General features: G+C 32.7%; 49 protein-coding genes, 6 long non-coding RNA genes and 1 other non-coding gene across 82 annotated transcripts; 33 read left to right on the top strand and 23 right to left on the bottom strand.

Annotated features, from left to right (window-relative positions):
- Positions 1–8,889: 8,889 nt before the first annotated feature.
- LOC135129702 (uncharacterized) lies at positions 8,890–10,479 on the bottom strand. The gene is made up of 2 exons (XR_010280626.1): positions 9,213–10,479; positions 8,890–9,162 (listed from the first exon to the last, which is right to left on the bottom strand). It is a non-coding gene; the product is annotated as an uncharacterized LOC135129702 (long non-coding RNA).
- Positions 10,480–10,729: 250 nt separating this feature from the next.
- On the top strand, positions 10,730–15,769 carry LOC135129701 (uncharacterized). The gene is made up of 3 exons (XR_010280625.1): positions 10,730–10,811; positions 10,864–10,933; positions 15,683–15,769. It is a non-coding gene; the product is annotated as an uncharacterized LOC135129701 (long non-coding RNA).
- Positions 15,770–25,808: 10,039 nt separating this feature from the next.
- On the bottom strand, positions 25,809–28,761 carry LOC135129540 (uncharacterized). The gene is made up of 4 exons (XR_010280597.1): positions 28,694–28,761; positions 27,142–27,201; positions 27,034–27,066; positions 25,809–25,837 (listed from the first exon to the last, which is right to left on the bottom strand). It is a non-coding gene; the product is annotated as an uncharacterized LOC135129540 (long non-coding RNA).
- A 6,297-nt stretch (positions 28,762–35,058) lies between these two features.
- Positions 35,059–39,382, bottom strand: LOC135129419 (carbonic anhydrase 2-like). Its single transcript, XM_064056569.1, has 6 exons — positions 39,352–39,382; positions 38,283–38,348; positions 38,179–38,211; positions 37,233–37,480; positions 36,941–37,171; positions 35,059–35,127 (listed from the first exon to the last, which is right to left on the bottom strand). Exons 1-6 carry the CDS (start codon positions 39,380–39,382, stop codon positions 35,059–35,061), a joined length of 678 nt encoding a protein of 225 aa, XP_063912639.1.
- A 16,498-nt stretch (positions 39,383–55,880) lies between these two features.
- Positions 55,881–58,075, bottom strand: LOC135129418 (carbonic anhydrase 2-like). Its single transcript, XM_064056568.1, has 7 exons — positions 58,036–58,075; positions 57,919–57,951; positions 56,669–56,824; positions 56,492–56,615; positions 56,332–56,437; positions 56,038–56,271; positions 55,881–55,985 (listed from the first exon to the last, which is right to left on the bottom strand). The coding sequence occupies exons 1-7, from the start codon at positions 58,073–58,075 to the stop codon at positions 55,881–55,883; spliced, it is 798 nt and encodes a 265-aa protein (XP_063912638.1).
- Positions 58,076–100,854: 42,779 nt separating this feature from the next.
- On the bottom strand, positions 100,855–101,537 carry LOC135129723 (uncharacterized). The gene is made up of 4 exons (XR_010280637.1): positions 101,464–101,537; positions 101,315–101,405; positions 101,081–101,262; positions 100,855–101,024 (listed from the first exon to the last, which is right to left on the bottom strand). It is a non-coding gene; the product is annotated as an uncharacterized LOC135129723 (long non-coding RNA).
- Positions 101,538–119,727: 18,190 nt separating this feature from the next.
- On the top strand, positions 119,728–122,232 carry LOC135129481 (uncharacterized). The gene is made up of 2 exons (XR_010280589.1): positions 119,728–121,723; positions 121,782–122,232. It is a non-coding gene; the product is annotated as an uncharacterized LOC135129481 (long non-coding RNA).
- A 2,647-nt stretch (positions 122,233–124,879) lies between these two features.
- LOC135129472 (uncharacterized) lies at positions 124,880–126,650 on the bottom strand. The gene is made up of 2 exons (XM_064056622.1): positions 126,259–126,650; positions 124,880–126,207 (listed from the first exon to the last, which is right to left on the bottom strand). The coding sequence occupies exon 2, from the start codon at positions 126,179–126,181 to the stop codon at positions 124,928–124,930; it is 1,254 nt and encodes a 417-aa protein (XP_063912692.1). The 5' UTR covers positions 126,182–126,207; positions 126,259–126,650; the 3' UTR covers positions 124,880–124,927.
- An 11,153-nt stretch (positions 126,651–137,803) lies between these two features.
- LOC135129483 (uncharacterized) lies at positions 137,804–139,205 on the top strand. The gene is made up of 2 exons (XM_064056634.1): positions 137,804–138,323; positions 138,380–139,205. The coding sequence occupies exons 1-2, from the start codon at positions 138,071–138,073 to the stop codon at positions 138,772–138,774; spliced, it is 648 nt and encodes a 215-aa protein (XP_063912704.1). The 5' UTR covers positions 137,804–138,070; the 3' UTR covers positions 138,775–139,205.
- Positions 139,206–200,353: 61,148 nt separating this feature from the next.
- LOC135129417 (uncharacterized protein K02A2.6-like) lies at positions 200,354–204,413 on the bottom strand. The gene is made up of 6 exons (XM_064056566.1): positions 203,577–204,413; positions 203,300–203,513; positions 203,112–203,251; positions 201,754–203,070; positions 200,891–201,687; positions 200,354–200,612 (listed from the first exon to the last, which is right to left on the bottom strand). Exons 1-6 carry the CDS (start codon positions 204,411–204,413, stop codon positions 200,354–200,356), a joined length of 3,564 nt encoding a protein of 1,187 aa, XP_063912636.1.
- A 32,660-nt stretch (positions 204,414–237,073) lies between these two features.
- Positions 237,074–247,044, top strand: LOC135129380 (uncharacterized). 2 transcript variants are annotated; one of them, XM_064056531.1, is made up of 5 exons: positions 237,074–237,251; positions 237,302–237,339; positions 245,186–245,513; positions 245,569–245,634; positions 245,694–247,044. In XM_064056531.1, the coding sequence occupies exons 2-5, from the start codon at positions 237,302–237,304 to the stop codon at positions 246,444–246,446; spliced, it is 1,185 nt and encodes a 394-aa protein (XP_063912601.1). In that variant the 5' UTR covers positions 237,074–237,251; the 3' UTR covers positions 246,447–247,044. The 2 variants fall into 2 exon arrangements, with proteins under 2 accessions (XP_063912601.1, XP_063912602.1); XM_064056532.1 differs by having other exon boundaries at positions 237,074–237,339; positions 245,242–245,513.
- A 9,670-nt stretch (positions 247,045–256,714) lies between these two features.
- LOC135129374 (peptide deformylase, mitochondrial-like) lies at positions 256,715–257,612 on the bottom strand. Its single transcript, XM_064056525.1, has 2 exons — positions 257,137–257,612; positions 256,715–257,087 (listed from the first exon to the last, which is right to left on the bottom strand). The coding sequence occupies exons 1-2, from the start codon at positions 257,509–257,511 to the stop codon at positions 256,773–256,775; spliced, it is 690 nt and encodes a 229-aa protein (XP_063912595.1). The 5' UTR covers positions 257,512–257,612; the 3' UTR covers positions 256,715–256,772.
- Positions 257,613–268,297: 10,685 nt separating this feature from the next.
- LOC135129695 (protein prenyltransferase alpha subunit repeat-containing protein 1) lies at positions 268,298–269,886 on the top strand. Its single transcript, XM_064056945.1, has 2 exons — positions 268,298–268,484; positions 268,533–269,886. Exons 1-2 carry the CDS (start codon positions 268,411–268,413, stop codon positions 269,743–269,745), a joined length of 1,287 nt encoding a protein of 428 aa, XP_063913015.1. The 5' UTR covers positions 268,298–268,410; the 3' UTR covers positions 269,746–269,886.
- A 2,916-nt stretch (positions 269,887–272,802) lies between these two features.
- Positions 272,803–274,205, bottom strand: LOC135129372 (INO80 complex subunit B). The gene is made up of 3 exons (XM_064056521.1): positions 274,107–274,205; positions 273,678–274,060; positions 272,803–273,620 (listed from the first exon to the last, which is right to left on the bottom strand). The coding sequence occupies exons 1-3, from the start codon at positions 274,108–274,110 to the stop codon at positions 273,225–273,227; spliced, it is 783 nt and encodes a 260-aa protein (XP_063912591.1). The 5' UTR covers positions 274,111–274,205; the 3' UTR covers positions 272,803–273,224.
- Positions 274,206–283,461: 9,256 nt separating this feature from the next.
- Positions 283,462–284,819, top strand: LOC135129693 (mortality factor 4-like protein 1). The gene is made up of 3 exons (XM_064056943.1): positions 283,462–283,673; positions 283,722–283,839; positions 283,944–284,819. Exons 1-3 carry the CDS (start codon positions 283,646–283,648, stop codon positions 284,764–284,766), a joined length of 969 nt encoding a protein of 322 aa, XP_063913013.1. The 5' UTR covers positions 283,462–283,645; the 3' UTR covers positions 284,767–284,819.
- On the bottom strand, positions 284,764–286,016 carry LOC135129692 (programmed cell death protein 7-like). Its single transcript, XM_064056942.1, has 2 exons — positions 285,263–286,016; positions 284,764–285,198 (listed from the first exon to the last, which is right to left on the bottom strand). The coding sequence occupies exons 1-2, from the start codon at positions 286,014–286,016 to the stop codon at positions 284,831–284,833; spliced, it is 1,122 nt and encodes a 373-aa protein (XP_063913012.1). The 3' UTR covers positions 284,764–284,830.
- Positions 286,017–286,040: 24 nt separating this feature from the next.
- On the bottom strand, positions 286,041–286,568 carry LOC135129694 (tubulin-specific chaperone A). Its single transcript, XM_064056944.1, has one exon. The coding sequence runs from the start codon at positions 286,380–286,382 to the stop codon at positions 286,041–286,043; it is 342 nt and encodes a 113-aa protein (XP_063913014.1). The 5' UTR covers positions 286,383–286,568.
- Positions 286,569–296,277: 9,709 nt separating this feature from the next.
- Positions 296,278–298,078, top strand: LOC135129370 (zinc finger protein 626-like). The gene is made up of 2 exons (XM_064056520.1): positions 296,278–296,465; positions 296,516–298,078. The coding sequence occupies exon 2, from the start codon at positions 296,534–296,536 to the stop codon at positions 297,968–297,970; it is 1,437 nt and encodes a 478-aa protein (XP_063912590.1). The 5' UTR covers positions 296,278–296,465; positions 296,516–296,533; the 3' UTR covers positions 297,971–298,078.
- A 4,647-nt stretch (positions 298,079–302,725) lies between these two features.
- On the top strand, positions 302,726–303,418 carry LOC135129415 (putative zinc finger protein 66). The gene is made up of 2 exons (XM_064056565.1): positions 302,726–302,736; positions 302,782–303,418. The coding sequence occupies exons 1-2, from the start codon at positions 302,726–302,728 to the stop codon at positions 303,416–303,418; spliced, it is 648 nt and encodes a 215-aa protein (XP_063912635.1).
- Positions 303,419–309,292: 5,874 nt separating this feature from the next.
- LOC135129690 (rho GTPase-activating protein 19) lies at positions 309,293–316,925 on the top strand. 3 transcript variants are annotated; one of them, XM_064056937.1, is made up of 6 exons: positions 309,293–309,779; positions 309,833–309,990; positions 310,038–310,247; positions 310,302–311,011; positions 315,979–316,248; positions 316,410–316,925. In XM_064056937.1, exons 1-6 carry the CDS (start codon positions 309,658–309,660, stop codon positions 316,815–316,817), a joined length of 1,878 nt encoding a protein of 625 aa, XP_063913007.1. In that variant the 5' UTR covers positions 309,293–309,657; the 3' UTR covers positions 316,818–316,925. The 3 variants fall into 3 exon arrangements, with proteins under 3 accessions (XP_063913007.1, XP_063913010.1, XP_063913008.1); XM_064056940.1 differs by lacking the exon at positions 315,979–316,248 and having other exon boundaries at positions 310,302–310,984; XM_064056938.1 differs by lacking the exon at positions 315,979–316,248.
- Positions 316,818–317,496, bottom strand: Lsm1 (Like Sm 1). The gene is made up of 3 exons (XM_064056941.1): positions 317,367–317,496; positions 317,135–317,319; positions 316,818–317,087 (listed from the first exon to the last, which is right to left on the bottom strand). Exons 1-3 carry the CDS (start codon positions 317,422–317,424, stop codon positions 316,914–316,916), a joined length of 417 nt encoding a protein of 138 aa, XP_063913011.1. The 5' UTR covers positions 317,425–317,496; the 3' UTR covers positions 316,818–316,913.
- A 7,097-nt stretch (positions 317,497–324,593) lies between these two features.
- On the top strand, positions 324,594–325,348 carry LOC135129689 (prefoldin subunit 5). The gene is made up of 4 exons (XM_064056936.1): positions 324,594–324,766; positions 324,821–324,955; positions 325,001–325,075; positions 325,128–325,348. The coding sequence occupies exons 1-4, from the start codon at positions 324,665–324,667 to the stop codon at positions 325,275–325,277; spliced, it is 462 nt and encodes a 153-aa protein (XP_063913006.1). The 5' UTR covers positions 324,594–324,664; the 3' UTR covers positions 325,278–325,348.
- Positions 325,349–325,481: 133 nt separating this feature from the next.
- Positions 325,482–598,405, bottom strand: Sol1. Of its 2 annotated transcripts, XM_064056934.1 has the most exons (14): positions 598,297–598,405; positions 578,223–578,315; positions 550,532–550,595; positions 550,295–550,475; positions 526,917–527,131; positions 462,179–462,335; positions 461,692–461,751; positions 430,511–430,719; positions 429,821–429,892; positions 340,113–340,299; positions 327,655–327,845; positions 327,217–327,424; positions 326,917–327,167; positions 325,482–326,423 (listed from the first exon to the last, which is right to left on the bottom strand). In XM_064056934.1, exons 2-14 carry the CDS (start codon positions 578,244–578,246, stop codon positions 326,359–326,361), a joined length of 1,884 nt encoding a protein of 627 aa, XP_063913004.1. In that variant the 5' UTR covers positions 578,247–578,315; positions 598,297–598,405; the 3' UTR covers positions 325,482–326,358. The 2 variants fall into 2 exon arrangements, with proteins under 2 accessions (XP_063913004.1, XP_063913005.1); XM_064056935.1 differs by lacking the exon at positions 429,821–429,892.
- Positions 557,162–558,639, bottom strand: LOC135129541 (uncharacterized). Of its 3 annotated transcripts, none has more exons than XM_064056706.1 (2): positions 558,515–558,639; positions 557,162–557,723 (listed from the first exon to the last, which is right to left on the bottom strand). In XM_064056706.1, exon 2 carries the CDS (start codon positions 557,716–557,718, stop codon positions 557,341–557,343), a length of 378 nt encoding a protein of 125 aa, XP_063912776.1. In that variant the 5' UTR covers positions 557,719–557,723; positions 558,515–558,639; the 3' UTR covers positions 557,162–557,340. The 3 variants fall into 3 exon arrangements, with proteins under 3 accessions (XP_063912776.1, XP_063912778.1, XP_063912777.1); XM_064056708.1 differs by lacking the exon at positions 558,515–558,639 and adding an exon at positions 558,058–558,268; XM_064056707.1 differs by lacking the exon at positions 558,515–558,639 and adding an exon at positions 558,051–558,082.
- A 1,495-nt stretch (positions 598,406–599,900) lies between the features above and the next one.
- On the top strand, positions 599,901–884,214 carry LOC135129687 (uncharacterized). 2 transcript variants are annotated; one of them, XM_064056933.1, is made up of 9 exons: positions 599,901–600,084; positions 600,142–600,359; positions 600,407–600,723; positions 600,770–600,916; positions 600,974–601,100; positions 601,148–601,299; positions 601,347–601,402; positions 601,451–601,641; positions 884,201–884,214. In XM_064056933.1, the coding sequence occupies exons 2-8, from the start codon at positions 600,162–600,164 to the stop codon at positions 601,639–601,641; spliced, it is 1,188 nt and encodes a 395-aa protein (XP_063913003.1). In that variant the 5' UTR covers positions 599,901–600,084; positions 600,142–600,161; the 3' UTR covers positions 884,201–884,214. The 2 variants fall into 2 exon arrangements, with proteins under 2 accessions (XP_063913003.1, XP_063913002.1); XM_064056932.1 differs by lacking the exon at positions 884,201–884,214 and having other exon boundaries at positions 601,451–601,695.
- On the top strand, positions 605,777–623,623 carry LOC135129685 (acyl-CoA Delta-9 desaturase-like). The gene is made up of 5 exons (XM_064056927.1): positions 605,777–606,122; positions 622,689–622,819; positions 622,870–623,075; positions 623,124–623,306; positions 623,380–623,623. Exons 1-5 carry the CDS (start codon positions 605,936–605,938, stop codon positions 623,621–623,623), a joined length of 951 nt encoding a protein of 316 aa, XP_063912997.1. The 5' UTR covers positions 605,777–605,935.
- On the bottom strand, positions 630,796–632,272 carry LOC135129414 (uncharacterized). The gene is made up of 4 exons (XM_064056564.1): positions 632,227–632,272; positions 631,110–631,486; positions 630,888–631,061; positions 630,796–630,843 (listed from the first exon to the last, which is right to left on the bottom strand). Exons 1-4 carry the CDS (start codon positions 632,270–632,272, stop codon positions 630,796–630,798), a joined length of 645 nt encoding a protein of 214 aa, XP_063912634.1.
- Positions 673,268–676,042, top strand: LOC135129683 (acyl-CoA Delta-9 desaturase-like). Of its 2 annotated transcripts, none has more exons than XM_064056925.1 (3): positions 673,268–673,553; positions 674,588–674,812; positions 674,871–676,042. In XM_064056925.1, exons 2-3 carry the CDS (start codon positions 674,599–674,601, stop codon positions 675,707–675,709), a joined length of 1,053 nt encoding a protein of 350 aa, XP_063912995.1. In that variant the 5' UTR covers positions 673,268–673,553; positions 674,588–674,598; the 3' UTR covers positions 675,710–676,042. The 2 variants fall into 2 exon arrangements, with proteins under 2 accessions (XP_063912995.1, XP_063912996.1); XM_064056926.1 differs by lacking the exon at positions 673,268–673,553 and adding an exon at positions 674,046–674,186.
- Positions 686,492–689,233, top strand: LOC135129682 (acyl-CoA Delta-9 desaturase-like). Of its 2 annotated transcripts, none has more exons than XM_064056923.1 (3): positions 686,492–686,755; positions 687,791–688,015; positions 688,074–689,233. In XM_064056923.1, the coding sequence occupies exons 2-3, from the start codon at positions 687,802–687,804 to the stop codon at positions 688,910–688,912; spliced, it is 1,053 nt and encodes a 350-aa protein (XP_063912993.1). In that variant the 5' UTR covers positions 686,492–686,755; positions 687,791–687,801; the 3' UTR covers positions 688,913–689,233. The 2 variants fall into 2 exon arrangements, with proteins under 2 accessions (XP_063912993.1, XP_063912994.1); XM_064056924.1 differs by lacking the exon at positions 686,492–686,755 and adding an exon at positions 687,267–687,389.
- LOC135129413 (acyl-CoA Delta-9 desaturase-like) lies at positions 695,608–696,725 on the top strand. The gene is given in 2 exon segments (XM_064056563.1): positions 695,608–695,821; positions 695,872–696,725. Coding segments are annotated over 2 exon segments (1,068 nt in total).
- On the bottom strand, positions 696,741–698,177 carry LOC135129473 (acyl-CoA Delta-9 desaturase). Its single transcript, XM_064056623.1, has 4 exons — positions 697,754–698,177; positions 697,574–697,704; positions 697,134–697,525; positions 696,741–697,082 (listed from the first exon to the last, which is right to left on the bottom strand). The coding sequence occupies exons 1-4, from the start codon at positions 697,896–697,898 to the stop codon at positions 696,767–696,769; spliced, it is 984 nt and encodes a 327-aa protein (XP_063912693.1). The 5' UTR covers positions 697,899–698,177; the 3' UTR covers positions 696,741–696,766.
- Positions 710,202–761,815, bottom strand: LOC135129681 (acyl-CoA Delta-9 desaturase-like). 4 transcript variants are annotated; one of them, XM_064056922.1, is made up of 6 exons: positions 761,721–761,815; positions 723,117–723,353; positions 722,937–723,067; positions 711,003–711,208; positions 710,767–710,952; positions 710,202–710,720 (listed from the first exon to the last, which is right to left on the bottom strand). In XM_064056922.1, the coding sequence occupies exons 2-6, from the start codon at positions 723,349–723,351 to the stop codon at positions 710,402–710,404; spliced, it is 1,077 nt and encodes a 358-aa protein (XP_063912992.1). In that variant the 5' UTR covers positions 723,352–723,353; positions 761,721–761,815; the 3' UTR covers positions 710,202–710,401. The 4 variants fall into 4 exon arrangements, with proteins under 4 accessions (XP_063912992.1, XP_063912990.1, XP_063912991.1 ...); XM_064056920.1 differs by lacking the exon at positions 761,721–761,815 and adding an exon at positions 744,915–745,290; XM_064056921.1 differs by lacking the exon at positions 761,721–761,815 and adding an exon at positions 745,017–745,290.
- Positions 778,434–779,905, top strand: LOC135129373 (uncharacterized). 2 transcript variants are annotated; one of them, XM_064056523.1, is made up of 9 exons: positions 778,434–778,709; positions 778,758–778,905; positions 778,958–779,052; positions 779,119–779,163; positions 779,219–779,258; positions 779,363–779,405; positions 779,458–779,542; positions 779,602–779,714; positions 779,797–779,905. In XM_064056523.1, the coding sequence occupies exons 1-9, from the start codon at positions 778,587–778,589 to the stop codon at positions 779,843–779,845; spliced, it is 741 nt and encodes a 246-aa protein (XP_063912593.1). In that variant the 5' UTR covers positions 778,434–778,586; the 3' UTR covers positions 779,846–779,905. The 2 variants fall into 2 exon arrangements, with proteins under 2 accessions (XP_063912593.1, XP_063912592.1); XM_064056522.1 differs by having other exon boundaries at positions 778,436–778,709; positions 778,958–779,163.
- Positions 779,898–785,425, bottom strand: LOC135129412 (centrosomal protein of 290 kDa-like). The gene is made up of 5 exons (XM_064056562.1): positions 784,903–785,425; positions 784,317–784,441; positions 782,802–782,955; positions 782,278–782,504; positions 779,898–779,927 (listed from the first exon to the last, which is right to left on the bottom strand). Exons 1-5 carry the CDS (start codon positions 785,423–785,425, stop codon positions 779,898–779,900), a joined length of 1,059 nt encoding a protein of 352 aa, XP_063912632.1.
- Positions 814,192–818,928, top strand: LOC135129680 (acyl-CoA Delta-9 desaturase-like). Its single transcript, XM_064056918.1, has 5 exons — positions 814,192–814,313; positions 816,786–817,035; positions 817,089–817,425; positions 818,130–818,312; positions 818,361–818,928. Exons 2-5 carry the CDS (start codon positions 816,789–816,791, stop codon positions 818,725–818,727), a joined length of 1,134 nt encoding a protein of 377 aa, XP_063912988.1. The 5' UTR covers positions 814,192–814,313; positions 816,786–816,788; the 3' UTR covers positions 818,728–818,928.
- Positions 830,639–831,188, top strand: LOC135129411 (uncharacterized). Its single transcript, XM_064056561.1, has 2 exons — positions 830,639–830,760; positions 830,812–831,188. Exons 1-2 carry the CDS (start codon positions 830,643–830,645, stop codon positions 831,186–831,188), a joined length of 495 nt encoding a protein of 164 aa, XP_063912631.1. The 5' UTR covers positions 830,639–830,642.
- Positions 836,972–837,643, top strand: LOC135129696 (uncharacterized). The gene is made up of 2 exons (XM_064056946.1): positions 836,972–837,168; positions 837,222–837,643. Exons 1-2 carry the CDS (start codon positions 837,027–837,029, stop codon positions 837,533–837,535), a joined length of 456 nt encoding a protein of 151 aa, XP_063913016.1. The 5' UTR covers positions 836,972–837,026; the 3' UTR covers positions 837,536–837,643.
- Positions 847,297–848,057, top strand: LOC135129631 (uncharacterized). Of its 2 annotated transcripts, none has more exons than XM_064056843.1 (2): positions 847,297–847,548; positions 847,642–848,057. In XM_064056843.1, exons 1-2 carry the CDS (start codon positions 847,416–847,418, stop codon positions 847,941–847,943), a joined length of 435 nt encoding a protein of 144 aa, XP_063912913.1. In that variant the 5' UTR covers positions 847,297–847,415; the 3' UTR covers positions 847,944–848,057. The 2 variants fall into 2 exon arrangements, with proteins under 2 accessions (XP_063912913.1, XP_063912912.1); XM_064056842.1 differs by having other exon boundaries at positions 847,639–848,057.
- Positions 856,844–858,085, top strand: LOC135129721 (protein Wnt-8a-like). Its single transcript, XM_064056968.1, has 4 exons — positions 856,844–856,960; positions 857,018–857,470; positions 857,523–857,811; positions 857,865–858,085. Exons 1-4 carry the CDS (start codon positions 856,844–856,846, stop codon positions 858,083–858,085), a joined length of 1,080 nt encoding a protein of 359 aa, XP_063913038.1.
- Positions 873,221–929,291, top strand: LOC135129686 (aminopeptidase A-like). Of its 3 annotated transcripts, none has more exons than XM_064056931.1 (15): positions 873,221–873,403; positions 873,584–873,652; positions 874,590–875,040; positions 902,307–902,454; positions 902,507–902,765; positions 902,918–903,321; positions 911,700–911,998; positions 912,050–912,132; positions 912,182–912,501; positions 912,552–912,634; positions 912,684–912,829; positions 928,623–928,752; positions 928,806–928,919; positions 928,967–929,075; positions 929,121–929,291. In XM_064056931.1, exons 1-15 carry the CDS (start codon positions 873,358–873,360, stop codon positions 929,259–929,261), a joined length of 2,802 nt encoding a protein of 933 aa, XP_063913001.1. In that variant the 5' UTR covers positions 873,221–873,357; the 3' UTR covers positions 929,262–929,291. The 3 variants fall into 3 exon arrangements, with proteins under 3 accessions (XP_063913001.1, XP_063912999.1, XP_063912998.1); XM_064056929.1 differs by having other exon boundaries at positions 874,584–875,040; XM_064056928.1 differs by lacking the exons at positions 873,221–873,403; positions 873,584–873,652; positions 874,590–875,040 and adding an exon at positions 884,622–885,233.
- Positions 929,292–929,534: 243 nt separating this feature from the next.
- LOC135129678 (uncharacterized) lies at positions 929,535–1,001,342 on the top strand. Of its 5 annotated transcripts, XM_064056915.1 has the most exons (12): positions 929,535–929,697; positions 930,043–930,098; positions 930,152–930,190; positions 990,826–990,997; positions 994,996–995,203; positions 995,287–995,596; positions 995,654–995,976; positions 996,035–997,882; positions 997,932–998,663; positions 998,709–999,454; positions 999,502–999,684; positions 999,741–1,001,342. In XM_064056915.1, exons 3-12 carry the CDS (start codon positions 930,157–930,159, stop codon positions 999,919–999,921), a joined length of 4,737 nt encoding a protein of 1,578 aa, XP_063912985.1. In that variant the 5' UTR covers positions 929,535–929,697; positions 930,043–930,098; positions 930,152–930,156; the 3' UTR covers positions 999,922–1,001,342. The 5 variants fall into 5 exon arrangements, with proteins under 5 accessions (XP_063912985.1, XP_063912982.1, XP_063912983.1 ...); XM_064056912.1 differs by lacking the exons at positions 929,535–929,697; positions 930,043–930,098; positions 930,152–930,190 and adding exons at positions 940,841–941,004; positions 941,603–941,838; XM_064056914.1 differs by lacking the exons at positions 929,535–929,697; positions 930,043–930,098; positions 930,152–930,190 and adding exons at positions 949,304–949,511; positions 982,822–983,021.
- Positions 1,001,343–1,047,295: 45,953 nt separating this feature from the next.
- On the bottom strand, positions 1,047,296–1,063,292 carry LOC135129671 (carboxypeptidase E-like). Its single transcript, XM_064056903.1, has 9 exons — positions 1,063,031–1,063,292; positions 1,048,979–1,049,175; positions 1,048,767–1,048,922; positions 1,048,554–1,048,720; positions 1,048,352–1,048,491; positions 1,048,158–1,048,297; positions 1,047,979–1,048,105; positions 1,047,778–1,047,932; positions 1,047,296–1,047,627 (listed from the first exon to the last, which is right to left on the bottom strand). Exons 1-9 carry the CDS (start codon positions 1,063,248–1,063,250, stop codon positions 1,047,499–1,047,501), a joined length of 1,431 nt encoding a protein of 476 aa, XP_063912973.1. The 5' UTR covers positions 1,063,251–1,063,292; the 3' UTR covers positions 1,047,296–1,047,498.
- A 9,998-nt stretch (positions 1,063,293–1,073,290) lies between these two features.
- Rtp (retinophilin) lies at positions 1,073,291–1,074,255 on the top strand. The gene is made up of 4 exons (XM_064056911.1): positions 1,073,291–1,073,314; positions 1,073,373–1,073,550; positions 1,073,861–1,073,970; positions 1,074,020–1,074,255. Exons 1-4 carry the CDS (start codon positions 1,073,296–1,073,298, stop codon positions 1,074,166–1,074,168), a joined length of 456 nt encoding a protein of 151 aa, XP_063912981.1. The 5' UTR covers positions 1,073,291–1,073,295; the 3' UTR covers positions 1,074,169–1,074,255.
- Positions 1,074,256–1,074,363: 108 nt separating this feature from the next.
- Positions 1,074,364–1,077,285, top strand: LOC135129672 (ornithine aminotransferase, mitochondrial-like). Of its 4 annotated transcripts, XM_064056907.1 has the most exons (8): positions 1,074,378–1,074,455; positions 1,074,503–1,074,539; positions 1,075,430–1,075,613; positions 1,075,708–1,075,932; positions 1,075,983–1,076,206; positions 1,076,257–1,076,557; positions 1,076,606–1,076,812; positions 1,077,007–1,077,285. In XM_064056907.1, exons 3-8 carry the CDS (start codon positions 1,075,445–1,075,447, stop codon positions 1,077,177–1,077,179), a joined length of 1,299 nt encoding a protein of 432 aa, XP_063912977.1. In that variant the 5' UTR covers positions 1,074,378–1,074,455; positions 1,074,503–1,074,539; positions 1,075,430–1,075,444; the 3' UTR covers positions 1,077,180–1,077,285. The 4 variants fall into 4 exon arrangements, with proteins under 4 accessions (XP_063912975.1, XP_063912977.1, XP_063912976.1 ...); XM_064056905.1 differs by lacking the exon at positions 1,074,503–1,074,539 and having other exon boundaries at positions 1,074,364–1,074,455; XM_064056906.1 differs by having other exon boundaries at positions 1,074,448–1,074,539.
- A 5,150-nt stretch (positions 1,077,286–1,082,435) lies between these two features.
- On the top strand, positions 1,082,436–1,098,090 carry LOC135129674 (ornithine aminotransferase, mitochondrial-like). Its single transcript, XM_064056908.1, has 6 exons — positions 1,082,436–1,082,523; positions 1,094,869–1,095,093; positions 1,095,144–1,095,367; positions 1,095,419–1,095,719; positions 1,097,409–1,097,615; positions 1,097,812–1,098,090. Exons 2-6 carry the CDS (start codon positions 1,095,078–1,095,080, stop codon positions 1,097,982–1,097,984), a joined length of 921 nt encoding a protein of 306 aa, XP_063912978.1. The 5' UTR covers positions 1,082,436–1,082,523; positions 1,094,869–1,095,077; the 3' UTR covers positions 1,097,985–1,098,090.
- Positions 1,082,661–1,084,150, top strand: LOC135129675 (ornithine aminotransferase, mitochondrial-like). The gene is made up of 5 exons (XM_064056910.1): positions 1,082,661–1,082,797; positions 1,082,848–1,083,071; positions 1,083,121–1,083,421; positions 1,083,470–1,083,676; positions 1,083,872–1,084,150. Exons 1-5 carry the CDS (start codon positions 1,082,782–1,082,784, stop codon positions 1,084,042–1,084,044), a joined length of 921 nt encoding a protein of 306 aa, XP_063912980.1. The 5' UTR covers positions 1,082,661–1,082,781; the 3' UTR covers positions 1,084,045–1,084,150.
- On the bottom strand, positions 1,093,008–1,095,079 carry LOC135129410 (uncharacterized). The gene is made up of 3 exons (XM_064056560.1): positions 1,095,069–1,095,079; positions 1,094,913–1,095,009; positions 1,093,008–1,094,758 (listed from the first exon to the last, which is right to left on the bottom strand). Exons 1-3 carry the CDS (start codon positions 1,095,077–1,095,079, stop codon positions 1,094,108–1,094,110), a joined length of 759 nt encoding a protein of 252 aa, XP_063912630.1. The 3' UTR covers positions 1,093,008–1,094,107.
- Positions 1,098,091–1,102,440: 4,350 nt separating the features above from the next.
- Positions 1,102,441–1,128,357, bottom strand: LOC135129670 (adhesion G protein-coupled receptor A3). Of its 2 annotated transcripts, none has more exons than XM_064056901.1 (7): positions 1,128,213–1,128,357; positions 1,127,864–1,128,153; positions 1,127,749–1,127,814; positions 1,127,482–1,127,697; positions 1,123,056–1,124,100; positions 1,105,908–1,106,244; positions 1,102,441–1,105,856 (listed from the first exon to the last, which is right to left on the bottom strand). In XM_064056901.1, the coding sequence occupies exons 2-7, from the start codon at positions 1,128,067–1,128,069 to the stop codon at positions 1,103,533–1,103,535; spliced, it is 4,194 nt and encodes a 1,397-aa protein (XP_063912971.1). In that variant the 5' UTR covers positions 1,128,070–1,128,153; positions 1,128,213–1,128,357; the 3' UTR covers positions 1,102,441–1,103,532. The 2 variants fall into 2 exon arrangements, with proteins under 2 accessions (XP_063912971.1, XP_063912972.1); XM_064056902.1 differs by having other exon boundaries at positions 1,102,441–1,105,853.
- On the bottom strand, positions 1,127,294–1,127,374 carry Trnaf-gaa (transfer RNA phenylalanine (anticodon GAA)). Its single transcript is given in 2 exon segments — positions 1,127,294–1,127,329; positions 1,127,337–1,127,374. It is a non-coding gene; the product is annotated as a tRNA-Phe (tRNA).
- Positions 1,128,358–1,128,478: 121 nt separating the features above from the next.
- LOC135129677 (uncharacterized) lies at positions 1,128,479–1,129,120 on the top strand. Its single transcript, XR_010280622.1, has 2 exons — positions 1,128,479–1,128,645; positions 1,128,703–1,129,120. It is a non-coding gene; the product is annotated as an uncharacterized LOC135129677 (long non-coding RNA).
- Positions 1,129,121–1,129,571: 451 nt separating this feature from the next.
- On the top strand, positions 1,129,572–1,131,916 carry LOC135129668 (tolloid-like protein 1). The gene is made up of 4 exons (XM_064056899.1): positions 1,129,572–1,129,683; positions 1,129,738–1,130,883; positions 1,130,929–1,131,638; positions 1,131,688–1,131,916. The coding sequence occupies exons 1-4, from the start codon at positions 1,129,599–1,129,601 to the stop codon at positions 1,131,820–1,131,822; spliced, it is 2,076 nt and encodes a 691-aa protein (XP_063912969.1). The 5' UTR covers positions 1,129,572–1,129,598; the 3' UTR covers positions 1,131,823–1,131,916.
- Positions 1,131,917–1,137,156: 5,240 nt separating this feature from the next.
- On the top strand, positions 1,137,157–1,139,453 carry LOC135129409 (protein tolkin-like). Its single transcript, XM_064056558.1, has 4 exons — positions 1,137,157–1,137,238; positions 1,137,289–1,138,434; positions 1,138,478–1,139,187; positions 1,139,237–1,139,453. Exons 1-4 carry the CDS (start codon positions 1,137,157–1,137,159, stop codon positions 1,139,369–1,139,371), a joined length of 2,073 nt encoding a protein of 690 aa, XP_063912628.1. The 3' UTR covers positions 1,139,372–1,139,453.
- Positions 1,139,454–1,143,367: 3,914 nt separating this feature from the next.
- On the top strand, positions 1,143,368–1,144,751 carry LOC135129408 (odorant receptor Or1-like). The gene is made up of 6 exons (XM_064056557.1): positions 1,143,368–1,143,899; positions 1,143,944–1,144,142; positions 1,144,194–1,144,293; positions 1,144,337–1,144,441; positions 1,144,490–1,144,645; positions 1,144,701–1,144,751. Exons 1-6 carry the CDS (start codon positions 1,143,368–1,143,370, stop codon positions 1,144,749–1,144,751), a joined length of 1,143 nt encoding a protein of 380 aa, XP_063912627.1.
- Positions 1,144,752–1,144,932: 181 nt separating this feature from the next.
- Positions 1,144,933–1,146,039, top strand: LOC135129667 (large ribosomal subunit protein uL24). 2 transcript variants are annotated; one of them, XM_064056897.1, is made up of 3 exons: positions 1,144,933–1,144,999; positions 1,145,291–1,145,620; positions 1,145,857–1,146,039. In XM_064056897.1, exons 2-3 carry the CDS (start codon positions 1,145,312–1,145,314, stop codon positions 1,145,998–1,146,000), a joined length of 453 nt encoding a protein of 150 aa, XP_063912967.1. In that variant the 5' UTR covers positions 1,144,933–1,144,999; positions 1,145,291–1,145,311; the 3' UTR covers positions 1,146,001–1,146,039. The 2 variants fall into 2 exon arrangements, with proteins under 2 accessions (XP_063912967.1, XP_063912968.1); XM_064056898.1 differs by lacking the exon at positions 1,144,933–1,144,999 and adding an exon at positions 1,145,029–1,145,208.
- Positions 1,146,040–1,146,043: 4 nt separating this feature from the next.
- On the bottom strand, positions 1,146,044–1,146,849 carry LOC135129666 (protein PBDC1). The gene is made up of 3 exons (XM_064056895.1): positions 1,146,719–1,146,849; positions 1,146,570–1,146,668; positions 1,146,044–1,146,521 (listed from the first exon to the last, which is right to left on the bottom strand). The coding sequence occupies exons 1-3, from the start codon at positions 1,146,719–1,146,721 to the stop codon at positions 1,146,153–1,146,155; spliced, it is 471 nt and encodes a 156-aa protein (XP_063912965.1). The 5' UTR covers positions 1,146,722–1,146,849; the 3' UTR covers positions 1,146,044–1,146,152.
- Positions 1,146,850–1,146,884: 35 nt separating this feature from the next.
- On the top strand, positions 1,146,885–1,148,310 carry LOC135129664 (uncharacterized). Of its 2 annotated transcripts, XM_064056893.1 has the most exons (8): positions 1,146,885–1,147,086; positions 1,147,135–1,147,282; positions 1,147,336–1,147,430; positions 1,147,497–1,147,541; positions 1,147,597–1,147,636; positions 1,147,728–1,147,770; positions 1,147,823–1,147,907; positions 1,147,963–1,148,310. In XM_064056893.1, the coding sequence occupies exons 1-8, from the start codon at positions 1,146,964–1,146,966 to the stop codon at positions 1,148,062–1,148,064; spliced, it is 681 nt and encodes a 226-aa protein (XP_063912963.1). In that variant the 5' UTR covers positions 1,146,885–1,146,963; the 3' UTR covers positions 1,148,065–1,148,310. The 2 variants fall into 2 exon arrangements, with proteins under 2 accessions (XP_063912963.1, XP_063912962.1); XM_064056892.1 differs by having other exon boundaries at positions 1,147,336–1,147,541.
- The last annotated feature ends 5,123 nt before the right edge of the window (positions 1,148,311–1,153,433 follow it).

Genomic DNA, 1,153,433 nt, shown 5'->3' with positions numbered 1-1,153,433 from the left:
TCGAAAAACTGTGGCTCAAAGACCAAGATAGCAGAACAGATCGGTTGGGAAAGCACGGGAATCGAGACGATAATTAATTTTTGACGTTTCAAGTTGTCAAAGTAACCGAAGCGCTTTTATTTATTATTTTCATAGATATTGTTTTAAATTTAAAAACATGCCGCCAGCGCCTCTCGTGGACTGTTCCCCGTACTAAAACGCATGCCCATTTCAATCCTTTGAAGTTCCCGCCCCATGGTTTAAACCAAATTAACGAAGTCATCCGAAAATTTAAACGGATCCGATAAAAATATGTCAATTTTAACATGGTGTTAATTTATCGGGATCCGGAATACCAATTAATATACACATCCGACAAAAAACTTGATTTTTAACAACCTTTAAATTTTAACAGGTTTCATTCAGAATTGCCCCTAATTTTGCAGTACCTATCCAGATTTTACTAAAGATTTTATTTTGACTACAGACGCTTCCGGTACAGCGATTGGCTCTATTTTATCACAAAAAACTGCTAATGGTGACCAACCTGTAGCATATGCTTCACGTACTCTTAATAAGGCTGAATTAAATTATAGTACCACGGAAAAAGAACTTCTTGCAATTGTGTGGTCAGTTAATCACTTCCGACCCTATTTATTTGGTAGAAAATTTAAAATTGTAACAGATCATAAACCGTTAGTTTGGCTTTTTAATCTTAAAGATCCTGGGTCAAGATTAATGAGATGGCGTTTAAAATTAGAAGAATATCAGTATGAAATAGTTCATAAAGCAGGTAAATTGAACAATAATGCAGACGCTTTGAGTAGAATGTATCCCGTAACGAGTAACGGTAATAATTCAATTTTTAATTTGAGTCCTGATATTGCTATAGTTGATTTCATTATTTGTGTAAATAATGTTAAAACACCATTATCAAAACAAATATTTGAAAGATATCCGGAAGTTAAATTTCTTTTACATGAATCCTTATCTGTTAACAACAACGACATAATTCACTTATTTGTCGTTTTCAGTTATTCAAAAACATTTGCAAATTACTGTGTTTAAATGAGACCAATAATGTTAGCAATAGTACAGACTTTTCCCTGTATGTACCTAGATTGTATAATATTCACAATTACCATCAGTTAAATTTAGCTAGCAAAAGTTTACAAGAAGTTTCCAGTTTAATTAAACAAACTGAACGAGACTCCAATTATGTAAATACATTGTCTCATTACTCATTGTTATTTTATATATTTATACTCATTATAATTGTTTACATATCTTATAGATTTATTTATTGTTACTACAAGAATTGTAAAGACGATAGGATCTCTAATCGAAATTCCGTTATAAATAATATTGTATCACACTGTTGTAGACGAAAGAGACCAAGCAAAATTCCAACCCAATTCCAGATGACAGGGTTGATGCACCATCAGTCTGGAGAATTGACAACTGATGACGATGACAATGAAAATGACTGTCAGTCGCATTATCAGCCACCCTCTACTCCAACTGGACACAGTGGACGGAAACAGCAAGAATCCACCCCGCAATATAAATAGGATGAATTCTTTTCTAAGGGGGGAGGTGTTCTTCTGATGTATGTTTTTTTTTCTCTTTTTTTTCGTTTTTATTAATGAAGTTACATTTATTCCTTGTATGGGTGTGGCCGAAGGTGTTTTTTGTCTTTTTATTTTAGGTATAATGCTAGTCTGATTTTTTCGTTTGCTTCCACTAATTTATTTAAGGGAGCTGTAATTGGTTGAAAGAGTTGTTCAAAATGAGATGCGTTTTCCTGTCTACCCGATTTTAGCGTTTCATATTTTTTACGAATTATATTTCTTGTCTTTATAATATCTTTAATCACTTTTTCGTTCATTTGGAACAGCTTCTGAACAGCTTATGAACAGCTTAGAACAGCTTATGAACAGTAACAAACAGCTGCAGATCACATAAGAACAGTTTAATGATCAGAAATACAATGAAGCTAGAAATAATTGTTAGATCTATTTATAATAAAATAGAGACATCAAATCCTTTTCGATAACGCCCATCTTCCATCGAACAATCTTTGTTAATGACTAAAAACTGATATTTGTCTTTCCAACATTCTGAACATATTTTATGAAACTGTTCAAATTTCATGTCTGTATTAACATGATCATCATATATATGTTTTAAATTCAAGGTGTCTTGTTTAAAAAGAATTAATAAATTTGTATTATCACGTATCAATTGTTTTGGTATGTGACTATATGTTTGTCCTAAATAAAAACTATCAATCTCTTTGTGACGACCTCTACAAAAGTATGATCTTATATGGTTTTGTTTCTCGCAAGCAACATCATCAAATATAAATAATGAATTTTGTTTAGCTTCGTTGGGTGGTATTACTGTATTGTTTTCTGAATGATCAATGATAAATATGTTAGATAAATTACCAACAACACCTCGTCAAATAGAATGTGGAATTGTAAATTTAGATAGATCAGATGGATTAGGTACTCACTGGGTAGCATATTATAAAAAGGGTAAACAAATTGAATATTTCGATAGCTACGGTAACCTACGACCACCTCAAGAAATTATAAATTATTTAGGAAAAAATATCAAATACAATTATACTAGACACCAAACATATGATTCTGTAATTTGTGGACACCTATGTTTAAAGTTTTTATTTGATAAGTGTATATAAATAAAGAGTTCAATATTAATCCTTTAGTTTTCATACAACCATTAACATGTCTAGAATCCTCAATTTTTCTGGAAATGAATCTACTTTATACGGAAATTATTTTCCACCTATAGAATTATCTTCTGCTTATGAACGTGGTTTAGTTAGTTTCTTTACATATAATTTAATTTTATAGATAAAAGATTTGATGCATACAAACATCACGCGTTCTTATTTTAATTTTTTGGAATATTACTTTATTTTTGTTCTAAAAAAAAATAAAAAAAAGGAGGGAGCGGGTGCTCTCGTTTCTTGGAAGGAGGATCTTATTGAGATCGTTAAAAACAAAGAAATGAGAACATAAATTTCGTATAAATTGTGATCGTTGTCTACACTTTACCAGTTTGCTTACTAGTTTTGTTACAAAACGTAGTGTTGTGTGAATTTATTCAACATGAAGCAAGCGATTATCGACATGCAGGGGTTTAAAAGAGATTCACAGTTTATCCCTAAAGAAGTAGTAGTGAATTTTGTGAATTAACCAGAAAACAACAAAATAATGTGAAGTGGTTAACAGAAAATTTCCACGATCTTGAGTGGATGGATGGTACAGTGACTTATAAAACTGTGCAGAGTTTTATATTAGCAAATGTGAGTAAAAATACAATTGTATACGTAAAAGGACTTGAAAAGAGTCGATGGGTTGAAGAATTCTTAAAGTACAAAGTGTCTGTTGAAACCATAGACGATAACATAACACTTAAAAAACTAAAAGAGAAATTTCCAAATGTAAAGCGTTGTGCAGGACACTTACTGACGTGTGCTCTCGAAAACGTATTTTTAATAAGAAATTGTTTAAAATATGATCGTGAGTAACCGTTTTTTTTTTTGTCTTCTTCTTTTTTTTTATATATCAAGACTGAAGAAAGTCTAATATATGATTAGTTGTTTAACTGAATAGTGATAACACAACATATTTATCATAATGCATCTGTGTGAAACTTGTGGAAAAACTTTCGCTCGCACAAGTGAACTAAATAGACATAGACTAACGATTCATTCAAAATCTAAACAAAGCTCATGTGGTCTGTGCGGTAAGACAATGCGTAAAGACAATCTCAACCAACATATGAAAACCCATCGTTCGCAATCCAGGAAAGAAAAAAGACACCTTTGTGACTTTTGTGGAACTGGGTTTTCGCTTAAGACAGAATTAGTGTGTGATTTTTTTATCAAACATGGAATCTTCCAACCGCCAACAACAACAAGAACAAAATAAGAAAAGGGTATCTTCAATTACGAAAAAAACAAAAAGGAAGTCGAAAACGTCTAACATTCTCGAAAAATTTAATCTGCTGGGTGCGTTCGCATGGTTAAATTTATCTACTATGGAGAAAGACAAACCATATTTAATGACTGATATGAAACGACACACGACAAAGTTTGGTGATAGGTTGATGGTGGAATTAGACAACAGCAACAAACTCTACCTTTCGGAACGTTATAATTCACTAACAGACAGACAAGTTGCAGAACTAGGCAGCGGAAAATATCTGTTATTAAATAGAGGAACAAAAGGACAAAGTTATATGCTGGAAGTCATCTTGAAAGCAGAATTCGATAAAATATCGCTTATCGAACAATTAACAACAACAGTTCCACCACCACAACCACAACAACAACAACAACAACATCAACCCTCATCATCATCTGTACAAAAATCAACGGTAGTTTTACCAACAGTAAACACTATTGAAATGTTAGCACCGTCACCATCAAGTCAAGTGACCACAATTGATGATGAAGATGATGATGATGTTGATCCCAATTCAGCAGTATTAAATTTCTATTCACAAAAACCTTTTCTAGGTTTTTAGAGGAAAAAAGCAATGTAAGTAATATACTATTATTTATTAATTTCTGTGTCTACTTAACTATAAAATTATTATATTTTCTTAAATATTCTTAAATATAAACATATTAATTTTTTCATTTTCCTTTCAATTATAGTTCTATTAACACAACCACATGTATCCGGTCCGTCTGTGACTTCATTACTCGACCAAGGACAATGGCTATCGTGCCATCCATACTTGGACAACTTCATTTCTTGAAAACGAAGAAATTCTTCTTTGTGTTCGTGTAAGATTTGATCATAAGAAAATTTTCAACATTCATCATGAATACTATTTCACGAAGAAACATCGACATGTGGTGTAATTACTAGTATTTAAATATTATTACAAAGACTTCTCATTTAAATAAAAGTTATAAGTATCTCTATCTTTTTTCTTTTTGTCTTAATTTTTGTTTCGTTTTACAGTAATCAAAGTTAAATAAATGCTATATCACTCTTATTTTCTATCTCTTTTTTCTTCCTCCGTGCCTTAATCGAGCGTGCCTTAATGCGCGACGACCCCCCACCACCGCAGAGGAGGCGTGCCTTAAAGAAGAAACAGACGAACCAGAAACTAGAACACATAGAAAACGCCCACGAAACCCCACCAAAACACAAAAATACACCCACTTTACCAATTAAACACGATTATTCCCCACCAAAAATTATAAACTACACCCACTTTACCTCCCACTTACGACAAATCCCCACTTTTTTAGACCACCACCAACAAAAAACACGCCCCCGACCGGAGCCACGCCCCGTGCCTGACACGCCTTGCGTGCCTAAAGTGGTCCAGAACATACATATCTATACTACTTCTATTTTTTAAGTGCTATTCAAAAACAATTTTCCACTGACTGTTAATTTTTTTGCTAACGTTGCTAAAGGCATGTTGGACCGCCAATGGTGGGAGAGAAAAATACGTTTCTCTTCAGTATAAATAAGTGTTCGAGTTCATCACAGCCATCATCTTTAGCACCCACATGGTACCAAAAACCTTCGCAGCAGCAGCACCGGTCACAGTGTATGTACCGACAACTATTACTATCTATTTATTTTTTATATTATTATTATAGTACTACAATGAGTCAGAGCCTGAAAAATATCGATGCCTTTACCAGCGAGAGCATTGGCAAAATTGAATTGGTGAGTAGATTAGTTAAAACAAAAGAAGAAGGTAAAAAAATATTCAGTATTTGAAAAGAACTATTTCAGTGGTAAAGAATTGTATTAAAATCAAATCTAGTTATGTAAATAGGTTTTCAAAAGTCCAATCAAATTTAACCATATTAAAAAAATATGATGGAAATTGCAAACTCAAATTAAACACGGCAAAGAATGGAAAGCCAAAAAATGTACTTTGGCAAGACATTGATTATTGTTTTAGTGGTAGAATTAAACCTGGAATTATAACAAATTTAAAAATTAAAGATCCAAAAGAATTTGTAACAAAATCATTTAGAAGCTTTTTAATAAAAATTAGAAGAGAACTAAACAACTCTTCATTGAAAGCGAATGTAGTTTTTGCTGGATTATTTATAAAACCCCAAACGGCTGAAACTTTTTAAAATTTGTTTCAACAAAAACCGACTAATAGATCATGATATCAATCTAAAGGATTGGCATAAAACATATGTTATTCACAAAATGCTAACAAAATTGAAGGTATCAATATTTTGTAAAAAACGAAATTTTACCATTATCACTTAGTAAAAGAGATTTTTCACCTCGAATTAACTTATTGATATGAGGAACGTATCAGTGGTGGAGTAGTAGTAGTTTGTAGTAGTGATAACGAAATAGATTGAGGTGGTTATGATGAAAATCATATTAGTAAGTACAATTCAAATAAAACTTTATCATTATGCCTAGGTATAAAATTGTACTGTGAAATTTGTTTAAATCATTTTAATTCTCCATCTATCTTAGACAAGCATTTAGTTAACTGTAAACGCTTAAATAAATACAAAATTATTCTTCCAAAAGAAAATTAAAACATTATACATTTTAATAAATTTAAACCAGTTTGTCCTGAACATTTACACCTATTTCAGAATCTGAAAATTCAAAATTATTGACCACTTTATATGACAAAAAATATGTGATTGATTACAGACATTTTGAGCAAGCCATTAGTTAGGTTTTAAGGCTTGTAAAAATTCGTAGGTGTCTGGAGTTTAAGCAACAAAGTGGTAAAAGAATATATAGATTTAAATACTAATTTACGGAAAGAAAGTCGAAACGATTTCGAAAAAAATTTTTATAAATTAATGAACAATGTAAAAAAATATCATGAAGTCAAATTAGTAACTAACTGGTTAGGAAGGTTTGGAGCAAATTACTACGTCTCACAACCTAATTTCCACAGTTCTATTATAATTGACAATAATATAGTGTTAATAGAAATGAAAAAAGACATTTCAAAATATTTTTGTATGATTTCCATTATATAACCACTTTTTAATCCGTTCACCGTGTCAATGTTCCGCGTTGACAAAAAAACATCAAGATTCCATGATCTGGACTGGGATCTGGGTACGATTAGTTATACAAGCGTACGGAATTTTATATTATCTAACATTAATCGAAATACAACAGTATACACCAAAGGACTAGAAAAAAGTGCATGGATAGAGAATATGTTGATGAATAAAGTCTGTGTTAACCTCATCGGTCAAACGTTAACATTTAGAAAGCTGGAAGAGCATTTTCCAGGTACAGGACGTTGCGAAAAACATTTCATGACGTGTACACTGCACAACGTTTTTTCAATTTATAAATACTTGCGATTCGGAATACAACAAATCGAATAAAAATATAAACGAAAGAATAGGTAAAAAGAAAAAAAATAATTCAATACATACAAAAATATTTTTGTATGATTTCCATTATACAAAAATTTGGACAAAATGGAAAATTATTGTACACTGATACTGATAGTCCAATTTATCTTTTTTTTTGTTGATGATACATACAAATACATCAAGGAAAATATTAAGAAGTTTGATACTTCCGAGTATCCTTCTAATAATACTTACCAAATTCCATTAGCGAACAAAAAAGTTTTATGGATAATGAAAGATGAAAATAATGGTGCTATAATGACCGAATTTGTCAAATTACATTAAAAAATGCACCTTCAGAGATTATTAACTGCTCCTCAGGAAAAGGATGTACAAATTCAAAAGATGTATGATAAACAATTCACACAAATAGAAATTGAAAATGTCCTCTCAAATTTTGGAGTGACCAAAAAGGCTAAAGGAGTTCAGACGTCGGAAATTACATTTGATTCAATAATCTCAAATTCTATAAGAATTGAAAATGATGATGTTTACATAGCCGAGCAAAATAAACTTGCACTGAATCCTCATGATAACAAACGCATGGTGAATTAGTTAAATACAGACACATTGTCATGGGGCTGTCATGATAAAGTTGGTTTCTTTCGATAAAGTTAAAGATAAAACTTTTTTTGTCTAAACATAATCTACTTCATGCAATCTCAATTTTGTTGCTTGAAAAACAAAACATTGATTGGTAAAGAAACTGATTTTTTTTTAATATTTCAACTGAGTAGGTATATTTATATATTTTCAGTCTAAAACTGTCACGTTTGTAAGCAAACCTTTGCATCAATGTAACTTCTTACAAACGCCTGTAAACGACGAGGTTGTGTTCCAAGAAATTGAGGCAAAACTTCAAGCGTTCCAAAATCAGGGTAGAAGATGTTTTGTGGATATTTTTAGGTAAAATGAGAGAATGTGTCGTGTGGCATTGTTTTTATGCTCCACCACAAATCAATTTGAAGTAATTATGGACGAGATGGCAGATCTTACTGTTTCAATCAATGCCAATGCTAGCATGTTACGTGTTATAAAGCATATAACTAGATCTAATTTTAGTTAATGGGGTAGGTATGTTAAAGTTTATTTAAGTGTTTAAATTAATGGGGGGAGGTCTTTTTTTCAGTAGCGGGATTCATGTATAATCCGCACCAAAGGACCTCAAAGCAATTTCGATTTGTGAATTTTTGTTTTGTGATGAAAGTTTAAAAACTAGTGACGATGATGACAAATATTACAGAAAAAGCTTCAAAAATTAAATTAATTAGAGAAAAACTTAAGCGTAGCTATATTTTCACAAGTGAAATGCGTAACATTAATAGTGTACTGTTTAGTGCAAAGTTAAGTGCTTGTGATATAAGTAGGCTAATAGAAAAAACAGTGCTACCTAATAGGGTTAAGAAAGTTTTAAGAAAGGAATATAATCTTCCGGATCACACTGAAAGTGATTATGATTCAGAAGAAACAGTAGCTAATGATTAATTTTTAAGTTTGTTTATTTGTTAATTAATATAAGATCATTTATGTACTTGTTTTTAACTATAAAGAATAATCCCCTCAAAGAGATTATGTTGCTTTCTGGTGTGGCATCCGCCCGGTTTCTACACTTCACAATTTTACGAGCATTAATCACATTCGCTAGGTAATCAAAATCACATGTGTTGAATTGACGAATCGACGACTCGGCGTAGCCGGTTCGAATCACTACGAAAGCAGTCTGAATTTTTTTCACGCCAAAGAAAATAATTTACCTACGATTGGATAAAAAAAATGTCACAATATTAAAATTAGGGTTTTTTACCTTTTTTCAAAACACCTCAAAAACACCTGTGATTACATCTGCGACTACTTCCTTTACCTGGAGGGGCCACGCTCTAACTTCAGAACCCTCTGGTCGTTGCTGGTCACGACTTGTAGAAGTGGCCTTGAAAGACCATCGGCGATCGGCACTTCTTCAGGACAAGAATGACCTTCCAAGGTCATGGACAGAGGACATGCTATCGAGGTGTCATGGAAACTCCAAACCAACAACAACAAAAGAAACGGCTGTCATCAATTAGAAAAAAGTCGAAGACTAAATCCAAAACGTCGAGCATGTTAGAGAAGTTTAATCTACTGGAGCCTTCGCATGGTTAAATTTATCGACGATGAAAAAGAACAATCTCTATTTGATTACGGACATGAGACGGCATACAACAAAGTACGGCGAAAGATTAATGGTGAAACTGGATAACATAAACAAGGTGTATCTCCCGCAACATTTTCATTCTTTGACAGATCGACAAATTACCGTGTTGGGTGTTGAAAAATATGTGTTGTTAAACAGGGGCGCAAAAGGTCAAAGTTTTATACTAGAAGTAATATTAAAAACAGAATAAATCTCATCGAAGAATTATCGGCACCAACACAACAACAACCATGATCATGAACTAGAGAAAAATCATGAACGATAGTTCTACCAAAATCTGTGGAAATTATACTACCGTCACCATCAACAGGTCAGGTGACGGTAATTGATAATGAAGATGAAGAAACCGTTGATCCAAACTCAGCGGTATTAAACTTTTACTCGTAAAAACCTTGCCTGTGTTTGTAGAAGAACGAAAACCAATGCAAGTAATTTTATATATTATTATATTCTTAAATATGTTTATAGTAATATTTTTTTAATTTTCTTTTCAGTTATAATTCTATTAAGTCAACCACATGTATCCGATCGGTCGGTGACTTCATCAAACGACCAAGGACACTTGCTATCGTGCCATCGATACTTGGACAACTTCATTTGTTGAAAACGAAGAAATTCTTCTTTGTGTTCGTGCAGGATTTGATCTCCGTACATCATTAGAAAATTTTCAGCGTTCATCATCGCATAATTTCACGAAGATTTATATCGACGACTAATAAATACATGTGGTGAACTTAAAGTATTTAAATATTATTATAAAGATTTCTCATTTGTATAAAAATTATCAGCGTCTCTATCTTTTTTATTTCTCTTTTTTTTTCGTCTTACACTAATCAAATTTAAATAAATGCTATCTCACTGTCAGCAGCACTTATAGAATCATGGTGTTATAGCCGTTCTTGTTTTTGACGTTTTGAAGCAAATTGTTGCAGTGTAACCCTCCCCTACAGATAAATTTCTGCTGATCACGTAATTTTAATAATAATCTTGTGCTGACAGCGTGATCTATTTTTTAAATGCTATTCAAAAACAAATTTCCACTGACTGTTAATTTTTTTGCTAACGTTGCTAAAGGCATGTTGGACCGCCAATGGTGGGAGAGAAAAATACGTTTCTCTTCAGTATAAATTAGTGTTCCGAGTTCATCACAGCCATCATCTTTAGCACCCACACGGTACCAAAAACCTTCGCAGCAGCAGTACCGGTCACAGTGTATGTACCAACAACTATTATTATCTATTTATTTTTTATATTATTATTATAGTAATACAATGAGTCAGAGCCTGAAGAATATTGATGTCCTTACCAGCGAGATCATTGACAAAATTGAATTGGTGAGTAGATTAGTTAAAACAAAAGAAGAAGATAAAAAAATATTCAGTATTTGAAAAGAACTATTTCAGTGGTAAAGAATTGTATTAAAATTAAATGCAAATAGGTTTTCAAAAGTCCAATCAAATTTAACCATATTAAAAAATTATGATGGAAATTGCAAACTCAAATTAAATACGGCAAAGAATGGAAAGCCAAAAAATGTACTTTGGCAAGACATTGATTATTGTTTTAGTGGTAGAATTAAACCTGGAATTATAAGAAATTTAAAAATTAAAGATCCAAAAGAATTTGTAACAAAATCATTTAGAAGCTTTTCGATAAAAATTAGAAGAGAACTAAACAACTCTTCGTTGAAAGCGAATGTAGTTTTTGCTGAGTTATTTATAAACCCCAAACGGCTGAAACTTTTTAAAATTTTTTTCAACAAAAACCGACTAATAGATCATGATATCAATCTAAAAGATTGGCATAAAACATATGTTATTTACAAAATGCTAACAAAATTGAAGGTATCAATATTTTGTAAAAAACGAAATTTTACCATTATCATTTAGTAAAAGAGATTTTTCACCTCAAATTAACTTATTGATATGAGGAACGTATCAGTGGTGGATTAGTAGTAGTTGTAGTAGTGATAACGAAATAGATTGAGGTGGTTATGATGAAAATCATATTAGTAAGTACAATTCAAATAAAACTTTATCATTATGCCTAGGTATAAAATTGTACTGTGAAATATGTTTAAATCATTTTAATACTCAATCTATCTTAGGCAAGCATTTAGTTAACTGTAAACCCTTAAATAAATAAAAAATTATTCTTCCAAAAGAAAATTAAAACATTATACATTTTAATAAATTTAAACCAGTTTGTCCTGAACATTTACACCTATTTCAGAATCTGAAAATTCAAAATTATTGACTACTTTATATGACAAAAAATATGTGATTGATTACAGACATTTTGAGCAAGCCATTAGCTGGGTTTTAAGACTTGTAAAAATTCATAGGTGTCTGAAGTTTAAGCAATCAAAGTGGGTAAAAGAATATATAGATTTAAATACTAATTTACGGAAAGAAAGTCGAAACGATTTCGAAAAGAATTTTTATAAATTAATAAACAATGTAAAAAAAATATCATGAAGGCAAATTAGTAACTAACTGGTTAGGAAGGTTTGGAGCAAATTACTACGTCTCACAACCTAATTTCCACACTTGTATTATAATTGACAAAAATATAGTGTTAATAGAAATGAAAAAATGAAAAGTTAACTTTAACAAACCCATTTAAAAGGGTATGTGTATTAGACATTTCAAAATATTTTTGTATGATTTCCATTATATAACCATTTTTTAATCCGTTCACCTTGTCAATTTTCCGCGTTGACAAAAAAACATCAAGAAACCGTCGAGTATTGTACTAGAAATTTCCATGATCTGGACTGGGATCTGGGTACGATTAGTTATACAAGCGTACGGAATTTTATATTATCTAACATTAATCGAAATACAACAGTATACACCAAAGGACTAGAAAAAAGTGCGTGGATATAGAACATGTTGATGAATAAAGTGTGTGTTACCCTCATCGGTCAAACGTTAACATTTAGAAAGCTGGAAGAGCATTTTCCAGGTACAGGACGTTGCGAAAAACATTTCATGACGTGTACACTGCACAACGTTTTTTCAATTTATAAATACTTGGATTCGGAATACAACAAATCGAGTAAAAATATAAACGAAATAATAGGTAAAAAGAAAAAAATAATTCAATACATACAAAAATATTTTTGTATGATTTCCATTATACAAAAATTTGGACAAAATGGAAAATTATTGTACACTGATACTGATAGTCCAATTTATCTTTTTTTTTTGTTGATGATACATACAAATACATCAAGGAAAATATTAAGAAGTTTGATACTTCCGAGTATTCTTCTAATAATACTTACCAAATTCCATTAGCGAACAAAAAAGTTTTATGGTTAATGAAAGATGAAAATAATGGTGATATAATGACCGAACTTGTCGGATTACCTTAAAAAATGCACCTTCAGAGATTATTAACTACACCTCAGGAAAAGGATTTACAAAGTCAAAAGATGTATGATAAACAATTCACACAAATAGAAATTGAAAATGTCCTCTCAAATTTTGGAGTGACCAAAAAGGCTAAAGGAGTTCAGACGTCGGAAATTACATTTGATTCAATAATCTCAAATTCTATAAGAATTGAAAATCATGATGTTTACATAGCCGAGCAAAATAAACTTGTACTGAATCCTCATGATAACAAACGCATGGTGAATTAGTTAAATACAGACACATTGTCATGGGTCTGTCATGATGAAGTTCGTTTCTTTCAATAAAGTTAAAGATAAAACTTTATTTGTCGGAACATAATCTACTTCATGCAATCTCAATTTTGTTGCTTGAAAAACAAAACATTGATTGGTAAAGAAACTGATTTTTTTAAATATTTTAACTGAGTATATTTATATATTTTCAGTCTAAAACTGTCACGTTTGTAAGCAAACCTTTGCATCAATGTAACTTCTTACAACCGCCTGTAAACGACGAGGTTGTGCTCCAAGAAATTGAGGCAAAACTTCAAGCCTTCCAAAATAAGGGTAGAAGATGTTTTGTGGATGGAGGCTACACAGCATTTTTGTTAAAACCTACATCGCCTTATGACCATGTAGACCTAGTTGTTGAAGGCTACAAATAGACGAACAACTTAAAGAAGATTATAACATGTTTAAATATGAAAGTTTTTACCACTGTCGTGATAATATAAGATTCAACATCATATTTTTGGGTAAAATGACAGAATGTGACTGGAAAACTTTTATATCAGAATGTATCACTGAATTTGGTCTGCCGATGTCGTGTGGCATTGTTTTTATGCTCCACCACAAATCAATTTGAAGTAATTATGGACGAGATGGCAGATCTTACTGTTTCAATCAATGCCAATGCTAGCATGTTACGTGTTATAAAGCATATAACTAGATCTAATTTTAATTAATGGGGTAGGTATGTTAAAGTTTATTTAAGTGTTTAAATTAATGGGGGAGGACTTTTTTTCAGTAGCGGGATTCATGTATAATCCGCACCAAAGGACCTCAAAGCAATTTCCATTTGTAAAGTTTTGTTTTGTGATGAAAGTTTAAAAACTAGTGACGATGATGACAAATATTACAGAAAAAGCTTCAAAAATTAAATTAATTAAAGAAAAACTTAAGCGTAGCTATATTTTCACAAGTAAATTGCGTAACAACAATAGTGTACTGTTTAGTGCAAAGTTAAGTGCTTGTGATATAAGTAGGCTAATAGAAAAAACAGTGCTACCTAATAGGGTTAAGAAAGTTTTAAGAAAGGAATATAATCTTCCGGATCACACTGAAGAGAGTGATTATGATTCAGAAGAAACAGTAGCTAATGATTAATTTTTAAGTTTGTTTATTTGTTAATTAATATAAGATCATTTATGTACTTGTTTTTAACTACATATAAAGAATAATCCCCTCAAAGAGATTATGTTGCTTTCTGGTGTGGCATCCGCCCGGTTTCTACACTTCACAATTTTACGAGCATTAATCACATTCGCTAGGTAATCAAAATCACATGTGTTGAATTGACGAATCGACGACTCGGCGTAGTCGGCTCGAATCACTACGAAAGCAATCTGAATTTTTTTCACGCCAAAGAAAATAATTTACCTACGATTGGATAAAAAAAATGTCACAAAATTAAAATTAGGGTTTTTTACCTTTTTTCAAAACACCTCAAAAACACCTGTGATTACACCTGCGATTCCTTACTTTACCTGAACGGGCCACGGTCTAACTTCAGAACCCTCTGGTCATTGCTGATCACCACTTGTAGAAGTGGCCTTGAAAGACTCTCGGGGATCGGCACTTCTTCAGCACAAGAATGACCTTGCAAGGTCATAGACAGAGGACATGCTATCGAGGTGTCATGGAAACCCCAAACCAACAACAACAAAAGAAACGGCTGTCATCAATTAGAAAAAAGTCGAAGACCAAATCCAAAACGTCGAGCATGTTAGAGAAGTTTAATCTACTGGAGCCTTCGCATGGTTAAATTTATCGACGATGAAAAAGAACAATCTCTATTTGATTACGGACATGAGACGGCATACAACAAAGTACGGCGAAAGATTAATGGTGAAACTGGATAACATAAACAAGGTGTATCTTCCGCAACATTTTCATTCTTTGACAGATCGACAAGTTACCGTGTTGGGTGTTGGAAAATATGTGTTGTTAAACAGGGGCGCAAAAGGTCAAAATTTTATACTAGAAGCAATATTAAAAATGGAATTCGACAGAATAAGTCTCATCGAAGAATTATCGGAACCACCATAACAACAACCATGATCATGAACTACAGAAAAATCATGAACGATAGTTCTACCAAAATCTGTGGAAATTATACTATCATCACCATCAACAGGTCAGGTGACGGTAATTGATAATGAAGATGAAGAAACCGTTGATCCAAACTCAGCGGTATTAAACTTTTACTCGCAAAAACCTTGCCTGGGTACTAATACATGTGGTGACCTTAAAGTATTTAAATATTATTATAAAGATTTCTCATTTGTATAAAAATTATGAGCGTCTCTATCTTTTTTATTTCTCTTTTTTTTTCGTCTTACACTAATCAAATTTAAATAAATGCTATCTCACTGTCATTTGCTATATCTTTTTTCCTTTTCAGTGCCTTAATCCTGCGACAGCACCCCCACCACTGCTGAGGGGGCATGTCTTAGAGGCAAAGCAATACCCCACCACCACGAAACACGCCTCCTGACTGGAGAGACGCCCCGTGCCTGACACGCCCAGCGTGCCCAAATTGAGCCAGAACATACATAAACATACTATAATACTCACATGTATTCGATTCGTCTGTGACTTCATCAAACGACCAAGGACAGTAGTAGATACGTGCAGTGCATACTTAGACAAATTCATTTCTTGGAAACGAAGAAATTCTTCTGTGTTCGTGCGAGATTTTATCTCTGTACATTATTTGAAAATTTTCAACGTTGATCATTACTATTTCACGAAGATTTATATCAACGACTAATACATGTGGTGTAATTACAAGTATTTAAACATTCGTTTAAATAAAAGTTAAATTACATCTATTTTTTATGTTTTTTTTCATCTTAATTAATCAAATGTAAATAAATACTATCATTTTTATTTTTTATCCCTCTTTTCTTTTTCCTCCAGCATTAAGCGGGCATGCCTTAATGCAGTAACAACACCCCGTCGCAGCTGAGGGGGCGTGCCTTAGTGACGAAACAACATCCCACCAGAGATATCAAGATAAGAGATTACTAATCAAATCAAACAACAAAACATCACACACATACACCAAATCTATACAAACCAAACCCACCGTACCTTCAACTTACGACAATAATATTTACATTTTTTTTAATGTAATGGAGTCTACAAAAAAGTGCGGATTCTCTACATCCACATCCTCATTCTAGGAGTTGTAATCAGAGAGGTGAAACCACGGCAGTATACATAACTTTTTCCATAGGCCCATCATTGTCGTTGAACTGATTAATGAACCGCTGACACATCTCTTGTCTTTGAAGCAGGTCTGTAGGAAGCATTCATTGATTACCTATAAGCGGTAAGGATATAACTGCAAGTCGTTTTAAGAATTCGGGTACAGGTACCGTAAGATAGTTCTAATTCTTGGTGTAGGTATCGTACCGAAGTCTGTGGACGTTCTTCCATTACTTGTCGCAGCTTTTCAATAGTTTCTTCATTTCTTAATTTTGGCCTACCGCTGCCTTTTCTACGACTCACACCTCCTGTTTCCCTAAATTAGTCTATCAAACGACGTACAAATCCGCCGAAAACATCACAAAACAGCTTATTTGTACGCATCTCTTAAAGAACAAATCGATTCACCATTGAGTTTTCTGGCATTTCTTAATTAAATTTCAACATTGTCTCATATTGTTTTCCTACTAGTTCGGCAAATACGAAAGCCATTATTTATTGATGACTGAGCAAAAATGACAGTTTGATTCAACTCCTGAATTATGCTGCCTATATTTCCTTTGTCCATCGCCTAATCGGAAGACAAATTTTGCGGCTCACGGGTTATAATAATGAAAACGAAAGATGGAAATTATCAACATGCGATAGTAAAATGCCCATGGACTTGAAGCAGTTGGATTTTAAAATAGGGAATCATTTCAAGTGGTTAGGGGTCATGAAACGTCGAGAAAACATGAAAGTGGCAAGACGCCCGATGGACTCAATTACTATACAGGACGATTATTTTAAAATGTGTGTCTATTCCCCTGTACTTCCTAAGCGTCAGTTAAGTAAAAAATTGGTCTAAATTTATTTCGACAGAACTTCCCTCGCTTCTTTGAAAAATGATAAAATTAGGTTTTGCTATGTTTGTTTTAAGATAACCTCTATGAAGTAAAAACCGGTGGCATAAACAACATTCTCGCAGCCCCTGCACCATCGCAAATTGTAAGGGACTATGCAAATTGCTTGTTTATGCATCGGAAGAATGACACGTAGAAATTTGTTTTGATTTTAATTATTGGTGGGGATGATTAGCAAAATTTTGGATAGCATTTAACCATCTACATGATATTTCTAATATACATACAAAATTCGGCAACCTTCGGTCTAGCAGTTTCGGAGATTACGTGTCTAATAAAAAAGGATACAGACACCAGACAACAGACAGACGGAAACGGAAGTACTGTAGGAATCATGAAACGTCGAGAAAATATAAAAGTGACCATTCGTCCAATGGACTCGATTACTATATTTCCTTTGCTTACACACGGGCAGTAAAAAGTAACAATAAAAAGAAGATGGAAAATAGCGACGCTTTTCGTTAATTTAGGTAATTTTTGTATCTAATTAATGCTGTGTTAATATAACATATGTAAATTAGGTGGCGATATTACGGGATTAAAGAGCCATGAAGGGTGGGGCTATATGAAAGTAGCTGAAGCCTACCTACATAGAAAAATCTTTTGAGGAAAAGATAAAAATTGCCAAAAGAGTTTTTGGCAGTGAAGTTAGGCAGTTAAGCAAGGATTCAAGGATACCTTAACCCAGCACGTCTGCTGCTAGCGATAAGTCAATTATAATAATTGTACCTTTAGTTTTTATAATTAATAAATAAAAATTTCACTTGGTGTTCGATGTTTTATGAACTCATAAGGTACGTTGCTAGGGGCAGCATGCTTTAAGTCGAATGGCGTGCGTGAAACAGTTTAAAAATCACTCCTGCAGAAAAACATGTAAAAAAAAGATGTTAAAAAATGTTTGATTTAGAACAGGAAGTGTTATAAATTTAAATATAAGGACCTCATACGAATTCGGACAATTGGATTATTGAAAGAGATTGTTCTATAGATATTAAGAATACAGTTCAACAATTGCATTTCTTCAGCATCAGGAACTGTTATTAATTAATTAAGATAGTTTAAACATGTTTTCTTTTCTGTACAAAACGTAATCAAAATATAAAAACTTCGATTAAGCATTATGCATTTCATTTAAATATATCACTATCTTTAATGAGATAATTTTAAATAAAAATGTAGTTTAGTTCATTTCGGTCACGACCCATATGAAATAATTTAAAATGAAAGTTCATTTAGCTGATACCCTTTATCTTATCAACTTACTTAATATAGAAACATAAATAGGAAAATTTTGCAATTATCATGAAAAATATTTACGTTATGAGTACAATATTAACAGAATAAATAATCGGACAACAACACAATTACAATTTAATTTTAAATATTATATGTCTATATTTTTTTATGAAATTTTGTTAGTCAGTAGGGGCAAAAATTTTTACTCAACCTTTAGTTATCAATGATTAGCAGAGAAACATTGGTCACTGTTCAAGCAGCTAAAATACTACTACTTGTCCCCTATAGGAGAAGACCGATGTTCTCTCTGAATTTTCCCAACACTTGATTCAAACGTATTCTGGTTAACCATTAAGAGTTGATTGCTACAGCAAAATCTTGAAAAACGTCGCTCTGACTCAACGAGTTTTTGGATAAATCGTTAAAACCCACCGTTTCTTAGTTTTGAAACGTCAAGGAGAATTATGTGCCATTCTTTTCAGTTATTTGAGGATAGAATTATTAAAAGAAATGTTATTGGCGAATTTTATATTGCTAATACAAGTAAGGGCAAAACTTACGTCGTAAATCTTTTTTTTTTTGTGAAAATATCAACCAGGGTTTGGTCGAAAAACTCGAAAAATACGAACATTTAAAAAAGGTTATAAAAAAACATCAAATTAGCAAAGAAACATTGGTCACGGTACAAGTAGCTAAACAACTACTACTTGTCCCCTATAGGAGAAGACCGATGTTCTATGCAGTCTGCTATCACTTATTTTTTTCTAATTTTTTTTTTTATTTATCAGTTTACCTCATCATGTTTGTAAACAAGTAAGTCGTTTACTGTGTAGTGTTTTTTTTTTTATTGTATTAAATAAAATAACAAAATGGCAATGAGCGGATGCAGGGGTTCAAACTCGATTCAGAAACTGTACTTACTAACTATTCTACAAGGAAAACGAGTACTATCGATTTTTTAACAAATCTGGGCATTGGTTGACGAATAACTTTCACGAATTGTCGTGGACGGTCGCTTAAAAGTGTGTAAACTTTCATATTAACAAACTTAGACGGAAAGTCCACAGTTTTAGTGAAAAGACACGAAAAGGCACGATGGCTGGAAGAATTTTTGTTAGGCACGTGTTTGTAGACGCGATTGGTGGTACAGTGAAGTTTAATCAACTGAAAAATTGGGTTTTGAATCTTAAACGTTGTTCAGAACACTCTTAAAGCGTGTTGTGTCGAAAAACGCACTGGCGATATTTCAGGTACAAGTGAAGAAGTGTTAGATAAATCAAGTACTGACCCAAGAAGACAATATATAATATTTTGAAATATATCTAAAATCTATTTACCTAAAATTGTTTTAGAATTTGTGTTATTTTTGTTAATTTTGTATTTATTAATGTCAGCGTACCAAATAAAGGTCAGATGGCTGTTAAAGTCTGATAAGATAATAAGCGATGACCGAAGAATCACATTCCATATTAGTGGCTGGTAAATTCCGGAGCTTGTAGATAATTAATTAATTTACCAATAACTTCCTTCTTTTAATTTAACATCCCATCTTGTTGATAAAGAAAATAAACTTTGCATCAAAAAGAAACTTACCAGCATGATAACAAAGAACCCAATGAGCAATGATGAAACCGAAGAAGCGATACAAAAAAAAATCTTAACGCAAACTACCGACTTGAGTTCATTTTAGTATAAAACACATCTAAACCCAGCTTCATGTTTTCACCATGCTGGAAACCGTGAAACACTTCGCAGTGGTACACTTTCACACTCTGGTGTTCTGGTGTGTTCTAAACACTAGCGCTCCGTATTTAAAGACTGTTAGGAACTGCGCAGAAATGTGGATTCATTTTTAATAAATTCGACTATCTATTCGGGGTTATCAGGTTATCACAGAGTGCTAGAAACCATTAATAGACTAATAAAACGAACCACGGAAAATTTCAACTCAGGTCATAACACGAGATCCGTATTTCAGTTTCCCGTGTAATTATTATGGGCGAAATCGAGGCATTTTAGGGCCTAAATTCTACAAGATGATTTTTATAAATTTTCAAATAAGTATCTCGAAAAATAAGCGTTCTAAAAAAAAATTTAATTATTCTATGGGGGAACTGCTTTAGTGCAAAAAACTAGTCCCACTCTCCCCTCCTTGTAGGGGGAGGGGGGGTTTGAAGTCTTAAATAAGAACTTCGAATTTTTATTACAAATTTATATTTCAACAAAATTTTCGAAATTTCACTAAATACATTTTCTTGTAGACTTCGGGCCCCAGAAGTCATATCCGCTTTCATTTCTTCGATATCTCCAATGGTTCTTCCAAAATCGCACTTTGAAATGTACAAAAATGTGCAAAATACCACCAATTTTTGGGCCAATTTTCAACAAAATTTTCGAAATTTTACTAAATACATTTTCTTGTAGATCTGGGGCCCCAGAAGTCATATCCGCTTTCATTTCTTCGATATCTCCAATGGTTCTTCCAAAATCGCCCTTTGAAATGTACAAAAATGTGCAAAATACCACCAATTTTTGGGCCAATTTTCAACAAAATTTTCGAAATTTCTCTAAATACATTTTCTTGTAGATTTCGGGCCCCAGAAGTCATATCCGCTTTCATTTCTTCGATATCTCCAATGGTTCTTCCAAAATCGCCCTTTGAAATGTACAAACATGTGCAAAATATCGCCAATTTTTGGGCCAATTTTCAACAAAATTTTCGAAATTTTACTAAATACATTTTCTTGTAGATTTCGGGCCCCATAAATCATATCCGCTTTCATTTCTTTGATATCTCCATTGGTTCTTCCAAAATCGCCCTTTGAAATGTACAAAAATGTGCAAAATACCACCAATTTTTGGGCCAATTTTCAACGAAATTTTCGAAATTTCACTAAATACATTTTCTTGTAGATTTGGGGCCCCAGAAGTCATATCCGCTTTCATTTCATCGATATCTCCAATGGTTCTTCCAAAGTCGCCCTTTGAAATGTTCAAAAATGTGCAAAATACCACCAATTTTTGGGCCAATTTTCAACAAAATTTTCGAAATTTCACTAAATACATTTTCTTGTAGATTTAGGGCCCCAGAAGTCATATCCGCTTTCATTTCTTCGATATCTCCAATGGTTCTTCCAAAATCGCCCTTTGAAATGTACAAAAATGTGCAAAATACCACCAATTTTTGGGCCAATTTTCAACAAAATTTTCGAAAATTCACTAAATACATTTTCTTGTAGATTTGGGGCCCCAGAAGTCATATCCGCTTTCATTTCTTCGATATCTCCAATGGTTCCTCCTAAATCGCCTTTTGAAATGTACAAAAATGTGCAAAATACCACCAATTCTTGGACCAATTTTCAACAAAATTCTCGAAATTTCACTAAATACATTTTCTTTTAGATTTCGGGCCCCAGAAATCATATCCGCTTTCATTTCTTCGATATCTCCAATGGTTTTTCCAAAATCGCCTTTTGAAATGTACAAAAATGTGCAAAATACCACCAATTCTTGGACCAATTTTCAACAAAATTTTCGAAATTTCACTAAATACATTTTCTTGTAGATTTCGAGCCCCAGAAGTCATATCCGCTTTCATTTCTTCGATATCTCCAATGGTTCTTCCAAAATCGTCGTTTGAAATGTACAAAAATGTGCAAAATACCACCAATTTTTGGGTCAATTTTCAACAAAATTTTCGAAATTTCACTAAATACATTTTCTTGTAGATTTGGGGCCCCAGAAGTCATATCCGCTTTCATTTCTTCGATATCTCCAATGGTTCTTCCAAAGTCGCCCTTTGAAATGTTCAAAAATGTGCAAAATACCACCAATTTTTGGGCCAATTTTCAACAAAATTTTCGAAATTTCACTAAATACATTTTCTTGTAGATTTAGGGCCCCAGAAGTCATATCCGCTTTCATTTCTTCGATATCTCCAATGGTTCTTCCAAAATCGCCCTTTGAAATGTACAAAAATGTGCAAAATACCACCAATTTTTGGGCCAATTTTCAACAAAATTTTCGAAAATTCACTAAATACATTTTCTTGTAGATTTGGGGCCCCAGAAGTCATATCCGCTTTCATTTCTTCGATATCTCCAATGGTTCCTCCTAAATCGCCTTTTGAAATGTACAAAAATGTGCAAAATACCACCAATTCTTGGACCAATTTTCAACAAAATTCTCGAAATTTCACTAAATACATTTTCTTTTAGATTTCGGGCCCCAGAAATCATATCCGCTTTCATTTCTTCGATATCTCCAATGGTTTTTCCAAAATCGCCTTTTGAAATGTACAAAAATGTGCAAAATACCACCAATTCTTGGACCAATTTTCAACAAAATTTTCGAAATTTCACTAAATACATTTTCTTGTAGATTTCGAGCCCCAGAAGTCATATCCGCTTTCATTTCTTCGATATCTCCAATGGTTCTTCCAAAATCGCCCTTTGAAATGTACAAAAATGTGCAAAATACCACCAAGTCTTGGACCAATTTTCAACAAAATTTTCGAAATTTCTCTAAATACATTTTCTTGTAGATTTCGGGCCCCAGAAGTCATATCCGCTTTCATTTCTTCGATATCTCCAATGGTTCTTCCAAAATCGCGTTTTGAAATGTACAAAAATGTGCAAAATACCACCAATTCTTGGACCAATTTTCAACAAAATTTTCGAAATTTCACTAAATACATTTTCTTGTAAATTTCGGGCCCCAGAAGTCATATCCGCTTTCATTTCTTAGATATCTCCAATGGTTCTTCCAAAATCGCCCTTTGAAATGTACAAAAATGTGCAAAATACCACCAATTTTTGGGCCAATTTTCAACATTTGAGGTACGAAAATTCACTTTTCTTACTTAGGGGCGAAAGTGAATAGGGTGATTTTTATTATACAACTGTACCAAACTGTCAATGTCAAGAATGTAAGGCAAGTGCAACCATATTGTGATATACAGGGTGTTATTGAAAGGTACGTACAACAAAATTGACAGTTCTTCGTGAAGTCTAAGAAGTCTGAAAAACTTATTTTGTGTTATCAAAATTATAAGGGGAAAATTAACCCTTATCCAAGCTTTTTAGACGCTACTGAAGGATAAATAGGTAAAATTAATTTATTTTAGTAAATCCTAGCAACTGTAACAATAAAACTTTTGTCAAGACTAAATGTTGCTATAGAAACGAGATATGATCTTTTTATCAGAGGTGTACAACGAATTTGGACCTAAATTTTAATAATTTTTATCTCTGAAAGGAGAACACTTTTACCTGAACTTTCTTTAACTTTTAGCACCCATACTTCGAGACCAATTGCCAATTTTATTTGGTATGTACCTTTCAATAACACGCTGTATAAATACCTTTTGAGAAATGAAATTTACCCAACTCACTCGCTACGCTGTCAAAAATGACAAGTCAAAATGATACGTCAAAACCTTCTATGATGTACCAAAACTTTTTAACCAAAATAATGTTCACAATTTAGAAATGACTGCACAGTGGTATTGGATATTAAAGTAGAACCCTAAGAGTACTTCCACCGTAAAAAATCATCTCTGGGTTTTTACTCTTACAAAAGTTAACGTGGGGTCTAAAATTTAACTTGGGAATCCCTATAGCCACTTTTAAAAAATATACACTGTATACATGTTATGTTAGCTGTTTTTTGGGAACCGACACGTGAGCTAAACTAGAGTTGAGCTTGAGTTGTTCGCTTTAACATTTTTTTTAACCCCGACTAAAAAATTAATCCCGATCGCCATTATAATTGTGGTTCTTAGCTATGTTTGACGATAACCACTTCAGTCATTTCAAGATCATCAATTGATGTCTGTTTGTCTCTCTGATGCACCGTAGCTTCCAAACGGATGAACCGATTTCACTGATTTTTCTTTTGATTGAAAGCCGGATTAATCGGGAAGATTCTTACAAGGATGGTCTGATGAATTACTCGGCTCAAAGAAGTCCAAGGATTTTTCCTACATTGAGCGATTCCTATTCTTCTTATGAGGCTATTTGCCTTTTAGTTCATGAGTTTAAGCACGGGAGAACATCTCTTAAAGACGCATCACGTTCTAGAGGTTCAAAAACTGCCGTCATACCAGAAATCATTGACATAATAGGGTTTTGACCCAGAGATGAACTGTCAATATTCTACCACCAAAAAAGTAAGATAAGGAAGAAAAATGACTACCTCCTGTGAAAAATTTTATTTGAATTCGTGTATATGTGAGTTAAGTTATATTTAACACAGTGCTACCATTCACCCCGTTGCAAATGTAGGTAGTTGCTGACTGTTCTGTAGAAGACTACATTAATTTTTAGTTTTTTTTATAAATGGGTCTATCGTGTGGATTTTGTAATTCTCTGTTATTAAAAGAAACGGTTTTATTTTGTTGATCCATAATATTTTTCAAAGCACCGTACTGAGAAAAACTCAAATTACGTAGATAATCTAGTTTTTTCATTCTGTACCCACCTGTGTGTCTGATATGCACGAAGTCTCCGGAAATACTATAAATGTTATAATTTCGTCACAATATGGTTTTGTAACAGATCCATGATAGCGATAGAATTTTTCTTTATTTTTAGGTAGAAAATCAGCTAGGGTTATTTCGTCTTTTAGCGATACGGGCGTGCGTAATTTATTTTTAACTTGCGGAACACTGTTAATCAGATTATCGAAAATGGGATTGTTATCATATGAAGACGTCTAAAAGTTCTGAAAAATGTAACTAGCAACTTTTGTTTTTAAAATCACGTACGTTGTAAAATGAAACAACATTAAGGAAACCATCTTCATGGGGAACTGCGTCCATGAGACTTCCATATTTTGAGTTATAGAAGATCATAACAAGCTCCAAAGGGTACCTTTAACAAAACTGGTTTTTCTTTTATCACTTCAAGCATGTATTATATGTATTTACCTGATCGCATTTATAACATGCTCAGAAGGCCAACGAAATTGAAACACAATAAACGTGTAACTGTCTTCTAATCCTCCTCCAGAAATTTGTGGCTCCAAGGACTTATCGTCCAATATTACTGCAACTGTATAGTCTTCATTCAGAATGCTTGCTTTATAACTTTTACTAAATTCGTCACTAAACTGTAAATCTTCATAGTTTCCCGGTGTGGTGTTACTGTCTATTATCTGTATTGGAGCTTGTCTTCGTCCATTTATGCAATGAGTTTCAGGCCAATCAGCTAAAAATTGTTCAAATCATAACACTATTGATAAAAACAGGAATATTTCTTTTTCAAACTTCACATTACTTTCGATTTATATGTAGACATTTAAACTATCCTTAAATTTAACAACAAAATAATTCTTTGATCCCACGCGGTGTTTTATCGAAGCGCTCGAGTTCTTTATAAAAAGGAATTAGAGAAACCTGCTTTGTTTTTGCACTATAGGTACAAATTATACTGGTGTCGATACAGTATATAGGCGATTTGACATAAAACATTAAATTGGTTCATTATTATCTTCTGAGCGTAAGTTAAAGAAGTACAGTAATCGAGTCCATCGGATTAGTAGCCACTTTTATGTTTCCTCGACGTTTCATGACCCCTAGAATACGAAAAGGTAGTCTTCCGTTTCCGTGTGTCTGTCTGTCTGGTGTCGGTGTCGATTTTTATTAGACACGTAATTTCCGAAACTAGTGGACTGTTGTCAAATTTTGTATGTGCATTAGAAATAGATGGTAAAACGCTAACAAAAATCATCCCCACCAACAATTTGATGACGTCATTTCAAAAAATTTCTATTTTAAAATGTTATATGTTCCTATACGTGTGATGTAAGAAACATCCAGATTTTTGAAAAAAAAATGAAATTCTATAACGTTATTTTAAATTACAGAGGTTATCACAAAAAATTAAATTTTGCAATTCTTCGAAGAAGCTGTGTTTGTTTAGCTGTATTTCCGGGGTGAGGAAAGTTTGATTCAAATAACCGTAAACCATGGAGGTAGAATAGGAGCGCGGAAAAGACATTTATGGCCCTAGCGGAGGATCAGAGGCGGCCCAATTTGGTTTAAAATAGGTTCATAGGTAGTAAAAATGTCTTATTATTTGCTTAATTTTGGAATAAACACAAACTAAATTTTCCTGCTACTGCTTTTATATTAAATTATTTTTGTATCTTATGCCTAGTACTCAGCAAACGACTTCGAGCACGCGTCTGGAACAACCAGTTACTTGGAGGAGCTGAAAGGGCCATTTATGACTCGTCGAAAGCTCGGTAACATGCACGTTTTCAAACTATCTTCCCTCCTCTCATTCTACCTCCAATTCTTAAACCAATTTTTAGAGCATATACCTATATTTTACCAATATTTTATATTTTCTTTCAGAAAAAAATCAGTGTGCAAAAATGTTCTTATTAAATAGTACTTTACCTTGATTGTGGTAATTCCAATTTACGGGGTTTTCTGACAACAAAAACAATTATTAAGCGGTATATAATAGTTACTGCATAAATATAACATTATTGCCACTACTCTTACCTGTCAAGGGAGTCTCTATTGGCGATTCAGCCGTCGTTAGCTTATTTAGAAGAGAAATATCTATAAATAATAAAAATATATACTTATTCTTGATAGTAAAATAATAGTTCTGAAAGTTTAATAGAGATTTATTTTATCAGAAGTTCAAGTATCTAATAGTTTATATGACCTACGCGTCACATAAAGTCACTTAAATTCCGAATGAAATATAACATTTTATTTTCAAACGATTAATATTAGCGATTATTTTCTGTCTCCATAGGTACTTCATTAAAACCTTAATCTGAAATTATTACTGATGTTACAACATAACCTCAAATTCAGAAATTATTTGTTACTAAATAAATTTTTGTTGTAACTAGCTCGTAGATAAAATATTGTATGACACACGTGTGTGAAAGGCTTTTATGCACTCCATGCGATTAAAACACTCGCCTTTAAACTTCGCAATTCTTGCATAAAAGAAAGGAAAGATAATTAAATGACGTTTCAAACCAAAAAAAAGCGCGCGTTCCTCCATATCTCATTAATTATGAGAAACAGAAAAAATGTCAAAGACCAAAGTTGTACGGTTTTAGCTATACAGACCGTTCTAGATTAAGATACGATTTAATATTTTGGAAGAAACAGCCTACATATTTTTAGATATTTTGATTGACCTCTTCTTAGGCTTGACAACACAGTTTATTTTAGAAATTCTAATGCGTTGTTGCCACGTTATTCCAATTTTCTTGAATTTTTTAACAATGCAAGAGTTCACAAAAAAATCGCAATAGGGTTATTTTTAAAATTGGGTGGAGATAAACAAAGGTACATGCTTTGTTGTGGTGTAAATGATATTCAATTTTCATGTACAGTGAATAAATAAATAATATTAGAATTTTCAAATACATATTGATATTTCAGTTTTTTGTAATTACCGCAATATTTTACTTTTTAAGACACATTGACATATTAGAAGAATGAGAACAAAAATAGAGTAAGAGACAGCAATAAAATATCGGTATATGAAATTTGAAAGTTTTCGATGTTTTATGAACACTCTGTATACTAAAATTTCATTTAATAAATGCAACAATAAAGACTATTTCTTCATTTATCCTTCCATAAGATATGGTAATTCAAATTTTAAAAATAACGTCATTGCGAATTTTTTATATACCCATCAAGAAATTTCAAGAAAATTTTAATAATGTCGCTTCGGTATTTTAATACTGAACTGTAATTATAAAGCCTAGGAAAGGGCTAATAAAAGACTAATTCGTATGTTACGCCTTAAAACCAGAACACTCTGTATAGTTAAAAATAATTTTATAGTGGAGTCCCCAAAGACCCATACAACTTTTGTCTTTAACTTTTTTTCAATTTCCAATAATGAATTATAGTACATGTATAGAAGACCGCGCGCTTACAGACGGACTGTGTATAAATAAATAAATACAAGCTTCAGCCTCAATATACACTTGGCAATTACACTTTAATTTATTCTCATTTTCAGCAAATGTAATTTTTGTGAAAAATATCGCGTAAAACAAAAATTAATTTCACTTACATGTTAAAACCCAGAAGCCAAAACTGCTCATTTTTAAGCAAATATTATACACAAGAAGCAAGAAGTTGTAACAAAATAAGTGCTATGGTTCTATGAGTGCAATATTTATAAGGTCGAAGCTTTTGCGTATAATGGCATGTAAAAAAGTGCAAATGCAACTACTATCAGCAGTATTAAAATAATGAAAAATGATAAATGTGAAACTACAAAGTTATTTATTTTCTGCAACCTTCAAACCAAAAAATGTTAAATGTTTGTAGTTTGCAGATAAGGTAAATGGACTTTTATCTCAGATGTATAAATATTGCTCAAGTATTACTTTGCAATATTCTAATTTATAACGAAATAGTAGAAACAGTATTGTAATTATAATTAACTGTTGTTTGGCATTGATGCCCTTGAATCGAAATGCGTTTCAACTTAAAATAGTAATATGTATATCCATTTCAGATCGCTTGGAATGACTAAATCTAGTATCTTTATTTTTTTAGCTAGGTAATTATGGACATCATTTTTCCAATTTAAAATCGGCTTAGAAGGTCAAGCCGAATGATTAATTCTTGATTTCATTAAATTTTTAACAACTGGTGGAAAATTGTCCACAGGTGAAGTTCCCATTAACTTCTCAAAGTCCTGGTGAATTAGCTTTTTACAGTGCAAAACATTTTTTCTCCAAATGCTTTCAGCTATAAATTGTGAACTATGTTGTGATACTATGTGCTTATTGTAAAAGTCTTTGCCTGTACCCATACCAACCCCGTAGGATTGTACTGTGCGGTGGAAGGCCAATCGGTTCATATCCCCTAAACCCTAAATAATGTGACTAATATTTTTGACATTTTAAAATTTCACGCCACCTCTTAAAAGGCCGCCAACCGTTAAGTTCTAGTGACTACAAGAATGCATCTGAATAACAAAAAATTACTGTTGGTCATTTCTATCGATGTAGAATGCCTAATACGTCATAAGTCCGGTAACTAATATTTTATAAACACGGGTGCGCTAGGTTCCTGTGAGTCAGTATATTAATTACCAATCCTATTCCATTGCCCCGATAAAGTCTTCGGTATAGGTATGCTATTACAACTTGACTTTAGGGTTTATAGAGGTTGTCTCCTCGTGGTTCAGACGATGAAGCCAAGATCCCTGCAGTTTTTCATACGATATACAGAGTGATTAGTTTATCTCTTCACGCCTGAATATTTTCGTGTAGGCAACACATTATACATATCATAAGCAACTTTGATCAATCTATTAATCTTTTTAAATTAGCAAGCATAATTAATAAGTGCAACAACATAAAAATTACACTGTGTCGTAATGACAACAAAGACGTCAAACAACTAATAGTAGCAAAATTTAAAGAAACTAGCATCCAATTTATTCGGTTCTTAAACGAATATAAATAAAATAAAATAAATAAATAGGTATCCTATAATAAGTAATCAAACTGCCCGCATTGTCCTTCTTCGCACAGCGCTAACTGTGTTCAAAATTTCGCCTGGCATGTAGACGAACGGCAGCATCGATATTTCCAACACACTTTCCGAATGTTAAAAGCATATCGGTTTTTCGGAATTCAAAAGCACTGTTAGCAAAAGTTGAAAATAATTTGACTGTTATTTTTGTTATTTTGTCATAATTTTGACACAGTCTTTGCCACCTACACGATATTTATTATTTATAAAAAAAATGTAAGACGAAGTCGTTTATGGAAAGTAAAATGTGTTGCCTATTCCGACCTGTCCAGGCGTGAACAGATAAAATAATCACCCTGTACCCTCGCCACGCCCCGCGAAGGTAGTTGAAGCATGAAATCCAGCTTACGGCATTAGCGGACATCTGGCGTGTAGATAACCTTATACAGGCCCTACATACGTAGTTTTACCTTGAAGCCCGAACTGTACAGTTCTCAGTTCAATCCATTCGTCTTCCCCTAGGTAATCTATAATTAAAAATTCTTTTTTCTATAGTTAAATTTTTTTTGGGGAACGATTTCATACTATGTTCACTACCGGTAAATGCATCATCTGCTACGAAAATAAAATCCAAGTTATTTTCATTCTTATCGTTTGTTGGCAGATTTAATTTATTTTTTGCCATTCATTTTTTAAACACTCCTCCGTCTGACACTCTTCCATTAGTACCAATATCCACGTAGATAAATTCATAGTTCGAATTTATTATAGACATAAACACGATACTACAGAACCCTGTTTTAATTAATTGTAATAAAATGAGCTACGTTTCTTTGATTTACCAATTCGAATATGCTTGCCGTCTATGGCACCACCACAGTTTGGTACATTCCATAAATTATTATTAAACTGTTTAGCACTTTCAAGCCAAGCTTTTTCGGTACTTGGTAACTAAATAAAAAAATATATATCATTTACATCATGCTAAGAAGCTTTCATAAACTGAGTAGGTTTAAGTTGTACAGTTAATTGTGATAATATTATCAGGTAATTGTTTATCTTTTAGATCTACGCTGAAAGAGAGTAAACAACTTCTGTTAAAGTTAGCAACCCTCGCAAAAGACAAAAAACAAGGAGGGAAACAGTATTGGAAACAGCGGAGAAAATATTCCAAGTACCGGCTGGTGACGAATATGATGCGGATGGGGTAACTGTAGCATCAAAGTTACGACGAATGAAAGTTTCCCAACGCATTTATTGCGTAAATTTAATAAACAGGGTCATGTATGTGGGTACTTTAAATAAACTTACGGAAACTTTAGACATTGTAGCACCATCTTCTACGATTGCTACCTTCCCTCCCCCTTTTTCTCAACCTGTATACACCCCATCAGCTATTTCTTACATGCCTAATTCTTTCAATTCTCATATTTCTACCTCCGCTACCCCTGTAAATACCCCAGAAGCTTCTAATTCTTTTATTCCCCTTCCGCACTCTCTTGCAGGTACCACTATTAACATTAATAATGTTAGCGGTAAGCCTCATTGCCAACACTAATTCCCCTGCTACGCCACTGTCTTTATTTAACTGAGGTCGCAGAAGGTCAGAAAGGGCTGGTACGACGGGGGCGGTGCGAGAGGGTTGTTAAGTGGCGCTAGCGAAGATATGTTGGAGGGCATTACGTTGTGAACTATCACTAAATAGAGTTGTGTTTTCGTGAAGTCGCTGTTTTTGTTAAAATAAGTCCCCCGCGCTATTATCAGCTATTAATAGTTTACTCTCTCTTTCAGCTGAGTCTTCAAGAAGTAGTTTTTATAGTGAATTGTAAATCCCTGTATGTGTTTTGTTATCTACGTAGTTTATATATTAACTGATATTTGAAACAGTATTATTTTTTAACTTTTTGTTTTGTTTTGTGAACTTGAATATCTTTTTATTTGTGGCTTAATGTTTTTTATACGTATTATATGTTTTCTTTTTTTTTATATTTACACATGTTTCAGTTACTTTTTGCTAAATTTATAAATCAAAAATTATTAATTTAACTAGTGATCGTTATTTTATTAAAGCACCATTCACTATTGACACATGTTGTACCAATTAGCAAAAAAATTAGACATATAAATGCAGAATTAAACTAAATTTAACAAAATAACAAAAACAGACCATGTACGATATTTTCTTAAATAAAACAATAAAGGAGGCTGTTATTGTAAACAGTGTTTTTCATCATTTGATTATAAGTTTGGCAGTTGATAAACGTTTTCACGTGAAAATAATGCCGTTAACTCTTACAAACGTCTCTCAAATTGTCGCTGTGTTTCTGTTATTTGGTTAAATTTAATTTAATTCTGCGTTTATTTGTCTTCTTTTTTTTTGCTAATTTATACATTGAACAATTCTGGGGTAGAATTGTGGGAGTGAGTAAAAGCCAATAAAGCTTAATACTAATTTTATTCAAAACAACCTAACTTATTTATACAAAACTAACTATTTACAGCGTATGAGTGATTCTAAACTAAAGGTAATCAGACATATGAATTTATATTGCGTCCCAGTTTCTTGTATTTTCTTTTGTTCCATTACCGCTGTCTTCGTAATGCTGACGATGGTGCTCTTGCGGTGGTCAGCGTTTCGTAGTTCTGGTGCTTGCAATTCCATGTTTCAGCGTTCTACATTCGCGTCGTTGGTCTTGACCTTCTTATTGGTGACGTAAAGAGGAAATTTAAATTTTAGAAATTATTGTTTAAATTTAGGATTTAAACATACATCATTTGTTGTTTTAATAAAATAACGATCACTAGTTAAATCAATAATTTTTTAAGTTTGGTTTTGCGAAATTTTTCAGGGTGGTCGGTTTTTTTGCCGGCCAGTGTACATAGTAAGATGATTCACGTCCCATTACCCGGAAAATTTAAAAATAATTCATCCCCGCAGCACAGTACAACATATCCAACTTTTTCGGAAAATTCAAAGACTTGATTTTGCAACTATTATTACTTTTTTACGATAACCCCTGTAAGTTGAATACTACAATAAAATAATAATAAACAATCGGAGATTATCCATTTAATAAAAAACAACACAGACGGCGGACAGATAGACAGATATACGTAAACGGGAAACCTATTTCTTCGTACTCTAGGAATCATAAAACGTCAAGAAAACATGAAAGTAGCCATTTGTCCCATGGACCTTATTACAATATTTCCTTGGCTTATGCTTGGGAAGAAAAAATGTGAGATAATAATCTGGCACCAACAAAAACAATCAAAAGAATAATCCGGCTAGTGTTGGAGATACAGCCGTCTCACTCATTCCGTATTCTATGGACACAAAAAGAAAGGCAGCCTGCTTCGACAATGTGAACTAGTGAATAATTTTTGTTGATCGTTCTTTCTTTATTCTCGTAGGGGTAAAATCTATTAAGTTCAAGTAATATATATTGTATAATTCACATAACAATTCCTCAGTTTTGGGTCCATTTTTGTCTTTTAAATTATTTTCAGTATAAATATCCTCGGGAGTCGAAACGGCAAAAATACAATAGCTTTTTTTGTTACTGCTAACTGTCCTTGTACTTGATAATAATAAGAATGATCTCTCGAAGAAATAGGTGCCCGTTTCCGGCTGTCTGTCTGTCCGTCTATCTGCAGTCCTGAAAGTACTGGGCCGATTATTGTCAAATTTTGTATTTATGTTAGAAATATCATGGAGATGGTAAAATGCTAACCAAAATTTGTCTAATCATCCCCAGCAATAATATAATTACATCACTTCAAAATTGTACATAGTAAATGGGTTTTAAATTGTATAAAATAACATATTCTTTCACATGTAGTTAAGACTCAGTGTTGAGTTTTTACCCGAAATGTCCAGATTTTTTGAAAAAAAAAAAAAATCAAAATTATAAAACAATATTTTGCAATTTAATTTTAAATCTGCAAAACCGAATGCTTTGAAATCTTGCAAATGTTTTAAAGTTATGATAAGCATGATAAGTTTTTAATCAAATTATATTTGCTTGTCTCTAAAAAATTGATGACGTCAGCTCAATCTAAAATGTCCAAAATATGATGAGCTTATTCTTGTGACTTTTATCACTACCGTATTTTTTAGATATGCTTATATAGGGTTTCGCAAAAAGTTAATAACTGAAATCAGGAACTGCAAAACCGAATGCTTCGAAATCTTGGAGATGTTTTAAAATTATCATAGGCATGGTAAATTTTTGATCAAAATGTATTTGCTCATCCCCCCCTAAAAATTTGCCCAAAATTTTTCTGAAGAAATGCTGTCTTAAATGTGCAAAGTATGATGAGTCTCTACTTGTGATTTATCTATCACTGCATTCATATTTTATAGATTTGCTTATACGGGGTGTCTGAAAAAAAAATGACTGAGTCAATTTATTTTATTGATTAAATCAAGAATTGCAAAACTGAATACGTTGAAATATTGACGTTTTGAAGTTACTGTAAGCGTGGTAACTTTTAAATCAAAATTATCTGTTTATCAACTCCAAAAAATTTATTACGCCATCTCACAATTTTGCCGATTAAATTCTTTCGAAAATGTGCAAAGTATGATCAGACTATACTTGTAACTTATCATTGCATTCATATTTTTTAGATTTGCTTATACAGGTGACTCAAAAAAAATAATGAATCGGTCAATTTATTATTGATTAAATTAAGAACGAGCCACCCCATTTTCTCGAAAATGTAAGAATACGCTCGTCTTTATAACAATAAAATAATGATAAGGTAGGAATTATAATAATAACATTTAGAATACGTATTTTGTTCAATTCAGTTTTATGAATAATTTTATTCGTATGTTTTGAGGCGATAAACTCATTCAAACCAAACAAACGTCTACGTGACATTCTTCCGATGTATAAACATTAAAATTTTTATTACTACGCATATATAGCTTTATTCCCGTTAATAACCAGGATGCAGAAGGTCGAACTTCCGGCACACGTGCTTTTTGCTTTCCGTTGCAATAGTAACCTTAAAATAACCCGGAAACGTTAAATTGCCAAGTGTTTACGGCGCCGTCAACATCGCTGTTTATAAATAACTCACAGTTAATCTTTTCGGTTTAAAAGTTTATTAATCGCGCCTACAAATATTTTGTGTGTTTTCGGTGTTGTGGAAATACACGTTCTATAAAATTCAAAATGTTCGAAAAATGATAAAATGTAATTTTGTGAATTTTATTTCTACTTCCTGAGTGCAAACAAAGAAAGTATTGTAATCGAGTCTATCGTCTGTTCAAATTTTTATTAGGCAGATAATATTCAAAACTACCGGACCGATTGTATTTTATACATATGTATGTCAAGAACATCGTGTAGATGGTAAACCGCTAACCAAAATTTGCCCAATCATGTCATGACATCTCAAAAATGTTTATAATAAATTTTATAAAATAGCATACTCTTGTATTTGTTTTATCAAATACAAATTCGCAAAATCATTTTTTTTAATTTTTCAAAGAAGCGGGATATGTGGCACTGCATGAATCTAACAGAATTATGAATTTTGGGTTGATTCGGTGTTTATTAAGTTGTAGATGAGTCTATCAGATCTTGTAGAAGGCACGCTTGATGTCTAAAAAGCCACACTTTAAAGTAAGAAGAGAGGTGGACATCATGAAGCTCTAAAATGGTATTCATTGTGAAGCGTTGGAAGGCAAGCCAAATAGCGGCTGGGGAATTATATTATTGGTTTCCAAGAAGTTTTTTTAGACGATTTGTGAGAATGATTTAGGTGATGATATTAATGGGGTGATAAGATAATGGGTGTGGGGATCTTTACCTTGTTTAAAAGCCTGTCAAGGCTACGTTGAATCTTCAACCGCAGATTTTCGTAGGCAAATTGTGGAAGATAAAATTTTCTCCATGTTGTTCCTTTTGTTCCTGGAACTGGGATATCCTGTGGGATATTTCTTAGATACCTCACTTTCAAATTTGGTTTTTGGAAAAAAGGACAAATAGATGTCTAAGGAATTATTTCTTACAGTTCTGAGTCATACTAATTGTTCACATGTAAATATATTTTTAATTATTATTGAAAATCGTGATTCTCGTACTCCTTTTTTTTCCTGTCGTCTGATGCCACGACATAGGAATCTTATTTTTTAATAAATTGGCCAGAGTCGTTAGACATTCAAACACGGAATGATGGTTATCTTCATAAAGAATTATTTCCCATGCTTTCACTTTGTGACATTTCTTGGTAGAAAAAAAGTTCATTGAAAACATTTTTATAATGGATTAAATTTAAAAGGTAGCTGTCAGAACTAGAAGGGTCTGTAAATTATTGAGTTTGGTTGTAACCATCTAAAAAAAGTGCGTCAAAATTACCGAGTAATCTAATGGAAAAGTTATATGATTCCGTAACAGGCAAAAATATATATTTCAAAGAACCACTCATAATACAGCCATCATCATAAACGAACTTTTTCTTCAGTTTCTTTTCTGAAACCTTTTAACCAGTTGTTACTCGTTGTCTCCGCAGGTAGGGGATAAATAAACCTATTTTTGTAAATGCAAACTCTTTATTTTAACGTGGAGAAAACAAGACCTTTACCATAGTGCTACCATTTACCCTAACGCAAGTGCAGCAATTGCAAATTAAAATTTCCAATGTAGACGGAACTTTTAGCATTTTTGCTTGAAAACGGTTCTACCGTTTAGGGGTTGCACGTTTCGATGATTAAATTTGACAGTTTGATTTTTGGAATCTTTGATGTCTATCAGTTTCTTATACTACAATAAAGTAAAATTTGAACGTTTTTTTTTTCTACTTTACTTATTACCTGTGTCTCGGATATATAAGAGGGCTGTGGAAATACTAGGAAAGTTACAATTTCTTCGCAATATGGTTTTGTTATAGATCCGTGATAGCGGTAGAATGTTGTTGTATTTTTTGGTAGGAAATCAGCAACGCGTATTTTTTTGTCCAGTGCAACTGGTTTGTTAATTTTATTTTTAATAGCAGGGATTTTCTTAACGATTTCTTTAAAAGCGGGATTGTCCTTTGAAGATAACTGAAAAATAAAAATAAACATTCATCAATCAGTTCCTCCAATTAAATTTCAAACCACATACCTGATAAAAGGAAACGACACTGAGAAACCCGTCTTCTTTGGGTGACTCGTCTTTTTTGGGAATAGCCCCAGAGTAATTTCCATATTTTGAGTTATAGAAGATCGCAACAATTTCCAAAGCATACCGCGTACAATTTACGATATGCTCAGCACGCCAACGAAACTGCATCTGAAGAAATGTGTAAGTATCGTTCAAACCTCCGCCGTTAATGTTTATCTTCAACGACAAATCATTGAATAAAAATCCCACTGAAAATCAAAGACACGCTAACAGTTGCCCGTTTTTAACTTAATCAAAGTAAACCTGTATAATCAAAATTAATAATATATCCTGGATAACTTTTATAAACGTTTTCATTAAACTGTAAATTCTTATAGTTTGTACACGTAACGTTGTCATCTTTAATTGAAATAGGTGACTGGTTTTTCCCAATTTGGCAATATTTTGCAGGCCATTTACCTAAAAATACGTTCAAATTATAACATAGGAAACGAAGAACGAGGCTGTATAGTTTAAAATTAAGCTCATTATAACTTTTTGTAAGAAAATATTATCGTGTTAGTTATAGATTTTACAATGAATTGCTAAATATATTACAGTAGAAAATTCAAATGGACTGTATAAATCAAGTTTATGAAAACAAATTGCAGAGCAACACGATTAAATCTTAACAGTTCATGCAAAAAAACAATTACGAGTGTGAATATGTGAATAATATTGAAGAAAAAAATCACACTAATTTTATAGAATTCCAAATGGGCATCAAAATAAAGAAAGATACAAATTTTAAGTAAATCGTCAAACTACAGAATCCATTCTGGCGTGATCGGTAGCTAAACTACAATTTCGGAGACGATAGCGCTGTCAAAATTTTTGGTCGGGTTTGTCAAGAAACAACCCATCTCTTAAACTGATAAAAGGGACCTTATATCAAATGTTGTCTTACACTGGTTTCCGTAATTGAAATCTATCGGGAATTCTGAAAATATAACAATAATTAATAATATTTAATCATATGCCCAATTACAAAGTGTTTGTTGTTATTCTTACCTGTCAGAGGGGTTACAATGGGATATTGAGCCAGCGTTAATTCGTTTAACAACAAAATATCTAAAACTGTAAAAGAGTAAATAGTTTTCTTTAAATACTGAAAAAAATAATAAATAATAGTAGTTATTTATTATAAAGGACGATAAAGAAAATCTTTATGTACGGGTGAAAAGTGTTAGTTCATAGGTGACGGCAGTCATGAATGGACCATTTTTCAGGAGTATATAAAGATTCTCTATCGGCTGCATAATATTTTATGTTATTTTGTACCAGATTTTAAAAATATGCGAGTGTGACCATACGAATATTTTCAATACACCGCGCCGCCCGTTGTCAAAGCAAACGCGTGGTCATAGATCAATCAATTGTATTGTGTTGTCTTGGCTTCACTTTGTTTATTTAGTTTCATTTTGTAAAATTAGCAAACAATAAACTATTTCATTGCGAAAAACAGAAAAAAAATGGGTTCTGAAGATAGTAGTAATATTTCGGACTACATTACGGTTGCTGCTAATGCAGAAATAGCAAAATTGTTATTGCTTCCGACGATTGTCAGCAGCAATTTTGGCCAACAATGGAGGTGACTTTTTGATCGTGAAAAGTCTTGGTGGCTGGAATCGTATATTAAACAATGTGAAGCCAAAAAAATATCTGTTTAAAAAAAAATTTGGTTGCTGTGCAAGGAAGTTCTATCTAAGTAGCGGAATCATGTTCAAAACGTTTAGAAAGGGGTTTAGTATGTTCATCACTTCATCAGTATTCAACGTTGGACATATTGAACAGTGCACCATAAATAATGTGTACTAACACAAAGCTGGTTCGTCCGGTTTTTTATAATAATTGTTTTGTATTATTATGTATAATGAATTTTGAAAAATAAAAATACATAAAATAAAGAGTACATAAATAGCTTTTTTATCGTCTAGTGAATATAAAATTAGCTTATTTACTAAAAGTAAAGCCATACACCCTACTTTTAACAGCCGGTACAAAATAAATATATTTACATTATAGTAAAAAAAAAGATAATTAAAACATGAAACAACTTGGTTAAGGTAATGTCACTTACATGTTACAAGCACGATGTGGAAACTGCTCATTTTTAAGCATATGTTGTGTATGCCAGGGTGAAACGAAACTGCAATCGTCGTGTTTTGTTGTCGTATTTATAGGTCCCAGAGACTGCATAATTATACTCTCGATGTCGTAAAGTTCAGAAAAAAAAAAGAAAATGCAGCTATTTTATCTGTAGATAAAATAAATGGATCTGTAACGACCACGTTAGTACAGATTAGGTATTACTAAGTGTTACTTAGACGTTATATTTTATGTTAAAAAGAAATATTACACAGCCATACAAAAAATACACTGATAAAAAATAACCCATAACATACAATGTATCTACAAAAATTCTTGGAATGAAATGTGACAAAATTAGGCAGATTCAATTTTTAATAGACCATAATTTACCCTAACTTTATAATTTTTTTTTAATGATAAAAATTGGTCGAAAGAACCCCCGTCGCTCTAGCTTACTAGAAAAAGTTTGAGGGGATGTTATCCATTGGTGATAGGGATGATTGTAGTGATAAAACACAGAAGTATTATGGGTTGCAGAAGCAAGGAAGAAGTTAACATGGCGTACTGAATGTAATCAAGTTGTTTCAATAAATCACTAATCATCTAAAAGTGTATTTAATTAAAAAAGACAAGACATGACGCAGTCGAAACAGTGAACCTAAAGTAATGTGTGAAAAGTTAAATTTTGAAGATTAATGAAGAAAATCAACGACCTCGTGGAAAAGAAGAAAATCTAACCTCAAAATTGAAGATGTCGAACTTCGTAGTCCCAGCACCGCTGAATCTCAATGGAAATTTGTATGAAAACTGGAAAAAGTTTAAGAAGAGCTTCAACATATATATGACAGCATCGTCGTACGACAAGGAACCAGAAGAAAGGCAAGTGGCAATTCTTCTTAATCTAATTGGACCAGAGGCAGTCCAGCTACACGAAACATTCAAGTATGGAAAAGGTGATGAGAAGAAAATAGAGAAAGTATTGCAGGCATTTGAAGAGTACTGTAACCCAAAGAAGAACATACTTCATGCAAGATTTCTCTTCTACAATCGCAAACAGCGAGAAGGCGAGCCCTTTGATACCTTTTTAACTGATTGCAAAACTTTGGTGCAAGCATGTGACTTCAAGAATGCCGATGAACTCTTGAGGGACAAAATAGTACTGGATGCTGCTGACACGGACACCATCGACACGATTATAAAGTTGGGAGATATCAAGTTAAAAGACGCCATTGAAAAATTTCGAATTGCTGAACTGGTAAGAAGACAAACCCAAGAAATACATGGGAAAGAAGTCAACCTGGTAGCTGGAAAGAAACAGGAGAACCAACAGAAAAATTGAAGGTTTGTTCAACAAAAATGGAGAGAAACCCCTTCTTCCTCCTCCTATGAGAGACCGAAAAATACAGATGGAAAGTTCCACGACAAGAAGAAGGAGAAATACGAAAGAAACAATGGAAACAGTCCAGGAAATTGTCAACGCTGTGGGAGAAGACACGAAAGACAACAATGTCCAGCAAAAGGCAAGCAGTGTCAGAAATGTCTCAAATTTAATCATTTTCCAAAAATGTGTAAAACGCCAGCACATAATATTTCAAATTCAATTGAAGTTTTCAACATTGATGACGACGATAACACGTATTATTATAATAATGTTAGGAAATTCAGGGTAAATTCAATCTCATGCAGCAAATTTCTGAAAGTTGAAAATGTAAATGTAAATTTTAAATTAGACGCTGGTTCAGATGTTAATTTAAAACCATACAATGTCTTTGAAAATATACAAAAAACCACGTACAAAAAAAAAATAAAATTAACGAGTAGTAATCTCAAATTAGAAGCGTATGGAGGTTCAACAATAAAACATTTTGGACATGTTGATCTAAATGTTAAGACTTATACAATGAATTCCGTTGAAAAATTTATTGTCACCAAAGCTAATTTTACACCGATCTTGGGACTAAGTTCATGTTTAAAATTAAACTTAATCAATATGAAAGTTGATAAAATAGAAAAGGACAATGGTAAAGAAAATTTAATTGAAAAATACAGTGAAAATTTCAAAGGAGTAGGTTGTTTTCCAAATAAATATAAAATCGAACGAAAATAAAAACGACGCAAATCCTGTATATTTGGCACCTTACAGAATTCCTATAAAATTGCAGGATAAAGTTAAAAATGAATTAGACAGATTGTGTAAATTGGATATTATTACAAAATATGAGCAACCGACAGCATGGGCTAGTAGACTCATCACTGTTGTAGAAAAACCAGATAAAACGTTGAGACTGTGTTTAGATCCCAAATATATAAATGAAAGTATTAAAGACGAACATTTTGAAATACCTACATTGTCTGATCTAAAATCTAAACTTGGTAAAGCCAAATTTTTTAGTTGTTTGGATCTAAAGGAGGAATTTTGGCAGATTAGGCTTGATGAAAGTTGTATTCAACACTGTGTTTTTTCAACAATGTTTGGTAGTTATGCGTTTAAAAGACTACCATTTGGTTTGAAAATATCTGCCCAAGTCTTTCAGAAATTCAATTCTCAAACTTTCGGAGATATTGATAACATCTTTATTTATATTGATGATATATTGATTTTTGCAGAAACTGAAGAACAGCATGATCAAACGCTAATTAAAGTTCTAGAAAGGGCAAAAGCAATGAATATTAAATTCAATTTAAAGAAATTCCAATATAAACAAAAATCAATTAAATATTTAGGGCACATTTTTCATAATGGTACTGTCGAAATTGATCCAGAACGAATCAAAGCAATAATGCAATATGATACACCACGTGATAAAAAAGACTTACAACGACTGTTGGGTTTAATTAACTATTTGCGCGATTTTATCCCAAATTTGGCTGAGCAATCCAATTAAGACAGTTACTCAAAAAAGATTCACAATTTGTATGGTTAAATGGTCATACTCAATGCTTAAATAACATTAAAACATTGATAAGTGATGCGCCGTCACTAAATAATTTTGATCGAAATAAAGAAATTGTAATACAAACTGACAGTAGCAAAAATGGCATTGGTTGTGTACTCTTGCAGGGTAAAAAACCTATTAGCTTTGCATCAAAAAGTTTGTCAGACAATGAAATCAAATATGTACAAATAGAAAAAGAATTTTTAGCGATATTATTTGCATGTCAACGTTTTCATTATTTCATTTATGGCCAAAAAATTAAAATTCAAACGGATCATAAACCTTTAATTGGTATAACGAATAAAGAAATAAATCAAATTCCATCTAGTCAACTTCAAAGAATTCGTTTCAAGTTATCAATGTATGATTTCGAATTAGTGTACACTCCGGGTAAAAACATGTTAATTGCAGACGCGATAAGTCGAGCATGTTCAACAGCTGAAAATATTGAAACTGACATAGAATTGAATCAAGTAATTCATACAGTTAATGTGAGCGACAAAATAATCGAAAAAATAAAATACGAAACGAATAAAGATGAAATCTTACAAGAATTAATATCATTATGTATCAATGGTTGGCCACAAGATAAATCAAAAATTAATGAACATATAAAATTTTATTATAAAATGCGGCATGACATTTTTGTAAATGACGGAATAGTCTACATACAAAATAAAATAATGATTCCAAAAAACCTAGAAACTTTTATTCTTAACAAAGTCCATGAATAACACTTAGGTATTTACAAAACCAAGTGGAGAGCAAAATCATTATTTTATTTCATTAATATGGATTCAAAGATTGAAGAACTAATTGCGAAATGCCAAACTAGTCAAAAATATAGACCTAAAAATGCCCATGAACCAATGATAATTCACGAAATTCCTTCACTTCCGTTTGAAATAGTAGGTTGTGATATTCTGGAATATGCTGGAAAAAATTATTTAGTTTTAGCGGACTATTATTCACATTGGGTAAAATTGAAAATACTACCAAACAAAAATTCAGACTCTGTTATTAAAGCACTCAATGAAATTTTTGCGACACATGGAATACCTGATAAATTAATTGCTGATAATATGCCATTCACTTCGTTCGAAATGCACAATTTTGCTACCAATTGAAATTTTTCAATAACTACAATCAGCCCGAGATATCCTCGTAGTAATGGTTTGAGTGAACAATATGTTGGTATTTGTAAAAAAATTTTAACGAAATCTAACGAAACAGGGACAGATATTAAAAGTATCTTACTCGATTACAGAAATTCACCCTTTTTCAATACAGGAATCACACCAGCAATGTTATTGTACAGCAGAAAAATGAAAACTAAATTACCCATGTTGAAAACAATGTTACAACCACAAATTGTCGAAAACTTTCATAACATGCTTGAAAATCACAAACTTAAAACAAAAATAAATCATGACAAAAATACCAAAGAAAGAAATTATGTATAGGGATAATGATAAAAAAATATGGAAACCAGCAAAAATCGTAAAACCATGGCATACACCGCGTTCAGTAATAATCAAAGATTTAAATACTAATAAGACTTTAAGACGCAACACTTTGAACTTTAACAATCATTATAATTTTAAAAATGCCAAAAATTGTAAGGAGGATGAGGAGCAAGTGAAACAAACGAAAAGTTATTGCAAATCAACCTCTGATAATAATAAAAGTGTAAACAGACCAAATTGTGACGTAAATCAACCGAGAATAACACGCTATGGACGTATTGTAAAGCCTGTTGTTAAGTTGAATTTGTAAATATTAAGAAGTAGGATAAGTAGTTTTTGTAATGTTAAGAATCTATGTTTTTATTGAAAAAAGGGAGATGTAGTGATAAAACATAGAAGTATTACGGGTTGCAGAAGCAAGGAAGAAGTTAACATGGCGTACTGAATGTAATCAAGTTGTTTCAATAAATCACTAATCATCTAAAAGTGTATTTAATTAAAAACGACAAGACAATGATTAAGCATATTTTTTATTTTTTTCCTATCATACTGATAAAATTTAACAACAATCGGTACGGAGACCCATTTTTTCTAACTCTTCTGGTTTCGACACATCGGGCAAATATGAAAGTCGCCAGTCGCCCGATAGAGTCGATAACAATACTTCCTTAGCGTGCACTCGGGAAGTAAAATGGTAATTTTTCTGGTCGACCACATTGTCCATCTCAGCTACTACTATGTTAAATTCATTTTGTAGCAATCAGCTTACAGATTTTAAATGTCTAATTGTGGATTCAAACTATTCAAAAGCTGAAAAGAATTTCAAATTTTTATATTTCAAAAACGTTACAACTTCTGAGCTTCTGACATTGTACGTAGAATTCTACATTGTGGAATGTCTAAACATCATCTCTAATTCGTAAACCCACGATTTTAATTCTTAAAATGTGGAAAGCAGTTTTTAACCAAGTATCTCAACGTGTAACAATAATTGGTTGTTTCTCTATACAAAGAAATTGTGGGCAAAGATTTTCATATAATAGTACCAATTAATGTATTTCTAGCCAGTTTTTGTGCTTTTAGCTTAGTGTATATATTTTTTTGTTATTATTTTAGTGATGCCATGTCATTCTGATACTTGGTGAACAAGGATGATTTTTCCTGAAGATGACGAAAGTTCGCCATCCGCCACTGTTTGGTAAAACCTTATGAACAAGTACCTGGAATTGGAAACTCTAATAAGTAAATTGTTAAAAAAAGTTATCATAAAATATGTCTACAACTTTTCCTACACTGATATTATAAAGCCTAAGACTAGTTATTAGTGGAATGTTGAAATGATGAACTCTATGGAGGAGACGTTGAGGAGCAGCACCGATCGTAATTGGACGCCAGTTGTTCGCATCTTTACGATTTTTCCCGGGTTTCGGAATAAGAATGGTACGCATCTCCCTCCATTCTATAGGCTGATAACCGGTGGCCAAAAGGATATTAAATAAAACAGCCAAAATGTTGTCGCTACATCGCACCACCGAGCTCACGCCCAAGATGGTGTTACATCTTTTCCAGGCGCTGATCTCGGCCATCTCTTCTTCGCTTCCTTCAGTTCGGCTGGAAGAACTGAAGTGAACTCTCCCACATCTAGATAATACGGTCCCGAAATATCGTCAAATGGTGGTGACGCTGACTTAAAGACCTCCCCGTGAACATACATAACGGATTGCACTGAAGGCCACTCTGCTGGAACATCTATAGGCTCACCGGACACGATTTTGTTGACAAGAAGGCGTTTATTTTTAAGGTAAAGATCTTGAAATTTTTTATATTCACCCGTCTTCCTCTGACTACGATTAAGATGTTTATTCGAGTCTGTTGATATGTTTTTTGTAGATGGTCTCTTCGTAGCTCGCTCTTCAAGTGGAAAAATGATAGATATCATCTCCTCGGCCACCTCACTCCAATCCTCCATTGGTGATTTTAAAAGGCGAGAAATCCATCCCGATAAAGATGAATTCCGCGGCTGTTTGGATGCAATCTCCCGGAATAAAGAGGACCCCTGCCGCGTGGTATTGGTATGAGCATACGTAGTGGGTCTTGTAGGCATGCTAACGGGCGGTGAATTTGCAGGTGGAAGTCGTCGATCTACTTCTGGAGATTCAGGCATGGTGGGCGACTGAGATGCAGTACCATCGGGCACCGTCGAATCTCTATCCCACATCAATAGGTTGTTATCTGCATATGCCTGAGTAAACTCTGGAGAAACCATTGCCAGGACTTTGTCGACAATTGTCTTGTCCGACTCCTCCTGCACGTACCGTACCACTGGCGAAACTTCTAAATGGGATGGGCCCGCAACCTGAGAATCATGAAAACCGGGACTGCAAGATCTCTGACCCAATTGTTTTCCTGCAATGTAAGTAATTGGTGAATTGTGATACGCATTATGAATAAGGTGTTCCTTTGTGTTAACAGGTTGTTGAACCTCGGCAGTAATAGGGTTCTTGTTAGGTATTTTTACAACATCCTACCCATCGAGGAGGTTGGTCTGTGGAGGAGGTGATGCTACGCCCTTCTCATAAATAGGTAAGATAGCGGAAATTTGCGACATATCTAGCGTAGCGGAGAAGGCACTATTTACGCTTGGAACCGTAGGGGGGTATGAAGTGTTTGCATTAGGATCATCGGAAGGCAGGACCTCTACTTCCCCGATGTTATGATGCGGGGATGATGCACACAGGGAGACCTCGGTAGCAATATGGGAACTGTCGCCAGGGGAGTTGATGGAAACCTGGACGTCGGGAGTGATGTCTTTTTGGGGGGGCGCGGGTTGAGGTGTTTGTCGGAACTCTTTCGTTAGACGCGAGATGAATTTGTACGCCGGGAGCCTTCTGCGGGACCTTACCTTACTCTCAGTCCATCCCAGGTCTCTCGCCATGAGCTTGTTGTTGGCTCCGTGGCGTATATCATACTCCGCCATCTCCTCTACCTGGTGTTCGAGGGTAACCGACACTGGATGGTGCTCCACCCCATAGGAGAACCTTTCCGGGTGTTGCACCCGTTCGTGTTCCCTCAGGGCGGAGAACGTATAAAATCTTGCATCGCACCTAACGCACACCTGTCCGCGTCCCACCGAAAAATTGTTGTTCCCATCTCGGATCCCATCCCCAACGACAAGAGAAGTATCACCCAATGCCTGAACACATGGGGAAACCATGGTCTTAGGGAGGGTGTCCACGTTACCGGTCGTCACATTTTCGTCGACTTGTAGTTGGCTAAGAATAGCCTCGTCAACGATTACCTCCCTAATAGGTTGTGATATTACCACCTCATCGGTAATAGGGATGGGATGGAAGTAACAGCCTCGGCAGTAATAGGGACGGGAGGGGGGGGGGTTGATTCATCTCGGTCTGGATCGATGGATGAGAAGTATTGTTCAGGGTGGGCCTTTCTCATATAACGAAGAAAACGATCGCCCACATGAACACTCATTGGCAGCCGGCTCTGATGGTGCTACTACAGCGCTCGAGCATAGCGACTTCTTATGTCTGCACAGCCCTTGGTAAGACAGATAAATCTTACCGCAGAACGGACAAGGGAATCTAAGATGTTGTGCAGCGCTTGTAGAAGCCGTGCTGGAAGCACTGAAGCATCCGGATTGCTTGTGCCTCTTCAAGCTGGCGGCGTGCTTGTATTTGTTGCCGCAACCATCGCACTGAAAAGAGTGAACACCGCTATCTGGGTTAAGTGCACCCTGCGCCATATCAATATGGCCAGGCGGGATGACCCCTGATGGCATGGGAACCTTGCACACCCGGCGGTGATTATTAAATGCGATGATACTCGTATTCTGAAATTCACGCTTGCAAGGACACAAGACCTTGGACGCCATCGCTGACAGACTGAGGGATATAAAAAAATGAGTTTAAAAGATGAAAAAAAAAGATACCAACCCCAGTGTATAACTTTTATAAAAAGGCGAGGATATCTTATATCCTAATAGGGGATAAGTGTAAATAGACCGAAAAAAAAAACAATAAGTAAAATGTGTATAAATAAAAAGACAAAGGGACAAAAATAACACGTTAAAAAAAATCAAAAAGAGAAAGAAACAAATTAAAATTCCGTAAAAACGGAAAGTCATACGTTAAAATACGCGGGTAAACGGAGAAGTTCAGATCGTGAGGCTAAGTGTTTGCAAATAAGGAAAAATTTAAAAAGTATACTAATTTTCAAAATTTAAAAAAAAAAAATTGAAAAATTAAAAAATTAGAAAAATTAAAGAATCTGAAAAGATGTGGAAAAATTGCAAAATTTTGAGAGGGGAGAAAAAAAAATAAAATAAGGGAGTCATAGTCACTCCAGCCAGACACTATTTAGTTGATATTGAGAGGGTGATATTTAAATGTTCTTTCCTTGTTCCAGGACGAATGAACAACCCAAAATCCAGAAGGACAAGATAGTCAAAAGGGGCGTAGACAACAGCAAAGGATTCTGCACGTCACCAAACTAAACATATATGGTGGACTTGTCGTCAGCAGTAATCCCTTACCATTTATTTCAAATGGGGATGGTTCGACTTTACACGCTGTTGATTTCAAATGTCGCTGGTAAGATTATACACATAAAATCGAAATAATTAAAATATTTGAAATAAACATTTTTTTCAGAAAGAACATGCATTCGATGCAGGAATTTAGTGGGATCCTTATTCAGGAACAATCCGAACCAGGAACACGAAGAAAAGGGCAAAATTCGCATATTAATAGATGTTAAATATATCAAATAAATGATAAAAGTGAACAAACTTGTTCTTACTGACGCCTTATCTTGTGATAATACGGAAAAAGATGATTAATTTTTCACGTACGATAAACCTTATCAGTTAAAATTTTCTTAAAAATTGAAAATCGCGAGTACCGTTGGGCCGTTCGTAAGACCAAAAATTCGAGCGTAACGGCCTTTCAAAGACGCACCTTTCGATACTAGACTTACCCGGCTTGGACGCGAAATACGAACCTAGAATTCGCACTTCGACACACTATCACCACTAAAATTCCAAAAACTCCGCATTCTTTGGGCAGATTTCGATTTTGAAAATACACCCGTAATCCCCGTCACTTATTACACGATTTAGAAACACTTTGAGGAGCAATGTGAAACACGTCCACTCACTCCCGCCGTTCAACCGCGCTTCCAGCTTTTTGGCCTTATTCGCAACGCAAACGTAGGTATAATGGCTTTATTGCAGGTAATAAAGTGTTCTTCTTCTGTGATTTTCATGAGGGATTTATATTTGTCATGATGAATGCAGAAACTGCTTTTCGTAGACCAACTGTCGATTTTCCAGTGGTCAAAATCAATTTTGTTGATCCCACTGTACAACTGTGTGAGATCTAGCTGTATGTAGTAAGTAGTTGAATGTCATCTCATACACATGAATTTTGTTGCTGTTTGCGATATTTGAAGTATACATATATCATTAATAGCAAAGGGCCTAATATAGAGCGTTGTGAAATCCGTTTCTTGACAATTTTCGAAGTGGATGCACGGAGCAATAATAACGTCAGCTCCGGTGCAATAGCATATTAATAATTAATAATTAATACAGCATGGTATGAAAATTATGAATAGCTGACCGGGAGCAAGTCAAAAAACAAACTATTTTGTTGGTATTGTTTAATTTTTGGATATGATGTAGACAATAAATTCAAAAAAACTTCAGAAAAAGAGTTTTGCCTCTGGTCCTCTGGTACGATTGACATATTGAGTTACCGTGCTCTTTTGCCATCTTCCTAATTTCTCAACCCTGTTCCTGATGATGCTACTTGCTACTTACGAAAATGTGGAAGCCTCCGAAATTATTTCTGTCTTTAATTTTAATCATATACCATCCACATCAGCATATGTTGAACGCAGTTTTTCAGCTTTAAAGCGAATTACAAATTTTACTAGAAACTCCATTAGTCAAAATCGATTATCCAAATTATTCGTTTTAGCAATAGAAAAAGAAGTGCTTACAAACTTAACGGAAGATCAAAAGTTCTATAATCAAGTAATTGACCACTTTGCCAATACAAAACAAAGACGCATTGAATTGGTTTACAAAAATTTCTAATTTACTTTTTTAATTTTGTTTTTTACTATTAAATGGCGCCTTTGACAGAGGCAGAATTGTGGGTATGCGAGAGACTGGTTTGTCGTACCGTAAATTGCAAGAAGAATTGGTCGAAATGCTGCGACAATTTTACGAATATGAAGGGCGTGGTAAATGAGGGGTTGAGAGCACGTCGTAGGGGCAGTGGGTGCCGAAGAGTACCTGGTGAACATATTTTCACAGTCTACTCTTTCTTGCAATTTTTTTGAAAGGCAGTGTATGTATCAAATATATATAATTATATAATAAAATATATAATAAAATATATTAAGGGCACACCTAAAATAGTGAAATCGTCTCATCTAGAAAAAACACTAACAAATTCAAACAATATAATTAATGTCTACTTTCAAAATGTTGGCGGTTTACGAACTAAATTATTCGAGTTATATTTAAATATTTTATCTTGTAATTACGACATAATTATTTTAGTTGAAACGTGGTTGAATGATGATTTCAAAGATTCAGAACTATGCCTAGATAATTATTCAATCTTCAGAGCAGACAAAAATTGTCATCTTTTAAATAAGTTTAGAGGCGGTGGAGTTATGATACTAGTTCATAAAAGGATTAAATCTTTTCAAGTGATATCTGTAAGTAGTGTGTTTGATACAGTATTTGTTGCAACCTCTTTAAACGGGTCAAAGAACATTATTTTTGGGGCCGTATACATTCCTCCGTGATCTGAACAGTTGTATGAACAATTTTGTGATTTAATCATTGATAAATATCAAAAATACAAAGATTCCTCTGCCTATATCTGTGGCGATTTCAACCTTCCAGATGCACGGTGGAATATTGTTGAAGATACATTAATTGCGGAACCGTGAAACAGCTGTCCTAAAGTTCTGGCCATTGCTAACTGCTTTTCTTATTTAAATATGTACCAGATTAACAAAATATCCAATAGCAGAAATGCATTTTTGGACCTCGTTTTCTCGAATAATTTAGAAACACACATATAATATGCAAGTGAAACTTTAATCAGTGATTCAATTCATCACCCTATATTCGATTTTCAAGTATTATTATGCAATGCACCTTATTCGGACATGAAAGTAAATGAAGCGTATTACGATTTCTCTAACGGTGACTACGATGTCATAAACTGTTTTCTTTTACAAATTAATTGGCAAGAACTGTTTTCGGACTCTGATCTAAATGTATGTCTTAACAAATTCTATGGGATTATAAATGAATCTATGCACAAGTGGATCCCTGTCAAATACTTTAAGACATCGTGTTTTCCCAAATGGTTTTCTAATGAACTGAAAAACCTTATTTATTCTAAAAACAGACTGCATAAACTTTATAAGATAAGTGGCGATCTAAATATATATGACGAATTTTCTAGACTCAGGAGGTTATGTAAATTAAAAATAACAGAATGTTACAATTTATATATATCAAAAATGGAAACTGAAATCAATTCTAACTGTAACTCTTTTTGGAAATTCTGGAAAGAGAAAAATAACATGAACGGTCTTCCAAATACTATGAAATATAACAATGAAACATCAGTTGATTCAATGAGTGCATCGAATTTATTTAAAATAGTTTATAGGAATTCGCAAATCAGTGTTGATTATTCGAATATACAAGTTAACTGCTTAACAGACTTTAACTTAAGAATGTTTTCGTTAAATGAAATATTCGATGCTATTCTTAGTTTAAAGCCTACCAATAATGTAGGACCTGATGAAATTTCAACAAGATTTCTGGTTTCTTGTATATTTAGTATTTCTATACCAATACATCTTTTGTACAATTTATTCCTTTCTTCTGGGGTGGTTCCGAACATCTGGAAAGAAAGTTTATTGGTTCCTATTTTTAAATCTGGAAACAGAGAACTGATCACAAACTATAGAGGGGTATGTATTCAGTCGGTTATTCCCAAGCTTTTAGACAAACTAATATCTAACCAGCTAAAATTATCATGCAAGCATATTATTCATACTCGGCAACCGGATTTTGTCAAGGAAGATCCACTACAACCAATTTAATATTATATCAAGATTACATTGTCAATGCTTTTGAAAAAGGATTTCAGGTTGACTCCATCTATGAAGATTTATCCAAGGCATTTGATAGAGTGAATCACAATATTTTGTTATATAAATTAAAGCTAATGAATTTTGGGTCCAGATTCCTTAAATGGATTGAAAGTTTTATTAACAATAGGAAACAGTTCGTTAAAATAGGAAATTCTGACTCTGATCCGGTTGTAGTTTGTTCAGGTGTGCCACAAGGCTCGCATTGTGGTCCACTTTTATTCTTATTGTTTATAAATGATATTTTATGCTGTTAAATTTTCAGAAATACTTCTTTTCGCGGATGATTTAAAGGTATAGAAAGTAATTAAGAATTTAGATGACTGCTTGTTGTTACAAAGGGATTTGGATAATATTTTTCAGTGGTGTTGTTCTTATGATATGGGTATTAATTTTGATAAATGTTACAAAATTTCTTTCGGTAAACTGAATTTATTTCTTGACTTTACTTATAACATAGATAATGTAAATATGGCACCAGTCTCGGAAATAAAAAGGAGATGACAAGAATAATAGATAAAGAAAAGGGAGAGAAAAGAGGATCAAAAGATAAAGCAAATAACAAAGAAGGGAAAATATTGTGGGAGATAGTAGCAGAAATGGAATGGGAAATTTTGAATGGAAACAAGGAAGGAGATGAAGAAGGAGAATGAACGTACGTAGGGGCGAGAGGAGAATCAATTATAGATTATGGGATTGTCAACGAAGAGGCGTGGGAAGAAATAGAGAGTTTCAAAGTGGGGGAAAGGGTAGAATCAGACCACATGCCTCTAGAAATAAAAATCAAAGAGAGAAGACACGAAAGAAAAGAATTAGAAAAAAGAATATGGGATGAAGAGGGAATTCAAAGATACAGAAGTAGACTAGAAAAAAAGAAATTCGAAGTAAAAGAAGATATAGAAGCTATGATGGTGGAACTGAGCAACCTAATTGTAGAAGCTACGGAAAAAAGAAAGATATACATATGGCAAGGGAGGGATAATGGATGGAACGGAGAATGTAGTGAGTTGAAGAGAAAAGCAAGGGAAAAATTAAGAAAATGGAAGAAAAACAAGGGAAGGAAAGAAGAGTACCTAAAAGCAAGAGAGAATTATAGGAGAAAATGGGAAGAAAGAAAAAGAGAAAAACGAGAAGAAAAAGAGAAGACAATAAAGTCCCTGAAAACAGAAGAGCAAGTATGGAGATATATAAACAAGGAACGGAGAAGGAAGACTGAAATCAGCGGGAAAATCAAAATACATGAATGGAAAACACATTTCATGGAATTATTGGGAGGTTGTGAGGAAAAATGCTGCAAAATAACTAAAGGAATCACAACGACGGAAGAAATGTGGAGAGGTTCGGAAATAACAAAAGATGAAATAGAAAGACAGATTGGAAGACTGAAAAGAGGAAAGGCACCAGGAGGGGATGGAATCCAGAACGAAGCGTGGATGTTCGGGACAGAAGAAGTGAAAGAAAAGATATGGGAAGTGGTAAATGGAGTTTGGAAGGGAAAAGGGTTTCCTCGGCAGTGGAGAGAAGGTATAATAATCCCATTATTTAAAAAGGGACAAAAAAGTGATGTGAAGAACTACCGAGGGATTACCTTGCTCAATACGGCGTACAAGATATATGCAATGATACTCGATGAGAGGTTACGAAAGGAGATGGAAGCAAGGGGTATGTTACCAGACGGTCAGGCAGGGTTTAGGAAAGGAAGAGGTACTATGGACAATGTGTACATCCTACGGCATTTAGTGGAAAGAGAAATAAGGATAGAGGGTGGACGAATGTACGCATTGTTCATAGATTTCAAAGCAGCGTTTGATAGCGTGAATAGAGAGAAAATGTGGGAGTATTTGAGGAAAAAGGGAGTAGATGCATACTTGGTAACGAAAATGGAAGAAATATATGAAGAAACAGTAAATACGGTGAGAGTGAATGGAATAGAGAGTGAGAGTTTTTATACAAATAAAGGAGTAAGACAAGGATGCCCACTCAGCCCCGCATTGTTTGCAGCTTATCTAGGAGATATAGATGAAATGTTCAGAAAAGCACAGACAGGAGGGCAAAGAAAAGAGAAGAAATGAAAGCAATGATTAAAAGTTTGGAGAAGTATGTAAAAAAAAAGGAATTGGAAGTGAATGTGGAAAAAAACAAAAATGGTGGTGTTTGGGAAGAAAGTAAGAAAGGAGAAGGAAGAGTGGGCATGGAGAGGGAAGAAGATTGAACAGGTGAAAGAACTCCAGTACTTAGGATATACATTAAAGAGCAATAACTCAGATAGAGCGCATATTCAAGAAATGATCCAAAAAGGGAATAGTATGGGGAATAGGAGAGAGAAAGTTTGGACATGATTATAAGAGAAGAATAATGATGTTTGATAGTTTGGTCAAAAGTGTATTCATGTACGGAGCTGAGATTTGGGGATGGAGGGAATATGAAGAAATAGAGAGAGTGCAAGAAAAATACTTGAAATGGACATTGGGATTGGAAAAGTATACTCCGGGGTATATAGTGAGAGACGAAACAAAAAGGGAGAAAATGAGAGTGGAAGCGGGTAAAAGGGCGGTTGGATTTGAAGAGAAGTTCAATGAGAGAGGTGATTGCAAGATATTGCAAGAATGTTGGAAAGAAATAAGAAAGGAAGGGGGAAAACATGTTTGGAACGAAAGGGACAAGTATTATGAAGGAAAGGGATATGCATGTGAAGAAATAGAGAGAATGAGAGAAATGGGAAGGAGTATGAAAGAAGAGCTGAGTGTAAGAGGATGTAGATAAGCAAGAACGTAGATCGAGAATATCGGAGTCTAGATATAATGCAGACTATAGAAAAATAGTAAAGGATGAAGTACCAAAGTACACAGGGAGAGAGTATAAAGGAGAAAAGAATGATGGCGAGATTTAGGTGTGGAAATGAAGAGAAAGAGAATAATTTCTGGATGGATGAAACTGACAGAAGGTGTAGGATATGTTGGAGAGAGGGAGAAACAATAGAGCATATGCTGGAAGGATGTGAAGGATTGAGAGAATCGGAGGAAAGTAGGGAAGAAGTGCTAAATGAGGATGGAAGAGGACTGGACTGGATGAAAGAAGTATGGAAGATAAGGGAACTATGGCAAGGGGTGGACAAGCAGAAAGAATAGAATATTTATTATATAACACTCGAATTTTTATTTTATTGTTACTGATTTATCTGAGGTAGAGTAAGTTAATTTGTACCCCTACTGGGAATATTATTAAGCCTGTAAGGCAAATAATAAATTAATATTACTACTTCGTACTGCATCTTTGTTATTAATATTTCTCAAGTAGTTTTTTGTTCAACAAAGTAAAGGATATATTACTGGATAAACAGAAAGTATAAAAAAAATAAAAAATATCATCGGTAAATTCTTTTATTCAAATTATGCTTGAAAAATGGAAAGAAAACCGTTTCTAACAACCAAGAAATTTTTCTGCACTCCGTATATTACAGTTTCAAACATTTGCTTGTTATAGTATTAATTATTGAATATTATTATTTTGTGGTCATTAATTTACCAGTTGTCTTTGTTGAAGGATGTTGAAAAAGTCCAAATGGAGAAAACAAATTGGGTATAATTTGCTTAGTAATGTGTCGTATTTCTGGTGCAGAAAACATATGCCGAACATTATCTTAACCGTTAGTTCCTCAATAAATAATTTTAATCTCGGTGTTGGCGAATAGAAAACTTAGACAAGAATTTCGGGTAGCAGAAAATAATAACATTGTGTTTCCTAAGCCATGAACAAAACGGGGAAGGGACTGAAAAACTCATTCTTTGTGAATGCAAAAACTTTATTTTAACTGTGTGACCGTGCAAAAACAATCAACTTAATACTGTGCTACCATTTGCCTTGTTGCAGATGAGGTTGCAAAATAAAACTTTTCTAATTTGTGCAAACTTTTAGGTTTTCTTGTAAACTTCTCTGCCGTATCGGGGTTGTAGCTCTCTGTTGTTAAAATAAACTCGACGATTTTGTTGGTCCATAATGTTTATCAGTGAAAAGTACTACGAAAAACTAAATTTACTACTGATTCTTATTCATACCGTTACCTATTACCTGGTAAATTGAAATGAATGAAGGCCGTGGAAACACCAAGAAAGTTACAATTTCGTCGCAGTATGGTTTTGTGACAGATCCATGATAGCGGTAGAATCTTTTTGTATGTCTAGGTAGATAATGTGCAAGAGTTATTTTCTTTTCCAAAGAAACGGGCTGCTGTCTTTTATTTTTAATTTGGGGGATACTTCTAATCAAATTATTAAAAATGGGATTATGCTTATGCAATGATAACTAAAAAAATTTAAATAAACCAATTATTACCAATTGTTAGGTTTGGAACTATGTACAAACCCCGTAAAATGAAACAAGAATAATAAACCCATCTTCATGAGGAATTGCATCTCCGACGCTTCCGTATTTTGAATTATAAAAGATCATAGCAAGTTCCAGAGGATATCTTTAAGAAAATTTGTTTCGTTCGTTTCTCAGTACAACTGAAATTTAAACTAACCTTCTAAAATTTACAACGTGTTCAGAAGGCCAACGAAACTGAAACTGAAGAAATGTGTAGTTGTCTTTTAATCCCCCTTGAGATATCTGTGGCTTCACCGACATATCGTCCAATAGAATTCCAACTTCAAATCAAACACGTTAATAGTTTGTCATTTTTAACATAGGTATAATACACCTGTATAATCGTCATTCACAATTTTTGCTGGATAACTAGCATAAAATTTATCATCAAACTGTAGATCGTTGTAGCTTACAGGCGTAGTCTTCTTGTCCGTGATCCATATAGGCGCTTGTCTTTTCCCATTTTTGCAATAAGTTTCAGGCCAGTTAGCTAAAAATACAACTATATTTCTTTATCGAGCAGATAACGTGTGCGCAAGAATTATATGAAGTCGACTTTCCGGCAAGGGTTGACTATTCTCAGTGGTTTTTGGTCACATTTGATGACCATGCCTATTGGAGAAGACTTTTTTTACAGACGAAACCTGATTTTGTTTGTGTGGCTAGATTAATTCTCAAAAAATAACTATTCAACGAAAGATAGTGGGGCCTTTATTATTGGAAGATAATCGCGACACATTTTTTTCATTAAAAATATCTTATTTAAAAGTGTCCCACATTTTTGCTTTTATACCGGGTGTCCCGGCGTACCCGTTCCACTCAAATATCTCAATTATTTTAGAATATAAAAAATTGAATTTGGTATGTACAAAATCTTTCTTAGCACAATGTTCTGGATTGTCTTCTATCTCCCCTACACTCTCCGTAAATAACTATCATATCTAACTTTTTGGCATTGATGAATCTTTCGTTTTCCATTTTTTGACAAAACAATGTTTATTTATTTTAATCCAGAAGGAACAAGCCAGAACACGAAAACAAGAGGAAACGTTGCATTTTTTTTTTTAATTCACAAGCGTTTTAAAGCTTCTCGATAAATTCTGTTATACCGAGTCATATATCACTGAAAAGAGAAAAAATTCTTTCGTTTATAACACTACAGATTATATTCTTTTAGATTCAGAAAAAAAAGTCGATTAAACTGAAGCTAATACGATGCCATTTAATAGATTGCATTGCATATCTTGAACATGCCTATGTTAAAATTTTTATGTTTTAAAATAATTGAAATATTTGAGGGGAACAGCAACGCTGAAACACCTGGTATATGTCATTTTTGGACATTTATCAGTGTGGTTTAAATACTGACATGTTAAATCCTTTCCAAAGATTACTTGATTACAAGCAATGTTGATCGCCCGATATAACAGTGGATAAACACTACACTGATTAGGATTACACAAAATTTGAAACCAGCATCAAATTAAAATAAGACAAAAATTATGAATAGGTCGTGAACTTTACAAGCCATTTTGTAAATTATGAGATGAATGTACAATGGTCCTGTATTAATTGTTAACTTACATTGGTTCCAATAATTCCAATCTATTGGGTTTTCTGAAAAACAATAAAAACTAGTAACTTACATATTCGTTTTTAATCAGATGTCAAATACAAAGTTGTTCTTACTATTATTCTTACCTGTCAGAGGGGTTTTTACTACTGGTTCGGCCATCGTCATTTTGTTTAACAAAAAAATACCTAAGAGTGAGAAATAATTAGTTTTTTTCTTTAATAATAATATTAATAATAACAATATATTTAGACTAAACATCCCAAACGCTTAAGTTTAAAATGCAATATAAATCTCCAGAATTGAAACTTATAAATTCACAGTAAATAAAATGCTTACGTTTCTTGTGTTTGTGTATTATTATTACTATATTGTTAATGATGACTCACGAAAATTTAAAACTGTAGTTATTCTTATGGCTCTTCCTTGTTTATATTTTAAATAATCTACGACTTATGACGAAATGACCTCAAGCTAGTAAATCGTAGGGCGTATACAACAAAGTACTTCAATTTATTAAATCTTGGTGGTAATATGTTTTTACAATGCATACTCAAACGCCGCCCCGGTGTAACGTCGATAGCTTTTCTAGTATGTGCGGAGATGACAGGCGACTCATTCATCATCGGTGACGGCGGCGTTCGAATAAAGAAAACCCTAGAAGCGTTTTGCAGGAAGTCTCGATGGCAGACGCCGTTTTAATTACCGATCATCGTAACAATATCATACTCCGTCCAGGAACTATCTCAGTTTTGAAGCAATATCACATAAATTGGAAAGAAGCAAATTTTCGCGGGCCGGATAGACTCATCATATTTTGCACATTTAAGATATGATTTATTCAGCAATATTTTATTAGCTTTTTTCCCCTAAATTTAGAAAAACACAGCGTCCGACGGCGTTTATTCAAGTAAAGTAGAAACATTAAATTTATTGTTTACAAGAGACTGTAGAAAAATATCGAACTTACCACTTTTCGCCACTATCTCTAAAGGAACTATTATTTTCTGAGCTGGTAGTTGACAAATTAAACTCGAATTTTGTTCAATTCTTAACATTTCTAATTCTTGATTTTATAGTCAGATTTTTAAACTGTATCTGCATTCCTTTTGAGTATGTGTTTTTTTTTTTTGTATTTATGGTCCTCATTAAAATTACTATTATTACTTATGATTTGTTCTTAGAGAGTGAAACTAGAAAAACTGGAGAACTGGAGACCTTAAAATTTATACTAAAATCATAAAAAAGTACTTTAAATAAGAAAGACGCTGCAAACATGCCTAGATAGAACTCTGTTTCGCCTAAAATACACAAAAATTAATGTTACTTACATGTTAAAAACACAAGGTAAAAACTACTCATATCTCAAAAAATGTTATGTACACAGGTGAGTAACAAAAATGCTATAGTTGTACTGTGTTACCTACCGTATTTATAAGATCGAAAATATTGGGTCATTTTAGTACCATATAATTAAAAAAAGTATTCCCTTATCTGTAGATAAAGTAAACGCACCTTTATCTACCATAGACATAAATACTGTCCATTACCTAAAATTTATACCTTATGTTAAAAAAAATGTGAAGAAATACAATGGGCAAAAAATGCTGATAAGCTTCTAGTGTAAAATGAAAAAAAAGAGCATATATTTCATTTAGTATTTTTGTATTTGAAAGTAAACCCAATTTTTTATTACCTATAAATTCTAAAAGAGGATAAAAATACTTCCATCGCCCTTATAGAGTACACTCAGATAGATTCAGCTTTTTTAGACAAATTATGAAATCTGATTGTGCGAATTTTCTTTATTTTTTATGATAACCCTTATAAATCAAGCTAAAGATAGTTATGAATTGTTAAGCTAAGGCTTACTGGATACGTTCGCAGTCTTTATTCAAAAATCTTGGAATTTGATCAGCCCCGGAAAGTAATAATTTTTTAATTTCTTAATAACCACAAATATTTCATTCTCGGATATTAATGAAATATCAATATTACAATTATTTTGATTTACACCGATATTTTGATACCTTTGTTCACCATCCGCAAAGTTCCCAGAAAAATATTGAGCAAAAATATTCACTATTAGCTGAGAATCATTTAATTCAGACCCTTTAAATTTCATATTAGCTGGAAGTCTTGTAGTATTCTTCTCTTTCCGAATATACGACCATAATTCCTTTGAATTGTTTATTATTGACACCTGGATCTTTATCAAGTAAGTAATGAAGTCTAAAATCTTCTGATGTTTTATCATGGCGGATGATGTTCATCCGAAGTTACAGGGGAAGAATCCACGGGCGTAACAGCCACATTTGTTACGTTGGATAATTCAAAATACTTCATTAAATTGAGTGAGATTTGTTTGTTTTCCACAAATCTAGTCATCCTAAGCACGTTAATGCACCATAAGTATCGAAGTTACTTTATAAAATTTACGTAGGATGTTGGGAAATTTTATTTAGTAAAAATGTTTGCCACTGCACTTTCAAGCCAAAATTCAAGGGCATGTCCTTACCCAACGGTTGGTTACTGTTGTTCTTGTCCGTTATGTGCATTTCTTACGGACGTTTCAAAAGCTGTCCTTACTATATGGTATACTGTGGCTTAATAATCCATTCATAATATTCTATTATTATTTTTACATAATATGATACATCAACCAACACCAACGCATTGGATGAACTAAAGTATGATACATACATGAATGTAGAAAAGGGGTTCTACAGGAATCTGAAATAAAATTCCATCGTGTTCATTTGCTTATCGGCGAAATAACCGTCCCGCAAAGAATTCGGCCATTAAGCACGTACAGATATATGTTGCTTGGCCGGAATAAGCGGCGGTGGCAGACAAAAAGTACATACGCATCTGTTTAAAAAGAAAATTTACTGTGACTGATTTTTTAAATTTGCATATACGGGGAGCCACAAAAAAATTAATGACTGACTCAATTGATTTTATTTATTAAATCAAGATTTGCAAAATTGAATATTTTTAAATCTTGTACACGTTTTGAAGTTATTGTAAGCATGCAAACATTTTAATCAAAATGGATCTGTTTATCAACCCCAAAAAATTGATTACGTCATCTCAAAATTTTGTCGCATAAATCCTTTCGAAAATGTGCAAAATATGATCAGACTATACTTGTAATATATCATTGCATTCATATTTTTTAGATCTGCTTATACAGGCCGACTCAAAAAAATTAATTAATCAATCAAGTTATTATTGATCAAATTACGAACGAGCCGTGACTTCCAGAGTGAAAGCGAATTTATTTATTTAATATCCCGTCACAGAACTCGAATGAGAAGAATCTATGATATAGTGGTTCCGGTGAGAGATTGGGATTTCTTGACAGTTGACATGTAAGTTGGCAGCAACCTAACACCATAAAATATACTGAAATTCCTACGCTGTTACTTACAGCTGGCTGTTACTGTCTATGTTACAAATGTAAAACTACTGAAAGTTCCATTACTAAGGTAAGCATATTGCTTACCCAGCGTTTTTACTTGGTTTCTCCGAGTTTTTGAGCGACTCTCACAATACGAACGCCTTTAGTAGTGCGACAATGATCTCCGATAAGTCTGTTTTACGTAAATTTTTTTGGTAATAACTCAATTAATTGCAATAATAGACCTCTGAAATTTGAAATGACAACTTAAAGACCAAAGATGGTATAAAATCAAAACCAGAACTCTCGTGAGAATTGCTCTCCAGTGGACACGTACCCTACAGATGAATGTTGAAACAATTTTCAGGAGAAGACAGAGGTATAACGATAATAGTCATCGTTCTTTGTTATTAACAGACACCACAAAAATTCTCGAGTAATGGAAAACTTATGTTTTGTAGCACTTAAGATTACAATGATTTTGAAATTTCAAATTTTCGCGCGGATGGTACACTTTTCTTCGCGTAGATTTAGTGACTTCTCTGTCACTCAATCTCTTACCGTACGCAGTATAGACATAAAGACACGGTTCTGAAAGCGAGGAAAGTACTGTCTAAACTGTTTAGACCAATTTTTTATTTAATTTTATTTAAAAGGTCTTCAACCTTGAAAGCAAAATTAAATTTACCGAATTTTTACGACGTATACCGAGAGGGGACGACGAAATTTTAATGAAAGCATCTGGCAACATTGTGCGTGAGCATGCGCATCATAACTAAATAGAATTTGTTGTGGCGTTCTGGCCGACGGCTGTTGGGATTAGGGATGGGCAGATTCGGTCATCACCACGAACGGATCGTTCATCGTTCGGTCCCTACGAAGACCCGGTCGTCAAATGTCGTTCATTTCGTTCATTTCGTTCACTTCGTTCACCGTTCACATCGTTCACCGTTCACTTCGTTCTTAATCATTCAAGGCTCAGGGATCTATTGATGAATCACTCGGTCTTTCGGCTCTTCGGTCAATGGTCTTAGTTTCCCTTTTGCTTGAATCCGATCACTTTATAGGGAAAGTCATGCTCAGAACTATAGCATAGGTATTCGAAAAAAAAATCCCGGCCCATTGCTGTCTTTTTTTCGAATACTGCATTGTGTGATACGTCAAATTAAATCGTTTGAAATATACTATGATCTGATTCGAAAAATTAATGATTTAACGTTTATTTGGTTTTGTCTACATTTAATTTTTTTTAATGCCTCCCATTTTTTTAGAGATTCATGTAACGATTTTTTTCTGAATTCTGTGATGTAAAAATAATAATTTAATTTTTAAAAAAAGTAACTTGAATTTGTGGACGCAAATAATTGTGTTAATAAATACATCAATAGCACTTTTGACACAAAAATTAAATTCGTTTTTATCACAGCTTCCAAGCAACTTTTGAGTAAAAAAAAATAATTTATTGGATCTTTCGAATCATTCGGTCGTCGCCCTTACGATTAACAATGTAGGAGCAGATTTGTTTTGTTTCCTTTTATACATTTTCCTTACGTTTTAATGTGATGAAGCCGTGAATAGTCACGTTCATTGACTATATTATACATTACCTTTTTTACGTGGCCATAGGGATTTTTTTTATTAATAATCATTACAATAGTAATAAAAATTGGTCTAAAGAGTTTAGACAGTACTTCCCTCGCTGTCGGAAACTTGACGACTGCATGCCTATTGTGTTTTTTTTTCTCATTACATTTTTGTAGTGGGAATTTAAAAAAAAATTGCGATGACGTCATCAACATTTTTGCAAGGACACGTATATTAGTTGGGATAGATGTAGTGTAATACTAAGAATAAAATTATTATATTCTCAAATTTTCGGGAAAATGAATTGGGTCGTTTTGAATATTGATTTGTAATAATCAATAAAATAACGAAACAATTTACTCACGTATACGTATCAGAGGCAACTGAAAATCGTGTATGTATAAACATTCTTAATTTAAGATGATAGGCGTAACAGCATACGTGAGAGTCAAACAGAGAAACTGTAAACAAAACGACCATCGGTTTTATTGCTTCGACTTCCGCTTATTATATAAAACATTGGGTTTTATTTTAATTCTTGACGGTGAAATTCACAATTGGTTGATTATAATCATGTCTATTTCACATTCGCGGAACCAAGTGAACGCATAAAACAAATGCAAGTCTGTAATGTTAAAGTCGATGTAAATAAGCGTGCTACCCTTATGTTTCAACCGAGTTTTTCCTTTAACAAATTTTGTGTCTACCAAATTGGGTTGGTTGGGGTGTAATACTAATAATAAGTGTTGCCTTTAATTTAATCAATAAAATAAATGGACTTCATTAATTTTCTTGAACCACCTCTTAAGAAAATCTAAAAAATATGAATGGAATGATAAATCACAAGTACAAACTCATCATACTTTTTGCATTTTAGATAGGATTTATTCAGCAAAATTTAAGGGTTTATAACCTTAAAACATCTGCAAGATTTCAAAGCATTCGGTTTTGTAGTTCCTGATTAAATCAATAAAATAAATTTACGCATTCATTAATTTTTTTGAGTCACCCTGTATATGCAAATCGAAAAAATTTGAATGGAATGATAAATCACAAGAAGAGACTCACCATATTTTGTACATTTTAGATAGGATTTATTCAGCAAAATTTTGTGATGACGTCATACATTTTTTAGGGGGGACGACCAAATACGTTTTGATCAAAAATTTACCATGCTTATGATAATCTTAAAATATCTTCAAGATTTCGAAGCATTCGGTTTTGTAGTTCCTGAGTAAATCAGCAAAATAAATTTACGCTTTCATTTATTTTCTTGAATCACCCTGTATATGCAAATCCAAAAAATATGAATGGAGTGATAGATCACAAGTACAGACTGATCATGTTTTGTACATTTTAGATATGATTTATTCGGCAAATTTTCGAGCTGACGTCATCAAGTTTTTGGAGGGGATAAGCAAATATATTTTGACTAAACATTTATTATGCTCTTTATAACCTTAAAACATGTGCAAGATGTCAGAGCATTCCGTTTTGTAGTTCCTGATTAAATCAATAAAATATATTTACGCATTCATTAATTTTTTTGAGTCACTCTGTATATGCAAATCCAAAAAATATGAATGGAGTGATAGATCACAAGTACAGACTCATCATATTTTGTACATTTTAGATATGATTTATTCCACAAACTTTTGAGCTGACGCCATCAAGTTTTTGGAGGGGATAAGCAAATATTTTTTGACTAAAGATTTATGATGCTCTTTATAGCCTTAAAACATCTGCAACATTTCAAAGCATTCTGGTTAGCAGATTAAAAATTAAATTTCAAAATGTTGTTTTATAATTTTGATTTTTTTTCCAAAAATCTGGACGTTTCGGGTGAAAAGTCGATTCAGAGTTGTAAACTACATGTGTAGGACTATGTTATTTTATACAATTGAAAACCCATTTACTATGTACAATTTTGAAGTGACGTCATCGCATTAGTGGTGGGGATGATTAGACAAATTTTGGTTAGCGTTTTACCATCTACATGATATTCTTAATATAAGTACAAAATTTCACAACAATCGGTCGAGTACTTTCGGAGATTATCTGTCTAATAAAAATCCGGGACGGCAGACGGACAGACAGACGGACGGACAGACGGACAGACGGACAGACGGACAGACGGACAGACGGACAGACGGACAGACAGACGGAAATGGGAGACCTATTTCTTCGTCTTCTGGGGTCATGAAAGATCGAGAAAACGTAAAAGTAGAGAGTCGGCCGACGGACTCGATTACAATACTTCCTTTGCTTACGCTCGGGAAGTAATAATTATTTATTTACATTTATTTTTTTAGTTTCTAATGTTCAGACGTTTATGAACATTGTATATTAGTTATAGTCATAAATTGCCATTTTCGTTCCCGGTTCCTTATTTAAATTCATACTACTGGAATTAATCTGTCGGGAAAACTTATGTTCTTAGTTAATTCCATAAATAGTATAGCATGTACTCCTAGTATTTGATACAGAACATAGAACTGTGCTGGAACCATGATTCAAAGATCCAACGGAATTAAGATCCAGTCGAGACAATGTGAACGGTGAACGAGTGAACGAGTGAACGAAATGAACGAAAGAACGACCAGTTTGCGTTGGGAACGATTTCGGTCACTCGTTCATTCGAACGACCCGTTCAATTTGATTCGTTCGTTCGCGAACGACACATCTCTAGTTGGGATTGTTGGCTGTGATGGCGTCGTGGTGTGTGTTGAAAACGGGTGTTTGAAATGGAAAACGTGGATTGATTTAATTTTTGTTAAGTGTTTTCGGGACTCTTCTTGTTTGGTTCTCATTATGTGTGTAACTAAAACCCTTTAAAGTCGGGGTTTTAATACAGCTGGTGCAGTTTACCTTGGAAAATTCTGATCACGTGTTCTTTGTTTTTTTTGTCCTCCAGTTTGGTAAGTTTTTAAGTTTAAGATGATAATTTTGACAAATCTTAAAATTTCACCAGAACGAGATAAGTTATTGACACCGTAATAATCTAAATACTCGCAAGGTCATATAACCCACGTTTCGCCGTACATAATTTGTGTTCAGTAAATAATACGTTTACGGGAAACTATAATATTTGTACTTTACTCAGAATCCAGAATTTAATCCATATGATTACTAGGAATTCATTGTAGGTAATATCGTTATTGTATATTTCGCTTTGTTAATTAATAAAACTAATACAAATATTTACAGCAATAAATTATGCAGGCTTGGTATAAAGTCCCGGAACGGTCGAGTAACTTTGTTATTTGAAAAGTTTTTTTTTTCTGAAACTTGCTTTGGAAAAACATGGGGAATTGATTACAACGTTTTTCCTTTTTTTTATCGTTCTTGGTTTGACAGACGGCGGCCTACTTTTTTTTTAATGCAACACCCAGATTTTTTTGACATTTCTGAAACAGTTTCAGTGGCGGTTCGTGACATTTTTTTTTTTTTTTTAAATAAATAAATAAATTTTATTGACTAACAGAACAAAGTTCCAAAATAGACAATAGTTTTAAAAAACAGAATATGAAATAAGATGTCCTTATAACTACAAACGTCTTAAATAATTGTTAAACATATGTTGCGAGCAACTGAAGATATCTATATCTACTAAGTTATTAACCGCCAATCCTATTCTCTTTACTACAGAAGTGTTGTAACCGAGATTTGTTCTTTTAATCGAACATAAGATTGTGTCCTGGTTCCTAGTATGTACCAAAGGTACTCTAAAATTAAATAAGGATAAGAATTCGGCACTATCAATTTGATTATTGAACAGTTTATATGCAAACTTAAGCTCATATTTTAACTTACGTTGTGTAAGAGTCTCTAGTTCTGTTATAGCAAGTCTTTGATTATAATTATAATTTGATTTATTGAGACCCATTTTAAACATTAAATAATTACAGAACTTTCTTTGCACCCTTTCGAGGCGAGTTTCGTGAATTGCATATGAAGGAAACCATATAAGAATGCCATATTCTAAAATTGGTCTAACCATGGTAATATAGAGCTTACGAATTGCTATGATGCTATGGAAATCTGCAGTCATTCTTCTTATGAAACCACTAACTCGAAAAGACTTATCGATTACATAATCTATATGCTTAACAAAACTTAAAGTCGAATTAAAAATGATCCCTAAGTCCCTAATTTCACTAACAGCCTCCAGGATTTGGTTCTCAATGCTATATGAAAATTTTATAGTGGATTTTTTCCTGGAGAATGTTATTTGTTTACACTTTTTGTTATTTAATTGCATGCTATTTTCACTACACCAGTTGGTTATTTTTATAAGAGTATATTGAATAGCTTGACAATCTGCAAGATCGTTAACTTTAATGAATATTGTAAGATCGTCCGCAAAGAATAAAAATCTAACAAAATTTAGTGATAGTGCAAGATCATTTATGAATATTAAAAATAAAATAGAACCGATGTGACTGCCTTGTGGGACTCCCGAGGGAATAGAAATAGCATCTGATAAAAAGCCTTTAACTGAGATTTTTTGGGTACGATTTAATAGGTAAGAAGCTAACCATCGGTGAAGAGAACCTCGTATGCCATAAATCTTTAATTTCTTTAAAAGAAGGGCATGGTTGACTCTGTCGAAAGCTTTACAGAAATCTAGATATACAGTGTCGACTTGAGCTGCCTCCTCTAAAGCATCAATGATATATTCATTGTAGATGGCGAGATTTGTTACTGTGCTTTTTCCTGGCAGAAATCCATGCTGATGAGGTGTCAAAACCTTTGCATAAGATCTAGTTAATGTATCACTGATGATTGCTTCGAGTCCCTTGCATAAAGCTGCTATAATCGAAATAGGACGATAGTTTGTAACATCTTTTTTGTCACCTGATTTGTACAAAGGTATGACATAAGATTGTTTCCAGATGTCTGGGCATATACCAGATGTCAAAGACTTACTATATAAAATCCAGATTGGCCAGGCAAGACTGGAAGCACACTGCGTTAAGAAGAATGAAGGAATACCATCTGGTCCAGGATTAAAACTAGATTTAAGGGACAGTAATTTATTTTTTACTTCATCGATGCTCATATCTATGTTGTGTAAATCGATATTGTTGTTGACGCTTGAAAGGCCTAGTGTCATATTAGGGTCGATAACATCCTGATTATAAACAGACTTGAAAAAATTGGCAAACAAATTGGCAATATCTTTAGGTTTTGAAGAGCAGGTGTCACCAAAATTCATACATTTGGGAAAATAAGATTTGGAGTTTTGACTTTTGGAGTTGATAAAACTGTAGAAGATCTTCGTATTATGATTTAAATTGGTTTGTATATACGTTAAGTATTTTTTGTAATCTTTTTTGATACCCGTTTTAGAAAGGCTACGAAGATGTCTATAAGAATTGTAATGACTTTCATTTGAAGTTTTTCTATAGAGGGCTTAAAGTTTTACGTTTTTTATTAATAAGTTGGATAGTGTCAGGCTTGTACCATGCTGGAAAATGACAATTATGTAGTCTAGATTTAGGAATACATATATCGATAGCAGAAAATATAATAGAATAAAAAGAGTCAGTTGCTGAGTTTATATCGTTATAATCTAGTAGGGAATTCCAATTAAGTGAAGAAAAGTAGTCGTTTAATTCGCTATAGTTGGCATTTTTAAAATTATAACGCCAACTTGCCAATGGAGCAATAGAGGGTGTAGAATATGGTAAATTAATAAGCGTCAAAAGCGGCGGATGGTGGGAATCGATTGGAACTAAACCTTGAGATAACTTTTTTACAAAGGTATTTGGTATTGAACTAAGTATTAAATCGAGGATAACGTCGTTGTTATTAGCTACGCGATTGTATTGAATTAAATCTAGTGAAGAAAAGCTGTCACAAATAATTTTATCTTTAACACTAGTTCCTGTTATAAGGTTTTCTATAGTAGATGAATAAACAAGGTTTGGTAAGTTATAGTCTGCAGCTATGCAAAGTAAAGCATCAGGAAAAGATGTTTGAATACAATCAATGGAGGCAATGTTTTGAAGATAAGTATCGATACTAGAATTTGGAGGAATGTAAACTGCGCCACATATTAATAAATAGTTTTCGCACCTGATGGAAACATATAATTCTTCACATATAGTAGAAGGAACGCGTACTATGTCGGTTAGAAGGTATGAACGCACAGCTATCAAAACACCACCGCCACGAGCTTTTACCGAGGATCTAAGATCACGGTCTAAGCGAAATACTGTGTAGTCACTACTAAAAATTTCACCATCTGTTATCTCACTACAAAGCCAAGTTTCTGTTAATATAATAATATCGTAGTCCATATTCAAGGAAGTTAGAAAAGCAGTTGTCGTTTTTGTTCGTAAACCACGCACATTTTGGTAGAAAAGACTTAATCCTGTTTTACGATCGGAGTGAGGTTTTTGTATCCTTGATAATTGTAGGCATACCATTTTTGTAGCGTATACGGAGATCCTTTTCGCCATTCTCGCGTCTTGTGCGAAGTTCTTTGCGTATATTATAGGCTTGTTGTTGTTGCATGGGTGTTAAATCATTGTTAAAATAAACAGAGTCGATTTTAGGTTTAGCTCGAACTAAAACATTAACTGTGGCGGAATTATCGAAAACTATTTTAATGGAGCGGGGTTTGGTAGAGCTGGATTTTCCGAGACGCATGGCAGACATTATTTTGTAATCATTTTCGGGAATAGCGGTAGATATAATTTGCGTTATTTTTTCCATGTCTTTCCTTTTACGATCTTCAGGTGATCCATTTGTTTCCGGGAGACCTGTGATTATTATGTTTTTTTCACGATGAATACGATCCCTGGTTTCTGAAATAACTTCCTCTATATTTGGAGCAGATTGTTTATCAACATTGTTAGTAATTCCCTTTGTTTTTATATCTTCCAACTCTTTTCGGAGTTTTTTATTTTCTGATAGTATATCATTGATGGACTTTTTCATATATGAGATAGAAGAGGTCAAAGAATTTATGGCAGTTACCAAGTATTTAATCGCATTCGGATCATCTGGATCAGGCAATTGAACAGGAGTTGTAGGCATGCAACATGGTTTTCTTTCAGCACATCCAATGTGTGACCAGACTTGACAATCTGCACAAAAGATGCGTTTTTTAACAGCTACTCTACTGCACACAAAGCACACAACACGTTGCGAACCACCGTCCTGGTCGGACATCTTAACTCAACACACAATTTTGTTTATGGGAGGCTAGTTAGAAAAAAAATCGGATTTAAAATACAATGCAACTGCTTCAAAAGGTAGAAAAAAACGCAAAACTTCCGTCCAGCATGCATTTAAAAATCCACGAATCTAACCAAAGTCGTATTTACTCATATATTAACTCTACTTTGCCAGTAAAATATATGATTACGCTGAAGAATAAAAAGCAAATAATAATGTAATTTACTGTCCAGCAAGAACCATCGAGGAGGTGTAGAGTGTAGAGTTATCTCTTGGCAAAAATTATGTCGCCCCAAACCACTGAACAACAATAAAGTAAAAATCAAATTTCTTCATAACGAAAACTAAACATAAGTAAATTGTAACTAATAGCATAAAAATATTATCTACAAATAAACAAAAAAAAAAAAAAAACGTAAATTCGAAGATAAGTTTCTTTGCTTATATTTGTGAGAGCCACAATTTATATGTAAAAGGGGGGAAGGAAGATAAACAATTATACATAATTAATTTATTTATTATCATAACTAGGTAGTTTATTCATCATAACTAGGTAGTTGAGGTTTTGTGAATTTGTACATTAGCAACTAATTCTTTGTAGTTTGGTTGGTAATAGGTGATTGCACTTCTGATTAACTCTTTTAGATGCTGATTCGTTAATCTTGACCGATATTTTGACTTAATAAATTTCATAGTTGAGTGTAACGCTTCAATATCATAAGTAGATCCAAAAATCGATAATATTCGGCAAGCTTAAATGGCCGTATTTCATTGCGGGTACATGTTTCCAAAATTCATTGGTCGGTTTCGTGGTTTTATGAAATATTTTAAGGCCTTCATCTTCTTGCAGATCTATTAACTCCAGCTCTCTAGCAGCTGTTTCCTTTAATATGTTTTTCGAAAGTTGAAAACCCTATAACGTCAACTGCAAAAGGATTCAGCAGAAAAGCAATGGTTGGTTTCATTTTTTCCAAATCCGAAAATCTTTCTTTAAAATCAGATTACTTAGTTTCATTCCATAATTCTGTGTTACTTCGAGGCGAATAGCTGATTTAGAAACAGCTTCTTTGAAGCGGGGGAAATGGTTGAAAGTTTTACTTGTTACATCTTTTTGGAAAAGTTGTAACTTTTTTTGAAAAGCAAAAATATTTTGAACGATTTCAGAAATGTTTTTGTTTTTTCCTTGTAATGAAATGTTCAAGCTTTGTAAATAATCCATTGTGTCGGTGAAAAACATCAAATCTTTAACCCATTCGTCATTTTCTAATTGTGTATATGATTGGTTTTTAGTTTTCAAAAATTCAGAAATCGGTTCCAACAATGCCACAAATTTATTTAAAACACTGTATGTTGATAACCATCGAACAATACAGTACAAAGATAAATCACTTGGTTGTTCTTCCACATCAATTTCGTTAATGAAATTTACAAATTGGCGGTGATTTTTTGCATTAGTTCGAATAAAATTTACAATTTTTAGTACGGTTTTAAAAATATGTTTAAAATTGAAATATTTTGCAACAAGATGTTCTCTATGGACAATACAATGGACCGGAATAAAAGGGGGTATTACTTCATCTTTTGTTAGAAGACCAATTAATCCGACATTTTTACCGGTCATTGCGGGTGCTCCATCAGTAGCCACACTTACTAATTTATTTATCGGGACATTCCGAACTTTCAGTGCATCATCAATAGCTTCTTCAATGTCGACGCCACGAGTTGTATCCTTTAAGGCTCCTCCTTACAGTCATTAAAATCTGCCGAAATACGGCAAAAGGCCACTTCCAATATCATCGTTACTATAGCACTTGAAGACTTGTGCGACATATCTACTTGTTCATAATACGAAAATCTTCATGGAAATAGTTTTTATGTTGCATTAAAGGCTTTCGTTTTTTTAACAAAAAATAAAAACAGAAAAACGTATTTTTCTTTTTGAGCCAAAGCTATAACGTATTTTGGCTTAAAAAAATCTGACCTCCAATGAATAAATGACCGACGTCTTTCAGAGTATTATATCCAGGATTTTTTTCTAAGCTTTTAAGAAGTTTTTTGTGAGCCTGTGTGGCTACAATTCCTTTTGACTTTCTTAATTGATTTTTAACATTTTCCAAAATTTCCATGGATTTGGTTAATGGAAGACCACATGTTTCAAGTTGTGTAATGCTATTCACTAAAATTTTGAAGTTGGATTTAATATAAAGTAAGTCTTGCTTAATTGTGGAATCTTTAAAATAATGTTTGGCATTTTCCACACATGCCGATTTATCTTCAAATGTAATCAGATCTAGCATCCGAGCTTTTCTCACAAAGAAATCTCGATAATATTCAGCTGTGTTTGATGATGTTTATTATTTTTATAAATATCTATTAACTACGAAGTAGAAATATGTGTACACTGGATGATACATTGGATTTTTTTATTTAAAAAATAAAAGTCGGAGATTTCAATTCGAGATCAAACTGGAACCCAAACATAAAAAATAAATGCAGTGTAACCAGTAGCGATCTTTTCATGTTTTATCCTGATGGATATTTTTTACTTGGAATTGTAGTTTTAAAATTAAAATATAATATGGGTAGGGTAGGAGAATCCTATACTTTATACCTACCATATTATTTACGTCTTAGTTTCTCGTAGTTTACATTATCAGTATCAGTTAGCAGTAATTAACTGAGTATTTTAATATATTTTTAAGTATGGTAATCATGACAAAGTAATTTATTTTTTGCAATCTTTGACACAGTATTTCCACATTAATTACTTCTGTAATCGTCAGTCCTTGCGTTTATTAGAATTCTTTAAAGTTCTCAATGATGGCATAACAATTATTACTGTTTTAGAAAATCTAAGGTTCCATTTCTGTTCTGTGATGTAACAATTTTGCGTACATTTTTTTAATTAATAAGCTTTTTTATTGCTAGTCTGCATTGCATTAATCCAAAATAAAAAGATAAAGACAAAAATAAGCCTTATTAATTTAAAACCACATGTAATTTAACTTCCAACGAGGTTAAAAAGAGATATGGTTTAACACTTACGGGAGAAAAACCATCTTATTCTTTTAATTAACAATAGGTAAAATAATTGTTTGTTCTTTAATTATGACTATAAAAAATCTATTTAATTTAAACATATTTATTAATTCAAAATAGCAAAACAAACAAAACACAAAAGTAAAATATAAAAAAACACAAACAAATTAAAAGCCTTCAATAATGATTGTGCACGGTAACGTTAACTTTGTTACCATACACTCTCATTTCGTTTCTACTCTGCCCCTATAGCCACTTCTGTCTCTATTTCTCCCTCTGTAACCTTCGCTATTCCCATATATGTCTCTACATCCTTCACTCCTGCTATTTCCTCGTCCTCTCCGCCATCCTCGTCCTCTGTATCCTCTTCCACGATTGCTCCCCCTCCCTCTAGAGCCTTCAACATCACGTTGCTCCATAGTCACTGGTCCTGCCTTCTCGCCGCCGTCTTTATTCCGTTCCGCATTCTTTCTTTGTTCAATCATTTTTCTGAAGAATAAGGTATGATTAATTATGTCGAACAAATGTACATTTTAGTCAAACTATTATTTTTGCGTCCATTTTCATAATTAAATTGTAAAATAAGTGACACATATTTTATTGTTACGAAAATACGTCAAGCAGAATAGTTCTATCTGATGGTTATCTTTCCTTAGCCCTTTCAGTCATGCATTTTTATTAGTTGATATAAAATTTTTTTTTTTTGCACAGACGATGTATTATTTTTTTAAAGATTTTTCATGTAAATATCAAGTGACTTTTTGTCATACTTTTTGAAAAAAATCATGTCCACTGTAGTGGACATTGTGACTCAATTGTAGTAACACATCAGTCAAACATTGGTGTTTTATTTAAACTCAAACATTACTTTTCATGATACAATTTAAAACAATTCTGATTTTTTTGCATACATAAATGTACCGTACATTTAACACAAAATACATACGTTTTCCGTTTGCAATTAGGATATTTACACCGAGAAGCAAAACTCTTTTGATCCATATCTGGCAAATGGCCAATATTATCCTGGCGTACTTCAATCACATTTTTACGCCATTTAATGTCTTTCTTTGATGTTAAATCATGTGTTTGCATAAAGTTTGCTATTCTTTGTTTTTTCGATAATTCTTGTAAAATGGTAGGTTGAGGCTGTACTGTTCGATGTTCAAAAAAAGGAGTTTCATTATTGTCTTCTTCCGAGCTTCCTGATGATTGAAAAACAACCAAATTTTCTACATCTAATATTTAAGTTATGAGAAAGATTTTTGATAAAAAAAACAAAGTTCATATACCATCTGGGGGCTCAGGGCCCTCACTTTCCCAACCATCTGACTGGTCATCACTTAGGCATTCAAGGTCCGACAAGTCACCTTCAATCAACTCTACAAGTTCTGCATGACTTAGTGCTTTTTTACCAGCCATTCTAAATATTTTTAAGCAAAAAATAACGTTGTAATTAATAAATTTTAATAAAAGTTGGGTTATGTTTTTACCTTTATTTGTAGAAGCACAGTCACAATGTCCACTATAGTGCACAAAGTTCAAATGCACATTGCAAATGTACAAATAAAAAAAGTTGCTTCAAATAAAATTTATACACTAATACTATCCTTAGTTTACACACACAAAAATTAGTTGTCAAATTGGGTAAACAATAATATGGAAAAAAAAATTAAAACTGTAGAGCAGCTAAGTAAACGAAGAAGTCAGCTGTTATACCGACAAGTTTTATTTATAATTTTAAGCAACTTGCTACTAGATGGTGCTAAAAATTTACTAAGGTTGGTAAAGCAGTGGGTTACATGCTGGAATGCCAAAAACAGCATACAGTTATCTTCAAGTTATAATAAAAAAAAATAAAAACTGCGTCCACTACAGTGGGCACAGTGACCGAAAGGGTTAAGGTGTTGTTACTAACACTATTTTGCTGTATAAGTTTCAGTGCCGTGAATTCCTGCAATGATTGATGGGTCAGAATTGAAATAGATACGATTTATTTTTATTAGGTACCGTTTTTGTGATTGTCACTGTTATTCCGTCCTCATCGTTCTTTGGGCTGGACGCCTGGACGGTACGGCACGGACTCGCTGGTTGACTCATTTCTGGTGTACGTTAATGTATAATTTATAAAAGATTCAAAAAATATCTGAAAGTACTTACGAGTTAATTTACTTTTCTAAAATAATTGTCACTTATTTATAAACACTGCCATAGCAACAATTTTCGGGTGGTATGTCCCATATTAGGCCCAGCAATTTTATTTCATTGCGCTCCAAAATTCCTTTATTAAATATAAACTCCTCTGCCGATTTAAAAACTGGGTGAGCTGATCGATTTAGTTTGTCAAACAACCCTGGCAAAGTTGTTAGAAATGTATCAATGGTTAACCCCCATTCCTTTATTTTATCCTCTTTATTTCTGAAGAAGCTTACAAAACGTGCTTTCCTTGGTCTAATGCTGCCGTCTAGATTATTTTTATCAAAGTAGTCGATGTAGTTTCTCATTTCGACAAGGTCAGCTCGTTCGAGTTTTTACCAATATAATTTTCCCTAAGAGAATTTATTTTAAATTAATTACCAAAAATCAAATATAACATAACGGTGTTCCAGATGTTATCTGACTTGCCTGAAAACACATTATTTATTTTTCATAAAATCAATTAAGGTAGACTCAGGTAAGTGTGAACGCTTTTTTGAAGAGATGAATTAAAAAATTCATAATATGAAAAGTATTAGTAATATTAAAATACTACTCGGTATGTAACTTATTCTTGATATATTTATCTAGAATTGTCCTATTGTTTGTCGTTATATCACAAAAAAAAAATTTTTCGTGTCAACATTTACTCTTGGCCCGCATGTAAGGCAAGTGTAAATCCGTATGTGAAATACTCATACGTGCCTAAAGTGTGGATTTGAAGGTTAAGTGTAAATTCTGAGGTTTTTAACATTTAGTAAACCAATTGTTTGAAAAATATCTTTAATGAGTAAAAAGTTATAAACTTTATCCGAAAATCTTACAAAAACTTTATTCTACATTATACATCAAACGTGATATCAAAGGATAATTGACCCCAGTGATCAATTTTTGGTTCTGGCAATAACAATTCTATGTCTTGGTCTTCAATAACGGATATATCTTCAATCTTAGGCCAAATAAATTTGTCATTCCTGGTTTTCCTTAAGAAAGAAACTTTCCATTCTTCTTCTTCCTGACCAATCAGTTTTTCAGCATAAAATTTAGTAGTCCTTTTTCCTCTGAATTTTACCAACACATATTTGTCCACACTCAAAATTTTTGGCATATCAAAATGTGCCTCATATTCAATTTCACTTCGCAGATTTTCATAATAGTTACCTCTTAACCGTGGACATGTGTATATAATGTACCTTTGGGGTTATTATAAAAACGATGTGCCCTAGGTAAACTCATGTTATTATTCTGTACCTCAAGTAAGGCATTAGCCAAGTCTTCTTTAGTGTACTGAGTACCTCGCTGAGTTTTTCGCACGTATGTTCGGACCATTTTCGACAAGTAAATTTTATTTATAGGTTTACACTTTTTCAGTTAATTTTGTTCGCACTTGCCCCTCACCTCTGATAGATGGCACCACAAACTTCAGTATAGTTACCATTGTAGCAAGTGTAGTTGCAACTAAACATTTTAATATCGACTAGACAGTGGACGTAGAAACTTTTCATGGACAGTTTTGGAAGTAATGGCTTCAAAATGTGCAAGAAGGCCAGAGAATATTTCCTCAACCTGAGAGACATTGCCATACTAGATATGAGGATGTCGATGGACACGATATGCGCGACTTTTTACGAGTGTATTTAGCGGAGAATTTCCCGTTACGACAGACACACCACTCTTGTTCCCGTCTATGAAAAGTGTAGATCTCTGCTAAGAACATATTACTTATAACTGTAACATTTAGACAACTTTTATTCAAATAAAATTTTACATAATACTGCAATGCTACAAACAGTTAATTATTCCTGATTACTAATGGCTATTTAAGTACAAACGGTAAAAAGTATATATTATATGGTAACGATTACCTATACTTCATAAAAACTATAGATTGAAAACTAACTTAATTATACTAATGAAAAAAAAACAACATTCAGAGTATTACACTTATAACAGGTACACAAATAAAACTGTAACAAAATACTGACCAAACACAAATTTACTCTTCACAAAACTATAAAACGATTACATCTGATAACAATTACTTCTACTTAGCAACTACAGATTGTAAAAAAGTAAAGCAAATAACAGTCAATTGCACACAAAAAAACAACTAAAATTATCACAATTATAATAATACTATCTGAATGTAAGAAAAAAGTTGTAGCAAATATATCAGTCTTCATCACTGCTACTATTTCTTCGGCGTTTTGTTAATTCTCTAATTGCTGAAGTTATGCTTTCTGAAAACATTGTCAGCATTTGTTGTTGTGTATCTAAAAATTTTTTAAACTGTGCTCTCTCTTCCATTAGTTTCTCATTTTTTATTGTTGCTTCCCGAATTTCGGTTAAAACTTCCTCAATTTTTGATTTTTTCTTTTTTTGCTTCTCGCTTCGTGATTCCATCTCCTGTGGTCTCATAGGTGTATTTGGAAGCGGAGTGTAACAATGATGTTCTTCAGAAGAACTGTTGCCTGGTATGGCTCCATCAAAATCAGGCACATTGTCGTAATCATAACATTCAATGACCACATCAGCTGGTATCATTGATTCAGATGATGAGGGTTCTGCTTCAGCTTGGGACGACTCATACCCATTCAACAGGACACTTGGCCGATGCCCTAACAGTTCCTCCATGGCATCATAATATACATAATCAGCAGGGTCGTTGCCACTTGTGTCGTTATGCCTTTTGCATTTGTAGTAGAGAGCTAACAAATTGCTTATTTATACTATTGTTTATAATTTTTATAGAATACAAGATCTCCTACCTTTTAAATTCTTAAATTTGGTCATCATGGCCTGCACATCTCTTTGGTATCCCGCTTGAGACATTAGTGGTACTAATGCAGTGAAAATCTGGCTCGTCCTCAGGCGCTTTCCATCCATTAAACGTAGGATGTTCTTCTCTTTTATTAAGTTTATGAAATACTTTGTTTCTTCTTCGGTCCAAATATTTCGTTTTCGATTACTCGCCAACCTGCGTTCAATAATTTCTTTCTGTATCACGTAATACAATACATCATAATGTATCACAATACGACGACATAACACAATATATAATATTGCAATTAATATTATAAATATTAAAAAGCTTCATTACTACTCACCAGCTGTATGAATCTCTACCCTTTTCTAACCTCACTTAACCTCGTACACACAGAACTTGTACAATTCTCCGCTATTTTCGCGCGCGCTTAGCAGTGGTGCAAACTGCTGTGAAGTTGCCAACATAAATAATAAACCTATAAAAGTTCAAGCCCGTTTACATCGCTTCTTCAAGCATTTGAATCCGTTTTAGATCCGATCGGTTCGATTCGATCCGACTAGTTTGTGGGATCGAATTTTGATAGTCAATCCGCTTCAACATTCGAGCTGTAACGTTTATACCATTGGTTTCAATCGGATCGGACTGAGTCGATCGGCTCAAAATCCACGATATAAACTAAGTAAATGACGATATTTTCCACAGTATCGTCATGGTGATCATCACACGCATCTTTTCTAAGTTGGCTCATTGACTCTATTATAATATGATATTCATGATGATTTTATATTATATCTGACAACCATTACTTACCATTTTCTTTTTCTTCATTATTATTGTCATCGGTGGAATCAAATCCAATCATCAATGAACAAGGTCTTGCGGCCAGTAATTCATCCAGCTGCTCAAAATATTCAAAAGACGCTGGATCATTTCCGGAGACACCATTGTGTCTTTTGCATTTGTAGTAATCTCCTGAAAAATATTTCTTGCTAATATAGACAATATGGACAATCGATAATACTAAACCTTTTAAATTCTTCCATTTTATAAACAGCGTCTTTTGTTTTGTTTTTCGGGATTCATTGTTTTTTGTGATACAATGGGGATTAGTCGTGTTTTTCATTTTATAAACGTTCACCACAAACAATCGTTACAATGATATCTAAATATGATATTAAATTTGAATTGATGCAAGAATGGGGGATAAGCATTTTGTACTCTCGTAATCTTCTGATGACCCGTTCTACGTAAATTCGCAGGCTAGCAATTCTTTTCGTTTCTGTGACTTCCTCTTTGGTGCTTTTCGCTCCTGTTGCCACAGATGGAGGTCGAACAAGAACACAACGTCTTTGAATGAGCAAATACTCAATATTTGTGAAGCCCCAGTGTGCCATTACTGCTGTGTTTGGTATTAATTTTTCCAAAAAACCAGAATGCTCCACAATAAAAGCATCCGTGCTTCTACCACCATAACCCTCTGAGATAAAATTTACAACACTATTGGGTGTTAAAGCAATCAGATACTTAATAGTACTGCACTTTCAATTTCCAGATAATCCACAATAAAGTGCACTTTGGAATACCGAGAGCGAAATGGAATAGGTAAAAGCAATTTTACCTTCTGCCGTTCATGGGTACTGTTATGTGCTTATTTTCTGTAGAAGCACAGGGTCGGCGGCAAGGTGGCATTGGCAGAGAAACAACCCCAGATACTAACTAAGTCTATTGCTAACACACTAAGAAGTTCGTTACAAACAAAAAAAAACAACAAATATTAATAACAATACATTAATACTGACCCCCAATCCCTATCCTTAACCTATACCTCCCTTCACAGTCCACGGCGCCGGACCCTCTGGTGTATTGGGAGAAGCGAGGAGAGGCAGACTCTTTGATTCTTAGCCGTCTGGCGACTTCGCTCTTCGATTCCAGTACTCACAGCAAACGGGGCAATAGAGAGCCTCGACCCCCCTTCACAGTCCACGACGACGGACCCTCTGGTGCATTGGGAGAAGCGAGGAGAGGCAGACTCTTTGATTCTTAGCCGTCTGGGGACTTTGCTCTTCGATTCCAGTACTAACAGCAACCGGGGCAATAGAAAGCCTCGACCCCCCTTCACAGTCCACGGCGACGGACCCTCTGGTGCATTGGCGTATTGGGAAAAGCGAGGAGAGGCAGACCTTCTGATTCTTAGCCGTCTGGCGACTTGGCAACAGCTCTGCGGCTATAATTTCAACGTGATGATAACCTCCAACTTTAGTAACTGTAGTGTGGCGGTAACTCCAATGTGGCCAGTTCACGTTCTTCCCCTCTTCACCCACACCCACATCTCAGCCGATGGCAACGGAATTCCTTTATTTCACCGCAGTTACGTTTTGGCACGACCTTTCTTTTTTTTTTTTGATTCAACGCCTCTCCCAAAAATGGCCGAATCCCGCCATCCCCGTGTCAACTGTCAATCCCCACTCCCAAACCGTGACCTCCCTGCGCGTCGTGCGTACCAGCGGCGTCCCACAATTCAGTGGCGTAACATTCGATTTTTAAAACATAACAGTACTTATTAGCGTCTTCATAAGTGTGTACACAAGCGGCAAACGACGAGAAAAAATTCTACTGAGGTGGCTTTCTGACATTCCAAAATCATCACTCAGCTCTGCAAAAGTCCTGTGTGTCCTTATTTTTTTTAATACGATATAAATATGATATACAGGGCAATTAATCAATTGCTGCATAATATTTATCACAAAATAGCAGTCTGTGCCCAAACCTAACTATAAAACTGGTTTTATACTAAGTAAATGCGTGCTCACTTGAAGCTTCAGTGCCTGCATATGGTGTACTAAAGCATCATGCACTTCATAGTCATCGGTGTCTGATGGGGTCACAGATGATGGTGGCACATAATCTTCAGAAGTGGAGCTATTTAGTGCCGTTGATACTAGAGACATTGTTTCTGAATCATTTTTTATGGAAGTTTGTACTGTAATTTTATCTCTGACTTTTTCTTTAAATGCAGGCGAACAGCTTCAAGTGCAAAATTCTCTAAGAAGTGTACTGGTACCACAATTTTTTTTATTTACTGAATGACACTGAATCGCTTTGTGGCTGCTTTTACATTGATGCTCATATCACTGTAATATTTTTTTGGGTATAATCAATACTATTTGTATTTCTAAGTTGAGAGAGGGGCTCATCAGGAAGGTTTTCTTGATTACTCTACTCAATTTACTTCTTTTGTTTAACGTTGGTACAGCATCTGTCTTCATTCGTTTGCGACTTCCTTGAGTTTTCCACCGCCAATATCAGCCTCCAACTGAAAAACTCGTTTCACATTCAATATGTAAATTAGGGTAAGCGGTACAGTTATTGGCCCTTTAAGGATTTGTGGGTGAATTATTAGCCATACTTTTTTATACGAACAAATTTCTTAGAACTTATAGGTATTAACAAGTAGCTGAAACTTGCTTCTTTCAAACGCATATAGCCGTTTTGTCATACTTTGAGCAATTAACACTATTTTTATTTGTGAACATAAATCTTTACTACAGTTATTGGCACACTTTTTTACAGTTATTGGCACCGTATTTTTGAAAACATATCAGAAATAATGACACTGTAGGCACACATAAAATCACTAATTACGTAATTTGGAAAAATAATAATACGAATAATTTATTGCTTTTTATTTAAACAAGTGTTACACAAATAGTCCAGCATTAAATCTAGACCTGGATCTTTTTTCTTTAAGCAGTTTACATGAAACGTTCTCGTACAAGTTTTACATTTGACACCATCTCTATAAACGCTAATTTTAATAGCACATACGAAACACATCCCAGAATTTAATCGTTTCAAAATTGAGGTTTTTGACTCTAAAAACAGGTGCTTTTTGCATCGCTCAACTGGAGATATTTCGACAAGATTAATTTGCTGAGGAATTGAAACGCATGATATGATATTAACTTTAGGTTTTTCAAACTTCTTCTCTTCGTTGCTTGTTTTTGTTTCTACGATGATTTTTTCTTGTCTGTCAGAAATATTTGTTTCAATGTTCTGGTTTTTTCGCGGTTGTTTAGTTTTTGCACTTGTTTTTTTTACTTTTCAGCCATTCCATGATAACGGACAGGACATGTGGATGCAAAATTATTTGTTAATTTTGCATTTCTTACAGTATTATTGTTATAATAAATAAAACAAAATATAGAAATATTAGCAAATTTAATAGAGCCTTTTGATATTTTCTTATGGATGACACGTGCTGCTGTTGTGACCAATGAAAAAATTTTGAAAAGTGATAACGGATGGGACACGATATTACCCACCGTGAAAACTTTAGTAAATTTAATCGGAATTTTCTGCGAATTACTGTAAGTATTAACTATGAAATTGACAAATATGAAATAAACTAAGATTGAACAATTGCTTGGCACAATATTTTTTTTTGATAGCTCGTAGTATGTTATTGTATCGAAGTTTCATAACAACTAGTGTTGATAACGGACAAGACATAACGGATGGTACAAACAAAATCAATTTTTTTTATTCAAACGTAAACTATTTAAAAACACGACAAGTATCAAAATTAGGTACATACATACTTCATTTTGAGTATTCCAACAGATATGCTCTAAAAGTTCTTTCCCAGTTGCGGGAAAAATTGGTATCAGTTCATGAAGTGTTTCAACAATAAAATTAAAATTTGCGTGATATTTGTATACGCACACATTATGAGGCGTTTCAGAAGACAATAACACATGTTGAGGTCTCATGCTGTAGAACTTACTTATATGTATCTTGCAATCTGGATATTCGTCTTTATATAAAACAAATGCTTCTTTTACTGCCATTACCATATGACGTTTTTGAAAGACTTCTCTTTTGCCGGAAGATACGTTTTTAACACTTTTCGTCTCTTTTTCCGGGCGCCTGTCTGCTGATATCATCACGAAGATAAAAGTCGACGATTTTTTTTTGTTCTTCTTTCGTAAGGGCCCGCGCTGAATTAGTTGTAAATGTAGATGCTTTTGAGGTTGCAGGTTGTATTTGAAAAAGCAGTTGTTTAACTACTGCCTCTCGTTTACGAGGACTCGCGGGCAGCACGCTTTTTACTTTCTTCACAGCTTTTCCCAATGATTGAGGACACTTATATGGAAATACTGCTTCTTTTTTTTGTTTTGCTGTTTCTTTTAGTTTTAATCTGTAGATTCTTTTACGTTCTGCTGCTTTTTGTTTTTTAATTTTATGTAGAGTAGGATTTTTCACAAGAAAACTTCTTTCAACAACCCTTTCTGCGCGTTTTCTTTGGGCATCTTTTTCGCGATACCACTTTGCTATTACAGGATCCGCGTTAATACTCTGCCGGTAGCGACGCATTGCTTGCCGTACTTTTTCTTTACGTACTACCTCGACACTCATACCTAGAATAACATTAAATGAAGAAGCGTCATAATAAAATAATAGTTAAGGAAAAATGTTTTTAAAGATCAGAATTATGATAATGGACGGGACAGATTTAAAAAAATCAAATTATTTACTTGTTGTTATTTAATTTTTAAGTGATTAAAACTTTGAGAAGAACTTGTACTTAAATAGAGAAAAGCATTAACAAATTGATTTAAAAGTCGGAGTTTTACTCAAGTTCTCAACTTATCCGCGTTTTTGATAACGGATGGGACATCTATGCATTGAAAGTCTAAAATTAACGTATTTCACCCCAATACTTACCGTTTGTGATAACTATTAACACAAAACTGATTAAACTGAGACACTTTTCAATAACTTATTATAAGGTTATGCAAGTGTCAACATCAAATCAAATCACAGCACATTTAGTTCGGATAAATTATTTAAGATTTAACATTGATACAATGTTTGTCATATTTAAGATATTTTAACGTAATTATTTTTAAAATATTTCATATTGAATACACGTACAGTAAAATATAAACCTTTAAGCACAATATCCATTACAGATATTCGAATAATCGCCAAGTCAAAATGTAGCCCCAAAATAGTTTCCGTTATGGAATGGCTGTTTTGTTTCTAGTTTGTTTTTCTTCTTGCTTTGAACATCATCTTTAAGCGCTTTTTTAAGTTCTCTAGCACGTTTCCTGTTGTTTTTTTCTTCTATTTTAGATTGCTTTTCTTGTTCCTTCTTATCTTTTAAGTTTTTCCAACCAGTTGAAGTTAAAACGTAAGGAATTCGTTCCACATTTCTTTTGTTTTTCCTTTCTGGAGTTTTCGGCCAGAATAAGTTTTCTTCGAATGACTGTGTTAGAATACTCTCCATTTTATTATGCTGAACTGTATCTTGCACTTTGCTGGTACAATTTATTTCTTCTTTGTTTTTAGTGTCGGTCGCAGAAACATTTTTGTGACGCTTGTTGTCATTTATTTCAGTTGAGCATATCGCCGGTGGTTCTGGTGCCGTAATGTTCACATTTTCCAAATTTTGATCTAAACCTCGAAGTTGTACAGATTGAAGGTAGCTCCAGTTTTCATCAGCAGTAGATAAAATGCTTGGGCATACGCTAGTTGAACTGAATTCATTTGAGGTAACTTGTTCTTCGGGTTTATTTGCATAGACCTCTAAATCCACGTTAAGAGCTTCTTCATTTGCAGTTAGATTGAAATCAATTGGTAAATTTAGTAAGTCAAACAAAATTGCGTTGTCTGCTTCCTTTTCACTAACCAATTCTGATTCTACTTCTGATGGTTTAGGTAAGGTAGTATTTTCTTCCTCGTTCGCTTGAGTCCTTTGATTCGTCGTTTGATATTCTTTCCACAGTTGATAAATGACAATAAAGTCATCGTTGTAGTGACCTGTCAGATTAGAATTTGCTTTCTCAAAAATTGCAATTCTTTCCTGTCCAACGATGTGCTTAAACTTTTTGTAATCTAATAAAACTGGACTTTCAACATCTTCGGTTTCTTCTTTGTCGCTATGATTATCTACATTAGTCGTCTTTTTTTTCCCAAGGCACTTGGTATAATCAACGGCATTCGGATTAAACGGATAAAGGCCACAACTTCTAAAGCCGTTGATTACAATCTCTGGTCGAACAGAAGCATCGATGACACTTTTTAATAAAGAAGCAAAATGAATTTTTGTTAATTCTTCTGTTGGATGATCTCTTCTCCAATTTAATAGTCCTCTTTTCCATCCATCTTTTAAAGGCCTAAATGCCGAAACGTTAGCAGGTTGAAGCAGTCGTGTCGCATTGGGGTATAGGGAAATTAATATTATTTCTAATCTGGTACACAACTCACTTAACTTTCTGTCAAGATGCGTTGTGTGGCCGTCTACGTATAAAATCACAGGAAACTGAATATTGTTTTGTTTTAATATGGATAAAAAATGTTTCCTATGTATTCATAAAAGATTTCTTTTTTTTCAGCCGACCACAAAAAGTCCCTATATTAATAGGGAAACATCATCGACTTGGCAACGATGTATGTCTTATGACGTCACACGCCCAAACGTGCGCGTGATTTCAATATTAATTTTTAATAATTTATTGCTATACTATGAATAATCACATGCACTTTTTACAACAATACCCTTGTTTTATGAGTTTTGCTGAATTATTTTCGGGCTTTACTCAAAAACGTGCAAGATGCCTATTATAGCTGCTTTTCTAAGGGAAATTGGTACAGTTGGAATATCAATAATATGCAGAAAATCCAAATTTAAACAGGGCTCAAATTGAGATCGCACATATAATTGTTGTAATATTCCATCCTTTGTTCCAAGTGTGTAATTGCCATTCTCTTCATCTGCTTCTATCACCACAGCAATTACATTGTGGAAGGATCAACAGAACAGAAACACTTCTTTTTCTTTCTCGAATAAATCTATATCCATGTCCGGTTGTTGGCAGAATACGCCAGTCAGGATCTTTCATAATTTTTTTTTATTTGTGGTATAGAAGTAATTTTTTTTATACTCTAACTGCCGGTTGGGTTTTGTTAATCTTTTTAATTCAAATGTACTTTCGATTTTTGTCGGACTTTTATCTACGAGATTTTTATGAATAAGATGGTGATGTCTTTTCGTATTATGACTAATTGCAGCAAAATAGCATCGTGATTGATAGGATCTTCCTTTCGCATAATTTATTCTTTTACCTCTTATAAATTTTGTAATTTTCGAATTAAATTGCCCTACTATATTACCACAGTATATCTATTTATACAATAAGGAAACTCTCTTTCTCTATCTCGCTGGTGATTGCAGAGGTAACATTCTTCTGTCTCTGTTATTCTAATTCAATTTTTTTTTAAATTGAACGTCTGATTCTATTTTGAAATGAGCTCTTTTTGGCTGTGGCGGGAAAATATAAAGTTACCGTGACAACATTTTGTCATAATATAGTGATGCCATATAAAATATACAGTCGAATGTGATTTGAGTTATTATATAAAATTTATGTACTATTGTAAATTAGCGTAAACGATAGATTTGCAATAGTTTAATTGATAATTGAATTTTAATCGCACCTGAATTTTAATTTGTTTTTCTATAAAATGAAACTAAATTGAATAACAGTAGTTACATTTTCAGACCATGTATTATTGCAAGTGATACTGACATCCCTTAACAGGAGGTAGGGGTAAAATATAGCTGATGTATAAATGCAATAGGAACTTTATTTACATAAAAAAATTTCAAACAGATATTAAATTAACAATAAACTAAACTTTACTAACAAACTTGTGCCCTAATATAATACTAATACAGATACATGTACCTAAAAGTATTTTTCCTTCTTTTTTTTCTTTTCTCGATCGGTAACCTGAGTTCAATACCTGAAAGTATACAAAATCTACATATGCATCCAATTCAGTATGTTTACTATCAAGTTCTTGACATGTTGTCTCGGAGAATTTTGGTTTAAGTAGTCCACAGACTTCTGCAGCTGTGGTTCCAGGGGCTAATCTCGAGAAATATAAGAAGGCTTTCTTTGGGACTACCTCTATCGAGGGGAACTGGGTGTTCGTTCCAACAACTTGAGGTACCTTCTGTGATGATTTTGTTTGTGTTTTCGCATTTCGTTCTACTTTCGTTCTGAGAATCATCCGTTTTTGCTTTCTTAATTTGGGGTGTCTCTATTTGTTGACTTTGCTTCTGTTTAGTCGTGTGATTTTCCTTTGCCATTTTTGGTTTCGGATCAGCTGTTCGTTGTTTATTGGGATTTTTGGTATATAGGTGGTTTAAGGTATTGGAATTTGACACAGTATGAAATAATAGTAAAGCGCTTATTTTTGCGCTGTTTCTAACTGCGTTTGTGACATATCAGGTATTTCATTTGCTTCGTTAGATACATGTCCATAATCAGAAATGCATTTTGTGTGCGCTGTTTTCCTTTTAAAGTATGTACGTTTCTTTTTGATGCATCTCATACATTTTTTCATCAATTCTAAAACATATGTCCTGTTTGTATTGCCACTATAATTGCAGCTGCATAACATTTTCCCCGATATTAATCTTTTAGTGAAAAGGTGATTCTCTTACCACTAATAAATTTATTAATTATGGCATTATAAGCCTCTGCGGCATTGTTGTCCATATCAAGAAAGAAACTAAGGGCCGGTTGCATAAACGCAAATCAAATTTAATCTCTGATTAAGAACAATTGTAACTATGATTATAACAATCGTTACTATGGAGTTAATCAACGATTAAATTTGATTTGCGTTTATGCAACCGGCCCTAAGTGACAAATTTGTGACTGTTCAAAGCGGCATAAAATTTTTCATACAACGTAGAATTTGAAAATACATTAGACAAAACTGACGAACTTCCTCGTCCACTTTGTTTACAAAAATAATTTCCACATTTAGAATGATCCTCTAATATAAATTTCAAAATATTTTGTTCAAGAAGTTACATATAATATGTATATCTGTACTAGGCAATTTTGAAACCTCTCTTATTATTACAAAAATTTTGTAATACGTGGTTACGGCATTCTATCTTGTGAATAAAACAGTTGGGGCCGTATCTCTTACTTTCTTATAAACACTGCTATCACCGTCTCCAATAATTTTAACGTATTTCAGATTGTATGTCTTTACAATATTTTTGAATAGGTTAAAATTATGTTAGCTTCCATGGCTGTCGATGTACCCTCCGAATTTTTAAAACATTTATGAAGTGGTTTATTACTTTATTTTAAATTTGTTACAAACTGAACAAAACTTGTTTCTCACTCCAATGTATGTATAAAATTTTTCTTGTTCTAGCCCCAGTAATGCAACCAGGACCCGATAATGCATTATAATTTGTACTATTTTTTACTCCAAGCCCCACCAACAATTACGGTTATTAATGGAATTCCATCACAATTGAAGATTATTTTTTACTATTGTGAAAACTTCGGAATTTTTTGGTACAATGACTAAATTAGTGTGAGAAGGATGCATTTCCCATTCTAATTGGTCAATTGATAAGATGTTTGTTTGAGATAAAGTTAATCAATGTTTTATTTACTTAATAAAATCATTGTCCAAAATACCGTCATTTTTAATTGAAAAAGTATCAGGAATGATATGAAACTCATGATTTTCAGAGTATTGTTTTTTTCTATAGAGAAAATGCATGTTCCCATAGTAAAAACTGAGTTGTTGCTGATACCCCTAAGTTCTTTGATGTTATAACCCTCTATTTAACAACTAGATCGAATTTTACTACGTTTTATTAGTGAAATTTCTGCACCTGTATCTACAATAAGGTTCGCAAAAACACTAATTTTGTTTTGAGTATTGGATGGAAAATTAAACTGAAACGTAACTACATTTAGATTACTTTCCAGTCCTTAAAAGTACAAGATTGTTTTCAAGATTGTTATTAATTAAATAATTATTTTTCGAATGATGTTCTTTATAGGGCGACAGATTACCAAATGTTTTTCACTGACGCATCGTTATCAGATACACTTGTGCTACCAAAAAACCGACAATCACCATTTTTTACAGGCAGCTTTTAAATGGTTCCTTACTAATAGCTTTTATAGATAGTTTTGGATTGGTAGGGGATGAATTATTGTTGTGACTACGTCGTTGCCTAATTGTTGCAAAAATACTTCTAAGTGATCCTGACATAATTTGTGAGGAGCTTGTTCGATCTTGAGAGAGTCGGACGGTCGCTGACTTGTGGAAACGAGTTCTTAATATGTGTATAGTATTTTGCTGCAATTCATTCTCTATGCAAATTTATTAAGCTGTTGAAACTATGAATAAAGCCTCAAAAACCGACTTTTCTGTTGGATTCTATCAGAAGTTTTCCAAAGCTATCTGTTAACTTATTTACGTTCTATATGCAGGTTATTTCCTCCGCATAAAATCACATATCTTCTTATCAGTCTTATCACAAATTTTCAACTGGCTTTGAATCTAAAAAATATAGTTTGTAATACTACACTAACTAAAAAGTGATTGAAGATTTTACAGCTTATTATCATATAGTTTCTATATTTTTTAGGATGATTTCATTTAAGCTGTATATGCTTATTCTTGTCATGGCAAAGATTGGCAATTGTATTGATTCCACCTTTCGTTTCCAGTTGGTCATCTATTTCATCATCGTGATGGACAATGTGTGCAAAAAGAAGAAAAAATGTGGGAAATAATTATTAATTTTGCCGGCTTGTTGGAATACTCCTTTATGGGAGCAGTAGTAACAATAGCTGCTGTATTATATTCTGATGAGCATTACAATTATTGTTTGCCTGGACTCTGTTAATATGTACTCCATGATTAAAAAAAAATTATCAAAGGAAATCCTGATGGCTCATTTGGAGCATAACTCAATCTGCAATTTGCTCAATACTGGGAAAAATGGTAGAATGCGTAATTGTCTGTATGAAGGTCTGCGTATAGCCGCCGAATCGACATTTTCTCTGCGAAATTTTGAATCAAGAATTAAAAGAGGACTTATTGCCATTTGCATTTCTTCTGCACACTTTCAGAACTGTTCAATAATAATATGCCCATATGAATTCTGTAATTCTCAAGTTGACTGATTTGTTGTGCATAATGTTCGTGATAAAGGCTGAACCTGTTGAAGATCGAAACAGAAAGTACGAGATAACGGCAGGGTTTCATTTACTAATTCGGTAAAATGCGGCTGCCCTTTTCCTATGATTTCTAAGCTCACATCTTTGATTTTTTTTTGTTTGTTTCTTCACATCTAGTTGCCAAGACTTGGATATTTCAGTAACACAATCTAGCAAGTTCAATTTTGGTATTTGTTTATCTCTTTCCATGACGTTTATAATTTCCATTAAAATTCTTCGTCGATAATGACTTTACATTTTTTATAATTCCCTAGTCAAGTAGTTGTAGTTTTGATCTTATATTTGGAGGGAAAAATTTAAGTTCAATTGATGTTAAATCGGTTTTCAAATCTGGAGGATGTGATGGAAAATTGTCAATAAATATTAGCACCTTTCTTTTTGCTGCTCTAATAAATTTTCTATCCAATGTTATAAACCATTCCTCAAACATTGCACTGGTCATCCAGGCTTTTGAATTTGATTTATAATCCACAGGAAGCCAGTCGATCCCTCGAAAACAACGAGGTTTTGCACTCTTTCCAATTAGTAATGGCTTAATGTTCTCACTACCATACATATTGGCCACTAATAACGAAGTTGTGTATCCCCCCGATGACATTTTTCATGAGGCGGGTTTCGTTGAACAGCACATCTCCACATTTTCCCCCTCTTCGGTTGAATTACTAAACCACTGACGCTATCAAAAAAGCGGTCCACAAACAGTAAAAAATTGGCAATTCCTACAGCCTCCATTGGAAGCGAACCATTACCTATTAATATACAAAAGGAAAATTCGTATTAAATGTTATTTACTGAGAAGTTGCTGTATTCATGCTTACCATGATACCATGTGTTGAAAACATTCGAACTGTTGCCAAGACTTTTTGCGAAAGTACTTGCAGCATTTGCCACCTTCATTTTTTTTATTTTCTCTGGATATATGTGACGATCCGTCAAACGATTCAGTATCCGGTAGTCACTCTTGTTTCGGTCACTTAGGCCATTGCACTCTTTTATATCTACATCGAGTTCATAGAGTTGCATCAAGTGTTCCGACTTGGCAACTTCATAACCACCTTGCCATTTAAAATGTACATTTCCTTTTAACATATTATCCCAGTAGTATAGCAAGCGGGGTTCTGGCTCACACCATCCCCATAGAGCAAACTTTTCTCCTTCAAAATAAAACGCTGGGTATTCATGTAAAACCACTCTGCTTTTATAGACTTCATACAATAGAAATTTGGCTTCAGCAATTGGAAAAGTGTAATTTAAAACTTGCACTTTAGTTTGTGTGACAACTGCATTTTCGCTTCTGCTTATTTTCAAAGTAGTTAGGAGAATAACTAGTGTAATTAGAAATTTGTTACACATATTTAAGTGCTCTTCCACTCTCAACGAAATAACAATTACAACTAAAGATTTATTTTGAATGAAGTGAAAATATATACTAAATAATGTGTTGAGTCATCATTTGCTTACGCAATTTTTTTTTTATCAATCCAGCTGTTGTGGGTCTTATCAAATCCTAACCATCTAACAAAAACTTTATTTTTCTTTCGTTTTAAAACGAAAGTTTTCACTCCGCATATCGTGCCTAACACGATGATCAAATATATCTTCCGTATCCGTTAGCATCTGTTGAATATACTTCCTAGGTAAAGGTTTGTATTGTTCTAAATATTCATCCGATGCTTTCACTAATTCTGAAACTGAAGCAAGATTTTTCTCATAATTATTTTCACTTTCATTTGTAAATATCTTATCATCTTTTAGAAAGTTCGTTGACCCTTCTTTGGAAGTGGAAGGCTTTGGTAAATTATCTAAAGGTTCTTCCACTTTTTCTTCTTTTCCTTGTAAAATGCATCTACACAATCATTTGAATTGTTCATTAGAAAACATATTTAATTTGTATAACTGGATTAGGTATTGTGCTAAATAAATGAAACACTATATGTTTTCTTTTTTATCACATGTTTTCTGTGGATGAACCTGCTACATCATTATCCACATCTTCAGCTTTTTTCTGTTCCACCCCACTTTCATCTTCATCATCCTCTTGAGGTGAATACTCAAGCATAAGATTGTTTAGTTTATTTTTTATCAATTTAATATTGCCTTCTTCATCAATTTCCTCATCAAGAAGATTAAACTGATATTTAAGTACAACTTTTTCAAGTTCTTTGAAGTCTTCCTTATATATGAGTTGGGTAAATTCATCTTCATCACTTGTACAAACGGAAACTCATGGACGAATAGCGTAAGGTTAGTGTCTACGAACACGAGGGACGTGAGTGTTCGATTCTCTATTACCATCTAACTGTAATATACATCAGGCAAAAAGTGTTTTTTCTCCGTTTCTAAGCACACCTATAAAACACCTGTAATACCTAACCACGCCATTACCTGAGGGTACACCTTCTGGTGGTCTTTCAGGGTCAGAGGTGAAGAATGACCTCTAAAACGTCTTACTGATCAACATGCTGATGGTATAAAAAGGTGCGGATGGTGCGAGCCAGAACCCCGCTTGCTAAACTACTTATTCCTTATCCTTTTAAGTAAATGTGGCTTCAGACGTTGATGGAATCGTTGGGTTGGAGGACACGGATGTAGATTGTCGGCCTCGTCTCCGTCTTGCTTCCTTAGGCTCTTGTCCCCGATCTCACACACCAGTGGTTGACGGTCGCCTTCATCATAGCACCTCCTGTATTGTTCGAGACCTCGCAGGGCTTGGTGATGTCGTTCTTCGGGCTCGCTGGGGGAGTGACCGGTGGCGGCATTTCGTCGTTTTCGTAGGCTGACGAGGCCCTTAGGGATCGCCTCGTCCCACGGTTTCTGTGGTGATTCGCTAACACCGACCCGCATCAGCTCCTTCAATTCCTGGTCCCGGGGATGGAAAAAGACCGCAGGCCAATGGTGTGCCTTGCATCGTCTGCACGCCCGTTGGAACGACCCTGCTGTAAATTGGGTGCCGTTGTCAGAGATGATAGACCTCGGGTAGTCCCTCCCACAGAAGGCTTCGTTTTCCAAGAAGTGGGTGGTGATCTTGGCTGTGGCTCGGGGAATCGGGAATGCCTCGACTCATTTCGAGAAAATGTCGTCACAACTAGGAGGTGTTGGTTGCCAGAAGCTGTCTCCTCGTATAGACCCATAAATTCGATGGCGCCTTGGGTTGATGGGCGCCCCGCTTCGTAGTAGCGCATACCAGGCACGTCTTGACGTGTACTTGTACATCGGTGGTCATAGAGGGTCATGTGTATTGTTGCTTGATGACTCGTATGGTTTCTTCCTGTCTTGGGTGGAACTCGTCTATCTACATCGTTGCGAATTCTGGGTCGGCGTGCTGGGCTGCCTCGACTTCGTTCGCAATGGCCTCTTGGATGGCAGGTCGGCTGGTCGGCTCTGGAAAGGAGTGATCCTTTGGTTTAACAAGGGACGTGAATTGGTTGTTTTTTTTTTTTGGACTTGATACGGCAAATTAGGTTAAAGGGAAGGTTGGGGCGGTCTAGTTCGGTCCTTATGTCGTGCTCATTATTGCCTATATGGACAGATTTGATCACGATAGAGAAGACAAGTGTTTTTTTCTCGGAGGGGTTCGGGTCATTTTGGGGTGGTTTAGAGGGATTAGTTCAATGTTGCTATCGGTGGCTGACTTCAATTTTTGATGGGGCTGAAGAGGAGAAGGTCGCTCTTGTTGGGGTTTATTATGAGGGTGTGAATTCCTCGGATGTTGAGCTGAGTGATGAGCAGTGCATAAAGGTTTTTTTTCTGGGCGAATTTTGGGGGATATTTTTGAGTTTCACCGCTAGAGTGGAAGCTGACGAGGAGGAGGAGGATGTCGAGGTCATGGTGGCTTCGGTGGTTACTGTGGGAGCAGGGGAGGCGTGTTCTGGGGCTTTGGGCGGCGACTTCGACTCAATGGTCACTGTACGGCGGCGCGACTTGGATCGGGTGCTGACAGACATCCTGTCGGGTCGATGCGGATATCGAGAATGTGCCGACTGGCTCAACACCGGGGTATCTAATAGATTTGAGTTTGGGCATGGGTTGATTATGAAGCGTGAGATTATGAAGATCGCGAACAGGAGTGGCGAAAGCAGCGAACCTTGGGGTACGTCCGCGGTTATTCTGTGTATTCTTGTCCCGAAAACTGCTACTCCGTTTTAGTGGAGTGGTTCGCAGTTTTTCTTCCGTTTTCGCGTTCGGCCGCGCTTCCTCTCCGCTGACGTCGTCGTGTGTCATCGACTCCGAATCAGACGTCGCGGGCTTCGGCCGTTTGCAAGACTTGCGTCTCGCGACCTTGATGAAGGGACGTCGTTAGCCCTCGACGATTTCAATCTCCATTTCTGCAGTTTTCATTGCCTCGCTCTCCGCCTCCTCTGCCGATGAGGTCACTGGGATCTCGATGGCTTCGGCGACAGGTGACTCGGTGCCTTTTTAGGCGCCTTGCCACCAGCCGTTTGCGTTTTTTCCCCTTCTTTGCTTTTTCACGAGGTTTCACCGCCGTGGCGTTCTGCTGCGCCGGCAGGACGATGGTCGAAAGCATCGACCTCACCGAGCACACTAAACGCTCCTCTAATTCTTTCACTGACCCCTGAAAGAATTCAACGGTTCTGCTTGCTTGTCTCGCCATGGTGGTTGTGAAAGCTGTTGAACCCTACCTTACGGATGTGGCTCGGCAGCGTGACCGATTGGTGATCTAGATTGATTGTGATACTGCGCTGAAAACCAAGAGTATCACAACGACGCTTGACTCAAACTCTTGATACAGAACGAGAAACTTGTCTGGCTTAAATAGAACGCTCTGCCAGCCAGTAAAGAAAACAATGATTTATTCTACTTAAAAAGAACATATGAATCCTTAACTGGTGTTTCCTACCCTAATACATATATTAATTGACATAATCCTAAACCTAATTAACCAACTTTCCGCGAGCTGACGGCACATTAATTCATTATATTAAATATAACCACTATCGGCGAGGCGGCCAGACTGGAAACAGCGTTATAATTGTAATAGATTATTTGGTCACCATGTGATTTTTTTTTGCTTCTGGTACAGTAGTGACAAAAGCGCGGGGTTTAGAAGTGGCTTGACAAACGTGGCTAATACGTATAACACTTTTTTTAATAGTAGGCATGAAGCATGATTTTTTACTAGTAGAAAAGACAATAAATTGAAAAAATGAACCTTCAATTTTTGACGCAAAATGTTAAGTTCACAAAAATTTACATCATTCGCTGGTAAAGTGACGCTACTGTTGTTTCACATTTAAAAAATTTAATGACAGTAGTATTTCACAAATTTTCTTAATAATGCAGAGAAAACGTGATTGCGATTAAACGCCTCCAGAACTAAGGGAGGAGGCGCAAAATTTGTAAGAAAAGTTATTGCCGGAAAAGCCAAAAGTGTTTAGATGAAGAGTACAAAGACTGGTGTTCAAAGAAGCAGGTCGCTGGGATCTCAGAAAATGTGCTGTTAGTCTAGTTTCAGGATCAATCAAAAACAAAGAAGCCTTACTCTTTATGGTCAGTTTTATTCGATGTTGCGCTCTATAATTTCATTAATGGAAAACATTAATGAAATTATTACAAAATATTTCAAATTGATTTCTTTCTTAAAGCGTCAAAATGCAGCATACAAACTGAAAAAATCGTGTGTATTTTCCAAAGAAGAAATTATGATTGATGCATTTTTTGATTTTTTATCAACAAATATACCACATACCAAGAATGCTACGTCAACACGATTTGCATCATTGAGCCTTTGTGGATAAAAATTGTTAAAACATATCCTACCAACAGAGCGAGTCCAGATGTGCCGAAAGGTTTCATTGGTTTCCAAGGTGGTAAACATAAAATAAAACATAGGACATACAATTAGTAACGCTTTGTAACGATTTCGAATGCGCTTTTCGCGTCTTTGATCTTGAATGCGAGCATCTTCAAGTAAATCCTGTGAGCTGTGTAGTCGGCTTCCCTACCTGTTCGCCTGAAGTTTTTCCACAGTACTCTCTTTTTGTGAATCATCTGGATTAGCCGATGATTGATCCAGGGCTTTTTCTTGGATCTCATAAATTCTTTCGTGGTGGAATGCAAGGAATGAAGCTCAACCAAACGCGACTTGAATATCTATTTCTAGATTATTGTAATCGGTGTTAATATGCACAATTGTGGTAGTTTTACTACTACTCGGAAGGCTGAGCTGCAAACTTGCCATAATTGTTTCGTGATCCGACTTACCAATCGGATTGATATGCTCCAGGTTCGTGAGCAAGTCGGGTTATAAGACAAAGCAAGATCAAGAAGTGAGGGACGCTGGTTGATTTTGAATGTGGTGGGTTTTAGTATCAATTGCGATAGATGGAAATCATTTAACATATCCACTAATTATTGGGCAGACCGGTTCGGAGTTACAGATAAACATAAGGGCCACTTTATGTCCAGCATATTGAAGTTACCAAAAATGACAAGTTCATGATGGCTAGTTAAATAGCCAAATGTATAGATGACAACCCGAACAGGTACATTGTGAAACTGGTTGCCGAAGCTGGAAAGTGATAACACTGATAGTAATCTTTTCAGCAAAAACTCAGTGTTTTTCTTTTTCCATACAATTTAATGGTTGGATATCTGCGGTACCGCCCCCAGTTTTTTTTTTGTTTCTTTTAAATTTCTTGCAGCTTTTTGTTTCGTCCGCATGCGCAGATCCTGAGACGTCTAAAATAGAAATAAAATATTTCAATATTTTGTTTAATTGTTATTCATAGCTTTCGCCAAGATTTCCAGTTACGTCCTGGACCCGGCAAGATGTTTAATTCCTCTGCCAATTTCATCCATAAATTCCGTGCGTCCACTTTTGTGAATCCAGAGAGGAAAATTTTCCCGAAAGCAATTTTGCATTACGCTGCATAAACTCTATTAAACAGCTTTTTAAGTCTTCACTCACTTTCATTTTTGATTTTATACTTGGGTATTTAAACTTCATAAATGAGAACTTGTCAAACTAATTTGACAGTTGTTGCGCAGTTGCCATATCGTTTCGGTGAGAAAAAGCGTCAGTGCATTTTGTCATCTCACTGGTTGTTGAGAGTACAATTAAGAAAATGAGTGACTTTGGAAATGATGAGTTTTCTCATCAGTGACAAATGTCACGCAAGTCGAGAGTAGACCCCCTGGTCGCCCCCCAGTTTTATAAACTGCTATATTACGTACTTCATAGCGGAATAAAATATTATAGATAGTTCATTTAGCAACTCCTTCTTGTGCAAAGTGCCTGACGACGGCTTTTTTAATTTTTTTTGCACTGTAATAAATTGTGGGTCGCCATGTAATAGATGTTGTTTTAATTTGATGGGACCATTTGAAGAATACACACTCAACCCTTCTTAACCCATTTATTCACTACCGATGTACATTGGAGACCCCTCATAAATTATCACTTCCTATCCTATGTTAGTTGCTGACTTATGCTATATTAGTATTTCGTAACTTAACGCTTACTCTACAATAAATAAAATGAATGCTTACTGTGCAGCACAATTTTCGAAGCAGTGGCCCATTCTTTTGGCTAATTCTTGATTCTTCGGAGTTCTCATTTTGAAATGACAAATAGTAAGTTTCTGGGAATTTATGTTACTTATTCACTACGAAATGTTCTTGATAACTACATGCGCACTTGACGTTTACTTTGACAGCTCGTATTTAAAATACTTAAACCAAATTGTGCCAGGAGTTACAGAACATACTCTAATAGCGAAAGAATGGGAGAAATTACCAGTACAACATGGATGCTTGTATGTTATAAAATATAAAGACGTTTTTTAAGGAGTATTTTGTTTCTGAAGGAGCTATACCATGGCAATGGAAGAGAAATTAATGATAGTTATGCTTGTTGTGTATTGCATGTATTTATAATAAAAAATTGAAAACAAAAATTCTAATCGTGCAATCCACATTCCTCCTCTTTTTCATATAACAATTGGAGAATCTGAATCTCCAATTGTGATCTTGCCTTTGATGGCAACCCTTGCAGCTCTGCTGTCAAACGTGTGCAGAAGGCATCACTTGCATCCGGTATATGGCTGGTTTCGTTCAGTGCCTCAACTATTAAGGCCGCCGAACTAGCTTGAGTCTGTCTTTCAAGACGCTTCCTTTTTGTGTTTGTTGCACCACTGGAACTAGTACTGGTTATCGTGCTGATTGAAGCACTGGTACTTGGGCTGGTAGAAGCACGGGAACTTGTGCTGGTTGAAGGACTGGGCTCAGGTTGATTCGAGGGAACATTTGTTATTGTTTTTCTGGGTTTTATAACATCCCTCAAAAATAACAACAATGTGTAATACCGCCACTTAGGGGGTGGTGTTCCACCCTCATCCCCAGAACGCTTGGCCATTGAGGATTGGAATTCCTTTACAAAGCGATCCCACAAACTACGCCAGCGCAGTTGAATTTCTTGGAGGTCCCTAAAATGCCCATCAACCTCCATGACCACTTCTTCAGACTCAACTGCCAGTTCCTCACCGTATGTATTAAGTAATTCCGTTTAATAATTTAATATATTTTCTTTGAATGTGCAGTAGAAAGCTCGAAAGTTAAAGTACCCAAAAAACACGTGATTTTGGGCATGCAAGTATAATAATACCATTTACTGTACATTCAGGCCACTTTATTTGGCTACACAGTTACGTATTATACCATGTTTATGTTTTAAAACTTAACCTCAATATTATAGATAGATAGAATGTTACCGTACCGCCCTCGGCTCAATGAATCTCGATTTCTGATTGGCCAAGGGGTGAACGGAAACGTACGACCGGAGAGCAATGAACCATCGAGTAGTAGTAAACAAGAGGGGACAGTCCCATATAAAATTTTGAGGACAGACGCTACCTACCGTTATGAATTCGTACTAACTTTCAGCCGCGCGAACTATAAAATACTTTCAGTTGTGTCTAAATATTCTAAGTATTTTATACCCGACCCATTCTGAAGAGAGAACATTTTATAGTGTAAAATTGTTCCCATTACAACGCAATGGTACTTAATGTACACTATAAAATGTGGTCTCTTCAAAATGTGAGTTATATGTAAGTGACGAGCAAAGTACTATACGAAACGGTTTGACTGAAACGCCAATAATTGTTAATATAACAAAAATAATTAGCTTTATTTCACTTATTAATGAGTAACACAAATTTGAACAAAATACTATAACAACTCTGCATATTAAAAAACAAATCATACATACAACATTACATAAACCTGTATACATGTAAAATAAATAATGTAGTTCGAATGTAACATCTAAAATGTTATAAAAAAATGCAAAATAAAGAAGTCACAGATGTGCATTTGCAGGTGCATATTGTTTCAAATACTCATCAATAATTTGATTTTGTCGGAAATCTTTTTTATGCATTTTTTTATTCACAAGTCCTACGAAATGTTTCACCATTATGGCAATTAAAGTGTACCTTGTAAAATGAAGAAGTTGTTCATGATGCACTTCACAATGTACAAATTCTAAATTAATGTCAACGTCCATTAGTAAAAAGTTTTTGTTATTAAATTGCGGAATTTTCTGGAAGATGATTTTTTTTTTATACACAATTTCTGCAATAAATGCTTTTGAAGGGTACATTAATTTATTCCCAAAGTCTCTTAGGACAATATATGCGTGTGAATCTGTAATTTCATCGCTCAGTAATGCTGCTCTGCATGATACACAGTTTTGAGGGAGAATTTTTCGACAAATATAGCCAGCTATATATGCGGCTGTATTTTGACGAACTTTGGCGAGTTCTCTAATTTGCAGCCGCGTAAGTTGCGAATGTATGTTAAAACCACCTTCTGTCTGATGAGAACCAGGCAATAGAGAAGGTTTAGGTATTAACGAGACAGATGCGGAAAGATTTTCAGTTTGTGGGATAAAAAGATCTATCAAAACTTGAATAAATGATGAAATCGCAACCGAGTAAATTTAAAATTGCCAAGGACAATTGTATTTGGTCCATATACCCATGCCGTCTCTTCAATTTCCAACCTACCCCCTCTGAAAATTCCATGTACTCCAATGATAGAAGACATTCAGTAATGGTTTTTTTGTACCTATAAAAACAAGTTTTCATAAAAAGTTTTCAGTTACAAGTTCGCTTGGTTCACCTAAAACAGGACATTTAATTTCCAATGAACGAATTGGTCGTTTATCCCGAAACACAATGCCATCAGGAGAACAGGCCAACCATGGATTCTTTTGGTACCCAATCAGCCCACACTGGATTACAGTTTCGGCACTTGGGAGATTGGTCATATATGCTTGCCGGGCAAAATCTTCTTGGTTGTTGCCATATCTTGTGGCATAGGTTCCCTTAAATGATTTGGGATAGAAATATTTCACGGCTTTGGTATGCCAGTCATCCTGACTGTATGTAAATAAGGTGTAACATCTTGAACCTGTAACATCATGTTAAATAAGGTCACAAAAATTATGATTACAAACCGGTTATTCTATACCGTCGTTCTTGCATCCATGTGGCTTTGCTTTTAAATGTGTCTTTACAAATTCCAAATCCGTCGCATGGATACAATTTGTTGTAGGTGGCTACGCAACACCTCCGTAAGGGAGTATCTATATTAACCGGGTATATTACCTCAGTCAATTCGCTCCGATAAGCATTGTCGCAAATTGCACTGAAGAGATCATCCCTGCAAAAGAGAAAAAAACAGCAGCTGCAAAAACTTTTAAATAAAGATGTGTTTATATCATTAACAATTGCTAAGGCTTGATGATGCCATTTATAACAATTATTTGATACAACCTAGACCTATCTTCAGGATTAATAGTCTCCTTGAACAGCATGGCAGCTCCAGAATTCGGGAGAACTATTAAAAAAAAATAAATGATAATATGAAATCAATTTATATAATTTGATGTCTACCTTCAAAGCACTTTTGTACGAAATCTTCTGGAATAATTCCTGCCATATCACATTTGGAATGCTCCGATGACTTAACATGGCAAAATTGTTCCACAGGAACAACTTCTACTAGTTCTTCCCGCTTCCGTTTGCCCCATGTCTGGGGAACATCGGTGCAACTAAGAAGGCCTATATTCTGAGCACTAAAATTATAATGAAATGTTTATGATTTCAACAAGAAACAATGCAGCTGACTTGTAAACATACAGTAGGGTGGCAACTATGTGCTTACATTTCCCTCCTGCTCCTGCTTTGCAGCTACAGACACAGTTCCACTGTCTGTAATCTGATAAGACAAACCATTATTAGGTCTATATTAACATATTTTCAGAATGTCACATCACCTGAATAATCTGCAAATTGAATTTAAATTTCGTGAGGTGCTGCACTAATTTTTGAGGCTATGCACCGTGCTTCGATGTTTTGTCAGGCGCCTTTCTTGTACGTTTAGATTTTCTAGGTAACTTTAGGGTGACCATTTTCTTCTGAGTCCAACGCGGGACAAAATAATAATAATAGTAACAATAATAAAACAAAAATATCTTGAACACAATTTTTAATAAGAATAAAATATATATTATAAAAAAATGAGAAATAAAAACAATAAAAAATTTATTTGTATTTTTCAACAGAGTGAACTTGTTTTAAAAGTTCACAATACTTATTTTTATTACTCCTATCCCTCTTTTATATCAAAAATTGCACTACAAAAGTTTAACACGTTGTCCGTTGTCACTGACTTATAGGTTATGTGCCGTCATTACTCAATACTCACAGTCACAGTCACAGAATACTTAAGAAATGAAACCTAAACAAATTTGTGCCCTCTGAACTCGAAGTATGGTACTAAAGCAGCAAATGAATGTTTTATTATTATTATACTGGGTGTTAACCTCTAGTTGGAGAAAATTCCGAAAATCAGAGAATGCGGGACAAATGCGGGACACTTCACTCCGTAGGACAGTTTGTTAAAATGCGGGACTGCCCCACCAAATGCGGAACGAATGGTTACCCTAGGTAACTTACGTGGTAAAACTATCTCTAGATTGTCCCCGCCTCATGGCCTCTTAAAAGCTATATTAATTTTTGTCGGTATTATATTGTATTTATTTTAGTATATTGTGCTGTGTTTACTAGGATAACGTAACTGATTTACATGTCCTGTTCTAACTACTAATTATATATACAACTGGGCTCCTTTGGCCAACCATAACAGCTGGTAACCACTTAATATAACTTTTAAAGTGATTCCTATACAACACTTCTTCCGCTTTAAAATATTTAGGAACCTTTTTTTACGGGCGAATGACTCTTATTACCCACGTTTTACATGTTGTTGTTTTTTAAGCCTATTGTTTATAATACCACATCTAGGATTTAATGAATTCGCGACAGTTCTCACTTTGTAAGAAAAAATCCTGTCGGAGGGTGAATCCGATACTATTATATGCAGACGTAAACCTTAGTATTTTCTCATCAATCGTATGAGAGGCGTTCAATGTATTCTCGGTATCTGGTATTTCTGATAAAGATTTTGGTAATTTGATCACTGAATAAGAAAGATGCGTTCATTAGAGGCAACCATGCAAAATTTCATCTCATTTGGATCTTTTGTTTTCCGGCAATTAATTGTCAAAGTCTACGAAAATGGCTGTTCCGAACAAAATGCAAAAAATCGAACACCGTGCTGTGATAAAATTCCTTACAAAACAAGGAAAGAACCAAAAAATCATCTTCAACGAGATGAAGGCGGCTTACGAAAAGTCTGCGCCTTCATTCTCCAGAGTTCAGAAGTGGTCAAATGAATTTAAAAGGGGCAGAGAGACCAGTGAAAACGACCCCCGCGCCGGTGGGCTGGTCACTGCCACTACTGACGGAAATATTAAAGAAGTGGAGGAACTTATATTGGAAAATGTCCGAATCAAGATAAAACTTTGGCAGAAATGACTATTCTATCATTCGTACCGTTCACATGATTCTCCATGACCATCTATACCTCTCCAAGGTCTGTGTAAGATGGGTTCCACGAATGCTCACAGGACCTCAAAAACATGTTCGAGTTGAGTGCTGCAGGGAATTTTTAGAGCTCTGTGGTGAAGACCCATCGAATATTTTGGATCGGATTTTCACTGGTGATGAATCGTGGGTTCATCCCTACGACCCTGAAAGCAAACAAGAATCCATGCAGTGGCATAAAAACACATAGGTGATTTACGATGCTTGACTTCCAAGCGGCAAGAAGAGGTACCTTCTTTTATATCGTTTTGATTTTTTTCGCCAAATTCTTTGTCATATGCCATACGTCAAACTGATGATTGAGTTCCGAATACTTATTAGTGCATAATAAGTGTCGGATGCCTCGATGTCTGTGGCACAAAAATACGCCAATTTTTAAATCTTCATGAATTAATTTATTGAGAATTTTGTCACATGGCGCATTTTTTAAATCGCCTTGGCAAAATTTGTAAAATTTTCGAAACTCAGACCTGTAGAATAAATAGCAGCGCAGTTTTATTGTTCCTACAGAAAGTTTATTCACTATAGGCTGAGAGCGCCAGATAAAAATATGTTCAGCTACGCAAACGGTTTTTATTATTACCATTGATCCCCGTTTTGAATGGGTCACTGCGCTTACGCGTTTCCCACAAATATGACAGATTTTAAATAATTGCAAAATATGCTGTCCAAAAGTTAAAACTATGCAATCGTTCAAAGAAAACATATTATCGTTTGCAGTACCATCCAGTTCTTTTTTGTCCATATCCAAATCGGTTCCTTCAGAACTTTCACGATTGTTGTAACAAATGTTTATTATTATTAATATATATACAGGTGGTGGTATAATAAGCATACTAGTACAAGAATATATATATATAGTCCAGACAGAGAAACTTAATTTAACCGCCCAGGTAGAGTCCGTCGCGCACAGTTAACAGTCCGTCACGCACAGGTATGAGTCCGTCGCGAAACTATACTACGGGTAATGTTCGTACTTACACACGTAAATTCCATACTCGTACACGTAGACTCCGTACTCGTAGCAGTCCAGCCACTTACCCCTCTTTTTAGGAGAAGTGAGTCCGCGGATCAACCCGGCGGGAAGTAAATGGGCTAAGACTTCGAGTATCAATGCAGAAAAAAAACGCAAGACCTAGGACTGGGTATCCAGCTCGCTGCAAGGGCTTAGTGTTTTTCTAGACGCGCAATCTTCCACGATGAGTATCCATTTCTCTTCCTGGGGGCCACGGGGAAGGGGTCTAAACAAACTTCAAAACGTTGTCGCATTATCGGAATTTGAAGTAAGCCAGCGGGTCGTTGATTACTGGCTTTATAGCGTTGACAGGCACCATAGTGTTGGATGTACTCCCGAATATCTCGTTTTAATCCGGGCCAATAAAATTTCCGGGAAATCTTATGATGGGTGTGGTCTACCCCATAATCACCTGCCGTGCGTGAATCGTGATATTCTTGCAAAATTTTCTTGCGCTCATTAGCGGGTACTACGAGCTGTGCTTCTTCGTTATCGTCATCGGACGTGTAGCGATACAGAATTCTTTGGGTCAGCAAATATCCGCGAGCCAACCATCGTTCGGTTTCTTCTGGGGTCCCGTGTTCGTAGGCATCAATAATTTTCTTTACCTCCGGGTCTTCGAGTTGTTTCTGTCGGAGAATTTCGGGTTTTTCTCGCGGCATTTCGATCGAAATCAGCCCGACGTGGCACTCTTCGGTCGACTGAACTCCTGGTGGCCGTGACAGGGTGTCGGCGACTACGTTGGCTTTCCCTGGTGAGTAATCAAGTACTTATTGTTCAATAAACTCAATCAAAAGGATAACCTCCTTATCTGATTTTCTGATTAACAGGTTTTTTTCATGTAGGGGAACAGCAGACCAGAGAAAACCGATTAATTGTAATTCACCTTTGTTTAAGCCATCTGAGTTTTCGCTCAGAATAAAAGCTTGTTCAGTGTCGAAAAACGGAGTATTCGATCCTTAAGTTGTACGGCTGGACTTGGAGGGACTATCGAGCTAGTCGTCCACTCGGAGACTTTAGGCTCATTAGCCAACGCAATGGCTGATGATCGGTAACAACTATGACGGGCGCTTCTTCCAGATATCCGCGAAACTTATTTACTGCCCAGACAAGGGTCAGGGCTTCTCTTTCGGTGGTTGAGTAATTCCTTTCAGGGGCCGATGAAACTAGTGAGTTATTAGCTTGGAGTACTAAGCTAATAACTCACTAGTTTCATCATCCACCTCTAATTGATTGTAAGCATTTAAAAAATCTAACTTAGTAAACTTCTCACCACCTTGTAAGGCTGCAAATATTTCATCTATACGAGGTAAAGGGTGATGCACATCTTTTAAATATTTATTAATAGTGATTTTATAATTAGCACAAAGTCTGATATCTGTCCCATTTGGTTTCATTACAGGAACTAATGGAGTTCCCCATTTAGCTGTTGGTACTTTTTCAATTACACCTAATCGCTCTAACCTATTCAGCTTTTTTTGTATTTTACCCTTGAACGCAAGTGGTTCTGGCCTTGGTTTATGAAAAATTGGAGTCGCATTTTCGATCATTTCAAGCCTGATTTTTTCCTCGTTATAGCACCCTAACTCATCAGTAAAAAGTTGCTTAAATTCATTAAGCAGTGGAGTCAAAATCTGAGGATTGCTTGCCATACTAAGCGCGTTAACATCATTCCTTATAGTTTGAATACCTATGCTAAATTTAGTTAACAAATCTCGCCCCATTAAAGTTCTACATGCTTCTCTAACTACAATTAGCTTGCCTTCTACTTCTACCTGCTTATATTTAATTTTGACAACAATTTCTCCTACAGGATAAATAATTTGCCCATTATATGTCCTCAGTTTAACTCTAGTTGCCTGTAATTTTACTTTTGAAAAATTATGTTCATAAATATTGAGTGGAATACACGATAGTGCTGCCCCTGTATCTACTTCAAATTTTACAGCACAATTATTAATTTTGGCATATACATAATATGGCTCTATATAGTTATTTGAGTATACCTCAGTTATTTGAAAAATTTCAGAATTGGAACATTCACCATTAACTATCTCTTCAACACTCTAACTAACACAATGATTTCTAACAATCTTGCTTTTACAAGCCGCCGCGATGTGCCCTCTTGTTTTACATTTAGCGTATACATAAGATTTGAACTTACAATTTTTAAAATTATGGTTACCCTTATTACAGTGATAACAGCGCTTCTCTCCTTCAGGCCGTGCTTTTCCCTCATTCTTCTCCTGAAACTTCACCACTCGATGTATTCCGATTTCGTGTCGTGTTTGCCGTAGAGCCACTTCTTTTGTTACTGCCAGTTCGTAAAGATCCTGTAAGCTCTTGTCGAGAGACTCTTCGCACAGTCTATCTAAGATCAACCCTGGCTTCAACCCAACTACAAACTTGTCGTTGACCCGGTCGTCCAGATTTCTACCAAAGGAGCATGCTGCTGCGGCGTTTTTAACCTCCACAAACCATTCCGCTATAGTTTCGTTTGTCTGCCTCAACAAATCAAATTCTATCCGCTTACGATAAACTGACACCTTTGCCTTAAACTGGACATCCAACAACTGAAGTAATTCAGCAAACGACTTCTCCTTCGGGTTGACTGGATCACAAACATCTCTCAAAATCTTGCAGACTTCCTCTCCAATGGACGTTAATAAAATAGCTACTTTCCTTTCCTCTTCTACCATATTTGCCACCAATGACTGCTCCAGTCGCTCAGGAAAAATCTCCCAATCGTCTCCTAGATTAAATTGTTTTACATGCGACAAATTTCCGGTATTAATAACTGTTACTTTTGTGGTGCCGCCGCTGCCGCCACTCGTTGGATCTGCTTTGGGACCCATCTCGATTCCTTGGCATCCTCGTCGCCAATTTGTGATGTCGTGGCCTCAAATGGGAAAGGTTTTGTCAAGAATGTAGAAATGCAATGTAACTAAATTCTACTATATTCGACGCCATTTTACAATTGCTTTTTTACAACGCTACTCTGCGACTTAACCTTACTTATCTACCAACCTAAGAAAACCTAATTAACAATTCTAAACTAAATTCCTTATAAAACAGCAACGTGCAGGTTTTTATGCGGCTAATTTTGCTATTCCCGTCCGCTTGCGTCAACCGGACCGTACCGTCTTCGAAGTTGTGGCCCTTTTTCTTAAGAAGAGCGTACAATTGAGAGCTGGCAAGGCTGGTCCTTGCTCCGTTGTCCAGGAATGCCGTTCCCGACATCCCGTCAATGTTCATCTGTACGGCGGGTCGTTCGAATTTGCGGGCGTCCAGAGCGCAGAACTGGACATTGAGTATGGAAGCGTTGGTGTTTTCTTTGTTGCATTCCGGGCAATTTCTACGAAAAACGCCCGGTTTGCCACACCCATAACACGTTACCGGGTTATTTTGGGATGGTGCCTTTGCAGAAAGATGCCTGTCTTTTCCTGCAAGCGGAAGTTTCGTGGCCGACGTGTCTGCAGAATTCACAACGAGCACGCTTATCGTTGTGAGGTGGTGCCGGCGCTGTAGTTGGGACGGCACCTCGTTCAATGTTCCGGCTTTGCGCCTGCATCTCGATTTCGTTAGCTGTGGCGAGGAGCTGTGCGAAGTTGTGCAGCATTTTCCGTGGGACCCTGCTCCGTATGTCCCACTTTAGGGGTCCATACACCATGTCGAGTTGGCGGCTCTCGGTGTCAGTGGGCTCCACTTGTGCGAGCAGGGCCCGTTTCTGGCTAACAAACAGTCCCGTGGAAGTTCTCTGGTCTTGCTTTCTAGCGAAGACATCCAAATAAATTTGATACGCCGGCGGGGTGGGCGCGAATTCTTGACGCAGCGCCCCTACCGCATCATCCAACGTATTTATGCCGGTTTTTACTCCTGTCCACCAGGTATACGCCGTACCTTGGAGGAGTAATGGAATTCCAAGGAGTGCATTTTCGTCCGTTATCTTTTCAGTAACTTTGTAGAAATTGGCGGTTGCCAAAAAATCCTCCACCGCTTCCTTAGTGCGTGTGCCATCGAAACGTGCCGGACAGTGAGTAAAATGCTTAATTGTCTCTGCTGGCTTCAGTCTCTGTTGTAGCCGGTCTGCTGTAATGGCCATACTTCTTGTTTGCATGGAGCTGGTCACTACTGGCTTTTTTAATACTATATGCCGGGTTCACTTCGCGGATCGCGGTCGTAGTTTCGAGCTGAACGTTGGGCGACACTTGTAACGGTTGTAACAAATGTTTATTATTATTAATATATATATGTATACAGGTGGTGGTATAATAAGCCTACTAGTACAAGAATATATATATATAGTCCAGTCATACACAGGTAAAAGTCTGTCGCGCACAGGTAACAGTCCGTCGCGCACGGGTATGAGTCCGTCAGGCACAGGTAAAAGTCCGTCGCGCACAGTTAACAGTCCGTCACGCACAGGTATGAGTCCGTCGCGAAACTATACTACGGGTAATGTTCGTACTTGCACACGTAAACTCTGTACTCGTACACGTAGACTCCGTACTCGTAACAGTCCAGCCACTTACCCCTCTCTTTAGGAGAAGTGAGTCCGCGGATCAACCCGGCGGGAAGTAAATGGGCTAAGACTTCGAGTATCAATTGCAGAAAAAAACACAAGACCTAGGAGTGGGTATCCAGCTCGCTGCAAGGGCTTAGTGTTTTTTAGCTGAGAGTGGGAATCCAACTCTGGGGAAAAACTCTGATGCACCTCCCTTTATTGGGGTGGGTTTGCACTGAGCATTCCTGTGCGCCGGTAAAGCTTAGGGGGGATATGATAAGGCTTGCGTCTGTACGGGGGTGGCGATCGGAGCACTATTCTGGTAGGCGCCCGGGGCATTTATTGGGACCGTTACAATTCTCCCCCTTCAGAACCTCTTCGGCGCCTCGACGTAGGTTCTGATGTTGGAGCGGCAGGTTTCTTACGTGGACGTCCTCGTCGGCCGATCGGCACTACGGGGTCGGTGTCTTCCATAGGCTTTGCGGGGCGGAGCGCTGAAACGTGGTAGACACCCAGGGGTTGGTTGGGTTTATTGCTGGCAGCGACTTCATAGCTGCAGGGACCTCTTGCCGTGAGGATGACGTAGGGTCCATCTCGTTTGGGGGCAAATTTTGCGGTCCATCTTTTTGATCCCTTGCTTATGGGATGGGTATCGATGAGTACTAGATCACCTGGTTGATACACGGGGGTAGGTCTCGTACTTCGTGGAGGGTGTCGGCGAGTTGAAGTAGGCGGGGTGTTGCCTCTGCCACGAAGTGACTGGTAGTTTGGCATCGGGTGGTGTTTAATGCGAATCGAATTGCGGGCAATTTTACGGGCCATTGGTCGTGGTGATTTCCCACGAGGATTGCTAGTTGGGTTTTTAAATCCCGATTCTTTCTCTCAACCATATTAGCAGCTGGGTGATATACGGGCGTCAGGCTTTGTGCGATGTTAAAACAGTGGCATATTTTCTGCATCACGGTACTCACAAACTGGGTACCATTATCAGAAATGATTCTCCGCGGAAGCCCATAGCGTAAGCACACTTCATTCACTAAAGTCCAGGCTCAAGCTTCCGAAGTGGCGTGTTGTAGTGGAAATAATTCAACCCATCTAGACGCGCAATCTTCCACGATGAGTATCCATTTCTCTTCCTGTGGGCCTCGGGGAAGGGGTCCAAACAAATCCGTGGAGATAACTTCAAAACGTTGTCGCATGTACTCCCGAATATCTCGTTTTAATCCGGGCCAATAAAATTTCCGGGAAATCTTATGATGGGTGTGGTCTACCCCATAATCACCTGCCGTTGGTGAATCGTGATATTCTTGCAAAATTTTCTTGCGCTCATTAGCGGGTACTACGAGCTGTGCTTCTTCGTTATCGTCGTCGGACGTGTAGCGATACAGAATTCCTTGGGTCAGCAAATATCCGCGAGCCGACCATCGTTCGGTTTCTTCTGGGGTCCCGTGTTCGTATGCATCAATAATTTTCTTTACCCCCGGGTCTTCGAGTTGTTTCTGTCGGAGAATTTCAGGTTTTTCTCGCGGCATTTCGATCTAAATCAGCCCGACGTGGCACTCTTCGGTCGACTGAACTCCTGGTGGCCGTGACAGGGTGTAGGCGACTACGTTGGCTTTCCCTGGTGAGTATTCGATCGTTAAGTTGTACGGCTGGAGTTGGAGGGACCATCGAGCCAGTCGTCCAGATATCCGCGAAACTTATTTACTGCCCAGACAAGGGCCAGGGCTTCTCTTTCGGTGGTTGAATAATTCCTTTCAGAAGCCGTGAGGAGGCGGCTTGCGTATTCTATAGGCTGCTCGTTTATTCCCTCCCCCTGCATTAAAGCAGCCCTCGAAGGCGGCGGTTTGCGCCGGTCCCCATTCTCAGGCGGCGTCTTTCTTTGTTAAACACGTCAGCGGCCGCGCTTTTCCAGCAAAATTTGGGATGAACCGTCGGTACCAATTACACGTTTGCAAAAAGGTCAGAAGTTGTTTCACGTTAATCGGTGGTTCAATGAGACTGATAGCGGCTACTTTGTCGGGATTTGTTTCAATCCCTTCGGGAGAGATAACGTGCCCCAGGTATCTGACACGCTGACACCCGAAGGAGCACTTTGGTCGGTTCATCCTTAACTTAAAAATTCGCAGTTGGTTGAAGCAAGCCTGCAGTTCGTTGAGGTGTGCTTCGTAAGTTTCGGACAGTAGAATTAAATCGTCCAGGTACACTAGCAATTTCAACCCACTTAATCGGACCTTAAAACGATCCATTAAGCGTTGAAACGTGGCTGGAGCGTTCCGCAGACCGAACGGCATCCTCTTGAATCGGTATACCCCGAACGGGGTGATGACAGCCGTTTTATCACAATCATCCGGGAATATCGTGATCTGATAATATCCAGACCTTAGATCCATCGTCGAGATGTAGTGGGCATTTCCGGTGGAGTGCAGGAGTTCGTCCAGTCTCGCCAGCGGGTAGACATCTGGTTTTGTTATCGCGTTTAGGCGGCGATAATCTACGCACAATTGCACCTTTCCATCAGGCTTCGGAACTAACACCACCGGTGACGCCCATGCACTTTCACATTCATCGATGATGTCCTGTTCTAGAAGTGCGTCCGCTTCGTCTCTCAGGAGCTGGAGACGAGCTGGACCCAGGGCGATAAGGAGGTAGTGCGATGCGGACGTGGTTGTTCGTGTCTATGTGGTGTTGAGTCTGCTCTGTGGGCGGCCCGTGCGGCTCGAACAAATCTTTATTTTGCACGAGAAGGGCGTTTAGTTCATCCTTTTGTCGGGTGTCCAATGTCACGGCTTCGTCTTCAGTCCGTAAGATAACGTCGTGCACGGCAAGGGTGGCCATCCGTATTTCGGCAAAGAGTTGGAGGCCATTTGGGGTTAAAGCGTTACTCCATTCTCGCTCGACGGCGAAGGCGGCGTCGCTCATCATATAAGCCGATCGCTAAGGCTCGACACCGAAATGATAATGCGGCGGCGTCCGTGGTCTGGGGGTAACAGGCGTGGCTGGTAGCGGTGTTAAAATGGGCCCATATCCCCCGGTCAAGTCGGAGATGATGTCGCTGATTTCCACGGTTTCGGACGTATCCATGGGACTGGCGACTTCTTGAGGGCGGTTCCCTATGAACTTCTCCTATAATATGTTGGCGTTGGGTGGGGGTGTTCTTAACTCGTGGAAAGCGATCTCGACAGGACCTGGTGATTCCTCCTTCGAGATAAACCCGTAACACTCGTGACGATTTCCTGCATAATGCCACCTTTGGCTCCCATAATCGATGACCATCCTTGATTTCTGTAGGAAATCGGCCCCAAGGAGGGTTTTTGAATTTACTGCTTGCGGGATAGCAATAAACTGAGTCGTGTCGTGGGTCCTTTAAGTGTGATCGGCAACGTGCAGGTTTTTATGCGGCTGATTTTGCTGTTCACGTCCGCTTGCGTCAACCGGGCCGTAGCGTCTTCGAAGTTGTGGCCCTTTTTCTTAAGGATACCGTACAATTGAGAGCTGGCAAGGCTGGTCCTTGCTCCGCTGTCCAGGAATGCCGTTCCCGACATCCCATCAATGTTTATCTGTACGGCGGGTCGTTTGAATTTGCGGGCGTCCAGAGCGCAGAACTGGACGTTGAGTGTGGAAGCGTTGGTGTTTTCTTTGTTGCATTCCGGGCAATTTCAACGAAAAACGCCCGGTTTGCCACACCCATAACATGTTACCGGGTTATTTTGGGATGGTGCCTTTGCAGAAAGATGCCTGTCTTTTCCTGCAAGCGGAAGTTTCGTGGCCGAGGTGTCTGCAGAATTCACAACGAGCACGGTTATCGTTGCGAGGTGGTGCCGGCGCTGTAGTTGGGACGGCACCTCGTTCAATGTTCCAGCTTTGCGCCTGCATTTCGATTTCGTTAGCTGTGGCGAGGAGCTGTGCGAAGTTGTGCAGCATTTTCCGTGGGACCCTGCTCCGTATGTCCCACTTTAGGAGTCCATACACCATGTCGAGTTGGCGGCTCTCGGTGTCAGTGGACTCCACTTGTGCGAGCAGGGCCCGTTTCTGGCTAACAAACAGTCCCGTGGAAGTTCTCTGGTCTTGCTTTCTAGCGAAGACATCCAAATAAATTTGATACGCCGGCGGGGTGGGCGCGAATTCTTGACGCAGCGCCCCTACCGCAGCATCCAACGTATTTATGCCGGTTTTTACTCCTGTCCACCAGGTATACGCCGTACCTTGGAGGAGTAATGGAATTCCAAGGAGTGCATTTTCGTCCGTTATCTTTTCAGTAACTTTGTAGAAATCGGCGGTTGCCAAAAAATCCTTTACGGCCTCCTTAATGCGTGTGCCATCGAAACGTGCCGGACAGTGAGTAAAATGCTTAATTGTCTCTGCTGGCTTCAGTCTCTCAATCAGCTGTTGTAGCTGGTCTGCTGTAATGGCCATACTTCTTGTTTGTATGGAGCTGGTCACTAGTGGCTTTTTTAATACTGTGGCGGCACAATAACACGTCGGTAAGCAGAGAATAAATAAGTCGTCTCCTGGTGTAGCGGTTAGCATACTTGCCCGGAAAGCAAAGAGACGTCGGTTCGAATCCCACCGAGGCACAACATTTTTCTCTGCTTACCTACAATACTATATACCGGGTTCACTTTGCGGATCGCGGTCGTAGTTTCGAGCTGAACGTTGGGCGACACTTGTAACGGTTGTAACAAATGTTTATTATTATTAATATATATACAGGTGGTGGTATAATAAGCCTACTAGTACAAGAATATATATATATATATATATTAGGGTGATTCAAAAATAAAAAATAATTTTTTTTTTTCGTGCAAAGAGGTTCAAAAGTTTCTTTTCAACGTAAAAAAATACCAGTTAAAATTTGAGCTCTTAATATTAATATTAAGACCGTCCGCATCGCGTTTTTCTATTTCCCATAAGAATAACATGGGAAAATTTTTGTTTGCACCTTCTGATTTTTATTGCTAGCCCGTCGTGTGTCGTGAAAAAAATTCAATCACATATTTTTATAGAGAATTGAACGCTCTACAAAAAGTGTCTCCTATGATTTTGCGAGAAACCTGATAGTTGAAGAGTTATTTTAGGCTAAAGTTAAATTTATCGCAAATTTTGACGTTTTTGATGCATTACAATAAATTTGATGGTCTTATTGGAATAAATCACCACAAAAATTTATACACATTTTAAATTTAGTTTTTTGAACAGTAATTGTTTATAATTTTATGCTATAATAAGGCCAGTAAAACTCTTTCCGAACATTTTCAGCATCAGTGGGTTAAAAAATCATAGTTTATTTAACCTAAAGACAAATATTTTTCTTCAGTAATTTAAAATACTTACGAAGGAATAAATCAAATGACGATTGGTATTGTATGAATAAAAAATTTATTTACTTTACTTTTAAATCAGGCTTAGCAATCCAATGTAATTTAAATTTTTGTTATTATTGAAGATTTTTTTTTAAACAATCTGGATAACGTTGCCGATGTTCTCGAACTACTTGTAATAAATACTGTAGTTGGTCTTCATCCTTAGTGAGATAATTGTTATATTCTCCAATTAACGCAATTCCTCTTTCAGCTACGTCATTCGTTACTTTTAACGTTTTAAAAAATTCAGTACATTCGATATAACTATCGTCATCAGACCAAGTCGAAATATCCTTTGCTAAAAAATCGCTAGGTAAATCGAATTTTTTAAACAGTTCTAATGATTTTTTTGACACAAAATCACTTAAATCTTTTTGTAAAATTAATTCAAGCTCATTTTCGAGCACTTGATAACGCTGAATTGTCGTTGTAAAAGCTGGGCGAGAATGAATCGCCTCAATCATCTTTTTTTTTATATCTACGGAAACGTTGGTATCAAATAAAGAAATAACAGCTAATTCTTCATTTAAGTACCACAAGTGGTCACACATTTTGTCACAAGCTTTTCGTGAAACAGCCGCATCAACGCTATCATAGGAAATCAATTTTTTTATAAATTCAAAATCATTATTTGGTGCCAAAATTGCAGATGTCGCTGTATACCACGCTTTGATGTAGAATATAATTACAAAAAGACAAACTTGTCGTAAACTATTTGTTTCGCGGAGCGAAAGGTAGAATTGATCTCGAAACATGAATATTTTCAAGCTGTAGATCGCTTTGGACATCCATCGTGCATGATGCATGGCCCCAGGACGCTTAAAAATGAAAGTTTCTGCTGACCAGCTATCAAGAAAAGCTAGTGATAATAGTAACAATTCTTGATAATCGTCTCGGGGTTGAGATATCTAGAGAAAAAACGTTAACAAATTATCTAATACTGAATAGTTATGACCATCGTAGAAAAGTATAGTAAACCATTTTTACCTTTAAGCAATTGTTAATAAATTCGACGGTTTCAGCGCGTTCATTCATTAAAATATTTGCGACAATTTCGTCCTCTATTCCACTTTTATACTTTGACTGATCAAGTTTGTCCCACGAATTTTTGAAACGGCCAAATATCGGTACATTAGGACCCGACGTCGTATTCCAATATACGTCAAAAACTCCCCGCAAAATAATTTCCATTACGTGATGGCGGCATGGGAGCCATACTAACTTCCGGTTTAATTCTTTTTCAATCAAAACACATGTTCCTTTGTGAATACCTACAAGTAAAAAAAAATTGTAAATCAACAAATAAGATTAAATATAAAAAATTTAAATTAATTTATTCATTGTATTAACTTTACCGGTATTGACAGGTGGCGTGTCAAAACACATCGCTTTCACGTATGAAGCTACATTCCATTGATTTAAAGTTGAAATCACAGCTGAAGCCTGTTGATGTGCTGTCCCACTGTCAGCTTTTGGAACTCCAAGAAGTTGATCAATTCCATTAACGGATAGAAGAATCGCAATACGATCTACAGATTTTTTTTCAGAAATGTCGCTCAGAACTTTACCGTCCCAATGCACAACATAACGGTCTTCTGTGCGGAATTCTTTTTTTAAATCTTCGGCGATGTTTGTTCGAAACTTAATACGGCCACGATGAAGTGTACTATAACTAAGAGTGAGGGTGGAAATATCAATCCCTACGCTCTTATAAGCAGCAGCTAATATGAAAAGAGCGTTTCTATTACTAATTTTTCCTCGATCAAGTGCCCCAGCCAGTTCAGGTGTCATTATGTCAATTTTCTTCGGTTGGCTCATCGGAAGTTCAAAGTCAGATACTAGGGTAGACGTTTGACTAGACGTGGTCGGTGATAAGTCGGATTGAACTATCCCAGATTTTTGAGCGGTTAATAACATATTAGTTTCAACTTCACTTACATCTAAAAATAAAAATATTGATTCATATCTAACTAGTAATCATTTCGAATGGAAACAGTTTTTAAAAATGTCATGAACCTACCAGCACAATTACCAATTATAACATCATCAACAATCATATGATTATCCACCTCTTCCGGTTTTGAAGTAGTATCAATTAGTCCAAATCGACTTTTTGATCTTTGTCCGGCCAGAAATAATTTTTGATCATCATTGATAAATCTTTCAACGTTGAATTGAGCAACGTCAAATAAAAGTTTTAATTTGTGATTAAAATTTGACTCGTTTTGCTTGTGTGTCTTTGACCGTCTGCGCTTGGAACTTTTTTGTAAATTTTTCACTTGATCTAAGAGGCCAGAAAGTTTATTCATTGCATGAGCTTTTCCACACGTTGGAATTCCTACTTGTGACCACTTTTCTCGCACTTTATCAATAGTGACCGAAAGACATTCTCTTCGTTGTAATTTTAAATGTGTTTTATGATAAAGAAATACTGACATAACCTCTTGTACGGAAGGAAGCTTACGTCCAACAAAATCTTCAATTAGATTGTCACCAACAACGCGACTTAAATAATCCATAATTAATAAATAACTCTTATCGAAAAAAAAATAAGATTACAACGCAAAAATATTAAATAATTATCAGTATTCGATTAATCTAACATTTCAATAAAAGAATACACTGACAAATACAAACATCAATTTTTATACATGTCAACAAACTAAACGTTCTTTATCTACAACTCTACTTATAGTAAGAATAAGTAGCTATAATACCGACAAAATCTAAAAGCATTTCTTCTTTATCGGCCAATCAATAATAAGACAATTTCGCACCTGTAATTTTGAAAATTTAAATAAGTAATGATTACTTTTAAAATATTGACAGACTATTGGATAAATAGAAAAGCAATTAACGGCGGCACTTTACTTAAAGGGCCGGTTGCATAAACGCAAATCAAATTTAATCTCTGACTAACTCCATAGTAACGATTGTTATTATCATAGTTACAAGTGTTCTTAATCAGAGATTAAATTTGATTTGCGTTTATGCAACCGGCCCAAAGTGTTTTTTTTTTTTCATAAAATAAATGTAGAAATTTATAACAATAAATTGTTTGAAATTGGTTGATTTGTTTGGATAAATGCAAAAAATGACCAACAATTATAGTTTGAAAACCAAAATTTAGGTTAAACAAAAACGAAATAAACTATGAGTTTTTAACCCACTGATACTAAAAATGTTCGGAAAGAGTTTCACTGACCTTATTATAGCATAAAATTATAAACAATTACTATTTATAAAACTAAAGTTAAAATGGGCATGAATTTTTGTGGTGATTTATTCCAATAAGACCATCAAATTTATTGTAATGCATCAAAAACGTCAAAATTTGCGATAAATTTAACTTTAGCCTAAAATAACTCTTCAACTATCAGGTTTCTCGCAAAATCATAGGAGACACTTTTTGTAGAGCGTTCAATTCTCTATAAAAATATGTGATTGAATTTTTTTCACGACACACGACGGGCTAGCAATAAAAATCAGAAGGTGCAAACAAAAATTTTCCCATGTTATTCTTATGGGAAATAGAAAAACGCGATGCGGACGGTCTTAATATTAATATTAAGAGCTCAAATTTTAACTGGTATTTTTTTACGTTGAAAAGAAACTTTTGAACCTCTTTGCACGAAAAAAAAAAATTATTTTTTTTTTTTGAATCACCCTAATATATATATATATATATAGTCCAGACAGAGACACTTAATTTAACCGCCCAGGTAGAGTCCGTCGCGCGCAGATAAGAGTCCGTCACGCACAGGTAAAAGTCTGTCGCGCACAGGTAACAGTCCGTCGCGCACGGGTATGAGTCCGTCACGCACAGGTAAAAGGCCGTCGCGCACAGTTAACAGCCCGTCACGCACAGGTAAAAGTCTGTCGCGCACAGGTAACAGTCCGTCGCGCACGGGTAAAAGTCCGTCGCGCACAGTTAACAGTCCGTCACGCACAGGTATGAGTCCGTCGCGAAACTATACTACGGGTAATGCTCGTACTTGCACACGTAAACTCCGTACTCGTACACGTAGACTCCGTACTCGTAACAGTCTAGCCACTTACCCCTCTCTTTAGGAGAGGTGAGTCCGCGGATCAACCCGGCGGGAAGTAAATGGGCTTAGACTTCGAGTATCAATTGCAAGGGCTTAGTGTTTTTTAGCTGAGAGTGGGAATCCAACTCTGGGGAAAAACTTTGATGCAGCTCCCTTTATTGGGGTGGGTTTGCACTGAGCATTCCTGTGCGCCGGTAAAGCTTAGGGGGGATATGATAAGGCTTGAGTCTGTACGGGGGTGGCGATCGGAGCGCTATTCTGGTGGGCGCCCGGGGCATTTATTGGGACCGTTACAAATGTGATTTGAATGAAAACACAGTTTTTACTTGTTCCTCACTTGTAAACATCAATTTACCAAGTCACTGTGTTCACCATGAAAATGTCACTTAACTGGCTATAGCCTGTGAAAAATGTTACTGGCTGCCAGTAAAATATTTACAGCCCTGGTCGTGTTCATAGCGTCATGTATTATTGTAATATTAAGTTGAAATGACAGCCAAAATTGATTCAGGTAAATTTTCACTTACAATTGCTGCTTCCTCAGTAATATAGCTTGCGCCACACTTATTTCAATACATCGAAAACGATAAATCGAAAAATCTAAATGACAGGATTAGACAACACAGTAAATGCTGTGACAAGTCCCATGCTGACGTGCGTTTCCAAGGCAATACGTCTAAAGCTCCTACGATGTTTCTTCAAATATTGGACCTTCTAGAGGTTTTAATAATTTATAATAGTTATTTACAAGTGAGAAACAAATAAAATATTGAACAATACACCCAAGGTAACGGGTTTTTACTGGCGGACAGTAAACGCTTTTACCATGCTAGTAATGTTACATACTATAACTTATTTACTAGAATCTGACGTTGCTGTACAGGTAGTTTGAAAAACTCCTTGCACTGATAGATGAAATGAATACCTTTACACTGCGGACAAGTAATTTCTGACTTATTTGCCATATGAACAGATTTTTGGTTAATAAATTTAGGTTCTGAATTGTTTTGAGCCATTTTATTAACTGGTTTGTGTGTATTGGCTTCCACTGATTCTAATAATTGAAATCTTTTATTTAATGTCTTGCATTGTAGCGAAATCAAACTTGGTTGTTATTAAATAAATCAAGATTGGGTCCCATCCTTTGATATCTAATTTTAACGATGATTCGAGCGCTTTCAGATTAGCATTTAACTTATCCGTAGATTACTAGAAGCATTTTTCGTTACTGTTGCCAAATTAAATTGACAATTAAGTTTTTATTTTCATATGGCTTTTTCAACAGATCTAATACAACACTCAGTGGCAGTGTCTACATAAAAATTGGAAATTTGGAAATGTTTGTTCCAGGCGAATGAGAACATCTTTTTGTATCTCTGACATTCTAGCAGCCTTTTGGCGTAATGACCTGGGAATATGTTTGTTGACTGCTCTTTTTTGCATTTGAGGTTTAACTAATGATTGTGCAAGTTCACGAAGGAACAATCTTCGTACTAGTCTTTCTAGACGATTATTTGATGCATAAATAATCTGAGAATACCATATAATTACAATATTTATTTAGAAATTCTTCTAAGGTCCTTTATTCAGCCTTACAGCTGATTGGGATATTAGGTAGGTCCAATGGACGATTAGGTTGTGTCATGTTTGATGACTGGATGCTACTTAATATATTATTAAGTAAAATAGTGTTTTGGTCTTGTACAGTGTCTAAACGTTCTACTTTGCGAAGAAGATGCCACGGGTGAAGGAGGAGTTGGAGCTCTCTTCGATCATTTTTTGGAGTATGTTATTCACATCATCGTAATCAGCTAGATAAGACTAAAGTTGAATATATAATTTAGTAATAACCAAATTATGAAATATACCTTTTATATCAGTAACGTTAATCACTGTATACTTGGACCATGAACGTTGTGGTTTTTTGCATGTTGATATTATTTTCTAAAACTCATGTGGGGTGGCAGCTCTTGGCTAATAGCACTTTTTCTGCTCTTCTAGGAGTCAATTTAATGGCACCACCGCACATTTTATATCATCCTCAAATTGAACCACTGCATACATGATATGAACACGTACCTTTTTCTTATAAGAAGGAATGATTAAAGGGACTACACCTATGCAAATGAAAAACATAGGAAAGAAGAGGCAACTGTATCTAAGTTTTAATGTTTTTATCGAAATTTAAAATGTAAACTTGGTGAAAATTATCGCATCTCGCTTAGGTAACAATACCTATCTGTAATAACTACAACAAATATTAGTTTTCTTTTGATGATTAATTGGACTAACACAACAACAATTTAAGAGGCATGACCTTTTCTTCTGTCCAGCTCATGTATAAAATTCTTGCTACGGCTTTCCACTCCTCTACTCCAAAGTCACGCGTAAGGTAAGGTATTTTTGATTGTATACCTGTTGTACACATTTAATAAAAGTCCTCGCAGAATTCAGACAAGATCACGCAACATGCCACCAGTATCTTCGGCAAATTAAGTTTCCTCATTTGGAAGGATGACGGTTATTTTTGGTCTTCTTCCATATTTGCCTAGTTTTCAATGAGCTTTCATTAATTCTTTAAAAACATGCTGTCCATGAAGAGTGATGTTTATGTTGGAAATGAATCTGTAAGCAAGTCATCGTTATTTTGTAAAGTGATTGTTGGTCTTTCTAAAAAAAGAATGAATTGTAAAGCATTTTGAAGATTATACTGACAACATACCATTGTAAAACAAAGTATCGTCTTCTAAATGCAGCATATTCGGTTCTTGTGACGTAGGTGATAATGAAAATATTGTTTCAGTTGACGCTGTAGTAAATACGTATTTCAGGTATATTTATCAACTTGCGTTGGAGACGTCTATGTCTCCACCAGAAAAATGATGTTATGGTAGCCTTAACCCTAGGAGGACCAAGCTTTTTTTGGGTATTCTGTTGGACCAGTAATTTCTGGGGATAGTTCCTCACCACTCAACATTTTTCTTCTTTGTAGTATAAATACTTCAAAAATTGTCGTTGTATGTTCTCAAATGATAGAATTTGGATGTTGTAATACGGAAACCACGCCAGGGTGCAAGATTCCAATTTTGATCGAACCCAAGCAAAAAATATTACTTTCAATGTTGCCGGATTAGTAAAATCCTTACAATTGCGTACAATAAATCTCAACATTTTTTTGAACTTGATAGCTCCAGTTCATTAATTAGCTTTTTAATCTGTCTCCTGTGAATCCGTAAATTCTGCGATGATCTTGTTTTTGATCGTTTCGTACTTGTGTTCCGCAGGAGGATTGACCAGGATGTCCGAAACGGTCTGTAGTATGATGCCGTCCAAGGCGCTAACAACCATGTAGTACTTTCACTACTAGTCAGAACCTAGTAGGCTAATACGTGAAACCAAACGTCAGTATTGACATTTTGCCAACTTCAATGTCATGGCTCAAAATTTTCGCGATGTTTCTTGACTTTCGGCAGTTAACCAAAATTTTGTGTAACGCTGTACAGGTTCACATCTATTCTTCGCCAAATTTTTTAATGGAATCCTTCATAAACGTGTTAATGTTCGTTTTTCACTGCTTGTTAATAATTGAAGTCAACTCTTTAATAAGAAAAATGAGCGTTCGTCCAATTAAAATAGCAATAGATCAGTCTTCAGTAGGTATGTGTTGGACCTAAATATGTTTTAGTTTTCAGCCCAGTAATTTTGTATTTCACAGATGTTAAGCGTAGGGAGTCGGAATTTCAAGGTGTAGTGCGGAAACATCCTGAGCTAGGAGTGGACGTTGTTTTTACAGAAAGCAGTTTACTGAGAGATGATTGGGACACGACTGCTAAAATCAACAAAATATTGTCAACAAGTTTAAGTGAATATATCAGAAAAGATTTACAGAAACTTCAGCCGAAGTTACTTACTGATTCGAACCACAGTCAGCAAACGCAAGAAAACAATTTTACGTCAAGTGTAGAAAAATTGTATGAGTTTTCGATTAAAGAGCCTCATTTCAAAAATAAAAGTGTTCTGGAGGATTCACCGAAGGTTGAAGCAAAGAAAATAATGTTCTTACAGTAAACTAAAATGAAGGAAAGAAAAAGCAATGTTCATTTAAAATGCAGTACGTATCTAAAGAGATTTGTAAATGAATTTTATAAATAAAATTGTTTTGTGGCGTTGCGTATATTTTAGTAGAACATACGCCAGTGTGATATATTCGAATGATTTGGTTAAAGTGATTGAAATTGAATCTCCTATCCTGATGACATGAAACGAACGATCGGACAAAGTGACGTTATCGCCCTCAATACACTTAATTGAAGACGAAAATAAGGAGGCCTGGTTGTGTATAAATTTTAACCACAGTTCTGATGATGGAGTCTCAAAAAAGGTTTTTAAAACTTGAGGACATTTCTCCAATGATAAAAAAAAAGATTTTAAAGGTTCAAATATCTTTAAAACTTTTTCTATCGCTGGCAAAAGAGCTAACCATCTTGTTTTACTATAACCCAACAGTTTTTGATATTCAGTTTCTGCTTCTTCACAAAACTCTTTTAATGACTCAACCCTCAAAGTAAATATACTAAAATGCTTATACAAATTCACAATAATATTTTCAATATCTACAGGCAATAGGTCACAGGCTGTTTGAATTGCATTATGAATAATGTGAGCTGCGCATCCAACTCCAATTATTTTCCGTTTGAATTTTTTTTCTAGTTTCGCAAAAATGTTATTAGTGCCTTTCCTTTTTAAACCACCAAAATTAGTGTTTGCATTATCGGCACAAAATCCTACAAGTTTACTTGCTAAATTATCCTTCTCAAGAGTTTCTAATAGCGATGTAAAAATTAGCTCTGAGGTCTCTTCTGGCAAAGACACGAAGTCTAATAACTTAGTTTGCATACCATCATTTATATCAAAAAATCTTACTAAAGTAGGAAAACTAGGAAAACATTTTATGGCTTGATGGTTAGATGCATCTGAGTAAACTGAAATAGAGTGTACCTGTGACAATTTATTGTTTAACGCATTTCTGCACAATGGAGCCAAAACTTTTTTTATTATTGCTTCACACTTTGTTCTTTTACATGTAAACTTTTTTTCATATATTTTTTGTACAAGTTTTGTCGTACAATCCATGGATCGAAAGCTTTGATTGTGTTTTACTGTGTGAAACGAAAAAATTGCTTCTGCTGCAGCCAATTCTTGTTCTTTTAAACCAAATTCAGTTTTTCTAAAAAAATTGTCGATGGTTGATGAAGAAGCAACAGCTTCCAACATATTTTTATGTTTTGTCGTCTCGAAATGGCGAGTGATGTCATTCCTGCCCCCAGAGACTATTGAAAATTCACTTAAACATTTCGTACAATATACGTTGGTATCCAATGCACATTTCTTTAAGAACGGATACTCTTTTCAAATCTTCCGTGAATTTACATTTTCGTTTTGGAGCGAGTTTTGGAGCCATATCGATGCTTATTAAAGTCAATCTAAGTACAAGTATATATTGTGACGGTTTTTGAAAATCAAAGAACTTTTACTCACCTCTGAAGAACCAAAAAATATGAATTGGAAAAGCAAGATACGATTAATTATAATTCAAAAAATGCGGGACATTTTCCGGGACGCTAATAATCCGGGATTGCATGTCTAAAAACGGGACAGTCCCGGGCAATCCGGGACGAATGGTCACTTTACCATTGAGAATAATGTAAAAAGTAACAAGATAGCCTATCTACCAAATATTCTTGTTTATCCTGTAGGCACCCAGTTAAACACCGGTGATAAAATCGAGAAAATATTTCATTTTGATTTATAATTTACTTGTGTTAACAAACAGGTATAAACATAAGCAAAAATGTTCTGTACGTTAGTGTTAGAACTAAAATATTCTAATTACTGCAATAACAGAATAAGTTATATTTGGATATTAATTAAGAGTAATGCGCATGAGTGGACTAGATTATGTTGTGGCGATTTTGTGTTCCATGAAGCACCGCAATTGCGCTGTCACTAGTCACTATTTTTAACGTATTGTTGGTCAGTGGCGTCTGCATTTTCATTTTGAACTTAAATATGTGATTCTTGTTCGTAATGTACTGATTATGTGTGTGTATTTGCTTGAAGAACTAGTTAATTTTCTCCACAACGTTCCAATGTTCGTCTTACTAGGATTGTGCAGTTTTCATGAAATTGAACCTGCAACTGTCGATTGTTTTACCCGTTATTGGTAAGTGACTGAATTTCAGTTAACAAACAAATAATTTCTGTTAAAAAACGAACATTTAAGAAAAATGCATTGATGTCTTAACGAACAAATCTTGAAATGCAATGACCTACTAAAGAAAAAGACGGCTGGATCCCAGTAGACATTTCATGTGTCTGAAATATTTCTGATATTTCTAATAAGACATGAAACATTTGTGTTAATCGTTCTTTAAATTTGTTACCATTTTGTTTCGAAATGGTTTAACATAACCTCTTTAAAAAATAAACAGAGCGTCTGTTTGTCCGCTCTGGAAACCTGTTGCATTAAACAAGCGCCCAGTCGGAGCAGTGTTGCCAACCTTTGTAATGTCGAATTCCCTACATGGACGATAAAAATTCCCTTTTCAGCCTCAAAATTCTCTTTTGCATATAACTAGGTATCTAATCTACTACCATTACAAATTGATAAAATTTCTCACGGATCAAGAAAACACTTAATCTACTAATTTCCTCCCCAAAAACAACGCTCCTTTCTTTTTAACTTCTTTTAATAATAATAATATAATAAACAAACAGTATAATTTCAAAATTGACAACACAAAGTAACAAAAATATAGTTGTATAATTACAATACAAATAAAAGACAAAAATCTAGCCTCTTTATGAGTGTTTAAATGAATACATTGCAACATTATGTAACTGCAGATGGTCTTGTGTTATTGGATACTTGACAACATCTAGTTCTGTTGCTTGTAAAAAGCTCCTAAAAACAGCAACAGCGTTTAAAGAACTCTCCCCAATCCTGTTTCTTTTTTTGGTCTTTGTATCAGTGACAATGCTGAAAATTCTGTCTGTTTCTGCGTTAGAGTGAGGGAGAATTAATATTGACTTGACTAACTTTCCTAAATTTGGAAAAGCTAAATCTTCACTAAATTTTTTTGTTGAGCAAATATTTAACCACATTTCATGCAATTGCAAGGATGTAAATTTTTTAATTTCAGTCTCACTAAAAGAAATTGGCAAGTTCCGCCATTCAATCGCGATTTCAGTCTTATCTGCGTTAATATGTTTTAGTTTATCACATAATATATTGAAATCTATATTTCTCTCATCATCACTTTTAGCAAATGCAACATTGGGATTCAGAAACCTCATATCCCTAAATATTTCTTCAGGTAAACGTCTCTGTAAATCAACAGCTGCAGTTACGTAAAATTTAAGGCAATTTTTTAAAAATAAATCTCTTCCATCAGGGGGCATTGTCTTTACAAGTGCAGAACACTCTGGGCCGACATATAGTTTTTCTAAAGGCGAAAAATGACGCGGGTTGTTCAAGTTTAGTGTAAGTAGATTTTGTTCGAGCACTATCGCTCCATCCAGATAATTTTTACATAACTGTTTCATCAAGTTTGTACACTCTGAGTACAAGACATGGATTAGAGGCTTTCTGCCTTGGAAAAGAGCATTAAAGCTATTAAACAAATTTAGGACATATATTAAAAAAAATAGGTATCCTTTTGTGTATATATTCTTCAATTCACTTAGAATCAACTCGGCGCTTTTTAATTTGTCTTCTAGCACCGCAATTGCAAAGTAATGTTCCAATACATTCCAGTTCTCCAAAATCCTAACTACGCACTCAAAATGACTTAACCATCTGGTTGCTGACAGTTTAAGTATTTTATGCTTCCTTTCCTGAAAATATTCTTGCATTTCTTGTAGTTGTGCAGATCTTTTAGAACTTCCAGAAACGTAGGTGTAAATACCCCTCAAAAGTTCTTCAGAACTTCGAGGTAAGACAGTGCATGCATTAGATGCAACTAGTGAGGCAGAATGGCATATACAACGTAGCAATATTACATGTGGTACATCATTTTGCAGCAGTTGAAAAAATGAATGATTTTTTCCAATCATGACACTAGCGCCATCCGAAGCAACACCTGGAATTATAAATAATAGCTATTTTATAAACTGATGTTATCTTAACAAACCTATTATGTTTTGCAAGGGTATTTTGTGTCTTTCTAAACATGCTTTAAATGTGTTATATAAAGCTGTAGCACCTAAATCTCTTGCATCTAGTTGTATTAATTCCAGTAAACGAGTTTCGATCTTATTATCATGGTTTAAGAATCTTGCCAACACAGCTACGCTTTTATAATCACCAATATCAGTTGATTCATCCAAGAGCACAGAAAATGTATTGTTTCTCAGATGTGTCACTAAGTCATTTGTCTCCTTTTTGCACAAAACATTTTTCACAATTTCAGTGCATTTGGTTCTCTTTATGTTGATGTCTTGGCATATCTTACTGTCCGGAAATATTTCCTTTAAAACAGGTTCTAATTGATCAATAACTCGAAATTCAATATTGTTAGCTGCAAATACTGCTGCTAGTTTAATTTCAGCTTTTTTGACGTTATCCTTATGCACCGTATCTTCGTTGATTTTAAACAATATATCAACATTTTTATTGTGATTAATTAGCTTCAGTTTTTCCAAGTGTTTTTTCGTACCTGCATGTTTTTGTAACTCACTTTTCCCTGATTTGATGGTTACATTGCAAATTTTACATCTGAAAAAGTATTAAAAGAGTATGTATCTACATACATAATGTAACTTTATACCTTGCCATATACTTTGACTGAGTATCTGGTAATAGCCATGGTTTAAAAAGTGGATCATCTAGCCAATAACTTTTAAATGTTTTGTCTGCTTGGATTTTTCTTTTTTTTATCTTCTCATTGTCCATCTCGATTGAAGTTACAGATTTTTTGTAAATTACCACACCACAGAACACTTGCTTTATGTCGATTTGTCGCCATTTTAATTTTTAACATCTCATCCCTGCTCCAGTTCTCTGATCTCATCTCAACATCCTCAAAGTGCCCACAATTTAAGCTACCCACCATCTACCTACTCTTGACCAATGACAAGTTGACCTACGTTTTACATTTAGTACATTTTGTCTACTCATGACTCAACACACAACCAAGACCTACCAAACTATGTTGCTCTTTTCTAAGCTGAAAAAATTATGATTTATCAATTTTCACATTTTCTTTGCTGCGTTGTCAGCCTACTTAAGAATGCTTCTAAAAATTCCCTAAAATTGCCAACTTTTGTTAAAAAATTCCCTTTTTCCCTTTCTTATCCTAAAATTCCCTTAAAAGGGAAAATTCCTTGCAGTTGGCAACACTGTACAGAAAGGAAACGTCAATGTTAAAAAGAGAAATAGAGTTCGTCGCGCCCCCTGACGGTTGACCGCATAACTATCGCAATAAAAGTGTGCCAAAATAATATTATAAATTTTACAAATTCTAATTCATTAGAAAGTTAAGTGTATGCAAAATTGCTGTACACTTAAATTTCTATTCTGGCTCATAATAGGGTTGGGAAAAATAGTAAACAGTTGCGCTAAAAACAAAAAATTCCAATGAATCTAAAACCCCAGCTGAAAAATCTTTTTGACAATTCGATCCCGGGGAGTGTACTGACAAGAAATTCGTTATTATTAATGATTTAAATGAATGAACGAAATGGTTAACGTCGGGGGAAACATTTCGAACACCATAGCTACGTATAGCCCCAAAAAAATTTTCTAATGCGTCCTGATTAAACGCTCTTGGCAAAAAATATTCAAAATTTTCATGTTCGCGGAGTTTGTGCTTTAACTCTATAAAGCCTCGCAATGTTACCACTAAGTTTTTTATTGATGGGACACGAACGAATTTCTTTTTTTTTCGGACAGTAAAATTTCATTTTTTCCAAAACCTGAATTGCATGTCTCCACCAGCTCTCATGATTGGAAGAATCGGTAACGCCACCTTTAAGTGGTTTGCTGTTTGAAGCTTTTTTTTTATTTCCATTTAACTTATCGAACAATTTATCCAAAAACAGCAGTAGCTTAGCTGTACCTCCAGCTTCTTCACGTAGTCCGCTATCTGTGAAAAGAGAATATGAAAATGCAATGCTTCAGTTAAAAGCTTAAACAATAATACCGTTCCATTTAGATAACCTCCACATTAATGACCCAACACTATTACTAAAAACTTGGGTACATAGCGAAACTTTCATTTTATTTATTTTTTCAGGATATACATGGGCATCGGTTAATTTTGTGGGCATTCGAGTGTCGTCCGCTATATCGAGCTCATAAAACTCTTGCACATGTTGCCATTTTGCCACATATTTTCGGCCTTTTAATTCGAAATGAAGGTTTTTGTTTAATAAATTGTTGCGCAAACCTTTAAATAAATGTGGCACATCAAATAATGGAACAATGCTTTTCTCGCCCACTGTAAAGCTCTTGCCATTATCTTGTTCACCGCCTCTCTGACTCTTGTGAACAACATTTTCTTTGAGTAGAAGAATGGCCTTCTGATTTGCCGAGCCTTGATCGCAAACTGTAGCCACAATATTAAGCCCGACACCCTGACATTTTTCAATGGCTGTTTTAATTAAAATTTTCAACGCCAGACCATTTATAGGACCACTATTAAAGGTGAACATTAGAGGCTGCTTCCACTGTTTACACGCCCCTTGCAACATAAAAATGTTGACGTAGTTTGCAAATGCGGCCTTTCTTCTACACCCGTGGTCCTCAAAACCATCAATGCAATTTTCCTTTTCGTTGTACTGAAGATGAGCTTCTATGCTCATTTCATCAAAAAGTAAGACGCAGCTTCGCTCCTGAGTATTCATCTTCTGTACGGCTAATCTGAGCGACGATAAAATTTTATTATTAATAATACCCGCTCTAAACGGCAATTTACTCAGAAGGTGTGTTAATGTTTTACGGCTAGGTAAAGCAAAAAGTTTGGAAAGCAGCCGATAGCCCTTGCCACTGATTTTCATTACAGCTAAGGCCATTACTTTCTACCCCAACGTAAACCTTCTAGCCTGGGGTTTTAATCTTTGATTTCGTACTTGTGACATCACAAAATTATAAGTACTATCGGATACATGATTTAATAAGTTTGGAAAATCGGTCGCCTTTGCCATATCTTCTGCCCTTTTTAGACGTTCCTGGTAAGATGCCATTTTGTTCTTCAGTTGTTGAATCTGCTGACCTTCTTCTGTAAGCTGCGACTGTCTAGTTACTCCAACAGACTTCAAAATGGGTTTTCTCGGAGTCTTCTTTTTACCTAAGACATATTTTTTGTGAGACCCTGTATTATACTCAAAATAGCGGAATAAATTCTTTTGTTTACTACTAATGATATTATTAATACCCTCATACTTAAAATATGTAAAACTATTTAAAACGTGTAATCCAAGATCCCGAATAAGAACTATATTCACTCATGTGTTTTCCTAACAACAAATATTTTTCGTCAAACACTATATACATATACAAACAAATAAATCGGGGTTTTTGTGAATGATCCGCCAGTCTTTTCATTCCCCGTTCAAGGACATACTGAGATCGAGTGTTTTTCTCAATCATTTCCTTCCACTGAGTAAATTCTGCAAAAGAACACATTATGGAAATTTATTAAAATCTGCGTCCGTGAATGAGCTTTCAAAGTATGAATTTGTCAGCATGACTTACCGTTCATTTCACTGAAATTTTTCTTTTCAAAATTGATTGTAACAGTATGAACCGTGGTTAAATGTGCATACAGTTGTTGGCGATTATTTTCTGTTTTATCACAAACTAAGCACGTTATTAACTTCTTAGACACCAACAGATTTGAATTTTTCTGATGAATATTCCTCATGTGTTCATATAAATTTTTTCTTTGACTAAACTGTTTTCCACAAAGTGTACATAACGGTCTTTCAGCTTCAGTTTTAGAAACCTCCATGTTTTCCAGCAAATATACAATACAATAGCAAACAGAAGCAATAGAAACGTGATCAAAACATTGGCATCATCAGATTACATTCGGACAACAATCCAAGTCCAAGTGATCCAATCGTTTGTAAAATAGAATAACACGCATACATAACCTATTTAAAACTTGCCAAACGTCAAAAATGAGAGCCAATAATATAAAGATATTCTGCAGACAATCACATAATCGGGCCGTGCTCCGACTAGGCGCTTGTTGCATTAATATACGTTTTAGAAACGTTCATGTTCAACATTTGTGATGTTTTTTTTACGTTATCAAACCAACATACAATATAAAAAACAATGAGCCAAAAACGTATGCGACTATTTGTAAAATAATTAACTTTTACAAGTCGAGTTAAAATGCTAGACACATCATTACTAGTATCTGCTTGCTTGCTTTTGGCGTTTTGTCTTGGCGTTGCCATTACCATGGCCTTAGAAACTGGTGAAATGTTTACGTCCGGCACATTTGAACAACCTGCTGCTGGAAGCAGCAATAAATCTTCGTATTGGTTATCCAGTGCTTGATCTTCGTCGAAGTCGACAGTATCTAGTACTGACTGTGTTTGAAACACTGTCATCATCTCCTCTATTTCATTTACATGAATATTTGATGCAATCTTTCTTGGCCTTATTTGCCTTTCCAAGAATTTCATTGGCTCATATAGAGGCCATTCGTCTCTACCAGAAGGGCTAGTCCCACTTTTATATTCTCTACTGAGAATCAAAGTTTCTCTCCTAAATTTCTCTCGAAGAGATTTATATCGGAATGTAGCACGTTCCTCTACAAAAAAAAAATGTGAAATTTGTTCAAAGTTCTGTGTGAAATATACCTGTGCAGCTAAGAGTTTTGCTTATCTCCTGCCAACAGTTACCTTTTGTTTGTTTATTTCTAACAACTTTGAACTTTTATCTCAAATCGCAGGATATTGGGGTAACATGGAGATTAGTTGCTCATCAAAGCTTTGATCCATATCAAAACTATAGTTTACCAAAAAAGTACTCGTATATAGTATTAAAGTCCACTTCATATTTGAATTATACTAAAATATAAAGTGTAAAAACACTTAATTTGAAACAAAATAAACACAAACAATTTGTAAAATATAGGTATTTGTAAAAAAGCTATCAAAAAAGAGTAATAGTCTACTTACCAAATAATATACGATGGATATTGTTATTAGAATAGTAAATTTTAGATCAGAGACCACACAAATACGTTGACACCGATGTCGTTTTACTCTCCAAATCTAGACAAATATTAGGTTGAGGTTATACTTTCGTAGTAGTAGACGCGTAACTATGCATGCTCACGATGTTTTTTTCTGATTGGTGCACTTAGTACTTATACGTAGAAAGCTTGGAGTATGTGATTAATTAATCCCGTTGTATCAATTAATACATTTTGAATGTATGGTAATTTTTACTATAAACTAAGAAAGATTTTTCAATAACGACATCTCAAAAATAGATCTATGGAGTAAATTACGACATGACATTACCCAGAGTCAATTGAGAATAGAAATTTACTGATTCGCGCACGCAAAATAGTTCAATATTTAAATCTCATGAAGTCTACTCTTTTTCAGCTATTTTGGCTTCCTCATATGATGCTAAAATATGAAAAATTACGGTAATTTACATAATTATACTATTATACACACCAAATTCTTAAAGTATTATTATCTCTAATAATTGCTATTCTGTACCAGGAGTATGTATTTTTTTTTAATTTTTTGAGTGAGTAGAGATGTAACCTTAGGATCCATCAATTTTTGTACAGCACGGTAATTCATTTTGTCTTTTGGATTTAAGAAGCTACTAGTAAGCTCATGGTGATCCTTACTTATAGTGCTTATCAACTCTGCCAAATGGCCACGAGAAGCAACATGGTATTTTCCAAATGGAAGCACACCAGATGGTCTAAGTAAACGTGTTTTTAGTTTTGCTCCTATGTGAATATGATCTTGAACGAAAATCATTTCTGGGTCCATTAAAGATTGGAACCAATCCCAAGAATAAGTAGTTGCTATGGTTTTATAAATCATACACTTCAACAAACGAGTGTCACCGTCAGAGGATATTCCAACAATGTCAATTCCAACATCCTTTGCCATCTGGACCATCCATCTCCACCTCTTTAAAACTTGTAATGCATTAAATTTGTTGTTGGAGCCAAATAGGGCCAAACAAAAAGTTGGAGCTTTTTCACATAAGGGTTGAGCAATTATGCAGTAAGCATAATTACTTGTTTCAGCACTTTCAAAATATTCTGTGATTTTCTTGCAAGAAGTGGCTGGAAAACTACCGACGATTGGTAAACCGTCATCATTTAAAGGCAGTACAAATCCTACAATTTGATTAGTTGACGAGTGATACTGTATTCTGCCTGCGATCCTAGTTTGATCTTCATTCAACCATACTTTAGGAGGTAAACGGCGGCTGTCCAAAAATTGCCGAAGTTCTGTAAATCTGAATTTACCTTCTGTTATGAGTTCACTATTCATTAAATTGCGGCGTACTACCGAGACAGATGGTAATGATAAATTGCTCGACAACAGCTGGTAAAGCGAAGGTCCTCCAAAAGTAAATATATATGTTGCCATTTCTTTAAGTACTGCATCGTACCTGTAACCTCCCGGTTTTTTTCCAGCATTCAATACAGCACTATCGAGTAGTGCTTTTAGCAGATTGCTGACATCCGGAGTTTTCTCGGATTTTGTGTACATTTTCATTGACACAACCAGTTGATGTTTTAGTCTTTGGTTTTCATTTAGAAGGTGTTCTGTAGCATTCAATAGTGGAAAAAACTCTGTAAGTTTGTGGCATGTAGCTGATGCTTCCAGGAGCTTCTTTTTAATTCTTTCTGAACGAGAATGGAGTGTTCGAGAATCTGACAAATTCTTCTTTTTACTGCAGGGGTAGCTGGTCACTCCATCAACTCCCCTGCTAATTGAAAATTTTCTTCTTGATTTTCTGTAATATCGGCGTTATTATTTTCTTCTATTTCTACATTAGAAGATAAACAATTTAAAGAACGTCTCCGCTTCTTTGGACTTGTACTGTCGTCTGAATCACTGATACTATTTTCTACAGGTGCCTTAAGAAACATTGTTTTTAAGGTATTCTGTCTTTTTGCACTTGGTTTTGGCTTGTGTCTTTTTATATGTCTGTAGAAATTGGACGGGCTCCATCGGTTTCTAATCTTTTTTATTTCGAATGTGACTTTACAATTTCCGATAGGGCAAGTCACAGCAGCAACATAAGCTCCGGCAGCGAAAGAAACTATCGCTTGAAGGCGATCAGAATCGTAAGTTTCAGTCTCGCTTTCATTATTGGCATCTAACCAGCTTTTAAGATTGTTTTCTAGCATTGTCTTTTCCGCTAAAATAGTATCATCAGAAGGTACATCAGTTTTGTGGCTGCTGCTTGTTGTTAAAAGTCCTGGAGATATAGTAGATACGCTTGAAGACGACTTTCCACGGTTATTTCTTGATTTAGACATTGTTTCTTGCATTGTTCCATGGGAGCAAACAATTTTATGTGCTACATCCACAATTAACTGAATATTGTGAGCATGGCCCCCAAGAATTTCATACTCCTCAGGTGCATACATGTAAAATTCACCATACACCAATTTTAAACTCTTCATGTATTCGTCTTCGTCACCTCTAGCTTTCTTAAGTAAAATTTTGTGTAACGTTTTTGTCATGAAGTTTGTTACCTTGGCTAGATCATCATTTGTAAATTTAGCAAGTGTATTTAGTTTGTCATACCCCATGATTTTAAAAACCTCTTTTAAAGATTTATCAAGAGTCAAGTGATAAGGGGCTGCTGCTAAATACTGCCATAACTCTTCTCCAGTCTTCTGAAAATACAGAAAAATTGTGGCTAAAATCTTCTTTCAGGAACATGCTATCACTATCATGCTATGTACCGTACAAATAGCAACAGTGCCTACAGTGGTTGGTTGCCATATCTGTCTGAGCTACGGTTAGACGTTTTATGTAAACACCTAAACAATAGTAAACAACGTAAAAAACGAAAGAAAAAAAGAAACCAACGTAAATGAATCCCAAAATGTTGACAATTTGAGGTTATGTTTACAAACTTAACTACAGAATTCTATGAACTTAACACCGTGACAACCTAAGTTACTACAATATCCCCAACGAGAAGCTTGGATTTTTTCAGAAAGCCCGAAATTTTTTAGTTTCGCCCTCATTGATTCCACTTTCCAAACTTTTTATGGGTTGGAATACCCGGTGATTTCTTTAATTTCTGATCTAGTTTTCGCTGCCCACTACGTTACTAAATTACCTAGCTCGCTTCAAGAAACATTCAACTTTTGTTGCGACTAAATCACAAATTTGAAAAATCCACCGATATAATAATATTTCCTCGAATATTTCCAAATGGTTGTCGACACAGTAGGACATTAATTTAAAACCGGGTCATAGGCTAAATATTGCATGCATATTTTATCATTTTTTCGAAATTTTTCACATTTTGAAAAAATTGTATATACAATGCACAATTTGATAATTTGCCAAAAGTTTTTGATTGCCTATTTTATCTACTCTTCAGGTTTTCCTACGTTATCCGAAAAGCATGGTGGTGTAAAATAAAATATTATATACGACAATAAAGGGTTTTTTAACTATAGATAATTTATGAAAGATCATTCATTGTCCTTTATCGTATTTTATATTTGATTTCAAATTACACCATTACATTAATCATCTAAATTTTGGTTAATTAGGAATATAAAGGATACTACATGCTACTAATAACGGAACAAAAAGAATTACCTACATGCGTCTCCCTTTCACGCACACTAAAACTATGTTTGCAAACAAAGACAACAATATTCTATCAAAAACAGTAAAAAACAAACCTCAAATAAATTAGTAGTTTCCTGCGTGTCTTCCATGTTTGGTGTGACTTCTAACCTAACCTCAAATCAGTAAGACAAAACTCATGTTAAGCTATTTGATGAACTTCGGGGTCAACGCTCATTGCGCGCGCAAAGTATTTTGAACTGCGTGGCTGCACTAGACTACACATGCGACTACAGGACTGCGTTAGGATTAAGCTAGAATTACTCTGAACTGCGCCTGGATTGCAGTGAACTGCAGTTGGATTGCGTGAGACTGCGCTTAGATTGTGTTGAATATGCAACTACCAGTGAACTTCGAAAATTACACAGGATTTTAGAGTGGATTACAAGAGATTACAATTATTCTGTACACAGAACTGCGCAAGTGGTTGACCCCTCGGAACTAAGGAAAATGTGTCGGTTTCTAGAAAATGGATCAAAGACCATTTTTTAACCTACAAGAAAACATTTAATACAATAAATAACAAACAAAAAAATGGCAATAGGTTAACTAACAAGAATTTTGTGAAAAATATCATTTCAGACATTAAACTTCATGTGAATGGAAAAATTATTATAAAAAAGATATGAATATATCCTATGTATTTATCATCACTTATACGTCATATTAGAATTTATGTTATATAAGTTTTATTTTCTTTGTGCAACTGTGCAGCTATACATATTACTAGTTCTCATTGTTCATCTCATAGTGTCAAATCGGAATTAAAAGATTAAAGCCATTATTAAATAAATATTTTATAAATTTCTGTCTAACATTTTCCACGGGCAATTTCGTTAATAAATTTTATAAGTCTTAATTTGACAACCCTTATAAGTTAAAATAAAGATATGTATGTAACGGTGAAGTAAATAGAAGGAAGCGTGCTGGGCGTACGTTCCAAATGAGTTTTCCCTTAACAAAATTTTATGATGACGTCAACATTTTTGCAAAGACACATATATCACTTTGGATAAGTGCAGTGTCCCAAGTAGCACACTCTGATTTTTAAACGTTTATTTTTTTAACAGAATTATATATACATACAATATATAATTATAGTTTGTCGTAGAGGTTTTATAGTCCGAAAAATGTTCGTCCCTTTCAATTTTAATAATATCTATTATACTGATGTTTTAAACATCGAATTTTACCGTTTTTTAAATGTGTTGAAAGTATGTCTTATAATGAGTTAATGTTTGCATATATTATACATCCCGATATACGTTTTACTTTTAGTAAAGCCACAAAAATTACACAAAACAAATATTTATAGAATGTTTATTAAGAACAATACACAAAAATTACAAAATCAAAATAGACATATTAAACTAAACAAAAATTCTTTCGTAAAAAATTAAAACACATATATAGCGATTATAATGTTGGAACTCTTCTTTGTGAGTATTCGTACCTCGCTTTAGCCAGACATAACGAATCCTTCACTGCGTCATTTATATTTTTTTCCTGCAAATCTGATGGATTTTGTTTAGAAAATGATTGTCAAGTGGCATCTAAAAACGACAAAATTACTCACTTGTTATAAACTCATTAATGTTATGGTAGCCTGCATAGATATTGTAGCCGTCCATAGAGTCGAAATTTGCGAATAAAAATAAAATAAAACCGGTTCAAACAGAGCCGACGGTGGCTTGCAAAGTCTGATGTCACCCTGGCACACGTTACACAGAGACGTATTTAATATTAAATGTCATTTTTTCCGTTACGAGCTGAATCTCGTCAATAAAATCGAAGCTCTGTTTACTGTACACAAGTTGTGGTATGGTATATTCATCGTTGCGGAGGCAGGTGGAGCGAAAAACCTAGTCATCTTAGCAGCAAACACGCCTATAAACTAGTCCACGTGGACTGTTTGTTTCCTGTCATATTTTAGTTTGCTTAAACCAATTGTGTTGCACCAAACGGTTATTACACTTGTTGAAATAAATTTTCAAACTTCCATCTTTCTCTAGATCATCGTTTTCGTAGCTGTGTGACAAATCGTTTGTCGTAGATAGAAAATAGTAAGATTACAGTGACCCTAAGATTTTGTGCAAACAGCCTTAAATACACCCCTGTGTGATATGACGCGTGCCGTAGTGACAGAACTTGCAAGCCGTCGTCGGCTCCGTTTGAGCCGGTTTTATTTTATTTTTATTCGCAAATCTCGACTCTATGGACGGCTACAATATCTATGCAGGCTACTATACCTGATATAACCTACATTAAGCGAAGACCTCTAAATGGCCTCTTATGTTCTCGTCCAGCCCAATTATATTTCATTGCCAGTTTATTGGTTATTAAGAATTTAAGCCTATTCATAACGTAACTGCGTACATTTGACCCTGCGGTACAAGCGAGACGACATTCCTGCAAACACGTTAAGTTAAGTTTATTGGTTTAATAAACTTGTTTTTTAAAAAGAACTTTTCTTTTATTCACAATAATTGTTATTACACTTGATTATTAATTATTGCATTATTTTTATATTGATTGATTATTCACAATTATTCACTTATTTCTACTTCACAATTATTCACTTAAATAATAATTAATACTTATTGGGAGAGCGCGATTATAACGGGCTTCTAAACTACGCGGATGACAGATGCTTCTGAACTTAAAAATGAATTATTCTGATGCCTTTTATAAGGAGGAAAACTGCAGAATTGGAGTTCTCATGTTGATATTGATGCAAGTGTGGAAGCGCATCTTGCATGTGGCAGGATATGGGTCTGCAGAATGATTGTCCATTGTGGGCTTATGCTGATATCATAAGACGAACTTTAGTATCAACACATTAGAGAGTTTGCGCCTTGTATTTCTACGTTATAATTATAATCAACATAACCTACAAATATAGTGTAACGTTTGAGTTTTGAAAAGTGTTTGCGCTGTAGTGCGTGCTGGTACGGTATGGTATAATTGACGTATGACAGATCCATTTGTTAGGTTAGGTTAAATACAGTCATTTGGAGATGGCTTAAGGTACAACATAACTATACCAATTACTGACAGCTTAAAAATACTTAGAAAACTACACTGGATTGAAAATTTAAGTTTTGTATCAGTGAAGAAATTATGGATATCATCCAGGATCTTCTACTCTATGGGGATACCGACAGTATCAGCGACTATTTCTTCTACAAATCCCTGGAGAAAGTTTTAGCAGAGAAAAGGCAACTATATACGCGTGTTCCTTTTGATATTCACAAGGTAGAAATCGGTAATTTTAAATACCTTTACCGGTTTGACAAGGAAGATATTGTAAAACTGCACAGAGCTCTACAACTGCCACATCGATTCGAAACTGAAGACAGACATATCATTGGGGGTTTGTAAAACATAAGCAATAATATATTCCCTACTAATCATATTTATTTTTTTCAGGAGTGGAAGGTTTGTGCCTTTTGCTTCGGAGATTTGCCTACCCAAATAGGTTGAAAGAACTGCAAAATGAATTTGGTTTGCAATACTCGAGTCTCAGTAAACTAGTGAAATTGATTTGTCATTTTGTTTATATGAGGTGGAGCAAATTGCTGCTGAACTTTGAAGAAAATAAGTGGCTGACGACTGATTTTTTGAAAGAACTGGCACTGCTGGTGCACGAGAAAGGTGCTCCGCTAACAAATTGTATTGGATTCATAGATGGAACAGCTCGATCCACCTGCCGACCAACTAGAATGCAGAAGGAGCTATATAGTGGCCACAAAAGAGTGCACTGCCTCAAGTTTCAAGCTATAACTTTACCCAATGGTTTAATATTACATTTAAGCCAGCCATAGCCTGGCAGACGTCATGATTCCTTCATTTTAAAAGACACACATATACTGCAACAATTAAGATTGTATTGTCCAACATTTTGCCTCTATGGTGACGAAGGCTATCCATTAAAATCCCAGTTGATAAGACCATACTCGAATACCAGATTAACTGAGCAGCAGCAGCTGTTTAATAAGAAAATGTCAAGAGTAAGACAATGTGTGGAATGGAGCTTCGGTAAAATTGTGCAACAATTCGCCTTCGTCGATTTTAAAAAAAATCAGAAGCTTCTGCTGCAGCCTGTAGGCAAATATTACTTCGTAGCAACTTTGTTAACCAACGCCCATTCCTGCATTTACGGTAGCTTAACTTCAAAATACTTTAATATTGACACTCCTGATTTGTTTGAGTATTTTCAATGAACTCTATATTACTGTGGTTTCAAATAAACAGCTTCGACCAAATATGAAGTTTTATTACAAAGTTACATAAAAAATTAATTCAAGGATTTTTTTTTAGAACACCAGAATTTAAAACGGCCTCAAGAAGCTTGATAATAGTATCATTTCTTTGATTATCACTTTGCTTTTCTTCATATTGCTGCTGCCACTTCCTTTCTTCGAATTCCAACTTTGCTTTTTTGTAGGCAATCTCGTCTTGCTGGAGTTTGATGGTATCACCATGTTGCCGTTCTCTTAAACGCAATTCTTCTTTTCTAAGTTCATTCTCAACTCTTGTTTTGTCTGACAAGTACAAGAAAACTCCATTACCTTGGGAAGTAGATGAATTTCTAGTTTTCACTGCTTGTGTGGTATGTTTTCTCTTGACACCTTTAGCTCTAGGCGCATTAGGACAATTATTGGTAGATTCAGTATCATCCTGAAACTCAGCGTCATTGCTGTTAATATAGTGCAGTCCATAATCAGTGTTATCACTATCATCAACATCAGTTAATTCTATTATGATATTTTCTGAAAAGGAACTATTATTCTCTATTGTCTGCAAAGCAGCTTCCCTAATGGCCTTGGCTGCAGCCACATCATCATTTTTTTTCATAGTTGCTTCTTTCCGAGGACGTCCAGGTTTGTTGGTTTTCTTCTCAGCTTCTAAATTTACAATAGACTCGTAATTGTACCACACTGTCAACAACGTCCTCATAGCATCTCCCCACTCTGTGTGCAAACGCTCCTTTCCACTCTCAGTAGCCTCTTCTGAATCATATTTTTTGTATTTAACTACTTGTTCCAGCATGTGCTCTTTCAATAATCTCAAACTGCAACTTTTGAATCTGAAATGTCAATAAACAATTTGCAACACATTCCTGGTTTGGTTTTAACTTTACCTACATACCTATCACTGTCATAGCACAAAACAAAATGTAAGTTTTTCCACAACTGTTCTTCTGTTGCAAAATCCCCCTCACATAAAAGATTGAACAGCTCCTTTATGCTTTTTATTCTTTCAGCTTCGCTAAACCGAAACCTGCTTTTCTTTCCACTAGAAGTTGAAGGGGTGCATGGATCTTGTGGATATCTTTGCTGTGATTCCTGCGTCTGCAATGACGTCGCAGATTTGGGAATCGGGGGCAAGGACGTCTGATTATTATCACGCTCCCAAAGGTCCCGTGAACGCATTATTATTTTTTAAATGTAGGAAAACGAGGAAAACCTACACATACCGCTGTCACATCGGCTGTCACTGTCAGAATAATCAAGGCCAGCAACGGTCAGATATTATAACCGGAGATTTTTGATTGGCCACGCTATTTTCAAAAATAGTGTAAGAAATTCACATTTACGGTATGCTTATACCACCTCGTTATGATTATAACCATAAGGGGAGTTTTTATAAGTGAATAATTGTTTAGCGCAAACTCTCTAATAAATCGTTGCTGTGGTGTGTCTACCAAATATTGGAAATTTTCTTTTCTCAAAAACCTGTCGACATGTTTTTGTTAACAGGAAAAGTTGGTACATTGCTCGGTGCTACTAGGGCTTAATTCAATACTGTTTGTGTGAATCCTCAATAGATTATCAATTTTTAAACCATTTTGATTAATAACACATGTTATTGCCTGTAGGGATCTTATAATGTGCCCATAGAAATTCCTAGAGTGTGGTTCTAATGACATCGAAGGAGAGTCATGAGCTGCAGATAATAAGGTTATTTATTATACTTTTTTTTACTTGCACATTGTTTGCTCAATCCAAGAGCAATGTCCTCAGTTGCAACAATTTTGCTGCTCAGAATCGATCCTTTGCAACAATCGTAAATTAGTCACTGGTGTGTAAGTTTTTAAACATTTTATTGCCTTTTTCTTGCTTCAGCGTTCTTGCCACTTCTTCTGGAAACTATGGCACTGTTAGTAGGACAATTGTCTTCACAGTGCCTTCTTCCATCAGAATTAACAAATGAACAACCGTCTTCAGAGATATCACTGGTTTGTTCAGAATCTTAATAACATTTATTCTGTATTACTTAGATATATATTACCAAAAAACAATGCTAAAAGAGTATGGACGTACTTTTTTTTAGTAAGGTCTCTCAAAGCGTACCTAGTGCTCGCAGCATCAGTTGAAGTACAATTATTTTGATCTATAATTTTGTTCAAGTAAACTTTAGCATGTTGTTACGATTCTGACAACAGGAGTTGATTAGTAATTACATATATATGTTATTGATCCTATTTTACAAATAATAACCTGTTACACAGTTGACCTTTACTACAACATACTTTGACCAATTTGATTGCTGATCCTTTTTCTCTTGAAGCAACTTTATGAAGTTGTCTTGGTTGCAAATTTTGGGCTAGTAACAGTTTGAATTGGCATCAGTCAACCAAGACAAGGAACGATTGCACAGTCTTTTGCTTTCAAATTCCACCACAGAATACATAGCAAATGATTTCAAAAAGCAAAGAGCCCTTCAACGCAGAGAATTCAACAATTCATACTTATTGCCAGAAAAAACTTAAAATTTGTCTATAAATCTTTTTTCAATATATTTCGGAGTTGCTGGTTTCGACCCCACCGCGAGTCAATGGTAGCATTACATTTAATTTTTTTTTTTTTTTTTTCTAATTCGTTTGCCACATATACCAGTCATCATCTTTTTCAATCAAAAAATATTCTAAATCTACGTCAGTGTAGATGTTAAAACGACACCATTTCCTTTTAGTTATATGCAGTTGACCCTGCACCTGATACATACAGTTATATTATCTGCATTTATTGTACAATAATTAATGCTTTTATTTTCAATAGCGTCTTTAATATTTTTATCGCAAGCCGTATGTGAACATTTAGGGGCTTACAGGTCTATTATGTAACTCTTAACGGGACCGTTACTTGGTGATTTTCGTTCATGTATCGATTTTTCATTAGAATAAAAATAGGGGTTATTTTGTAAGAAATGTCAGTCGTTATTGGAGTTCGTTACAATTGAATCGTTAATGAAGGAATGGGTTTTGGTATCTCGGTAGGGCGTTTTCAGTTGTTCGGTACATAATTTTTATGGTTTTTGTGATGGAAAGGAATCATTTGATTGAAATTGTGGCCGAATTGGAACGAAGGTAAAAATATAAGGTATGAAATGTGAATAGCCAACATTATTTATGTTCTTTTTTAGAAACGGGTCAAGACAAATTAACAGATATTTGAGAGATATTACTGATCCATTTAATAATGATAATGGTGAAGAACGAAATCTTCTACAGCAAGGGCGTTTGACAAGACATAATGTAATACAACAACATTTTGTTTCGAAAAAGTTATTAATAATAATTTTTTTCAATTGTATCTACGAGTTTTTTTATGTTCAACAGCGGTTTTATAAAAGCGAACTAATTAATACACAAACAAAAATTTATTTTACAATTCTACAGTCAATCATTCCATTTCATCAAACTCGACATCTGGATGTTCCAGTTTTAACTGAATTTATCAAAGTTGCACTTCTTTCTGCGTTAATTTAATGCAATTAACAATGACAAATTGTTGTCGATGCTTTTCAAAATAGCCTGACTGTCGTCACTCTTCGTAATGAAATCCTTAAGTGACGACGTGAGGGTGAGCTTGGATTTTAAAGTGCTCCATGACCTTTTCAATGGATATACAATTGACCCTTTGACGTTTGGATGGACCAGGTGTATCAATATGATTATATTCGTTACTCTCTTCTTCTTCTTCACCATAACAAATTTTGTATGTTAATATAGCCTCAACTAAAAAATTTGTTGTTTCAAAAGAGTTTTATTCTTAATAACAGGTGTGTTAGCGAAACAAAATTTGTGTGTTGCAGCAACAAATTTTCTGTTTCGTTTAACAACAAAATGTTTTATTTTACACAAAATTCTCAGTTTGTTGGACGAACAATGCAAAATGATGAACGTAAATAATGAGAAGATTGTTATCTGCAACTAAATGCAAGTTGTAATGGCATATATAGAGATATTTGTGGTAACAAATAAATGTTAATCCAAAACAAATTTCACTTTGTTATGACAGCCAAAGATTATTACTTAAAATTATTATTATTAAGGGGGAAGTGAAACACTGTTTTGATGTTTAATAAGTATTATATTTTAAAGACAATTTACAAAAAACTTATATTACTAATGATCAAATAACTACACTAATACTTATGAGGTAATCAGGGAACATTTTGCATAACAATGCATTTTTTACCATTTGCCATGGTGCATAATGATACAAGAGGATTCGCAATCATATCAATATATGTAAAAAAATTAATATCTGTTGTGGGTTCAACTTCATAAGCAAATAGGTGATAATTAAAACACAAAGTTTCTAATTTTGTATAAACAAATCCAACTTCATTTGATTCATTTACAACAATAGCATTTAAAACTCCAAATTCAGGAAGAAGCTCTGCATTAAACCCTACCAAAATAGCAGATGTAGGTTTTAACTTAAGATTTCCATACGAAACCCACTTAGCTAAAAAACAATGTGAAAACGAATATGTGATCTCTCATTAAATGTTTCTAAAGTGAAGTACTTTGCGTGTAGTATAAAATATTTTAATATGTGTATCATATCGTAATGACATACACCTTCAAATATGTCATGCATTATGTCAACAGAATAATTTGTAGTAAAATTAAAATAGTTTAATTTGTTGAATATGCATCGTTCTTTAAGTCCCGTCAGCGACACGTCATTTTTCAAAATATCAGTCATAAGTTTCAGAGTTTCTAAGTAAATTTGGATCTGCCTTAATTTGGATTTTAGCAGTCTGCTTGTCTATTTTACAGAATCGACAACTAAAATTTCCACTGAAACTTTCTGATAAGCCCATGATCGAATGTAGACCTAAATTAAATCCTAGAATTAAAGTCAAAACCAAATATACTTGTACTGTTCCCTCTGAATGTCCAACAGTTATTCCCTCAGTCTCTAGAAATGCAAGTTCTTGAATTAATATTGTGATTATGGCTTCATTTCCAACAAATTTTTTGTCATTGCTGTGAAACAAAAGTGCCAAAAAAATATTTTTCAACATCGATCTATATTTTGGAGGAAATGCGGCAATATTAATATATACTGCACCTAGTTTATGTGTGCCACTGTGGGATCCAAGAGGATCTCCGGTTTCAAAGTCATCAAAATACATAAACATGGGTAGCACTATTGACTTTTTATCAGAACTTGTTTTAAATTTTGAAAGATTATTTTTAAAGTGCGCGGACTGGTAAATATTAGAGATGGTAGAAGTGTCGTTACCTAAAGAATCTATGTATGATAATATATCTTTTAGTAAATTCTTTTCTTGAAAAATAAGTTTAAATACGACTCGTAAAGGAACAAATTGTAGTATAGTATTATTGATTTTGCACCGTTCTTGACGTTCTCCTATAACATATTCCTGTGGTTTTATGTAATAATTACAATTTTCAAAAAATTTAAAGCGAAGATATTCTGACGCATACGGTTGAAATGCTTTAGTAAAATATTCAAACATCATGTCTGTGTCTCTGACTAATTGTTCGTTAACATTATATTTATTGAAAATTTCGATTATAAAATTTTTCAAAAATATAATAAAACCGCTTGATACGTACTCTTTGATATTATCAACAATTTGTTGAATAACATTTCCTGGCAATAAAGGAGAATCATAAAATTTTGCAACTAGTGATAAAGTATGTCGATCCAGTAATTGCTTAAATTCTTCAAGTGTTGAATTAAAATGTAACACAAGTGCTGCCGTTGTCCCAAAAAACTGAGTACAAAGAAAGCAGTTTGGCATTATGATTTAAAAACAACTAAAAGCAAAATTTATGAAGACAGATTGTCCATGAAACCAATAATACCGTCTACTGATGGAAGAGATTTATCCCACTTTGTTGACAATTCGTAGATGGTCTTCTGTAGTAACATCAAAATCTGCTCCGATTCGCGGGCATATGAAGCATGCAAGGCGTGTATCTTTGAAACAAACTTCAACGGCCTTTAGTGACGTTGGAACAGTATATAAAACGTCGTTCACAGCTACATAGCACATTTCAATATGCTCTACACTGTCTCCAACAATTATGGGAAGTGGTTGGAGAGTCAAACCAAAATTTTGTAGTTTTTCGCGTTTTCTTTCCAAGGCTGGTTTTATTTCACCAGGAATCTGTGGAAGAAAAAAAAATATTCAAAAGATTAAACACAAATAGAACAAATAAGTTATCAATTATTACTGGATTACCTTTTACTTTGTGGAAATTATGTTTAGTATATAGCGAAATTTTTGTGAGTGGAATTAAATCTCAGGGAAACTCACACTGACTTGAACAATAAATACTTCCTCAAGAATAAATTCACTAAGGAATAAAATGTTTCAAACAAATCAAAAAATTGAAAAAAATGAGAGTATCTGTGTTTGTTACAACAAAAATTATAAATCCATACCTTAACATGGAGTATAAATCCTTCAGACATCTCAATCCTTGTTGGCTTCCAGGAACCTGATCCTTTACATTTTTTTATCAAGACTGGCTTAAATAAATGTGGTAATAAAAATAACACATAAGTGTTGCAAATATCTACAAAAATCACTTAATATAGATGACTATCTTAAAAAATTGTACTGCTATTTACCATTATTAGCAACTTCACCTGCACCTTGAAATTTATTTAAAAACTCCAGAATTGATTTTCCACCAACGGTTTTTGCATATTTAATGATTTTCTCCCCAAATATTAGAAAATTAGAAAACATTTTATCCTTGTTAGGATAAAGTTTTAAAAAATCGTTCTCCATCTATGAATTAAATATAATTACGCAACAAATAAGGAATGTTTGGATAATTTAGTACCAAGGTAAACCCCATTTAAAATTTTAGAACAGGGAATGTGTTCATATATTCTAATATTGTATGTGCATCAGTCTGTAAGAATATTTTTCTTTGGGTAAAACTGTTATCCCATCTCTCAGTCACTTCCGGCCATGGTGATGTGCAATTTTTCAGCCATAAAATATTTTCGTTATCATTTTCATATTCTAAAAAGTAGATTTCAATATTTCATGTAATCTAAGAAGTACTTATCCATCAACTTACTATCTGTTGCTTCTCCGCAACAACTGGGACCTTCACTGCTTGATGTGAAATCGAATAACCCAGCTTGTCGCATAGTTCTACGTATATTGTAGAATTTTCGAAAGAATTTTCCGCTTTTCGACATTTTTCACCAACAGCAGCTCTATATGTGTAAGAGAAATATTTGGCCTAAAGAAAGCAAAATATCAAACATCGTTGTCATTGTTTAATATCTAGTTTACCTTTACTTCAGTTGGAAAAACACCAACTATGGCATTTGCCAAGGTTTCAAATCTTTCTGTTGGTATTCTAAAAAGAATATCAGAAAAATATTGTTTAAAATAATGAACAATTAACTTAATTGACAAAAAATAATAAAAGAAAAACTAATCAAACCTGCGATTCACCTTCTAATTCTTTTTCCAAAATTATATTCACACATTTGTCACGTAAATTTTCCGTTAATCACGACTGGTTTTCATAATGGTTGAGGATTAGTCAGCGTCTCCAAAATATACTGAATCTACAATATAATAGATAATTAAAACTATATATACAGGGTAGTCCACGAGTAATAAAGAGCCTGAATAAATAACGCCACCCAAAATACATTTTCACCACTATCTTGGATATTATAATTACAGTTGGAGCATTAAACATAGTAACCTTTATACTTGTCAAAAGTTTTGACAAAAACTTCAAATTGAAAGATAAAAACACATTTTATTTTGATAAGACACTGAAGACAACTATTAAGTTTTGCGCAAAAACCACCGGACTTCGGATTAGTTCTGTTCGGAACTGATCTAATAATATTACACACGTGTTTTTATTTTTCAATTTGTTTTGACAAAACTTTTGACAAGTGTTAAGGTTACTATGCTTAATGCTCCAATTGTAATTATAATAATAGCCTCCATAGCCATCTGGACCGTTTTCCTGAAAGTCTCGGTGACCTGAGCGAGGAACACGGGGAATGCTTTCACAAAGACATTCGTACAATAGAGGAGCGATACCAGGGTTACTGGAACATAAAGATGATGGCTGATTATTGTTGGAGCATTCAGACTAGTACTCATAAGAAGAAAATCATACAAAAGAAAATTTCATTGAAGCTAGATATATTTAACAAATTTTTATATCTTCAAGTAAGTGCATTTTTAGCAAAAATACTCTTCACCCCATATCTGTAAAACTAGAGCTGCTCATTAAAAACAGTTTAGTTATTTGGAATAAGCATGAAAAAACTATTAGGATTCACTTAAAAATTCATGCCACAGACATGTTGTTTTCCTGTGTAATCATATAACGCATTGTACTTACTATTTTATAATAAATTAATTTGTAACCACGTCTTCACTTTCAAATGGGCAAATATGTGAAGAAAAATATGTAGCAGAAATACTGTTTTAAAATCCTAAAAAAAATGTAAGAATCCAGTACGTGAAACTATTGCGTCTTTATCCCAGTTTTGGGGATTCTCTTGCACTAAACTAAAAAATTCTACAAGATGTTCTGGGTGATTGTATACTGTATTAATCAATCGCGAATTGTAGTTCCACCTGGGTGGCGCCACTCCTGGTAATTTTTTATTAACAATATTTTATAATGCATTTGTTCGTTTTGTCGCATGCGAAAAAAATGAAGCCATTCCACTAACTGTAGAAACAAATATTTTACACTCTTTGATGTGATTAAGGGATTGAGCAAGGACCAAGTTCAATACATGAGCGCAACAGTGTATAAAAAATGTTCCTGGATATTTTTCTATAACTTTTGGCTGAACTCCATTGAGTTCTCCCACCATGACTGCAGCACCGTCATATGTGTGTGCAACAATTTGTTTTTCATACGATAAATTTTCGATAACTGCAATAATGTTGCAGGTATGGAATTTGCAGATCTATCGCCACTGACATCAGTAAATCCCAAAAATCTCTCGTTTAAAACACCAGACTTCGATATATATATATCGTATTACAGTTGACAACTGTGAATGATTTGAAACATCAGAGGTTCTGTATTGTGGAAGTAGAAGCATCATTGGAAACGGGATTGTGAGCATCAGATGCAGCAAGCACCGTTTCTGCTGAAATATACTCCCATTCTAAGTCTTGTTGTTCAGCACTTCTTCAGTTCTTGATTGGGGCGCATTAGATTAAAAAATATTTCATTGCCAATAAGTATATCAACTGTTCTCGAGATATTAATTAAATGATGGATCAACTAATTTGATGTTCTTTGGTATGTTCAGTGGAGCTGGATCAAATGTAATTAACGGATTGAGAAATATTACATCCGTGACCAGGCATGACAAGTTTCTAGTGAAGGAGTTGTAATAAGATTGAATTCTGATGAAAATGGCTCTATTAATTACAGTTTTAAACACGTTATAGCTACCACGCTCCCAGAATCAAATTTCTAAGGCGGTATCTCCAATTGCGTGATAGTGATGAAGATTTACTTTTCATTTCCTTGGATGAGACATGGATATATCAAAACGGATCTATGGTAAAATTGTGGATTCTTGATGATGACATCAAATCTTGTCCTCCTAAAAAAACTAGTGAAGGGAAAAGATTCACAATTTTACATGCGGGTTCCTCTTTGGGCTTTTAGAGGGATGTGATTTTCTCCTTGATTCAAAAATAGATTCAGCAGATGACCACAAAACCATCACATTTTCGATGTTTGACATTTACTTACTTACATGTCACATTTTTGATACCTACTTTCTGATACATTATACACTAGAACAATTATGTCCGCAGTTACACAGCTTAAAAAAAAAAGTTACCAAATCTAGTTACATCTACCGAACGTGAATTCCTTATACATATTGCTCCACTATACCTAGTACTATGCTTAAGTATTATATAACGAAACTGTAAAAAATTGTAATACAAATAGTTTTTCTTATTATAAACCTTTAACAAATGAAACAAAGTGACCTAGAATCAATACTGCACGATGTTGAACTTAATTAAACTTATATTAAATTCGGTGTGGCCCAGAGAGGCTTTTCAAATTTATATTTTAGGCTGCCACGTTTCATCCATGTCGTTGGTGTAGGCAATTTTGTTTTGTAAATAAACTACAACTGAAATATGTACATTTCCACAGCCGAACCGTATAATTACGTTTTGTTTCTGAAATTTTATGAATTAATATAGGTTCTAGGAAAATCAAAATAGAAACTACATATGACGTATACATGTATAATAAAGATATACACATAAACAAAACGAATAAAAACGCAACACAGAAAAATAAAAAAGAGGATAACATAATTGCAATTGCACAATACGCTTACATAGTTATATGGGGTCGACCAATATTTTACAAATATCTAGATACCAAGTTAAGCATGCATATTATAGTACTCCTAGATCTTTTTTAATTTGTTCATTAAAGATACTACTTTAGTAATAGTTTTTCTCGTGCTCTTGGTGTCAATTTCTGGGTACACTTAAAAAAAATGCATTTGCACAAATTGTAGAGGACGTGATATTTCTTTAGGATAGCACATATTCAAGTAGTAGAACGAAAATGCTAGTTTGAAGGCAGTTATAAAATCAGTACTTTCTGCAACTTTGTTCTTTTCAATATAAATCAAATACCTTTTTTCCTCATCTAGAATTAAAACAGTAACAATATAACTTTTAAAATTGTCACAAGGTTTATACCTACCTTCTTTGTTAGTTCTAATGCAAGGTTCTTTGCAAGTTACCCTAAAATAAAAGAGAAATGTATAAAAAAATATATCTTTGACTGAAGTATAAATCTTGTCCAGCTCATCAACTAAAATTTTCAAGTCTTCATTAATTTACTTGGCTATGACTTCCAGACATTGCAGGTAGGAGTTCTCACATATTCCCTGTATTTTATCTTGTTGACCAAGCTGTAATATCTTGGGAGCTTCATGGGCAAATTGTTCTTCCAATATGTTCACGGACATTATCTATACTTATATAATAAAGCTTAAGCTTTTGTTTATTTGAACACGCTAATCTCAGATACTATTTGTTCAAATTCAAAAAATCTTTTTGTGTTGGATAGTCCATGTATCATATCTACATATAGACTATATAACATCACGCTACGATCATGAGGAGCGAAGTAGCAATGAAAAATTCGGAAAAACGGGAAAATTATTCCTCCTTTGACAGCTTCCGTTGCTTACGCTGCTTAAACGGTTAAAGTTACGTAAAAATCATGTATGACGAAATTGTTCCCCTCTAAAAGTTCTAAAGAAAAGTCCGCGACAGCATACGTCTATCTTTTAAAGTCGAGTCAGTATAACCTTTTTTATGGTTTTGAAATTTGTTCTAAAATAATAATGCTTTATCTATATTAATATAGATATAAATAGAAATAAAATGAATCGCCGAAATGTGTGTACGCTCATAACTTCAGAACGACTGCACCGAATTGGACGATTCTTTTTTTTTACGTGTACCTTATTGTCAGGACAAGGTTTATATGTAAGAAAATTTATAAAAAATAACACGGCTAAAAGATAAAAAAAAAATTAAAAATGTTGCATGGGAATCGCCACTTCGAATGAATTTGAATAGTTGGCGTTCCTGACGGACTTTTCGCCTAACTGACGTGTCATACAAAACTATTTCTTCCGTGCGATTGTGAAAAAAGTATTATTGCATTTCAAATTGTTCTTTGTTTTTTCGTAAAAAAGAACGTCGTTTATTTTAAGAAAAGTCTTAGTTAAAGTGAATTTAGTTACACATTGCGAAAGTGTCTTATTAATTTTGATCTGCCATTCTATTTACCTATGTTCACTTTGTTGGTTTCGACAAAACTTCAAACTTTACCGTTATTCGAGGATTTAATTTGAAGTTTTCAATATTTTAAAATTCTCAAGACAAAATTTACAGATTTGATTGACTGTGAAAATAATTCTGTGTCGTTTTATGAAGTTCATGACAATGCCGAGAAGACGACAAGCTGACATAAGTCCACGAAGTCAAACAAATGTGCGACGAACTACCTAAGGTGCAAATCGCGATGATTTATTTCAAGGGTAATTCGGATACGGAAGTTGATCAGCGTTGTGCTCATAATCAACATCATAATCAAACATTGAAGCGAGACATTGGACGGTATGAATAAAACTGAGTAGATACTCATATTCGAAGTACGAAGTACCTACTTCATTATTACTCTCATATACCTGAGCATCTACCCGATGTACTGTGTATCTACTTGAAACATTGTATCTCCCCGGACACAAATTGAACATTTACGCGTTTTGTGAGCATTTAATCTAAAAATGAGCATCGGCGTGGCAAATGACTATTTGTCCTTATAAATGATAAATTAAATGTAATATATTTTTTTTTTTCCTTAAGAATATAGGGTTAACAAAGTTAGTTGAGTTACAAAAGTCTCTTTTGCTCCACGTTGGCCACCAACGAGCGATTTTCATGATTTTTGTGAAACTTTGCTGGTTTTGAATTTGAATTTTCTGTCCTCGATAGTTGATGCTCAGCAAGAACCACGGGAAGGTCTGGAGCAGATCTCGCTAGGAAAGGAGAGGGCTAGGAATTGTTAATGAGGGATAGAACGTTATACAGTACAATACAACGGAAATACAATACAGGTACCTACAATCTAGCTACAATGCAGAATACACTACAGATACAGATACAATTCAGATACAATACAAATGCAAAGTTAGTACCCAATACACCACCGGAAGAAATTGCACCAAAAATTGAGAATGTTGCAAAATGAAAACCCAAGCAAGCACACCGATGGAACTCGGGACGAAATCTATTGGTCGCAGCGCTCACACGCCCAAGGGAGAACGCAGCCGCATAAATCCAAGGTCGTCTTACCTCATTCTCAAAGAACGATGCAACCCAGCGTCTAAGGGCCAAAAGAACCCCCCCAGGCCAAAGCGTCTGACGACATGGAGAATTCAAACCCGGAACCAAAGAATGCACTGTTGCAAAATTAAAACCCAAGCAAATGCACCATGAAAACAAAGCATTTGCACCACTGGAGCTAAATTGGCAAGACCCAAGTTAAGTTAGTAACACATACAATATACAGTACAAAATGCTTCAATTACAAAAGTTACAATATACAAATTTCTCCACGTTTGCCAACAAAGAGCGATGACTCTGCTCGCTCGTTGCTGTTGCCCAGCAAGAACCAAACAATACGAGGAGGTCTGGAGTGCGTCTTGCCATTAAAAGAGAGGACTAGGGTTTGATAGCATGGGTGAAGGACACCGTATTTTGTAAATTTGGACGCCGTAGTTTAAAAATGATGCATACGGTATTTTGTGAATTATGAACGCTGCACTTTGTATATTCCAAAGCCGTACTTTATCAATCCTGAATGCATGTTATTAACAACATATTTAAAAAAAAAAAACGGGCATTTTTGGAAAAATATCCACTTTCCTTCGTGTTCACAACACGTAACACAAAACATTTTCGCTAATATTTATTAACAATAAATTAGAAATTCGCGAACACGTGCTACTTTTAAGCCAAAACGGAGCTCCAGTGTTGCCGCTACCAGACCGGAATCAAAACTAAACACAGAGGATGGAAAAATTGACCTTTTATCAGGTAGCTCACGGACAGTGACGTCATCGTACGTCACGATGAGATTGCAAAAATTATTTTTCATATTTTAGATTAGAAATTGTACATTTTCGGGGTTAATTTAACAATGTTTAAACAAACTAATTAGTTTTTGCTAACCTCGTGTTTTTAGGAAGATGGATTTCGGTTTAATTATCATACATTGATAGTTATCATATTTGAACATTATGAATTCTATTAATTATGTTTAAATTTTATTTAATTATATCGCGAAAATGTATAGCTTTGACCCACCAACTTCAATCGTTTCGAAAATTTATCCAAAATGTAAACATTGTCGACCAAACGAATCACGGAATCCGAAAAATTAAAACTGAAGTCGTACTTACTCTGTTTTCGGTCTTTTTCGGAAAAATATTCATTTTCGTCCGGGTTTACAGCACTAACACAACAAATTTTTCTTAATATGTATTAATAATAAAATTGAAATTCGCTAAAACGCTCCACTTTTACGCCAAAATGACGCGACGATCTTGCCGCCATCAAACAGAAATTAATACTGAACACAAAGGACCGTAAAACGTGACCTTTATACAGGTAGCTCACGTGACATTGACGTCATCGTACGTCACCATGAGACCGCAAAAATTATTTTTCATGTTTTGGCGGGGAACAATTTCGTCATACATGATTTTTACGTAACTTTAACCGTTTAAGCAGCGTAAGTAACGGAAGCTGTCAAAGGAGGAATAATTTTTCCGTTTTTCCGAATTTTTCATTGCTACTTCGCTCCTCATGATCGTAGCGTGATGTTATATAGTCTATATGTAGATATGATACTATGTAGATATGATACATGGACTATCCAACACAAAAAGATTTTTTGAATTTGAACAAATAGTTTCTGAGATTAGCGTGTTCAAATAAACAAAAGCTTCAGCTTTATTATATAAGTATAGATGAACTAGACTTCAACATTTTTTGATAGTTCTGAGCGACTAAACACACTTAAAGCATGCAGAATCGTCTCAGATTAGGAAAAGGAGACGTTTAGGTCAATTTATGCATTCTGACGTTCGTAGATATGAGAAAATTGTTAAAATTCTTCAGAAACGTCACTTTTGAAGTGTTTTCTTGTACTTTTAAGCCAATCAGGAACCCTACGGGCTCGGAAAGAGCAACGAAACCATCAAATTTTAGCTAGAAACAGTATTTTTGTCGATTTTTATTAAATATGAACTATATTTCAACATTTTTTGATGATTCTGAGCGACGAAACACACTCGTCACGATTGCGCGCCAACTCACATCGTAGTGACGCAACGGAAACACTTCCCGCCTATTCGAATATTGGCGGGAAAGGTCCGCTACATCACCCCCTTCCTAGTGAGAACCGAGAGGATTGAACGAATTATGTGCAATATTTGGATGGAATTCTGACTCTACGACCAGATCTTGTCAACAATCATGTTGATAACTTTGCTTCGGCAATCTTCTGTTTTAAAGCCTTCTTCGCATTTCCGAATTACTGATTTTGGTAAACATTGCCATGGAATTTCAAAGTCAACCCACGTTTTGTTCTCTTCTGCTTCAAGCGGACTCAATTCATGCGATGATGATGAGGATGAACTAATAGTTACAATAGAAGCCTGAAATATAAAACTTGCACTTGTCAGTGTCACATCAGCAGGCACCCAGCACTCTTGTTTTGTGAGAAAAATTTCCTTTTGGACCATTTTCAACACGTGTTTCGTCATCTATTACACTCCCATCTGTTTGTAACACTAATGTGCTTCCATCAGTTTGTAGTTTTTCTGAGGCTACAATGAATTTTGAAAACACAGTTAGATGAATAACTTTTAAACTGTATGCAAACTTCAAAAGGTTACTTACCGGTTATCAGTCAACTCCGTTGAATTCACGCAGTAAAACAAACTCAATGCGTCACCCTATTTAGATTACAAATTTGTAGGAACCATCTCACTAGAAATACAGGCAATTCACGTAATAGAGCGGTAAATCAAAAGTTCGACAACAGAACAAAAATGCACATCTTCAAATTTCTCAAAAAATGGTTGTAAAAATGAAACAAATTTTGTAAGACGAGTTTTAATTGTGGCACGCTTGTCTTTTAGTGCTTTTATTTCATTTGTATTTTCCCCTCCTATTAATTAAACGAGTGATGAAAGCTTGTAGAGGGAAATAGAACACGACTTATTTGCTTGTGCTGATGTTGAGACTCCAATTTTCCGCAGTTTTGATCTCCTTGTCTGTCGTTTGAGGTAACTTCGATGGAAACCGGGCTACAGTATAATCATCTTCACCATGGTGTGCTTGATGACTCAATGAAACTATCACTGATTTTAACTAATAGATGTGTTTCCACATAAAACATGATCATAAGCATGACTTGGTATTCGCTTGGGTGGTGTAGGCCCATTTAACTCATGAGAAGATTCTCGAACACATGCGATGCGTTGTATGTGGCGCCAAATATACAAAAATTACATGGTTTTCTGATACAAACACAAGCGGAGGTGGGTATTTATGATATTCATGATTATCGAGCACAAGAATTACTTTTTTGTCTACAGTTGGTCTGACAGTCTCTACAAAAATCTCAACCATTCCAAAAATACTGGCCCATTGATCCAACCATTGTCAGAACAGGTGCCTTGAGTGCTATGTGGGGCACCATCTAAAAGGCGACAATTCATCCTTTTTCTAGCAAATATCATGAATGGAGGAATAAATAACCCAGCAGTATTAGAGCAGCACGTAACTGTCGTTGTCCGTCCTCTTTCAATAGTGGCATAAGACCCACTTGTCGTTTCCCAGATTTTGTTAAGACCCTCGGAAGCTTCTTCGAAGAAGTTTGGACACTTGTCCAGTCCATATTATATCATGGAGTGGCATCAACTTTATGCTTCTCAATTTGTTCCTTTAATAAATTGAAAAATCGATATGCTTGGGGCTTGTTAAAAACCCCCTGGTCCAACCATACATTCTGGTTTACTCTAAAGTAAGTTCGGGATGACGGGTACCAATTTACGCCTGCAGTACCATTTTTAAATAGATGTGGCATCTTATTTATTTCCGCATAATTAAATCAAGTTCTAAAAATTCTTCTTTTGATAACCCATAAAACAAATCACCCATATTTTAAAAGCTCAGTTTCTTGTGCCAGAGAAAATATGGTAACATATCGTCCAAGTTTTTTTTTTCAAATGAACCTGACTTAAGGTGTCTTTGCAAAGTCGTTCTTAGATTGTTATATTTAGTTGGCACACTTTTGACGGACTTCCCTAATTCTTGAACTTCTTTCATTGCGTGTTGCATTGTTGTAGAGATCTAACAGACCTGTGATGTTTTTCGCGTATATTTGTTTACCATCTATAAAAAAACAAACGAAACTACTACAGATATTTAGTAAAGGCACTAGGCGGGCAAAGCGGGCAAGTGTCCGCTTTGTTTTGTTCGACATTTAAAATTGCAAATGAAATCTAACCTCAAAATGATGCGACAAGTGGCAGTTAATTGCTATCTTATCGCAGTCGAATAAACACAAATTAACTAACGAATTTCATACCTTGCAATAGTTTTACCATGTGAAAATAATTTATTTGTCACAGCACGTAGTTGTGTGCTCGCAGGTGAACCGGGAGACTGGCGGTGTGCGGGGGGAGGGCACTATGTTCGCGCGGTTATAGCACACATATAGTGATAATGACGATCAACCTATTCGACCCAATCCCAGAAATGAACAAGGAAATATTTTTAGACGTTTATTTATTCAACGATATTTTGGTAACAACAGGTAATTAAGATTTGAAATGTTTTATTTTTGTTCTTGTAATTTTTCTATTTGTAATCTTAATAACTGTTCTTTTAATAAAAATGTTCTTTTTTCATGTATCCTTCTTGTGTTTTCACGGCGCAGCTTGGCCTTGAACAGAACTCCTTCATGTTTCACTTTTTAATTTATAAATTCTATTTCTTTTTCATAATACGCTGTTGAATTTGGTCCTCATGGATCGAAACCATTTTGTGCTGAACGTTTAATTTTTTGTTTTTATTTTTTATTGATGGTGAAGAAGAGATCTCCGGAAGATTAGGTAAATCCTACTGAGGAGCAAAAAAATCGGTTGGAGATTGACTACAAATAAAATAAGTATATCTATTTTGTTCACAATATTCACTAAAATAAAGTACAAGGTATTATAAACCCACTTTCTGGGTCAGCTAAACCATCAGTTGATGTTGGGGCCTGAAATAGAATTTCGATATTGAATTACAGTTATCTTATGTATTTTGTTCTTTAACTAACAGTCTCCTGGACTCTTCTATCCTGAACAACATCGGAATCAAAGAGGGCCTCGTCCTCTTCAAAATCAACTGGACAAATGTCGACAATTGCCCAGTCTAGTACACTAGGTTCGCTTTGTGACGGACCCCCTCCAGTTTTTTTTTTAAACTTTTTTTAAAGGAGCCCACCTAAAATTGTTTAAGAGTAAAATATACATGTTAGAGTAATATATGATTCCCTTTTACTGATGTTTTTGCCTCTTACTTCAGTCTATAATAGGCATTTCTAAGGGACTCTCCATCCCGATGGCATTCACTGCCACTCGCTGTCAACTGGATGGCTAACTGACTCCATAGTTCCCTTTTTCTCTTATTTATTTTCTGGCTAGTTGTAGAGTTGTGTCGAATCCTTTCCTAAATTCGATTTGACACTTTTCGGATTTAAGAAAGGATTCTACACAACTCCACAACTAGCCAAAATCGTGAATGATATACAAATGTCGATTTTTAGTTCTTCTCGCACGTTGATTAGTCTCGTATGAATAATTTTTTCTGTTATCTTCGAACTGAGTTTAGCACGCTTATCAGTCGGTCATTTTTTGCTTTGTTCTTATAATTATTATGGGTTCCTTGTGTGTTTCTGGGTAGTGGCTTAATTTAGCCTACATCAAATCAATACAATCAAAAAGCAAAATCTTTGCCGCAGTTGTCAATTGTCTCATGGGTTTTTTACGGTTCTACTATTTATGAAATTGTCCTTTTTTTTAAGTTCTCTTAAATTTTTTTTTCTGGTTTGATTTTTTGTGAACAATGAACTATTTTCTGCACATCAGTTTCTAGTGAACATCTCTAGCAAATTTCAGAACGTAAGATTCACAAAAAAGGCAGAAGTCTTTCTTTATATTGCCTTTTCGTTTTTCTCCAATTTGCTTGAACTCCCCTAAATCATTTGCATAACTTTTCTTGTTAAAATCATTGTTTTTTGGCGAATACTCAACCTAAACGATCAACAGTTATTAAAACTTTTGAAAAAAGAAAATAACGAACTTTTTCAAATTTATTTTATTTGTACAAACCGAGTATAAGCGAAAGAAGTATTGTAATAGGGTTCATCTCAAGAATCGCTACTTTTATGTTTTTTGTACGTTTCTTAATCACAAGTGTACGAAACATCTATCCATCAGTTCGTCTGTTTGTCTGGTACACACATACCTTCCTTTTAAGATGCAGGGGTGTTCATGATCGAGTTTTATCATTTTTCGAAAAAGCTGGACATGTTGTATTGTTGTACTTCAAAGGCGGGGAAAGTTCTGGCTAAACTTGGAGCAATTTTTTGGAATGAAATACTGGCCATTCTTGTCTTATTGTTTTCAAAGCAGGTGATTCAGCCGAATTTAAAAAAAGACTTTCAGCTATGTAGCTCTTTTCGAGTAAGTCCAGAATCTCTGGTTCTAATGCCACACACTTAATATCAATTGTCTTTAACTGCTCTTTAATATTTTCCGTAACGTCCACTGGGTGTTCTTCAATATGTGGTTGCCATTTAGAACAACCTGCCTTAGAAGCCAGCATTTTCTTTCTTTTCTTAAGTCAAATTGAAGAGGGTGCATCAGACCTCTCAGCAGAGCTGCGTCTATTTACATATTTAAAATGTTCTCTTAATTTGGAAAAAAGCGAGTGAGGTCCATCGCGTAAACATGTGTTAGAGCTGATTTCTGTTTATCCTTTTTTACCATCGACTCAGCCGGATTCACCTTATCTATAACATTGGGTTCAGTATTATAATTACTTGACACAGGTGGAAACTCAGTTGTTCTTCTTGGTGGTTGCCATTATATCAATTTTAACAGGTAATTGTGAAGTCTTTACAAGAGAGGTGCATAGAGCGCGCGTATATCTAATCAATCTAAATCGACAATGTACAGACGCTGTATTGATAGTTGGATAGATGCAATTCTACATTGGAAAATGTATGTAGTTTTGGTCAATGACTGGTCAGCAACAATGGGTTCTACATGTGAAATTCATTATTATAAAGCAAATCCTAAACCGATGATGCTTTAAAAACTGCAACAACAGTGGGACCAATATGTAGCCCGATCTAAGTTAAAATAGTGTTTCACTTGGATTGCTATCGGCTTGTCCTACTTCCATATATGTGGGTGTGTGTAATAATAGCACGCATTAATTGTTGTGGTTTCTGTGCATCAAATTCAATATCGGTTTTATTTAAAAGTATAAACAACTTTGTACTTTTAAATAAATGTGTATCTAGATTGAGAGACAAATGTGAATTGCGGTCATCCACAAACACATTGACTGGACGAGGAAGCACTTCAGAGTCCAGAAGTCGTATAAAAACATTGGATCAAGTACCATGTGATTAAAAAAAATATTAATCGAAGACGGCCATGATGAACAAAAGTATCCAAAACAGTGTTGCATTAGTCATAAAAACATTTTTTCTCTTCCCGTATCTAAAACTTTGTTTAGCGTAAGTAGGACATACCCCATTTTTGAATTAATTTAATTCATGACGTCAATCAGTTTGTCCAAATTGCATATTAATCTATAATGGTTGATAATTGCTCGTCATTAATCTGTGATGTCCTCTCTAATAGCCATTCTTGGATACGCAATTAAGTGTTTGGGTGAATTTTCTAACGCACCTAACGTTTCGTGGTGATACGCTGTCGAATTCAATTGTTTTATTCCTAATACTTTACAAGCCTCTTTGAAAGTTGATGATAAGAATTCTGTACCTTGATCTGTAACAATTTCTTGTGGAATGCCATACCTTAAAATAAAATTTTGAACGAATGACTCTGCTACGGTAACGGCTTCTTTATTTGGTATTGGATACGCTTCAACAAACTTACTCAATTCACACTGTATTGTTAATATGTACTGATTATTCTGAACATCTTGCTCTAAAGGTCCTACTATATCTAAAAAGATTTTCTGGAATGCCGAATAGGCTGTTGTTGTAATCGCCATTGGTTCTACATTGTGTTTTCCTTGCTTATACCTCTGACAAGAATCGCATTTCTTTACGAATTCCTCAACGTCTTTACGTAATTTTGTCCAAAAAAAATACTTCCTTATATTGTTATACATTCGGTTTATACCGGCGTGACCTCCTGTAGGCAATATATGAAAGTCGTTAAGAATTATTTGTCTCGCTTCTAAGTCATCTATTCTTTGAACGTCTTTAATTACGCTTATTTTTAAATCTCTGAACCTTACTTCGTTAACTCTTAGTCATTATTTCACGCAGAAATGATGATGATGCATCTCTTTTATTTTTAATTACTATTAGTTCGGGAATCTTGTATTTCATAACAATATCTTTGAGTACTCTCAACGTCTCACTTAGTGCTAACGCCGATCGAGTATCCCATTTCATATAAATAATACCTGATTCATTGTCGACAATTAAATTATGATTTTTATAAATAGAACACGTGTTGGACATTTTTGTTTTACTTGCGAGTATTTTGTCAAATTCGGTTTTATAATTAGGACGCAACTCGAAAAAATCTTCAGGTTGTTTTATCAATTGATTGATCACCACGCCAGGGTGATCAGTCCTTTCGGATGAACTGATTCATTGTTCTCGCAGGTCTTACTTTCAGCTTTACTTTGCGCTCTTGTTAATACATTCATTGTACAAAACACTCGGTGACTCATTGATTTGATTTCATTAGAACTAATTTCTGTTCTTGATAAGGCATCCGGTGTTACATTGTCTTTACCTTTTATATATACAACATCAAAATCGTACTCTTCCAAAATTAACCTAAATTTCGTCAACCTACTGGAACGATTTGCCATTCCGAAAAAATATACTAAGGGTCTGTGATCTGTCTGAATAATGAATTTTCTCCTGTACAAATATGGTCGAAAGTATTTAACACCCCAAACTATCGCCAAAAGTTCTTTTTCAATAGTACAATAATTTGTTTCTCCTTTATTGAGCGTTCTACTGGCATATGCTACAGGTTTGTCATTTGCATTTGTTAATACTGCACCTATCGCTGAACCTGATGCGTCTGTTTTTAAATTAAAAATATTTTCCTTTGAAAATTTTGGATATTCTAAAATTGGTGGAGTCATCAAACTGTTTTTTAATGTTTCAAAAACTTTCTGACAGTCATCGTTCCATTCGAACTTTACACCTTTCTTAGCTAACCTATTTAACGGAACTGCTATGTATGCAAAATTTTTTATGTATCGTCGATAATAATTCGCACAAGCTACAAATCTTTTCGTTTCTTTCGCATCCTTTGGTACCGGATAATTTTGAATTACACGAATTTTTTCGGGATCCGGTTGCTGAGATTACATGACCTAAGTATAAAATTTCTTTCTTTAGGAACTCGCATTTATTTGGATTAATCCGTAATTTTACTTATCTTAATCTTCCCAAAACTTTAACTAGATTTTGATTATGATTTAGTAAGTTGTTCCCAAAGATTACAATATCATCCATATAGACGAGACAACTAGTGTAATTTAATCCCGCCATTGCGATTGTCATTGCTCGCGAAAACGCAGATGGACTAATTTTAAGACCCATCGGCAGTCGTTTCATCTGATATTGTCCCTGGTTTGTAAGAAAAGCGGTACAAGGACGACTTGCCTCATCTAGTTCAATTTGATAATAACCTTGTGATAAATCAAGATGTGAAAAATACATTGCACCAGACAAAGAATCCAAAATTTCTGTAATGCAAGGTAATGGGAATTTCTCATCTTGAATTTGTTTATTTAATTTTCGATAATCAATGACTATTCTCCATTTCTTGATACAATTATCCGCGGATTTTTTAGGTACGATTAGCAAAGGGGCGGACCATTCTGACCTAGCTTCTTCGATAATTCCGTTTTTTTGTGCATGTGGTAACCGATACGGCTTAGCGTAAACAGGAGTCGCATTACTTTGTAACCTTATCTTTGTTTATAAATATTAGTAACTGTCAGTTCATCACCTTCTAACAAAAATACATCGGAGTATTTGGCACAAATTTTTTGAATTGAGATTTTTTCTTCATTATTTAAGTCGTCAGTTTTTAACAACTTCAATAATTTGTCAACTCGCGAAACCGATTGCATAGTTCCTTTTGCTTCACAAATGTGATAATTGGTTGCTTTCTCTAATTTTGGTCGAACATTTTTCAGTTGAACATCACCGTCTCTAACGTTTAATATTTTCACAGGTATCAAGTTATCTCTAGCGCAGACTATACTTCCGGCTATGTAAACTCCTTCGCATATTTCATCAGGAAGGACCACATAGTCGTCATTATTCTCGACATAACAATATTTGATAATTTCGCATCTGCTTGGAATTTCTGTATAAAATTCGCATTGCGATTCAATTGGAATAAAAATTTTCCGGTCATTACTCCAAAAGGAAAATTCATTCTTTTCGTAATTGATAATTGCATCATGTTTTATGAAAAAGTCAGCACCGATTACACCATTCATTCCACATTCAAACTCCCTCATCAACAAAAATTCCTGTTGCATTTCAACATTGTTAAAACTAAACAATAATTGTACCGAACCTTGCGAAACTGTCGAACCAGCAATACGATGTATTTTAATTTTCCGTGTTTGATCAATAACCTCATATTGCGCAATTGAATTTTGAAAAATTACACTAACTGTTGCACCTGTATCTAGCAAAAATTTTAGTTCTTTTCCTCGATAATTTACTCGCACAAAGTTCACTGCATTCATACTTAACACTATCGTATCATTAGTTTCACTATCAACAATTTTAGACTCGAAAAAACTGACTTTCCCAATTTTCTCTTTCAACTTCTCGTTCAGCTGATGCATTCATACGAAACGCTGATTGATTCCGCCTACTATTATCTCTAGTGTACCTTCCATCATGACCTCTGAAGTTATTTGCTGATCCTCTAAAATTACTTGTTGAACCTCTGAAATTTCTTGTTGTACCTCTAAAATTATTTGTTGGACCTCTGAAATTATTTGTCCCTCTAAAGTTATTTGTTGTACCTCTAAAATTATTGGCTTTACCTCTGAAGGTATGATTACCGTGATTGTAATTCCAATTATAATTTTGTTTATGTAAGCGGTATATTTGACATGATGTTTTCGATTTTGGTGTTTCTTCATCCTTCGCGCCTCTTATCGCGTCACTTAATTTTTCATAGTTCCTAGCTTTTATTATTGTTCTTAACTCGAAATTTTGTAATCCGTTCGCGAAAGCGTTTATAGCTATTTTTTCGTTGGATTGTCTTAAAATTTCTAATGCCTGTCGGTTGCCTTCGGCCTGAATTATCGTCAGATCTACCAATAGTTCCTCGATCGATCTCCCAAATTCCTCCACAGGTTTGGAGTACTGTTTTGCTTTACTTAACTGAACAGATAATGACGCTGAAGACTTTTTTGTTAGTAAATAGTTTCTTATATCTGCGATTAAAAGACAATTTGTCGCGTAGCTGGATTTCAACCGAATTTTCGCACTTTCCGATAAACGCGTCTTTAGAACGTAAGTAGTTAAAAGTTTTTTCCCATTATCGTCCAGCATACTATCATACATCTCAATGCCGTCGATTAATTGCTTTGTAGCTCTCTCCGAACCGTCCATAACAGGCAGCAAACTAGCCGCTGTTTTTAAATCGAATTTATCTGTCATTTTAAAATTTACGCCCGCAGAATTAACACTATCGGAGCTATCAGAACTCTCAGCCGAGTCAGAAGCTGCTTCAGTTTGCCCTAATCGAGCTACCCTACTACTTAAAATTGATTCACCTTCTTCTAACCTTACTTCTATATCGGAGACAATGCGCTTCGCTTTATTTAAACATTTAAAACATGCACTTGACTGTTAAAATTATTCTTAGCAACTATAAATTTCTGCCACAATTCTTTGAGTTTCTCACTTTTACATTGAAGTACCTGCACATCCCGACGTCTTGTGATATTGTCCCTCTTCACGTTTCTCCTGAATAGGCTTACTTCTATCTGTAGACTTTTGAGTTCGTCTAAAGTGGTCATTTACACTGTCACACTAGGGAGAAAAACTATTTACAGGCCTCTTTTTTTCACTCCCGCACTTCACAATCACACACTGGTAGAATCCATTGGGACGCAGACATCTTCTCCGGTTGTATCGCTGTTTCTTTCTCCTATACGACCTCTTGACTTTGGCTCTCACAACGTCTTGGATGATCTTCTTTTCTAGCCATTTTAACAATAGCAGTAACCTCGTGATAGTACTGCCGTATTAACACACTCTTTTTTTCTCTTTTTTCCGATTGGCAGGGTCGCCATGTGATGTCCTCTCTAATAGCCACGACGGTCGTTGGTTAATAACACCACGACCTATTTATTATTCATTTATTACCCATATTACCACTACAAACCCAGACTTAACACTTCCTTGTTTTAGCTATCACTTACACTTTTATACACTATTGATGACCTAGTTCCTTGCAGTGGACAAGCATTTGCTGACTAACGAATTCAAACTTACTCATTCCATTACAAATCATTGTAACAGCATTAGCAACATGGTACCGAGTTTAACAGGAGCATTCTCCACCAAGAATGTTTACGCAAAGTGTAACAAAATATTTGGTACCTACTGGTTCCACTACAATCCTCGTGCAACTAGAAACGATGTTGTTAATTGTATTACGTGTAACCGCACCGCAAACTATACGCCATGTGGTTAACCTTACTTTATTGTAGTTTCTATCAGTACAAGTTTAGACTTCCTACTGCTACGACGACTAAAAGGAGAAAGCGAATTTTTACAGAGTCCGCACTTATATACTATACTATAGGTGGCGACACATACTAGAAGTTACTAGATTGTTCTCGACCTAACCTTAACCAGAATATTCCAGAATAAGATATAAATGTACAAATATTACAACACGCCTCCTTACATTTATATTGTAAACTTCATAAACAATTACATTATCTAACATTCAGCATGTTCCTAAACTTAACAAATTTCTCTTTACCTAACGACTTAGTATATCTGTAATGTTTTTATTTGAATCTACTTTTAGAACGTCGATTAAACCTGTCTTATAATACTCATTTACAAAGTGATAATGTACTTCAATGTGTTTGGAATTCTTTGTGAAGATCCCATATTTCGTCATACTCAAAGCCGCTTATTGTTGTCTTCGTGAATTTTAATTGGATCAGTTTAATATCAAAAATACGAATCAGATCTCTTACATATTTTACTTCACTCACTGCTTCAAATAACGCTACGTATTCCGCAAAAGTAGAAGCTCACCTGTTTTCGCGATTTCCAGTACACAACATTCCCAAACATCCTTATTACATACCCAGTTGTAGATTTGCGATCTACATTGTCGCCTGCCCAATCTGAATCTACATAGCAATCCAAAATTTCAGCATTCATACTTTCACGATACTCCAGTTTAAAATCTTTAGTCAAAAACAAGTATTTAAGAACTCTTAAGGCATACTTAAAATGTGTATTGTCATAACAATTTTGATATCTATTTAGGTAGTTTACGCTATAACTATGTCTGGACTAGTTCCTGCACTTATGTATAAAAGAGCGCCTATCAAATTTCTATACTTGATCTCATTTCGTATTTCGCAAGCTGGTTCAAGTTTCAAGTTTTCTTCTATTGGAGTATTATGTATTATACAATTTTGAATTTATAATCCTATATTTTTCAGCTAAAGCTTCTTGTAGAAGGCGATCTTTTTCTGAATATATTTCTTCTTCGCCAGATCTTTTTTGTGAATCAGTATCTTTTTTCAACCATATTTCGCACTTCCAGACGATAATGTGGTGGTGCGCCGTCATGTAGGAACCACATGTTCTGCCTAATGTTTAATGGAACTTTTTCCAGTAATTCAGACAAATCGTTTTGCAAAAAGTTGAGATACTGCATACCATCCATGCGATCCGGTAGAATAAATAGTCCAATAAGTATACCATTCACAATGCCAGCCCATATGTTTATCGAAAATTTGTGCTGAAAATTTGTGCGGCGAATTGCATGCGGGTTTTCAAAGGCCCATACATGGGTATTACGAAAATTCATTGTACCATTACGAGTAAATGTTGTTTCATCAGTGATCAGAATTTGGTTAATAAAATGTTCATGGTTCACAGTTTGTTCCAAAAGCCATTCTGAAAATCGTACTCTTTGGGGATAATCAGGAGGTGTTAAAGATTGCACACGTTGGACGTGATAAGGATGGAGCTGATTTTCACGTAATGTGCTCCATACTTTGCTGTGACATGTATTTACTCGATGAGCAATTTGTCGGGTACTAATTGCTGGATCTTCGCCTATTATTTCTAGAATTTCCTCTTCTAGATCTAACATCTGTTGGAATCTTGGTCTACCGGCGTGTCCTCCACGATGTTCCTGTAAGTTTCCAGTTTCTCAAGCTCGCTGTATGAGATTCGTAAATGTAACCTAAGTGGCTGTAATGGATATTGAGGAGAACCTTTTTTCCCAATTTTCTCGGAATTATGCAACTATTATTTTTATAGATTATGTCGTTTTCAACTGTTAAGTCCGATTTATAATTCCGTAACTTAACGATATAACATAATCATAATCATGGACATAACGTGCATATACATACCAATATTTAATTTATGGATGAATTATTATGTAATTCGTTATGAACGTCAAATCGGTCTGTCAAATTAATTTATGTAAGAAGATCCGGGAAAGATTCAGGAGAAGACGTTAAACGAATAATGCACTCATAAACAGTTAAATGTGCAATATATTAAAAAGAAACAATTATTTGAAGAAAACGGTTATACACATGAAAAAAGCGTTGCGCGTCGTCATGATCTATCTAGTTGTATTTTTATTTTTGTCGGTTGGCAGACTGTTACCCCCAAACTAGCGGGAATTTTTAAATTCTACGCTTACAGCTCGACCTCGATCATTCTAACGTATCTACAAAGTAACACATAAAACACAAGAAATTCAAGTAAAACTAACACATAACTAATAGTAATACATGAGTAATTCTAATAAGGAGTCATAATGTCTTCAGTAACCATAAATCGAACTCATAAAGTACAACATACTTATATGGTTCACTACATCATAAATTTAGTCAAAACATAATCCAGCATAATAATACATAAACAGAAAAAATCATAAATCTAAATTAAACACGATGTTACCTGAAAACCACCAATGTCCTTTATTAAATATCTCTCATGCGACAAACACATACGGACCACGATACTTAGGCAAGAGTTTTTTATTGACACCAGGAGTGACATCGGTGTTAATAATCATGACATAATCACCTTCCTTGTGACGCTTTGGAATCTTATGTCTCTCGTCAAAATTTGTTTTGTTTCTCTCTTGAGTGGCAACAATGTTGTCAGCCGCATTTCTTCTCAAAGTCTGTAAGTCTCTCTCTCATTCATCCAAAAGTTCTAAATACACACATAATTCGTCTCTTAATTTCCCTCTTTGATCTACTCCAAATAGTAATTGACTTGGCGTATTTCTAATGCTTTTATGCAAAGTGTTGTTTATTGCATATTCTACTTCATGCAAAACAGTGTCCCACTTGTTAGTGGCAGAAGAAATCTTTGCTAACATCGGCGTAATGTCTCTATTACTCCTCCGCTCTATCTGGCTGTTAGCTTTTGGTGTACTAGTAGCAAACAAGTTTAAATGAATTGCCCGAAATTCTAAAAACTCTTTAAAAGTAGCTGATTTGAAGCATGAACCTCGATCACTAATGACTCGAATTGGTTGACTATAGGTCGTAAAATAGGTTGACAGATGTTTACACACTTCGTTAGCATCAGTGGTTTTGCACGGGTACAGCTTAATAAATTTCGAAAATCCATCTATCACTTCAAAAATGTACTTATGACCACGAGATGTTTTTTCCAAGGGGCTATAATGGTTTACATGTAACTGCACAAATGGTATTTCGCCTTTTGGCATACTATGTAGTTCTTCTTTTTTACCAGAATGTGGGCTATAAACTAAACACTTTAAACAGCTCTCAATGTACTTTTTGACTTTGTTTCTCATCACAGGAAACCAATACATTCCAGTAATTACATCAGTAACTTTATCGGCTCCTGCGTGCCGATATCGTCATGATAGAGTCTCAAAATGTACGCTTCCATGTTTTGAGGCACAATAAATAAAAGTTTACCCTTATGTTTTCGGTAAATTAATCCATTTCTTGCCTCATAATTTGGCAGCTCTCTTTTCTCTAACAAGGTGGAAATTTTCATTATGGCTGGGTCTTGTGTTTGCTGAATGGACAAGTTTAGCTCGAAATTGTTTTCTTCTAAAATTAAAATATGATGACATCGACTAAAAGCATGTGTAAGGCTGCACCCCTTATCCCATTGCGTTCTAATTTGTCAAGCAGTAATTCATGACTTACGCAGTCGAAAGCCTTTGTAAAATCTACAAAACAATCCGAGGCAAGAGATATTTTTGTCCATACAGTGGGATATTTGACTAAGGTAATCTGCCAATGCAGTGTCTAAGCTTTTGCCTTTTGTAAAACCATGTTGGGAGGGATCAGTTATTTCGTATTTATTTAAAAATGACACAAGATTGTTGTTTATCATATGTTCAAAAATTTTTGATATACTAGGTTAAATGCTAAACGGTCTATAATTAGAGATTACGTGACGATCTTTTTTTTTGTGAAGTGGAATTACTTTGCCTTGTTTTAGTACGGTAGGAAAATGTCCATTACTTAAGAATAAATTAACAATATGTGCTATAGGTTCAGCAATAATGGTTCCTACTTTTTTCAGTAGGCTGTTTGATATGTCATCACATCCAGATGATTTAGAATTTTTCAGTTTAAGTATAACTTGGAGAATATCTGAATTTGTGACTGGCAAAAGGTTTACACTGTGACAAGATAATGATGGGATATTATTAGAAAGAAAAGTATTGTCATTGGTCATATCCAATTGTTTAATTGTATTAGAAGCGATTTCGGAGAAATATTTATTGAAAAGATTAGCACTCTCTCGATCGTCCATTTTGAGAAATTTTAACTTCATTTTTAATTTTTATTTTATTAGAAAACTCTCTAGTAATATCCCACAGTTTTATTTTTGTTAGTGAAGGAAAAGTGTTTTCGTTGTAGTTCTGTTTTGTTTTAATTAGTAAGTGTTCGTATTCTTTGTTAATTTTTTTAAATTCATCGTTAAACACGAGAAAGTGCATGCTAAGATTTGCATAAAGTGAGACAGTATTTTTTAGGTTCATGATTTCTGGAGTAATCCATTTTTTCTTGGAATCGTTAAGAATGTATTTAATTTTTTTAAAAGGAAATGATAATTCAGAAAGTCTTCTAAAATCAGACATAAAAATGTCAAAAGCTATTTCCGTGTCAATTGCGTCATAAAGTGCACTCCAATCGTGATTTTCAAGAGCATGTTAGAAGTGTTGATAATTTGCTTCCCAAAAGTTACATAAGTATATATCTACGACTAGATCCTGGAATTAGTGGACAACTGCTCAACAAAGATAATTGTTGAGCAGTATGATCAGCTAAATTAAAATTTACGACTCGCGCGTCGTATTTAATGTTATTTGCAGATACAAAAATGTTATCAAGACATGCCTTATTGCGAGTTGATTCTGTTATAGTTTGAACTAAATTAAAAGTTGCTAATAAATCTAGTAAATACTTTTTATTGGATGAATCTTCCAGGAAGTTTACATTGAAATCTTCCACAACAATAACTATTCTATTATTAGGTACTATGGAGAGTATGTCACCCAAAACATCAATGAATAGGTAAAAGTCGCCCGAAGGAGGTCTATACAGAGCTATAATAACTACGTTTATATTTAAAATATCTATTGCACAGCATTCTATAACATTAAATATAGATTTTTCTTTAATCTGTGGTAAATCTGCAGACTTTAAATTGGAATTGACAAAGATTGATACGCCACCATGTTTGTTTTTGTTACAGCAGAAACTAGAACATAATAAATAGTTTTCCAAGTGGATAAGCTTAATTTGGTCAGAAGACTGCCAATGATTGCTAAATACTACAATACTAGAGTTTATTTCAGATAATATAACTTGAAGCTTTTCTATTTTGTTGCCCAAACCAACCATAAAACAACAAGTTTTATGTTGTCGCTCCTTTTCCTTGGACTTTTGTAAAATTCGATTTTGGAAAATAAAATCTGGATACTTTGACGCCCTGTGGCCAAAATTCCGATTTATATAGATTTTCCTTTTCGCTGAAAGGCGCAGAAAAGCTACTTCTCACATGTAAAAATGGTTTCAGTCGAGCAGTTTTCTTGGAGATATTCTAATACGTCATCTTCCTTTGTTTTAGGGTGAATTCTAGAAACACATCCAATTTTTTTTTCCGCACCGGTGAAATTTCTTGTGCCTTTCTCGTCTTCCATTTTTGGTAGTTAACGACTTCGAAGGCATTTTCGTCATTTTTATTTGTACTTGATACCTCGTCGACATTGTTCGTCACAATTGCATTACTGTTGTCGACTTGTTTTAGTAACTTAGATATCTCCCTGTCAATATCTGCTTCAGCACGAGTGGAGTACTGGCCTGAGAATGTACAAAATATAGAGCAACTTCCGCAAGCTCGTTTTCAAAAAAATCTTTTATAATTTTTGGGCACTTGATAATACTTAAAAAATAGGATTTTAAGGGATCAAACAACTTAAGGACCCTCTCAACTGCTGGCATTAAATAAAGCCATCTAATTTTTGAATAACCTAATAATCTTTGATATTCAACAGAGGCCTCTCCGCAAAAAGTTTTTAAACTCTCTTCCCTGACAGTGAATCTGTCAAAGTATAAATAAATTTGTGGGATAATCAGCTTCTTATGAAAAAAAAAGAGTTATAATTTCTCATTCGTTGACAATTTTATAATGACCCCAAGGCAAAGTTGCAACTACATTGTTGGGTAATAGATATCGTTTATTGTCCGATGAATCGAGTGCTTTTTTATGAATTTTTATGGTAAAAACTTGGTGATTTTTAGAGTGGATCGCATTAAAAGTGCAATTCTGATTTACTTCATTAAATAAACATTTATAAAAGTCATCAAGCGTAATATGCTTTATGGCTGTTTTACCAACACCTGTAAGTTTTCGAACGCTACTATCTTTTCCATTGATTTTGAAGCCGTACACTTTTGATTTAAGCGATACAAATTCATTCATTATTTTGCCACATAGTTCATCTTTAAATTTTCCTGGTACTTTTTTATTCACTTGTGGAATACCCCACTGATTGTCAACAGGGAAATCTGAAGTGTCAAATAACAAAGATGCGTAATCGCGAATTATATGATAAATATCGGTTGCATATTCTTTACGCAAAGTTGTAAATTCGTAAATGAAACTGTCGGTATTCAGTTATAATAATTTGAAAGTGAACCAAGTTGATAGGTCTTTTTTGACAAAATTATAATGAAAATCGTACATTAACGTTTTTGATAATTCTAAAATTGTAAATCCTACATAAATCCTCTATCAATTGTAATTAACTTAGTAATAATGTCATCCACATTTCCTGATAGATGGAAAAGAGCGCGAATCACACCTGTATTCAAAAAAGGAGATTCTACTAATCTAAAAAACTACAGACCGATTGCAATACTATCAAACTTTGCTAAACTTTGTGAAATAGTGTTGTATAAAACTATCTTTGTTAATGTCCAAAGTCATGTATCTGCATTCCAACATGGATTCTGGCCTGGTCGATCAACAGTTACTAATTTGTGTACTTTGACACAATTTCTCTCTGAAGAATTAGATAACAACGGACAAGTGGATGTTATCTATACAGATTTTTCAAGTGCTTTTGACTCCATAAATCACACCATCTTGCTTCTTAAATTAAGTTCTTTTGGATTTGCTCCTAGCTTCTTGAAACTCTTGGAGTCCTACTTAAGTGGTAGGTCCAACTACGTGACGTATAACGGTTACCATTCTTTCAATTTTGTAAGTACATCCGGTGTTCCTCAAGGCTCCAATCTTGGCCCTCTTCTGTTCGTTCTTTTCATTGATGATTTGCTTCTTTCACTTAACTGTAAAGTTTTGGCATACGCTGACGATTTGAAGTTATACTGTCCCATTTCAAACAGTGATGATGTTAAAACCTTCCAAAGGAACCTTGATACATTAGTAGATTGGTGCAACAAGTCCGAGTTGTTATTAAATGCAGATAAGTGTTATGTAATGACATTCAGTAGGAAAGTAAATGTGGTAAAATCAGACTATACCATCAACGGTCGGATTCTTTGCAAGAAGAATGAGGTAAAGGATCTTGGTGTTCTTTTTGATTCGCGCCTTTCATTTGTGGAGCACATCAGTAACATATCCACCTCAGCATCTAAAATGCTTGGATTTATATTTCGGGTATCAAAAACTTTTCAAGATCCTCTTCTGTTAAAAAGTCTGTATTTTGCGTATGTGGTAAGCAAGATGGAATATGCCTCTGTTGTCTGGTATCCTTGCTATGTGATACATAATCTTGCTGTTGAAAAGGTACAGCGTCGCTTCTTGAAGTATCTTTCGTATAAAATTGATGGATTTTATCCTCAAAGAAACATAGACTACAATTACCTCCTTCAGAAACATGGATTTGTTAGTTTAAAGAATCGACGTGAAGAGCATAGTGCTCGTTTCATATCCAGATTGATAAGTGGCAAGATAGATTGTCCTGAATTGTTGGAAAGAGTCAATTTTCATGTACCACGTGTTGCGTCTCGCTACATGGCCACGTTTCATCAACCAATTTCTAGAACGAATTTGCTAAGAAAGGCACCGTTAGTTCATATGTGCAGTAATGCTGATAAACTGTATGATGATATTTTTTTTCTCCCAAGTAAACTGTAATGTGTTCGTTTATTTAGTTTATAATAGGGATAGCTTCTAATTGTGGGTATGATAATAATTTAGTTTGGGAACGAATATGATCTTATTTACATTTTTATTTTACGTTGTTTATTTTATTTTATTTTGCTACTAGTTAAGTTAATATTGTCCAGTAATTGGATTGTATCTGTTGGGCAATAAACATTATTATTATTATTATTATTATTATAAATCGGCTTCTCGAAATTTATAGTTGTTTTATTCAATTCAACAATAACCAAATCTTCGTTTATAATTTGCGAACACTTAAATTCAAAGAGATATATTTTCTAGCGGTAAACCAATTGTTTGCAAGTTTTATTTTACGTTTCTTTCGATCGTTTTCCAGTGTTTTACCACAATTGGCATTTATGATGAGTTTAAAAAAGTATTTTTCAAAAACAGATTTGGCTTGCATTCGTATATCAGTATTGATCATTATATATGGCTTCAACCAGGGTTTTTGTGGGAATTCTAAAACACGATGTATTTTTATAACTTGCAGACCGAAATGCACTGTTTGTCTTAAGTTCTCAAGATGAATTATGTATTTAGTTTTATCGCATTTCTATTTCTCTGAATTATCTTGCAAATTAGGAGACATCTGATGTTCACAACAAAATGGTAATTGTTCATGTAAATCATGAACAGACTGCGAATATTCCAAATCAACTTCTAAAATACAACATGTATCAGGAGTGTTTGCATAGCATGCATTTATATCTAGACTTTCAATTTCGAAATTATCTAACCACCTAAAATTATCGTAGGGTAAACTCTGGCACTGTGCCCATCCATAAAGATTACATACGTCCCAATAAATTAGATATTTAGTATCCAAATTTGGATCATATGACGAACAATACTTATTATTGACTTTTGAATATCGACATATAGATTGTGATATACCACCTCTTAAAGCTTTTTCAATGAAAAGGGTCATATCGATATCGGTGAATAATCTGAGTTTAATTTGTGTCATCTTCAAAGCAGCAGCCCATGATAACCCAGGTGCTGTAAAACAACCGGCAGCAGCGAGTCCATAATACTTCATACTTAGATTTCTAAAATTTTCAAAGCAGTCAGCTAAAAGTAGTAGTCCTAAAAAACCTTTAATTTCCTTCGGGGTTTTCGGTAATGGGTAGTTCATGACTGCTTTTATTTTGTCTGGGTTTGATTTTACTCCTTCGGGTGTGATAACGTGTGCTAAATATGCTACTTCTTTACGTAAGAATTCGCTTTTGTCTAATTGTAAGTATTTTGAAGTTTGCTTTTCTTAATCTTTCAAAGACTTCTTTTAGTCGTGAGATATGTTCTTCAAGTGATGTTGAAAATATGATGATGTCATCAAGGTAAACGAGGCATTTTTCGTTCTGTATTCCTCTTAGAATATTGTCCATGACTCGTTGAAATGTAGCTGGGGCGTTCTTTAATCCAAAGGGCATACGTAGAAATTCGTAATGTCAATTTTCTGTGCCGAAGGCTGTTTTTTCTATGTCGTCAGGGTGCATTTCCACTTGGTGAAATCCTGAGGCTAAGTCGAGTGTGGTGAAGTACATGCTCTTTCCTAGCTTGTCCAAAATGTCATTGATGTTTGGTAATGGATACTTGTCGTCGATTGTTTTTTCATTTAACTTTCGGTAGTCTACTACGAGTCTCCATTTCTTTTCTTTTGAAGCGTCCATTTTCTTGTCTACGATCCATATGGGTGATGACCAAGGTGAAATTGAAGATTGAATTATTCCTTGTCCTAGCATGGAGTATATTTGTTTTCGTACTTCTTCTTTGTGTACTTCTGGGTATCTGTATGATTTTGTAAAAGTTGGATTTTCGTCTTTGGTTCTTATTTGATGCTTGATTTGGTAGTTAAACGTTAGGGGTAAACGTCCGATGTGAAAGATGTCTCGATATGCCATGCATAATTTCCAAATTGCGTCTTTTTCTTCTGTATTCATTGCTTTAGTCGGAGATTGTATAGATTGTCTTTTAAGATTTCGTCAATGTTCGGGTGAATTGGACATAATGATGGTTGTGGATTGAATTCGTATGTATTGACCGTATTGATTTCTAAAGGCTTGAAAAATGTGAAGGTCAATTCTTGATCCGTTGGGTTGATTATAGTGGTCGTTGCTTTTTTGTCCTTGAGGGTGACGTATGTGGCTGGTATTTCGGCTGCGTCGAATTTTTGGTGGTGTAAGATTCCTTCTGTGACATCTTTGTCAACAGGTATTTGAATGATTTGTTCAGTTCTTGGTTGAAGATTCATTTGAAAAACTGGTTTTCTTCCTTTTATTTCATCACATTCAAAGTAAATGGGAACTATGACTTTTTCTGTTATCAAAAGATTTTTTCCAAAGTCTAAGCATGCGTTTATTGAACGTAGGAAATCAATTCCGATTAATCCATCGTATTTAGGATTGAAGTCAAATAGAAAATGTTTTTGTTGGATGTCTGGTCGTCCAAAAATTTGCGAAATTGGGATTGTTACGCTTTCGGAATGTTGAGTGGTTGCGTGAACTGAATGTATTTGAAATGCATCTTCTCTGATGTAAGAAGGATAAAATTGTTGTGCGACTTGAGGGCGTAGCAAACTGCTAGCTGATCCGGTGTCTATCATTAATTTTAAATTTAATTCCGGTGTCCTTGTGTATGGCAATCTTGAAATGTAGTTTGTGTCTATGTTGAGTTCGATTGTAGGCTATTGTGGTCGAAATGCTAAGTGTGGTCCTCGAGAGGCGGGGTTGGCCAAAAATTTTGATTTGGAGAAATCTTTTCGGGTATAACAGCTTCATTGGAATCAGTTGTTGCGAAAGTATGTCCTTGAAATTGTGCAAATGTGCCATTTTCATCTGATTCGTTTTCTTCAAGTTCATTCGGAAATGGGAGATAACTTGTTTGAGGTGAGTCATTGTCGTTGTGATATAATTCTTCGAAGGTGTGTTTTCTTCTTTGATTTTGAGTTGAATTTTGAGTTGGCCTGGCTGTCTGTGTGTCCATTGGTACAACTTGATTTCTTATTGTTTGTGTTTCCATTGCAATTGATCTTGGAAAATTGTCTCGCATTCGGATTTGGTGCGAATACATTTCTTTGAAAATTCCTTGGATTCGGATTTTGGTTGAGATTCGGGTATTGATTTTGCTGAAGATTTTGCGGATAATTTTGTTGATAGCTCGGCATTGTGGGAACTTGATGATAAATTGGTTGTCGCGGAAATCTGTTTGAGATATTCCTTTGTCCGGTATTTTGCTGATGTATGCGTTGCATTTGAGGTTGAGGTCGCGAGTGGAACTGTGTGCGTCCTTGATTCGGATGTGAAGGTTGATGATTAGAAGAATGTTGAGTTGCATTTCTATTTATGAAGTGCATGGGACTGTTGTTTGATTTTAATTCACGTGATTTGTTCTGAATTAAATAATTTGTCCGATTTTTTACGTATAAAATGTTTTCTTCATTGAGTGTTTGTGCTTGTGCCGCTTCCAGCGTTTGTGGATTTCTTGATCGAAATATTGAACCGAGTGGCTCTCGTAAACCACTTAAAAATGATTTCAGGGTTAAATTGTCGAACATGTTTCTTTTTGCTATTCGAATTCCTTCATTCGGTTCTGTTACTGCAAGATTTGAAAGAAGAAGACTTTTCATGTCTTGACAGCGAATGTAAAATTGTTGCGGGGTTTCGTTTTCTTGTTTTAAAAGCATTAAATCTCGTAAGAGCGAGTTTTCGTCTCTCTGGTCTGCGAAGTTTAATTGTAAAATATTTTTTAAAGCTCTCCAAGTATTAATTTCTCTTGATCCCGTTACTACTTTTGCCTGTCCGGTTAATTTATTTTTTATCGCGATTAATAGGAATTTGTTTATGAATGCTTGTGGATTTGCTGCGTCTTGAAATTGTGTGACGATTAATTCGCAAGCAGAAAGAAAGTCAGCGAGTTCAGATGCTTCTCCAGCGTATTTGGGAATGATGTCCAAAAACGATGAATGAAATTCCGCCATTTTTTGATTTTGATTGTTTTGATTGTCTTCGGTTTCAACGAACAACCGTTCGATTAATTGTACGAGATCCTCAATGGAATCGTTCATGCAAGGGATTTGTTTGAGAAAGGAACGAGTTTTTACTTACATTAAAGTCAGTGCGAAGTGTGTTTGCATTTTTCTTTTCTTGAAACAAAGTGGGAGTCTGACGATTCTTGTCCAGAAGTCCTGTGGCGATTGTGGAGAATTCGGCGATGCTTGTCCGAGATTTTCGCGGTTGAGATGGTTCTTTTTCGGAATCGGTCTCGAACGATTTTTGTTTCTTAACACGATCCGTACGACTGCGCCAGTTAAGTTTATTGGTTTAATAAACTTGTTTTTAAAAAGAACTTTTCTTTTATTCACAAATTTGTTATTACACTTGATTATGAATTATTGGATTATTTTTATATTGATTGATTATTCACAATTACTTGATTAGTCACTTATTTCTACTTCACAATTATTCACTTAAATAATTACAACTTATTGGGAGAGCGCGATTATGACGGGCTTCTAAACTACACGGATGACGGATGCTTCTGAATTGAAGTTCTCATGTTGATATTGATGCAAGTGTGGAAGCGCATCTTGCACGTGGCAGGATATGGGTCTGCAGAATGATTGTCCATTGTGGACTTATGCTGATATCATAACATGCTGATTAAATATAAATTGATAATAATTATATTGTTACGAGCTGTTTTATATCTGCACGATTTCGTAGAGATGCGCTGGGTTGCTCTTTCCAGTGTCCTTGGTGCCATGATATGCCAAAGCCAAACAAAGAACGTCCTCATGGATAGATTCGATCAATTCATCGGACATCATTCATCGTTTTTGGTAAAAATATGACACCTTGTTCGAGTTCCACAAGGACACAATCACCAAATTTTCCTTCAACTTTTTTCACGTCACAAATCGGGTATTTCTCACCAATCTTTAGCTCATCGGGATTTAATTTCGGTTTACTTTCACATTTCCCAATTTTGTTCAATTCATTCAAACTAGTAGCCTTTTTTTTTTTTTTTCACTGATATAAGAGTTAAGAAACGACCTAGTAAACGCAATTTGGCTCGAATTTCAGGATAGTTGTGTGGTGATTTTAATTTTAAGCACAGCTTATTTCCATAAGAAATCACAACAGGATCCCATCTAATAATTTCTGTAACGTCATCTCCATCTCTCAGATGAGAAAAAACTACGTTTAACGTGTTAGAGGCTGAAGGATGTAGTTTGCGTGAAAGCCGTCTACTGGATTCTGGATTCTGGATTCTTAATTTATGGGGGCTGACCGTAGCCAGCCGGCACTTAGGTCTCGCCTTTGGGCCCATTGTACCTTCCCCAAGTCCATATCAGGGTGTTTTCCCTCCTCTACTCGTCACGCCACCCAACTGCTTGAATGTACTTGAGTAATGCAGAGGGTGGAAACTCCCTGATATTTGCCATACTAGGCCAGATGTCCCCTAGTATGGATTCCCTGTAGGAGGCTAGGGCCGGACACTCACGAAGAATGTGCTTAGCTATTTCCTCTTCTTCATTGCATCCATGACAGATTGGGTCTGTTACCACCCTTATCGTATGTAGATGTTTGTTAAACTGGTAATGTCCCGTAAGGAATCCTACCAGTTTACGCAGTTTGTCCCTTGAAAGTGAGAGATAAAATTTCGTCAACTTACGGTCTGGTGTCGCCATACAAGCTCTACTATGCCGACAGCTGCTCAACTTCACCCATATCTGCTCATGGCGTCTCTGGGTATATTGCTTTACGAGTTCGTTCGAGAGGGCGACCGAAGGCGTGATTGCCGGTTCGGGTCCCCAGAAGGGCATGCGCGCGGCTCGCTTCGCCATCTCATCTGCCCTCTCGTTTCCTTCGTTGCCACTGTGTCCTTTGATCCAACAAAGTTCCACACTATTCCTCTGCGTTACATACTTTAGCGTTTGTCTGCACTCCCAAACCAGTCCGGATCGAACCATACAGCTGTCCAGGGCTAGTAGTGCAGACTTGCTGTCAGTAAGTATGCGTATTGATTTGTTACCGATTTCACGTTCAGCAACGATTCTAGCTCCCAGCATTATTCCCATCAGTTCTGTTTGTAAGACAGACGTGTGGGTGCCGAGAGGTACACTGATTTGTGCGTTCAGTTGTTCGGAGTAGATGCCGGCTCCTGAACCACTATCTGTTTTGGCACCATCGACATAGATATCTATGTCGGCTCGTCCTTCTGAATTATCATTCATTGATATTCTATATGTCTTCTCATATATTAATTTTGTGCCCATTCGGTCACAACCCATCCTTAACAAGGGTATTCTGTTGAACGCCTCCGTTAAGATTCGAGTGTGCTTCGTTGTGCGGCCTTGCTTGTTCCATACTCCCTGAGAGTGAAGTCTTAGAGACGTCCTCATTGTCGCTTCCTCTATGTAAAGGTTAAGAGGTGCTAAGCAAAGAAGAGTCTCCAGAGCCGCTGTGGGAGTGGTCCTCATTGCTCCTGTAACACTGAGACACGCCATTCTCTGAACGTGTTCAAGTCACAGGGCTGTTGTTTTTTGTCTGGCTCTGGGCCACCAAACTAAAGCTCCATAGCCCAGCATCGGTCTGACTATTGCCGTATAGATCCAGAGGGCGATCTTGGGATTTAAACCCCACGACCTTCCCACCACCCTACGACATTGCCAAAGAGCCGAGGTATTTGACTTCGTCCGAAAGTTGAAGCGTTGTGTTAAATATTTTTGGCATCTGAAGTGTGCCAATTTTCCTTTTCCTAGTGAACAGGATTAGTTTCGTCTTTTCTCCATTAACGGAGAGGGTATGTCTGCTGCACCATTCCTCGACTATTTTTACTGCAGCTTGCATTATCTCACATAATGTATCTGCGTTTTTTCCTGTTATCAGAATGACTAGATCGTCCGCGTATCCAATTGTGTGGTAGCCAAGATCATTGAGGCGTCGTATCAGGCTGTCAACGACAGTATCCCACAGTACAGGAGAGAGAACTCCTCCCCGAGGACATCCCCTGTCTACAACAGCCTCGATCTCAGTGCCACCTACATTAATCATTACTTCCCTATTCCTCAGCATACCGCCCACCCACCTACTTAGGGTGCTGTCCACGTCGAGCTCTCGTAGGGCTAGCTCTATGCCTTTGAAGGTCGTTTTATCAAACGCTCCTTCAATATCCAAAAACATTCCTAAGGTGAAGAGTTTGTTCTCCATCGCCCACTCTATACGGTTTACAACTGTGTGTAGGGCCGTATCGGTGGCTCTTCCTTGGATGTAGGCATATTGGTTCAGATGTAGAGGTTGCTTGTTCAAAGCAGTCTCCAGAATCTCTTTTTCGCTTAGTCTTTCTAGCGTTTTCAGCAAGAATGATGTTCAGCTAATTGGTCTGTAGGATTTAGCCAAGGTGTAATCTTGTCGTCCTGGCTTAGGTATAAAGATAACCTTTACTTTTCGCCATGCATTCGGTATGTAGCTGAAAGCCAGACACGCCTGAAGCATTGGCAACAAAATAGGGCGTAGTCTGCTCATTCCCCTCTGCAGGAGGGCGGGATAAATACCGTCAACTCCTGGAGATTTGTATGGGGAAAAGCTGTCCACTGCCCACTCCAGTCTTGCCTCCGTGACTACCTTTGCCGCCAGCGCCCAGTCCTTTGGGGAAGGTTGAGTACCGGCTACATCCCTTTTGGAATGGGAGGTACTCCTTGTGCTGCCTGGAAACATGGTCTGCAGCAAAAGTTCTGCGGACTCTTCTAAGGTGGCTGTAAAGGTGCCATCTTCTTTCTTTAGGAAACCTAGTTGATGTGTGTGGTCCTTCGAGAGAACTCTCTTCAGCCTTGCGGCCGAAGCAGTCGACGTTATGTCGCTGCAGAAGGATCTCCACGTTTCCCGTTTCTTCTTTCTTAAACTCTTTCCGGTGCTCTTTATAGGCTTCCCAGTCTTCAGTTTTCTTAGTGTTTTTTGCTCTATTGAAAAGTTTTCTTAGCCCCGATTGAAGTAGGCTGAGCCTTCGGTTCCACCATGGTGTACCTTTGCCCAGACCTTCCTTCTTTAGGGGACAACTTTTCTCATACGCTGACACTAGAGAGTCGTTGATAATGGTCAAGGTTTTCTCTATGTCTTCTGTCGATCTGTATTCTGTTGGTATAGACTGCACGGAGGTCCCCAGTCTGTCGTCCAGTTCTTCGTTGTATAAAGCCCAGTTCGTCAGCCTAGGGTTCCTGTACGTCTTTGTCTCCATGTCTATACATTTTGATGTATACATGATCCATCTATGGTCTGACGCTAACGCCTCTTTAGAGACGTGCCATCCCATTATATATTGTGAGATATCCCATGTAGCCAGTGTAATATCTTTTATTACTGACTGACTACGTGATGTTACGAAAGTTGGTTCGCAGCCTCGGTTGAGAATCTCTAGATTTGTTGATAAAAGATATTCAGCTAGTGTTCTTCCTCTATCATTAGTGTCTTTGCTCCCCCACAACAGACAGTGGGCATTCGCATCGGTACCGATGACGAGATTTATATTTTCCGGTATCACAGTGTTCCACCAAGTTCGCCATTTCCCATGTTGGACATGGTTCTTGTGCTCCCGGTGGTAAGTACACGGATGCTATTACCAGTTGCTCTTCGCCACTTCCTATGTTACACTCAACATTTACCGCACTCACATCCCTGGAGCTGACCTGAGGTAGGAGGACGGCTTTAATTTTCCTGGGAATGTAGATGCATGTCCTTGGAGATTCTATAGTGGTACCTGAAACAACAGTGCCATTTAAATTGCTCAACCCTGCGATCCTGGATTTTACTATCCATGGTTCTTGGATTATTGCTATAGTGTTCTGCATCTTGTCTAGACGACGACACAAAACAGTCGTCGCCATGCGACAATGCTGCAGGTTAATCTGAATGAAATTTATCTGCTGCAGCGCTTCTCTGCAACCAAAAAAAATCCCATAATTGTCGTAGGAGACACTAGGCATATGTCTCAGGCGGGCCCGCCCCCACTGGTAGAGGCTTCACCCCCTGGGGTTTCTACCTCTTCCATAGGGGTCCGCCCTTCCTGAGCCCACGCCTCGTTCTCCTTGAGTTTCAGGTTGAAAGAGGACAGCATGTAGTTGATTCTGCCCTCTCTCTCCCTGATTATCTTAGCCTCTTCCATCCCAAGACCAAACACAAAGAGGTTGCCTGGAGAGGCAGCCTCGGGTTTGGCCTCGCGATGGAAAAGAAGCCATTTTTTGACGTGGGCCCATTGGTTCTGACCCTCCAGGCGGCGAAGTACGACTCCTGCATCCACCGGTGGTCCCGGTATCCACAGGGTCGCCCTCACCAGCCTTGGTAGCTCAGCCAAGGGGACCACGTTAAGTTGTGCACCCTCCCACAAGGGTGTTAATTGTAGCCATTTCAGGGACAACTCGTCTTCACAGGTTATCCCTAGGATTTCACCTGTGTACTTCATGCCCCTGAAAGTGGCTGCTTGTCTGCCCGATGCCAAGCACTGGTCAAGTTGCCTGTCCAGCGCTCCCATCAAGTCTTTTTGTGCTATCTCCACCTGGTCAGCAGTCAGCTTACCAAGTGGATGCTGCAGATCAATCACAGCTACACGGAGATGACTTGCAGCCGCCTCCCTGTAGCTCTGTTCTCTAGAGGCAGTCTCCTGCCTCCTCATCCTCTTTTGCTTTTCAGCTGCCGGAGGTGTGGAGGTTGAACACCTCACTCTCTTCTTTGACCCTGAGGTCTTTTTCCCCGCGGTTTGTTTAGGGTTGGCTATCGTAGCCTGCCCTTTACCCTTGGGGTTTATCCCGGAGGAGGATGGACCCGGTTTCGGCGGGTCGGTATTAGCCGCCTCCGCCTGCAAACGAGCCTTCCTCCGCCTTTTTACCTCAGCCCCGCAGATTCGCTTCCTCCTATGAGGCTGCGACCCCACATTGGCCGGGTTTTTTGTTTGAGGTGCACCCGAAGGCACTTCCTCAGTGGTTTTTTTATTATTATTATTTTCCATGATCTGGTTTTTGATTTCGTCCTCCTGCGTCCCCACCCACCACGGAGTCCAACAAGGGGACGTCGAACTTCGACATCAGGGCTAGCAGAAGGATATAGCCCCCAGGGAAGCTCATCCTGCAGTACGCAGCCTCAACTAGTGAGGCTACTCGTGCTCAGACTACACTTCCCCCAAGGACTCACCCTGTCGGCGGTCTGACCCGACGACACAGCCGATTGATCTGAGATGGGTTAGTCTCGACCTCTCGTTTTGGTGGAAATCCAGGCCAAAGAGGCGTGTTGCCCAGCCTTGGTGACACACTGCACCAAGGGGGGCTCAACCTCCAGGATTCCTTCATCCCACCTTACGGGTCTCCACGCACGGCACAAACACGCGGGAGCTTGTCCGTGGGGCGGTTTTGACGACCCCACACCAGAGGTTTAATCCGGGGGGGGGCACGTTTATTTCCAGCCCTCCTCTACTGAACCGCCTTCGCGGCCGTCTAAGCCGACAGCCACCAAGGCATGTCCAGGCAAGACAAGCCTCAGCCCTAACCTACATATCAGGAGAAGGGAAAAATCCAGGTCGGACTTCCACCACCCCCAGGAGTGTTTAGTTCCGGGGGGCATATCCGCCCTCCCCAGACCCCCCTTCCCCAGACAATGCCGGTCTCCCCCTATCCGCAACCCTGGGGACGCGCCTGATAGGTAGCTCAACCCACAGGAAGCCGTCTACTTAAAACCATAACACTTTTTGTATGCTTTGGTATGTCAGGTTGACAAACACGATGTCTTCTCAAAGTTTTTTTTGAATAAGCGCCGCGACAAAATAGGCAAAATACATGCTGTACTTCTTGTGCTGTTTGTCGCGTGGGGATTAACTTATGCAAATACAAATTTGACTCGTAATTTCCTTTTTTTCTTATTATATCTATTATCTTCCTTCTTTCAGGAGTGCGTATAAGCGATTGCAGTGGATTAAAAAATACATGTTCAAAATGAGAGCAATAGTTTTGATTTTTTTATTTGGAATGTTGCTCAATTTTTCAGTATTTTAACATAACTAACATATTTCAGTTTGTGTCAATTGGTTACCAAACACAAAAAAAGTTTCTTTCATAGCTTTCCAAATTAAAATTGTAAAACAACTTACCCTTGGGAAGGCACAATTTTTTTTACTTCCTCTTCGGACTTATGTACTGTTTCCAAGTGGGACGCAATATTTTATATTCAGTTCGACAATATAAGCAGCAATTTTTTTTTCTTACTCGTCCTTCTAAGGCACTACAACAGTTTTTTATAAAAAATAATTTTGCTGTTTATGTTTTAAATCGGTAATTGAAATAAATTAAATTTGTCGTAAATTATGTATACGGCTTTAATCATATAAATTATTTATTATTTTGGATCAAATATTCCAAAAACACATGTCTTTCAAACTTGTTATTTTATTACCTTTCAAAATTTCTTATTTAAGTTTTATCATTTTATAGAGTATAAAAAGTGTATTCTCCTCTCTAACCAGATACTGCTCACTAATTCTGAATACAATACTACTTGTTATTATTCTTGAATTAAATAACGTTTCGGTATTCTTAGAATGATACTTGCAGATTTATCAGTATAGTTATTATGTAGATGATGCAAAATTGGCAATTTTGCACTCTACATCCCCCACCTTTAAAACTGGCGTATAATAGTCGACATTTCTATACTCTTTTTGATCATATAGCAATAAGTAAGAACTGTAATAAACATTGTTAAATATTTAATGATAGCAACGATTGTTTTAATAATAATAGTTTATTAACGGAAAAGAAACTCCTATTACATAAAACAAGAAAGCAATTCATTAAATAACTTATAACTAAAAATTTAAGATGTACATGAAATAAAACTAAAACTAAAACTGGATATAACATTCTTTGATGCAGATATTAGCACACCACAAAACCTAATGTCGATAATAAAATAATTTGATTCTTAAAACCGATTTAGAAGACCTAAATAAATAATTTTTTTGCGGTTGATGTAACCATTAGTAGCATCAGTAATACTTCTTAATAATAATGATAATCTATATTCACGGGCAAGTAAGTATCCCATTTACAATAATAATGATACAGATTACATTTACAGTAACTTTAAGAACACAGTAAATGATGGACACGATTTTTAAAAACAGCATAAGATTGACAATTAAAAAAATCCAATGAATCAGAGAACTCATTGCAAGTACGGAGTGCTGTGTTCAATGGAGAATTTAAAGTATAGTTTCTCCTACAGCTTTCTATACTAAACAATGGACTTCTCCTCACAGCAAACTGCGGAACATAAAAAAATAGGGAATGCAGAATTTCGTTACAGTCCAAAAGATTGTTCATGACTCTAAAAACAAAGCAAAGTTGAAAGTATTTTCGTCTAGTACATAATGTTGTCATTCCAAGATAGCTCAAACTTAAATTGTAATTGAAGTTTATTTGTAAATTGTTAGGCAATTTATGCTTAACACAATTAAGAAATTTTCGTTGTATCGCCTCTAATCTGTCGATATGGATTTTATATTGAGGTGACCAAAGTATACATCCATACTCCGTTACCGATCTAACTAGTGTAGCATACAAAGTTTTTATTGTTTGTAAATTTTTGAATTCACTACCGTATCTTGTTACACACCCTAAGATTTTATTAGCTCTACACACAATTTTTTCGTAATGTGGTATAAATGTCAACTTCGAGTCCAAAGTGATACCTAAGTCTCTAACTTCAGAAACAAAGTTAAGTATTTGGCCATTTAAAATGTATTTAACCTTGCATGATACAATTTTCCTACTATAGTTTATTGCGTGACATTTATCTTCATTTAGAAACATATTGTTAGAAACACACCACTCTTCTAGATGACCAAGATCTCGTTGTAGAGTTGTAACGTCATTTCTAGAATTTATAATTCTAAAAATTTTTAAATCATCAGCGAATACGCGATAAGGACTTTCAAATTTGTATCCTATGTCATTAACAAATATCAAAAATAATAGGGGCCCCAGAATTGACCCTTGGGGAACTCCCGAGGTTACATTCACCATATGTGACAGACAATTGGCTATCTTAACCTGTTGCGATCTATTGGAGATATACGAGATAAACCATGTAAGTAGGGACCCTGATACACCGTACTCTTCCGATTTATGAATAAGGATGGAATGGTTCACTTTATCAAATGCTTTAGAAAAGTCCATATATATTGAGTGAACCTCGGAACCTCTACCTAACGCTGTTAAAATGAGGTTGACGTAGCTGAATAAGTTAGTAACTGTTGAACGTTGTTTATAAAAACCATGCTGTTCAGGAATAATTAAAGAATTAAAGATAGGTGTTAGTTTTGTGATCAAACAAGATTCAAATATTTTACTTACAGCAGATAAAATAGTTATTGGACGATAATTGTCAACTTTGCTGGTAGCACCTGATTTGAAAATAGGTATGATAAAAGTGTGCTTCCATTTACTAGGAAAAATACCCTGATTTAAAGATTTGCTAAACAGTAACTGTAATGGCCAAGCTATAATTGATTGAGTCTTTTTGTAGAATAATGGAGGTATTCAGTCCGGACCAGGCCCCTTGTTTGTATTAAGAGCACTTAAACAACGATCAACATCTTCCACACTGATGTCAATAAAATTTGTATTAATTTTAATTTCAGAACGAAAGTTTGAATTGGGACAACTAGCTTTATTATATATGGATGAGAAATGAACAGCAAAAGCATCAACAACCTGTTGTAAATCTGACAAAAGTGTATCATTATAAATCATAGGAAGTGTGATGGATGCCTTAGAAGATTTATTTCGAATAAATTGCCAAAAAATTTTTGGATTAATTAATAGGTCACGTTCAATATGACATAGGTACCTATCATACCCCTCAGAAATTTTGTATTTACACTGTTTGCGTAAATTAGAGAATTCTAAGTAATCTTCGATACTTCGCGTGTTTTTATACCGCTTATGAGCAATCTTTTTATGTCTTAATACCTCTATTAGTTCGCTGTTAAACCAGGATGGGAAGGTTGAGGAGCGTTTACATCTAAGTGGAACATACATATCAATGGCGACATACATAAGTTCATAAAATTTACAAATTGATTCATCAAGCAATTGGCAGTTGAAAAGATCTGCCCAGTTGATATTTTTGAAATATTCAACAATACTATCATATCTGGCATTTTTAAAATCATAATACCACACTTTATCATTAAAGATGGCGCTATTATCTAAGATGCTGATATTAACACTAAAAGTGGGATGGCATATATCAAGTTTAGTTAAATTTTCACAGCATTTAACTTCAACATTGTCACAATTAACAAAACAAAGATCTAAAATATGATTATGTAAATTTCTAATATTATTTAATTGGTCAAAACAAAGACTGAAAAAGCTGTCACAAAGATATATCTCACTTTGGAGAGTTAACCTATGCGGAATCAGACCAGGTGAGTTTTCAGGTGACCTTGTATGCAATGCTCTTGGCATTCTCCCTTTTTGGTAATGATTCAACTTTGAAATTGTCACAACAAAGTTTGTTCTCTAAATAAGTAGACAAATCAGTCTCCGAAGTACCAACATCAAGATTTACAACATAAATATAACTACTACGGGGTGCAGCTTTAATTACCAAGTTTGAACTGTGTATCGACCCTCGAATAATATTTCTTTTTTTCTTATATGAGACTGGTACAAAATCATCGTCCGCTTTAAGGGCATTAGCTTCAACAGTTATTTTAGAAGCTGGGACATAGGGAGTGGTTGCTGTGTCTAACTGCTTACTCGATTTTGATGCAAGTTTGGCAGCTTGTATATTGGATGAAGACAAAGAATTTTTAGGGAGCTCGAAATTAAAATTATTAAAAGAGTTAGAACTAACCGTCTTTTTTGCAATGGTTCCACAGTTATTGTTCTGAACGTTGTTGAATTCAATGACCTCCGAAAAAGACTTAGGAAAAACAGTTGCAGGTGCGCTCACCTCCTGATTGTGTTTTTTCAGACTTTTTATTTCGTCTCTGAGATTTTTATTCATAGATAACAATATTTTCACATCTTCTTTTAATCCATTGACTGAATCAATTAAACTATGCACAAGTAGCATAATATCATCGCGATTGCAATTGCTAGTATCATTTTCACTTTCAAAACGAAACCTTTTGGGGATAGCTCCTTGGGAAGCATCAACGCAATGATTACATTTCCAAATCGATCTCTTCATGTGAAATCCCCTCAGATCAATGTTCACACACTTATTATGATAAGAGTTCAAACACATGGTACACTGAACTACACATTTTGCATCATCAATGTTTGTAGAGCACGCGAAACAAGAAACAACGTCTGTACTCATCGCGCTCCGACGGAGAAGTGAGTTTTTAAGTGTTTTTTAACTTTAATAATATTAAATCTTGAAATTTTTCTGGTTTCAATGCATCAAATAATACATCAACTGAATTACTAATCCTTTTTAACACTATTAGAAATCTACCCATTTCTTGCATTTTGTTAGAAATACTGTTGCAATTTGTTGTCTTTTATGTTTGCACAAAAGGGCTTGCCCATACAAACAAATCAATGTGTCACTTTTGGCAGTATAACTGATCTTGTCAGCTCTCATTATGCTAAAAACTTCTTCTTTTATACGCGCCGATTTTAAAAAGTTTTGATTCTTTGAAGTCAATGTGGCCAAACAATTTGGACTCTTGTTTAAGCAGTTTTTCCCAGGATTTCTTTCGCTGGCAGGTTTCTGTTTGCATATTTCAACATGTTTATAAAGAAGTTTTTTTGTATATTGTCCCAAACAGTAATTACATACAAAATATGGCGCATCAGTTTTCTTGGAACTTCTCACAGGATTTGAAATATTCTTTTCCGTTTTCAAATAAAAATAACCTTGTTTTCGTAACGCTGTAATCAAAGCTAAATGTTCTTTACATTTAGGAGGTTTACTTTTAATTTTTATCACGTGTTCATTATTATCATGTTGTCTAAATAAATGCCTTGTAAAATGTGTAGGTACATCTCTATAGCAAATAGGACAAATTGTAGGCCGTTCTCTTGCAGATGGCTTTTTAGAGTATTCTCCCTGATGAACCACACTCACTATAGTATTTTGGTCTGCATCTGCATCTATCATCCATTCTTCTTCTACTGTTTTATTTTTCTGTGTTTCCTCTTGTGAACTTTTAGTTTCTTTATTTTGTATATTTTCAATTTTATTTTCTTGTTTTTGTTGTGACTTGTCAAAATTTTGTAAAATGCTGAGTTGCTTTGATTCTGATGATTCGGGAACAGTTGAGTCCTAAAAAGTTTTATAGAAAGTTAAGTCGCTTGAACTTCAAATTAATGTTCTTAATACCTTAACTAATAAAATGTCTTCAAGGGACGTACTTTGGTCGGATGATTTTCTTATCTGTTTACGTTTTACGGTGAAATTCTAAAAGTTGTTTAAAAAAATTAAATTGGATTTAATTTAAAAGAAACTATACTTCATTAGAGGAATATCTTCTGACATGTCGGAGTCAATAGATTCAGATAAAACATATTCTGATCGTGAGTCTTGAAAAGGCTCAGACTCAGAAACAAATGACAGCTCATTTTTGAAATCGTCATCTTCAAAAACTTTCGATTCTATTTCGGCAACCTCAACTCCTTCACTAACATATCCTTTAAATTTTAAAAAAATATTACAGAGTAATAATACAATTTGTGAGTTTTAATAAGTATGAACAATGAACGGATAAAGTTCAAGGTAAAAATACCATCTATCTTCTGGGACGGGGGCTTGAGGCATTAAGTACAAAAAATGATTTTGGTTGTTTCAGCCAGCCTAAGGTTATGTAAATCAACAAAATTTTGTTTAGGCACTTTTTTGTTGTTTTCGGGCACAAATGCATTAAAAAAATACTTTAGTTTGTGAAAGGGACTGAGATTTTAAAAGAAAAATTAAATACAGTTTTTAGTCGGCCTGTATGAAAGCACATAATCAGTAACAAGCAAAAAGAAAAAAAGAACTATCTGTCAACTTAACTGTCTAGGTTGTTTGTACTGTCGGTAGATGTTTTCAGATATAATATATTTTTTAAATAAACTACTTACTGCTACATCTTCTGCTGCAAGTATTAATATGGGTTTATTAAATTTATTAATTGCCAAATTTTGTCCTGCTTCGCTGGAGATTTCGTGTGCCCAGTCTGTTTCTATGAGCGTAATTAAAGATTTTAGTTTCTCTAAACGCTGAGGACATGAAGGCTCTTTCTGAATTTCTATGGAATAGGCCGTGTTTATAGCAGACTTCACTAACTTTCCTATTTGCAGAGCAAGTGAAGGAGACTGAAACGAACGTTCTTTTTCGTCGTAGCCAGATATTTCCCTTGTCGCTCTAAGAATTAATTTAAACTTGTTTGGTGTTAAAATATCCACAAGTTCTGAAGTTGCTGTTGTCTTAACAGTTTCAATTTGAATATTTTCATTTTTTCCACTTTCAGTTACTAAATTTGGATCACCTTCATCTTGGGCATTTAGTAAATATTTTGAAATAATTGTCACATCCCTTGCGACAACAGTTAGGCGATAATAATTTTTGTGTATCTTCTCTTTGTGTCCCATGAAATCTACTAAATTTTGAATATCATTATCTTGGAGCTTCATTGTTACAGAATGAGTGGCAATGTGCTTTCGAAGTGTAGTTGCTCTCAGTGCAACAGGATTAAGTGCGTCACATTGGGAGGAAAATTTTCTCATTAAATCGCACGCATTTAGATGTCGAATCCTTTCATCTAGGGATGGAATTCCAAAGACATATGGATTTATGGAGGGTACGCCCGCGACACTCCTTAGTTGCAAGAATAAAGCGATACAGTCTTTTAATTCACGAGAAATTATAATAGAAACAGTTCTCCCTAATTTCCCACGAGGTGAGCATCTTCCATATAACTTAGCTAATTTTTTACCGTTATCACTCATTGCCTGAAAGGTATCATCTGCTTTCACTTGTTCATACCTTTCATAATCTTCAATAAGCAGTCTTTCCAGTTCGCCAGGACGTCTTGAACTAGCTTCGCTGTTGTATTAAACATGTGTTTAATTACATTTTCCTTATAATCAGTACCATCTTTTTTTTTTCATGTTAGAGGCCCAACTTTTCAAAATAGTATTTAAACTCTCAGGAAAAGTAGATTGCTCCAAATTGTAGCCCTTTTCTTCCAAAAAGCTGGAAAATTGCCGTCATACCGAGTCGCGTGATTTTTTGTGTTCCATGGGGTGGTTTTGGATATCTCGGCATCTATTTCTTGTTCTGATTTTGACCCAAATCTCTTTTCTTGCATTTGCATGTTGAAATTACAGAATAACATCAAAAACTGCATCAAATGTCACGGAAGTATTATTTAAAAAAAAAATTCTTATTATCTCGGTTGATATGGAAATGAAGGCATGTGTAACTTAATTTTTCTTACTTTTTGGTTGAATTTTAATCTGAAAAATTATTGATTCATGGAATAGTCCCTCGAATACCATGCGTAGTCAAAGTTAAGTCGTATATTTTTGCCGTGGTTCCACTCATGGGCATTTCGCTTGGAAATACCACTCGTGCTTCGCAAGATGTATTTGGTAAGGCTCTTCTAAAAGAATTTTTACTCAAAAAATTTCGGGTATTGCATGTATCACGTAATTTGTCCACAATCCAACAAACAGTTATTGTTGCTTCTGAATCTTTGAACTGTTGAAGTCTTTGATCTTCGGTCAACTTCACTTTTCTCGTTGCGACAGTCAACGTGTCTCCTTCTAATTTTTGTTGCCAAATGCAGTCCTTCATTTTCTTGTAGATTCACTAATTCTACGGAAAAGCTCCACAATATTTGTTTTCCACTGTAAGAAAACCCTCTCCAGTCCCCTACCGCATTGCGAAGCATTAATTACATGACCTGGATCAAGGATAATACAAATTTCCTTCTTATTTTGAGGATGCAGAAAATATTAACTATTTTCCTTCCTTTTTAAGCTCAACAGCTTTCATTTTAATTGCATTTAATGCGTCTGAACTATAACCAGGTTTTTGTGTTTCCACAGTTGGATACCATTTTCTGATAGTATTGAGGTGAGATAAACAGTTTTGAAAGCATTTTCTGACATAGTTATAAGCTGAGCTAGAATAAAAATTCAGTGTGAGAGCAAATATTCTCAATTCAGGGAGAAATTTTCGTTCAGTGGTCAACTTTAACTGACGTAGTAGTAGCTGTTTCTGTAAGGAGGGAATAGATGATTTCTAAATTAAAAACGCTGAACTAAAAACGCACAAAAACCTCAAATGTTTCCCCAAAATGTAAAATGAAATTTATTTTTTTGTAAAAGAAAGCATTTCATAGTGCAAAGCTAAGCAATGATCATAACCATATAAGATCTTTGATTTGTTGATTATTGTTGTCTTGAGCGATTTGAGCTTTGATTATTGTCATTCCGTTTTCCTTTATAATTTTTGGTCTTGACGAAGGGTTTGCAAAAACTGTGGTTATGAAAATTTGTCTTTCTTTTCGGTCAATTGCATCTTCACAGATGTTGATTGTTCTTGGTGTTTCGTTGTTTTCTCGTCGTGAGGTTACTGATGGTGTGTTTATTGTGATGGTACTTTCAGATTGACTAATTTCTGATCGATTGTAATTCGGTTGATAATTTCCTGTTTGTCTGGAATTTGATGTGTCGGATGGGTTTGTTCCTAAAATTGCTGATATTGTGTCTGATGAATTACTTGGTGATAAGTTTCTTGGTGAACTGCTTGTTGGTGAATGTCTTGGGGTATTGTTTGGTGTTGGCATTCTAAATGTTGGTATTGAGAATTCTTCGGGAGTTGTTGGTGAGAAGTCTATCAAGTTTGGAATGGGAAGTGCGTCGTTGTTCCTGATGTTGGTTCTGGGGTTCTTAATCCTATGTTTTGGTTTTCATTTTCTTGTATTAGCTCGTTTAGTAACTGTTCTAGTTCTTCATCTGGTTGAACTGCAATTGATTGTGCGTCAATGTCCAGAGGGTAAATTTGTATTCTTGAGAGTGCGTCAGCATTTGTGTTAAATTTTCTTTTTTTGTAGACGATGTCGTAATCGTATTCTTCTAGTTTTAATCTCCATCGTACTAATTTTGAATTGGGTTCTTTGAGTGAAAATAGCCATTGAAGTGGGCGATGATCTGTATAGATGGTGAATTTTCTTCCGTATAGGTAGGGTCTGAAATATTTGGTTGCCCACACTATCGCTAATAATTCCTTTTCGATAGTTGAGTATTTTTGTTCAGTCTCATTGAGTGTTCTTGATGCGTAAGCAATTGGTTTATCTTCTCCTAGTTGTCCTTGTGATAAGACTGCTCCTGGGGCGACATTTGATGCGTCTGTTGTTAAGATGAATGGTCTTGAAAAATCTGGGTATTGTAAAATTGGATGGTTGATCGAAATTTTCTTACAGGTCTCGAATGTTGTTATAAATTGTTGGTCATGTGTTATCTTGGCATTTTTCTTCAAGCATTTTATCAAAGGTTTTGTGAGCTGTGCAAACTTTGGTATGAATTTTCTGTAATAACCGAGTAGTTCTAAAAATCCTTTAATTTCCTTCTGGGTTTTCGGTAATGGGTAGTTCATGACTGCTTTTATTTTGTCTGGGTTTGGTTTTACTCCTTCGGGTGTGATAACGTGTCCTAAATATGCTACTTCTTTACGTAAGAAGCATCGTAAGTGATGTTGAAAATATGATGATGTCATCAAGGTAAACGAGGCATTTTTCGTTCTATATTCCTCTTAGAATATTGTCCATGACTCGTTGGAATATAGCTGGGGCATTCTTTAATCCAAAGGGCATACGTAGAAATTCGTAATGTCCATTTTCTGTGCTGAAGGCTGTTTTTTCTATGTCGTCAGGGTGCATTTCCACTTGGTGAAATCCTGAGGCTAAGTCGAGTGTGGTGAAGTACATGCTCTTTCCTAGCTTGTCCAAAATGTCATTGATGTTTGGTAATGGATACTTGTCGTCGATTGTTTTTTCATTTAACTTTCGGTAGTCTACTACGAGTCTCCATTTCTTTTCTTTTGAAGCGTCCATTTTCTTGTCTACGATCCATATGGGTGATGACCAAGGTGAAATTGAAGATGGAATTATTCCTTGTCCTAGCATGGAGTATATTTGTTGTCGTACTTCTTCTTTGTGTACTTCTGGGTATCTGTATGATTTTGTAAAAGTTGGATTTTCGTCTTTGGTTCTTATTTGATGCTTGATTTGGTTGTTAAACGTTAGGGGTAAACGTCCGGTGTGAAAGATCTCTCGATATGCCACGCATAATTTCCAAATTGCGTCTTTTTCTTCAGTGTTCATGTGCTTTAGTCGGAGATTGTATAGATTGTCTTTTAAGATTTCGTCAATGTTCGGGTGAATTGGACATAATGGTGGTTGTGGATTGAATCCGTATGTATTGACCGTATTGATTTCTGAAGGCTTGAATAATGTGAAGGTCAATTCTTAATCCGTTGGGTTGATTATAGTGGTCGTTGCTTTTTTGTCCTTGACGGTGACGTATGAGGCTGGTATTTCGGCTGCGTCCAATTTTTGGTGGTGTAAGATTCCTTCTGTGACATCTTTGTCAACAGGTATTTGAATGATTTGTTCAGTTCTTGGTTGAAGATTCATTTAAAAAACTGGTTTTCTTCTTTTTATTTCATCACATTCAAAATAAATGGGAACTATGGCTTTTTCTGTTATCAAAAGATTTTTTCCAAAGTCTAAGCATGCGTTTATTGAACGTAGGAAATCAATTCCGATTAATCCATCGTATTTAGGATTGAAGTCAAATAGAAAATGTTTTTGTTTGATGTCTGGTCTTCCAAAAATTTGCGAAATTGGGATTGTTACGCTTTCTGAATGTTGAGTGGTTGCCTGAACTGAATGTATTTGAAATGCATCTTCTCTGATGTAAGAAGGATAAAATTGTTGTGTGACTTGAGGGCGTAGCAAACTGCTAGCTGATCCGGTGTCTATCATTAATTTTAAATTTAATTCCGGTGTCCTTATGTATGGTAATCTTGAAATATAGTTTGTGTCTATGCTGAGTTCGATTGTAGGCTGTTGTGGGCGAAATGCTAAGTCTGGTCCTCGAGAGGCGCGGTTAGCCAAAAATTTTGATTTGGGGAAATTTCTTCGGGTATAACAGCTTCATTGGAATCACTTGTTGCGAAAGTCTGTCCTTGAAATTGTGCAAATGTGCCATTTTCGTCTGATTCATTTTCTTCAAGTTCATTCGGAAATGGAAGATAACTTGTTTGAGGTGAGTCATTGTCGTTGTGATATAATTCTTGGAAGGTGTATTTTCTTCTTTGATTTTGATTTGAATTTTGAGTTGGCCTGGCTGTCTGTGTGTCCATTGGTACAACTTGATATCTTATTGTTTGTGTTTCCATTGCAATTGGTCTTGGAAAATTGTGTCTCGCATTCGGATTTGGTGCGAATACATTTTTTTGAAAATTCCTTGGATTCGGATTTTGGTTGAGATTCGGGTATTGATTTTGCTGATAATTTTGTTGATAGCTCGGCATTGTGGGAACTTGATCATAAATTGGTTGTCGCGGAAATCTGTTTGAGATATTCCTTTGTCCGGTATTTTGCCGATGTATGAGTTGCATTTGAGGTTGAAGTCGCGAGTGGAACTGTGTGCGCCCTTGATTCGGATGTGAAGGTTGATGATTAGAAGAATGTTGAGTTGCATTTCTATTTATGAAGTGCATGGGACTGTTGTTTGATTTTAATTCACGTGATTTGTTCTGAATTAAATAATTTGTCCGATTTTTTACGTATAAAATGTTTTCTTCATTAAGTATTTGTGCTTCCAGCGTTTGTGGATTTCTTGATCGTAAACCACTTAAAAATGATTTAAGGGTTAAATTGTCGAACATGTTTCTTTTTACTATTCGAATTCGTTCATTGGGTTCTGTTACTGCAAGATTTGAAAGAAGAAGACTTTTCATGTCTTGACAGCGAATGTAAAATTGTTGCGGGGTTTCGTTTTCTTGTTTTAAAAGCATTAAATCTCGTAAGAGCGAGTTTTCGTCTCTTTGGTCTGCGAAGTTTAATTGTAAAATATTTTTTAAAGCTCTCCAAGTATTAATTTCTCTTGATCCCGTTACTACTTTTGCCTGTCCGGTTAATTTGTTTTTTTATCGCGGTTAATAGGAATTTGTTTATGAATGCTTGTGGATTTGCTGCGTCTTGAAATTGTGTGACGATTAATTCGCAAGCAGAAAGAAAGTCAGCGAGTTCAGATGCTTCTCCAGCGTATTTGGGAAAACGATGAATGAAATTCCGCCATTTTTTGATTTTGATTATTTTGATTGTCTTCGGTTTCAACGAACAACCGTTCGATTAATTGTACGAGATCCTTAATGGAATCGTTCATGCAAGGGATTTGTTTGAGAAAGGAACGAGTTTTTACTTACATTAACGTCAGTGCGAAGTGTGTTTGCATTTTTCTTTTCCTGAAACAAAGTAGGAGTCTGGCGATTCTTGTCCAGGAGTCCTGTGGCGATTGTGGAGAATTCGGCGATGCGTGTCCGAAATTCTGCGGTGTGAAGGCGATGCGGAGATGATGCGAAGTTTCGGCGATGCTTGTCCGAGATTTTGCGGTTGAGATGGTTCTTTTTCGGAATCGGTCTCGAACGATTTTTGTTTCTTAACACGATCCGTACGACTGCGCCAGTTAAGTTTAGTGGTTTAATAAACTTGTTTTAAAAAAGAACTTTTCTTTTATTCACAAATTTGTTATTACACTTGATTATTCGTATCATTATGATATCTTTACGAACAGAATTTGAAAAGAACGTATGCAAAGTACGTGAAACGATTTGTCTCCTATTAAAAGTTGCATTATTAAAGTAACATTGACCGGTAGAGTGATTTGTTTTAAAATATTTGGAACATTTTCTCAATTGACCAATGTCTGCAGTACGTTTCTGCAAATTTAAGGATTTTTCCTCCTCACAAGCTGCCTCAATTGCGTCGTTTAATACTTCATAGCGAGAAGACTTTATAATGATGTTTATTTCAATTTTTGATCAATTCACGTTAAACCTTAGTGCACAGTGCACACATCGTTTAGGCTTGATTTCAATGTAATAATTTTGTTTGCAAAATCGCCAACACCATCTTTATTTTGCTTGATACTTATAAGTTCTGTTTGAATTTGTGCGATCGATCTTTTCTCACCATATTGGTTTTCGAGTTTTGTTTTAACTTCAATCCAAGAAGCAAAAATACTATACTTTACTAAATCATAAGCCTAACCGGAAAGCTGGTTTTGTGCGCATTAGTAGTACACATTCCATGAACAACAGCGACACATGGTAATTTCTCTGACATGGGCTAGTTCGCTTACTAAAATACCCTATCACTCGTGTTTGACCATTGCATTTTTGAATCAAAACACCACCACAACCTAAAGAACTGGCGTCAGTATGCAATTCGGTTGGAAGATTCGGTTCAAAAACGCCCAACAGAGGTCTTGATGTCAAGCGATCGATTACATATTTTCGCGCTATTTCCTGTTCATTCTCCCAACAAATTTGTTCGTTACTTTTTGTTAACTTAGTGATGCTAGCAGTTGCAGTTGAAAAATTAGGAATAAATTTCCGAAAATATGCAGCAAGCCCCATAAATTGCCGGACCTGCTTTACATTTTTTGGCAAGGGAGAGTGAATTAAAGCAGTCACTTTTGGCGAACCGGGACGAATCCCTTCAGCCGAGATTTCGCGACCCAAGTACTCGATACTTGTTTACAAAAACTTATATTTTTTAATATTTAATGAAAAACCTGCTATCCGCAACGCCTCCAGAACTTTTTCTAAAAATTCGATTCCCTGTTCCGGTGTCCGCGAAGGTCGTCTAAATAAACAAGAGCTACAGACTCTTTTAAAGGCCCCAAAGGGCATACGCAAGTAGTCGTAGTGGCCCTCAGGTGTGACAAACGCCGTTTTCTCGATCGAATCCTCGCTTATCGGAATTTGATGAAACCCCGACGCCATGTCAAATGACGTGAAGAATTTTCCCTTTCCCAATCGGTCGAGCTGATCGTGATTAACGGTAAGGGGTAACGATCTTTTACAGTGTGCGAGTTTAGTTCACAATAATTCATGCGAAATATTCCGTCCTTCTTCCGGTCCAAAAGCACTGGACTAGCGTACGGTGAAGCGCTCTCCCGAATTTTTTCGTTGTCGAGAAGATTTTCAACAATTTCACGCACGGCTGCTCGTTCAGATGCCGCAAGACGCGTAGGTAAAACATTTTTCAACGGTGTGACCACCTTTATCACAAAAGGAACAAACAATTTTACCATCGCCGGCATTGTTGCTTTTATTAATGCGTTCGGGGGTTTTTGATCGTTCTGATTGCTTATTACATCGGTCTGGGAATCGGCATTGTCTTCGCAAATGTCCAACTTTACCACAATTATGATTTTTAGTAAAGAGCCAAAAGTGAAGGAAGAAAACGAGGAAAAAGGGAAGCTGGTACAAAATTAGGAGAAAAAGGGCTGAAGGTACTGTTTTGGAATGTCCAAGGGTTGCGAAAAAAGGAAAAGGAGTTCTGGGACTACGTGGGAAAATTTGATGTTGTGGGGCTAGTAGAGACTTGGGTGCAAAGAGAAAACTGGGAGAAATTGGAAGAGACACTACCACAAGCGGGGGAATAGTAACGGGAATTCGAAAAGAAATGCAAGAATTGGAAAAGGGAAGCAATAATAAAAACGGACTAATGAAGAAAGTAATACAGCTGGATAACAATCGATGGGAAATAATAACCGTTTCTAGCAAGAAAATTGAGGAAACCAAGATAAACATAGAAATGGAAACAAAAGAAAAAGGAGATGAAAAAATACTTATAGGAGGTGATTTTAACGCAAGATTGGGCGATAAGGGGACAAGAATAATAGATAAAGAAAAGGGAGAGAAAAGAGGAGCAAAAGATAAAGCAAATAACAAAGAAGGGAAAATATTGTGGCAGATAATAGAAGAAATGGGATGGGAAATTTTGAATGGAAACAAGGAAGGAGACGAAGAAGGAGAATGGACGTACGTAGGGGCGAGGGGAGAATCAATTATAGATTATAGGATTGTCAACGAAGAGGCGTGGGAAGAAATAGAGAGTTTCAAAGTGGGGGAAAGGGTAGAATCAGACCACATGCCTCTAGAAATAAAAATCAAAGGAAAAGAGCAAGAGTACGAAAAACAAGAGAGAAGACACGAAAGAAAATAATTAGAAAAAAGAATATGGGATGAAGAGGGAATTCAAAGATACAGAAGTAGACTAGAAAAAAAGAAATTCGAAGTAAAAGAAGAATACAAGCTATGATGGTGGAACTGAGCAACCTAATTGTAGAAGCTACGGAAAAAAGAAAGATATACATATAGCAAGGGAGGGATAATGGATGGAACGGAGAATGTAGTGAGTTGAAGAGAAAAGCAAGGGAAAAATTAAGAAAATGGAAGAATAACAAGGGAAGGAAAGAAGAGTACCTAAAAGCAAGAGAGAATTATAGGAGAAAATGGGAAGAAAGAAAAAGAGAAAAACAAGAAGAAGAAGAGAAGACAATAAAGTCCCTGAAAACAGAAGAGCAAGTATGGAGATATATAAACAAGGAACGGAGAAGGAAGACTGAAATCAGCGGGAAAATCAAAATACATGAATGGAAAACACACTTTATAGAATTATTGGGAGGTTGTGAGGAAAAATGCTGCAAAATAAATAAAGGAATCACAACGACGGAAGAAATGTGGAGAGGTTCGGAAATAACAAAAGATGAAATAGAAAGACAGATTGGGAGACTGAAAAGAGGAAAGGCACCATGAGGGGATGGAATCCAGAACGAAGCGTGGATGTTCGGGACAGAAGAAGTGAAAGAAAAGATGTGCGAAGTGGTAAATGGAGTTTGGAAGGGAAAAGGGTTTCCTCGGCAGTGGAGAGTGTTGTGTATTCCGTATATCACAGGTATAAAACTCAATAATAAGACGTCAGATTATTGTAGGTTTATTCACCACGTTGGTTCCACGTGTGTATGGACATGGCGTCCTTGACACCCTTGCGTTGGCTATTGCTGGTTGCATATATAACACATCTCCCTCTTTAACTTACAACTACAAAATATTCCTCCTAACAATGAAATTTACCTAAACTAACTAAAATAATATTTACAGGTTGAAATCTTACATACTAACAATAAAATCATCTAGGATCTTTGGGGTTTTCCTAATTCTAGATGGTCTAATACATTCATGTGCTGCGGGAGGACACATTGGCTCGGTGGCTGGTAAAGGATGAGTGTCCTGACGTGTGTTGTTCATACCTGCTGGTACAGGATCCAGATTAGTGGAAGTGCTACGTACTGGGGCAGGGATGGGTAGTTGTGGTAACGTAGGATCGTAATTTATGGGCATTCCGATTTTCAGATCAATGTCCTCTGTGCTGTTTAATGGCGGTGCTTTTACTCAATACTGATTCGCAACCCTCACTCCTTTTCTTTATTTGATTTGGGTGACGTTTCCACACCGTTCCAGATGCGAGCTGGCATAAATAAGTGGCGTTGCCAATTGTTTTTATTATTTTCGCATCAACCCATTTCCTCTCGGTTGTCCGACAGTCTCTGATTATGACTTTGTCGTTGATTTTAAAAGTTCCACTTGTAGTTGGTTCGCGGGGTATTTTTTTTTGAGACATGGTCAGTACGAGTCATTAGATGAAACCTTGTACGTAATTCTCGACCAAACATAGCACTAGCTGCAGATATTTTGGTCGTCGTATGCGGTGTGTTTCTATAAACTAGCAGGAAACGGGAAAGTATCGTCTGAATGGTGGCATTTTTATTTTGTTCATCTGCCAATGCCGACTTCACCTTGTTTTTTACTATTTTAACACCGTTTTCAGCAAGGCCGTTACTTTGAGGGTTGTATGGCGAGATTGTCATGTGTTTGATTCCGTTCCGGTAAAAGAAAATCTCCATTTCTTCGGAGACGAAGGAAGGTCCGTTATCGGAAACAACTGTTTCTGGCAGCCCAAATCGAGAGAAGCAGTCTCTAAGCATTTCTACAGTACTCTCGCTTGTAATGTTTTTCATACTGTAAATTTCTAACCATTTAGTGCAGCTGTCTACTATGATCAGGTATTGTCTTTGCAAGAACGTGAAAAAGTCCATGTGGACTATTTCGAACGGATTAGAAGATTCCGGCCAGGATACATAGGGTTTTGGGGGATGAGATGTGACAGACAGACAAGCTTTGCACGATTTGCATATCTGTTCAATTTCTTTGTCGACTTCAGGAAACCATAAGAACGATCTCGCCATAGCTTTCATTCGCACGATGCCTTCATGAGTAGAGTGTAGTTCGTTTTTTACTATTTCTCGCATTGTGGTTGGTATCACGATACGGTCTCCAAACAACAAACAGCCATTTACCTCGTGGAGGTCTAATTTGCGATTATAAAATGGTCGATAATTTTCATCGATCTCGTTTGGCCATCCCGATCGAACAAATTCTATAACCTTAGTTAAGATAGCGTCATTTGCTGTTTCTTATTTTACCATTGTATTGTCTATCGGAATATCTACATTGGAGAAATATATGCTATTGTATTCTACTTCGTCAACTGTAAATTGCTTGTCTAGTGGTAATCGCGACAAACAGTCTGCGACTGCGTTGTCACGTCCCTTTATATGTTCAATGTGGAAATCAAAGTTTGAAAAATACAGTGCGTAGCGCTTTATTCGATTAGCATATGTCTGATTTATTTCCTTTTGTTTCCCAAACAAGTAGACCAACGATTTTTGATCTGTTCGCAAAATAAATCTCTGTCCATATAAGTATTCTTGGAATTTGTTTATGGCGAAATAGCGTGCTAAACTTTCTTTGTGCACTACTGAGTAGTTGTGCTCAGCTTTAGTGTAAGTTCTTGATACACATGTCACCATTTTTTCAGTGTTGTCTGTCATCTTGTGTGCAAGAACTGCTGCTATGCCACGTTCAGAAGCATCACATGTTACAATGATGGGTAGATTAGGATCGAAGTTAGTTAGAACCGTATCAGACGCAATCTTTTGCTTAATACTTCTGAACGCTGTATCACATTTATCTGTCCATTGATATTTAACATCCTTTTTTAGTAACTGATAGAGGGGTGCTAGAGTTTCCGTAATGTTGGGTATAAATTTGCTATAATAATTAACCATTCCAATAAACGATTTAAGTTCGGTAATATTATTTGGTGGTGGAGCAGATGTTATTGCTTCGATCTTATATTTGCTTTTACTTAAACCGTTTTCTGATAAGTCGTATCCCAGATACGAGATTTTGCTTTGGAGAAACTGACATTTATCCAGGTTTACCGTTAGGCCTGCGTTTTTTAATATAGTTAGGGCTCGTCTCAAAATATCTAGGTGGTTTTCGCCACGTTTATGTCCGATTAAGATGTCATCCTGGAAGGTGAATACATTGTCGATGCCTTGAAAAAGTTGGTCAATATGTTTTCGGAAGTAAAAGCTTGCACACTTAATCCCAAAGGGCATTCGGTTAACCATGTATAATCCTTTGTGCGTGGATATAGTGACCAGCTTTTTTGACGCATCATCGAGTTCGAACTGCATATACGCGTCGCTTAGATCTATTTTGGAAAATTTGTAATTTCCTTTCAGATTAGCATAAATCTGATCTATGTGTGGTAATGGATAATACACATCTACTAGATTTTTGTTGAGATTTATATAGCTACCACATATGCGTACGGTGCCATTTTTTCGCAGAACCGGGACAATATGGGAACTCCATTCTGTTGTTACGGTTGGTGTAATGATTCCTCTTTGAATCATCCTCTCTAATTCGTACTCGACTTTGGATTTAAGGGCTAAGGGTACAGGTTTCGGAGAATGGTGCTTTGGGACGGCGTTAGGCTTTAACTTCAAAGAAATCTTACCGTGGTGAAAACATCCGAGAGCTGAAGTACACACATCATGAAACCCCCCCCTAACGTAGTCTTCACGTCCAGCACCGAGTCAATGGCGTTTATTCCTGCTGGAGTGAAAATAATGTTAAAATTATTGATGAAATCCCTGCCTAACAATCCTGTCATAGCATTTTCAATTACAAATAGTTTTAACTCACTTGCCATATCTCCATATTCTACTATAACATTTATGAATCCTAATGGTACAATTGATTCACCTGTGTAACCTTTAAACGACATTACTGTTGGATGAATTTGGTAAGTGTTCAAATTATTTACATAAAACTTGTTGCTTATTGCAGATATGCCGGAACCTGAATCTAACTGCATGCAATATTTTTTGCCATCTATTAACACGGAGAGTTCGATTGGCTTAAGAGTGTTGTTAATGTTATATATAGAGTTTAGATAATGTCCTTCGTCATATATACTAACCTCGCTTCCGCTTCCTTGTTCACTTTGTAGGGTCTCCACTGCGTTGATCTGCCTTGCCCTGCAGACACTCGGTAAGTGTCCCTTTTTGCCACATGCATTGCAGGTATAATTCTGGAACTTGCACGTTCCAGCATGTATTTTGCCACAGCACTTACATTTCACGGTGGTTCTGCTTTGGTTCTTCACTCTTCCCATGTCATAACTTTCTTTATACTCTTCATTTGCATCTGGTTTTCTGGGTTTGTGTTGGTTTCTTCCCCGGAAGTTGCCTAGTTTACGGTGACCACTGTATACTGCCTGAATTCTGTCCTCGCTTCCTTTACCAGTGGTGTATGCTAACGCCAACTCCTTGCTGTTGGCAATTTCGATTAACTTCTCGAGACTTTGACTGACTGGTTCTTCCACTAGTCGGTCCATAACGGGTCCCTCTCGCATTCCCGACACGAACCGATCAACCAGTGTCTCTTGGAGGTGCTCAAACTTACAGTTGACCGCGAGATTTTTTAATCTTGCATACCACTCATTAGAACCTTCTTCGGCGGTTTGGTGGGCTCGGAAGAACTGAATTCGTTCCCTAAACACGTTTACTTTTGGACTGAAATGCTTTTGGAGCTCCTTTTTCAGCTCTTCTAAAGACTTGTCCTTGGGTGGAATTGGAAATGATAAATCGCGAAATATCTTGTATACATCCGTTTCCATCTGACTTAGCAACAGGGCAACTTTGCATTTTTCGTCCACGATTTTGTTCACGAGGCAGAATTGTTCGAACCTTTCTTCGAAAATCGTGAAGTCACTGTCCGGTGTGAATGTAGGGATAATGCCGATGTAACTAGCCATGCTTGAAAGTGCTTTTCAGAACGGTTAGACTTTCTCACCTTTTCCTCCCGTTCTTGCGTTGAAAGTTACTCCCTTGTATTCATAATTTGCTCGTCGCCATATGTTGTGTATTCCGTATATCACAGGTATAAAACTCAATAATAAGACGTCAGATTATTGTAGGTTTATTCACCACGTTGGTTCCACGTGTGTATGGACATGGCGTCCATGACACCCTTGCGTTGGCTATTGCTGGTTGCATATATAACAGAGAGAAGGTATAATAATCCCATTATTTAAAAAGGGTCAAAAAAGTGATGTGAAGAACTACCAAGGGATTACCTTGCTCAATACGGCGTACAAGATATAGGCAATGATACTCGATGAAAGGTTACGAAAGGAGATGGAAGCAAGGGGTATGTTACCAGACGGTCAGGCAGGGTTTAGGAAAGGAAGAGGTACTATGAACAATCTGTACATCCTGCGACATTTAGTGGGAAGAGAAATAAGGAAAGAGGGTGGACGAATGTACGCATTGTTCATAGATTTCAAAGCAGCGTTTGATAGCGTGAATAGAGAGAAAATGTGGAAGTATTTGAGGAGAAAGGGAGTAGATGCATACTTGGTAACGAAAATGGAAGAAATATATGAAAAAACAGTAAATACGGTGAGAGTGAATGGAATAGAGAGTGAGAGTTTTTATACAAATAGAGGAGTGAGACAAGGATGCCCACTCAGCCCCGCATTGTTTGCAGCTTATCTAGGAGATATAGATGAAATGTTCAGAAAAGCACAGACAGGAGAGGTGGTAGTCGGTAAAGAGAAAGTGTGATCGTTGGCGTACGCAGATGATTTGGTGATTGTGGCAAAGAAAAGAGAAGAAATGAAAGCAATGATTAAAAGTTTGGAGAAGTATGTAGAAAAAAAGGAATTGGAAGTGAATGTGGAAAAAACAAAAATGGTGGTGTTTGGGAAGAAAGTAAGAAAGGAGAAGGAAGAGTGAGCATGGAAAAGGAAGAAGATTGAACAGGTGAAAGAATTCCAGTACTTAGGATATACATTAAAGAGCAATAACTCAGATAGAGCGCATATTCAAGAAATGGTCCAAAAAGCGAACAAAGTGGTAGGAATAGTATGGGGAATAGGAGAGAGAAAATTTGGACATGATTATAAGAGAAGAATAATGATGTTTGATAGTTTGGTCAAAAGTGTATTCGTGTACGGAGCTGAGATTTGGGGATGGACGGAATATGAAGAAATAGAGAGAGTGCAAGAAAAATACTTGAAATGGACATTGGGATTGGAAAAGTATACGCCGGGGTATATAGTGAGGGAAGAAACAAAAAGGGAGAAAATGAGAGTGGAAGCGGGTAAAAGGGCGGTTGGATTTGAAGAGAAGTTCAGTGAGAGAGGTGATTGCAAGATATTGCAAGAATGTTGGAAAGAAATAAGAAAGGTAGGGGGAAAACATGTTTGGAACGAAAGGGACAAGTATTATGAAGGAAAGGGATATGCATGTGAAGAAATAGAGAGAATGAGAGAAATGGGAAAGAGTATGAAAGAGGAGCTGAGTGTAAGAGATAAGGATATAGATAAGCAAGAACGTAGATCGAGAATATCGGAGTCTAGATATAATGCAGACCATAGAAAAATAGTAAAGGATGAAGTACCAAAGTACAGAGAGAGAGAGAGAGAGAGAGAGAGTATAAAGGAGAAAAGAATGATGGCGAGATTTAGGTGTGGAAATGAAGAGAAAGAGAATAATTTTTGGATGGATGAAACTGACAGAAGGTGTAGTATATGTTGGAGAGAGAGAGAAACAATAGAGCATATGCTGGAAGGATGTGGAGGATTGAGAGAATCAGAGGAAAGTAGGGAAGAAGTGCTAAACGAGGATGGAAGAGGACTGGACTGGATGAAAGAAGTATGGAAGATAAGGGAACTATGGCAAGGGGTGGGCAAGCAGAAAGAATAGAATATTTATTATATAGCACTCGAATTTTTATTTTATTTATTTTTATTGTTATGGATTTATCTGAGGTAGATTAAGTTAATTTGTACTACTACTGGGAATTAAGCCTCTAAGGCAAATAATAAATTAATACTACTACCACAATTATGAACTCGCACGGGATTTAAGGGCAGATTATCACCAAGATGTAGGCGTTTACTGGACGAAGGTACTGCTTCCAGATCTTCGGTTATATCTCGCGATTTCTTTGGAAATGCAGTTAAATACGCCAGCAATTCAGAAATGGTTTTGCAATCTCTCGTTATCGCCGCGTTTTGACGTAATTTTCCTTAATACCGTGAACGACTAATTCTACAAGATCGTTTTCTTTCCAAGTCACACGTAAATTGCGTAAAAGAGCGACTTTTTTGTGCACGTAATTATTGTAAGTGTTACAGGTACAGCTATCATAATTTGCGGCTTCGATTAATAAACGCCCTAAATTGCGTCTTGGTTGAAAGGCATCTGCAAACTCCCTTTTAAAGGTATTCCAATCCCGCACTTCCGGTGACCAATTGTCGTACCACCCGCGAACACCCTGAACTAAAAAGTGCCCCAATCTTACCAATAATTCCACATCTGACCACTGAAATTCCGTTTTAATTGTTTCAACCTGTTGCAACCATTTTGCAGCATCGTCGGTTTTGGGGTGGAAAACAGGCAAGTTCACCTGATCGGGGGTTGGTTTGTTTGACTTGATAGCTTGGACCAAATCAACCAGGAGCTTTTCCATTTTAGCGTACTGCGCACTTACACAACGAACTGAGTACCGTGAAAATCCCGCACTTTCATCAAGATGTGGGCTAGGGGAATCCCACTTCTGATATTAGTTTATTCGTTGAGAATGTTGTTAATAAGAGATATATGCCTATAGTTGCTTATATCAGACCTATTGCCGCTCTTAAACACAGGCACCACCTTTGATACCTTCCAGCATTCAGGGACAGATCCAGAAGTTAAAATCATATTGTATAATATACTTAAAGGTCGGGACAACACAGGTGCACAATATCGGACGAAAAATGACGGGATTTCATCTGGACCTGATGTGAATTTCGACTTCATCTTTTTCAATGCAGCGTGCACTTCATCTTCCGAGATATCAATTAAATCAAACATCATGGAATTGATTGGTACTTCATCAACATTGTATACAGGAGCATTGTTATGATTAGCGAAGGTTGATGCAAAGTAATGCGAGAAACTATGAACAATATCCTGTGTTTTTATTTACTCTTAAACTGTGACTTCAATGAAGGGCGCCAGCTCCCTCTCCAGGGGAGGGAGCGCCGGGGTTGCTCTAAAGACGGAGACACGGATATCAGGTGGTGAGCGCCCGCGAACATAAGAAAATAAAATCAAGCGATAAGAAATATTTTGCAATAAATAATCGGGTTTATTCCCTGCCACCAGCTACACTGCTAAAATAATATAACTTACAGATAATCTTAAATTAAACAAATATAGATCGGTTTTACAAATAAAAGAATAACACGTCCGGCACGGTCGTTCCTTCTAGGCGACGACTTCCTTCAGGACGGGCTCCTCCTGGACCTGGGGGCGGCGACCTAGAAATCTGGGAATCGCGCGAGGACGGTACGGCAACCAGGGAGGGGAGCGCGGTGGCGGTAACGACGCGTGCACGACGGTTTCAAGTTGTGGCGGCGACGACAAAAAAAAAACCCGGTGACGATGGTACGGTTTTTCGCGCGGGGGCGGCGATTCCAAAAACCGATACGTAAACCGGCAGACGACCCAAAAGGTACTTACGGTGGTCGGAGGATCACACTGCACTTCAAAATCACTTTTGGGGAAACAGCTACAACATTTACGCACACCCTGAAGCTTCAGGCAAGAATCCTTTTCCGCAGGGGCGGCGCGGCGATTGCGCCTTTACCCCCGGCTCTCGCGGTACGCGTCACGGTTTCCGGCCTGCGAAAATTTGCTTCGTTACAAAATCAACATTTTTAATTTAGTTGGCGTCATCAGAACTCATCGTTACCTAAAATTACGTTTTAATAAAACTTAATTTTACAGAAATAATTATGTTTGTAGTGCATTGAGAAATGGTTTTTAACTGCGAATCTTCGACAAAACCATCATGGGGGAATTTCCGAAACATCGTAAACTTCGTTTTCACACCTACTTTCACTACTTGGAGAGTACTTCCTACAAGTATTTCCTATTTCTATTCAAAATCAGATTCTTCGACAGCTTTTGTTGCTGGATTATTTGCAGCTTGAAAATTTGTTTACAATTTTTTAGACATTATTTTGAATATATGGTTCAATCTTTTTCGGGTTGAGCTTTATTTTTTAATGCCAAGAACAACCGAATGAAGGATAATTGGGCCATGAGCATTGTTCAAAGTTTAAAATCCAGTTGCTTGGCACCGCTTCTGTAGCATTTTCGTCTAATATATCTATATACCACCCGCTGTTGTTAGTCTCATTCACTTCTTCTAACTATAAGGTGTAATACATATTTTTAATAATATAACCTTTAATAAAACAGAAACGTAAAAAATAAAAATTTTAGATATGTAAAAATAGTAAAACGACACACGCCCATTATACTTGTGTTCCCGAAATTGCGTATTATTCAAATAGAGTGGCGACGGAATTAAGTGGTCGTTACAAAAGTGATTTCAAGTTTTGTTCGCAAATATAAAGCCAAACAAGCAAATCATCTTTTCCAAACACCAAAATACCGTTCAAAAAAAATCCGCGTTTAAATATGACCTGTGTAATAATAATTTATTTACGGCTAAGCCAATATTACACTTTTTACATTACATTTAAAACGTTTACAAAACACATTAAAAATTCAATGTCATCTCGGTGCTTATTGGCTAGGTTACAAAGTCGAGGTAACACAGTATTTTTACCATAGTCAGTACGTTGGTGCGGAGCGCTAAAAAGAATAGGATCACAAACATCACGGGATGGCACATGCAGATGAATCATGGACAAAATATTCGCACAATTGCAAAGGTTATTTAGTATTTTAAATAGAAAACAGAGATCAAAATAATTTCGTCGAGTATGTAAAGAAGGTAAGCCTAGATATAGAAGAAGATCTGTATAGTTACTGACTTGGTAATCGATATTTAATTTAAAACATATAAATCTAATAAAACGTTTTTGGATTTTTCCAGATCTTATATAGTGTGACAAATGTCCTGAGATTGTTAAAAGCACTACACTGTCGCAGAACAAAACCCTAAGTCATTAATTGACTCTACAACACAGAGCTCATCAGAATTAATATAATAGGAAGGGACAGTTTTTACACAAATGATCCTACTACAACGTAGATACTTGTCTTATCTAATATTTGGATAAAAATTGGTCGAAGGTTATTTCGACAAAATTTCCCTCGCCCCTGAAGTACAGTCCAACGAATTCCGCTTCTTTGAAAAAACTATAAAATTTGATAATATATCTAAAGTAAATGACCAACGAACAGGAAAAAATGTATTCTCAGTACATGCTTAACTTCGACCGTTTATATTGACATTTCGACAGAATTCGACTCTTAAGCACGTGCAGATAACCAACATCAGTGGCGTTAGATCAAAGTAGACATTAGTGCTAAATGAAAGAAAAGAAAATGGTTGATTTTGTCTCCTTAAAACGAATGGGAGGACTCATTTATCAATTAAGCACAATGGAGGAAACTGGTCCGAATATTATTTTGAGAGAATTATCTATTTGTTTGACATTACTGTATTCTTACATTTTCGAAAAAATGGGGTGAACCGTTCTTGACTTGATCAATAAAAAAAAAATTGAAAATGTCTAGAGATTGAATCCAGAACTATCATTTGCAAAACTGGCGTTCGAATCTATATACTTCACGCTACCCGCTAGTCGCACTTCGTATTACGTATCTAACGCAGAGGAAAATTAAACAATAAAGTAATAATAATAATAATAAATAAATAAATAAAACCAAGGTGGTTTCATAAACCTCAAGTACAGGAGTATGGAGTACCTAATGTACATAACTTTATGCTCGTTTGTCAATTCAGATTGATATCTTTTAATGCACAAAATCTTGAGCTGACGCCATAAAATTATTTGAAAGGCTTATTAGGTTAAATTATTACATTAGATTCAGAAAGTATATCTCTAATAAAAATGTGGACAGACAGACGGAAACAGGAGACCTATTTTTTCGTACTCTCGGGGTCATAAAACGCCAAGAAAACATGAAAGGAGCCTACCATGCTATGGACCCTATTACAATACTTCCTTAGCTTACACTCGGGAACTAATAAAATCGAAAGACCGTGGATTTTAAAAATTTTTGCTCTAGTTGGCCATGACGTGTACGTCAGCAGTGCAATTGAAACAGCTGAAATAGAATAGAATAGAAATTTAAAAACTCACCCCATATTTTGATAAATGGCTAATTAATTGTCTTAATTAATTTCTGGGGTTTTCGAAAATTGCAAGTACTTTTTACTTCCCGAGCGTAAACTAAGGAAGTATTGTAATAGTTTCTTCGGCGAATGGTTACTTTTATGTTTTCCACGGCCCCTAGAGGACGAAAAAATAGTCATCCCGTTTCCGTCTGTATGTCATCTGTTTTTACATGTATTTTAGGAGTATCGTGTAGATGGTAAAACGCTAAACAAAATTTGCCTAATTATTATCCCTCACCTCAAAAAATTGTATAATAAATGTTATTTAAATTTTATATCATAATACACCCCTACATTGGTAGATTATAATCCGTCTTGATTTTTCACTCTTCACATCCAGATTTTGGGTGCACAAAAATTTTGGAGCAACATTTTACAATTTAACTTCGAAACTCCAAAACCGAATGATCTGGAATCTTACAAACGCTTTAAGGTTCTCATGAGCGTGGTAAATTGTTATCAAAATTTATCCGCGTGTCCCCTCCCAAAAAATTGATAACGTTCCCACAAAATTTTGGTTTGGAAAAACTGACTTGAAACATGCATAGCATGCTTCCTTACCTGAACACTTAACATTTATCGTTACTTTAATTTATACAAATTAGCATAAAAAAGTAAAATTTGCGGAACTAGATTTTATAATTTTTCGAAAAATCTGTATTGCTTCTGTCTAAATAAATTTAGACCCATTTTTTTAATATTGTCATAGACTGATTAAATGCTCCCCAAAATGTATGTACAGTTTTTGCCAAAATTACTACTAACAAGGCCCCCACAGAACACAATACATTTTAATGCTTTTAGTCTGGATTTCAAAGTAACTTGTGAAAAGTTAAAATTTTTAAAGAATTTGTCCGAGTTTTCGAACTCACCCTTTTTTAAAAAGTCAAAATTTTAAGAAATATATCCTGTTTATCAAACGTGAATACGGTTTCGGCCAAGAAAAGTTACCATTTAAAAACACTTAAAATTCGTCTTTTACCCTGTTTTTCTGTTGGGCTACTTCAGAACAAAAATGTATTGAGCCACATTCTCTTCAGAACACAACACATTTTTAATGATTTCAGCCTTTTGAAAAGTTAAAGTTTTTAAAGAATTTGACCGGTTTTTCCAAACGTACCCTTTTTTTTTAAATTCAACATTTCAAGGAAAATAGCCTGTTTTATTAAACGTGAATACGATTTCGGCCAAGAAAAGTTACCATTTAAAAACACTTGGATTTTAAAGATTTTGTCTTATTGTTAGGGGTGGGCCACTTCAGTACAAAAATGAATAGAGTTGGGCAATGCAATTTATTAATTATTAAATTTATAATTTAACTTATTACTCCTATTAAATTAGGCAATTCGTAGGGGCAGTCCTGGGTCTGGTGTGGAACGATTGCTACAAACATAACAATAAGGATAAAATAGATATAAGTGTTTTCTTACCTCAATCCTAACAAATTTTTTAGAGCCGCCGCAAATTCTTGTTTTTGGGTCACAGTAGGAAATGTTAATTTGATGTTTTCCTCATCTTCAAATATTAGCAATAATTCAGCTATATTAACCGCACGGTCGTTGTAAGTCTCAACATCTTCCAGTCCCACATAGCCTTGAAAATCCCCAGCACGGAAAGCAATTACCCCCAAATCTGGAGGTAACCCCGATCTGATGATTACTCGTACATCATTGATGGGTTGCTTCTCCCCACGTTGATAACGAACATTCACAAAATTCAACATTTTCTTTTTCAGCAATCTGTTCGTTCTGCGAACGCGTTGAAATTCACGAAATTCAGTGATGGAGTTTTTCAGATTCATTTTATCTAAAAACTTGGTGGTTATCTCGAATTTATCTATGTTTTTATACGTACCTTGGCACAGCACCCAGAATATGAGCTTAAACAAAATAAGCAACTGCTAGCACCTACGCCAACTTTCGTTGTGAATTTGGTGAATTTGAACTTGGAACTAAGATTAAGAGCGTATACCGTGCGTATACTCAAGTAATGTTTGTAGCACACATTTGTTCATTTTTTAAGAAATAATCACATCAAACATTCCGTACATAACCTCAATTTTTCTTTTTGAACCGGTGGTCGCAAAAGTTGAATTTGCTACCTCTAAATGAGTCGACATTTGCATGCGTCATGGCTGCTAGTGAAAAATAGTATATTATTAGCCAAGGTTGCAGAGCCAAGCATTCTAGACCGAGCGCAAATTAGAACCCGAGACGCGCAGCGTCGAGGGCTCTAAGTGCGAGGTCTAGAAGTGGCTTTGCAACCGTGGTTAATATACTATTTTTTTCACTAGTAGAAACCACAAGACAATAAACTGAAAAATAAACGTTCAATTTTTTGACGCAACGTGATTTTGTTTTGATTTCTAATCAAACTTGATCTAAATCTTCAACATAAAGAAAACCGTTTATACTTGTCGCTGAGTTAATCATTTTATCTTCTACCGTCTACCAACTACCATGCGTATACTCAAGTAATGTTTGTAGCACACATTTGTTCATTTTTTAAGAAATAATCGCATCAAACATTGCGTACATAACCTCAATTTTTCTTTTTGAACCCGTGGTAGCAAAAGTTGAATTTGCTACCACTAAATGAGTCGACATTTGCATGCGTCCAGGCTGCTAGTGAAAAAATAGTAATTATATACCAAGGGAGAGAAAACAATTTTTATAGCCGAGCTGAATTATACCCGAGACGCGTAGCGTCGAGGGTAATAATGAAAGCGAGGCTATAAAATGGTTCTCTCCCGTGGTTTATATATTATTTTTTTCACTACTAGCACATTTGTTTAACTTTTCTTTAATGACAATGTATAAAAGTCGGAACGAATTTAAGATATCCATGAAAATCAAATAGCCTGTGAAAACAAATGAATAAAAATGACATTAAACCAAAAATCTTAATAAAGAGCAAAATGTCGACTAGCGACGAAGATACTAGTGTGTGCACCCCGCCAGAAATCCGAAAAGAAGCAAGTAACGTGCAGTGTGATCAATTACTGCCACAAAAATCAAAAGAGTTCTACTTAAAAGTTTACGCACAATTCAAAGATTGGTGCAAAATTAAAAAAGTGGCCAAAGTGTCAGAAAATGTCCTTCTTGTTTATATGGAAGAAAAAGCTAAAAACAAAAAAGCTTCCAGTCTATGGGCCACATTTTCTATGTTAAAACAAACTCTTAAATTAAAAGAAAATGTGGATATTTCAAAATATTATAAAGTAATTGCTTTTCTCAAACGCAAAAATGATTCCTACACACCCAAAAAGGCGGCTGTTTTTGAGAAGCATCAAATCACAAAATTTATTTTAGAAGCACCTGATGAAATTTTTCTTTCGTCTAAGGTAATTCTGTTAATTGACAATGAGATTTTAAAAAACGCCAAATTACATTTGCTTCCAGGTTATTATTATAGGAATTACAGGAGCTTGTCGGACAGATGAGCTCTGCAACATGAAAATGACAGATGTAGATACACGAGAGGATATGATAGTCATAAATATCCCTCAAACAAAAACAAAATCTTCTCGAAAATTTGTCATTATGGAGCCCACCTGGATTGATGTGGTTAAAAAATACTTGACAAAAAGGCCGTCTCCTGATATGGCAAGGCTTTTCATTGGGTTTAGAGGTGGAAAACCGACTAGACAAAACATGGGACATAATACGATAAGCAAGACACCTTATAAAATAGCTCAATACCTACAACTGCCAAATGTCGACGAATTTACTGGCCATACATTGAGGCGAACATCAGCGACTATTTTGGCTGATATGGGTGGGGACATATTATCACTCAAACGCCATGGGGGCTGGAAAAGCTCAATGGTTGCTGAAGGGTATGTTGAGGAGTCTCTCACTGACAAAAGAAGAATTGCAAATATAATTCAGGGAACACCTCATCACATTAACCTACCTGCTCCTAGCTCTTCCAATATTTTATGTGAGAGGAGTGAAGAAGTGTGTAGTGAAATGCCATCTACTTCCACACATGCTGCTACAAACAGTGAAATAACTATACCGGTGGAGAACTTTACCTCCAATCGCAATACATCGGGAATCAATATGACGTGCCACAACTGCACAATTAACTATTATTTCAAATAATTATAGTTGAGGTGTTAATCTTTAGTTACTTTGTTGTTAATACTTATTATTCTCAATTTTTTAATAAACATTTGTCTTTCGAATAACACAATATTATTTCTACATTAACATTTTCATTATTTATTATAAAAATACTACTTCTTAACAGATTACACAAATTAGAGGTTAAAAATGTCGCGTGCTCGTAAGAATAACTGCAATAGATTTTTCATGATTGCTCTGGTGGCATTCTTGCTGGAGTGTGGTCCAGGCGGCAAATTTAAGATTTCGCAAGAAATTTCAGCTTCCCAGTTCTACATCATCTGTCATTAATAAACAATGTATAAAATGTGGCAGCTTAATGTCAAGTAAACACCTCAACTACGACATTCTAAGGTAACCATGGCAATACTGTCAATTATTTTCATTATCTACTAGTAGGAGAGAAAAATCCATTATTAGGTAAGGTGGAGAACAGTAATTTCTCAAGCATCAAACACGATATATAATGAAGTCTTCTGAGGCTAGTAGTGAAAAAAAACATTTATACTCCGCCGAAGTATAAATATATGAAAATCATAGTGGTTGTCAACCATAGTAACCATGGTAAGTGAAATCAAGGCAATTCCTTAATGAAGCAAGAAGATAGGAAATAATGATAAATAATAATAAAGAATGATTTCTGTCGTGCCCAAATAGTTTTGACCGCGGCCGAGCTTTCGGACACTAACAAAATTATTTATTTGGGTGTAGGCCCATTTCCTTGGAAATGGAAGAGCTAAACTGCATGTAGGGGAAGAAGTAATAATTAAACATTTATAACATTTTTATACGTATATTAAAAGAAAGCATTATAAGCATGTCAAAAGAATCATCGAGTCAATGTGTAAATAATCAACAGAAAAATAATGCATAAAATAAATTCACACACATAACACGAAAAAACAAAACAACATGCAAAACTATCTTCTAAAGCGCTACGCAATTATATTCCACTAATAAAACTCTTAAAATCTATGAACATAACCCACATTTTTAATTAATAAACTTAATCCTAGAAAAATCAGCATGCAAAAAGACTAAAAATTAATTCGGTAAATCCTTAATTAACTGCAACACCCTTCTAAACCATATTGATATTACGAGCGTGATAAATAAACAAAAAACAAAAAAAACTACTAACTACGAAATCGAATAATTACTTAATTATTTAAATAAATTGCGATAGGGCATTTATATATTAATTAAATCATTAAACAACTGAAATAATAATAAAACCAATAATTCAGTGGATTCGAAGAATTCTCCACTGATTATAAGAACAACTAAAAATAACGGATTAAAATCATGCACTTAAATCTACGACAACTTATGAATATAAACATGTAAAAAGAGAGATAAATGAGTTTTTACATACATCGATTAGCTAAATATGCCGAGCACAACAATTGTTCACGAGAAAAATTGATGGTTACAGGACAGTTAGATACATGTAAAAATAAACAGTCATAATTTATACATGCAGTTAAACATTGGGACATTAGTATCATAAATGCGCTAAAATACAATGAGACGATTAAAATAAAATATAATGTGAGGTTTCCAAATACTATAGCAAAATAATCAGAGAACGGAGTCATATTTAAACGGCAAAAATTCAATATAAAATAATCGACAGCAAGAAAATTAGATTAAAAGGTTTCAATTCGGGAACTTCCCAAAAACGCACATAAAATATTCATGTCGCAAGCAAAGAATTAAATCGGCAAATTTAAAGAGATATTGGAATAATTATCATCAAAAGCAAACGGTAAAATCAGAAAAATCCTCTCCAAAAAACGCATATAAAATATTTATGTCGCAAGCAAACGAGTTAAATCGGCAATTTACAGAAATATTGGAATAATTATCATAAAAGCGAACGGTAATTTATCGAAAAATCCTCCCCAACAATCAAGAACCGACGAACATATGGAAGCACTAAAGATTACTTTCGGTGCCGGCGCTAACTGTTCACACCCAACGAAACGAAGAAAACGCATAAATTAAACGCTACACATGTACGATTTGAACTCGAGAACACATGACGAAAAAACGGAAAGCAAGATAAATTAAGAATGACTAAAAGGTAGACTTACACAGCTGCAGCATTGAGAATTTTTCTATCTTCCTCTCGGGTTCAGCAAATTCTTCTAAGTTCGGATTTCTTCAAAATTCATCAAAATTAATAAAAAAATCTCGACCAACGATTCGGCAGAGCCTTCGGCCACAAGTGCAAACTTCTACTCTAACTGAATCCCTTTCCTGCTGGAAAGTCACCCTTATATAGCTTCGTTTTGGACAGAAATAGAACCGTGCTTTTGTGTGGTACTATATGCCCTTATATGGTCATGAAAATGTGAAGATGCGTCGACCAATCGGTAAGTCCGCTTCCTTATATGGTAAAAATATGGGAAGCTGATGAAATCTCAGTTCCGGGGATGAAGTGGGGATCATTCTAGCGAGGGCTAAGATGAGTGTGCGTGCACAGATGCACTGCTGGGTTGATGACGTAGTAAGTTTGAAGCGACGGCGTTCTTTGATGTTTTTTATGCGCCTGCGTTTCGTTTGCAGCTGTTTTAGTTTGGATACAATTTTAGATGAAAGTAATTGCGATTGGCGATGTTTCTGGCGCATTATTTTGTACAAGTTATTTGCAATGTCTGGCAAGCGCAATATTATTCGCAATTTGCGAATACGCGAATTTTGTTCCTGCATTGATAGTTGATTTTGTTTATCTATTTGAATGGTACTATATGCCGATTAGAACATGCGTGTTAATTAATTAAGATTTGCAAATTTTCGAGTTATGTTTTGAGGGTTTGTTATTAGTCTTTTTAGTTACAATTTTCTCGTGAACGAATTTAGTGACGGCTCGTCACATTTCAAAAGAAGATTAATCGTTTGAAAATAAAATATTGTACTTCATTCAGAGTTTAAGTGACTTCATGTGACTCGTATGGACTTAATTCGCCTCGCTATCGCTCGGCGTTTAATCGTCCATACTCGACACATAAAGTATCACTTAAACTCCTAATAAAATAAATATCTATTATTGGGCATTCTCAATATAAATGAAAAATAAAATATATAACAAAAATAAAAAGATTCTCAAAAGTACTGCACAATTCTGGGGTAGAATTGTGGGAGTGAGTAAAAAGCCAATAAAGCTTAATACTGATTTTATTCAGAACAACCTAACTTATTTATACAAAACTAACTATTTACAGCGTGTGAGTGGTTCTAAACTAAAGGTAATAAGACCTATGAAATTATATTGCGTCCCAGTTTCTTGTATTTTCTTTTGTTCCATTACCGCTGTCTTCGTAACGCTGACGATGGTACTCTTGTGGTCGTCAGCGTTTCGTAGTTCTGGTGCTTGCAATTCCATGTTTCAGCGTTCTACATTCTTGTCGTTGATCCTGACCTCCTTATTGGTGACATAAAGCGGAAATTTAAATTTAAGAAATTATTGTTTAAATTTTAAGATTTAAACAAGTACCTAGATACTTAAATTTAGGTACCTAAATTTCATCGATTGCCACGTCTTCCCATTCGTCAAATTCGTCTCCAATTAATTCATTGTCGGAATAATTTTCAGAGTCAGATTCGATGTTCTCTCCATCTTCAACATCTGTATCACTTTCAACATCTCCATCTATTTCATTCTGAGTATCCAGGATATGGTTATTGTTTTCTTCTAATACACCATCAGAAATCTCTACATGTATCTCTTCATTTTGATAAGAATGAAGACCAGCTTTCTCAAATCCTTTCTTCACCGTATCAGGTGACACATCTCGCCAAGCAGTGACAATCCACTCACAGACTGTCACTAAACTAGGACGTCTTCTGTTCCCAGCAGGTGTAAACGTAGCCAAAGCTTCATTCATGATCCACTCGTCCCGAAGGACACGCAGTTTATCCTTAAATGATTTATTTATGGCGACATCCAAAGGCTGCAAGACCTTGGTAAGCCCACCAGGAATTACTGCTAGCTCTGTGTGCTGCTGCACAAGAGTTTTAATTTCTTCTGTTAAATGAGCCCTACAAGAATCATATATTAGTAGACATTCCGATTTTCTTCGTTTTTCAAAGAATGTTGATCGCCTCTTCTTCCATACTTGTTCAAACCACTCATGCATTATTTGACTGTTTATCAAAATTAAAGATCCAGTAGGTGTAGATTTTAAGTAGATATAGGTACATTTTTCTTGTAACGAATTAACACAATTTTCTTTTATATCGCATGGGGTGCCACAACAAGAGTCAAACGTCAACGTCCTGAAAACATCGAACTATCCTAGGGGTAGTCCACAGGGAGGAGTAGGATCACGCAGTCACGCTAGAGTTTGGAAAAATTTGAACATCACCTCTTTCAAGGAGAGGAAGAGACGATGTACGCCGACAGCATTTTCCACAAGTATCTCAAAGGACTAACAATGACAATGGACTCGGCAGACAAGTAGAGAAATAACGTCAATGAGCCCACATGTGAGATGAGCGACCCATATTTGACAACAAACCAAGAAGAATCCGATCCTATAAGCAATTCCTTTCTTGTTGAAAAATCATTCCTTTTTTTCCAAGACGTAAAGATCCTTCCATATGATATCCTATGTCGCCACTCTATCCATTGGTCCAGACTTTGAAAAAGAATCGAAGTGGGAGTGCGTAGCAGACGAAATTCCTGAACCGAGCTGAAAAAACAGGGAAAGAACTTGGACTGGCAGATGATCCGAACGAATCCCGACTGGTCGAAACTAGTGATAGTGGAAAGGAAGCGATGTGAGTCAGAGCGACTTGCAGAAATTAAGTGGCGCCCCCACAGTGGAAAGAAGAGCGGAATTAGGGTAGAATTGTAATATGTTAGGGTAGCCTAGTTTTAGGAAATTATTGTCTGGACGACTATCTTGAAGGGCGGGCAAATGTCACAGTTAGCAACAAGTTACGAAACCGATTTGCCCTCAAAAAGTAAGTTTGGTTGATGCCAAGTATTTCGCAAAGAAACTGCGAAATGCTTGGACCAGCAGAAGGAACTTGGAGAGTGGCAAATCGAGGACAGTGAGTGACAGAATTAGAGACTGTGACAGTGTAGGTCCCTTGAAGACTTCCAACGACAACTGTAATGATTAAGTAAGTACCAACTCCATATACTTAGTTTTGTAGTTAGTAGGTAATAAATCATAGAATAGGAGACAAATGTTTTTATATAACAACCCTAATGGTCACAGGACGTGACAATATTAGTATGATGTACCATATGAATTAAAAAAATTGTAATCAAGTTAATTTGCAATTTCGCCTCAGCAGTGCAACCTCCATTCACAATCCTGGCCCCTCTAATAGGTCGCATACGACAGAAAGTTGTGTAACTTACTTTTAACGATTTGGTTAACGTTTGGCAAATGTATTTCTTATATAAATTTTCTAACGAATCTGTAAGTAACTTATTTTGTTTCTTCAACTTCTGGTATGATTTGGTATCTTTTTCCCAGAACAAAGCTGACTGTTTGTATCTTCTATGAATGTTTAAATTGCCTCTTTTCTTTGGGTGCATAATGCAATAACCTCTTATCGAGATTTCGTAATGGTTATACTATCCTCAAACATATTTGGCGTTTATGACTTCACACCAATTTGACTCCCATTATAATACAATAGGCCGTCACAACCGGATGTCTTAAACCCGCTCACCGATACCTACCTGAAAAGACCTTTTCGACGTGCCAGGGACGGTCGAGACGCGAAGGACCGGACTCAGAGTAATTTTGTTTGTTAAAATTTTCAAATTTCAAAATTTCCTTACAGAACATGATTTATACTTTGAAGAAAATTACACAAAGACACAATTATTAGAAGTGTTACACACTCGAAAATTTGAGAAACAATATTAAATAGATGCTATGGCGCGAGATCGTGGATTTAGGGTGATTAAACTTCCGCCGTACCATTGTATATTTGACCCCATCGAACTAATCTGGTCGCAAATGAAAAATAATATAAGAAGGAATAATACGGCACCAAAATTTAGTAGTGCAACAATTGACATAATTAGGGAAGAAGCTTCCAAAATAACTGCCGAAATGTGGGCCAATTGTGTACGACATTCCACAAAAGAAGAAGACCAGTACAGGGCACGGTTGATAACACCGTTAATTATTAATTTAGAAGAGTCGAGTGATGATGACAGTGACTATTTCGATCAATAAATAAGCAGTAGTAGTTAATAAGTAAATAGTTGTGCTGTAATAAAAAATGATTGAGTACAAAGTTACTTTGTTTTTACTTAAAATAAAAAACTCGAAAGGCGCAGTTGTCGGTAAATGCAAAACTCAGTCCTGCCCTGTGCTTTTACCAGAAAAGGTCTTTTCAGGTAGGTATCGGTGAGCGGGTTTAAGACATCCGGCCTATTGAATTATAATGGGAGTCAAATTGGTGTGAAGTCATAAACGCCAAATATGTTTGAGGATAGTATACCACAGGCGATTTTGTGAGAAGACGAGCATACTTAACACGCATAGAATGGAGCTTTTTCTTCAATGTTTCGATTTGTCGCTGTTGTGACTGTATTATTTGTTTTTATTTTTATTTTTGATTGGTTTGGCAGGCAATGTTTTTGGTACTTTTTTGGTTTTTGTTACTCTAGCCTTTGTTTCGTCTTTCTTGTTCGGTTCTTCTCTATTACTTGAGGTCATTTCTTCAGCTGCAAAAAATGTGAAATTAATGTTATAATATAATTTTTATATGTATATTACCAGTCAGTTTAAAGAGACTTTGTAATATTCTCTATCTTGCAAAGTCATGTATGGTAATATTTTAATGAAATGTTCTCTTTTTTCGTTCCTTTTTTCTTGAGGCAGCAACGTCATATTAGCTGGATTTTGAAGCAAATTTGATCCTCTATTTTTTATATTTACGGTGGTATATTTTTGTTCTAAATGACTTGTTTTAAATTGAATATCAAAAGGCTTTTCACGTGTTATTTTCAAACAGGTAATTTGAAAGAACGGGACGAGTTTATAATTTAATACTTTTGCATAATCTGCATATTTTTTAAAATCTTTGTGTGTATCCATTTGAATTACACAGTATGGGTTATGTCTTTTAATTCATCTCATTGTATCTTTTTCCTGAGTGTGTTTGTTGTATGCATTTGTGTCATTATCAGTTTATGGTAAAGCTTGTTTCTCAGTTACCACATGCTTTTCACATACTGCACATCTATCTGATTTCGTTATGTAAAAGTCCAGATTAAATTCTGTACAAAATATCTTGCGATACATACTAGATTTTACAGGGCGAATTTGTTTTTCTTCACAGTAATTAAGATACAGTTCGTACATTTAGCATATGGATAAATTTGGTTCCAAATATTTTTTAGCTGTTTTGGCTCTACAGTAGTGGGACTCTATAGTGGGGAAAGAAGAAATATGGTCCCTAACCAACTGCTTTTCATCCTCAGCTACAAGTGCTCCTGATTTTCTACATTTTCCTCTAGCATCGCTCTTAGGTACGCCTGTTCTTTTATTCTTTTTTTGATGGACATTATAAATAGGCTTTTGGGATATATCGAGTGTGGATAAATAAAATGTTTTACACACTTGAATTTTGTTCTCGTTGACGTAAAAGTAATACTTAAAACTATACAACCTTCTTGATTGTTGCTTCGTAGTATCACGTTTTTTAATTTCCCTCTCAGTTGTTTTAATAAAGAAATGTTGTGTACAATTTTGGTCCAATCGATAAAAACTTTTAAATATTGTAATAACCCAAACATTCCGCCAAAATTGAGACATGCGCACAAAATTTGAAAACCCGCGAAAAATTTGAAAAGTGGCCATGAACTGTGATCGTCATCAAAATGGGGCCCTACGTTGTGTTTTGAATTGGCGGAATGCGTTCTGATGCAAGTGGTGAACCGCAAGGGTGGAAGAGCGATCTTGAAATTAGCAACACAAAAATATGGCGAGAACAATTTTACTAAGTTCTTTCCTTTTGTTGTTTGTTTTTTTTTTTTCATTCTAGTTTCAAAAACCTGGTTCTTTTCAAGTGTAGGAATTACAAATTTCGATCACATTAACACAGCTTGTTCTTAAATGTGTACAATGCTCTAGTTTGCAAATTCATATCTAAGGGACATGGAAAGCAAAATGCCCAAATTATTATGTTGGCAGATTTTGATTTTTTACAACGATTAATTTAACATTAATCATCCGATTATAAGAATGATGGCCACTCCTAACAATTTAGGAGCTAATTCTTTGTTTTTGATATTTAATTCTAAACGCGTCAAGTTTAAATTTTGTGTTAGGGATTTATTCGAAATTATTTTATATATTTATTTTTGGCTATTTAATTATTTTGTACTTATTTTATTTTGTATTGTTTTATTTTGGTTTGTATGTTGTAAAAAGGGGTTTCTCGTCAATAAATTATCATTAATATTATTATTGTTCTAAGTTATTATAAATTAAATTAAATTACGTATTACATATTATATCAACTTATAGAGGTTCTCATAAAACAATAAAATTCGCAACACCAAATTTTATAGTTTTTCAGATGCGAGGGAAGTAAAAAATTGGTCGCACTCAGTATTTTTAGCCAACCCCTATTTAATTAATTAACTCGAACGTTACCGAGCGCACTCAAAATGTGACTAATGAGCTCGTACAGATCTTTCGCCCGTGTTTGAAGAGTCTAAAGCCACAGATTATTAAACTATTTATAATCAAAATATTATTTAACGTCTTGTCTTGCATTTACGTAACCAAACAAAATTTTAGATCCGGGAATATATAAATTGAATTATGGGATTAGAAAAATGTAGTTTATAGCTAGTTTATACATATATGTATACCGTATTAAGCGAAGAAGTAATAAAGTGACTTTGTGTCATCTATTTTTAGTAAAAATATATCAACTTTAATAATATATTCTGGATATTACAGTAATGTGCGCAGTTGGTTCGTATAATATTTAATGTTTAACCTTTAGTGGGAAGAGTGCTGTAGTAAATATAAATCAAAAACTTTATTGCTATTAAATATACGTTCCATCATTAAGAGATGGATTTTGGGCGATCAACGTATCCAAAAGGTATTGATTGTTTTATTTTCGCGTTTCCAATTTATCATTTTTTTTAAGTTTTTAAATTTGCATACAGTTTATGTCATGAAATACCGCATATTGATATCGCCATAGTAAGACATTTTTATTTATATGTACGGCACTAACTAAAAATGTGCTGAGCGACACAATTGCAACTCGATTAAAACTAAATCAAACTCCCATTGAAAATTGAAAATGTTCATTCATGCCAAAAAAAATTGCTGCCTTAAGAGCATTGTGGCTTTATAACTAGTCTATTTTTCCTAACGGCGTGCGAAAAGTGACTAGTTTTCCGCACGCCAACTCGTGCGTAAAGTGATACTTTTCCGCACTAGTGCGGAAAGTACCATAAAATATAAGTAAATCTCGAAGATTTATTAAGTAATGCTTACAACTAATTATATTAAATATAATAGAACTATTTATATAGTTATTTTTCTCATTACTTTCGTTTCGATATTTGTCTTCTTTTCATCTCAATCTCAAACACTTTGCTAACATTTCCTGCCACCTTTTCTGCATTATTCAGGTATAAATTCAGCTTCTTTTTATCAGTGAAACTATAGCTGTTATATTTTTCGTCTGTTCTCCATGATGTTTACGTAACTTTAACTTCGACTAACCGCGAACGTGTCTTTTTCTTTTGAATCTTACGTTTGTTGTGTTCTTTAATTAGCCGTTTTAATTGTTCACATTTGTTGTGTTCTCGTTCATTTACTATATTTTATTGTTCGTTTTATCGTTTTTCTTGTTTGTTCTTACTGACATTGAATAAAGTGATGGCATGGACACATACAAAATGCTACATTCCATATTGCAGAAAAAGCCCGTCACAAACTTCTTTCCAAGGGTTCCCGTCAAATCCTGATCGAAAAAATTGTCAACTGAGGAGTTCACAAAAGAAACATTTAATGTATTAAAACAGTAATAAATTAGGGCGGAAATGTTGTCCTTAGAATAGTGAGTAACAATCAGAAAGCAAATGTGGAATTATTCAGATCTTTGAATCGTGGAGTTTTAGAGCCAATTGTAAAAAATCCAATAAGGAATCATCTTCCATTATTCCTCAGTTTTGACTATTGTCACATAATAATAAACTTGAGGAATATATTTTTGGAACGTGAAATATATATAATATGTTCAGGTGGTCAACTAATAGTCGCATTAGTGGAAGTTAAGTACCCTTATAAAACGACTCGTGCTCCAGGTCTTTAGTTGCTACAACCTTCTCCCTTCGAAGAAGTTTCTCCAAGTCCACCAAGTGCTAGTTGTGTTAGTGAATATTTGTTACTGTTCGTCGAACCTTCGAAGAAGTTTCTCCAGGTGATCAAGTGCTAGTTTTGTTACTGTTTATCGACACTACGAAGAAGTTTCTCCAGGTGGTCAACTGATAGTCGTTTTAGTGAATTTTTGTTACTACTGCACTAAATAAAATGAAGGTACTCAAGACACAGCGAAATCAAAAAAAGAATTAGTTCGTCTGCTCAAAATCAGAGTGAATGAGCATTTAAAGAATCTTGATCGAATGAAGAGCGAATTACTATTGTGTGAGATTCGACGAGGCTTAAAAAACATTAAACTGTAAGTGAATTGAGGACAAAATTTCAAAAACTGGTTTGTGGCAATCTTTATCAAATCGTTTCATTTTCTTGGTACTATTACCTGAATCACAAGCGCTCACTTTTCTATGTAATTCCCTGTAAAATGCTAACTTTATCTCTCATTATGTTCTAATTACCGATCGATTTAAATCACTTCGTCCATTAAAATTGAGAAAGTTTTACTGTTGGTGTATTTAAGGCACTGAAAATTTGGTTTGTCATAGTTTTCGGCTGTGTTTGTGCTACTCGTCGTTCGCTGTTTTCTACGTATTTTACGTAAATATGGATAATTTCGAAAGATTTTTAAGTGGTCAATCTTGGCATCAGTTGCTTTACCTGCTTCGTGGAGGATTTTTTGAAGATCATGCATGATACATTGTCTATAGTACGAGACCATGTGAACTTAAGATTTATTAACAAATTTTTGTTAATGTCTGCTGATGAAATAGCGTGGTGTGAACGTTTACGTAATGAAATAGAACTAAAAGGTAAGACGAGTAAATATTTATTTTGTTGTTTGTATTAAAAAATGAAAAACTGGCAGGTTCCTTCCAAGCAATTCCTCAGGTGGTCGTTGAAGAAATATTCAACAGTGCAGGAGTCAAAGAACAGCGCCAAGAAATTGCATCACCATCGCCGAGTCTTCCAAATTATACGAGGTCACAATTAAACAGAGGTGTGTTGTATTAAAACTGTAGAAAAACAACAAAAAATGAAACACTCAGGAGTACAGTGATTTCAAATTCCATCGCTGAACACGACGACGACGCCGAAAATCGTGTCTGCGTGGGATGTCTACAAGACCCTTTATCATCTTCGAGAAGCATTCCCAATTGTCCTCATCGCGATGTAAAAATAATCACAGCAAAAGCAACACCAGGGAGTGTGGTGATTTCGAAGTCCAACGGTTTGTGCACCATAAAATCGCAACCAGAGCCACGGAGCGTCATTGAAGGAGATAGAGATCAGAATCAAGACGTTTTATCATCGCCAAGTCTTCTAAATTATACAATACCAAAATTAAACAGTGGTGTGTATTATATTAGAACTGAGAGAATGCAATAATAAATTAGTCTTTCCGTTGTGCTGTACATGCGCGGAAAGTATGTTTCAGGAGGATTGTCCCCACGATGAAACACAACGTCAATTTATAGGTACATTTGTCGCCGACGAGTTACGCAAGGCTCTTGAACTGAAGTACAGGGTTGTAGAAATCTTTGAGGTGTGGGAATATAAAACAGTTACCTATAATAATAATAATAATAACAATGCTGACGGTTTATTTACGGGTTACGTAAATTGCGGATTAAAAGGAAATCAGGAAAACAGCGGTTTTCCAAGCTGGTGCACAACTGAAGTTCAAAAAGACGAATATATTGGCTTGTATTTTGAAGAAGAAAGCATCCGCTTGGAAAAATTAAAGTCACTCATAACAACGGCATGAGATATTTATTCAAAATAATGCTTAATAGTTTCTGGGGGAAGTTTGGTCAACGGGAGAATGCCAACCAAACAGCAATTATAAACAAGCCTATCGACTTGTTTAAGTTGATAACAAACCCCTCATCCATTGTGCATAACGTAACCGTTATCAACCCAGAAGTCGTCTTGACATCCTGGGAAAAAGTGGATGAGGATGTTCGTCCACTCAAAACAGTAAACGTTGTTTTAGCTGCATACACCACAGCAGGGGCACGTTTAGAGTGATATAAATATTTAGAGCGCTTGGAGCGTCGCGTATTATATTTTGATACGGATAGTATCATTTTCACGCAGAAAAATGAGGAATGGGCGCCACCTGTCGGCGACTTTTTGGGGGACTTGACCAATGAGCTAGACGCGTACGGAGAAGGCAATTTTATAAACGAGTTCGTAAGCGATGGCCCAAAAAATTACGGGTACCAGTTTTGGTCGGATAAAGGCCAAGCACACAAAACAGTGTGTAAAGTCAAAGGTGTCATTCTCAATTATGAAAATAGTCAAATTTTAAATTTTGATAAGATTAAAAGTATGGTTTGCAACGACGCCGATGAAATTGTTCGCGTAAATGATCGGCGAATTATTAGAAACCGGAGATACGACGTTCCAACAAAAGATGCATGTAAACAGTGCGACGAAATTCCGGATGATGGGACGGACGGTCCGGTGACGGTCCGGAATCTCGCCGATAACGTATGGGGTGGCGGCGTACTTGAGTGCCAAGCTTTGGGTCGACTAGTATCGCTGATAATAGTAACACGTCTGGTCGACCAAGCTCATGCGGCTACCTTCACGCCGCCGGGGGTGGCGCCTTCGGTCAGGAGCGGCGGTAGCTCGGGCGCCAGCTCCCTCTCCGGGGGAGGGAGCGCCGGGGTGCTCTAAAGCCGGAGACACGGAATTCAGGTGATGAGCCGCCACGAAAACGCGAGAATACGAAATAAAAGGGCGAGGATATTTGATAACAAAAATAGGGTTTATTCCCTGCCACCAGCTACACGTTCTAAGATAATAAAACTTACGGCTAAATAACTTAAATAACTACAACGGTTTTACAACAAAAAGAGAATTAAACGTCCGGCACGGTCGTTCCTCCTGGGCGGCGACTTCCTTCAGGCCGGGCTCCTCTTGGCTCTGGGGGCGGCGACCTTGAAACTGGAAATCGCGCGAAGACGGTACGGCGACCCGGGAGGGGAGCGCGGTGACGGTAACGACGCGTGCACGACGGTTTCGACTTTCGACGGTGACAAAAAAAACGCGGTGACGGTGACACGGTTTTTCGCTCGGGGGCGGCGATTCGAAAACCGGTACTAAGACGGGCAGGCGACCCAAAAAGGTACTTACGGTGGTCGGAGGGTCAACTGCAGACTTCTTACTTCTCAAAAACACTCTTCACCAGGACAGCAGCCACACACTTCCGCACTCTCTGGAGTTGCAGGGAAGAATCCTCTTCCCCCGCCGCGGCGGCGCGGCGATCGCCAATTTACCCCCGGCTCTCGCGGTACGCGGCACGGTTTCCGGCCCGCGAAAATTCGCTTCGTTACAACAGTACCACATAAATGCCACTAAACGCCGACGTATCGAAAATTCATACGATACATTACCATACGGTTATGTAGATAACGAAACTTTACTGTTTTAGATTTCCTACATTTATTTGTACTATATATATTTTTTTATTGTATATTTAAATGTTATCATGTTATGTAAATAAAAAAATATTATTTGTATCTTTCTTTCTTTTATTCTTTTCCCAACTCACATTATGTGATGAAGGGCACCTAATAAGTTTAAGAAGTTATCTACAGAGTTATTTAGAGCATAGTTTAAAAGGAACAGTAAACAATAAGGCCCACAAAGGTTCGAAGAGGTATCCTGAATTTGTCGATAGTTGTAGTTCCATATTTTGGCATTTCGTTTAGTAAAACTTGAAATATTTTTACGAGGTTGTAAGGATCCAATTCGAATTTTAAATTTCAAATGAATTCCGCGCGCACAAGAAACGGTCGGTAAGAAGAAGAGGTTGGCAACCAACCACCCCAAAGAAACAGACATGCGCAAAGCGAGGGTGATTTTGTTTCTTGTAAAACAGATCACTTCGCTTTGACCGCTTGGAACAAACGGTCGACTTCCTTCGAGCGCTTCGAGCAACAGGTTGTATTTTTATCTGTGAATTATTCTGTGCCTTTTGCTGTTGTTTTTGCGTTTCCAGTGTTGATCCGTTCCATTGGAAAACCTAGCAGCGCCGTTGAGCCATTGGGTGTTCCTGATTTCTCACCGTTCTTACGACGAGGTTTTTGTGTTCCTTTTGGCGGTAAGCCGTGTCGAAATCTTCGCATCTTTGGAGAGGTATGTTTTGAACACCTGTTTCGCGGCGAGTTTCAAGCCCCGACGATGCTTCTGACCTCGTGACGCAGCGACGCGTGCGCTTTTTTTTCCACTAATCTCGTTTTTTTTTATCTTTCATTTAAAATCCATCGCAGTAGGGCTTTACAGGGAGTGATTTTTATTTCGGGCCATGCTTTATTTAGCTATATTTGTGAAATCTGTATTTTGGATGGCGGCAAACGAGTTGTTATTTTCACCGTTCTTTGTTCAGGCAGCGGCCATTTTGAAGCGTCCATTTGTTTCTTTTAATCGAGCACATGTTTTAACTGAATCTATTGAACAAAATTACAACATTGTGGGTCATGGGGGGACGTGCCTTTATTCCTTGGATTTAGCACATCGTTTATACAACGCCACAGGATCCATCGTATTGTTGCATCGCATATTTTCGACGCCTATTATTTGGAATGACGCATTCGTCCAACGCCATTTTGCACCTGCAGATTGTCTGCCATGTTTGTTCATGTGTTTTGTTCGGGGAAATGTATGTGTAATAATGGCCCACAATGCAGCTAAATAATTTCACGTTTGAATTTTAACCAATAACTTGACTGGACACGAATTAACATTAATCACATGTAAATCTGTTAACTTTACAATCTTTCACCTCATGCAATTTGTCTTTGTCTCACAATTTTAGCTTCAGTAATTTTCTTTGCTGTATAATTTGAATTGAACGTAAATTTCCATGCTCTGCAGTTTTGACCTAACATGATATTTAATTTGCACAAGTTTATTTCACACCAGATCTTTGTTTTATAAATCTTTGCTAAGTTTTGATCACGTAAATGTTTTGTTGACGAATGTTTCTATCATGTAAATTATCTGATGTCCAAATTTAACCTCAATTAAGAATTATTTGTTGACTGAATTTCCGTAAGAGTGTGTGGCGAATTTAAATGTTGTTGATTGCTCTTTGTTGAAACTTTAACACTTGTTCGGTTGTCATTTAATATTAGAGTCATAGAGATTGAACATTTAAATAGAATTGAAGGTAAATAACACAATAACACGTAGTGTCGGCGATGGGCGCAGTTCCTAGTTGCGGTAGCGGAATGTGTCGCGCTCTCTGCACATATGTGCAGGCTTTGAACTAGATTTCAGTGGGAACGGTCTTGACGACGAGGTAGTAGTTGACCAGACTTCACCGCTAGTTTTAGGCCGAAACGGCCTGCTTTTGGACGGCATGTTCGTCATGGAGGGGTGCTGTCTGGCAGGCTTGGTGTAGATAGAATCACCGTCGCGGGGGAAACCAGCCCAGACCGGGAGCTCCAAACTTCGCTCACGCTACGACACCCCCTCTGGGTATTTTGCTGTGCTCGTAAATGAAATTGCTATATTTTGTTCTATGTTTTGTTCGATCGCCACACTCTCATAATGATTCGGGTTCTGCCATCCAATTTACATATGTGTAGGTCTTGTGTTTGTTCGGTTTTCATATGTGTATGTCTGTCAATTCGCGAGTGTTTTTCTTTCACATATCTTAAGGTGTCTGACATGTAATATGTCGGTGAATAAAACCCCAGGGGGTTTTGGGGAATGAAGACCGATGACACCTTGGCCCTGCGGACTCGCCAGAAGGGCAAATCGAGCGTCTGTCGTTCTTCGTTTCTTTTTCCTCCTTAGGAAGGCTCCTAATTTTGTCTATTATTTCTTGCGCTCTCGACCGTGTATGCACTTGTATGAAAGAACTTCTTCCCGCCATTTTCAAAAACAAAAAAAAAACACACAACGTAGGTTCTCATTTGTTAGACGATCACAGCCAAGGCCAAACTTTGAATTTTTAAATTTTTCGCGGGCCTTTCAAACTGTTTCCAGGTCAAATTTTAAGGCGGGAAGTTTGGGTTATCACAAGGTGATCTCCCGAAGCTATCGAAAAAATAAGCAAAACCATATTCATCGATGTAGATGCTCACCCAATGGCTTCCAGGCATGTAATCGGGATCTTCGTTTATGACAATTAGAGCAGGACGACTTACGTGGAAAGGTAAAGTATTATTAGCAAAAACAGCAAAGTAGTAATTGTCCGTTTGGACAATTTTTTCTAAGCAAATTTCGAGCTGTTTCGTGTTCATTGTTCTGATATGACGATACTGACCGTTATTTTATAATTTCAGGTAATTTAAATTTACCGTATATGCCTAACTACCGTAGTCTACAACAACGTTACGTTTTTTATCAATTTCTATGACACTATCAAATTCACCATATACTAAACTGTTTGTTGTTTCAGCCAAGGCTTCATTAAATCCAACTTCTAATCTAACACTACCGTTTTTCATAAGATTCCAATGTGTTAAAGAACAGCTGAAAGATCAGGTGTCAGGTCAAAAACAGCGATGCAATATCCGCTTGGATACGAGTCTCGTGTTATATCATTTCCTTCATTAAGAAAATGTATTCATGTCCCTGAAAACAATGTATGATACATTGTAATGTATTTTTTACTTGTAAACTTTGGTTGAAGGGGTTTGCATGGCATTTGGTGCCCGTCAATATTGAGTACCATAAAGTTTACATTAACATGTTGAAAGTTGAAAGGATTTAATGTAAAATCACCATTAAAGGCTTTGTTAGATACGAAACATACGGCTATTCTCTTTGGTAATTGACCCAAGAAAATGTTATCTAGGGATTTTGAAAGTACACCTGCTGGTAATGTTAGTACTTTTATTTCTGTTCGAGTGATGGGGTACTTGGCTGTAGATATTTCTAAGGCTTTGGCGTGCGCCAACATAATGGTCGGATTTATTTTCACCCTTCTTATAAGTAATGTCGTGTTATTAATTTGTATTTTTCTTTTTGTTGGCGCAGCAGTCATCAATGCAAAGTTGTTCCTTGAACGAACTAATTTTACGCAGAACTCCAACCCGTTGATAAGAAACTTATTCTGATTGAAAAGATCACAGTTAAGGTGGCCTATCAAATCAACTTCTTTACTTTCCTTGGTAAATGCGTTTCGTTGTTTGTATCCTGTGTTACTGTCATCTGTCGTATCCATTTTACCTGGTGTGTCCGGGTACCACAAGCCTAGGGTTGCCACCTTTCGGATGACGCATTGCGGGACATTTTGCTCTTAACCACTACAATCCCTTCCTTATACATTGTAACATTGTATAGATATAGTATGTGGCCACAACACAAATACAACAAACATTTAAATGGTTGTTATATGTTTTTATTACAAAAAAAACAAATAAATTATAAATTCTCTAAACTTAACAGATACATATTTAAGTAAAAAACTAAATAAAATTCTGACAGAAAAAAACAAACTGCAATTATTGTTTATTTTTAAAAGAATATTTTTTATCGCTACCAACAAGACGAAGTATGTCCGGAAACTCTTGTATGTAATCGTAAAATTCACTGCAATTCATATCAAAATTTAATCGAATTTTTAACTCTGCACTTAAAAGTTCTGTAGCGATTTTATTTCTTTCATCACGATTAATAATGCCCATTAAACTAAAAACACGTTCACAATAAGCATTTGATACTGGGATGGACAGCACGAAAGACACGATTTTAGAGATTGCGGGTAAGTGGGCTCCTTTGAAAACTGTTACCCATTTCTAATCCACTTCGCTTGACAGTTTTTGATGACCAAATTTGTTTAATACTTCTTTCAAGATACAGTACTCTTCATAAATAGAGTCCTTTTCTATATTTAAACCCAAAACGTCTATGATAGTTTCAAAACTCTGCCATTCGATTTCTGATGTTAAGTCCAAAAATTGAAAATGTTGAAAAATGGATTCTTCAAAGTTGTACCAATTGCACAGGTAGTTCACACAGCGGTTTAGGAAATCTTGAGCTTGTGTTTCAAAAGATTTTTTCTTGTTAACATCTAGTGTTTTCAAAATCTGATTTGCATTGTTTCCATAAAATCTATCTTTACCTCGCTGCTCCAGCTGCATTTTCAATTTTTTCATAATTGCATGTAGTTCAACAGCTGTTTTATTATTTTCTAGTAAAAGAATAGAGTTATGAATAATTAGAGAAATGTTATGGGTAAACCAAAGAGTGCACAATGGCAAAGAATTTTCGTCATCGTCCTGAAAAGTTTCCCAGATTATTGCAGCATTGTTAGCTTCACCTTCGGACTGAAAGTAAGATTTAACCGCTGGCCAGTTTTTTAATAAGCGATCTATAGCAGGGTGCAAAGACAACCAACGAGTAGGAACATGACGCAGCAAATCTTGATATTCCAAATCCACAAATTCAAAAAATGATTTCAAATTTTCGGTTCTCTTTGCAGACGAAGAGAATTCGTTATAAATTTTTATTACCACTGATTCTACATCGACTTTAAATGCTTTACTTGCGTTTTTAACCATATTATTTATAACATGGCAGAGACAGTTAGCTTTTATTAATGTTGGTTTAACACTTTGCAATTTCGTAAACACAGAGTTAAATTTCCCAAAGTTTACAGAGGCATTGTCAGCACAAAAGCTGGATACCATGTTAAATGTTAAATTACATTTTTGAAAAATTTTTTGGATATGTTCAAATATCTTTTGACTAGTTTCATGTGGAAATTCTGCACAATCTAAAACTCTATGACATATGCCTTTTTGCATAGAGAAAAATTGAACAGTCAATGGATAGTATTTACGATTTTTTTTATTTGATGCGTCGGTACTAATTGAAAAATATGTGTTGCTCAACTCTCCAAGCAACATTTCATGGGCCTTCGGTGCTAAAATATCTTTGGCGATGTACGTTTGTTTGGTCCTGCCACAAGTTACTTTTTTTGCAATATTAGAGTCCTTGTAAATTTTTTTTTGAAGTTTTGTAGAGCAGTCTTGGCTTAAATAACTCAAATGGTGATAAACGGTATGATAAGTTAGTGATATTTCGGCTAATGCAACTGATATTATTTCTGGAGTATCTTTTTGAATTATTTATTTATTTTATTTTATTTTATTCAATTACGTTACGAATTAAAAAATTCTTCATCATGTGATTTTTGCTTTTAGCTTTCACTAATTCCAAATGATGCTTTGATTTCGCATGTGCTTCGATAGCTCCCCTGCCTTCATATTTTATTTTAAATTGAGTATTGCATATGTCGCATCTAGCTTCCTCTTTACCTATTCTACTTGGTCGCAGCCACTGTGTCCATTCAAGATTTTTCATCCATTCGTCATTAAACACACAATACCGCTTAATACGTCTTTTTTTAGGTGGTGTAACAGAAGGACCCGCTTCATTATCCGTGTCCGTCATGATATTATTGAGAACTTGTTTAAGTTTTAACACTTTATTGATATTGTCACTTGTACGTTATGCATGAAACATAACACATAACCTAACTATAGTTAGTGGCGAGTGGCGGTCTGGCGGTGGAACTGTGGGAAGGTGCGGTGCAAGGGGAACGATGGAACGTGATAATCTGCGCAATGGTCAGCGATCATGTCAAACGCACGGAAGTCTGCCGATGCTTGCTTGCAAAAAATTAAAAAGTTCGACATGAGAACATGAACACTCATTCCGGGACAATCCCGAATTCTGATGGGAATTAGTTTTCGCCGGGGCATGTATAATAAAACCGGGATGATCCCGGCCATTCCGGGGCGGGTGGCAACCCTACACAAGCCACATGTTAAGTGAGATGCTTTAGCTGGCGGTCCATAATTTAATAACGTTTCAATATAAGATTTGTACGCGTATGTGTTGTTTGGCGGCGAAATTAATTTTTGAAACTCGAAAAACCAAGAAATCCAAATCGAAAACTTGAGACTTCAAAAGATCGAGAAATCGAAATAGGCCGAAATCGGAAAATTCAAAATTGAAATATTTACTTAAAAAAAAAGATAAACGGAAAAATCGAAAAACTCAAAAAAATCGATATGAGAAACAGAAAATTCCAAAAATCGAAAAATTGAAATACAGATTAAAAAGTTTAAAAAACCGAAGTTAAAAAATCGTAAAAACAAATTCCATTCGATTTTCCGTTTTATCGATTTTGCAATTTTTTGTTTCTTCAATTTTTTCCAATTTTTTAATTTTCCGATTTTTCAATTTTTCGAATCTTCTACTTTCCGAATAAACACAATGGAAAAGTTATAAAATAGAAAAATTGTAAAATTGAAAACTCAAAGTGAAAAAACTCAAAAGTATAAAATGAAGGCTTCGAGAAATCTAAAAACTTCGAAAAAAAAGATCGAAAAATTGCGGTCGAAAACACGAAAATTATTGTAAAATCTAAATATTGAAAATTGGAAAATCGAGGAATTGAAAATGTGAAAAATTAAATAAACGAAAAATTGTGATATCAAATCCAGAAAATGAAAATTAAAAAATCGGGAAAATGGTATAAAAAAAAGAAGAACTTGAAACAACATCATTACGCCGAATATGTTCATTGCGCTACACATAACCTCAATTTAGTCCTTAATGATTCTGTTAAGAATGTACCAGGAATTTCCGCATTTTATGATTTAATAAATGCTATATACGTCTATTTCAGTGAGAGTTTACCGAGATGGCAACAACAACAACAACATTGAGATGAAAGAAAATGATAAGTGTGTTATAAAAAAAAACTTTAAAAAAGTTATGCCCCACCAGATGGTCATCGAGATTTGATTCTCTAATTGCTATTAGATATAATCTCTCAACAATTATGAGCTGAAATTATTTTAACATCAAAAAAGAAAAGTAAAATAGATGAAGCTGTAGCTCTTCGTAAATAAATGGATTCATTTGAATTTGTTGCTCTATTAGTATTTCAATGCAAAATTTTAGAAAATGTTAATTTGGTCTCAAAAACTTTACAGAGTTCAAATATTACTTTAGATGAGGCTTGTAAATGGATGGAACATCTAAAAGACAAATTTCAAAGTATACGTGACAATTTTGAACAAATAATGGAGGAATCAAGGAAATGTGCTGATACCTGGAAAATTAACAATTCTTTTTCAAATAAACGTATAAAAAAAGTAAAACTGTTTCATGACGAATTATGTGAAGATACCGTTTTCAAAGATCCCACTGAAAAATTTAAAACAACCGTTTTCTATCCTGCTCTTGATATTTTAAATGTTCAAATTAAAGATAGGTTTGAAAGCATGAAAAACGTCAGAAACTATTTTTCTTTTCTGGAACCACAGGAAATGTTGAATAGTACAGACGAAGAATTTGTGGACAAAAAAAAATTTAATCGCTTTAACAATGAAATAAAATATTACTTCTAAAGTGAAGGTGCTCAGAATAAAACGGCAAATTGCAGTTGATTTTAAGCCACGTCACTCACATTACTCGATAATTTTAAAAATTAGTCCGCATTATTTATTTGGAAAGATATAGCAGCCATATCTAATCTAATTATTACGTAATAGGTGGGAGTCATGCACGTGTCTGGCAGCTGTTGTTAAAACAGCTATAAAACTCGTAATGCGCAACACTCAGGCTACGCCGCACGATCGATCCCCAGCTGGTCTGCCGACAAAACCGGTTCGAACTTAACTTCGGATTTAACAATGGATCGTGCTAAATTTTCATTTATTTAAAGAAGATGCGAATTATTTATAGTTAAGTAACGCATAAGTATGTGTGCATATGTAGCAAATGAAACGTTATTTCCAGCTTGAAATGTTTTTTTCGTTTAAACACGTGCTTTTGCCGAAGTTAAACGAGGTGTCACGACTGCAAAACAAGCCTACCTAGACTGACCTTCAAACCGTTTGTGGGTTGTTGTTTGTCCTAGTGAGAGTAACACAATTTAACATTTTCCATAGACTTTACATTTTTTATAGATGCTTCATTTATGTGCTTTTAATGAAAGAAAATTCAGGTATGTATGCTATTTTTAGATTCGTATTTTACGCAGATGGTTTTTTTATTGTTATTAAATGTAAATAATTCTCGTTATGTATTATAGCCAGTGGCGGTCCCCTAGTTTTTGAATTTAACTCACCTGAAAATTAGGAGTATTTGTGTAGAATCTGGAGGAAAATCTTGACAAAACGAAATATGATAACGATTTTTTATTGTGATGATGAGTTATGACTATATTTGGGAAAAATATTTTGCAAAATCGATTTTGTATTTAAGAATACATTTCTTTCACAAAAATTTTGTCAATTAAAAATAGTTCACTAAGTGTATTGACTATAGTAACAATAAAATATGGAAGTGTTAATCCACAATGTTTCAAATTGATTTGTTTTTTAAATAGTGATTGAAAAAAAAATGTATGTATAGGTGTACTCTTGTGTCTGGATCGTAAAACGTTAACCAAAATTTGCCAATTCAGTCCCACCGAAAATTTGATAGCGTTCTCCCAAAATTTTACTCAGTAAATCCGTTTTGAAATGTGGAATATAATGTTGTCTTATATACGTGTAAGTTTTAAGCCACCTTTATTTTCAACCTTATTCACATGGGTTTATTTTTAAACATCATATTAATTGACACTTATATGGAACGTTGTTACCGAAGTATAAGTTTCATTTCTATGACAGCGTGTTTGTATTAAATATACAGTGCATCTTTTTTAAAAGTGGCCATAGGGATTCCCATGCTAAAATTTTAAATCCCATGTTAACTTTTGTTAGGGTGAAAGCCCAGAGATAATTTTTGCGGTGCAAATAGCCTTCGGGTTCTAATTTAATTTCCACTACCACTTTTTGCAGTAAATTGTTTATTTGTACCTTAAAAAATAAAAATTATTTTGATTAAAAATGTTTGGTACATTATAAAAAGTTGACTTATTATTTAGACTTGTCGTTGTTGACACTACCTATAATTTTAATTTAATCATTAAATACCTTTGTCGACGACTAGCATTTATAATTCTGTCATTATAGATGTCAAAATCACTCATAAATAGGCCGATTTACTGGCCATAGGGATTCCCATGTTAAGTGGTCTACCCTATGTTAACTATGTTTTGGTGACGCGTTGAAGTACCTACTTGACTTCGATTTTTATACATCGAAAGAATGTCACGTAGAAATTTGTGATAACCGATGTAAAGTAAAAACCAGCGGCATAAATAACACCCGCACAGCTTTTGCGCCATACGGACAATCTAAAATATATTTAAAATAACGGGATAAAATGTCCTTCAGCACTAGGTAATACCCATCTGAAGCTCAAATGTTTATCTATTTTTATGCATCGAAAGAATGTCACGTAGAAATTAGTTTGATTTGAATGAATTTGTCTTCTCAAAACAGAGGACTAAAACTATTAATTAAACCACAGTCGAACAAAATGTTATGAATATTATAATTCTTATTTTATAATCACTATATAAAGATGTGCGTATTCTTTACATGTTCAAGAAAACAGAGTGACTCGTTCTTAGTTTGAGAGTGGGTGAAGTAGAAAGTCAACTAGATCGAATGGAGAGAGAAAAGAGAAGAAATAAAGTAGTGATGATGGGATTGGACATAGAAACAGGAGAGCAGAAGCAGATAATTGGAAAAGTGACAAAATTTTTAGAAGAGAAAGTCAAAGTAGAGAGTAAAGTTAAAAGCGCGTACAAAATTGCAGAGAAAGTTTATGTAGTGGAATTCGAAAACAGAGAAGAAAAAATAAATGTAATGAAAAGCAAGAAGAACCTAAAAGGGTCGTCAATTTACATAAATGATGATCTGACGAAAACGGAAAGAAAAATTCAAAACAAGATAAAAGAAGAGGCAACAAAAGAGAGAAATAAAGGAAAAATGGTTAGAATGGGATATAAAAAGTTATCTGTAGACGGCAGAAATTTTAAATGGAATGAAGAAGAGGGCAGACTTAAGAAGGCAGAACATTTTTAGTAAAGAGCCAAAACAGAATGAAGAAAACGAGGAAAAAGGGAAGCAAACAAGGCAAAGGAAAAGAAATAAAGGATACAGATAGGGAAATCGGAAAAAGGGAAGCTGGTACAAAATTAAGAGAAAAAGGGGTGAAGGTACTGTTTTGGAATGTCCAAGGGTTGCGAAAAAAGGAAAAGGAGTTCTGGGACTACGTGGGAAAATTTGATGTTGTGGGGCTAGTAGAGACTTGGGTGCAAAGAGAAAACTGGGAAAAATTGAAAGAGACCCTACCACAAGAATATGTGTGGGAGTGTCAAGGGGCGACAAAGGAAAAGAAAAAGGGGAGAGCAAGCGGGGGAATAGTAATGGGAATTCGAAAAGAAATGCAAGAATTGGAAAAGGGAAGTAATAATAAAAACGGATTAATGAAGAAAGTAATACAGCTGGATAACAATCGCTGGGAAATAACCGTTTATAGCAAGAAAATGGAGGAAACCAAGATAAACATAGAAGTGGAAACAAAAGAAAAAGGAGATGAAAAAATACTTATAGGAGGGGATTTTAACGCAAGATTGGGCGATAGGGGGACAAGAATAATAGATAAAGAAAAAGGAAAGAAAAAGAGGATCAAAAGATAAAGCAAATAACAAAGAAGGGAAAATATTGTGGCAGATAATAGAGAAATGGGATGGGAAATTTTGAATGGAAACAAGGAAGGAGATGAAGAAGGAGAATGGACGTACGTAGGGGCGAGGGGAGAATCAATTATAGATTATGGGATTGTCAACGAAGAGGCGTGGGAAGAAATAGAGAGTTTCAAAGTGGGGGAAGGGGTAGAATCAGACCACATGCCTCTAGAAATAAAAATCAAAGGAAAAGAGCAAGAGTACGAAAAACAAGAGAGAAGACACGAAAGATAAGAATTAGAAAAAAGAATATGGGATGAAGAGGGAATTCAAAGATACAGAAGTAGACTAGAAAAAAAGAAATTCGAAGTAAAAGAAGATATAGAAGCTATGATGGTGGAACTGAGCAACCTAATTGTAGAAGCTACGGAAAAAAGAAAGATATACATATGGCAAGGGAGGGATAATGGATGGAACGGAGAATGTAGTGAGTTGAAGAGAAAAGCAAGGGAAAAATTAAGAAAATGGAAGAATAACAAGGGAAGGAAAGAAGAGTACCTAAAAGCAAGAGAGAATTATAGGAGAAAATGGGAAGAAAGAAAAAGAGAAAAACGAGAAGAAGAAAAGAAGACAATAAAGTCCCTGAAAACAGAAGAGCAAGTATGGAGATATATAAACAAGGAACGGAGAAGGAAGACTGAAATCAGCGGGAAAATCAAAATACATGAATGGAAAACACACTTTATGGAATTACTGGGAGGTTGTGAGGAAAAATGCTGCAAAATAAATAAAGGAATCACAACGACGGAAGAAATGTGGGGAGGTTCGGAAATAACAAAAGATGAGATAGAAAGACAGTTTGGAAGACTGAAAAGAGGAAAGGCACCAGGAGGGGATGGAATCCAGAACGAAGCGTGGATGTTCGGGACAGAAGAAGTGAAAGAAAAGATATGGGAAGTGGTAAATGGAGTTTGGAAGGGAAAAGGGTTTCCTCGGCAGTGGAGAGAAGGTATAATAATCTCATTATTTAAAAAGGGGCAAAAAAGTGATGTGAAGAACTACCGAGGGATTACCTTGCTGAATACGGCGTACAAGAATATGCAATGATACTCGATGAGAGGTTACGAAAGGAGATGGAAGCAAGGGGTATGTTACCAGACGGTCAGGCAGGGTTTAGGAAAGGAAGAGGTACTATGGACAATGTGTACATCCTGCGGCATTTAGTGGAAAGAGAAATAAGGAAAGAGGGTGGACGAATGTACGCATTGTTCATAGATTTCAAAGCAGCGTTTGATAGCGTGAATAGAGAGAAAATGTGGAAGTATTTGAGGAGAAAGGGAGTAGATGCATACTTGGTAACGAAAATGGAAGAAATATATGAAGAAACAGTAAATACGGTGAGAGTGAATGGAATAGAGAGTGAGAGTTTTTATACAAATAGAGGAGTGAGACAAGGATGCCCACTCAGCCCCGCATTGTTTGCAGCTTATCTAGGAGATATAGATGAAATGTTCAGAAAAGCACAGACAGGAGGGGTGGTAGTCGGCAAAGAGAAGGTGTGGTCCTTGGCGTACGCAGATGATTTGGTGATTGTGGCAAAGAAAAGAGAAGAAATGAAAGCAATGATTAAAAGTTTGGAGAAGTATGTAAAAAAAAAGGAATTGGAAGTGAATGTGGAAAAAACAAAAATGGTGGTGTTTGGGAAGAAAGTAAGAAAGGAGAAGGAAGAGTGGGCATGGAGAGAGAAGAAGATTGAACAGGTGAAAGAATTCCAGTATTTAGGATATACATTAAAGAGCAGTAACTCAGATAGAGCGCATATTCAAGAAATGGTCCAAAAAGCGAACAAAGTGGTAGGAATAGTATGGGGAACAGGAGAGAGAAAATTTGGACATGATTATAAGAGAACAAGGTACCAATCGACCATTTGATATTTTTGTAGTTTATTTTGCCCCCCGTTTAAGTTCTGAAAGGTACAACGTATTTATTGACAGGGTGCTTTCTTGGAAATTTAGTTTTGGTGTCAACATAATTTTCGTAGGGGATTTTAATATACCGGAATTTTATTCTTGTTCTGATTCAGGAAATTTAGTTGGTAATATGATTCCTCTTATTCATTTAATTGAAATTCGTAATCTTAAACAATATAATGCAGTTCTGAATGCAAACAATCGGTTGCTTGACTTGCTCTTATCTAATACGACATGTGTAGTAACGAAATGTGATGACTATTGTACAGGAGGATCTTCATCATCCTGCATTTCTTGTAAAACTGAATAATATAGGTTGAATTAACAATAAGTATATGAAAACTCAAACTACTGCAAAAAGTTATAATTTTCACAAAGTGGACCTAAAATCTTTGGAAGAAGCACTCTCAGACGTAGACTGGTCCTTTCTTGATGAATGCGATAACGTCAATTTAGCATGTGATTTGCTTTATCAAAAACTCTATCAAATTATTGAGTTGTTTGTTCCAAAGATTAAAACACGATGCGAATTACATCGTTCAGTGTAATATTCTTTAATCGTTCGAAATTGTCTCCCAAAAACGAACATTCTGTTCGAACTAATTTCCTGACATATAAACTCAACGGCATCGTTAGATAAGACATAGTTATCTTTATTGTTTACAATAATTTCAAATGTTTGAAAAAGTAGACGTTTATAAACGGTTCCCTCAATGGACAGTGAAATTCGTCTCGGTTTCCTGTTGCAAAATTACTTTTTCATTATTAAAAATGTAGTTACGATTATTCCATTGTTCGTTACACCTACTAATCGCATGTTACAAGGGATGATGAGAAAATTTAATAGTTTTTTTCAGTTTATACAAATAATTTTGAAATTTAAAGGCACCAAAATCATCTAACGTTCCATGATTTTCGTATGTATTCGTTTCCGTATAAAATACCATAGTTTTCCACGAAATATTGTAACAGCTCATTCGCATACTCAGAGTAACTTTTCAACAAATCAGGGGAACAAAGAATACGAACTGCACAATGCAAAGACCTAAAATGTACATATTGTGAACGAGAAATACGGTTTTTAAATATCATTGGTTCGGAATACAACAAAATTTGTCTAAATTCTGTTGCTTTGAATCTGTCAACATCATGTAAGTCTCTAGGTAGGCGAGAGAATTCCTTAGGAACACATTGTCTAAAATTGTTGACTAAATCTGCAAACGCTGCTTCACGGTCTATTTGTTTCATTCGTACATCTTTAGCACCTTTAATCCAAAAAATTAATAACCGCTTAAAACACCTAGGTACACCAAGTGCATGTAGTCTAGTGGCACTTGAGACACTAATCCAATGTTTAATCTCTCAAAAGGACTGTGGATGTTAACTTTATGGTAATTTTCGTCGACTTTGTTCTTAAAATTTTCATCTGTCCTAGGTTTGTTACTAGTTTCAGGAAACGTCATTCTATTATTAATTATTTCTCCTTCTTGCATGCACTTAGTACATCCGTGATATCCAGTGTGTCCTTTTACTCCAAGAATGAAGCTTTTGGCCGATGCATCACATATTATTCTTCCGTTGAACGAAAAAAAATCTTAGCTATGACATCTAGCAATAAAGTGGAAAGTATTAAGTATGATTACATGATTTCTCATAGTCTTTTATCGCGTCCTGTCGAACATGCTGAATGTAATAATGATGATAATAATAAATCTATCCCATACCGCAGAAATTCCCACACCCAACAATCTAGATACCATAATAAGTGGCCTGAAACAAAAACAACTGCATGGAAAATTTTTCAAAGAGCTAGATCAAACTCACATCATCAAGAAAATGTCAATGATTTGACTCAAGAAATCAAGTTTATATGTCGAAACAGATAATAATACAAACAATTACAGAAAATGTATAAGATAAGATAATTTTATATTTGTTGGAACTAAAGCAGCTTACAAATCGTCAAAAATAAATGTAACAATCGAAGCGTTAATAAATGTGTAGTATAAATCAAAACATAAAAACAAATATATATAAAATATAGCGGAATAAAAATAATATTCAATAAAAGATATCGCGCTGTACAGATTTCTTAACCTTAGACTGAAAATCTTCAATATTATAAAACGCATGTTTCAACAGAAAACATTTGGTAGCTTTTTTAAAATTTACATAATAATTTAAAGTTTTGATAAATGTTGGAAATTCGTTGTATAAAAGAGCACAGTGGTAATTAATGCTATTTTGGCTGCGGTGAAGACGTAAGTATTTATACTTTAAAAAATGGCGATACCTTGTAGCGTATGTATGTTTTGCGCACTCATATTCAGATGTATTTATATAGGTGAACAATAGACACTGTAAAATGTATGCTGATAGCTACGTCAAAATTTTTAAATCGATGAAAGCATTACGACATTCATTCCGATATCCCAATTTCCCTAGTAATCGAACACATTTTCTTTGAAAAGCAAACATTTTTTCCTGTGAGCAGAATGCCCCCACACTAAAATACCATAAGTAAGAATACTATGTATAACAGCATAACCTTTTCCGAAACACAGTCTAAATTTTCCTTAGTACAAACAATTTTCCAGAAAGTTTCTTCAAGGTAATATGTGTTTCCCAGGTCATTTTGCTATCTAAAAATAGTCCAAGAAACTTAACTGTTGTAATTATTGGTAATAAACTGTCTCAATTTTTATCTGCAGCATTCTTGAGAATTGTATTAAACATATGAAATTTTTCCTCCAGCTTTATGGAGTGTCATCAGCAAAGCTAAATTCCATACAGTTTATACAGTCAAAAAACCTATTTAAGCCAGCATTTTTCATAGGTCTGGTAATAATTAAATTCTTTTTAGAGTTAAATAAATTGTTAAATACAGAGCAACAAATAGTCATACATATATTTGAGTGATCAGCTAAATTTAGATTATGGACAGCAGTTTGATATACATTCTCATTTAAATTCCAGATCAAAAGAGAGAAATACATTTAATAATACCTAATATTATCGAAGCATCGACCTTCACTGATTGACTTAGTAAGAACATTTCCTAATGATTGTTAACATTCTTTGGATTTCTAACATTCCCTGTAAAAATCCACCAAAAGAAAAAAAAATCAAGAAACTGAATGAGATAAGGACGATAAAGATGTTATACATTGGATATTAAAAAATACAATATTTTAATGTCAACGTTTTCTCCAGACCTCACAAAGTCACTAATTCATTACATGATTGTTATGAATTTGCTACATTGTACTCATGTGGTAGTAATTCTTTTATTTTAGAATGCCATTTAAGATCGTCCAAACTATAGAGGGGGGTCGCTTTTATTTTTCAATAGTTCCAAGCAAGTGGGAAAAGGACGGACTTTTACGGTGGCCTCCCAAAAGCCTTTTGGTCAAACTTGCCCATGTTGAAAATTCGTCGCCAGAAGAAAAATGGGAAACGGTGAACTGCGTAATGAAAAGGGAACTTCTCACGAAAGAAGAGGCAGAGCGGGAACTAACACGAATAGAAAGAAGGTGTGACTTAGATCACGACGAAGAAGCAAATCCAATCAAAAGCGTCGCAAGGGATCCAAAAGCAGGTCATTTTAGGCGTGAAATTCCCGAGGTTCGTTAAATTAAAACATAAACAAGTAAATATATTCTGACGTATTTTATTGTAGGAAACGCTTACCGATAGTAGAGTTTTTATACCAAAATTAAGGTTTTTGGAAGATCACGAAAAAAGGGTAAATAAATAATATCTGTGCATCGTTTTTTTATTATTATTATTTTTCTAAATACTTAGATACTTCACACAGAAATGGATATAAAAACAGAAACTGAAGACAATTTGTGTCTACAGCCGACAACTACTGGAGAAAGCTCGTGTTCGTGCAATATCAACGTTCTTAGAAAGAAAGTCGATTACCTTATAGACAATCAAAGTAGAATGATTTCGCAAATTACAAATATGCAAAAAAGCCTAGCAATCGTAGCTAATATCATATCACGAGGAAATAAAATCACTCCTACGAGAGAACCTGCGGAACCTGTGCGCATACAAATAGAACAAATTAACTCCGTAGGAAAATTAGACGAGCTGGAAGCACAGTTAGAAGAGAACGATTTCATGGAGATGTTTATAAAAAGCCACACAAATATTTGCGGGACTGACGGAAAACAAAATGGCCTCGACTGCTGCTATCAACTAATAGATTATTTTATAAGTAGAATGTTATTCATGGAAATCTCTTGGACCGGAAATGCAAAAGGGGAGGGCACCTCAAAAGTACCATTCAAATTCTATCGAAATTTTAGAAAAAGCTTTTTTTGTATTATCAAACATGCCGACAAAGATTTTACAGAAACCCTATGTGACACGTTTTTTAAAAGAATTATAAAAAATAGTAAACAGAGATTATTGGCGCAAAATCAAATGACAGCAAAACACAAGTGTCGTCCGAAGAATTTGAAATATAAAAAAACCCGGCTTCAAGAGGAACCGGAAGAACAAGCGATGGACTTTGACGCTGACGAAGGAGAAGAAAGTTTGCCTTAACAGGAGTGACGTGTTTTCAGTAGTGGCTTAAGTCTGTTCGAAGTTTCGGAATTTATGGTCATTTTGTTAATTGTCTATTTACATGTCTGTGTTGTTTATTAATGTGGAGGACGTTGATTTAACTCCACCGACGTCCGATTATGGCCACGAATTTCTAGTGGAAAACGAAAAGAATGTTAAGTTAATTTACTTGTTTTGTGAACGTGGCATTATTTGTTTTTTTTTTACATTAAAGTCTGTGATTGGAAAACTTTCATTAACCCAGATCTTGATACGAAAACCATTATCTTTTTGCGATGCAGGTTTAAATTTTGAATATTCTTGGCGCTTACGTAAAATTCTGTTTAGAATTGACAGAGGGGTCATCAACAGTCTGCAGTTCTACTAGATATATAGGGGAAATTTTATCTTACCAACTCAAAGTAACAGGTAGTGGAGTTTTAATAAAAAAATCTACTTTATTTGTGTAGATTAGTCCATTTTAAGTTGGCAACGTGTAAAATCCAATACTAATGGATATTATGAATTTACAAACACATCGATTTTCGGTATACATACATAGAGAGGAATCATGGACATTTGGAAGTTTGTTTTTGAGCGTTGTATTCTTAACTCAAAACTACAAACGGGAGTGATGTGACAACAACATTAGACATGTTGAAATATAAAAAAAAATGTTTTCAAAATCAATTAGAACGGATTCATTTTAAATTCTTAAAGCACCATTTTATTGGTGCTATGTACTAATAACATAATAAAAAAAAAATCAACGAGGCTGTGATAACCCAAACTTCCCGCCTTAAATTAACACTTGAAAAAAGTTTGAAAGGCCCGCGAAAAATTCAAGAATTGAAAATTTGGTCTTGGCTGTGATTGTCTGATAAAAGGAATGTACCCAGCATCTAAATGCGACGGCCATGCCTAGAGGAAATGGACAGGTGGAGAGGTACCATCGCACAATCCTCGAATCCATGGCACCAATGGGTGCACAAGTGGATGACGATCAATGGGATCAAAATGTGGCGAATATTCAGTTGGGTCTGAATGGGAGCGTTAATTCTGCGTTGGGAGTAACACCAAGCGAGGCGTTAATGGGTTTCCGCGTCAGACCCAACAGGGTTGTGAATGCTGCGGCCGATCCAGTTGATGTTACAAAGGTCCGAGAGGAAATTATTACCCGCATCGCCGAAGATCAGCGAAAACAAAAGGAACGGTTTGACGCAAGGAGAAGAAAAGGTCATTTGTATCAGGTCGGTGACCTGGTAATGACGAAGGTCCAGTGTAATCCAGTCACAGGATGCAGCCAGAAACTGATGCCCAAGTGGAGGGGTCCATTTCGAGTGACCAAATTACTGGACCATGACCGGTTCGAGATTAGTGACATCCCTGGGGCAATTCGGAGTCAAAAAAAATACGTCGGAGTGGCGGGTTTGGAGAATATTAAACCTTGGGTTAGCTACTCGACGTAGGTAACGTATGTTGCGCTGGTACGGGCACTGGTCTTACTGGACGTATAGAAGCCTGACCGGGTACCTTGTAGCTAGGTCACAGAGCTTGCATGGGCATGTGGCGGCACAATAACACGCGGGTAAAGCAGAGTAAAGATAAGTTGTCTTGTGGTGTAGCGGTTAGCATACCAGCCCGGATTGCTTGGAGACGTGGGTTCGAATCCCACCGAGGCACAACATTTTTCTCTGCTTTCCCACATTGGTGACCTCCGATAGGCAACGCGCACTCAACATCCTTCTGCCACCGCCCTGTGCCCGCTGTGTTCGGGGTCCGCAGCACCGCCAGGGTTCGAACAACGACCGTAAGAGTGGTAGGGGCGACGCCAGCATTTATCTCCTTCGCACCCCAGCACGACCGCGCGCTGTGTCGCTGGGGGGGGAGTACTGTGGCGGCACAATAACACGCGGGTAAAGCAGAGTAAAGATAAGTTGTCTTGTGGTGTAGCGGTTAGCATACCAGCCCGGATTGCTTGGAGACGTGGGTTCGAATCCCACCGAGGCACAACATTTTTCTCTGCTTTCCCACAGGCACATAATGTGCTGGTCTTGCGGAAGCCTGGACCGGTAGCGCATATGGCCTGTGGCTTGTACGGGTATGGGTGCTGGAACGTACTGGAAGCGCGTGTTGTTAATGTTTAAATAACCATGGTTAGTTAAGTTACTTTAAGCTTATTACCTAATGCGGTTTGGCCAAACTCACATTATTATTTACAGGTTAAACTACCAAGGCGCAGTACCTGAAACCATTGTTTAAGTATATTATAGTTGGACAACCTATACGGACAATCACTTTCCCATGTAGAAAAGAATGAATATATATTTTACATCTCATTCGTTTCACTATGAAGTGGCGGTACCTTACGAAAGGGGGTAAAAATAGTCCGTAAGCACGTGATGTCGATAAGGTAGTAAACGGACGTGTTAATCAGTACGTTGTACGGGGAGCAGTCACAAAATAAGCAAACGTACGTGTTGAAGACTTTACTGTAATATATGTATATGTAGTGCATACCTGTTTCAAGGTTAAGGTAACAAAAATTTAATATTATCGCGGTATACCTATTATCCATGAACTGCATGGCTAACAAATATGCGTTCCTTCGTCCACTTTAAAGGTATACGAAATTAAACGACCACTACTTTAATTAATAAATAACAAGTCATCTAATTTGCCTCCAGAATAACTATGGATTATCATCAAACTATGAACACCAAATTAATTCAATATGAACATCTTCTTACGTATTTTTTTTATTAACAGTAGTCAAATCATTAAATACATATTATTTTTGAAACTAAAATGCATTTTATCCTAAGATTGTATCACAAAATATTCATCACCATTTAAATATATACGATTTATTTTAGACATCAAGAAATAAATTTAAAATTGCAAAAATTATACTAAAACAGCCTTAAATGTGTCTTGTATGTACGTGCTTATCAGTATGTAGGCATTTTAACGCACAGCAATAATCGTTCATCGTTCTTGATGAGTAATGACTGATGACTACTGTAACACAGTAAATCCTCGAAATCGAAAATTTAAAACACTGAAAAATTCAAATATGGGAAAATTGTAAAATCGAGAAATTGAACAATCGGTTAATTCAAAAATCGAAACATCGAAAAATTGGAAAATCGAAAAATAAAAAAAATTGGACAATCGAAAATTTAAAAATTCCGAAAATTGAAAAATTGAAATATAGAGAACTGAAAACTCAAAAAATCGAAAAAAATTAATGATTTCAAAAATTGAAAAGTTAAAATTGAGAAATCGAAAAACTGAAAAATCACAAAATTGAACGAAATATCAAAAAATTAGGAAATTAAAAAATTGAGAAACAAAAAAATCAAAAAAGCAGAGTCTAAAAATCGCAAACTTAAAAAATCGAAAAATTGAAAAATCAAAAACCTGAATAATCGAAAAATTGAAGAACTGAAGAACTGAAAAATCGAAACTTTAGGAAGTGGAGAAATGGGAATATAAAAAAATAGATTAATTGAGAAATCTGAAAACTAAAAATTCAGAAACGTCAAAATTTGAAAAATAAAAAAATATTGAAGAACTAAAAAATCGAAAAATCTAAAATTTAGAACATTGAAAAGTTAAAATATCCTAAAACTGAAAAATGGAGAAATCCAAACATCAAAAAATCAAAAAAAAAATAAAAATAAAAATCTAAAATTTAATAATCGAAAAACTGAAAAATCAACGAATCGAGAAGTCGAGAATTTAAAAAATTGGACAATTGAAAAATCGGATAAATCAAAAATCGAAACATCGAAAAATCGAGAAACCGAAAAGCAAAAAATCTAAAAACCAACAAATCAAAAAATCGAAACATTATAAAATTCAAAAATTGAGACATCGAGAAATCGAAAAATCAAAAGACAAAAAAAATCGAGGAGTCGAAAAATCGAGAAGTCGAAAAATCAAAAAATTGAGAAACCGAAGTAGGCCAAAATCGAAAAATCGAAAACTTAATTATGGAAAAATTGATAAAGCGAGAGATTGAATAATCAAAACATCGAAACATCCGAATCTCAATGAATTGAGATCTCAAAAAATTTAAACATTCGTAAATTTAAAAAATTAAAATATAGAACTGGAAACTCGAGAAACTGAAAAATCTAGAAATTTAAAAATTAAAATATGAAAAAGTTGAAAAATTGAGAAATTGAAATAAAAAACAAAAAACTGAAAATCCAAAAATAAAAAATAGAAAAATCTAGAAGTCGAAAAATGAAAGAATCGAAATACATATTGAAAAATATCAAAATTGAAAGAAATATCCAAAAATTGAGAAATCGACAAACCAATAAAGCGAAGTCGAAAAATCGAAGAATTGAAGAACTGAAAAATCGAAACTTTGAGAAGTGGGAAAATCAAAAATAGATTAATTGAGAAATCAGAAAACTGAAAATTTAACGCAAAATTTTGAAAAATTCAAAAATTTAAATACTGAAGAACTGAAAAGTCAAAAAATCGAGAAATCGAAAAAACTAAAATTTAAAACAATGAATTATTAAAATATCGCAAAATTGAAGAATCGAGAGATCCAATTCAATTTGAAAAATTGAAAAATCGGGGCATTGAAAAATTGGAAAATCCAGAAATTGAAAAGCTCAAAAGAAAAAAATCGAAAAACCGAGAAATCCAAAAATCAAAACATCGAAAAATTCAAAAACTGAAACTTGGAGAAATAAAAAAATCGGAGGATCGAGAAATTGAGGAGTCGGAAGCCGAAAAGGAAAGTTAAAAATTGAGAAATTGAACAATCAAAACAACGAAACATCTGAATTCGATAAATTGAGAAATTAAAAAATTGAATAATCGAAAAATTTTAAAAAAGAAAAACTGGAAAATCAAAAATTAAAATTCAAAAAATCGAAAAATTGAAATATAGAAGAACTGAAAACTCGAGATATCGAAAAACCTAGAATTTTAAAAAATGAAATATTAAAACATCGAAAAGTTTAAAAATTGATAAATCGAAGCATTAAACAGTCCCAGAATTGAAAAATCTAAAGTTTACAATAAATTGAAAATCCAAAAAGGAAAAAAGCGAGAAATCAAAAAAAATCCATCAATTCAAAAATCGAAAAATTGAAATATTGAAAAATCTCATAACTGAAAGAAATATTCAAAAAATTGAGAAATTAAAAAATTGGAAAATTGAGAAATCGAAAATCTAAAAAAGCAAAATTGAAAAATCGTAATCTTAAAAAATCGAAAAATTGAGGAATTGAAGATGTGAAAAATCGAAACTTTAGGAAATCCCGAAATGGACAAATAAAAAAAATACTTTAGAAATCGGCAAACTGAAAATTTAGAAACGTGAAAATTTGAAAAATTGAAAAATCGAAATATTTAAAAACCGTAAAATTGAAGAGGACAAAAATTGAGAAATCGTAAGATTGAGAAATCGAAAAATAAAAAAATCGAGAAATAGAAAATTTAAGGAATGGAGGAATCGGAAAAGCCCAAAATTGAAATATTGAAAAATTGAGACATTTAAAGTTGAAAAATCGAGAAATCGACAAGCCGAAAAATCCCAATAGCGTATTTAGGTATAAATCACAAGATCAGGACTATTCTACTTTTTAAAATTTAAATACATAACATTATAAATTAGAAAATGTTGATTTTTTTTCCAAAAATCTTGACGTCTAAGGTGAAAACACGGATGCATTAACCGTAAACGGGGCGAAACTACAATTTTACTATTGTAAAATTTGGAGATTGCGTCATTTCATTGTTCGTGACAAATTTTGGAGAGTGTAATTTAATAATACAATTTGAAATGTAAATTTTGTCATTCGGGAACATTATGTATTAAATCGTTAAAATGTTCAAGAACTTTGTTCACTTATTCGTTGTAAAGTCCAATGGTCGAAATGGGTTAGTTCTTCGTAGTGGATGTGTATCAGATCAACTCTAACGAATATCGGTTTATAGATAAATCGCTTAAACCCGATATTGGCCTGAGTGAGCTTTGGTCTGTAGATCAAACAAGTTCTCAGGCGACGAAAAATTGCATGTGGAGGGAGACTTCGGATTACAAATCGTTCCAAGAAAGACATATTTGGGAGAGATGGATTTTCAGGTGCTTGACTAACGGTAATTTTAAATTGTTTGCTGTCGTTCGCGAAGTGAAGAACACAATTTCATTCAAATGATAATTATAAAATTATCATAATCACTATTGGTATTAACACAAAATGGCGCGCAAGTTATCAGTTGATTTCGTTAATAAATTCATAGAAACCTATAAGGGATTTTTTCATGCCTTAGAAAATTAAAAAGTAAAAAATACAATAACAAAAATTTTAAAATGCGGTTTACGAAAAATTAGTTGACCTGTGTAAAGAAGAAAATTTTGGAAACGCTGACAAATATGACATCTTAAAAAAAATAACACTTGAAGAAGTGCTTTCGGCGTAATGTTTTTGATGCTCGCGTGAACAAAATACTCTATGTCAGTTTGCAGTGCGCAAAGAGTTAACTGTGCAGATCTAGCCGAAAATCCGAAAACCAAATCGCTGTGTGTAGGGCCAGCATAACGGAAGTAATAAATCATCCCATCGGTTGAAGAACGTTGGGTCGGTGCACTGATGTCGGTGTTATATCCCGAGAGGGGCCCAATACACCCAATAAAATGGAACAGACAAAATAAAGCTTCAAACATGATTATTTTTATACTAAAATTCTGAAGTTTATAAACTGCACATTTTATTTATTTATTTATTTATTTTATCTTGTTTTCGAACTATAATAAACATTTCAAACAATGTCTGTAACTTATTTTAATGTAAATTATATTCATGTGGTTAACAAAATCAGATGTAATATTAGTGTGATTTTGACCTTATTCTAGATTTTATTACAGCAGAACGGCGTATCCTTTTTAAATTTTAGAAGTTACGGAAACTAGTTCAAGAAACAATTAGTTATCTCGTATTTTTGGAACAAAATCTACCAAAATGTCCGATAACAGCAATTGTTTTTCATAGAAACAAACAGTCTTCAAAGCAGCCTTTAACAACTCGATATTACAAACATGCCTCTTAAGTTCTTTATGCGTTTTTTTCTCTCTTGTAATTATTTGTAATGTTAACGCCGAAAGTTTATGTCATTCTGTTATTTACTTTGAACATATATTTTCATTTTGTGTTAATATTTTTGTAACACCACGAATCTAAATTTTACTTAAAATCTTGTTTTACTTTATACTTGTAAAACTAAACAATTATACCAGTTTAAAAACCCTTGGAAAGTTTCTGCCAGTCTTCAGATATAGTCAAAAAAAAATATGCGTCAAATTCATTTAAATTCAATTCTTTCTTATCACGTTACAACGCGTTGCTTCATATTTTTTATGTCAAGTATATTTTCATATTTTGTACATATATGTTTATACACATTACTGTTTACGGAACAATGTTAATTATGGATTTATGGATAACTCCTCGTACAAGAGCAGAGTGAAGGGTGTTTGCCTTTGCTAATGTTTGATGGCGCCATCTGATTTAGAGTAAAATAAACCTAATACGTTGGCTCACTGTAGTGAAAATGCGCGTTGACGAAAAATTTGTATTAGGTTGTCCAACTATAATATACTTAAACAATGCTGAAACGCTCAGTTTTGAAAATTATAAATTAATGTTACATATAATCAGTGCGATGTTTTCTGAGTAGTTGAAATTCCAGGTACTCTCCCAGTTTCCAACCGAGTGGGACACTCGTTCGTCAGGAAAGGCCGTGTTAGCGGAATCAGGGATGAAAATACCGCCATGGCTCGGACGAGTTCGTATTGGGTCGGAAATGGGAACATGGGACACGGGACTGGAAGTACTGGAGCCTGGAGCACTGTGTTTTTATCGCTGAAGTGACAAACATCATCCCCTTGTTAGCCTCAACGAATAAACCGCATTATTATTTTTAATACGTGTTTTAATTAAATAGTATTCCGACAGTATTGTATATTTTCCTGTAATTGGGTGTAACCTGTAGGGAAATAAACTATTATTATTATTATTATTAATATTATTATCACATTTGAGGTTAGTGCTGGGGGGTGGGGCTTATTTTTTTACTTTTTTTTCTTAACATACAGGTGTTCACTTTATCTGTTCATGCCTGAATATTTCTGCATAGGCAACCCATTTTACGTTTCATAAACAGCTTTAATTAATTTTTATTTTTAAATAATAACACTAGTTTACAAGGTTTTATATCCAAAGACAAAAATAGCTGAATCTAAAGGATTTGGGTTCGGGAAATTCAAATCTGAAAGCAGAAAAAATCTATCACGTCAGGTTTTTGAGATATTTATATAAACATACCCCGCATTTTTTTTCTTTTATACAACTCTTGTAAAATTTGTATTTTTAAATATATATGAACATATAGTTCTTTGAGCAAATTTGTATCATTCTAAAAGATCATTTACGTAAATAAATAACATGAGTGTTAATTTTTCAAGCTACTAGATTGTCATCAATGTTTTATTTAAAATTTTTCAAGTATTTATTTTAGAATAATTGGTTGCTTTTGATTTTTCTACGGGAAGTGATAATAAAAATGTGAGGTTGACCTCACAAAGATCTTTTAAAATGATACAAATTTGCTCAAAGAAATACAGGTTTATCTTTAAGAATAAAGAAGTTACAGGGGTTGTATCAAATAAAAGCAACACCCAGTATATATTATAAACATTATGACTGAAAATTAAAAATTATAAACAGTAGCTTTTCTTTTATTGACAGTACTGACAGTTTCCCTTATAATAGACCAACAGTAACACATTTTCGTCCCAAAATCCTTGATACCTTCTTTTTAAGCATATTTGAACAGGTCTTGCTTTAGGTACTATAATTTTACCATAAACGTAACAAAACTGATTTGCACTTACTTTGCACGATCTCGAAGACATTTTTTATGTGACAATGATGTATTAACATGAATCAGTTTGACACTAACGTGAAGGTAAGAGCAAAGTTCATTATTTTTGATTTATGAAAAAACCTGACGTGATAAGGATAATCCGTTTTTGGATTTGTTATCAGTAAGTAATTTAGAAGTAAAAAATATTTTTTTTATTTTTGGATACGAAAAAAAGTTTAAATTTGTAGACTAGTGTAATGGACGCATAGATAGCAATGTCTGCCTGCCAAATATTTTCAATTTTCTTTTGCTTTAAAATGTTTTCGAATTCTGAAATAACAGACATGCTGCTAATTATCAGAGAGACGTTAGGAACTATTTACACAGAGCATTTGGACCAAGACTTATTGCTAGAGAAGAGGAGTACGTTTGGCCAGCACGTAGCCTTGATCTAACGCCATTAGATTTTTTCTTTGGGGGACGGTGAAAAATGACGTTTTTATAGGACTTTGTGAAGATAGTGGAGGCAGGCATTTTGAACATTTATTATAAATTCGTTTTCGTTGTACCTAATCTAATCCATTAATAAATTGAATATCAATTTTTTCAATTTTGTCATTATTTGGCATTGACATTTTTGTCATTTTTTTTCTGTGATTGCTATGATTGGTTATTAAAAAAAAGTCGTCTCTGGGGTGTATAATATGTTGCCTATGCAAAACTTGTCAGGCGTGAACAGATAAAATGAACACACTGTATAGTTTTCTTTCAACATGATCATCTCAAAATTTTACCGAATAAGTCCTATCTAAAATTGCAAAATATGATCAGTCTATCTTGTAATTTATCATTGCTTTCATATTTTTTTAATTTGCTTATACAGGTGACTCAAAAAAATTAATGAATGAGTGAATTTATTTTAGTCGGCAGTGTATTTATCGAGAAGAGTTCTCTCTACATTGTTTTTTGTTGCGTGATGTAATATATATTTGTATAGTTTTATTTTTATATTTAATTTTACCACAACAATAAAGTCATATATTTTTTTATAATTTATTTCATAATCATCGTTGTCTGTTCCAGGCTCGTTTCTTTGATAACTCCAACTGTTTTTCCAGAGTCGTTGAAATATCGAAATTTGTGGAATTTTTCAAAAATTTGATTTTAAAACGGCACCTTTCGAAAATGTCGCTCGATGAACACAAACACATTATATTTTTTAAATCAGAACAAATTTTGGTTAGAGTTTTACCATCTACACAATACCCTTAATACACATACAAAATTTGACAATTGGTCCAGTAGTCTAATAATTTCTTCGTACTCTAGGGGTCATGAAAGCTCGAGAAAACATAAAAGTAGAAAGTCGCTTACACTGGAGAAGTAAAAAGCCTCAGTTACTTTATTTATATCTAAATCTACAGTAAACTAATCTGCGCCATATGGTAGCTCCACTTTTCCTCCCCTCTCATTGACCACCTGCCAACAACTACAAGCGAAAGTCGTCCTTCTCATGACGTCTGTGTACATTTTACCATTTAAATGATCAACTTCATGTTGAATAATACGAGCCGGCCAACCTACAACATTCATCTCAAAAGCACTCTCTTTATCATCGAGAGCTGTAAGTTTGATTCCCCTGTATCTGGGAACTTCTGCGTGGAACCCCCTCACGCTTTCGCAACTTTCAACGAACGTTAGCTTCGTGTAGTCTGTTACTTCGACTCTTGGGTTGATAATCACCTACAACAACTATTACAAGGCGACATAAGAGAATGTCGTGAATTTTTACTTTCAGCGGGACCACTTGCATTTCTTTCACTTCACGTTCCTGTGGTTTGTAGTAGTTGAGTTGTTTCTCGCTGAACTGGATGAGGAATAGTCTAAAAGGAATACCGAGTTGTGGGGCTGCTAAACCTACGCAATTGTATTTTTGCATTACTTTTTCCATTCTTTTTATCAGGAATTTCACTTCGTCGGACTTGATAAGGTGGCGAGGGATTTCCTGGGACGTCGTCCTCAGTGTTGGGTCTCCTATTTGGATTATGTGGTTAAAGGGGGCTTCGTGAGGTTTGCTTTTAACCAGTCCCGCGTACCACGAGATTATACTTTTGTAACTAAGACGACGAGCTTGAATAAAACTTATATTGCTTAATAGTGACACCATTTATAGTTGTTTCTTATCAACGAAAGTTGAAAATAAAAATGAAAAAATGTATATTTGGGTTTCGGTGTTGTTCTGTCACTTCTGTCACTTCTGTCACACAATTCGTTGACCGAATTTCGATTTGTCCGAAATTTATTGTGCGAAATTAATTTCACACAAATAAATTTAAATTAGCCTTTTCGATACTTCTCTAACACACTCTTAGGAAGCAAAGCGGTCAAACTTCAAGTAATTTTATTTTTTTTTTAATTTCCACATTCGTACTTTCGGACGTAAAATTAATAGTTCATAACCATAGATTAATATAGATGCGACATACTGGCTGATTTTGCAAAACCACACTTATTGACATTGGAGTCCTCAACCGCCAAAGACAAGCGCCAAATTTAAATAGTCGATGTCAAAATAGTTGTTTGGTCGGTTTTTATAACGACTAATAAGTGAATATTTTTGGTACATATTTAGATAATTTTACATATTTTGTTTAAATAAAAATTAATTCTTTATTTGTGTTTTATACTAGCAAAACGTCTTAAACTAAGAAATTGTTGAAATCGCAATAACCCAATGGATTTTTTTCGGGAAAATGTTTTGGAAACACTGTGTTCTGTATTGTATGAATTTTTAAATGTTTTTAGTGACAATTTTTGTGGTTGTTTTCGATACACTGTATGATATTAACAATGAGAAAAAAACGAACAATTAAAATAATGAAAAATTCGAAAATTCGAGAAATCTAATAATCGAAAAATCGAAACCTTAAAAAATCGTAAAGCCGAAACATTGAAAAATCAGAAAATCGAAAAAATGTAAAATTTAAAAATCTAAAATTTAAAACCGTGTAACGAAAAATCGAGAAATCGAAACTCCCAAATTTAAAAAATCGGATAACTAAAAAATCGAAACATCGAAAAACTGGAAAATCGAAAAACCGAGAAATCGAAAAATCAAAAGATCAAGAAATCGTGGAGTCGAAAGGTCGAACAATTGAGACACCGAAATAGGCCAAAATCGAAAAATCGAAAAGTTAAAAATTGAATAATTTATAAGTTGAGAAATTGACAATCAAAATATCGAAAAATCCAAATCTCGATAAATCGAGAAATCAAAAAACTTAAAAATTTGAAAAATTGAAAAACTGAGAGATTGGAAGATCAAAAGAACGAGGAATCGAAAAATGATGAAGTCGAAAAATCGAAAAATAGAGAAGTCGACACACAAAAAGTTAAAAATTGAAAAATTGGAAAAGCGGAAAAATCAAAAAACGAAAAAATGTAAAACTGGAAAAATTGAGAAACCGAAATAGGCCAAAATAAAAAATTGAAAAACTGATAAATCGAAAACCTCAACAATCAAATCTCGATAAATCGGGAATGAGAAATTAACAAATCGAGAAATTGAAAAACAGAACATCTAAAACCAGGAAGTCGAAAAATCGAAAGATTAAGAAATATTGAAAAATTAAAATATCAAAAGATTGAAAAATCTAAAATTTAAAAATCCAAAAATTGAAAAATCGAAAAAATAAAAAGGTAGACACATCGAAAAATCCAGAAGTGAAAAATAGAAGAGCCGAAGAATTGAAATATGTATTGAAAAATCCTAAAACTGAAATATCTAAAAACTAAAAAATCGAAAAATCAAAAAAGTGAAGTCGAAAAATTAAAGAATTGAAGAATAGAAAAATCGAAACACTCGAAGGTCAATAAATGGGAAAATCAAAACATCGATTAATTGAAAAATTGAAAAATTGAGAGTTTATGAAAGTCAAATTTGAAAAATTAAAAAATCGAAAATTTGACAAAACGGCAATTGAAAAACAGAAAATCTAAAACCGGGAAGTCGAAAAATTAAAAGATTAAGAAATCGAAACATTTCAAAAATTCGAAAACTTGAAAAATTCAAATATCAAAGAACTGAACTGAAAAATCGAGAAATCGAAAAATCTAAAATTTTAAAAATTAAAAAATCTAAAATTTAAAAATCAAAAAATTGAAAAATCGAAAAGTTAAAGAATCGAAATATTAAAAAATCCCAAAACTGAGATATCAAAAAACTGAAAATGAAAGAAAAACTGAGAATCTAATAACCTGAAAAATCCGAAAACTGAAATATCCAAAAATTGAGAACCTAAAATGTCGAAAAATTGAGCAATCGAAAAATCCAAAAAGTGAAGTCGAAAAATCGAAACCTTAAAATAACTAAAAAATGAAAAATCGAAAAATTAAAGAACAGGAATTTCGAAACCCTCGAAAGTCAAGAAATGGGAAAATCAAAACAGAAAATTTAAAACCAGGAAGTCGAAAAATCGATAGATTAGGAAATCAAAACATTTGAAAAATTGGAAAACATGAAAAACGGAAATATCGAAGAACTGAAATGAAAAATCGGGAAATCGAAAAATATAAAATTTTAAATATTGAGAAATTAAAATATCAAAAGACTGAAAAATCTAAAACTTAAAAATCGAAAAATTGAAAAAACGACAATTGAAAAACAGAAAATCCAAAACCGGGAAGTCGAAAAATCGAAACATTTGAAAAATTGAAATATGGAGGAGATGAAATGAAAAATCGAGAAATCGAAAAATCTAAAATTTTAAATATTGAAAAATTAAAATACCAAAAAATTGATAAATCTAAAATTTAAAAATCAAAAAAGTAAAAAGTCAACATATTGAAAAGTACAGAAGTCAAAAATTGTCGAAAAACAGAAATATTGAAAAATCCCAAAATTGAAATATCTAAAACCTGAAAAATCGAAAAATCAAAAAAGTGAAGTCGAAAAATAGAAACCTTAAAAAATCGAAAAATTGAAAAATCAAAAAATTAAAGAATTGAAGGATAGGAAAATCGAAACACTCGAAGGTCAAGAAATGGGAAAATCAAAACATCGATTAATTGTAAAATCGAAAAATTGAGTTTATGAAAGTCAAATTTAAAAAATTAGAAAATCGAAAATTTGACAAAATGACAATTGAAAAACAGAAAATCTAAAACCGGGAAGTCGAAAAATCAAAAGATTAAGAAATCGAAACATTTGAAAAATTCGAAAACTTGGAAAATTTAAATATCAAAGAACTGAATTGAAAAATCGAGAATTGAAAAATCTAAAATTTTAAAAATTAAAAAATCTAAAATTTAAATATCGAAAAATTGAAAAATCGAAAAAGTTTAAAAATCGACACATCGAAAAATCCAGGAGGCAAAAATCGAAAAGTCGAAGAATCGAAATATTGAAAAATCCCGAAACTGAGATATCGAAAAACTGAAAATGAAAGAAAAACTGAGAATCTAATAACCTGAAAAATCCGAAAACTGAAATATCCAAAAATTGAGCAATCGAAAAATCCAAAAAGTGAAGTCGAAAAATCGAAACCTTAAAATAACTAAAACATAAAAAATCGAAAAATTAAAGAATTGAAGAACAGGAATATCGAAACCCTCGAAAGTCAAGAAATGGGAAAATCAAAACATCGATTAATAGTAAAATCGAAAAATGGACAGTTTGTAAATGCCAAATTTGAAAAATTGAAAAATCGAAAATTTGAAAAAACGACAATTGAAAAACAGAAAATTTAAAACCGAAAAATCGATAGATTAAGAAATCAAAACATTTGAAAAATTCGAAAACATGAAAAACAGAAACATCGAAGAACTGAAATGAAAAATCAAGAAATCGAAACATCTAAAATTTTAAATATTGAAAAATTAAAATATCAAAAAACTGAAAAATCTAAAATTTAAAAATCGAAAAATTGAAAAAACGACAATGGAAAAACAGAAAATCTAAAACCGGGAAATCGAAAAATGGAAACATTTGAAAAATTGAAATATGGAAGAGTTGAAATGAAAAATCGAGAAATCGAAAAATCTAAAATTTTAAATATTGAAAAATTAAAATACCAAAAAATTGAAAAATCTAAAATTTAAAAATCGAAAAAGAAAAAAGTCGACACATCGAAAAGTACAGAAGTCTAAAATGGTCGAAGAACAGAAATATTGAAAAATCCCAAAACTGAAATATCTAAAAACTGAAAAATCGAAAAATCAAAAAAGTGAAGTCGAAAAATAGAAGCCTTAAAAAATCGAAAAATTGAAAAATCAAAAACCTGATAAATCAAAAAATTAAAGAACTGAAGGATAGGAAAATCGAAACACTCGAAGGTCAAGAAATGGGAAAATCAAAACATCGATTAATTGTAAAATCGAAAAATTTACAGTTTATAAATGCCAAATTTGAAAAATTGAAAAATCGAAAATTTGAAACCGGGAAGTCGAAAAATCAAAAGATTAAGAAATCGAAACATTTGAAAAATTCGAAAACTTGGAAAATTGAAATATCGAAGAATGAGAAATTGAGAAATTGAAAAATCTAAAATTTTAAAAATTAAAAAATGTAAAACTTAAATTTCGAAAATTGAAAAAACGAAAAAGTAAAAAAATCGACACATTGAAAAATCCAGGAATCAAAAATCGAAAAGTCGAAGAATCGAAATATTGAAAAATCGCAAAACTGAAATATCGAAAAACTGAAAAATGAAAGAAAAACTGAGAATCTAATAACCTGAAAAATCCGAAAACTGAAATATCCAAAAACTGAGAACCTAAAAGGTCGAAAAATTGAGCAATCGAAAAATCCAAAAAGTGAAGTCGAAAAATCGAAACCTTAAAAAAACTAAAAAATGAAAAATCGAAAAATTAAAGAATTGAAGAACAGGAATATCGAAACCCTCGAAAGTCAAGAAATGGGAAAATCAAAACAGAAAATTCAAAACCGGGAAGTCGAAAAATCAATAAGATTAGGAAATCAAAACATTTGAAAAATTGGAAAAGATGAAAAACGGAAATATCGAAGAACTGAAATGAAAAATCGAGAAATCGAAAAATCTAACATTTTAAATATTGAAAAATTAAAATATCAAAAAACTGAAAAATCTAAAATTTAAAAATCGAAAAAGTAAAAAGTCGACACATCGAAAAGTACAGAAGTCAAAAATGGTCGAAGAACAGAAATATTGAAAATCCCAAAATTGAAATATCTAAAAACTGAAAAATCGAAAAATCAAAAAAGTGAAGTCGAAAATAATTGTAAAATCGAAAAATTGACAGTTTGTAAGTGCCAAATTTAAAAAATTGAAAAATTGAAAATTTGAAAAAACGACAATTGGAAAACAGAAAATTTAAAACCGAAAAATCGATAGATTAAGAAATCAAAACATTTGAAAAATTCTAAAACATGTAAAACGGAAATATCGAAGAACTGAAATGAAAAATCAAGAAATCGAAAAATCTAAAATTTTAAATATTGAAAAATTAAAATATCAAAAAACTGAAAAATCTACAATTTAAAAATCGAAAAATTGAAAAAACGACAATGGAAAAACAGAGAATCTAAAACCGAGAAGTCGAAAAATCGAAACATTTGAAAAATTGAAATATGGAAGAGCTGAAATGAAAAATCGAGAAAGTAAAAAGTCGACACATCGAAAAGTACAGAAGTCAAAAATGGTCGAAGAACAGAAATATTGAAAAATCCCAAAATTGAAATATCTGAAAACTGAAAAATCGAAAAATCAAGAAAGTGAAGTCGAAAAATAGAAACCTCAAAAAATCGAAAAATTGGTAAATCAAAAACCTGAAAAATCAAAAAATTAAAGAATTGAAGAACAGGAAAATCGAAACACTCGAAGGTCAAGAAAACACTCGAAGGTCAAGAAATGGGAAAATCAAAACATCGATTAATTCTAAAATCGAAAATTCGAGAAATCCAATAACAGAAAAATCGAAAACTTAAAAAATCGTAAAACTGAAACATTGAAAAATCGAAATATCGAAGAACTGAAAATTGAAAAATGAAACATCAGAAAATTCAAAAATCTAAAATTTAAAAACCGAATAACGAAAAATTGAGAAATCGAAACTCCCAAATTTAAAAAATCGGATAACTGAAAAATCGAAATATCGAAAAACTGGAAAATCGTAAAACCGAGAAATCGAAAAATCAAAAGATCAAAAAATCGTGGAGTCGAAAAGTCGAACAATTGAGAAACCAAAATAGGCCAAAATCGAAAAATCGAAAAGTTAAAAATTGAATAATTTATAAATTGAGAAACTGACAATAAAAATATCGAAAAATCCAAATCTCGATAAATCGAGAAATCAAAAAACTTAAAAATTCGAAAAATTGAAAAACTGAGAGATTGGAAGATCAAAAGAACGAGAAATCGAAAAATGATGAAGTCGAAAAATCGAAAAATAGAGAAGTCGACACACAAAAAGTTAAAAATTGAAAAATTGGAAAAGCGGAAAAGTCAAAAAACGAAAAATGTAAAACTGGAAAAATTGAAAAACCGAAATAGACCAAAATAAAAAATTGAAAAACTGATAAATCGAAAACCTCAACAATCAAATCTCGATAAATCCGAAAACTGAAATATCCAAAAATTGAGAACCTAAAATGTCGAAAAATTGAGCAATCGAAAAATCCAAAAAGTGAAGTCGAAAAATCGAAACCTTAAATTAACTAAAAAATGAAAAATCGAAAAATTAAAGAACAGGAAATTCGAAACCCTCGAAAGTCAAGAAATGGGAAAATCAAAACAGAAAATTTAAAACCGGGAAGTCGAAAAATCGATAGATTAGGAAATCAAAAAATTGGAAAACATGAAAAACGGAAATATCGAAGAACTGAAATGAAAAATCGAGAAATCGAAAAATCTAACATTTTAAATATTGAAAAATTAAAATATCAAAAAACTGAAAAATCTAAAATTTAAAAATCGAAAAATTGAAAAAACGACAATGGAAAAACAGAAAATCTAAAACCGGGAAGTCGAAAAATCGAGACATTTGAAAAATTGAAATATGGAAGAGCTGAAATGAAAAATTGAGAAATCGAAAAGTCTAAAATTTTAAATATTGAAAAATTAAAATACCAAAAAATTGAAAAATCTAAAATTTAAAAATCGAAAAAGAAAAAAGTCGACACATCGAAAAGTACAGAAGTCAAAAATGGTCGAAGAACAGAAATATTGAAAAATCCCAAAACTGAAATATCTAAAAACTGAAAAATCGAAAAATCAAAAAAAGAGAAGTCCAAAAATAGAAACCTTAAAAAATCGAAAAATTGAAAAATCAAAAACCTGAAAAATCAAAAAATTAAAGAATTGAAGAACAGGAAAATCGAAACACTCGAAGGTCAAGAAATGGGAAAATCAAAACATCGATTAATTGTAAAATCGAAAAATTGACAGTTTATAAATGCCAAATTTGAAAAATTGAAAAATCGAAAATTTGAAAAAGCGACAATTGAAAACAGAAAATTTAAAACCGGGAAGTCGAAAAATCAAAAGATTAAGAAATCGAAACATTTGAAAAATTCGAAAACTTAGAAAATTGAAACATCGAAGAACTGAAATGAAAAATTGAGAAATTGAAAAATCTAAAATTTTAAAAATTAAAAAATCTAAAACTTAAATTTCGAAAAATTGAAAAATCGAAAAAGTAAAAAAATCGAGACATTGAAAAATCCAGAAATCTGTAGGAACAACCGTTCCCACAAAATCAGGTGTTCTACCTGAGGGCATTCGTAATATTTGTATAAATGTAAATATTTCCTATCCTTCGTTTACCTGCCCTACACTTCTTCATACTTTCTCTTTTCGCTTCTGGAACTTTCTAAACCCTTCTTTACCTACTTCCACCTCTTCAAATCCGAGCTTACCTGTGTACCATTTTAAACACCCTTCCTTCTTCTTCCTCGCACTCTCGAACAGTAAAGAACAAAATATAAACTGAAAACCGTACCGTCGCTTTTAAATCACCAACAATACCCACAAATCAAAAATCGAAAAGTCGAAGAATCGAAATATTGAAAAATCCCAAAACTGAAATATCGAAAAACTGAAAAATGAAAAAAAAATGGAAAACCTGAAAAATCCGAAAACTGAAATATCCAAAAACTGAGAACCTAAAAAATCGAAAAATGGAGCAATCGAAAAATCCAAAAAGTGAAGTCGAAAAATCGAAACCTTAAAAAAACAAAAAAATGAAAAATCGAAAAATTAAAGAATTGAAGAACAGGAATATCGAAACCCTCGAAAGTCAAGAAATGGGAAAATCAAAACAACGATTAATAGTAAAATCGAAAAATGGACAGTTTGTAAATGCCAAATTTGAAAAATTGAAAAATCGAAAATTTGAAAAAACGACAATTGAAAAACAGAAAATTTAAAACCGAAAAATCGATAGATTAAGAAATCAAAACACTTGAAAAATTCGAAAACATGAAAAACGGAAATATCGAAGAACTGAAATGAAAAATCAAGAAATCGAAAAATCTAAAATTTAAAAATCGAAAAATTGAAAAAACGACAATGGAAAAACAGAAAATCTAAAACCGAGAAGTCGAAAAATCGAAGCATTTGAAAAATTGAAATATGGAAGAGCTGAAATGAAAAATCGAGAAATCGAAAAATCTAAAATTTTAAATATTGAAAAATTAAAATACCAAAAAATTGAGAAATCTAAAATTTAAAAATCGAAAAAGTAAAAAGTCGACACATCGAAAAGTACAGAAGTCAAAAATGGTCGAAGAACAGAAATATTGAAAAATCCCAAAATTGAAATATCTAAAAACTGAAAATTCGAAAAATCAAAAAAGTGAAGTCGAAAAATAGAAAGCTCAAAAAATCGAAAAATTGATAAATCAAAAACCTGAAAAATCAAAAAATTAAAGAATTAAGAATAGGAAAATCGAAACACTCGAAGGTCAAGAAATGGGAAAATCAAAACATCGATTAATTGAAAAATCGAAAAAATGAGAGTTTATGAAAGTCAAATTTGAAAAATTGAAAAATCGAAAATTTGAAAAAACGACAATTGAAAAACAGAAAATCTAAAACCGGGAAGTTGAAAAATCAAAAGATTAAGAAATCGAAACATTTGAAAAATTCGAAAACTTGAAAAATTCAAATATTGAAGAACTGAACTGAAAAATCGAGAAATCTAAAATTTTAAAAATTAAAAAATCTAAAATTTAAAAATCAAAAAATTGAAAAATCGAAAAAGTAAAATAATCGACACATCGAAAAATCCAGGAGTCAAAAATCGAAAAGTTGAAGAATCGAAATATTGAAAAAAAACAAAACTGAGATATCAAAAAACTGAAAAATGAAAGAAAAACTGAGAATCTAACAACCTGAAAAATCCGAAAACTGAAATATCCAAAAACTGAAAACCTAAAAAGTCGAAAAATTGTACAATCGAAAATCCAAAAAGTGAAGTCGAAAAATCGAAACCTTAAAATAACTAAAAAATGAAAAATCGAAAAATTAAAGAACAGGAATTTCGAAACCCTCGAATGTCAAGAAATGGGAAAATCAAAACAGAAAATTTAAAACTGGGAAGTCGAAAAATTGATAGATTAGGAAATCAAAACATTTGAAAAATTGGAAAACATGAAAAACGGAAATATCGAAGAACTGAAATGAAAAATCGGGAAATCGAAAAATCGAAACCTTTGAAAAAAGTGAAATATCGAAGAACTGAAATGAAAAATCGAGAAATCGAAAAATCTAAAATTTTAAATATTGAAAAATTAAAATACCAAAAAACTTAAATATCGAAAAATTGAAAAATCGCAAAAGTAAAATAATCGACACATCGAAAAATCCAGAAGTCAAAAATGGAAAAGTCGAAGAACAAAAATATTGAAAAATCCCAAAACTGAAATATCGAAAAACTGAAAAATGAAAGAAAAACTGAAAAATCCCAAAACTGAAATATCCAAAAACTGAGAACCTAAAGAATCGAAAAATCCAAAAAGTGAAGTCGAAATATCGAAACCTCAAAAAAATCGAAAAATTGAAAAATCAAAAACCTGCAAAATCAAAAAATTAACAGGAAAATCGAAACACTCGAAGGTTAGGAAACGGGAAAATCAAAACATCGATTAATTGAAAAATCGAAAAATTGAGAGTTTATAAAAGTCAAATTTGAAAAATTAAAAAATCCAAAACTTGACAAAATCACAATTGAAAAACAGAAAATCTAAAACCGGGAACTCAAAAACCTGTTAAATCGTAAGATCGAAAAATTGAATAATAAGTAAACTGAAAAATCCCAAAACTGAAACGTCCAAAAACTGAGAAACTAAAAAATTGAAAAACTGAGAAATCGAAAAACCAAAAAACCTGAAAAATCAATCAATTGAAAAATCTACAGATAAAAAGTTTATAAAAGTCAAAAATTGAAAAATCGAAATATTTAAAAATCGTAAAATTGAAGAGAAAAACTGAAAACCGAGAAACTGAGAAATTGTAAAATCCAAAAATTGAATAATAAATAGGAGTAAACTGAAAAGTCCCCAAACTAAAATTTCGAAAAACTGAGAATTCGAAATCAAATAACGGATCATGGTTTATAAATCAAATCATTTCGGAACGCTTAGAGTCGACATTGGCCTGAGTGCGCTCTGGTCTGCAGATCAAAAAAGTTCTCAGACGACGAACTGTAATTCGTGTGACCTGAATTAAAGTGAAGGAAACAGGAAGCAGTTTGTAATATTCTGGTAAATCTAGTGTCAATTTGTCGAAAGTAAAACGCGTCGTTAAAAATATTATGACATTTTTTTCTATTATAGTTAATTTTATTCTTAGTTAGAAACAAACACTGTTGCCAACATAAGTCGAGGAGTCCTCAACCGTCATTTAATTTAAACTATGACGCTTCTCTATGTTCTCTGACATAACCAAAATCGTTCACCGTAACCATAACCTCACAAATTCTGACATTACCCCATTAACCAATAAAACAGTCGTCGAAGCTTGACAATCACGCTTGTGCAAAAACATGAAAATTAGTTAATTAAAACCACGTAAATAAAAACCACGGAGACATGGAAGACGACAATTCCATGTCGGAACGAATTTTACGTTCTCTCGAAACCATTGTCAACAATGACCCCAATCTGTAAGTGCCCCGCACCTAACCCAATTTTTCGCCATTTTATCGTTTCAGCAAAGAATTCGTGGTGGTCCCGGCCGAAGCCAACACAAAAAATAAATCTCCCGTGTTGTACGAAGAACACAACATTGGTTTAGAGTCGTGGTGCGTCAAACACATCTACCGCTACGCCTATTTGGAATTATTTGAAGCACGAAAACTACTATTGAAAAAGAAGCTACCGTTTAATAAAGAACGCAGTTTAAACCACTTGTTGATAGGGGTTTTGCTAATAAATCCGGACGTTTCGACTTTCTGGAACGTGAAGCGGGAACTGGTAGAGAGGGACGTGTTAAGCGTGAATAACGAATTGTTATTTACGAAATTGGTTTTATCGTCGAAAAGTAAATCGAATGAAGCGTTCGCGTACAGACGGTGGCTGTTGAATCGGGCGTTGGCGAAACTGCAAAAAAACGACATGCGAGCGCTCCAAAGTTTGTTCGACGGTGAAATGTCTGTGTGTGAAATGGCGGCGGCGAAGAATGCCAATAATTACCACGCATGGACCCACCGGATTTGGAGTTTTGAAACGATCGGACACAGGATGGCCAATTTTAGTGTGTTAATGTTGCGCGAGTTAGAGTTTAGCCAGCAGTGGTTGTCACAACACGTTTCAGAACACACAGGCTACCACTACAGGCAGTACTTGCTGAACGCGGTTAGGAACAGTAAAAAAATCACGTGCGTGTTTGAATACTATTACAGTAAGGTTGTTGAAAGTTTGGGTTTGGTTAACGAGAATGACCCCAAGGACATTCTCACGTTACTACTAGGCAAAGAAAAATCGTGTAAGCCGTTGGAAGAAACGAATAACTTGATAAATTCGTTTTCTTTATTGTTGTTTGATTTACACAATACTGTAGATATGTTAAACTCGATTTTTCCAAATCATGAAGCGCTTTGGTACCATCGGAGATATTTGCTGCACCACTTGATTAAAACTGCGTACGAATATCACGGTTTGAGTTTCAAAATGAACGAAAAACTAGACGACGTGGCTCTACACGGCACAAATATCGTCAATATGGAAAACTCGGGGTTCAGCGACGGTGAAAAACAACCCAAACTTTTTAAAACCCAACCCAACAGGGTTGAATCGTCATTGTTCTATCAAAGTCTAGTGAAAACCGAATCTGAGTTTATCAAGAAAAACTTAACCGGGGCGCTTCACTTAGCCCGAAGATACGAAAAATGGTTGCAGTTTGTCTTTTGTATGAAAGATGTGTGATTGTGTATTTTACAAATATTTCTATTCCACTTTGTACATTATTTTTAACTGGCACACTGATTTCGTGGAGACTGTGCCTCCTGTGCCAAACTCACTGTAGATTGAACAACTTCATGCTGTCCAATAAACTCGTACCAGTGACTATGTATTTAAAAGACCGGCAACCCCGTATCCTTATGCGTACCAGTGAGTTAATATTGGCGGTCAGATGGCGCCCCAAAATGCGACAAAAGCCCTCTAACCTTCAATGGTTGTTACTAATACCATTTTACGGGTTGTTGTCTGAGCTTGTACAACACAACTACTGTAAGTGAATCGCTCTTGCAGCCGTTTTAGTTTGAAATTTAACAAGTCGGACGGCGCGGAAAATTACTGACACTTTGCGACTCGAATCAAATAAGGGTGTGGGGACCAAAAATCTGCGCAAGTTTCAAACTAGCATAACTTTATTATTGAATGACGAATTAAAAATGCAACTGTTAACATTTATAAAACAACTTTATAGAGTACGATTTGCAACATATCTACTTGCTTCACACATTTTTGTTTTAACACGGTGCGGCGCATTAAATTTGTGAAAGCCAATATTTTTTTCTGCCAAATTTTCAGCAATACACACTGCTTAATTCTATATGTGTAAAGGGTTCGTACCCTACATTTTTCACACAAATTCCACTTTAGATTTCTTCAAAAGCGTTCAATTGGTCGCAGTTGAGGGACGTTCGGAACATTTATGTCCTTAGGAATAAACTGAATATTTATATAAGTCATTTATGCATCAATAAATAACGTTGGCAGTGTAATGATTCAGAATTTTTTTTTTATTTTCGCTTTTGTTCCAATTTTTGTTTTTCTGAACATTTGGGAATTGATTTTCGCTTTGCAAATATGATTTTATTCTCCCTTAGTAACGTACTTTTTGCCGATTTTAAATTTCTGTCCAAAATTTCTAAATGGCATTCCAAGTTTACCGTGGTTAGTGAGTATGGATGTTAAAAATAGGACACACTATTTACACTATTATATTACTAAATTACTAGTTATCATGTTCTAATACATGGTTACTGCCGTGGTTCTGACTGATTAAGGCTTCTCTCCTCTTCTGGGCTATTTTTGTTGCTGGAATTCCACTTCTTGTCTGTCTTTCTATCGAATTACCATTCTCTAGAGTTATAATTTGTCTTTTTTGATATCCCCATTTGGAAAAAGTGATTAAATGTGAAGGGCTTTTTTAAATTCATACGGTCTGTATAAAATTCGGCAAACACATTTCGGCAATTATTTTCATTCGAGTGTTCCATTTTCGCACAAAATATTAAACTTCTAGTGGAATTAGCGATAACAATTTTTGATAAGTCGTCGCCTGGGAACATGTTTGATCTACAGACCAGAGCGCGCTCATGCCAATGTCGATTCTAAGCGTTCAGAATTGAAAAAAGAAATTGAAAAGTTCCCAAAACTGATAATGTTGAAAATGTTGAGAAATCGGAAAATCTATAAATCGAAAAATTTTAAAAATCGAAAAACCAAGATGGCAAAATTAAAACTTGAAAAATTCAAATATCGAAAAATTGTAAAATCGAGAAGTCTAAATATAAAGAAATAAAAAAAATTAAAATTTAAAAACAGAGAAATTGAATAATTCGAAACATCGAAAAATTGGAAAATTGAAAAATTAAAAAAAAGTGGAAAATCGAAAAATTAAAATGTAGGAACAAGAGTTCCCACAAAATCAGGTGTTCTACCTGAGCGCATTCATAATCTTTGTACAAATGTAAATGCGTCCTATCTTTCGTCTACCTGCCCTACGCTCCTACATACTTTTTCTTTCCGTTTCTAGAATTTTCTAAACTCTTTCTTTACCTACTACCACCTATTTGAAACCGAGCCTACCTGTCGACCATTCAAACACCCTTCGATCTTCTTCTCCCTGGCACTCTCAAACAGTAAAAGGAACTAAATAAAATCTGAAAACCGTAACCGTCGCTTTTTCTAAAAATCACCAACGATACCCACAAAAAAAATGGAAAATCGAAACATTAAAAAAAAACAGAAAATCGAAAAAAAAAAAAATGGAAAATCGAGAAATAAAAAAAATGGAAAATCAGAAATTTAAAAATTCCAAAAATTGAAAAATTGAGATAGAAGAACTGAAAAGTCGAGAAATCGAAAAACCTAATATTTTAAAAACTGAAAACTAAAAGTTTATAAAACGAAAAATTGAAAATTCAAACAGTAAAAAGTCGAAAAACTGAAAAATCACAAAATTGAACAAGATATTCAAAAATTAGGAAGTTAAAGAATTGAAAAATTGAGAAATCAAAAATTCAAAAAGCAAAGTCGAAAAAAGTAGATTAATTGAGGAATCGGAAATCTGAAAATTCTGAAACGTCAAAATTTGAAAAATTAAAAAATATTGAAGAACTGAAAAATCGAAAAGCCTAAAATTTAAAACATTGAAAAATTAAAATATCGTAAAATTGAAAAATGGAGAAATCTAAAAATCAAAAAATAAAAAAAAATAAAAATTGAAAAATCTAAAATATAAAAATCAACACATCGAGAAATCAAAACTCGAAAACTAAAAAAAATTGGAAAACTGAAAAATCGAATAATATAAAAATCTAAACACAGAAAAACCGAAAAATCGAAAAGTAAAAATCAAAAACCGACAAATCGAAACATCGAAAAATTCAAAAACTGAGACATCGAGAAATCGAAAAATCAAAAGATGGAGAAATCGAGGAGTCGAAAAGTCGACAAGTCGAAAAATCGAAAAATTGAGAAACCGAAATAGGCCAAAATCGACAAATCGAAAAGTTAAAAATGGAAAAATTGATAATTCGGGATCTCAAAAATTGAAAAATCGAAAATTTAAAAATTGGGAAAATAAAAAAATTAAAATATAGAACTGAGAACTCGAGAAATCGAAAAATCTAGAATTTTAAAAATGAAAAATTACAATATCGAGAAGTTGAAAAATTGAGAAATCGAAATATAAAACGGTCGAAAAACTGAAAAATAATAAAAATATCATAATAACTATATCTACTATAATGGCCGTTCATTTTTTTATTTAAATAAAGGATGAATTTAAACGCATACACCAGGCATCCTCCAAAAATTGGGATTTACTGGCATGTTGTCAACATGTGCTTATCATAACAATAATAATTAAAGAAAAGCTGAAATTTGGTTAAATTTTGACAAAAACCTTTCACCAGTCCACCGTTCATTTGGGGATGGGCTATTTTGCTTTAACGTAATCGCACTGGCCACAAGTCTGATGAGTTGGTGTTCGTCCAGACTACTGTTAACGTAGTTCACAAGAAAAAAGGAGGGAGAGCCACTATCCACTATTACGTTTATGGATGAAGTGAAGTGAGGGGTAAGACGGAGCATTAGCCCCGCACTTGTCCATAAGGTTGCCTCTCTTTTAACTCTATACTCACTGCTTGTACCAACAGTTAATGAATTCATTACAAAATCCTACTGGCGATGTTTTTTTTGTAGCAAGCCAAACTGCACAAAGGCACATTTGTCTGCGAGCAAACGTACTTCTTTAAGCTGCCGCACCCCATGACACACGGCACCGGCTTCGGCGCCTCCTTCGGCCCCACACCACCCAAAGGCCACTCCATCCCCGCCGGGAACGACATTACCACCCCGCTGGCATTCTGTCTGTAAAAAATCGTAGGCACGTTGGTTTTCGCAACCTTAATCTTCGACGACTTGGCAGCCTTCGACTCCTGCTTCTTCAACAACCTCTCCATAGTTTTTTTCTTATCTTTCTCGCGCTTCTCGTCGGCTAGTTGTTTCCTCTTTTGCGACTTAATCGCCGCTTTCTGGATGGCCTCAGCAGTCATTACTTTCTCCTACGACAACAACAATAATAAAACTACAAAATGACGGGTTTATATTTTAAAAAAAACCTTGTATCCAGTGGGTAAAGACATGAGCGTGGGGGTCGTGACCGACGGATTTCCGTCCACGCCTCGGTCGTACATGGCTCTTTGTCTCGCAGTCATCAGCGCCGGGTCTTTGGGTTTGATTTTTTTCAGTTCGTCGTCGACGTCTTCGAGTTTGCCGGACTCGATGGCCGTGAGCCAGCGTTCTTCGTCGCTGGAGGCGCTGTCGCGTTTCTTGCGTTTTTTGGTGGAGGTCGAGGGGATCGACGGGGGTCTGTTTATAGGCGATTTGTTCTTGTTGTTGGACTCGTCGATTATGAGGAGATCGTTGGAGGTGTCGTCTTCCGGCAGAGACGGTCGTACTTTTTTTGACTTGTTTTTCTTCGACTTTTTCGAGTCTTGGAGCTCTGGAAGGAAAAATTAGACACGAAGTGCGGAATTTTTGCTACTGACCCATTTTTAGATGAAAATAGAATGAATGGAGCGACTCTCGTCAATTCGATTATTTAATAAATCGGTTTCGAATTGTGAGGTTAGTAAATATGCCGTGGCTAAAGTTACACCATAGATTAATATAGGTGCGACATACAGGCTGATTTTGCAAAACCACCCTTTTTGTATGAATTTTTAAATGTTCTTAGCATATTATATCTAATACTACTATTAGATATATGGTTTTTAGTGACAATTTTTGTGGTTGGTTTCGATACACTATAAGTTTAACTTTATTCTAAATAGTCTGTTCATTCCAGTTACGACTCTTAATATTGTTCAGTCTTATCGTTGCAAGTACTAGTACCACCCACCCACCCTCTATTTTCTTAGAGGTATGTCATCTGCAAAAATCAGTTTTATCGTTGCAAGTATACTAGCCCCGCCCACCCCCCTCTTCTTATTTTAGCGACTAATTTTCTTTCTGTATAAGATCCACGTTTCATTCAGAGCAGTTAAAATTAATTACAAAAATGGAGGTGTGTGGGTGGGTGGGGTTAGTTATATGTTCTTCTGTAGAGTGGAAGTGGGAGCTAATAAAAATTGAGCTGTAATGGTGACTTTTTTGTTGTATTATTTAGTATCAGATTTATTTCTTATTTCAGAAGAAAAAACTGAGAGAACGGGTGGGTGGGCGGGGCTAAGTTTAATTTTTTGCCAAAAGAGTCTTTTATGGGCAAGCAATAGCCCCGCCCATTTCATTCCAGTTACTGCTCTTAATATTGTTCAGTCTTATCGTTGCAAGTACTAGCCCCACCCATGGTAGAAGAAGACATGGTATAGGCATACGCATCTGGTGTGACGTCAAGTGGGGTGAAATTAGCGCGAAATTTAAAATACAATTCGTTATCCAACAACTAATTGACGTATTGGACACAGCAATGACAACTCAAGCTGAAATTCCCTAGACTTCCCTAGCGAAGCTCACAAGAGTCATAAGGTCGTTGATGCCACCTAACGTCACAAATGGATGCGCAGACCATTTTTAAATTGGTACATCGGATGCCTATACCATGTCTCCTTCTACCATGAGCCCCACCCACCCACCCTCTATTTTCGTAGAGGTATGTCATCTGCAAAAATCAGTCTTATCGTTGCGAGTACTAGCCCCGCCCACCCCCCCTCTTCTCATTTTAGCGACTAATTTTCTTTCTGTATAAGATCCACGTTTCATTCAGAGCAGTTAAAATTAATCACCGAAATGGAGGCGGGTGGGTGGGCGGGGTTAGTTATATGTTCTTCTGTAGAGTGGGAGTGGTAACTAATAGAAATTGGGCTGTAATGGTGACTTTTTTGTTGTGTTATTTGTTATAAGATTTATTTCTTATTTCAGAAGAAAAAACTGAGAGAACGGGTGGGTGGGCGGGGCTAAGTTTAAGTTTTTCCTAGTGAGTCTTTTATAGACAAGCAATAGGCCCACCCACCCGCCCCCTCTTCTTTCTGGTGACCACTCTTAATACTGTTATTTATTGACAAAATTATTGTCTTAATACAATCTTTGGAAAATCTGTTAAACCGTTGGTGAGAAAACAGATAAATTGTTATTTTGTATAATTGTACCAATCTATCAAGGTTAATTTTACTAAATATCCCTAAAAATCCCTAAGAATCAAATAGAGAATGGACATCACTTGTGTCTTGTGTCATTGGTTGATTGCTTTTTTAAGGTTATGTGCATCGAAATTGTTAAACTTTTGTAAAGAAATTTGTTAATAATTTGATTAACATCTGTCCATAGAAGTGACAAAAGTAGAGTGCGTACTATGTTTTTGACTTTAAAGTTTAAATAGACACAAATAACGTAATTATGATTTTTTAATTATCTTGCGGGAAAATTCATTTCGCATTTATAATTTTGTTTAATTTTAGCTGCAAATTGCTGCTAATTTTCCAAAAATCAGTTGTGACGTAAAAATGTTAAGTTAGAACTCTCGCGTTTTGTATGTTAGTAACAGTGAGAAAAAAAATGAAGAATTGAAATAATCGAAAAATCGAAACCTTAAAAAATCGTAAAACTGAAACACTGAAAAATCGAAATATCGAAGAACTGAAAATCGAAAAAATGTAAAATTCAAAAATCTAAAATTTAAAAACCGAAGAACGGAAAATCCAGAAATAGAAACTCCCAAATTTAAAAAATCGGATAACTGAAAAATCAAAACATTGAAAAACTGGAAAATCGAAAAACCGAGAAATCGAAAAATCAAAAGATCAAGAAATCGTGGAGTCGAAAAGTCGAACAATTGAGAAACCGAAATAGGCCAAAATCGAAAAGTTAAAAATTGAACAATTTATAAATTGAAAAATTGACAATCAAAATATCGAAAAATCAAAATCTCGATTAATTGAGAAATCAAAAAACTTAAAAATTCGAAAAATTGAAAAATTGAGAGATTGAAAGATCAAAAGAACGAGAAATCGAAAAGTGATGAAGTCGAAAAATCGAAAAATAGAGAAATCGATAAAAAAAAGTTAAAAGTTGAAAAATTGGAAAAGCGGAAAAATCAAAAAAACGAAAAAATGGAAAACTGGAAAAACTGAAAAACCGAAATAGGCCAGAATAAAAAATTGAAAAACTGATAAATCGAAAACCTGAACAATCAAATTTCGATAAATCGGAAATGAAAAATTAACAAATCGAAAAATTGAAAAACAGAACATCTAAAACCAGGAAGTCGAAAAATCGAAAGATTAATAAATATTAAATTAATTCAAATATCAAAAGATTGAAAAATCTAAAATTTAAAAATCCAAGAATTGAAAAATCGAAAAAGTAAAAAGGTAGACACATCGAAAAATCCAGAAATCAAAAATAGAAGAGCCAAAGAATTGAAATATTGAAAAATCCTAAAACTGAAAAATCGAAAAATCAAAAAAGTGAAGTCGCAAAATAGAAACCTTAGAAAATCGAAAAATTGAAAAATCAAAAACCTGAAAAATCAAAAAATTAAAGAATTGAAGAACAGGAAAATCGAAACACTCGAAGGTCAAGAAATGGGAAAATCAAAACATCGATTAATTGAAAAATTTAAAAATTGAGAGTCTATGAAAGTCAAATTTGAAAAATTAAAAATTCGAAAATTTGACAAAATGACAATTGAAAAACAGAAAATCTAAAACCGGAAAGTCGAAAAATTAAAAGATTAAGAAATCGAAATATTTGGAAAATGCGAAAACTTGAAAAATTGAAATATCGAAAAACTGAAATGAAAAATCCAGGAGTCAAAAATCTAATCGATTTTTTGATTTTCCCATTTCTCAATTTTTTGACTTTTCAGTGCTTCGATTTTTCAGTTTTTCAATTCAAGTTTTCGAATTTTCAGGTTTTCGTTTTTCCATTTTCGATTTTTCAAATTTTCTATTATTATTATTATTGGACTTCCATTTTTAGACTTTTCGATTTCTCAATTTTTCGGTGTTTTAGTTTCGATACTTTTTCAATATTTCGATTCTTCAGTTTTTCAATTTTTTGACTTTTCGATTTCTCAGTTTTTTATTTTTTCGTTTTTTTAGTTTTTGAATTTTAAAATTTTAGATTTTTCAATTTTTTGTTTTGATTTGTCGATTTTTCAATTTTCAATTTTTCCAAATTTTAATTTTCCATTATGAAGACTACATTTTTCGGTTTCTCTATTTTTCGATTTTTCAGTTCTTTGATTTTTCTGTTTTTCAATTTTTCGAACATTAAATTTTAGATTTTGTTTCAATTTCTTGATCTTTCGATATTTCAACTTCTTGGTTCTAGATTTTTCAATTTTTCGATTTTTAAAATAAATTTTTCGGTGTTTCAATGTTTTACTTGATCAGTTTCTTGATTTTTCGATTCTTCAATTTTTCTATTTTTTCAGTTTTGACCTATTTCGATTTCTAAAATTTTCGATTTTTCTAGTTTTCGGCTATTCGGTTATTCGATTTTCCATTTTTTTGATGTTACAATTTTTCAAATTCCCGATTTTTCATTTTTTCGATTGTTTCAATTTCGAATTTTCGATTTCTCGGTTTTCTTTTTTTCAATTTTACAAATTTTAAATTTTTGAAATTTCCATTTTTCGATTTTTTGAATCATCAATTCCTCGATTTTTCAATTTTTCCATTATTCAATATTTCGCTACTTTAATTTTTCAATTTTTTAATTTTAGACATTTCGATTTATCGATTTTTCAGTTTTTTGATGTTTCAATTTTTCGTTTTTACAATTTTTTAATGTTTTGATTTTTTGACACCCCGGTTTTACTACTTTTAAAATTTTTCAAATTTTTGGATTTTTAGATTTCTCAATTTTTCAATACATATTTTAATTTTGACAACTTTTGCATTTCAGGATTTTTCAATTTTTCAGTTTATAACGTTTCTAAATGTTCTATTTTACGATTTCCTAATTTCTCAATTAATCGATTATTTTATTATCCCATTTCTCAATTTTTTTACTTTTTAGTGGTTCGATTTTTCAGTTTTTCAATTAAATGTTTTGAATTTTCGTGTTATCGTTTTTCCATTTTTTAATTTTTCAAATTTTCTATTATTCGACTTCCAGTTTTCGACTTTTCGATTTCTCAATTTGTCGATAAAATTTAAAAATCGAAAAATTGAAAAATCGAAAAAGTAAAAAAATCGACACATCGAAAAATCCAGGAGTCAAAAATCGAAAACTCGAAGAATCTAAATATTGAAAAATCCGGAAACTGAGATATCCAAAAATTGAAAAATGAAAGAAAAACTGAAAAATGGAAAACCTGAAAAATCCAAAAACTGAGAACCTAAAATGTCGAAAAATTGAGCAATCGAAAAATCCAAAAAGTGAAGTCGAAAAATCAAAACCTTAAAAAAACTAAAAAATGAAAAATCGAAAAATTAAAGAATTGAAGAACAGGAATATCGAAATCCTCGAAAGTCAAGAAATGGGAAAATCAAAACATCGATTAATTGAAAAATCGAAAAATTGACAGTTTATAAATGTCAAATTTGAAAAATTGAAAAATCGAAAATTTGAAAAAACGACAATTGAAAAATAGAAAATCTAAAACTGAGAAGTCGAAAAATCGATTGATTAAGAAATAAAAACATTTAAAAAATTCGAAAACTTGACAAACTGAAATATCGAAAAATTGAAATGAAAAATCGAGAAATCGAAAAATCTAAAATTTTAAATATTAAAAAATTAAAATATCAAAAAACTGAAAAATCTGAAATTTAAAAATCGAAAAATTGAAAAAACGACAATTGAAAAACAGAAAATCTAAAACCGGGAAGTCGAAAAATCGAAAGATTAAGAAATCGAAACATTTTGAAAAATTGAAATATGGAAGAGCTGAAATGAAAAATCGAGAAATCTAAAAATCTTAAATATTGAAAAATTAAAATACCAAAAAATTGAGAAATCTAAAATTTAAAAATCGAAAAACTAAAAAGTCGACACATCGAAAAATCCAGAAGTCAAAAATGGAAAAGTCGAAGAACAGAAATATTGAAAAATCCCAAAACTGAAATATCGAAAAACTGAAAAATCGCAAAACTGAAATATCCAAAAACTGACAACCTAAAGAAGCAAAAAATTGAGAAATCGAAAAATCAATAAAGTGAAGCCGAAATATCGAAACCTTAAAAAAATCGAAAAATTGAAAAATCAAACACCTGCAAAATCGTAAGATCGAAAAATTGAATAATAAGTAAATTGAAATGTCCAAAAACTGAGAAATTAAAAAATTGAAAAATTGAGAAATTGAAAAATCAAAAAAGTGAAGTTGAAACATCGAAACCTGAAAAAATTGAAAAATTGAAAAACCAAAAAATCTGAAAAATCAATTAATTGAAAAATCGACAAATAAAGAGTTTATAGAAGCCAAAAATTGAAAAATCGAGAAATCTAATAATCGAAAAATCGAAACCTTAAAAAATCGTAAAACTGAAACATTGAAAAATCGAAATATCGAAGAACTGAAAATCGAAAAATTAAACATCAGAAAATCGAAAAAATGTAAAATTCAAGAATCTAAAATTTAAAAACCGAATAACGAAAAATCGAGAAATCGAAAAATTAAAAGATCAAGAAATGGTTGGAGTCGAAAAGTCGAACAATTGAGAAAACGAAATAGGTCAAAATCGAAAAATCGAAAAGTTAAAAATTGAACAATTTATAAATTGAGAAATTGACAATTAAAATATTGAAAAATCCAAATCTCTAAATCGAGAAATCAAAAAACTTAAAAATTCAAAAAATTAAAAAATTGAGAGATTGAAAGATCCAAAGAACGAGAAATCGAAAAGTGATGAAGTCGAAAAATTGAAAAATAGAGAAATCGACAAACAAAAAGTTAAAGTTGAAAAATTGAAAATGCGGAAAAATCAAAAAACGAAAAACTGACAAACTGGAAAAACTGATACACCGAAATAGGCCAAAATAAAAAATTGAAAAACTGATAAATCGAAAACCTGAACAATCAAATCTCAATAAATCGGGAATGAAAAATTAACAAATCGAAAAATTGAAAAACAGAACATCTAAAACCAGGAAGTCGAAAAATCGAAAGATTAAGAAATATTGCAAAAATTAAAATATCAAAAGATTGAAAAATCTAAAATTTAAAAATCCAAAAATTGAAAAATCGAAAAAGTAAAAAGGTAGACACATCGAAAAATCCAGAAGTCAAAAATAAAAAGCCGAAGAATTGAAATATTGAAAAATCCTAAAACTGAAATATCTAAAAACTGAAAAATCGAAAAATCAAAAAAGTGAAGTCGAAAAATAGAAACCTTAAAAAATCGAAAAATTGATAAATCAAAAACCTGAAAAGTCAAAAAATTAAAGAACTGAAGAACAGGAAAATCGAAACACTCGAAGGTCGAGAAATGGGAAAATCAAAACATCGATTAATTGAACAATCGAAAAATTGGGAGTTTATGAAAGTCAAATTTGAAAAATTAAAAAATCGAAAATTCGACAAAATGGCAATTGAAACACAGAAAATTTAAAACCGGGAAGTCGAAAAATCAAAAGATTAAGAAATCGAAACATTTGAAAAATTCGAAATCATGAAAAACGGAAATATCATGAAAAATGAAAAATCGAGAAATCCAAAAATCTAAAAAGTGAAGTCGAAATATCGAAACCTCAAAAAAATCGAAAAATTGAAAACTCAAAAACCCGTTAAATCGTAAGATCGAAAAATTGAATAATAAGTAAACTGAAAAATCCCAAAACTGAAATGTCCAAAAACTGAGAAATTAAAAAATTGAAAAACTGAGAAATCGAAAAATCAAAAAAGTGAAGTTGAAAAATCGAAATTTGAAAAAATAGAAAAATTGAAAAACCAAAAAATCTGAAAAATCAATCAATCGAAAAATAAAGAGTTTATAAAAGTCAAAAATTGAAAAATCGAAATATTTAAATATCGTAAAATTGAAGAGAAAAACTGAAAATCGAGAAGTTGAAAAATTGAGAAATTGTAAAATCCAAGAATTGAAAAATAAATAGGAGTACTCAACTGAACTGAAAAATCGAGAAATCGAAAAATCTAAAATTTTAAAAATTAAAAAATCTAAAATTTAAAATCGAAAAATTGTAAAAAATCAAAAAAGTAAAATAATCCACACATCGAAAAATGCAGGAATCAAAAATCGAAAAGTCGAAGAATCGAAATATTGAAAAATCCCAAAACAGAAATGTCGAAAAACTGAAAAACGAAAGAAAAACTAAAAATGGGAACTAAATCGGGAAATCAAAACAATGAAAAATCGAAAAATTTAAAACGACAATTGAAAACAGAAAATCTAAAACCGGGAAGTCGAAAAATTGAAAGATTAAGCAATCGAAAAATTGAAAAATCGAAAAAGTAAAAAAATCGACACATCGAAAACTCCAGAAGCCAAAAATCGAAAAATCGAAGAATCAAAATATTGAAAAATCCCAAAACTGAAATACCGATAAACTGAAAAATGAAAAAAAAAATCGAAAACCTGAAAAATCCGAAAACTGAAATATCCAAAAACTGAGAACCTAAAAAGTCGAAAAATTGAGCAATAGGAAAATCCAAAAAGTGAAGTCGAAATATCGAAATCTAAAAACAATCGAAAAATTGAAAAATCAAAAACCTGCAAAATCGTAAGATCGAAAAATTGAATAATAATTAACTGAAAAATCCCAAAACTGAAATATGGACATTTCAGAGAAATCGAAATAGAAAAATAAAAAAAAATGAAATTGAAAAATCGAAACCTGAAAAAATAGAAAAATTGAAATACCAAAAAACCTGAAAAATCAATCAATCGACAAATAAAGAGTTTATAAAAGTCAAAAATTGACAAATCGAAATATTTAAAAATCGTAAAATTGAAGGAAAAACTGAAAACCGAGAAATTGAAAAATTGAGAAATTGTAAAATCCAAAAATTGAAAAATAAATAGGACTAAACTGAAAAGTCCCCAAACTAAACTTTCGAAAAACTGAGAATTCGAAAGTTGAAACAGCAGAAATTATGGTCGAAACGGTCGAAACCGTTTAGGATGTGTATATTTTGCCTTTTTTCTTAATATACGTAGTCATATTTTCAGAATAAGAAACTTAAAACATGTTTAAAATGGTAAATTCTTGTAAACAAATATGGATCTTGCAGTTAAGCTCCGCCTTCTTGGCTCACGACGAATAATAAAAAAATCATCACAATTGAGATAGGGTGGGTGGGCGGGGCTTATATTTTGCCTTTTTTTTCTTAATATGTGTAGACTTATTTCGACAACAACAAACTTAAAACATGTCTAAAATGGTAAATTTTTGTAGTAAAATCATTATTTCTCTAGGAGAAATTAAAACACAGTATTTTTTTAACAACACGATACTCAAAAACATGTGTTTAATTTCTTGCAAAGAAATAAGAATTTTGCAGTTAAGCTCCACCCTCTTGGCTCACGGCGAACAAAAAATTCTTTACAATCGAGATAGGGTGGGCGGGCGGGCTTACATTTTGCCTCTTTCTTTTAATATGTGTAGACTTCTTTTCACAACACTTAAAATATTTTTAAAACGGAACATTTGTATATCACGGATCATGCCTTATAAATCAAATCGTTTCCGTTAAATATTATGACATTTTATCTAGTTAATTTTATTCCTAGTTAGAAACAAACACTGTTGCCAACATAAGTTAAGGAGGCCCCAACATCTACTGTGCCCCAACCGTCACTTAATTTAAACCACAGACTCATTTAAACTATGACGCTTCTCTATGTTCTCTGGTTACACTACTCTTCATTTGAAAATCGTTTATTTTTAGATGTTAGTTGAGTTTAAGCTGTAAAGTTTCTACTCGGAATGAACAATTTTTTTGTTTTGAAATTAATACAATAAAGAATATTGTTCTTAAATGTAAAAAACGCAAAGTTGAAAAATCGACTTTAGTCACTTCCCGAATTGTCAATTGTCATGTGTCAAACTCGTAGAGTTGTTGCCGAAAAGTGGATCTATTTAATTCAAACTAGTATTTAAATAGGAGTCAGTTATTGCCAAAATGCCCCCAAAGTTTAAATTTGCTGAAGGTAAGCTATTTAACGACATTAAAAAAACGTATTGACTTTTGTCTCCAGGCGAAAAGGTGCTGTGTTTCCACGGCCCCCTAATATACGAAGCCAAATGTTTAAAGTCGACAATAACCAAGGACAAGCAAATAAAATATTTCATTCATTACGCCGGCTGGAACAAAAAGTAAGTAATAAATCCCCGAAAAAACGACTCGAGTATTCCTTAACTGAAAAAACACCCGCTTTCGTGACTTTTCTTTCATGTACAATCAAAGACGTACGTTTCAGCTGGGACGAGTGGGTCCCAGAAAGCCGCGTCCTCAAGTACAACGAAGCGAACGTGGCGAAGCAGAAGGAGGTGCAAAAAGCCCACTCCACACAACCCAGTAAAACAAAAAAAGCCAAGAAGAAAACGGAAGCGACGAAAGAGATTGATTCTCGCTCGAGTACCCCCAACAACGAACTGACAAAAGGCATTAAAAACAAACAAGTGAGCACGCCGTCAAGCGGGCCAGATTCGAGCTCCGATGTTCCTAGGAAGAAAAGAGGGCGCTTGGACCCGTCAGTTGAGTCGGAAGAACAATTTTTGAATAAAGTGGAAATCAAGGTTAAGATTCCTGATGAGTTGAAACCGTGGCTGGTGGACGACTGGGACGTCATTACGAGACAAAGGAAACTGGCGAATTTACCGGCGAAAGTGACGGTTGACCAGATTTTGGACAACTACCTGGCTTACAAGAAATCTATTAAATCAAACAATTCGAGTAAAGAATCCGCGACTATTGAGATTGTGAAGGGGATCAAGGAGTATTTTAACGTCATGTTGGGGACGCAGTTGCTGTACAAGTTCGAGAGGCCGCAGTACGCCGACATTCTTCAAAACCAGGTAGACAAACCGATGTCGGAGATCTACGGCGCTACGCATTTGCTGCGGCTTTTTGTTAAATTGGGGGCTATGTTGGCGTATACGCCTCTAGACGAACGCAGTATTCAACTACTATTACAAAATATTCAAGATTTTCTAAAATACCTTGTTAAGAATAGTGCGCAGTTGTTTAGTTTACAGGACTATGGTAACGCTTCTCCAGAGTACCATCGCAAGGCACTCTGACTTTTGTTCTTTTTATAGTAAAGTGATTTATTAAAAACGCATTACAAAATCAATCAGGGAATAATTAATCAGCTTTTAAGTAGGGCGTCCAACTTTCGTTGGGGGTGAGTGGTGGGGTGATCCACCCGATGGGTATGGCAGAACCGGACTGACTTGGGGTCGTTAGGAACGTGTCCCAACTTTTCCGAATGGCGATGAACGATTCTAGGTCCCGATCGGCGCTGGTCAGAGCCCAATAAGTAGAATTATTAGTAGTGGCGTCATTTTTTGGACCAAAAATCAAGTTTTCCCAGCTGTCTACAACCCGGGTTTGCTTGGCGGTGATGGCGGCTTTCGTGTCTTCAGTGGCGTTGTGTTCGAGCATGACCTTGAGACATTGCTCTTCTTTGCAGTAGTTTTGGTAAGAGTTCTCCCACATGCGGATGAGTTTTTCTGTCAAACAAACAAAAACAAAAAAATAAATAAAAAAAACAAACAAATTAAAAGTGGGGCATACCAGTGACCAATCCGAACGCTTTTCGGTCCTCCAATGAGGGCCTTTCCCCCCTTTGAGTGGCCATGTTGTCCCTGACGCTCCTCAACTTCACCAGAGCGGATATCAATGACAACTGCTTTCTAGCCTCTGATTTCTTCTTAGTAACTTCATATAAAACACAATCCGCGTCCTTCTTCATTTTCTCTTCCATTTTCACGCGCTCCGCCTCCTCCTTTTTGCTCTCCAACCACCCGTCGATACTCTTGTGAATTTTCGCTTGTTGTTCCTTCTTCGTCTGGCGCACTTGTTGTCGTATCTTTTTGCTCTTTCTACGATTACTGCGCTTCTTACACCGCTTCACAATAACCCCTTTCAAGCTCTTCAACACCGTGTTATCCTCAAAAACCACCAACGATTTATCAAACTCATCCTTCAAACTACCAATATCCAGGGTTTTTTGTTTCCATTCATGCGAAGACATCGTGTCGACGTTGTTCCTGAGTTCTTCCTGCGTCTGACTCAGCTTCTCGATAATTTCGAGACAGTTTTTCAGCATCTGCTTAGCGCCGCTGATTGTCACGTCACATCGGAATTTTCGAACCGGAAAGTACGAATTTAGTTGGAATTTACCTTTGTCCATGAGCCACTTGTCGATTATTTGCCGGTCTTGGTCTTGGTCGATTTTGACGGAATTTGAATTGCCTTGCACACTAACTACATTATAAAGTCTAGGATCGAGATAACTATGTCTGGGGCCTTCCCCGAAGTGCTCCATTGCGGTAAAAATAATAACGAAACACTAAGAGTCACTTTTAGGCAATTGAGGTTTGGCTTCCTCTAGCACTTTTAAAGCGGCTTGGTATTCTTCGGATTCTTTTAAATCTTCTTCGGTGCTTAGAATTTTCTTTAGATCGTCGAAAGCGGAAACAAGGCGACGTTGGCAGTCTGGGACCATCATTAGAGACTCCTGCAGGACTTCCTCTTGCTTTTTGATGTCGTACTCATCTTTACCTTCTGCTTTCAGTTTCTCTATCCGGTTTCGCTGCTGGTCGGCTTCTTTTTCGTAAGTCACTTTTTCCTTGGCGATTCTTCTCACAACACCTGTTTTTATTCTCAAGACTTTTATGCGGGGGTCTGCCATAACAACAACTTGAGCGGATTTGTTTGTTTTTTTAGGTTATTAAGCGATGTCTTGATGAATAATCATTTGCGGACTATTCACCGGCTGAAATTAATTAAGTTTCGAACTTGTGGCACTGAGTCACTACCCAACCCAAATTGATTGAAGTGGTGAAAAAAACTGAATCACAAATGTCACCACTGTCAATACTGTCATTTGTGATCAGGCAACCAACTTAACGTCATCAAAATTACCAGAAACGTTTATGAAAAATTGGCTTCACTTCGGGAAATTCGAGTTAAAGGTTTTTATATTTCCACAGCGACCACAATTTTGAAAGTATTACTCCAAATGTGCATTTCTCACTGTCGTGACCGTGCTATCGTGTTAGTAGCATGCCGACCAATCACAACACAGTGTGTTGGCGCTAAATTCAAACTGGCCTAAAGTCGAATATTATTGCTTTCGTTTGTGTGGTCTGAGCATTTTTTTTTTAATTCGCATCCATTTATTATTATTAGCTTTTCGATTTTAGGATTTCTCAGTTTTTCGATTTTTATTTTGGAGTTCTTGCATTTTTTAATTTTTCGTTGTCGATTTTTCAGTTTCTCGATTTTTATTTCGTCAGTTTTTTCAGGTTTCAATGTTATAATTTTTACATTTGACAATTTCTCAATTTTTAAATTTCTCGGTGTTTCAAGTTTCGTTTTTTCTATTTTTGATTTTCAATTTTGCAATTGTTTGATTTTTCTGTTTTTTAAATTTTCGGTTTTTTCATTTTTAGGGTTACAATTTTTTCTTTTCCAATTGTTGACCTCTTAATTATTCGATTTTGAGTTTCTTTGTTTTTGCAATTCTTCGATATCTCAATTTTTAAATTGTTGGGTTTTTCAGTGTTTCTTTTTTCGATTTTTTAAAATTTCACTTTTAATAAATTTGTCCTTTTGTTGAAAAATTGAGAAAATAAAAAATTAAAAATAAAGTACTTCCAAGTATGTAATTCCAAGTTGTTTCGTTTCTTCGATTTTTTATTTTCTCAGTTCGAGATTTTTAAATTTTTGTATTTTTTAATTGTTAATTTTTCGGTTTTTCCGTGTTTCGTTTTCACATTTTTTGATTTCTCGATTTTTTCGTTTTTCGATTTTCATTATGATTTTTATTTTATCAGTAAAATTTTTGTATGTTTCGATTTTTTAATTTATAGATATTTTAATTTTGCGATTTTCCATCTTTTTACAATTTTTTGTTTTTTCGATTTCTCAATTTCTCAATTTTCAATTTTACAAATTTTCGATTTACCTTTTTATTTATTTATTTTTTCAAACTTACAATTTTGTAATTCTTTCATTTTTAAATTTCCCGAATTTTAATTTTTCACTTTTTTTCAAATAATTATTTTAGGATTTTTTTTCAAGGGTACAATTCTTGGTTTTTCAATTACCCGATTTTTTAGTTCTGTATTTTTTGAAATCTTCGATTTCTCGGTTTTTAAATTTTTCGGTTTTTCAGTGTTTCGTCTTTTCGATGTTACAATTTTTCAATTTTACCATGTTTCTTTTTTACAATTTCTTAATTTTTTAGTTTTCCGGTTTTCATTTTAAAATTTTTGAATTTTGAATTTTTTTTTTTGTATTTTTGATTGTTTAATTTATACAAGTTTTTGTCTTTCGTTTTTTCGATTTTTCACTTTCTCGATTTTTAATTAATCAGGGTTTTCAGATTTCAATATTACAACTTTTCTTCGATTTTTCAGTTGTTTTAACCTTTTAATTATTCGATTTTGAGTTTCTTTATTTTTCGATATCTCAATTTTTAAATTGTTCAGTTTTTCAGCGTTTCTTTTTCGATTTTTTAGTTTTTAATTTTTTGATTTTTCAATTTTTCAGTGTACAATTTTCCAATTTTTTGATTTTTTTAAATTTCAGTTTGAATAAATCTGTTAAAAACAAAGTAAGTCCAAGTAGGTAATTTCAAATTATTTTGTTTCTTCGATTTTTTGATTTCTCAATTCGAGATTTTTATATTTTTGGTTTTTTTAATTGATAATTTTTCGATTTTTCCGTGTTTCGATTTCTCCATTTTTTCGTTTTTCGATTTTCATTATGAAATTGTTGCATTTTTCAGTAAAATTTTTGAATTTTCGATTTTTTAATTAGTAGATATTTTAATTTTTCGATTTTCTAATTTGCTTTTTAATTTTTCGATTTTCTATGTGTTGAATTTTACAATTTTCCGGTTTTTCGATTTTTTAATTCCTAGATTTTTAATTTATCACTTTTTCAGGTTTCAATGTTACAAATTTGCGATTTTACAGTTTCAATCGTTTTCTCTGTTGTTCCATTTTTTAATTGTTTTTTCGTTACCTAATTTTCAGTTTGCTAATTTTTAAAATTTTTCGATATTTCAAGTTTGGTTTTTCAATTTTTCGAAATTTCAAGTTTGGTTTTTTCAATTTTTGATTTTCAATTTTTCGTTTCTTCAGTTTTTCCATTTTTAATTTTTTTTTTTTCAAATTTATAATTTTGTAGTTATTTCATTTTTAAATTTGTCGATTTTTAATTTTTCACTTTTTTCAAATTATTATTAGGGTTTTTATTATTCAATTTTTGGCTCTTCCATTTTCCGATTTTTCAGTTTCTTCGATTTCTCAACTTTTAAATTTTTCGGTTTTTCAGTGTTTCGTTTTTTCGATGTTACAATTTTTTTTCCGGTTTTCATTTTAAAATTTTTGAATTTTGAAATTTTTTTTTTGTAATTTGATCGTTTAATTTATAGAAGTTTTTGTTTTTCGTTTTTTCAGTGTTTCACTTTCTCGATTTTTAATTAATCACGGTTTTCAGGTTTCAATATTACAATACATATTTCGATTTTTCAATTATCCCATTGTTCAATTTCTCAATTTTTTCATTTTTCGATTTTTCAATTTTTCTATATTTTAAGTTTCATTTTTCAATTGTTCGATTTCTCAATTTTTTCATTTTTTAATTCAATTCAAAATTTCGGTTTGAATAAATTTGTCCTTTTGTTGAACAATTAAAAAATGACAAATCGGGAAAATGAGGAAATAAAAATCGAGAATTTGAAAAATTTTGTATCGAAAAATTGCAGAATTGTTTCTTTTTGCCGATTTTTCAATTTCTCGATTTTTAATTGTTTTGATTTTTAATTATTATAATTACCCGATTTTTCAGTTTCTGTATTTTTTCAAATCTTGGATTTCTCAGTTTTTTAATTTTTCGGTTTTTCAGTGTTTCGTCTTTTCGATGTTACAATTTTTCAATTTTTCCATGTTTCTTTTTTACAATTTCTTAATTTTTAGTTTTCCGGTTTTCATTTTAAAATTTTTGAATTTTGAAAATATTTTTTTTTTGTATTTTTGATTGTTTGATTAATAGAATTTTTAAAAAATGTCTCGATTTTTAATTATTCAGGATTTTCAGGTTTCAATATTATAAGTTTTCGATTTTTCAATTGTTTTAACCTTTTAATTATTCGATTTTGAGTTTCTTTATTTTTTCAATTCTTCGATATCTCAATTTTTAAATTGTGTTGGGTTTTTCAGTGGTTCTTTCTCCATTTTTCAGTTTTTAATTTTTGATTTTTCCATGTTTCCGTGTTTCGATTTCTCCATTTTTTAGTTTTTCGATTTTCATTATGAAATTGTTGCATTTTTCAGTAAAATTTTTGTATTTTTTAATTTGCAGATATTTTAATTTTTCGATTTTCTAATTTGCTTTTTAATTTTTCTATTTTCCACCTTTTAACAATTTTTCCTTTTTCCGATTTTTCAATTCCTAAATTTTTAATGTATCACTTTTTCAGGTTTCAGTGTTACAAATTTTCGATTTTACAGTTTCTATCTTTTTCTCAGTTGTTCCATTTTTTATTGTTTTTTTCGTTACCCAATTTTCAGTTTGCGAATTTTTTCAATTTTTCGATATTTCAAGTTTAGTTTTCAATTTTTGAATTTCAATTTTCCTTTTTAATTTTTTTTTCAAATTTAAAATTTTGTAATTGTTTCATTTCTAAAATTTGCCGATTTTTAATTTTTCACTTTTTCAAATAATTATTAGGGTTTTTATTATTCAATTTTTGACTTTTCCATTTTCTGATTTCCCAGTTTCTATATTTTTCAATTCTTCGATTTCTCAACTTTAAAATTTTTCGATTTATCAGTGTTTCGTTTTTACAATTTCTTAATTTTTTAGTTTTCCGGTTTTCATTTTAAAATTTTTGAATTTTGAAATATTTTTTTTTGTATTTTTGATTGTTTAATTTATAGAAGTTTTTGTTTTTCGTTTTTTTCAATTTTTCACTTTCTCGATTTTTAATTAATCAGGGTTTTCAGGTTTCAATATTACAATTTTTCGATTTTTCAATTGTTTTTTCAATTATCTCATTGTTCAATTTCTCAATTTTTTCATTTTTCAATTTTTAAATTTTTCGATATTTCAAGGTTACAATTTTTTTACAATTGGTGACCTCTTAATTATTCGATTTTGAGATTCTTTATTTTTGCAGTTCTTCGATTTCTCAATTTTTAAATTGTTGGGTTTTTCAGTGTTTCTTTTTCGATTTTTCAGTTTTTCAGTTTTACAATTTTCCGATTTTTTAAAATTTCACTTTTAATAAGTTTGTCCTTTTGTTGAAAAACGAAAAAATGAAAAATTAAAAATAAAGTACTTCCAATTATGTAATTCCAAGTTGATCGTTTCTTCGATTTTTTTTAGTTTCAATTCGAGATTTTTAAATTTTTGTTTTTTTTTAATTGTTAATTTTTTGATTTTTCTGTATTTCGTTTTTACTTTTTCGGGTTTCAATGTTACAAATTTTCGATTTTACGTTTTTATTTGTTTTCAAATTTAGAATTTTGTAATTGTTTCATTTTTAAATTTCCCGATGTTTACTTTTTCACTTTTTTCAATTAATTATTATTAGGCTTTTATAATTACCCAATTTTTCAGGTTCTGTATTTTTTGAAATTTTCTCGGTTTTTAAATTTTTCGGTTTTTCAGTGTTTCGTCTTTTCGATGTTAAAATTTTTGAATTTTTCCATGTTTCTTTTTTACAATTTTGAAATTCATGTTTTTTTGTATTTTTGATTGTTTAATTTACAGAAGTTTTTGTTTTTCGTTTTTTCAATTTTTCACTTTCTCGATTTGTTTAATTTGTTTAATTTATAGAAGTTTTTGTTTTTCGTTTTTTCAATTTTTCACTTTCTCGATTTTTAATTAATCAGGGTTTTCAGGTTTCAATATTACAAGTTTTCGATTTTTCAATTGTTTTAACCTTTTAATTATTCGATTTTGAGTTTCTTTATTTTTTGAATTCTTCGATATGTCAGTTTTTAAATTATTGGGGTTTTCAGTGTTTCGTTTTTTCGATGTTCCAATTTTTTAATTTTTCTATGTTTCGTTTTTACAATGTCTTAATTTTATACTTTTCCGGTTTTCATTTTAAAATTTTTAGATTTTGAAACTATTTTTTTTTTTGTATCTTTGATTGTTTAATTTATAGAAGTTTTTGTTTTTCTTTTTTCGATTTTTCACTATCTCGATTTTTAATTAATCAGGTTTTCAATTATCTTGTTTAACAATGGTCAATTTCTCAATTTTTTCATTTTTCGATTTTTCAATTTTTAAATTTTTCGATATTTTAAGTTTCCTTTTTCAGTTTTTAAGTCTCATTTTTTCGGTTTTTTCAAGTTTTCTTTATTTTTTTAATTCTTCGATTTCTCAATTTTTTCATTTTTCAATTCAAGTCAAAATTTCGGTTTGAATAAATTTGTCCTTTTGTTGAACAATTAAAAAATGACAAATCAAGAAAATGAAGAAATAAAAATCGAGAATTTGAAAAATTTTATGTCGAAAAATTGCAGAATTGCTTCGTTTTGTCGATTTTTCCATTTCTCGATTTTTAATTAATCAGGGTTTTCAGATTTCTATGTTACAATTTTTCCATTTTCCCATTGTTTTTTCAATTATCTACTTGTTTAATTTATCATTTTTTTCATTTTTCAATTTTTCGATATTTTAAGTTTCATTTTTCAATTTTTGATTCTCAATTTTTCTTTACTTTTTCAATTCTTCGACTTCTCAGTGTTTACATTTTTTGATTTTTCAATTTTATAATTTTTAGACGTTTCAGTGTTACAATTTTCTGATTTTAAAATTTTTCAAAATTTCGGTTTGAATAAATTTGTCCTTTTGTTGAATAATTAAAAAATGAAAAATCGGGAAAATATGGAATTAAAAATTGAAAATTTGAAAAATTTTATATCGAAAATCTGCAAAATTGTTTCTTTTTGTTAATTTTTTCAATTATTTTGTTTTTTGATGTTTCAGCGTTACAAATTTCCAGTTTATCAAAAGTTCAGTTTGAATAAATTTGTCCTTTGTTGAACAATTAAAAAATGAAAAATCGTGAAAATGAAAAATTAAAAATCGAGAATCTGAAAAATCTTACATCGAAAAATTGCAGAATTGCTTCGTTTTGTCGATTTTTCAATTTCTCGATTTTTAATTAATCAGGGTTTTCAGGTTTCTATATTACAATTTTTCCATTTTTCAATTGTTTTTTCAAATTATCCACTTGTTTAATTTCTCATTTTTTTTCATTTTTCGATTTTTCAATTTTAAAATTTTTCGATATTTCAAGTTTCATTTTTCAGTTTTTGATTCTCAATTTTTTTTTATTTTTTCAATTCTTCGACTTCTCAATGTTTACATTTTTTGATTTTTCAATTTTATAATTTTTAGACGTTTCAATGTTATAATTTTCTGATTTTTAAATTTTTTAAAATTTTGATTTGAATAAATTTTTCCATTTGTTGAACAATTAAAAAATGAAAAATCAGGAAAATATGGAATTAAAAATTGAGGATTTAAAAATTTATATCGAAAAACTGCAGAATTGCTTCGTTTTGTCGATTTTTCAGTTTCTCAATTTTTAATTGTTTTCTTTTTTGATGTTTCAATTTTTCGATTTTTCAATTAACCAATTCAATTTCTCAATTTTTCAATTTTTCGGTATTTCAAGTTTCATTTTAAAATCCTTGGATTTTGAAATTAAAAATTTTTGTATTTTTGATTATTTAATTTATAGAAATTTTTGTTTTTCGTTTTTTTAATTCTTCAATTTCTCGATTTTTAATTAATAAGGATTTTCAGGTTTCCATATTACAATTTTTCCATTTTCCAATTGTTTTTTCAATTACCCACTTGTTTAATTTCTCATTTTATTCATTTTTCGATTTTTCAATTTTAAAATTTTTCATTTTTCAATTTTTGATTCTCAATTTTTCATTATTCTTTCAATTCTTTGATTTCTCAATGTTTGATTTTTCAATTTTATAATTTTTAGGCGTTTCAATGTTACAATTTTCTGATTTTTAAATTTTTCAAAATTTCGGTTTGAATAAATTTGCCCTTTTGTTGAATAATTAAAAAATGAAAAATCGGGAAAATAAAGAATTAAAAATTGAGAATTTGAAAAATTTTAAATCTAAAGATTGCAGAATTGCTTCGTTTTGTCGATTTTTCAATTTCTCGATTTTTAATTGTTTTCTTTTTTGATGTTTCAGTGTTACAATTTTTCGATTTTTCAATTAACCGATTCAATTTCTCAATTTTTCAATTTTTCGGTATTTCAAGTTTCATTTTAAAATCCTTGGATTTTGAAATTAAAAATTTTTGTATTTTTGATTATTTAATTTATAGAAATTTTTGGTTTTCGTTTTTTTAATTTTTCAATTTCTCGATTTTTAACTAATAAGGGTTTTCAGGTTTCTATATTACAATTTTTCCATTTTTCAATTGTTTTTTCAATTATCCACTTGTTTAATTTCTCATTTTATTCATTTTTCGATTTTTCAATTTTAAAATTTTTCGATGTTACAAGGTTCATTTTTCAATTTTTGATTCTCAATTTTTCTTTATTTTTTCAATTCTTCAACTTCTCAATGTTTAAATTTTTTGATTTTTCAATTTTATAATTTTTAGACGTTTCAATGTTACAATTCTCTGATTTGTAAATTTTTCAAAATTTCGATTTGAATAAATTTGCCCTTTTGTTGAATAATTAAAAAATGAAAAATCGGGAAAATATGGAATTAAAAATTGAAAATTTGAAAAATTTTATATATCGATAATCTGCAAAATTGTTTCTTTTTGTTAATTTTTTCAATTATTTTGTTTTTTGATGTTTCAGCGTTACAAATTTCCAGTTTATCAAAAGTTCAGTTTGAATAAATTTGTCCTTTGTTGGACAATTAAAAAATGAAAAATCGAGAAAATGAAAAATTAAAAATCGAGAATTTGAAAAATTTTATATCGAAAAATTGCAAAATTGCTTCGTTTTGTCGATTTTTCAATTTCTCGATTTTTAATTAATCAGGGTTTTCAGGTTTCTATATTACAATTTTTCCATTTTTCAATTGATTTTTCAATTATCCACTTGTTTAATTTGTCATTTTTTTCATTTTTCGATTTTTCAATTTTAAAATTTTTCGATATTTCAAGTTTCATTTTTCAGTTTTTGATTCTCAATTTTTCTTTATTTTTTCAATTCTTCGACTTCTCAATGTTTACATTTTTTTATTTTTCAATTTTATAATTTTTAGACGTTTCAATGTTATAATTTTCTGATTTTTAAATTTTTCAAAATTTCGATTTGAATACATTTTTCCTTTTGTTGAACAATTAAAAAATGAAAAATCGGGAAAATATGGAATTAAAAATTGAGAATTTGAAAAATTTCATATCGAAAAACTGCAAAATTGCAAAATTATTTCTTTTGGTTGATTTTTTCAATTTCTCGATTTTTAATTATTTTGTTTTTTGATATTTCAGTGATACAATTTTCCGGTTTATCAAAAGTACAGTTAGAATAAATTTGTCCTTTGTTGAACAATTAAAAAATGAAAAATCGAGAAAATGAAAAATTAAAAATCGAGAACTTGAAAAATTTTATTTCGAAAAACAACAGAATTTCTTCGTTTTGTCGATTTTTCAATTTCTCGATTTTTAATTAATTAAGATTTTCAGGTTTCTATATTACAATTTTTCCATCTTTTAATTGTTTTTTTCAATTATCTACTTGTTTAATTTCTCATTTTTTTCATTTTTCAATTTTTCAATTTTGAAATTGTTCGATATTTCAAGTTTCATTTTTCAATTTTTGATTCTCAATTTTTCTTTATTTTTTCAATTCTTTGCCTTCTCAATGTTTAATTTTTTTGATTTTTCAATTTTATAATTTTTAGATTTTTAAATTTTTCAAAATTTCGGTTTGAATAAATTTGTCCTTTTATTCAATAATTAAAAAATGAAACATCGGGAAAATAAAGAATTAAAAACTGCAAAATTGCAAAATTATTTATTTATATTTTTGTTGATTTTTTCAATTTCTCGATTTTTAATTATTCTTGCATGTTTTAATGTTTCGGTGTTACAGTTGTTCGATTCTGCAAAATTTTATTTTGGTTAAAATTAAAATATGTAAAATCATCTAAATATGTACCAAAAATATTCACTTAGTGGTTATAAAAACCGACCAAACAACTATTTCCCGCAGAAATTATAGTCCAAACCAACCAAATCGCTTCTGAACGCTTAGAGTCGACATTGGCTTGAGCGCGCTCTGGTCTGTAGATCAAACAAGTTCTCAGGCGACGAGTTGTAGTGAAACAAGCTTTTTTTATTGACATCGACTATTTAAATTTGGCGCTTGCCTTTGGCGGTTGAGGACTCCAATGTCAATAAGGGTGGTTTTGCAAAATCAGCCTGTATGCCGCATCTATATTAATCTATGGTATAACTCTGAAAATAAAATATATTTTAGCTAATTAAAAAAACAAACAAAGAAATACCTGCAGTCTGGTAAAATCTATCTTAGCCCATGCGCCTTAAACGTAAATATGTGTAAAAATCAACATCCAAAGGCAAAATCACCTTAAGAGAATGTTGTATAGTTGGTTGCATATGTACGTCAATGCAAATTTTGAAATTGCAGTTTTTTGCGCTTTGATCACTATTTGAGTAAAAAGTAAACCCACATTCGTTAAAATACTGCAGTTGAAGTCATATTTACAACATTTATTAAAAAGTACGTAATATTTCAGTCATACGTCAGCACCCTAACCTCACTTTTTGCAGTTATAAGATTAAGAAGAAATGAACTCTCAGATCGAATCCATTAAAACAGAAACCATTTTCGGTGGCCTATTCGAATGTACAAATACCATTGAAAGTTTCATTTGTAGAGAATGTCCAAATTTCCAAACGTATAACCTAGTGTACCTACGACAACATGGAACACACTGTGAAGAACCTAAACAACAAGTCAAGAAGTGTAGAAAATGCCATTTTCAAACCTACTCTCATCTCATTTTGTTTCGTCACCGGACTTTCGATAAGTGCACTTCAGAAAAACACCCGGAAAAGCGATTTTTCCAGTGTATCTACTGTTCTTCTAAATTTGTACTCAGCGAGGATCTAATCGCACACATTAAATGCGTTCATGGTGACTTACCGTACCTTCAGTGCGAACAGTGTGGGTTTATGACATCGTCAAAACAAATATTAAAAGACCACGTCGTAATAAAACACCTGTCGGATGATCAAATAGAATGGGCCTATTGCAAACACTGTTCGTCTAAATTCAAGCTTAAAAAATATCTAGCGAGACACATCAAGTACCAACACCTCACCCCAGAAGAGACGCAATGGTTCCAATGTGAACACTGCCCGGCCAGATTCAATTACAAACAATCTTTGAAAGAACACGTTATCGCCAAACATCTGCCAGAAGACGAAATCCGGTGGTTCCAATGCGTGCACTGTCCGTCTAGATTCAAAGACAAAAGGTCTCTGAACAGTCACACGACAGCGCGGCATTTGCCCGAAGACAAAGTTCAGTGGTTGCAATGCGACCACTGCACCGCCAAATTCAAGAAGAAAAGATCTTTGCGGAAACACATCTTCATGAACCATTTACCTGAAGACCAGATTTCGTGGTTGCAATGCGACCACTGCTCGGCCAAATTCAGGCAAAAATCCTGCTTGACCGGCCACATAATCGCCAAGCATTTACCCGAAGACGAAATCCAGTGGTACCAGTGCGAGCACTGCTCCCAGAGATTCAAGTTCAAAAATAACCTAAACACCCACGTTAAACTGAAGCACTTGCCGGAGAACGAGGTCCAGTGGTTTTACTGCGAGTTTTGTCCTTCGAAGTTTAAAATTAAGCAAGGGTTGCGGCGACACATGAAATCTTGTGGGGCTAAAGCTGGTTTCAAGGGGGTGAAGTGCGAGTTTTGCACGTCTAGGTTTAAAAACAAGAGGTGTTTGGATTATCACGTTATGGTGAAGCATACGCCGGAAGATCAGATAAACTGGCATCAATGTGAGCAGTGCGTTGCCAAGTTTAAGCAGAAGTCGCACTTGAAGAGTCACGTTTTTGCCAAGCATCTGCCAGAGGAGGAAGTTCGGTGGTTTAAGTGTGAGCATTGTCCGAAGAAGTTCAAATGGAAGAGTATTTTGACGGGGCATCTCAAGGTACACGAGAAACAGGCTTCAGAGAATTGTTTTCAGAAAGAAGACGTGCAGTGATAACGAAATTTGGTTTCAACTTGTGATAAAAAGTTTTTGCTGCAACACCAGGGTTTGTTTGATTGTGTAATTTATGGAAAAAGTTAAATAAAAGTAGGAAAAATGTTATATATTATTCTAATACGAAAATTAGGCAACCCACAATACACTAATATGAATATAGGTAACACAGCATACATTAATTTCCGCACGCGTGCCAACCAATCACAACAAAACTCACTCAAACTGGCGCCAAATTCAAACATTCATCGTGTGTATTCACTTTCGATATGATTTTATATTTATTATTGTGTGGGAGCATTTTTTTTGCTTTGTTAGTTCTCCGATTTTACAATTTTTTGAGTTTTAAACTTTTAGTTTTTTAATTTTTCAATTTCGTGTTTTTTTATTTTTCAGCAAAAGAACAAATTTATCCAAACTGAAATATTGGAAAATCGGAAAATTGTATCATTGAAACAATGAAGAATACAAAAATTTTAAAATCCAAAATCCAAAAATTTCAAAATGAAAATCGAGGCACCGAAAAATTGAAAAATTGTAAAAACATGGATAAATTAAAAATAAAACTGCAAAATCGGTAATTGAAAAATTGGAAAAAAAAAAACGAAAAACGGAACAATTTTGCAATTTTTCAATTTTGAAGTTTTCAAGTTCTTGATTTCCAATTTTAACCAAAATAAAATTTTGCAGAATCGAACAACTGTAACACCGAAACATTAAAACATGCAATAATAATTAAAAATCGAAAAATTGAAAAATCGACAAAACGCAACAATTCTGCAATTTTTCAAATTCTCGATTTTTCATTTTTTAATTGTTCAACAGAAGGACAAATTTATTCAAACTGAACTTCTTAAAAACCGAAAAACTGCAACACTGAAACATCGAAGAACAAAATAATTAAAAATCGAGAAATTGAAAAAACCAACAAACAGAAACAATTTTGCAGTTTTTGGATATAAAATTTTTCAAATTCTCAATTTTTAATTCTTTTTTTTTCTCGATTTTTCATTTTTTAATTGTTCAACAAAAGGACAAATTTATTCAAACCGAAATTTTGAAAAATTGAAAAAGCAAAAAATTTAAACATTGAGCAGTCGAAGGATTGAAAAAATAAATTAAAACTGAGAATCAAAAATTGAAAAATGAAACTTGAAATACCGAAAAATTTTAAAATTGAAAAATCACAAAATGAAAAAAATGAGAAATTAAACAAGTGGTTAATTGAAAAACAATTGGAAAATGGAAAAATTGTAATATAGGAACCTGAAAACCCCGATTAATTAAAAATCGAGAAATTGAAAAATCGACAAAACGACACAATTCTGCAATTTTTCGATATAAAATTTTTCAAATTCTCGTTTTTTTTAATTGTTCAATAAAAGGACAAATTTATTCAAACTGAACTTTTGAAAAACAGAAAAATTGTAACACTGAAACATCAGAAAACAAAATAATTAAAAATCGAGAAATTGAAAAAATCAACAAAAAAAAACAATTTTGCAGTTTTTCGATATAAAATTTTTCTAATTCTCAATTTTTAATTCTTTATTTACTCGATTTTTCATTTTTTAATTTTTCAACAAAAGGACAAATTTATTCAAATAGAAATTTTGAAAAATTTAAAAATCAGAAAATTGTAACATTGAAACATCTAAAAATTATAAAATTGAAAAATCAAGAAAAATTAAACATTGAGAAGGCGAAGAATTGAAAAAATAAAGAAAAATTTCGAATCAAAAATTGAAAAATAAAAAAAAATGAGAAACTATACAAGTGGATAATTGAAAAAACAATTGAAAGATGGAAAAATTGTAGTATAGAAACCTGAAAACTCTTATTAATTAAAAATCGAGGAATTGAAAAATTGAAAAAACGAAAAACAAAAATTTCTATAAATTAAATAATCAAAAATACAAAAATTTGTAATTTCAAAATCCAAAGATTTTTAAATGAAACTTGAAATATCGAAAAATTGAAAAATTGAGAAATTGAATTGGATAATTGAAAAATTTGGAAATTGAATTGGATAATTGAAAAATTGAAAAATTGTAACACTGAAACATCAAAAAACAAATCAATTAAAAATCGAGAAATTAGAAAATTGACAAAACGAAGCAATTCTGCAATTTTTCGATATAAAATTTTTCAAATTTTCAGTTTTAATTCTTTATTTTCTCGATTTTTCATTTTTTAATTATTCAACAAAAGGACAAATTTATTCAAACCGAAATTTTGAAAAATTTAAAAATCAGAAAATTGTAACATTGAAACGTCTAAAAATTATAAAATTGAAAAATCAAAAAATTGAAACATTGAGAAGTCGAAGAATTGAAAAAATAAATACAGATTGAAAAAACTGAAAAAATGAGAATCAAAAATTGCAAAATGAAACTTGAAATATCGAAAAATTTTAAAATTGAAAAATCGAAAAATGAAAAAAATGAGAAATTAAACAAGTGGACAATTGAAAAAACAATTGAAAAATGAAAAAATTGTAATATAGAAACCTGAAAACCCTGATTAATTAAAAATCGAGAAATTGAAAAATTCAAAAAACGAAAAACAAAAATTTCTATAAATCAAATAATCAAAAATACAAAAATTTTTATTTCAAAATCCAAAGATTTTAAAACGAAACTTGAAATATCGAAAAATTGAAAAATTGAGAAATTGAATTGGATAATTGAAAAATCGAAAAATTGTAACACTGAAACATCAAAAAACAAAACAATTAAAAATCGAGAAATTGGAAAATCGACAAAACGAAGCAATTCTGCTATTTTTCGATAAAAAATTTCTCAAATTCTCGATTTTTATTTCTTCATTTTCTCGATTTGCCCCTTTTTAATTGTTCAACAAAAGGACAAATTTATTCAAACCAAAATTTTGAATTGAATTAAAAATCAAAAAATTGAGAAATCGAAGAATTAAAAAAAATAAAGAAAACTTGAAAAAACCGGAAAAATGAGACTTAAAAACTGAAAAATGAAACTTGAAATTTCGAAAAATTTAAAAATTGAAAAATCGAAAAATGAAAAATTGGTAAATTGAACAATGGGATAATGGAAAAACAATTGAAAAATTGAAAAATTGTAATATTGAAACCTAAAAAACCTGATTAATTAAAAATCGAGAAAGTGAAAAATTGAAAAAACGAAAAACAAAAATTTCTAAAAAATTGGCAAACTGAAAATTGGGTAACGAAAAAACAATTCAAAAATGGAACAACTGAAAAAAAGATAGAAACTCTAAAATCGCAAATTTGTTAGATTGAAACCTGAAAGAGTGATAAATTAAAAATCTAGGAAATGAAAAATCGAAAAAACGAAAAATTGTAAAATTCAACAGATAGAAAATCGAAAAATTATAAAACAAATTAGAAAATCGAAAAATTAAAGTATCTACCTATCAAAAAATCATCAAATACAAAAAGTTTACTGAAAAATGCAACAATTTCATAATGAAAATCGAAAAACTAAAAGATGGAGAAATCGAAACACGGAAAAATCGAAAAATTATCAATAAAAATAACGAAAAATATAAAAATCTCGAATTGAGAAAACAAAAAATCGAAGAAACAAAATAATTTGGAATTGCCTACTTGGAACTATTTTATTTTTAAAATAAATTCGAAAATCATAAAGATTAAACATTGAGAAGTCGAAGAATTGAAAAAATAAATAAAAATTGAGAATCAAAAATTGAAAAATGAAACTTGAAATATCGAAAAATTTTAAAATTGAAAAATCGAAAAATGAAAAAATTGAGAAATTCAACAATGGGATAATTGAAAAAACAATTGAAAAATCTAACAACTATAATATTGAAACCTGAAAACACTGATTAATTAAAAATCTAGAAATTGAAAAAATCAACAAAAAGAAATAATTTTGCAGTTTCGATATAAAATTTTTCAAATTCTCAATTTTTAATTCTTCATTTTCTCAATTTTTCATTTTTTAATTGTTCAACAAAAGGACAAATTTATTCAAACCGAAATTTTGAAAAATTAAAAAATTAAAAAATTTAAACATTGAGAAGTCGAAGAATTGAAAAAATAAAGAAAAATTGAAAAAATCGAAAAAATGAGAATCAAAAATTGAAAAATGAAACTTGAAATATCAAAAATTCTAAATTTGAAAAATCGGAAAATGAAAAAAATGAGAAATTAAACAAGTGGATAATTGAAAAAACAGTTGAAAAATGTGAAAATTGTAATATAGGAACCTGAAAACCCTGATTAATTAAAAATCGAGAAAGTGAAACATCAACAAAACGAAGCAATTCTGCAATTTTTCGATATAAAATTTTTAAAACCGAGAAATCAGATTTGAAAAAGATACAGAAACTGAAAAATCGGGCAATTGAAAAGCCAAGAATTGTACACTTGAAAAAAATCCTAATAATAATTATTTGAAAAAAATGAAAAATTAAAAATCGGGAAATTTAAAAATGAAACAATTACAAAATTATAAATTTGAAAAAAAAAATAAAAACGTAAAATTGTAACCTGAAAAAGTGATAAATTAAAAATTGATAAATTGAAAAATCGAAGAAACGAAAAATTATAAAAAGCAACTTGGAAAATCGTAAAGTTAAAATATCTGCAAATTAAAAAATCGAGACATACAAAAAAAATTTTACTGAAAAATAAAAATTATAATGAAAATCGAAAAAATTAAAAAATCGAAGAATCGAAACAATTTGGAATTACACACTTGGAAGTACTTTATTTTTAATCTGGTGGTTCCAATGCGTGCACTGTCCGTCTAGATTCAAAGACAAAAGGTCTCTGAACAGTGAGACAGTCACACGACGGCGCGGCATTTGCCCGAAGACAAAGTTCAGTGGTTGCAATGCGACCACTGCTCGGCCAAATTCAGGCAAAAATCCTGCTTGACCGGCCACATAATCGCCAAGCATTTACCCGAAGACGAAATCCAGTGGTACCAGTGCGAGCACTGCTCCCAGAGATTCAAGTTCAAAAATAACCTAAATACCCACGTTAAACTGAAGCACTTGCCGGAGAACGAGGTCCAGTGGTTTTACTGCGAGTTTTGTCCTTCGAAGTTTAAAATTAAGCAAGGGTTGCGGCGACATATGAAGTCTTGTGGGGCTAAAGCTGGTTTCAAGGGGGTGAAGTGCGAGTTTTGCACGTCTAGGTTTAAAAACAAGAGGTGTTTGGATTATCACGTTATGGTGAAGCATACGCCGGAAGATCAGATCAACTGGCATCAGTGTGAGCAATGCGTTGCCAAGTTTAAGCAGAAGTCGCACTTGAAGAGTCACGTTTTTGCCAAGCATCTGCCAGAGGAGGAAGTTCGGTGGTTTAAGTGTGAGCATTGTCCGAAGAAGTTTAAATGGAAAAGTATTTTGACGGGGCATCTCAAGGTACACGAGAAACAGGCTTCAGAGAATTGTTTTCAGAAAGAAGACGTGCAGTGATAACGAAATTTTGGTTTCAACTTGTGATAAAAAGTTTTTGCTGCAACACCAGGGTTTGTTTGATTGTGTAATTTATGGAAAAACGTTAAATAAAAGTAGGAAAAATGTTGTGTTATTTTAATACAAAAATTAGGCAACCCACAATACACACAGCATACATTAATTTCCGCAAGCGTGCCGACCAATCACAACAAAACTTTCAAACTGACGCCAAATTCAAATATTATTCATCGTGTGTATTCACTTTCCATATGATTTTATATTTATTATTGTGTGGGAGCATTTTTTTCGCTTTGTTAGTTCTCCGATTTTGCAATTTTTTGAGTTTTAAACTTTTAGTTTTTTAATTTTTCAATTTCGTGTTTTTTTATTTTTCAGCAAAAGAACAAATTTATTCAAACTAAAATATTGGAAAATCGAAAAATTGTATCAATGAAACAATGAAGAATACAAACATTTCAAAATGAAAATCGAGAAACAAAAAAATTTAAAAATTGTAAAAACATAGAAAAACTAAAAATAAAACTGCAAAATCGGTAACTGAAAAATTGGAAAAACGAAAAAATAAAAAAATCCCGAAATTGATACATCAAAAAATCGAAAAACGGAACAATTTTGCAATTTTTCAATTTTGAAGTTTTCAAGTTCTTGATTTCCAATTTTAACCAAAATAAAATTTTGCAGAATCGAACAACTGTAACACCGAAACATTAAACATGCAACAATAATTGAAAACCGAGAAATTGAAAAATCGAAAAAACGCAAAAATTCTGCAATTTTTTGATATATATTTTTCAAATTCTCGATTTTTCATTTTTTAATTATTCAACAAAGGACAAATTTATTCAAACTGAACTTCTGAAAAACCGAAAAATTGTAACATTGAAACATCAAAAAAATTAAACATTGAGAAGGCAAAGAATTGAAAAAATAAAGAAAAATTGAGAATCAAAAATTGAAAAATGAAACTTGAAATATCGAACAATTTCAAAATTGAAAAATTGAAAAATGAAAAAAATGAGAAAATAAACAAGTAGATAATTGAAAAAAACAATTAAAAGATGGAAAAATTGTAGTATAGAAACCTGAAAATCTTAAATAATTAAAAATCGAGAAATTGAAAAATCGACAAAACGAAGAAATTCTGCAATTTTTCGAAATAAAATTTTTATAGTTCTCGATTTTTAATTTTTCATTTTCTCGATTTTTCATTTTTTAATTGTTCAACAAAGGACAAATTTATTCAAACTGTACTTTTGATAAACCGGAAAATTGTATCACTGAAATATCAAAAAACAAAATTAATTAAAAATCGAGAAATTGAAAAAATCAACAAAAAGAAATAATTTTGCAATTTTGCAGTTTTTCGATATGAAATTTTTCAAATTCTCAATTTTTAATTCCATATTTTCCCGATTTTTCATTTTTTAATTGTTCAACAAAAGGACAAATTTATTCAGAGCGAAATTTTGAAAAATTTAAAAATCAGAAAATTGTAACATTGAAACGTCTAAAAATTATAAAATTGAAAAATCAAAAAATGTAAACACTGAGAAGTCGAAGAATTGAAAAAATAAAAAAAAATTGAGAATCAAAAACTGAAAAATGAAACTTGAAATATCGAAAAATTTTAAAATTGAAAAATCGAAAAATGAAAAAAAAGGAGAAATTAAACAAGTGGATAATTTGAAAAAACAATTGAAAAATGGAAAAATTTTAATATAGAAACCTGAAAACCCTGATTAATTAAAAATCGAGAAATTGAAAAATCGACAAAACCAAGCAATTCTGCAATTTTTCGATGTAAAATTTTTCAGATTCTCGATTTTTCATTTTTCATTTTCACGATTTTTCATTTTTTAATTGTTTACAAAGGACAAATTTATTCAAACTGAACTTTTGATAAACCGGAAATTTGTAACACTGAACATCAAAAAACAAAATAATTGATCAAATTAACAAAAAGAAACAATTTTGCAGATTTTCAATATAAAATTTTTCAAATTCTCAATTTTTAATTCTTTATTTTTCCGATTTTTCATTTTTTAATTATTCAACAAAAGGACAAATTCATTCAAATCGAAATTTTGAAAAATTTAAAAATCAGAAAATTGTAACATTGAAACGTCTTAAAAATTATAAAATTGAAAAATGAAAAAAATGAGAAATTAAACAAATCGATAATTGAAAAAACAATGGAAAAATGGAAAAATTGTAATGTAGAAACCTGAAAATCCTTATTAATTAAAAATCGAGAAATGGAAAAATCGACAAAACGAAGCAATTCTGCAATTTTTCGATATAAAATTTTTCAAATTCTCGATTTTTATTTCTTCATTTTCTTGATTTGTCATTTTTTAATTGTTCAACAAAACGACAAATTTATTCAAACCGAAATTTTGAATTGAATTGAAAAATGAAAAAATTGAGAAATCGAAGAATTAAAAAAATAAAGAAAACTTGAAAAAACCGAAAAAAAACTGAAAAATAAAACTTAAAATATCGAAAAATTTAAAAATTAAAAAATCGAAAAATGAAAAAATTGAGAAATTGACCATTGTTAAACAAGATAATTGAAAAATTGTAATATTGAAACCTGAAAACCTGATTAATTAAAACTCGAGACAGCGAAAAATCGAAAAAAGAAAAACAAAAACTTCTATAAATTAAACAATCAAAGATACAAAAAAAGATAAATTCAAAATCTAAAAATTTTAAAATGAAAACCGGAAAAGTAAAAAATTAAGACATTGTAAAAACGAAACATGGAAAAATTAAAAAATTGTAACATCGAAAAAACGAAACACTGAAAAACCGAAAAATTTAAAAGTTGAGAAATCGAAGAATTGAAAAAATACAGAAACTGAAAAATCGGAAAATGGACAAGCCAAAAATTTAATAATAAACCCCTAATTTTGAAAAAAGTGAAAAATTAAAAATCGGCGAATTTAAAAATGAAACATTTACAAAATTTTAAATTTGAAAAAAAAATTAAAAATGGAAAAACTGAAAATCAAAAATTGAAAAACCAAACTTGACATATCGAAAAATTGAAAAATTGTAATGTTAAAACCTGAAAACCTGATTAATTAAAAATCGAGAAAGTGAAAAATTGAAAAAACGAAAACAAAAACTTCTATAAATTAAACGATCAAAATACAAAAAAAAATTCAAAATTCAAAAATTTTAAAATGAAATCCGGGAAACTAAGAAATTGTAAAAACGAAACACTGAAAAACCGAAAAATTTAGAAGTTGAGAAATCGAAGAATTGAAAAAATACAGAAACTGAAAAATGGAAAAGCCAAAAATTGAATAATAAAAACCCTAATAATTATTTGAAACAAGTGAAAAATTAAAAATCGGCAAATTTAAAAATGAAACAATTACAAAATTTCAAATTTGAAAAAAAAAAATTAAAAATGGAAAAATTGAAAAACCAAACCTGAAATATAAAACTGGAAAAAATTGGCAAACTGAAAATAGGGTAACGAAAAAAAAAATGGAACAACCGAGAAAAAGATAGAAACCGTAAAATCGAAAATTTGTAACATCGAAACCTGAAAAAGTGATAAATTAAAAATCTAGGAATTGAAAAATCGAAAAAACGAAAAATTGTTAAAAGATGGAAAATCGAAAAATTAAAAAGTAAATTAGAAAATCGAAAAATTAAAATATATACGAATTAAAAAATCGAAAACTAAAAAATGGAGAAATCGAAACACGAAAAAATCGAAAAATTATCACTTAAAAAAACCAAAAATATAAAAATCTCGAATTGAGAAATCAAAAAATCGAAGAAACAAAATAATTTGGAATTACCTACTTGGAAGTACTTGATTTTTAATTTTTTATTTTCTCAATTTCTCGTTTTTTAATTTTTCAACAAAAGGACAAATTTATTAAAATTGAAATTTTAAAAAATCAAAAAATCGGAAAATTGTAACACTGAAAAATTGAAAAATCAAAAAATTATAAGCTGAAAAATCGAAAAAGAGACACTGAAAAACCCAACAATTTAAAAATTGGGACGTCGAAGAATTGAAAAAATAAAGAAACTTAAAATCGAATAACTAAAAGGTTAAAACAATTGAGAAATCGAAAAATCAAAAGATCAAGAAATCGTGGAGTCGAAAAGTCGAACAATTGAGAAACCGAAATAGGCCAAAATCGAAAAGTTAAAAATTGAACAATTTATAAATTGAGAAATTGACAATCAAATAGGTAGTAAAAAGGTAGACACATCGAAAAATCCAGAAGTCAAAAATAGAAAAGCCGAAGAATTGAAATATTGAAAAATCCTAAAGCTGAAATATCTAAAAACTGAAAAATCGAACAATCAAAAAAGTGAAGTCGAAAAATAGAAACCTTAAAAAATCGAAAAATTGAAAAATCAAAAACCCGGAAAATCAAAAAATTAACAGGAAAATCGAAACACTCGAAGGTCAGGAAATGGGAAAATCGAAACATCGATTAATTCAAAAATCGAAAAATTGAGAGTTTATAAAAGTCAAATTTGAAAAATTAAAAAATCGAAAACTTGACAAAATGACAATTGAAAAACAGAAAATCTAAAACCGGCAAGTCGAAAAATCAAAAGATTGAGAATACAAAAAGTAAAAAATTGAGAAATCAAAAAAATCCATCAATTCAAAAATCGAAAAGTCGAAAAATCGAAATATTGAAAAATCTCACAACTAAAATAAATATTCAAAAAATTGAGACATTAAAAAATTGGAAAATTGAGAAATCGAAAAACTAAAAAAGCAAAGTCGAAAAATCGTAAGCTTAAAAAATCGAAAAATTGAAGAAGTGAAAAATCGAAACTTTAGGAAGTCCAGAAATGGAAAAATAAAAAAAAAGTACTTTAGAAATCGGAAAACTGAAAATTTAGAAACGTGAAAATTTGAAAAATTGAAAAATCAAAATATTTAAAAACCCTAAAATTGAAGAGGACAAAAATTGAGAAATTGAATCACTGAAACATCGAAAAACTGAGAAATCGAAAAATAAAAAAACCGAGAAATGGAAAATTTGAAGAATGGAAAAATTGGAAAAGCCCAAAATTGAAATATTGAAAAATTGAGCCATTTAAAGTTGAAAAATCGAGAAATCGAAAAGTCGAAAAATCTCAATAGCGTATTTATAAATCACAAGATCAGGACTATGCTACATTTTAAAATTTAAATAACATTATAAATTGGAAAATGTTGACTTTTTTCCAAAAATCTCGTTAATAAATTCATAAAAACCTATATGGGATTTTTTTTGTCATACTAAAATTCTGAAGTTTATATATTTTCATATTTTGTACATATATGTTTATACACATTACTGTTTACGGAACACTGTTAATTATGGATTTATGGATAACTCCTCGTATAAGAGCAGAGTGAAGGGTGTTTGCTTTTGTTAATGTTTGATGGCGCCATCTGATGTAGAGTAAAATAAAGGCTCACTATTTAGGCGAAGTAAAATTTGTATATATATATTAGGTTGTCCAACTATGTATAATATACTTAAACAATGCTTCCATGTTTTAGTTCCGTTAAAAAATGACACGCTATGACACTTTTTTCACTCAAATGCGTGAAAAAATGAAACGCTATGACACTTTTTTTCATGCTTCTAGTGCGATGAAATAAACGTATCCTTTATAAACAAAAATTAATAAAAAATGTTACACTTTTTTTAACGAACGTTAAAAAAATAAATTATTAAAAGTCAACTGTAGACAAACAAATTAAAAATTAATGGTAATTAACATTCTTTTTAATTTGCATGTACGGCTTGCAATTTAGTATTTGTCTCATGGTTGTCTCTATAATTTCTATTTCTTCATTTCTTTTTATATTTTTGGATGACAAGTACCTCACAAAATATTAAATGCCCCTTAAAAGTTATACGTATAGGCACCCATTCGTGCACCGTAATGCAGCGCCTCTACAAATCAAAAATAATGTGTTGAACTAAGAATACGGCGGGCCATCACGTCTTCTGCGCATGTCACCAATCCGAATCCCCACCAAGCGTCAACTGTCAAAAATTTAAAATATTCGGTACGTTTGAAGCAAAACAATTTGTTCTAGTCAGTGTGTGGTCAGTGTTATCGGCGATTTATCAAAGTTTAATGAAGTTGGGTTTTTGTTGGAGCCATGGGTGCCACAACAAACCACAAACTCAATTGACGCGATACCTTTGTTTATATTGTTTGATTTAACCTCAAAATTTGTGTTCGTTATGTCTGATTTAAATTTAAACGACGTGAGTCTTACCGAAAAGTTCAAAAGGGAGTATAATGAGCAGTTTCACATTTTGGTGAGGATGCACTTGTCGTTTCTGCTGGATCAAACGACTGATGAGTAAGTTTTTAAAATTTTATTACAATAGGGTTAAAATTGGTGTGGTGTTCCAGTAACGAGTGTTTGTCGGACAAAAGTAGACTGAAGAAGTGGTCTTTAGTGCCTTTTAACAAGAAATCTAAAAGTAGAGGGGTCTTGGAAGGGGCGCCTTTGACTCACGAAGGCATCTGCCAGGTCTATCAATTGATTGAGTTTTTAAAAAAGGAGCAAAGTAATTTAAATGTTGTGTGTTTATTGTCGCTAAAACTAGGGTTGTAGATATTAAAACTGAGGGGATTTTTCGGAAAAGTGGCTCCTCTGTTCGCCAGCAAGAACTGCGAAATTTATTGAGTAGGGGCATAACTCTGGAATTGGAAGGAAGTCCGTATAGCATACATGATTGTGCGTCAGTTCTCAAAGGATTTTTAGCCGAACTTCCGGATCCTTTGCTGACGGAAATCCACTATCTAGCGTACTGCCAGATTGCAGGTACCCAAAACTTATTTTTTATAAAAATTAAAATATATTTTATGAAATTTTCAGAGTTATGCAACGTGGGTGAAAAATCCATGCAGTCAGAAAAACTCCTTGCAGCCCTCCAGCTCCTCCTCCTCCTCCTCCCCACTGAAAACAAAGTTCTTTTGAAAGACATCCTCGAACTCTTACACCTCACCGCCTCCTATGAAACCCACAACCGCATGTCAGCTGATAACTTGGCTAAACTGTTCACCCCTCACTTACTATGCCCCCGCAACCTCTCCCCTGAAAAGCTCCACCTCAATTCCCAAACCCTCTCCGGGATTGTTTCTTTCATGATCACCGCCAATTCCGAGTTATTCAAAATCCCCCAGAACCTGATTCTCGAATTTCGAGCCCGCTATGAAAAACGCAAAGCTTTAGCCTCCCAGTGCCTTAACGAATCCGTCAGCGATCAATTCGCAGCCAACACAGTATTCACATTCGTCGATCAGGAAAGGACTGCCAAAGAAAACGAAACAAACACCACAGAGACGGCCTTAGCACAATTATACGCTCATATTCAGAGTCTTCCAGAGTCCTCAAAAAAGAGGAAGTTAGTTAAACAGTTCAATAAAGAAAACGGACACGGGACGCCGCTCCAGGTGATGAGGAGTAGCATCCAGAAGAATAAGAGCCTGGGGGATTCCATCAAGAAGCACATCTTCCATAAGAGCGTGGTGAAGAGTTTAAAGAAAGCGCATCTGCGGGTAAGCAGCGAAGACAGTAATGTGGATGTAAGTTTCTAAGGTTATGTTAACTTTAACTTCTTTTTTTATGTTAATTTTATGGCTTTTGTGTGTGTTTACTGACAGTCTGCTTTGTCCAGTTAAAAAAAAAAAAATCGATGACGTCATATCACCGCCTACTTTAACAATATAACCATTGTTTAAGTATATTATAGTTGGACAACCTGTACGGACAATCACTTTCCCATGTAGAAAAGAATGAATATATATTTTACATCTCACTCGCTTCACTATGAAGTGACGGTACCTTACGAAAGGGGGTAAAAATAGTGCGTAAGCACGTGATGTCGATAAGGTAGTAAACGGACGTATTAATTGTAATTGTAATTGTAATAAAAAAAAATTGGACAATCGAAAATTTAAAAATTCCGAAAATCGAAAAATTGAAATATAGAGAACTGAAAACTCAAAAAATCGTAAAAAATTAATAATTTCAAAAATTGAAAAGTTAAAATTGAGAAATCGAAAAACTGAAAAATCACAAAATTGAACGAAATATAAAAAAATTAGGAAATTAAAAAATTGAGAAACAAAAAAGTCAAAAAAGCAGAGTCTAAAAATCGCAAACTTAAAAAATCGAAAAATTGAAAAATCAAAAACCTGAGTAATCGAAAAATTGAAGAACTGAAGAACTGAAAAATCGAAACTTTAGGAGGTGGAGAAATGGGAATATAAAAAAATAGATTAATTGAGAAATCCGAAAACTAAAAATTCAGAAACGTCAAAATTTGAAAAATAAAAAAATATTGAAGAACTAAAAAATCGAAAAATCTAAAATTTAAAACATTGAAAAGTTAAAATATCCTAAAACTGAAAAATGGAGAAATCCAAACATCAAAAAATCAAAAAAAATAAATAAAAATAAAAATCTAAAATTTAATAATCGAAAAACTGAAAAATCAACGAATCGAGAAGTCGAGAATTTAAAAAATTGGACAATTGAAAAATCGGATAAATCAAAAATCGAAACATCGAAAAATTGAGAAACCGAAAAGCAAAAAATCGAAAAACCAACAAATCGAAAAATCGAAACATTGTAAAATTAAAAAATTGAGACATCGAGAAATCGAAAAATCAAAAGACAAAAAAAATCGAGGAGTCGAAAAATCGAGAAGTCGAAAAATCAAAAAATTGAGAAACCGAAGTAGGCCAAAATCGAAAAATCGAAAACTTAAATATGGAAAAATTGATAAAGCGAGAGATTGAATAATCAAAACATCGAAACATCCGAATCTCAATGAATTGAGATCTCAAAAAATTTAAACATTCGTAAATTTAAAAAATTAAAATATAGAACTGGAAACTCGAGAAACTGAAAAATCTAGAAATTTAAAAATTAAAATATGAAAAAGTTGAAAAATTGAGAAATTGAAATAAAAAACAAAAAACTGAAAATCCAAAAATAAAAAATAGAAAAATCTAGAAGTCGAAAAATGAAAGAATCGAAGTATTGAAAAATATCAAAACTGAAAGAAATATCCAAAAATTGAGAAATCGACAAACTATTAAAGCGAAGTCGAAAAATCGAAGAATTGAAGAACTGAAAAATCGAAACTTTGAGAAGTGGGAAAATCAAAAATAGATTAATTGAGAAATCAGAAAACTGAAAATTTAACGCAAAAATTTGAAAATTGAAAAATTTAAATACTGAAGAACTGAAAAGTCAAAAAATCGAGAAATCGAAAAAACTAAAATTTAAAACAATGAATAATTAAAATATCGCAAAATTGAAGAATCGAGAAATCCAATTCAATTTGAAAAATTGAAAAATCGGGGCATTGAAACATTGGAAAATCCAGAAATTGAAAAGCTCAAAAGAAAAAAATCGAAAAACCGAGAAATACAAAAATCGAAACATTGAAAAATTCAAAAACTAAGACTTCGAGAAATCGAAAAATCGGAGGATCGAGAAATTGAGGAGTCGGAAGCCGAAAGGGAAAGTTAAAAATTGAGAAATTGAATAATCAAAACAACGAAACATCTGAATTCGATAAATTGAGAAATTAAAAAATTGAATAATTTTAAAAAAGAAAAACTGGAAAATCAAAAATTAAAATTCAAAAAATCGAAAAATTGAAAAATTGAAATATAGAAGAACTGAAAACTCGAGATATCGAAAAACCTAGAATTTTAAAAAATGAAATATTAAAACATCGAAAAGTTTAAAAATTGAGAAATCGAAGCATTAAACTGTCCCAGAATTGAAAAATCTGAAGTTTACAATAAATTGAAAATCCAAAAAGGAAAAAAGCGAGAAATCAAAAAAATCCATCAATTCAAAAATCGAAAAGTCGAAAAATTTAAGTATTGAAAAATCTCATAACTGAAAGCAATATTAAAAAAATTGAGAAATTAAAAAATTGGAAAATTGAGAAATCGAAAATCTAAAAAAGCAAAATTGAAAAATCGTAATCTTAAAAAATCGAAAAATTGAGGAATTGAAGATGTGAAAAATCGAAACTTTAGGAAATCCAGAAATGGACAAATAAAAAAAATACTTTAGAAATCGGCAAACTGAAAATTTGAAAAATTGAAAAATCGAAATATTTAAAAACCGTAAAATTGAAGAGGACAAAAATTGAGAAATCGTATCATTGAAACATCGTAAGATTGAGAAATCGAAAAATAAAAAAATCGAGAAATAGAAAATTTAAGGAATGGAGGAATCGGAAAAGCCCAAAATTGAAATATTGAAAAATTGAGACATTTAAAGTTGAAAAATCGAGAAATCGACAAGCCGAAAAATCCCAATAGCGTATTTAGGTATAAATCACAAGATCAGGACTATTCTACTTTTTAAAATTTAAATACATAACATTATAAATTGGAAAATGTTGATTTTTTTTCCAAAAATCTTGACGTCTAAGGTGAAAACTCGACACGGATGCATAAACCGTAAACGGGGCGAAACTACAATTTTACTATTGTAAAATTTGGAGATTGCGTCATTTCATTGTTCGTGACAAATTTTGGAGAGTGTAATTTAATAATACAATTTGAAATGTAAATTTTGTCATTCGGGAACATTATGTATTAAATCGTTAAAATGTTCAAGAACTTTGTTCACTTATTCGTTGTAAAGTCCAATGGTCGAAATGGGTTAGTTCTTCGTAGTGGATGTGTATCAGATCAACTCTAACGAATATCGGTTTATAGATAAATCGCTTAAAGCCGATATTGGCCTGAGTGTGCTTTGGTCTGTAGATCAAACAAGTTCTCAGGCGACGAAAAATTGCAGAAAATTGGGAGACTTCGGATTACAAATCGTGTCAAGAAAGACATATTTGGGAGAGATGGATTTTCAGGTGCTTGACTAGCGGTAATTTTAAATTGTTTGCTGTCGTTCGCGAAGTGAAGAACACAATTTCATTAAAATGATAATTATAAAATTATCATAATCACTATTGGCGTTAATTAACACAAAATGGCGCGCAAGTTATCAGTTGATTTCGTTAATAAATTCATAGAAACCTATATGGGATTTTTTCATGCCTTAGAAAATTAAAAAGTAAAAAATACAATAACAAAAATTTTAAAATGCGGTTTACGAAAAATTAGTTGACCTGTGCAAAGAAGAAAATTTTGGAAACGCTGACAAATATTACATCTTAAAAAAAATAATACTTGAAGAAGTGCTTTCGGCGTAATATTTTTGATGCTCCCGTGAACAAAATACTCTATGTCAGTGTGCAGTGCGCAAAGAGTTAACTGTGCAGATCTAGCCGAAAATCCGAAAACCAAATCGCTGTGTGTAGGGCCAGCATAACGGAAGTAATAAATCATCCCATCGGTTGAAGAACGTTGGGTCGGTGCACTGATGTCGGTGTTATATCCCGAGAGGGGCCCAATACACCCAATAAAATCGAACAGACAAAATAAAGCTTCAAACATGATTATTTTTATACTAAAATTCTGAAGTTTATAAACTGCACATTTTATTTATTTATTTATTTATTTTATCTTGTTTTCGAACTATAATAAACATTTCAAACAATGTCTGTAACTTATTTTAATGTAAATTATATTCATGTGGTTAACAAAATCAGATGTAATATTAGTGTGATTTTGACCTTGTTCTAGATTTTATTACAGCAGAACGGCGTATCCTTTTTAAATTTTAGAAGTTACGGAAACTAGTTCAAGAAACAATTAGTTATCTCGTATTTTTGGCACAAAATCTACCAAAATGTCCGATAACAGCAATTGTTTTTCATAGAAACAAACAGTCTTCAAAGCAGCCTTTAACAACTCGATATTACAAACATGCCTCTTAAGTTCTTTATGCGTTTTTTTCTCTCTTGTAATTATTTGTAATTTAACGCCGAAAGTTTATGTCATTGTGTTATTTACTTTGAACATATATTTTCATTTTGTGTTAATATTTTTGTAACACCACGAATCTAAATTTTACTTAAAATCATGTTTTACTTTAATCTTGTAAAACTAAACAATTATACCAGTTTAAAAACCCTTGGAAAGTTTCTGTCAGTCTTCAAATAAAAATATGCGTCAAATTCATTTAAATTCAATTCTTTCTTATCACATTACAACGCGTTGCTTCATATTTTTTATGTCAAGTATATTTTCATATTTTGTACACATATGTTTATACACATTACTGTTTACGGAACAATGTTAATTATGGATTTATGGATAACTCCTCGTATAAGAGCAGAGTGAAGGGTGTTTGCCTTTGCTAATGTTTGATGGCGCCATCTGATTTAGAGTAAAATAAACCTAAAACGTTCGCTCACTGTAGTGAAAATGCGCGTTGACGAAAAATTTGTCCCACGCCCCCTGGATTCCTTGTCCTAAAGCTCACTATTTAGGCGAAGTAAAATTTGTATTAGGTTGTCCAACTATAATATAGTTAAACAATGATATAACTAAACATGTCATTATTATTAAAAAAAAACTGGACACTCTTCTACTCTGCATCGTTGCATGCTTTTCAGACTCCCCCCCACCACACACCACTAACCCGCACAAAACTCTTCTGTGCCAACTGCGATTCAAGCACAGAGAAGAGTCCAAACGACGAACCCGAGTTGAAAAAAACCCGACGTGTTTCGAATAACGTTAAAACAACGTCAGATCCTGAAGATGGTCCGTGCGTGACGAGTACGCCTGCGTGCGTGACTCTTCATTTCACCCCAGACGAAAGGGACCGTAAGTCCATGTCACCCATTACCAGATCCACACAACGCATGCCGAGAGCCATGCAGGTATGGGGGAAGTCGCCATTTTTTCCAGGAACCATTTCCATTTGCCGCTTTTTCACAACTAAATGAAAATGGTTCCAGTAAATCTGCAGCTTTTGTCGCCATTTTTCTTGCTTCGTCGCTACCGTTTGCGCGATTTTGTTCCTTATGTGTAATGTTATTAGGAAACTATGATGACCCCCAGAAGCCGGAAGCCGGTGTTGCTGGTTTCTGGAACAAACATCAACGCGCTGGCGAAAGCGGACACGGTCGCGAGGACCATGGATCAGCTGCCTGAAGAAGCGTGCGAGAAGGACGAAACGTCGCTGACGGAGACGTTTCGCGAGTATTTGGAGAATCGCAGCATGTTGACGACGTCGTCGCCAGCGGATTCGAGTTTCTCGAGTCGGACGGACGATTTTAATTCGGACGAGTTTAACGCGAGTCCGAGTAAAATGACTGAGTCGTTGTTGAGGTGTCTGGACGGGAACGACCCCGAAGATGCGAGTGACAGCGGCGAGAAAGAGCTGATTTTAAAACCAAAGAAGTTTGACGAAAATGGGCAGCCTATAGTGTTTGAAACTTCATTCTGATTTCGCTTGTTGTAAATATATTTATTGATGTTGAAGCCAGTACATTAAGAATAAATACCTATAGACTGAATTTGATGTAGAGAACCAAATAAATTTTTAGAACATGTCGTCGTGGGTTAAGTCTGGCATTAGATGTAGCCCCCTTTCTTTTAAAGCCTTTGCTACTAGTTTTTGTTGTTCTTGTTTGAGTTCTTGTTCTTGTCGTTGCGCGTCGAGGATTTCATCAACTGACACTTCCGTCAGAGGCAGTTCGGCTTCTTTATCTGCATCCTAGACATAGGAATTAATACGTTTACAAAGAATAAAGTCTGACTTACAATTTCTCCTAATAGAACCACGTTTTCACCCCTCACTATAAAAACTCCGCGTGGAATATCCCCGTATTCTTTCCCTACGTGTATTCTTTCGATGGTTCTGTGTAAAACTAAGTTTGCGAATTGGTCGACACTTCGCAAGTAGCCAATGAGAGTTCTGCCATCACGAAGCAACACCATTAGTTTTTCTGGGGTGGAAGATTCATTAAATGATTGGTTTCAATTAGGTACTTACTGTCTAGCTCGTCTAGTAAATGTGCAGTGCCTTCCAATTCCATTACAGTATTGTTCATTGTGGAACAAAACTAAAACAACAACATATTACGAGTTGGAAAATAAGTGAGGTTATATGATATGTCAACAAGAAAATGTCAAATCAAAGTATATAAAGTAGCGAAACATAGAGATATTTGAGCTTGCGTTCATCTTGCAGGATATACACGTCTTTTTATATAAATTTCGCTTGTTTATTTAGCGTGATTAAATAAAAAAATTGAAGACTTTGGTGTCGTTTCTGTGATTAAGATCGTTTTAGGTATTTGGTAAATCATTCCTTTGGTTTCAATAATTTGTAAATATAAGCCAAAAAATTGGTCGAAGGTTAGTTCGGTAGAACTTCCCTCGCCCCTGAAGTGCAGCCCAACAAATCCCCCAAAACCATTGATTATTAATAAATTAATAATACTCCCGCAGTATCGACAGATCGAGCAATCAATAAATTGAAAAATCGAAGTCAAAAATTCTCGAAAAATTGAAAAACTAAAAATCAAAATCCAAAAAGTCTAAAAATCGAATGATAAGCGATCGAAATGTCAGAAAAATTAAAGTTTCCAAAGATTAAAACATCCAGAATTTGAGTATTTCCTAAAATTGACATATTGAGTAACTGAGAACTCGAAAACTTGAAAAATCAAAGAAACGCGAAATGGAAAAATCGAAAAATCTAAAACCAAAAAATTAAAATATTGCATGTCGAATATTGAACAATCCAGAAATCCAAACAATAAAAAATATTGAAAAATTTAAAACTGAAAAATCTCAAAAATCGGGAAGGTGAAAAATCGAGAAGCTGAAAAATTGCAAAACTGAAATGACGAAAAATTGGGAAATCGAAAAATTTAAAAACTGAAATATTAAGGATCCAGAAATCTAAAGATCGAAAATTTGAGAAGTCGAAAAATCGAAAGATTGAGAAATCGAAACATCAAAAAACTGAAAAATCTAAAATTTAAAAATTCGAAAAATTGAAAAATCGAAAAACTGAAAAGTCAAAAAACCGAAAATTGAAAAATCGACGTATCGAAAAATTGAAAATCGAGAGTCGAAACATCAAAAAGTCGAAAATTTGAAAAATCTAAAATTTATAAATCGAAAAATTGAAGAATCAAGTTATTGAAAAATGACAAAACTGAAATATTGGAAAGTTGAAAAATAGAGAAATCGGAAAGTTAAAAAACCAAAATTTAATTAAATTGAAGAATCGGAAAATTGACAAATCGAAAAAATTAAAAATTGAGAAACTGAAAAATTACAAAACTGAAATGAAGAAAAATTGAAAAATAAAAAAGTTGAAACATCGGAATCTAAAATCCAAAATTTAAAAAAAATAGCAAATATTTAGTGAAAAATCGAGAAATTGAAAAATTCCAAAATTGAAACATCAGAAGATCCAGAAAATCGACATCTCGAAAATGTGAAAACTTGAAAATCGAAAAATCAGAAATCGAAAAGTTAAAAATTGAAAAATTTAAAATAAATAAATCGATATCTCGAAAAATTGAAAAATCGAGAAATTGATCAATCAGAACATCGAAACGTCAAAATCTCAATAAATCGAGAAATAAAAAAGTTGAAAAATTGAAAAATCGAAAAATTTAAAAACAAAAATGAAAAACCAGAAAAAAAATTAATATCGGAAAATTGAAAAATCGAAAAATCTGAAACCAAGAAATCGAAAAATCGAAAGATTGAGAAATCGAAACATCAAAAAACTGAAAAATCTAAAATTTAAAAATTCGAGAAATTGAAAAATCGAAAAACTGAAAAGTCAAAAAATCGAAAATTGAAAAATCGACGTATCGAAAAATTGAAAATCGAGAATCGAAATATCAAAAAGTCGAAAAATTGAAAAATCTAAAATTTAAAAATCGAAAAATTGAAGAATCAAGTTATTGAAAAATGACAAAACTGAAATATTGAAAAGTTGAAAAATTGAGAAATCGGAAAGTTGAAAAACCAAAATTTAAAAAATCGCAGAAATTGAAGAATCGGAAAATTGACAAATCGAACAAATTAAAAAAAATAGCAAATATTTAGTGGAAAATCGAGAAATTGAAAAATTCCAAAGTGGAAACATCAGAAGATCCAGAAAATCGACATCTCGAAAATGTGAAAACTTGAAAATTGAAAAATCAGAAATCAACAAGTTAAAAATTGAAAAATTTAAAATAATCGATAATAATTTTTATTACATTTATAATGTTATAAATCGAATAATTGAAAAATCAAGGAATTGAACAATAAAAAAATCAAGACATTGAAAAATCGAAAAATTTAAAAACAGAAAAATGAAAAATAAAAAAAAATTAATTGGAAAATTGAAGTCGAAAAATCGTGAAACATTAAAATAATGAAAAATCTAAAATTTAAAAATTCAAAAAATTGAAAAATCCAATAACTGAAAAATCAAAAAATCAAAAATTTAAGAAACTAAAAAATCGACGTATCGAAGAATTGAAAATCGAGAATCGAAACATGAAAAAGTGGAAAAATTGAAATATCTAAGACTTCAAAATCGAAAAAACTGAAAAATCCAAAATATAAAAATCGAAAAAGTTAAAAATCAGGATATCGAAAAATCAAAAAGTAGAAAGAGCGAAAAAATGAAGAATCGAATTATTGAAAAATGACCAAACTGAAACACTGAAAAATTGAAAAATCAAGAAATCGAAAAGTTGAAAAATCAAAATTTAAAAAATCACAAAAATTGAAAAATCGGAAAATTGACAAATCGAAAAAATGAAAAATCGGGAAACTAAAAAAAATGTCAAAACTGAAATGAAGAAAAATTGAAAAATCGAAAAGTAGAAACATCAAAATCCAAAACCCAAAATTTAAAAAATACCAAAAATGTAAAAATCGCAAAAGTGAAAAATCGAAACTTCGAAAAATTAGAAAATCGAAAAACCGAAAACTCGAAAAACGGAAAACCGAGAGACTGAAAAATCGAAGAGAATTTAAGATTTTTTGATAATCTTTTATTTTCTTTACGGCTTTTCTTCTAGAATTCTTTGGATGCTTTCTGATTGTCTCTTTCGAATTTTTTCAGGTTCCTTCGAACTTTTCAGATTTTTCCAAAGACACCATCAGAAATCCTCAAGATTCTTCAGTTCTGTTTAGATTATTTCAAATCCTTATATATCCTTTCAGATTTTTGCAGACTCTTCCAGATTTTTCTAGATTCTTTTAGATTTTGCTAGATTCTTCAAGATTCTCTTACATTCCCTGGAGAAATCTGAGGGAATCTCGAGGAATCTCGAAAAATCTAGAAGAATCTTTAAGAATCTGAACGATTTTGCATGACTTTGAAGTGATGTTCAAACATTTTTCAGATTTTGCACTTTTTCAACTTTTAACTTTTTGTTTGTCGATTTCTCTATTTTTCGATTTTTCGACTTCATCACTTTTCGATTTCTCGTTCTTTGGATCTTTAAATCTCTCAATTTTTCAATTTTTCGAGGTTTTTGATTTCTCGATTTATCGAGATTTAGATTTTTCGATATTTTGTCAATTTCTCAATTTATAAATTGTTCAATTTTTAACTTTTCGATTTTTCGATTTTGACCTATGTCGTTTTCTCAATTGTTCGACTTTTTTCCACGATTTCTTGATCTTTTGATTTTGCGATTTCTCAGTTTTTCGATGTTTCGATTTTTCAGTTATCCGATTTTTTTAATTTGAGAGTTTCGATTTCTCGATTTTTCGTTATTCGGTTTTTAAATATTAGATTTTTAAATTTTACATTTTTTCGATTTTCAGTTCTTCGATATTTCGGGTTAAATATTGTAATGAATTTGAAGTAGAATCATAATTTGCATTTAAATACAGATAACATAAAACGGCTAACAGAATTTTCTAACTGCAACCGGGAAATGTGCTAATTTACCACATTTCTGGCCAACAAAATGTCTTTTTTTTCTAGTACTTAAAAAAAAAAGTGAAACATTATTGTTATTCTTATCTTGGTAGATGGATATTAGCTGTTTCGAAGAATTCAGAAGAATGTAGAAGAAAATAGAAGAATTTGAAAGAATCTGAAACGACATGAAAGGTGAAAAATTCTGAGACAATCTGAGTATCGAAAAAATGTGAAAGAATCTCAGAGAATTTAAGATTTTTTCAAAATCTTTCGTTTTCTTTACTTTTTTTTCGAATTCTGAAGAATCAAAAAAGAGAATCGAAACATCAAAAAGTCGAAAAATTGAAAAATCTAAAATTTAAAAATTCGAAAAATAGAAAAATTGAAAAACTGAAAAGTCAAAAAATCGAAAATTGAAAAATCGACTTACTGAAAAATTGAAAATCGAGAATCGAAACATCAAAAAGTCGAAAAATTGAAAAATCTAAAATTTTAAAATCGAAAAATTGAAAAACCTAAAATTTAAAAATCGAAAAATTGAAGAATCAAATTATTGAAAAATGACAAAACTGAAATATTGAAAAGTTGAAAAATTGAGAAACCGGAAAGTTGAAAAACCAAAATTTAAAAAATCGCAGAAATTGAAGAATCGGAAAATTGGCATATCGAAAAAATTAAAAATTGAGAAACTGAAAAATTACAAAACTGAAATGAAGAAAAATTTAAAAATAAAAAAGTTGAAACAACAGGATCCAGAAATCTAAAAATCGAAAATTTCAGAAGTTGAAAAAACGAAAATTGAGAAATCGAGAAGTTAAAAATTGAAAAATTGAAAATAAAAAAATCGATATCTCGAAAAATTGAAAAATCGAGAAATTGATCAATCAGAACATCGAAATGTCAAAATCTCAATAAAACGAGAAATATAAAATTGGAAAATTTAAAAATTTAAAAACAAAAATGAAAAATCAGAAAAAAAATTAATATTGGAAAATTGAAAAATCGAAAAATCTGAAACCAAGAAGTCGAAAAATCGAAACATCAAAAAACTGAAAAATCTAAAATTTAAAAATTCGAAAAATTGAAAAATCGAAAAACTGAAAAGTCAAAAAACCGAAAATTGAAAAATCGGCGTATCGAAAAATTAAAAATCGAGAATCGAAACATCAAAAAGTCGAAAAATTGAAAAATCTAAAATTTAAAAATCGAAAAATTGAAGAGTCAAGTTATTGAAAAATGACAAAACTGAAATATTGAAAAGTTGAAAAATTGAGAAATCGGAAAGTTGAAAAACCAAAATTTAAAAAATCGCAGAAATTGAAGAATCGGAAAATTGACAAATCGAAAAAATTAAAAATTGAGAAACTGAAAAATTACAAAACTGAAATGAAGAAAAATTGAAAAATAAAAAAGTTGAAACATCGAAATCTAAAATCCAAAATTTAAAAAAATAGCAAATATTTAATGAAAAATCGAGAAATTGAAAAATTCCAAAGTTGAAACATCAGAAGATCCAGAAAACATCAAAAAGTGGAAGAATTGAAATATCTAAAACTCCAAAATCGAAAAAACTGAAAAATCCAAAATATAAAAATCGAAAAAGTAAAAAATCAGGATATCGAAAAATCAAAAAGTAGAAAGATCGAAAAATTGAAGAATCGAATTACTGAAAAATGACAAAACTGAAACACTGAAAAATTGAAAAATCAAGAAATCGAAAAGTGGAAAAATTTAAAAAATCACAAAAATTGAAAAATCGAATAACTGAAAAATCAAAAAATCAAAAATTTAAAAAACTAAAAAATCGACGTATCGAAGAATTGAAAAGCGAGAATCGAAACATCAAAAAGTGGAAAAATTGAAATATCTAAAATTTCAAAATCGAAAAAACTGAAAAATCCAAAATATAAAAATCGAAAAAGTAAAAAATCAGCATATCGAAAAATCAAAAAGTAGAAAGTTCGAAAAAATGAAGAATCGAATTATTGAAAAAATGAAAAAACTGAAACACTGAAAAATTGAAAAATCAAAAAATCGAAAAGTTGAAAAATCAAAATTTAAAAAATCACAAAAATTGAAAAATCGGAAAATTGACAAATCGAAAAAATGAAGAATCGAGAAACTAAAAAATGTCGAAACTGAAATGAAGAAAAATTGAAAAATCGAGAAATTCAAAAATCGAAACATCAAAAAACCGAAAACTCGAAAAATCGGAAAACCGAGAGACTGAAAAATCGAAAAATCGAAAATTTCATCAACTGAACAATTAAAAAATCGAAACATCGAGCAAGATTTCAAAGCATTCGGTTTTGTAGTTCCTGCTTAAATCAATAAAATAAATTCACGCGTTCGTTAATTTTTTTGAGTCACCCTGTATCTGCACAACCAAAAAATATGAATGGAATGATAAATCACAAGTACAAACTCATCATATTTTGTACATTTTAGATAGGATTTATTCGGCAAACTTTTGAGGTGGCGTCATCAATTTTTTGGGGGGGACAAGTAAATATATTTTGAATAAAAATTTATCGTGCTTATCATAACTGTAAATCATCTGCAAGATTTCAAAGTATTCGGTTTTGCAGATTCTAAATTAAATTGCAAAATATTGTTTCATAATTTTGATTTTTTTTAATCGGGACGTTTCGGGTAAAACTCAATTCGGAATCATAAACTACATGCGTAGGACTATGTTATTTTATACAATTTAAAACCCATTTACTATGTACAATTTTGAAGTGACGTCATTGCATTAGTGGGGGGAGGCTGAGAGCTACTGCTGTTTATTGTATAAAAAAGTTGAAAGAATCTTGGATCCCCTAGTATTTTTTTAGAATACGAAAGAATCTGTAATCCCATAGTATGTTTGAACAATTTATTTGAAAGAATCTTGGAGACCCTAGTATTTTTTTAAAAAAAGATTGAGAGAATCTTAGGGTTCTTTATTGTAATCGTAGTGACTTCCAGTGTTCTGGTTTAGTGAGAATTTGAAAGAACCCTGATAGTTCCAATGTTTTATTAGATAGAATTTGAAATAATATTGGACAACCCGTTTTTCTAGAAGGAACTTGATAGAATCTTGGAGATTCCTAATGTCCTATGTTAAATTGAATTTGAAAGAGTGGGTAAAATTGGTTCAATCGACGAAAATTGGTGTCAAATTGTAGATAATCTTCCGCTAGTTATCAGAATTTATAATTACTGCAAAATCGAGATCTGTCACCTATTAACGTTTCCCGCCTTTTCTTTAGTGACCATCGAATCTCACTAAAACTTTTTGATAACGAACTAAACTTTTTTAAGTTGCAACACTGCCTCCCATGGTCAAAAGTGACAGATGACTGTTGTCGCTTTCATTAAAGTTTTTATAAAGATCTGAAAAAAGTGCTAAAATGGCCCAAATATCAGCCACAGAGCAACCAAACATGAAACAAGTGGACCTAACCACCCTAAACATACAACAATTATCCACCCTAAAACAACAATTGGATCAAGTGAGAACCTAACCTCAAACCCGCACATGATTTTTAATTTTGTTATAACTTCAGGAGTTGTCTTTATTCCAAGAATCCCTCACCTCTCTAAAAATGGCGCAAACGAAATTTCAAAATTCAGGGGAGGCTTTGGAGAAAATTACCACAAATAGCGAAGGCAAGGAAATTTTGGTGCCCCTAACAGGCTCGGTGAGTAGTCGCCCATTTGGAATTTTCCTGACGAGAGTTTTGTAGATGTATGTACCTGGAAAACTGTACGACACGAATAACGTTCTCATTGATATCGGTACGAGGTACTATGCAGAGAAGGTTGGTTAATTTGAAAATATTGATTGTTATTTTTTTTTAACAATAATTGTAGGATATGGACGCCGCCAAAGATTATTTTAAGCGCAAAATTCAATTCGTGACGGAGCAGATGGAGAAAATCCAGTTCCTGGGGTTAGAAAAGAGCAAAATTAGGGACGCTATTGTTGAAATTATTGAAATGAAGTTGCAGCAACAGAGCTAAATGTGTCGAATTTTTAGTTAGGTATCTTGTAGTTCGCTATTTATGAAAAAATTAAACTCCTTTATAACAAATGCTTTATTGTGCACACTATTTTTTTATGTACAATGGGTCCTTTTCACAGTCTACAATATAAAGTTGAAAAAAATGGAAATAACGCAAATTTTGGTTTCTAACTTTATTAACCAAATTTAAGAATGAGGTAAAACAAAACTAGGTTACAAAGATGATCTATTTTTAGTGATAGTAGACATGTATGTATCCACTACCGTAACGAAAAGGGGCTCATTTATTCACAGTTGGCTATTAAAAATGTCTGGTTTTATTTTTCATTGGTGTTAAATAAATGAGCCTTACAGAGATATGTGATTAAAATGGAACAACAATGCACTCACTTTTACGGTTTTTTTAGGTTATAAATTATGCGCCTCGATCAGTGAACTGATTTTCGTTTTAAGGTGTAACGTTTTGAAACAATTAAATATTTGTCGGGTGTTTGGTATTGTTGTTCCACTTATTTTTGTTGTTTGATGGACATAACGACATGCAAACATTTTATGCTAAGTGTATTGATAAATAAAATTTTATTGTCGTAGCGACAATTGTATACATTTTCAAACTGTTTCGCTTATTAAAACATTTTTATTTAGTTGTGTTGTTTATGGCCGCCAAAGCAAAGAAAATATGTCAGGACAGCGTAAGGTAAATAAAAAGATCAAGTGCGTAATGCGCACCCGTACGGTAAGAAAGCTTTTATTCCACTAGTGACGTAAATAAACTGCAGCTGTTCTGACACATATTCGTATGGTTTTCAAGTACTTCGTTGAATTTTAATAACAACGAAACATGAATTATCCTACAATTTTTAAAATTTCCTATTAAATTATTGTTTTAGAATCAAAAATGTGGTAACTCAACGGTAAAAAATAAGTTACAATATATTACGTGATTCTTATTAGGTACATTGTTTTATACAGCCTTGGATTTTAAAATACAAATTTGTTAAAAGATTTTAAATTTTACAATTTTGTAAAATTTGTTCTAAAATTGTATTGCTTTAAAAATGTTTATTGTATCTGACATTTTATGATGATGATTTAAATGATGTGACGAGGAATATTAACACCAACACGTACACCGCTGACATCCCTGAAAAAAAAACACCATTATTACACGTTTTTATATAAAATAATGTTGCTTTAAAAGATTTGTTTAATTTGTGTAAAATCGATATTCCATAAACACCCTAGAGACATAAAAGTTAATTATGCGTATATTATTCAAAATACATATTAACACACCGATCCGTAAAATTAATTTTGGAAAATGGAATATTATATTCGAACCCCGAAAGATATAAACTGGCAGCAAATATATTTTTCGCTTAATTATATATATTTGAGTTCGAAACTTAACCCGAGCCTTTAGAAACTAAACTAATAAAAGAGCGAATTCCTTGTTTATGTGTCGTCAAAGTTTTAATACTGTTTGCTTCAAGTTCGCAAACTTTTTCCCGTTGTTCCGATTATTGCATGCCGGAGTTCGGTTAATTAATTGTGTTTTACAAAACGAGAAACGCAATTTCTCACTACACATAGTTTCAAGATGGTGTGCCGCCTCACTATATTAATTTCAGTTTTACCATTAATTCTACAGCTTCCACTTTTCTTGTCAGTTTTGGCAGTATAACTTTCCACTTCGTCCAGGAATTGGTACGTCGCATTAAACCCTGTCCCGTCCAAGCGATCGTTCGACCTGAAGGTAACCCGGAAAAACTTTCTGTCTGACGCTACATCGAACTCTTTAAGTTGGCCACAATGCCTGGAATACTTCCTATCACGTGTCATGAAGTTGGAGAACTCTACGTAATCGCTCGCCGAGATCGCCTCACACCTGCAGAAAGAGTTAAGTATACACCGGACACAGTTCGAGACGGACTTACGGCAAGACGCCTTCGACGTCGAAGTAGTTGAAATGCAGCCGGACTTTTTCTTTGAGGTTTCCGTGAAAGAAGTAGTGACACTCCGTGTCTCTGGGGTAAAGACCTGGGTAATTGGGGCTGTAGAAAAATCCAGTTCTAGATTCGTTACTATTAAATACAAAGGCACATGGATATTCCGGTAGCTGCGTACCGGTTCTAATACCAAAATCTGCAAAAAACACGTATCTGTTATTCACGCAAACAAGAAGCATGGAGAATGTAATGTAATAGCGTCTTGGGAAATGCAGGAATAATTTTCGTCGGAAAGCAGCAGTGTTGAGTTGTCGGGGAATTCATACATTTTACATAGCGGCGTAACGTGTTTCAGTCTGCGGAGTGACGTTTAATTATGGCGCTTTTAGTACGGAACGATTGTCATTCCTGTGGATGAATACTTACTTTCTATAAAGCTGTACGTCGCTTTGAAGCCTCTCGAGTATCTCGACGCGAAAAGACTTTGAAATTCTAACCTAAGCCTTGGACCGTTGGACATGACAGGTTTGGGCAACGTGTTGCCGCAGAAACTGTCGATTTTTTCCATTCTACCTTCTATGTGGACAAAGGCCATGAGGGAGTCGTGGCCGGTGCATCTGGAACAAAGAAAGCGAAGAAATCATTTAGTATTTAGTACTGTAAAACGTAGAGGTGTTTCTGACTTGACCTTCGGGATCACGGTGGTACGCCGATGATGCTAAACCAGGACATATTTCTTGGTAACATCAGTTGAAATTGCCGCTGTTTGGGTACGGTCAGGTCAGGTCAAGTCAGGTCAGGTTAGGTCTCTTTTTAAAGAATGTAGAAGCGTCTAGTGTTTCATTTTTGAAAAATTTGAAAAGATCTTGAGGGTCCCTTGTATCTTTATTTTATTATTGGGGCTTCCCAGTGTTTTATGTTTGAAAGATTTTGAAAAGATATTGGGAGAATTTGGTGTTTTTTTTAGAGATTGGAAGAATTTTGGGGACTTTAATGTCTATTTTTTGATGAAACGTGAAACAATCTTAGGAACATACAGCATCATTTTTAAAAAAACGTAGAATAGTTTTCGAGATTTCTGGTTTTACTTATGAAAAAATTTGAAAAGATCTCGGGGACATTTAGTGTTTTTTTGGAATGAAGATGAAACAATACAACAAAATTTTTCAGGTTCCTCGTGTTTTATTTTTGAATACATTAAAAAAAAAGTCTTTGGGGCCCTTTTCTTTTATTTGTGAAAAATTTGAACCAATCTTCAGGCTCCTTTTTGTCTCTATTGTAGAAAGATTTTGAAAATATCTTGGAGGCCCCTAGTGTTTTTTTAATTGATTGAAAAAATCGTGGTAACCCCGAGTGTCTTTTTTTAAACAACATCTTGGGGATTCCTGGTGTTCTATATTTGAACAAAATTTTAAAAGTTCTTGGGGGCGTCCAGTGTTCTTTTTTGAGTGAAGGTGAAAGAATCTTGGGGGGTCTGAGTTTTAGTTTTGAAAAAAGTCTTTAGAGTCCTTCTCCTTTGTTTTTGAACGCTTAGTTTGAAAGAGTTTGAAAAGATCCTGAGGGCTGTTGATTTGTTTTTTTCTTAAAAATATTGAAAGATTCTTGGGCCCTGTGGTGTTCATTTTCTGTTGAAAGTTGAAAGAATTTTGCTAATCTCGAGTTTCTTCTTTATTGGGAATGTTCGATGTTTTATTTTTGAAAAAATTTGAAAAGATCTTGAGGCGTTCTAGTAACTTGTTTTAAACAACAGTGAAGAATCTTGGAGATTCCTGGAGTTTTACTTTTCAAAAAATTTAAAAAAAGTCGGCTCATTTTTTGTTTTTGAAAAATTTGAAACAATCTTGAGATACTCTTGTGTCTTTATTGTAAAGAACATAGAAGAATCTTGAGAGTCCTCGGTATTTCATGTTTGAAAAATTTTGAAAACATCTTGGGGGCCCTAGGTGGTTTTTTAAAGAGATCCAAAGAATCTAGGGATTATAGTGTGTACTTTTTGAGGAAAGGTAAAAGAATCTTAGGGATTTCTTTGAAAATATTTGAAAGATCTTAAGGACTTCTAGTGATTTTTTCTTTCATTAAACTGAAAGAATTTTGAGAGGACCGAGTGTCTTTTTTAAACAACATATAGATGCCTAAAGTTTTATTTTTGAAAAACTTGAGAAAAAATCTTTAAGCTCCTTCTCGTATTTTTTTTTTTAATTTTAAACAATCTTGAGGAACCCTTGTATCTTTGCTATAAAGAACGTAGTAGAATTTTGGAAGTCTCCGGTGTTTTATCTTTGAAAGATTTTGAAAAGATTTTGGGAGCACTTGGTATTTTTTTAACAAGTTGAAAGAATTTTGATTCTTGTAGTGTCTTTGTAGTGTTTTTGACAAAAGGTGAAGTAATCTTGGGAAATCCGAAAGTTTTTTTAAACAACGTAAAAAAGTCTTGGGGATTTCTGATGTTCCATTTTTGAAAAAAAAAAAAAAAAAATGAAAAGATCTTGAGAGCTTCTAGAGTCCTTTTTTAATGAAACTGAAGGAGTTTTGAGGCGCCGTGTGTATTTTCTTAAACAACATAGCAGAATCTTGGAGGTTCTTGGAGTTTTGTTTTTCAAAAAAAAAGTCTTTGGGCTCCTTTTTTGTTTTTGAAAAATTTTAAACAAACTTGAGGTACCCTTGTGCCTTTATTGTAAATAACGTAGAAGAAATTTGAGAGTCCTCTGTTTTTATGTATGAAAGATTTTGAAAAGATCTGGGAGGCTTTAGGTGTTTTTTTTAAAGAGATTGAAAGAATCTTGGGGATTGTAGTGTTTATTTTTTAACGAAAGGTGGAAGAGCCTTGAAAACCCAAAGGGATCTTGAAGGTTCTGGTGACTTCTTCTTTGATTAAACTGAAAGAATCTTGAGGGGACCGTGTGTCTTTTTTTAAACAACCTAGAAGAATCTTGGAGGCTCCTGGAGTTTTATTTTTAAAAAGATTTGGAAAGAAGTCTTTGAGCTGCTTCTCTTTTGTTTTTGAAAAATTTGAAACAACTATAAGGATCTCTTATGTTTTTATTTTAAAAATGTAGGTAGAAGAATCTTGGGGGTCCCCGGTGTTCTATATTTCTCCTAGCGCTTTTTTTAAGAGATTGAAAGAATTTAGGGCCTTCCAGTGTCTATTTTTTGATGAAAGTGTCTTTTTTGCACAACGTAGAAGAGTCTTGTGGATTCTTGACGTTTTATTTTTGATCTTCATTGACAAGATCTTGAAGGTTTCTAATGTGTTTTTTTTTTTAATGAAGGTGAAAGAATCTTGAGGAGCTAGATGTTTTTTTTTTAAACAACACTGAAGAATCTTGAAGGTTCCTGGAGTTTTATTTTTGAAAAAAAATGAAAAAGATCTTTGGGGTCCTTATCTTTTGTTAAAAAAAAAAAATGAAACAATCTTGAACCCTCTTTGTGTCTTTATTTTAAAGAACATAGAAGAATCTTGGAGGTTCCAGGTGTTATATGTTTGAAAGCTTTTGAAAAGATCTTGGGCGCTCCTGGTATTTTTTTAAAGATTTTGAAGGCTTCTAGTGTTTCTTTTTTTGAATGAAAGTGACAGAATCTTGGAGGTTCCGGGAGTTTTATTTTTAAGAAGATTTGAAAAAAGTCTGTCTCTAGTGTTTATCTTTGAAAAATTTTAGAAGATCTTGGGAACTCTTCGAGTTTTTTTTAAGAGATTGAAAGTATTTTTTTTGGAACAGTGTTGGGGATTCTTGGTGTTTCATTTTTGAAAAAAAATGACAAGATCTTGAAGACTTCTAGTGTTTCTTTTTTTTTAATGAAAGTGGAAGAATCTTGGAATTTCCTGGAGTTTTACTTTTCAAAAAATAAAAAAAAGTCTTTCGGCTCATTTTTTGTTTTTGAAAAATTTGAAACAATCTTGAGATACTTTTGTGTCTTTATTGTAAAGAACATAGAAGAATTTTGGGAGTCCTCGGTATTTTATGTTTGAAAAATTTTGAAAAGATCTTGGGGGCCCTAGGTGTTTTTTAAAGAGATTGAAAGAATCTAGGGATTATAATGTGTACTTTTTGACGAAAGGTAAAAGAATTTTGGAAACCCCAAGTGTCTTTTTTAAACACCGTAGAAGAATCTTAGGGATTTCTGGTGTTTTATCTTTGAAAATATTTGAAAGATCTCGTATTAAAAAAAAAATTTTAAACATTCTTGAGGAACCCTTGTATCTTTACTATAAAGAACGTAGTAGAATCTTGGAAGTCCCCTGTGTTATGTTTGAAAGATTTTGAAAAGATTTTGGGAGCACTTGGTATTTTTTTAAGAAATTGAAAGAATTTTGATTCTTGTAGTGTCTATTTTTTGACGAAGGGTGCAGTAATCTTGGGAAATCCGAAAGTTTTTTTTAAACAACGTAAACAAGTCTTGGGGATTTCTGATGTTGCATTTTTGAAAGAAAGTGAAAAGATCTTGGAGGTCCTAGGTGTTTTTTTAAAGAGATTAAAAGAATCTTGGGGATTGTAGTGTCTATTTTTTAACGAAAGGTTGAAGAATCTTGGAAACTCCAAGTGTCTTCTTCTAAACAACGTAAAAGAATCTTGAAGATTCCTGGTGTTTTATCTTTGAAAATATTTGAAAAGATCTTGAGGGACTCGAGGGTCCTTTTTAAACAACGTTGAAGAATCTTGTAGATGCTTAAACTTTTGTTTTTGAAAAATTTGAAACAATCTTGAAGGTCCCTTGTGTCTTTATTGTAAAAAACGTAGAAGAATCTTGGTGGTCCCCAGTGATTTATATTTGAAAGATTTTGGGGACCCTTGGTGTTTTTTAAAAGATTGAAAAAAATTTGGCCCTTGTAGTGTATATTTTTTGACGAAGAGTGAAGGAGTCTTGGGAAAGCCGAATGTTTTTTTTTTAAACAATGTAGAAGATTTTAGGTGTTTTATTTTTGAAGTCTTTGGGCTCCTTTCTTGTTTTTGAATAATTTGAAACAATTTTGAAGTACCCTTGTGTCTGTATTGTAAAGAACGTAGAAGAATTTTGATTGTCATCGGTATTTTATGTTTGAAAAATTTTGAAAAGATCTTGGGAGCCCTAGATGTTTTTTTAAAGATATTGAAAGAATCTAGGGATTATAGTGTTTGCTTTTTGACGAAAGGTGAAAGAATCTTGGAAACCCCAAGTGTCTTTTTTTAAACACCGTAGAAGAATCTTAGGGATGTCTTTGAAAATATTTGAAAGATCTTAAGGACTTCTAGCGACTTTTTCCGTAATTAAACTGAAGGAATTTTGAGAGGACCGAGTGTCTTTTTTAAACAACATATAGATGCCTAAAATTTTATTTTTGAAAAACTTGAGAAACAATCTTTAGGCTCCTTCTCGTATTTTTTTAAAAATTTTAAACAGTCTTGAGGAAACCTTGTATCTTTATTATAAAGAACGTAGTAGCATCTTGGAAGTCCCCGGTGTTTTATGTTTGAAAGATTTTAAAAAGATTTTAGGAGCACTTGGTATTTTTTTAACAAATTGAAAGAATTTTGACTCTTGTAGTGTCTAGTTTTTGACGAAGGATGAAGTAATCTTTCAAAATCCCAAAGTTTTTTTAAACAACGTAAAAAGTCTTGGGGATTTCTGGTGTTCCATTTTTGAAAAAAATGAAAAGATTGAGAGCTTCTAGAGTCTTTTTTTAATGAAACTGAAGGAATTTTGAGGGGTCGTGTGTCTTTTCTTAACAACATAGCAGAATTTTGGAGGTTCCTGGAATTATATTTTTGAAAAAAATTGAAAGAAGTCTGGGCTCCTTTTTTTTTGAAAAATTTGAAACAAACTTGAGGTACCCTTGTGTCTTTATTGTAAATAACGTAGAAGAAATTTGAGAGTCTTCTGTTTTTATGTATGAAAGATTTTGCAAAGATTTTGGAGGCCGTAGGTGTTTTTTTAAAGAGATTGAAAGAATCTTGGGGATTGTATTGTCTATTTTTTAACGAAAGGTTGAAGAATCTTGGAAACTCCAAGTGTCTTCTTCTAAACAACGTAGAAGAATCTTGAAGATTCCTGGTGTTTTATCTTTGAAAAGATCTTGAGGGGCCCGAGTGTCCTTTTTAAACAACGTAGAAGCTTAAACTTTTGTTTTTGAAAAATTTGAAACAATTATGAGGATCTCTTGTATCTTTATTTTAAAGATGTAGGTAGAAGAATCTTGGGAGTCCCCTGTGTTCTATATTTCAAAGATTTTAAAAGATCTTGGGAGCTCCTAGCGTTTTTCTTAAGAGATTGAAAGAATTTTGGGGCTTGCAGTGTCTATTTTTTTGACGAAAGTGTCTTTTTTGAACAACGTAGAAGAATCTTGTGGATTTTTGACGTTTTATTTTTGATCTTCATTGACAAGATCTTGAAGGTTTCTAATGTGTTTTTTTTTTAATGAAAGAGAAAGAATCTTGAGGAGCTTCATGGTTTTTTTAAACAACTCAGAAGAATCTTGAAGTTTTATTTTTGAAAAAAATTGAAAAATATCTTTGGGGTCCTTATCTTTTGTTAAAAAAAAAAAATTAAACAATCTTGAAGCCCCTTTGTCTCTTTATTTTAAAGAACGTTGAAGAATCTTGGAGGTCCCTGGTGTTATATGTTTGAAAGATTTTGAAAAGATCTTGGGCGCTGCTGGTATTTTTTTAAAGAGATTGAAAAAAAATCGGGGATTGTAGTGTTTATTTTTTGACGAAAGGTGAAAGAATCTTGGGAACCCCAAGTGTCTTTTTTAAACAACATAGAAGAGCCTTGGGGATTCCTATTGTTTTATTTTTTTTTTAAATTTGGAAACATTTTGTGGGCTTCTAGTGACTTTTTCTTTAATTAAGCTGAAAGAATCTTGAGGGAACCGAGTGTCTTTACTTAAACAACAGTAAAGAATCTTGGAAGTTCCTGGAGTTTTATTTTTAAAAAGATTTGAAAAAAAACCTTTGAGCCCCTTCTCTTTCGTTTTTGAAAAATTTGAAACAAATTTGAGGATCTCTTGTGTCTTTATTTTAAAGACGTATGTAGAAGAATCTTGAAGGTCACCGGTGTTTTATATTTGAAAGATTTTAAAAGATTTTGGGGGTTCCTAGCTTTTTTTAATAGATTGAAAGAATCTTGGTCTTGTAGTGTCTATTTTTTGACGAAAGTGTCTTTTTGAACAGTCTTGGGGATTCCTGGTGTTTTATTTTTGAAAAAAATTGACAAGATTTTGAAGGCTTTTACTGTTTCTTTTTTTTTTAATGAAAGTGACAGAATCTTGGGGGTTCTGGAGTTTTATTTTTGAAAAAAAAAAATTGAAAAATGTCTTTGGAACAACTTTGAGGATCCTTTGTGTCTTATAACTTTTTAAGAAAAAGCGAACATCTTTGGAAATTCGATGTCTTTAAAAAAAAAAAAAACGTAGACCAGTCTTGGAGATTCCTGGAGTTTTATTTTTGAAATAATCGGAAAAAATAAATCCTACCGTTTTTTTAAGAAATGTGAAAAATTGTGTGATCCTTGATATTTAACTTTTGAAAGAATTTGAACCAATCTTTTTTGTCGCTATTGCAAAAAGCGTAGAAGAATCTTGGGGTTGTTCCCGGTTGTTTTGTGAGAGAGATTTTGAAAATATCTTGGAGGCCCCTAGTGTTTTTTTAATTGACTGAAAAAATCGTGGTAACCCCGAGTATCTTTTTTTAAACAACATCTTGGGGATTCCTGGTATTTTATTTTTGAACAAATTGTAAAAGTTCTTGGGGGCGTCCAGTGTTCTTTTTTAAGTGAAGGTGAAAGAATCTTGAGGGATCTGAATTTAGTTTTGAAAAAAGAGTCTTTAGAGTCCTTGTCTTTTGTTTTTGAACGCTTTGAAACAATCTTGAGGGTCTCTTGTGTCTTTATTGTAAAGAGCGTAGAAGAATCTTGGGAGCCCCCGGCGTTTTCTGTATGAAAGATTTTGAAAAGATCCTGAGGGCTGTTGATATTTTTTTTTCTTAGAAATATTTAAAGAATCTTGGACCCTGTGGTGTTCATTTTCTGTTGAAAGTTGAAAGAATTTTGCTAATCTCGAGTTTCTTCTTTATTGGGAATGTTCGATGTTTTATTTTTGAAAAAATTTGAAAAGATCTTGAGGGGTTCTAGTAACTTGTTTTAAACAACAGTGAAGAATCTTGGAGATTCCTGGAGTTTTACTTCTCAAAAAATTAAAAAAAAGTCTTTCGGCCCATTTTTGGTTTTTGAAAAATTTGAAACAATCTTGAGATACTCTTGTGTCTTTATTGTAAAGAACATAGAAGAATCTTGAGAGTCCTCGGTATTTCATGTTTGAAAAATTTTGAAAAGATCTTGGGGGCTCTAGGTGTTTTTTTAAAGAGATTGAAAGAGTGTGTACTTTTTGACGAAAGGTGAAAGAATCTTGGAAACCCCAAGTGTCTTTTTTTAAATATCATAAAAGAATCTTAAGGATTTCTGGTGTTTTATCTTTGACAATTTTTGAAAGATCTCGTATTTTTAAAAAAATTTTAAACAATCTTGAGGAACCGTTGTATCTTTACTATAAAGAACGTAGCAGAATCTTGGATGTCCCCGGTGTTTTATGTTTGAAAGATTTTGAAAAGATTTTAGGAGCACTTGGTATTTTTTTAACAAATTGAAAGAATTTTGATTCCTCTAGTGTCTATTTTTTGACGAAGGGTGAAGTAATCTTGGAAAATCCGAAAGTTTTTTTTAAACAACGTAAAAAAGTCTTGGGGATTTTTGATGTTCCATTTAAAAAAAAAAATTGAAACGAGCTTGAGAGCGTCTAGAGTCTTTTTTTAATGAAACTGAAGGAATTTTGAGGGGCCGTGTGTCTTTTCTTAAACAACATAGCAGATTCCTGGAGGTTCCTGGAGTTTTATTTTTGAAAAAAAATGAAAAAAGTCTTTGGACTCCTTTTTTGTTTTTGAAAAATTTGAAACAAACTTGAGGTACCTTTGGAACTTTATTGTAAATAACGTAGAAGAAATTTGAGAGTCCTCTGTTTTTATGTATGAAAGACTTTGAAAAGATCTTGGAGGCTCTAGGTTTTTTTTTAAAGAGATTGAAAGAATCTTGGGGATTGTAGTGTCTATTTTTTAACGAAAGTTGGAAGAATCTTGGAGACCCCAAGTATCGTTTTCTAAACAACGTAAAAGAATCTTGAAGATTCCTGGTGTTTTATCTTTGACAAGATCTTGAGGGGCCCGAGTGTCCTTTTTAAACAACGTAGAAGCTTAAACTTTTGTTTTTGAAAAATTTGAAACAATTATGAGGATCTCTTGTGTCTTTACTTTAAAGATGTAGGTAGAAGAATCTTGGGAGTCCCCTGTGTTCTATATTTCAAAGATTTTAAAAGATCTTGGGAGCTACTAGCGTTTTTCTTAAGAGATTGAAAGAATTTTGGGGCTTGCAGTGTCTATTTTTTTGACGAAAGTGTCTTTTTTGAACAACGTAGAAGAATCTTGTGGATTTTTGACGTTTTATTTTTGATCTTCATTGACAAGATCTTGAAGGTTTCTAATGGGTTTTTTTTTTAATGAAAGTGAAAAAATCTCGAGGAGCTTCATGGTTTTTTTAAACAACTCAGAAGAATCTTGATGTTTAATTTTTGAAAAAAATTGAAAAATATCTTTGGGGTCCTTATCTTTTGTTAAAAAAAAAAATGAAACAATCTTGAAGCCCCTTTGTCTCTTTATTTTAAAGAACGTTGAAGAATCTTGGAGGTCCCTGGTGTTATAGGTTTGAAAGATTTGGAATAGTTCTTGGGCGCTCCTGGTAACTTTTTAAAGAGTTTGAAAAAAATTCGGGGATTGTAGTGTTTATTTTTTGACGAAAGGTGAAAGAATCTTGGGAACCCCAAGTGTCTTTTTTAAACAACATAGAAGAGCCTTGGGGATTCCTATTGTTTTATTTTTTTTTAAATTTGGAAACATTTTGAGGGCTTCTAGTGACTTTTTCTTTAATTAAACTGAAAGAATCTTGAGGGGACCGAGTGTCTTTACTTAAACAACAGTAAAGAATCTTGAAAGTTCCTGGAGTTTTATTTTTAAAAAATTTGAAGAAAAGCCTTTGAGCTCCTTCTCTTTCGTTTTTGAAAAATTTGAGACAAATTTGAGGATCTCTTGTGTCTTTAAAAAAAAAAATGACAAGATCTTGAAGGGTTCTAGTGTTTCTTTTTTTTTATTGAAAGTGACAGAATCTTAGAGGTTCCTGGAGTTTTATTTTTGAAAAAAAATTGAAAAAAGTCATTGGGTTTCTTCTCTTTTGTTTTGAAAAATTCGAAACAACTTTGAGGATCTGTTGTGTTTTTATTTTAAAGCCAGAGAATCTTGAGGGTCCCTAGTGTTTATCTTTGAAAAATTTTAGAATATCTTGGGAGCTCTTGGAATTTTTTTTTTAAGAGACTGAAAGAATCTTGGGGCTTGTAGTGTCGATTTTTTGACGAAAGTGTTTTTTTGAACAGTTTTGGGGATTCCTGGTGCTTCATTTTAGAAAAAAATTGACAAGATCTTGAAGGCTTCTAATGTTTCTTTTTTTTTGAACGAAAGTGACAGAATCTTAGAGGTTCCTGGAATTTTATTTTTGAGAAGATTTGAAAAAAGTTTTTGGATTTCTTCTCTTTTGTTTTTGAAAAATTCGAAACAACTTTAAGGATCTCTTGTGTTTTTATTTTAAAGACAGAGAATCTTGGGGGTCCCTAGTGTTTATCTTTGAAAAAATTTAGAAGATCTTTGGAGCTCTTGGAGTTTTTTTTTTAAGAGACTGGAAGAATCTTGGGGCTTGTAGTGTCGATTTTTTGACGAAAGTGTTTTTTTGAACAGTCTTTCGGATTCTTGGTATTTTATTTTTGAAAAAAATTGACAAGATCTTGAAAGCTTTTAGTGTTTCTTTTTTTTGAAAGAAAGTGACAGAATCTTGGAGGTTCCTGGAGTTTTATTTTTAAGACGATTTGAAAAAAAAGTCTGTTGGCTTCTCTTTTATTTTTGAAAAATTCGAAACAACTTTGAGGATCTCTTGTGTCTTTATTTTCAAGACGTAGGTAAAAGAATCTTGGGAGTCTTCGGTTTTTATTTTTGAAAAATTTTAGAAAATTTTTGGGGCTTCTGGAGTTTTTTTTTAAGAGACAGAGAGAATCTTGGGGCTTGTAGTGTCTATTTTTTGACGACAATATCTTTTTTGAACAGTTTTGGGAATTCCTGGTTTTTCATTTTTGAAACAAATTGACAAAATCTTGAAGGCTTCTAGTGTCTTTTTTTGAATGAAAATGAAAGAATCTTGGAGGTTTCTAGAGTTTTATTTTTAAGAAGATTTGAAAAAAAGTCTTTCGGCTTCTTCTCTTTTGTTTTTGAAAAATTCGGAACAACTTTGAGGATCTCCTGTGTCTTTAGTTTGAAGATGCAGGAAGACGAATCTTGGGGTCCTCAGTGTTTGAAAGATTTTGAAAAGATCTTGGATGCTCCTGGTGTTTTTTTTTAAAGAGTGAAAGAATCGAAACCCTGATGATGAGTGTTTTTTTAAACAACATAGAATCTCGAAGGTTCCCGGAGTTTTATTTTTGAAAAAAAATGAAAAAAGGCTTTGGGCTCTTTATCTTTCGTTTTTGAAAAATTTTGATCAACTTTGAGGGTCCTTTGTGCCTTTGTTTTATAACTTTTTAAGATAAAGTGAACATCTTTGGAAATTCGAGTGTCTTTTTTTTTTGAAAAAACGTAGACCAGTCTTGGAGATTCCTGGAGTTTTATTTTTGAAATATGTTTGCCACAATAACAAAATAATAAAAGTATCCATATTAAATTAAATTTGCTTTAGTAAGAAAACACAAAAACATTCCAAAAACAACAAAAGCCACTAAAGCGTTTCCCTAATAGTTATATTAGCATTACACATAAACCACTTCATAAATTATAAATTAGTACTGAATTAAATTCAGCTTTGCTTACATTAACCCCGTATTAATGTTTTATAGCTCAGTGTAATAGGGCGCCCATGCAAAAACAAACACCACCTCCTCTCATTTAAAGAAACTCAATTTTCACAATAACGTTAATACAACCTTCATTCCCTAAAGCCTTTGATTCTTAAGTGCTATCATCGAAACAACGTCCAGGGGCTGCGTTTGTAAAATTTAAGCACCGCGTGTTGACTTAAACATTAAGGGATGAAGAATAAATGTAAATGCAAGCTGACGTCTCGCTGTGTTTCCGGTGGAAGAATTTCAAGCAGCCGAAGTTAAAAAAAAGGGTTTCTAGGTAATATATCACGCATCTGACGTATCGCTTGTACTACTGTATCGTTGTGAGGTGAAGTAGCGGTGTTCGGTTTTGTCATCCGAAATGTAAAAGAACGTAGTTAAATTCTTGAAATCACACTAAATGGAATTGAAACCCCAAAACACGCCACATCACCAAACAAATCGCGAAATTTTAGAAAAACGGCTAATAAAACTTTTCATATCGCTCCCATCATCATCACCAATTCCACTTTGTTCGGATAGTTTGTCTGGAGCTACCCCGATCTCATTTTTCTCCTTGATCGATAAGGGAAATATTTCACACGGTACAGCTGCTGCACGCATTACCTCACCTACCTCTCTCGTAATCAAATCATCCACCTTCTCAGAGGTGATACTGCAATTAGCACGTCATCGATTCGAAAATGTATTGGCCTTTTCGCGACTAATTGCATTTAGCGCCATCAGAATCTAAAGTTCCCTAAGACTATTTTGTCGCTAATAAGATTCCGCAGATTTCTGCGTTCAGGTTAACTCCATTTGGAACTTTCCGCTCGGTAAATTGTTTCTCGTTTTATTTCAATTAGCCTTTTTCTAGAGGCATTAATAACGATTCTGGAGTTTAAGGGGTAGCCCGGGATGAAGGATCGCTTTGAATTTTTTAGATACTCACTCGGTAGAATCGTCCGTGGAACGGTACAAATTGAAATCCTGGAAGACAACTTGGACCCTTTCTTTGCCGCGTCCTTGGAAGTCGTATCTGCACGTCGTTCGCGAAGGATACGGCGCAGGATACGAAGGACTCTGGATTGTGCCGTTTTTGATCATGTCGCTGCTTACCGTTACGTCGCAACTGGATCCTGAAACAATATATCGATCACAGGGATGTTTACGCTATGCATGCTTTTATTTGAAAGAAAACAAGTTCGTAAAGTATACAGCGTGTTCCACGTTGTTGCTTCGTATGATTAATTCCTGGAGGAACTGGGTAGCTACGAATTTACGTCTGTTTATACAAATTGTGTGTTAAAGCTCAAATTTACCGCTAAACTTCAAGACTGGCTCCAGAACAAAGGAAATCGAGAACAATGGAACTACAAAAAATAGTTGAAGGAAAGTTTCACTCAAATCCTAAAGATCGGCGAAGTGAAAATGTTTTACGAAAGTGTAAGGAGGAAAATTAGCAACTAGAAGGTAAACGAAAATTAAACTGCCTTTCAATTCCTCTTACAAACACACTTCAACGAGCTTCGAGGAAACTTGTACACGAGCGTCCCGAATAAGAAATTGAGACGACGCCAGAATGGGAAATTTCCTTGAAAGATTTTTTTTTATTTCTAACAGAAGAATAATAGGGCAATTTAGACAACACTAGCTGTTTATTAACAAGACTGAAAGTTATTCCTTGGCGAAAACATTATTTCGATAAATTCAGTGCTAAAATTTTTAGTACGTGGTTTTGGAAATTTACAATTGACTATACATTTTGAGATATTTTTTTTATACCTTAATAGATTTTTTTATATTATACATAAAATATTAAGTATCAGGAATTTTAATTAAGCATATCGCGTTTCAGATTAGGTAGATTCAGAAAGTTTCAACATACTATAAGACAGGAGAAAACAGATCATAATTGTAAATTTTAAATATATTTGATTGTTTAGATATTTTGTCACATATTTATTTAAAGAAAAAAAACGGAGGTCCTTAAGAATCTTTACCATTTTATTGGGTCAGGTCAGGTCAGGTTAGCTCAGATCAGGTAAAGAGGACCCAAAGATTCGTTCACATATTAAAAAAACACACTAGGAGCCCCTGAGATTCTTTTAAATTTTTGAAAAATAAAACACCAGCGAACCCCGAGATATCATTAAATTTCTTTAGAAACAAAATAGAAGGAACCCAGAAGATTCTTTCCAATATTAAATATATATAAGTAGAGTCCAAAGAGTGCAAAGAGTCTAAAGAGTCCAAAGAGTCTAAAAAGTCAAACAAAATCCTAAAATCTTTAAAGATCTTATAAGCATTAATAATTTTAGAAATTCCAAAAATTCTAAACTTCATAAAATTTCTAGTAATTACAAAAATTCCCAGAGGTCTAAAAATTCCGAAAGGCCTAAAGAGTGTAAAAATTCTATAGTGTCTGAAGATTTTGAAGATTCTGAAAATCCTGGAGATTCTGAATATTCTGAGGATTCTAACGATTCTAGTATTTTAAGGATTCTAAAGATTCTACAAATTCTAAAGATCTTAAGGTCCTAAAGTGTCTAAAGATCATAGAGATTCTAAAGATTCTCAAGATTCTGAAGATTCCGAAGATTCTGAAGATTCTGAAGATTCCGAAGATTCCGAAGCTCCGAACACACCGAGACCTCGATAACCCCTAAGATCCCGAAGGTTCCTAAGATCCCGAAGATCCCGAAGATCCTGAAGATCCCGAAGATCCCAAAGATTCTGAAGATTACAAAAATTCCAAAGTTTTCGAATATGCCGAAGATGCGAAGATTCTGAAGATTTCGAAAAATCGGAAGATTCCGAATACTCGAAGGATTCTGAAAACTCTGAAGATTCCGAAGTGTCTAAAGAGTCCAAAGATTCTCAAGAACTCAAAGAATCTAAAGAATTCAAAGAGTCCATAGAGTCGATAAAGTCCAGAGAGTCCAAAAAATCTAACGAGTCTAAAGAATCTAAAGAGTCCAAAGAGTCCAAAGACTCCAAAGAGTGCAAAGAGTCTACAGGGTCCAAAGAGTCTAAAAAGTCAAGCAAAATCCTAAAAACTTTAAAGATTTTATCGATATTAATGATTTTAGAAATTCCAAAAATTCTAAACTTCATAAACTTTCTACTAATTACAAAAACTCTCAGAAGTCTAAAAATTCGAAATTGTCTAAAGATTCTAAAGACTGTGAAGATTTTGAAGATTCTGAATATTCTGAGGATTCTAGAGATTTTAGAAATCCTAAAGATTCTACAAACTGTAAAAATTCTAATGATTTTAAGATCCTAATGCTTGTAAAGATCCTAGAGATTCTAAAAATTTTAAACATTCTAATGATTCCAAAGATTCTAAAGATTTTAAAGATTCCAAAAATTCCAAAGATTCCAAAGATTCCAAAGATTCCAAAGATTCCAAAGATTCCAAAGATCTCAAAGATCCCAAAAATCCTAAAGACCGAAAATATCCTAAATATCCTAAAGATCCTAAATATCCTAAAGATTTTAATGATGCTAAAAATCTTAAAAATTTCTAAGTTTCAAAAGATTCCGAAGATTCCGAAGATCTAAAGATTCTAAGGAGTCTACAATGTCTAAAAGGTCTAAATAGTCTAAAGACTAGAGAGTCTAAAGAATCTAAAGAGTGTAAAGAGTCTAAAGAGTCCAAAGAGTCTAAAAAGTCAAACAAAATCTTAAAAACTTTAAAGATTTTATAGGTATTAATGGTTTTAGAAATTCCAAAAATTCCAAACTTCATAAAATTTCTAGTAATTACAAAAATTCTCAAAACTCTAAAAATTCGAAATTGTCTAAAGATTCTACAGAGTGTGAAGATTTTGAAGATTCTAAATATTCTGAGGATTCTAGAGATTTTAGGCATTCTAAAGATTCTACAAATTCTAAAAATTCTAATGATTTTAAGATCCTAAAGCTTCCAAAGATCCTAGAGATTCTTAAAGATTTTAAAGATTCCAAAGATCCTCAAGATTCCAAATCTTCCAAAGTTTCCAAAGCTTCCAAAGATCCCATAGATTCCAAAGGTTCCAAAGATTCCAAAGATTCCAATGATCATAAAGACCGGAAAGACCGTAAATATCCGAAAGATCCTAAATATCCTAAATATCCTAAAGATTTTAATGATCCTAAAAATCTTAAAAATTTCGAAATTTCGACAGATTCCGAAGATCCAAAGATCCTAAAGAGTCTAAAGGGTCTACAATGTCTAAAAGATCTAAAGAGTCTATTACAATAATTCTTAGAAGTCTAAAAATTCGAAGTTGTTTAAAGATCCAAAGAGTGTGAAGATTTTGAAGATTCTGAATATTCTGAGGATTCTAGAGATTTTACTAAATCTAAAGGTTGTATAATTTCTAAAAATTCTAATGATTTTAAGATCCTAAAGCTTCTAAAGATCCTAGAGATTCTAAAAATTTTAAAGATGCTAATGATTCCAAAGATTCCAAAGATTCCAAAAATTTCAAATATTCCCAAAGATTCCAAAGATTCCAAATCTTCCAAATCTTCCAAATCTTCCAAATCTTCCAAAGTTTCCAAAGCTTCCAAAGATCCCAAAGATTCCAAAGATTCCAAGGATTCCAAGGGTTCCAAAGATACCAAAGATATCCTAAAGACCGGAAAGATCTTAAATATCCTAAAGTTCCTAAATATCCAAAATATCCTAAAGATTTTGATGATCCTGAAAATCTTAAAATTCCGGAGTTTCGAAAGATTCCGAAGATTCCAAAGATCTAAAAATTCTAAAGAGTCTACAACGTCTAAAAGGTATAAAGAGTCTAAAGAATCTGGAGAGTCTAAAGAATCTAAAGAGTCTAAAGTGTCCAAAGAGTCTAAAGAGTCTAAAATGTCTAAAGTGTCTAAAGAGTCTAAAAAGTCAAACAAAATCTTAAAAACTTTAAAAATTTTATAGGTATTAATGATTTTAGAAATTCCAAATATCCTAAACTTCATAAAATTTCTAGTAATTACAACAATTCTCAGAAGTCTAAAAATTCGAAATTGGCTAAAGATTATAAAGAGTGAAAATTTTAGGAATTCTAAAGATTCTACAAATTCTAAAAATTCTAATAATCCTAAAGCTTCTAAAAATTCTAGAAATTCTAAAAATTTTAAAGATTCTAATGATTCCAAAGATTCCAAAGATTCCAAAGATTTCAAAGATTCCAAATCTTCCAAAGCTTCCAAAACTTCCAAAGATCCCAAAGTTTCCAAAGATTCCAAAGATCCCAAGGATCCCAAAGATCCTAAAAATCCTAAAGATCGGAAAGATCATAAATATCCTACAGATCCTAAATATCCTAAATATCCTAAAGATTTTAATGATCCTAAAAAGCTCAAAAATTCGAAAGTTTCGAAAGATTCCGAAGATTCCGAAAATCTAAAGATTCTAAAGAGTTTACAATGTCTAAAAGGTATAAAGAGCCTAAAGAATCTAGAGAGTCTAAAGAGTCTAAAGAGACTAAAGAACCTGCGAAGTCTAGAGAGTCTAAAAAGTCAAACAAAATCCTAAAAACTTTAAAGATTTTATAGGTATTAATGATTTTAGAAATTCCAAAAATTCTAAACTTCATAAAATTTCTAGTAATTACAAAAATTCTCAGAAGTCTAAAAATTCGAAATTGTTTAAAGATTCTAAAGAGTGTGAAGATTTTGAAGATTCTGAATATTCTGAGGATTCTAGAGATTTTAAGGATTCTAAAGATTCTACAAATTCTAAAAATTCTAATGATTTTAAGATCCTAAAACTTATAAAGATCCTAGAGATTCTAAAGATTTTAAAGATTCTAAAGATTTTAAAAATTCTAAAGATTTTAAAAATTCTAAAGATTTCAAAGATTCCAAATCTTTCAAAGTTTCCAAAGCATCCAAAGATCCCATAGGTTCCAAAGATTCCAGAGATTCCAAAGATTCCAAAGATCCCAAAGATCCTAAAAATTCTAAAGACCGGAAAGATCCTAAATATCCTAAAGATCCTAAATATCCTAAAGATTTTAATGATCCTAAAAAGCTCAAAAATTCGAAAGTTTCGAAAGATTCCGAAGATTCCGCAAATCTAAAGATTCTAAAGAGTTTACAATGTCTAAAAGGTATAAAGAGTCTAAAGAATCTAGAGAGTCTAATGAATCTAAAGATGCTATAGAGTGTAAAGAGTGTAAAGAGTGTAAAGAGTCTAAAGAGTCTAAAGAGTTTAAAGATTCTGAAGAATCTAAAGAGCCTGAAGAAGCTGAAAAGTCTAAGGAGCCTAAAAAGTCTAATAGTCTAAAGAGTATAAAAAATGTTAAGACTCTTAAGACACCAAAAATCCTAAAATTCTAAAAACCTAAATATCTGATGAAGCGATCTTTTAATTTTTATAAATCCTTAATTGCCGTAATTATTATCTTATAAATCTTTTACAGTTTCTAAAGATTCCAGAGATTCCAAGAAATCTTTTTAAATAAGAATTTAGGGATTCTTAAGGTTTTTACAATTTTGCCCAAAATTCTTTGGTATATAAAAAAAAGAGAGGCGAATTTTCAAAATTTTCAACAATAAAATACCATGGAAACCCAAGACACAAGGGAGCACACAAATTCTTTCACATATTAAATATTTCAAAACTGAAAATGTTCAAAAACAACTCCAATATTAAAAAAAAAACGAAGATTCTACAAACTCAAAAAAAATATTAAGGACTCTTGAGTTTCTTCTAAATTCTTTCAAAAACAACACAGAAGTTGTTTCGAAGATTCTTAGGCATTAAAAAAGGGACATTACGGGTCCTTAAAAGTCTTTCAAAATTTATACTATGAAACCCAGAGATCTTTTCATGTTTTTACAAAAACAATACACAAAGGACTTCAAAAATTCTTCCACATGTAAAAAAATACAAGAGGACCCAAAATTCGTTCACATATTAAAAAAAAGGCATTAGAAGCCCCTGAGATTCTTTCAAATTTTTGAAAAATAAAATACAAGTGGTGCCGAAGATTCTTTGGTATATCAAAAAAGAGACACCAGGGTTTCTTTAACGTTTTCAAAATTTTTAATAAAAAAACATCACGGAAACTCGAGGTTTTTTGAAATTCTTTCTAAAACAAAATACAAAAGGTTCCAATGATTCCAAAATTTTTCCAAATTTCTTCTAAAAAATCTTTACTTACAAAAAATTTTACCCATTATATGGATATTTAAAAAGTAGGTGAACTCTATCTAAAGTCCTGACATGGAATCATGTGAAAATTATCTTGACGTAGGTACACCCATCACGTAGATGTTAGTAGAATGATGGTGACATCTCGCAAATAATTTTTTTAAATGGAAACCCTCTATATTTTTACGACGCACTCATATTTCCCCCCGAAAGAAAAAAAAGTGCTTGCAGCATCCTCACACCTCGACAAAAAGCACCCGAACATATTAAACATACACTTGGAAACCATCTTATCCTTAGTTTCTGGACATTCAACCACCACCAAGAAATTACTTTCCTTTGAATGAAGTGCGTAGTAGAAAAATCCCCGCCTTAACAATCCCGGAATTTATTTGCGGCCGTAATTGAGAACCTTATTGTGTGACCCAGCTCGTTTACCGAAGCATTAAATGTATCCTTCCACACAGCTGGATCGACTGTTTAAGATTTCTGAGTTTACATGCGCATCCGCATAAATAACCTCTGCATTCTGAACCTCCGAACTTGCAATATTTGCATAAAATTCTTATAAATTCGAGTCGAGTTGAAGTATGGAAAATAATTTATAAAGACAGAGCTGCTTAATATTCATGATGTCCATGTTTTTATGGACAACAGTTTATTCTTCTCGTGGAAAAGCGGTCGTAGGAAAATTTTTTCTAGATTAACACAAAAAGATTTGCATAGATATGGCGCACAATGCGTTCGGGAAAATGCGCGTGGGCAATTCATCTTAAAGACGCTGTATGGATAAAAGTGAAACATTAATAAACAAGTCGGGTTATTTTAGCTAGGTTGTGTTTAATAGTGGAAGTAACAGTTTGTAATTTCCACGTTCGCAGATGGGTTATTGTTAGTAAAAGCTCCATAAATTAAATTTGCTACCAGTTAGAGTAATGACTTCAAAGGAAGGGTGTACCATTGTTTATTGCAAGCCATTAAATGTAGTTTGAGTTGAACTACATAATAAAATTTTCTTCTGGGTCGAGGTTCATTGTTGGAGCCACAAACTAGCAAGATATTAGCGACAACTGTATTATAAATGCGACGAAACGTAAAATACGGTTTGTTGTTTCATTTTAAGGCGAAGTTGGAAACAGTTTTGGGTGTAGCTAGTGGCAAACGAAATTTTATTCGTCTCCGACACTATCATAATTAAAATTGTATATGTATTGGATTCGTTGAAATTTTCTAATCCTGGGCAAACTTTTGGTGCGGATGTTTGAACCATTTAGTATGGAGGAACGAATATGTTGAACGATAGGATTTATGAGTTAAAGAATAGCCTTTTTTCAAATTCAAAATGGGACAAAAATTCACATTGCAGCTTGAAGCTTTGAAATCCTTTGTGGAATGACGAATATGTTGAAAGTTGTCATTTTTGAGTTAAAAAATAGATTTTTCAAATTCAACGGGGTATAACTTCGAGATGGGACAAAAATCTGAAGTTTGAAGCATTGGTTTCTTTGAAATTTTTGGTTGTGTGAGCATATTTTCAGAACGAATAGTCGATCCGTTTAACGTGGAGGAACAAATATGTTGAAAGATGTCAATCTTGAACCAAAAAATTTGCTTTTTATCAAATTAATCGGGTCATAACTTCAAAATGGGACAATAATTCGGACTTCAGTGTGAAGCGTTGGATTCCTTAAAATTTCCTAGTTCTGTGATATAGCATTTATTAAATCATAAAATGCGGGAATTCCTGGTACATTCTTAACAGAATCATTAAGGACTAAATTGAGGTTATGTGTAGCGCAATGAACATATTCGGCGTAATGATGTTCTTTAAAGTTCATTTTTTTATACCATTTTCCCGATTTTTTAATTTTCATTTTCTGGATTTTATATCACAATTTTTCGTTTATTCAATTTTTCACATTTTCAATTCCTCGATTTTCCAATTTTCAATATTTAGATTTTACAATAATTTTCGTGTTTTCGACCGCAATTTTTCGATCTTTAAGTTTCTCACTTTTTAATCTTTCGATTTTTGAATTTTCCGTTTCTTCAATTACTCAAGTTTTTCGATTTCTCGAAGCTTTCATTTTATACTTTTGCGTTTTTTCATTTTGAGTTTTCAATTTTACAATTTTTCTATTTTATAACTTCTCTATTTTGTTTATTCGGAAAGTAGAAAATTCGAAAAATTGAAAAATCGGAAAATTAAAAAATTGGAAAAAATTGAAAAAACAAAAAATTGCAAAATCGATAAAACGGAAAATCGAATGGAATTTGTTTTTAGGATTTTTTAACTTGGATTTTTTAAATTTTTTAATCTGTATTTCAATTTTTCGATTTTTGGAATTTTCTGTTTCTCATATCTAGGTTTATCGATTTTTTTGAGTTTTTCGATTTTTCCGTTTATCTTTTTTTTAAATAAATATTTCAAATTTGAATTTTCCGATTTCGATTTCTCGATCTTTTGAAGTCTCAAGTTTTCGATTTTTCTAGCATATATTTTAAATTTTCGATTTTTTAATTTTTCATTTTTTCCTTTTATAATCTTTATGTTTCGATTTTCCGCTTTTTATTTTTTAATGTGTTTCAATTTTTCCATTTTTGGAATTTTCGATTTCTCATATCTCAATTTTCCAATTTTAAAAATTTTTCGATTTCTCGATTTTTGCAATTTCTATATTTTTCAGATTTTCGATATTTTCATTTTCCCGATTTTGTAATTTTCATTTTCTTGATTTTATATCACAATTTTTCATTTTTCCATTACCTTTATTTTTTCAATGTTTCTTTGGATTTTATAATTTTTTGTTTATTCAATTTTTTTCATTTTCAATCTTTGATATTTTAAGTTCTTGATTTCCAATTTTTTTATTTTTCGAAGCTTTCATTTTGTACTCTTTCAGTTTTACAATTTTTCTATTTTATAATTTTTCGATTTTGTTTATTCAAAAAGTTAAAAACTCGAAAAAATGAAAAATTGAAACAATGAAAAACTAAAAACCAAGAAACTTAAAAATCTAAAAAAAAATAATGAATCGAAGAATGGGAAAGAAGAAAAACCATTCGAATTGAAAAATTGGAAAATCCAAAAATTGTAAAATCGAAAAATTATAGAATCTTGAACATTGTAAAGTCCAAAAACTGTGACATTCAAACACCGAAAAATTGAAAAATTCCAAAAACGAAAAACTGAAAAAGTGAACAACTTTAAAAATTATAATTATTTGGAGTGTTACATAATTCAAATGAAAACTAGAAAAACTGCAAATGAAAAATTAAAAAAACGGAAAATTGAAAGCCTAAAATTGAAAAAATAAAGAAAATTAAAAACCCACACGAAAAATTGCAAATCGAAAAATTGACGAAATTAAAAACTGAAACTCGTGAAATTTGCAAACTCTAAAATTTGAAACATCTAAAAGTTGGAAAATGGAAAACTGAAATATCGAGAAATCGAAAATTTTCAAAACTGAAAAGTCGAAAGATTATAAATCGAAATTTTGGAAAATCGAAAAACCGAGGAATTCAAATTGAAAAAAGATCGAGAATTCAAGATGTCGAAAAATCTAAATATCTAAAATTTAAAAAATAGAAAAATTACAATAACGAAAAATTTAACATTAAAAAAAAACACAAAATCAAAAAGTCGAAAAATCGAGAAATTGAGAAATGGAAAAATGAAAATTTAGAAAAACCAAAAATTGAAGAGCATAAAATAAATTAAAATCGGGAAATCGGAATGTAAAAAAAATAAAATCGAAAAATTGGTCTAAAGAGTTTAGACAGTACTTCCCTCGCTGTCGGAAACTTGACGTCTGCATGCCTATTGTGTTTTTTTTTCTCATTACATTTTTGTAGTGGGAATTTAAAAAAAAATTGTGATGACGTCATCAACATTTTTGCAAGGACACGTATATCAGTTGGGATAGATGTAGTGTAATACTAAGAATAAAATTATTGTATTCCCAAATTTTCGGGAAAATGAATTGGGTCGTTTTGAATATTGATTTCTTATAATCAATAAAATAACGAAACAATTTACTCACGTATACGGCGCCGGTGTGTAATATCTAGAAAGCGGATTTCTGTCGGGCTAGGCAAGGCCAAACTCGGTACGGCTCGTACGGGATGCGAATTCATTGCGGTTGCGGACTGCACTTCGTTTATTTGAGATTAGAATAACGCTGTTTCGTTGCACTCTGCTGTTAATTCCCGTTCTCATTTACTTAGCCGTTTGATTAATAAATCGTTAATTATATTTATGGAATTAGTACCGATTAAATTCAGTGATTATCTATCACCCGGCGATCCAGCACGTCCCCCCCTATAATCGTGACGTAGCCCGACAGAAATCCGCTGTCTAGTAATATGAGGGGCAACTGAAAATCGTTTATGTATAAACATTCTTAATTTAAGATGACAAGCGTAACAGCATACGTGAGAGTCAAACAGAGAAACTGTAAACAAAACGACCATCGGTTTTATTGCTTCGACTTCCGCTTATTATATAAAACATTGGGTTTATTTTAATTCTTGACGGTGAAATTCACAATTGGTTGATTATAAACATGTCTATTCCACATTCGCGGAACCAAGTGAGCGCATAAAACAAATGCAGGTCTGTAATGTTAAAGTCGATGTAAATAAGCGTGCTACCCTTATGTTTCAACTGAGTTTTTCCTTTAACACATTTTGTGTCTACCAAATTGGGTTGGTTGGGGTGTAATACTAATAATAAGTGTTGCTTTTAATTTAATCAATAAAATAAATTGACTTCATTAATTTTTTTGAACCACCTCTTAAGAAAATCTAAAAAATATGAATGGAATGATAAATCACAAGTACAAACTCATCATAGTTTTTGCATTTTAGATAGGATTTATTCAGCAAAATTTAAGGGTGACGTCATCAATTTTTTTAGGAGGGATGAACAAATACATTTTGAACAAAAGTTTACCATGCTTATAATAACTTTAAAATATTCCCAAGATTTCAAAGCATTCGGTTTTGTAATTCCTGATTAAATCGATAAAATAAATTCACGCCTTCATTAATTTTTTTGAGTCACCCTGCATATGCAAATCCAAAAATATGAATGGAATGATAAATCACAAGTACAGACTCATCATATTTTGTACATTTTAGATACGATTTATTCGGCAAACTTTTGAGCTGACGTCATCAGTTTTTTGTAGAAGATAACCAAATATATTTTGACTAAAAATTTATTATGCTCTTTATAACCTTAAAACATCTGCAAGATTTCAAAGCATTCGGTTTTGTAGTTCCTGATTAAATCAATAAAATAAATTTACGCATTCATTAATTTTTTTGAGTCACCCTGTATATGCAAATCGAAAAAATTCGAATGGAATGATAAATCACAAGAAGAGACTCACCATATTTTGTACATTTTAGATAGGATTTATTCAGCAAAATTTTGTGGTGACGTCATAAATTTTTAGGGGGGACGACCAAATACATTTTGATCAAAAATTTACCATGCTTATGATAATTTTAAAATATCTTCAAGATTTCGAAGCATTCGGTTTTGTAGTTTCTGATTAAATCAATAAAATATATTTACGCATTCATTAATTTTTTTGAGTCACTCTGTATATGCAAATCCAAAAAATATGAATGGAGTGATAAATTACAAGTACAGACTCATCATATTTTTACAGTTTAGATAGGATTTATTCGGCAAACTTTCGAGCTGACGTCATCAAGTTTTTGGAGGGGATAAGCAAATATATTTTGACTAAACATTTATTATGCTCTTTATAACCTTAAAACATCTGCAAGATTTCAAAGCATTCGGTTTTGTAGTTTCTGAGTAAATCAGTAAAATATATTTATGTATTCATTAATTTTTTTGAGTCACCCTGTATATGCAAATCCAAAAAATATGAATGGAGTGATAGATCACAAGTACAGACTCATCATATTTTGTACATTTTAGATATGATTTATTCCACAAACTTTTGAGCTGACGTCATCAAGTTTTTGGAGGGGATAAGCAAATATTTTTTGACTAAAGATTTATGATGCTCTTTATAGCCTTAAAACATCTGCTACATTCCAAAGCATTCTGGTTAGCAGATTAAAAATTAAATTTCAAAATGTTGTTTTATAATTTTGATTTTTTTTCCAAAAAGCTGGACGTTTCGGGTGAAAAGTCGATTGTTGTTGTAAACTACATGTGTAGGACTATGTTATTTTATACAATTGAAAACCCATTTACTATGTACAATTTTGAAGTGACGTCATCGCATTAGTGGTGAGGATGATTAGACAAATTTTGGTTAGCGTTTTACCATCTACATGATATTCTTAATATAAGTACAAAATTTCACAACAATCGGTCGAGTACTTTCGGAGATTATCTGTCTAATAAAAATCCGGGACGGCAGACGGACAGACGGACGGACAGACGGACGGACAGACGGACGGACAGACGGACAGACGGACAGACGGACAGACGGACGGATAGACGGAGGGACAGACGGACGGACAGACGGACGGACAGACGGACGGACAGACGGACGGACAGACGGACGGACAGACGGACAGACAGACGGAAATAGGAGACCTATTTCTACGTTTTCTAGGGGTCATGAAAGATCGAGAAAACGTAAAAGTAGAGAGTCGGCCGACGGACTCGATTACAATACTTCCTTTGCTTACGCTCGGGAAGTAAAAATGAAAGAACACGGTGGGCGGGGTTAAGTTTAACTTTTTTCTACAATCTTTTATTTACAGACAGTAACCTCGCCCGCCCACCCTCTATTTTATTAGAATCTATTTTATTAGCGTAATTTGTCAAAATTAGGCTTTTTTAAAATCAAATTTTATGGGTATAATTTTTCAGAAAAGCAGTATTTGTTGGGCTGTATTTCAGAAGCGAGGGAAGTTCTGTCGAAATAGCCTTCGACCAATTTTTTAGCCTATACATTGTAAATTGACAAATATAAACAATGTCTAGGAAAAGATTTCTATGAATATTTTAGTTGCCAATAATACATTGATAAATTAAAGATTTAAATTGTGACGTCGGGAATCGTGACGTCACGACATATTCAAACAAAGGAATAGCTTCTCGAACATTCCCGAACGTGTTGTTGCGTCAGCCAACCAGTATTTAACAATTTTTTTAGCCTGTACATTGTAAATTAACAAATATAAACAAACAATGTCTAAAAAGATTTATATAAACATTTTAGTTGTTATTAATATATTGATAAATTAAAGATTCATATTGTGACGTCGCGAATCGTGACGTCACGACGTATTCAGACAAAGGAATAGCTTCCCGAACATTCGCGAACGTCTTGTTGCGTCAGCCAACCGGTATTTAACCAATTTTTTAGCCTGTACATTGTAAATTAACAAATATAAACAAACAATGTCTAAAAAGATTTATATAAACATTTTAGTTGCTAATAATACATTGATAAATCAAAAATTCATATTGTGACGTGGCGAATCGTGACGTCACGACGTATTCAAACAAAGGAATAGCTTCTCGAACATTCGCGAACGTGTTGTTGCGTCAGCCAACCGGTATTCAACCAATTTTTTAGCCTGTACATTGTAAATTAACAAATATAAACAAACAATGTTTAAAAAGATTTATATAAACATTTCAGTTGCCAATAATACATTGATAAATTAATGATTTAAATTGTGACGTCGGGAATCGTGACGTCACGACATATTCAAACAAAGGAATAGCTTCTCGAACATTCCCGAACGTGTTGTTGTGTCAGACAACCAGTATTTAACAATTTTTTTAGCCTGTACATTGTAAATTAACAAATATAAACAAACAATGTTTAAAAAGATTTATATAAACATTTCAGTTGCTAATAATACATTGATAAATTAAAGATTCATATTGTGACGTCGCGAATCGTGACGTCACGACGTATTCAGACAAAGGAATAGCTTCCCGAACATTCGCGAACGTCTTGTTGCGTCAGCCAACCGGTATATATACAGGTCGGCGGCCACTTTTGGGCAGTCTGAGTTGAACGTTCACCACGTGAAGACGTCTGTTCCGAATAAGGAAAGTAAGGAAACAATTTCGCAACTAAGTGGCGAATTTATTTATTTATTTATTTTTAAAATTATTCGTTGTGTATAATAACACATGGTGATAAATGACAGATTTACAATTATTAATGAAATCAACTCGTGCAAACACTGCTAAGAAACTATCATGACACAATTAAATAATATTTAAACAATTCAATTTGTTTAAACATTGTTGAATTGCAATTTTCCGGGCAAAGTATGAAAAATAATTTTAGTAATCTCATGGTGACACACCATGACGTCACTGTCACGTGACCACTTGAGCAAAGGCACGGTCTTCGGTCCGTTGTGTTCAGTTTTGATTTCGATCTGGTGGCAGCAACGTCGGAGCATTCGGAGCCCCGTTCTGGCGTAAAACTACCACGTTTTCGCGAATTTCTAATTCATTGATAATAAATATTAATGAAAATGTTCTGCATTAGCTCTGTGAACACGAAACAAAGTGTGCATTTTTCCAAAAATTCCCAAAAACGGAGTAAATACGGTTGTAGTTTTAATTTATATATACTGTTTAAATATGATAAGTATTAATTAATATAATTAAAGCCGTTTTCCTACAAACGTGAACATATTAAAAACGTGCAATGTTCCAGTCAAAATATGAAAAATAATGTTTGCAATCTCATCGTGATGTTTGATGACATCACTGTCACGAGAGCCACCTGAACAAATATTGCGGTTTTCGGTTAGTTTTGATTTCGGTCTGGTGGCAGCAACATCTGAGCATTCGGAGCTCAGTTTTCGCTTAAAAGTAGCCCGTGTTCGCGAATTTCTAATTTATTGTTTTTCTCATGGCAAGACGCACTCCAGACCTCCTCGTATTGTTTGGTTCTTGCTGGGCAACAACAACGAGCGAGCACAGTCATCGCTCTTTGGTGGCAAACGTGGAGAAATTTGTATATTGTAACTTTTGTAATTGAACCATTTTGTACTGTATATTGTATGTGTTACTAACTTAACTTGGGTCTTGCCAATTTAGCTCCAGTGGTGCAAATGCTTTGTTTTCACGGTGCATTTGCTTGGGTTTTAATTTTGCAACAGTGCATTCTTTGGTTCCGAGACTGAATTCTCCATGTCGTCAGACGCTTTGGCCTGGGGGGGTTCTCTGGGCCCTTAGACGCTGGGTCATCATCCTAAAAGGATGAGGTTCATCATCCCAAAGGGATGAGGTCAGTCGGCCCTGTATCTATGCGGCTGCGTTCTCCCTTGGGCGTGTGAGCGCTGCGACCTATAGATTTCGTTTCGAGTTCCATCGGTGTGCTTGCTTGGGTTTTCATTTTGCAACAGCGCATCCTTTGGTTCCAGGTCTGAATTCTCCATGTCGTCAGGAGCTCTTGGTCTGGGGGGGTTCTGTTGGCCCTTAGACGCTGGGTCGCATCATCCTATAAGGATGACGTCAGTCGGCCTTGGATTTATGCGGCTGCATTCCTGCCTTGGGCGAACGAGCACTGCGACCAATAGATTTCGTTCCGAGTTCCATCGGTGTGCTTGCTTGGGTTTTCATTTTGCAACATTCTCAATTTTTGGTGCAATTTCTTCCGGTGATGAATTGGGTACTAACTTTGCATTTGTTTTGTATCTAAATTGTATCTGTATCTGTAGTGTATTCTGTATTGTAGTTAGATTGTAGGTACCTGTATTGTATTTCTTTTGTATTGTACTGTATAACGTTCTATCCCTCATTAACAAATCCTAGCCCTCTCCTTTCCTAGCGAGATCTGCTCCAGACCTTCCCGTGGTTCTTGCTGAGCATCAACTATCGAGGACAGAAAATTCAAATTCAAAACCAGCAAAGTTTCACAAAAATCTTGAAAATCGCTCGTTGGTGGCCAACGTGGAGCAAAAGAGACTTTTGTAACTCAACTAACTTTGTTAACTTTGTATTCTTAAGGAAACAAAAATGTATTACATTTAATTTATTATTTATAAGGACAAATGTGAAGACAAGTTGTTAACAAATTTTTCCTTCATTTTCCTTTTTTTCCTCGGCAACTTCTACCTTTAATAGGAGTCGTTTCTTTGATAAGCGTCATCACTAAATCAGCAATGTTAGTGTTTTGGAGGGGATAAGCAAATATATTTTGACTAAACATTTATTATGCTCTTTTAAACCTTAAAACATCTGCAAGATTTCAAAGCATTCGGTTTTGTAGTTTCTGAGTAAATCAGTAAAATAAATTTACGCTTTCATTATTTTTTTTGAATCACCCTGTATATGCAAATCCAAAAAATATGAATGGAGTGATAGATCACAAGTACAGACTCATCATATTTTGTACATTTTAGATATGATTTATTCCACAAACTGTTGAGTTGACGTCATCAAGTTTTTGGAGGGGATAAGCAAATATTTTTTGACTAAAGATTTATGATGCTCTTTATAGCCTTAAAACATCTGCAACATTTCAAAGCATTCTGGTTAGCAGATTAAAAATTAAATTTCAAAATGTTGTTCTATAATTTTGATTTTTTTTCCAAAAATCTGGACGTTTCGGGTGAAAAGTCGATTCAGAGTTGTAAACTACATGTGTAGGACTATGTTATTTTATACAATTGAAAACCCATTTACTATGTACAATTTTGAAGTGACGTCATCGCATTAGTGGTGGGGATGATTAGACAAATTTTGGTTAGCGTTTTACCATCTACATGATATTCTTAATATAAGTACAAAATTTTACAACAATCGGTCGAGTACTTTCGGAGATTATCTGTCTAATAAAAATCCGGGACGGCAGACGGACAGACGGACAGACGGACGGACAGACGGACAGACGGACGGACAGACGGACAGACGGACAGACAGACGGAAATGGGAGACCTATTTCTTCGTCTTCTAGGGGTCATGAAAGATCGAGAAAACGTAAAAGTAGGGAGTCGGCCGACGGACTCGATTACAATACTTCCTTTGCTTACGCTCGGGAAGTAAAAATTGAAAAATTTTAAATTTAAAAATTCGAAAACTTGAAAAACTGAAAAGCTGAAGAAATGAAAAACCAAAAAACCGACAAATTGAAAAATCTCAAAGTCGAAAAAGTGAAAAACCCAAAAATCCATTTCCGGTAAGTCGAAAAATCAAAATTTAAAAAGTTGAAAAATGAAAATATCAAAAAACTGAAAAACATAGACATTCTCAAAATTGAAATGTTGAAAAATTGAGAAATCGAAAACTTGAAAAATCCAGAAATCGAAAAAAAGAACGAAAAGTAAAAATATTTTAAAATCGAAAAAACGAAAAATCGAGATGTAAGAAATCGAAAATTCCAAAATCGAAAAATTGGAATACACGTTAAAAAGGTTAAAATCGAAGCATAACAAAACATAAGATCGAAAAATGGAGAATTTTAAAAATCTAAAAACTTGAAGAAAAAAAAAATTGAAAAATGGAGAAGCCGAGAAATCCAAATTAAAAAATTGAGACATCAAAAGATCCGAGAGACGGAGAAATCGAAAAACCGGAAAATTTAAAACTGAAATACATATTTAAACGTAAAAAAAAGGTAAATCAAAATATTCAAAATTCGAAAAATCAGAAATTTTAAAAATCGAAAGATTGAGAATTCGATATATAAAAAAAGTGAAAAATGTTAAATTAAAAAATTGGAGATATTGAAAAATCTCAAAATTGCAACAACTTGAGAAATCGAAAAACTGAAAAATCGATAAATTGGAAAGAGGAAAAATCGAAAAATCAAAGAATTGATTAATAGAGAAATCAAGAAATCGAAAAATTGTAATTCAATTTTGTTTTATTTTTCCACAAAAATTTCGATGTCGAAGATAAAAATTCAAGACGGATTCATAAACCATAGGTACACGGTTACTTTTTTTTTTAATTTATATAACATTTATTTGACAACATTGAATTTTGAAAAACTAGAAATCGAGAAAAAATTAATGAATCAAAGAACGAATTAAATCGAAAAATGTTTGTAAAGTCCAAAAACTAACATTCAAAGATCGAAAAATTAAAAAATTCCAAAAACGAAAAATTGAAAAAGTGAACAACTCTAATAAAAATTATAATTATTATTACATATCTAAAATGAAAACTAGAAAACCTGCAAATCAAAAATTGAAGAAACGAAAAATTGAAAACAAAAAAAATTGAAAAATCCAAAAACTGAAAAATTTCAAATTGAGAAAAAGAAAAAATATAAAAACTCGTTCCTCGCCCGTTAAAATATCTCGATTATTAATCACCTTTATTAACAAACTTGTTCGTTAAATAGCTATTAATTTACCTGATCTCATTTTCAATTCCAATGAAAACCCCTTCTTTAAAAATTGCACATTTTAAAAAAATATATCGGTTACGTTACGGTCTGCGCCCCTTTTGACGCTGCGCCCCCCGGCATTGCGGGGTCTGCGTGGGTGCTATTTACGGCATTGATGTTGAAAGATGTTAATCTTGAGCTAAAAAATTGGCTTTTCTTCAAAGTAAGCGGGTCATAACTTCAAAATGGGACAATAATCTAGACTGCAGTGTAAGGCGTTAGATTCCTTGAAATTTCCTAGTTCTGTGAATGAATTTTCGGAGCGAATACTTAATGGGTTTAATGTGGAGTGATGAATTTGTTGAAAGGTGTCATTTTTGAGTTAAAAAGTAGGTATTTTTTTCAAATTCAACGAAATATAACTCCAAAACGGGACAAAATTCCACATCGCGGTTTGAAGTTTTGTATTCCTTGAAGCTTTCTTATTCCAAGAACAAATTTCTGGGGCGCAGCCTTAGTGGGTTTAGTGTGGAGTGGCGAATATGTTGAAAGTTGTCACTTTTGAGTTCAAAAATAGATTTTTTTCGAATCCAACGGGGTATAACTTCGAGACGGGACAAAAATCTGCACTACAGTTTGAAGCATCGGTTTGTTTGAAAGTTTTGGTTGTGTGAGCATATTTTCAGAACGAATAGTCGATCCGTTTAATGTGTACGAACAAATATGTTGAAAGATGTCAATCTTGAGTTAAAAAATTGGCTTTTTTTCAAATTAAACGGGTCATAACTTCATAATGGGACAATAATCCGGGCTGCAGTGTGAAGCGTTGGATTCCTTAAAATTTCCTAGTCCTGTGAATGAATTTTCGGCGCGAATACTTAATGGGTTTAGTGTGGAGTGACGAATATGTTGAAAGGTGTCATTTTTGAGTTGAAAAATAGGTATTTTTTTCAAATTCAACGGAAAATAACTCCAAAATGGGACAAAATTGCATTTCGCTGATTGAAGTTTTGTATTCCTTAAAGTTTTCTTATTCCAAGAACAAATTTTTGGGGCGGAGACTAGGTGGGTTTAGTGTGGAGTGACGAATATGTTAAAAGTTGTCATTTTTGAGTAAACAAATAGATTTTTTTCAAATTCAACGAGGTATAACTTCGAGACGGGACAAAAATCTGCACCACAGTTTGAAGCATTGGTTTCTTTGAAATTTTTGGTTGTGTGAGCATATTTTCAGAACGAATAGTCGATCCGTTTAACGTGGAGGAACAAATGTTATGAAAGATGTCAATTTCGAGCTAAAAAATTGGCCTTTTTCCAAATTAAACGGGCCATAACTTCAAAATGGGACAATAATCCGGATTGCAGTGTGAAGCGTTGGATTCCTTGAAATTTCCAAGTTCTGTGAATGAATTTTCGGAGCGAATACTTAATGGGTTTAGTGTGGAGTGATGAATATGTTGAAAGGTGTCATTTTTGAGTCAAAAAATAGGTATTTCTTTCAAATTCAACGGAACATAACTCCAAAACGGGACAAAATTCCACATCGCAGTTTGAAGTTTTGTATTCCTTGAAGCTTTCTTATTCCAGGGACAAATTTCTGGGGGCGATACTTGGTGGTTTTAGTGTGGAGTGATGAATATGTTGAAAGTTGTCATTTTTGAGTTAAAAAATTGATTTTTTTCAAATTCAACGGGGTATAACTTCGAGACGGGACAAAAATTTGCACTACAGTTTGAGCCATTGGTTTCTTTGAAATTTTTGGTTGTGTGAACATATTTTCAGAACGAATAGTCGATCCGTTCAACGTGGAGGAACAAATATGTTAAAAGATGTCAATTTTGATCTAAAAATTTGGCTTTGTTTCAAATTGAAAGGATCATAATTTCAAAATGGGACAATAATCCGGACTGCAGTATGAAGCGTTCGATTCCTTGAAATTTCCTAGTTCTGTGAATGAATTTTCGGAGCTAATACTTAACGGGTTTAGTGTGGAGTGATGAATATGTTGAAAGGTGTCATTTTTGAGTAAAAAAATAGGTATGTCTTTCAAATTCAACGGAACATAACTCCAAAACGGGACAAAATTTCACATCACAGTTTGAAGTTTTGTATTCCTTGAAGCTTTCTTATTCCAAGAACAAATGTTTGGGGCGGAGACTTTGTGGGTTTAGTGTGGAGTGACGAATATGTTAAAAGTTGTCATTTCTAATTTAAAAAATAGATTTTTTTCAAATTCAACTTGGTATAAGTTCGAGACGAGACAGAAATCTGCACTACAGTTTGAAGCATTGGTTTCTTTGAAATTTTTGGTTGTGTGAGAATATTTTCAGAACGAATAGTCGATCCGTTTAACGTGGAGAAACAAATATGTTGAAAGATGTTAATCTTGAACTAAAAAATTGGCTTTTATTCAAATTAGACGGGTCATAATTTCAAAATGGGACAATATTCCGGACTGCATGCAGTATGAAGTGTTGGATTCTTTGAAATTTCCTAGTTCTGTGAATGAATTTTCGGAGCGAATACTTAATGGCTTTAGTGTGGAGTGATGAATATGTTGAAAGGTGTCATTTTTGAGTTGAAAAATAGGTAGTTTTTTCAAATTCAACGAAAAATAACTCCAAAACGGGACAAAATTCCACATCGCGGTTTGAAGTTTTGTATTCCTTGAAGCTTTCTTATTTCAAGAACAAATTTCTGGGGCGGAGACTTAGTGGGTTTAGTGTGAAGTGACGAATATGTTGAAAGTTGTCATTTTTGAGTTAAAAAATAGATTTTTTCAAATTCAACGGGGTATAACATCGAGACGTTACAAAAAACTGCACTACAGTTTGAAGAATTGGTTTCCTTGAAATTTTTGGTTGTGTGAGCATATTTTTAGAACGAATAGTCGATCCGTTTAACGTGGAGGAACAAATATGTTGAAAGATGTCAATCTTGACAAAAAAAATTGGCTATTTTTCAAATTAAACGGGTCGTAACTTCAAAATGGGACAAAATCCGGACTGCAGTTTGAAGCGTTGGATTGCTTGAAATTTCCTAGTTTTGTGAATGAATTTTCGGAGCGAATACTTAATGGGTTTAGTGTGGAATGATAAATATGTCGAGAGGTGTCATTTTTGAGTTAAAAAATAGGTATTTTTTTCAAATTCAACGGAACATATATCCAAAACGGGACAAAATTCCGCATCGCAGTTTGAAGTTTTGTGTTCCTTCAAGCTTTCTTATTCCGAGGACAAATTTTTGGGGCGGAGACTTGGTGGGTTAAGTGTGGAGAGACGAATATGTTGAAAGTTGTCGTTTTTGAGTTAAAAAATATATTTTTTTCAAATTCAACGGGGTATAACTTCGAGACGGGACAAAAATCTACACTACAGTTTCAAGCATTGGTTTCTTTGAAATTTTTGGTTGTGTGAGCGTATTTTCAGAACAAATAGTCGATCCGTTTAACGTGGAGGAACAAATATGTTGAAAGATGTCAATCTTGAGCTAAAAAATAGGCTTTTAACTTCAAAATGGGACAATAATCCGGACTGCAGTGTAAAGCGTTGGATTCCTTGAAATTTCCTAGTTCTGTGAATGAATTTTCGATGCGAATACTTAATGGGTTTAGTGTTGAGTAATGAATATGTTGAAAGTGTCATTTTTGAGTGAAAAAATAGGTATTTTTTTCAAATCCAACGAAACATAACTCCAAAACGGGACAAAATTCCACATCGCAGTTTGAAGTTTTGTATTCCTTGAAGCTTTCTTATTCTAGGAACAAATTTCTGAGGCGGAGACTTAGTGGGTTTAGTGTGGACTGACGAATATGTTGAAAGTTGTCATTTTTGAGTTAAAAAATTGATTTTTTTCAAATTCAATGGGGTATAACTTCGGGACGGGACACAAATCTGCATTACAGTTTGAAGCATTGTTTTCTTTGAAATTTTTGGTTATGTGAGCATATTTTCAGAACGAATAGTCGATTCATTTAACGTGGAGGAACAAATATGTTGAAAGATGTTAATCTTGAACTAAAAAATTTGCTTTTTTTCTAATTAAACGGGTCATAACTTCAAAATGGGACAATATTCCGGACTGAAGTGTGAAGCGTTGGATTCCTTGAAATTTCCTAGTTCTGTGAATGAATTTTCGGAGCGAATACTTAATGGGTTTAGTGTGGAGTGATGAATATGTTGAAAGGTGTCATTTTTGAGTTGAAAAATAGGTAGTTTTTTCAAATTCAACGAAACATAACTCCAAAACGGGACAAAATTCCACATCGCGGTTTGAAGTTTTGTATTCCTTGAAGCTTTCTTATTTCAAGAACAAATTTCTGGGGCGGAGACTTAGTGGGTTTAGTGTGGAGTGACGAAAATGTTGAAAGTTGTCATTTTTGAGTTAAAAAATATGTTTTTTTCAAATTCAACGGGGTATAACTTCGAGACGGGAAAAAATCTGCACTACAGTTTAAACCATAGGTTTCTTTGAAATTCTTGGTTGTGTGAGCATATTTTCAGAACGAATAGTCGATCCGTTTAACGTGGAGGAACAAATATGTTGAAAGATGTTAATCTTGAACTAAAAGATTGGCTTTTTTCAAATTAAACGGGTCATAACTTCAAAATGGGACAATAATCCGGACTGCAGTGTGAAGCGTTGGATTCCTTGAAATTTCCTAGTTCTGTGAGTGGATTTTCGGAGCGAATACTTAATGGGTTTAGTGTGTAGTGATGAATATGTTGAAAGGTGTCATTTTTGAGTCAAAAAATAGATATTTTTTTCAAATTCAACGAAACATAACTCCAAAACGGGACAAAATTCCACATCGCAGTTTGAAGTTTTGTATTCCTTGAAGCTTTCTTATTCCAGGAACAAATTTCTGGGGGCGATACTTGGTGGTTTTAGTGTGGAGTGATGAATATGTTGAAAGTTGTCATTTTTGAGTTAAAAAATTGATTTTTTTCAAATTCAACGGGGTATAACTTCGAGACGGAACAAAAATATGCACCACAGTTTGAAGCATTGGTTTCTTTGAAATTTTTGGTTGTGTGAGCATATTTTCAGAACGAATAGTCGAACTGTTTACCGAGGAGGAACAAATATTTTGAAAGGTGTCATTTTTGAGTAAAAAATAGTTTTCCTTCAAATTCTAGTTCTAGAAGCAAATTTTGAGATCGAGTACTTCCTCAGATAAAAACAACTTTATTCGAAGTTTACGAGAGTCCATAAAAGAACATTATCGTTGTTGATTCATGGAACCATAAAAACTTAAACATGCTCGCTACGCTCGCATTATATGTATATAATAAACAAGACAATCAAAGCTAATTAAAAAACTGATGATGACACACGATATATTAGAGTCCGAAAGTTTTAGTTAGACAGGGTACCGTTCTGAGTCCTTCATTATTTACAATTTGTATGAACGAACCACATTTATATTGCATTAGCACACCTTGCTGGATAAACTAGACCTGAACCGATAAAAAAGAAAAAACCTGAACTGTTCATCATGTACAATACATGTATATAATTAATTGCGCCCTGTTTACATCTACCTTAATGGGTAATTTAAGCTTGCCGGGTAAAATCAACAATATTTAAATGCTGCTTCAACTCGTGTAGATGCAATTAAAGATTTAATTGGAATTTAGGAACGAGTTTACCAACATTAACATTAATAGGATTTATTTTACATAAATGAATTAAACATTAATCTCTCCTTTCCATATTACAATCTGAATAATTGTATTAATTCGATGTCTGGATATTTATAGACGCTTGAACAACAGACGCTTAATACTTAAATGGATTAATGCAACTCTATTGTGGTTCGATGTATGTCAAAGTGTGACCATGTACACCTATTGATTATGCACTTTCCAGTAAAGCTGGAAAATTGGGCTGGAAATTTTTACAAGTAGCAAATACGACGCCAATTAACTGATTGCTTAAATTTCCAGTAAATTGCTGGAAAATTGTAGATATATTAGTTGTAATTAAAGTGATTAATGGTTTAAGGGAGATTTGTACTTGAAGGCGAATCAATCGATAAACTTCTTAATATGTGTTGCTAAGATTGCCGCTGTAATTAAGTCTGTTCGAATGTTTAGCAATAGAACAAGATCTTAACTCAAATTGGGAAAGTTTGAGCTTATCTAGCTCTAAGTGCTATTATAGAGCATGTAAATCCACATCTGTTGTCCGAGTAAAGCCGCAATTGGGTACATGTAAGCGGAAACATCGTTTAATATAGAGTCTAAACTACCTTGTTAGCTCTCTAGCAAATAATTTTTTATTTATTTCACACAGAGGTGCAAATTTAAACCAGGCTGGTTTATAGACACATTTTCCCCCATGCGGATTTTTAGGTCAGAGTGTAAACCCATTTATCAATATTATCGCGGTGGCTTAGTGACACACAGTCAAACTTGTAAAAATTAAACATCCGCTTTTTTTCACTTCACGGTTATCTTTGGAAAAAATAGCGGTGATGAGCGTGGTAAAATATTACCAAAAGTTTGACATGACGTCATCGGGTGATCGGAAACGGTTGCATTTTTTTTCATGTTCTTAGAAATATTTAATAAATCGTTCGGTCTCACTAAATTAAATTTGCACCTTTCTACAGTTTTATTTTCGTGGAGCTACTGAACGTTGCCGTTTTCGCTGTTCCGGTTGATGTTATTTAATCACGGTGGAACAAATCGCAGTCCGAGATCGCTTGGCGAACCTAAATTTGATTATTGTATCTTAGCAACGTTGTCTTTCTCTCAGTCGATATGAAAGGTTTAGGTGTCCAATCATCATTAGAGCGTCGCAGAGTTCGCTAATAGTCATTTACGAACTGTTGTGAATTGCTTCTGTACCTTGTTTAGACAAAATTTAGTTCTTAATTGAAAACACTTCGCTAAATTGCTTTGTTTAATCCTAATGCAGCAAATGTTTAAGTAATCACTTCGAGCCTAGTATTACACGTTGTGCGCTAGTCCGAATGTGTGATTTCACGTAGATTACCACATCCCAGCCCCGCTTTAAATTTTAAGTTCAATTAAATGGCTAATTGAGTTACGCAAACACTGATTTGCTGTGCGGATATAAAATGCGAAATTGCGACAAAAAGTCAAAGTTGGATATTTTTGGTTGATGATAAAATTTGTTTTGGAGAGGACCCAGACCAAACATGTTCTAATCTCTTTTAAAAGGATCGAAACACAAAAAAAAGTAAACAAGGCTCGAAATGAAAGCAACACTCTGGTAAAAAATTTACACTTTGTTTACTTGAAACGAAACGAGTTAATGGCGTCCCATTTTAAAATTTTTTGGTTTTCTAAGTGGTTCTCTGTTTGTGACACTCGAGTGGGAGCGAAGAATGTGAAATGTGAAAGTTATCTCGACGGTTCATAATTTCTGGAATGTGAAAAATAGACCCGTTTCCGTCTAGTTTTTTGGGGGAAAAAATCAAAATTGTGCAGCAAAATTTTACAATTTGTCATAAAAAAGTTTAAGTGATCTAAATACATATTTATTTTTTAGAACTGTTTAAAAAATTACAATTAACACTGAATGAATTAGATCATATTATTGATTAAATAAAAAATCAAGTATCAAATGTCACCAAAACTCTCACGGTAGAGAATTTTAGTTTCTAAAAAAATAATATTTTTTAACTTTCGGCTACGCCTCATACAGAAAAAATAATGTGAAAGATGAATGACAGACCAAAAATGCCACACGAAAGACTCCAGATAAGAGACGAAAGGTGTTAGACGACAGACAGACCAAGGACGACAGACGACAGGCAGACAAACAGACATAAATGGGAAACCTATTTTTTCCTACTCTAGGGGTCATGAAACGTCGACAAAACATAATTAAAACAAATAATTTTTAAATAAAATTACCATGTAACTACAATTTAGAAAGAGAAAGCTGATCGTTTCTGGTAACCGTTTTGATTTGTTTTCTCGTCATTTTATATTTTCTATTATTTTGTGTGGTAAGTCTTTGGGAACGAGAAGGGAAGGAAATAAAGAAAGTAGTGATAGGGACGTATAAGTCCAGAGAAAAAGAAACCGTAGAAAGATATATGACAGTAACAGAACAAGAATGAGAAATAACGAAAGAAAAAATGGATTGGAGAATACAACAAAAAATTGTCTTGAGTTTAAGTGATATAAATATATATTTATTGTTTAGAACTGTTTAAAAAAATTATTGAAGAAATTAATTAATTTTATCTACCGAATTTATTTTAGAAGTTACAAAAATTGGATGTTTAGGTAATACGTTTTTATTTTTTAGAACTGTTTAAAAGCGATAATGAATAATTGGTGAATTTTATTGATTAAATCAAAAATCTCTTATCAAATGTCACCAAAATTCTGATGGTAGAGAATTTTCTCAGTTTCCCTCGGATTTTCGCAGATTATTTTAGAGTCTTTCAAATCCTTTCAAATTATCTCAGATTACTTCAAATTCCTTCAAATCCTTTCTGATTTCTTCAGATTCTTTCAGATTTTTTTAAGATCTATCAAATTCTTACAGATTCTTTTGTCTCAGCTACTCTTATAATCTGTCGATCCTATGATATTCTCTAAAATTTTCCAAAATAATCTCATATTCTGCCATATTCTCTCAGATTCTCTCATATTCTCTCAGATTTTTTCAGATTTTATGAGATCCTCTCAGATTCCATCAGATTGTATCAGATTATATCAGATTGTTTCGGATTCTCTCAAATTCTCTCAAATTTCTTCAGATTCTCTCAGATTTATACAGTTTCACCCAAATTTTCTCAGATTATTTCAATGTTTTTAAAATCCTATAAAATCTTCTCAGATTACTTCAAATTCCTTCAGATTTTTTCTAATTCCTTTAGATTCTTTCAGATTTTTTCAAGTTGTCTGAAATTCTTACAGATTCTTTCAGATTCTCTCAGCTACTCTTATAATCTCTCGATTCTATGATAGTTTCTGATATTCTCCAAAATACTCTCAAATTCTGCCATATTCTCTCAGATTCTCTCATATTATCTCAGTTTCTTTCAGATTTTCTAAGATTCTATCAGATTTTTTCGGATTCTCTCAAATTGCATCAAAGTCCTTCAAATTCCCTCAAATTATCTCAGATTACTTCAAATTCCTTCAAATCCTTTCTGATTTCTTCAGATTCTTTCAGATTTTTTTAAGATCTATCAAATTCTTACAGATTCTTTTCTCTCAGCTACTCTTATAATCTCTCGATCCTATGATATTCTCTAAAATTTTCCAAAATAATCTCATATTCTGCCATGTTCTCTCAGATTCTCTCATATTCTCTCAGGTTCTTTCAGGTCTAAGAAACCTTAACAACATGGCGACTGTACTAAACGCATCACCACATAATTCGCCTAAAAATATAAGTTTTAATTGTGATTATTGCAAAAGTAAAGTAAAAAACAAAGTGACCTGTTCCAAGTGTAATCGACATTTCCATTTTGGATGTTTAACTGCAGCCTTGAAAGCGAAAAACCCAAAATGTCAACATGTAAGGGAAATTTCCATCGATGACGTAAATGATGAAGATAACCCACAATTCGATGCCATCTCTCACCTCATCAAAAAAGTCATCAGAAATGAGTATGATAAACTGAGAAACGACATTTTTGACCTAACAATGGAGGTACGTAATTTGAAAAAAGAAAATGGAAAGTTGCTCAAACTACTTACTGCAAAGGATAATTCCTCAAGCGCAAATAACTCCTTAGAATTAGAAAACAACACCAGAACACCGAATGTAATCATTCCGATAGATACTATAGAAGATCACGACATTCCCGCAAAAACCGAAAATGTAATTGCACCGGTCATTGAACCGGTCACTGAATCCCTAAAAACCGCCGCTGATACCATCGACGATATTAAAAACGAAACATTGAGAGAAAAAACACAGCCCCCCTTGAAATCAGCTGACACTGATAGAACTATTAATTACGAATGGGAACAACCTAGGAAGCATCGCCGCCACCACAATCCCAAGAAAACGAACAAAGACACTGTTACAGGCACAGCAGAAATGACTAGCGACGAAAATTTTGCCGCAACCAAGGAACATAGGGCTTGGTTTTTCCTGGGACAAATCAAAAAGGATACGGATCCATCGACAATCAAAAAATATATCAGAGGTATGATACCGGAAATCAAGTTTCTGGAGACGACCAAGTTACCGGTTAATGGGATCAACTCAGCATTTAAATTAGGAACTGATTTCGAACTTAGAGAAAAAATTTTTAGCCAGGACTTTTGGCCGAAAGGCGTCATAATAAGACGATTTAATTTCAACAGCAACTCGTCGAAACCAAATGAAAATTTTCGACGTTCCAGGCCCTCTGCGACACAAACCTAGGCGCGCATTCACCAAAATCGAATCACTCCAGTGGACTGCTCAACATCCTCCCAGCCCCTACAAGGAAAACACAAAAAAAGCGTAACGGTACTTTCCTAGAATTCAACCTTTTGTTTTTGAATATACAATCAGTGCGTTCCAAGTTGTCTGAATTAGAGCTGTTTTTGGAAACTGAAAATTTCACACTCGTGGGTCTTAGCGAACATTGGCTCAAACCCAATGAATCAGAAGCATTGCAATTTAAAAACTATGTGGTCAAGTCGCACTTCTCGCGTCCTGACTCCTCACATGGGGGTTCAATGATCTTGTGTCAGAAACCATTTCATTGTTTTTCTTTGGACTGCATTAAATTGTTATCACTAGAACGACACTGTGAAATCTCAGCAATAATTTTGAGTAAAATAAATCTAGTAGTTATTAATATTTATAGACCTCCCTCGGGAAATTTTGATTTATTTTTAGAAATTTTAACAGAATTGTTTACCAACATCAACAGTTTAACCAAGAATATTATCCTTGCGGGTGATTTCAATGTTATATTTAATACTGATAATTTGCTGAAGAATAGACTTTGCGATTTCATGCACTGTTTTGGCCTCAGACCAATAGTTGATTTTCCAACTAGGTACCAAAACCGTATTGACAATGTTTTTACCAACATTGATAGCGACTTTTACGCAGTGAATAAGGCGGAATTTCTGTTTACTGATCATTCTGGTATTAAATTAAATCTCACTATTCCACATATCAAAACCGAACAAGTGGTGCATCAGTCCTTTAGACCAATAACTAGCATAGGAAAATTCCGGCTTTTTGATATGGTCGAGAAAATAGATTGGACATTTATTGATGATCCAACTACAAGCTGTAATGCAAAATTCGCTAAATTTGTTAATTTATTATCACACCTTGCTAATCTTGCTTTTCCGGTAAAAATCTTTAAATTCAAACAATCACGTGACATAAAAATTGAATGGTATGACGATGAACTGAGAGCTATGCGTGAGCATCTACTAAATCTATCTAGTATACACAATATTTTACAAAGTGACGAAACTAGAAAGGCAAGAAATCGCTACCGCAAAGTTTATCGCGAGAAAATAAAGTTAACTCGAATTAACTATAACAAAAAATTCATTAATACTGCTAAAAACAAATGTAAAGCTATGTGGACAGTAATAAACGAATCTCGCAATAATCTTGGCTCCAACAATCGTGATTGCAAGCAAGCCTGTGATATATCTAGAGATAATTTTAATGATTACTTTACGAATGTTGCACCATGCTTAATTAATGATCTCCCTACAGACTGTGAAAACCCTATACAATTAATGTCCGATAATTTCAAATTTATGTCTTTGTGCTCTAATAATGCTTTTGAATTCACTGAAGTATCAATGGTGCAGGTCAGAGACGTAATAAACGATTTAAAGAATTCGAACTGCAAAGATGTAGATAATCTAAACGTTAATCTTATTAAGACTATTAGAGATCTCATCATCTCTCCGCTCACTAAACTTGTCAATCTATGTATCAAAGCTTCCGTCTTTCCTGACTGTCTAAAAGTTGCCTTTGTTATTCCTATTCACAAAAAAGGGAATGTTAATGATCCGAACAACTACAGACCCATCTCCATCCTGCCAGTATTTTCCAAAATACTGGAGAAACTTTTATACACACAGTTAGGAAATTTTTTTGAAAATAATCAACTGTTTGCTGACTCCCAGTTTGGTTTTCGCAAAGGACGAAGCACTACTGACGCTGCACTATCTCTAACAAACACAATATTGCAATGCTTTGAGAAACATGAATTTGGAGTCATCAGCCTTCTTGATCTGACCAAAGCTTTTGACTGTGTCTCCCACGACATCTTGTTGAAAAAATTATATATGTATAATATCAGTCCCCATAGCTGTAGCCTACTTTCTTCTTTTCTCTCCGGACGCCACCAGTTAGTTAAAGAAGGTGATTCAATTTCCGGACTCCTTCCTATAAAAATTGGAGTGCCCCAAGGATCTGTTCTTGGGCCACTCCTGTTTTTAATCTTTATAAATGACTTTCCTTTATATTTACAGGAGAATAGTATATTATTTGCCGATGATACGACTATAGTGAGCACTGGTATTAACGTCAATAACGTAATTCACAAACATAAAGAGACACAGTCAAGAGCAGAAGCTTGGTTTGCAGCTAATAGATTGCTTCTAAATAAAGCCAAAACGGTTGAAATGCTATTCTCATTGAAAGAACATGATTTCCACGATGATTATGACACAACTGCTAAATTTCTAGGGCTCTATATTGATAACCATCTTCAATGGAACTGGCATGAGGAAATGACCGCCAAAACTATTTGTAAAAATATATTTCTACTGAGAAACCTCAGCACCAAAGTGCCTACCGATTTCTTAAAAATTGCCTACTTTGCTCTCTGTCAGAGTCATTTTACTTACGGGCTAATAGTTTGGGGTCATTCTCCAATACGGCATAGATTTTTTAATCTCCAACGTAAGGCAGTTAGGATTATTGCGGGACTTGGGTACAGAGAAGATTGCAAAGACAAATTTATAGAACTTAAAATTCTTACTCTAACCTCACTATATATATTTCATTGTCTTACTTTTATAAAAAAAAATTTAAGTGACTACTTGTGTCATCGTGATGTCCACAACCATGATACTCGGTACAAGTCTAAACTACGCTTGAGAAAACTGAGACTTCACAAGTCTCAAAATGGTACCGAATATTATGGCATAAAGTTTTTTAACAAGTTGTCCCATGACGTGCAAACTCTGTCCATGCGTAAATTCAAAATTACTTTGAAACAGTATTTGCTCTCAAAGGCTTTCTACACCTTTGAAGAGTTTCTAAATGATGTGCTGTACTTTTCAATTTAAATGTATTTAATTTTAATTTTGTATCTTGACTTATGCAAAAACCGTTGTAGTTCTTATGCACTAATAAACTTATTATTATTGTTATTATTAGAGTTTATGAGATCCTCTCAGATTCCATCAGATTCTATCAGATTATATCAGATTGTTTCGGATTATCGCAAATTCTCTCAAATTCCTTCAGATTCTCTCAGATTTATACAGTTTCACCCAAATTTTCTCAGATTATTTCAAAGTTTTTAAAATCATATAAAATCTTCTCAGATTACTTCAAATTCCTCCAGATTTTTTCTAATTCCTTTAGATTCTTACAGATTCTTTCAGATTCTCTCAGCTACTCTTATAATCTCTCGATTCTATGATATTTTCTGATATTCTCCAAAATACTCTCAAATTCTGCCATATTCTATCAGATTCTCTCATATTCTCTCAGTTTCTTTCAGATTTTCTAAGATTCTCTCAGATTCCATCAAATTCTAACAGATTGTTTCGGATTCTATCTAATTGCATCAAAGTCCTTCAAATTCCCTCAAATTATCTCAGATTACTTCAAATTCCTTCAAATTCTTTCTGATTTCTTCAGATTCTTTCAGATTTTTTCAAGATCTATCAAATTCTTACAGATTCTTTTCTCTCAGCTACTTTTATAATCTCTCGATCCTATGTATTCTCTGAAATTTTCCAAAATAATCTCATATTCTGCCATATTCTCTCAGATTCTCTCATATTCTCTCAGATTCTTTCAGATTTTATGAGATCCTCTCAGATTCCATCAGATTCTATCAAATTATATCAGATTGTTTCGGATTCTCTCAAATTCTCTCAAATTCCTTCAGATTCTCTCAGATTTATACAGTTTCACCCAAATTTTCTCAGATTATTTCAAAGTCTTAAAAATCCTATAAAATCTTCTCAGATTACTTCAAATTCCTTCAGATTCTTTCTAATTCCTTTAGATTCTTTCAGATTTTTTCAAGTTGTCTCAAATTCTTACAGATTCTCTCATATTATCTCAGTTTCTTTCAGATTTTCTAAGATTCTCTCAGATTCCATCACATTCTATCAGATTTTTTCGGATTCTCTGAGATTCTCTCAAATTGCATCAAATTCCTTCAAATTCCCTCAAATTATCTCAGATTACTCCAAATTCCTTCAAATTCTTTCTGATTTCTTCAGATTCTTTCAGATTTTTTCAAGATATCAAATTCTTACAGATTCTTTTCTCGCAGCTACTCTTATAATCTCTCGATTCTATGATATTCTCTGAAATTTTCCAAAATAATCTCATATTCTGCCATATTCTCTCAGATTCTCTCATATTCTCTCAGATTCTTTCAGATTTTATGAGATCCTCTCAGATTCCATCAGATTCTATCAGATTATATCAGATTGTTTCGGATTCTCTGAGATTCTCTCAAATTGCTTCAAATTTCTTCAGACTCGCTCAGGCTCTTTCAGGTTATATCAAACTCTCTCAGAATCTCTCACATTGTCTCAGATAATCTCAGATTCTCTCAAATTCCTTCAGATTCTCTCAGATTTATACAGTTTCACCCAAATTTTCTCAGATTATTTCATAGTCTTTAAAATCCTATAAAATCTTCTCAGATTACTTCAAATTCCTTCAGATTCTCTCTAATTCCTTTAGATTCTTTCAGATTTTTTCAAGTTGTCTCAAATTCTTACAGATTTTTTCAGATTCTCTCAGCTACTCTTATAATCTCTCGATTCTATGATAGTTTCTGATATTCTCCAAAATACTTTCAAATTCTGTCATATTCTCTCAGATTCTCTCATATTATCTCAGTTTCTTTCAGATTTTCTAAGATTCTCTCAGATTCCATCACATTCTGTCAGATTCTTTCGGATTCTCTGAGATTCTCTCAAATTGCATCAAATTCCTTCAAATCCCCTCAAATTATCTCAGATTACCTCAAATTCCTTCAAATTCTTTCTGATTTCTTCAGATTCTTTCAGATTTTTTCAAGATCTATCAAATTCTTACAGATTCTTTTCTCTCAGCTACTCTTATAATCTCTCGATTCTGATATTCTCTGAAATTGTCCAAAATAATCTCATATTCTGCCATATTCTCTCAGATTCTCTCATATTCTCTCAGATTCCATCAGATTCTATCAGATTATATAAGATTGTTACGGATTTTCTGAGCTTCCCTCAAATTGCTTCAAATTTCTTCAGACTCGCTCAGGGTCTTTCAGGTTATATCAAACTCTCTCAGAATATCTCACATTGTCTCAGATTATCTCAGATTCTCTCAAATTTCTTCAGATTCTCTCAGATTTATACAGTGCCACCCAAATTTTCTCAGATTATTTCAAAGTCTTTAAAATCCTCTAAAATTTGTTTAGATTACTTCAAATTCCTTCAGATTCTTTCTAATTCCTTTAGATTCTTTCTAATTCCTTTAGATTCTTTCAGATTTTTCAAATTGTCTCAAATTCTTGTAGATTCTTTCAGTTTCTCTCAGCTACTCTTATAATCTCTCGATTCTATGATAGTTTTTGATATTCTCCAAAATACTTTCAAATTCTGCCATATTCTCTCAGATTCTCTCATATTATCTCAGTTTCTTTCAGATTTTCTAAGATTCTCTCAGATTCCATCACATTCTATCAGATTTTTTCGGATTCTCTGAGATTCTCTCAAATTGCATCAAATTCCCTCAAATTATCTCAGATTACTTCAAATTCCTTCAAATTCTTTCTGACTTCTTCAGATTCTTTCAGATTTTTTCAAGATCTATCAAATTCTTACAGATTCTTTTCTCTCAGCTACTCTTATAATCTCTCGATTCTATGATATTCTCTGAAATTTTCCAAAATAATCTCATATTCTGTAATATTCTCTCATATTCTCTCAAATTGTTTCAGATTTTATGAGATCCTCTCAGATTCCACCAGATTCTATTAGATTCTATCAGATTGTTTCGGATTTTCTGACATTCTCTCAAATTGCTCCAAATTTCTTCAGACTCGCTCAGACTCTTTCAGGTTATATCAAACTTTCTTAGAATCTCTCACATTGTCTCAGATTATCTCAGATTCTCTCAAATTCCTTCAGATTCTCTCAGATTTTCACGGATTGACCCAAATTTTCTCAGATTATTTCAAAGTCTTTAAAATTCTATAAAATTTTCTCAGATTACTTCAAATTCCTTTAGATTCTTTCATATTTTGTCAAGTTGTTTCAAATTCTTACAAATTTCTTCAGATTCTCTCAGATACTTTGATAAACTCTTAGATTCTATGAGATTCTCTGAGATTCTCCAAAATATTCTCAGATTTTCTCATATTCTGTCAGATTCTTTCAGATTTTGTAAGATTCTCTCAGATTCTCTCAGATTCTCTCAGATTCTCTCAGGTTTTTTCAGATTAATTGAGATTCTTTCGGATTAGTTTAGATTCTTTCATATTCTCAAAAATTGTCTCAAGTTTTGCCACATTCCATACGATTCTATCAGATTTTTTTAAGTTCGTTCAGATTCTTTCCGATTCCTTCAGATTCTATCAAGTTTTCTCAAGTTCTTACAAATTCTCTCAGATACACTTATAATCTCTCAGATCCTATGAGATTCCCTGAGATTCTCCAAAATATTTTCAGATTCTCTCATATTCTTTCAGATTCTTTGAGATTTTCTGAGATTCCCTCATACTCCCTCAGACTCTCGCTTAGATCCTTTCAAGTTATACCAAATTCTCTCAGATTGTATCCAACTTTCTCAGATTATTTTAGAGTCTTTCAAATCCTTTCAAATTATCTCAGATCACTTCAAATTCAATCAGAGTCTTTCAGACTATTTTAGATTCTTTTGGATTAGTTTAGATTCTCTCAAATTCTGTCTCATTTTATCAGATTATTTCAGGTACGTTCAGATTCTTTCCGATTTCTTCCGGTTCTTTCAGACCATTTCAAGTTGTCTCAAATTCTTACAAATTCCTTCAGATTCTCTCAGCTACTCTTATAATCTCTCGATTCTATGATATTTTTTGATATTCTCCAAAATACTCTCAAATTCTGCCATATTCTCTCAAATTCTCTCATATTCTCTCAGATTTCCTAAGATTCTTTAAAATTCCATTATATTTTGTCAGATTTTTTTCGGATTCTCTGAGATTCTCTCAAATTGCATCAAATTCCTTCAAATTCCTTCAGATTCTTTCAGATTAGTTCAGATTCTTTCGGATTAGTTTCGATTCTCTCATATTCTGTAAGATTCTCTCAAATTCTTACAAATTTCTTCAGATTCTCTCAGATACTTTGATAAGCTCTTAGATTCTATGAGATTCTCTGAGATTCTCCAAAATATTCTCAGATTTTCTCATATTCTGTCAGATTCTTTCAGATTTTCTAAGATTCTCTCAGATTCCCTCAGATTCTCTCAGGTTCTTTCAGATTAGTTGAGATTCTTTCGGATTAGTTTAGATTCTCTCATATTCTCAAAAATTGTCTCAAATTCTGCCACATTTCATACGATTCTATCAGATTTTTTTAAGTTGGTTCAGATTCTTTCCGATTGCTTCAGATTCCCTCAGATACACTTATAATCTCCCAGATTCTATGAGATTTCCTGAGATTCTCCAAAATATTCTTAGATTCTCTCATATTCTTTCAGATTCCTTCAGATTTTCTGAAATTTTCTGAGATTCTCCCAGATTTCCTCAAATTCCCTCAGATTCTATCAGATTTTCTCGGATTCTCTGAAATTCTCTCAAACTTCTTCAGATTTTTTGAGTGGCTAAAATAATTTTAAAAATAATCTCATAACTTTGTTTTCATATTGCAGACCCGTCATATAAAAGAAAGATAATAATTTTTATGATAATTTTAATCAAAATATTACTTGTAGCTAAAAACTTACGGATTTATGACACACTTTTAAAAGCACAATTCAGTCGACGTCCAGTGTCACTTATTTCTCATGTAAAAAATAATGTATTGCTTTTATATCAAACAAGCTCTTACAAAACTGACGTTTCAATCGAATTTCCAAATAACCTACAAATCATCGCATCGAACAGTATTTCTCATTTCCGGCGCTTTTTGATTTCCCAAACCAATAACGAAACGATGCTGCGGCTTAAACATTTAAATTTATAATACAGCCCGTATTATTTCCGTTTAGCAGTCTAATTATCCCATTGTATAACCCAACGGGGTTGTTTCTCCTTTCTTTTATTCTTCCCTTCACCTCATATAATATTTATCCTAAAACCTGCTTCGTTATAACTTCCTTCCTATAATTAGCAGTTCTTCTAGATTTAAAACTACACCCTCTCGTAAATCCTGGAAGCAGCACATGCTTTTGTAAAGCTCCGCTTCCATAAAAAAATTGAAATGAGCGTCATGTCTGCAGCGATATTAAGACAAGATCTCGAAATTCGGGCCGCAAAATAAAACGACCGCTATAACAAATTGATACCGACGTTTTGATGGCTGTCTCAGTTTTAGCGAGAGATTCCAGCTTGGAGACCTAAATATCAAAAAAGCTGTGTCAAAGTTATCTTGAGCCACTTTTTGCTCCATAAAAGAGTGACATAACCGACGAAGGTATTTACTTGAAAATATTTCTTAAAGAAATTGACAGCACTCTTGTGTTTCGGAGCTTTCTCGTGCAATTTTAATGGCTCGTGTAGGCATGAAAATGGATAAAGTACGATGATGGTAATTTACACAGACTAGACAAGCGGCGCTTTTAGGACAAGCAACATGTAGAGAATGCCAAAAAAGCGGTGGTGCTTTCAACGACGTTATTGGATTATTGTTTATTTCGCGCACCAACGCTAATTCGAACACACGCTATATCTCATCTAGGAAAATCAGTAAAACTTGAAAAATCCCTTGACACAAAAAGCTCGATCAGACTTATCCAAATCGCATTTTTCACTTGTCTAATCCAACCCGCCAGAAATCGACAGTTTCACGTGTTTCAGGCTGAAATTTTAATGCCTCATATAGGTACAGTCCCCGGAGCAGATAAAGTACAATGCTGATAATTTACACAAACTAGACAAGACACGCTTTTACGACAGACAACGTATCTTGAGCGCACTACTTTCCAGTAAAACTAAATTATGTTCGTACCATCTGAGATTTAAGCTCGCTAAGGAAAACTCGTACACTCGGATGCACTAGGAGTTATTTGAGCGTACATTCACGCAAACTGCTAACAGATTCAGTCCCATCTGGGTCGTCTAATTTAAAATTTATTTTCAGTTTAGCTAAATTTTTAAAGCCTGTACATCACGTCGCAGAACAACTGGAAACTTTGAGACGTAAAAAATCTAACGGTGAGGTCGTTATTTTGTGAGGCTTGAAATATGGATGGGGTAATATGTGTCGGTAAGTCGGAGTACTGTGCTGCATTGCAGTAGATTACAACGTTGTGTGTTTGTTGTGTCTTGCGTTTGATGTTGCCTGTTACGAGGTTAATTTAACACATGTGTTCTGAGTTCGAAAATAACACACTGAAATAATGATGAAGACTGCACGAATTAAAATTTTCGCTTAAAGAAGTCAGGTGAAGGGGGAATTCTAGAAATATTCATCCATGGAATCAGGATATCCAGCTTATTTTCATTGGAAATTAATTAATATATTGACACTTAAACTTAGTTAAACGTAGTAAATTTCTAACGAGTAAAACAGATTTCTTGATGGTAAATTTATCTTAAAGAAAATTGCGTAATCCAGAATTTTTTGAAATTTGTCATTTATGAGTTAACAAACAAAATTAATTGTTTTATATTACTAAAACGCAACGACATTTGTACTTTCAGAGTTAAATTGAAAGCATCAAGATTAAATGCTTAATTTAAATTAAAAAAATATTTTTGAAATTAAAATCCTGTATTCCCAGAATTTTGCCGAAATTCGATGGACCAATTTTGATTTAATCAAAAAAATTGACTTATGTTATATATTCTAAGAACATTTTTTTTATTAAAACTCGAACTTGCTCACTACATTCGCATTTTAGCGTTTTTTCTTTAAAGTTTACTCTCAGAAATATTCAAGAAAGAATTTCATTAAAGGTGTTTAGGTTCAATTGTAATAATAAATTTTTACAATGAGTCTATTAATTTAATTCTTTACACTTATTATATTACTTAAAAAAAGACAAATCCTTAGAATACGAGACAAAATTGTTCTTAATAATTTAGCTTCTCAGGGACACCAATAAATATTTTTTATTGCACCTGAACGTGGTCGCTGCGCTCGCATTCTAAACGTTTATTTTTTGCAGGGCAGTCAGTCTCATAGAAGTGCGTAAGAAGGAATCTCAGGGAAACTGTCTAGGTTTTGTTGTATTAACAAATCTCTGCACTTATTACTTAAAAAAAAAATGTTTATAACGCGAGCGCAGCGAGCACGTCTGTTGGAAGTCTCTCTGATACTGGAAAACATGTCTTTTATTTCTTGTAGAGAAATAAAAATTTTGCAATTAAACTTCGCCCTTTTGGCTAACGACGAATAAAAAAATTGTCTATCAGATTGTTTCGGATTCTCTGAGATTCTCTCAAATTGCTCCAAATTTCTTCAGACTCGCTCAGACTCTTTCAGGTTATATCAAACTCTCAGAATCTCTCACATTGTCTCAGATTATCTCAGACTCTGTCAGATTTCTTCAGATTCTCTCAGATTTTCACAGATTCAGCCAAATTTTCTCACATTATTTAAAAGTCTTTAAAATCCTATAAAATTTTCTCAGATTACTTCAAATTCCTTCAGATTCTTTCTAATTCCTTTAGATTCTTTAAGGTTTTTTCAAGTTGTCTCAAATTCTTACAAATTTCTTCAGATTCTCTCAGATACTTTGATAAACTCTTAGATTCTATGAGATTCTCTGAGATTCTCCAAAATATTTTCAGATTTTCTCATATTCTGTCAGATTCTTTCAGATTTTCTAAGATTCTCTCAGATTCCCTCAGATTCGCTCAGGTTTTTTCAGACTAGTTGTGATTTTTTCGGATTAGTTTAGATTCTCTCATATTCTCAAAAATTGTCTCAAATTCTGCCACATTCCATACGATTCTATCAGATTTTTTTAAGTTCGTTCAGATTCTTTCCGATTCCTTCAGGGAAACTGTCTAGGTTTTGTTGTATTAATAAATCCCTGCACTTATTACTTAAAAAAAAATGCTTATAACGCGAGCGCAGCGAGCACGTCTGTTGGAAGTCTGTCTGATACTAGAAAACATGTTTTTTATTTCTTGTAGAGAAATAAGGATTTTGCAATTAAGCTTCGCCCTCTTGGCTCACGACGAATAAAAAAATCGTCACAATTGAGACAGGGTGGGTGGGCGGGGCTTATATTTTGCCATGTTTTCTTAATATACATAGCCATCTTTTCACAACAAGAAATCGATATTTCCTTATACAAATTTTCCATTTTAAACTTGTTTTAAGTTTCATGAAAAGAATTCTACATATATTAAAAGAAAAAGGCCAAATGTAAGCCCGCCCACCCGCCCTATCTCAACTGTGATAATTTGTTTTATTAGGCGTGAGCCAAGAGGGCGGAACTTAACTACAAAATACTTATTTCTTTACAACAAATTGAATAATGTTTTTAAGTATCGCGTTCTTCAAAGAATATTACGTATATTAAGAAAAAAAGGCAAAATATAAACCCCGCCCACCCGCCCCTTCTCAATTGTGATGATTTTTTTTCTTAGATACTTAAAACTCGTTTAAAATGGTAACTTTTTTTAAGGAAATATGGACTTTGCAATTAGGCTCCGCCCCTAGGTCTCCAACGAATGAAAACTTCATTTCTATTCAGATCAGGGCAGGTATGGGTGGGGCTCAATCTTTGCCTTTAATGTTTTCTTAATATGCATACTTTGAACAACACGATACTCAAAAACATGTTCTTAATTTCTCGTACAGAAATACGGATTTTGCAGTTAAAGTCCGCCCTCTTGGCTCACGACGAATAAAAAAAAATCATCACAATTCAGATAGGGCGGGTGGGCGGGGCTACATTTTGCTTTTTTTTTCTTAATATGTGTAGACTTATTTCGACAACAAGAAACTTAAAACATGTCTAAAATGGTAAATGTTTGTACATCAAAATTACTAACAACGTCAACTTGGCAACGGAGTTTATAAATGACAATTTTCAGCTCTAAAAACAACGTCAGTGGGAACCACAACGTCAAGAGCGAGTTTACAATCCTCACTTAAAATGCGAGCGTAGCGAGCAGTTCCGAAAACAATTTCACAGATTTTGGTGGTCACGTACAATCTTTAAGTTCACATTTTTAAATAGCAAAATGGTTCTTAATAATTTAGCTTCTCAAGGGCATCAATAAATATTTTTTTAATTGTATCTGAACGTGCTCGCTGCGCTCGCATTCTAAACGTTCTTTTTTTGCAGTATAGTCTCATAGAAGTGCGTAAGAAGGAATCTCAGGGAAGCTGTCTAGGTTTTGTTGTATTAATAAATCTCTGGATTTATTACTTAAAAAACATCTTTATAACGCGAGCGCAGCGAGCACGTTCATATTGCTGGAGATCTGTCTGATTAGGAAAACATGTTTTTTATTTCTTGTAGAGAAATAAGGATTTTGCAATTAAGCTCCACCCCCTTGGCTTACGACGAATAAAAAAATCATCACATTTAAGATAGGGCGGGCGGGCGGGGCTAATATTTTGCCCATGTTTTCTTAATATACATAGCCATCTTTTCACAACAAGAAACTTAAAACCATGGTTAAAATGATACGCAAAATCGATATTTCCTTATACAAATTTTGCATTTTAAAGACTTGTTTTAAATTTCATGTTGTCACAAGAATTCTACATATTTTAAAAGAAAAAGGCCAAATGTAAGCCCGCTCACCCGCCCTATCTCAATTGTGGTAATTTGTTTTATTCGGCGTGAGCCAAGAGGGCGGAGCTTAACTACAAAATACTTATTCTTTTTACAACAAATTGAAGCATGTTCTTGAGTATCGCGTTGTTCAAAGAATACTGCGTATATTAAGAAAAAAAAAGGCAAAATATAAACCCCGCCCACCCGCCCCTTCTCAATTGTGATGATTTGTTTTTCTTAGAAAATTAAAACTCGTTTAAGATGGTAAATTTTTGTAAGGAAATAAAGATTTTGCAATTAAGCTTCGCCCTCTTGGCTCACGACGAATAAAAAAATCGTCACAATTGAGACAGGGCGGGTGGGCGGGGCTTATATTTTGCCGTGTTTTTTTAATATACATAGCCATCTTTTCACAACAAGAAACTTAAAACTATGGTTAAAATGGCATGTACACAAAATCGATATTTCCTTATACAAATTTTCCATTTTAAACTTGTTTTAAGTTTCATATTGTGAAAAGAATTCTACATATTTTACAAGAAAAAGGCCAAATGTAAGCCCGCCCACCCGCCCTATCTCAATTGTGATAATTTGTTTTATTCGGCGTGAGCCAAGAGGGCGGAGCTTAACTACAAAATACTTATTTTTTTACAACAAATTGAATCATGTTCTTGAGTATCGCGTTGTTCAAAGAATAAGAAACTTAAAACTCGTTTAAAATGGTAAATTTTTGTAAGGAAATATGAGGTTTGCAATTAGGCTCCTCCCCTAGGTCTCCAACGAATGAAAACTTCATTACTATTTAGATCAGGGCAGGTATGGGTGCGGCTTAATCTTTGGCTTTAATGTTTTCTTAATATGCATACTTTGAACAACACGATACTCAAAAACATGTTCTTAATTTCTCGTATGGAAATAAGGATTTTGCAGTTAAACTCCGCCCCCTTGGCTCACGACGAATAAAAAAAGTCATCACAATTGAGATAGGGCGGGTGGGCGGGGCTACCTTTTTCTTTTTTTTTTTTAATATGTGTAGACTAAAATTTTTTCATTAAAAATAATTTAGCTTGCCAGGGAATAATTTTGAAAAAAACTCCTAAATGTGCTCGCATTCTGAGCATTGTTTTTAATTAATTTATTACCATTAAAACATTCACGAATGAATTTATGGATAAATTACTCTGAAAAACAAATTCTAAAATGCGAGCGTAGCGAGTACATTGCGAATACAATCCCACAGACATTGGTGGTCACAATCTTTAAATTCACATTGAGGGACGGTGACGAGAAGTTTTTAATAACACTTAGACGTGCTTGGTGCATTCGCATTTTTAGCATTCTTTTTTAAAATAATATTTCCTAAGAATGTTTACGAATGAACCGTCAAGCTATAATTTTCTGAAAATTTTCATCTTTTTTTAATTATTTTATTGGTAGAATTTTTTTTAAGTGATTAAAAAAAACTAATGGATGAGTTAATTTTATTTATCACCAAAAAATTCTGACCTGACCGAACTTGATCTGAACCGCCATGACCTGTAAATTCCTTAGATCGATTATGCAAAATTTGGAGGTGACGTCATCAAGTTATTGGTGGGGATGGTGATTCTAATAAAAATCGACACAGACGACCGGCAAACAGACGACAGAAATTATTTTCCCTTTAGTTTTCAGATAAATAAAATACTCTCAAATTAATTGGCCCATTTTCACAATTATGGTAATTTACAAAATAGAGATTTTCAGCATGATGTCTGAAATGTTCAAGAAAATGTTCATTACTGGAAGTGTCGTCGCCTAAATTAATAATACCACCACATCGGTCCTTTGCGAAAGTCTGGTTCCGTCAGTCCTTTCCCTTTAAATTTTCACTGTGACGAAAACAGTTGGTCCAGATTTGGGTATTACGATCTTGAAGGTTTCGCCCCGCATTGGTAACATAATCGGTTGCGCGAAACTATAATACTCAATATTTAAACAATGCGCCACATATTTTCAATAGGGTTATAGTTAGTACGACAAGGTGGCAGCCGACAAGCTGATTCACAAATTTAAACCAAAAAACCGTCCACACGTTTCTTCCGAAGCCACTCCGCGATAATTAAATTTAAACTCGGCTCTTACTACAACAAAACCACTTCAAAGCAATCCCATCTATTAATTTCACATTGCAAGGTCTTTGTAGTTCCGAATTAATTTAATTATATTTCCACTACATCTCAATTAAACCTCTTTACCCGAGACTTGTTAAATATTTTAGCCGCTCTTAGCCCTCTAAAATTTCTGAAAAACTTTCACTTCACACTGAATTATTTATAAACTTCAAATACCGGCGCTCTGAAATTTTCACGCGAAATTTTCCGCAGCGATTACGAAACTTTTTTAAAACAATAAACAGTGACAAGAAAGCTCCAACAACGTCGTTAACAGTCTGCAAAATTGTGCAAGTGCACGACTTGAAAGTTGAAAGCTGAGTTCATTTGAGGACTTTCGCATTCTTCGCTCAAAACTCAAAGAGCGCTCAATTCGTTCCCGTGCTTTCAGCATGTATGCAGAAATTTAATTTGCCGTTTTGGCTCTTTGTTAGAGTTTCCTCGGAGTTTTAAATAATTAAAGACGAAATTGATATGCCGATGCGCACGAAACGTCAGCGAAATTATATTTGTGAAAAGCGGTGCGATATTCTCTTTATTATCTTGATTCACGAACTCATTGATATTGAAGATGGATTCATAAACCACTCTTATAGTACTTTCTTAGATTGCTTTCGGTTAACATTTTTTTCTTGATTGAGTTTTTAATGTGTAATACATTCCAAGATAAAAGATCAACATTTCCTTAATAACGAGAGTAATTTATTATGGGGTGCTGAAGCGAGAAGCTTTCATAATATTTGTTCTAGCAACTCGTGTAGGAAACCCTGGCATGGATAAACCCTTGTACCCTATAGGCTACATAGCTAAGAAACCGCCTCTGGATACACGTGTTTCATGAATAGCAGCGATATTACAATAACAAAATACATATGTCAGCATTTTTTTTAAATCATGATCACTAATGAACATATTAAACAGCAAGGGTCCCAATACAGCACTAAAAATCTACTCATACGCATAACGTATTCTACACATTACGAATTCAGAACGTCAGCATTCGCGAAAAATTCGATTTATAAATTTTTCATGATTTCTACATATTTCCTCCGAAATAAACTCCTTGATATTGAAATTTTACTCCAATACTTTGCTTTTTGCAAAAACCCACTTCAAAGCGACCCGATTTAATAATTCCAGATTTCACGGTCTCTGTAATTCTTAAACTCATTGATTATATTTCCACAACATTTTAATGCGACTTGTTAAATATTTCCCCGCCGAAGTTTAACAAAAACTTCGATCGTCCTGAATTATTTATAAATTCCGAGTATAATACAACGGTTGTGAATTTTTGTTATTCTTCAGGGTAATAAATAATTACACTGAAAGGGGCAATTAGAATTCAACATTTACACGTGTTGCACAAGATCTGAAGTCTGGGATTTATCCAGACTGGGTTCGACTTAAAAGTCGTAAGAGTTCCAGATTGGTTTCACAGGCTGTGGGCATGCACGCAGAAATTTAATTTGTGGCCGCCGTTTCGCTCTTTGTTCGGGCTTCCTCAGGGTTTTAAATAATTAAAGTCGAAAGTGATATTCCAGTTGCATGACACGTTAGCGTTGACTTTGGACCCATTTTTTGGAATGTGTTTATTAATAGTTAAATTTTTTTCTTGAAACCACAAACCCGATTTTTTTGCGTTGAAATATATATTCAAGTCTAGAATTTATAAGTTCAATTTTGTACTTTCGCGAACGCCATCAATATTTCTTAAATCTCTGGATAACCCGGCTGTTTCTTATTTCTAGTTCTGTGATCCTCTCATTCCGTTCCATAGAAGGATTACAATGCCGCGCATTTTTCATTTCTTTCGTTCAAGAGCACGTAAAGTGTGGGAAATAAAGCTGCAGAAATCCCAAAATTTAAGTATTAAAAAATGTTTGAAGGTGTTCTTCTATTGTGTTATTTTTTTGTGGAAATAAGTAATTTCTTTTAAAAGATATATTTTCAAGCACTAGTTTATTAAGAATTTTTGAATAAATTAGTTTTAAATTATTTCATTTCCCGGCGCATCCACCATTTTTATACAAAAATTTCTAATTATTTAATCGATCCTGGAAAAGATTATCCTTATAGGAACTATTTCCAAGATTACGAATTCGTGATTATTTTCTCCATATTTCTGCAAATAATTATATTTATTTTAAAATTATTGTGAGGAAGCAAAAAGGATTTGTTCTCTTGTCCGCTCCAAAAAACTGATGACGTCATCGTCAAATTTTTTTTTAGTTTCGAACAAATACCTACGTTCTTAATACATTTTGGGAATTTATTCATTATTTAATCGATCATTTAGAAAATGATAAATGGATTTTCATTTGGTTAACATTACTAAGATGTCATCAGGCCAAAAAAATTTAAGCGTTGTCATTTTGCTTAGATAAAATGTTTTTTTTTTTGTTATTGAATAATTTCTTTTAAAATATATTTTTTCTACCAGAAGTTTAGCAAGAATTCTTGAAATAAATAGCTTTTAAATTATTTATTTTTCCGGCGCATCCAACATTTTTATACAAAAATTCATAATTTATTCAGTCGATCCCAGAAAAGGTAATCTTATAGAAACTATTTCCAAGATTACGAATTCGTGATTATTTTCTCCATATTTCTGCAAATAATTATATTTGTTTTAAAATTATTGTGAGGAAGCAAAAAGGCTCACTAAAAGTTGTTCCGTCGTCCGCTCCAAAAAACTGATGACGTCATCGTCAAATTTCTTTTTCAGTTTCGAACAAATACCTACGTCCTTAATACATTTTGGGAATTTATTCATTATTTAATCGCTGATTTAGAAAATGATAAATGGATTTTTATTTGGTTAACATTACTAAGATGTCATCAGGCCAAAAAAATTTAAGCGTTCTCATTTTGTATAGATAAAATATGTTTTTTTTGATTAGTGAATAATTTCTTTTAAAATATGTTTTTCTAGCACAAGTTTAGCAAAAATTCTTGAAATACATAGTTTTGAATTTATTTATTTTCCCGGCGCATCCACCATTTTATACAAAAAATTTATAATTTATTCAGTCGATCCCAGAAAAGTTAATCTTATAGAAACTATTTCCATGATTACGAATTCGTGATTATGTTCTCCATATTTCTGCAAATAATTATATTTATTTTAAAATTATTGTGAGGAAGCAAAAAGGCACACTAAAATTTGTTCCCTCGTCCGCTCCAAAAAACTAATGACGTCATCGTCAAATTTCTTTTTCAGTTTCGAAGAAATACCTACGTCCTTAATACACTTTGGGAATTTATTCATTATTTAATCGATGATTTAGAAAATGATAAATGGATTTTCATTTGGTTAACATTACTAAGATGTCATCAGGCCAAAAAAATTTAAACGTTGTCAGTTTGCTTAGATAAAATATGTTTTTTCTGATTATTGAATAATTTCTATTAAAATATATTTTTTCTAGCACAAGTTTAGCAAGAATTCTTGAAATAAATAGTTTTGAAATTATTTATTTTCCCGGCGCATCCACCATTTTTATACAAAAATTTATAATTTATTCAGTCGATCCCAGAAAAGTTAATCTTATAGAAACTATTTATAAGATTACGAATTCGTTATTATTTTCTCCATATTTCTGCAAATAATTATATTTATTTTAAAATTATTGTGAGGAAGCAAAAAGGTTCACTAAAATTTGTTCCCTCGTCCGCTCCAAAAAACTGATGACGTCATCGTCAAATTTCTTTTTCAGTTTCGAACAAATACCTACGTCCTTAATACATTTTGGGAATTTGTTCATTATTTAACCGATGATTTAGAAAATGATAAATGGATTTTCATTTTGTTAACATTACTAAGATATCATCAGGCCAAAAAAAATTAAGCGTTGTCATTTTGCTTAGATAAAATATGTTTTTTTTTATTATTGAGTAATTTCTTGTAAAATATATTTTTTCTAGAACAAGTTTAGCAAGAATTCTTGAAATAAATAGCTTTGAATTTATTTATTTTTCCGGCGCATCCACCATTTTTATACAAAAAATTTATAATTTATTCAGTCGATCCCAAAAAAGTTAATATTATAGAAACTCTTTCCAAGATCACGAATTCGTGATTATTTTCTCCATATTCCTGCAAATAATTATCTTTATTTTAAAATTATTGTGAGGAAGCAAGAAGGCTCACTAAAATTTGTTCCCTCGTCCGCTCCAAAAAAGTGATGACGTCATCGTCAAACTTCTTTTTCAGTTTCAAACAATACCACGTCCTTAATACATTTTGGGAATTTATTCATTATTTAATCGATGATTTAGAAAATGATAATTGGATTTTCATTTGGTTAACATTACTAAGATGTCATCAGGCCAAAAAATTTTAGCATTGTCATTTTGCTTAGATAAAATATGTTTTTTTTTATTATTGAATAATTTCTTTTAAAATATATTTTTTCTAGCACAAGTTTAGCAAGAATTCTTGAAATAAATAGTTTTGAAATTATTTATTTTCCCGGCGCATCCACAATTTTTATACAAAAATTTATAAATTATTCAGTCGATCCCAGAAAAGTTAATCTTATAGAAACTATTTCCAAGATTACGAATTCGTGATTATTTTCTCCATATTTCTGCAAATAGTTATATTTGTTTTAAAATTATTGTGAAGATGCAAAGAGGCTCACTAAAATTTGTACCGTCGCCCGCTCCAAAAAACTGATGACGTCATCGTCAAATTTCTTTTTCAGTTTCGAAGAAATACCTATGTCCTTAATACATTTTGGGAATTTATCATTATTTAATCGATGATTTAGAAAATGATAAATGGATTTTCATTTGGTTAACATTACTAAGATGTCATCAGGCCAAAAAAATTTAAGCGTTTTAATTTTGCTTAGATAAAATATGTTTTTTTTTTATTATTGAATAATGTCTTTTAAAACATATTTTTTCTATCACAAGTTTAGCAAGAATTCTTGAAATAAATAATTTTGAAATTATTTATTTTTCCGGCGCATCCACCATTTTTATACAAAATTTATAATTTATTCAGTCGATCCCAGAAAAGTTAATCTTATAGAAACTATTTCCAAGATTACGAATTCGATTTTCTCCATATTTCTGCAAATAATTATATTTATTTTAAAATTATTGTGAGGAAGCAAAAAGGCTCACTGAAATTTGTTCCCTCGTCCGCTCCAAAAAATTGATGACGTCATCGTCAAATTTCTTTTTCAGTTTCGAAGAAATACCTACGTCGTTAATACATTTTTGGAATTTATTCATTATTTAATCGATGATTTAGAAAATGATAAATGGATTTTCATTTGGTTAACATTACTGAGATGTCATCAGACCAAAAAAATTTAAGCGTTTTCATTTTGCTTAGATAAAATTTTTTTTTTTGATTATTGAATAATTTCTTTTAAAATATATTTTTTCTAGCACAAGTTTAGCAAGAATTCGTGAAATAAATAGTTTTGAAATTATTTATTTTCCCGGCGCATCCACAATTTTTATACAAAAATTTATAATTTATTCAGTCGATCCCAGAAAAGTTAATCTTATAGAAATTATTTCCAAGATCACGAATTCGTGATTATTTTCTCCATATTTCTGCAAATAATTATATTTATTTTAAAATTATTGTGGGGAAGCAAAAAGGCTCACTAAAATTTGTTCCCTCGTCCGCTCCAAAAAACTGATGACGTCATCGTCAAATTTCTTTTTCAGTTTCGAACAACTACCTACGTCCTTCATACATTTTGGGAATTTATTCATTATTTAGTCGATGATTTACAAAATGATAAATGGATTTTCATTTGGTTAACATTACTAAGATGTCATCAGGCCAAAAAAATTTAAGCGTTGTCATTTTGCATAGATAAAATATGTTTTTTTTGATTATTGAATAATTTCTTTTAAAATATGTTTTTCTAGCACAAGTTTAGCAAAAATTCTTGAAATAAATAGTTTTGAATTTATTTATTTTCCCGGCGCATCCACCATTTTTATACAAAAAATTTATAATTTATTCAGTCGATCCCAGAAAAGTTAATCTTATAGAAACTATTTCCATGATTACGAATTCGTGATTATGTTCTCCATATTTCTGCAAATAATTATATTTATTTTAAAATTATTGTGAGGAAGCAAAAAGGCTCACTAAAATTTGTTCCCTCGTCCGCTCCAAAAAACTGATGACGTCATCGTCAAATTTCTTTTTTAGTTTCGAAGAAATACCTACGTCGTTAATACATTTTGGGAATTTATTCATTATTTAATCGATGATTCAGAAAATGATAAATGGATTTTCATTTGGTTAACATTACTAAGATGTCATCAGGCCAAAAAAAATTAAGCGTTTTCATTTTGCTTAGATAGCAATATATTTTTTTGATTATTGAAAAATTTCTTGTAATATATATTTGTTCTAGCACAAGTTTACTAAAAATGCTTGAAATCAATATTTTTTAATTTATTTATTTTCCCGGCGCATCCACCATTTTTATACAAAAATTTATATTTTTTTTAGTCTATCCCAGAAAAGTTAATCTTATAGAAACTATTTCCAAGATTACGAATTCGTGATTATTTTCTCCATCTTTCTGCAAATAATTATATTTATTTTAAAATTATTGTGAGGAAGCAAAAAGGCTCACTGAAATTTGTTCCCTCGTCCGCTCCAAAAAACTGATGACGTCATCGTCAAATTTCTTTTTCAGTTTCGAAGAAATACCTACGTCGTTAATACATTTTGGGAATTTATTCATTATTTAATCGATGATTTAGAAAATGATAAATGGATTTTCATTTGGTTAACATTACAGAGATGTCATCAGACTAAAAAAATTTAAGCGTTGTCATTTTGCTTAGATAGAATATATTTTTCTTTGATTATTGAATAATTTCTTTTAAAATATATTTTTTGTAGCACAAGTTTAGCAAGAATTCTTGAAATAAATAGTTTTGAATTTATTTATTTTCCCGGCGCATCCACCATTTTTATACAAAAAATCTATAATTTATTCAGTCGATCCCAGAAAAGTTAATCTTATAGAAACTATTTCCAAGATTACGAATTCGTGATTATTTTCTCCATATTTCTCCAAATAATTATATTTATTTTAAAATTATTGTGAGGAAACAAAAAGGCACACTAAAATTTGTTGCCTCGTCCGCTCCAAAAAACTGATGACGTCATCGTCAAATTTCTTTTTCAGTTTCGAAGAAATACCTACGTCCTTAATACATTTTGGGAATTTATTCATTATTTAATCGATGATTTGGAAAATGATAAATGGATTTTCATTTGGCTAATATTACTGTGATGTCATCAGGCCAAAAAAATTTAAGCGTTGTCATTTTGCTTAGATAAAATATGTTTTTTTTGATTATTGAATAATTTCTTTTAAAATATATTTTTTCTTGCACAAGTTTACTAAAAATTCTAGAAATCAATATTTTTGAAATTATTTATTTTCCCGGCGCATCCACCATTTTTATAGAAACATTTTAAAATTGTCCTATCGATCCAAAAAGGGATCAATTAGTTGAAATAAATTCCAAAATCACAAATTTGCACTTATTTTCACCGTATTTCTTCAAATAATGGAGAAAAATGGGTTTATGTGCAATAATTTAAGTTTGACTAAATTAGTTCAAAATTTATCGGATTATTTTTCAGGATAACCATATTTCTTCAAACGGCGGAAAATGAATGAGTTTTTATAAAATTATTTAAATTTGACCAAATTTAATTTTCAAGATGCCCGTTTCCGTCTGTCCGTCTGTTATATTCATTTGAAAATTGTTGTGGAAATGCTCAGATTGTAGAAATAGAAATTAATATAACGATGATGTGATGCATGCAGTGAGAGAAGGATTGATTTAATAACACTCGAACTTAACTTAGCTTCCTCAGATTCCTGAAGACTGAGGTATTAATTTCAGAATCTCAGGAAATAAATTGAATACTAAGGAAATAACATTACTGAAATTTCTCAAGTGGAGTGATGATGTAATTAACGCAAAATGTTCCTCATAATTAAGAAAACTAAATTAGAAAAAACATTTGAATGAAAAATTTGTCTAATAATAATTTTCAACCTGTAAATAAATATCCAATTTAAATCAATGTTGCGGGCAAGCGGCACCCAAAGCCGGTCATACGCATAATATATGGCACCATTACGGAATCAAAACCGATACATCCGGAAAAAGTCGACTTATAAATTTTTCATGACTTCTATACATTCTCCTAGAAATAAATTTGCTCTTATTTAAATTTCGTTAATCAATTTCCAACTAGTTTTCTAAAATTTAATAAAACTTCAAACAAAATTTGACAAAAACTCCGCGTCGCCGCTGAATTATTTATAAACTTCAAACGCCACAAGTTCGGATTTTTGCGCAAACTTCCGGCCGACTTACAAAGACAAAAACCATGCAAAAAAAAGCATGCTGTTAACCTTTCCCCCTATCCCTCAACTCATACGCTCCTTCTTCTGGACAATAAATAGCGACAAAGAAAGCTCCGATCAGAACAGTGTTAATTACTTTCAACATTGTGACACTGCACGACTTTACTTCGCACTCGTCGCACACGCTTTGAAAGTTTGAAAGTCGCGATTTATTCGGCGAGGACTTGACGCATCCTTCGGATAAGAACAGCCGCCGTTCAACTCAAAACTCAAAGAGTGCCAGATTGGTTTCACAAGCTGCGAGCTTGCGCACTCATCTTTGACGGAGCTTTCTGTGTGAACGCTCGGCCGGATATGTCGAATGTGGGAGCTCGGAGATTTTTGCTTTATTTGGTGGTCTGGACTAATATGGGTGATGTAACTGGACGGTTGAATGGAAGTTGAGTGGAAAATATGGAGAAATCGGGAGAAAGATTCGAAAAATTGTGGCATTAATGAGTTTTTAAAATGAAAAATTTTGGGTAGGGGATGAATGTAGATTTGTATATTCTAGGTAGCAAATTTGTCAGGAAATAAATCCAAATCACTACACTCATACTCTAACGATCTGTGGAGTGATGACTTCAATAATTTAATACAATTAGTTAGCTCGCTGTTTGTTTAGTTACAATGTTCAACGACTATGTGTATTAAATCCGCCGTTGGTGTTGATTTTCTGCGGGAAATTGAACGATTAATTAATTGAAAACAAGATTAAATAACAATGGCGATGAAAAGGTCAAGTGGTGTTTTTTAATTGGTTTTAACTGCAGGCGTGTCGTTAAAAAAAATAAGAAAGAGCGTTAGAGAACCCCCGCTCACACTTTGTTCAGCCAAGTTAAAAATGTGTAATTTTTCTGTGCCAGGAAATTTAATTTGTGTTTGATTAATTATAATGTAGAATTTCGGAACAGATTTGCTTAATTTGTGTTGTTTAGCATCTAATTCACTTCCTTTGCCACGTTTCGACGGTAAAATATCAATATCAAATTTTCCATAAATTTAGCGGAAGTTTTCGGAAACAATATCAAATTAGGTCAAGTCAGCTCAGGTCAGGTCAGGTCAGGTGAGGTGAGGTCAGGTCACAAGACTTCATTACCAATTTTTTATTGCTCAAATTACGAACGAGTCATCCCATTTCCTCGAAAATGTGAAAAACTCGTCTTTATAATAATAATGATAAAATAAGAATTATAATATTCAGATCATTTTGCTCGATTGTGATTTAATTCAAATCAAACTAATTTCTACGTGACATTCTTTCGATGTATAAACATAAATAAACACTCGAGGATGCTGCACATATTTCACTGTACTTTAGGAGCGAGGGAAGTTATGTCGAAACAAATTTCGACCAATTTTAACAATAAAAATAGTTCTTAATAATTTAGCTTCTCGGGGACACCAACAAATAGTTTTTAAATTACACATTTTATGAGCTTCTGTTTTTCAACTTTATTCTCAAAGAAGTGTGTAGGAAAACGAATCAGGGAAGCATTTTTTTTATTGTAATAATAAATTTCTAGACTTATTAGGGGCATTTCAAAATTATTAGTCGGTGTCCTTCGTAATCTAAATTATCGTTGATGACAGAATGTTTTTAGTGTCGAAAAATCTTGAAAATATTTCTGTTTATAAAAGTCGGATAGACCAAGCAACCTGAACGTGCTCGCTGCGCTCGCATTCTAAAGGGTTATTTTTTTTTTGATAATGGTTCTAGAGATTTATTATTACAACAAAACCGAGATAGCTTCGCCCATTTAGTCAATAAAATAATTTAATAATAATTATCATGGTAAATACTAGCCCCGCCCGCCCACACTATTTTCTTAGAGAATATGTCATTTGCCAAAATCAGTCTTATCTTAACAAGTACTAGCCCCGCCCACCCACCCTCTATTTTATTAGGGAGTATGTTATTTGCCAAAATCAGTCTTATCTTATCAAATACTAACCCCGCCCATCCACCCTCTATTTTCTTAGAGGGTATGACATTTGACAAAATCAGTCTTACCTTAACAAGTACTAATTAAGAAAAAATATTTAGAATGCGAGTGCAGCGAGCACATCTAGATATATTTCAAAACTATTCGCCGATGTGTCTGGCAGTCTAAATTATCATTAACGAGAGAACATTTTTACTGTAAAAAACAAATCTTAAAAATAAAAATTTTGGGGGGGGGATACAGAGATGTATTTTGATTAAAAATTTACCATGCCTGCAATAACTTCAAAACGTCTGCAAAATTTCCAGATATTCGGTTTTGCAGTTCTTGATTTAATCAATAAAATAATTTAATAATAATTATAATATTAATTATCATATCAAATACTAGCCCCGCCCGCCCACCCTCTATTTTCTTAGAGGGTAAGTCATTTACCAAAATCAGTTTTATCTTAACAAGTACTAATTAATAAAAACATTTATAATGCGAGTGCAGCGAGCACATCTAGATATATTTGAAAATTATTCACCAGTGTGTCTGGAGTTCTAAATTATCACTAACGAAAGAACTTTTTTAGTGTCATAAAAATAAATCTTAAAAATGTTTGTGTTTATAAAAGCCGGATAGACCAAGCAACCTAAAGGTAATATGTCTAGAGATATATTATTTATAACAAATCTGAGACAGTTTCGCCCAGACTTTTTGGTTAGAAAATTCTGAGAATAAACAGGGGAAAATATGATTAAAATGCGAGCGCAGCGAGCACGTTCAGGTGTAATTAAAAAAAAATTTTGTTGAGATCCCTGAGAAGCTAATTTATTCATGCAAATGTAAAAAAATGTTAATGCAATGATAAATTACAAGTATAGTCTCATCTTATTTTGCACAATTTAGATAAGTAGTATTTTTTAGGCAACATTATGACATGACGTCATCAATTTTTGGAGGGGAAAAAGAGATATATATCCTCGCCCGCCCACACTCTATTTTCTAAGATAGTATCTCATTTGCCAAAATCAGACTTATCTTATCATATACTAGCCCCGCCCGCCCACCCTCTATACGCTTAGACGGTATGTTATTTGCCAAAATCAGTCTTATCTTATCAAATACTAACCCCGCCCACCCACCCTTTTTTTTATAGAGTGTGTCATTTGCCAAAATCAATCTTACCTTAACAAGTACTAATTAAGAAAAAATATTTAGAATGCGAGTGCAGTAAGCACATCTAGATATATTTCAAAACTATTCGCCGATGTGTCTGTTAGTCTAAATTGTCATTAACGAGAGAACTTTTTTAGTGTCCAAAAAATAAATCTTGAAAATACTTGTGTTTATAAAAGTCGGACAGACCAAGTAACCTTAACGTGCTCGCTGCGCTCGCATTCTAACGGGTTATTTTTTTTAATAATGAGTCTAGATTTATTAAATTACAACAAAACCGAGACAGCTTCGCTCAGACATTTTGTGTAGAAAATCCTATGAGAATAAATCTGAAAGAAACAAGTTTAAAATGCGAGCGCAGCGAGCACGTTCAGGTGCAGTTTGAGAAATTATTTGTTGATATCCCTGAGAAGCTAAATTAATAAGAACAATTTTTTTATTGTTTAAAAATGTGAGCTTATGTAGGATCGCAACAACCGGAACGTTCTCGCTACGCTCGCATTTCAGAGGTTGCTTTTTTAATGTAATTTACGTCGTCAGAATGAATTTGATAATTATTACAATAAAAATTGGTCTAAAGGGTTTATACAGTACTTCCCTCGCTGCAGGAAACGTGACGACTGCATGCCTATTATGTTTTTTTTCGCATTAGATTTCAAAGCATTCGCTTTTGTAGTTCCTGATTAAATCAATAAAATAAGTTTGCGCATTATTTAAATTTTTTGAGTCACCTTGTATATCCAAATCCAAAAAATATTAATGGAGTGATAAATTACAAGAAGAGACTCATCATATTTTGTACATTTTAGATAGGATTATTTGACAAACTTTTGAGCTGACGTTATCAATTTTTTGGAGGGGATAAGCAAATATATTTTGATTAAAAATTGATTATCCTCTTTATAGCCTTAAAACATTTCCAAGATTTCAAAGCATTCGGTTTTGTAGTTCCTGATTAAATCAATAAAATAAATTTGCGCATTCATTAAATTTTTTGAGTCACCCTGTATATGTAAATCCAAGAAAGATGAATTGAATGATAAATTACAAGAAGAGGCTCATCATATTTTGTACATTTTAGATAGGATTATTCCGCATACTTTTATGCTGACATCTTCAATTTTTTGGAGGGAATAAGCAAATATATTTTGACTAAAAATTTATTATGATCTTTATAACCTTAAAACATTTGCAAGATTTCAAAGCATTCGGTTCTGTAGTTCCTGATTAAAGCAATAAAATAAATTTACCCATTCATTAATTTTTTGGGTCCCCCTGTATATGCAAATCCAAAAAATATGAATGGAATGATAAATCACAAGAAGAGACTAATCATATTTTGTACATTTTAGATAGGATTTTTTCAGCAAAATTTTGGGGTGACGTCATCAATTTTTTGGAGGGGATAATTAAATATATTGTGATTAAAATTTTATCATGCTTATCATAACTGTAAACCATCTGCAAGATTTCAAGGCATTCGGTTTTGTAGATTCCAAATTAAATGTCAAAATGTTGTTCCATAATTTTGATTTTTTTTCCAAAAATCTGGACGTTTCGGGTAAAATGTCAATTCGGAGTCATAAACGTCTAACACTATGTTATTTGATATAATTTAAAACCCAATTACTATATACAATTTTGAAGTGACGTCATCACATTAGTGGTGGGGAGGATTAGACAAATTTTTGTTAGCGTTTTACCATCTAGATGATATACCTAATATAAATACAAATTTTGACAACAATCGGCCTAGTACTTTCGGAGATTATCTGTCTAATAAAAATCCGGGACGGCAGACAGACGGACGGACGGACAGACAGACGGAAACTATTTCTTCGTCTTCTAGGGGTCACGAAAGATCGAGAAAATGTAAAAGTAGAGAGTCGGCCGACAATACTTCCTTTGCTTACGCTCGGGAAGTAAAAACATTTACAATGCGAATGCAGCGAGCACATCTAGATATATTTCAAAATTATTCGCCGGTGAATCTGGTGGTCTAAATTATCATTAGCGAGAGAAATTTTATAGAGTCATAAAAATAAATCTTGAAAATGCTTGTGTTTATAAAAGCTGGATAGACCAAGCAACCTGAACGTGCTCGCTGTGCTCGCATTCTAAATAGTTATTATTATTATTTTGTTAATAATATGTCTAGAGATTTATTACTTATAACAAATCTGAGACAGCTTCGCCCAGACATTTTGGTTACAAAACTCTGAAACTAAACAGGGATACAATATGATTAAGATGCGAGCGCAGCGAGCATGTTCAGGTGTAATTAAAAAAAAAAATTGTTGAGGTCCCTGAGAAGCTAATCTATTCATGCATATGTAAAAAAATATTAATGCAATGATAAATTACAATTATAAACTCATCATATTTTGCATAATTTAGATAAGTAGTATTTTTCGGCAATATTATGACATGACGTCATCAATTTTTGGAGGGGAAAAAAGATATATTTTGATTAAAAATTTACCATGCCTGCTATAAATTCAAAACGTTTGCAAAATTTCAAGATACTGGGTTTTGCAGTTTTTCATTTAATCAAATACTGTCCTCGCCCGCCCACACTCTGTTTTCTTAGATAGTATCTCATTTGCCTAAATCAGTCTTATCTTAGCAAGTATTAACCCCGCCCACCCACCCTCTATTTTATTAGAGAGTATGTTATTTGACAAAATCAGTCTTATCTTATCAAATACTAACCCCGCCCACCCACCCTCTGTTATTTAGAAAGTATGTTATTTGCAAAATCAGTCTTATCTTATCAAATACTAGCCCCGCCCACCCACCCTCTGTTTATTTAGAGAGTATGTTATTTGCCAAAATCAGTCTTATCTTATCAAATACTAGCCCCGCCCACCCACCCTCTGTTTTTTTAGAGAGTATGTTATTTGCCAAAATCAGTCTTATCTTGTCAAATATTAACCCCGCCCACCCACCTTCTATTTTCTTATAGGGTATGTCATTTGCCAAAATCAGTCTTACCTTAACAAGTACTAATTAAGAAAAAACATTTAGAATGCGAGTGCAGTGAGCTCATCTAGCTATATTTAAACATTATTCGCCGATGTGTCGTGTAGTCTAAATTATCATTTACGAGAGAAGTTTTTAGTGTCCAAAAATAAATCTTGAAAATGCTTGTGTTTATAAAGGTCGGACAGACCAAGTAACCTTAACGATTTTCTTAGATAGTATTTCATTTGCCAAAATCAGACTTATCTTATCATATACTAGCCCCGCCCGCCCACCCTCTATATGCTTAGACGTTATGTCATTTGCCCAAATCAGTCTTATCTTAGCAAGCATTAGCCTCGCCCACCCACCCTCTATTTTATTAGAGAGTATGTTATTTGCCAAAAATCAGTCTTATCTTATCAAATACGAACCCCGCCCACCTACCCTCCGTTTTTTTTGAGACTATGTTATTTGCCAAAATTAGCCTTATCTTATCAAATACTAACCCCGCCCACCCACCCTCTGTTTTTTAGAGAGTATGTTATTTGCCAAAATTAGTCTTCCCTTATCAAATACTAATCCCGCCCACCCACCCTCTATTTTCTTATAGGGTATGTCATTTGCCAAAATCAGTCTTATCTTAACAAGTACTAATTAAGAAAAAACTTTTAGAATGCGAGTGCAGCGAGCACATGTAGCTATATTTAAACATTATTCGCCGATGTGTCGTGTAGTCTAAATTATCATTTACGAGAGAAGTTTTTAGTGTCCAAAAATAAATCTTGAAAATGCTTGTGTTTATAAAGGTCGGACAGACCAAGTAACCTTAACGTGCTCGCTTCGCTCGCATTCTAAAGGGTTATTTTTTTTAATAATGAGTCTAGATTAATTAAATTACAACAAAACCGAGACAGCTTCGCTCAGACTTTTTGTTTAGAAAATCCTATGAGAATAAATCTGAAAAAAACAAGTTTAAAATGCGAGCGCAGCTAGCACGTTCAGGTGTAATGTAAAAACAAAATTGTTGAGATCCCTCATCTTGAGATAGACTAATCATATTTTGCACAATTTAGATAAGTAGTATTTTTTAGGCAACATTATGACATGACGTCATCAATTTTTGGAGGGGAAAAAGAGATGTGTATGTTACGGCTAATATCCGAAATCCGTTATTACGCATAATAACTAGACATTTTAGGAATTATGCGTAATAACTAAACTTATCAGTTATTATGCATAATAACCAGAAACATTAGGAATTATGCGTTATAATTGAAATTTTCACTTATTATGCATAATAACGGAAACGTTTAGGTAATTTTGATAATAACTAACAGAGGAACAGGAATTATCCATAATATTTTCCAAAAAGCTGCCCACCCTGCCTCGCTTTCCCCTACATATCAAATGTACAGTTGATTAAAAAAAAAAGGGACAAATTACAGTCATATTTCCATTGCTTTTCATTGATCTATGAGAACCTGAATTGTTCATCTTGTCCCGTTTTTTTGAAATCAGCTGGACATGTTATAGGCGAGTGCCGAGGCCTTTGAAAATGGTAAAAAGTGAAAAAAAAAAAAATAGAACAGGATGATACCCATTGGAAAAGCAAGAAAATATAACCAAAATAAAGGGAACAATAATTTACAGGCGATCTGAGGTCCGGAAGGGGAAGAGGGTGAGCTTTTAAGGGTAGAAAACGGTTTATCACGATTTCCCGCAAAACTACAAATCCTATCGCAAAAAGTTAAATAGCAAAGTTGTAGGTAATAAAAAGATCTACAACTTTTGTGTTTACACTTTCTTTACATAACCTCAAAATTTATGCGAAAAATGCAAATAACCGAGTTTTTGGTTTTTTATTTTTTTCTCGCACAAAAAAAAATAACGAAATTTGGTGAAAACTTACCTATTTATGTCCCAAACTCACTGTAATTTTTTTTATTCAAAATATTTATTTTTCCCCCTTATTTTGATTTAATATCGAAAAACCACCCTAATTTTCAATCGAAAATTCTCACGTCAAAATATTTGCTTTTTTAAAAAAATCGGTGTGCTTTTTGTTCTCTGAAATCTCTACTTTCTGAAGGTGTAAAAAAATTATATATTACTATGGCAAATTTTCACAGGAAATGCAAAAAAACGAAAAAACTCGAATGCAAAAATTTGTTTTTTAATTATTATGTAAAATTTGGAGCTATTTATTAAAATTTACACGTTAATTACTCGAAAAACGTAATATTCCATGTTACATTGATAAATTAAGAAAATGCAAATCGAAATATACTACTATTATTAACAACAAACTTAATACACTTAATACGTTATAAGACATCTACAATATTTTGTTAAAGTTGTAGGATAATTTTTAAATTTTTAAATTATATGCATAGGTGCCTATTTATTGCTATTTTAAGATAACTTACATACCTGAATTGCCTACGAAAAATTTTAGCCCATCAGAAGAATGAACAACATCGTCTATAAAAATACACGTGCAAGCTGAGTTACTTAAAGAGAATCGTGTCGAATTGACTTATTTAAAAGAAACTTTTGGAATCTACAGTCACAAGGATTTTCCTGTAAACAAGCAGAAGAAGATGCCGATGCTGACATCATTAAGATCTCGATAGAAACTGTCAGAGATACTAATAAAACTGTTATAGTTGTGGGTCAAGATATTTTGGCCCCTTTGAATCAATTGAATTCAAATAATTATGACATTTATTTTCTCAGACCAGGTTCTGGAAATGTAAAAGATCTATTTTTCACGTCCAACAGTTTCAAATTTGAATCTTTCAAAAATATCGTCGCATTTCTGTATCGTTTTTCTGGTTGCTATACAACATCTGGGTTTGCCGGAAAACGAAAGAAAAACATCGCAAATTCATTGTCTTCTAATATATAAAATTCTCGTGTCACAGTGTGTCTATATTCGATAGATCTGAAAATGGGTCATAAACTATTTTTTATACCCCTAGGTGATAAGGGTGGCCCACCCAAAATTTTTTTTTATTTTTCGGACAAAATGTTTTATTTTTATTTTTTTAGATTTGGCTTCAAAAAATACATATAACCCTAAATTTTCACCCTTCTACCACCAACCCCCATTTTGTAGTAACGATATAAGTATCTTTTGGTTCAAGATGGTTGTTGAATAATAATCATTGTCGTACGATAAATTTTTTTGTATAATTTATAATTTAATTTAATTATAATTTATTTATTTCTTTTGATTTAATTTTTTATTTAACTGCTAAAATATTCACTAGAAATAATTTATATGGCAAAACAACGTTTGCTGGGTCTGCTAGCTAGACGATAAAAATTTGTCAAATTTGGCCAATATTTTTTATAAAAAACATGCCAACAAAGAAGATATCGCAAAAAATGGATTGCAATTAATCAAATATATTTATAAATGTAAAAATGACAATATAACACTGAATCAATTAAGATTTCGAAGATCAATTGGCAAGAATTAAATCATTTTTCATATTGACAAATCTCCCACCAACAGAAGGCGTTTGTTTCATGCATTTTAAATTTTTGAGTTTATCAGTGTAACATGGAATCTTACTTTTTTCGAGTAATAAAGTGTACATTTTAATAAATAGCTAAAAATTTTACATGATTAAAAAAAATCGAATTCAAGGTTTTTCGTTTTTTTTTGGATTTCCTGTGAAAATTTGCCATAGTAATGTATACTTGGCAAATTTGACACCATCAGAAAGTAGAGATTTCAACGAACAAAAAGCACACCGATTTTTTTAAAAAAGCAAACATTTTGTCGTGAGAATTTTTGATTAAAAATTAGGGTGCTCTTTCGATATTAAATCAAAATAAGGGGGAAAAATAAATAGGTAAGTTTTCACCAAATTTCGTGAAAAAAAAAAATTGTGGGAAATAAAAATAAAAAACCAAAAACTCGGTTATTCGCATTTTTCGCATAAATTTTAAGGTTATGTAAAAAAAGTCTAAATACAAAAGTTGTAGATCCTTTTGTTACCTAGAACTTTGCTATTTAACTTTTTTCGATAGGACTCGTAGTTTTGCCGGAAATCGTGATAAACCGTTTTCTACCGTTAAAAGCTCACCCTCTTCCACTTCCCGACCTTAGATCGCCCGTGAATTATTTTTCCTTTTATTTTTGTTACATTTTCTTCTTTTTCCAATGGGTATCATCCTGTTCTAAATTTTTTTATTCTCAAAAATTATCGGCCCTGGCCTATTAGGCAATACGCTTAATGACTAATGTTTCAGGTATTATACATAATTCCTGTTCTTCTGTTAGTTATTATCAATATTACCTAAACGTTTCCGTTATTCTGCATAATAACTGAAAAATTCAGTTATTACGCATAATTCCTAATGTTTCCGGTTATTATGCATAATAACTGACAAGTTTAGTTATTACGCATAATTCCTAAAATATCTAGTTATTATGCATAATAACGTATTTCGGATATTAGCTGTAACATATATATCCTCGGCCGCCCACACTCTATTTTCTGAGATAGTATCTCATTTGCCAAAATTAGACTTATCTTATCATATACTAGCCCCGCCCACCCACCCTCCGTTTTTTTAGAGACTATGTTATTTGCCAAAATTAGCCTTATCTTATCAAATACTAACCCCGCCCACCCACCCTCTATTTTCTTACAGGGTATATCATTTGCCAAAATCAGTCTTACCTTAACAAGTACTACTTTTATTGCGAGCACGTTCAGGTGCAATTTGAGAAATTTGTTGGTATACCTGAGTAGCTAAATTAATAAGAACAATTTTGTTATTATTTAAAAATGTGAGCTTAAGATTGTTTATTACGCAACAACAAAAATTTTGGGATTGCGGAAAACAATATCCGAAATATTCGATCTCAAATTCAAATTTTTCTAAAATTCTAAAAATTGACATATTTCATCTGAGGAAGTTTTAAAGAACTGGACCCGAAAATGACTTCTAGAGGTCCGAATTTACCAAAAAATCCCTTTAGGTAATTTTAGAAAATAATAAAAAAATGGTCGAAAATTAAATATTGAAAAAAAAATATATGGAATCGATTAGACTCTTAAAGTTTTTGAGTCATTCTGACCTGACCTGACCTGACCTGACTTGACCCGACCCGACCTGACCTGCCCTGATCTGATCATGATGCTTACAATGACCTTAAAGCGTTTGCAAAATTTCAAGGCATTCGGATTTTTTTTTCTAAAATTCTGAATGTCTCGCATAAAAACTGAACACGGATTCATAAACTACAAGTATAGGAGTGTTATTCTACAATTTTTAAACACATTTACCATGTACAACTATGACAATCGATCCTTTAATTACTTATCTTTTACGTGAGATAAGAAATCTGTCGACACAATGCACAAAATTCTTGTTTTACTTACTGTTTCTGCGCTAAAAAATCCCTTTAGGTAACTTTAGAAAATGATCAAAAAAGGGTCGAAAATTTCATAGGAGTTCAGTATTGAAAAATCGAGATTTTGGAAGGCCCAAAGTTTTCGGTAAAATTGGGCGACCCGTTTTTGATTTGATCAACAAAATATAGAATGGATTAGATTCTTAAATTTTTTGAGTCACCCTGACCTGACCTGACCTTACCTGATCATGATGCTTACAATAACCTTAAAGCGTTTGCAAAATTTCAAGGCATTCGGAATTTTTTTTCTGAAAATCTAAATGTCTCGGATAAAAACTGAACACGGATTCATAAACTACACGTATAGGAGTATGTTATTTTACAAAATTTAAACACATTTACCATGTACAACTATGACAATCGGTCCTTTAATCACTTATCTTTTACGTGAGATAACAAAACTGTCGACACAATGCACAAAATTCTTGTTTTACTTGCTGTTTCTGCCCTAAAAAATCCCTTTAGGTAATTTTAGAAAATGATCAAAAAAGGGTCGAAAATTTCATACGAGTTGAGTATTGAAAAATCGAGATTTTGGAAGGCCCAAAGTTGTCGGAAAAATTGGGCGACCCGTTCTTGATTTGATCAACAAAATATAGAAAGGATTAGATTAAATTTTTTGAGTCACCCTGACCTGACCTGACCTTACCTGATCATGATGCTTACAATAACCATAAAGCGTTTGCAAAATTTCAAGGCATTCGGAATTTTTTTTCTGAAAATCTAAATGTATCGGATTAAAACTGAACACGGATTCATAAACTACACGTATAAGAGTATGTTATTTTACAAAATTTAAACAAATTTACCATGTACTACTATGACAATCAGTCCTTTAATCACTTATCTTTTTTCTTATATGTTTCTGCCCTAAAAAATCCCTTTAGGTAACTTTAGAAAATGATCAAAAAAGAGTCGAAAATTTCATACGAGTTGAGTATTGAAAAATCGAGATTTTGGAAGGCCCAAAGTTTTCGGAAAAATAGGGTGACCCGTCCTTGATTTGATCAACAAAATATAGAATGGATTAGATTCTTAAATTTTTGAGTCATCCTGACCTGACCTGACCTAACCCGGCCTGATCTGACCTGACCTGGAAAATTGAACTCGATGTGTTGATTCTAAAAATATAGCATATTTGTGGTCCCAGACCAAGATTCTCGAAATATTCGGTCTCAAATTCGGATTTTCAAAATTTCTAAAAATTGCCATATTTCATGTGGCGATTATAGAAACGCAATGGGAATTTTTAAAGAACTGAAGTCGAAAAGGAATTCTTTAAGTCGAAATCTACCCAAAAATCCCTTTGGGTAATTTTTGAAAATGGTCAAAAAAGGGTCGAAAATTTGGGAAAGTTGCATAAAAAAATATTTAAGCAAAATTTCGAAAATATTCGTTCCTAAATTCGATTTTTTCAAAAATTCTAAAAATTGCTATATTTCATGTGGCGATTCAGGAAAAGTGATGGCATTTTTAAAAAACTGAAGTAGAAAATGAAAAGGATCAAAAATTTAATAAATTTGCGGTACTGAAAAACTGAGATTTTGGAAAATCCGCAAAAAATTTTGTATACAGATCTCCACGTGTTAATTGTAAAAATATAGCATGTTTGGGATTCTGGACAAAGATTTCCAAAATATTCGGTCCAAAATTAAATGGTCAGAAAAGGGTCGAAAATTTGATAGAGTAAAAGTAATGAAAAAAAAAGAGATTTTGGAAAAGTTGCTTAAAAGTCTGCAAAAAATTCTAAGGTATAACTCGATACGTTGATTCTAAAAATATAGCATGTTCTGGAGGAAGATTTTCGAAATATTCAGTCCTCAATTCAGATTTTATAAAAAGTTTAAAAATTGCCATATTTTATTTGGCGTTCTGGAAAATTGTCAGAGATTTTTAAAAAAGTCGGGAATTAGTACAGAATAGTAACAGTCAAATATTTCATAAGCGAAAAAATATTGAAAAATTAAGACTTTGGAAAAATTTCTAAAAAATCCGCAATAGATTCTAAATAGAATTAGGGCTCAACGTGCTAGTCCTAAAAACATAACGTGTTTGTGGTCCTGGACCAAGATTTCTGAAATATTCAGTGTAAAATTTAAATTTTTCAAAAATTCTAAAAGTGCCATAATTCGTTAAGCGATTATGAAAAAATTTTTGAAGAACTGAATCCGAAAATAACCTCTAGTGGTCGTACTCTACAAAAAAAGTTCCTTTAGGTAGTTTTCCGAAATGGTCAAAAAAGAGTCGGTATTGAAAAATTGAGATTTTGGAAAATTGTCAGGGAGTTTTGAAGAAGTCTAAAATTACTAAAAAGTCTCTAGGTAATTTATTGAAATGGACAAAAAGGACTTAAAAATTTCCTAAAGAAAGAAAGTGTGTTAAAAAATTGAGATTTTGGAAAACTTGCTAACAAATCCACAAAAAAATCTGACATATAGAGCTCGATGTGCTGATTCTAAAAATAACTATAGCGTGTTTGTGGTCCTGGACCAAGATTTTCGAAATATTGAGTCTGAAATTGAAATTTTTCAAAAATTCTTGAAGAACTGAACCCGAAAATGACTTCTAGGTCGCATTCTACAAAAAAATGCCTTTAGGTAACTTTCGGAAATGGTCAAAAAAGGGTGTTCAAAACTTGAGATTTTGGAAAAGCTGCGTAAAGATTCTAAAAAAATTCGGGAATATAGAACTCGATGTGTTGATTAGAAAAATATAATATATTTGTAGTCCCGGACTAAGAATTTCGAAATATTCGGTCTCAATTCGATTTTTCAAAAATTCTTAAAATTACGATATTTCATGTGGCGACTACGGAAACGCAGTGGGAATTTTTAAAGAAATAAATTCGAAAATGACGTCTTTAAGTCGAAATCTACCCAAAAATCCCTTTAGGTAATTTTAGAAAATGATCAAAAAAGGGTCGAAAATTTCATACGAGTTGAGTATTGAAAAATCGAAATTTTGGAAGGCCCAAAGTTTTCGGGAAAATTGGGCGACCCGTTCTTGATTTGATCAACAAAATATAGAATGGATTAGATTCTTAAATTTTTTGAGCCATCCTGACCTGTCCTGACCTGACCTGACCCGACCTGATCTGACCTGACCTGACCTGACTTGACCTGACCTGACCTGACCATGATGCTTACAGTAACCTTAAAGCGTTTGCAAAATTTCAAAGAATTCAGATTTTTTTTTCTAAAAATCTAAATGTCTCGGATAAAAACTGAACACGGATTCATAAACTACACGTATAGGAGTATGTTATTTTACAAAATTTAAACAAATTTACCATGTACTACTATGACAATCGGTCCTTTAATCACTTATCTTTTACGTGAGATAAAAAACCTGTCGACACAATGCACAAAATTCTTGTTTTACTTACTGTTTCTGCGCTAAAAAATCCCTTTAGGTAATTGTAGAAAATGATCAAAAAAGGGTCGAAAATTTCATACGAGTTGAGTATTGAAAAATCGAGATTTTGGAAGGCCCAAAGTTTTCGGGAAAATTGAGTGACCCGTTCTTGATTTGATCAACAAAATATAGAATGGATTAGATTATTAAATTTTTTGTGTCATTCTGACCTGACCTGACCTGATCATGATGCTTACAATAACCTTAAAGCGTTTAACAGTTAAAAATCTGTATATCTCGGATAAAAACTGAAGACGGATTCATAAACTACACGTATAGGAGTATGTTATTTTACAAAATTTAAACACATTTACCACGTACAACTATGACAATCGGTCGTTTAATCACTTATCTTTTACGTGAGATAACAAACTTGTCGACACAATGCACAAAATTCTTGTTTTACTTACTGTTTCTGCGCTAATATCACCAGACGCGCCTTATCACCAATCGCATCGCCATTTAGGCGGAACCCGTCGAAACGGAAGGCCACAGTTGTTAACTTCGGCGATATTTTATCTCTCGAACGAGCCGTCCCGCTGTAAATGACTCGAGCACCCTTATTTTGAATTGAGACAGCGATCAGTTACACGGACCTGGCTACACACGACACGGCCGATTTGCATTCTGTGTTAATTAATAACAGGAGAGAACCTGTCGCTAGCTCACAAGTTATTGAAACCCGGATTAAAGCGGCACTTTAGCCGCGGTAATATTTTATAAGTCTGATTACTTCAATTTGCGATTCTGAAGTCAATTAGCCTGGCAACTGCTTGCAAATTTTGTAATCCGCGCAGTTTAACACTTTCGAATAAATTCGCATCGAAACTTTTCGGGCAATGTGAGGCGCAAACTTCTTCGAAAGGGAAATTTCATTAAGATCCTGTGTTTTGAGAGGCTTGACAAAAGACCTGGAGTTTTGTTGTGGGATTATCGTTTTTATCAATAAGTTTAAAAATAGGCCAAGGGAAAGCTGGGCATTGTATCGAGCCGCCACAGGCGGGATGGGCGGCACGGGAACAATGAAGGAGGTTTGAGAAGAGGTGTTTCTTAAAATAATAAGATCAAGTATCAAGTTGGTTGAGATAGCAGAGCACGAAGTTGGCTAGATCAGAGTGGAATTGAAGAAGTTCGCCAAATTCTTATTTATGCCACAAATCCCCCTTGAAAGAAATCCCTTTTAAGTAAATTCATTCAGAAATATCGCCGAAGGAATAATTTTAGGACAGTTCTCACGACTCGGACATCTATTTTTCAGGGCGGCCACGTAAGGGCCCTCACATCCGCATCATAACGAGAAACCCCTCTTGTTAAGCAAAAACAAATTGGCCTTCCCCTTGCCGCTCGGGCCCTCGGCAAGCACTTATCTTTAAACACCCTGAGAATGCAAAAAGAGAAAGAGAGCACCTGACGTAAACTATGGATCATATATGTCGTTATGCATACCCAAACGCGTTCTGTCAGCAGATAATGTGGGCGAAACTGCTGCGTTACATCAGCTCCCTTATAAATTAATCTCAGCTTTTACACCGTTCTCTGTAATGTTTTCTGCAATATACATGATGTGGTCCACTAGGCCGGACTCGTTTAGAGTTCGTAAACTCAACGCGAAAACATCGAGTTTTATTAAATGTTTAATGACTTTCATTGTCTGCGCGAAAATAATGTAGTTGAAACATGAAGCTAATCATTTTTTTCATTTAAAGTAAATTGCATTGTATTGCGAATCGGGGCTCCAGCCGTGAAATGAATGTGAGGACAGGGACGGCGTGAGGGGTTCAAAGTGAGGTTTTACCTACGGTCAAATTTTCGACAGTTTTACGATGCTTGATTTATTTGTTGGCGTCATTTGGAACGACGCAAAAATTTTCATAAAAAATATTAGGTCAGGTCAAACAATTGATAATTATTTTTCACTATTTTTTTTCTTTTAGAAAACATGAGATGAAAAATTTTGAATAAAAAAAATTTGGGAAGTATAATCCATGAGTTTGAACTTTTGGAAAAGTTGGCCAGAGATACTCAAAAAATGCTGAAATATGGATCCTGAAGTGCTGAAAAATATAGAGTGTTTATAGTCCCGATTTTCGAAATATTCAATTGGAAAATATTTTTTTTTAAGAATCCAAAAATTTCCATAGTTTCGTTTGGCGATTGTGGAAAAATTTTCAAGAAAATGTCTTTGGGTAATTTTCGAATGTGGTCGAAAATTGTCGAAAATTTCATAAGAGAGGTATTGAAATATTGAGATTTTGTAAAAGTTGCCTAAATATTTACAAAAATTCTGGAAAATTGAACTCGATGTGTTGATTCTAAAAATATAGCATATTTGTGGTCCCGGACCAAGATTCTCGAAAGATTCGATCTCAAATTCGGATTTTCAAAATTTCTAAAAATTGCCATATTTCATGTGGCGATTACAGAAACGCAATGGGAATTTTTAAAGAACCGAAGTCGAAAATGACTTCTTTGAGTCGAAATCTACCCAAAAATCCCTTTGGATAATTTTTGAAAATGGTCAAAAAAGGGTCGAAAATTTCATGCATTTCATTGCATAAAAAATCGACAAAAAATTTTGGACATAGATTTCGATGTGTTACTTAAAAAATATTACATATTTGGGAATTTGAAGCAAAATTTCCTAAATATTCGGACCTAAATTCAATTTTTTCAAAAATTCTAAATATAGCTATATTTTAGGAAAAAGTGGTGCCATTTTTAAAAAAACTGAAGTCGAAAATGAAAAGGATTAAAAATTTCATAGATTTGCGGTACTGAAAAATTGAGATTTTTGAAAATTTGCTTAAAAATCCGCAAAAAAATAACTCGATATGTTGATTCTAAAAATATAGCATGTTTGTGGTTCTGCAGCAAGATTTTCGAAATATTCGGTCCTCAATTCAGGTTTTTCAAAAAGTCTAAAAATTGTCAGGGATTTTTAAAGAAGTCGGAAATTAGTAAAGAATCTTTTTAGGTAATTTTTCGAAAAGAATTTTAAAAAACAGACAAAAATTTGATAAGCGAATAAATATTTCTTTTTTTCGATCTTTTGATGTTTCAGTATCTCGATGTTTCAGTTTTTGAATTTTTCGATGTCTTGATTTTTCGATTTCTTGGTTTTCAGATATTTCAGTGTTTCAATTTTTGGATTTTTGAATATTTCTATTTCTTTATGAAAATTTCGATGATGCTATTTTTTGATTGTTCAATTTTTCAATTTTTCATTTTCGATTAATCACTTTTTCAATATTTCAGTGTTGGGATTTTTCAATTTTTCGATTCTTCAATTTCTTGATTCTTCAAATTTTTGTTTTCTCGATTTCTTCATTTTTCGATTTCACAATTGTCCGATGTTTCACTTTTATGAATTTGCAATTTTTCGACTTCTCAGTTTTTCGATTTTTCAATTTTTGACGTTTTTAAATTTTCAACTTTTCGATTTCTTGTTTGTCGAATAATTAAGTTTTTTATTTTCCCACTTCTCGATTTCTCGACTTTTCAGTACCTACTTCGATTTTCCACTTTCCATATTATTCAATTTTTCAATTTTTTGAATTCAATTTTTCGATTTTTAGATTTGGGATTTTTAAATTTTTTCATTTTTCAAATTTTCGATTATTCGATTTCGTCATTTTTCGATTTCACAAATTTCTGATGTTTCACTTTTATGAATTTTCAATTTTTCAACTTTTCAGTTTCAATTTTTGACGTTTTAAAATTTAAACTTTTTGATTTCTCGGTTGTCGAATAATTAAGTTTTTTATTTTCCCATTTCTCGATTTCTCGACTTTTTAATGCTTCGATTTTTCAGATTCCTTATTATTCAATTTTTCAATTTTTTTTAATTCAATTTTTCGATTTTTCGATTGCTCGGTTTTTCATTTTTCGATGTCGCGATTTTTTACTCTTTCAATTTTTATATTTTTAAATTTTAGACATTTCAGATTTTCAGTTTTTTGGTCTTACGATTGTTCGACTTCTCGGTTTTGGATACATAATTATATATTTCGGTGTTTCAATTTTTCGTTTGATAATAATTTTTTCGATTTATCAAAATTTCCATGTTTCTATTTTTTGATTATTCAATTTCGCGATTTTTCGATTTGTCGATTTTTTTTTAAATTTTTAAATTTTTCAAATTAAAATTTGTCAATATTTCAAATTTTAACTTTCCGATTTTTTGATTTTGGCCTATTTCGATTTCTCAATTTTTCTTTTTTTCGATCTTTTGATATTTCGATATCTCGATGTTTCAGTTTTTGAAATATTCGATGTCTTCATTTTTCCATTTTTTGGTTTTTAGATTTCTCGATATTTCAACTTTTCGCTTTTCCAAGTTTTCGATAATTCGATTTTCAATTTTTCGATTCTTCAATTTTCCAAGTTTTAAATTTTAGATTTTTCAATTTTTCAGTTCAGTTTTTCAACATTTTAATGTTTGAAATTTTCGATTTTTAATATTGTTGATTTTCCGTTTTTCAGTTTTTCGATTTCTCAATATTTTTATTTCTTGATTTATCAAAATTTAGATCTTTCTATTTTTTTATTGTTCAATTTTTCGATTTTTCGATTTATTGATTTTTTTTATTTAAAATTTTTCAATATTACAAATAAAAATTTGTCAATACTGCAAGTTTTAACTTTTCGGTTTTTTTGATTTTGGCTTATTTCGATTTCTCAGTCTCCTTTGTTTCGATCTTTTGTTATTTTGATATCTCGATGTTTCGGTTTTTGAATTTTTTCTATGTCTCGATTTTTCGATTTCTTGGCTTTTACATTTTTCGACTTTTCATCTTTTCACTTTTCCAAGTTTTCGATGATTTCAATTTTTCGATTTCTAAATTTTTCGTCATTTCAATTTTGGAATTTTTCAATTTTTCGATTCTTCAATTTTCCAATTATTAAATTTTAGATTTTTTAATTTTTCGAATCAAGTTTTCGACATTTTAACTTTTGAATATTTCGATTTTTCAATTTTTCGATTTTTCAATATTTAGTTCTATTTCTTGAATTATCAAAATTTCCATGTTTCAATTTTTCTCGATTTTTCGATGTACCGTTTTTTTAATTTCAAATTTTTCTATTTTTTAAATTAAAATTTGTTAAATTTAAAATTTTAAAATCAAGATTTTCGAAAAATTGCTAAAAAATCCGCAATAGATTCTAAATAGACTTTAGGGATCGAAGTGCTAGTCCTAAAAACATAACGTGTTTGTGGTGCTGGACCAAGATTTCTGAAATTTCAATGTAAAATTTAAATTTTTCAAAAATATTAAAAGTGCCATAATTCATTAAGCGATTCTGAAAAATTTTTTGAAAAACTGAAGCTGAAAATAACCTCTAGTGGTCGTACTCTACAAAAAAAATCCCATTAGGTAGTTTTCGGAAATAGTCAAAAAAGAGTGGGTATTGAAAAATTGAGATTTTGAAAAAGTTGGCTAAAAATCAACAAAAATTCTGGAAAATAGACCTAGATGTGTTCATTATAAAAATATAGCATGTTCTGAATTAAGAGTTTCGAAATATTCGATCTCCAATTCAGTTTTTTTTTTATTTTAAAAATTGCCATATTGGAAAATTGTCAGTGATTTTTAAAGAAGTCGGAAATTACTAAAAAGTCTCTAGGTAATTTTCGGAAATGAACAAAAAAGACTAAAAAATTTCATAAAGGCAGAAAGTGTGTAAAAAAAATTGAAATTTTGGAAAAGTTGCTAAAAGAATCCACAAAAAATTCTGACATTCAGGGTTCGATGTGCTGATTCTAAAAATATAGCGTGTTTCTGGTCCTGGACCAAGATTTTCCGAAATATTGAGTCTGAAATTTAAATTTTTCAAAAAATTTTGAAAAACTGAAGCCGAAAATGACTTCTAGGTCGCACTCTATAAAAAAATCTCAATTAACTTTCGGAAGCTGAAACTGATCTCAAGAAATCGGAGATTACAAAAAACCTATTTAGGTAATTTTAGGAAATCGATAACAAGGAGTAAAAAATTTTATAAGGAAACAAAAAGTATTTACTGAAAATTGAAATTTTGGAAAATTTGCCAAAAAATTCTGCCATCGCCGAAAACGATTCAAAAAATTATTATATTTTATTCGGCAATTCTGTAAAATTCAGAGAAATTTTTAAAAAATTGAAACTGAAAAAGACTTCTACAGGTCGGAATATACCAAAAAAATCCCTTCAGATAATTTTCGAAAATGGCCAGAAAAAGACCGAAAATTTCATACGCGTGGAGTATTGAGAAATCGAGATTTTAGAAATGTTGCCTAAAAATTCTCAAAAAATTCAATGTGCTGATTAAAAAAATATAATATGTTTGTTTTCTCGCACCAAGATTTCCGAAATATTTGGTCTCACATTCGAATTTTTCAAAAATTTTAAAAATTGCCCTATTTCATGTGGCATCGAAATTTTGGGAAAGTTGCATAAGAAATCCACAAAATTTTTGGACATAGATTTCGAAGTGTTATTTATTTCAAAAAATATTACACATTGGGGATTTTGAAGCAAAATTTCCAAAATATTCGGTCCTAAATTCGATTTTTTCAAAAATTCTAAAAATTGCTATATTTTATGTGGCGATTCAGGAAAAGTGGTGGCATTTAAAAAAAACTGAAGTCGAAAATGAAAAGGATGTAAAACTTCATAAATTACTGAAAAATTGAGATTCTGGAAAATTTGCTTAAAAATCCGCAAAAAATTGTAAGGTGTAACTCGATATGTTGATTCTAAAAATATAGCATGTTTGCGGTTCTGCAGCAAGATTTTCGAAATATTCGGTCCTCAATTCAGGTTTTTCAAAAAGTTTAAAAATTTGCCACATTTAATTTGGCGTTCTGGAAAATTGTCAGGGATTTTTAAAAAAGTCGGAAATTAGTAAAGACTCTTTTTAGGTAATTTTCCGAAAAGGACAAAAACAGTCAAAAATTTCATAAGCGAAGAAATATTGAAAAATTAATATTTTGGAAAAATTGCTAAAAATTCCGCAATAGATTCTAAATAGAATATGGGGCTCGACGTGCTAGTCCTAAAAACATAACGTGTTTGTGGTCCTGGACCAAGATTTCTGAAATATTCGGTGTAAAATTTAAATTTTTCAAAAATACTAAAAGTGCCATAATTTATTAAGCGATTCTGAACAAATTTTTGAAGAACTGAAGACGAAAATAACCCCTAGTGGTCGTACTCTACAAAAAAAAATTCCTTTAGGTGGTTTTCGGAAATGGTCAAAAAAGAGTCGGTATTGAAAATTTGAGATTTTGGAAAAGTTGGCTAAAAATCAACAAAAATTCTGGAAAATAGAACTATGTTCTAGATTACGATTTTCGAAATCTTCGATCTCCGATAATTTTTTTTTTAATTTTAAAAATTGCCATATTGGAAAATTGTTAGGTGTTTTTAAAGAAGTCGGAAATTACTAAAAAGTGTGTAGGTAATTTTCTTAAATGGACAAAAAAGACTCAAACATTTCATAAGGGAAGAAAGTGTGTTAAAAAATTGAGATTTTGGAAAATTTGCTAAAGAAATCCACAAAAAATTCTGACAAAAAAGGCTCGATGAGCTGATTCTAAAAATATAGCGTGTTTCTGGTTCTGGACCAAGATTTTCGAAACATTGAGTCTGAAATTTAAATTTTTCCAAAATTTTTGAAGACCTGCAGCCGAAAGTGACTTCTAGGTTGCACTCTACAAAAAAATCCCTTTAAGTAACTTTCGGAAATGGTCAAAAAAGGGTGTCCAAAATTGAGAAAAACTGCCTAAAAATTCTCAAAAAATTCGGGAATATAGAACTCCATGTGTTGATTAGAAAAATATAACAGAATTTTTAAAAATTCTAAAATTTGCCACATGTGACAATTCTGGAAATGTGGTGGTTAGATATTTTTAAAGAACTGAGTCCACCCAAAAATCTGTTTTGGTAATTTTTGAAAACGATCAAAAGAGGGTGAAGATTTCATAATTTTTTTTCAAAAATCAAGACTTTGAAAAAGTTCTCTAAAAGTCCGAAACAAATTTTGGGATATAGATATCGACGTACTGATTTAAAAAATATAGCATATTTGGGGTCCCGGACGAAAATTTCCGAAATATTCGGTCCTAAATTCAATTTTTCAAAAATTCGAAAAAGAAGCCGAAAGTGATTTCTAGGGGTCGAAATCTACCCAAAAATCCATTTCAGTAATTTTCGAAAATGGTCAGAAAAGGTCGATAATTTCATTAAGGGCGGTGTTGAAAAATCGAGATTTTGGAAAAGTTGCCTAAAAAACCACAAAAAATTTTGGACGTAGATCTTGACGTGTTAATACTAAATATCTAGCATTGTTGAGATCTTGCACCTAGATTTCCAAAATACTCGGTCGTAAATTCGATTTTTGCAAAAATTCTAAAATTTGCTAAAATTGGTTTGGCGATTCAGAAAAAAGGAAATTTTAAAGAACTCAAGTCGAAAGTGGTTTCTAGACGATTTTCGAAAATGGTCAGAAATCGTCGAAAAAAAAATCGTGATTTTGGAAAATTTGTCTGAAAATCAGCAACAAATTTTGGGATATAAATATCGACGTGCCGATTGTATTGTAAATTACAATTGTGATTCTTAACTTCTGTATGTCGAAATCTACAAGAAAATGTCTTTGGCCAATTTTGATGGTAGTCCAAAAATCGTCGAAAATTCCATAACGCGCCTTAAGGAATTTTCAATATTTTCCCCCCTAAAAAATTGAGCTTTTGGAAAAGTTGTTAAAAAATTTTTACAAAAATTGTGGGCTATAAATTTTGATCTGCTGATTCGAAAAAATGCATGTTTTTTGTCTCGAATAAGATTTTCAAAATATTTGCTTTGAAAATCAATTTTTTTAAAAATCGCCATATTTCAATTGGTGATTTTGAAAAATGGTAGGAATTTTCGACGAAATCAAGTCGAAAATAACTTCTGAATGTCGACATCTACAAGAAAATTTCATTAACAGAGGAGTAGTGAAAATCGAGATTCTGGAAAAGGTGTCCAAAAATCAATAATTCGTCTCAAATTAAAAAATTCTAGAAATAACCATATTTCATTTGGCGATTCTGGAAAAAGTGGTAAGAATTTTTAATGAACTGAAACTAAAAATTGCTTCTAGAAGCCGAAATTAAAAAAAAAACCTTGAATTGTCGACATCTACTTTGAGAATGTCTGTGTTGTTTAATTTTCGAAAAATGATTGAAAATTTCGTCCTGAAAAGCTGAGCTTTTGGAAAACATGTTTGTAGTCCCAGACAAAGTTTTCCGAAATATTAGTTTTTAAGTTCAAATTGTTCCAAAATTCTCGAAATTGACATTACATTTGGCGATTCTGGAAAAGAGGTAGGAATTTTTTAAAGAACTAAAGCTGAAAATGACTTCTAGAAGTCATCAACTCAAATTTTGGGAAGGTTGTCCAAAAATTCTCAAAAAATTCGGGATACAGATCTCGAGACTAATTCAAAAAATGTAGCATATTTATCATCCGGACTAAGATTTTCGATAAATATCAAAAATATTTTTGTTAAATTCTCTAAAAATGATCGAAATTTTGTAGTGAAAAAGTGAGCTTTTGAAAAAGTTGCCGAAAAATTCACCTAAGAATACGAATCAAATACATTTTTTTCATTTAAAACCGCTACATCATCCTGTAGCACGCCTATGTTTCGAGCACGAAAAACCCAAATTATTTATCCTGCGAAATTATGAGTGAGCCGTTTTCAGACGAAACCCGTGTAAGTTTAATATCCTATTTAAAGAGTGTCATTTGTAATAAACTTTTAAATTAAACTTGTCACAGAACAGCACTATGAATCATTCGAGAGAGCGACAAAAAATCGCACTGCATTAAAAAAATATTTATTACAATCAATAACCCCTTAAAACCGCTCCGTTCGAATTAACTTTTTATTCGTGTAAAGAAACCCGATTCGGCTATATTTTCCGGGACGTAAAAAACGCCGACTCGCGGTATTTGACCACCTTGACAAACCGTTCTTCTTTATTAGCAGAAATTAACCCTAACTAAACTGTCACCAGCTCAGCGAAAATGAAATAGAATGCATAAAAAGACGGAAAGGTTATTTTATACCAGTCATTAATTATTCCGGCATTCATGAAATTTCAGAATCTGTCCCACAACGCATTTGTAGCAGCACACAATGGGACCGTTAGTTATCATTATAAATTAATACTTCGAAACATAACACCTTCGGTTATTGTAAAATATAGCGGTCCGGTGCAGAAAATCCTATTTTCACACCTGCACCCTCGCCATGATCAAAATAATAATTTCATTTTGAGCGTATCTCGTTATCAGCGACACGGAAAAAGCGTGTCAACGAGGGTGTGAAAAATGCATCGAGGCGTTGCTCGCTTAGGCTGGTGATTTTAATTGTATATCCGTATAAAAAAATTAACGAAGTGAGGAAAATAAAAATATGTGTGCCACCTTTTAGAAGCCTTTTAAGTCTGCTTTCTTTGTGCAGACTCCTTTCTAGCTCTTTACGGGTTTGAGAAACTCAATAAACATTGTTGTTTCACTCTTTCATCCATTGGGAAAGTCCAAGATTTCTCTAACATACAGACATAAATAAATTCACGATTTACGCAGTAAAAAGATTGTAAATGATTTTTTTTTCAGTTGTGTGTCGAAAAATTGCTTGGTCGAAATTACTTACATGGGTTTCAATGTCGGAATGATTAATGTGGCAAGGAAAGTCTTTGAATACCCACACCGTACTTTATTTTAAATTAATGCCTATATAGAATTAAACTTTATCGATGAACTGAAAGCTAACGATAGGTTAATGTGAATGCAACGTAGGCGTTTGATCCTTGAGTGAGTTAAAATTTTACATCGCCTAAAATACACCGGATCAATTGAACCAAATTGGTTTAAAAAGGGATAATCCGGGACCGCCGCAGACAGAAATAAAAAAATACATTTATTTTTAGTTAATACATTGATCACAGAATACATAAGAAACGCAGCATTTTTGTGTATCCAGCGAGTAAATTTTGCTTGAATAATTTAGTATGAAAGTACAAAAGAAGCCACATCGTGCACTCTATCAGTGGCTTAATTTACATATGTATTCATTTTCGCGATCTTAGGTGGTAATTTATAGGTGTTAATCTCAAGGCAACGTTTGTTCACATTTAGGGCTACATTCTTAGGAATGCTATCTTTACATACAGACGGATAAGCTAGACTACGGGTCGGCCTAAACGACCGTGGGTTTGAATTATGCACATCGGAGTAGCACGAATGGCATTAAATATGCAAACTTGATTTACACAACCACGGTGCACAGGAGTAATTTACGATGCGCTGTGTTACCATGAAGCTTGAAATAATGAAAGACGAATTCTTCAATAATTGAAGGTGTAATGAACGAAACGTTACGGCTAAATTTATTAAGTTGGGTTGATGGGCATAACTGCATTAAAATGTGAAATTCGAGATGTCTAAAACGGAGCGAGTTTCATGGGTACATGGGTTCATAGGGCGTCTGAGGGATGTAGAGAAGATAAATCTAGACATGAGGATATTAATTTTTCAAACACTCTGTGGCTGAATTAATAGTCAAGATAAAGAAGTAACGAAATTTGTCAAATTTTTTAGATAGAATTTTCATCGCAAGTGAAATTGATATTTTAAATAGGATTTGTTTAGTATATTTTGAACAATGTCCCGAAGATGTATTTATTTTTTCCGTGGCACGTGAAAAATCGGCAAAATATGCACAGCATTTGTTTAAACCTAAATTTTTCAGGATGACGAATCTGTGCCTATTTTTCCTATAGTCGTCAAATAACGAAGAAATGAATCTGTATTCTGGCGCCTCCACCATTTTTACACAAAATTTGAAAGCTGCTCAAATTCCAGCGGAAAACACCTGTCTAAACCCAAATTTATCAGGGTGACGAATCTGTTTCTATTTTTCCTGTAAGTACTTGAATAATGGCAAAATGAATTCTAATTCTGGCGCCTCCACCATTTTGACACAAAATTTGAAAGTTGCTCAAATTCCAGCGGAAAACACCTGTCTAAACCCAAATTTTATCAGAATGACGAATCTATCCTATTTGTCCTGTAAGTAGTTAAATAAGGTCAAAATGAATTTTCATTCTGGTGCCTCCATCATTTTTACACGAAATTTGAAAGTTGCTCAAATCACCCCAGAAAACTATCTGCTTGAACTGAATTTTCACAGGATCACGAATCTGTCTTTAGTTTTCCTGTGCGATCTAAAGTAATAGAAAAATAAATTTTTATTCTGGCGTCTTTACCATTTTTCACGAAATTTGAAAGTTGCTCAAATTACCCCAGAAAACTATCTGCCTGAACTGATTTTTTTTCAGGATCACGAATCTGTCTTTCGTTTTCCTGTGCGATCTAAAGTAATAGAAAAATAAGTTTTTATTCTGGCGTCTCCACCATTTTTCACGAAATTTGAAAGTTGCTCAAATCACCTCGGAAAACTATCTGCTTGAACTGAGTTTTCACAGGATCACGAATCTGTCTTTAGTTTTCCTGTGCAATCTAAAGTAATAGAAAAATAAATTTTTATTCTGGCGTCTTTACCATTTTTCACGAAATTTGAAAGTTGCTCAAGTCACCCCAGAAAACTATCTGCTTGAACAGATTTTTTTTCAGGATCACGAATCTGTCTTTCGTTTTCCTGTGCGATATAAAGTAATAGAAAAATATTTTTTTATTCTGGCGTCTGCACCATTTTTACACAAAATTTGAAAGTTACTCAAATTCCAGCGGAAAACACCTGTCTAAACCCAAATTTTATCAGGATGACAAATCTGTATCTATTTTTCCTGTAAGTCCTTATATAACTGAAAAATGAAATTTTATTGTGGCGCCTCCACCATTTTTACACAAAATTTGAGTGTTGCTCAAATCACCCCAGAAAAGTATTTGTTTGAACTGAAATTTTTTCAGGATCACGATTCTGTCTTTAGTTTTCCTGTGCGATCTGAAGTAATAGAAAAATATTTTTTTATTCTGGCGTCTCCACCATTTTTACACGAAATTTGAAAGTTGCTCAAATCACCCCAGAAAACTATCTATTTGAACTGAAATTTTTTCAGGATCACGATTCTTTCTTTAGTTTTCCTGTGCGATCTAAAGTAATAGAAAAATAAATTTTTATTCTGGCGTCTCCACCATTTTTACACAAAATTTGAAAGTTACTCAAATTCCAGCGGAAAACACCTGTCTAAACCCAAATTTTATCAGGATGACGAATCTGCATCTATTTTTCTTGTAAGAACTTAAATAGTGGCAAAATGAATTCTCATTCTGGCGTCTCCACCATTTTTACACGAAATTTGAAAGTTGCTCAAATCACACCAGAAAACTATCTATTTGAACTGAAATTTTTTCAGGATCACGAATACGTCTTTAGTTTTCCTGTGCAATCTAGAGTAATAGAAAAATAAATTTTTATTCTGACGTCTCCACCATTTTTACACGAAATCTGAAAGTTGCTCAAATCACCACAGAAAACTATCTGTGTGAACTGAAATTTTTTCAGCATCCCGAATCTGCTTTAGTTTTCCTGTGCGATTTAAAGTAATAGAAAAATAAATTTTTATTCTGGCGTCTCCATCATTTTTACACAAAATTTGAAAGTTGCTCAAATTCTAGCGGAAAACAACTGTCTAAACCCAAATTTTATCAGGATGACGAATATGTATCTATTTTTGCTGTAAGTACTTAAATAATGGCAAAATGAATTCTTATCCCGGTGCCTCCACCATTTTTACACGAAATTTGAAAGTTGCTCAAATCACACCAGAAAACTATCTGTTTGAACTGAAATTTTTTCATCATCACGAATCTGTCTTTAGTTTTCCTGTGCGGTCTAAAGTAATAGAAAAATAAATTTTTATTCTGGCGTTTCCATTATTTTTACACGAAATTTGAAAGTTGCTCAAATCACCACAGAAAACTACCTGTTTGAACTGAATTTTTTTCAGGAACACGAATCTGTCTTTAGTTTTCCTGTGTGATTTAAAGTAATAGAAAAATAAATTTTGATTCTGGCGTCTCCATCATTTTTACACAAAATTTGAAAGTTGCTCAAATTCCAGCGGAAAACAACTGTCTAAACCCAAATTTTATCAGGATGACAAATCTGTATGTATTTTTCCTGTAAGCCCTTATATAACTGAAAAATGAATTTTTATTGTGGCGCCTCCACCATTTTTACACAAAATTTGAATGCTGCTCAAATCACCTCAGAGAAGTATTTGTTTTAACCGAAATTTTTTCAGGATCACCAATCTGTCTTTAGTTTTCCTGTGCGATCTAAAGCAATAGAAAAATTAATTTTTATTCTGGCTTCTCCACCATTTTTACACGAAATTTTAAAGTTGCTCAAATCACCACAGAAAACTATCTGTTTGAACTGAAATTTTTTCAGCATCCCGAATCTGCTTTAGTTTTCCTGTGCGATCTAAAGTAATAGAAAAATAAATTTTTATTCTGGCGTCTCCACCATTTTTACACAAAATTTAGAAGTTGCTGAAATTCTAGCCTAAAACACATGGCTAAACCCAAATTTTATCAGGATGACGAATCTGTATGTATTTTTCCTGTAAGCCCTTATATAACTGAAAAATGAATTTTTATTGTGGCGCCTCCACCATTTTTACACAAAATTTGAATGTTGCTCAAATCACCTCAGAGAAGTATTTGTTTTAACCGAAATTTTTTCAGGATCACCAATCTGTCTTTAGTTTTCCTGTGTGATCTAAAGCAATAGAAAAATAAATTTTTATTCTGGCTTCTCCACCATTTTTACACGAAATTTGAAAGTTGCTCAAATCACACCAGAAAACTATCTATTTGAACTGAAATTTTTTCAGGATCACGATTCTTTCTTTAGTTTTCCTGTGCGATCTAAAGTAATAGAAAAATAAATTTTTATTCTGGCGTCTCCACCATTTTTACACAAAATTTGAAAGTTACTCAAATTCCAGCGGAAAACACCTGTCTAAACCCAAATTTTATCAGGATGACGAATCTGCATCTATTTTTCTTGTAAGAACTTAAATAGTGGCAAAATGAATTCTCATTCTGGCGTCTCCACCATTTTTACACGAAATTTGAAAGTTGCTCAAATCACACCAGAAAACTATCTATTTGAACTGAAATTTTTTCAGGATCACGATTCTTTCTTTAGTTTTCCTGTGCGATCTAAAGCAATAGAAAAATAAATTTTTATTCTGGCTTCTCCACCATTTTTACACGAAATTTTAAAGTTGCTCAAATCACACCAGAAAACTATCTATTTGAACTGAAATTTTTTCAGGATCACGATTCTTTCTTTAGTTTTCCTGTGCGATCTAAAGTAATAGAAAAATAAATTTTTATTCTGGCGTCTCCACCATTTTTACACAAAATTTGAAAGTTACTCAAATTCCAGCGGAAAACACCTGTCTAAACCCAAATTTTATCAGGATGACGAATCTGCATCTATTTTTCTTGTAAGAACTTAAATAGTGGCAAAATGAATTCTCATTCTGGCGTCTCCACCATTTTTACACGAAATTTGAAAGTTGCTCAAATCACACCAGAAAACTATCTATTTGAACTGAAATTTTTTCAGGATCACGAATACGTCTTTAGTTTTCCTGTGCAATCTAGAGTAATAGAAAAATAAATTTTTATTCTGACGTCTCCACCATTTTTACACGAAATCTGAAAGTTGCTCAAATCACCACAGAAAACTATCTGTGTGAACTGAAATTTTTTCAGCATCCCGAATCTGCTTTAGTTTTCCTGTGCGATTTAAAGTAATAGAAAAATAAATTTTTATTCTGGCGTCTCCATCATTTTTACACAAAATTTGAAAGTTGCTCAAATTCTAGCGGAAAACAACTGTCTAAACCCAAATTTTATCAGGATGACGAATATGTATCTATTTTTGCTGTAAGTACTTAAATAATGGCAAAATGAATTCTTATCCCGGTGCCTCCACCATTTTTACACGAAATTTGAAAGTTGCTCAAATCACACCAGAAAACTATCTGTTTGAACTGAAATTTTTTCATCATCACGAATCTGTCTTTAGTTTTCCTGTGCGGTCTAAAGTAATAGAAAAATAAATTTTTATTCTGGCGTTTCCATTATTTTTACACGAAATTTGAAAGTTGCTCAAATCACCACAGAAAACTACCTGTTTGAACTGAATTTTTTTCAGGAACACGAATCTGTCTTTAGTTTTCCTGTGTGATTTAAAGTAATAGAAAAATAAATTTTGATTCTGGCGTCTCCATCATTTTTACACAAAATTTGAAAGTTGCTCAAATTCCAGCGGAAAACAACTGTCTAAACCCAAATTTTATCAGGATGACAAATCTGTATCTATTTTTCCCCTAAGTCCTTATATAACTGAAAAATGAATTTTTATTGTGGCGCCTCCACCATTTTTACACAAAATTTGAATGTTGGTCAAATCACCCCAGAAAAGTATTTGTTTGAACTGAAATTTTTTCAGGATCACGATTCTGTCTTTAGTTTTCCTGTGCGATCTGAAGTAATAGAAAAATATTTTTTTATTCTGGCGTCTCCACCATTTTTACACGAAATTTGAAAGTTGCTCAAATCACACCAGAAAACTATCTGTTTGCACTGAAATTTCTTTAGGATCACGAATAAGTCCTTAGTTTTCCCGTGCAATCTAAAGTAAAAGAAAAATAATTTTTTATTCTGGCGTCTCCACCATTTTTACACAAAATTTGAAAGTTACTTAAATTTCAACGGAAATCACCTGTCTAAACCCAAATTTTATCAGGATGACAAATCTGTATCTATTTTTCCTGTAAGTCCTTATATAACTGAAAAATGAATTTTTATTATGGCGCCTCCACCATTTTTACACAAAATTTGAATGTTGCTCAAATCACCCCAGAAATGTATTTGTTTGAACCGAAATTTTTTCAGGATCACGAATCTGTCTTTAGTTTTCCTGTGCGATCTAAAGTAATAGAAAAATAATTTTTTATTCTGGCGTCTCCACCATTTTCACACGAAATTTGAAAGTTGCTCAAATCACACCAGAAGACTATCTATTTGAACTGAATTTTTTTCAGGATCACGATTCTGTCTTTAGTTTTCCTGTATCATCTAAAGTAATGGAGAAATTTTTTTTTTCTGGTGTCGCAACAATTTTTATAAAGGATTTGAGACTTGCTCAAATTCCTGCTGAAAACGTCTGTCTAAATCCAAATGTTCCCAGTATGACGAATCTATCCGTTTTTTTTACCCGTAAGTCCTCAAATAACGGAAAAATAAATTTTTGTTCTGGCGCCTCCACCATGTTTACATTAAATTTGAAAGTTGCTCTAATCACCCTAGGAAAGTATCTGTTAGGACTGAAATTTTCTCAGGATTACGAATTTTTCTTGATTTTTCTTTTGTCATCTAAAGTAATGGAAACATGAATTTTTATTTTGGCACCGCCACAATTTGTACACAAAATTTGAAAGTTGCTCAAATTCCAGCGAAAAACATCTGTCTAAACACAAATTTTCGTAGGATGACGAATCTATACCTATTTTTCCTGCAAGTACTCAAATAATCGACAAATAAATTTTTGTTCTGGCGACTTCACCATTTTGACTCAACATTTGAAAGTTGCTCGAGTCACTCCAGAGAAGTATCTGTCCGAACAGAAATTTTTTCAGAATGACGAATCCCCACCTATTTTTCCTGTAGGTGTTTAAATAACTGAGAAATACATTTTTGTTCTGGCGCCTCCACCATTTTTACACAAAATTTGAACGTTGCTCAAATCACCCCAAAGAGATATCTGTCTGAAATGAAATTTTCTCAAAATTACGATTCTGTCTTTATTTTTCTGTGTCATCTAAAGTAATGGAAAAATGAATTGTTAACTCCATAATTTTTGCACAAAGTTTGAAAGTTGCCAAATTTTCTCAGCATGACGAATCTGTACCTATTTTTCCTGTAAGTCTGCAAATGTCGGAGAAATGAGTTTTTATTCTGGTGCCTCCACCATTCTTACACAAAACTTGAAAGTTGTTCAGAGCACACCAGAAAAATATTTGTGTGAACTGAGATTTTCTCAGGATCATAAGTCTGGATTTATTTTTTATGTGGCATGTGAAGTAATGGAAAAATGAATTTTTATTGTGGCGCCTCCAACATTTTTACTCAAAATTTGGAAGTTGCTCATAGCACGCCAGGAAAAATACTTTTCTCAGGTCCATAAATTTAATTTTTTTCCTGTGGCATGTGAAGTAACAGAGAAATGAATTTTTATTCCTACGGCTCTATGATTTTTACACAAAATTTGAAAGTTGCTCAAATTTCTGCGGAAAGTATCTATCTCAACCAAAATTTTTCTGCATGAAACGAAATTTTCTTAGGATCATGAATCTGTTTTTATTTTTCGTGTAGCACATCAAGTAAGTGAGAAATGATTTTTTATTCAGCGTCTCCACCATTTTTACAAAAAAATTTTGAATTTGCTCAAATTATCCCCGAAAAATATTTATCTGAACTGAAATTTTCTCATGATCACGAATTTGATTTTTTTCCTGTGGCATGTCAAGTAACAGAGAAATTAATTTTTAATCTGGATCATCCCATATTTGTTCACAAAATTTGAAATTTGTTCAAATTCCTGCGGAAACATTTGTCTAAACCCAAATTTTCTCAGGATGATTTGAAAATTGCTTCTGCCATCTCGAAAAGACATCTGCCTGTAAACAAAATTTTCTCAGAATCATGAATCTGTCTTTATTTTTCGTGCAGTACTTCAGATGAGATAGAAATGAATTTTTATTCTAGCGCCTCTACCATTTCTCCACAAAATTTAGAAGTTGCTTAAATTCTTGCGGAAAACATCTGCCTAATCCGAAATTTTCCCACGATCAAGAATCTGTCTTCATTTTTCCTGTAGCACATCAAATAAGTGAGAAATGATTTTTTATTTTGGCGCCTCCACCATTTTTACATAAAATATGAAAGTTGCTCAAAATATAGAGAAATATATTTCTAAACTGAAATTTTGTCAGGATCATAAGCCTTGATTTATTTATTTTTTATGTGGTTGTGAAGTAATGGAGAAACGAATTTTTATTTTGACGTCTCCACAATTTTTACACAAAGTTTTAAAGATTCTTAGGGGAAGCATGTGTCGAATTCCAAAATTTTCGAGGATAAAAAATTTGCCTCTATTTTTCTCGTAACACGTCTAGTAAGCGAGAAACGAATTTTTATCCTGGCGCCTCGACTATTTTTTTATAAAATTTAAAGTTTGCTCAAATGAATCCAGTAAAGATCTGTGAACCTAAATTTTCTCAGATTAGCGAATCTGTATCTATTTTTCCTGTGAGTCCTTAAATATTGGAAAAATGAATTTTTATTCTCCAACATTTTTACACAAAATTTGAATGTTGCTCAAATCACCCCAGAAAACTATCTGTTTGAACTGAAATTTTTTCAGGATCATGAATCAGTCTTTATTTTTCCTGTATCATCTAAAGTAATGGAGAAATAATTTTTTTTTCTGGTGTCGCAATAATTTTTACAAAGGATTTGAGACTTGCTCAAATTCCTGCTGAAAACGTCTGTCTAAATCCAAATGTTCTCAGTATGACGAATCTATCCGTTTTTTTACCCGTAAGTCCTGAAATAACGGAAAAATAAATTTTTGTTCTGGCGCCTCCACCATGTTTACATTAAATTTGAAAGTTGCTCTAATCACCCTAGGAAAGTATCTGTTAGGACTGAAATTTTCTCAGGATTACGAATTTTTCTTCATTTTTCTTTTGTCATCTAAAGTAATGGAAACATGAATTTTTATTTTGGCACCGCCACAATTTGTACACAAAATTTGAAAGTTGCTCAAATTCCTGCGAAAAACATCTGTCTAAACACAAATTTTCGTAGGATGACGAATCTATACCTATTTTTCCTGCAAGTACTCAAATAATGGACAAATAAAATTTTTGTTCTGGCGAGTCCACCATTTTTACGCAACATTTGAAAGTTGCTCAGATCACTCCAGAAATGTATCTATCGGAACTGAGATTTTCTCAGGATCACGAATCTATCTTTATTTTCCTGCGTTATCTAAGGGAATGGAAAAAGGAATTTTTGTTCAGGCGCCTCTATAATTTTTACACAAAGTTTGAAAGTTGCTCAAGTTTCTGTGGAAAACATCTGTCTAAACACAAATTTTCTCAGCATGACGAATCTGTACCTATTTTTCCTGTAAGTCTGCAAATATAGGAGAAATGAGTTTTTATTCTGGTGCCTCCACCATTCTTACACAAAACTTGAAAGTTGTTCAGAGCACACCAGAAAAATATTCGTGTGAACTGAGATTTTCTCAGGATCATAAGTCTGAATTTATTTTTAATGTGGCATGTGAAGTAATGGAAAAATGAATTTTTATTGTGGCGCCTCCACCATTTTTACTAAAAATTTGGAAGTTGCTCATAGGACGCCAGAAAAAATACTTTTTTGAGGTCCATAAATTTAATTTTTTTCCTGTGGCATGTCAAGTAACAGAGAAATGAATTTTTATCCCTACGGCTCTATGATTTTTACACAAAATTTGAAAGTTGCTCAAATTTCTGCGGAAAGTATCTATCTCAACCAAAATTTTGTCAGGATGATGTGAAAATTGCTCCCGTCATCTCGGAAAAACTTCTGCGTGGAAACGAAATTCTCTTAGGATCATGAATCTGTTTTTATTTTTTCTGTAGCAGATCAAGTAAGTGAGAAATGAATTTTTATTCTGGCGTCTGTACCATTTTTACAAAAAATTTTGAAGTTGCTCAAATTACCCCAGAAAAATATTTATCTGAACTGAAATTTTCTCATGATCACGAATTTGATTCTTTTCCTGTGGCAGGTCAAGGAACAGAGAAATTGATTTTTATTCTGAGCCCTCCAACATTTTTTCAGAAAATTTGAAAATTGCTCAAATTCCTGCGGAAAACATTTGTCTAAACCCAGATTATATAAAAATATCTATATTTTCTCAGGATCATGAATCTGTCTTTACTTTCTGTGCAGTACTTCAAATGAGATAGATATGAATTTTTATTTTAGCACCTCCACCATTTCTCCACAAAATTTAGAAGTTGCTCAGATTCTTGCGGAAAACATCTGTTTAATCCGAAATTTTCCTCGAATCAAGATTCTGTGTTCATTTTTCCTATAGTACATCAAATAAGCAAGAAATGAATTTTTATTCTAGCGCCTCCACCGTTTTTACACAAAAGTTGAAATTCACTCCACAAAAATATCTTCCTAAACTGTAATTTTCTTAGGGTCAGGAATCTGTTCCTTTTTCCTGTGGCACGTGAAGTAACAGAGAAATGAATTTTTATTTTGGTGTCGTCAAATTTTTTGCACATTATTTGAAAGTTGCTTAAATTTAAACCCAGATTTTGTCAGGATGATTAGAAAATTACTCCCATCAGGTCGGAAAAACATCAATATTTTCTCAGCATAATGAATCTGTCTTTATTTTTCGCGTAGTAGGTCAAATAAGAGAGAACTGAATTTTGAACTGGCGCCTCCACCATTTTTACAAAAGTTTAGAAGTTGCTCAAATCACCCCACAAAAATATCTGTCTGAACCCAAATTTTCTCAGAATCACGAATTTGTCCTTATTTTTCTCGTAGGTGGTCAAATAAAGAAACAAAAAATTGTAGTTATCGACGATCTTTTTTTTTCTGAGATTCCATTCAACAGAGTACTCCGTATAACAATAAAAGTTCTGGATGTCTAGGGTAAAAAATCAATACGGATTCTTCAGGACTATGTTCTTTTATAAAAACTAAATACCATTTACTACGTAGCAGCTCGAGGTGACGTCATCGCATTGTTTATTAGACTAAGTGTAATTAGCGTTTTAGGATCTGCAGGATTTTCGTAACACGCATAAAATTTGACAAACATTTTCCGAGTTTATCTAACGTCGAAAATGACCTGAAACATCTTAACATATAGTTAAGCGGATTAAACAAATATACGGACTTTATTGAAGCCTACAGGGTCGGAAGAAAATTGTTTTGTCCTGTTTATTAAAGCTCTAAACTTAAGAGAAACCGGTAGGATACAAAGAAAACAAACAAGTATTGTTAATTTTGTTTCAAATAAATTTCAAAGCGCCGCAAAGTAAATGGCACTTCTCCAATTTAAATCCATTTGCGTGATAATCAAATTTACCCCGAGAATATAACCGACGTATCAAAAAGACAAAACTACACTTCTACTCTTCAATTAATTCTCTAATTGGTTGTTGCGTTGCTACACATTTCAATAAACTCAGTCAATACCAGCAAAATCCCGATTATTTCTCCCCTATTGTTAAAGTGCTTTGCTCGAACGAAATTGTAGAATTTTTCAAGACAGGTTTAGATTAATCCGGTCGATTTCCGATTAAAAAATAATTGCCGGAATGCCCGATTTGCTTAAAAAAACAAGCATAATCTTTTACGTGCTCTTATTTGAAAAAACACAAACTCGTGATTTTCGGTTTCCAATATCTGTGAAAAATTACGCAACGAGAAAAAACTCACTAGTTTCGCTGGCGCTTGGTTCGCTTTCAGTCGGTTTTGTGAAAATTCCCAGACGATTGGGTCGATGCGAATCTGCAATAAAAACATGCTCGCATAAAAAATTTGTTTCAATAAGAGCGGCCACCTGAAAAAAGCGAACGAAATCAGAGCGTACAGATTCCTACTATGAATACAGTCGGGGTTCGAAGCCGCGCTAACTCGAGCACGTTACAGTTTTTCCGACTTTCGTCCCGATCGATATTGACGGCGGAAATTCGAGGGAAACAGAAAGTGTTACTACACCTACCCTGTCAGAATGTTAATAAACCATTAAGTACTTTACAAGACAATAAACCACCGCGAGCACTTTTAACGACTTTCGTAATAACTTTTTCATTATTCTGTCATTCACGAATAATAATGAAGCTCTACATTTTTCATTTGTAATTTTCGTAAAAAATTTACATAATTGGAGCGAATTGGATTAGTGAGTTGTATTTTCCCCCCGATTAAAATGCAAAACTTCATGAAAGTGAAATGAAAAATTAAATATGGAAAACTAAGACGCGTGGTGGAGCCTCCGGCCGACAGATGGCGGCCGGTGACAAAGCTTGTAACGATTTTTAGAGCTTAGAGCACAAAGCACTTAATTGTTTCCATAGGAGCAGAGATAAGTACATAGATTAATTTTAATAGAGTTTTCGTATTTACCTAGCGAGCCATCTTCTATTGGCTGGAAATGGAAGCTGGCTTTAAACCCTTGTCCTGGCCAATCGGAATTGGCTACGAACTCTATGAAGAGATCTGATCCTGTTGATAGGACTTCTAATTCGATACCTTCATTACACAGGACTCTAATAGCTGGATCGGCTGAAGTTTTTCCATCGAATACTCGTATTAGGTCCGCCCTGTTTAGACAGCTGCAAATAAGTACTATATTAGTCCGGTTTAGAGTGGACGTGTGGGAATTACATATGGAAGAATTTCAGGAAACTGAAAATCTAGTACGGTTCCCAGGACGTGCTGCTGCCTGTCGGGACTGGTTTATCCAACAACTGAAATCAATAATAAATTAATAATTTTTTTAATTTCGTCTACAAAAAAACGTTCGACCTTTGAGTATTTGAGCGTCAAAGTAAAAAGGGAGAAAACTTTGCACACAATTCGACCTGTGTCACCAAAGAGTTCGAAAAAGTTTGAGACTCTCGATATGAAAGTATTTTATTATAATACTTCTGGAGCTAGCTGATACCCCAGCGGTACTTTCGACTTTTCGTATACATTTGGCTCTTATTGTACGTGCAATTAAGTAGCTACTTAAATCAAATTTTGTCCATTCGGTGAAATTAGTCCCTCGTGGATTAATCTGCCTCTCGTGGGTAAAATCCGTCTTTATTTACTTGAAAAACTATTAATCACGACTTTATAGTTTGATGGACGATTTTATTTCGTTATCCCGGCGCCTCCACCAATTTTCAAACTTCAGAAATAATTAACTTCGGTTTATTTTTAAATTGTGGTAAATTATTTCACACTAGAACGACGTCTGCATTTCGTGTAATACCCGTCACACATTTTTGTAGGAACATTTTAATTCAAATTTATCCCGGCGCCTCCACCATTTTCCATGTCAGCTGGCATCTGATCGTGTGTAATATTTAACCTGCAAAGTTAATAACATGCAGGGAATATTTGAGACGGCTAAATCAGATTTAAGTGTACAAAGAAACGTGGACTTTGTTGGCAAATAAAATTAATTACCCTGTTCAAACTCATCTGCAATACTTTAAAGAAAAAGTATAATCTGATTTGGCAGTTTTCGTAACAAGCTAACGCTAACAAAATTATCTTCTACAGTGATGTATTAGGTGGACTGATTTAATTAGATTAATTAAGAAAGTCAACTCAATTAAACTTTGAGCCAAAATAGGTATGTTTACTGCAACAACCGGCTCAAGTTATTTACAGGTACGGTAATAAATGTTTTGCCGAGTTGGATGAAACGACTTACGCCTCGTGTTTTATTTAAGTTAATGCATGTACGCAGTGGTTTAGCGCACAATGTCGCAAATATTAATTTTTGTAATTTAAACACAAGTATTCGTGGATTGTTTACCCGTCTAAATACAATCTTAAACAAAAGGGAGCATGCAATTCCACTCAGACTCGTATGATATACGACTATTGATTCATTTTACGGTATGCTATGTTTAAATTTGAATATTTGAACAAACTTCGTTTCATAGACAAACTAAAACTACTTGTTGTTTGCAATCTGATTAGAATTTTCGTCTGGGTTGACTTATTATAAGTGTGTTTTTTTGCAGTTGTGTAACAACATGTCGATCGATTCATGCTTGTGTGTAATTCCAAGAGTAATTGAAACTTCCACAATTGTCCAAAGTTCGAAGACATGTTGCAACATTTAGTGCACCAGTGGAACATTCCCTTGTAAAACTTACTGTTAATGAATTCAGAACATGACAGTTTAATAATAAGTGGTCACTACATCTTCACCCAAGTGTGCACACTCTGCAAGTAAAATAAATTAGAGATTCCAGGACACCTGTTTCTGGCGAGCTCCTCCAAAGCTCGTTTTTCATTTTAATATGATAAAGAGTTGTGATCAATACCGTCCCCGGATTTTTGTTTGCAAAGATTTAATATTATAGTCGAAGCTAATCGCACCAGTTACTCAACCGATGCCGATTTGTGACTTCAGAGGTAATTTGCTGAAAGCTGCACTCCTCTTAAAACACCCTTTGAAATAGTTACTAAACTTAGTCCATTCAACCACAGCTTCATCCGTCGAACCGCGCCGTCTTAGCGTTTTCTGTAAATTTATAAATCCTTTGTGTTCGGTTTTCACTTCTCTTTGAGGCGAAAGATGTCCGAGCGTTTTTTATTTGATCACTTGTCCTTTCTGCGGGCGCCCCTCTTTTAACTCTCCTTTAAGGTACCGCGCAAATGTTATACGATATCCTGTAAAGTACACATGGGATAGGGTTCGAGAACAGAAGGTCAGTTGGTTTATATCCTTGTGGCCACGAAAGGTCCGTTCCACGGTATTCATATTCCGCTATTCTCTCTGTGTTAACCTGAGGAAAGTGATAAAATAAGATCGATAGTGCCGTCATTAGCAGATGGTACGTTTATTGTTAAATTTATTTCACGCATAAATATCAACGATGCTTTTATCAAAAGGTGGGAGCTCGAGGCGACAACTCGAACTTTTGTGGCCAATACTTCGCATTAAAATTGGTACCATTGATTTAAATGACGGAAAATCAGTCCTAATATTTGATACATATCTACAATTTTGCATATGCACGAACCCCGAGTTTTCGGACCTCTTTTTTTAATTTAATTTCGTCAGATATTTTTCGTTTGATTTTTATCCTACTGACTGCGCCATTAATGTGGCAAGCTACTCTTTAGATATTTTCTGCAACACCAGAAGAAAAATTGTACTTATTTTAACAACAAAAGTACGTAAAGAAACAGAAAATGCACTAAAACACAAAAAGGAAAAATTTCCAAAATGAAAATCTCATATTTATAAATGAAAGAGGTCTGAACATTATTAAAATCACTTAAAATATCATCGGGAATATCTGTTACTGTTGAAATTTTTTGATAATGCGAGGATAATAATTTGTCTTTTTTCATAATAATCAGAGGATCGGTGTCTACGCTTTGAAATAATCTTGGTAACGCTTTTTGTATACTCGTGTAGTTTCACCAATTTCCTACAATAACGACATAAACAATTTTATTAAAATTTAATCCCATTACAAACTTTCCTCGTTTGGTTTTTATCCTATCGACTACGCCATTAACTGAGCAAGCAAAATTTCGGTATATTTTTTGCAAAACCCGAAGAAAATTTTTACGTACTTTAAAAGTGGTTGTCAACATATCACAAAAATGATTGGGTCACGTAATTCCTGAACAGAAGAAGAGAAAAGAAAATCTCATATTTATAAATGAGAAGGTTTGAACATTATTAAAAACACTTAAAATTTTTTGGTGATGCGAGGACAATAACTCGTCTAAGTTATCCTCTTTTCATAACAAACAGAAGATCGGTGTCTACTCGTTGCAATAATCTTGAGGAAAATTGTGGTCTTCAACTGACAAAATTTATTAAAAACGTGTGATATTTCAGTCCTTTACAAAATCAATTTATTCATAAGAAAGTAACGCGTGTCTTGTATAGCTACACTAATTCCCTATAATAACGACAGAAATGATTTTATTAAAATTTAAATCTCATTAGAAACTTTCCTTGTTTGATTTTATCCTATCGACTACGCTATTAATTGAGCAAGCAAGATTTCACTATATTTTCTGCAAAAATATATCAAAAATGTACTAAAAATAAATAATAAGAAAAAATTTCCAAGAAAGAAAATCTCATTTTCAAAAATAAAAATGTCATGCATAAGTAGAAAGGTTTGAACATTAAAAACACTTAAAATGGCACAAGAAATATCTGTCGGTGTAACAGTTTTTTGGTGATGCGGGAATAATAACCTGTGTAGGTTAAATTGTTTTCATCTTAATTGGAAGATCGGTGTATACTATAAATTTCCAAAAAGTCTAAAATCTCAATTTTTTCGGAAACATGTTTTTTATAAAAACTTTCTATATATTTCAATTTCTTATAACAACCACATAAGCAATTTTAATAAAACTTAACCTCAACAAAAATCAAAACTTTCCTAGTTTGATTTTATCCTACCGACTGCGCCATTAATTGAGCAAGCAAAATTTCTCTATATTTTCCGCAATACCCAAAGAAAAATTTTACATATTTTAACAGTGAAAAGTCAAAAATATTAAAGGTGTAATACAAAAAATCAAAAAATTTAAACAACTAATTGTCCCCAGATGATCGACATTTCCAAAATGTTTTAAAATTTCAATTTTTCAGAAAACACCTATTTTGATAAGAAACTAGCGCTTTTGTATATGGTTTCTACAATTTCTCACAATAATTACTTAACTTAATTGAAAAATCGGTATCCATTCGTTGAAATAATCTTGGGAAGTGGTTTTCAGAAAATGAAATTTTCAAAAAATGTGTAAAGATTCAATTTTAAAAAACTAACGTTTTGTGTATAGTTGCTACAATTTCCTATAACAATGATATAAACTCTTTTATATACGATTTTATTAAAATTAGTTTCGTTAGATACTTTTTTTCGCTTTATTTTTATCCTGCCGACTGCTCCATTAAAGAGGCAAGCAAGACTTCAGGATATTTTCTGAAGAAAAAATTAACATAATTTTAAGACTAGTTATCAAGGCCTCAAAAGTGATCAGATCATGAACACAAGAATGGACAATATTAATGATGCGCTACAAATTAAAAGAAAAATTTGCTAAAATAAAAATTTCGTTTCTAAAAGTGTTTAAGTTATTATTTTTTTATATTAATCGGAGGATCGGTGTCTCATCGTTGCAATACTTTTGAAGCAAATAGTAGTTCTCAAATGATGACATTTAAAAAAAACGGGTAAAATTACAATTTTTAGAAAACTAATTTTTCGACGAGAAACCAACGCTTTCTTTTAATAATTTCCTATAATAACGACATACACGATTTTATTAAAATTTAATCTTATTAGATATTTTCCACGTTTGCTTTTTATCCTACCGACTGCGCCATTAATTTATCAAGCAAAATTTCTGTATATTTTCTGCAATACCTGAAGAAAAATTTTACAAATTTTAACAGTGTTTGTCAAACTGTCTCAAAAATGATTGTATAATGTAATTCTTGAACAGGGTTACAGGAGAAAAGTCAAAAATATTAAAGGTGTAATACAAAAAATCAAAAAATGTAAACAACTATTTGTCCCCAGATGATCGAAATTTCCAAAATGTTTTAAAATTTTAATTTTTCAGAAAACACATTTTTTGATAAGAAACTAGCGCTTTTGTATATGTTTTCTACAATTTCTCACAATAATTACTTAACTTAATCGAAAAATCTGTATCCATTGGTTGAAATAATGTTGGGACAAATAGTGGAAAAAAAATGAAATTTTCTAAAAATGTGTAAAGATTCAATTTAAAAAACTAACGTTTTGTGTATAGTTGCTACAATTTCCTATAACAGACTCTTTTATATACGATTTTATTAGAATTTAATTTCGTTAAATACCTTTTTTTCGTTTTATTTTTATCCTGCCGACTGCTCCATTAAAGAGGCAAGCAAGACTTCAGGATATTTTCTGAAGAAAAAATTAACATAATTTTAAGACTAGTTATCAAGGCCTCAAAAATGATCAGATCATGAACACAAGATTCGACAATATTAAAAATGCCCTACAAATTAAAAGAAAAATTTGCTAAAATAAAAATCTCGTTTCTATAAGTGTTTAAGTTATTATTTTTTTAAATTAATCGGAGGATCGGTGTCTCATCGTTGCAATACTTTTGAAGCAAATAGTAGTTCTCAAATGATGACATTTTTTAAAAACTTGTAAAATTTCAATTTTTAGAAAACTAATTTTTCGACGAGAAACCAACGTTTTCTTTTAATAATTTCCTATAATAACGACATACACGATTTTATTAAAATTTAATCTTATTAGATATTTTCCACGTTTGCTTTTTATCCTACCGACTGCCCCATTAATTTAGCAAGCAAAATTTTTGTATATTTTCTGCAATACCTGAAGAAAAATTTTACATATTTTAACGGTGTTTGTCAAACTGTCTCAAAAATGATTGTATAATGTAATTCTTGAACAGGATTACAGGAGAAAAGTCAAAAATATTAAAGGTGTAATACAAAAAATCAAAAAATGTAAACAACTAATTGTCCCCAGATGATCGAAATTTCCAAAATGTTTTAAAATTTCATTTTTTCAGAAAACACATTTTTGATAAGAAACTAGCGCTTTTTGTATATGGTTTCTACAATTTCTCACAATAATTACTTAACTTAATCGAAAAATCTGTATCCATTGGTTGAAATAATCTTGGGACAAATAGTGGAAAAAAAATGAAATTTTCTAAAAATGTGTAGTTTCAATTTAAAAAAACTAACGTCTTTTGTGTATAGTTGCTACAATTTCCTATAACAATGACAAAGATTCTTTTATAAACGATTTTAACAAAATTAAATCTCATTAGATACTTTTTCGTTTTATTTTTATCCTGCCGACTGCGCCATTAAAGAAGTAAGCAAGACTTCAGGATATTTTTTGAAGAAAAAATTAACATAATTTTAAGACTAGATATCAAGTATTTTTGGAATCAGCGTGTCGAGATCTACGTCCCTGAATTTTTTCATAATTTTTAGACAACTTTTTAAAAATTGATATTTTTTAATGGGTCTTCCAATTTCGCAAAAATTTTGAGAATTTCGAAACTCAACTAAATACATTTTCTTGCAGATTTCGAGCTCTAGAACTCAAATCCGGCTTCGGTTTTTTGATACCTGCAACCGTTTTTCCAGAATGGACTATTCAAATTTCGAAATTTTTGGAACTAGTGTGTCGAGATCTACGTCCCTGAATTTTTTTATAATTTTTAGACAACTTTTTTAAAATTGAAATTTTTTAATGGTCTTCTTCAAATTTGGCAAAAATTTTGACAGTTTCGAAACTCAACTAAGTACATTTTCTTGTAGATTTCGAGCTCCGGTTTTTTGATGACTACAACCGTTTTTCGAATCGACCGTTGAAATTTCGAAATTTTTGAAATTTTCAAAAATTCGCATTTCGCAGCGATTTTTTCGAAAATATTGCTTCGTACCCATCAACATGCTATGTTTTTGGAATCAGCGTGTCGAGATCTACGTCCCTGAATTTTTTCATAATTTTTAGACAACTTTTTAAAATTGATATTTTTTAATGGTTCTTCCAATTTCGAAAAAATTTTGACATTTTCGAAACTCAACTAAATAGATTTTCTTGCAGATTTCGAGCTCTAGAACTCAAATCCGGCTTCGGTTTTGTGATACCTGCAACCGTTTTTCCAGAATGGACCGTTGAAATCTCGAAATTTTTGAAATTTGGAAAAATTCGCATTTCGCAACGATTTTTCAAAAATGTTGCTTCGTAACCATCGGTATGCTATATTTTTGGAATCAGTGTGTCGAGATCTACGTTCCTGAATTTTTTTATAATTTTTAGACAACTTTTTTAAAATTGAAATTTTTTAATGGTCCTCTTCTTCAAATTTCGCAAAAAATTTGACAGTTTCGAAACTCAACTAAATACATTTTCTTGTAGATTTCGAGCTCCTGTTTTTTGATACCTACAACCGTTTTTCCAGAATGGACCGTTAAAATTTCGAAATTTTTGAAATTTTGAAAAATTTGCATTTCGCAGCGATTTTTTCGAAAATGTTGCTTCGTGCCCATCAACATGCTATATTTTTGGAATCAGCGTGTCGAGATCTACGTCCCTGAATTTTTTCATAATTTTTAGACAACTTTTTTAAAATTGATATTTTTAATGGTTCTTCCAATTTCGCAAAAATTGTGACATTTTCCAAACTCAACTAAATACATTTTCTTGCAGATTTCGAGCTCTAGAACGCAAATACGGCTTCGGTTTTTTGATACCTGCAACCGTTTTTCCAGGACCGTTGAAATTTTGAAATTTTTGAAATTTTGAAAAATTTGCATTTCGCAGCGATTTTTTCGAAAATGTTGTTTCGTAACCATCGATATGCTATATTTTTGGAATCAGAGTGTCGAGATCTACGTCCCTGAATTTTTTTATAATTTTTAGACAACTTTTTTAAAATTGAAATTTTTTGATGTTCCCCCCTTCTTCAAATTTCGCAAAAATTTTGACAGTTTCGAAACTCAACTAAATACATTTTCTTGTAGATTTCGAGCTCCGGTTTTTTGATACCAACAACCGTTTTTCCCGAATCGACCGTTGAAATTTCGAAATTTTTGAAATTTTCAAAAATTTGCATTTCGCAGCGATTTTTTCGAAAATGTTGTTTCGTAACCATCGATATGCTATATTTTTGGAATCAGAGTGTCGAGATCTACGTCCCTGAATTTTTTTATAATTTTTAGACAACTTTTTTAAAATTAAAATTTTTTAATGGTTCTTTCAATTTCGCAAAAATTTTGAGATTTTCGAAACTCAAGTAAATACATTTTCTTGCAGGTTTCGAGCTCTAGAACTCAAATCCAGCTTCGGTTTTTTGATACCTGCAACCGTTTTTCCAGAATGGACTGTTGAAATTTCGAAATTTTTGAAATTTTGAAAAATTCGCATTTCGCAGCGATTTTTTCGAAAATGTTGCTTCGTAACCATCGATATGCTATATTTTTGGAATCAGTGTGTCGAGATCTACGTCCCTGAATTTTTTTATAATTTTTAGACAACTTTTTTAAAATTGAAATTTTTTAATGGTCTTCTTCAAATTTCGCAAAAATTTTGACAGTTTCGAAACTCAACTAAATACATTTTCTTGTAGATTTCGAGCTCCGGTTTTTTGATACCTACAACCGTTTTTCGAATCGACTGTTGAAATTTTGAAATTTTTGAAATTTTCAAAAATTCGCATTTCGCAGCGATTTTTTCGAAAATGTTGCTTCGTGCCCATCAACATGCTATGTTTTTGGAATCAGCGTGTCGAGATCTACGTCCCTGAATTTTTTCATAATTTTTAGACAACTTTTTTAAATTTGAAATTTTTAATTGTTCTTCAAACTTCGCAAAAATTTTGACATTTTCGAAACTCGACTAAATTCATTTTCTTGTAGATTTCGAGAACTCAGATCCGGCTTCGGTTTTTTGATACAAAAATGACCAGATCGTGAACACAAGAATCGACAATATTAAAGATGCACGCGTACTACAAATTAAAAGAAAAATTTGTTAAAATAAAAATCTCGTTTCTATAAAAGGAAAGTGTTAAAGTTATCTGGGATTGCGGAGATAATAAAATGTTTAAGTTACGATTTTTTTCATATTAATCGTAGGATCAGTGTCTAATCGCTGTAAGACTTTTAAGACAAATAGTAGTTCTGAAATGATGAGATTTTTTTAAAACGTGTAAAATTTCAATTTTTTAGAGAACTAATTTACGACGAGAAACCAACGTTTTCTTTTAATAATTTCCTATAATAACGACATACACGATTATTAAAATTTAATCTTATTAGATATTTTCCACGTTTGCTTTTTATCCTACCGACTGCGCCATTAATTGAGGAACCAAGGTTTCAGACTATTTTCTGAAATACCTGAAAAAAATTAAGATAGTTTTAATATTAGTTATCTAGCCGCCTCAAAAATGATGGAATCTTGTAATTCTTCAACAAGAAAAAAAAATACTCGTACAAAAATAAAAATGCAGTATATCTCGCCCCCTGCTCTCACCGCTTTCAAGCTATACATGTAATTTAGTGCTTCTATGCAGCGTTTTTTGACGCAGCTTCCACATTTCGTTATCTTCTTGTCTTTTAACCTGAGCAAAGCGATAAAACAAGATCGATAGCGCCGTCATTAGCAGATGGTACATTTATTGTTAAATTTATGTCACACATAAATATCAACGATGCTTTTATCAAAAGTTCAGCTCTCGAGTCGCTAACTGAGATGTTTGCTCGGAAATTTCGCTTCAGCGTAACTGTGCACTAAACCCCGGTTAAAATAAAGTTCTGCGAGATTTAAACTATTGAACGTAACTTCAGACCCTTTTTCGTTTCAACAAAATTTATGTTAAGAGGAGTGGCTGAAGTTTTTTCGCTAGTACAAATTTCAGCTTCATGGCTTCTTTTCAATTTATTTTGTGACTGTTGAGTAAGCGGCCGACCTGCTACACACTTTTAAAAAATGAGCTTTTTTCAAAGACGCTCTGTCGATGTGTAATGATTTTAAAATTGATTACGTTCGCAGAGTTCTTATGTGGAACTGAACACATCACGAGCTCAAAACGCGCGCAAGAAACGTAATCACTCCAAAGCACGGTTCTAAGCGGAATTTTAAATCGTAAATAAATTCCGGTTAAGTTGTTTTGTGAAAATTATGTGACAATGACATAGTCTTTTAAGGTTTATTGCAAAATTTTAAAATTCTGGCTACGCGAACATCCTCAGTGAGGGTGGTTTAGCGTTAAACAAGATGAATGTCTTTTTTCTAACCCAGCCTGGTTTAATATAAAAGATTTGCGGGAATCTTATTTGTAAAGCAATGTCGCGGAGAAAGTAGGCAGTTAGCATCATTAGATAATATTGTAAAATAATGAGGTGATCAATAGAGAAGTTTCGTTTTCGTCGATTTTTTTTTTTAATTTAAATTAAAAATAGAGTTATGTGGATCCCGCAACTCTGATTAAATTCCAATATTAAGTGAAGCTTCACACTTGTTCGATCTTGTTCCAAACTTGCAAGTCGTGCACCTAAAACACCAGCGGAATATTTTATGCAAAACTTAATCGTAACAAAGTTAATGAATTCGAAACATGACAAAGTGATAATACATGGTGATTAGATTTCCATAAGCTTCACCGAAGCAAACTCTCAACTAAAATAAATTAGAAACTCTGGAACGCGTGTTTTTTAGAGCAGCGTTAAAGCTCCCGCTCGGTATGTTCATTACGACGTATTTGAATTTATCTAGTAACTGTGTCAGGCGTTGTTTTACAACGCGCGCTTCTTAGCGCGAAAATTGTGATATAGGATAAAAGCTCGGTTTAATTACAAGTTAACCGCTTAATACACTCCCCGTTGAAAACTAACGACCAAATTTTAAGTAAGCTTTTCGTTTGTTCGAAGATTAAAGACGCTCGGACTTCAAAGAAACTCAAAACCAAAGACAAAGATTTATACGTTTACGGAAAGTTCTCTGAATAAAGCTGCGGTTGAATGGACCAAGTTAGTAACTATTTCAAAGGATATTTTAAGCGGAAATTGCAGGAAATTCGTCTTAATCGACTAATAAGAAAATATCACTTGACGTTTTAATGGCCCGAACGCTGATTAAAGATGTACTACACACAATAGACTTCATCGCAGCTGTTAACTCTAATACAAAACTTAATCACCTTCGACAAGTTTTTAAAATGAAAGTGCGCAAGCACGAAATGAAAGGAAGCAGCGACGACAAGAATCCGTAGACATAAAACCCATCATGTAAATATTTTCAGATATCCCAGTTTTAATATGTCTTATTACAACTTTAAGCTCTCTTAAAGAATACGAAACCCAGAACCCTTTGTTTCTCGGTTCGGGTTTTCGCTTTCGTTTTGATAAAATAATAATCCGGCCGAGGAGAAAATAACAAAGGCATAAAACAATCTAACAGACATAAGGATAATTTTATCGATAATCCTCAAGGTTGAGATAACATCCGAATCATCATTTCAAGGCTAATCGGGACGTTGTTGGATAAAAAAAGGTTTCTTTATGGGAGGAATCTGTAGAAGGGGAACGGTTCAGGACATTAAGATTCCTGATAGGGGAATTTTGTGTATCGGCTCGATATCTAAATTTCGCCGAAGCGACTGATAGGTACCAGGGATGTATAGAACTGAGGTAGTTTTAGTTTTATCTGTTATATTATTTCCATACAAACGGCGGCTGCACATTTGGGTTTTCACGAATTACAGGAGAGATCCTTGCTTGATGTAATAGTTTTATTTCAGACGCGCTACGTAATCTAGGTTCGAAATTTATAGCAAAAAGGAAACTATTTTAATTAGAAAAGGCGCTTATACATCTTTATAGTGTATCGATTTTGACACAATCTGTTTCATTTTACTTTTAGAGCTTTAGCTACATTTTTCTAATTAAGACACATTTTTTTCGTGGATAGTTTCTTTGTTTGATTTTTCATCCCACCGACTGCGCCACTTTTGCAGACTCGAAGAACAAAAATCGTATTTTTGCGTCAAACGTTGAGTTGACGTGTCTCAATTATACCAAAGCATGTTGAGGTTATAATATCACATTGAATAAGTCAAATAGTTGTCCCTAAGTCTTAGGTTTCACGGTTGGTAGTCTCAGATGTCCTTACTCTATTCTGTTAAACCAGAAATTTCGGCTCTCTACCATAGTTGAAAATTTTTATTACGCGTCAAATCAATAAATATGAAACCGTGCTTAAATTGACTACTAAAATATCGCTTCGTCTGCAAATAAATTCACACTACTGCGCAATTAACTCTAATTTAGAACAAACACGAAATAAAACAAAGTTAAAAATCCTTTGATGCTTTTCCTTTATTCTATTTAGTTTAATTGGCATCCTACCGACTGCGCCATGTTGTTGATTAGCTGATCCCCGAAACGGCGTCACAGCAAATATGATAATTGGACGAAGAATTACGTTACCATTGTCGATTCGCATAAGAACTTGGCAAAATCTGCTAAAATTGTCCACAGCAGTAAATCTCGCTCCGTTTTTTTTAAACACGTTAATGTTTGCTATCGAACACTGAAATCTCATTACGGAAAAGCGCGCTCTGAACACTCACTGTGTTAATTATCTCTGACAAATAACTTGATTTTTGGGGTTTTCTTTCGAAATTTGCTGCATTCAATTATCTAGATTGTGGGAGATAAGACACTGGAGAACGCTTTTCAATTGGTTGAGGGATTGGAGTGTAGTTCCAAAGATACAATTATGGTGATTTGGAAATCGGGCTGAATTTTGGTGCAGTGATAATAAGTCTCGTGAGTCCAGTTTTGTGGGATTACGCAGGACGGTTTCAGTTAATCTTGAATGATAATGTGTGTGATCTAAACATTTCGGGATTAGAAGGTATGTAGTATTTCAAGTGGAGACAGCTCAGGCAATTAGGTGTTTCTTTAAGACTGACAGCGCATACCAGATGTAGTACATATTCGCGCCATAATTAAATCATTGCCTCGGAGTTTATTAATTAAAGCATACATATAACGTGTAATTAAAATCAATAACGGTGCTTTAAGGAACAAAATTCAAGTATGTGTTTGATGCATTTAAATTTAAAGAATGTTGTTAATATTTATAATGTGAGTCGGGACAACAATAATAAAAAACCACCGAGAACGGTGTTATTATCTTGGTATTATTTACTTTGATGTATGTTGGAAGATATCTCCTTGCGTTCGTTAGTCATCTCCTGGTTAGAAGATATTTCCGCAAGTAAAAACAAAATTTAATTTAAAGCCCCCAAGAAAGGACTGACAATTCGCGTCTGTTCCTCTCCGCGTAAAAGTGAACTTTCTACAAAAAGCTTATGTTTAGTGGCTCGAACCCTGGAAATTGATTCATTTTGAAGCTGACAAATGAGTTTGAATACTGACTGACGATTTCAATTAACGAAGCGCATTAATCATTTATTATTTACGAAATTAATCAATCGTTTGGAGTAATTTTGTCTCCTTATTTAGCCAGCGACATCATCATTTTTTAAATACGGTGGCGTTTATCAAAAAGAAATTGATATGACTTCACTTAACCTTCTTTTGGATCAACTTTAACAAATTTAAATTTTCGTGCATAAATGGTGGAGGCGCCGGGAAAATATATATTTTTTTTATAATATATTTTTCAAGTTTCCAATAGAAACAAAAATGGATAATAATAATTTAAACGCGTTGTTCTCTTTATTCAAAGGTATAGGATGAAAATAAGCCAGATTCGTGATCCTGAAAAAAATTCCGATTAAACTGAAGCATTCTCGAGCAATTTTAAAATTTAAAATATTTTTGTAAAAATGGTGGATGCGCCGGGAAAATAAATAATTTTTAGCATATTTATCCGAAGAATTGTGTATGGGCGGAAAAAATTGTATTTTTTAAAATGAGAGGCGATAATCTCCGAAAGTACTGGGCGTGTATACTAGACCTAGCTACTAAAGCGACCACTATGAAATTTATTTGGCGCCATGATTTCTCACTGCCAATAGCTTACCGTTCATGTCCCGAATGTTATATTTACGCTGAAACCGTCATAAAACATTTTGCTGTTTATTTTGTGGGACGTGCAGCGAACCCATAGACTCAATGGCATAGAATTTCACACAGAAATAAAAGTCACGATTCTCCAAGTCTTGAATAGAATCTCGTCTTGGTGCTTCAATACGCACGGACGTGTCCGGTTATACTTTCAGCTGCGTCGGTTAACACACGAATCAAAAATTAATCCCGAAACACAGCCGATCTATTTCAGAATTCGCGATAATGGCCGTCCACCAAGCCGATTATTCCAGAATGAAATTAAAAATGATTTGAATAAATCGATAATGCTGTGGAATTGAATTCATGATGTTAAAATAATTAACTCCGTTACACGGTAAAAATAATGGCACAGCTGTGCGTGAAAAAGGATAATGTAAAACAGTTCCAACAAGCTGGTGGCAGCTTTAGTAATCGCGGCGTAATTCTCGATAGAGGCAGAGGTCCAATTTCAGCCTTGTCATGTACCTACGCGTTTGTTCGCTTTTTAGAAAACGGGAATTAAATTTTGGCGGGGGAGATAAAGAGTGCCGCTTTAATTCGGCTTAGTGGAGGTTCAAAGTAGACTGCAGCTGCGAAGATCGCGATTGTACTTTTAAAAATGTTTTCAACAGTTACTAATATTGCCTACCTGCGGCTCCCCCCGAAAATATTCTTTTAATATCTTTACTTCATCAATACCTACGACTAAACTTTGATATTAAGTAATAGAATTTGAGCGAAAACGTATAATTCAACCCAATTTAACAGTTAGAATGGAAACCCGAGATATGCATGCTGTTGGAATTATTGGAGAATCTCTTGCACCATTATCTTGTTACACCACAAATGAACACTTACACAATCACAATAGTACTTCTCGATATGTACTTGTATCCAGTGTACTTAGCGACGATGAATACGTTATTGTTGTCGTCGACGAATATTATACTTCGTTCATTACTGTTCTCTTAAAAAAAAACAAAATAGTGCTCTTTGTATTTAAAGTGTACGAAATTTTGCTTTGTGTTTCGATGGCTTCTTTCTTATGCTATTCAGCCATTTTAGTAGATTTAATGCTAGTATTGAAGTGCTGGACAGCTTTAGCTCTAATCTCTTAAAGTCTATTGTTACTATTAACATAGCGGAAAATGCTTTTAAAATATATCATTTTAGAAAAGATAATTCACAACTTTTGGTATAAATATTCATAAAATTATTTAATTTCTCGATTCAAACAATGGAAAAAATACCTTATATGCAATAATTTAAATTTGATGATATTGATGAGCTGGAAATTATTTTCGATTTCAATTCTATTAAAATTCCCTCAACTCTTCATTTTTCAATATAAAATTTTTGGTTCCAATTTTGAACATTTTCAAAAATTAACTAAATGGATTTTTTGTATCAAAATTTGGGCTCTAGAAGTCATTTTCGTCTTCAGATCTATAAAAATTCGTACTATTTTTCCAGAATCGCCAAATGAAAATTTTCGAATTTTTGAAAAACTCGAAATTGAGACCAAATAGTCAGCTCTTCCAGATCTACATCCCAGAGTTTTTTCAACATTTTTAAATAACTTTTCCAAAAATCTCAATTTTTCAGTACAAAATTTTGGCCTCATTTCTGGTCATTTTCGAAAATTACCAAATGGGACTTCTTTATAGTTTTTGATCTCTGGAAATTATTTTCGGCTTCAATTCTATTAAAATCATTCAACTCTTCCAAAATCGCCAAAGGAACTATGAAGTTTTTAGAATTTAAAAAAAAATCCAATTTGAGACAGAATTTTTCGAAAATCTTGATCTGGGGACACAAATAGGCTATATTTTTTTAATTATTACGTCGAGATTTATACCCCATTTTTTTTAGATTTTTAGACTTTTCCAAAATCCGTATTTTCAAATACGAAATTTTGGACACAATTTAGATTATTTTCGAAGATTATCTATAGGGATTTTGTACTAAATTTCGACTTCCATAGGCCATTTTCAGCTTCATTTCTTTAAAAGCTTTAGCCATTTTTCCAGAATAACGATTAAAATATGGCAATTTTGATGATTAAAAAAATCAAATCAATACTTCAAAATCTCAATCTCAAAATTTTGTGAGAATTTTTGGAGAGTTCCAAAACTTCAATTTTTCAATGTAAAATTTTGGATCCATTTTTGACCATTTGCATTTTCGAAAATTACCAAATGGGATTTCTTTATAGTTTTTGATCTGTGGAAACTCTTTTCGGCTTCAATTCTATTAAAATCATTCAACTCTTCCAAAATCGCCAAAGGAAATAAGAAAATTTTTTGAATTAAAAAAAAATCCAATCTGAGACAGAATTTTTCGAAAATCTTGATCTGGGAACACAAATAAGCTATATTTTTTTAATTATTACGTCGAGATTTATAGCACATTTTTTTTTAGATTTTTAGGCTTTTCCAAAATCCGATTTTCAAATACGAAATTTTAGAGACAATTTTGACTATTTTCGAAGATTTTCTAAAGGGATTTTGTGCTAAATTTCGACTTCTAGAAGTCATTTTCAGCTCTTAAAAAGCTCTTGCCATTTTTCCAGAATAAACATTAAAATATGGCGATTTTGATGATTAAAAAAAATCAAATCAATACTTCAAAACCTGGAAATTTTGTGAGAATTTTTTGACAATTCCAAAACTTCAGTTTTCAATGTAAAATTTTGGATCCATTTTTGACCTTTTTCAAAAATAAACTAAATGGATCTTTTTTTCCAAATTCCAGCATCTAAAAGTCATTTTCGTCTTCAGTTCTACAAAAATTCCTACTATTTTTCCAGACTTGTTAAATGAAAATTTGAAAAACCTTGGAACGAGGCACATATGATTCAAATCAGCACTTCAATATCTACTCTATCTCAGATTTTTTTGTACATTTTTAGACGACTTTTTCAAAATCTCAAATTTTTAGTATAATCTTCTGAACTCATGTCTGACCATTTTCGAAATTTACCAAAAAGGTGTTTTAGATTTTGTGCTCTAGAAATCATTTTTGGCTTTAGGTCTTCTAAAAGTCCTGCCATTTTGCCAAAGCCACCAAATGAAATATGGAAATTTGTGGAATTTTTGAAAAATTCCAATTTGAAACAGAATTTTTCGAAAATCTTGATCTGGGAGCACAAATAGGCTATATTTTTTTAATTATTACGTCAAGATTTAAACCCCATTTTTGTTTAGATATTTAGACTTTTCCAAAATCCGTATTTTCAAATACGAAATTTTTGACACAATTTTGACTATTTTCGAACATTATCTAAAGGGATTTTGTACTAAATTTCGACTTCTAGAGGTCATTTTCAGCTACATTTCTTTAAAAGCTCATGCCATTTTTCCAGAATAACGATTAAAATATGGCGATTTTGATGATTAAAAATAAAATCAAATCAATACTTCAAAATCTAAATCTGGAAATTTTGTGAGAATTTTTGGACAGTTTCAAAATTTCAACTTTTCAATGTAAAATTTTGGATCCATTTTTGACCATTTCCAAAAATGAACTAAATGCATCTTTTTTTCTAAATTCCAGCATCTGGAAATCATTTTCGTTTTCAGTTTTACAAAAATTTCTATTTTTTCATAATTGCCAAATGAAAATTTTCGAATTTTTGAAAAACACGAAATTGAGACCAAATATACATATAGTTCAAAAATCTTGATCCTAGATCTTTTTCAAGTCAGCACTTCCAGATCTACATCCCAGAGTTTTTTCAACATTTTTAGATAACTTTTCCAAAAATCTCAATTTTTCAATATAAAATTTTGGCCTCATTTCTGGTCATTTTCGAAAATTACCAAATGGGACTTCTCTATAGTTTTTAATATCTGGAAATTGTTTTTGGCTTCAATGCTATTAAAATTTCTCAACTCTTCCAAAATAGCGAAAGGAACTATGAAAATTTTTAGAATTTAAAAAAAATTCCAATTTGAGACAGAATTTTTCGAAAATCTTGATCTGGGAACACAAATAGGCTACATTTTTTTAATTATTACGTCTAGATTTATACCCCGTTTTTTTAGATTTTTTGTCTTTTCCAAAATCCGTATTTTCAAATACGAAATTTTGGACACAATTTTGACTATTTTCGAAGATTACCTAAAGGGATTTTGTACTAAATTTCGACTTCTAGAGGTCATTTTCAGCTTCCTTTTTTTTAAAGCTCTTGCTATTTTTCCAGAAAAACGATTAAAATATGGCGATTTTGATGATTAAAAATAAAATCAATTTAATACTTCAAAATTTCAATCTGGAAATTTTGTGAGAATTTTTGGACAGTTCCAAAACTTCTATTTTTCAATGTAAAATTCTGTATCCATTTTTGACCATTTCCAAAAATTAACTAAATGGATCTTTTTTTTTAAATTCCAGCATCTGGAAGTCATTTCTGTTTTTAGTTCAACAAAAATTCCCACTACTTTTTCAGAATCGCCAAATGAAAATTTTCGAATTTTTGAAAAACTCGATATTGAGACCAAATAAACATATAGTTCAAAAATCTTGGCCCGAGATCTTTTTCAAGTCAGCAATTCCAGATTTACATCCCAGAGTTTTTTCAACATTTTTAGATAACTTTTCCAAAAATCTCAATTTTTCGGTATAAAATTTTGGCCTCATTTCTGGTCATTTTCGAAAATTACCAAAAGGGACTTTTTTATAGTTTTTGATCTCTGGAAATTATTTTCGGCTTAAATTCTACTAAATTTTTTAACTCTTCCAAAATCGCCAAAAGAACTATGACAAATTTTAGAATTTAAAAAAATTCCAATTTGAGACAGAATTTTTGGAAAATCTTGCTTTGGGAACACAAATAGGCTATATTTGTTTGATTACTACGTCGAGATTTATACCCCGTTTTTTAGATTTTTATACTTTTCCAAAATCCGTATTTTCAAAATACGAAATTTTGGACACAATTTTGACTATTTTCGAAGATTACCTAAAGGGATTTTGTACTAAATTTCGACTTCAAGAGGTCATTTTCAGCTTCCTTTCTTTAAAAGCTCTTGCCATTTTTCCAGAATAACGATTAAAATATGGCGATTTTGATGATTAAAAAAATCAAATCGATACTTCAAAATCTGGAAATTTTGTGAGAATTTTTGGACAATTCCTAAAGTTCAATTTTTCAATGTAAAATTTTTTATCCATTTTTGACCTTTTTCAAAAATTAACTAAATGAATCTTTTTTTCTAAATTCCAGCCTCTACAAGTCATTTTCGTCTTCAGTTCTACAAAAATTCCTACTATTTTTCCAGACTTGTCAAACGAAAATTTTTCGAATTTTTTCAAAAGTCGAAAAATTTGAAAAACCGTGGACCGAGGTACATATGGTTCAAATCAGCACTTCAATATCTACTCTATCTCAGATTTTTTTGTACATTTTTAGACAACTTTTCCAAAATCTCAAATTTTCAGTATAATCTTCTGAACTCATGTCTGGCTATTTTCGAAATTTACCGAAAAGATTTCTTAGATTTTGTCCTCTAGAAATCATTTTTGGCTTTAGGTCTTCTAAAAGTCCTGCCATTTTTCCAAAGCCACCAAATGAAATATGGAAATTTGTAGAATTTTTGGAAAATTCCAATTTGAGACAGAATTTTTCGAAAATCTTGATCTGGGAGCACAAATAGACTATATTTTTTTAATTATTACGTCAAGATTTAAACCCCATTTTTGTTTAGATTTTTAGACTTTTCCAAAATCCGTATTTTCAAATACGAAATTTTTGACACAATTTTTACTATTTTCGAAGATTATCTAAAAGGATTTTGTACTAAATTTCGCTCTTGCCATTTTTCCAGAATTACGATTAAAATATGGCGATTTTGATGATTAAAAAAAATCAAATCAATACTTCAAAATCTCAATCTGGAAATTTTGTGAAAATTTTTGGACAGTTCCAAAACTTCAATTTTTCAATGTAAAATTCTGGATTCATTTTTGACCATTTCCAAAAATGAACTAGATGGATCTTTTTTTCTAAATTCCAGCATCTGGAAGTCATTTCCTTTTTTAGTTCTACAAAAATTCCAACTACTTTTTCAGAATCGCCAAATGAAAATTTTCGAATTTTTGAGAAAATCGAAATGTTTCAAAAACCTTGGACCGAGATACATATGTTTCAAATCAGCACTTCAAGATCTACATCTCAGGTTTTTTTGTACATTTTTATACAACTTTTCGAAATTTCCAAAAAGACTTTTTTAGCTTTTGTCATCTGGAAATTATTTTTGGCTTCAGTTCTTTTAAAAATACTGCCACTTTTCCGAAATCGCCAAATGAAATATGGAAATGTTTAGAATTTATGAAAAATTTCAATTAGAGACAGAGTATTTCAGTATCTTTATTTTCTTAGAGGGCGTGTTATCAACCAAAGTCATCTAAAAAAATAGAGGGCGGGTGGGTGGGGCTACTTCTTGCTAGGATAAGATTCATTTTGACAAATCATACATTCTAAGAAATAGAAAGGTGGTGATTTTTTTTATAGAATCTCGCTTAATCTCTTCGAAAATCACTAAACGAAATATAGAAATTTTCAGAATTTTTGAAAAATTTCAAAGAGAAAAATGCGTACTCAAGAAAAGTACTAGAAAAATGTATTCTTGAACCGCGAAAAAAAGTAGTTCGAAAAATTTCTAAAACTATTCTTAAGGCGAATTTAATGCAGCAGAGATTGGATAAGAACGAGCTTCCGCTTGAGAAGTAAACAATCTAAACGTAGAGTAAAATCAAGCTGTTACGTCATCAGAGTGGAGCACCCTTGTTGCGCCATCCACTACAACTGCGATAAGTGTTCTTAGGTACAAATAATGAAACGATTAGGAAACGGGAAGTTAATATAAAAAAATACTACGGGAAGTGTAGACGAATTTAGTTGTAACTTTGTAACATTTCAGTTTCTTTCAATTACTGCTAATGGAATTCAAGCTTAATTCTGGCTATACAGCGATTATAGAATTAATATGAGAGTAAGAAAAGGGTTTCGACGTTCTAATTTTTAATTTTCGTTATTGCATACGCACGCATTTTTTTCATTATTTGGAGGAGGAAAATACGCACAGATTCCTGAGAAATTTCCAATAAGGATAACCCAGCCTCGGATTTCAAATATTTTTTTCAAAATTCTTTCCAGATGCAATAAAAGACAATCTATACTAGATGTAGAAATAAGGTCTTTAAATCTATCTCAGCCGTCTTGCTAGCTTCCGCAGGGTTATTTTGTGCCTACTTTAGTCACAAAGGACGAAAAATATGCGTTGCATTCACGTAGTAGGTAATGTCAACGTTAAACTCTCTCTCATAGAGAAGTCGCCTGTTAGCGATCATTTAATATTCTTATCGTCCACTCAACTGTCACGCTAGTTTATTTGCAAAGAATCCCCAACTTCCTTCTAACCACTCCCACTGTTAAATATCACAAAGCCACTCGGTAAACCCCATTCCTATCACCCCAGCGCCGATGGTCCTGATAAAAAAAGGTTTCTGCTGAAAGGGTGCATGCCATAATGATATCTTCTGTTTGTTCATAACTGTTTTATCGCATTGTACATGTAGCGAACCCCCCGAATCGGGCTTCCAAGGACTAACGTATGTTTTCCAAGACACTTTAGACGTAGACAAACAGTCGCCCGCGCTTTCAACACTCCCAGCCTCTCGCCACCATGACGCAGCTAATCAATTATTTTAATGAAGCAAGTCAAGTGGTCCTAAAAGGACAATGCGCTTGTAATATTCCTCCAGAAATATAATAAGTTCTTTCATAACGCGGAGGCGTGTTTCTTTAATCGCGCCAACTTTTAACGAAGTGACAGCGCTTCAAAGTTAGTGCAACAATTGAGTCGTTTCGCGTCGATATGGAGCTTAATAAAGTGATTCATGGAGTGCGGAGTGGGCCTTTTTAACAGCGGGAAGTAGATTGCGTAGTTTTGCGACTCGCACAGACGCCAGTATGTTAGTAATGGAGTTTAAGTTGGGTTAAATCTGTCTGGCTGAGCGAAACACGAGTTTTGGTTGGATGGATAGGTAAATGCGGAACAAACACGTACTACGCACACCTGCGTTCCCTTTACCGTCTAAGCAATAAGACGTCGTTTGCGAAAATGGTCAAAAATTAGGCCAACATTTTGATACTAAAAAACTGAGATTTTTGACAAAGATTTCCGAAATATTCGGTCCCAAATACGAATGTTTCAAAAATTCTAAAAACTACAATGCTTCATTTGGCGATTTTGGAAAAGTAACATGAATTTTAACCGAGCCTGATTCGAAAATAATCACGTGATTATGATCCCGGACTAAGATTTTCGAAAAATTTGTTTGAAAAAAATCTATATTTTTTAACTTCTAAAAATTCCCCTATTTCATTCGGTGACTCTGGAAAAATGTTATAATTTTCGAAGAAATGAAGCTGAAAATAACTTCAGAATGTTGAAATCTACAATAAAATGTCTGTTCAATTTTCGAAAAAGGGTTCAAAATTTCGTCCTGAAAAATTGAGCTTTTAGAAAAGCTGCCTAAAAATCAACAAAAAATTCTGAGCTATCGATCTCGTGCTGATTCTAAAAATAAAACTTGTTTGTGGTCCCAGACAAAGTTTTCCGAAATATTAGGTATCAAATTCAACTTTTTCCAAAAATTTTAAACATTGTTATGCTTATTACATTTGGAGATTCTGGAAAAGGGGTAAGAATTTTTTGGAGAACTAAATCCGAAAATGACTTCTAGAAGTCAGAATGTACAAAAAAATTAAATATATGGAGTGCCAATGGTCCCGGACCAAAATTTTTGGAATATTTGGTTTGAAAATCAATTCTAGATGCCGTAATCTATAAAAAAATCGCTTTAGGTAAAATTCGAAATTGCTGAAAAATGGGTCAGATATTTTATGATGAGAAATTGAAATATGGAAAAGTCGTGTCCAAAGTCTTCAAAAAATTCTGTGATGTAGATCTTGAAGTGCTGATTTGAAAGATATCTCTGACTAAAATTTTTGAAATATTTATATAAATAAATGTTTATTTCGCGATTCTGGAAAAAAATCCCTTTAGATAATTTTCGAAAATGCTCAAAAAATGGTCGGAGATTTTATATTGGAAAACTGAAATTTTAGAAATATCCAAAAATTCTGAGATGTAGATCGTAAAGTGTACATTTGAATGTTTTTTTCAAATCATCAAATCCGTGATTCGGGAAAAAGCTAAAATTGTTTAAAGAAATGAACTTGAAAATGACTTCTAAAAATCGAAATTTATAACAAAATCCTTTTCGGTAAATTTCGAAAATAGCAGAAATTATGACGAAAATTTCGTAAAGGGGGAGTATTGAAAAATACGGATTTTCGGAAAGTTGTATTATAAAAGTCAAAAAAAAAATTTGGAGTATATATCTCGACGTGATAATTCTAAAAATATAGCTTATTTGTAGTCCCGGATCAAGATTTTCGCAAACTTCTGTCTCAAATTGGAAATTTTTAAAAATTCTGAAATTTTTCATATTCCATTTGGCGATTTTGAAAGAGGTGAGAAAACTTTAAAAGAATTGAGACCAAAAATGATTTGCAGAGGCCAAAATCTATAAAAAAGTTCGATTTGGTCATTTTCCCAAAAATGGTCAGAAATGAGTCCAGAATTTGAAAAATTGAGATTTTGGAAAAGTTGTCCAAAAATTGTCAAAAAAATCTGAGATCTAGATCTTGAAGTGCTGATTTGAAAAATATAAACTGCCTATGGTTACGGACCAAAATTTTCGAAATATTTAGTTTGAAATTCAATTCTAGATATCGGGATCTATAAAAAAAATTCTAGGTAATGTTTGAAAATGTTCAACAATAGGTCAGATATTTTATAATGAAAAATTGAAATATTGAAAAGTCAAAAGTTTTCAAAAAATTCTCGAATGTACATCTTCAAGTGCTGATGTGAAAAATACCCCAGATCAAGATTTTTGAAATAGTTGGTCTCAAATTCGATTTTTTCCAAAATTCGAAAATTTTCATTGTGCGATTTTGGAAAAATAGTAGGAATTTTTAAAGAACCAAACCGAAAATCCTAATAATTTTTGGGAAATGGTGAAGGGTTGATTTGATTTTTTTTTAAATCATCAAATCTGTAATTCTGTAAAAATAGTGGAAGTTTTTAAAAAAGTAAAGTCAAAAATGACTTCTAGATGTCGAAATTTATTACAAAATCTCTTTAGGTAATTTTCGAAACTAGTCAAAATTGTGTCGAAAATTTCGTAAAGGGGGAGTATTAAAAAGTACGGGTTTTGTAAAAGTTGTGTAAAAATTAAAAAAAAAAAATTGGACTATAAACCTCAACGTAATAATTCTAAAACTAAAGCTCATTTTTGTCCCAGATCAAGATTGGTATTTCTTGAAAATCGTCAGAAATGAGTCTAAAATTTTATACTGAAAAATTGAAAAAATTTTCAGAAAAATCTGAGATCTAGCTCTTGAAGTGCTGATTTAAAATACATAGAATACTTATGGTCTCGGACCAAAATTTTCGAAATACCTGTTCTCAAATTTGATTTTCTTTTAAAAATCGAAAATTTTCATTTGGCGATTTTGGAAAAATAGCAAGAATTTTTAACGAAATGAAGCTGAAAATGAGTTCGAGAGGAAAGGACCTAGAAAAAAATCCTTTTATTTAATTTTCGAAAATGGTCAAAAATGGGTCCGAGATTTTATATTAGGAAACTGAGATTTTGGAAATGTCTAAAAATTCGCCAAAATTCTGAGGTGTAGATCGTAAAGTATTGATTTGATTTTTCTTTTAATCATCAAACTCGTGATTCTGGAAAAATGCAAAATTTTTTTAAAGAATTGAAGCAGAAAATGATTTCTAGAAGTCGAAACTTATTACAAAATCCTTTAAGGTAATTTTCGAAAACAGTTAAAATCGTGTCGAAAACTTCGTATTAAAAAGTAGGGATTTAGAAAAAGTTGTCTAAAAGCCTAAAAAAAAAATTTTGGACTATAAAATTCAAGGCAATAATCAACGGGCGGAATTGTGTTTCATACGCTAGATCCAGTGCTGTCGCGGCGATAGTTTGATTACAAATATATTTTTCTTTAGGACTATATCACCATAATATGACATTTCAAGATCACAAATCTGTGGTCCTGTGTTTGAAAAATTAAAAAGGGCATCGAGTATTATTTTTTGAAGTAATATAGTAATATAGAAGTAGTTTTTTAACAAGCTGTAAACACTCCTAGCGACGCACTGGCTACGACCTTGTGGACCAGATCAAAGCGTCCCCGCTACTCGCCGTAAAACACACCTTGCTTCAACTGGGGAATTGCACCCGAAAAGATAAATTTCCGCCTACTGGTAATAATTCTAAAAATGTAGCTCATCTGTGGTCCCGGATCATGATTTTCGAAAAATTCTGTCTCAAATTGGAAATTTTCAAAAATTCTAAAATTTTTCATATTTCATTTGGCGATTTTGGAAAAGTTGAGAAAATTTTACAAGAATCGCGGTCAAAAATGATTTCCAGAGGCCAAAATCTACAAAAAGGTCCCATTTGGTAATTTCCGAAAATGGTCAGAAATGAGTCCAAAATTTGAAAAATTCAGATTTTGGAAAAGTTGTCCAAAAATTGTCAAAAACATCTGAGATCTAGATCTTGAAGTGATGATTTGAAAAATATAGGCTACCTATGGTCCCGGACCAAAATTTTCGAAATATTTGGTTTGAAACTCAATTCTAGATACCGGAATGTATAAAAAAAAATTCTTTAGGTAAAAATTGAAATATTGAAAAGTTGTGTCAAAAGTTTTAAAAAAATTCTGTAATGTACGTCTTCAAGTGCTGATTTGAAAAATACTTCAGGTCAAAATTTTTGAAATATTTGGTCTCAAATTCGATTTTTTCCAAAATTCTGAAATTTTTATTTTGCGATTTTGAAAAAATAGTAGGAATTTTTAAAGAACTGAAGCCGGAAATGATTTCTAGAGGCCGGAATCTAGAAAAAATACTTGTAGTTAATTTTCGAAAATGGCCAAAAATGGTGAAGTGTTGATTTTTTTTAAATCATCAAATGTGTGATTCTGTAGAAATTCTGAACATTTTTTAAGAAATGAATCTGAAAATGACTTCTAGAAGTCCAAATTTATCATAAAATCTCTTTAGGTAATTCTGGAAAATAGTCAAAATTGTGTCGAAAATTTTATAAAGAGATTGAAAAATACGGATTTTGGAAAAGTTGTCAAAAATCTACAAAAAAAAAACGTTAGGGTATAAATCACGACGTAATAACTTTAAAAATATAGCTTATTTGTAGCCCCGTATCAAGATTTTCGAAAAATTCTCTGTCTCAAATCGCAATTTTTCAAAAATTCCAAAAATGTTCCTACATATTTCATTTGGTGATTTTGGAAGAGTTGAGGGAATTTTAAAAGAATTCAACCCGAAAATGATTTCCAGAGGTCAAAATCAATAATAAAAGTCCCATTTGGTATTTTTTGAAAATGATCAGAAATGAGTCTAAAATTTTATACTGACAAATTGAAAACATTTTCAGAAAAATCTAAAATCTAGATCTTGAAGTGCTAATTTAAAAAACATAGAATATTTATGGTCTCAGACTAAAATTTTCGAAATATTTGTTCTCAAATTCGATTTTCTTCAAAAAATCCAAAATTTTTATTTGGCGATTTTGGAAAAATACTTAGTAAGAATTTTTAACGAAATGAGCCGGGAAATTAGAAAAAATCCTTTTAGTTAATTTTCGAAAATGGACAAAAATGGGTCCAAGTTTTTATATTAGGAAACTGAGATTTTGGAAATGTCCAAAAATTCTCCAAAAATTCTGAGGTGCTGGTCGTAAAGTATTGATTTGATTTTTCTTTTAATCATCAAATCCGTGATTCTGGGAAAATGCAATTTTTTTTTTAAAGTATCGAAGCAGAAAATGATTTCTAGAAATCAAAACTTATTACAAAATCCTTTAAGGTAATTTTCGAAAACAGTCAAAATTGTGTGGAAAACTTCGTATTAAATAGTAGGGATTTTGAAAAAGTTGTCTAAAAATCTAAAAAGAAATTTTGGACTATAAAATTCAACATAATCATTCTAAAAATGTAGTTCATTTGTGGTCCCGGATCAAGATTTTCGAAAAATTCTGAATCAAATTGGAATTTTTCAAAAATTGCAAAAATTTTCACACATATTTCATTTAGTGGTTTTGGAAGTGTTGAGGAAATTTAAGACTTCAAGCCAAAAAAATTGAAATTTTGGAATAGGTGTCCAAAAATTTTCAAAAAAATCTGAGAACTAGATCTTGAAGTGCTAATGTGAAAAACATAGAATGCCTATGGTCTCGGAACAAAATTTTCGAAATATGTGGTCTCAAATTCATTTTTTCAAAAATTCGAATATATTCATTTGGCGATTTTGGAATAATAGGAATTGAAGCCGAACATGACTTCTAGGAGCCGGAATCTAGAAAAAAATTTATTTAGTTAAGTTTTGAAAATGGTCAAAAATAGGTCCAAAATTTTATATTAGAAAACTGAAATTTTGGAAATGTTCAAACATTCTACAAAGATTCTGAGGTGTAGATTATGAAGTGTTGATTTGATTTTTTTTAAATCCGTGATTCTGGAAAAATGCTAAATTTTTTTAAAGAAATGAAACTGAAAATGACCTTTAGAAGTCGAAATTGATTACAAAATCGCTTTAGGTAATTTTCGAAAATAGTCAAAGTTGTGTCAAAAATTTTGTAAATGGGGAATATGGATTTTGGAGAAGTTGTCTAAACACCAAACAAAAATTGTGAGTATAAATTTCGACGTAATAATTCTAACAATATAGCCTATTTGTGGTCCCGGATCAAGATTTCTCAAATTGTTTTTTTAATAATTCTAAACATTTCCATATTTTATTTGGCCATTTTGGAAGAGCTGAGAGCATTGTAAAAGAATTTAAGTCGAATGATTTCCAGAATCCAAAATCTATAAAAGTCCCATTTGTTAATTTTTGCAAATGATCAGAAATGAATCCAAAATTTTATACTGAAAAACTAAGATTTTGGGAAAGTTGTCCAAAAATTAAAAAAAAGTCTGAGACGTAGATTTTGAAGTACTGATTTGAAAAATATAAAATTTCTGTGGTCTCGGACCAAAATTTTCGAAATGTTGGTTTGAAAATCAAATTTTTTAAAATCATCAGTCATTTTCCTTTCGGTAATTTTCGATAATAGGCAAAATTGTTGCGAAAATTTCGTATCAAAAAATACTAATTCTAAAGTATAGCCTGTTTGTGATCACGTTCCAAGATTTCCGAAAGATTTTGTCTGAAATTGAAACTTTTCGAAAATTTTAAAAATGTCCATATTTCATTTGGCGATTTTGGAAGAGTTGAGAGAATTTTAAACGAATTGAAGACAAAAATGACTTTTATAAGCGGAAATATAAAAAAATCCATTGAGCTACTTTTCGAAAATCGTCAAAATAGGTTCGAAAATTTCATAAAGGGGAGTACTGAAAAATACGCATTTTAGTAAAGCTGCCTAAAAATTTTGAAAACAAATCTAGGATATAGATCACGGTCTCTTAATTCTAAAAATATGGCCTGTTTGTGGTTCCAAATCAAGATTCTGAAATATTCTATCCCGATTTGGAATTTTTCAAAAATTCTAAAAATTTTCATATTTCATTTAGAGGCTTCAAAAGAACAACTTTTAAAAGAACTGAAGCCCAAATCCAGAAGACAAATTCTAAAACGAAATCCGTTTCGGTAATTTTCGAAAATTGTCAGACATGAGCCGAAAATTTTATACTGAAAAATTGAGCTTTTGGAAAAGTTGTCCAAAATTTTCAAAAAAAATATACCAAGATTTTCGAAATATTTAGTTTAATAATCAAGTTTATTAAAATCAAAAAAATCGCCATATTTCAATATGTGATTCCGGAAAATTGGTAGAAACTTTTAAAGAACTGAAGCCGAAAATGGTTTCTAGAGTGCGAAATCAATAAAAAAGTTCATTTAGATATTTTCGAAAAGAGGGTCAAAACTTTGTCTAAAAATACACAAAAAATTCTGGAAAAGTGATAGGAATTTTTAAAAAACTGAAGTCGAAAGTGAATTTTACAGGCTGAAATGTATAAAAAAATCACTTTTTTGAAAACGGTCAAAAAATTTTATATCGAAAAATTGAAATTTTGGAAAAATTGTCAAAAAATCCTCAAAAAATTCTGAGATGTAGTTCGTGAAGAGCTCATTTGAAAAATTTAGAGTATCTATGGCCTTTGGCGTAGATTTCCGAAGTCTTTGGTCTCAAATTCGATTTTTCCAAAATTTGAAAATTTTCATTTGGCGATTCCCATGGTTTCTATTTGTTTTGAAAATCAAAATCCCCATATTTATATATATGATACTGGAAAAGCGGGAGGAATTTTTAAATAACTGAAGCCAGAAGCAGGACTTTAAAAAACCTTTTTAGTTGATTTTTGAAAATGATTAAAATTGTGTTGAAAATTTCGTAAAGGGGGTTTGAAAATGTCTAAAAATCTAAAAAAAAAAATTTGTGGTCCTGAATAAAGATGTTCGAAAAATTACGACTCAAATTGGAATTTTTTAAAAATACTAAAAAAAAATTCCATAGGCAAAAATGAAAATCAATTTTTTTTAAATCATCAAAATCGCCATTTTCCAATATGTGATTTTGGAGAATTGTTAGGAAATTTTAAAGAACTGAAGCCGAAAATGTAAAAAACGCTTTTGCGCAAATTTTCAAAAATGAGTCGAAAATTTTTACACTGAAAAACTAATATTTTGGAAAAGTTGTCAAAAAATTCTCAAAAAATTCTGAGATGTAGGTCTTGAAGTGCTGATTTGAAATATATGGAGTCACCATAGCGCTGGATGAAGATTTCCGAAATATTCGGTCTCAAATTCGAATTTTTAAAAAATTCTTTCAAAGAACTGAAGCAGAAAATGATTTCTGGAAGTCGAAATCTACATTAGGTAATTTTCGAAAATCGTCAAAAAAGCGTCGAAAATTTTAAGTTACGGTCCCGGTCCAAAATTTGCGAAACAAATTCACTTTTTGTATTCTAGTACAAGTAATGCGAGCGAACCTCTAACTTGCTCGCTGCGCTCGCTCTGTGATAAATAATTTACTCCCTTTAGAAAGTTTACGAATTGACCTTGTCACCGAGCTCTTCAGGTTTTATTACGCTCATAAATTTCTACAAGTCCCTAAATTACTCTCAGAAAACAACCTGCTAAAATGATCACCCACATTTTTAGCCTCGATTTTATAACTAATACAATTTTAGTAAATAATTTATCCTCTCAGAAACACCCATGAATCATTTTTAATCTCAACTTTGAATCTTAAGGAAGGAACTTCAGCGAAGCTATTTAGGCTTTATTGTAGCAATAAATCTCTAGCCGCCCCTGTGAAGGTAAATTCCTCATAAAAGTATAAAAAGCGAGCGTAGCGAGCCCGTCCAGGTTTCCCGCGCCACTTTTTCTAAATAATCGACGCTATAAGGTGACCTTTTTATTTGATTGTAGGACGGCATTCTTACGTCAATCAAACCCAAAACGCTAAAAGAATTCCATACAATTTAAAATTAAAAAATTAGAGCTTCCCAAAAATATTGCGTCCCCCTAGCGATTCGTTTGTTATATATTTAAGTGTTCCAAATGAAATTTCAGTTGTCTTTTGAGTCCTCGAGGGAAATAATTCGAATATTAAGATTTCTAATATTATTTATGAACGCGTTTCATCTTAGAGAGAAATATCGACTCGAATTTTGTTACGGTATGATGAGAATTCTCTCGACGTCGTAAAGCACAATTTAATTCGTGAATAATGTATAAAGGCACACATTTTTGCTTCGATAGTCGCAAGTGTTTTATTTAAACTAAATCACGTCTCGGTGGATTTATGTCGGTGTGTTAAATAATTACACTACGACGATAATCCTCACCTTAAATCTCCTTTCTGCAAGCTAACTACTTCAAACACTATTCGTATCCTCTCTTTGTACCTGCAAACAATATAAATCAATTTTAGAGACTATTAAGGTGTGTTATGAACTTTATAATACACCCCCAGTTGAAGATAAATCACCCACTTAAGTGTAATCTCAGATTAATAACTTCCTCTATTTATGTTTTTTCCCCACAAGGTGGGCGGATACACCTAGAACCGCGGACAGCTAATTTAATAAAACGCGAACAAACTGAAAATAAACACTGCCGCATCTTCGGGGAAATAACCCTAATGATGTATTTCATAAATGGCGAGGGCTAAAACCCGCAAAAGGCCGCTCCGAGATTGTTTTATTTGCTGACTGGAGAAAACCTTTTATGGTTTCTCATTCTTGGAGTAGTTAGTAACATGTTGGAACATCTTTTTCATTAAGTGTGTTCATCTTAAAAGCATTAAGCTTTAATAAAAGGGTGCAAACAAACCTCGCTCGGAAGCGGTATGAACAGCGGATGTTCGTGGGGTAAGTTGAAGGATATCTCGGAGAGTAGAACTTTCCATAAGCCTGAGATTGGTCGGAACTGAAAAACTGGTAGTCGCACATGCTGTTTGGAAGCTTGAGGCCGTCGGTTTTGAAGAGGCCTGGAACAAAGTTTACGTGTTGTTAAGGTTTTTGCGGGCTGGAAAACTAAGCTGGGTGAACTTATTAACGAAAGAACTGTACACTCCGGTGATTCCGGTGAATTGTAAATAATTCCGGTCGTTTCGAATAAACGCTTTAGACGCGTGCGCAAATTACTTAAGTTAAGTTATAAATTGCGGCGACCTTGTTATCCCTCAACGTCTTAACACTGTTTCAAAATATAATCAATACGTGTACGTGTTGAATAATGTAGGTGAAGTGATATAAGTTTGACGAACTTCCTTATTGATTTATAATTTGTCGTAAAACTTTTCCCATATGTGGTGATATTACACCACGACTGGCATGTTTTACTCAGTCAAAGTGTTATAGTTTCTTGTATAAAATGTATAAAGAGGAAACGCACTCACCAATCACCATACATTTTTACTTAAGTAGATTACTCAGTACTTTGAAAATTATCCATCATCAAAGCTACAACTAAAAATCCGACCTTTGTCAAACGGTTCTAACTAAAACGTCTCCCGTAATTTAATTGGATTTAATCTCCTACTACTTAACCCAACTGTAGCACTTTTCATTAAAGACTTATTACGTTATCGTGAAATTAACGTGCAACATCTTCGTTTTTGAGTTTCACTGGATCATCCGAAAATTTCTCTAAAAGTACTTGTTACTGTAAAAGTGGAATGCTTCTCCCACAATGTATTGATTCGAGGAGACCAGGAAATCCTTTTGAACTGCAAATCTATTAGATTTAAAAACGTTGTCAGCAGTGTTGAACGAGCGAGGGTGCAGTTGCAAGTGAAATAAATTCGAGAATCAAGAATGGGACATTTGAGACAACCGAAAGGGCAAAGAATGAAAATATTTTTCTTTGTCGTTTTGTATTATGTTGATGAAAATGCTGGAAGATGAATGTTGGGTGAAGTATTTTCAGTAATTCAACTGTTAGACACGAAGTTGGTTCAACTTCTTGAGTTAAATTAATTGAAGGAAGGCCTGAATAGCAACAATTTTAAACTTGTAGTTGGATGTAAGTAATAGATTAGGAAAAATTGGTGCTATATTCTTAGACGGAAGTTTTCACGTCCCTGTAGTCTAATAAATCCAGTAATTTAGAAAATTTTTGATTGAGTGGCTCGTGGGGAATCGAACGCGCTACTTTGTCATTATTATATTTCAATCTTTAGTTTCTTTAGAATCTTTACATTCTTTAAAATTTTTAGACTATTTAGATTATTTAGAATTGTCAGAGTTCTCCTTTGAGTCTTTCAATCTTTGGAAATTGTGGACACTTTAGGATTACTAGAATTGTGTACTTGTGGTGTACGAATCAAGACGGATCCATACACCACAAGTACAGGATGTCGTCATTTCATAAAAGTGAAATCGTGTTTATTATGAAAAATGTCGGATTTTGAGAGATTCTCTCGAATTATTCTTGAAATTTCTCAAATTCATTCGGATGCTTTCGTCTGTTTGATAATGCGAGCGTAACGAGCACATTTTGCTTTTTATTGATTACTCGATTTTTTTTACCTTTTATAATTTATCTACTGGGTTTGCTTTATTGTACTTCAGGGCCGAGGAATGTTCAGTTTAAATAATTTCAAAATTTTTTCAAATTAAATTTACTTTTTGTTTAGAAATGAACTTTTCAAATATTTTTATTCAGCATACGCCTTTCTATTATTCGCTTCTATTTCTTGAGGTTGAAAAATCTGGAAGATCTAAGTCTTGAAAATTTCGGGAAGTATTTTAAAAAATCTGAAAATTTTTGGAATATTGAAAACAAAAATTATATAATCACAAAATTTCGAAAGTTTACACAATTGTAGAAACTATTGAAATGCTTACTAGAAGTTTCACCGAATTTGTGGAAAGAGTTCAAATATTTTAAATCATTTACAGGCTTTCGAAGATGCCAGAAACTGTAACGACTACTAGGATTTCAGACATTTCTGCTGGCAATTTAAATATCCTAAAGGGATATCAGGAATTCAAAAAATGCCAGTGATTCCACAGAGTCCAGATAATAAGTTTCTATATAAGTACTAGAAATTCTAAAGATTCTCCATAAACTAAAATCCTAAGATTCTAAATTTAGGAAATATCCAATAAATTTTTAGAATTTTAAAGTTCGTGGAAGTACTGCCGACCCTAGAAATTCCAAACAATTCTAGTAATCCAAAAGTGTCCACAATTTCCAAAGATTGAAAGACTCAAAGGAGAACTCTGACAATTCTAAATAATCTAAATAGTCTAAAGATTTTAAAGAATGTAAAAATTCTAAAGAAACTAAAGATTGAAAACATTGTAAAGATTGTGCTAATTGTAAAGACTGAAAAGACTGTAAAGATTGCAAAGATTGCAAAGCTTGGAAAGACTCTAAAGATTGTAAAGATTGTAAAGTTTGAAAAGATGGTAAAGATTGTAAAGATTGCAAAGATTGTAAAGATTGTAAAGATTGTAAAGATTGTAAAGATCGTAAAGATTGTAAAGATTGTAAAGACGGTAAAGATAGTAAAGATTGTAAATATTGTAAAGACGGTAAAAACGGTAAAGACGGTAAATATGGTAAAGATTCTAAAGATTCTAAAGATTCTAAAGATTCTAAAGATTCTAAAGATTCTAAAGATTCTAAAGATTCTAAAGATTCTAAAGATTCTAAAGATTCTAAAGAATAGTGATTGAAAGTGATACTAGATATCCTAGAGATTCTAAACATCCTAAAGGTTTTAAAGATCCTAAAGATCCTAAAAACTCTAAAGACTTTATAGATTCAAGAGATTCTAGGGTCTCTAAATATTCTAAAGCGTGGAAAGGGTTTAAAGAATCTAAAGAATCTAAAATGCCTAAAGAGTCGAAAGGTTCTAAAGAGTTTAAAGAGTCTAAAGATTCTAAAGATTCTAGAGATTCTAGAGATTCTAGAGATTCTAAAGATTCTAAAGATTCTAAAGATTCTAAAGATTCTAAAGATTCTAGAGATTCTAGAGATTCTAAAGATTCTAAAGATTCTAAAGATTCTAAAGATTCTAAAGATTCTAAAGATTCTAAAGATTCTAAAGATTCTAAAGATTCTAAAGATTCTAAAGATTCTAAAGATTCTAAAGATTCTAAAGATTCTAAAGATTTTAAAGATTCTAAAGATTCTAAAGGTTCTAAAGGTTCTAAAGATTCTAAAGATTCTAAAGATTCTAAAGATTCTAAAGATTCTAAAGATTCTAAAGATTCTTGAAGAGTCTAAAGATTCTAAAGATTCTAAAGATTCTAAAGATTCTAAAGATTCTAAAGATTCTAAAGATTCTAAAGATTCTAAAGATTCTAAAGATTCTAAAGATCCTAAAGATTCTAAAGATTCTAAAGATTCTAAAGATTCTAAAGATTCTAAGATTCTAAGATTCTAAAGATTCTAAAGATTCTAAAGATTCTAAAGATTCTAAAGATTCTAAAGATTCTAAAGATTCTAAAGGTTCTAAAGATTCTAAAGATTCTAAAGATTCTAAAGATTCTAAAGGTTCTAAAGGTTCTAAAGATTCTAAAGATTCTAAAGATTCTAAATATTCTAAAGATTCTAAAGATTCTTGAAGAGTCTAAAGTGTCTAAAGAGTCTAAAGTGTCTAAAGATCCTGGAGATCCTAAAGATCCTAGAGGTCCTAGAGATTATAGAGACCCTAGAGTTTATAGAGATCATAGAGATTCTAGAGATGCTAAAATCATAAATATCCTAAAGTTCCTGAAGACTCTAAAGGCCTAAAGTGCCTAAAGATTCGAAAGGGTCTAAAGAGTTTAAAGAGTCTAAAGATTCTAAAGATTCTAGAGATTCTAAAGATCCTAAAGATTCTAAAGATTCTAAAGATTCTAAAGATTCCAAAGATTTTAAAGATTCTAAAGATTCCAAAGATTCTAAAGATTCTAAAGATTCTAAAGATTCTAAAGATTCTAAAGATTCTAAAGATGCTAAAGATTCTAAAGATTCTAAAGATTCTAAAGATTCTAAAGATTCTAAAGATTCTAAAGATTATAAAGATTCTAGAGTTTTTTGAAGAGTCTAAAGTGTCTAAAGAGTCTAAAGTGTCTAAAGATCCTGGAGATCCTAAAGATCCTAGAGATACTAGAGATTATAGAGACCCTAGAGTTTATAGAGATCATAGAGATTCTAGAGATGCTAAAATCATAAATATCCTAATGTTCCTGAAGATTCTAAAGGCGCTAAAGACTCTAAAGACTATAACAATTCTAGAGATTCTAAAGATTCTAGAGTCTCTAAAGAGTCTAAAGGGTCAAAAGGGTTTAAAGAGTCTAAAGTGTCTAAAAATTCTGAACATTCTAGAGAACCTAGAGATCCTAGAAATCATGGAGGTCCTGAAAGTACTAAAGGTCCTAGAGGTCTTAGAAGTCCTATAGATCCTATACATCCTCGAGAGTTTAGAGATCCTAAATATCTAAGGGATTCTAGAGAGTTTAGAGATCCTGAAGATCCTGGATATCTTAGAAATGTTAGAGATCCTAGAGATTCTAGAGAACCTAGAAAACATACAGATTATAGACATCCTAGATGTCTTCGAGATCCTAGAGGTCCCAGAGATCATAGAGATCCCAAAGATTCTAAAGATTCTAGAGATTCTAGAGATCCTGGAGAGAAAAAGCTAAAGACCCTAAAAACTGTAAAAACTATAAAGATTCTAGAGATTCTAGGGTCTCTAAATATTCTAAAGCGTCGAAAGGGTTTAAAGAGTCTAAAGAATCTAAAGTGCTTAAAGAGTCGAAAGGGTCTAAAGAGTTTAGAGAGTCTAAAGATTCCAAAGATTCTAGAGGTTCTAGAGATTCTAGAGTTGCTAGTGATCCTAGAGTTTCTAGAAATCCTAGATTGTCTTGAGATACTGGAGATCCTAGAGATCCTGGAGCTCCCGGAGATCTCGGAAATCCTGGAGATCTTAGAGATCCTAGGGATCGTAGAGACCCTAGATATCCTACAAATCCAAGAGAGCCTAGAGGTCCTAGAGGTCTTTGAGCTCTTAGAGGTTTTAGACATCCTAAAGTTTTTAGAGATCATTTAGGTCCTAGAAGTCTTATAGGTCCTTTAGGTTTTAGAGGTTTTAGAGATCCTAGGGATTCTAGAGATCTTAGAGACCCTAGAAATCTTCGAAATCCTTAAGATTCTAAAGATCCTGGAGATCATAGAGGTCCTGAAGCTCCTGGAGATCCTGAAGATCCCAGAGATCCTAGTTATTCTAGAGGTCCTGAAGATCTTAAATATCCTAAAGACCCTAAAGACTCTAAAAACTCCAAAGTCTCTAGATATGCAACAGATTGTAGAGATTCTAGAGTCTCTAAGGAGTCTAAAGCGTCGAAAGAGTTTAAAAAGTATAAAGAGACTAAAGGGGATAAAAGTCTAAAGAGTCTAAAGATTATAAAGTGTCCAAATTTTCTAAAGAATCCAGAGAGTCTAAAGAGTCTGAAGATTCTGGAGATATTAAAAATTCTGGAGATCCTAGAGAATATAGAGATCATAGAGGATCTCTAGGATCTTTAGGAGCCCTAGGATATCCTAAAGATTCTAAAGATCCTCCTTAAGATCCTAAAAATTCTAAAGCTCCAAAGGACTCTAAAGGCTCTAAAGACTCTAAAGACTATAAAGATTCTATAGATTCTAGAGTCTCTGGAGAGTTTAAAGCATCGAAAGGGTATAAAGAGTCCAAAGAGTCTTAAGTGCCTAAAGAGTCTAACAGGTCTAAAGAGTTTAAAAGTCTAAACATTGTAAAGATTTTATAGATTCTACAGTTTCTATAGATCCTAGAGATCCTAAAGATCTTAGATATCCTAGAAATTCTAATAGTCCAATAGGTCCTAGATGTTTTAGAAGGTTTAGAGATTCTAGAGATCCTAGAGATCCTAGAGGTCCTAAAGGTCCCAGAAGTTTAGAGGTCCTAGAAGTTTAAAGGTCTTAGAGGTCCTAGAGGTCCTAGAGATTTTAGAGAGCCTAGAGATCATAGAGATCCTAGATATCCTAAAGATACTAAAGAGGCTGAAGATCCAAAAACTGTAAAGGCTCTGGAGATTCTAGAGATTCTAGAATCTCCAAGGAATCTAAAGCGTCGAAAGAGTTTAAAGAGTCGAACGAGTCGAAAGAGTTTAAAGGGTCGAAAATCTCTAAATTGTTTAAAGAGTCTAAATAGTCCAAAGAGTCCAAAGAGCCCAAAGAGTTTAAAGAGTCCAAATTGTCCAAAGAATCCAAAAAGTTTACATGGTCTAGAGATCCTAGAGATTCTAGATAACCTAGGAATTATAGAGATACTAGAGATCCAAAAGATCCTAAAGAGCCAAAAGTTTCAAAGGACTGTGAAGACTGTAAACAGTCTAAAGAGTCCAGAGAGAACAAAAAGTCCAAAGAGTCTAAAATGTCCAAAGAGTCCAAAGAGTACAAAGAGTTTAAAAATCCAATAGATCCTGAAGATCCTAGGGATCCTAGAGATCCTAGAGATCTTAGAGATTATGCAGATTATAAACATCCTATACATCGTAAAGATCCTGGAGAGCCTAAAGATCCTAAAGATCTTAAATTTCTTAAAGACGCTAAAGACTCTAAAAAGACTCTAAAGATTGTAAAAGGTCCAAAGGTCCAAATTGTCCAAAGAGTCCAAAGTGTCCAAAGATTCCAAAGAGTCTAAAGAATTTAAAAAGCCTAAAGAACTTAAAGAGTCTAAAAACGCTAAATACGCTAAGACTCAAGAGTCTGAATACTTTAAAGACTAAAGAATCTAAAGGCTTAAAAGTCTCAAAAAATTCGAAAGACTCAAAAGACTTAGAAGACTCAAAGGACTGAAAATGTTCATAAGACTCAAAAGACTCCAGAGACCTGAAGACTCCAAAGTAAGGATTCAAACATTAACAAGATTTTTAAAATGCTATTTCAAATATTTCAAAGATTCTAAAGGTTCTAGAGGGATTCCATACAATTCAAAAATCCTAAAATTTGTAAAAAATCTCTCTCTTAAAATACGAAAGATTTTTAAAAATCCCAAAGACTCTATGGTCCAGTTTATAGAAAGCAAATTAATAAAAATTTAACTGCCTAGCAACGGACCTCAATTAAAAGTTAATCGTGAATTAACTTTAATTCGCTTTCTATAAACCGGGTTTAAAAATACCAAAAACCCTAAAAATCTAAAAATCGTAAAGATCTCAAGAATGCTTCCTTTCATTTTTATAAATCCTAAAAGCACCAGAGTCTATATAACCCTAATTATTATCCTATAAATGTTAGAGATTCTAAATTCCGGAGATTCCAATAATTCCAAAGATTTATAGAAATTCTTGGGACCGATAATTTAATTTAATTTTGTCTTATATTTATTTCTCCTTTCGTCTTTGATTTACAGAAACGTTTTTGAACCCACATTTTCAAACAAGAACGAAAAAATCGTTAGCTAAAAACCTCTAAATTGTTGTTGTACAATTTGAATTTTTTGCGAAAACCTGAGTTCTTAGAATAATTCAGTACGGATTCATAAACCACTAGTAGAGGACTTTGTTAGTTTATAAAATTTAAGCAGGAAAATCGTCATGACAGACACACGGAAATGGGGTATCTATTTTGTAATACTTTAGGCGCCATGAAACGTCAAAAACTATGGTATTAACAAACCCCTGATTCATAATTCCGGTCAAACGCCCGTCTCCAATTCCTTTTTGTTTAACTCAAACCTTTATGCACACAGCTTACAACAAGTCAGCAAAATTATCACTGTTTGCATTCGTTTCACAATTTATGCCTTTAATTTTAACACTTTATGCGATTCATAAATTTTCAATGCATTGTGATTTCGGGGGTCACAAATATCCCGAAATGATATACATAGCTGTATTGTAAGTGCACAATGGGGTCGCCGTCTATTTTTTCCTCCATGTAGTGAAATTCCAGAAATATATTTTCGTTCGACGTAATTTTTAATCTCTCCCTGTTCAACGCTACTCTCATTTTCTAGAGTTCGCAGTTTTGGCTTTAACTTTCCGACTGTTGAGTGCGCTTTGACACTGGTATGCGGTCTAACAATCCTAAATATTTACTACTCTATATTAAACATTCCACGATAACAAATGTATTCGTATTATACCGCGGAATTTTAATTTTTGCATTTCATATATTATCCACAAGTCATAAAAATATTCATAAATTTCGCCGTTTCGCGTAAATAGTTAGTATCAACCGCGGTTGCAAAATAAAATGATTTATTTCGATTCTTATTAATACAATTCGGAAGTAAAGCACTTTCTCGATTAATTAATAAAGCTTACAGCACCAGAACAGGCGCTATCTTCACATTCTGCATTAATTGTGACTGAGATAATTAATACAAATTTTGAAAGATCGCAAGTATATTTGTTGTGTCGGAGTTCAGGGATGAATCAGCTTGATTTTCTGCTGGCAGCATCAATCTCCGGGATCATTAATAACGTTTAACTATTGTAAAACGCTTTTTGATAAAATGAAATGCAAAAGAGCCCTCTCAATTTATATTTGGCTATTGTTCTAAACCTTGTGTAAAATTGAATTTCGAAGCATCTCCATTATTGAATTTTATAATGAATCTGTCTGCGGCCCGTTCATCACGGTTAATAGCGTTATAATTTACATCGAAATGTTGTTAGATTCGTTCGTTTGCTGCTGTTAAAAATTCCACCAGTTAATTATTTAAACTTTGTACAAAAACTGGCGCCCGAAAAGCAGGTTTTAAGCAAACTAATATTCATCATTCCGCGACAGACATGTACATACATTCCGTCCCAAAACACACCACGCGAATTAATTAACCAGGATTGACGTCCCCTAATAATCACCATTTAGTTGGGCACATGAAAAATGTGCCCGTTATTATTTTGCTGCATATTAAACCGTCACGAGCAGGTGTAATACACGCTGTTTACCCAACACTGTTCCCTAACGCAAAAACTGGATCCAGTTCAACACAAGTTCTCTCCCAGTTTCGAATAATATAAAGTTGTAATTTATTTCGAAACCATACTACTCTTCCTCGGGGCACAAAACATAATTACTTCTCACATTCGAAACAATTAGTACAAGCTATTTGAAAATAAACGTTACACAAGTTTAAATTAAAACACTCATGTTTCAACTATTTCATTAAAGCACTTGACGTTCGTTCATATTAAACAAGTTAGGCAAGCATTAAGTTGAATATTTTCTATTAACTAGTTAGATCTTTGTGGGAACAATATTCTAAGTGCCCCAAGTTCATTTCGTACTTTGTCGAGTTATTCACGTAACGTAGATAAAGCGGCTTTGATCAGAATTTATATTCTAGTAATTTGGTTTGAAACTGATAAATTGTAATAAGAAAATGACTTTAGGGTGAAAAAATATGGCCTTGAATTTTCATCAGGAACGTCGTTGGGGTGATGTCTGGGGGCTGTCTGGGGAATACGGCTTTGTGAAGTGTAGGTTCGTGCATTAAAAATTTAAATTTTATGCGTTCCTTTGACGACGATTGTTGTATCGATTTTCTTCCTTCTTTTTATTACTTTATGATACCTTTTTATTATTCTTTAGTGTTTTAAAGCGGTGCGTGGATTTCGTAGCAAAATAGCAACACGCGAACGATTTCAGATTTATGCGTACGGAGCGACGTTACTTAGCAAATTTTGAGATTACGTCATCAGATTTTTGGTGGGGATGAATACGCTGTTTATGCTATTATGTTGCATCTGCAACTATCTGATTTTTAGTTTGTTTCTCGTTTTCTAGGCTTTTTAATAAAAAAATTTGAATAGTTAGTACTATTTATGATCATGGTGGCACAGGTCAGGTCAGGTTAGACCTAAAAGTCTTGAAAATTTCAGGAAACATTGCGTTTCAAAAATCTGACATTCTGTGTATTTCGCCAAATCAAAAAATTCTGGAAATTTTGAAAATTTTGTAAATTCCAAACTGTGAAAAATTCAAGAATTATTATAGAATCACAAAATTTTTGAAACTTTACACAATTTCAGAAGCTAATGGAAGGATTTTGGGCATTTCTTCTTCAATTTAAAAATTGTAAAGAAATTTCAAACATTTTAAAATTTATGGAAATTCCACATGGTCCATATACTTAAAAATTCCAAAGATGCTAAAAATCCTAAAGATCTAAAAATCTTTAAAATTCTAGAGACAGATAATAATATATAAAAGATTCTCAATAAAGTAAGATTTTAACAACAAATCTTTAAAATTTTAAAAATTATGGAGGTATTAATGATTCTAGAACTTAAACAAATTCAAAATTTTATAAAATTTTTAGTAATTCTAAAGTGTCCCAAATTTCTAAAAATTGGAAAGCAATCGAAGGACTTTCAGAACTCTGAGAATTCTAAATAATCTAAAGAATCTAAAGAGTCTAAATAGTCTAAACAGTTTAAAGAGTAAAGATTCTAAACAGTCCAAAGAGTCCAAAGAGTTCAAAAAACTATAGAGTCCAAGGAATACAAAGAATCTAAGAAGTCCAAAGAGTCCAAAGAGTCCAATGAGTTCAAAGTGTTTAACGTCCAAAGGGTCCGAAGAGCCCAAAGGCTTTCTAAAGAATCTAAAGAATCCAAAGGGTCCACAGAATCTAAAAAATCCAAAGAGTTTAAAGAGTCTACAAAGTCAAACAAATACTAAAAAGATCCTATAGGTACTAATGATTCTGGAAATTCTAAAAATTCTAAACATTATAAAATTTCTAACAATTATAAAGTGTCCAAAATTTCTAAAGATTGAAAGCAACTGAAGGACTCTAAAAACTTTGAGAATTCTAAATAGTCTAAGGAGTTTAAAGAGTCCAAAAAATCCAAATAATCTAAAAATTCCAAAGAGTCCATAGGGTGTAAAGAGTCTAAAGATTCTAAACAGTTCAAAGAATACAAAGAGCTCAAAGAATCCAAGGAGTCCACAAAGACTAGAGAGTCTAAAGAATTCAAAAAGTCCAAAGAGTTCAAAGACTGCAAAGAGTCCAAAAAGCCTAAAGAGTCAAACAAAATACTAAAACTTTTAAAGATCTTATAGGTAGTAAAAATTTTAGAAATTAGAAAATTCTAAATTTTATAAAATTTCTAGTAATTCTAGAGTGTCGAAAATTTCTAAAGATTGATAAGCAATCGAAGGACTTGAGAACTCTGAAGAATTCTAAATAATTTAAAGAGTCCCAAGAGTCCAAAGAATCCAAAGGTTCTAAAAAATCTAAACAGTCCAAAGAGTCCAAAAAGTTCAGAGAGTCTAAGGAGTCCAAAAAGATTAAAGAATTTAAAGAATGTAAAGAGTCCAGACTCTAAAAAGCAAAACAAAATACTACAAATTTTAAAAACCTAGGGGTATTAATGATTCTACAAATTGTAAAAATTCGAAACTTTATCAAATGTATATAAACTGTCCAAATAATGTAAAAAGTCCAAAGAGTCCAAAGAGACCAAACAGCCAAAAGAGTCCAAAGAGTCTAAAGAATCCAAAGAAAAAAGTCCAAAGTGTCGGACGAGTTTAAAGAGTCCAAAGAGTCTAAAAAGACTAAAGAGCCCAAAGATTCGAAAGAATTCAAAGAATTTAACAGTCCAAGAGTTCAAGGAGTATAAAGAGTCCAAAGACTCTAAAGAGTCCAAAGACTCTAAAGAGTTCAAAGACTCTAAAGAGTCCAAAGACTCTAAAGAGTTCAAAGAAGAGTCTAAAGAGTCCAAAGGGTTTAAAAAATCTAAAAAGTCCAAGGGGTCCCAAGAGTTCAAAAAGTTTAGAGTCTAAAAAGTTCAAAGAGTCTAGAAAATCCAAAGAATCCAAAGGATTTAAAAATTTTAAAGACTCCAAAGAATCCAAAGAGTTCAAAAAGACTAAACAGTACAAGGAGTCCGAAGAATCTAAAGAATCTAAAAACTTCAAAGAGTCCAAAGAGTCCAAGGGCCTGAAGAGTCTAAAGAGTCCGAAGAGTCTAAAGAGTCCGAAGAGTCTAAAGAGTCAAACAAAATACAAAAAATTTTAAAGATCCTATAGGTACTAATGATATTAGAATTTCTAATGATTCTCAGACCTCCAAAGAGTCTAAAGAGTCTGAAGATTTTAAAGATTTTAAAGATTTTAAACATTTTAAAGATTTTAAACATTTTAAAGATTTTGCAGATTCTGAAGATTCTGAAGGTTCTCGAGAATTTTGGAGATTCTGGAGATCATGAAGATCCTGAGAATTCTGAGGATTCTGAAGATTCTGAAAAATCTGAAGATTCTGAAGATTCCGAAGATTCCGAAGATTTTGAGGATTCCAAAGATTCTGAAGATTCTGAAGGTTCTGAAGATTCTGAAGGTTCTGAAAATTCTGAAGGTTCTGAAGATTGTGAAGATTCTGAAGTTTCTGAAGATCCTAAAGATGCTAAAGGTTCTAGAGATTCTAGAGATTCTAAAAATTCTATAGGGTCTATAGGTTCTAAAGTGTCTAAATAGGCCAAGGAGTCTAAAGAGTCTAATAGGTATAGAGAGTCTAAACAATCTAAAGTCTCTCAATTATCTTAAGAGTCTAAAGAGTGCAAAGAGTCCAAAGAGTATAAAAAGTCTAAAGAATTTAAAGTGTTTAAAGGTTCTAAGGAGTCTAAGGAGTCTAAGGCGACTAAATAAACTAAAGAGACTAAAATGTCTAAAGAGTCTTAAGGTTCTAAAGAGTTCAAACAGCCCAAAGAGTACAAAGAATCTAAAAAGTCCAGGTCCAAAGAGTACAAAGACTGGAAACTGTCTAAAAAGTCGAAGGAGTCTAAAAAGTTTAAAGAGTCTAAAGAGTCTAAAGAGTCTAAAGAGTTTAAAGAATTTAAAGAGTCTAAAGAGTCTGAAGAGTCTAAAGAGTCCGAAGGGTCTAAAAAGTCTAGAAAATTCTAAAGAATCCCAAGAGTTCAAAGAGTTTAGAATCTAAAGAGTCCAAAGAATCCAAAAAGACTAAAGTGCCCAAAAGAGTCCAAAGAGTCTAAAGAATCCAAAGAAAGAATCTAAAATTTCAAAGTATCCAACGATTTTAAAGAGTCCAAGGAGTCCAAAAAGACTAAAGAGTCCAAAGATTCCAAAGAATCAAAAGAATTTAACGGTCCAAAGTGTTCAAAGAGTATAAAGAGTCCAAAGAAGAGTCTAAAGTGTCCAAAGGGTCTAAAAAGTCTAAAAAGTCCAAAGGGTCCCAAGAGTTCAAAAAGTTTAGATTCTAAAGAGTCCAAAGAGTTCAAAGAATCCAAAGAATCTAAAAAGCCCAAAGAGTCCAAAAATTCCAAAGGATCTGAAGAGTCTAAAGAGTCCAAAGAATCTAAAGAATTAAACAAAATACAAAAAATTTTAAAGATTCTATAGGTACTAATGATACTAGAAATTTTAATGATTCTCAGAACTCCAAAGAGTCTAAAGAGTTTAAAAATTTTGAAGATTCTGAATATTCTGAATATTCTGCAGATTCTGGAGATTCTGGAGATTATGAAGATCCTGAGAATTCTGAGGATTCTAGGGATTTTAAGGATTCTAAATATTTTAAGGATTTAAGATATTCTAAATATTCTGAAGATTTTGAAGGTTCTGGAGATTCTGAGGTTTCTGAAGATCCTAAAGATGCTAAAGGTTCTAGAGATTCTAAAAATTCTATAGGGTCTATAGGCTCTAAAGAGTCTAAATAGGGCAAGGAGTCTAAAGAGTCCAAGGAGACTAAAGAGTCTAAAGGATATAGAGATTCTAAACAACGTAAAGTCTCTCAATTGTCTTAAGAGTCTAAAGACTCCAGAGAGTCCAAAAAGTATAAAAAATCTAAAGGATTTAAAGTATCTAAAGGGTCTAAGGAGTCTAAGGCAACTAAATAAACTAAAGGCTCCAAAGAGTTTAAAGAACACTAAAGAGACTAAAGCGTCTAAATAGTCTTAAGGTTCTAAAGAGTTCAAAGAGCCCAAGGAGTCCAATGAATCTAAAGAGTCCAAGTCCAAAGAGTGCGAAGACTGCAAAATGTCTAAAGAGTCTAAAATGTTTAAAAAGAGTCTAAAGAGTTTAAAGAATCAAAAGAGTCTAAAGAGTCTAAAGAGTCTAAAGAGTCTAAAGAGTCTAAAGAGTCTAAAGAGTCTAAAGGGTCTAAAGAGTCTAAAGAATCTAAAGAGTGTAAAGAGTCCAAAGAGTCTAAAGAGTCTGCAGGCTCTAAAGAATCTAAACACTCTAAAGGCTCTAAAGAATTCAAAGACTCTAAGGACTATAATAATATTTCCAAAAACTGTAAGGATTCTAAGGACTCTCAAAACTCACACATTAAATATCCAGAGATCTGTATTATCGTAACTATGTATTATCTCATAGACATTAGAGATTCTAAAGATTTCAGAGATTCCAATAATTCCAAGAATTTAGAAATTCTCCGGATCTATAAATTTTGGAAAATCTGGAAATATTTAGAAAGTGGGAAAAATCTAGAACACTTAGAAATTTTGAAAACTGAGCACAATGTTGAATTCGAAGTTTCAGGCATACCCGAAGACTTCAAATTTTGCAACATTTGGAAAATCCGGAACTTCTGAAAAATCCAAAAAAATTACACAATTCTAAAAATTCTATAGGAATTCTAAAGGTTTATCCAAATTTGTGAATTTTTCCAAATAAAAAATTTTAAGGCTTTCAAGGATGCCAAAACTCTAACGGCTATAAGGATTTCAGGAATTTCAAAAAGGTGCTAAAAATCCTATAGATACAAAAATCTTCCAATATCTAGAAACACTGAAAACTTTAGACATTACGAAAATCGAAAAGTTCTAAACGTTATAGAAACTCCAATTCTAGAATGTCCAAAATATTCAACTTTTATTTCTCCTTGAATTTATTTACTTTCTGATATTGAGTTAATTCGTTATATATCCAGCTTATGGGAGCTTGATCCTGATAATGCGAGGGTAGCAAGCAACCTCTAAGTGGTTGTTATAAAATTTGTATTTTTTACTGCGCTTATGTTAAATGTAGTTAAATTGTAAAATGTTGCTACAATTTTGAATTATTATTTAAATCTCATTGTGGGTGAGGACACGATATTCCTAACATACTTATAAAATTTTACAACAATCTCCTGAAAGTTGACACAGACGACAGACAGATAGACAGACAGAGAGACGGAATCAGATGCTCTATTTTTCCCCACATTAGGGTTCATGAAACGTCGAGAAAACATGAAGGTAGTCAGTCTAAAAAAAGAAATACCGAACGATAACAAGATCAAAGTCAGAGAAACATACAGAAGTAAATGCAAATACAAAGAAGAAGCACAAAAGACAAAGGAAATTAAATTAAATGAAAGAAATCTTCAAGATTTCTGAAAACATGAGACACAACAAGTGTAAAGTCGACTGATTTGGAAGGGTCACTTTTATAGTCAATTTTTCGTAAACTTTTAGTGGAAACATTCCGAATTTAACTCTAGACATTAATTTGCCGGCTCCTCGTCTTTCCAAAGCACTCACTTGCAAAGTTTAGCTTCACTTTTGTAAACTTAAGAACATTAATCCTCTTACAGCAGTAGTGTCAAAGATAATTGCATTTTTCACTTTTGCTCTCCTCTTTCCTTGGTGCACTATGTAGCAAGTCCCAAGCCTGTTATTTACTCCCAAACAGAGCAGCAGATTTTCGAACCGTTTTTCCTTTTTCTTTAAATCGAACACAAACTTTGCTGTTTTCTTTAAATTCTCTCTCGCGTCCCAATTTGCGCGGCCATAAACCAAAATTCCGCCGACTCCGCCGAGGCCATTACTCAAAAACGTAACTATCTATTTGAGCGATGCATTTAAATCCCGACAATAATAAAGTTTTCGGGACGAAGACAGCCGCTAAGAGATTCCTGAAACACGGGTTAGGTCCTGATATTTGACGCAGATAGAGCTATGTTCTGCTCGCCGCCTCCGGGAGCCGTTTACGCGAGATTGATCGTGACTCGGACTGCCGAAGTGTAAATTCATGTCCTGCTGGAAAATGTCAGGATGTCAGCCTTTGGCCTATACAAGTTTTCGCGAGATACGTACCATTCCGGGTGTACAAAGTCTTTATGACGACTCTGGGCGTAAATAAAACGCGAAAAACCAAATAAAAACGGAATTTTCATCAATGGATGAATGGTCTGAATAGCTCCCGGTTTTTCTCGGTGGCGTTTTGATTAACGATTGTAAAAAAAAAACTGTTTTCAAGGCATGACTACGTTCTTTTTTCTCGGGTCGTGTCCACTTTTATGAAGATTTATTGGGATTACCTATAACATAGAGAATGGGTCATTTCCTAAATGCTAATTTTGCTAAATGTGCGCAGAAAGAGACTAAAAAATGATTTAGAGGTTAGAGGGAGCAGAGCTGGGGCGCGGTGGTCCCTTGCCGGAAAGATTCTAAATACGTAACCGACAGAACTATCAGACCGATTACTTTGAAATTTTAATAACATCCATTGACCCACTCCACCAAAACACGGCCTGTGCATTTTGTTGAAATTGGTTTGATGTCTGAATTTATAAACTGCATGCATTAGTGGCATTATAAAGCTTGATGTCGACTAATGGAGTTAACAAATATTTGCACTCGATTGCATTGTTGACCAGTGAATGCAGTTTCCGGACAAACAGGCAATAATAAAGCGAATTTACATTGTTTAAGTCCTTCATGTTCTGTAAAGTGGAAGTTTTAGTATCTATGTACCGACTAGTTCGATTTGATCTATCTAAATTCCATAAAACCTAACCTCAAACCTATACTTATTTCCATTTTAATGAATCACGTGTTCTCGATGAATCGGCGCGAACTTCAAATAATCAATACTATTCAACCAAAATTTTGTCACAGCGACAGTAATAATGCGAGACAGCGTACTTTTTTAATGAATTAAAAATCCGTTGATTCGAATGCAGCAAAGTCCTGTCATTGGTCGCTACATAAATTATGGAAAAAATAAACAAATCAGCGCTTTCTGAGGTATTCAAGCAGTGAAGCCCGGGTTTAGAAAAAACGCTTTCTTCGACAAGCCCACGGAGAATTGCTAAAAAAAATAAATAAATACAGGAAGTATTATGAGGTCCTGAATAAATCAAAGTGTACATAACTTCGGTTGTTCTGATATGATTTCTTTATCTAGGAATGTGAGCGTTTCTAGAAGCTCCAGTACAACTATGTTTAAATTGAAATGTCACTCGCAAGCACTGTAAAGACCGTATTAATCCGTAGGTAAAATGTAAATATACGGGTTTCTGGGGGATGATGAATTAAGGACTGGTAATACTTGTCAGCTGCAATTTAATTTTTTAGTATTAGTTATGTCCAGAGTTAAAATAGTCACGTAAAACAAGAAACGGACAACAGCAGCATACGTAATGAACAGTTAAAGTACGGTGGTTAAGTGCACTCAATTGAACTCACTGCTGCAACAGCATGGACCGGAAAATAAAAAATTTAGTGCAGAAACTTAAAACCGGTGTTCCAGTTTGTTTGGTATTTTCTGGCGTTGGTTGGAGGGTTTATTTATATTTATTGATTTTAATTCGTTTCGACACTTGTTTAAAACCGGTTTTTGCTATTTTTCGACTTGTATCCGATTTTGGGCGATCCACGTACCAGTGGCGTCGTTGGCTCGGGCGCCAGTTTTTTACGTGGTGTGCCTCATTTTACGAGTGTCTAAATAACTTTAGAGGTCAGGTCTAGTCAGGTCATTTTAAATATATACAACTCTTTCAGTGTTGCCGTTTTTTGGTGCTTTTTTCACTTTTTTAGGTTTTAGGCTTATTTTTGGCTCCCATTTTTACTCTTTTTTTCTCCTTTTTCTTTGTCGTATTTGTTGGTTGTATTTTGTTGTCGCTTTTGTTAGTAACGTTTTTTACCGCTTTGTTTCCACTATTTCCTACTTATATGTTTCGTCATTTATGTCACATATTTTGGCTGCTTTTTGTCGTCTGTTACTTTAACGCAATTTTTTTTTCATTTTTTATCCTTTTTCATGTCTTTTTTTCGCATTTTATCGCTTTTTCTGGTATATTTCTTACTTTTTTTGCCATATTTTTGCCTTTTTCTATATCTAGGTAATTTCAACCAAAAAATTAATTCTATTGATCAAATAAAAAAATAAAGGAATGTTTCTGTCTATTTGATGTGCTTTTCTGGTTTCGGGCACCAATTTTTTTACTATATATAATAAATACATTCATTGTGCTATCTAGCCAGTTTTGAATTCTTTGCCCTGAGATTCTTTAAGTTTTCCTTCAAAAAAAAAAGACACTAGGGACATCGAGGTATTTTTACATTTAAGGAAAGAATACTAGGGCGTCCGGAGATGCTTCAGCTTATCTAAAATATAGAAACTAGGAGTCCCTGAGATGGTTTCATTTTTTGAAAATAAAAACAACATTAGAACCCACCGAGTTTCTTTCAGTTCCTCTAAAAAAGGACACCAGGAACCCCGATAATGATTCAGTTTCTCTTCAAAACAAAGACACTAGGGGACCCCGAGGTATATTCACATTTAAGAAAAGAATACTAGGGCGCCCCGAGATTCTTTCAGCTGCTCTAAAAAGAAAGAAACTAGGGGACCCCGAGGTACTTTCACATTTAAGGAAAGAATACTAGGACACGCTGAGATTCTTGCAGCTTGTCTAAAATATAGAAACTAGAGTTCCCCGAGATCCTCGAGATTGTTTCAGCTTTTCTAATCGAAGACGCTAGGAAACCCTGAAATTCTTTCATATTCTAAAAAAAGAAAACACTAAAAGCCTGCGAGATTTTTTCAGCTCCTCTAAAAAACACTAGGAATCCTCGAGAATGTTTAAGTTTCTCTTCATAATAAGACACTAGGGAACCCCACGATCCTTTTAATCTCTTTCAAAAAACATTCCTTTACATTAATTAGGGACCCCGAGATCCTTTCACACTTTATGGAAAAAGGATTAAGGTACGCTGAAATTCTTTAAGATTCCCTTGAAAAAAGACACCCCCGAGATTCTTTCAGCTTATATAGATATTAGGGATCCCTGAAAATCTTTCAGCTTCTATAAAAATGACACTAGTGGTCCTCGAGACTATTCTTCCCTAAAAAAAGACGCTAGGAAACCTCGAGATTCTTTAATATTTTAGAAAGAAAACAACATTAGGAGCTCCCGAGATTCTTTTAGCCGCTCTAAAAAAAAAAAGACACTCGGGTTCCCCAAGAATGTTAACACTAGAGGAACCCGAGGTCCTTTCACATTTAATAAAAGAATACTAGGGCACCCCAAGATTATTTCACATGTAATTAAAGAGTACAAGGGCACCCCAACATTCTTTCAGCTTCTATAAAAATGACACTAGGGGTCCTCGAAATTCTCTCAGCTTCTCTAAAAAAGACGCTAGGATACCCCGAGATTCTTAAATATATTTAGAAAAAAAAAAAAACTCTAGAAGCCCCCGAGAATCTTTAAGCTCCTCTAATAAAAAAGGAACCAGGAATCCCCGAGAATGTTTAAGTTTCACCTCAAAACAAAGACACTAGGGTACGCCGAGGTACTTTCACATTTAAGGAAAGAATACTAGGGTCCCCCGACAATCTTTCAGCTTCTCTAAAATATAGAAACTTGGTGTCCCTGAGATTCTTTCAGCTTCTCTAAAAATGACACTAGAGGTCCTCGAGAATGTTTCATCTTGTGTAACCGAAGACTTTAGGGTACCCCTAGATTCTTTCATATTTTAGAAAAAAAAACCCACTAGGAACCTGCGAGATCCCATAAGGTCCTCTAAAAGTACACTAGGGATCTTCGAGAATGTTTAAGTTTCTCTTCATAAAAAGACAATAGGGGACTCCACGATCCTTTTAATCTCTTTCAAAAAACATTCCTTTCCATTATTAGTTTACCCCGAGATCCTTTCACATTCTATGGAAAAAGGACCAAGGTACCCTGAAATTCTTTAAGATCCCATTAAAAAAAAACACCCCTGAGTTTGTTTCAGCTTCTCTAAAATATAGGTATTAGGTTTCCCTGAAAATCTTTCAGCTTGTATAAAAATGACACTAGGTGTCCTCGAGACTATGTCAGCTTCCCTAAAAAAAGTACCCCGAGATTCTTTTAGCCGCTCTAAAAAAAAGACGCTAGGTATCCCCAAGAACGTTTAAGTTTTTCTTCAAAGAAAATACTAGGGGTCTTCGAGATTGTTTCAGCTTGTCTAACCGAAGACAAGGTACCCCGAGATTTTGTCATATTTTAGAAAAAAAAACACTAGAATCCCGCGAGATTCTTTCAGCTCCTCTAAAAAAGACACTAGGAATCCTCAAGAATGTTTAAGCTTCTCTTCAAAGGAAAGACACTAGAGGACCTTGACGTCACATTTGAGTAACGAATGAGGAAAGAATACTAGGGCACCCCGAGATTCTTTCAGCTTCTCTAAGGTATAGATACTAGGGCTGCTCGACATTCTTTCAGCTTCTCTAAAAAAGACGCTAGGATACCCCAAGATAGTTTCAGTTCCACTAAAATAGACACTAGGGATCCTCGAGAATATTTAAATTTCTATTCAAGGAAAAGACGCTAGGGGACCCCGAGACTCTTTCACATTTAAGGAAAGAATTCTTGAACGCGCCGTGGTTCTTTCAGTTTCTCTAAAAAATAGGTACTAAGAGTAACTGAAAATCTTTCAGCTTCTATAAAAATAACACTAGGGGTCATCGGGATTGTTTCATCTTCCCTAAAAAAAGACGCTAGGATACCCCGCGATTCTTTAATATTTTCTAAAAAAAAAAAAAACAACTCTAGAAGCCCGCGAGATTCTTTCAGCTCTTCTAAAAAAAAAAAAACACTAGTGATCCTCGAGAATGTGTAAGTTTCTCTTCAAAGGAAAGACTCTAGGCGACCCTGAGGTATTTTCACACTTGAGGAACGAATGAGGAAAGAATACTAGGGCACCCCGTGATTCTTCCAGCTTTCCTAAAGTATAGATACCAGGGGTCCCTGAAATTCTTTCAGTTTCTATAAAAATGACCCTATTCGTTCTCGAGATGCTTTCAACTTTTCGAAAATTTGCATTCTAGGGTCCCCGAAATTCTTTCAGCTTGTCTAAAAATGACACTAGGGGTCTTCGAGATTTGTTCAGCTTCTCTAAAAAAGACGCAAGGATACTCCAAGATACTTATTTCAGTTCCTCTAAAAAAAGGCACTAGGAATCCCCGAGAATATTTTAGTTTCTATTCAAGGAAAAGGCGCTAGGGGACCCCGAGATATTTTCACATTTAAGGAAAGAATCGCCGAAATTCTTTCAGTTTCTCTAAAAAATAGATACTAAGAGTTACTATAAAAAAGACACTAGGGGTCGTCGGGATTATTTCAGCTTCCCTAAAAGAAGACGCTATGATACCCCGAGATTCTTTAATATTTTAAGAAAAAAAAAACAACTCTAGAAGCCCGCGAGATTCTTTCAGCTCGTCTAATGAAAAAGGAACTAGTGATCCCCGAGAATGTTTAAGTGTCTCTTCAAAACAAAGACACTAGGGTACCCCGAGGTACTTTCACATTTAAGGAAAGACTAGGGTCCTCCGACAATCTTTCAGCTTCTCTAAAATATAGAAACTAGGTGTCCCTGAGATTCTTTCAGCTTCTCTAAAAATGACACAAGGGGTCCTCAAGATTGTTTTGAGCTTCTCTAATCGAAGACGCTAGGGTACCCTGAAATTCATTCAAATTTTAGAAAAAAAATCCACTAGAAGCCTGTAGGATTCTTTAAGCTCCTCTAAAAAAACACTAGGGATCCTCGAAAATGTTTAAGTTTCTCTTCAAAGCAAAGACACTAAGAGACCTCGAAGTACTTTCATATTTGAGGAAAGAATGAGGAAAAAATACTAAGGCGCCCCGAGGTTCTTTCAGGTTCTCTAAAAAGACGCTATGATACTCCAAGATACTTATTTCAGTTCCTCTAAAAAAAGGCACTAGGAATCCCCGAGAATATTTTAGTTTCTATTCAAGAAAAAGAAGCTAGGGGAAACCGAGATATTTTCACATTTAAGGAAAGAATCCTCGAACGTGCCGAGATTCTCTCAGTTTCTCAAAAAATAGATACTAAGAGTCACTGAAGATCTTTCAACTTCTATAAAAATGACACAAGGGGTCGTCGGGATTGTTTCAGCTTCCCTAAAAAAGACTCTAGGATACCACGAGATTCTTTAATATTTTAGAAAAAAAAAAACAACTCTAGAAGCCCGCGGGATTCTTTCAGCTCGTCCAATGAAAAAGGAACTAGTGATCCCCGAGAATGTTCAAGTTTCTCTTCAAAACAAAGACACTAGGGTACCCCAAGGTACTTTCACATTTAAGGAAAGAATACTAGGGTCCCCCGACAATCTTTCAGCTTCTCTAAAATATAGAAACTAGGTGTACCTGAGATTCTTTCAGCTTCTCTAAAAATGACACTAGGGGTCCTCAAGATTTTTTTGAGCTTCTCTAATCGAAGACGCTAGGGTATCCTGACGTTCTTTCAAATTTTAGAAAAAAAATCCACTAGAAGCCTGTAGGATTCTTCAAGCTCCTCTAAAAAAACACCAGGGATCCTCGAAAATGTTTAAGTTTCTCTTCAAAGCAAAGACACTAAGAGACCTCGAAGTACTTTCATATTTGAGGAAAGAATGAGGAAAGAATACTAAGGCGCCCCGAGGTTCTTTCAGGTTCTCTAAAAAGACGCTATTGTACTCCAAGATACTTATTTCAGCTCCTCTAAAAAAAAGCACTAGGAATCCCCGAGAATATTTTAGTTTCTATTCAAGAAAAAGACGCTAGGATGCCCCGAGATATTTTCACAATTAAGGAAAGAATCCTCGAACGAGCCGAGATTCTCTCAGTTTCTCTAAAAAATAGATACTAAGAGTCACTGAAGATCTTTCAACTTCTATAAAAATGACACAAGGGGTCGTCGGGATTGTTTCAGCTTCCCTAAAAAAGACTCTAGGATACCCGAGATTCTTTCATATTTTAGAAAAAAAAACAACTCTAGAAGCCCGCGAGATTCTTTCAGCTCCTGTAATAAAAACGGAACTAGGGATCCCCGAGAATGTTTAAGTTTCTCTTCAAAACAAAGACACTAGGGGACGCCGAGGTACTTTCACATTTAAGGAAAGACTACTAGGCCCCCTGAGATTCTTTCAGCTTCTATAAAACCCTAGGAGTTTTCGAGATCCTTTCAACTTCTCTAAAATATAGATCCTAGGGTCCCTGAAATTCTTTCAGCTTCTCTAAAAATGACAATAGGTGTCCTCGAGATTCTTCCAGCTTTTTTAAAAAAGACGCTAGGTAACCTCAAGATAATTTCAGTTCCCCTAAAAAAGGACACTAGGAATCACCGAGAATCTTTTAGTTTCTATTCAAGAAAAAGACGCTAGGGGACCCCGAGATCCTTTCACATTTAAGGAAAGAATCCTAGAACGCGCCGAGATTCTTTTAGTTTCTCTAAAATGTAGATGGTAAGAGTCACTGAAAATCTTTCAGCTTCTATAAAAATGACACTATGGGTCGTCGGGATTGCTTCAGCTTCCCTAAAAAAGACTCTAGAATACCCGAGATTCTTTCATATTTTAGAAAAAAACAACTCTAGAAGCCCGCGAGATTCTTTCAGCTCCTCTAATAAAAACGGAACTAGGGATCCCCAAGAATGTTTAAGTTTCTCTTCAAAACAAAAACAATAGTAGACGCCGAGGTACTTTCACATTTAAGAAAATTATACTAGCCCGCATGACAATCTTTCAGCTTCTCTAGAATATAGAATCCCTGAGATTCTTTCAGCTTCTATAAAAATGACACTAGGGCTTCTCGAGATTCTTTCAGCTTCTCTAACAAAAGAATTTAAAAGAATTTCAAGAAATCTCGGGGTCCTTGATGCTGTTGTTTGAAGAGTTTGAAAGGGTCTTTGATAGGCTAGTGTTTTTTTTTAGATATATGAAAGAACATTCCGAGTCCATTGTGTTTCATTTTTAAAAGAATTTGAAAAAAAATTCGGAGCTTTTGGTATTTATTTTTAGGAGTTTCAGAGAATCTCGAGAATTCCTAGTGTCGATTTTTTTAAGAATTTGAAAAATTTTAGGAAACCTCTGATGTAGACTTTTTTTTGAAAATATAGTCTTTGGTGCTTATTTTTTAAGAGTTCGAAAGAATCTGAGTCATTCCTAGTGCAATTTTTTTAAATTATGTGAAAGAATCTTCGAGGTCTCTTGTGTAAGAACTTGTTGGGGATTCTAATATTTTTATCTGAAAAATTCTGAAAGAACTTTGAAGCGCTTAATATTCCGTTTTTTTAAGAATATGAAAGCATCTTCGGGGTCCTTTGTCATATATTTTTAAAAGAATTGAACAAATCTAAAAGAGTTTGAAAGAATCTTAGCTATTCTTGCCGTTTCTTACTGAAATAATTTGAAAATCTTTGGAGACCTTCGATGTTTTGTTTTTGGAAAAGTTTGAAAGGATTCTAGGGCACCTAGTGTCCTTTTTTAAAAATATGAAGAAGAACTTTGACGCTCTTTGCGTTCTATTTTCTAAAGAATTAGAAGGAATTACAAAGCTTTTGTGGTTTATTTTTTAAATGTTGGAAAGAATTTTCGAAGTCTTTTGTGTTTTATTCTGAAGGAACTTTTTTTTCTTAAAAAAAAAAAAATGAAATAATTCTGAAGTACTCGAGTGCTCTTTTTTTAACAATATAAAAGAATTTTCGTTTATGTTGTATTTAAAAAAAAAATTGAGGAAATCACGGGGTCTTTGATAATGTTTTTAAAGAGTTTAAAAGAGTTTGTGGCAGCCTAGGGTTTTTTTAGGAATATGGAAGAAACTTGGGAGCCTCTTATGTTTTATTTTTGAAAGAATTTGAAAGAATCTTCAGATCCGCTTGCGTCCTATTTTTGAAAATTTGAAAAATCTTAAAGGACTTCTGGTGTTTTTTTTTTAATAAAATCGAATCGAGTTTTTGATGCTTATGTCTTAAGAGTTTGAAAGAATCTGAGCGATTCCTAGTGCCTTTTTTAAAGAATATAAAAGAATCTTCGACGTCTTTTGTGTTTTTTATTTCTGAAAGAACTTAAAAAATTGTGTGTGTTTTTTAAAAATATGAAAGAACTTTCGGGGCCCTTTGTGACATATTTTTAAAAGAATTTGAATAAATCACGGTTGTTTGTTGCTGTTTTTTGAAAAGTTTGAAAAAATCTTAGTAATTCCTAGAATCTTTGTGTTTAAGAATATGGAAGAATCTTCGAGGTAGTGTTTTAATTCTGAAAGAATTCTAAAAATCCTTAGAAACCTCTTGTGTTTAATTTATCAACAATTTGAAAGAGTCCTGGGGCGCCTAGTGCTCCTTTTTTAGGAATATGAAAGAATTATTTCTGAAAGAATGTGGAAAGTGCTTAGGGAGATCTTGTGTTTTGTTTAAAGAGTTTATTAGGATCTAGTAACTCTTTTTAAGAATCTTGTTTTTTAAGTTTGAAAATCTTCTGCGACCAACTAGTGTTTTTTTTTCTAAAGAATTTGAAGAAAATTTGGTGTTATTTTTTTGAACAGTTCCTTGTGTCTTTTTTAATGTTAAAGAATCCTCGAGATTTCCTCCATTTTATTTTTGAAAGAACTTGCAAAAGGGTCTCTAGTGTTTTGTTTTTGAAAATTTTTTAAAGAATTCTGGAGTCCTTAGTGTTCTTTTTTTAAAGAATATGAAAGAATCTTCGGAGCCTCTTGTGTTTTATTTCTGAAAGAACTTGAACATTTTTCGAAGATATCTGGTGTTCACTTTTTGAACAATATGAAAGAATCTTTGGAGCACGTGTTTTCTTTTTAAGAATCTTCTTTTTCAAAAAATTTCTATTAATCTTCAGAGCTCGTTGTTTTTTTATTTCTGAAAGAATTTGAAAATATTCTATGACCACTAGTGTTCTTGTCTTTATTTTTTAAGAGTTTAAAAGAACTTGAACGATTCTTAGTATCTTTTTTTCCAAAATGTAAAAGAATCCTCGAGATTTCTTCCATTTTATTTTTGAAACAACTTAAAAAATTCTCGAGAATCTTTGATGTTTTATTTTTGAAAAAGTTTGAAAAAAATCCGGGGTGCTTAATGTTCTTTTTTAAAAGAATATGAAAGAATCTTGGAAGCCTCTTGTGTTTTATTTTTGAAAAAATTTTAAAAATCTCGGACCTTGTAATATTTATATAGCCACTTGTGTTTCGTTTATCAAAAAATTTGAAGAAATTCCCGCATTCTTGGTGTTTAGTTTGTGAAATTTTGAAAGAATCTTAGCGATTCCTGGTGTCTTTTTTTTAAGAATGTGAATTTCTTGGAAGTCTCTTGCGTTTTGTTCCTGAAAAACTTGAAAAATTAAAGAAGAATGAAAGAATTTTCGAGATTCTTCACAAGTAACTTTCGGTCTTATTTCTCTCAAAATTCCTACCATTTTTCCATCATCCCTATGATATATGGCAATTTTTAGGATTCACAAAAGATTAATTTCAACTCGTTTGTTTCTAAATCTTCCTCCGAAAACATAATATATGTACAATACATTGCAACATTTCTTGGGATTCTTAGACAAATTTTTCAAAACTATTTTTTCCAATAATATTGTTACAGCGTTATTAACCCTATTATGATGATCCACTAGACTGACTTTTGTTGTTTCGGCTCACCAAGAAATTCGCAGATTCTGCAAATTACTGAAACCATTGTCATTACAACTTTCGTATTCACATAAACTTCCTCACGAAATGGTTCCCTGAAACCAAACTTTCTAGACTACAAATGTTGTAACAATAAATTATTATTCATGAAATTCCAAGATGTGGATATGCTTCTTTATGCAATAACCGTAATTACCCCCTGCAACCAAACTAAAACTTTAAATTACGTTTTTCTGAAAGAACACTCAGTAAAACCCGTGCGTGCAAAATTAGGGGGTTGACGACGTGTGTTTATGAAATATCTTGATTCAACCCCAACGTACCTAATGTAGGTCAAGCGCATGCAATAACAAAGTTTCATGCATCGGGGAAAAATTACATTTTTACACAATTTGCCCGGACTCATGACACCTGGAGGAGTATTTAAAACAAACGAGGAAAATAGCTAAATCCGTTGTAAGTTATCTAAAGGTCGTACAAATCCTTTGAGATCTAGTCTAACCCTTTTAGCTAAAATAGGTGAATTCCATAACAGGATTTACGGGGATTTCCTCTTTGATTATTAAAATGTTTATATGTTAAATAGGGTGTAAGGGAAGTTCGGAACAGAGCTGTAACTTCGAAACTATGTGTTTTGAGACAATCAGTTTTCAATGCAGCAAATTACACGCTACGATGCACATTTTGATTGTGTCTTGTTGAGACAGTCGCAATTTTAGCGATCGCAGTTGAGCATTTGTTGCTAATTGTGTCGTGTGGGCGCCCCACATTTCTGCGTTTTAACGTTCAGCCCCGAACGTGTCAGCTGCACCAACAAAGTTAAATTAAGCAGACATATTTATGATTTTTTAGCAAACAAATTCGGCCAGATTTCATTTTTCCATGCATAAACCAGTAATCACAAAGAGGAAATCCGGTTAGAGGAGGTGGCGCTTTGGGGTGATCAAAATGAGACATAAAACATCGATGGAACATTCCGAATGGACAGTTTTATTGTACCGCAGCTTCTAGGAAAATAAATCAGTGATATAGTGCTGCATGGATTTGGCTGTTCTGTTTTCAGTTGAGTGCTCGGTAATTCTTATATGACGTTGAGCCGGTGTTACAAAGATAAATACACTTTAACTAATCCCACCACATAATTTATGTAGGACACTGACATTAACATTCCTCTCACATAGGCTGCAGTGAAGGGACAATTACTAGGACTCCACTTCTTCCGCTCGATAATACAAACATTTATTCCCCGAATCAGAGAAAATGGTTTCTTTTGGGTTGCGGAACCAGATTTGCCGATGATTAATTATCGGAGGCGGGTGTATTAAATTTTTATTTCGGGTTTAAGCGGAAGGATTTTCACGTCTCAGAGACGCAACCGTTGTTATGAATAAGTAGAGATTATGAAGTCTGCTCGGTTTATACCGTGCACTTTTCGGGATCGTAATAACGACTTCGAAAAATTGCTCCACAAATTATTGAATTTGAATGACAAAAATTTTACAAAATAAATGTCATTTAAATTTGATAAAATGACATACTTGTGCACTTGTGGTTTATGAATCCGTATTGGTTTTTACGTAGACATCCAGGTGACCGTTAGCATGGTAAATAGTTAACCAAAATTTGCCTGTTTATCCCCCCGAAAGATTGATGACGTCATCTCAAACTAGGATGTGCAAAAATATTATGAGTCTATTGTTGTGTTTTATCAGTCCATTCATATTAAAGATTCAAAAAAGTTAAAAAAACACCAGTGGTCGCAGAGGATTTTCCGATTCTCTCAAAAATAAAAAACGCAAGGAGCTCTAAAGATTATTGCAAATTCTTTAAAACAGAAGATTCTTAAAAGGAAACTTCCAAACTCTTAAAAATAAACAGCAAAGACCCCGTGATTTCTTCAAATTCTTTTAAAAATAAAACATAAGTGCTCCAAAGATTCTTTCATATTGTTTAAAAAAAAAGAACACTCAAGTACCTCAGAATTCTTTCAAACTTTTTCAAAAATTGAACACCAGATATCTTCGAAAAATGTTGAAGTTCTTTCAGAAAGAAAACTCAAGCAGCGCCGAAGATTTTTTCAAACGCTTAAAAAATAAGCTTCAAAGACCCCGTAGTTTCGTCAAATTCTTCTAAAAATAAAACAGAAAAGGCTCCGAAGATTCTTTCAAAAATTTTCAAAAACTAAACACTAGAGATCCTTTCGCAAGTTCTTTCAAAAATAAAGTGTAGGTAATTTCGAGAATTCTTTTGCATTGTTTAAAAAAAGACACTAGGAATAAGGATTATTCGAATTCTTTCAGAAATAAAACACTACCTCGAAGATTCTTTCATATTTAAAAAAAAAAGATACTAGGAATTTTTTCAAACTTTTTAATACACAGCACAAAGAAAGCGTGATTTATTAAAATTCTTTTAAAAATATATCACAAAGGGCCCCGAAATTTGTTTCATATTCTTAAAAAACACTAAGCGCCCCAGAATTCTTTCAAAATGTTCCAAAAACAAGTACAAGAAATCCCCAACAATTTTTTAAGTTCTGTCAAAAATAAAATACACAAGGGACGTTGAAGAATCTTTTATATTCTTTATTTAATTAAAAAAAACAGCACAAGTCCTTTAAGATTTTTCAAATTTTCAAAAATAGAACACAAGGTGATCTGAAGAGTCTTATAATTACCAAAAAACTCGAGACTTTTTTTCAAATTCACAAGAGGCTCCCAAAGTTCTTCCATATTCCTAAAAAAACCTCTAGGCTGCCAGAAACTCTTTCAAATTTTTTAAAAAACTCTATCAAAGACCTCGTAATTTCCTCAATTTTTTTTATAAATACAACATAAACGAAGATTTTTTCATATTCTTAAAAAAACAGCACTCAAGTACTTTCATATTTTTAAAAAAGAACACTAAGTGCCTCAGAATTCTTTCGAACTTTTCCGAAAACAAAACAACGAAGGTCTCCAAAGATTTTCAAATTATTTCAGTAATAAATGACTCAGATTCTTTCTAACCCTTAAAAAATAAGCTCCAAAGACTATTAAAAAAAAAACCATATACATCAGGGGTTTCCTAAAATTTTTCAAAATCTTAAAAAAAAAACGATACCTACTAGGTGTTCTCAAGATTCTCTGAAACTCTTAAAAATAAATACCAAAAGCTTTCATATCTAAAAAAAGATAACTAGGCTATCAAAGACCCTTTCAATCTCTTAAACACCAGCATCAAAGACCCTGTGATTTCTTGACATTCTTTTAAAAATAAAATTCAAGCTACTTTGAAGATTCTTCCATGTTCTTGAAAAAGAAGAGCACTCAACTATTTCAGAATTATTTCAAACTTTTTCAAAAAGAAAAAAACAGAAATCTTCGAAAATGTTTCAAGTTCTTTCAGAAACAAAACAGAAGAGGCCTTTAAAATTCTTTCAAATTCTTAAAAAATAAATCACAAAAACTTCGTAATTATTTCAAATTCTTAAAAAAAAAAACACCAGTGCTCGCAGAGGACTTTCCAATTCCCTCAAAAATAAAAAAACGGAAGGAGCTCTAAAGATTATCGCAAATTCTTTAAAAAAGTAGATTCTTAAAAGAAAAACACGTGTCCCAAGATTCCTTCAAACCCTTACTTAAGCAGCACAAGATCTTTTCAAACTCTTTCAAAAACAACATCAGGGGTCTCTGTTGACTTTTAAAATTCTTTCAGAAATAAAACACAAGGAGCCTTGAAAAATATTTTATATACCTAAAAAATGAACACAAAAAATTTCTAAGATTCTTCCAAAGTCTTAAAAATAAACATCAAAGATCGCGTGATTTCTTCAAATTCTTTTAAAAATAAAACATAAGTGCTCCAAAGATTCTTTCATATTGTTTAAAAAAAAAGAACACTCAAGTACCTGAGAATTCTTTCAAACTTTTTAAAAAAGTGAACACCAGATATCTTCGAAAAATGTTCAAGTTCTTTCAGAAATAAAACTCGAGAAGCGCCGAAGATTTTTTCAAACTCTTAAAAAATAAGCATCAAAGACCCCGTGGTTTCCTCAAATTTCTCTAAAAATAAAACACAAGAGGCTCCGAAGTTTCTTTGATATTCTCTAAAAAAAAAAAAACACTAAGCACCCCGGAATTCTTTCAAATTTTTTCAAAAAAGAAAACACCAGAGATTCTTTTGCAAGCTCTTTCAAAAATTAAATGGAGGAAACCTCGAGGATTCTTTTAAAAATAAAAAACACAAGAGACATCGAAGATTCTTTTATATTCTTTAAAAAAGGCACTAGGAATTGCTCAGATTTTTTCAAACTCTTAAAACATAAGCACTCGGAGATTTATTCGATTTTATTAAAAAATACACCAGAAGTCCTTTAAGATTTTTCAAATTTTCAAAAATAGAACACAAGGGGATCTGAAGATTCTTTCAAATTCTGAAAAAAACGACACAAAGTGTTCGCAGGATTCTTTCAAAGTTTTAAAATTATTTACAAAAAAACTCGAGATTTTTTTTCAAATTCTTTCAAAAATAAAACACAAGAGGCTCCCAAATTTCTTCCATATTCCTAAGAAAACTCTAGGCTGCCAGAAGCTCTTTCAACTCTTTAAAAACACTATCGTGATTTCCTCATTTTTTTTTTAAATACAACATAAACAAAGATTCTTTCATATTCTTAAAAAAAAGAGCACCCAAGTACTTCAGAATTATTTCAAATTTTTTCAAAAAGAAAAAAAATTCTTTCAGAAATAAAACACAAGACACTTCGAAAATTCTTTCCAACATTTAAAAAATAAATCACAAAAGCTTTGTAATTCCTTCGAATTCTTTAGAAAATAAAACGCAAAGGGCTTCAAAGATACTTTCATATTTTTAAAATAGAACACTAGCTGCCCTAGAATTCTTTTAAACTTTTCCAAAAACAAAACACCGAAGGTCTCCAAAGATTTTCACATTATTTCAGTAATAAAATGACTCAGATTCATTTGAACTCTTAAAAAATAAGCACCAAAAACTATTTAAAAAAAAAAAAACGTCTGCATCAGGAGTTTCCTAAGATTTTTCAAATTCTTAAAAGAAACGACACTAGGAGTTCTCAAGATTCTCTGAAAATCTTAAAAATAAATACCAAAAAATCCGATTTTTTTTCAAATTCTTTCAAAAATGAAACACAATGGGCTCGGAAAATCCTTTCATATCTAAAAAAAGAAAACTAGGCTATCAAAGACCCTTTCAATCTCTTAAACACCAGCATCAAATACCCCGTGATTTCTTGACATTCTTTTAAAAATAAAATTCAAGCCACTTTGAAGATTCTTCCATATTCTTGAAAAAGAAGAGCACTCAACTATTTCATAATTATTTCAAACTTTTTCAAAAAGAAAAAAACAGAAATCTCCGAAAATGTTTCAAGTTCTTTCAGAAACAAAACAGAATAAGCCTCTAAAATTCTTTCAAATTCTTAAAAAATAAACCACAAAAACTTCGTTATTATTTCAAATTCTTTCAAAAAAAACACCAGTGCTCGCAGAGGATTTTCCAATTCCCTCAAAAATAAAAATGCAAGGAGCTCTAAAGATTATTGCAAATTCTTTAAAAAAGAAGATTCTTAAAAGGAAAACACGTGTTCCCAAGATTCCTTCAAACCCTTACTTAAGCAGCACAAGATCTTTTCAAACTCTTTCAAAAACAACATCAGGTGTCTCTGTTGACTTTTAAAATTCTTTCAGAAATAAAACACAAGGAGCCTTGAAAAATATTTTATATACCTAAAAAATGAACACAAAAAATTTCTAAGATTCTTCCAAAGTCTTAAAAATAAACATCAAAGATCGCGTGATTTCTTCAAATTCTTTTAAAAATAAAAACAGTGTTCGCAGAAGATTTTTAATTTTTTTAAAAAAGAAGATTCTTAAAAAGAAGACATGTCCCTAAGGACTTTTCACATTCTTTCAGAAATAATTCTTTCATATTCCTTAAAAAGGAGCACTAGGCACCCCAGCACTCTTTCAAATCGATAAATTAAATACCAGAGTTTTCTAAGGATTATTCGAATTCTTTCAGAAATAAAACACTACCTCGAAGATTCTTTCATATTCTTAAAAAAATATATACTAGGAATTTTTTCAAACTTTTTAAAAAACAGCAACAAAGAACCCGTGATTTATTAAAATTCTTTTAAAAATATATCACAAAGGGCCCCGAAATTTGTTTCATATTCTTAAAAAACACTAAGCGCCCCAGAATTTTTTCAAAATGTTCCAAAAACAAGTACAAGAAATCCTCAACAATTTTTTAAGTTCTTTCAAAAATAAAATACACAAGAGACGTCGAAGATTCTTTTATATTCTTTATTTTATTAAAAAAAACACCAGAAGTCTTCTAAGATTTTTCAAATTTTCAAAAATAGAACATAAGGGGATCTGAAGAGTCTTATAATTACCAAAAAACTCGAAACTTTTTTTCAAATTCTTTCAAAAATAAAACACAAGAGGCTCCCAAATTTCTTCCATATTCCTAAAAAAACTCTAGGCTGCCAGAAACTCTTTCAAACTCTTTAAAAAACACTATCAAAGACCTCGTAATTTCCTCAATTTTTTTTTTATAAATACAACATAAACGAAGATTTTTTCATATTCATAAAAAATTCAGAATTATTACATTTTTTTCAAAAAGAAAAAAAAGTTCTTTCAGAAATAAAACACAAGAGGCTTCGAAAAATCTTTCCAACATTTAAAATATAAACCACAAAAGCTTTGTAATTCCTTCGAATTCTTTAGAAAATAAAACGCAAAGGGCTTCAAAGATACTTTCATATTTTTAAAAAAGAACACTAGGTGCCCCAGAATTCTTTCAAACATTTCCAAAAACAAAACACCGAAGGTCTCCAAAGATTTTCAAATTATTTCAGTAACAAAACACTAAGAATAGCTAAGATTCTTTCAAACTCTTTAAAAAAGAGCAGCCAAGACCCCGAGATTTGGTCAATTCTTTTAAAAATATATGACAAAGGACCCCGAAAATTCTTTCATATTCTTAAAAAAACGGAACATTAAGCGTCCCAAAGTTCTTTCAGAATTTTTCAGAAACAAATATTAGAATCCTCAAAAATTTTTAAAGTTCTTACACAAGAGACCTCGAAGATTCTTTCACATTGTTTAAAAAAATTGTACTAGGAACGACTCAGATTCTTTCGAACTTTTAAAAAATAATCACCAAAGACTATTTTCAAAAAAAGGATACATCATGGGTTTCCTACGATTTTCCAAATTCTTAAAAAAAACGACACTAGGAGGTCTCAAGATTCTCTGAAACTCTTAAAAATAAATACCAAAAGCTCCGATTTTTTTTTTTCAAATTCTTTCAAAAATGAAACACAATGGGCTCGGAAGATTCTTCCAGATTCTTGAAAAAGAAGAGGCTCCTAAAATTCTTTCAAATTTTTATAAAATAAACCACAAAAACTTCGTAATTATTTCAAATTCTTTTAAAAATAAAATGCAAAAGAGGTCCAAAGATACTTTCGTATTAAAAAAAAAAGAACACTAGGTGCCTCAGAATCCTTTTAAACTTTTTAAATAAGAGCAGCCAAGACCACATGATTTGTTCAAATCTTTTAAGAATACGTCACAAAGCGCCCCGAAAGTTCTTTCATATTCTTAAAAAACACTAAACGCCCCAGAATTCTTTCAACATTTTTCAAAAGCAAGTACCAGAAATCCGCAACAACTTTTTACGTTCTTCCAAAAATAAAAAACACAAAAGACCACAAGATTTTTTTACTTTCTATAAAAAAGGTACTAGGAATCGCTCAGATTCTTTCAAACTCTTAAGACATAAGCTCCAAAGACTTATTAGATTTATTCAATATTCTTCAAAAAAAAAAACACCAGAGGACCCCTAAGATTTTCCAAATTTTCAGAAATAGAACACAAGGGGATCTGAAGATTCTTTAAAAGTCTTTAAAATAAATACTAAGAGCCCCCAAATTTTTTTTAAATTCTTTCAAAAATAAAACACAAGGTGCTCTGAAGATTTTTTCATATTCCTAAAAAAAAGGACACTAGACTCTTTCAAACTTTTTAAAAACAGCACCAAAGAGGAGGCCTCGAAAATTCTTTCAAAAAAAGAAAAACACAGAAGCTTCATTATTCCTTCATATTCTTTTAAAAATAAAAGGCAAAATGGCTCCAAAGATACTTTCATATAAAAAAAAAACACATTGGGTGCCTCAGGATTCTTTCAAACTTTTTCAAAAACAAAACACCTAAGATCTCCGAAGATTTTTAAAATGATTTCAGAAACAAAACACTAGCATTAGCTAGGATTCTTTCAAACTCTTTAAAAAAGAGCAGCCAAAACCACATGATTTATTCAAATCTTTTAAAAATATGCCACAAAGCGCCCCGAAAGTTCTTTCACATTCTTAAAACACTAAGCACCCTAGAATTCTTTCAAAAACCTTCAAAAACAAGTACCAATTTTTTAAGTTCTTTCAAAAACAAAAAACACAAAAGACCTCGGAGATTCTTTTACATTCTTCACAAAAAAAAACACCAGAGGTGTCCTAAGAGTTTTCAAATTTTCAAAAATAAAATACAAGAGAATTCTTTCAAACTTTTAAAAAATCTTCGTAATTCTTTCAAATTCTTTTAAAAAGAAAACGCAAAGGACTCCAAAGATACTTTCATGTTTAAAAAAAATGCCCCAGAATTCTCTCCAATTTTCAAAAACAAAACACAAGAAGTTAAGATTCTTTTTTTCAAAAAAATCACTATAGGCTCTGAGAATTTTTAATTTTTTTTCAGAAATAAAACAAAAGAGGCCCTAAGAATTCGTTTATGTTCCTAACCAAAGAACACTCGGATCCCCTGAATTCTTTCAAAGTATTTGAAAAACCCAACAACACAAGAAAGATTCTCAAAAAAGTCACTAGAATTCCCTAAGATGCTTTAAAAAAACATCGAGATTTCTTCAAACTCTTTCAAAAATAAAACACACGGGTTCCTCAAAATTCTTTCAAAATCTTTTAAAAATAAACCATAAACAAATTTTCGTAGAAATCAATTCAGAGCGTTTGAAGATAATCTTTAGAATAAAATTTCTAGCGACGATAATAAACAGACATATTTATATTTCTTTAATTTTGATAACAAGAATTAATAAGAAAAATAAATGAGCAAATTTGACGTATCTAGAATTAAACACTACAGACCTATTAAATTTCTTGCCACTTACAATCCATTTGATTCTTGTTACTTATTAATTTGAATAAATCCTTAATAAATTTCTTAAAAATCCCTACCAAAAATTTGATGACGTCATCTCAAACTGTTGCTAAGTAAATCTCACTTAAAATTCATATGTAAACTGCTAGTTTCTAACTCTAAATAAAAATCTTATACATAAACACGGGGTGAATTAGCCCAACACTCAATTACGTAATTCTTCCCTTTTCCCTTCTTTATTCAACTTTACTTATTTTCCGTTAACTTCAATAGATCTCACAGTATCGCAAGGATTCCTTCCGATTTCCCCGATAAAAGACTTTCTTTGACGCCCTAATGTCATTAAAATTTAAATAAACCGCCCTTCGAAGGACAGAGAAGTATTTTGTACGTTGCCACCCGCAAAAGAGGGATTAGTAACGGACACAAATAAATGAAACTGTAAAAAAAGTCGATGGAAAGCTTCCAGGGTATTAAAATTTCATTTTACAGTTAATGATCTCACGCGAAACTCATACTAGTAAAAGAAGAGTAAAATTTACTGGATAAAATCTTTCCCATTAAACATGAATTAAAGGGGTGTGTAATGAAAATTGTTTAAAGTAGTTACGGATTGCAGTCTGTTTATTTTTCCAAGATGGTGAGAACCGAGCCCTGTACCAACATGCTTTTATTTTATCGTAAAGTGGAGTTGTTGTGTTATTAGAAACATTAATAACTTGTTTGATTTCTGTGTTGTAGTTCTCGTTTAAAAATAAAAATAAAGCTTAAGACGAAGCTTTTCAGGATAGAAAATGGCGGAAGTATCGTCCACGTTCCTCAGCCGCAAAAAATTATATCGTGTAAGAACTATAATATAAGAATAAATTTTCAGATGGCACTGAGGCCGAAGTACATTCAAACTTTGAATACACTAAAGCAATTTAATTCTGAGTGGTTGAATTTAAATGCAAAATTCTGTTCCGGTTGAGCAACTTCTTCGAAATATCAAATGTGTTCAGACTCATCGACCTATCCAGTAACTTTAACACTGTTATTATTACCATTCTTATTTTGTATTTTTAAGACCTTAGAGGAATCATTTTGAAAAAACAATTTGTGGATTTCAAAGCTGGTTGTTGTATTTATAAATTTCCAACGGAATTCGTAATCGCTTTCCGACAAGACATCAAACGGCATCTGCGCAGCGTAAAAATTTTGGTCGTGGAGCTAGGGAAAATTGAGTTTTCTTTTTATTAATTCCACGTGTAATAAATTTCCACTGTCAGGTGGAGTCTTTTGTTCGTATCGTATAGTCATAATATGGACCATAAAAGCTCGCGTTCTATGTAATCAATGTGATGCTTGCAAGGTTTTTACGTTTCAGGGCAAACTTTCAGCTATGTTCATTTAGTGTGTCGTTAACTAGCACTTTTCCATTAAAAAAAAACTTTCCACCCGATCAATTTACTATGTGTACAAGAGTTCTTTGTTATTTACTTTTCGTTACCCAGACAGTCGTACATATTTCAGCCTGAAAGAACTGATACGTGTTACCCAGCTGAAAAACCGATTAGGCTTTACAAATACCGATAAGATCACAATCATTAATCATGCTCTGAACCCACACAAGTCCACAATGTCAACAAACAATCGGATTCAATAACAGATCTAATTTCGCCGAAGGTAAATTTCAGCGGTTCTGTTGAGAGCGTTGACGCGGCAAAAATTGCGTTTGACTGGATAATAAGGCTGGGATTTAAATCTGATTCCTGTTTTGTCACCTACCCGAATTAAATATTAAAGTCTTGGCTTGTTTTGTCGGAAGTGAGGAAAGTCGCGTTTAATCGACGCAATTCCAGTTTAAGCTTCGGGAGAAATATTCTGCGGCAGGCAATCCGGATTTTAATTCGAAAGCTTCGAGGAGAAAAGCTGTGTAAAAATCTATACGTAATTGCGCAATAATCACTTAAATCAACAAGATGGCCGACAATGCGCATTGGTTTGGGATAAATTGGTCTACAGAATTTACGCAATACTTTGCTTACACTTGGAGTGCTGACTGATGTTTACCAGGTCGTGGCCGGTCAGGTCAGATTTATACGGTGATAATTTTTAGCAAAAATTAATGGGTAAAGTGAATTGCTTCAATATTCCTTTAAATTCTTTCAAGGCTCTCCAAATTTTTTCAAATTATTTCAGATTCTTTCGGATTCCTTTGAATTCTCTCAGTCTTTCAGATTTTCTCAGAATCACTCAAATTCTATCAGTTTCTCTCAAGTTTTCCCAGATTTTCTCACATTATTTCCGATTCTTACAAATGTCTGTTTCAGATTCTCTCAGTTTCTATCAGATTGTCCAAGATTCCTTCAGATTCTCTCAGGTTCTCCCAAATTTTATTAGATTCTCTATGATTCTTTCAGAATTATGTAAAAACTGCTGTAGTTTTTGATGCAAAATTAATTATTATTGTTACTATTATCATTATTGAATCTCTTAGAGTATTTCAGCGTTTTGCGGAGTCATTTTGAGTCTTTTAGATTGCTTCATGATCTCTTCAGCTTTATTCAAGTTTGTTCAGATTTCTTCAGATTCTTTCAGATTCTCTCAGATTGAACCATATTATCTCAAATTCTGTCAAATCCTCTGAAATTTTTTTAAATTCTGTCAAATTCCATTGAATTCTGTCAAATTCCGTTGAATTCTGCCAAATTCCGTTGAATTCTGTCAAATTCTGCCAAATTTTTTGAAAGATTATTTCAGAGTCCTTCAAATTCTTTCGGATTCCTTCAGATTCTCCCATATTCCTTCAGATTCCTTCAGATTCCTTCAGATTCCTTCAGATTTCTTCAGATTTCTTTAGATTTCGTCAGATTACTTCAGTTCCCTTCATATTCTTTCAGATTGTCTCAGATTTCTTCAGATCTGGAAAATTCTGTCAAATGCTGTCAAATTTTGTCGAATTCTGTCAGATGCTATGAAAGATTTCTTCAGATTCCTTCGGATTTCTTCAGATTTTCCTACATTTTTTCAGATTCAATCAGATTCCTTCAAACTTCTTCAAACTCTCTCAGATTCTTGAGGATTCTCTCAGATTGTACCCTATTATCTCAAATTCTGACAAATTTTGTCAAATTCTTCAAATGGTGTCATATTTTGTCGAATTCTGTCAGATGCTATCAAATTCTTTGAAAGATTTTCTCAGACTCCTTCAGATTCTTTCGGATTTCTTTAGATTCCTTCAGATTCTTTCGGATTTCTTTAGATTCCTTCAGATTCTTTCAGATTTTCTTACATTTCTTCCGATTCCATCAGATTCCTTCAGATTTCTTCAAACTCTCTTTCACATTTTCTCAGATTGTACTCTATTATCTCAAATTCTCTCAAATTTTGTGAAATTCTGTGAAATTCTGTAAAATTCTGTCAAATTCAGTCAATTTCTGTCAAACTTTTGCAAATTCTATTGGAAGGTTTTTTCAAATTCCTTCACATTCTTTCGGATTTCTATAGATTCCTTCAGATTCCTTCAGATTTATTCAGGTTTTCTTACATTTTTCAGATTTAATCAGATTGTACTATATTATCTCAGATTCTTTTAAATTTTGTCAAATTCTCTCAAATTCCGTCGAGTTCTGTCAGATTCTGACAAATTTTGTCAAATTCTTCTTCAAATTCTTTCCAATTCCTATAGATTCCTTCAGATTCCTTCGGATTAGTTCGCATTCTTTCAGATTCTGTTACATTTCTTCAGATTCTGTGAGATTCCTTTAGATTTCTTCAGCTACTCTCAGATTTCTTCAGATTCTTTCAGATTCTCTCAGATTGTACCCAATTATCTCAAATTTGTTCAATTTCTGTCAAAGTCTGTCAGATTTTGTCAAATTATGTCGAATTCTCTCAGATTCCGTCAAATTCTGTTAAATTCTTTGAAAGATTTATTCAGATTGCTTCAGATTCTTTGGGAATCTCTTACAGATTCTTTTAGATAGTACCATATTCTCTCAGATTCTTTCAAATTCTGTCAAATTAACTTTGTCAAATTCTCTCAAATTCTGTATAAGTTAAAGATGCTAAAGATTCTAAAAATGTTCTTTCAAACTCCTTCAAATTCTTTCGGATTTTTTCAGTTACTTCAGATTAATTCAGATTTTTTTAGAAATTTTCAGGTTCCTTTGTATTCTCTCAGATTGAACCCTATTATCTTACATTCTTTCAAATTCGTTCAAAATCTTTCGAATCCTGTCAAATTCTCTCAAATTTTGTCAAATTCTGTCAAATTCCATCGAATTCTGTCAGATTCTGTCAAATTTTTAGAAACATTTTCGTCAGATTCCTTCAAATTCTTTCGGATTTCTTCAGATTCCTTCAAATTCTTTCGGATTTCTTCAAATTCCTTCAGATTTCTTCAGATTCCGTTGGATTCTTTCACATTCCTTCAGGTTCCTTCAGATTCCTACAGCTTACTACAGATCCCATCAGTTTCCTTTAGATTTTTTCAGATTCTCTCAGATTTCTTTCGATTCTCACAGATTCTTTGAAATTGTACCCTATTATCTCAAATTCTTTCAAATTCTATCAAATTCAGTCAAATTTTATGAAATTCTCTCAACTTCTGTCAAGTTCTATAAAATTCTGTCAAATTCTTTGAAAGATTTTCAGATTTCTTCAAATTCTTTCAGATTTCTTCATATTCTTTCAGATTCCTTCAGGTTACTTCACATTCCTTCAGATTCGTTCTGATTCCTTCAGATTCCATCAGATCCCATCAGTTTCCTTCTGATTCTTCCAGATTCTCTCAGATTTCTTCAGATTCTTTTAGATTCTCTGAAATTGTGCCCTATTATCTCAGATTTATTCAAATTCTATCAAATTCTATCAAATTCTGTCAAATTCTCTCATCTTCTAACAAATCCAATAAAATTCTGTGAAATAGCATTACATCAAATTTTGTCGAAATCTGTCAGATGCTGTCATACCCTGTCAAATTCTTTACCTCAGATTCTTTCGGTCTTTCAAATTTTGGCAAATTCTATCAAATCCCGTCGAGTTTTGTCATTTTCTGTCAAATCCTGTCATATTCTTTGAAAGATTAAAAACCCCTTCAAATTCTATCGGATTCCTTCAGATTCTTTCAGATTTCTTCAGGTTTCGTCAGATTCCAACGAATTTCTTCAGAAACCTTCACATTTCTTCAGATCCTTCCAGATTCTCTCAGATCGTACCCTAGTATCTCAAAATTCTGTCCAGTTCTCACAAATTTTGTGAAATTCTGTCAAAGTCTGTCAGTTGTCAAATTATGTCGAATTCTGTCAGATTCCGTCAAATTTTGTCAAATTCTTTGAAAGATTTTTTCAGACTGCTTCAGATTTTTTGGGGATCTCTTACAGATTCTTTCAAAGTTTGTCAAATTCTCTCAAATTTTGTCAAATTCTGTCAAATTCAGTCGAATTCTGTAAGATTCTGTCAAATTCTTTGAAACATTTTTTCAGATTCCTTTAAATTCTTTCGGACTTCTTCAGATTCCTTCCGATTTCTTCAGATTCCGTTGGATTCTTTCACATTCCTTCAGGTTCCTTCAAATTCCTTTAGATTCCTTCAGATCCCATCAGGGTCCTTCAGATTCTTTCAGATTCTCTCAGATTTCTTCAGATTCTTACAGATTCTTACAGATTCTCTGATATTGTACCCTATTATCTCAGATTGTTTCAAATTCTATCAAATTCTGTCAAATTTGGTCAAATTCTCTCAACTCCTGTCAAATTCTATAAAATGCTGTCAAATTCTTTAAAAGGTTTTCAGTTTCCTTCGGACTCTTTCAGATTTCTTCAGATTCTTTCAGATTCTTTCAGGTTACTTCAGGTTCCTTCAGATTACTTCAGATCCGTTCAGATTCCTTCAGTTTCCTTCAGATTCTTTCAGATTCTCTCAGATTTCTTCAGATTCTTTTAGATTCTCTGAAATTGTACCCTATTATTTCAGATTCTTTCAAATTTTATCAAATTCTGTCAAATTCGATCAAATTCTGTCAAATTATATCAAATTCTGTCAAATTCTCTCAACTTCTGTCAAATTCAATAAAATTCTGTGAAATACCATCAAATTTTCTCGACTTCTGTCAGGTGCTGTCAAATTCTGTCAAATTCTTTGAAAGATTTTTTCAAACTCTTCCACATTCTTTCGGATTTCTTTGGATTCCATCAGATTTGTTCCAAGTCGCTCAGATTTATTCAAATTCTTTCAGATTCTCTCAGATTGTACCCTATTATCAAATTCTTTCAAGTTCAAATTTTGTGAAATTCTGTCAAATTCTTTGAAAGATTTTCAGATTTCTTCAGATTTTCTTACATTTCTTCAGATTCTCTCAGGTTGTACCATATTATCTCTGATTCTTTCAAAGTCTATCAACATTTTTTCAAATTCTCTCAGAATCTGTCACATTCCTTCGAATTCTGTCATATTCTGTCAAATTCTCTCAAATTCATTGAAAAATTTTTTCAGACTGCTTCAGGTTCTTTGAGAATCTCTTACAAATTCTCTTAGATTGTACCATATTCTCTCAGATTCTTTCAAATTCTGTCAAATTCTCTCAAATTTTGACAAATTCTGTCAAATTCAGTCGAATTATGTCAGATTATCTCAAATTCTTTGAAACATTTTTTCAGATTCCTTCAAATTCTTTCGGATTTCTCCAGATTCTTTCAGATTCCTTCAGATTTTGATGGATTCTTTCACATTCCTTCAGGTTCTTTCAGATTCCTTTAAATTCCTTCAGATCCCATTAGTTTCCTTCAGTTTCTTTCAGATTCTCTCAGATTTCTTCAGATTCTTACAGATTCTCTGAGATTGTACCCCATTATCTCATATTCTTCAAATTCTATCACATTCTGTCAAATTTTGTAAAATTCTCTCAACTTCTGTCAAATTCTATAAAATTCTGTCAAATTCTTTGAAAGATCATCAGATTCCTTCAGATTTTTTCAGATTTCTTCAGATTCTTTCAGATTCCATCAGATTCCATCAGATCCCATCAGTTTCCTTCAGATTCTTCCAGATTTTCTTAGATTTCTTCAGATTCTTTTAGATTCTCTGAGATTGTACCCTATTATCTCAGATTCTTTCAAATTCTATCAAATTCTGTCAAATTTTGTAAAATTCTCTCAACTTCTGTCAGATTCTATAAAATTTTGTCAAATTCTTTGAAAGATTTTCAGATTCCTTCAGATTTTTTCAGATTTCTTCAGATTCTTTCAAATTCCTTCAGGTTACTTCAGATTCCTTCAGATTACTTCAGATCCGTTCAGATTCCTTCAGATTCCATCAGATTCTCTCAGATTTCTTCAGATTCTCTTAGATTCTCTAAAATTGTACCCTATTATTATCTCAGATTCTTTTAAATTCTATCAATTTCTGTCAAATTCTATCAAATTCTGTCAAATTCTCTCAACTTCTGTCAAATTCAATAAAATTCTGTGAAATACCATCAAATTTTGTCGATTTCTCTCAGGTGCTGTCAAATTCTGTCAAATTCATTGAACGATTTTTTCAAACTCTTCCACATTCTTTCGGATTTCTTTAGATTCCTTCAGATTCAATCAGATTTCTTTAGAGTCTTTCAGATTTCTTCAAATTCTTTCAGATTTTCTCAGATTGTACCCTATTATCAAATTCTGTCAAGTCCAAATTTTGTGAAATTTTGTCAAATCCTTTGAAAGATTTTCAGATTTCTTCAGATTTTCTTACATTTCTTCAGATTCTCTCAGATTGTGTGATATTATCTCTGATTCTTTCAAAGTCTTTCAAAATTTTTTCAAATTCTCTCAAAATCTGTCACATTCTTTCGAATTCTGTCATATTCTGTCAAATGCTTTGAAAGATTTTTTCAGACTGTTTCAGATTCTTTGGAAATCTCTTACAGATTCTCTTAGATTGTACCATATTCTTTCAGATTCCCTCAAATTCTTTCGGATTTCTTCAGATTCCTTCAGATTTCTTCTGATTTCGATGAATTCTTCCACATTCCTTCAGGTTCCTTCAGATTCGTTTAGATTCCTTCGGATCACATCAATTTCCTTCAGATTCTTTCACTTTCTCTCAGATTTCTTCAGATTCTTACAGATTCTCTGAGATTGTACCCTATTATCTCAGATTCTATAAAATTCTGTCAAAATTCTTTGAAAGATTTTCAGATTCCTTCAAATTCTTTCAGATGTCTTCAGATTTTTTCAGATTCCTTCAGATTCCTTCATATTCCATCAGATCCCATCAGTTTCCTTCTGATTTTTCCAGGTTCTCTCAGATTTCTTCAGATTCTTTTAGATACTCTGAGATTGCACCCTATTCTCTCAGATTCTTTCAAATTCTATCAAATTCTGCCAAATCCTCTCAACTTCTGTCAAATTCAATAAAATTCTGTGAAATACCATCAGATTTTGTAGAATTCTGTCAAATGCTGTCAAATTCTGTCAAATTCTTTGAAATATTTTTTCAAACTCTTTCACATTCTTTCGGATTTCTTTACATTCCTTCAGATTATCTTACATTTTTTCAGATTCCATCAGATTTTTTCAGATTTCTTCAAATTCTTTCAGATTCTCTCAGATTGTACCCTATTATCAAATTCGAAATGCGAAATTCTGTCAAATTCTTTGAAAGATTTTCAGATTTCTTCAGATTTTCTTACATTTCTTCAGATTCTCTCAGATTGTACCATATTATCCCTGATTCTTTCAAAATCTTTCAAAATTTTTTCAAAATCTGTCAAATTCCGTCGAATTCTGTTATATTCTGTTAAATTGTTTGAAAGATTTTTTCAGACTCCTTCAAGCTCTGTCGGATTCCTTCAGATTCCTTCAGATTCCATCAGATTTCTTCTGATTCCTTGAGATTTTTTTACAATTTTTTAAGATTCCTCCAGATTCTCTCAGATTGTACCCTGTTGTCTCAATTTTTTTCAAATTCTTCAAACATCCTGAAAATTCTCAAAATCCTGGAGGTATTAAAAATATTAAAGATCCTAAAGATACTGAATTTGCTGCAGATCCGAAAAATTCCAAAAATTTTAAAGATGCCCATGAGTTTAAAGGTTCTAAAAATGCTGAAACTCCTGAAATTCATGAAGAAGATTCTAAATATCCCGAAGACGCTAAGGCTGCTAAAGATCATAAGGATGCTAAAGATACTAAAGTTTCTGAAAACCCTGAAAATTTTGAAGGTTCTAATGATTCCATCGTTTCCAAAGATTCTAAAAATGCTAAAGTTCCTGAAAAGTCTGAAGATTTTAAAGATTCTAAAAATTCTAAACGGCTGAAAATTTTGAAGATCCTAAAGATTCTAAAGATTCAAAAGATTTTAAAGATGCTAAAGATCCTGAAGACGTTGAAGACTTTAAAGGTTTTGAACATTTCTGCCCAAACTATTTGTAAAAATATATTTCCACTGAGAAACCTCAGTAGCAAAGTTCTCACCGATTTCTTAAAAAATGCCTACTTTGCTCAGAGTCATTTTACTTACGGACTAATATTCCGAAATATCCGAAGACCAAAATTTTTATAATATTTGTAAAATCTGGAGTTTGTGCAAATTTCGAAGTTTACACAATTCTAGAAACTATTGAAATTCTTCTTCTTAATTTTACAGAATTTGTGAAAAAATGTCTCTAACTTTCAAAGATTTCCAGGATTCCAAGGACGCCAAAACTCTAAGGACGATAGGAATCTCTGAAATTTCAAAAATTTTGGAGATTCCAGATTACAGATCTAAAAATCCTGATCTGAATTTTTTTTCTTCAATTTCGACCTCTTACTACAATCGGAATTTTTCTGTTTCAACTCGTTTTTGAAGAAAATTGTTTCGGTGGGGGTCCTGACTCACCTCGACCTGGTCTAGAACCCCCATAATTTTTTCTCAGTTTGTTAATAAAATCCCTATAAATGCCGACATTCGCTTAACTCTAACACTACATATCGTTAAAATTTTTGCCACCACGGTTCAACATCTGCCCTCTCGCACCGAATAAGCCCCAAATCATCACCCACTTTGGCCATTGGCGCTATTAAATGCCCCAAAATCCCCGTCATATTCAACTTTGATAATCGTTATCATCTACAACAATCTACATCATTACCATCAAGTGTAATTAATACAAAGTGCTTTCGCACGTCTCGAAAACGCGAAGTGCCGCCACTGGTGTTTCTCCCTTCCTATTCTTTACCCGACAAAGGGAGGATGTTCATACATTAAGTACAATTGCCGGAAGCTTCGTACTCGACTAAAGCGAATGCGAATACACGACCAGAGCTACATTGCATGTCATACGTTGTAACGAATTTGCACCTTGTTTGTCTTCAAACATCAATTAAACGGAGATGAACAAGAAGGGCTTTGCAACGTTACACGCTGGCCGGTCACAAACTGGAACGCCAGCTCTGGGTTGGGAATCAGCGGGACAGAATTTTAATTACATTTAACTCTGGCTTTGACAAATCAAGATACAGAGAAGTTCGCAAGTTGTGCGTCGATAAAATATGCCGCACTTGCTACTTAATGCTGTTTTTTTAACAAGGGCGCTGAAAGTTTTTCGGGGGAAATACATATGGAAGAAGTGTGGGGATTCCAACATTGAGTTTTACAAAGGAAAGGCTTTTTAGGGACGTCGCACATTTTTATTTTTATTACGAACTAAAATGAGAATGGGCGGTTTGGAATTTGCCGCCGCCTCTGACTTCACTTAAAGAGTAATATCTCGTTTACTCACTTTTTAATTAAAAACTAATTAAAAGAAAAACTTAAATCGGACTGATGAAAGGTACGAAACACAATCAAGATGAACTCGTCAACTGGTCCAAATAATATAGCAGATTCAGCGACAAAAAAATTGAAACATTGCAACACTTGCTACAATGTCGCTTTTTCCGGTAATCAAGTGCACGACATCTTGAAAGACCGGACGATAAGACCCTGTACGAAGGGCAATCATTGCAATCTGATCTCATGTTTTATTACGAAAACAAAAAGTTGCCTTAACGGGTTTTGAGTTATAAATTTTTATCGCTTGTTCGTTAACGGAAACAAGTTCAGAGAATATTTCACTCAAACACAAGCAATTAGAACTGATTTAGTTAATCTTCTTGCCCAGAAAGAGGTAAAAAGTCAGTTAATATAATTATTCTAACAAAATAACTCTTTTAACGTTGCTACGTAGAATTTTGTTTCTCTTTTCATTTATTATGGATGCATTTGTTTTTTAAATAACGTTGCTTACTTCTGGTAATACATCACGGTAATCTCTCAAATGCGGATTTACGAAAGAACTCATTATTTTTTCCATCCAATTTCGTCACACAACAGGAAACATCTTTAGGCTGTTTTCTGTTAAATTATATTTCATTAAGCAGTACCAAATATACAAACGAGTTTTTCTTTATAATGAAGGAGCGATCGATAGGGAAAAAACATTTAGGAGAAGAACATGCAGAAAATTGCCTTTGGAACGTTTAGTTGAAGTGGTTGTTTATCCGATATTACTAGGGGCAAATGGATATAATATTCATCAGTTATTCATTTGTAATGTACGTAACTATTGCTTAGTTATTATAGGAACATTCGAACAATACTGGTTGCGTCATTATATAACGGTAGTTAGTATATAAATCACCACTTAAAAAGCTTTTTTCCACACCTCTCGAATACGAAAGCAGCGACCACCTTGAGAGGATCTAAGAGAATATGGGAGACCTGAACGTATCTGAATGAATCTGAAGGAATATGAAATAATCTGGAAGAATCTGAGAGAGTAAGAGAGAATTTCAGAGATTCTGAGAGAATTTCAAGGAATCTGGAGAAATCTGACAGAATCTGAAGGAATTTTAAAGAATTTGAAAGAATCCGAGAGAACCTGAAAATATCTGAACGAATCTAAGGAAATATGAAAGGATCTAAAAGTATTTGAAAATATGGGAGATTTTGAGCGATTGTAAGAGAAATTGAAGGAATTTGAAAGAATCTGGGAGAATCTTGGAGAGAAAGTACTTGAACGAATCTGAAGGAATATGAAAGGATCTGAAAGAATTTGAGATAGTATGAAACAATCTGAAAGAATCAGAAGAAATTTGACAAACTTAGAAGCAATTTGAAAGAATTAGAGAAAATCTGAGAAAATCTGAGAAAATTTAAGAGAATTTGCGAAAATCTGAGAAATTGAGAGGGAATATGGGATAGTCTGGAGGAGTATGAGAGAATTAGAGAAAGGAGCGTGTAAGAGAGAGTTAAAGAATTTGAAGGAAGCTAGAGAAATATGAAAAAATCTCGAAAAACAAGAAAATATAAAAATAATCTGAAACAATCTGAACGAATTTGAGAGAATTTCAGAGAATCTGAACTTAATCTGAATAAATTAGAGACAATTTAAGAGAATCTGACATAATCTTAGAGAACCTAAAAGAATCAGAAAAAATCTGAAAGAATCTAAGAGAATCTTTGAGAATCTGGAATTAATCGAAGGAATCTGAAGGGATGTGCTAGAATCTACAATAATATGAAACAATTTGAAAGCATCTAAAAGAATCCAAAGGAATCCGAAAAAATGCTAAAAAATCCGAAAGAATCCGAAAGAAACCGAAAGAATCCGAAAGGATCCGAAAGAATCCGAAAGAATTGGAAAGAACCCGAAAGAATCTGAAAGAATCCGAAAGAATCCGAAAGAATCGGAAAGAATTTGAGAGAATCTGAAGTAATCTGAATAAATTAGAGAGAATTTAAGAGAATCTGACATAACCTTAGAGAACCTAAAAGAATCAGAAAAAATCTGAAAGAATCTAAGAGAATCTTTGAGAATATGGAATTATTCGAAGAAATCTGAAGGGATGTACTAGAATCTACAATAATATGAAACAATCTGAAAGCATCTGAAAGAATCCGAAAGAATACGAAAAAATCCGAAAGAATGCGAAAGAATCCTAAAGAATCCGAAAGAATCCGAAAGAATCCAAAAGCATCCGAGAGAATCCGAAAGAATATGAAAAAATCTGAAAGAATTTGAGAGAATCTGAAGTAATCTGAATAAATTAGAGAGAATTTAAGAGAATCTGACATAATCTTAGAGAACCTAAAAGAATCAAAAAAAATCTGAGAGAACCTTTGAGAATATGGAATTATTCGAAGGAATCTGAAGGAATGTGCTAGAATCTACAGGAATATAAATGAATCTGAAAGAATCCGAAAGAATCCGAAAGAATCGGAAAGAATTTGAGAGAATCTGAAGTAATCTGAATAAATTAGAGAGAATTTAAGAGAATCTGACATAATCTTAGAGAACCTAAAAGAATCAGAAAAAATCTGAAAGAATCTAAGAGAATCTTTGGGAATATGGAATTATTCGAAGGAATCTGGAGGGATGTGCTAGAATCTACAATAATATGAAACAATCTGAAAGCATCTGAAAAAATTCGAAACAATACGAAAAAATCAGATAGAATGCGAAAGAATCCGAAAGAATCCTAAAGAATCCAAAAGAATCCGAAAGAATCCGAAAGAATCTGAAAGAATTTGGGAGAATCTGAAGTAATCTGAATAAATTAGAGAGAATTTAAGAGAATCTGACATAATCTTAGAGAACCTAAAAGAATCAGAAAAAATCTGAGAGAACCTTGGACAATATGGAATTATTCGAAGGAATCTGAAGGAATGTGCTAGAATCTACAGAAATATAAATGAATCTGAAAGAATCCGAAAGAATCCGAAAGAATCCGAAAGAACCCGAAAGAATCCGAAAGAATCCGAAAGAATCCGAAAAAATTTGAGAGAATCTGAAGTAATCTGAATAAATTAGAGAGAATTTAAGAGAATCTGATATAATCTTAGAGAACCCAAAAGAATCAGAAAAAATCTGAAAGAATCTAAGAGAATCTTTGAGAATATGGAATTATTTGAAGGAATCTGAAGGAATGTGCTAGAATTTACAGGAATATAAATGAATCTGAAAGAATCCGAAAGAATCCGAAAGAATCCGAAAGAATCCGAAAGAATCCGAAAGAATCCGAAAGAATCCGAAAGAATCGGAAAGAATTTGAGAGAATCTGAAGTAATCTGAATAAATTAGAGAGAATTTAAGAGAATCTGACATAATCTTAGAGAACCTAAAAGAATCAGAAAAAATCTGAAAGAATCTAAGAGAATCTTTGAGAATATGGAATTATTCGAAGGAATCTGGAGGGATGTGCTAGAATCTACAATAATATGAAACAATCTGAAAGCATCTGAAAGAATCCGAAAGAATACGAAAAAATCCGAAAGAATGCGAAAGAATCCGAAAGAATCCGAAAGAATCCAAAAGAATCCGAAAGAATCCGAAAGAATATGAAAGAATCTGAAAGAATTTGGGAGAATCTGAAGTAATCTGAATAAATTAGAGAGAATTTAAGAGAATCTGACATAATCTTAGAGAACCTAAAAGAATCAGAAAAAATCTGTGAGAACCTTGGAGAATATGGAATTATTCGAAGGAATCTGAAGGAATGTGCTAGAATCTACAGGAATATGAAAGAATCTGAAAGCATCTGAAAGAATCTGAAAGAATCTGAAAGAAGCTGAAAGAATCTGAAAGAATCTGAAATAATCTGAAAGAATCTGAAAGAATCTGAAAGAATCTGAAAGAATCCGAAAGAATCTGAAAGAATCTGAAAGAATCTGAAAGCATCTGAAAGAATCTGAGATAGTATGAAATAATCTGAAAGAATCTGAAAAAAATTGTTAAGAATCTGAGAATCTGAAATAATCTGAAATAGTCTAGGAGAAACTGAAACCTGAGAAAATCTGAGAAAACTTAAAAGTATCTAAACAAATCTGAAGGAATATGAAGGGATCTGAAAAAATTTGAGATAACACCAAATAATCTAAAAGAATCAGAGATAATCTAAGGCGATCTTAAAGAATCTGGGAGAATTTGAGAAAATTTGAGGGATCCCGAGAGAATCCAAAGAAATCTGAGGACAGCTGACGGAATCTGAAGGAATTTGAAGTCATCTGAGAAAATCTGAGAGAATTTAGGAGAATTTGCGAAAATCTGAGAGAATATGAGAGAATTTGAGGGATTCTGAGAAAATTAGAAAAAAATTGAAACAGACTAAAGAACTCTCCGAAATTCTGAGGGTGTAAAAGAACGTTAAAGAATATGAAGGAAACTGAAGGAATATGAAAGAAACAAGAAAATATGAAAATAATTTGAAAAAGTCTAAGAGAATCTGAGAGAATTTATGGATTCTGAATAAATCTGAATAAATCTAACAGAGTCTGAATAATTTGGAAGAATCTACGAGAATCTGACATAATCTTAGGAAATTTAAAAGAATCTTTGAGAACCTGGAATTATCTGAAAGAATCTGAAGGAATATGCAATTGTGTATAAGAATAATATGAAGCAATACGGAAAAGTCTGAAAGAATCTGCAAGGATCTGGAAGGATCTGAAAAGATCTGAAATAATCTGAAAAAATCTGAATGAATTTAGAAAAACTGATAGAATATTGCACATTTTGAGAGAATATGAGAGAATTTGAAGGATTGCGAAAAAGAATCTGAAGAAATTTGAAAAAATCTCACAGAATCTGAAAGAATCTGAGAAAACCTCAAAGTATCTCTACGAATTTGAAATAATATGATAAAATCTGAGAGTATTTGAGAGAATCTAAGATAATCTGCGAAAATCTGGGAGAATCTGAGAGAATATGAAAGAATTTACGGGATTCTTAGAAAATCTGAAGGAATTTGAAGAAATCTGACAATCTGAAGGAATTTGAACGAAATCTGAGAGAATCTAAGAGAAAGTGAGAAAATCTGAGAGAATTTAACATAATTTGAGAGAATTGGGAACAATCTGGCAGAATTTGAGAGAATATGAGACAACCTGACGGATTCTGAGAGAATCACAGAGAATCTAGAGCAGTCTAAAGAAATGTCAATCTGAAACAACCTGTGAGAATCTAAGAGAATCTAAGACAGTTAGACAAAATCTGAGAAAACCTGCGAGAATCTGAATGAATTTAAGAGAATCGGACAGAATCTTAGAGAATCTAAGAAAAGCAGACCAAATCTGAAAGAACCTGCGAGAATATGGAACGATCAAAAGGAATCTGAAGGAATATGAAAGAATCTGAAGGAATCTGAAGGAATCTGAAGGAAACTGAAAAAGAAAGAAAGAATTTCAGGAAATTTGAGAGAATTTGACAGAATTTGAAAGAATTTCAAAGACTCTGAAGGAATCTGAAGAAATCTGAGAAAATCTGAAAGAATGCGAAAGAAACTGTAAGAATTTCTTAAAGTATTTTTGTTATAATTTAACAGAATTTAACAGAATTTTACAGAATTTAACAGAGTTTGGCAGAACTTTACGACTTATTTGACAGAACTTTAGGACTTTTACGATTTTTAGACATTTTAGAGCCTTTAGAATCTTATCTCTGTAGAATTTCTCTGGAATCTCTGGAACTTCTGGAATATCTGGGATCTTTGGGATCTCTGGGAACTCTGGGAATTGTGGGAACTCTAGAATCTCTGGAATCTCTGGTATCTTTCCAATCTTTAGAATCTTTTGATTCTTTTAAATTTTTGGAACCTTTGGAACCTTTGAAAACTTTGAAACTTTTGCAAACTTTGAAATATTTGGAACCTTTGGAATATTTGGAACTTTTGAAACCTTTGGAACCTTTGAAAACTTTGAAACTTTTGAAACCTTTGGAACTTTTGGAACCTTTGGAACATTTGGAACTTTTGGAACATTTGGAAACTTTGGAATCTTAGGAATCGTTGGAATCTTGGAATCCTTGGAATCTTTAGAACGTTTAGGATTTTTAAGACCTGTAGGATCTTTATGATCTTTAGGATATTTAGGATCATAAGAGTCTTTAAGATCGTTAGAAACTTTCGAATCGTTTGAATCTTTGAAATCTTTGGAATCTTTAGAATCTTTGGAATCTCTGGAATCTCTAGGATCTCTCGGATCCCCGAGATCTCTGGAAACTCTTTGATCTCTGGGACCTTTGGAATCTCGAGGATATCGGGGATCTTTGAGATCTCTAGGTCCTCTGGGATCTATGAGATCTCTGGGAACTATGGGAATTTTCGAATCGTTTGAATCTTTGAAATCTTTGGAATGTTTGGAATCTCTGGAATCTCTGGAATCTCTCGAATCTCTGAGATCTCTGGAAACTCTTTGATCTCTGGGACCTTTGGAATCTCGGGGATCTCGGAGAACTTTGGGATCTTCGGGTCCTCTGGGATCTCTGAGATTTCTGGGAACTCTGGGAATTTTGGAAACTCTGGGAATTTTGGAGACTCTTGAAACTCTGGGATCTATGGAATCTTTCCAATTGTTTGAACTTTTGGAACCATTTAAACATTTGGAAAAGTTGGAATCTTTGGAATCTTAGGAATTTTTAGAACCTTTGGAATCTTTGGAATCTTTAGGATCTCTAAGATTTTTAGGATCTTTAGAATCTTTGGAATTTCTGGAATCTATAAAATCTCTGGAATCTCTGGAATCTCTCAAATCTCCGGAATCTCTGGAATCTCTATAATCTATGGAATCTCTGGAATCTTTAGAACTTTTAGGATCTTTAAGATCTTTAGTATCTTTATTATGATCTTTAGGATCTTTAGGATGTTTAGAATGTTTAGGATCTTTAAGATCGTTAGAAACTTTCGAATCTTTGAAATCTTTGGAATCTTTGGAATCTTTGGAATCTTTGGAATCTCTGGAATCTCTGGGTTCTCTCGGATCTCTGAGATCTTTGGAAATTCTTTGATCTCTGGGACCTTTAAAATCTCGGCGATCTCGGGGAACTTTGGGATCTCTGGGTCCTCTAGGATCTCTGAGATCTCTGGGAACTCTGGGAATTTTGGAAAATCTGGAAACTCTGGGACCTCTGGGGCTTCTGGTTTCTCAGGGATCTCGGGGATCTCTGAAATCTTTAAGATTTCTGGGATCTATGGGATCTCTCCAATCTTTTGAAATTTTGGAATCTTTGGAACATTTGGAAAAGTTGGAATCTTTGGAATCTTGGGAATTTTTGCCACCTTTGGAATCTTTGGAATCTTTAAGATTTTTAAGATCTTTAAAATCTTTAGAATCTTTGGAATCTCTGAAATCTCTGGAATCCTTGAAATCTCCGGAATATCTGGAATCTCTATAATCTCTGGTATCTCTGGAATCTCTAGAATCTTTAGAACATTTAGGATCTTTAAGATCTTTAGGATCTTTATGATCTTTAGGATCTTTATGATCTTTAGTATCTTTAGGATCTTTAGAATGTTTAGGATCTTTAAGATCGTTAGAAACTTTCGAATCTTTCGAATTTTTGAAATCTTTGGAATCTTTGGAATCGTTGGAATCTTTAGAATCTCTGGGATCTCTCGGATCTCTGAGATCTTTGGAAAATCATTGATCTCTGAGACCTTTGGAATCTCGGGGATCTCGGAGAACTTTGGGATCTTTGGGTCCTCTGGGATCTCTGAGATTTCTGGGAACACTGGGAATTTTGGAAACTCTGGAAACTCTGAGATCTCTGGGACCTCTGGGCCTTCTGGTTTCTCAGGGATCTCGGTGATCTCTGAAATTTCTGGGATCTCTGAAATTTCTGGGATCTCTGAGATCTATGGGATCTCTCCAATATTTTGAACTTTTGAAACCTTTGGAACATTTGGAGAAGTTGGAATCTTTGGAATCTTAGGAATTTTTGCAACCTTTGGAATCTTTGGAGTCTTTAGGATCTTTAAGATCTTTAGAATCTTCAGAATCTTTGGAATCTCTGGAATCTCTGAAATCTCTGGAATCTCTGGAATCTCTGAAATTTCCGGAATCTCTGGAATCTCTATAATCTCTGGAATCTCCGGAATCTTTAGAACATTCAGGATCTGTAAGATCTTTAGAATCTTTATGATCTTGAGGATCTTTAGGATCTATAGGATGTTTAGAATGTTTAGGATATTTAGTATGTTTAGGATGTTTAAGATCGTTAAAAACTTTCGAATCTTTCGATCTTTGAAATGTTTGAAACCTTTGGAATCTTTGGAATCTCTGGAATCTCTGGGATTTCTCGGATCTCTGAGATCTCTGGAAACTCTTTGATCTCTGGGACCTTTGGATTCTCGGGGATCTCAGGGATCTTTGAGATCTCTGGATCCTCTGGAATCTCTGAGATCTCTGGGAACTCTGGGAATTTTGGAAACTCTGGAAACTCTGGGATCTCTGGGACCTCTGGGGCTCCTGGTTTCTTAGGGATCTCGGGGATCTCTAAAATCTCTAAGATCTCTGGGATCTATGGGATCTTTCCAATCGTTTGAACTTTTGGAATCTTTTGAACATTTGGAAAAGTTGGAATCTTTGGAATCTTAGGAATTTTTACAAACCTTTGGAATCTTTGGAATATTTAGGACCTTTAAGATCTTTAGGCTCTTTAGAATCTTTGGAATCTCTGGAATCTCTAGAATATTTAGAATCTCTAGAATTTCTAGAATCTAGGGACTCCATAGGATGTTTAGGATGTTTAGAATTTTAAGGATCTTTAGGATCTTTGGGATCTTAGGGATTTTGGAATCTTTGGAATCTTCGGAAGGCCTTTTACAAATTTTGGAAATTTTGGGCATATTAATTACTAGAAATTAAAATTATAAAGCTTTGGGACCTTGTTTGATCTTTTTTATGTTTAGAACTTTAGGACTTTAGTTTATTTAGAATATTTAGTGTATTTAGAATTTGCAATTTCTACTGTCTAGAATCTTTAACATCTTTAGAAAATCTCGTGCCTTCAGAATATTCGAAAGCTTTAAACATTTTCAATCTTTCAAACCTTTGGAAACTTTGGAGTCTTTAGAATCTGTAACAAATTTGAAAAATTTTTATTTTTCGAAATATGATCGGAATTAACAACATGAAAAAAAAGTTAAAACATAAAACTCAGTCTATTATCGTCTATCAAAAGTCTCTTTTGACATCGATTCACTTCACTCGTGTGAAGCGGAGCTGAATTTCATCACACTGCCGTCAATATAAAACAACAAAATAAACCCTTTTGTAATCTTGTAACAGGAAAAAGGAGTAAAAATGGTGTTAAAATATTTCAACAATACCTTATTTAAATAAAAATGAATTGAATTACAAAATATGTTCCGTCCAGACCGTGCATTTTTATACCTGGCTTGGCGTTTCGTGCATAAAATATTAAACATTTGACAAAATCCAGCACGAAACATGACAAATTAGCGTCAGTTGCTCGGAAGCTGAATAACTTTACCGAAATAGCACGCCCGTCTTTGTAAATACAGATAGACGTTCAAGTATTTGCTCCAGCAACTACCGTTGATTATTCTAATTGAAATATTTCGTATAGAACAATGTTAGTTACAAATTGCGGCTTGTATTTATTTCGAGCAAACCGACTTAGACATTATAAAATAACAGTTGTTTTATTGCCACTTGTTGCACCGTTGTGTTCTGGCTGCTTTTACCCCAAAAAACTATTTACAACTGCAAATGTGTTTCAGAGCTTTGTGGTAGTTTTTGCCTCGCCTTTGTGCAAAATTAGTGCCACCGAAAGTTAATTTTATTACGGTGGGTATTTTAAAATAATTCATATTTGCGTGTTTGTACCTGGAGGAACTCGCTCGAACAATTCTTCGCCGAGCAAACTTTCAGCTCGTTATGCGGAATTAAAATTGTTAACAAAAAAAAAAGCTTCTGTTCGGAAGATTTCGATACGCCGTATTCGGATTATAGTACACACTGGAGTCTTTTATCGGACTGCAACACAATAATTAGGATCGATACTGCTGGGAGTGAACCTTGAGGGCGGTTAAACAGGCAACATTTTCAGCGCTACTTTTTCTTTGATTTAATGTTGAATTTCGCAGGACTGAATAAATGAAAATTTTATCACTCTTTTGTATGTACACTGCAAACCTTTAGAATTTTTAATAAGATAATTTTAAGAAAACGTATGCTTAATTGCTGTTGTAAAGGAAGATAATTGAGGTTGATGGTAATGGTTAATTTTCTTTAATGAGTTTTATAATGTATTTTTTTAGGCTGCGTCGACACCTAGCTGCATGTGATGTAATAAAAGACGGAACCGAAAAAAATTCACGGATTTTTTTTATTCCACTTCTAAACTTTACCAGAGATCACAACGTGCGGATGCCTAAGTTAACACGTTTCGGAAAGCTATAAATAAATTGAGATTATTGACAATGATTATCATAATTATAAGGACAAGAAAAAGACCAAAGAAAGAAAATACGAAAACGATCGTAGCTATCAATATGACAAAAGATATAAAAAAGATGAACAGCCAAAGTAAGAGGAATAAAAATAAGGAAAACAAGAAGAAATCCACGAAAACGTTAAAATAAAGTTTGAAAAAATCTTGAAGATCCCTCTGGTTTTAATTTTGAAGTAATTTAAAAGAATCTCTGGGACCACTCGTGTTCTGTTTTTGCAGTAGTTTTAATTAAAAACGATGTGTTTTTGAAAGTAATTTGAAAGAATTTTGGGAACTCTTGGTGACTGTTTTGAAGGAAGAATCTTGGTCTCCTAATGATCTGTTTTTGAAAAAAAGTTGACCGAATTTTGGGGAATCTTGGTGTATTTTTTTTAATTAAAAGTATATGGGAGAATCCTGATGTTTTGGTCTTGAAATTATTTAAAAAAACAGGAAATTCCTAGTGTTTGAAGTTTTTGAAATAATTTTGAAGAAATTTTGTGTGGTGTTTTTTTCTAATAGACTTTCTAATTTTGAGGGCATCTGGTGTTTTGCTTTTGAAAGAATTTGTAAGAATCATGGGATGTCCTGCTTTTCTATTTTGGAAAAAATTGATAGAATTTTGAGGATACCTGGTCTTGTTTTCGAAATAATAAATAATTTGAAAGAATCTCGGGGAACGTTCGTGTATTCTTTCTGAAGTAGCTTGAAAGAATTTGGGGATCCCTTGTGTTTTGTTTTTGACGTGGTTTGAAGAATTTGGGGGATTTCTTGTATTTTGTTTTTGAATTAGTTTGAAAGAATCTCGGGGACTCATTTTGTTTTTGAAGAAGTTTGAAAAAATTTCGGGGATCCCTGAGAACTTAAGAGAATTTGAAATAATCTGAAAGACACTGAGAGTATTTGAGAGAATATGACAGAATCTGAGAGAATTTGAGGGATTCTGAGAGAATCAGAGAAAATCGGAAACAAATCAAATCTCAGAGATTATGAAAAGTGTGAGAGTATGTTAAGGAATCTCAAGGACCTGAACGTATATGAAAGAATCTCAAAAAATATAAGAGAATATGATAATAATCTGAAACAATGTGAGAGAATCTGAAAGCATCTGGAAGAATTTGAGGGATTTTGAGAGAATCTGAAGAAATCTGAATAATCATTACCGAATCTGAAGGAATTTGGAAGAACCTGAGAGAATCTACAGAATGTAAGAAAATCTGAGAGTATTTAAGAGAATTCTTAGAATCCTTAGAATTCATAGAATCCTTAGAATCCCCAGAATTCTTACAATCCTTAGAATTTTTAGAACCTTTAGAAACATTAGTATCTTTAAAAGCTATAGAATCTTCAGAATCCTTTGAATCTTTGGAATTCTTTGAGCCCTTTGAATATTTGAATTCTTTAAATCCTTGGAATTTTTGGAATCCATGGAATCCTTGGTATGCCTGGAATCCTCGGAAGCCTTGAGATCCTTGGGATCCTTGTAATCCTTGGAATCCTTGGAATACTTGGAATCTTTGGAAACTTTGGAATCTTTGGAATTTTTAGAATCCTTAGAATTCTCGGAAAACTCGGAATCTTCGGAATCCTCGGACTCTTCGGAATCCTTGGAATCCTCGGAATACTCGCAATCCCCGGAATCCTCGGAGTCTTCGGAACCCTTGGAACCTTTGGAAAACTTAGACTCCTTGGTATCATTAGAATTCTTGGTATTCTCAGAATTCCTGGAATCCTTGGAATACTTGGAATCCTTGGAATCCTTGGAATTTTTGGAATCTTCGGAATCTTTGGAATCCTTGGAATCCCTGGAATTTTTGGGATCTTTGGAATCCTTGGAATCTTTAGAACCTTTGAATCTTTGGAATCTTTGGAATTTTTGTAATCCATGGTATACTTGGAATCCTTGGAATTTTTGGAATCCATGGAATCCTTGGAACCCTTGGAATCTTTGGAATCCATGGAATCCTTGGAACCCTTGGTATCTTTGGAAACCTTGGAACACCTGGAATACTTTTAATCCTTGGACTCCTTGGTATCCTTAGAATCATTGGAATCCTTGAAATCCTTGGAACAATTAGAATACTTGGAATCCTTTTAGTTCTTGGAAAACTTGCAATCCTTGCTATCCTTGAAATCCTTGGAATACTTGGAATTTTTGGAATCCCTGGAATTCTTGGAATATTTGGAATCTTTGGAATTTTTGGAATTTATGGAATCTTTGGAATCTTTGAAATCTTTAGAATCTTTGGAATTCTTGGAATCCATGGTATCCTTGGAATCCTTGAAACTTTTGGAATATTTGAAATCCTTGAAATCCTTGGAATCTTTGGAATCTTTGGAATTTTTAAGATCTTTGGAATTCTTGGAATCCTTGGAATCCTTGAAATCCTTGGTACCCTTGAAATACTTGGATCCTTTTAATCCTTGGACTTTTTGGTATTCTTAGAATTCTTGGAATCCTTGGAATACTTGAAATTCATGCAACTCTTGGAATCCTTGGAACCCTTGAAATCCTTTGAATTTTTGCAATCCCTGGAATCCTTGGAATACTTGGAATCATTGGAGTCCTTGGAATTTTTGGAATTTTGGGAATCTTTGGAATCTTTGGAATCTTTATAATCTTTGGAATTCTTGGAATCCATGGTATCCTTGGAATCCTTGGAAATTTTGGAATCCCTGTAATCCTTGGAATACTTGGAATCATTGGAATTCCTTGGAATTTTTGGAATCTTTGGAATCTTTGGAATCCTCGGAATCTTTGGAATCTTTGGAATCTTTGGAATTCTTGGAATCTATGGTATCCTTGGAGTCCTTGGAATTTTTGAAATCCTTGGAATCCTTGGAATCCTTGGAACACTTAGAACAATAGAAATCCTTTTAGTTCTTGGAAACCTTGAAATCCTTGCTATCCTTGAAATCCTTGGAATACTTGGAATATTTGGAATCCTTGGAATTTTTGGAATATTAGGAATTTTTGGAATATTTAGAATCTTTGGAACCTTTGGAATCTTTGGAACCTTTGAAATCTTTGGAATCTTTGGAATCTTTGGAATCTTTGGAATCTTTGGAATCTTTGGAATTTTTGGAATCATTGGAATCCTTGGGTTTCCTTGGAATTCTTGGAACTCTTGGAATCCTTGGAATCCCTGGAACCCTTGGAACACTTGGAATTCTTTTAAGCCTTGGACTCCTTGGAATCCTTAGAATCTTTGGAATACTTGGAATACTTGGAATCCTTGGAATCCTTGGAATTTTTGAAATCTTTGGAATCGTCGGAATCCTTGGAATCTTTGTAATCTTTGGAATTTTTAGAATCTTTGGAATTATTGGAATTCTTAGTATACTTGAAATCCTTGGAATTCTTGGAATCCTTGGAATCCTTGGAATTTTTGGAATCGCTGGAATCTTTGGAATCTTTGGAATCCTTGGAATCTTTGGAATTTTTGGAATCCTTGGAATCCTTGGAATCCTTGGAACTCTTAGAACACTTCGAATCCTTTTAGTTCTTGGAAACCTTGCAATCGTTGCTATCCTTGAAATCCCTAGAATACTTGGAATATTTGGAATCCTTGGAATTTTGGAATATTAGGAATCTTTGGAATCTTTAGAATCTTTGGAACCTTTGGAATCTTTGGAATCTTTGGAATCTTTGGAATCTTTGGAATCATTGGTATCCTTGGGTCTCCTTGGAATCCTTGGAACTCTTGGAATCCTTAGAATCCTTGGAATCCTTAGAATCCTTGGAATCTTTGGAATCTTTGAAACCTTTGTAATCTTCGATACCTTTGGAATTTTGGAATATTTAGAATCTTTAGAATATTTGGAATCTTTAGAATCCTTGGAATCCTCGGAGTTCTCGGAATCCTCGGAATGTTCAGAATTTTCGGAACCCTCGGGATCCTCGGAATCTTCAGAATCTTCGAAATCTTCGGAAACTTAGGAATCCATGGAATCCTTGAAACTCTTGGAATTCTTGGAACCCTTGGAACCCTGAAATCCTTTTAATCCTTGGACTCCTTGGTATCCTTAGAATTCTTGGAATCCTTGGAATACTTGGAATCCTTGGAATTTTTGGAATCTTTGGAATCTTTGGAATCCTTGGAATCCCTTTAATTTTTGGAATCTTTGGAATCTTTGGAATTTTTGGAATCTTTATAATCTTTGGAATTCTTGGAATTCATGGTATCCTTGGAATCCTTGGAATTTTTGGAATCCCTGGAATCCCTGGAATCCTTGGAATCATTGGAATCCTTGGAATTTTTGGAATCTTTGGAATTTTTGGAATCCTCGGAATCCTTGGAATCTTTGGAATATTTGGAATTCTTGGAATCTATGATATTCTTGGAATCCTTGGAATTTTTGGAATCCTTGGAATCCTTGGAAACCTTGGAACACTTAGAACACTTGAAATCCTTTTAGTTCTTGGAAACCTTGAAATCCTTGCTATCCTTGAAATCCTTGAAATCCTTGCTATCCTTGAAATCCTTGGAATACTTGGAATATTTGGAATCCTTGGAATTTTTGGAATATTAGGAATCTTTGGAATCTTTAGAATCTTTAGAATTTTTGGAACCTTTGGAATCTTTGGAATCTTTGGAATCTTTGGAATCTTTGGAATCTTTGGAATCTTTGGAATTTTTGGAATGATTGGAATCCTTGGGTCTCCTTGGAATTCTTGGAACTCTTGGAATCCTTGGAATCCCTGGAACCCTTGGAACACTTGGAATTCTTTTAAGCCTTGGACTGCTTGGAATCCTTAAAATCTTTGGAATACTTGGAATCCTTGGAATCCTTGGAATTTTTGAAATCTTTGGAATCCTCGGAATCCTTGGAATCTTTGTAATCTTTGGAATTTTTAGAATCTTTGGAATTATTGGAATCCTTAGTATACTTGAAATCCTTGGAATTCTGGGAATCCTTGGAATCCTTGGAATTTTTGGAATCGTTGGAATCGTTGGAATCTTTGGAATCCTTGGAATCTTTGGAATCTTTGGAATCCTTGGAATCCTTGGAATCTTTGGAATCTTTGCAATCTTGGGAATCTTTAGAATCCTTGGAATCCTCAGAGTCCCCGGAATCCTCGGGATCCTTCTAAACCTGGGAATCCTGGGAAGCCTTGGAAGCCTTGCAATCCTTATAATTCTTGAAATGTTTGAAATCCTTGGAATCCTTGAAATCCATGGAATTTTTGGAATCCTTGGAATGCTTAAAATCTTCAGAATCTTCGAAATCTTTGGAATCTTAGGAATCCTCGGTATCCTCCGAATCCTTGGAATCCCCTGAATATTCGGAATCTTTGGAATCTTCGGAATCCTCGGAATCCTCGGACCCCTCGAAATCCTCGAAATCCTTGGAACCCTTCAAACCCTTGCAATCCTTGGAATCCTAGAAATCCTTGGAATCTTTGGAATCTATGGATTCTGTGGAATGTTTAGAATATTTATCTTTAGTCTCTAGTGTCTTTAGAGTCTTTGGAGTCTTCAGAACCTTCAGAATCTTTAGAGTCTTTAAAGTTTTTATAGTCTTGAGAGTCTTTATAGCCTTTAGAGTCTTAAGAATCTTCAGAATCTTCAGAATCTTCAGAATCTTCAGAATCTTCAGAATCTTCAGAATCTTCAGAATCTTCAGAATCTTTAGAATCTTTAGAATCTTTAGAATCTTTAGAATCTTTAGAATCTTAAAATCTTTAGAATCTTTAGAAAATTTAGAATCTTTAGTATCTTTAGAATCTTTAGAAACTCTAAAATCACTAGAATCTCATCTTCAGAATTTGAATTAGTTTGAAACAATCTTGAGGATCCGTGGTGTTGTTTTTGAAGTAGTTTCAAAGAATTTGGTGATCACTTCTATTTTGTTTTTGAAGTAGTTTGAAAGAATCTTGGGGACCCCTTATATTTTGATTTTGTTTGAAAGAATCTCGGGGACCTCTCGTGTTGTGTTTATAGGGCAGTTTGAAGGAATTGCGGGTACATCTCGTGTCTGGTTTTTAAAGTAGTTTGAAAGGATCTCCGGGTCCCCTTGTATTTGGTTTTTGGGGTAGTTTGAAAGAATCTCGGGGACCCCTCGTGTATCATTTTTGAGGTAGTTTGAAAAAATCTCGGGGACTGCTTATATCTGGTTTTTAAAGTAGTTAAAAATATCTTAGGTATCCTCGGTCTTTCTTTTGATGTATGTAATTTGAAGAAATCTCGAGGATCTCTCGTGATTGACTGATTAATTCATACAAAGCTGAGATTAATACGAAGGGTTAATTTATGTAGAATATCAAGTGTGTGCTTATCACCCTAGCGTCGTAAGTTTAGATACACTGCGTCAGTCAGTCAATGTCCTCCCCATTCCACCTGTGTCGGTATTAGGTAAAAATAATCAAACAATGCACCCCTGGGGCTGGTAATGGTAACACGCTCTCATAGTTTCCAGTTTCGAGTTATCGATTTGGAATGTTTCTCACCACAGTCGGCATTATACGTCCTCATTATTAAACTGACTGTATTTGTTTCATTCATCATAATTTGTATGTGTGTCTGACATTCAATGGATCTGCAATCTCTTAGTTTTAAACAGATCTATATCAATTTATTAATGTTCCAGTTCCCCTTTCAAATGCTAATTTCATGGAGTCTATTTAATTTGAGCGGAGCGTGTTTTAAAATTTAATTAATGGTTTTTAACGACACACCTTTGATGTTATTCTCGTCTCTTACTTAATAATGCATGTTAGCGTATCCAACAATAAATTCTCGATATGTTCCTCATTGTTTCGCAAGCGTGCACATTTTCAATTTCGCGCACAACAAAAGAAGTGGAAACTCGATATTAACATGCGTGTACAACAAACAGATTTTATTTCAAATACCTACTTCCATTAAAATACGACACAATGTAACCCAGGCGATGTTTACCCGGCTTCGAATTCGAAGATAAAGAAATAAATTAGTATTTTAATGTTCTGGAATAAATGAAATTTTACCGCGAATGCGAAGTTTCGTGTGCGCCCAGAAAATGCAGAAATCAGTGTTCACACGAGTTTCCGGCACGTTTAGCATTCATTGGAACCAGATTAAAAACAAGGACAAAAAGTGGATTTGAACGTTCGTAGATAAATAACAGCAAAAAGATAAATCTTATCTGGCGTATCGTAGAGGTTTTGAGTTCACAGTTTTTCGAGTGAAATTACAAACCCTATCACGTCGTGAACCGAAACTAATAAATTTTCACTTCACACCCTTTGCAAGAATAAAAACGTTCCCTAGGGAGATGTAGCAAATATGGCAACATATTTACTATGATATGCACATCACGGAGCTCCCAATTCGTTGTGCACCGGAACGTTGTCAAAATATTACGTGTTGTATTTGATTGGGAGTCGCGGCAGGAAAAATTAAAAAAATACGGAAAGTGGCAAACGTGCGCCAAATGGCGAACCACTGAAAGAGTTCCAATTTGTTTACTTTAGTTTAAAAAATAATCGCTTTTAAATTGCCACCGAGGGCTACGGCTAACCGTGGTGTGGTTAAAGAGCTTGCTTACTTTTATCGATAAACTTGAAAGTTCCTGAAAAACCGCTAGCGTTAGCAGTGTAAGACCCAGTGTGAAATTCCAGGACGAGGCCGGAGCTTGACGAATAAAGTAAAGCTGGGATATCTCCAAGACTCCCACAAAGTAAAAGATCCCACGGAGTGTATTCATTCACTTCTCCTTTCTCTAAATGGAGGAAGATCTTCAAGTAGTCGCCACGGATGCAGCTGAAAAAAGAAAAAATAATCAGTTTGGTGACCACCTAAGAAATCCGAAAAAAGCGCGCGTGCCAATGCCTGCGTTGACAGCTTTCAGAGGACGATAAAATCGTCCGACAATATTGTGTCATTGATTCTGAATCTCTCTCAAGTTTCGCCACATGTGGATTAAAACTTCTCGAAACGGCTTTTCGTCGGATTCGGAAACGTTGGTATTAATTTTTTTTGTGTTGTGTAATTTTTTTGTGGCGATGTTCTATAATTAGGTCCGATATTGGATGAGGGATCGATAGCAGCTGTGTATTGTATGATGATATTTAATCTTATCGGATCGCATATTGTTTTCCTTAGACCGCATCCACTTAAGGAAACCATAACGGTGGATTTGCTTGCCAATATCGTGGTAATTCGTCGAAGGTGTGTTGTTTTTGTTGGTTATGGTGTTTGAGGTACTAAACACCTAAATTTAGAATTTTTTCTTAAATAAAAAAAATAACATATACGTATACTTATTTTTACTTTTCCAGAGTAAGATAATCAAGTATTGTAATATTTTTCCGAATTTTCATAAACAGTATGAAAACACTGGTTTCCCGTTTCCGTATGTCTGTCGTCTATCTGTGGTCTATTGGCGGTTTTATTACTTTTTTGAAACACGTTTGGAACGCCTGGTATTTTTTTTAAACATCCCTTTTGATTTTAATTTTTAATTTAAAATTTTTTTGGGAATCTGTGGTGTTTTTTTAATCAGTATGAAAAATCTTAGGGGGATCGTTTTTTTAATAAATGTAAAATACTCTCTTATACGCTCCTGGTGTTTCGTTTTTGAAAGAATTTGTAAGAGTCTTGGGAGATTATTTTTGAAAAAAATTCAAAGAATTTTCAAGATTCTTCCTGCTTCGATTTTGAAAGAAACTGCAAGAATCTTGGGGCACCTGGTCCCCTGTTTTTGAAAAAAATCTACGAATTTTTGGACTTTATAGCGTTTTTTAAGAATTTTGGAAGTTTCTAGTTTTTTTGTTTTAATTAAAAGGATCTTTGGAGGGCCTGATGCTTTATTCTTGACAGAATTTGGAAAAATGAGGGTGCTTCTAGTGTTTTGTTTCTGAAAGAATTTAAAGAAATCTTAGGAGCCTCTAGGATTTTGTTTAGAAGAAATCATACTGAGGCCTCTGTTCTTGTGTTTTCAAGAGAATTTTGAAGAAAGTTTGAAAGAATCTTACTGGTGCTCTCTTTTGAAAAAAATTGAAAGAATTTTATGCTCCGATTTTGAAAGAAGTTGAGAAAATCTTGGGTTTTTGAAAAAAATTATAATAAGAATTTTGAAGACTCCTGCTTTTTCGAACTCTTAGTGTTTTGATTTTGAAAGAATTAAAAAAATGTTGAAGACATCTGGTGTTGGTTTTAAAAAATTGAAACAATTTTCGAGACTCGTGATGGCCCAATTTCAAAAGAAATTGAAAAAATCATGGGCCTCGCAGTGTTTTGTTTTTGAAAAAAATTTAGAAGAATTTTGGGGGCTCCTACTGTTTTGTTTTTGAAAAAAATTTGGAAGAAACTTAGGAGCTCCTGGTATTTTAAAGAATCTTGGAAATTCCTGCTGTTTTTGAAAGAATTTGTAAGAATCCTGAGAACCAGCGGTGTTCTATTTTTGAATAAATTTGAAAGACTTTTGATGATCTTGGGGTTTAGATTTTAAAAGACTGAAATAATCTTATATTTTTTCTTTTTGAAGAATGTGAAGGAAATACCTGGTGTTTTTTTTTTTTAATTTGAAAAAATCTTATGTATTCCTGGTGTTTTGTTTTTCAAAAATTTTGTAAAAACCTCGGAAGCCTCTGATAATTTATTTTTAGAAAAATTTGAGAGAATGTTGGGGACTCTTGGGGTTTGATTTTTGTAAGAAAGCCTTTGTGTTCTATTTTTGAAAAAAATAAAAAGAAAATCGATCTTCAATTTTGTTTAAAAAAAACCTAAAAATTTCTAGGGTTTCTAGCGGTTTTTTTTTTAATAAAGAAATCTTGGTATTTTGTTTTTGAAAAAATTCGAAATTCTTTTGGGAGCTGTTGGTGTTTTGATTTTGAAAGAATTTAAAAAATTTTTGAGGATGTCTGGTGTTATTTTTTAAAAAATTGAAACAATTGTGGAGGCTCTTGGTGTTCCGATTTTGGAAGAAATTGAAAATAATTTTGGGGGCTCCTACCGTGTTGTTTTTGAAAAAAAATTTGGAACAATTTTGAAGGCCCTTAGTGTTTTTTTAATTAAAATACTCTTAGGGAATCCTGGTGTTCGTTTTTGAAAGAATTTGGAAGAAACTTAGGAGCTCCTAGTATTTTAAAGAATCTTGGAGATTCCTGCTGTTTTTGAAAGAATTTGTAAGAATCTTGGGAACCAGCGGTGTTCTATTTTTGGATAAATTTGAAAGACTTTTGATGATTTTCGCGTTTAGATTTTGAAAGACTTTCAAAGAATCTTGCATTTTTTCTTTTTGAAGAATCTGAAGGAAATTCCTGGTGTTTTTTAATTTGAAAAAATCTTATGTAGTCCTGGTGTTTTGTTTTTCGAAGATTTTGTAAGAACCTTGGAAGCCTCTGATAATTTATTTTTAGAAAAATTTGACAGAATGTTGGGGACTCTTGGGATTTTATTTTTGTCAGAAAGCTCTTGTGTTTTATTTTTGAAAAAAATAAAAAAACAAATCTGCAATTTTGTAAAAAAAATCTAAAAATTTCGAGGGCTTCTAGTATTTTTTTTTAATAAAGAAATCTTCGTGTTTTGCATTTAAAAAAATTGTAAGAATTTTGGAAGCTTCTGGTGTTTTATTTTTGAATAAATTCGAAAGTCTTTTGGGAGCAGTTCGTGTTTTGATTTTGACAGAATTTAAAAAAATGTTAAGGAAGTCTGGTGTTATGTTTTTTAAAAAATTGAAACAATTTTGGAGGCTCTTTGGAGAAACTTAGGAGCTCCTGCTGTTTTGAAAAATCTTGGAGACTCCTGTTGTTTTTAAAAGAATTTGTAAGTATAGTGGGAGTCAGCGGTGTTCTATTTTTGAATAAATTTGAAAGACTTTTGGGTGCTCTTGGCGTTTTGATTTAGAAAGGATTGAAAGAATCTTGAAGGTAACTAAAATTTTTTTCTGGAAAAATCTGAAGGGAATCCGGAGTTTTTTTATTTTGAAAAAATCTTGGGTGCTTCTAGTGTTTTGTTTTGGAAAGCTTTTGTAAAAAACTTGAAAACCTCAAATAATTTATTTTTGGAAAAATTTGAGAAAATGTTGGAAGCTCCTGAGATATTATTTTTGTAAGAATTTGTAAGAAACTCCTGGTGTTCTATTAAAAAAAATGGATCTAGAATTTTACTTAAAAAAAAGTTATAAATTCGACGGCTTCTGGTGTTTTTTTTATTAAAGATATCTTGGGAGCCCCTGGTGTTTTATTTTTAAATTAATTTGAAAGTCTTTTGGAAGTTCTTGCTGTTTTGATTTTGAAAGAATTTGAAAACATATTGTGTGTTATGTTTGTTCAAAAATTGAGACAATTTTGGAAGCTCTTGGTGTTGCGATTTTGAAAGAAATTGAAAGAATCTCGGGGGTTCTTGTGATTCTAATTTGTAAAAATTTGTAAGAAAGTTAAAAAGTTGAAGGCTTCTAGTGTTTTATTATTAAAGATATCTTGGGAACTCTTGGTGTTTAGTTTTTGAAAGAATTTATAAGAACCTTGGGAGCCTCTGGTGTTTTATTTTTAAATAAATTCGAAAGTCGTTTGGAAGCTCATGGTGTTTTGATTTTGAAAGAAATTGAAAGAATCTTGGGGGCTCGTCGTGTTTTGTTTTTAAAAAAAAGTTGGAAGAATTTTGAGGCTTCTAGTGTTTTTTTTAATTAAAATAATCTTGGGGAACCCTGGTGTTTTGTTTTTCAAAGAATTTGAAGAGCTGTTGGGAATCCTTAGTGCTTTTTTTAAATAAATTTGAAAGAATCCTCCTGTTTTTGAAAGAATTTGTAAGAATCGTGGGAGACAGTGGTGTTCTATTTCTGAATAAATTTTAAAGACTTTTGGGAGCTTTTGACGTTCTGGTTTTCAAGAATTTAAAAGAGTTTTGAGGATACCTAACATTTTTTTTACTGGAAAAATCTGAAAAATGCTTGGAAATCCCTAGCGTTTTGCTTCTGAAAGATTTTTTTAAAAACCTTGGAAGTCTTGGATAATTTATTTTTAGAAAAATTTGAGAGAATATTGGGGGCTCTTGGGATTTTATTTTTGTAAGAATTTGTAAGAAACTCCTGGCGGTCTAAAAAAAAAAACTAAAAAAAAGAAATCTGGAATTTTGATTTAAAGGAAAAACGTTAAAAATTCGAGGGCTTCTAGTGTTTTTTTTTTTTTTTGTTAAAGAAATCTTGGAGACCCTGGTGTTTTGTTTTTCAAAGAATTTGTTAAGAATCATGGGAGTCTCTGGTGTTTTATTTTTGAATAAATTCGAACGTTTTTTGGAAGCTCTTGGTGTTTTGATTTTGAAAGAATTAAAAAAAATGTTGAGGATACCGGGTGTTGTTTTTTATTTTTTAAATTGAAACAATTTTGGAAGAAATTGAAAGAATCATGAGGACTCCTAGTGTTTTTTTTTTTGAAAAAAATTTGGAAGAATTTTGAAGACTGCCAGTGTTTTTTTAATTAGAATAATCTGTGGTGTTTTGAAAAATCTTGGAGACTCCTGTTGTTTTTGAAAAATTTGTAAGAATATTGGAACCAGCGGTGTTCTAATTTTGAATTTGAAAGTCTTTTGGGTGCTCTTGGAAGAATCTGAAGGGAATCCGGGGTGTTTTTTTTATTTTGAAAAAATCTTGGGTGTTCTTGGTGTTTTGTTTATGAAAAATTTTGTAAGAACCTTGGAAGCCTCTGATAATTTATTTTTGTAAAACTTTTGTGATTTTAATTTGTAAAAATTTGTAAGAAACTCCTGGTGTTCTATTTTTGAAAAAAAAAATGTAATCTGGAATTTTGATTAAAAATAACGTTAAAAATTTGAGGGCTTCTAGCGTTTTTTTGCTAAAGATATCTTAGGAACTCTTGGTGTTTTGAATTTGAAACAACAAAAAAAAATGTTGAACATACAAGGTGGTAAAAATTCTAGAGCTTCCAGTGTTTTTTTTATTAAAGGAATCTTGAAGGACCCCGTTGTTTTGGTTAAAAAATTTGAAAGAATCTTAGAGACTTCAGGTGCCTTGAGTGTGGAAAAATTTGGTGTTTTGTTAAAAAAAAAAAGTGTTGTGGATTTTTAGTATTTTGTTCTTTAAAAAAATTTGAAAAATTTTGGGACTTCTGGTACTTTGTTTTTGAAAATATTTAAAATAATCCTGGGAGCTTCTGGTGTTTTTTGCATGAAAGAATGTAAAAGAAACTTTGGGGGCTTCTGGTGTTTTTGAAAGAATTTGAAAGAATATGGCGGGCTCTAGTGTTTAGTCCTAAAATTAAATTGTAAAGTGTCTAAAAATGCTTCTATAAAAGTAATGCAATATATATGCATTTACATTTCCTGGAAGCATTGGCTACCCACAACAGGCTCTATTGGGACATGATTCCTGAAGAAATTGTGCACCTATTAAAACCTGCATTCATCTTCGAAACAAAAAAAGTTACAAACCACGAAACTGTGCAAAAATTTTAACCAAGTTCAGAACTGAATTATGCCTTAAACATAAAGTATCAACTGCGGAACTTTCTTTTTGACACTTCTACTACATTATTAGCACGCAAGGAGCGAATATTTCGGATTTAAACCGTCACGACGGATGGAAATCCTGCAGTAGCCCAAGGATATGAAAAATCCATTGGAAACTAAATGAAATAGCCAACGGAATTTCCTAGGTTCTGGACCTTCGAATTTCAGTGCACTTCAGCGTCTTCGCCTCAATATCACATTATCGACGCAACACACTACAACCACTCTTAATTTAAACCTCGAACTCCTCAAACCCAATTTTTCTCCAACTTGTCACGAAACGCGTTTTTCCTCATTAACTTCAGACAAACAATGCTTCAGAAGTTTCAGGCGACCGATTACCACCTTAAAGTGTACATAAATTTCCTAGCCAACTTTTAAAGTTAATTAAATCGATTCCTGAATGCACAAAAAGATTTATCTTTCTCCATTAAGTTCTGCGTTAAAAGCTATGATAAAGACTTGCAAATGCTCTCGCTTCAAACGAACTCGGTCTAATTTTAGTTGCTAACCATCGCAAGTGACAGATGTTGATTAGTTTTTCTTGCGCTTGGATTTTTGTCGCAACGAATGATTGAAGAGATTTTTATTATTTGCTCAGGTCTGAATCAACGTCTTCTTTTTGTTTCCTCCACTCTCTTTTTCGAGGAGACACTCTAATGCGAGCACGGCTTTGACTTTTTAATAAATTAAAATGGATGGAGAAAAGTAGATGTGAACGTTTTATTAGCGGGAAGGTGAAAGAGCTATTTGCTTATTAAAGCCAAAAGTGAGGTATGTGTGTATTGTATTGGAACAAAGCAATTACAGGCGAGTTGTCTTTATGTATCCAAAATGTATAGAACGAATCATCCCCGTTATCAAAATTCGTTATTCGTTGTATAAATAATTAGAGCAAAACAGTTCTTCGGTGTTTATTTCATGGCACTGTGGGTCTAGTTCATTAAAATTAATTCACCTGGATCGCAATATTTACCCGGACTTCCTGCTATCTGAATATGGATGAATGCCAAACATGTCGTGCGGTCACGTCTCTTTTAAAAATGTGATGTAAAGTATTTTACCTGGAATAGGAGCTTTTCAACGACACGTGTGAAATCGATCATCCCCTTTGGAAATAAAGCTCCAATCCCGGGTCCCAGAGCTCTTTCCGCATTCAATCTTACAGACAAATGTCGCTTATATGGAAATATATCATGATAAATACACTAAAATTCGTTTCCTTCGAGCATACACGTTTGATTTAAAAAGAAAAGAAACGAACTATTGCGTGCAATAAAAGAGCTTTTGGCACGTAAGTTGCACTTTTGTCGTTGGTGTAATTTGGAGCTTGAAATATGCGCTAAGTTTTCCCGTAATATATGATAGGAGCTGAAACACTCGTAATTCAATATTTTACGTGGAAATCTGACAAAATTTAAAGCTGGAACATTCGCGCCTAAGACCACAAGTCTCAATTTTACTTCTTCCTTGTGCGTTTTTCTTGTGCATAAATCTCGCCGGTTGTCGCATTATACCTTTGTAGTTTCTCTGCGTCATTCACTCCGATTATATCCCTGTTTTCTAATTCCGTTAGTATATCATTCTTATTTTTCGCATTTCTACGTGGAGTCCGTGGGGACTTCGTTTCGATATTTTTTGTTACGTAAATGTTGCATTGGCTTCCCGTTTGTAGAGTCGGAGTCGCAACAGGTGATGGAGTGGTCAATAAATAAACTATTTCCGTTTCATATAACACACTTGAATTTTTTCAATGAAACTGTCTAAATTATAAATTTCGGTCACTGTATTTGGAGCCAGAAGTTCCAAGCACTTAAAATAGCGACAAAAATTAAAAACCACACATTTATAGAACATTGCAAGTGTAAACAAAATTAAGAAATAATTAAGCCATTTTTAAGTTTCCTGTGACGTCAGCAACTTTTAGAGGGGATAAGTAGGTCAATAATAATAACATTCTTTTAAAGTGACGCTTCATTCACATTCTTAAAAAAAGATAATGCAACTGCAAAAATAATAATCCCGAGTGTAATTTTTTTTTAATTTGAAAAAATCTTTTCGACTGATTTTTTTTAAGCTTGAAAAACTCTTAGGGGTTTCTAGTGCTTTTTCTAAAAATAAAAACGGTTTTATAGTGTCATTTTTTAAAGAATGTAGAAGAATAGTCGGGACCCGAGTGCCTTTTTCTCAATTTGAACACAATTTTGGAATTTCTGGTGTTTCTTCTTCGAAAAAGTTGTAAATATGCTAATGGATACGGGTGCCTTCTTTTTTAAGATGCTAAAGAACGCTCTTTTTAGAAAGAACCTGGAACAATCTGGACCACTCATGGTGTTTTATTTTTAGAAAACTTTGAAAAGATCTAGGGGACTCTTGCTGCTTATTTTTAAAGAGTTTGAAAGAAACTTAAGGGCCTCCAGTATCTTTTTTAAGAATTCGAAAGAACTTTCAAAGTCCGAAGTGTTTTTTTTAGAGAATTTCAAATAACCTTTTTAATTCTGAAAAAGTTTGAAAAGATCTAGGGAATCCCGCATGTCTTTTTAACAAAAGGTAGAAGAATCTTTGGAGTCACGAGATTTCTAGTGTGTTTTTTGTAAGGTGCCAAAAAATCTTAAAGGCCCCTAGCTTTTTTAAAGAATCTGAAACCATCTTGACGGTCTTTGTGTTTTATTTTTTTTAAATTTGAAAAGATCTGTGGCCCTGAGTGTTTTTTTAATCGTAAAGAGTCTCTAAGGGGCCCAATGTTCTTTTTAATCTGAAAACAGCATTGAGGACTTATGGTGCTTTTTTTAAAGCTTGAAAGAATCCTAGGGATTCCTAGTGTGTTTTTTGCAAGATACCAAAGAATCATTAGGGCCCCTAGCTTTTTCAAAGAATCTGAAGCAATCTTGACGGCCACTGGTGTTTCATTTATGAAAAAATTTCAAAAGATCTAGGGAGTCCTGAGTGTCCTTTTTAAATAACGTTGAAGAATCTTTGAGGCCCCGAGTGTTCTTTTTAGTTTGAAAAGAATTGAGGGCTTCTGGTGAATTTTTTAAGAGTTTGAAAGAATCTTAGGGATTCATACCGTGTTTTTTGTAAGATTGAAAGAATCTTAAGCGCTTCCAAGAGTTTTTAAAAAGAATCTGAACCAATCTTGACGACCTCTCGTGTTTTGTGTCTGAAAAAGTTTGAGAGTCCCGAATGTCTTTTTTTAAAGAACGTAGAAGAATCTGCCTTTTTGAAAGAGTCTGAAAGAATTTTAGGCGCCGCCAGATTCTTTTTAAAAATTGCGAAAGAACTTTAAAGGTCCGCAGTATCTTTTTTAAAGAATTTGAAACACTCTTGACGGCTCCTGGCGTTTTATTTTTGAAATAGTTTGAAAAGATCTAATTAGGCGCCCCTAGTGTTTCTTTCTTAAATTTGATATTGAAAACACTTGGGGTCTCCTGGTGCTTTTTGTTAAAGATTTTGAAAGAATCTTAGGGGCCTCTAGTGTTTTTTCTAAGAACTCGAAACAATCTTATAATTCCGAAATGTCATTGGTGTCCTGCATGTTTGTTTTTAATTTGAAAACAATCTCAAGGGCTTCTAGTGTTTTTTAAGTGTTTGAAAGAATCTCAGGGATTCCTAAAGTTTTCTTTTTTTAACATGCCAAAGAATTTAAAGATCCGTAATGCCTTTCTATAAAGAATCTGAAGCAATATTGACGCCGCCTTGTGTTTCATTTTTGAAAAAGTTTGAAAACATCTACGGAGTCCCGCATGTATTTTTTAAAATAAGTTGAAGAATCTTTGGAGTCGCGAGTGTTCTTTTTTAATTTGAAAATCATCTTGAGGGCTTCTAGTTCTTTTTTTCAAAATGTTGAAAGAATCCTAGGGATTTCTAGTGTGTTTTTTGTAAGATGCCAAAAAATCTTGTGGGCCCCTAGCTTTTTTGAAACAGTTTGAAAGAATCTTAGGTGCCTTCAGTGTCTTTTTAAAAATGCGAAAGAACTGTAAAGGTCCGAAGCACCTTTTCTTAAGAATTTGTAACAATTTTAACGACTCCTGGTGTTTTATTTTTGAAAAACTTTGAAAAGATCTAAGAAAGAATAAGCTTAAGGAACTCTAGTGTTTCTTTAATTTAATGTTAAAAATTCTTGAGGTCTCTTGGTGCTTTTTGTTAAAGATTTTGAAAGAATCTTAGGAGCCTCTACTGTCTTTTTTAAGAATTCGAAAGAATCTTAAAGTTCGGAAGTGTCAGTTTTTCAAGAAGTAGAAGAATTTTTGGGGCCCTGTATGTTCTTTTTAATTTGAAAACAATCTCAAGAGCTTCTGGTGTTTTTTTAAGACTTTGAAAGAATCTCAGGGATTCCTAAAGTGTTCTTTTTTTTTAAGATGTCAAAGAACTAAAATGTCCGTAATGCCTTTCCATAAAGAATCTGAAGCGACCTTGACAGCCCCTTGTGTTTCACTTTTGAAAAACTTTTAAAAAATCTACGGAGTCCCGCATGTCTTAAAAAAAAAACGTAGAAGAATCTTTGCAGTCCCGAGTGTTCTTTTTAATTAGAAAATCATCTTGGGGATTCTAGTTTTTTTTTCAAATGGTTGAAAGAATCTTAGGAATTTCTAGTGTGTTTTTATAAGACGCCAACAAATCTTGAAGGCCCCTAGCCTAGAATCTGAAACCATCTTAACGGTCTTTGGTGTTTTATTTTTTAAAAAGTTTGAAAAGATCTGGGACCCCAAGTGTTTTTTTTTAATTGTTAAGAGTCTTTGGGGGCCCCAATGTTCTTTTTAATTTGAAAACAACATTGAGAATTTATAGTGTTTTTTTCTTAAAGCTTGAAAAATCTTAGGGACTCCTAGTGTTTTTTTGCAAGATACCAAAAAATCATAAGGGACCCTAGCTTTTTTAAAGAATCTGAAGCAATCTTGACGGCCCCTTGTGTCTCATTTATGAAAATGTTTGAAAAGATCTAGGGAGTCCTGAGTGTTCGTTTTAAATAACGTAGAAGAATCTTTGAGGCCCCGAGTGTTTTTTTAGTTTGAAAAGAATTGAGGGTTCTGGTGATTTTTTTAAGAGTTTGAAAGAATCTTAGGGATTCATACAGTGTTTTTTGTAAGATTGAAAGAATCTTAAGGGGTTTCAAGAGTTTTTAAAAAGAATCTGAACCAATCTTGACGACCTCTCGTGTTTTGTGTCTGAAAAAGTTTGAGAGCTTCCTTCAGATTCTTTCAACTTCTTTCGGATTCTTACAAATTTCTTCAGAATCTCTTAAATTTTATGAAATTCTCTGAGATTCTCCGAAATACCCTCCGATACTATCAGATTTAGTCGGATTCTCTCAAATTCTTTTAAATTCTCTCAGACACGTTCAAATTCTTTCAGGTTACTTGATATTTTCTCAGATTCCCTCATATTCTTTACGATCCTTTCAGATTCCTTCTGATTCTCTTAAATTCCTTCAGATTCTCTCAGTCACTCGTGTATTTTTTTTAAACAACGTAAAAGATTCTTAGGGGCCTCTATTGTGTTTTTTAAGAATTTGAAAGAATCTTAAAAGTGTAAAGTGTCGTTTTCAAAGAATGTAGAAGAATCTTTGGAGCCCCGAGTGCTGTTTTTAATTTGAAAACAATCTTGAGTGTTCTGATGTTTTTTTTAAAGAGTCTGAAAGAATCTTAGGGATTCCTAGTGTGTTTTTTGCAAGATACCAAAAAATCTGAAGCAATCTTGAGGGCCCTTGAAAAAGTTTGAAAATATATAAGACTTTTTTAAAGAACATAAAAGAATCTCGTGGACTAATAATTTAATAATTTGATATTAAAAAATTGCGGGAGCTCCTGGTCCTTTTTTTCAAGAGTTTGAAAAAATCTTAGCGATCTCTAGTCTTTTTTAAGGATTATAAAAAATCTGAAAATTCCGAAGTCTCGTTTTTAAAGAACATAGAAAAAGCTTTAGAGCTCCGAGTGTTCATTTTAATTGAAATTCTGGTGTTGTTTTTAAAACGCTTGAAAAAATCTTAGGGATTCCTGATTTTTTTTTGTTAGATGTCAAAGAATGTTAAGGACTCCTTGCGTCTTTTTTGCAGAATTTTAAACAATCTTGACGGTTCTTTGTGTTATATTTTTGAAAAAGTTTGAGAAGAACTAGAGAGCTTCCAAGGTCTTTTTTTTAAAGAACGTAGAAGAATCTTGGCGGACACGAATGTTTCTTTAATTTAATGTTGAAAAATCTTAGGAGCACCTGGTAGTTGGTTTTAAAGAGTTTGAAACAATGTTATATTTTATGTTTTTAATTTGAAGACAATCTTTGGACTTCTGGTCCCTTTTTGAATCTTATTCTTGTTTCTTTTTTAAGAATTCGAAAAAATCTTACTGGTCCGAAGTGTCGGTTTTAAAAAACGAAGAAGAATCTTTGTGGCATTTTTAATGAGTTTGAAAGAATCTTAAGGATTCCTAGTGTGTTTTTTTGTAAAATGTTAATGATCTAGGGAGCCCCGAGGGTCTTTTTTTTAAAGAACATAGAAAAAATTTTGGGAGTCACGAATACTTCTTTTTAAAGAATTTGAAAAAATCTGTGGTGTCTCTAGTGTTTTTCCTTAAGAAAGTGAAAAAATTTGGATCTGTAAAAGTAAAATAAATAAAGAACAATTGTAATTGTAATTGTAACAGATTTTGTGAGATCCTTTCAGAATCGCTCATATTTTCCCAGAAGCTCTCAGATTCTTTAAGATTTCTATATATTCCTTCAGATTCTGTCAAATCCTTTCATATTTCTGAAGATTCCTCGTGGTTGTTGTAGAATCATTCGGAAACTTTCAGATTCTCTCAGAATTCCTCAGATTCTCTCAAATTCTCTCATCTTTTTTCAGATACTCTAAGTTCTCTCAGATTCCTTTAGACTCTTTCAAATTCTTTCAGATTTTTCAGTTTAGTTCATATTCTTTCGAGTTAGTTCAGATTCTCTCACATTCTCTAAAATTTTATCACATTCTATCAGATTCTGTAAGATATTTTCAGATTCGTTCAGATTCCTCTCGATTCCTTCAAATTCTTTCAACTTCTTTCAGATTCTTACAGATTTCTTCAGAATCTCTCAAATTTTATGAAATTCTCTGAGATTCTCCGAAATACCCTCCGATACTATCAGATTTAGTCGGATTTTCTCAAATTCTTTTAAATTCTCTCAGACACCTTCAAATTCTTTCAGATTACTTGATATTGTCTCAGATTCCCTCATATTCTTAACGATATTTTCAGATTCCTTCTGATTCTATTAAATTCCTTCAGACTCTCTCAGTCGCTCGTGTGTTTTTTAAACAACGTAAAAGATTCTTATGGGCCTCTAAGTTGTTTTTTAAGGATTTGAAAGAATCTTATAACTGTAAAGTGTCGTTTTCAAAGAACGTAGAAGAATTTTTGGGGCCTCGAGTGCTCTTTTTAATTTGAAAACAATCTTGAGTGTTCTGATTTTTTTTTAAGGGTTTGAAAAAATCTTAGGGATTCCTATTGTCTTCTTTTTTTTAAGATGCCAAAGAACTTAAAGGTCCGTAGTGCCTTTGTATAAAGAATCTGGCAGCCCCTGGTGTTTTATTTTCGAAAAACTTTGAAAGGGTCTAACGTAGAAGAATCTTGAAGGCTGCGAGTGTTTCTTTCTTTAATTTGGTGTTGAAAAATCTTGAGGGCTCCTGGTGTTTTTTTTTAAGATATAACAGAAATTAAAGATTGGAAGTGTCGTTTTTAAAGAAAATAGAGCCCCGAGTGTTCTTGTTAATCAGAAAATCATCTTGAGGGCTTCTAGTGGTTTTTAAAAGTTTGGATAAATCTTAAAGATTTGTATAGTATTTTTGTAAGATGCCAAAAAATCTTAAAGACCCCTAATTTTTTTGAAGAATCTAAAGCAATCTTGATGGTCTTTGCTGGAAAAAGTTTGAAAAGATCTAGGGTCCCGAGTGTTTTTTCTTTATTGTAAAGAACCTTTAGGTTTAAAGAGTCTGAAGCAATCTTGACCGCCGCTGGTGTTTTATTTTTGAAAAAGTTTTAAAAGATCGACGGGTCACTCGTGTATTTTTTTTAAACAACGTAAAAGATTCTTAGGGGCCTCCAGAGTGTTTTTTAAGAATTTGAAAGAATCTTAAAAGTGTCAAGTGTCGTTTTCAAAGAACGTAGAAGAATTTTTTGGCCCCGAGTGCTCTTTTTAATTTGAAAACAATCTTGAGTGTTCTGATGTTTTTTGTTAAGAGTTTGAAAGAATTTTAGGGATTCCTGATTCTTTTTTTGTTAATGTCAAAGAACCTTAAGGAGTCCTTGCGTCTTTTTTAAATAATTTGAAGCAATCTTGATGGTTCTTTGTATTATATATATTTTTGAAAAAGTTTGGGAAGAACTAGAGAGCTTCGAAGGTCTTTTTCTTAAAAAACGTAGAAGAATCTTGGCGAACACGAATGTTTCTTTAATTTGATGTAGGAAAATCTTAGGAGCTTCTGGTACTTGTTTTTAAAGAGTTTGAAAGAATGTTAAGGACCTCTAGCGTCTTTTTTAAGAATTCGAAAAAATCTTATTTTTTATGTTTTTATTTTGAAGACAATCTTCGGAGTTCTGGTGCTTTTTTTTAATCTTAGGGATCCCTTGTTTCTTTTTTAAGAATTCGAAAAAATCGAAGTCGGTTTTAGCAAACGAAGAAGAATCTTTGTGGCCTTTTTTGATGAGTTTGAAAGAATCTTAAGGATTCCTAGTGTGTTTTTTTGTAAAATGTCAATGATCTGGGGAGCCTCGAGGGTCTTTTTTTTTTAAACATAGAAAAAATTTTGGGGGTCACGAATACTTCTTTTTAAAGAATTTGAAAAAATCTGTGGTGTCTCTAGTGTTTTTCCTTAAGAAAGTGAAAAAATTTGGATCTCTAAAAGTAAAATAAATAAAGAACAATTTTAAGTCAACACTTCTATGAGCAATTAATAAAAATATTCAGACGAATGTAGCAACTGAGTTAATAAAACAAGCGACGGACACCTGGAAATGGAGAACCTACTGTTTCAAATTCTAGTATCCGCCCGAGAAATAAAATTTTAAATTTAAATTTAACAGTGAGGGAAATTTATCACAAAAAATAATAATTGTAAAACTCGCAAAGCAAAGCGTCAGTTTATGTTGAGTAAACTAATACATTTTTGTAATTTTGAGTCCTCAATTACTAATAATAGAAATTCGTAGATAGTCCCCGCATTAATCATAAAATTTCCAGGCGGATTTAGCCAGCTAGGTCAAAGTAATGCACTAACAGCCCTCTTAACTTTTTTCCTTGCCCTTTGTAGGCCACCAGCATTTGAAATAGTCCGACGTCTTGAACACTCTATTTCAGACTCTGTCAATTTATTTCAAATTCCCTCTAATTCATTCAGATTCTTTCAGATGCTCTCAGATTTTCTCACATTTTCGCAAAATCCTTCTGGTTCTCCCAAAATCGTTCATAATCTTTCAGATTCCCTCAGAATTCCACAGATTCACTCATATTTTTTCAGATACTCTAGGTACTTTCAGATTCTCTCAGATTCCTTAAGATTCCCTCAAATTCCTTCAGGTTCGTTCCGATTAGCTCAGATTCTTCCGCATTAGTTCAAATTCTCACATATTCACAAATATTCTCTCAAATTATGTCACATTCTATCAGATTCTGTAAGATTATTTCAGGTTAGTTCAGATTCATTCAAATTCCTTCAGATTCGTTAAGATTCTTTCTGACTCCTACAGATCCTTTCAAATTCCCTCAGACTCTTACATATTCCTTCAGATTCTCTCAGATACTCCTATAATCTCTCAGATTTTCCGAGATTCAAATTCAGATTCTTTCGGGTTATTTCATATTCTCTCATTTTCTTTACAATCCTTTCAGATTTCTCCAAGATTCTCTCAGATTTTGTCAGATTCTCTTAATATCCTTCAGATTCTCCCAGATTCTTTCAAATTCTCTCAGAATCTGTCACATTTTCTCAGATTGACTCAAAATCTCGGATTCCTTCAGATTTTCTCAGATTATTTCAGAATCTTTCAACTTATTTCAAATCCCCCAATTTTTGTTAGATCCTTTCAGAATCCCTTATATTTTCCCAGATTCTATCACATTCTATCAGATTCTGTAAGATTCTTTCAGATGTGTTCAGATTCTAACCGATTTCTTCAGATTCTTTCAAGTTCTCTCAGATTCTTACAGATTCCTTCAGATTCTCTCAAATACTCTTATAATCCCTCAGGTTTTATGAAATTCACTGAGATTTTCCGAAATACTCTCATATTCTCTCAGATTCTATCACATTTTCTGAGATTCTCTCATATTCCCACAGATTCTCCCAGATTCTCAGATTCTTTCAGGTTATCCCAAATTCTCTCACAATCTCTCAAATTGTTTCATACTGTCTCAGATTCCCTCAGATTATTTCGAGTCTTTCAAATTCTTTCAAATTTTTTCAAATTCTCAAAGATTCCCTTAAATTCCGTCACATTCTAACAGATTCTTGCTGATTCCTTCAAATTCTTAGAAGTTCTCTCAAATTTATACAGATTCCTTCAGATTCTCTCGCATTCTAAGAAAATCTCTGATATTCTCGAAAATGCTCACGATTACTCTCATACCCTCTCAGATTCTTTCAGATTTTCTGAAATATTTTCCGATTTTTGCCGATTCTATCAGATTCTCTCGAATTCTCCTAAATTTTCTCAAATTGCTTCAAATTCCCTCAGATTCTCTCAGAGTATTTCAGATTCTCTTAAATACCTTCAGATTCTTGCAAATTTTCTCAGATTGTCTCAGAATTTCTCAGATTCCTTCGGATTTTCTCAGATTATTTCAGAATCTTTCGATGAACTTCAAATTCTCCAGATTTTGTGAGATCCTTTCAGAATCTCTCTTATTTTCCCAGAAGCTCTCAGATTCTTTAAGATTTCTATATATTCCTTCAGATTCTGTCAAATCCTTTCATATTTCTGAAGATTTCTCGTGGTTGTTGTAGACTCATTCTGAAACTTTCGGATTCTCTCAGAGTTCCTCAGATTCTCTCAAATTCTCTCATCTTTTTTCAGATACTCTAAGTTCTCTCAGATTCCTTTAGATTCCTTCAAATTCTTTCAGATTTTTCAGTTTAGTTCATATTCTTTCGAGTTAGTTCAGATTCTCTCATATTCTCAAAGATTCTCTAAAATTTTATCACATTCTATCAGATTCTGTAAGATATTTTCAGATTCGTTCAGATTCCTCTCGATTCCTTCAGATTCTTTCAACTTCTTTCAGATTCTTACAGATTTCTTCAGAATCTCTCAAATTTTATGAAATTCTCTGAGAATCTCCGAAAAACCCTCCGATACTATCAGATTTAGTCGGATTCTCTCAAATTCTTTTAAATTCTCTCAGACACCTTCAAATTCTTTCAGGTTACTTAATATTTTCTCAGATTCCCTCATATTTTTTACGATCCTTTCAGATTCCTTCTGATTCTCTTAAATTCCTTCAAATTCTTATAGGCCTCTAAGTTGTTTTTTAAGAATTTTTTTTTTTGAAAGAATCTTAAAAGTGTAAAGTGTCGTTTTCAAAGAACGTAGAAGAATTTTTGGGGCCCCGAGTGCTCTTTTTAATTTGAAAACAATCTTGAGTGTTCTGATGTTTTTTGTTAAGAGTTTGAAAGAATTTTAGGGATTCCTGATTCTTTTTTTGTTAATTTCAAAGAATCTTAAGAACTCCTTGCGTCTTTTTTAGAGAATTTGAAGGAATCTTGATGGTTCTTTGTGTTATATTTTTGAAAAAGTTTGAGAAGAACTAGAGAGCTTCGAAGGTCATTTTTTTGAAGTACGTAGAAGAATCTTGGCAGACACGAATGTTTCTTTAATTTGATGTTGAAAAATCTTAGGAGCTCCTGGTACTTGTTTTTAAAGAGTTTGAAAGAATGTTAAGGGCCTCTAGCGTCTTTTTTAAGAATTCGAAGAAATCTTATTTTTTATGTTTTTAATTTAAAGACAATCTTTGGACTTCTGGTGCTTTTTTTTTAATCTTAGGGATCCCTTGTTTTTTTTTAAGAATTCGAAAAAATCGAAGTCGGTTTTAACAAACGAAGAAGAATCTTTGTGGCCTTTTTTGATGAGTTTGAAAGAATCTTAAGGATTCCTAGTGTGTTTTTTTGTAAAATGTCAATGATCTGGGGAGCCTCGAGGGTCTTTTTTTTTAAACATAGAAAAAATTTTGGGGGTCACGAATACTTCTTTTTAAAGAATTTGAAAAAATCTGTGGTGTCTCTAGTGTTTTTCCTTAAGAAAGTGAAAAAATTTGGATCTCTAAAAGTAAAATAAATAAAGAACAATTTTAAGTCAACACTTCTATGAGCAATTAATAAAAATATTCAGACGAATGTAGCAACTGAGTTAATAAAACAAGCGACGGACACCTGGAAATGGAGAACCTACTGTTTCAAATTCTAGTATCCGCCCGAGAAATAAAATTTTAAATTTAAATTTAACAGTGAGGGAAATTTATCACAAAAAATAATAATTGTAAAACTCGCAAAGCAAAGCGTCAGTTTATGTTGAGTAAACTAATACATTTTTGTAATTTTGAGTCCTCAATTACTAATAATAGAAATTCGTAGATAGTCCCCGCATTAATCATAAAATTTCCAGGCGGATTTAGCCAGCTAGGTCAAAGTAATGCACTAACAGCCCTCTTAACTTTTTTCCTTGCTCTTTGTACGCCACCAGCATTTGAAATAGTCCGACGTCTTGAACACTCTATTTCAAATTCTCTCTAATTCATTCAGATTCTTTCAGATGCTCTCAGTTTTTCTCACATTTTCGCAAAATCCTTCTGGTTCTCCCAAAATCGTTCATAATCTTTCAGATTCCCTCAGAATTCCACAGATTCACTCATATTTTTTCAGATACTCTAGGTACTTTCAGATTCTCTCAGATTCCTTAAGATTCCCTCAAAGTCCTTCAGGTTCGTTCCGATTAGCTCAGATTTTTCCGCATTAGTTCAAATTCTCACATATTCACAAATATTCTCTCAAATTATGTCAAATTTTATCAGATTCTGTAAGATTCTTTCAGGTTAGTTCAGATTCATTCAAATTCCTTCAGATTCGTTAAGATTCTTTCTGACTCCTACAGATTCTTTCAAGTTCCCTCAGACTCTTGCATATTCCTTCAGATTCTCTCAGATACTCCTATAATCTCTCAGATTTTCAGAGATTCAAATTCAGATTCTTTCGGGTTATTTCATATTCTCTCATGTTCTTTACAATCCTTTCAGATTTCTTCAAATTCCCTCAAATTCTTTTTAGTTCTATCATATTCTCCAAGATTCTCTCAGATTTTGTCAGATTCTCTTAATATCCTTCAGATTCTCCCAGATTCTTTCAAATTTTCTCAGAATCTGTCACATTTTCTCAGATTGACTCAAAATCTCGGATTCCTTCAGATTTTCTCAGATTATTTCAGAATCTTTCAACTTATTTCAAATCCCCCAATTTTTGTTAGATCCTTTCAGAATCCCTTATATTTTCCCAGATTCTATCACATTCTATCAGAATCTGTAAGATTCTTTCAGATGTGTTCAGATTCTACCCGATTTCTTCAGATTCTTTCAAGTTCTCTCAGATTCTTACAGATTCCTTCAGATTCTCTCAAATACTCTTATAATCCCTCAGGTTCTATGAAATTCACTGAGATTTTCTGAAATACTCTCATATTCTCTCAGATTCTATCACATTTTCTGAGATTCTCTCAGATTCCTTCAGATTCTCAGATTCTTTCAGGTTATCCCAAATTCTCTCACAATCTCTCAAATTGTTTCATACTGTCTCAGATTCCCTCAGATTACTTCGAGTATTTCAAATTCTTTCCAATTCTTTCAAATTTTTTCAAATTCTCAAAAATTTCCTTAAATTCCGTCACATTCTAACAGATTCTTGCTGATTCCTTCAGATTCTTAGAAGTTCTCTCAAATTCTTACAGATTCCTTCAGATTCTCTCGCATTTTAAGAAAATCTCTGATATTCTAGAAAATACTCACGATTTCTCTCATACCCTCTCAGATTCTTTCAGATTTTCTGAAATATTTTCCGATTTCTGCCGATTCTATCAGATTTTCTCGAATTTTCCTAAATTTTCTCAAATTGCTTCAAATTCCCTCAGATTCTCTCAGAGTATTTCAGATTCTCTTAAATACCTTCACATTCTTGCAAATTTTCTCAGATTGTCTCAGAATGTCCCAGATTCCTTCGGATTTTCTCAGATTATTTCAGAATCTTTCGATGAAGTTCAAATTCTCCAGATTTTGTGAGATCCTTTCAGAATCTCTCATATTTTCCCAGAAGCTCTCAGATTCTTTAAGATTTCTATCTATTCCTTCAGATTCTGTCAAATCCTTTCATATTTCTGAAGATTCCTCGTGGTTGTTGTAGAATCATTCGGAAACTTTCAGATTCTCTCAGAATTCCTCAGATTCTCTCAAATTCTCTCATTCCTTTAGATTCCTTCAAATTCTTTCAGATTTTTCAGTTTAGTTCATATTCTTTCGAGTTAGTTCAGATTCTCTCATATTCTCAAAGATTCTCTAAAATTTTATCACATTCTATCAGATTCTGTAAGATATTTTCAGATTCGTTCAGATTCCTCTCGATTTCTTCAGATTCTTTCAACTTCTTTCAGATTCTTACAGATTTCTTCAGAATCGCTCAAATTTTATGAAATTCTCTGAGATTCTCCGAAATACTCTCCGATACTATCAAATTTAGTCGGATTCTCTCAAATTCTTTTAAATTCTCTCAGACACCTTCAAATTCTTTCAGGTTACTTGATATTTTCTCAGATTCCCTCATATTCTTTACGATCCTTTCAGATTCCTTCTGATTCTATTAAATTCCTTCAGAATCTCTCAGTCGCCCGTGTGTTTTTTAAACAACGTAAAAGATTCTTATGGGCCTCTAAGTTGTTTTTTAAGGATTTGAAAGAATCTTAAAAGTGTAAAGTGTGGTTTTCAAAGAACGTAGAAGAATCTTTGGGGCCCTGAGTGCTCTTTTTAATTTGAAAACAATCTTGAGTGTTCTGATTTTTTTTTTAAGAGTTTGAAAGAATTTTAGGGATTCCTGATTCTTTTTTTGTTAATGTCAAAGAATCTTAAGGACTCCTTGCGTCTTTTTTAAAGAATTTGGAGCAATCTTGATGGTTCTTTGTGTTATATTTTTGAAAAAGTTTGAGAAGAACTAGAGAGCTTCGAAGGTCTTTTATTTAAAGAACGTAGAAGAATTTTGGCGAACACGAATGTTTCTTTAATTTGATGTTGGAAAATCTTAGGAGCTCCTGGTACTTGTTTTTAAAGAGTTTGAAAGAATGTTAAGGGTCTCTAGCGTCTTTTTTAAGAATTCGAAAAAATCTTATGGTTCCGAAGTGTCGGTTTTAAAAAACGAAGAAGAATCTTTGTGGCTTTTTTGATGAGTTTGAAAGAATCTTAAGGATTCCTATTGTGTTTTTTGGTAAAATGTCAATGATCTGGGGAGCACCGACTTGAAAAAAACCGTGGTGTCCCTAGTGTTTTTTCTTAAGAAAGTGAAACAATCTGGACCTCTAAAAGTAAAATAAATAAAGAATTGTAAGTGAACACTTCTATGGGTAATTAATCAAAACAGAGAATGGTAAAAAAATTCAGACGAATGTAGCAACTGAGTTAATAAAACAAGCGACGGACACCTGGAAATGGAGAACCTACTATTTCATATTCTAGTATCCGCTCGAGAAATAAAAATTTTAAATTTAAATTTAACAGCGAGGGAAAAGTTATCATAAAAAATAATAATTGGTTATGTTGAGTAAACTAATACATTTTTGTAATTTTTGGTCCTCAATTACTAATAATAGAAATTCGTAGATAGTCCCCGCAATAATCATAAAATTTCCAGGCGGATTTAGCCAGCTGGGTCAAAGTAATGCACTAACAGCCCTCTTAACTTTTTTCCCTGCTCTTTGTACGCCACCGGCATTTGAAATAGTCCGACGTCTTGAACACTCCCTAACTTCCAGTAACAATATCCAGCTTGAAATACACCCTCACACTTATTAACCATATGTAAACTACAACTTTAAACACAGTTTTGAAATCTATTTAACATAAATTAACTCCTTCGGCATTTGTTTGTTGCATATTCCCCCCGGCGGCCGACGCCTAACAACTCTTATTATGGACTTAGCAAAGTAAATTACTCTTAAAGCCGCTGAGGTTGAGATAGTGACTTTCTCCCTTAAACCATGTTAAAGGATTTGCAGTTAGTAATGTAGAACTTACACTTAGGGCTCCTGTTGGTGAAAATCCGGTCGAATCGGCTCAGACCCGTTTAGATACGTGTTGCCAGCGCCGGCTCTAATAGTATAAGGACTTTTCTAGAGTACAGGAAATTGAATACGCTTCTACTAAAAGCCTCCAACATTCGAGGGTATATTTATAAATAACGTTAGCCGAGGTTTAGATTAAACCTCGGTGTCATTAGCAGGCTATTATTCACCCTGCGTGGATGAATCAAAATGGACAGTTTTCATTTAGCGCTTTTACGGAGACGGTTAATTACGAAAACGTCGGGTCATTCGTCACGCGGTAGACGTCCAACAGTTACAGAAACCTCGCCCGTGATTGGTCTCTTCACCGCGTTTTTTCTATAATTTTAGAGCGGTTATATAGCGGGGCGTCTAGTTCACTCTATTATAATGAAAAATTTTTCTGAACAAACCGCACGGTCGGATGGAGATCGCGGTTTCAATATTTAAATCATGAAATGACTTTTTTAAAAACCTTTTACCAACTCCAACATTATTAACGAGTTCGAAGCAGGTACGAATTTCCAATCGATTCTCGGGGCGCTGCATACAACATTTAAGTCCCACTTTGAAAATCTGCGGCTAACTTCTTTCTTTATTGACTTAAGAAACAAAGTTATATGAGAACCGAGCTACAAAAAGTCCTACTTTGCACCCGAGGGGTCGGTTTAAGCGTTTCGTGGAAAGACTTATGACTGCGTGTATTGCCGAGAACAAGTAGTAGTTTCCGGTAGACCGCACTTTCGTTCAATCGATTCCATACGTAATCCTTGGCAACAAATTTCATAAGAACTTCGGCGGTAAACGAAATTAAACTTCTCATTTGCAGCAGGGTTGCCGAAAACTGCTTTCGGGGAATTAGACGCCGCCTCCCGAAAAGGAATATTTATGGGGAATAATCGATCTGTCAATATTGATGTTTTATACGTGCACGGGATTCTGGTGAGTGTTTTGCACGCAATATCTCACTTTCTGGGGACTGTTGTGCGATGGGAGTTGAAAAGTTAAACTGAAGCTTTTAAGTAAACTTCTAGATTGTTTTACGGTGTACTGGATGAAAGCGAGTTTCGTTGGACTGTGATAATTTTCGCAGTTTTTGTCATTGTGTTAGATAGAGTTTTAAGCAGAATGTGAAGAAAATTAAGACACTCACTCGAGGTTTGTTTTCCGCACATCGAAATCCAAAAAGCTGATTTCGATGATTTGGCCGACGTTTGCGATGAAGGTGTAAAGTAAACAGTCTATGTTGGCGTGGTAAGGCTGGGGGAAGTCCGGACTTTTGAAGATGCCTTCTTCTTTCCCAAACATGGCGGAAAATACGACACATTCACACCCTGAAAATTGTTGTATAAACAAATAAGGTTGCTATTTTTTTGTTGCACAAAATTACCTGGATGAACTGCTTGGCAAACTGTAGTAAACATTAACTGCAACATCAGCACCAAAATGGGCACCTGCAACAATAAATAGGACTTACTTAGCAGAATTTTGAGTGACGTCATCGAAGTTTCGGTGGGGATAAACAGTCATGTTTTAGTTAAAGCGCCAGGCTTAGTATATACTGTGTAAAAAAATTGTCAACTGACGACCTAAAATTACATCATCTGTAATATTTATATACTAATAAAAATGAAAAGCGCATTGAATTAAAAAAATATATCTAAAATTAATTAGATATAAATCAGCAGACATTATAATCACGCAATACGATTCTTTCAAATTCCCGGAGATTTTCTCAGACTCTTCAACATTCTCTCACATGCCTTCAGATGCTTTCGGATCCCCTCAGATTTTCTCGAATCTTTAATCAGATTCTCTTAAATTGTCCCAGATTATCTCAGAATCTCTCTGATTCTCGGATTCTCTCACACTCTCTCAAAATATGTCAGATTATTTCATATCTTTCAAATATTTTCAGATTCTTCCAATTTTTTTCAGATTCTTTCATAATCCTTCATATTCGTTCAGATTTTCTTAGACGCATTCAGATTTCTTCAGTTTTTTCATAGTTCTTCAGATGTCTTCAGATTCTTCCAAATTATACCATATTCTTTCAGATTCCCACAGATTCTTACAGCTGCACACAGATTCTCTCATTTTCCTTCAGATTCTTTTAGATTCCTTCAGATTTTTTCAGATTTTTTCAAATTCTCTCAGATACCTTCAAATCCTCTTAAAATCTCTCAATTTTTTCAGATTGTCTCAGAATCTCTCAGATTTCTACCGATTCTCTCAGATTTTCTCAGACCATTTCCGAATCTATCAATTTATTTCAAATTCTCTCAAATTCCTTCAGATTCCTTCAGATGCTCTCAGATTTTCTCACATTTTCGCAAATTCCTTCCGGTTCTCCCAAAATCGTTCAGAATCTTTCAGATTCCCTCAGAATTCCACAGATTCTTTCATATTTTTTCAGATACTCTTGGAACTTTCAGATTCTCTCAGATTCCTTAACACTCTTTCAAATTTCTTCAGGTTCGTTCAGATGAGCTCAGATTCTTCCGCATTAGTACAATTTTTTTCATATTCACAAATATTCTCTCAAATTATGTCACATTCTATCAAATTCTATAAGATTATTTCAGATTCGTTCAGATTCATTCAAATTCGTTCAGATTCGTTAAGATTCTTTCGGATTCCCACAGATTTTGTCAAGTTCCCTCAGACTCTTACATATTCCTTCAGATTCTTTCAGATATTCCTATAATCTCTCAGATTTTCAGAGATTCAAATTCAGATTCTTTCAGATTCCTTTAAATTCTTTCAGATACGTTCAGATTCTTTCGGGTTATTTCATCTTCTCTCAGATTCCCTCATATTCTTTACAGTCCTTTCAGATTCCTCCAAATGCTCTCAAATTGTTTTTGATTCTGTCAGATTCTCCAAGATTCTCTCAGATTTTTTCAGATTCTCTTTAATTCCTTCAGATTCTCCCAGATTCTTTCAAATTCTCTCAGAATCTGTCAAATTTTCTCAGATTGACAAAACATTTCTCGGATTCCTTCAGATTCTATCAGATTCTTTCAGGTTATCCCAAATTCTCCAACAATCTCTCAAATTGTTTCATACTGTCTCAGATTCTCTCAAATTCCTTCAGATTCTCTCAGATTTTCTTAAATTTCCTCAAATTTTCTCAGATTATCTCAAATTATTTCAGAGTCTTTCCAATTTTTTCAAATTCTCAAAGATTCCCTTAAATACCGTCACATTCTAGCAGATTCTTTCAAGTTCTCTTAAATTCTTACAGATTCCTTCAGATTTCTGCCTATTCTATCAAATTCTCTCGAATTCTCTGAAATTTTCTCAAATTGCTTCAGATTCCTTCAAATTCCTTCAGATTGTCCCAAACTCCAGCAGATTCTTTCAGATTTTTTTAAATTCTCAGATACCTTCAAATTCTTTCGGGTTACTTTATATATGTTCTCAGATTTCCTCATACTTTTTACGATTTTTTTTCAGATTCCTTCAGATTCTTTAAAATTCTCTTTGACTCTGTCAGATTCTCTAAGAAACTCTCAGATTATTTCAGATTCTCCTAAAAATCCTTCAAATTCACTGAAATTCCTTCAGATTCTCTGAAATTCCTTCCGATTTTTTCCGATTTTCTCAGATTTTTCCCTGTTTTCTCAGATTTTCTCTGGTTCTTTCAGATTCCTTAAGATTCCTTCCGATTCTCTCAGAATTCCTCAGATTTTCTAAATTCTATCACTTTCTTTCAAATTCTCTAGGTTCTCTCAGATTTTCTCAGATTTTTTGAAATTATTTCAGATTCTTTTATGATCTTCCAGGTTTCTTCAGACTCGTTCAGATTCTCTCAGAGTATTTCAGATTCTCTTAAATGCCTTCAGATTCTCTCAGAATCTTTCAATGTATTTCAAATTCACTAGATTGTGTGAGATCCTTTCAGAATCTCTCATATTTTCCTAGATTCTCTCAGATTCTTTAAGATTTCTATATCTTAATTCACATTCTGTCAAATTCTTTCAGATTCCTGAAGATTCTCTCAATTCTTTCATATTTCCGCAAATTCCTCGTAGTTCTTGCAGAATCATTAGGAAACTTTTAGATTCTCTCAGAATTCGTCAGATTCTCTCAAATTCTCTCATCTTGTTTCAGATACTCTAGGTTGTCTCAGATTCTCTCAGATTCCTTAAGATACCTTCAAATCCCTTCAGATTTTTTTCAGTTTAGTTCATATTCTTTCGAATTAGTTCAGATTCTCTCATATTCTCAAAGATTCCTTCAAATTCTATCACATTCTATCAGAGTCTGTAAGATACATTCAGATTCGTTCAAATTCCTCTCGATTCCTTCAGATTCATTCAACTTCTCTCAGATTCTTACAGATTTCTTCAGACTCTCTCAGAAATTCCTATTATCTCTCAGATTCTATGAAATTCTCTGAGATTCTCTGAAATATCCTCAGATTCTCTTAGATTTCCTCAGACTTCCAGATTCTATCAAAGTCCCTCGGATACTAGCAGATTTACTCGGATTCTCTGAGATTCTCTTAAATTTCTTCAAATTCCTTCAAATTCCTTCACATTCTCTCAAATTCTTTTAAATTCTCTCAGATACCTTCAAATTCTTTCGGGTTACTTGATATTTTCTCAGATTCCATCATATTCTTGACGATCCTTTCAGATTCCTTCCAATTCTCTTAAATTCTTTCAGATTTTCTCCTGTTCTTTCCAATTCTTTCAGAATCTCCCAAATTTTCTCAGATTGTCTCAGAATCTCTCAGATTCTCTCAGATTTTCTCATATTTTGCAAATTCCTTCTGATTCTTCCAGAATTATTCAGAATTTTTCAGATTCTCTAAGAATTCCCCAGATTCTCCCAAATTCTCTCACATTTTTTCAGATTATCTCGGTTCTTTCAGATTCTTTCATATTATTTTAGTTTAGTTTCGATTGTATCGGATTAGTTAATATTCTTTCACATTCTGAAAAATTCTGTGAAATTCTGTCACAAATTCTATCAGATTCTGTAAGATTCTTTCAGATTCGTTCAGATTCTTTCAAGTTCTATAAGATTCTCTTAGATACTCCTAGAATCTGTCAGATTCTATGAAATTCTCTTAGATTTTCCGAAATACTTTCAGATGCTCTCAAATTCTATCAGATTCGATTAGATTCTATCGGATTCTCTGAGATTATCTCAAATTTCTTCAGGTTCCTTCAACTTCCTTCAGATTCCTTCAGATTCTCTTAGATTTACTCAGATTCTCTCAAATTCCTTCAGATTCTTACGGATTAGTTCAGATTCTTTCGGATTAGTTTAGAATTTCTCATATTCTACAAGATTCTCTCAAATTTTATTACAATCTATCAGATTCGTTCAGATTACTCTCGATTCCTTCAGATTCTTTCAACTTCGTTCAGATTCTTACAGATTTCTTCAGACTCTCTCAGAAACTCCTATAATCTCTCAGATTCTATGAAATTCTCTGAGATTGTCCGAAATATCCTCAGATTCTCTTAGATTCCCTCAGATTTCCAGATTCTATCAAAGTCCCTCAGATACTATCAGATTTACTCGGATTCTCTGAAATTCTCTTAAATTTCGTCAGATTCCTTCAAATTCCTTCACATTCTCTCAAATTCTTTTAAATTATCTCAGATACCTTCAAATTCTTTCGGGTTACTTGATATTTTCTCAGATTCCCTCATGTTATCTTTACGATCCTTTCAGATTCCTTCCGATTCTGTTAAATTCCTTCAGATTCTCCCAGATTAGTTCCAATTCTCTCCGAATCTCTCAGATTCCTTCAGACCAGACTTTCCACTTATTTTAAGTTTTCCACATTTTGTCAGACCGTTTCAGAATCTCTCATATTTTCCAAGATTCTCTCAGATTCTTTAAGATTTATTCATATTCCTTCAGATTCTTTAAGATTCTCTCAGATTTTCTCATATTTTTGCAAATTCCTTCTGGTCCTTCCAGAATTATTCAGAATCTTTCAGATTCTCTCAGAATTCCCCAGATTCTTTCAAATTCTCTCACATTTTTTCAGATTACCTCGGTTCTTTCAGATTCTTTTAGTTTAGTTCCGATTCTTTCGAATTAGTTAAGATTCTTTCATATTCTCAAAAATTCTCTCAAATTTTGTCACATTCTTTTAGATTCGTTCAGATTCTTTCAAGTTCTATCAGATTCTCTTAGATACTCCTATAATCTGTCAGATTCTATTAAATTCTCTGAGATTTTTCGAAATACTCTCAGATGCTCTCAAATTCTCTCAGATTTTATGAGATTCCCTCAGATTCTCTCAGATTCGATTAGATTCTATCGGATTGTCTGAGATTATCTCAAATTTCTTCAGATTCCTTCAGATTCTCCCAATTTTTTTTTTCATACTTTTTCAGAGTCTTGCAAATTTCTTCAGATTCTTACGAATTAGTTCAGATTCTTTCGGACCAGTTTAGAATTTCTCATATTCTCAAAGATTCTCTCAAATTCCATCACATTCTATCAGATTGGTTCAGATTCTTTTCGATTCTTCAGTTTCTTTCATATTCTTTCAAGTTTTCTCAAATTTCAGATTCTTTCAGATACTCTCATAATTTCTCAGATTCTATGAGAATCTCTGAGGTTCTCTAAAATACTCTCGGATTCTCTCATTTTCTCCCAAGTTCTTTCAGATTCTCTGAGATTTTCTCAAATTGCTTTAGATTCCCTCTAATCTTGTCAGATTGCCTCAGATTTTCTCCGATTTTCCCAAATTTTCTCAGATTATTTCAGAGTCTTTCAAAATATTTTAAATGTTCCTTCAAATTCTTTCAAAGTCTTTTAAACTCCTCCAGATTTTGTCAGATTCTCTCAGAATCTCTCAGATTTTCTCAAATTCTCTAATATTCTCTCGGATTCTTTCAGATTCGCTTATATTAATTCAGATTCTCTAAAATTCCATCAAATTCTTTCCGATTCTCTCAGATTTTCCCCTGTTTTCTCAGATTCCCTCTAATTCTTTCATGTTCCTTTTAGATTCTTTCAGATTCTCTCAAATTATATCACATTCTTTCAAATTCTCTCAGATTTTTTCAGATTTTCTCAGATTCCTTGAATATCCTTCAGATTCATTTATGTTCCTTCAGGTTTCTTCGGACTCGTTCATCTTCTCTGAGATTATTTCATATTCTTAAGGAGTCTACAACATTATTTCAGAATCTTGTCTTTTAAATTACTTCAAAAACAAAACTCCATAATTCCTTTAATTTGTGTTATAACAAAACGACCAAAAGTCGCCAAAGTTCCCGTAATTTCTCTCAAAAATAAATCAGTAGGAAGGTTCTTTTCAAATAAAAAAAAATCACAAAAAAAGAAAGTCAACAATTTTTTTTTTACTCTAATAATGTTCACTACGTCATTCATTTATTATAGCAAAAAAAAACACTCTCATTATTATAATAAATGTAGTGGCAATTTTTAAGAAAAACTAAACGTTTTTCAAGATTTCAACAACAGAAGCATTTTATTTGATAAAATTCAAACACGATTTACCCCGAAAAATTTTGAGATGACGTCATCACACAGGCACCTAATATATTGCTGTCAAAAAACAAAAAAGGAATCATTTCGAATTACAGCAGCAACCGTAAAACGTCTAATTTAATCCCCACGTAGCTATAAATTTTAAGCCACCCTTCACCCTAGGCTCTAATAATACACTGGCCTGTATTTACAATAGTTGAGAGGAATTTTATTGTGTACATTAAAAGTAAAAATATGTCGACCACTGTGTACGCTCGACCTGTTTCACTGAAAAACACACACAATTCCGTGTGCTTACATTTATTTGACCAGTTTTATTTAAACATATTTGACTTTAGAAATATTGCCAGGTTTCCACCGTTCGGGGCAGATAAAAGCTCACAATGGCTCTTTGTGCATGAGTTTAGCTCACAGTCGGCGTACACAAATATGAACAAAATAAGTACACTGCAAAAATCATTTATTCATGTCGTATCTAAAACGTCACGATGGAGCGAGTGCTTACCTAGCAACAAAAAAACAAAGATAATTTCAACAACTTTATTACATTTATTGCATAAAATCAAACTCTCACTACACGCCATTACATTCCAACCGTAAAACCAACAGTAAATCCATTTTTAAACAGTCCGCCTCTGTTCAGCCTTCAAATAAATAAATAACAAAATCCCTTTCACTCTAACACAGATCACAGCTTATAAAGTCCTATCTCCTGTGCTGGAGCCGGCTGATGATTTTAAATATTTCCGATCGGGGAATCTTCTCGGCCTCGCGATGATGCACTGGAAATTCCTTGTTAGAAAACCAGGATTCTTTAGCCAGAGCTGCCGCGATTCCCGGATTCTTGTAAAAGGGGTTGAGCAATTCTTGAGGCAATTGCGATTCGGCGGCGGCGTTTTCAACAGCAGCTGGATGTGCTAATTGTTCCACAGGCTGGGATGTAGGAATTATTGCAGGATTCACGCCAGGATTGAGCAGCGGAGCGGCGAAAGTTGGCGTTTGGATTATGTTGTACTGGGACACGATGGGCAAGGCTGTGAGCGGGGCGACCAGCGCGGTCGCGAAGAGGAGTGCCGCGAACATGGTAACTAGAAAAATGAATATTTTTTATGGGGACGTTTCGTACTAGTTATTGCTTCCTCAAGGCACTGAGGACACTTAAAATTTAATGGGGTAATATAACGGTCACCATTAAGTCCCTAGAGGGATATTATGATGATCAAATCATAATTAGGGGAAGCCTTGCAACGTAATTAAATCTGCGAGGAAAGTAAAAATGTATTACGTTTCAAAACCTAACCTAACTTTTTACTTTCTTGGCTAAGAAAGATATCCTTGAAACGGATGAAAGTTCAAGGAAGTAATCAAATAAAGTCTTTAAAAAAATTTATAATAAACAAAAAATTTTACATAACTTTTAACCTTAGCATTGGAGTGAAGAATGTTGGCGACGAGGAACTACAAATTGAACTTGAACGGATGCGTAGCCTTGTGAAAGGATAAACAAGGTAAACGGGTTCTGACTCCTTTTCCAAAGTTACGTTGCATGTTCAAATAAGTTCAGGGTTTATCTAATTCAGTTTAATGATATTTGGTAACAAAATTTTATTGTTTAATTTGTTGAAAAGTTGCGGCTTTTGGTGCGTGAATTCAACAAAGACAACGGGAAATTAACACCTTATTAAATAAGTAATCAAGCAAGCGCCTGCGAGCAAATCGTGCTCTTTTACACCTTCTACATGCAACTTTTTTTCTCAGTCAAAGTCAAGAGCAGAAATATTTTTGTTCCAAAAATTTCACAAATTGAACAAAAATTGCACATCTACTCTCCGTCAAAAAAATAAAATGAAATTATAAATCGGGAATGACTATGACTTACTCTTGCTTGCACAAACTGAACACACACTGATAATTCACTCACTGTTACCGGTCTGGCCCGCACGTTTGGTTTTATAGGAAAACGCAAAGACGAGAAGAAAGCCTTGTTCGTTACGACAAAGCGGTCTTCAGCCTTGCCTTGGTCCAAACTAAGTCAAGGGTTTTTCGATTCTCATAACTCGGTACGGTCGTTTCCTGTTCCAGAAATGTGCATGTCCGACTTTCATTGATCCTAATGTTCCCAGTACTGTGGAAAAAACCTTGTTCTCCATGCGCTTCGTGCATAATTTTTGCTACGGCAGCCAGCTGGTATCGATGAAAACTTGCGGCTGCTCTAATTAAGTCAACCAGCGACTAATTAATCGGCGGAAGCGTCTTCGGATCCGGCGCCGTTTTTGCGTCGATGTCGTCAATTAATACCGAGTTTTCCGCTTTTTACCTCGCTGGAATGTCTGTTGGGTAATAGTTTTGTGGTTTGCAAGCTGAAACGTACGAATTTTAGCTTCATTAATTGACCTTAAAAGTGTGTACTTTTAATGGGGCGATCCGGTTTCACTTTTTTATTTATCATTTGTCCCACGCAATCTAACCGCTAATACATAATATATAGGTTACTTCGCCTTGACAAGTACTTGTTTGGGTTTTTTTTATCAAGAACATTTTTATCGAGCAAGTAAAAAAGTCGGTGGGAACCACCGATCCGAATTCGCTTTAAGATGAATCACTTAAATCCGTTTTAAGTGGCTTTTCTGTATAAAAAAAGATCAAACTTTTGCCTTTGGATAAAGTTACGTCATAATTAATTCGATGGAATTTTTGGCAACTTGGTTAACTTCGTTGCTTGACTTTAATGCGTTGATATTGAAAAATGAGCTAAGTTTCTGATTGTTATCCAAATAATATGTGGTGATCTAGAAAAAGAGCGGTTTTTAAGTGAAAATAGATATGTAATTATGCGGTATCGATTATCTCGAAAATTTGGCCAGACTCCAAGTTGTCGAAGTATTAGGTTCATAATATGTTAACATGCTGCCAGGTTCAAAAAGAGGACATGTCGTGTTTTTTAATTAAACGTTATTTTTCTTACGTATTTCGTACTATCAAGTAAATATTTAATTATTATTTATGGTGTTCGGCGAATTTTAAATATTTACATATATTAATTCTTGGTCTAACTATGGTCATAAATCTCTCACTACACATTCCAAGTTTATAAAAAATTGCCATTAGTAATTCAGCAGATCTAATAATTTTGTTCATTTTATGGGAGTTGTATTTTTATTGCTTCCGTTGCATAGATACTTTCATGTTTTTAGACGTTTTATGACCCCTAGAGTACAAAAATAGATCTCCCTTTTCTGTCTGTCGTCTTTCTGTCTGTCGTCTGTGTCACTTCTACGAGACAAACAATCTCCTTATCAACAAGTTCTGCGTAGTAAATACAATTTGAATTTTATAAAATATCATGTTCATATATTTGTGGTTTATGAGGCCGCCTTGAGTTTTTACCCTAGACATCCAGATTTTCCCAAAAACAGTTTCTCGTGCCACTTGACACAATCTGGATTAACCTGACTCGAACATGATTTAACTTAACCCGAATTTTCTTGCGTGGTAATTAACTTTAATTTTTCCTGTGATAAACTCAAACTACCGACATAACTTAAAGACAGAATGCTTCTTTTTGATGTCCTGACTTGTCTTGACCTGACCTGACCTGATCTTACCTCCCAAATTCTCCCAGATTCTAAAAAATTCAGAATCTTCCCGATTCTCTCAGATTATTTCAGATTCTTTCAGATTTTTTCAAGTTCTCTAAAATTCTTACAGATTCCTTCAGGTTCTCTGCGCTACTCTTACAATCTCTCGATTTCATGATATTTTCTGAGGTTCTCCAAAATACTTTCTGATTTTTTCGTATTCTCTCAGATTCCCTGGGTCTCTTTAAGAATTGCTTCTGATTCCTTCAAATTCCTTCAGATTTTCTCAGATTCTCTCAAATTTTCTCAGATTATTTCAGTCTTGCAAATCCTTTCAAATTTTCTAAGAATAGTTCAAATTCTTGCAGGTTCTTTCAGATTTGTTGAGATTTTCTCAGATTAGTTTAGATTCTCTCATATTCTCAAAAATTCTCCAAAATTCTGCCACATTCCGTACGATTCTATAAGATTTTTTTAAGTTCGTTCAGATTCTTTCCGATTCCTTCAGATTCTATCAAGTTCTCTCAAGTTGTTACAAATTCCTTCAGATTCTCTCAGATACACTTATAATCTCTCAGATTCTATGAGATTCCCTGAGATTCTCCAAAATATTTTCAGATTCTCTCATATTCTTTCAGATTTCTTCAGATTTTCTGAAATTTTCTGAGATTCTCCCAGATTTCCTCAAATTCCCTCAGATTCCCTCAGATTTTATCATATTTTCTCAGATTATATCAGATTGTCTCAGATTCACTGAGATTCTCTCAAATTCTTTTAGATTCTTTCAGGTTATACCAAATTCTCCCAGAATCTATAAAATTGTCTCAGGTTGTCTCAGATTGATTCAAATTCTCTCAGATTCTTTCATATTCCTTCATATTTTTCCGATTTTTTCAAGTTCTCGCAAATTATTTCAGTCTTACAGATTACTTCACATTCCTTCTAAATCTTTCAGAATTTTTTAGATTATTTCAGATTCCCTCAGTACCCTCGTATCTCTGAGATTTTCTCAATTCCTTCAGAGTCGCTCAGATCATTTCAGGTTATACCAAATTCTCTCAGAATCTCTCAAATTTTCTCATATTATCTCGGATTCCTTCATATTCTCCCAGATTTTCTCAAATTTTCTCAAATTGTCTTAGTTTACTTCAAATTCCTACAGATCCTTTCTGATCCTTTCCGATTCTTTCAGCTTTTTTGAAGTTTTGTCAAATTCTTACAGATTCTTTCAGATTCTCTCGGCTATCTTTACAATCTCTCGATTCTCTGAGATTCTCCAAAATACTCTCAGATCCTCTCATATTCTCTCAAATTCTTTCAGTTACTCTCAAATTACTTCAGTGTTACAGATTCCTTCATATACTTTCTAAATTTTTCATAATTTTTTAGATTCCGTCAGTTCTCCCGAATTCTCTGAGATTCTCTCAAATTCCTTCAGAATTGCTCAGATCCCTCCAGGTTGTACCATATACTCTCACAATTTCTCAAACTGTCTCAGATTATCTCAGTTTGTCTCAGATTTTCTCAGATTCCCTCAACTTTTCTCAGATTCCCTCAACTTTTCTCAGATTCCCTCAACTTTTCTCAGATTATTTCAGTCTTTCAAATCCTTTCAAATTCTCAGATTACTTCAAATTCATTCAGGTTCTGTCAGATTAGTTTAGATTCTCTCAAATTCTGTCTCATTCTATCAGATTCTGTCAGATTATTTCAGGTACGTTCAGATTCTTTCCGATTTCTTCAGGTTCTTTCAGATTATTTCAAGTTCTCTCAAATTCTCACAAATTCCTTCAGATTCTCGCAGAATACTCTTATAATCTCCCAGATTCTATAAGATTTTCTGTAGTTCTCCAAAATATTCTCAGATTCTCCAAAATATTCTCAGATTCTCTCATATTCTTTCAGGTTCTTTCAGATTTTCTGAGATTCTCTTAGGTAACCTCAGATTTTATCAGATTCTCTGTGATGCCCTGAGATTCTCCCAAACTCCTTCAGATCCGCTCAGATCCTTTCAAGTTATACTAAATTCTCTCAGAATCTCTCAAATTGTCTCAGATTTTCTCAGATTCCCTCAGATTTTCTCAGATTGTATTAAATTTTCTCAGATAATTTTAGAGTGTTCCAAATCCTCTCAAGTTATCCGAGATTACTTGAAATGCCTTAAGATGTTTTCTCATTTTTGAAGATTCTTTCAGATGTTTTTCAAGTTTTATCAAATCCTTACAGATTCTTTTCTCCCAGCTACACTTATAATCTCTCGATTCTATGATATTCTCTGAAATTTTCCAAAATACTCTCATATTCTGCCATATTCTCTCAGATTCTTTCAAATTTTATGAAATCCTCTCAGATTCCATCAGATTCTATCAGATTTTTTCGGATTCTCTGAGATTCTCTCAAATTGCTACAAATTTCTTCAGACTCGTTCAGACTCTTTCAGGTTATATCAAACTCTCTCAGAATCTCTAACATTGTCTCAAATTATCTCAGATTCCTTCGGATTCTCTCAGATTTTTACAGAGTAACCCACATTTTCTCAGATTATTTCAAAGTTTTTAAAATCCTATAAAATTTTCTCTGATTACATCAAATTCCTTCAGATTCTTTCTAATTCCTTTAAATTCTTTAAGATTTTTTCAAGTTGTCTCAAATTCTTACAGATTCTTTCAGATTCTCTCAGCTACTATTATAATCTCTCGATTCTCTGATATTTTCTGATATTCTCCAAAATACTTTCAGATTCTGCCATATTCTCTCAGATTCCATCAGATTCTTTCCGATTCTGTGAGATTCTCTCAAATTGCTTCAGATTTCTTCAAATTTCTTCAGATTGGCTCAGATTCTTTCAACTTACACCAGACTCTCTCAAAATCTCTCACATTGTATCTCAGATTCTCTCATATTCCTTTAGATTCTGTCAGTTGTCACAGATTCACTCAAATTTTCTCAAATTATTTCAAAGTCTTTCAAATCCTATAGAATTTTTTCAGATTACTTCATATTCTTTCTAATTCTCTCAGGTTCTTTCAGATTTTCTAAGATTCTCCCAGATTTTATCACATTCTATGAGATTTTTTCGGATTCTCTGAGATTCTCTCAAATTGCATCAAATCGCATTAGATTCCTTCAAATTCCTTCAGATTCTCTCAGATTGTTTCAAGTTATTAGTATATTAGTACTCTCAGAATCCCCCAAATTGTGTCAGATTATCTCAAATTCTCTCAGATTCCTTCAGATCTCTTTGATTTTCTCAGATTCAATCAAATATTCTCACATTATTTCAAATTCCTATAGATTCTTTCAGATTAGATCAGATTCTTTCAGATTAGTTTCAATTCTCTCATATTCTGTAATATTCTCTCAAATTCTGACACATTCCTTCAGATTCTGTCAGTTTCTTTCAAGTTCTCTCAAATTCTTACAAATTTCTTCAGATTCTCTCAATTACTTTGATAAACTCTTAGATTCTATGAGATTCTCTGAGATTCTCCAAAATACTCTCAGATTCTGCCATATTCTCTCAGATTCTTTCATATTACCTCAGATTCTTTCAGATTTTATGAGATTCTTTCAGATTCCATCAGATTCTACCAGATTCTTTCGGATTCTTTGTGATTCTTTTAAATTGCTTCAGATTCACTCAAATTTTCTCAAATTATTTCAAAGTCTTTCAAATCCTATAGAATTTTCTCAGATTACCTCAAATTCCTTCTAATTCCTTTAGATTCTTTCAGATTTTTTCAAGTTGTCTCAAATTCTTACAGAGTCTTTCAAATTCTCTCAGCTACTGTTATAATCTCTCGATTCTATGATATTTTCTGATATTTTCCAAAGTACTCTCAGATTCTGCCATATTCTCTCAGATTCTTTCATATTCCTTCAAATTCTTTCAGATGTTATGAGATTCTCTCAGATTCCATCAGATTCTATCAGATTCTTTCCCATTCTGTGAGATTCTCTCAAACTGCTTCAGATTTCTTCAAATTTCTTCAGGATGGCTCAGATTCTTTCAGCTTACACCAGACTCTCTCAAGATCTCTCACATTGTCTGAGATTATCTCAGATTCTCTCATATTCCTTCAGATTCTGTCAGTTGTCACAGATTCACTCAAATTTTCTCAAATTATTTCAAAGTCTTTCGAATCCTATAGAATTTTCTCATATTACTTCATATTCTTTCTAATTCCTTCAGATTCTTTCAGATTTTTTCAAGTTGTCTCAAATTCTTACAGATTCTTTCAGATTCTCTCAGCTACTTTTATAATCTCTCAATTTTGTGATATTTTGTGATATTCTCCAAAATACTCTCAGATTCTGCCATATTGTCTCAGATTCTCTCATATTCCTTCAAATTCTTTCAGATGTTATGAGATCCTCTCAGATTCCATCAGATTCTAACAGATTCTTTCGGATTCTTTGAGATTCTTTCAAATTGCTTCAGATTCACTCAAATTTTCTCAAATTATTTCAAAGTCTTTCAAATCCTATAGAATTTTCTCAGATTGCCTCAACTTCTTTAGAATTCCTTCAGATTCTTTCAGATTTCTTCATGTTGTCTCAAATTCTTAGAGATTTTTTCAGATTCTCTCAACTGGTCTTATAATCTCTCAATTCTATGATATTCTCTGAGATTCTCCAAAATACTCTCAAATTTTGCCATATTCTCTCAGACTCTCTCATATTCTCTCAGGTTCTTCCAGATTTTCTAAGATTCTCCCAGATTTTATCACATTCTATGATATTTTTTCGGATTCTCTGAGATTCTCTCAAATTGCATCAAATTGCATTAGATTCCTTCAAATTCCTTCAGATTTTCTCAGATTGTTTCAAGTTATTAGTATATTAGTACTCTCAGAATCCCCCAATTTGTGTCAGATTATCTCAAATTCTCTCAGATTCCTTCAGATCTGTTTGATTTTCTCAGATTCAATCGAATATTCTCACATTATTTCAAATTCCTTCAGATTCTTTCAGATCCGATCAGATTCTTTCAGATTAGTTTTGATTCTCTCATATTCTGTAAGATTCTCTCAAATTCTGACACATTCCTTCAGATTCTGTCAGTTTCTTTCAAGTTCGTTCAAATTCTTTCCGATTCCTTCAGATTCTTTCAAGTTCTCTCAAATTCTTACAAATTTCTTCAGATTCTCTCAGATACTTTGATAAACTCTTAGATTCTATGAGATTCTCTGAGATTCTCCAAGATATTCTCAAATTTTCTCATATTCTGTCAGATTCTTTCAGATTTTCTAAGATTCTCTCAGATTCGCTCAGATTCTCTCAAATTCCCTCAGATTCCATCAGATTCTCTCAAATCATTTTAGCCTTACAGATTCCTTCACATTCCTTCTAAATCTTTCAGAATTTTTTAGATTATTTAAAATTCCATCAGTTCCCTCAGATTCTCTGAAATTTTCTCAACTTCTCACGGAATCTCTCACATTCTCCCAACAAAAAAAAACAAACATTTTCAAGATTTATTGATTTCTTTCAAGAACAAAATTGAGAATCTCCATAATTCTTTTAATAAAAAAAATACACCCAAGAGTCCAAGTTTATTTCCATTTTATTCAAAAACGAAACACCAAGGCAAATAATACTGTCAAATTTTTTAATCCTTTCAGATTCTTTTCTTCATTTTCTTGCAAATTATTTCAAATTAATTTTCCAAGTTCCTTATATTTTTTCAAAAAACAAAAATCGAAGGTCTATCCAAAACTGATAAAAATAAATTTTTAATATTTCCTCTGATAATCTTGAAACTACTGACTTAACTTAGGAACAGAGAGATTGCCACTTGTCGATGTCCTGACCAGACCTGACTTAACCCGACTTATTCCGATCGGACTTAACCTAACCCGACTTTTCGCCTTGACATGACCTAAACTGACCTGACCTGTCCTCCTGTGACTAGATCTGACATGCCCTGACCTGATCTGACTTCACCTACCCCGACTTTTCTAATTCATCGCACACGTCTGATTTCTTCATAAAAAAAATAAAGACAATGAATTCACGAGTTAGTGTTTACATACCACTTCAAACTGCTTGCACTTAGTGAGAATTTTATTAACAATTACCTTGTCACTATTTTAAAAACAAATTCACACTCTGGATGTTATAAGGTCAGCTACATTGTTTTAACGACAACCTTATATTTGCAAACTGTTTTGAAATAGAAAAAAGCCAATGTTTTATAAACAACTCAACACAACCTTAAACAAACAGCAAATTAATGAGCTGCTATTTGTACCATTGTTCTGAGATAACAATTGGTTTAAACATAAACATAACAAGAGAAGTTATTTAAATACGTTTACAGCAAACACAACATTGAAATTCCGACAAAAATATAATAATCTAAAAACAGCTGGATGTTGTGGAGCAGCAATTAATTTTGTCAGGAGCGAATATTTTACATTTTTTGTTTTACTCGTTTTCATCGAACTAGCGACTGCGCCATTTTTGGATCACTCTCGACAAGGACTGAAATTATATGTCTCAGCGACAATTCAAACCACAAATACTATCACACCCCAGGACACGCTTTGAATTTCTCTAGAATTATGACAGTTTTTAAAGAACCGACCGCAAAATTAATAATAAAGGCAGCAGGAACGTGCCACCGACTTTATTAAAAGTGCCTGAACTCCTCCTGGGCGAATTCAATAAATAATCAAAAAAAAACTCCAGCCAAAAAACAGACCACAGCTCTCAGCTACTCTTATAATCTCTCGATCCTATGATATTCTCTGAAATTTTCGAAAATACTCTCATATCCTGCCATATTCTCTCAGACTTTCTCATATTCTCTCAGATTCTCTCAGATTCATTCAGATTTTAGGAGATCCTGTCATTTCCATCAGATTCTATCTGATTTTTTCGGATTCTCTGAGATTTTCTCAAATTGCTCCAAATTTCTTTAGACTCGCTCAGACTCTTTCAGGTTATATCAAACTCTCACAATCTCTCATACTGTGTCAGATTATCTCAGATTCTCTCAGAATCCTTCAGATTTTCACAGATTCAACAAATTTTCTCAGATTCAGATTTTTTCAAGTTGTCTCAAATTCTTCCAGATTCTTTCAGATTCTCTCAGCTACTCTTATAATCTCTCGATCCAATGATATTTTCTGATATTCTCCAAAATACTCTGAGAATCTACCATTTTCTCCCAGATTCTCTCATATTCCCTCAAATTCTTTCAGATTTTATGAGATTTTCTCAGATTCCATCAGATTCTATCAGATTGTTTCGGATTCTCTGAGATTCTCTCAAATTGCTTCAGATTTCTTCAGATTCCTTCAGACTGGCTCAGATTCTTTCAGTACACTAAAATCTCTCAGAATCTTTCAGATTCCTTCAGATTCTCTCAAGTTGTCACAGATTCACTCAAATTTTCTCAAATTATTTCAAACTCTTTCAAAACCAATAGAATTTTCTCAGATTACTTCAAATTCTTTCTAATTCCTTCAGATTCTTTCAGAATTTTTCAAGTTGTCTCAAATTATTTCAGTCTTACAGATTACTTCACATTCTCTCTAAATCTTTCAAAAGTCCTTCAGAATCGCTCAGATCATTTCAGGTTATACCAACTTCTCTTAGAATCTCTCAAATTTTCTCATATTATCTCAGATTCCTTCATATTCTCTCAGATTATTTCAGTCTTTCAAATCCTTTCAATTTTCTTATTTTACTTCAAATTCTTACAGATTCTTTCAGATTCTCTCGGCTATCTTTATAATCTCTTGATTCTCTGAGATTCTCCAAAATACTCTCAGATTCTCTCAAATTACTTCAGTCTGACAGATTCCTACATATTCTTTCTAGATCTTTCAGAATTTTTTAGATTCCCTCAGTTCTCCAGAATTCTCTGAGATTCTCTCAAATTCCTTCAGAATTGCTCAGATCCTTCCAGGTTGTGCCATATACACTCAAATTGTCTCAGATTATCTCAATTTGTCTCAGATTTTCTCAGATTCCCTCAACTTTTCTCAGATTATTTCAGTCTTTCAAATCCTTCCAAATTCTCAGATTACTTCAAATTCATTCAGATACTCTCAAATTAGTTTAGATTCTTTTGGATTAGTTTAGATTCTCTCAAATTCTGTCTCATTCTATCAGATTCTGTCAGATTATTTCAGGTACGTTCAGATTCTTTCCGATTTCTTCAGGTTCTTTCAGATTATTTCAAGTTTTCTCAAATTCTCGCAGATACTCTTATAATCCTCCAGATTTTATGAGACTCTCTGAGATTCTCCAAAATATCCTCCGATTCTCTCCTATTCTTTCAGATTCTTTCAGATTTTCTGATTTTCTCTCAGGTTCCATCAAATTCTCTGTGATTAACTGATATTCTCTCAAACTCCTTCAGACTCGATTAGATCCTTTCAGGCTATAACAAATTCTCTCAGAATCTCTCAAATTGTCTCAGATTTTCTCAGATTCCCTCAGATTTTCTCAAATTGTATCACATTTTCTCAGATTACTTTAGAGTCTTTCAAATCCTTTCAAATTATCTCAGATTACTTTAAATTCCTTCAGATCCTTTCTGATTTCTGTAGTTTTATCAAATTCTTACAGATTCTTTTCTCCCAGCTACTCATACAATCTCTCGAATCTATGATATTCTCTGAAATTTTCCAAAATACTCTCATATTCTGCCATATTCTCTCAGATTCTTTCAAATTTTATGAGATCCTCTCAGATTCCATCAGATTCTATCAGATTTTTTCGGATTCTCTGAAATTCTCTCAAATCGCTCCAAATTTCTTCAGACTCGTTCAAACTCTTTCAGGTTATATCAAACTCTCTCAGAATCTCTCACATTGTCTCAGATTATCTCAGATTCTCTCAGATTCCTTCAGATTCTCTCAAATTTTTAAAGATTAACCCACATATTCTCAGATTATTTTAAGGTCTTTAAAATCCTAGAAAATTTTCTCAGATTACTTCAAATTCCTTCAGATTCTTCCTAATTCCTTTAGATTCTTTCAGATTTTTTCCAGTCGTCTCAAATTTCTACAGATTCTTTCAGATTCTCTCAGCTACTCTTATAATCTCTCGATTTTATGATATTTTCTGATATTCTCCAAAATACTCTCAGATTCTGCCATATTCTCTTCGATTCTCTCAGATTCTTTCAGATTTAATGAGAATCACTCAGATTCCATTAGATTCTATCAGATTCTTTCGGATTCTCTGAGATTCCCTCAAATTGCTTCAAATTTCTTCAAATTCGTTCAGACTAGCTCAGGTTCTTTCAGGTTACACCACACTGTCCCAGCATTTCTCACGTCGTCTCAGATTATCTCAGATTTTCCCATGTTCCTTCAGATTCTCTCAGGTTGTCACAGATTCACTCAAATTTTCTCAAATCATTTCAAAGTCTTTCAAACCCTGTAGAATTTTCTCAGCTTACTTCAAATTCTTTCTAATTTCTTCAGATTCTTTCAGATTTTTTCAAGTTGTCTTAAATTTTTACAGATTCTTTCAGATTCTCTCAGCTGCTCTTATAATCTATCGATTCTATGATATTCTCTGAGATTCTCCAAAATACTCTCAAATTCTGCCATATTCTCTCAGATTCTATCACATTCTATCAGATTTTTTCGGATTCTCTGAGATCCTCTCAAATTGCATCAAATTGCATTACATACCTTCAAATTCCTTCAGATTCTCTCAGTTATTAGTATAACTTGAAACAATCTAGAGTACTCTCTATACTTATTAGTACTCTCAGAATCCCCCAAATTGTGTCAGATTATCTCAAATTCTCTCAGATTCCTTCAAATTCTCCTAGATTTTCTCAGATTCACTCAAATATTTTCAGATTATTTCAAATTCCTTCAGATTCTTTCAGATTAGTTCAGATTCTTTCGGATTAGTTTCCATTTTCTCAAATTCTGACACATTCTATCAGATTCTGTCAGTTTCTTTAAAAAAATCGTTCAAATTTTTTCCGATTCCTTCAGATTCTTTCAAGTTGTCTCAAGTTCTTACAAATTTCTCCAGATTCTCTCAGATACTTTGATAAACTCTTAGATTCTATGAGATTCTCTGAGATTCTCCAAAATATTTTCAGATTTTCTCACATTCTGTCCGATTCTTTCAGATTTTCTAAGATTCTCTCAGATTCCCTCAGATTCTCTCAATTTCCCTCACATTCTATCAGATTTTCTCAAATTCTATCACATTCTTTCGGGTTCTCTGAGATTCTCTCAAATTGCTTCAGATTTCTTCAAATTCCTTCAGACTGGCTCAGATTCTTTCAGCGAACACCAAACCCTATCAGAATCTCTCACATTGTCTCAGATTATCTCAGATTCTCTTAGGTTGTCACAGATTCACACAAATTTTCTCAAATTATTTCAAAGTCTTTCAAATCCTATAGAATTTTCTCAGATTACTTCAAATTCTTTCTAATTCCTTCAGATTCTTTCAGATTTTTTCAGATTCTCTCAGCTGCCCTTATAATCTCTTGATTCTATGATATTCTCTGAGATTCTCCAAAATACTCTCAAATTCTGCAATATTCTCTCAGATTCTCTCATATTCTCTCAGATTCTTTCAGATTTTCTAAGATTCTCCCAGATTCTATCACATTCTATCAGATTTTTTTGGATTTTCTGAGATTCTCTCAAATTACATCAAATTGCATTAGATTCCTTCAAATTCCTTCAGATTCTCTCAGATTGATTCAAGTTATATTAATATAATCTCAGAATCCCCCAAATTGTGTCAGATTATCTCAAATTCTCTCAGATTCCTTCAGATTGTCTTTGATTTTCTCAGATTCACTCAAATATTCTCAGATTATTTCAAATTCCTTCAGATTCTTTCAGATTAGTTCAGATTATTTCGGATTAGTTTCGATTCTCTCATATTCTGTAGGATTCTCTCAAATTCTGACACATTCCATCAGATTCTATCAGTTTCTTTTATGTACGTTCAAATTCTTTCCGATTCCTTCAGATTCTGTCAAGTTCTCTCAAATTCTTACAAATTTCTTCAGATTCTCTCAGATACTTTGATAAACTCTTAGATTCTATGAGATTTTCCAAAATATTCTCAGATTTTTTCAGATTTTCTAAGATTCTCTCAGATTCCCTCAGATTCACAGCAAATTAATGAGCTGCTATTTGTACCATTGTTCTGAGATAACAATTGGTTTAAACATAAACATAACAAGAGAAGTTATTTAAATACGTTTACAGCAAACACAACATTCAAGTTTCGGCAAAAATATAAATAGCTGAAGACAGCTGGATGTTGTGGAGCAACAATTAATTTTGTCATTTTTTGTTTTACTCGTTTTCATCGAACTAGCGACTGCGCCATTTTTGGATCACTCTCGACAACGACTGAAATTATATGTCTCAGCGTCAATTCAAACCACAAATACTATCACACCCCACGACACGCTTTGAATTTCTCTAGAATTATGACAGTTTTTAAAGAACCGACCGCAAAATTAATAACAAAGGCAGCAGGAACGTGCCACCGACTTTATTAAAAGTGCCCGAACTCCTCCTGGGCGAATTCAATAAATAAGCAAAAAAAACCTCGAGCCAAAAAACAGACCACAACTCTCAACTACTCTTACAATCTCTCGATTCTATGATATTCTGTGAAATTTTCGAAAATACTCTCATATTCTGCCATATTCTCTCAGACTCTCTCACGTTCTCTCAGATTCTCTCAGATTCTTTCAGATTTTAGGAGAGAGGATCCATCAGATTCTATCTGATTTTTTCGGATTCTTTGAGATTCTCTCAAACTCTCACAATCTCTCATATTGTGTCAGATTATCTCAGATTCTCTCAGAATCCTTCAGATTCTCTCATATTTTTACAGATTCACCCAAATTTTCTCAGATTCAGATTTTTTCAAGTTGTCTCAAATTCTTACAGATTCCTTCAGATTCTCTTAGCTACTCTTATGATCTCTCGATCCAATGCTATTTTCTGATATTCTCCAAAATACTCTCAGATTCTGCCATATTCTCCCAGATTCTCTCATATTCCCTCAAATTTTTTCAGATTTTATGAGATTCTCTCAGATTCCATCAGATTCTATCAGATTCTTTCGGATTCCCAGAGATTCTCTCAAATTGCTTCAGATTTATTCAAACTCTCTCAGAATCTCTCACATTGTCTTAGATTATCTCAGATTCTCTCAGATTCCTTCAGATTCTCCCAGGTTGTCACAGATTCACTCAAATTTTCTCAAATTATTTCAAACTCTTTCAAATTCTATAGAATTTTCTCAGATTACTTCAAATTCTTTCTAATTCCTTCAGATTCTTCCAGATCTTTTCAAGTTGTCTCAAATTATTTCAGTCTTAAAGATTACTTCACATTCTTTCTAAATCTTTCAGAAGTCCTTCAGAGTCGCTCAGATCATTTCAGGCGATATCAAATCCTCTTAGAATCTCTCAAATTTTCTCATTATCTCAGATTCCTTCATATTCTCTCAAATTTTCTCAAATTTTCTCAGATTATTTCAGTCTTTCAAATCCTTTCAAATTTTTTTAGTTTACTTCAAATTCCTACAGATCTTTTCTGATTCTTTCCAATTCTTTCAGATTTTTTGAAGTTTTGTCAAATTCTTACAGATTCTTTCAGATTCTCTCGGCTACCCTTATAATCTCTTCATTCTCTGGGATTCACCAAAATAATTTCAGATTCTCTCATATTCTCTCAAAATCTTTCAGTTACTCTCAAATTACTTCAATTTTACAGATTCCTTCATACTCTTTCTAAATCTTTCAGAATTTTTTACATTCCTTTAGTTTTCCCGAATTCTCTGAGATTCTCTCAAATTCCTTCAGAATTGCTCAGATCCTTCCAGGTTGTACCATATACTCTCACTATCTCTCAAACCGTCTCAGATTATCTCAGGTTGTCTCAGATTTTTTCAGAGTCCCTCAACTTTTCTCAGAATATATCAGTCTTTCAAATCCTTTCAAATAAATTCTCAGATTACTTCAAATTCATTCAGATTCTCTCAGATTAGTTTAGATTCTCTAAAATTCTGTCTCATTCTATCAGATTCTGTCAGATTATTTCAGGTACGTTCAGATTCTTTCCGATTTTTTCAGGTTCTTTCAGATTATTTCATGTTCTCTCAAATTCTCACAAATTCCTTCAGATTCTCGCAGAATACTCTTATAATCTTCCAGTTTCTATAAGATTTTCTGAGATTCTCCAAAATATTCTCAGATTCTCTCATTTTCTTTCAGGTTCTTTCAGATTTTCTGAGATTCTCTCAGGTAACCTCAGATTTTATCAGATTCTCTGTGATTCCCTGAGATTCTCCCAAACTCCTTCAGACTCGCTCAGATCCTTTCAAGTTATACCAAATTCTCTCAGAATCTCTCAAATTGTCTCAGATTTTCTCAGATTGTATCACATTTTCTCAGATTATTATTTATTATTATATTTCAAATCCTTTCAAATTATCTCAGATTACTTTAAATTCATTCAGATCCTTTCTGATTTCTTCAGATGTTTTCAGACTTTTTCAAGTTCTATCAAATTCTTACAGATTATTTCCTCTCAGCTACTCTTATAATCTCTCGATTCTATGATATTCTCTGAAATTTTCGAAAATACTCTTAGATTCTCTCATATTCTCTCAGATTCTATCTGATTTTTTCGGATTCTCTGAGACTCTCTCAAATTGCTCCAAATTTCTTTAGACTCGCTCACACTCTTTCAGGATATATCAAACTCTTTCACAATCTCTCACATTGTCTCAGATTCTCTCAGATTTTCACAGATTCACACAAATTTTCTCAGATTCAGATTTTTTCAAATTGTCTCAAATTCTTCCAGATTCTATCAGATTCTCTAAGCTACTCTTATAATCTCTCGATCCAATGATATTTTCTGATATTCTCCAAAATACTCTCAGATTCTGCCATATTCTCCCTGATTCTCTCATATTCCCTCAAATTCTTTCAGATTTTATCAGATTCTTTTGGATTCTCTGAGATTCTCTCAAATTGCTTCAGATTTCTTCAAATTCCTTCAGACTGGCTCAGATTCTTTCAGTACACCAAAATCTCTCAGAATCTCAGAAAATTTCTTCAGAATCGTTCAGATCATTTCAGGTTATACCAACTTCTCTTAGAATCTCTCAAATTTTCTCATATTCTCTCAGATTTTCTCAAATTTTCTCAGATTATTTCAGTCTTTCAAATCCTTTCAATTTTCTTAGTTTACTCTTATGAGATTCTCTGAGATTCTCCAAAATATTCTCCGATTCTCTTCTATTCTTTCAGATTCTTTCAGATTTTCTGATTTTCGCTCAGGTTCCATCAGATTCTCTGTGATTACCTGATATTCTCTCAAACTCCTTCGGACTCGCTCAGATCCTTTCAGGCTATACCAAATTCTCTCAGAATCTCTCAAATTGTCTCAGATTTTCTCAGATTCCCTAAGATTTTCTCAAATTGTATCACATTTTCTCAGATTACTTTAGAGTCTTTCAAATCCTTTCAAATTATCTCAGATTACTTCAAAGTCCTTCAGATCCTTTCTGATTTCTGTAGATCCTTTCAGATTTTTTCAAGTTTTATCAAATTCTTACAGATTCTTTTCTCCCAGCTACTCATATAATCTCTCGAATCTATGATATTCTCTGAAATTTTCCAAAATACTCTCATATTCTGCCATATTCTCTCAGATTCTTTCAAATTTTATGAGATCCTCTCAGATTCCATCAGATTCTATCAGATTTTTTCGAATTCTCTGAAATTCTCTCAAATCGCTCCAAATTTTTTCAGACTCGTTCAGACTCTTTCAGGTTATATCAAACTCTCTCAGAATCTCTCACATTGTCTCAGATTATCTCAGATTCTCTCAGATTCCTTCAGATTAACCCACATTTTCTCAGATTATTTTAAGGTCTTTAAAATCCTAGAAAATTTCCTCAGATTACTTCAAATTCCTTCAGATTCTTCCTAATTCCTTTAGATTTTTTCCAGTCGTCTCAAATTTCTACAGATTCTTTCAGATTCTCTCAGCTACTCTTATAATCTCTCGATTTTATGATATTTTTTGATATTCTTCAAAATACTCTCAGATTCTGCCATATTCTCTTCGATTCTCTCAAATTCTTTCAGATTCAATGAGAATCACTCAGATTCCATTAGATTCTATCAGATTCTTTCGGATTCTCTGAGATTCTCTCAAATTGCTTCAGATTTCTTCAAATTCCTTCAGACTAGCTCAGATTCTTTCAACTTACACCAAACTCTCCCAGCATTTCTCACGTTGTCTCAGATTATCTCAGATTTTCTCATGTTCCTTCAGATTCTATCAGGTTGTCACAGATTCACTCAAATTTTCTCAAATCATTTCAAAGTCTTTCAAACCCTGTAGAATTTTCTCAGCTTACTTCAAATTCTTTCACATTTCTTCAGATTCTTTCAGATTTTTTCAAGTTGTCTTAAATTCTTACAGATTCTTTCAGATTCTCTCAGCTGCTCTTATAATCTATCGATTCTATGATATTCTCTGAGATTCTCCAAAATACTCTCAAATTCTGCCATATTCTCTCAGATTCTCTCATATTCTCTCAGAATCGTTCAGATTTTCTAAGATTCTATCACATTCTATCAGATTTTTTCGGATTCTCTGAGATTCTCTCAAATTGCATCAAATTGCATTAGATACCTTCAAATTCCTTCAGATTCTCTCAGTTATTAGTATAACTTGAAACAATCTAGAGTACTCTCTATACTTATTAGTACTCTCAGAATCCCCCAAATTGTGTCAGATTATCTCAAATTCTCTCAGATTCCTTCAAATTCTCTTAGATTTTCTCAGATTCACTCAAATATTTTCAGATTATTTCAAATTCCTTCAGATTCTTTCAGATTAGTTCAGATACTTTCGGATTAGTTTCCATTTTCTCAAATTCTGACACATTCCATCAGATTCTGTCAGTTTCTTTAAAAAAATCGTTCAAATTCTTTCCGATTCCTTCAGATTCTTTCAAGTTGTCTTAAGTTCTTACAAATTTCTTCAGATTCTCTCAGATACTTTGATAAACTCTTAGATTCTATGAGATTCTCTGAGATTCTCCAAAATATTTTCAGATTTTCTCACATTCTGCCCGATTCTTTCAGATTTTCTAAGATTCTCTCAGATTCCCTCAGATTCTCTCAATTTCCCTCAGATTCTCTCAATTTCCCTCACATTCTATCAGATTTTCTCAAATTCTAGCAGATTCTTTCGGGTTCTCTGAGATTCTCTCAAATTGCTTCAGATTTCTTCAAATTCCTTCAGACTGACTCAAATTCTTTCAGCGAACACCAAACTCTATCAGAAACTCTCACATTGTCGCAGATTATTTCAGATTCTCTTAGGTTGTCACAGATTCACACAAATTTTCTCAAATTACTTCAAATTCTTTCTAATTCTTTCAGATTCTTTCAGATTTTTTCAGATTCTCTCAGCTGCCCTTATAATCTCTCGATTCTATGATATTCTCTGAGATTCTCCAAAATACTCTCAAATTCTGCAATATTCTCTCAGATTCTCTCATATTCTCTCAGATTCTTTCAGATTTTCTAAGATTCTGCCAGATTCTATCACATTCTATCAGATTTTTTTGGATTTTCTGAGATTCTCTCAAATTACATCAAATTGCATTAGATTCCTTCAAATTCCTTCAGATTCTCTCAGATTGATTCAAGTTATACTAATATAATCTCAGAATCCCCCAAATTGTGTCAGATTATCTCAAATTCTCTCAGATTCTTTCAGATTGTCTTTGATTTTCTCAGATTCACTCAAATATTCTCAGATTATTTCAAATTCCTTCAGATTCTTTCAGATTAGTTTAGATTATTTCGGATTAGTTTCGACTCTCTCATATTCTGTAGGATTCTCTCAAATTCTGACACATTCCATCAGATTCTCTGAGATTCTATGAGATTTTCCAAAATATTCTCAGATTTTCTCACATTCTGTCAGATTCTTTCAGATTTTCTAAGATTCTCTCAGATTCCCTCAGATTCACAGCAAATTAATGAGCTGCTATTTGTACCATTGTTCTGAGATAACAATTGGTTTAAACATAAACATAACAAGAGAAGTTATTTAAATACGTTTACAGCAAACACAACATTCAAGTTTCGGCAAAAATATAAATAGCTGAAAACAGCTGGATGTTGTGGAGCAACAATTAATTTTGTCATTTTTTGTTTTACTCGTTTTCATCGAACCAGCGACTGCGCCATTTTTGGATCACTCTCGACAAGGACTGAAATTATATGTCTCAGCGGCAATTCAAACCACAAATACTATCACACCCCACGACACGCTTTGAATTTCTCTAGAATTATGACAGTTTTTAAAGAACGGACCGCAAAATTAATAATAAAGGCAGCAGGAACGTGCCACCGACTTTATTAAAAGTGCCCGAACTCCTCCTGGGCGAATTCAATAAATAGGCAAAAAAACGTCGAGCCAAAAAACAGACCACACCGTCTGTAATTGTCACGTAAACGCAAAAACATCTGGTAGAATACCACATATGGGAAATTTTGAGCCACAAAGAGTTTCGCCATTAAAATCATTCACTGTCTCTATTTTCTCTTTTTTTACAACAGCGTCGATGATTTCTCCAGCCATTGACCGTTATTACGTTATTGCAGCCTTGTCGAACCAGAACCAACCGCTCCGCGTCGGCGAAACCAGAACTAAAGAAACGCTGATAGGAGATTTACCTCGCACTCTTTTATGCCACTTTTTACGCTTCAGGCGTAAAAATACAAAATTACTTTTGTTCTATCTCTTTGAATCGAATCGAATAATAGCGATAATTTTGCGAGGGCGTAAAGCTTGCATGTGAAACAGATTGTCCGGACTAAATGAAATGGAGATAACGTCCAGGTTAAATGAAAGCTCTGCCAAGTTTAGGTCGCACGCTCGTCTAAGGGTATATAAATTTTTTCGTTGATGAGAGGGGTGAGAAGAAAAGTAATTTCCTTACCTCCATTACATTATCTTCTTGCATTATTTTGCATCATGATTTGTTTTTTGTTCGGTCATGATACGTCCAAACAGTAACCGGCCATTGTGCGATCTGCAACAATAGGATCAATAAGTAGATTATCAAAGTGTGTTGTGTGTCTTTGTTGGAACATAATGGTTAAAGTACACATCGGACTATAACTCAGATAAACACAATTGCTGGTGGAAGTTGAATTTTAACGCAGGGCAAGGGTATGAACTTGGGACGAAGCTGGGCTGGGAATTACGCATCTACGATATCTACGTTAAGTAAAAATAATTATTGGCCACTTCGGACTACAAAGTTTTTTCAGAAAGTGACGGTTAAATATACTGAGTCAATTTTTCTGCACCGGTGAAGACTTCAGTGTTTTCCTTGGAAAGTCACTTAACTGAAAATACGAGACTTCAACCAATATTTGCAATAAACAAAGCGGATGAGCAAATGGATTTTCAGAAGGGATTTAAATATACTTAATAAAAATCCAAAGACAGGATGAAAGAATATACATAAAAGCACAGAACAGATCAAACTTGGTACGCGAAGGTAATATTAAAGCTCTGTGTTCCTTTAAAAGCGGAAAGCAAGAAAAAAAACTGTCTGCAATATTTTACTTACAAAATTATTGTTAACATTTGTTCAACGAAGTACGACTTTTAATATTATTGGGTTTATATTTAAAGATAAGCAAAACCAACACAAAAACGTTTTAAATTAAACCCTCATTATTTTAGGTGATATATACTATATATATTTTATTGTTATATACTAAATATGTACATTTATAGGGATTGATGAACTTCAGAGTCCGGATGGAATTGTGCGTCGTGTTGGCGTCACGGGTGGTATCGAATTGCAGCTCTCTGCGTGATTCGCTCGTCATAAGAGGAATTGCGTCATCTGGAAATCGAGATTTTTCCAGTGGAACCCAAATTTTACACACGTGCTCCTCGAAATTGTTTCAAACTACCCCAAAACAAAGCAAGAAATTCTTTCAAATTATGTCAAAAACAAGACAAGGGATGGTCGATATTCTCCCAAAATAATTCAAAAATACAACCCAAGGAGCCCCCGAGATTCTTTCAAATTATTTCAAACACAGGAAATGGGTCCCCGAAATTTCTTCAAACTACTTCAAAAACAAAACAAAAGGCATTTCCAAGATTTTTTCAAACTACGTCAAAAACCGCGGCGTCCCGAGATTCTTTCAAACTACTTCAAAAACACAACAAAATAAGTTCTCTAGATTCTTTCAAACTACCTACTTCAAAAAAATTCAGTAGGTTCGCGAAATTCTTTCAAACTACGTATTTCCAACAAAAGACCGACAGTGAGTTCACGAGATTCTTTTAAACTAGATTCTTCAAAAAAAAACATAAGAGGTCTCCGAAATTATTTCAAATTACTGAAAAAATAGGAAATGGGTGCCCGAAATTATTTCAAACTACTTTAAAAACAAAATAAGACGTTTCCAATATTCTTTCGAATTACTTCAAAAACAAGACGATAGATCCCCGAGATTCTTTCAAACTAGTTCAAAAACCGAGGGGTCCCGAGATTCTTTCAAATTACATACCTCAAATATAAAATATAAGGGGTACACAATGATCTTTCAAACTACTTCAAAAACGTAACAATTTAGGTATCGAGATTCTTTCAAACTACCTACTTCGAAAGAATTCAAAGGGTTCGCGAAATTCTTTCTAATTACGTACTTCCAACAAAAGACCAACGAGATTTTTTCGAACTACATTTTTCAAAAAAAAAAACATAAAAGGTCTCCGAGATTATTTCAAAATACTTCAAAAACAGGAAAAAGGTCGCAGAAATTCTTTCAAACTACTTCAAAAACAAAACGAGCGGTTTCTGTGATGCTTTCAAACTACTTCAAAAACCGAGGGGTCCCGAGATTCTTTCAAATTACATACTTCAAATATAAAACATAAGGGCTTCCCGATGATCTTTTAAACTACTTCAAAAACACAACAAAATAATTTCTCGAGATTCTTTCAAACTACCTACTTCAAAAGAATTCAATGGGTCCGCGAAATTCTTTCAAATTACGTACTTCTAACAAAAGACCAACAGTGAGTTCACGAAATTCTTTCAAACTAGATTCTACAAAAAAAAAAAAAACAGAAGAGGTCTCCAAGATTATTTCAAATTACTAAAAAATATGAAATGGGTGCCCGAAATTCTTTCAAACTACTTCAAAAACAAAACAAGATGTTCCCGAAAATTCTTTCAAACTACTTCAAAAACACAACTAAAGAGGTTCTCGAGATTCTTTCAAACTACTTATTTCAAAAAAAATAAAAGGCTTTGCGAAATTATCTCAAAATACTTCAAAAATAGGAAATGCGTCCCCGAAATTATTTCAAACTACTTTAAAAACAACATCAGGAATTCTCAAAATTCTTTCAAGCTCCTTAAGAAACAAAACACGAAAGGTCCCCGATATCCTTTTAAATTATTTCAAAAACAACACCAGGGATCTCCAAGATTTTTTAAAATTATTTCAAATCCTAAAGATCCTAGAGACCTTGGAAATACTAGAGATTCTACAGGTGTTAGAGATTCTAAAAATTCTAAAGATCAAAAGATTCTAAAGAGTCTAAAGAGTCTAAGGGTCCTAAAGGTCCTAAAGTTCTGTCAAACTCTGTCAAATTCTGTCGAATTATGTCAAATTGTGTCAAGTTTTTTCAAATTCTGTCAAGTTCTTATAAATTGTGTAAGAAATTCTTACAATTTCTTTCACATTTACTCAGATTCTCACCTCTCCCTCACAGAATCTCTCAAATTTCTTCAGATTCCTTCAGATTCCTTCAGATTGCTTCAGATTATTTCAGATTATTTCAAATTTTATAGATTCTTTCAGATTATTTCACATTCTAATAGATTATTTTGGACTCTTTCAGATTCTTCAGAATCTCTCACATTCTTTCAGATTCTTTCAGATTCTTTCAGATTCTTTCGGATTCTTCCAGGTTCTTTCAGATTCTTTTAGATTCTTTTAGATTCTTTCAGATTCTTTCAGATTCTTTCAGATTCTTTCAGATTCTTTCAGATTCTTTCAGATTCTTTCAGATTCTTTCAGATTCTTTCAGATTCTTTCAGATTCTTTCAGATTCTTTCAGATTCTTTCAGATTCTTTCAGATTCTTTCAGATTCTTTCAGATTATTTTAGAATCGTTCAGATTCTTTCAGATTCTTTCAGATTCTTTCAGATTCTTTCAGATTCTTTCAGATTCTTTCAGTGTCTTATAGATTCTTATAGATTCTTTCAGATTCTTTCAAATTCTTTCAGATTCTTTCAAATTCTTTCAGATTCTTTCAATTTTTTTCAAAAATTACGTACTTCCAACAAAAGACCACCAAAGGGTTCAATAGATTCTTTCAAACTACATTCTTCAAAAAGAAAACATAACAGGTCTCCGAGATTATTTCAAATTACTTCAAAAACAAGATCAGGGATCCCTAAGATTTTTTAAAATTATTTCAAATCCTAAAGATCCTAGAGACATTGGAAATCCTAGAAAATCTACAGGTTTTAGAAATTCTAAAGATTCAAAAATTCTAAAGATTCCAAAGATCAAAAGATTTTAAAGAGTCTAAAGGTCCTAAAGTCCTAAAGTTCTGTCAAACTCTGTCATATTCTGTCAAATTTTTTCAAATTCTGTCAAATTCTTATAAATTGTGTAAGAAATTCTTACAGTTTCCTCCACATTTGCTCCAATTCTCACGTCTCTCTCACAGAGTCTCTCAAGTTTCTTCAGATTCCTTCAGATTCCTTCAGATTGCTTCCGATTCTTTCAGATTATTTCCAATTCTAATAGATTCTTTTAACCTCTTTCAAATTCCTTCAAATTCTTTCAGATTCTATCAAATTATTTCAGATTATTTTCGATTCTTTCAGATTCCTTCAGATTCTGTCAGATTTTTCCAGATTCTTTCAATTTTTTTACAAATTACGTACTTCCAACAAAAGGCCACCAGAAGGTTCATGAGATTCTTTCAAACTACATTCTTCAAAAAGAAAACATAAGAGGTCTTCAAAATTCTTTCAAACTACTTCAAAAACAAGATCAGGGATCCCCAAGATTTATTAAAATTATTTCAAATCCTAAAGATCCTACAGACATTGGAAATCCTAGAAATTGTACAGGTTTCAGAGATTCTAAAGATTCTAAAAATTCTAAAAATTCCAAAGATCAAAAGATTCTAAAGAGTCTAAAGGTCCTAAAGGTCCTAAAGTTTTGTCAAACTCTGTCAAATTTTGTCAAATTATGTCAATTTTTTTCAAATTCTGTGAAATTCTTATAAATTGTGTAAGAAATTCTTCCAGTTTCTTCCACATTTGCTCCGATTCTCACGTCTCTCTCACAGAGTCTCTCAAGTTTCTTCAGATTCTTTCAGATTCCTTCAGATTGCTTCAGATTCGTTCAGATTATTTCCAATTCTAATAGATTCTTTTAAACTCTTTCAGATTCATTCAAATTCTTTCAGATTCTCTCAGATTATTTTAGATTCTTTCAGATTATTTTAGAATCGTTCAGATTCTTTCAGATTCTTTCAGATTCTTTCAGATTCTTTCAGATTCTTTCAGATTCTTTCAGATTATTTCAGATTCTTTCAGATTCTTTCAGATTATTTCAGATTCTTTCAGATTCTTTCAGATTCTTTCTAAAGATTCTAAAGATTCTAAAGATTCTAAAGATTCTAAAGATTCTAAAGATTCTAAAGATTCTAAAGATTCTAAAGATTCTAAAGATTCTAAAGATTCTAAAGATTCTAAAGATTCTAAAGATTCTAAAGATTCTAAAGATTCTAAAGATTCTAAAGATTCTAAAGATTCTAAAGATTCTAAAGATTCTAAAGGTTCTAAAGATTCTAAAGATTCTAAAGATTCTAAAGATTCTAAAGATTGTAAAGATTGTAAAGATTGTAAAGATTGTAAAGATTCTAAAGATTCTAAAGATTCTAAAGATTCTAAAGATTCTAAAGATTCTAAAGATTCTAAAGATTCTAAAGATTCTAAAGATTCTAAAGATTCTAAAGATTCTAAAGATTCTAAAGATTCTAAAGATTCTAAAGATTCTAAAGATTCTAAAGATTCTAAAGATTCTAAAGATTCTAAAGATTCCAAAGATCAAGGGATTCTAAAGAGTCCAAAGAGTCTAAAGGTCCTAAAGGTCCTAAAGTTCTGTCAAATTCTGTAAAATTATGTCAAATTTTACTTACTTACTTACTTGCTTTATTGACGGAAAAATATCCTTAAACAACACAAAGAAAAAAATAATAAAATCACATGAGAATGTTACAATATTTTTAAAATAAGATTTGCCTTAACTTAAATTAAATTTTGTCAAATTATGTCAAATTTTTTCAAATTCTATCAAATTCTTATAAATTGTGTATGAAATTCTGACAGTTTCTTTCACATTTGCTCAGATTCTCACGTCTCTCTCACAGAATCTCTCAAATTTCTTCAGATTGCTTCAGACTCTTTAAGATTATTTCAAATTCTAATAAATTCTCTTAGATTCTTTCATATTCTTTCAGATTCTTTCAGAATCTTTCAGATTCTTTCAGAATCTTTCAGACCCTTTCAGATTCTTTCAGATTCTTTCAGATTATTTCAGATTCTTTCAGATTCTTTCAGATTCTCCCAGATTCTTTTTAATTTTTTAACAAATTACGTACTTCCATCAAAATACCACCAGAGGGTTCACGAGATTCTTTCAAACTACATTCTTCAAAAAGACAACATAAGAGGTCTCCGAGATTATTTCAAATTACTTCAAAAACAGAAAATGGGTTTCCGAAATTCTTTCAAACTACTTCAAAAACAAGACACAAGGAATCCCCGAAATTCTTTCAAACTACTTCAAAAACATAACAAATGAGGTTCTCGAGATTCTTTCAAACTACCTACTTCAAAAGAATTCAAGGGGTTCGCGAAATTCTTTCAAATTACGTATTTCCAACAAAAGACCAACGAGATTCTTTCGAACTACATAAAAAAAAAACAGGTGTCGAGATTATTTCAAAATATTTCAAAAACAGGAAAAAGGTCCCAGAAATTCTTTCAAACAACTTCAAAAACAAAACGAGAAATTTCTCAAATTCTTTCAAATTACTTCAAAAACAAGATAAGGGATTCCGGAGGTTCTTTCAAACTATTTCAAAAATAAAAAATGGGTATTCCCAAGATTCTATCAAAGTACTTCAAAAACGAGACACAAAGGTTTCCCGAGAGTCTTTCGAACCACTTGAAAAACCAGATACAAGGGTTCCCCGAGATTCTTTCGAATTACATACTTCAAATATAAAACATAAGGGATCCCCGATATTCTTTCAAACTACTTCAAACACACAACAAAACAGGTCTTTCAAACTATCTGCTTCAAACGAATTCCGAGGGTTCGCGAAATTGTTTAAAACTACGTACTTGCATTAAATGACCTGTAACAATGGGTTCAGGAGACTCTTTCAACTACATACTTCAATAAAACATAAGAGCTCTCCGAAATTATTTCAAATTACTTCAAAAACAGAAACTATGTCCCTGAAATACTTTCAAACTATGTACTTCAAGAACAAAACAAGAGGTTTCCAACATTCTTTCAAATTACTTCAAAAACAAGACCAGGGATTCAAAAGATTCTTTAAATTACTTCAAAAACAAAACAAAAGGCGTCTCCGAGATTCTTTCAAACTATTTTAAAAACAAGGCCAGGGATCTTCAAGATTTTTTCAAGTTACTTCAAAAACAAAACACAAAGGTTCCCAGATATTCTTTCAAATGATTTCAAAAACAAAACCAGGCATCCGCAAAATTCTTTTAAATTACTTCAAGTCCTAAAGATGCCAAACACTCTGGAGATCCTAGAGATTCTAGACATTCTAGAGATTCTAAAAGTTCTAAAGATTCGAAAGAATCCCACAATTTCAAAATTCTAAAGATTCCAAAGTATCCAAAAATTCTAGACGGTCTAAAAGGTATAAAGGTCCTAGAGTTCCAAAAGTTCTGTGAAATTCTGTCAAAATCTGTCAAATTCTGTCAAATTTTGTCAAATTCCGTTAAATTCTTATAAATTGTTTAAGAAATTCTTACAGTTTCTTTCAGATTCGGTCAGATTCTCACGGCTCTCTCACAGAATCTCCCAAATTCTCTTAGATTCTGTCAGAAACTCTCAGAGTCTCTCAGATTTTTTCAGATTTAACTTAAATAACCCAAAAATAGTTACAATTGCTGTTTTTTTATTTTCTTCATAGTCTAGGTTCTATTACCTAGTTCGCACTCTCACTCTAAAGAAGAATATAGTTATAATTAACACCGCCCACCCACCCCATCTCTATTTCACTGATTAAAATTAAGAAAAGGGCGGGTGGGCGGGGTTACCACTTGCTAAGATAACACTGATTTTGGCAAATGATCAACTTGCTGAGAAAATGAGGGCGAGGGGGGTACTAGTACTTGATAAGATAAGACTGATCTTGGCAAATGATTCTATCACATTTTTTTAGATTCTTTCAGATTCTTTCAGATTCTTTCAGATTCTTTCAGATTCCTTCAGATTCTTTCAGATTATTTCCGATTCTTTCATATTCTTTCAGATTCTCTCAGATTCTTTCAGATTTTTTCCGCGATTTAGGTTCCATCCGCCCCTGCTAAATGGAAATAAAAAAGGATATAAAGTTGGAAAACGGACATGGGTAGAAAAGTCAGTAACACATTTTAAAATAGAAGAACGAACTAAGTTGGACCATATGTCATTAGAAGTTACACTCAAATGAGAAATAGAATTACGAGAAGAGAAATAGGAAGTAGTCGAAAAGTTAGATCAGAACGCGGTTTTTAAAGTCGGTTGGGTAAAACAATAACTAGAAGAACTAGGATACTAGTTATTTAAATGGGACAATAATATAGAAATGAATGACCAACGAATAGACGGGGAAGCACAAGAAAGAGAACAATCGATCAATTGGGAGAAGTGGGAGTATAGGAAAGAAAAAACAAGAAGGAGTGAATAAAGAGTAGTAAAGTATGAAGAGAAAATGAGAAAGCCACTTTGTAAACATTGTAATTCTCTCACTCACAACCCCTATCTTTTGATCAAGGGCTAACCCGCCCGGATCAGTTTCCAGTCGTCAATAATTCCGTCCAAATCCCCACAAACGCGTCATAAAAATTTAGCCTGGTGAAAACACAAAAACAACCCCTGAAATTCTCTCCCGGACAAAATCTACAATACTGACCTGCCCCTGCACCAATAAAATACACCAATCTCCCTTCGGACCCGAAATCGACCCCCAGCCTCCAAAAATTTCGAACAATATTAATTCCAGACGCACCTGATAATTTACATCCGGAGCCATTTCGGCCCAAAATTATTGAACGACACTAATGGATTGAGATTTAACCCCGCTTCCGTACAAATTTAAAAACCCAAAAACAATATAAATCGCTTCATTCCGCAACAATTTAGCAATAAATTTCAGCTTGACTGATTCGCATATGTGGTACAAATGTCGCCTTGTTTAAATAAAGCCCGAAACATCCTCTTTAAACATAAAAAATATGAAACGCGGACAAGTACGTAGATCAAATTTGTGACCGCTTTGTTTCGTAATAAACATTCTGTCGTAAGGTGTGCTGAGTGGAGGATATAAATTTCCCCCGGTATTTTAAAACGCACTAAAGCAAACTTTATAGATCCAAATAATAACCGGGGTCGGATGCAGAGAATGGAGTATCGCAGTGGTGTATGGGAGCATCTGGAGAACACACATTGCTTCCGTTGTTGGCAAATTTCACAGAAAATGGTCAAACGGTGGGACGTAAAGCTCGTCCATAAGCTGTTGTCATACTGTATTTTGTAGCAACCCATTCGTGATGTCAGTTCCACTACTACTACTACTCTAGCAAATACGCGAATTTGACGTTTCTGCATTTTACCGCCATTAACCGATGAATGATTCACTTGAATGTTACATAATTTCAGAGGGTGATGAGACGATTTTAAATATTAACGGCTTCAATTAACAAAGCATTTAATACAAAATAGGAGTTAATGTCTCGTCGCTTAGGAAATTAATGACTAATTCAGCATCCATCTGTCAGATTAACTTTGTCAGCTGGCGTTTAATGTAATATTAACGCCGTGGTCCTACTTTTGCCAATTATAGTTTTCTTGTATCAGGCTTGAAATATTTAACAACGTAAAACGTGGAAGGAAGGTCAAATTTACAAGCTACTTGTTTTGTGGTGGACGTTATGTCGTAAAGATGAGTGTAGGTTATAAATTTTCCGGGATATTTTAAAACGCATAAAGGCAAAGTTTATAGATGAAAATAATATTCAGAGTGCGTAGACGCACGTAGAAGCTAGATTGCGGTCACTGCCGTTAATTTTGACAAAAAATCTCGATAAACAATGAAAAAACGTAATGTCACGTTTTAGGTCTGAAATTTGTGACAAAAAATAAATAATCACGACTGGTAATTTTGCATTTCCATTTTAATTTAAATGCCTTCACAGTGCACGTCATCCATTATAAATACGAAATGTTGGGAATTAAATTTAAAATGTGCAACTAAATTCATTTTTCTCGACACTATAAAGCGTTTAAATTTTAACGCTGAAGTCTCAAACGACTTTTAACACAGATTTTGTCTTTTTTTTTCTTAACATGTGTAGTCATCTTTTCGCAACAAGAAACTAAAAACATGTTTAAAATGGTAAATTTGTAAAGGAAAATAACGATTTTGCAATTACGCTCCGCCCCTCGGTCTAACAACGAATGAAAAATTCATCACGATTGAAATCGAGACGGATGGGTGGGGCTTCTCTTTTTTAATTAATAGAGTTAATTCTCTTTGTATAACACGATTACTTAAGAACATATTCCCCATGGTAATTTCTCGTAGAAAAATAAGGATTTTACAATTGAGCTCCGCCCCTCGGATTACGACGAATAAAAAAATCATCAGAATTGAGATGGGGCGGGTGGGCGGGGCTTATATTTTGCTCTTTTTTCTTAATAAACCTAGTCATCTTTTTAAACAAGGAATTTAAAACATGGTTAAAATGGTACACTTTCACAAAATCGATATTTCCTCATACAAAGTTTCCATTTTAAACATGATTTAAGTTTCATGTAGTGAAAAAAGTGTACACATATTAAAAAAAAGAGACCAAATTTAAGCCCGCCCACCCACCCTATGTTAATTGTGATGATCTTTTTCTATTCGCCGTGAACCAAGGGGCTGGAGCTTAACTGCAAAATACTTATTTATTTAAACGAAACTAAAAACATGTTTTTGAATATCGTGTTGTTCAAAGGATACTATGTATATTAAGAAAAAAAAAGCAAATTATAAACCCCGCCCACCCACCCCGTCTAAATTGTGATGATTTTTTTTATTCTTACAAACCTAAAACATGTTTAAAATGGTAAATTCTTGTAGACAAATATGGATCTTCGAATTAAGCACCGCCCCTCGATCTGATAACGAATAAAAATTCATCACAATTGAGAATTGAGACCTGGGCGGGTATGGGTGGGGCCTAATATTTATCTTCATTTTTTTTTTAATATACACAGTATTCTTTGAATAACACGATACTCAAAAACATGTTTCTAATTTCTTGTAGAAAAATAAGGACTCTGCAGTTATGCTCCAGCCCCTTGGTTCATGTTAAGATAAAACTAATTTTGGAAAATCACATACCCTCTCCTCAAATAGAGGGTGGGTGGGCGGGGCTAGTGCTTGTCAAGATAAGATTGAATAATATTAGGAGTAGTCGTTGGAATAAAGAGGTAGTCGGTGGGCGGGGTTAATGCTTGCTTATAAAACTCTTTAAAAAACCTAAACTCAGCTCCGCCCACCTCTTGTCTCCATTTCACTTATTTTATTTACTGTAAAATGTGAATTGAATTCTATTTTAACAAGTGCTAGAATCTAAAATTTAAAACAAAGTAAAAAGGGACCCCTCCCACCCACCCTTATTCCGTTTTCAACATTCCTTCTCATTGCCTCTGAAGAAAGAATTTACCAGTTTTCAATTTAATTTCTCAGTTTTTGGATTTTTCAATTTTTCGATTTGCAATTTTTCAATTTTTCATTTTTCAAATTTTCAGTTTTTCGATTTTCCAATTTCTGGATGTTTCAGTTTTCAGATTTTGCAGTTTTTCTATTTGCAATTTCTCGACTTTTCAATTTTTAATTTTTTAAATTTTTCGTTTCTTCAATTTTTCGATTTGCAAGTTTTCATCTTTTTTTAAAGTTTCTTCATTTTTTAGAAATGCGACTCTATTTTCTTAGAGGGTATGTGATTTGCCAAATTTAGTTTTATCTTAGCATGTTCTAGGCCCGCCCGCCCGCTATCTATCTTCTTAAAGGCTGTATTATCTGCCAAAATCAGTCGTATCTTAGGAAGAATACTAGCCCCGCCCACCCACCCTCTATTTTCTTAAAGGGTACATGAGCTGCTAAAGTGAGTCTTATCTTAGCAAGTACTGACAAAAAAAAATGGAAATCGAAAAGAAGTGAGAAAACGAAGCATTGAAAAAACAAAAGAAATTAAAAACTGAAACATCCAAAAATTGGAAAATCGAAAACTGAAAAATCAAAAATGGTTCGAGTTTTCATTTTTTAATATTTCAGTTTTTCTGAAGACTAATTTTAACAAATCACATATCCTCTAAGAAAATAGAGGGTGGGTGGGCGGGGCTAGTACTTGCCAAGTTAAGACTGAATAATGTTAAGAGTAGTCACTGGAATAAAGAGGGGGTCGGTGGGCGGAGCTACTGCTTGTTTATAAAACTCTTTAGAAAAAACTAAACTCAGCTCCGCCCACCTCTTGTCTCCATTTCACTGACTTATTTTAATTACTGTAAAATGTGAATTGAATTCGATTTTAACGAGCAATAGAATCTGATTTAAAACAAAGTAAAAGGAAGCCCCTCCCACCCATCCTTATTCCGTTTTCATCATTCATTCTTATTGGCTCTGAAGAAAGAATTTCTCCAGTTTTCAATTTTTATTTTCTCACTTTTTGGATTTTTAAATTTTTCAGTTCGGTTTTCCAATTTTTGGATGTGTCAGTTTTCAGATTTTGCAATTTTTCTATTTGCAATTTCTCGACTTTTCAATTTTTAATTTTTAAAATTCTTCGTTCCTTCAATTTTTCGATTTCCAATTTTTCAACTTTTAAATTTGTTTGTTAGTACTTGCTCAGATAAAACTGATTTTAGCAAATCACATACCATCTAGGAGAACAGAGGGTGGGCTATATTTCTCTTTTTTCTTCTGAATATGTGTAGTCTTATTTCGACAACAAGAAGCTTAAAACATGTCTAAAATCGTAAATTTTGGTAGGAAAGTATCGATTTTGAAATTACGCTCCCCCCTCGATCTGTCAACGAATGGAAAATTCATCTCAATTGAGGTTGGGATGAATATGGGTGGGACTTAATTTTTGGTTAATTTTTTTCTTAATATAAACAGTATTCTTTCAACAACACGATACTCAAGAACATGTTTTTTATTTCTTGTACGGAAATAAGGATTTTGCAATTAATCTCCGCCCCCTTGGCTCACGACGAATAAAAAAATCATCAGAATTGAGATAGGGCGGGTGGGCGGGGCTTATATTTCGCTTTTGTTTCTTAACATGTGTAGCCATCCTTTCGAAATAAGAAACTTAAAACATGTTTAAAATGGTAAATATGTATAGGGAAATATCGATTTTGCAATTACGCTCCGCCTCTCGGTCTGACAACGAATGAAAAATTCGTCACGATTGAAATCGAGACGGATGGGTGGGACTTCTCTTTTGGATTTATTTTTTAATTAACACATTTAATTTTCTTTGTATAACACGATTGCTTAAGAACATATTCCCCATGGTGATTTTTCGTAGAAAAATAAGGATTTTACAATTGAGCTCCGCCCCTCGGATTACGACGAATAAAAAAAATCATCAGAATTGAGATAGGGCGGGTGGGCGGCGCTTATATTTTGCTCTTTTTTCTTAATAAACGTAGTCATCTTTTTGAACAAGAAATTTAAAACATGGTTAAAATGGTACACTTTTACAAAATCGCTATTTCCTCATACAAAGTTTCCATTTTAAACATGATTTAAGTTTCATGTGATGAAAAATGTGTATACATATTAAAACAAAAAGACCAAACGTAAGCCCGCCCACCCACCCTATTTTAATTCTGATGATCTTTTTTTATTCGCCGTGAACCAAGAGGCTGGAGGTTAACTGCAAAATACTTATTTCTTTAAACGAAACTAAAAGTATGTTTTTGAATATCGTGTTGTTCAAATAATACTATGTATATTAAGAAAAAAAGGCAAAATATAAACCCCACCCACCCACCTCATCCCCATTGTGATGATCTTTTTTATTCTTACAAAGCCAAAACATGTTTAAAATGGTAAATTCTTGTAGACAAATATGGATCTTCGAATTAAGCACCGCCCCTCGATCTGACAACGAATAAAAATTCATCACAATTGAGAATTGAGATCAGGGTGGGTATGGGTGGGGCCTAATATTTATCTTCATTTTTTTTTAATATACACAGTATTCTTTGAATAACACGAAACTTAAAACATGTCTAAAATCTTAAATTTTTGTAGGAAAGTATAGATTTTACAATAGGCTCCCCCCTCTCGGTCTGTCAACGAATGAAAAGTTCATCACAATTGAGCTTGGGATGGATATGGGTGGGACTTAATTTTTGGTTAATTTTTTTCTTAATGTACACAGTATTTTTTCAACAACACGATACTCAAGAACATGTTTTTTATTTCTTGTACGGAAATAAGGGTTTTGCAATTAATCTCCGCCCCCTTGGCTCACGACGAATAAAAAAATCATCAGAATTGAGATAGGGCGGGTGGGCGGGGCTTATATTTTGCTCTTTTTTCTTAATAAACGTAGTCATCTTTTTGAAAAAGAAATTTAAAACATGGTTAAAATGGTACACTTTTACAAAATCGATATTTCCTCATACAAAGTTTCCATTTTAAACAAGATTTAAGTTGCATGTGGTGAAAAAAGTGTACACATATTGTGACAAAAAGACCAAATGTAAGCCCGCCCACCCACCCTATCTTAATTGTGATGACCTTTTTTTATTCGCCTTGAACCAAAGGGCTGGAACTTAACTGCAAAATACTTATTTCTTTAAACGAAACTAAAAACACGTTTTTGAGTATCGTGTTGTTCAAAGGATACTATGTATATCAAGAAAAAAAGGGCAAAATATAAACCCCACCCACACACCCCATCTCAATTCTGATGATTTTTTTTATTCTTACAAACCTAAAACATGTTTAAAATGGTAAATTCTTGTAGACAAATATGGAACTCCGAATTAAGCACCGCCCCTCGATCTAACAACTAAAGAAAAATTCATCACAATTGAGAATTGAGATCAGGGCGGGTATGGGTGGAGCCTAATATTTATCTTCATTTTTTTTTTAATATACACAGTATTCTTTGAATAACACGATACTCAAAAACATGTTTCTAATTTCTTGTAGGAAAATAAGGATTCTGCAGTTATGCTCCAGCCCCTTGGTTCATGTTAAGATAAAACTAATTTTGGCAAATCACATACCCTCTCGGCAAATAGAGGGTGGGTGGGAGGGGCTAGTACTTGTCAAGATAAGATTGAATAATATTAAGAGTAGTCGTCGGAATAAAGAGGTAGTCGGTGGGCGGGGTTAATGCTTGCTTATAAAACTCTTTAGAAAAACCTAAACTCAGCTCCGCCCACTTCTTGTCTCCATTTCACTGACTTATTTTATTTACTGTAAAATGTAAATTGAATTCTATTTTAAATATATAAAATAAGTCAGTGAAATGGAGACAAAGTGCTAGAATCTAAGATTTAAAACAAAGTAAAAAGGGACCCCTCCCACCCTTCCTTATTCCGTTTTCAACATTCCTTCTCATTGGCTCTGAACAAAGAATTTACCAGTTTTCAATTTTTAATTTCTCAGTTTTTGGATTTTTCAATTTTTCGATTTGCAATTTTTCAATTTTTTATTTTTAAAATGTTCAGTTTTTCGATTTTCCAATTTTTGGATGTTTCAGTTATCAGATTTTGGAGCTTTTCTATTTGCACTTTCTCGACTTTTCAATTTTTAATTTTTTTAATTTTTCGTTTCTTCAATTTTTTGATTTGCAAGTTTTCATCTGTTTTTTGTTTTCTCATTTCTTAGAAATGCGACTCTATTTACTTAGAGGGTATGTGATTTGCCAAAATCAGTTTTATCTTAACAAGTACTAGCCCCGCCCACCCACCCTATATTTTCTTAAAGGGTACATTATCTGCAAAAGTCAGTCTTATCTTGGCAAGTACTGACAAAAAAAAAATTGAAAATCGAAAAGAAGTGAAAAAACGAAACATTGAAAGAACCAAAAGAAATTAAAAATTGAAAACTATAGAAATTGCAAATAGTAAAATTGCTAAATCTAAAAACTGAAACATCCAAAAATTGGAAAATCGAAAACTGAAAAATCAAAAATGTTTCGAGTTTTCATTTTTTAATTTTCCAAGTTTTTCTGAAGACTAATTTTAGCAAATCACATATCCTCTAAGAAAATAGAAGGTGGGTGGGCGGGGCTAGTACTTGTCAAGATAAGATTGAATAATATTAAGAGTAGTCGTTGGAATAAAGAGGCAGTCGGTGGGCGGAGTTAATCCTTGCGTATAAAACTCTTTAGAAAAACCTAAACTCAGCTCCGCCCACCTCTTGTCTCCACCCTCTATTTTCTTAAAGGGTACGTTATCTGCTAAAGTGAGTCTTATCTTAGCAAGTACTGACAAAAAAATTGGAAATCGAAAAGAAGTGAAAAAACGAAACATTGAAAGAACCAAAAGAAATTAAAAACTGAAACATCCAAAAATTGGAAAATCGAAAACTGGAAAATCAAAAATGGTTCGAGTTTTCATTTTTTAATTTTCCAATTTTTCTGAAGACTAATTTTAGCAAATCACATATCCTCTAATAAAATAGAGGGTGGGTGGGCGGGGCTAATACTTGTCAAGATAAGGCTGAATGATATTAAGAGTAGTCACTGGAATAAAGAGGGGGTCGGTGGGCGGGGCTACTGCTTGTTTATAAAACTCTTTAGAAAAAACTAAACTCAGCTCCGCCCACCTCTTGTCTCCATTTCACTGACTTATTTTAATTACTGTAAAATGTGAATTGAATTCGATTAACAAGCGATAGAATCTGATTTAAAACAAAGTAAAAAGAAGCCCCTCCCACCCATCCTTATTCCGTTTTCATCATTCATTCTTATTGGCTCTGAAGAAAGAATTTCTCCAGTTTTCAATTTTTATTTTCTCTCTTTTTGGATTTTTCAATTTTTCGATTTGCAATTTTTCAATTTTTCATTTTTCATTTTTTCAGTTTTTTGATTTTCCAATTTTTGGATGTTTCAGTTATCAGATTTTGCAAATTTTCTATTTGCAATTAAGCACCGCCCCTCGATCTGACAACGAATGAAAAATTCATCACAATTGAGAATTGAGATCGAGGCGGGTATGGGTGGGGCCTAATATTTGTCTTTATTTTTGTCTTAATATACATAGTATTCTTTGAATAACACGATACTCAAAAACATGTTTCTAATATCTTGTAGAAAAATAAGGATTCTGCAGTTAAGCTCCGCCCCCTTGGCTCACGACGATTAAAAAAAAATCATCACAAATGAGATAGGGCGGGTGGGCGGGGCTTATATTTCGCTTCGTTTTCTTAACATGTGTAATCATCTTTCCGCAACAAGAAACTTAAAATATGTTTAAAATGGCAAATTTGTAAAGGAAAATATCGATTTTGAAATTACGCTCCGCCCCCCGGCCTATCAACGAATGAAAAATTCATCCCGAGTGAGATCGAAATGGATGGGTGGGGCTTCTCCTTTGGTTTTCTTTTTTAATTAATACATTTAGTTTCCTTTGTATAACACGATTTCTTAAGAACACATTTCACACGGCAATTTCTCGTAGAAAAACAAGGATTTTACAATTAAGCACCGCCCCTCGGCTTACGACGAATAAAAAAAATCGTCAGAATTGAGATAGGACGGGTGAGCGGGGCTTATATTTTGCTTTTTTTTCTTAATATAGGTAGCCATCTTTTCCCACAAAAAATTTAAAACATGCTTAAAATGATAAATCACTTCATACAAATTTTCCATTTTAAACATGTTTTAAGTTTCATATTGTGAAAAAAGTGCACACATATTAAAACAAAAAGACAAAATGTAAGCCCGCCCACCCGCCCTATCTCAATTGCGAAGATCTTTTTTTATTCGCTTTGAATTAAGGGGGTGGAGCTTAACTGCAAATACATATTTCTTTAAAAGGAATTAAAAACATGTATTTGTGTATCGTGTTATTCAAAGAATTCTATGTATATTAAGAAAAAAAGGCAAAATATACAGCCCGCCCACCCACCCCGTCTCAATTGTGGTGATTTTTTTTATTCTTACAGACTTAAAACATGCTAAATTTGTGTAAGGAAATATGGATTTTGGATTTAATTTTTTCTTAATGTACAGAGTATTCTTTGAATAACACGATACTCAAAAATATGTCTTACATAGTAATTTCTTCTAGAGAAATAATAAATACTTTGCAATTAAATTCCGCTGCTTTGACTCTCGACGACTAAAAAAAATCATCAGAATTGAGATAGGGCGGGTGGGCGGGGCTTATATTTTGCCGTCTTTTCAGAACAAGAAACTTAAAACATGTTTAAAATGGTAAATTCTTGTAAACAAATATGGATCTTGCAATTAAGCCCCACTCCTTAATCTCACAGCGAATGAAAAACTCGTCACAATTGAGAATTGAGATCGGGTTTATTTTTGTCTTAATATGGCATAGTATTCTTTGAACAACACGATCCTCAAAAACATGTTTCTAATTTCTCGTAGAGAAATAAGTATTTTGCTGTTAAGCTCCGCCCTCTTGGCTCACGCCGAATACAAAAAATCATCACAATTGAGATAGGGTGGGTGGGCGGGGCTACATTTTCCCTGTTTTTTAAGATGTGTACACTTATTTCGACAACAAGAAACTTAAAACATATCTAAGATGTCCACTTTTCTTCTACAACCCTTTTAAATAGGTAACGTCAGCGGTAGCAGCAAATGCAACGGGAACTTCAACGTCAACAGCAAGTTTATTATTCCCTCATTCATAAATAATGTTTTCATTTTTTATGCAAATTTGGGCAAAAAAAAATGTCTTCTACTTATATCGTATTAAATATTCTGTCGTAAAAGCTGAGTGAAGACATAAATTTCCTCGAATGTTTTAAAGCTCATGGAAGCAAACTTTATAGAGGCCAATAATAACTGAAGTCGGATACAGAAATGGCATATAGCAATAATGCATACCATCTGAAAACATATTACTTTCGTTGTCTTTAAACATCACAAAATTTGCCGTCTTGTCAACATTTCTCTTATACTAAGAGTTGGTTAAAACTTAAAACATAAATTATTCTGTTGCACAATTGTACAACAACGTTCTTGCAGAACAATTTTACTTAATGTTGGAAGTTGCGCATAAAATATACAGAGTGAAATCACTGCGAAAACAAAAAATCGTCGGGCTTTAATCTCGTGTGGGTGTAGAAAGCTGCAGCAATTTATTCCAGAAATTTACTTCCGGGTTGCGTTTCCTTGTTTGGTAATAGTTGCAAAATAGTAATTCAGTGCATTGGAGGAAGTGGGCACCGCTAATAAACTGTCGCTTGTAAAGCACCAACCACATCGGTTAACCTCTAATTCCAACCCAGCAAAATTTCAGCTCTTAATGAAACATTTCGCTGAACTCTTTATTATCTCAACAAAGTGAACTTAAGGACCGCACACATAATTAATTGTTAATAAATAATTTGGCTCCGTGTTTAATTGCCGGCAAGTTAATAACGAAACATTTTTGAAAAAAATTATAAACAAAGTATACATTTCATCTACCTAATTAACTACGGCCGGGGGCGCAACATTTCGGAATAAAATTAGGGAACATTGCTAATGGATCGCAATTTCCCTGTTACAATTTAAAACAACAACATTAATGTATTTTTATTTTTAAATTAGCGAGCGATTCGTTTCATAATGAAGCAGAAACACATCAGCAAAAAACGTGTTTTATTTTTATTGAATTTGTGCTATGTAATATGAAAACGTCAAAACAAAATTTGTTTGTAAATTTAACAGACAGATGTTTATTAAAATATTGAAATATTCGAAACACAAACATACAAATTGTCGTCTACGTGTTTTGTATCGAACATTATGTCGCTGAAGATAAAAATGGGTAAAAATTTTCTGCGACATTTTAAACCGCTTGGAACTTTATAGAGCCAAATAATAACCCAGGTCGGATGCAAAAATGGAACGCTGGACAGATTAGAGAACACATTGCTTTTATTGTCGATAAAAACATAGCCGACATTTATCAGTTGTCACTTTTAAAAAGCAACCAGTAATACACTTAGCCGGTATTTCAACAAGACAGTTTCGCATAAACCGTACTAACTGCGAAGTCTGGATAATTAAATATGGAATGAATAGTCAATGTAAATCCACTTTGCTTCAAAGTTTGTCCCGACATTTTAAAGCATTTAACCTTTAACACTCAAGAACACTCTGAAATGTCTTTCTACACAAAAAGACAACGAGAATGTCACGACTTTAATCTAGCGAGGGTGCTGAATTGCACCTTATATGCAAAAGTTAATTGCTTTCAGTAAACTTAGTACTAATTATTACAAAATGGTTAACCTCCACAAGTCCACAATCAACAAACAATAAATCCCAAATCGTGTCTCTCATATTTTATTAAACCGCGTTCATCCACCTCCAATCACATTTACCTCACCGCGGAATTCTAATGACACCACCTACATATAATTTTTTTTCTACAAAAATCAGAATCTGGCGCCACTACGAAATTAGCGACATTATGTGAACAATGCGGTCTGAAACACTTACAATGTGAATCAAATTATTCACACAAGTGTGGTAATCCTCGAGTAAACACAGAGATTTGTACGTGTTTACACGTAAAAACGTACACCTCGAACACTGGGACAGTGATCGAGCTCGCGTTCACCGGCAAACTGAAGTAGGCGTCGCGACGCTCTCACTTGTGGTCGAAACCCATCTAACTCATAAACGGGCGCACGCTCGACCTCCTAGAAGACAAACAAATGTTTTCGTCGTGCGTCTAAATAGACGAAAGTCCCATAATTGGGATTTGCTACCTTGACTGGGATCGAGTGAGGGGTGTTACGTGCTGGTACGTGGCGAAGTGGCGACTTGTGGTAGTTTATTTGGACGAAAATCTACGTGCTATCCCGGCGCATCCACCATACTCCACTTGTGTCGTTTTAAACTATACTGGAACTACAGTTGAACTTGAAAATTACTTGTTTCATTCATGGCTTTATCTGTATATAGAAAAACGTAGATCTGTTGGTGTGAATAATTAAAGCAGATGGATTAAATTAACATTTTCCACTTTAACGAGAAACGAACGTGTTTTAAACTGGTAATTTTATTCGCCCTTTATTTTTCTATAATTAATGCTTCTAGAGGGAAATTTATTTTAAACTAAAAAAAGTCGTTTGAAAGTTTGTTTATTATTTTACTCTCTGTCCAATTTTGGTAGATATTTTTATTCAACAAGGTGCAATTTTCGAACCCTTGCTATTCACTTTATATCTAAACGACACGAAATATTTCAAAATTTAACGACAACTAGGTCGCAGGAACACATGCTCGTGCTCCAAACGCGCCGGAAATTTCCTCGGAATAAGAAATAATTTCGTTCAGACATAAGCATACCGAATTATTTCAGCTTCTCTTAGTATCCTTGCCATCACTGTATTATCCTCTGATGAAACTTTCTCAACGACAATAAACTTTTACGAGACTGACGGCAATTCTGATTTTTATTTCGCTGTTTGTTTCGAACGAAACTACATAATCTGGACGTGATAGCCACAATAACAAATTATAAAAATAAGCGCTAACTGTACTTGTAATTTTTTCGACGGACTGTTTACCAGCAAGCTCACACATGCGGAAATTTTCCGGAGAGCAATATGTTAAGTGGGGAAAAATTCAGTTGGTGCCCGGAAAGTAAATGAATTCAATTTCATCGTAATTTAACGCATTAAAATTCCGGCAGAAGTGAAGATTTTTTTAGATTAATAAAGTGTACCGAAAAAACTTGCGTACTCTGATCCACCCGCTTGGAGTTGGAGTTGTAGCGCTATCCAATTACTCTCAACAAAATTAATTTTGGACAGACAATCAGAATTTGAACACACTTGTTCGGGCGTAAAGGAACCCAATTCCCTTTAATCCGTTTGAAATAAAAGGACGAAGAATACTATAGATTCTACGAGTTTTATTATAACAGCTTAATTAAGCTTTCGTTTTCTAAATGAAATAATTTTAGACGACGTTATCAATTTTTTGGAACACAAAAAATTACTATAGTAGATTAAATCAAATGAATGCGTGGTTGCATAACTCCCAGTTATATTAAATTTAGTGACTTGCACGCCACCTATGAGAAACACACCGAACCGCAGATTGACAGGTACAGTGTCCTGCGATGTCACCAAAAAAATCGAGCCCCCACAAGAAGTTCCCCATTTACGTAAATATTTAACCCATAGAGACAAGCACACAACATAAACCAACCGAAAAAATGCCTCAAATCAGTCTTCCAGTAATCACATGTGCGTCTTTCATACATCGCACCTAAAAGTATGTCATTCTTATTTTAGTCGACAGTTAAATTTTTTGTGTGCAATTTTTTTTCAGAACAACGTAATCCAAGTGCAATGTCGCTCCCTTCGATCACCAATTTGACCCTAATGCAATCCTTCTTTGGTTTTTTTCTCAAAACTGAAGTCACGTTTATACCGGGGCTTTTGGATAAGTATATAGGAAATTACTACAATAATACTCTATGTAATGGAGCCACTTGGATGTTTCTGGGGTGGTTTCTTCTGCACGCCATTTTCGACTCAGTGCTCAACGTATGTGTCCGCATAAATAGTGATTTTATTAAACTAAGTTGTTCCAGGGTTTGCTTCGAAAAATGAAGTGTCAAAAGTACGTCCGTACTCGCCTACAAAAGTCCCTGTGGTACCTAGGTTTTTACGTAACGGCCTGTATTTACTGTCTCGCGACGTTGTTCCGAAACCAGCTGCAAATAATCAAAATGAAGGAACCCTTCGATAGTACAAATTTACCTTCTGGTCATTTAATTTTAGGATTTATTATGATGTTGACGTTTTATTTACACAGCGCCTTCTGGGAGGGGGTTAAGTACGAAGACGCGACGCTCTTTTTGAGTTACTTAAGTTTGTTTTTATTTTTGTGTTTTTCGTATTTCTTCAGGTAAATGTGTGTTGTTGTGGGGTTTAAATTCAACCATGCTTTCTAGATTTGTGGAAGGAAGCTTTAGGTTGAATATCGTGATTTGTGTGACTCATATTATGCTAGAGTTGACACGTTGCACGGCCTTATTGGAGCGGAGTAAAAGCAGAGATCGTGTGATTGGCGGAAATTTCGCGCTCAGTATTTTGGTTTTGTAAGCAACAATATCCCGATTTCTCGGTATTATTATTAAAATTCGTGTTAATTGTAGTGTGGTTAACTACGCAATCGTGATTCCGGTGCTCTTCGGCTATCCATTAATCAAAGGAAACTCGACGTCCGTCGCCATCTTGCTTTCAGTTTTACTCGTGTGGCTACTTTTCGAAACCTACTCATCTGTACGTTCCACCCACTTTTTTCCCATTGTCTCACACTTCTCTTCAAGGTTTGCTTCAAAGCTTTGTGTCACTGGATGAACCACACCGCTTCCGAACAATGCGGCAAAGACATCTTCGAGTGCTCGCTTTTCCCGCCGAGGAGTGACGCAACCTATACTTTCTTACGTCTACAAAAAGAAATGAAAGAAAGACAAGAGAAGTAATGTTGTTGTTATTTTTACGCTTTAATGAACTTTGGCTTTGTAGGGGTATGGCGGCTAAAAGACCAAAGAATAGAAATATGGTGTTTCAGACTTTGAAATGTGCGTTATCACTTTTGTGGGGTTTATTTTTCTGAAGTGGAGTTTCAGGTATGGTGGCGATGAAGAGGAAGATTAAGGAACGGCGGAAAAGTATCGATGAAACGAAACAGTCGCTGAATGACGAAAATAGGGAGAAAGACGAAAACGGGATTATGTTTGAAACGTATGACGATGTAGATTCTCAAATTGTGGATGGTAAAATCGCTTTTAATATTAACGGGAAGAGTAAGCAGGAGTGAGTGTGGGACCGGCCTCGATGAGTTTTTTGTGTTCAATAAATGCCAAGCTGCTTTTTTGTTTGAATTTATCCTTCCTGTCTTAGTATTGAGATCGACTATCGAGTGGTTGCGAATTTAGCTGTTAGGCAACACATATTACAGGGGTGAGGTAATATCACAGAAGCATATTTTTGTTGATGACGTAATGATTTCTTGTTCTGAAACAAGTGTAATTGTTGTCGTCGAATTACTAACGGAAACGGTTTTAGTACAGGTTTATTTACAATACCAACTACAAAAATGATAACAAGGCCCAAGGTTGTATGTGTATGTCCACGTGGAGGTCTTGAAGAGAGGAGGACGTCTGTACACGGTGAGTGGTCGGAGAAGAAGAGAGTCTGTTTTACGTTTCCACCGTGGCGTTTCCTCTTTGGGCTTGCGTGGTGACTGCCAATCCGGTGGCTGCATTATGTATGTATAACTGGTTGCCTACTTCCAGGCGGCCACAGTAGTCCCCTCCCAGTGACTACGTTTCGTAGTCGCGGAATTTCACTGGTGGCCTGGCTGTTCTTCCTGACCTTGTAGTGGTGCTCGTCGACGCAGGTGTTGTCGGGACCTGTTGCGTTGGGGGCTGTACATGAGGCGGAGTGCAGGACTCTGCCGATATGAAAGCCGGTTTTACTCGGTCCAGGCTCACTGTGGTTTCTCTTCCATTCTTGCTTATCACTATCACCTTGTCTGTACGTCGTAATACGTGGTGTGGTCCGGTGTATGGTGGTTGTAGTGGCTTCCTGACTGAGTCATCTCTGAGGAAGATGTGGGAACAGTCAGACAGCTCTGGGTGGACAAAAGTCTTGTGGTGGCCATGGTGGGTTGCTGGTCTTGGTCGGACGTTGCGCATGTGGAGCCTCAACTTGTCGACGAAATTGCTGGGGTCGACTTCTGGCTCGTCGTTTGCGAAGAAAAATTCCCCCGGGATTCGTAGTTGCGTGCCGTAAGTCAGCTCGGCTGGGGAACACTGAAGGTCGTCCTTGATTGTTGTCCTTAAACCTAACAGCACCGTAGGGAGGATGTCGTACCAGTCACTGGTCTCGTGGCACATGATGGCGGCTTTGATCGTTCTGTGCCACCTCTCGATCATCCCGTTGCACTGTGGTCGGTATGGCGTGGTTCGGCAACGTTTAGTGCCCAAAAGGTCTGTGAGGGCAGACATCAGTGTGGCCTCGAACTGCCGGCCTTGGTCAGTTGTAATACGGTGGGGGCAACCAAACCGCGCAACCCAGGTTGCGTAAAAGGTTTTCGCCACCGTCTCCGCCGTCATGTCCGTCATGGGAATTACTTCTGGCCATCGGGTGAACCTGTCTGTCATCGTGAGGCAGTACCGGTGTCCCTGTGATGGTGGTAATGGCCCAACGATGTCCATGTGTACATGTTCGAATCGGCATTCTGTAAGTTCAAAATGTTTTAGGGGTGTTCTAGTGTGCCTACTCACCTTTGACCGCTGGCAAGGAAGGCATTCGCGCGCCCATTTTTTTATGTTGCGTTCCATGTATGGCCACACGAAACTTTTATGTACCGCCTTGAATGTGGCTTTGCCGCCTGGGTGTGATTTGGAATGTACCATGTCAAATACCCTTTTTCGTAAGTGGAGGGGTATGTAGGGGCGAATTCTCCCTGTGGCCGTGTCGCACCAGATCGCCGTATCCGAATTCATGGGTGTGAGATTCTGTAGCTTCAAACTGGTACTGGAGTTCAGCAGGTTTCTCAACTCCAGGTCTTGTTCTTGGGCGGAGGCGAGTTCGTCTGGGTCGATCACCGCTGCCGTGTGAACTTCGCTGATTCGGGATAATGTGTCCGCCACCATGTTGTTTTCGCCCGGTATGTGTTCTATCTCCGTAGTGAACTGACTGATGAAGTCGAGTTGGCGTAGCTGCCTCGGGGAAGCTTTCTCTGAGTTCTGTTTGAACACGTAAATCAAAGGCTTGTGGTCCGTTCTAACCGTGAAGACTCTCGCTTCTACCATGTAGCGAAAGAATTTGATGGCTTCGTATATCGCGAGCAGTTCGCGGTCGTACGTGCTGTACCTTCGTTGGGTGTTGGTCAACTTTTTTGAGAAAAATCCCAGGGGTTGCCAGTCGCCTTTAACCTCCTGCTCCAACACAGCCCCCATGGCTGTATCCGAAGCATCGGTGGTCAATCTTAATGAGGCGTTCTCGGAAGGGTGTGCTAGCAGCGCAGCATTGGACAACTCGCTCTTGCACTGGCTGAATGCTTCTTCCGCCTCGTTGGTCCAGCTGATTGGCGTCTTGTCATTTTTTTTCGAATTTCGCAGATACACATGTAGAGGTGCTTGGATAGATGCGGCATTTTTGACGAAGCGACGATAAAAGTTGATCATGCCGAGAAACTTTCGCAAGTCCTTCACAGTTTGCGGCTTAGGAAAATCACTTATCGCCGTCACTTTCGCGGTTGCTGGACGGGTCCCGTGAGTCGAAATGCTATATCCTAGGTACTCCACTTCACTTGCCCCGAACACGCACTTTGCTGCATTAACCACGATTTGGTGTTGCTTCAGTCTTTCAAACAGCGTTTTTAAATGTCGCACGTGCTCCTCTGGGTTCGCGGAAAAAACTAAAATATCGTCTATATATGCGAAACAAAAGTCTAAATCGTTGAGCACATTATTGAGGTGTCTTTGAAAAGTTTGCGCGGCATTGCGTAGGCCAAAAGTCATCACTGTGAACTCAAATAAACCGAATGGCGTACACACTGCAGTTTTTGGGATGTCCTCGTCGGCCACTCGAATTTGGTGGTAAGCACGTACCAAATCTATCGTGGAGAACACCGTTTTTCCCTCTAGTCTGGCCGAGAAGTCCTGGATGTGTGGTATGGGGTATCTGTCTGGGATTGTTACCCCGTTCAGCCTCCGATAATCCCCACAAGGACGCCATTCCCCAGGATTCTTCTTCTGTACGAGGTGCAGTGGGCTGGCCCATGGACTGCTGGAGGGGCGACACCACCCTTGCTCCAACATGTACTGGATCTCAGCTTTGGCGGCCTTGAGTTTCTCCGGTGGTAGTCTGCGTGGTGTTTCAGCTACAGGAGGGCCTGTTGTGTATATGTGGTGCACTACGGAGCTGGATATTTGACTTCCCGGACGTGGTGCTTTCGTCAATTCCGGGTATTCCGCCAGCAGGTTGTGGTAGCTGGAGGTTTTTGCCACCGTCGTAATGCGTGGTACGGAGCAGGCCAATACGAAACCAGGGGAAGAGAGATGTGTCAAGGGGTCTACCAGCTTCCGGTTTCTCAGGTCCGGTAGGAGGTGGTAGTACTCGAGAAAATCGGCCCCTATTATTGGTTTCTCGACGTCCGCGAGGATGAAAACCCATTTAAAAGTTCTGCGTAGCTTCAAGTCAACCACCATGAATTTCTGGCCGAACGTGCGGATGGGTGTGTTGTTCGCTGCAAATAGGGCGGGTGTATCTTGTGTCTGTGACTGAGCCTTACCTGAAAACGTTTTCGGCAGGACTGAGACCTCTGCTCCGGTATCAACTAGGTACCTGATACCGGATTTGGGATCCGTGACGAAGAGACGATGATGGCGCGCGTCGTCGTGTACCGCCTCGATACCCGACGGCGCCTCTAGTTTTCCGGCTGTACAAACGTGCAGGGTTTGAAACACTTTCGGGCGTTTACACCGAACTTCGCGTGGTAATAACAAACGCCATTTTGATCCGTGCGTTGCCTGCTGTGTGTCCTTGACCGATTTCGACGGTCATTTTGCCGTGCTTGTGGACTGCGCCCTCTCGTGTTGCTTAGATGAGTTACGGCTACCGATAAGGCCGCCATCTGTTTCTGGAGGTCTGCAATTACCGTAATGAGGTTAGTTTCCTGCGTTGGTACGATGGTGTTCTGCCGCGTCGTGTCGCTGGTGGCGCCTATCGCGTTGATACTGGAAGCCATAGCGTTGCTTCTGTGTATTTCCGCCAATTTGTCCGCGATTTCTGCCATCTTTTCCAGCGGTACTCCCTCGCTCGCAGACAGCACGAGTTGGACATGTGGTGGAAGTCGCTGTAGCCAGAGCGTTTTTATGACTTCGCTATTCATCTGCTGCCCCGCGAGTGCCTTCATTTCGCGGAATAACTGGGATGGTTGTCGGTCCCCTAGCTCATCTCGTTTATCAGCTTTCGTAGCTGCTTCTCCTGTGAGTCGGTGTAGGCGGCTATCAGTTTCTTCTTAATTGTGTCGTACCTCTCTTTGTCTGGTGGGTTCGCTACGATGTCTGTGACTGGCTGGAGTGTGCTCTAGCTTCCGGATGGCTTCTTGCTGTTTTTCGAGTTGCTGTTGCAGTTCTTCGGCAGTCGGCATGTTCGTACCCGTAGTTCTTCGATCACGTCGGGATGTTCGTACCCGTAGTTCAACTACAAAAATGATAACACGGCCCAAGGTTGTATGTGTATGTCCACGTGGAGGTCTTGAAGAGGAGAGGACGTCTGCACACGGTGAGTGGTCGGAGAAGAAGAGGAGTCTGTTTTACGTTTCCACCGTGGCGTTTACTGGTTGCATACTTCCAGGCGGCCACACAAGTAAGACGATAAAACCCACTAGACTGTAAAGACATCCAGAAGCTAGTCACAACTTGTTAACAAAAGAGTGAAATTTGAATAAGTGAATTATTAACACATAGTTTACATAAACAATCTCATGACTGTCAAATTGCCTTAAAACCAGGAACAACAATTAATCTTAACATGAACTGTGAATTTACAAACAATAAACAAAAATTAACACCACGTGTTTACATCTGCGAAATTTTACATTTCAATATACATTAATAGTCAATTACGCTAGAGGAGGGGAGGGGGAGTGTGGCAACGGTTTAGCATATTCTTTGTTGGTTTTCGTGGATGTGTTGGTCCCTTGGTATTTCTTTTGAACGGGGGTACAATTAAGTGTGTAAAAGATAAGAAAGAAAATTGGAGAGAACAGATGAGACATAAAAAAACATAAAGAATCCAGAACTAGTAAAGAAATTAATTAAAGAACAAAAGGAAAAAACGTGGATGCAGAGAATTTGAGGAAAGGAAAAACCCAAAGAAATAACATCTTAGACAAGAACAAACGAGTTATAACAAAGCCCAAAGGGTATCCAGATTCTTTCAAACTACTACTTCAAAAACAAGACACAAGGGATGCCGGAGATTTTTTTCAAACTATTTCAAGAACAAAACAAAAAGCGTTCCCGAGATTCTTTCAAATTACTTCAAAAAACACACACAAAAGGAGTCTCCGAGATTCTTTCAAATTACAAACTCCAAATATAAAACATACGGAATCCCTGTTATTTTTTCAAACTATCTGGTTCACAAGAATTCAAGGGATTTGCGAAATTCCTTCAAATGACGTGCTTCCAACAAAATCAGAAGCTTAGAGAATATGACAAAATCCGGCATCCCAGATTCTCACTGGAAATATCTGAAAAGAGAATTCAAAGGAATTTGGAAGAACACGAAAGAATCCGAGAGAATTCGAAAATTATCTCAGTGAATATAAGAGAATCCGGCTAAATCCCGAGAGGATAAGAGAATCCAAAGAATCCGAGAGAATCCAAGAGAATATAAAAGAATCCGGATGAGTCCGAAAGAATGTGGGAAAATCCGGGAGAATGCAAGAGAATTCAATATAATTTGAAACAATCCGTATGAATGCGAATGAATCCGAAAGAATTCGTGAAAATCTAACAAAACCCGGAAAAATTCGAGTGAATCAAAGAGAATCCGAAAGGATAATGCGAACGAATTCAACAGAATTTGAAATAATACGCAAAGAATCCGAAAGAATACGAGGAAATACGATATTCTAGAAAATTCGAAAGAATAGGTACAAGAGACCAACAGTGGATTCACGAGATTCTTTCAAACTACATTCTTCAAAAAAAAACATAAGTATAGTCTCCGAGATTATTTCAAATTACTTTAAATATACAACAAAAGAATTCAAGGGGTCCCCTAAATTGTTTCAAACAATTAAAAAACTAACAGTATTCCCATGATTCTTTCAAACTACTTCAAAAACAAACAAAAGAAGTTCCCGATATTCTTTCAAACTACCTGCTTCACAAAAATTCAAGGGATTTGCGAAATTCCTTCAAATTGCGTACTTCTAACAAACTTAGAAGCTTAGAGAATATGACAAAATCCGACATCCCAGATTCTCACTAGAAATATCCTAGTGAGAATCTGAAAACAACTGGAGATAATTTGAGACTTAAATAACACGCAAAGAATCCGAATGAAAACGAGAGAATCCGAAGAAATTTGTGATGCGAGAAAACTAAAGAATCCGGAGGATATGAGAGAAACCGTCCAAATTTAGAAAGGATCGGAGAGAATCCGAAAGAATTCGTGTGAATCAAACAATTAGAAAATAATCTGAAAAAATCCGAGTTCCGAGAGATTTCGAAAGAATACGAAGAGAAATCGAAAAAAAAAATTAAGAGAATTCGACAAATTTCGAGAGTATCGGATAGAATTCAGAAGAATCCTTAAGAATCTGCGAATATACAAGAGAATTCAAAGGAATTTGGAAGAATACGAAAGAATCCGAGAGTTATATCAGTAAGACAATCCGGCTAAATCCCGGGAGGATAAGAGACAGTCCCAAAGAATCTTAAAGAATCCGAGAGAATCCAAGAGAACATAAAAGAATCCGGATGAGTCTGAAAGAATCCGAGAAAATCCGGGAGAACGCAAAAGAATTCAATAGAATTTGAAACAATCCGTATGAATGCGAATGAATCCGAAACAATTCGTGAAAATCCAACAAAACCTGGAAAAATTCGAATGAATCAAAGAGAATCCGAAAAGATAATGTGAAAGAATTCAACAGAATCTGAAATAATACGCAAAGAATCCGATAGAATCCGAGGAAATACGAGATTCTAGAGAATTCGAAAGAGTACAAGAGACCAACAGTGGATTCACGAGATTCTTTCGAACTACATTCTTCAAAAAAAAACATAAGAGGTCTTCGAGATTATTTCAAATTACTTTAAATATACAACAAAAGAATTCAAGGTGTCCACTAAATTGTTTCAAACTATTACAAAAACAAACGTTATTCCCATGATTCTTTCAAATTACTTCAAAAACCAGACACGACAAGGGGTCCTCAAGAGTCTTTCAAATTAAATACATCAAATATAAGACATAAGGGGTCGCCGATATTCTTTCAAACTACTTCAAAAACACAACAAAAGAAGTTCCCGATATTCTTTCAAACTACCCGCTTCACAAAAATTCAAGGGATTTGCGAAATTCCTTCAAATTGCGTACTTCTAACAAACTTAGAAGCTTAGAGAATATGACAACATCCGACATCCCAGATTCTCACTAGAAATATCCCAGTGAGAATCTGAAAACAATTGGAGATAATTTGAGACTTAAATAATACGCAAAGAATCCGAATGAAAACGAGAGAATCCGAAGAAATTTGTGATGCGAGAATACTAAAGAATCCGGAGGATATGAAAGAAACCGTCCAAATTTAGAAAGGATCGGAGAGAATCCGAAAGAATTCGTGTGAATCAAACAATTAGAAAGTAATCTGAAAAAATCCGAGTTCCGAGAGATTTCGAAAGAATACGAAGAGAAACCGAAAAAAAATTTAAGAGAATTCGACAAATTTAGAGAGTATCGGATAGAATTCAGAAGAATCCTTAAGAATCTGCGGATATACAAGGAAATTCAAAGGAATTTGGAAGAATACGAAAGAATCCAAGAGTTATATCAGTGAATATAAGACAATCCGGCTAAATCCCGAGAGGATAAGAGACAGTGCCAACGAATCTTAAAGAATCCGAGGGAATCCAAGAGAACATAAAAGAATCAGGATGAGTTCGAAAGATTCCGAGAAAATTCGGGAGAACGCAAGAGAACAATAGAATTTGAAACAATCCGTATGAATGCGAATGAATCCGAAAGAATTCGTGAAAATCTAACAAAACCCGGAAAAATTCGAGTGAATCAAAGAGAATCCGAAAAGATAATGTGAAAGAATTCAACAGAATCTGAAATAATACGCAAAAAATCCGATAGAATCCGAGGAAATACGAGATTCTAGAGAATTCGAAAGAGGACAAGAGACCAACAGTGGATTCACGAGATTCTAACTACATTCTTCAAAAAAAAAAAAACATAAGAGGTCTCCGAGATTATTTCAAATTACTTTAAATACAGGACAAAAGAATTCAAGGGGGTCCCCTAAATTCTTTCAAACTATTTCAAAAACCAGACGCAAGGGGTCCTCGAGATTCTTTCAAATTAAATACTTCAAATATAAAACATAAGGGGTCCCCGATATTCTTTCAAACTACCTGCTTCACAAAAACTCAAGGGATTTGCGAAATTCCTTCAAATTGCGTACTTCTAACAAAATTAGAAGCTTAGAGAGAATATGACAAAATCCGACATCCCAGATTCTCACTAGAAATATCCCAGTGAGAATCTGAAAACAATTGGATATAATTTGAGACTTAAATAATACGCAAAGAATCCGAATGAAAACGAGAGAATCCGAAAAAAATTGTGATGCGAGAATACTAATGAATCCGAGAGGACATGAGAGAAACCGTCCAAATTTAGAAAGGATCGGAAAGAATCCGAAAGAATTCGTGTGAATCAAACAATTAGAAAAAAATCCGAGTTCCGAGAGATTTCGAAAGAATACGAAGAGAAACCGAAAAAAATTTAAGAGAATTCGACAAATCTCGAGAGTATCGGATAGAATTCAGAAGAATCCTTAAGAATCTGCGAATATACAAGAGAATTCAAAGGAATTTGGAAGAATACGAAAGAATCCAAGAGTTATATCAGTGAATATAAGACAATCCGGCTAAATCCCGAGAGGATAAGAGACAGTGCCAAAGAATCTTAAAGAATCCGAGGGAATCCAAGAGAACATAAAAGAATCAGGATGAGTCCGAAAGATTCCGAGAAAATTCGGGAGAACGCAAGAGAATTCAATAGAATTTGAAACAATCCGTATGAATGCGAATGAATCCGAAAGAATTCGTGAAAATCTAACAAAACCTGGAAAAATTCGAGTGAATCAAAGAGAATCCGAAAAGATAATGTGAAGGAATTCAACAGAATCTGAAATAATACGCAAAAAATCCGATAGAATCCGAGGAAATACGAGATTCTAGAGAATTCGAAAGAGGACAAGAGACCAAGAGTGGATTCACGAGATTCTTTCAAACTACATTCTTTATAAAAACATAAGAGGTCTCCGAGATTATTTCAAATTACTTTAAATATACAACAAAAGAATTCAAGGTGTCCACTAAATTGTTTCAAACTATTACAAAAACAAACGTTATTCCTATGATTCTTTCAAATTACTTCAAAAACCAGACACGACAAGGGGTCCTCAAGAGTCTTTCAAATTAAATACTTCAAATATAAGGGGTCCCCGATATTCTTTCAAACTACTTCAAAAACACAACAAAAGAAGTTCCCGATATTCTTTCAAACTACCCGCTTCACAAAAATTCAAGGGATTTGCGAAATTCTTTCAAATTGCGTACTTCTAACAAACTTAGAAGCTTAGAGAATATGACAAAATCCGACATCCCAGATTCTCACTAGAAATATCCCAGTGAGAATCTGAAAACAATTGGAGATAATTTGAGACTTAAATAATACGCAAAGAATCCGAATGAAAACGAGAGAATCCGAAGAAATTTGTGATGAGAGAATACTAAAGAATCCGGAGGATATGAGACAAACCGTCCAAATTTAGAAAGGATCGGAGAGAATCCGAAAGAATTCGTGTGAATCAAACAATTAGAAAGTAATCTGAAAAAATCCGAGTTCCCAGAGATTTCGAAAGAATACGAAGAGAAACCGAAAAAAAAATTAAGAGAATTCGACAAATTTCGAGAGTATCGGATAGAATTCAGAAGAATCCTTAAGAATCTGCGAATATACAAGAGAATTCAAAGGAATTTGGAAGAATACGAAAGAATCCAAGAGTTATATCAGTGAATATAAGACAATCCGGCTAAATCCCGAGAGGATAAGAGACAGTGCCAAAGAATCTTAAAGAATCCGAGGGAATCCAAGAGAACATAAAAGAACCCGGATGAGTCTGAAATAATCCGAGAAAATCCGGGAGAACGCAAAAGAATTCAATAGAATTTGAAACAATCCGTATGAATGCGAATGAATCCGAAAGAATTCGTGAAAATCTAACAAAACCCGGAAAAATTCGAGTGAATCAAAGAGAATCCGAAAAGATAATGTGAAAGAATTCAACAGAATCTGAAATAATACGCAAAAAATCCGATAGAATCCGAGGAATTACGAGATTCTAGAGAATTCGAAAGAGGACAAGAGACCAAGAGTGGATTCACGAGATTCTTTCAAACTACATTCTTCATAAAAACATAAGAGGTCTCCGAGATTATTTCAAATTACTTTAAATATACAACAAAAGAATTCAAGGTGTCCACTAAATTGTTTCAAACTATTACAAAAACAAACGTTATTCCTATGATTCTTTCAAATTACTTCAAAAACCAGACACGACAAGGGGTCCTCAAGAGTCTTTCAAATTAAATACTTCAAATATAAGGGGTCCCCGATATTCTTTCAAACTACTTCAAAAACACAACAAAAGAAGTTCCCGATATTCTTTCAAACTACCTGCTTCACAAAAATTCAAGGGAATTGCGAAATTCCTTCAAATTGCGTACTTCTAACAAACTTAGAAGCTTAGAGAATATGACAAAATCCGACATCCCAGATTCTCACTAGAAATATCCCAGTGAGAATCTGAAAACAATTGGAGATAATTTGAGATTTAAATAATACGCAAAGAATCCGAATGAAAACGAGAGAATCCGAAGAAATTTGTGATGCGAGAATACTAAAGAATCCGGAGGATATGAGAGAAACCATCCAAATTTAGAAAGGATCGGAGAGAATCCGAAAGAATTCGTGTGAATCAAACAATCAAAGAAACTAATCTGAAAAATTCCGAGTTCCAAGAGATTTCGAAAGAATACGAAGAGAAACCGAAAAAAAATTTAAGAGAATTCGACAAATCTCGAGAGTATCGGATAGTATTCAGAAGAATCCTTAAGAATCTGCGAATATACAAGGGAATTCAAAGGAATTTGGAAGAATACGAAAGAATCCAAGAGTTATATCAGTGAATATAAGACAATCCGGCTAAATCCCGAGAGGATAAGAGACAGTGCCAAAGAATCTTAAAGAATCCGAGAGAATCCAAGAGAACATAAAAGAATCCGGATGAGTCTGAAAGAATCCGAGAAAATCCGGGAGAACGCAAAAGAATTCAATAGAATTTGAAACAATCCGTATGAATGCGAATGAATCCGAAACAATTCGTGAAAATCTAACAAAACCTGGAAAAATTCGAGTGAATCAAAGAGAATCCGAAAAGATAATGTGAAAGAATTCAACAGAATCTGAAATAATACGCAAAAAATCCGATAGAATCCGAGGAAATACGAGATTCTAGAGAATTCGAAAGAGGACAAGAGACCAACAGTGGATTCACGAGATTCTTTCAAACTACATTCTTCATAAAAACATAAGAGGTCTCCGAGATTATTTCAAATTACTTTAAATATACAACAAAAGAATTCAAGGTGTCCACTAAATTGTTTCAAACTATTACAAAAACAAACGGTATTCCCATGATTCTTTGAAATTACTTCAAAAACCAGACACGACAAGGGGTCCTCAAGATTCTTTCAAATTAAATACTTCAAATATAAGACATAAGGGGTCCCCGATATTCTTCCAAACTACTTCAAAAACACAACAAAAGAAGTTCCCGATATTCTTTCAAACTACTTGCTTCACAAAAATTCAAGGGATTTGCGAAATTCCTTCAAATTGCGTACTTCTAACAAACTTAGAAGCTTAGAGAATATGACAAAATCCGACATCCCAGATTCTCACTAGAAATATCCCAGTGAGAATCTGAAAACAATTGGAGATAATTTGAGACTTAAATAATACGCAAAGAATCCGAATGAAAACGAGAGAATCCGAAGAAATTTGTGATGCGAGAATACTAAAGAATCCGGAGGATATGAGAGAAACCGTCCAAATTTAGAAAGGATAGGAGAGAATCCGAAAGAATTCGTGTGAATCAAACAATTAGAAAGTAATCTGAAAAAATCCGAGTTCCGAGAGATTTCGAAAGAATACGAAGAGAAACCGAAAAAAATTTAAGAGAATTCGACAAATCTCGAGAGTATCGGATAGAATTCAGAAGAATCCTTAAGAATCTGCGAATATACAAGAGAATTCAAAGGAATTTGGAAGAATACGAAAGAATCCAAGAGTTATATCAGTGAATATAAGACAATCCGGCTAAATCCCGAGAGGATAAGAGACAGTGCCAAAGAATCTTAAAGAATCCGAGGGAATCCAAGAGAACATAAAAGAATCAGGATGAGTCCGAAAGATTCCGAGAAAATTCGGGAGAACGCAAGAGAATTCAATAGAATTTGAAACAATCCGTATGAATGCGAATGAATCCGAAAGAATTCGTGAAAATCTAACAAAACCCGGAAAAATTCGAGTGAATCCGAAAAGATAATGCGAAAGAATTCAACAGAATCTGAAATAATACACAAAGAATCCGATAGAATACGAGAGAATCCGAGGAAATATGAGATTCTAGAGAATTCGAAAGAATACAAGAAACCAAGAGTGGATTCACGAGATTCTTTCAAACTACATTCTTCAAAAAAAAAAACAACAGGTTTCCGAGATTATTTCAAACTAATTTAAATACACAACAAAAGAATTCAAGGGGTCCGCGAAATTCTTTGAAATTACGTACTTTCAACAAAATCAGAATCTTAGAGAATATGAAAGAATCAGAGCGAATCCGACAGAATCTGGAAATATCCTAGTGAGAATCTGAAAACAATTGGAGAGAATTTGAGACTTACATAATACGCAAAGAATCCGAATGAAAACGAGAGAATCCGAAGAAATTTGTGATGCGAAAATACTAATAATCGGAGAGGATATGAGAGAAACCGTCCAAATTTAGAGACGATCGGAGAAAATCAGAGAGTATACAACAGAATCCGCAAGAATCCGAGTGAATCAAACAATTCGAAAGAATTCAACAGAATCCCAAATAATACACAAAACCGAATCTGAAAAAATCCGAGTTCCGGGAGATTCCGAAAGAATACGAAGAGAATCCGAAAAAAATATACCTAAGAGAATTCGACAAATTTAGAGAGGATAGAATTCGCAGGAATCCTTCAGAATCTGCGAATATACAAGAGAATTCAAGGGAATTTGGAAGAATCCGAAAGAATTCGATAAAATCTGACAGAAACCGAAGTAATACGCAAAAAATCAGAGCGAACCCGAAACTTATCTCAGTGAATTTAAGAGAATCCGTCTAATCCCGAGAGGATACGAGAGAATCCAAGAGAATATAAAAGAATCCGGATGAGCCTGAAAGAATCCGAGAAATTCCAACAGAATCTGGAAGTATCCGAGTGAATCATAGAAAATCTGAAAACAATTGGAGAGAAATCGACACAATCTTAAATAATACACAAAGAACCCGAAAGAATATAAGAGAATCCAAAAGAATACAAGAGAATGCGAGAAAATGCTACAAAATTACAAGAGTATAAAAGTGAATTCGGAGGAATCCTGAAAAATACGGGAGAATATGGAAGAATTCGAGAAAATCCGACAGAATCTGGAAGTATACAAGTGAATCAGGGAGAATCCGAAAGCAATTGGAGAGAATTCGATACAATCCTAAATAATACACAAAGGATCCGAAAGAATACAAGAGAATCTGAAAAGATCCTAGATCTGAGAGTATCTGAAAGAATACTAAAAGAATCAGCATACAATCTCAAAGAATATAAGAGAATCCGAAAGAATATAGAGGAACATGAGTAAATCCTACCAAATTACAAGAGGATAAGAGAGAATTCGAAGGAAGCCTGAAGAATACGAGAAAATATGGAAGAATTCAAGAAAATTTGAGAGAATCTGGAAGTATTCAAGTGAATCAGGGAGAATCCGCAAACAATTGGAAGGAATCGATAGAATTCATAATAATAATACACAAAGAATCCGAAAAAAACTTAGATTCGAGGGAATAAAAAAAGAATCCCAAAATAATTCTACAGAATACAAGAGAATATGTAGAATCCGAGACAATATGACGGAATCCTGACGAACCTGAATATGCAAAGAATCCGAACGAAAACGAGAGAATCCGAAGAAATTTGTAATCAGAGAATACGAAAGAATCCGTGAGGACACGGTAGAAACCGTCCAAATTTAGAGACGATCGGAGAGAATCCGAGAGTATGCAACAGAATCCGCAAGAATCCGTGTGAATCAAACAATTCGTAAGAATTCAACAGAATCCGAAATAATACACAAAATAGAATTTGAAAAAATCCGAGTTCCGGGACATTCCGAAAGAATACGAAGGAAATCCGAAAAAAATTATACCTAAGTGAATTCGACAAATTTCAAGAGGATCGGAGAGATTTCGGAAGAATCCTTCAGAATCTGCGAATATACAAGAGAATTCAAGGGAATTTGGAAGAATCCGAAAGAATTCGAGAAAATCTGACAGAAACCGAATTAATACGCAAAAAATCAGAAAGAATCCGAGGAAATCCGAAAATTATCTCAGTGAATATAAGAGAATCCGTCTAATCCCGAGAGGATACGAGAGAATCCAAGAGAATATAAAAGAATCCGGTTAAGTCTGAAAGAATCCGAGTAAATCCGGCAGAATCTGGGAGTATCCGAATGAATCAGGGAAAATCTGAAAACAAGTGGAGAGAAATCGACACAATCCTAAATAATATACAAAGAACCCGAAAGAATATAAGAGAATCCAAAAGAATACAAGAGAATGTGAGAAAATGCTACCAAATTACAAGAGGATTAAAGATAATTCGGAAGAATCCTGAAGAATACGGGAGAATATGGAAGAATTCGAGAAAATCCGAGAGAATCTGGAAGAATCCGAAAGCAACTGGAGAGAATCGATAGAATTCTAAATAATACGCAAAGAATCCGAAACAAATCTTAGATTCGACAGAATCCGAAAGAATACTAAAAGAATCCCAAAATAATACTAAAGGATACAAGGGAATTCGAAGAAATGCAAGAGAATATGCGAGAATCCGATAGAATATGACGGAATCCTGATGGACCTGAAAGAGTCCGAAAGAACCCGAGAAAATCTGTTAGAATTTTAAATTACATGCAAAGGATACGAGAGAATCCAAAAATTCCAAATTCAAGAGAATTGATAGAATACAAGAAACCGGCCAAATTCAGACAGGATCAGGGAGACTACGGCAGAAACGGAAAGAATACGATATACTACGACAGATTCCAAGAAAATCCGGAAGAAACCGGGTGCATTAGAGAGAATCCTAAAATAATTCGAATGAAGTCGCCAGAATCTGAAATAATACACGAAGAATCCGAAAGAATACGAGATACGATAGATTTCGAAAAAACACGAAGAGAATCCGAGACAATACGAGAGGAACAGGTCAAACACAGATAGGATCAGAGAGAATCCGTAAGAATCCTTAAAAATCCGGGGGAATGCAAGAGAATTCAAGAGAATTTCAAAAAATCCGAATGAATGCGAATGAATAGAATACGAAAGAATCCGATGACCAATAGTGGATTGACGTGATTCTTCAAAAAAAACATAAGAGGTCTTCGAGATTATTTCAAATAACTACTTCAAAAGAATTCAAGGGGTTTGCGAAATTCTTTCAAATTACGTACTCCCAACAAAATCAGAATCTTAGAGAGTGTGAAAGAATTCGAAAAAATCCGATAGAATCTGGAAATATGCCAGTCACAATCTGAAATCAATTAAAGAGAATTTGAGATTTAAATAATATCCAAAGACTCAAACAATTCTAAAATAATTCGAAAGGATTCGGCAGAATCCGAAACAATACACAAAGAATCCGCAAAAATAAGAGTTCCGGGAAATTCCGAAAGAAAACGAAGAGAATCCGAAATAAAAAGAGAATTCGACAAATTTCGAGATGAAATCTATTATTACCATTATTATAGGATCGGATAGAATTCGGAAGAATCCTTAAGAATCTGTCAATATACAAGAGAAGTCAAGGAAATTTGGGAGAATCCGGATGAATCAAAAAGAATTCGAGAAAATCTGACAAAAAGCGAAATTTAATATACAAATAATTCGAAAGAACCAGAGAAAATCCGACAGAATCCAAAAATTATCTCAGTGAATATAAGAGAATCCGGCTAAATCCCGAGAGGATAATAGACAGTCCCAAAAAATCTTAAAGAATCCAAGAGAATATAACAGAATCCGGATGAGTCTGAAAGAATCCAAGAAAATCCGACAGAATCTAGAAGTATCCGAGTGAATAAGGGAGAATCCGAAAACAATTGGAAATAATTCTTATACAATCCTAAATAATACACAAATAATCCGAAAGAATACAAGAGAATCTGAAAAGATCCTAGATCTGAGAGAATCTGAAAGAATACTAAAAAATCCGGAAACAATCTCAAAGAATATAAGAGAGTCCGAAAGAATATAGAGGAACATGAGTAAATCCTACTAAATTACAAGAGGATAAGAGAGAATTCGGAAGAACCTGAAGAATACGAGAGAATATGGAAGAATTCAAGAAAATTTGAGGGAATCTGGAAGTATACAAGTGAATCAGGGAGAATCCGAAAACAATTGGAAGGAATCGATAGAATTCATAATAATAATACTACACAAAGAATCCGAAAAAAACTTAGATTCGAGGGAATAAGAAGAGAATCCCAAAATAATTCTACAGAATACAAGAGAATATGTGACAATCCAAGACAATATGACGGAATCCTGACGAACCTGAATATGCAAAGAATCCGAACGAAAACGAGAGAATCCGAAGAAATTTGTAATCAGAGAATACGAAAGAATCCGAGAGGATACGGGAGAAACCGTCCAAATTTAGAGACGATCGGGGAGAATCGGGGAGTATGCAACAGAATCGGCAAGAATCCGAGCGAATCAAACAATTCGTAAGAATTCAACAGAATCCGAAATAATACACAAAATAGAATTTGAAAAAATCCGAGTTCCGGGAGATTTCGAAAGAATACGAAGAAAATCCGAAAAAAATTATACCTAAGAAAATTCGACGAATTTCGAGAGGATCGGGTAGAATCCGGAAAAATCCTTCATAATGTTTAATAATATTATTAATAATAATAATAATGATAATGTTTATTGACATCCAGCAGACCATTGGTCCAAATAGGACATAATATAATATAATGTATATAATCTGCGAATATACAAGAGAATTCAAGGGAATTTGGAAGAATCCGAAAGAATTCGAGAAAGTCTGACAGAAACCGAATTAATACGCAAAAAATCAGAAAGAATCCGAGGAAATCCGAAAATTATCTCAGTGAATATAAGAGAATCCGTCTAATCCCGAGAGGATACGAGAGAATCCAAGAGAATATAAAAGAATCCGAATGAGTCTGAAAGAATCCGAGAAAATCCCACAGAATCTTTAAGTATCCGAGTGAATCAGGGAAAATCTGAAAACAATTGGAGAGAAATCGACACAATCCTAAATAATACACAAAGAACCCGAAAGAAAATAAGAGAATCCAAAAGAATACAAGAGAATGTGAGAAAATGCTACCAAATTACAAGAGGATAAAAGAGAATTCGGAGGAATCCTGAAGAATACGGGAGAATATGGAAGAATTCGAGAAAATCCGAGAGAATCTGGAAGAATCCGAAAGCAATTGGAGAGAATCGATAGAATTCTAAATAATACGCAAAGAATTCGAAACAAATCTTAGATTCGACAGAATCCGAAAGAATACAAAAAGAATCCCAAAATAATTCTAAAGAATACAAGGGAATTCGAAGGAATGCAAGAGAATATGCGAGAATCCGATGGAAATTGACGGAATCCTGATGGACCTGAAAGAGTCCGAAAGAACCCGAGAAAATCTGTTAGGATTTTAAATAACATGCAAAGGATACGAGAGAATCCAAAAATTACAAATTCAAGAGAATCCGATAGAATACAAAAAACCGGCCAAATTCAGACAGGATCAGGGAGACTATGGGAGAAACGGAAAGAATGGGATATACTACGATAGATTCCAAGAAAATCTGGAAGAAACCGGGTCCATCAGAGAGAATCCTAAAATAATTCGAATGAAGTCGGGAGAATCTGAAATAATACACGAAGAATCCGAAAGAATACGAGATACGAGAGATTTCGAAAAAACACGAAGAGAATCCGAGACAATACGAGAGGAACAGGTCAAACACAGATAGGATCAGAGAATGAATAGAATATGAAAGAATACGAAAGAATCCGATGACCAATAGTGGATTCACGAGATTCTTTCAAACTACATTCTTCAAAAAATACATAAGAGGTCTCCGAGATTATTTCAAATTACTGCTTCAAAAGAATTCAAGGCAAGAATCCGGATAAAGTTGAAAGAATCCGAAAAAAACCGATATAATCTAGAAATATCCCAGTGAGAATCAGAAATCAATTAGAGAAAATTTGAGATTTAAATAATACGGAAAGACTCCGAACTAAAACGAGAGAATCCAAAGAAATTTGTGATCCGAGAATACGAAAGAATCCGAGAAGATACGAGAGAAACCGTCCAAATTTAGAGACGATCGGAAAGAATCAAACAACTCGAAAATAATTCGAAAGAATTCGGCAGAATCCGAAATAATCCGAGTTCCAGGAGATTCCGAAAGAAAACTACAAGAATCCGAAAAAAAAAGAGAATTCGAGAAAACAGAAACCGAAATTTAATTCGAAAGAATCAGAGGAAGACAGAAACCGAAAATTATCTCAGTGTATTAAGAGATTCCGGCTAAATCCCGAGAGGATAAGAGACAGTCCCAGAGGATCTTAAAGAATCCGAGAGAATACGAGAGAATCCAAGAGAATATAAAAGAATCCGGATGAGTTTGAAAGAATCCAAGAAAATCTGTTAGAATCTCAAATACTTAATATGCAAAGAATCCGAAAGAATACAAGAAACTATAAGAGAATCGACCAAATTCCGGGAGGATCGGGGAAAATCCGGAAGAATACGAAAGAATCCGAGAGGATGATAGAGAAACCGGCCAAATTCAGACAGAATCGGGGAGAATACGGAAGAAACGGAAAGAATGCGAGATACTAAGAGAGAATCTAGCAGAATCCGATACAATTCGAAACAGTCCAAGAAAATCCGAGAGAATGCGAGAGAAACAGATCAAATTCAGATAGGACCGGAGAGAATCCTTTAGAATCCTTAAAAATCCGGGAGAATGCAAGAGAATTTTAAACAATCCGATGAATGCGAATGGAGATCCGAAATCAAACTACTTCAAAAACTAAACAAAAAGCATTACCAAGATTTTTTCAAACTACTTCAAAAACCAGACACAATATTGTTTCAAATTAAATACTTAAAATATAAAATGCTTCAAAAACACAACAAAAAAGGTTCTCGAAATATGTAGCGACTTTCAAAACCATCTACTTCAAAACAGAGGGTGTGTTTAAATTCACATCATTCAAATACGGATTTTTCTCAGCGCGAAATTTTAATTCAAACTGGGACGTGAAAATTATTCTTTGAAAAACACCCTGTACAACTGCAAGGAAAGTCCCCTTTCACAATACTTCGTTACTAATTTCCGTACATCATTATTCATTGCAATAAAATACAGGTCAGTGTTCAGTGGGTTTACTACACCAGTGGTTTTGTTTTTATAGCATCAAATGCGATTCCAGCGACCATCAAACAAACCAACCACACTTAAAATTAGGCACCTTTTTTCTCCACTAGTTCAGATACTCTCATCAAACCGACATTAATGTCGCAATGTGTACATCTACAAAAGTAAAAGTAACTTTTGATTTCGCCAAGCCACGTTCTTAAATAATCTCTACAGCAAGTGTCGTTCATTGTTGAGAGTCGCTTTGTATACCTATTTCGCCACCGCATATTAATAAAATGTATTGTTTACCAACAATAAACTAACAAAACTGCTTACATTTATTATATAGTTGCGAATAAATTAAATTGCTTTTGATAATTGTGTTTGCTTAACTGCTTATGTTTGCAACCACAAATTATTTTTGAATTATCATCTCCGTATTTTAATAAATGTTTCCTGATTTATATCTGTTCGCGATGGAAATGAAACTTGTCATGGTAATGGGTACATGTTTCACAACCATGGTTGCGCAACCAATATAGTAACAAATACTTTAAAGTGATGAGTGTCAAAATGCGAAATAAATCGATGAATCGTTACATAATTTTTACTACGGATTCAAATGAGAAGGGACTAAGTAGGTCATTTTGGCTCGAAACAACAATAAATTTTATTTAAGAAAATTTTGTTACGGTAGTAAGAAGTCAAAAATATCAAGTTTTTGTAAATATGGTTATGCAAGCCCTGTAAACACCTATTAATATGTTTGTAAAGCCGCATGTGTTATTTGTTATTTCACAATGTTAACATCTTGAGTGACTGAAGTAACAAATTATTGTAATACTTTTTGTTATTGGTGGTGGCATGTTTAGTCTGAAATTAGAAACAAAGCAGTTACAACAGCCACACAGTTGTATTATTAGTGTTAGAACCAGGTAAGTTTTGAACAATTTTTGTGCCCTATTTTATTATTTTTTAAGAATTTGAAATGACGGCTCTGGACCGAGTGTCAACCAAGCTTGCCGAAACGTTGCCACACGCTCCAAAAACCACCCCAACACAACCCACTACTCAATTTTTCTGGAAAACTTATAAAACACCCCTTATTTGGATCAACGTCATCGGCATATTTTTAATCCACCTGACCGCTTTAATCGGATTCATCACATTCCCCTATTTATATCACAAGAAAACCTTCGTTTGGTGTAAACTCACCACCCTTATTTACGTTTTTTACTCTTGGTAAATTTCAGGTTTCTTTGTTGGTTGGGCCGGAGGTTTTGGGGTCACAGCCGGAGCTCACAGACTCTGGAGCCACAAATCGTACAAAGCCAAACTCCCTCTGAGGATAATACTAATCCTAACTTATGCAACAGCGGGACAAGTGGGTATTTTTTTTGTGAACCATGGACAATTTTTTTTGTGGTATTTTAGAACAGATTACGTGAATGGGTAAGGGACCACCGAGGCCACCACAAATTCAGTGAAACCGACGCTGACCCACATAACGCCAACAGAGGGTTCTTTTTTGCTCACGTGGGGTGGTTAATGATGAAAAAGCACCCTGAAGTTTTAAAAAAAGGGAAACAGATTGACTGTAGTGACTTGTTCGAAGATTCCGTTGTAGTATTTTTTGAAAAGTGAGTAGGTAAAGTACGAAAAACACAAAATAGTTGTTCGTGTTTTAGGTACTTCTGGCCTTTGAAGCTGTTCTTTTGCTTTATTTTTCCAACTGCAGTGCCGTATTTAGTGTGGAATGAGAGTCTTTATTGGTCTGTCATGAGCACGATCGCTAGATATGTGTCTGGGTTAAATTTCACGTGGCTGGTTAACTCTGCAGCTCATATGTTTGGCAACAAACCGTATAATAGGTAGGCGGAAATAAAACACGACAAAAGGGCCAGCATCTGCGTTGAACATTCTACCTTAATATAATTATTTTAGAAAAATTCAACCAGCAGAGAATTTACTGGTATCCTTGTTGGCGATGGGGGAAGGGTGGCACAATTACCACCACACGTTCCCGTGGGACTATAAGGCGGCCGAACTGGGAAACTATCGCGTAAATGGGACAACTCTCCTCCTGGACGCATTCGCCAAAATTGGGTGGGCCTACGACCTAAAAAGCCCATCCAGAGAATTAGTACAAAAGGTCATATTAAATAATGGTGATGGTAGCCATAGATAAGTTCCTATAAAAAAAAGACAACAAATTTTGTTTAGCTAGAACTTATTTTTGTTATTCATGTTAATCAGTTTTTTACCTTATTTAGATAATAAATAAAAAGTAGTTTATATTCACGTACTTGCACGACGTGCATACTAAAAACAGCGTTAGTTTATCAAAGTTATAATTGGCAAAAAACTTATCACTCAGTTTGTTTTCTAAAATGTTGTTCAAGTCATTTGTATACAAAACCTGCTTTATTAATTTTTATACACAAAAGGCACTACATTGTATGCAAAAAAAAACCTTTGCATACCCAAATGTACATAATTTCGTAAAAAAATTTAAGAATTGCAAATACTATACAATAAAAAATGATTAAAGCCGCTTTTTTTTGTTGTTTAGGTACTTATTTACATTATTAAAGTATTCAGGGGCCATCGAATAATGAACTCAAAATTAAAATTGTGTGGAAATTATGTGTCTGGCTTTTAAAAAGTTGGGCTACCTTGAACCGTTTCATTTCATTGTGATGAAAAACAACGTGACCTTCTCTAAGCAAAGGGTAAGTATAAGTTTGAAATTACAATTTATTTACTTATCTAGACGGGTAACGAACAATGAAAACTAAAAATCATAGAAAGTACAAAAACTATAAGTATCTATCGAGATTAAAAAATCCGAAGTATGTATAAGTTCAAGGTTGTAAGCTTTATCGGAATTTTGTTAATAATAATGAGCTGAAGTGGCACTTGAACATTTAAAATACCCTGCACACATCTCAAAGTGCGCCAATATTACGGAAGTACGAGTCACTTTTTCGGTAAATTTATTAAATAATAACAACATTCCAGCGGAAATGGCCTATTCAAGTACCCTTTGTTGCGATTATTGATGAAATTTGTATTTGTCGCGTGTTTTCAGTGGTGAAACTATCAGCTGGACTTTGGAATTATCACGAGTATTATTTTTGGCCATATCTGCAAGCACATGGACGAGATTTGATCGATTGTTGTGATTAAACACTTGATGTAAGTGTCGGGGGCAAAGTCCACGTTAAGATAGGTCCGAAAGCTTCCAAAAGTGGTTTCTCTGTTGCGTTTTTAGAACTGGAGCAGGATCACGACATGAGTTACACTAAAAGTATTGATTAATGGTCTCATTCTTTCTCTGATTTAATTTCCTTTATCTTTTGTGGATCTTCCTTCATTACACTTTTTTAGTATTTGCATTTATATACATTTCTTGACGAAGTGGCTCAAAAAAATTAATGAATGAGTCAATTTATTTTATTGATTAAATCAGGAACGGCTCACTCCATTTTCCCAGAAAATTTTGGAAATACAATACTGTTATTTCCCAATTTCCATTTTACACTAAAAATATAAGTCAGTAATGGAGAAAGGAGGTGGGGGCCCCGCCCACCCACCCTTTTTTTTAGAGGATATATCATTTACCAAATTCAGTCGAATTCGAAAGGAATCCAAAAAAAAACGTAAATAATACGAGAGAATGCAACACCATCCGAAAGAATTTGAAAAAATCCAAAATTATCCTAAAGAATTAGACAGAATCCGAAATAATACCTAAGGAATTCTAAAGAACACGAAAGAATCCGAAAAAATCCAAAATCAGAGAGAGATTCCGATCAAATTCCGAGAAAATCTGAGAGAATTTTTGGAAAAAAATCAAAATTATGAAACATTTTCCAATTTAAATTTAAATCTGCAAAACGGAATGCTTTGAAATCTTGCAGATATTTTAAGCTTTTCGTAAGTATGGTAAATTTTTTATCAAAATGTATTTGCTCATCCCCCCCAAAAAAATGATGACGTCACCTCAAAATTTCGGTCCCAGCAACTCCATGAAATATTTTTTCCATTTCTGTATACCAATTTTTTCGCTTAAGTTTTGTCTAGTTTTATTAATGTAATATCACACCCCTTTCTCTGATTTAATTTCCTTTATCTTTTGTCGGTCTTCCTTCCTTACACTTTTTTAGTATTTGCATTTATTTCTATATATTTCTTGACGAAGTGGCTCAAAAAAATTAATGAATGAGTCAATTTATTTTATTGATTAAATCAGGAACGGCTCACTCCATTTTCCCAGAAAATTTTGGAAATACAATACTGTTAATTCTCAATTTCCATTTTACACTAAAAAAATAAGTCAGTGAAGTGGAGAAAGGAGGTGGGCGGGGCTAAATTTAGCTTTTTTCTAGTTTTATGTACAGTCCTATATTAGCAAGGTTAGCCCCGCCCACCCACCCTTTTTTTTTTAGAGGATATATCATTTACCAAATTCAGTCGAGTTCGAAAGGAATCCAAAAAAAAAACTGAAATAATACGAGAGAATGCAACACCATCCGAAAGAATTTGAAAAAATCCGAAATTATCCTAAAGAATTAGACAGAATCCGAAATAATACATAAGGAATTCTAGAGAACACAAAAGAATCCGAAAAAATCCAAAATCAGAGAGAGATTCCGATCAAATTCCGAGAAAATCTGAGAGAATTTTTGGAAAAAAAAATCTAAATTATGAAATATTTTCCAATTTAAATTTAAATCTGCAAAACGGAATGCTTTGAAATCTTGCAGATATTTTAAACTTTTCATAAGTATGGTAATTTTTTTATCAAAATGTATTTGCTCATCCCCCCAAAAAAATTTATGACGTCACCTCAAAATTTCGGTCTCAGCAACTCCATGAAATATTTTTTCCATCTCTGTATCCCAATTTTTTCGCTTAAGGTTTGTTTAGTTTTATTAATGTAATATCACACTTCTTTTTCTGATTTAATTTCCTTTATCTTTTGTGGGTCTTCCTTCATTACACTTTTTTAGTATTTGCATATATTTCTATATATTTCTTGACGAAATGGCTCAAAAAAATTAATGGATGAGTCAATTTATTTTATTGATTAAATCAGGAACGGCTCACTCCATTTTCACAGAAAATTTGGAAATACAATACTGTTATTTCTCAATTTCCATTTTACACTAAAAAAATAAGTCAGTGAAATGGAGAAAGGAGGTGGGCGGGGCTAAATTTAGCTTTTTTCTAGTTTTATGTACAGTCCTATATTAGCAAGGTTAGCCCCGCCCACCCACCCTTTTTTTTTTAGAGGATATATCATTTACCAAATTCAGTCGAGTTCGAAAGGAATCCAAAAAAAAAACTGAAATAATACGAGAGAATGCAACACCATCCGAAAGAATTTGAAAAAATCCGAAATTATCCTAAAGAATTAGACAGAATCCGAAATAATACATAAGGAATTCTAGAGAACACAAAAGAATCCGAAAAAATCCAAAATCAGAGAGAGATTCCGATCAAATTCCGAGAAAATCTGAGAGAATTTTTGGAAAAAAAAATCTAAATTATGAAATATTTTCCAATTTAAATTTAAATCTGCAAAACGGAATGCTTTGAAATCTTGCAGATATTTTAAACTTTTCATAAGTATGGTAATTTTTTTATCAAAATGTATTTGCTCATCCCCCCAAAAAAATTTATGACGTCACCTCAAAATTTCGGTCTCAGCAACTCCATGAAATATTTTTTCCATCTCTGTATCCCAATTTTTTCGCTTAAGGTTTGTTTAGTTTTATTAATGTAATATCACACTTCTTTTTCTGATTTAATTTCCTTTATCTTTTGTGGGTCTTTCTTCATTACACTTTTTTAGTACAGTATAACTTCTATAATCCGAACCCACGATTATCCGAACATCCAGTAATCCGAACAGAGACTAGTTGAAGTCGATGTCTGTTTAATCCAAACAAAACTCTGCAATCCGAACTAAACTTGAAAACATGCACCTATTGAATTTTCTGAAATTTTAAAAAATTGCGATATTTCAAATGCACTGAATTAATTAACTAATTTTGGAAAAAAGGTTGAATTTATCGAAGAAATGAGGCTGGAAATGGCTTCTACGGCCCGAAATCTACAAGAAAAAGTGTTTAGTTAAATTTCGAAAATCGTCATAAATGGGTCGAAATTTGTATGAGGAAAAATTTCATTTTTGAAATGGTGATCTAAAAATTCTGAAAAACTTCAGGGTTATGTATCCCAAGCTGCTGATTCCAAAAATATAGCGAGTTTATGGTCACGGAGCAACATTTTCGGAAGAATCGCTATTATTTGCGAATTTTTGATAATTTCAAAAAATTTCGATATTCCAACGTTCGGTTCTGGAAAAACGGTTACACTTATCAAAGAAACGATGCCAGAAGTCAGTTCTAGAGCTCGAAATCTACAAGAGAATGTATTTAGTTAAGTTTCGAAAATGTCAAAATTTGGCCGAAATTTGAAGAAGGGTGACCACTGAAAAAATTTCACTTTTAAAAAAGTTGCGAAAAAATTCAGAGACGTGGATATCGACATGCTGATTTTAAAAATGTAGAATGTTGATGGTCACGGCGCAACATTTTCGGAAGAATCGCTATTATTTGCGAATTTTTGAAAATTTCAAAAAATTTCGATATTCCAACGTTCGGTTCTGGAAAAACGGTTACACTTATCAAAGAAACGATGCCAGAAGTCAGTTCTAGAGCTCGAAATCTACAAGAGAATGTATTTAGTTAAGTTTCGAAAATGTCAAAATTTGGCCGAAATTTGAAGAAGTGGGACCACTGAAAGAATTTCACTTTTAAAAAAGTTGCGAAAAAATTCAGAGACGTGGATATAGACATGCATTAAATCGGATTATCGAGGTTCTACTGTATTTGCATTTAATGCATTTAAAATGTCAAAATTTGACTGAATTTTGAAGAAGGGGGGACCATTGAAAGAAATTTCACTTTAAAAAAAGTTGTCTAAAAATTGCGAAAAAATTCAGAGACGTAGATCTCGATATGCTGATTCCAAAAGTATAGTGTGTTTATGGTCACGGAGCAACATTTTTGACAGAATCGGTACGAAATGTGAATTTTTGAAAATTTCTGAAAATTTCGATCGAAGTCAGTTCTAGAGCTTGAAATCTACAAGAGAATGTATTTTCCCCAATTAAATCGGATTATCGAGGTTCTACTCTATTTGCATTTAAATATTTCTATATATTTCTTGACGAAATGGCTCAAAAAAATTAATGAATGAGTCAATTTATTTTATTGATTAAATGAGGAACGGTTCACTCCACTTTCCCAGAAAATTTTGAAAATACAATACCGTTATTTTTTAATATCCATTTTACACTAAATAAAATAAGTCAGTAAAATGGAGAAAGGAGGTGGGCGGGGCTAAATTTAGCGTTTTTCTAGTTTTATGTTCAGTCCTATATTAGCAAGTTTTAGCCCCGCCCACCACCCTTTTTTTCTTAGAGGATATGTCATTTACCAAAATCAGTCTTGTCTTAGCAGATACTAGCCCCGCCCTCACACGCTGTTCTCATTCTAAAGATTTTATTTCTCTTCAATTGAGATCCACCTTTCATTCACTAGACAAATTCAGAGAGGATAGGGGAGAATCCGAAAAAATACAAAAGAATCCGAGAAGAATACGAGAGAATGCAACACAATCCGAAAGAATTTGAAAAATCCGAAATTATCCGAAAGAATTAGACAGAATCCGAAAAACCCTAAAATCAGAAAAAGATTCCAATCAAATTCCGAGAAAATCTGAGAAAATCCGGAAGAATACGACGAATCTAAGAGGATACGAAAGGAACCGGCCAAATTCGTATAGGATCGGAAAGAATCCGGAATAATCTTACGAATTTAGGAGGCATATAAAAAAGCCCGAAAGAATTTGAAAAAATCTGGATGAATGCGAAGAATCCAAGGAAATCTTACAAGAATCAGAGAGAATTCGAAAGTAATTCTGAAGAATTCAACAGAATCCGAAAAAATACGCAAACAATCAGAAAGAATACGAAGAGAGTCCTAAAAGAATCCCAAAGAATGTAAGAGAATCCGGAAGAATACAAGAGAATTTGAAAGAATCCGACAGATTCTGTAAGTTACCGAGCAAGAATGCGACAATTGGAGAGAATTTGACACTTAAATAATATGCAAAGTATGTGAACGAATACGACAAAATCCGAATAAATTCGTGATCCGAGAGAATTCGAAAGAATGGAAGAAAATATAAAAGACTTCACCAAATTTCGAGAGAGTCGGGAAGAATCCGAAAGAAATGGAAAAAGTGTGCAGAAGTATTCGAAAGAGTCTGAGTGAATCTGAGAATTCGGAAATAATTCGAAAGAATTCCACATAATGATATATTATAATATACAAAGAGTTCAAAATAATACGAGAGAATCCGAAAAAATCCAAGTCCCGAGAGTTTCCGAAAGAATATTAAGATAATCTAAAAAGAATCTCAAAGAATACACGATAATATGAGACAATTAGACCAAATTCTGAAAGGATTAGAAAGAATCCGGAAGAATCCTAAAGAATCAGCGAATATACAAAAGAATCCGAAACAGTTTGGAAGAATCCGGATGAATCCGAAAGAATCCAAGAAAATTGACAGAATCCGGAAGAAGTTTAACTTTAATAAAGAATCTTTTAAAAGCACGCAATTGAGATCCACCTTTCATTCGAACTAGATAAAATGAATCACCGAAATGGAGGCGGGGTGGGTGGGCGGGGTGAATTATATGTTCTTTTGTAAAGTAAGAATGGGAAGTAATAGAACGAAGGGTGCTAAAACAAGCGTTAATCATAACTTATTTACTACATTTATTTCTTATTTCAGAAGAAAAAAATGAGATAACGGGTGGGTGGGCGGTACTAAGTGTAACTTTTTCCTACAGAACCTTTAAGAAGCAAGCATTATCCCCGCCCACCCACCCACTCTCCATTCCAATGATTACCCTTAATATTGTTCAGTCATTTACCAAAAGCAGACTTATTTTAACAAATACTAGCTTATGACCACCCGCCCCCTATATTCTTATGGGGTATGTAACTTGCCACAAACAGTCTTATCTTAGCAAGTACTAGACTGCACCAATCCAAATTCATATACGTCCTTGCAAAAACATTGATGAGGTCATCACAAAATTTTGTATTGGAAAAACTCACTTGAAACAAACGCATAGCACGTTTCATTATATTTACTTCAATATTACATACATATCTTTATTTTAACTTATAAGGGTTATCATAAAAAAATTAAATTCGCAAAATCAAAAAGGGCGAGCCAAGTTCCGTCGAAGTAACTTTAAACCATTTTTTTTTAGAACTGGAATAGGATCACGACATAGGTCGCCACGGCAGCTACCATCTGAAAGCACCCATTTTTACAAATCTCGCAAAAGACGTACGTACCAAATGGCAGAAGGTTTCGTCGAGTTTGAAAAAATTTCTGGCTGTGAAATGTAACTTGTGGTTGAGCAACCTGAGCGAAATAAGTTCGAGGCTACGCACTGTTTTCAAGTCCACGTTCATTGTTTTGTGATATCGATTCCAGACGTCGTGTACGAACTCAGCTGTTTGGTTTGCCTAGAAAAAAATCTAAAAAAGTGACAATAAAAAAATGTTTAGATATACTTCGTTCTGTGTGCTGCTATACATTCGAACCATCAACGAAAACCATAAGAAATAAATGAGTGTATTGACGGCAGTAAACACTAGTGCTGTTATTGTGATTGTAGTCTCCACCCATAAATTATGCATCAAGACGTAGACAGCGTCGATGACAGACACTAGCCAAGTTATCATTGAACTAATAGTAACAATGTCGAAAAGTTTGTTAAAGTCGGTGGCCAAAGAAACTAAGTCACCGTGGTGAAGAGTCAGTTCGTCAGTTCTACACAACATGCTGTATATTTCTTGTTGATTCAAATTTACCAGATCTCTGACAGCGCGTCTTTCTAGTTCCTTGTTAATTTTGATAAACTCCAAACGAATGGATTTCAAAATCTCGTCTAAAAATAAGTGAGCACAGAGGCCTATTGTGGATGGCATAAAATAATATACACTAGAAACCAAAAAATCAGGAAAAATTATAACATAGACAAAGTGTAGAACTGCTATTACGAAAATGCAAATTTTCGACAGTTGTTTTCATTATTTTGTGCCTCATACGATTTTGTTTTGACTGCATTTAATTTTAAAAGTAAAATTTGGAGCTTATTGCTTCGTAGTGTTAAGATCAGCAGTGATGCTAAAGTTAACGGAATATCTATGATAGATATTATGGCATCTACTTTGTCTGGTGTTGAATCAGCTGTACTGATATAAAGGGACAACCATGAGTAACAACAGTAGCTATAAAGAACTAGAACTGGTGTACAGTAAAGACGATAAACATAGGAATAGAAGGATTTTGGGGGAACATTACACGAAAACTGAATAACACCATACAGACGAAAGAATGTTCTCAGCAACAGTGGAATATCTTCTACCAGACACATCAATAATACATATAATTAGAGTGAGAGTATCTGTGTCGTATGAGTTAGAGTAAAAGTATTGATTAATTGTCTCATACTGAATTAGGTTACTTTATGAAAGGTACTTTAATTATTAATGTTAGATGTTTACGGTCGTTGAAGCTTAATGTAGGAGAAATGATTACACTCTCATATTACTTCAATCAATCAAGTTTTATTTGTGTTCCTTAGATATTTATCGTTGTGCCTAGAATTTCTTATTTCTCCTCTACCATCCTGCTTCTGTGTATCAAAGTCTCTACAGAGCTCCTGCCACATCTGTTTTCCTTGACTTTACTCAGCTCCACTTTGTAATTTTCGTATTTTTGTTTTATTTCAGTCGTTTCTTGGTTTCTTATACCTTTTATCCATTTTTTGCTCGTTCCCAGCAACTCCACGAAATATTTTTTCCATTTCTGTATCCCAATTTTTTCGCTTAAGGTTTCTCTAGTTTTATTAATGTAATATCACACTTCTTTCTCTGACTTAATTTCCTTTATCTTTTGTGGGTCCTCCTTCATTAGTTCATTACACTTTTTTAGTATTTGCATTTATTTCTATACATTTCTTGACGAAGTGGCTCAAAAAAATTAATGAATGAGTCAATTTATTTTACTGATTAAATCAGGATCGGCTCCCATTTTCCCAGAAAATTTTGGAAATACAATACTGTTATTTCTCAATTTCCATTTTACACAAAAAAAATAAGTCAGTGAAATGGAGAAATGAGGTGGGCGGAGCTAAATTTAGCTTTTTTCTAGTTTTATGTACAGTCCTATATTAGCAAGGTTAGCCCCGCCCACCCACCCTTTTTTTTTTAGAGGATATATCGTTTACCAAATTCAGTCGAGTTCGAAAGAAATAAAAAAAAAAACCGAAATAATACGAGAAAATGCAACACCATCCGAAAGAATTTGAAAAAATCCGAAATTATCCTAAAGAATTAGACAGAATCCGAAATAATACATAAGGAGTTCTAAAGAACACAAAAGAATCCGAAAAAATCCAAAATCAGAGAGAGATTCCGATCAAATTCCGAGAAAATCTGAGAGAATTTTTGGAAAAAAAATCTAAATTATGAAACATTTTCCAATTTAAATTTAAATCTGCAAAACGGAATGCTTTGAAATTTTGCAGATATTTTAAACTTTTCATAAGTATGGTAAATTTTTTATCAAAATGTATTTGCTCATCCCCCCAAAAAAATTGATGACGTCACCTCAAAATTTCCGTCCCAGCAACTCCATGAAATATTTTTTCCATTTCTGTATCGCAATTTTTTCGCTTAAGATTTGTCTAGTTTTATTAATGTAATATCACACTTCTTTCTCTGATTTAATTTCCTTTATCTTTTGTGGGTCTTCCTTCATTACAATTTTTTGTATTTGCATTTATTTCTATATATTTCTTGACGAAATGGATCATAAAAATTAATGAATGAGTCAATTTATTTTATTGATTAAATCAGGAACGGCTCACTCCATTTTCCCAGAAAATTTTGGAAATACAATACTGTTATTTCTCAATTTCCATTTTACACTAAAAAAATAAGTCAATGAAATGGAGAAAGGAGGTGGGAGGACTAAATTTAGCTTTTTTCTAGTTTTATGTACAGTCCTATATTAGCAAGGATAGCCCCGCTCACCCACCCTTTTTTTTTTTAGAGAACATATCATTTACCAAATTCAGTCAAGTTCGAAAGGAATCCAAAAAAAAAAACGTAAATAATACGAGAGAATGCAACACCATCCGAAAGAATTCGAAAAAATCCAAAATTATCCTAAAGAATTAGACAGAATCCGAAATAATACATGAGGAATTCTAAAGAACACAAAAGAATCCGAAAAGATCCAAAATCACAAAGAGATTCCGATCAAATTCCGAGAAAATCTGAGAGAATTTTTGGAAAAAAAATCAAAATTATGAAACATTTTCCAATTTAAATTTAAATCTGCAAAGCGGAATGCTTTGAAATCTTTCAGATATTTTAAACTTTTCATAAGTATGGTAAATTTTTTATCAAAATGTATTTGCTCATCCCCCAAAAAAATTGATGACGTCAGCTCAAAATTTCGGTCCCAGCAACTCCATGAAATATTTTTTCCATTTCTGTGTCCCAATTTTTCCGTTTAAGGTTTGTCTAGTTTTATTAATGTAATATCACACTTCTTTCTCTGATTTAATTTCCTTTATCTTTTGTGGGTCTTCCTTCATTACACTTTTTTAGTATTTGCATTTATTTCTATATATTTCTTGACGAAGTGGCTCAAAAAAATTAATGAATGAGTCAATTTATTTTATTGATTAAATCAGGAACGGCTCACTCCATTTTTCCAGAAAATTTTGGAAATACAATACTGTTATTTCTCAATTTCCATTTTACACTAAAAAAATAAGTCAGTGAAATGAAGAAACGAGGTGGGCGGGGATAAATTTAACTTTTTCCTAGTTTTATGTGCAGTCCTATATTAGCAAGGTTAGCCCCGCCCACCCACCCTTTTTTTTTAGAGGATATATCATATACCAAATTCAGTCGAATTCGAAAGAAACCCAAAAAAAAAAATGGAAATAATGCGAGAGAATGCAACACCATCCGAAAGAATTTGAAAAAATCCGAAATTGTCCTAAAGAATTAGACAGAATCCGAAATAATACACAAGGAATTCTAAAGAACACAAAAGAATCCGAAAAAATCCAAAATCAGAAAGAGATTCCGATCAAATTCCGAGAAAATGTGAGAGAACATTTGGAAAAAAAATTAAAATTATGAAACATTTTCCAATTTAAATTTAAATCTGCAAAACGGAATGCTTTGAAATCTTGCAGATATTTTAAACTTTTCATAAGTATGGTAAATTTTTTATCAAAATGTATTTGCTCATCCCCCCAAAAAAATTGATGACGTCACATCAAAATTTCAGTCCCAGCAAATCCATGAAATATTTTTTCCATTTCTGTATCCCAATTTTTTCGCTTAAGGTTTCTCTAGTTTTATTAATGTAATATCACTCTTCTTTCTCTGATTTAATTTCCTTTATCTATTGTGGATCTTCCTTCATTACACTTTTTTAGTATTTGCATTTATATACATTTCTTGACGAAGTGGCTCAAAAAAATTAATGAATGAGACAATTTATTTTATTGATTAAATCAGGAACGGCTCACTCCATTTTCCTAGAAAATTTTGGAAATACAATACTGTTATTTCTCAATTTCCATTTTACACTAAATAAAATAAGTCAGTGAAATAGAGAAAGCAGGTGGGCGGGGCTAAATTTAGCTTTTTTCTAGTTTTATGTACAGTCCTATATTAGCAAGGTTAGCCCCGCCCACCCACCCTTTTTTTTAGAAAATATATCGTTTACCAAATTCAGTCGAGTTCGAAAGGAATAAAAAAAAAACGGAAATAATACGAGAAAATGCAACACCATCCGAAAGAATTTGAAAAAATCCGAAATTATCCTAAAGAATTAGACAGAATCCGAAATAATACATAAGGGATTCTAAAGAACACAAAAGAATCCGAAAAAATTAAAAATCAGAAAGAGATTCCGATCAAATTCCGAGAAAATCTGAGAGAATTTTTGGAAAAAAAATCAAAATTATGAAACATTTTCCAATTTAAATTTAAATCTGCAAAACGGAATGCTTTGAAATCTTGCAGATATTTTAAACTTTTCATAAGTATGATAATTTTTTTATCAAAATGTATTTGCTCATCCTCCCAAAAAAATGGATGACGTCAACTCAAAATTTCGGTCCCAGCAACTCCATGAAATATTTTTTCCATCTCTGTATCCCAATTTTTTCGCTTAAGGTTTGTCTAGTTTTATTAATGTAATATCACACTTCTTTCTCTGATTTAATTTCCTTTATCTTTTGTGGGTCTTCGTTCATTACACTTTTTTAGTATTTGCATTTATTTCTATATATTTCTTGACGAAATGTCTCAAAAAAATTATTGAATGAGTCAGTTTATTTTATTGATTAAATCAGGAACGGCTCACTCCATTTTCCCAGAAAATTTTGAAAATACAATACTGTTATTTCTCAATTTCCATTTTACACTAAAAAAAGTAAGTCAGTGAAATGGAGAAAGAAGGTGGGCGGGGCTAAATTTATCTTTTTCTAGTTTTATGTACAGCCTTATATTAGCAAGGTTAGCCCCGCCCACCCACCCTTTTTTTTAGAGGATATATCATTTACCAAGTTCAGTCGAGTTCGAAAGAAATAAAAAAAAAACGGAAATAATACGAGAGAATGCAACACCATCCGAAAGAATTTGAAAAAATCCGAAATTATCCTAAAGAATTAGACAGAATCCGAAATAATACATAAGGGATTCTAAAGAACACAAAAGAATCCGAAAAAATCCAAAATCAGAGAGAGATTCCGATCAAATTCCGAGAAAATCTGAGAGAATTTTTGGAAAAAAAATCTAAATTATGAAACATTTTCCAATTTAAATTTAAATCTGCAAAACGGAATGCTTTGAAATCTTGCAGATATTTTAAACTTTTCATAAGTATGGTAAATTTTTTATCAAAATGTATTTGCTCATCCCCCAAAAAAATAGATGACGTCACCTCAAAATTTCGGTCCCAGCAACTCCATGAAATATTTTTTCCATCTCTGTATCCCAATTTTTTCGCTTAAGGTTTCTCTAGTTTTATTAATGTAATATCACGCTTCTTTCTCTGATTTAATTTCCTTTATCTTTTGTGGGTCTTCCTTCATTACACTTTTTTAGGACAGTATAACCTCTATAATCCGAACCCACGATTATCCGAACATCCAGTAATCCGAACAGAGACTAGTTGGAGTCGATGTCTGTTTAATCCGAACAAAACTCTGCAATCCGAACTAAACTTGAAAACATGCACCTATTGAATTTTCTGAAATTTTTAAAAATTGCGAAATTTCAAATGCACTGAATTAATTAACTAATTCTGGAAAAAAGTTTGAAGTTATCGAAGAAATGAGGCTGGAAGTGGCTTCTACGGCCCGAAATCTACAAGAAAAAGTGTTTAGTTAAATTTCGAAAATCGTCATAAATGGGTCGAAATTTGTATGAGGAAAAATTTCATTTTTGAAATGGTTATCTAAATATTCTGAAAAACTTCAGGGTTATGTATCCCAAGCTGCTGATTCCAAAACTATAGCGAGTTTATGGTCACGGAGCAACATTTTCGAAAGAATCGGTACGAAACGCGAATTTTTGAAAATTTTGATATTTTTGAACGTTCGATTCCGGAAAAACGGTTGCAGTTATCAAAGAAACGATGCCAGAAGTGAGTTCTAGTGCTCAAAATCTACAAGAAAATGTGTTTAGTTATGTTTCGAAAATGTCAAAATTTGACCGAATTTTGAAGAAGGGGGGACCATTGAAAAAAATTTCACTTTAAAAAAAGTTGTCTAAAAATTGCGAAAAAATTCAGAGACGTAGATCTCGATATGCTGATTCCAAAAATATAGTGTGTTTATGGTCACGGAGCAACATTTTCAACAGAATCGGTACGAAATGTGAATTTTTGAAAATTTCTGAAAATTTCGATATTTCAACGGTCGATTCTGGAAAAACGGTTGCACTAATCAATGAAACGAGGCCGGAAGTGAGTTCTAGAGCTCGAAATCTACAAGAAAATGTGTTTAGTTAAGTTTCGAAAATGTCAAATTTTGGCCGAAATTTGAAGAAGGAAAATTTTCACTTTAAAAAAAAGTTGTCTAAAAATTGAGAAAAAATTCAGAGACGTAGACCTCGAATTGCTGATTCCACAAATATAGTGTGTTTATGGTCACGGAGCAACATTTTCGAAAGAATCGATACAAAATGCGAATGTTTGAATATTTCTGAAAATTTCGTTATTTTAACGTTCGATTCTGGAAAAACGGTTGCATTAATCAATTAAACGAAGCCGGAAGTGAGTTCTAGAGCTCGAAATCTACAAGAAAATGTGTTTCGTTAAGTTTCGAAAATGTGAAAATTTGGCCGAAATTTGAAGAATCCCAAAGAATGTAAGAGAATCCGGAAGAATACAAGAGAATTTGAAAGAATCCACAAATTATGTAAGTTACCGAGCAAGAATGCGACAATAATTGGAGAGAATTTGACACTTAAATAATATGCAAAGAATGTGAACGAATACGACAAAATTCGAATAAATTCGTGATCCGAGAGAATTCGAAAGAATGGAAGAAAATATAAAAGACTCGACCGAATTTCGAGAGAGTCGGGGAGAATCCGAAAGAAGTGGAAAAAGTGTGCAGCAGTATTCGAAAGAGTCTGAGTGAATCTGAGAATTCGAAAATAATTTGAAAAAATTCGACATAATGATATAATATAATATACAAAGAGTTCAAAATAATACGAGAGAATTCGAAAAAATCCAAGTCCCAAGAGTTTCCGAAAGAATATGAAGAAAATCTGAAAAGAATCTCAAAGAATACACGATAATATGAGACAATTAGACCAAATTCTGAAAGGATCCGGGAGAATCCTAACAAATCAGCGAATATACAAAAGAATCCAGGACAGTTTGGAAGAATCCGGATGAATCCGAAAGAATCCAAGAAAATTGACAGAATCCGGAAAAAGTTTCACTTTAATACAGAATCTTTTAAAAGCACCCAATTGAGATCCACCTTTCATTCGAACTAGACAAAATGAATCACCGAAATTGAGGCGGGGCGGGTGGGCGGGGTGAATTATATGTTCTTTTGTAAAGTAAGAATGGGAAGTAATAGAACGAAGGGTGCTAAAACAAGCGTTAATCATAACTTATTTACTACATTTATTTCTTATTTCTGAAGAAAAAAATGAGACAACGGGTGGGTGGGCGGTACTAAGTGTAACTTTTTCCTACAGAATCTTTAAGAAGCAAGAATTATCCCCGCCCACCCACCCACTCTACATTCCAATGATTACTCTTAATTTTGTTCAGCCATTTACCAAAAGCAGATTTATTTTAACAAATACTAGCTTATGACCACCCGCCCTCTATATTCTTATGGGGTATGTAATTTGCCACAAACAGTCTTATCTTAGCAAGTACTACACTGCACCAATCCAAATTCATATACGTCCTTGCAAAAATATTGATGGGCTCAACACAAAATTCTATATTGGAAAAACTCACTTGAAACAAACGCATAACACGTTTCTTTATATTTACTTCAATATTACATACATATCTTTATTTTAACTTATAAGGGTTATCATAAAAAAATTAAATTCGCAAAATCAAAAAGGGCGAGCCAAGTTTCGTCGAAGTAAACTTTGAACCATTTTTTTTTTAGAACTGGAATAGGATCACGACGTAGGTCGCCACGGCAGCTACCATCTGAAAGCACCCATTTTTACAAATCTCGAAAAAGACGTACGTACCAAATGGCAGAAAGTTTCGTCGAGTTTGAAAAAATTTCTGGCTGTGAAATGTAACTTGTGGTTGAGCAACCTGAGCGAAATAAGTTCGAGGCTACGCACTGTTTTCAAGTCCACGTTTATTTTTTTGTGATATCGATTCCAGACGTCGTGTACGAACTCAGCTGTTTGGTTTGCCTAGAAAAAAAATCTTACAAAAGTGACAATAAAAAAATGTTTAGAGGTACTTCGTTCTGTGTGCTGCTGTACATTCGAACCATCAACGAAAACCACAAGAAACAAATAATTATATTTACAGCTGTAAACACTAGTGATGTTATTGTGGTTGTAGTTTCCACCCATAAATTATGCATGAGGAAGTAGACAGCGTCGATGACAGAAACTAGCCAAATTATCATTGAATTAATAGTAATAATGTCGAAAAGTTTGTTAAAGTCGGTGACCAAAGAAACTAAATCATTGTGGTGAAGAGTGAGTTGGTCAGTTCTACACAACATGCTGTATATTTCTTGTTGATTTACATTTACTAGATCTTGGACAGCGCGTCTTCCTAGTTCTTTGTTAATTTTGGTAAATTCCAAACGAATGGATTTCAAAATCTCGTCTAGAAATAAGTGATCACAGAGACCGATTATAGATGGCATGAAATAATATACACTAGCAACAAAAAAATCAGGAAAACATATAATATAGAGGATGTGTAGAAATGCTGTTACAGAAATGCACATTTTTAGCCAATTTTTTTCGTCATCTTGTGCTTCATACGACTTTGCTTTAGTTGTATTTAATTTTAAAAGTAAAATTTGCAGCTGATTGCTTCGTAGTGTCAAGATCAGCAGTGATGCTAAAGTTAACGGGATATCTATGATAGATATTATAACATCTACTTTGTCTGGTGTTGAATCAGCTTTACTGATATACGAGGACAACCATGAGTAACAGCTATAACTATAAAGAACTAGAACTGGTGTACAGTAAAGACGATAAACATAGGAAAAAAAGGATTTTGGGGGAACATTACACGAAAACTGAATCACACCATACAGACGAAATATTGTTCTCAGCCAGAGTGGAATATCTTCTACAAGACACATCGATAATATAATTAGAGTGAGAGTAAACGTGTCGTATGAACAACAGTAAAGTATTGATTAACTGTCTTTTACTGAATTAGGTTGCTTTATGGAAAGTACTAGTTATTAATTTAGATGTTTACTATCGTTGTCAATTAATGTACTTTTATTACGTCTAATTATACAACTTTTAAAATAATCATTTATAGATATTTCGTGCTACAATAATCTGTGTACCATACAACAAAATTTTAGAAACATTCACACAGTCTTCTAGAACTGGAACAGAATCACGACATAGGTCGCTATTGCAGCTATCATCTGAAACCACACACATCGTTACAAATCTTGACGAAGGCATACCTACCATATGGCAGAAAGTCTCATCGAGTTTGAAAAAATTTCTAGCTGTAAAATATATCTTGTGGTTGAGCAACCTAAGAGAAATCTGTTCGAGACTGCTCATTATTTTCTTCTGTGCGTTCAAATTTTTGCAATATTGATTCCACGCATCGTGTACGAACTCCGCTCCTTGGTTTGCCTACAAAAAAAAATTAGCAACAAAACAAACAACATCAACATTTTTGGTTACTTCATTTTGTGTGCGGCTGTACATCCGAACCATCATCGAAAACCACAAAAGCATCAGAAAGGCATCTGAAATCCCAAATGCCAGTACTGTTATTCTTGTGTTCTCTACCAATAAGCTGTGTATTAAGTAGTAAAAAAAGTCAATGGCATAAACCAGCCAAGCTATCATTGAACTAATGGTGACGATGTCGAAAAGTTTATTGATGTCGATGGTCACAGAAACTAAGTCGCAATGACGAAGACTAAATTCGTCGATTCTACACATTTCCTGATAATTTAGAGCTACATTTTCAATGCAATATCTTTCTAGTTCTTTGTTAATATTGGTGAACTCCCAACGAATATATTGCAAAATTTCGTCTAAAAACAGGTGGTCGGAGAGACCTATTGCAGTTGGCATGAAATAGTAAACGCAAGAATCAGAAAAAGCCGGAAAAACTAGCATAAAAACGAAGTGCGTTATTACTGTCGATAGAATGCCAATTTTCATCCAGTTTGTTTCTGGCTTTTGTGCTTCAGGAGACTTTGTTTTGATTGCGTTTAACTCTAAAAGTAGTATTTTGAGTTTGTTGCTTCTTACCACGAAGGTTATCAACGATACTATAGACGACGCTATACCTATACCAGATATTATAAGATCGACTTTTGTTGGTGATGTATCAGCTATATTGATATAAAAATCTAGCCATGAATAGCAGCAGTAGCCGTAAACAAGGAGTACTGGTAGACAATAAAGACGATAAAAATAGGTTAAAAATGATTTTGGGGGCGTATTGCACGAAAACTGGATAACACCATGCAGACGATAAATTGTTAGCATCAAAAATGGAATATCCTCTACCAGACACATATTGATAATAATTATGACTGGGAGTGTGTGTGATTTATGGGTTGTAGTAGAAGTATTGATTGATTGTCTTCAATTGAATTATGTTGCTTTACGAAAAGTGCTCTAGTTATTAACGTTAGATGTTTACTACCATTGTCGCTTAATGTAAGAGAAATAATTAGACTGTTACTTCAATCAGTCAATCAATCAATAAATTTTATTTGTGCCCCTGGGTTTTAATTATTACACTAAATATTATTAAATATTAATCATAAATAAAAATCATTACAGTTCATCTTTAATTCTGTTCTTTCTAGTTTTATCTCCCTTCTTCTATCATTATACTATTTCTATTATTTTCTTCTATTAATTTATCTATTTGTCTGTTAAGATTCTTCATTTGTTTGTAGTACACTGTAAATATATTCCATATTTCTTCTGAAATGTCTACTTGTACTCCTACTATAATATCCCTATAGCTCTCCTCCTTTTTAATTTACAAGTTTAATATAGGCAAAATCAGTCTTATCTCAGCAAGTGCTAGCCCCGCCCACCCACCCTCTATTTTTCTTGTTATGATAAAACTGATTTTGCCCCTATTAATCTTGTAAGAACTTGTGAAACTTAAAGGTGTTAAATTGCAAATTTCCATAGTAACGAGTTAAATTTCTAAATCTACCCGAAATGTGCAAAATATCATAAGTTTTTACTTATACTTTTTCAATTTGCTTATTCAGGTGACCCAAAAATTGAATGTATCAATTTATTCTATTAATGTAATCAGACACGGCCCACTCCATTTTCCCAGAAAATTTGGGGAATACAATACTGTGCGAGGGAAGTTCTGTCGAAACAGCTCTCGACCAATTTTTTTTTAATTGTAAAATCTCGGTGGCGCCAAATGTCTTTTTTTTAATGTGAAAGTCTCTAGCCACGTCCAACTGTCTTTTTTAAAAATGTAAAACCTTCTCAGGGGCACCAAATGTCTTTTCTTATGTGAAACCATCTCGAGGGTCCTAATTGTGTTTTTTAAAAATGTAAAACTTTCTCGAAACCATCAAATGTCTTTTTTTTATTGTGAAACCTTCTCGGGGGTTCCAACTCTCTTTTTTAAAAATGTAAACCCTTCTTGGGAGTTCAAACTCTCTTTTTTAAAAATGTAAAACCTTCTCGGAACCCTCTAATATTTCTTTTAATGTGAGTCCCAAATGTTTTTTTATGTGAAACCTTCTCAGGGGTCCCAACTGTCTTTTTATAAAATGTAAAACCTTCTCAGGGGCAACAATTATCTTTTTTTTTAAGAATGTAAAACCTTTTCGGGGGAACCAGCTGTCTTTTTTAAAATTCTAAAAGCTTCTCATGGGCCTCAAAGGTATTTTTTTAAGAATATGAAACCTTCTTTTTTTTATTAACAATGTGAAACCTTCTCCGGAGTCCCAACTCTCTTTTTACTTCCCGAGCGTAAGCAAAGGAAGTATTGTAATCGAGTCCGTCGGCCGACTCTCTACTTTTATGTTTTCTCGATCTTTCATGACCCCTAGAAGACGAAGAAATAGGTCTCCCATTTCCGTCTGTCTGTCCGTCTGTCCGTCTGTCCGTCTGTCCGTCCGTCTGTCCGTCTGTCCGTCTGTCCGTCTGTCCGTCTGTCCGTCTGTTGTCACGGATTTTTATTAGACAGATAATCTCCGAAAGTACTCGACCGATTGTTGTGAAATTTTGTACTTATATTAAGAATATCATGTAGATGGTAAAACGCTAACCAAAATTTGTCGAATCATCCCCACCACTAAAGCGATGACGTCACTTCAAAATTGTACATAGTAAATGGGTTTTCAATTGTATAAAATAACATAGTCCTACACATGTAGTTTACAACTCTGAATCGACTTTTCACCCGAAACGTCCAGATTTTTGGAAAAAAAATCAAAATTATAAAACAACATTTTGAAATTTAATTTTTAATCTGCTAACCAGAATACTTTGAAATGTTGCAGATGTTTTAAGGCTATAAAGAGCATCATAAATCTTTAGTCAAAAAATATTTGCTTATCCCCTCCAAAAACTTGATGACGTCAGCTCAAAAGTTTGTGGAATAAATCATATCTAAAATGTACAAAATATGATGAGTCTGTACTTGTGAACTATCACTCCATTAATATTTTTTGGATTTGCATATACAGGGTGACTCAAAAAAATTAATGAATGCGTAAATATATTTTATTGATTTAATCAGGAACTACAAAACCGAATGCTCTGAAATCTTGCAGATGTTTTAAGGTCGTAAAGAGCATAATAAATGTTTAGTCAAAATATATTTGCTTATCCCCTCCAAAAACTTGATGACGTCAGCTCGAAAGTTTGCCGAATAAATCATATCTAAAATGTACAAAATATGATGAGCCTGTACTTGTCATTTATCACTCCATTCATATTCTTTGGATTTGCATATACAGAGTGACTCAAAAAAATTAATGAATGCGTAAATTTATTTTATTGATTTAATCAGGAACTACAAAACCGAATGCTTTGAAATCTTGCAGATGTTTTAAGGTTATAAAGAGCATAATAAATTTTTAGTCAAAATATATTTGGTTATCTTCTACAAAAAACTGATGACGTCAGCTCAAAAGTTTTCCGAATAAATCGTATCTAAAATGTACAAAATATGATGAGTCTGTACTTGTGATTTATCATTCCATTCATATTTTTGGATTTGCATATGCAGGGTGACTCAAAAAAATTAATGAAGGCGTGAATTTATTTTATCGATTTAATCAGGAATTACAAAACCGAATGCTTTGAAATCTTGGGAATATTTTAAAGTTATTATAAGCATGGTAAACTTTTGTTCAAAATGTATTTGTTCATCCCTCCTAAAAAAATTGATGACGTCACCCTTAAATTTTGCTGAATAAATCCTATCTAAAATGCAAAAAATATGATGAGTTTGCACTTGTGATTTATCATTCCATTCATATTTTTTAGATTTTCTTAAGAGGTGGTTCAAAAAAATTAATGAAGTCAATTTATTTTATTGATTAAATTAAAGGCAACACTTATTATTAGTATTACACCCCAACCAACCCAATTTGGTAGACACAAAATTTGTTAAAGGAAAAACTCGGTTGAAACATAAGGGTAGCACGCTTATTTACATCGACTTTAACATTACAGACCTGCATTTGTTTTATGCGTTCACTTGATTCCGCGAATGTGAAATAGACATGTTTATAATCAACCAATTGTGAATTTCACCGTCAAGAATTAAAATAAAACCCAATGTTTTATATAATAAGCGGAAGTCGAAGCAATAAAACCGACGGTCGTTTTGTTTACAGTTTCTGTGTTTGGCTCTCACGTATGCTGTTACGCCTGTCATCTTAAATTAAGAATGTTTATACATACACGATTTTCAGTTGCCTCTGATACGTAGGTATACGTGAGTAAATTGTTTCGTTATTTTATTGATTATTACAAATCAATATTCAAACGACCCAATTCATTTTCCCGAAAATTTGAGAATATAATAATTTTATTCTTAGTATTACACTACATCTATCCCAACTGATATACGTGTCCTTGCAAAAATGTTGATGACGTCATCGCATTTTTTTTTTAAATTCCCACTACAAAAATGTAATGAGAAAAAAAACACAATAGGCATGCAGTCGTCAAGTTTCCGACAGCGAGGGAAGTACTGTCTAAACTCTTTAGACCAATTTTTTAAAAACGTAAAACCTTCTCGGGACCCTCCAATGTTTCTTTTAATGTGAGACCCCATTTGTTTTTTTGTTATGTGAAACCATCTCAGGGGTCCCAACTGTCTTTTTCTAAAATGTAAAACCTTCTCAGGGGCACCAAATGTCTTTTTTAAAAAATGTAAAACCTTCTCGGGACCCTCTAATGTTCCTTTTAATGTGAGTCCCAAATGTTTTTTTTTTATGTGAGACCTTCTCAGGGTTCCCACCTGTCTTTTTTTTAATGTAAAACCTTCTCAAGGGCACCAAATGTCTTTTTTTTAAGAATGTAAAACCTTCTCGGGGGCCCCAGCGGTCTTTTTTAAAATTCTAAAAGCTTCTCATGAGCCCCAAATGTATTTTTTTAAGAATATGAAACCTTCTCGGGGGTCTCAACTGTCTTTTTAAAAATGTAAAACCTTCTCAGGAGTCCCAAATGTCTACTGTAAGTGAAACTTTCTCAGGTTCCAACTGTCTTTTTGAAAATTGTAAAACCTTCTCAGGGGCACCAGATGCCTTTTTTAAGAATGTGAAACCTGCTCAGGGGTCCCAACTGTCTTTTTTTTAATGTAAAACCTTCTTAGGACTCCCAAATGTCTGTTCTAAGGAAAAGCTTCTCAGGGGTCCCAACTATCTTTTGTAAAAATGTAAAACCTTCTCAGGGACCCCAAATGTCATTTGTAAGAATGTGAAAATATCTCGGGGGTCCCAACTGTGTTTTTTAAAAATGTAAATCTTTTTCAGGACCCCCAAATGTCTTCTTTTTAATGTGAAACCTTCTCAGGGGTCCAAACTATTTTTTTTTTTAAATGTAAAACCTTCTCAGGGGCACCAAATGTCTTTTTTTTAAGAATGTGAAACCTTGTCGGGGGTCCCAGCTGTCTTTTTAAAAATTCTAGAAGCTTCTCATGGGCCCCAAATGTATTTTTTTGAGAATATGAAACCTTCTCGGGGGTCCCTACTGTCTTTTTTAAAATGTAAAACCTTCTCAGGAGTCCCAAATGTCTACTTTAAGTGAAATCTTCTCAGGGGTCCCAACTGTCTTTTTTAAAATGCTAAACCTTCTCAGGGGTAACAAATGTCTTTTTTTAAGAATGTAAAACCTTCTCGGGGGTCCCAGCTGTCTTTTTTAAAATTCTAAAAGCTTCTCATGGGCCCCAAATGTATTTTTTAAGAATATGAAACCTTCTCGGGGGTCCCAGTTGTCTTTTTCAAAAATATGAAACCTTTTGTTTTTATTACCAATGTGAAACCTTCTTGGGGGTCCCAACTCTCTTTTTTAAATATGTAAAACCTTCTCGGGACCCTCTAATGTTTCTTTTAATGTGAGTCCCAGATGTTTTTTTTTATGTGAAACCTTCTCAGGGGTCTCAACTCTCTTTTTTTGTAAAATGTGAAACCTTCTCAGGGGCACCAAATGTATTTTTTTCAGAATGTAAAACCTTCTCGGGAGTCCCAGCTGTCTTTTTTAAAATTCTAAAATCTTCTCATGGGCCCCAAATGTATTTTTTTTAAAATATGAAACTTTCTCAGGGGTTTCAACTGTCTTTTAAAAAACGTAAAACCTTCTCAGGGGCACCAAATGTTTTTTTTTAAGAATGTAAAACCTTCTCAGGGTCGCAGTTGTCGTTCTTAAAATTCTAAAACCTTCTCATGGGCCGCAAATGTACTTTTTAAGAAAAAAAGGAGAGTCCCAAATTTCTTTTTTTATGTGTAACCTTCTCGGGGGTCCCAATTGTCTTTTTCAAAAATATGAAACCTTCTTCTATTTTTTATTAACAATGTGAAACCTTCTCGGGAGTCCCAAATCTCTTTTTTAAAAATGTAAAACCTTCTCGGGACCCTCTAATATTTCTTTTAATGTGAGTTCCAAATGTTTTTTTTATGTGAAACCTTCTCAGGGGTCCCACCTGTCTTTTTTTTAATGTAAAACCTTCTCAAGGGCACCAAATGTCTTTTTTTTAAGAATGTAAAACCTTCTCGGGGGTCCCAGCTGACTTTTTTAAAATTCTAAAAGCTTCTCATGGGCCCCGATTGTATTTTTTTAAGAATATGAAACTTTGTCAGGGGTTTCAACTGTCTTTTAAAAAATGTAAAACCTTCTCAGAGGCACCAAATGTCTTTTTTTTAAGAATGTAAAACCTTCTCAGGGTCCCAATTGTCTATTTTAAAATTCTAAAACCTTCTCATGGGCCCCAAATGTATTTTTTTAAGAAAAAAAATGGAAGTCCTAAATGTCTTTTTTTTAATGTAAAACCTTCTCAGGGGCACCAAATGTCTTTTTTTTTAAGAATGTAAAACCTTCTCGGGGGCCCCAGCGGTCTTTTTTAAAATTCTAAAAGCTTCTCATGAGCCCCAAATGTATTTTTTTAAGAATATGAAACCTTCTCGGGGGTCTCAACTGTCTTTTTAAAAATGTAAAACCTTCTCAGGAGTCCCAAATGTCTACTTTAAGTGAAACTTTCTCAGGTTCCAACTGTCTTTTTGAAAATTGTAAAACCTTCTCAGGGGCACCAGATGCCTTTTTTAAGAATGTGAAACCTGCTCAGGGGTTCCAACTGTCTTTTTTTTAATGTAAAACCTTCTTAGGAGTCCCAAATGTCTGTTCTAAGGAAAAGCTTCTCAGGGGTCGCAACTATCTTTTGTAAAAATGTAAAACCTTCTCAGGGACCCCAAATGTCATTTGTAAGAATGTGAAAATATCTCGGGGGTCCCAACTGTGTTTTTTAAAAATGTAAATCTTTTTCATTACTCCCAAATGTCTTCTTTTTAATGTGAAACCTTCTCAGGGATCCCAACTGTCTTTTTTAAAAATGTGAAACCATCTCGGAGGTCCCAACTGTGTTTTTTAAAAATGTAAATCTTTTTCAGGACCCCCAAATGTCTTCTTTTTAATGTGAAACCTTCTCAGGGATCCCAACTGTCTTTTTTAAAAATGTGAAACCTTCTCAGGGGCACCAAATGTCTTGTTTTTTAGAATGTAAAATCTTCTCGGGGGTCCCAACTGTCTTTTCGTAAATTTGTAAAACCTTCTCGGGGGCCCCAAATGTTTTTTAATGTGAAAGCTTCTCAGGGGTCCCAACTGTCTTTTTTATGTGAAACCTTCTCAGGAGCCCCCAATGTCTTTTTTAAGAATGTGAAACCTTCTCGGGGGCCCTAGATGTTTTTTCTTTAAGAATATGAAACTTTCTCGGGGGTCCCAACTGTCTTTTTTTAAAAAGGTGAGACGTTCTTGTTCTGTCCCATTTGTACTCTCTTGTGGCCTACCCACACCAAATTCCTTTTTTTCTTCTTGAAGATTGTGCCTAGTGACGCGATTTCTTCTAGGACGAGCGAATCACACAGAGAGCCGCAATTTCACTCTACGTCTTGGATTAAGAAGATTACAGGGGCTTACGGCTACTGATCTTTAAATTTTCAATTTCAACGCTATTTTTAAGCCAATTAAAGCGGCAGCTCCAGTTAAAACATAAGCAATGAAAAAAAAACAGAAACACTTTTGAAACTTTTTTATTTACAATTTATCAACAACTCAATGCTATATATATGCTAGAACTCAAAATACCACTTTGACTTATTTCTAGAACTGGAACAGGATCACCACATAGGTCGCCACGGCACCCACCATCTAAAAACCCACCCATTTTTACAACTCTTGAAAAGACATACCTACCATATGACAGAAGGTTTCATCGAGTTTGAAAAAATTTCCAGCTGTGAAAAATAACTTGTGGTTGAACAACCTAACCGAAGTCAGTTCTAGACCAAGCACTATTTTCTTGTCCCCATTGATTTTTTTGTAACATCGATTCCATACATCGTGTACCAACTCCGCTGTTCGATTGGCCTACGAAAAAATAACAACGAAACGAACCACATAAACAATGTTTTACTTCACGCTGTGTACGACTGTACATCCGAACCATCATCGAAAGCCACAAGACAAACAAAAGTCCGTCTAAAGCAGTAAACGTTATCAGTACTACTTTCCCTGAGTTAGTGTTCTCCACCACCAAACTATGTACGAGGAAGTAAACACAGTCGACAGCATAAACCAACCAAGTACTCATTGAACTAATGGTGACGATATCGAAAAGTTTGTTGATATCTATGGCCAAAGTGACTAAGTCGGAATGACGAAGGGTGAGTTGGTCGATTGCACACATTTCGGGGTAATACAACTGCTCGGTGGCAAGTTTGTTTAGTTCTTGGTTAATTCGGCTGAACTCCATACTAATCGATTGTAGAATATCGTCTAAAAATAGGTGGTCACAGAGCCCTATTGCCGTTGGCATGAAATAATATACACTAGCCACTGAAAAAACTGGAAAAATTGGAAAATACACGAAGTGCAGAACTACTGTCACTAAAACTAAAATTTTCAGCCAGTTTTTGTGTCGTTTTTGTGATTTTGGTGTCATTGTCTGTAACTTTAAAAGCAATATTTGGAGTTGGTTGCTTCTTAGTACAAAGATCAGCAGTGATGTTAAAGCCGACGGAATACCTATAATCGATATTATCAGATCAACTTGTGCTGGGTTTGTATCAGCTTCACTGATAAAAAAAGGCAACCACGAATAACAGCAGTAGCCATAAATTACAACTACTGGTGTACAGTAAAGACGATAAAGATATGGTAAAAACGAGTTAGAAGTAATTTTACACGAAAATTGAATAACACCATAAAGACGATAAATTGTTCGCATTATAAGTGGAATATCTTCTACAAGACACATACCGATACAAACACGTGTACACGTTTTACTACTCTAATACTTTTCTCATTAACGATAGATGTTTATTATTGTTGTTGACTTATTAATGGAACAAAATAATAAATACAATGTTTTGATAGCTAGAACTGGAATAATATCACCAAATACGTCACAACTGTGGCAATCATCTACAACAACACCCATTTTTACAAATTCCAAACTATCCACTACCCACCAAGTGACAGAAACTCTCATCCAAACTAAAAAACTGCCTTGCGTTAAAATATAGCTTATTGTTGAGTAATCGCACAGAAACTAACTCCAGGTGGTGCACTCTTCTATCAACTCTCTTATTTTTGCACAAATGATTCCACAGATCATGAACAAACCCAACCGTTTTCTTTGCCTGCCAAAAAAAACGTATAACGGCAGTGGAATAAAACGTGCTTTTACCTCTTGTTGGGTCCGACTATAGGCTCGAACCATGATGAGAAGCCATAAGATCATGAAGGTTAAATTTATCCCTACAAACATAACTAAATCCGCTCTCACTGTCACACGTCTTAGTACGTCCACGAATACATAGATAACATCGACAAAATAGGCGAACCAAGTCAACATAGATGATAGTGTTATTAAATCAAAAAGTTTATTAATATCAAGAACCAAAGTTACTAAGTCACAGTGACGCAAAGTCAATTCTTCGACTAGATGATACATAGATTGTGTTTCTTTATTTTTGACGTGTGGGTTTGCTCTAATTCGTGTTCGTAGACTCAGCACTTGCTGATTAATAACAACAAACTCAGAACGAACACATTCTAAAATTTTGTCCAGAAACAGATGGTCGCAGAAACCGATTGTTGGCGGCATGTAATAGTAAACTGAAGAAATCAACCACTGGCGTAAAGTAGGAACGAAAGCAAGATGTAGCATCGTAATTATCCACATGCTGATTTTAAACCAATCTCTTTTGGCGTTCTGGGTCACCACACAAGAATGTCTTTTGATTTCGTCTAGTTTCAACAACAACGATCTGAGATTGTTGCTTCTGTACACCAAAATTAACATAGATGTTGTAGTTGTCAAAACACCTACAAAAGAAACCGTCGTGTCTATTTTCACGCTTTTTCGGTCAAAAATGTTTAGCACAAAACTTAGCCATGAAAAGCAAGAGTAACCATAGAGAAGAAAAACTGGAACGCAATGGAGACGATATAAGAATGACAAAAATTGACTCTTTTGTGTACACGAAAATTGAATGATACCGAGTAGACGGTAGATTGTTCGTAGCCATAACGAGATATCTTCGACGATACACATGAGTGCTTCGACAACTGGAATTAGTGACTAGTAAACATTATTGGATAATCAGTTGATTGCTTCCATGTTTTGATTATAACAAACATTCTAATAAATTACTAAATACAGTGTTTGGTTATAAATTTTAAATGTCAAATTGAACCAATATAACGACGTAAGTAGTAACGGCAGCAACCATCTAGAACCAACATCATCAACATCGTCACCCATCAAACACAGTTCTTACCGTATGACAAAACGTCCAATTCAAGTCAAACGTTCCTCTTGCCCTAAATCGGAGTTTGTTATTCAACAACCCAACCGAAACCAACTGCAATGGACGCATTCTTTTAACCAAACCCTTCCGAGTGTGTTTACGCCACATGTCGTGAACAAGTTCCGACGTCCCATTCGCTTCACTTTGCACCCGGGCAAAAATTTTGACCACCACGTACAACCAAAAAAAATAGTACATTACGTTTATACCATTACAGACGTAAGTCAAAACCCAGGTGCTTCCACGCGCCATCAGAACCACCATAAAGTAAACTGTTTCGATAGTAGTTTCCAACCACAGCACCAAAAACGCGATCAACGTAACCTCAAAGTTTTCGCAAATTTTCATAGCTAAGGTCACTAAAGTGAAATGGATGCTTGACAAGTCTTGGACACGTTGCAGAGATTTTTTCTCGAATTGCACGTTCATGGTTTTGATCTCCTCATTGATTGCTTGAAAGCTACGCAAAAATTTTTCTAGGATGTCGTGCAAGAAGAAGATTTCGAAGCAATTCAGTGTCATCGGAAACGTGGGATAAATCATCATAATTAATGGTGAATGGAAGAATGGAATGAAGATGAAAGGTGACAAAAGTAATGTAATAAGGAGGGTTTTTGAGCACCAATCCGAGTCATATTTTTTGCCAAAGGTTAAGGTCCTTTCTATGGTGTCAATCTGGATTAGTACGTCGCTTAAACTGGATCTTCTTTTGTGAAAACAGATGATACAAATTATAATAAAGGCAACGTTTTGAATTGTGGTAAAAATGTCTAGAATGATGAACGTTGGGTTGTAACCGCGAGGAGTGGTGCTATAGACGTAGCAAAGGTATGCATAGATGACATAGAATGGCAGGTAGCACAAAAAGGGCCGCTTTTGCGAAGTCAGCTGAAATATTCCGGTTATAACATAGATGTATTTGAGCAAAATTGGCGTGTTTTGTAATAAACGCATTGTAGTAGGTATCGAAAGTAACTAATTTCCTTAATGGAATCTAAGGACTATACATAAAATGATGAGCATTTGTTCGATTAGCAACACTATCACCCCAAGTCATCTTAAAAATACATTCCACAAGTAATAGATTTTTTGTCACCTTTAATTAAATAAAACATTTTAAATGTCAAATTGTACCAATATAACAACGTATGTAGTAACAGCAGCCACCATCTAGAATCAACAATATCAACATTGTCACCAACTAAACACCGTTCCTACCGTATGGCAAAACGTCCAGTTCAAGTCAAAAATCCCTCGTACAGTAAACCGTAGTTTGTTGTTTAAAAACCCCACAGAAACCAACTGTAGGTGACATATCTTCTTATCAGTCAAACCCTTCTGGATGTACTTTTCCCACACATCGTGAACAAATTCCGACGTTTGATTCGCTTCAGCTTCCACTCGAGCAAAAATTTTGACCACCACGAACAACCAAACGAAGTAATAGATTACCCAAGTGACATTACACGCGTAATCTAGACCATCACGTCCTCCATGTGCTATCAAAACCACTACATAGTACACTGTTTCTACGGCCATGTCAAACCACAGCAAGAACGCCGCGATCAACGTAACCTCAAAATTCTTGCAAATTGTGCTAGCTAAAGTCACTAGTGTAAAATGGGTGCTTGACAAGTCTTGGATAAGTTGAACATTCATGGTTTTGATGTTGTCATTGATCGCTTTGAAGCTGTGCAGAAATTTTGCTAGAACGTCATTCAAAAACAAGATGTCGAAACAATTCAACACTAGAGGAAACACAGGGAAGAATAACATAATTGCTGGTGAATTCATGAATGGAACGTAGAAGAAAAACGACACGAGTAGCGCTGGAAGGATTCGCGGACACCAATCAGGGTCATACTTTCTGCCAAAAGTCAGTTTTGCTTCTATGGTGTCAAGCTGGGTTAGCACGTCGTTTAAACTGTGACTTCTTCTGTGAAAAGAAATCACACAGATTGTGACGAAAGCGACATTCTGTGTGGTTGCGTATACGTCTAGAATGACAAAAGTTGGGTTGTAGTCATTGGGAGTGTGGTAGTAGAGGTAGAAAAGGTATCCATAGAAGGTATAACATGGGAGATACCACAAAAAGGGCCACTTTTTCAAAGTTAACTGGAAAATTCCGGTTAAAATATAGATGTGTTTGAGCAAAATTGGCGTGTTTTGTAATAAACACATTGTAGTAGGTATCGAACGTAACTAATTTCCTTAATGGAATCTAATGACTACACATAAAGTGATGACTCATCACATTGATGGTGGGGATGACTAGACACGTTTAGTTAGCGTTTTACCATATATAGTTTTGGAAATTTCATTCTACCGTATATAATTTTATTGACGAATTTATCTGAGAACATTTGGCAACTACCTGCCAAAGACACTCAGGTCTCTCGAGATTCTTAAGCAAGTAAGCAAAAGGCACTCTCAGCTCCCGAGATTCTTAAGCAATTAAGCAAAAGACAGTCAGGGCTTCCGAGATTCTTAAGCAACTAAGCAAAATACACTGCGGGCTCCCAAGATTCTTGTACAACTAAGCAAAAGACACCCAGGGCTTCCGAGATTCTTATGCACCTAAGCAAAAGATACTCAGGGCTGCCAAAATCCTAAAGCAACTAAGCAAAAGACACTCAGGGCTCCAAAAATTCTAAAGCCACTAAGCAAAAGACACTCAGGGCTCCCGAGATTCATAAACAACTAAGCAAAAGACACTCTGGGCTCCCAAGGCTCTTAATCAACTAAGCAAAAGACACTCAGGGCTCCAAAGATTCTTAAACAACTAAGCAAAATGCACGCAGGGCTTCCGAGATTCTATAGCAACTAAGCAAAAGACACTCAGGGCTCCCAAAATTCTAAAGCAACTAAGCAAAAGACACTCTGGGCTCCCGAGATTCGTATGCAACTAAGAAAAAGACAAGCAAGGCTCCCGAGATTCTATAGCAACTAAGCAAAAGACAGTCTGGGCTCCCGAGATTCTTATACAACTAAGCAAAAGACACCCAGGACTTCGGAAATTCTTATGCTTAATAATATTCCCAGTAGAGGTACAAATTAACTTAATCTACCTCAGATAAATCCATAACAATAAAAATAAATAAAATAAAATAAAAATTCGAGTGTTATTTAATAAATATTCTATTCTTTCTGCTTGTCCACCCGTTGCCATAGTTCCCTTATCTTCCATACTTCTTTCATCCAGTCCAGTCCTCTTCCATCCTCGTTTAGCACGTCTTCCATACTTTCCTCCGATTCTCTCAATCCTTCACATCCTTCCAGCATATGCTCTATTGTTTCTCCCTCTCTTCAACATATCCTACACCTTCTGTCAGTTTCATCCATCCAAAAATTATTCTCTTTCTCTTCATTTCCACACCTAAATCTCGCCATCATTCTTTTCTCCTTTATACTCTCTCTCTGTGTGTGTACTTTGGTACTTCATCCTTTACTATTTTTCTATACTCTGCATTATATCTAGAGTCCGATATTCTCGATCTACGTTCTTGCTTATCTATATCCTTATCTCTTACACTCAGTTCTTCTTTCACACTCCTTCCCATTTCTCTCATTCTCTCTATTTCTTCACATGCATATCCTTTTCCTTCATAATACTTGTCCCTTTCGTTCCAAATATGTTTTCCCCCTTCCTTTCTTATTTCTTTCCAACATTCTTGCAATATCTTGCAATCACCTCTCTCACTGAACTTCTCTTCAAATCCAACCGCCCTTTTACCCGCTTCCACTCTCATTTTCTCCCTTTTTGTTTCTTCTCTCACTATATACCCTGGCGTATACTTTTCCAATCCCAATGTCCATTTCAAGTATTTTTCTTGCACTCTCTCTATTTCTTCATATTCCCTCCATCCCCAAATCTCAGCTCCGTACATGAATATACTTTTGACCAAACTATCAAACATCATTATTCTTCTTTTATAATCATGTCCAAATTTTCTCTCTCCTATTCCCCATACTATTCCTACCACTTTGTTCGCTTTTTGGACCATTTCTTGAATATGCGCTCTATCTGAGTTATTGCTCTTTAATGTATATCCTAAGTACTGGAATTCTTTCACCTGTTCAATCTTCTTCCCTCTCCATGCCCACTCTTCCTTCTCCTTTCTTACTTTCTTCCCAAACACCACCATTTTTGTTTTTTCCACATTCACGTCCAATTCCTTTTTTTGCATAGTTCTCCAAACTTTTAATCATTGCTTTCATTTCTTCTCTTTTCTTTGCCACAATCACCAAATCATCTGCGTACGCCAACGAGCACACTTTCTCTTTGCCGACTACCACCCATCCTGTCTGTGCTTTTCTGAACATTTCATCTATATCTCCTAGATAAGCTGCAAACAATGCGGGGCTGAGTGGGCATCCTTGTCTCACTCCTCTATTTGTATAAAAACTCTCACTCTCTATTCCATTCACTCTCACCGTATTTACTGTTTCTTCAAATATTTCTTCCATTTTCGTTACCAAGTATGCATCTACTCCCTTTCTCCTCAAATACTCCCACATTTTCTCTCTATTCACGCTATCAAACGCTGCTTTGAAATCTATGAACAATGCGTACATTCGTCCACCCTCTTTCCTTATTTCTCTTCCCACTAAATGCCGCAGGATGTACACATTATCCATAGTACCTCTTCCTTTCCTAAACCCTGCCTGACCGTCTGGTAACATACCCCTTGCTTCCATCTCCTTTCGTAACCTCTCATCGAGTATCATTGCGTATATCTTGTACGCCGTATTGAGCAAGGTAATCCCTCGGTAGTTCTTCACATCATTTTTTTGCCCCTTTTTAAATAATGGGATTATTATACCTTCTCTCCACTGCCGAGGAAACCCTTTTCCCTTCCAAACTCCATTTACCACTTCCCATTTCTTTTCTTTCACTTCTTCTCCACGCTTCGTTCTGGATTCCATCCCCTCCCGGTGCGTTTCCTCTTTTCAGTCTTCCAATCTGTCTTTCTATTTCATCTTTTGTTATTTCCGAACCTCTCCACATTTTCTTCCGTCGTTTTGATTCCTTTAGTTATTTTGCAGCATTTTTCCTCACAACCTCCCAATAATTCCATGAAGTGTGTTTTCCATTCATGTATTTTGATTTTCCCGCTGATTTCAGTCTTCCTTCTCCGTTCCTTGTTTATATATCTCCATACTTGCTCTTCTGTTTTCAGGGACTTTATTGTCTTCTCTTCTTCTTCTCGTTTTTCTCTTTTTCTTTCTTCCCATTTTCTCCTATAATTCTCTCTTGCTTTTAGGTACTCTTCTTTCCTTCCCTTGTTATTCTTCCATTTTCTTAATTTTTCCCTTGCTTTTCTCTTCAACTCACTACATTCTCCGTTCCATCCATTATCCCTCCCTTGCCATATGTATATCTTTCTTTTTTCCGTAGCTTCTACAATTAGGTTGCTCAGTTCCACCATCATAGCTTCTATATCTTCTTTTACTTCGAATTTCTTTTTTTGTAGTCTACTTCTGTATCTTTGCATTCCCTCTTCATCCCATATTCTTTTTTCTAATTCTTTTCTTTCGTGTCTTCTCTCTTGTTTTTCGTACTCTTGCTCTTTTCCTTTGATTTTTATTTCTAGAGGCATGTGGTCTGATTCTATCCTTTCCCCCACTTTGAAACTCTCTATTTCTTCCCACGCCTCTTCGTTGACAATCCCATAATCTATAATTGATTCTCCCCTCGCCCCTACGTACGTCCATTCTCCTTCTTCATCTCCTTCCTTGTTTCCATTCAAAATTTCCCATCCCATTTCTTCTATTATCTGCCACAATATTTTCCCTTCTTTGTTATTTGCTTTATCTTTTGATCCTCTTTTCTCTCCCTTTTCTTTATCTATTATTCTTGTCCCCTTATCGCCCAATCTTACGTTAAAATCCCCTCCTATAAGTATTTTTTCATCTCCTTTTTCTTTTGTTTCCATTTCTATGTTTATCTTGGTTTTCTCCATTTTCTTGCTATAGACGGTTATTATTTCCCATTGATTGTTATCCAGCTGTATTACTTTCTTCATTAATCCGTTTTTATTATTACTTCCCTTTTCCAATTCTTGTAGTTCTTTTCGAATTCCCATTACTATTCCCCCGCTTGCTCTCCCCTTTTTCCTTTCCTTTGTCGCCCCTTGACACTCCCACACATATTCTTGTGGTAGTGTCTCTTCCAATTTCTCCCAGTTTTCTCTTTGCACCCAAGTCTCTACTAGCCCCACAACATCAAATTTTCCCACGTAGTCCCAGAACTCCTTTTCCTTTTTTTCGCAACCCTTGGACATTTCAAAACAGTACCTTCACCCCTTTTTCTCCTAATTTTGTACCAGCTTCCCTTTTTCCGATTTCCCTATCTGTGTCCCTTATTTCTTTTCCTTTTCCTTTGCCTTGTTTGCTTCCCTTTTTCCTCGTTTTCTTCCTTCTTAAGTCTGCCCTCTTCTTCATTCCATTTAAAATGTCTGCCGTCTATAGTTAACTTTTTATATCCCATTCTAACCATTTTTCCTTTATTTCTCTCTTTTGTTGCCTCTTCTTTTATCTTGTTTTGAATTTTTCTTTCCGTTTTCGTCAGATCATCATTTATGTAAATTGACGACCCTTTTAAGTTCTTCTTGCTTTTCATTACATTTATTTTTTCTTCTCTGTTTTCGAATTCCACTACATAAACTTTCTCTGCAATTTTGTACGCGCTTTTAACTTTACACTCTACTTTGACTTTCTCTTCTAAAAATTTTGTCACTTTTCCAATTATCTGCTTCTGCTCTCCTGTTTCTATGTCCAATCCCATCATCACTACTTTATTTCTTCTCTTTTCTCTCTTCATTCGATCTAGTTGACTTTCTACTTCACCCACTCTCTTTCCCATTTCTTCCTTAGCTCTCTTCCATTCTTCATACTTATCTCTAATTTCTTGATTTTGCTCCTGTAGTTGATCTCTTGTTTGCTTTAATTCTTCTCTTATTGTTTTAAGCTCCTCTTTAAGCTGTGTATTCCATTCGTTCAATAGTTGTTTATTACTTTCTCTCATATCATCACTGATTTCTGTCACAAGTTCGCTGATCATCTTCTTGACCTCCTCCATCTCTATATCTTCTTGATTTTCCTTCTCTCTCGATTGCAGAGGTGATCTTACTGTTATTTTGCTTCTTTGGAAGACCTGCTCGTTCTCTTTCGGTGACTCTACTTCTCTATCCCTTTTCTTTCTTTCTGTCCCTTTACTACTCATTACCTCTTTGTCTTTGACTTCCTTCACGGCGGAATCTTCCGAAATTCTTATGCAACTAAGCAAAAGATACCCAGGGCTTCCAGAATCCTAAAGCAACTAAGCAAAAGACACTCAAGGCTCCCGACATTCTTAAGCAACTAAGCAAAAGAGACTCAGGGCTCCCAAAATCGTAAAGCAACTAAGCAAAAACACTCAGGGCTCCCAAAATTCTAAAGCAACTAAGCAAAAGACACTCAGGGCTCCCGAGATTCTTAAACAACTAAGCAAAAGACACTCAGGACTCCCGAGATTCTTAAGCAACTAAGCAAAGGACACTCAGGACTCCCAAATTCTAAAGCAACTAAGCAAAAGACACTCAGGGCTCCCAAAATTCTAAAGGAACTAAGCAAAAGACACTCAGGGCTCCCAAAATCCTAAAGCAACTGAGCAAAAGACACTCAGAGCTTCCAAAATTCTAAAGCAACTAAGTAAAAGACACTCAGGTCTCCCGAGATTCTTATGCAACTAAGCAAAAGATACTCAGGGCGCCCGAGATTCTATAGCAACTAAGCAAAAGACACTCAGGTCTCCCGAGATTCTTAAGCAACTAAGCAAGAGACACTCAGGGCTCCCAAAATTCTAAAGCAACTAAGCAAAAGACACTCAAGGCTCCCAAGATTCTTATGCAACTAGCAAAAGACACTCAGCTGCAAAATTCCGGTGAAAACATAGACGTATTTGAGCAAAAATAAACACATTATAGTAGGTATCGAACGTAACTAATTTCCTTAATGGAATTTAAGGACTAAACATAAAGTGTTTGTTCGATTGATCGGTATTCATTCGATTTAATAAGAAGCGTTAATCACTTAGCAACATTATCAGCTCAAGCCATTTTAAAACATAATTTAGCATTCAGTCATAAGATATCGCATACCAAACTAGATAAAACGTTTATGTGCTTTTATAAAACAACCACGAGGATAAAACGGACAAAAATACAGAGGCTTTTATGTGACGGTTAACAGGGTTTATGTATTAGCAATTTTTGTGGAACCGTACGACGATTAGTATAATTAAGGCAGCGGGACAAATAAATATGAAAATTATCGTTAACTGTGGCGAGTCGTGTATGTAAAAGCGATAACTTAAAAAGTTTTGTATGTTTAAAGCCCAAGTACGGAAAGTTCGAGGCGAAGGCTAAAATTAATTTGCGATAACAGTTAAAACTGTAGCATTTTTGCGCAATACGATAAATTATAACGTAGGTGGGTATTTTAGGCTTCATTTTGTATTAATGACTATTGATTGTTTAGGAACGCATTACTAAAAACTGTAATAGGGGTTCTGTTTATTGAGAGAGTTTGCTCGATTGAAGATTACGTGTTTGTAGTTACATACAAAACTCAATTGAATCGGGTAATTTACTAACAGATAAAGATAATCAAGTTTTTAGAAATAAATAAACATAATAAATAAACACCTTATAAATGTGGTTATCTTTAGCGCGTTCTCAAGTATCGATCGTCAAGGAAATACGTGCAGAACATCATCGATTTGAAGATAATTCTGAACGCGTAAATATTACCAAGTTCAATTTTTTAAATACTGAAGAACTCAATCTAAAAATGTTACAGTCGATTTCGAGAATACTTCAACGCATTCGTACGATAACCCAAAATATAAAACCGACGTTTACTGACGACTAGTCGACAAAACAAAGGAAAAATTTACATTCACTTTGCGTCCACCTTGCGTAATTGTTTCAGAATCAATTATGTAAACACTTATTATGCATAATTAAATTTAATCTCAATAGTGCATATTTTAATAATCAGTGCGCTTCAATGGAACCAACTTTCATGATTTTGTGTTTTCTACTCGTAATTGTCAAAACTCGTCCACTTTTTTAGTCCTTAATTCATTAATTATAAGTCTGTGTTTTAAAAAATTCTCGTTTCAACACGCCATCAATTTTCCTAACTTACACGCCTATTTGAGAATTAAAAATTGTGACAGTGGTGTGTCGGCGGCGCTCACGTGTATGCTGATACAAGAGAATGCATTGTTAGAGAATTACGTAAACCTCCTACGATTTTTGCAATAATGACACTAAATGTGCATTTAATAAGATTTTGCAGTTTATCAAACTACAGAAACCGTTTTTCTTCGTCGCATTGACACAAAGACTTTTTTCTACTTACACACAGAATCACTCGCAACAATTTTTACTTTCGGGATTTTGTATCGTAAACTATATTCAGCAAAAAGGTACTTTGAAACGTCTAGGAACATGACATGACATTTTTTATAAAGTAGGTAATGTGTTCTGGAGATACTGCAAAACAAAATAAGAAGTCGAAAAAATTAACATAAAACCAAATTTATAATAAAAATGAAAAAATAGCACAATTTTTAGAAACTATAAACTAGGTTAGTATTCTGTTTGAGTTAAATTGACTGCAATCTTGATCTAAAATAAGTTATTGGTAGCTTTCGCTAATTTAAATTTAAGCATTTATCAAATTTTAATGAATAATAAATACCTAAAAAACCCATCCTATGCGTAATGGAATTCATTTTTGCAAAAACTGCAACCTACTTTCCTCTCCAACTATTCCTTTAATCTTTTTATAATTTTGTACAAAATGATAATTACTGAAGCAAAAAAATTATATGCCAAATCGCTGACATATGTTGAAAATATTAACGGACCTAATATCAACCCCTGAAAGTACACGCAGACGTCGGAAACGCAATAATTTAACTTGACTCGGTCTATCAAGTCACTTCTAAACCATTTTGAGAAAGAACCTTGAATTCCATATGGGGATAATTTTTCAATCAATACACTGCGATGCACGTTGGTGTGTGTTTCCAGTCTCGGACAAATAGGTTGTTCATGATGAACCTTTGCTAAAAATCCATGCTGATTTGATTTCCTGAGTGATAATCTTATTAAATGTCGACGTACGTAAGCAAACACAATAGATTGGGAGATTTTACTGGGGTCAGATTAGATTGATATCGATCTATAATTGCCTACTTCAGTCCCTGCTAGATTTATGACCCGGTACAACATCAGCTGTTTTCCACATTTGGAAAAGTCACCAAAAAGGACTATTTTTATTTTTTCTGGCACATTGACGAAACTTGGGTATAAATGACTTTTCAGTAGAGTAAGTTAAGTAAGGTCAAATCAAAAATTTTATTTTAGGCGGATCAGTTTACATCAAGTCAGAAATTTTATTAATTTCGATTAAGTCAGGTTAGGTCTCAGTTTAGTCAGATCGGAGATTTTATTACTTTTTATTTTTTTTTTTTAGATTAGGTTAAAGGTTTTGTTTGCATTAATTTATATCAGATTTTCATTCAAGTTAGATGGTATCAGTTCAGGGATTTTTTAAATCATTTAAAGTCAATATAGGTCTGGTGAGATCAGTGATTTTACTACAGACGGGAAAAGTCAGATCAAATCAGACGGATCAGTTCAAGCCAAACTGGAGGTTGTGTTTAATTCAAGTCAGGTTACGTCAATTCAGAGGTTTTATTTAAGTCACTTTAGACCACGTTGATCAGGTCATGTCGGAAATTTTACTTTGGCCAATCAGGTTAATTCAGATCAGAGGTTTTATTTGATTCATTTCAGGTTCTGTCAATTCAGAGACTTTTTAACTCATTTTGATTTGATTTTCCAAATTTTTATTTATGATAAACTCTATATATTGAAACAAATATAGACAATACCAGTAAGAAACTAAATAACAGCCTATAAATGAGTTTTGACACTCTATAGATTTTTTTTGTGTGTTAATCTATAACTGAGAAGTTGAAAAAGTGAGAAATTTGGAGACTGGGATAATCTAAAAATTTCCAGATCGAAGAATTGAAAAATGAAGAACAAAAAATTGGAAAATCTGATAGCTCAAAAATCAAAAATTGAAAATTGAAAAAGGATTCATTAACAACCGGATTTTGAGAAATCGAAATATTGTAAAATATAACACTGAAAAATAAAAGAATTGCAACATTACCAAATTGAAAACTTGGATAATTATAAACTTCAAAAATTATTAAACTGAAAAACTGAAAAATTGCAAAAACATAAAATTGAAAATCGAATAATTTTAAAGTCGAAAAACTTTAAAAACAAAAAACTGGATAAATGTAAAACAAAAAAAAATAAAAATTAAAAATCGAAAAACTGCAAAACTATGAAACTTGAAAAAAATGGAAAATCAAAACAATGAAATTTAATTAAGTGAAAACACGAAAAATTTTTAAAACGAGGAATTATAAAATTGAAAATTTTACCTTTAAAATTGAAAAATTGTAAAATAATGAAACGGAAAGATCAAAAATTTGAAATTAAAATTTTGAACAATTAAAAACAAAAAAAAAATAAACTTGTAAATATACAAAATAGAAAAATTAGATAATTGTAACCTTGAAAATTGATGAAACTGTAAAATTGAAAAATTACAAAATTATTTCATTAAAAATCGAACAGTTAAAACATGAAAAATCGAATAATAAAAAATTGAAAATTGAGCAAATCGACATTGAAAAATCAGAAAATCGATATCAAAAATTAAAACTGATTCATTAACAACTAAAAATGAAAAATCGAAAAATTGCAAAATTGTGAAATCGAAAAATCAAAAGCTTCGAAAATTGGAAATCTAAATTTTGAGATATTAAAAATAAAAATATTATAAAAATTCGAACAATAAATTTCGGATAATTGAAAAATCGAAAATAAGAAAATAACTTTAAACAATAACAATAACAATAAGTGAACCGAAAAATGACAAATCTGAAACATTACAACTGAAATTTTGAATAATTAAAAATCAAAAAACCAAAAATTCCAAAATTACAAAATTGAAGAATTGGATAATTGTAATAATTTTAAAATAAAAAAAATAAATATAAGCGAAAAACTGGAAAATCAGATCATGTATAACAAAAAAAATCAAAATTTAAAAATCGATGAGCTGCAAAATAATGAAATCGAAAAATTAGAGACTTGAAAAATTGACTATAAAACTTTTGAAAAATTAAGAATAAAAAAATTATAAAATCAACACAATTAAATTTGGATAAATGAAAAATCAAAAATTGAATAACTGCAAACATTACAAATTTCTAAAAACAAGAATTATAAAATTGAAAACTGATTATTTAATACCCAAATATTTAAGACATCCAAAAATTGTTAAAATGAAAAATTGATTAACAAAATGTAGCATCGAAAAACTGAAAAATCCAAAAATAGTAAAATAATTAATTTGAAAATCAGAAACTTAAATTTGAAATTTGAAACAATTAAAATTAAAAAAAAATAAAAATTTAGAATTACGTAGAAAAATTGAATCATTGGAAACTTGAATATTTATTAAACTGTAAAAATCAAAAATTGTAAAATTAAAAAGAAAAACTGCAAAAACAAAATTAAAATTCGAATAATTTTTAAAACGAAGAACTGCAAAATCAAATAAATGTAAAACAAAAAAAAATACAACATTTAAAAATCGAAAAACTGAAAATTATGAAATCGAACAATCAGAAACTTGAAAAATTTAAGATAGAAGTTTTGAAAAATTGTCAAAAAATTGTAAAATTAAAGCAATGAAATTGAGATCAGTGAGAAATCAAAAATTGAATAACTATAAATACGAAAAATTTTAAAAACGGAGAATTATAAAATTCAAAACTAATTAATTAAAACCCCAATATTTAACACATCAAAAATTGTTAAAATGTAGAATTGATCAAGTAAAGTGTAGAATTGAAAAACTGAAAAATCGGATTCCTTTAAAATCTAAAAATTGCAAACCTATAAAACTGAAAACTGAAAAACTTGAACAATTGAAAATCGGAATTTTGAAAAATTAAAATTCGGAAAATGGGAAAATCGAAATAATGAAATTCTGATCTCAAAACTGTAAAAAATTTTAAAATGAAGAATCATGAAGGCAAAAATTGAAAAATTTATCATTAAAAACCAAGAAATCGAAATTTCGTAAAAAATAACACAGAAAAATACAAAAATTGCAGCATTACCAAATGGAAAAATTGGATAATTATAAAATCCAAAAATTATTAAACTTAAAAGACTGGAAAATAAGATAAATATAAAACACAACAAAAATTAAAATTAAAAATCGAAAAACTGCAAAATTATGAAATTGAAAAATCAGAAATTTGAAAAAATTGGAAAATGAAAACGATGAAATTTAATTAAGTAAAAAATCAAAAATTGAATAACTACAAACAAGAATAATTTTTAAAGCGAAGAATTATTATAAAATTGAAAATTTCACTTTTAAAATTGAAAAATTGTAAAATAATCAAACGGATATATCAAAAACTTGAAACTAAAATTTTGAACAATTAAAAACAAAAAAATAAAAACTGCAAAATTGAAATATTGCAAAATTATTTCATTAAAAAATCGAAAATTGAAAAAAGCAACAATGGAAAATCAGATAATCGAAATTAAAAAACTGATTCATTAAAAACTAACCAACTGAGAAATAAAATTGTGAAAATATAAATCTCAGAAATCAAAAAATTGCAAAATTAGGAAACTGAAAAGTAGTATAATTTTAAAATTGAAAAATTGAAAAATACGACAATAGTAAAATAGAAAAATTACAAAATTGAAAAATCGAAAAATTGCAAAATTATGAAATCGAAAGATGAAAAACTTGGAAAAATTACAAAATTGAAAAATTGCTGTAAAACCGAAAAATTATTAAACTCTAAAACTGAAAAATTGCAAAAACAAAATTAAAATTCTAATAATTTTTAAAACGAAAAACTGGAAAATTAACAAAAATGAAAAATTGTAAACTTACAAAATAGAAAAATTGGATAATTGTAAACTTGAATTTTTATTAAGCTGTAAAAATGAAAAATTGCAAAATTATTACATTTAAAAACCGAAAAAATCTAAAAATTGAAAAATCAATACATTGGAAAATCTGATAATCGAAAAATCAAAAAGTAAAAAACTGCCCCATTAAAAACCGGACAACTGAGAAATCAAAAAATTGTAAAAATATTAAAGCAAAAATCAAAAATTTGCTAAATTATAAAACCGAGAAGTTGTATAATTTTAAAATTGAAAAAGTGAAAATTCAAACAAAAAATAGTAAATTAAAAAAATTAGAAAATTGAAAAATCGAAAAATCTCAAAACAGTGAAATCGAAAAATCAAAAACTTGGAAAATTGGAAATCTAAATTTTGAGATATTTCAAATCGAAAAATTCAAAAAATCCACACAATAAATTTCGGATAATTAAAAAATCGAAAATTAAAATATGGAATAACTTTAAAAATGAAAAAGTGTACAATAATTGAACCCAAAAATCAAAAACCTGAAATATTAAAATCGAAATTTTGAACAATTAAAAATCAAAAAATTGCAAAATTACACAACTGAAACATTAGCTAAATGTGAAAACGAAAACTTATTAAAGCGTAAAACTGAAAAACTCCAAAAACAAAATTTAAAAATATAAAAACTGCAAAATTATGAAATCCAAAGACATAAAATTAACACAATTAAATTTGGATAAATGAAAAATCAAAAATTGCAAACATAAAAAATTTTAAAAACAAAAAATTATAAAATTGAAAACTGATTACTTAAAACCCAAATATTTAAGACATCCACAAATTGTTGAAATGTAAAATTGATTAACAAAATGTAGCATCGAAAAACTGAGAAATCCAAAAATTGTAAAATAATAATTAAACTCAAAATTAGAAACTTAAATTTGAAATTTGAAACAATTAAAAACAAAAAAATCAAAAATTTAGAAATTATGTACATAGAAAAATTGAATCATTGGAAACCTGAATATTTTTTAAACTGTGAAAATCAAAAATTGTAAAATTAGAAAATCGAAAAAACTCAGGAATTGAAAAATCCATACATTGGAAAATCTTATAATTGTTAAATAAAAAATTAAAAAACCGATTCATCAAAAACTGGGAACTGAAAAATAGAAAAATTGTAAAAATTTAAATGCCAAAATTCAAAAAATTTCAAAATTACTAAACTGAAAATTCGTATAATTTTAAAATTGAAAGACTGAAAATTCAGACAACCGAAAAATCAAAAACTTGGAAAATTGGAACTTTAAATTTTGAGATACATATTAAAAATCAAAAAATTTAAAAATCGGTAAAATAAAATTCCAATAATTGAAAAATCGAAAATTCAAAAATAGGATAATTTAGAAACGAACAATTGTAGAATAATTGAACCGAAAAATTCAAAAACACTAAAATTGAAATTTTGAACAATTAAAAATAAAACAATTGGAAAATTACAAAATTAAAAAATTGCATAATTGTAAAACCGAAAAATTATTAAACTCTAAAACTTAAAAATTGCAAAAATAAAACTAAATTCGAATAATTTTTAAAACGAAGAACTGGAAAATCAAATAAATGTAAAACAAAAAAATTACAAAAGTTAAAAATATAAAAATTGCAAAATTATGAAATCGAACAATTAGAAACTTGAAAAATGTAAAATAGAAGTTTTGAAAAATTAAAAGTCAAAAAATTGGAAAATTAAAATAATGAAAGTGGGATGAGTGAAAAATCAAAAATTGAATAACTGCAAATACGAAAAATTTTAAAAACGGAGAATTATAAAATTGAAAACTAATTAATTAAAACCCAAATATTTAACACAAAATGTAAAATTGATCAAGTAAAGTGTAGAATCGAACAACTGAAAAATCGGATTCCTTTAAAATCGAAAAATTGTAAAATAATTAACCTGAAAATCGGAAACTTAAAATTGAAATTTTAAAAATTAAAAATTTAAAATTTTAAAAATTAAAAATTTAAAATTTTAAAATTACATAGAAAAATTAGATTTCTTAAATTGTAACAATAAAAAATGCAAGATTATAAAATCGAAAAGTCAAAAACTTAGAAAATTGGAAATTTAAATTTTGAAATATTAAAAATCAAAAAATCGAAATGTAAAAGTCAAAAACCTGAAACAAGAAAATAGCAATTTTAAAAAATGAAAAATCAAAAAGTCAAAAATTCCAAAATTACAAAATTGAAAAATTGGATAATTGTAAAATCGAAAAATTATTAAACTGTAAAACTGAAATTTGAAAAAACAAAATTATAAATCGAATAATTTGTAAAACGAAAAACTGGAAAATTAGCAAAAATGAAAAAATGTAAAATTACAAAATAGAAAAATTGGATAATTGTAAACTTGAATTTTTAATAACCTGTAAAAATGAAAAATTGCAAAATTATTACATTTAAAAACCGAAAAAATCGAAAATTTGAAAAATCCATACATTGGAAAATCTGATAATTCAAAAATCAAAAAATGAAAAACTGCCCCATTAAAAACCGGACAACAAACTGAGAAATCAAAAAATTGTAAAATTATAAAAGTAAAAATCAAAAATTTGCAAAATTATAAAACCGAGAAATCGTATAATTTTAAAATTAAAAAGTGAAAACTCAAACAAAAAATAGAAAATAAAAAAATTAGAAAATTGAAAAGTCGAAGAATCGCAAAACTATGAAATCGAAAAATCAAAAACTTGGAAAATTGGAAATCTAAATTTTGAGATATTTCAAATCGAAAAATTCAAAAAATCCACACAATAAATTTCGGATAATTGAAAAATCGAAAATTAAAATATGGAATAACTTTAAAAATGAAAAAGTGTACAATAATTGAACCCAAAAATCAAAAACCTGAAATATTAAAATCGAAATTTTGAACAATTAAAAATCAAAAAATTGCAAAATTACACAACTGAAACATTAGCTAAATGTGAAGACGAAAACTTATTAAAGCGTAAAACTGAAAAACTCAAAAAAACCAAAATTACAAATCGAATAATATTTAAAATCGAAAAATTGGAAAACCAGATAAATTGTAAAATAAAAAAATTACAAAAGTTAAAAATATAAAAACTGCAAAATTATGAAATCCAAAAACTTATAAAATTAACACAATTAAATTTGGATAAATGAAAAATCAAAAATTGCAAACAAAAAATTTTAAAAACAAAGAATTATAAAATTGAAAACTGATTACTTAAAACCCAAATATTTAAGACATCCACAAATTGTTGAAATGTAAAATTGATTAACAAAATGTAGCATCGAAAAACTGAGAAATCCAAAAATTGTAAAATAATAATTCAACTCAAAATTAGAAACTTAAATTTGAAATTTGAAACAATTAAAAATAAAAAAATCAAAAATTTTGAAATTATGTACATAGAAAAATTGAATCATTGGAAACCTGAATATTTTTTAAACTGTGAAAATCAAAAATTGTAAAATTAAAAAATCGAAAAAACTCAGGAATTGGAAAATCTTATAATTGTTAAATAAAAAATTAAAAAACTGATTCATTAAAAACTGGGAACTGAAAAATACAAAAAATGTAAAAATTTAAATGCCAAAATTCAAAAAATTGCAAAATTACTAAACTGAAAATTCGTATAATTTTAAAATTGAAAGACTGAAAATTCAGACAATCGAAAAATCAAAAACTTGGAAAATTGGAACTTTAAATTTTGAGATATTAAAAATCAAAAAATTTAAAAATCGGTAAAATAAAATTCCAATAATTGAAAAATTGAAAATTCAAAAATAGGGTAAGTTAGAAACGAACAATTGTAGAATAATTGAACCGAAAAATTCAAAAACACTAAAATTGAAATTTTGAACAATGAAAAATAAAACAATTGGAAAATTACAAAATTAAAAAATTGCATAATTGTAAAACCGAAAAATTATTAAACTGTAAAACTTAAAAATTGCAAAAATAAAATTAAAATTCGAATAATTTTTAAAACGAAGAACTGGAAAATCAAATAAATGTGAAACAAAAAAATTACAAAAGTTAAAAATATAAATATTGCAAAATTATGAAATCGAATAATTAGAAACTTGAAAAATTTAAAATAGAAGTTTTGAAAAATTAAAAGTCAAAAAATTGGAAAATTAAAATAATGAAAGTGGGATGAGTGAAAAATCAAAAATTAAATAACTGCAAATACGAAAAATTTTAAAAACGGAGAATTATAAAATTGAAAACTAATTAATTAAAACCCAAATATTTAACACAAAATGTAAAATTGATCAAGTAAAGTGTAGAATCGAACAACTGAAAAATCGGATTCCTTTAAAATCGAAAAATTGTAAAATAATTAACCTGAAAATCGGAAACTTAAAATTGAAATTTTAAAAATTAAAAAAATTAAAATTTTAAAATTACATAGAAAAATTAGATTTCTTAAATTGTAACAATAAAAAATGCAAGATTATAAAATCGAAAAGTCAAAAACTTAGAAAATTGGGAATTTAAATTTTGAAATATTAAAAATCAAAAAATCGAAATCAAAATCCCTTTAAAAAATGTAAAGGTCAAAAACCTGAAACAAGAAAATAGCAATTTTAAAAAATGAAAAATCAAAAAATCAAAAATTCCAAAATTACAAAATTGAAAAATTGGATAATTGTAAAATCGAAAAATTATTAAATTGTAAAACTGAAATTTGAAAAAACAAAATTATAAATCGAATAATTTGTAAAACGAAAAACTGGAAAATTAACAAAAATGAAAAAATGTAAAATTACAAAATAGAAAAATTGGATAATTGTAAACTTGAATTTTTAATAATAACCTGTAAAAATGAAAAATTGCAAAATTATTACATTTAAAAACCGAAAAAATCGAAAATTTTAAAAATCTATACATTGGAAAATCTGATAATTCAAAAATCAAAAAATGAAAAACTGCCCCATTAAAAACCGAACAACAAACTGAGAAATCAAAAAATTGTAAAAATATAAAAGTAAAAATCAAAAATTTGCAAAATTATAAAACCGAGAAGTCGTATAATTTTAAAATTAAAAAGTGAAAACTCTAACAATAAATAGAAAATAAAAAAATTAGAAAATTGAAAAGTCGAAGAATCGCAAAACTATGAAATCGAAAAATCAAAAACTTGGAAAATTGGAAATCTAAATTTTGAGATATTTCAAATCGAAAAATTCAAAAAATCCACACAATAAATTTCGGATAATTGAAAAATCGAAAATTAAAATATGGAATAACTTTAAAAATGAAAAAGTGTACAATAATTGAACCCAAAAATCAAAAACCTGAAATATTAAAATCGAAATTTTGAACAATTAAAAATACAAAAATTGCAAAATTACACAACTGAAACATTAGCTAAATGTGAAAACGAAAAACTGAAAAACTCCAAAAATTGTAAAATAATAATTAAACTCAAAATTAGAAACTTAAATTTGAAATTTGAAACAATTAAAAACAAAAAAATCAAAAATTTAGAAATTATGTACATAGAAAAATTGAATCATTGGAAACCTGAATATTTTTTAAACTGTGAAAATCAAAAATTGTAAAATTAAAAAATCGAAAAAACTCAGGAATTGAAAAATCCATACATTGGAAAATCTTATAATTGTTAAATAAAAAATTAAAAAACTGATTCATTAAAAACTGGGAACTGAAAAATACAGAAATTGTAAAAATTTAAATGCCAAAATTCAAAAAATTGCAAAATTACTAAACTGAAAATTCGTATAATTTTAAAACTGAAAGACTAAAAATTCAGACAATAGTAAAATTAAAAAAATTACAAATTGAAAAATCGAAAAATTGCAGAATTATAACATCGAAAAATGAAAAAATTGGAAAATTAAAACAATTAAATTGGGATCAGCGAAAAATCAAAAATTGAATAACTGCAAATACGAAAAATTTTAAAAACGGAGAATTATAAGATTGAAAACTGATTAATTAAAACCCAAATATTTAACACAAAATGTAAAATTGATCAAGTAAAGTATAGAATCGAATAACTGAAAAATCGGATGCCTTTAAAATCGAAAAATTGTAAAATAATTAACCTAAAAAATCAGAAACTTAAAATTGAAATTTTTAGCAATTAAAAATAAAAAAAAATACAAATTTAAAATTACATAGAAAAGTTGGATTTATTAAACTGTAACAATAAAAAATTGCAAGATTATAAAATCGAAGAGCCGAAAATTGAAATATCCTGACATTGGAACGTTTTATAATTGAAAAATAAAAAAGAAAAACTAATTCATTAAAAACTGAAAAATCTCAAAATTGCAAAATTATGAAATCGAAAAGTCAAAAACCTGGAAAATTGGGAATTTTAATTTTGAAGTATTAAAAATCGAAAATTTAAAAATCTGATATCTTTAAAACGAAAAATTGTAGAATAATTGAACCGAAAAATCGAAAACTTGCAACACTAAAATTGAATTTTGGAACAATCAGAAAATTGAAAAATTGTTAAATTAGCAATACTAAACTGTAAAAATAAAAAATTACATAATGATAAAATCAAAAAATTATAAAATCGACCACACTCAGTTTTTTTCCTGAAAACAGTAATAAATCTGTAAAATGACGGAAAAATTTTGATTGACGATTTACCATGCTTCCAATAACCTTTAAAAGTTGTAAAATACTGTTATAAAATTTTAATTTTTTTCCAAAAACCTGTCTGTCAAGACGGATTCATGGACCACGTAATATCGCCGAATGACTTGATACAGGTCAGTCAGTCATTCTAGCCAAAAAAAAGAAAAAGGCATGACCCACTCAGGTCCAAAAACATCGTGGATAAACTCTATCAATGTCACAGTGACACAAAATAGCTTCCCATTTTTTAGTATTCATTATTAATGTTATCAATAAAAAATGGGTGAACATTCAAATAAAACCCACTTTTTTCGGGCCTCCAACTTTCCCGATTCCCCAAAAAAGCTCCAACACCTGTTCAATTATATCGTCTCATCGTTATCGCCTGAAACCGCCGGTCTCCCGACGGGCCAAAGTCCGCCGTGTTCCCCGGTGTCATCATAATACCAAACATTACACATTTTGTCAAAACAAACTCGCAAACATAAATATCTGGCGTCTCCTCGTGGGCAACTCCACCGGAACGAGCATGACAGATCTCGTGTGGCGGTCGAGAGAGGGGGCAGGATCACGCCACCGAACCGCCAAATCACCATTGCCCGCGAACTACAAAGGTATCGCGTGATATCGGAACCAGCAAGACCATGCGTTGCACCGGTGCCACCGGACTCAGTATCGACGATGCTTTAGTTGCGATCTTTGGACTTTGCCTGCGCTTACCGCAAATTTTTCCTTCTAATCGGAACATCCATCAAACTTGAACGTCGTATAAAAGCCGACGCCGGCTAATCGAAAGCAGTTGGAAAACGACCGCGAACTTGAACAATATTGTTTAATAATTGTCGCGTGGCATTCGTTTAAATTTGTGATTACGTGTTTCGGACCGGTTAAAGTGACGGTGCCTAGAAAATCTGGGAAAGTTCAGAGCGTGAGGCAAGGATATTATGTAAGTGTTTTTGCAATATTGCACAGCGATCGCAACATTTTTTTTTGGTCTAATTTTCACTTTTTTTTTGTTGTTCGTGGAAAGTTCAAACGATCTTCATAAACAATGGGAACATTTCACGCTTTGTCAAAAATCGATTATTTTCGCGACATTATTTGATTGCGGAAATTTGGAATTCATTTGATGGTAAACTATTCAAAAAATTCAAACATTGACTGCATTAAAATTTGTTCAAAATAATAATAAAATAAATACGCTTTGTTCGGCCTTCAGAATTGTTAAACATTACTTTCGCACATTTTTGAAAAATGTTTCATTACTTGAAACAATAAAATTTTGTGCCGTAAAACTGCCCATCAACCAATGAAGTTAGTCCACACCACATTCGACATTTTTTTTATTACCAATAATGCATTTTTAAACTCCGGATAAGAAAATTTTATGGGTCAAAAATTCAAATACACACCATTTCCAGATAACGAAACAGTCTATATAAACCTGTTTGTGCTACTGACAACTTATTCGGTAGAAACAGTTTGTAAAATTCACACTGTGGTAAAAGAAAAGTTTAATCACTCGGGTTAAAACTGGCCAAAATTACTTTCATTTGAAGACATATTACACTTATACAGGGTGAGTTACTAAACGCACGTTCCTCGATATATTTTTATATATTTTGATTGACCTCTTCTTAGACTTTACAACCACAATTGTCGATTTATAATAATTAATTGAAACAAGCATTGTGCGTCCGTAGTATCCTGTTGTGAACGACAATTTGTTACTAAAAATAAATAAACAAATAAAACTGAGTGTGAAACTATAATTTACTACTCGATACAAAAATACCGCGATAAATCAATCATATTTATTCACAATCGATTCAAATGAATAGTTAATGATTCAATTACCTGTTAGATAACTAGTGCAGTTTCAAGGTTTCAAGTACCATCACTTCCACGTCTTGGTACAATTCCACTTTGCAACTTAAGTTAGCATACGTCAGCTGTCACTAATCTGACACTCCTTTCCAGAACTTCGAACCATGGCCCCTAACATTTCCATCCCAACTGGAGTTCTCCACGAAACCGATGACGAAATCTCTGCGAGAAACATCCCTCAAGACATCAGCAAACCCGACGATCGCAAACTGAAGCTAGTTTGGCGAAACATCATTCTGTTTGCTTATCTTCACTTAGCTGCGTTGTACGGAATATGGCTTATGTTTACTTCTGCTAAACTAGTGACCAGTATTGTTGGTAAGATTGTCACAATTCCATTTGGTTTGACGCTTTAATAACTGTGTTATGTCTTTAGCGATTTTGCTGTACCAACTGGGAGGCTTTGGTATCACCGCCGGCGCCCACCGCCTCTGGGCCCACCGCTCCTACAAAGCCAAGTGGCCCCTGCGTCTCATCCTCACCATCTGCAACACTCTCGCTTTTGAGGACTCCGTCATCGACTGGGCGCGAGACCACCGAGTCCACCACAAGTTCAGCGAGACCGACGCCGACCCTCACAACGCCAAACGCGGCTTCTTCTTCTCGCACGTCGGGTGGTTGCTGTGCCGCAAGCACCCCCAGGTCCGGGAAAAGGGCAAGCAAATCGACCTGTCGGACCTGTATGCTGACCCGATTTTGCGCTACCAGAAGAAGTACTACAAGATCGTGATGCCTCTGGTGTCCTTCGTGCTACCTACCGTCATCCCGATGTACTTCTGGGGTGAGACGTTCAAGAACGCCTTCTTCGTCAATCTGTTCCGGTACTGCCTCACTCTCAACGCTACGTGGCTGGTGAACTCGGCGGCCCATATGTGGGGCGACAAACCCTATGATAAGTTCATCAACCCGGCTGAGAATCTGGCGGTGGCGGTGTTGGCGCTGGGTGAGGGCTGGCACAACTACCATCACACGTTCCCGTGGGACTACAAGACGGCGGAGTTGGGGAAATACAGCGTGAATTTCTCGGCGGCGTTTATCGACTTCTTTGCCAAGATTGGGTGGGCGTATGATTTGAAGACGGTGTCGAATGAGATGGTGAAGAAGAGGGTGGAGAGGACGGGGGATGGGTCCCACGAGATTTGGGGGTGGGGGGATAAGGATCAGTCGAAGGAGGATTATGAAGATGTTATCATTAAGTATAGGAAGGACTTGTAAGTGAAGAATTGATTGTTCTTGGTTGTGGGGGTGACTTATGAGACTGATTACCTTTGTAAGTAATTTATTACCGATTGTTGCAGTGATTGAATTGTTTTTGTATATTTATAGGTAGGTCATGTTTGATAATAACATGTAAAGTAGGTTCTAGTTATTCGTACTAAGTGGTATATGGGTTTTAGTACCGGTAACTAGATACACAATCAGGTGATATAGATTTGTGAATCTATTAACATAGATATTTTTTAACTTAATTCGTTTGCTTAGACTTAAGTTTTTTATAACAGTGTGACAGTGAAGCATATAATTAATAAACGATGAAGTTCAACACTACATTCTCGTCTAAATGTTTACCCTATTCCTAGAAGATACAAAGTAGATCTGACTTGAGTTGTGTTTTGTACAACATGGACATAAGGTTCCAAAGTTGGTACACAAAAATAAGATTTAGCTCCCAACAAACAGACTAAAGTTTTTTCTATTTTTGGTCAAGGACTACGAATTAGCTTATTAGGCATTCGTTCACGATTTGTACAATTGCGTGCATATCAGTTGTAAATTCTAATTTAACCTCTGATTTCAAAATGTATTAATGTTGTGTTGCAGCGCTGACACTATTGCATTTTTTAAAACAGAAAGACCATGAACTAAAAAAATATCAAACGCGATTATTACATTTTTAAAAAATATACGATCAAATTATTTCGTGTTGGTTTTACAAAAACTATTGAAACTAAATCAATCCAAAATTTTGATTGAATCAGTAACTATTTTGATAAGGATTGTTTTTATTAAGTTCCACCAACACTGTACTTACCAGAAAAATACAAATAACAACGTTACAAAGGTAAAATAAATAAAACTGAACTGAAAATTATTATTATAGGATTGTATATGCAACCAGTTATACATCTCGGTCCAGACAAATACAGCTTCATTCGATGAATGTCAAATAGATAAATGTTATACTCGCACAAGAGATGTAGTGATTTTACGACTTTGACTCCTTCGCTACTCTTGTCAACGAATAATGCAGCTTATTATGTGCAATTATCACAACCTCCTAAGCTTCCAAACAGTCTCTTTCATGGATTTGGCTGACACGCTTCTTCTAAACGCCACCGGCTTATGAGTTTAATATGCTTTTTGTTCATAGACGATGGGGTTAAAATAGTCAAAATCATCAAATCACTATATCTCTTGTGCCAGTATACTTGCAATCGAGCACTAGATTCATTATAGACCCTTAAAAAAAGTGTCTGACCAAGAAAGCCATTTTATATCACGCGCGTGATTTGCGTGAGATAAGGTGACTTGGCAACAGCATTCGTTTTTTAGAAGGTATGTCATTTGCCAAAATCAATCTTATCTTATCAGATATTAGCCCCGCCCACCCACCCTCTATTTTATTAGAGCAGAATATGTCATTTGCCAAAATCAGTCTTATCTTAGCAAGTACTAGCCCCGCCCACCCACCCTCTGTTTTCTTAGAGGGTATGTCATTTGCCTAAATTAGTCTTATCTTATCAAATAGAAGCCCGCCCACCTACCCAAAATTTTGTAGAATTCTTAAAAAGGCACCATGGGCCATCGAAATTCTGTGGAATTCTTTAAAACAAACACTAGGCGTCAGTGAAATGACAAAAGTTACCAAGGGCCCTCGAAATTCTGCAGAATCCTTAAAAATTCACTTGATTCTTCGCAATTCTGTAGAATTCGTTAAAAAAGATACTGGGGGCCCTCAGATTTTGCAGAATTCTTAGAAAGTTATTGATATAAAAAAGTCACGAAGGGCCCTCGAAGCTCTATAAAATCCCTAAAACTCCACTAGATTTTTCGAAATTCTGTAGAATTCGTTAAAAAAACACTAGGGGCCCCCGAGATTTTGCAAAATCCTTAGAAAGATACTAGAAGCCCTGGAGATTCTGTAGAATTCTTTAAAAAAATACTAGGGCCGCTGAAATAAAAAAAGTCTCCAAGGGCCCTCGAAATTCTGCAGAACAATTCACTAGATTCTTCTAAACTCCATAGAATTCGTTAAAAAAAACACAAGGGGTCCTCAAGATTTTGTAGAATTCTTAGAAAGATGCTAGGGGCCCTGCAAATTTTGTAGAATTCTTTAAAAAGATATTAGATGCCTCTGACATAAAAAAAGTTACCAAGGGTCTTCAAAATTCTGTAGAATTCTTAAAAAAAACTAGGGCCGTACGGTATTCTGTATAATTCTTATAAAGCACACTAGGAGCCTTTGAAAATCTGTAGAATTCTTTCAAATAGACACTCTAGCGACCAGTGAAATTAAAAGTCACTAAGAGTGCTAGAAATTTTGTAGAATCCCTAAAAATTCACTGGATTCTTCGAAATTCTGTAGAATTTGTTAAAAAAACACTAGGGGCCCTGTATATTTTGCAGAATTCTTAGAAAGATACACTAGGTGCCCTGTAAATTCTGTAGAATTCTTTCAAAATATACTAGGGGCCACTGAAAAAAAAAGATTACCAAGGACCCTCGAAATTCTGTAGCATCCCTAAAAATTCACTGGATTCTTCCAACTTCTGTAGAATTCTTTAAAAAGTCTCTAGCCCCTTCCTTCTCAAATCTGTAAACTTTTAAAAACACTAAGTGCCTCCGAAAATCTGTAGAATTCTTTGAAACAGAAACTAGGGGCCTTAGAGATTCTGCAGAATGATTAAAAAAGACAAAAAGAGCCGCCAAAACTTCAAAATTCTGTAGAATTCCTTTAAAAAGATCCTGAGCGTCCTGGAGACTTTGCAGAATTCTTAGAAAGATACTAGGGGCCATTGTAATTAAAAAGTCACCAAGGGCCCTCAAAATTCTATAAAATCCCTAAAAATTCACTATATTTTTCGAAATTTTGTAGAATTCGTTAAAAAGACACTTGGGACCCTCGAGATTTTGCAGAACCCTTAAAAAGATACTAAAAGCCCTGGAAATTCTGTAGAATTCTTAAAAAAAAAATACTAGGGCCGCTGAAATAAAAAAAAGTCTCCAAGGGTCCTCGAAATTCTGCAGAATCCGTAAAAATTCACCACATTCTTCGAAATTCTATAGAATTCGTTATAAAAGACAAAAGGTGTCCTCGAGATTTTGTAGACTTCTTATAAAGATACTAGGGGCCCTGCAAATTTTGCAGAATTCTTTAAAAAGATATTAGGGGCCTCTGAAATAAAAAAAGTCACCAAGGGTCTTCGAAATTCTGTAGAATTCTAAAAAAAGCCACCAACCCCTCCCTTCTCAAATCTGTAAATTTTTAAATACGCAAAGTGCTTCCGAAATTCGGTAGAAAAAGAAATTAGTGCCCTCCGATATTCTGTATAATTCTTAAAAAGGACACTAGGGGCCCTTGAAAATCTGTAGAATTCTTTAAAACAGACACTAGGGACCAGTGAAATTAAAAACGTCACTAAGGGTCCTCGAAATTCTGTAGAATCCCTAAAAATTCACTGGACTCTTTGAAATTCTGTAGAATTTGTTAAAAAAGACACTAGGGACCCTCTATATTTTGCAGAATTCTTAGAAAGGTACACTAGGTGCCCTGTAAATTCTGTAAAATTCTTTCAAAAGCTAAAAAAAAGATTACCAAGAACCCTCGAAATTCTGTAGCATCCCTAAAAATTCACTGGATTCTTCCAAGTTCTGTAGAATTCTTAAAAAAGTCTCTAGCCCCTTCCTTCTCAAATCTGTAAATCTTTAAAGACACTATGTGACTCTGAAAATCTGTAGAATTCTTTAAAACAGATACTAGGGGCCTTAGAGATTTTGCAGAATGATTAAAAAAGACAAAAAGAGCCGCCAAAATTTTGTAGAATTCTTAAAACCGAAATTCTGTAGAATTAAAAAATGCACTAGGGATCCTTGAGAGTTTGCAGAATTCTTAGAAATTCAATTATCAAAGAAAATTCTGTAGAATTCTTTAAAACAGACACTACTGGCCAGTGAAATTAAAAAAGTCACTAACGGTCCTCGAAATTTTATAGAATCCCTAAAAATTCACAGAAATCTTCGAAATTCTATAGAATTCGTTAAAAAAGACACTAGGGCCCTCCAGATTTTGCAGAATTCTTAGAAAGATACTAGGGGCCCTAGGAATTCTGTAGAATTCTTTAAAAAGATACTAGGGGCCACTAAAATGAAAAAAGTCACCAAAGCCCCTCGAAATTCTGTAGAATCCCTAAAAATTTACTGGATTCTTCGAAATTCTGTAGAATTCTTAAAAAGAGAGAGTAACTCCTCCCCTCTCAAATCTGTAAATATTTAAAGTCACTAAGTGCCTCCGAAAATCTGTAGAATTCTATAAAAAAAGAAACTAAGGTCCCCCAAAATTGTGTATAATTCTTAAAAAAGACTCTAGGGGCCCTAAAATTCTGTGGAATTCTTTCAAAAAGAGACTAGGGGCCCTCGAGATTTTGCAGAATCCTTAGAAGTATACTAAAAGCCCTGGAAATTCTGTAGAATTCTTAAAAAAAATACTAGGGCCGCTGAAATAAAAAAAAGTCTCCAAGGCTCCTCGAACTTCTGCAGAATCCGAAAAAATTCACTAGATTCTTCTAAATTCCATTGAATATAGAATTCGTTAAAAAAGACACAAGGGGTCCTCGAGATTTTGTAGAATTCTCAGAAAGATACTAGACGGGCCCTGCAAATTTTGTAGAATTCTTTAAAAAGATATTAGAGGCCTCTGAAATAAAAAAAGTCACCAAGGCTCTTCGAAATTTTGTAGAATTCTTAAAAACCCACTAACGGCTTCCTTTTCAAATCTTTAAATTTTTAAAGACGCTAAGTGCTTTCGAAATTCTGTAGAATTCTTTAAACAAAGAAGCTCGGCCCTCCGGTATTCTGTATAATTCTTAAAATTTGGGACCCTTGAAAATCTGTATAATTCTTTAAAACAGACATTAGGGACCAGTGAAATTAAAAAAGTCACTAAGGGTCCTCGAAATTTTGAAAACTGGAAAATCAGATAAATGTAAAACAAAAAAAAAATTAAAATTAAAAATTGAAAAACTACAAAACTATGAAACTTGAACAAATTGGAAAGTCAAAACAATGAAATTTAATTAAGTGAAAAATCAAAAATTCAGTAACTGCAAACACGAAAAATTTTTAAAACGAAGAATTATAAAATTGAAAATTTTACCTTTAAAATTGAAAAATTGTAAAATAATTAAACGGAAAGATCAAAAATTTTAAATTAAAATTTTGAACAATTAAAAACAAAAAAAAATTAAACTTGTAAAATTACAAAATAGAAAAATTAGATAATTGTAAACTTGAAAATTGATGAAACTGTAAAATTGAAAAATTACAAAATTATTTCATTAAAAAATCGAACAGTTAAAACATGAAAAAACGAATAATAAAAAATTGAAAATTGAACAAATCGACATTGAAAAATCAGAAAATCGATCAAAAATTAAAAGTGATTCATTAACAACTAAAAATGAAAAATCGAAAAATTGCAAAATTGTGAAATCGAAAAATCAAAAACTTCGAAAATTGGAAATCTAAATTTTGAGATATTAAAAATAAAAAAATTATAAAAATTCGAACAATAAATTTCGGATAATTGAAAAATCGAAAATAAGAAAATAACTTTAAACAATAAAAATGACAAATCTGAAACATTACAACTAAAATTTTGAATAATTAAAAATCAAAAAATCAAAAATTCCAAAATTACAAAATTGAAGAATTGGATAATTGTAAACTTGAATTTTTATTAAGCTGTAAAAATGAAAAATTGCAAAATTATTACATTTAAAAACCGAAAAAATCGAAAAATTGAAAAATCAATACATTGGAAAGTATGATAATCGAAAAATCAAAAAGTGAAAAACTGCCCCATTAAAAACCGGACAATTGAGAAATCAAAAAATTGTAAAAATATAAAAGTAAAAATAAAAAATTTGCAAAATTATAAAGTTGAAAAAGTGAAAACTCAAACAAAAAATAATAAAAAAAAATCTAAAAATCACAAAACAATGAAATCGAAAAATCAAAAACTTGGAAAATTGGAAATCTAAATTTTGAGATATTTAAAATCGAAAAATTAAAAAAATCCAAACAATAAATTTCGGATAATTGAAAAACCTAAAATTAAAATATTGAATACCTTTAAAAATTAAAAATTCTACAATAATTGAACCCAAAAACCAAAAACCTGAAATATTAAAATCGAAATTTTGAACAATTAAAAATCAAAAAATAAAAAAATTGCAAAATTACAAAATTGAAACATAAGCTAAATGTAAAAACGAAAACTCATTAAAGCGTAAAACTGAAAAACTACAAAAACAATTAAAAATCGAATAATTTTAAAATCGAAAAATTGGAAAACCAGATAAATTGTAAAATAAAAAAATTACAAAATTTAAAAATATAAAAACTGCAAAATTATGAAATCGAAAGTTTAGAGACTTGAGAAATTGCGTATAAAACTTTTGAAAAATTAAAAATCAAAAAATTATAAAATCAACACAATTAAATTTGGATAAATGAAAAATCAAAAATTGAATTACTGCAAACATAAAAAATTTTAAAAACGAAGAATTATAAAATTGAAAACTGATTACTTAAAACCCAATTATTTATGACATCCAAGATTTGTTAAAATGTAAAATTGATTGACAAAATGTAGCATCGAAAAACTGAAAAATCCAAAAATTGTAAAATTATTAAACCGAAAATCGGAAACTTAAATTTGAAATTGAAACAATTAAAAATTAAAAAAAATGAAAAATTTAGAATTACATAGAAAAATTTAATCATTGGAAACTTGAATATTTATTAAACTGTAAAAATCAAAAATTGTAAAATTAAAAAATCGAAAAAACCGAAGAATTGAAAAATCTATACATTGGAAAATCTTATAATTGCTAAATAAAAAATTGAAAAACTGATTATTGAAAACTGGAAAAATTGTAAAAATATAAATGGCAAAAATCAAAAAATTGCAAAATTACTAAACTGAAAATTCGTATAATTTTAAAATTGAAAGACTGAAAATTCAGACAATAGTAAAATAAAAAAATTACAAAATTGAAAAATCGAAAAATTGCAGAACTATGACATCGAAAAATCAAAAACTTGGAAAATTAGAACTTTAAATTTTGAGATATTAAAAATCAAAAAATTTAAAAACCGGAAAAATAAAATTCCGATAATTGAAAAATTGAAAATTCAAAAATCGGATAATTTTACAACCGAAAAATTGCAGAATAATTGAACCGCAAAATCAAAAACCTGAAACACTAAAATTGAAATTTTGAACAATTAAAAATCAAAAAATTGGAAAATTACAAAGTTGAAAAATTGCATAATTGTAAAACAGAAAAATTATTATTAAACTGTAAAACTGAAAAATTGCAAAAACAAAATCAAAATTCCAATAATTTTTAAAACGAAGAACTGGAAAATAAAAAAAAATACAACACTAAAAAATCGAGAAACTGAAAAATTATGAAATCGAACAATTAGAAACTTGAAAAATTTAAAAATAGGAGTTTTGAAAAATTAAAAGTAAAAAAATTGGAAAATTAAAACAATGAAATTTGGATCGGTGAAAAAGCAAAAATTGTAAAATAATTAAACTGAAAATCAGAAACTTAAATTTGAAATTTGAAACAATTAAAAATAAAAAAAATGAAAAATTTAGAATTACATAGAAAAATTGAATAATTGGAAACTTGAATATTTATTAAACTGTAAAAATCAAAAATTGTAAAATTAAAAAATCGAAAAAACCGAAGAACTGATAAACCTATACATTGGAAAATCTTATAATTGCTAAATAAAAAATTGAAAAACTGATTCATTAAAAACGGGACAACTGAAAAATCGAAAAATTGTAAAAATATAAACGCCAAAAATCAAAAAATTACAAAATTACTAAACTGAAAATTCGTATAATTTTAAAATTGAAAGATTGAAAATTCAGACAATAGTAAAATAAAAAAATTACAAAATTGAAAAATCGAAAAATTGCAAAATTATGACATCGAAAATTCAAAAACTTGGAAAATTGGAACTTTAAATTTTTGAGATATTAAAAATCAAAAAATTTAAAAACCGGAAAAATAAAATTCCGATAATTGAAAAATTGAAAATTCAAAAATCGAATAATTTACAAACGAAAAATTGTAGAATAATTGAACCGAAAAATCAAAAACCTGAAACACTAAAATTGAAATTTTGAACAATTAAAAATCAAAAAATTGGAAAATTACAAAGTTGAAAAATTGCATAATTGTAAAACAGAAAAATTATTATTAAACTGTAAAACTGAAAAATTGCAAAAACAAAATCAAAATTCCAATAATTTTTAAAACGAAGAACTGGAAAATCAAATAAATGTAAAACAAAAAAATTACAAAATTTAAAAATATAAAAATTGCAAAATTATGAAATCGAACAATTAGTAACTTGAATAATTGAAAATAGAAGTTTTGAAAAATTAAAAGTCAAAAAATTGAAAAATAACAATAAATGCCAAAAATCAAAAAATTGCAAAATTACTAAAACGAAAATTCGTATAATTTTCAAATTGAAAGACTGAAAATTCAGACAATAGTAAAATAAAAAATTACAAAATTGAAAGATCGAAAAATTGCAGAATTATGACATCGAAAAATCAAAAACTTGGAAAATTAGAACTTTAAATTATGAGATATTAAAAATTAAAGAATTTGAAAACCGGAAAAATAAAATTCCGATACTTGAAAAATCGAAAATTCAAAAATCCGATAATTTAGAAACGAAAAATCAAAAACCTGAAACACTAAATTGAAATTTTGAACACTTAAAAATCAAAAAATTGGAAAATTACAAAATTGGAAAATTGCATAATTGTAAAACCGAAAAATTATTATTAAACTGTAAAACTGAAAAATTGCAAAAACAAAATTGTACAAATATAAATGCCAAAAATCAAAAAATTGCAAAATTACTTCACCGAAAATTCGTATAATTTTAAAATTGAAAGACTGAAAATTCAGACAATATTAAAATAAAAAAATTACAAAATTGAAAAATCGAAAAATTGCAGAATTATGACATCGAAAAATCAAAAACTTGGAAAATTGGAACTTTAAATTTTGAGATATTAAAAATTAAAGACTTTAAAAACCGGAAAATAAAATTCCGATAATTGAAAAATCCAAAATTCAAACGAAAAATCAAAAACCTGCAACACTAAATTGAAATTTTGAACAATTAAAAGTCAAAAAATTGGAAAATTACAAAGTTGAAAAATTGCATAATTGTAAAACCGAAAAATTATTATTAAACTGTAAAACTGAAAAATTGCAAAAACAAATTAAAATTCGAATATAGTCTTTGCCATTTCTATTGAAACACCACTTGTTGATCGTAAATTTGGTAACGTTCATGTTCAGACCATTTTCTAACTAAAAGCCGTTGTCAATCAAACCAAAGCTGTCACCAATTGCTAAATTTTAAGCAAAATCAACCGGTGGTGTTTCAATAGAAATGGCAAAGACAGTATTTTTTAAAACGGCGAACTGGAAAATCAAATAAATGTGAAACAAAAAAATTACAACACTTAAAAATCGAAAAACTGCAAAATTATGAAATCAGAAAATCAAAACCTTGTAAAATTAGGAATCTAAATTTTGAAATATTAAAAATCGAAAAATTAAAAGATCAAAAAACAAATTTCGGATAATTGAAAAATCGAAAATTTAAAAATCGGATATCTTTGAAAACGAAAAATTGTAGAATAATTGAACCGAAAAATCAAAAACTTACGACACTAAAATTAAATTTTTGAACAATCAGAAAATTGAAAAATTGTTAAATTAACAACATTAAACTGTAAAAATGAAAAATTACATAATTATAAAATGAAAAAATTACAAAAACCTAAAATTGAAATATCATTACTTCGAATTCGACTAATAGCACGATCAGATTACAAGCATCAGCGGTTAAAAGAAAATGGAATTTGATTGAATAATTAATTCACCACACTCAGCTTTTTTCCTAAGAACAGTAATAAATCTGTAAGATCACGGAAAAATTTTGATTGACGATTTACCATTCTTCCTTGAAACGTTTGCAAGATTTCACAGCATTCAGTTTTCCGAGTTTCAAAGTTAAGTTGTAAAATACTGTTATAAATTTTTTTTTTTTCCAAAAACCTGTCTGTCAAGGCGGATTCATGGACCACGTAATATTGCCGAATGAGTTGATGCAGGTCAATCAGTCATTCTAGCCAACAAAAAGAAAAAGGTATGACCCACTCAGGTCCAAAAACATCGTGAATAAACTCATCAATGTCACAGTGACACAAAATAGTTTCCCATTTTTTATTATTCATTATCAATGTTATCAATAAAAAATGGGTGAACATTCAAATAAAACCCACTCTTTTCGGGTCACCTAAACGAAAAAATCGTCTCCAACTTTCCCGATTCTCCAAAAAAGCTCCAACACCTGTTCAATTATCGTCTCATCGTTATCGCCTGAAACCGCCGTGTTCCCCGACCGCCCCATCGGTGTCATCATAATACCAAACATTACATATTTTGTCAAAACAAACTCGCAAACATAAATATCTGGCGTCTCCTCGTGGGCAACTCCACCGGAACGAGCATGACAGATCTCGTGTGGCGGTCGAGAGAGGGGGCAGGATCACGCCTCCGAACCGCCAATCACCATTGCCCGCGAACTACAAAGGTATCGCGTGATATCGGACCAGCACGACATGCGTTGCACCGGTGCCACCGGACTCAGTATCGACGATGCTTTAGTTGCGATCTTTGGACTTTGCCTGCGCTTACCGCAAATTTTTCCTTCTAATCGGAACATCCATCAAACTTGAACGTCGTATAAAAGCCGACGCCGGCTAATCCAAAGCAGTTGGAAAACGACCGCGAACTTGAACAATATTGTTTGATAATTGTCGCGTGGCATTCGTTTAAATTTGTGATTACCTGTTTCGGACCGGTTAAAGTGACGGTGGCTAGAAAATCTGGGAAAGTTCAGAGCGTGAGGCAAGGATATTATGTAAGTGTTTTTGCAATATTGCACAGCGATCGCAACATTTTTTTTTGGTCTAATTTTCACTTTTTTTTTTGTTGTTCGTGGAAAGTTCAAACGATCTTCATAAACAATGGGAACATTTCACGCTTTGTCAAAAATCGATTATTTTCGCGACATTACTTGATTGCGGAAATTTGGAATTCATTTGATGGTAAACTATTCAAAAAATTCAAACATTGACTGCATTAAAATTTGTTCAAAATAATAATAAAATAAATACGCTTTGTTCGGCCTTCAGAATTGTTAAACATTACTTTCGCACATTTTTGAAAAATGTTTCATGACTTGAAACAATAAAATTTTGTGCCGTAAAACTGCCCATCAACCAATGAAGTTAGTCCACACCACATTCGACATTTTTTTTATTACCAATAATGCATTTTTAAACTCCGGATAAGAAAATTTTATGGGCCAAAAATTCAAATACACACCATTTCCAGATAACGAAACAGTCTATATAAACTTGTTTGTGCTACTGACAACTTATTCGGTAGAAACAGTTTGTAAAATTCACACTGTGGTAAAAGAAAAGTTTAATCACTCGGGTTAAAACTGGCCAAAATTACTTTCATTTGAAGACATATTACACTTATACAGGGTGAGTTACTAAACGCACGTTCCTCGATATATTTTTATATATTTTGATTGACCTCTTCTTAGACTTTACAACCACAATTGTCGATTTATAATAATTAATTGAAACAAGCATTGTGCGTCCGCAGTATCCTGTTGTGAACGACAATTTGTTACTAAAAATAAATAAACAAATAAAACTGAGTGTGAAACTATAATTTACTACTCGATACAAAAATACCGCGATAAATCAATCATATTTATTCACAATCGATTCAAATGAATAGTTAATGATTCAATTACCTGTTAGATAACTAGTGCAGTTTCAAGGTTTCAAGTACCATCACTTCCACGTCTTGGTACAATTCCACTTTGCAACTTAAGTTAGCATACGTCAGCTGTCACTAATCTGACACTCTTTTCCAGAACTTCGAACCATGGCCCCTAACATTTCCATCCCAACTGGAGTTCTCCACGAAACCGATGACGAAATCTCTGCGAGAAACATCCCTCAAGACATCAGCAAACCCGACGATCGCAAACTGAAGCTAGTTTGGCGAAACATCATTCTGTTTGCTTATCTTCACTTAGCTGCGTTGTACGGAATATGGCTTATGTTTACTTCTGCTAAACTAGTGACCAGTATTGTTGGTAAGATTGTCACAATTCCATTTGGTTTGACGCTTTAATAACTGTGTTATGTCTTTAGCGATTTTGCTGTACCAACTGGGAGGCTTTGGTATCACCGCCGGCGCCCACCGCCTCTGGGCCCACCGCTCCTACAAAGCCAAGTGGCCCCTGCGTCTCATCCTCACCATCTGCAACACTCTCGCTTTTGAGGACTCCGTCATCGACTGGGCGCGAGACCACCGAGTCCACCACAAGTTCAGCGAGACCGACGCGGATCCTCATAACGCCAAACGCGGCTTCTTCTTCTCGCACGTCGGGTGGTTGCTGTGCCGCAAGCACCCCCAGGTCCGGGAAAAGGGCAAGCAAATCGACCTGTCGGACCTGTATGCTGACCCGATTTTGCGCTACCAGAAGAAGTACTACAAGATCGTGATGCCTCTGGTGTCGTTCGTGCTACCTACCGTCATCCCGATGTACTTCTGGGGTGAGACGTTCAAGAACGCCTTCTTCGTCAATCTGTTCCGGTACTGCCTCACTCTCAACGCTACGTGGCTGGTGAACTCGGCGGCCCATATGTGGGGCGACAAACCCTATGATAAGTTCATCAACCCGGCTGAGAATCTGGCGGTGGCGGTGTTGGCGCTGGGTGAGGGCTGGCACAACTACCATCACACGTTCCCGTGGGACTACAAGACGGCGGAGTTGGGGAAATACAGCGTGAATTTCTCGGCGGCGTTTATCGACTTCTTTGCCAAGATTGGGTGGGCGTATGATTTGAAGACGGTTTCGAATGAGATGGTGAAGAAGAGGGTGGAGAGGACGGGGGATGGGTCGCACGAGATTTGGGGGTGGGGGGATAAGGATCAGTCGAAGGAGGATTATGAGGATGTTATCATTAAATATAGGAAGGACTTGTAAGTGAAGAATTGATTGTTCTTGGTTGTGGGGGTGACTTATGAGACTGATTACCTTTGTAAGTAATTTATTACCGATTGTTGCAGTGATTGAATTGTTTTTATATATTTGTAGGTAGGTCATGTTTGATAATAACATGTAAAGTAGGTTCTAGTTATTCGTACTAAGTGGTATATGGGTTTTAGTACCGGTAACTAGATACACAATCAGGTGATATAGATTTGTGAATCTATTAACATAGATATTTTTTAACTTAATTCGTTTGCTTAGACTTAAGTTTTTTATAACAGTGTGACAGTGAAACATATAATTAATAAACGATGAAGTTCAACACTACATTCTCGTCTAAATGTTTACCCTATTCCTAGAAGATACAAAGTAGATCTGACCTGAGTTGTGTTTTGTACAACATGGACATGAGGTTCCAAAGTTGGTACACAAAAATAAGATTTAGCTCCCAACAAACAGACTAAAGTTTTTTCTATTTTTGGTCAAGGACTACTAATTAGCTTATTAGGCATTCGTTCACGATTTGTACAATAGCGTGCATATCAGTTGTAAATTCTAATTTAAACTCTGATTTCAAAATGTATTAATGTTGTGTTGCACCGCTGACACTATTGCATTTTTTAAAACAGAAAGACCATGAACTAAAAAAATATAAAACGCGATTATTACATTTTTAAAAAATATACGATCAAATTATTTCGTGTCGTTTTTACAAAAACTATTGAAACTAAATCAATCCAAAATTTTCATTGAACCAGTAACTATTTTGATAAGGATTGTATTTATTAAGTTCCACCAACACTGTACTTACCAGAAAAAAACAAATAACAACTTTACAAATGTAAATTAAGTAAAACTGAACTGAAATTTTTTATTATAGGATTGTGTATGCAACCAGTTATACATCTCGTCTAGACAAAAGATGGCTTCATTCGATGAATGTCAAATAGATAAATGTTATACTCGCACAAGAGATGTAGTGGTTTTACGACTTTGACTCCTTCGCTACTCTTGTCAAAGAATAGTCAAAATCATCAAACCACTATATCTCTTGTGTATTCTTACAACTGAGCACTAGATTCATTAAAGACCCCTAAAAATAGTGTCTGACCAACAAAACCATCGTATATCACAAAAAAGGTGCGTGATTTACATGAGGTAAAGTGACTTGGCAACAGCATTCGTTTTTAGAAGGTATATCATTTGCCAAAATCAATCTTATCTTATCAAATATTAGGCCCGCCCACCCACGCTCTATTTTCTTAGAGGGTATGTCATTTGCCAAAATTAGTCTTACCTTATCAAATAGAAGCCCGCCCACCCACCCAAAATTTTGTAGAATTCTTAAAACCGAAATTCTGTCGAATTAAAAAATACACTAGAGATCCTCGAGAGTTTTGCAGAATTCTTAGAAATTCAATTATTAAAAACGACAAAAAGGGTCGCCGAAATTTTGTAGTATTTTTAAAAAAGCACCATGGGCCACCGAAATTCTGTAGAATTCTTTAAAAGAAGAAACTATAGTCCCCTAAAATTCTGTATGATTCTTAAAAAAGAGACTAGGGGAGCTAAATATTTTGTAGAATTCTTTAAAACAGATAGTATGGGCCAGTGAAATTAAAGTCACCAAGGGTCCACGAAATTCTGTAGAATTCCTAAAAATTCACTGGATTCTTCGAAATTCTGTAGAATTTGTTAAAAAAAACACTAGGGGCCCTCTATATTTTGCAGAATTCTACACACACACACACACATTCACAATTCTAAAAAAGCAGCATGGTCCACCGAAATTCTGTAGAATTAAAAAATACACTAGGGATCCTCGAGAGTTTGCAGAATTCTTAGAAAATCAATTTTTAAAGAAGACAAAAAGCGTCGCCGAAATTTTATAGAATTTTTAAAAAAACACCATGGGCCACCGAAATGCTGTATAATTCTTTAAAAAGATACTAGGGGCCACTAAAATGAAAAAAGTCACCAAAGCCCCTCGAAATTCTGTAGAATCTCTTAAAATTTACTGGATTCTTCGAAATTCTGTAGAATTCTTAAAAAAAGCCCCTAACCCCTTCCTTCTCAAATCTGTAAATTTTTTAAGACGCTAAGTGCTTCCGAAATTCTGTAGAATTCTTTAAAAAAAGAAACTAGGACCCTCCGGTACTCTGTATTATCCTTAAAAGGGACACTTGGGGCCCTTGAAAATCTGTAGAATTCTTTAAAACAGACACCAGTGAAATTAAAAAAGTCACTAAGGGTCCTAGAAATTTTGTAGGATCTCTAAAAATTCACTGGATTCTTCAGAATTCTGCTGAATTCGTTAAAAAAAATCCTGGGCGCCCTCGAGATTTTGTAGAATTCTTAGAAAGATACTGGGCGCCACTGTAATAAAAAAAGTCACCAAGACCCCCGAAATTCTGTAAAACCCCTAAATATTCAATAGATTTTTCGAAATTCTGTAGAATTCGTTAAAAAAGGACACTGGGGGCCCTCGAGATTTTGCAGAATTCTTAGAAAGATACTAAAAGCCCTGGAAATTCTGTAGAATTCTTAAAAAAAATACTAGGGCAGCTGAAATAAAAAAAAGTCTCCTAGGGTCCTCGAAATTCTGCAGAATCCGTAAAAATTCACAAGATTCTTCTAAATTCCATAGAATAGAATTCGTTAAAAAAGACACAAGGGGTCCTCGAGATTTTGTGGAATCCTTAAAAAGATACTAGGGGCCTTGTAAATTTTGCAGAATTCTTTAAAAAGATATTAGGGGCCTTCGAAATAAAAAAAGTCACCAAGGATCTTCGAAATTCTGTAGAATTCTTAGAAAAAGCCACTAACCCCTTCCTTCTCAAATCTGTAAATTTTTAAAAACGCTAAGTGTTTCCAAAATTCTGTAGAATTCTTAAAAAAAATGAAACTAGGGCTCTCCGATATTCTGTATAATTCTTAAAAAAAGACACTTGGGGCCCTTGAAAATCTGTAGGATTCTTTAAAACAGACACTAGGGACCAGTGAAATTAAAAAAGTCACTAAGGGTCCTCGAAATTTTGTAGAATTCCAAAAAATTAGAATTAGAATTCGTTAAAAAAGACACAAGGGGTCCTCGAGATTTTGTAGAATTCTCAGAAAGATACTAGACAGGCCCTGCAAATTTTGTAGAATTCTTTAAAAAGATATTAGAGGCCTCTGAAATAAAAAAAGTCACCAAGGCTCTTCGAAATTTTGTAAAATTCTTAAAAAAGCCACTAACCGCTTCCTTCTCAAATCTTTAAATTTTTAAAGACGCTAAGTGCTTTCGAAATTCGGTAGAATTCTTTAAACAAAGAAACTCGGCCCTCCGGTATCCTGTATAATTCTTAAAAAGGGCACTTGGGACCCTTGAAAATCTGTATAATTCTTTAAAACAGACACTAGGGACCAGTGAAATTAAAAAAGTCACTAAGGGTCCTAGAAATTTTGTAGAATTCCGAAAAATTCACTGGATTCTTCGAAATTCTGTAGAATTCGTTACAAAAGACACTAGCCCTCTATATTTTGCACAATTCTTAGAAAGATATACTAGGTGCCTTGTAAATTCTGTAGAATTCTTAGAAAGATACTAGGGGCCCTGCAAATTTTGTAGAATTCTTTAAAAGTTATTAGGGGCTTCTGAAATTAAAAAAGTCACCAAGGGTCTTCGAAATTCTGTAGAATTCTTTAAAACAGAAACTAGGGCCCTCCTATATTCTGTATAATTCTTAAAAAAGAGACTAGGGGCGCTGAAAATTCTGTAGAATTGTTTGAAACAGACACTATGGGACAGTGAAATTAAAAAAGTCACTAACGGTCCTCAAAATTTTATAGAATCCCTAAAAATTCATTGGAATCTTCGAAATTCTGTAGAATTCGTTAAGAAATATACTAGAGATCCTCGAGAGTTTGCAGAATTCTTAGAAAGATACTAGGGTCCCTAGAAATTCTGTAGAATTCTTTAAAAAAGATGCTAGGGACCACTGAAAAGAAAAAAGTCACCAAAGGCCCTCGAAATTCTATAAAATTCTTAAGAAAAGACAGTAGCTCCTCTCCTCTCAAATCTGTGAATTTTTAAAGTTATTAGGTGCCTCCGAAAATCTGTAGAATTCTTAAAAAAAGACATAGAGACCTTAGAGATTCTGCAGAATTATTAAAAAAAAAACAATAAGGACCGCCGAAATTTTGTGGTATTCTTAAAAAAGCACCATGGGCTACCGAAATTCTGTATAATTCTTTAAAAAAAGAAACTATGGTCCCCCAAAATTCTGTATAATTCTTAAAAAAGACACTAAATCTTCGAAATTCTGTACAATTCGTTAAGAAATATACTAGAGAACCTCGAGAGTTTTGTAGAATTCTTAAAAAGATACTAGGGGCCCTAGAAATTCTGTAGAATCCCTAAAAATTCACTGCATTCTTCGAAATTCTGTAAAATTCTTAAAAAAGACACTAGCCCCTCCCCTCTCAAATCTGTAAATTTTTAATGACACCAACTGCCTCCGAAAATCTGTAGAATTCTTATAAAAACACACTAGGGGCCTTTGAGATTCTGCAGAATTTAAAAAAAAAAACAAAAAGGACCGCCGAAATTTTGTGGTATTCTTAAAAAAGCACCATGGGCTACCGAAATTCTGTATAATTCTTTAAAAAAAGAAACTATGGTCCCCCAAAATTCTGTATAATTCTTAAAAAAGACACTAAATCTTCGAAATTCTGTACAATTCGTTAAGAAATATACTAGAGAACCTCGAGAGTTTTGTAGAATTCTTAGAAAGATACTAGGGGCCCTAGAAATTCTGTAGAATCCCTAAAAATTCACTGCATTCTTCGAAATTCTGTAAAATTCTTAAAAAAGACACTAGCCCCTCCCCTCTCAAATCTGTAAATTTTTAATGACACCAAGTGCCTCCGAAAATCTGTAGAATTCTTATAAAAACACACTAGGGGCCTTTGAGATTCTGCAGAATTATTAAAAAAAAAAAAAAAACAAAAAGGGCAGCCGAAATTTTGTTGAATTCTTAAAAATACACCATGAGTCACCGCAATTCTGTAGAATTCCTTAAAAAAAGAAACTAGGGCCCCCCGAAACTATGTATAAGGTTAATGAATTAATAGTCTTCAATAAATATTCTTTAACACAGAGATTATCAAAAGTTTGCAATCTCCTTCAAGGTTTGAACTCCAAGAAAGGTCCGTCTGTAAACGCTAACCAAAATTTGTCTAATCATCCCCACCAATAATGTAACGACGTCACGTCAAAATTGTACATCGTTAAAGGGTTTTAAATTGTACAAAATAACATAGTGCTATAGATGTAGTTTATGAGGCCGTGTTGAGTTTTTACCCGAAACGTCCAAATTCTTGAAAAAAAATCAAAATTATAAAACAACACTTCACAATAAATGAAAAGGTGACTAAGTTGTTTTTTGTATATTTGTAGCTAGGTCATATTTGATAATATGTAAAGTAAGTTCTGTTTATTCGTACTAAGTGGCACGTGTGTTTTTAGTACCAATAACTAGATACACAATCAAGTGATATACATGTATGAATCTATTAACATAGATATAAGTTATAGTTTTTACTTAATTCGTTTGCTTAGACTTAAGTTTTTTATTTTGTCTTAGACAACATGAACATGAGGTTCCAAAATTGGTACACAAAACTAAGATTCAGCTCTCAACAAACAGATTAAAGTTTTTTCTATTTTGGTCAAGGACTACAGAAAAGCATACCACAATTAGCTTACTTGGTCAATTTATCAAAAACCAAGCCATTCATTCACGATTTGTACAATTGCGTGCATATCAGTTGTAAATAGTAATTTAACCTGATTTCAAAATGCATTAATGTTGTGTTGCACCGCTGACACTATTGCATTTTTTAAAACAGAAAGACCATGAACTAAAAAAATATACGATCAAATTATTTCGTCTCGTTTTTGCAGAAACTAAATGAAAATTTTGCTTCTATCAAGAAAAACTCATCAAGTAACAATGCATAGTTTTCAATGAATCACCAACTATTTTGATAAGGATTGTTTTATTAAGTTCCACCAACACTGTAGTTACCATAAAAATGCAAATAACAGTCAGTAACAACGCTACAACTGTGAAATAATTAAAACTGAAGTGAAAATTTTGATTATAGGATTGGTTATGCAACCAGTTATACATCTCTGTCTATACAAAAAATGGCTTCATTCGATGAATGTTAAATAGAGAAATGTTATACTGGCACAAGAAATGTGGTGGTTTGCTCGCTGCGCTCGCTTGCAGTTCTTCCTATTCTTTAGCTTCTTTTCTAATCTCAGTTTTTCTTAAATCGACTTCCATCTTCCCTTGTATCCAGCATGTTATCAGTTTTGTAAGGTTTTCCTTCTCTCTTCTCTTTATATTACCATACTATCTATGGAAAAACTTCCAAGCATTTCATAAACACATGCATTTATTTTTTTAGCTTTAACTTCGGTTTGTTTACCGAAATAAGTTATCGCCTTCAATATTTTTAGTACACAAAATTAGCAAACCAAAAGTCTGCGAAAACAACGGCATTAACATTTACGACCATATGTTAGAGTACATTTGTAAATAAATCGATCTATGACAGGCATCTAATACTTATTTTTAAAAAATCTAAAAACGATTTATAAAAAAAATCATTTATTTATTAATAAGATCAGCCGAACTATGTCAGCAACCGGTTTAATTCCAACTGACGTCTTCCTTGAACCAGACGACGAAATATCTACAAGCGATATTCTAGAAGCTGCGAAAAAACCAAGTGACCGCAAACTGAGCTTGGTTTGGACTGGAATCATCGGGTTTTCGTTCCTTCAGGCGGGTGGATTATATGGACTATGGCTTATGTTTACTTCTGCCAAATTGGCCTCCACGTTATTAGGTACATTAGTAGTAAATAATACCAACAATAATAAGTCCCTTTTCTTCCAGCCGTTGTCCTGCACCTCCTGGGACTCCTCGGCATCACCGCCGGCGCCCACCGCCTGTGGTCCCACCACTCCTACAAAGCCAACTGGCCCCTCCGTCTCTTCCTGGTGGTCTGCAACAGCCTCGCTTTCCAAAAGTCCGTGATCAGATGGGCCCGAGACCACCGCCTCCACCACAAGTTTGGCGAAACCGACGCGGACCCCCACAACATCAAAAGGGGTTTGTTCTTCGCTCACATCGGCTGGCTCCTCTGCCGCAAGCATCCCATGATCAAAGAAAAAGGTCAACAATTGGACATGTCCGACTTACGCGCTGACCCACTCTTGTACTACCAGGACAAGTACTACAAGATCGTGATGCCTGTGGTGTGCTTCGTCGTACCAACTGTAATTCCGGTGTACTTTTGGGGTGAAAGTTTCGAGAACGCTTGCTTCGTGAACTTCTTCAGATATTGCTTTTCGCTCAACGTCATTTTCTTAATTAACTCTTTCGCTCATAGGTGGGGCTATAAACCCTACGATAAAAGCGGTCCTGGTTGCGAGGTGCAGAGTTTGAGCGTACTGGCGCTGGGAGAGGGATAGCACAATTACCATCACACGTTCCCAAGGGACTACAGGACGTCCGAATTGGGAAAGTACGGAATGAACTTGACAACGACGTTTATAGAGTTTTTTGGCAAAATTGGGTGGGCGTACGACTTGAAGACGATGTCGAATGAGAGGATCAGGAACAGGGTGGAGAAAATGGGGGATGGGAGTCCTGAGATTTGGGGGATAAAAACCAAGACCGCCAGACCAGTCACCAAGATTAACCATCAAACTAAAAATCTTACTGCTGTTCAGGACTATAATAAATAAATATAACCTCCCAGAAATGAAATTTTATTATTGTGTATTGTTTAATGCAACCTCGACGCTAACAAATAATTCTTATGCAGCACGTCTTCGCCCACATTTTTTAATTTATCAATATTTTCCACAAGCGATTCTTTTTCGTCAACAGACGACTTCAAAACCTCTCGAATCGCGTGTCCATTTACAGTTTTCAAATCACTAGCTATATCTAAAGCCACACATACACGAATAAACTTGGTCGTGCAGTCAGTACCGTATTTGCCGTATTCACTAGTTTGGTAGTCCCAAGGTACCAAATAGTGATAAGACAACCAATACGACCTGTTCACGAAGAACAACTGGTTGCTATCAAACGCATTCCTGCAAAATACAAATCAAGATAACCCGCAATCGAGCGCTCTAATTATTTACCTGTCTAGGAAATTAAAATCGAACACGTTTAGGCCACTGTGAATCAAAAGTGACAGGTGATAGGTCACAGCGAAGCGCAGCCACCCTACAACAAACGCGGAAGACAAGATGGTGTCGCCCCAGTACTCAACGGGGGCGTTAATGGGTAAGAGTAGCGTGAAAATAGCGAAAAGTATCCAATAGTACTTTTTTTGGAACATGACGACTTTATCGTTTTCCAGGTCTGACATGTCGATTTCGTCTAGAAGTTTTTCTTGGGCTGGACTGAGCTTCAAACTGTTGCAAATAAAATGGGAGTAGAGGAAGCCCTTGCGAGGGTTGAATGGGTCCAAGTCGGTTTGGAAGTGTTTGTGGTGTAGTCTGTGCAGACGCACCCAGTTGTAAATCGAAGTCTGAAGAAATACTATTTATTTTTATTTTTCGGAGTTGGGGGTACTTACATGTCCTGCAAGGGTCTGACACAACATCAGAAAAATTCTTAAAGAAGTGGTGGCTTCATAGGAGTGGTGTGCCCATAGTCGATGCGCCCCAGCAGTTACCCCAATCAAGGTCAACAAGACCAAAACCAACGCTAAACCACAAATTAATCATGACCTATTTTTTGTAAAATTTAAACTTACTATAAATCGTTGTCAGGAGCTTGGCTTCGTAAAACACAAAGTGTAAACTACAAATAAACGATACAGATACTTGTAAGTTGAAAAGAATGCACAGCCAGTTCACTTCTCTTCTCTGCGATAATTTGTCGTCCGAATCGGGCACCATTTTTCTTAAAATGACACTGTCGTGTGATGACCGAACGCTTTCTGGCTCTGTCCAGAAATGAACAAGCACTCTATTGTGCGTTACGCTTTCGTACACAATGCTGAATTAATAATAACCATCTACATATGCATTTGCTTTGTTTCAGTTCAAACGAATTCACTAACGAAAATTTAATGATCGAGAAGTTTGTGACAAAAATAAAGAAATTAATGATCTGTGGAACTATAATTCGGGTCAACGTGTTTTCCACGTTGTGACAATTTTTTCTCTAGGAAATTGGAAAATTTCACACTAAGTCTAAGTAATCAAGTGCGATACTTCGCTTGTAATGATGAGGTTGCTTTTCAGTAATAAATGCGGCTGCTTTAACTTTTGACCCTTTTGTATTGTATGATAATCGACAATCATGTTCATTTAACAAAAATGAGTGTGTACAACTGTAAAGTGAAGTCGACAAGTATTACTCAATACAGATTTTCAATGTAATCAGTGACTATGCATTTTAACATCTATACTCACTGATCTAATCATTCATTTATTTCGCATTTTCTTGACGTTTCCTTGCCCTTAGAGTATGAAAAATAGTTCTGCAGTCTGGACTGTCAGCATTGTGATCCAGTTATTGCAGTTCGTAGGAAATATCTTATAGTTCAGTTTCTCTTTCACTCTCCCGTCTACAGGCTGATCAGCATTATCGCTATTTGTCTTTAATTACGAGTACCGTAACTGGTTTTCAGTTCAGTCTTCAAGCGCACCTCTCCCGTTATTACGTTTCGTTATTTTATTGATTATAAATCACTATTCAAGAATAACAGTAATACAATACTTCTACTATTAGTATTACAACTAAGCATCTATCCAAACTGATATATGCGTCCTTGCAAAAATGTGGATGATATCAACACAAAATTTTTTTGTAATAGAAAAACTGACTTGTAATAAAGGATTAGCACGCTTCTTACGTTTACTCAAACATTAACTAGATACATATAATCTTTATTTTAGCTTACAATGGTTGCCATAAAAAATAATAAAATTAGCAAAATCAAATCTTTTAATTTTTGCTGGAATTGACAAGCTGTACTTTATGGGCAAGAGAAGTTCTGTCGAAATGATCTTCGACAAAATTTTTTAAAATGTAATATCTTCACGGGGGTCCAAAATGTATTTTTTTAAAATGTAAACCTTCTCCGGGGCGTCAAATGTCTTTCTTTTAATGAGAAAACTTCTCGGAGGACCTCACAGTCATTTTAAAAATGTAAAACCTTCTTGGGGGTCCCAACAGTGTTTTTTAAAAATGTAAAACCTTCTCGGGGGGGCCCAAATGCATTTTATTTCAATGTGAAACATTCTCGGGGTCCCAACTGTGTTTTGTCAAAATGTAAAACGTTCTACGGAGCGTCAAATGTATTGTTTTTTAATGCAAAACCTAATCTCCGAAAGTACTGGACCGATTGTTGTGAAATTTTGTACTTATATTAGGAATATCATGTAGATGGTAAAACGCTAACCAAAATTTGTCTAATCATCCCCACCACTAATGCGATGACGTCACTTCAAAATTGTACATAGTAAATGGGTTTTCAATTGTATAAAATAACATAGTCCTACACATGTAGTTTACGACTCCGAATTCAGTTTTTATCCGAAACGTCCAGATTTTTGGAAAAAAAATCAAAATCATAAAATAACATTTTGCAGTTTAATTTTGAATCTGCTAACCCGAATCTTTTAAAATGTTGCAGATGTTTTAAGGCTCTAAAGAGCATCATAAATCTTTAGTCAAAATATATTTGGTTATCCCCTCCAAAAACTTGATGACGTCAGCTCAAAAGTTTGCCGAATAAATCCTATCTAAAATGTACAAAATATGATGCGTCTGTACTTGTGATATATCACTCCATTCATATTTTTTGGATTTGCATATACAGGGTGACTCAAAAAAATTAATGAATGCGCAAAATTTATTTTACTGATTTACTCAGGAACTACAAAACCGAATGCTTTGAAATCTTGAAGATGTTTTAAAATTATCATGAGCATGGTAAATTTTCGATCAAAATGTATTTGGTCGTCCCCTCCTAAAAAATTTATGACGTCACCACAAAATTTTGCTGAATAAATCCTATCTAAAATGTACAAAATATGGTGAGTCTCTTCTTGTCATTTATCATTCCATTCAAATTTTTTCGATTTGCATATACAGGGTGACTCAAAAAAGTTAATGAATGCGTCAATTTATCTTATTGATTTAATCAGGAATTATAGAACCGAATGCTGTGAAATCTTGGAGATACTTTAAAGTTATCATAAGCATGCTAAATTTTTTATCAAAATTTATTTGCTCATCCCCCCCTAAAAAAATTGATGACGTCACGCTAAAATTTGGTAAATAAATCCTATCTAAAATGTGAAAAATATGATGAGTCTGTACTTGTGATTTATCATTCCATTCATATTTTTTAGATTTTCTTAAGAGGTGGCTCAAAAAAATTAATGAAGTCAATTTATTTTATTGATTATATTAAAGGCAACACTTATTATTAGTATTACATTGGACCAACCCAATTTGGTAGACACAAAATTTTTTAAAGTAAAAACTCGGTTGAAACATAAGGGTAGCACGCTTATTTACATTGACTTTAACATTACAGACGTGCATTTGTTTTATGCGCTGACTATAGGTTCCGCGAATGTGGAATAGACATGTTTATAATCAACCAATTGTGAATTTCACCGTCAAGAATTAAAATAAAACCCAATGTTTTATATAATAAGCGGAAGTCGAAGCAATAAAACCGATGGTCGTTTTGTTTACAGTTTCTCTGTTTGACTCTCACGTATGCTGTTACGCTTGTCATCTTAAATTAAGAATGTTTATACATAAACGATTTTCAGTTGCCGTATACGTGAGTAAATTGTTTCGTTATTTTATTGAATATAAAAAATCAATATTCAAAACGACACAATTCATTTTCCCGAAAATTTGGGAATACAATAATTTTATTCTTAGTATTACACTACATCTATCCCAACTGATATACGTGTCCTTGCAAAAATGTTGATGACGTCATCGCAATTATTTTTAAATTCCCACTACAAAAATGTAATGAGAAAAAAACACAATAGCCATGCAGTCGTCAAGTTTCCGACAGCGAGGGAAGTACTGTCTAAACTCTTTAGACCAATTTTTACTTCCCGAGCGTAAGCAAAGGAAGTATTGTAATCGAGTCCGTCGGCCGATTCTCTACTTTTACGTTTTCTCGATCTTTCATGACCCCTAGAAAACGTAGAAATAGATCTCCTATTTCCGTCTGTCTGTCCGTCTGTCCGTCCGTCTGTCCGTCCGTCTGTCCGTCCGTCTGTCCGTCCGTCTGTCCGTCCGTCTGTCCGTCCGTCTGTCCATCCGTCTGTCCGTCCGTGTGCCCGTCCGTCTGTCCGTCCGTCTGTCCGTCTGTCCATCTGTCCGTCTGTCCGTCTGTCCGTCTGTCCGTCCGTCTGTCCGTCTGCCGTCCCGGATTTTTATTAGACAGATAATCTCCGAAAGTACTCGACCGATTGTTGTGAAATTTTGTACTTATATTAAGAATATCATGTAGATGGTAAAACGCTAACCAAAATTTGTCTAATCATCCTCACCACTAATGCGATGACGTCACTTCAAAATTGTACATAGTAAATGGGTTTTCAATTGTATAAAATAACATAGTCCTACACATGTAGTTTACAACAACAAGGGTCGATGGTTCGTTTTTATTACTTCCTGAGTTTAAGCTAACTTAACGCCATTAGTTTTAACTTCCAAGGGTTTATCAGAAAACAAAAATTAAAACATATAATTTTTCAAACAAGCTGAATTTGTTGAGCTGTACCTCAGGGGCGAGGGAAATTCTGTCGAAATAACCTGCCACAATTTTTTTTAAAGGGCGTGGACAAAATTATGTAACATAACATACATAACCTAAGGTTTTATATTTTTATAAAGGACAGTTCAGACCTCCGAGAAGGTTTCACATTCTAAAAAAACCTTTTTTGGCGCTCCAGAGAAGGTTTTACATTTTGAGAAAAGACAATTGGGACACCTGAGAAGGTTTTACATTTTTAAAAATGACATTTACGACCCCGGAGATGGTTTCATATTGAAAAAAAGACATTTGACGCCACGGAGAAGGTTTTACATTTTTAAAACAGACAGTTGGAACCCCAAAAAGGTTTCGCATTAAAAAAAGACATTTGAGGCACCGGAGAAGATTTTACATTTTTAAAAATGACAAAGGGGAACCCCAAGAAGGTTTCATATTAAAAAAAAGACATTTGACGCTCTGGAGAACGTTTTACATTTTTAAAAAAGACAGTTGGGACCCCAGAGAAGGTTTTACAGTTTTAAAAATGACAGTTTGGAAACCGAAAAGGTTTCATAAAAAAAAAGACATTTGACGCCTCGGAGAAGATTTTACATTTTTAAAAAACAGTTGGGACCTCCGAGAAGGTTTCACATTGAAATAAAAGGCATTTGGGGCCCCCGAGAAGGTTTTACATTTTAAAAAAAGACAGTTGGGACCCTGAGAATGTTTCATATTAAAAAAATTGGTCTAAAGAGTTTAGACAGTACTTCCCTCGCTGTCGGAAACTTGACGACTGCATGCCTATTGTGTTTTTTTTTCTCATTACATTTTTGTAGTGGGAATTTAAAAAAAAATTGTGATGACGTCATCAACATTTTTGCAAGGACACGTATATCAGTTGGGATAGATGTAGTGTAATACTAAGAATAAAATTATTGTATTCCCAAATTTTCGGGAAAATGAATTGGGTCGTTTTGAATATTGATTTCTTATAATCAATAAAATAACGAAACAATTTACTCACGTATACGGCGCCGGTGTGTAATATCTAGAAAGCGGATTTCTGTCGGGCTAGGCAAGGCCAAACTCGGTACGGCTCGTACGGGATGCGAATTCATTACGGTTGCGGACTGCACTTCGTTTATTTGAGATTAGAATAACGCTGTTTCGTTGCACTCTGCTGTTAATTCCCGTTCTCATTTACTTAGCCGTTTGATTAATAAATCGTTAATTATATTTATGGAATTAGTACCGATTAAATTCAGTGATTATCTATCACCCGGCGATCCAGCACGTCCACCCCTATAATCGTGACGTAGCCCGACAGAAATCCGCTGTCTAGTAATATGAGGGGCAACTGAAAATCGTTTATGTATAAACATTCTTAATTTAAGATGACAAGCGTAACAGCATACGTGAGAGTCAAACAGAGAAACTGTAAACAAAACGACCATCGGTTTTATTGCTTCGACTTCCGCTTATTATATAAAACATTGGGTTTATTTTAATTCTTGACGGTGAAATTCACAATTGGTTGATTATAAACATGTCTATTCCACATTCGCGGAACCAAGTGAGCGCATAAAACAAATGCAGGTCTGTAATGTTAAAGTCGATGTAAATAAGCGTGCTACCCTTATGTTTCAACTGAGTTTTTCCTTTAACACATTTTGTGTCTACCAAATTGGGTTGGTTGGGGTGTAATACTAATAATAAGTGTTGCTTTTAATTTAATCAATAAAATAAATTGACTTCATTAATTTTTTTGAACCACCTCTTAAGAAAATCTAAAAAATATGAATGGAATGATAAATCACAAGTACAAACTCATCATAGTTTTTGCATTTTAGATAGGATTTATTCAGCAAAATTTAAGGGTGACGTCATCAATTTTTTTAGGAGGGATGAACAAATACATTTTGAACAAAAGTTTACCATGCTTATAATAACTTTAAAATATTCCCAAGATTTCAAAGCATTCGGTTTTGTAATTCCTGATTAAATCGATAAAATAAATTCACGCCTTCATTAATTTTTTTGAGTCACCCTGCATATGCAAATCCAAAAATATGAATGGAATGATAAATCACAAGTACAGACTCATCATATTTTGTACATTTTAGATACGATTTATTCGGCAAACTTTTGAGCTGACGTCATCAGTTTTTTGTAGAAGATAACCAAATATATTTTGACTAAAAATTTATTATGCTCTTTATAACCTTAAAACATCTGCAAGATTTCAAAGCATTCGGTTTTGTAGTTCCTGATTAAATCAATAAAATAAATTTACGCATTCATTAATTTTTTTGAGTCACCCTGTATATGCAAATCGAAAAAATTCGAATGGAATGATAAATCACAAGAAGAGACTCACCATATTTTGTACATTTTAGATAGGATTTATTCAGCAAAATTTTGTGGTGATGTCATAAATTTTTTAGGGGGGACGACCAAATACATTTTGATCAAAAATTTACCATGCTTATGATAATTTTAAAATATCTTCAAGATTTCGAAGCATTCGGTTTTGTAGTTCCTGATTAAATCAATAAAATATATTTACGCATTCATTAATTTTTTTGAGTCACTCTGTATATGCAAATCCAAAAAATATGAATGGAGTGATAAATTACAAGTACAGACTCATCATATTTTTACAGTTTAGATAGGATTTATTCGGCAAACTTTCGAGCTGACGTCATCAAGTTTTTGGAGGGGATAAGCAAATATATTTTGACTAAACATTTATTATGCTCTTTATAACCTTAAAACATCTGCAAGATTTCAAAGCATTCGGTTTTGTAGTTTCTGAGTAAATCAGTAAAATATATTTACGCATTCATTAATTTTTTTGAGTCACCCTGTATATGCAAATCCAAAAAATATGAATGGAGTGATAGATCACAAGTACAGACCACGGTGGTATAAGTAAGGTGTTTCAACTCCATTAATAAATTTTCATAAAACGGGCGCTTAAAAACTGGTATCGTAGTAGGTTGTGGGAGCTTAAGATGACCGCCACCATGTGGTAGTTACTTGTACTATTTGCGCTATCGACTGACGTTTCACATGACATTTGACGTATATTTCCCCTCATCTTTCAAAAAGATGTCACAAAACCTAACCTATAAAGCTGACATTTATGACAACTTGCATTCAAGGACATTTTTACGCAAATTTCATTCATTATTGTGGACAGTTTCATCATAGTATCCAGTAGACGGCGCTAGGAACTTTAAGCTCCCGTGGCCTTCTGGGATCTCTTCGAAAAAAGACCATTTTAAACTCGGAGTTCGCAGACCTGTTATATATGGCCGTGGTACAGACTCATCATATTTTGTACATTTTAGATATGATTTATTCCACAAACTTTTGAGCTGACGTCATCAAGTTTTTGGAGGGGATAAGCAAATATTTTTTGACTAAAGATTTATGATGCTCTTTATAGCCTTAAAATATCTGCAACATTCCAAAGCATTCTGGTTAGCAGATTAAAAATTAAATTTCAAAATGTTGTTTTATAATTTTGATTTTTTTTCCAAAAAGCTGGACGTTTCGGGTGAAAAGTCGATTGTTGTTGTAAACTACATGTGTAGGACTATGTTATTTTATACAATTGAAAACCCATTTACTATGTACAATTTTGAAGTGACGTCATCGCATTAGTGGTGAGGATGATTAGACAAATTTTGGTTAGCGTTTTACCATCTACATGATATTCTTAATATACGTACAAAATTTCACAACAATCGGTCGAATACTTTCGGAGATTATCTGTCTAATAAAAATCCGGGACGGCAGACGGACAGACGGACGGACAGACGGACAGACGGACAGACGGACAGACGGACAGATGGACAGACGGACAGACGGACGGACAGACGGACGGACAGACGGACGGACAGACGGACGGACAGACGGACGGACAGACGGACGGACAGACGGACGGACAGACGGACGGACAGACGGACGGACAGACGGACGGACAGACGGACGGACAGACGGACGGACAGACGGAAATAGGAGACCTATTTCTACGTTTTCTAGGGGTCATGAAAGATCGAGAAAACGTAAAAGTAGAGAGTCGGCCGACGGACTCGATTACAATACTTCCTTTGCTTACGCTCGGGAAGTAAAAATGAAAGAACACGGTGGGCGGGGTTAAGTTTAACTTTTTTCTACAATCTTTTATTTACAGACAGTAACCCCGCCCGTCCACCCTCTATTTTATTAGAATCTATTTTATTAGCGTAATTTGTCAAAATTAGGCTTTTTAAAAATCAAATTTTATGGGTATAATTTTTCAGAAAAGCAGTATTTGTTGGGCTGTATTTCAGAAGCGAGGGAAGTTCTGTCGAAATAGCCTTCGACCAATTTTTTAGCCTATACATTGTAAATTGACAAATATAAACAATGTCTAGAAAAAGATTTCTATGAATATTTTAGTTGCCAATAATACATTGATAAATTAAAGATTTAAATTGTGACGTCGGGAATCGTGACGTCACGACATATTCAAACAAAGGAATAGCTTCTCGAACATTCCCGAACGTGTTGTTGCGTCAGCCAACCAGTATTTAACAATTTTTTTAGCCTGTACATTCTAAATTAACAAATATAAACAAACAATGCCTAAAAAGATTTATATAAACATTTTAGTTGTTATTAATATATTGATAAATTAAAGATTCATATTGTGACGTCGCGAATCGTGACGTCACGACGTATTCAGACAAAGGAATAGCTTCCCGAACATTCGCGAACGTGTTGTTGCGTCAGCCAACCGGTATTCAACCAATTTTTTAGCCTGTACATTGTAAATTAACAAATATAAACAAACAATGTTTAAAAAGATTTATATAAACATTTCAGTTGCCAATAATACATTGATAAATTAAAGATTTAAATTGTGACGTCGGGAATCGTGACGTCACGACATATTCAAACAAAGGAATAGCTTCTCGAACATTCCCGAACGTGTTGTTGTGTCAGACAACCAGTATTTAACAATTTTTTTAGCCTGTACATTGTAAATTAACAAATATAAACAAACAATGTTTAAAAAGATTTATATAAACATTTCAGTTGCTAATAATACATTGATAAATTAAAGATTCATATTGTGACGTCGCAAATCGTGACGTCACGACGTATTCAGACAAAGGAATAGCTTCCCGAACATTCGCGAACGTCTTGTTGCGTCAGCCAACCGGTATATATACAGGTCGGCGGCCACTTTTGGGCAGTCTGAGTTGAACGTTCACCACGTGAAGACGTCTGTTCCGAATAAGGAAAGTAAGGAAACAATTTCGCAACTAAGTGGCGAATTTATTTATTTATTTATTTTTAAAATTATTCGTTGCATATAATAACACATGGTGATAAATGACAGATTTACAATTATTAATGAAATCAACTCGTGCAAACACTGCTAAGAAACTATCATGACACAATTAAATAATATTTAAACAATTCAATTTGTTTAAACATTGTTGAATTGCAATTTTCCGGGCAAAGTATGAAAAATAATTTTAGTAATCTCATGGTGACACACCATGACGTCACTGTCACGTGACCACTTGAGCAAAGGCACGGTCTTCGGTCCGTTGTGTTCAGTTTTGATTTCGATCTGGTGGCAGCAACGTCGGAGCATTCGGAGCCCCGTTCTGGCGTAAAACTACCACGTTTTCGCGAATTTCTAATTCATTGATAATAAATATTAATGAAAATGTTCTGCATTAGCTCTGTGAACACGAAACAAAGTGTGCATTTTTCCAAAAATTCCCAAAAACGGAGTAAATACGGTTGTAGTTTTAATTTTTAGTATACTGTTTAAATATGATAAGTATTAATTAATATAATTAAAGCCGTTTTCCTACAAACGTGAACATATTAAAAAGGTGCAATGTTCCAGTCAAAATATGAAAAATAATGTTTGCAATCTCATCGTGATGTTTGATGACATCACTGTCACGAGAGCCACCTGAACAAATATTGCGGTTTTCGGTTAGTTTTGATTTCGGTCTGGTGGCAGCAACATCTGAGCATTCGGAGCTCCGTTTTCGCTTAAAAGTAGCCCGTGTTCGCGAATTTCTAATTTATTGTTTTTCTCATGGCAAGACGCACTCCAGACCTCCTCGTATTGTTTGGTTCTTGCTGGGCAACAACAACGAGCGAGCACAGTCATCGCTCTTTGGTGGCAAACGTGGAGAAATTTGTATATTGTAACTTTTGTAATTGAACCATTTTGTACTGTATATTGTATGTGTTACTAACTTAACTTGGTCTGGGGGGGGTTCTGTTGGCCCTTAGACGCTGGGTCGCATCATCCTATAAGGATGAGGTCAGTCGGCCTTGGATTTATGCGGCTGCATTCCTGCCTTGGGCGAACGAGCACTGCGACCAATAGATTTCGTTCCGAGTTCCATCGGTGTGCTTGCTTGGGTTTTCATTTTGCAACATTCTCAATTTTTGGTGCAATTTCTTCCGGTGATGAATTGGGTACTAACTTTGCATTTGTTTTGTATCTAAATTGTATCTGTATCTCTAGTGTATTCTGTATTGTAGTTAGATTGTAGGTACCTGTATTGTATTTCTTTTGTATTGTACTGTATAACGTTCTATCCCTCATTAACAAATCCTAGCCCTCTCCTTTCCTAGCGAGATCTGCTCCAGACCTTCCCGTGGTTCTTGCTGAGCATCAACTATCGAGGACAGAAAATTCAAATTCAAAACCAGCAAAGTTTCACAAAAATCTTGAAAATCGCTCGTTGGTGGCCAACGTGGAGCAAAAGAGACTTTTGTAACTCAACTAACTTTGTTAACTTTGTATTCTTAAGGAAACAAAAATGTATTACATTTAATTTATTATTTATAAGGACAAATGTGAAGACAAGTTGTTAACAAATTTTTCCTTCATTTTCCTTTTTTTCCTCGGCAACTTCTACCTTTAATAGGAGTCGTTTCTTTGATAAGCGTCATCACTAAATCAGCAATGTTAGTGTTTTGGAGGGGATAAGCAAATATATTTTGACTAAACATTTAATTATGCTCTTTTAAACCTTAAAACATCTGCAACATTTCAAAGCATTGGGTTTTGTAGTTTCTGAGTAAATCAGTAAAATAAATTTACGCTTTCATTAATTTTTTTGAATCAGCCTGTATATGCAAATTCAAAAAATATGAATGGAGTGATAGATCACAAGTACAGACTCATCATATTTTGTACATTTTAGATATGATTTATTCCACAAACTGTTGAGCTGACGTCATCAAGTTTTTGGAGGGGATAAGCAAATATTTTTTGACTAAAGATTTATGATGCTCTTTATAGCCTTAAAACATCTGCAACATTTCAAAGCATTCTGGTTAGCAGATTAAAAATTAAATTTCAAAATGTTGTTCTATAATTTTGATTTTTTTTCCAAAAATCTGGACGTTTCGGGTGAAAAGTCGATTCAGAGTTGTAAACTACATGTGTAGGACTATGTTATTTTATACAATTGAAAACCCATTTACTATGTACAATTTTGAAGTGACGTCATCGCATTAGTGGTGGGGATGATTAGACAAATTTTGGTTAGCGTTTTACCATCTACATGATATTCTTAATATAAGTACAAAATTTTACAACAATCGGTCGAGTACTTTCGGAGATTATCTGTCTAATAAAAATCCGGGACGGCAGACGGACGGACAGACGGACAGACGGACGGACAGACGGACAGACAGACGGAAATGGGAGACCTATTTCTTCGTCTTCTAGGGGTCATGAAAGATCGAGAAAACGTAAAAGTAGAGAGTCGGCCGACGGACTCGATTACAATACTTCCTTTGCTTACGCTCGGGAAGTAAAAAGCTTTAATTTCGTTTGATAACAGTGCAAATTACTTTTGTCAACGTGACGTTTAATAAAAAATTATTTTAAACTAAGACAAACGGCTTTTCGTGCATGGCCAACTTTGACTAATTTCTTTTTCGATCTCTCTGTATTTATTTATAGGTGTACCTACTTGTTTCATTTTTAATTTCCAATACTTTTTTTCTAATGCTAAATTTTGCTTTTTCATGATTGATCACGTGAAACGCGATATACAATCGTTGAATACCGAATGCGGATCGAATCTGATGGAACTTTCAAGGTCGGGGTAGTTTTGAAATGACCAATCACAACTCATTTCCAGTGGGGTGAGCGTTACCAACTTAAGAGAGTAACAGCTAAACTTCGAGCTACGTAACTGGAAGAAACATCGTGCATTGATAAACACTTTACCTCCGTTAACTGCTAGTTACCCTTATCTGACAGTTACTTAACAGACACTTTTAACTGAGCATTGATAAACCGGCCCTTAGACAGATATCTCTAAATCCACCAGGTAAAGTAACTTTAGACAGGCAACCAACAATACACGAACACATTGAAACGTTCGTTGGAAAGGTAACTTAAACGCCCACACTTGCTTTGCCCGGTAAAATGGCACAACTTTATTTAACCAACCTGACGAAAATACAAAAATAGTAGCTTCAGTGGTGTCAGCAAACAATGTTAAACAACACAAACTAAAATTCATTCATCAATGAACTACGCAACGAAAACAACTTATTACCCTTAACGAAACTAAGCTATCAGGATTATTCTATACTGGCTAATACTGATCAGTGACATTTATTAAAATCCTTCATCTTTTCTAACTCTTCTAAGTCCTCCTTCTCGATATCCGCGTCTCCGTAGCCCCAAACGTGACTCCCGTCGCCGCTCTTCTGGGCCCTTCTGCTGATCATCGAGCTAGAAGCAAATTTTAAGTCATACGCCCAGCCGATTTTTGCGAACAGATCTATAAAGGCGGTGGATGGGTTGTAGATGTTGCCCAGTTCACCAGCGCGGTAATCCCAAGGGAAGACGTGATGGTAGTTGTGCCAACCTTCACCTAGAGCTGCCATAGACACGGCTAAGTTCTCTACTGGACTAATATATCTGGAAATATGGTGTTAGATGGGTCAGGATGGGTCACTCTACCAACCTATCGTAAGGTTTTTGGCCCCACATGTGCGCAACACTGTTGACGAAGAAGGCGATGTTCAAGGTGATACAAAATCTGGCGTTGAAGTTCACCCAAAAGGAATTCCAAACAGTCTCGTTCCAATAGTAGACGGGAATGTACACTGGCAGGAAAATGACGAAGATGAGGAAAAGGAGAGGGTATAACCTGAAAGATAGTTTGTGAATTAAGTTAACTTAAGTGATAATTAAGCCTACTTTTTCTGCCACATGACGATAGGATCAGCTTCTAAGTCACTCATGTCAACGGCTTTTCTCTTCTCGACGACGTTTGGATGAGGGGTTAGGACCAACCAGCCCACATGCGAAAAAAGAAAGCCTCTTTTAGCATTGTGAGGGTCTGCGTCCGTTTCGCTATATTTGTGGTGGACCCTGTGGTCCAAGGCCCATATGTAAACATGTCTCTGGAAATATAAATGTGTTATGGATTTGTCCAAAATAGAATAGGTATAGGAAAAATACTTGATATATGTACACTAAAACCTAGAAGAGGAAGATACTGTTACTCTTATCTTATCTACAAAGTTATTAGTATCACGGTCTATAAATTTAAAAACTGAACCACCAATTTTTCGACGTTCGCTAATCCCACGCAGCGATCATAATCTGACGAGTATCATTTTTAATTACACACTTAACGCTAGTACCAGTACTTCACATTCATAGCATATCCGGCAATTACAATACTTATAAAAATAAAAATAAAAAAAAACGATAAAGCAAATCCATTACACAACGAATTGCCTTAAACATACAGCTGTCCAAAAACGGAATCTAATGAACACCTGCCTTTAGCATGACTCAACAAAAACACTTTCACAACTCAGTACGATAACCACAGAAAAAATATAGCAATCAAATCCGACTTTTGAATTATCCAACAGTAAAATTAATTCTACAAAGTAATCAGTCGGTATTGTTACCGAAGCTTTCGTGCTTTGCTTGATTCCTCGAAACGTGTAAGGTGAAATAAATTATTTGTGCATTGTAAAAAATGAAAATCGATTACGTCGTGTTTTTAGGTCACAATGTACTCAGTCCGTTATTTAGGTCTTAATAATTGCTGGCCTTGTTGGAACGTGATGACGAGGGTGGTGCCAGTGCAAAAAGTTTTAATTGAAATCAGAACTCTTAATGCGTTTCGAGCACTCGAGCTATCCTATCATCTCGAGAACGAAAAAAAGTTGCTTAAAAAATTTATTGTTATAACGTACAATTAGTTGTAGAACGCCATGTGAAATTGTAATGATGTTTAAACAACACAGTCGAGGCAAATATTACGAAATCGATAGTGCGTTTATTCGGGAAATTGGGGCATGAAGGGTAATTTTTCAATTACATAACAAACGGTTTTTACTGGCCGCTACAAGCTGAATTATCGACGAAAATGTGATAAGTTGGTGCGGTTGTCGCGACTTTTAATTATCACAAGGCTTTGACATTTCGAAGTTCATTATCACTTATTAGTCGTTTAGTTATAAAACTATGCATCTTTTAGATACCAAAATACAAAAATCCAGTTTCAAATTATGGACTTGTCCTAGAATTATAATTAAGCGAAGGTAGTACTACGAGTATTTTCTTGTAGTAATTTTTTTCACTCTACTCTAAAACAGCTTCCTTGTTTACAGCCAGTCAATCAACGTTTCGGCAATTAAAAGTGCCAAGTTTTAAACCACACGGAGCATTTCGATGCAATGTAACGATTTTCTCATTTACAAAATTTAGAAGAGCAAATGCTATTGAAATTTTCTCTTGCACTTGTGATTTATGAATCCGAGTTGAATTTTTACCTTGGACATTCAGATTTTTGGAAAAAAAAAATCAAAATTGGGTAACAACAAATCTTTCGCATTTTGAGTGTTTTTTTTATTAATTTAGTGCCATTAAAACATTTGTTTACGAATAAGCCGTCAGCTATTTTGTTTTTATTTTAATAATCTCCCTGTGAAGGTAAATTCCTCCGAAAAATCAACTCTAAAATGCGAGCGCCGCGAGCAAGTTCAGGATGTTTCAGTTCCACAGACATCACAAAAATTTTAAACTGACATTTTTAAATAACATTTCTTAATAATTTAGCTTCTCATGGACACCAATGAATAATTTTTAAAATTTTCATAGAAATGTACAGGAAAATGTCTCAGGGAACATGTTTGGGTTCTATACTAAACATAAATCTCTAGACAAAAAAGCACACCCTCAGATGAATCCTCTTAGGATTCACCTTTTTTAGACAATAAAACATTCTGTTTTTCAAACCTCTCGATGGCCCCTGAAAAAAATTACTTCTATAAGAATTTCAGTCCCTTACTGTCTTAAGAAAAAATATATAAATAAATAAAAATTTCGAAGAACTCCGGTGTCTTGTTCCAGAAGAAGTTAGAAAAAATCTTCTTAAAGCAAAAAATATCAGGGTTGGCTGATGTATTTTAGAAAAAAATCAAAACTATCGGGAGCTTTGTTAAAATAATATATGTATATACAGGGTGATGAAAAAATGATGGTACGTTGTTAAGAAAGCTCTGAAGAATTCGAAAAAAAATGGTTTAAAAACCCTGAACAAAATTTTTGTAAATATTAACTTGAAGAATGTAAATTTAGTTGACAGTCTAAAATTCCAATAACAATAGTCAAAAATGACATCTGTCAACAGTAAAAAATCACCCCTTATATAAATTTCGAGCCTCTGGTATGCTTTTTTGAAAAACAAAGAATCTTGGGGACACCTGGTGTCTTTTTTTGGAAAACAAATCTCAACCTCAAGTGTTTTTTTTTTTTTTAGAAAAAAATTTAAAAATCTGGGGGACCCAATGTTTTATTTTAGACAAAATTGTGTCGGGGGTTCCTGGTGTCTTGTTTAAAACAAAGTATAAAGAATTTCCGGAGGTCCTGATCCTACAAAAAAATCAAAAAACCCGAGGACTTCGGGTGTCTCGTTTAGAAAAAGATTTAAAGAATCTCCCTGATGTTTTCTTTTGGAAAAAACAAGACTATGAAATCCTTGGTGTTTTTTCAAGAATTTTGGGGTCCTATGTTTTTAGAAAAAAATTGAAAAATCTAGGGAGCCCTTTTTTGGAAAATAGAATCTGGAGAACCTTTGGAGTCTTTTGGAGAAAAAAGTTAAAAGCCCCTTTGTGTCTTTTTAGAAAAAAAAAACAACAAATAAATCAAAAATCTCGGAGGGGTTTTATTTTAGAAAATAAATCAAAAATCTCGGAACTCCTGTTTTATTTTCGAAAAAAATTTGAATAACGTCAGGGGTTCCTGATGTCTTATTTAAAACAAAGTGTAAAGAATCTCGGGGATCTCGTTTCTTTGAAAAAAAAAAAAAAACAAAAAACAAAAAACTCGTGGACTACTGCTGTCTCATTTAAGAAAAATTTTCGAAGAATCTCGTGACCTTCTTGATGTTTCTTTTAGTAGTAGTTTTAAAGAATCTGCTGGTGTTTTCTTTTGAAAAAAATAGAATTTCGGAAATCCTTGGTGCTTTTTAAGAATCTTGGGGGTCCTTGTATTCTTTAGAAAAAAAAAGAGTTTAGTATAAGAGTCTAGTCTAATATATTATTTAAACTCTGAATGTTTTTTCATTATTATTAAAATTAAGTCTAGGGAACCTTTGGAGTGTCATGGAGAAAAAAGTTAAGAATATCGCCCCCTTGTGCTTTTTTAGAAAAAAAAACTCGGGGGATCCCAGTGTCTTATTCTGGAAAAAAAAATTAAAGAATCTCGAGAGGTCCGGGTCTATCTGGAGTCTCGCTTTTCGAAAAACTTTCAAAAAATCTCGTGGCCTTCTTGATGTTTCTTTTAAGTATAAGTTTGAAAGAATCTGCTGACGTTTTCTTTTGGAAAAAAAATAGAATTTTTTAAGAATCTTGGGGGTCGTTATATTTTTTAGAAAAAAAAAAGAATCGGGGAACCCTTGGAGTTTTTTGGAGAAAAAAAATCTGGGAGGGCCATGGTGTCCTATTTAAAACAAAATAAAAAGAATCTCGGGTGGCACTAGTCTTAAAAAAAAAAAAAACAATCAAAAAACTCCTGCTGTATGACTTACGAAGTTTTAAAAATCTGCCTGGTGTTTTGTACTGACTAAAAATAAGAATTTTGGGAGTCCTTGGTATATTTTAAGAATCTTGGGAGCCCTTGTATTTTTCAGAAAAAAATTCAAAAATCTAGGGAGCTTTTTTCTACAAAAAAAGAATCTGGGGAACCCTTGGAGTGTTTTGGAGAAAAAAGTTAAGGATATCGGTCCCTTGTGCCTTTTTAGAAAAAAAAATTAATAAAAATTTGGAAAAGCCGTTGTGTCTCGTTTCAGAAAAAGTTAAAAAAAAATGTCTTCTTAAAAAAGGATATCAGCGGTCACTGATATATTTTAGAAAAAAATTCAAAAATATCTTGAAATAATATATGCATATACATATACACGATGATCAAAAAGTGATGTATTTATTAATTCCATAGTACGTTGTTACGCAGGCTCTGAAGAATTCCAAAAAAAGTGGTTAAAAAAAATCCTGAACAAAGTTTTTGAAAATATTAAACTTCAAAGCTGAAGAATTAACTTCTTAATTCAGATATGTTTCAATGTGAATTTAGTTGACAGTCTAAAATTTCAAAAACAATAGTCAAAAATGACATCTGTCAACAGTAAAAAATGACGTGACCTCTAGTGTCCATTTTTGAAAAAAAAAATAGAATCTTGGGCCTCTGATGTCTTTTCTAGAAACAATTACAAAAATCTTGAGAACCCCTATGTTTCATTTCAGACAAAAATTTAAGGAGTATCGGGGGTTCCTGCTGTCTTGTTTAAAACAAGGTATAAAAAATCTCCGGAGGCCCTGGTCTTAACGAAAAAAAAAAAAAAAACTCCAGGACTCCTGCTGTCTCGTTTAAGAAAATGTTTTAAAGAATCTACCTGGTATTTTGTTTTGGAAAAAAACAAGAACGTCCGAAGTCCTTTTTTTTAAAGAATCTTGGAGCCTCTCATATTTAAAAAAAAAATCAAAAATCTAGGTAGCACTTAAAAAAAGAATCCGGGGAACCCTTGGAGGAGTCACTGATGTACTTTGGAAAAAAATAAAAAATATCGGGAGCCGCTGCCTTTTTAAAATAATATACATATAGATATACAGGGTGATGAAAAGATTATGTATTTATTAGCTCCACGGTACATTGTTAAGAAGGTTCCGAAGAATTCGAAAAAAAAATTGTTAAAAAAATCCCTCAACAAAATTTTTGAAAATACCAAACTTCAAAGCTGAAGAATTACTTCTTAATTCAGATATGTTTTAATGTGAATTTAGTTGACAGTTTAAAATTACAATAACAATAGTCAAAAATGACATCTCTCAACAGTCAAAAATGATTCAATGAATTATTATTAAATTATTAATAACTAATTATTTAACTGTCCATTAAAACAAATCACAATTACGAAGTTGATTTGTCAAGTTTATTCATTTCAAAAGTTTGGTGCAGGCATTTTTTTAACCATTTTTTTTCGAGTTCTTCATCGAGCTTATAAGTCATTTTTCACCACCCCTTATATAAATCTTGAGAGCCCCTAGTATGCTTTTTTGAAAAAAAAAAGGATTTTGAGAGCTCTGGTGACCCTCCTTTTTTGGAAAAAACAAAATTAAGAATCTCGGGCCTCTCTGGTATTTTCTAGAAAAAAAAAAATCTCGGGGACCCCTATGTTTCATTTTAGACAAAAATTGTGTCGAGGGCTCCTGGTGTCTTGTTTATTCGGCTGGAATGTCAAAACTATAAAAAAAATCCAAAATTTCCAACATTTCAATTGTTTTTTAGATTTCACGCTCAATCGACAGAAGAACATAATTAGCCCCGCCCACCCACCCTGTCTCTCTCTCCGTGATTGATTTTATCAGAACGGAATGAAAGATCTTATACTGAACAGAAATAAAATTAGTCGTTAAGGGGGGGAGGCTAGTACTTGCCAACATAAGATTGATTTTGGCAAATAACATACATTCCAATAAAATACAGGGCGGGTGGGCGGGGCTAGTATTTGTTAAGAAAAGACTGATTTTGGCAAATCATATACCTTCCAAGACAAGGGAGGGCGGGCGGGTGGGGCTAGTACTTGCTAAGATAAGACTGATTTTGGCAAATGATGTACCTTCCAAGAAAATAGAGTGCGGGTGGGCGGGGCTAGTATTTGACAAGATAAGACTGATTTTGGCAAATGATATACCTTCCAAGAAAATAGAGTGCGCGTGGGTGGGGCTAGTATTTGATAAGATAAGACTGTGTTTGGCATTTCTGACATTTTCGGCAAATTTTTAACTATTTCCGAAAATTAGTTGAAAACATTTTCTTGTAGATTGCAATATCCAGAAGTCAGTTTCGGCTTCGTTTCTTCCGAAATTCGTACCGTTTTTCCAAAATCGTTGATTGAAATATAGCTGTTTTTACAGTTTCGTCAAAATAGCTCGATATAAAAATTTTGTAGCACTGTTTTTACTGTTTTCAGATTCTATTATTAGTTTCCACTCCCACTCGACAGAAGATCATAATTAGCCCCACCCGCCCACGCACCCTGTCTGCTTTTCAGTGATTGATTGTATCAGATCTGAATAAAGATTCACAAAAAATTTCGAGATGTAAATCTCAACGTGCTAATTCGTAAAATATAAGAGTTTTATTGTTTCAGAGCAAGACTTCGGTCTAAAATTTTTTTTTTTTAATAATCCTGAAAATTGCCATTCTCCAAAGATTGTACTGAAAAATTGAGATTTTGAAAAAAATGGCTTAAAAGTTCTGGGATATCGGGATATCCAGCCCAACGTGCTGATTTGAAAAATATAGCGTTTTTATGCTTCCATACCAAAATTTTTCAAATGTTCTGCTGGAATGTCAAAACTTTAAAAGAATTCAAAATTTCCAACATTTCAATTGTTTTTTAATTTCCACTCTCACTAGACAGAGGAACATAATTAGCACCGCCCACCCACCCTGTTTCCCTCTCAGTGATTGATTTTATCAGAATGGAATGAATGATCTTATACTGAACATAAATAAAGTTAGTCGTTAGAATGAGAAAAGGGGGGTCGGCGGGGTTAGTCTTATCTTAGCAAGTACTAGCCCCACCCACCCGCCCTCTGTTTTCTTGGAAAGTATTTGATTTGCCAAAACAAGTCTTTTCTAGAAACAATTAAAGTTAAGTTGTGCCTTTTTGGAAGAAAAAATCTCGGGGGGTCCCAGTGTTATTATAGAAAAAAATTAAAGAATCTCGGAAGCCCGTGATGTCTTGTTTAAAACAAAGTATAAAGAATCTGGAGGGGTCCGGGTCTAAAAAATATTCAAGAACTTCTGAAGTCGCGCTTTTAGAAAAATTTTCAAAAAATCTCGTGGCCTTCTTGATGTTTCTTTTAAGTATAAGTTTGAAAGAATCTGCTGGTGTTTTCTTTTGGAAAAAAATAGAATTTCAGGAGTCCTTGATGTTTTTTTAAGAATCTTGGGGGTCGTTATATTCTTTAGAAAAAAAAGGATCGGGGAACCCTTGGAGTTTTTTGGAGAAAAAAATTAAGAATATCGCCCCCTTGTGTCTTTTTAGAAAAAAAATCTCGGAGGGCCATGGTGTCTCATTTAAAACAAAATATAAAGAATCTCGGGTGGCACTGGTCTTAAAAAAAATCAAAAAACTCTCGGAGTCCTGCTGTCTGATTTAAGAAGTTTTAAAGAATCTCCCTGGTGTTTTGTTCTGAATAAAAATAAGAATTTTGGGAGTCCTTGGTATATTTTAAGAATCTTGGGTGCCCTTGTATTTTTCAGAAAAAAATTCAAAATTCTAGGGAGCTTTAAAAAAAAAAAAAGAATCTGGGGAACACTTGGAATGTTTTGGAGAAAAAGTTAAGGATATCTCTCCCTTGTGCCTTTTTAGAAAAAGCCGTTATGTCTCGTTTTAAAAAAAGTTAAAACAAATGTCTTCTTAAAAAAAGAATATCATGGGTGCCCGATATATTTTAGAAAAAAATGCAAAAATATCTTGAAATAATATATGCATATACATATACACGATGATCAAAAAGTGATGTATTTATTAATTCCATGGTACGTTGTTACGCAGGCTCTGAAAAATTCCAAAAAAAGTGGTTAACAAAAACCTGAACAAAATTTTTGAAAATATTAAACTTCAAAGCTGAAGAATTAACTTCTTAATTCAGTTATGTTTCAATGTGCAATTAGTTGACAGTCGAAAATTTCAATAACAATAGTCAAAAATGACATCTATCAACAGTAAAAAATGACGTGACCTCTGGTGTCCATTTTTGAAAAAAAAGTTAGAATCTAGGGCCTATGATGTCTCTTCTAGAAACAATTAGAAAAATCTCGAGAACCCCTGTGTTTCATTTCAGACAAAAATTTAAAGAGTGTCGGGGGTTCCTGGTGTCTTGTTTAAAAAAAGGTATAAAAAATCTCCGGAGGCCCTGGTCTTAAAAAAAAATATTAAAAAAACTCCAGGACTCCTGCTGTCTCGTTTAAGAAAATGTTTTAAAGAATCTACTTGATATTTTGTTTAAAAAAAAAATAAGAATTTCCGAAGTCCTTTTTTTTAAATCTTGGAGCCCCTCATATTAAAAAAAAATCAAAAATCAAGGTAGCCCTAAAAAAAGAATTCGGGGAAACCCTTGGAAGAGTCACTGATATACTTTAGAAAAAAATCAAAAATATCGGAGGCCGCTGCCTTCTTATAACAATATACATATAGATATACAGGGTGATGAAACGATTATGTATTTATTAGCTCCACGGTACATTGTTAAGAGAGCTCTGAAGAATTCTAAAAAAAATTTGTTAAAAAGATCCCTCAACAAAATTTTTGAAAATACTAAACTTCAAAGCTGAAGAATTAACTTCTTAATTCAGATTTGTTTCAATGTGAATTTAGTTGACAGTTTAAAATTACAATAACAATAGTCAAAAATGACTGAATGAATTATTATTAAATTATTAATAACTAATTATTTAACTGTCCATTAGACAGTATTAAAACAAATCAGAATTACGAAGTTGATTTGTCAAGTTTATTCATTTCAAAAGTTTGGTGCAGGCATTTTTTTTAACCATTTTTTCGAGTTCTTCATCGAGCTTATAAGTCACTTTTCACCACAACTTATATAAATCTTGAGAGCCCCTAGTATGCCTTTTTGAAAAAAAAAAGGATTTTGAGACCCCTGGTGACCCTTTTTTGGAAAAAACAAAAAATTAAGAATCTCGGTCCTCTCTGGTCTTTTCTAGAAAAAAAATTAAAAATCTCGGGGACCCTATGTTTCACTTCAGACAAAAATTGTGTCGAGGGTTCCTGGTGTCTTGTTTAGAAAAAGATTTAAAGAATCTCCCTGATGTTTTCTTTTGGCAAAAAAAAACAAGAATTTAGGGAATCCTTGGTGTTTTTTTAAGAATTTTGGGAGCCTTATATTTTTTTAGAAAAAAATTCAAAAATCTAGGGAGCCAGTTTTTTTTGGAAAATAGAACCTGAGGAACCTCGGAGTCTTTTGGAGAAAAAAGTTAAGAGCTCCGTTGTGTCTTTTTAGGAAAAAAAACAAACAAATAAAAAAACTCGGAGGGGTCTTATTTTAGAAAAAAAATCAAAAATCTCGGGACCCCTGTTTTATTTTAGAAAAAAATTTGAATAACGTCAGTGGTTATAAACAAAATCTCGAGGGCTTCTGGTGTCTGGTTTTAGAAAAACATTTAAAGAATTTCGAGGACCTCCTGCTGTTTTTTTAGAAAAAGTGTCAAAGAATCTCGAGGTTCTTAATGCCACACCTGACGTCGTAACAGCCCTTGATGTCCTATTTAAAAAAATATGTAAATAAAATCTTAGGGACCTCTGGTGTCTTTTTTGTAGAAAAAAATAAAAAAACCTCACAAGCATTCTTAATACTCTTTATATTATATATGTTATTATAATACTTTGAATTTGTTTTGGCTGATAACACTGTCATAATTTTTGTGTAATGTAATTTCCACCGTTAAAACTAAAAGTCAGTCCTGAAAAATATAAAAATATAGCCCTAGAATCATGCAGATGTTAGTTAAAGTTAGACAGTCGACTCGACGATATGGAGCATTGAGAACAAAAACACTGGTTCTCCTCCAGATGGCAGCAATTGTGTTTCGACCTACTTAACAAAGTCCCCCGTCATATTGTTAGATAATCGTATTGTTTTCTTAATGCAAAATTTTATAGTCCATAATACGCGATAAAATTGTATCGATTTTTGTCAACACGTTCATTATGTTGCTGAGCGATAGGAATCATCCGACAGTTCTTAGAAACAGACTTAATTTTTTTACAATCCGTGCCCATTGTTGACTGTCTTGAATAAATAAATAAGCGACTAGGATTAAGAGACCCATCTCTTATCTACCTTATCGCTTCTAAGTAGTCTCTAAATTCGTCACGTTTCGCTTGTTTAACGTCTCCGAGTCATGGTAAATATTTGTACATGAAGTAATTTTACTCCAACGGGCAATTTTTCCAAAACCAAAATCGTCAACGTGTATAGCAGAACCAATTTCATGCCATTCGATAACCCATGACGTAACCTGATCGTCGTGGCCTACTTACTCACAACCGAAACCCATTTGTTGGCATATTTCATGGAATTGGATGCGTGAATATAACTCCAGAACGACCTAATTAGCGCCTTTTGCGTCGGCGTTGTGCATAAATTGATTGATTAAGTCGAAAAAGTGTAAACAATACCGTTTATTTCCCATTCCAATTCTTACACTTTATTGGACAGACGATTATTGATCTGAATTCAACGAACACATATGTACACACATTATTAGATTTAACGACAAAACAGCCCTGGACGACGTTTTATTAATGAAATTAACACAGCATGGGAGTTTCCTAGTGTGGCCTAATTCCTCAAACGAAATTGAACATTCCGGGTTTATGGAATTAATCAAAATCGGGCAAGTGTTACGAGGAGATAAAATAACAAAGGAAGCTGGAATTGGACTAATTTGAATAAGTGTAAACACGACACAAAGTTGTAATTGTTTTCAATTAAGGCGACGAATTGGTTTCAATTGGTATTCATTGACGTTATTGATGAAAATTGAAAGTTTAAGGTTTTGTAGTGATGATGCCAACTTTCCGGGTATTCGTGGCGGTTTCCTCGTTGGGATAAACACCGGGTGATAAGAGTAGTCTGATAACCACTTTATCACTCCACTGTCAACACTGACAATTCTGGAAAACAGTGTAATTTAAAACGACACGTATTTTCATTGATCTTAAGGATTAGTGTTAAAAATTCCAGGTTCAATAGAGATCATTGAGCTTCGTGTTTCACGTGCGAAAACGTGAACAACCGTCACGCTAAACACCAATTCTTGATTCCAGACACCATTAATTTTTTGTCTAAAGTCCTTAATCAAATTCGGCGATCAGCGAATTTTGCTACTTCTATGAACAAAGAGTCAAGTATATTAAAAATAGTGTGCTGTGGTTATAATTGAAGAGAAATTACTTTGTATTGCGACACTTCCCAGTGAATGTGAACATCCTCCAGTCGTTAGAGTGCCATTCAAAAACCCAACGACCGCAGAAATGTCAATGCTCACATTTATCTTTGTGTTTCTAGTTTTACGTTTTCTGTCTGCTAGAGAAATGTTTTAAGGGTGTTGGGCCGCGAGTCTACGTCATCGTTACAAGCGTGCCCGAAGTTGACCTTGATCCGAGCAACAGATGACTTTATAAAGTTTAATTAAATAAAATTGACGTAATATCCATGAGTCACGATTATATAAATCATGAATATTGTTTCTACGGTTACGCACAAATGCACTTTTTTCAGAAATACAAACGTTATAAATTTCGTTGAAAAACCTTGCGTTCCAACTCGAATGGGTGTTTCTGCCCATTATGTAAATGTTAATGGATGCTTAAGAAGTTTGTCAAACTGCGCACTCGTCTGAAAAATGCATTCGGTGACGATGATTCATTAACACAAAAATGAAGTCACATGTATGTTTAACATTTGATGTCACACGTTTTAAACACTATTGTGGGAAAGTGAGCAGCAATTGCATTACGACATTTCGAATATAATTTGTGCTGCATCCTTGATTTTAAACATATTTTTGACTCACCTGGCCTGTAATGGTAAACAGAAAGACTAGAATTAATCTAAGTGGCCATTTGGCTTTGTAGGCTCTGTGTGACCATAATCTGTGAGCACCTGCGGTGATACCAAACCCTGAGGCGTATATCGTTAGGAATGCTGAAACGAAAATGCTCGAAAGTGCACCACTGACTATTAGTTTTCTTACCAAAAAGCGTTGTGTAAAATTTTGCTGACACAAGGCACAAGTACAGGCCATATAAGCACCCTATATGTATAAATAGTTGTACAGCGAAATCCGGCCACCGGATTTTTGGACGAAAGGAGTCTTCTTGCGAAGTTTCCTGCGTTGTTTCAGTTTTACTAAAGTTGCTGTAACGTCTTGATGGCTCGTCGGCGTTACTAAGGCCTTCTTTGGAACGGTCATTACTGTCTTCCGTCATAACTGAAACCAATTAAAAAGGTCGCTTAACTTCAAATAACTATTTTTTGCCACTTTATTGACTATTACTGAACAATAGCATCAAATCATATCGTCGCATTATAATTGACTTTTTAATCGCACAGATAAGGAAAGTAAATAACTACCGAAACATGATCGACTAAATTAGTAAAAGGAAAATTATCGCTAAATCCTTCGAATTAGGAAAATTGTTACCAACGAACGATATTCATTAGGCAAAGTACAGTTTAGTAAAAAGAATGAATATCAGAAAACGTTTTGAGCGACACCCGACACCTAAACTGAGGGTTTATCGATCACTTGCAGATAATTGTGTTTACTTTTTCTACACTAAAATGTTTTCCCTAGTTTCACGCAAGCCTTTCCCAAAATTTGATTGCTGCCACAATTTGCAACGGAAAAAATTGTATGAAAGTTTCACTTCATATGCGGGAAATTTGCACGAGTGCTGTAAGTAGGGCAATTACGCACTAGGGGCACAAAGTTAATATCGCGAAGACTGAACTGAAAATCATTTATGGTACTCGTACACTTACAAACCTGTGACGTTACAGTGAAACAGAAACTAAACGAAAAGATGTTTTCTACAAATGGCAATAACCGGATTACAACGCCGACGGTCCAGACTTTTCTATTGCTCTGACTTCCGCATATTGAATAGAACACAACATTTTATTTTGATTTTCGATGTGTAATTCACATTTGCTTAACTATAACTTGTCGAGTTCTAGGGGAAGCTCAGCATCCCCTAGCCCCCCCTAGCTACGGCCTTGTCTAGCGGGTGTGAAATATCGAGAAAATATGGAAGTACCAAATTGCCCGATGGACTCTGTCCGTCCTTAGATTATCTTCGATAAGAAAAACAACTTGAAAGTGTTTATGTTTCTACATCGGAACAATGAGTTTCCCCTCAAAACAGAGGATAAGCTACAATCGACAAAATATTCAAGACTCCTTCTTAATTTGATCAATAAAAAATATGACTGTGATGATGAATCACAAGTACTTAAAAACTCATCATATTTTGCACATTTAAATAGGATTTTTCGGCAAAACTTTGAGATGATATCATCAATTTCCTGGGCTTGATAAACAGATACGTTTTGATTAAAAATTTACAATGCTTGCAATTACTTCCAAACGTCTGCAAGATTTCAAAGTATTGAGTTTTGCAATTCGTGATTTAATCAATAAAATAAATTGACTCATTATCGGTCATTAATTTTTTTGAGACACTCTTTCTTGTTGTCGAAATAAGTCCACACATACTAAGAAAAAAAGGCAAAATGTAGCCCCGCCCACCCACCCTGTCTCAATTGTGATGGTTTTTTTATTCGTCGTGAGCCAAGAAGGCGGAACTTAACGGCAAAATTCGTATTTCCATACGAGAAATTAAAAACACGTTGTAAGTATCGTGTTGTTCAAAGAATACTATATACCTATATTAAGCAAAAAAATAAAGTCAAAGATTAGGCCCCACCCATACCCACCCCGATCTCAATTCTCAGTTGTGATGAAGTTTTCATCCGTTGTCAGACCGAGGGGCGGGGTTAATTGCAAGATCCATCTTTGTCTACAACAATTTATCATTTTAAACATATTTCAAGTTTCTTGTTCTGAAAAGGCGACTAATTTCAAAAATCATATTTCCTTACAAAAATTTTAAACGTGTTTTATGTTTCTAACAATAAAAAAATAATCACAATTGAGATGGGGTGTGTGGGTGGAGTCTATATTTTGCCTTTTCTTCTTAATATACATAGTATTCTTTGAACACGATACTCCAAAAAATATGTTTAATTTCTTGTAAGGAAATACTTAAGTATTTTGCAGTTAAGCTCCGCCCCTTTGGTTCACGGCGAATAAAAAAAATCATCACAATTGAGACAGGGCGGATGGGCGGGCTGACATTTTGTTATTTTGTTTTAATATGTGTAGACTTCTTTTCACAGCATAAAACTTAAACCATGTTTAGAATGCAAAATTTGTATAAGGAAATAACGATTTTGCAATTAGGCTCCACCCCATAATTGCAAAATCCATATTTCCTAGCAAAAACCATTTTAACCATGTTTAAGTTTCTTGTTATGAAACGATGGTTATGTATATCAAGAAAAAAAAGGGCAAAATATAAGCCCCGCCCACCCGCCCTATCTCAATTCTGATGATTTTTTTATTCGTCGTAAGCCGAAAGGCGGAGCTAAATTGTAAAATCCTTATTTTTCTACGAGAAATTACCATGTGAAATATGTTCTTAAGTAATCGTGCTGTGCAAATAAAGCTTATAATTGTATTAAATAACAGAGAAAACCAAAAGAGAAGCCCCACCTATCCTTCTCGATCTCAATCGTAATGAATTTTTCATTCGTTGTCAGACCGAGGGGCGGGGCTTAATTGCAAGATCCATCTTTGCATACAACAATTTACCATTTCAAACATATTTTAAGTTTCTTGTTCTGAAAAGACGGCTGACTACGTATATTAAGAAAAAAGGCAAAATATAAGCCCCACTCACCCGCCCTTTCTCAATTGTGATGATTCTTTTTTTATCGTCGTGAGCCAAAGGAGCGAAATTTAAATGCAAAATTCTTATTATTTCTCTACAAGATATTACCATGTTAGATTTTTTTTTAATGTCGTATTATTCAAAGAATACTATGTATATTAAAAACAAGAAGTTTTCATTTGTCGGCAGACCTAGGGGCAAAGCCTAATTTAAAAATCCATATTTCCTTACAAAAATTGTAAACGTGTTTTAAGTTTCTAACAATAAAAAAATAATCTCAATTGAGATGGGGTGTGTGGGTGGAGTTTATATTTTGCCTTTTTTTCTTAATATACATAGTATTCTTTGAACAATACGATACTCCAAAAAATATGTTTCATTTCTTGTGAGGAAACACTTAAGTATTTTGCAGTTAAACTCCGCCCCTTTGGTTCACGGCGAATAAAAAAATCATCACAATCGAGACCGGGCGGGTGGGCGGGCTGACATTTTGTCTTTTTGTTTTAATATGTGTAGACTTCTTTTCACAACACAAAACTTAAAAAATGACTAGAATGCAAAATTTGTATAAGGAAATATCCGTATTTCCTTACAAAAACCGTTTTAACCATGTTTTAAGTTTCTTGTTATGAAAAGATGGCTATATATATTTAGAAAAAAAAAAGCAAAATATAAGCCCCACCCACCCACCCTATCTCAATTGTGATGATTTTTTTTATTCATCGTAAGCCGAGGGGCGGCGCTAAATAGTAAAATCCTTATTTTTCTACGACAAATTACCATGTGAAATATGTTCCTAAGTAATCGTGTTATACAAAGAAAACTAAATGTATTAATTAAAAAAGAAAACCAATAGAGCAGCCCCACCTACCCACCCTTCCTCAATCATGATGATTTTTTTTTATCGTCGAGAGCCAAAGGAGCGGAATTTAAATGTTCTTATTATTACAAGAAATTACCATGTTAGACTTTTTTTGAGTGTCGTATTATTCAAAGAATACTAAGTATATTAAGAAAAAAATAAAACCAAATATTAAGCCCCATCCATACTTCCCCTGATCTAATTAGTAATGAAGGTTTCATTCAAAAATTTACCATTTTAAATGTGTTTTAGAAAAAAATCATCAGAATTGAGACGGAGTGGGTGGCTGGGGTGAATATTTTGCCGTTTTTTTTCATATACATGGTATTCTTTGAACAACACAATAGTCGAAAACATGTTTTTAATTTCTTGTAAAGAAATAAGTATTTTGCAGTTAAACTCCGTCCCGTTGATTCACGGCGAATGAAAAAAATCATCACAATTGAGATAGGGTGGGTGGGCGGGTTTACATTTTTCCTTTTTTGGTTTAATATGGGTAGACTTCTTTTCACAACATGAGACTTAAAACATGTTTAAAAAGAAAAATTTGTATAAGGAAATATCGATTTTGCAATTAGGCTCCGACCCATAACTGCAAAATCCGTATTTCCTTACAAAAACCGTTTTAACCATGTTTTAAGTTTTTTGTTATGAAAAGATGGCTATGTATATTAAGAAAAAAAAGGCAAAATATAAGCCCCGCCCACCCGCCCTATCGCAATTCTGATGATTTTTTTATTCGTCGTAAGCCGAGGGGCGGAGCTTAATTGTAAAATCCTTATTTTTCTACGAGAAATTACCATGTGAAATATATTCTAAAGTAACCGCGCTGTACAAAGAAAACTTATAAATGTATTAAGTAAAAGAGAAAACCAAAAGAGAAGCCCCACCTATCCTTCTCGATCTCAATCGTGATGAATTTTTCATTCGTTGTCAGACTGAGGGGCGGGGCTTAATTGCAAGATCCATCTTTGTATACAACAATTTACCAGTTTAAACATATTTTACGTTTCTTGTTCTGAAAAGACGACTGACTGCGTATATTAAGAAAAAAGGCAAAATATAAGCCCCACCCACCCACCCTTTCTCAATTGTGATGATTCTTTTTTTATCGTCGTGAGCCAAAAGAGAGGAATTTAATTGCAAAATTCTTATTATTTCTCTACAAGAAATTACCATGTTAGACTTTTTTTAATGTCGTATTATTCAAAGAATACTATGTATATTAAGAACAAGAAGTTTTCATTCGTCGGCAGACCTAGGGGCAAAACCTAATTTCAAAATCGATATTTCCTTACAAAAATTTTAAACGTGTTTTAAGTTTATAACAATAAAAAAATAATCACAATTGAGATGGGGTGTGTGGGTGGAGTTTATATTTTGCCTTTTTTTCTTAATATACATAGTATTCTTTGAACAATACGATACTCCAAAAAATATGGTTAATTGCTTGTGAGGAAATAAGCATTTTGCAGTTAAGCTCCGCCCCCTTGGTTCACGGCGAATAAAAAAATCATCACAATCGAGACAGGGCGGGTGGGCGGGCTGACATTTTGTCTTTTTGTTTTAATATGTGTAGACTTCGTTTCACAACATACAACTTAAAACATGTTTAGAATGCAAAATTTGTATAAGGAAACATCGATTTTGCAATTAGGCTCCACCCCATTATTGCAAAATCCATATTTCCTTACAAAAACCGTTTTAACCATGCTTTAAGTTTCTTGTTATGAAAAGATGTCTATATATATTTCGAAAAAAAAAGCAAAATATAAGCCCCACCCACCCACCCTATCTCAATTGTGATGATTTCTTTTATTCATCGTAAGCCGAGGGGCGGCGCTAAATAGTAAAATCCTTATTTTTCTACGACAAATTACCATGTGAAATATGTTCTTAAGTAATCGTATAATACAAAAAAAACTAAATGTATTAATTAAAAAAGAAAACCAATAGAGCAGCCCCACCCACCCACCCTTCCTCAATCGTGATGATTTTTTTTTTATCGTCGAGAGCCAAAAGAGCGGAATTTAATTGCAAAATTCTTATTATTTCTCTACAAGAAATTACCATGTTAGAATTTTTTTGAGTGTCGTATTATTCAAAGAATACTATGTATATTAACAAAAAAAATAAAGCCCCACCCATACCTGCCCTGATCGAAATAGTAACGAAGTTTTCATTCATCGGCAGACCCTAGGGGCAAAGCCTAATTTAAAAATCCATATTTCCTTACAAAAATTTTAAACGTGTTTTAAGTTTCTAACAATAAAAAAATAATCACAATTAAGATGGGGTGTGTGGGTGGAGTTTATATTTTGCCTTTTTTTCTTAATATACATGGTATTCTTTGAACAATACGATACTCCATAAAATATGTTTAATTTCTTGTGACGAAACAAGTATTTTGCAGTTAAGCTCCGCCCCCTTGGTTCACGGCGAATAAAAAAATCATCACAATCGAGACAGGGCGGGTGGGCGGGCTAACATTTTGTCTTTTTGTTTTAATATGTGTAGACTTCTTTTCACAACATAAAACTTAAACATGTTTAGAATGCAAAATTTGTATAAGGAAATATCGATTTTGCAATTAGGCTCCGCCCCATTATTGCAAAATCCATATTTCCTTGCAAAAACCATTTTAACCATGTTTAAGTTTCTTGTTATGAAAAGATGGTTATGTATATTAAGAAAAAAAAATGCAAAATATAAGCCCCGCCCATCCGCCCTATCTCAATTCTGATGTTTTTTTTTCGTCGTAAGCCGAGGGGCGGAGCTTAATTGTAAAATCCTTATTTTTCTACGAGAAATTACCATGTGAAATATGTTCTGAAGTAACCGTGCTGTACAAGGAAAACTTATAAATGTATTTAGTAAAAGAAGAAAACCAAAAGAGAAGTCCCACCTATCCTTCTCTATCTCAATCGTGATGAATTTTTCATTCGTTGTCAGACCGAGGGGCGGGGATTAATTGCAAGATCCATCTTTGTCTACAACAATTTACCATTTCAAACATATTATAAGTTTCTTGTTCTGAAAAAGCGACTGACTGCGTATATTAAGAAAAAAGGCAAAATATAAGCCCCACCCACCCACCCTTTCTCAATTGTGATGATTCTTTTTTTATCGTCGTGAGCCAAAGGAGCGAAATTTAATTGCAAAATTCTTACTATTTCTCTACAAGAAATTACCATGTTAGACTTTTTTTGAATGTCGTATTATTCAAAGAATACTATGTATATTAAGAACAAGAAGTTTTCATTTGTCGGCAGACCTTGGGGCAAAGCCTATTTTAAAAATCCATATTTCCTTACAAAAATTGTAAACGTGTTTTAAGTTTCTAACAATAAAAAAATAATCACAATTGAGATGGGGTGTGTGAGTGGAGTTTATATTTTGCCTTTTTTTCTTAATATACATAGTATTCTTTGAACAACACGATACTCCAAAAAATATGTTTAATTTCTTGTCAGGAAATAAGTATTTTGCAGTTAAGTTCCGCCCACTTGATTCACGGCGAATAAAAAAATCATCACAATCGATACAAGGCGGGTGGGCGGGCTGACACTTTGTCTTTTTGTTTTAATATGTGTAGACTTCTTTTCACAACATAAAACTTAAAAAATGATTAGAATGCAAAATTTGTATAAGGAAATATCGATTTTGCAATTAGGCTCCGCCCCATAATTGCAAAATCCATAATTCCTTGCAAAAACCATTTTAATCATGTTTCAGTTTCTTGTTATGAAACGATGGTTATGTATATTAAGAAGAAAAAGGCAAAATATAAGCCCCACCCACCCTTCCTATCGCAATTCTGTCGATTTTTTTATTCGTCGTTAGCCGAGGGGTGGAGCTTAATTGTAAAATCCTTATTTTTCTATGAGAAATTACCATGTGAAATATGTTCTAAAGTAACCGTGCTGTACAAAGAAAACTTATAAATGTATTAAGTAAAAGAGAAAACCGAAAGAGAAGCCCCACCTATCCTTCTCGATCGCAATGGTGATGAATTTTTCATTCGTTGTCAGACCGAGGGGCGGGGCTGAATTGCAAGATCCATCTTTGTCTACAACAATTTACCATTTCAAACATATTTTAAGTTTCTTGTTCTGAAAAGACGACTGACTACGTATATTAAGAAAAAAGGCAAAATATAAGCCCCACCCACCCACCCTTTCTCAATTGTGATGATTCTTTTTTTATCGTCGTGAACCAAAGGAGCGGAATTTAATTGCAAAATTCTTATTATTTCTCTACAAGAAATTACCATGTTAGACTTTTTTTGAATGTCGTATTATTCAAAGAATACTATGTATATTAAGAACAAGAAATTTTCATTCGTCGGCAGACCTAGAGGGAAAGCCTAATTTAAAAATCCATATTTCCTTACAAAAATTTTAAACGTGTTTTAAGTTTCTAACAATAAAAAAACAATCACAATTGAGATGGGGTGTGTGGGAGGAGTTTATATTTTGCCTTTTTTTCTTAATATACATAGTATTCTTTGAACAATACGATACTCCAAAAAATATGTTTAATTTCTTGTGAGGAAATAAGTATTTTGCAGTTAAGCTCCGCCCTCTTGGTTCACGGCGAATAAAAAAATCAGCACAATCGAGACAGAGCGGGTGGGCGGGCCGACATTTTGTCTTTTTGTTTTAATATGTGTAGACTTCTTTTCACAACATAAAACTTAAAACATGTTTAGACTGCAAAATTTGTATAAGGAAATATCGATTTTGCAATTAGGCTCCACCCCATAATTGCAAAATCCATAATTCATTGCAAAAACCATTTTAACCATGTTTAAGTTTCTTGTTATGAAAAGATGGTTATGTACATTAAGAGAAAAAAGGCAAAATATAAGCCCCACCCACCCGCCCTATCTCAATTCTGATGATTTTTTTTATTCATCGTAAGCCGAGGAGCGGAGCTTAATTGTAAAATCCTCATTTTTCTACGAGACATTAGCATGTGAAATATGTTCCTAAATAATCGTGCTGCACAAATAAAACTTATAAATGTATTAAGTAAAACAGAAAACCAAAAGAGAAGCCCCACCTATCTTTCTCGATCTCAATCGTGATGAATTTTTCATTCGTTGTCAGACCGAGGGGCGGAGCTTAATTGCAAGATCCATCTTTGTCTACAACAATTTACCATTTCAAACATATTTTAAGTTTCTTGTTCTGAAAAGACGACTGACTGCGTATATTAAGAAAAAAGGCAAAATATAAGCCCCACCCACCCACCCTTTCTCAATTGTGATGATCCTTTTTTTATCGTCGTGAGCCAAAGGAGCGGAATTTAAAGGCAAAATTCTTATTATTTCTCTAGAAGAAATTACCATGTTAGACTTGTTTTGAATGTCGTATTATTCAAAGAATACTATGTATATTAAGAACAAGAAGTTTTCATTCGTCGACAGACCTAGGGGCAAAGCCTAATTTAAAAATCCATATTTCGTTACAAAAATTTTAAACGTGTTTTAAGTTTCTAACAATAAAAAAATAATCACAATTAAGATGGGGTGTGTGGGTGGAGTTTATATTTTGCCTTTTTTTCTTAATATACGTAGTATTCCTTGAACAAGACGATAGTCCAAAAAATATGTTTAATTTCTTGTAAGGAAGTAAGTATTTTGCAGTTAAGCTCCGCCCCCTTGGTTCACGGCGCATAAAAAAATCATCACAATTGAGATAGGGCGGGTGGGCGGGCTGACATTTTGTCTTTTTGTTTTAATATGTGTAGACTTCTTTTCACAACATAAAACTTAAAACATGTTTAGAATGCAAAATTTGTATAAGGAAATATCGATTTTGCAATTAGGCCCCACCCCATAATTGCAAAATCCATAGTTCCCTGCAAAAACCATTTTAATTATGTTTCAGTGTCTTGTTATGAAACGATGGTTATGTATATTAAGAAAAAAAGGCAAAATATAAGCCCCGCCCAACCGCCCCCTCTCAATTCTGATGATTTTTTTTTTTATTCGTTGTAAGCCGAGGGGCGGAGCTTAACTGTAAAATCCTTATTTTTCTACGAGACATTAGCATGTGAAATGTGTTCTTTAGTAATCGTGCTGTACAAAGAAAACTTATAAATGTATTAAGTAAAACAGAAAACCAAAAGAGAAGCCCCACCTATCTTTCTCGATCTCAATCGTGATGAATTTTTCATTCGTTGTCAGACCGAGGGGCGGAGCTTAATTGCAAGATCCATCTTTGTCTACAACAATTTACCATTTCAAACATATTTTAAGTTTCTTGTTCTGAAAAGACGACTGACTGCGTATATTAAGAAAAAAGGCAAAATATAAGCCCCACCCACCCACCCTTTCTCAATTGTGATGATCCTTTTTTTATCGTCGTGAGCCAAAGGAGCGGAATTTAAAGGCAAAATTCTTATTATTTCTCTAGAAGAAATTACCATGTTAGACTTGTTTTGAATGTCGTATTATTCAAAGAATACTATGTATATTAAGAACAAGAAGTTTTCATTCGTCGACAGACCTAGGGGCAAAGCCTAATTTAAAAATCCATATTTCGTTACAAAAATTTTAAACGTGTTTTAAGTTTCTAACAATAAAAAAATAATCACAATTAAGATGGGGTGTGTGGGTGGAGTTTATATTTTGCCTTTTTTTCTTAATATACGTAGTATTCCTTGAACAAGACGATAGTCCAAAAAATATGTTTAATTTCTTGTAAGGAAGTAAGTATTTTGCAGTTAAGCTCCGCCCCCTTGGTTCACGGCGCATAAAAAAATCATCACAATTGAGATAGGGCGGGTGGGCGGGCTGACATTTTGTCTTTTTGTTTTAATATGTGTAGACTTCTTTTCACAACATAAAACTTAAAACATGTTTAGAATGCAAAATTTGTATAAGGAAATATCGATTTTGCAATTAGGCCCCACCCCATAATTGCAAAATCCATAGTTCCCTGCAAAAACCATTTTAATTATGTTTCAGTGTCTTGTTATGAAACGATGGTTATGTATATTAAGAAAAAAAGGCAAAATATAAGCCCCGCCCAACCGCCCCCTCTCAATTCTGATGATTTTTTTTTTTATTCGTTGTAAGCCGAGGGGCGGAGCTTAACTGTAAAATCCTTATTTTTCTACGAGACATTAGCATGTGAAATGTGTTCTTTAGTAATCGTGCTGTACAAAGAAAACTTATAAATGTATTAAGTAAAAGAGAAAACCAAAAGAGAAGCCCCACCTATTCTTCTCCATCTCAATCGTGATGAATTTTTCATTCGTTGTCAGACCAAGGGGCGGGGCTTAATTGCAAGATCCATCTTTGTATGCAACAATTTACCATTTCAAACATATTTTAAGTTTCTTGTTCTGAAAAGACGACTGACTGCGTCTATTAAGAAAAAAGGCAAAATATAAGCCCACCCACCCACCCTTTCTCAATTGTAATGATTCTTTTTTTATCGTCGTGAGCCAAAAGAGCGGAATTTAATTGCAAAATTCTTATTATTTCTCTAGAAGAAATTACCATGTTAGACTTGTTTTGAATGTCGTATTATTCAAAGAATACTATGTATATTAAGAAGAAGAAGTTTTCATTCGTCGGCAGACCTAGGGGCAAAACCTAATTTCAAAATCGATATTTCCTTACAAAAATTTTAAACGTGTTTTAAGTTTATAACAATAAAAAAATAATCACAATTGAGATGGGGTGTGTGGGTGGAGTTTATATTTTGCCTTTTTTTCTTAATATACGTAGTATTCCTTGAACAAGACGATAGTCCAAAAAATATGTTTAATTTCTTGTAAGGAAGTAAGTATTTTGCAGTTAAGCTCCGCCCCCTTGGTTGACGGCGCATAAAAAAATCATCACAATTGAGATAGGGCGGGTGGGCGGGCTGACATTTTGTCTTTTTGTTTTAATATGTGTAGACTTCTTTTCACAACATAAAACTTAAAACATGTTTAGAATGCAAAATTTGTATAAGGAAATATCGATTTTGCAATTAGGCTCCGCCCCATAATTGCAAAATCCATAATTCCTTGCAAAAACCATTTTAATCATGTTTCAGTTTCTTATTATGAAACGATGGTTATGTATATTAAGAAAAAAAAAGGCAAAATATAAGCTCCCCCACCCGCCCTATCTCAATTCTGATGATTTTTTTATTCATCGTAAGCTGAGGGGCGGAGCTTAATTGTAAAATCCTTATTTTTCTACGAGAAATTACCATGTGAAATATGTTCTTAAGTAATCGTGCTGTACAAAGAAAACTTATAAATGTATTAAGTAAAAGAGAAAACCAAAAGAGAAGCTCCACCTATCCTTCTCGATCTCAATCGTGATGAATTTTTCATTTGTTGTCAGACCGAGGGGCGGGGCTTAATTGCAAGATGCATCTTTGTCTACAACAATTTACCATTTCAAACATATTTTAAGTTTCTTGTTCTGAAAAGACGACTGACTGCGTATATTAAGAAAAAAGGCAAAATATAAGCCCCACCCACCCACCCTTTCTCAATTGTGATGATTCTTTTTTTATCGTCGTGAGCCAAAGGAGCGAAATTTAAATGCAAAATTCTTATTATTTCTCTACAAGATATTACCATGTTAGATTTTTTTTTAATGTCGTATTATTCAAAGAATACTATGTATATTAAGAACAAGAAGTTTTCATTCGTCGGCAGACCTAGGGGCAAAGCCTAATTTAAAAATCCATATTTCCTTACAAAAATTTTAAACGTGTTTTAAGTTTCTAACAATAAAAAAATAATCACAATTGAGATGGGGTGTGTGGGTGGAGTTTATATTTTGCCTTTTTTTCTTAATATACATAGCATTCTTTGAACACGATACTCCAAAAAATATGTTTAATTTCTTGTAAGGAAATAAGTATTTTGCAGTTAAGCTCCGCCCCCTTGGTTCACAGCGAATTAAAAAATCATCAGAATTGAGACAGGGTGGGTGGCTGGGGTCAATATTTTGCCTTTTTTTTCATATACATGGTATTCTTTGAACAACACAATAGTCGAAAACATGTTTTTAATTTCTTGTAAACAAATAAGTATTTTGCAGTTAAACTCCGTCCCGTTGATTCACGGCGAATGAAAAAAATCATCACAATTGAGATAGGGTGGGTGGGCGGGTTTACATTTTTCCTTCTTTGTTTTAATATGGGTAGACTTCTTTTCACAACATGAGACTTAAAACATGTTTAAAAAGAAAAATTTGTATAAGGAAATATCGATTTTGCAATTAGGCTCCGACCCATAACTGCAAAATCCGTATTTCCTTACAAAAACCGTTTTAACCATGTTTTAAGTTTTTTGTTATGAAAAGATGGCTATGTATATTAAGAAAAAAAGGCAAAATATAAGCCCCGCCCACCCGCCCTATCTCAATTCTGATGATTTTTTTATTCGTCGTAAGCCGAGGGGCGGAGCTTAATTGTAAAATCCTTATTTTTCTACGAGAAATTACAATGTGAAAAATGTTCTTAAGTAACCGTGCTGCACAAAGAAAACTTATAAATGTATTACGTAAAAGAGAAAACCAAAAGAGAAGCCCCACCTATCCTTCTCGATCTCAATCGTGATGAATTTTTCATTCGTTGTCATACCGAGGGGCGGGGCTTAATTGCAAGATCCATCTTTGTCTACAACAATTTACCATTTTAAACATATTTCAAGTTTCTTGTTCTGAAAAGGCAACTGACTACGTATATTAAGAAAAAAAACAAAATATAAGCCCCACCCACCCACCCTTTCTAAATTGTGACAATTTTTTTTAACGTCGAGAGCCAAAGGAGCGGAATTTAAATGCAAAATTTTTATTATTTCTCTACAAGAAATTACCATGTAAGACATTTTTTTGCGTGTCGTATTATTCAAATAATATTATGTATATTAAGAAAATAATAAAGCCAAAGATTAAGTCCCACCCATACCTGCCCTGATCGAAATAGTAATGAAGTTTTCATTCGTCGACAGACCCTAGGGGCAAAGCCTAATTTCAAAATCCATATTTCCTTACAAAAATTTTAAACGTGTTTTAAGTTTCTAACAATAAAAAAAAATCATCACAATTGAGACGGGTTGTGTGGCTGGAGTTTATATTTTGCCTTTTTTTCTTAATATACACAGTATTCTTTGAACAATACGATAGTCCAAAAAATATGTTTAAATTCTTGTGAGGAAATAAGTATTTTGCAGTTAAGCTCCGCCCCCTTGGTTCACGGCGAATAAAAAAATCATCACAATCGAGTCAGGGCGGGTGGGTGGGCTGACATTTTGTCTTTTTGTTTTAATATGTGTAGACTTTTTTTCACAACATAAAACTTAAAACATGTTTAGAATGCAAAATTTGTATCAGGAAATATCGATTTTACAATTAGGCTCTACCCCATAATTGCAAAATCCATAATTCGTTGCAAAAACCATTTTAACCATGTTTAAGTTTCTTGTTGTGAAAAGAAGTCTACACATATTTAAACAAAAAGACAAAATGTCAGCCCGCCCACCCGCCCTATCTCAATTGTGATGATTTTTTTATTCATCGTAAGCCGAGGGGCGGAGCTTAATTGTAAAATCCTTATTTTTCTACGAGAAGTTACCATGTGAAATATGTTCTAAAGTAATCGTGTTATACAAAGAAAACTAAATGTATTAATTAAAAAAGAATACCAATAGAGCAGCCCCACCTATTCTTCTCGATCCCAATCGTGATGAATTTTTCATTCGTTGTCAGACCGAGGGGCGGGGCTTAATTGCAAGATCCATCTTTGTCTACAACAATTTACCATTTCAAACATATTTTAAGTTTCTTGTTCTGAAAAGACGACTGACTGCGTATATTAAGAAAAAAGGCAAAATATAAGCCCCACCCACCCACCCTTTCTCAATTGTGATGATTCTTTTTTTATCGTCGTGAGCCAAAGAAGCGGAATTTAAAGGCAAAATTCTTATTATTTCTCTAGAAGAAATTACCATGTTAGACTTGTTTTGAATGTCGTATTATTCAAAGAATACTATGTATATTAAGAACAAGAAGTTTTCATTCGTCGACAGACCTAGGGGCAAAGCCTAATTTAAAAATCCATATTTCGTTACAAAAATTTTAAACGTGTTTTAAGTTTCTAACAATAAAAAAATAATCACAATTGAGATGGGTTGTGTGGGTGGAGTTTATATTTTGCCTTTTTTTCTTAATATACATAGTATTCTTTGAACACGATACTCCAAAAAATATGTTTAATTTCTTGTAAGGAAATAAGTATTTTGCAGTTAAGCTCCGCCCCTTTGGTTCACGGCGAATAAAAAAAATCATCACAATCGAGACAGGGCGGGTGGGCGGGCTGACATTTTGTCTTTTTATTTTAATATGTGTAGACTTCTTTTCACAACATAAAACTTAAAATATGTTTAGAATGCAAAATTTGTATAAGGAAATATCGATTTTGCAATTAGGCTCCGCCCCATATTTGCAAAATCCGTATTTCCTTACAAAAACCGTTTTAACCATGTTTTAAGTTTCTTGTTATGAAAAGATGGCTATATATATTTAGAAAAAAAAAGCAAAATATAAAAAATGTCAATTGGGATGATTTTTTTTATTCATCGTAAGCCGAGGGGCGGAGCTTAATTGCAAAATCTATATTTCCTTACAAAAATTTACCATTTTAAATGTATTTTAGTCTTTCAACAATAAAAAAAAAATCATCACAATCGAGATAGGGCGGGTGGGCGGGCCTATTAAAAGGAAGGAAAAAATGTATGAAAACAAAAATAATTGATTTAGTGACTAAAGCTGACACGAATTGTACAAGCAGATAACACAGTTGACAAACACGTGTCAATTATATTTGTTTCTCGTATCTTGTTATCAGAAATATACAAATTAATACGGACACATTCATTCATACCAAAAACCTGTTGTAATTAACAAGGTATTTAAATCACAAAACTGGGAAACCTTGGAAAATGTCCACCTACTTCCAAGTTGTCAAGAACTTGTAGAACACAATTAGATTACAGCATACTGCACAATCATACACAACAATAATCAACCGTTGCATAATCCAGTACCTGTAATGAAACTGTACAACAGGAATCAAATTTGATACTCGACGAAACATAATGTTCATGACTGAGTCGAATTGTCTACATTGTTTAGATAATGTAACAATGGCAATGAGTTCCACTGGCGTGTCCAAAAATTCACCACTCTCGGAATGCAAATACCGACAATATTGTGAGTAAATTTCCGGAACTTGTTCACGAAAAAATCAACTTCGGTTGTTTCGGTGCAAGATGATGCACATTTTTTCGATCCAAATTAGCAAGACATTTTTTGACGAGGTAAACCTTGCCAAATTGCAGTCTTTATTTACACTATTTGTATCCCACTCGCACCTGTACGGATGACTAACGCCCTCTCCCTTTCCCCGAACCCAATTGTGTCATCAGTTCTAAGTTCAGTTCTAAATTGGTCGAAAACTAATTATCTCGTTACACCGTCATCGAGCGAGGTTATCGACGCAGATTTTTTAATGAAAGTCACAAGAGAATAAATTTCGTAAAATTCGCATTGACTCATTGTGTACTTTCATTGTAGTTTATTTTACAAACTAAACAAGTCGTGTTGACGAAATTGTTTATAGAAAATAAAAGCTGCCGTCGTAAAATTTTGTGTACATAATCGGCGCAGTTTACAATTTCGGGTGGGCAAATTTAATTGAAGTTATTTTTGTGTTTGACGTTTATGATCGGGGCAGAAATCGCGAAAATAAATGGCGAATTATGACCACTTCAATCGGTTTTTAGTTTGAAAATTTCTGAATTTAGACGAACAATGGACTAAGTATATACAACTGTCTCGCTTTTCATATTTGCTTTATTTAACAAAGGATTGTTATGAAATGTTTGCGTTCTTCTTAGAAATTTTTAATTATATTGCCGGTCTACTTCGACCTTGCAAGCCAGACAAACAGTAATTGTAATAAAGTATCATTAAGGAAAGTGCAGACTTAAAAAAAAAAACCCAAAAAAGTTTCATAATATCACAATTTCCAAGATCACAACCACATCACCCTGTATATATTTTAAAACTCACGATTACCACTATCAGGAAAGTTGCGATATTCGACTACCGACAACTGCAAATTGCTAAACATAAACACTATTAAATAATACGATATTTAACTTAATGATAACAAGTCGTAAATTATCAACTAAGTAGTACCTGCTAATTACAAGGGCGTTAACCGGAAATGCTCAAGTTGCCTTGATTACAAACTACTTGAATTAACTTTAAGCCCTGTAACTTACACCAAATTCATTACATTAATTCAAAAGAATGTTGATGTGACGTCATCAAATTTTTAGTGGGGATGAACATATAATTTACGCTTACCGTTTGTTTTACCATAAAATATGCATAAAATTATGTACAAAACGTGCAAAATGTGCTCATTTTTGTACCAAATATGTTGTAATGATTAAATATCGGGTTTATTACTCATACACATACCAGTCCACTTTAAATACGTAAACACAATATAAATAAAGTAGGTAATCGCTTGCACGTTACACGTAATTTGTTAAATTCCTATATTGTAAATTATTTTGTGACTAATACTTTTCAATATTTCCAGATGAAAATTGTGTTCATAAAAGTTAAAGTGTCCAACGTAAACACACGTGATTTGTGCATATTTTAACAAATGGAATTTTTTTTAATTTTAGTATAAAACAAGGTTTATTACATCGTGTAGCAGATTTTTTTAATAACTGAGGAGAGCAAAAAATTGAATCGAAAATATTCAAACTAATTTGAAATATGTAAAGCGTGAAATACATGGAATATGAAATATGCAAAAAGGCACCAACGTCAATTGTTAATAAATTAGTGAAACGATGAAGATCTTAAGTGTTTTGACACACACTGATGTGGATGAGAGTAAATATGCAAATTGTATATATTCCGGACTCTACTGATTAATTTAATTTTATAGAAATTATGACGTTGTCAGTCCATTTTTAGACATAATGGACGTTTTAAGACCATACTGTTAGTCCTTCAAAGTCTAAAAATATTTCTTCACGGGGGAGTCCACCTGGAAACAAGTATCAGAACTTTTTCTGCAACTGGAATACCACGTGGATTTTTTGAGATACTTTCACCATATTTCAATTTTTAGAACGCACAATTTCAAAACTAATACAGTGATAATAAAATAAGAATCGGCAAATTAGTCAAAAATCTAAAATATGCAAACAAATGCGAAAATATGCAAACTAACATCAAATACACAAAAACATGGAAACTGAAATATGCAAAAAGCATAAAAGTCAATCGCAAATTAGTCAAATGACGAATATTATAATTGTTTTGAAAGTGATGGGGATGAGAGTAAATAAGCAAATTGCATATTTTTTGCAACTGAAATATTACGTAGATATTTTATAAATACTTTCAGCATACTTCGTTTTTTCAGAACACACAATTTCAAAACCGATACAATGTTCGTAAAATAAAATTCGGTAAATTGCTCGAAAATCGAAAATATGCAAAAATTTGCAAACTACCTCAACTGTGCAAAAAGGTCGAATATAAAATATGCAAAAAGGCACTAAAGTTGATAAATTAGTAAAATGATGAAGATCTTAAGTGTTTTGTAAGTTATGTGGATGAGAGTAAATATGCAAATTGCATATATTCCGGACTGCACTGATTAAAACCGTCCTGTTAGTTCTTCAAACCCAAAAAATATTCCTTTATAAAGGAATCCACCTGGAAAAAAGTATCAGATTTTTTTGCAACTGAAATATTACGTAGATATTTTATAAATACTTTCAGCATACTTCGTTTTTTCAGAACCCACAATTTCAAAACTGATACAATGTTCGTAAAGTAAAAATCGGTAAATTGATCGAAAATGGAAAATATGCAAAAAAAATGCAAAAATTTGCAAACTAACCTCAAATGCGCAAAAATGTGGAATATAAAATATGCAAAAAGGTACTAAACTCAATCGTTGGTAAATTAGTAAAATGATGAAAATCGTAAGTGTTTTGAAAGTTGATGAAAGTAAATATCCAAATTGCATATACTCCAAACTGTACTAATTGAAACCGTACTGTTAGTTTTTCAAACTCTAAAAATATTCCTTTACAGAGGAATCCAAGTGGAAAAACGTACCAGATTTTTTTGCAACTGAAATATTACGTAGATATTTTATAAATACTTTCAGCATACTTCGTTTTTTCAAAACGCACAATTTCAAAACCGATACAATATTCGTAAAGTAAAAATCGTTAAATTGATCGAAAATCGAAAATATCAAAAAAAAATGCAAAAATTTGCAAACTACCTCAAATGCGCAAAAATGTGGAATATAAAATATGCAAAAAGGTACTAAAGTCAATCGTTGGTAAATTAGTAAAATGATGAAAATCTTAAATATTTTGAAAGTCATGTGGATGGGAGTAAATATGCAAACTGCAAATATTCCACATTGAACTGATTAAAACCGTACTGGTAGTTCTTCAAACTCTAAAAATATTCCTTTACAACGGAATCCAAGTGGAAAAAAGTACCAGATTTTTTTGCAACTGAAATATTACGTAGATATTTTATAAATACTTTCAGCATACTTCGTTTTTTCAGAACGCACAATCTCAAAACCGATACAATATTCGTAAAGTAAAAATCGGTAAATTGATCGAAAATCGAAAATATGCAAAAATTTGCAAACTACCTCAAATGCGCAAAAACGTGGAATATAAAATATGCAAAAAGGTACTAGGGTCAATCGTTGGTAAATTAGTAAAATGAAGAAGATCTTATGTTTTGAAAGTTATGTGGATGGGAGTAAACATGCAAAAAATCCAAGTGGAAAAAAGTACCAGATTTTTTTCAACCGAAATCCTACGTGGATATTTTAGAAATACTTTCAGCATACTTCAATTTTTCCGAACGCACAATTTCAAAACTAATGCAATGTTCGTAAAGTAAAAATCGGCAAATTGGTCGAAAATCGAAAATATACAAAAAAAAAATGCAAAAATATGCAAATGAAATCTCAGATGCGCAAAAATGTGAAATATAAAATATGCAAAAAACCACTAAAGTCAATCGTTGATAAATTAGTAAAATGATGAAGATCTTGTGTTTTGAAATTTATGTGAATGGGAGTAAATATGCAAATTGCAAATATTCCGGACTGTACTGATTCAAACCGTACTGGTAGTTCTGCAAACTCTAAAAATATTCCTTTAGGAATACACCTGGAAAAAAGTACCAGATTTTTGGCAACCGAAATGCTACGTGGATATTTAGAAATACTTTCAGCATACTTCAATTTTTCAGAACGCACAGTTTCAAAACTAATACAATGTTCGTAAAATAAAAATCGGCAAATTGGTCGAAAATCGAAAATATACAAAAAAAAATTCAAAAATATGCAAATGAAATTTCAAATGCGCAAAAATGTGAAATATAAAATATGCAAAAAACACTAAACATAATCGTTGATAAATTAGTAAAATGATGAAAATCTTTTGTTTTAAAATTTATGTGGATGGGAGTAAAAATGCAAATTGCAAATATTCCGGACTGTACTGATTCAAATCGTACTGGTAGTTCTTCAAACTCTAAAAATATTCCTTTAGGAATCCACCTGGAAAAAAATACCAGATTTTTTGCAACCGAAATGCTACGTGGATATTTTAGAAATACTTTCAGCATACTTCAATTTTTCAGAACGCACAATTTCAAAACTAATGCATTGTTCGTAAAGTAAAAATCGGCAAATTGGTCGAAAATCGAAAATATACAAAAAAAAAATGCAAAAATATGCAAATGAAATCTCAAATGCGCAAAAATGTGAAAAATAAAATATGCAAAAAAGCACTAAAGTCAATCGTTGATAAATTAGGAAAATGAGGAAGATCTCGTGTTATGAAATTTATGTGGATGGGAGTAAATATGCAAATTGCAAATATTCCTGACCGTACTGGTAGTTCTTCAAACTCTAAAAATATTTCTTTGGGAATCCACCTGGAAAATAGTACCAGATTTTTTGCAACCGAAATGCTACGTGGATATTTTGGAAATACTTTCAGCATATTTCAATTTTTCAGAACGCACAAATTCGAAACTAATACACTAGTAAAAATCGGCAAATTAGTCAAAATGTCGGTAAGATGCAAACAAATATGCAAAATAACCTAAGAAACCCAAAAAGGTGGAATAAGCAAAAACGCACCAAAGTCAATTTAACTAATTACCAAATTAGCCAATTGGTGGATGAGTGTGAATATGCAAATTGTATATATTCCACACTTTCCTGATTAAACTAATTTTATAAAGATGATGACGTTATGAGACTCATTAAAAACAATGGACGTTTTGTAATCGTACTTACGTTTCCCAAATTTAAAATTATTTCTTAACTACGAGTCAGACTCCAAGGAACTATCACAATTTTTTATGCAATTGAAACACTTCGTGGATATTTTAGGAACACTTTTAGCGTACTTCAATTTTTAGAATGCACACCGTCAAAACAAACACAGTGATAATAAAATAGTAATCGACAAATTGACGGAAATTCGAAAAAATGCAAAAATATGCAAACTAACGCCAAAAACGCCAAAGCGTAGACTATGCAAATTGTGCAATATGCATAAACATGAATCGCTATTAATTGAAAAAAAAAATGAAAAGGATCTTAAATGTTTTGAAAGTTATGTGGATGAGACTGAATATGCAAATTGCATATATTCCGGACTCTATTGATCACCGTGCTCTGGTTCAAGAGAACGGAATTTTAACTGAATTTGAGTAATTTCAGACGAGTCAAGAATAAGTTGAAAGTGTGAGAAATAATTATAACACGGCGTTTTTAAAAAATTTTGGAAATTCATCACGGAAACTACATGGAAAAAAAAATCAAAACTACGAGTTGAATGTTTTCCATTTTACAAAAATCTGTGCTCCAACCTTGCGCCTATCTCGTTCCTTCCCCAAAAAACGTCGACAAAACCAGCGAAAGTCCAATCCCAATGTAAACAATCGCTCCTCTCTCACGTTACCAACCGACCGTTACGACAGCCTTTATCACCTCAGCACTAACAAGAAAATCAACACCGCCTTAATCTCGCAATCAAATCAAAATCACTCACCTACTCTTGCCAGAAGCTCAACAATCCCGAAAAACTTCACTTGCTAGCTGCGTACATCATCCTCGTCCACTCGCTCTCATTCACAAAATTTCCGACGTAATCTCACCGCTCCTGCTGAAATCGGCCTCCGTATCTCCTGCCGCTCGAAATGGGTCGAATGGGCTCAATGGGAGAGCGACATTAGGTCGCGCCACGTGGAATAACTAATGGAGTTACGCAAACGTCGAGGTCTTTCGGTCCGCACCGCACGCACTCACCAGCTGGGCTCCAGCTCATCTATTACTTTTGGGTTTTACTACATACTAGCTTGGGGGGAAAGACGCGCACTTAGTGCACGGTGCCGTGCGTGCTCAGCGAAACGTTGCCACGCCTTCGGCAACCTGTAGCTATGATGTAATAGTCGAAAGCGACTTCACCTACCCACTTCTTGGATGTTTACCTACGCAACAGGAAAACACCTGAAGGCCATAACGGGAGAAGCGACCGATGGCCTTTGCGCGCCTGCCTGCTTGGCACTTGGAGATCAGAGGTTCTAGAAGACGGTTACCGCACCGGGTGGAAAAGACGTTGCGGAACGAGGGCGGTAATGACTGTCGTTTCTAGGCGATGCACGCTCGGAGAAGAAAGAGTGTTTCGTCAAAGTGGAGCGTATGCATAGCGCGTTAACATGACAACATAAGGAAAAGCATATACAAACAGTGGGTTTTTTGTGTGACAGGATGGAAAACGGCGAGATATCACCAATATCAACGATTAACTAAAAACACTAGTTCCAAAGGTTGTCTATTTTAATGTGTTAAAACTGTTACGGGCGGCATCATATTTACTTAGAAACTTCCAGAATTATCCCAATACATTCATAAACTATAAGTGAATATCCCCATTGCTTATATTTTCCAAAATTGTTTGGTATATAGGCTAGGGTGGTCTACCTACAGTGAATCAATAGATCAGTGGATATGTCAGTAATAACAAAAAATCTGTCTAAAAATTTCCTTCCCTGGCCCTAAAAAGCATTTTCAGGTCATGTCAGGTCAGGTCAGCCCTGTCAAGTCAGGTCATCTCACGTCAGATCACGTTAAATCATGTGACGTCGGTTGTTAACCTTCTAGAAATAAATATTTGTTTAGAAACGCCCAAAGAATTCTTATAAAGCTTATGTCAGTGAGTACGTTTAGGAATTATTATAAAATGACACTTCAGTGACCTGAACGGGATCGCTGTGCTCGTATTCTAGAATCTAGAGATTCATTTTTTGTTATTAATTTACTTTCATAGACACTTATTAGCAGAAATTATATTGTTGCTTAAAAGAGGTGTCTCTAAAAAATATTTATGACTCTGGATCTGGAACTCATACAACCTGAACGTGCTCTCTGCGCTCGCATCATATTGCTTATATTTTTTTAAGTAATGAGATTTACAGAGATATTAGAAATTTATGATTGCAATAAAACCCGAAGAGCTTCTTTAACGGTTCCTTTGTATTTTTTTTTTGAGACTAAATAATTAAAAATAGCAACAATCAGAACGCGAGCGCAGCGAGCACGTTAAGGAATTACTATACAATGACACTTCAGTGTCCCTGACAAGCTAAATTCATAAAAGATTTTTGTTGTCTAAGAATAATGTGCACCTTCAAAATGAATATGATGACTGAAGTTTGTGTGACCTGAACGGGCTCGCTGTGCTCGTATTCTAGCGATTCATTTTTTGTTATTAATTTACTTTCATAGACACAACCACTAGCAAAAATTATATTGTCACTTAAAAGAAGTGTCTCTAAAAATATTTATGACTCTGGATCTGGAACTCATACAACCTGAACGTGCTCTCTGCGCTCGAATCATATTGCTTATATTCTTTTAAGTATTAAGGTTCACAGAGATATTGGAAATTTATGATTGCAATAAAACCCGAAGAGCTTCTTTAACGGTTCCTTTGTATTTTTTTTTTGAGACTAAATAATTAAAAATAGCAACAATCAGAACGCGAGCGCAGCGAGCACGTTAAGGAATTACTATACAATGACACTTCAGTGTCCCTGACAAGCTAAATTCATAAAAGATTTTTGTTGTCTAAGAATAATGTGCACCTTCAAAATGAATATGATGACTGAAGTTTGTGTGACCTGAACGGGCTCGCTGTGCTCGTATTCTAGCGATTCATTTTTTGTTATTAATTTACTTTCATAGACACAACCACTAGCAAAAATTATATTGTCACTTAAAAGAAGTGTCTCTAAAAATATTTATGACTCTGGATCTGGAACTCATACAACCTGAACGTGCTCTCTGCGCTCGAATCATATTGCTTATATTTTTTTAAGTATTAAGGTTCACAGAGATATTGGAAATTTATGATTGCAATAAAACCCGAAGAGCTTCTTTAACGGTTCCTTTGTATTTTTTTTTTGAAATTAAATTATTAAAAATAGTAACAATCAGAACGCGAGCGCAGCGAGCACGTTTAGGAATTATTATAAAATGACACTTCAGCGTCCCTGAGAAGCTTAATTCATAAAAGGTTTTTGTTGACTAAGAATAATGTAAACCTTCAAAATAGATATGATCACTGAAGTTTGTGTGACTTGAACGGGCTCGCTGTGCTCGTATTCTAGAGATTCATTTTTTGTTATTAATTTACTTTCATAGACACAACTCTTAGCAAAAATTATATTGTTATTTAAAAGAAGTGTCTCTAAAAAATATTTATGACTCTGGATCTGGAACTCATTCAACCTGAACGTGCTCTCTGCGCTCGCATCATATTGCTTATATTTTTTTAAGTAATAAGGTTCACAGAGATATTAGAAATTTATGATTGCAATAAAACCCGAAGAGCTTCTTTAACGGTTCCTTTGTATTTTTTTTTTTTGACATTAAATTATTAAAAATAGTAACAATCAGAACGCGAGCGCAGCGAGCACGTTTAGGAATTATTATAAAATGACACTTCAGTTTCCATGAGAAGCTAAATTCATAAGAGATTTTTGTTGTCTAACAATAATGTGAACCTTCAAAATGAATATGATCACTGAAGTTTGTGTGACCTGAACGGACTCGCTGTGCTCGTATTCTAGAGATTCATTTTTTGTTATTAATTTACTTTCATAGACACTTTTTAGCAAAAATTATATTGTTATTTAAAAAAAGTGTCTCTAAAAAATATTTATGACTCTGGATCTGGAACTCATACAACCTGAACGTGCTCTCTGCGCCCGCATCATATTGCTTATATTTTTTTAAGTATTAATGTTCACAGAAATATTAGAAATTTAGGATTGCAATAAAACCCGAAGAGCTTCTTTAACGCTTCATTTGTAATTTTTTTTTGACACTAAATTATTAAAAATAGCAACAATCAGAATGCGAGCGCAGCGAGCACGTTTAGGAATTATTACAAAATGACACTTCAGTGTCCCTGAGAAGCTAAATTCATAAAAGATTTTTGTTGTCTAAGAATAATGTGAACCTTCAAAATGAATATGATCACTGAAGTTTGTGTGACCTGAACGGGCTCGCTGTGCTCGTATTCTAGCGATTCATTTTTTGTTATTAATTTACTTTCATAGACACAACTATAGCAAAAATTCTAGTGTTACTTAAAAGAAGTGTCTCTAAAAAATATTTATGACTCTGGATCTGGAACTCATACAACCTAAACGTGCTCTCTGCGCTCGCATCATATTGCTTATATTTTTTTTAAGTAATAAGGTTCACATAGATATTGGAAATTTATTATTGCAATAAAACCCGAAGAGCTTCTTTAACAGTTCATTTGTATTTTTTTTTGCGTCTAAATTATTAAAAATAGCAACAATCAGAACGCGAGCGCAGCGAGCACGTTTAGGAATTATTATAAAATGACACTTCAGCGTCCCTGAGAAGCTAAATTCATAAAAGATTTTTGTTGTCTAAGAATAATGTGAACCTTGAAAATGAATATGATCACTGAAGTTTGTGTGACTTGAACAAGCTCGCTGTGCTCGTATTCTAGAGATTCATTTTTTGTTATTAATTTACTTTCATAGACACAACTCTTAGCAAAAATTATATTGTTATTTAAAAGAAGTGTCTCTAAAAAATATTTATGACTCTGGATCTGGAACTCATACAACCTGAACGTGCTCTCTGCGCTCGCTTCATATTGCTTATATTTTTTTAAGTAATAAGGTTCACAGAGATATTAGAAATTTATGATTGCAATAAAACCCGAAGAGCTTTTTAACGGTTCCTTGGTATTTTTTTTTGAGACTAAATTATTAAAAATAGCAACAATCAGAACGCGAGCGCAGCGAGCACGTTTAGGAATTATTATAAAATGACACTTCAGTGTCCCTGAGAAGCTAAATTCATAAAAGATTTTTGTTGTCTAAGAATAAGGTGAACCTTCAAAATGAATATGATCACTGAAGTTTGTGTGACCTGAACGGGCTCGCTGTGCTCGTATTCTAGCGATTCATTTTTTGTTATTAATTTACTTTCATAGACACAACCACTAGCAAAAATTATATTGTCACTTAAAAGAAGTGTCTCTAAAAATATTTATGACTCTGGATCTGGAACTCATACAACCTGAACGTGCTCTCTGCGCTCGAATCATATTGCTTATATTTTTTTAAGTATTAAGGTTCACAGAGATATTGGAAATTTATGATTGCAATAAAACCCGAAGAGCTTCTTTAACGGTTCCTTTGTATTTTTTTTTTGAAATTAAATTATTAAAAATAGTAACAATCAGAACGCGAGCGCAGCGAGCACGTTTAGGAATTATTATAAAATGACACTTCAGCGTCCCTGAGAAGCTTAATTCATAAAAGGTTTTTGTTGACTAAGAATAATGTAAACCTTCAAAATAGATATGATCACTGAAGTTTGTGTGACTTGAACGGGCTCGCTGTGCTCGTATTCTAGAGATTCATTTTTTGTTATTAATTTACTTTCATAGACACAACTATAGCAAAAATTCTAGTGTTACTTAAAAGAAGTGTCTCTAAAAAATATTTATGACTCTGGATCTGGAACTCATACAACCTAAACGTGCTCTCTGCGCCCGCATCATATTGCTTATATTTTTTTAAGTATTAATGTTCACAGAAATATTAGAAATTTATGATTGCAATAAAACCCGAAGAGCTTCTTTAACGCTTCATTTGTAATTTTTTTTTGACACTAAATTATTAAAAATAGCAACAATCAGAATGCGAGCGCAGCGAGCACGTTTAGGAATTATTACAAAATGACACTTCAGTGTCCCTGAGAAGCTAAATTCATAAAAGATTTTTGTTGTCTAAGAATAATGTGAACCTTCAAAATGAATATGATCACTGAAGTTTGTGTGACCTGAACGGGCTCGCTGTGCTCGTATTCTAGCGATTCATTTTTTGTTATTAATTTACTTTCATAGACACAACTATAGCAAAAATTCTAGTGTTACTTAAAAGAAGTGTCTCTAAAAAATATTTATGACTCTGGATCTGGAACTCATACAACCTAAACGTGCTCTCTGCGCTCGCATCATATTGCTTATATTTTTTTTAAGTAATAAGGTTCACATAGATATTGGAAATTTATTATTGCAATAAAACCCGAAGAGCTTCTTTAACAGTTCATTTGTATTTTTTTTTGCGTCTAAATTATTAAAAATAGCAACAATCAGAACGCGAGCGCAGCGAGCACGTTTAGGAATTATTATAAAATGACACTTCAGCGTCCCTGAGAAGCTAAATTCATAAAAGATTTTTGTTGTCTAAGAATAATGTGAACCTTCAAAATGAATATGATCACTGAAGTTTGTGTGACTTGAACAAGCTCGCTGTGCTCGTATTCTAGAGATTCATTTTTTGTTATTAATTTACTTTCATAGACACAACTCTTAGCAAAAATTATATTGTTATTTAAAAGAAGTGTCTCTAAAAAATATTTATGACTCTGGATCTGGAACTCATACAACCTGAACGTGCTCTCTGCGCTCGCTTCATATTGCTTATATTTTTTTAAGTAATAAGGTTCACAGAGATATTAGAAATTTATGATTGCAATAAAACCCGAAGAGCTTTTTAACGGTTCCTTGGTATTTTTTTTTGAGACTAAATTATTAAAAATAGCAACAATCAGAACGCGAGCGCAGCGAGCACGTTTAGGAATTATTATAAAATGACACTTCAGTGTCCCTGAGAAGCTAAATTCATAAAAGATTTTTGTTGTCTAAGAATAAGGTGAACCTTCAAAATGAATATGATCACTGAAGTTTGTGTGACCTGAACGGGCTCGCTGTGCTCGTATTCTAGAGATCCAGTTTTTGTTATTAATTTATTGTCATAGACACAACTATTAGCAAAAATTCTACTGTTACTTAAAAGAAGTGTCTGTAAAAAATATTTATGACTCTGGATCTGGAACTCATACAACCTGAACGTGCTCTCTGCGCTCGCATCATATTGCTTAAATTTTTTTAAGTAATAAGGTTCACAGAGATATTAGAAATTTATGATTGCAATAAAACCCGAAAAGCTTCTTTAACGGTTCATTTGTATTTTTTTTTTGAGACTAAATTATTAAAAATAGCAACAATCGGAATGCGAGCACAGCAAGCACGTTTAGGAATTATTATAAAATGACACTTCAGTGTCTCCGAGAAGCTAAATTCATAAAAGATTTTTGTTGTCTAAGAATAATGTGAACCTTGAAAATGAATATGATCACTGAAGTTTGTGTGACCTGAACGGGCTCGCTGTGCTCGTATTCTATAGATTCATTTTTTGTTATTAATTTACTTTCATAGACACAACTATTAGCAAAAATGATGTTGTTACTTAAAAGAAGTGTCTCTAAAAATATTTATGACTCTGGATCTGGAACTCATACAACCTGAACGTGCTCTCTGCGCTCGCATCATATTGCTTATATTTTTTTAAGTAATAAGGTTCACAAAGATATTGGAAATTTATTATTACAATTAAGCCCGAAGAGCTTCTTTAACGGTTCATTTGTTTTTTTTTTGAGACTAAATTATTAAAAATAGCAACAATCAGAACGCGAGCGCAGCGAGCACGTTTAGGAATTATTATAAAATGACACTTCAGTTTCCATGAGAAGCTAAATTCATAAAAGATTTTTGTTGTCTAAGAATAATGTGAACCTTCAAAATGAATATGATCACTGAAGTTTGTGTGACCTGAACGGGCTCGCTGTGCTCGTTTTCTAGAGACTCATTTTTTGTTATTAATTTACTTTCATAGACACAACTATTAGCAAAAATTATATTGTTACTTAAAAGAAGCGTCTCTAAAAAATATTTATTACTCTGGATCTGGAACTCATACAACCTGAACGTGCTCTCTGCGCTCGCATCATATTGCTTATATTTTATTAAGTATTAAGGTTCATAGAGATATTAGAAATTTATGATTGCAATGAAACCCGAAGAGCTTTTTTAACGGTTCATTTGTATTTTTTTTGAGACTAAATTATTAAAAATAGCAACAATCAGAACGCGAGCGCAGCGAGCACGTTTAGGAATTATTATAAAATGACACTTCAGTGTCCCTGAGAAGCTAAATTCATAAGAGATTTTTGTTGTCTAACAATAATGTGAACCTTCAAAATGAATATGATCACTGAAGTTTGTGTGACCTGAACGGGCTCGCTGTGCTCGTATTCTTGAGATACATTTTTGGTTATTAATTTACTTTCATAGACACTTTTTAGCAAAAATTATATTGTTATTTAAAAAAAGTGTCTCTAAAAAATATTTATGACTCTGGATCTGGAACTCATACAACCTGAACGTGCTCTCTGCGCCCGCATCATATTGCTTATATTTTTTTAAGTATTAATGTTCACAGAAATATTAGAAATTTATGATTGCAATAAAACCCGAAGAGCTTCTTTAACGCTTCATTTGTAATTTTTTTTTGACACTAAATTATTAAAAATAGCAACAATCAGAATGCGAGCGCAGCGAGCACGTTTAGGAATTATTACAAAATGACACTTCAGTGTCCCTGAGAAGCTAAATTCATAAAAGATTTTTGTTGTCTAAGAATAATGTGAACCTTCAAAATGAATATGATCACTGAAGTTTGTGTGACCTGAACGGGCTCGCTGTGCTCGTATTCTAGCGATTCATTTTTTGTTATTAATTTACTTTCATAGACACAACTATAGCAAAAATTCTAGTGTTACTTAAAAGAAGTGTCTCTAAAAAATATTTATGACTCTGGATCTGGAACTCATACAACCTGAACGTGCTCTCTGCGCCCGCATCATATTGCTTATATTTTTTTTAAGTAATAAGGTTCACAGAGATATTGGAAATTTATTATTGCAATAAAACCCGAAGAGCTTCTTTAACAGTTCATTTGTAAATTTTTTTGAGACTAAATTATTAAAAATAGCAACTATCAAAATGCGAGCGCAGCGAGCACGTTTAGGAATAATTATAAAATGACACTTCAGTGTCCCTGAGAAGCTAAATTCATAAGAGATTTTTGTTGTCTAAGAATAATGTGAACCTTCAAAATGAATATGATCACTGAAGTTTGTGTGACCTGAACGAGCTCGCTGTGCTCGTATTCTAGAGATTCATTTTTTGTTATTAATTTACTTTCATAAGCACAACCACTAGCAAAAATTATATTGTTACTTACAAGAAGTGTCTCTAAAAAATATTTATGACTCTGGATCTGGAACTCATACAACCTGAACGTGCTCTCTGCGCTCGCATCATATTGCTTATATTTTTTTAAGTAATAAGGTTCACAGAGATATTAGAAATTTATGATTGCAATAAAACCCGAAGAGCTTCTTTAACGGTTCCTTTGTATTTTTTTTTTGACATTAAATTATTAAAAATAGTAACAATCAGAACGCGAGCGCAGCGAGCACGTTTAGGAATTATTATAAAATGACACTTCAGCGTCCCTGAGAAGCTTAATTCATAAAGGGTTTTTGTTGACTAAGAATAATGTAAACCTTCAAAATAGATATGATCACTGAAGTTTGTGTGACTTGAACGGGCTCGCTGTACTCGTATTCTAGAGATTCATTTTTTGTTATTAATTTACTTTCATAGACACAACTATTAGGAAAAATTATATTGATATTTAAAAAAAGAGTCTCTAAAAAATATTTATGACTCTGGATCTGGAACTCATACAACCTGAACGTGCTCTCTGCGCTCGCATCATATTGCATATATTTTTTTAAGTAATAAGGTTCACAGAGATGTTAAAAATTTATGATTGCAATAAAACCCGATGAGCTTCTTTAACGGTTCATTTGTATTTTTTATTTAGACTAAATTATTAAAAATAGCAACAATCAAAATGCGAGCGCAGCGAGCACTTTTAGGAATTATTATAAAATGACACTTCAGTGTCCCTGAGAAGTTAAATTCATAAAAGATTTTTGTTGTCTAAGAATAATGTGAACCTTGAAAATGAATATGATCACTGAAGTTTGTGTGACCTGAACGGACTCGCTGTGCTCGTATTCTGGAGATTCATTTTTTGTTATTAATTTACTTTCATAGACACAACTCTTAGCAAAAATTATATTGTTACTTAAAAGAAGTGTCTCTAAAAAATATTTATGACTCTGGATCTGGAACTCATACAACCTGAACGTGCTCTCTGCGCTCGCATCATATTGCTTATATTTTTTTAAGTATTAAGGTTCACAGAGATATTGGAAATTTATGATTGCAATAAAACCCGAAGAGCTTCTTTAACGGTTCATTTTTTTTTTGCGACTAAGTTATTAAAAATAGCAACAATCAGAACGCGAGCGCAGCGAGCACGTTTAGGAATTATTATAAAATGACACTTCACTGTCCCTGAGAAACTAAATTCATAAGAGATTTTTGTTGTCTAAGAATAATGTGAACCTTCAAAATGAATATGATCACTGAAGTTTGTGTGACCTGAACGGGCTCGCTGTGCTCGTTTTCTAGAGACTCATTTTTTGTTATTAATTTACTTTCATAGACACAACTATTAGCAAAAATTATATTGTTACTTAAAAGAAGATAAGATTGATTTTGATAAATGACATATCCTCTAAGAAAATAGAGGGCGGGTGGGCGGGGCTAGTACTCATTAAGATAAGACTGACTGTGGAAAACGACATACCCTCTGAAAAAATAGAGGGCGGGTGGGCGGGGCTTTAAGATAAGATTGATTTTGGTAAATGACATATCCTCAAAGAAAAAAAAAGGGTGGGTGGGCGGGGCAGAAACTTGCTAAGATAGAGAAGAAAAAAATAATTTGAAGAAATTAGATTGGTATAAACAGTGGCGTAGCTAATTCCACTGCGCCCCCCCGCAGTTTATAATAAGCGCCCCTATACACCAAATTTAAAAAGTAATATAAAATTAATATGAAATTACTGGTTTACCAGTAGTGGCGCCGAATAACACAGATTTACAAATCATAATAATTTTTAAAAATTGTTAATTGATTATACTAGCTTCATTCGACGTTGTCCAGAGTTCATAAATTCGCGTATGACACTGTCGAGATCTAATTTTTGGGATCGATCACACTCAATGCTCAACACAGCCAAGTTGGTTAATCGTTTTTGACTCATCGTGCTTCGCAAATATGATTTAATTAATTTTAATTTAGAAAAAGATCTTTCTGCCGTTAAAAAAATATTGTCCATAAACAGAAACTTAGCAATATGTGTAATTTTAGTTATTTTTTGCTGAATAATTTCACCAACAACAATGTTTTTAAAACTAACGATTTGCCCACAGATTGCACTAGAAATATCTTCTTCGTATTTATTTGCCAACTTTGATGCTGCCTCCACAAATTTTCGTCTGTACTATTCAACATTTCCTGTGGTTCCAGAAAAGAAAAATAGTTTCTGACGTTTTTCAAACCTATCTTTAATTTGAATATTTAAAATATCAAGAGCAGGATAGAAAACGGTTGTTTTAAATTTTTCAGTGGGATCTTTGAAAACGGTATCTTCACATAATTCGTCATGAAACAGTTTTACTTTTTTATACGTTTATTTGAAAAAGAATTGTTAATTTTCCAGGTATCAGCACATTTCCTTGATTCCTCCATTATTTGTTCAAAATTGTCACGTATACTTTGAAATTTGTCTTTTAGATGTTCCATCCATTTACAAGCCTCATCTAAAGTAATATTTGAACTCTGTAAAGTTTTTGAGACCAAATTAACATTTTCTAAAATTTTGCATTGAAATACTAATAGAGCAACAAATTCAAATGAATCCATTTTTTTACGAAGAGCTACCGCTTCATCTATTTTACTTTTCTTTTTTGATGTTAAAATAATTTCAGCTCAGAACTGTTGAGAGATTATATCTAATGGCAATTAGAGAATCAAATCTCGATGACCATCTGGTGGGGCATAACTTTTTTAAAGTTTTTTTATAACACACTTATCATTTTCTTTCATATCAATGTTGTTGTTGTTCTTGCCATCTCGGTAAACTCTCACTGAAATAGATGTATATAGCATTTATTAAATCATAAAATGCGGAAATTCCTGGTACATTCTTAACAGAATCATTAAGGACTAAATTGAGATTATGTGTAGCGCAATGAACATATTCGGCGTAATGATGTTGTTTCAAGTTCTTCTTTTTTTATACCATTTTCCCGATTTTTTAATTTTCATTTTCTCGATTCGATATCACAATTTTTCGTTTATTCAATTCTTCACATTTTCAATTCCTCGATTTTCCAATTTTAAATATTTAGATTTTACAATAATTTTCGTGTTTTCGACCGCAATTTTTCGATCTTTAAGTTTGTCAATTTTTAATCTTTCGATTTTTGAATTTTCCGTTTCTTCAATTTCTCAAGTTTTTAGATTTCTCGAAGCCTTCATTTTATACTTTTGCGTTTTTTCATTTTGAGTTTTCAATTTTACAATTTTTCTATTTTATAACTTTTCCATTGTGTTTATTCGGAAAGTAGAAAATTCGAAAAATTGAAAAATCGGAAAATTAAAAAAATTGGAAAAAATTGAAGAAACAAAAAATTGCAAAATCGATAAAACGGAAAATCGAATGGAATTTGTTTTTACGATTTTTTAACTTCGGTTTTTTAAACTTTTTAATCTGTATTTCAATTTTTCGATTTTTGGAATTTTCTGTTTCTCATATCTAGGTTTATCGATTTTTTTGAGTTTTTCGATTTTTCCGTTTATCTTTTTTTCAAGTAAATATTTCAATTTTGAATTTTCCGATTTCGGCCTATTTCGATTTCTCGATCTTTTGAAGTCTCAAGTTTTCGATTTGGATTTCTTGGTTTTTCGATTTTCAAAATTTTCGATTTTTCTAGTATATATTTTAAATTTTCGATTTTTTAAATTTTTCATTTTTCCCTTTTATAATCTTTATGTTTCGATTTCCCGATTTTAATTTTTTAATGTGTTTCAATTTTTCCATTTTTGGAATTTTCGATTTCTCATATCTCAGTTATCAATTTTAAAATTTTTTCGATTTCTCGATTTTTAAGTTTTCGCTATCTCAATTTTAAACATCGCAATTTTGGGAATTTTTCAATTTCTATATTTTTCAGATTTTCGATATTTTCATTTTCCCGATTTTGTAATTTTCATTTTCTAGATTTGATATCACAATTTTTCGTTTATTCAATTTTTCACATTTTCAATTCCTCGATTTTCCAATTTTCAATATTTAGATTTTACAATAATTTTCGTGTTTTCGACCGCAATTTTTCGATCTTCAAGTTTCTCAATTTTTAATCTTTCGATTTTTGAATTTTCCGTTTCTTCAATTTCTCAAGTTTTTAGATTTCTCGAAGCCTTCATTTTATACTTTTGTGTTTTTTCATTTTGAGTTTTCAATTTTACAATTTTTCTATTTTATAACTTTTCCATTGTATTTATTCGGAAAGTAGAAAATTCGAAAAATTGAAAAATCGGAAAATTAAAAAATTGGAAAAAATTGAAGAAACAAAAAATTGCAAAATCGATAAAAAGGAAAATCGAATGGAATTTGTTTTTACGATTTTTTAACTTCGATTTTTTAAACTTTTTAATCTGTATTTCAATTTTTCGCTTTTTGGAATTTTCTGTTTCTCATTTTTTTGAGATTTTTTTTTATTTTTTGTTTATCGATTTTTTTGAGTTTTTCGATTTTTCCGTTTATCTTTTTTTTAAGTAAATATTTCAATTTTGAATTTTCCGATTTCGGCCTATTTCGATTTCTCGATCTTTTGAAGTCTCAAATTTTCGATTTGGATTTCTTGGTTTTTCGATTTTCAAAATTTTCGATTTTTCTAGTATATATTTTAAATTTTCGATTTTTTAAATTTTTCATTTTTCCCTTTTATAATCTTTATGTTTCGATTTCCCGATTTTAATTTTTTATTGTGTTTCAATTTTTCCATTTTCGGAATTTTGATTTCTCATATCTCAGTTATCAATTTTAAAAATTTTTCGATTTCTCGATTTTTAAGTTTTCGCTATCTCAATTTTAAACATCGCAATTTTGGGAATTTCTCAATTTCTATATTTTTCAGATTTTCGATATTTTCATTTTCCCGATTTTGTAATTTTCATTTTCTAGATTTGATATCACAATTTTTCGTTTATTCAATTTTTCAAATTTTCAATTCCTCGATTTTCCAATTTTCAACATTTAGATTTTACAATAATTTTCGTGTTTTCGACCGCAATTTTTCGATCTTTAAGTTTCTCAATTTTTAATCTTTCGATTTTTGAATTTTCCGTTTCTTCAATTTCTCAAGTTTTTAGATTTCTCGAAGCCTTCATTTTATACTTTTGCGTTTTTTCATTTTGAGTTTTCAATTTTACAATTTTTCTATTTTATAACTTTTCCATTGTATTTATTCGGAAAGTAGAAAATTCGAAAAATTGAAAAATCGGAAAATTAAAAAATTGGAAAAAATTGAAGAAAAAAAAATTACAAAATCGATAAAAAGGAAAATCGAATGGAATTTGTTTTTACGATTTTTTAACTTCGATTTTTTAAACTTTTTAATCTGTATTTCAATTTTTCGCTTTTTGGAATTTTCTGTTTCTCATTTTTTTGAGATTTTTTTTTTATTTTTTGTTTATCGATTTTTTTGAGTTTTTCGATTTTTCCGTTTATCTTTTTTTTAAGTAAATATTTCAATTTTGAATTTTCCGATTTCGGCCTATTTCGATTTCTCGATCTTTTGAAGTCTCAAGTTTTCGATTTGGATTTCTTGGTTTTTCGATTTTCAAAATTTTCGATTTTTCTAGTATATGTATATTTTAAATTTTCGATTTTTTAAATTTTTCATTTTTCCCTTTTATAATCTTTATGTTTCGATTTCCCGATTTTAATTTTTTATTGTGTTTCAATTTTTCCATTTTTGGAATTTTCGATTTCTCATATCTCAATTATCAATTTTAAAAATTTTTCGATTTCTCGATTTTTAAGTTTTCGCTATCTCAATTTTAAACATCGCAATTTTGGGAATTTTTCAATTTCTATATTTTTCAGATTTTCGATATTTTCATTTTCCCGATTTTGTAAATTTCATTTTCTTGATTTTATATCACAATTTTTCGTTTTTCCATTATCTTTATTTTTTCAATGTTTCTTTGGATTTTATAATTTTTTGTTTATTCAATTTTTTACATTTTCAATCTTTGATTTTTTAAGTTCATGATTTCCAATTTTTTTATATTTCGAAGCTTTCATTTTGTACTTTTTCAGTTTTACAATTTTTCTATTTTATAATTTTTCGATTTTGTTTATTCGAAAAGTTAAAAACTCGAAAAAATGAAAAATTGAAACAATGAAAAACTAAAAACCGAGAAACTTAAAAATCTAAAAAAAAATTAATGAATCGAAGAATGGGAAAGAAGAAAAACCATTCGAATTGAAAAATTGGAAAATCCAAAAATTGTAAAATCGAAAAATTATAGAATCTTGAAAATTGTAAAGTCCAAAAACTGTGACATTCAAACACCGAAAAATTGAAAAAGTGAACAACTTTAAAAATTATAATTATTAAGAGTGTTACATAATTAAAATGAAAACTAGAAAAACGGCAAATGAAAAATTAAAAAAACGGAAAATTGAAAGCAGAAAATTGAAAAAATAAAGAAAATTAAAAACCCACAGGAAAAATTGCAAATCAAAAATTTACGAAATTAAAAACTGTAAACTCGTGAAATTTGCAAACTCTAAAATTTGAAACATCTAAAAGTTGGAAAATCAAAAACTGAAAAATCGAGAAATCGAAAATTTTCAAAAATCGAAAGATTGAAAAATTGAAATTTTAGAAAATCGAAAAACCGAGGAATTCAAACTGAAAAAAGATCGAGAATTCAAGATGTCGAAAAATCTAAATATCTAAAATTTAAAAAATAGAAAAATTACAATAACGAAAAATTTAACATTTAAAAAAAACACAAAATCAAAAAGTCGAAAAATCGAGAAATTGAGAAATGAAAATTTAGAAAAACCAAAAATTGAAAAGCATAAAAAAAATTAAAATCGGGTATTCGGAACGTAAAAAAATAAAATCGAAAAATTGAAAAATTTTAAATTTAAAAATTCGAAAACTTGAAAAACCGAAAAACTGAAGAAATGAAAAACCAAAAAATCGACAAATTGAAAAATCTCAAAACTGAAAAGTCGAAAAATTGAAAAACCCAAAAATCGATTTCCGGTAAGTCGAAAAATCAAAATTTAAAAAGCTGAAAAATGAAAATATCAAAAAACTGAAAAATATAGACATTCTCAAAATTGAAATGTTGAAAAATTGAGAAATCGAAAACTTGAAAAAAAGAACGAAAAGTAAAAACATTTTAAAATCGAAAAAACGAAAAATCGAGATGTAAGAAATCGAAAATTCTAAAATCGAAAAATTGGAATACACGTTAAAAAGGTTAAAATCGGGAGATCGAAGCATAACAAAACATAAAATCGAAAAATGGAGAATTTTAAAAATCTAAAAACTTGAAATAAAAAATTGAAAAATGGAAAAGCCGAGAATTCGAAATTAAAAAATCGGAAAATTTAAAACTGAAATACATATTTTAACTTAAAAAAACGATAAATCAAAATATTCAAAATTCGAAAAATCAGAAATTTTAAAAATCGAAAGATCGAGAAATCGATATATCAAAAAAGTGAAAAATTTTAAATTAAAAAATTGGAGATATTGAAAAATCCCAAAATTGGAACAACGAAAACTTGAGAAATCGAAAAACTGAAAAATCGATAAATTGGAAAGAGGAAAAATCGAAAAATCAAAGAATTGATTAATAGAGAAATTGAGAAATGTAAAAATGAATTTTGTTTTAAATTGCAAAAATTGTAATAATAACTGAAATATCGAAAAATTAAGTAAACTAAAAATCGAGAAATCAAGAAATCGAAAAATTGTAATTCAATTTTGTTTTATTTTTCCACAAAAATTTCGATGTCGAAGATAAAAATTCAGCACGGATTCATAGACCATAGGTACACTGTTACTTTTTTTTTAACTTACATAACATTTATTTGACAAAATTGTAGAACTGAAGAAATTAATACAGTTAAATGAGTCACTTTTCAATATTTCAAACTTACTTTACAAACATTCCAAAAACACAGTAAATACATATAAAAATAAATTTTGAAGTAACCTCATCAACCTGACTTGATGGCAAAATTTCAGTGCAGTCAATTACTAAGTAAGACGAAAACGGGAGATCTACTTTTTCATAGTGTAACGGTTATGAAACGTCGCGAAAACATCCAACACTTGTAAAAATTGGACAGAAACCGGTCTATGTTATTTAGACAGAACTTACCTCGCCTCAAGTACAGTAGAATACACCACAGCTTTTCTTATTAATTACTTATAACTCAAATTAACATTTTAAATTACTCGCCTTGTGCAAAAAATATTGTTCTATTTTAGTCTATTCTAAGATCTAGCACGTGCACTTTCCAACATTCAACACTGAAAGCACTAATATACAAAATCTTTGAAACAATAAATCTGGAAAAGCTCTCATTGAAAGCTCTCGACCAGAAATATTTATAACCAAAATACGACTAGGTACAACAATATTTGCACAATCTACGTGACGATTCAGTCGTTTTAGACGAATTAGATAAGAGCTTCACGTGAGAATAATCACATCAGAGTCCTCCAATTAAGTAACTAACTTTAATGCTGTGTTGTGCTGAATTTTATTTTTCATACACGCAGACTCATAAAATTACATTACCACAACATAATTTCTGCTGGATTGGTAATCTCACGGTGATAATTACCGTTCTAATCGCCAAGGAAATATTTATTTTCATTATGAAGCCACGGTTTTAAATATTTCTGCCGTAAGGCTCACTATTGCTCGGGTTTCTAATCAGCGTAATTTTTTACCATTGAAATAAAAACCGGTGGCTAGCCGATAATGATAGTGAGTATTAATTAAACACAACTAGTCAGAGGTGATTTGATTTTAATTGATTTTATCGCCAATCGGGGACTGATCACGTTGTGATAACTTGGAAAATGCAAGTTTGTTTTCCCGGATTATCAGTTATGCACACTTCTGTTTTTACTCTGATAACCTCAATTTTAAAGTGAATGGCGTTGGTTGAAGTTGGCAGGAGCGTATTAAACAATTTTATCACAATGTCAACTTATTAGAACTCGCTAGTTGTACAAACAGAGTCACCTGTAACGTCAATGAGTTTCAAATTGCAATAAAACAATACAAAAAAATGCAAATAAACTTGTATTCGAATCAACAACAACATGATTCTGCAGATTGTTGATGTATTGTATTCCGATCTAGATAACGTAATATGCGTTAACAACACAACAAATCATTTTTCGTTTTTGAATCATGCAGAAAAAAATACACCTACCGCATCTTCCGCAGAAGTTCGGCATGATTTTGAATACACTTTATTGTTATTTTATAGATCGAAAGATCTTATCGCAAGCTATATAATATTGATTTTAATACTGAAGTAAGTGTGTCGAGACTTTTCCTTTATTATATTTCTCTAATGTATGATGCATGTTGTGCATTAATCGTTATTACTCCATTTATTGCGGCTATTTTCATAGTTTTTGCAATCAAAGTCCACCATAGACGTAAACAAATGTGGTTATACCCGTCCTGTGGTCATTAATTAGAATATTAAATAAAGCATAATCGTAAAATCAACAAGTTCGACCAAATAAAATCGATTTCAAAATTAATTCAGTACATAGAAACACAACCATAGGAAACCTTTTTCGTTCTGGTATTATTTATAGAACGCTCCCGCAAAAATGAAGAAAACCAGCTACAGTTGATTTATATTTATTGATCCAAAAGTCGGAATACATAAGCAAATATGCAAATCTGCTAAGTCATAATCTTGTTTTACAGGAAAAATATTATAAATAATTGGATAAAAAGATTAAATCGGCGTTTTTTGTTTGTTCTTGTTTGGTCAAAACATCGACGCTGACATGGAAAAAATTGAAAACCTTGAGGTTTGGTTAACAAATTTTTGTCCAGGCGGAAGTGAGTTTTCGGAATTTAAAAATAATTGCAAATTATAATAAGATAACGCATCGAAATTTACAAACTTTGTTTTGGATACGTTAAATCAGTTAATAATTAAAGTAACGTTCCATAAAATGTGAGTGTCAAGATGCTGATGTTTAAACTATCCAAATGGATAATTACATAACTTAATTTTTCTATTTTGGAATAACTCTATCCATTAAAGTTAGACAACTTGATGGATCGATGATGTATAACTGGTTGCCTGCCATCAACTTAAACAAACAAGGACTGTTTGGTGGGCTTATAATTATAATAAATCAACAAGTCAAATATTTGCAATGCAATGCATTTTTTTTACAGAATGTAAATCAAAAATTAAAGTGGCAGAATAAGTAAGTAAGTAAGTTTAGGTCAAGTGAAGTCACGAGTCAAATGCATTTGAACAAAACTCGACTTAAAATTCTCTACAAAAACTTAGGTGTGTGCTAAATACCTTATTTTTTTAATTAATTCTAACCATATAATTGATTAAACATACTTAATGACAAACATTGAAGGTTAAAGGTCGTAGTACGCGTAGAACGGTCAAATTTTGAGGTCATAATGTACCCACTTCCGACAGTTGTTAAAAATGCAAAAATATAAGTTGATATTGATCGTCTAGAACAGTCTTATTAATAAGTGCACAATATCGTGACTAAACAAGGCGAAGGTTTAAAAAACAAAAATTTAATAATAATAATAATAATAAAAACAAACAAGGCGGATTCATAAAGCACCAGAATAAAAAAAATATATTTTTCACTTTGTCTATAATAAATTGTCGTTATTTGACCTACTCCTAAACAATAATAGACTTATATACATCATGCTGAAATTTCGAATAATTTTTTGTTACTAAATCTTGCGGTTTTTAATTAGGAAGTAAAAATCTAGAAACCTACTTCTGCAAAAAAAAAAAATTAAGCATTTTTTGCTCAACATTCCATCTGAAATAAGGATGTCGTTGCGGTAGCCGTAAAAATTGTACCGCTAATCAAACACTGAAGCATAAAAATAAATATTGAACCTTTCAGTTTCTAGTTTATAATCGTAGTACTTTTTCTTATTGTCTTCCCAAGCCCCAAGTCACTTAACCCAGTGGTTTAAGTTACGTTAATAAATACACCTAAATTAATTTGAAAATTGAATATTTTTTTTTTGACAGACAGTATTGCCATGGATTAATGTAGATGCGACATACAGGCTGATTTTGCAAAACCACCCTTATTGACATTGGAGTCCTCAACCGCCAAAGACAAGCGCCAAATTTAAGTCGATAAATGTACTAATCGAAAAATCGTAACCTTGAAAAATCGAAATATCGAAGAACTGAAAATCGAAAAATGAAACATCAGAAAATCGAAAAAATGTAAAATTTAAAAATCTAACATTTAAAAACCGAACAACGAAAAATCGAGAAATCGAAAAACAAAAAAATGGAAAACTGGAAAAACTGAGAAACCGAAATGGACCAAAAAAAAAAAAATTGAAAAACTGATAAATCGACCTGACCTGAACAATAAAATCTCGATAAATCGGGAATGAAAACTTAACAAATCGAAAAATTGAAAAACAGAAAATCTAAAACCAGGAAGTTGAAAAATCGAAAGATTAAGAAATATTGAAAAATTAAAATATCAAAAGATTGAAAAATCTAAAATTTAAAAATCCAAAAATTAAAAAATCGAAAAAGTAAAAGGAAGACACATCGAAAAATCCAAAAGTCAAAAATAGAAAAGCCGAAGAATTGAAATATTGAAAAATCCTAAAACTGAAATATCTAAAAACTGAAAAATCTAAAAATCAAAAAAGTGATGTCGAAAAATAGAAAATTAAAAAAATCGAAAAATTGAAAAATCAAAAACCTGAAAAATCAAAAAATTAAAAAACTGAAGAACAGGAAAATCGAAACACTCGAACGTCAAGAAATGGGAAAATGAAAACATCGATTAATTGAAAAATCGAAAAATTGAGAGTTTATGAAAGTCAAATTTGAAAAATTAAAAAATCGAAAATTTGACAAAATGACAATTGAAAAACAGAAAATCTAAAACCGGGAAGTCGAAAAATCGAAAGATTAAGAAATCGAAACATTTGATAAATTGAAATATGAAAAAATGGAAAACTGGAAAAACTGAGAAACCGAAATCGGCCAAAATAAAAAATTTAAAAACTGATAAATCGAAAACCTGAACAATCAAATCTCGATAAATCGAGAATGAAAAATTAACAAATCGAAAAATTGAAAAACAGAACATCTAAAACCAGAAAGTCGAAAAATCCAAAGATTAAGAAATATTGAAAAATTAAAATATTAAAAGATTGAAAAATCTAAAATTTAAAAATCCAAAAATTGCAAAATCGAAAAAGTAAAAAGGTAGACACATCGAAAAATCCAGAAGTCAAACATAGAAAAGCCAAAGAATTGAAATATTGAAAAATCCTAAGACTGAAATATCTAAAAACTAAAAAATCTAAAAATCAAAAAAGTGAAGTCGAAAAATAGAAACCTTAAAAAATCGAAAAATTGAAAAATCAAAAACCTAAAAAATCAAACAATTAAAAAACTGAAGAACAGGAAAATCGAAACACTCGAAGGTAAAGAAATGTGAAAATCAAAACATCGATTAATTGAAAAATTGAAAAATCGAAAAATTGAGAGTTTACGAAAGTCAAATTTGAAAAATTAAAAAATCGAAAATTTGACAAAATGACAATTGAAAAACAGAAAATCTAAATCCGGGAAATCGAAAAATCAAAAGATTAAGAAATCGAAACATTTGAAAAATTCGAAAACTTGAAAAATTCAAATATCCAAGAACTGAACTGAAACATCGAGAAATCGGAAATTCTAAAATTTTAAAAATTAAAAAATCGAAAATTTAAAAATCGAAAAATTGAAAAATCGAAAAAGTAAAATAATCAACACATTGAAAAATCCAGGAGTCAAAAATCGAAATATTGAAAAATCCCAAAACTGAGACATCCAAACTCTGAAAAATGAAAGAAAAACTGAGAAATGGAAAACCTGAAAAATCCGAAAATTGAAATATCCAAAAACTGAGAACCTAAAAAGTCGAAAAATTGAGCAATCGAAAAATCCAAAACGTGGAAGTCGAAAAATCGAAACCTTAAAAAACTAAAAAATGAAAAATCGAAAAATCAAAGAATTGTAAAACAGGAATATCTAAATCGTCCAAAGTCAAGAAATGGGAAAAATCAAAACATCGATTAATTGAAAAATCGAAAAATTGACAGTTTAATTATCAAATTTGAAAAATTGAAAAATCGAGAAATCGAAAAATCTAAAATTTTAAATATTGAAAAATTAAGATATCAAAAAACTGAAAAATCTAAAATTTAAAAATGGAAAAATGGAAAAATGGAAAAAACGACAATTGAAAAACAGACAATCTAAAACCAGGAATTCGAAATATCGAAAGATTAAGCAATCGAAACATCTGAAAAATTGAAATATGGAAGAGCTAAAATGAAAAATCGAGAAATTGAAAAATCTAAAATTTTAAATATTGAAAAATTAAAATACCAAAAAATTGAGACATCTAAAATTTAAAAATCGAAAAAGTCAAAAGTCGACACATCGAAAAATCCAGAAGTGGGAAAGTCAAAGAACAGAAATATTGAAAAATCTCAAAACTGAAATATCGAAAAACTGAAACATGAAAGAAAAACTGATGAATCGAAAAACTGAAAAATCCCAAAATTGAAACATCCAAAAACTGAGAACCTAAATAATCGAAAAATTGAGAAATCGAAAAATCAAAAAAGTGAAGTCGAAATATCGAAACTTTAAAAAATCGAAAAATTGAAAAATCAAAAACCTGCAAAATCGTAAGATCGAAAAATTGAATAATAAGTAAACTGGAAAATCCCAAAACTGAAATGTTCAAAAACTGAGAAATTAAAAAATTGAAAAATTGAGAAATCGAAAAATCAAAAGATCAAGAAATCGTGGAGTCGAAAAGTCGAACAATTGAGAAACCGAAATAGTCTAAAATCGAAAAGATAAAAATTGAACAATTTATAAATTGAGAAATTGACAATCAAAATATCGAAAATCCAAATCTCGATAAATCGAGAAATCAAAAAACTTAAAAATTCTAAAAATTGAAAAATTTGGAGATTGAAAGATCAAGAGAACGTGAAATCGAAAAGTGATGAAGTCGAAAAATCGAAAAATAGAGAAATCGACAAACAAAAAGTTTAAAGTTGAAAAATTGGAAAAGCGGAAAAATCAAAAAACGAAAAAATGGAAAACTGGAAAAACTGAAAAACCGAAATAGGCCAAAATAAAAAATTGAAAAAATGATAAATCGAAAACCTGAACAATCAAATCTCGATAAATAGGGAATGAAAAATTAACAAATCGAAAAATTGAAAAACAGAACATCTAAAACCAGGAAGTCGAAAAATCGAAAGATTAAGAAATATTGAAAAATTAAAATATCAAAAGACTGAAAAATCTAAAATTTAAAAATCCAAAAATTGAAAAATCGAAAAAGTAAAAAGTTAGACAGATCGAAAAATCCAGAAGTCAAAAATAGAAAAGCCGAAGAATTGAAATATTGAAAAATCCTAAAACTGAAATATCTAAAAACTGAAAAATGTAAAAATCAATAAAGTGAAATCGAAAAATAGAAACCTTAAAAATCGAAAAATTGAAAAATCAAAAACCTCAAAATTCAAGAAATTAAAGAACTGAAGAATAGGAAAATCGAAACACTGGTCAATAAATGGGAAAATCAAAACTTCGATTAATTGAAAAATCGAAAAATTGAGAGTTTATGAAAGTCGAAAATTTGACAAAATGACAATTGAAAAACAGAAAATCTAAAACCGGGAAGTCGAAAAATCAAAAGATTAAGAAATCGAAATATTTGAAAAATACCAAAACTTGAAAAATTTAAATATCGAAAAACCGAACTGAAAAATCGAGAAATCGAAAAATCTAAAATTTTAAAAACTAAAAAACCTCAAATTTAAAAACCCAAAAATTGAAAAATTGAAAAAATAAAATAATCAACACATCGAAAAATCCAGGAGCCAAAAAACGAAAAGTCGAAGAATCGAAATATTGAAAAATCCCAGAACTGAGATATCCAAAAACTGAAAAATGAAAGAAATACTGAAAAATGGAAAACCTGAAAAATTCGAAAACTGAAATAACCAAAAACTGAGAACCTAAAAAATCAAAAAGTGAGCAATTGAAAAATCCAAAAAGTGAGGTCGAAAAATCCAAACCTTAAAAAAAACTAAAAAAGGAAAAATGGAAAAATTAAAGAATTGAAGAACTGAAGAACAGGAAAATCGATTACTCTCGAAAATCAAGAAGTGGGAAAATCACAACATCGATTAATTGAAAAATCGAGAAATTAACAGTTTAAATGTCAAATTTGAAAAATTGATAATACGACAATTGAAAAGCAGAAAATCTAAAACCGAGTCAACAAATCGAAAGATTAAGAAATCGAAAAATTTGAAAAATTGAAATATGGAAGAGCTGAAATGAAAAATCGAAAAATCTAAAATTTTAAATTTTGAAAAATTAAAATACCAAAAAATTGAGAAATCTAAAATTTAAAAATCGAAAAAAGTAAAAAGTCGACACATCGAAAAATGCAGAAGTCAAAAATGGAAAAGTCGAAGAACAGAAATATTGAAAAATCCCAAAACTGAAATATCGAAAAACTGAAACATGAAAGAAAAACTGATGAAGCGAAAAACTGAAAAATCCCAAAACTGAAATATCCAAAAACTGAGAACCTAAAGAATCGAAAAACTGAGAAATTAAAAAATTGAAAAATTGAGAAATCGAAAAAAATTGAACAATTTATAAATTGAGAAATTGACAATCAAAATATCGAAAAATCTAAATCTCGATAAATCGAGAAATCAAAAAACTTAAAAATTCGAAAAATTGAAAAATTGAGAGATTGAAAGATCAAAAGAACAAGAAATCGAAAGGCGATGAAGTCGAAAAATCGAAAATAGAGAAATCGACAAACAAAAAGTTAAAAAATTGGAAAAGCGGAAAAATAAAAAAACTAAAAAATGGAAAACTGGAATAACTGAAAAATCGAAATCGGCCAAAATAAAAAATTGAAAAACTGATAAATCGAAAACCTGAACGATCAAATCTCGATAAATCGGTTATGAAAAATTAACAAATCGAAAAATTGAAAAGCAGAACATCTAAAACCAGGAAGTCGAAAAATCGAAAGATTAAGAAATATTGAAATATTAAAATATGAAAAGATTGAAAAATCTAAAATTTATAAATCCAAAAATTGAAAAATCGAAAAAGGCAAAAGGTTGACACATCGAAAAATAGAGAAGTCAAAAATAAAAAAGCCGAAGAATTGAAATATTGAAAAATCCCGAAATTGAAATATCTAAAAACTGAAAAATCTAAAAATCAAAAACGTGAAGTTGAAAAATAGAAACCTTAAAAAATCGAAAAATTGAAAAATCCCAAAACCGAGATATCCAAAAACTGAAAAATGAAAGATAAACTGAAAAATGGAAAACCTGAAAAATCCGAAAACTAAAATTTCCAAAAACTGAGAACTTAAAAAGTCGAAAAATTGAGCAATCAAAAAATCCAAAAAGTGAAATCGAAAAATCGCAACCTTAAAAAAACTAAAAAATGAAAAATCGAAAATTTAAAGAATTGAAGAACACGAATATCGAAACCCTCGAAAGTCAAGAAATAGGAAAATCAAAACATCGGTTAATTGAAAAATCGAAAAATTAAGAAATCGAAACATTTGAAAAATTGAAATATGGAAAAGCTGAACTGAAAAATCGAGAAATCGAAACATCTAAAATTTTAAAAACTAAAAAACCTAAAATTTAAAAATCGAAAAATTGAAAAATCGAAAAAGTAAGATAATGAACCCAACGAAAAATTCAGGAGTCAAAAAACGAAAAGTCGAAGAATCGAAATATTGAAAAATCCGAAAACTGAGATATCCAAAAATTGAAAAATGAAAGAAAAACTGAAAAATAGAAAACCTGAAAAATCCGAAAACTGAGAACCTAAAAAGTCGAAAAATTGAGCAATCGAAAAATCCAAAAAGTGAAGTCGAAAAATCAAAACCTTAAAAAAACTAAAAAATTGGTCTAAAGAGTTTAGACAGTACTTCCCTCGCTATCGGAAACTTGACGACTGCATGCCTATTGTGTTTTTTTTTTCTCATTACATTTTTGTAGTGGGAATTTAAAAAAAAATTGTGATGACGTCATCAACATTTTTGCAAGGACACGTATATCAGTTGGGATAGATGTAGTGTAATACTAAGAATAAAATTATTGTATTCCCAAATTTTCGGGAAAATGAATTGGGTCGTTTTGAATATTGATTTCTTATAATCAATAAAATAACGAAACAATTTACTCACGTATACGGCGCCGGTGTGTAATATCTAGAGAGCGAATTTCTGTCGGGCTAGGCAAGGCCAAACTCGGTACGGCTCGCACGGGATGCGAATTCATTGCGGTTGCGGACTGCACTTCGTTTATTTGAGATTAGAATAACGCTGTTTCGTTGCACTCTGCTGTTAATTCCCGTTCTCATTTACTTAGCCGTTTGATTAATAAATCGTTAATTATATTTATGGAATTAGTACCGATTAAATTTGGTGATTATCTATCACCCGGCGATCCAGCACGTCCCCCCCTATAATCGTGACGTAGCCCGACACAAATCCGCTGTCTAGTAATATGAGGGGCAACTGAAAATCGTTTATGTATAAACATTCTTAATTTAAGATGATAAGCGTAACAGCATACGTGAGACTCAAACAGAGAAACTGTAAACAAAACGACCATCGGTTTTATTGCTTCGACTTCCGCTTATTATATAAAACATTGGCTTTTATTTTAATTCTTGACGGTGAAATTCACAATTGGTTGATAATAAACATGTCTATTCTACGTTCGCGGCACCAAGTGAACGCATAAAACAAATGCAGGTCTGTAATGTTAAAGTCGATGTAAATAAGCGTGCTACCCTTATGTTTCAACCGAGTTTTTCCTTTAACAAATTTTGTGTCTACCAAATTGGGTTGGTTGGGGTGTAATACTAATAATAAGTGTTGCCTTTAATTTAATCAATAAAATAAATTGACTTCATTAATTTTTTTGAACCACCTCTTAAGAAAATCTAAAAAATATGAATGAAATGATAAATCACAAGTACAAACTTTGTTTGCATTTTAGATAGGATTTATTCAGCAAAATTTAAGGTTGACGTCATCAATTTTTTTAGGAGGGATGAACAAATACATTTTGAACAAAAGTTTACCATGCTTATAATAACTTTAAAATATTCCCAAGATTTCAAAGCATTCGGTTTTGTAATTCCTGATTAAATCGATAAAATAAATTCACGCATTCATTAATTTTTTTGAGTCACCCTGCATATGCAAATCCAAAAATATGAATGGAATGATAAATCACAAGTACAGACTCATCATATTTTGGACATTTTAGATACGATTTATTCGGCAAACTTTTGAGCTGACGTCATCAGTTTTTTGTAGAAGATAACCAAATATATTTTGACTAAACATTTATTATGCTCTTTATAACCTTAAAACATCTGCAAGATTTCAAGGCATTCGGTTTTGTAGTTCCTGATTAAATTAATAAAATAAATTTACGCATTCATTAATTTGTTTGAGTCACCCTGTATATGCAAATCGAAAAAATTTGAATGGAATGATAAATCACAAGAAGAGACTCACCATATTTTGTACATTTTAGATAGGATTTATTCAGCAAAATTTTGTGGTGACGTCATAAATTTTTTAGGGGGGACGACCAAATACGTTTTGATCAAAAATTTACCATGCTTATGATAATTTTAAAATATCTTCAAGATTTCGAAGCATTCGGTTTTGTAGTTCCTGAGTAAATCAGTAAAATAAATTTACGCTTTCATTTATTTTCTTGAATCACCCTGTATATCCAAATCCAAAAAATATGAATGGAGTGATAGATCACAAGTACAGACTGATCATATTTTGTACATTTTAGATATGATTTATTCGGCAAATTTTCGAGCTGACGTCATCAAGTTTTTGGAGGGGATAAGCAAATATATTTTGACTAAACATTTATTATGCTCTTTATAACCTTAAAGCATCTGCAAGATGTCAGAGCATTCCGTTTTGTAGTTCCTGATTAAATCAATAAAATATATTTACGCATTCATTAATTTTTTTGAGTCACCCTGTATATGCAAATCCAAAAAATATGAATGGAGTGATAGATCACAAGTACAGACTCATCATATTTTGTACATTTTAGATATGATTTATTCCACAAACTTTTGAGCTGACGTCATCAAGTTTTTGGAGGGGATAAGCAAATATTTTTTGACTAAAGATTTATGATGCTCTTTATAGCCTTAAAACATCTGCAACATTCCAAAGCATTCTGGTTAGCAGATTAAAAATTAAATTTCAAAATGTTGTTTTATAATTTTGATTTTTTTTCCAAAAAGCTGGACGTTTCGGGTGAAAAGTCGATTCAGAGTTGTAAACTACATGTGTAGAACTATGTTATTTTATACAATTGAAAACCCATTTACTATGTACAATTTTGAAGTGACGTCATCGCATTAGTGGTGAGCATGATTAGACAAATTTTGGTTAGCGTTTTACCATCTACATGATATTCTTAATATAAGTACAAAATTTCACAACAATCGGTCGAGTACTTTCGGAGATTATCTGTCTAATAAAAATCCGGGACGGCAGACGGACAAACGGACAGACGGACAGACGGACAGACGGACAGACGGACAGACGGACGGACAGACGGACGGACAGACGGACGGACAGACGGACGGACAGACGGACGGACGGACAGACGGACGGACAGACGGACGGACAGACGGACAGACGGACGGAAATAGGAGACCTATTTCTACGTTTTCTAGGGGTCATGAAAGATCGAGAAAACGTAAAAGTAGAGAGTCGGCCGACGGACTCGATTACAATACTTCCTTTGCTTACGCTCGGGAAGTAAAAATGAAAGAACACGGTGGGCGGGGTTAAGTTTAACTTTTTTCTACAATCTTTTATTTACAGACAGTAACCCCGCCCGCCCACCCTCTATTTTATTAGAATCTATTTTATTAGCGTAATTTGTCAAAATTAGGCTTTTTTAAAATCAAATTTTATGGGTATAATTTTTCAGAAAAGCAGTATTTGTTGGGCTGTATTTCAGAAGCGAGGGAAGTTCTGTCGAAATAGCCTTCGACCAATTTTTTAGCCTATACATTGTAAATTGACAAATATAAACAATGTCTAGAAAAAGATTTCTATGAATATTTTAGTTGCCAATAATACATTGATAAATTAAAGATTTAAATTGTGACGTCGGGAATCGTGACGTCACGACATATTCAAACAAAGGAATAGCTTCTCGAACATTCCCGAACGTGTTGTTGCGTCAGCCAACCAGTATTTAACAATTTTTTTAGCCTGTACATTGTAAATTAACAAATATAAACAAACAATGCCTAAAAAGATGTATATAAACATTTTAGTTGTTATTAATATATTGATAAATTAAAGATTCATATTGTGACGTCGCGAATCGTGACGTCACGACGTATTCAGACAAAGGAATAGCTTCCCGAACATTCGCGAACGTCTTGTTGCGTCAGCCAACCGGTATTTAACCAATTTTTTAGCCTGTACATTGTAAATTAACAAATATAAACAAACAATGTCTAAAAAGATTTATATAAACATTTTAGTTGCTAATAATACATTGATAAATCAAAAATTCATATTGTGACGTGGCGAATCGTGACGTCACGACGTATTCAAACAAAGGAATAGCTTCTCGAACATTCGCGAACGTGTTGTTGCGTCAGCCAACGGGTATTCAACCAATTTTTTAGCCTGTACATTGTAAATTAACAAATATAAACAAACAATGTTTAAAAAGATTTATATAAACATTTCAGTTGCCAATAATACATTGATAAATTAAAGATTTAAATTGTGACGTCGGGAATCGTGACGTCACGACATATTCAAACAAAGGAATAGCTTCTCGAACATTCCCGAACGTGTTGTTGTGTCAGACAACCAGTATTTAACAATTTTTTTAGCCTGTACATTGTAAATTAACAAATATAAACAAACAATGTTTAAAAAGATTTATATAAACATTTCAGTTGCTAATAATACATTGATAAATTAAAGATTCATATTGTGACGTCGCAAATCGTGACGTCACGACGTATTCAGACAAAGGAATAGCTTCCCGAACATTCGCGAACGTCTTGTTGCGTCAGCCAACCGGTATATATACAGGTCGGCGGCCACTTTTGGGCAGTCTGAGTTGAACGTTCACCACGTGAAGACGTCTGTTCCGAATAAGGAAAGTAAGGAAACAATTTCGCAACTAAGTGGCGAATTTATTTATTTATTTATTTATTTTTAAAATTATTCGTTGTGTATAATAACACATGGTGATAAATGACAGATTTACAATTATTAATGAAATCAACTCGTGCAAACACTGCTAAGAAACTATCATGACACAATTAAATAATATTTAAACAATTCAATTTGTTTAAACATTGTTGAATTGCAATTTTCCGGGCAAAGTATGAAAAATAATTTTAGTAATCTCATGGTGACACACCATGACGTCACTGTCACGTGACCACTTGAGCAAAGGCACGGCTTCGGTCCGTTGTGTTCAGTTTTGATTTCGATCTGGTGGCAGCAACGTCGGAGCATTCGGAGCCCCGTTCTGGCGTAAAACTACCACGTTTTCGCGAATTTCTAATTCATTGATAATAAATATTAATGAAAATGTTCTGCATTAGCTCTGTGAACACGAAACAAAGTGTGCATTTTTCCAAAAATTCCCAAAAACGGAGTAAATACGGTTGTAGTTTTAATTTTTAGTATACTGTTTAAATATGATAAGTATTAATTAATATAATTAAAGCCGTTTTCCTACAAACGTGAACATATTAAAAACGTGCAATGTTCCAGTCATAATATGAAAAATAATGTTTGCAATCTCATCGTGATGTTTGATGACATCACTGTCACGAGAGCCACCTGAACAAATATTGCGGTTTTCGGTTAGTTTTGATTTCGGTCTGGTGGCAGCAACATCTTAGCATTCGGAGCTCCGTTTTCGCTTAAAAGTAGCCCGTGTTCGCGAATTTCTAATTTATTGTTTTTCTCATGGCAAGACGCACTCCAGACCTCCTCGTATTGTTTGGTTCTTGCTGGGCAACAACAACGAGCGAGCACAGTCATCGCTCTTTGGTGGCAAACGTGGAGAATTTTGTATATTGTAACTTTTGTAATTGAACCATTTTGTACTGTATATTGTATGTGTTACTAACTTAACTTGGGTCTTGCCAATTTAGCTCCAGTGGTGCAAATGCTTTGTTTTCACGGTGCATTTGCTTGGGTTTTAATTTTGCAACAGTGCATTCTTTGGTTCCGAGACTGAATTCTCCATGTCGTCAGACGCTTTGGCCTGGGGGGGTTCTCTGGGCCCTTAGACGCTGGGTCATCATCCTAAAAGGATGAGGTTCATCATTCCAAAGGGATGAGGTCAGTCGGCCCTGTATCTATGCGGCTGCGTTCTCCCTTGGGCGTGTGAGCGCTGCGACCTATAGATTTCGTTTCGAGTTCCATCGGTGTGCTTGCTTGGGTTTTTATTTTGCAACAGCGCATCCTTTGGTTCCAGGTCTGAATTCTCCATGTCGTCAGGAGCTCTTGGTCTGGGGGGGTTCTGTTGGCCCTTAGACGCTGGGTCGCATCATCCTATAAGGATGAGGTCAGTCGGCCTTGGATTTATGCGGCTGCATTCCTGCCTTGGGCGAACGAGCACTGCGACCAATAGATTTCGTTCCGAGTTCCATCGGTGTGCTTGCTTGGGTTTTCATTTTGCAACATTCTCAATTTTTGGTGCAATTTCTTCCGGTGATGAATTGGGTACTAACTTTGCATTTGTTTTGTATCTAAATTGTATCTGTATCTGTAGTGTATTCTGTATTGTAGTTAGATTGTAGGTACCTGTATTGTATTTCTTTTGTATTGTACTGTATAACGTTCTATCCCTCATTAACAAATCCTAGCCCTCTCCTTTCCTAGCGAGATCTGCTCCAGACCTTCCCGTGGTTCTTGCTGAGCATCAACTATCGAGGACAGAAAATTCAAATTCAAAACCAGCAAAGTTTCACAAAAATCTTGAAAATCGCTCGTTGGTGGCCAACGTGGAGCAAAAGAGACTTTTGTAACTCAACTAACTTTGTTAACTTTGTATTCTTAAGGAAACAAAAATGTATTACATTTAATTTATTATTTATAAGGACAAATGTGAAGACAAGTTGTTAACAAATTTTTCCTTCATTTTAATAGGAGTCGTTTCTTTGATAAGCGTCATCACTAAATCAGCAATGTTAGTGTTTTGGAGGGGATAAGCAAATATATTTTGACTAAACATTTGTTATGCTCTTTTAAACCTTAAAACATCTGCAAGATTTCAAAGCATTCGGTTTTGTAGTTTCTGAGTAAATCAGTAAAATAAATTTACGCTTTCATTAATTTTTTTGAATCACCCTGTATATGCAAATCCAAAAAATATGAATGGAGTGATAGATCACAAGTACAGACTCATCATATTTTGTACATTTTAGATATGATTTATTCCACAAACTGTTGAGCTGACGTCATCAAGTTTTTGGAGGGGATAAGCAAATATTTTTTGACTAAAGATTTATGATGCTCTTTATAGCCTTAAAACATCTGCAACATTTCAAAGCATTCTGGTTAGCAGATTAAAAATTAAATTTCAAAATGTTGTTTTATAATTTTGATTTTTTTTTTCCAAAAATTTGGACGTTTCGGGTGAAAAGTCGATTCAGAGTTGTAAACTACATGTGTAGGACTATGTTATTTTATACAATGGAAAACCCATTTACTATGTACAATTTTGAAGTGACGCATTAGTGGTGGGGATGATTAGACAAATTTTGGTTAGCGTTTTACCATCTACAAGATATTCTTAATGTAAGTACAAAATTTCACAACAATCGGTCGAGTACTTTCGGAGATTATCTGTCTAATAAAAATCCGGGACAACAGACGGACAGACGGACAGACAGACGGAAATGGGAGACCTATTTCTTCGTCTTCTAGGGGTCATGAAAGATCGAGAAAACGTAAAAGTAGAGACTCGGCCGACGGACTCGATTACAATACTTCCTTTGCTTACGCTCGGGAAGTAAAAAATGAAAGAAAAACTGACGAATCGAAAAACTGAAAAGTCCCAAAACTGAAATATCCAAAAACTGAGAACCTAAAGAACCGAAAAATTGAGAAATCTAAAAATCAAAAAAATGAAGTTAAAAAATCGAAACCTGAAAAAATAGAAAAATTGAAAAGACCGAAAAACCCGAAAAATCAATGAACTGAAAAATCGACAAATAAAGAGTTTATAAAAGTCAAAAATTGAAAAATCGAAATATTTAAAAATCGTAAAATTGAAGAGAAAAACTGAAAACCGAGAAATTGAAAAGTCCCCCAAGTAAAATTTCGAAAAACTGAGAATTCGAAAGTTGAAACACAAGAAATTAGGCCGAAACCGGTTAGGATGTGTATCAGATCATGGATTATAGAGTCGACACTGGCCTGAGTTCGCTCTGGTCTGTAGATCAAACAAGTTCTCAGACAACGAACCGTAATTCGGGTGACCTGAATTAAAGTGAATGAAACAGTAAGCAGCTTGTGATATTCTGGTAAATCTAGTGTCAATTCGTTAAAAATATTATAACACTTTTTTTATTGTAGTTAATTTTATTCCTAGTTAGAAACAAACACTGCTGCCAACATAAGTCGAGGAGTTGCCACTTTGAAATCAATCTTCTAGGGGAATCGGAGTGGTTGCGGTGGCGACATTGTTAAACTGACGTTTACAGTGTATTTCTGTGTTTATTTTTGATGAGTAAAGTTAGAATTAACAATAAGTTTTAAATTTATTTATAAGTAAAGAGGAATGGATTAAGTTTACTAGAATTATCAGCGTTATTTAAATATTGCAAAAATGGCGACTTCGAATCGAAATGAAATCAAACAAATAATCGAACTGAAAAAAGAGAATGAAAAACTTCAAGAGACCATTAACTATCTCAAAATGGAAAATTTCGAGTACGCTCTTAAATGCAACGTAAGTCTTCTACGAGCTACTAAGCAGTTACTAAATTCATAATTTTAGCAAATTGAGAACATCTTGTGTAACGTCAAAACTGTGACTCGGAAGAACGCTGATAAGCTATCAGAAGCCTCACAAAATGTGTGCAGTATTTTAGAAGAATGCGGCATTGAACAAGCAGAAGCAAGAGTAGCGACAGCTGTGACACCTGGTGCGTTTTTTCAAGCGAAAAATGCTTAACTATTGTCTCATTTTTGTTGCAGAAGTTCTGCGACGTCGTTCACAGAGTAATAAAAAATCACTTGAAGAAAACTCACTTAGATTTAACAATAAAGCTCATGTTGTAAAGCCGCACATGGTAAATGGAACTGTGCTACATATTCCAACCATTAACCTTACACGTGTTTCTGATTTGCATTTACAGTCATCATTGCGGAGTAATTCAAAAAAAGATGAAACAAATTCTTCGGTATATAGTTTACATGTAGTTGAATTAGGATTGTGTACTTTATGCAATGTTTTAGGAGAGTGATACACTGGTTGATACTTCAAATGACGTCACTGGTAAGGAATATGTCAGTGACGCAAATTTTTGCTTATTTATTTTTATTACTAAACACGCTTATTATTATTATTATTATTATTAAAAAAATGTGTTTTTTGTTTAGAAGCTGAACCTGATCCCTCACAAGATTTTAACACTGAAAACCAGTAAGTAGTGAAACTAGAGCTGAAAAAATTATTTCATATTCATTAAATCTAGACTTTCGACGCTGGGGGAGGTTTCTAATGCTTCAACGTCACAGTCACCAGCACATTCGACCGTTCTATCTGGAAATTTCCACGAGGTATATTTACGTCGTTTAAAATGTCGCTTTAAAAATTCGCAATTTTGTGCCTGCTGCAGGTAAAAATTTTTCTTAGTCCCATGAGCCAAGACGTTCTGAACAAAGAATCTCGCAAAGCTGTAAATTCGAAACGTCGGCGTCGAGCTTCAAGCCCGCGGCCGATTAAATATAGGTAGGAAACTAAACATAAAAATTGTTAGTGAACGTTATTTTGATCAAATTTTAAGATTATGCTTGATTTTAAACAATTTTAGGTCTCCCCAAACGTGCGACTACGTCACTCGAAGCAGACGAAATAACTGAACCCTGTATTATAATACATTTTTGTTTGAATTTTTAAGTACAATACATGTCTTTAAATATTTCGTTTTATTTGGCTCCTCAACTACCATACACTGTTGTAATGTGTCGTATTTGGCGACAGGTTTTAACACAGTCCGTTTCATGTCGACGACACCAAAGAGTTAAAAACAATGGCGTTGGCAGTTTTACCTCAACAATTGTGAAAATAGAGAGCATAGAGCTAATTTAATTTGTCTAGAACTCATTACTGATCGTTATTACTTCCCCCATTTCCGTCTGCCGTCCCGATTTTTTTAAAGCAGCACGAAAGAGTTGAGAGAATTGACCAACAACTTTCTAATAACATAAAAATAAACTTAACCTAATGAAACTAAACATAAAAAATGTACAATGAAACATATCCAGCATTTTCGAGTTGAGTTTTTTTACAGAATTTTGTGATGACCTTATCATTTTTGCAAAGACACGTATTTGTTAAAATAAGATTGATTTTGTTCTAGAACGGTAAGTAATTTTATTCAAAATTAATCAATTATTACTAGAGAGCGGATTTCTAGGTTTAATGCTTTTTGTGAAAAATGTAAGCACTTCAAAACTTTTTTATATCTGTAACTATGATACAATTTGGAGTCATTTGACACATTTTTTTATGCTTATTTGCTTTTGTTTCAATTTTATGCATATTAAAACTGATATGCTTATTTAATGCTTTTTTCGACGAATATGAGTTTGAATGCATATTTTGTTCAAATGCCGGCCCTGTCGGGATGACAAATACTTGTTAGTTAGCCGTATCGTATCGTATGCATTTTACCTGGACTTGACCATTGAAGTACACTTACTCAAGACCCTTTCTGTGAATAGATTCCGGTCGTTTGGGTAATAAAATTTTATTATAGGATTGGAAAAATACTCCATAGATTTTATGACTTTAAATCCTTACTTCCGTTGATAATGAATTAAAGCTTTTAACCAGATGTTCTCTTTCGCCATTTTGCGGCAAGACCGTTGAAGATTTTCTAGAAAAAAGGATTATTGTACCCAACTACCTACCTTAAAATTTTTCTAATGGAAACTTTTAAGTAAATGAACCGTTTATTTCACAACCATCAGTCTATCCCATCTGTCGTAGTACAGTGTTATACGTGGTTCTCCCTTGTTACATGTTGAGTTCTTTTAGGTAATATTACTAATACATATTTTAAAAGAATGCCGAAATTAGAAAACAACAAAATATTCTGCAGAGCTTGTGTGAAAACCGTAAGCCCACTAATTTTTTTTTATCTATTTTCCTTTGTTAATTCTGTAGTGGTATTAATTTATTATTTGCCTTACAGGCTTAATAATATTCCCAGTAGGGGTACAAATTAACTTAATCTACCTCATATAAATCCATAACAATAAAATAAATAAAATAAAATAAAAATTCGAGTGTTATATAATAAATATTCTATTCTTTCTGCTTGCCCACCCCTTGCCATAGTTCCCTTATCTTCCATACTTCTTTCATCCAGTCCAGTCCTCTTCCATCCTCGTTTAGCACTTCTTCCCTACTTTCCTCCGATTCTCTCAATCCTTCACATCCTTCCAGCATATGCTCTATTGTTTCTCCCTCTCTCCAACATATCCTACACCTTCTGTCAGTTTCATCCATCCAAAAATTATTCTCTTTCTCTTCATTTCCACACCTAAATCTCGCCATCATTCTTTTCTCTTTTATACTTTCTCTCTCTGTGTACTTTGGTACTTCATCCTTTACTATTTTTCTATAGTCTGCATTATATCTAGACTCCGATATTCTCGATCTACGTTCTTGCTTATCTATATCCTTATCTCTTACACTCAGTTCTTCTTTCACACTCCTTCCCATTTCTCTCATTCTCTCTATTTCTTCACATGCATATCCCTTTCCTTCATAATACTTGTCCCTTTCGTTCCAAACATGTTTTCCCCCTTCCTTTCTTATTTCTTTCCAACATTCTTGCAATATCTTGCAATCACCTCTCTCACTGAACTTCTCTTCAAATCCAACCGCCCTTTTACCCACTTCCACTCTCATTTTCTCCCTTTTTGTTTCTTTTCTCACTATATACCCCGGCGTATACGTTTCCAATCCCAATGTCCATTTCAAGTATTTTTCTTGCACTCTCTCTATTTCTTCATATTCCCTCCATCCCCAAATCTCAGCTCCGTACATGAATACACTTTTGACCAAACTATCAAACATCATTATTCTTCTCTTATAATCATGTCCAAATTTTCTCTCCTATTCCCCATACTATTCCTACCACTTTGTTCGCTTTTTGGACCATTTCTTGAATATGCGCTCTATCTGAGTTATTGCTCTTTAATGTATATCCTAAGTACTGGAATTCTTTCACCTGTTCAATCTTCTTCCCACTCCATGCCCACTCTTCCTTCTCCTTTCTTACTTTCTTCCCAAACACCACCATTTTTGTTTTTTCCACATTCACTTCCAATTTCTTTTTTTTTTTTACATACATCTCCAAACTTTTAATCCTTGCTCTCATTACTTCTCTTTTCTTTGCCACAATCACCAAATCATCTGCGTACGCCAACGACCACACTTTCTCTTTGCCGACTACCACCCCTCCTGTCTGTGCTTTTCTGAACATTTCATCTATATCTTCTAGATGAGCTGCAAACAATGCGGGGCTGAGTGGGCATCCTTGTCTCACTCCTCTATTTGTATAAAAACTCTCACTCTCTATTCCATTCACTCTCACCGTATTTACTGTTTCTTCATATATTTCTTCCATTTTCGTTACCAAGTATGCATCTACTCCCTTTCTCCTCAAATACTCCCACATTTTCTCTCTATTCACGCTATCAAACGCTGCTTTGAAATCTATGAACAATGCGTACATTCGTCCACCTTCTTTCCTTATTTCTCTCCCCACTAAATGCCGCAGGATGTACACATTGTCTATAGTACCTCTTCCTTTCCTAAACCCTGCCTGACCGTCTGGTAACATACCCCTTGCTTCCATCTCCTTTCGTAACCTCTCATCAAGTATCATTGCATATATCTTGTACGCCGTATTGAGCAAGGTAATCCCTCGGTAGTTCTTCACATCACTTTTTTGTCCCTTTTTAAATAATGGGATTATTATACCTTCTCTCCACTGCCGAGGAAACCCTTTTCCCTTCCAAACTCCATTTACCACTTCCCATATCTTTTCTTTCACTTCTTCTGTCCCGAACATCCACGCTTCGTTCTGGATTCCATCCCCTCCTAGTGCCTTTCCTCTTTTCAGTCTTCCAATCTGTCTTTCTATTTCATCTTTTGTTATTTCCGAACCTCTCCACATTTCTTCCGTCGTTGTGATTCCTTTATTTATTTTGCAGCATTTTTCCTCACAACCTCCCAATAATTCCATAAAGTGTGTTTTCTATTCATGTATTTTGATTTTCCCGCTGATTTCAGTCTTCCTTCTCCGTTCCTTGTTTATATATCTCCATACTTGCTCTTCTGTTTTCAGGGACTTTATTGTCTTCTCTTCTTCTTCTCGTTTTTCTCTTTTTCTTTCTTCCCATTTTCTCCTATAATTCTCTCTTGCTTTTAGGTACTCTTCTTCCCTTCCCTTGTTATTCTTCCATTTTCTTAATTTTTTCCTTGCTTTTCTCTTCAACTCACTACATTCTCCGTTCCATCCATTATCCCTCCCTTGCCATATGTATATCTTTCTTTTTTCCGTAGCTTCTACAATTAGGTTGCTCAGTTCCACCATCATAGCTTCTATATCTTCTTTTACTTCGAATTTCTTTTCTTCTAGTCTACTTATGTATCTTTGAATTCCCTCTTCATCCCATATTCTTTTTTCTAATTCTTTTCTTTCGTGTCTTCTCTCTTGTTTTTCGTACTCTTGCTCTTTTCCTTTGATTTTTATTTCTAGCGGCATGTGGTCTGATTCTACCCTTTCCCCACTTTGAAACTCTCTATTTCTTCCCACGCCTCTTCGTTGACAATCCCATAATCTATAATTGATTCTCCCCTCGTCCCTACGTACGTCCATTCTCCTTCTTCATCTCCTTCCTTGTTTCCATTCAAAATTTCCCATCCCATTTCTTCTATTATCTGCCACAATATTTTCCCTTCTTTGTTATTTGCTTTATCTTTTGATCCTCTTTTCTCTCCCTTTTCTTTATCTATTATTCTTGTCCCCTTATCGCCCAATCTTGCGTTAAAATCCCCTCCTATAAGTATTTTTTCATCGCCTTTTTCTTTTGTTTCCATTTCTATGTTTATCTTGGTTTCCTCCATTTTCTTGCTATAAACGGTTATTATTTCCCATCGATTGTTATCCAACTGTATTACTTTCTTCATTAGTCCTTTTTTATTATTACTTCCCTTTTCCAATTCTTGCATTTATTTTCGAATTCCCATTACTATTCCCCCGCTTGCTCTCCCCTTTTTCTTTTCCTTTGTCGCCCCTTGACACTCCCACACATATTCTTGTGGTAGTGTCTCTTCCAATTTCTCCCAGTTTTCTCTTTGCACCCAAGTCTCTACTAGCCCCACAACATCAAATTTTCCCACGTAGTCCCAGAACTCCTTTTCCTTTTTTCGCAACCCTTGGACATTCCAAAACAGTACCTTCACCCCTTTTTCTCCTAATTTTGTACCAGCTTCCCTTTTTCCGATTTCCCTATCTATATCCTTTATTCCTTTTCCTTTTCCTTTGCCTTGTTTGCTTCCCGTTTTCCTCGTTTTCTTCCTTCTCTTTTGGCTCTTTACTAAAAATTTTCTGCCTTCTTAAGTCTGCCCTCTTCTTCATTTCATTTAAAATTTCTGCCGTCTATAGTTAACTTTTTATATCCCATTCTAACCATTTTTCCTTTATTTCTCTCTTTTGTTGCCTCTTCTTTTATCTTGTTTTGAATTTTTCTTTCCGTTTTCGTGAGATCATCATTTATGTAAATTGACGACCCTTTTAAGTTCTTCTTGCTTTTCATTACATTTATTTTTTCTTCTCTGTTTTCGAATTCCACTACATAAACTTTCTCTGCAATTTTGTACGCGCTTTTAACTTTACTCTCTACTTTGACTTTCTTTTCTAAAAATTTTGTCACTTTTCCAATTATCTGCTTCTGCTCTCCTGTTGCTATGTCCAATCCCATCATCACTACTTTATTTCTTCTCTTTTCTCTCTCCATTCGATCTAGTTGACTTTCTACTTCACCCACTCTCTTTCCCATTTCTTCCTTAGCTCTCTTCCATTCTTTATACTTATCTCTAATTTCTTGATTTTGTCCCTGTAGTTGATCTCTTGTTTGCTTTAATTCTTCTCTTATTGTTTTAAGCTCCTCTTTAAGCTGTGTATTCCATTCGTTCAATAATTGTTTGTTACTATCTCTTATATCATCTCTAATTTGTGTCGCAAGTTCGCTGATCATCTTCTTGACCTCCTCCATCTCTATATCTTCTTGATTTTCCTTCTCTCTCGATTGCAGAGGTGCTCTTACTGTTATTTTGCTTCTTTGGAAGACCTGCTCGTTCTCTTTCGGCGACTCTACTTCTCTATCCCTTTTCTTTCTTTCTGTCCCTTTACTACTCATTACCTCTTTGTCTTTGACTTCCTTCACGGCGGAAGGATATAACCCAGATCGTCTCTTCGAAGGTTATTCCTTTTAATATTGCCTGTATTGTCACTGGTATGAATTTTCGCACACGAACTTCTACGCACACGTCCGTTCGCTTTGCCGGCTCAATTGGGAATCTTTTGTTAATCCTGTATATGTACGTTGTTTTAGATTTAAAGTGATAAAAAATATAACGTGACGCAACATGTCAGAACGACTCTTCATGTAGAAAGGAAGAAAATGTTTGAAGTTTCTAAAATTAAACAGCAGACCATACATGAATCTGTTGCATCTACTTCCACAAAAGATGAGCAGTTTCAGTTTAATTTCGATTTATGTAAAATGATGATCCAGTCCAATATACCTTTAAAAAAATTGGAGAAAGGCCCTCTTCAAGAATTCCTTGAAAAACACTGCAATCGACATATTCCGGTTGAAAGTACTCTCCGAAAAAATTATGTAGGTCCAGTGTTTCAGCAAGTTTACAACGAAATTAAACATCGCATTGGAGATAATTATTTATGGTTCGCTGTCGATGAAAGAACCGATAATTGTGGAAGATACGTGGCAAGTTTAATTGTTGGAATCTTAAATGAAAATTTCCCTAGTCGAGGATATGTAGTAAGTTTGAAAATGTTAGATAAAACAAATGGCAATACGATTACCAGATTTGTAAATGACAGTCTTACGTCACTATTTTTGCCAATAAAATTTTATTAATGATCTCGGATGCAGCTCGTTATATGTTGAAAGCAGGGAATAATCTAAAAATATTGTACCCCAATTTAATTCACTCTACTTGCATTGCCCACGGTTTAAACAGAGTGGCTGAAGGAATACGTTTGCAGTTTCCTACTGTTAATAAATTAGTGGCAAATGGTAAAAAGATTTTTGTTAAAGCCCTACTAAGAGTGCAACATTTTAAGGAAAAATTTCCAAACATACCATTGCCCCCAGAGCCGATTATAACGAGGTGGGGAACATGGTTACAGGCCACATTTTATTATGACAAATATATCGAAGAATTTGAGGAAGTAGTTACGGAGTTTAGCGAAGATTCTTCTCAATCGATTAAAGATTGCATAAATATTTTGGAAAACAAAGATTTGCGACAAGATCTAGCTTTTCTAAGAAGCAATTATCAATTCGTATGTGAGGTAATAGAAAAGTTAGAAAAACCCAACATGTTGTTGGTAGATGCCATAAACTTAGTGAAAGAATTTAAACAACAAGCAAACGCAGTAAGGGGTGAAATTGGTACTAGAGGATCTCAAAAACTTGACGAAGTGTTAAATAAAAATGCAGGTTTCGGTGTTCTTTCCGACGTTGCTCGTGTTTTACAAGGCCAGAAGGTGGAAAATTTGGAGTTAGATTCAACATTAGTTGCAAAATTCAAATTTGCACGAACAACGAGTGTGATGTTGAACGCACATTCTCCAATTTTAAACACATTTTAAATGATCAGCGAAAAAATTTTACAGTGGACAACTTGGAACATATTACAATCATAAATTGTTTTAAAGAAAACTGAAATACGTGTGTAAAATATAAAGTCTAGGATTATTGTAATAATATTTTATCCAAAGTTCTAAAAAGTGTTCTTTGATTTGTAATATGATTATGTTTTTAATGCTTTTTTGCTTAAAATAAAACTTTTTTATTGAAAATGTGCTTATTTAAGCGCTTATTCTTATTTTTTTTTTGTGCTTATAAATCCGCTCTCTAATTATTACAATAATTAAGTAACAAATAGGTATTATAACTTATTTCTGGAGATAAATGGTGAAGATACAATTATTACAACTGCTAACTGCCAGAGGAAGCTTATTTTGGAAAACAGACGTTGAAGACAAGATGTTAGCATTGTCTGGAAACTCGTGCGTCATCAGTGTCTTCTTGATTACAAAATTAAAAATTCTTCATTTTTGTCACCGTAAAGACTTTTTTTTTCACCAGTCTTTGAAAGTTTGATGTGTTTTTGCAGCGATCTCTCGATTTGGCCGGAATGAGAGTCGAACATTCTAAGTTTTTTCGATTTCGCTTTCACATTCACTAAATTCACGCATTTTCATTAGTTTTAATTAAATGTTAATTCCAAAATTTTACAAAAAACTATAATGGCTGCAGTCATTTAGAAATTGCTAAAGCAACGTATTTAATATGTATATGGAAACTTACACAGATATCCATATTTATCTCTCTATGAATCTGTATTAGGTACTTAAATGCTATAAAAAAACATCATAAGCATTACGAACGTTTAGTACTACCGATCTTGATATTTAATATGGTATTTTGATGTTTTAACCGGGCAGTGCATTTAACAATGAATTGTTTTTAATAACTTCATGTTTGTAGGAAAACGATTTTCGGTTTAACGATGAATTCCGTTTAAATATTCGTCTTCCAAAATTTACCAAGAGTTTAGAGATTTGTCAAAATACTAATTACAGACTCCGATAAATCAATACTCACATCGTACTTACCCCGTTTTCAATTCAGCAAATTCGCCAACACATTCATTTTTTTGTTGTTTATTTCAATTTACAATTTTTTATTTATTCAATTTTTCAGGCTTTGATTTTCAATTCCATGATTTTCCACGTTTAAAATTTTTCAATTTGCAATTTTTGGATTGCCAGTCTTCCAATTTTTCAATTTCATTAATTTTCAATATTTTGATTTTACTATACATATTTCTTTTTTTTTTATTTTTCACTTTTTTGAATTTTAAGTTTTTCAATTTTTAATCTTTCGATTTTTCAAATTTTCGTTTCTTTAAATTTTCATGTTTGATTTTCACTTGTGACTTTTTTCAAGTTTTCATTATATACTATTTCGTTTTTTTTATTTTTGATTTTTCAATTTTAGAGTTTCTTGACTTCTAAATTTTTCAATGTTTCGAGTTGCAATTTTTTAATTTTGCAATTTTTCGATATTACAGTTTCTCATTTTTCGATTTTTCACATTCTTAGTTTTTAATTTTTGTCATTTTCAATTTTTCGTTTCGTCAATTTTTCGAATTTTCAGTTTCTCAATTTTTCGTTTCCACAATTCTTCATGTTCTCGATTTTTATTTTTCAATGTGGGAATTTTTAATTTTTATTTTCTCGATTTATATCACAATTGTTCGTTTTTTCATTTTCTTGATTTTGTGTGGTTTTTTTTTTCGATTTTACAATTTTTCATTTGTTCAATTTTTCAAATTTTCAGGCTTTGAATTTTTAGTTCGTTCAGTTTTCAATTTTTAAATTTTTCACTTTGCAGTTTTTGGATTTCCAGTCTTCCGATTTTCCAATTTCTTTAATTTTCAATATTTCTATTTCATAATACATATTTCTTTTTTTTGATTTTTCGCTTTTTCGATTTTATATCACAATTTTCCTTTTTTTCATTTCTTTTATTTTTTGTTGTTTCTTTCGATTTTACAATTTTTCGTTTATGCAATTTTTCAAAATTTTACGTTTTTTCAATTTTTCTGCAAATTTTCAAGTTTGATTTTCACTTTTTACATTTTTCAAGTTTTTATTATACACGTTTTTGTTTTTTATTTTTGACTTTTCAATTTTACAGTTTCTTGACTTCTAAATTTTTCAATTTTTCGATTTGCAATTTCTCATTTTTCCATTTTTCACATTTTCATTTTTTAATTTTTCCCTTTTTCAATTTTTCGTCCCCTAAATTTTTCGCTCTCCCCGATTTTTATTTTGCATTTTATTGATTTTTTATTTTTCATTTTCTCGATTTTATATCACAAATTTTTATTTTTTCAATTCCTTTATTTCCATTTTTCGTTTCCACAATTTTTCAAGTTCTCGATTTTTATTTTTCATTTTCTCGGTTTTATGTCACAAATTTTCATTTTTTCAATTCCTTTGTTTCTTGTTGTTTCTTTGTTTTTTCAGTTTTTCGTTTCGTCAATTTTTCGAATTTTCAGTTTCTCAACTTTTCGTTTCCACAATTTTTCATGTTCTCGATTTTTATTTTTCAATGTGAGAATTTTTCATTTTTATTTTCTCAATTTATATCACAATTGTCCGTTTTTTCATTTTCTTTATTTTCTGTATTTTTTTTTCGATTTTACAATTTTTCATTTTTTCAATTTTTCAAATTTTCAGTCTTTGAATTTTCAGTTGTTCCAGTTTTCAATTTTTAAATTTTTCACTTTGCAGTTTTTGGAATTCCAGTCTTCCGATTTTCCAATTTCTTTCATTTTCAATATTTCTATTTCATAATACATATTTCTTTTTCGATTCTTAAGATTTTTCAAGTTTTCATTTTGTAATTTTTCTTTCGTTCAATTTTTCGGTTTGCATCAGTTTTTCAATTTGGCAATTTTTCAATATTACAGTTTTTCATTTTACAATTTTTCGTTTATTCAATTTTTCAAATTTTCAGGTTTTTTTAATTTTTTTCAAATTTTAAAGATTGATTTTCACTTGTGTACATTTTTCAAGTTTTTATTATACTTACACTTTTTCGTTTTTTTATTTTTGATTTTTCAATTTTACAGTTTGTCGACTTCTAAATTTTCCAATTTTTCAATATTACAATTTCTCATTTTTCCATTTTTCACATTTTCGATTTTTAATTTTTCCCTTTTTCAATTTTTCGTCCCCTAAATTTTTCGTTCTCCCCGATTTTTATTTTTCATTTTCCTGATTTTTTATTTTTCATTTTCTCGATTTTATATCACAATTTTTTGTTTTTTCATTTCCTTAATTTTTGTCGTTTCTTTCGATTTTCCAATTTTTCGTTTATTCAATTTTTCAAATTTTCAGGCCAATCGATTTCAATTCGTCGATTTTCCAACTTTAAAATTTTTCAGTTTGGAGTTTTTGGGTTTCCACCCCTTTTTTACTTTTTGGATTTTCAATTTTTCGTCAGACTTTGGATTTTTCAAATTTTCGACAGTTTTATACTTCGATTTCTCAATTTTTTTTCAACTTTTCGATGTTTTAATTTGTCTTTTTTGAAATTTTTCATTTTTTTTATTTCTCGATTTATCGAATTCAGATGTTTGGATGTTTTGATTGTTCAATTTCTCAATTTTTTTCAATGTCTTGATGTTTCGATTTTTGGATTTCTCGGTTTTTCAATTTTACAATTTCTCGACTTACAAAATTTTCAATTTTTTGTTCCTTCAATTTTTCGGTTTGCATCAGTTTTTCAATTTGCCACTTTTTCAATATTGCAGTTTTTCATTTTCCGATTTTTCAGTTTCTCAGTTTTTAATTTTTCCCTTTTCCAATTTTTTGTTTCCGATTTTTATTTTTCATTTTCCCGATTTTTAATTTTCACTTTTTCGATTTTGTATCACAATTTTTCTTTTTTTCATTTCCTTTATTTTTTATTGTTTCTTTCGATTTACAATTTTTTATTTTTTCAATTTTTCAATTTTTAATCTTTCGATTTTCCAAATTCTCGTTTCTTCAAATTTTCATGTTTGATTTTTACTTTTGACATTTTTCAAGTTTTCATTATATACTTTTCCGTTTTTTTTTATTTTTGATTTTTCAATTTTAGAGTTTCTTGACTTCTAAATTTTTCAATTTTTCGAGTTGCAATTTTTTAATTTTGCAATTTTTCGATATTACAGTTTCTCATTTTTCGGTTTTTCACATTCTCAGTTTTTAATTTTTGTCATTTTCAGTTTTTCGTTTCCTCAATTTTTCAAGTTATCGATTTTTATTTTTCATTTTCACGATTTTTTTATTTTTCATTTTCTCGGTTTTATGTCACAAATTTTCATTTTTTCAATTCCTTTATTTCTTGTCGTTTCTTTGGATTTTTCAATTTTTCGTTTCGTCAATTTTTCGAATTTTCACTTTCTCAATTTTTCGTTTCCACAATTTTTCATGTTCTCGATTTTTATTTTTCAATGTGGGAATTTTTCATTTTTATTTTCTCGATTTATATCACAATTGTCCGTTTTTTCATTTCCTTGATTTTGTGTGTTTTTTTTTTTCGATTTTACAATTTTTCATTTGTTCAATTTTTCAAATTTTCAGGCTGTGAATTTTCAGTTCGTCCATTTTTCAATTTTTAGATTTTTCACTTTGCAGTTTTTGGATTTCCAGTCTTCCGATTTTCCAATTTCTTTAATTTTCAATATTTCTATTTCATAATACATATTTCTTTTTTTTTTTTTGATTTTTCACTTTTTCGATTCTTAAGATTTTTCAAGTTTTCATTTTGTAATTTTTCGTTCGTTCAATTTTTCGATTTGCATCAGTTTTTCAATTTGCCAATTTTTCAATTTTACAGTTTTTCATTTTTCGATTTTTCAGTTTCTCAATTTTTAATTTTTCCCTTTTCCAATTTTTTGTTTCCGATTTTTATTTTTCATTTTCCCGATTTTTTAATTTTCACTTTTTCGATTTTATATCACAATTTTTCTTTTTTTCATTTCGTTTATTTTTTGTTGTTTCTTTCGATTTACAATTTTTTATTTATTCAATTTTTCAATTTTTAATCTTTCGATTTTCCAAATTCTCGTTTCTTCAAATTTTCATGTTTGATTTTTACTTTTGACAATTTTCAAGTTTTCATTATATACTTTTTCGTTTTTTTTTTATTTTTGATTTTTCAATTTTTCGAGTTGCTATTTTTTAATTTTGCAATTTTTCGATATTACAGTTTCTCATTTTTCGGTTTTTCACATTCTCAGTTTTTAATTTTTGTCATTTTCAGTTTTTCTTTTCCTCAATTTTTCAAGTTCTCGGTTTTATGTCACAAATTTTCATTTTTTCAATTCCTTTATTTCTTGTTGTTTCTTTGGATTTTTCAATTTTCCGTTTCGTCAATTTTTCGAATTTTCAGTTTTTCAATTTTTCGTTTCCACAATTTTTCATGTTCTCGATTTTTATTTTTCAATGTGGGAATTTTTAATTTTTTTTTCTCGATTTATATCACAATTGTCCGTTTTTTCATTTCCTTTATTTTCTGTGTTTTTTTTCGATTTTACAATTTTTCGTTTGTTCAATTTTTCAAATTTTCAGGCTTTGAATTTTCAGTTCGTCCATTTTTCAATTTTTAAATTTTTCACTTTGCAGTTTTTGAATTTCCAGTCTTCCGATTTTCCAGTTTTTTAATTTTCAATATTTCTATTTTCGATTCTTAAGATTTTTCAAGTATTTATTTTGTAATTTTTCGTTGTTTATTTTTGATTTTTCAATTTTACAATTTCTCGACTTCCAAAATTTTCAATTTTTCGTTCGTTCAATTTTTCGGTTTGCATCAGTTTTTCAATTTGGAAATTTTTCAATATTACAGTTTTTCATTTTACAATTTTTCGTTTATTCAATTTTTCAAATTTTCAGGCCAATCGATTCCAATTCGTTGATTTTCCAGTTTTTAAATTTTTCAGTTTGCAGTTTTTGGGTGTCCACCCCTTTTTTACTTATTGGATTTTCAATTTTTCGTCAAACTTTGGATTTTTCAAATTTTCGACAGTTTCATACTTCGATTTCTCATTTTTTTTTCAACTTTTCGATGTTTTAATTTTTCTTTTTTAAAATTTTTCATTTTTTTTTATTTCTCGATTTATTGAATTCAGATGTTTGGATGTTTTGATTGTTCAATTTCTTAATTTATCAATTTCTCAATTTTTTTCCATTTCTCGATGTTTCGATTTTCCAATTTTTCGATGTTTCGATTTTTCAATTTTTTAAAATTCTGGAGTTTCGACTTGTCGATTTTTCAGTTTTTAGATTTTTAAGTTTTAAATTTTCGAATTTTTCTTTTTTATTTCTCGTTTTTTCAAAATAAAAGGGAAGACAATATTTACTCTGAGTCTATTAGGAGTTATAAGGGACAGAACAGACAATTTACAAACAAATATTTTCTGAAACGTTTAAAAAATGGGCAACAATTAACGAGATCTTGGTCATCCTATTCGAAAAGCAAAGGATGTGTTTTCTGTTTAGTGTGCAAATTATTCTCCAGAACACAAACATCTTTAATGAGTGGTTATTCAGATTGGGCAAACATAGTTAGTACTTTGGACAGTCATGAAAAATCTCAGGATCACAAAAAGGCGCTGTTAACCTGGTTTTCCCGCAAAGAAAACAAAAACGTTGTTGACAGGCATCTTCAGGAAAAAATAAAAAATGACTGTGAATATTATTGCAATATCCTGATGCGAGTTGTGGCAGTTATTAAATTTTTAAGTGAAAGAGGATTGTCATTTGGAGGACATGATGAAAAATGGGGTTCATCACATAATGGAAATTTTATGGGACGTATGGAACTTATTGCGGAATTTGATCCTTTTTTGAAACAACATATATTGAAAATAGAACAACTAGTTGCAAGTTACTTGTCTAATAAAACGATTTATGAAGAGATAATCGACATAATGGCAACTCAAGTAAGAAAAAAAATATATTGAGGACATAAACGATGGAGATACAAAATATTATTCAATGTGGATTCTACTCCAGATTTGTCACATACGGACCAACTGGCAATTATTTTGAGATGCACTTCTCAAGGAAAAGTTTTTGAAAGATTTTTATCATTTATACCAATTGACAATCACACAGGAAAGAATTTATTTAATACAATACATTTATTTTTTGAAAAAAATGGTCTTTCAATGAAAAATTGTCGAGGGCAGTCTTATGACAATGCGAATATTAGTGGAAAATATAATGGACTTCAAGTACGTGTTAAGGAAATTAACAAGTTCGCGGATTTTGTACCATGTGCAGCTCAATCCTTAAATTTGGTAGGAGTCGAAGCTGCAAGTGTCGTACCCGATGTAATTAGCTACTTTGGGGTTGTACAACAATGTACCTCGCCTGTACCAAATTGGGTTGGTCCAATGTAATATGTACTAATAATAAGTGTTGCCTTTAATTTAATCAATAAAATAAATTGACTTCATTAATTTTTTTGAGCCACCTCTTAACAAAATCTAAAAAATATGAATGGAATGATAAATCACAAGTACAAACTCATCATATTTTTTGCATTTTAGATAGGATTTATTCAGCAAAATTTAATGGTGACGTCATCAATTTTTTTAGGAGGGATGAACAAATACATTTTGAACAAAAGTTTACCATGCTTATAATAACTTTAAAATATCTCCAAGATTTCAAAGCATTCGGTTTTGTAATTCCTGATTAAATCGATTAAATAAATTCACGCATTCATTAATTTTTTTGAGTCACCCTGCATCTGCAAATCCAAAAATATGAATGGAATGTTAAATCACAAGTACAGACTCACCATATTTTGTACATTTTAGATAGGATTTATTCAGCAAAATTTTGGGGTGACGTCATCAATTTTTTAGGGGGGATGAGCAAATAAATTTTGATAAAAAATTTACCATGCTTATGATAACTTTAAAATATCTCCAAGATTTCACAGCATTCGGTTCTGTAATTCTTGATTAAATCAATAAAATAAATTGACGCATTCATTAATTTTTTTCAGTCACCCTGTATATGCAAATCGAAAAAATTTGAATGGAATCATAAATCACAAGACGAGACTCACCATATTTTGTACATTTTAGATAGGATTTATTCAGCAAAATTTTGGAGTGACGTCATCAATTTTTTAAGGGGGAAGAGCAAATACATTTTGATAAAAAATTTACCATGCTTATGGTAACTTTAAAACATCTCCAAGATTTCAAAGCATTCGATTCTGTAATTCCTGATTAAATCAATAAAATAAATTGACGCATTCATTATTTTTTTTCAGTCACCCTGTATATGCAAATCGAAAAAATTTGAATGGAATGATAAATCACAAGAAGAGACTCACCATATTTTGTACATTTTAGATAGGATTTATTTAGCAAAATTTTGTGGTGACGTCATAAATTTTTAGGAGGGACGACCAAATACATTTTGATCAAAAATTTACCATGCTTATGATAATTTTAAAACATCTTCAAGATTTCAAAGCATTCGGTTTTGTAGTTCCTGAGTAAATCAGTAAAATAAATTTTGCGCATTCATTAATTTTTTTGAGTCACCCTGTATATGCAAATCCAAAAATTATAAATGGAGTGATATATCACAAGTACAGACGCATCATATTTTGTACATTTTAGATAGGATTTATTCGGCAAACTTTCGAGCTGACGTCATCAATTTTTTGGAGGGGATAAGCAAATATATTTTGACTAAACATTTATTATGCTCTTTATAACCTTAAAACATCTGCAAGATTTCAAAGCATTCGGTTTTGTAGTTTTTGAGTAAATCAGTAAAATAAATTTACGCATTCCTTAATTTTTTTGAGTCATCCTGTATATGCAAATCCAAAAAATATGAATGGAGTGATAGATCACAAGTACAGACTCATCATATTTTGTACATTTTAGATATGATTTATTCCACAAACTTTTGAGCTGACGTCATCAAGTTTTTGGAGGGGATAACCGAATATATTTTGACTAAAGATTTATGATGCTCTTTAGAGCCTTAAAACATCTGCAACATTTCAAAACATTCGGTTTAGCAGATTCAAAATTAAATTGCAAAATGTTGTTTTATAATTTTGATTTTTTTCCAAAAATCTGGACATTTCGGGTAAAAACTGAATTCGGAGTCGTAAACTACATGTGTAGGACTATGTTATTTTATACAATTTAAGACCCATTTACTATGTACAATTTTGAAGTGACGTCATCGCATTAGTGGTGGAGATGATTAGACAAATTTTAGTTAGCGTTTTACCATCTACATGATATTCCTAAAATAAGTACAAAATTTCACAACAATCGGTCCAGTACTTTCGGAGATTATCTGTCTAACAAAAATCCGGGACGGCAGACAGACGGACAGACGGACAGACAGACAGACGGACAGACGGACAGACGGACGGAAATGGGAGACCTATTTCTTCGTATTCTAGGGGTCATGAAAGATCGAGAAAACGTAAAAGTAGAGAGTCGGCCGACGGACTCGATTACAATACTCCCTTTGCTTACGCTCGGGAAGTAAAAATCGAAACTGCGAATTCGAAAAACGGGAAAATCAAAAAATATATGTATTAATTGAAAAATCGGAAAACTGAAAATTTAGCAACTTCAAAATTTGAAAAATTGGAAAATAGAAATATTGAAGAACTGGAAAATCAAAAAATCCAGAAATCGAAAAATCTAAACTTTAAAACATTGAACAATCGAAAAATCGCAAACCTGAAAAATGGAGAAATCCAAACATCAAAGAATCAAAAAAGGAAAATTCAAAAATTTAAAACTTAAAAATCGAAAAACTGAAAAATCGACAAATCGAAACTCCAGAATTTTAAAAAATTGAAAAATCGGATAACTGAAAAACCGAAACATCGAAAAATTGGAAAATCGAAAAACCGAGAAATCCAAAAATCGAAACATCGAGAAATGAAAAAAAATTGAGAAATTGAACAATCAAAACATCCAAACATCTGAATTCGATAAATCGAGAAATAAAAAAAAATTAAAATTTTAAAAAGACGAATTAACACATCGAAAAGTTGAAAAAAAATTGGTCTAAAGAGTTTAGACAGTACTTCCCTCTCTGTCGGAAACTTGACGACTGCATGCCTATTATGTTTTTTTTCTCATTACATTTTTGTAGTGGGAATTTAAAAAAAAATTGTGATGACGTCATCAACATTTTTGCAAGGACACGTATATCAGTTGGGATAGATGTAGTGTAATACTAAGAATAAAATTATTGTGTTCCCAAATTTTCGGGAAAATGAATTGGGTCGTTTTGAATATTGATTTCTTATAATCAATAAAATAACGAAACAATTTACTCACGTATACGGCGCCGGTGTGTAATATCTAGAGAGCGGATTTCTGTCGGGCTAGGCAAGGCCAAACTCGGTACGGCTCGCACGGGATGCGAATTCATTGCCGTTGCGGACTGCACTTCGTTTATTTGAGATTAGAATAACGTTGTTTCGTTGCACTCTGCTGTTAATTCCCGTTCTCGTTTACTTAGCCGTTTGATTAATAAATCGTTAATTATATTTATGGAATCCAGCACGTCCCCCACTATAATCGTGACGTAGCCCGACAGAAATCCGCTGTCTAGTAATATGAGGGGCAACTGAAAATCGTTTATGTATAAACATTCTTAATTTAAGATTACAAGCGTAACAGCATACGTGAGAGTCAAACAGAGAAACTGTAAACAAAACGACCATCGGTTTTATTGCTTCGACTTCCGCTTATTATATAAAACATTGGGTTTTATTTTAATTCTTGACGGTGAAATTCACAATTGGTTGATTATAAACATGTCTATTCCACATTCGCGGAACCTAGTTAACGAACAAAACAAACGCACGTCTGTAATGTTAAAATAGATGTAAATAAGCGTGCTACCCTTATGTTTTAACCGAGTTTTTCCTTTAACAAATTTTGTGTCTACCAAATTGGGTTGGTTGGGGTGTAATACTAATAATAAGTGTTGCCTTTAATTTAATCAATAAAATAAATTGACTTCATTAATTTTTTTGAACCACCTCTTAAGAAAATCTAAAAAATATGAATGGAATGATAAATCACAAGTACAAACTCATCATATTTTTTGCATTTTAGATAGGATTTATTCAGCAAAATTTAAGGGTGACGTCATCAATTTTTTTAGGAGGGATGAACAAATACATTTTGAACAAAAGTTTACCATGCTTATAATAACTTTAAAATATTCCCAAGATTTCAAAGCATTCGGTTTTGTAATTCCTGATTAAATCGATAAAATAAATTCACGCCTTCATTAATTTTTTTGAGTCACCCTGCATATGCAAATCCAAAAATATGAATGGAATGATAAATTACAAGTACAGACTCATCATATTTTGTACATTTTAGATACGATTTATTCGGCAAACTTTTGAGCTGACGTCATCAGTTTTTTGTAGAAGATAACCAAATATATTTTGACTAAAAATTTATTATGCTCTTTATAACCTTAAAACATCTGCAAGGTTTCAAAGCATTCGGTTTTGTAGTTCCTGATTAAATCAATAAAATAAATTTACGCATTCATTAATTTTTTTGAGTCACCCTGTATATGCAAATCGAAAAAATTTGAATGGAATGATAAATGACAAGAAGAGACTCACCATATTTTGTACATTTTAGATAGGATTTATTCAGCAAAATTTTGTGGTGACGTCATAAATTTTTTAGGGGGGACGACCAAATACGTTTTGATCAAAAATTTACCATGCTTATGATAAGTAGTTCCTGAGTAAATCAGTAAAATAAATTTACGCTTTCATTTATTTTCTTGAATCACCCTGTATATGCAAATCCAAAAAATATGAATGGAGTGATAGATCACAAGTACAGACTGATCATATTTTGTACATTTTAGATATGATTTATTCGGCAAACTTTCGAGCTGACGTCATCAAGTTTTTGGAGGGGATAAGCAAATATATTTTAGCTAAACATTTATTATGCTCTTTATGACCTTAAAACATCTGCAAGATTTCAGAGCATTCGGTTTTGTAGTTCCTGATTAAATCAATAAAATATATTTACGCATTCATTAATTTTTTTGAGTCACCCTGTATATGCAAATCCAAAAAATATGAATGGAGTGATAGATCACAAGTACAGACTCATCATATTTTGTACATTTTAGATATGATTTATTCCACAAACTTTTGAGCTGACGTCATCAAGTTTTTGGAGGGGATAAGCAAATATTTTTTGACTAAAGATTTATGATGCTCTTTATAGCCTTAAAACATCTGCAACATTTCAAAGCATTCTGGTTAGCAGATTAAAAATTAAATTTCAAAATGTTGTTTTATAATTTTGATTTTTTTTCCAAAAATCTGGACGTTTCGGGTGAAAAGTCGATTCAGAGTTGTAAACTACATGTGTAGGACTATGTTATTTTATACAATTGAAAACCCATTTACTATGTACAATTTTGAAGTGACGTCATCGCATTAGTGGTGGAGATGATTAGACAAATTTTGTTAGCGTTTTACCATCTACATGATATTCTTAATATAAGTACAAGATTTCACAAGAATCGGTCGAGTACTTTCGGAGATTATCTGTCTAATAAAATCCGGGACAACAGACGGACAGACGGACAGACGGACGGACAGACGGACGGACAGACGGACGGACAGACGGACAGACAGACGGAAATGGGAGACCTATTTCTTCGTCTTCTAGGGGTCATGAAAGATCGAGAAAACGTAAAAGTAGAGAGTCGGCCGACGGACTCGATTACAATACTTCCTTTGCTTACGCTCGGGAAGTAAAAACATGTGATGGTACTACCACAAGTAGCGAAAAAGAGAAATGTAGAGCAAAAAACACTAATATAGGGAAACAATACAAAAAATTACGATTATAAATTAGAAACCGAAAGTTCGAGTTGCTAAAATTGTGCTTAAATTGCAGTCTACATACATGCATCCTGGGAGAAATATTTTTATGCTTCAGTGTATGATTAACGGTAAAATTTTTACTGCTACCGCAACGACATCCTTATTTCAGATGAAATGTTGTTGAGCAAAAAATGCCTCAAATTTTTTTTTGCAGAAGTAGGCTTTTAGTTTTTTGCTTCCTTATTAAGAACCGCAAGATTTAGTAGCAAAAAATTAATCCAATTTCCAATATGAGTGATGGAATAAGCTTTCAGTGGTGTGCAAGTCTATTGTTTAGGAGTAGGTCAAATGACAATTTGTTTTAGACAAAATGAAAAAGTAAAATTTTTCATGTGGTCTTTAATTGTTTTTTATTTTCTAGTAAGTGTTTTAGTATGTTAACTAGAGAGAGGGAGCAGAGATAGCGGGAACATGACTTTAATAGTGGGCTAATTAACATTAAAATTTTGTGTTGATGTCACCCACATTTTTGCAAGGACGCATATATCAGTTTGGACAGATGAATTGTAATAATAATAGTAAAAGTATTGTGTTATTGGTATTCTTGGATAGTGATTTATAATCAATAAAAAAACGAAGCTATTTAATCACGTCTGCCGTATGTAATAACACAGAGGTGCGATTGAAGACTGAACTGAAAATCATTTATGGTACTCGAGTGAAACAAAAAGTAAACTAAAAGATGTTTTCCACGAATTGCAATAACCGGATCACAATGCCGACGGTCCAGACTTTTTATAACTCTTAACTTCTGCTTATTGAATAAAACACCACATTTTATTTGGGTTTTCGATGTTGCAATTCACATTTGGTTAATTATAACCTGTCTCCCTCTAGCTACGGTCTTCTACGGTCTTGTCTAGGGTGATGACTGGTTAAATATCGAGAAAATATGAAAGTACCAAGTTGCCCGACGAACTCCATTACTGTAGGTTCTTAGGTTATCCTCGATAAGAAAAACAACTTGAAAATGTTTACCATGCTTACAATGACTTGCAATTTTTAATTTATTCTATAAAATAAATTCACTGAATCATTAATTTTTTTGAATCGCCCTGTATAAGCAAATTTACAAAATATGAATGTAATGATAAATTACAACCATAATATCACATTTTCAAAAGGATCATATAGAGAATCATTTATAGTAGCCCGCCCGCTCACCCCTTCTTCGTTCCAGTACTACTCTTAATGTTGTTCAGTCCTAGCTAAGCAGGTTTTAGCCCCGCCCACCCACCTTTTTGTTTTCTTAGAAGATATGTTATTTACCAAAATCAATCTTATCTTAACAAATACTAGCCCCGCCCACACACGCTGTTGTCATTCTAACGATTTTATCTCTCTTCAGTTGAGATCCACCTTTCATTCGGACTAGACAAATTCCTAGAGGATTGGGAAGAATCCGAAAGAATACAAAAGAATCCAAAAATCCGAAATGAAAGTGAAGATAAGCGAAGAAAAATGTTGCTGCCTCGGTGGGAATCGAACCTCACCTCATCCGCTTGCCGGGCTGGTGTCTTGACCACTAGACTACGAGGCCGCATATCTTTCCCCGGTTACCAACGTGTTATTGTACCGCCACACATTCAGTCAAGTTCGAAAGGAATGCAAAAAGAAAAACGGAAATAATACGAGGGAATACGAGAGAATGCAACAGTATTCGAAAGAATTTGAAAAATTCCGAAGTTTTCCAAAAGATATTTGAAAATAACTCGGAAGAATTCAACAGAATCCGAAAAAATACCAAAGAAACTGACAAAATTGAGTCAGGATCGGGGAGAATCTGGAAGAATACGACAGAATCAAGGAGGAATACAAGAGAATCTGAGGGAATTTGAAATAACCCGGATGAATGGGAAAGAATCCGAGAAAATCTGACAAAATCTGGAAGAATCGGAGTAACTCAGAAAGAATCCGAAAATAATTTGAAAGAATTCGGCAGAATCCAAAATAATATGTAAAGAATCCGAAAGAATACCAGAGAATCCGAAGATATCCGAGAAAATCCCACAGAATACAAAAGAATCCAAGAATCCGAAAGGAAAGTGAAGAGAAACGAAGAAAAATGTTGCTGCCTCGGTGGGAATCGAAACCTCACGTCATCCGCTTGCCGGGCTGGTGTCCTGACCACTAGACAACGAGGCCGCTTTTCTTTCGGAAGGAATCAAAAAAAAAAACGGAAATAATACGAGAGAATGTAACATAATTCGAAAGAATTTGAAAAAATCCGAAATTTTCCAAAAGATATTCGAAAATAATTCGAAAGAATTAGACAGAATCCGAAACAATACACAAATAATCCACAGAACACGAGAGAATCCGAAAAAACCCGAAATCAGAAATCAGAACGAAATTCCGATCAAATTCCGAGAGAATCCAAGAGGATACGAAAGGAACCGGCCAAATTCGTGTAGGATCGGAGAGAATCGGGAATAATCTTATGAATTTAGGGGGCACATAAAACAATCCGAGAGAATTTGGAAGAATCTGGATGAATGCGTAAGAATGCAAGGAAATCTGACAATCAGAGAATTCGAAAATAATTCGGAAGAATTCAACAGAATCCGAAAAAATAAGAATAAGAAACTGACAAAACTGATTCAGGATAGGAGAGAATCCGAAAGAAACGAAATGAATACGAGGGAATACGGGAGTTTCGACCAAATTCTAAGAGAAACGGAGAAAATCTGGAAGAGTACGATAGAATCAAGGAGGAATACAAGAGAATCTGAGGGAATTTGAAATAACTTAACAATAATACACTACAAAAATGTAATGAGAAAAAAAAACACAATAGGCATGCAGTCGTCAAGTTTTCGACAGCGAGGGAAGTACTGTCTAAACTCTTTCGACCAATTTTTTTATTTCTCGATTTGTCGAATTCAGATGTTTGGATGTTTTGATTATTCAATTTTTCAATTTATCAATTTCTCAATTTTTTTCCATTTCTCGATGTTTCGATTTTTGGATTTCTCAGTTTTTCGATTTTCCAATTTTTCGATGTTTCGATTTTTCAGTTTTTCGATTTTTAAATTTTTTTTTTTTGATTCTTTGATGTTTGGATCTCTCCATTTTTCAATTTTACGATATTTCAATTGTTCAATGTTTTAGATTTTAGGTTTTTCGATTTCTGGATTTTTTGATTTTCCAGTTCTTGAATACATATTTCTATCTTCCAATTTTTCAAATTTTGACGTTGCTAAATTTTTAGTTTTCCGATTTTTCAATTAATATATATTTTTTTGATTTTCCCGTTTCTCGAATTCGCAGTTTCGATTTTTCAATTCTTCAATTCTTCGATTTTTGGATTTTTCAATTTTCCAATTTTTTAAATTTGCAAGTTTTGACGTTTCTGAATTTTCAGTTTTCCGATTTCTCAATTAATCTATTTTTTGATTTGCCCATTTTCGACTTGCCAAGGGTTCGATTTTTCAGTTTTGCAGTTCCTCAATTTTTCGATTTTTCAGGCTCCTGATTTTTCAATTTTTCGATTCTTTAGGTTTGGAATTTTTCGGCTTTTCGATTTCCCAATTTGTTAATTTTTTAATTTCCCAATTTTTGGATATTTCATTGAATTTTGTGAGTTTTCTAAGTTTTTCGATTCTTCAATTTTTCAATTTTGGGATTTTTTTAGTATTTCGACTTTTGGATTTTTCACGTTCTGGATTTTTCGATTTCTCGACTTTTTACTTTTTGGATTTTCAGTTTTTCGTTTTCTGAACTTTCGGTTTTCACAATCTTTCAACTTTTCGATATTTTAAGTTTTCAATTTTTAAAATTTTATGTTTTTCGATTTCTCGAGTTTTCAGTTCTTCTATATTTGAATTTTTCGATTTTCGAAAATTAAAGTTAATTATAAGTTACTTTTTTAAAAGACACATTAGAAGTACACGAACTACAACAGAGCTCCGAATGCTCCGATGTTGCTGTCACCAGACCGAAATCAAAACCATCCTGACCGTGGTCTAGTAGTTACGAGTTTCTCGCATTGTGTATTATTTCTGTTTATGACGTCATAACAAATTTTTTATTGATGATGTTATCCCACTTTCTCGAGAAGGTGAGAATACGGCCTTCTTTATTTAATAATGTAAAACTTTCTCGGGAGCGCCAAATGTCTTTTGTGAAACCTTCTCGGGGGTTCCAAATGTCTTTTTACTTTCAGAGCGTAAGCTAAGGAAGTATAGTAATCGAGTCCATCGGCCGAATTACCACTTTCACGTTTTCTCGATGTGTCATGGCTTCTAGAGTATGAAAAAAGTGATTCACAGTTTCCGTCTGTCTGTCTGTCTGCCTGTCTGTATCCAGTTTTATTAGACAAGTCATCTCCGAAACTACTGGACCGATTGTTGTCATATTTTGTTTGTATATTAGAAATGTCATGTAGATGGTTAAACACTAATTAAAATTTGGATAATCATCCCCACCACTGGGATTAGTACCTATCCAAAGTGCTATATGTATTTTTGCAAAAATATTTATGACGTCATCACAAAATTCTCATAAAAAAATTAAATTCGCATAATCAAATTTTATGATTTTTGAAAAACCTTATATTATTGTACATCAGAGGCCAGGGAAGTCCTGTCGAAATAACCTTCGACCAATTTTTTTTACAGCCTACGTTCTATTAATTCCCATTCTCACTTTACAAAAGAACATATAATTCGGATTTTTTCATATTCGTTCGGATTTTCTCATATTCTACCGGATTCTTTAGGATTCTTTTGAATTTTCTCTTATCCTCTCAGAATTTAGTCGAATTCTCTCATAATCACCTGTATTCTTCCGGATTCTCTTATATTTTTTGGGATTCTTTTAGGATTCTCTGGTATTCTTTCGGATTCTTTGCATATCATTTTGGATTCTGCCGAATTCTTTCAAATTATTTTCGGATTCTTTCTGAGTTACTCCGATTCTTCCAGATTTTCTCAGATTTTCTCGGATTCTTTCCCATTCATCCGAGTTATTTCAAATTCCCTCAGATTCTCTTGTATTCCTCCTTGATTCTGTCGTATTCTTCCAGATTCTCTCCGATTCTCTCGTATACCCTCTTATTCATTTCGTTTCTTTCGGATTCTCTCCTATCCTGACTCAATTTTGTTAGTTTCTTTCGTATTTTTTCGGATTCTGTTGAATTCTTCCGAATTATTTTCGAATTCTCTTTGATTCTTGTCAGATTTCCTTGCATTCTTTCGCATTCATCCAGATTATTTAAGTGTCAAATTCTCTCCAATTGTTGTCGTATTCTTGCTCGGATACTTTCCGAATCTGTCGGATTTTATCGGATTCTTTCAGATTCATCCGGATTCTTTTATATTCCGTCGGATTTTCATGTATTCTTTCGGATTTTTTAGGATTCCTTCGAATTCTCTCTTATCCTCTCGGAATTTAGTGGGATTCTCTCATATTCTGTTGTATTCTTTCGGATTCTCCTATATTCTTTGGGATTCTTTAGGATTCTCTTCGTATTCTTTCGGATTGTTTGCGTATTTTTTCGGATTCTGTTGAATTCTTCCGAATTATTTTCGAATTCTCTTTGATTCTTGTCAGATTTCCTTGGATTCCCCGCACTCATCCAGATTCTTTCAAATTCTCTCGAATTCTTTTATATGTCTCCTAAATTCGTAAGATTATTCCGGATTCTCTCCGATCCTATACGAATTTGGCCGGTTCCTTTCGTATCCTCTTGGATTCTTCGTATTCTTCCGGATTCTCTCCGATTCTCTCGGAATTTGATGGGAATCTTTATCTGATTTCGGGTTTTTTCTGATTCTCTCGTATTCTATAGGATTCTTTGTGTATTTTGTCGGATTTTGTCTAATTTTTTTTTTATTAATTTCGAACTTTTTCAGATTTTTTTAAATCATTTCGGGTTATGTTGCATTCTCTCGTGTTCCCTCGTATTATTTCTGTTTTTTTTTTTTGTATTCGTTTCCATCTTGACTGTATTTGATCAGTTTCTTTCATTTTCTCTCTGATTCTTTTGTATTCTTCCGGATTCTCCCAGATCCTCCCGGAATTTGTCTAGTCCGAATGAAAGGTGGATCTCAATATTTGCTAAGATAAGATTGATTTTGGTAAATGACATATCTTCTAAGAAAAAAAGGGTGGGTGGGCGGGGTTAAAACTTGCTAAACTAGGACTGAACAATATTAAGAATAGTCACTGGAACGAACAAGGGGTGGGTGGGCAGGCCTACTACTTGTTCATAAAACTAGAAAAAAGCTGAATTTAGCCCCTCCCAGCCCCTTTCTCCATTTCACTGACTTATTTTTTTAGTGTAAAATGGAAAATGAAAAATTGCAAAATTTCTGGAAAAATAAAATAAACTGACTCATTTATTAATTTTTTTAACCACCTGATTAAGCAAATCAAAAAATATGAATGCAATGATAAATCTCAAGTTCAAATTCATCACACTTAGTACATTTTAGGTTCAAATTATTCGGCAGAATTTTGAAATCACGTGATTAATTTTTTCATTCCCGAAAATGTGAAAATACAAGCGTCTTTATTTAATTAATAAGAGTTGTAATAATGATATTCGGAACATTTAGTCGATTGTAGATTACTACTTAATAGTTTTGATCCTCTGTTTTGAGGGGACGAACTCATTCAAATCAAACTAATTTCTACGTGACATTCTTCCAATGTATATACATAAACACATTCAAGTTGTTTTTTTTTTAATCGAGGATATGCTAGGGACGTCACTAATGGAGTCCATCGGGTAATTTGGTACTTTCATATTTTCTCGATATTTCATATCCCCTAGACAATACCGTAGCTAGGGAGAGGCTAGGGGATGCTTAGCCTCCCCTAGATCTAAACAAGTGATAATTAACCAGATGTGATTTACAGCATCGAAAATCCAAATAAAATGTAGTGTTTTATTCAATAAGCGGTAGTCAGAGTTATAAAAAGTCTGGACCGTCGGCATTGTGATCCGGTTATTACAATTGGTAGAAAACACCTTTTTTATTGATTATAAATCACTATTCAAGAATAACAATAATACAATAATTTTACTGGTATTATTACAATGCATCTATTTGTTCCCTCTCTCTAGTGAACATACTAAAACACTTACTAGAAGATAAAGAACAATTAAAGACCACATGAAAAATTTTACTTTTTCATTTTGTCTATAACAAATTGTCATTTGACCTACTCCTAAACAATAGGCTCACACATCACTGAAAGCTTATTCCATCACTCATATTGGAAATTGGAATAATTTTTTGCTACTAAATCTTGCGGTTCTTAATGAGGAAGTAAAAAACTAAAAGCCTACTTCTGCAAAAAAAAAATTTGAGGCATTTTTTGCTCAATAACATTTCATCTGAAATAAGGATGTCGTTGCGGTAGCAGTAAAAATTTTACCGTTAAGCAAACACTGAAGTATAAAAATATTTCTCCCAGGATGCATGTATGTAGACTGCAATTTAAACACAATTTTATCACCTCGAACTTTCGGTTTCTATTTTATAATCGTCGTAATTTTTTTTATTGTTTTCCTATATTAGTGTTTTTTGCTATACATTTCTCTTTTTCGCTACTTGTGGTAGTACCATCACATGTTTTTTCAAACTACCAGCGCTAAACCAAATCAACAACGTTAAAAGAAAGGCAAAAGTGTGCTCATATTTCGAATTCATTGCGAACGCATCTACGCATTAACTTCATCCAAACCAGTAAAAATTTATGTGTAGACCCAAAGCCCCAAGTCACGTATCCCAAAAGCTTGGTACAATTTCTCATTTTTCCATTTTTCACATTTTCGATTTTTAATTTTTCCCTTTTTCAAGTTTTCGTCCCCTAAATTTTTCGTTCTCCCCGATTTTTATTTTGCATTTTCCTGGTTTTTTATTTTTCATTTTCTCGATTTTATATCACAATTTTTTGTTTTTTCATTTCCTTAATTTTTGTTGTTTCTTTCGATTTTCCAATTTTTCGTTTATTCAATTTTTCAAATTTTCAGGCCAATCGATTCCAATTCGTCGATTTTCCAATTTTTAAATTTTTGAGTTTGCAGTTTTTGGGTTTCCACCCCTTTTTTACTTTTTGGGTTTTCAATTTTTCGTCAGACTTTGGATTTTTCAAATTTTCGACAGTTTTATACTTCGATTTCTCAATTTCTTTTCAACTTTTCGATGTTTTAATTTTTCTTTTTTAAAATTTTTCATTTTTTTTTATTTCTCGATTTATCGAATTCAGATGTTTGGATGTTTTGATTGTTCAATTTCTCAATTTATCAATTTCTCAATTTTTTTCCATTTCTCGATTTTCGATTTTTGTATTTCTTCGTTTTTCGATTTTCCAATTTTTCGATGTTTCGATTTTTCAGTTATCCGATTTTTCAATTTTTTAAAATTCTGGAGTTTCGACTTGTCGATTTCTCAGTTTTTAGATTTTTAAGTTTTAAATTTTCGAATTTTTCTTTTTTGATTCTTTGATGTTTTGATTTCTCCATTTTTCAATTTTGCGATATTTCAATTGTTCAATGTTATAAATTTTAGATTTTTCTATTTCTGGATTTTTTGATTTTCCAGATCTTCAATATTTCTATTTTCCAATTTTTCAAATTTTGACGTTGCAAAATTTTCAGTTTGCCGATTTTTCAATGAATATATTTTTTTTTATTTTCCCTTTTGTCGAATTCGCAGTTTCGATTTTTCAGTTCTTCAATTCTTCGATTTTTGGATTTTTCAATTTTCCAATTTTTTAAATTTTCAAGTTTTGACTTTTCGGAGTTTTCAGTTTTCCGATTTCTCAATTAATCTATTTTTTGATTTGCCCATTTTCGACTTGCCAAGGTTTCGATTTTTCAGTTTTTCAGTTCAATTTTTCGATTTTTCAGGTTCCAGATTTTTCAATGTTTCGATTCTTTAGGTTTGTAATAGAGATGTACCGACTACAGTCGGCCGAGACTAGTCGGCTTTGTCAAAACCGGTTAAAATTAGTTCAATCGACCGAAAATTGGTGTCAAAGTGTAGATAATCTTCCGCTAGTTACGATTCTGAAATCGTCGTCACGATATATGGTCCAATAAACACGCAAAGCGAATTCAAAATTTCCAAAAATTTTCCAAAAAAGTGGTTAAAATTGCTTAAGCATTGTATGAACTGCCCTAAATTGTGTTATTCTTTATTTTTGTACTGAGTTACTACAAAAAATTAAATGTTAAAATTATCCAAAAAAATTTAACACATTTTTTGGAAAAAAAAGAAACTTCAGTCATTCCTTTTATTAAAATAAAACAAGTTTTTAAGGTAGTCAGAGAAATAGAAAAAAAAATCCACTGTCTGTTGCATTTATAAACAGTCGGCCGACTGTAGTCGGTACATCTCTAGTTTGCAATTTTTCGGCTTTTCGATTTACCAATTTTTCAATTTTTTCAGTTTTTCAAATTGTTTATTTTTCATTGTATTGATTTTTCAATTTTTCGTTTTTTTTAATCTCGGTTTTCGATTTGACCATTTTTTGATGCGATTTCTTGACTTCTTGATTTCTCAATTTTTATAATTTTTCGACTTTTCGATTTTTAGATGTCTCATTGTTTCGAGTTCTCCATTTCTCAATTTTTCAGCATTTCAATTTCGGAATTTTTCAATCTTTGGATTTTTTAAATTTTGGATTTTCCGATTAATTGGTTTTTCGATTTTTTATTTTTAAAATTTTCGTTTTGTCAATTTTTCGATTTCTCAAGATTTCGATGTTTCGACTGTTAAATTTCTCGATTTTGCAATTTTTTGAATTTTAGATTTTTCCATATTTCGATTTCCCAATTTTTCGCTTTTTTGACTTCTCGACTTTTGGATTTCTTGATCTTTTAATGTTTTGTTTCTCGATGTTTCAGTTTTACAACTTTTCGATGTTTCGATTTCTCATTTCTGTAAATTTCACGACTGTTCGGCTCCTCGATTTTTGAATTTTCCGATTTTTTAAATTTTGGAATTTTCAGTATCCCGGTTTTTCATTTTTCTTTCAATTGTTAAATTTCCTTTCGAACTTGACTTAATTTGGTCAGTGTCTTTCGTTTCTGTGGCGGCACAATAACACGTTGGTAAGCGGGGAAAGATAAGCGGCCTCGTAGTCTAGTGGTCAGGACACCTGCCCGGCAAGCGGATGCCGCGAGGTTCGATTCCCACCTAGGCAGCAACATTTTTCTTCGCTTATCTTCACTTTCCTTTCGGATTCTTGGATTCTTTTGTATTCTTTAGGATTCTCTCGGATATTGGATTTCCTCGGATTCTCTGGTATTCTTTCGGATTCTTTACATATTATTGTGGATTCTGCCGAATTCTTTCAAATTATTTTCGGATTCTTTCTGAGTTACTCCGATTCTTCCAGATTTTGTCAGATTTTCTCGGATTCTTTCCCATTCATCTGGGATAGTTCAAATTCCCTCAAATTCTCTTGTACTCTTCCTTGATTTTGTAGTATTCTTTCAGATTCTCTCCGATTTTTGCGTATGCCCTCGTATTCATTTCGTTTCTTTCGGATTCTCTCCGATCCTGACTCAATTTTATTAGGTTCTTTCGTATTTTTTCGGATTCTGTTGAATTCTTCCGAATTATTTTCCAATTCTCTCCGATTCTTGTCAGATTTCCTTGCATTCTTTCGCATTCATCCAGATTCCTCCAAATTCTCGCGGATTCTTTTGTATATTCGCTCATTGTTAAGGATTCTTCCGGATTCTTTCCGATCCTTTCAGAATTTGGTCGAATTGTCTCATATTATCGTGTATTCTTTGAGATTCTTTTTAGATTCTCTTCGCATTCTTTTGGAAACTCTCGGGACTTGGATTTTTTTGGATTCTCTCATATTCTTTTGGACTCTTTGAATATTATATTGTATTATTATGTCGAATTCTGTGATTCACTCAGACTCTTTCGGATTCTGCTGCATACTCTTTCCGTTTCTTTCGGATTCTCCCCGATTCATTGCATATTATTTAAGTGTCAAATTCTCTCCAATTGTTGTCGTATTCTTGCTCGGATACTTTCAAAATCTATCGGATTTTATCGGATTCTTTCAGATTCATACGGATTCTTTAGAATGCCTTCGAATTCTCTCTTATCGTCTCGGAATTTAGTCGTATTCTCTCATATTCTTTCGGATTCTCCTATATTCTTTGGGATTCTTTAGGATTCTCTTCGTATTCTTTCGGATTGTTTGCGTATTTTTTCGGATTCTGTTGAATTCTTCCGAATTATTTTCAGATTCTCTTTGATTCTTGTCAGATTTCCTTAGATTTCTCCGCATTCATCCCGATTCTTTCAAATTCTCTCGGATTCTTTTATATGCCTCCTAAATTCGTAAGATTATTCCGGACTCTTTCAGATTCTGCTGCACACTCTTTCCGTTTCTTTCGGATTCTCCCCGATCTTTTCGAAATTTGGTCGATTCTTTTATATTTTCTTTAATTCTTTCGAATTCTCTCGGTTCACGAATTTATTCGGACTTTGGTCGGATTCTTTGCATATTATTTAAGTGTCAAATTCTCTCCAATTGTTGTCGTATTCTTGCTCGGATACTTTCAGAATCTGTCGGATTTTATCGGATTCTTTCAGATTAATCCGGATTCTTTTATATTCCCTCGGATTTTCACGTATTCTCTCGGATTCTTTAGGATTCCTTCGAATTCTCTCTTATCCTCTCGGAATTTAGTCGGATTCTCTCATATTCTATTGTATTCTTCCGGATTCTCCTATATTCTTTGGGATTTTTTAGGATTCGCTTCGTATTCTTTCGGATTGTTTGCGCATTTTTTCGGATTCTGTTGAATTCTTCCGAATTATTTTCAGATTATCTTTGATTCTTGCCAGATTTCCTTGGATTCCTCCGCATTCATCCCGATTCTTTCAAATCCTTTCGGATTCTTTTATATGCCTCCTAAATTCATAAAATTATTCCGGATTCTCTCCGATCCTATACGAATTGGGCCGGTTCCTTTCGTATCCTCTTGGATTCTTCGTATTCTTCCGGATTCTCTCCGATTCTCTCGGAATTTGATGGGAATCTTTATCTGATTTCGGGTTTTTTCTTATTCTCTCGTATTCTATAGTATTCTTTGTGTATTGTGTCGAATTTTGTCTAATTTTTTTTGAATTATTTTCGAATTCTTTCAGATTTTTTCAAATCATTTTGGATTATGTTGCATTCTCTCGTGTTCCCTCGTATTATTTCTGTTTTTTTTTGTAGTCGTTTCCACCTTGACTGTATTTGATCAGTTTCTTTCGTTTTCTCTCTGATTCTTTTGTATTCTTCCGGATTCTCCCAGATCCTCCCGGAATTTGTCTAGTCCGAATGAAAGGTGGATCTCAATATCTGCTAAGATAAGATTGATTTTGGTAAATGACATATCTTCTAAGAAAAAAAGGGTGGGTGGGCGGGGTTAAAACTTGCTAAACTAGGACTGAACAATATTAAGAATAGTCACTGGAACGAACAAGGGGTGGGTGGGCGGGCCTACTACTTGTTCATAAAACTAGAAAAAAGCTGAATTTAGCCCCGCCCACCTCCTTTCTCCATTTCACTGACTTATTTTTTTAGTGTAAAATGGAAAATGAAAAATAGCAAAATTTCTGGAAAAATGAAATAAACTGACTCATTTATTAATTTTTTTAACCACCTGATTAAGCGAATCAAAAAATATGAATGCAATGATAAATCTCAAGTTCAAATTCATCACACTTAGCACTTTTAGGTTCAAATTATTCGGCAGAATTTTGAAATCACGTGATTATTTTTTTCATTCCCGAAAATATGAAAATACAAGCGTCTTTATTTAATTAATAAGAGTTGTAATAATGACATTCAGAACATTTAGTCGATTGTATATTACTACTTAATAGTTTTGATCCTCTATTTTGAGGGGATGAACTCATTCAAATCCAACTAATTTCTACGTGACATTCTTCCGATGTATAAACATAAATACATTCGAATTGTTTTTTTTTAATCGAGGATATGCTAGGGACGTCACTAATGGAGTCCATCGGGTAATTTGGTACTTTCATATTTTCTCGATATTTCATAACCCCTAGACAAGACCGTAGCTAGGGAGAGGCTAGGGGATGCTTCGCTTCCCCTAGATCTAAACAAATGATAATTAACCAGATGTGATTACAATGCATTTATCTGTTCCCTCTCTCTAGTGAACATACTAAAACACTTACTAGAAGATAAAGAAACAATTAAAGACCACATGAAAAATTTTGTTTTTTCATTTTGTCTAGAACAAAGTGTCATTTGACCTACTCCTAAACAATAGGCTCACAAATCACTGAAAGCTTATTCCATCACTCATATTGGAAATTGTAATAATTTTTTCCTACTAAATCTTGCGATTCTTAAAAGGAAGTAAAACACTAAAAGCCTACTTCTGCAAAAAAAAAAAAAATTGAGGCATTTTTTGCTCAACAACATTTCATCTGAAATAAGGATGTCGTTGCGGTAGCAGTAAAAATTTTACCGTTAAGCAAACACTGAAGCATAAAAATATTTCTCCCAGGATGCATGTATGTAGACTGCAATTGAAACACAATTTTAGCACCTCGAACTTTCGGTTTCTAATTTATAATCGTCGTGATTTTTTTTATTGTTTTCCTATATTAGTGTTTTTTGCTCTACATTTCTCTTTTTCGCTATTTGTAGTAGTACCATCACACATGTGTCTTCAAACTACCAACAACATTAAAAGAAAGGCAAAAGTGTGCTCATATTTCGAATTCATTTCAAATGCATCTACGCATTAACTTCATCTAAACCAGTAAAAATGAATGCGTAGACCCAAAGCCCCCAGTCACGTAACCCAAAAACTTGGTTCCAAATGTCCTAATTGACACTCTTTTCCGCTTCCTCCAACCTTAAATCTTTTTTTTAGCCGAAAATCTACTTTTCTCTCGCATCCGTCACACATAATTATAGGCTAGATTCTAGCCACAAAAAAAATTACTATCTAAATCGTGGTGACCCGCTCGCGCCCGAGCAGTACCTGCCGCTCGTCACGTCGTGGCTGCCTTTGATACATTATGACTTGTCGTTGAACTGCTAATACACTAAGCCAACAACGGCACTAGATAAGCAAATCTTAGCAAAGTTATGTGAACTTTTGCGAAAGTGCTAAGCGTTCTTGACACACATTAGAGTTCAAACGCGGGAGAAATTCATGATCGGAAATCAGGTACCACCTCTTCTCGCGCAGTGACAAAGATTGCCTAGTTTTAGAACGAGATGCTGGAGGAAGGAGATGAAGAAACGACATTCACTGGTGGTGAGGAAGAAGACGATGACTGGAGGGAAGGAGATGGATTGGTAACAAATAGCAAGTACCGATGCCGGTCCAAGTTCAATGTTATATAGCTTTCGGAAGAAAGTACTCAGCCGCATTCGCGCTGTGTGTGTTGTGCCATTAAAGACGCTTGAGAAGTTCCTGGTTGGGTTCCACAAGCAGTGAATTTGACTCTTAAACGTAGGTACTTTTCCCTAATATTTTTAGTTTTATGTTTTTATAATGTTCCAAAATAATCACAATTAATAATTTTTTCGAAATTTGGAAAATCTAAACCGAAAGACATTAACTTTGTTCTCTGTAGATTTAGACGCTCATTAAACCATGCTGTATATATTTTTCTTAAGAAAATAACTGTTCTGTGAAGGTAGATAGAAATCTTTAGCAGATGTGATCCTATTGCTAGAATAAACGTGAACAGATGACAAGTGCTTCCAAATTTTTTTTAAACTGATATTTATATTGTTTTCACGAGCTATTTAATCATAAGCTCTCTAGAGTAACTAGTATTATACATATACAGGGTGTTTCACACATTTAAATACACAAATTAAAATTCCGTCAATTCGTTATAGTTGAAACTAGGCTTAATTATACCAATCTTGAAATAAAAAAAAATCAAAAAGAGTGATGTAATAATTTTTACTAAACCAGTATACATTATCAATTTACAGATTTAATTCGTATTTGATGGTTTAACATTATTATTATTGCAAATAACTACAATTTTTTGAGATACATATACATATACAGAGTGAGTCACTAAAAAAATAGAAAAAAAAATCAAAGACCAAAGTTTGTTTTCAGGTCCTAACACACAACTTTGACTTTTCACTTTTCAGTTTTATTGAATTATTTAGTATACTATTAGTATAAATATATTTAAAATTGATCGAAAATTAAAAAAAAAAAAAAGAAATTTGCAAATTGTCAAGTTTTAGACTTTTTTTATAAACACAGTACATACCTTTATTTATCCTTCCACAAAATATTGTAACACAGATTTTAAAAATAACTCTACTGCCAGAAAACGTGGCAACGACGCAACAGAATTTCAAACCTAAACTGTATTTATAAAGACTAGGAAGTGGCTAATGACCCACTCTGTATATGTATTTCAAGTAGTGATTCACACTATATATAATAAAACAAAATATATACATATATTAAGTTTTTCGTACATATATTATACCATGAATCAAACGTTCCCGCGATAATAATGTTATGAGATTACGTCATCAAGTTGCTGGAGGGGATACCTACGAGTGACAAATTGTATAGTTCAAATATAATTAAAGTCATTATGGTGTTGTACATATCAAAATTTTGTTCCAAACTTATAAAAAGTCTTTCGAATATATTACAAGTTTAATTTTCCTCTCATTATGTTGCTTTATTGTTTGTTACGATAATGATACGAATGACGTCATCAGAATTTGTTTGTAAATATGTAAGTATCAAATTTAGTGCAATTTTTGCTGTCAGATAAATTAATGTCCACCTAAACATTTGTTGCGCTAAAAAAAAATTTTTAGAAATTATATTGAATTGGTTCAGCGTAGAAACCGAAATATACACTACCAAAAAACAAGTGTATACCTACTTCCCATTTAAAAAATGCGTGTGTCGTCACAGGTCAATAGTTAATGACGTCACGACTAAGAAACGTCAAAAATCAGCCTATAATTCGATTTTCCATAGTTTTTCATAGAACAGAATTAATTTGATTCAGTAATTAGGAATTGAATTAGCTTAATATACAGGAACTCTAGTTTTTATTCAAGAAAACTTGTTACTTAAACCTGACACCTGAATTTAAACCAAAAAACACGGTCAAACCCACTTTAAATCTAACGACCACAAACCACGGATTTAGAGAATGTAATTACCCACAGACATTTTTTCAACATTCTGTCGTCTCATAATTACACTTGTCCGAAATATGGCCTACTATTCCAAAATTTCTCTTTCTCGCATGGCGCTCGCAAACTGGTTTGGTCAAAAAAATCAGGTCCAATTTTGACTCACTTATTAATTCATTAAGCAGCAACAAAAAGGATCCGTGATGGCTCTTATCATTGATAATGACAATGGCTTTCCTAAGCTACGGTGTTATGACCTCCTTAAGACATCCTCCGGCGTTGTCCAACAGAACTAATCGCAGCGTGCCTGCACCCGTCGTAGGAAGTAAAATCGACACACATTTTTCTAGTCGGAAACTGTGTCAATAAAAACATATGATCAATCTGTGTTGGATATTAAAGGGTTTTGAAGTATGCGACGAATTAAGAAAAGGCGGCACTATTTTTGCTCTTGTTAGTAAAAGTACCATTATTTGGAACTCCTCGAGAGCAAAGAAAATTACGACCACTAAAATTACAGTTTCTTATTTAGATCACAAACAGTAAAACAAGTTCGAACCCATATGGTAGTCAGACCACTCTTCTCGCGTACCGCTTCATCGGTACTTTACATCGATGAGTCTGGTCGAGGTCGCGGTGAAAGTGCAACTTTTACTAGTACTTCGCCAACGTTAACACTAATTATTGCACTTTCATATATGCCTTCTGTAGACTTAACCAATCAAATCACCAAATTCGCATTCTTATGACCCTATTTTTTCTTGTCTGAAATGATGTTCCTTGGTTGTAGAAAATGGCGCCTAACCCTTTAGGCAAATCCAACTACTACAGTTCCGCGGAACCTGTGCAGATTATCAGCAAGCCGGGTGTCCAACAAGATGTACAACGTTACCAGCCGAAAATCGACCGATCTGCCACTCCGAAGTATAGATGGCAGGTGGTCTGGAGGAACGTCCTCATCTTTGTGTACCTACACGTCGCCGCCTTCTATGGTATCTACTACTTCTTCACGGCGGCAAAAGCATTAACTTTACTTTACTGTAAGCAAAGAGCAAAATTTTTGACTTTCGAACCATAGAATTTTTGATTGCAGCGTACATCACGGTTGCAATTTCTTCGTTGGGGGTGACAATGGGAGCACATAGATTGTGGGCCCATAGGTCATACAAGGCTAAATTTCCGCTACGGGTTCTTCTGATGATATGCCAGACCGTGGCTTTGCAGAACGACGTCTATGAATGGGTCAGGGACCATCGAGTCCACCATAAGTTTACCGACACTGACGCTGACCCCCACAATTCCAACAGAGGGTTCTTCTTTTCCCACATGGGCTGGCTGTTGGTCAAGAAACACAGGGATGTCTACACGAAAGGGAAAGGGGTTCCCATGGATGACGTTGCTGCTGATCCCGTTGTTATGTTCCAGAGAAAGTGAGTACATTTTTAATAATAATAATAATATTTGTCGCTTTAAACATAACTGGGACATTACGGAAGAGTGTTGGAAAGTGTGCATTATCCAGGAATGCGAAAAAAGTTATTTTCTCTTAGCATAACTCGAAAGTTAATGCCGCTACAAATCAAATACTAGTGTCAAAATTAACTTAATTTGTTAGCTAAACCATTCATTGAGTGTTTTTGAACCTGTCTGAATTTGGACTACACTTTCAGAGAACCTCTTCCTAACACTATCTTCAATCTAATTTATTATTCCCAAAATTAAGGTTCAGCGAGTTTCACTCAAATTTTTATTGTAACTCACAAACCGGAACAAATCGATATTCATTTTCTATCTTCTCATACGGTTTGTTCTATTTTTACTTGTTGATCACCAGTTTGTTGTGACATCATTACATGTTTTTTCGTAGAACAACTTTCTCTTATTAAATCTTCTCATCCTCCTGACAGGTTTAACACACAAAACAATTAATCACAACTGAAAATCAACATTTTTGTATCCTTCCAACTGTGAGACGCGGAGAAAACTCCGATCAGACTTTGTTCACACGCTCGAGACGACAAAACTAAAAAAGCCATCACTCAAACTTTCACTTCATTTTCACACAAACATTTCATCAAAGGTCACATTGATTTTAATTCTACGGAAATTAGAAAACATGGTAATATCCTTCCAGGTACTACCTCATTCTCGCACCCCTCTTCTGCTTCATCCTCCCCTCTCTCATCCCGTGCTGGTTCTGGAACGAAAACTTCAACGTCAGCTGGCACGTCAACATCTTCCGGTACCTCGTGGTCCTTCACGGAACCTGGTGTGTGAACAGCGCCGCCCACATGTGGGGCTCCAAACCCTTCGACAAGTAAGTACCGCCTCAGGTTGAAGTACCTCGACTCATACCTGCTTCCAGGAACATCAACGCGTGTGACAATAGGGCTGTGGCGTTCGTGGGATTCGGGGAAGGCTGGCACAACTACCACCATGTGTTCCCGTGGGATTACAAAGCGGCCGAACTGGGGAACTACTCCATGAATGGGAGTACCGCAGTGTTGGACTTCATGGCGAAGATTGGATGGGCCTATGATCTAAAGACTGTGAACGTGGAGATGGTGGCCAATAGGGCAAAACGTACAGGGGATGGGAGCAGGACGTACGAGAATATTTTGATTAAACATGAGCATGACCACCACCATGAAGATAGCGTGTGGGGGTGGGGGGATGTGGATATGAAGCCGGAGGAGATCGAGATGGCGGATATACACCACAAGAAGGAGTAGTTTTTAGTTGTGAGTTAGTTAGCTGTGATTGAGTTGTTCTTGTTACCGAAACAGGATTGTTCGAATTATTTATTTTGTTATATTATTTTGTTTTGTTGTGTTTTGTTTTTAATAACGTCGTAGTGTTAAGTTTATAATAATATATATAAAACATAAAGTGTAGTTTTAGTTAGTCCAAAATAGACAAAAAAATTTTTTTAAGACCACTGTGTTTTTGTCCTCGTTTTTAATGCTTCTAAACTAAGTGAAAGTATCTACTTTTACGTAGCCGTCTGACGATATTTTTATTAAATAAGTTATTTAAAATTAAGCAAAAGCTGCGCTAATATTTAAAACGGCTTGAAAAATATCTTACAATAGCAGAAAGTCTCCCAGGTAATTAACCTAGAACCAAAATATATTTTTCGTCGAACGCTTTTCTCTATTCCATGTTACCAAGATATCTTGAGTAAATTATGGGTTGCCTATCTAAACACTCCTTACTCAACTAACTAGATTTTTCAAGAAATAATCTCAACATTGTTTTCGTAGCTTCACCCATTCCATTGGATTCACTAGGAGCTCTAGGAATCTTTCATATTCTCAGATTTTCTCATATTCTCTTCTATTCTTTGGGAATATTTTCGGATTCTTTTCGTATTCTTTCGGATTCTCTCGAATCACGAATTTATTCGGATTCTGTTGTATTCGTTCGGATTCTTTACATATTATTTAAGTCTGTCAAATTCTCTCCAATTGTTTTCCTATTTTTATTCGGATACTTCCAGATTCTGTCAGATTTTAACGGATTCTTTAGGATTTATCCTCCCAATTCTCTATAATCCTCTCGGAATTTGGTCGAATGCTCTTATAATCTCTTGTATTCTTCCGGATTTTCTTTTATGCATTCTTTAGGATTCTTTTTGAATTCTCTTCGTATTATTTCGGATTCTTTGCATATTATTTTGGATTCTGTTGAATTTTTGAAAATTGTTTTCGGATTCTCTCTGATTCACTCCGATTCTTCCAGATATATTTTCTCATATTCTCTTGCATTCCTCCTTGATTCTTAAGGATTCTTCCGGATTTTCTCCGATCCTATTTGAATTTGGCCGGTTACTCTCGTATTCTCTCGGATTCTTTTGTATTCTTCCAGACTCTCTCCGATTCTCTTAGAATTCGGTCGAATTCTCCCATATTATCGCATATTCTGTGAAATTATTTTCGTGTTTTCTCCGTTTTCTTTCGGATTCTTTCGAATATCGATTTTTTTGGATTCTCTCGTATTCTTTGCGTATTATTTAAGATTCTATAAAATTCTCTGCAATTGTTTACAGATTCTCCCTGGTCCACTCGGATACTTATAGATTCTGTTACACTTTCTCGGATTTCTTGGATTATTTCATAATCTTTCATATTCTTTTGTATTCTTTGGGATAATTTTCGGATTCTTTTCGTATTTTTTCGAATTCTCTCGGATCTAGAATTTGTTGAAATGATCTTATATTCTTTCGATGTATTATTTAGTATTGCGTCCAATTCTCTAGAGTTGTTTTCAGATTCTCCCTGATTCACTCGGAAACTTCCAGATTCTATTCGATTTTCTCGGATTCTTTCATATACTCCCAGATTATCTCCTATTCTTTAGGATTCTTCCGGATTCTCTTTTATTTTTTCGGAATTTGGTCAAATTCTTACATATTCTCTTCTATTCTTTCAGATTTTTTTATATTCTGTGGAATTCGTTTCGGATTCCCTCCGTATTCTTTTGAATTTTTTCGAATTATTTACGGATTATAGATTCTATCGGATATTCTTGGATTCTTTTAGAAACACCCGGATTCCTTTTATATTCTCTCATATTCTTTTGAATTCTTTAGGTTTTCATGTATTCTTTGGGATTCTTTTACTCGGATCTACGATTTTTTTAGGATTCTCTTGTATCCTTTAGAATTCTTTGTGTATTATTTACAACTGTCCATTTCTCTTCAATTATTTTCAGATTCTCCCTGACTCACTCGGATACTTCCAGATTCTGTCTAATCTTCTCGGATTCTTTCATATACCCTAGAATTCTGTCGTATTCTTTAGGGTTCTTCCTGATTCTCTCTTATCCTCCCGGAATTTGACCGTTCATTTTTATTCTTTCGAATTCTCTTATATTGTTTAGAATTCCTTTCGGATTCTTCCGAATTCTGTCAGATTTTCTCGGATTTATAAGGATTCTTTTGGATTCTTTCCGTTTCTATCGGAATTCGGTCGGATTCTCTCATACTATCTTGCATTCTTCCGGATTCTCTGATATTCTTCCGAATTATTTTCGGATTCTCTAATTCACTAGGATTCTTCTGCATTCTGTCAAATTTTGTCGGCTTCTTTCGCATTCATCTGGATTCTTCTATATGAATTTGGCCGCTTGTATTCTCTCGGATTCTTCGCGTTCTTCCGGATTCTCTCCGATTCTTCCGAAATTTGATCGGATTCTTTTGTATTATCGTGTATTCTTTGAGATTATTTTCGAATTCTTTTCGTATTTTTTCGAATTCTCTCGGATCTAGAATTTTTTGGAATTCTCTTATATTCTTTCAGATTCTTTGTGTACTATTTAGAATTGTGTCGAATTCTCTCCAGTTGTTTTCAGATTCTTCCTGATTCACTCGGATACTTCCAGATTCTATCCGATGTTCTCGGATTCTTTCGTATTCTCCCGGAATCTTTCGTATTCTTTAGGATCCTTCCGAATTCTCTTGTATTCTTTCGGAATTTGGTCGAATTCTTGCATATTCACTTCTATTCTTTCAAATTTCCTTATATTCTTTGGAATTCGTTTCGGATTCCCTTCGCATTCTTTTGGATTGTTTGCGTATTATTCCGGATTCTGTTAAATCCTCTAGGATTTTGTTGTATTTCTCCCAGGTTCTTAAAGAGTCTTCCGGATTCTCTCTGATCCTATACGAATTTTGCCTGTTTCTTTCGTATCGTCTCAGATTCTTAGCATTCTTCCGAATTCTTTCCTATTCTCTTGGAATTTAATCGAATTCTCTGATATTATTGTGTATTCTTTGACATTATTTTCGAATTCTTTCTGAATTTTCAAGATCTCGGATTTTTTCAGATTCTCACGTATTTTTTAGGATTTTTTGTGTATTTTGTCAGATTCTGTCGAATTCTTTCGGATAATCTCAGATTTGCTTAGATTCTATCGGATTCTATTGGATTCTCTCCTATTCCCTCAGTTTCTCTCGTATCCTCTCTAATCCTTTCATATTCTTCCAGATTCTCCACGATCCTCTCGGAATTTGGTAGATTCTGACATACTTTCTTGTATTCTCTCATATTTTTTCGGATTCTTTGCGTATTATTTAAGATTCTGTCAAATTATATGCAATTGTTTTAGATTCTCCCTACTTCACTCGGATTTTCTTGGATTCTTTCAGAACCATCCGGATTCTTTTTATATTCTCTCATATTCTTTTGAATTCTTTTGGTTTTCTTGTATTCTTATGGATTCTTTTCAGATTCTTTTAGTATTCTTCCGGAATCTCTCGGAGCTATGATTTTTTATGATTTTTTTGCATCTTTTCGAATTCTTTGTGTATTATTTGGAACTGTGACCATTTCTCTCCAATTATTTTCAAATTCTCCCTGACTCACTTGGATACTTCCAAGTTCTGTCCAATCTTCTCGTATTCTTCAGAATTCTTCCTGATTCTCTCTTATCCTCTAGGAAAAAGTAGTAGTTCTTTTGTATTCCTTCGAATGTTCTTATATTTTTTGGAATTATTTCGGATTCTTTTCGGATTCTTCAGGATTCTGTCAGATTTTCTCTGATTTTTAAGGATTCTTCCGGATTCTGTCCGTTCCGATCGGAATTTGGTCGGTTTCTCTCATATTTTCTTGCATTCTTCCGGATTCTCTTACATTCTTTGGGATTCTTTTCGGATTCTCTTCGTATTACTTTGAATTGTTTAGATACTAATTCCGATTCTGTTGAATTCTTCCGAATTGTTTTCGGATTTTCTCTGATTTACTAGTATTCTTCTGTATTCTGTCAAATTTTCTTCTATATGAATTTGGCCGCTTCCCCTCGTATCCTCTCGGATTCTTCGTATTCTTCCAGATTCTCTACGATTCTCTCGGAATTTGATCGGATTCTTTCGTATTATCGTGTATACTTTGAGATTATTTTCGGTTTCTTTCGTATTATTTAGGATTCTTTGTGCATTCCTTCGGATTCTATCGAATTCTTTCGCATTATGTTCGGACTCTTGTGGATAATCTTGGATTATCTCAGACTCTTTCGGATTCTGTTGGATTATCTCCTATTCCTTCAGTTTCTCACGTATCCTCTCAAATTCTTTCGTAGTCTTCCAGATTCTCCCCGATCATCTCGGAATTTGGCCCATTCTCTTATACTTTCTTGTATTCTTTCATATATTTTTTTAATTCTTTGCGTTTTATTTAGAACTGTGTCCATTTCTCTCCAGTTATTTTCAGATTCTCGCTGATTCACCTGGATAATTCCAGATTCTCTCCAATTTTGTCGTATTCTTTCAGATTCATCCGGATTCTTTCATATACTCTCGAATTCTCTCGTATTCTTTAGGATCCTTCCCGATTCTCTCTTATCCTTCCGGAATTTGGTCGTTCTCTTGTATTCTTTCGAATTCTCTTATATTCTTTGGGATCCTGTTGAATACCTAGGATTTATTTTTGGATTCACCCTGATTCTTTCAAATTCTCTCGGATTCTCTTGTATTTCTCCGAAATTCGGAAGTATTCTTCCGGATTCTATCCCATCCCATACGAATTTAGCCGGTTCCTTTCGTATTCTCTTGGATTATTCGTATTCTTCCAGATTCTCTCCGATTCTCTCGGAATTTGATCGGATTGTCGCTTATTATTGTGTATTCTTTGAGATTATTTTCGAATTCTTTTCGTATTCTTTCGGAATTTTTCGGATCTCGGATTTTTTTGGATTCTGTCATACTCTTTAGGATTCGTTGTGTATTATTTCGGATTCTGTCGAATTCTTTCGAATTATTTTCGGATAATTTCGAATTTTTTCAGATTCATTCGGATTCTGTTGGATTCTCTCGTATTCTTTCCATTTATTTCGGATCCTAACTAAATTTGGCAAGTTGTCTTATAATTACTTGTATTATCTCATATTTTTTTCGGTTTCGTTGCGTATTTTTTAGGATTCTGTCAAATTCTCTGCAATTGTTTTCAGATTCTTCCTGCTTCACTCGGATACTTATAGATTCTGTCGAATTTTCTCGGATTCTTTCGGATTCTCTTATAGTTACTTATATTCTTTCGGAGTCTCTCGAATCACGAATTTATTCTGACTCTGTTGTATTCGTTTCGGATATTATTTAAGTCTGTCAAATTCTCTCCAATTCTTTTTCGTATTTTTATTCGGATACTTCCAGATTCTGTCAAATTATAACGGATTCTTTAGGATTCATCCTCCCAATTCTTTATAATCCTCTCGGAATTTGGTCGAATTCTCTTATATTCTCTTGTATTCTTCCGGACTTTCTTATATTCTTTTTGAATTCTCTTCGTATTCTTTCGGTTTCTCTGGTATTCTTTTGGATTCTTTGCATATTATTTTGGATTCTGTTGAATTTTTGCAAATTATTTTCGGATTCTCTCTGATTCACCCCGATTCTTCCAGATGTTGTGAAATTCTCTCGGATTCTCTTGTATTCCTCCTTGATTCTTGAGGATTCTTCCGGATTTTCTCCGATCCTCTTTGAATTTAGCCGGTTACTCTCGTATTCTCTCGGATTCTTTTGTATTTTTCCAGATTCTCTCCGATTCTCTTAGAATTGGTCGAATTCTCTCATATTATCGTGTATTCTTTGAAATTATTTTCATATTTTCTCCGCTTTTTTCGGAATCTATCAGATCTCGATTTTTCTGGATTCCCTCGTATTCTTTGCGTATTATTTAAGATTCTATAAAATTCTCTGCAATTGTTTTCATATTCTGCCTGGCTCATTCGGATACTTATAGATTCTGTTGGACTTTCTCCGATTTCTTGGATTATTTCATAACTTTTCTTATTCTTTTGTATTCTTTGGGATCCTTTTCGGATTCTTTGGGTATTTTTTCGAATGAATTCGCTCGGATCTAGAGTTTGTTGGAATTATCTTATATTCTTTCGGTGTATTATATAGTATTGTGTCCAATTCTCTTGAGTTGTTTTCTGATTCTCCCTGATTAACTCGGAAACTTCCAGATTCTATTCGATTTTCTCGGATTCTTTCATATACTCCCAGATTATCTCGTATTCTTTAGGATTCTTCCGGATCCTCTTTTATTTTTTCGGAATTTGGTCGAATTCTTACATATTCTCTTCTATTCTTTCAGATTTCCTTATATTCTTTGGAATTCGTTTCGGATTCCCTCCATATTCTTTTGGATTGTTTGCGTATTACGTCGGATTCTAGTGAATTTTTTCGAATTATTTACGAATTCTATCTGATTCACTCGAATTCTTCCAGTTTCTGTCAAATTTTCCTGGGTACTTTCGCATTCATCGGGATTTTTTCAAATTCTCTAGGATTCTCTTGTATTTTTCTTAGATTCTTTGCATTCTTCCGAATTCTTTTCTATTCGCTCGGATTTTCTCATATTATTCTGTCGAATTCTATCGGATAATTTCAGATTTTCTCAGATTCTTTCTGATTCTGTTGGATTCTTTCGTATTCTCTCAGTTACTCACGTATCCTCTCGAATTCTTTTGTATTCTGTTATACTTTCTGGTATTCCCGCATATTTTTTCAAATTCTTTGTGCATTATTTAAGATTCTGTCAAATTTTATGCAATAGTTTTCAGATTCTCCCTAATTCACTCGGATGGCTATAGATTCTATCGTATGTTCTTGGATTCTTTTAGAAACATCCGGATTCTTTTTATATTCTCTCATATTCTTTTGAATTCTTTTGGTTCTCATGTATTTTTTGGGATTTTTTTAAGATCTCTCGGATTTAGGACTTTTTTAGGATTCTCTTGTATCCTTTATAATTCTTTGTGTATTACTTAGAATTGTGTCCATTTCTCTTCAATTAGGTTCAGATTCCTTCTGACTCACTCGGATACTTCCAAATTCTGTCTAATCTTCTCGGATTCTTTCAGACTCTTTGGAATTCTTTTCCGGTCCTTCCGGAATCTATCAGATTTTCTCGGATTTATAAGGATTCTTTCGGATTCTTTCCGTTCCTATCGGAATTCGGTCGGATTCTCTCATATTATCTTGCATTCTTCTGGAGTCTCTTATATTCTTTGGGATTTTTTTCGGACTCTCTTCGTATCCTTTTGAATTATTTGTGTACTAATTAGGATTCTGTTGAATTCTTCCGAATTATTTTCGGATTCTCTCTAATTCACTGGGATTCTTCCTATTCTTCCGGATTCTCTCCGATTCTCTCGGAATGTGATAGGATTCCTTCGTATTATCGTGTATTCTTTGAGATTATTTTCGGATTCTCTTCGTATTCTTTCGGAATCTCTCGGATTTTGGATTTTTCGGTTTCTTTCCTATTATTTAGAATTCTTTGTGCGTTACTTCGGATTCTGTCGAATTTTTTCGCATTATTTTCGGATTCTTTTGGATAATCTTGGATTTTCTCAGACTCTTTCGGATTCTGTTGGATTCTCCCCGATCATCTCGGAATTTGGCCCATTCTTTTATACTTTCTTGTATTCTTTCATATTTTTTTCGGATTCTTTGCGTATTATTTAGAACTGTGTCCATTTCTCTCTAGTTATTTTCAGATTCTCGCTGATTTACTTAGACACTTATTATAGAGATTCTGTCCGATTTTGTCGTATTCTTTCAGATTCATCCGGATTCTTTCATATACTTTCGAATTCTTTTATTTTCTTTGGAATTCTTTTCCGATTCTTTTCGTATTCATTCGGATTCGTTCGGATCTCAAATTTTCTCCTATATTTTTAGATTCTTTGGCGTATTATTTCCGATTCTATTGAATTCGTTCGAATTATATTATACAGCAAATTATCCTTTGTCTTGCATTGCGAATATATTGTTTCAAAAGCTAATAGAGTATTAGGGTGTATAAAGAGATACTGTCATGATTTTAATGATATTCGTACTTCTCTAGTATTATATTCATCATTGGTCCGTTCAGTTTTGGAATATGGGTGCATACTGTGGGATCCTATATATCAGATACATAAGAATAGAATTGAACGCATTCAAAATAAGTTTGTCAAATCTATTATGTTCAAATTACCACTTAAGGTCTCTCATTCTACTAGTCTTAGTAAATCTTATTTGGGTTTGTCTTTATTAAGTGTACGTCGTGATTTTTACAAAATTTGTTTTATGTATAAACTTTTAAACAATATGTGCGATTCTGACATTCTTAATTCTATTAACTTCTATGTTCCTCAGTTCAATGTTAGACAAGCTCCCTTGTTCTAAATTAAATTCAATTATACGAATTATTTGTTGTTTTCACCACTTAATAATATATTATTTACTTGTAATTCTATTTATAGCAGAATTGATTTTTATTCAGATACTTTTCCTAAATTTCAAACTAAGTTAAGGCAAATCTTATTTTAAAAATATTGTAACATTCTCATGTGATTTTATTATTTTTTCTTTGTATTGTTTAAGGATGTTTTTCCGTCAATAAAGTAAGTAAGTAAGTAAATTATTTTCTGATTCTGTCTGAGTCATTCAGATTCTTCCGGATTCTGTCAGATTTCCTCGGATTCTTAAGGATTCTTCCGGATTCTCTTATATTCTTTCGGATCCTGTTGAATACCTAAGAATTATTTATGGATTCACTCTGATTCTTTCAAATTCTCTAGGATTCTCTTGTATTTGTCCGAAGTTTTTAAGGATTCTTCCGGATTCTCTCCCATCCTATAGGAATTTAGCGGGTTCCTTTCGTATCCTCTTGGATTATTCGTACTCTTCCAGATTCTCTCCGATTCTCTCGGACTTTGAATCGGATTGTCGCTTATTATTGTGTATTCTTTGAGATTATTTTCGAATTCTTTTCGTATTCTTTCGGAATTTTTGGGATCTCGGATTTTTTCGGATTCTCTCATACTCCCTAGGATTCGTTGTGTATTTTTTCGGATTCTTTCGGATTCTGTTGCATTCTCTCATATTCTTTCCATTTATTTCGGATCCTAACTAAATTTGTCCAGTTTTCTTATAATTACTTGCATTAGCTCATATTTTTTTCGGTTTCGTTGCGTATTTTTTAGGATTCTGTTAAATTCTCTGCAATTGTTTTCAGATTCTCCCTGCTTCACCCGGATGCTTATAGATTCTGTCGAATTTTATCGGATTCTTTCGAATTCTGTCAGAATTTCTCGGGTTCTTTCAAATTCCCTCTTGATTCTTCAGTATTCTCTCGGACTTTTTCAGATTCTTTCCGTCTTATTTCGAATTCTGTAGAATTATTTCTAATTATTTTCAGATTATCTTTGATTCACTAGGATTTTTTCGAATACTGTCAGATTTTCTAGGATTCTTTCGGATTTAGCTGGATTTTCTCGGATTCTTTCGAATTCTCCAGGATTCTCTTTCGAGCCTGTCTAAATTTGGCATATTTCTATCGTGTCCTTTTTTAAATAATAAAAAAATCGGTTATTAGGTAATAATTTAGCTTCTCGGGGACACTGACGAATAATTTTTAAACCACCTAAACTTGCTCGCTGCGCTCGTATTCTTCATATTATTTTTAAGGTAATACAGTTTCATTAAAAACATTAACGAACTAGCTTCATTGCATAATTTTTAATAAAAAATATCAAAGAAATCTGACCTGATGGAGATATAGAATTGTGTTTTATATCACTAGTGTGTATACAAGTTGTAGAAAAATTTAGGGACTTTTTCTATAATTTAAAAATCATATGCTATATAAAGCAGAAGTGAAATGTTGGTTGCATAACCACAAAATTTATTTTTGAATTTATATAATTGTCTTTTATAACACGAATATGTATATTATTTTAGCAACTTTGAAAATACTGTCAAAGGACTGAATTCATTAGGTATAATATTACTTTTCAATAAAAATAATTACGGTTATGAATAGTATTACAATTAAATTTGAATAAGACGACCAAAACAACCAAGAATATTTTATTAAAACTTTGTACAAAAATATAAATAAATAAATATTCGCTTATGTACACTGTCACACTTGCTGTCACCTCCGTCCATGGGGTCCATTACGTTTGGGCCTATACCCATGATTAATATACACAACATGCTCTTCATTCCTCGTGTCAAAAATATAACTCCTGATCAAGCTAAAGAAAGCCGCGTTAAACGCCATCTGATTCATCATCGAAACGGCCATCACCGCCATTTTCAACCCCGGTATAACCCAGGGCAGGATCCCCGCCATCAAAAGCCCCGGCACAATCATATAGGGCATCATATTCTTCATCGACATTTGCATTTTCCTCTCCATCTGCCCATCTTCTTTGGTCTGTACATTAATACTTAAACTATTATTTACATTTTTAAAGTGTAGCTCTAACCCTCTACTTATCGCCACCTTCCACGACTTCTTCGCCAAGAACTGGTTCACCGCATGTTCCAGTTCGGAAATTTTCGGTTTGTCGTGGCTAAAACGCGCGTTTATTTCACTCGAACACTTTCGCGGATTTTCGGGGCTCATTTGTCCCCTAGAACACTGCAAGTCGAAGCAGCACACGAACACAAGACACTTTACTAGGAAGGGAACATTGCCGAGGAATGTGTGCATTCTGTTCGAGTTCTCATGAGGAAATGCGTTGCCGCTTTAGCAAGAAATGGATGGCCTAAATTGTTAGAAAAAGACGGGTGGTCGCGGATGTCTTTCACTTTACGCTACTACAAAAACCACAACCTCTATGGTCGGTCATCGGACGTAAAATTTTGTAATAGAGGTAATTATTGATGCGAGGGTCACGGTTTGTAATTGTAACACGATAACACAGGTTCGGATAACACTTACAGTGGTGGGTTTTGCACCACTGGTAGTTGTATCGTGGGGGTTCTAGGCCATTCTTGTAAAATTGACAAAAGTCAATAGTGTTAGTGTTACGTGATTAATATGCCGATTCGGTTGGAGATTAGTGTTAATATTGTATTCAATTAGAACATTTCTAAGTAATTATATGTAAAAATATACCTAGAAAAGTGCCCGGCACGTGCACATACATATTTAATAATATTTCGAAGTAGGTGACTTACATCGAATCGGCAAAAACGTGTAAAAACCACTAAATTAACACTCTATTTATTTCCGTTATTAAATAATCATCTATTTTCTTCACTTACGTGATAACGCAAAATAAAACATCTCGTGTGAGGGTCAAACGTGACATTCTAAGACGACATTGTTTCAGTGAAAGCATGAATTAAATGTGCGTTTACATTAAAAAAATAATAAAATCGCCCGAAGCTCTGTACTACATTCAGTCGCACATCCAACACGTGAAAAATAAAATTTTCATCACGTACAGTCGAAATATGAACTAGATTTATATTTACGGGCAGCAACTAATAAACATTTTTTATTACACACGGTACTGTTACTTGTCATCATTTCGTAAGATCGAAATACAAGTATATATATTGTCCCGATTCCGGTCTTTTGCAGCCGCCTGTACCATCAAGCTATTCCACCCAAAAATGGCCTGCATTATCTATGCACCTTGCACACACACAAAAAAGTGTAGCAAGCAAGCAACTGGAATTTTTCGATTGTCTTTGAAATTTGGTTCTTGCCGTCAAACATGTATGTACTGCTACTCGACGTGACTGCACTTCAAATTTTTGAATACATTAGTGACACTACCTATATACTTGCAGTTGAAGGGAGCCATTATCTCTTAAGTACCCATACGTAATACATCAGTGTCCACACAAATCAGAAGAATGAAACTAAAAGCAGTTTTCGTGTTATGTGTTACAGTGTGCTTTGTAGAAGCGACCACCGAAAAAGTTGACACTAGTGTCAATTTGCAACAACTGGGGAGACAACTTGTCGAAGAAGGTACGCTTGAGTACGATTTTGTGTATGTGATTATTATTTTTGTATTTTTAGGTCGTACCCTTGTCCACCATACGCTCAAACGCTTCATGATTATCCTTCCTGCTATTTTTTTTAAACTGGGAATTGCGTTCACGTTGCTGGTTCTTGTGGCGTTGGCTGCCGTGAATAATGGTTTCATCGGGTTTCTGATTCTAGTAGTTGGATTAAGTAGCGTTCTTGCGAGATTACAGGACTCGGGGAGAGCGGTACCAGTACCATATATTAGTCCGGTTTCACCGTACCATCATCAAGTGTGGGACCGGAGTGATGTGGTGCAACCAGAGCTGAAAGCTAAAGCTCCTTTGTATCACAGCTATGGGGGCCAAAATGCGGATTATGGGTCCCAGTTGGCTAATTATTACGCGAAGTACACCACCGCCAAAATGTGAAACTTTTCGTTGTCTCTATTATTTATTTATATATTTATTTTATTTATTAAATATTTTGTAAACCCGATGTTTCTTTCTTGAGCGCAAACTACGGTTCCCACAATCCAAATTTACCCATGACCTTTTAATTTCAATTTGTCCAACAACGTCAACCCACACTTTCCGGTAATGAAACACTTGCTAACAAAACTACTTTTAGAAGGCGGTTTCACAGTCTTTTAATTACCCATTAACCCATTACCACAGTTCGACCATTGCCGACATGGTGTCAGATTTAATGATTCATACCAACGATGGTACTGATATAAATTTAAAAAAATTGTTGATTCGAGTAGAACTTTACACAATTTTGTGATGACCTTGTCAACATTTTTGCAAGGACACTATATTAACTTGAATTGGTGCAATGTAGTACTTGCTAAGATAAGACTCATTTTAGCAAATTACCCTAATAAAATAGAGAGCGGGTGGGCGGGGCTATTGCTTGTTTATAAAAGATTCCGTAGGAAAAAGATAAACTTAACCCTTTTTTTCAGAAATAAGAAATAAATGTTATAGCAAATAAGTAGTATAACAAAAAAAATTATGATTAGCGCTTTTTTTAACAGCCTACGTGTTATTAGTTCCTATTTTCACTTTACAAAAGAACATATAATTCACCCCGCCCACCCACCCTGTCTCCATTTCAGTGATTCATTTTGTCCAATCCAAAAGAGTGGTGGATCTCATATTGTTTAGATTCTATTGAATTTTTTTGAATTATTTTCGGATTCTCCCTCATTCACTCGGATTCTTTTGGATTTCTACGGATTCTTCCATATTCTCTCGGATTCTTTTATATATTCACGGATTCTTAAGGATTCTTCCGGATTCTTACTGATCCTTCCAGAGTTTGGTCGAATTGTCTCACATTATCGTGTATTCTTCAGATTCTTTTTAGATTCTTCGTTCGGAAACTCTCGGAACTTGGATTTTTTCGGATTCTCTCATATTCTTTTGGACTCCTTGTATATTACTCCCTTTATTATTATTCGAATCCTTTGGAATTATTTTAGCATTCTTTGATTCACTCAGACTCTTTCCGTTTCTTGCGGATTCTCCCCGATCCTCTCGGAAATTGGTCGATTCTTTTTTAATTTTTTTTTCATTCCTTCGGATTCTTCAAATCACGAATTTATTCGGACTTTGTCATATTCGTTCGAATTCTTTGCATATTAGTTAAGTGTCAAATTCTCTCCAATTGTTATCGGAATCTTTAGGATTCCTTCGAATTCTCTTTTATCCTCCCAGAATTTAATCGAATTCTCTCATATTCTCTTGTATTCTTCCGGATTCTCTTATATTCTTTCTCGGATTCTTGTCAGATTTCCTTGGATTCTTTCGCATTCAGCCAGATTCTTTCAAATTTTCTTGGATTCTTTTATATGCCTCCCAAATTCTTCTCTCCGATTTTCTCGAAATTTTATCGGAATCTCTTTCTGATTTCAGGATTTTTCGGATTCTTTAGTATTCTTTAGGATTCTTTGTGTATTGTTTCGCATTCTGTTTAATTCATTCGCATTATTTTCAAATTCTCGGGGATAATTTCGATTTTTTTCAAATTCTTTCCGATTCTGTTGCATTCTATTGTATTATTTCCAATTTTCTTATATTTTTTGTAATTCTTTGTGGACTTTTTCGGATTCGTTCGTATCTCCGATTCCCTGGATTCTCTCGTATTTTTTCAGATTCTTTAGTGTAGTACATATTTCCGATTATGTTGAATTATTTCGAATTATTTTCTGATTTTCTCTAATTCACTCGGATTCTTCCAGATTCTATCAGATTTTCTCGGATTCTGATGGATTCTTCCGGATCCTCTCCGGTTCTCTCGGAATATGGTCGGATTCTCTCATATTCTCTTGCATTCTTCCGGATTATTTTATATTCTTTGGGATCCCGTTGAATTATTAAGATTTTTGGATTCTCTCTGATTCACTCGGATTCTTCCAAATTCTCTCGAGTTTTTTTGTATATTCGCGGATTCTTAAGAATTCTTCCGGATTTTTCCGATCCTTTCAGAATTTGGTCGAATTGGAGGATTTCGGGATTTTTCGGATTCTTTGGTATTCTTTAGGATTCTTTATGAATTGTTTCGCATTCTGTTTAATTCATTCGCATTATTTTCGAATTCTTTCGGATAATTTCGAATGTTTTCAAATTCTTTCCGATTCTGTTGCATTCTCTCGTATTATTTCCATTTTTTTTTTATTCTTTCCGACCTTGACTGGATTTGCCCAGTCTCTTTCGTTTCCTCTCGGATTCTGTTGTATCCTTCCTGATTCTCCCAGATCCTGTCGGAATTTGGCCGACTCTCTTATACATTCTTGTATTCTCTTTTTTTTCAGATTTTTTGTGTATTATTTACGATTCTATCAAATTATCTGCAATTGTTTTCAGATTCTCTCTGGTTCACTCAGATAATTATAAATTCTGTCAGATTTTCAAGGATTCTTTCAGAAACGTCCGGATTCTTTCATATTCTGTCATATTCTTTTATATTTTTTGGTTCTCATGTATTCTTTGGGATTCTTTTTGTATTCTTCAGGATTCTCTCGGATTTAGGACTTTTTCAGATTCTCTTGTATCTTTTCGAATACTTCCAGATTCTGTCCGATTTTCTGGGATTCTTTCATATACTGTCGTATTTTCTAGGATTCTTCCGGATTCTCTCTTATCCTCAAGAAATTTTGTCATTCTTTTGTATTCTTTCGAATTTTTTTATATTTTTTGGAATTCTTTGCGGATTTTTTCGGATTCGTTCGTATCTCCGATTCCCTGGATTCTCTCGTATTTTTTCAGTTTCTTTACATTTTTCCGATTATGTTGAATTCTTTCGAATTATTTTCCTATTTTCTCTAATTCACTCGGATTCTTCCGAATTCTGTCAGATTTTCTCGGATTCTGATGGATTCTTCCGGATTCTCTCCTGTCCTCTCTCTTGTATTCTTACGGATTCTTTTATATTCTTTGGGATCCAGTTGGATTCTCAAGATTTTTGGATGCTCTCTGATTCACTCGGATTCTTTCGGATTCATCAGGATTCTTCCAAATTCTTTTGGATTCTTTTGTATATTCGCGGATTCTTAAGAATTCTTTCGGATTCTTTGCGATTCTTTCATAATTTGGTCGATTGTCTCATATTATCGTGTATTCTTTGAAATTCTTTTTAGATTCTCTTCGTATTATTTCGGAACTCTCGCGAATTGGAGTTTTTCTGATTTTCTCGAGTTCTTTCAAATTATTTTCGAATTCTCTGATTCTGCTGCACACTCTTTCCGTTTCTTTCGGATTCTCCCCGATTCTCTCGAAATTTGGTCGATTCTTTTTTATTTTCTTTCATTCTTTTCGATTCTTCGAATCACGAATTTATTCGGACTTTGTCATATTCGTTCGGATTCTTTGCATTTTATTTAAATGTCAAATTCTCTCCAATTGTTGTCGTATTCTTGCTTGGATACTTCCAGAATCTGTCGGATTTTATCGGATTCTTTCAGATTCATCTAGATTCTTTCATGTTCTCTCGGATATTCTCGTATTCACTCGTATTCTTTAGGATTCTTTCAAATTCTCTCTTATCGGAATTTAGTTGGTTTTTCTCATATTCTCTTGTATTCTTCCGGATTCTCTTATATACTTTGGGATTCTTTTAGGATTCTCTTCGTCTTCTTTCGGTTTGATTGTGTATTTTTTCGGATTCTGTTGAATTCTTCCGAATTATTATCGGATTCTCTCTGATTCTTGTCAGATTTCCTTGGATTCTTTCACATCCATCCAGATTCTTTCGAATTCTCTGGGATTCTTTTATATGTCTCCCACATTCTTAAGATTATTCCGGATTCTTTCCAATCCTATACGAATTTGGCCGGTTCCTTTCGTATCCTATTGGATTCTTCGTATTCTTCCGGATTCTCTCCGTTTCTCTTGGAATTTGATCGGAATCTCTTTCTGATTTCGGGTTTTTTCGGATTCTTTCGTATTCTGTTGCATTCTCTCGTTTTTTTTTCGACCTTGACTGAATTTGGCTAGTTTCTTCCGTTTTAGCTCGGGTTCTTTTGTATTCTTCCGGATTCCTCCCAATTCTCTCGGAATTTGGTCGATTCTTTTATGCTGTCTTGTATTCTCTCATATTTTTTCGAATTCTTTGCGTATTGTTTAAGATTCTGTCAAGTTCTCTGTAATTTTTTTCACATGTTCTCTGGTTCACTCGGATAGTTATAAATTCTGCCAGAGTTTCTTTCAGAATTTCTCTCCAATTATTTTCTTATCCTTCGTGATTCGCTCGGATATTTCAAGATTTTGTCCATTTTTTTCGGATTCTTTCATATTCATCCGGATTCATTCATATACTCTGAAATTCTCTTGTATTCTCTAGGATTCTTTCGGATTCTCTCTCATCCCCTCAGAATTTGGTCTGTCTCTTGTATTCCTTCGAATTCTCTTATATTCTTTGGAATTCTTTTCATATTCTTTCGGATTCGTTCGAATCTCCGATTCCCGCGGATTCTGTCGTGTTTTTTTTTCAGATTCTTTAGCGTATTATTTCTGATTATGTTGAATTCTGAATGCTGTCAAATTTTCTCAGATTCTTAAGGATTCTTCCGCATTCTGTCCTTTCCTCTCGGAATTTGGTCGAATTCTCTCATATTCTCTTGCATTCTTCCAGATTCTTTGGGATCCTGTTGAATTCTTAAGAATTATTTTTGTTCCTTTCGTGTCGTCCTGGATTCTTCGCATTCTTCCGGATTCTCCCCGATTCTCTCGGAATTTAATCGGGTGCCCTAATATTATCGTATATTCCGGAATTTTTCGGATTCTCTCGTGTTATTTAGGATTTTTCATGTATCATTTCGGAGTCTGCCGAATTCTTTCAAATTATTTTCGGATTCGTTCGGATAATTTCGGATCTTCCCGGATCATATCGGAATTTGGTAAATTCTCTTATACATACTTTCATGTATTATCTCATTTTTTTTTCGGTTTCTTTGCGTATTATTCAAATCTAAAATATATGAATGCAATGATAAATCACGAGTAAAAACTCATCATATTTTCAACATTTTGGGTAGAATTTATTCGGTAAAATTTTGAACTGATGTCATCAATTTTTCGGGGGGAATAAACGGATATAATATGGCTAATAACTTGCCATGCTTACAATATTCCTAATATAAATACAAAATTTGATTACCTGTCTAATAAAAATCGGGACCGCCGACAGACGGACAGACAGACAGACGGAAACGGGAGACCTATTTTTTTTTTCGTAAAAAATGTATGAAAAACTACATGAAAATGATACATTATTGAACAGACAACATAAAAACTGGCAAGTAATTTGGGCTGAATAGTTTTAAATGAGCACTGGAGCAGAAATTGAATATGTTGGTTAAATCATTAAAAATGGAGGTCAAAGCAATTAAGTATTTAAAGAAATTATTATAACTAACTAAAAAAATAACCATATAACAAAATTTTATCAACGAATTGAGTCAAGACCGTCAAAAGCAAAATAGAAACCAAGTATAGCTTACACCGGCCACTACTTTCGAAAGTTCTTAGCTTAGATTTTATTGAACGTAGAAAATGTTAAATAAGTGACGTCGATTTATTAAAATTAAAACCGAAAGAAAAACTCCGTAGCCTCTTTTACTCGGTACGCGAGTCGCCCAAGTCGAAACTGGAACACCGTGAATGTCTAGCAACTTTCATTGATGGTCAAGTTCAGTTGTACAACTGCAGTCGCCGCGAACATGTGACCCATGATGGTATTGATGGTGCACTACAAAATAGAACACTATGTATAATTTTAAAAAAACACCTGCTCAAATTATTTTAATGTTAATACTGTTAACACAGTTGACTAGTGGACTAACGAATGAAGTGAAACACCAAAATGTGTCAGTCGAAGAACAAACCAAAGACGTATCAACAAGTTTAGGTACGTAATGAAACATAAATTTGTTTTTGTTGTTTATTATTTTACCATTTCAGAAGCTAGAGGAAAGGAAGAAAAAGACATGATGAGTCGAATTCTGCCCATGATGATAATCCCGTTCATGATCTCCACGGGAATCATTCCCATGATGCTCATTTCGCTGAAGTTCATGCTGATGAAGAGTGCGTTGATCGGCAAATTGGCGGTGATTTTGCTCGTTTTGAATATGTTCAGGGGTAGGCAGCCGGACCAAGGGGGCGTTTCCAACCATGATGTGCACCTACAAGACATGCACATGGCCCATTATGGGTACAGTGGAGGCGAAGAGTACGGGGCGTACGTCAACGGAAAAAAACGAAGTTCTAGATGACACGATATGTTGTACAGTAGATTAAAAAATATTGTTTTCTTTGAAAACGTCAGAAATGTTGCGGTAACTGCAGTTAGTTTTTGTGTAAATAAATTGTATTTATTTGAAAGGGATTTTTTTTAGTGAGTGTGGTTCACAAAATTCTTGTTTCAGGTTTTTCCTAACGTACGTCATCATTAAATTAAAGCTTGTTAATCGTTTAGAGATGTGTGTTACGCATGGTGAAAAAATTAGATTAGGTCAATAAAACTACAGCTGTTGAAGCTCATAGACCGCATTTCGTTCAGTTACCGCTTTTAGAATTTGGAAACATAATTATTAATTTCAATATTCTAGTCATGACCTACTCAAACTCTTTTTTTTTTAATCCTGGGTTTTTCCAACAAACTGATTAAAGTGCTATATCTAACAAATTATTTTTTTATTTTATTATTATTATTTATTGCTTTTATTTTCTTAATCTTGTCTAGTCTTCTTAGGCTGTATCGTTTGTCTTGGTTTTTGTGTCTTTTTTATTTTCTATATTTTGCCCATTATTTATATTATCTTCTATAATTTCTTTATATTTCACCAAAAACTATTATCTAACAATTTTTGTTTAGGATTTCACCTTCTTTTTGTAAATTGGTGTTTCCATTTTTGCTTTTTTGTAATCTCTTTTATAGTTTCAACTTTTCCCTCTTTTATCCTATTTTTTTCTATTCTCCTTGATATCCTTTTTTATCATTTATCCGTTTATGCCCTCCCAGAATTGATTACGTCATCTTACAAATTGATACAAATATAGACCTGAACTTGTGGTTTATGAATCTGTGTTGAATTTTTATCCTAAACATCGAGATTATTGGAAAATTTGGATTTTCCGATTTCTCGATTTTTCAACTTTCGAACTGTCAAATTTTTCGATATTTCAGTTTTTTGATTCTTCATTTTTTCGATTCTTCAATTATTCGATTTTTCAATTTTCAGTTTCTCGATTAATCGTTTTTGACTTTTCGTTTTTTTGATCTCTTGATTTTCCATTATTTGTTTATTTATTTTTAGATTTTTCAAGGTTTCGATGTTTCAATTTTACAGTATTTCTATTTTTGGTTCTTCAATTTTTCGAATTTACATTTTTCGAATTTGAAAATGTTGGAAATTTCATTGTTTCAAATTTTCCATTGTTAAATTAACCGATTCTTCGATTTATCCATTTTTTTAATTGTCAATCTTTCTATTTTAAAATTTTCAACCTATCAATTTTTAATTTTTCGATTTTTTGATTTTGGATCATTCCGATTTCTCGATTTTTGGATTTTTCGGATTCTCAACTTTTCGATTTCTCGCTCTTTTGAAGCTTCAATTTTTCGATGTTTCAGTTTTTTAATTTTTCGATTTGTCGATTTTTCAAGGTTCCATTTTTATTTTCCAGTTTCTAGAGTTTTCTTTTTTCGCCACATATTTTAATTTTTCAATTTTTTAAATATCAGATATCTCGGTTTCGCAATGTTTCGATCTTCTCGGATTTAGATTTTTCGGTTTTAAAGTTTTCGATTTTTCAGTTTTCCAACTGTAAAATTTTTCAATTTTTCGATTTGTCGGTTTATTATGATTTTTCGAGTATTCGATATTTCGATTTGTTTGATTTTCCTATTTCTCGATTTCTCAATTTCTCGATTTCTTTCATTTTCGGTTCTTCAATTTTTCTTCTATTTGCAATTTGTCGATTTATCGAGGTGTCAATGTTTCGAACTCTCGATTGTTCAATTTAATTTTTCAGTTTTTCAGTTTTTAATAATTCGATTTCTCGATCTTTTGAAATTTCGATTCTTATATGTTGCAATTTTTCGATTTCTGGACTTTTCGATTTTCCAACTTTTCGAATTTTCAACTTTTCGATTTCTCAACTTTTCAATTTTCGGAATTTCTCAATGTCTGGATTTTTCAATTTTTCGATAACTTGATTTTTCGAATTTTTGGATTTTAAATTTTTCCATTTTTTGATGTTTTTATTGTTCGATTTTTCGACTTTTCGGATTTAAATTTCTCGATTTCTCGATTTGACAATTTTTGGTGTTTAAATTTTTAATTTTTCGATTGGTTGATGTTTTGACTTTTCCATTTTTTCAATTTTTCAATTTTTAAATTTTAGATTTTCGGTTTTTAAATTTTAGATTTTCGGTTTTTGAATTTTTCAATTTTTCGATTTTTCGATTTTTCAATTTATCAGTTTTTCAAATTTCAGATTTTTCAGTCCGGGGATTTTTCAGTTTTCCTTTTCAATTTTTGGAATTTTTAAATTTTCAATTTTACAATTTTTCGATTTTTCGAATTATCGATTTTTTGTAATTTCCAAGTTGTCAATTTAGAATTTTTCAACGTGTCAATTTTTAAACTTTTCCATCTTTCAGTTTTCCAATATTTTAATTTTAATCGAGATGTTTCCAATTTTCGATTGTTCAATTTCCCAATTTTTCGATATATCACTTTATTCATTTTAAAATTTTTCTATTTTCAGTTTTCGATTTTGGGTCGATATGTTTTATCGATTTTTTGATTTTTCGATTTCTCTACATTTCGATTCTCGATTGTTTGAAATTTCGATTCTTCGACGTTTCAATTTTTCAATTTTTCGATTCTTGAAATGTTTCGACTTTTCGATTTTCCGACTTCTCGATTTTTCAACTTTTAGATTTCTCAATTTTCAGAATTTGTCAATTTTCGGAATTTTTCAATTTTTCGATCATTTAATTTTTTGAATTTTTGAGTTTAACATTTTTCCATTTTTTTTTTAGATTTCGATTTTTCAGTTTTTCTTCCATTTTTCAGTTTTTCTATTTATCGATTTTTCAATTTTTTGATATTTCAGTTTTGGGATTTTCCAATATATTAATCCTTCCTTGAATTTTTCAATTTTTCGATTTATTATGTGCCTTTCTAGATTTTTCAATTTTTTAAATTTTAAATCTCACAATGTCTCGATTTTTAGGATTTTTAGTTCTACGATTTTTCTTTTTCAGTTTTTCGAATTTTTAAGTTTTCGATTTTTCAATTTTTCGATTTCTCGATTTATCGAAATTTCACTGTTTCGAAATTTCGATTGTTCAATTTCCCGATTTTTCGATTTATTGATTTTTTCCAGTTTTTAAATTTAAAATTTTTTGATGTATCAATTTTTAATTTCCCGCATTTTTTGATTTTTCGCCTTCTCGACTTTTCGAATTCTCGCTTTTTTGAAGCTTCGAATTTTTAATATTTCAGTTTTTCAATTTTTCGATTTCTCGATTTTTTAAGTATCAATTATTATTTTTCAGTTTCCAGATTTTTCAATTTTTCGATATATCCTTAAATTTTTAAATTTTTTAAATTTTAGATATCTCAATTTCTCCATCTTTCGGTCTTCTCGAATTTAGATTTCTCGGTTTTTCAAATTTTCGATTTTTAAATTTTTTCGGTTTTGAAATTTTTGGATTTTTTTGTTTTCCAGTTTTTAAATATTTCGATTTGTCTGTTATCGAGACTTCAATGTTTCGAATTTTCCATTGTTCAATTTCCCAATTTTTCGATTTATCACTTTATTTATTTTAAAATTTTTAGAATTTTCGATTTTGGATCAATATGTTTTATCGATTTTTTTATTTTTCGACTTCTCGGTTTTTTGACTTTTCAAATGTTTCCACTTTTCGATTTTTCAACTTGTAGATTTCTCAATTTTTCAATTTTCGGAATTTGTCAACTTTCAGAATTTTTTTTTCATAATTTAATTTTTCGAATTTTTAAATTTTAAATATTTCCATTTTTTTGGATGTTTAGATTGCTCGATCTTTCAATTTTTCGATTTCTCGATTTTTCAAATATCAATTTTTATTTTTCAGTTTCCGGATTTTTCAATTTTTCGATACATATTTTAATTTTTAAATTTTAGATATCTCAATTTCTCCATTTTTCGGTCTTCTCGGATTTATCGACTTTTAAATTTGTTTAAATTTTTCAGTTTTTTTTTTCGATTTTTCGATTTTGGATTATGTTTTCTCAATTTTTTAGTTTTTCGATTTCTCGATCTTTTGAAGTTTCGATTTGTCGATTTTACAATGTTTCTATTTTTAAATTTAAAATTTTTCCATGTTTGAATTTTTCAGTTTTTGGATTTGTTGATGTTTCGATTTATCGATTTTTCGATTTTTCAATTTTTCAATTTTTTGAGTTTTAGATTTCTCGATTTTTCGATTTTTCGATTTCTCGGTTTTTCGATTCTTCAAATGTTTCGACTTTTCGATTGTCCAACTTCTCGATTTTTCAACTTGTAGATTTCTCAATTTTTGAATTTTCGGAAATTGTCAACTTTCAGGATTTTTAAATTTTTTCATAATTTAATTTTTCGAATTTTTGAATTTTAAATTTTTCCATTTTTTTGGATGTTTAAATTGTTCGATCTTTCGATTTTTCGACTTTTCAGATTTCGATTTTTCAGTTTTTCTTCCATTTTTCAATTTTTCTATTTATCGATTTTTCAATTTTTCGATATTTCAGTTTTGAGATTTTCAAATATATTCCTTCAATTTTTAGTTTATTCGACATTTCGATTTCTCGATTTCCCAGTGTTACAATAATTTTTGGGATTTTAAATTTTAGATTTTTCGGTCTTTGTATTTTTCAATTTTTCGATTTATTGATGTTCCTTTCTCGATATTTCAATGTTTCAATTTTTCGAATTTTTAAATTTTCGATTTTTCAATTTTTCGATCCCCCGATTTATCGAAATTTCACTGTTTCGAAATTTTGATTGTTCGATTTCCCGATTTTTCGATTTATCAATTTTTTAATTTCCAGTTTTTCAATTTTAAATCTTTTGATGTATCAATTTTTAATTTCTCGAATTTTCGATTTTTCGCTCTCTTGATGCTTTGATTTTTTGATAATTCAGATTTTCAATTTTTCGATATTTCAGTTTTTCAATTTTTCGATTTCTCGATTTTTCAAGAGTATCAATTTTTATTTTTCAGTTTCCAGATTTTTCAATTTTTCGATACATACTTAAATTTTTCAATTTTTTTAATTTTAGATATCTCAATTTCTCCATCTTTCGGTCTTCTCGGATTTAAATTTCTCGGTTTTTCAAATTTTCGCTTTTTAAATTTTTTCGGTTTTGAAATTTTTGGATTTTTTTGTTTTCCAGTTTTAAAATTTTTCGGTTTATCTATTTATCGAGATTCCAATACATATTTCGAATTTTTGATTATTCAATTGCCCAATTTTTCGATTTATCGTTTTTTTAAAATTGTTCAGTTTTTCAATTGTTAATTTTTCGATTTTTCGATTCTGGATAATATTTTCTCAGTTTTTTAGTTTTTTGACTTCGCGACATTTTGATTTCTCGATCTTTTGAAGTTTCGAATTTTAGATTTCTCAGTTTCTCGATGTTACAATTTTTGGGTCTTTAAATTTTCGATTTTTCAGTCTTTCAATTTTTTAAATTTTAAATTTCTCAATATCTCGATTTTTAGATTTTTCAGTTCTACGATTTTTCCCTTTTACAATTTTCGAAGTTTTAAATTTTCGATTTTTCGATATCTCGATTTATCAAAATTTCGATTGTTCAATTTTCCGAATTTTTTGATTTTTCGCCTTCTCGACTTTTCGATTCCTCGCTCTTTTGAAGCTTCGATTTTTCGATATTTCAGTTTTTCGATTTTTCGATTTCTCGATTTTTCAAGTATCAATTTTTATTTTTCAGTTTCTGGATTTTTCAATTTTTCTATACATACTTAAATTTTAAATTTTTTTAAATTTTAGATATCTCAATTTCTCCATCTTTCGGTCTTCTCGGATTTAGATTTCTCGGTTTTTCAAATTTTCTATTTTTTCATTTTTTCGGTTTTGAAATTTTTGTATTTTTTTGTTTTCCAGTTTTTAAATTTTTCAATTTGTCTATTTATCGAGATTTCAATGTTTCGAATTTTCCATTGTTCAATTTCCCCATTTTTCTATTTTTTTTTTTTAATTTTTCACTTTATAATTTTTTCAATTTTTTAGTTTTTAATTTTTCGATTTTGGATCAATATGTTTCATCGATTTTTTGATTTTTCGACTTCTCGATGTTTCGATTTCTCGTTTTTTTGAAATTTCGATTCTTCGATGTTTCAAGTTTCAATTTTTCGATTTCTCGGTTTTTCGATTCTTAAAATGTTTCGATTTTTTAATTTTCCAAATTCTCGATTTTTCAACTTCTATGTTTCTCAATTTTTTAATTTTCGGAATTTGTCAACTTTCAGGATTTTTCAATTTTTTCACAATTTAATTTTTCGAATTTTTGAATTTTAAATTTTTCCATTTTTTGGATGTTTAGATTGCTCGATCTTTCGATTTTTCGACTTTTCAGATTTCGATTTTTCAGTTTTTCTTCCATTTTTCAATTTTTCTAATTATCGATTTTTCAATTTTTCGATATTTCAGTTTTGGGATTTTCCAATATGTATATTAGTCCTTCAATTTTTAGACTTTCGACTTTTCGATTTCTCAAGGTTACAATAATTTTTGGGATTTTAAATTTTAGATTTTTCGGTCTTTGAATTTTTCAGTTTTTCGACTTATTAATGTTCCTTTGTCAATTTTTCAATGTTTCAATTTTTCGATTTTTAGATTTTTCAGTTCTACGTTTTTTCTCTATTTCAATTTTCGAATTTTGAAATTTTTGATTTTTCGATATCTAGATTTATCAAAATTTCGATTGTTCAATTTTCCGAACTTTTTGATTTTTCGCCTTCTCGACTTTTCGATTCCTCGCTCTTTTGAAGCTTCGATTTTTCGATATTTAATTTTTCAATTTTTCGGTACATATTTCAGTTTTTCAATTTTTCGATTTCTCGATTTTTCAAGTATCAATTTTTATTTTTCAGCTTCCAGATTTTTCAATTTTTCGATACATACTTAAATTTTTCAATTTTTTAAATTCTAGATATGTCAATTTCTCCATCTTTCGGTCTTCTCGGATTTAGATGTCTCGGTTTTTCAAATTTTCGATTTTTAAATTTTTTCGGTTTTGAAATTTTTGGATTTTTTGTTTTCCAGTTTTGAAATTTTTCGATTTGTCTGTTTATCGAGATTTCAATGTTTTGAATTTTCCATTGTTCAATTTCCCAATTTTTCGATTTATCACTTTATTTATTTTAAAATTTTTAGAATTTTCGATTTTGGATCAATATGTTTTATCGATTTTTTTATTTTTCGACTTCTTTACATTTCGATTTCTCGATTTTTTGAAATTTCAATTCTTCGATGTTTCAATTTCTCAATTTTTCGATTTCTCGGTTTTTTGATTTTTCAAGTTTTTCCACTTTTCGATTGTCCAACTTCTCGATTTTTCAACTTGTAGATTTCTCAATTTTTGAATTTTTTGGAATTTGTCAACTTTCAGAATTTTTCAATTTTTTTCATAATTTAATTTTTCGAATTTTCGAATTTTAAATTTTTTCATTTTTCAGTTTTTCTTTCATTTTTCAATTTTTCTATTTATCGATTTTTCAATTTTTCGATATTTCAGTTTTGGGATTTTCCAATATATTGATCCTTCAATTTTTAGTTTTGTCGACTTTTCGATTTCTCGATTTCTCAATGTTACAATAATTTTTGGGATTTTAAATTGTAGATTTTTCGGTCTTTGAATTTTTCAGTTTTTCGATTTATTGATGTTCCTTTGTCAATTTTTCAATGTTTCAATTTTTCGATTTTTAGATTTTTCAGTTCTACGTTTTTGCTCTATTTCAATTTTCGAATTTTGAAAATTTCGATTTTTCTATATCTCGATTTACAAAATTTCGATTGTTCAATTTTCCGAATTTTTTGATTTTTCGCCTTCTCGACTTTTCTATTCCTCGCTCTTTTGAAGCTTCGACTTTTCGATATTAAAATTTTTCAATTCTTCGGTATTTCAGTTTTTCAATTTTTCGATTTCTCGATTTTTCAATGTTTCAATTTTTCGATTTTTAGATTTTTCAGTTCTAAGATTTTTCTCTATTTCAATTTTCGAATTTTGAAGTTTTCGATTTTTCGATATCTCGATTTATCAAAATTTCGATTGTTCAATTTTCCGAATTTTTTGTTTTTTCGCCTTCTCGACTTTTCGATTCCTCGCTCTTTTCAAGCTTGGATTTTTCGATATTTCAGTTTTTCAATTTTTCGGTATTTCAGTTTTTCAATTTTTCGATTTCTCGATTTTTCAAGTGTCAGTTTTTATTTTTCAGTTTCCGGATTTTTCAATTTTTCGATACATATTTTAATTTTTATTTTTTTAAATTTTAGATATCACAATTTCTCAATTTTTCGGTCTTCTCGGATTTATTGACTTTTAAATTTTCTTAAATTTTTCAGTTTTTAATTTTTCGATTTTTCTATTTTGGATTACGTTTTCTCAATTTTTTAGTTTTTCGATTTCGCGACATTTCAATTTCTCGATTTTACAATGTTTCGATTTTAAAATTTTAGATTTTTCCATCTTTGAATTTTTCAGTTTTTGGATTTGTTGTTGTTTCGATTTTTCAATTTTTCAATTTTTTGAGTTTTAGATTTCTCGATTTTTCGATTTCTCGAGATTTCAATGTTTTGAGTTTTCAGTTGTTCAATTTCCCGCTTTTTCAATTTATCGATTTTTAAAAATTTTAATTTTTCAATTTTTCGATTTCTCGATTTTTCAACAGTTCAATTTTCGGATTTCTAGATTTTACAATTTTTCGATACATATTCTAATTTTTCAATTTATAAAATTTTTTTCTCAATTTCTCGACCTTTCGATTTTAGATTTGTCGATTTATGGAGATTTCAGTGTTTCGACTTTTCGGATTTCGATTTTTAGGTTTTTCAATTTTTCAATTTTAATTTTTTTCCCCTTTAGTTATCTAGTTTAAATATTTAAACGGAATTTGTGGTCAAAATAACCTTCGACCAATTTATTATTTTATATCACGACTTCTACAATATTTTTACTATGATCGCCATGACAACCCATATAAAAACTTAGTTTAAAAGTATGTTCAGTACAACAGTTAACATTTTCTTCTTGATACTCATCGTTCCACTTATTTTTATTTTATTCTAAACGCCAAACCAAACATAAATCTGTGCACACTGAACAGAATACAAATTGTTTAGTTATGGTTTCAATTTTCAAATGTCCTTTCACTCAATAGTCTATTTCCATGTGCAGACAATGTAATGAAAAAGCGACACTTTTTAGAACAGAAGTGACAGTGTGCAAAATCTACTTAAAAGATCGTCTTACATACACACGATCTAATTAAGTATATTTCTAAGGAACTGGACTATGAAATCCGACGCAAATTTTATATAAGATAGCCATCTATGGAATTAAAATTTTAGCCAAATTTAATTAAACTCAAAAAATAGGTCCACTGACTGTTATAATTTCTTAATGGTAACTAATCAAAGAAAAAATTAATAATTCAACAATACTGTTTAAGTGTATCATTCCACTTAAAAATTGTTTTTTATTTGTTTGAAAGAGGCACAAATTCCACTGAAATTAATATTATTTAACAATGACCAATTTCACGTGTGAAAATTCGCCTTCATTACCTCACCATTAAAGCAATAAATTTGCCAAGAAACGACTTCCTTTATTATGATCATTACGAACGAAAACAGGAAATCCAGCTTCTGGCCACAACATAATCCAAAGTGGGCCACTTACTGTTACACTTTAGCTACTTAATCACATTAAATATTCCGCCAGTAAACAGAAGAACGCAGAGCTGTAAGGCAAAAAGCAGAACGTGAATTGAGGCGGAACTGAAACAAGTTTAGAAACTGCACTGGAGGATTGACTTCATAACAAACTCTTTCACTGAACACTGTGCCGAAGAACTCTTCATGTGTGCGTGTTAAAATGAGTTTCTTGCAAAAAACGACTCTTCTAATGAGTGTATTTATTTTGTGTGTGTCTCAAACTGAGTGTGGGGTCGCAAGTAATTGTCGTGGTAATTGTACACAAGAACTTAAAGGGCTATCTAGGGCCGATGGTGAGTTAAGTATCACAAAAAATTAAAAAATGTCTCGTTTGAGTTATAGTGTGTTATATTAGAACGTATACACTCTGACTCTTGTTCCAGAAGGGGGTGGAGAAAAGGAGGAAAAGGAAGACGTGATGTCGAAAATCCTGCCCATGATGGTAATGCCCTTTATGCTTCAAGTCACCATGCTCCCCATGATGTTAATGTCGATGAAGTTCATGTTAATGAAGAGCATGTTTCTGGGTAAAATGGCCATTGTGTTGGGGTTTGTGGCGTTTTTGAGGAATTTATTAAAACGAGGTGACGCTTTGTACAGTCATAACGTCAACGTTCACCACCACCCAGAATATTCTCATCACGGTAGGGCGATTGATTTTACCAGTTACGAAGAAAGAAACAGGTAGAAATTGGAGGCGCTAAAGTAAAGCACTTATAACTCCGCTGTGATCTTTTGTACCTAAATTAGGTAGGTTTAGTCATATTTATTGTGTAGTTGCGAAATAAAGTTATTAAAGTTATAGTGTGTCTTTAAGTCGTTCCGAATCATAAATTTCAACAAAAGTTTATTGTGCTGTAAAGGGGATCGCTTCCTGTTTTGGACCTGCTGATTTACCTGTTTTCTCAGTCCATAAAATTGCGCTTGTTAAAGTGGAACAGAGGTGCCGAAAGACCTCCCAGATGTTTCTCGGAATTGTATACAAATTGTAACGAATTTTTTTAACTTAAAAATTATTTTCTCCATAAAATATTGCCACAGAAAGCTTAAATTATACTGACTCATCCTGTATACACTTCATAACCGAAAGTGTAAAAATTTGCATCAGAAAGCTCGGAGAAAATTTCATAATGTTTTTTTGAAATTATTACATAGTAAATCAAGAACAAACAATTCAGCAACTGCAAAAATTTTCCACGAATGTCGTCACTGTTATGATATTTTTATGGCAACACTGCTACCTTGCAATGAAAGTATTTCACTGTTTTAAAGCGAATTTAACAACATTTTTAAATAACGTCATCAATTTTTAAAAACAAAACATTTGTTTTGTATTTTCTAAGATAAATTTTGACATTTTGTTTTTATAATTTAGGCGTCTAATTGTGGGATAAAAAACAAACCCGGATTAATCAAGCACACGTGTAGAAATAACGGGTGTCCAATTAAAAAAGTCATCCAGCTGGCTTTGATTTTTTGTAAACATTGTGAAGTGTGTCTACGATTAACCCCAAATTTAATCGATGACAGCTGACAACGCGGAAATGTCAATTATATAGAGCAGTATAAATTAATAAAACATATGAGTTTTTTTTCTGTTTTCTTCTATCGAAAAAGTAACACTAACTTGAATACTTTTTTAACTGAACACCCGGGGACCTTTCCTGTCTATTTTGTTATGAAAGTGAAATAATCCCGAGGTCCTCAAATGTTTTATTTTTAAGAATGCGAAAGAATCTCTGGAAGTTCCTTCTACTTTTTTTATTGTTAAACTTTTTATAAAAATGTGAAAGAATCTCTAGGGCCTTTTCTGTCTTTTGTTTTTAAGAATGTGAAACAATCTAGAGGTCCCTTCTGTCTTTTTTTATGTTAAAAAATCTAGGAGACCTGTTCTGTTTTTTTTTTATGTTAAGCAATCTAGGGAGCCGTTTTTGTCTATTTTTTAATGTATGAAGGGATCTATATGGGGCCCTTCTATCTTTTTCTTAATATGAACAGATCTAGAGAGATTCTTTTCCCCTTTTTTAATGTTAAACAACCTAAGGGTCTCATGTGTCTTTTTTGAATATTAAATCTTCTAGAGAGCCCATATTGCTTTTTTTTAATTTTTAATAATCTAGGGAACTTTCTATCCATTTTATAAGAATGTGAAAGAATCTCGGGGGCCTTTTCTGTCTTTTGTTTTTAAGAATGTGAAACAATCTAGAGGTCTCTTCTGTCTTTTTTTATGTTAAAAAATCGAAGAGACCTGTTCTGTTTATTTTTTATGTTAAACAATATAGGGAGCCCCTTCTGTCTATTTTTTAATGTATGAAAGGATCTATATGGGGCCCTTCTATCTTTTTCTTAATATGAAAAGATCTAGAGAGATTCTTTTCTCCGTTTTTAATGTTAAACAATCTAAGGGTCTCATCTGTCTTTTTTGAATATTAAATCCTCTAGAGAGCCCAATTTGTTTTTTTTTTTAATTTTTAATAATCTAGGGAACTTTCTGTCCATTTTATAAGAATGTGAAAGAATCTCGGGGGCCTTTTCTGTCTTTTGTTTTTAAGAATGTGAAACAATCTAGAGGTCTCTTCTGTCTTTTTTTATACCAAAAAATCTAGGAGACCTGTTCTGTTTTTTTTTATGTTAAGCAATCTAGGGAGCCCTTTTTGTCTATTTTTTAAGGTATGAAAGGATCTATATAGAGCCCTTCTATCTTTTTCTTAATATGAAAAGATCTATAGAGATTCTTTTCCCCTTTTTTAATGTTAAACAACCTAAGGGTCTCATCTGTCTTTTTTGAATATTAAATCTTCTAGAGAGTCCATATTGCTTTTTTTTTAATTTTTAATAATCTAGGGAACTTTCTGTCCATTTTATAAGAATGTGAAAGAATTTCGGGGGCCTTTTCTGTCTTTTGTTTTTAAGAATGTGAAACAATCTAGAGGTCTCTTCTGTCTTTTTTTATACCGAAAAATCTAGGAGACCTGTTCTGTTTTTTTTATGTTAAGCAATGTAAGGAGCCGCTTCTGTCTATTTTTTGAGGTATGAAAGGATCTATATGGGGCCCTTGTATCTTTTTCTTAATATGAAAAAATAGAGTTTCTTTTCCCCTTTTTTAATGTTAAACAATCTAAGGGTCTCATCTGTCTTTTTTGAATATTAAATCTTCTAGAGAGCTCATTTTGTTTTTTTTTAATTTTTAATAATCTAGGGAACTTTCTGTCCATTTTATAGGAATGTGAAAGAATCTCTGGGCCCTTTTCTCTTTTTTTTTAAGAATGTGAAACAATCTAGAGGTCCCTTCTGTCTTTTTTTATGTTAAATAATCTATGAAGCCCCTTACGTCTATTTTTTAAGAATGCGAAAAGATCTGTAAGAGGCCCTTCTATCTTTTTCTTAATATAAAAAAATCTAGAAAGTTTCTTTTGTCTTTTTTAAACGTTAAAAAAATCTAGGAATCCCTTCTGTCTTTTATTAATATTAAATTTTCTGGAAGGCCTTTTTGTCACTTTTTTTATTTTTAACGATCTAGGGGACCTTCAGTCCATTTCTTAAAATTGTGAAATATTAATCCTGGGGACCCTAAGTGTCTTCGATTTAAGAATGAGAAAGAATCTCTGGGGCCGATTCTGTCTTTTGTTTTTAAGAATGTGAAATAATCTAGAGGTGCCTTGTATTTTTTTTAACGTTAAAAAATCAAAGAGACGTCTTCTGTTTTTTTTTATATTAAGCAATCTAGGAAGCCTCTTGTGCCTTTTTTATGTTAAACCATCTAGGTAGCGCTTTCTCTCTATTTTTTAAGAATACGAAAGGATCTATAGGGGCCGTTCTACCTTTTTCTTAATATGAGAAAATCTAGAGAGTTTCCTTTGCCTTTTTGAAATGTTAAACAATCTAGGGGTCTCATGTGTCTTTTTTGAATATTAAATCTTCTAGGGAGCCCATTTTGTTTTGTTTTAATTTTTAATAATCTAGGAAATTTTCTGTCCATTTTATAAGAATGTGAAATAATCCCGGGGAACGTAAGTTTTTAAGAATGAGAAAGAATCTCTCCGGCCTTTTCTGTCTTTTGTTTTTAAGAATGTGAAATAATCTAGAGGTCTCTTCTGTCTTTTTTTATGTTAAAAAATCTAGGAGACCTGTTCTGTTTTTTGTATGTTAAGCAATCTAGGAAGCTGCTTGTGTCCTTTTTATGTTAAATAATCTAGGGAGCTGATTCTGTTTATTTTTTAAGAATGCGAAAAGATCCATGGAGGAGCTTTTATCTTTTTCTTAAAATGAAAATATCTAGAGAGTTTCTTTTGCCTTTTTTAATGTTAAACAATCTAGAGGTCTCCTGTGTCTTTTTTTAATATTAAACCTTCTAGGGACCGAATTCTGTCTCCCTTTTTTAAATTTCAATCTAGGGGATCTTCTGTCCATTTTTTAAGAATTGTGAAATAATCTTGGGGAACCTAAGTGTCTTCTTTTTAAGAATGCGAAAGGATCTCTGGGACTAATTCTCTTCTATCTTTTTTTAATGTTAAAAAATCTAAGGGACGTCTTCTGGCTTTTTTCATGTTAAGCAATCTTGGAAGCCCCTTGTGCTTATTTTATGTTAAACAGACTAGGGAGCCCCTTTTGTCTGTTTTTAAGGATGCGAAAGGATCTATAGGGTGCCCTTCAATCTTTTTCTTAGCATGAAAATATGTACAAAGTATTTTTTGCCTTTTTTAAATTTTCAACAATCTATGGATCCCTTCTGTCTTTTTTAATATTAAATCTTCTAGGGAACCTTCTGCCCATTTTTTAAGAATGTGAAATAATCCCGGGGTCTCCAAGTGTCTTCTTTTTAAGAATGCGGAAGAATCTCTGGAGCCCATTCTGTCTTTTATTTTTAAGAATGTGGAACAATCTAGATTCTGTCTTTTTTTAATGTTAAAAAATCTAGGGAAACACTTCTGTCCTTTTTTTTACCTTAGGCAAACTAGAAAGTCCTTTGCGCCTTTTCTATATTAAATAATGTAGGGAGCCCCTTCTGTCTAGTCTTTTTAGAAAGCGAAAGGATCTGTAAGGGGCCTTTCTATCTTTTTCTAAATATGAAAATATCTCGAAATGCCTTTTTTATGTTAAACAATCTAAGACGTTCCTTCTATCTTTTTTTAATATTAAATCTTCTAGGGAGCCCCTTCTGTTTTCTTTTTAATTTTTAGCAATATAGTGAACCTTTTGTCGATTTTTTAAGAATCTGAAACAATCTAGGAAGTTCCTTCTGTTTTTTTAATGTTAAAAAACTCCAAGGAACATATTCTGTCTTTTTTTTTAATGGTTATAAATCTAGGAAGTCCCTTATACCTTTTTACGTTAATCAATCTAGGAGAGCTTTTCTATTTTTTTCTTATTATATACGAAAAAATCTAGGCAGTTTCTTTTGATTTTTTTAAATGTTAAACAATTAGTTGTCCCTTCTGTCTTTTTTTAATTTTTAACAATCTAGGGGACTTTCTATCGATTTATTAAAAATGTGAAATAATCCCGGGATCCCCAATTGTCTTCTTTTGAAGAATGCGAAAAAATCTCTATGGCCTATTTTGTCTTTTGTTTTTAATAATTTGAAACAATCTAGCGGCCCCTTCTTTCTTTTTAATAATAAAAAATCTACCTTTTTTTTAATGTTAAGCAATTTACTTCCTTTTTTATGTTAAACAATCTAGGGAGCCATTTTCTTCCTATTTTTTAAGAATGCGAAATATACCTAGAGGGGGCCTTCTATCTTTTTCTTAATATGTAAAAATCTAGATAATTTCTTTGCTTTTTCTAAATGTTAAACAATCTTGAGATCCCTTGTGTCTGTTTTTAATATTAAATCTTCTAGGGAGCCCCATTTATTAAAAATGTGAATTAATCCCAGGATTTTAATAATATAATTTGAAACAATCTAGACGGCACTTCTATATTTTTTAATGATCAAAAATCTAGGGGATCTCCTCTGCCTTTTTTATGTTAAGCAATCTAGGAAACCCTTTGTCCCTTTTTTATGCCAAGGAGCCCCTTTAGGCTATTTTTTTCAGTATGTGAAAGAGTTTATAGGAGGCCCTCCTATCTTTTTCTTAATATGAAACAATCTAGAAAGTTTCTTTTGTATTTTTTAAATATTAAACAATTTAGAAGACCTCTTAGTCTTTTTTTAATATTATATCATCTAGGGGGTCAACTCTGTGTGTTTTTTTTTTATTTTTAACAATGTAGAAAACCTTCTGCCCATTTTTTAAGAATAATGTGAAATAATCCCGGGGTCTCCAAGTATATTCTTTTTAAGAATGCGAAAGAATCTCTGGGGTCCATTCTGTCTTTTGTTTTTAAAAATGTGGAACAATCTAGATTCTGTCTTTTTTAATGTTAAAAATCTAGGGAAACTCTTCTGTCCTTTTTTTTATCTTAAGCAATCTAGGAAGTCCTTTGCGCCTTTTTTATATTAAACAATGTAGGGAGCCCCTACTGTCTAGTCTTTAAGAATGCGAAAGGATTTGTAAGGGGCCCCTCTACCTTTTTCTTAATATGAAGAAATCTAGAAAGTTTCTTTTGCCGTTTTTTAAAAATCTATAGCCGCCCCTTCTCTATCTTTTTTTAATACTCCTATTAAATATTCTAGAGAGCCAATTCTGTCTTTATTTTAATTTTCAACAATCTAGGGGACCTTCTGTACATTTTTTAAAAATGTACGGGGTCCCCAAGTGTCTTCTTTTTAAGAATGCAAAAGAATCTCTGGGGCCAATTCTGTCTTTTGTTTTGAAGAATATGAAACAATCTAAAGTAATGTAAAAAATCTAGGAGACCGCTTCTGTCTTTTTTATGTTAAGCAATCTAGGAAGCCCCTTGTGCCATTTTTATATTAATCAATATAAGAAGCTCCTTCTGTTTACTTTTTAAAAATACGAAAGGGTCTATAGAGGGCCCTTCTATCTTTTTCTTAATATGAAAAAATTTAGAGTCTTTCTTCGCCCTTTTTAAATTTTAAACAATCTGTGGGTCCCTTCTGTCTTTTTTTAATATTAAAAAAGGGAACCCTTTTGTATTTTTTTTTTAATTTTTAACAATATACAGAGGCCACGTCGTCATTTTAATGTTAAAAAATTTAGGGGGTTACTTCTATCTCTTTTTATGTTACATAATCTAGGGGGCCCCCTTCTATTTTTTTAAGGATTAAACAATCTATCCCTCTTTCGTTTTTTATGTTCATCAAGAATCTAGAAGTCCCTTCTGTCTTTTTTTAATATTAAATAACCGAGAGGGCCACTTATGTCTATATTTTAGAACTGGAAAGAATGTAGGGGGCCCTTCTGTCTTTTTTTTAATATTAAGCAGTCTAGGGAGGTTCTTCTGTCTTTTTTTTTAAGAATATGAAACAATCTCGGGAACCCGTAGCATTTTTTTTAAGAATGCCAAATAACCTCGGGATCCTACTGTCTTTTTTTTTTAATTTGAGAGAATCAGGCGATCCTTTTTTTTTTAATTTTTAGCAGTCCTTCTGTCATGCGAAACATCTTTCACATTCTTAAACAAAAATGAGAAAAATGAGAAAATTTTCTTCAACAATTTTGAAATATTTTCAATAATTTAGGCGTATTTGTAATAAAAACCGAAGCCGGATTCATCAACCACACGTGTAGAAATATATTTATTGTTTTATGAGCTGAATAAAATCGCCAACAGACTTTGAATTTTTTTAAACGTAGATTGGACCACTTGACAAAGCAAAATCCAATCTTCTCAGAGTAAATAAAATAGGCCACTTTCAGGTTTTTTTTTTTTTTAATTAGGTTTGACCACTTGCGAAAATAGCATACGATTTTCATCTGAGACTAAATAAAATAATAAGGCAATAAAATGCAGACCCGGACCTGGCTGTTTTCCTATTTTGTGTCATTACAGGATTACAGCCAATAAAATGAGTGATTAATTTCATTGGCTCGTAATTAAAGACGAATTTCATCTTGACGATCATCACATTCAAACCAGGTAACAGTGAAATTATTCTATTTGATTTGTCACTATAAGCCACTCTGAATTTTTTTAAACGTAAGTTGGACCACTAGACAAGTAAGTCAATCTTTTTCTGAGAGCAAATAAAATAAACAGTGAAAATAGTATAAAAACAAAATAAAAAGAAATGCGATGTCATAGTTCTAAAAGTGTCACTCGAAAATTTTCAAAAAAATTACCAAAAAAAAAATGTTTCATGTGTTTGCCCTACATCGAACGATTTCTGTTCAATGTTATAAAGTAGTAAAAAAAATAAATTAAAAGAAGATATATCCACGAAGTGGAACAAATTCCGGCCACGAACATCTAAATTTTGTAAAAATTAATTAGCGTGTCGTACGAACTGAACAAGAGTAAAAAAATGTTCTTAATTGGCACCGAAACAGATTCACCCATTGTGAGAATTTGTACATCATTAAAAGTACAGTTTGCTAAATCTAAATATTCTTATACATTTTTATCACCGTCCAGACGAAACTCGAACAATTTCACTCTCCTTGAACAAACTTGACAACCCTATCCTTCTTTCCGTACTTACTCTTGTCCTAAATTTACAAAAGACCGCTTTACTTAATCCCTTCCGCTGGGAAACCATACCTAAAACATAAACGGTAGGCCCTACTCAATATTCACAGAATTCGGACCGGACACCATTTGGACCATAAAATTTATTATGGGACAACACAGGCCGGTCGTTAAAGGAATTTTCGGTGCTCGATTAAAGGCAACTGGGAAAACACGTGCAATAAATATTGACTCGGGCCGATCCTGTCACAACTTGCAGAATTTTCCCAAAATGGTAATTAAAAACCGTTAAGTGAAATTCACGAATAAAATTTAGCTATGTAGATGTGTTTTTCTTTTTGGGAGAAAAAGGTGAATCACCTCTGGCATGTTATCTGAAATACCTACATTCACGTGATCCCAAAAACCAGTTCGTGATGGAAATGCGGAAATAAATTTCATTTTTTTATGGAGGATTCTTATGATGAAGATAAATTAGGAAGAAAAGACAAGGAGAAAAGTGCTGGTTTGAGAAGTCTTGTCTTGGTATTAACTGTGGGTCATGGGTCAAGCTGGCCGATGAAATTTTACCTACTTTCCAATGTGTGTAATACGGACAAGCTATAAACCCATTAATAAAAATAATGCTATTCATGGAGATATTTATTGTCGATTGTGATGCTAAAATCCAAAAAAAATAATGGGCTTTACAATGTTTTGATAAGTTTTATGATGACGTCAACTTTGTAGTGGGAACAAATATCTCAGATTGACTCAGCAAAATTTTTAAATGACATCATCAAATGTGTGGTGGGGATAAGCAGATTTTAGTAATTTCGAAATCTTCAGTGATTTTTTAATACTTTACAGCTTGTTTAAAAATGGCCACCTACGACTTTTATTTTTCACACCTGAATTGCACTCCCATCGGCAGGTACTCAGGGGCGGTTTCTTTGAGATAATTGTCCCCACTTTACAACACTAGTTGAAACTTACCTCTCTTTACTACCACAAGTTTTCATTCACAAAATTGTTCATTCATTTTGCGTTCGGTTTTGGCCCTTCGAAGACAGGATGAGTTCGAAAATTTTTTTTCTAGCTTTGTGGATCTATCTCTTGATCATTGTTAGTGTTTCTCGGTCCACCAGCATTAACAGTATACTCAAAAGCAAAGCCTTGCAAGATTTCAACGTAAGTAATTTGTTTGATATTTTTGTTAGTTTGTACGAGTTTGGAAAATATTTATAGCGAAACCTGAACCCTGCTATTTTGCGAAGTGTGGACGCCGGGGCCCAAATGGCTATGGACCTGTGCAGAGACGTCTTCAAATGGGAGCGCTGGAACTGCCCACCGTCCGCTTTTTCCAAACAAATGAATCAACAACCAACTAGAGAAAAAGCCTACGTAGATGCCATTTTAGCAGCTGGAATCATCTACTCCATCACTAAAGACTGTTCAGAAGGAGTGATTGAAGAGTGCGGCTGTAACTCCAATCTAAAACGAGAAATTGAAGAAAACGCTATCATTACGTCGTACTTATTTCCATCAAAGCTACAAATGGAAAGAGACTGGGCTTGGGGTGGGTGCTCAGATGACTCCAGTTTCGGCGAAAACTTAGTCCTCAAACTACTAGACAAAAACGAAAAGTCTGGGGATCCTCAAAGCTTCGTCAGCCGCCACAATAATCGAATCGGAAGAGAGGTAAGCCAAAATTTTTCACTCGAGCGGGGTGATGAAAAAATATTGATTTCAGATCATTCGGGAGAAAATGATGAAGAGTTGTCAGTGCCATGGGGTCTCTGGAAGCTGCTCTTTCCAGACGTGCTGGATGAAAATGCCCACTTTTCCACAAATCGCGAAACAGCTAAAAGAGCGCTACGACAGAGCGATGTTTATCAGCTACGAAAAGATCGGCGTAGGTGTGGCTCTGGGGAATTCGGCCAGGCAGACGCTTTTCGAAACAGACATCAAAATTCTATCCAAGGGTAACCTGCTTTATTTGGAGAAGTCGCCGAATTACTGCTTCGAAGATATCGCAAGTGGTAAGTTGTGTATTTCGATGTGGACGGAATTGTATATGTTTTTTTTGTGATAGGGTGGCCTGGAACCCTCGGACGAACTTGTTCTAAAACTACTAACAAGGCAGCTTCCATTTCCGAGAGGAGAAGCTGCAGACATTTATGTCGGAGTTGTGGGTTTAAGGCCCGCAAACAGCAGAAGCAAGTGACTCGGATGTGTAACTGCAAGTTTACTTTTTGTTGCGAGGTGAAGTGCGACGTTTGCGTAGAAATGGTTAACGAACACTATTGTCACTAATGGACTTTGTTTAAATTATTATTGTATATAATCATTAGTATTTTAGGTAAGTGTTGTATAAGTTAATAAATTGAATGACAACAAATTTAATTATTTTTTTACTTTCCGAGCGTAAGCGAAGGAGGTATGGTAATTGAGTCCGTCCGGGGATTTTCTGGACCTTTCGTGACCCCTAGAGTACGAAGAAGTAGGTCCCCCGTTTCCGTCTGTGAACCTTTGCTGAATAAATCCTGATATGATCAGTCTATCCTTGTAATGTATCATTCAATTCATGTTTTTTTTATTTCCTTAAACTAGTCAGCAAGTTTCAAAAAATATTTAATTTTGTATTTTCTAAGAAAAATGTTCAAATTTCCTTCAACAATTTTGAATTATTTTCAATAAATTAGGCGTACACCTATGTAATAAAAAACGAAGCCGGATTCATCAACCACACGTGTAGAAATATATTTGTTGTTTTATGAGTTGAATAAAAGCGCCAACAGACTTTGACTTTTTTTAAACAATAAAATGAGTGATTAATTTCATTGGCTCTTAATTAAAGAAGCATCTCATCTTGACGAATATCACATTTAATAGCAGGTAACAATGAAATTATTCTGTTTGTTTAGTCATTTTATAGAATTTACAGAAAATTTTATTATTTTAAGAATTGTTCTAAAATTTTATTTTGTTAGGAAAGATCTCAAACTTTTGCAAACTAAAATTAGAATGATTAGACAAAACGTTGAGATTTAAGGAAAAAGAGTTGTCAAAAGAAAAATAAATACCTTAGAGAATTCATTCAGAATTTAAAAAAAAGGATAATTTTAATATGTTTACCAAAATAACCCACTTTGAATTTTTTTAAACGTAGATTGGACCACTAGAAAAAGTAAAATTCAATCTTTTTCTCAGAGCAAATAAAATAAACAGTAAAAATAAGTAGTACAAAAATAAAATGAAAAAAATTGCAATTTCATAGTTCTGAAAGTGTCACTCGAAAGTTTTCAAAAAAATCAAAATTTAAGTAAAAATTAATTAGCGTGTCGTACGAACTGAACAAGAGTAAAACAATTAATGAATTGGTGGATTTATTTATTGATTTAGTCAAAAACTGCAAAACCGAATGCTTTGAAATCTTGGAGATGTTTTAAATTTATCATAAGCAATTGCTCATCCCCCCTAATAAATTGATGACGTCACCTCAAAATTTTGCTGAATATAGGTATCCTGTCCAAAATGTGCAAACTATGATCAGTTTATTCTTGTAATTTATCATTACATTCATATTTTTTAGATTTGACAGAAACTTAAATAATACGCAAAGAAACCGAAAAAATATGAGATAATTTTTATTTTATTTTATTTTTTATTTTCCAACGGGGTTACACCCAATTACAGGAAAAACTAAAAATTAAAATTAAAAATTAACAATAACAAGAAAGTAAAACTAAAAAGAAAAGAAAATTCTACCCATATAATGATTGCTTAACACAACTAACAATTTTGTTAATAGAGTCGAAATTTATATCGCATAAGTGTGAAATTTGATTGAAATAACTACACATAATACTAACTGGAGATCTTCTTAAAACGTTAGTTCTGTCAGCAGTACAATAAAATACATGATTATGGCGTGCACTAATTCTTGGTACAAGAAAATTTAAATAATGAAGCAATTCAGGGCAGTCTACTTGATTTCTAACTAAAAAAACCAAAAATTTAATGGCGATAATAATTCGTCTTTTATGTAATGATAAAAAATTAAATCTTAATAATAATAACGAGTGGTCATATTCTCGACAAGGATAGACCCCATCCAAAAGAAAAGACATAAATTTTAAGAACAAGCGTTGAACCGATTCTATATGATCAATATGGTTTTGATAAATTGGAAACCAAATTAAGGCACCATATTCAATTCTCGATCTGACTAGTGCGAAAAATAGAGCCTGTAACGTGTCGACACGCTTAAAGTCAAATAATACAATTAAGTATAAGAGAATTGATCAAACTCCGATATGATCGAGGAGAATCCGGACGAATACGAAAGAATCGAGGAGGACTGGTAGAAACTGGACAAATTCCGAAATTATCCGGAAGAATCTGAAAGTAATTTGAAAGAATTCGACAGAATCGGAAATAATACACAAAAAATCCTATATAATATCCGATATATGAAGAATCCAAGAGGATACGAAAGGAACAGCCCAAATTTGTATAGGAACGGAGAGAATCCGGAAGAATCCTTAAGAATCTGGGAGAAGTACCAGAGAATCTGAGAGAATTCGAAAGAATTTGGGTGAATGCAAAAATATCTTAGGAACTCTGATAGAATCCAGAAGAATCCGAGTGAATTAAAGAAAATATGGAAATCATTCGAATAAAGAACATAATCGGAAATAAAACGCTAAAGAATCTAAAAAAATACGAGATAATCCGAGGAAATCGGAGATCCGAAGGAATCCGAAAGAATACGACAAGAACTCCAAAGTATATAAGACAATTTGAAAGAATACTAGAGAATGACAAATTCCGAGAGGATAAGAGAGAATCCGGAAGAATACTAGAGAATACGAGAGAATTCGAGAGTATATGAAAAAGTCCGGATGAATATGAATGAATCCAAGAAAATCGGACAGAATCTGGAAGCCGAGTGAAACACGGAGGATCGGAATATAACTGAAGAGAAATAGACACAATTCTAAATAATACAAAAGAATCCGGAAAAAATCTAAATCCGAAAGAATCCGGAAGAATACGAAAAGAATCCCAAAGAATACAAGAGGACCAAAAGAATACAAAAGAATATGAGAGAATATGAAAGAATCCAAGAAAATCTGGTAGGGCTTATAACTGTCCGAGCGAACCAGAGAGAATCTGAACCGAGTTGCATAGAATTTGACAGAAACTTAAATAATACGCGAAGAATTCGAAAAAATGTGAGAGAAGTCAAGAAAGTATAAGAGAATCGGCCAAAATTCCGAGAGAATCGAAGAGAATCCAGAAGAATACAAAAGAGTCCAAGAGGAAACGAAAGAAACTGGCCAAATTTAGTTAAGGTCGGAAAGAATCCAAAAAGGAAAACGAAAATAATACGAGGGAATACTAGAGAATGCAACCGAAACCGAAAGGATTCGAAAAAATCCAAAATTATCCGAAAGAATTCGAAAATAATTCGAAAGAATTAGACAGAATCCGAAACAATACGAGAGAATCCGAAAAAACCCGAAATCAGAAAGACATTCCGATCAAATTCCGAAAGAATCGGAGAGAATCCGGATTAATGTAACGAATTTGGGACGCATATAAAAGAATCCGAGAGAATTTGAAAAAATCTGGATCAATGGGAAGGAATCCAAGGAAATCTAATAGAATCAGAGAGAATCCGGTAATAATTCGGAAGAATTTAACAGAATCCGAAAAAATTTGTAAACAATCCGAAAGAATACGAAGAGAATCCTAAAAGAATCCCAAAGAATACAAGAGAATCCGGAAAAATGCAAGAGAATATGAGAGAATCCGACTAAATTCCCAGAGGATAAGAGAGAATTCGAAAGAATCCTAAAGAATTTGAGAGAATACGAAAAAATCCGAGAAAATATAAAAGAATCCGACAACAATTGGAGAGAATTTGATACTTAAAGAATATTCAAAAAATCCGAACGAATACGAATTTAAGTAAAAATTAATTAGCGTGTCGTACGAACTGAACAAGAGTAAAAAAATTCATGAATGGGTGGATTTATTTTATTAATTTAGTCAAAAACTGCAAAACCGAATGCTTTGAAATCTTGGAGATGTTTTAAATTTATCATAAGCAATTGCTCATCCCCCCTAATAAATTGATGACGTCACCTCAAAATTTTGCTGAATATAGGTATCTATCCAAAATGTGCAAACTATGATCAGTCTATACTTGTAATTTATCATTACATTCATATTTTTTTTAGATTTGACAGAATCTTAAATAATACGCACAGAAACCGAAAAAATATGAGATAATACAATTGACAAAACTCCGATATGATCGAGGAGAAACCGGAAGAATACGAAAGAATCCAGGAGGACACGAGAGAAACTGGACAAATTCCGAAATAATCCGAAAGAATCTGAAAGTAATTTAAAAGAATTCGGCAGAATCGGAACTAATACACAAAAAATCCTAAATAATACACGATAATATGAGAGGATTCGATAAAATTCCGAAATAATCGGAGAGAATCAGAAAGAATATGAAGAATCCTAGTGAACCAGAGAGAATCCAAAAATAATTCCTAAGAATTCAACGGTATTCTAAAGAATATAAAAGAATCAGAATGAATGCAAGAGAATATGAGAGAATCCGGAAGAATCCGAGTGAATTAAAGAATATAAGAAAATAATTCGAAAGAATTTAACATAATCGGAAATAATGCACTAATGAATCTGAAAAAATACGAGAGAATCCGAGGAAATCGGAAATCCGAAGGAATCCGAAAGAATACGACAAGAATTCCAAAGAATATAAGAGAATTTGAAAGAATACTAGAGAATGATCAAATTCCGAGAGGATAAGAGAGAATCCGGAAGAATCCTGGAGAATACGAGAAAATTCGAGAGTATATGAAAGAATCCGAATGTATATGAAAGAATCCAAGAAAATCGAATAGAATTTGGAAGCCGAGTGAATCACGGAGGATCCGAATATAATTGAAGAGAAATAGACACATTTCTAAATACTTAATACAAAAGAATCCGAAAAATCCTAAATCCGAAAGAATCCGCAAGAATACGAAAAAAATCCCAAAGAATACTAGAGAACCAACAGAATACAAAAGAATATGAGAGAATATGAAAGAATCCAAGAACTAGAGAGAATCTCAGAACAGAGAATTTTACAGAATCTTAAATAATACGCAAAGGATCCGAAAAAATATGAGAGAAGTCATGAAAGTAAAAGAGAATCGGTCAAATTTTGAGAGAATCGGGGAGAATCCGCAAGAATACAAAAGAATTCGAGAGAAAACGAAAGAAACTGGCCAAATTCAGTTAAGGTCGGAAAGAATCCAAAAAGGGAAACGAAAACAATACGAGGGAATACGAGAGAATGCAACATAAACCGAAAGAATTTGAAAAAAGCCGAAATTATCCGAAAGAATACAAAAATAATTCGAAAGAATCAGACAGAATCCGAAACAATACGAGAGAATTCGAAAAACCCCGAAATCAGAGACATTCCGATCAAATTCCGAGAGAATCGGAGAGAATCCGGAATGATGTTAAGAATTTGTGAGGCATATAAAAGAAACCGAAAGAATTTGAAAGAATCTGGATGAATGCGGAGGAATCCAAGGAAATCTAACAAAATCAGAGAGAGTCTGGTAATAATTTAACAGAATCCGAAAAAATAGGTAAACAATCCGAAAGAATACGAAGAAAATCGTAAAAGAATCCCAAAGAATATAAGAGAATCCGGAAAAATGCAAGAGAATATGAGAAAATCCGACTAAATTCCCAGAGGATAAGAGAGAATTCGAAAAAATCCGAGAGAATACGAAAAAATCCGAGAGAATATGAAAGAATCCGACAACAATTGAAGAGAATTTGACACTTAAATAATATACAAAAAATTTGAACGAATACGACAAAGTCTGAATAAATTCGTGATTCGAAAGAATGAAAGAAAATATAAAAGAACCGACCTAATTTCGAGAGAATCGGGGAGAATCCGAAAGAAAGGAAAAGAGTGTGCAGCAAAATCCGAAAAAATCTGTGTGAATCAAAGAATTCGAAAATAATTCGAAAACATTCGACATAATCCGACATAATATACAGAGTCAAAAAGAATTCGAGAGAATCCGAAAAAATCCAAGTCCCGAGAGTTTCCGAAAGACTACGGAGAGAATCTAAAAAGAATCTCAAAGAATACACGATAATATGAGACAATTCCACCAAATTCTGAAGGGATCGGAAAGAATCCGCGAATATGCAAATGAATCCGAGAGAATTTTGAAGAATCCGGATGAATCCGAGAAAATCTGACAGAATCCGGAAGAATCCGAGTGAAGCAGAGAGAATCTAAAAATAATTCTTAAGAATTCAACAGGATCCCAAAGAATATAAAAGAATCCGGAAGAACACAAGAGAATATGAGAGAATCTGACCAAATTCTGAGGGGACCGGAGAGAATCCGGAAGAATCCTTAAGAATCCGAGAAAATCTGACAGAATCCGAGTGAATTAGAGAAAATCAGAAAACAATTCGAAAGAATTCCACATAATCGGAAATAATACGCTAAAGAATCTGAAAAAATACGAGTGAATCCGAGAGAATCAGAGTTCCGAACGAATCCGAAAGAATACGAAAAAGAATTCCGAAGAACATAAGAGAATGACCAAATTCCTAGCGGATAAGAGAGAATCTGGAAGAATACTAGAAAATGCGAGAGAATTCGAGAGTATATGAAAGGATCCGGAAGAATACGAAAGAATCCGAGAAAATCGGACAGAAACTGGAAGCCGAATGAATCACGGAGGATAATAATAATAATAATAATGATCCGAATATAATTGGAGAAAAATAGACACAATTCTAAGTAATATAAAAGAATCCGAAAATGGAAATAATACGAGGGAATACGAAAGAATGCAACAGAAACCGAAAGAATTTGAAAAAATCCGAAATTTTCCGAAAGAATTCGAAAATAATTCGAAAGAATTAGATAGAATCCCAAACAATATGAGAGAATTCGAAAAACCCCGAAATCAGAGAGACATTCCGATCAAATTCCGAGAGAAACGGAGAGAATCCGGAATAATGTTAAGAATTTAGGAGACATATAAAAGAATCCGAGAGGATTTGAAAGAATCTGGATGAATGTGGAGGAATCCAAGGAAATCTAATAGAATCAGACAGAATTCGGTAATAATTCGGAAGAATTTAACAGAATCCGAAAAAATAGGTGAACAATCCGAAATAATACGAAGAGAATCCTAATAGTATAAAAATAAAATAAAAAAAATGGGATTTCATAGTTCTGAAAGTGTCACTCGAAAATTTTCAAAAAAATCTAAATTTAAGTAAAAATTAATTAGCGTGTCCTATGAACTGAACAGGTGTAAAAAAATTAATGAGTGGGTGGATTTATTTTATTGATTTAGTCAAAAACTGCAAAACCGAATGCTTTGAAATCTTGGAGATGTTTTAAATTTATCATAAACATTTGCTCATCTCCCCTAATAAATTGATGACGTCACTTCAAAATTTTGCTGAATATATCCTATCCAAAATGTGCAAACTATGATCAGTCTTACATTCACATTTTTTAAATTTGACGGAATCTTAATAATAATACACAAAAAAAAAACAAAAAATATGAGATAATACAATTAAGTATTAGAGAATTGACCAAACTCCGATATGATCGAGGAGAATCCGGACGGATACGAAAGAATACAGGAGGACACGAGAGAAACTGGACAAATTCCGAAATTATTTGGAAGAATCTGGAAGTAATTTGAAAGAATTCGGCAGAATCGGAAATATTACACAAAAAGTCCTAAATAATACACGATAATATGAGAGGATTCGATTAAATCCCGAAATAGAATAGAATAGAATAGAATAGAATATTTATTAACGGGATACCCCTATTACAATATTAATTAAATTATTAATAATACAAGAAACAAAACTTATAAAACTAAATATGTATACTAAATATTAAATAATAAATAAATAAATACGTGCAAAATAAAATTAAAAATTATTAATTAAGAATTTACAAAATAGCTTAGATTCCTGATCAAATTCTTAAACGCAGTTTTATTAATATTAAATATGTTGAACCTCTGGTCCTCTGCGAGTGTGTTGGCTGTGTTCATCATTCGTCTAATTGGATGGTTTTGCGATCTTTTTGTTATCGACAAAGGAATTCTGAAAATCTGTTGACTGCGAGTCAATCTGCTATCAGCAGGCAATACAATGAAAGATAGTTTTTCTAGTAAGCAGGCATTGTCTATTTCACCATTAATAAGTCTTCGAAGAAATGAAATATCGGAAATTATGCGATGAGTTTCGAGTGAATTAATATGAAAATTACACATTATCCAAGTGTAATTACCCTGTATATGAGTTCGACCAAGCTTAAACTCTAATAAGCGAAGGAATTTTTTCTGTACTCTTTCCAATAAATCACAATCTGTTTTATAATTAGGATACCATATGGAAGAACAATAAACTAGGTGAGATCGAACAAGAGAGAAGTATAATATTTTAAGGGTCGAAATCGAAAAATGTTGACAATGCCTCCAAATGAGCCCAAGAGTCCGTATTGATTTATTAAAAATAAAATAATAATGATTCTTAAATGTTAATCTAGAATCGAAAACCACACCTAAATCTTTGACTTCCTCAACACGAGACAAGATAGAATTACCCAAATAATAGTCAAAGTTCACCCTCAGTTTGATATTAAGAAATGATATAATAAGACACTTGTTAACATTCAAAGGCAATAAGTTGTTTTCTGTCCAATCGTATAATATATTAAGATCTGATTGTAATTCAAGTGCATCTTTCACGGAACTAACAGTTTTAAATACCTTCAAATCGTCCGCATACAACAGAAAATTGGAGTAACGAAAGCCACGCATTAAATCGTTAATGAACAGTAAAAACAAAATTGGTCCACAGTGCGACCCTTGAGGTACGCCTGATGAAACCAAATAAGGAGACGACATGTAACTACCAATCCTAACTTGCTGTGATCTTTCCGACAGGAATGATGTTAACCATTTAACGGTATTATTGTTAAACCCTAAGTGACGCAATTTACAGAATAATAACCTATGATTTACCTTATCAAAGGCTTTTGAAAAATCAGTATACACGGAATCCACTTGTAGTTTTTTATCAAAAGCTTCATTTAAATAACAATAATATTCCATTAAATTGGTACAAGTAGATCTTTGTTTGCGGAAACCATGTTGTTTGATGGAGATGATAGAAGAAGAAATCCATTCCAATTGTTTGGCTACAATGGAATCAAATATTTTAGGAATGGTAGACTGATTGCAAACACCTCTGTAATTGTCGATCTTATTACGATCCCCAGATTTAAAAATAGGTGTAACGTAACTATTTTTCCAGGCCTTAGGAAATTTACCCTGAGACAAAGACACTTTGAAAAGTTCACACAAGGGCATTGTAATTGTGTAAATGCAGTTCTTCAGCAGAACGTTTGGAATGCCATCAGCTCCAGGATGGAAAGAATGTTTAAGACGAGCGATATTTTCAAAAACTTCTGATAACTCAACTTTCAGTCCAGAATCAGCTACTTCATTTATACCATCAAATTCTTGATCAAAATCATTGTTGGCGTCTTCTACGTAAACCGAGGAAAAAAACTCCGCAAACAAATTGGAAATTTCAGTGCCAGTTTTGGCAAACTTCTGGAAATATTGCATTTCACAAGGAATACCACTACTTTTTTTCCTATCATTAATGAATTTCCAGAAGAACTGTGGATTATTTGTAATGCTGTCGCTGACTTTAGAAAGGTAGGAATTATACAGATTTTCGTTAAGTTCTTTACATTGGGTCCTTAAGATTTTAAAATATTCATAGTCATCATATCTGCCAGATTTCTTATAGACTGAATGGGCAATTTTCTTAAGGCGACACAAATCTTTTAACTCTTTATTAAACCATCGGGGATAAGTTGATGAAAAATAATGTACCCTTTTCTTAGGAATATATGTGTCCATTCCAAAAAAAACAACATTATAAAAAGCAGTAACCATATCATCTAATTCAAGACCAGAAAAAAGATTGACCCAATTAATAGAGGCTAAAAAGTAATTTAACTGTTGAAAATCACCGTTAGCAAAATCAAATACATTGGCTTGTGAAGATAATTTTTTGAAGACGAAACATAAAAAATGGACCACGAATAAGGAATATGATGACAACTTTCAGCAAAAATAGGATCGACTGCGGATGAAACTTGCAAATCAAGAATGTTCGTAAAAACGAGATCTAAAAACACGTTTCGATTATTTGGAATATTGTTTACTTGATTTAGGTTTAAAAATGAATAAGTGTTATTAATCACATCAAAATAATCCCTCGAAGAACCCATTAATTCAGTATTGGTACAACTGTTATTATTCCAGATAAGTTGTGGAAGATTGAAATCACCGGCTATAACATATGCAAAATCAGGAAATTGATTAAATATAGATTCTAAATCGGCCACGTGGTTCCGATAAATGTTAATATCAGATGTAGGGGGAATGTAAACTCCTCCAACAATTAAATTTAAATCGTTAACCTGTATCTTAATAAATACACTCTCAACGTTATAACCAGAAAAAACACACGATGAATTAAAAAGTTTATTAACCGCTACCAGTACACCACCTCCCCGAGATTTCCCACTAGTGTTAATAGTGCGATCAGCACGGTAAATATTGTAATTACTTAGCAATAATTCTTCATTACGTATTTTGTCACATAACCAGGTTTCCGTGATAATAATAATATCATAAACACAAGAATTAACCTTTAAAGAGAAATCTTGAAGTCTAGTCCGTATGCCACCCATATTTTGAAAATAAAAATTGATTACTTTTTTGAAGTAGTTCCCCTAACTTTTTTCTTTTCAATACATGGAGTGTTATTTTTGTACTTCAAAGAAAAAAAAAAATAATCGGAGAGAATCCGAAAGTATATGAAGAATCCAGGAGGATACGAAGGAACAGGCCAAATTTGTATAGGATCAAAGAGAATCCGGAAGAATCCTTTAGAATCTGGGACAAATACCAGAGAATCTGAGAGAATTTGAAAGAATTTGGGCGAAAGCAAAAATATCTTAGAAAATCTGATAGAATCCGGAAGAATCGGAGTGAACCATAGAGAATCCAAACATAACTTTTAAGAATTCAACGGTATTCCAAAGAATATAAAAGAATTCGGAAGAATGCAAGAGAATATGAGAGAATTCGACCTAATTCCGAAAAGACAGGAGAGAATCCGGAAGAATCCTTCAAAATCCGAGAAAATCTGCAGAATCCGGAAGAATCCGAGTGAATTAGAGAAAATCAGAAAATAATTCGAAAGAATTCAACATAATCGGAAATATGTACTACACTAAAGAATCTGAAAAAATACGAGAGAATCCAGGGAGTCGGAGACACGAACGAATCCGAAAAAATCCGCAAAGAATTTCAAAGAAATTAAGAAAATTCGAAAGGAAACAAAAGAATGACAGAATTTCGAGAGGATAAGAGAGAATCCGGGACAATCCTAGAAAATACGTCAGTATATGAAAGAATCCGAGAAAATCGGACAGAATCTGGAAGTATTCGAAAAGATACAAGAGAATCTGAAAAAGTCCCAAATCCGAGAGAATCCGGAAGAATACGAACAGAATCCCAAAGAATACAAGAGAACCAAAAAACATAAAAGAATATGAGAGAATATGAAAGAATCCGGACGTGTCTATACTTGTAATTTATCATTACATTCATATTTTTTAGATTTGACAGAATCTTAATAAATAATACGCAAAGAAACCGAAAAAAGATGGGATAATACAACGAAGTTTAAGAGAATTGACCAAACTCCGATATGATCGAGGAGAATCCGGACGAATACGAAAGAATCCAGGAGGGCAGGAGAGAAACTGGACAATAATACACAAAAAATCCTAAATACCTAATACACGATAATATGAGAGGATTCGATTAAATTCCGAAATAACCGGAGAGAATCCGAAAGTATATGAAGAATCCAGGAGGATACGAAAGTAACAGGCCAAATTTGTATAGGATCGGAGAGAATTCGGAAAAATCCTTAAGAATCTCGGAGAAATACCAAAGAATCTGAGAGAATTTGAAAGAATTTGGGTGAGAGCAAAAATATTTTAGAAAATCTGATAGAATCCGGAAGAATCCGAGTGAACGAGAGAAAATCCAAAAATAATTCTTAACAATTCAACGGTATTCCGAGTGAATTAAAGAAGATAAGAAAATAATTCGAAATAATTTAACATAATCGGAAATAACATGCTAAATAGTCTGAAAAAATACGAGAGAATCCGAGAAAATCGGAGATCCGAAGGAATCCGAAAGAATACGACAAGAATTCCAAAGAATATAAGAGAATTTAAAACAATACTAGAGAATGATTAAATTCCGAGAGGATAAGAGAGAATCCGGAAAAATCCCAGAGAATACGAGAGAATTCGAGAGTATGTGAAAAAATCCGGATGAATATGAAAGAATTCAAGAAAATCAGACAGAATCTGGAAGCCGAGTGAATCACGGAGGATCCGAATATAATTGAAGAGAAATAGACACAATTCTAAATAATACAAAAGAATCCGAAAAAATCCTAAATCTGAAAGAGAACAAAAAGAATACAAAAAAATATGAGAGAATATGAAAGAAACCAAGAAAATTTGGTAGAGTTTATAACTATCCCAATGAATCAGAGAGAATTTGAAAATAATTGCAAAGAATTTGACAGAAACGCAAATAATCCGAAAAAATGTGAGAGAAGTCAACAAAGTATAAGAGAGTCGGCAAAATTCCGAGAGAATCGGGGAGAATCCGGAAGAATACAAAAGAATCCGAGAGGAAACGAAAGAAACTGGCCAAATTCAGTTAAGGTCGGAAAGAATCCAAAAAGGAAAACGAAAATAATACGAAGGAATACGAGAGAATGCAACAGAAACCGAAATAATTTGAAAAAATCCGAAATTATTCGAAAGAATTCGAAAATAATTCGAAATAATTAGACAGAATCTGAAACAATAAGAGAGAAACCGAAAAACTCCGAAATCAGAAAGACATTTCGATCAAATTCCGAGAGAATCGGAGGGAATCCGGAATAATGTTAAGAATTTGAGAGGCATATGAATAATAATAATTCGGAAGAATTTAACAGAATCCGAAAAAATAGGTAAACAATCCGAAAGAATACGAAGAGAATCCCAAAAGAATCCAAAGAATAAAAGAGAATCCGGAAAAATGCAAGAGAATATGAGAGAATCCAACTAAATTCCCAGAGGATAAGAGAGAATTCGAAAGAATCCTAAAGAATCTGAGAGAATAAGAAAAAATCCGAGAGAATGTGAAGGAATCCGACAACAATTGAAGAGAATTTGACACTTAAATAATAGGTATACAAAAAATCCCAACGAATACGACAAAGTCCGAATAAATTCGTGATTCGAAAGAATGAAAGAATCCGTAAGAAACGGAAAGAGTCTGCAGCAGAATCCAAAAGAGTTTGTCTGAATCAAAGAAATCGAAAATAATTCGAAAAAATTCGACATAATCCGAAATAATATACAGAGTCCAAAAGAATACGAGAGAATCTGAAAAAAATCCAAGTCCCGAGAGTTTCCGAAATACTACGAAGAGAATGTAAAAAGAATGTCAAAGAATACACGATACCTAATATGAGACAATTCCACCAAATTCTGAAGGGACCGGAAAGAATCCGGAAGAATCTTTAAGAATCCGCGAATATACAAATGAATTCCAGAGAATATGGAAGAATCCGGATGAATCCGTAAGAATCCGAAAAAATCTGACAGAATCCGGAAGAATCCGAGTGAATCAGAGAGAATCTAAAAATAATTCTTAAGAATTCGACAGGATCCCAAAGAGTATAAAAGTATCCGGAAGACCGTAAGAGAATATGAGAGAATTCGACCAAATTCTGGGAGGACCGGTGAGAATCCGGAAGAATCCTTAAGAATTCGAGAAAATCTGACAGAATCCGGAAGAATCCGAGTGAGTTAGAGAAAATTAGAAAATAATTCGAAATAATTCAACATAATCGGAAATAATACGCTAAAGAATCTGAAAAAATGCGAGAGAATCCGAGAAAATCGGAGATTCGAAGGAATCCGAAAGAATACGACAAGAATTCCAAAGAACATAAGAGAAATTGAAAGAATACTAGAGAATGACCAAATTCCGAGAGAACATGAGAGAATCCGGAAGAATCCTAGAGAATACGAGAGAATTCGAGAGTATATGAAATAATCCAGATGAATATGAAAGAATCCAAGAAAATCGGACAGAACCTGGAAGCCGAGTGAATCACGGAGGATCCGAATATAATTGGAGAAAAATAGACACAATTCTAAGGAATACAAAAGAATCCGAAAAAATGTGAGAGAAGTCAAGAAAGAATAAGAGAGTCGGCCAAATTCCGAGAGACTCGGGGAGAATCCGGAAAGAAACAAAAGAATCCGAGAGGAAACGAAAGAAACTGGCCAAATTTAGTTAAGGTCGGGAAGAATCCAAAAAGGAAAACGAAAATAATACTAGGGAATACGAGAGAATGCAAGAAAAACCGAATGAATTTGAAAAAATCCGAAATTATCCGAAATAATTCGAAAATAATTCGAAACAATTAGACAGAATCCGAAACAGAACGAGAGAAATTAGAAAGACATTCCGATCAAATTCCGAGAGAAGCGGAGAGAATCCGGAATAATGTTATGAATTTGGGAGGCACACATAAAAGAATCCGAGAGAATTTCAAAGAATCTGGATGAATGCGGAGGAATCCAAGGAAATCTGACAGAATCAGAGAAAATCCGGTAATAATTCGGAAGAATTTAACAGAATCCGAAAAAATAAGTAAACAATCCGAAGGAATACGAAGAGAATCCTAAAAGAATCCCAAAGAATATAAGAGAATCCGAAAAAGTGCTAGAGAATATGAGAGAATCCGACTAAATTCCCAGAGGATAAGACAGAATTCGAAAGAATCCGAGAGAATACAAAAAATCCGAACGAATACGACAAAGTCCGAATAAATTCGTAATCCGAGAAAATTCAACAGAATGAAAGAAAATATAGAAGAATCGACCTAATTTCGAGAGGAACGGGGAGATTCCGAAAGAAACGGAAAGAGTGTGCAGTAGAATCCGAAAGAATCTGTGTGAATCAAAAAATTCGAAAATAATTCGAAAAAATTCGACATAATCCGAAATAATAAACAGAGTCCAAAGAATACGAATAAAATCTAAAAAGAATAATTTCAATAAATAAAAAGTTCGAATTCGCGCCCCACCCCCACGCATGCGCACTCCGCAACCCACATTCTCAATGTCATCCTTGTCATAATACTGAAATTAAATGTGAGGTTATAAGTGTGTCAACAGGAAGGAATTTTGTGTTTATTTTTACGTTAAACCCAAACACGTATCAAATCGTTCCACTTCCTCCTGCCAATTTTAATTAAGTTTCACAAGTTTCGTCAAATGTTCCAATAAGTAAATTATGTCCGCAAGCATTTTACAAAAGCTCATCAGGCAATCGCATTTAGGTCAGTCTGTAATTTGAATAAAATAAACGCTTTTCATGTAAACGATTAATCTTTGCCGTTATACGAGTTTCGCTTACGTCTTCAGAGGCTCCAAATGATAAAAGTGTAGGTAGATTACTTTCTCTGTTATCAGTTTGACTGTGATTTTAGAGGTGTTAAGTGATATTCCGCTTTTTTCAGCATATGGTCGAATTGGCTCGAAAATTTTGCTAAATCGGGGTCCGATTAGTTGGAATAAGTTTTGTAGAGGTGAGTCTGATTTAGTTTTATTGCTATCTTGTGTAGATAATTTAATTATGATTTGATTAGCACAGAATACATTTATAGGTGCAACAAAATTGTCTGGCTGAGTTATTATGTAATCTGATAAGGTATTTGGGACGATTTTTAGTGTGAAAACAACACTTTTGGTTGATGTTATTTTTGAGTTATAAATAAATCATCTATTTGAAAAATTGAGTAGTTTGAAAATACTTACACTTTTTTTTTTAATTAACAAACGCTTATAAGGATGTCGTAAATTAATTCAGAATGAAAGCACCCATTTTTAATACAATATTTGTAGTTAACATTATTCCAGACATTTAAATTCACCATAAGAAAATAGCTGTAATTGTTGGATAGGCAACCCATGTTACACCTACGCTAACATGGTGCATAAACACGAATTGTAATGTATTTTCATACTGTTTTATTACCCGAAAACTTTAAACAAATAAGAATTAAAGCGTAAACTTTTAGTATTATCTTTCTGCTAATTACTTACTAATTAGCTTCTATACTAGCAAGCTAATTTATTACAAAAATTACAGTACCACAAACCTAGAAACAATAGAGAGTAGGCAAACCATAAACAAAAAATTTATTGAGTGACTAGAATTTCAAACTTCTAATAACTCAAACAATACATTCTACAAAGAATTCCACTTGATAACAAATATCAATTATATGGTTACCATTCAATTAACACTACTTAAACTGCCACAATTATTACCGCAGCTTAAGCGATTATATCTTTTGATAACACATTGTCACCTTAAATACAAAGATTAAACCACCAGTCTACGAACTTCTGGTGTCTATAACACATTCACCATGGGTTTCGTGAAAACCCTCTTATCCCACAAACTCCTTATATTGTTCATCGTAGCCACAGTAGCATTCGCTATAGCGACCATAGTTTTAGCCGTAGAGAACGCAGACTTGAAGTCACAACTGGACGACGAAAATCTTGAAGTAACCACGACGGCACCTGTAACCGAAAAACCAGTGGACATGTCAAAGTACCGCCTTCCAGCCGTTGCAGCACCTACCACCTACGACCTCTACTTATACCCGGACTTGCAGACCGGACTTTTTAAAGGAAAAGTTTCGGCTGACACCGACATCACAGAAAACACAAATTCGGTAGTTCTGCACAGCAATCAGCTGAATATAAATAGCGTCCACATAGGTGAAGAAGAAGGTGTGTTTGAAATTGATAAGGATTATGAATTGTTGAGCGTGCGGAAGAGAGATGGGTCCAACTTTGAAAAAGATTCGAAGGTTAAAATTACCGTGGATTTTGACGGTGATATGAAGAATAGAATTGTGGGGTTGTATACGAGCTCCTACACTAATCCGGAGGGACAAGTAAGGTGAGAATTTTTTTATTTTTACACTTAAGTAATTATTAAATCGGGCTAAGCTGGCGCATTACAGGCGTTAAGTACAGATAATGACAACATGTCTAAAGCGTTCATTTAAAGATTGATAGGCTGGATAAAAATGTTGAAAGCTTATAAAATAAGTCTCTATAACAAATTAGCTAATCCTGACGAGCCATACGTGCAATTTAAAGGATTTAAGTTCTAATACAACCCCAAATCAATAGCGTTATAGTAGCTTGTAAACACAGTGTTATCTTTATGAGAAGTATTTAATTTTTAATTTTATTTATAAAAGTGTTCAGAGTCTATTAATTTTGTGAGAAGGTTATGAAACCGATGGCCTTTCCTTTTAATAACCATGACCACGGTTAAAAGTGGAAGTGTGTCGAAACACAGTCTTTGTTAGATTGTTGGTTAATTAATTGATATTGTCCCTCCTGTCTTAGTTGTAGTTCTATAAATTTTCTTTACATAATATTTTGAATATTTTAGTTACCACATTTGTATTACGTCATAGTGTTGACATTTTCGTCTTATTTCATGATTAGTAGTTTTCCGGGTTATTACTTGATGGTGAAATGAACTGCCACTAGGACAGCGTAAATTACTCAGCACTGCAACTACTAATACTGTTTTCCTTAACCTTCCACTGTTTTTGTTATATTCTTACTTTCTAATCATTACCTAGTCGATATTTCTCCGTACTATTAGAACCGGAAAGGAAGCAATTTCAACTTAGAAAACATTGCCAATTAAGGTTTTTCTGCGTCTTTGCATACAGATAGTTTCGTATTCCTTCCTAATCCATTCCAACCTGCGGTTCCTCCCGTCACGACGCTCCTATCAAGAACGAAAAAATCGGATCTGCACCAAGTTGAACACTCGCTTTTTACTTTTGAATATCTGAATTTTTTTAAACGAGAATTTTTTACTAAAAATCAATCAAAATTAGGTGATTCATTATTTTATGTGTATTAGGATTAAGGTTAATGTAAGGATGGTAAATCGTTTACGTCCTTCCCAAAAAATGTTTACGTTATTTTACAATTTTACCGAATTTTCTTTAAATTTTACAGAATTACGGAGTCCTGCATGTGTGATTCATGAATCCGTGTTGAGTTTTTACTCTAGACGTCCAGGTTTTTGGGAAAAAAATCAAAATAGTATAACATTTCACAATTTAACTTTGAAATTGCAAAACCTACTAGTTTTCAATTTTTCGCTTGAATTTTTAAAGTTCGATATTTCGAATTTTAGATCACTCGATTTTCGATTTCTCGAAGTTTTGCACTTCGATTTTCGAATATTTGATTAATCGATTTTTCGATTTTTGAAATTTCCGATTTTCCGAGCTTCGGTTTATCGATTTTCGAATTTTTGATTTTCGTTTTGTTAATTTTTCGAAATTCGAATTTTGATTTTTTTTTTTACTTTTCGCTTTTTCAATCTCTCAATTTAATTTTTCGCCTTTACGATTTCTCGAATTTTCGTTTTTTCACTTTGATTAATAAAATTTTCAATTTTTTTTATTTCTGATTTTTGAATTTCTCGATTTTTCGATTTTCGAATTTTTGGGTTTTTGATTTTTTGATTTTCGATGTTCCATTTTCTGTTATCCGATTTCTGGATTTTCGTTTTTTCGAATATTTGATTCATCGAATTTCCGATTTTTTGACTTTTCAATTTTTTGATATTTTGGTTCTCGATTTGTTCATTTTTCGAAATTCAAATCGACTGTCCAATTTTTCGAGTTCCGATATTTCGTTTTTTCTATATCTCGATTCCTGCATTTTTCGATTTTTCTTAATATAGATTTTCGAATTTTTGATTTTTTGGATTCTTCGAATTTTCTACTTTTTGACTCTCAATTTTTAGATATTTCTTCTCTAAATCCTTCAATTTTTTACCTTTCCGTTTTTTCACTTTTTTTTTCTATTTTTCTATCCTTGGACTTTTCGATTTTTCTTAATCTGTCTTCAAATTTTTGGTTTTTTGATTTTCGATTTTTGAGTTTTCCCTTTCCGATTTTTGGAATTTCGTTTTTTCGAATTTTCGAATTTTTGACTTTTCAATTTTTCAATTTTTCGATGCTCGATTTATTCTTTTTTCGAACTTCAAATTTTCAATTTTTTTAATTTTTGGTTTTTCAATTTCTCGATTTTTCAATTTTTCGACTGTCCGTTTTTACAACTTTCGAGATTTTGTTTTTTTTATATTTCGATTTTTTGGTTTTCGTTTTTACGAATATTTGCTTCAGCGAATTTTCAATTTTTTGGCTTTTCGATTTTTCCATATTCGAATTTTCGATTTTCCAATTTTTGCATTCTTCAGTTTTTAGATTTCCTTTCAATTTTCGGTTTTTCGATATTATGATATTTAGAGTTTCGGTTTTCGAGTTCAGGTTTTTCAATTTTCAATTTCTCGAACTTGATTAATCGATTTTCTAATATTAGAATTTTCAATTTTTCCATTTTTCGATTTAGACTTTCAGCATTTCTTTTTTTCTGTATTTCGATTCTTGAAGTTTTCGACTTTTCTTAATTTCGAGTTTCGGATTTTTAATTTTTCGGTTTTTCGATTTTCGACATTTCCATGTTTGAATTTTCAATTGTTGATTTTTTTGAATTTTAGACTTTTTCTGTTCTTCAGTTTTCCGATTTTTCAATTTTTTTTATTTCCGATTTTTTCATTGCATTTTCGACTTTCGATTGTTCATTTTTCGAAATTCGAATTATCATTTTTTTTAATTTTTGCTCTTTAAATTTTCGAATTTTAAAAATCCGCCTTTCGGATTTTTCAAATTTTCGTCTTTTCAATTTTCAGTTTCTCGAATACTTGATTCATCAATTTGTCAATATTCGAATTTTCAATTTTTTTAATTTTTCGACTGTTCAGTTTAGACTTTCAGGATTTCTTTTTTTTCTGTATTTCGATTCTTGGACTGTTCGATTTTTCTTAATTGCTTAACTTCGAATTTCTTATTTTTGGATTTTCGTTTTTTCGAATATTTGATTCATGGAATTTCCACGCTCGTATTTTCAACTTGTTTCTTTTTCGATTTCAGTTTTTTACTTTTTGAGATTTCGATACTCGAATTTTCAATTTTTCAATTCTCAGTTTTTAGATTTTTCAATTTTTTTTACTTTCCGGTTTTTTGATTTCTTGAGTTTGTAATGTTTCCACTCTTTGATATTTTATTTTTCGAATTTCCAATTTTTCAGTTTTTACATTCTTCAGTTTTTCGATTTTTCAATTTCTCCACTTTTCGATTTTCCATACTCAAATTTTCAAGCTCTCTACTTTCCGATTTTTGATTTTTCGAATTTTTTATTTTTCAGTTCTATTCTCAGTTTTTCGATTTTTCGATATTTATTTTCGAATTTCTATTTTCCAATTGTTTACATTTCGCTTTTTCATGTCCTCGATTTTTCATTTTTTCCGGCTTTTCGATTTTTCAATTTTCCCTTTTCCGTCTGTTCGATTTCGACTTTCAATATTTCGTTTTTTCTGTATTTCGATTCTTGGAATTATCGATTTTTCTTAATCTAGAATTTCGAATTTTTGATTTTTGGTTTTCGATTTTCAGTTTTTATATTTTCGAATTTTGGGTTTTCCGATTTTTGGATTTTCGTTTTTTCGAATATTTAATTCATCGAATTTTCGATTTTTCCGTATTCAAACTTTCAACTTGTTTTTCTATCAGTTTCTCGATTTCCCAGTTTTTCTATTCTTCCATTTTTCATATTTTCGATTGTTGATTTTTTGAATTGTAGACTTTTCAGTTTTTTTACTTTTCGATTTTCAATTTATCCATTCTTCAGTTTTTCGATTTTTTGATTTTTTTACTTACCGTTTTTTTGATTTCTCGAGGATCTTTTTACTTTTCGATTTTTGATTTTTCAAATGTTCGTCTTTTCAGTTTCTTTACTTTTCGATTTCCCGAATTTTCAATTCTGTTTTCGGTTTTTAGATTTTTCAATTTTTTTACTTTTCAATTTTTTTATTTTTCAAGTGCTCGTCCGATTTTTTGCTTTTTCGACCTTCGGATTTTCAATTTTTCAACTTTCCGATTTTTCCAATAATAATTGATTCATCGAATTTCCGATATTTTCATTTTCAATATTTCGTTTTTTCTACATTTTGATTCTTAGATTTTGAGATTTTTTTTTTAATCTCGAATTTCAAATTTTTGATTTTTCGCTTTTTAGATTTTCGAATTTTCAATTTTCCGATTTTTGAACTTTCGAAATTCGATTTTTCAATTTTTTCACTTTTAGCGTTTTCATTTTCTCAATTTTTTAGTACTTCGGATTTTCTTTTTTTCTATTTTCGATTTTATTCATTGAATTTTCAATATTAAAATTTTCAGTTTGTTTCTTTTTCGATATTACGGTTTTTCAATTTGTCTGTTTTTCAAATTTTCGATTTTTCGAAGTTTTAATTGTTGAATTTTAGACGTTTGTTTTTTTTTATTTTTGAACTTGAAGTTTTTCGTTATTGCAATTTTTTAATTTTTCGATCTACTGCTTTTCCATATTTCGAAATTCGATTTTTCAGTTCTTTTTTTGCATTTTCATTTTCTCGATTTTTCAGTTTTTCGACTTTCCGATTTTTCGAATTCTCTTTTTCCCATTTTCGAATTTTCAACTTGTTCATTTTTCGAAATTCGAATTTTCGATTGTTTTTAGTTTTGTTCCATCAATTTCTCGATTTCAATGTTTCCACTTTCCAATTTTTCTATTTTTTTTCTATTTTCGATTTTTCGAAAATTTAATTCATCGAATTTTTGATTTTTCGATATTTCGAATTCGTAGTATTCTAATTTTCAATTTTTTAATTTCGAATTCTCGATTTTTCAGTTTTTCCATATTTCGACTTTTCGGTTTCAACTTTCAATATCTCGTTTTTTCTATATTTCGATTCTTGCATTTTTCGATTTTTCTTAATCTCGGGATTCGAATTTTAGATTTTTCGGTTTTCGATTTTAGGATTTTCATTTTTTCGCATATTTGATTCATCGAATTTTCTATTTTCTAATATTCGAATTTGCGATTTGTTTCTTTTTTGTTTTCCTGATTTTTCGATTGTTGATTTGTTGAATTTTAGACTTTTCATTTTTTTTTCTTTCGAAATTTCGATATTCGAATTTCCAATTTGTTTGCTTTTCGATTTTCAATTTTTCCATTCTTCAGTTTTTCGATTTTTAATTTTTTTTATTTTCGTTTTTTTGGTTTCTTGGCTTTTCAATTTTTGGTACTCGAATTTTCAATATTTCTACTTTTAGATTTTCGAATTTGCGACTTTTCAGTTTTTACATTCATCAGTTTTTGGATTTTTCAATTTTTTTACTTTTCGATTTCTCGAATTTTCAATTCTGTTCTCGGTTTTTAGTTTTTTCAATTTTTTACGTTTCGATTTCTCGAATTTTCAATTCTGTTCACGGTTTTTTGATTTTTCAATTTTTTTCCTTTTCGATTTTTTGATTTCTCGAATGGTCGATTTTTCGATTTTTCAATTTTCTTTTTTTTATCTTGCCGGAAATTTAAAATTTTTTTTTTTTATTTTCGAGCTTTCAGTTTTTAGATATTCCGATTTTTTGATTTTTCGACCTACGGATTTTCAATTTTTCGACTTTCCGATTTTTTGAATATTGATTTTTTGAATTTTCGATTTTTCCAATATTTGATTCATCGAATTTTCGATATCCTAATTTTCAATTTTTCCATTTTTCGACTGTTCGATTTCAGCTTTCAATATTTCGTTTTTTCTACATTTTAATTCTTGGATTTTGAGTTTTTTTTTAAATCTCGAATTTCAAATTTTTATTTTTCGCTGTTTAGATTTTCGAATTTTCAATTTTTCGAAATTCGATTTTTCAATTTTTTCACTTTTAGCGTTTTAATTTTCTCGATTTTTTAGTACTTCGAGTTTTCCTTTTTTCTATTTTCGATTTTAGTCATCGAATTTTCGATATCCAAATTTTCAACTTGTTTCTTTTTCGATTTTACGATTTTTCTATTTGTCTGATTTTCGATTTTACAAATCTTCGATTTTTCAAAGTTTTGATTGTTTAATTGTAGACGTTTCAATTTTCTCACTTTCCAATTGTTTGATTTCTCGAATATCTTTCTACTTTTCGTTTCCTCTAATTTTCAATTCTATTTTCAGTTTTTAGATTTTTCTATTTTTTCGATTTTTGTACTTTCAGTTTTTCGTTATTGATGTTGTTTGATTTTTCGATCTTCGGCTTTTCCATATTTCGAAATTCGATTTTTCAGTTTTTCGACTTTCCGATTTTTTAGAATTCTCTTTTTTCAATTTTCGATTTTTCGACTATTTGGTTCAACGAATTTTCAGCTTTTTGACTTTCGAATTTTTGATTTTCATCTTGTTCATTTTTCGAAATTCGAATTTTCAATTGTTTTTAGTTTTGCTCTATCAATTTCTCGATATTTCATTATTTCCACTTTCCAATTTTTCGAATTTTCTTTTTTTTATATTTTCGAATTTTCGATATTCTAATTTTGGTTTTCCAGTATTCAAATTTTCGATTTGTTTTTTTTTTGTTTTCCTAATTTTTCGATTGTTGATTTGTTGAGTTTTAGACTTTTCAATTTTTTTACTTTTCGAAATTTCGATATTCGAATTTCCAATTTTTTTTTTCGTTTTTTCGATTTCGTGGCTTTTCAATTTTTGGTAATAAAATTTTCAATCTTTCTACTTTTCGATTTTTCAGTTTTGGATTTTTCAATTTTTTTACTTTTCGAGATCTCGAATTTTCCATTTTGTTCTCGGTTTTTAGATTTTGCAATTTTTTTACTTGGTTTTTCGATTTTTCAATTTTCGATTTTTTATCTTCCCGGAAAATTTTTCAATTTTTTTCGATTTTCGAGCTTTCAGTTTTTAGATTTTTCGAAATTCGATTTTTCAATTTTTTTACTTTTAGCGTTTTCATTTTCTCGATTTTTTAGTACTTCGAATTTTCCTTTTTTCTGTTTTAGATTTTACTTATCGAATTTTCGATATCCAAATTTTCAATTTGTTTCTTTTTCGATTTTACAATTTTTCAATTTGTCTGTTTTTCCATTTTCCGAAGTTTTGATTGTTGAATTTTAGAAGTTTCAGTTTTTTAGTTTTCGATTTTCAATTTTTCCATTCTTCAGTTTTTCATTTCTCAATTTTTTTACTTTCCGATTGTTTGATTTCTCGAGTATCTTTCTGCTTTTCGTTTTCTCGAATTTTCAATTCTATTTTCAGTTTTTAATTTTTTCTATTTTTTCGATTTTTGACCTTTCAGTTTTTCGTTATTCCAATTTTTTGATTTTTCGATCTTCGGCTTTTCCATATTTCGAAATTCGATTTTTCGAATTCTCTTTTTTCCATTTTCGATTTTTCGACTATTTGGTTCATCGAATTTTCAGCTTTTTGACTTTGGTGTTTTTGATTTTCAACTTGTTTATTTTTCGAAATTCGAATTTTCGATTGTTTTTAGTTTTGCTCTATCGACTTCTCGATATTTCAATGTTTCCGCTTTCCAATTTTTCGAATTTTCTTTTTTTTCTATTTTCGATTTTTCGAATTTTTGATATTCTAATTTTCAATTTTTTAATTTCGAATTCTCCATCATTTCAGTTTTCCATATTTCGATTTTTCGATTTCAACTTTCAATAGCTCGTTTTTCTATATTTCGGTTCTTGGATTTTTCTTAATCTCGGGATTCGAATTTTTGATTTTTCGATTTTTGGATCTTCATTTTTTCGCATATTTGATTCTTCGAATTTTCTATTTTCTTTTTTGTTTTCCTGATTTTTCGATTGTTGATTTGTTGAATTTTAGACTTCAATTTTTTTACTTTTCGAAATTTCGATATTTTGCTTTTCTTTTTTTTTGATTTCGTGGCTCTTCAATTTTTGGTACTCGAATTTTCAATCTTTCTACTTTTCGATTTCCGAATTTTCGATTTTTCAGTTTTTACATTCATCAGTTTTTGGAGTTACCAATTTTTTTGCTTTTTGATTTCTCGAATGGTCGATTTTTCAATTTTCGATTTTTCATCTTCCCGGAAAATTTTTCAATTTTTTTCGATTTTCGAGCTTTCAGTTTTTAGATATTTCGATTTTTTGATTTTTCGACCTACGGATTCTCAATTTTTCTAAATTCGATTTTTTAGTTTTTCGACTTTCCGATTTTCTGAATTTTCAATTTCCGATTTTTAAACATTCAATTTTTCGAAATTCGATTTTTTCAATTTTAGCGTTTTCATTTTCTCGATTTTCTAGTACTTCGATTTTTTTTTTTTTCTATTTTCGATTTTATTCATTGAATTTTCGCTATCCAAATTTCCAATTTGTTTCTTTTTTGATTTTTGGATTTTTGGATTTTCATTTTTTCGCATATTTGATTCTTCGAATTTTATATTTTCCAATATTCGAATTTTCGATTTGTATCTTTTTTGTTTTCCTAGTTTTTAGATTGTTGATTTGTTGACTTTTAGACTTTTCACTTTTTTTACTTTTCGAAATTTCGACATTCGAATTTCCAATTTTTTTACTTTTCGATTTTCAATTTTTCGATTTTTCAATTTTTTTATTTTGCGTTTTCTTGATTTCTTGGCTTTTCAATTTTTGGTACTCGAATTTTCAATCTTTCTACTTTTCGATTTTCGAATTTTCGATTTTTCAGTTTTTACATTCATCAGTTTTTGGATTTTTCAATTTTTTTACTTTTCGATTTCTGGAAATTTTAATTCCATTCTCAGCTTTTCGATTTTTTTATTTCTTCGTACCAGAAGATTTTTCTATTTTTCGATTTTTCTGAGTTTTTATTTATTACGCCGGTTATTGTTTTGTAAGCATTTTTTGAGACTTAATTATTAAAAATAGGAAGCTCTCAGTTGGATAATGTATGGGAAAACTGCAAACTCAGAAGACAAAGAATTTTAAATCGAATAAGCGAAAAATTGAAGAAATTTTCAAAAAAAAAAAGCTAGAATTTGGATGAAAATAATTTCGATAAAAAGAGAACAAATAGTAGAAAAGTATGTGCTGAAGGAAATCACAGAAACAGGGGACCTACTTTTTCTAATCCCAAAGTTTTCGAAACGTCGCTAAAACACGAAAATGGTGGGGAGGCCGCAGGTAGGATACAGATTAGTAAGCAGGCGATTTGAAGCAATTAAAGAAGTAATAAAACTTCCAGTGCTTTCCTCACTTTCTCACTTTCTAATCATCATGAAATCTATTTCTTCACACTGCCTCAACCGGAAATAAAATAGGCGTTGAACGCACGATTTATTTATATTGTTTCAACCATAATAGAGATTAAAAAAAATTATTATTTTAATACAAAGCTTAAAAAAGCATGGTTTAATCAAAACGTTATTTATTTTATAAAGTTCATAAGTATATACTTTAACCTTCTGTTAAACTCTAAATGACAGTTAGCTGACTATTGTAAAACCGGCCCTTACTCGGTCAGCGCGGAAGACGGTGTAACGTACTCTATACAGGTCTCCCCCTCCAGCGCGAACACGTGAACATAATCTAGAAACGTGTTGTGATTTTCAAGCGAAATGCTCACCAAATCTGTGATACAAATCCCGTGAAAATGCCGAGTTCGCGCTATAGTGAGAATGTCAGACCCCGAAAACGCTCAAAAAGCGCCCTCGGAGTGCTCCTCAGCTGCTGCCTCTTCCTGTCCATCGCGTGTGCCTGCCTGCTCGCAGCCCTCGTGCTCATAGGTAAACACATCATTTACAACACTCCTGCGAGGGATGTAAAGCACGACTTGCACGTACCCCCGACGCGCGAGCACGCGCGGCTTCCCGACGACACGAAACCCCTAAGCTACGAGCTGACCTTGCGGCCAGACCTGCAATCTGGGAATTTCCGAGGTATGGTTAATATAACAGTAAACGTCACCAGGGGCAGGAGGAGTATCATTTTGCACAGCAAAAACCTCGCCGTGGACACGGTCGAGTTGACGCGTTTCGACGATTCGAAAGCGTTGGAGATCGAAAACGTGCGAGACGAGGCGGCTGAAGAGGTTTTGGTGGTCGAAACGAGGGGTGAAGTTGGGCCGGGGGTGTATAATTTGTATGTGGAGTTCGGTGGAAGTATGCTGAATAAGACCGTGGGGCTGTATAGGAGCAAGTGGATTGACAACAGTACTGACGTAATGAGGTAATTGTGGGAATCAAATGAATCATCTTGAAGGATCTTCGTGATGATTTATTTAGCACGTGTTTGATTTATGGTGAAGTTCGAATTGAATTGTTATTTATGTTGTGGTTGGAGGTGCGAATGTGGGTAATTTTTGCACTGTAGGTAGTCCAAGATAACTAAATTAATTAAAACAATCAAATATTCGTCTTTTCCTCTTTTTCGTCTTTTTTATAAATTCGAAATAAAACTTATCACACTATAATTACATGGGATGATTGTCTTAAACTTCAAAAGGATGTTAACAATTTGATTAGATGACAGATTAAGTGTTAGGCAAAACTGGTAATAAATAAATAATTTAGTTTCACAGACATATTGGAAATTTATTATTACAAAAAAGCCCGAAGAGCCTCTAGAGGAGGCGGGTGGGCGGGGCTAGTACCTGCTAAAATAAGAGTGATTTTGGCAAATGACATACCCTCTAAGAAAAGAGAGGGCGGGTGGGTGGGGCTAGTATCTGTTAAGACTGATTTGTAACCATTTTTGAGACTATTTTAGGTATTATTGTAAAATAGTACATCACTATCCCTGAGAAGCTAAATTACATATAAAAAAAAATTGTCCGAGTTCTAAACTAATGATATACACAACCTGAAGTGCTCTCTGCGCTCACATCGTACTGATTGTTTTTTTTTTTCTTAAATAATATAGTTTTTCATAGGGATATTAAAAATTATTATTGCAATAAAACCTGAAGAACCTTTCTTTCCAATTTTTTGAAACTAAGTTATTTAAAAGAAGAACTTTCAAAATGCGAGCGCAGCGAGCACGTTTAGGTATTATTGCAAAATAACGCAGAGAAGCTAAATTACATATTAATAACAAAAATGATCAAAGTTCTAGTGATAAATGTCTAAAGAACCTTAAGTGCTCGCTGCGCTCGCATCCTAATGTTTTTTACTTCCCGAGCGTAAGCAAAGGAAGTATTGTAATCGAGTCCGTCGGCCGACTCTCTACTTTTACGTTTTCTCGATCTTTCATGACCCCTAGAAGACGAAGAAATAGGTCTCCCATTTCCGTCCGTCTGTCCGTCTGTCCGTCTGTCCGTCTGTCCGTCTGTCCGTCTGTCCGTCTGTCCGTCCGTCTGTCCGTCTGTCCGTCTGTCCGTCTGTCCGTCTGTCCGTCTGTTGTCACGGATTTTTATTAGACAGATAATCTCCGAAAGTACTCGACCGATTGTTGTGAAATTTTGTACTTATATTAAGAATATCATGTAGATGGTAAAACGCTAACCAAAATTTGTCGAATCATCCCCACCACTAAAGCGATGACGTCACTTCAAAATTGTACATAGTAAATGGGTTTTCAATTGTATAAAATAACATAGTCCTACACATGTAGTTTACAACTCTGAATCGACTTTTCACCCGAAACGTCCAGATTTTTGGAAAAAAAATCAAAATTATAAAACAACATTTTGAAATTTAATTTTTAATCTGCTAACCAGAATGCTTTGAAATGTTGCAGATGTTTTAAGGCTATAAAGAGCATCATAAATCTTTAGTCAAAAAATATTTGCTTATCCCCTCCAAAAACTTGATGACGTCAGCTCAAAAGTTTGTGGAATAAATCATATCTAAAATGTACAAAATATGATGAGTCTGTACTTGTGAACTATCACTCCATTAATATTTTTTGGATTTGCATATACAGGGTGACTCAAAAAAATTAATGAATGCGTAAATTTATTTTATTGATTTAATCAGGAACTACAAAACCGAATGCTTTGAAATCTTGCAGATGTTTTAAGGTTATAAAGAGCATAATAAATTTTTAGTCAAAATATATTTGGTTATCTTCTACAAAAAACTGATGACGTCAGCTCAAAAGTTTTCCGAATAAATCGTATCTAAAATGTACAAAATATGATGAGTCTGTACTTGTGATTTATCATTCCATTCATATTTTTGGATTTGCATATGCAGGGTGACTCAAAAAAATTAATGAAGGCGTGAATTTATTTTATCGATTTAATCAGGAATTACAAAACCGAATGCTTTGAAATCTTGGGAATATTTTAAAGTTATTATAAGCATGGTAAACTTTTGTTCAAAATGTATTTGTTCATCCCTCCTAAAAAAATTGATGACGTCACCCTTAAATTTTGCTGAATAAATCCTATCTAAAATGCAAAAAATATGATGAGTTTGTACTTGTGATTTATATATATATCCATTCATATTTTTTAGATTTTCTTAAGAGGTGGTTCAAAAAAATTAATGAAGTCAATTTATTTTATTGATTAAATTAAAGGCAACACTTATTATTAGTATTACACCCCAACCAACCCAATTTGGTAGACATAAAATTTGTTAAAGGAAAAACTCGGTTGAAACATAAGGGTAGCACGCTTATTTACATCGACTTTAACATTACAGACCTGCATTTGTTTTATGCGCTCACTTGGTTCCGCGAATGTGAAATAGACATGTTTATAATCAACCAATTGTGAATTTCACCGTCAAGAATTAAAATAAAACCCAATGTTTTATATAATAAGCGGAAGTCGAAGCAATAAAACCGATGGTCGTTTTGTTTACAGTTTCTCTGTAAACTGAAGCTAAATTACATATTAATAAAAAAAATGATCAAAGTTCTAGTGATAAATTTTTTACAGGGATATTAAAAATTTTTGGTTAATTCGATTTTCCAGTTTCTCGACTTTTCAATATTTTGACTTTCCATATTTCTTTTTTCGATTTTTCTTAATATCGATTTTCGAATTTCCGATTCTCGATTTTTTCATTTTTCGAAATTAAAATTTTCAAATTTTCAAATTGTTTTATTTTTGCTTTTTCAATGTCTCGATTTGTCGGTTTTTCGACTGTCCGATTTTACGACTCGATATTTCGTTTCTTCTTCATTCAGTTTTTGAATTTTCGGTTTTCCGATTTTTGAGTTTTCGTTTTTTCGAATATTTGATTCATCGAATTTTTAATTTTTTGACTTCTTTTTTTGGATATTTGAATTTTCAAGTTTTTTACTTTTCGACGTTCAGTTGTTCCATTGTTCAGTTTTTAGATTTTGCAACATTTTTGATTTCTCGTGTTTTCGATTTTCGATACTCGAATTTTCAGTCCCTATACTTTTCGATTTTTGATTTTTCAGTTTTCGAATTCATAAGTTTTTAAATTTTTCTACATTTTTTATTTTTTGATTTATTGATTTCTCCAGTTCTCGATTTTTCAATTTTTGGATATTCGTTTTGTCTTATTTTTCGAAATTCTATTTTAACATTTTTACCTTTTCGACTTCCGGTTTTTCGAATTTTCTTTTTTCAATTTTCGATTTTTCGAATATTTGATTTATCGAATTTTCATTTTGTTTAATTTTTGCTCTTTCAATTTTTCGATTTCTCAATTATTCGGCTTTCGCATGTTACTACTTTCGATATTTCGTTTTTCTGTATTTCGATTCTTGGATTTTTCGATTTTTCTTAATATCCAATTTCGAATTTTTGTTTTCCGGTTTTTCGATATTCCGAATTTCAGTTTTCGAAATTCAAATTTTCAATTTTTTAAATTTTTGATTTTTTAATTTCTCGATTTTTTCGACTGTCCCATTTTACGACTCGATATTTCATTTCTTCTTCATTTCAATTTTTTAACTTTTTTTCGATATTCGTATTTTCAAGTTTTTTACTTTTCGACTTTCAGTTTTTCCATTGTTCAGTTTTTGAATTCTTCAGCTTCTAGATTTTTCAATTTTTTTGTTTTTTGAATTATTGATTTCTCCAGTTCTTGATTTTTCGATTTTTCGGTATTACGTTTTTTTGATTTTCGATTTTTCGTAATTCGTTTTGTCTATTTTTCGATATTCTATTTTTAAATTTTTTCCTTTTCACTTTTTAATTCTCTCGATTTTTCGACTTCCGGTTTTTCGAATTTTTCTTTCAATTTTCGATTTTACGAATATTTGATTCATCGAATTTTCAATTTTTTTAATTTTTGCTCTTCAATTTCTCGATTTTTCAATTATCCGACTTTCCGATGTTACTAATTTCGATATTTCGTTTTATCTGTATTTCGATGCTTGGATTTTTCTATTTTTCTTAATATCGAATTTCGAATTTCAGTTTTCGAAATTCAAATTTTCAATTTTTTAAACTTTTGATTTTTTAATTTCTCGATTTTTCAGTTTTTCGACTGTTCGATTTTACGACTTCCAGATTTCATTTTTTCAACATTTCGATTTTTGAATTTTCGGTTTTCTGATTTTTGAGTTTTCGTTTTTCGAATATTTGATTCATCGAATTTTTAATTTTTTGACTTCTTTTTTCTATATTCAAATTTTCAATTTTTTTACTTCTCGACTTTCAGTTTTTCCATTGTTCAGTTTTTCCTTTTCGATTTTTGATTTTTCGAATTTTCGATTTTTCAGTTTTTGAATTCTTCAGTTTTTAGATTTTTCAATTTTTTTATTTTTTAATTTATTGATTTCTCGTGTTTTCAATTTTCCATACTCGAATTTTCAGTCTCTATACTTTTCGATTTTTGATTTTTCGATTTTCGATACTCGAATTTTCAGTCCCTATACTTTTCGATTTTTGATTTTTCAGTTTTTGAATTCTTAAGCTTTTAGATTTTTCTAAGTTTTTTATTTTTTGATTTATTGATTTCTCCAGTTCTCGATTTTTCAATTTTTGGATATTCGTTTTGTCTTATTTTTCGAAATTCTATTTTAACATTTTTACCTTTTCGACTTCCGGTTTTTCGAATTTTCTTTTTTCAATTTTCGATTTTTCGAATATTTGATTTATCGAATTTTCATTTTGTTTAATTTTTGCTCTTTCAATTTTTCGATTTCTCAATTATTCGGCTTTCGGATGTTACTACTTCCGATATTTCGTTTTTTCTGTATTTCGATTCTTGGATTTTTCGATTTTTCTAAATATCGAATTTCGAATTTTTGTTTTCCGGTTTTTGGATATTTCGAATTTCAGTTTTCGAAATTCAAATTTTCAATTTTTTAAATTTTTGATTTTTTAATTTCTCGATTTTTTTCGACTGTCCCATTTTACGACTCGATATTTCATTTCTTCTTCATTTCAATTTTTTAACTTTTTTTCGATATTCGTATTTTCAAGTTTTTTACTTTTCGACTTTCAGTTTTTCCATTGTTCAGTTTTTCGATTTTTCAATATTTTTATTTTTCGAATTTTCGTTTTTTCAGTTTTTGAATTCTTCAGCTTCTAGATTTTTCAATTTTTTTGTTTTTTGAATTACTGATTTCTCCAGTTCTTGATTTTTCGATTTTTCGGTATTACGTTTTTTTGATTTTCGATTTTTCGTAATTCGTTGTCTATTTTTCGATATTCTATTTTTAAATTTTTTACTTTTCACTTTTTAATTCTCTAGATTTTTCGACTTCCGGTTTTTCGAATTTTTTTTTCAATTTTCGATTTTTCGAATATTTGATTCATCGAATTTTCAATTTTTTTAATTTTTGCTCTTCAATTTCTCGATTTTTCAATTATTCGACTTTCCGATGTTACTACTTTCGATATTTCTCTTTTTCTGTATTTCGATGCTTGGATTTTTCGATTTTTCTTAATATGGAATTTCGAATTTTAGTTTTCGAAATTCAAATTTTCAATTTTTTAAACTTTTGATTTTTTAATTTCTCGATTTTCCAGTTTCTCGACTTTTCAATATTTTGACTTTCCATATTTCTTTTTTCGATTTTTCTTAATATCGATTTTCGAATTTCCGATTCTCGATTTTTTCATTTTTCGAAATTAAAATTTTCAAATTTTCAATTTGTTTTATTTTTGCTTTTTCAATGTCTCGATTTGTCGGTTTTTCGACTGTCCGATTTTACGACTCGATATTTCGTTTCTTCTTCATTTCTTTTTTCTATATTCAAATTTTCAATTTTTTTACTTCTCGACTTTCAGTTTTTCCATTGTTCAGTTTTTCCTTTTCGATTTTTGATTTTTCGAATTTTCGATTTTTCAGTTTTTGAATTCTTCAGTTTTTAGATTTTTCAATTTTTTTATTTTTTAATTTATTGATTTCTCGTGTTTTCAATTTTCCATACTCGAATTTTCAGTCTCTATACTTTTCGATTTTTGATTTTTCGATTTTCGATACTCGAATTTTCAGTCCCTATACTTTTCGATTTTTGATTTTTCAGTTTTTGAATTCTTAAGCTTTTAGATTTTTCTAAGTTTTTTATTTTTTGATTTATTGATTTCTCCAGTTCTCGATTTTTCAATTTTTGGATATTCGTTTTGTCTTATTTTTCGAAATTCTATTTTAACATTTTTACCTTTTCGACTTCCGGTTTTTCGAATTTTCTTTTTTCAATTTTCGATTTTTCGAATATTTGATTTATCGAATTTTCATTTTGTTTAATTTTTGCTCTTTCAATTTTTCGATTTCTCAATTATTCGGCTTTCGGATGTTACTACTTCCGATATTTCGTTTTTTCTGTATTTCGATTCTTGGATTTTTCGATTTTTCTAAATATCGAATTTCGAATTTTTGTTTTCCGGTTTTTGGATATTTCGAATTTCAGTTTTCGAAATTCAAATTTTCAATTTTTTAAATTTTTGATTTTTTAATTTCTCGATTTTTTCGACTGTCCCATTTTACGACTCGATATTTCATTTCTTCTTCATTTCAATTTTTTAACTTTTTTTCGATATTCGTATTTTCAAGTTTTTTACTTTTCGACTTTCAGTTTTTCCATTGTTCAGTTTTTCGATTTTTCGTTTTTTCAGTTTTTGAATTCTTCAGCTTCTAGATTTTTCAATTTTTTTGTTTTTTGAATTACTGATTTCTCCAGTTCTTGATTTTTCGATTTTTCGGTATTACGTTTTTTTGATTTTCGATTTTTCGTAATTCGTTGTCTATTTTTCGATATTCTATTTTTAAATTTTTTACTTTTCACTTTTTAATTCTCTAGATTTTTCGACTTCCGGTTTTTCGAATTTTTTTTCAATTTTCGATTTTTCGAATATTTGATTCATCGAATTTTCAATTTTTTAAATTTTTGCTCTTCAATTTCTCGATTTTTCAATTATTCGACTTTCCGATGTTACTACTTTCGATATTTCTCTTTTTCTGTATTTCGATGCTTGGATTTTTCGATTTTTCTTAATATGGAATTTCGAATTTTAGTTTTCGAAATTCAAATTTTCAATTTTTTAAACTTTTGATTTTTCAATTTCTCGATTTTCCAGTTTCTCGACTTTTCAATATTTTGACTTTCCATATTTCTTTTTTCGATTTTTCTTAACATCGATTTTCGAATTTCCGATTCTCAATTTTTTCATTTTTCGAAATTAAAATTTTCAAATTTTCAACTTGTTTTATTTTTGCTTTTTCAATGTCTCGATTTGTCGGTTTTTCGACTGTCCGATTTTACGACTCGATATTTCGTTTCTTCTTCATTCAGTTTTTGAATTTTCGGTTTTCCGATTTTTGAGTTTTCGTTTTTTCGAATATTTGATTCATCGAATTTTTAATTTTTTGACTTCTTTTTTTGGATATTTGAATTTTCAAGTTTTTTACTTTTCGACGTTCAGTTGTTCCATTGTTCAGTTTTTAGATTTTGCAACATTTTTGATTTCTCGTGTTTTCGATTTTCGATACTCGAATTTTCAGTCCCTATACTTTTCGATTTTTGATTTTTCAGTTTTCGAATTCATAAGTTTTTAGATTTTTCTACATTTTTTATTTTTTGATTTTTTGATTTCTCCAGTTCTCGATTTTCGATTTTTGGATATTCGTTTTGTCTTATTTTTCGAAATTCTATTTTAAAATTTTTTACTTTTCGACTTCCGGTTTTTCGAATTTTCTTTTTTCAATTTTCGATTTTTCGAATATTTGATTTATCGAATTTTCATTTTGTTTAATTTTTGTTCTTTCAATTTTTCGGTTTCTCAATTATTCGGCTTTCGGATGTTACTACTTTCGATATTTCGTTTTTCTGTATTTCGATTCTTGGATTTTTCGATTTTTCTTAATATCTAATTTCGAATTTTTGTTTTCCGGTTTTTCGATATTCCGAATTTCAGTTTTCGAAATTCAAATTTTCAATTTTTTAAATTTTTGATTTTTTAATTTCTCGATTTTTTCGACTGTCCCATTTTACGACTCGATATTTCATTTCTTCTTCATTTCAATTTTTTTCGATATTCGTATTTTCAATTTTTTCAACTTTTCGAGTTCCAGTTTTTCCATTGTTCAGTTTTTCGATTTTTCAATATTTTTATTTTTCGAATTTTCGTTTTTTCAGTTTTTGAATTCTTCAGCTTCTAGATTTTTCAATTTTTTTGTTTTTTGCATTATTGATTTCTCCAGTTCTTGATTTTTCGATTTTTCGGTATTACGTTTTTTTGATTTTCGTTTTTTCGTAATTCGTTTTGTCTATTTTTCGATATTCTATTTTTAAATTTTTTCCTTTTCACTTTTTAATTCTCTCGATTTTTCGACTTCCGGTTTTATGAATTTTTTTTTTCAATTTTCGATTTTTCGAATATTTGATTCATCGAATTTTCAATTTTTTTAATTTTTGCTCTTCAATTTCTCAATTTTTCAATTATCCGACTTTCCGATGTTACTAATTTCGATATTTCGTTTTATCTGTATTTCGATTCTTGGATTTTTCTATTTTTCTTAATATCGAATTTCGAATTTCAGTTTTTGAAATTCAAATTTTCAATTTTTTAAACTTTTGATTTTTTAATTTCTCGGTTTTTCAGTTTTTCGACTGTTCGATTTTACGACTTCCACATTTCATTTTTTCTACATTTCGATTTTTGAATTTTCGGTTTTCTGATTTTTGAGTTTTCGTTTTTCGAATATTTGATTCATCGAATTTTTAATTTTTTGACTTCTTTTTTCTATATTCAAATTTTCAATTTTTTTACTTCTCGACTTTCAGTTTTTCCATTGTTCAGTTTTTCGATTTTTCAATGTTTTGATTTCTCGTGTTTTCAATTTTCCATACTCGAATTTTCAGTCTCTATACTTTTCGATTTTTGATTATTCGATTTTTCGATTTTTCAGTTTTTGAATTCTTCAGTTTTTAGATTTTTCAATTTTTTTATTTTTTAATTTATTGATTTCTCGTGTTTTCAATTTTCCATACTCGAATTTTCAGTCTCTATACTTTTCGATTTTTGATTATTCGATTTTCGATACTCGAAGTTTCAGTCCCTATACTTTTCGATTTTTGATTTTTCAGTTTTCGAATTCATAAGTTTTTAGATTTTTCTACGTTTTTATTTTTTGATTTATTAATTTCTCCAGTTCTCGATTTTCGATTTTTGGATATTCGTTTTGTCTTATTTTTCGAAATTCTATTTTAAAATTTTTTACTTTTCGACTTCCGGTTTTTCGAATTTTCTTTTTTCAATTTTCGATTTTTCGATTTCTCAATTATTCGGCTTTCGGATGTTACTACTTTCGATATTTCGTTTTTCTGTATTTCGATTCTTGGATTTTTCGATTTTTCTTAATATCCAATTTCGAATTTTTGTTTTCCGGTTTTTCGATATTCCGAATTTCAGTTTTCGAAATTCAAATTTTCAATTTTTACATTTTTGATTTTTTAATTTCACGATTTTTTCGACTGTCCCATTTTACGACTCGATATTTCATTTCTTCTTCATTTCAATTTTTTTCGATATTCGTATTTTCAAGTTTTTTACTTTTCGACTTCCAGTTTTTCCATTGTTCAGTTTTTCTATTTTTCAATATTTTTATTTTTCGAATTTTCGTTTTTTCAGTTTTTGAATTCTTCAGCTTCTAGATTTTTCAATTTTTATTTGATTTCTCGAATTTTCAATTATTCGACACTCCGATGTTACTACTTTCGATATTTCGCTTTTTCTGTATTTCGATGCTTGGATTTTTCGATTTTTCTTAATATCGAATTTCGAATTTCAGTTTTCGAAATTCAAATTTTCAATTTTTTAAACTTTTCATTTTTTAATTTCTGGGTTTTTCAGTTTTTCAACTGTTCGATTTTACGACTTCCACTTTTCATTTTTTCTACATTTCGATTTTTGAATTTTCGGTTTTCTGATTTTTGAGTTTTCGTTTTTCGAATATTTGATTCATCGAATTTTTAATTTTTTGACTTCTTCAGTTTTTAAGATTTTATTTTTTTTTTTAATTTTTTGATTTATTGATTTCTCCAGTTTTCGATTTTTCGGTATTACGTTTTTCCGAGTTTCGGTTTTTCGATTTTCGATTTTTCGATATTCCTTTTGTCTATTTTTCAAAATTCTATTTTTAAATTTTTAACTTTTCGCTTTTTAATTCTACCGATTTTTCAGTTCTTCGACTTTCGATTTTTCGAATTTTCTTTTTTTCAATTTTCGATTTTTCGAATATTTGAGGCATCGATTTCAATTGTTCCTTTTTTAGACTTTCAATATGTCCTTTTTTATTTTTCGATTCTTGAAGTTTTCGATTTTTCGTAATTTCGAGTTTCGAATTTTTCATTTTTCGGTTTTTTCGATTTTCAAATTTTCAACTTTCCGATTTTTGGATTTTCGTTTTTTTTGGACATTTGATTCATCGAATTTTTTGGATATTCGAATTTTCAGTTTGTTTCTTTTACATTTTTCGATTTTTCAATTTTTATATTCTTCGATTTTTCGAATTTTCGGTTCTTCATTTTTTGAAGTTTACACTTTTCAATTTTTTACTTTTCGAGATTTCGATATTAGAGTTTTGAATTTGTCTGCTTTTTAATTTCCAATTTTTCTACTTGCCGATTTTTTATTTTTCGAATTTTCGATTTTTCAGTTTTTACATTCTTCAGTTTTTAGACTTTTAATTTTTTTACTCTTCGATTTCTCAAATTTTCAATACTATTCTCAGTTTTTCGATTTAAAATTTTTTTACTTTTCGATTTTTTGATTTCTCGAATGCTTGATTTTTCGATTTTTCAATTTTGGTTTTTTTATCTTGTCGGAAAATTTTTCAAATCTTTTCGATTTTTAAACTTTCAGTTTTTCGACTTTCCGATTTTTCAATTTTCGATTTTTCCAATATTTTATTCTTCGAATTTTCGATATTCTAATTTTCAATTTTTCCATTTTTCGAGTGTTCAATTCCAACTTTCAATATTTCGTCATTTCTACATTTTGATTGTTGGATTTTGCGATTTTTTTAATCTCGAATTTGAAATTTTTGATTTTTGCTTTTTAGATTGTAGAATTTTCAGTTTTCCGATTTTTGAATTTTCGTTTTTTCAAATAATTGATTCGTCGAATTTTGATATTCAAATTTTTGATTTGTTTCTTTTTCGATTTTTTGATTTTTCAATTTGTCCAAGCTTAGATTTTTCAAATTTTTTGTTTTTCGATTGTTGATTTTTCAGTTTTTTTACTTTTCGATTTCAATTTTTCCATTCTTCAGTTTTTCTTCTCTCGTGAAATTGCAAATCGAAAAATTACAAAATCTAAAAAATGAAATATTCAAAAGTTGAAAAATCGAAACACTGAAAAATTTAGACTTGAAAACTCAAAAATTGAAGAAATTAGGAAAATAAAAAACCGAAACGAAAAATTGCAAATCGTAAAATTGAAGAAATAAAAAATTAAAAAAACAAAAAATTATAAAATCGAAAGGAAAAATGCAACTTACAAATTTGAACAAACGAATAATTAAGGAATCCAAAAATTGGAAATTTAAAAATTGAAAAATGAAAAATTTAAACTATAAAACAAAAAAAAAAGGAAATATTGAAAAATCGAATAATTTAAAAATGGGAAAATTCTAAAATCGAAAATTGAAATATGTAGTGAAATATTTTGAAAAACATTATTTTCAGATATTTAAAATGAAAAATAGAAAAAATTATAGAACTGAAAAACCGAAAAAATCTGAAATTAAAAAAAAACGAAAAATTGAAAAGTCTAAAAGTTGAAAAATTTCACAATGAAAGAAGAAAAATTATAAAATCTGAACACTGAAAACTCGTGAAATTGCAAATCGAAATATTGCAAAATCTAAAAACTGAAGCCCCAAAAGTTGGAAAATCGAAAAACAGGAAAATTTCAGTTTGACAACTCAAAACATTTTCCTTTTTTGGTTTTCTCAATTTTTTCAATGTTTCTCTCAGTTTTATAATTTTTCGTTTATTCACGTTTTTAATTTTTAGATTTTCAATTATCCGCTTTTTCGATTTTAAGTTTCTTAACTTTTGAATCTTTCGATTTTTCAATTTTTCGTTTCTTCAATTTTTCAAGTCCTTGATTTCCAATTTTTAGATTTTTGAATTCTACAATTTCGCTATTTTTCTATTTTTCATTCAAAAAATTGAAAAATCGAAAAACTAAAAACGATAAATTACAAAATTGAAAAAGTGGAAATTCGAAAAGTTTCATTTGAATAACTGAAGAAACGAAAAATTTAAACATTAATAAACTAAAAATCGATAAACTTAAAAATCCGAAAAAATTAAAGAACTGAAAAACTGGAAAGAAGAAAAAACGAATCGAATCGAAAAATTGGAAAACCCAAAAATATTAAAATCGTAAAATCGTGAAAACTGTAAATTTGACAAACTGTAAAACTGAAAAAATTCAAAAGCTGGAAAATCGAAAAATTAAAAAATCTTAACTTTAAAACAAAAAAAAAAGAAAAACGGGAAACTTCTGAAATTGGAAAAATTTTTGTATATTTAAAATGAAAATTACCAAAATTGAAAATCAAAAAATGCAGAAATGAAAAATTGAAAAAAACGAAAAATTAAAAAATCGAAAAGTTGAAAAACCGAAAAATTTTCAACTTTCCGATTTTTGGATTTTCGTTTTTTTGAATATTTGATTCATCGAATTTTCGATATTCGAATTTTCAGTTTGTTTCTATTACATTTTTCGATTTCTCAATTTTTATATTCTTCGATTTTTCAGTTTTTACATTCTTCAGTTTTTAGACTTTTCATTTTTTTTTTACTCTTCGATTTCTCAAATTTTCAATTCTATTCTCAGTTTTTCGATTTTAAATTCTTTTGACTGATTTTGGCAAATGAGATACCCTCTACGAAAAGAGAGGGCGGGTGGGTGGGGCTAGTTCCAGTTAACGCTGATTTTGGCAAATCAGATACATTCTAGGAAAAGAGAGGGCGGGTGGGCGGGGCTAGTACCTAGTAAGATAAGACTGATTTTGGCAAATAAGATACCCTCTAAGAAAAGAGAGGGCGGGTGGGCGGGGCTTAGTACCTGTTAAGAGTGAGTTGTACCCATTTTTGAGACTAAATTATCTAAAATAAGAACTATCAAAATGCGAGCGCAGCGAGCACGTTTACGTATTAGTGTAAAATAACACATTAATGTCCCTGAGAAGCTAAATTACATATTAATAAAAAAAATGTTTATCCAAGTTCTAGTGATGAATGTCTAAACAACTTGAACTGCTCGCTGCACTCGCACCCTAGTGATTGTTTTCTTTTTTCTTTTAGATCATTTAGTTTTTCACAGGGACATAATTTGTCAATAATAATTTTATTGCAATAAAACCTGAAGAACCTTTGGGTTGATTTGTAACAATTTTTTGGGGCTAAATTAATTAAAACAGAGCTATCAAAGTGCGAGCGCAGCGAGCTCTTTTAGGAATTAGCGCAATATTACATGACCCTATGAAACTAAATTACATATTAATAAAAAAAAATGTCCAAGAGTTAGTAATCACAAATGCCTAAACAACCTGAACTTACTCGCTGCGCTCGCTTCCTAGTGACATATTTAATAAATAATTTCTGAAACCGTGGATCTGATTACGTTGAAATGTTAGTTGTATTTAATAATTACTGTATAGATAGTAAAACGTTAACTAAAACCTAACTCATCCCGTCCATAAAATGTGTGACGTCATCTCCAAATTTTGCTGAGTTAATCTCACATGAAATTTACAGCATAACAAAATCCTTTAACATTGAAAATTATTTTTTTTACATATTTAAAATGAAAACTAGAAAAAATTGCAGAAATGAAAAACTGAAACATCGAAAGTGGAAAAAACCGAAAATTAAAAAATCTAGTTGAGAAACCGAAAAACTGAATAAACCAAAAACTAAAAATTGAACGCTGGTGAAATTGCAAATCGAAAAATTGCAAAATCTAAAAACTGAAATATTCAAAAGTTGGAAAATCGAAACACTGAAAAATTTTGACTTGAAAACTCGAAAAATTAAATTAAAAATTAAGAAAATAAAAAATTAAAAAAACAAAAATTATAAAATCGAAACGAAAAATGCAAATTGCAAATTGGAACTAACGGATAATTAAGGAATCCAAAAATTGGAAATTTAAAAATTGAAAAATGAAAAATTTAAACTATAAAACAAAAAAAAAAGGAAATATTGAAAAATCAACAAATAATTGAAAAATGGGAAAATTCTAAAATCAAAAATTCAAATATGTAGCGAAATATTTTGAAAAACATTATTTTTAGATATATAAAATGAAAAATAGAAAAAATTATAGAACTGAAAAACTGAAAAAAATCTGAAATAAAAAAAAAACGAAAAATTAAAAAGTCTAAAAGTTGAAAAATTTCACAATGAAAGAAGAAACTTATAAAATCAGAACACTGAAAAACCGAAAAATTGAAAAATTAAAAATTGAAAACTCGTGAAATTGTAAATCGAAATATTGCAAAATCTAAAAAATGAAACCCCAAAAGTTGGGAAATCGAAAAACAGGAAAAATTCAATTTGACAACTCAAAAAATTTTCCCTTTTTGGTTTCCCCAATTTTTTCAATGTTTCTTTCAGTTTTATAATTTTTCGTTTATTCACATTTTTAATTTTTAGATTTCCAAATATCCGCTTTTTCGATTTTTAGTTTCTTAACTTTTGAATCTTTCGATTTTTCAATTTTTCAAGTCCTTGATCTCCAATTTTTTGAATTTTACAATTTCGCTATTTTTCTATTTTTCATTCGAAAAATTGAAAAATCGAAAAACTGTAACAACGAGAAATTACAAATTCGAAAAAGTGGAAATTCGAAAAATTTCATTTGAATAACTGAAGGAACGAAAAATTTAAACATTGATAAACTAGAATCGATAAACTTAAAAATCTAAAAAAATTAAAGAATTGAAAAACTGGAAAGAAGAAAAAACGAATCGGATTGAAAAATTGGAAAACCCAAAAATATTTAAATCGTAAAATAATAGAATCGTGAAAACTGTAAATTCGACAAACTGTAAAACTGAAAAAATTCAAAAGCTGGAAAATCGAAAAATTAAAAAATCTTAACTCATAACAAAAAAAAAATGAAAAACGGGAAATTTCTGAAATTGGAAAATTTTTTGTATATTTAAAATGAAAACTACCAAAATTGAAAATCTAAAATTGAGAAACCGAAAAATTTTCAACTTTCCGATTTTTGGATTTTCGTTTTTTTTGGATATTTCATTCATCGAATTTTCGATATTCGAATTTTCAGTTTGTTTCTATTATTACATTTTTCGATTTCTCAATTTTGATATTCTTCGATTTTTCAGTTTTTACATTCTTCAGTTTTTAGACTTTTCATTTTTTTTTACTCTTCGGTTTCTCAAATTTTCAATTCTATTCTCAGTTTTTCGATTTTAAATTGTTTTACTTTTCGATTTTTTTATTTTCGATTTTTCGGTATTCCGATTTTTCGGTCTTCGATTTTTCCATTGTTAAATTTTTTGGAGTTGTTATTTACGACAGCCTCTAAGAAAAGAGAGAATGGGTACGCGGGGCTCCTATCTGCTAAGGTAAGACTAATTTTGGCAAATGGAAATACCCTCTAAGAAAAGAGAGGGCGGGTGGGTGGGGCTAGTTCCTGCAAAGATAAGACTGATTTTGGCAAATGAGATACCCTCTACGAAAAGAGAGGGCGTATGGGTGGGACTTAGTACCTGATAAGACTGATTTGTAACCATTTTTCAGACTAAATTATGTTAAATAAGAACTATCATAATGCGAGCGCAGCGAGCACGTTTAGGTATTATTGTAAAGTAACACATCAGTGTCCCTGAGAAGCTAAATTACATATTAATAAAAAAAAAATGTTTATCCAAGTTCTAGTGATGTCTAAACAACTTGAACTGCTCGCTGCGCTCGCATTCTAGTGATTAATTTTATTAGAAATTAAATTTATATTAATTATAATATATTATCTGATTACGTTGAAATGTTAGTTGTATTTTATAATTATTTTATAGATAGTAAAACGTTAACTAAAACCTATCTACTCATCCCGACCATAAAATGTGTGACGTCATCTCCAAATTTTGCTGAGTTAATCTCACATGAAATTTACAGCATAACATAATCCTTTAATTTATTTTTAACCCCACCCATGTAATTTATGGAAGTTCATTCTCCTCAAAATATCGCTGACAGAAAAATGATTAAGCCAATGTTGTTTATTTATTTATTTTTATAACGATAAATTTCACAATATAAACAATTTACTCCACAAATAATTCGCGTTTTCGAAACGTTAGATATCGTTTCAAACGAGATTGTTGTTACACGGTTGCTTTACATAATTAAATCTTTCGTGCAGACATTTACATAAATTAATTTTATGTAACTTTGCAGTAATTGCAAGAATGCGAAAAACTGGTCAAGCTTTAATAACCAGGAGCGTACTTGCAGTACTAGCAATTAATATAAACAATTACCCAACAACCTGCTGCATTTCACTTTCGATTCTGAATTCATTTCCATGCACCGTGGTTTCAGTGAAAGCGCATTTTTCTTCCATACATCTCTGGATGCATCTTCGGAGAAATCTACTTTTACTAGTTTATTGCTTGTCGTGCTGTAAATTTTTACAGCGTATTGACGGTCTAAGATTGTAGAATTAGAAAATCACAAGCGATAAAGGTTATTGTTTAATTTTGTAACAATTTATTGTTGTTTTATCTGTCGTTTTACAATTCAACAAAATTTTACCGGCGCCCTAATTTTTTCAATAATAGCATAGTTGTAGCGCAACAAACAAGGACAAATATTTTATAAGTGAGATAATAATCGTGACTGATTATATTGAAAAATAAGTTGATTTTTTGTTTTCAGATATATGGCGACTTCAAAATTCGAACCGACGTACGCCCGTCAAGCGTTCCCGTGTTTCGACGAACCTCATCTCAAGGCCACCTACAAAGTCCATCTTTTAAAACCCAACGACCCCGCCTACACAGCTTTGTCAAATTACCCACAATATGTAACTCGTTGTCGCAATTAAACCCATATTTATTAACCCGTGCCCATTTTAGGCCGAAGAAACTGTCGCAGATGGGGTTATGGTACATTTTAACGAAACCGTACCCATGTCCACCTACCTGTCGTGTTTCATAGTATCAGATTTCGCTTATACAAGTACGACGTTTCAAAATGGCGACAGGGAAACCCCATTCCGGGTTTACGCCAGCCCTCACCAATTAGATAAAACAACGTATGCAGGCGCAGTGGGAAAAAGCGTTATAGAATACTACATAAACTATTTCAACATCTCGTACCCTTTACCCAAACTAGGTAACTCGAAAGTACCGGATGACACTTAAATTTGTTGACCGTGAAACAGTCGTAAATTGATTCATACGATTGCGTGACATAACCTCACTAATTCCAAGGCTACATTTACTACATTTTAGTGTGTTATTAAATATAAATATAGTGTTTTTCAGACATGGTTGCCATTCCTGATTTTGTGTCCGGCGCTATGGAGCATTGGGGGCTTGTGACCTACCGGGAAACGGCGCTTTTGTATGACAGTTCGACGCACTCCGCCAGCAATAAGCAAAGAGTTGCGGAAGTTGTGGCTCATGAGCTAGCCCATAGTTGGTTTGGGAATTTAGTTACCATGGATTGGTGGAATAACTTGTGGCTTAATGAGGGTTTCGCCACGTATATTGCTGATAAAGGGGTGGAGGCGGCGGAACCTGATTGGAAAATGGTGGAACAATTTCAGATTAACACCCTTCATTCGATCTTGTCACTAGATGCCACTCAAGGGTCGCACCCCATTATTCAAACCGTGGAAACTCCGGATCAGATCACCGAAGTTTTTGACACAGTGTCATACAACAAGGTAGAGTCCATTTCCTGAGCGTACGCTTGTATGTTTTCTCGACGTTTCGTGATCCCTAGAGTACGAAAAAATAAGTCTCCCGTTTCCGTTTCTCTGTCGGTTTGTTGGTAAAACGCCAACCGAAATTTGGATAAACATCCCCATCAAGAATAAGATAACGTCAAATTCCAAAATTTAAATTAGTAAATATTATTTCAATTTTATAAAATCCGTGTTCAGTTTTTACCCTAAACATCCATATTTTTGAAAAAAAAAATCAAAATTATATAACATTTTGCAATTTACTTTGAAACTGGAAAATCCAAAAAAAATTTTTCGTTTCCTCATTTTAAAAGTTGAAAAATCGAAAAGCAAAAAAAAATCGGAAAAAATTGAAAAATAGAAGAACTGAATAAATAAAAAATTGAAACAACGAAAAACTAAAAATCCAGAAACTTAGTAATCTAAAAAACATAGTCGAAAAAATTCGAAAGAAAAAACCAATCGAATCGAAAAATTAGAAAACCCAAAAATTGTAAAATGGAAAAATTTTAAAAATTATTTTTTCTAGTTTCCATTTTAAACATGTACAATTTTACATACTTAAATTGAAAACTAGAAAAAATTGCTGATCAAAAATTGAAAAACTTCATATTGAAAAGAGAAAAATTATTAAATCAGAACACTGAAAAACCAAAAAAAATTTTAAAATTAAGAAAATAAAAAGCCGAAACTAAAAGATGCGAATCGAAAAATTAAAGAAATAAAAAATTGAAAAATCGAAATATTAAAAATTGAAAGATTCAAAAGTTGGAAAATCGAAAAACTGAAAAATTTTAATTTGATAACTCGAAAAATTGGATTTTTATAATTTTTCGTTTATTCAAATTTTCAACTTTTGATTGTTCAATTTCATTCCAATTTTTTTGTGATTTTTAGATTTGTTTAATTTTCAATATTTTCATTATACAATATTTCGATTTTGAAGTTTCTCAATTTTGAATCTTCCAATTTTTCAAGTTCTTGATTTCCAATTTTTAGATTTTTTAATTCTACAATTTCGCAATTTTTTTGTTTTTTCATTCGAAAAGTTGAAAAATCGGAAAATCGAAAAACTATAAAATCGAGAAATTGCAAAATCCAAATACCTGAGAAACGAAAAATTTAAAGATTGAAAAACTAAAAATCGAGAAACTTTAAAATCCAAAAAAATTAAAGAACTGTAAAACTGGAAAGAAGAAAAAACGAATCGAATCAAAAAATTGGAAATAACCCAAAATTCGTCAAAACTGTAAAGTCGATAAACTGAAAGATTAAATATCCAAAATTGAAAAATTAAAAATCGAATCAATGAAAAAGCTTCAAAATCCAATAATTAAAAAATAGGAAAATTCTCAAATCCCAAAATTGAAGTATGTAGTGAAAAATTATTGAAAATTATTATTTTTACATATTTAAAATTAAAACTAGAAAAATTTCACAAATGAAAAATGTCACATTGAAAAAAAAAATTATGGAATCAGAAACATTGAAGAAATGAAAAATTGAAAATCGGAAAATTGTAAAAACAAAGAAAATAAAAAGCCAAAACAAAAACTGCAGTTGACAATTTGAAGGAATGAATAATAAAAAATTAAAAACTCGAGAAATTTTAAATCCAAAAATTTAAAAATCTAAAATCTGAAAAATTCAAAAGTTGGAAAATCGAAAAATTGAAAAATTTAAACTTTAACTTTTAAAAATGAAAAATTGAAAAATCGTAATTGAAATATGTAGTGAAAAAAAAAAATTGCAAATCAAAAATTGCAGACATGAAAATCTGAAAAATCTAAAATTGAAAAAAAAAAACGAATTAAAAAATCTGAAAATTGAGAAATTGAAAATTTTAAAAATCCAAACAACATTCGAAAGTTATAAAATCGAAAAACTGATAGAATAAAGAAAATAAAAAACCGAAATGAAACATTGCAAATCATACATGAAATTGAAGAAACGAAAAATTGAAAAAACAAAGTATAAAATCGAAAAATTTTAAAAATAAAGAAAATAAATAATTAATGAATCGAAAAATTGGACAATTATAAATTGAAAACTGGGAAAATTTTTAAGCGAAATAAATTCAAAATCTAAAAATTGAACAATTCAAAAGTTGGAAAATCGAAAAATTTAAACTAGAAAACTCGAAAAATTGAAAAAAATTAAGGAAATAAAAAACCGAAAAGAAAAATTTCAAATCATAGAATTAAGGCAACGAAAAATTGAAATTGAAAAAATCAAAAATTAGAAAATCGGAATATTGAAAAAACGAGAAACTGAAAATAAAGAAAATGGAAAAACGAAAAGAAAAACTACAAATCGAAAATTGGGGAAATGAATGAATCGAGAAATCCAGAAATTGGCAAATTAAAAATTGAACACTCCAGAAATTTGAAATCGAAAAATTTCAAAACATAAAAATTGAAACATCGAATACATAAATGAAAAAGTTTTAAAATCCAATATTTAAAAATAGGAAAAATCCTAAAATCGTAAAATTGAAATATGTAGTGAAAATTTGGTAAATTATAATTTTTACATAATTATTTAAAATGGGAACTAAAAAAATCGCAAATCAAAAATTGCAGACGAAAAATTAAAAAATCTAAAAGTTCAGAAACCGAAAAATTGAAAAATTCAAAACTTGAAAAAAAATCATGAAATCGGAACAATGAAAAACCGAAATATGGAAAATGAAAACCGAAACGGAAAGCTGCAAATTGAAACATTGAAGAAATGAAACTGAAAAATCAAAAAATCGAAAAAAATGTAAAATGATATTTTTCAATATTTTTACATATTTAAAATAAAAACTAGTAAAAATTTGCCAATCAAAAATTGCAGAAATAAAAAACTAAAAAATCTAAAATTGAAAAACGGAAAAATTAAAAAATCTAAAATTTGAGAAACCGAAAAAATGAAAAATCCAAAATTTGAAAAATTTCACATGGGAAAAAGAAAAATGATGAAGTCAGAACACTGAGAAACCGGATAATTGTAAAAATTAAGAAAATAAAAACGGAAACGAAAAACTAAATCGAAAATTTAAATAAACGAATAATTAAACAATCGAAAATTTTCAAAATCCAAAAGTTGAAGAGAATTCAAAAGTTGGAAAATCAAAAATTGGAAAAATTTCAACTTTAAAACAAAAAAAAAGAAAACATTGAAAAATCGAATAAATGAAAAAGTTTTAAAATCCACTATTTGAAAAGCGGCAAAATCTAAAATCGTAAAATTGAAATGTATATACTGAAACATTTTGAAAATTATTTTTTTTACAAAATTTTGGAAAATCGAAACACTGAAAAATTTAAACTTGAAAACTCGAAAAATTGGAAAAAAATTTTTGGTTTCCTTTGTTTTTTCAATGTTTCTTTCAGTTTTATAATTTTTCGTTTATTCACATTATTAATTTTTGATTTTTCAATTTCATTCCAATTTTTTTTTCGATTTTCAGATTTCCAAATATCCGCTTTTTCGATTTTTAAGTTTCTTAATTTTTGTATCTTTCGATTTTTCAATTTTTCAAGTCCTTGATTTCCAATTTTTAGATTTTTGAGTTCTACAATTTTGCTATTTTTCCATTTTTTTAATTGTTTCGATTTTGTAATTTTTTCATTCGAAAAATTACAAAATCGAAAAAGTGAAAATTCGAAAAATTTCATTTGAAAAACTGAAGAAACGAAAAATTTTAACATTGATAAACTAAAAATCGATAAACTTATATCCAAAAAAATTAAAGAATTGAAAAACTGGAAAGAAGAAAAAACGAATCGAATCGAAAAAAGATAGAATCGTGAAAACTAAATTCGAAAAACTGTAAAACTGAAAAAATTCAAAAGTGGGAAAATTCTGAAATTGGAAAATTGAAGTATGTAGTGAACCATTTTGAAAATAATTGTTTTTTGTATATTTAAAATGAAAACTACCAAAATTGAAAATCAAAAATTGCAGAAATGAAAAATTGAAAAATCTAAAATTGAAAAAAACGAAGAATTGAAAAATCTAAAAATTGAAAAATCGTATTCGAAAAATGTAGTGAAATATTTTGAAAATTATTATTTTTTCATATTTAAAATGAAAACTAGAAAAAATTGCAAATCAAAAATTGCAGAAATGAAAAACTGAAAAAACTAAAATTGAAAAAAATCAAGAATTAAAAAATCTAAAAATTGAGAAATTGAAGATTTTAAAAATTCAAATATTCAAAAATTTCACAAAAATCTAATAAACGAAAAAGTGTTGAAATCCAATATTTAAAAATTGGAAAAATCCCGAAGTTGTAAAATTGAAATATGCAGTGAAAATTTTGAAAATTATAATTTTACATAATTATTTAAAATGGGAACTAGAAAAATTGCAGAAATGAAAAATTGAAAAATTAAGAACTGAAAACTAGAAAAATTCCAAAGTTGGAATATCGAAAAATTGAAAAATCGAATAAATGAAAATGTTTTAAAATCCAATATTTCAAAAATCGAAAAATCTAAAATCGTAAACTTAAAATGTGTGTGTAGTGAAACATTTTGAAAATTATTTATTTTTACATATTCAAAATGAAAACTGGAAAAAATTGCTAAATCAAAAATTGAAAAATTCAAAAATTGAAAAAATTTATATTGAAAAGAGAAAAATTATTAAATCAGAACACTGAAAAACCAAAAAAATTTAAAAATTAAGAAAATAAAAAGCCGAAACGAAAAGATGCTATTAGAAAAATTAGAGAAATAAAAAATTGAAAAATCGAAAGATTAAAAATTGCAAATCGAAAATTGCAAAATCAAAAAACCAAACATCCAAAAGTTGGAAAATCGAAAAACTGAAATATTTAAATTTGAAAACTCGAAAAATTGGAAAAAAATCGTTTTTTGGTTTCCTTTATTTTTTCAATGTTTCTTTCAATGTTATAATTTTTCGTTTATTCAAATTTTCAACTTTTGATTGTTCAATTTCATTCCAATTTTTTTTTGTGATATTTAGATTTCTTTAATTTTCAATATTTTCATTATACAGTATTTCGATTTTTAAGTTTCACAATTTTGAATCTTTCGATTTTTCAATTTTCAAGTCCTTGATTTCCAATTTTTAGATTTGTTAATTTTACAATTTCGCAATTTTTCTGTTTTTTCATTCGAAAAGTTGAAAAATCGGAAGAATCGAAAAACTGTAAAAACGAGAAATTGCAAAATCGAAAAAGTGGAAGATCGAAAAATTTCAATCGAAAAACTGAAGAAACGAAAAAGTTAAACATTGAAAAACTAAAAATCGAGAGACTTTAAAATCCAAAAAAAAAAATAAACTGTAAAACTGGAAAGTAGAAAATACGAATCGAATCAAAAAATTGGAAATAACCCAAAATTTGTCAAAACTGTAAAGTCGAAAAACTTGTAACACTGAAAGATCGAAAAACTGAAAGATTAAATACCCAGAAATTGAAAAATTAAAAATCGAATAAATGAAAAAGCTTCAAAATCCAATAAAAAAAAAATTATGAATTCAGAAACATTGAAGAATTGAAAAATTGAAAAATCGGAAAATTGTAAAAACAAAGAAAATAAAAAGCCCAAACGAAAAACTGCAATTGAAAATTTGAAGGAATGAATAATTAAAAATTAAAAACTCGAGAAATTTTAAATCCAAAAATTTAAAAAAACCGAAAAATCTAAATTTGAAAAAAAAAACGAAACGAAAAATTGCAAATCGAAAGTTTAAAGAAATAAATAATTAATGAATTAAAAAATTGGAAAATTATAAATTGAAAATTGATGAAATTTTTAATCGAAAAAAATTCAAAATCTAAAAATTGAAAAATTCAAAAGTTGGAAAATCGAAAAATTTTAACTAAAAAACTCGAAAATTTGAAAAAATTAGCAAAATAAAAAACCGAAAAGACAAATTTCAAATCATAAAATTAAAGCAACGAAAAATTGAAAAAAATTGAAATTGAAAAAATCAAAAATTAGATAATCGAAATATTGAAAAAATGAAAAACTGAAAATAAAAAAATAGAAAAACGAAAAGAAAAACTGCAATTCGAAAATTGGGGAAATGAATAAATTAAAGAATCAAGAAATTGGCAAATTAAAAATTGAACACTCCACAAATTTGAAACCGAAAAATTTCAAAACCTAAAAATTGAAACATCGAATAAATGAAAAAGTTTTATAATCCAATATTTAAAAATAGGAAAAATCTGTAGTGAAAATTTGGAAAATTATAATTTTTACATAATTATTTAAAGTGGGAACTAGAAAAGTTGCAAATCAAAAATTGCAGAAATGAAAAATTGAAAAATCTAAAATTAAAAAAACAAAAAATTGAAAAAACAAAAAATTATAAAATCGGAAATTTGAAGAAATGAATAATTACAGAATTGAAAAATTGGAAAATTAAGAACTGAAAACTAGAGAAATTTTAGATCGGAAAATTTAAAACCTTAAAATTGAATAATTCCAAAGTTGGAAAATCGAAAAATTGAAAAATCGAATAAATGAAAAATTTTAGAATCCAATATTTGAAAAATGGGAGAATCTAAAATCGTAAAATTGAAATATGTGTGTAGTGAAACATTTTGAAACTAGAAAAATTGCTAAATCAAAAATTGCAGAAATGAAAAACTGAAAAATCTAAAATTGAAAAGACGAAAAATTAAAAAATCTAAAAGTTGAGAAACCGAAAAATTAAAAAATTCAAAACTTGACAATTTTCAATTTTGGGAAAAAAAGTCATGAAATCAGAACAGTAAAAAACTGAAAAATGGAAAAAAATAAGAAAATAAAAACCGAAACGGAAAGCTGCATATCGAAACATTGAAGAAATGAAACTGAAAAATCGAAAAATTGAAATAAATGTAAAAACAATATTTTTCGATATTATTTTTACATATTTAAAATAAAAACTAGAAAAAAATGCAAATAAAAAATTGCAGAAATGAAAAATTGAAAAATCTAAAATTAAAAAAACGAAAAATTGAAAAAACAAAAAATTATAAAATCGGAAATTTGAAGAAATGAATAATTAAAGAATTAAAAAATTAGAAAATTAATAATTGAAAACTAGAGAAATTTTAGATCGAAAAATTTAAAACCTTAAAAATGAAAAATTCCAAAGTTGGAAAATCGAAAAATTGAAAAACCCAATAAATGAAAAAGTTTTAAAATCCAGTATTTGAAAAATGGAAAAATCTAAAATCGTAAAATTGAAATATGTGTGTAGTGAAACATTTTGAAAATTATTTTTTTTTACATATTCAAAATGAAAACTAGAAAAAATTGATAAATAAAAAATTGCAGAAATGAAAAACTAAAAAATCTAAAATTGAAAATACGAAAAATTAAAAAATCTAAAAGTTGAGAAACCGAAAAATTGAAAAATTCAAAACTTGAAAATTTTCACATTGAAAAAAAAATCATGAAATCAGAAGAGTGAAAAACCGAAAATGGAAAAAATGAAGAAAATAAAAACCGAAACGGAAAGCTGCAACTCGAAACATTGAAGAAATGAAACTGAAACATCGAAAAATAAAAAAAAAAATGTAAAAATCATATTTTTAAATATTATTTTTACATATTTAAATTAAAAACTAGAAAAAATTGCAAATCAAAAATTGCAGAAATGAAAAACTAAAGAATCTCAAATTGAAAAACGGAAAAATTAAAAAATCTAAAATTTGAGAAACCGAAAAAAAGAAAAATGATGAAGTCAGAACACTGAGAAACCGAATAATTGTAAAAATTAAGAAAATAAAAACAAATGAACAATTAAGGAATCCAAAAATTGGAAATTTAAAAATTGAAAAATTTAAACTATAAAACAAAAAAAGGAAATATTGAAAAATCGAATAATTGAAAAATGGGAAAATTCTAAAATCGTAAAATTGAAATATATATTGAAATATTTTGAAAAATATTATTTTTAGATATTTAAAATGAAAAATAGAAAAAAATTGTAGAAATGAAAAACTGAAAAAAATCTAAAATTTAAAAAAACGAAAAATTAAAAAATCTAAAAATTGGGAAACCCAAAAATTGAAAAATCTAAAAATTGAAAAATTTTACAATGAAAATTGAAAACTCGTGAAATTGCAAATCGAAATATTGCAAAATCTAAAAACTGAAACACCCCAAAGTTGGGAAATCGAAAAACTGGAAAATTTAAACTTGAAAACTCAACATATTGAAAAAATAAAGAAAATAAAAACCGAACCGAAAAGCTGCAAGAAATAAAAAATTGGAAAATTAAAATTTAAATCAAAAAATTTCAAAATCACAAAAGTTGGAAAATCGAAAAATTGAAAAAATTGAACACACAGGCGAAAGAAGTTCCGTTAAAATAACCTCCAACCAATTTTTCTTTGTTAGGGTGCCTCCGTCCTAAGAATGTTGGAATACGTGGTAACCCCCGAAAACTTCCAAAAAGGAGTCACCAACTACTTGAACAACCACCTCTACGGAAACGCAGAGACCCAGGATTTATGGAACGAAATCCAAAAAGTGGTCGGTGAAGGCCTCAACGTCACGCAATTCATGGACACCTTTACAGTACAAATGGGATACCCAATCCTCGAAACCAAAGTACAAGGAAATCAGTATACCTTTACGCAGAAACGCTTCCTGAAAGACTACGAAACCGCCGCTAGGCAAAAAAATTCGCCTTTAAAGTAAAAATAGTGAACCCATTTTTATTATTATTGTTATTATTATTATTTTAGTTACAAGTGGAGCATACCCGTGTCGTACGTCACGGATTTAGGGACTTCCCAAATCCACTGGTTCGACTACGGAGCAAACGAGCGTAAGTTGTGCCGTCCCACCCCTACCAATTTCGCAATATTTAATTTCAGTGGTTGTGGAAAAACCATCGGGTACTAAATGGATCAAATTCAACCCTAGTCAAGTTGGTTACTATAGAGTGAATTACGAAGAAAATGACTGGAACGTGCTGATCGAAAACATTAACGATCTGTCACTGGGGGATAAAACACACTTGTTGGAGGAGAGCTTCAGCATAGCAGAATCTGGGGATTTAAGTTACACGATCCCTCTAACTCTAACTAAATACTTAGTTAATGAAACGCACTATATTCCGTGGAGTGTGGCCTCGTCACGACTGCAAAGTATCTCAAACTACCTACAAACGTCTCAATTTGACTCCAATTTTAAGGTAAGTCGCACTAATAACACTATTGAGGTTCCTATTTTAAAAGATTGTAGTCGTACGTGATTGGTTTGTTGACGCCGGCGTATGACAAGTTGGGTTGGGATGATTCCAACGACAGCGAAGGACACTTGGAGAAGTAGTAAGAAACGACGTTGTTACAAAGTCATTTCGGCTTTTTTTTTTAGGTTAGCGAGAGTTGTCGTTTTAAATCTGGCATGCGCAATGGACTACGATGTGGCTCTGAATGAGTCAAAGACGCGGTTTGATGAGTGGATACTTGACCCGACTGTACCCATATCGCCTAACTTGAGGTCTATTATTTACAAATTCGGTAAATTCCACTGGCTGCGCCAATCACATTTTTTTTTTGTTTTTACTTCCCGAGCGTAAGCAAAGGAAGCATTGTAATCGAGTTTTCTCGATCTTTCATGCCCCTAGAAGACGAAGAAGTAGGTCTCCCATTTCCGTCTGTCTGTCCGTCTGTCTGCCGTCTCGGATTTTTATTAGACAGATAATCTCCGAAAGTACTGGACCAATTGTTGTGAAATTTTGTAGTTATATTAGGAATATCATGTAGATGGTAAAACGCTAACCAAAATTTATCTAATCATCCCCACCACTAATGTGATGACGTCACTTCAAAATTGTACATAGTAAATGGGTCTTAAATTGTATAAAATAATATAGTCCTAAGCATGTAGTTTACGACTCCGAATTGAGTTTTTACCCGAAACGACCAGATTTTTTGAAAAAAATCAAAATTATAAAACAACATTTTGCAATTTAATTTTGAATCTCCAAAACCGAATGTTTTGAAATGTTGCAGATGTTTTAAGGCTATAAAGAGCATCATAAATCTTTACTCAAAATATATTTGGTTATCCCCTCCAAAAACTTGATGTCGTCAGCTCGAAAGTTTGCCGAATAAATCCTATCTAGAATATACAAAATATAATTTGCATATACCGGGTGACTAAAAAAAAAATGAAATCTACTGCGAAAAAAACATAATAGACATGCAGTCGTCACGTTTCCGACAGCGAGGGAAGTACTGTCTAAACTCTTTAGACCAATTTTTCAGTTTTTCGACTGTTCGATTTAACGACTTCGATATTTCATTTTTTCTACATTTCGACTTGAATTTTCGGTTTTCTTATTTTTGAGTTTTCGTTTTTTCGAATATTTGATTCATCGAATTTTTATTTTTTGACTTCTTTTTCTCGATATTCAAATTTTCATTTTTTTTAATTTTTGCTCTTTCAATTTCTCAATTTTTCAATTATTCGACTTTCCGATGTTACTACTTTCGATATTTCGTTTTTTCTGTATTTAGATTCTTGAATTTTTCGATTTTTCTTAATATCGAATTTTGAATTTTTGATTTTTCGGTTTTTTGTTTTCCAGTTTGTGGATATTTCGAATTTCAGTTTTCGAAATTCAAATTTTCAATTTTTTAAATTTTTGATTTTTTAATTTCTCAATTTTTCAGTTTTTCGACTTTCGATTTCACGACTTCGACATTTAATTTTTTCTACATTTCGATTTTTGAATTTTCGGTTTTCTGATTTTTGAGTAGTCGTTTTTTCGAATATTTGATTCATCGAATTTTTGATTTTTTGACTTCTTTTTTACGATATTCAAATTTTCAATTCTTTTTACTTTTCGACTTTCAGTTTTTAGATTTTTCAAAATTTTTATTTTTCGATTTTTTGATTATTCGACTTTTTGATTTTTCGGTTTCTTGTTTTCCAGTTTTTGGATATTTCGAATTTCAGTTTTCGACAGTTTTTGATTTTGTAATTTTTCGATTTTCAGTTTTTCGACTGTTCGATTTTTACGACTTCGATATTTCATTTTTTCTGCATTTCGATTTTTGAATTTTCGGTTTTCTGATTTTTGAGTTTTCGTTTTTCCGAATATTTGATTCATCGAATTTTTAATTTTTTGACTTCTTTTCTTCGATATTCAAATTTTCAATTTTTTGACTTTTCGACTTTCATTTTTTCGATTTTTCAAATTCTGTTTTTCGATTTTTTGATTATTCGAGTTTTCGATTTTCGATATTCGAATTTTCAGTCTCTATACTTATTTTTTTCTAATTTTCGATTTTTCAGTTTTTGAATTCTTCAGTTTTTAGATTTTTAGTTTTTTTACTTTTTGATTTCCCGAATTTTCAACTCTATTCTAAGTTTTTCGATTTTCAATTTCTTTACTTTTTTTTTGATTTCTCGAGTTCTCGATTCTCGATTCGATCTTTCATTTTTCGATATTACGATTTTTCGAGTTTCGGCTTTTCGATTTTCGAATTTTAGATATTCATTTTGTGTATTTTTCGAAATTCTATTTTTAAATTTTTTACTTTTCGCTTTTTAATTCTCTCGATTTTTCAATTTTTCGACTTCCGGTTTTTATTTTTCAGTTTTCAATTTTTCGAATATTCGACTCATCGATTTTTCGATATTCGAATTTTCAATTGTTCCTTTTTTCGACTGTTCGGTTTAGACTTTCAATATTTCCTTTTTTTTCTATTTTTCGGTTCTTGACGTTTTCAATTTTTCGTAATTTCGAGTTTCGAATTTTTAATTTTTAGGTTTTTTCGATTTTCAAATTTTCAACTTTCCGTTTTTTTTAAATTTGAATTTGATTCATCGAATTTTCAATATTCGAGTTTTCAGTTTGTTTCTTTTACATTTCTCGATTTCTCAATTTTTATTTTCTTCGATTTTTCGAATTTTCCGTTGTTGATTTTATTAAGTTTAGACTTTTCAATTTTTTACTTTTCGAGATTTCGATATTATAGTTTTCAATTTTTTTGCTTTTTAATTTGCAATTTTTTTACTTGCCGATTTTTTATTTTTCGAATGTTTTGAAATCTTGCAAATGTTTTAAGGTTATAAAGAGCATAATAAATTTTTAGTCAAAATATATTTGGTTATTTTCTACAAAAAACTGATGACGTCAGCTCAAAAGTTTGCTGAATAAATCCTATCTAGAATATACAAAATATGATGAGTCTGTACTTGTAATTAATCATTCCGTTCGTATTTTTTGAATTTGCAAATACCGGGTGACTAAAGAAAAATGAAATCTACTGCGAAAAAAAAAAACATAATAGACATGCAGTCGTCACGTTTCCGACAGCGAGGAAAGTACTGTCTAAACTCTAGACCAATTTTTCAGTTTTTCGACTGTTCGATTTTACGACTTCGATATTATTTTTTTCTACATTTCGACTTTTGAATTTTCGGTTTTCTTATTTTTGAGTTTTCGTTTTTTCGAATATTTGATTCATCGAATTTTTGTTTTTTGACTTCTTTTTCTCGATATTCAAATTTTCATTTTTTTAATTTTTGCTCTTTCAGTTTCTCAATTTTTCAATTATTCGACTTTCCGATGTTACTACTTTCGATATTTCGTTTTTTCTGTATTTAGATTCGTTGATTTTTCGATTCTTCTTAATATCGAAATTCGAATTTTTGATTTTTCGGTTTTTTGTTTCCCGGTTTGTGGATATTTCGAATTTCAGTTTTCGAAATTCAAATTTTCAATTTTTTAAATTTTAGTTTTTATAATTTCTCGATCTTTCAGTTTTTCGACTTTCGATTTCACGACTTCGACATTTCATTTTTCTACATTTCGATTTTTGAATTTTCGGTTTTCTGATTTTTGAGTAGTCGTTTTTTCGAATATTTGTTTCATCGAATTTTTGATTTTTTGACTTCTTTATTACGATATTCAAATTTTCAATTCTTTTTACTTTTCGACTTTCAGTTTTTAGATGTTTCAAAATTTTTATTTTTCGATTTTTTGATTATTCGACTTTTTGATTTTTCGGTTTCTTGTTTTCCAGTTTTTGGATATTTCGAATTTCAGTTTTTGATTTTGTAATTTTTCGATTTTCAGTTTTTCGACTGTTCGATTTTACGACTTCGATATTTCATTTTTTCTACATTTCGATTTTCGAATTTTCAGTTTTCTGATTTTTGAGTTTTCGTTTTTCCCAATATTTGATTCATCGAATTTTTAATTTTTGACTTATTTTCTTTGATATTCAAATTTTCAATTTTTTGACTTTTCGACTTTCAGTTTTTCGATTTTTCAATTTTTTTTTTCGATTTTTTGATTATTCGAGTTTTCGATTTTCGATATTCGAATTTTCAGTCTCTATACTTATTTTTTTTCGAATTTTCGATTTTTCAGTTTTTGAATTCTTCAGTTTTTAGATTTTTAATTTTTCGATTTCCCGAATTTTCAACTCTATTCTAAGTTTTTCGATTTTCAATTTCTTTAGTTTTCGATTTTACGATATTACGATTTTCGAGTTTCGGCTTTTGGATTTTCGAATTTTCGATATTCATTTTGTCTATTTTTCGAAATTCTATTTTTAAATTTTTTACTTTTCGCTTTTTAATTCTCTCGATTTTTCAATTATTCGACTTCCGGTTTTTATTTTTCAGTTTTCAATTTTACGAATATTCGACTCATCGATTTTTCGATTTTCGAATTTTCAATTGTTCCTTTTTTCGACTGTTCGGTTTAGACTTTCAATAATTCCTTTTTTTCTATTTTTCGGTTCTTGAAGTTTTCGATTTTTCTTAATTTCAAGTTTCGAATTTTTAATTTTTCGGTTTTTTCGATTTTCAAATTTTCAACTTTCCGATTTTTGGATTTTCATTTTTTGAATATTTGGTTTATTGAATTTTCGATACTCGCATTTTCAGTTAGTTTCTTTTACATTTTTCGATTTCTCCATTTTTATATTCTTCGATTTTTCGAATTTCCAGTTCATTTTTTGAAGTTTAGACTTTTCAATTTTTTACTTTTCGAGATTTCGATATTATAGTTTTAATTTTTTTTTTGCTTTTTAATTTACAATTTTTTTTCGATTTTTCAATTTTTTTACTTTTCGATTTCTCGAATTTTAAACTATTCTCAGATTTTCGATTTTTCAATTTCTTTACTTTTCTATTTTTTGATTTCTCGAGTTTTCGATTTTCGAATTTTCGATGTTCGTTTTGTCTATTTTTCGAAATTCTATTAAAATGTTTACTTTTCGCTTTTTAAATCTCTCTTTTTTCCATTTTTCGACTTTTGATTTTTCGAATTTTTATTTTTCAGTTTTCAATTTCTCGAATATTTGACTCATCGATTTTTCGATATTCGAATTTTCAATTGTTCCCTTTTTCGACTGTTCGGTTTAGACTTTCAAAATTTCCTTTTTTTCTATTTTTCGATTCTTGACGTTTTCAATTTTTCGTAATTTCGAGTTTTATTTTCGATATTTCGTTTTTTCTGTATTTAGATTCTTGAATTTTTCGATTTTTCTTAATATCGAATTTCCAATTTTTGATTTTTCGGTTTTTTGTTTTCCGGTTTGTGGATATTTTTAATTTCAGTTTTCGAAATTCAAATTTTCAATTTTTTATATTTTTGATCTTTTAATTTCTCGATTTTTCAGTTTTTCGACTTTCGATTTCACGACTTCGACATTTCATTTTTTCTACATTTCGATTTTTGAATTTTCGGTTTTCTGATTTTTGAGTAGTCGTTTTTTCGAATATTTGATTCATCGAATTTTTGATTTTTTGACTTCTTTTTTACGATATTCAAATTTTCAATTCTTTTTACTTTTCGACTTTCAGTTTTTAGATTTTTCAAAATTTTTATTTTTCGATTTTTTGATTATTCGACTTTTTGATTTTTCGGTTTCTTGTTTTCCAGTTTTTGGATATTTCGAATTCCAGTTTTCGACAGTTTTTGATTTTGTAATTTTTCGATTTTCAGTTTTTCGACTGTTCGATTTTACGACTTCGATATTTCATTTTTTCTGCATTTCGATTTTTGAATTTTCGGTTTTCTGATTTTTGAGTTTTCGTTTTTCCGAATATTTGATTCATCGAATTTTTAATTTTTTGACTTCTTTTCATGGATATTCAAATTTTCAATTTTTTGACTTTTCGACTTTCAGTTTTTCGATTTTTCAATTTTTTTTTGGATTTTTTGATTATTCGAGTTTTCGATTTTCGATATTCGAATTTTAAGTTTCTATACTTAGTTTTTTCGAATTTTCGATTTTTCAATTTTTGAATTCTTCAGTTTTTAGATTTTTAGTTTTTTTACTTTTCGATTTCCCGAATTTTCAACTCTATTCTAAGTTTTTCGATTTTCAATTTCTTTACTTTTTTTTTGATTTCTCGAGTTCTCGATTCTCGATTCGATCTTTCATTTTTCGATATTACGATTTTTCGAGTTTCGGCTTTTCGATTTTCGAATTTTAGATATTCATTTTGTGTATTTTTCGAAATTCTATTTTTAAATTTTTTACTTTTCGCTTTTTAATTCTCTCGATTTTTCAATTTTTCGACTTCCGGTTTTTATTTTTCAGTTTTCAATTTTTCGAATATTCGACTCATCGATTTTTCGATATTCGAATTTTCAATTGTTCCTTTTTTCGACTGTTCGGTTTAGACTTTCAATATTTCCTTTTTTTCGATTTTTCGGTTCTTGAAGTTTTCGATTTTTCGTAATTTCGAGTTTCGAATTTTTAATTTTTCGGTTTTTTCGATTTTCAAATTTTCAACTTTCCGATTTTTGGATTTTCATTTTGTTGAATATTTGGTTTATTGAATTTTCGATATTCGAATTTTCAGTTGGTTTCTTTTACATTTTTCGATTTCTCCATTTTTATATTTTTCGATTTTTCGAATTTCCAGTTCATTTTTTGAAGTTTAGACTTTTCAATTTTTTACTTTTCGAGATTTCGGTATTATAGTTTTCATTTTTTTTGCTTTTTAATTTGCAATTTTTTTATTTGCCGATTTTTTATTTTTCGAATTTTTTCGATTTTTCAGTTTTTCAATTCTTCAGTTTTTCGATTTTTCAATTTCTTTGCTTTTCTATTTTTTGATTTCTCGAGTTCTCGATTATTCGATTTTTCATTTTTCGATTTTTCGATACTACGATTTTCCGAGTTTCGGCTTTTCGATTTTCGAATTTTCGATATTCGTTTTGTCTATTTTTCGAAATTCTATTAAAACGTTTTCTTTTCGCTTTTTAAATCTCTCTTTTTTTCAGTTTTTCGACTTTTGATTTTTCGAATTTTTATTTTTCAGTTTTCAATTTCTCGAAAATTTGACTCATCGATTTTTCGATATTCGAATTTTCAATTGTTCCCTTTTTCGACTGTTCGGTTTAGACTTTCAATATTTCCTTTTTTTCTATTTTTCGATTCTTGACGTTTTCAATTTTTTAATTTTTCGGTTTTTTCGATTTTCAAATTTTCAACTTTCCGTTTTTTTGAAATTTGAATTTGATTCATCGAATTTTCGATATTCGAGTTTTCAGTTTGTTTCTTTTACATTTTTCAATTTCTCAGTTTTTATATTCTTCGATTTTTCGAATTTTCCTTTGTTCATTTTATGAAGTTTAGACTTTTCAATTTTTTACTTTTCAAGATTTCGATATTATAGTTTTCAATTTTTTTGCTTTTAATTTGCAATTTTTTTACTTGCCGATTTTTTATTTTTCGAATGTTTTGAAATCTTGCAAATGTTTTAAGGTTATAAAGAGCATAATAAATTTTTAGTCAAAATATATTTGGTTATCTTCTACAAAAAACTGATGACGTCAGCTCAAAAGTTTGCCGAATAAATCCTATCTAGAATATACAACATATGATGAGTGTACTTGTAATTTATCATTCCATTCATATTTTTTGAATTTGCATATACCGGGTGACTCAAAAAAATAATGAAATCTACTGCGAAAAAAAACATAATAGACATGCAGTCGTCACGTTTCTGACAGCGAGGGAAGTACTGTCTAAACTCTTTAGACCAATTTTTCATTTTTTCTACATTCCGACTTTGAATTTTCGGTTTTCTTATTTTTGAGTTTTCGTTTTTTCGAATATTTGATTCATCGAATTTTTATTTTTTGACTTCTTTTTCTTGATATTCAAATTTTCATTTTTTTTAATTTTTGCTCTTTCAATTTCTCAATTTTTCAGTTATTCGACTTTCCGATGTTACTATTTTCGATATTTCGTTTTTTCTGTATTTAGATTCTTGAATTTTTCGATTTTTCTTAATATCGAATTTCCAATTTTTGATTTTTCGGTTTTTTGTTTTCCGGTTTGTGGATATTTTTAATTTCAGTTTTCGAAATTCAAATTTTCAATTTTTTATATTTTTGATCTTTTAATTTCTCGATTTTTCAGTTTTTCGACTTTCGATTTTACGACTTCGACATTTCATTTTTTCTACATTTCGATTTTTGAATTTTCGGTTTTCTGATTTTTGAGTAGTCGTTTTTTCGAATATTTGATTCATCGAATTTTTGATTTTTTGACTTCTTTTTTACGATATTCAAATTTTCAATTCTTTTTACTTTTCGACTTTCAGTTTTTAGATTTTTCAAAATTTTTATTTTTCGATTTTTTGATTATTCGACTTTTTGATTTTTCGGTTTGTTGTTTTCCAGTTTTTGGATATTTCGAATTTCAGTTTTCGACAGTTTTTGATTTTGTAATTTTTCGATTTTCAGTTTTTCGACTGTTCGATTTTGCGACTTCGATATTTCATTTTTTCTACATTTCGATTTTTGAATTTTCGGTTTTCTGATTTTTGAGTTTTCGTTTTTCCGATTATTTGAATCATCGAATTTTTAATTTTTTGACTTCTTTTCTTCGATATTCAAATTTTCAATTTTTTGACTTTTCGACTTTCAGTTTTTCGATTTTTCAAATTTTTTTTTCGATTTTTTGATTATTCGAGTTTTCGATTTTCGATATTCGAATTTTCAGTCTCTATACTTATTTTTTTTCGATTTTTCAGTTTTTGAATTCTTCAGTTTTTAGATTTTTAATTTTTTTACTTTTCGATTTCCCGAATTTTCAACTGTATTCGAAGTTTTTCGATTTTCAATTTCTTTACTTTTCGATTTTTTGATTTCTCGAGTTCTCGATTCTCGATTCGATCTTTCATTTTTCGATTTTTCGATTTTCCGAGTTTCGGCTTTTCGATTTTCGAATTTTCGATATTCATTTTGTCTATTATTCGAAATTCTATTTTTAAATTTTTTACTTTTCGCTTTTTAATTCTGTCGATTTTTCAGTTTTTCGACTTCCGGTTTTTATTTTTCAGTTTTCAATTTTTCGAATATTCGACTCATCGATTTTTCGATATTCGAATTTTCAATTGTTCCTTTTTTCGACTGTTCGGTTTAGACTTTCAATATTTCCTTTTTTTTCTATTTTTCGGTTCTTGAAGTTTTCGATTTTTCGTAATTTCGAGTTTCGAATTTTTAATTTTTCGGTTTTTTCGATTTTCAAATTTTCAACTTTCCGATTTTTGGATTTTCATTTTTTTGAATATTTGGTTTATTGAATTTTCGATACTCCAATTTTCAGTTAGTTTCTTTTACATTTTTCGATTTCTCCATTTTTATATTCTTCGATTTTTCGAATTTCCAGTTCATTTTTTGAAGTTTAAACTTTTCAATTTTTTACTTGCCGATTTTTTATTTTTCGATTTTTCAATTTTTTTTACTTTTTGATTTCTCGAATTTTCAACTATTCTCAGATTTTCGATTTTTCAATTTCTTTACTTTTCCATTTTTTGATTTCTCGAGTTCTCGATTATTCGATTTTCGAATTTTCGATATTCGTTCTGTGTATTTTTCAAAATTCCATTAAAATGTTTACTTTTCGCTTTTTAAATCTCTCTATTTTTCAGTTTTTCGACTGTTGATTTTTCGAATTTTCTTTTTTTCAATTTTCGATTTTTCGAATATTTGATTTATCGAATTTTCAATCTTTTTAAGTTTTGCTCTTTTAATTTCTCGATTTTTCAATTTTTCGACTTTCCGATTTTTCGAATTTTTATTTTTCAGTTTTCAATTTCTCGAATATTTGACTCATCGATTTTTCGATATTCGAATTTTCAGTTTTTCGACTGTTCGGTTTAGACTTTCAATATTTCCTTTTTTTTCTATTTTTCGATTCTTGACGTTTTCAATTTTTCGTAATTTCGAGTTTCGAATTTTTCATTTTTCGGCTTTTTCGATTTTCAAATTTTCAACTTTCCGTTTTTTTGAAATTTGAATTTAATTCATCGAATTTTCGATATTCGAGTTTTCAGTTTGTTTCTTTTACATTTTTCGATTTCTCAATTTTTATATTCCTCGATTATTCGAATTTTCCGTTGTTCATTTTATGAAGTTTAGACTTTTCAATTTTTTACTTTTCAAGATTTCGATATTATAGTTTTCAATTTTTTTGCTTTTTAATTTGCAATTTTTTTACTTGCCGATTTTTTATTTTTCGAATGTTTTGAAATCTTGCAAATGTTTTAAGGTTATAAAGAGCATAATAAATTTTTAGTCAAAATATATTTGGTTATCTTCTACAAAAAACTGATGACGTCAGCTCAAAGTTTGCCGAATAAATCCTATCTAGAATATACAAAATATGATGAGTCTGTACTTGTAATTTATGTTTCCGTTTATATTTTTTGAATTTGCATATACCGGGTGACTCAAAAAAAATAATGAAATCTACTGCGAAAAAAAAACATAATAGACATGCAGTCGTCACGTTTCCGACAGCGAGGGAAGTACTGTCTAAACTCTTTAGACCAATTTTTCATTTTTTCTACATTCCGACTTTTGAATTTTCGGTTTTCTTATTTTTGAGTTTTCGTTTTTTCGAATATTTGATTCATCGAATTTTTATTTTTTGACTTCTTTTTCTTGATATTCAAATTTTCATTTTTTTTAATTTTTGCTCTTTCAATTTCTAAATTTTTCAGTTATTCGACTTTCCGATGTTACTATTTTCGATATTTCGTTTTTTCTGTATTTAGATTCTTGAATTTTTCGATTTTTCTTAATATCGAATTTCCAATTTTTGATTTTTCGGTTTTTTGTTTTCCGGTTTGTGGATATTTTTAATTTCAGTTTTCGAAATTCAAATTTTCAATTTTTTATATTTTTGATCTTTTAATTTCTCGATTTTTCAGTTTTTCGACTTTCGATTTTACGACTTCGACATTTCATTTTTTCTACATTTCGATTTTTGAATTTGCGGTTTTCTGATTTTTGAGTAGTCGTTTTTTCGAATATTTGATTCATCGAATTTTTGATTTTTTGACTTCTTTTTTACGATATTCAAATTTTCAATTCTTTTTACTTTTCGACTTTCAGTTTTTAGATTTTTCAAAATTTTTATTTTTCGATTTTTTGATTATTCGACTTTCTGATTTTTCGGTTTGTTGTTTTCCAGTTTTTGGATATTTCGAATTTCAGTTTTCGACAGTTTTTGATTTTGTAATTTTTCGATTTTCAGTTTTTCGACTGTTTGATTTTACGACAATTTTTTTAATTTTTGCTTTCATTTTCTCAATTTTTCAATTACTCGACTTTCCGATGTTACTACTTTCGATATTTCGTTTTTTCTGTATTTAGATTCTTGGATTTTTCGATTTTTCTTAATATCGAATTTCGAATTTTTGATTTTTCGGTTTTTTTTTTCCGGTTTGTGGATATTTCGAATTTCAGTTTTCGAAATTCAAATTTTCAATTTTTTAAATTTTTGATTTTTTAATTTCTCGATTTTTCAGTTTTTCGACTTTTGATTTCACGACTTCGACATTTCATTTTTTCTACATTTCGATTTTTGAATTTTCGGTTTTCTGATTTTTGAGTAGTCGTTTTTTCGAATATTTGATTCATCGAATTTTTGGTTTTTTGACTTCTTTTTTACGATATTCAAATTTTCAATTCTTTTTACTTTTCGACTTTCAGTTTTTAGATTTTTCAAAATTTTTATTTTTCGATTTTTTGATTATTCGACTTTTTGATTTTTCGGTTTCTTGTTTTCCAGTTTTTGGATATTTCGAATTTCAGTTTTCGACAGTTTTTGATTTTATTTTTCGATTTTCAGTTTTTCGACTGTTCGATTTTACGACTTCGATATTTAATTTTTTCTACATTTCGATTTTTGAATTTTCGGTTTTCAAATTTTAAATTTTTTTGACTTTTCGACTTTCAGTTTTTCGATTTTTCAAATTTTTTTCTCGATTTTTTGATTATTCGAGTTTTCGATTTTCGATATTCGAATTTTCAGTCTCTATACTTATTTTTTTTCGAATTTTCGATTTTTCAGTTTTTGAATTCATCAGTTTTTAGATTTTTAATTTTTTTACTTTTCGATTTCCCGAATTTTCAACTCTATTCGAAGTTTTTCGATTTTCAATTTCTTTACTTTTCGATTTTTTGATTTCTCGATTCTCGATTCGATCTTTCATTTTTCGATTTTTCGATATTACGATTTTCCGAGTTTCGGCTTTTCGATTTTCGAATTTTCGATATTGATTTTGTCTATTTTTCGAAATTCTATTTTTAAATTTTTTACTTTTCGCTTTTTAATTCTCTCGATTTTTCAATTTTTCGACTTTCGATTTCACGACTTCGACATTTCATTTTTCTACATTTCGATTTTTGAATTTTCGGTTTTCTGATTTTTGAGTAGTCGTTTTTTCGAATATTTGATTAATCGAATTTTTGATTTTTTGACTTCTTTTTTACGATATTCAAATTTTCAATTCTTTTTACTTTTCGACTTTCAGTTTTTAGATTTTTCAAAATTTTTATTTTTCGATTTTTTGATTATTCGACTTTTTGATTTTTCGGTTTGTTGTTTTCCAGTTTTTGGATATTTCGAATTTCAGTTTTCGACAGTTTTTGATTTTGTAATTTTTCGATTTTCAGTTTTTCGACTGTTCGATTTTACGACTTCGATATTTCATTTTTTCTACATTTCGATTTTTGAATTTTCGGTTTTCTGATTTTTGCGTTTTCGTTTTTCCAAATATTTGACTCATGGAATTTTTAATTTTTTGACTTCTTTTCTTCGATATTCAAATTTTCAATTTTTTGACTTTTCGACTTTGTTTTTCGATTTTTCAAATTTTTTTTTTCGATTTTTTGATTATTCGAGTTTTCGATTTTCGATATTCGAATTTTCAGTCTCTATACTTATTTTTTTTCGAATTTTCGATTTTTCAGTTTTTGAATTCTTCAGTTTTTAGATTTTTAATTTTTTTACTTTTCGATTTCTCGAATTTTCAACTCTATTCTAAGTTTTTCGATTTTCAATTTCTTTACTTTTCGATTTTTTGATTTCTCGAGTTCTCGATTCTCTATTCGATCTTTCATTTTTCGATTTTTCGATATTACGATTTTCCGAGTTTCGGCTTTTCTATTTTCGAATTTTCGATATTCATTTTGTCTATTTTTCAAAATTCTATTTTTAAATTTTTTACTTTTCGCTTTTTAATTCTCTCGATTTTTCAATTTTTCGACTTCCGGTTTTTATTTTTCAGTTTCAATTTTTCGAATATTCGACTCATCGATTTTTCGATATTCGAATTTTCAATTGTTCCTTTTTTCGACTGTTCGGTTTAGACTTTCAATATTTCCTTTTTTTTCTATTTTTCGGTTCTTGAAGTTTTCGATTTTTCGTAATTTCAGTTTCGAATTTTTAATTTTTCGGTTTTTTCGATTTTCAAATTTTCAACTTTCCGATTTTTGGATATTCATTTTTTTGAATATTTGGTTTATTGAATTTTCGATATTCGAATTTTCAGTTAGTTTCTTTTACATTTTTCGATTTCTCCATTTTTATATTTTTCGATTTTTCGAATTTCCAGTTCATTTTTTGAAGTTTAGACTTTTCAATTTTTTACTTTTCGAGATTTCGGTATTATAATTTTTGATTTTTTTTGGTTTTTAATTTGCAATTTTTTTACTTGCCGATTTTTTATTTTTCGATTTTTCAATTTTTTTTACTTTTTGATTTCTCGAATTTTCAACTATTCTCAGATTTTCGATTTTTCAATTTCTTTACTTTTCCATTTTTTGATTTCTCGAGTTCTCGATTATTCGATTTTCGAATTTTCGATATTCGTTTTGTCTATTTTTCGAAATTCTATTAAAATGTTTACTTTTCGCTTTTTAAATCTCTTTTTTTCAGTTTTTCGACTTTTGATTTTTCGAATTTTCTTTTTTTCAATTTTCGATTTTTCGAATATTTGATTTATCGAATTTTCAATCTTTTTAAGTTTTGCTCTTTTAATTTCTCAATTTTTCAATTTTTCGACTTTCCGATTTTTCGAATTTTTATTTTTCAGTTTTCAATTTCTCGAATATTTGACTCGTCGATTTTTCGATATTCGAATTTTCAATTGTTCCCTTTTTCGACTGTTCGTTTTAAACTTTCAATATTTCCTTTTTTTCTATTTTTCGATTCTTGACGTTTTCAATTTTTCGTAATTTCGAGTTTCGAATTTTTAATTTTTCGGTTTTTCGATTTTCAAATTTTCAACGTTTTTTTTTGAAATTTGAATTTGATTCATCGAATTTTCGATATTCGAGGTTTCAGTTTGTTTCTTTTACATTTTTCGATTTCTCAATTTTTATATTCTTCGATTTTTCGAATTTTCCGTTGTTCATTTTATGAAGTTTAGACTTTTCAAGATTTCGATATTATAGTTTTCAATTTTTTTGCTTTTTAATTTGCAATTTTTTTACTTGCCGATTTTAGATTTTTCGAATGTTTTGAAATCTTGCAAATGTTTTAATGTTATAAAGAGCATAATAAATTTTTAGTCAAAATATATTTGGTTATCTTCTATTCATCGAATTTTTATTTTTTGACTTCTTTTTCACGCTATTCAAATTTTTAATTTTTGCTCTTTTAATTTCTCAATTTTTCAATTATTCGACTTTCCGATGTTACTACTTTCGATATTTCTTTTTTTCTGTATTTAGATTCTTGGATTTTTCGATTTTTCTTAATATCGAATTTCGAATTTTTCATTTTTCGGTTTTTTGTTTTCCGGTTTGTGGATATTTCGAATTTCAGTTTTCTAAATTCAAATTTTCGATTTTTTAAATTTTTGATTTTTTAATTTCTCGATTTTTCAGTTTTTCGACTTTCGATTTCACGACTTCGACATTTCATTTTTCTACATTTCGATTTTTGATTTTCGGTTTTCTGATTTTTGAGTTTTCGTTTTTCCGAATATTTGATTCATCGAATTTTTAATTTTTTGACTTCTTTTCTTCAATATTCAAATTTTCAATTTTTTGACTTTTCGACTTTCAGTTTTTCGATTTTTCAGTTTTTTTTTTCGATTTTTTGATTATTCGAGTTTTCGATTTTCGATATTCGAATTTTCAGTCTCAATACTTATTTTTTTTCGAATTTTCGATTTTTCAGTTTTTGAATTCTTCAGTTTTTAGATTTTTAATTTTTCGATTTCCCGAATTTTCAACTCTATTCTAAGTTTTTCGATTTTCAATTTCTTTACTTTTCGATTTTACGATATTACGATTTTCCGAGTTTCGGCTTTTCGATTTTCGAATTTTCGATATTCATATTGTCAATTTTTCGAAATTCTATTTTTAAATTTTGTACTTTTCGCTTTTTAATTCTCTCGATTTTTCAATTTTTCGACTTCCGGTTTTTATTTTTCAGTTTTCAATTTTTCGAATATTCGACTCATCGATTTTTCGATATTCGAATTTTCAATTGTTCCTTTTTTCGACTGTTCGGTTTAGACTGTCAATATTTCCTTTTTTTTTTCTATTTTTCGGTTCTTGAAGTTTTCGATTTTTCGTAATTTCGAGTTTCGAATTTTTAATTTTTCGGTTTTTTCGATTTTCAAATTTTCAACTTTCCGATTTTTGGATTTTCATTTTTTTGAATATTTGGTTTATTGAATTTTCGAAAAGCCGAAACTCGGAAAATCGTAATATCGTAAAATCGAAAAGTAAAGAAATTGATAATCGAAAAACTTAGAATAGAGTTGAAAATTCGGGAAATCGAAAAGTAAAAAAATTAAAAATCTAAAAACTGAAGAATTCAAAAACTGAAAAATCGAAAATTCGAAAAAAAAATAAGTAGACTCAAAATTCGAATATCGAAAATCGAAAACTCGAATAATCAAAAAATCGAAAAAAAAAATTGAAAAATCGAAAAACTGAAAGTCGAAAAGTCAAAAAATTGAAAATTTGAATATCGAAGAAAAGAAGTAAAAAAATTCAATTTTTTTTTTACGTAGGAATGGTGACTGCCGACGAGGTTACGTGGAACAAAGTTTTTGACTTATTTGCCAAAGAAAGCGATGCCAATGAGAAGCTAAAGTTGATGAACGGGCTTGCGAACGTGCGGAACCCATCATTGTTGACAAAGTGAGTCGCATTTATTGTATATACTCAACTATATTGTTTTTTTTTTTTTTTAGATTAATAGAGTTAGCCAAAAATGAGACCGTAGTGAGAGGTCAAGACTACTTCACCCTGTTGCAGTACATAGCGGCGAACCCTATCGGGACCCCTATAGTCTGGGATTACGTTCGGTAAGCACAATCCTCCGTCAAACATATCTACATTTAAAAAATTGTAGAGAAAACTGGAAGTACCTGGTGGACCGCTTCACCCTGAACGACCGATATTTAGGCCGCCTCATACCCAGTATAACCAGCAGATTTGCCATCACCACTAAAATTGAAGAGGTACGACTTGAAAATTCGAAACTAGTGATTAAGGATGTTTTTCAGATGCAACACTTCTTCGCTAAAAACCCGGATGCAGGGGCAGGAGCGGCCGCTCGAGTGCAGGCACTTGAAACTGTTACCAACAACGTGAAATGGTTGAGCAAATATCAATCGGTCGTCGAACAATGGATAACGAGTTCCTAATACACTACCTCAATAAAAAATTGCTCAAAACTGAAAGTGTCTCATTTACCCCTATATCGTTTGCAATCACTGCTATAAAACCCAAACACACTAAGACTCAAACCGGACCCTTGTTAATTAAATCAATCAAATAAACAAAAACACCTCCAATTTGACAAGTATGACGCTACTTCGCGCCACCGCCACCAACAGCGTTTACAAAATCAATAAAGTCGAGCTTCGCATGGCAAACAAGTTGTCCAAGAGGTGGCGTCGTGGTCACCCAATTCCTCGAGTAAGAGTGAAAAATCTCGAAATACAACCCCACCCGCTCAATCGTGGCCCTTTTAGTGAAAAATTTTCGGACTTGTGACATTTCTCCAATGTAAAGTAAACTGTGTCCAGTGCGGGAAAGGTATACAAAGTGTTTGTGTCACAAGGAACTCAAATCTGCATGGTTAGTTATTAATATTGATTACATTAAAAACAAAACCGCGTAACCCTTTTAAATTTTGATGGAAAGTCAATGCTATCGGGCTGGATCAAGACCCGGATTCTAAGAATGCGTGATTATTGTTGACTTTTGAGTTGGGTGAAGGTTCAGTGTGGTAATTTTTTTAGGGACCTGTTGTTATATTGATTTCTTCACACTACCCTCTTTAATCATTTTAGAGGTAAAGATTTATTGGGGGAGGGTCGAGGTCCTAAATCCTTACAAACAAACAAACAATTACTATTAATAAATAATAATAATGATGATGATGATGATAATGAACGTGGTGGTATTATTTTTTTGTTGCAGATGTTCTGTTAAACACCATGATGTTGGCCCATCTGGATTGTGGTTAGGATAAAAAGGTGATTATTTTGAGTGTTTAAAATAAAAACCCACTAATCCGCTTTTATTGCAGACGAAATGACCGACAACTGTAGAGGAACTTTAGTAATAGGTAAGTGCCAAATTTCGTGTCTGTTTGTTGGTAGTAGTTTTACGTTTTGTGTGTTTTCCCCGGTAAAATATTATTTGAGCGTAATTCGAGACGAACGCATCTAAAATTGTAGTTAATCTAAAAATACGGTTGAACATCATGAAGCTGTTGCAACTGGAACCCGGAGAAGATTTTTCCTGAGGTTTATGAGATCTCTATTTATAAATATTTTTTAATTTTGTGTTGTGGGAGATCTAATCGGTCTGTAATGTTGTTTTGAAAGAGGGAAATAAGTTGTGTGATTATTGAATCGATGTGGTGCTTAAGAACAAAGTGCCGCGGTCTTCTTAGAAATGATAAGTAACGTGTTAGCTAGAACGCTGGTTGCCAGCTGGTTGTGTATTGTGGTATTTTATCTTAATAAAAATCACGTAAATAATTACAGTCGAAAGAAATATTAGTTGAGAATTCGTATTCTATTTTAATTCTGTTTTGGGATGACACACAAAGCTGTCTAACGGTTCATATTTTGTTTTATTTGGGTGCGTCATAAACACTGGTCGCATGTTTCGGACGAAATTTATTTTTGGCATGATCGTAAAGTACGAAAAAATTGGTCTCCTGCTCAATTTTGGCGGATTTTTCTTAAGTTTTACAGAATTACATATTCCTGCATGTGTGATTTATGAATCCGTGTTGAGTTTTTACCCTGGACGTCCTGATTTTTGGGAAAAAATCAAAATTGTGTAACATTTTACAATTTATCTTTGAAGTAGAAAAACCTGCTCGAATATTTGATTAATCCAATCTTCGATTTTTGATTTGTTCATTTCATGTTCAATTATCTATTTGTTTTAAGGTTTTTCATGTTTGTTTCATGAAATTTCAATTTTTCGGTTTTTCGAATTTTAGATATTTCAAATTTTCAATTTTCGAATGAATTTTCGATTTTTTTTTACTTTTCAATTTCTCCATTTTTCAATTTTTCCACACCGATTAATCCATTTTCGATTTTTGGAATTTCCGATTTGCCGAGTTTTGTTCCTTCGATTTCCCAAATTTGAATTTTCATTTTTTTACTTTTCGTTTTCTGAATTTCTGAATTTTTCAAATTTTCGACTTCTTTTCGATTGTTAGTTTTTTCAATTTTTTGATTTTTCGAAAATTTATTTCATCAATTTTCCAATTTTTCGATATTTTAACTTTTCAAATTTTAGATCACGCTATTTTCGATTTCTCGAAGTTTTGTTTTTACGACTTTGGATTTGTTCATTTTTCAAAATTCGAATTTTCAATTTTTTTACTTTTTTCTTGTTCTCGATTTTTCCACTCCGATTTTCCGAATTTTCGAATTTCTATATTTCGTTTTTTCTGTATTTCTATTCTCGGATTTTTTTATTTCTCTTAATCGATCTTTGAATTTTCTGTTTTTGATTTGTTCGATTTTCCAAGTTCGAATTTTCAGTTTTTTTACTTTTCACTTTTTCAATTTTTCCACACCGATTTTTTCAATTTTCGATTTTTGGAATATTTGATTAATCGATTTTCGATTTTTGAATTCTCGATTTGTGCATTTTCCCAAATTTGAAATACATGTTTTACTTCTCGGTTTCTGAATTTCTGAATTTTTTAAATTTTCGACTTCGCTTTTTCGAATCTTGGTTTTTTCAATTTTTGGATTTTTCGAAAATTAATTCATCAATTTTCCAATTTTTCGATATTTTGACTTTTCAAATTTTAGATCACGCTATTTTCGATTTCTCGAAGTTTTGTTTTTACGACTTTGGATTTGTTCATTTTTCAAATTTCGAATTTTCAATTTTTTTACTTTTTTCTTGTTCTCGATTTTTCCACTCCGATTTTCCGAATTTTCGAATTTTCAAATGTGTGTTTAATTCATTCAATTTTCGATTTTTGATTTTTCCATATTTCGAGTTTTCAATTTTTTTATTTTCCTCTTTTTCAGATTCTCGATTTTTCAGTTTTTCAACATACATTAAATTTTCGATTTTTCCACTTCGGATTTTTCGGTTTTTGAATCGTCGATATTTCAAATTTTCAATTTTCAAATGAATTTTCGATTTTTTGACTTTTGATTTTCCGATATTTCGAATTTTGGTTTTGTTCGTTTTTCGAAATTCCAATTTTTCGAAATTTCGATTTTTCGATTATTTGGTTCATTCAATTTTCGATTTTCGATATTTCGAATTTTCTATTTTCGAAATTTCAGATTTTCGATTTTTCTACATTTCGAATTTTCGGTTTTTCGATATTCGAATTTTGTTTTCTCAATTTCCAGTTCTTGATTTTTCAATCTAACCATTTTTCGACTTTTGGATTTTTAGATTTTTCAACTTTCTATATTTCGTTTTTTCTGTATTTCTATTGTCGGATTTTTTTATTTCTCTTAATCGATTTTTGAATTTTCTGTTTATGATTTGTTCGTTTTTACAAATTAGAATTTTCAATTTTTTTACTTTGCACTTTTTCAATTTTTCACACCGATTTTTCGAATTTTCGTTTTTTTCAATTATCGATTTTTCAAATATTTGATTAGTTGATTTTCGATTTTTGGAATTTCCGATTTTCGTTCCTTCGATTTTTGAATTTTAGATTTGTTCATTTTTCCATGTTTGAATTTTAATTTTTTTACTTTTCGCTTTCTGAATTTCTGAATTTTTCAAATTTTCGACTTCGCTTTTTCGAATCTTGGTTTTTTCAATTTTTGGATTTTTCGAAAATTTATTTCATCAATTTTCCAATTTTTCTATATTTTAACTTTTCAAACATTAGATCACGCTATTTTCGATTTCTCAAGGTTTTGTTTTTACGACTTTGGATTTGTTCATTTTTCAAAATTCGAATTTTCAATTTTTTTACATTTTTCTTGTTCTCGATTTTTCCACTCCGATTTTCCGAATTTTCGAATTTCTATATTTCGTTTTTTCTGTATTTCTATTCTCGGATTTTTTTATTTCTCTTAATCGATCTTTGAATTTTCTGTTTTTGATTTGTTCGATTTTCCAAGTTCGAATTTTCAGTTTTTTTACTTTTCACTTTTTCAATTTTTCCACACCGATTTTTTCAATTTTCGATTTTTGGAATATTTGATTAATCGATTTTCGATTTTTGGAATATTTGATTAATCGATTTTCGATTTTTGGAATCTCCGATTTGCCGAGTTTTGTTCCTTCGATTTTTGAATTCTCGATTTGTTCATTTTCCCAAATTTGAAATATATGTTTTACTTTTCGCTTTCTGAATTTCTGAATTTTTCAAATTTTCGACTTTGCTTTTTCGAATCTTGGTTTTTTCAATTTTTGGGTTTTTCGAAAATTTATTTCATCAATTTTCCAATTTTTCGATATTTTGACTTTTCAAATTTTAGATCACGCTATTTTCGATTTCTCGAAGTTTTGTTTTTACAACTTTGGATTTGTTCATTTTTCAAAATTCTAATTTTCAATTTTTTTACTTTTTTCTTGTTCTCGATTTTTCCACTCCGATTTTCCGAATTTTCGAATTTTCAAATGTGTGTTTAATTCATTCAATTTTCGATTTTTGATTTTTCCATATTTCGAGTTTTCAATTTTTTTATTTTCCTCTTTTTCAGATTCTCGATTTTTCAGTTTTTCAACATACATTAAATTTTCGGATTTTTCGGTTTTTCGAATCTTCGATATTTCAAATTTTCAATTTTCGAATGAATTTTCGATTTCTTGACTTTTGATTTTCCGACATTTCAAATTTTCGTTTTGTTCGTTTTTAGAAATTCCAATTTTTCGAAATTTCGATTTTTCGATTATTTGATTCATTCAATTTTCTATTTTCGACATTTCAGATTTTCGATTTTTCTACTTTTCGAATTTTCGGTTTTTCGATATTCGAATTTTGTTTTCTCAATTTCCATTTCTTGATTTTTTAATTTCTCCATTTTTCAATTTTTCCACACCGATTAATCCATTTTCGAATTTTGGAATTTCCGATTTGCCGAGTTTTGTTCCTTCGATTTCCCAAATTTGAATTTTCATTTTTTTACTTTTCGCTTTCTGAATTTCTGAACTTTTCAAATTTTCGACTTCTTTTCGATTCTTAGTTTTTTCAATTTTTGGATTTTTCGAAAATTTATTTCATCAATTTTCCAATTTTTCGATATTTTGACTTTTCAAATTTTAGATCATGCTATTTTCGATTTCTCGAAGTTTTGTTTTTACGACTTTGGATTTGTTCATTTTTCAAAATTCGAATTTTCAATTTTTTTACTTTTTTCTTGTTCTCGATTTTTCCACTCCGATTTTCCGAATTTTCGAATTTTCAAATGTGTATTTAATTCATTCAATTTTCGATTTTTGATTTTTTTTATTTCGAGTTTTCAATTTTTTTGTTTTCCTCTTTTTCAGATTCTCGATTTTTCAGTTTTTCAACATACATTAAATTTTCGATTTTTCCACTTCGCATTTTTCGGTTTTTCGAATCTTCGATATTTCAAATTTTCAATTTTCGAATGAATTTTTGATTTTTTGACTTTCGATTTACCGATATTTCAAATTTTCGTTTTGTTCGTTTTTCGAAATTCCAATTTTTCGAAATTTCGATTTTTCGATTATTTGATTCATTAAATTTTCTATTTTCGATATTTCGAACTTTCTATTTTCGACATTTCAGATTTTCGATTTTTCTACTTTTCGAATTTTCGGTTTTTCGATATTCGAATTTTGTTTTCTCAATTTCCGTTTCTTGATTTTTCAATTTCCCCATTTTTCGACTTTTGGATTTTTCGATTTTTCAGCTTTCTATATTTCGTTTTTTCTGTATTTTTATTTATTCTCGGATTTTTTTATTTCTCTTACTCAATTTTTGCATTTTCTGTTTTTGATTTGTTCGTTTTTCCAAATTTGAATTTTCAGTTTTTTTACTTTTCACTTTTTCAATTTTTCACACCGATTTTCCAATTTTCATTTTTTTCATTTTTCCAACTTCTGATTTACTGTTTCGGTTTTTCGATTTACGAATTTTCAATTTTCGATTTGTTCATTTTTCAAAATTCGAATTTCCAGTTGTTTTACTTTTTTCTTGTTCTCGATTTTTCCACTCCGATTTTCCGAATTTTCGTTATTTTAATCTTCGATTTTTCGAATGTGTATTTAATTCGTGTAATTTTCGAATTTTGACTTTCGATTCTTCCACATTTCGAATTTTTTATTTTCGATTTGTTCATTTTTCGAAATCAAATTTTCAATTTTTTTATTTTCCTCTTTTTCAGATTCTCGATTTTTCAGTTTTTCAACATAGGTACATTAAATTTTGGATTTTTCCACTTTGGATTTTTCGATATTTCCAAATTTCGGATCGTCGATGTTCCATTTTTCGAATTCTGGGATTTTCGATATACGAATTGTCTGTTTTCAATCTTTCGTTTGTTGTGTATTTCGATTGTTGGATGGTTCGATTTTTCTTAATCTCGATTTTCGAATTTTCGAAATTCGGATTTTCCAATTTGTCGACACCGATTTTTTGAATTTTTCTTATTTCAATTTTTTGGATTTTTAAAATATGTATTTGATTAATCGATTTTCGATTTTTGGAATTTTCGACTTGTCGGGCCTTCAATTTTCGGATTTTTTTCATTTTCGATTTGTTTATTTTTTAAAATTCGAGTCTTGAATTTTTTTCTTTCCACTTTCTCAATTTCTGAATTTTTTAATTTTTCGACTCCGTTTTTTCGAATATCGGTTTTTCAATTTTCGATTTTTCTAAAATTTGTTTCATGGAGTTTCCAATTTTTCGATATTTTGAATTTTCGATATTTCAAATTTCCGATTTTTCCGAGTTTCGGCTTTTCGATATTCGTTTTGTCTATTTTTCGAAATTCTATTTTTAAATTTTTTATTTTTCGCTTTTTAATTCCCTCGATATTTCAATTTTTCGACTACCGGTTTTTGGAATTTTCTTTTTATCAATTTTCGATTTTTCGAATATTTGTTTCATCGAATTTTCAATTTTTCCAATTTCGAGGGGTTCATTTATCGAATATGAATTTTCAGTTTTTTTAATTTTTGCTCTTTCAATTTCTCGATTTTTCAATTATTCGACTTTCCCATGTTACTACTTTCGATATTTCGTTTTTTCGAAATTTAACGTTTCAATTTTTTAAATTTTTGAATTTTTAATTTCTCGATTTTTCGACATTTTGCTACATTTCGATTTTTGAATTTTCGGTTTTCTTATTTTTGAGTTTTCGTTTTTTCGAATATTTGATTCAAATTCGAATTTTCCGTTTATTTCCTTTTCGATTTCTCAATTTTTCAATTTTTGAATTCTTCGATTTTTTAAATTTTCGATTATTCAAAATTTCAATTTTTAATTTTTTGAATTTTCGATTTATCAAGTTTTTTAATTTAGAACCCTTGACTTCCATTTTTCCATTTTCCGACTTTTTGATTTTTCGACTTTTGATATTTCGTATTTTCTACATTCCATTTCTTGGATTTTTCGATTTTTCTTAATCTTGATTTTCGAATTTTTGATTTGTCGGCTTTTCGATTTTCAGATTTTCGAATTTTTTTACTTTTCGCTTTTTCAGTTTATCGATTTTTCAATTTTTCGACATCGTTTTTTGGAATTTTCGATTTGCCGAGTTTCCATTCTTCGATTTTCTAATTTTCAATTTTCGATTTGTTCATTTTTCGAATTGGAATTTTCAATTTTTTTTAATGTTCGCGATTTTTTTTAAATTTGTTTCATCGAATTTTCAATATTGGATATTTCCAATTTCCAGTTTTAGAATTTTCGTTTTTTCAGTTTTCAATTTTCGAATATTTATTTGACTCATTGAATTTTCGATTTCTTGACTTTCAATTTTTCGATATTTCGAATTTTCGATTTATTCATTTTTAGAAATTCAATTTTCAATTTTTTACTTTATCCTTTTTACTTCCCGAGCGTAAGCAAAGGAAGTATTGTAATCGAGTCCGTCGGCCGACTCTCTACTTTTACGTTTTCTCGATCTTTCATGACCCCTAGAAGACGAAGAAATAGGTCTCCCATTTCCGTCTGTCTGTCCGTCTGTCCGTCCGTCTGTCCGTCCGTCTGCCGTCCCGGATTTTTATTAGACAGATAATCTCCGCAAGTACTCGACCGATTGTTGTGAAATTTTGTACTTATATTAAGAATATCATGTAGATGGTAAAACGCTAACCAAAATTTGTCTAATCATCCCCACCACTAATGCGATGACGTCACTTCAAAATTGTACATAGTAAATGGGTTTTCAATTGTATAAAATAACATAGTCCTACACATGTAGTTTACAACTCTGAATCGACTTTTCACCCGAAACGTCCAGATTTTTGGAAAAAAAAATCAAAATTATAAAACAACATTTTGAAATTTAATTTTTAATCTGCTAACCAGAATGCTTTGAAATCTTGCAGATGTTTTAAGGTCATAAAGAGCATAATAAATGTTTAGTCAAAATATATTTGCTTATCCCCTCCAAAAACTTGATGACGTCAGCTCGAAAGTTTGCCGAATAAATCATATCTAAAATGTACAAAATATGATGAGTCTGTACTTGTCATTTATCACTCCATTCATATTTTTTTGGATTTGCATATACAGAGTGACTCAAAAAAATTAATGAATGCGTAAATATATTTTATTGATTTAATCAGGAACTACAAAACGGAATGCTCTGACATCTTGCAGATGTTTTAAGGTTATAAAGAGCATAATAAATGTTTAGTCAAAATATATTTGCTTATCCCCTCCAAAAACTTGATGACGTCAGCTCGAAAATTTGCCGAATAAATCATATCTAAAATGTACAAAATATGATCAGTCTGTACTTGTGATCTATCACTCCATTCATATTTTTTGGATTTGCATATACAGGGTGATTCAAGAAAATAAATGAAAGCGTAAATTTATTTTACTGATTTACTCAGGAACTACAAAACCGAATGCTTCGAAATCTTGAAGATATTTTAAAATTATCATAAGCATGGTAGATTTTTGATCAAAACGTATTTGGTCGTCCCCCCTAAAAAATTTATGACGTCACCACAAAATTTTGCTGAATAAATCCTATCTAAAATGTACAAAATATGGTGAGTCTCTTCTTGTGATTTATCATTCCATTCAAATTTTTTCGATTTGCATATACAGGGTGACTCAAAAAAATTAATGAATGCGTAAATTTATTTTATTGATTTAATCAGGAACTACAAAACCGAATGCTTTGAAATCTTGCAGATGTTTTAAGGTTATAAAGAGCATAATAAATTTTTAGTCAAAATATATTTGGTTATCTTCTACAAAAAACTGATGACGTCAGCTCAAAAGTTTGCCGAATAAATCGTATCTAAAATGTACAAAATATGATGAGTCTGTACTTGTGATTTATCATTCCATTCATATTTTTGGATTTGCATATGCAGGGTGACTCAAAAAAATTAATGAAGGCGTGAATTTATTTTATCGGTTTAATCAGGAATTACAAAACCGAATGCTTTGAAATCTTGGGAATATTTTAAAGTTATTATAAGCATGGTAAACTTTTGTTCAAAATGTATTTGTTCATCTCTCCTAAAAAAATTGATGACGTCACCCTTAAATTTTGCTGAATAAATCCTATCTAAAATGCAAAAAATGTGATGAGTTTGTACTTGTGATTTATCATTCCATTCATATTTTTTAGATTTTCTTAAGAGGTGGTTCAAAAAAAATAATGAAGTCAATTTATTTTATTGATTAAATTAAAGGCAACACTTATTAGTATTACACCCCAACCAACCCAATTTGGTAGACACAAAATTTGTTAAAGGAAAAACTCGGTTGAAACATAAGGGTAGCACGCTTATTTACATCGACTTTAACATTACAGACCTGCATTTGTTTTATGCGCTCACTTGGTTCCGCGAATGTGAAATAGACATGTTTATAATCAACCAATTGTGAATTTCACCGTCAAGAATTAAAATAAAACCCAATGTTTTATATAATAAGCGGAAGTCGAAGCAATAAAACCGATGGTCGTTTTGTTTACAGTTTCTCTGTTTGACTCTCACGTATGCTGTTACGCCTGTCTTCTTAAATTAAGAATGTTTATACATACACGATTTTCAGTTGCCTCTGATACGTATACGTGAGTAAATTGTTTCGTTATTTTATTGATTATTACAAATCAATATTCAAAACGACCCAATTCATTTTCCCGAAAATTTGAGAATATAATAATTTTATTCTTAGTATTACACAACATCTATCCCAACTGATATACGTGTCCTTGCAAAAATGTTGATGACGTCATCGCAATTTTTTTTTTAAATTCCCACTACAAAAATGTAATGAGAAAAAAAACACAATAGGCATGCAGTCGTCAAGTTTCCGACAGCGAGGGAAGTACTGTCTAAACTCTTTAGACCAATTTTTTAATTTCACGATGTTACAATTTTTCAGCTTTCCAATTTTTCGAATTTTCGATCTTTCAGTATTCGAATTTTCAATTTCTTTTAATTTAGAACCCTTGATTTTTTTTAATTTTTCGACTTTCAATGTTTTGTTTTTTGTTGGATTTTTAGATTTTTCTTAATCTCGATTTTCGACTTTATAATTCTTCGGTTTTTCGCTTTTTAGATTTTCGTATTTTTGGTTTTCCGATTTTTGGATTTTCGTTTTTTCGAATATTTATTTCATCGAATTTTCAATTTTTCGATGTTCGAATTTTCAATTTCTTGATTTTTCAATTTTTCTATTCTTCGATTTTTCAAATTTTCGTTTATTTGAAATTTCAATTTTTGATTTATTGAATTTTCGATTTTACATTTTCTCCATTCCTCAATTTTTACGCTTTAAATTTTTCATGTTCGATTTTTTAGTTTTTTTACTTCTCGACTTTCAGTTTTTCGATTTTTGAATTTTTTTTTACTTTTCGATTTTTTTGATTTCTTGAGTTTTCAATATTTCAATTTTTTATTGTCCCCGAGTTTAGTATTCACAAGGATTCTCAAGATTCACCTTATTTTAGACACTAAACATTTAAATAATACCTAAATGTGCTCGCTGCACTCGCATTCTTAATACTCTTTTTTAAAATAATGCGGTATCTTATAAACGTTTACTAATAACCAAGCGTTAGGTCCAGGTCACTGTTCAGAGTTATAATTTTTATAAAAAAAAAAACTAAAATAATTTCGAAATTTGAAAATTTGACTTAGTACATAAAAAATCAACAATAAAAAACCACAACTAATTTATCAAAATAATATTTGAAGCGAAGCACCATCTTGTTGAAACTTAAAACCAAAGTTGGCAACTTCATTAATGTTTTAAATGCACAAAATTAAATAATATCTTTCTATGTAAAAGCTATATTTTTGCTCAACTAAGTCACTCAACTTAATTATTTTTTTAATTTTCGTGTCAAAAATAGCCACCATACACCTGCTAACTATCCCATTGAACACCCCAACGCATCTCCCGCCTAGAGTACACACGCGCAAGGTAATTATTTTAAGAAATAAAACCCGTCTATTTTAAATCACCAGCTCCACGCCACGACCTACGTCGTCTGGAAAATTTCAGCAGAGCATCCAGACTTTCAGCGCCCGCTTGTCGCTGATTGCTCAGTTTGAGTCATGGTGTCGTGTGCAACACTTTTGGAGTCCCAGTTGTGAATAAAGTTTTGGTAGCCATGTTCGATTTGTTTTATTAAGCAAATAAGTGGTGTTTTCCAGAGATATTTCGACAAATTTTCCAAAATCGGGATTTCTGGGGGTGTTGTGGATGGTATAGTGGAGATTGTGGCCGGTTTTTGCGTGACGCGGGTTTTTCAGGTAATGGAGGTTTTGGCGGGATGACGGCGTCGATTGCCGCCATTTTGTTGTTTCAAAATCAGGGAGCTTCAATCAGAAATTTAACAAAAATGATAACGATGTTGAAACTGGATGAAATATAAGACGACGAATGTGGGAAAGATGGAAAAAATGGTACAGGGTTTTCATTTAAGTCTGGCGCTTTTTAGCGAAAGCATGGCTGATTTTGAAAAAAATTTAAACTATCTAGGTATTCAATCAAAAAATTATTTATTTATTTTTTTTATCTCTGAGTCAATTTACTTTTACGCTGTGTGTGTTTACAAAAAAAAAAACAAGTGTCACCTGAGAAAGTGACTCATTTCAAGCATTTAATGGGTTTACCCAGAAATAAAATATAATCAGACGCCCCACGAATTAAACAAAATAATGTATCTACAAACACTTCCCATACATGAACATATGTTGCTCTGTTTTTCTATTTACTCAAAGTAAACTTCTCCAGCAGTCGACAGCGTCACTCGCTTCCTTGTACTTCGTTTCCAGTCTACTCCCTAATCATTTTGAATCAGTCCACTATCATCCACAACCACAAAATTAAACGTCATATCCTGTTTAGCTGTAATGTAGCTGACATTCAAGCATCGACTTTATCAGTACAGTGACTTTTCGCGACCGAATGTGCAAAAATCGTGGATAAAATTTTGACTGTATGCAGTGCGGAAATGCCGTAGAAAAGAGTGACAGACATGCTCGTAGTGCTGCTGTGCTGCATGATGAAAATTGTCGAATTTTCCACGGGGAAACCTGTGGGGAAGGCGCGCAGACGTCGAAGGAGATATGTAAAGCCGAAAGGTAATGTTTTAATAATTTGAGTGTGCTTTTAGTGTGCTCGTAAAGGTTAATTTTGAAACGAAAGGAATGTGCTTGAGTGTCGTAATTGGGAGTTTATGAACAGTAAAAGGGAATGCTATTGTCATCGTCGGGTATAAAACGGTCATTCACAATGTCTGTCTTTAATAAGAGCGCATTTCTCTTAATTGAAATATACGAGAAGATGGGTTTCAATTAAGTGGAATGAAGTTGGTGATGAGGGGGCGGGGATTCTTTAAATTGTAATAGTTCCAATATAGCAATAATGTAGCGGTTTATAAAAAAATGTGGAGAATAGAACAAATATAAACGTGCGTATGTACAAATGAATAAATAGAGAAAATCGTATCATATCTAAAGTAAACTAGTAAACACAGTATTTGTAAACGAGTTTGACGTTAAACCACTCCTGTTCTAATTCAAACAAATTATAGTTGTCGTATTTTGAGAACCCAATACAATAGTGAAAATGGTAATTGAGTTTGAGCAAGAAATAACTGATAAAGTGATATATTAGCAGCGATGAACTGATGAGTGTTTGATAAAATTATAAACAATTCCACAAAACCGGGAATTTCCTTTTACGTAATCTCAGGAAATATTGGCGATTTCGTCGCATTTTTACCGTACTTGATTAATTGTTAGAGATAAATAACATTAAATGTGAAAAATTATTTCATGAGCAGATGTATAGTGGGGCTTCTGTTCACTTCTGGCTTAAAATTTGAATGAAAAAACTGGGTTTTTAAAAGTCTACATAAAGTTCTCAGATTAACAATTCAAATTTGTAGTTTTTCTTTTTTCCACTTTGTACTTTTTCGATTTTTAAGATTGTCAATTTTTCCATTTTTCAATGTTTCGATTTCATAAATTTTCGTTCCTTCAACTTCAATGATTTTTCGATTACTCGACTTCCAAATTTTGCACTTTTACCTTTATTCAATTTTTTGTTTTGCAATTTTTTATGTTCTTAATATTTATTCTTCGTTTCTTCAATTTTTCAATTTTTGACTACTCAGTTCCCCACTTTTTAGATTTTTCAAAGTTTTCATTGAAACTTTCTGGTTTTTGATTTTTCATTTTTCAAGTTTACAATTTTGCAATTTTTCCATTTAAAAAAGTTGGAAAATCGAAAACTAAAAAACTGGACCAAAAAAGGCGAAATTTTCATAAGTATTGAAAAATTTAATTTTTGAAAAAAATTTTTGTAAAATATTCTAAAAATTTCTGTTTTCCATTGGCGATTCTGGAAAAATTATAAGAGTTTTCGAAGAAATGTGACCAAAAGTAACTTCTGGAGGCTCAAATCTACAACAAACTCTTGATAATTTGCGTCTGGATTTATTTACCTTCGACCAATTTTTTGATGTCACAATATTTCGTTTTTTCATTTTCTTTAATTTTTCAATGTTTCCATTTTTTGATTATTCAATTTTTTGTTCCCCCAATTTTTCAGGTTCTTAATTTTTATTTTTCATTTTCCCGATCTTTTAAATTTTCATTTTTCCGAGTTTATATCACAATTTTTGGTTTTTCATTTTTTTAAATACATACATACTTAAGTTTTTAATTTTTCAGTATTTCGGTTTCATAATTTTTAGTTCTTTCTCGACTTACCAATTTCTCGACTTCCCAATTTTTCAATTTCTCATTTTCCCGATATTTTTAATTTTCATTTTCTCGATTATATGTTAAAATTTTTCGCTAATTAAATTTTTCAAATTTTCAGTCTTTGATTTTTTAGTTCCACTTTTTATAATTTTTAAATATTTCAGTTTTGCAATTTTTGGATTTCCATTTATACAATTTCCCGATTTCTTTGATTTTCAATATTTCGATTACATAATATATATTTCTTTTTTCCATTTTGTACTTTTCGATTTTTAAGTTTCTCAAATTTTCATTTTTCGATTTTTCAATTTATCGCTTCTTCAATTTTTCAAGTACTCGATTTCCAGTCTTTGGATTTTTCAAAGTTTTCATTTTACACATTTTCATTTTCCGATTTCTCAACGAAATTTTTCACTTTTCGTTTCTTCAATTTTTCGTTTTGCTATTACAGTTTTTCATTTTACGATTCTTCAATTTTTCAAGTTCTTAATATTTATTCTTCATTTTCCCGATTTTTTTTACTTTCATTTTCCCTATTTTATAACGCCATTTTTCGTTTTTTCATTTCCTTTATTTTTTTCAATGTTTTTTCGGTTTTATAATGTTTCGTTTTTCCATTTTCGATTTTTAAAATTTACAATTTCGCAATTTTTCTGTTGAAAAAATTGAAAAATCGAAAAACTGATCCAAAAAAAGTCGAAATTTTCATATGGGAGCATTGAAAAAATGAATTTTTGAAAAAGTTGCCTAAAATTTCTCAAAAAAGACATATCTCAACGTCCTGATTCAAATAATATTGCATGTTCACAGTCTTTCATTCACTTTATACATTTTCATTTTATTATTTTTGAATTCTACAAATTTTCCATTTTTCAATGTGACGGTTTCATAATTTTGCATTTCTCGATTTCCAAATTTTTCACGTTTTCGTTTCTTCAGTTTTTCGTTTTGCAATATTTTGATGTTACAATTTTTCATTTTTCGATGTTTCAATTTCTCGTTTCCTCAAATTTTCAGGTTCTTAATATTTGTTTTGCGCGAAATAAAAATCACCATTTAGTTACACGGTTTATTTAATCGCACAAAAATTATAAATTGCCGGTCTCTCGGGTCGGCACGTCTTTACCCTCTCGATACTTCTCGACGACTCTCCGAGAGAGTGAAATAATAAAAATTAGGTAAACTACCCTAAAACGGGTGGGAGTAGGGTGGACAAATTGGCTACGCCCAAACCCCTGTTCAGGTAAACTGAAAAACTGAACAATATTTATTCTTCATTTTTCCGATTTTTTAAATTTCATTTCCTCGATTTTATATTGCAATTTTTCGTTTTCTCATTTTCTTTATTTTTTCAATGTTTCTCTCGAATTTATAATTTATGTTTATCCATTTTTCAAATTTTCAATCTTTGACTGTTCAGTTCCTCACTTTTTAGATTTTTAAAAGTTTTCATTTTATACCTTTTCGTTTTTTCATTTTTAATTTTTCAAATTGACAATTTTGCAATTTTTCCGTTGAAAAAAGTTGAAAAATCGAAAACTAAAAAAAGCGGAAAAAATTAAAATCGAAAAACTGGCCCAAAAAAAGTCGAAATTTTCGTAACTGAATTTTTGAAAAAGTTACCTAAAATTTTTTAAAAAGCCTTATCTATCCCTGGTGATTGATAAAATATAGCTTGTTCACAGTCTTAGAGCAAAAATTTAGGAATATTCGATTTGAAAGTTAATTTTTGTAAAAAATTATAAAAATTGTTGTTTTCCATTGGGTAATTCTGGAAAAATGATACGAATTTTCAAAAAAATGTGGCCTAAAGTAACTTTTGGATGTCGAAATCTACAATAAAATCTCTTGGTATTTTGCAGAAGTGGTCAGAAAAAGGTCGAAATTTTCAAAATTTTTAGAAATTGAGCTTTTGAAAAAGTTGCCTAAAAAGTCTCAAAAAATTGTAAACTATGCATTTCAACGTGTTGATTCAAAAAATATAGCATGTTTATAGTTTCGGAGCAAGATTTTAGAAATATGGTTGGAAAGTCAATTTTTCTAAAATAGTCTAAAATTATCCGTTTTCCATTCGGCGATTCTGGAAAAATTATAACAGTTTTCGAAAAAATGTGACCAAAAGTAACTTCTAGAGGTCGAAATCTACAACAAAAACTTTTTAGGTATTTTGTGAAGGTGGTCAGAAAAAGGTCGAAATTTTCAAATTTTTTAAAAATTGTGCTTTTGAAAAAGAAAAAGTTGCCTAAAAATTTTCAAAAAACTCTAAGCTTTCGATTTAGATGTGCTAATTGAAAATATATAGCATGTTCAAAGTCTCGGAGCAAGATGTTAAGAATTTTCGATTTTGATTCAATTTTTGTAAAATATTCTAAATATATCGAGGAAATGTGGCAAAAATAACTTCTGGAGGTCGAAATCTACAACAAAATCTGGTTAGATATTTTGCGTCTGGACTTATTTACTTTTGACCAATTTTTTGGTGTCTTAATTTTTCAATTTTTTGTTGTTTCGGTTCGATTTTTCAATTTCTCGACTTTCAGTTTTTCGGTTTGCAATTTTTCGATATTACAGTTTTTCATTTCCCGATTTTTCAGTTTCTGTTTTAATTTTTTGATTTTTCAATTTTTCGTTCCCCAATTTTTCAAGTTCTTAATTTTTATTTTTCATTTTACCGATGTTTTTAATTTTCAATTTTTCGAGTTGATATCACATTTTTGGGTTTTTCATTTTGTAAAATACATACTTAAGTTTTTCATTTTTCAGTATTTCGGTTTCATAATTTTTCGTTCTTTCAATTTTAATTTGTTCAATTTTCCAATTTCTCGACTTACCAATTTCTCGACTTCACAATTTTTAAATTTTTCGTTTCCTTAATTTTTCAAGTTCTTGACTTTAATTTTTCATTTTTCCGATTTTTTTAATTTTCATTTTGTCGATTTTATATTACAATTTTTCGCTAATCAAATTTTTCAAATTTTCAGTCTTTGATTTTTCAATTCCACTTTTTCTAATTTTTAAATATGTCACTTTTGCAATTTTTTTTATATATTTCTTCTTCACATTTTGTACTTTTTCGATTTTTAAGTTTACCAATTTTTCTTTTTTCCGTTTTTCAATTTTTCGTTTCTTCAATTTTCAAGCACTTGATTTCCAGTTTTCATTTTACACATTTTTATTTTTCGATTTCTCAACCAAATTTTACACTTTTCGTTTCTTCAATTTTTCGTTTTGCAATTTTTTGCTGTTACAGTTTTTCATTTTTCGATTCTTCAATTTTTCAAGTTCTTAATATTTATTCCTCATTTTCCCTATTTTTTAACATTTATTTTCTCTATTTTATAGCGCAATTTTTTGTTTTTTAATTTCCTTTACCTTTCTAATATCTTTTTTTTAATTTCACAATTTTTCGATTGAAAAAAGTTGAAAAATCGAAAAACTGATCAAAAAAAGTCGAAATTTTCGTATCTTTCAATCATCAACTTTTTGAAAAATTGAATTTTTGAAAAAGTTGCCTAAAAATTCTCAAAAAGGACATATCTCAACGTCCTGATTCAAAAAATATTGCATGTTCACAGTCTTTCATTTCCCGATTTTTCAGTTTCCCTTAATTTTACTAGTCTTGATTTTCCGGGTTTTTTAATTCTCATTTTTTCAGGTTTACATCACAAATTTTGTTTTTTTCATGTTTCAGTATTTCGGTTTCATAATTTTTCGTTCTTCCAATTTTAACCTTTCACTTTTCCAATTTCTGGACAATTTTTCAATTTTTCGTTTTTTCAATTTTTCCAGTTCTACGTTTTCTGGATTTTATGGTACATTTTTCGTTAATTAAATTTTTCAAATTTTCAGTCTTTGATTTTTCAATTCCCCTGTTTTCTAGTTTTTCAATATTTCAATTTTGCAATTTTTGGATTTCCATTCGTCCAGTTTTCAGATTTCTTTGATTTCGCAAAAATAATTTTTTTTCATTTTGTACTTTTATTCGGTGTTTCGGTTTTATAATTTTTCGTTCTTTCAACTTTAATTTTTAACTTTTTCAATTTTTCAATTTCTCATTTTCCCGATTTCTTAATTTTCATTTTCTCGATTTTATAATACAACTTTCCCTTGATAAAATTTTTAAAATTTTCAGTCTTTGATTTTTCAATTCCATTATTTTCAATTTTTTAAATTTTTCAACTTTGCAATTTTGGATTTCTATTTATTTATTTATTTAACAGAGAAATTACAAAGTAAAGAAAAAAAAATCCTATGAGTACTCTATACAAATTAAACTAAATTTTAAAGTTAACCAATTTTCCGATTTTTTTTTTTTATTTTTCAATATTTCGATTTCACAATACATACATATTTCTTATTTCCACTTCGTACTTTTTCGATTTTTAAGTTTCTCAATTTTTCAATTTTTCGTTTCTTCAAAAACTTGAAAAATCAAGTTTTTGATTTCCAGTCAAAATTTTCACTTTTCGATTTTTCAATTTCTCGCTCTCCTCAGTTCTTCAAGTTCTTAATATTTATTTTTCATTTTCTCGATTTTATGTAGCAATTTTTCGTTCTTTCATTTCTTTTATCTTTTCAACGTTTTTTCGATTTTATAATTTTTCGTTTATTCATTTTTCAAAATTTCAATCTTTGACCGCTCAATTCCACACTTTTTCGATTTTTCAAATTTACAACATAGAAAAGTGGAAAAAAAATTAAAAATTGAAAAAGTGCCCCGAAAAAAATCGAAGTTTTTTTAAGGAGTATTGAACAATTGAATTTTTGAAAAAGTTGCCTAAACATTTTCAAAAAGCTAACCTAGTTTTGGGCCAAGTAATTTTTGGAGGTCGAAATCTGCAACAAAATATTTTGCGACGGTGCTCAGAAAATAGCCGAAATTTTCAAAATTTTGGAAAATTAAGCTTTTGAAAAAAATTGTCTAAAAATTTTCAAAATTATATTATATTATATGAGATTTCGAAGCGCAGATTCCACAAATATTCGATTTGAAATCCAATTTTTTTTAGATTCTAAACATTTTCAATTTACTCGAAAAATTATATGGATCTATTATATTATAAAGTACTGTACCCCAAGTTGACAAATGTCAATTATATCTTTCCTAAGCCTACTTTAATGTGTTGTTTCCGTCCGCCTGATAGGTAGACAACCAACATTTCATAACAAATGATATATTACCACAGACCTCACGGAAACAACAAAATCTTATTAGAAAAGCCGTGACAGATTTTCCAAAGCCAACTTAGTACGATATTTTATAATCAGCCTGACTAAAACGCCAAATTTGTAGAATCGTTTTTTGAAAAACAAAAAAATAATGAATCAATTTTCCGGAAAAATTTAGAACGTTCTGTATTATTAATACACGAAAGTTAATTGTTACAGCGTTATTGCTGGTCCACCCTGTACGTCTAGCTCAACCCCATTGTGATAAATGAATAACCTGATTTATGATGCACGATTATTGATTATTCATCACTCTGCTTCCGCAAAGAAGGTACAAGCTCGAACAAATCGCCCATTTAATTAATAAAACTTTCTTCGGGAAGAGCAGCCGCCACACTACCCCCCTCATTTCTCACACGCCAATTAATACAGTTGTTCCATTAATTAGCCACATTCACCATAATTTTTTGTTCCAAATTAAGCATTATCATCAGATTAGATTATGCCTCTGCATCCATCCCAATCCCTCTTGTCACACTCAGACTGTGCCGTCCCTCCAGAAGCACACACAACAACCGTCGTGAGCATCTCCTCCGTCACCTTCTATCGCCCCACGTCCCACATGCATCAGACCCCCTCTCAAGCGTGTGTCATACAGCTGGGAGGGTCGCCCAAAGCCTCGGCACAGCGATCAGTTGGACGAACGCTCTGTATGGTCGACGTTCAGTCGCGTCCGTCGTTCGCGGTTCGTGAGTGTGATTATTTGCAATCAAATCGGTCTTTTACGACGATGTGCCATATGGATCCCGTGGATTACGCTAGTGCTAGTGCTAAAAAGTGATTTTCAGACGGGATCTATTATGTCCAAGAACACGGTAACAATTGGGTTGCTTCGGAGTTAGAAAACTAACACGGTTTTTGAGTGTTATAACTACTGGTTTGCCTAAGCGGGCTTAGTTTTGGTGATTGATATTGGCGTCACCTCGAAACAACGCCAGCTTTTTATTTTATGTAACAGACCTTGATGGATAAAGACTGTAATTACAAAAAAGTTCTATTTGAAGTGGAACGTCAGGGGAATGCGGTGAGGTCGGATAAACAAAAAGTTGTTGAGTTGGGAGGCGAATATGCAAAAATATTTGCCAACATGTGACTTTTTTGGCAGGTTTTTCGATTTTCTAAAAATAAGTAAATTATTCGGGTTTTACAAAATAAATGGGCTAGTATTTTTTAAATTGGCGATAGAAAAGGGTCCAATTTTGTTATTTTTGTTATATAACATAGTTAATAAGATTGCGATGACGTCATCAATTTTTGGCGGGGACGAATAAATAAATTTTAATGGTCAGTTTTATAGCCGGGAACTAAGTACTTTGTCAAATTTTAGCAATTATAATTTTTCTTTGTTGTTTAAAATTGGCCTGGTTTTACTTTAATGCAACGGACCTTGAAAACTTCGGTAATTACGCGATATATAAGAATAAAATTCTTGGTCAAATCGACAAAGATCCGTAAAAATTTCTAAAATTGTTTTTTGGATAACAGATTGGTAAGAGGATGTGTTTACAAACATGCGACTGTGGACTTTGGCAGCCTTCGCACCAATTTCCAAAAATAATAACCAAATAGTGTAAATCATCTCATGTGATGGCTTGACAGGTTAATTTCTAAAAAAAATGCGTTGATAATTCTTTTTCGTGTTTTCTCGACGACTCGTAACCCCTAGAACGTGAAAAAGTAGGTCCCCCCATGAGGTTCAATAGTGAGCGTTTCTTAATAAATTTTGGGTTATTGTTACGTGGACTGTGATTGCGGTACCGCCCACATGAGCTCTGGGTTATATAAACAGTGGTATGGGGGCAGACGTGAAGTAGGCAATGCCCATAAAGTTTAGCAAGGTCGTCGATGACATTGTTCATCCATTTTGTTAAAACATTTAATTTGTTCGATCCATTATCCATAACAATAACGCTACCATGAAATTTTGGAACAACTATATCATTAAAAAAATCTCGAAAATTGTTTCTATTAGAAAATTGGTGTAGTAATGTAATTATCCCACTCGCTCGAGTGGGGTAAGTTAAATTTATCTCACTGTCGCTTTTGACGGCTTCTCACCGAATGTCATTACGTGTGACGTCACCCAAAATTTTGCTCTTTTTCATTTATTCGATTTTTCAATTTTTCGATTTTCCAACTTTGGAATTTTTCAGTTTTAAGGTTTTATTTTTCGATCTAAAATTTCTCTAGTTTTCAATTATTAATTTTCTAATTTTTCAATTCTTTAATTATTCATTTCTTCAAATTTCCGATTTTATAATTTTTTGTTTTTTCAATTTTTCGTTTTTTTAATTTTAGATTTTTCAATTTTTCATTTCTGCAATTTTTGATTTGCAATTTTTCTAGTTCCCATTTTAAATAATTATGTAAAAATTATAATTTTCCAAATTTTTACTACATATTTCAATTTTGCGATTTTAGGATTTTTCCTATTTTTAAATATTGGATTTTAAAACTTTTTCATTTATTCGATGTTTCAATTTTTAGGTTTTGAAATTTTTCTATTTCAAATTTCTGGAGTGTTCAATTTTTAATTTGCCAATTTTTCGATTCTTTAATTTATTCATTTCCCCAATTTTCGATTTGCAGTTTTTCTTTTCGTTTTTCCATTGTCTTTATTTTCAGTTTTTCGTTGCTTCAATATTCCGATTTTCTGATTTTTAATTTTTTCAATTTCAGTTTTTTTCAATTTTTCGTTGCGTTAATTTTATGATTTGCAATTTTTCTTTTGGGTTTTTTGTTTTCTTAATTTTTTCAATTTTTGGATTTCCCCAGTTTTCAATTTTTAAATTTCCAATTTTTGGATTCCTTAATTATTCGTTTGTTCAAATTTGCAATTTGCATTTTTCGTTTCGATTTTATGATTTTTTGTTTTTTCAATGTTTTATTTCTTCAATTTTACGATTTGCAGTTTTTCGTTTCGGTTTTTTATTTTCTTAATTTCTTAAATTTTTCGAGTTTTCAAGTTTCAATTTTTCAGTGTTTCGATTTTCCAACTTTTCAATGTTCCAGTTTTTAGATTTTGCAATTTTTCGATTTGCAATTTCACGCGCGTTCAATTTTTAATTTTCCGATTTTTCAGTTTTTAATTTCTTAAATGCTTTGATTTGCAGCTTCCCGTTTCGGTTTTTATTTTCTTAATTTTTTCCATTTTTCGGATTTTCAGTGTTCTGATTTCATAATTTTTCGGTTTCTCAATTTTTTTGATATAACAATTTTTCTAGTTTTCATTTTAAATATGTGAAAAAAAATAATTTTCAAAATGTTTGGTGCATACATATTACAATTTTACGATTTTAGATTTTCCCGGTTTTCAAATATTGGACTTTAAAACTTTTTCATTTATTGGCTTTTTAAATTTTTTTTTTTTTGTTTTAAAGTTAAAATGTTTCGATTGTTTAATTACTCATTTCTTTAAATTTTCCATTTCGTTTTTAGTTTCCGTTTTTATTTTCTTAATTTTTACAAATATTCGGTTTCTCAGTGTTCTGACTTCATCATTTTTCTTTTTCTCATGTGAAATTTTTCAACTTTTGGATTTTTCATTTTTTCGGTTTCTCAAATTTTAGATTTTTTAATTTCTCCATTTTTCAATTTTAGATTCTTTAGTTTTTCATTTCTGCAATTTTTGATTTGCAATTTTTTCTAGTTTTTATTTTAAATATGTTAAAATAATATTGAAAAATATTGGTTTTACATTTTTTTCGATTTTTCGATCTTTCAGTTTCATTTCTTCAATGTTTCGATTTGCAGCTTTTCGTTTCGGTTTTTATTTTATTAATTTTTTCCATTTTCGGTTTTTCACTGTTCTGGTTTATGGATTTTTTAATTTTTCGTTTTCTCAACTTTAAAATTTTTTATTTTTCGTCTTTTCAATTTTAAATTTTTTAGTTTTTCATTTCTGCAATTTTTGATTTAGCAATTTTTTCTAGTTTCAAAATGTTTCACTACACACATATTTCAATTTTACGATTTTAGATTTTCCCACTTTTCAAATATTGGCAATTAAAACTTTTTCATTTATTTGATTTTTCAATTTTTAGATTTTCCAACTTTGGAATTTTTCAATTTTAAGGTTTTAAATTTTTCGATCTAAAATTTCTCTAGTTTTCAATTATTGATTTTCTAATTTTTCAATTCTTTAATTATTCATTTCTTCAAATTTCCGATTTTATAATTTTTGTTTTTTCAATTTTTCGTTTTTTTAATTTTAGATTTTTCAATTTTTCATTTTTGTAATTTTTGATTTGCAATTTTTCTAGTGTTCCCATTTTAAATAATTATGTAAAAATTATAATTTTCCAAATTTTTACTACATATTTCAATTTTGCGATTTTAGGATTTTTCCTATTTTTCTAGTGTTCCCATTTTAAATAATTATGTAAAAATTATAATTTTCCAAATTTTTACTACATATTTCAATTTTGCGATTTTAGGATTTTTCCTATTTTTAAATATTGGATTTTAAAACTTTTTCATTTATTCGATGTTTCAATTTTTCGATATTCCAACTTTTTTTCAAATTTCTGGAGTGTTCAATTTTTAATTTGCCAATTTCTCGATTCTTTAATTTATTCATTTCCCAATTTTCGATTTGCAGTTTTTCTTTTCGTTTTTCCATTGTCTTTATTTTCAGTTTTTCGTTGCTTCAATTTTATGATTTGCAATTTTTCTTTTCGGTTTTTTATTTTCTTAATTTTTTCAATTTTTGGATTTCCCCAGTTTTCAATTTATAATTTTCCAATTTTTCGATTCATGAATTATTTATTTCGTTAATTTTTCGATAGGCATTTTTTCGTTTCGGTTTTTTATTTTCTTTATTTTTAAAATTTTTCGATTTTATAATTTTTTGTTTTTTCAATTTTTCGTTTCCTCAATTTTATTATTTGCAATGTTTCATTTCATTATACAGTATTTCGATTTTTAATTTTCTCAATTTTGAATCTTTCGATTTTTCAATTTTTCAAGTTCTTCATTTCCAATTTTTAGATTTTTTAATTTTACAATTTCGCAATTTTTATGTTTTTTCATTCGAAAAGTGGAAAAATCGCAAAAATCGAAAAACTCTAAAAACGAGAAATTGCAAAATCGAAAAAGTGGAAGATCGAAAAATTGAAGAAACGAAAAATTTAAACATTGAAAAACCAAAAATCGAGAAACTTTAAAATCCAAAAAAATTAAAGAACTGTAAAACTGGAAAGAAGAAAAAACCAATCGAATCGAAAAATTGGAAACAACCCAAAATTCGTCAAAACTGTAAAGTCGAAAAATTGTAACACTGAAAGATCGAAAAACTGAAAGATTAAATACCCAGAAATTGAAAAATTAAAAATCGAATAAATGGAAAAGCTTCAAAATCCAATAATTAAAAAATGGGAAAATTCTCAAATCGCAAAATTGAAATATGTACCTAGTGAAAAATTATTGAAAATTCTTATTTTTACATATTTAAAATGAAAACTAGAAAAATTGCAGAAATGAAAAATTTCACGTTGAAAAAAAAAATATGAATTCAGAAACATTGAAGGAATGAAAAATTGAAAAATCGGAAAATTGTAAAAACAAAGAAAATAAAAAGCCGAAACGAAAAACTGCAATTGACAATTTGAAGGAATGAATACTTAAAAATTAAAAACTCGAAATTTTAAATCCAAAAATTTAAAAATCAAAAACCTTAAAAATTCGAAAGTTATAAAATCGAAAAACTGAAAAACTTGAAAAGTCGAAAAATTGAAAGAATAAAGAAAATAAAAAACCGAAAATAATTAATGAATCGAAAAATTGGAAAATTATAAATTGAAAATGGGGAAATTTTTAATCGAAAAAAAATTCAAAATCTAAAAATTGAGAAATTCAAAAGTTGGAAAAACGAAACATTAAAACTAGAAAACTCGAAAAATTAAAAAAAAATTACAAAATGGAAAAACGAAAAGAAAAACTGCAAATCGAAAATTGGGGAAATGAATAAATTAAAGAATCGAGAAATTGGCAAATTAAAAATTGAACACTCCAGAAATTTGAAAAAAAGCTGGAAAATCGAAAAATTGAAACATGGAATAAATGAAAAAGTTTTAAAATCCAATATTTAAAAATAGGAAAAATCCTGAAATTGTAAAATTGAAATACGTAGTGAAAATTTTGGAAATTATAATTTTTATATAATTATTTAAATTGGAAACTAGAAAAAATTGCAAACCAAAAATTGTAGAAATGAAAAATTGAAAAATCTAAAATTAAAAAACGAAAAATTGAAAAAATAAAAAATTATAAAATCGGAAATTGAAGAAATGAATAATTAATTAAAGAATTTAAAAATTGGAAAATTAAGAATTGAAAACTAGAGAAATTCTAAATCGAAAAATTTAAAACCTTAAAATTGAAAAATTCCCAAGTTGGAAAATCGAATAAATGAAAAAGTTTTAGAATCCAATATTTGAAAAATGGGAAAATCTAAAATCGTAAAATTGAAATATGTGTGTAGTGAAACATTTTGAAAATTATTTTTTTTTACAAAATTGTAGAAATGAAAAACTGAGAAGTCTAAAATTGTAAAGACGAAAAATTTCAAAATCTAAAGGTTGAGAAACCGAAAAATTGAAAAATTCAAAACTTGAAAATTTTCACATCGAAAAAAATCATTAAATCAGAACAGTGAAAATACGAAAAATGGAAAAAAACAAGAAAATAAAAACCGAAACGGAAAGCTGCAAAATCGAAACATTGAAGAAATGAAACTGAAAAATCGAGAAATCTGAAATTGAAAAACGGAAAAATTAAAAAATCTAAAATTTGAGAAACCGAAAAAATGAAAAATTCGAAAGTTGAAAAATTTCACATGGGAAAAAGAAAAATGATGAAGCCAGAACACTGAGAAACCGGATAATTGTAAAAATTAAGAAAATAAAAACGGAAACGAAAAACTAAATCGAAAATTTAATGAAATGAATAATTAAACAATCGAAAAATTTAAAAATCCAAAAGTTGAAGAATTCAAAAGTTGAAATATCAAAAATTTTAAAAATTTTAACCAAAACAAAACAACAACAAAAATGAAAAATCCAATACTTAAATGAAAAAGTTTTAAAATCCAATATTTGAAAAGCGGGAAAATCTAAAACGTAAAATTGAAATATGTGTGTACTGAAACATTTTGAAATTGCTTTTTTTGACTATTTAAAATTAAAACAAAAAATTGCTATATCAAAAATTGCAGAAATGAAAAACTGACATATCGAAAGTGGAAGAAACCAAAAATTAAAAAATCTAATATAAAAGTTGAGAAACCGAAAAATTGAAAAATTTCACATTGAAAGAAAAATCATGAAAATCACTGAAAATCCGAAAAATGGAAAAAATCAAGAAAATAAAAACCGAAACAGGAAGCTGCAAATCGAAACATTGAAGAAATTAAAAACTGAAAAATCCGAAAACTAAAGTGATATTGCAAATCGAAAAATTGCAAAATCTAAAAACTGAAATATTCAAAAGTTGGAAAATCGAAACGCTGAAAAATTTAGACTTGAAAACTCGAAAAATTGAAGAAATTAAGAAAATAAAAAACCGAAACGAAAAATTGCAAATCGTAAAATTGAAGAAATAAAAAATTAATAAAACAATTATAAAATCGAAACAAAAAATGCAAATTACAAATTTGAACAAACGAATAATTAAGGAATCCTAAAATTGAAACATGAAAAATTTAAACTGTAAAACAAAAAAAGGAAATATTGAAAAATCGAATAATTGAAAAATGGGAAAATTCTAAAATCGAAAATTGAAATATGTAGTGAAATATTTTGAAAAACATTATTTTTAGATATTTAAAATGAAAAAGAGAAAAAATTATAGAACTGAAAAACTGAAAAAATCTGAAATTAAAAAAAAAACGAAAAATTGAAAAGTCTAAAAGTTGAAAAATTTCACAATGAAAGAAGAAACATTATAAAATCGGAACACTGAAAAACCAAAAGTTGGGAAATCGAAAAACAGGAAAATTTCAATTTGACAACTCAAAAAATTGAAAAATCGAAAAACTAAAAACGATAAATTACAAAATTGAAAAAGTGGAAATTCGAAAAGTTTCATTTGAATAACTGAAGAAACGAAAAATTTAAACATTGATAAACTAAAAATCGATAAACTTAAAAATCCAAAAAAATTAAAGAACTGAAAAACTGGAAAGAAGAAAAAACGAATCGAATCGAAAAATTGAAAAACCCAAAAATATTAAAATCGTAAAATCGTGAAAACTGTAAATTTGACAAACTGTAAAACTGAAAAAATTCAAAAGCTGGAAAATCGAAAAATTAAAAAATCTTAACTTTAAAACAAAAAAAAAAAAAGAAAAACGGGAGTATCTGTATAAAACGTCCCATAAGTTACTTATTGTTGAACGTAGTATCCGACTCTAATGAATGCTAGTTGAGAGGTGAAAAGTTCGTTGCATTATTTTTAAAACAGCATACACGAGGCACTTTTTTCGCGTTCTTCGGTCCCACACGGCAGCTAAAATTTCTAATCCTCGTGTTGTGTCACATTGGACTGTTCGAGGTCACGACCAAATTGCTTTCGTCATAAAAATTATTGCCACCGATAATCCACAAACTTTCTCTGTTACTTTTTGCACTAACATCCAACTTTAAAACTTCTCTTTTATCAGTAGTTTCAACCGCCACTACTTAATTAAAAATATCCGCAATTCTCGTGTATGAGTCAGGCCTGGACTGAGTGTCTCTGCGAAAGCTATTTATTCCCTTTTACTCACAAATCCGGTCTAAATTTGTATACTGTCCCCGAACTTCATCGCCTTTCGCAATTCAGAGCGTTCCATTGTTATCACTTCATTGTTTTGTGTTCAATTTTGCGATAGATATAATTGATAAGTGGACGTGTTTTCTCCATGATTACGTGCCGAGAATCAGAGACAGGTTGTCAGCGAAATCCGAACATTTCCGTTTTATCTCCTATCTTGGGTGTTTTTATGGCGGTTCTTGCCATTTTCTCTTCGGTTTATGTTCATAGAGAGAAATGTGCCTGGACACTCACGCTTACCTACTTAATCGGAGAATAATTATCGCAAAAAGTCGCGACAAAAATTGAGTGAAAGTTAAATAGTATTGCGAGATTCTATGCTTTCGTGGAGATCATTTTTCGAATCGGGGAGTACAAGGATTGGCAAAAGTGTGGAGTGTTGTTGTTAATTGTTGAACGTATAAATGTTATCAGTTTGATATGACTCATAGCGAAATGTGGAACGCATTAGGATCAGATTAATTTCACACGCAAGGAAGTTCTCATTTAAATTACGAACACAAGTTGAGTCATAGTTATTCGTCCATTGAGATTTTATTTAGTAAATTCTTAAACATCGATCATTTAACATCAACAGGACGTAGCTATAAAATGCCTAGAATTTTTATTACTTTACGTTATGCATGCGGTGTATAATAATGCGAAGATGTTGCCAATTCGTTAAAAGCGCTGTGCATTTTTTTTATGAAGATTAAGATTTTTAGTCATGCCTCCACAGAATGACGAATTTATTACTGTGAGCTCTCATAATATAAATTGTATTCTTTCAATCCATTAACTCGTTTCCAACGCAGAAGATACCGAAATAAATTCAGTGTGGCAGACTTGATTCAATTTAAATCATTTGGCTTACATCAAGATTTAAATCATTCTAGGTTTTTTAATTTTCTTTTCAAATTACAAAAATATGATGCATTTTTTAGATACAGTTTATTAAATCAAAATGATCAGGACATTGTTTAGAATATTAATTAAGAATATATGTATACACGTGAAAAAACCTCCGAGACCATTAGTGTTTTTTTTAAGTTGAAAGATTCTCGAGGGCTCCAAGTGTCATTTTTTTAATCTTGGGGCTTCCTAGTGTCTTTTTTTCAAGGAATGTAAAAAAAATCTCTGGGGCTTTCTAGTGTCTTTTCTTGCAAAGATTTTGAAAGAATGCCAAGGACCACTAGTATCATTTTTAAAAATTTTGAAAGAATCTCTGGAACCTGTAGTGTCCTTTTTATAAGATATAAAGCAACTTTGGGGCCCCTATTGTCTTTTTTTAAAAGCGCCAAAGAATCTCTGGGGCCCTAGTGCCTTTTTCTTTTAAGAATAACAAACAATCTCGGGAAGCACTAGTGATCTTTTTTAAGGAATGTGAAAGAATCTCCCGGACCCGGTCTTGTTTTGAAAACAAAATTTAAGAATTTTGGGAGAGTTCTATTGCTTTTTGAAAAACATTGAAAGAATCTTGCAGGTTCCTAGTGTCTTCTCTAAAGACTGTAAAGAAAGAATCTCGGAAAGCACTAGTCATCTTTTTTAAGGAATGTGAAAGAATTTCCGGGACCCGGTCTTTTTTTTGAAAAAAAAATTTGAAGAATTTCGGAATAGTGTTATTGTCTTTTATATAGAATGTGAAGAAAGAATCTCCAGAACCCCAAGTGTCTTTTTTTAAGAAATGCAAATGATTCTCTGGGGCCCTTTAGTGTCTTTTTTGCAAACATTTTGAAAGAATGTCGAGAACCACTAGGATCATTTTTAAAAATTTTGGAAAATTCACGGGAACCTCCAGTATATTTTTTTATAAGACATAAAACAATCTTGGGACCCCCTATTGTCTTTTTTTTAAGAATGCCAACGAATCTCTGGGGCCCTAGTGTCTTTTTTTTTAGAATACGAAAGAATCTCGGGTCCCTAGTGTCTTCTCTAAAAAATGTAAAGAAAGAATCTCGGAAAGCACTAGTGATCTTTTTTAAGGAATGTGAAAGAATCTCCCGGACCCGGTCTTTTTTTGAAAAAAAAATTTAAGAATTTCGGGAGAGTTATATTGCTTTTTGAAAAATATTGAAAGAATCTTGCAGGTTCCTAGTGTCTTCTCTAAAGAATGTAAAGAAAGAATCTCGGAAAGCACTAGTCATCTTTTTTAAGGAATGTGAAAGAATTTCCAGGACGCGGTCTTTTTAAAAAAAAAAAATAATTGAAGAATTTCGGAATAGTTCTATTCTCTTTTATATAGAATGTAAAGAAAGAATCTCCAGAACCCCAAGTGTCTTTTTTTAAGAAATGCAAATGATTCTCTGGGGCCCTTTAGTGTCTTTTTTTGCAAAAATTTTGAAAGAATGTCGAGAACCACTTGGATCATTTTTAAAAATTTTGGAAAAATCACGGGAACCTCCAGTATATTTTTTTATAAGACATAAAACAATCTTGGGACCCCCTATTGTCTTTTTTTTAAGAATGCCAACGAATCTCTGGGGCCCTAGTGTCTTTTTTTTAAGAATACTAAAGAATCTCGGGTCCCTAGTGTCTTCTCTAAAAAATGTAAAGAAAGAATCTCGGAAAGCACTACTGATCTTTTTTAAGAAATGTGAAAGAATCTCCAGGACCCGGTCTTTTTTTGAAAAAAAAATTTAAGAATTTCGGGAGAGTTCTATTGCTTTTTGAAAAACATTGAAAGAATCTTGCAGGTTCCAAGTGTCTTCTCTAAAGAATGTAAAGAAAGAATCTCGGAAAGCACTAGTCATCTTTTTTAAGGAATGTGAAAGAATTTCCAGGACCCGGTCTTTTTTTTGAAAAAAAAAAAAAAATTGAAGAATTTCGGAATAGTTCTATTCTCTTTTATATAGAATGTAAAGAAAGAATCTCCAGAACCCCAAGTGTCTTTTTTTAAGAAATGCAAATGATTCTCTGGGGCCCTAGTGTCTTTTTTTTAAGAATACTAAAGAATCTCGGGTCCCTAGTGTCTTCTCTAAAAAATGTAAAGAAATAATCTCGGAAAGCACTAGTGATCTTTTTTAAGAAATGTGAAAGAATCTCCAGGACCCGGTCTTTTTTTTGAAAAAAAAAAAAATTTGAAGAATTTCGGAATAGTTCTATTGTCTTTTATATAGAATGTAAAGAAAGAATCTCCAGAACCCCAAGTGTCTTTTTTTAAGAAATGCAAATAATTCTCTGGGGCCCTTTAGTGTCTTTTTTTGCAAAAATTTTGAAAGAATGTCGAGAACTACTAGGATCATTTTTAAAAATTTTGGAAAAATCACGGGAACCTCCAGTATATTTTTTTATAAGACATAAAACAATCTTGGGACCCCCTATTGTCTTTTTTTTAAGAATGCCAACGAATCTCTGGGGCCCTAGTGTCTTTTTTTTAAGAATACTAAAGAATCTCGGGTCCCTAGTGTCTTCTCTAAAAAATGTAAAGAAAGAATCTCGGAAAGCACTAGTGATCTTTTTTAAGAAATGTGGAAGAATCTCCGGGATCCGGTCTTTTTTTGAAAACAATTTTTAAGAATTTCGGGAGAGTTCTATTGTCTTTTATAAATAATGTGAAGAAAGAAACTCGAGGACCCCAAGTGTCTTTTTTTAAGAAATGTAAAAAATTCTATGGTGCCTTCTAGTAACTTTTTTGCAAAAATTTTGAAAGAATGTCGAGGACCACTGGGATCATTTTTAAAAATTTTGGAAGAATCACGGGAACCTCCAGTACCTTTTTTTATAAGGCACAAAATAATCTTGGGGTTCCCTAATGTCTTTTTTTTTAAGAATGCCAATGAATCTCGTGGGTCCCTAGTATCATTTTTTAAAAAATATTGGAAGAATCTCGGGGACTCCTAGTGTATTTTTTTTTTAAATATTGAATCTTGGAAATCCCAAATGTCTTTTTTTAAGGAATGTAAAAAAAATTCTGGTCCCCCTAGTGTCTTCATTGCAAAAAATTGTAAAGAATATCCTTCCTATATTGTCTTTTTTTAAAGAATGTCAAAGATTCTCGGGGACCCTCAACGCATTTTTTTTTAAATGCCAAAGAATTTCGGGGGCCGCTAGTATTATTTTTTAAAAAACATTAAAAAAATCTCGGGGGTTCCTGGTGTATTTTTTTTACGAATGTGAAGAATCTCGGAGACTCCAAGTGTTTTTTCTTTTTTCTAAAGTACTGAATCTCGGAAATCCCTAATGTCTTTTTTTAAGGAATGTAAAAAAATTCTGGGCCCCGTAGTGTCTTTTTTTGGGAAAATTTTGAAAGAATGTCAAGAACTCCTAGTATCATTTTTAAAAATTTTGAAAGAATCTCAGAGACCTCTACTGCCTTTTTTTTATAAGACATAATACAATCTTGGGGCTTCCTATATTGTCTTTTTTTAAAGAATGTCAAAGAATCTCGGGGACCCACAACGCCTTTTTTTTTTTAAATGCCAAAGAATTTCGGGGGATGCTAGTATTATTTTTAAAAAACATTAAAAGTATCTTGGGGCTTCCTGGTGTATTTTTTTTTAAGAATGTGAAGAATCTCGGAGACCCTTAGTGTTTTTTCTTTTTTATAAAATACTGAATCTCGGAAATCCCTAGTGTCTTTTTTTAAGGAATGTAAAAAAATTCTGGGCCCCGTAGTGCCTTTTTTTGGGAAAATTTTGAAAAAATCTCAGAGACCTCTAGTGTCTTTTTTTTATAAGACAAAACAATCTTGGGGTTTCTTTTTGTCTTTTTTTAAAGAATGTCAAAGACTCTCTGGGGCCCTCAGCACCTTTTTTTAAGAATGCCAATGCATCTCGGGCTGGCCCTAGTATCATTTTTTAAAAAACATTGAAAGAATTTCGGGGGTTCCTAGTGTCTTTTTTATGAATGTGAAGAACGAATTTCGGGGACGCCTAGTATTATTATACATGAGTATCTTTTTTTGAAAAATATTGGATACTGATCGTTTTTTTTAAGAACGTAAAAAAATTTTGGGTACCCCTGGATTTTTTTGAAAAAATTTGAATTTCGGGAACTACGAATGTCTTAACTTTTTTAATTTGGTGTTTTAATTTTCATAAAACAGGAACTTACGAATGAAGAAAACAAAATAGGAATACAAAGTTACCGACAAGACAGCAAAAAAAAAATTAAACAGTGCCAATTAAGAACATACAATTAGCTGGTGTAAGCACAAGGTTAAGATTTTAGTTTTGGCATGGGTGGTGAAGGAGTCAAAGTCGTAAAATCACTATTTTCGTGGATGGCATATACCTAAAACTTTTGGAACAAAAATAAATTTTACAATTACGCTAGCAGCCTCTATACAACCCTTAAATCACATATTGAAATTAAACTTAATAGAAATGTAAAACATCAAAGTTGTTTTAAAATCGTAATTTTATGGTTGAAAAAATAGGAGAAGTATAAATTGGTAGATACGTCTTTCCTCTAATGTGATTTCTATAATCTAAAATTCAAATTGTTAACTGATACTACTAACAATAAAAATGTAATGTTGAAGAGTTCAGTTCACGGAACAGTAAACTTAAATTTTCCAGTGTCTATTTGAAACTCCACAAATGCCCAAATAAGAACCAATTAAAAACAATACAACTAATTATAGAGTGCATCAATTTCGTCTATGTTTGATTACGTAATCCACCTATTTTCTGTGGCAACCCATGAATGGGTTCATCGAATTAGAAAAAAATTTCAACACCGCATTCAGTCCCATTAGTGCTTGTACTACATAACCCAAAGAATGCAGGCGCCAAACCAGGTGAAAACGCCACTCTTGCAGCACCACTGTTCTATTTCTCACTCTTTCTTCTCGCACTAACTGCATCCGAAACCATCGAAATAAAGTTGTCCGTTCAAAAGTACCACTTAATTACTTTCATACCATTTACCATGTCCCCGAAATCCCCGGAATTTTCATTACTACATAATTCACGAGCCGATTTGCGTCACGTAACCGTTACTGTAACCACTAAGCACCATTCGATGTTTTCTTTTAATCGTTTAAATTGGTGACACAACAACACTTAACAGTGTTATCTGGTTAATGGGCGATTGCCAAGTTTTGCGCTTCTGTTACAACTTACAATAAACATATTTTCTTGGCAGACGTAATCAGGAGCGACTTCCGTAACACCGAACACTGCCAATTAATAATCGAGTGGAGCTGGAGCGAGAAAAAATTCTGCCAATCATTAAACGCCTCCGGCCGGCGTCAATAACTCCTTGTTATGATTTCTGCAACTGGAAGGTCGTATTTTAATTAAATTGCAGGCTTTCGATGTATGGCTCGTTCGTTAAGCATGGGAGATTTGCTGATAACATCTCTGAAAAAACACAGATATTGCATTCTTGGGAACAAGAACGTCGTTGTTTTCATGTTGAAACCATTTAGTACATGGTGAACAGTTTTCAGCGCGAGCTTCCACGAGATCCGGAAGATAATTTGCCAAATTTTTGTTTATGTACAGCTTATTAGAAATTTAATTTTGGAACACCAGTAATGTGTTTATGGTAAGACGTCAGGTTTGTTAACATTCGAAAGCAATTGTAATATAGCACCACGTGTCAAAAACCGACAGTTGAATTATATTTATGCGCATTTTAAATGGGTTAGTTTAGAAATTTTTGAGGTGACGTTATCAAGTTTTTGGAGGGGATTGGTAACAAATTTTCCAAGATATGTGTGACGGTTTCATAAACTACAACTGTTCAGATTTTTAATAATAATACTTAAATTTAAAAATGGGGTGTACAATTTTTGATTTGATCAATTAAAAAACTTTGTTTGTGACTAAAGAAAAAGAAGGTTTAAACAATACAAGTTATAATAATAATAATAATAAACAAAAGCAACGCGAATTCATGAAGTACTAAAGTACTTATATTATTTTTAAAAATTGAAATGGCGTTTACTAAGCAAAATTGTAGGGTGACGTCATTACAATGTGGGTAGGATGATCTGACAAATTTTGGTTAGTTTTTTAAGCGTGATACTAGCCGTTCGCCCGATAAACTATTACAATACTGTAGATTAGAATAGATACTAACAGATTAGATACTTTAGATTAGAAAAACTTCGCAACTATGGTAGATATAGAGGGTTTCGTTAAAAAACCAATTATATAGTGTGCCTCAAAAACGAGAACATTATTGAGATGTAAGCAATAACTTCGGGTTTTCTTCGAGTTTTTTCACATTTCTAATGAAACTAGGGTAATAAAATTCTGCGAAGTCATCGCTTCTTTGGAGAAGATGAATAAATAAAATCAATTAGGCTTAATATTGCACTACAATATTATATAGTTTCCAAAATAAATCGTAAATTTTAATTCTGTCTAAAGACATTTTAGTTCTTTGTGTTGACTTCTGTGGAATAAAAACAATATAGAAAGTACTGGTCACAGTGTAAGAAAAAAAAAAGAAAGTTTCACTTGATTTTTTGATTTACAATTTTTAAATTTTGTTAGTAGTTGCTAAGACTGATTTTGGCAAATCACATACCATCTGATAAAATAGAGGGTGGGTGGGCGGGGCTAGTACTTGCCAAGATAAGATTGAATAATATTAAGAGTAGTCACTGGAATGAAGAGGGGGTCGGTGGGCGGGGCTACTGTGTGCTTATAAAACTCTTTAGAAAAACCTAAACTCAGTTCCGCCCACTTCTTGTCTCCATTTCACTGACTTATTTTATTTACTGTAAAATATGAATGGAATTCTATTTTAATGAGCGGTACAATCTAAGATTTAAAACAGTAAAAAGAGGCCCCTCCCACCCACCCTTATTCCGTTTTCATCATTCATTCTTACTGGCTCTGAAGAAAGAATTTCACGAGTTTTCAATTTTTAATTATTCAATTATTCAATTTTAAAATTATAAAATTGAAAGAAAATTCAATTTTAAAATTATAAAATTGAAAGAAAATTCAATTTTAAAATTATAAAATTGAAAGAAATATTGAAAAAATAAAGGAATTGTAAATGAAAAATCCAGCAAATGGAAATCAAAAAACTGAGAATATGAAAAACAACAATAAACTTGAAAAATTGACGAAACCAAAAATCGAAAAATTGGGGCCCCTGAGAAGATTTCACCACTTCCTTCAAAAAGAAGCAGTTGGAGCCCCTGAGAAAGTTTCACTTTTTTCAAAAAAAGACAGTTGGGGCCCCTGAGATTTCACTTTCTTCAAAAAAAAAAACAGTTGGGGCTCCTGAGAAGGTTCACTTTCTGCAAAAAAATGGACAGTTGGGGCTCTTGAGAAGGTTGCACTTCAAAAATAGATAATTCGAGCCCTTGAGAAGGTTCCACTTGCTTCAAAAAAAGACATTTAGGGCCCCTGAGAAGGTTTCACCACTTCAAAAAAAGAGAGTTGGGGCCCCTGTAAGGTGTCACCACTTGGGGCCCTCGAGACGGTTTCACCACTTCCTTCAAAAAGAAACAGTTGGAACCCCTGAGAAAGTTTCACTTTCTTCAAAAAAAGACAGTTGAGGTCCTAGAAAAGATTTCACTTTCTTGAAAAAAAGACAGTTGAGACTTCAGAGAAGGTTTTACCACTTTCTTCAAAAAGAAACTGTGGAAGCCTCTGAGAAAGTTTCACTTTCTACAAAAAAAAAAAAAAAACAGTTGGGGACCCTGAGAAGGTTTCACTTTCTTCAAAAAGAAAATCATTTGGGGATCCCGAGGTTTCCCTTTCTTCAAAAAACTGGACAGTTGGGGCCCTTGAGAAGATTGCACTTTCATCAAAAATAGACAGGGCCACTGAGAAAGTTTCACTTTGTTCAAAAAAAGACAGTTGGGGCCCCTGAGAACATCTCACATTCTTCAAAAATAGACAGTTGGGACCCCTGAGAAAGTTTTACTTTCTTCAAAAAAAGACCGTTGGAGTCCTAGAAAAGATTTCACTTTCTTCGAAAAAAGACAGTTGGGGACCCTGAGAAAGTTGCACGTTCCTAAAAACAAAATGGAAAGTTGGGGCCCTTGGGAAGTTTGCACTTTCTTCAAGAATTGACAATTCGAGCCCTTGAGAAGGTTTCACTTTCTTCAAAAAAACACAGTTAGGGCCCCTGAGAAGGTTTCACCACTTCAAAAAAGGACAGTTAGGGCCCCTGAGAAGGTTTCACCACTTGGGGCCGTGAGAAGGTTTCGCTACTTCCTTAAAAAAGAAACAGTTGCAGCCCCTGAGAAAGTTTCACTTTCTACAAAAAAAAAAAAAAAACAGTTGGGGACCCTGAGAACGTTTCACTTTCTTCAAAAAGAAAATCATTTGGGGTTCCTGAGGTTTCCCTTTCTTCAAAAAAATGGACAGTTGGGGCCCTTGAGAAGATTGCACTTTCATCAAAAATAGACAGGGCCACTGAGAAAGTTTCACTTTGTTCAAAAAAAGACAGTTGGGGCCCCTGAGAACATCTCACATTCTTCAAAAATAGACAGTTGGGGCCCCTGAGAAAGTTTTACTTTCTTCAAAAAAAGACAGTTGGGGTAATAGAAAAGGTTTCACTTTCTTCGAAAAAAGACAGTTGGGGGCCTTGAGAAAGTTTCACGTTCCTAAAAACAAAATGGAAAGTTGGGGCCCTTGGGAAGGTTGCACTTTCTTCAAGAATAGACAATTCGAGCCCTTGAGAAGGTTTCACTTTCTTCAAAAAAAACACTGTTAGGGCCCCTGAGAAGGTTTCACCACTTCAAAAAAGACAGTTAGGCCCCCTGAGAAGGTTTCACCACTTGGGGCCGTGAGAAGGTTTCACTACTTCCTTAAAAAAGAAACAGTTGCAGCCCCTGAGAAAGTTTCACTTTCTATAAAAAAAAAACAGTTGGGCACCCTGAGAAGGTTTCACTTTCTTCAAGAATAAAATCATTTGGGGTTCCTGAGGTTTCCCGTTCTTCAAAAAAATGGACAGTTGGGGCCTTTGAGAAGATAGCACTTTCATCAAAAATAGACAGGGCCACTGAGAAAGTTTCACTTTGTTCAAAAAAAGACAGTTGGGGCCCCTGAGAACATCTCACATTCTTCAAAAATAGACAGTTGGGACCCCTGAGAAAGTTTTACTTTCTTCAAAAAGAAACAGTTGGGACCCCTGAGAAAGTTTTACTTTTTTCAAAAAGAGACAGTTGAGGTCCTAGAAAAGGTTTCACTTTCTTCGAAAAAAGACAGTTGGGGGCCCTGAGAAAGTTTCACGTTCCTAAAAAAAATGGAAAATTGGGGCCCTTGGCAAGGTTGCACTTTCTTCGAGAATAGACAATTCGAGCCCTTGAGAAGGTTTCACTTTCTTCAAAAAAACACAGTTTGGGCCCCTGAGAAGGTTTCACCACTTCAAAAAGGACAGTTTAGGGCCCCTGAGAAGGTTTCACTTTCTTCAAAAAGAAAATCATTTGGGGTTCCTGAGGTTTCCCTTTCTTCAAAAAAATGGACAGTTGGGGCCCTTGAGAAGATAGCACATTCATCAAAAATAGACAGGGCCACTGAGAAAGTTTCACTTTGTTCAAAAAAAGACAGTTGGGGCCCCTGAGAACATCTATCATTCTTCAAAAATAGACAGTTGGGACCCCTGAGAAAGTTTTACTTTCTTCAAAAAGAGACAGTTGGGACCCCTGAGAAAGTTTTACTTTTTTCAAAAAGAGACAGTTGAGGTCCTAGAAAATGTTTCACTTTCTTCGAAAAAAGACAGTTGGGGGCCCTGAGAAAGTTTCACGTTCCAAAAAAAAATGGAAAATTGGGGCCCTTGGCAAGGTTGCACTTTCTTCGAGAATAGACAATTTGAGCCCTTGAGAAGGTTTCACTTTCTTCAAAAAAAAAACACAGTTAGGGCCCCTGAGAAGGTTTCACCACTTCAAAAAGGGACAGTTAGGGCCCCTGAGAAGGTTTCACCAATTGGGGCCGTGAGAAGGTTTCACTACTTCCTTAAAAAAGAATCAGTTGCAGCCCCCGAGAAAGTTTCACTTTCTACAAAAAAAAAAAAAAACAGTTGGGGACCCTGAGAAGGTTTCACTTTCTTCAAAAAGAAAGTCATTTGGGGTTCCTGAGGTTTCCCTTTCTTCAAAAAAATGGACAGTTGGGGCCCTTGAGAAGATTGCACTTTCATCAAAAATAGACAGGGCCACTGAGAAAGTTTCACTTTGTTCAAAAAAAGACAGTTGGGGCCCCTGAGAACATCTCACATTCTTCAAAAATAGACAGTTGGGACCCCTGAGAAAGTTTTACTTTCTTCAAAAAAAGACAGTTGGGGTCCTAGAAAAGGTTTCACTTTCTTCGAAAAAAGACAGTTGGGGGCCTTGAGAAAGTTGCACGTTCCTAAAAAAAAATGGAAAGTTGCTGCCCTTGGGAAGGTTGCACTTTCTTCAAGAATAAACAATTCGAGCCCTTGAGAAGGTTTCACTTTCTTCAAAAAAAAACACAGTTAGGGCTCTTGAGAAGGTTTCACAACTTCAAAAAAGGACAGTTAGGGCCCCTGAGAAGGTTTCACCACTTGGGGCCGTGAGAAGGTTTCACTACTTCTTTAAAAAAGAAACAATTGCAGCCCCTGAGAAAGTTTAACTTTCTACAAAAAAAAAAAAACAGTTGGGGGCCCTGAGAAGGTTTCACTTTCTTCAAGAAGAAAATCATTTGGGGTTCCTGAGGTTTCCCTTTCTTCAAAAAGATGGACAGTTGGGACCCTTGAGAAGATTGCACTTTAATCAAAAATAGACAGGGCCACTGAGAAAGTTTCAGTTTGTTCAAAAAAAGATAGTTGGAGCCCCTGAGAACATCTCACTTTCTTCAAAAAGAGACAATTAACATACAAAAGTCTAATTAAAATTGGGACGACAGATAGACAGACGGACGGAAACGGAAGACCTGTTTCTTCGTACTCTAGGGGCCATGAAAGGTCGAGAAAACGTAAAAGTAGAATCCACCGACGGACTCAATAAAGAATTGGAAACAGAATATTAGGGGAAATGAATCAGCACAAATTAAAACGAAAAGAAACTGTGGAGTGGAAGGTCATTTAAAAAATGCGCTTCCACTATTTTCTAAAAGTAAAACTTAGCAAAATATCTTTTTCAGTATCAGTAAGTGTCACTCCAAACTTTTTAGAAACTCAAAAAAAAAAATGAAATATTAATTGAATAATACTGAAACTCAGGCAACGTTTCTGAATAATTTGCAGTACTTATTATAAATAGTAAACTTTACAGACATTACGATGAATATTTTTATCGTGGTATTTAAAAAGGAGAACAAAACACCAGATGTTGGACATTGAGTCCGTCGGGAAAAAACTATACACTCCATAAGAAAAAAGAAAAAAAAATATGGTCATAAAAACATCCTGCATGTGTTAATCCCGTACTTTAAACTTTGCTTTTTACACCCACTATCACTAAAAAATACAGTACTGCGCAATTAGCAAGTTAACAATGTACTCTACGTACATTTCATTTCTGGCCACCACACAACCGCTCCTCGTCTATTTTCAAATTTATCAACGGAACGCAAAAAAATTCAAAAAACAGAAACTCGGCTCCAGCATATCCAGCCATTAAGTCCGATTTAATGTGTACCACACTGGCCTTGCTATTTTCGAGATCACTTTAAAATAACTCTAAGTCTGGGTGCGAGTTTATAAATATCGTAAATTTGAGCACTTTCTCCGACTCAGTATTCAGGTATGCAGGTTTAAAGGTAATACATAAAATAAGTTCAGAGTCGACGAAAGGTCACAATATTGACGTTGATGCAACGTCGTCGCTAAAATAAATGTAGTTCGTTTGCTCGCCTCCGAATTCCATTATAAAGGTTAATAAGGATATGACCTATTGTACTCGACCTATCATAAAAACTGTGTCCCAACGGTCGTGGTATTACAGAGCATCAGAAGGAAAGTTCAAAGGCGGTTTATCTAATCTCAGTGCGTCTTAAAAAATAGTTCAAACATTCTTCGACACCCCAGATTCTTATTACTCATTTCGGTCGGGCTTAATTCAAGACCCAAGACAGAATGTTGTCGGCGCTTCACAAACTCATTAAAGCAAACAGCAGGAAGAAATAAAGCGCTTTCGGGTCCCCGCTAGGCGCTTACGAGCCGCAAAATTTTTAATTTATGTCAAATTGTCAAGTGTCGGCGAAGAAAAATGCAGACTCTTCATTTATCTTACCCACGCCGCATTCTTTGACACATACCGCAAGCTCCCAATTCCGGGATTTGTTTTTGTCAGGTTTCCAAGAACCATCGTGGCCAATATTTTCAACAACAGTAGCCTACAGCTGAACAAGATCGTAACTCACTACACTTAACTACCTAAAAAAGTTAAAAGTATTTTCCTGAATACAACCCTACAATTTAAGCAAATATTGCCGTTTAAATTTTCGGACTGAATCTAAATAAGTGTAAAGCTTGTGCAAAGCTCCAACCCACAGATCATGTTTTAAATTTTAAATTTGAAATTTAAATAAAGAAATGAGTGTGCTTGAGGTAAACTGATAACACGTAATGGATTTTGTGTTTACAGTTGAAAAAATTGGTCGAAGATTATTTCGACAGAACTTCCCTCGCCTCGCTTTTTTGCTTGAATTTATCTTTTTTTTTTCAGTTTTTCGATTTGAGGTTTTTCGGGTTTTCAAGTTTAAAATTGTCAATTTTCCAACTTTTGATTATTGCAATTTTTCGGTTTTTTATATTCACTCATTCGATTTTTCAGTGTTTCGAATTTATTTTTTCTATTTGCAGTTTCTCGAGTTTTCGATTTTTCCTTTCTTCAATTCTTCAATTTTTATTTTTTTTGTTAGTACTTGCTGAGATAAGACTGATTTTAGCAAATCACATGTCCTCTAAGAAAATAGAGGGAGTCGGTGGGCGGGGCTACTGTTTGCTTATCAAACTCTTCAGAAAAACCTAAACTCAGCTCCGCCCACTTCTTGTCTCCATTTCACTGACTTTGACTTTTTCAATTCTTATATTTTGCAATTTTTCGATTTTTTTTTTTTCGTTATTTTTTCAGTTATTCGATTTTTCAGTGTTTAGTTTTTGTTTTTTCAATTTTAATTTTTTCATTTTTTTTTTGGTGTTTCATTTTTAAAATATGCGACTCTTCGAGTTTTCATTTAAGAATATTTCAGTTTTTCGATTTTCCAATTTTTGGATGTTTCAGTTTCAGATTTTTCAATTTTTTCACTTGCAATTTCTCGAGTTTTCATTTTTGGATTTTTCAGTTTTTCCTTTCGTCAATTTTTCGATTTTCAATTTTTTTGTTAGTACCTGCTAAGATAAGACAGACTTTTGCAAATCACATATCCTCTGAGAAGATAGAGGGTGGGTGGGCGGGCCTAGTACTTGCTAAGATAAAACTAATTTTGGCAAATCACGCACCCTCTAAGAAACTAGAGGGTGGGTGGGCGGGGCTAGTACTTGCCAAGATAAGGTTGAATAATATTAAGAGTGGAATGGAGAGGGGGTCGATGGGCGGGGCTCTTGTTTGCTTATAAAACTCTTCAGAAAAACCTGAACTCAGCTCCGCCCACTTCTTGTTTCCAATTCACTGACTTTGATTTTTTCAATTCTTATATTTTGCAATTTTTCGGTTTTTTTTCGTTATTTTTTCACTTATTCTATTTTTCAGTGTTTATTTTTTTGTTTTTTCAAGGTTTAATTTTTTTTTGCTGTTTCATTTTTGAAATATGCGACTCTTCGAGTTTTCATTTAAGAATATTTCAGTTTTTCGATTTTCCAATTTTTGGATGTTTCAGTTTCAGATTTTTCAATTCTCCCACTTGCAATTTCTCGAGTTTTCATTTTTGGTTTTTTTATTTCTGCTTTCGTCAATTTTTCGATTTTTAATTTTTTTGTTAGTACTTGCTAAGATAAGGAAGATTTTTGCAAATCACATATCCCCTGAGAAGATAGAGGGTGGGTGGGCGGGCCTAGTACATGCTAAGATAAAACTGATTTGGGCAAATCACATACCCTCTGAACAAATTGAGGGTGGGTGGGCGGCCTTAGTACATGCTAAGAGAAAACTAATTTTGACAAATCACATACCCTCTAAAGAAGATAGAGGGTTTTGCAGTTTTTCTATTTACAATTTCTCGAGTTTTCAATTTTTAATTTCTCACTTTTTGGATTTTTCAATTTTTGATATTCAATTTTTTTTTGTTAGTACTTGCAAAGATAAAACTGATTTTAGCAAATCACATATCCTCTAAGAAAATACAGGGTGGGTGGGCGGGACAAGTACATGCTAGGAGAAAACTAAATTTGCCAAATCACATACCCTCTAAGAAGATAGAGGGTGGGTGGGCGGGGTTAGTACTTGCCAAGATACGATTGAATAATATTATGAGTAGTCACTGGAATGAAGAGGGGGTCGATGGGCGGGGCTACTGTTTGCTTACAAAACTCTTCAGAAAAACCTAAACTCAGCCCCGCCCACTTCTTGTCTCCATTTCACTGACTTTAATTTTTTCAATTTTTATATTTAGCAATTTTTCGATTTTTTTTTCGTTGTTTTTTCATTTATTCGATTTTTAAGTGTTTATTTTTTTGTTTTTTCAATTTTAATTTTTTCGTTTTCTCGTTTCTTCAATTTTTCGATTTGAAATTGTTCAGTTTTTCATTTTTTTTTTGGTGTTTCATTTTTAAGATATGCGACTCTTCGAGTTTTCATTTAAGAATTTTTTTCACTTTCAGATTTTTCAATTTTTCCACTTGCAATTTCTCTAGTTTTCATTTTTGGATTTTTCAGTTTTTCCTTTCGTCAATTTTTCGATTTTTAATTTTTTTGTTAATACATCACATATCCTCTGAGAAGATAGAAGGTGGGTGGGCGGGGCTACGAGTAGTACTTGCTAAGATAAGATTGAATAATTTTACGAGTCGTCACTGGAATGAAGAGGGAGTCGGTGGGCGGGGCTACTGTTTGCTTATAAAAATTTTTTGAAAAACCTCAACTCAGCTCCGCCCACTTCTTGTTTCCATTTCACTGACTTTGATTTTTTTCAATTCTATATTTTGCAATTTTTCGATTTTTTATTTTCGTAATTTTTTTGCTTATTCGATTTTTCAGTGTTTATGTTTTTGTTTTTTCAATTTTAATTTTTTTCATTTTTTCGTTTCTTCAATTTTTCAGTTTGCAATTTTTCAATTTTTCATTTTTTTTTTGGTGTTTCATTTTTAAAATATACGACTCTTGGAGTTTTCATTTAGGAATTTTTCAGTTTTTCAATTTTCCAATTTTTGGATGTTTCAATTTCAGATTTTTCAATTTTTCCACTTAACAATTTCTCGAGTTTTCATTTTTGAATTTTTCAGTTTTTCCTTTCGTCAATTTTTCGATTTTTAATTTTTTTGTTAGTACTTGCTAAGATAAGACTGATTTTAGCAAATTACATATCCGCTGAGAAGATAAGGGTGGGTGGGCGGGCCTAGTACGTGCTAAGATAAAACTAATTTTGGCAAATCACATACCCTATAAGAACATAGAGGGTGGGTGGGTGGGGCTAGTACTTGCCCAGACAAGAATGAATAATATTATGAGTAGTCACTGAAAGGAAGAGGGGGTCGGTGGGCGGGGCTACTGTTTGCTTATAAAACTCTTCAGAAAAACCTAAACTCAGCTCGGCCCACTTCTTGTCTCCATTTCACTGACTTTGATTTTTTCAATTCTTATATTTTGCAATTTTTCGGTTTTTTATTTTATTTTTTCACTTATTCGATTTTTCATTGTTTGTTTATTTGTTTTTCAATTTTAATTTTTTCACTTTCTCGTTTCTTCAGTTTTTCATTTTTTTTGTTTTTTCATTTTTGAGATATGCGACTCTTCGAGGTCTCATTTAAGAATTTTTCAGTTTTTCGATTTTCCAATTTTTGTAGTTTCAGTTTTCAGATTTTTCAATCTTTATATTTTGCAATTTTTCCATTTTTTTTCGTTATTTTTTCACTTATTCTATTTTTCAGTGTTTATTTTTTTGTTTTTTCAATTTTAATTTTTTCGTTTTCTCGTTTCTTCGATTTGCAATTTTTCAATTTTTCATTTTTTTTTTGTTTTTTCATTTTTAAAATATGCGACTCTTCGAGTTTTCATTTTTGGGTTTTTCAGTTTTTTTTTTCGTCAATTTTTCGATTTTTAGTTTTTTTGTTAGTACTTGATAACACAGATTTTATCAAATCAGATTTCCTCTGAGAAGACAGAGGGTGGGTGGGCGGGTCTAATTCTTGCTAAACTAAAACTAATTTTGGCAAATCACGTATCCTCTAAGAAAATAGAGGGTGGGTGGGCGGGCCGATTACATGCTAAGAGAAAACTAATTTTGGCAAATCACATACCCTCTAAGTAGAGGGTGGGTGGGCGGGGTTAGTACTTGCCAAGATAGGAGTGAATATTATGAGTAGTGACGGGAATGAAGAGGGGGTCGATGGGCGGAGCTACTGTTTGCTTATAAAACTCTTCAGAAAAACCTGAACTCGGCCCCGCCCACTCCTTTTTTGCATGTCACTGACTTTGATTTTTTCAATTCTTATATTTTGCAATTTTTCGGTTATTTATTTTCGTTATTTTTTCACTTACACGATTTTTCAGTGTTTCGATTTTATTTGTCTTTTTATTTTAATTTTCTTAGTTTCTCGTTTCTTCCATTTTTCGATTTGAAATTTTTAATTTCTTTTGTTTTTCATTTTTAAAAGATGCGAGTCTTCATTTTTAAAATTTTCAGTTTCTCGAGTTTTCAATTTTTAATTTCTCACTTTTTGGATTTTTCAATTTTTTGATCTGCAATTTTTAATTTTTTTTTTTTCTTAGTACTTGCAAAGATAAGACTGATTTTGGCAAATCACATACCCTCTAAGATCACAGAGGGTGGGTGGGCGGGCCTAGTACATGCTAAGAGAAAGGTAATTTTGGCAAATCACATACCCTCTAAGAAGAGAGAGGGTGGGTGGGCGGGGTTAGTACTTGCCAAGATAAGATTGAATAATGTGAGTAGTCACTGGAATGGATTTTATTTTTTTGTTTTTTCGATTTTAATTTTCTTAGTTTCTCGTTTCTTCCATTTTTCGATTTGAAATTTTGTCATTTTTTTTTTGTTTTTTTATTTTTACGATATGCGACTCGTCGAGTTTTCATTTTTAATTTATTTAGTTTTCGATTTTCCAATTTTTGGATGTTTCAGTTTTCAGATTTTGCAATTTTTCTATTTGCAATTTCTCGAGATTTCAATTTTTAATGTCTCAGTGTTTGGATTTTTCAATTTTTCGATTTGCAGTGTTCCAATTTTTATTTTTTTTGTTAGTACTCGCTAAGATAAGACTGATTTTAGCAAATCACATATCCTCTGAGAAGATAGAGGGTGGGTGGGCGGGCCGAGTACTTGCTAAGATAGAACTAATTTTGGCAATTCACATACCTTCTAAGAAAATAGAGGACGGATTTTCAGTTTTTAACGATGCATTCAATTTTTCGATTTTTATTTATTTTTATTATAAAATCGACAGAAATATTGAAAAAATAAAGGAATTGTAAAAAGGCCATATTGTGAAATGAAATCGAGAAAATGAAAATCAAAAAATCGAAAAATTAAAAACGAGAAACAGAAAAAAGGAAAAACGAAAAATTCTAACATCAAAAAATTGATCGAAGGTAAATAAATCCAGATTTTTCAAAAAAATATAAATAATAAATGAAATTTGATTTTGCGAATTTTATTTTTAACTCCAACCGGTTTTCCAGAATCGCTAATTGAAATATCGCATTTTTTTTAATTTTTAAAAAATTCGAATTTCACTGCGAATGTGTTGAAAATATTGTCCCGTGACCCCAAACACGCTATATTAAAGTAAAGTAAAAAATTGGTCGAAGGCTGAAGTATAATCCGACAAATCCAACCCTTTAAAAAAATTATAAAATATGATTTTACGATTTTTGTTTTGTGATAACCGCTGTAAAATAAAAACCAGAGGCATAAATAACACCCCTTGCCCTCCAGCACTAGAAAATAGACTTCTGAAGCTCAAATGTTTATTTATATTTATACATCGAAAATTGTCATGTGAAATTAGTTTCATTTGAATGAGTTTGTCTTCCCAAAACAGGACCTAAAATTATTAGTTAAACCACAATCGAACAAAACGTAATGAATTTTGTGTTTTGAAAGCAGTGGCTGGTGTAGTCTGGAAACTATGAAACCATAAAGTTTCTCGAAAACAAAGTACGTGTCGAAACCGACTTACATAAGTCGATCTACATTAATTTTGCCATCAATACTTGTTGTACTCGACTTCAATCTTACTTTGCTATAAATTAGTAGCCGTATAGTGTTTTTGTGAGTCACTCTATTGACGCTTGACTGACTTTACCAAATACAGTAAGTCATACTTGAAAATTTCTTGGCACACTTCTCGCTCAGTCGCACCAAAACACAATCAACACAAAATAAATACAACCAAATTTATTCAGCGAATCACGGTACTAAATTTTCCCACTCATCCTCACCATTGTCCCTAGAAATCAACTCATATTTTAATGTGTTCATTTAATGCACGACGCACTCGCATAAACAACAACACAGCTGGCCAAAGAAGTCAAGCGTCGACTATGTCAAGGTGTTGGAAAGACACTTTAATAGCATCACTAATAAAGTCGTTGGTAAACTTTCTGCTTAAACAAAAACCCAAACAACGTTAACAATGGGTGATTATGTGCGGAGTTCGTTAATTTGGTGCTCGTGTGGGCTGAGATCGTGGTCAAAATGGCCGGCGGTTTGATTAGGTGTAGGAGGTGAAACGTCGTTTTAGTCAATGCCAGACGCATTTATAATTCTTCGAAGGAGTCGGAGCTTTTATTAAATTTATTGCTTTATTTCGTTTCGCCCTCAAAAAGTGGATTTCATTCCGGCGATGTACTTGCTGAACAACGAAATTGACAATTTCGTGACGTCAAACTTTTTTTCGAAACTTTGTTTATGTAAGGGATGGTTGCCTCACGTGGACATTTCTTGCACTTGATCGACGACCACGTGTCTGCGAAACGTGTACAATTCTTGGAAGAGGGAGAATGGCAGCCTCTGTTGTTATGGAAACGCGCCGGATAATCGATTACTCCCATCCCATTCGGATGTTGGGGTTTTCCCTGGCGTCATCTAAAGTAATGGATTGATAACTTTTTGCTTCCGCGTGTCCAACGCCCCTAATTTTTCCATAAAAACGTTTTTTCTCCATATTATATATATTTAAACATACAGGGACTCTAGTTCCGCACGTGTAATTATTATATGTACATCGCTAAGACACTAGTTAAAATAAAAAAAAAATGAGGCGGTGCCGTGTCTCTACATTTCCCGAGCACGAATTCAGCAACCATCTAAAGCATGCAAATTATTCCCGCTCTGCGGAATGCGTTACGGTCGTTTTTAAAGTGCCATCACATATTCTCTTGAGAGTTCAAATCAATAAAAACTGAGGTCTGTCGACATAATTGTCGTACGAAAATGATATTCCGGGCTAATTTGTTTCTAGAAACGTACGTTACACTTTCTTATGTTTTCATAAAACCCGGTGAGTCATGCTTAATCGAGGTTGCACGACCAGTCTCAAACAATATTTGACTAATATTTCTAACGATAATCCGTAGTTGCAATTTCTAATCCATTATCGATTTATTACGCCAGACGTGTGTAATTGCGGCTTTAGTTTAGTATGCGTCGTGTTTCGGCATGTTGTCCCGTCTCCTGTTTCCGTCGGTCGGTCGTTGCCTGTCTGTCTCCTGGACTTTTTATTTTGTGCCAGAATTTATTTGTGCAGATTGATGACGTTTTTTCAAAATTGTGCTAAGCAGTTTCGTTTAATTCCAATCTATCAAGTTTATCGAAGTTATTATTTACATCTCAATACTGTTCAGGTTTCACCAATGATGTGATGAGATCATTTCAAAACTGTACTTGTGATTTATTTTTAATGTATAATTAATATTTTTTAAATTTGCTTATAGAGGATCTCTCAGAAAAATTAATGACTGAGTTGTTAAAAAATAAAAATGGAAATATGCACTTTTTAAATTTATCAAGTTTTTACAAGTTTAATAAGGGCGAAATTAATCTTAACCTGGCAAGTGCTAGCACCGCCCACCCGCCCCTATTTCCTCAGAATTTATGTTATTTGCCAAATTAAATCTTAGCAAGTACTACCCTCTGAGAAAATAGGAGGCGGGTGGGCGGGGCTAGTACTTGCTCAGATAAGACTGAGTTTGGAAAACCTAAACTCAGCTCCGCCCACTTCTTGTCTCCATTTTACTGACTTATTTTATTTACTGTAAAATGTGAATTGAATTCTATTTTAACAAGCTGTAGAATCTAAGATTTAAAACATTCAGTATTATTGGCTCTGAAGAAATAATTTCACGAGTTTCCAATTTTTAATTATCAGTTTTTCGATTTTCTAATTTTAAAATTAAAAAATCGAAAGAAATATTGAAAAAATAAGGGAATTGTAAACAGGAAAAATTGTGATATGAAATCGAAAAAATGAAAATAAAAAATTCGAGATATTCCATTTCCATGTTTTGGAGTCCCCTCGATTTTTCGATATCTCGGTTTTTCTTTCTCAATTTTGGGATTTTTCAGTTCGATTAATTAGTTTTTGGAGCACGAATTGTGGGACTTTTTAATTATTATGATTCTTCAATTTTTTGTCATGTCAAGTTCTCCGATTTGTCCTTTTTTGATTTTTCAGTTTTTGATGTTTCATTTTTTGGTTCCCTAAATCAGATTTTTCGATTTCTCGATTTCTTTTGATTTTTCGGTTTTTCGTCATTTCCATTTTTTGGTTTTTAAATTTTTCAGTTATCCAGATTTCGATGTTTCGATTTTTAGATTTCTCGATTTTTTAATTTTTGACTTAAAAACTAAAAAGAAGGAAAAACTGAAAATCGGAAAGTAAAAAAATTGAAAATTCGAACATCGAAAAATCGAGAAGCGAAGAAATTGAAGAGTCTTAAGAACTGAAGAATGGAAAAATTGAAAAATCGAGAATGTGACAATTCGAATGTTTGAAAAACTGTATGTCGAAAAATCGAAAAGGAAATAAATTGAAAATCCGAGTATTTAAAATCGAAAATTAAACAAATCAGGTCAGGTCAAGTCGAAATTAAAAAAAATCGAAGATGGAAAGACCGAAAATTCGATAAATGAAAAAATCCAAAAATTCGGAATTTCGAAAATTGAAAATTGCAATATCGAAAAGTCGAAGAATCAAAATAACGAGAAATCGAGAAACCGAAAATTTTTCCACTTTTCCATTTCTGACTTTTCCAACTTCTCGATTTTTTGATATTTTGATTTTTCCATTCTTCGATTTCTCGATTTTTCGATTTCCATATTTTCGATTCTTCCTGGATTTTCAATTTCTCGATTTTGGAAATTTCGTTTTGCTTTTTCAATTTTTCGATTAATCCATTGAACAATTTTTGGAAATCGAATTTTAGGATTTTTTAATTATTATGATTCTTCAATTTTTTGTTACGTTAATTTCTTTGGTTTCTCGTTTTTTGATTTTTCGGTTTTTGATGATTCAGTTTTTTGGTTTCCAATTTATCAATTTCTCGTATTTTGATTTTTCGGTTTTTGGATGTTTCCAATTTTGGGTTGTTAAATTCTTCAATTTTTCAGTTTTATCGTTTTTCAATTTTAGAATTATCCAGATTTCGACGTTTCGATTTTTAAATTTCTCGATTTTTCAGTTTTTCGACTTAAAAACTAAACGAAAAAACTGAAAATCGAAAAGTAAAAAAATTGAAAATTCGAACATCGAAAAATCGAAAAACAAATAAATTGAAAAGTCTAAGAACTGAAGAATAGAAAAATTGAAAATTCGAGAATGTGAAATTCGAAACGTTGAAAAATCGAAAAGGAAATATTGAAAATTCGAATATTGAAAAAAAAATCGAATTAGGTCTCAAGTCGGGTCAGGTCGAAATTAAAAAAAATCGAATATCGAAAGACCGAAAATTCGATAAATGGAAAAATCGAAAATTCGAAATTTTAAAAATTTCTCGATTACTCCTATTTTATTTTTCGATTTCTCTATTTTCCGATATTTCAGTTTTACGATTTTTCAATTTTTCGATTGTTTAATATTCCGCTTTTTGGTGTTTCTAAATTTTCTATTTTTCTGTCAACCAATTTTTCGATTTTTTGATTTTTCGGCTTTTCGATTCCTCGATTTTTTAATTTTTCTCTATCTCAGTCTTTCGGTGCTCTACTTTTGAGATTTTTCAGTTTTCCATTCTTCAAAATTTCTTCGATTTTAAAATTTTTCGGTATTTGAATTTTCTAAATTTTCGATTTTTTGATCAATTGATTTTTCGACTTTCATTTCTGACTTTTTCGACTTCTGGACCTTTTGAATAGTACATTTTTGATTTTTGGATATTTTGATTTTCCCATTTCTCCATTTTTCGATGTTTCAGCGTTTCGGCTTTTCAATTTCGCGATTTCTCGATTTTTCCATTTTCACATTTTCGATTCTTCCTCGATTTTCGATTTCTCGATTTTGCAATTTTCGATATCTCAGATTTTTTGAGATCGAATTTTCGGATTTTTTAATGGTTCTTCAATTTTTTGTTATGTTAATTAATTTTTTGGTTTCAGATTTTTGTAATTCTTGATTTTTCAATTTTTTGACTTAAAATCTAAAGAACGGAAATACTGAAAATCGAAAAGTAAAAAAATTGAAAATTCGAATATCGAAAAATCGAAAAGCAAAAAAATTTAAAAATCCAAGAACTGAAGAATGGAAAAATTGAAAAACCGAAATTGTGAAAATTCGGAAGTTTGAAAAATTGACGAATCGAAAAACTGAAAGTTGAAAAATCGAAAAGCAGATTAATTGAAAATTTGAATATTGAAAAATCGAAAATTCAACGAATCAGGTCTCAAATCAGGTCAGGTTGAAATAAAAAAAAATCGAATATCGAAAGACCGAAAATTCGATAAATGGAAAATCGAAAATTCGAAATTTTGATAATTTCTCGATTACTCCTATTTTATTTTTCGATTCCTCTATTTTCCGATATTTCAGTTTTACGATTTTTCAATTTTTCGATTGTTTAATATTCCACTGTTTGGGGTTTCTAAATTTTCTTTTTTTCTATCAATCGATTTTTCGATTTTTTTATTTTTCGTCTTTTCGATTTCACGATTTTTTAACTTTCCCCTATCTCAGTTTTTCAATGTTCCAGTTTTGAGGTTTTTCAATTTTCTATTCTTCAATTTTAAAATTTTTCGACATTCGAGTTTTAGGATTTTTTAACTTTCGAATCTTCAATTTTTGGATTTTTAAATTTTGCGATTTTTGAATATTCCAGTTTTTGGTGTTTTTTAAATTTTGGATTTTTTGATCATTTGATTTGTCGATTTTGTGGTTTTGCGACTTTTTCATTTCTGACTTTTCCGACTTCTCGACTTTTCAATTTCTCAATTTTGCAATTTTTCGATGTCTCAGTTTTTCTTTTGCAATTTTGAGATTTTCCAATTTTGATCAATCTTTGGGGATCGAATTTTGGGATTTTTCAATTATTATGATTCTTAAATTTTTTGTTATGTTAATTTCTTCGATTTCCCGATTTCTCGTTTTTTGATATTTTGGTTTTTGATGTTTCAATTTTTTGGTTTCTGAAACTTCAGATTTTTCGATTTCTCGTATTTCGATTTGTCAGTTTTTCGATGTTTCCATTTTTTGGTCTTTAAATTCTTCAATTTTTCAGAAATCGAGAAGTCGAAACAATTAAAATTTAAAAAAACGAATTGAATAATGGAAAATTTGAAGAATCAAAGAACTGAAAATTCGAAACATTAAAAATTCCAAAAAAGTCGAATTCGACATATGTTTCCAACTTTTGATACTTGAATTTTCAGTGTTTTTGCTTTTCGATTTTTCCGAGTTTTTCATTTACTTAATAGAGATAAAAAACAAAAATCTCAAAATTAAATTTCATTCTTTTTCAACGGAGCGGAATTCATTAGGTTATTCATTTACTTCAAGGACGAGGGAAGTTCTGTCGAAATAACTTTCGACCAGTTTTTTCAAGCTTCGTTATCGGGTAACAAAAAATTGTTTAGACCAACTTTTAACCATTGCGTTTTTAGATTTCTCTAAACGTATAAGCACGGATAAAAAACGTAAACATGAATAAAGTAATGTAAAAACGAAATCCGAAAACGTGGTGCCTACGCCCCCAGCAACCACTTTGCCAAGAAAACCATGCGTAAACAGTGTTGTTTATTGATCAGTTACCTCTTCAAAACCAAGTATTTATGTAGAAGAAGCAAACCAGTAATTATAACATTAACTAACTTGGTAATGGGCGTGCTCACTAATCTAACGTAAACAAATAACCATCAGTCTCGGTGATGAAACATAGACTTAACATTTGCTAACCCGGCCCTAAAGAACTCGGTGTAAGTGCCTTTTTCATGTCCACTCCGCAATTTAATCCAGTGTGTTAACAATGCTGCTTGTGATCCACCGCAAAGGACCCTTACCGAAGGGAAAAGCCCGTTACACCGGAGTCATTCTCGACAATTATCGCCATGTCTTCAAAGGTACGAATGCATGTAAAACACCACTCGATGATTGTAAGAGGAAGCAATTTCACAGACCGATCACCCTTTCTTGTTCGGATTAAATGAGCCGACTTAAGAGGTCGTGGGCCGAGCTGGAAGCCCGTAATCGTGTGCTTAATACGCTAGAATTAGCCGTGTTTTATCTGTGAGTGGAACGAATACGGTTTACCGGTGGAAAAACATGATCTAAATTTTGTTCTTATCACTGAGCTATGCGACTTTTTACGACCAGATTGTTTGCCTTCAAGTGGGTCGTGGGTCGTCATAAAATTCCAAAAGTGAGATTTGTTTTACTTTGTTTATGTTCCGACGATCATGAAAATTAGAGGGGATCCGAACTGCCGAACCGATTACTTCTCCTGCAAAAGTAAGTAACGACAGGGGACATAGAGAAGTGTCATAGTTTAAATTAAATGACGGTTGAGGCCAATGTCGACTCTAGGCGTTCGGAAACGATTCTCAGTGTTTTCGAAATTTTAGTTTGGGGACTTTTCAGTTTACTATTTATTTTTCAATTTTTGGTTTTACAATTTCTCAATTTTTCAATTTCTCGGTTTTCAGTTTTTCTCTTCAATTTTACGATTTTTAAATATTTCGATTTTTCAATTTTTGACTTTTATAAACTCTTTACTTGTCGATTTTTCAGGGTTTTTTTTTCAATTTTTCGATTTTTTTTAGGTTTCGATATTTCGGTTTTGGGATTTTTCAGTTTTTCGATCGTCAGTTTTTCTTTAATTTTTTAGTTTTTCGATATTTCTGTTCTTCGACGTTTCCATTTTTGACTTCTGGATTTTTCAATGTGTCGACTTTTCACTTTTTCGATTTTAGATTTCTCAATTTTTTGGTATTTTAATTTTTCAATATTTAAAATTTTAGATTTTTCGATTTTTCATTTCAGCTCTTCCATATTTCAATTTTTCAAATGTTTCGATTTCTTAATCTTTCGATTTTTCGACTTCCCGGTTTTAGATTTTCTGTTTTTGAATTGTCGTTTTTTCAATTTTTCGATTTTTAAATTTTATATTTTTCAGTTTTTTGATATTTCAATTTTTCAATACATATTTAAAATTTTAGATTTTTCTTTCATTTTTCAGTTTTTCAATATGTATTTGAGTTTTGGGATTTTTCGATATTTTGATTCTTCGACTTTTCGATTTTTGGCTTTTGGAGTTTTCGATATGTCGACTTTTTACTTTTTCGATTTTTAAATTTTAGATTTCTCAATTTTTTGGTATTTTAATTTTTCAATATTTAAAATTTTAGATTTTTCGATTTCTCGATTTTTCATTTCAGTTCTTCGATATTTCAGTTTTTCAAGTATTCGAATTTTTCAAATCTTTCGATTTCTTAATCAATCGATTTTTCGACTTCCCGGTTTTAGATTTTCTGTTTTTTAATTGTCGTTTTTTCAATTTTTCAAATTTGACCTTTATAAGCTGTCAATTTTTCGATTTTTCAATTAATCCATGTTTTGATTTTCCCATTTCTTGACTTTCGAGTTCCTCAGAGTCAGTTTTTCTTTCATTTTTCAGTTTTTCAATATTTCAGTTTTGGCATTTCTCAATATTTTGATTCTTCGACTTTTCGATTTTTGGCTTCTGGAGTTTTCGATGTGTCGATTTTTTTACTTTTTCGATTTTTCAATTTTTCGATTGCTTAATCTTTCGATTTTCTGACTTCAGGGTTTTAGATTTTCTGTTTTCAATTGTCGTTTTAAATTTTTCGATTTTTCATTGTTTTGATTTCGCGATTTAGTTTCCCATTTTTATTTTTTCTTTAATTTTTCAGTTTTTCAATATTTCAGTTTTGGGATTTTTCAATATTTCGATTCTTAGATTCTTCGATTTTTGACTCTTGGATTTTACAATTTCTCAATTTTTCAATTTCTCGGTTTTCAGTTTTTCTCTTCAATTTTACGATTTTTAAATATTTCGATTTTTCAATTTTCGGCTTTTATAAACGCTTTGTTTGTCGATTTTTCAATTAATTGATTTTTCAGGTTTTTTGGTTTTTCAGTTTTTCAATTTTTTCAGGTTTCGATTTTTCAACTTTTTTGATTTTTCGATTTCTCAGTTTTTCAATTTTTTAATTTCTCAGTTTTTGGACATTTCAGTTTTGGGATTTTTCAGTTTACTTATTATTCAATTTTTCGATCTTGCGATTTTGCAGGTTTTTGATTTTTCAATTTTTCGATTTTTTTAAGGTTTCGATATTTCGACTTAACTTTTTGGATTTTTCGATTTCTCAATTTTTCGATTCTATGGATTCTTAATTCTTGAATTTTTCAGTTGTTCGATTCGTCAGTTTTTCTTTCATTTTTCAGTATTTCGATATTTCAGTTTTGGGATTTTTCAATATTTCTGTTCTTCGACTTTTCCATTTTTGATTTCTGGATTTTTCGATGTGTCGACTTTTTACTTTTTCGATTTTTAAATCTTAGATTTCTCAATTTTTTGGTATTTTAATTGTTCAATAAATATTCATTATTTAAAATTTTAGATTTTTCGAGTTCTAGATTTTTCATTTTTCATGATATTTCCGTTTTTCTTGTTTTCGAATCGATTTATTTTTCGACTTCCCGGTTTTAGATTTTCTGTTTTTCAATTGTCGTTTTTTCAAATTTTCGATTTTTCAAGTTTTCTAATTTGCCATTTATAACTGTGAATTTTTCGATTTTTCAGTTAATCCATGTTTTGATTTTCCTATTTCTTGACATTCGAGGGTTTCGATATTCCTGTTCTTCAATTCTTTAATTTTTCGATTTTTCAGGTTTTTGATTTTTTATTTTTTTAAGGTTTCAATTTTTCGACTTCACTTTTTGGATTTTTCGATTGCTCATTTTTTTGACTTTTTAGGTTCTCAGTTTTTGGATATTTCAGTTTTCGGATTTTTCAGGTTTTCCATTTTTCAGTTTTTTTTTTCATTTTTCAATTTTGGGATTTTTCAATATCTTGATTCTTCAACTTTTCGATTTTTGGCTTCTGGAGTTTTCGATGTCGATTTTTTTACTTTTTCAATTTTTGAATTTTTCGATTGCTTAATCTTTCGATTTTTCGACTTCCCGGTTTTAGATTTTCTGTTTTCAATTGTCGTTTTAAATTTTTCGATTTTTCAATGTTTTGATTTCTTAATCAATCGATTTTTCGACTTCCCGGTTTTAGATTTTCTGTTTTTCAATTGTCGTTTTTTCAAATTTTCGATTTTTCAATTTTTCAAATTTTACTTTTATAAACTGTTAATTTTTCGTTTCTTCAATTAATCCATGTTTTGATTTTTCCATTTCTTGACTTTTGGGGTTTCGACATTCCTGTTCTTCAATTCTTTAATTTTTCCATTTTTCAGGTTTTTGATTTTTTATTTTTTAATTTTGAAGGTTTCAATTCTTTGGCTTCACTTTTTGGATTTTTCTATTACTCAATTTTTCGAATTTTTAGGTTCTCAGTTTTTGGATATTTCAGTTTTCGGATTTTTCAGGTTTTCCATTTTTCAGTTTTTCTTTCATTTTTCAGTTTTTCGATATTTCAGTTTAGAGATTTTTCAATATTTTGATTCTTCGACTTTCCAATTTTTGGCTTCTGGAGTTTTCGATGTGTCTTTTTTTTTACTTTTTCGAAATTTGAATTTTTCGATTGCTTAATCTTTGAATTTTTCGACTTCCCAGTTTTAGATTTTCTATTTTCCATTGGCGTTTTAAATTTTTCGATATTTCAATATTTTGATTTCCCGATTTAGTTTCCCATTTTTAGTTTTTCTTTAATTTTTCAGGTTTTCAATATTTCAGTTTTGGGATTTTTCAATATTTCGATTCTTCGATTTTTCGATTTTTGACTCCTGGATTTTTCGATGTGTCGATTTTTTAGTTTTTTGATTTTTAAATTTTAGATTTTTTACTTTTTAGAATTTTAGATTTTTCGACTTCCGGGTTTTTCAAATTTTCGATTTTTCAATTTTTCAAATTTGACATTTATGAACTGTCAATTTTTCGATTTTTCAATTAATCCATGTTTTCCCATTTTTTTACTTTCGAGGATTTCGATATTCGTGTTCTTCAATTCTTTAATTTTTCGATTTTTCAGGTTTTTGATTTTTTATTTTTTAATTTTTTAAGGTTTCAATTTTTCGACTTTACTTTTGGATTTTTCAATTGCTCAGTTTTTCGACTTTTTAGGTTCTCAGTTTTTGGATATTTCAGTTTTCGGATTTTTCAGGTTTTCCATTTTTCAGTTTTGGGACTTTTCAATATTTCGATTCTTCGACTTCCCGGTTTTAGATTTTCTGTTTTCAGTTGTCGTTTTAAATTTTTCGATTTTTCAATGTTTTGATTTCCCGATTTAGTTTCCCATTTTTAGTTTTTCTTTAATTTTTCAGTTTTTCAATATTTCAGTTTTAGGATTTTTCCGATTCGATTTTTCGATTTTTGACTCCTGGATTCTTCAATGTGTCGATTTTTCAATTTTTTGGTTTTTAAATTTTCTATTTTTTAATTTTTAAAATTTTAGATTTTTCGATTTCTCGATTTTTCATTTCAGTTCTTCGATATTTCAATTTTTCAAGTTTTCGAATTTTTTAAATGTTTCGATTTCTTTATCTTTTGATTTTTCGACTTCCCGGTTTTAGATTTTCTGTTTTTCAATTGACATTTTGTCAAATTTTCGATTTTTCAATTAATCGGTGTTTTGATTTCCCATTTTTTGACCTTCGAGTGTTTCGATTTTCCTGTTCTTCAATTCTTAAATTTTTTGATTTTTCAGGTTTTTGATTTTTCAATTTTTCGATATTTTTAAGGTTACTATTTTTGACTTCACTTTTTTGATTTTTCGATTTTTCAGTTTTTAGATATTTCAGTTTTAGAATTTTTCAATATTTCAAATCTTCGGCTTTTCTATTTTTGACTTCTGGATTTTTCGATGTGTCTACCTTTTTACTTTTTCGATTTTTCAATTTTTGGATTTTTATATTCTAAATGTTTCAATGTTTTGATATTTTAATTTTTCAATATTTCTTAATCTTTCGATTTTTTGACTTCCTGGTTTTAGATGTTCAGTTTTTGAATTTTTCGATTTGTTAATTTTTCATTCCCGATTTATCGAGATCTGATTGTTCAGGTTTTCGATTTATCATTTTTTCAATTTTTTATTGTGGCCTATTTCGGTTTCTCAGTTTTTCCATTTTTCCATTTTTTCGTTTTTTGATTTTTCCGCTTTTCCAATTTTTCGACTTTTAACTTTTTGTTTGTCGATTTCTCTATTTCTCGATTTTTCGACTTCATCACTTTTCGATTTCTCGTTCTTTGGATCTTTCAATCTCTCAATTTTTCAATTTTTTAAATTATTAAGTTTTTTGATTTCACGATTTATCGAGATTTGGATTTTTCGATATTTTAATTGTTCTTTTTTTTTTCTCACTGTTAATATCATACAGTGTATCGAAAACAACCACAAAAATTGTCACTAAAAACATAAAAAAAAATTCATACAAAATATAACACAGTGTTTCCAAAACGTTTTCCCGAAAAAAGTCCATTGGGTTATTACGGTTTCAACAATATTCTTAGTTTAAGACGTTTTGCTAGTATAAAACACAAATAAAGAAAAGGGTGGTTTTGCAAAATCAGCCTGTATGTCGCATCTATATTAATCTAGTAACGGTACAAAAGTTTTTTTTATCAAGTTACGTGGAAACGAGTTATGAAAAATATTTTTTATTATTATATGTGTGCCTCTGCTATATATCATTCAGTTTTGACAGCTTTACTCGCTTTTTAGGACTAATAAATCATTTTTGGCGTTATGTACAATGTACACACTAGTTCCAAATATGAGACATAATGCAGCGGTACAAGGTTGACGAGACTGTAATTATTTGAAAGAGATTTGTTGAATTTTGTTAAAAATCTAAAAATATTACTTCTGTCAAGTATTTGCCAATACCTTTATGCTAATGCAACGACGCCTTTAAAACTTACAATTGCCACTTTAAATTTCCGCGACTATAGTTACGTAGCTAATACTTCTGACCCAAACGCGCTTTGTTCTCGAACCGCAGGAGTTCAGGGGGTTATGGGATTACTCTGAAAGCCATTGAATAAATTCGGAGGAGGGTAGAAACATCATTTAGTGTTATAAATTTAAATCTTGCGGAAAGCAAATCCTCTTAGACTCAAAGAGTAAATAAAGTGGCTTTTTCCAAGAAGAAGCTATCAAGCTCAGCTTTACTTGTACAATTTCCACCACCAACAAGAGAAACTCCAAAATATCGTTCCCTTTATTTGTTGACATTATGCGCATAAATTGCTGATTAGATTTCATCAAGCCTCATTATCTGTCTATTTTTGTCGCGCGATAACTTATCTACCATAATAGTACAAACAAGAAAGGCGGAAGCAGGTAAAATTAGCTAAAAACAAATTAATTCGACACGTTCTTTCTATCTATGCCACCGGAATTCATGCATTAAAACGGTTTCTTTGAACAAAACTGAAAGTTGCGTATCAAAAAAAATATATCCTTTTTATTTTATTATTTATTCGAGTAGTGTTTCCGGCCCTGTAATAGATATTGTAAACATAAACTGTATGGTGTCTACACGTGGTAAAATTAGCGTAAGAAATGCAGCGAATTCGGTGAAATCTCGACTCGCGTTTACGCGATTTGCACTATTAACGACCATTAATCTTGTGTATGTAGACACCGCGTTACGTTATGTTCCGCAAGTTAATCAAGTATCACGTGTCACTGGTAGTTTCTAAGAAAAAGTGCATTTTGAGCATTTTCTAGAGAAAGGTGGTAAAACTTTCCTGTGTGAAATGCAACGTAAGCTTCCTATATGGAAAATGATATGTATGTGTGTTCATGAACGAAAGTTACATAGACGCTAAAAATAGCAAAAATTTTTAGCATTTTCCAAGAACCCGTAAACTCTGATATAACGAAAGCGCGCTTTGGATTAAAGCAACAAATTCGTATTTTTAGCAAATTTATACCTCGCTTGATGGACTGCATACCAGCCCACATGTCGTGGTAAAGACATTCAACCTCGTCTCACAGACTAATTAGCAAATTATAGCAGCCTGTAATCAGCAGTCGTAATTATAAACCCACACGTTACTAAACCGTAAAAACCCCTTTCGCACAAAAAATCGCATTTCTCCACAATTCCACTTGTTGCGCGTCTTAATGGAGCTAATGATTTATTAAAGCCTGCGGACAAATCGTGTATGGATATATGGTTAATTTATATACGCGGTAATAACCATAAATTGGTTATAAGAACACAATTTGTCCAACAAGTCGTTGCTATAAATTCCGAGGGCCGCCACGGCGTCTCCACGTTTGATTTTCTTCAAGAGACTTCATTATAGGTTGATTGCGGCGATTAAGATTATGCGTGGAACTAATCTGGTTTATTTGTTGGTTTTACACCAAAAACGATGAGTTGTGTTTGCACGAAATTAAAAACTTGATTAAAATTTTCGGGTGTTCAGATTTATAACACTATAGTCTGGGAAATTTAAAGTGACTGCAAGCGTCATAAATCCCCAATGCATAAAAGTGCACTTCCAAACGTGGAAATGGGTCAAACTGTGTTTGTTTTTCATCACTTTGTTGCAAGACGCTAATGAATATTTAGTAGAATTACGGAATAATTACGGAATTAAGAAATTAAAGCTCTTACCTAATCGGCGTAACTGTTCATTACTTACACGGAAATCACAATGTAGAGGTGGATTTTTGTTAAGCGGAATTTACAAAAGCAGCGATTTTTAGAAATTTTGTTGTTACAGGTAAAACAATGAACGAGGTGGGGAGTCTGGGTGTTCGAGGAATAGCTGTCAGCCCAGACTCTGACTGCAACAGCAACCACCATGGCTCAGCGAGTTATCTCAGCAACACGTCTTCCCAAGATATTGATTTTATTCAGGATAATTCGGACTACCAATGGTTTTTGGACTACGGGTAAGTTATACAAACTGGACACTGTATACCAAAATTTTTGTTCGTTTTTGTTTGATTGTCACACTAAAATCATGTATTTTTCTTTCGTCTTGATGCTTCTGTGATGATTTACAACCTTTACTTGCTGAAGTCGCTTCTCCCAAAGGATTAAGGTCGATTTATAAACTTGAAGGAAAATCCCCCGAAGTAGGGGGGACACTTTTCTGGTTGACAACACTAATTCCAGGAAAATTAAATTTTGATAGATGATAATTCACAATAAGCAACTTTAAAATGCTAAATTTGTTTGCAAAAATACGCTCCGGCCCTCAGTCTTCTCTTTTGCTTTTCTTTTTAATTAATACATTTATTAGTATCCTTTGTATAATACGATTTTTTAAGAACATATTTCACTTGGTAATTTTTCGTAGAAAAATAAGGATTCTACAATTAAGCTCCGCCCCTCGGCTTGCGACGAATAAAAAAAATCATCAGAAATGAGATAGGGTGGGTGGGCGGGGCTTATATTTTGGTTTTTTTCTTAATATACATAGCCATCTTTACACAACAAGCACCTTAGAACATGGTTAAAATGCTACATTTTTTCAAGGAAATTTGGATTTTGTAATTATGGGGCGGAGCCTAATTGCAAAAGCGATATTTCCTTACACAAATTTTCCATTTTGAATATGTTTTAAATTTCATGTTATGAAAAGAAGTCTACATATCTTAAAACAAAAAGGTAAAATATAAGCCCGCCCACCCGCCCTGTCTCAATTGTGATGATTTTTTTTTATTGGCCGTGAACCAAATAGGCGGAGCTTAACTGCAAAATACTTATTTTATTACAAGAAATTAAAGACATGTTTTTTGAGTATAGTGTTCAAAGAATACTATTTATATTAAGATTTTTCAATTTTTTACTTTTATAAACTCTTTATTTGTCGATTTTTCAATTAATTCATTTTTCAGGTTTTTTGGTTTTTCAATTTCTCTATTTTTTCAGGTTTCGACATTTCGATTTCACTTTTTTGATTTTTCGATTCTTTAGATTCTCAGGTTTTGGATATTTCAGTTTTGGGATTTTTCAGTTTTTCAATTCATCAAATTTTCTTTCATTTTTCAGTTTTTCGATTTTTAAATTTCAGATTTTTCAGTTTTTTGATATTTTAATTTTTCTATATTTAAAATTTTAGATTTTTCGATTTATCGATTTTTCATTTCAGTTGTTCGATATTTCAGTTTTTCAAGTTTTCGAATTTTTCAAATGTTTTGATTTCTTAATCAATTGATTTTTCGACTTCCCGGTTTTAGATTTTCTGTTTTTCAATTGTTTTTTTTTTATTTTTTGTTTTTTAATTTTTTAAGGTTTCAATTTTCCGACTCCACTTTATTTTTCTATTGCTCAATTTTTCGACTTTTTAGGTTCTCAGTTTTTGGATATTTCAGTTTTCGGATTTTTCAGGTTTTCCATTTTTCAGTTTTTTTTTTTCATTTTTCAATTTTTCGATATTTTAGTTTTGGGATTTTTCAATATTTTGATTCTTCGACTGATCGATTTTTGGCTTCTGGAGCTTTCGATGTGTCAATTTTTTTACTTTTTCGATTTTTGAATTTTTCGATTTTTCGACTTACCGGTTTTAGATTTTCTGTTTCAAATTTTTCGATTTTTCAATGTTTTGATTTCCCGATTTAGTTTCCCATTTTTAGTTTTTCCTTAATTTTTCAGTTTTTCAATATTTCAGTTTTGGAATTTTTCGATGTGTCGATTTTTCAATTTTCCGATTTTTAAATTTTAGATTTTTTAATTTTTAAAATTTTAGATTTTTCGATTTCTCGATTTTTCATTTCAGTTCTTCGATATTTGAATTTTTCAAGTTTTCGAATTTTTCAAATTCTTGACCTTCGAGTGTTTCGATTTTCCTGTTTTTGATTTTTCAATTTTTCGATTTTTCAGTTTTTCGACTTCACTTTTTTGATTTTTCGATTTTTCAGTTTTAGGATTTTTCAATATTTCAATTCCTCGGCTTTTCTATTTTTGACTTCTGGGTTTTTCGATGTGTCTACCTTTTTACTTTTTCGATTTTTCAATTTTAGGATTTTTAAATTGTAGATTTTTCAATCTTTTGATATTTTAATTTTTCAATATTTCTTAATCTTTCTATTTTTCGACTTCCTGCTTTTAGATGTTGTGTTTTTCAATTTTTCGATTTGTTAATTTATCATTCCCGATTTATCAACATTTGATTGTTCAAGTTTTCGATTTATCATTTTTTCAATTTTTTATTTTGGCCTATTTTTGGGTTTCTCAGTTTTTCCAATTTTTCGACTTTTAACTTTTTGTTTGTCGATTTCTCTATTTTTCGTTTTTGGCCAATTCTGTTTCTCAATTGTTCGACTTTTCGACTCCACGGGGGCGGACGGGACGAGTGGGCAGGGGTTATACTTTGGGTTTTTTATTTTCTAAATATACGTAGCCATTCTTTTCACAACAAGAAACTTAGAACCTGGTTAAAATCGTACATTTTTATTATGAGGCGGAGCCTAATTTTATGATTATGAGGTGGAGCCTAGTTGCAAAAGCGATATTTCCTTATACAAATTTTCCATTTTGAATATGTTTTAAATTTCATGTTGTGAAAAGAAGTCTAGATATCTTAAAACAAAAAGGTAAAATATAAACCCGCCCACCCGCCCTGTCTCAATTGTGATGACTTTTTTATTCGCCGTGAACCAAAGGGGCAGAGCTTAACTGCAAAATACTTATTTTATTACAAGAAATTAAAAACCTGTTTTTTTTTATTATTGAGTTCAAAGAATACTATGTATATTAAGAAAAAAGGCAAAATATAAACCCCGCCCACCCACCCCATCCCAATTGTGATGATTTTTTTTTAAACTTAAAACACGTTTAAAATAGTAAATTTTCAATTTTCGTAAGGATATATAGATTTTGAAATGAGGCTCCGCCCCTAGGTCTGCCAACGAATGAAAACTTAATTACGATTTGGATGACGGCACGTATAGGTTGGGCTTAATCTTTGGTTTTAATTTTTTCTTAATATATGTACATAGTATTTTTTGAATAACACGGTACTCAAAAATATGTCGTAATTTCTTATAGAAAAATAATAAGCATTTTGCAGTTAAATTCCGCTCTTTTGGCTCTCGACGATTAAAAAAAAATCATCACAATAGAGATAGGGTGGGTGGGTGGGCGGGGCTTACATTTTGCTCTTTCTCTTAATATATATGTGCTTTCAGAACAAGAAACTTAAAACATGTTTAAAATTGTAAATGCGTATAGGGAAATATCGATTTTGCAATTACGCTCCACCCCTCGGCCTGACAACGAATGAAAAATTCATCACGATTGAGATCGAGACGGATGGGTGGGGCTTCTTTTTGGTATTGTTTTTCATTAAAACATTTAGTTTTCTTTGTATAACACGATTACTTAAGAACATATTTCACATGGTAATTTCTTGTAGAAAAATAAGGATTCTACAATTAAGCTCCGCCCCTCGGCTTACGACGAATAAAAAAAATCATCAGAAATGAGATAGGGCGGGTGGGCGGGGTTACATTTTGTCTTGTTTTTCTTAATATGTGTAGACTTATTTCGACAACACGGAACTTAAAACATGTCTAAAATGATAAATTTTTGTAGTAATCAACTTAAATCCTCCACATCAAAGTTACTATCAACGGCAACTTGGCAACGGACAAATGTCAATTTTCAACGTCAACGACAATTTTATAAATCCCCATTAAATCTCACTTTAAAGATTCTGTGTTGACCAGTATCATCTAATTGTATTCATGATTCATAGAACCTCTATTATTTTCGGAGAGGACGTTAGGGCTGTAAATTATCATAACAGATTTGTTGTGCTCTTATTTCTTCATTATCTTATCATATTCTCAGTAGCTGTAATCATTGTGTTTACCAACAGTAAATAGTTTTCCCATTAGTGGGTTAAATATTCAATATAAGCTACTTATTTTCATGTTTTTAGCTATCGGGATGGAGGAACGAACCACCACACAAGTATACTATCACTACCCGAGTCCTACGAAGCCAATGACATGAACTACTATGACGCCTTGGCGAAGAATATGGACGCGAACTTGGCCGAAGCAGACATGGAGAGTTTCCGGACGGAAGACATCCACGCCTTGCTTACCAACCTACCACCGATGTGTACCGACCACCTAAGTCAAGATGTAAGTTGATTAATAATCACTTGCGAAAACAAAAAACCGGAGCGGACTTTAACAGACCCCTGTCTCACTCATGCAATTTATAGAATAACCGCCAAGGAGAGAGCTTTGCGAGTGTGTCCGGCTCCATGATGGCAAAATTCGACTTCGACAGTTCCATCAGCCCCCACAGCAGCTCCCACGGCGAAGACTCCGCCAACTCCACCTCCATGTCCATCTACAAATCCGAGCTGCTCTTCAGTCCAGTCAAGGAGACCCCCATGCCCGGAGCCAACTTCAGCGTGGACTCGCTCGACTGCGACATGATGCTGACCTGCCAGGCCAACAAGGACAACTACACCATAGCTTTCGAGGGCTCGGCGGTGTACTCCGAAGATAGCGATTACCACGAGACGGGTGATTATCAAAGTGAATCAACACGTTTATCTGGTAAACAAATGGTTCATTTTGTAGATAAAAGCGAGAACTCCGGCACGGGTAGCGCTCATTGGACGAACGACATCAAAAAGCAAACAAATAGTGCAAAGGTTATTGATGCATCGATGACGCAGTCGGACTCGGGGAGCTTCACCACTTGGAGTAAGTTGAAGAAGAGGAGTAGTGATAATCAGCTGAGGCGACACCCGTCGGGGAACAACAACAACTCAGGAGATGAAACTAGTCATTTGGGACTGAATGAGAATTCCGTCAAGAGCCAAAGCATGCCTAATTTGTACAAGCAGAAGCTGAAGACTCTCTTAGTCAGTAATTACCTCAGGAATCAAAACGTGGCTTCGGTGAGTACTTAGTCGGTGTTGGTGTTTGAGTTTGAGTTGAATTTGTTTTGTTTTGCAGACCAGTACGGTTAAAAGAAAACCAGTTAAAGTATTCGATATTCAGCACCAAAGCAGCAGCGGAAGCGGAGTGAGCGTGTCCGACATGGCGACTTCGGTGGACGGCAGCACAAGCGACAACACGGGCAACAAACACCACCCTAACTTCAGTCTGGTGAAACTCTTCATGAAGCAGAAGAGCATGAGCACGGAGGGGATGTCCACCACCATGGATCAACTGTCGTCGACGGAAAACTGGCCGGGGAGCCAATCGGACGAAAGCAACTGCTCGGAAGGCAAACCACCCGAAACTCTCAAGATGAGTGTAGATCAAAAAACCAACGAAAGCAGCGTGCGCACCTACGACTTAATCGCAGAAGAACCAGAAGAAGAGATGTCCCGAAGCGAATCAGTAGAACAATTGTCTGAAAGCATCTCCAAAATAGACTCAGTTGGTAATAGTTTCGAACGAACGTCCCCCGAAAGCCACTTTAACCTCAACAACAACAACAGCTACCTGACAGAAAGCCACAAGTGCGACCAAAAGCACAAGAAAGCGTTTGAGAACGAACTGATGAACCGAAGCATCCAGACTTCACAGTTCTCCGAAATAACGAGCTTGAAGAACGCGCATAAAACATCCGCAAACAACAAACAAGGGGTGAAAGTGGTAGAACCGTCGTTCCTCAACAAGTTGAAACAAGAAGGAGAGATGCAGAAGCCCGTCTATGTTCTGTACCCCAACTACGTTCTACCGAATTTGGACTTCCTGAACGAGAAACAAGAGGATATGGCCAATGTTCTACTCGTGCCGCAGGAAGCCCCGAATGTGAAGGCAGCCCTCAAGAAGCGACCTTTCAGTTGTAACGACGTGGAAATGCTAAAGAAGAAAGGTTTCAGTCACGTTAAAGACTGGGATTCGTTGAATTTTTTGCTACCACAGGAATATAAGCGGATTTTGGCTGACGTTCCAGAAATTTCTGAACACATTAAACCGTCGTTTGCGCACGCTGTGAAGACTAAAAGACGACCGTTTAGTTGCGAGTACGCGGCTAATAGTTCGTCCAGTTCGAGTACTGCTACTCAACCCAGTTCCGGTTATAGAGGGTCCTCCACCATCTTGAGTGACTCTCAAAACAGTCCGGCACCTGTTACCAACCTCAATCCGCTTTTTGTGTACAGATATGATAGTGTGACGAGTTCGGAAGCCAGTTTGCTCAACAGTGAAAGACAGAGGTCGATCACCACAGCCCCGCCGCTACCCACGAGGTGTGTAAGCCTCCAACAAGGAGACCACATACCTCCGAGACCCCCTCTCCCGAAAAGTATCCTGCGGAAGGAAAAAGGTGACAACAAACGCTACAGTTTGTATGAAACGAGCGAAGAAGACTTGACCGAAGATACTCTTTACAAACGCAAGTCGTTACAAGAGCCGTATTTCTTGCGAACGAAGCGGTTCAGCGAGACGGAGGACGAAGGAGTGGATGCAGGCACATCCAGTAGTAGCGTGGACGAACACCACGAGTCACTCCGCACCACGTCACCCAACCACCAAAAAACCGACTTCCTTCTCTCAAACATTAGTACCGACGAGCTGGTACAACTCGAGGAGTTTCTAAAACTGAGCGGAATCTCGACTTCGGATAACGAAGAAATGACCGAAGAGAATTTGATGCAGTTGCGGTCGTACGTCGGGAAATTCTTATCGTTGAAGATCAACCAAGAAGGAGCGGAACATTTCGGGGGGAAGAAGACAGTGAGTTTTGCAGAGAAGGTCAACGTTTTGCCGAAGTACCTCGAGACGAAGCAGTTCGTAGCGCCGAATAACTCGCCAAACGTGTCTGCTTTCGTCCACCACAAGAACTACTACGTAAGTAGGTTTAAGCTAAAAATTAGGTTATGTTTCGTGTTTGTTGTAGACTAAAACCCTCGTGGACATGCCAATCTGCGAAGAAAGCGAAGGTAGCCCGAACTATTGCAGCCCCCAAGCCACTCCAATTCATAAACAGAATTTGAACCTAGTGGAGAAGCGGTCTTTGGTGAACGCCGTGACCGACGCAGTCGAGCAACTCATTAACCATTTCTCTTCTGCGACTAATCAAGCCGACCTTAACGCGTTGGGAGACTCCAGTATGAACCCTTCGTGTGCGAAACTCGCTCTTTCCACGCTTTGTCCAGCGTTGTACGCGGTTTTGAGCGATGGCTTGAAACCCAGTCTCGAGAGTAGTTTCGGGGCTATCAACAACTCGGTGTGGCAAGTAGTAGAGGCTTCAGCACAACAAGGTCCACTCACCAAGGCCTTAAACGAGCTCGTCATGCGCATAAACAGCGAAGACGCAATAACAGAAGGTCTAGTCAAGTTCAACGCTTTCGTGTTCGGGTTGCTTAACGTCCGGTCGCTGGATGCCTGGATGAGCTACCTCAAAACCAGAGAGAGCATACTCAAGAAGCACTACTGCAAAGATTCCTTGTTAATAATGGCGCACACGGGAGGTCTAAACGTGAGGACGCTTCTGGATACCCTAATTTCGGCGTTGCAACCTCTAGCGCTTCTACCTTTCCAATTAGACCTGTTGTTTGAGTACCGGCAGCTGCATTTGAGTTTCAAGAGGATGGACTCATACCAACAACAACTCAGTCCGACGCACAAGGTAAGTTAGCTTGTCGCGCTTCTTGCGGTAATCGGTGACTTCCAGCACTCCGTCTCACCGAACTACAAGCAATGGAATTCCCCGAAACTGGGTCTTTCGGCGTGCAGCAACCGCTCGAATTCCGACAGCGAAGACATCTCTGCAATCACAGTCCAACACGTAGAGCCCGAATTAACCCTCCCCGATTTACTCAATTCTTCGAGCAAAAGCAAGAACCGGTCGGACAAAGAACGTCCGCGCTCGTGCGTCGAGTCGGGGATGCTATCCAAACCCAATTTCAAACTCGGGGATGTCACCACAGCCGCAAAGAAACGCTGGTCGGGGATTTCGGTCAATTCCAAACTCTATCTAGTGTATGACCGCCTAGCCAAAGAAGACGACGAAGAGTACACTGATAGTTTGGAGAACGGACCCCCGAAAGAAGACCATAGCAATTCCAATGAAAACGTCCCGTCCCTTCAAGAAGACGGTCCCGAGTCTCTTGATTCCAATCTGTCCGACGAAAAACCCTTGAATGGGAGAAGGTTCAAGAAGCTGCAACAAAAATGGGAGATGTTGAGTGGGCGCGAACCGAGCCAATCGCCGCCGTCGTCACCCACAAACGGTGCGAATAAGTCGAAAATCCCCAGACCCATTACCTCTCCTGTCAAACCGTCTGGTATCCCAGTTTTGATTTCGCCTTCCGGGAAACCAAGCGCGAAAGGTTTGAAGAAAAACGTAGCCAGAGGGACTGGGATTGCGAGACCGAGTACCGCGAAAGGGGCTACGACGAAGAAGCAAACTGCTGCAAGGTGGGTCTAGACGGGTTTTGGAGGGTGTTCAAGTGGGTTTTTTTCAGGACTAGTCGGGTCGACCAGTTGGAAGGTAACGGGGATACGCCTAGGCACGTCCCCAGGCCCAGTAGCTTACCCTACAAGACCACCACAACTCAGAACGGGAAGACGTCGAAGATCACGCCACCGAGGAGGGCGGCATCGAGTTCGCTGAACAGGAAGCCTCTGAATGCAGCAAATGTACCAAAGTGAGTCTGAATTGACAGGTGGAGTTCCGATTCACGCTTTTTGGTTTGGGTTGCAGGATCGTGAGGACGCTGAACCACCGCGTGCCGTCGGAAAGTGGGCATTTGTCGTACAATGAAGGCGAGAGACTGAAGGTTGTGTTAGAGGTAGACGATAAGTGGTTGCTCTGTTGCCGAGGGTCGCAGAAGGGGTTGGTGCCGCGGTCCGCTGTAATAGCGGCCGATGTGGGTCGTTTCTGAAGTTTACGATATTTACGTACTGTAAATAATACGTAGTGTTTTGAGTTGTAAATTTTTATACAGACTGGATTTGTGATTTTTAGAAGATATTTAAGTCTATTACGCGTATGATAATATGTATTATTGTTACGAAGTATTAACCATATTGTTGCTGCTTATTACCGTTGTAGAAGCTATATGACTATTTATTTTATTTTTCAAATTATTTATTGAAAATTTCTACTGCTACTTCATTACGATCTGTTATGTACTTAATTAGAGCATCCGGAATTGTCTTAGCTGTGACCAGTCGTTGTAAAGTTTTGTATAGACCAGACTCTTGTTCGTCGTAAAATTTTCACATATCACTTCACATTTAGGTGGTTGGGTTTTTATATTCTTACGCAATCGTCGCTTAACGTCGACAACCAATGGACGAATTTACGGACTAACGACCCATCCAATTTCGTTCCTTTAATCTAACCCACTCGCTCGTTAAATTCGTTGATTTGGTGTGATTGTGTGGCTACTAAAAGAACCTTCCTCGTAATCAGTCCCAGTGCATGCTACTAAAAGTGTCATCAGAGTCACACGGTCACATTGTTGTCGAAGTTGAAGCGACTGTTGCGCGGTTCACTGACAGCTACATCTAAAACAAAATTACCTTTATTATTCGTGAGTACAAATAGATGTTAAGCTCGATTGTGAACCTTCGTGCACTTCTTTTTTCTTGTTGTGTGTATATAGCTTTCCATTTCTCTCGCTCCGTCCTTAGTTCTTTGCTTTCTGTCTCTATCTAGCACCACAGCATGAGTGGTCCGAGTATTTAATAGAATACCTCCAGGATTCAACCCAGCTCATCTACACCTATTTTCTCATCACATTCGTTTTATGGCAACAAGAGTCCATTTCCTTGTCACGGTCGCTGTTCTTAGATATTTTTATTTATAAAGTGCAGTCGCTTCTGTATATGTCTTGCTGAATGTCTATAACTTAGATTTTTAGGAGTTTCCAGGTAAAGATCTGACTACACTTAATTACATATAAGTATATCAAATTTTGTGAACGGGGCCTTTGTATCACAATACAGATTTTATTTAAGTATTCCTTTGACCCAGTTTCTATGCTTGCATTTTCAGCTTGGTTTACTTACGTCCACTATATGTATATATTGAATCGAGTTATAAAAAGCTTTTGTGATGTATATAACGTTACCAAAGTCCGATCGAACGATCGATTTCAGCGATACTCTAATGGTTTTTGTTAAGGTTTTTCATTTTTGGGAACAATTTTGTGTCGTAACCTCACCATAGGTGCCATATACACCCATCTGTTTACCTTATTTTTTGACTTTGTTTTGAAACGTCAAAATTGTAGAATAAAAGGAGGATATGTAGAAATAAACATGTAACTCAAGTCAGAAATAAATCATTATAATGACACGCAGATGTTTTATTTGATACAATAGGAAATTTTAACGCTGGTGGGATTATTGTGTGAGTTGGTTGGGGATTCAGAAAACGCCAAAAACCTTCTTCATTGAATAATTCAAGTCGACTCCGGTGTCCATTTGCCATAATAAAATGATGTAAGTAGTCGCCGTTCCGCAGACCTGTGGGAATAATTAATGTTATAATATAACTAATCAGAAATTCACTTGAAGTTAAAGTGAACCAGAACCCCCATGATATAACAATTAATGAAACGACGTTTAAATAATGGTTAAAAAATTGTAAACACACTACATTCTGAAGATGAAATCTTTTAAAAAGTGAATACACTACCGATGTAAAAATTGGTAGGTCGATGAGAAACATGTTTCCGGCATAAATTTCAAAAGTTTCATGGAGTAGTTGAAGGGCAAATGCGTTGAGCTGAAAAAAAATATTTCAGTTTTCAGATTTTTAAGTTTTTCTATTTTTTTCTGTGCATCTTTCTCATTCTCTCCCTTTCCCCCTGCCTACTTTCTCTCTCCCTCTACCTTCTCTTATTTTCGAGAAGTCAAGAAATCGAAAAATGGAACAACGGAAAAGAATTCGGAAAATCGAACATTCGAAGAAATGTCAAATTGAAAATTCAAAATATCGAATTCGAGAAATCGGCAAATTGAATAATAATAATAATAATGATATCGTTGCCCAACAGAAAAAAATTGGAAAGTCAAAAAATATAAAAATCAAGCAATCGAAACATGAAACGCCGAGAAAGAAAAAATTGAAAATCTGAGAATTGAGAACATGAAAAATCTACAATTCGAAAAATCGACTATCAAAAAACTGAAAAATTGAGAATTTGAACAATCGAAAAAACTGAAAAATCTAAACATCGGGAAATCGAAAAACTGAAAAAATCGATAATTCTAGAAATTTAGAAATCGAAAAATGAGAAAAACGGGAATTGAAAAATGAAAAAATTGACAAGTGGAATATTTGAAAAATTGGGAAATCCTGAAATAGACAAATTAAAAATCGAGTAATCGAAACATTGAAAAATCGAAAAATTTGGAATTGAGGACTCAAAAAATCGAGAACTGAGAAACGAAAGATCAAAAATTCAAAAATCGACCATCAAAACAACGAAAACTTGAGAATTCGAAAATTCGAACAATGGAAAAATCGAAAAATTGAGCATTCGGAAAACCGAACATTCAAAGAAACGACGAACTGAAAATTCAAAATATAGAAAAATCGAAAATCGAGAAATCGAAAACGAACATTTGAAGAAACGGAAAATTGAAAATTCAAAATATCGAAAAATTAAGAATTCGAAAAATTACAACATCGAGAAAACAAAAAACTGCGAACTTGAAAGGTCGAGAATTCTAAAAATCGAAAAACTGAAAAGTCGAAAAATCTAGAAATTCAGTAATCCAAAAATTCAAAAATCTAGAAATCCAGTAATTGAAAATGGAAAATTTGAAAAATTGAAATACTGGATATTCGAGCAATCTAACCTTTGAAAAGTTGAGAAACAAAAAATCGAAAAATTGAGAAGTTGAAAAATCGAGAACTGAGAACAGGAAAAATCAAAAATTCGAAAAATTTAATAATGGAAAAAACGAAAAATTGAGAATTCCGAAAATTGAACATTAAAAAAAACACGGAAAAATGAAAATTCATAATATAGAAAAATCGAAACATTAAAAACCGAAAATCGAGAAATCAAAAACGAACATTTGAAGAAACGGCAAATTGAAAATTTAAAATACCGAAAAATTAAGACATCGAGAAAACAAATAACTGCGAATTTGAAAAGTTGAGGAATCTAAAAATCGAAAAATCTAGAAATTGAGAAATCCAAAAATTCAAAAATTTAGAAATACAGGAATGGAAAATTTGAAAAATCGAAATACTGGATATTCGAGCAACCAAAACTTTGAAAAGTCGAGAAACAAAAAATCGAAAAATTGGGAATTGAAAATTCAAAAAATCGAGAACTGGGAATAGGAAAAACCAAAAATTTGAAAAATCGACTATCAAAATGAAAAACGACGAATTCGAAAAATTGAGTAATGGAAAAAACGAAAAATTGAGAATACCGAAAATCGAACATAAAAAAAACACGGAAAATTGAATATTCAAAATATAGAAAAATTGAAACATTAAAAATCGAAAATCTAGAAATCAAAAACGAACATTTGAAGAAACGGCAAATTGAAAACTCAAAAAATCGAAGTACCGAAAAATAGAATAATCGAAAAGACGCAATTGAGCATTCGAAAAACTGAATAATGGAAAAAACGAAAAATTGAGAATTCGGAAAATCAAACATTCGAAGTAACGGCAAACTGAAAATTCAAAACATCGAAAAATCGAAACAACAAAAATCGAAAAATTGAGAATTCGAAATATTGAAAAATGCAAACATCAAGAATTCGAAAAGTCGCGAAATCGAGAAAACGAAAAATTGAGAATTCGAAAAATCGAAATATCAAAAAATCAAAAAGTCGAATAATCGAAAAGACGAAATTGAGAATTTGAAAAATCGAATAATGGAAAAAACGAAAAATTGAGAATTTGGAAAATCGAACATTTAAAAAAAAAACGGAAAATTGAAAATTCAAAATATAGAAAAATCGAAACATTAAAAATCGAAAATTGAAAAAACAAAAACGAACATTTGAAGAAACAGCAAATTGAAAATTCAAAATATCGAACTGCGAATTTGAAAAGTCGAGAATTCTAAAAATCGAAAAACTAAAAAGTAGGAAAATCTAGAAATTCAGAAATCCAAAAATCCAGAAATCCAGAAATTGAAAAATGGAAAATTTGAAAAATCGAAATACTGGACATTCGAGCAATCGAAACTTTGAAAAGTCGAGAAACAAAAAATCGAAAAATTGAGAATTGAGAATTCAAAAAATCCAGAACTGAGATAAGGAAAAATCAAATATTCGAAAAATCGACTATCAACAAAACGAAAAATTGAGAATTCCGAAATTCGAATATTAAAGAAACACGGAAAATTGAAAATTCAAAATATAGAAAAATCGAAAATCGAGAAATCAATAACGAACATTTGAAGAAACGGCAAATTGAAAATCCAAAGTATTGAAAAATCAAAAATCGAGTAATCCAAAATTGAGAATTCGAAATATCGAAAAATCAAACCATCAAAAACTCGAAAAATCGAGAAATCGGGAAAACGAATAACTGTGAATTCGAAAAATTGAAATACCGGAAAATCAAAAAACAGAATAATCGAAAAGACGAAATTGAGAATTCGAAAAATCGAATAATGGGAAAAAACGAAAAATTGAGAATTCTGAAAATCGAACATTCGAAAAACTGGAAAATTGAAAATTCAGAATATAGAAAAATCGAAACATCAAAAATCGAAAATCGAGAAATCAAAAACGAACATTTGAAGAAACAGCAAATTGAAAATTCAAAATATTGAAAAATCGAAATACCGAAAAATAGAATAATCGAAAAGAGGCAATTGAGCATTCGAAAAACTGAAAAATGGAAAAAACGAAAAATTGAGAAATCCGGGAATTGAAAAATTGAAAAATCGAAAAGTGGAAAATTTGACAAATTGAAAAATCTCGAAAGTGAGAAATTGGGAAATCCAGAAGTAGAATCATTAAAAATCGAAAATTGACGACCGAATTATCGAAACACTGAGTACTCGAAAGCTTGAAATATCACAAAAACAAAAAATTAAAAACCGAACGAAAATTCGAAAAGTCGAAAAAATTGAGAACTGAGAATTAAAAAAAATCGGAAACTCAGAATACAAAAAATCTAAAATTCGAAAAATCGAACAATGTAAAAGAATTCGGAAAATCGAACATTCGAAGAAATGTCAAATTAAAAATTCAAAATATCGAAATCGAGAAATCGGAAAATTGAATAATAATAATAATAATGTCGTTGTTGCCCAACAGAATTTCCAATTAGAGGACAAGGTAAATTAAGAATAACAACACAAGAATAAAGAAAATAATAAAAATCATAACATTAATAAAACAATAATGCGATAATTTTTCAAGAAATCTTTAACAAATAAAATTAAAACATGGAAAAATCTAAAAATTCAGAAATCCAAGAATGTAAAAACCGAGAACTCCGGGAGTTAAAAAATGGAAGAATAGAAAAATCGAAAAGTGAAAAATTTTAAAAATCGAGAAATCCAGAAATAGAAAAAATAATCAAGCAATCGAAACCTGAAACGTCGAGAAAGAAAAAATTGAAAAATTGAGAATTGAGAACATGAAAAATCTACAATTCGAAACATCGACTATCAAAAAACGGAAAAATTGAGAATTTGAAAAATCGAGAATTCAAAAAATGGAAAAAACTGAAAAATGTAACCATCGAGAAATGGAAAAACTGAAAAATTCGATAAATCTAGAAATTCAGAAATCGAAAAATGAGAAAAACGGGAATTGAAAAATGGAAAAATTGACAAGTGGAATATTTGAAAAATTGAGAAATCCAGAAATAGACAAATTAAAAATCGAATTACTGAATAATCAAGTATTCGAAACATTGAAAAATCGAAAAACCAAAAATCGAAAAATTTGGAATTGAGAACTCAAAAAATCGAGAACTGAGAAACGAAAGATCAAAAATTCAAAAATCGACCATCACAACAACGAAAACTTGAGAATTCGAAAATTCGAACAATGGAAAAAACGAAAAATTGAGCATTCGGAAAACCGAACATTCAAAGAAACGACGAATTGAAAATTCAAAATATAGAAAAATCGAAAATCGAGAAATCGAAAACGAACATTTGAAGAAACGGAAAATCGAAAATAAAATTCAAAATATCGAAAAATTAAAACATCGAGAAATTAAATAATGGAAAAAACGAAAGATTGAGAATTCCGAAAATCGAACATTAAAAAAAAACACGGAAAATTGAAAACTCAAAATATAGCAAAATCGAGAATTCAAAAACGGACATTTGAAAAAACGGCAAATTGAAAATTCAAAATATTGAAAAATCGAAATTCGAAAAACTGGAAAATTGAAAATTCAGAATATTGAAAAATCGAAACATAAAAAAACGGAATTCGAGAAATCAAAAACGAATCTTTGAAGAAACAGCAAATCGAAAATCGAAAGTCTAGAAATCGAAAAATTGGGAATTCGAAATATCGAAAAATCAATAACTCAAAAACTCAAGAAATATGAAAAACGAATAATTGTGAATTCGAAAAATCGAAATATCGAAAAATAGAATAATCGAAAAGACGCAATTGAGCATTCGAAAACCGAATAATGGAAAAGCGAAAAATTGAGAATTCGAAAATCGAAACATCAAAAATCTAAAAATTGAGAATTCGAAATATTGAAAAAATGGAGAATTCGAAAAGTCGAGAAATCGATGATACGAAAAACTGAGAATTCGAAAAATCGAACATTAAAAATCGAAAAATTTAATAATCGAGATATCGAAAACTCACAATCAAAACATTGAAAAATCGAAACCTTGACCTTTCAAGCAAAAAGTCGAAAGGAAAAAAGAAAAATTGTAATAATTGAAATATCTAGAAACGGAAAACTTGAAAAACGAAAAATTGAGAATTCAAAAAATTTAAATACCGAAAATTCTGAAAACCGAGACATCCGCAAAATCGAAAAATTGAAAATCGAAAAGTTGAGAAATCCGGAAACTGAAAAACTGAAATTAAAAAATTGAAAATTCGAAAATTGAATACGAAAATGAAAACGGAGCAAGTTTGAAATATCGAAAAGTCGAAGAATGAAAAAAGTAAAAATTGCAAAATTGAAATATCGAGAAATCCAGAAACTGAAAGACTGAACACACGAAAAGTGGACAAATTGAGAAATCATAAAATTGAAAAATAAACTCAAAAACACGAAAATTTTGAAAAATTTAGAAAAATTCAGAAATTGAAAAACTGATATATCGAAAAATTGAAAAACTGATAAAACGAAAAATTAAATAATCGAAAAATGTAAAAAGTAAAAATTGACGAATTTACGGACTAACGACCCATCCAATTTCGTTCCTTTAATCTAACCCACTCGCTCGTTAAATTCGTTGATTTGGTGCGATTGTGTGGCTACTAAAAGAACCTTCCTCGTAATCAGTCCCAGTGCATGCTACTAAAAGTGTCATCAGAGTCACACGGTCACATTGTTGTCGAAATTGAAGCGACTGTTGCGCGGTTCACTGACAGCTACATCTAAAACAAAATTACCTTTATTATTCGTGAGTACAAATAGATGTTAAGCTCGATTGTGAACCTTCGTGCACTTCTTTTTTCTTGTTGTGTGTATATAGCTTTCCATTTCTCTCGCTCCGTCCTTAGTTCTTTGCTTTCTGTCTCTATCTAGCACCACAGCATGAGTGGTCCGAGTATTTAATTGAATACCTCCAGGATTCAACCCAGCTCATCTACACCTATTTTCTCATCACATTCGTTTTATGGCAACAAGAGTCCATTTCCTTGTCACGGTCGCTGTTCTTAGATATTTTATTTATAAAGTGCAGTCGCTTCTGTATATGTCTTGCTGAATGTCTATAACTTAGATTTTTAGGAGTTTCCAGATAAAGATCTGACTACACTTAATTACATATAAGTATATTAGTATATCAAATTTTGTGAACGGGGCCTTTGTATCACAATACAGATTTTATTTAAGTATTCCTTTGACCCAGTTTCTATGCTTGCATTTTCAGCTTGGTTTACTTACGTCCACTATATGTATATATTGAATCGAGTTATAAAAAGCTTTTGTGATGTATATAACGTTACCAAAGTCCGATCGAACGATCGATTTCAGCGATACTCTAATGGTTTTTGTTAAGGTTTTTCATTTTTGGGAACAATTTTGTGTCGTAACCTCACCATAGGTGCCATATACACCATCTGTTTACCTTATTTTTTGACTTTGTTTTGAAACGTCAAAATTGTAGAATAAAAGGAGGATATGTAGAATAAACATGTAACTCAAGTCAGAAATAAATCATTATAATGACACGCAGATGTTTTATTTGATACAGTAGGAAATTTTAACCTGTGGGAATAATTAATGTTATAATATAACTAATCAGAAATTCATCCCTGAATTCAGTGTGTGAACCAGAACCCCCATCATGGAACGATGTTTAAATAATGGTTCAAAAAATATTAAACATACTGCATTCTGAAGATGAAATGTTTTAAAAAAGTGAATACAATACTGATGTAAAAATTGGTAGGTCGATGAGAAACATGTTTCCAGCATAAATTTCAAAAGTTTCTTGGAGTAGTTGAAGGGCAAATGCGTTGAGCTGAAAAAAAATATTTCAGTTTTCAGATTCAGTTTTTCTATTTTTTTCTGTGCATCTTTCTCTTTCTCTCCCTGTGTCCCTGCCTACTTTACCTCTCCCTTAACCCCCCTTCTTTCATTTTCTATTCCTACCTCCTAGCCTATCTATCTCCCTCTAAACATCGAAACATTGAGAAATCGAAAAATCTAAAATTCGAAAAATCGAACAACGGAAAAGAATTCGGAAAATCGAACATTCGAAGAAATGTGAAATTGAAAATTCAAAATATCAAAATCGAGAAATCGGAAAATTGAATAATAATAATAATAATAATAATATCGTTGTTGCTCAACAGAATTTCCATTTAGAGGACAGCTTAAATTAAGAATAACAATACAAGAATAAAGAAAATAATAAAAATAATGACATAATAAAACAGTATACTAATTAATAAAACAATAATGCGATAATTTTTCAAGAAATTTTGAACAAATAAAGTGAATAATGCAATCAATTAAGATTCCCTGAAAAATTTAAACATAGGAAAACTGGAAAGTCGAAAAATATAAAAATTCAGCAATTCAAAAATTTTAAAACCGAGAACTCCGGTAGTTAAAAAATGGAAAAATAGAAAAATGGGAAAGTGAAAATCGACTATCAAAAAATTGAGAATTTGAACAATCGAAAAACTGAAAAATTCGATAATTCTAGAAGTTCAGAAATGATTCGATGATTCGACGAAACGACGAATTGAAAATTTAAAATATAGAAAAAGCGAAAATCGAGAAATCGAAAACGAACATTTGAAGAAGCGGGAAACTGAAAATTCAAAATATCGAAAAATTAAGACATCGAGAAATCGAGAAAACAAAAAACTGCGAATTTGAAAAGTCGAGAATTTTAAAAATCGAAAAACTGAAAAGTCGAAAAATCTAGAAATTCAGAAATCCAAAAATTCAAAAATCTAGAAATCCAGGAGTTGAAAAATGGAAAATTTGAAAAATCGAAATACTGGATATTCGGGAAATCGAAGCTTTGAAAAGTAGAGAAACAAAAAATCGAAAAATTGAGAATTTAGAATTAAAAAAATCGAGAACTGAGAATAGGAAAAATCAAAAATTCGAAAAATCGACCATCAACAAAACGAAAAATTACGATTTCGAAAAATCGAACAATGGAAAAAACGAAAAATTGAGCATTCGGAAAATCGAACATTCGAAGAAACGACGAATTGAACATTCAAAAAATAAAAAAATCGAAATATCAATAATCGAAAATCGAAAAATCCACAAAACGAACATTTGAAGAAACGGAAAATTCAAAATTCAAAATATCGAAAAATTATGAAATCGAGAAATCGAGAAAATAAAAAACTTCAAAAATACAAAAATTCAAAAATCTAGAAATCCAGGAATTGAAAAATGGAAAAATAGAAAAATCGAAAAGTGGAAAATTTTAAAAATCGAGAAATCCAGAAACAGAAAAATTGAGAATAGAGAACATGAAAAATCTACAATTCGAAAAATCGACCATCAAAAAACTGAAAAATTGAGAATTTGAAAAATCGAGAATTCAAAAAATCAAAAAAACTGAAAAATTTAAACATCGAAAAATCGAAAAACTGAAAAATTCGATAAATCTAGAAATTCAGAAATCGAAAATTGCATAATAGAAAAATTAAAACGGCGCAAATTTGAAATATGGAAAAGTCGAAAAATGAAAAAAGTAAAAATTGGAAAAATCGAAAAATTGAGAATTGAGAATTCAAAAAATCGAGAAATAAGCATAGGAAAATCAAAAATTCGAAAAATCGACTATCAACAAAACGAAAAATTGAATAATAGAAAAAACGAAAAATTGAGAATTCCGAAAATCGAACATTTAAAAAAACACGGATAAATTGAAAATTCAAAATATAGAAAAATCGAAACAATAAAAATGGAAAATCGAGAAATCAAAAACGAACATTTGAGGAAACGGCAAATTGAAAATTCAATATATTGAAAAATCGAAAATCTAGAAATCGAAATTTGAGAATTCAAAATATCGAAAAATCAAAACATCAAAAACTCGAAAAATCTGGAAAACGAATAATTGTGAATTCGAAAAATTGAAATACAGGAAAATCAAAAAACAGAATAATCGAAAAGACGAAACTGAGAATTCGAAAAATCGAATTATGGAAAAAACGAAAAACTGAGAATTCGGAAAATCGAACATTCGAAAAACTGGAAAATTGAAAATTAAGAATATAGAAAAATCGAAACATCAAAAATGGAAAATCGTGAAATCAAAAACGAACATTTGAAGAAACAACAAATTGAAAAATCGCAAATCTAGAAATCGAAAAATCAAAAACCCAAAAAATCGAGAAACCTGAAAGACGAATAATTGTGAATTCGAAAAATCGAAATACCGAAAAATAGAATAATCGAAAAGACGCAACTGAGTATTCGAAAAACTGAGTAATGGAAAAAACGAAAAATTGAGAAATCCGAGAATTGAAAAATTTAAAAATTGAAAAGTGAAAAATGTGACAAATTGAAAAATCCCGAAATTGAGAAATCGGGAAATCCAGAAATAGAAACATTAAAAATCGAAAATTGATGACCGAATTATCGAAACACTGAGTACTCGAAAGCTCGAAATATCACAAAAACAAAAAATTAAAAACCGAATGAAATTTCGAAAAGTCGAAAAAATTGAGAACTGAGAATTTAAAAGATCGGGAACTGAGAATACAAAAAATCTAAAATTCGAAAAATCAAACAACCTAAAAGAATTCGGAAAATCGAAAATTAAAAAATCGACCATCAAAAAAACGAAAACTTGAGAATTCAAAAAATGTAAAAAACGAAAAATTGGGCATTCGGAAAATCCAACATTCGAAGAAACGACAAATTGAAAATTCAAAATATAGAAAAACCGAAGTATCGAAAATCGAGAAATCGAAAACGAACATTTGAAAAATCGAAAAGTTGAAAATTTAAAATATCAACAAATTAAGAATTCGAAAAATTTAAACATCGAGAAATCGAAAAAACAAAAAACTGCGAATTTGAAAAGTCGAGAATTCTAAAAATCGAAAAACTGCAAAGACGAAAAATCTAGAAATTCAGAAATCCAAAAATTCAAAAATCTAGAAATCCAGGAATTGAAAAATGGAAAAATCGAAATACTGGATATTTAAGTAATCGAAACTTTGAAAGTCGAGAAACAAAAAATCGAAAAATTGATTATTGAGAATTCAAAAAATCGAGAACTGAGACTAGGAAAAATCAAAAATTGGAAAAATCGAATATGAAAAAACTGAAAAATTCGATAAATCTAGAAATTCAGAAATCGAAAAATGAGATAAACGGGAATTGAAAAATGGAAAAATCGACAAGTGGAATATTTGAAAAATTTGGAAATCCAGACATGGACAAATTAAAAATCGAAGTACTGGATAATCGAGTAATCCAAACATTGAAAAATCGAGAAACAAAAATCGAAAAATTTGGAATTGAGAACTCAAAAAATCGAAAACTGAGAAACAAAAGATCAAAAATACAAAAATCGACCATCGAAACAACGAAAACTTGAGAATTCGAAAATTCGAATGGAAAAAACGAAAAATTGAGTATTCGGAAAATCGAACATTCGAAGAAACGACAAATTGAAAATTCGAAATATAGAAAAATGGAAATATTTAAAATCCAGAAATCGAAAACGGAAAATTGAAAATTCAAAGTATCGAAAAATTAAGATTCGAAAAATTAAAACATCGAGAAATCGAGAAAACAAAAAACTGCGAATTTGAAAACTCGAGAATTCTAAAAATCTAAAAACTGAAAAATCGGAAAATCTAGCAATTCAGAAATCCAAAAATTCAAAAATCTAGAAATACAGGAATGGAAAATTTGAAAAATCGAAATACTGGATATTCGAGCAATCGAAACTTTGATAAGTCGAGAAACAAAAAATCGAAAAATTGGGAATTGAGAATTAAAAAAATCTAGAACTGAGAATAGGAAAAATCAAAAATTCGAAAAATTGACTATCATCAAAACGAAAAATACGAATTCGAAAAATCTAACAATGGAAAAAACGAAAAATTGAGCATTCGGAAACAACGAATTGAAAATTCAAAATATAGAAAAATCTAAATGTCAAAAATCGAAAATCGAGAAATCGAAAACGAACATTTGAAGAGACGGAAAATTGAAAATAAAATTCAAAATATCGAAAAATTAAGAATTCGAAAAATTAAAATATGTATCGAGAACTCGAGAAAACAAAAAACTGCGAATTTGAAAAGTCGAGGATTCTAAAAATCGAAAAACTGAAAAGTCGAAAACTCTAGAAATTCAGAAATCCAAAAATTCAAAAATCTAGAAATACAGGAATGGAAAATTTGAAAAATCAAAATACTGGATATTCGAGCCATCGAAAGTTTGAAAAGTCGAGGTACAAAAAATCGAAATATTGAGAATTGAGAATTCAAAAAATCGAGAACTGAGGATAGGAAAAATCAAAAATTTGAAAAACGAACATTTGATGAAACAGCAAATTGAAAATTCAAAATATTGAAAAATCGAAATTCGAAAAACTGGAAAATTGAAAATTCAAAATATAGAAAAATCGAAACATAAAAAAACAGAAATCGAGAAATCAAAAACGAACCTTTGAAAAAACAGAAAATTGAAAATCGAAAGTCTAGAAATCGAAAAATTGGGAATTCGAAATATCGAAAAATCAATAACTCAAAAACTCAAGAAATATGAAAAACGAATAATTGTGAATTCGAAAAATCGAAATATCGAAAAATAGAATAATCGAAAAGACGCAATTGAGCATTCGAAAACTGAATAATGGAAAAACGAAAAATTGAGAAGTCGAAATATTGAAAGAATGAAGAATTCGAAAAGTCGAGAAATCGATGAAACGAGAAACTGAGAATTCGAAAAATCGAACATTAAAAATCGAAAAATTTAATAATCGAGATATCGAAAACTGACAATCAAAACATTGAAAAATCGAAACCTTGATCTTTCAAGCAAAAACTCGAAAGGAAAAAAGAAAAATTGGAAAAATTGAAATATCTAGAAACGGAAAACTTGAAAAACGAAAAATTGAGATTTAAAAAATTTAAATACCGAAAATTCTGAAAACCGAGAAATCCGCAAAATCGAAAAATTGAAAATCGAAAAGTTGAGAAATCCGGAAACTGAAAAACTGAAATTAAAAAATTGAAAATTCGAAAACTGAGTACAAAAATTAAAATGGAGCAAGTTTGAAATATAGAAAAGTCGAAAAATGAAAAAAGTAAAAACTGCAAAATTGAAATATCGAGAAATCCAGAAACTGAAGGACTGAACACACGAAAAGTGGACAAATTGAGACATGAAAAAATTGAAAAATAAACTCAAAAACACGAAAATTTTGAAAAATTTTGAAAAATTCAGAATTTGAAAAACTGATAAATCGAAAAATTGAAAAACTGATAAAACGAAAAATTAAATAATCGAAAAATAAAAAAAGTAAAAATTGAACGAATTTACGGACCAACGACCTATCCAATTTCGTTCCTTTAATCTAACCCACTCGCTCGTTAAATTCGTTGATTTGGTGTGATTGTGTGGCTACTAAAAGAACCTTCCTCGTAATCAGTCCCAGTGCATGCTACTAAAAGTGTCATCAGAGTCACACGGTCACATTGTTGTCGAAATTGAAGCGACTGTTGCGCGGTTCACTGACAGCTACATCTAAAACAAAATTACCTTTATTATTCGTGAGTACAAATAGATGTTAAGCTCGATTGTGAACCTTCGTGCACTTCTTTTTTCTTGTTGTGTGTATATAGCTTTCCATTTCTCTCGCTCCGTCCTTAGTTCTTTGCTTTCTGTCTCTATCTAGCACCACAGCATGAGTGGTCCGAGTATTTAATAGAATACCTCCAGGATTCAACCCAGCTCATCTACACCTATTTTCTCATCACATTCGTTTTATGGCAACAAGAGTCCATTTCCTTGTCACGGTCGCTGTTCTTAGATATTTTTATTTATAAAGTGCAGTCGCTTCTGTATATGTCTTGCTGAATGTCTATAACTTAGATTTTTAGGAGTTTCCAGATAAAGATCTGACTACACTTAATTACATATAAGTATATCAAATTTTGTGAACGGGGCCTTTGTATCACAATACAGATTTTATTTAAGTATTCCTTTGACCCAGTTTCTATGCTTGCATTTTCAGCTTGGTTTACTTACGTCCACTATATGTATATATTGAATCGAGTTATAAAAAGCTTTTGTGATGTATATAACGTTACCAAAGTCCGATCGAACGATCGATTTCAGCGATACTCTAATGGTTTTTGTTAAGGTTTTTCATTTTTGGGAACAATTTTGTGTCGTAACCTCACCATAGGTGCCATATACACCCATCTGTTTACCTTATTTTTTGACTTTGTTTTGAAACGTCAAAATTGTAGAATAAAAGGAGGATATGTAGAAATAAACATGTAACTCAAGTCAGAAATAAATCATTATAATGACACGCAGATGTTTTATTTGATACAATAGGAAATTTTAACACTGGTACGGATTATTGTGTGAGTTGGTTGGGGATTCAGAAGACGCCAAAAACCTTCATTGAATAATTCAAGTCGACTCCGGTGTCCGTTTGCCATAATAAAATGATGTAAGTAGTCGCCGTTCCGCAGACCTGTGGGAATAATTAATGTTATAATATAACTAATCAGAAATTCACTTGAAGTTGAAGTGAACCAGAACCCCCATGATATAACAATTAATGAAACGACGTTTAAATAATGGTTAAAAAAATTGTAAACACACTACATTCTGAAGATGAAATCTTTTAAAAAGTGAATACACTACCGATGTAAAAATTGGTAGGTCGATGAGAAACATGTTTCCGGCATAAATTTCAAAAGTTTCCTGGAGTAGTTGAAGGGCAAATGCGTTGAGCTGAAAAAAAATTATTTCAGTTTTCAGATTTTTAAGTTATTTCTATTTTTTTCTGTGCATCTTTCTCTTTTTCTCCCTGTGTCCCTGCCTACTTTACCTCTCCCTCAACCCCCCTTCTTTCATTTTCTATTCCTACCTCCTAGCCTTTCTATCTCCCTCTAAACATCGAAACATAGAGAAATCGAAAAATCTAAAATTCGAAAAATCGAACAACGGAAAAGAATTCGGAAAATCGAACATTCGAAGAAATGTCAAATTGAAAATTCAAAATATCAAAATCGAGAAATCGGAAAATTGAATAATAATAATAATAATATCGTTGTTGCTCAACAGAATTTCCATTTAGAGGACAACTTAAATTAAGAATAACAATACAAGAATAAAGAAAATAATAAAAATAATGACATAATAAAACAGTATACTAATTAATAAAACAATAATGCGATAATTTTTCAAGAAATGTTTAACAAATAAAGTGAATAATGCACTCAATTAAGATTCCCTGAAAAATTTAAACATAGGAAAACTGGAAAGTCGAAAAATCTAAAAATTCAGTAATTCAAAAATTTTAAAACCGAGAACTCCGGTAGTTAAAAAATGGAAAAATAGAAAAATGGCAAAGTGAAAATCGACTATCAAAAAATTGAGAATTTGAACAATCGAAAAACTGAAAAATTCGATAATTCTAGAAGTTCAGAAATGATTCGATGATTCGACGAAACGATGAATTGAAAATTTAAAATATAGAAAAACCGAAAATCGAGAAATCGAAAACGAACATTTGAAGAAGCGGGAAACTGAAAATTCAAAATATCGAAAAATTAAGACATCGAGAAATCGAGAAAACAAAAAACTGCGAATTTGAAAAGTCGAGAATTTTAAAAATCGTAAAACTGAAAAGTCGAAAAATCTAGAAATTCAGAAATCCAAAAATTCAAAAATCTAGAAATCCAGGAGTTAAAAATGGAAAATTTGAAAAATCGAAATACTGGATATTCGGACAATCGAAGCTTTGAAAAGTAGAGAAACAAAAAATCGAATAATTGAGAATTGAGAATTAAAAAAATCGAGAACTGAGAATAGGAAAAATCAAAAATTCGAAAAATCGACTATCAACAAAACGAAAAATTACGATTTCGAAAAATCGAACAATGGAAAAAACGAAAAATTGAGCATTCGGAAAATCGAACATTCGAAGAAACGACGAATTGAACATTTAAAAAATAAAAAAATCGAAATATCAAAAATCGAAAATCGAAAAATCCACAAAACGAACATTTGAAGAAACGGAAAATTGAAAATTCAAAATATCGAAAAATTATGAAATCGAGAAATCGAGAAAATAAAAAACTGCGAATTTGAAAAATCGAGAATTCTAAAAATCGAAAAACTGAAAAGTCGAAAAATCTAGAAATTCAAAAATACAAAAATTCAAAAATCTAGAAATCCAGGAATTGAAAAATGGAAAAATAGAAAAATCGAAAAGTGGAAAATTTTAAAAATCGAGAAATCCAGAAACAGAAAAATTGAGAATAGAGAACATGAAAAATCTACAATTCGAAAAATCGACTATCAAAAAACTGAAAAATTGAGAATTTGAAAAATCGAGAATTCAAAAAATCGAAAAAATTGAAAAATCTAAACATCGAAAAATCGAAAAACTGAAAAATTCGATAAATCTAGAAATGCAGAAATCGAAAATTGCATAATAGAAAAATTAAAACGGCGCAAGTTTGAAATATGGAAAAGTCGAAAAATGAAAAAAGTAAAAATTGGAAAAATCGAAAAATTGAGAATTAAGAATTAAAAAAATCGAGAAATGAGTATAGGAAAATCAAAAATTCGAAAAATCGACTATCAACAAAACGAAAAATTGAATAATAGAAAAAACGAAAAATTGAGAATTCCGAAAATCGAACATTTAAAAAAACACGGATAAATTGAAAATTCAAAATATAGAAAAATCGAAACAATAAAAATGGAAAATCGAGAAATCAAAAACGAACATTTGAGGAAACGGCAAATTGAAAATTCAATATATTGAAAAATCGAAAATCTAGAAATCGAAAATTGAGAATTCAAAATATCGAAAAATCAAAACATCAAAAACTCGAAAAATCTGGAAAACGAATAATTGTGAATTCGAAAAATTGAAATACAGGAAAATCAAAAAACAGAATAATCGAAAAGACGAAACTGAGAATTCGAAAAATCGAATTATGGAAAAAACGAAAAACTGAGAATTCGGTAAATCGAACATTCGAAAAACTGGAAAATTGAAAATTAAGAATATAGAAAAATCGAAACATCAAAAATGGAAAATCGAGAAATCAAAAACGAACATTTGAAAACCAATTGAAAAATCGCAAATCTAGAAATCGAAAAATCAAAAACCCAAAAAAATGGAGAAATCTGAAAGACGAATAATTGTGAATTCGAAAAATCGAAATACCGAAAAATAGAATAATCGAAAAGACGCAACTGAGTATTCGAAAAACTGAGTAATGGAAAAAACGAAAAATTGAGAAATCCGGGAATTGAAAAATTGAAAAATCGAAAAGTGAAAAATGTGACAAATTGAAAAATCTCGAAATAGAGAAATCGGGAAATCCAGAAATAGAAACATTAAAAATCGAAAATTGACGACCGAATTATCGAAACACTGAGTACTCGAAAGCTCGAAATATCACAAAAACAAAAAATTAAAAACCGAACGAAAATTTGAAAAGTCGAAAAAAATTGAGAACTGAGAATTTAAAAAATCCGGAACTGAGAATACAAAAAATCTAAAATTCGAAAAATCGAACAACGTAAAAGAATTCGGAAAATCAAACATTCGAAGAAATGTCAAATTGAAAATTCAAAATATCGAAATCGAGAAATCGGAAAATTGAATAATAATAATAATAATGTCGTTGTTGTCCAACAGAATTTCCAATTAGAGCACAAATTAAATTAAGAATAACAACACAAGAATAAAGAAAACAATAAAAATAATGACATGATAAAACAGTATACTAATTAATAAAACAATAATGCGATAATTTTTCAAGAATTTTTTAACAAATAAAGTGAATAATGCAATCAATTAAGATTCCCTGAAAAATTTAAACACCGAAAAACTGGAACGTCGAAAAATCTAAAAATTCAGAAATCCAAAAATTTAAAAACCGAGAACTCCGGGAGTTAAAAAATGGAAAAGTAGAAAAATCGAAAAGTGAAAATAGAAACATTTATCAAGCAATCGAAACATGAAACGTCGAGAAAGAAATAATTGAAAAATTGGGAATTAAGAATATGAAAAAAAAAATGAAAAATCTAAACATCGAGAAATCGAAAAATTGGAAAATTCCATAAATCTAGAAATTCAGAAATCGAAAAATGAGAAAAACGGGAATTGAAAGATGTAAAAATTGACAAGTGGAATATTGGAAAAATTGGGAAATCCAGAAATAGACAAATTAAAAATTGAATTACTGAATAATCGAGTAATCGAAACATTGAAAAATCGAAAACCAAAAATCGAAAAATTTGGAATTGAGAACTCAAAAAATCGAGAACTGAGGAACGAAAGATCAAAAATTCAAAAATCGACCATCAAAACAACGAAAACTTGAGAATTCGAAAATTCGAACAATGGAAAAAACGAAAAATTGAGCATTCGGAAAACCGAACATTCAAAGAAACGACGAATTGAAAATTCAAAATATAGAAAAATCGAAAATCGAAAAATCGAAAACGAACATTTGAAGAAACGGAAAATTGAAAATAAAATTCAAAATATCGAAAAAGTAAGTTTTCGAAAAATTGAAACATCGAGAAATCGAGAAAACAAAAAACTGAGAATTTGAAAAGTCGAGAAATCTAAAAATTGAAAAACTGAAAAGTCGAAAACTCTAGAAAATCAGAAATCCAAAAATTCAAAAATCTTAAAATACAGGAATGGATAATTTGAAAAATCGAAATACTAGATATTCGAGCAATCGAAACTTTGAAAAGTCGAGAAACAAAAAATCGAAATATGGAGAATTGAGAATTCAAAAAATCGAGAACTGAGAATAGGAAAAATCAAAAATTCGAAAAATCGACCATCAACAAAACGAAAAATTACGAATTCGAAAAATTAAATAATGGAAAAAACGAAAGATTGAGAATTCTGACAATCGAACATTAAAAAAAAACACGGAAAATTGAAAACTCAAAATATAGAAAAATCGAGAAATCAAAAACGGACATTTGAAAAAACGGCAAATTGAAAATTCAAAATATTGAAAAATCGAAATTCGAAAAACTGGATAATTGAAAATTCAGAATATTGAAAAATCGAAACATAAAAAACGGAATTCGAGAAATCAAAAACGAATCTTTGAAGAAACAGCAAATCGAAAATCGAAAGTCTAGAAATCGAAAAATTGGGAATTCGAAATATCGAAAAATCAATAACTCAAAAACTCAAGAAATATGAAAAACGAATAATTGTGAATTCGAAAAATCGAAAGATCGAAAAATAGAATAATCGAAAAGGCGCAATTGAGCATTCGAAAACCGAATAATGGAAAAGCGAAAAATTGAGAATTCGAAAATCGAAACATCAAAAATCTAAAAATTGAGAATTCGAAATATTGAAAAAATGGAGAATTCGAAAAGTCGAGAAATCGATGAAACGAAAAACTGAGAATTCGAAAAATCGAACATTAAAAATCGAAAAATTTAATAATCGAGATATCGAAAACTCACAATCAAAACATTGAAAAATCGAAACCTTGATCTTTCAAGCAAAAAATCGAAAGGAAAAAAGAAAAATTGTAATAATTGAAATATCTAGAAACGGAAAACTTGAAAAATTAAAAATTGAGAATTCAAAAAATTTAAATACCGAAAATTCTGAAAACCGAGAAATCGGCAAAATCGAAAAATTGAAAATCGAAAATTTGAGAAATCCGGAAACTGAAAAACTGAAATTAAAAAATTGAAAATTCGAAAATTGAATAGAAAAATTAAAACGGCGCAATCGAGAAACAAAAATTGAAAAATTTGGAACTGAGGACTCAAAAAATCGAGAACTGAGAATACGAAAGATCAAAAATCCAAAAATCGACCATCAAAACAACGAAAACTTGAGAATTCGAAAATTCGAACAATCGAGAAAACAAAAAACTGCGAATTTGAAAAGTCGAGAATTCTAAAAATCGAAAAACTGAAAAGTCGAAAACTTAGAACTTCAGAAATCCAAAAATTCAAAAATCTTAAAATACAGGAATGGATAATTGGAAAAATCAAAATACTGGATATTCGAGCAATCGAAACTTTGAAAAGTCGAGAAACAAAAATCGAACTATTGAGAATTGAGAATTCAAAAAATCTAGAACTGAGAATAGGAAAATTCAAAAATTCGAAAAATCGACCATCAACAAAACGAAATATTGAGAATTCCGAAAATCGAACATAAAAAAACACGGGAAATTGAAACTTCAAAATATAAAAAAATCGAAAATCGATAAATCAAAACGGACATTTGGAAAAACGGCAAATTGAAATTTCAAAATATTGAAAAATCGAAAATCTAGAAATCGAAAATTGAGAATTCGAAATATCGAAAAATCGAAACATCAAAAACTAGAAAAATCGAGAAATCGGGAAAACGAATAATTGTGAATTCGAAAAATTGAAATACCGGAAAATCAAAAAACAGTTTAATAGAAAAGAGGAAATTGAGAATTCGAAAAATCGAATAATGGAAATACGACAAATTGAGAATTCGGAAAATCGAAACATCAAAAATCGAAAATCGAGAAATCAAAAACAAACCTTTGAAGAAACAGCAAATTGAAAATCCAAAACTCAAAAAATCGGGAAATCTGAAAGACGAACAATTGTGAATTCGAAAAATGGAAATACGGAAAAATAGAATAATCGAAAAGACGCAATTGAGCATTCGAAAAACTAAATAATGGAAAAAAAGAAAAATTGAGAAATCCGGGAATTGAAAAATTGAAAAATCGAAAAGTGAAAAATTTGACAAATTGAATAATCCCGAAATTGAGAAATTGGGAAATCCAGAAATAGAAACATTAAAAATCGAAAATTGACGACCGAATTATCGAAACATTGAGTACTCGAAAGCTCGAAATATCACAAAAACAAAAAATTAAAAACCGAATTCGGAAAGTCGAAAAACCAATAAAAATGAAGAGATTGAAAAATCGAGACATCAAAAAGTGGAAATATCGAATATCGAGATATTGAAAATCGTGAAATCGAAAAATTGAGAACTGAGAATATAAAAAGTCTGGAACTGAGAATACGAAAATCTAAAATTCGAAGAAATGTGAAATTAAAAATTCAAAATATCGAAATCGAAATTGAATAATAATATCGTTGTTGCCCAACAGAATTTCCATTTAGAAGACAAATTAAAGTGGAAATATCGAATGTCGAGAAATTGAAAATCGTGAAATCGAAAAATTGAGAACTGAGAATACGAAAAATCTAAAATTCGAAAAATCGAGCAACGGAAAAGAATTCGGAAAATTGAACATTCGAAGAAATGTCAAATTGAAAATTCAAAGTATTGAAATCGAGAAATCGGAAATTTGTATAATAATAATAATAATATCGTTGTTGCCCAACAGAATTTCCATTTAGAAAATCGAGAACTGAGAATAGGAAAAATCAAAAATTCGAAAAATCGACTATCAACAAAACGAAAAATTACGAATTCGAAAAATCGAACAATAGAAAAAACCAAAAATTGAGCATTCGGAAAATCGAACATTCGAAGAAACGACGAATTGAAAATTCAAAATATAGAAAAATCTAAACATCAAAAATCGAATATCGAGAAATCTAAAACGAACATTTGAAGAAAGGGAAAACTGTAAATTCAAAATATCGGAAAATTAAGACTTCGAGAAATCGAGAATATAAAAAACTGCAAATTTGAAAAGTCGAGAATTCTAAAAATCGAAAAACTGAAAAGTCGAAAAATCTAGAAATTCAAAAATACAAAAATTCAAAAATCTAGAAATCCAGGAATTGAAAAATGGAAAAATAGAAAAATCGAGAAGTGGAAAATTTAAAAAATCGAGAAATCCAGAAACAGAAAAATTGAGAATAGAGAACATGAAAAATCTACAATTCGAAAAATCGACTATCAAAAAACTGAAAAATTGAGAATTTGAAAAATCGAGAATTCAAAAAATCGAAAAAACTGAAAAATCTAAACATCGAAAAATCAAAAAACTGAAAAATTCGATAAATCTAGAAATTCAGAAATCGAAAATTGCATAATAGAAAAATTAAAACGGCGCAAGTTTGAAATATGGAAAAGTCGAAAAATGAAAAAAGTAAAAATTGGAAAAATCGAAAAATTGAGAATTGAGAATTCACAAAATCGAGATGTAAGTATAGGAAAATCAAAAATTCGAAAAATCGACTATCAACAAAACGAAAAATTGAATAATAGAAAAAACGAAAAATTGAGAATTCCGAAAATCGAACATTTAAAAAAACACGGATAAATTGAAAATTCAAAATATAGAAAAATCGAAACAATAAAAATGGAAAATCGAGAAATCAAAAACGAACATTTGAAAAAACGGCAAATTGAAAATTCAAAATATTGAAAAATCGGAAATCTAGAAATCGAAAGTTGAGAATTCGAAATATCGAAAAATCAAAACATCAAAAACTCGAAAAATCTGGAAAACGAATAATCGTGAATTCGAAAAATTGAAATACCGGAAAATCAAAAAACAGAATAATCGAAAAGACCAAACTGAGAATTCGAAAAATCGAATTATGGAAAAAACGAAAAACTGAGAATTCGGAAAATCGAACATTCGAAAAACTGGAAAATTGAAAATTAAGAAAATAGAAAAATCGTAACATCAAAAATCGAAAATCGAGAAATCAAAAACGAACATGTGAAGAAACAGCAAATTGAAAAATCGAAAATCTAGAAGTCGAAAAATTTAGAATTCGAAATATCTAAAAATCAAAAACCCAAAAAATCGAGAAATCTGAAAGACGAATAATTGAGAATTCGAATAATCGAAATACCGAAAAATAGAATAATCGAAAAGACGCAACTGAGTATTCGAAAAACTGAGTAATGGAAAAAACGAAAAATTGAGAAATCCGGGAATTGAAAAATCGAAAAGTGAAAAATGTGACAAATTGAAAAATCCCGAAATTGAGAAATCGGGAAATCCAGAAAAAGAAACATTAAAAATCGAAAATTGACGACCGAATTATCGAAACACTGAGTACTCGAAAGCTCGAAATATCACAAAAACAAAAAATTAAAAACCGAACGAAAATTCGAAAAGTCGAAAAAATTGAGAACTGAGAATTTAAAAAATCGGGAACTGAGAATACAAAAAATCTAAAATTCGAAAAATCGAACAACGTAAAAGAATTCGAAAAATCAAATCGAGAAATCGGAAAATTGAATAATAATAATAATAATGTCGTTGTTGCCCAACAGAATTTCCAATTAGAGGACAAATTAAATTAAGAATAACAACACAAGAATAAAGAAAATAATAAAAATCATAACATTAATAAAACAAGAATGCGATAATTTTTCAAGAAATCTTTAACAAATAAAATTTAAACATCGAAAAATCTAAAAATTCAGAAATCCAAAAATGTAAAAACCGAGAACTCCGGGAGTTAAAAAATGGAAAAATAGAAAAATAGAAAAGTGAAAAATTTTAAAAATCGAAAAATCCAGAAATAGAACAAATAATCAAGCAATCGAAACCTGAAACGTCGAGAAAGAAAAAATTGAAAAATTGAGAATTGAGAACATGAAAAATCTACAATTCGAAACATCGACTACCAAAAAACGGAGAAATTGAGAATTTGAAAAATCGAGAATTCAAAAAATGAAAAAAACTGAAAAATCTAACCATCGAGAAATCGAAAAACTGGAAAATTCGATAAATCTAGAAATTCATAAATCGAAAAATGAGAAAAATGGGAATTGACAAATAGAAAAATTGACAAATGGAAGTATTTGAAAAATTGGGAAATCCAGAAATAGACAAATTAAAAATCCAAGTACTGGATAATCGAGTAATCGAAACATTGAAAAATCGAAAAATTTGGAATTGAGGACTCAAAAAATCGAGAACTAAGAAACGAAAAATCAAAAATTAAAAAATCGACCATCAAAAAAACGAAAACTTGAGAATTCGAAAAATGTAAAAAACGAAAAATTGGGCATTCGGAAAATCGAACATTCGACGAAACGACAAATTGAAAATTCGAAATATAGAAAAATCGAAATATCTAAAATCCAGAAATCGAAAACGGAAAATTGAAAATTCAAAATATCGAAAAATTAAGAATTCGAAAAATTAAAACATAGAAAACAAAAAACTGCGAATTTGAAAAGTCGAGAATTCTAAAAATCGAAAAACTGAAAAATCGGAAAATCTAGCAATTCAGAAATCCAAAAATTCAAAAATCTAGAAATACAGGAATGGAAAATTTGAAAAATCGAAATACTCGATATTCGAGCAATCGAAGCTTTGATAAGTCGAGAAACAAAAAATCGAAAAATTGGGAATTGAGAATTAAAAAAATCTAGAACTGAGAATAGGAAAAATCAAAAATTCGAAAAATTGAGCATTCGGAAACAACGAATTGAAAATTCAAAATATAGAAAAATCTAAATGTCAAAAATCGAAAATCGAGAAATCGAAAACGAACATTTGAAGAGACGGAAAATTGAAAATAAAATTCAAAATATCGAAAAATTAAGAATTCGAAAAATTAAAATATATATCGAGAACTCGAGAAAACAAAAAACTGCGAATTTGAAAAGTCGAGGATTCTAAAAATCGAAAAACTGAAAAGTCGAAAACTCTAGAAATTCAGAAATCCAAAAATTCAAAAATCTAGAAATACAGGAATGGAAAATTTGAAAAATCAAAATACTGGATATTCGAGCAATCGAAACTTTGAAAAGTCGAGAAACAAAAAATCGAAATATTAAGAATTGAGAATTCAAAAAATCGAGAACTGAGAATAGGAAAAATCAAAAATTCGAAAAATCGACCATAAACAAAACGAAAAATTACGAATTCGAAAAATTGAATAATGGAAAAAACGAAAGATTCCGAAAATCGAACATAAAAAACACGGAAAATTGAAAATTCAAAAAATAGAAAAATCGAAACATTAAAAATCGAGAAATCAAAAACGGACATTTGAAAAAACGGCAAATTGAAAATTCAAAATATTGAAAATTCGAAAATTGAAAATTCGAAATATGGAAAAATAGAGTAATCGAAAAGACGCAATTGAGCATTCGAAAACTGAATAATGGAAAAACGAAAAATTGAGAATTCGAAATATTGACAAAATGAAGAATTCGAAAAGTCGAGAAATCGATGAAACGAAAAACTGAGAATTCGAAAAATCGAACATTAAAAATCGAAAAATTTAATAATCGAGATATCGAAAACTGACAATAAAAACATTGAAAAATCGAAACCTTGATCTTTCAAGCAAAAAGTCGAAAGGAAAAAAAATTGGAATATCGAGAAACGGAAAACTTGAAAAACGAAAAATTGAGAATTAAAAAAATTTAAATACCGAAAATTCTGAAAACCAAGAAATCCGCAAAATCGAAAAATTCAAAATCTAAAAGTTGAGAAATTTGGAAACTGAAAAACTGAAATTAAAAAATTGAAAATTCGAAAATTGAATCAAAAATTAAAACGGAGCAAGTTTGAAATATCGAAAAGTCGAAAAATGAAAAAAGTAAAAATTGCAAAATTGAAATATCGAGAAATCCAGAAACTGAAAGACTGAACACACGAAAAGTGGACAAATTGAGAAATCAAAAAATTGAAAAATAAACTAAAAAACACGAAAATTTTGAAAAATTTAGAAAAATTCAGAAATTGAAAAACTGATAAATCGAAAAATTGAAAAACTGATAAAACGAAAAATTAAATAATCGAAAAATGAAAAAAGTAAAAATTGAGCGAATTTACGGACTAACGACCCATCCAATTTCGTTCCTTTAATCTAACCCACTCGCTCGTTAAATTCGTTGATTTGGTGTGATTGTGTGGCTACTAAAAGAACCTTCCTCGTAATCAGTCCCAGTGCATGCTACTAAAAGTGTCATCAGAGTCACACGGTCACATTGTTGTCGAAATTGAAGCGACTGTTGCGCGGTTCACTGACAGCTACATCTAAAACAAAATTACCTTTATTATTCGTGAGTACAAATAGATGTTAAGCTCGATTGTGAACCTTCGTGCACTTCTTTTTTCTTGTTGTGTGTATATAGCTTTCCATTTCTCTCGCTCCGTCCTTAGTTCTTTGCTTTCTGTCTCTATCTAGCACCACAGCATGAGTGGTCCGAGTATTTAATAGAATACCTCCAGGATTCAACCCAGCTCATCTACACCTATTTTCTCATCACATTCGTTTTATGGCAACAAGAGTCCATTTCCTTGTCACGGTCGCTGTTCTTAGATATTTTATTTATAAAGTGCAGTCGCTTCTGTATATGTCTTGCTGAATGTCTATAACTTAGATTTTTAGGAGTTTCCAGATAAAGATCTGACTACACTTAATTACATATAAGTATATTAGTATATCAAATTTTGTGAACGGGGCCTTTGTATCACAATACAGATTTTATTTAAGTATTCCTTTGACCCAGTTTCTATGCTTGCATTTTCAGCTTGGTTTACTTACGTCCACTATATGTATATATTGAATCGAGTTATAAAAAGCTTTTGTGATGTATATAACGTTACCAAAGTCCGATCGAACGATCGATTTCAGCGATACTCTAATGGTTTTTGTTAAGGTTTTTCATTTTTGGGAACAATTTTGTGTCGTAACCTCACCATAGGTGCCATATACACCCATCTGTTTACCTTATTTTTTGACTTTGTTTTGAAACGTCAAAATTGTAGAATAAAAGGAGGATATGTAGAAATAAACATGTAACTCAAGTCAGAAATAAATCATTATAATGACACGCAGATGTTTTATTTGATACAATAGGAAATTTTAACACTGGTGGGATTATTGTGTGAGTTGGTTGGGGATTCAGAAGACGCCAAAAACCTTCTTCATCGAATAATTCAAGTCGACTCCGGTGTCCGTTTGCCATAACAAAATGATGTAAGTAGTCGCCGTTCCGCAGACCTGTGGGAATATTTAATGTTATAATATAACTAATCAGAAATTCATCTCTGAATTCAGTGTGTGAACCAGAACCCCCATCATATAACTACTCGTGGAACGACGTTTAAATAATGGTTAAAAAAATAATAAACACACTGCATTCTGAAGATGAAGTCTTTTAAAAAAGTTATACAATACCGATGTAAAAATTGGTAGGTCGATGAGAAACATGTTTCCGGCATATATTTCAAAAGTCTCGTGGAGTAGTTGAAGGGCAAATGCGTTGAGCTGAAAAAAAATTATTTCATTTCAGATTTTTAAGTTTTTCAATTTTTTTCTGTGCATCTTTCTCATTCTCTCCCTTTCCTCCTGCCTATTTTCTCTCTCCCTCCACCTTCTTTCATTTTCTATTCCTACCTCCTAGCCTTTCTATGCCCCTCTCTCTAACTTTTCTCATTTTCGAGAAATCAAAAAATCGAAAAAGTGAAAAATCGAAGCACTGACTACTCCAAAGCTCGAAATATCAAAAAAAACTTATGAAAATGGAGAAATTGAAAAATTGAGACATCAAAAAGTAGAAAAATAGGGAATGTCGAGAAATTGAAAATCGTGAAATCGAAAAATTGAGAACTGAGAATTTAAAACATCAGGAACTGAGAATACGAAAGATCTAAAATTCGAAAAATCGAACAACGGAAAAGAATTCGGAAATTCGAACATTCGAAGAAATGCCAAATTGAAAATTCAAAATATGGAAATCGAAAAATAGGAAAATTGAATAATAACAATAATGATAATATCGTTGTTGCCCAACAGAATTTCCTTTTAGAGGACAAATTAAATTAAGAATAACAACACAAGAACAAAGAAAATAATAAAAATAATGACATGATAAAACTGTATACTAATTAATAAAACAATAATGCGATAATTTTTCAAGAAATTTTTAACAAATAAAGTGGATAATGCAGTCAATTAAGAATCCCTGAAAAATATAAACATCGAAAAACTGGAAAATCTAAAAATCTAAAAATTCAGAAATTCAAAAATTTTAAAATCGAGAACTCCGGGACTTAAAAAATGGAAAAATAGAAAAATCGAAAAGCAAATAATTTAAAAAATGGAGAAATCCAGAAATAGAAAAATTAATCAAGCAATCGAAACATGAAACGTTAAGAAAGAAAAAAAATCAAAAATCGAGAATTTAAAAAATCGAAAAAACTGGAAAATCTAAACATCGAGAAATCGAAAAACTGAAAAATTCGATAAATCTAGAAATTCAGAGATCGAAAAATGAGAAAAACGGGAATTGAAAAATGGAAAAATTGACAAGTGGAATATTTGAAAAATTGGGAAATCCAGAACTTAATAATCGAGAAATCCAAACATTGAAAACTCTCAAAAAATCGAGAACTGAGAATACGAAACATCAAAAATTCAAAAATCGACCATCAAAACAACGAAAACTTGAGAATTCGAAAATTCGAACATGGAAAAACCGAAAAATTGAACATTCGGAAAATCGAGCATTCGAAGAAACGACAAATAAAAAAATTCAAAATATAGGAAAATCGAAATATCAAAAATCGGAAACGAACATTTGAAGAAACGGAAAACTGAAAATTCAAAATATCGGAAAATTAAAACATCGAGAAATCGAGAAAACAAAAAACAGCGAATTTGACAAGTTGTGAATTCCAAAAATCGAAAAAAAGAAAAGTCGAAAAATCTAGAAATTCAGAAATCCAAAATATCGAAAATCTAGAAGTCCAGGAATTGAAAAATGGAAACTTTGAAAAATCGAAATACTGGATACTCGAGCAATCGAAACTTTGAAAAGTCGAGAAACAAAAAATCGAAAAATTGAGAATTGAGAATTCAAAAAATCGAGAACTGAGAATAGGAAAAATCAAAAATCCGAAAAATCGACTATCAACGAAACCAAAAATTGAATAATGGAAAAAACGAAAAATTGAAAATCTCGAAAATCGAACAATAAAAAAAAACACGGAAAATTGAAAATTCAAAATATAGAAAAATCACAAATCGAGAAATAAAAAATGAAAACTTGAAGAAACGGCAAATTGAAAATTAAAAAAATCGAAAAATCGAAACGTAAAAATCGAAAAATTGAGAATTCGAAATATGTATTGAAAAATCAAAACATCAAGAATTCGAAAAGTCGAGAAATCGAGGAAACGAAGAATTGAGAATTCGAAAAATCGAAATTGTATCAAAAATAAAAAAATCGAATAATCGAAAAGACGAAAAAATGAGAATTCTAAAAATCGAACAATGGAAAAAACCGAAAAACTGAGAATTCGAAAAATCGAAACATCAGAAAGTCGAAAAAACGAGAAACCAAAACATGGAAATATCAAAAAATCGGGAATTCGAAAAATCTAAACATCAAGAAGTTGACAGATCGAAGAGTTGAAAAATTGAAACACTGAAAAGTCAAAAAACTGAAAAATGGACAAATTGAAAAGTTTAATAATCGGGATATCGAAAACTGTCATAATCAAAACATTGAAAAATCGAAACCTTGATCTTTCAAGCAAAAAGTCGAAAGGAAAAAAGAAAAATTGAAAAAATCGAAATATCGAGAAATGGAAAACTTGAAAAAACGAGAAATTGAAAATCGAAAAGTTGAGAAATCCAGAAACTGAAAAACTGAAATTAAAAAATTGAAAAATCGAAAATTGAATAATAGAAAAATTAAAACGGCGCAAATTTGAAATATCGAAGTCGAAAAATGGAAAAAGTAACAATTGGAAAAATTGAACTATCGAGAAATCCGGAAACTGAAAAAACTGAAAACACGAAAATTTTGAAAAATGGAGAAAAATTCAGAAATCGAAAAATGAAAAAAGTAAAAACCAGAAAAATCGAAAAATTGAGAATTGAGAATTCAAAAAATCGAGAACTGAGAATAGAAAAATCAAAAATTTGAAAAATCGACTATCAACAAAACGAAAAATTGAATAATGGAAAAAACGAAAAATTGGGAATTCCGAAAATCGAAAATCGAAAATCGAGAAATCAAAAACGAACATTTGAAAAAACGGCAAATTGAAAATTCAAAATATTGAAAAATCGGAAATCTAGAAATCGAAAGTTGAGAATTCGAAATAACGAAAAATCTGGAAAACGAATAATCGTGAATTCGAAAAATCGAATAATGGAAAAAACGAAAACTTGAGAATTCGGAAAATCGAACATTCGAAAAACTGGAAAATTGAAAATTCAGAATATAGAAAATCGAAACATCAAAAATCGAAAATCGAGAAATCAAAAACGAACATTTGAAGAAACAGCAAATTGAAAATTCAAAATACTGAAAATTCGAAAATCTGGAAATCGAAAAATTGAGAATTCGAAATATCGAAAAATCGAAATACCGAAAAATCGAAATACCGAAAAACAGAATAATCGAAAAGACGCAATTGAGCATTGGAAAAACTGAATAATGGAAAAAACGAAAAATTGAGAAATCCGGGAATTGAAACATTGAAGAGTCGAAAAGTGGAAAATTTGACAATTTGAAAAATCCCGAAATTGAGAAATCGGGAAATCCAGAAATAGAAACATAAAAAATCGAAAATTGACAACCGAATTGTCGAAATACTCTAAAGCTCGAAATATCAATAAAGCAAAAAATTAAAAACCGAACCAAAATTCGAAATGTCGAAAAACCTATTAAAAAATCGAGACATCAAAAAGTGGAAATATCGAATATCGAGAAATTGAAAATCGTGAAATCGAAAAATTGAGAACTGAGAATTTAAAAAATCAGGAACTGAGAATACGAAAAATTAAAATTCGAAAAATCGATTCTCAAAAAACCGGAAATTTCAAAAATTCGAAAAATCGAACATTCGAACATTCGAAAGAAATATGCCAAATTGAAAATTCAAAATATCGAAATCGAGAAATCGGAAAATTGAATAATAATAATAATGTCGTTGCCCAACAGAATTTCCATTTAGAAGACAAATTAATAATTATAATAAGAATAACAACACAAGAATAAAGAAAATAATAAAAATAATAACATGATAAAACAGTATACTAATTAATAAAATAATAATGCGATAATTTTTCAAGAAATTTTTAACAAATAAAATTTAAACATCGAAAAACTTGAAAGTCGAAAAAGCTAAAAATTCAGAAATCCAAAAATTTAAAAACCGAGAACTTCGGGAGTTAAAAAATGGAAAAATAGAAAAATCGGAAAGTCCAGAAATAGAAAAGTTAATCAAGCAATCGAAACAAGAAACGTCGAGAAAGAAAAAATTAAAAAATTGAGATTTGAGAACATGAAAAATCTACAATTCGAAAAATCGACTATCAAAAAACTGAAAAATTGAGAATTTGAACAATCGAAAAAACTGAAAATCTAAACATCGGGAAATCAAAAAACTGAAAAATTCGATAAATCTAGAAATTCAGAAATCGAAAAATGAGAAAAACGGGAATTGAAAAATGGAAAAATTGACAAGTGGAATATTTGAAAAATTGGGAAATCCAGATATAGACAAATTAAAAATCGAAGTACTGGATAATCGAGTAATCGAAACATTGAAAAATCGAAAAATTTGGAATTGAGGACTCAAAAAATCGAGAACTGAGAAACGAAAGATAAAAAATTCAAAAATCGACCATCAAAACAACGAAAACTTGAGAATTCGAAAATTTGAACAATGGAAAAAACGAAAAACTGAGCATTCGGAAAACCGAACATTCAAAGAAACGACGAATTGACAATTCAAAATATAGAAAAATCGAAATATCAAAAATCGAAAACGGAAACGGAAAATTGAAAATTCAAAATATCGAATAATTAAGAATTCGAAAAATTAAAACATCGAGAAACCGGGAAAACAAAAAACTGCGAGTTTGAAAAGTCGAGAATTCTAAAAATCGAAAAACTGAAAAGCCGAAAAATCTAGAAATTCAGAAATCCAAAAATTCAAAAATTTTGAAATCCTGGAATTGAAAAATGGAACATTTGAAAAATCGAAATACTGGATATTCGAGCAATCGAAACTTTGAAAAGTCGAGAAACAAAAAATAGCAAAATTGAGAATTGAGAATTCAAAAAATCGAGAACTGAGAATAGGAAAAATCAAAAATTCAAAAAATCGACTATCAACAAAACGAAAAATTGAATAATGGAAAAAACGAAAAATTGAGAATTCCGAAAATCGAAAAAAAAAATACGGAAAATTGAAAATTCAAAATATAGAAAAATCGAAAAATTAAAAATCGTAAATCGAGAAATCAAAAACGAACATTTGAAGAAACGGCAAATTGAAAAATCGAAAATCTAGAATTTGTAAATTGAGAATTCGAAATACTGAAAAATCAAATCATCAAAAACTCCAAAAATCTAGAAATCGGGAAAACGAACGGTTGTGAAGTCAAAAAATTGAAATACCGGAAAAACAAAAAAGAGAATAATTGAAAAGACGAAATTGAGAATTCGAAAAATCGAATAATGGAAAAAACGAAAAATTGAGAATTCGGAAAATCGATGATTCGAAAAACTCGAAAATTGAAAATTCACAATATAGAAAAATTGAAACATTAAAAATCGAAAGTCGAGAAATCAAAAACGAACATTTGAAGAAACAGCAAATTGAAAATTCAAAATATTGACAAATCAAAAATTTAGAAATCGAAAAATTGAGAATTCGAAATATGGAAAAATCAAAAACTCAAAAAAATCGAGAAATATGAAAGACGAATAATTGTGAATTCGAAAAATCGAAATACCGAAAAATAGAATAATCGAAAAGACGCAGTTTAGAATTAGAAAAACTGAATAATGAAAAAAACGGAAAATTGAATATTCGGAAAATCGAACATTCGAAGAAACCGCAAATTGAAAATTTAAAATATCGAAAAATCGAAACATCAAAAAACGAAAAATTGAGAATTCGAAATATTGAAAAATTAAAACATCAAGAATTCGAAAAGTCAAGAAATCGAGGAAACGAAAAATTGAGAATTCGAAAAATACAAATATGATATCAAAAATTGAATAATCGAAAAGACGAAAAAATGAGAATTCTAAAAATCCAACAATGGAAAAACGGAAAATTTAATCAAAAACGAACGTTTGAAGAAACAGCAGATTGAAAATTCAATATATTGAAAAATCGAAAATCTAGAAATCGAAAAATTGAGAATTCGTAAAATTGAAATACCGAAAAATCAAAAACTCGAATAATCGAAAAACTGAGAATTCGAAAAATCGAAACATCAGAAGGGCGAAAAATCGAGAAACCAAAAGATGAAAATATCAAAAAATCAAAAAATCGAAACATCAAAAAGTCGAAAAATCGAAGTGTTGAAAAATTGATACACTGAAAAGTCTAAAAATTGAAAAATGGAGAAATAAGGTACATAAGTCGAAACATCGAGAAATTGAAAAATTTAATAATCGAGATATCGAAAACTGGCATAGTCAAAACATTGAAAAATCGAAACCTTGATCTTTCAAGCAAAAAGTCGAAAGGAAAAAAGAAAAATTGGAAAAATCGAAATATCGAAAAATGGAAAACAAAAAATTGAGAATTCAAAAAATTTAAATATCGAAAATTTAAATACCGAAAATTCTGAAAACCGAGAAGTACGCAAAATCGAAAAATTGAAAATCGAAAAGTTGAGAAATCCAGAAACCGAAAAACTGAAATTAAAAAAATGAAAAATTGAAAATTGAATAACAGAAAAATTAAAACGGTGCAAGTTTGAAATATCGAAAAGTTGAAAAATGAAAAAAGTAACAATTGGAAAAATTGAAATATGGAGAAATCCGGAAACTGAAAAACTGAAAACACGAAAAGTTGACAAATTGAGAAATCAAAAAATTGAAAAATAAAAAACTCATAAACACGAAAATTTTGAAGAATGGAGAAAAATTCAGAAATCGAAAAATTGAAAAAGTAAAAATTGGAAAAATCGAAAAATTGAGAAATGAGAATTCAAAAAATCGAGAACTGAGAATAGGAAAATCAAAAATTCGAAAAATCGACTAGCAACAAAACGAAAAATTGAATAATAGAAAAAACGAAAAATTGAGAATTCCGAAAATCGCACATTAAAAAAACACGGAAAATTGAAAATTCAAAATATTGAAAAATCGAAACATCAAAAATCGAAAATCGAGAAATCCAAAAACGGGCATTTGAAGAAACGGCAAATTGAAAATATTGAGAATTCGAAATATTGAAAAATGAAAACATCAAGAATTCGAAAAGTCGAGAAGTCGAGAAAACGAAAAATTGAGAATTCGAAAAATCAAAATATCAAAAAATCAAAAAATCGAATAATCGAAAAGACGAAATTGAAAATTCGGAAAATCGAATAATGGAAAAAACGAAAAATTGAGAATTCGGAAAATCGAACATTCGAGAAAAAAATATAGAAAAATCGAAACAACAAAAATCGAAAATCGAGGAATAAAAACGCACATTTGAAGAAGCGGCAAATTGAAAATTCAAAATATCGAAAAATCAAAACATCGAAAATCGAGAAATTGAAAACGAATATGTGAAGAAACGACAAATTGAAATTTCAAAATATTGAAAAATCGGAACACCAAAAATCGAAAAATTGAGAATTCGAAACATCGAAAAGTCAAACCTCCAAGAATTCGAAAAATCGAGAGAACAAAAAATTGAGAATTCGAAAAATCGAATGGAAAAAACGAAAAATTGAGAATACGGAAAATCGAACATTCAAAGGAACCACAAACTGAAAATTCAAACTATAGAAAAATCGAACCATGAAGAATCGAAAATCGAGGAATAAACGAACATTTGAAGAAGGGACAAATTGAAAATTCAAAATATTCAAAAATCGAAAATCTAGAAATCGATAAATCAAAACATCAAAAATATCGAAAAATCGAAACATCGAAACTCGAGAAATCAAAAACGAACATTTGAAGAAACGGTAAATTGAAAATTCAAAATTTCAAGAAAACGAAAAACTGAGAATTTGAAAAAACGAGAATTCTAAAAATCAAAAAACTGAAAAGTTGAAAAATCGAGAAAGAAAAAAATCGAAAAATTGAGAATTCAAAACTTAAAGAAAACGAAAAAGTGAGAATTCGGAAAATCGAAACATCAAAAAGTAAAAAAACCGAGAAACCGAAACATGGAAACACCGAAAAATCAGAAAATTGAGAATTCGAAAAATCGAAAGCTTGCTATTTCAAGCGAAAAGTCGAAAGGAAAGAAGAAAAATTGGAATAATCGAAATATCGAGAATTCGAAAAATAGCAAAAATTGAGATTTCGAAAAATTTAAATATCGAGAGTTCTGAAAAACGAGAAATCCGCAAAATCGAAAATTTGGATAAGCTAAAAATAGAAAAATCCAGAAATTGAAAAACTGAAATTAAAATATTGAAAAATCGAGAGTTTGAAATATCGGAAAGTCGAAAAATGAAAAAAGTACAAAATGGAAAAATCGAAATGTCGAAAATTGGAAAATTTTAAAAATCTAAAAATCCAGAAATCGAAAAATTGAGAAATCCGGGAACTGAAAAACTAAAAAACCTAAGTAGACAAATTGAGAAATCAAAACATTGAAAAAACAAAAATTCGGAAAATGGAAAACTCAAAAAATCGAAAATTTTAAAAATCGAGAAAAATTAAATAATCCGGAAATCTAAAAATGAAAAAAATAAAAATTGGAAAAATTGAAAAGTCGAGAAGTGGAAAAATCGAACAATGGAAAGAACGAAAAACTAAGAATTCGATAATTCCAAATATCGATAACTGGAAAAATTCGAAAATAAAAACATCAAAAATTCGCAAAATCGAAAATTTGAAAGATCGACAATAGAAAAAACGAAAACTCGAGATCTCGAAAAATCAAAACAACAAAAATTCGAAAAATGGAAAATCGATAAATCAAACAATCGAAAAAATGAAACATTAATTCGAAAAATCGAGAACTGAGACTTCGAAAAACCGAAAAAAAGAAAAATTTTAAATTAGAAAAAGCGAAAATTTAAAAATTCAAGAACCAAAAATTGTAGAAATTGGGAATTTGAGAAATTGAGGAAACGCAAAATTACAACACTGTCTATAAACTACAGACTATACATTTAAAATTTTTGTTTGACCACACATTTTCATCGAATTACCATCATAATACGAATCTTTTCGTTGTTTAAAAATTTACCTCTTTATGAACACTGCTGTTAGTCGAATTCAACGCCATATACTTATTCAAAATAAGCTTTAACGTCGTAGTCTAAAACCAAAAATTAACAAACCAAATTACCAAAAACCTTACTCACTTGATTCATACACTTGTGACAAGTCACCACAATAACAAACTTTTCAAAAACACCCATCAGCACAAAAATAATTCCAGCAAATGCGTACTTAAGATGCGGACTTCCGTTATAAGCGCTGCAAATAACATTATAGCTCTGAAAAGTCAGCATCACAAAACTGATTCCAAAAGACAGAAGAAGCTGAACTGAGAACGTCTGACTGATCAATTTGGAAATTTCGAACAACCGATGATAAACACACATAATTCTTCGTAAGTGGTGGTCACAACGTACGTCCGGATTTGCCAAAACTGACTCAGTTTTTTTAATTAAGACGTCTAAAATGTGATTAACGAAGCGCATTAGGGTTACGAATGAACAAGTAACAGCTGTGTGATTTAACACCCCGAAGTATAGTAGTCCATAGGACGTAAAAGCTTGCAACTTGTCGTGAAATTCTTGGCTGAACAATAAGTACAAGATGTAGGTGTGGAGACTGATTAAGCTACAGAAGAGAAATCTTAAGGAAGAGCGACTTATGTAGGTGTAGTTTGGTCGAATTCCCACACTTTTCATGTCGTTGTCGATTTTGATAATTTTTTTCCAAAGTTTGACGGTGTGGGTTCTCTGGATGGCGCTCCAAATATAACTCACGAGGGTGAACCCCAGAACCACTGCAAAGTACACCATATTGATAAACTTTATTAAAGCACTGTGATTCAAATCCGGATTATTAACCACTGACTGGTGTCTATACACCACATAAACCAAAATCAACAACACTATTACAATCAAAGCAAAAATATTATAAAGTTTTTTGCTAACGTTGTCGTTTATTCTACTTTTTGATAATTTAAATGGGGGATGACCCATCAAAAAATGTGTTATATACAAAGGGTAAAAAGCCCAAACGAGCCCTCGATCACCCATTTTCACCCTCAAAGATTGTTCTGTTTGCTTCGGTTTCACAACTAGGTCAAGCAATATTTTTTAATCAAGAAAATGCGACAGCTATGACCGATATTCGTGAGAATAATTAGTGTTTGCGTAGTCGTAACCAATTAAAATAATGTGTGGTAGACGTTTAAGGTAACGTATCAAGCATCTACTGATGACAATTATCGATAATTGAATTGAAAAAATATGTGCGTGGAAAATGTGACGAACACAGTCCGCCATTTTGTTTCAAAATTTAACTTACCTGTTTAACAATCACCTTGCTCCTAGAATGAGTGGCGGTTAATTTGCTCAAAGACCGCCTCAAAATTATCGACTAAAAAAAATAATAAGGTGTGATTGTTGTACAATTGTAAATTTTTGACTTACCCAAAACATACATTTGTGGCACGAAAAAGTAACCACCATTTTTTCAACAATGATAATCACAACCCACAAAACAGACGCAATGGAATATTTAAGATACGAACTTTTGTTATAAATTGCACAAAAAACACTATAACTTTGAAACGTTATCAAAATAAAACTAATAGCAAAAGAAAATAAAACCGGGGTTGAAAACACCCGATTTGTCAGACTCAACAAGTCGTAAAGCTTCCCATGTATCGACATTAGTTTCACTAAAATATGCAGCTGGTCGTTCTGTGGTTTGTAAATAAGCACACTTTTTAATTTTTTAGTCAAACCGTCATTCATAATTGTAATCATTCGAACAAAAGTGACGAACGAGCAAACCGACGTGATGTAATTTAGAGTCCCCCAGTATAGCAAACCGTACGTCACATACGCCTGAAACCTATCCTTCACAGTTTGACTAGTCACAAGATACCCTATATACACAGTGAAACTAACAAATCCGACACACAAAAATCGTATCGAAGACACTTTAACGTCGTTATATGTAGTTCAGTTTTACCCCAATCCCCTTCAACTCGTTGTCTACGTCATACATCCTCTGAACTAATAAAATCGCGCTTCGCTTCTGCGTTCTCGAACATACAACGTTAATGGTTATTATCCCACTGACAATAAAAAAATAGCTCGTCGTCATCAGTTTCACCAAACTGCTATCTTTGAAGTCGTGAAAATTCATAGAAGAGTAGCGGCAGAAAATGAATGACAGGATTATGACAAGAATTATTCTCGCGAGGTAGTCATACGTAGTTCGATTTTCCACTCTTAACCCTGTACGGGTTTTTAAAATTTTGAAAGGGGCGCATCCGATTAACATTTGGGACACATAGGTAGGGTAGAGGGCTGAGACGATGTTGTTTGTCATATTTGGAAAAGTCTACAACTGCACTGACCTAGAGGAAAAGTGATTAATTTGATTGGGAGGGTTGGTGTTATCGTTTTTATTGAACTGGAGCGATCGTGTAGGTGGAACGTATAATTTTTACTCTAAGTAACTGTTTTAAGGGTTTTTTCAATCGTGTCATGTAACCTTGGATTAGTAATGGGCGTTTTGCTTGATTGCTTCATATGGTAAATGCGGTTTTATCTAAAGTGTAGTTGAATTGAAAAAATCAGTCGATAAAGTTGATTTAGCTTTGGATGTAATATGTTATTGGTACCGCAGCACCAAATAAGGGTGCTAAAGGAGTTATTTACTAATTTTTGCCCACCTGCGGTTGCCCCCACCATTTGAATTGAAAGACGAAAGATATTTAAAAATTGCAATGCTTAATAATAATCGATTTCACCTCGCACACTTCAAATATTAAATATTAAATAAATATATAATATGAATACATTTTTCCCGTGTTTTTTTGGTCGTTTTGTTCGGGCCCCTTTTTGAATTTTTTTTTTTTGGTCTATTTTCCTCTCTTTTATAAGCTTGTCGTTCCTTTTATTTTATATTTTTTTTCTCGTTTTCTTTTGTGTCGCTTTTTTGTCGTCCTTCTTGTTGCTTTTTGTAGCCTTTTTAGGTCTCTTTTTGATTCATCCCTTTATTTGATTCATATTCTCCTTCTTATTTTGTCGTCTTTTTGATTGCTTCTTGTGTCACTTTTCGCTTTTCTTTTGTCGCCCTTTTTCTTCTCTTTTTGGTATTATTTTGTAGTCTTCTTTTATTGCCTTATTTCAAGTTTTTTGGCTTTTTTTAGTCACATTTCTCCCAATTTTCATTTTTATTTGTCTTATTTTTGGAGCCTTTTTCATCGTCTTTTTCTCACATTTTTCGTTACCTTTCTTCATTTTTTTTCTCCTCCTATCTTCTTTCTTTGTCGTCTTTTTTCATATTTTTTTGTTATCATTTTTATCTCGTTTTTTATTGTTTTTTTTTCGTTTTTTCTCTCGTTTTTTACCGCTATTTTCACCCTTGTCTTTTCTCATTTTCTAGTGTTTTTGGTCACCCCGTATCGTATTTTTTGTCGCTCTCTTTTATAAGTTTTCGATTTTTGGATGTTTTTTGGGTTCTCTGTTTTTTTGGTCTCCTTCTTGTGTTTTTTTTTGCTTTTTTCAATCTTTGTTGTCATCTTTTTTATTCACTTTGTCTGCCCCTATTTTATGGCTCTACATCAGCCTTTTGTTGTTGTCTTTTTACGGTTTTTTTTGTCGTCTTTCATCTCGCATTTTTTGTGGCCCCTTTTAGGTTTCATTTTGTCTTTTTTGTGTTTTTTTTTTGCCTTGTTCCAAATTTTTTTGTGGACTTTTTTAGTCATATTTCTCCCAATTTTTTTCCCACTTTTTTTGGCGTCTTTTTTTTGGAACTTTTTTTGTAGTTTTTTTTCGTTATCTTTCTTTACTTTTTCTTTTTTCTCTTCTTACCTTTTTTGTTTATCATGTCTTTTATAACTTTTTTGTTGCCTTTTTAATCTCGTCTTCTATCAGTTTTTGTCTCTTTTTTTTCTTTTTTCTTCTCATTTTCTTGTCGCTCTTATTTATATTTGTCTTTTCTCATTTTATCGTGTTTTTGGTCACCCCGTATTGTATTTTTTGTCGCTCTCTTTTATAAGTTTTTGTTTTTTTTTGTCGCATTTTTTGTCGATTTTTGGATGTTTTTTGGGTTCTCTGTTTTTTTGGTCGCCTTCTTGTGGTCTTTTTTTGCTTTTTTCTGTTTTTTTTCGTCGTCTTTTTTATTCACTCCCCCTTGGTCTCTTTTACGGCTCTTTACCAGCCTTTTTGTAGTCGTTTTTTTTGGGTCTTTTTGGGATGTTTTTTTGGTCGCCTTCTGTGGTGTTTTTTTCCTTTTTTCTGTTTTTTTGTCGTCTTTTTTATTCAGTCCCCCTTTTGTCGTCTTTTTTCTCGCATTTTTCGTGGCATTTTTTTATATTTTTCTTTTCGTTTTTTCATTAACATTTTGTGATCTTTTTTACCTCTGTTTTTTATTATGTTTGCAGCCTTTTTTTTCTTCCACTTTCTGGTATTTTTTTGTTGGTCATAATTCTTATCGTTTTTTGTCGCCTTTTTCATTCACTTTCTTCTATGGCCTTTGTTTTCAGTCGTCGTTTTGGTTTATTTCTTTGTTGTTCCTTTTTTTCGCATTTTTCCACCTTTTCCCTTTCGTCTTATATCGTCCCTTTTTGGTCTGTTTCTTTGTTGTTCCTTTTTTTCGCATTTTTCCACCTTTTCCCTTTCGTCTTATATCGTCCCTTTTTGGTCTGTTTTCCTCTCTTTTATCACCTTATCGTTCCTTTTATGTTTTTTTCTCGTTTTCTTTTGTGTAGCTTTTTTGTCGTCTTTCTTGTTGCTTTCTCTGTCATTTTTCGCTTTTCTTTTGTCGCTTTTTTTCATCTTTTTTTTGGTATTATTTTGTCGTCTTCTTTTATTGCCTTATTCCAAGTTTTTTTGGCTTTTTTAGTCACATTTTCATTTTTATTTCGAGCCTTTTTTTATCGTCTTTTTTTCACATTTTTCGTTACCTTTCTTCATTTTTCTTTTTTCTCCTCCTACCTTCTCCCTTTGTCGTCTTTTTAATATTTCTTTGTTGTCTTTTTAATATCGTTTTTTATTGTTTTTTTTTGAGTTTTTTTGCCTTATTCCAAATTTTTTTGTGGCCTTTTTTAGTCACATTTTTCCAATTTTCTTTTTTCCCGCCTTTTTTTGGCGTCTTTTTTTGTAGTTTTTTTCGATCTTTCTTCACTTTTTCTTTTTTCTCCTCCTACCTTCTTTCTTTATCATCTTTTTTATAGTGTTCTTGTTGCCTTTTTAATCTCGTCTTTTATCGGTTTTTGTCTCTTTTTTTTGTTTTTTTTTCTTTCGTATTTCCTTGTCGCTCTTATTCATATTTGTCTTTTCCCATTTTCTCGTGTTTTTGGTCCCCCGTATTGTATTTTTTGTAGCTCTTTTTTTTATAAGTTTTTGTTTTTTTTTGTCGCATTTTTGTCGATTTTTGTGGCCTTTTTTGGATGTTTTTTGGGTTCTCTGCTTTTTTGGTCGCCTTCTTGTGGTCTTTTTTTGTTTTTTCTGTGTTTTTTTTTGTCGTCTTTTTTATTCACTCCCCCTTGCTCTCTCTTATGGCTCTTTTTGTAGTCGTCTTTTTTGAGGTCTTTTTGTCGTATTTTTTCTCGCATATTTCGTGGCATTTTTGTCATCTTTTTCTTTTCGCTTTTTTTCTCGGTTGCTATTTTGTTGCTTTCTGTGACCTGTTTTAGGTCCCCTTTTGTCTTTTTTTGTGTTTCCTTTGTCTTTTTTTGCCTTATTCTCATTTTTTTGTGTTTTTTTTTAGTCACATTTCTCCCAATTTTCTTTTTCCCGTCTTTTTTTGGAACCTTTTTTCATGGTCTTTTTCTCGTATTTTTTGTTACCTTCACTTATCCTTTCTCTTCCTACCTCCTTTCTTTGTCGTCTTTGTTGTTGCGTTTTACGTTTTTTCCTTGTGGCGTTTTTTCATCTTTTTTTGATATGTCTTTTTCGCCATTTTATATCGTCAATTTTTTATCGCTACCTGTTTCTTCTCGCCTCTTTTTCACCTTTTTTTTGTCACTCCCTTTTGCAGTTTTTTTCGATTTCTTTTTCGTGGCTTTTTTCGTCTTTTTTGCTGGAATTTTTCGGTTTTTTTGTTCGTCTTAGTGGACATTTTTTAATCTTTTTTCCCGAGTTTTTGTGTCCTGTTATAACCTTTTTCTTTTTTTGTTACTTTTTGTAGCCTCTTTTAGGTCTTTTGTCTTTTTTCCTTATTCCATCTTTTTTGTGTCTTTTTTTAGTCACATTTCCGCCAATTGTCTTTTTTCCGCCTTTTTTGATCGTTTTTTTTTTTGATATTTTTTGTCGTCTTTTTCTCGCATTTTTCGTTACCTTTCTTCACTTCTTCTATGTTCTCCTTTTACCTTCTTTTACGTCGTCGTTTTGTTGGGTTTTTCGTTTTTTCTTCATCGGCCTTTTTCATCTCTGTTTGGGATTCTTTTTTCACTTTTTTTATCGTTTTTTTTTTCACTTTTTTGTGGCACTTTTTCACATTTCTTCGCCTATTCTCGCCTCCTTTTATGTCATTCCCTTTTATATTTTTTGTCACCTTTTTTCAGTCTCGTTTTTGGGGCCTTTTCTGCTGTCTTTTTTCTCATTTATCGTAGATTTTTTCCACCTGTTTCTTCTCCTCTTTTTTCGTCTCTTTTAGTCGCTCCCTTTCTTAGTTTTTTCGTGGCACTTTTCGTGTTTTCTGCTACACTTGGTGGAGTTTTTTAGCCTTTTTGACGGTTTTTGTGACCTAAAACTTTTTATAGCTTTTTGGTGGCATTCTTATATCGTTTTTTGTAGCTTTTTTTTTTAGTAGACTTTTCCCGAATTTTTTGGCCTTTTATTACCCTTTCCTTTTTTTGTTGCTTTTTGTGGCCTTTTTTGTCGTCTTTTTCTCGCATTTTTTGTTACCTTTCTTCACTTTTTCTTTTTTCTTTGTTACCTTCTTTCTCTTGTCGTCTTTTTTATTGCTTTTTGTTGCGTTTTCCGTTTCTTCTTTGTCGCCCTTTTTCATCTTTTTTACCATCTTTATCGTCATTTTTTATCGCTTTTTTGTGGCACTTTTTCACTTTTTTTCGCTTATTCTCGTCTCCTTTATCACCTTTTACGTTGTTGCCTTTTATAGTTTTTGTCGCTTTTTTTGTAGCTCTTTTTTGTAGATTTTTCGTTTTCTTTTTCGTGGCTTTTTACGTATTTTTTTGTTGCTTTTTGTGGCCCCTTTTAGGTCTCTTTTTGTTTTTTTGTGTTTTTTCATCATTCCATCTTTTTTGGTGGCCTTTTTTAGTCACATTTTCGCGAATCGTCTTTTTTTGGACCTTTTTGTCCTTTTTTTGTCAAATTTTTCGTTACCTTCCTCCACATTTTCTTTTTTCTCCTTTTTCTCCTCCTCCCCTTTTTTTATCGTCCTTTTTATTGCTTTCTGTTGCATTTTTCGTTTTTCTTTGTCGCCTTTTTTCATCTCTTTTTTGGTATTCTCTCTTCGCCTTTTTTTAAGGTCAATTTTTTTATAGCTTTTTGTGTTACTTTTTAATTTTTTTTGCTCCTATTCTCATCTCCCTTATCGCCTTTTAAGTCGTTCCCTTTTAACGGTTTTGGCTTTTTTTTGGTCGTCCTTTTTTGGGTCTTTTTTCTCTTTTTTTTCATATTTCGCTAAGTTTTTTCACCTGTTTCTTCTCGTGTTTTTTCGCCTCTTTTGGTCAATTTTCCCTTTTATACTTTTTCTCGTTTTCTTCTCGCTAGCTTTTTTCGCCTTTTTTTGGTATTTTTGCCGGACTTTTTTTGGCTTTTTTTGTGGCCTAAAACTTCGTTTTTATAGCTGTTTGGTGCCTTTCTTTTTCGTTGCCTTTTTTTTGGATTAATGTTTTAGTAGGCTTTTTTTTTTATTTTTGTGGCCTTTTATTACCTTTTTCTTTTTTTTTTTGTTACTTTTTGTGGCCTCTTTTAGGTCTCTTTTTGTTTTTTTTTGTTTTTTTCTTCTTCCATCTCTTTTTGTGTCCGTTTTTAGTCACATTTCCCCCAATTTTCTTTTCTCCTGCGTTTTTTTGTCGCTTTTTGTGGTCTTTTTTGCTTTTTGCCGTCTATTTTGCAGCAACTTTTTTGGTGACCTTTTTCTCTGTAGCCTCTTTTGCTTTTTTTAACTTTTCACTTTATTGGTTCGAGTTATTGATACTTTGATTTTTTTAATGTTATTGTAGCATTTTTTCGTCTTTCCTTTCTTTTTCCCATTTTTTCCAGTTTTCTTGTCGCCTTCTTACCCGCCTTCTTTTTTGTTGCCTTTTGTGGCCGCGTTTAGGTCTCTCTTTTTGTATTTTTTGTGTTTTTTTCCTTATTCCATCTTTTTTGTGTCCTTTTTTAGTCATATTTCCGCCAATTGTCTTTTTTCCGCCTTTTGTGATCGTTTTTTTTCGGAGGTTTTGTGACGTCTTTTTCACGCATTTTTCGTTACCTTTCTTTACTTCTTCTATGTTCTCCTTTTACCTTCTTTTTTGTCGTCTTTTTGTTTATTTGTGGCACTTTTTCACCTTTTTTCGCCTATTCTCGCCTCTTTTTATGTCATTCCCTTTTATACTTTTTGTCACCTTTTTTTTTCAGTCTCGTTTTATGGGCCTTTTTGTTGTCTTTTTTTCTCATTTATCGTAGATTTTTTTTCCACCTGTTTCTTCTCGTTTTTTTCGCCTCTTTTAGTCGCTCCCTTTCGTAGTTTTTTCGTTTTCTTTTTTCGTGGCTTTTCTCGTCTTTTTTGGTGGTATGTACTTTTCGTCTTTTCTGGTACATTTGGTGGACTTTTTTTTTTTTGGTCTTTTTTTGTCGGTTTTGGTGGAATTCTTACATCGTTTTTTGTAGCCTTTTTTTGTTTTTTTCTTTTAATAGACTTTTCCCGAATTTTTTGGCCTTTTATTACCTTTTCCTTTTTTTGTTGCTTTTTGTGGCTTCTTCTAGGTCTCTTTTTGTCTTTTTTGTGTTTTTTCCTTATTCCATCATCTTTTGTTTTTTCGTTACCTTTCTTCACTTTTTCTTTTTTCTCTGTTACCTTTTTTTTTGTCGTATTTTTTATTGCTTTTTGTTGCGTTTTCCGTTTTTTCTTTTGTCGCCCTTTTCCATCTTTTTTTAGCATTCTTTTTTCACCTTCTTTATCGTCATTTTTATCGCCTTTTTGTGGCACTTTTTCACCTTTTTTCGCTTATTCTCGTCTCTTACATCACGTTTTATGTTGTTACCTTTATACTTTTTGTCGCCTTTTTTGGAGCCTTTTTTGTCGTCTTTTTTTTCTCATTTATCGTATCTTTTTTTTGTGTTTTTTCATCATTCCACTTTTTTTTGTGGTCTTTTTTAGTCACATTTTCCCCAATTGTCTTTTTTCCGCCTTTTTTTTAACCGTCTTTTTTTTGAGCTTTTTGTCGTTTTTTGTCAAATTTTTCGTTATTTTCCTTCACGTTTTCTTTTTTCTCCTCCTATCTTTTTTTATCGTCCTTTTTATTGCTTTTTCAATTTTTTTGCTCATATTCTTGTCTCCCTTATCCCCTTTTAAGTCGTTCCCTTTTAACGGTTTTGGCTTTTTTCTGATCGTTCTTTTTTGGGTCTTTTTTGTCGTTTTTTTTCTCATATTTCGTACAATTTTTTTCACCCCTTTCTTTTCGTCTTTTTTCGCCTCTTTTATACTTTTTTTCGTTTTCTTCTTGGTGGCTTTTTTCGTATTTTTTTGGTATTCTTGCTGGACCTTTTTAGTCTTTTTTTGTAGCTTTTTGTGGCCTAAAACTTCGTTTTTTATAGCTGATCGGTGCCCTTTTTATTCGTTGCCTTTTTTTTGGTTTAATGTTTGAGTAAGTTTTTTTTTTGATTTTTGTGGCCTTTTATTACCTTTTTCTTTTTTTGTTACTTTTTGTGGCCTCTTATCGGTCTCTTTTTGTCTTTTCTTCTGTTTTTTCCTTCTTCCATTTCTTTTTGTATCCGTTTTTAGTCACATTTCCACCAATTTTCTTTTCTCCTGCTTGTTTTTGTAACTTTTTGTGGTCTATTTTGTTGTTTTTTTATCTTTTAACTTTTTTTGTCTTTCTTTTCTTGTTTCCTCCTTTTTTGCGGCCTTTTCTTTTTCCTATTTTTTCCAATTTTCTTGTCGCCTTCTTACAATTTTTTGTATTTCGTTTTTTTTTTTGTCTTATTTCGTTGTCTAATTTTTTTATCTTAGCATTTTCACTCTTTTGTCGTATTTTAGTGACTTGTTTATCGTGTTTCATTTGTTACCTTTTTATAAATTTTCGTTTTTTCCGACTCTTTTTTTTTGTTTCATTTTTTATTCTTTTTGTCCACTCAACGTCTCCAAGAATTAGATGACGTCATCACAACTTCTCTATTCTAAAGCAATAAACCCACACATGTACAGACCTTAAAATTTTATTTAAATGATCACAGTACATTAAACTAATTTTTACAATTTTGTAGACATAACAGAAAATAAACTCTACTCTTCATCATATAAATCTCTATTTGGGAAGATCAAATTAATTATACAATTGCATTTTTGTAACACTTGTAGACGTTTCGAAAACATAATAAACCAACTCCTAATAATCAATAAAAGTTATTGAACTGCGATTGGTTCCCTATTCAAGTTTATCCAGTTGGTCCAAGCCTCCTGAAGGTCGCCGTACTTATCATCGAAGTCCAGGTCGGCGTAACTGTTGGACTGAATTCTCACGTACGGCGGAACCTAAAATAAACAAATCGTAAAAATTAAAAAAACTACGGGATGTAACAACATTTATTAAAAAAAAAAACAGGTGTACAAAAATAATTAGGGAGCAAGCAGACGCCACAACTTATCTACAGGACCACGACGACGTTTAGGTCGCGAACTTGCCGAAATTGGCTTCAGTGCGAAATCCACCCTCTGGGCCGAAGAGTGCGCTGGATTGGTGACAGTGACGATTCGAGAGTGGGGTAAGTACCCGTCCTTGTACGCCGTAATTTTGTACTTTCCAGGAGTGAGCAGGCGGAAATAATCTCCATCATGAACTAAAAACTAATTTTAGTAAGTTTGATTTTTCGAACTATTGTTTACCTGATACGACGTCGTGTTGTATATCTTGGTACTTTCCATTCGTTATGTTTTTGACATGGATGACGGCGTTCGCAATTCCACGCTTGGCAACGTTGTCGTACACGATTCCTTTAACCCCGATGTGACTCTAAAAGGTCATACTTTATTTTTTGTTACGTTTTTAATTTTTTTTTATTCACCTGCCACATATAATTAAGTAATGCTTCTTTATTTCGGTCCCATTCTTGTTGAAGAACTTTGGTGGGGGGGTACTTGTCACAGCCAAGCTCCAGGGTAATTTCGAAATCGTTGCTGGAGAGATAGTTGAAGTCCTGCATCCCTGGATTAATCCGAAAAGGAAAAGAATGTCAAACTATTAGAACGATATACTCACCCCCGGCAAGACTGTACCATTTCGCCCCATTTGTGATACCCCCTTGTTTACCAAACCGGTTGCTATCGACATCGCCACACCCTCTTCTGGTGGGGTTTGCCATATCGGAATGGTGCGTAGAATAAGCCAGAGCCAAATGTCTAAGTAATATAAAAATAAAACCCAAGATTTTTTAAAATAACACACGAAACCCTATACTGACTTGAACGTTTCGTCGTCCGGCGTCCCCGAATACTCGTCCTTCTGACTCCCCGTCCTGCTCTCATCATACGGATAATTAGCGACCAAATCTCCCCCATGAAGATTCGCAGAAAGCACGAAAGGAATTTGCATGATGAGCCTGATAACGGCTTTAGTTTCAGGCTGAAGCTGAAACAATTTCATGAAACAACGTCAAACATCCCCGGCTTCTTACCGGTTCTTTCAGTCGTGTGAGTTGTGCTAGAAGATGGTTATTATGGTCGAGGTGGTTCTCCTCATTGCTGTACATGATTCGGTTTAAATTTGGGAAGTTTCGGTTGAGGTCGACGGAATTGTTGTTGGTTCGACCTATCAGATAGTCTTTACCACCCTGATGTGGGGGTGAAATTTAGACGGTTCGCTAAGGGGGTGCGTAATTAATCTTACCGTGTCAGTTGCCAGTTGCCATCCATCTGGGTTCATTGTGGGCATTAAGTGAATTCGGGTTTTCTCGATTAGAGATTGGATGTTGGAGTTGCCAGACATGTATTGTTCGCAGAGGAAATCGGCGAGTTTTAGCATGAGTTCTCTTCCGAGGACTTCGTTACCGTGCATGTTGGCGATGTATTTGAATTCTGGTTTCACTGGAACAGGGAAGACGGTTGTACGACGGACTGTCTGTTGCGAATTACAACAAATTTTTGTGAACAAAAATCGAAATTTTACAAGAAAAATTACTTGAAATATTGTAATCGCAATTAAAATATAATATATAATTTGTTTTATTCTTTGTAACACACAGTTCATGTTGGGATTTTAATCGTTAACTGGTTCTAACACAATTTAACAGTCAGGAGCTTATTTACGACTTCTTAATTCCCCACACAAGATTGCTAATAGTTCTTTTCTTTATGTTTTTTGGGTTCTCTGATTTTTTGGTCGGCTTCTTGTGGTGTTTTTTGCATTTTCCAATTTTTTTTGTCATCTATTTTATTCACTTTGTCTTCCCCTCTTTTATGGCTCTCTACCAGCCTTTTTTTGTCGTCTTCCTTCTCGCATTTTTTGTGGCCTCTTTTAGGTCTCATTTTGTCTTTCTTGTGTTCTTTTTGCCTTACTCCAAATTTTTTTCACATTTCTCCCAATTTTCTTTTTTCCCGTTTTTTTGGCGTCTTTTTTTTTGGAACTTTTTTTGTAGTTTTTTTCGTTATCTTTCTTCACTTTTTCTTTTTTCTCCTCCTACCTTCTTTCTTTATCATCTCTTTTATAGCTTTTTTGTTGCCTTTTTAATCTCGTCTTTTTGGTCACCCCGTATTGTATTTTTTGTCGCTCTCTTGTATAAGTTTTTGTTGTTTTTTTGTCGATTTTTGTGGCCTTTTTTGGATGTTTTTTGGGTTCTCTGTTTTTTTTGGTCTCCTTCTTGTGGTCTTTTTTTGCTTTTTTCTGTGTTTTTTATCGTCTTTTTTATTCTCTCCCCCTGCTCTCTTTTATGGCTCTTTACCAGCCTTTTTGTAGTCGTCTTTTTTGGGGTCTTTTTGTCGTCTTTTTTCTCGCAATTTTCGTTGCATTTTTTTCATATTTTTCGATTTCGAAATTTTACTTGAAAAAAGACTTGAAATCTTGTAATCGCAATTAAAACATAATCATATAAGTTTGGTTGTTTAGGTAGTTAATAAAAGGGGGGAAACCTTCGTTTAACGACGACGACGCCACAGTTTCCCCAACACGCAAATTTGTTTTATTCTTTGTAATACACAGTTCATGTTGGGATTTTAATCGTTAACTGGTTCTAACACAATTTAACAGTCAGGAGCTTATTTAGATAAAGCACTTGCTAGGAGATTTCGTGAAGTTCACTTAGTCAGGACTCATCCTTTGTTTATTAAATTATGAATGCGGTATACTTAAGTGTTATACTATAACACTCCTTAATTCCTCACACAAGATTGCTAATAGGAAATGGACAGCGGAAAGTGCGGTAGAATTTATAATCTCGTGCACTGAGGTACGGGGCGATTAAAAATTTTCCCCTTAGGCAGTTATCATCATCATCAACATCACATTCCCATGTGTTTTGCTTATACTAATTGTTTTAAGTAACCAATCATTTGGATAATGGCATAATTTAGTATCATGTAAATTCTTTGTTTGAATCGTTGATAAAGTGTGGCATAATTTAACATCAGGGACATTAGTTATGCCACGAAAACAGCGGCCATGTGGAAAGAGTATTTTCAAACCGAGCACACGTTTGAACTGTAAAATCTCGTTGAACAGATTAACAACATTGTGGGTCATGTAGCATTTTATTTATCTTCAGTAATTTTCTTTGTTGTATAATTTAAATTCAACACCAGATCTCTTTGGTTTTATAAATCTTTGCTAGTTTTTTGTTTTGTAAATATTTTGTTGATTCCATCATATAATTGTCTGATGTCCAATCTTAATCTCAGATAAAAATTATTTGTTGTTTAAAATTTCACGAGAGTGTATGGCGAATTTAAATGTTGTTTATTGCTCCTTTTGAAACTTTAGCACCTGTTCAGTTGTACTTTAATATCAGAGTCATAGAAAGTGAACATTTAAATGGAACTGGGGTAAATAACAGAAACACGTGGCAGAAGCGGAGGGCGCGGTTCCTAGTCGAGCTAGCGGGATGTTCGTATTGGAGGAGAACAGCCACAACCAGGAGCCCCAAACTCCGCTCGTGCTACAACGGGTAATTTTGTTGTGCTCTAGATGAGGTTGAAAAACTATCTCAACTATCGACCTACGATCGCCATACTCTAATGCCGCTGCCACTGCATAAAGTTGTATTAAAATTTTTGAATTTTTCGCGGGCTTTATTTTTTTTTTGCATGTCAATTTGAGGCCGGATGTTTGGGTTATGACAATATAAAAATATACAGAGTGATTACATAATTTTGCTTTGGAAATTTGCCGCCTCCGTGGGACAGCATTCCTTCGAATTCTCTTGTATTCTTTAGAATTATTTTGGGATTCTTTTTGTATTCTTTCGGATTCTGTCGAATCTAACATTTGTTTCGGATTCTTTGTGTATTATTTAGAATTCTATCGATTCTCTCCAACTGCTTTCGGATTCTCCCTGATTCACTTGTATACTTCAAGATTTTCTCGGATTTTCTCAAATGCTTCCACATCCTTCAGGATTCCTCCGAATTCTCTTTTATCCTCTTGTAATTTGGTAGCATTTTCTCATATTCTCTTGTATTCTTTTGGATTCTCTTATATTCTTTGGGATTGTTTTCGGATTCTTTTAGTATTCTTTCAGATTTTCTCTCAGATCTAGGATCTTTTCAGATTCTTTTGTATTCTTTCGAGTTCTTTGTGTATTATTTACGATTGTGTTGATTTCTTTCCAATTGTTTTCAGATTTTCTCTGGTTCACTCGGATTCTTTCAGATTCATTCGGATTCTTTTATATTCTCTTGGATTCTCTCGTATCCTCTCGGGATTAGACGGATTCTCTTATATTCACTGAGATAATTTTCGGATTTCCTTGGATTCTTTCTAATTTTTTGCGTATTAATTCTGTTTCTGTCACATTTTCTCGAATTCTTCCGGATTCTTCCAAATCCTCTTGTATATTCACAGATTCTGAAGTATTCTCCCGAATTCTATCCGATCCTCTCGAAATTTGTTGAATTCTCTTCGTATTCTTTAGGAATACTTACCAGATTCTCTCAGATTTTCTTGAATTTAACCATATTCTCTCGTACTCTTTAGGATTCCTCCGAATTCTGTCTTATCCTCTTGTAATTTGGTAGGATTTTCTAATGTTATATTCTTTCGGATTCTCTTATATTCTTTGAGATTGTTTTCGGATTCTTTGAGTATTCTTTCAGATTCTCTCAGATCTAGTATATTTTTAGATTCTCTTGTATTCTTTTGGATTATTTGTGTATTATTTAGGATTGTACCGAATTCTTTCCAATTGTTTTCGGGTTCTCCCTGATTCACTAAGATTTTCTTGGATTCTTTCAGACTCATCCGGATTCTTTTATATTCTCTTGGATTCTCTCGTATTCTCTCGGAGTCTTTAAGATCTTTTGGGACTGTCTCTTATCCTCTCGGGATTTAGCCGGATTCTCTTATATTCACTGCGATAATTTTCGGATTCTGTCGGATTTCCTCTAATTCTTTTGAATTATTTGCGTATTAAATTTCGGTTTCTGTCAGATTTTCTCGGATTCTCTTTTTTCGGATTCTTTGTGTATTATTTCGGATTCTGCCGACTTCATTCGAATTATTTTCGGATTCTCTTTGATGCACCTGGTTTCTTCCGGATTTTCTTGGATTCTTTCGAATTCTTTCGGATTCTGTTGGAATTTGTTGAATTTTTTACGGGCTTTCATTTTTTTTACATGTCAATTTGAGGCGGGATGTTTGAATTATCACAATATAAAAATATACAGGGTGATTACATAATTTTGCTTTGGGAATTTGCCGCCCTCATGGGGCAGGTAGCAGTGTATCATTCGATCTGTATTATTGGTTGCCTATCACACAGCAAACGTCAAACAAACTTGAGAAAGTTAGGTTAAGACCGACACTTGTGTATGGAATTAATTAAGTAATTCTATACGTTTGTGAAAAGTCATGATCTTTCAAAGCCAACTTGATATACAATCGTTTGTAATTACCTTGTATGTTCAATAAATATTTGTTTAATAATTTCTTGAGATAATCATCAACATTATAAATTTCAACTAAAGTTGAAATCAGCAATTATATACAGGGGATGGGTTAGTAAAGTTTAGCTTCAAAATTACGGTAATCAATACAGTAGATTATCTAATATGATTATTTGTTTTCTTAATTATTTTAGAAATAAACTTCATGGCCCACTAGACCAATAGGTTTTTTTTTATAATATAGTTTTTAAGAAGACATATTTGTGACAAGTTTTACCTGATATATGGTTACTGTCTTGTTAGCATTTTAGGGAAATTTAAAATAATAAGAAACAATCAGTAAAAATCAGTTGTTCCATTAACTATTTTAAACAATTAAAAAAAAAAGTAAAATATTTTGGTGACCAGATTTGAATTAAAATTTCGCGCTGAGCAAAAACAGCGGCGCGAAATCGCATTTGAATAATTTGAATTTGAGAAAAAAATGTAATCAAGAAAATCGTTGAACATAGGCAACCATGTGCAAGTTTAGTGCTTTTTGGGTAGTTGGTAGCTCTGCCAGGGAATTTTCTATTGAGAAGGTTGGTAGAAGTTGATTTGGTTGCAAGAGCGGTGTTTTTTGAGTTCTCTGCTTTTTTGGTCAGCTTCTTGTGGTCTTTTTTGCTTTTTTAAATTTTTTTTGTCAACTTTTTTATTCACTTTGTCTTCCCCTCTTTTATGGCTCTCTACCAGCCTTTTTTTGTCGTCTTTCTTCTCGCCTTTTTTGTGGCCTCTTTTAGGTCTCATTTTGTCTTTTTGTGTTTTTTTTGCTTTACTCCAATTTTTTTTCACATTTCTCCCACTTTTTTTTTTTTCCCGTTTTTTTGGCGTCTTTTTTTTTGGAACTTTTTTTGTAGTTTTTTTCGTTATCTTTCTTCACTTTTTCTTTTTTCTCCTCCTAACTTCTTTCTTTATCATCTCTTTTATAGCTTTTTTGTTGCCTTTTTAATCTCGTCTTTTTGGTCACCCCATATTGTATTTTTGGTCGCTCTCTTTTACAAGTTTTTGTTGTTTTTTTTTTGTCGATTTTTGTGGCCTTTTTTTGGATGTTTTTTGGGTTCTCTGTTTTTTTGGTCTCCTTCTTGTGGTCTTTTTTTGCTTTTTTTTGTGTTTTTTTAATCGTCTTTTTTATTCACTCCCCCTTGCTCTCTTTTATGGCTCTTTACCAGCCTTTTTGTAGTCGTCTTTTTTGGGGTCTTTTTGTCGTCTTTTTTCTCGCAATTTTCGTGGCATTTTTTTCATATTTTTCGATTTCGAAATTTTACTAGAAAAAAGACTTGAAATCTTGTAATCGCAAATAAAATATAATCATATAAGTTTCGTTGTTTTGGTAGTTAATAAAAGGGGGGAAACCTTCGTTTAACGACGACGAGACCACAGTTTCCCCAACACGCAAATTTGTTTTATTCATTGTAACACACAGTTCTTGTTGGGATTTTAATCGTTAACTGGTTCTAATACAACTTTAACAGTCAGGAGCTTATTTAGATACAGCACTTGCTAGGAGATTTCATGAAGTTCACTTAGTCAGGACTCATCCTTTGTTTATTAAATTATGAATGCGGTTTCTGGATGCTTATAACACTTCTTAATTGCTCACACAAGATTGCTAATAGTTCTTTTTTTAATGTTGTTTGGATTCTCTGATTTTTTGGTCGGCTTCTTGTGCTCTTTTTTGCTTTTTTCAATTTTTTTTTGTCATCTTTTTTATTCACTTTGTCTTCCCCTCTTTTATGTCTCTTTAGCAGCCTTTTTTTGTCGGAAAAAATTAGTCATTAGAATGAGAATAGGAGAGGTGGGCGGGGCTACTACTTGTTAAAATTAGACTGATTTTGGCAAATGACATACTCTCTAAGAAAAAAAATAAATAAATAAATAAAACTTAAAAATCGAAAAAGTGCAAAATCGAAAAAAAAAACAAATATTGAATATTAAAGAAATCGGATAATGCAGAAAAAAAAAATTAAATTGAAAATTTTAAAAACTGGAAAATCGAAATAAATATTGAAAAAAGAAATGGAAAAAAGAAAATTTTGTTATATAAAATCGAGAAAATGAAAATAAAAAAATCGGGAAAATGAAAAATAAAAATCAAGAACTTGAAAAATTGAAAAATTAAAGACATAGAAAATTAAAGTGCAAAAACGAAAAAACGAAATATTGTAAATTAAAAAATCGGATAATTCAGAAATCCAAAATCGCTAAATTGAATATTTCAAAAGTTTGAAAATCGAAGTATCGAAAAATCAAAGATTAAAAATTATAAAAATTGAGTAAACTAAACGAAAAATTATAAAATGGAAATAAATATTGAAAAAAAATAACAGAAATGAAAAAACGAAAATTTGTCATATAAAATCGAGAAAATGAAAATAAAAAAATCGGGAAAATGAAAACTAAAAATCAAGAACTTGAAAAATTGAGGAAACGAAAAATTGAAAAATTAAAGACTAAGAAACTTAAAGTACAAAAACGAAAAAACGAAATATTGTAAATTAAAGAAATCGGATAATTCAGAAATCCAAAAATAGCTAAATTGAACATTTGAAGAGTTGGAAAATCGAAGTATCGAAAAATTAAAGATTGAAAATTAGAAAAATTGACTAAACTAAACGAAAAATTATAAAATGGAAATCAATATTGAAAAAAATAACAGAAATGAAAAAACGAAAATTTGTCATATAAAATCGAGAAAATGAAAATCAAAAAATCGGGAAAATGAAAACTAAAAATCAAGAACTTGAAAAATTGAGGAAACGAAAAATTGAAAAATTAAAGACTTGGAAACTTAAAGTGCAAAAACGAAAAAACAAGATATTGTAAATTAAAGAAATCGGATAATTTAGAAATCCAAAAATAGCTAAATTGAACATTTCAAAAGTTGGAAAATCGAAGTATCGATAAATTAAAGATTGAAAATTAGAAAAATTGAGTAAACTAAACGAAAAATTATAAAATAGAAATAAATATTGTAAAAAATAACAGAAATGGAAAAACGAAAATTTGTCATTTAAAATCGAGAAAATGAAAATCAAAAAATCGGGAAAATGAAAACTAAAAATCAAGAACTTGAAAAATTGAGGAAACGAAAAATTGAAACATTAAAGACTTAGAAACTTAAAGTGCAAAAACGAAAAAACGAAATATTGTAAATTAAAGAAATCGGATAATTCAGAAATCCAAAAATAGCTAAATTGATCATTCCAAATGTTGGAAAATCGAAGTATCAAAAAATTAAAGATTGAAAATTAGAAAAATTGAGTAAACTAAACGAAAAATTATAAAATGGAAATCAATATTGAAAAAAATAACAGAAATAAAAAAACGAAAATTTGTCATATAAAATCGAGAAAATGAAAATAAAAAAATCGGGAAAATGAAAACTAAAAATCAAGAACTGAAAAATTGAGGAAACGAAAAGTTGAAAAATTGAAGACTAAGAAGCTTCAAGTGCAAAAACGAAAAAACGAAATATTGTAAATTAAAGAAATCGGATAATTCAGAAATCCAAATATAGCTAAATTGAACATTTCAAAAGTTGGAAAATCAAAGTATCGAAAAATTAAAGATTGAAAATTAGAAAAATTGAGTAAACTAAACGAAAAATTATAAAATGGAAATAAAAAACAGAAATGAAAAAACGAAAATTTGTCATATAAAATCGAGAAAATGAAAATCAAAAAATCGGGAAAATGAAAAATAAAAATCAAGAACTTGAAAAATTGAGGAAACGAAAATTTGAAAAATTAAAGACTTAGAAACTTAAAGCGTAAAAACAAAAAAACAAAATATTGTAAATTAAAGAAATCGGATAATTCAGAAATCCAAAAATAGCTAAATTGAACATTTCAAAAGTTGGAAAATCGAAGTATCGAAAAATTAAAGTTGAAAATTAGAAAAATTGAGTAAACTAAACGAAAAATTATAAAATGGAAATAAAAATTGAAAAAAATAACAGAAATGAAAAAACGAAAATTTGTCACATAAAAGCGAGAAAATGAAAATCAAAAAATCGGAATAATGAAAACTAAAAATCAAGAACTTGAAAAATTTAGGAAACGAAAAATTGAAAAATTAAAGACTTAGAAACTGAAAGTGCAAAAACGAAAAAACGAAATATTGTAAATAAAGAAATCGGATAATTCAGAAATCCAAAAATAGCTAAATTGAACATTTCAAAAGTTGGAAAATCGAAGTATCGAAAAATTAAAGATTGAAAATTGGAAAAAGTGAGTAAACTAAACGAAAGATTATAAAATGGAAATAAATATTGAAAAAAATAACAGAAATGAAAAAACGAAAATTTGTCATATAAAATCGAGAAAATGAAAATCAAAAAATCGGGAAAATGAAAACTAAAAATCAAGAACTTGAAAAATTGAGGAAACGAAAAATTGAAAAATTAAAGACAAAGAAACTTAAAGTGCAAAAACGAAAAAACGAAATATTGTAAATTAAAAAATCGGATAATTCAGAAATGCCAAAATAGCTAAATTGAACATTTCAAAAGTTGGAAACTCGAAGTATCGAAAACTTAAAGATTGAAAATTAGAAAAATTGAGTAAATTAAACGAAACTATATAAAATGGAAATAAATATTGAAAAAAAATAACAGAAATGAAAAAACGAAAATTTGTCATATAAAATCGAGAATATGAAAATAAAAAAATCGGGAAAATGAAAACTAAAAATCAAGAACTTGAATAATTCAGGAAACGAAAAATTGAAAAATTAATGACTTAGAAACTTAAAGTGCAAAAACGAAAAAACGAAATATTGTAAATTAACGAAATCGGATAATTCAGAAATCCAAAAATAGCTAAATTGAACATTTCAAAAGTTGGAAAATCGAAGTATCGAAAAATTAAAGATTGAAAATTAGAAAAATTGAGTAAACTAAACGAAAAATTATAGAATGGAAATAAATATTGAAAAAAAAATAACACGAAAATTTGTCATATAAAATCGAGAAAATGAAAATCAAAAAATCGGGAAAATGAAAACTAAAAATCAGGAACTTGAAAAATTGAGGAAACGAAAAATTGAAAAATGAAAGACTTAGAAACTTAAAGTGCAAAAACGAAAAAACGAAATATTGTAAATTAAAGAAATCGGATAATTCAGAAATCCAAAAATAGCTAAATTGAACGTTTCAAAAGTTGGAAAATCGAAGTATCGAAAAATTAAAGATTGAAAATTAGAAAAATTGAGTAAACTAAACCAAAAATTATAAAATGGAAATAAATATTGAAAAAAATAACAGAAATGAAAAAACGAAAATTTGTCATATAAAATCGAGAAAATGAAAATCAAAAAATCGGAAAAATGAAAACTAAAAATCAAGAACTTGAAAAATTGAGGAAACGAAAAATTGAAAAATCAAAGATTAAGAAACTTAAAGTGCAAAAACGGAAAAACGAAATATTGTAAATTAAAGAAATCGGATAATTCAGAAATCCAAAAATAGCTAAATTGAACATTTCAAAAGTTGGACAATCGAAGTATCGAAAAATTAAAGATTGGAAATTGGAAAAATTGAGTAAACTAAACGAAAAATTATAAAATGGAAATAAATATTGAAAAAAATAACAGAAATGAAAAAACGAAAATTTGTCATATAAAATCGAGAAAATGAAAATCAAAAAATCGGGAAAATGAAAAATAAAAATCAAGAACTTAAAAAATCGAGGAAACGAAAAATTGAAAAATTAAAGACTTAGAAACTTAAAGTGCAAAAACGAAAAAACGAAATATTGTAAATTAAAAAAATCTGATAATTCAGAAATCCAAAAATAGCTAAATTGAACATTTCAAAAGTTGGAAAACCGAAGTATCGAAAAATTAAAGATTGAAAATTAGAAAAATTGAGTAAACTAAACGAAAAATTATAAAATGGAAATAAATATTGAAAAAAATAACAGAAATGAAAAAACGAAAATTTGTCATATAAAATCGAGAAAATGAAAATAAAAAAATCGGAAAAATGAAAACTAAAAATCAAGAGCTTGAAAAATTTAGGAAACGAAAAATTGAAAAATTAACGACTTAGAAACTTAAAGTGCAAAAACGAAAAAACGAAATATTGTAAATTAACGAAATCGGATAATTCAGAAATCCAAAAATAGCTAAATTGAACATTTCAAAAGTTTGAAAATCGAAGTATCGAAAAATTAAAGATTAAAAATGATAAAAGTTGAGTAAACTAAACGAAAAATTATACAATGAAAATAATTATTGAAAAAAATAACAGAAATGAAAAAACGAAAATTTGTCAGATAAAATCGAGAAAATGGAAATCAAAAAATCGGGAAAATGAAAACTAAAAATCAAGAACTTGAAAAATTGAGGAAACGAAAAATTGAAAAATTAAAGACTTTGAAACTTAAAATGCAAAAACGAAAAAACGAAATATTGTAAATTAAAAAAATCGGATAATTCAGAAATCCAAAAATAGCTAAATTGAAGGTTTCAAAAGTTTGAAAATCGAAGTATCGAAAAATTAAAGATTAAAAATGATAAAAGTTGAGTAAACTAAACGAAAAATTATACAATGAAAATAATTATTGAAAAAAATAACAGAAATGAAAAAACGAAAATTTGTCAGACAAAATCGAGAAAATGAAAATCAAAAAAACGGGAAAATGAAAACTACAAATCAAGAACTTGAAAAATTGAGGAAACGAAAATTTAAAAAATTAAAGACTTAGAAACTTAAAGTGCAAAAACGAAAAAACGAGATATTGTGAATTAAAGAAATCGGACAATTCAGAAACCCAAAATTAGCCAAATTGAACATTTCAAAAGTTGGAAAATCGAAGTATCGAAAAATTAAAGATTGAAAATTAGAAAAATTGAGTAAACTAAACGAAAAATTATACAATGAAAATGAATATTGAAAAAAATAACAGAAATGAAAAAACGAAAATTTGTCATATAAAATCGAGAAAATGAAAATCAAAAAATCGGGAAAATGAAAACTAAAAATCAAGAACTTGAAAAATTGAGGAAACGAAAAATTGAAAAATTAAAGACTTAGAAACTTAAAGTGCAAAAACGAAAAAACGAAATATTGTAAATTAAAGAAATCGGATAATTCAGAAATCCAAAAATAGCTAAATTGAACATTTCAAAAGTTGGAAAATCGAAGTATCGAAAAATTAAAGATTGAAAATTAGAAAAATTGACTAAACTAAACGAAAAATTATAAAATGGAAATAAATATTGAAAAAAATAACAGCAATGAAAAAACGAAAATTTGTCATATAAAATCGAGAAAATGAAAATCAAAAAATCGGGAAAATGAAAACTAAAAATCAAGAACTTGAAAAATTGAGGAAACGAAAAATTGAAAAATTAAAGACTTAGAAACTTAGTGCAAAAACGAAAAAACGAGATATTGTAAATTAAAGAAATTGGATAATTCAGAAATCCAAAATTAGCTAAATTGAACATTTCAAAAGTTGGAAAATCGAAATATCGAAAAATTAAAAATTGAAAATTATAAAAATTGAGCAAACTAAACGAAAAATTATAAAATGGAAGTAAATATTGAAAAAAATAACAGAAACGAAAAAACGAAAATTTGTCATATAAAATCGAGAAAATGAAAATCAAAAATTCGGGAAAATGAAAACTAAAAATCAAGAACTTGAAAAATTGAGGAAACGAAAAATTGAAAAATTAAAGACTTAGAAACTTAAAGTGCAAAAACGAAAAAACGAAATATTGTAAATTAAAGAAATCGGATAATTCAGAAATCCAAAAATAGCTAAATTGAACATTTCAAAAGATGGAAAATCGAAGTATCGAAAAATTAAAGATTGAAAATTTAAAAAATTGAACAAACTAAACGAAAAATTATAAAATGGAAATAAATATTGAAAAAATAACAGAAATGAAAAAACGAAAATTTGTTATATAAAATCGAGAAAATGAAAATCAAAAAATCGGGAAAATGAAAAAGAAAAATCAAGAACTTGAAAAATTGAGGAAACGAAAAATTGAAAAAATCAAGACTTAGAAACTTAAAGTGCAAAAACGAAAAAACGAAATATAGTAAATTAAACAAATCGGATAATTCAGAAATCCAAAAATAGCTAAATTGAACATTTCAAAAGTTGGAAAATCGAAGATTGAAAATTATAAAAATTGACTAAACTAAACGAAAAATTATAAAATGGAAATCAATATTGAAAAAAATAACACAACTGAAAAAACGAAAATTTGTCATATAAAACCGAGAAAATGAAAATGAAAAATTCGGTAAAATGAAAACTAAAAATCAAGAACTTGAAAAATTGAGGAAACGAAAAATTGAAAAATTAAAGACTTAGAAACTTAAAGTGCAAAAACGAAAAAACGAAATATTGTAAATTAAAGAAATCGGATAATTCGAAATCTTGCGAATGCCTCAGGTTAAAATGTGTTTATTCCATTCCAAAACTTAATGACGTCATCTCAAAAATTTGCGACATGATCATAATTTTCTATAAGCCGATGCGAAATTCAGAACGATTATTATTGGTTTCGAACTTCCCAAGCGTTGAAAGCACAACAAATATCACACTAGTTTACATCAGAGACGTATAAGAGAAATAGCATTGATAGAATCGCAACTAAGATAAAACCATACAATCGAAAAAAAAATGTTATAGTAGGTCATGAATTTGACAGTTATTTGATCGTAATTGTCAAAGCGAGCAATATTACCAACATTATTATTTTAGAAATAAATTTCATGGAGTACTAGAGGACTTTTTTCGATCATGACATTTAACTATTTTCAGAAAAACTAAATAAAAAAAAATAATTGCTTTGTGGAACCGCCCTAAAGATTCTCCTTAAAAAAATGCGGCAAAAGCTTGGAGTGAGAGATAAACCACTTGATAAAGATATTGATTAACAGTATTAGGACCACGCTTTTTTACATCAGGTCAAACGTGTATATTACAGCAAATCTTGAAAATCGTGAAAGTAAATTTAGATTTTTATTTATTTCCACACACTTGACTTGGAGAAAAAGCTCTCTTTAGAAAAAAAAAAACAAACATTCTGAAATCATTGATATCCAGTGTTCCAAACAATTTTAAAAAAGTTTGACACAAGTTAAATTAAGAACAAATTTTAATCAGATTTTCAGTTAGCTTCAAATCTGGTTTGTGAAGAGTTTAAAACGCGGTGTGACGTCATTAAACATTTTTGTAACTTTAATATTCAACTCATTTTACAAGTTTTGCGAAATCATAAGTCTCATGTTTAAAAATGGCGGAGTGGCAATTTTCTTAAACATGGTCACCAAAATAAAAAACAATCATATCAGCTTTTTTTTCTCATATTATAAAGAATTTAAAAATGAATTTGATGTGTAACTATTAAATGGTATGAAGAAAAAATGATACAAGACTTTGTAACAAATTTTGCGTTCTTGAAAACAATCTTAACAACGCTAACCTTGACCATATCAAGTGACACAATGATCCCTAAAATAAATTACTAAAATTCTCGTTTAAATGCCATGTGTTTTTTTCACGTGTGTCGATATTATGTAAAGTTATGTAGAGCGGCCAATAAAATATTTATTACCCAAACATTTCCTTATCACCTCCCACAACTTATTCGACATACGTCTATAGCAACAAATAATAAATTAAGTCGATGTGTTTGATCTGCCTATCCATCTGTTGCTCTTTGACGTCATTCTAATTAATTTACGCCAAAATATGGCAACACCGCACAAAATTTTGACAACCCACTCAAACCAACCCGTCAAAATCCGCCACAATCCCCTCTATCCCACCCCAAAACTTACTAATTTCGTGGTGTCCAGGTTTCGTGGAGAACTCGATCAAGTACAGCGGAGTACCCAGAACAGATGTTTCAGTCAGAGTGTAGATCCTCGTGATGTTCGGACACCTGCTGTTGACGTCTTGAAGCACTTGGAGAAGTTCTTCGTTATTGTGGTGCTTCAGCTGAAACTGGAGTGTCCCCGCGACCAGCGAGGACAAAATCAACAAGGCTGCGTGCACCATAGTAGTCGCAGCTGATGTGAATGGAGAACTACGTTTGAGCGTCGAAAATAGGCGTCTCTACGCCGGCGCTTGACGTAACAAACGATATGGATTTTCGGTGCAATGGCTAATGTTTTTATTTAATCAAAAGACACATTGTTGCAAAAAATGAGCGGCGCTGATGGTGCGCCATGCTCGGGGGAAATGACACTGTCATGGGTTGGCAGTTGGGTGGGAAAAAATGCAGCGTTGGGTGGATAAGTGGCATTTTTTCGCAAGTATTTGCATTGCTGGCAAATTCTTGACTAAGGTTGGTGATTAGTCGGTTACGTTTGATAACTGAGAAACATAGAAATTGAAAATATATCAAGAAAATTGTAAAATTTTTGACACAAAAGACACACGGGGGAAGCTTTGAACACATTTTTTTTGAGTCCAAACTAATACGGGTTCAGGGCCACTTGCGAGATAATTGGGGAGTAAGTATAAGTAGCGTGAAAGACTACCAGCATTCAAGCGACAACAATGATGAGATCAGGTCAGGTTTAGTCAAGTCAAGTCTGGTCCGGTTACCACACGGATATTTGTCCCGACAAAAGACACTGCAATTCCGTAAACGCCACTGTTCGTAGTAAAGCATTTTTACTTTCTGATTTAATGTTTTTCAACTCTTCGCAGCCTCCAGAATATGAAAATATTGATTTCACGTTTCTTTCTGTTTTTCCATGTGTCTGCTGGAGATTCTTACAACACAAGCGTAAACTATGGTAATATTGTAATAGGGTCTATTCTATAGACTAACGTGCTTCCGTATTTGTAGTCTTGGTTTATGAATCCGTCTTGATTTTTATATCAGTACTTGTGTGGATGTTCACCCCATTTCCAGGCACTCCGTGCCAGACCAAATATAAACAAATTCAAAAAGCGGGTTTTCGAAACACAATATGTTCGAATCGAAAGCAGTGGCAGAGTATGGGTGGTTAAAGTATAATACATTCAAAAGAAGTCCATGAGAATCTTTTAAACTACTTAAACCAGACGCAAGAAACTCCTGGGATTATTTCAAATTATTTCAACACAGACAAAAAGGTTCCCCAATATTCTTCTAAAATACTTCAAAAACTAAACACAACAAGTTCGCAGAATTTCTTCAAACTATTTCAAAAACAAAACAAGAGAAACAAATTCTGTCAAACTACTTCAAAAACCAGGCACACGGGGTCCTCGAAATTCTTTCAAATTATTTCAAAAACAAACAAGAGTCTTCGATATTCTTTTAAATTACTTTAAAAACCGGGCACAAGTGATACCCAAGCTTCAAAAAATAGATAAAAGGAGTCCTGGAGATTTTTTCAAACTACTTCAAAAACAAACCACGAAAGGTTCCCAAGATTTTTTCAACCTACATTAAAAACAAAACAAAAGGGCGTCCCCACATTCTTTCAAACTACTTCAAAAACCAGACACAAAGGATCCCCGAGATTCTTTCAAACTACTTCAAAAACTAGACACAAGAGTCCCCGAGATTTTTTCAAATTACTTCAAAAACCGGACACAAGAGGTCCCCCAGGTTCTTTCAATTACTTGAAAAACAAAACAAAACGGATCACCGAAATTCTTTCCATCCTCTCCAAAAACCAAACAAAAGCGGGGATTCCAGAGATTGTTTCAAACTACTTCAAAATCAAAACAAAGGTGTCTCCGAGATTCTTCAAACTAGTTCAAAAACCAGAGTTAAAGGGTCCCGCAGATTCTTTCAAACTACTTCAAAAATCGGGCATAAGTGGTCCCCGAGATTCTTTCAACTACTTGAAAAACAACGCAAAATGGATCTCCGACTACTTCAAAAACAAAACAAAAGCGGGGATTCTCGAGATTCTTTCAAACTACTTCAAAAACTAAATATAAAGGATATGCGAGATTCTTTCAAACTGGTTCGAAAACCAGACATAAGAATTCCGGAGATTCTTTCAAACTACTTCAAAATCAAAAGAAAGGGATCCACGAGATTCCTCAAACTACTTCAGAGACAAGGGGTCCCGGAGATTTTTTCAAACTGCTTCAAAAACAAACCACGAGAAGTCCCAAAGATTCTTTCAAACTACTTCAAAAATGGGGCATAAGTGGTCTCCGAGATTCTTTCAACTACTTGAAAAACAACGCAAAATGGATCTCCGACTACTTCAAAAACCAGACAAAAGCGGGGATTCTCGAGATTCTTTCAAACTACTTCAGAAAGGATATGCGAGATTATTTCAAACTGGTTCAAAAACCAGACATAAGGATTCCGGAGATTCTTTCAAACTACTTCAAAATCAAAAGAAAGGTATCCCGGAGATTCCTCAAACTACTTCAGAGACAAGGGGTCCCGGAGATTTTTTTTTTTACTACTTCAAAAACAAACCACGAGAAGTCCCCAAGATTCTTTCAAACTACTTTAAAAACAAAATACAAGGGGTTTCCAAAATTCTTTCAAATTACTTCGAAAACAAAACACAAGGGTTCGTAGATTCTTTCAAACTACTTTAAAAATCACACAGAAGGAATCCCCGAGATTCTTTCAAATTACTTCAAAAACAAAACACGACTGGTTCTCGAAATTCTTTCACACTACTTCGAAAACCAGACATTAGAGGTTTCCGAGATTCTTAAAACTACTTCAAAAACTCGACAAAAGACGTCTCCGAGATTCTTTCAAACTATGTACTTCAAAAACCGGACACAAGAAGTCCTCGAGATTCTTTAAAACTACTTCAAAAATCAGACACTAGAGGTCCCCAAGATTCTTAAAACTACTGCAAAAACCGGGCACAAGGATTTTCCCGAGATTCTTTCAACTACTTGAAAAACAAACCGAAATGGATCTCCGAAATTCTTTCCAACCATTCCAAAAACCAAACAAAAGCGTGGATTCTCGAGATTCTTACGAACTCAGTACTTCAAAATCAAAACAAAGGTATCCTCGAGATTCTTCAAACTACTTCAAAAATCAGACACTAGAGGTCCCCGTGATTCTTAAAACTACTTCATAAACCAGACACTACAGGTCTCCGGGATTCTTAAAGCTACTTCAAAAACTAGACACAAAGAATCCCCGATATTCTTTCAAACTACTTCAAAAACTAGACACAAGAGGTCCCCGAGATTCTTTCAAACTACTTCAAAAACCGGGCACAATAGATGTCAGAGATTCTTTTAAACCGCTTCAAAAAGATAAACCAGAGGTCATCGAAATTCTTTCAAACTACTTCAAAAACCAGATACTAGAGGTTCCTGAGATTCTTAAAACTAGTTCAAAAACAAACCACGATAGGTCCCCAAGATTCTTTCAAAGTACTTTAAAAACAAAACAAAAGGGGTTCCCCAGATTGTTTCAAACTACTTCAAAAACAAGCCACAAGGGTTCCCGGAGAATCTTACAACCTACTTCAAAAACAATACATGAGTGGTTCCCGATATTTTTTTAAATTACTTCAAAAAATAAAACCTGGGATCCCCAACATTCTTTCGAACTATGTACTTCAAAAACAAAACCAGGGATCCTCAATTAATAATTCTTTCAATTTACTTCAAAAACAAAACACGAGAGGTCCTCAAAATTCTTTCACACTACTTCAAAAACCAGACATTAAAGGTCCCCGAGATTCTTAAAACTACTTCAGAAACTAGACACAAAGGGTCCCCGAGATTCTTCCAAACTACTTCAAAAACTAGACACAAGGAGTCGTCAAGATTTTTTCAAATTATGTACTTCAAAAACCGGGTACAAGAGGTACCCGAGATTCTTTCAACTACTTGAAAAACAAACCAAAATGGATCTCCGAAATTCTTTCCAACCATTCCAAAAACCAAACAAAAGCCTGGATTCACAAGATTCTTACAAACTAAGTACTTCAAAATCAAAACAAAGGTATCCTTGAGATTCTTCAAACTACTTCAAAAACCAGATACAAGGGTCCCGGAGACTCTTTCAAATTACTTAAAAAATAAACCACGATTCTTTCAAACTACTTTGAAAACAAAACACAAGGAGTTCTCCCGATTCTTTCAAACTACTTCAAAAACCAGACACAAGGTTTCCCGGAAATTCTTTCAAACTGCTTTAAAAACCAGACACAAAGTTCTCCGACATTCTTTCAAACTACTTCAGAGACAAGACACAAGGGTTTCCGGAGATTCTTTCAAACTACTTCAAAATCAAAAGAGAGGTATCCTTGAGATTCCTCAAACTACTTCAGAGACAAAGGGTCCCGGAGATTCTTCCACCAAACTACTTCAAAAACTAGGTAAAAGAGGTCACCGAGATTCTTTCAAACCATGTATTTCAAAAACCGGGCACAAGAGGTACCCGAGATTCTTTCAACTACTTGAAAAACAAACCAAAATGGATCTCCGAAATTCTTTCCAACCATTCCAAAAACCAAACAAAAGCCTGGATTCACGAGATTCTTACAAACTAAGTACTTCAAAATCAAAACAAAGGTATCCTCGAGATTCTTCAAACTACTTCAAAAACCAGACACAAGGGTCCCGGAGGTTCTTTCAAATTACTTCAAAAATAAACCACGATTCTTTCAAACTACTTTAAAAAAAACACAAGGGATTCCTCAGATTCTTTCAAACTACTTCAAAAACCAGACACAAGGTTTCCCAGAGATCTTTCAAACTGCTTTAAAAACCAGACACAAGATTCCCCGACATTCTTTCAAACTATTTCAAAGACAAGACACAAGGGATCCCGGAGATTCTTTCAAACTACTTTAAAATCAAAAGAAAGGTATCTCCGAGATTCCTCAAACTACTTCAGAGACAAGGGGTCCCGGAGATTTTTTCAAACCGCTTCAAAAATAAACCACGAGAAGTCCCCAAGATTCTTTCAAACTACTTTAAAAATCAGACAGACGGAGTCCCCGAGATTCCTTCAACTACTTGAAAAACAACGCAAAATGGATTTCCGACTACTTCAAAAACCAGACAAAAGCGGGGATTCTCGAGATTCTTTCAAACTACTTCAAAAACAAAATATAAAAGAAATGCGAGATTCTTTCAAACTGGTTCAAAAACCAGACATAAGGATTCCGGAGATTCTTTCAAACTACTTCAAAATCAAAAGAAAGGTATCCCCAAGATTCCTCAAACTACTTCAGAGACAAGGGGTCCCGGAGATTTTTTCAAACTGCTTCAAAAATAAACCACGAGAAGTCCCCAAGATTCTTTCAAACTACTTTAAAAATCAGACAGAAGGAGTCCCCGAGATTCCTTCAACTACTTGAAAAACAACGCAAAATGGATTTCCGACTACTTCAAAAACCAGACAAAAGTGGGGATTCTCGAGATTCTTTCAAACTACTTCAAAAACAAAATATAAAAGAAATGCGAGATTCTTTCAAACTGGTTCAAAAACCAGACATAAGGATTCTGGAGATTCTTTCAAACTACTTTAAAAACAAAATACAAGGAGTTTCCCAGATTCTTTCAAATTACTTCAAAAACAAAACACGACTGGTTCTCGAAATTCTTTCACACTACTTCAAAAATCAGACATTAGAGGTTCCCGAAATTCTTAAAACTACTTCAAAAACTTGACAAAAGACGTCGCCGAGATTCTTTCAAACTATGTACTTCAAAAATCGGACAGAAGAAGTCCTCGAGATTCTTTAAAACTACTTCAAAAATCAGACACTAGAGGTCCCCAAGATTCTTAAAACTACTTCAAAAACCGGGCACAAGGATTTTCCCGAGATTCTTTCAACTACTTGAAAAACAAACCGAAATGGATCTCCGAAATTCTTTCCAACCATTCCAAAAACCAAACAAAAGCGTGGATTCTCGAGATTCTTACGAACTAAGTACTTCAAAATCAAAACAAAGGTATCCTCGAGATTCTTCAAACTACTTCAAAAACAAGGCACAAGGGTTCTCGGTGATTCTTTCAAACTACTTTAAAAATCAGACGGAAGGATTCCCCGAGATACTTTCAAACTTATTCAAAAACAAAATACGAGAAGTCTTCGAGATTCTTTCAAAATACTTCAAAAATCAGACACTAGAGGTCCCCGTGATTCTTAAAACTACTTCATAAACCAGACACTACAGGTTCCCGGGATTCTTAAAGCTACTTCAAAAACTAGACACAAAGAATCCCCGAGATTCTTTCAAACTACTTCAAAAACTAGACACAAGAGGTCCCCGAGATTCTTTCAAACTACTTCAAAAACCGGGCACAAGAGATGCTCGAGATTCTTTTAAACCGCTTCAAAAAGAAAACACGAGAGGTCCTCGAAATTCTTTCAAACTACTTCAAAAACCAGACACTAGAGTTCCCTGAGATTCTTAAAACTAGTTCAAAAACAAACCACGATAGGTCCCCAAGATTCTTTCAAACTATTTTAAAAACAAAACAAAAGGGGCCCCAGATTGTTTCAAACTACTTCAAAAACAAGACACAAGGGTTCCCGGAGATTCTTTCAACCTACTTCAAAAACAATACATGAATGATTCCCGAGATTTTTTCAAATTACTTCAAAACTAAAAAAGGGATCCTCAAGATTCTATCAAACTACTTCAAATTCTTAAAATTTAAAAAAATCGGATCACCAAGAACTTCCAAAATTCTTTCAAATTTTTTTTTAATAGAAAAGCAGGGGCTTCTAATATTTTTACAAATTCTTTCAAAAACAAAATACCAGAAACCCTCAACATTTTTTCAAATCTATTAGGAAAAAGCACCACTCGGTCCAAAAATTTCTTCAAAATTCCTTCAAAAACTTCAAACTTCTTAACTTTTTAAATTACTTCAAGAAGAAAAGATTAGGATTCACCAATAATACGTGTTTCTTTTATTTGATACAACCCCCGAAATTTTTTTATTTAAAAAAATAAACATATAGTTCTTTGACCAAATTTGTATCATTTTAAAAGATCATCTATGTGAATAAATGACATGAGTATCAATTTTTCAAGCTACTAGATTGTCATCAATTAATATGAATTTTTCGTGTATTTTATTTAATAACTTTTTAAGTATTGATTTTAGAAATATTGGCTCCCTGTGATTTTTAGAAAAAATCACAGTCTTTCCATTTATGAAAAAATATACCTAGGGTTCCATAAAAAAAAAGATGATGTCATTTCCGGTTCTATCGGAAGTAATAATGTAAATGTGAGGTTGCCATCACATAGATCTTTTAAAATGATACATTTGGTCAAAGAATTACAGGTTTATCTTTAAGAATAAAAAAGTTACATGGGTTGTATCAAATAAAAGAAACACCCTGTATACTTTTAATAAAAAAAATACCAAGATTTCCCAAAATTCCGTCACTTTTTTATCAAAAACGGAACACTAGGAGCTCCAAACATTCTTTCAGTTTCTTTCAAAAGGGTCACCAAGGGTCTCTAAAATGCTTCTAAATTCTTCCAAATTCTTCTAAAAAAAAAAAACACCAGGAGCCCTCAAGATTATGTATTTAAAAAGCATCAAAAGCCACAAAATTTTCATATTTATTAAAAAAACCAACAGAGACTCACAAGATTTGTTCAAATTACTTTCAAAAACACATCTTTTTAAATTACAACTACTTCAAAAACAACACAAAAAAGTGCTCCCTGAGACTCTTTCAAACTACTTCAAAAACCGGGCACAAGAAGTCCCCGAGATTCTTTCAAACTACTTCAAAAATAAGACCAGAGATCCCCAAGATTCTTTCGAACTATGCACTTCAAAAACAAAACACGAGAAGTCCTCAAAATTCTTTCACACTACTTCAAAAACCAGACATTAAAGGTCCCCGAGATTCTTAAAACTACTTCAGAAACTAGACACAAAGGGTCCCCGAGATTCTTCCAACCTACTTCAAAAACTAGACAAAAGAGGTCACTGAGATTCTTTCAAACTATGTACTTTAAAAACCCGGCACAAGAGGTACCCGAGATTCCTTCAACTACTTGAAAAACAAACCAAAATGGATCTCCGAAATTCTTTCCAACCATTCCAAAAACCAAACAAAAGCCTGGATTCACGAGATTCTTACAAACTAAGTACTTCATAATCAAAACAAAGGTATCCTCGAGATTCTTCAAACTACTTCAAAAACCAGACACAAGGGTCCCGGAGATTCTTTCAAATTACTTCAAAAACAAACCACGATTCTTTCAAACTACTTTAAAAACGAAACATAAGGGGTTCCCCAGATCCTTTCAAACTACTTCAAAAACAAAACACAAGGTTTCCCGCAGATTCATTCAAACTGCTTTAAAAACCAGACATAAAGTTCCCCGACATTCTTTTAAACTACTTCAAAAACAAAATACGAGAGGTCCTCGAAATTCTTTCAAACTACTTCAAAAATCAGACACTGGAGGTCCCCGTGGTTCTTAAAACTACTTCATAAACCAGACACTACAGGTCCCGGAGATTCTTAAAGCTACTTCAAAAACTAGACACAAAGGATCCCCGAGATTCTTTCAAACTATTTCAAAAACTACCCCAAGATTTTTTCAAACTACTTTTAAAACCAAACACAAGTGTTCCCGGAGATTCTTTCAACCTACTTCAAAAACAATACATGAGTGGTTCCTGAGATTTTTTTAAATTACTTCAAAAATAAAACCAGGGATCCTCAGGATTCTTTCAAACTGCTTCAAATTCTTTCAATTAAAAAAAAAAAACGGATCACCAAGAACTTCCAAAATTCTTTCAATTTTTTTTTAATAGAAAAGCAGGGGTTCTCAATATTCTTACAAATTCTTTCAAAAACAAAATACCAGGGACCCTCAACATTTTTTCAAATCTATTAGGATAAAGCACCACCCGGTCCAAAAATATCTTCAAAATTCATTCAAAAACTTCAAACTTCCTAAAACATTAGGATTCACCAATATACTTTTAATAAAAAAAAAAACACCAAGATTCCCCAAAATTCCGCCACTTTTTATCAAAAACGGAACACTAGGAGCTCCAAAGATTCTTTCAGTTTCTTTCAAAAGGGTCACCAAGAGTCTCTAAAATGCTTCTATGTTCTTCCAAATTCTTCCAAAAAAAAAAAAAAACACCAGGAGCCCCCAACATTATGTCACATTTATTTAAAAGCATCAAAAGCCACAAAATTTTCATATTTATTAAAAAAACCAACAGACTCACAAGATTTCTTCAAATTACTTTCAAAAACACATCTTTTTAAATTACAACTACTTCAAAAACAAAACAAAAAAGTGCTCTTACCCAGATTCTTTCAAACTACTTCAAATTCTTTCAATTTTTAAAAAAATCGGATCAGCAAGAGCTTCCAAAATATCAAAAACCCTTAATATTTTTTCAAATCTACATATTAGATAAAACCATCACCCGGTCCAACAATTTCTTCAAAATTCTTTCAAAAACTTCAAATACTATGAATTTTCTAATTTTTTAAATTATTTCAAGAACAAAACATCAGGATTCAAAACGGAACACTAGGAGTTTCCAAAATTCTCTCAAAAAAAAAACACACCAGAGAGCCACAAAATTTGTTCAAATTACTTTCAAAAACACATCTTTTTTAATCAAAACTTCTTCAAACTTCTTCAAAAACAAATCAGAAGTGGTCCTCGAGATTCTTTCAAACTACTGAAGGACTCCGGATTTTACAAAAATAAATGTTATTCAATTTGATTTTTTTTGCGAAAATCTGAATACCTAGGGAAAACTCAACACGGATTCATAAACCAAAACTACGAATGCCGCAGTATGTTTAAGTACCTAATTCTAAAAACTATTGCATGTTTCAGGGAGGATTTATTCGGCAAGATTTTGAGCTGACGTCATCGATTTTTTGAAAGAGTATAAATGAATAAATTAATATAACAAAGCGTTTGCTTAAACATCGAGAATCATAAAATCTGTTACTTACCCCCCTTTAACATTACTTTTGAAGCCAAAAGTAACCTTATATTTTCACACTAACCGAACATAATTTCATAATTAAATTACTTTCAAGGAAGCCATTCTGTGTTTAAAAACACAAGAGCTAGATACAAACAAGTACAAAGAAACTTTAAGCAAGTACGTGACATTTATTAGTTTTCGATGGACGTGCAAGGAACAGGTAATTTACACATTTTATGACACTACTTAACCATAACTCAGTAAAATTGAAAATGTAGCTCATTCTGGCGGCTTTCGATACGAAAACGGCATGGTTTACGTCGGCACATGGAACACCGAGGGCCAAAAACACGGATATGGCCACTTATTAATACCCCAAGGTACCAGATACGACGGATTCTTCCACGAAAACTTGTTCACTGGTCTAGGACTACTAACCTTCCCTGATGGCGCTAAGTAAGCAAAACACCCTAATTACCCTCAATTAACTCCGCACCAATTTTTCAGCAGCCATTTCACGTCAAACTTTCAGCGTTCCGGATATTTTAATTATTTTCAGTATCGATTTAGTTTTCAACTTCGATGCTACTATGGATTCAATTACTGAATAATGTTGCCACGGCACTGAAGCCAGGTTTAATTAGTTTTAAAGTGAAATTCGATAGCGAGCGCTCCATATAAATTCTCTCAAAAAAGCTTTAAAGTTACACTTTTGTGGCAAATTAGCCACGAAAACAAATAAAACCTAATTGAGTTGTTGTTGCAGATACGAAGGGGAGTTTCTGGACGGATGGTACCACGGATATGGGGTGTTTTGGAGGGCGGATGGTATGCGCTACGAGGGACAGTTTCGTGGGGGGAAAATGTGGGGCTTGGGTATGAATAGGCATTAATCGTGACACGAAAAACGATTTTTGATTTGCAGGTGTAGTGACTTTCAGCGACGGAAGTAATGGGTTTCCGAAATACGAGGGGTTTTTCGAAAACTGCAAATTTTTGAAGAAGTGCGACTGCGCTGAAGTGGTGCAGAAAGCCCAAAAAGTGGCATTTATGGCCCGGAATTATCAAAAGTAGACGAAATGTCGAAACTACTAATTGTGAAATTAAAAAAAAAAAAACAATGTGTAAAAAATGATATTAAATCAACATATTAATGAAACTGGAGCTCTATTTTTAGAACAGAGCAACAACATTCTGATAGTTCAAGCTTATTGATAACAATTGATAAGACACGTACAGTATAACTATATTTACCTATCCAATAAGATATAAACGTCAGTGACCAAGTGTTATTTAAGAGAACCACACAGATAAACATTTTTGTGTAATTAATCAATCAGTAACAACCCGTCACTGTTAAAGTACGTATTTATATTGTGCAGCTTATCTCTAAAAAATAAAATTATAGCGGAATTTGTTTACATATTTATTCCTCATCACTGCAAGTAAGTTGTTATAAATTACCAAAGTAATTGGATTTTTTAGAAAGGTATTCAGGGGTTATAAAAATAAAACTGTATATTTATGTGTGTTATAAACAGTACGTCCACAAAATTGCCATAATTCAAAATAACTGATGTTATTTTCACAGATTCCCTTGACCAGATTTTTTTTGTATAATTGAACAATTGATTAAAAAAACCCAAGATCAAATAAATTAATTTCAGAGTTGTACTAATCAGACACGTCTACGTTGCGTCTATTATTCCAAAGTCTATTTTTAGCACATTTTTGTTATAACGGTTTGAATTTGATAAACACAGGCCTGGCTTTAGGCGCTGAGGTAAATTCATTTACATATTTTACGTTCAATAAAAACATCACCAAGGTCAATAGTAACTACTTTGCGTAGTAATGGTTTCACTGTGTTAACTTGCGTCTTTTCAAAGCAGAAGACGCGCAAAGATAAGACTCATTCCACCACACTTTTATGAAAATAAACACTCAAAACAGTGTTCAATGGTCAGTTGTGTATGAGTGAATACGAGTTCTGCAGAATGTTGTCTGGTCAGTGCTAAGAAGGTCACAATTTCCACAATACGGAATAAACAAATCCAGGGTATGAGGAAGTGTTTTGAGTGACTCCAGTTGAACACAGTTCTGTGTAAGTGAATTTTTAGTGTGGTGATTGTTTCCATGGTGGTAATTTACACAAAGTGGGCAAAGTTCGCACCTATTTTTAACTGGAAAGTCGTTATCTTCACGCTTTTTAGGTGTTAACAAAAACGTTCAACGTCGTGTCTACTAAATTTAGAAAATATATTTTACTTTCCGTTGAATTAAATCTGCAAGTCTAGCTGGCACGAAATCCAACTTAAATCTTTGTTTACTTCAGATACTTTCGTCGACGATGTTCTCCAAATTCCGTTCAACGTCCATCATCAAACGCAAACTAGAAAGCGCCCTTGTAAACCATGAAGGGATCAGATACCTCAGTAGTAAAGAAGTGATAGACCGAGAAAACAAATTCGCAGCTCACAATTATCACCCGTTGCCGGTAGCTCTGGCGAAAGGACAAGGTAAACAATCAAAGTGCAACTTTATTGATATGATTCACAATCAATAAAAAATATTTACGTGTAGATAACACAAATGTTCACTTTATCTCCCTAGGTGTATTCGTGTGGGATGTCGAAGGTAAACGCTACTACGACTACCTCAGCGGCTACTCGGCCAACAACTACGGCCACTGCCACCCCAAAATCGTAGAAACCCTTCAAAAACAAGCGCAAGTTCTGCACCACACCTCCCGAGCTTTCTACTCGGACGTCTTCGGGGAGTACGCCAGCTTTGTGACCAAGCTCTTCGGCTACGACAAGGTCATGCCAATGAATACAGGTCACTTTTACCCCTCTTTCTGTACCAACCAAACTCATGGTCTCCTCTAGGTGTGGAAGCCGACGACACAGCTTGCAAAATCTCGCGAAAATGGGGCTACAAAGTCAAGAAAATCCCCAAAGATCAAGCCAAAATGATTTTCGCGGTGGATAATTTCTGGGGGCGGTCATTAGCGGCGGTTTCCGCCTCCACGGATCCTTTATCTTTTGAAAATTATGGTCCTTTCATGCCTGGGTTTAGCTGTGTTCCTTATAACGATCTCCAGGCTTTAGAAGTGAGTGTGAAAAAGTTGTCGAAAAGTGTTACCTACCGACTTTTTTGTAGAAAGCGCTTCAGGATCCTTTGGTTTGTGGGTTCATGGTGGAGCCCATTCAAGGCGAGGCGGGGGTTGTGGTACCCAGTGAGGGTTATTTGAACGGGGTGCGCACCCTTTGTACTAAGTACAACGTTTTGTGGAGCGCGGATGAAATACAGACTGGATTAGGGAGAACTGGGAAGAGATTAGCCGTGGATTATGAGGATGTTAAGCCTGATATTTTGGTACTAGGGAAGGCTTTAGGGGGCGGGGTTTATCCGGTGTCGGCGTGTCTGGCCAATGATCCGATTATGTTAGTAGTGGAACCCGGTAAGTACTATGACGTCACCGTACAAATGTGACCTTTTTTGTTTCCAGGTACACACGGTTCCACCTTTGGTGGCAATCCGCTGGGGTCTAAAGTGGCAATCGCGGCCCTCGAAATCCTCGAGGAAGAAAATTTAGCCAATAATGCTTTCGAACTAGGGGAGATATTCCGAACAGAACTGAGAAAGAAATTAAACAAAAACATCGTAATTGAAGTCAGAGGAAGAGGGTTATTAAACGCCATAGTCATAAACAAAAGTAAGTCCTTGAAAATAAAATTGTTTCAATTAAATCAAGTGTCACGACAATGACAGATCCTTGATCTTCGGTAGAATTATCACTGCTGCAGTGTATTTTTAGAATGACAATAAAAATTTCCATTTGAGTTAAAAAAAGAAATAAAGATAATGGGGTTATCGTTAATTCGTAACTTAGGTAATAACATTTTTTAGATCACATTGAAGCTTGGGATATCTGCTTAAAACTGAAAGAAAATGGTCTGATAGCAAAACACACCCATGATAACATCATCCGGTTCGCCCCACCGCTGGTAATAACTAAGGATCAACTCAAGGAATCTGCCGACATCATTGTACGAACGATCAACGGTATTGAAACCAACTGAGACAAAATTATGTTTAATAATGTTGTACATTTGTTGTTCGTTGCGGTAATTGTTAATAATTATACGTACTGATCTTTACTAAAAATAAAATTTTATTAAGTTCGTACGCACGAATTTTTTTGACAAGCTAAAACTGGAACGAAGAAGGGGTGGGTGGGCGGGGCTATTGCTTGCTCATAAAACTAGAAAAAGCTAAATTTAGCCCGGCTCAGCTCCTTTCTCCATTTCACTGACTTATTTTATTTAGTGTAAAATGGTAATTAAAAAATAACAATGAACAATTTCCAAAATTTTCTGCGAAAATGGAGTGAGCCGTTCCTGATTTAATGAATAAAATAAATTGGCCAATTCATTAATTTTTTGAGCCACCTGTTCAAGAAAATCCAAAAAATATGATTGCATTGATAAATAACAAGTAAAAACTCATCATATTTTGGGTAGAATTTATTCGGCAAAATTTGGAGATGATGCCATCAATTTTTTGGGGGGAATCAACGGATATATTCTCACTCACACCCTGTATTTTTATTAGTACCGTTTTTGTTCGTGTTCTTCTCTCGAGAAATCGAAAAACTTAAAATTTTAAAAATTGAAAACTTAAAATATCGAAAAGTTGAAATATTGTGAAAACCGAAAGTTGGAAAAACGAAAAATTGAAAAACAAAAAAGTAAAAAGTCGAGAAATCGAAAAATCCAAAACGTGAAAAATCCAAAAGTCGAAATACTAAAAAATCCCTAAATTGAAAAATTGAAGAATCGAAAAACTGAGAAAACACAAAATTGAACGAAATATCCAAAAATTGGGAAATCGAAAAATTGAAAAACCTGGAGCCTGAAAAATCGAAAAATTGAGGAACTGAAAAACTGAAAATTTGAAACCTTGGGCAAGTCAAAAATGGGCAAATCAAAAAATAGACTAATTGAGAAATCGGAAAACTGAAAATTTAGAAACGTCAAAACTTGAAAATTAAAAAATTTGGAAAATTGAAAAATCGGATAATTCAAAAATTGAAGAGCCGAAAAGTAAAAAAACGAAAAACGGATAAATCGAAACATGGAAAAATTCAAAAATTGCCACAATCAAAACATCGAAACATCCGAATCTCGATAAATCGAGTTCTCAAAAAATTGAAAAATCGAAAAATTAAAAATTCGGAAAAAAGAAAAATATACAAGAACTGAAAACTCGAAAATTTCAGAAATCGAAATATATATATATATAAAACAGTCGAAAATTGAGAAATTAAAAATTAGCCAACCGAAAAATCCAAAAATCGAAGAATTGAAGAACTGAAAAACCGAAACTGCAAATTCGAGAAATCGGAAAATCAAAAAAAATATATTAATTGAAAAATCGGAAAACTGAAAATTTAGCAACGTCAAAATTTGAAAAATTGGAAAATAGAAATATTGCAGACCTGGAAAATAAAAAAATTCAGAAATCGAAAAATCTAAAATTTAAAACATTGAACAATTCAAATATCGCAAAATTGAAAAATGGTGAAATCCAAATATCAAAGAATCAAAAAAGAAAAATTCGAAAATCTAAAACTTAAAAATCGAAAAACTGAAAAATCGACAAATCGAAACTCCAGAATTTAAAAAAATTGATAAGTCAGATAACTGAAAAATTGAAACATCGAAAAATTGGAAAATCGAAAAACCGAGAAATCCAAAAATCGAAACATCGAATAGAAAAAAAATGAGAAATTGAGAAATTGAACAAATCCAAACATCTGAATTCGATAAATCGAGAAATAAAAAAAATTAAAAAATTTTAAAAAAGAAATATTAAAACATCGAAAAGTTGAAAAAGAATTGAGAAATCGAAGTATAAAACTGTCGAAAATTTGAGAAATCTAAAGTTTAACGAAAAATTGAAAATCCAAAAAGTATAAAAGGGGTGGAAACCCAAAAACTGCAAACTGAAAAATTTAAAAATTGGAAAATCGACGAATTGGAATCGATTGGCCTGAAAATTTGAAAAACTGAATAAACGAAAAATTGGAAAATCGAAAGAAACAAAATTAAAGAAATGAAAAAACAAAAAATTGTGATATAAAATCGAGAAAATGAAAAATAAAAATCAGGAAAACGCAAAATAAAAATCGGGGAGTTGAAAAATTGGACAATTATAAATCGAGAAAATAAAAATTAAAAATTCGCCACACTGAAAAATAAAAATCGGGAACATGAAAAATCTTGGAAACGAAAAATGGAAAAATCGAAAGAAACAACAAAAAATAAAGGAATTGAAAAAATGAAAATTTGTGACATAAAATCGAGGAAATGAAAATTAAAAAATCGAGGAAACGAAAAATTGAAAATAACAAAAATTAAAAATTCAGAATGTGAAAGAAAACCGAAAATGAGAAACTGTAATATCGAAAAATTGCAAATTTAAAAAATTGCAAATCGAAAAATTGAAAAATTTAGAACTCAAGAAACTGTAAAATTCAAAAATCAAAATCAAACATGAAAATTTGAAGAAACGAAAATTTGAAAAATCGAAAGATTAAAAATTGAAAAACTTAAAATTCGAAAACGTGAAAAATAAAAAAAAGAAATATGTATTGTAAAATCAAAATATTGAAAATTAAAGAAACTGAAAAACTGGAAATCCAAAAACTGCACGTTGAAAAATTTTAAACGTGGAAAATCATGGAATTCAAAAATCAAAGCCTGAAAATTTGAAAAATTGAATAAATAAAAAATTGTAAATCGAAAGAAACAACAAAAAAATAAAGGAAACATCGCCAGATGGATCTCTTTACTGCGTTATCAGCAAAAAATCTCTAAATCGAATCTTACAATTATCTGACAAAACTGAATATATTATACCGGACTTCAAAAGCGAGGAAATGACTTTAGACCATTTTTTTTAATTCAATAATTTACATTGAGTATCAAAAATAAAACACCGATAGCCTTCGAATAATTTTGAATCAGGGTTATACAAAACGAGTAAAATTTGAAGCCTCTTTTCTCAGAGTCGTCATTTTTGCATGTTTAATTTTTTTTTTACACAGAAAACAGAACTGAAAACCAAATTTTAATATAAGAGGGACAAAATATGTCTAATAAGGATGCAAATCTAAAAAACATGAATGAAATGATAAATCAAGTACAGACTCATCATATTTTGTACATTTTAGATCGGATTTATTCGGCAAACCTTTGAGCTGACGTCATCAATTTTTGGAGGGGATACGCAAATATATTTTGATTAAAAATGTAATATGCCTATCATAAATTTAAAACATCCGCAAGATTTCAAAGCATTCGGTTTTCCACATTCAAAATTAAATTGCAAAATGTTTTATAATTTTGATTTTTTTTTTTTTTCAAAAATCTGGTTTCGGATAAAAGTTATATAAAAGGATATTCCTAATATAAATACAAAATTTGACAACAATCGGCCCAGGACTTTCGGAGATTATCTGTCTAATAAAACTCGGGACGGCAGACAGACAGACAGACAGACAGACAGACAGACAGACAGACAGACAAACAGACGGAAGACCTATTTATTCTTACTCGGTAAGTAAAACTAGATTTAAGTGCTCTGTAAATGCATTTATTCTTTTTCAATCATCGAATACAATAATCATTTACACAAAGAGATAATATTATTAACAAACAGTATTTTCAGCATTTGTATATCATTTTAATACCTAACAGTCTTTAAAATATTGTACATATTGTACTCTTTCATTTAATACTTACAACAGACTGCCTTTGCGTCAACATCAAATGACATAATCTCAATGCATGCGCAAGAAAATTACTCAACCTGGCAAGTACATTACAAAAGCTCGGTAAGCTCTATAACATGTAGTTTGTCTATAAATTAAAACCGTTTAAAAACGAAGAGTTCTACTGAACGTAATTACTATATCACAGGATACGGCTCGCACTCAGGCGAGACATAAAAACGTAAAACTCCAATGGCGGAAGATTCGTGTATAACCCAACTTACACAGAAACCTTCGTTTCAGTTCTGATCCTAATCAAAAGTGCACACGATTAGCTTAATTATAGGCTACACTTCATAGAAATAAATACTCTTAATTGTACTAATAATGCACGTTTCGATGTATAATATCCATAAATCGCATACAAAAAATATATGTTATACAATAAAGTATTTTTAGCTAAGTACACACTGTTAAAACAAAGCACACAAAGTACAACGTATGCCGTTACAATTGAGCATCTCTGGGGCAATTTACAAGTAGAAATTGCATTCGGGGCACAGTTTTAGCCCGTCAACTTAGAAACCTTGTTTTTAATTTGATAATAATAAGTCGATAAGTTCTGGCCCGAATTGCACCCCAAACACGACCCCTAACAATCAGAGAAGATAAAATTAAAGAACACATCGTATGGAGCCGAATATTTACAAAAAATATTCAAAGTTGCCAAATGCACAACTTTTTATAAATAGTGCAAAAAATGACTGTAGAGAGCTCCAGACGCAACTAAATGAGTATTCGTATTTGGTACAACCAAGAAAGTTTTATTCCGACAGTTACGTTTGGTCTTCCCTAAGCCGCGCCTACCTTTTACAATATGGACACAGTTTCCTCACAATTGACATGAAAATCATCGAAAACCGACTTAAACTAAACCCTATTAAAAAAATACTATACAAAAATCTCAATAAATAATCTCAAATTAAACAGTCGTCTCGACATCGTCGTTTAAACTAGTATTACTGTTGCAAGTTCGATGTCTGTACGTATGGTCGGTAACGTAGGAATTAATATCGGAATCAGAGAAACACGGACTATTTCGAGTGAGGCTAAAGCTATTTACAAAAGACCGTGATTGAGACGTTGCATCTTTTGGACCTCTTCTTATCTGTTGATATAAATCATCTAAATCATTTACACTACTAGCTCTACTTTGTACTCCTTTATGCAGATCGTGTGATGGATTGACGTATATCCTAGGAACTGACTCGGGCTCATCTTTCTTCAACAAATCCGTCACGGGAGACGCATGATCTGGACTCTTATCCAGAATCGAATCCGAGATGTTCTCCGAACTATACTCCAAAGTACATTGTTGCGAAACCGACCTCATGTTGTTCTCGGGCGATTTATACCCCACATTGCACTTTTTCTTCTTATGTTTCGAGCTTTCCTTCTTCCGGAATCTCTCGGCGCTTAAAACTATATTCTGTACCGAGATATCCGGGCAGTCGTAGTCGTCAGCGTTATCCGAAAATATATTGGGGTTCTTCTGTTGTACCTCAGTAGTAAAGAAGTGATAGACCGAGAAAACAAATACGCAGCTCACAATTATCACCCGTTGCCGGTAACTCTAGCGAAAGGACAAGGTAAACAATCAAAGTGCAACTCTTAATGATACGATTCACAATCAATAAAAAATATTTACGTGTAGATAACACAAATGTTCACCTTATCTCCCTAGGTGTATTCGTGTGGGACGTCGAAGGCAAACGCTTCGACTACCTCAGCTGCTACTCGGCCAACAACTACGGCCACTGCCACCCCAAAATCCCCGAGCTTTCTACTCGGACGTCTTCGGGGAGTACGCCAGCTTTGTGACCAAACTCTTCGGCTACGACAAGGTCATGCCAATGAATACAGGTCACTTTTACCCCTCGTTTTGTACTAACCAAACTCATGGTCTCCTCTAGGTGTGGAAGCCGACGACACAGCTTGCAAAATCTCGCGAAAATGGGGCTACAAAGTCAAGAAAATCCCCAAAGATCAAGCCAAAATGATCTTCGCGGTGGATAATTTCTGGGGAAGGTCATTAGCGGCGGTTTCCGCCTCCACGGATCCTCTATCTTTTGAAAACTACGGTCCTTTCATGCCTGGGTTTAGCTGTGTTCCTTATAACGATCTCCAGGCTTTGGAGGTGAGTGGTGAATAATGACGAAAAGTGTTATCTACCGACTTTTTTGTAGAAAGCGCTTCAGGATCCTTTGGTTTGTGGGTTCATGGTGGAGCCCATTCAAGGCGAGGCGGGGGTTGTGGTACCCAGTGAGGGTTATCTGAAAGGGGTGCGCACCCTTTGCACTAAGCACAACGTTTTGTGGAGCGCGGATGAAATACAGACTGGATTAGGGAGAACTGGGAAGAGATTAGCCGTGGATTATGAGGATGTTAAGCCTGATATTTTGGTACTAGGGAAGGCTTTAGGGGGTGGGGTTTATCCGGTATCGGCGTGTCTGGCCAATGATCCGATTATGTTAGTAGTGGAACCTGGTAAGTACTATGACGTCACCGTACAAATGTGACCTTTTTTGTTTCCAGGTACACACGGTTCCACCTTTGGTGGCAATCCGTTGGGGTCCAAAGTGGCAATCGCGGCCCTCGAAATCCTCGAGGAAGAAAATTTAGCTAACAATGCTTTCGAACTAGGGGAGATATTCCGAACAGAACTGAGAAAGAAATTAAACAAAAACATCGTAATTGAAGTCAGAGGAAGAGGGTTATTAAACGCCATAGTCATAAACAAAAGTAAGTCCTTGAAAACAAAATTGTTTCAATTAAATCAAGTGTCACGACAATGACAGATCCTTGATCTTCGGTAGAATTATCACTGCTGCAGTGTATTTTTAGAATGACAATAAAAATTTCCATTTGAGTTAAAAAAAAATAATAAAGATAATGGGGTTATCGTTAATTCGTAACTTAGGTAATAACATTTTTTAGATCACATTGAAGCTTGGGATATCTGCTTAAAACTGAAAGAAAATGGTCTGATAGCAAAACACACCCATGATAACATCATCCGGTTCGCCCCACCGCTGGTAATAACTAAGGATCAACTCAAGGAATCTGCCGACATCATTGTACGAACGATCAACGGTATTGAAACCAACTGAGACAAAATTATGTTTAATAATGTTGTACATTTGTTGTTCGTTGCGGTAATTGTTAATAATTATACGTACTGATCTTTACTAAAAATAAAATTTTATTAAGTTCGTACACACGAATTTTTTTCACAAGCTAAAACTGGAACGAAGAAGGGGTGGGAGGGAGGGCCTAGGATTTGCTAAGATAAGACTGAATATGGCAGATGACATACGCGCTAAGAAAATAGAGGGCGGGTGGGCGGGGCTAGTATTTTTTAAGATAAGATTGATTTTAGTAAATTACATATCCTTTAAAAAAGGGTGGGTGGGCGGAGATAAAATTTGCTGAGAAAGGACTGTACAATTTTAAAAGGAGTCACTGGTACGAAGAAGGGGTGGGTGGGCGGGGCTATTGCTTGCTCATAAAACTAGAAAAAGCTAAATTTAGCCCGGCTCAGCTCCTTTCTCCATTTCACTGACTTATTTTATTTAGTGTAAAATCGTAATTAAAAAATAACAATGAACAATTTCCAACATTTTCTGCGAAAATGGAGTGAGCCGTTCCTGATTTAATGAATAAAATAAATTGGCCAATTCATTAATTTTTTTGAGCCACCTGTTCAAGAAAATCCAAAAAATATGATTGCATTGATAAATAACAAGTAAAAACTCATCGTATTTTGGGTAGAAATTATTCGGCAAAATTTGGAGGTGATGTCCGTTTTTGTTTGTGTTCTTCTCTCGAGAAATCGAAAAACTTAAAATTTTAAAAATTGAAAACTTAAAATATCGAAAAGTTCAAAGATTCTGAAAACCGAAAGTTGAAAAAACGAAAAATTGAAAATAAAAAAGTAAAAAGTCGAGAAATCGAAAAATCCAGAACGTGAAAAATCCAAAAGTCGAAATACTAAAAAATCCCAAAATTGAACGAAATATCCAAAAATTGGGAAATTAAAAAACTGAAAAATTGGGAAATCGAAAAGCCGAAAAATTGCAAACCTAAAGAATCGAAAAATTGAGGAACTGAAAAACTGAAAGATCGAAGCCTTCGCAAGTCGAAAATGGGAAAACCAAAAAATATATTAATTGAGAAATCGGAAAACTGCAAATTCAGAAACTTCAAAACTTGAAAATTTTAAAAAATTGGAAAATCGAAACATCGAAAAATTCAAAAAGTGAGACAATCAAAACATCGAAACATCCGAATCTCGATAAATCAAGTTCTCAAAAAATTGAAAACTCTAAAAATTCACAAATCGAAATATATATAAAACAGTCGAAAACTGAAAATTCTAAAGTTTAAAAAACGAAAAACTGAAGAATTGAAGAACTGAAAAATCGAAACTGCGAATTCGAGAAACGGTAAAATAAAAAAATATACATATATATTACTTAATCGAAAAATCGGAAAAGTGAAAATTTAGCAACGGCAAAATTTGAAAAATTGTAAAATAGAAATACTGAAGAATTGGAAAATCAAAAAAACCAGAATCGAAAAATCTCAAATTTAAAACATTGAACAACTGAAATATCGCAAAACTGAAAAATGGAGAAATCCAAACATCAAAGAATCAAAAAAGAAAAATTCGAAAAATCGACAAAACGAAACCGAAAAATCCAAAAATCGAAACATTGAGAAATAGAAAAAAATTGAGAAATTGAACAAGCAAAACATCCAAACATCTGAATTCGATAAATCGAGAAATAAAAAAAAATGAAAAATTTTAAAAAAGGAAAATTAAAACATCGAAAAGTTAAAAAGAATTGAGAAATCGAAGTATAAAACTGTCTAAAATTTGAGAAATCTAAAGTTTAACGAAAAATTGAAAATCAAAAAAGTAAAAAGGGGTGGAAACCCAAAAACTGCAAACTGAAAAACTTTAAAATTGGAATCGATTGGCCCGAAAATTTGAATAATTGAATAAACGAAAAATTGAAAAATCGAAAGAAACAACAAAAATTAAGGAAATGAAAAAACAAAAAATTGTGATAGAAAATCTAAAAAATGAAAAATAAAAAATCACGAAAATGGAAAATAAAAATCGGGGAGTTGAAAAATTGAGGGGTCGGAAAATTGAAAAAGGGCACAATTAAAAATCGAGAATGTGAAAAATGGAAACGAGAAATTGTAATATTGAAAAATTATAAAACTTGGAAGTCGACAAATTGTAAAATTGAAAAATCAAAAACAAAAAAACGAAAAGGTCTGTAATAAAAACTTAAAAATGTACAAACTGAAAATCAAACTTGAAAATTTGAAGAAAAATTGTTAAAAACCTGAAAATTTGAAAAATTTAATAAAGGAAAAATTGTAAAATCGAAAGAAACAACAAAAAATAAAGGAAATAAAAAAAAGGAAAATTAAAAAATCGAGAAAATGAAAAATAAAAATCGGAAACAAAAAATGGGAAAAGGGAAAAATTAAAAATTGAGAAACTGAAAAATCTAAAAATGAAAATCTGTAATATTCAGAAATTGCCAAATTGAAAAACTGATGCAAACCGAAAAATTGAACCAACGAAAAATTGAAAATTTTGGAAGTCGAGAAATTGTAAAATTGAAAAATCAAAAATAAAAAACCAAAAATTACAAAATGAAAACTTGAAAAATCTGAAGAATCGGCAAAGTAAAAAATAAAAAAAAAAGAAATATGTATTATGAAATAGAAATATTTAAAATTATATTAAAGAAATTGGAAATCCAAAAAGTGCAGTGAAAAATTTAAAAATTGAAAAATGGACGAAATGAAAATTCAAAGTGTGAAAAATTGAACAAATGCAAAATTGTAAAATCGAAAAAAAACAGAAAATAAAGGAACTGAAGAAACGAACAATTGTGATATAAATCGAGAAAATAAAAATTAAAAATTCGCCACACTGAAAAATAAAAACCGGGAACATGAAAAATTGTGGAAACGAAAAATTGAGAAATTGAAAATTTGAAAAATTGAAGAAACGAAAAAAATTGAAAAATCGAAAGAAACAACAAAAAATAAAGGAATTGAAAAAATGAAAATTTGTGACATAAAATCGAGAAAATGAAAATTAAAAAAATCGGGAAAATGAAAACTAAAAATCGAGAACTTGAAAAATTGAGGAAACGAAAAATTGAAAATAACAAAAATTAAAAATTGAGAATGTGAAAAATCGAAAAATGAGAAACTGTAATATCGAAAAATTGCAAAATTAAAAAATTGCAAATCAAAAAATTGAAAAATTTAGAAGTCTAGAAACTATAAAATTTAAAAATCAAAATCAGACATAAAAATTTGAAGAAACGAAAATTTGAAAAATCCAAAGATTAAAAATTGAAAAACTTAAAATTCGAAAAAGTGAAAAATAAAAAAAAAGAAATATGTATTGTAAAATCAAAATATTGAAAATTAAAGAAACTGAAAAATTGGAAGACTGGAAATCCAAAAACTGCAGATTGAAAAATTTTAAACGTGAAAAATCTTGGAATTCAAAAATCAAAGCCTGAAAATTTAGCAACGTCAAAATTTGAAAAATTGTAAAATAGAAATACTAAAGAACTAGAAAATCAAAAAATCCAGAAATCGAAAAATCTAAAATTTAAAACATTGAACAACTGAAATGTCGCAAAATTGAAAAATGGAGAAATCCAAACATCAAAGAATCAAAAAAGAAAAATTCGAAAATCTAAAACCTACAAATCGAAAAATCGACAAAAACGAAACCGAGAAATCCAAAAATCGAAACATTGAGAAATAGAAAAAAATTGAGAAATTGAACAATCAAAACATCAAGACATCTGAATTCGATAAATCGAGAAATAAAAAAAATTGAAAAATTTTAAAAAATAAAAATTAAAACATCGAAAAGTTGAAAAAGAATTGAGAAATCGAAGTATAAAAGGGGTGGAAACCCAAAAACTGCAAACTGAAAAATTTAAAAATTGGAAAATCGACGAATTGGAATCGATTGGCCTGAAAATTTGAAAAATTGAATAAACGAAAAATTGGAAAATCGAAAGAAACAACAAAAATTAAGGAAATGAAAAAACAAAAAATTGTGATATAAAATCGAGAAAATGAAAAATAAAAAATCAGGAAAATGCAAAATAAAAATCGGGGAGTTGAAAAATTGAGAGGACGGAAAATTGAAAAAGGGCACAATTAAAAATCGAGAATGTGAAAAATGGAAAAATAAGAAATTGTAATATTGCAAAATTATCAAATTTGGAAGTTGACAAATTGTAAAATTGAAAAATCAAAAATAAAAAAACGAAAAAGTCTATAATAAAAACTTAAAAAATGACACAATGAAAATCAAACTTGAAAAAAATTGCTAAAAACCTGAAAATTTGAAAAATTTAATGAAGGAAAAATTATAAAATCGAAAGAAACAACAAAAAATAAAGGAAATCAAAAAAAGGAAAATTGTGATATAAAATCGAAAAAGTGGAAATTAAAAAATTGGTCTAAAGAGTTTAGACAGTACTTCCCTCGCTGTCGGAAACTTGACGACTGCATGCCTATTGTGTTTTTTTTCTCATTACATTTTTGTAGTGGGAATTTAAAAAAAAATTGCGATGACGTCATCAACATTTTTGCAAGGACACGTATATCAGTTGGGATAGATGTAGTGTAATACTAAGAATAAAATTATTATATTCTCAAATTTTCGGGAAAATGAATTGGGTCGTTTTGAATATTGATTTGTAATAATCAATAAAATAACGAAACAATTTACTCACGTATACGTATCAGAGGCAACTGAAAATCGTGTATGTATAAACATTCTTAATTTAAGATGACAGGCGTAACAGCATACGTGAGAGTCAAACAGAGAAACTGTAAACAAAACGACCATCGGTTTTATTGCTTCGACTTCCGCTTATTATATAAAACATTGGGTTTTATTTTAATTCTTGACGGTGAAATTCACAATTGGTTGATTATAAACATGTCTATTTCACATTCGCGGAACCAAGTGAGCGCATAAAACAAATGCAGGTCTGTAATGTTAAAGTCGATGTAAATAAGCGTGCTACCCTTATGTTTCAACCGAGTTTTTCCTTTAACAAATTTTGTGTCTACCAAATTGGGTTGGTTGGGGTGTAATACTAATAATAAGTGTTGCCTTTAATTTAATCAATAAAATAAATTGACTTCATTAATTTTTTTGAACCACCTCTTAAGAAAATCTAAAAAATATGAATGGAATGATAAATCACAAGTACAAACTCATCATATTTTTTGTATTTTAGATAGGATTTATTCAGCAAAATTTAAGGGTGACGTCATCAATTTTTTTAGGAGGGATGAATAAATACATTTTGAACAAAAGTTTACCATGATTATAATAACTTTAAAATATTCCCAAGATTTCAAAGCATTCGGTTTTGTAATTCCTGATTAAATCGATAAAATAAAATAAATTCACGCCTTCATTATTTTTTTTGAGTCACCCTGCATATGCAAATCCAAAAATATGAATGGAATGATAAATCACAAGTACAGACTCATCATATTTTGTACATTTTAGGTACGATTTATTCGGCAAACTTTTGAACTGACGTCATCAGTTTTTTGTAGAAGATAACAAAATATATTTTGACTAAAAATTTATTATGCTCTTTATAACCTTAAAACATCTGCAAGATTTCAAAGCATTCGGTTTTGTAGTTCCTGATTAAATCAATAAGATAAATTTACGCATTCATTAATTTTTTTGAGTCACCCTGTATATGCAAATCGAAAAATTTGAATGGAATGATAAATCACAAGAAGAGACTCACCATATTTTGTACATTTTAGATAGGATTTATTCAGCAAAATTTTGTGGTGACGTCATAAATTTTTTAGGGGGGACGACCAAATACGTTTTGATCAAAAATTCACCATGCTTATGATAATTTTAAAATATCTTCAAGATTTCGAAGCATTCGGTTTTGTAGTTCCTGAGTAAATCAGTAAAATAAATTTACGCTTTCATTTATTTTCTTGAATCACCCTGTATATGCAAATCCAAAAAATATGAATGGAGTGATAGATCACAAGTACAGACTGATCATATTTTGTACATTTTAGATATGATTTATTCGGCAAATTTTCGAGCTGACGTCATCAAGTTTTTGGAGGGGATAAGCAAATATATTTTGACTAAACATTTATTATGCTCTTTATAACCTTAAAACATCTGCAAGATGTCAGAGCATTCCGTTTTGTAGTTCCTGATTAAATCAATAAAATATATTTACGCATTCATTAATTTTTTTGAGTCACCCTGTATATGCAAATCCAAAAAATATGAATGGAGTGATAAATGACAAGTACAGGCTCATCATATTTTGTACATTTTAGAGATGATTTATTCGGCAAACTTTCGAGCTGACGTCATCAAGTTTTTGGAGGGGATAAGCAAATATATTTTGACTAAACATTTATTATGCTCTTTATGACCTTAAAACATCTGCAAGATTTCAAAGCATTCGGTTTTGTAGTTTCTGAGTAAATCAGTAAAATAAATTTACGCATTCATTAATTTTTTTGAGTCACCCTGTATATGCAAATCCAAAAAATATGAATGGAGTGATAGATCACAAGTACAGACTCATCATATTTTGTACATTTTAGATATGATTTATTCCACAAACTTTTGAGCTGACGTCATCAAGTTTTTGGAGCGGATAAGCAAATTTTTTTTGACTAAAAATTTATTATGCTCTTTATAGCCTTAAAACATCTGCAACATTTCAAAGCATTCTGGTTAGCAGATTAAAAATTAAATTTCAAAATGTTGTTTTATAATTTTGATTTTTTTTCCAAAAATCTGGACGTTTCGGGTGAAAAGTCGATTCAGAGTTGTAAACTACATGTGTAGGACTATGTTATTTTATACAATTGAAAACCCATTTACTATGTACAATTTTGAAGTGACGTCAGCGCATTAGTGGTGGGGATGATTAGACAAATTTTGGTTAGCGTTTTACCATCTACATGATATTCTTAATATAAGTACAAAATTTCACAACAATCGGTCGAGTACTTTCGGAGATTATCTGTCTAATAAAAATCCGGGACAACAGACGGACAGACGGACGGACAGACGGACGGACAGACGGACAGACAGACAGACGGAAATGGGAGACCTATTTTTTCGTCTTCTAGGGGTCATGAAAGATCGAGAAAACGTAAAAGCAGAGAGTCGGCCGACGGACTCGATTACAATACTTCCTTTGCTTACGCTCGGGAAGTAAAAATCGGGAAAATGATAAATAAAAATCGGAAACAAAAAATTGGAAAAGGGAAAAATTAAAAATTGAGAAACTGAAAAATCGAAAAATGAAAATCTGTAATATTCAAAAATTGCCAAATTGAAAAACTGATGCAAACCGAAAAATTGAAGGAACGAAAAATTGAAAATTTTGGAAGTCGAGAAATTGTAAAATTGAAAAATCAAAAATAAAAAACGAAAAATTACAAAATGAAAACTTGAAAAATCTTAAGAATCGAAAAAGTAAAAAATAAAAAAAAAGAAATATTGCGAAATTGAAAATTTGAAGAAACGAAAAATTGAAAAATCGAAAGAAACAACAAAAAATAAAGGAATTGAAAAAATGAAAATTTGTGACATAAAATCGAGAAAATGAAAATTAAAAAAATCGGGAAAATAAAAAATAAAAATCGAGAACTTGAAAAATTGAGGAAACGAAAAATTGAAAATAACAAAAATTAAAAATTGAGAATGTGAAAAATCGAAAAATGAGAAACTGTAATATCGAAAAATTGCAAAATTAAAAAATTGCAAGTCGAAAAATTGAAAAATTTAGAAGTCAAGAAACTAAAATTGAAAAATCAAAAATAAAAAAACGAATAAGTTTATGATGAAAACTTGAAAAATGTCAAAAGTGAAAATCAAACATGAAAATTTGAAGAAACGAAAATTTGAAAAATCGAAAGATTAAAAATTGAAAAACTTAAAATTCGAAAACGTGAAAAATAAAAAAAAGAAATATGTATTGTAAAATCAAAATATTGAAAATTAAAGAAACTGAAAAACTGGAAATCCAAAAACTGCACGTTGAAAAATTTTAAACGTGGAAAATCATGGAATTCAAAAATCAAAGCCTGAAAATTTGAAAAATTGAATAAATAAAAAATTGTAAATCGAAAGAAACAACAAAAAAATAAAGGAAACATCGCCAGATGGATCTCTTTACTGCGTTATCAGCAAAAAATCTCTAAATCGAATCTTACAATTATCTGACAAAACTGAATATATTATACCGGACTTCAAAAGCGAGGAAATGACTTTAGACCATTTTTTTTAATTCAATAATTTACATTGAGTATCAAAAATAAAACACCGATAGCCTTCGAATAATTTTGAATCAGGGTTATACAAAACGAGTAAAATTTGAAGCCTCTTTTCTCAGAGTCGTCATTTTTGCATGTTTAATTTTTTTTTACACAGAAAACAGAACTGAAAACCAAATTTTAATATAAGAGGGACAAAATATGTCTAATAAGGATGCAAATCTAAAAAACATGAATGAAATGATAAATCAAGTACAGACTCATCATATTTTGTACATTTTAGATCGGATTTATTCGGCAAACCTTTGAGCTGACGTCATCAATTTTTGGAGGGGATACGCAAATATATTTTGATTAAAAATGTAATATGCCTATCATAAATTTAAAACATCCGCAAGATTTCAAAGCATTCGGTTTTCCACATTCAAAATTAAATTGCAAAATGTTTTATAATTTTGATTTTTTTTTTTTTCAAAAATCTGGTTTCGGATAAAAGTTATATAAAAGGATATTCCTAATATAAATACAAAATTTGACAACAATCGGCCCAGGACTTTCGGAGATTATCTGTCTAATAAAACTCGGGACGGCAGACAGACAGACAGACAGACAGACAGACAGACAGACAGACAGACAGACAAACAGACGGAAGACCTATTTATTCTTACTCGGTAAGTAAAACTAGATTTAAGTGCTCTGTAAATGCATTTATTCTTTTTCAATCATCGAATACAATAATCATTTACACAAAGAGATAATATTATTAACAAACAGTATTTTCAGCATTTGTATATCATTTTAATACCTAACAGTCTTTAAAATATTGTACATATTGTACTCTTTCATTTAATACTTACAACAGACTGCCTTTGCGTCAACATCAAATGACATAATCTCAATGCATGCGCAAGAAAATTACTCAACCTGGCAAGTACATTACAAAAGCTCGGTAAGCTCTATAACATGTAGTTTGTCTATAAATTAAAACCGTTTAAAAACGAAGAGTTCTACTGAACGTAATTACTATATCACAGGATACGGCTCGCACTCACGCGAGACATAAAAACGTAAAACTCCAATGGCGGAAGATTCGTGTATAACCCAACTTACACAGAAACCTTCGTATCAGTTCTGATCCTAATCAAAAGTGCACACGATTAGCTTAATTATAGGCTACACTTCATAGAAATAAATACTCTTAATTGTACTAATAATGCACGTTTCGATGTATAATATCCATAAATCGCATACAAAAAATATATGTTATACAATAAAGTATTTTTAGCTAAGTACACACTGTTAAAACAAAGCACACAAAGTACAACGTATGCCGTTACAATTGAGCATCTCTGGGGCAATTTACAAGTAGAAATTGCATTCGGGGCACAGTTTTAGCCCGTCAACTTAGAAACCTTGTTTTTAATTTGATAATAATAAGTCGATAAGTTCTGTGCCGAAACCGCACCCCAAACACGACCCCTAACAATCAGAGAAGATAAAATTAAAGAACACATCGTATGGAGCCGAATATTTACAAAAAATATTCAAAGTTGCCAAATACACAACTTTTTATAAATAGTGCAAAAAACGATTGTAGAGAGCTCCAGACGCAACTAAATGAGTATTCGTATTTGGTACAACAAAGAAAGTTTTATTCCGACAGTTACGTTTGGTCTTCCCTCAGCCGCGCCTACCTTTTACAATATGGACACAGTTTCCTCACAATTGACATGAAAATCATCGAAAACCGACTTAAACTAAACCCTATTAAAAAAATACTATACAAAAATCTCAATAAATAATCTCAAATTAAACAGTCGTCTCGACATCGTCGTTTAAACTAGTATTACTGTTGCAAGTTCGATGTCTGTACGTATGGTCGGTAACGTAGGAATTAATATCGGAATCAGAGAAACACGGACTATTTCGAGTGAGGCTAAAGCTATTTACAAAAGACCGTGATTGAGACGTTGCATCTTTTGGACCTCTTCTTATCTGTTGATATAAATCATCTAAATCATTTACACTACTAGCTCTACTTTGTACTCCTTTATGCAGATCGTGTGATGGATTGACGTATATCCTAGGAACTGACTCGGGCTCATCTTTCTTCAACAAATCCGTCACGGGAGACGCATGATCTGGACTCTTATCCAGAATCGAATCCGAGATATTCTCCGAACTATACTCCAAAGTACATTGTTGCGAAACCGACCTCATGTTGTTCTCGGGCGATTTATACCCCACATTGCACTTTTTCTTCTTATGTTTCGAGCTTTCCTTCTTCCGGAATCTCTCCGCGCTTAAAACTATATTCTGTACCGAGATATCCGGGCAGTCGTAGTCGTCAGGGCTATCCGAAAATATATTGGGGTTCTTCTGTTGTACCTCAGTAGTAAAGAAGTGATAGACCGAGAAAACCAATTCGCAGCTCACAATTATCACCCGTTGCCAGTAACTCTAGCGAAAGGACAAGGTAAACAATCAAAGTGCAACTTTATTGATACGATTCACAATCAATAAAAACTATTTACGTGTAGATAACACAAATGTTCACTTTATCTCCCTAGGTGTATTCGTGTGGGACGTCGAAGGCAAACGCTACTTCGACTACCTCAGCGGCTACTCGGCCAACAACTACGGCCACTGCCACCCCAAAATCGTAGAAACCCTTCAAAAACAAGCGCAAGTTCTCCACCACACCTCCCGAGCTTTCTACTCGGACGTCTTCGGGGAGTACGCCAGCTTTGTGACCAAACTCTTCGGCTACGACAAGGTCATGCCAATGAATACAGGTCACTTTTACCCCTCTTTCTGTACCAACCAAACTCATGGTCTCCTCTAGGTGTGGAAGCCGACGACACAGCTTGCAAAATCTCGCGAAAATGGGGCTACAAAGTCAAGAAAATCCCCAAAGATCAGGCCAAAATGATCTTCGCGGTGGATAATTTCTGGGGAAGGTCATTAGCGGCGGTTTCCGCCTCCACGGATCCTTTGTCTTTTGAAAACTACGGTCCTTTCATGCCTGGGTTTAGCTGTGTTCCTTATAACGACCTCCAGGCTTTAGAAGTGAGTGATGAAAAAGTTGGCGAAAAGTGTTACCTACCGACTTTTTTGTAGAAAGCGCTTCAGGATCCTTTGGTTTGTGGGTTCATGGTGGAGCCCATTCAAGGCGAGGCGGGGGTTGTGGTACCCAGTGAGGGTTATTTGAAAGGGGTGCGCACCCTTTGTACTAAGTACAACGTTTTGTGGAGCGCAGATGAAATACAGACTGGATTAGGGAGAACTGGGAAGAGATTAGCCGTGGATTATGAGGATGTTAAGCCTGATATTTTGGTACTAGGGAAGGCTTTAGGGGGTGGGGTTTATCCGGTGTCGGCGTGTCTGGCCAATGATCCGATTATGTTAGTAGTGGAACCTGGTAAGTACGAGCCCTAACAACTAAATATTGGGACACAGACAATTTCTCAAAAAAATCCGGTAGATATTTTTGATATCATTCAATTCGTTTGGACTAAATGCAAATTTTGCATGGGCATCTATTTTGGCAGAGAGTGAGGTATTTTGCAAATTAATAAATTTTCTTAGAGCGCAAAAATTGTCACCTAACTAAAAAATGTGCAATTTTTGCTGACATTTAAATGTTGGGACACCCGAGAAAATTTGCTAAGTATACCATCGAAATACAAACGTAGTAGCTGGTAAATGCTGCCATTATTATAGGGATCGTAGCATTTCATGCTAGTGTTGGTTTTATTTAGAAAAAAAAATAGTTAGCGGCGGGCTAGTTTTAGTAAAAGTTCTGAAAATAATAATTTCGCAGTACCTCAAGGGAAAATCGCTAAGAAAAAGTGAAGATTTGTTCCAAATAGCTTAGTCGTCGATGGTAAATGTCGTAAAATATTACACAGACAGAGGTACCATCGGAATAAAAGGTAAAATTCCCGGTAGGCCACCACTTGTGAAGCCGCGTGATCAACAACAACTGATGAAAATTTATAAAAGTGGACGACGGAGTACTTTAAGAGAAATTACTACTTGCTGGAATAGTGATAACCAACTAAATTTTTCAAGACAATATTGCCGCGAATGCATACACAAATCAGGCCTTGGTTTTTACATTGTAAATCTTAAATAAAGCTATCTTTGATGGACTTTATTATTTATTTATATTATTTTAGGCTAAAGTAAAACCACAATTAAAAACTGCCCACAAGAAAAATCGGTTAATATGACCAAAATAAAAATCGGAGAAAAGTGATATATAACGCTGAGTCCAAATTTGATGTCTGGGTGAGGTAATAGTCGAAAAAGAGTTATTGAAATAAAAAAGGAATTTTAATATGGATTATCTCAAACAAAGAGTCAAGTTTGCAAGCGGAAAAATGGTTTGGGGGTGCATGTCTATTAACGGAATTTAAAGACCAATTAACAACGTTCATGGAAGGGAAATTACAAATTCAAACAAATATCAAGAGACTTTGTAAAAAAATATTAACAACTACTGAAGCAGTCTATCCTGTTGATATTTATATTTTTCAACAGGATGATGCTTCAAGTTACACACCTACAACACTTATTACAAAGAATAATAATATAAATGTTTGCCCTGATTATCGAATAGCCCAGATCCTAATCTAATACAGACGGTATGGCGTGAAATAAAAAAATATTTAGGAAATCATCCGTGACAAGCGATTGTCAATCTTCAACAGGAAATTTAGCGAGTGTAGGATACAGTAACGACTCCTGTGTTTTGTAGAAAATTAGTTGAAAGTATGATGGCAAGAATTTCTGCAGTTATTAAGGCAAAAGGAGATATGACCAGTCACTGAATTTGCTGTGTCCCAATATTTATGTGTCACAAAATGTTACGTTGTTTTAGAGTTTTATGTCACTGTTTGAGTTAGAAATCAGTTTTTGTTGTGCTCTAAACATTAACAGTTTTGCAAAACGAATTAATTTTAAAATTTTAATTATCTAAAATAAATTACATTTTTGTTAAAAAGTTTGGTGATTTTTTTATAAAAATTTTTTGGTGTCCCAATATCTAGTTGTTAGGGCTCGTACTATGACGTCACCGGACAAATGTGACCTTTTTTGTTTCCAGGTACACACGGTTCCACCTTTGGTGGCAATCCGTTGGGGTCCAAAGTGGCAATCGCGGCCCTCGAAATCCTCGAGGAAGAAAATTTAGCTAACAATGCTTTCGAACTAGGGGAGATATTCCGAACAGAACTGAGAAAGAAATTAAACAAAAACATCGTAATTGAAGTCAGAGGAAGAGGGTTATTAAACGCCATAGTCATAAACAAAAGTAAGTCCTTGAAAATAAAATTGTTTCAATTAAATCAAGTGTCACGACAATGACAGATCCTTGATCTTCGGTAGAATTATCACTGCTGCAGTGTATTTTTAGAATGACAATAAAAATTTCCATTTGAGTTAAAAAAAAAATAATAAAGATACCGGGGTTATCGTTAATTCGTAACTTAGGTAATAATACTTTTTAGATCACATTGAAGCTTGGGATATCTGCTTAAAACTGAAAGAAAATGGTCTGATAGCAAAACACACCCATGATAACATCATCAGGTTCGCCCCACCGCTGGTAATAACTAAGGATCAACTCAAGGAATCTGCCGACATCATTGTACGAACGATCAACGGTATTGAAACCAACTGAGACAAAATTATGTTTAATAATGTTGTACATTTGTTGTTCGTTGCGGTAATTGTTAATAATTATACGTACTGATCTTTACTAAAAATAAAATTTTATTAAGTTCGTACGCACGAATTTTTTTCACAAGCTAAAACTGGAACGAAGAAGGGGTGGGTGGGAGGGGCTAGTATTTGTTAAGATAAGATTGATTTTGGTAAATGACATCCTCTAAAAAAGGGGTGGGTGGGCGGGGCTAAAACTTGGTAAGAAAGGACTGTATAATACTAAAAGTAGTCACTGGTACGAAGAAGGGGTGGGTGGGCGGGGCTATTGCTTGCTCATAAAACTAGAAAAAGCTAAATTTAGCCCGGCTCAGCTCCTTTCTCCATTTCACTGACTTATTTTATTTAGTGTAAAATGGTAATTAAAAAATAACAATGAACAATTTCCAACATTTTCTGCGAAAATGGAGTGAGCCGTTCCTGATTTAATGAATAAAATAAATTGGCCAATTCATTAATTTTTTTGAGCCACCTGTTCAAGAAAATACAAAAAATATTATTGCAATGATAAATAACAAGTAAAAACTCATCATATTTTGGGTAGAAATTATTTGGCAAAATTTGGAGATGATGTCCTCAATTTTTTGGGGGGAATAAACGGATATATTCTCACTCACACCCTGTATTTTTATTAGTACCGTTTTTGTTCGTATTCTTCTCTCGAGAAATCGAAAAACTTAAAATTTTAAAAATTGAAAACTTAAAATATCGAAAAGTTGAAAGATTGTGAAAACCGAAAGTTGAAAAAACGAAAAAACTTGAAAAATAGAAACATCGAAAAATTAAAAAACTGAGACAATCAAAACATCGAAACATCCGAATCTCGATAAATCGAGTTCTCAAAAAATTGAAAACTCGAAAAATTCACAAATCGAAATATTATATAAAACAGTCGAAAATTGAAAAATCTTGATTGAAGAACTGAAAAATCGAAACTGCGAATTCGAGAAACGGTAAAATAAAAAAAAATATATATTACTTAATCGAAAAATCGGAAAAGTGAAAATTTTGCAACGTCAAAATTTGAAAAATTGTAAAATAGAAATACTGAAGACCTGGAAAATCAAAAAATCCAGAAATCGAAAAATCTAAAATTTAAAACATTGAACAATTGAATTATCGCAAAATTGAAAAATGGAGAAATCCAAACATCAAAGAATCAAAAAAGAAAAATTCAAAAATTTAAAACTTAAAAATCGAAAAATCGACAAACCGAAACCGAGAAATATGTCTTTTAAAAAAGTAGCTTATAATTAACTTTAAATTTCGAAAATTGAAAAATTCAAATATGTATAGAAGAACTGAAAACTCGAGAAATCGAAAAACCTAAAATTTTAAAAATTGAAAACTTAAAATATCGAAAAGTTGAAAGATTGTGAAAACAGAAAGTTCAAAAAACGAAAAATTGAAAATCCAAAAAGTAAAAAGTCGAGAAATCGAAAAATCCAGAACGTGAAAAATCCAAAAGTCGAAATACTAAAAAATCCCAAAATTGAAAAATTGAAGAATCGAAAAACTGAGAAAACACAAAATTGAACGAAATATCCAAAAATTGGGAAATCGAAAAATTGAAAAACCTGGAGCCTGAAAATGGAAAAATTGAGGAACTGAAAAACTGAAAACTCGAAACCTTGGGCAAGTCGAAAATGGGCAAATCAAAAAATAGACTAATTGAGAAATCGGAAAACTGAAAATTCAGAAACGTCAAAACTTGAAAATTAAAAAATTTGGAAAATTGAAAAATCGGATAATTCAAAAATTGAAAAGCCGAAAAGTAAAAAACATCGAAAAATTCAAAAACTGCGACAACCGAATCTCGATAAATCGAGTTCTCAAAAAATTGAAAAATCGAAAAATTAAACATTCGGAAAAAAGAAAAATATTCAAGAACTGAAAACTCGAAAATTCCAGAAATCGAAAAATATATATATATATATATAAAATAGTCGAAAATTGAGAAATTAAAAATTAGCCAACCGAAAAATCCAAAAATCGAAGAAATAAAGAACTGAAAAATCGAAACTGCAAATTCGAGAAACCGGAAAATCAAAAAAAAAATATATTAATCGAAAAATCGGAAAACTAAAAATTTAGCAACGTCAAAATTTGAAAAATTGTAAAATAGAAATACTGAAGAACTGGAAAATCAAAAAATCCAGAAATCGAAAAATCTAAAATTTAAAACGTTGAACAATTGAAATATCGCAAAATTGAAAAATGGAGAAATCCAAACATCAAAGAATCAAAAAAGAAAAATTCGAAAATTTAAAACTTAAAAATCGAAAAATCGACAAAACGAATCCGAGAAATCCAAAAATCGAAACATTGAGAAGTAGAAAAAAATTGAGAAATTGAACAATCAAAACATCCAAATTCTGAATTCGATAAATCCAGGAATAAAAAAAAATGAAAAATTTTAAAAAAGAAAAATGAAAACATCGAAAAGTTGAAAAAGAATTGAGAAATCGAAGTATAAAACTGTCGAAAATTTGAGAAATCTAAAGTTTAACGAAAAATTGAAAATCCAAAAAGTAAAAAAGGGGTGGAAACCCAAAAACTTCAAACTGAATAATTTAAAAATAGGAAAATCGACGAATTGGAATCGATTGGCCTGAAAATTTGAAAAATTGAGTAAACGAAAAATTGGAAAATCGAAAGAAACAACAAAAATTAAGGAAATGAAAAAACAATTGTGATATAAAATCGAGAAAATGAAAAATAAAAAATCAGGAAAATGCAAAATAAAAATCGGGGAGAATGTGAAAAATGGAAAAAATGAGAAATTGTAATGTTGAAAAATTATAAAATTTGGAAGTCGACAAATTGTAAGATTGAAAAATCAAAAATAAAAAAACGAACAAGTCTATAATAAAAACTTAAAAAATGTACAAAGTGTAAATCAAACTTGAAAATTTGAAGAAAAATTGCTAAAAACCTGAAAATTTGAAAAATTTAATAAAGGAAAAATTGTAAAATAGAAAGAAACAACAAAAAATAAAGGAAATCAAAAAAAGGAAAATTGTGATATAAAATCGAAAAAGTGAAAACAAAATCGGGAAAATGAAAAATAAAAATCGAAAAATTGAAGGAACGAAAAATTGAAAATTTTGGAAGTTGAGAAATTGTAAAATTGAAAAATCAAAAATAAAAAACGAAAAATTACAAAATAAACTCTTGAAAAATCTTAAGAATCGAAAAAGTGAAAAATAAAAAAAAGAAATATGTATGTATAATGAAATAGAAATATTTAAAATTATATTAAAGAAATTGGAAAATCGGAAGAATGGAAATCCAAAAACTGCAGTGAAAAATTTAAAAATTGAAAAATGGACGAACTGAAAATTCAAAGCCTGAAAAATTGAACAAATGCCAAATTATAAAATCGAAAAAAAAAACACAGAAAATAAAGGAAATGAAGAAACGGACAATTGTGATATAAATCGAGAAAATAAAAATTAAAAATTCGCCACACTGAAAAATAAAAATCGGGAACATGAAAAATTGTAGAAACGAAAAAGTGAGAAATTGAAAATTTGAAGAAACGAAAAATTGAAAAATCGAAAGGAACAACAAAAAATAAAGGAATTGAAAAAATGAAAATTTGTGACATAAAATCGAGAAAATGAAAATTTAAAAAATCGGGAAAATGAAAAATAAAAATCGAGAACTTGAAAAATTGAGGAAACGAAAAAATGAAAATAACAAAAATTAAAAACTGAATGTGAAAAATCGAAAAATGAGAAACTGTACTATCGAAAAATTGCAAAATTAAAAAATTGCAAATCGAAAAATTGAAAAATTTAGAAGTCAAGAAACTGTAAAATTGAAAAATCAAAAATAAAAAAACGAAAAAGTTTATGATGAAAACTTGAAAAATGTCAAAAGTGAAAATCAAACATGAAAATTTGTAGAAACGAAAATTTGAAAAATCGAAAGATTAAAAATTGAAAAACTTAAAATTCAAAAAGTGAAAAATAAAAAAAAAGAAACCAAACCAGGCCGAGTGATACCACGTTAAGCAAATCTAAAAAATTTGAATGAAATGATAAATCGCATATTTTGTACATTTTAGATAGGATTTATTCCGCAAACTTTTGAGCTGTCATCAATTTTTTGGAGGGGATAAGCAAATATATTTTGATTAAAAATGTAATATGCTTATCATAAATTTAAAACATCTGCAAGATTTCAAAGCTTTCGGTTTTCCAGATTCAAAATTAAATTGCAAAATGTTTTTTAATTTTGATTTTTTTTTTTTCAAAAATCTGGTTTCGGATAAAAGTTAACACGGTGTCATAAACTAAAACCCATTTACTATGTACAATCAACAATTTGACAACAATCGGCCCAGGACTTTCGGAGATTATCTGTCTAATAAAACTAGATTTAAGTGCTCTGTAAATGCATTTATTCTTTTTCAATCATCGAATACAATAATCATTTACACAAAGAGATAATATTATTAACAAACAGTATTTTCAGCATTTGTATATCATTTTAATACCTAACAGTCTTTAAAATATTGTACATATTGTACTCTTTCATTTAATACTTACAACAGACTGCCTTTGCGTCAACATCAAATGACATAATCTCAATGCATGCGCAAGAAAATTACTCAACCTGGCAAGTACATTACAAAAGCTCGGTAAGCTCTATAACATGTAGTTTGTCTATAAATTAAAACCGTTTAAAAACGAAGAGTTCTACTGAACGTAATTACTATATCACAGGATACGGCTCGCACTCAGGCGAGACATAAAAACGTAAAACTCCAATGGCGGAAGATTCGTGTATAACCCAACTTACACAGAAACCTTCGTATCAGTTCTGATCCTAATCAAAAGTGCACACGATTAGCTTAATTATAGGCTACACTTCATAGAAATAAATACTCTTAATTGTACTAATAATGCACGTTTCGATGTATAATATCCATAAATCGCATACAAAAAATATATGTTATACAATAAAGTATTTTTAGCTAAGTACACACTGTTAAAACAAAGCACACAAAGTACAACGTATGCCGTTACAATTGAGCATCTCTGGGGCAATTTACAAGTAGAAATTGCATTCGGGGCACAGTTTTAGCCCGTCAACTTAGAAAACTTGTTTTTAATTTGATAATAATAAGTCGATAAGTTCTGGCCCGAATTGCACCCCAAACACGACCCCTAACAATCAGAGAAGATAAAATTAAAGAACACATCGTATGGAGCCGAATATTTACAAAAAATATTCAAAGTTGCTAAATACACAACTTTTTATAAATAGTGCAAAAAACGACTGTAGAGAGCTCCAGACGCAACTAAATGAGTATTCGTATTTGGTACAACCAAGAAAGTTTTATTCCGACAGTTACGTTTGGTCTTCCCTAAGCCGCGCCTACCTTTTACAATATGGACACAGTTTCCTCACAATTGACATGAAAATCATCGAAAACCGACTTAAACTAAACCCTATTAAAAAAATACTATACAAAAATCTCAATAAATAATCTCAAATTAAACAGTCGTCTCGACATCGTCGTTTAAACTTGTATTACTGTTGCAAGTTCGATGTCTGTACGTATGGTCGGTAACGTAGGAATTAATATCGGAATCAGAGAAACACGGACTATTTCGAGTGAGGCTAAAGCTATTTACAAAAGACCGTGATTGAGACGTTGCATCTTTTGGACCTCTTCTTATCTGTTGATATAAATCATCTAAATCATTTACACTACTAGCTCTACTTTGTACTCCTTTATGCAGATCGTGTGATGGATTGACGTATATCCTAGGAACTGACTCGGGCTCATCTTTCTTCAACAAATCCGTCACGGGAGACGCATGATCTGGACTCTTATCCAGAATCGAATCCGAGATGTTCTCCGAACTATACTCCAAAGTACATTGTTGCGAAACCGACCTCATGTTGTTCTCGGGCGATTTATACCCCACATTGCACTTTTTCTTCTTATGTTTCGAGCTTTCCTTCTTCCGGAATCTCTCCGCGCTCAAAACTATATTCTGTACCGAGATATCCGGGCAGTCGTAGTCGTCAGCGCTATCCGAAAATATATTAGGGTTCTTCTGTTGTTTCCTGTGCGCATGCTCGACGTGTATGTTCGTGTTGTTCACTTTCGAGCTCGTGCCGAAAATACTCTGATCCATGCTCGAATTGTCTTTGACTTTTTTCAATTCCGACAGAACTGAAGTACTATCGCTATCGCGCTGACGCGGCACCAAGTTGTTCCGTTTCATCATGTGCCGCTTCTGTCTCTTGAAGAATTTCCGTGCCACTATACTCTGATGAGGGTTATAAAACACCTCCGCCGCACTCGTCGGGTTTTCAATAATATTCGGTATCACACTACTCCTATACTGTTGCCTATGCAACATAATCAAATTGACGTTGTTGATTTTTCCCTGGGACTCTACATACGGCGGCCCGTTCAAATCCGCCGCCGACTTAAGTATATTACTCGTGTGCGAATTCGACTTAGTCCGACTCGACGATCTACTACTAGACCTAGAAGTGACTTGCAGCTCAGCCACCAACGAATTACTAACCGGCGGCTGGATCTGAATATGTGGTACGTTTTGTGTGGCGTCTGAAACATTCCGCGTCCGAAAACACTGTTTCCTTCGAACGCACCGACTGAACAACACCCACTGACCCCTGACGTCACTCCGCGCAACGCAGTAGAAGAAAATAGTGAACGCGCTCAAAACAGTCGAAAAAACCGCGTAAGCTATACTGAAGATGTCGCTTTCAAAAGACACGAAACCGTACGGCTCTATAGTGGCAAAAGCGCAACTCACCCACGCCAAGCCATACAAAACGAGAAAAATAACGTAGGCTTTGAGTTGCGCCGAAGGCGCATGCTCTTGGTCTTCGACTTCGCTCGACGCGGTTTTGGAAGACGCGCTCAAGACGCTCCTGGTCTCCGGAATAGGGAAGTTGGGTTCTAGCAAATCCAAGTCGACGTTTTCGGTAGCTTGGGTACCTTCGCTCAAGTGACCGTTGGCGTCGATGCTGGAGATCGAACAACGCACCAACAGGAAAAAAATCCCTAGGAAGATTAACAAAATGGCGACGGGGACATAAAGCGCGCTCATTGGTGGTCCCATTCTGAGAAAACAGTAACTCGGAGAAGCGTAATCTTTGACGTTGATGGCGGCGGAGATGCCACAGACGATGATCGCCACCCCCCAACCCACGAAATACAACCCCAGAATGGGTTTCTTGATGGGTTGTTCGGACGGCAGGTCATCGTCTTGTAGCTCCATAACGTCGCTCTTACTCAACCTTTTGTACATACAGTTAACCCCTACGCACATCCACAGCACCGACGATAGGGTGAAGTAGTGCAAAATCATCCCCACGATCTCGCAGATACGTAAATCCTCGGTTTGGTAGATCCCGAAGACGTAGAAAAAACACAAGAGACACACCGCCACCCACAAATTAATCAAAGAGTGTTTCGCTTTCTTTGGCATCTGAATCGAGTGATAGGAGAAGAGGTACGTTAAAATCACCACCAGAAGAGACGCGAAAAGGATGATACTCCCTACGTAGATAGCCGGATGTGACAGTTTAAATCTGGCGCCCGAGTAGGTGTGTCGCAGGGTTGCCACGTCGTGCAAAAGCCCGTAGTAGCCAAAGTTGTGGCAATAGAACACCACGTGTTCTTGGTACTCGTGGCTGAACTGGCAACCTTCCGACGACCACGTGTTCAAGTGTGAGTCCCACCACACGGGAACCGGAGCCGCTCCTTCCAACATCTCTGGTACCTTTAGCATTACGAAAACCGGGTCTGTTAAGTTACTTACGTTGAAGTCTGCTGCAAATGAGGATGAAGTAGGTGGGGTTGAGTGTGTGTGGGAGTTCTTACCTAACTTGACTCCGACTACTGCGGAGATGACGTCTTCCTTGTCTTCGCGAGCCGAGTCGATTGGGAAGAATTTGTTGCTTGAGTACATTGCGATTAACACGTTGTATATTTTATCAGGTAATACGTATTCTTGGTCCTCGAGTTGCTCGAATAAAGTTTCGGGTATTGTGATTGAGGCTTCTATAGTTTTACCAGGTAGTTCTGTTATGTCGTTTTGGCTATCAGCTACGCAATAAAATAGATGCTCTGTTTTTTTCGACACGTCTACATACCAGGTACATCTTAGGTTGGAAAAGGCGTGCTTTTTTACGGGGAACATTTCGATGGCGATGTTGGACTAAAAAAAAAAAAAATGGGTTGTACAAAGGTCAGTCAAACAAAGCGACAAAAGACAAACTGGCGCCCGACAAAACAGCCTCGTCATGAAATTTTTGTAAATAAAAAGAAATTGTTATTAATTTTTGTTTAACATTTGTTTGAGACTATAGAGGTCTGGTCTGGTCTGGTCTGGTCTGGTCAGGTCAGGTCAGGACAAGCCAGGCCAGGCCAGGCCAAGCCATATTTCTTGGGCGATTGTGGAAAAATGGTTAAAAGTTTTCGAAGAAATGCAAGTGACTTCTGGAGTTCGAAATGTGTACAACAATCTCTTTCAGTCATTTACAAAAACAGTCGAAAAAGGCCGAAATTTTCAGAGGGGGGAGTGTTGAAAAATTGGGTCTTTGAAAAAGTTGCCTAAAAATTCACAAAAACTTCTCGGATATGGATCTCGACGTCCTGATTCTGAAAATATAGCATGTTCGTGGTCCTGGAGCAAGGTTTTGGAAATATTTCGTTTGAAACATAATTTTTTTTTTAATCTTAAAAATTGTCACATTTTTTTGTGCGATTATCGAAAAATAGTAAGTTTTAGAAGAAATGGAGCCGAAAATAACTTCAGCAAGTCAAAACCTACACAAAAAAAGAGACCGAAATTTTTTATAAAGGAGTAGTAATGAAAAATTTGGTTTTTGAAAAAGTTGCCAAAAATTCACAAAAAATTTCAGGGTCCTGATTCCAAAAATATGGCGCATTTAAAGTTCCCATGGAAGATTTTGGAATTATAAGGCTTGAAATCAAATTTTTTTTAATCTTAAAAATTGCCATATTTCAATTGGAGATTCTGGGAAAACGATCGAAATTTTCGAAAAAATAGGCCCGAAAGTAGCTTCTGGAGGTCAAAGTCCACAAGAAAATGTCTGGTTGAATTTCAAAAATGGTAAAAAATTAGCCGAAATTTTCATACAGTATTGAGAAATTTTGCTTTTAAAAGTTTCCGAAAAATTCTCACAAAATTCTGTTATATAGATTTCGGTGTACTAATCACAAAAATATAGCGTGTTTTGGGTCTCGGCGCAAGATTTTGGAAATATTCGATTTGAATTCCAATTTTTTTGAAATATCCTAAAAATTGCCATATTTCATTGGCGATTCTGGGAAAACAATAGGAATTTTCGAAGAAATAGGCCAAAAGTAGCTACTGGAGGTCAAAATCTACAAGAAAATGTCTTCGGTTGAATTTCAAAAATGGTCAAAAATAGGCCGAAATTTACATAAAGGCAGAAATTTTGCTTTTGAAAAAGTTGCCGAAAAATTATCAAAAAATTCTGTTACATAGATTGCGGCGTCCTAATTCCAAAAATATACCGCACATAAAACCCCGGTGGAAGATTTTGGAATTATATGTCTTGAAATCAATTTTTTTTTAATCATAAAAATTGCCTTAATTCAACTGGAGATTCTGGGGAAACGATAGGAATTTTCGAAGAAATAAGCCCAAAAGTAGCTTCTGGAGGTCAAATTCCACAAGAAAATGTCTTTGGTTGAATTTCAAAAATGGTTAACAATAGGCCGAAATTTACATACAGAGAAAAATTTTGCTTTTGAAAAAGTTGCCGAAAAATTATCAAAAAATTCTCTTACATAATTTGCGGCGTCCTAATTCCAAAAATATTGCGTACATAAAACCCCGGTGGAAGATTTTCGAATTATATGTCTTGAAATCAATTTTTTTTTAATCATAAAAATTGTCTTAATTCAACTGGAGATTCTGGGAAAACTATAAGAATTTTCGAAGAAATAGGCCCAAAGGTAGCTTCTGGAGGTCAAATTCCACAAGAAAATGTCTTCGGTTGAATTTCAAAAATTGTCAAAAATAGGCCGAAATTTACATAAAGGGAGAAATTTTGCTTTTGAAAAAGTTGCCGAATAAATATCAAAAAATTCTATTACATAGATTTCGGCGTCCTAATTCCAAAAATATAGCGCACATAAAACCCAGGTTTAAGATTTTGGAATTATATGTCTTGAAATTATTTTTTTTTAATCATAAATAGTGCCTTAATTCAACTGGAGATTCTTGGAAAACGGCAGGAATTTTCGAAGAAATAGGCCCAAAAGTAGCTTGGAGGTCAAAGTCTACAAAAAAATGTCTTCGGTTGAATTTCAAAAATGGTCAAAAATTGGCCGAAATTTACATAAAGGGAGAAATTTTGCTTTTGAAAAAGTTGCCGAATAATTCTCAAAAAATTCTGTTACATAGATTGCGACGTCCTAATTCCAAATATAGCGCACATAAAACCCCGGTGGAAGATTTTGGAATTATATGTCTTGAAATCAATTTTTTTTTAATCATAAAAATTGCCTTAATTCAACTGGAGATTCTAGGAAAACGATAGAAATTTTCGAAGAAATAGGCCCAAAAGTAGTTTGTGAAGGTCAAATTCCACAAGAAAATGTCTTCGGTTGAATTTCAAAAATGGTCAAAAATAGGCCGAAATTTACATAAAGGGAGAAATTTTGCTTTTGAAAAAGTTGCCGAGAAATTATCAAAAAATTCTGTTATACAGATTGCGGCGTCCTGATTGCAAAAATAAGTGTTTTTTTTTCTTAATATACATAGCCATCTTTTCACAAGAACAAACTTAATACATGGTTAAAATGGTACATTTTAACAAGGAAATATGGATTATGCAATTATGGGGCGGAGTCTAATATTTTAAGTTTTATGTTGTGAAAAGAAGTCTACACATATTGAAACAAAAAGGCAAAATGTAATGCCGCCCACCCGCCCTATCTCAATTGTGATGGTTTTCTTATTCGTCGCAAACCAAGGGGGCGGAGCGTAACTGCAAAATACTTATTTCTTTACAAGAAATTAAGAACATGTTTTTGAGTATCGTGTTGTTCACAGAATATTATGTATATTAAGGAAAACAGACAAGATATAAACCCCGCCCACCCACCCCATCTTAATTGTGATGATCTTTTTATTCTTAGAAACGTAACACACGTTTAAAATGGTAAATTTTTGTAAGGAAATCTGGATTTTGCAATTAGGCTCCGCCCCCTTGGCTCACGACGAATAAAAAAAACATCATCACAATTGAGGCAGGGCGGGTGGGGGGGCTATATTTTTAAATTTTTTCTTAATATGTGTAGACTTAGTTCGGAAACAAGAAACGTAAAACATGCCGAAAGTAGCTCGTGGAGGTCGAACCCTATTTGAAAATGTCTAGCTGAATTTCGAAAATGGCAAAAATTGGTCAAAATTTTCATAAAAATACTGAGAAATTTTGCTTTTGAAAAAGTTGCAGAAAAATTATCAAAAAATTCTGTTACATAGATTGCGGCGTCCTAACTCCAAAAATATAGCGCACATAAAACCCCGGTGGAAGATTTTGGAATTATATGTCTTGAAATAATTTTTTTTTAATCATAAAAATTGCCTTAATTCAACTGGAGATTCTGGGAAAACGATAGGAATTTTCGAAGAAATAGGCCCAAAAGTAGCTTCTGGAGCTCAAAATCTACAACAAAATATCTTCGGTTCAATTTCAAAAATGGTCAAAAATAGGCCAAAATTTACATAAATGGAGAAATTTTGCTTTTGAAAAAGTTGCCAAAAAAATATCAAAAAACCGAAAAATTTAAACGTGAAAATTTGAAAAATATAAACATGACAATTCTAAAAAACACGGAACACGGAAAAACCGAAAAATTGAAAAATTATAAAGAGTTAATAAACGAAACAAAAAAATTCAAGCCCTGAAAAATAGAAAAATTTTAAGTTTAAAACTAGAAAAATTGCAAATTGAAAAATGAAAGAAACAAAAAACTGAAGAAACGAAAAATTAAAATAAATTGAAAAATCTAGAAAATCGTAATCGAAAAATTCAAGACACAAAGAATAAATCAATAAAAGATCGAAAACCTAAAAACTAAAAAATGTTTATGTGAAAATTCGAAAAATTGAAGAAACAAACAACTGAAGAAACGAAAAATAAAAAAAAAATTCAACATTGAAAATCGAGAAACTGCAAACCGAAAAATTGGAACAAGGAATAAAAGATCGAAAACTCCAAAAATTTGAATGTGAAAACTCGAACAATTGTAAAAACAAAAAAATTAAAGATCGAAAAATCTAAAAATCGAACATTTTAAACGTGAAACTCGAGAAATTGATGAAACAAAAAACAGAAAGATGGAAAAATTAAAATTTAATATTGAATAAATGAAAAATTGAAACATCTAAAAGTATCTAAAAATTTAATAAACGAAACGTTAAAAAAATTCAAAACTCGAAAATAGAAACATTTTAAATTGAAAACTAGAAAAAATGCAAATCGAAAAATTCAAAAAATGAAAACTTAAAAAATTTGAAAACTGAAAAATCTAGAAAATCCAAATCGAAAAATTCAAGACATAAAGAATAAATCAATAAAAGATCGAAAAACCTAAAAACTGAAGAAACGAAAAATTAAAAAAATTTCAAAATTGAAAAACGAGAAACTGTAAACCGAAAAATTGGAATAGGGAATGAAGATCGAAAAATCGAAAAATTTAAACGTGAAAACTCGAGAAACTGCAGAAACAAAAAACACACAAATCAAAAATTTGAAAAATTTAAAGTTGAAAACTCGAAAAAACACAAAAAACGGAAAAATCGAAAAATTAAAAAGAATTAACAAACGAAACATAAAAAAATTCAAGCTCTGCAAAATAGAAAAATTTGAAATTGAAAACTAGAAAAATTACAATCGAAAAATAAAAGAAACAATAAACCGAAGAAATGAAAAATTAAAAAATTGAAAATTGAAAAATCAAGAAATTGTAAATCGAAAAATTGAAGAAACGAAAAAATAAAAGACCGAGAAATCTAAAAATCGAAAATTTTAAACGGAAAACTCGAGAAATTGAAGAAACAAAAAACAGAAGGACGGAAAAATTAAAATTAAATATTGAATAAACGAAACGTTACTTATTTCTCTACGAAAAATTAAAAACATGTTTTTGAGTATCGTGTTGCAAAAATGTACCATTTTAACCATGTTTTAAGTTTCTTGTTGTGAAAAGATGACTATGTATATTAAGAAAAAAAAGCAAAATATAAACCCCGCCCACCCGCCCTATCTCAATTCCGATTTTTTATATTCGTCGTAAACCGAGGGGCGGAGCTTAATTGTAAAATCCTTATTTTTCGACTTGAAATTACCATGTGAAATATGTTCTTATGTGATCGTGTTATACAAACAAAACTATAAATGTATGAATTAAAAAAGAAAACCAAAAGAGAAGCCCCACCCATCCGTCTCGATCTCAATTGTGATGAATTTTTCATTCGTTGTCAGACCGAGGGGCGGAGCGTCAAAATCAATATTTTCCTATACAAATTTACCATTTTAAAATTGCCTTAAGTTTGTTGTTATGAAAAGATGACTACACACATTAAGAACACAAAGATTTTAGAAATATTCGATATATCTATTTTTTTTTAATCCTAAAAATTGCCGAATTCTGGAGGTCAAAATCTACAAGAATTTCGAAATGGTCAAAAATAGGCCGAAATTTTCACAAGGGGCAATGTTTCTTTGAAAAAAGTTGCCGAAAAATTCCGAAAAAATTCAGATGCCAATAGATTTTGACGCGCTTTTTGCAAAAATATAGCGTGTTTAAGCATTTTTTTTTAACCTAAAAATTGTCACAGCAGGTCAAAATCTACGTAAAAAAGGAGGCCGAAACTTTCCATAAAAGGGGAGTAACGAAAAAATTGATTCGACAAACATAACCTGATTATAACGGAACACAATGGACGAATAACTCATTCGATTAATTCAATTATGGTTACCGTCTTTGAATAAATTTATTAAAATTGTGTAGCCAACCCATACAACATACGTTTTGTCTTATTTATCTAATATAAAAAACTGGATGAGTACAACCGCATACGTAACGACAGCAACAACCACCTAAAAATAAAACCTCAAACCATTACTTCTTCACAAAACAAACAAACAATTACCAATTGACAAAACACCCAGTCCAAATTAAAAAAACCACAAGCGTTGAAACGAATCCGTGTATTAAACATTCGAATCGAAATCAGTTCGACATGACGAAATTTTTCGCTCATTGTTTTCCTAGACACATTCGTGTTCCAAATCTTGTGTAAATATAACGCTGCTGCGTTGGCTGCGTCTTCAGTTTCACAAAACTTGGCAATAAGAACGTAGAACCAGCAAAATGAAAAAACCACTTGACCAAAATTGGCCATAAATTTTACAGTCGTTGTAGATTCAGAGCTAATCATCGTTATTATCGTGTAAATGCCGTCAACTGTGGATAGAAAACAGTGAGCTGTTTCTGCTAAAATTGTTATTTCAAACTGATTTGCCGTCTGTAGCGCCAAAATAACCAAGTCGTAATGTGTGTGGGACAAATTTTGGAGAGAATGAATTACAAAATTAATGTTATTGGTTTTTTTAGAGCGAGTGTTGCAAGCTAAATTTCGAAATATTTCGTTAATGGTGGCGAATTTCTCACTTAGACAGTCTAAAATGTCGTTAAGGAAAATATTGTCGAAAGCGTTGAGGGTGCAACAAGAAATGAAAATAATGTAAGTGGCTCTTTCTCTGAGCGAGTAACCAACTACAACGGGTATCAAACTAGACACGAGTAAAACTCTAACCAAAATTTTCTTTGTTCTAGATTTTTCGGTTGGTGTATAGTTTAAAGGTACTACGACTTCGTCGATGCGAAGCAAAAGCGTTTTTATTTTATCGCTTCTTCTATAAAACATCACCAACACGACTATCAGTATAACATTTCCGTGAAAAGCTACAACATCGATGTAAACCATTATTTTATCGTCATAGATTACAGTATCAAAGAAAACGCAAATGCTAATAAAATAACCATAGGATAAAACACCCCATAAACGAGCAGCTATTTTCGAAAATTTTCTTTTTGGTGGTACTTTGGAATAGGAGAACTGCACAATCCCCAGAACTTTGTAAATGTATTTGAAAACTGTGGAAGTGGAATCAAGCACTTGGGTCTCCATTTTAATTGGGACACTATTTTGTGAATTAACGGTTATTACAAACGTAAACAATTTACTTTATTAGTTTGTACCAATTTATTGGAGTATGTTGGTTTAACGACAAAAAATTAATTATATTTCCCTCCCGTCCTGCAATTTAGAAACACTGAAATCCACAAAAAAATGTCTTTAGGTAAGTATCGAAGGTGTAAACGCCATTGTTTTTAGCTTGAAGGTGGGAGCTGTCATGTAGTGTATATAGAAGTGGGACCACAGTTTATCTTACAGACTGGGGGTTAAAAATACTGCAATCAAGTCAAAACTCAACAGTCACTTATTTCTCAATACGAAGATGGTTGATATAAAATTTCAAGCCGTTCGGAGAAATCCTTAAAAATAAAAAAAAAACAAAAATCGGGAAACCGAAGTAGAAAAACCGAAAAATCGTAAAATCCAAAAGTCTGAAAGTTCAAAAATCGAAAAGTCGAAACATTGAAAATTTGAAGAATCGATCGAAAAATCCAAGACGAAAAATCGAAAATTGGAGAATCGATGGATAAGTCGACAAAATTAAAATTGAAAACCCGAAAGGTCAAAAAATGGAGAAATCGATCAAAAAATTCAATAGTCGAATAATCGAAAAATCGAAGAGTCGAAACATTGAAAATTTGAAAAATCGGTCGAGAAATCAAAAATACGAAAAATCGAAAATGGAAATCACGAAATCGAAAATTTGAAGAATCGATGGAAAAATCGACATATCGAAGTCGAAAGACCGAAAAACGGTAAAATCTGAAAATGGAGAAAAGTCGGAAAATCCAAAAATCGAGAAATCAAAAAGTCAAAATATTGAAAATTTGAAAAATCGGTCGGGAAATCAAACATTATATTATGTCGAAATCGAAAAATCCGAAAGCCAAAAAATCGAAAAATCCAAAAACCAAACAACAGAGAAATACTAAAAAAAAACAAAAATCGGGAAATCGAAGTAGAAAAACCGAAAAATCGTAAAATCCAAAAGTCGGAAAGTTCAAAAATCGAAAAGTCGAAACATTGACAATTTGAAGAATCGATCGAAAAATCCAAGACGAAAAATCGAAAATTGGAAAAAATTAAAATTGAAAACCCGAAAGGTCAAAAAATGGAGAAATCGATCAAAAAATTCAATGGTCGAATAATCGAGAAATCGAAAAGTCGAAACATTGAAAATTTGAAAAATCGGTCGAGAAATCAAAAATACGAAAAATCGAAAATGGAAATCACGAAATCGAAAATTTGAAGAATCGATGGAAAAATCGACATATCGAAGTCGAAAGACCGAAAAATGGTAAAATCCAAAAATCGAAATATCGAGAAAAATAAATCGAAAACTGGAAAAATCTGAAAATGGAGAAATCGGAAAGTCAAAATATTGAAACTTTGAAAAATCGGTCGGGAAATCAAACATCATACTATGTCGAAATCGAAAAATCGAAAGGTCAAAAAAATCGATCATTCGAAAAATCCGAAAATCAAAAAATCGGAATATCCAAAAACCAAACAGTAGAAAAATATAAAAACAACAAAAAAAATCGAGAAAACGAAAAGTCGAAAAATCGAGAAATCGAAGTAGAAAAACCGAAAAATCGTAAAATCCAAAAGTCGGAAAGTTAAAAAATCGAAAAGTCGAAACATTGAAAATTTGAAGAATCGATCGAAAAATCCAAGACGAAAAATCGAAAATTGGAGAATCGATCGGTAAGTCGAAAAAATTAAAATTGAAAACCCGAAAGGTCAAAAAATGGAGAAATCGATCAAAAAATTCAATAGTCGAATAATCGAAAAATCGAAAAGTCGAAACATTGAAAATTTGAAAAATCGGTCGAGAAATCAAAAATACGAAAAATCGAAAATGAAAATCACGAAATCGAAAATTTGAAGAATCGATGGAAAAATCGACATATCGAAGTCGAAAGACCGAAAAACGGTAACATCTGAAAATGGAGAAAAGTCGGAAAATCCAAAAATCGAGAAATCAAAAAGTCAAAATATTGAAAATTTGAAAAATCGGTCGGGAAATCAAACATTATATTATGTCGAAATCGAAAAATCCGAAAGCCAAAAAATCGAAAAATCCAAAAACCAAACAACAGAGAAATACTAAAAAAAAACAAAAATCGGGAAATCGAAGTAGAAAAACCGAAAAATCGTAAAATCCAAAAGTCGGAAAGTTCAAAAATCGAAAAGTCGAAACATTGACAATTTGAAGAATCGATCGAAAAATCCAAGACGAAAAATCGAAAATTGGAGAATCGATCGGTAAGTCGAAAAAATTAAAATTGAAAACCCGAAAGGTCAAAAAATTGAGAAATCGATCAAAAAATTCAATAGTCGAATAATCAAGAAATCGAAAAGTCGAAACATTGAAAATTTGAAAAATCTGTCGAGAAATCAAAAATACGAAAATTCGAAAATCGAAATCACAAAATCGAAAATTTGAAGAATCGATGGAAAAATCGACATATCGAAGTCGAAAGACCGAAAAACGGTAAAATCTGAAAATGGAGAAAAGTCGGAAAATCCAAAAATCGAGAAATCGGAAAGTCAAAATATTGAAAATTTTAAAAATCGATCGAGAAACCAAAAATACGAAAAATCGAAAATGGAAATCACGAAATCGAAAATTTGAAGAATCGATGGAAATCGACATATCGAAGTCGAAAGACCGAAAAATGGTAAAATCCAAAAATCGAAATGTCGAGAAAAAGAAATCGAAAACTGGAAAAATCCGAAAATGGAGAAATCGGAAAGTCAAAATGTTGAATCTTTGAAAAATCGGTCGGGAAATCAAACATCATATTATGTCGAAATCGAAAAATCGAAAGGTCAAAATAATCGATCATTCGAAAAATCCGAAAGTCAAAAAATCGGGAAATCCAAAAACCAAACAATAGAGAAATATTAAAAAAAAAAACAAAAATCGAGAAATCGAAAAGTCAAAACATTGAAAATTTGAAGAATCGATCGAAAAATCGAAAGGTCCAAAAATCAAATATAGAGAAATATTGAAAACTAAAACAAAAATCAAGACGAAAAGTCGAAAAATCGAAAAGATGAAACATTAAAAATTTGAAGAATCGATGGAAGAAATCGACATATCGAAGTCGAAAGACCGAAAAATGGTAAAATCAAGAAATCGAAAACTGGGAAAATCTGAAAATGGAGAAATCGGAAAGTCAAAATATTGAATCTTTGAAAAATCGGTCAGGAAATCAAACATCATATTGTCGAAAAAAGGCCAAAAAAATCGATCATTCGAAATATCCGAAAGTCAAAAAATCGAAAAATCCAAAAACCAAACAATACAGAAATATTAAAAAAAAAAAAAACAAAAATCGAGAAATCGAAAAGTCGAAAAATCGAAGCAGAAAAACCGAAAAATCGTAAAATCCAAAAGTCGGAAAGTTAAAAAATCGAAGTCGAAACATTGAGAGTTTGAACAATCGATCAAAAAATCCAAGGCGAAAAATCTAAAATTTAAACAGTCAATTATAAAATCGAAGAATCCAAAAATCGGAAAACCAAAGTAGAAAAATGTAAAATTTGAAGAATCGATCGATAAATCGGAAAGTTGAAAAATCGACAATCGAAGTCGAAAGACCGAAAAATGGTAAAATCCAAAAATTAAAATATCAAGAAAAAGAAATCCAAAAATCTAAAAATCTGAAAATCGAGAAATGGAAAAGTCGGAAAATCCAAAAATTGAGAAATCGGAAGTCAAAACATTGAAAATTTGAAGAATCAATCGAGAAAACGAAAGGTCCAAAAATCGAATATAGAGAAATATTGAAAACCAAAACAAAAATCAAGAAGACGAAAAGTCGAAAAATCGAAAAGTTGAAACATTGAAAATTTGAAGAATCGATGGAAAAAATCGACATATCGAAGTCGGAAGACCGAAAAATGGTAAAATCCAAAAATCGAAATATCGCGAAAAAGAAATCGAAAACTGGAAAAATCTGAAAATGGAGAAATCGGAAAGTCAAAATATTGAATCTTTGAAAAATCGGTCGGGAAATCAAACATCATATTATGTCGAAATCGAAAAATCGAAAGGTCAAAAAAATCGATCATTTGGAAAATCCGAAAGTCAAAAAATCGGAAAATCCAAAAACCAAACAGTAGAAAAATATTAAAAAAAAAAACAAAAATCGAGAAATCGAAAAGTCGAAACATCGAAAATTTGAAGAATCGATCGAAAAATCCAAGGCGAAAAATCGAAAATTTGAACAATCAATTACAAAATCGAAGAATCCAAAAATTGGGAAACCAAAGTAGAAAAATGTAAAATTTGAAGAATCGATCGATAAATCGAAAAGTTGAAATATCGACAATCGAACTCGAAAGACCGAAAAATGGTAAAAACCAAAAATTGAAATTTCGAGAATAAGAAATCCAAAAATCGAAAAATCTGAAAATCGAGAAATGGAAAAGTCGGAAAATCCAAAAATTGAGAAATCGGAAGTCAAAACATTGAAAATTTGAAGAATCGATCGAAAAATCGAAAGGCCCAAAAATCGAATATAGAGAAATATTGAAAACTAAAACAAAAATCAAGAAGACGAAAAGTCGAAAAATCGAAAAGTTGAAACATTCAAAATTTGAAGAATCGATGGAAAAAATCGACATATCGAAGTCGAAAGACCGAAAAAGGGTAAAATCCAAAAATTGAAATATCGAGAAAAAGAAATCGAAAACTGGAAAAATCTGAAAATGGAGAAATCGGAAAGTCAAAATATTGAAACTGAAATATCGGTCGGGAAATCAAACATCATATTATGTCGAAATCGAAAAATCGAAACATTAACAAAAACCATTCATTTGGAAAATCCGAAAGTCAAAAAATCGGGAAATCCAAAAACCAAACAATAGAAAAATATAAAAACAAAAATCGAGAAAATGAAAAGTCGAAAAATCGAGAAATCGAAGTAGAAAAACCGAAAAATCGTAAAATCCAAAAGTCGGAAAGTTAAAAAATCGAAGTCGAAACATTGAAAGTCTGAAGAATCGATCGAAAAATCCAAGGCGAAAAATCGAAAATTTGAACGATGAATTATAAAATCGAAGAATCTAAAAATCGGGAAACCAAAGTAGAAAAATGTAAAATTTGAAGAATCGATCGATACATAGAAAAGTTGAAATATCGACAATCGAAGTCGAAAGACCGAAAAATGGTAAAATCCAAAAATTGAAATATCGAGAATAAGAAATCCAAAAATCGAAAAATCTGAAAATCGAGAAATGGAAAAGTCGGAAAATCCAAAAATTGAGAAATCGTAATTCGAAACATTGAAAATTTGAAGAATCGATCGAAAAATTGAAAGGTCCAAAAATCGAATATAGAGAAATATTGAAAACTAAAACAAAAATCAAGAAGACGAAAAGTCGAAAAATCGAAAAGTTGAAACATTCAAAATTTGAAGAATCGATGGAAAAAATCGACATACCGAAGTCGAAAGACCGAAAAATGGTAAAATCCAAAAAGCGAAATATCGAGAAAAAGAAATCGAAAACTGGAAAAATCTGAAAATGGAGAAATCGGAAAGTCAAAATATTGAAACTTTGAAAAATCGGTCCGGAAATCAAACATCATATTATGTCGAAATCGAAAAATCGAAAGGTCAAAAAAATCGATCATTCGAAAAATTCGAAAGTCAAAAAATCGGGAAATCCAAAAACCAAATAGAAAAATTTAAAAACAAAACTCGAGAAAACGAAAAGTCGAAAAATTGAGAAACCGAAGCAAAAAAATCGTAAAATCCAAAAAATCGTAAAAAAGTTAAAAAATCGAAGTCGTGAAAGTTTGAAGAATCGATCGAAAAGTCCAAGGCGAAAAATCGAAAATTTGAACAATCAATTATAAAATCGAAGAATCCAAAAATCGGGAAACCAAAGTAGAAAAATGTAAAATTTCAAGAATCGATCGATCAATCGAAAAGTTGAAATATCGACAATCGAACTCGAAAGACCGAAAAATGGTAAAAACCAAAAATTGAAATTTCGAGAAAAAGAAATCCAAAAATCGAAAAATCTGAAAATCGAGAAATGGAAAAGACGGAAAATCCAAAAATTGAGAAATCGGAAGTCAAAACATTGAAAATTTGAAGAATCGATCGAAAAATCGAAAGGTCCAAAAAATCAAGAAGAGAAAAGTCGAAAAATCGAAAAGTTGAAACATTGAAAATTTGAAGAATCGATGGAAAAATCAACATATCGAAGTCGAAAGATGGAGAAATCGGAAAGTCAAAATATTGAAACTTGAAAATCGGTCGGGAAATCAAACATCAGATTATGTCGAAATCGAAAAATCGAAAGGTCAAAAAAAATCGATCATTTGGAAATTCAGAAAGTCAAAAAATCGGAAAATCCAAAAACCAAACAGTAGAAAAATATAAAAACAAAAACAAAAATCGAGAAAACGAAAAGTCGAAAAATCGACAAATCGAAGTAGAAAAACCGAAAAATCGTAAAATCCAAAAGTCGGAAAGTTAAAAAATCGAAGTCGAAACTTGAAAGTTTGAAGGATCGATCGAAAAATCCAAGGCGAAAAATCGAAAATTTGAACGATCAATTATAAAATCGAAGAATCCAAAAATCGGGAAACCAAAGTAGAAACATGTAAAATTTGAAGAATCGATCGATAAATCGAAAAGTTGAAATATCGACAATCGAAGTCGAAAGAACAACAAATGTGAAAATCCAAAAATTGAAATATCCAGAAAAAGAAATCGAAAAATCGAAAACTCGAAAAATCTGAAAATCGAGAAATGGAAAAGCCGGAAAATCCAAAAATTGAGAAATCGGAAGTCAAAACATTGAAAATTTGAAGAATCGATCGAAAAATCGAATATAGAGAAATATTGAAAAACTAAAACAAAAAATCAAGAAGACGAAAAAGTTGAAACATTGAAAATTTGAAAAATCGATGGAAAAATCGACATATCGAACTCGAAAGACAGAAAAATGGTAAAATCCAAAAATCGAAATATCGAGAAATCAAAAAGTCAAAATATTGAAAATTTGAAAAATCGGTCGGGAAATCAAACATCATATTATGTCGAAATCGAAAAATCCGAAAGCCAAAAAATCGAAAAATCCAAAAACCAAACAATAGAGAAATACTAAAAAAAAACAAAAATCGAGAAATCAAAGTAGAAAAACCGAAAAATCGTAAAATCCAAAAGTCGGAAAGTTCAAAAATCAAAAAGTCGAAACATTGAAAATTTGAAGAATCGACCGAAAAATCCAAGACGAAAAATCGAAATTTGGAGAATCGATCGATAAGTCGAAAAAATTAAAATTGAAAACTCGAAAGGTCAAAAAATTGAGAAATCGGTCAAAAAATCAATCGTCGAATAATCGAGAAATCGAAAAGTCGAAATATTGAAAATTTGAAAAATCGGTCGAGAAATCAAAAATACGAAAAATCGAAAATCGAAATCACAAAGTCGAAAATTTGAAGAATCGATGGAAAAATCGACATATCGAAGTCGAAAAACCGAAAAATGGTAAAATCCAAAAATCGAAATATCGAGAAAAAGAAATCGAAAACTGGAAAAATCTGAAAATGCAGAAAAGTCGGAAAATCCAAAAATCGAGAAATCGGAAAGTCAAAATATTGAAAATTTGAAAAATCGGTCGGGAAATCAAACATCATTTTACATATGTCGAAATCGAAAAATCCGAAAGCAAAAAAATCGAAAAATCCAAAAACCAAACAATAGAGAAATACTAAAAAGAACAAAAATCGAGAAATCGAAGTAGAAAAACCGAAAAATCGTAAAATCCAAAAGTAGGAAAGTCCAAAAATCGAAAAGTCGAAACATTGACAAATTGCAGAATCGATCGAAAAATCCAAGACGAAAAATCGAAAATTGGAGAATTGGTCGATCAGTCGAAAAAATTAAAATTGAAAACTCGAAAGGTCAAAAAATTGAGAAATCGATCAAAAAAATCAGTAGTCGAATAATCGAGAAATCGAAAAGTCGAAACATTGAAAATTTGAAAAATCGGTCGAGAAATCAAAAATACGACAATCGAAAATGGAAATCGCGAAATCGAAAATTTGAAGAATCGATGGAAAAATCGACATATCGAAGTCGAAAGACCAAAAAATGGTAAAATCCAAATCTCGAAATGTCGAGAAAAAGAAATCGAAAACTGGAAAAATCTGAAAATGGAGAAATCGGAAAGTCAAAATATTGAAACTTTGAAAAATCGGTCGGGATATCAAACATCATAAAATCAAAAAATCGATCATTTGGAAAATCCGAAAGTCAAAAAATCGGGAAATCCAAAAACCAAATAGAAAAATATAAAAACAAAACTCGAGAAAACGAAAAGTCGAAAAATCGAGAAATCGAAGTAGAAAAATCGTAAAATCCAAAAGTCGGAAAGTTAAAAAATCGAAGTCGAAACATTGAAACTTGGAAGAATCCATCGAAAAATCCAAGGCGAAAAATCGAACATTTGAACGATCAATTATAAAATCGAAGAATCCAAAAATCGGTAATACAAAGTAGAAAAATGTAAAATTTGAAGAATCGATCGATAAATCGAAAAGTTGAAATATCGACAATCGAAGTCGAAAGACCGAAAAATGGTAAAATCCAAAAATTGAAATATCGAGAAAAAGAAATCCAAAAATCGAAAAATCTGAAAATCGAGAAATGGAAAAGTCGGAAAATCCAAAAATTGAGAAATCGGAAGTCGAAACATTGAAAATTTGAAGAATCGATCGAAAAATCGAAAGGTCCAAAAATCGAATATAGAGAAATATTGAAAACCAAAACAAAAATCAAGAAGACGAAAAGTCGAAGAATCGAAAAGTTGAAACATTGAAAATTTGAAGAATCGATGGAAAAAATCGACATATCGAAGTCGAAAGATCGAAAAATGGTAAAATCCAAAAATCGAAATGTCGAGAAAAAGAAATCGAAAACAGGAAAAATCCGAAAATGGAGAAATCGGAAAGTCAAAATGTTGAATCTTTGAAAAATCGGTCGGGAAATCAAACATCATATTATGTCGAAATCGAAAAATCGAAAGGTCAAAAAAATCGATCATTTGGAAAATCCGAAAGTCAAAAAATCGGAAAATCCAAAAACCAAACAATAGAGAAGTATTGAAAACTAAAACAAAAATCGAGAAGGTGAAAAGTTGAAGTCACAAAATCGAAAATTTGTAGCTTCGATCGAAGGCGAAAAATCGAAAATTCAAAAAATCCAAAAATCGAGAAAACGAAAAGTTGAAAATCGAAAGTTTGAACAATCAGTCAAAAAATCGAAGAATCCAGAAGTCGAGAAATCGAAGTAGAAAAATGTAAAATTTGAAGAATCCGTCGATAAATCGGAAAGTTGAAAAATCCAAAAACCGAACACTCGAAGTCGGAAAATCCAAAAATCGAGAAACGGAAAATTAGGAAAATCCAAAAAATGTGAAATTGAAATGTCGAAGCATTGAAAATTGCGAAAGAATGGCAATTTCAACATGTCACCTCAAGTCATTATGCAAAATCGAATGGCATGGTTGAAAGGGCTATTCAGACTGTAAAAAATATTATAAAAAAATGTTACGAGACAAACACTGATTTAAATCTTGCTTTGTTAGATGATAGGAATACACCTATTAACAATTGTATTTTATCACGTTCTGAATTATTGTTTAATAGAAAAACTAGAACTTTAATACCTCCACGTAACACAGCAGCTTAATTTAGTACATCACAAATATCACTTATATAAAAAAAATACCTTATGCAGAAGCGACGTCGAACCAATCCCAGACAACTGTTCCGTCATATTAACCAATTTATCGCAACTGCGGTACCCATAATTAGCTCGCCTCAGATACCCCTTGGGCAGTTGCAACAAATTGTTAATAACGTCCATCAGCACTCCCCCAATCTGATTAACAGTGAGATACTTCAAATAATTCTCCATCGTTTCAACGGCAAAAACCACATCCATGACATCCCTAAAGTGCGCCGGCGTGGACGTATAATTCCTAAAATGTTTGGCACTTTCCGCGATACTCGAATTCACCTTCGAAAACTGCTCGAAAATCTTCGTCGTTTCGGACGTATACGAACACATCGACGTGTTCAAATTCTCCCACTGACCCTCCTCTGAACAAAAAAAGGACGCCTTCTGCACCGTCACGTCGTAGTTTAAATTCACGGATTGGCACGGCACGGTTGCCGTGTAGTTAACGACGGTCCTAGGCCACGTGTACGAGCCTTTATTGTCAGTTGTGACCGTGATGGGGCAGTACTCCGTGTCGTCCGAGATAACCACAACCATGATTCCTTTGGAATAGTTTCCTTGTACCGACACAAGCAAACAATTCCAGATTCCTGTGTGGTTTCTCGTGAGTTTCGATATTCGTAGAGTGCTAGCCACCAATCCGGTGCTTTGTAGAAACTGATCTTGGATGGCAATGTCCGCGAAGTACATTTTGGGGTCAGCGTCTAGCCATATCCACTCGATTTTTGACCGCATTGGAGAATCGTAGGAGTCGGAGATACTGGGGGCCGTGCATTGGAGGGTCAGCGAGTCGCCTGCAAAAACCACTTGATTGACCTGAGGTTTCATCTCGATTATGGGGAAGCCGTTGTTTAAGGCCGGAGATTTGCAGTGGATGTCAACTCCGACTTTTAGTTTGCGGAGCAAAAGGCCTTTGAATGATGGAGGGGTGTTGCAGGTGGGGTTCGAGACGAGTTTGACGGATTTTTTCTGACTCCAACCTAGTAGCCATAGTAGGCTGCAGTCACATGTGAGAGGGTTGATTGATATGTCTCTGCAAAAAAGAAAAAATTGGTCTAAAGAGTTTAGACAGTACTTCCCTCGCTGTCGGAAACTTGACGACTGCATGCCTATTGTGTTTTTTTTTCTCATTACATTTTTGTAGTGGGAACTTAAAAAAAAATTGTGATGACGTCATCAACATTTTTGCAAGGACACGTATATCAGTTGGGATAGATGTAGTGTAATACTAAGAATAAAATTATTGTATTCCCAAATTTTCGGGAAAATGAATTGGGTCGTTTTGAATATTGATTTTTTATAATCAATAAAATAACGAAACAATTTACTCACGTATACGGCGCCGGTGTGTAATATCTAGAGAGCGGATTTCTGTCGGGCTAGGCAAGGCCAAACTCGGTACGGCTCGTACGGGATGCGAATTCATTGCGGTTGCGGACTGCACTTCGTTTATTTGAGATTAGAATAACGCTGTTTCGTTGCACTCTGCTGTTAATTCCCGTTCTCATTTACTTAGCCGTTTGATTAATAAATCGTTAATTATATTTATGGAATTAGTGATTAAATTAAGTGATTATCTATCACCCGCTACTGAGTCCCGGAGATCCAGCGCGTCCCCACCTATAATCGTGACGTAGCCCGACAAAAATCCGCTGTCTAGTAATATGAAAGGCAACTGAAAATCGTTTATGTATAAACATTCTTAATTTAAGATGACAAGCGTAACAGCATACGTGAGAGTCAAACAGAGAAACTGTAAACAAAACGACCATCGGTTTTATTGCTTCGACTTCCGCTTATTATATAAAACATTGGGTTTTATTTTAATTCTTGACGGTGAAATTCACAATTGGTTGATTATAAACATGTCTATTTCACATTCGCGGAACCAAGTGAGCGCATAAAACAAATGCAGGTCTGTAATGTTAAAGTCGATGTAAATAAGCGTGCTACCCTTATGTTTCAACCGAGTTTTTCCTTTAACAAATTTTGTGTCTACCAAATTGGGTTGGTTGGGGTGTAATACTAATAATAAGTGTTGCCTTTAATTTAATCAATAAAATAAATTGACTTCATTAATTTTTTTTAACCGCCTCTTAAGAAAATCTAAAAAATATGAATGGAATGATAAATCACAAGTACAAACTCATCATATTTTTTGCATTTTAGATAGGATTTATTCAGCAAAATTTAAGGGTGACGTCATCAATTTTTTTTGAGGGATGAACAAATACATTTTGAACAAAAGTTTACCATGCTTATAATAACTTTAAAATATTCCCAAGATTTCAAAGATTCGGTTTTGTAATTCCTGAATAAATCGATAAAATAAATTCACTCCTTCATTAATTTTTTTGAGTCACCCTGCATATGCAAATCCAAAAATATGAATGGAATGATAAATCACAAGTACAGACTCATCATATTTTGTACATTTTAGATACGATTTATTCGGCAAACTTTTGAGCTGACGTCATCAGTTTTTTGTAGAAGATAACCAAATATATTTTGACTAAAAATTTATTATGCTCTTTATAACCTTAAAACATTTGCAAGATTTCAAAGCATTTGGTTTTGTAGTTCCTGATTAAATCAATAAAATAAATTCACGCATTCATTAATTTTTTTGAGTCACCCTGTATATGCAACTCGAAAAAATTTGAATGGAATGATAAATCACAAGAAGAGACTCACCATATTTTGTACATTTTAGATAGGATTTATTCAGCAAAATTTTGTGGTGACGTCATAAATTTTTTAGGTGGGACGACCAAATACATTTTGATCAAAAATTTACCATGCTTATGATGATTTTAAAATATCTTCAAGATTTCGAAGCATTCGGTTTTGTAGTTCCTGAGTAAATCAGTAAAATAAATTTACGCTTTCATTTATTTTCTTGAATCACCCTGTATACGCAAATCCAAAAAATATGAATGGAGTGATAGATCACAAGTACAGACTGATCATATTTTGTACATTTTAGATATTATTTATTCGGCAAATTTTCGAGCTGACGTCATCAAGTTTTTGGAGGGGATAAGCAAATATATTTTGACTAAACATTTATTATGCTCTTTATAACCTTAAAACATCTGCAAGATGTCAGAGCATTCCGTTTTGTAGTTCCTGATTAAATCAATAAAATATATTTACGCATTCATTAATTTTTTTGAGTCACTCTGTATATGCAAATCCAAAAAATATGAATGGAGTGATAAATGACAAGTACAGGCTCATCATATTTTGTACATTTTAGATATGATTTATTCGGCAAACTTTCGAGCTGACGTCATCAAGTTTTTGGAGGGGATAAGCAAATATATTTTGACTAAACATTTATTATGCTCTTTATGACCTTAAAACATCTGCAAGATTTCAGAGCATTCGGTTTTGTAGTTCCTGATTAAATCAATAAAATATATTTACGCATTCATTAATTTTTTTGAGTCACCCTGTATATGCAAATCCAAAAAATATGAATGGAGTGATAGATCACAAGTACAGACTCATCATATTTTGTACATTTTAGATATGATTTATTCCACAAACTTTTGAGCTGACGTCATCAAGTTTTTGGAGGGGATAAGCAAATATTTTTTGACTAAAGATTTATGATGCTCTTTATAGCCTTAAAACATCTGCAACATTTCAAAGCATTCTGGTTAGCAGATTAAAAATTAAATTTCAAAATGTTGTTTTATAATTTCGATTTTTTTTCCAAAAATCTGGACGTTTCGGGTGAAAAGTCGATTCAGAGTTGTAAACTACATGTGTAGGACTATGTTATTTTATACAATTGAAAACCCATTTACTATGTACAATTTTGAAGTGACGTCATCGCATTAGTGGTGGGGATGATTAGACAAATTTTGGTTAGCGTTTTACCATCTACATGATATTCTTAATATAAGTACAAAATTTCACAACAATCGGTCGGGTACTTTCGGAGATTATCTGTCTAATAAAAATCCGGGACGGCAGACGGACAGACGGACAGACGGACGGACAGACGGACGGACAGACGGACGGACAGACGGACAGACGGACAGACAGACGGAAATGGGAGACCTATTTCTTCGTCTTCTAGGGGTCATGAAAGATCGAGAAAACGTAAAAGTAGAGAGTCGGCCGACGGACTCGATTACAATACTTCCTTTGCTTACGCTCGGGAAGTAAAAACACGAGGGGAATAAATCAGGCGTCTTGGTGTGGAAAAAAAAAACGGGCTCGTGCGGGATTCGAACCCACGTCCTCCGAGAGTTCATTGTTCAGTTCGGCGCTCTAACCAACTGAGCTAACGAGCCGTTGCTTCCACACAACCTCAGACATCATAATCAATAATACAAACATTTTTATAACTCATATATAAATCTGTGTATGTATACATTTTTACAAAATTCAAATTACTTACAGTTGTTTTAGGCTCACTAGTGGGTTAAATGTTCCCAGCGCAATCGTACTGATCTGGTTCTGATTCAGCTTCAACTTTTCCAAACTCCCTAATTTTGCAAAAGCCAACAATTCTATACTCTTAATATTATTATTTGAAACGTCCAGCCTGCGTAGATTTGGCAACTCAGAAAACTGATTGTTCTGAAGCTCTGTCAACCTATTTCCACTCAAATCACTACAACACACTTAATTATTAAAACACAAACACCCACTCCCAATTACTTACAGTTTCTGCAAAGCAATCAGTTGCACTTTCGGGAAAAACGTATCCAAGAGATTGTTAGACAAATTGCTGAAAAACAACAATCACCACAAGCTAAACACTAACTTAAGCCACTTACAACTGAACCACGTCGTTTGCTATATTCAAAATATCGATTTCTTCGAGACTGTTAATTTTACTGTTGCCTTCGCCACATCGCAGTTTGATTTCATCGCGCTGATTTATTCTCCGACAAACACACTTACTGGGGCACAAACCCTCGTTGGCACTAACGATAATAATTGATAATAATAGTATACTTCTTGCGATAAGTGGACTACACATGTTCTTCCACTCCAAAATGAAAAGTATCACAACATTGGGGCACCTCTTTCAAACGTGCTGCTTTTCCTACACACCATTTTATCACTGAAAGTAGATTTTAAAATGCAATTTCGACATATTCGATTAAAAAAACTTTATCTTACCAGTCTATTTAAAACTGTTTATGGTAAATGTAAATATAAACAATTTGCCGGCCATTTTGGATGTGTCATTTTTTATTGAATTTATCTCGTAAGGTTGGCAATTGCGCAATTGGAAGGGGGAGTAGGCAACCAACAAAACGCGAAACGCACGCGGGAAATTTAATTCGACAAGGGAGATAAAAAACCGAAGAAAGAAAAATTTTCAAAAAGCAACTTTTTTTATTTGTTTATGAGTTATAGTAAAATTGTTGTTTAAATGCACCTCCAGCCGCTGCGTACTTGCACAACGCACTCTTATCAGTCTCCATTTTCATGTATTTATTTTTCTTATCAGCCTTGCAATATAAATCATTCTATAATGAAATAACCAGATAGATAACGTAACGAATTTTACCCGCAAGTTCTAACACAATGACGACAACTACAAATAGCGGTAAGTAAACTTTGCATAAAAATTGCTTCTATTTATTTGTAGTGAATGTGTTTTCAGGACGACGATGCAGTTTAATTATTTTATCAGCGACGATCATTTTTATCATTTGTACGGTTATAATCGGTTTGTGTGTCAGATTTTTAACGACAGGAAAGGTTCAGCAAGTGATTCTAATCACACTGATATGTGTACTGGGCGTCGTAGGTATGACATCAGTGATTATTCTCGAAATTAGAAGACGGCGAAATTTGAATAAACAGAAGCAGGTGAAAGCAGCAAGGGGCAATTACAAATTGGCGCCAACCGCACCACCAATGTCTAATGCTTCGTCGTGGAGCTACAACAAAAATTACAGCAACAGAACCACCATTCAAGCCTGATACTCCCAAGTGTTTTTTAATGTGTTCAAACTATTTGTAATTTCATTTATCATGAGTTGTTATTTATTTTAATAATTTTCGTTTTATACAATGTGTTTTTATCGTTTTATTACTATTACTCACTCCCACGTCGTTACTCACTCTTATTATGTTACTAAGAGTTAAAGATTTTAAGGTTTCTTACTTAAAAATTGGTCTAAATAATTGAATTTGATTTTAATTTAATTTTTCAAACACGATAAGTATTCTCATTAAAAAATGAAGTCTGACATATGTTTTGAATTCTGTTTACTGGGAAATTTCGGTTTTAATTAGGTCAACAGTCGTAGAAAAAAGGGAATACCCCCTATTACACACAATGAAGTGGATTATTATTAAACTTTATTAGATAACCGTAAAACGGGATCACTGTTTTCGTGATAACTTCTTGTTTTCCTCAGAGAATGGAGTGGAACAGCTTACAATAATTCGTTTTACAGTATCTAACATATTTTTGCAATCTTTGACCTTTCACTTGTAAAATTTACACCATACATAAATAAAAACGCGATTGTTGCATTTTCATTGTCCAAAATGAGTGCACACTACGCACTATTGGTTTTTTTAGTGTCAACAATTGCCACTAATGGTCAAAGTCAAACTTTCACCCCTCTCGCAAGTATTTCTATTAATTCGTCTCTCTTCTTTTTATAACTCTAAAACCACATTACAGCTTGCGGGGCTACTTTCTATCGAAAAACCGGCTCCTTTTCCTCGCCCCCCTTCTACAACCCCTCTAAACCGTGCCAGTGGCGCATCTCCGCAGCCCCCGACGAAAAAATCCTCCTCAACATTACAGACATCGATATCGAAAAATCGCCAGACTGCGTTTCCGGGTTCGTGGAAATCCGAGATGGCTTTTGGCGAAAATCTCCACTGATTGGAAAATTCTGCGGAAAAGACAACGGGTTGGACACCATCTTGTCGACGGGCAATCGCATGTTGGTGTCTTATATGCACAGAACTGGCAACCGAGGGTTTAAAGCCAGTTATCAAGTCTTCTGTGGGGGCGAAATCTACGTAGAAACTGAACATATTTTGCAGTCGCACGAAAACACAGGGAATTATCCAGCTGATAAGAAGTGTCTGTGGACTATTATAGTTCCCGAGGGCCAACAAGTCGTGCTAGACTTCGACAAATTCAACTTAGAACACGAACCCAACTGTTTGAACGATTTTGTGGAAGTTATCGATGCTGGAACTTCGTTGTCGAAGTTCTGTGGAAACGAAACTCCCTCGAAGATTATGTCGTCGTCGAACATTCTCCAGGTGAAGTTCGTTTCGGACTCCTCCGTGCAGAAACAAGGTTTTTCCGCACGCATCATGGCGGAGTACGATGAATGCGCCACTGGGGATGATGGGTGTGCCCATAAGTGCGTTAATACCCTGGGAAGCTACAGATGTGAATGCAAAACTGGGTACGATTTGAACTCGGATGGTAAAAATTGCCAGAAGACTTGTGGGGGGTTGTTGGAGGAGGCAGCAGGTGTGGTCGAGTCGCCCTCTTTTCCCGGGGAGTATCTCCCGAATAAGACTTGCGTCTGGGAGATTGTGACGTCAGCGGAGAATATGGTGTATTTGAATTTTACCCATTTTGATATTGAAGGGAAGAATCAAACTCATAGCAAGAAGGAGAAGTGCGAGAAGGATAAGTTGGAGGTTGTCAGTATGGCGGGGGAGAATGTTCTGAAACGACACGGAATGTTTTGTGGGGGGGTTATGCCAGAACCCATTTTCTCAAAAAGCAGTGTCCTGAAAATCGTTTTCAGCGCGGATGGGGAAGAGGAGAGGACGGGATTTGCGTTGAACTATCTTACATGTAAGTTTGAAACGTTTTTGGCTTATATAACTTTTTTTTTTTTAGATAAAAACACGTGTGATAAATTCAACGGGAACTGTCAGCATGAATGCTACACAACCCCAAGCAGTGGCCGAAAATGCGTCTGTCTGAAAGACTACACTCTACAGCCAAACAACCAGGACTGCAAAAAAGGTCTTTGCGACTACCAGATCTCTTCCACATCCGGGACCATCCATAGCGTCAACTATCCTAACCCATACCCCCATAGCACATCTTGCTCTTGGCACTTTAAAACCACGCCAGGTCACAAACTAGAACTACATTTCGTCGTTTTTGAAACAGAACCAGATAATCAGTGTGCTAGAGACTACGTAGTTATCTACGATGGTCCTTCTTCGGCTTCACGCAACGTAGGAAGACTATGCGGATCTCGATCAAATTTCAAAACGACGTCCACAACTAACGAAATGTTCGTGTATTTCCGAACAGATCACTCGGTAGCTCCTAAGGGATTTGAGGCAAAGTACACTTCAGTCTGTGGAGGGACGTGGAATGTTAGTACTGAGGACAACTACATTTACTCCCATGATGGATATGGACTTACGACTTATTACGCAAATTCGGTTTGTGACTGGAAGATTGTGGCTCTCCCTGCCCACAAAACGTTTCTAGCAATTGAAGTCCTCCACATTGAAGAAACCGACGACTGTGAGTTCGATTTTGTAGAAATTTTTGATGGGGAGGTATCCGCGGGGAAGTTTTGTGGCAGCAATGTAAGTATTTTAAATTTTGACCCGTTGAATGTTTATCTGGGGTTTTTAGGTTACGAAAGAGTTTATCTCTTATAATAATTATACCATCAAGTTCCGAACAGATGACACGAATAGTGATAAAGGGTTTAGGATTAGGTACAAGGGTCTGAAGAATGATCACGTTGTTAAGGTCGATCCGAACTGATTTAAGAAACGAAGGAAAGTGAACAAAAAATTAAAGCTAAACACACATTATACATTATAGTTTGAAAGCAAAAATAAAATTTTTACCTAAATTATTCAACGTTATCCAAAATTAATTTTTCATCCCCACCAACAATTTAATGACGTCACCTCAATACATATTTATAACTATCCTAATAAATTAAGCAAATTTTTCAAAAAACTAAATTAAATAATTACACAAATAAGTCAATAGATTTCGGCAAGGATACCGTTAATATTTTAAATTTAATTTGCTCTCCAGTTTTAAATTTTCTATATTGGAATCTCAAATGTGATGTTTTTTTATTCTTAGAAACTTGGAACACGTTCAAAATGGAAATATGGATTTTGCAATTAGGCTCCGCCCCTAGGTCTACCAATGAATGAAAACTTCATTACTATTTAGATTAGGGCAGGTGTGGGTGGGGCTTAATCTTTGGCTTTATTTTTTTCTTAATAGACATACTATTCTCTGAATAATTATATTTCCTTATGCAAATTTTAAACACGTTTTAAGTTGCATGTTGTAGTAAGAAGTAGTACTTGCTAACATGAGTCTTATTTTGGCCAATGACAAATCCTTTGAAAAAATAGGAGGTGGGTGGGCGGGGCTAGTGCTTGCTAAGATAAGACTTATTTTGGCAAAGGACATATCTTTTGAGAAAATAGGGGGCGCATAGACGGATCTAGTACTTGTTAACTTAAAAGTGATTTTGCCCCTATAGTGGAGTGCTGTAAGGTTTATACCCCGGAACCTGCTTCCACTGGACGGATTTTTGTTCAACCTTTTGGAATGTGTTTTTAACACTAAATTATAAAATGTTTACCCATTTATGTATTATTGTCGATTCTCAATTTATTTATTATTAAAATAAATAATAATAATTTTTTCGGAGTTTTCATTCATTTTCTATTAAAAACTCGAAATTTTTTGCTCTTAAAGTTAGATTTTACGTAGGATAACTAGTACAAACCTATCCTTGGGGCCTCAGGTAAAAAGGTAAGAGGAATTATAAAAGCGACAACAGCAGATATTTGACGTCGTGTGCAACATAATACTGTCGTTTCCAAAAAATTTCGGGGAAATGACATTGACATGAAAGTCATATTCCCATTGCTTTTCATTGATCTATAAAAATCTGATTTGGTCATCTTGCCCGAAATTTTTTGGAAACGTTTGTAGTAGGTACACGTGTTCAATTGAAAAATCACTCAGAGTAGGCGTTGGAATATCATTTGACAGAATCAATTGCTCTCTTAGAGGGTATGTCATTTGCCAAAAGCAGTCTTATCTTAGCAAGTAGTAGCCCCGCCCACCCAGCCCTGTTTTCTCAGATGATATGTTATTTGCCAAAATAAGTTTTCCTTAGTAAGTAGTAGCCCCGCCCACCCACCCTCTATTTTTTCAGAGGATATGACGTTCGCCAAAATCAGTATTATCTGAGCAGGTAGTAGCCCCGCCCATCCGCCCCTATTTTCTCAGAAGATATATCATTTGCCAAATAAGATTTATCTTAGCAATTACTAGCAAGTACTGCTCTCTGAGAAAAAAAAGGGCGGGTGGGCGGGGCTAGTACTCGGTAAGATAAGACTGATTTTGGCAAATCACATACTCTCTAAGAAAGTAAAGGGTGGGTGGGTGGTCGAGGCTAGTACTTGGTAAGATAAAACTGATTTTGGCAGATGACATATCCTCTAAGAAAGTATAGGGTGGGTGGGTGGGGCTAGTACTTGGTAAGATAAAACTGATTTTGGCAGATGACATATCCCCTAAGAAAGTATAGGGTGGGTGGGCGGGGCTAGTACTTGCTAAGATAAGACTGATTTTGCCCTTATCAATCTTGTAAAATCTTGTGAAATTTAAAGGTGTTAGATGCAAATTTCCATAGTAACGAGTTAAATTCCTAAATCTAACCGAAATAGGCAAAATATGATGAGTTTTTGCTTGTGAGTTATCATTGCATTCATATTTTTTAGATTTGCTTATGCAGTTGACTCAAAAAAATTAATGAATATTATCAATTTATTTTATTGATTAAATCACTGCATTTTCCCAGAAAACTTTGGGAATACAATACTGTTATTTTTAGTATTACCGTGCAGCAGTCCAAGTTGATATGTGTCCTTGCAACAATGTTGATGGCGTCATCACAAAATTCTGTAAAGTAAAAACTCAACTCAAAAATGCTGGATATGTTTCACTGTATTTCAGGTGCGAGGAAAGTTCTGTCGAAACCACTTTCGACCAATTTTTTTTTTATGTGAAACCTTCTTTGGGGTCCCTATTTTATTTAAAAAAAAAATAAAACCTTCTCGGTGGCTTCAAAGTATCTTCTTTTTTAATGTAAAACCTTCTCAGGGTCCCCAAATGGCCTTTTTTTTTTAATGTTAAACCTTCTCGGGGTTCTCAACTGTCTTTTTTAGAATGTAAAACCTTCTCGGTGGCCCCAAGGTATCTTTTTTTTAATGTGAAACCTTCTCGCGAATCCCAAATGCCTTTTTTAAAAACATAAAACCTTCTCGAGGGCCCCAAGGTATCTTTTCTTTAATGTGAAACCTTCTTGGGGGTCCCAAATATCTTTTTTAAAAATGTAAAACCTTCTCGGGAGTACCAATTGTCTTTTTTAAAAATGTAAAATGTTCTCCGGAGCGTTAAATGTTTTTTTTTAATGTGACACTGTCTCAGGGGTTCCAACTGTCTTTTTTTAAAATGTAAAACCTTCTCGGGGGCCTCAAAGTATCTTTTTTTTAATGTAAAACTTTCTCAGGGGCCCCAAATGGCTTTTTTTAAAATGTAAAATCCTCCCGAGGGCCCCAAAGTATCTTTTTTTAATGTGAAACTTTCTCAGGGGCCCCCAATGGTTTTTTTTTTAATATTGAAACTTCTCGGGGTTCTCAGCTGTCTTTTTTAAAACTGTAAAAACTTCTCGGTGGCCACAAAGTATCTTTTTTTTTTAATGTGAAATCTTCTCGGGGGTTCCAAATGTCTTTTTTAAAAATGTAAAACCTTCTCGGGGGCCCCAAAGTATCTTTTTTTTTAATGTTAAACCTTCTCGGGGGGCCCAAAGTATCTTTTTTTTTTAATGTTAAACCTTCTCGGGGGCACCAAAGTATCTTTTTTATAATGTGAAACCTTCTCGGGGGTCCCAACTGTCTTTTTTAAAAATGTAAAACCTTCTCCGGAGCGTCAAATGTCTTTTTTTTAATGTGACACTGTCTCAGGGATCCCAGCTGTCTTCTTTAAAAATGTAAAACCTTCTCGGGGGCCTCAAAGTATGTTTTTTTTTTAATGTAAAACCTTCTCGGGGTTCTCAACTGCCTTTTTTTTTAATGTAAAACCTTCTCGGGGGCCCCAAAGTATTTATTTAATGTAAAACCTTCTCGGGGGTCCAAATGTCTATTTTAAAAATGTTAAATCTTCTCGAGGGACCCAAAGTATCTTTTTTTTTTTAATGTTAAACCTTCTCGGGGTTCTCAATTGTCTTTTTTAAAATGTAAAACCTTCTCGGGGGCACCAAAGTATCTTTTTTATAATGTGAAACCTTCTCGGGGGTCCCAACTGTCTTTTTAAAAATGTAAAACCTTCTCCGGAGCGTCAAATGTTTTTTTTTTAATGTGACACTGTCTCAGGGATCCCAACTGTCTTTTTTAAAAATGTAAAACCTTTTCGGGGGCCTCAAAGTATCTTTTTTTTTAATGTAAAACCTTCTCAGAGGCTCCAAATGGCTTTTTTTTTAATGTGAAACCTTCTCGCGGTTCTCAATTGTCTTTTTTAAAAATGTTAAACCTTCTCGGGGTTCTCAACTGTCTGTTTTAGAATGTAAAACCTTCTCGAGGGCCCCAAAGTATCTTTTTTTAATGTGAAACCTTCTCGGGGGTCCCAAATGTCTTTTTTAAAAATGTAAAATCTTCTCGAGGGCCCCAAAGTATCTTTTTTTTTTAATGTGAAACCTTCTCGGGGGTCCCAAATATCTTTTTTAAAAATGTAAAACCTTCTCGGGAGTACCAATTGTTTTTTTTTTTAATGTAAAACCTTCTCGGAGGTCCTAAAGTATCTTTGTTTTAATGTGAAACCTTTTCGGTGGTCCCAAATGTCTTTTTTAAAAATGTAAAATCTTCTCGAGGGCCCCAAAGTATCTTTTTTTTTAATGTGAAACCTTCTCGGGGGTCCCAAATATCTTTTTTAAAAATGTAAAACCTTCTCGGAGGTCCCAAAGTATCTTTTTTATAATGTGAAACTTTCTCGGGGGTCCTCAATGCCTTTTTTGACAATGTAAATTCTTCTCGAGGGCCCAAAGTATCTTTTTTTTAATGTGAAACCTTCTCGGGAGTCCCAACTGTCTTTTTTAAAAATGTAAAATCTTCTCCGGAGCGTCAAATGTCTTTTTTTTAATGTGACACTGTCTCAAGGGTCTCAACTGTCTTTTTTAAAAATGTAAAACCTACTCGGGGGCCCCAAAGTATCTTTTTTTAATGTGAAACCTTTTCGGGGGTAGCAAATGTCTTTTTTAAAAATGTAAAATCTTCTCGAGGGCTCCAAAGTATCTTTTTTTTAATGTAAAACCTTCTCAGGGGCCCCAAATGGCATTTTTTTTAATGTTAAAACTTCTCGGGGTTCTCAACTGTCTTTTTTAAAGCTGTAAAACCTTCTCGGGGGCCCCAAAGTATCTTTGTTTTAATGTGAAACCTTCTCGGGGGTCCCAAATGTCATTTTTAAAAATGTAAAACCTTGTCGAGGGCCCCAAGGTATCTTTTTTTTTTAATGTGAAACCTTCTCGGGGGTCCTAAATGTCTTTTTTAAAAATGTTAAACCTTCTCGAGGGCTTCAAAGTATCTTTTTTTTTATTGTAAAGCCTTCTCAGGGGCCCCAAATGTTTTTTTTTAATATTAAACCTTCTCGGGGTTCTCAACTGTCTTTTTTTAAATTTAAAACCTTCACTTACAATAATAATATTTTAAATTTAATTTGCTCTACGGTTCTAAATTTTCTATATTGGAAATTTCAGTTATTCAGCTAATTTGAACATGAATTAGAGCAAAAAGTGAATACCCTAATAACTTATAATAAACAAACAATAAACTGCATTATTGTTATATTTCATTAAACATCCGTAAAAAAAGGTCACTGTTTTTCTGATAACTTCTTGTTTTCATTGAAATGAATCTACGAGTGAATAGCGAATAAATACATGAATCGCACAGTAACTCATTCTACGGTATTTAGCCTATTTCTGCAATCTCTAACCTTTAACTTCTATTGTAAAACCAAACCCTATAAAATAAACCCCATCTGCAGCATCTTCAGTGTTCCAAAATGAGAGCACAATACACACTATTTATTTTTTTACTGTCAACAGTTATTTCTAGCAATGGTCAAAGTAGCACCCCTCTTACAAGTATTTTTTTCTACTGATCCCGATTTTATAATTTCGTAATGACATTTCAGCCTGCGGTGCCACCTTTTATCGAAAAACCGGCACCTTCTCCGCGCCCCCCTTCTACAACCCAACAAAACCCTGCCAGTGGCGCATCTCGGCAGCCCCCGACGAAAAAATTTTCCTAAACATTACGGACCTCGACATCGAAAAATCGCAAGACTGTGTTTCCGGGTTCGTGGAAATACGAGACGGTTTTTGGCAAAATTCTCCAATAATTGAAAAATTCTGCGGGAGAGATGACGAGTTGGACACTGTCTTGTCGACGGGAAACAAGATGTTGGTGACTTACATGCACAGAATTGGCAATAGGGGGTTTAAAGCGAGTTACCAAATCTTCTGCGGGGGTGAAATTTACGTAGACAGTGAATATATTTTGCAGTCGCATGAAACCAATGGGAATTATCCACCTAACAAGATGTGTCTTTGGACTATTATAGTTCCAGAGGGCCGACAAGTCGTTCTAGACTTCCAAAAATTCAGCCTTGAAAACGAAGCAAACTGCTTGAATGATTTTGTGGAAGTTGTTGATGGTGGAAGTTCTTCGACGAAGTATTGTGGGGACCAAACTCCCCCGGAGATTATTTCGTCGTCAAACACTTTGCAGGTGAAGTTCGTTTCGGACTCCTCCGTGGAGAAACAAGGTTTTTCCGTACGGATCATGGTGGAGTACGACGAATGTGCCGTTGGGAATCATAGGTGCGCCCACAAGTGCGTCAATACCCTTGGAAGCTACAGATGTGATTGTAAAGCTGGATACGATTTGAACTCGGATGGCAGAAGTTGCCAGAAGAGTTGTGGGGGTTTGTTGGAGGAAGCAACAGGTGTGATCCAGTCACCATCTTTCCCTGAGGAGTATTTCCCCAATAAGACTTGCGTTTGGGAGATTATGACGTCCGCGGACAATGTGGTATTTTTGAACTTTACTCATTTCGATATTGAAGGGAAGAATCAGACGCATAGCAGGAAGGAGAGGTGCGAAAAGGATAAGTTGGAGATTTTCAGTGTGACTGGGGAGAATATTTTGAAACGTCACGGGAGGTTTTGTGGGGGGGTTCTGCCAGAACCGATTTTCTCAAAAAGCAGTGCCTTGAGAATTGTTTTCAGTACGGATGCGGAAGAGCAAAGGACGGGATTTGCCTTGAACTATACCACATGTAAGTTTGAAATGTTTTTGGTTTAAATAACGTTCCTTTTTAGACAAAAACGCATGTGATAAATTCAGGGGCAACTGCCAACATGAATGCTACACAGACGTAGGCAGTGGCCGAAAGTGCGTCTGCCAAAACGGCTACACTCTAGACGGGAACAACCAGGACTGCAAAAAGGATCTTTGCAACTACGAGATCTCTTCCACATCCGGGACCATCTACAGCGTCAACTATCCTAACCCATACCCCCATAGCACATCTTGCTCTTGGCATTTTAAGACCACGCCAGGTCACAAACTAGAACTACATTTTGTCGTTTTTGAAACAGAATCAGACGATCAATGCAGCAGAGACTACGTAGTTATCTACGATGGTGCTTCTTCGGCTTCTCCCAACATAGGAAGATTATGCGGATCTCGATCAAATTTCAAAACGACATCTACAACTAACGAAATGTTCTTGTATTTTCGAACAGATCACTCGGTAAATCCTAAGGGATTTGAAGCAAGGTACACTTCGGTTTGTGGAGGGACGTGGAATGTTGGTACTGAGGATAACTATATTTACTCCCATGATGAGTACGGACTCACGAATTATTCGGCGAATTCAGTTTGTGACTGGACTATTATGACTCCATCTGGTTACAAAACGTTTCTAGCAATCGAAGTCCTCCACATTGAAGAAACCGATGACTGTGAGTTCGATTTTGTGGAAATCTTTGATGGGGAGGTATCAGCGGGGAAGTTTTGTGGTAGCAATGTAAGTATTTTAAAGTTCGAAACGTTGAATGTTCATATGGGGTTTTTAGGTTACGAGGGATTTTATCTCGTATAATAATTATACCATCAAATTCCGAACAGATGACACCAATAATGATAAAGGGTTTAGAATTAAGTACAAGGGCGTAAAGAGTGAACACGTTGTTAAGGTCGATCCAAATTGATTTAAGAAACGAAGGAAAGTGAACAAAAAATTGAAGCTGACAACACACAATACATTATAGTTTGAAAGCAAAAATAAAATTTTTACCTTTTACCAAAATTAATTTTTCATCCCCACCAACAATTTAATGGCGTCACCTCAATACATATTTTTAACTATCCTAATAAATCAAGCAAATTTTTCAAAAAACCAAATTAAATAATTACACAAATAAGTCAAGAAATTTCGGCAAGGATACCGTTAATATTTTAAATTTAATTTGCTCTCCGGTTTTAAATTTTCAGTTTTACAGCTAATTAGGACATGAATTAGAACAAAAAGTGAATACCCTATCTCAAATGTGATGTTTTTTTATTCTTAGAAACTTGCAACACGTTCAAAATGGAAATATGGATTTTGCAATTAGGCTCCACCTCCTTGGCTCACGACGAATAAACAAAATCATTAGAATTGAGACAGGGCGGGTGGGCGGGGCTTATATTTTGCATTTTTTTATTCTTAATATACATAGTCATCTTTTCACAACAAGAGACTTAGAACATGGTTGAAATGGTACTTTTTGCAAGGAAATATGGATTTTGGCATTATGGGGCTGAGGCTAATAATTGCAAAATCGATATTTCCTTACACAAATTTTAAACATGTTTGAAGTTTCATGTTGTAGTAAGAAGTAGTACTTGCTTTTGACACTAAATTATAAAATGTTTACCCATTTATTTATTTTTGTCAATTCTCAATTTTTTTATTATTAAAATAAATAATAATTTTTTCGGAGTTTTCAGTCATTTTCTATTAAAAACTCGAAATTTGTTGCTCTTAAAGTTAGATTTTACGTAGGATAACTAGTACAAACCTGTCCTTGGGGCCTCAGGTAAAAAGGTAAGAAGGCGAAGGAATTATAGAAGTGACAACAACAGATATTTGACGTCGTGTGTAACATAATACTGACGTTTCCAAAAAATTTCGGGGAAATGACATTGACATGAAAGTCATATTCCCATTGCTTTTCATCGATCTATAAAAACCTGATTTGGTCATCTTGCCCGAAATTTTTTGGAAACGTTTGTACTACACGTGTTCAATTGAAAAATGACTCAGAGTATGCGTTGGAATATCATTTGACAGAATCATTTGCTCTCTTAGAGGGTATGTCAATTGCCAAAATTAGTCTTATCTTAGCAAGTAGTAGCCCCGCCCACCCACCCCTGTTTTCTCCGAGGATATGTTATTTGCCAAAATAAGTTTTCCTTAGTAAGTAGTAGCCCCGCCCACCCACCCTCTATTTTCTCCGAGGATATGACGTTCGCCAAAATCAGTCTTATCAGAGCAAGTAGTAGCCCCGCCCACCCGCCCCTATTTTCTCAGAAGATATGTCATTTGCCAAATAAGATATATCTTAGCAAATACTAGCAAGTACTGCTCTCTGAGAAAAAAAAGGGCGGGGCTAGTACTCGGTAAGATAAGACTGATTTTGGCAAATCACATACTCTCTAAGAAAGTAAAGGGTGGGTGGGTGGTCGAGGCTAGTACTTGGTAAGACAAAACTGATTTTGGCAGATGACATATCCTCTAAGAAAGTATAGGGTGGGTGGGTGGGGCTAGTACTTGGTAAGATAAAACTGATTTTGGCAGATGACATATCCTCTAAGAAAGTATAGGGTGGGTGGGTGGGGCTAGTACTTGGTAAGATAAAACTGATTTTAACAGATGACATATCCCCTAAGAAAGTATAGGGTGGGTGGGCGGGGCTAGTACTTGGTTAGATAAGACTGACTTTGGTAAATCACATACTCTCTAAGAAAGTAAAGGGTGGGTGGGTGGTCGAGGCTAGTACTTGGTAAGATAAAACTGATTTTGGCAGATGACATATCCTCTAAGAAAGTATAGGGTGGGTGGGCGGGGCTAGTACTTGCTAAGATAAGACTGATTTTCTGATTTTGCCCTTATTAATTTTGTAAAATCTTGTGAAATTTAAAGGTGTTAGATGCAAATTTCCATAGTAACGAGTTAAATTCCTAAATCTAACTGAAATAGGCAAAATATGATGAGTTTTTACTTGTGAGTTATCATTGCATTCATATTTTTTAGATTTGCTTATGCAGTTGACTCAAAAAAATTAATGAATAATATCAATATATTTATCCTTGCAACAATGTTGATGGCGTCATCACAAAATTCTGTAAAGTCAAAACTCAATTCAAAAATGCTGGATATGTTTCATTGCATTTCAGATGCGAGGAAAGTTCTGTCGAAACCACTTTCGACCAATTTTTTTTTAATGGTAAACCTTCTCTGGGGTCCCAAATTTCTTTTTTAAAAAAGTAAAAGCTTCTCGGGGGCGTCAAAGTATCTTTTTTTTAATGTAAAACCTTCTCAGGGGCTCCAAATGGCCCTTTTTTTATGTTAAACCTTCTCGTGGTTCTCAACTGTCTTTTTTAAAAATGTAAAACCTTTTCGGGGGGCCCAAAGTATCTTTTTTTAATGTGAAACCTTCTCGGGGGTCCCAAATGGCTTTTTTTTAATGTTAAACCTTCTCGGAGTTCTCAACTGTCTTTTTTAAAACTGTAAAACCTTCTCGCGGGCCTCAAAGTATCTTTTTTTTATTGTGAAACCTTCTCGCGGGTCCCAAATGTCTTTTTTAAAAATGTAAAACCTTCTCGGGGCCCTCAAACTATCTTTAAAAAAAAAAAACCTTCTCGCGGGTCCCAAATGTCTTTTTTAAAAATGTAAAACCTTCTCGGGGGTCCCAAAGTATCTTTTTTTTTAATGTGAAACCTTCTCGGGGGTCCTAAATGTCTTTTTTTAAAATGTAAAACCTTCTCGGGTGCCCAAAGTATCTTTTTTTTAAAGTGAAACCTTCTCGGGGGTACCAACTGTCTTTTTTAAAAATGTGAAACATTCTCGGGGGCCTCAAAGTATCTTTTTTTTTAATGTAAAACTTTCTCAGGGGCCCCAAATGTTTTTTTTTAATGTTAAACCTTCTCGTTAGTACCAATTGTCTTTTTTAAAAATGTAAAACCTTCTCGGAGGTCCCAAAGTATCTTTTTTTAATGTGAAACCTTCTCGGAGGTCCCAAATGTCTTTTTTAAAAATGTAAAATCTTCTCGAGGGCACCAAAGTATCTTTTTTTTAATGTGAAACCTTCTCAGGGGCCCCAAATGGCTTTTTTTTAATGTGAAATCTTCTCGGGAGTCCCAAATATCTTTTTTAAAAATGTAAAATCTTTTCGGGGGTCCCAAAGTATCTTTTTTTTAATGTGAAACCTTCTTGGGGGTCCTAAATGTCTTCAAAAAAAAAAAAATTCCTAAACATTACGGACCTCGACATCGAAAAATCGCAAGATTGTGTTTCCGGGTTCGTGGAAATATATAAGAGACAGTTTTTGGCAAAATTCCCCAATAATTGAAAAATTCTGCGGGAAAGACGACGAGTTGGACACTGCCTTGTCGACGAGAAACAAGATGTTGGTGTCTTACATGCACAGAACTGGCAACAGGGGGTTTAGGGCTAGCTACAGATGACACCAATAATGATAAAGGGTTTAGAATTAAATACAAGGGCGTGAAGAATGAACCCACGGTAAAAGTTGATCCAAATTGATTAAGAAAAACAAAAATAAACAAAAAAGGCTGACTACACATACTTTGCAATATATTAAAGTCTAATTATTTTATCGTTGTAGCACCCAAAGTTTTCCCAGGTAGAAATGAAATACTATGTATAAAAACTGTATTATTAATTAAACAGTTTCAAAAGTCATCTGCTCCACATACTATAGTAGTTTTTAATAAATAAATATCTAGAGGAAAAATGTACTCAACCTTACAATTAACTTTTATTTTCTCGTTTAAGTCTGGCGGCAGCGGCAACGACTTTGAGCTTTGATACATAATTTATGATGTTATTTAATCCTTTCATTATAATAAAGGGCGTGTCTTTAAAAGAACTGAACGTTACCCGATATAAATTCACTTGCACACTTCATCAAATATCCATCATGGCAAACACCACCACACAGAGTTTCAGTACAGTCATAACAATCCTACAATGTGTCGGTCTCTACCACGACCCAAACCAACCCAAACTAGTAAAAATCTGGAGCTACGTTTTATACTTTTCGTCCTTATCCGTCGCAATCCTGGTTTTCATTAATCTCCTAGTTGACGAAAACATGGACTCGATGCAGTTCATCCAAATGGTCATAGTCCTCACAGACGGCACCGCCGGCTGCATGAAAATCTTACCATTTTTTCTGAAGGGCCACAAACTCAAAGAATGCATCGAGTTTTTCGGAAGCGAAATTTTCGCCCCAGCGAACCAAGAAGAAAAGCGAATTACCGACGAATGCATTCGTGTTTGCCAACGAAACGTCAAAATATACGCTTCTGTGTTGCTTCTCACAGAACTGTCCTGGATAACACTACCACTTTTTGAAACAGAGCAAAGACTTCCACTGAGTGTGTGGCTTCCGTATGATGTAACATCAGGAACCGCGATTTTCTATGGAACTTACTTCGGTGTAGTTACAGGTGCGTTACTGCATTTTGTGTTTCGTCTTAATTCGTAATTGCAGTGTGTTTGTATTTCGGGATTGCTGAAATGTTGGAACCTTTGATTGGAGGTCTGGTGTACCATGCCACAGGTCGGCTCAAAATTTTGAAACACAGTTTGCAAAATCTCGCCAAAAATTTAGACAGTTGTTCTGTGGTTGAATTTAGGCAAGTTTTTGGAACTTTGAAAAAGTGTATTGTGCACCACAACGACGTTTTGACGTGAGTTTCGTGAAATTGGGGGTTTAATTTTGAAACACGAATGGTTTTCAGGTTTATTAGAGAGTTTGAAAATTGCTTTTCTTGGTGTGTGTTTTGTCAAATTGCTGCCACTGCAGTCGCACTATGTTTTTGTAGCATTGGGTTGACACTGGTTAGTAGATTTTTCTGTGTGTATTTCTATGGGTGAGTTTTAGGTTTCTTCTATAGATATGGGGTTCGCTATGTACACGTCAAGCTACTTCCTCATAGCTTCACAATTGTTGTTTTACTGTCACTATGGAACTCTATTATACGAAGAAGTATGAAAACTACAAAATATGTAGCGCTTGTTGTACTATACTTTGTAGAATAACGATTTGATGAATGCCATCTATATGGGACCTTGGTACAAATATGATATTAAATTAAGAAAAATGTTAATAATTATTGTCGAACGTTCTAAAATTCCGCTTATTTTAACAGCAGGAAAAGTAATAAACTTGACTTACGCAACTTTCACTTCTGTAAGTTGTTTCAAAACGTTTCTAAAGTGTCTTTAAACCAGTCGATGTGTTTCAGGTGCTTAAAACGAGCTACTCTTTAATCGCTGTTTTGAATAATTACAGCTAATTTTTCTAAACCTAGCCTTAATTTTCATTAAAATCACCCAAAGAACTGTTTTATTATTATTAACGCACTATGTTCTCAGTGGACATGTAACATGTGCACAGAATGTAAAGTTTTGAATAAACCCCACTTGTAAAAATATTGTTTTTATCCGACTACGTTCAAAAATCCCGCCACTACGAACGTCACCGTAGACGCAAGCGCACGTCTGGTTCAAGTTCTTTCCGGTGACGTTTGTGCTGCTGTTGTTGGTAAGTCTTCTCGAAACACACTTTTCTAAATCATCCATCAAATCAACCCCCATCCTTAACCTCCCGTTACATAAAATGACCCATTTATTGCAAATCTCCCTAATCGCGACCATATTTTTGCCATTTTAACTCATTTTTTCCAACTTTTGAGTCCACATAACCTCACTTACTAAAGTGTCAAGAGTGCATCCAATTTCAAACAATTTTAGGTAACAAACACAGCTCTTTTTATCATTTTTGAATGTTTCTACTGAACGTAACCCCATTCAAGACAACGCGTTTCTGTTTTAGGAGTGACAAACAGCACCCAAGATGAAGTTCAACAAACTCGTAACCGCTTCGCGAAGCAAAAACAGGAAACGCCATTTCACTGCCCCGTCGCACGTGCGTAGGCGACTTATGTCGGCCCCCTTATCCAAAGAACTCAGACAAAAGTACAATGTTCGTACGATGCCTATCCGCAAAGACGACGAAGTGCAGGTTGTACGGGGCCACTACAGGGGGCAGCAAGTAGGAAAAGTAGTCCAAGTGTACAGGAAAAAGTTCGTGATTTATATTGAGCGGATTCAAAGAGAAAAAGCCAACGGGGCTACTGTCTATGTTGGAATTCACCCGTCCAAGGTATGTAGTGCCACCTTTTTTCCAGTTTGTGGCTTGTGGCTGGAATGATGATCATAAACCATTCGTAGACCATAAGAATTGACCCGACTTTGTTGCGCTTGTTGAGGTTCTCTTGGCAATGTGGTGACTTGGTTTGGTTGTCTTATGCCATGGTTAGATTTTGGCACTGATTAAGAGTTTAATTTTGTGTTATACAGTTTTACAGGAGCGGTTTTATAGTGGTTTTTGTGTTTCAGGTGGTAATTGTTAAGCTCAAGATGGATAGGGACAGGAAGAAGATCATTGACCGTAGAGCCAAGGGAAGATTGGCTGCTTTGGGCAAGGACAAGGGCAAATACACGGAAGAAACTGCGTCGGCAACAGCTGTCGAAACTTCATAAGCTTGTATTTTGTATTAAAGTAATAAAAAATTGAAATTGTGACGTGTTTTATTTTTTTAATGTTTACATGGTGTCGCGATTCTTCAAAATTCGGCATCGTTAATTCAAACTCAGGCTTGTTGCAAAAATAATATCAATTTTCTTGTGTCCTTCTAGCTGTCCAGTTTGCTCAAATCAGCGTCTTTCTTCACCGATTCCGTCCTAAGTTTATCGTTCACGCCTTCTCTATTCCTGGCGAGTTCTATGGCATAAAATTGTATTCGTGTGACTAAAATTGTGTTATCTTCGAGATAGTCCTTCGAAGCGTCTGCTCTCAACAAAGTCCCGAAACTATAGTCCTCCACACACTTTTTAAACCTTTCACAGAACGGTCTCCACTTTTGTTTGCCTTTGGTGCTTTTTAACTCATCCTCGTATATCACGTCAAGCTTAAGATCCGGAAACTCTTCCCTAAAAAGTTTGTATATCACGTCATCGAGAGGCGTCATTTTTAAGTATTTTGCGTCAACTGAACACAGAATCTGGAATTAGCGACGTTACAAGGGGTTTATGCACGTTTTGTAAGTTACGTTATAGTAAATTTCTGCGTGTTCGTACGCCTTCATAGCCCACATTGTCTCCAGGGTTTGGTCATTTTCGAATTCTTCCGCTGGCCGACTAAGAATGTCCTAAAATACACCCAAATGAGTAATTAGAGTCTCAAAGCTTACAAGAGCACCATGTTGTGATTGAATCGTTCGAAATTTGTTAATTGACGTTCAAATGGGGCCCACGTGCCTCTATTATTTTTTTTGACAGACAGTGCTGCCACTTTGAAATCAATCTTCTAGGGGAATTGAAGTGGTTGTGGCGACATTGTTAAACTGACGTTTGCAGATATTTTTGTGGTTATGTTGCGGTAGAATTAAGTTTTAAATTTATTTATAAGTGAAAAGGGTGAATATTAGTTTAGCAGCGGCAAAAATGGCAACCTCAAATTCTAATATAATAAAACAAATAATCGAACTAAAAAAAGAGAACGAAAAACTTGAAACCACTATCAACTATCTAAAAATGGAAAATTTCGAGTACGCTCTTAAATGCAACGTAGGTCTTCTGCGAGCTACTATGCAAGTACTAAATTCGTAATTTTAGCGAATTGAGAACATTTTGTGTAACGTCAAAACTGTGACTCAGAAGAACGCTAAGAAGCTATTGGGGGCTTCGCAAAATGTGTGCAGTATTTTAGAAGAATGCGGCCCTGAACAAGCAGAAGCACGAAAAACGACAGCTGTGACACCTGGTGCGTTTTCTGAAGCAAAAAATGCTTAATTATTTTCTTTTTTTTTTTTGTAGAAGTTCTGCAACGTCGTTCACAGAGTAATAAAAAATCACTTAAAGAAAACTCACTTAGATTTAACAATAAAGCTCATGTTGTAAAGCCGCACATGGTAAATGGAACTGTGCTACATATTCCAACCATTAACCTTACACGTGTTTCTGATTTGCATTTACAGTCATCAGTGCCAAGTAGTTCAAAAAAAGATGAAACAAATTCTTCGGTATATAGTTTACATGTAGTTGAATTAGGATTGTATACTTCATGCAATGTTTTAGGAGAGTGATATAGTGGTTGATACTACAAATGACGTCACTGGTAAGCAATATGTCGGTGGCGCAAATTTTTACTTATTTATTTTTAACACTAAACACGTTTATTATTATTATTAAATTTGTTTTTTGTTTAGAAGCTGAACCTAATCTCTCACAAGATTTTAACACTGAAAACCAGTAAGTAGTGAAACTAGAGCTGAAAAAATTATTTCATATTCATTAAATCTAGACTTTCGACACTGGGGGAGGTTTCTAATGCTTCAACGTCACAGTCACCAGCACATTCAACCGTTCTGTCTGGAAATTTCCATGAGGTATATTTACGTCGTTTTAAAATGTCGCATTTACGTCATTTTGTGCCTGCTGCAGGTAAAAATTTTTGTGACTCCCATGAGCCAAAAATCTGGCAAAGCTGCAAATGCCAAACGTCGGACGAAAACTTCGAATTCTCGGCGGACTAAATGTAGGTAGAAAGAAAAATGTGTACACATGGTCAAGAAAAAATACATTTCAAAATGTGGTTACAATGTGTGAGATATTTCACGTCAAAGGGAGCGCTGCTGAGGCTTAGAGCGGTGTCTTGGTCCTGGTCATGGTCGGCGACTTTCCCGGTCCTGGTTTGGTCCTGTTGTCATTTATTTATTTGAGTACATCCCTTTTTTTTGTGAACTTTATTCTGATTTTTTTTTATTTTTCAGTACAACATATGTCTTTAAATATTTCGTATTATTTACCTCCTCGACTACCTTAAACGTTTTAATCTGTCGTATTCCCGCGACGGTGTTTCATGTCAACGACGCCATTGAGTTAAAAACAATGGCGTTGGCACTTTTACTAGAGAACAACAGAGAAGCGTCATAGTTTAAATTAAATGACGGTTGAGGACTCCTCGACTTGTGTTGGCAACAGTGTTTGTTTCTAACTAGGAATAAAATAAACTATTTACAATAGAAAAAATGTCATAATATTTTTAACGACGCGTTTAACTTTCGACAAATTGACACTAGATTTACCAGAATATTACAAGCTGCTTACTGTTTCCTTCACTTTAATTCAGGTCAAAGGTTCGTCCTCTGAGAACTTGTTTGATCTACACACCAGAACGCACTCAGGCCAATGTCGACTTTAAGCGTTCGGATCTGATACACATCCTAAGACCATAATTTCTGCTGTTTCAACTTTCGAATTCTCAGTTTTTCGAAAGATTAGTTTGGGGACTTTTCAGTTTACTCCTATTTGTTATTCAATTTTTGGATTTTACAATTTCTCGGTTTTCAATTTTTCTCTTCAATTTTACGATTTTTAAATATTTCGATTTTTCAATTGTTGACTTTTATAAACTCTTTATTTGTCGATTTTTCAATTGATTGATTTTTCAGGTTTTTTGGTTTTTTAATTTTTCAATTTTTTCAGGTTTCGATTTTTCAACTTCACTTTTTTGATTTTTCGATTTCTCAATTTTTCAATTTTTTAATTGCTCAGTTTTTGGACATTTCAGTTTTGGGATTTTTCAGTTTCCGTATTATTCCATTTTTCGATCTTATGATTTTGCAGGTTTTTGATTTGTCAATTTTTCGATTTTTTTAAGGTTTCAATTTTTCGATTCTTTAGGTTCTCAGTTTTTGGATATTTCAGTTTTCGGATTTTTCAAGTTATTAGATTCTCAGTTTTTCTTTCATTTTTCAGTTTTTCGATATCTCAGTTTTGGGATTTTTCAATATTTCGGTTCTTAGACTTTTCGATTTTTAAATTTTAGATTTTTCGTTTTCTCGATTTTTCAGTTCAGTTCTTCGATATTTGAATTTTTCAAGTTTTCGAATTTTTCAAATGTTTCGATTTCTTAATCTTTTGATTTTTCGACTTCCCGGTTTTAGATTTTCTGTTTTTCAATTGTCATCTTGTCAAATTTTCGATTTTTTAATTTTTCATATTTGACTTTTATAAACTTTCAATTTATCGATTTTTCAATTAATCGATGTTTTGATTTTCCCATTTCTTGACCTTGGAGTGTTTCGATTTTCTCGTTCTTCAATTCTTTAATTTTTTTATTTTTCTGGTTTTTGATTTTTCAATTTTTGATTTTTTAAGGTTACTATTTTTCGACTTCACTTTTTTGATTTTTCGATTTTTCAGTTTTTAGATATTTCAGTTTTAGGATTTTTCAATATTTCAATTCTTCGGCTTTTCTATTTTTGACTTCTGGATTTTTCGATGTGTCTACCTTTTTACTTTTTCGATTTTTCAATTTTTGGATTTTTAAATTTTAGATTTTTCAATCTTTTGATATTTTAATTTTTCAATATTTCTTAATCTTTCGATTTTTCGACTTCCTGGTTTTAGATATCCTGTTTTTCAATTTTTCGATTTGTTAATTTTTCATTCCCGATTTATCGAGATTTGATTGTTCAGGTTTTCGATTTATCAGTTTTTCAATTTTTTATTTTGGCCTATTTCGATGTATCACTTTTTCCAGTTTTCCGTTTTTTCGTTTTTTGATTTTTCCGCTTTTCCAATTTTTCAACTTTTAACTCTTTGTTTGTCGATTTCTCTATTTTTCGATTTTTCGACTTCATCACTTTTCGATTTCTCGTTCTTTTGATCTTTCAGTCTCTCAATTTTTCAATTTTTCGAATTTTTAAGTTTTTTGATTTCTCGACTTGTGGAGATTTGGATTTTTCGATATTTTGATTGTTAATTTCTCAATTTATAAATTGTTCAATTTTTAACTTTTCGACTCCACGATTTCTTGATCATTTGATTTTTCGATTTCTCGGTTTTTCGATTTTCCAGTTTTTCGATGTTTCGATTTTTCAATGTTTCAGTTTTACGATTTTTCAAGGTTTCGATTTTTCGATTATTAGATTTCTCAATTTTTCAATTTTTGACTTCTATAAACTCTTTATTTGTCGATTTTTCAATTAATTGATTTTTCAGGTTTTTTGGTTTTTCAATTTTTCTATTTTTTTAGGTTTCGATGTTTCAACTTCACTTTTTTGATTTTTCGATTTCTCAATTTTTCAATTTTTTAATTTCTCAGTTGTTGGACATTTCAGTTTTGGGATTTTTCAGTTTACTTATTATTCAATTTTTCGATCTTACGATTTTGCATGTTTTTGATTTTTCAATTTTTCGATTTTATTTAGGTTTCGATATTTCGACTTCACTTTTTTGATTTTTCGATTCTTTAGATTCTCAGTTTTTGGATATTGCAGTTTTGGGATTTTTCAGTTTTTTGATCGTCAGTTTTTCTTTCATTTTTCAGTTTTTCGATATTTCAGCTTTGGGATTTTACAATATTTCTGTTCTTCGACTTTTCCATTTCAGACTTCTGGATTTTTCGATGTGGCGACTTTTTTCTTTTTCGATTTTTAAATTTTAGATTTCTCAATTTTTTGGTATTTTAATTTTTCAATATTTAAAATTTTAGATTTTTCGATTTCTCGATTTTTCATTTCAGTTCTTCGATAATTGAATTTTTCAAGTTTTCGAATTTTTCAAATGTTTTGATTTCTTAATCTATCGATTTTTCGATTTCCCCGTTTTAGATTTTCTGCTTTTCAATTGTCGTTTTTTCAAATTTTCGATTTTTCAATTTTTTGATTTTACAATTAATCGATGTTTTGATTTTTCCATTTCTTGACCTTCGAGTGTTTCGATTTTCCTGTTCTTCAGTTCTTTAATTTTTTGATTTTTCATTTTTTTGATTTTTCAGTTTTTCGATTTTTTAAGGTTTCTATTTTTCGACTTCACTTTTTTGATTTTTCGATTTTTCAGTTTTTAGATATTTCAGTTTTAGGATTTTTCAATATTTCAATTCTTCGGCTTTTCTATTTTTGACTTCTGGATTTTTCGATGTGTCTACCTTTTTACTTTTTCAATTTTTCAATTTTTGGATTTCTAAATTTTAGATTTTTCAATTTTTTGATATTTTAATTTTTCAATATTTCTTAATCTTTCGATTTTTCGACTTCCTTGTTTTAGATATCCTGTTTTTCAATTTTTCGATTTGTTAATTTTTCCTTCCCGATTTATCGAGATTTGATTGTTCAGGTTTTCGATTTATCAGTTTTTCAATTTTTTATTTTTGCCTATTTCGATGTATCACTTTTTCCAGTTTTCCGTTTTTTCGTTTTTTGATTTTTCCGCTTTTCCAATTTTTCAACTTTTAACTCTTTGTTTGTCGATTTCTCTATTTTTCGATTTTTCGACTTCATCACTTTTCGATTTCTCGTTCTTTTGATCTTTCAGTCTCTCAATTTTTCAATTTTTCGAATTTTTAAGTTTTTTGATATCTCGATTTATCGAGATTTGGATTTTTCGATACTTTGTTTGTTAATTTCTCAATTTATAAATTGTTCAATTTTTAACTTTTCGACTCCACGATTTCTTGATCTTTTGATTTTTCGATTTCTCGGTTTTTCGATTTTCCAGTTTTTCGATGTTTCGATTTTTCAGTTATCCGATTTTTTAAATTTGGGAGTTTAGATTTCTCGATTTTTCGTTATTCGGTTATTAAATTTTAGATTTTTGAATTTTACAATTTTTCGATATTCAGTTCTTCGATATTTCGATTTTTCAATCTTTCAGTTTTACGATTTTTTAAGGTTTCGATTTTTCGATTATTAGATTTCTCTATTTTTCAATCTTTGACTTCTATAAACTCTTTATTTGTCGATTTTTCAATTTCTCAAATTTCACATTTATAAACTGTCAATTTTTCGATTTTTCAATTAATCAATGTTTTGATTTTCCCATTTCTTGACTTTCGAGGGTTTCGATATTCCTGTTCTTCAATTCTTTAATTTTTCGATTTTTCAGGTTTTTGATTTTTTATTTTTTTATTTTTTTTTTTAGGTTTCAATTTTTCGACCTAACTTTTTGGATTTTTCTTTTGCTCAATTTTTCGACTTTTTTGGTCTCATTTAGCAACCAGCAGACCAGTTTAGGTGACCTTGAGTGAATAGTTTCTTGTGTCATACCTATGTGATTTAAAATTTATTGGTAAACATTTGTGAATAATAAAGAGCGGCGGAAGAAAAGTACAAAGTCATCACTTTTTTTCAACTCGAATCAGTGAGTTTAGAACATAAACAGTAAAAAAAATTCTTGGAAAACAATTTAAATTCGACAAAAATAAAAAGACCTTTGAAACTGGTTCTGCCACTTCTACTCGCCCAACTTGTTTATTTAGCAGCTATTTCACTTCCAGGAACTTAAAGTACTAAAAAATATGTACTTTCACTTCAATTATATTATATTATGACATACAGTAGGTAGGTATTAATAAATTAATTGGAATTACGTACATAATAAAAATTCAATAATATATTTTGCGGTTCCTTGGTTCAGTTATAAATACAGGTGGAAAGAGCTGATAACAAATTAATAGAAAATTTTATACAAAGATACCGGGTGACTATTAATGATTTTTCTGTTGGCAGTTGCAAAATATCTGTAAGGGTTTTATAATAGGAATTCAATAAGATACCGGAAACGGAAGACATTAACACAGAAGAAGAAAAGGAGGGAAACTATGGAAAGGAAAATAGTAATTAAGGAAGAAACAAGGAATATATTTATTTACAATTTACAACAAAGAAATGCAGAATCTTAAGACGCAAACAGATAAATTAATAGACGAAAATAACAGAAATTGTATAATGACAAGAGGTTAACAATATAAGAAGATCGATTTTTCAATTTTTTATATCTTCAATTTTTCGAATTTTCGTTTCTCAATTTTTCGTTTCCACAATTTTTCATGTTCGCGATTTTTATTTTTCAATGTGACGAATTTTTAATTTTTATTTCCTTGATTTATATCACAATTGTCCGTTTTT

The sequence above is a fragment of the Zophobas morio genome, unplaced genomic scaffold (assembly GCF_036711695.1).
Source record: "Zophobas morio isolate AGI-343-1 ecotype UQ-CSIRO unplaced genomic scaffold, CSIRO_AGI_Zmor_V1 ptg000016l, whole genome shotgun sequence".
In the NCBI taxonomy this organism is placed as follows: domain Eukaryota; kingdom Metazoa; phylum Arthropoda; class Insecta; order Coleoptera; family Tenebrionidae; genus Zophobas; species Zophobas morio.
Note: the sequence above shows the minus strand (reverse complement) of the source record. Positions and strands in the feature narration are given on the sequence as shown.

Bases quoted from the DNA above. Each gene is read 5' to 3' on its own strand.
- LOC135129419 (XM_064056569.1), bottom strand. From the start codon at position 39,382: ATGAGCAGTTTCCACATCGTGCTTGTAACAT. The intron at 37,172-37,232 runs GTATGTGGTTTG...TTTATTTTTCAG, and splicing joins GTGTCGTTTCCTTTTATCAG to TTATCTTCAAAGGACAATCC. The intron at 35,128-36,940 runs GTAATAAGTAAA...GGTTATTTTAAG, and splicing joins CTTATATATCCGAGACACAG to GTTACTATTGCAACGGAAAG.
- LOC135129418 (XM_064056568.1), bottom strand. From the start codon at position 58,075: ATGACGATGGCCGAACCAGTAGTAAAAACCCCTCTGACAG. The intron at 56,825-57,918 runs GTAAGTTAACAA...TTGTATTTTTAG, and splicing joins TTGGAATTATTGGAACCAAT to CTAACTGGCCTGAAACTTAT. The intron at 56,616-56,668 runs GTGTATTATACC...TTTGATTTGAAG, and splicing joins TGTGAATGACGATTATACAG to TTGGAATTCTATTGGACGAT.
- LOC135129472 (XM_064056622.1), bottom strand. From the start codon at position 126,181: ATGATTGGAAAAAATCATTCATTTTTTCAACTGCTGCAAAATGATGTA.
- LOC135129483 (XM_064056634.1), top strand. From the start codon at position 138,071: ATGGATATCATCCAGGATCTTCTACTCTATGGGGATACCGACAGTATC. The intron at 138,324-138,379 runs GTTTGTAAAACA...TATTTTTTTCAG, and splicing joins AGACAGACATATCATTGGGG to GAGTGGAAGGTTTGTGCCTT.
- LOC135129417 (XM_064056566.1), bottom strand. From the start codon at position 204,413: ATGGCTAGTTACATCGGCATTATCCCTACATTCACACCGGACAGTGAC. The intron at 203,514-203,576 runs GTTAGTATATAT...AACACTCTTAAG, and splicing joins AACAAGGAAGCGGAAGCGAG to CCAATCGAACTCTCCGTGTT. The intron at 201,688-201,753 runs GTAGATATTCCG...ATCTTAACTAAG, and splicing joins ATAGCATATATTTCTCCAAT to GTTATAGAATTTGTTCGATC.
- LOC135129380 (XM_064056531.1), top strand. From the start codon at position 237,302: ATGCTTCATTTATGTGCTTTTAATGAAAGAAAATTCAG. The intron at 237,340-245,185 runs GTATGTATGCTA...CTTTTATTTTAG, and splicing joins TTTAATGAAAGAAAATTCAG to AATGCCATTTAAGATCGTCC. The intron at 245,635-245,693 runs GTAAATAAATAA...CTAAATACTTAG, and splicing joins TGGAAGATCACGAAAAAAGG to ATACTTCACACAGAAATGGA.
- LOC135129374 (XM_064056525.1), bottom strand. From the start codon at position 257,511: ATGGTGTCACTATTAAGCAATATAAGTTTTATTCAAGCTCGTCGTCTT. The intron at 257,088-257,136 runs GTAAAAATTCAC...TAGTTGTTGTAG, and splicing joins TGCAAGTGGTCCCGCTGAAA to GTGATTATCAACCCAAGAGT.
- LOC135129695 (XM_064056945.1), top strand. From the start codon at position 268,411: ATGGAAGACGACAATTCCATGTCGGAACGAATTTTACGTTCTCTCGAA. The intron at 268,485-268,532 runs GTAAGTGCCCCG...TTATCGTTTCAG, and splicing joins GTCAACAATGACCCCAATCT to CAAAGAATTCGTGGTGGTCC.
- LOC135129372 (XM_064056521.1), bottom strand. The intron at 273,621-273,677 runs GTTTTTTTTAAA...TTGTTGTCGTAG, and splicing joins CTTTACCCACTGGATACAAG to GAGAAAGTAATGACTGCTGA.
- LOC135129693 (XM_064056943.1), top strand. From the start codon at position 283,646: ATGCCCCCAAAGTTTAAATTTGCTGAAG. The intron at 283,674-283,721 runs GTAAGCTATTTA...TTTTGTCTCCAG, and splicing joins AAAGTTTAAATTTGCTGAAG to GCGAAAAGGTGCTGTGTTTC. The intron at 283,840-283,943 runs GTAAGTAATAAA...CGTACGTTTCAG, and splicing joins TACGCCGGCTGGAACAAAAA to CTGGGACGAGTGGGTCCCAG.
- LOC135129692 (XM_064056942.1), bottom strand. From the start codon at position 286,016: ATGGAGCACTTCGGGGAAGGCCCCAGACATAGTTATCTCGATCCTAGA. The intron at 285,199-285,262 runs GTATGCCCCACT...TTTGTTTGACAG, and splicing joins AGCGTTCGGATTGGTCACTG to AAAAACTCATCCGCATGTGG.
- LOC135129694 (XM_064056944.1), bottom strand. From the start codon at position 286,382: ATGGCAGACCCCCGCATAAAAGTCTTGAGAATAAAAACAGGTGTTGTG.
- LOC135129370 (XM_064056520.1), top strand. From the start codon at position 296,534: ATGAACTCTCAGATCGAATCCATTAAAACAGAAACCATTTTCGGTGGC.
- LOC135129690 (XM_064056937.1), top strand. From the start codon at position 309,658: ATGTCTGATTTAAATTTAAACGACGTGAGTCTTACCGAAAAGTTCAAA. The intron at 309,780-309,832 runs GTAAGTTTTTAA...GTGGTGTTCCAG, and splicing joins CTGGATCAAACGACTGATGA to TAACGAGTGTTTGTCGGACA. The intron at 311,012-315,978 runs GTAAGTTTCTAA...CATGCTTTTCAG, and splicing joins GCGAAGACAGTAATGTGGAT to ACTCCCCCCCACCACACACC.
- Lsm1 (XM_064056941.1), bottom strand. From the start codon at position 317,424: ATGAACAATACTGTAATGGAATTGGAAGGCACTGCACATTTACTAGAC. The intron at 317,320-317,366 runs GTAAGTACCTAA...CTTCCACCCCAG, and splicing joins TTTACTAGACGAGCTAGACA to AAAAACTAATGGTGTTGCTT. The intron at 317,088-317,134 runs GTAAGTCAGACT...TCCTATGTCTAG, and splicing joins TGGTTCTATTAGGAGAAATT to GATGCAGATAAAGAAGCCGA.
- LOC135129689 (XM_064056936.1), top strand. From the start codon at position 324,665: ATGGCCCAAATATCAGCCACAGAGCAACCAAACATGAAACAAGTGGAC. The intron at 324,956-325,000 runs GTGAGTAGTCGC...AGAGTTTTGTAG, and splicing joins TGGTGCCCCTAACAGGCTCG to ATGTATGTACCTGGAAAACT. The intron at 325,076-325,127 runs GTTGGTTAATTT...CAATAATTGTAG, and splicing joins CGAGGTACTATGCAGAGAAG to GATATGGACGCCGCCAAAGA.
- LOC135129541 (XM_064056706.1), bottom strand. From the start codon at position 557,718: ATGTTCGCGGCACTCCTCTTCGCGACCGCGCTGGTCGCCCCGCTCACA.
- Sol1 (XM_064056934.1), bottom strand. From the start codon at position 578,246: ATGCAAGAAGATAATGTAATGGAG. The intron at 550,476-550,531 runs GTAATTTTGTGC...AACAATTTTCAG, and splicing joins TTGCCAAGCAGTTCATCCAG to GGTGTGAATGTGTCGTATTT. The intron at 327,846-340,112 runs GTGAGTATCTAA...TCTTTGTTCCAG, and splicing joins TCCACGGACGATTCTACCGA to ATGCACCGGCCACGACTCCC.
- LOC135129687 (XM_064056933.1), top strand. From the start codon at position 600,162: ATGTCGCTCCCTTCGATCACCAATTTGACCCTAATGCAATCCTTCTTT. The intron at 600,360-600,406 runs GTATGTGTCCGC...AAGTTGTTCCAG, and splicing joins TTTTCGACTCAGTGCTCAAC to GGTTTGCTTCGAAAAATGAA. The intron at 600,724-600,769 runs GTAAATGTGTGT...CATGCTTTCTAG, and splicing joins TGTTTTTCGTATTTCTTCAG to ATTTGTGGAAGGAAGCTTTA.
- LOC135129685 (XM_064056927.1), top strand. From the start codon at position 605,936: ATGGCTTCTTGCTGTTTTTCGAGTTGCTGTTGCAGTTCTTCGGCAGTC. The intron at 622,820-622,869 runs GTGGGTATTTTT...GTGGTATTTTAG, and splicing joins CTTATGCAACAGCGGGACAA to AACAGATTACGTGAATGGGT. The intron at 623,076-623,123 runs GTGAGTAGGTAA...TTCGTGTTTTAG, and splicing joins GTTGTAGTATTTTTTGAAAA to GTACTTCTGGCCTTTGAAGC.
- LOC135129414 (XM_064056564.1), bottom strand. From the start codon at position 632,272: ATGTGGCAGGAGCTCTGTAGAGACTTTGATACACAGAAGCAGGATG. The intron at 631,487-632,226 runs GTAGAGGAGAAA...ACTTATTTTTAG, and splicing joins TGATACACAGAAGCAGGATG to ACGAGATTTTGAAATCCATT. The intron at 631,062-631,109 runs GTATATCTAAAC...ATTTTTTTCTAG, and splicing joins ATAGCAGCACACAGAACGAA to GCAAACCAAACAGCTGAGTT.
- LOC135129683 (XM_064056925.1), top strand. From the start codon at position 674,599: ATGGCCCCTAACATTTCCATCCCAACTGGAGTTCTCCACGAAACCGAT. The intron at 674,813-674,870 runs GTAAGATTGTCA...TTATGTCTTTAG, and splicing joins ACTAGTGACCAGTATTGTTG to CGATTTTGCTGTACCAACTG.
- LOC135129682 (XM_064056923.1), top strand. From the start codon at position 687,802: ATGGCCCCTAACATTTCCATCCCAACTGGAGTTCTCCACGAAACCGAT. The intron at 688,016-688,073 runs GTAAGATTGTCA...TTATGTCTTTAG, and splicing joins ACTAGTGACCAGTATTGTTG to CGATTTTGCTGTACCAACTG.
- LOC135129473 (XM_064056623.1), bottom strand. From the start codon at position 697,898: ATGGTGCCCGATTCGGACGACAAATTATCGCAGAGAAGAGAAGTGAAC. The intron at 697,526-697,573 runs GTAAGTACCCCC...GTATTTCTTCAG, and splicing joins GTCAGACCCTTGCAGGACAT to ACTTCGATTTACAACTGGGT. The intron at 697,083-697,133 runs GTAAATAATTAG...TGTATTTTGCAG, and splicing joins GATTTTAATTTCCTAGACAG to GAATGCGTTTGATAGCAACC.
- LOC135129681 (XM_064056922.1), bottom strand. From the start codon at position 723,351: ATGACGGAAGACAGTAATGACCGTTCCAAAGAAGGCCTTAGTAACGCC. The intron at 723,068-723,116 runs GTAAGAAAACTA...TTTTCGTTTCAG, and splicing joins ATTTTACACAACGCTTTTTG to CATTCCTAACGATATACGCC. The intron at 710,953-711,002 runs GTAGGCTTAATT...ACTATCTTTCAG, and splicing joins ATCGTCATGTGGCAGAAAAA to GTTATACCCTCTCCTTTTCC.
- LOC135129373 (XM_064056522.1), top strand. From the start codon at position 778,587: ATGGCGACTTCGAATCGAAATGAAATCAAACAAATAATCGAACTGAAA. The intron at 778,906-778,957 runs GTGCGTTTTTTC...TTTTTGTTGCAG, and splicing joins AGCGACAGCTGTGACACCTG to AAGTTCTGCGACGTCGTTCA. The intron at 779,543-779,601 runs GTATATTTACGT...TGCCTGCTGCAG, and splicing joins TATCTGGAAATTTCCACGAG to GTAAAAATTTTTCTTAGTCC.
- LOC135129412 (XM_064056562.1), bottom strand. From the start codon at position 785,425: ATGAGTAGTAAAGGGACAGAAAGAAAGAAAAGGGATAGAGAAGTAGAG. The intron at 782,956-784,316 runs GTGTGGGAGTGT...TTATTTAAAAAG, and splicing joins AGACACTACCACAAGAATAT to GGACAAAAAAGTGATGTGAA. The intron at 782,505-782,801 runs GTACTATAGACA...CATTGTTTGCAG, and splicing joins AGGGTTTAGGAAAGGAAGAG to CTCATCTAGAAGATATAGAT.
- LOC135129680 (XM_064056918.1), top strand. From the start codon at position 816,789: ATGGCGCCTAACCCTTTAGGCAAATCCAACTACTACAGTTCCGCGGAA. The intron at 817,426-818,129 runs GTGAGTACATTT...ATATCCTTCCAG, and splicing joins GTTGTTATGTTCCAGAGAAA to GTACTACCTCATTCTCGCAC. The intron at 818,313-818,360 runs GTAAGTACCGCC...ACCTGCTTCCAG, and splicing joins GGCTCCAAACCCTTCGACAA to GAACATCAACGCGTGTGACA.
- LOC135129411 (XM_064056561.1), top strand. From the start codon at position 830,643: ATGAAACTAAAAGCAGTTTTCGTGTTATGTGTTACAGTGTGCTTTGTA. The intron at 830,761-830,811 runs GTACGCTTGAGT...TTGTATTTTTAG, and splicing joins GAGACAACTTGTCGAAGAAG to GTCGTACCCTTGTCCACCAT.
- LOC135129696 (XM_064056946.1), top strand. From the start codon at position 837,027: ATGTATAATTTTAAAAAAACACCTGCTCAAATTATTTTAATGTTAATA. The intron at 837,169-837,221 runs GTACGTAATGAA...TTACCATTTCAG, and splicing joins AGACGTATCAACAAGTTTAG to AAGCTAGAGGAAAGGAAGAA.
- LOC135129631 (XM_064056842.1), top strand. From the start codon at position 847,416: ATGAGTTTCTTGCAAAAAACGACTCTTCTAATGAGTGTATTTATTTTG. The intron at 847,549-847,638 runs GTGAGTTAAGTA...CTCTTGTTCCAG, and splicing joins AGGGCTATCTAGGGCCGATG to AAGGGGGTGGAGAAAAGGAG.
- LOC135129721 (XM_064056968.1), top strand. From the start codon at position 856,844: ATGAGTTCGAAAATTTTTTTTCTAGCTTTGTGGATCTATCTCTTGATC. The intron at 857,471-857,522 runs GTAAGCCAAAAT...TATTGATTTCAG, and splicing joins ATAATCGAATCGGAAGAGAG to ATCATTCGGGAGAAAATGAT. The intron at 857,812-857,864 runs GTAAGTTGTGTA...TTTTTGTGATAG, and splicing joins CTTCGAAGATATCGCAAGTG to GGTGGCCTGGAACCCTCGGA.
- LOC135129686 (XM_064056928.1), top strand. From the start codon at position 884,659: ATGCCGAGTTCGCGCTATAGTGAGAATGTCAGACCCCGAAAACGCTCA. The intron at 912,635-912,683 runs GTAGTAAGAAAC...TTTTTTTTTTAG, and splicing joins AGCGAAGGACACTTGGAGAA to GTTAGCGAGAGTTGTCGTTT. The intron at 928,920-928,966 runs GTAAGCACAATC...AAAAAATTGTAG, and splicing joins ATAGTCTGGGATTACGTTCG to AGAAAACTGGAAGTACCTGG.
- LOC135129678 (XM_064056912.1), top strand. From the start codon at position 941,733: ATGCTCGTAGTGCTGCTGTGCTGCATGATGAAAATTGTCGAATTTTCC. The intron at 941,839-990,825 runs GTAATGTTTTAA...TTGTTGTTACAG, and splicing joins GAGATATGTAAAGCCGAAAG to GTAAAACAATGAACGAGGTG. The intron at 999,455-999,501 runs GTGGGTCTAGAC...GGTTTTTTTCAG, and splicing joins AAGAAGCAAACTGCTGCAAG to GACTAGTCGGGTCGACCAGT.
- LOC135129671 (XM_064056903.1), bottom strand. From the start codon at position 1,063,250: ATGGTGCACGCAGCCTTGTTGATTTTGTCCTCGCTGGTCGCGGGGACA. The intron at 1,048,923-1,048,978 runs GTAAGATTAATT...CCCCCACATCAG, and splicing joins GGCAACTGGCAACTGACACG to GGTGGTAAAGACTATCTGAT. The intron at 1,048,298-1,048,351 runs GTGAGTATATCG...GGATTAATCCAG, and splicing joins ATGGTACAGTCTTGCCGGGG to GGATGCAGGACTTCAACTAT.
- Rtp (XM_064056911.1), top strand. The intron at 1,073,551-1,073,860 runs GTAAGCAAAACA...TTGTTGTTGCAG, and splicing joins ACCTTCCCTGATGGCGCTAA to ATACGAAGGGGAGTTTCTGG. The intron at 1,073,971-1,074,019 runs GTATGAATAGGC...TTTGATTTGCAG, and splicing joins GGGGAAAATGTGGGGCTTGG to GTGTAGTGACTTTCAGCGAC.
- LOC135129672 (XM_064056905.1), top strand. From the start codon at position 1,075,445: ATGTTCTCCAAATTCCGTTCAACGTCCATCATCAAACGCAAACTAGAA. The intron at 1,075,933-1,075,982 runs GTCACTTTTACC...GGTCTCCTCTAG, and splicing joins GGTCATGCCAATGAATACAG to GTGTGGAAGCCGACGACACA. The intron at 1,076,207-1,076,256 runs GTGAGTGTGAAA...ACTTTTTTGTAG, and splicing joins ACGATCTCCAGGCTTTAGAA to AAAGCGCTTCAGGATCCTTT.
- LOC135129675 (XM_064056910.1), top strand. The intron at 1,083,072-1,083,120 runs GTGAGTGGTGAA...ACTTTTTTGTAG, and splicing joins ACGATCTCCAGGCTTTGGAG to AAAGCGCTTCAGGATCCTTT. The intron at 1,083,422-1,083,469 runs GTAAGTACTATG...TTTTGTTTCCAG, and splicing joins TATGTTAGTAGTGGAACCTG to GTACACACGGTTCCACCTTT.
- LOC135129674 (XM_064056908.1), top strand. The intron at 1,095,368-1,095,418 runs GTGAGTGATGAA...ACTTTTTTGTAG, and splicing joins ACGACCTCCAGGCTTTAGAA to AAAGCGCTTCAGGATCCTTT. The intron at 1,095,720-1,097,408 runs GTAAGTACGAGC...TTTTGTTTCCAG, and splicing joins TATGTTAGTAGTGGAACCTG to GTACACACGGTTCCACCTTT.
- LOC135129410 (XM_064056560.1), bottom strand. The intron at 1,094,759-1,094,912 runs GTAGTCGAAGTA...TCCTTTCGCTAG, and splicing joins TTGGCCGAGTAGCCGCTGAG to AGTTACTGGCAACGGGTGAT.
- LOC135129670 (XM_064056901.1), bottom strand. From the start codon at position 1,128,069: ATGTGTAGTCCACTTATCGCAAGAAGTATACTATTATTATCAATTATT. The intron at 1,127,698-1,127,748 runs GTAAGTAATTGG...AGTGTGTTGTAG, and splicing joins CTGATTGCTTTGCAGAAACT to TGATTTGAGTGGAAATAGGT. The intron at 1,106,245-1,123,055 runs GTATTTTTTTTA...TTTTTTTTTTAG, and splicing joins CGACGTCGCTTCTGCATAAG to TCCAACATCGCCATCGAAAT.
- LOC135129668 (XM_064056899.1), top strand. From the start codon at position 1,129,599: ATGAGTGCACACTACGCACTATTGGTTTTTTTAGTGTCAACAATTGCC. The intron at 1,129,684-1,129,737 runs GTATTTCTATTA...ACCACATTACAG, and splicing joins AACTTTCACCCCTCTCGCAA to CTTGCGGGGCTACTTTCTAT. The intron at 1,131,639-1,131,687 runs GTAAGTATTTTA...TGGGGTTTTTAG, and splicing joins GGAAGTTTTGTGGCAGCAAT to GTTACGAAAGAGTTTATCTC.
- LOC135129409 (XM_064056558.1), top strand. From the start codon at position 1,137,157: ATGAGAGCACAATACACACTATTTATTTTTTTACTGTCAACAGTTATT. The intron at 1,137,239-1,137,288 runs GTATTTTTTTCT...ATGACATTTCAG, and splicing joins AAGTAGCACCCCTCTTACAA to CCTGCGGTGCCACCTTTTAT. The intron at 1,138,435-1,138,477 runs GTAAGTTTGAAA...GTTCCTTTTTAG, and splicing joins TGCCTTGAACTATACCACAT to ACAAAAACGCATGTGATAAA.
- LOC135129408 (XM_064056557.1), top strand. From the start codon at position 1,143,368: ATGGCAAACACCACCACACAGAGTTTCAGTACAGTCATAACAATCCTA. The intron at 1,144,294-1,144,336 runs GTTAGTAGATTT...GGTGAGTTTTAG, and splicing joins GTAGCATTGGGTTGACACTG to GTTTCTTCTATAGATATGGG. The intron at 1,144,442-1,144,489 runs GTATGAAAACTA...TATACTTTGTAG, and splicing joins GAACTCTATTATACGAAGAA to AATAACGATTTGATGAATGC.
- LOC135129667 (XM_064056897.1), top strand. From the start codon at position 1,145,312: ATGAAGTTCAACAAACTCGTAACCGCTTCGCGAAGCAAAAACAGGAAA. The intron at 1,145,621-1,145,856 runs GTATGTAGTGCC...TTTGTGTTTCAG, and splicing joins TTGGAATTCACCCGTCCAAG to GTGGTAATTGTTAAGCTCAA.
- LOC135129666 (XM_064056895.1), bottom strand. The intron at 1,146,522-1,146,569 runs GTAACTTACAAA...CGCTAATTCCAG, and splicing joins ACGCAGAAATTTACTATAAC to ATTCTGTGTTCAGTTGACGC.
- LOC135129664 (XM_064056892.1), top strand. From the start codon at position 1,146,964: ATGGCAACCTCAAATTCTAATATAATAAAACAAATAATCGAACTAAAA. The intron at 1,147,283-1,147,335 runs GTGCGTTTTCTG...TTTTTTTTGTAG, and splicing joins AACGACAGCTGTGACACCTG to AAGTTCTGCAACGTCGTTCA. The intron at 1,147,637-1,147,727 runs GTAAGCAATATG...TTTTTTGTTTAG, and splicing joins TACTACAAATGACGTCACTG to AAGCTGAACCTAATCTCTCA.